Raw genomic sequence first — 1,034,149 nt, forward strand, 5'->3', positions numbered from 1 at the left:
TATTAACCTTACATTAAGTGTTTTCCACAATGTAAATATTGAAGCTATTTAAAAACAAATAGTCTATTAAAATTTACATGCTATATAAATTATTTTTGCACAGACAGTACAGTTTTTACCTCCATATCTGTTACTAAGATGATTCATTACTTCAAAACATGGCAGGCAAAATGGTTGGTAGTTTATACTTTGGGTGGATGTTAATTGTAATATTCTTAGGTTTAGCTCTCCTATCGAGGAAATTCAGAGAAGAATCAGCAACAACTGAAAATTTGATTGGCATTGTCTATAAATGGACTAAAGCTAGAATATATTGAGGTACATATTTGTCAAAAAAGAGAAGTCAGTGGTTATTACATGTGATAAGCATTTTGGCTATCATTTTATATAAGATTTTATAAGTTTTAGTGTTTTTTTAAATAAATTGTACTCAATTAAAACACAAAGGAAATGAGCAGTTTTCATTCCAGAAGACAGAAAGGAGGAATTGTTGATAGATTTATAGATCTAAACAATTTCATTTATTTTTATATGATTTATTTAAATTTTAACTAAAATTTATTTTCATAGTGCAGTTGTTATATATATCCATAATTTTAAAAATATTAAATATTTAAAAGAGTAAAAAGAGCCAAAAGGCATGAGAGAACTCAGATAAGCCCAATTAAATACTTCATATGCTTAGCACTAGACCCCTTTTGTATAGTTTGCTTAATTTAACACACTTATAGCATAAATATAATTCAGATTCCTGAATGTTTTACTTATTAGAGCAAAAGCATTCCTCATAACATAAGCTTAGAGAAAAAGATTATTTTGGCTGTATAAGTGCCCTAATCATTGCCTACTATTTACTGCATTGTTTTATGATCATTTAGTATACTTTACCTCATAACATAATTTTAACATCAGTTGCATAAACCTATTTCTTTTAATATGCTTCAGGTATTTTCCTTGAGACACCCCCTAGAAGTGGAATTACCTTTTCAATGAGTAGGACCAGTCCTTCCTGCCAGCAATTATTCTGAATTTGAAGTGTATTTATTTGCAATTAATATTTTAGAACATTCTATCACATTTATTTATCATCATAAGACACTTTATGTTAATGTTCCTTTAACAGTACACTATTTTGCATTATAAATTGGGTACGTCTTATACACACTCCTTGGTCTAAGAAATCCTTGAAAGTTGCAATTCAGAATACTAGAATCTTCCTAATAATCCAGTGTTCATGAGAAAAAGGAAATATAAGTTGATGTCCTTAGGAGAAAAATATACTTAAAGATCAAACACTTGGATATTTAACTTATTTCATATTATATTTTCATATCTTCTTTTCTTATGCCCCACACTGAATAAAAATGTAAAATTTCCTTAGTACAACATTCATGTCTTTTACCTTTGGTGTTTTATCTGATTCTCAACACATATATTCATGGTAAATATGAATTGAATTAAATTGAGTAAAAACAAAGTGATATCCATATACATACTTGGACATCAGTGCTTGTTTCTAGGGACTTAACATTGGATTTTTAAATGACCAAAATAATGTTAGTGAATTAATACAACATGCACATATGCACTTTGCTATTTCCACAGGGAGTTTGTAAAACACCAGTAATGATTGTAAATACACAATTATAATTGCTCCTTCCCAAAAAAGTAATATTAGATGGAATTATAGCTGTATTTATAAGCCGTAAAATGTGAGAGAGAAAAAATAAAGAAGATGCCCAGAGTATCTCTTAGAAAAGTGAGAACTGGCTGTTTATCTTTCTAATGATGCTCTATGCAGCTTATTTTTTTAACTCCTTGGTTGAAGAAGCAGGAAATATATTCTCTCCTAGAGAGTTTTATCCCTGTGTATGTTCATAACTGCATTCCCTTGAGAGCTAAGCACTATCTTGAGGTATTTGAATGAATGCCTTCTGACAACACATAACTCAGCACAGTTTTCCAAGAAATAATATCATTTTAAATATCTAGTTATTCAGAGAATCCACAAACTACCTATTTTTAAAGAATATTATTATTCCTATGAGAACTAGTTCTCATTTTTTTAGACCACTTGGAAATAGGCAATAACAGAAATGTGAAGGGGTAATAAAAGGTAATACCTTTTACAAGTAAAAGAAAATAGAAGTTGTTTCTCTATATTTTATTCAACTTATCTTTATTTAGCAAATACAGATTTACCACCCAATATTTACTGGACTGAATAATAATTGTAAAATTAAATCAATTTTAATTTGTTTAAAAATAATAGATTCTGAGTACTGTTGTGTAAGAATAGTATGCATGGAGCACCTGGGTGGCTCAGTAGGTTGAATGCTAGACTCTTGATTTTGGCTTAGGTCATGATCTCAGCATTGTGGGTTGGAGTTCGCAGTGGGGGCTCTGTGCAGAGTCTGCTTGTCCCTCTCCCACTGCTCCTCCCTCAGTTGGCATGTTCTCTCTCTCTCTCTCTCTCTCTCTCAAATAAATAAATAAAATCTTTAAAAAAATAATGTTACATGGATTGCACAGAGCAAGAGATAGTGACTCTTGACTGGACCTTAAGATTTTTGAAGGCTGTGTTCAGCTCAATTTTTCATAAAAGATGAAAGAAGAAAAAGACAAAGAAAAAAAAAAACACATTTCAGACAGAAGGAGAATCACTTGCATAGTTTACCAACATAAAACATGAGAAAGAAGTTGGAGTTGTGGGTAGGTCCAGACCTTGGAGGGACTTGTGTGGGAGGAAATCCTAAAGGTGTTTTGGGAAGCTTTGAATGAGAATGACAGGATCCAATACGCAGCAGTGTGGAGAATGGGCAATGTCTCTGCTTGTGGGTCAGGAGTGTGAGGATACAATTAGTACCAGGCAGCAGTACAGGAGGCTCTTTCCTTATGTCTATGTGAAATTCCCGGAGTCTGCACTGAGTGGCAGAGGAAATGTATAACACACAAAAGATTAAAGCGATGGAAGCTGATTATAGATTGTAGAATCAACAATATTTGATGGACTTAGCAGGGGGATAGTAGAGTACAGTGCTGTTAAGGAAACAAAGGCAAATTTGCCTTAGGTGACTACATTTAGTAAGGATTTCATTTAAAAAACTGAACATGAGGGCAGCCGTGGTGGCTCAGCAGTTTAGGGCCACTGGGCGTGATCCTGGAGACCTGGGATCGAATCCCACGTCGGGCTCCGTAAATGGAGCCTGTTTCTCCTTCTGCCTGTGTCTCGGCCTCTCTCTCTTTCTCTCTCTCTGTGTCTTTCATGAATAAATAAATAAAATCTTAAAAAAATAAAAATAAAAAAACTGAACGTGAAAAGGCTAGACTTGTTATTTTGTCTGTTTGATTTGTTTCCATTTTGAACATGAGACATGAAGGTGGACATATCTGGCAGGCTGCTACAATATAGATCTGGATGACAGAAAAGCTAGGTCTACTGTTGATTAACAAACATGTACTTGAAGTGAGAATAGGATTTTTAGGACGAATTGTGGATTCTGAAGAGGGGGAGAAAGGCAGAGACACAAGAATATCTAGAAAAAGATAAGAAAGAAAATAGAGTGTTGCCATAAACCCAGGGGAGGAAGAAATATAATGTCTGGTGAAAAGGAAGTGAATGGGTTAAAGATTGAGGTAACAGGACTTCCAAATTGTCAGATGTGTGATAATTTAACCTGTTTGAGGGAGTGGGCTTGGATTGGAGTCACTTAGAAGGGCCAGGTATTACATATACCTGGATAATGGTTTCAATCTTTATAGGTGGAAACCAGAACTGAATGTATTATATAACAGTGTTTTAGATATATATTCATTCAAGCCTATACATATATAGGCTAGCAGAAACTCCAGAATTTCTAGAGAAAGCTTATAGATATCATCCCATTCGAAACACAAGGAAAAAAAAAGAAACATTTCTTGAGGTTGTATTGCCACAACAATCGTTTTTTACTAGGAGATTATTTTTTTAGGGGTGACTGTGTGGAGGGTTGGCTGGTAGTGTTTGTGGTGGTAGGTTTATAGTACTTGATTGCTATGAACCACCTCTTGCTACCACATTAAATATGTAGACTCATATGTAGGTAACAGTTCAGGTTTTCTTTTGGTTAATCTGAAGTGGGTTTTAATGAGGATGGCAAGATTTTCCCTTCTAGGAATGTTTGTACATTCCAGGTATGATAACCCGTTTAGACGAAGTCCTGCCTAGAAAACAAATGGGAGATATGATACTCTTTTGAAATATTTTCCAATGCCATTAATCGGTAATTTCTATAATCAAAGTTCCGATGTAATTATGACTTTTTAAAAATGGAAAACAGTGGAGAAAGATGAAGAAATGAAAAAAAAAAGAAAAAAAAAAGAAAGATGAAGAAATGTGTTACAACGTTTTGAAATAATACATTTGGATCTCTGGAGATTTACAGCACCTTGCATCTGCCAACAGAAAAGTATTGCTCAAGCTTAAGAAGAAGTTAGAACTTAAGCCAAGCACATGCACTTAAAAAGTTTATTCTAGTCTTACTCCAGACTCTTTCAATAAAAGAATGTTATTTATTCTACTCCATTCTCATATCTTAACATAGTTGACAATGTTGAGGTATTTCAAAGTTGACATTACTGGTATAATTTCTGTGAAATTTTTTTAAAAGATTGTTTATTTATTTATTCAGAGAGAGAGAGAGAGAGAGAGAGAGAGGAGGCAGAAAGAGAGCAGGCTCCATGCAGGGAGCCTGACGTGGGACTTGATCCTGGTCTCCAGGATCACGCCCTGGGCTGCAGGCAGCGCTAAACTGCTGCACCACTGGCGCTGCCCAACTTCTGTGAAAGTTTCAATGTTTAATTGAAACATGAGGATCTTTAGAAACAGAAAAGCCATTCCTCCTTATCTTTAAAAAAAGTGTTTATATCTGCAAATGACCTCTCAAAGGAAGCCTTCTCAAATGTTATCTTTTTATGAGTAAAGAGAGTAAAATCACTTCATCCAAGTGTAAGTAATATGAATAAGAAAATTCTCATTATAAAAATTTGCTACAGCACTTTTATTTAGCTCAATAGCACTCAAATGGCTATAGTGATAAACTTCAAAGTTGGCTGTAGTGGAATATTCTTCCATTTAACATCAAGCCAATGCTAAAGAAAATTGCTGCCATATTTTCTAAGTTATTAACCTTTACAATGAGATATATTTCCTATGCATAGATAAAAATTTTCTCCTCTATGTTAATGTGAACTTAAGTTAGAGAGACTAATCAAATAAATAAATTGAAATTAAGCCATACAGTGCTGCTTTATGTTATCCTTTCTTACATTTGCCTCCAAGTTATTTATTGGAAAAATAATTGTAGAATATGCTTGAATCTTTTATTGATCACAAGAATGGCATTTTATTACATCAGTAAAAGTGAAGATGTGAGTAAGTATATGCCTTTTTCTTAAAAGTATGTTATAGGATCCCATTGTTTTTTAATACTCCTCAAAAATCTTCATCTATGCCTGAATTCCTTCATGCAAACTCCCTATTCCTTCACTGTAGTTCCAGCCAATTTCCTGACAAAAGTAATCAAAAACTGCTTTATCCATTTATTTCACTTCTGCCTTACAGCACTTGCCATAGTACTGCATGCTTAAATTGCCCAAATTCCCTCTTTTGATCTTCTCATGACTTAGTCTTCAATAAATGGTTCCATAATTTAACTTCCCCAAAAAGCATTTCTCAGTTATCAAGGTATGCTTGAGTACTTCTTACCCTCTCTAGATACAGCACTTTCTTTCAGCTACTCTCTGAGCTCACTCTGTATATATTCTTGTTCTGCCTAAAACCATTTGCAAATAATTTAGTTCAGACTTTATTTTGATAGTTCTTTATCCTGTTCACATTTACTGCAATAGTTGAACACATAAATTTAGAGTGAAACATCTAGGAAATAAAAGTTTTGTTACTAACTTTTCCTGAGCATATGACTTGTTTCTCTGCAGCTCAGTCTTTGCATCTGTATTATAGGAACAATAAATTATAAATTGTTGTAAATATTAAATTACCTAAATATAATATACTTAGCTAAATGCCTAAAACATTGAAAGAACTGAATATGTATTAACCATTATCATTCTATGTGCTTTTTAAATACATTTTTGGGTAATGTATAATAAAGTGAGACTCAATGAAATAAAATAGGATTTGAAATGAAACAGATCTATGTTAATAATGTCATTTACACCTTAGTAACTGTGTGTCTTTAAGTGTCTTCCCCTTCTTAAGTCTTATAGTGATTATTCAGCAACATCTGTATATCGCAGCAGACGTAAAATTTGTTCCATTAAACACCTGTTTAATAAGTAAATGAGATACATTTGTGTATGTATATTGCAGTGTTGGTGTTAATAGTTTTAAAAATACCTTCATTAAATCACTCAGCAGAAAGATTTATTTATCACATATAGAAAGTATACTGTGGTAGGCATTGGAAATAATTTTAAAAAGACCTGGTGTAAGGATCATTATTGATTTGTGTGGTACATAATATAATGCTGCTTAACATTAATCTGGTTAATAATTCTATCTCTGCTCAATCCTAAACTATAATTTATATACACCTGGTGTGTCTGGAAAGCTGATGAAGCAGGCCTTCCCAAATCAATTTCCATAGCTTTCTTTTCCCTCAAGATCCTAGCAAGTCACCTGAGACAATAATAGATATGGCCTTAAGAACAATATAGTCTAAACTATCAGGAGAAAGCATTCAGGGTCAGCAGTAAGAATGCATGCAAGCTGGACTTTGAAATAAGGCCCAAGGGAACAGTGGCTTTGGCAGTAAGTGGGTTGGCTGGAAAGTATCCATGGCTCCAGACTGAGCACTAGAGAACAGGCACTGGACAAAGCTGTTCAGCCTTAGCTGGGAAATAGCAAATCTGGATTACATAAGAAATGATGATTGAGAAAAACCCAGTCATATAATCTAGAAATTTTTCCTCCATGGTAAATGTTAGTAAAAAGAAATAATTATTTAGGGTTTATATATTAGTCACTCAACAACAATGAAAACAGTAATAGTTTATTTTTAATGTTTATCAAATCAAGTGTGCATTTCTAAAATCAAGTTCCCATTAATTATTGACTTCTCCAGAGATAGTATTTAAATGAATTCTGTAAAGTCAATAGAATATGTATTATAACCATATAAACACTAATGGCATTAATAAATTTGTGTGTGTCTTTAGATATATGAACCCTTCAATAGTTTTTACTGTTTTTACAAAACCATGTAGTGATAAAATGACCCATAAACAAAAAGTAAGGCGACACATTTGATTGTATAAGGTACTACCTTGAAACTGGCTTATAAAAGTTAATGGCCAATAAAACTTTTTTTCAGTTCATAAAATAGTGTTTATTTAACTTGCTTTTTGAAGTATCTGACAATTAGAAGCATGCTATTATTATATTGGAGTAAAACCCAATTAAATTACAAAGCCATCTCTTCATCCAGAAATCCTCAGAGAAACAAGAAACAGCTCTTGAATAGAGGTCATATCTAGATTTTAAAGAACATACTTGCAGTAGAATCATGGTGAGAATATAATAACGGGGAAGAATTAATTGGAAAAATAGTTGGAACACTGTAGTGTTATTTTCAAAAACAGATACGATGATTGACACGTGCCCATGAACTTTCTGAACTAAAGTAAATGGAAATCTCTTGCCATTTGACATTAAAATTCCAATAGCAAATGCTTCTGGCTGTATCCCAAGCTGAGTAATTATATTTGGTTCATAGCATAAGCATTTGATGATTTTATGCTTATCAGTCAGTATGTCTTGCTTTTACAATGTCACCAAGGATTGCATTTAAAAAAACCCACTAATATTAAATGGTAAAATCAGTGGAAGTCAGGGAAAAAAAGGCAACCAACTAAAAAAAGGAAACCAACTAGATTCAAGACTAGATTTAGCTAAGAAAGACAGAGAGGGAAACAGATATCATAATACATAAACACTTAGGCCTTGACCTTGAATGACCTTTGAATTCTATATAAAGGTCTATTCCTATTTGAGAGAGAAAAAAAATATTTGAGTGTGGGCTTTGAGTCAACAATTTCTATCCTTTGTATCCTCACATTAGTGAAAAGGAGAGGGGGAAAAATCTGCTGTAATGTTAAGTGATGAGTGGGCCAATGGCCAGTATTATCTTCTGCCTTTTCACAAAACCTTTGTCTAATTGATGGAACAACATATCTGGGTTTAGGTTTTCTTGGAATCTCTTTGGTTCCATAAGATTAATGGTGTCTGCTAGGGATGAAGCTTAATGATTCTTGAAGTCTATTTGATAACTTACTAATTCAGAATCAAAAAGAAAATATTGCCACATTGTTTTTACTCATTTAATCAAGTTTGGCATGCTAGTTTAATGTATGATGCTGAAAAATGGTGAGGAGACCTGGGGGCTGAGAGTAAGGAATGTGATTCAGAAAAATTAACCTCAAAATGAATATACCAGAAAAACTGAAAAAGTCATCCATGAGCTTCAGGCCTTGAACACATACTTAATTAAAAGGGAAATGGCCAGAAGATGCTATTTGGCATAAACTGCTACCAATTGTACAGCTTGCTCTAGGGAAACCAGTGCTGGGATCCCAGCTACATTTGGTTAGGTTGTAGGATGCATATAAACTGGAAGTCACAATCTGCAAGCTGGACACAGATTGCTACAAAGCACATTCTGCCTAATGGCTACACAGAGGGACTTCCCATCAATACTCTCTGTGGAATGCTCAGTGAGCAAGGAATGTAGGCCACTGAGTCTCATTGCATTATTCCTAGTGCATTACATGTTCTCGAATAACTGGGGGTGAAAGAATGATGTAATGTGTGATATAACTCCCCTTTGCCCTCATTCTTCTGAGTCCTTGAACTAAACCACTATTGGAGAAGATAATCTTTGTAACCCTAGAAACAGTAAAGCATTTGATCTCTTACAGGAGACTGGTATAGAAATGTAAGCCCCTAGATTCCAAAACTCTTGCACTCTGAAAGGCTATGGCATAAAAACGGTTAGTAGAATTTGGGGGTGAATTTAAAGCAGTTTTTAAATATAAAATTAAGTTTCTGTAACACTGTATTTTGGTTTTGAAAAGAAGTTTATTGTACTGAACACTGTACACAGATGTTACTTCATTTGATCCTCAAAATAGGCCCAGTGAAAGAATAGGTGTTTTGTTTCATTGGCAGTAAAGAATTTAACCACATAGAGATTAAAAGATTTTTTAAATATGCTTTACTAGAAGGTGATCAGCAGAGTTAGGACTGGCACACTGGCATTCTGAGTCTAATCCCAGTTATGTGTATGCATGTGTGCACACACATGGGCATACTATACACTCTGCTTTGAAATGGGTCTCCTCAAGTGATGCCATCTACTTCAATGTCTACTGTAAATGATTCACCATGACAATGGACATTACTACATAATTGATAGGAGATAGAAGTCTTGTTAAAGCCATGTACAGCATAAAGTGATTTTTCATTTTAATTTTTAAATCCAATCTTGCAAGGCTATTATGGGATGACTGAAATTCCATTTGACTTGTAGAGTTCAGGGATCCCTGGGTGGCGCAGTGGTTTGGCGCCTGCCTTTGGCCCAGGGCGCGATCCTGGAGACCCGGGATCGAATCCCACGTCGGGCTCCCGGTGCATGGAGCCTGCTTCTCCCTCTGCCTATGTCTCTGCCTCTCTCTCTCTCTCTGTGACTATCATAAAATAAATAAAAATTGAAAAAAAAAATTTGACTTGTAGAGTTCTGATTTAAAACAAGAACTAGACGATTTTGTCATGCAAAATGAGCTGATATATTTGATGCAATAGAACCACTCCCATACACTAATTGATTTTAATCCTCTGGCTCTTCTTTTGATATAAGAGCAAGGAAAAGAATAGAAGTGAGTAACGCCAAAGGAGTGCTAATGGTACCAGGCTTTGTCCTAAGTGCTCTGTGTACACGAACTTTAAATCCCATGTGAACCTGATCTAGAAGGAGCAATTATTATCCCCTTTCATAGATGATGAGACTAGACTGGAGTAGAATAATTTCTTAAAGGTTGTATAGTGGCTGAGCAACAGAACTCAGTTTAGCCTCTGCAGACTGACTCCAAAATGCATTCATTTATTTTTTAAAAAATATTTTATTTATTTATTCATGAGAGGGAGAGAGAGAGAGAGAGAGAGAGAGAGAGAGAGAGAGGCAGAGACACAGGCAGAGGGAGAAGCAGGCTCCATGCAGAGAGCCTGATGTGGGACTCAAACCCGGGACTGTAGGATCAGGCCTTGGGCTAAAGGTGGTGCTAAACCACTGAGCCCGCCAGGCTGCTCAAAATGCATTCATTTAAAGAAGAAAGTGGATTGCTTCTCATAAAAGTAGGATTACTTAATGGAGGGGAACCAACAATAGATTTTGGTTTCCCACAGAATGAGTTGGATTTGTGGCTCCACCATGGCCTAGCCACTTGTGTTTCTCTCAACAAGATGTTTCTTCATCTCTGCTACAATTTATTGATCTATAAAATGGAGATACCCACAACATCCTTTTCCTAAAACCATTAGGAGGTTCAAGCAAGATGGTAAAGTAAAGCCTACTTGCTTGCCTATTAGGTAGTGACTAAAGGGTAATTGTAAAAGACATGCAGAAATTAGACTTTTAAAATAACTTAAAGCCATTAAGTTTAACAAAAAAAAAAAAAAAAGGGAAAGGAAAAAAAAGAATCTGTGGGGGGCCTGGGTGGCTCAGTCATTTAAACATCTACCTTTGGCTTGGTCATGATCCCCCAGGTCCTGGGATTGAGCCCTATGTCAGGCTTCCTGCTCAGTGGGGAGTCTGCTTCTCCTTCTCTCTCTGTCCTCTCCATGCTCTCTCCCTGTCTCCTTTTCCCCTCTCACATATGTTAATAAAATCCTTAAAAGAAAAAAAAAAAAGAATCTAAAGCCCAAAAGAATGAGATGACTAGTTTTCTCTAATGCAAAATCAGGAATAGGAGCCAAGCCTCTCAACTCTGCTCAGAATTCTTTGAATCACAAAAGAGTAAATAAAGGACTTTACCTCATGTATAAGGTTTTTTTTTTTTTTTCTCAATTTAAGAACTTAACAATTCTAGTATCTTCAGTTCTTTCCATCTGTTTAAAGACATGTCTACTGAAAGTGGCTATTACCAGACTATCTTCTCAATCTTTGGTATATGTCACAATTATAAATACACATAACTATAAAAATGTTTTCTTTCTCTCAGATACTGACAATAAATGGATCATCTTGGACAAAGAAAAAAAAAAGTAGAAAGTAGTAGCAAGCATAGTCCTGTCTGTGCTCTCAAACCAATTGAATCAGAGGAATCATTTGTCTTGCTTCTTAGAGCTAGAATGTCTGCTTATTTATGTATTTGACAACAGCTGTAGATTAAAGTAAGAGGTCAGGGGAACCACAAAATATTATGAAAAATAAAATTAAACCAAAGCAAATGCAAAGCAAACTTTGAAAGCAAACGAACCTTCAACCTAGCTCAGTTGTCCATCAGCAGCATCCCTGAGCCAATCACTTACTTCATTTTATCAAGACAATGAGAACACAATCTGTCAAGCCAATCATGCTGATCTTAATTAAGGGTTTTCAAAGAAAGCAGCCCTTGGTACCTGGACTGGTCCTGGCAGAGCATGGACTGAAATGAGCCTTGTCACATTTTATTGTTTTTGTATAGCCAAGATGGGCACTCAATGAGAATGCAAGTTATTTAAAGGCAGAGGTCTTAAAAATCTTTTCAGAGTATCTAGCATATGACTGAACACAGAATTATAAAATGAGAAAAAGAAAAGACTCATAGCTGAATTGAACCGAAACATGGCTCCTAAGACTATTAACAACAAAAGTAAAGGGATTTTAAAATACTTTGTTATCATTATTTCATTTTTTATTTGAATAATAGATGTTACCTAAAAATAAGCCTTAACTATTTAATCTTTTTTCCTTATTAATAGAGTATATTTATTTGTTTTCCCTCTGTCATATCCTGAGCCAATCACTTTCCCCAGGCTGCCTGGGGAGGTAGAAGAAAAGGAACATAGAGGGCCATTGAGACACAGGACAAAGACCTATGGGAGGTAGAGACAGCTCCTTCACATGGCAAAGAGGATGAGAATCACCACCATCAGACAAAAGATCTCCATGGCCTCCAAGAAGGCAAATACCCAGAATGGTATAGGAGAAGAACCATTGCTTCAGAAAAGGGTTCCTGGCATAATCAATGATGAGGCTAGCAAACAATCGCAGTTCCAGCCCAAGAGCCAGCCACCCTTACCATGGCAACCCCAGCCACAATGAACTTGGATGCTATATCCCTTGAAATGGTGCTGGTTTGGAAGTGGCAGCTGGGAATACGTGAAGTCAGGGGATGTGGGGCTGCCAAGATGCTGAGGCCCTCATCTGTCAGTGTCTCCAGTGGTTTTAGCACCACTGCAGACAGTGTGCAGCTCAACAGTTGAGAGGTGCTCTTGACCAAGAAGTGGGTAGAGATGAATCTTGCACAGGCATACATTGTCAGGGGATGAGGGGCTCTTGCAGGAGACTTTCTCCCAGTTCAGAGAAGACAGAGCTATGCTTCATATTTTTCAAGCTGACTCAGCTCTGAAGTTATAACAGCAAAAACTCCGAACATTTTCCTGGAAAGAAAGGAAATAATATTTTGCAGTCTGAGATACCAACACTGTTTTGATGGAGTTTTCTTTAATAATGTAGTATATAAGATTCATGATAGTATAAACAAGTTGGCAAATGGCAGAAATCTAGACAAATTTTTTTAATGTAACAAGACTGTTTAATGAACACTAAAGGCAAAGGCTACAGGAGCTCAAAGGAAGGTGGCAGCAAGGGCTGCCCCAAAGCAGAGGAGGATAGCCCTTCTCAGAACTTCTTATCTTGCTAAGGACTCGCACTGTCCCACTGTACTCTTCAGAGCCTCTCAGAGGAGATTCTTTAGATTTTACTTGGATAAATATAAAATAGGTAAAATTCTAAGAATGGAATATGGATATTCCCTTTACTTTCCTTATTATCTAACTATACACCAAGCTGAATAAAAGACATAGTTAATAGTGACACAGGGAAGCTTGGTTCTTGTCTCATGGAGTCGAAGAATGAATCTTATGGACAACAGAGAGTGAGTTCTATTAGGTGGAGATACAGAGAAAGCTCTCAAAAGTGAGAGGGGTCCTGACAGGGTTGCCACTGAGGGCTTTCATGGTCTGTCTTTTATAGGAAACTGTCTAGGGAACTTGGTAAATTTCTTGTCAATATCAGGGTGGATATTTAGAACAAACATGGTGGACTTATAACTATCAGAATAACAAACAAGATGATTTTGTAAATATCATGAGCCCAAACAAGGTGTTCCCTTCTTTCTGGTTAATATATCCTCCCTATCATTTCTCTATAACTGGGATTTCTGTAAGCCTAGTCAGGTAGCCCATGGCCTTGAGAGTCTTGTGCTGTCTTAGTTTGAGCAGGGACTATTGACAACACTTTAATGACATATTTCTGTGATTACTTAGTAGCCATTAAAGGAGGATACTCCATAACATTTTGGAACTAGGGAGCCAGATTTATTTTTTTCTGTTTTTTCTGTCTTATCTCTGTTTTCTCTGGATGGGTAGGAGCCTGACTCTGGGGCCTTTCCCTTATCTTTCCCTGTCTATTCCCATCTGCCCCTAACTCATTCCTACATCAACGAGACCTGCAAAAGAAGACAAAGACTGATGAAAGAAGTGCAAATAACTTATAAATACACATAACTGGGATCATAGGCTTCTAATTTCTACCTCTACTTTTCTTCTCTTTTGCCTGTGTCTTGCTATATTTTCATTTATCTTCTTAGATCCAGCTTTAATACTTTCTAGAATGTGGCATAATATAAATTTAAAATAAGAAAATCACATATAATCAAAGACCACCCTATTGAAAAATATACTGTTATATGTGTTAGTGTTTCTCAAGCTTAATTTAACTCATAGAACTTCTTTAATGTACATTTGTAGTATCTTTATTGATATCCATTTGTAGAGCCTTTATTAATGAAAGTGCATAGGCAGATAAGTGCACCTATTATAAATGTACAGCTCAATGAATTTTTACAAAATAAACATTTCTGTAACAACACCAACATCGAGAAAAAAGAAATTTACTAATCTCTTTTACTAACAAATTACTAAGAAATTAGCACCCTAAGAAGTGCTCCTGTTCTGTCTTCCAGTTTCTGCCCCAACAAAGGTACCCACTGTCCTAACATTTATCACCATAGTACAAGATGGTCTTTTAAAATACATTATAAAAATGGAATCATATCATATTTTTCTGTGGCTTCTTTTGTCCAAAATTATGTTTATATAATTGTATTTACATTATTCATCATATAAACATAAAGTCACAAATTCTCTGAATAAATGATCATTCAGGTTATTTGCAATTTGTAATTGGGCTATTTGTCTTTTTTGTTGTTGAATTGTAAGAGTTCTTTATATATTCTAGATATAAGTTCTTTATCACCCAATCTTCAGTGTGTCTTTTAGCTTTAATTTTTTTTATTCCAATATGATTAACATTGAGCTTTATGTTAGTTTCAAGTGTACAATATAGTGATTCAAGAGTTCTATGCATTAGGTAGGGCTCATCACAATAAGTGTACTCTTAATTCTCTTCAGCTATTTCATCCATCCCCCTACCACCTCCCATGTGGTAACCACTGGTTTGTGTCTTTTAGCTTTCTTTTTTTTTTTAAGATTTATTTATTTATTCATGAGAGGTACACAGAGAGAGGCAGAGACACAGGCAAAGGGAGAAACAGGCTCCCCAGAGGGAGCCCCACATGGGACTCTATGCTGGATCCCAGGATCACACCCTGAGTTAAAGGCAGATGCTCAACCACTGAGCCACCCAGGTGTCCCTGTCTTTAACTTGCTTGATGATGTCCTTTGTAGTACAATTTATTTTTAATTTTGATGGTCAATTTATGTATTTTTAGGTTATTTTTTATTTTGTTATTTAAGCTTTAATACTATATCTAAGGACTCTTTGCTAAATCCAAGTTTATAAAGACTTATTCTTATGTTTTCTTCTAAGAGTTTTGTAGTTTTAGTTTTTACATTTAGGTCTTTTATCCATTTTGAGTTAATTTTTGCATATGGTGTGAGATAAATGTCCAATCATACCTTTACATGTGGCTATCTGGTTATCTCACTAGCATTTGTTGAAAAACACTATTCTTTGGGGCACCTGCGTGGCTCAGTTGTTAAGCATCTGACTCTTGATATCAGCTCAGATCATGATCTCAAGGTCCTGAGATTGAGCTTCACTTTCCACTCTGCATTCAGCAGAGTCTGCTTCTTTGTGTCTCTCTCTCCCTCTGCCCCTCCCTCCCTTTGTTGGTGCATGTTCTCTCTCTCTCTAAAATGAATAAATCTTTTTTCAAAAGAAAGAAAATACTATTCTCTTCCTATTAACGGTTTTGTCACTATTGTAAAAAATCAGTTGACCACAGATATGTGGATTTATATATGGACTCTCAATTTTATTCCATTGATTTATATGTCTTCCTGAGCAAGTACTGCAATGTCTTAATTACTGTTGCTGTAAAGTAAGTTTTGAAATCAGGTAGTTTGAGTCATCCTACTTTGTTCTTTTTTAGGATTGTTTTGGCTCTTCTGGGTCCCTTATAACCTATACAAATTTTAGAATCATCTATTAATTTATACAAAGAAGTGAGCTGAAATTCTGATAGAAATCTCAGTGAATCTGTAGATCAATTTTTAGTACAGTTTTACCATGTACAGTTTTAGTACAGTTTTACCATGTACAGTTTTACCATGTACAATGTTAAGCCTTTTAATCCATGAACATAGCATGTTTTTCCATTTATTTATATCTTTATAAATGTATTTAGCAATGTTTTGTAGTTTCCAGAGTGTAAGCTCTGCACTTTTTTTTGTGAAATTTATATATTTCTTTCCTTTTAATGCTATAAATGGTATTGTTTTCTAAATTCATTTTTTTATTTCAAGTATATAAAATACAACTGGTTTTTGTATAATAATCGTATATCCTGGACCTTTGCCATAATCATTATTAGTTTTAAGTTATTTATTGGATTACTTTCTATGTATAAAATCATGTCATCTGAGAATGGAGATTTCATTTTACACTTTTTTAAATTTAAATTCAATTTGCCAATGTATAGTATAACACCCAGTGCTCATCCCATCAAGTATTTTTTTCTTCCTCTCCATCTGGAGACCTTTTATTTCTTTTTCTTGCCTAGTTGCCCTAGCTAGAATCTCATATACAATTTGAATAGAAATAGCAAGAGTGCACACTCTTTGTCTTGTTCCTAATTTTAGTCTTTAATCATTAAGTATGATGTTAGCTGTGGAATTTTAGTAGGTACACTTTATAAGGTTGGGGAAGTACCCTGTATTATTATTTTTTCTTTTTTAGTGTGTTTTATCATGAGAGAATATTGGATGTTATCAAATGTTTCTTCTTTGTCTATTGAGATGATCACGTGAGGTTGTTTTTATTTTGTTTTATTTTGGTTTTTGTGTGTGTGGTTTTTTGTTTTTGTTTTTGTTTTTGTTTTTTTGCCTATATGTATTACGGCATAATACATGATGTATTACATCAATTGATTTTTTGGGGTGTTAAAATAATCTTGTTTTCCTGGGATATGTACCACTTGGTCATGGTATACAGTTATTTTTGTGTGTTTCTGGATTTGGTTTGCTAGTATTTTTTTGAGGATTTTTATATCTCTAAGATATAGTAGTACATAATTTTATCTTATGGTGTCCTTGTCTACTTTTGATACCAAGGTGGTACTAACACCATAAAAATAAATTGGGAAGTGTTCCTCCCCTTATCTGTTTTGGAAGAGTTTGTGAAGAACCAGTATTAAATGGTAATTAAGAGAGAATCATTTACAAGATAGAGGTTAGAAGTACTGTTTTTGATAAGCTAGTTTTTAGATAGGATAACATATCCACAATCTTCTTTTATTCTTGAGACTCCTTTTGATTTTTTAAAATAGTTTTAGAAAGGTGGTTTTGCAGATAGCAGAATTAATTTTTTGTTTTCAGTTGCAATTTCCTGATGCCTAGTGAGATGGAATGTTGAAGTATGCTAGAAACAATTTTCTCAACACTGACTGAGACTTAATATCCAGGTATTAGTTCTAAAGTTAATTACATACTTTGATAGGTTTTCATTGTTTCTGTTATGCTGTTGTTGTTTCTCTGTTTGGAGAGGGAGTTGTTTTGTTTTTCTTTTTTGTTTTTTAAGGATATAAGACAAGGTTACAGTATCCTCCAGAAAAAGATTTGCAGGAACACGGTTCTAAAACTATTTGGGTTTATTATGCAGTACAGGGATGGAGAGTGCACACAATGTGGAAACATGGAGCATCTCATTAAGAGGACATTAGAAAGAATTTATTACAAGATTTGGGCTGTGAGTAGGTGTTTTAGGAGAGGGTTCAAACAAGTGAGGCTTTGGTCTGAATTGGATGCTTTCAGGAACTGTGGCTAGTTCGATGATTGAGTAAAAATTCTTACTAAGAAAGAGAGAAAGGTGAAGAGTAAATCTAAAGCTGAGGTAGGTGGGTGTTTGATCTTTTAGGGTTTGCACAGTGATGTTGTTTTTCTTAGTCCACTTCATGAATTGTTCTTGTTTTTGTCTCACTTCATTATAGTCACAGAATAACCTTGTCTGGATTTGATACTATGTAACATCATTTATGTCCAGCAGGAGAACACAGTGGCCTAGCTGTAGGTCAGTTCAACTCCTAAAAGCATCAAGGCCTAGCTGTCTTAGTCAAGCAAGTCCTGAATTTTTAGGGGTTAATTTTCCTTTCCTCACAGATGAACTATATAATAAATGGCACATTTATTAAAAAGTCTTCTGGGTCATTAAAATAAAATCAAAGGACCATGGTGATATAATTAAATTTGCAACATTATATTTTATACATTAAAACAAAGTAACTACTCTATGCTACTCTTTCTTTTCCTCATTGTTGTGCTATTGTCCTCAATAAAAAAAATATGTAAAGCACTGCATGATCTAGCGCGGAAGGCTGAGGGAAAAAAATACTAAGATTGTGACTAGATTTCATGTTTGAACAATCAATATAATCCAAAATGTGGTCTAATGATTATAACCCCTCATGAAAAACAATTTGTCACTGAAAAGCAATAGCTTTCTAATAATGTGACAAATATTATTTCTAAACCTCAAAAGTCAGCAATAAAGTTTGAGATCCTCTATTTATATTCTAATCTTTCACTAGCTTCTACACTATCCATTTACTAAGTTTCATGTTAACCTTGGAGATTTAAAGGATACTCTTTGGAGTAAATCAGCTGTTTGTCCTTCAGAACAGTGAATTCCACTTAGATACAGACTCATGGGAAGATCTGCTTTTAAAGCACAGCCAGTGTATCATAATTTGCATATTCCTTTATTTCTTTTTTAAAGAAATGTGCTTATTTCTATTCATATTATATTATGAAAGTAACCTGGTATCAGCATTACTGATGAATTTTTATCACTGGTGAAAAAAATATATTTGCCGATGTAAGCTTAGAGTCTGGGTTCACTTCAAAAAAGGCATGCTACATGCAAGTTACAGATCAATGTGTGTAATGAAGCAACTCCATACATTTGAAATGATGTTAGATAGCCTGAGCATTTTTTTCCCCTGGTTAAAGTTGCATTAGATAGCATATTTTTTGCACACCAAATAATTCGTTTTTAAAATTAAATTTATTTATTTATTTATTCATGAAAGAAACAGAGAGAGAGAGAGAGAAAGAGGCACAGAGACATGGGCAGAGAGAGAAGCAGGCTTCATGCAGGGAGCCAGATGTGGGACTCCATCTCAGGTCACCAGGATCACGCCCCGGCCAAAGGTTGCGCTAAACCGCGGAGCGACCCGGGCTGTCCACACCAAATAATTCTAAAAGGCTACTTAATGGTACTGGTTTGCATTGTCAAAATAATTCTAAATAATACATAAAATTAATTTAAAAATCCACTGACATTTTTTAAAAGTATAAGTACATGCTCTTGAGCCAAAGTTATTGGGCCAATATCCCATCATATGTATAATTATGTTTTATAATATTAATTCTGTTTGGGCAAATGACTCTGCTTTACTCTTACTTATGCAAGATTGAATTAGCTATTCATAAATTACTCTTCTATATAAGTTGTAGATACTGAACCATCATTATATACATACTTGATCATGTAATTAAATAAAACTGTAGGATTCAATAAGCTTATGCATTTTTTTAAGATTTTATTTATTTATTCATGAGAGACACAGAGAGAGAGAGAGAGAGGCAGAGACATAGGCAGAGGGAGAAGCAGGCTCCATGCAGGGAGCCCAATGTGGGACTCAATCCTGGGTCTCCGGTTCACACCCTGGGCTGAAGGCAGCACTAAACTGCTGAGCCACCCAGGGATCCCTGAGCTTACGCATTATTTTGAAATATATATTCCCAAGTTAAAAGGATATGCACTTATTTTGTCATTACCTTTATGGTAATCAAGAGTACACTAGCTTCATAAAATGAACCTGGCATCTTTACCTCGTTTTCTATTTTGTGAAACAACTTGTATAACATAGGAGTTTAATATTACTTGAAAGTTTATATGAACTCACTTCAAAACCTTTTGGTCTTGGCTTTTGTCTTGTTTTGTTTATGGCTAAAGGGGAAACCTTGGCTACTATTTAATTTTGCTTAAAATTTATTGTTAAGTTTTGGAACAAGACATTTTGACACTATGTGTTTTTCCAGAATTGATATATCTTTTCTAAGTTTTAAAATTTGTTAGTATGTATGGGAGCTTACATATGACAATGAAAGTATTAAAAATAGTAGGAATAGGACAAATAATTTAGTAGGAGGGGTTAAATAAACTATTTCAAGGAGAAAAATAAAAATGGATGCCTACTTAACAGTACATCCAAAAGTGGCTAAATGGATTAATTATCTAAATGTGAAAGATAACTATCAGATAGTAGAAAAAACAAACTTGGAGATCTTTATGATCTATAGGCAGCAGAGTACTTTAAAAACAAAACTTCAAAGTCAGAAATCATAGGACAAAAAATTTATGATTGTCATTATATCAAATGTAAGGATAGTTCTTCAGTGCAGGACACAGTGGGGCTTCTCCCTGTGTAAGGTGTGTAAAGGAAATAGAGATTCAATATATTAAAAAATAAGACATGGAATCTTGTTATTTGCAATAATGTGGATGGAGCTAGAGTGTATTATGCTAGATGAAATAAGTCAGTCAGAGAAAGACAAATACCATATAATACCACTCATATGTGGAATTTAAGAAAGAAAACAGGTGAACGTGAGAAGTGGGGGTGAAAGGGAGGTGGGAAATAAACCATAAGGGACTCTTACAATAGACAACTGAGGGTTAATGGAGGGAGAAGTGTAGGGAATGGACTAGATAGCTGATGAGTATTAAAGAGGGCACTTGTAATGAGCACTGGGTGTTCTATGTTAAGTGATGAATCACTGAATTCTACTCCAAAAACCAATATTGCACTGTATATTAACTAACTAAAATTTATATTTAAAAAGATAAAGGATATCTATCTTTATATCTTTTTATTGATATTTATCTTTTTATTGATATTTATCAATAAAAAAACAGATAAATAAGAAGACATGTATGTTAACATAAAGAGAAGCCAAGAGACATTTTCCAAAACCCACAGTAAATATAATGTTTACTGGAAAATGTTAGAAGTATTCTTTTTAAAATGAGAGTTAAGCAATGATGCCCAGGAGTTTTATTTGGGATTACAGGCATACAACATTGAATACAACAAACTAAAATCCCAGTCCTCATGGGGCTTTTGACAGATTGGACCTTGTGTCTTGAACCTGTATCTAATGGGGAGATGTTAGTCAAAGGGTACATACTTTCAGTTATAAAATGATTAAGTTTTGGGGATCTAATGTACGGCATGGTGATTATAGATAACAATACTACTTTGTTTACTTGAAATTTGCTAAGAGAGTAGATCGTAAATGTTTTCACCACAGGAAAAAATGTAACTACAAAAGGTGATGAACTAATTAACTTGATTATGGCAAACATGACATAATGTATATGTATATTAAATCATAATATTGTATACTTTTAATAAACTATCACATTGTACAACCTAAATACATTTTTATTTGTTCATTATACCTCAATAAAGCTTAAGGGAAAAATGAAAAGTATATATATTTTTTAAATTTTGTTTAAATAGTACTAGAAAACCTGAATTTTATTGTTTATATCTAGCAAAATTTGCAGAGACTTTTTTCAAAAACTTACCATTATTTTGATAAACTGGTATACAAGGAAATGATTAAATAAGCACACATGATGGAACAATGGGTAAAGAATCCACCGACTAATTTAGACTGAGTATCGAGTACATGTTGACTTAAAGTAGTATTCTTTTACAGAATCTATTATAATTTAGGGTCTTTTTTTCCCCTTGAATGTTCATTCTACCTTTTCTGACTATAGCCTGATTAAGTCTTACCATATGATTCTAAGAAGCTGATTTTCAGAAAGGATATAAATCAAATAAACAATTTTTAAAATAAATTAGTTAATTTAAATTCCATAAGATTCAGTGAATCAGAAAATGTTAATGGATCTTTTTGTTAAAATACAGCTCGGCTATACATTGGGTCATCGAGTAATAAAACCTGTATTAAAGTAGTTCTATGAGTATTAAACATCCAGATTCTTCTGTCTGAGATTATATCATATCTAGAAAGAAGGGTAACACTTTGTTCTTTTATTTTTTATTTATTTATTTTTTTTTAATAGTTCACAGTATTTTTTTTTATTGGTGTTCAATTTACCAACATACAGAATAACCCCCAGTGCCCATCACCCAATTACTCCCACCCCCCGCCCTCCTCCCCTTCTACCACCCCTAGTTCGTTTCCCAGAGTTAGCAGTCTTTTTTTTTTTTGTTTTTTTTTTGTTTTTTTTTTTTATTGGTGTTCAATTTACTAACATACAGAATAACACCCAGTGTTCTTTTAAATAAGCTTAAATAATATTGCCTGATGAGTAATGAACAGAGGAGATACAGTAATTATAGTTTTTAATCTTTTTACCATTGAATTAAACTTATCTTGTTAATTTTGACCTTTAGGCATAACGTAGAAAATAAAGCTAATGTTTAAAAAAAACATAAGATAAATGAGGGATCCCTGGGTGGCGCAGCGGTTTGGCGCCTGCCTTTGGCCCAGGGCGCGATCCTGGAGACCTGGGATCGAATCCCACGTCGGGCTCCCGGTGCATGGAGCCTGCTTCTCCCTCTGCCTGTGTCTCTGCCTCTCTCTCTCTCTCTGTGACTATGACTATCATAAATAAATAAAAAAAATTAAAAAAAAAAAGATAAATGAGTCACCAAAAATTAGATTTCATTGACTAATGTGGTTTGTCACTGTTAGTATAACAAATTAAGGAAAAATTGTTCTACTATTAGGGAAACATTTTTGTTTGGGACATTGTTTCTACTTATTTTGAACATCAAAAAGTGACACTGACTGTTTGGCTGAATTAACTGAATAATTGCTATCAGATGATGTTCACGTTACCTACGATTGGGAAGAAAAGAATGTACTGATTTTTTTTAATCCAATAGATTTCTGTTTTAACTGCTCTGATGTTTTAGGAGAAGCCTATTGGAGATATTTAAAATCTATACTGAATTGTGAGACCTCAAGTCTAATTAGTGATAAATCTCAGTATCTTAAAATAAATGAACAGCTTTAATTCAGTGTTTCCAATGTACACGCTAGTTTTTTTGTTTGTTTTGTTTGTTTTTTTTTTTTTTTAACTTGATACAGAGCTCATTTGCCTATATTTTAGTGAAAGCTTTCTGGTACATTTTGTCTTTAACATTTCCCACATACGTATTTCTTTATAGTTCATTGGAATGGTTGACTATGATTTCTCCTATCATGGTTACAAAAGAATGGGAAAAATTAGATGCACAGAGATTATATGAAGACAAACAAAAAGCTACAATATATCACAGTGTCAGTTAAAAATCAATTGTAAAATGAGATCCAGAGAAACAGAGTGCATAGAATCAATACCAGAAAGCCATTATATCAGTAGTTAAGAACTAGTTTGGATGCCTTATAAGATCTGTAATTTAATATACAGCAGAGAAACTGTAATGATTAAGAATTCAGATACCATTTTCTTGACTCAACAAGGGACTTTAACAAAAAAGGTCAAGTTGAGGTGCCATAAAAATGTACTTTCCTGGTAGTCCAAAGTACATTAATTTACTGTTACATATGGATCTGGAAAATTCTAATTTGGAGGAGTGGGTATGAAAGTACGACAATATATGAGACATGACAAACTGCAAAAAGGCGATTTGCTCACCTCCTCCATTGTTCTAGCATCTTCTCCTTCCTCCCTTGCATCTATATTGTTCACATAAGAGGTGTCACATTTTTATGTAATCAAGTTACTTTAGCCACAATTAATGGACCCAATGAATGGCATCTGATGCAACCTTTATCTTAAAATAATAATTCTTTTCTCTAGGATTTGTGGACTTGGAATTTTAAAAGATTCAAAGCAATCTCTTAGGTAACGGAAGCTAGAAAGATATAAGATCTGTTAAGTGTAAAGTTCTTAGATTCCATGTGGAGAAAGTAGGTATGTGTTGACAGCAAAAGGAATAACGCCAACATGCTTAGTGGAAAAGACTTTACTCCCCAGGAGCAGTTCTCTTGGCCAAGGATGCTTATCTAAGCTTCTGCTTTCAGAGTATTGAAACCACATCATTCCTCTACTGGTATCCAAAATTATCAGTGAAAAGTTTTAATGATTGTATCCTTTTCCAGTAAACCAGCAGGGGTACATCTGAATGTGTTTCTAGTTTAATAAAAGTAAAAACTCTATCTCTTGGTTTCGCCTCCATCAAAGGCCTGTGAACCAAAGGATGATCTAATGTATAAGAATAAATGTAGAAGGTCTCAGGTGGTCCTTCTTGTTCTTTAAAGCCATATTGCTATCATTGAAATTAGAATCAGCAGGGAGCTAGTGCTGATATGGGGTTAAAAGCATCACCCCATACTGGGTAATCAATGGGTATTAGGTCAAGTTATGGTCTTGCAGTGTTTTGCTGGCTGAAAGTACTGTAGGTGAAAGAAACACAGGACAGCTTACTTACAAATTGCACTTTATATAATACATAGACAAAGAAAATCCTTACAAAGAGACTTTAGAGTTGCCTGGCTTTTCCTAATTTAGTACTTGAAGGCATTTAGAGGTCATATCGACCATTGAAAAGATGGACTAGGAAAGAATCTAATGCTTGATTGCAGTCTTATATTGAATTTTATTAAATCTAGAGAGTATTTCAGTTAAGTCAGTATGAAAATATAAAAAATAGTTCAGATGACTTTCTGTGAATGGAACTCTGGGGGAAAAAAAACCAAACAGTTTTCTGATAGGAAGAAAAACAACTTCTTTCCAGGCAATTTCACCACCATAAATGGAATTGCATTTAGCATTTCCTTTTTCAGATCCTATAGTCTTTGAGGAAGGAAATGTTTCCAGGAAATGAAACAAAGGTATTTCTTGGCATAAAATTTCTTTCTCTCTTTAATGTAGGTTTTCATAATTCATATAGATCATAACTGTTCCAAATCAATTTAACCTATAAAAATGTTCAACTAAAACTCTGTTATATAGTTATGAAAATATTTATTTCCATGGATATCAAAATAATAAAATCAAATTTGTATGTGAAGAAAATACTCAAAAGGTATGAATTCTTGGCAGACTAAATGTTTAAAGTAGTAATAGCTCTATGTACCAAAAAGAAAACCAAAATCTTGTTGTACGGTTGAATATTTTTAATACAAATAATCAGACCTGTGATTGATTGGGGAAAGTTGCCATGTGTCAGCTGCTTTGTCTAGTTCATTTCATGTACATTGTCTAATTTAATTCCCACAAGCTTAAAAAGTACCATTATTCCCACTTTATAGATTAGGAAAGAGAATGTGAAGTTAAAGAAATAACACTTGCTTTACAGCCCGCCTTTTCAATAAGCATTATTTGAGTACTTGTTCTATGTACACTATATGATGTGTGCAATGGAATAAATAATAGTCAATAACAGTCCTTTCCAGTAAAGAATATGTTCCAGAAGTTGCACAGCATCTATCACTGGCGAGAATTGAACCTGGTAGTATGGGACCCAACATCCTTGATCTTTGTGCAATGCTATACCATCTCCCTCCCACTTTCTCCCTGCCCCATCCACAAGAAAATTAAAACACAAAGTGTTAAATGAAATAATTGAAATCAGACCTAACTCTAAAGGAAATTTCCCCATATTGCTGCACCGGTATGTGGGATCTTTTGGTTTTAAGAGAATAAAAGGTCAGCACTAAGGCCAATGAATCAAAAATCTTCTGTCAGGTTAGACAAGCAGTGTGCAATGGGACCTCTGATAGATGGGAACAGAGAGAAGGCATTAGATCATTTGCAACCTGAGCAATTTCCAAAATATCCTTTTCCTAAGTTCTTAACCTGGTGTTTGCAATTCAAAAGGCATCATGATCTTGTAGACCTTTTCCAATTACAGATTTCATTTTTAGTCCCTGAATCATAAAAAAAAAAACCTCCCTTTTTATTTCCTGACCAATTCTCGTCCATATCTAAACTCTCTATAAGGTACCATGTTATCTAAAAGGTTATATTCTTTCTGAAGTAAATTTTCTTTGAGGTCTCTTGTTAATTTTCTTTCCTAGCCTAAATCCCATTTATTAAAAGTGTTCCAACAGTGGAATAGCTCTTCTAAAAGATCCTGAAGAGGATAATTTTCATATAGATAAAATGGCTAAAGGAAAGAAATATAGAACCCTAGTTCTGTTGCCTCTTCAATTAGATTGGCATGGTCTACTTAGTTGTAATCTATTTAACTGCTTGCAAAGCTGTTATAAACCCAAACACCACAAAATGAAAACTAAAATTTGCAGAATTTGTGACTTAAACTGTGCTCTGCATCTAAAATATCTTCAGTGTTTTATACCATAAGTGTCAAAGCAAAGGAATTTTTAAAAATGCGTTAGCTTTCATTTATTGGAAGTTTAGTATGTGTCTGGCAATGTTCTATTTTGTATATCAATTTAACCTTTGAAAATTCCTAGGAGATAGAGCTTATTATTCCTATTTTATTGTGTTTATTTTTTATTATCTCTATTTTAAAGTAAAGAAAATGAGGTGAAAGAGAAAGGGATAGCTTGCCAGATTCCCATAGTTAAAAAGTTATACAATTAATATTTAGTCTATAGACATATTCATCATGGGATGATAATGTTTCAACAAAAAAGATAATGTGGTAATTTCTGCGACCCTGCGTAAGACCATGAAAAACTAAAGTCTGTTGAGGCCATGTCTAGATGCCCATCTGCTTTCACTGTTTTGGCTGAAATAACTGCCAATCCCTAATATATTAGCACACCAAGCTATCTGGTTTGCCAGTTTAGAAAATGTACTAATTATAATTAACCTACTATTTCAGCCACTTATTTCTTATTTTATTCAGGCTATAAATATGATTTATTATACAATTTTAGTATTTAGAAAGCATTGCCTTGAATTATTAAATTAAATTTAATATTACTTAATCTGTCCCTTGCACTTTATGACTTTTAATTAATTGCCCATTATTTTTTAAAATTTTATTTCATCAAAAATAAAATCTTTCCTTCCAAACATATAAAAATCAGCCCAGTGCCTGTTACCTCTGCACACAAGTGCTTTTAATTTATAACCTTAGTAACCTAAAGTCCTGGATCTGGATCACTTAATAAATTCCATTTCTAAACTTAATCATGCTTTTAGTAATACTGTGACATATAGGAATTCCTAGCAAATTTTGTTCTTTAAATTTAGAAACTATTGTAGCAGCTGCATCACTTGCCATCAGGGAAATACAAATCACAACCACAATGAGATACCACCTCACACCAGTGAGAATGGGGAAAATTAACAAGGCAGGAAACCACAAATGTTGGAGAGGATGTGGAGAAACGGGAACCCTCTTGCACTGTTGGTGGAATGTGAACTGGTGCAGCCACTCTGGAAAACTGTGTGGAGGTTCCTCAAAGAGTTAAAAATAGACCTGCCCTACGACCCAGCAATTGCACTGCTGGGGATTTACCCCAAAGATACAGATGGAATGAAACGCCGGGACACCTGCACCCGGATGTTTCTAGCAGCAATGTCCACGATAGCCAAACTGTGGAAGGAGCCTCGGTGTCCATCGAAAGATGAATGGATAAAGAAGATGTGGTCTATGTATACAATGGAATATTCCTCAACCATTAGAAACGACAAATACCCACCATTTGCTTCGACGTGGATGGAACTGGAGGGTATTATGCTGAGTGAAGTAAGTCAATCGGAGCAGGACAAACATTATATGGTCTCATTCATTTGGGGAATATAAATAATAGTGAAAGGGAATGGGGGGAAGGGAGAAGAAATGTGTGGGAAATATCAGAAAGGGAGACAGAACTTGGAAGACTCCTAACTCTGGGAAACGAACTAGGGGTGGTCGAAGGAGAGGTGGGCGGGGGGTGGGGGTGATTGGGGTGGCGGGCACTGAAGGGGGCACTTGAGGGGATGAGCACTGGGTGTTGTTCTGTATGTTGGCAAATTGAACACCAATAAAAAATAAATTTATTATTTAAAAAAAAGAAACTATTGTAGCATCTCTCTTCAAAATGTTACCCTTATAAAGAGAGATAAGATTTTTATCCCTAGCTTTTCTCTTTCTACAGACTGTGGCTTTTAGAATAACATGCAAGTTTATACTTGTGATTGCCTTAGTCAAAAAGTACATTTTTGACACTGTATTTTTCAGGGGAGCCATTCGATTCATTTTTGGTTTAAAAAAATTAAAAGAAATCACTAATCACTATATCAATCCATTCTGTTTTTTAAATAGCTGCATTGTGATTTGGAACAGTTCTGTGTGACGATAATAAAAGTTCCCACCCCTTTCTATCCATACCCATATACCAACCCCCACACGCATACATACATAAACACAAATGTGTACAAACATGTACAAATGCAACTTTTATATTCAATGAGAGTTCATTCCCACTTTATTTATGTATGTGTGTACATATGTATATATGTAAACAAAACTAAATTATTTTATTATTTTTTAAATATTGATTTAGAATACAAGTAAGGAAAGAGGCAGAAGGAGAGGAAGAGAGAGAATCTCCAGATTCCCTGTAGAGCACAACATGGAGCTCAATCCCAGGACCCTGAGATCATGACCTGAGCTGAAATAAAAAGTCTGATGCTTAACCAGTTAAGTCACCCAGGCACCCCAGAAAACTAAATTTAATAGAGCCATAAATACACATGAAGTGGTATTCAATAGGTTAAAGAATGCTGCATATTAAATACTATAAACCACATCCAATCATATATTTAAAGGCAAATAATGTCCAATGGCCTCCCCCTTCCCTTTCTCCTGATCTACAGAGCCTTTGGTGCTAGTCTTACACTACCTCTGAAACCCTTGTTTGTAAAGCCACATTTCAACTCTGTAAGCACATGGAATGAGAGAAAAAGTAGAGCCTGCAAAACTGCAGTGATTATAATTTTATAATGTTGGCTTCCCTGAGCCTGTCTCCAAGAACCATAATTAATGCAATACATCCGTTAGCTTCTCTCAGGGGTAAAAAGAAGGATCTAATTGAAACCTTGTAAAGCAGCTTCACAAGTGAAATGGAAAGAATATTGGCATTTATCTTCCAGTCCCACCTTTCTGCAGTCACAGATTATTAATGCTTCAGAAAAATGTTGTAAACCTTCATGCTAATATCATTACAACTGATTAATTTAGGTCAATAATGACAATTGAATCTTTAATTGGTAATGTTTAATAGAATTTCTTTTCTGGAATGAGAAGCTATGGATTCTGAAAATGACTCTACAATTAGTAATAGTCATTTTATGATTCTGAAGAACTTCTAGACCAGCATATATAAACTTAAGACAGAAGGAATATTCCATATTCTAATGAGTAATAAGTTGATTTATATAAAGCTTAGATAAAATAAGCTAACTCATTCTTCCCCCAGACTTGGCTGTGTTTGGCATCACTCTGTGAACCCTGTAAGCAATGCAGGTGGGAGTCTTAGTTTTAATTATGAAAAATAGTACCTGTTTTTTCAACTGCCCTCCTCTAGTCTTTCTCTTCCTCCTCCTCCAATTCCTTTACCTCATACTGCAAAATAGGAAGCCTGTATTCTGAGCTCTACTTACAGTGGTTTTTTTTTTCCAGAATATTTAACTGTTATTGAGGGTTTTTTTGCACAGATTTAAATCTCTCATACCCAGTAGGTAGTATCATCAAAGGAGTTACATTCGGTTACTGTAGGAAGTATTTGCTGAACATCTACTATATGCTGAACTGTATATGCTTGACAATCAGGCTTCAGTGTATAGACAGACCTAAGCTTTCTCTTCATGAAGCTTATCTTCATAATCATTCAGTTTATTGTCTAATATCCAATGACTTCCTCATTGACCTATGGGTTGTTTTGGAGTGTATTTCCAAATACATGCGAATTTTCTAGCCATTTATTTTTTGTTATTGATTTCTAGGTTAATTTTATTGTGGTAAGAAGATCTGTCCGCTCTGATTTTAATGTTTTGAAGACTGATGAGATATACTCAAAATATGGTAAATTTTGTTAAATAATCCATGTGAACTTGAATGTTTATGTAATTGTATTGAGCAGTGTTTTATGTATTTCTATTAGGTCAAGTTTATGAACACTGTTTTCCAAGTTTTCTGTATTTTTTATTTTTGTATTTTTCTACTTGTTTGATCAGTTGCTGAGAGAGGCATATTAACTCTCCTACCCTAATTATTGTTTATTTCTTGTAATTTTTTCCCTTTATTTGAGACTCTATTATTAGGTATATACAAGTTTAGAATTTACCCTAAATTAAATTAAATTACCCTAGTGAATCCAATATTTTGTTATTATAAAACGTATCTCCTTATTAATATTAATTTCTTTGGAATAAAGTCTACTTTACTCGCTATAAATCTATTGATGGAGCTAAACCAGCTTTCTCTTGGTTAAAGGTACATATTAACGTTTTGTGTTAAATAACTTTTCTGTATCTTTCTATTTTAAGTATATCTCTTATATGCATAATATAGTTAATGTTTAAATTTAAATCCCTCTTTAATTGATTAGCTAATTTACATTTAGTGCAACTACCACTGTTTTGGGTTTAAGTCTACCATTTTATAATTTACTCTCTTATCTAAACTACATTGCTTTTTCTTTCTTTTCTTCTTTTATGTTGATTAAATTTCATTACCCCATTTTTCCTTTTTTTGCTTGATAGTTACTCATTCTCTTTATTGTTATTTTATGGTTATTCTAGATATTACATTATAAACTTTGACTTAGTGAGTTCCTATATAAATATATGCTTTAATTGGTGATTATGATGTAATTTTAAAAAGCATTTCACATCCTAATACAATAGTTTTTTACTTATATATATATGCATTTCAATGTTTTAGCTATATTTAGTGTAAAATTTTTGAGTGTTAGGAATAGATTATTTAAGCATAAAATATTTGTTTTTTTTTTAAACACTTTTATTTTTTTTAATTTTTTTTTGAACATTTTTATTTATTTATGACAGTCACACACAGAGAGAGAGGCAGGGACATAGGCAGAGGGAGAAGCAGGCTCCATGCACCGAGAGCCCGATGTGGGATTCGATCCCGGGTCTCCAGGATCGCGCCCTGGGCCAAAGGCAGGCGCCAAACCGCTGCGCCACCCAGGGATCCCTATTTGCATAAAATATTTGTATGTGAGAGTAAAACAACAGTACACAAATTGTTGTGAAAGGATTAGATCTAATTTTTTGTCACAGAGCAGGATACTGTAAGCCTTGTTTATTAGCTGTCAAAAATCCAAACTATGATCTTAATTTTCATTTTTATAGGAATATTCAGTATCCTGTCAACAGTTTCAAAGTAAATAAGACAATCCCAGGATATTTAAAATTAAATAATTACAACTTTAAAAATTATAATAATAAATATTTTTATATGGTAATAAAGAATAATTTTTAGAAAGTTTTTGATTAAAGAAAAAAAACCCTTTGGTATGAATTTGATTATTAACCTATAGCTTTCTATTAGGCTGATAATAGGAATCTCCCAGAAATATTACCATGTATTCTAGTGTACAGTTGAGGGTACAGTTTTTTAACTTTTCCCTAAAGGATTTTCTTAATATAATATTATTTTTGGAGAAAGGCAAAAGAATAGTATAGCAGATGCTCCTGTTGCTCAGTCTGTGTTCTCTCTACCTCATCATTTGGTGGATTACTGCATAGTAATAGTGCCTAGCATCTGAATCTCTTTGTCTCAAGATAAGTCTCTGTGGAAGTTTAAATAGCTGAACTATAGCCTTGTGGCTGAACTGTAGTCATAGTGAGGTAATGGCTCATAAAATAGCTCTCTACCAAAAATTGATCTGAGTTGGTATACAAATACCCCAACTACCTCATCCATTAGGGACAATAACTCTGAGATTTCCTCATGTAGTTTAAGTCCCAGTTGGCTATGATGATCATTTGTTTGGTAGTATATCTTTTATTCACTCATTCCCCTCCCTATCTCAATGTCTACTTTGTTATTTGTTTCCTGAAATATCTCACAAATAAGCTATGATACTCGCATCATCTAGGTATAAAATTCTGGAGGAACCCAAATTAAGACAATTGGTACTATAAGTGGCTTAAGATGCAGATCTTCAAGATAAAATTTTGAAATTGCATCACTCAGTGGGCAGATGCTTCTAAGATCCCATTGCTAGTAGTAAGTAGGGTAATGAAAACCCTAGAAATGTTGTAGCATTGTAATAACCAAGTAATGAATTATGATACAAATGAAATAAAATGCACTGGCTTATGTAGTATCTCTAGACATAGTGGACAATAATTATTATGGGAGTGGCAGAAATTTTCGGTCACTAAGTAATTAAAAAAAAAAACTGAAGGTCATGTCATCTGGTATGACAAGGCAGGCCACCATTAAAGAGAGTCTCCCATCCTGCAACTAGTATGCACACTGAACTGAAAATCAGGCCCCCAAATAAAGGTATAGAGAAAGCTAAATTCACATCCTGACAAGTCTTCTATACTCAAATCAGAGCTCTGGTAAGGAAAGAAAGGGACTTCAAGAACTTAGAATGATGTATCTACATAGAATGTTTGAGAACCTTGAACCCTGAGATTTCCTATAACTCCCTGAGCTGGCAGAAATGGAACATTCTTCTTGTCAGACAAGAACAGCATCCCTTCTTCTGGAGACGATGCAAAGACTTCACCTGAGGCAGATATCTTGTACAGACATTGTTTTTTTCTCTTCCAGAGCTGCTCCTAATTTCCCTCATTGCTTCTATAACAATAATCATGAGTAAGACTCAGCCTGGTCCAGCTGATAGTCCAACAGCCTTATCCCTGTCATATCAGTCAACTATTGCCACATAACAAATTACAAACTAGTGGCTTAAAATAACAGACATGCTACAGTTTCTATGAGTCATTCTAGATATAACTTAGCTGGATCATCTTTAGTTTCCCACATAGCTACTATCAAAGTGTCAGGCTTCAGTGTATAGACAGACCTAACATTTCTCTTCATGAGAGAAGAGACTCAACAGGAGACTAACTGGGGAAGCAAATTCTTCCAAGCTCATGTAGTTCTGGGCAGCACTCAGATCCTGTAGGCTGCTGGACTGTAATTTCGTAAGGATATTGCCTGTCTTGTACAATAAAAACAACAACACACATATGCAACACAGAAACCTTAAAAACATGTGATCAAAAGGCTGATGTCAGCTACCACAATGCAAAATCATATCCATGGATCAATTTCAAGAGAGTTTATTCCAGAAGAGGCTGCATCCTCTTGAGGAATACTCTATAAAACAAAACAACTATACATAATAGCAAATTTCATAATCTGCCCTCAGAGGATCCTAAAGAAGTATATCAGGACCCACTTTTATCATGTGAAGCCTGTTACAAAGTCTGGGCTAACAGTATATTGAACCCACAGTGTCATCATAGACCTCTAGGTAGGATGCATAATAGATGGAATACTGACCATTAGTCATCTTGTCGTGGATCTGGTGATTCCAAAGAGCCCTTACCTCTGACATTTCTCAGTCCATGAATGCATAATCAGGATGCATATATTGGTTGACAGGGCTCCAATAAGTGAAACCCAACCTGCATAAGACTGCAATAATGGTAGGAAAGTTCAAGTGGAAGCCTCTGAAACTGCTCGTTTCCAAGAAGGTTAGCAAATTAAAAGCAATGCTGTAGCCCAGGTAGGAGAGCAGAATGGCAATGGCAGAAGCCTGAAGGATATAATGCTGGTGGTTTTTATTTTCACCCTATATAATTGATGAGTTTACATAACTCCTTCCTTAAAAAAAATGGATCATGGCAAATTATAGCAAGTAGCATACACTTAACCAGGTGTTATTTCCAATTACAGCTGCTGTGCCAGATGTGTAACTTTACTAGAACAGATCGATACAGCCTTGAACATTTGATATACAGTTATTGATCTGGCAAACGTGCTTTTTACCTCCAATACTAATCAGGAAAGAGGATTAGAAGGAGTTTATATTTACCTGGAATAGATGGAACTATACATATTTAGTCTTGCCCCAAAACAGCATTAACTCTACTAATTTTAAACAAATATCATCAGAAGGAATTCAGATCACTTAACCACTATACACAATATATATAGCTGGCTCTCTATATTAATTTTATTTTATAGAATTTACAATGATGTTTTCTAAAGTAATTGAGAAAAGGGATGTCAGGGCCCATGGTCAAGAAGAATCCTGTCAAAAGTCTAGTCAGACTGAGGGGAATGTTAAACTTGTCATTGTCAGGGCTCACAGAGTGAGTGATCTATTGTCCATCCATCCCATATAATATAACCTAGGATCAAGGAACCCATTTTACAGCAAACGAAGTGAACAACGAACATAGGAGTATGCAGTTCTCTATTCCCAGACATACTTCATCATTTAGAGGCCGCTAGCCTAATCAAATGTTAGCATGGCCTCTTGAAATGCAGAACCGAGACACCAGATTGCGGATGGTGCCATTCAGAGTTGATTGCTACCCTCCAAGGTGTGGGATATAGTTGAACCAATGAATCATATGGTCTTATAACTCTTATAGAATGAATAAATCAAGAAACAGAAGATAGAAATAGTGGTTCTTTTCCCCATACTTCCAGGTACTCACATTAGGATTTGTGCTTCCTATGCTTATAACTTTAAGCTCTGCTGGACCAGAGTTTCTGGTTCTGGTTCCCAGGGAGGACTCTTATAATAGGTGAAATGGTAAAAGTTTCAGAAAACCTAAATGCAAAACTGCTACTTGATTGTTTTGGGTTTCTCCTGACTGACATGTCCAGAAAGCAAAACAAACAAAATGCTACTTTTCTAGCAGGAATAATAGAATAGATTATCATGAGGAGTTAGGACTGCTGCTACATAATGGAGGTAGGGAGAGTTATGACTAGAATTCAAGATATTCCCTGGGCAGTCATCATCTGGTGCTTCTATGATGAGTGATATTCATTAATGGGTAATTACAAGTATGACTTACAAGGGCTTATTATCCAGTGACACAGATCCCTAAAGGACCAAGGTGTATGTTGACTTATTGGGAAAGACCAGTGAAAAGGCTGCCTGAGAGTGAAGAGAATATAGAATCACAGTTTGGTGAGGGAGAGGAAATGTGTTAGTTTCTTTCCCTTCTCCATCCATTATATTTTTTCAATGAACCTGTGACTGGCCACCACATGAAAAATAGTGATGATTTTGAGTGACTTTAACATGGGATGTGGGAGGATATGTCCAAGGAAAGTAAATGTTGCAGAAGCTCTTGGTCTCCACCCATGTCCCTTTAAGGCCTTATTATTTAAGTACATACTAATTGATTCTCAATTGCAATCTTATCTCTTGGCCCAAAGGTTTTTTTTTATGATTTCATTTATTTATTCATTCATGAGAGACAGAGAGAGAGAGAGAGAGAGAGGCAGAGACACAGGCGGAAGGAGAAGCAGTCTCCATGCAGCAAGCCTGATGTGGGACTGGATCCCAGGACTCCAGGACCATGCCCTGAGCTAAAGGCAGACACTTTAACAGCTGAGCCACCCAGGGGTGCCAGCCCAAATGTTTATCTGGAACCTTTTCTGCCCTTGTCACAGCAGGCAGCATGTGACAGAAAAATAACACTTCTAGGATCAGTCTTGTACCGCCAACTCCAAGAGCTGATTTAAAAACACCCCAGCTCCCATGGTCCCAAAGGGAAACTTCACTGAGCCCTATAATCTGCAATGGTTCCCAGACTTCTAGTTGTCCACAGTGGCAACTTCCTTGATTGAATCTTTGTCTCAAGGTTTGCCCTTCAGAAAATTTAAATTAAAACAGACAGGCTTTGAGATCAAACTGACTGGGGTTCTAAACTTCATTTGGAGGGACGCCTGGGTGGCTAAGCAGTTGAGCGTCTATCTGCCTTTGGCTCAGGTCGTGATCCCAGGTCTGGTGATCCAGTACCGCATCAGGCTCCCTGTAGGGAGCCTGCTTCTCCTTTTGCCTGTGTCTCTGCCTCTCTGTCTCTGTCTCTCATGAATAAATCAATAAAATCTTTTTTAAAAAATGCATTTGGAAACAACTCTTTGCAATATATTTCCCTTCTTTTTTCTTCTTCCCATTTCTCCCTTCCTTCATTTTGCAAACAAAATTTATGTTAGAACATAATTCATTTTTGCAACTTAATATTGATAAATTCGTAATAACATTAGCTGGTAATTGTATAGCAATATTCACTTTAAAGAATATTTACCAAGTATAACTTGATAAGGTATCTATTTTTATATCCGGCATATACTAGACTCTCTTTAAAGAGTCTGCTTTTGGACAGCCCCAGTGGCTCAGTGGTTTAACGTCGCCTTCCGCCCAGGACATGATCCTGGAGACCGAGGATCGAGTCCCACATCCAGCTCCCTGCAAGGAGTCTGCTTCTCCCTCTGTCTCTCATAAATAAATAAAATATTTTTTAAAAAGAGTCTGCTTTTTTTTAATTTATTTATTTATGATAGTCACAGACAGAGAGAGGCAGAGACATAGGTAGAGGGAGAAGCAGGCTCCATGCACCGGGAGCCCGACGTGGGATTCGATCCCGGGTCTCCAGGATCGCGCCCTGGGCCAAAGGCAGGCGCCAAACTGCTGCGCCACCCAGGGATCCCCAAAGAGTCTGCTTTTATAAGTACCTTGCTTTAAAATAGAAGGTTAAAAAAAGTCATTTTGTATTTATACCTGAATAATAGATATAATTAACATTAATTGTGTAATTTTACATGATAATTTACATAGCACCTGCTGAGAGTAGTTGGTGTTAGAATATATTCACTAAAAGGCATGTATTTGAATGCTCACAGTGGTGTTACTTGTAATAGTACCAAACCGAAACTACCCAAATTGTCATTAAAACTAGAGTGGTTAAAAATTGTAGGATAATTATCTAATAGAATACTATGTGGCAATAAAATTAACAATATACAACTATTAGCAAAAAAAATTATTCTCACACACATAAGGTTGGAACCTCATATAAAATGTAGTCAAGAAGCTAGATGGAGGACTTCTCATGTCCTATTACTCATTGTTAGTTGCAGATCCGAACAGCAAAAGACATACTTTACATTCCCAATAACAGAAGCCTACTTTACTGCTCCAATAGGATGCAAGAAGAATTTCTCCTTGCCTAGCAACCAGCTCAGCCAATAACAAAAATACCACAACTCAGCCAATGAGAAACCATCACCATCCTGAACTCTCACTTTTCTCCAATGGATTTTCATTCAAAGCAGTCCCTCCCAACTTAATTTTTTTCTCTATAAAGTAACAGGCCTCTCCTGGATCTCCAGACCTGCCTATAGTTTGCCATAGCTTGCATGTTCCAAATTGCAATCATATTGCTATTTCTGAATAAATCCATTTTGCTGATAAAATAACTGGCCATTTTACTCTTCGAGGCAATCGTGTTGAGCAAAAGAAGCCTGTCACACACACAAAAAATACATATACCTTTTTTGTTCCAAATAATCTATTCTGTCAGCAGTCAAGGTATTAATTACTTTGGGAGGCAGGCAAAGATAGGAAGAGGGCATAATGAGGGCTTTTGTTGAGTTGACAATATTCTGTGTTTTTGATATGGTCATTGGTTTTACAGGGGTGTTGGGTTTGTGAAAATATAATGAACTTTATATTTATGTATTCGTGTGTGTGTGTGTGTGTGTGTGTATGTGTGCACATACTAGTAAGTTAAGAAAAAGTAGAGTTAAAATTAAAGATACTGTTCTAAAGGTTATCTGGCACAACTAGGTTTTACAAACAGTAGAGTTCATTATTTGAATACATCAAAATATTTCCTTTGACATTTATCATGATTTCAACTGAAGTACTTTATTACTGCCAGGTAATTGATTTCTATTGTATCACCATCTCTTGGGTAGATTTGTGGTATTTGAAACTCCAACATCCATACAATATGCATCAGAGTACTTTTTTTACTCAGTTAAAATTCATGGCAGGCTTGACAGATTCTGATTCAAAACATTAAATGTATCCTTCAAATTAATTTCTCTGATATTACTTTGAAATGCTTTAAAATTGGCTTTCAACTTTTTAATTTCATTACATAAATCATAACAGACAGACAATATTTCCTGGATACTTACAATCTCATTATATTCTCTTTCCCACCCTCTTTCTTCTTTTGACTTTTTTCTTATAGTTCAGGAAAAATTTTCTTATCATTATACCTTAACATCAGATATTAAACTTTACAATATTTAATATTCTGCCTTGATAGAGATTTGATGGTTGTAACAATGGGGAAAAGGTGACAGTAGTAGACAAGAAAAGATGACTTTCTCCACATTAATAATTAAAGTCATGTAAACTTGGTTTACCAAAGTGTATGTTTACCAAGAACATAAAATATATTTAATCAAAAGTCTATCTTAATCAATCTGCTCATTCAACATTTATAAAGAAACTATTACAACTGACTATTTTGATACTGCTCTGAAAAAGAGCTCATTGTCTAATGGTATATGTAGCAAAAATGTCTCAACCTTTCTACTAGAAGTGCTAACTAGAGTTTGAGGTTCTAGGCAAGTACTGTTAAGCCTTTCAAAGTTAGTAAGTGAGTTATCAGAATTTATTTAGATGGCCAAATTAGTGATTACAGTGATTTTCTACTGCCATTCATTCATTCATTCATTCACTTTTAGCTCCAGGTTTTCTTTTCCACCCCAAGTCAGCTCCTAAAGCATTTTGTTTCCATCTGCAAAAGGCCACAGGTGTTTTCTTCACCTGATAAAGCTGACAACACAAAATCCAAAATTTATTTTCTCTATTACTTCACCAAAAACTCGATGTCTGAAATTTTAAGTGACATGGTAGGCTCTGAACAAAGATCAAGGAGAAGCAAACAAGAAAACGCTTTCCAAACAAAATGATAGGAGTGAAAAGTGAGCTACATTCAGAAGCTCTTGAAGAGATGAATAGGTGCTGAATGGCAGAGTAGAGAGGAGGGTGGTGTTGGGAAAAGAGATCTGGGAAATTTTCATTGCAATGATAAATTCCTTGCAACCAGGCTTCCCTAAGTGATAATGATCTCTCTGAGAATAGTCAATGCAACACAGAGACGCATAAAGTGAGCTTTAGATGTCACTTGACCCTGTATGCCCAAAGGAATACACTTTGCTTTGCATCAGAGGCTGCTGATAATCCTTTATATCCCATTGCATCAATTTGTCACCCTCGGAACACAGTCATCGTGTTGTTAGGAAGCAGAGACCACATAGAGTCCAGTGATAGATATTCTGGTCAACAGTTTCAGCAAAGGGCTCACCTAACAGTTATTATCATCCATGAGATAAGTGGATGAGTAAGTCTTCAGAGGATTTCAGAGCCCAAATATCTAGCTGCTCTAGCTGATACCTAGTAGAACAAGAATGACCTATCCCTATTGCACCCTACTCAAACTACAGACCGGTAAGTATAATAAATCTTTTGGGTGATTTTTTTTTAAATCTGGCTATAGTAACTAGAATGATCACTATGGGAGACAAGATATCTAAAATGAAACTCTGAAATATCTCCTGATAGAGCTTGCAGATTAATAAAGCAATATAAGATAAGCACAAGCATTTCTATAGTATAAGACAATATTATTTTCAAAACATGTAACCGTAAAGACACAATGGTCATGATGGTTGTTATCCTGAGAGAGGAAATGTACAAATTTTGGAGTTGGGAAATACTTCATGGAAAAGGTGGCATTTGAGATGCGTTATGTAGTATTTATTTCCAGGAAAAATTTTTTCATTCATACACAAAATTTGTACTTTCTTGGTAATTTAATATTTTTGGCACCGTAGTGTAAGTCTGACAAATGTAGTTTAAAAATGTTTCCCCATTCTCCATACTCTGTTCACATATGCAGACTAAAAAGTGTGGCATGAGGGTGCCTCTATGTGGGTCCTGTGGTAAAATCTGTAGAGTATATGCAAAGAAATAAATAAGGTGCATTGCTTCACATATTTACTTAAGAGACATTTGGCCTTAGGAAACCTTTGGGGTACCTGAAAGTGCATATACAGTTGAACTGGAGTCATATTAGAACAACAAGCTGCCCAATTGTGTGCTTATTTCAAATACGAAGATTATTTGAATAGCACTACAAGTATAACTTGAGAATTTAACCCACATGTATGAAACATCCATGCTAGAGCATTAGTGAGCTAAGTAGTTAAGGAATGGTAGAACCAAAGTTGCTCACAATTAAAAATACAGATGTTACTCATCTCTTTTCAATCTTCCAGTTAAGTTTTTCTCAATTGCTGGTGAATGTTCCAATGTGAACACCTCTAGGAGAATCACCCTCTGCCCACCAAACCAGAGTCATTATTGAGAATAACCTCACATTGCTAAGATGTTTTACCTCACATACAGAATTTTCTATGTAGTGGAGTGGCCTCCAAGCTAGCTGGAACACAAACTGCAGGAGTTTCAGAATCTGGCTATTTCTCAAAAATATCACAATCCTAAATATGAGACTTATATAGACTGTGTAATGCTTTTTTATGCAAAATTTATCCTATAGAATTTTTTATGACTGAAATTCATCAGATAATTGTTCATTTTTCAATATTGAATAAAAACAAATTGAAATATCTAAAGAATAATCTTAAATACTCTAATATTCAGATATAACTATGGTATGTGACTCTTAAGTTTATTATTTAGCATGCTTGTCCCTCACCCACCCATTCTAATAGGAAAACACTAAGAAATCCACTGACCCAATTTGTACTATCATAATTTGACACTTCAGCACTTAAAAAGGCTAAGCCACAATAAAAACATATTAGTTTCTCCTTCATTATGAAAGTTAAAACCAACAAATTAGCCCACAAAGTCTCGTTCACTAGAGACTTGCCTCAAGTCCCATATCGATTAATAGCTGTATAAACATATAAACAATTCTGCCCTCTGGATGGTGAATTGCTGCAAAGAGGGATGTGATATTTCATCAAGAGTTTAGAGCATACATGTGAATATTTGCGATTAAAGTAAACTATAATGCCCAGCGGTTTTCAACTGAAGCAATTTGTCTTCCTCCAGGATTACATTTTGCAGTATGTAGACAATTGAGGTTGTCCCAGCTGGGTGGCATCTAGTAGATAGAGGCCAGGACTCCTGCTAAATATCCTACAATATAAGAACAGCCCCCACCACCACTATCCACCCCCCGCAACAAAGAATCATCTGTTCAAAATCTCAATGCCAAGGTTGAAAAACAGTTGCATAGCTCTTATTTAAAAAAAAAAAAAGTTTTAAATTTAGATTGTAAATGTTCAGATGATATATTTTCTCCTCAGACTTTCAATTTTTAGATGAAATTTTATTTTTATCTAAGAAAATCTAGAGTATTAATGAGTATGAATAATGTTTCTTAAAAACTACTGATTCACCTAAGTTCAAAAAGGCATTGAAAAAAGCAGGTGAATAGAGATGAGTGCTATCTAGGAAAGATGAATTTCTAGACATAAAACTAACTGGAGGGATATTGGAAAGATTAATCTGACATACTTGTAAAATGATACAAGCTTAACTCCTCTTGGGTGTATGGGGGAGTTCACCCCAAAAAATGAAGAATGAAGGTGATGGTTTTAGCAGCTTTTTTTAGGCATCACTAATACCTGGAGGCATAAATTCTTAACTTAGGTGAAAGCCTGTACTTGGCTTCCACTCCCATCATTTTAGCCGGTACATTAAGAATTCACTGGAAGAAACAATCTAGAGATGATAAAACTGGTAAAAAAAAAAAAAAAAAAAAAAGAAAGAAAAAGAAGAGTAAAAAAAAAGAATTTTATACATGCTAATATTTAAAATAGTCTCATCTGGAGATACACCTTTCTAAGTGGTGGTATCTAAGAAATCCACATTATGGCCATGATATTCTTTTGTATTCTGCTCTTGGTATTTCTCTCCTCTATGACTTAAATGAACTAACCTTGAAGACAGATGACCCTTGTATAAAAGACTGGAAACTGGATAGAAAGAGAAAGTTGTAAATAAATTCCTAATTTAAAAAAGACTGTTACCTTTCCATGATAATGCAAAATGGCTCTTTTTGACTTCTGAAGATTTGAGTTCTGAGAAAGCCCATTTTATAATTTAAAGTGTACAATATAGCTTTATATTTTAAATGTAATTTTAATAGAATTGATAAATCCTGCATAATTATTCCATTAACCTCTGTAAACATTCTCATTTTCTCCTGCAACTCAGTAGCTGAATGAAAACAGACCCCCAGGACCTCATTTACTTGTTATACCTGTCTCATTTACAAGCCAATTAATTTACATTTTCAGCATTTCAATTATACAGCTTTATTAATGCCCCAAATAATCTATGGTGAGTAGCTTTCTAAATTCAAACTATTCTGAAACTCTAAAATTCTAAGTTTTCTGTCATGTGATATAAGCCAAAAAGTACGTGTTAATAAGGTATATGACATAAGCCCAAATATGTACTATTACATATTTCATAATCCAAATGGAGCAGTTTATTATCCTTAAACGTCATACAGTTAATATTCTGTTCTCAAAAAACACAATATTCAAATATATATGTGTGTCAGCAACTAAAATAGTGCCTTGTGTATGTAGAAGTTCAACATGCATGTGCTATTATCATAGGGAAGACTGCAACCTGTTCTCAAAGCTATGTTCCTCTTCCTCCTGGGCACATAGCTGGACAGGTGAGTATAGCCACGTTGTGGAGATGTAGCTAATGGAACATGAGCAAAAGAGAACTGTGCATTTCCTGGCCTGGCCCATGAAAACCTGCCGGGCACAATCTTCCCTGTTTGTTTTCCTTACAGTAGCTTAGAGTGGAGATGATCCCAGGGTTACCTGGATCTTTACATTTCTGGCGGAAGGAGAAACGGCTGGCTAAGAGCACCTGCTTTGGTCTATTACATGAGTGAGAAATGAACTTGTAGAGTATAAGTCATGAATTGTGAGGGTTTATTTGCTTTTATCTGTGAGGAAAAAAACCTAAGTAAATTTTCTCTGACCTATGGAATCACAAAAATAAGCTGTTTGGGAAATGTATGTGTGTCCTCTTCATACACACACATACACACATCAGAACCTAAATATACATGTTTTGATAACTTTCAACAAACTTTCTTTTTATGGCATTTATTACTGTTCATGGTAAGAAGTTTAAAAATCTAGATTCAACAAGCTAAGGATTAAAAGCCTCTATCTATCATCTTGTTGCTCGCCTTTCCACCATGAATACTCAAATATCCTTATTCAAATAAATCTTGGACTACCATGGGTGGCAAAGCTTCCTGTTTTGTTTTTTCCTTCATTCCTAATGACTCAACTTCTCGCAACTCCACTTGGTTTCACTTTTTATTCCAAATTTATCTTTCCTGACCTTGACTTTTCCACCATTACTATTCAGATATCATAAAACTTTTACCTCAAAAGTACCAAGCATTTGACTTATTCTAAATATTATATAAACTTGGACTATATTCATTTTGAATGGTCTTTTTTGATTAGATCAATGGCAATATTTCAGAGATTTCTCACCTGATATTCACTTTTATAGAGAACCTTTTTTTTTTTTTCATTTTGAGCAGTTGAGCCGAACAAAATCATTGTGTCTTTCTTTTATTGTCTCAGAACTGTTAACCCAAGTAGCGTATATAAAAAATATAGGTAAGAATTTCAAAATTATATGCATCGGTGACATTTCTCTTCATGATGTGAACATTGCTGCATGTTCTTTTCCACTAGGATAGCTTTTACAAGGTACACCGTGTCATTGGCCTTTTATTTCACGAAGAGGCTTGCCATGTTCACAAAAGGCTGACAGCTCTACTCCAACTAGTGAGATTTTAGAGGAGATGGTGACAGTGTGGCTAAGCCAGGCTTCACAGTGGGTTGTCTTTGCAGTGTTAACATGAAAAGCTAGAGAGCAAAAGGAAGATTGAATAGAGCCCTAGATAAAAAGGAAATAAAGACCTAGGGACCTGTCACATAACACTTATTTTCCAGAGTAAAAGTAACTGAGATGGAATAAAGAACAATGACTTTGAAGTCAGGAAGACCTAGATTCACATATTTTAACCTCTCTTAGTTTCAATGTCTTTATCTTTTACAAAAGGAGACAAAAGAATCTACATATTAAGATTATTATGAAGATTAAGTGAAAATGTGTAAAACAAAAAGGCCAGCTCTGCATCTGCCACTCAGAAGTACTTTTAAAAATATATTTATTGAAGACTCTTAGGTGCCAAGCACTGTCCTAGGCGCATAGGCAAAAATCCTTGCCCCATGGGGCATACTTTGTGTGGGAGAAACTGAAAATTAAGAAGACAAATGAAGTGTGTATTACATTAAGTAGTGAGAAGGAAGGAGAAAAAAAATGTAAAGAAAAGGGATGGGAAGGGGTCCATATAGAATAATAAAATGACCTGATGAGAGGGGATAGTCTAACAAAAAGCAACACTGTAGTAAAGCAAGAGAGTGAGCCATGTGGATACTTGAAGACCATCAATTCCAAAACAATAAAGCAAAACAAAACTAAGGCAAAATCATGCCTGACCTCTTCCTAGAAATGCAAGGAAGTAGATGGAGCAAGGGTGGAAGTAGTGAGGAACAAAGGTCAGAAATACCATGTATGGCTTGTAGGTCTTTGTTAGGACTTTGGCTTTTACTCCAAAGGAGATGGCATGCCTGAAGCTTACTAAGCAGAGAATTGACATGATCTGACTACCTTTTAATAGGATCACTCTGGCTGCTCTTTTGAGAATAGAGAGAGAGGAGACAGGTAGAAAAGCAAGCAGACCAGTTTAAAAGCTTTTATTAATCCTGGTAAAAGATGAAGGTCGCTTAGTCTAGGGTGGCAGCAATAGAGATAATAAGAAGTAGTTAAACTTTGTATGTAATTTGAAGGCTGAATAGGCAGGACTGTGAGGGACTGGATATGGAATATGAGAGGCAGAAAGGGGTCAAGGATAACTCCAAGGTTTTTACATGACAACTAAAAGAATGTTTAATTCTTTTCTCTTTCCTTTTTTTCTTTTTGACTTTCTAATATTTGGGGGCTTGTCGGTCGACGATACTTAACTATATATCTTCTAAAAACTGGATTCCTAACAATTTTATGAATGAAGCCTGCTAATCAGTAACTGACATAATCAGGCCACATAAGACACTGTGGGAATTGGAGGGAAGATGACCTCAATTATGTTTCAAGAGCAATATTTAAGAAATATTCATAAATATATTGAGGTATTATAGAATTTGAATAAGACAGTGCTAACAAAAGGGATTCATCCTTGATCAGCTCAAAAATCCATTTTACAGTCCTCTGTACTGCGTAAGGTATTATTTTTTTTGTAGAATAGTGCCTTACTATGTATTTTATAAACTGTTACCTCATTTGTTGATGTATTTGTTCCCATATTGAGTTAAAATAGATCCTGGGAATAAATAATAAAACAGTTTTAGTGCAACAAGTTTATTTCTTGCTTATGAAAAGTCAAGTGGGGGTCAGGCCATTTCCTTACCAGGCAGTGGCTAAGAGTTTCAAGTTCCAAACATCTTAGAAATAACTTTCAAGGACACTAAGGAAGAAGAGAGAGATGCAAAGGGAGTTTATGCTCTCAAAAAGTATGGCCCTAGAAATAACATACTCACTTCCATTCACATTTCTTTGGCTGCAACAGTGAAATCAACTTACTATAAGGAATCTAAGAAGTAAAGGAAAATATATGGAGTGTTTGAAAAACACTGTTTTGCCTGCCACTGGTAACTTATCCAGAACTTTTATCTTCTCACCTTATGTATACAGCCTCTAGGTGGGTTATGCTTTTTTTCTGTTCTTCTAGTCTTTGTCTTTTGATTGTAGTGTTTAGTTCACTGACTTTATCCTTTCTAATAAGGGGTATTTATGTATCTCAAATTGATCTTTATATATTTTTGCCTTTATTTTAAATTTCCTTATTCCTCCATTATTACTTTCTTTTTAAGTAGTTATTTTTTAGTATACTATTGGTTGGCTTCTTTGTTATTTTCTTAACTTTCTATTTTTGGATTATTTCCTAGTGGTTACCCTATGAATTATATTTGCATCTTCAAACAAGCTTGTTCATATTAAAGCCAATTTAACTTCCATAGTAGACAAATTTTTTTTCTTACTAGTTCTCTACCATTCTTCCATTGTACTTAATGCAATACAAATTGCATATTTATACATTTTAAGCCCATCCCTAATTAAAACCTATGTAAGAAGTTATTTACAGTAAAGTGGATTTCAGGAAATATTTTGACCAGTAAGGCCATGAAGAATATGATGAAGTCTCAGATACTAATTTCATTTTGTTCTAATCTGTTTCAGAGAAGACAACAGATTTTAGTTTGATTTAATATACACTAAGAATTAACATTCAACCTAAAAGTAGAGTTTAATATCAAGCTCACATAAGTTATCATCAAAGGTCCAGAAAATTCCATGGAAGGTTAGGAGAAGGGAATATTAAACTGAAGCTGTGTACTACAGTTTACAAACCTTTTCTTCCACATGCAGAGGAAATAAGACACTTTGAGATAACCACGGATGGTCAGAAGTTTGTCTATACTGTTCCTTTGATGCTCAGATTCTGCATTTGAATGTTCAAAGACCTCACTCGGGTTCAGTGATTTGCTAGAAGGACTTACAGAGCTCCAGAAAGCTATTATCTCATAACTAAGGTTTATTACAGCAAAAGGGAAAAGGTTCATAGGGCAGGTTCCAGGAGACATCAGAAGTAAGCTTCCAATTTCTTTCTCATAGTGGAGTCACACGTATAACACCTCTTTCTCCCAGCAGCAATAGGTGCTGATACAGAGCGCGGCTAAACAGAAAAGTTTATCTGAGCCTTGGTGTCCAGCCTTGGTGTGGTCCATCATGTTGGCATGGCTGATCACCCATGTGGCTAACCTTGGCCTCCAGCCCCCGAGGGCCACAGCATAAACCACAATGTTAGCATAAACCAGTGTGGCCCAGGGCACACATTTCAAACATTCTTATCAGGAAGGGTATCTCAAAGGCTTAGACATTATTTCTGAGGAGCAGAGCAAAGGCTAAACCTTTCTGTGGAGTGCACAGAGTGTGGACAATCCAGCTGTGCTGAGTTAATCCTTTACTGCATAGGATCTCAGCTTGAGAAGTCATGGGACAGATCTGACCCTCATGTAAATGACCCACACTGTTGGCAGAGCCTGGTCTTGTACAGGCCCCCCAAAATATTCATCATCTCTCTAAAATAAAAATGTCCCACAAAGAAAAAAAATTCTTTCTCTGGGCAATTATCTCCCTGCAACTAAACAGCCCTGTGGTAAACTCCATAAGCCCTTTTATATAATACATGTTTACTATGTATCTTCTCAATATATACTTGGAAATAAAAATTAACATGGTATCCTTCGTCAAGAAGTCACAGCCAAGCATAGAGTAGTAAGGCAAGAAAAAGTGTTTAAATATGGTAAAGTAGGTGCTGTGGAAAGGATAAGTGTAGGACATAATGATGCACAATGATGGGGCCCCTAACTCAGCCACAGCAGGCAGGGATCACTGCTAATAGGAAGTGACCCTAAATCTGAGTTTTAGGAAAATACATGGAGAAGAAGCAGAAAAGCAAATTATTGCCCCAATTCAGCCCCTCCACATTCATGGAGTTATGAGGTAAAATGCAGTGTGTGGAGAAACTTTGAGAGGGTTAGTTTGGATGAGCAGGAGTGCTGAGGCCACATAAAGCATGATGGAAATGTGTAGAAGAGTCAGGACTACCCAATAATATTCAAGGCTGATCCACTCTCTGACATACTAATCTTTTTAGTGTTTTTTTCCCTCAACAGGAAGTGAGAATTTGAATAAATATCCATGCTGAAGTTTTAGCTGAATAATAATTGAATGTTTTAATGTTATTTAAACAGTCTTGTACCTTTCTCTTAATATAGTCCAGGATTTTTATTCTGGAGTAGCATTTTATGTTTGTATACATATAAATATAAGAAAGCCTCAGTAGGCATTAGTTGAATTTATTAAACTAGTGATACAATTACAAAGAAATACGGAAGTTAAAGCTCAGGGGAATAAAGCAACACTTAATAAAGCCATACCAAACTATTAGAGAGATCTGTGAAAAACAATGTCAGATGGAAAATCTCACTTCATAGCCCTTTCCTGGTATTATTACACCCTCATTATGAGTAAGATGAGTCTTTTTGTAGCACTTTGCAAACCCTGCATCCAATAGGAGCACAGAAATGTAGAAATAACTGAATTTCATTTGAATACCTATGAATGCATTTTCAGCTGTTTGCATCTTAGAAATGGCCAAATATGCCTCCTGGTGGCAAACTGCAGGTACATTTCAATTGGAGCTTCCACTTCGCAGATATCACAAGGGTGAAGTCAATTTCAAAATTGCCCCTGAGGTATCAACTCTTCAAAGATTTTCCCATAACACTGTGAGAGGAAGGTTAGAACTCAAGGAAGGTGCTAGGCTAGGCATGAGATAAATCACATGCCACTACCATGAGTGATGATCATTCTTGCAAATAAACCACAGACGCATTAAAAACCACCTACCAATAATATTTTTAAAATACTATAAAATTATGATGGGATTCTTAAAAGGGCTTTGTAGATACTCAGTAGTTACAAAATTTAAGATACCATGCCTTTGGTTTAATATTTTTTTTCTCTTTTAAGACACTCAAAAATTATGCTATAAAATAGATTCTTTTAAATTTGCACAATAATTGGAGAGATGCTGACAACATTGTTGTCATAATTAAAAGAGGACAGAGCAAGGGAAGCATTTTCCAGAAGCTAGTGCCCAGAAGCACTCCTCTCTCATGTTCTCAAGTTCTGCTTTTTGAAATCTGTTTCCCATTTCTGTCTTTACCGCATGTATTTGAGCCCATCACGGTCCAAATCCCAATTTAAACACAAAGTAGGTAAAGAGACATCTCCAAATCTGGTCCCAAAAAACACTGAAGGGTTTCAAATTTATTTCCTTAGCATAAAAGTTAAATAACATCTGTCACAAGATTATATGCTTCCCAAAATGAAGCTGAAATGATTTCCAAAATGTGTTTCAGAATTTTTCTCAATGCCTCAACTTTGGATAACAATTAGAACAAGTTAATTGGTCTTGAATACTCCAATCCAACTCCAGCAATAGTTCCAGAAAGATTTAAACATATGACGAATATGTTTTAACTAATATGGATAATTCTCCTTATTAGTCTTTAAATGAATATGTGCTGTCAGCTGGATTCAGTGGCTGTTTGCCATTTGTGAACACCAGAGATTAATAATAGCCTGCTTGAAAGAATAGATTTATTCTCTGGCCTTACTGGTGGAATAAAAAATGTTAAAGGCTGAATATTGAATTCATTGCTAACAATTAATTCTCCTGGATAATGCATGTGTTATGGGCATGTTGTGAGTGCAAGTGGTCAACATTCATATTAGTCTGAAATATCAGCCCCGTAAGTGATGTTAGAGCTTGACTCCAAACATCCACAATGTACACAGATGACTGAATAGGAGACAGAGCTGGTTAATGGAGATGGGAACAATTCTTTGAAAGTAGTCACCCAGCTGTAATTCACAGGGGAAGTGAATGGATCAAATGACTCTGATTACCTGTCAAAAATTATTTCCTATCAGTCCTGTAAAGTACCTAATCCTTATAATAATCAACAACAGATGATCTTTATAGGAAAGTAATGAATAGCACAAGATTTAATATGAAAAATAACATAAATCAAGCTTCAATGGAAACTTCTCAAGGCTGGTTTGCAGCAACATGTGCTAAGTTATTTTGGATTTATGTGACTCTAAAATAATAGTTATTGTGAATAAAGTTGATAGAAGGGTCATCACTGCATTCCTCCCACACAAACAAGTGTCCATATTCTTTTTTTTTTTTTTTTTTTTTTTTTAATTTTTATTTATTTATGATAGTCACACAGAGAGAGAGAGAGGCAGAGACACAGGCAGAGGGAGAAGCAGGCTCCATGCACCGGGAGCCCGATGTGGGATTCGATCCCGGGTCTCCAGGATCCCGCCCTGGGCCAAAGACAGGCGCTAAACCGCTGCGCCACCCAGGGATCCCAAGTGTCCATATTCTTTGTCAATAATATAGCTATGAGATGCTGTTACACCAGAGGACAGGAATAGGATGAAACAGGTATAACTGTCTGTAGTCTCTGTCAGATTTTAAATTTTTAAATGAAGAAATTACTGTCTAGAACAGGCTTTGGCAAACTGGGGCTCACTGATCAGATCTGTCCCAGTGTCTGCTTTTTAAATAGCTTCATTAGAACAAGCCACACTTGTTCATTTTGTGTTTTATCTATGGCAATTTTCATACTACAGAACAACAGAGACTGAAAGGTCCCCAAAACCTAAAATATTTGCTATTTGGCCCTTTTCAGAGGAACTCTGTTGGCCCTGGGCTAGAACTTCTAGATCGCATTGAAATGTACCCACACATTAACCCAGCACCCACTGACAGTTTCAGACCCAGTGACATTGAGGTCCTAAATTTTGGTGAAACCCTCTAGACTAGAGTTCTCCACGGGGGTCTCTAAGATGAGATCATGCCATCTCTGGCATTATTAATTGCCTAGTATGGTTCTGACATCAGACAGAGTACCTGAGCTAGAAGAGATCCACAGTCCTTCTGTCCTGGACTTACATGCTTGTGGGAAGACATATATTCCACACATGATTATGCAAATGATTGTTTACTCATTTTAAAAATGGCATTTTAAGGGGTGCCTGGGTGGCTCAGTGTCTTAAGCATCCAACTCTTGATTATGGCTCAGGTCATGATCTCAGGGTCATGAGATCAAGCTCAGTACCTGGCTCTGCACTGGGTGTGGAGCTTGCTTGAGATTCTCTCCCTCCCTCTCCTCACATCCCCCTACCTCTCCCCTGTTCATGAACATACTCTCTCTCTCAAAAAAAATTAAAGTAAATTAAAATAAAGTAAAATAAAAATGGCATTTTAAAATGGATCAATGCACAATAAGAGTTTAGCTTGTCTGAGTTGAGGACAGTGACGGGAATGAGGATGATGTCTGAAGGGTGAGGAGGAGGTCCAGTGAGCAGTGTGCTAGATGGAGGAGTTCCCTGTGAGAGACGGGGACTTGAGACAGGACTTTGATAACTTCAAAGAAGACAGGCCACATAAGAAAGGCCACAGTCAAAAAAAAAAAAAAAAAAAAAAAAAAGAGAGCTGTATTAGAAAGCATCGAGGTACATCTAAACAACTCTCTCTAAAAGTGTACCCATTTGGTGTGGGCTCCAGATTTTAGCCTCTAAGTCTTCACAGTAAAGCCTCACTATGCATTCGGGTTCAGACTAGGAGAGGGCTCAACAAACTGAAAAACTGTGTGCCAGGAAGGGGAGAAATCAAAAAGTGATGACTGCTTGCTTCTGAAGATGCACTTGCCAGCATCTTTAAGGGAATTTGTATGGAGGTGTTGAAACAAAGGAAATGAGCACTGAAGGACTGCTGTCCTTTCTCTGTGCTCTTGTTGGTAATTCCTAGCAGAGGTCTCTTTACTGATTTCATGTGAACAGAAGCCCTTTGGAGTCTTCACAGAAGAGAAGTGGGCTTAAAATTCCCTGTGGCCATCTCAGTAAACACTGGAGACTAACTGTACAGAGAGGAATTTTCCTGCTTTGTTCACTTTCTAACCTGTAAGGAATATTCAGAAACAAAATGGGTGGTACCTTGAATCAAGTGTCTTTTTAGCACCCCATGTTTCCTCCTTCTCTCCTCCACAGATTAGCTGCCAGGAATAGCTCCTTGCAACTGTTCAACAGGTGAGTTCCTAAATACACTCAGAGGGTCCTGTGAGGAACAGGGCAAAAACAACTAGAGTAAGTCATTCAAACAATCTGTCTTTAACTGGTCTTAACTTTCCTTTACCTGTAGGGGAAGCTTCCAAAAGGATTATTTGGGCAATGACTCCCCGGATCTAGTTAGAGAAATTATATTCTTTCATCATTCCCCTGGCACTAGAGCCCTCCATGCCTAGAATAAGGATTTGGCCCAGGTTGTCTCCTTCAGGTGGGCAGAGTAGGCCCGCAGAAGCTAAGGCTTGATGATAGGATGGTATCACTCTCCCTCACCTATGACTGGATGATCTAAAACGAGAGAGAATCAAGCAAAATGTACACAAATGAAATAGAAATCATCAATTCATTATGTTTGGCTGGATACAGAATCAGATCAGAGTCTATTTTTCCTGTGTTGAAATGTGTCTTCTTGTGGCACCTGGATCGCTCAGTCGGTTAAGCATTTGCCTTCGCCTCCGGTCATGATCCTAGAGTGCTGAGACTGAGCCTGGTGTCAGGATCCTTCCTTGGTGAGGAGCCTGCTTCTCTCTCTCCCTCTGCCTGCCACTCTGCTTATGTGTTCTCTCTCTCTCTCTCTCTCTGTCAAATAAATGAATACAAAAAAAAAAAAACACACAAATAAATGGATACAATCTTTAAAAAGAAAATAAAAGAAATGTGTCTTCTCCCTTGCTTTGGTACACATCAAACTGCCAGATGTTCTCAGCAAATTATCAGTCAACCTTACTACCAAATATCTGATTTCTCACATGCATCTCTTCCTTCCTCAAGCTCTGCATCTCTTTTGACCCTTCTTACTTCTCAACCCATCTCGTTCTTCTATTCTCTTTTAAAAATTATAGATTCTATTGCTTTTGTCCATTTATCCCATTTTTGGTGTATATTGAAATGCAAAAACAGTTAACAGTGGCTCACATATTTTTGATGACCTATCACATGGTCTTTGAAAAGGGCACCATGTTTTTTAGCTTAGAAATGTGTCATCTTTTTATCACCTCAATTTTGAGATTGCAGTTAGATCATTACCTAAATTTTCTGGTGGCAGAGTTCCATTCCATCTTCCTCTGATGTTGCTGCAGAATTGTCAAGCCAATCTTGATTTCCAGACTAGGCCAAGAAGTGGACTGGAGAAGTTGTTGGCATTATGTGATGTTGTTGTATGTGATATGCTATCTCTAAGCCACTGCTCCCATATTGTTTCTGTGTCTGGGGCACTTGTACAGTTTTTAGAGGCTGATATTCAAGATGTTCCTCAAGGCCGATTACTTATTGGTCCAAGTTCTAACCATAAAGAAGTAAAGCAAGCTATTGCTTGAGCTCTTAACAAAGAAAGTATGGGATTTTCAGCTACCATTTGTAAAATTGGCTGCCTTCACAAGTGGGCCTAAAGAGCAGAGGATTAAGAATAACAACTATATATTCTAGCACATGTAGAGACCAAAAATACTTGCTCTCTATATTTTTCTCTTATTATCAGGTAAGTTTATATTTATTTTATTTATTTGAGAGAGAGAAAGAAAGAAAGCAGGGGAGGGACAGAAGGAGAGGGAGAAGCAGACTCCCCACTGAGCAAGGAGTCTGGTATGGAGCTCCTTCCCAGGACCCTGGGATCATGACTCGAGTGGAAGGCACATGCTTAACCCACTGAACCACCCAGGTACTCCATAATACATTTATATTTAGACTAAAAACCAGAACTGGGCCCTTTTTTATATGCTGCTCCCTAGGATCAGAGCAGCAGATGTTAATAGTATATGTATGTATATATGGGGATCTCTATGTCAGTATGTATATACTTAAATGTGCTAAATGTAGCAGAGCTTACTGACTACTATCTTACCTTTCCTCTTTCACTCAAACAGGAAACCCAGTTTTAGAAGCTGTGAGTGGTTATCACTTCACACGGAAGCACAGACATAAAACATGCCCTTCAAGTCCCTTCCTATCTATAATTCTTGGCTCTTTCATGCCTTTAGAAATCATTTCATGGAAACCACCATATAATATCTTTTTTTAAAGCTACTGGTGACTCTCAAGAGTTCCTGGAATGCATGAATTTGAAATTTCCTGACACTACTTTTCATATACCTGGAATAGCATCCCAAGAATGAGTCTATTTCTGACCACGTTTTCTTACAACTTATAAGCAAAGAGAACCTAACAGAATTTAGCTGTCCCTTCTCAACTGCTTTATCCCATAGAACAAGCAAAAAGTAAAAAGATATTAAATATTTTCACACATTCCTATCCTCACTTCTGAATTACAGTGCTATTTAAGAAAGTGGGGGCAAAGTAGAAGGACAAGAAAAAGAGAACAAAGGAAGTAAAAACTGAAAGGGATCATGAAAAAATAGTCAAATAACATCAGATTGGAAGTAGGTTCAATAAGAAACCAAAACTTGAGAATTAGAAGGATAAAACTTGATTTTGAATATTTCTCTCTTTCAAATAAATATGAAGAGAGGATATGATCAAGATTTGATACATTTAAGAAAGTTGCAAAGAGAATACAGACTGACTTAGTCATTACATCCTAAGATATCACAAATGGGTATTAAGGCTTGAGTGTTCTAAGATGTGTAATTAGGGAAGATAAAAGTATGCCAGAACTGATCTACTTATATATTTTCTAAAGATTTTATTTATTTATTTATTTATTTTTAATTAATTTATTTATTTACTTATTCATTCATTCATTCATTCATTCATTCACAACACAGAGAGAGAGGCAGAGACATAGGCAGAAGGAGCCCGATGTGGGACTCAATCCCAGGACCCCAGGATCACAACCTGAGCCAAAGGCAGATGCTCAATCACTGAGCCATCCAGGTGCCCCTGATCTACTCATATTTAATAAATAGTGAGTGACAAAAAAACCCATAGATATTGTAACTACTTAGAAAATATAATAATCTATAGTGTCATGGTTTAGAAGGTATCCTCTACCACATGATGAATCATTTTTTTCTTTTCAGAATCATATCTTCTTGTTGAGATAAGTGAATTTAAGCATTTTAAGTATCTCCTTATTAAAATAACTGAAATTAGTCTTGTTACTTTAATTTCTGGCGAGCCCATAGAGAGAATTTGCAAATTCCCACAGTTGGAGCAAACGTCTAAAATGCAAGGCTTTTCCAATTGTACATCTTTTGTTAGTAGAATGAAAACTTATCAGAGGAGGAAAAAAAAGTGCTAATATGGTTAAAACAAATCAAAGTTATAGAAATCGTATAAGCAGGCGGACATGACTTAATGAGAAATGATGAATAAGAGACTTTAATTTGATAGATTCTAAAAGGCATAAGCCTCTTCCATGAGAAGATGAGCCTAAACAATGAACAATGAAGCCCTATTTCACGCTTCAGAGATTATAGGATGATCTGTGTATTCACAGGTAAAAGCAGGAATGCTGTCATGGCCACAGAAGAAAATTTATAATAATGTTTGAGGAATCTCTTGTAAACACTAGAAGTAGATATATGCAGGTGCAATATACCTGTTGAAATTCTTTCTAGAGAAAGATACTTTATAAATCAATAAATATCATATTGGTGAGTGTGCAATCTTCTTAGAAGAATAAGTCAAAATCTTCTTCAAATTCATCTTTTTCAGTGCCTACTCTGTATTAAACGCACTGAGGGAATTTGGAGGCCACAAATAAAAGTCACTGCATTTGCTCCCAAGAGCATTACACTGTACCAAGGGGACTTGACATTTAGATAAAGCAAGACCAGTAAACACATTACTTGTTGGAATGGAGTCAAGGACAGAAAGGAATGAGAGCATAGTCGATGGAGCTCCTAGATAGATCTGGTCAAGAGTTAGGGAGGGAATACTTCCCAAATGAGTGAAGTAAAACCACGGTGTGGGTGCTTTTGAGAAGAAACAAATAGAAATTCACAAGTGGTATTATTATACAAGTACATATCTAGCCACATAAGTAGAGGAAGGACATGGATGATGATTTTCTAGAACAAGTTGAAAATTGATTATGAGGTTTGACATCAAATTTTGTTTAAAAGTGCTATATTCCAAAAATGAATGAAATAGACAAAATTCAAGCAAAATTGCTCAAAGAAACTTATCTCCCTTTCCAAGATATATGCATGTATGTATTATATATGTAGTATGCCTATACACATATGTATTGCTATAGCATATATGTGTACTTGTATGTGAATATGTGTGTATATATTTTATGTATATAAGATACTATGATAGAGTAGTAGTTAATCTTGAAAATCATAAATCCAATAAATGATTTAATACCTATAAATTATAAAATGTGTATGTAGCAGAAATTGTGTGTGTGTGTGGTAGAAATTTTTAAAAAATAAATAAGCACATGACCAATTTATTTTAAGATTTTGGAAACCTGGGAAACCTATGTGTATCAGTGATTGAGCATTTGCCTTCAGCTCAAGGTGTGATCCCGTGGTCCTGGGATTGAATCCCACATCGGACTCCCCGCAGGGAGCCTGCTTCCTCTTCTGCCTATATCTCTGCTTCTCTCTTTGCTCTCATGAATAAATAAATAAAATATTTTTTAAAAAAGATTTTGGAAACCTGAAAGGATCAGTGGACATTAAATAAATGTGAGAAGTATTCAGAATCTCCCTCCTTTCTCCACTCTCCTATGATACCAAGTCTAGACACTGTTGCAGACAGGCTTAGGAAACCTTCCCAAATGGTTTATCTCTGACTTTCACAAACTTTCCCAGAGAATATAATAGAGTGGAAGTTATCCAATTCATTTTATGATATTTATATAACTAAAATTTCAAAACTAGACAAGGACAGGACACAAAAGAAATAAAAGTCAACCTCACAGAGTCAAAAGCTTAGAAACATTGAATTGAATTGGTAAATTAACTTCAATGATGTATAAAAATTTACATATCATGAATGCAAGGCAGAAAATTCTAAATATGCAATTAATGCTAGCAATTATAGAACTGTAGAAAGTGCCCACTACAATGGACAGAATCTCAGATTTTCAAAATCTTTGTAAGATGGAAAGAGAAACATAAAATCACAAATGAGTACTAAAATGTGGTGTGATTCAGAGGGAATTAGTTCAGGAAAAGTATGCCAGAATGAGCTGAAGTCTCAAGAAAAGTGTTAACAAATATATATGTTCCACGATGTGAAAGAGAAATAGAAAGTCATAATCCCAGTGCTTAAAGAAAATGATAAAATGCTAGCAGCTGAAGAAAGAAGGCACTCCTACTCAAATCCAATTTTAGTTCAGTCATCTAGAATCAAGAAAATAATGTTTATAATAGAAATGTATTGGAGATCCTAAATAAGTGATAAAATAATCTAAGATTTCTACTTAGCAAATGAAGAATTAGCACATAACTGGATACTAAAGAGACTACAAATGTGGTGTCATAGTCTGAACAACGATGAAAATGGGGGAGAGAGCACATTCAGAAAATGGAAGATTAAACAAATGTTCTAAGTCTTAAAAAGGAGAAAAAGATAAATTACTTGAGAAAATACAATAGGAGAGGTTAGAAACTAATCCAACGAAATTTTTAATCAGAGTCTGAATGGATTTTTTTTTTTTTGTTTAGTATATGATAATGCCTGTGATTCAGCTGGACTCCACAACAATACATAACAAGAGTGCCTTTTTTTTTCTTTAGAGATATATTTATTTATTGACAGAGAGAGAGTGTGTGTGCCTGCATGCAGGCAGGTAGGGGAAGAGAGAGAGAATCTCAGGCAGACTCCACACTGAGCACAGAGCCTGTCATGGGGCTTGATCCCACAGCCCCAAGATCATGGCCTGCATTGAAACCGAGAGTCAGATGCTTAACTGACCGTGCCACACAGGCACCCCAATAACAAGACTATCTTACTCACATTTTAGATGAAATTGATAGGAGGCTCTCAGCTAGTGGCAGATCCACTGTTAACCTCAAGATATACAGATATGATAGGTACTTTCTTGGTAAAAAACAAAATGGGTGATCTTAAGTTCATTTAATGGTGAGTAAGCTTTGTTGAAACCTGGGGAAGTTGCTGGTGGAATACCATGTGGGTCTATTTTAGGCTTTATAATGGTGTTTTGGGTTTTGTTTTGTTGCTTTGTAGACTTTTTCCAATTTAAAAATATTGAAGAGTTATTGAAGAGTTAAAATATTGAAGAGTCAATTTTCATAATTGAAGTATAGTTGACACACAATATAACATTAGTTTCAGTTGTACAACATAGTAATTTGGCAAGTCTATACATGGTTTTGTGCACACCACAAATGTGGCTCCCATCTGTCACCATAGAACGATATTACAGTTCCATCAACTATATTCCCTATGCCATATCTTTTAACCCCATAACTTATTCATTCGATAACTGGAAGCTTATATTTCCCACTCTCCTCCCATTTTACCCATTTTCTCATTTTCTTCACCTATGGCAACTATTAGTTTGTTCCTGTATTTATGGGTCTGTTTCTGCTTTTTGTTTGTTTTTTAGATTCCACATATCAGTGAAATCCTATGGCCTTTTTCTTTGCCTGAATTGTTTCATTTAGTATAACACAAATTATACTAAATATAATTTAGTATAATTACACCTCCATCCTGGAGGACCTAGTTTGTCACAAATGGCAAGATCTCGTTCTTTTGCTCAATACTAAAGAGAAAATTAGAAAAGATCAGGAAAGTCTTCTCTTAAATCTCCAAGCACATACTAGTGGAGGACACCTTGCCCTATGCCTCACTGATCAAAATACAGGTTCGGCACAAGCCAACAAAATAATGATGCTGCTGGCACTAACTCTGATGCAAGCATAATATGTGTGAAATGCCCTAATCACAAGGAACAAAGTCTTGCTGCAAAGGCAGAGCATATCTGATGGAACGGGTTTAAACATGGTGGTTCACACTAATAGGAACACTGAAGAGCTAGAGAAGTCATAGGGTAAAAAGGAGATATTGATATTTTTGATCATATATGGATGTCCTCACACATAATATTTAAGGCATTTGAGTTGGTTATGTAATCTAAAAAGGAGAAGGCCAAGAGAATTTTTAAACATTAAAAAATGTCATGTGAACTAGGGAAAATAAGTCATTAGGATTTGTAGAAAATGTCTGTGTTTTCCCTTTCATAATTTACCATTATTCACAGTCCTTTTCAAAGAGCTAGTCCTTTGAAATTTTATCCAACAGTTCCAGCAGGATACCTCTCTGAATAGGTTCTGTGGGTTTCTCCATTGTGTCTTGTTCACATGTATATTGGTTTTATGTATTTATGGCTGTATCCCTCTGCAGGGTGGAGAGCAGAGACTCTATTTTATTCAGATTTACAGTAAATCAAATTTCAGTTTAACTCAAGCCAGAACTTTGAAGCAATTACAGTTCTTCGATGGAATGGAATGTGGTATTTTAAAATGAAGTGCTCATTTGTAAATGTTTCTAAAGAGAAAATTCGTCTTTCCAGTAGCTCTTGAGAGGGCTTTCCATCAGATTGGACTCAGAGAAGGAGAGATTGACAAGTTTATCATAATGTTTCCTTTCAACACCAATATTCAATGGCTTCCTTTCCAGTCTTGCCCTTCTTTTCTGCAGTATTTGTGATATCCTGTTCCCTTCCCACCACCTAAACAATTGCTCTGAGCCTGGAAACAGCAGAGAAAAAGCCCTCACTGGTAGCCCAAAGATTACTCCATTTACTTCAATAAAACCCCCATTATGGGAGCAGAACTTCTAATTAGAGGCTCAATGATTTTTAACAAGTGGAGCAAACAGGTGAAAGTGGCACAGATTTACAAGACCTGTGTTTGATACTTACCTCAACTTGCTCTATGACCTTTGGTAACACGTATAGCTTCTATGAATCTGCTACTGAATTGTAGTAAACTTTGGTTAGGATCCTGATAGTGAGAGAATCTGTGTCATATAAGTAGCATTATTGGTATTATTTTCAGAATTACTCTACTTTCTTTGGCCTTAGTGTATGTGTACTGGGGCCTTTCTGTGTAGACAGGATGTGTTGAGGATATAATGGCTACATTTAATGCCAGCTTCTCCTTCTGCATCTAAGAAGTTATTTCCCTCTCCTAGTAGAACATAAGACAAAGTTTACATTATTTATTATGCAAAATCTAAAGGTCCACACTCTTTGTATCACAGACAACTGTACTCTTAAAGGTCACTCTCACCTCTGTACATTCAGCGAGAGGAATTGGTATCACATCACTCTGAAGAAGACTGGTTCTGTATATCATCTCTTGTCAAAATAGGTGAAGGTATCTGAGTGCTAGAGACCTTGTTGTCTTTGGAGATCATCCAGAACCTTTACAACTATGCTTTACTATACCTTTACTATGCTTCTTATCACGTGCCAGGACTAGCCACATCGTTTGTGGGACCCAGTGCAAAATGAAAACACAGGGTCCCATGTCCAACAATTACTAAGAATCTCCAAATGTTGGCAATAAAGAATTAAACCAAGCATACGACTTTTCTAAGTACAAGGCCTGTGCAACTGCTCAGGTCACACACCCATAACGCCATCCCTGCCATGTGTCAATGCAGTTATGAAGGTCAACTAGTTGCAAACCACCGTCGAAGGCAAGTGAGCATTTTTACTAATCATGTAAACATTTGAATTAATCAAATTAAACATTTGAATGCAAAGAGAAGTTTCTGAATAGTCTTTAAAGAACTTCACACACAAATCAAAATGTATTTAGAGTGAAGAGAAATTCTGCTTGCACTCTCATTTAAGGCAAAATTGAGCAGCTTCATTCTCCCGGTCAGTTGCAGATCCAAACACTAGAAAAGGTGTTACTGTGGTAAGAAGTTTTGATATGAATAGATTAAGTGGAAACTAAATTAGGCAAAGTAATAATAATAATAATAATAATAATAATAATATTAATAAGTCTTTCCCCCTTCATTTAGAGCAAATAAAATTTACTTTATCCTAATATCATAATCTCTGCCACATTCAAATGGGCTGAAAGTCTTAACAGAAATATTTTGAAACATCACAATTAGTTGAAGCCTGTCACCATATTAACTTGCATAAGAAATCTATCAGATGAATTTTAACCAGTTAAACAGAGCATCACGGTAATAATTCTTTAAATTTTAAGAAATCTGTTCATTCTCATCTAGTTGCAGTGCAGATTTACTTATTTGTCTGTTTATAGATCAATTCCCACCACCACCAAAACATTCAGCCAACTAGTGGATAAGTCATATCTCTTCAAATACTAGGAAATGATTAATGACATCCATTGTTGATAAGTGGAGACATCTGTGAACTTTAGATAAATTTCTATTTCCCTTCTAACACTTTATGTTCAAAAGTAACAGCTGTTGTCTCTGCAGCTTCTCACTTTCACTTCTGAAATAAAACATAAGACTTTTAAGCTAAAATAACTTCTGCTAACCAATTTCAAACTGTCTTTACAGACTGTGCTCTAAAATATTTTTGGAATTGGATTGTTTGTGTGTTCAGAAATTAATTAATGTAGCTAGCATTCAGTTTTTCATTCTGGGCTCTGTTTGTACCCAGCCCTTCAGACGTTTGAAAATGCAGGATATGACTTCACAGAAGTCTTCACAAGTCTGGCTTCATTATCTAGAACCAGAACACTTAGTATTTGTATATCCATGGCGATGGGACAAATGTCAAGATTCTAAATAATACCTCAGACAGCCCGGCTTCAAAGAAAGAAAAAGCTTTTGAAATATCTAAAATCAGTCTGTGATGGGGCTTTTCGCTCAGCAAAGCTAGTGAGTCAACAGAACGTTCTGTTATCAGTAAGCCCTCCCTTTCCCATTCATTTTTCCCTCTCTCCTGCATCAGACTTCAAAAATCTTGATATTCTAGTACCTTCCCAGCCCCCTTTATGGTTCCCTTAATGTAACGACCTGTTTTCTAGAGAGCTTCTCTCGTAGACTCCTGCACCCCCAACAGTGTCTGTGCAAACTCCCTTGCCTTAGAGCCCAGTTATTTACTTACACTAATAACCAGATGAATTATTTTAAGTCTAGAACTTAAGCCTTCTGCAAGTTTGTGTTCTGTTCCACGCAAGATTCATATGTTGAAGCCCTAATCCCCAAAACACTGGTATTTGGAGATGGGGATTTGGGGAGATAATTATTAAGGTTAGATAGATGAGGTCATGAAGGCAGCAGATTAGTGCACTTATAAAAAGAAGCTTCAATTATATAGTATCAACTATATTGTAAATGAAGCTTCTAAAAATGACATGGTATGGGACATCATGATAGGACATTAGGCAATGGAGGCATTAGGCAAAAGATGCTTTTGCAAACTACTTCAATTAAAGGCAGAGAACAGCAAAAGCTTATTTTCTTCTTGCTCTACATTTTTTTTTTAATTTTTTATTTATTTATTTATGATAGTCACAGAGAGAGAGAGAGAGGCAGAGACACAGGCAGAGGGAGAAGCAGGCTCCATGCACCGGGAGCCCGACGTGGGACTCGATCCCGGGTCTCCAGGATCGCGCCCTGGGCCAAAGGCAGGCGCCAAACCACTGCGCCACCCAGGGATCCCCATTGCTCTACATTTTTTTAAATGCTATTATTGCTTTTAAAAAAATCCTCAAAAATACTAAAAAGTTTTTTATATGTGCATATATATACATATATATAATACACACATACATGTATATATATGTATATATAAATATATAAGATATATGTTTTTAAAAACTATATATATTTTATATACTATGTATAGATAGTAGATACCTAGCTTTCTCAAACCATCTCATCAGTGTTTTTTCATTCAGTGTTTCAGTCTACCTAATACAGATTTTTGTTAGGAACTAATTTTTCTTCTCTTGAACTTTTCCTTAACTTGGAAACAAATTTTCTCTTTTTATGATATGATTTTTTTAAGTTTTCCTCATATTTCATTAAAATATGAAAAATCATATTCCCCATCTCCTTGATAAGAATGCATCTGGATTAAATTTTTATTATTATCTTTAAAAGGTGATTTTGTGTTTTCTGAAGCAGTAGACAGCTATAGCCATCAAGGTGAGTCATGTGCCAGCCTGAAGAGAAGGCACAGCTGCCTGGAAATGCCCCTGTAGCAAAGGAGGATAAACTGGGCATTTGATTTCACCTGTCTATCTTTTTTGGCAAATGTTAGGAAATACTGAATCATAATTTTTCTCATTTTATGTCTCATTCTGCTAATGACAGTTTCTTACCTGCAACACATCTTGCCATGGAGAGTTTAGATAAATTTCCTAAAATTTCCTGGCCACACAAATGAGACAGTCATACTATGGTAAGGCCATTGTTGCTGGGCTTCCTCCCTTCCTCCTCCCTTCCTTCTGTTCTGGGATTTCATAATGAGTGGAAAATCCATTCAGGCATGAGAGTCACTGCTACCTAGCCCAAAGCCATCTGAGCTATGGAGGGTCCAGTCTGCTCATACCCCATTAGAAAGGAATTTCTCATCTTGGCAGAGACTGGGATATAGTTTCTTGCCATGAAATACCACATTCTTTTGTTTTAAAAATTCATTGAGCAGCTACCACAGGGATATGATGAATACAAAGATTCAGATAATATATTATTTTTGCTTCAAAAAGCTCAGCATTTCATTTCTTGTGCACAGGTCTCTACTTGCCCACTCTTGAATATCAGTTTCATGGTAGATTGCAATGACAACTGATGTGTACTAAAGACTTTGCCAAACTTCATCTGTGTTTTCTCCCACCAAATCTACCAGTAAAGTTCCAAGGTTAGAGGTTGGCTCAGTTGGTAAAGCATGCAACTCTGGATCTTGGGGTCATGAGTTTGAACCCCACTTACAAAAAAAAAGTTCCAAGGTTAGAGTTTTGGAACCTTCACATGCTGCTTTTAAAAGAAAGGTCTAAATAATCTATAAACTTAGAAGTTGAGGTGAACATAATGGGAAAAAAAATAAACCGACTGCTGAACGATTGAGAAATAATTGTAGATCTTTTAAATATGTTTATAATGTTTGATTAGCAAAAATGTCCTGCTAAAGCACAAATCTGCAGGATCCCTTAACAATTCATTCACTGAGGAAGAAAAATAAGCAGATCAGCTTGTAACTCTGTAGTCAACTGAGACTAACTAGAAACACTGGTGTACTTTAAAACAGTGGTTGAGGGATCCCTGGGTGGCGCAGCGGTTTGGCGCCTGCCTTTGGCCCAGGGCGCGATCCTGGAGACCCGGGATCGAATCCCACGTCGGGCTCCCGGTGCATGGAGCCTGCTTCTCCCTCTGCCTGTGTCTCTGCCTCTCTCTCTCTCTGTGACTATCATGAATAAATAAAAATTAAAAAATAAATAAATAAAACAGTGGTTGATTCCCGAAAAACATTGCCGAGGATGGTAATGAAAATGGATCAGATTCTCCCAGTTTTCTTCTTCTTTCTACTGAGGTAGGAAAAAAATGAGATGATCACAAATTGTTGAGCTATTCCTAAAAGCTTCTCAATGTTATATGCCTAATGGTGGGAGCCTTTTGTTTTTGAATCAGTATTGCCTTGAAGTCACCTTGTATTTGCTATTCTCACATCACAGTGGGCCTAACAAGGAGGCCTAGCTGATGTATTTTATGATGGACCAAGAAAACTTCAGCCTGAAAATACTTCATTTTGCTAATGCTTCAAATTGTTCAGTTAGTAATTTCTTCACCTTGCTTTAGTTCATTGCTCTTTCTCAACTCATTTTCAGTGCAAAATCAAAGAGGATTTTCAAATGTCATCCAATTTTTATTTTTAAGATTTTATTTATTCATGAGAGACATAGAAAGACAGAGAGGCAGAGACAGGCAGAGGGAGAAGCAGGCTCCGGAGTCTCCAGGATCACACCCTGGGTGGAAGGCAGCTCTAAACCGCTGAGCCACCCAGGCTGCCCAAATGTCATCCAATTGAATAACAGTTTGAATGGAATCTACACAGGCTCCTGGTAACAGCACTTTAAGTTCTTTTTCATTATTCTTTTGAACTCACAGTAACACACCTGGGGAAACCAGAGCCCAAGAGGAAGATCTGACTTTCTCTGATTTTACTCAATTGCACATATAACTTTTTAGTGAAAGAGGGCCTTCTATGTCTTTAAAAGAAAGTTTTCTCAGAGTTGAAAAGATGGAATTATTTAATGAAAGTCTTTATCTATTTGGTACATGTTCATTTATCTTTGTGTATTTACCTTTTACTATCCTTGAGATGAATGAACTATACTCACTTTTCTTTTTCTATATCTCTTATTTTTTAGCATCCCCTTTTTTCTTTTGTGTTTTTACATGTCCTAGAGTAATAAAAAAAAGTATGTTTTATTTATTGAAGAGAATCTTATCTGTCTTTATTCTTATTGCAAACATCATATTTTGGATCATATATGCCTCTTAAACCTACATTGCTTTTTACTTACCATGCCCCTCATTTTTTTTGAGGTATTGTATAACTACTGATAAAGAATAGCCTTCCTTTCTAACTTCTTACCTACAAGCATTGTGTCAAGACTGCATCCACAGGAATCTTCTTATCTCTTCTACATTAAAAAGTTCAAAAACTATGCAATTTCCAAACAGACATTCTACTTCACCTGCCTTATTTAAGGACTTGACAATATTTCATAAATTATGTTTTTACAGACTTATTAAGATATGATTAACATACAATTAATGACTCAGTACATATTCAATGTATAATTTGATAAAGTTTAATCTCTCTATATATATTTGTGAAACCATCACTGCAGTCAACATACTTACTTGCCCATTACTGCCCAAATTTTGTTTGTGGCCCTTTTTAAACCTTTCTTTTTATCTACTCCATTCCCTGCTCCCAGTAGATCACTGATCAACTTTTTCTGTAGGTACATATTTGTCTTTTTCTAGAATGTTATCAAATAGAATCATGCAGTACATACTCTTCTTTGGTGATGACAAAGTCTGGCTTCTTTCTCTCAGAAAAATAATTGAGATTCATGCTTGTCAATTTTTTTCATTACTGAGAAATATTCCACTATATTAGAATACCACAATCTATGTATTCACTCATCTGTTGATGGAGATTTGGGTTTTTTCTCCATATCATTTTAAAATTAAGTACATATGCATTGATCTACCAAGTACAAGTCATTATTTCAGATGCATAAACTTCTTCAAATCATCTTGGTCAGGTAAAAGTTTCTCCTTTCCTTGTTGTCTAAATAAAAGCTTTACAAAAATTGTGTGGAGAAAAAAATAGATGTCCAGCACAATTTCATACTTCAAAATACGGAGGATATCTATAAATATGATTTCAAAACAAACCTATATGTTTTATGAAATTATCAAAGGAATAGTATAAGACTACTATCTATATCATTAGCTTCTTTAAAACATGAGTTGGAAAAAAAATAAAAAAATAAAAAAAAATAAAACATGAGTTGGGTGGGACTGAGTCAGGTGATGTTCTAGAGAAAGGAGGTGTATATAATCTAGCAAAACTGATAAACCACTATAGCTTCAACAGAGAGGATGCTCTCCCTTTTAAGTCCTATTAGGTATTATGATTCTAAAGACAATCACTGTAGGAATCCAACATTTATTTCAATAGTCTGATTTGTTTCATTTGGAGAGCCTTATTCTTAAGGGGATCAGCAGAGCAAAGCCCTGTGATGGTGGCTAGGCAGAGCATAAAAGATCCCATCTGACAATAGTCTGAATCTGATGCATCCTGCTTCTGCTTCATCTGTCCTCCCCGCTCCCCCTCCCTCCCCCCATCTTGATGTGCCAGGTCAAGCAAAGCACAGGTCAGGAGAAAGAATTAAGCAACAAAAATGGCAAATCTCTTGACTCTGAGTCTGAAGAAATTGCAGCAGATGTGCCTATTTATCAGAAGTGTAACCTGTCACCCACACTTTCCATGGAATCAAACAGCATTTGCTCTAAGGCAGCTATGTATGTGTTTTCTTTGTTTTTTTTTCTTTCTTTACAAGAATCACATAGAAGAAACCAACAACTGTCTGCCTGAAGAGCTGTAGGGTAACCTACAGGAGTTACATTCTAGTGAGATATAACACAGAGCCCTGCTCTTCTCTAAAATCTGGTCTGATAGCAAAAGAGAGTTATTCTTTTCAAAGCTAGAAGGGCTTTTGAAACATACTCTCCCTTACTTTTCTGTAACAACTTTCCTTTATGTAGTTGCAGAAATGGTGCTTTGGATAAACAATGAGTAATTATATTTTATCCCTTTTTATGCCTTTTTAACCAATATACTCTAATAAGTATGCATACTGATTTAATATGAGACAGTGTAACTTTTTTTGGTCCTCTTTAACTTCCAACCTTTACTCTGATCATGTACATTTAGTTTTATTTTCATAGTAACTTACATAGCATGGTTACCTGCTTACAACTTAAGAAAAAAAGTAAGAGAGTATTGACAGACATATAACAGAACACCCATACTACATTCCCCAAGAGATCAGCAGTTCAAATGGTAGTTTCTGACAAGCTTTTTGACTTAAAAAATAGACTATCTTTTCCGTTTCACTGAGGAAATACCTACGGTTTGCCCAACAATCCCTGTGTGCAGTGGATGCACACACCTAAGTAGTTAGGTATTAATTACTAAATCCCAGGTAATTGAACAGCACTGCCCTACCTGCCCTTGACTCCATCAGATGGCATCAGGAAGACCTTGTTACTTTTTAGTGAGACTTATTCTTTGTTTCTTTTCTTGCTCTGCATCTTGTCAAATTGAAGAAACACAGCGTTTCCTTGATTGGATCTGCACTGTGGGGATGCCCTGATCCGCAGTCAAGGGAATAGTTAAAGATACAAAGAAATCTAGACACAAAATACTGCTACTTTCACAGAAAATATCCTGCAGAGAAATGGCATTGATTATTCCTGGGGACATTTTAAGAAGGCTTAATTATGGGTTTTGGAACATCTTTCTTTTTCATTTTCTGTCGTACATGAATAGAAGTGAAAGATGCTTTCACACAGCAAACCCAATGTGAGAAACAGAAAGGACTGAATTGAATAAATCTGGTTCAGTTAAGATCGTTGATTATATTACTATATGGCAAAAGATACTTATTAATCACCTACTATGTGCAAAATCCTTAATAGAATATAACCACCATATGATTTATGATAACCTGAATTTTCAACTCAACTAGAGAGGCAGGCATATACTTATACAAGCATAATAAAGAGCAAACTTATGAAAGACACTATAATAGAATCAAAACCACCCTGGTTTTAAATGCTGGATGCACAAATACCTGCCAAAAGAGCATTCACCAAAACAATCTATTGATAAGACAAAGTTGAGTTGGCACAGGTGAGAGCAAATACTTTCTCCACAGAGCTTGGGTCCTCTCTAAGGGGAAGGTAAAATTGGAATTTTCTGAGAATTAAAAGTTTGGTTTAAAGGAAAACTTTCAATGGGAGTGAGAGAGGACAAGAGGGGATGGGAGCTTGATTAGGATTGGGTAAAGAAAAGCTGTGGTCATCAAGACAGTGTGGTACTGGCACAAAAACAGACACATAGATCAGTGGAACAGAATAGAGAATCCAGAAGTGGACCCTGAACTTTATGGGCAACTAATATTCGATAAAGGAGGAAAGACTATCCATTGGAAGAAAGACAGTCTCTTCAATAAATGGTGCTGGGAAAATTGGACATCCACATGCAGAAGAATGAAACTAGACCACTCTCTTTCACCATACACAAAGATAAACTCAAAATGGATGAAAGATCTAAATGTGAGACAAGATTCCATCAAAATCCTAGAGAAGAACACAGGCAACACCCTTTTTGAACTCGGCCATAGTAACTTCTTGCAAGATACATCCACGAAGGCAAAAGAAACAAAAGCAAAAATGAACTATTGGGACTTCATCAAGATAAGAAGCTTTTGCACAGCAAAGGATACAGTCAACAAAACTCAAAGACAACCTACAGAATGGGAGAAGATATTTGCAAATGACATACCAGATAAAGGGCTAGTTTCCAAGATCTATAAAGAACTTATTAAACTCAACACCAAAGAAACAAACAATCCAATCATGAAATGGGCAAAAGACATGAACAGAAATCTCACAGAGGAAGACATAGACATGGCCAACATGCATATGAGAAAATGTTCTGCATCACTTGCCATCAGGGAAATACAAATCAAAACTACAATGAGATACCACCTCACACCAGTGAGAATGGGGAAAATTAACAAGGCAGGAAACAACAAATGTTGGAGAGGATGCGGAGAAAAGGGAACCCTCTTACACTGTTGGTGGGAATGTGAACTGGTGCAGCCACTCTGGAAAACTGTGTGGAGGTTCCTCAAACAGTTAAAAATAGACCTGCCCTACGACCCAGCAATTGCACTATTGGGGATTTACCCCAAAGATACAAATGCAATGAAACGCCGGGATACCTGCACCCCGATGTTTATAGCAGCAATGTCCACGATAGCCAAACTGTGGAAGGAGCCTCGGTGTCCAACGAAAGATGAATGGATAAAGAAGATGTGGTTTATGTATACAATGGAATATTACTCAGCTATTAGAAATGACAAATACCCACCATTTGCTTCAACGTGGATGGAACTGGAGGGTATTATGCTGAGTGAAGTAAGTCAGTCGGAGAAGGACAAACATTATATGTTCTCATTCATTTGGGGAATATAAATAATAGTGAAAGGGAATATAAGGGAAGGGAGAAGAAATGTGTGGGAAATATCAGAAAGGGAGACAGAACGTAAAGACTGCTAACTCTGGGAAACGAACTAGGGGTGGTAGAAGGGGAGGAGGGTGGGGGGTGGGAGTGAATGGGTGACGGGCACTGGGTGTTATTCTGTATGTTAGTAAATTGAACACCAATAAAAAATAAATTAAAAAAAAATAAAAAAATAAAAGAAATAAATAAATCTTACAAAAAAAAAAAAAAAGGATTGGGTAAAGATCATAATATAACCATTTAGGACTAGTACAAAAAGCAAGGTTAGGAATTTTGAGACAATGGATTCGTAGAATCTGAGGGTAAACATTGTGGATTCCCACTGAAGAATTGTTGGTTCTTTTGGAAAGTCCTTTCCTGAAATAGTAAAGTCATACTAATGAAGACAATAGTATAGTCAAGTTCTGTTAATATAGACCAGAGATCTATGAACTACCTAGGTACAAGATTCACCCCTGTGAGCAAAGATGAGAACATGCTTTACATTTTTAAAAGGTTATAAGGAAAAAAGTGACAAGAATCTTTTATGCTGCCTGCAAATCCTATGATATATACCAACCGGCCCTTCCCAGAAAAATTTGCCAACACCTAATGCTGAGAGTCAGTTGGGTGGATGGGAAGGCAGTTTCAGTCTCTAAGCATTATATGGGGTAGGCAGTTTGGGTTCTTAATACTCAAGCCTACCATGGAGAAGAAGATCATTCCTACAGATTATGGATGGTGAGAGATTTGGGTACTTTGACATGGAAATTGGGAGATGAAGTAAGGAATTGTATATTTTAAAAAGCAAAGGGAACAACTTGTGAAAAGGCAAACATGGGGAATATGGCAATTTTTTTCTCTCTCTCTTTCTCTCTTTTCTTCCCATAATCACCACCTCAAGAAGCACTGATTCAGATCCTGATTTTTAACAAGTGGTATAATAAGCAAGCCAATCAGCTTCATCCTTGCTCTGTGTGAACCAGTCATGAAGGACAACAGAGTGACAAGAACTTAACTATTAAGGAAATAGATCCTCAGGGATACCAATTTATACATATGCCCCAGTTAGCAATGTCTATCTATCTTTTTTTTTTTTTTTTTTGTTTAAACACTGAATTCCAAAAAGTCTTTTCCTTTAGGAAATCTTTTTATTACATTTTCCTCTCATGAATAAGTATAAAACTAACTAGAATTGAATAACCTAATGGCCCATTTGGAATCTATTAGAAGAGTTAAGCCTACTTGATACACTGTAAATTGCTAATTAATGAAGTGATGCAAATAAATCCTTAGCAATATAAGTAACATTTATTTTTAGTTTGAGTAGTAGATAATACATGATTTTTTCATATGGTCCAGAAAAAAATATATATTATTTTATTCCACAATCTTCATCTACAGTTTATCTTCAACCTGTATTAATCTCACACTGACCCTAGGTCTTTCAATTAATCTGTTAGGAATATCGAATAGAAATATATGAACATTCTAAACAAGTAAAGCTAATATTCAGATAAATCTGGAAATCAGTGTTTAACAATCAATCATAAAATTAGTATCTCCAGATTCTTGAAGTAAAGTTAAAACAAAAGAAAGGTAGATTTTTCCAACAGTGTTAAAAAAATCAAAGTGAGGAAGAGGGAGAGAGAGAAAAGAGGGAGAGAGAAAGCCTTCAGTCATACAGAATGAAGAGATTTAACCAAAACCCTGGAACTAGAATATTCAGTATTTATCAAAATGAAAATTCAAAGCTCAAAATTTTCATTTAAATAATTCTCTTGAACCTTTAGGAAAATAGAAGGGGCATAGAGCACACCATCTCATTTGTTTCTATAAAAGACATGAGTACATTTTTTCAGGAAAATATTAGAAGAGAAACAGACATTTGCGTGATGACTAAGTCCATCTGTTATAAATCATTAAGAATTTGATCTGTTTTGTGTTATTTGAAATGTAGCACAGTACCAGAATTTTATTCCACTGATCAAATAAAGGGAAACTAACAAAATAAATGTCTTCATATGATTGAAGTCTATTGATTATAGACATCAGACAAACTAGGTCATTTGTAGATCACTTGCAAACTAAGCAAATTATGTCTTTGGGATTAATTCTCTGTCAGTGATAATTGCAAATAGGAGGGAAAAGAGGAGGGTAATAAAGGATAACCCTAATACATGTTAGGTAGTGCTTTATATTGACATGTGGAATGATCTGTTAAAAACTCATTTTTACACTCCCCCAAGTTTTGAATTATAACCTTTGTAAAATGGTTCAAGAAATAGATGATACTATAGATAGTTCATTTTTTTTAGAGAGAGATAAAAATGAGTCTCAGAAAGGTCAAGTATGTTTTTCAGATTTCCATACTAGTTCTCCTGGGCCCCCATTTCTCTGCTTTCTACCAAATCCTAGACATGGTAAATGGTATTCATCCTGCCATGTATTTCTATCACATCACATTACAGTAGTCTGTTCAATGATTTCAAGAGGAGATTTTGAACATCGGAGTGTTCACGTCAGCCAGGCATGGCTGGAAGGCACCTTATATGCAAATAGGAAAGGACATGGTTATTATTCTAAGGACCCTTCCCACTGTTAGCACTCTGCTGTATCCTGTTTACTGATCTTTCAATCCTTAAAGAAGCATACAGGACCTTAGTCCTTCTGTCTTCCTTAGTCTTGGTATCATACTTCACTATTGTCATTTATATGTTGATTCTGGATGCCATATTAATTACCTGATTTACGTCTTCATCAGTCCTTTGAATCCCAATCAATGCTCTGCATTTCTGTCAAATGATTTGGGTCGACTCTCAAATTAGTTTGATAATATGTTTTCAGCTGCTTCAAAATGGATGTTAAATGTCTCTGGAGAGAAGAGTATTATCTTCTGATTGGGTGACAGCTCAGTGCTAGAAAGGTCCTCAAGCTTCTAGACAATCACTTAATGTATCTTTGGTGAGTTTTCTCTTAGGGCCCTCAGTGACTGTCCAAATACTGACAGCTTGCCTCATGCTTTCACACAACCCACTTCCTACTATCCCATCTTCAATATCAAATCCCACCACCCAAAATATCAAATTGTGGCACTGTATTACAACTCAATCCTGCTGGTCTGTCTCCATCATTTCATTGTAAATTGTTTAGGAAGTGGCCATTTCTTAACTAACTTTTATCTCCAGTAGCAAGTACACGAACAATCTAGCCTAAGTAAATAGATGGATATTGATGCATTCCTCTGTTTTTTTGTTCATATTCTTCTTGTTGGAGTTTCTTCTACCTTTTCTCTCACTTGCTTCCTACCATCCTTCCAATTTGTTACTGAAATACTTCTAAACATATTTCATATTGTACTTCTTATGTATCTCCATTTAGAAGACTTAGTTGAATATTCCTAGTCCAGACTACCTACCCTGACTCTGTGCTCATAAGACACCAGTTCAAAACTCCATTATGGTTACTGTATTATCTCCACTAGTTAAATTATATACATGGTACAAAAAAATCAAATGGCACAGAAATACAGCAAATTAAAAAATACCCTCTCTCCACTTCCCTGAAGAACAATGTCAGAGCTAAATAACTAATCTTTTCTCAAACTACACCAATTACTTCAAATCATGAATCAGTTTAATTTGCTTTAAATTTCTATTGTGGTCCTTAAGAACTTTTTGTCTTCCTGGAGATTTCAATTAGCTTTCCTTTTGCTTATCCATAGAAGAAGCATATGCCTTAGCCTGATTCCAAGATCATAAGAGTTTTTCATCATAACATTTGTTACATTGAAGGCTCTCACTTCCTATTTCAATTAGAGTTAGTTACTCTCTATTTATACAGCATATCTCCCATCCTGGTATTTTGAATTATGTGCATTTAAATATCCTGTGCATTTTTCTTCCTTGGTCTTTATTTCATTTTTCTTCAGTTTACCTAATAAATCTGAAAAAAAAATAACCATTTTGTCCTCACACATTATGGATAGTTTGGCAAGAATGTACAATTTTCTCTTATAGCATTCATTTTTCTTTTTTTGATTTTATTTCTTATTGGTGTTCAATTTACCAACATATAGAATAACACCCGGTGCTCATCCCATCAGGTGCCTCCTCAGTGCCTGTCACCCAGTCACCCCCACCCCCACCCACCTCCCTTTCTACCACCCCTTGTTTGTATCCAGAGTTAAGAGTCTCCCATGTTCTGTCTCCCTTTCTGACATTTCCCACTCATTTTTTCTCCTTTCCCCTTTATTCCCTTTCACTATTTTTTATATTTCCCAAATGAATGAGACCATATAATGTTTGTCCTTCTCCAATTGACTTACTTACTCAGCATAATACCCTCCAGTTCCATCCACTTTGAAGAAAATGGTGGGTATTTGTCGTTTCTAATGGCTGAGTAATATTCCATTGTATACATAAACCACATCTTCTTTATCCATTCATCTTTTGAAGGACACTGAGGCTCCTTCCACAGTTTGGCTATTGTGGACATTGCTGCTATAAACATCAGAGTGCAGGTGTCCTGGTGTTTCACTGCATCTGGATCTTTGGGGTAAATCCCCAGCAGTGCAATGACTGGTTCATAGGGCAGATCTATTTTTAACTCTTTGAGGAACCTCCACACAGTTTTCCAGAGTGGCTGCACCAGTTCACATTCCACCAACAGTGCAAGAGGGTTCCCGTTTCTCCACATCCTCTCCAACATTTGTGGTTTCCTGCCTTGTTAATTTTCCCCATTCTCACTGGTGGGAGGTGGTATCTCATTGTGGTTGTGATTTGTATTTCCCTGATGGCCAATGATGTGGAGCATTTTCTCATGTGCTTGTTGGCCATGTCTATGTCTTCCTCTGTGAGATTTCTGTCCATGTCTATTGCCCATTTCATGACTGGATTGTTTGTTTATTTGCTGTTGAGTTTAATAAGTTCTTTATAAATCATGGATACTAGTCCTCTATCTGATACGTCATTTGCAAGTATCCTCTCCCATTCTGTAGGTTGTCCTTTAGTTTTGTTGACTGTATCCTTTGCTGTGCAAAAGCTTCTTATCTCGATGAAGTCCAAGTAGTTCATTTTTGCTTTTGTTTCTCTTGCCTTCATGGATGTATCTTGCAAGAAGTTACTGTGGCCAAGTTCAGAAAGGGTGTTGCCTGTGTTCTCTAGGATTTTGATGGAATCTTGTCTCACATTAAGATCTTTCATCCATTTTGAGTTTATCTTGGTGTATGGTGTAAGAGAATGGTCTAGTTTCATTCTTCTGCATGTGGATGTCCAATTTTCCCAGCACCATTTATTGAAGAGACTGTCTTTTTTCCAGTGGATAGTCTTTCCTCCTTTGTCGAATATTAGTTGACCATAAAGTTGAGGGTCCACTTCTGGATTCTCTATTCTGTTCCATTGATCTATGTGTCTGTTTTTGTGTCAGTACCACACTGTCTTGATGACCACAGCTTTGTAATACAACCTGAAATCTGGCATTGTGATGCCCCCAGATATGGTTTTCTTTTTTAAAAATCCCCTGGCTATTCAGGGTCTTTTCTGATTCCACACAAATCTTAAAATAATTTGTTCCAACTCTCTGAAGAAAGTCCATGGTATTTTGATAGGGATTGCATTAAATGTGTAAATTGCCCTGGGTAACACTGGCATTTTGACAATATTAATTCTTCCAATCCATGAGCATGGAATATTTTACCATCTCTTTGTGTCTTCCTCAATTTCTTTCAGAAGTGTTCTGTAGTCTTTTGGGTATAGATCCTTTACCTCTAAAAAAAAAAAATCCTTTACCTCTTTGGTTAGGTTTATTCCTAGGTATCTTATGCTTCTGGGTGCAATTGTAAATGGGATTGACTCCTTAATTTCTCTTTCTTCAGTCTCATTGTTAGTGTATAGAAATGCCACTGACTTCTGGGTATTGATTTTGTATCCTGCCATACTGCTGAATTGCTGTATGAGTTCTAGCAATCTTGGGGTGGAGTCTTTTGTGTTTTCCATGTAGAGTATCATGTCATCTGTGAAGAGGGAGAGTTTGACTTCTTCCTTGCCAATTTGAATGCCTTTTATTTCTTTTTGTTGTCTGAATGCTGAGGCTAGGACGTCTAGTACTATGTTGAATAGCAGTGGTGAGAGTGGACATCCCTGTCTTGTTCCTGATCTTAGGGGAAAGGCTCCCAGTGTTTCCCCATTGAGAATGATATTTGCTGTGGGATTTTCATAGATGGCTTTTAAGATGCTGAGGAATGATCCCTCTATCCCTACACTCTGAAGAGTTTTGATCAGGAATGGATGCTGTATTTCGTCAAATGCTTTCTCTGCGTCTATTGAAAGGATCATATGGTTCTTGTTTTTTCTCTTGCTGATATCATCAATTACATTGATTGTTTTATGAGTGTTGAACCAGCCTTGCATCCCGGGAATAAATCCCACTTGGTCATGGTGAATAATCTTCTTAATGTATTGTTGGATCCTATTGGCTAGTATCTTGTTGAGAATTTTTGCATCCAAGTTCATCAGGGATATTGGTCTATAATTCTCCTTTTTGGTGGGGTCTTTGTCTGGTTTTGGAATTAAGGTGATGCTGGCCTCATAGAACGAGTTTGGAAGTATCCATCTCTTTCTATCTTTCTGAACAGCTTTAGTAGAATAGGTATGGTTTCTTCTTTAAACGTTTGATAGAGTTCCCCAGGCAAGCCATCTGGCCCTGGACTTTTGTGTCTTGGGAGGCTTTTGATGACTGCTTTAATTTCCTCCCTAGTCATTGGCCTGTTCAGGTTTTCTATTTCTTCCTGTTCCAGTTGTGGTAGGTTGTGGTTTTCCAGAAATGCATCCATTTCTTCTAGACTGACTAATTTATTGGCATATAGCTTCTCATAATATGTTTTTTAAATCATTTTATTTCCTTGGTGTTGGTAATTCTTTCAAAGAACCAACTCCTGGTTTTGTTAATCTGTTCCACAGTTCTGGTCTCTATTTCATTGAGTTCTGCTTGGATCTTTATTAACTCTCTTCTTCTGCTGGGTGTAGGATCTATTTGTTGTTTTTTTCTCCAGCTCTTTTAGGTGTAAGGTTACCTTTCATATTAGAGTTCTTTCCAGTTTTGGATGGATGCTTGCATTGTGATGTATTTCCCCCTTAGGACTGCTTTTGCTGTATCCCAATGATTTTAAACGGTTGTATCTTCATTCTCATTAGTTTCCATGTATCTTTTTAATTCTTCTCTAATTTCCTGGTTGACCCTTTCATCTTTTAGCAGGATGGTCCTTAACCTCCACGTGTTTGAAATCCTTCCAAACTTCTTCTTGTGATTTAGTTCTAATTTCAAAGCATTATGGTCTGAAAATATGCAGGGGACAATCCCAATCTTTTGGTTTCGGTTAAGACCTGATTTGTGACACAGTATGTGGTCTATTCTGGAGAAAGTTCCATGTTCACTTGAGAAGAATGTGTATTCAGTTGCGTTTGGATGTAAAGTTCTGTAAATATCTGTGAAATCCATCTGGTCCAGTGTATCATTTAAAGCTCTTGTTTCTTTGGAGATGTTGTGCTTAGAAGACCTGTTGATTGTAGAAAGTGCCACATTCAAGTCACCAAGTATAAGTGTATTATTATCTAAGTATTTCTTCACTTTGGTTATTAATTGATTGATATACTTGGCAGCTCCCACATTCGGGGCATATATATTGATGATTGTTAGGTCCTCTTGTTGGATAGATCATTTAAGTATGATATAGTGTCCCTCTTCATCTCTCACTACAGTCTTTGGGATAAACTTTAGTTTATCTGATATAAGGATGGCTACCCCTGCTTTCTTTTGAGGACCATTTGAATGGTACCTGGTTCTCCAACTTTATTTTCAGGCTGTAGGTGTTCTTATGTCTAAAATGAGTCTCTTATAGACAGCAAATAGATGGGTCTTGCTTTTTTATCCAGTCTGAAACCCTGCGCCTTTTGATGGGGTCAGTAAGCCCATTCACGTTCAGAGTTACTATTGAAAGATATGAATTTAGTGTCATCATGATACCTATTCAGTCCCTGTTTTTGTGGATTGTTCCCTCGGACTTCCTCTTTCTTTTACAGAGTCCCCCTTAATATTTCTTGGAGAACTGGTTTGGTGGTCACATATTCTTTCAGTTTCTGCCTATCTTGGAAGTTCTTTATCTCTCTTTCTATTCTGAATGAGAGCCTTCTTGGATAAAGTATTCTTGGCTGCATGTTCTTCTCATTTAGAACCCTAGATATATCCTGCCAGCCCTTTCTGGCCTGCCAGGTCTCCTTGGAGAGGTCTGCTGTTAATCTAATATTTCTCCCCATAAAAGTTAGAGATTTCTTGTCTCTTGCTGCTTTAAGGATCTTCTCTTTATCTTTGGAATTTGCAAGCTTCACTATTAAATGCCGAGGTGTTGAGCGTTTTTTATTGATTTTAGGGGGCTATCTCTCTATTTCCTGGATTGGAATGCCTGTTTCCCTTCCCAGATTAGGAAAGTTTTAAGCTATGATTTGTTAAATACATATTCTGGACCTCTGTCCCTTTCAGCGCCCTCAGGAACCCCAATTAAACGTAGAAATTTCTTACTGCGGCCGTCATTTATTTCTCTTAATCTATCCTCATGATCTTTTCATTGTTTTTCTCTTTTTTCCTCAGTTTCCCTCTTTGCCATCACCTTGTCTTTTATGTCACTCACTTGTTCTTCTACCTCATTAACCCTTGTCGTTAAGACCTCTAGTTTGGTTTGCATCTCATTTAATTGATTTTTCATTTCTCCCTGATTAGATCTAAATTCTGCAGTCATGAAGTCCCTTGAGTCCTTATGCTTTTTTTCAGAGCCACCAGTAGCTTTATATTTGTGCTTCTGAATTGGCTTTGTGACATTGAATTGTAATCCAAATTTCATAACTCTGTGGGAGAGAGAACTGTTTCTGATTCTTTCTTTTGTGGTTAGTTTTTCCTTCTAGTCATTTTTCTCAGTGCAGAGTGGCCAAAAACAAGTTGCATTGGGAAAAGGAGAAAAAGAGAGAAGAAAAAGAAGAAAAGAAAGAAAAAAAGAAAAAAAAGAAAGAAAAAAGAAAAGAAAAGAAAAGAAAAGAAAAGAAAAAAAGAAAGAAAAGAAAAGGAAAAATAAAGAAAAGTAAAGAAAAGAAAAGAAAAAAGAAAAGAAAAAAAGGGGGGGGTAAGCAAACAGAAAACAAAAAACAAAGGGGAGCATCCTCTGATTCTATATACTGTAAATCCCTCCACTTCCCCTGGAACTTTCCAGTGCTGCTTGGTCAATAATTTGTTTTTCCCCTGTCCTTCCCGCTGGTCTTCTGGGGGAGGGGCCTGCTGTGCTGATTCTCAGGTGTGAGCACCTGGGGGAGCTGCTCAGCCCCGCGCCTTGTGCAGGGCTCAGTGAAAGTTGTTTAACCAGTTTATCCTGTGAGGCCACTGTGAGGCTCAGTGGGGGTTGTTTATCCTGTGAGGCCCCAGGAGGAACAACAAGAGTGGCGGCGGCCAGGTCTCCAGCCCTGGAGTCAGCTCCCGCAGTAACTACCGCAGCTCCCAGTCCGCAGGGGCCTGGATGCTCCGGGGGCGGGGGCGCTGATCTGCAAAGCTGGGGGCCGTCAGGAGGCAGGAGTGTCTTTGCTGCCCTGTGCCCTTCCAGCCTCTTCCTGCCCCGGGGGGAGCGCCCGATCTTGGGCTGTGTCCCCAGCGCCCTGGGCTCCGGGGCCTGCGCTGCTGGAATCGCGCTTCCGGGCCGCGCAGCCCCCTCTGTGCGGAGCCTCCCCCCGAGCCCCTCCGAGCTGCTCCGGGTCCAGCCAGGCGCGCGCTGCAGCCCTTTAGGGAGCTCGGCCTGGGGTGTGGCGCGCTCTCCCCCGAGCGCAGGTGTCTGTTAGTGCCCCTGGGAGCCTGAGGGCATCCCTGCCCTCCTGGCATCCTGCCCCAGCTTCGCCTTTCCGCCCAGGAAGATTGGTGCAGCTCCTGCTTCTCCAGGCGGGGCTCTCCTGTCCTGGGGACACTCGCCCCGCGGCCCTAGCCCGGCTCCTCCTGGGGGCCTCCCCGTTGGATGCCTTTTGTTTCTTTATTTCTCTCCCACCCCATCCCGTCTTCCTATCTTGATAGAAGCGGGAACTCTTCTCACTGTAGCATTCCAGCTGTTCTCTCTTTAAATCTCAAGCCGAATTCATAGGTTTTCAGGATGATTTGAAAGTTATCTAGGTAATTTCGTGGGGACAGGTGAGTTGGGGACCCTACTCTTCTGCCATCTTGCCCCGCCTCTCAGCATTCATTTTTCTAATGTAAATCTGATTTCTGTTCATTTGCCTATAAATGGCATGTTTCCACTATCACTTTCAAAACCATCTCATTATCTCCAGTATTCTGAAATTTCATGAAATGTATCTTAGTGGTAGGACTTTATCCATTTACCATCTCAGCCCATCCATGGGTCTTCTCTCTCTCTCTCTCTTTCTCTTTCTCCTCTCTCTCTCTCTCTTTTAAGATTTTATTTATTTATTCATGAGAGACACAAAGAGAGGCAGAAACATAGGCAGAAGGAGGAGCAGACTTCCAATGGGGAGCCTTATACGGTGCTCGATTCCAGGACTCTGGGATCATGACCTGAGCCAGAGGCAGACACTCAACCACTGAGCCACCCAGGTTCCCCCATGGGTCTTCTCAATCTGATATTTGGTTTTAAATACTGTGAAATAGTCAGTTAGTACTGTGACTAGTGTCTATCCTCCTTTTTGTGTGTGTGTTCTCTCTTTCTAAAATCTTTCCTACTTGGATGATGAAATTTGAGTCTCCACATCTCTGATGTTTTCCTCATAATTTCATCCTTCTTAAACTTTTCTGTCTTTTAGATTTGCAATTCAGTTTTATTTTTTAAGTTTTTAAATGATTTTCCTTTCCAGGACTACTTCCTTATTCTCTGATAAGTTGTTTTTTTTCCTCTGGTTTTTTGTTTGTTTTGTTTTTCTTTTTAGTAGAAGCTTGATCATATTTTATCGAATGTAGAATCTCCTGGAATTTCAGGATTTCACTATACATTTTAAAAGGCATTTTTCTGATGCTTGAATTGTTTTTCTTTTGGCATAATTTTTCCTATCTGTTCATCATGATACGTCTCTCATTTTGCTCTTGGCTCCCTGAAAATTTCTAGTCACATTTTGTTCTCAATTCATATCTATGAATTAAGGACTATGTGTTGATATTAGCTATTGACCCTAATTTCCTATGGCATTTTGTGGGTGTCTGTTCCCCTATGTAGAAGAAATGACTAGGAGTTCTATCTCATGGATGAAGACATGTCAACCGATGCACTTCAGTTTGCCCTGAATGAGCATGCAGGCATCCTATGACTATCAAACCACCTGTATTATGCCAAAATAACATGTTTACTTTAAGTTCTTGCCCCCTATAAATACATTTCTTAATTTCTTTAGAAAGCAGAACTTCAGTCGTATATCTTGAGGCTAATCTTTCCAAATATGCACTGTGGAAAGATGTGATCATTTGCCTTTGACATAAATGCCTAACTCTGGTCTATAGCCTACTCTTGTTCTATATGTTTGAAGGCTCCCTAAGGTTCTGCTGGAGAGTGTTTTCTCTTTCTGCCACAGTCTCCTCTTATTCATGTTTCTAGATTGTTACTAGATTTCTCCACTATTGTTTTTTTTTCTCCACTATTTGTTATAGTCCAAATTTCTATACATGTTTCAATCTCTAATTCAATGGTGAAACCCCTCTCACTATAAAAAGTTATGAATTTGTTTCCTGATATGCAACTTCACTGACTTTTCATAAAATTTGAGGTGAAAGTAGGATAAATGTATGCCCTTAGCCTTTTTCTGCTGTACACAACCAACACACTTCCTTAATAATATCCATTTCCAAGCGTGCAGTAAGAGTTAGCACTTCCATGATGCCTGGATAACAAACTTTCTAATTTCCTGCCTACAATCCACTCACCTTTTGTCAACAATAAATATAATCTGTGGCATTGGTAATATCTATCCATGCACATATTTTTGTATATATCTCACTGCACTCAAGATTTTAATTCAGAGACATATAGATTACATCTTCTTAGTCTTTAATTTGATAGCAGTTGTTTCTCAAATGTTCGATTCTGTAGCTAGTCAGTGTGCATACTTACCAGGCTGAAAAGCCATTTGGTAATCAAAACTATTCTCTGGTGTCGCAAAGAGATGAAACCCTTCCACAATGAACACATTCTGTAATGAACACAATAATATATGTTCACCAAAGTTTTGCTTGCTTTAAACATGGTTTCTTTTATTATTATTTTAATTTATTCAATGCTGGTTCTAATTTGCCTGGCCAGAGAGGATAAACTTAAAGTATAACAATTATGAGTAAAGCAATATTAATTATAAGCAAAAATGATTATAATTTCTTGTTCAACAGCATTTCTACTCTCATTACAAAGGAATTCAAAGCAGTTGAGAACCATTTTAAACTGCATGTCTGATCTTTGGTTTTATAGATCTCCTTATTCATTCTTCCATATTTATATTAGCTTTGTATAATAATGACACAAATTTCTAAGACTAAAATGCAGGGAACTGTCTGGCATTAATAAGAATAATACTAATGTTTGTACAATGTCTCTTCTGTAGTAGTGTTAGTGTGCATGAATTAATACCTACAGGGTGCTAGCAGAAAGAAAGAATAAATGTTTGGGATTGCTATTTAAAAATGAAATTTTAAAAAATATTTTATTCTCTCCTTAGTATTACTTTAAAGAAAACAAAAGTTTATGTTTGCTCATTCAACCTCAGTCGAAGTGGGGAGCAGTGGGTTGGGGTGAATCAGAGAGTTAAAGACTTGTGTGTGCTCTGTTTTAAAATTCATTGTGAAACACTACATATATACTAGAGGGAGTAAACAATACTAAAGTAAAAACTTATGTATCCAGCTTTGGTTTATTTACTTTTAAAACAAATACTTTATTTATTCATGAGACACACACACACACACAGAGAGAAGAGAGAGAGAGAGAGAGAGGCAGAGACACAGGCAGAGGGAGAAGCAGGCTCCATGCAGGGAGCCCGATGTGGGACTCGATCCTGGGACTCGATCCTGGAACTCAGGATCACGCCCTGGACCGAAAGCAGGCACTAAACCACTGAGCCACCCAGGGATGCCCCCAGCTTTGGTTTTAGAAGTAAAACATTACACATGCTTTTGGAGAATCCTGAGTATCCAACCTTCCCTTTAGTCCACATATTCCTCCTTACCCACTGACTCCCGGATACTTACTAATTTCTTGCATTACTGTATTTATTACATAATTATATATCTTTAATAATATATAGTTCATATTTTAAATTTATACACATGGGATCATATTGGATGTATCTTATTTTGCCAACTCTTTGGCAATTATTTAAAATTTTTGAGACTTCCTTTGTAGCCGAATATATAGTTAGTTTTCGCAAATGCTCCATGTATATATTTAAAGATTGTGTACCCTTCAACTACTAGATATAAGTTTTTTTCATTTGTTTTTATTGAAGTTCAATTTTCTGACATATGGTTTAACATCCACTGCTCATTCCATCAAGTGCCCTCCTCAGTGCCCATCACCTAGTTACCCCATCCCCCTACACACCTCCCCTCCCGCAACCCTTTGTTTGTTTCCTAGATTTGGGAGTCCCTCATGGTTTGTCCTTCTCTCTAATTTTTCCCACTCAGTTCCCCTCCTTTCCCTTATAATACCTTTCACTATTTCTTATATTCCACGTATGAGTGAAACCATATGATGATTGTTCTCCTCCAACTGACTTACTTCATTCAGCCTAATACCCTCCAGTTCCATCCACATCAAAGCAAATGGTGGGTATTCATCATTTCTAATGGCCGAGTATATATATATGTGAGATATATATATATATATATATATATATATATATATATACATATATACATATATCACATCTTCTTTATCCACTCATCTGTCGAAGGCCATCGTGGCTCCTTCCACAGTTTGGCTATTATAGACATTGCTGCTATGAACATTGGGGTGCAGGTGTCCCGGTGTTTCACTACATCTGTATCTTTGGGGTAAATACCCAGTAGTACAATTGCTGGGTCATAGGGCAGCTCTATTTTTAACTCTTTGTGGAACCTCCACACTGTTTTCTAAGTGGCTGTACCAGTTCACATTCTCACCAACAGTGCAAGAGGGTTCCCCCTTCTCCACATCCTCTCCAACATTTGTTGTTTCCTATCTTGTTAATTTTCCCCATTCTCACTGGTGTCAGGTGGTATCTCTTTGTGGTTTTGATTTGTATTTCCCTGATGACAAGTGATACGGAGCATTTTCTCATGTGCTTGTTGGCCATGTTTATGTCTTCTTTGGTGAAATTTCTGTTCATGTCTTCTACTCATTTCATGATTGGATTTTTTATGTTGAGTTTGATAAGTTCTTATAGATCTTGGATACAAGCCCTTTATCCATGTCATTTGCAAATATCTTCTCCCATTCTGTAAGTTGCCTTTTACTTTTGTTACTGTTTCTTTTGCTGTGCAGAAGCTTTTTATCCTGATTAAGTCCCAATAGTTCACTTTTGCTTTTGTTTCCTTTCCCTTCATAGATACAGGTTTTAAATGACTTTTTTTTTTTATTTAAAGATTTTTATTTATGAGAGACAGACAGAGAGAGAGAGAGAAAGAGAGAGAGAGGCAGACACACATAAAGAGGGAGAAGCAGACTCCATGCAGGGAGCCTGATGTGGGACTCGATCCCGGGACTCCAGGATCATGCCCTGAACTGAAGGCAGGTGCTTAACCACTGAGCTACTCAGGCATCCCTTAAATGACTTTCTAATCAGACTTATTAGTTAGGTTATTCAAATATTCTCTTTCCTCATTTTTATCTGCTTATTTACAAAAACAGGCATGCTAAAATCTCCTCCTCTGGCGGGGGATTTGTAAAAGTTTCTTGTTGGAGATTTTGATCAAATTCTCTTTAAGTATGTTAAATTTAGGAACATAAAATTAAAAATTTTAGCATAACATAGTATCTGGTGAACTATATTAATTTTTATGTGATTACTACAGAATTTATGTTAATATAGGTCCAGCAGCTTTCTTTTGGTTAATATCTGGAATAATTTTTGCGTCATTTAATTTTCAATATTTTAAGCTCTTACGTGTTAGATATGTATCTTATATAGCCTATGTCTACATTTTTATGACTATTCTAACATTGGCCATTAATCTCACATTTTTTAACCAATGTACATACAATTATTTTGATTTATGATATATTTTAACTTCAGATACTGTTCTTCCTTTTATTCATTGGTCAGTCTATTTTGCCCTTGTTTCCTGTCTTCTTTTGAAGTAGTTATTTTTCATACCATTTACATATATATTTTTTCTATGTCTGTAGAAATTCTGAATTGTCTTCCTCCTTCCCTTAGTTATGTCCTATCATATTTCTCTTTTTCCTTCCGTCTTCCCTTCTTCCCATTCCTTGAATAAAGGGGCACCTGTTGTAGTATTCCAAATTATTGCCATCTGGATATCTGTTGTTGTAGTCTCTTGCCTTGTTTATATTTTCTTAACTTTTAATTTAAAATCATTACAGAATAAAACAAAAAGTTGCAAAAACATACAAAAAGTTCCTATACCCCTTTTACCCAACCTCCCCCAATAGTAACCTCTTGCATTACTATCATACACCATCAAAACCAGGCAACCAACATTGGTATAATCCACAGAGCTTACTAAGATTTTACCAGTTTTATAAGCTCTTGAGTGTGGCTATAGTTTTATATAACTTTATCATATATGTAGCTTTGTGTAACCACCACCACATGCAAGATGAAGAAATGTTCCATTACCATGGGGCTCCCTTGAACTGTGCCTTTATTTTTCTTTATATATTTTAATAAGCCATTTATATATGTGACTGAATTTTATATAAAATATTCTATTTTTCCAATGTTCAAAAATAAGTCAAAATGTTTAGGCTACAATCTCATCCAACACTGTGCAGGCCTAGAAAAATATGTCTATTGCCTAAAATCAACCTAGAGCTGTCTGTTTGCCATCTGGTATACATTACAATTCAGCTAAATATAATTGTGTATCTGATGATATGATATATGTCTTCATCTAGTGTTTGGTATTTGTTTATCTGGTGATGTAGACATTTGCATTCTATACTCCTTATTATTTAGACATTTTGTAGAAAAGGTTGAGATTGTTTATTTCTAAGACTGTTGATCATTTACTATGTAGAATATTTAGAGTAAAACACAGTAAGTCAGAGGTCATTCTTTTCCTTCTAGCAATCAGAACATGCCATCCATAAATCTCTTCTCTTAGGCTCCTGACTCTTGTCAATGTGTCAATGTATATGAATTTCAACTGTGATTTCCCCACGAAGGATACTCAATATTTATCATTCCCACTATAGTCAGCACAACCTCAGGCCTAAACGTCTACCCTGAGTCTGTTGAGCAAGTTCAAAACCTGTGTGTGTTTATTAACTTATAATCCAATGTTAAATGTGTTTCCTGGGGAAACAATGCTGTGTTTACTTTCCTGATTCACAGTCTCTGAAGAATGACCATAACCCTTTGTGCAGGAATTTCACTTCATATTTCTAAGATAATAATAACAAAAATTATCTAAAATGTGTTCTGGGCCCTTCCCATATGTGTGGAACTCTGCAATGCACTTAACAGGTATTGCACATTCTAGCCTAACAGCAACCCTGTGGGATAGGTAATATTTTTTTTTATTGATATGAAAATTGAGGCTGTGGGAGATTAGTGTGCCTGGTAAAGGTCATGCAGAAGGAATAAGCTCAATTTTAAGTGAGATATGAATGTAAATAGTCTCGTACTTTGTTATGCTCTGGTGAACTAGTTTTTAGACCTTGTATGCTCAAAATGGGGAGAAAATGATAGAATATATGATAAAAGAGCAAGATTCAGGCCATATTGAGTCTGAGAGATGAGTACCACACATTCTTTCTGATCAAGTTCATATATAGTGTTTTTCAATTAAAAAACAATAAAAAGCCATAGGCCAAGTAGTCTTTGAAGTGTTACTGTTTAGAAAAATGAGACACATGCAAAATATGCCTCCTTTGTGAAATCTTAGTATAGATACTGGTCAGTGTATCCCATTGTTGTTAAACGCAGGGGCATAGGAAGGTTAGGATCACTACAACATCACATCACTAGACTGGACAAAAGTTGACAGAGATAAAGATCAGAGTCCTTTAAAAGAATAACTCAGAGCAATGTAGCTGATTTATTTTTATCAGTGATTAAAGAAAGCAAACTTCATATTATATCCAACAAAGGTGTGAAGAAGGAACAGTTAATGAACAACCTTATGGTTGGCTAATAGATTATTTCATGAGATCACAGATGAGGGCAGGCTCATTATGAGGTGTCTGTTTAGAGTCCACTTTTAAAGATATGGGAGTTGGCAGGCGGTTTTCTTGCTGGAAGCGTTCATTGCTATTCCTGGTCACGTAGGAAGAATGGAGTGTCTGACAATGATGGACCGTGCAGCAGCAGCCTTGCTGCTTGGAAATTAATTTGAAGTCCTCTTCTAAAGAACTGCTATCTTCTGTTACTACACAGAAACTTGATTGTAGTAATAATGTGTGCCCAACTCCATAAGAGGCATCGTGCAAGGCAGAAGCCTAGGATTTCCAAAGAAAAGCAAAAAACTGCAGAAAATAAAGAGGAATTTTTTAGGGAAATGTCTGAATTCTTATTATCAGGGTATTAAGTGTATACTCTGTGGTTGTACTTCAAATAGCCAGGTTTAAGCCACATACAATATGCAGTATAAGAACTTATATCAGAAAAAGGTCCATGTGTGCTTGATTTAATACTACAATTAAGACTAATACTAATACTAACAGGCCAAATATTTATTGATTTATTGGTCTAGTAATAACACATTAATAATGATAATGATAAAATAAATGTATAATTATGAATTCTTAGTATGTGCTAAGTATTATATCAGATAATTTATAGGTTTTGTATCACTTAATTTTTGTCATGACCTTAAAAATAGTATTATCTCGATTTTACAGGTGTGGTAGAAAAGTCTTAAAGGTTAAATAAATTGCCCAAGGCGATATTACTTCAGAGTCTATACATTCAGTCACTATGCAATATGTTCCCTATCTCTCCCATTTGTATCACAAGCTCATTGACAGTAAGGGATAGTGAACTAATAATACTAGCAGACATTTGGTACTCAACTGTCTATGTGCAAGGCATCCTTTAAAATATATATGTATCTTGAACATATATACTTACATATATATCTATATTACTATAATGAGTGTATATTATAAGTATATATTACATATAATAATATCATTTATATAAATATATATGTATGTATGTATTCATGTGATTTTTACAACCACCCTCTAAGGCAGGAATTTGATGATGATGATGATGATGATGATGATGATGTATTACATTTTGCAGGTGAGAGAACTAAAGCACTGAAAGATTGGATCACTTGGTCAACTTGGCCCAACGGCTTCTCCTGTACAGACCAGTTGGGTGCTATACTCCTACCCACAATGCTCTACTATCTATGCTAGTGATAAGAACATACAAACAGAAGGGAAAGGAGGGAAACTGAGTGGAGAAAAATTAGAGAGGAAGACAAACCATGAGAGACTCCTAACTCTAGGAAACAAAGGATTGCAGAAGGGGAGGTAGGTGGGGGTTAGGGTGATTGGGTGACAGGAACTAAGGAAGGGGATGGGATGACCATTGGTGTTATATGTTGGTAAATTGAATTTAAACAAACAAACAAACAAACAAAATGAGAATAAGTACAAGGCAGCAATGTTTTGTGAACATTTTTTTTTTAAACCAGGGCCATTTGCTGCCTCAGCCTTTGACAGTGAGAATGCTCCCTTCTCCACATTTTCATGAAGAAATCAGCTATCAAGTGCTATGTTCTGAATACCTTCATCCTTGCAAAGTTTATATGTTGGAACCCTAATGCCCAGTATTATGTTATTAGGAAGGTAAGGCCTTTGGGAGGTACTTAGGTCATGAGGGTGTCGCCCATATGAATGGAATTAGTACCTCTTTGAAACTGACCCAGAAAGCTCTCCTGTCCCTTTCTCTATGTGAGGATACAGCGAGAAGGCACATACTACAAATGGGAGAATAGATTCTCACCAGAACACAAAGATGGTACCTTAATCTTAGGCTTCCAGCCTCCAGAATTGTGAGAAATAAATTTCCATTGTTTATAAACCACCCAATCTGTTGTATTTTGTTATGAAAGCCAGAAAAGACTAAAAACTAGTGTTAACAACAACAACAACAATAACAACAACAACAACAAAAAAGCCCATGTGACTGACGTATAATTAAGGCTCATCCAAGATCAATGAAAGAAAGTAAGGCACATTTAGAGAGAAAGCAAGGAGGAGTGCCTTCTAAGTGAAGAGGACTGCCATCACAACCTTAGATCACTGACTTGATACTTTAGGCTACGTATGCTTTTTGAAGAGATAATACAAAATGATTTTGAGTATACATATATCTATAGAATGTATATGTTTTATACATATAGATGGAGTTTGTGTTGTTTGTTTTTTTTTGTATGTGTATATGTAGTACATCCACTCCTATCATAAAAATATTTAAATTTGGGGAGAAAAAAAAACACTCCAGGTTTTGTAGAAAAAGAAAAGGGTCTGGGATTCTTCTTTAAAAAAAAAAAATCACATTCCTTGGATTTTTGGCAATCAATTTTATCCCAATTTAATTTTGTTTTAGAAAAACTATGATAGATTCAGGAGCTTAGGAAATGTAACTGTTTGAGATATTCAGAAGATTATCAATTTAAAAATAATATCAATTCTGGAATAATATCAGTACTCAGCTTCTCCATGCTGTGCTAAGTTAGTGTAACCAAAGTAGTGCCGGGGATCAAAACAGAATACCTAATGAGAAAGTACTGTATTTTACTAACATCATGCTATGAACTTTGCTGGGATCCACATAGATTAAAAGAAAAAAAATTGGGGAGGGAGGCAGACTATTTTATTGTTGTATCTGGTAGTAGTTGCTGATAGAAGTTTAATGATTAAGATAATAATTAAGATAGCAAGCTTCCTTGCTATTCTGACTCCGCCATGTATCTGCTTTGTGAATTTATATATACTTATCTGTGACTCAGCTTATTTGTCTGAGAGATGGAAGTAATAGTTTCCACATCACAGAGTTGTCATAAGGATTAAATCAATTAACATCTGTGAAGTTCTCAAAATATCCATGACACATAATAGGTTAAATATATGCCCCCCCCCCACAGCCAAAACAAATTACTGGAAAACTCTAGCCCTTCATTGGCATTTAAAAACATAAAGAATATTAGCAACTTTTCTTAGCAGATTAAAGGCTTAATTAGGGATATTTCTCTTCTAGAACCGATGAGAGGTAATTCAGGAATCTATAGACCTCCATATGCAAAGTTATAGGGAATTTTAGTCTGGTTTTCCCAGGAATGATGAGAATTGGAACAGATGTGATATACTATATCACAAGCAGCCTGTTCTTACAAACTTTAATAAAATATACTGAAGCAAAGCTTCCATAGGAAAGTGACAAGCTAGGTACATTTTGTCTTCACAATGCATGAGCCACCAAAATCTGCATCCTCTCCTTTCTTGATTACCCCATCTTCCTGATGTTGACAGCTGCCCAGGGCTGCCCAACACTACACTCCAAACCCTTTCACCTGAATCTACTCTCCTGAATGCATGACAAATATATCTCTTCATCTTAAACTCCATCAAAGTATATTTTACCTTTGAGCCCTGTTTTAGCTGGCCAAGGAAAAACTTGATCTGTTTGTATGGTAAAGACTGCCAACAACTCAATATATACTAAGTATTTAAATTTTTCCAAAATATAATTTTTTCCCAAAGGCTAAGTGTTTAATGCTTATTCTAGGAGCAAGGGGATTAACTTCAATGCAGTATAGAAGTGGGAGGTGAGCAAGTGGTTTCCATTATATCATACCAGCTCCTTTGATTTGATGGCTGCTACAGTCTTGTTTTCTGATAAGTAGTAGAGCATAATAATTAAACAATGGTTACTATTGCTTATATTCCAGGCACCGTACTAAGTGCATACCTTTTTTGCATTCTCAGAACGTAGTCCACAAAGTAGAAGCAGGAGTAATTATTAAATTTATTGCTGAGGAAACTGTTTACAGAAACTAGGGATTTCATGAAAGGCAAATAGCTTATAAATTGAGGAGCCCAGACTCTAATCCAAACTATTTGATTCAAAAGCCCTTTGTATCAGAACAGCACTCGTTCTGTTACTTCCTTTTTGGGAACGTAAGTGCCTTCAAAAAACACCTAATTCTTTTTTTTTTATTTTATTTATTTATTCATGAGAGACATAGAGAAAGAGGTAGAGACATAGGCAGAGGAAGAAGCAGGCTCCCTGAGGGAAGCCCAATGTGACTCAATCCCAGGACTCCAGGATCATGACATGAGCAAAAGGTAGAGCCACCCAGAAACACCTAATTCTATTATTCAAAACATGTCCTTTACATACAGAAGACTAACATAGTGGATGGCACAGATCACTACCGTGGATCACAATAGCTTTAGACCTTTCTGGGAAAGAGGTGGTTTTTCTATCAAGCCAAATTATGATTATTTAAATGCCAAATATGATTATGATTATTTAAATGCCAAAAAAGTCATATTTATATATAGTCACATTTATTTTCTATATGTTTAAATTCCAAAGTGAAGAAATAGTATTGTGCCTGAGGGACTCACTGTCCCTGTGTTCTGCTCCTAGGTTTCCAATCTCTCCCAACTGCACTCGCAGACTCTCCCCTGTATTTGCATGTGTCCTCTGTCTCTTTTTGTTCAACACCTACCTGTTCTCCAAATGTTCTTCCACGTAGACTTTTCCGCTTCCTGCATTGAGAAACAAACAGAAATCTCTCTTTCCTCTCTGATCTCCAAAAGTCAGATAACTATTCTTCTTTGATATCAGGTATAGTAGTCAGCAAGGGCTGCCAAAACAAAATATCACAGACTGGGTGGCTCAAACAATTGAAATTTGTTTTCTCATAGTTCTGGGAGCTGGAAGTTCAAGATCAAGGAATTGGTGGGATTGGTTTCTTCTGAGGCCCTTCCCAGAAAGCTGTCTTCTCCCCATTTCCTGCCATGGCCTTTCCTGTGTGTGTATATGCTTATGGTGCCTCCTTTTCTTCTAAGAACACCAGTCCTATTAGATTAAGGTTCTGTCCTGATGATCTCATTTAACCTTAATTATCTTCTTAAAAGCCTCGTTTCCAAATACAGTTACATTGGAGGTTAGTCCTTCAAAATATGAATTTGGAGGACACACAATTCAGTGGATAGTTTTAGATTTAACTTGATGTAAAGAATCAGAGTTGTTGCAGCAAGAAGTTAACTCACTACTAGCCTGAGAGCATCTTAGAGAGAAAGTCAGTCTATCCAATTCATCTCTTTAATTCCTGCAATATTTGGTACAGTGCTCTACAACTAATCTTAGTAAGTTTCCCTCACTGAACATAGCGTATTTACACTCTTAGGCATTTCATATACATATCATTCAAGACCAGCAACAATATTTCACAGTAAATAATACTCTCTCCAAATTAGAGATGACAAAATTGAAATCTGTATATAGATCAGGCATCTTGGTAAAGTTCTCATGATTGGCAAAGGGCAGAACTAAAACATACCTAGATCTATTTTAGAACAAAGCTCAGGCTCCTTTTCTTTCAAATCTACTCTTGTGATATTTGTTGAAACAAATCAATGTAATTAAGGTAGGGCCACTAAATGGTGGTGCCATTTTCTTTTTCCCATTCCCTATGAGCAGGGGAATTGAAAAGACTTTTCTCTGATCACTTCTGTTTAGGCAGACAGAAGAAAGGATAAAAAGTTTGGAAATTTAAATATAGCAGAAACAAAAGGAACACATTCCTTTCCAGACTTTTACAGAAAGCAATATTGAAGTGATTAATAAAGGCAAAAGAGGTGAGAAAGGATAAAGAAGGTGCCTGACTTAATAATGACAGTATATTTCAACCCAGAGTAAAATAGGAAAACATAAAACATGGTTGGATTGAACAGGCATCCAGGTTTATGCATGGCATCACAGGGGGTGTGTTTTATAGGCAATAAGAGATCCACCTGCTCCACAATTGTCCCTCATTATCCATCCACAGTGCCGGAAATTACCATACTATTGTAACTCCAGTGGTTTAAGATTTTAGAAGATACCAGTCCCAGTTGCAGTGTAATCCCCATTAAAATGTGAAGATCAGTACTGTAGGAAAATGAGTTAACCCATTAATGTACTGACATCAACATTTAATGCAAGCTACAACGTAAACATCTGGGTTTTTTAAAACATGGCAATGAATTGTGTGTCATTACAAAGCAAGCATATATTGTAATTCTCAGACTTAGATGTCCAGGTAAAACAAGAAATCTTGAGAGGCTAGGGAAGGGCATATACCATGGGATGCTTGGAAATGGGTGGGGCAAGAGATGATGGGAGAGGAATCTTGAGGAATGACACAAAGGAAGGCAACTAAAGTGAGGTTGTGATGTTAATAAAAGCCACCTGTTGATTCCCTACAAGAATAGACTCCTAAAACACTGTGGTTGAGAGTTTCATGGATCTTGGCATTCTTAGAGGTAAAGCAGAGGGTGGGAGTTGACTGGGACAAAAAGTTTGAGTGGTAGACTTGAATCGAGCAGGATAAATGAGTGACATTTAGTTACTTTCTAGCTCTTTGCCATTTATACTCAGGGACATCATTTGTACAGCTTTCTGCAAAGCAGCAGCCAAACTGTGATGAGAATTGGTGCTTTCCATTTTTCATGCATTAATTTTCTATTTGGCTGATATGTCCAGAAAACCTTACCTGTCTTTCCCTAAATGGTCTGGATAATTGCTTCACTTCTTGGCTTTGCTTTGACTGTGAGAACCTAGCCCATTTAAGGCATTTTTCTTTCAACTCACACTCACAGGGCTTAAAAAGGTACTGCTAGTGGAGCAAGGAGGTCAAAATGGGCAGTTAGACCTGACAATTCACATTGCCCAAGCTCCTGACTCAGCTAGTTGAGGTTTGTAAGAGGGAGAGAAAAAAAATGGCTTCTAAGCCACTTTAAAGTGTAAATAATTAACTACATGTCAAAGTCAGCTACAACTGGCTCCCTCTTTCTGCCCACCCTTTCCTTTCCAATGAATTGTCTCCTGACAAATCTGTAGGTGGGAAGATGGTCTGTAGATGGCACATCTTCTAATACTGTCATGGCTAATCCTCTCCACAGTGGTGCAGTGGCTGAGTACAGATATCCTATTGTCTTTCCAAATTCAGGATGGTTATTTCAGAGAATGAATTAAGATTATACAGTAGATTAGAGGACCAGGATGGAGGCTTAAGGCAGAATCTGTACATGGGCACCTGCCATTGGCTTCAGACTTATTTGGAGTCTTTGCTCCTCACACCCAAGAAAGTCTTAGAAAGGATTGTGACTTGCAGGAAACAAATGGGGAAATTATAAAGCTTTGCCTCACCTGCTTTCTTCAACAATTGAAGAAAATCTTATTTTTATTGGTAAAGATACAATGATCAAACTTCAATATCTTTGCATATGAATTACACTTTTAAAGCTAGAAACTTTATCACACTACTAAGAATATAATGTTTAAAAAATAAGGCTTAAAGTATTAAAGTCTGCTTATTGCTAAGAAAATTTCTGGATTCAGAAATTTTAAATCAAAAAGTATTTTAAATCAAAAAGTGTAAGTATTCTCACATACAAATTTGTTATTGAGCTAGAAGATCTTTAGTAATATATTAATTGTGTAAAACTCATGAAAGATCCATAAAGAAATATAAAAATTATCTCAGAGAATTAGAGAAAAATTCTAATTAAAAAAAATTGGAGATTGAAGCATGGGAAGCATCTTAGCTTTTGAAGATGTTCAACAGAAACTTCAAGTCTGAGACCAACGAATGAGAAAAATGTCCAGATATAGAAAAAAATACAGCCACATCTGCCATTTTAGTTGCAGCATCTTGGAGTACCAATGGGTCTTGAGCTTATTAGTAAGGTGGATGACAGTCCAATCTTGATGGGCATCAGATGGCAAAGTATTTAGAGCTGTAGCTTCCTTCATCTCTGTTAAAATGCTATCACAATCCTTGATAGGTGTACTATCTTGTTATTGTTGTTTTTCTCTGGATTTAGAAAACTTCTAATACGGTACTATGGTCTAAATGTTTGTATACTCTCAAAATTGATGTTTAAATCCTAACCCTTATGGTAATGGTATTAGGAGGTGAGACCTTTGGAGATGGTTAGGTCATGAAGGCAGAGCCTTCATATATAGGATTAGTACAATTATAAAAGAAGCTTCAGAGAGCTCCTTTCTCTCTTCTACCATGTTAGGACACAGTGAAAAGACAGCTGTCTATGAATGAGGAAGTCCTCACCAAACATTGAATTTGCCAGTGCCTTGATCACAGACCTCCCACCTTCCTGAACTGTGAGAAACAAATGTTTGTTGTTTGTAAGCCACCCAGTCTATATATTTTGTAATAGCAGCCTGAACAAACTAAGTCACATGGGATCTAGAAGCGTTCTGTAATTTAGCAAAGGCTTTAATTGATAATCCAACCCGAGACTACACTTATTAGACCCCCAAAAATTAGCATTTCAAAATTTAGAGGAAAATTCATAGCAGTTTAAATAAATGAAAGTACGTCCATAAAATAAATAATCATCTATTTAAATAGAAGGAAACATTTAACATGAGTCAAAGACACTCATACATTTTTCATAAGTAAAATAGATGCATTAAAAATCAGATGGTGTAGTATAATTCCTTGGTTTAAAAAATATATGTATAACACAAACATGTAAAAGACTAAAAAAATATAAATAATGTAAACCAAAATGTTATCAATAATTTTCTAGACAGCCTACTGGATTTATTTTACTTTAAAAATATGCATTTAAACTTGTTTTACAGAAAATATTTTATAATAAATATGAACTTATTTTTAATAAAACATAATATAAAAATCTCAGACTGATTGCAGTGGTCATGTAGGTTAAGTCTGTGAACATATGTCACTCTTCACTCCAAGATTCATCATCAAAGTCCTTTATTATTATTATTTTTGAGTGTGTGAGTGGACTTGCTTGTCTGATTTTTTTTACATTTTTTAAAATTTAAATTCAATTTGCCAGCATATAGTATAACACCCAGTGCTCGTCCTATCAAGTGCCCTCCTCAGTGCCTGTCACCCAGTTACCGCATCCTCCCATCCACCTGCCCTTCTGCAACCCCTCGTTTGTTTCCCAGAGTTAGGAGTCTCTCATGTCTCTTAAAGTGAAAACAAAAAAACAAAACAAAAACAAAAAACAAACAAACAAACAAAAAACACTAGGCATTCAGAGATTTTTAGCAATTGGAAGCTATGTCTGTTTCCTCATCTCTGAAAAGAGGGACTAACAAAAAACTTTCCTTGTTTTCTGAAGGTTAAAGATGCCTTAACTTTATATTATCTACTATAATTAAATCATGTTAAAAATCTATTATTCATTCAAAATCATGCATTGGGCATCTGCTAGCAAACATTGTTAGATGAGAGTTTCACAGGTAAATGCCAAAATTAAACTATTCAATTTGTTTTTTTGAGAATAGTTTTTTGAATTTGAAAATGAGAACACATTATTTATATAGATACACCTCAATTTGTATATAAAATATCCTTGCCTAGAATGAAAAATAAGACTGCACCACAAATATAAGAAAAGAATAATTACTATCTATATACATATTTATAAATCTGAATATAATAATTACTAAGGTTTAGAAAAAGTATATTTGGAACCAATTTGGACTTTGATTTAAAAGGTTTATTTTTTATATCAATGTGGTTTTATTTTTTATGAAAATAATACATGTACATTATAATAAGTTCAAATTATAGTGAAAACTGAAAAAAAGCAGTTATAATCCTTTAACATAGACTCATGGAACACTTTTCCATACATTTATGTATGCATATATAATTACTTGTAATATGTATAAGTATGTAAAAAAGTATAATGGAGCTACACTAAACTCTTTTTTTAACTGCTTTTTAATACTGATAGATAATAAGCATCTTTTCATGTTCTTAAATACAAATTTATATAATAATTATAATGATTGCTAGTATTCAATTACATTATAAAAAATCATAAGGTGATAGGAAAATTGAAAAGTGAATAAAGGATACAATTTATATTCTCAATGTGGGGGTTCTTCTATTTGTCACTATATAAAGTTGGGGGATATAGTAATATGAGCTAAAACAAGAAATTTTTATTTCTATGTTTGTGTAAACTCTGCAGATAGCAATTCAAGTTCTTTGAGAGTATAGATTGCTCTTATACATATACATCATGGGAAGATACTTAAAATGTGTCTTAGTTTGCTAACCTACAAGATCTGGAGTGTTTTAGAAATAAGTTCAAAGGAAGTAGTAGTGCTAGGGTATGGGGATTGGGTGAGTCTTGAAGTTCTGAAAAAAAGGTGTTGTCTTATTCTGAGCCCTAAAATCAAGGACTATTAAATCAGAAGTCATCTTAGAAAACTGTGCATTCAACCCAATATTATGAGGCAGGAAATTGAGGGCCATGAAGGTTAGGTAGCTTGTTTATATTCATACAGACAAGAGGAGGAACATGGAGGATCACAAGCAGAATCTTCTGACTTGAAATACAAGAATCTTTTAAGTACACCACACCACATATTATCTTTAAGCTTCCTTTTTCCAATGCTCTTTATTTTGTCCTTGATACTTGTAACATAAATTAAAAATAAGATTATTAAAAGATGATGACTATTTGCCCTTGACCTGAGAATGTTTATTTGGACAAGGGTGTTTATAAGAAGTAACATATCAATCTCTGTGCAAGACATTTATGGACATTTTTAGCACATCTTTTTTTTTTTTTTTTTGTAATGCTCCTCTAACATCCCCAGCTCATCAGACTGAAAGCTTTCTTTCTATCAGGAGTCAGTGAATGCTGCTACCTGAATCTGTCTGCTTTGATTGAGGAAGTGATTTGTGTAACCATGGAGTAAGACACTGTGGTTTTCTGCAGCCTGCAATAAGCCTCATCAGAAAGCAAAATTGCCTGTGTTACTAGGACAGATCTGGGGGGAGGTAGAAATGGTTCTGTGGTACTTGGTGACAAGCTATGCTGGCACTAGTGATGTAAGATGTCACTTAAGGTAATGAAAACCTCTAGTACTAGCATGGTTAAAATGCTTGCCACTGCTTATAACAAGCATGCCAAGCTCCAAGAAAGCTTTTTATGATATTGTTCTTGTCACAGGGGAAATGAATCCATAGCTCACTACTGCCTTCCACAAGGATTGGCTGCTATGATTGCAAGAACTGAGAAAAGCCTTTAGTTGGCAGAGCAACTGGTCCTGCTTTTAGAGGAGATGCTGAACAGCATAGTGACAAGAAAGCCCTGATAGCTGCATGTGGCTTCTCTATGATGAAGCTCATATTTATTGGAACTTTGAGATCACCTAGTTATACCTCTCAAATCATCTAGTTGTATAGTCTCAGAGAGACTGAGAACCAGAGAATTAAAGAGTATTAAAGGACTAGTCCAGCCCTATACTTAAACCTAAAAACAATGTCTCCTCTCAAAACCAATATTCTCCTCACCATGCTCTGAGACCCTAAACTTAATCTGAAATAAGAAATTTCTACATATATGAAAATAACCATCACTTCATAAGTAGGAATTTGAAAGGCTGTTTCCTCCAAATCACTGGGCCTATAATTCGGAGAAATGGCTACTAGGTTTTAGCAGTGCCAGAGAAATAGTTTAAATAGCCTTGTTGTTTATTCACCTGTGATAATAGTTATCTGAACAGTGTACTTTTAGCATTATCTCTTTGTGAAATATAATGTTTAAAATATTTTAACCAAAAAAACATAAAATTTTCTAATCAATGTGTTTTGTTAAATGTAATAGACAATTTGGGAGAACTGGGAGACTCAGTCGGTTAAGCATCTGCTTTCGGCTCAGGTCATGATCTCAGGGTCCTGGGCTCGAGCCCCAAGTCGAGCTCCCTGCTCAGCTGCTTCTCTCTCTACCACTGCAGCATCCCCTGTTTGTGTGAGCTCTCTCTCTGTCAAATAAATACATTAAATCTGTAAAAAATATATATATGTATGTGTATATATACATGTATATATGATAGTTTGATAATCTAGAAAACCCAAGTGATTCCATGAAATTAGATAAATTAGTTTAATTGTTTATCTCAATATAACATTGATTTCCTCTGCACTCTTGGTTAGAAAATAGGATGATTTAGCCTGAGGCTGTCCAAGGTGCTGAAATTTCTTCTAGGGTGAGAATCATTACAGTATTACAGCAAAATCCTCTTCAAGTAATTTTTTCCAGGTTAATTGAGATATTATTGGCATCTTACATATGTAAATTTCAGATGTACAATGTGATGATTTGATACACGTTCATATTATAAAATATTACCACAAAAAGATTAATTAACGCTGTCCTCATATAATTACCTTTTGTGTGTGTGTGTGATGATAACATTTAAATTGACTCTTAATAAGTTTCAATTTGGGGATACCTGGGTAGCTCAGCTGTTGAGCATCTGCCTTTGGCTCAGGGTGTGATCCCAGAGTTACAGGACAGAGTCCCACATCAGGCTAGATTCTTTGGCCTTATTCATCTTATAACTGGAAGTGCCCTTTGATTAACATCTCCCTAATTTTCCTACCCTAGCCCCTGGCAACACTATTGCACTTTCTATTTCTATGAGTTAGGATTTTTTTTAGATTCCACAAATAGATGAGAATGTACATTGTCTGACTTATTTTACTTAGCATAATATCCTCAAGGTCCATCCATATTGTCACAAGTGGCAGAACTTCCTTCTTTCTCATGACTGAATAATATAAATGAAAGTGTTAGGACATTTATGTAAGATGACTCTATTTATCATCTAAACTGGCACAATTTTGTGAATAAACTGGAATGTTAAAAATTAAGCTTTGAGGGACTCCTGGGTGGCTCAGAGGTTTAGCCCCGCCTTCAGCCCAGGACATGATCCTGGAGACCCAGGATCGAGCCCCACATCAGGCTCCCTGAATGAAACCTGCTTCTCTCTCTGCCTGTGTCTCAGCTTCTCTCTCTCTCTCTCTCTCTGTGTCTCTCCTGAATAAATAATTTTTTTTAAATTAAGCTTTGACCATAGATGTAAACTGGGATTAGCCCAGGTAAGTGGGAATATAAGGTTACTTGCTGTTGTAAATAAAATATGTGTTGCCTGCAAAACTCATATATTGAAGCCCTAACTACACAATGTATCTCTGTATTTGAAGATAAGGCCAATGAGGAAGTGAAAGACTAAATGAGATCATAAGGGTAGGGCCCTAGTCTGATAGGGCTGGTACCTTTATAAGAAGAATAAAGCACAGAAGAATGTGCCCCTTGAGGAAAAGTTGACCTCAGCAGAAAGTATCTTGAAGTATCACTGGATGCAAAAAAAAAAAAAAAAAGGTGAAAAAATGGGAAAAAGTAGAGATTTGGGCCAGCCTAATAAGGATCCACTAATATAGGAAGTTATAGTTAAAGGATCCTAACAGAAGGATCTCTGAGGAACACATAAAGAATCTGCCATAATCCAAAGGTTCTATGTCTAGATTAAAATTTACCAGTGAAATATGACCTTTTCTACACTTTATCCCTCTAGTTATCTCCTTTTACTGAACCCCCCACTCTAGCAGCTCCCAAATTGCTGTTGCCTACTTGGGGAGCAAGGAAGAGAGAAGAAATCTATAATATCTCTATTGTTCTTTGTAGGCCTCTGAGGATAATAAGGCCTGAGATGGGGGAAGAATATTTAAATGGTATGATTTAAAAAAAAATTTTTGGCAGACAAGACTGGAGTTTTTATTACCTAACCAAAGGTTAAGTATTCATGTAGTATGACTAAAAATACTCTGAATCCTGCAAGAGTTTACAACCACCATTAGGGAAAAATATCAAGAGAGTGGTTTTGAAAGGAAATTTTGAAGAAAAAATTAATTTTAATGTTTGTACAATACAAATATCTGGCTTTTTACATATTTATAAATTGACTTTTTTGTCATTATTTGATTCTTTTTCTCTCTTCCTTGATTACAAAGTCTGAAAAGAGAAATATCTGATTTGCCTATAACACTGTCCCTGGAATGTAACAGGTATATACATAAATATTTTTAAATGATTGTATGAGAAGGCTCAAACTGTCCTTCCTTGTAACTCATTACTAAATTGCTTTTGGTGAACTAAGCATTATAGTCTTCCCATTGCCTGGGTTAAAATGAAATTATATGCCATTTAAAAAATTGTTTTTTTTTCCCACATAAATTTTTTTATTGTGGCAAAGTACACATAACATACATTTGGTGGTATTAAGTACATTTACAGTATATGCAATAATCAATTCATTCATCAATGCATACTTGGATTACCTCCACCTTTTGACTACTGCTAAGAACTTGGATGTACAAATGTCTGTCTGCGGTCCTGATTTCTTGTCTTTTGAGTAACACAAGTGGAATTGCTTGATCATGTGGTAATTCTGTGTCTACATTTTTGAGCAATTGTCATAGTATTTTCCATAGCAGCTTCACCATTTTATATTCCCATCAGCAATGCATAAATATTCCAATTTATCCACTTCCTCATCAATACTTGTTATTTTCTTTCTTTCTTTTTTTTTTCCTCCACTATGGCCATCCTAATGGGCATGAAGTAGTATCCCCTTGTGATTTCAATTTGCATTTCTACAATGATTAGTAATGTTGAACATCTTTTCATGTCCTTATTGGCATTTTGTATATCTTCTTTAGAAAAATGCCTATTCAAATCTTTTACTTATTTTTTTTAATTGGGCTATTTGCTTTTTGTCATTGAGTTGTACAAATTCTATTTTGGATACTAATCCTTTATCAGAATATAATCTGCAAATATTCTCTCCCATTTTGTGAGTTGACTTTTTACTTTCTAGAAAGTATCCTTTGGTGCAAAAACCTGTTTTTAACTTCGATGAAGTTCCAAGTTATCTATTTTTTCCTTTCCCTTTATTGCCTGTTTTTTTTTTTTTTCTGCCCTACCCGAAAGAGAAATCCTTGCCAAATCCGATATCATAAAGCTCTTCCCCTATGTTTTCTTCTATGGGTTTTAGTTCCAGCTCTTAAATATTGATCTTTGATCCATATTGAGGTAACTTTTATACATGGTGTAAAGTAAGTGACCAATTTCATTTGTTTGTATGTTGATATCCAGTTTTATCAATACCATTTTTTAAAAACACTCACTGATGATCTTAGCGTGTCATTTTACCATATATATGGGGGATTATTCCTGGGATCTCTATTTTATTTTACCAAAATTTGTATTTTTTTAAAGATTTGTTTATTTATTTATTCATGATAGACAGAGAGAGAGAAAGAGAGAGAGAGAGAGAGAGAATGAGGCGGAGACACAGGCAGAGGGAGAAGCAGGCTCCATGCCGGGATCCCGACGCGGCACTCGATCCCGGGACTCCAGGATCATGCTCCGGGCCAAAGGCAGGAGCCAAACCGCTGAGCCACCTAGGGATCCCCAAAAATTTGTATATTTTAAAGTTAGAGTATATCTTCCTTTAAGCAGAATAATTACCAAGACTAAAGTGAAGGTGTTTCTTTCCCTTTTCCCTGGAACAAGAGAGATGAGGAAGACACCAGTGAGATCCAGTTCCTGAGGAATGAGGGAGAAAAATTGTTGAAAATTTTAAAAAGACAGAGAAAGGAAGGGTAACTGCTGGGGTGGGCATCCCTCATCCACAACTTGACCTGAGAAAGCAAAATATCTTTACATTCCTGGGTTCTCTCTACTACAAATTCTTTTTCTTCTTTCTGCTTTATTATTGACGTGTCAGTGCTGAAGTTGGAACCAAGACATCTCCAAGCTTGTTAATAATGTGGATCAATTAGGTCTTTGTGCTTCCCCATTTCTCATTTTAGATGCAATCTCTCATTGTCTCCTTTCACTCAAACTCCTATACATACATTCATATGTGTGTAAACTAAAGAGCAAATAACCTGGGACCCATTCTTTGAAGGGAAAAGTAAAAGTTTGTAAGATGACATAATCAGCTTTGTAGGAGTCATTCAGTGATATTTGTGTTGTCTTACGTGAATATAAACTGCTGTGAAATCAGCTGAAAGCTAGGTAGCTGCAGTTTGTGTAGGACTATGCTTCCTCCTCGGTCTTCTTGTGCTACTCAAGGTGTCACTTATGCTCTTGGTCACAACAATGAGAGTTGGTAGAGAATAACAATACAAAAATAGTTGGCAGCTGAGCTGCCTGAGGTTGGAACATGTCCCACATGATGACAATGATAGAGTTCCAGCTGTCAGCAGGGTATCACCACCCCCAGCAAGGGTATAGAGGGAAGCATATGAGGCAGATGACTGAGGGAACAGCAGGGAAGTATCTTGGGAAAGATGAAAAACACAAGTTCAGAAAATAGAGCCTGAATAATTTCCATGAGTCCTTTTTCCTTTGGTGATGTGAATGACCATTAGAAGCTCTATAGCTTAGGTCAATTTTAAGGAATCAGAAATTAGAGATGAGTAGCTTTGAAAAAAAAAGGGGGGTCTAGCTGAGTCCTGATTAAGTATATAATGGTATGATTGAGAAAAACACAGGAACAATTAGAGCTCAAACAGTTGAAATTTTAAGATATTTTAATTAAATACATAAATAAATATCCTCTTTTATAATTTTTTCCCCGTAAGAACATAAGTAAACCCACTTGACCTTAAGAGGTAGTATAGTGACAGCTTTAAACAATATGTGGTAGATATTTTTTTCAGATAGTGGGTTACATGCATGCATTTGTCTGCCCCCTCTCTACAACATATACTACAATGATGCTAAAGGGATATAAATGTTGTAAATCCTTATTAAAAAGGAGTAAGACAGTTCATTCATATCTGCATATTGGGAATATAAAAAATAGTGAAAGGGATTATAGGGGAAAAGAGTAAATGAGTGGGAAAAATCAGAAAGGGTGACAAAACATGAGAGACTCCTAACTCTGGGAAATTAACAAGGGGTAGTGGAAGGGGAGGTGGGGGTGAGTGGGGTGACTGGGTGACGGGCACTGGGGGGGTACTTGATGGGATGAGCACTGGGTATTATATTGTATGTTGGCAAATCGAACTCCAATCTAAAAATATACAAAAAAAAAAAAAAAAGAAAAAAAAATAGTAGAACAGAGTAGACTACAGCCTAAAAGATGTGGAAAGCTGGCAGGAAATAAGCACAATGGAGCTCCTGAACTGTTTGAGCCCTGAGAGCATGCAGAGGACAGAGGACCAGGAGAGGGTCAAATGAGGCTGGCAGTAAACAATCCATCTAAGTCTGCTTTCCAGTCTCACTATGAGAAAGAAAGGAATACTGTCAACAGATCCAGAACAAACAAAACCTGTCAGAGAAATTGTGGTTTCAATATATTATATTAATTAAGACTTGATTTCAAGAAATTATTGGAGATAAGAGAGAACTGTAAACAGAGCTCCTTTCCTTTCATAACAAAAGATCACAAAAATAAGAATTCCAGAGATATTAAAGAATTAAAGCCATGAAGGTAATAGGAAAAAATACAAGCTTTGAGGCAAGAAAGGCAATTCCAAAAATGATACATAAAGCAAATGCCAGGAGCACATGGGTGACTCAGTTGATTAAGCGTCTGCCTCTTGGTTTTGGCTCAGGTCATGATCTCAGGGTCATGAGATCAAGCCCCATGATGCTTTGCATTGAGCACAGAGTCTCCTTGAGTATCCTGTCTCTCCCATTGCACTCTCCCTCCGTGTGTGTGTGTGTGTGTGTGTGTGTATACTCTTTCTCTCTTTAAAATAAATAAATCTTTAAAAAAAGCAAATGCCAAAATTTATCAAACTAGAATTGAGATAAGATTTTGAAAGGAGAAAGAATATAGAAAATTTAGACAGTAAGTGGGAACTTAGCTGAAAATATTTGCAACATTCATGACTCAAGGGGTTAATATCCAAAATATATTCAAGCTCCTAAAAATCAATAAAATAATGCAAATAGCCAAGTAAACTTAGAGAAAATGGTATAAACAGGCAACTTTTTATGGGTATTGAAGTTGTTTGCAATATTCCCTAATATAAGTAACACTGCAGTAGATAGCATTATACACTTCATTTTCACATGTGAAGGTGCTTGCAGGTAGTGGAAGGTTGGTAGCAAAGTGTTTAGAAGTTTTGTTTTAGTAGATTGTGCCAAATTGCCCTCCCAAGAGGCTGTGCTAATTTACACTTCTTCCAATACTGCATGTCTCCAGTTCCCTGCATCCTAATATTATTATAAGTTTTTCTTTTTACTAGCCTAATGGCTGAAAATGGGATATTACTAGTAGATTTTGTAGTTCTTGCATTACCAGTTATGAGTAGAATAGTTTCTGCATTCAGTGGACAACTCTATTTCCTCTTCTAAGAGTTATTTTTATTGGGTTATTTGCTACGTGGATTTATCTTATTCTTCTTTTACAATATTCTATAACTTAGTCTTCTAAAAAACTTCTTTGAGAAGGAATTGCTGTCTATTGCTTACAATCCATCAAGAGAGTGTAGCAGGGATCCCTGGGTCGCTCAGCGGTTTAGCACCTGCCTTTGGCCCAGGGCGGGATCCTGGAGTCCTGGGATCGAGTCCCGCCTCGGGCTCCCGGCATGGAGCCTGCTTCTCCCTCTGCCTGTGTCTCTGCCTCTCTCTCTCTCTCTCTCTCATAAATAAATAAATAAATAAATAAATAAATAAATAAATCTTTAAAAAAAAAAAGAGTGTGTGTAGCATATGCGTATTATATATAGAAGTGGGGTTAACCAGAATAAGGAAAAAGAAATGATTACAGGGAAGCCTGGGTGGTGCAGTCAGTTAAGTGACTGAATCTTGGTTTCAGCTCCAGTCGGGATCTAAGAGTTGTGAGCCTGAGCCTCATGTCAGGCTCTGTGCCCAGTGACCAGTCTGCTTAAGACTTTCTCTCCCTCTGCCCCCCCACCCCCACCTACTCACAGTCTCTCTCTCTCTCTCTCTCTCTCTCTCTCTGTCTCTCTCTGTCTCTCTCTCTCTCAAATCCTTAAAAAAATGATTACAGGTGGCTGCCCCTCTGGAATAATGTTTAGAGTAGAATACTTACCGCTCATTTTTATGATGAAGCCCATTGGATTATTTGATTTTTAAAAAATTTCATTTATTTATTCATGAGAGACACACACAGACACACACACACACAGAGAGAGAGAGACAGAGGAAGAAGCAGGCTCCATGCAGGGATCCTGATGTGGGACTCGATCCTAGGTCTCTAGGACCACGACCTGGGCCAAAGGCAGTGCTAAACCACTGAGCCACCCTGGCTTCCCAGATTATTTGATTTTTTAAAAACCATATATACTCATTACTAGATTTATTAAGTTGTCAATTAATAAAAAAAAAAAGCAGTCTTTAATATATAACATGTCCTGGATCTTTTCTTCCTTTAAGAAATTAACGCCATCTGAGCATCAATCTCTTCATGTGTAAAATAATGCCTATCTCATAGCTCTGTTCTGAGGATTAATATTTTATAAATGTCTAGTGATTCTTGGATGGTTTTTCTTCCCTCCTCTTGTTAGTAACTTTATCCTTTTTTTAATAGTCTGTTTGATTGCTATTAAACTTTATTAAATCAAAGTTGAATCAACACATTTATTACCTACTAGTTATAAGCTAGTAATTTTAAATGCTATGTGTAATTTCCTATCAAAGGATATTACAATGAGGTTGGAAATAAATGATATAATTGCATTAGAATAAATCCAGCACTTTGATCTGACAGTAAGAAAAATGGAATACGGAGGTGGGGCAAGACGAGGGAGGAGTGGGGTCCTCAACTCACCTGTCCCCACCAGCTCACCTAGATAACTTTCAAACCATCCGGAAACCTAGGAATTCGATCTGAGATTTAAAGAGAAAACAGCCAGAACGCTACAGAGAGAAGGGTTTTCACCTCTAACAAGGTAGGAAGGTGAAAACAAATAAAATAAAAATGAATCAAGTGGGAGAGGGGCCCCGTGAGGACCCGGGCTAAGGGGGGCTGTGAGCCTCCGAGGCAGGAGAGCCCTGCCCCGGAGAAGCAGGAACTTTATAAATCCGCACCGGATTCTTCCCGGATGGAAAGATGCTGGCAGGGAACTCGGGCAGGATCCCAGGAGGAGCAGTGGAGCCCCCAGGTGCCCGGGGTCACTAACTGAGGAAGAGCCGCCACACCCCGGGGGCTGAGATGGGGAAAGGGCTGGAGCGCCCTGCGGGGCCCCGGGAGCAGCCGGTGGGTCAGGCCGGGTCTCTGGGGAGGGGCTGAACCTGCTGCCTTTGGGAACCCACCCGGGAGCGCGATTCCAGCGGCGCAGGCCCCAGAGCCCAGGGCGCGGGGGGGCACAGCCCAGGATCCTGCGCTCCCCCCGGACAGGCAGAGGCGGGGAGGGCACAGGACAGCGAGGACGCTCCTGCTGCCGCAGCCCGAGCTGTGCAGATCAGCGCCCCCCCATCCCTGGAGCATCCAGGCCCCTGCGGACTGGGAGACAGCGGGTGGTTTCTGGGGGTGGTTACTGCGGGAGCTGACTCCAGAGCTGGAGACCTGGCCGCCGCCAGTGTGGTTGTTCCTCCTGGTGTCACCCTGTGCCTGGGAGGGGGGCCACCAGGGGACAGGGGCCTCACCGCGTAAACAGCTCCCACTGAGCCCGGCACCTGGCAGGAGGGCGGGGCAGCTCCCCAGGTGCACACACCTGAGAGTCAGCACAGCAGCCCCTCTCCCAGAACACCAGCTGGAAGGACAGGGGAAGAGCAAGTTCTTGACCAAGCAGCACTGGAAGGCTCCAGGGGAAGTCGAGGGATTTACAGTATATAGAACCAGACGGTACCTCTTAATTTTCTCCCTTTGTGCAATACAAATCATTTTTATAGCAGACTAAAACTTTCCAATATTTTTTCTTTTCCCACCTTAACTACATTTTATCAGCTCTTCATTTTTAAGTTTTTTTCCTTTTTGACTTTCATATTTCTACAATTACATGTCTTAGATATATTTTCCACTTCTAGATTCCCTTCAACATAATTTAATTTTGGGAGATATACGAGGTATGTGTTTTTGTTTTGTGTTTTCTGTTTTCTCTTGTTCTACAATGGTGGAAGTTAATACCTTCTAAAACATGTCTAGCATGCACTGAGAACCGAGTGGGATACCATGCTGGTTCATTCTGTGAGATTATATTCTCTCTTCATTCCCATTATACCCCTCACATTCTTGTTTATGTTTTGGTGGTCAATGTTGGAGCCCTCTACAAGTATTGCTGGTTTATATAAATTTGGAACTAAGCATCTTTTAAAATACAGAACTTAATAAACTCAGAAACAAGAGGATCACCCACTAGGACACCTCAGGTATACTACATTCTCACTCCACTACAACTTCACCACCATCATCTCCCAGTCCTCCCCTCTTTCTGTTTTGTTTTTTTTTTTTCTGTTTTCTTTTTTTCCTCTTTACTTTTCCTTTTATTCTTCTCTTTTTTTCTTTTTTCTTTCTTTTTTTCTTCTTGGAATTTTTGGCCTTTTATTTCTTACTACTTTGTTTTTAAATTTGCTTTTCACTTTAGTGGTCCTTTTATTTTGGTCAGATTGTTGTTTTCATTTTCTGGTCTCTGACCTCCTCAGAATCATCTAGGGTGAAATTTACTGAGACTGTGGTTGATTTCCTCGACTCAGCCCACTCATACAACCAGTCTGCACTAAGCAAAATGACTAGAAGGAAGAACTCACCACAAAAGAAAGAATCAGAAAAAGTTCTCTCTGACACAGAGTTACAGAATATGAATTACAATTTGATGTCAAAAGCCAATTCAGAAGCACAATTATAAAGCTACTGATAGTTCTGGAAAAAAGCATAAAGGATTCAAGAGACTTCATAACTGCATAATTTACATATAATCAGGCCAATATTAAAAATCAATTAAATGAGATGCAATCCAAATTTGATGTCCTAATGACAAGGGTTAATGAGGTGGAAGAAAGAGTGAGTGACATAGAAGAACAAGTTGACGGCAAGGAAGAAAACTGAGGAAAAAAAAGAAAAACAAAAGACCAAGAGGAAAGGTTAAGGGAAATAAATGATAGCCTCCAAAGGAAGAATCTACATATAATTGGGGTTCCAGAGAACGCTGAGAGGAACAGAGGGTGAGAAAGCATATTTGAACAAATCAAAGCTGAAAACTTCCCTAATTTGGGGAGGGAAACAGGCATTCGGATCTAGGAGATAGAGAGGTCCCCCCCTTAAAATCAATAAAAACCATTCAACATCCCAACATTTCACATCGAAATTTGCAAATTCCAAAGATAAGGAGAAAATCCTTAAAGCAGTGAGAGAAAAAGAGATTCTTAACTTATATGGGGAGAAATATTAGATTAACAGCAAACCTCTCCACAGAGACCTGGCAGGCCAGAAAGGGCTGGCAGGATATATTCAGGGTCCTAAATGAGAAGAACCAGCAGCCAAGAATACTTTATCCAGCAAGGCTCTCATTCAGAATAGAAGGAGAGATATAAAGCTTCCAAGATAGGCAGAAACTGAAAGAATATGTGACTACCAAACCAGCTCTACAAAAACTATTAAGGGGGACTCTGTAAAAGAAAGAGGAAGCCCAAAGAAATAAGCCACAAAAAACAGGGACTGAATAGGTATTATGATGACACTAAATTCATATCTTTCAATAGTAACTCTGAATGTGAGTGGGCTTAATGATCCCATCAAAATGCGCAGGGTTTGAGAATGGATAAAAAGCAAGACCCATCTATTTGCTGTCTACAAGAGACTCATTTTAGACCTAAGGACACCTACAGCCTGAACATGAAAGGTTGGAGAACCATTTAACATTCATATGGTCCTCAAGAGAAAGTTGGAGTAGCAATCCTTATATCAGATAAATTAAAGTTTATCCCAAATGAAGAAGGACACTATATCATATTTAAAGGGCCTATCCAACAAGAAGACCTAAGAATCATGAATATGTATGCCCTTAATGGGGGAGCTGCCAAGTATATCAGTCAATTAATAACCAAAGCAAAGACATATGTAGATAATAATACACTAATAGTAGGAGACTTCAACATGGCATTTTCTGCAAATGACAGATATTCTAAGCACAACATCAACAAAGAAACAAGGGCTTTAAATGATACACTGGACCAAATGGATTTCACAGATATATACAGAACTCTCCACCTGAACGCAACTGAATACACGTTCTTCTCAAGTGCACATGGAATTTTATCCACAATAGACCACATACTGGATCATAAATTAGGTCTCAACTGATACCAAAAGATTGGGATTGTCGTCTGTATATTTCCAGACTACAATGCTGTGAAACCAGAACTGAATAACAAGAAGAAATTGAAGGAAATTCAAACACGTGGAGGTTAAAGACCATCCTTCTAAAAGATGAAAGGGCTAACCAGTAAATTAGAGAATTAAAAACATTCATGGAAAAAAATAAAAATAAAAATAAAACATTCATGGAAATTAATGAGAATGAAGATACAACCGTTCAAAATCTTTGGGATACAGCTAAAGCAGTCCTAAGAAGGAAATACATCACAATACAAGCATCCATCAAAAAACTGGAAAAAACTCAGATACAAAAGCTAACCTTGTACCTAAAGGAACTGGAGAAAAAACAGCAAATAAAACCTACACCCAGCAGAAGAGAGTTAATAAAGATTCGAGCAGAACTCAATGAAATAGAGACGAGAAGAACTGTAGAACAGTCCAACAAAACCATGAATTGGTTAACTGAAAGAATTAATAAGATAGAAAAACCATTAGCCATCCTTATTAAAAAGAAAAAAGGACTAATATTAATAAAATCATGAATGAAAGAGGAGAGAAAACAACCAATACCAAGGAAATACAAACGATTTTAAAAACGTATTATGAGCAGCTATACGACAATAAATTAGGCAACTAGAAGAAATGGATGCATTTCTGGAAAAGCACAAATTACTAAAACTGGAACAGGAAGAAATAGAAAACCTGAACAGGACAATAACCAGGGAGGAAATTGAAGCAGTCATCAAAAACCTCCGAAGACACCAAAGTCCAGGACCAGATGGCTTCTCATGGGAATTCTATAAAATGTTTAAAGTAGAAATAAACCTACTCTACTAGGTTGTTCCGAAGGATAGAAAGGGACAGAATACTTCCAAACTCTTTTAATGAGGCCAGCATCACCTTAATTCCAAAACTAGACAAAGACCCCACCAAAGAGGAGAATTATAGACCAATATCCCTGATGAATACAGATGCAAAAATTCTCAACAAGATACTAGCCAATAGGATCCAACAGTACCATAAGAAGATTATTCATCATGACCAAGTGGGATTTATCTCCAGAATGCAAGGTTGGTTCAACACTCGTAAAACAATCAAAGTGATAGATGACATCACCAAGAGAAAAAAACATATGATCCTCTCAATAGATGCAGAGAAAGCATTTGAGAAAATACAGCATCCATTCCTGATCAAAACTCTTCAGAGTATAGCGATAGAGGGAACATTCCTCAATATCATAAAAGCCATCTATGAAAAGCCCACAGCAAATATCATTCTCAATGGGGAAACACTGAGAGTCTTTTCCCTAAGTTCAGGAACATGACACGGATGTCCACTTTCACCACTGCTATTCAACATAGTACAAGAAGTCATAGCCTCAGCAATCAGACAACAAAAAGAAATAAAATGCATTCAAACTGGCAAAGAAGAAGTCAAACTCCCCCTCTTCACAGATGCCAGGATATTGTACATCGAAAACCCAAAAGACTCCACCCCAAGATTGCTAGAACTCATACAGCAATTTGGCAGTGTGACAGGATACAAAATCAATGCCCAGAAATCAATGACATTTCTATACACTAACAATGAGACTGAAGAAAGAGAAATTAAGGAGTCAATCCCATTTACAATTGCACCCAAAAGCATAAGATACCTAGGAATAAACCTCACCAAAGAGGTAAAGTATGTATACCCAAAAGACTACAGAACACTTCTGAAAGAAATTGAGGAAGACAAAAAGAGATGGAAAAACATTCCATGCTCATGGATTGGAAGAATTAATATTGTGAAAATGTCTATGCTACCCAGGGCAATTTACACATTTAATGCAATCTCTATCAAAATACCATGGACTTTCTTCAGAGAGTTGGAACAAATAATCTTAAGATTTATGTGGAACCAGAAAAGACCTCAAATAGCCAGGGGAATATTGAAAAAAGAAAATCAGAGCTGGAGGCATCACAATGCCAGATTTCAAGTTGTACTGCAAATCTGTGATCATCAAGACAGTATGGTACTGGCACAAAAACAGACACATAGATCAATGGAACAGAATAGAGAATCCAGAAGTGGACCCTGAACTTTATGGTCAACTAATATTCGACAAAGGAGGAAAGACTATCCACTGGAAAAAAGACAGTCTCTTCAATAAATGGTGCTGGAAAAATTGGACATCCACATGCAGAAGAATGAAACTAGACCACTCTCTTTCACCATACACAAAGATAAACTCAAAATGGATGAAAGATCTAAATGTGAGAAGATTCCATCAAAATCCTAGAGGAGAACAGGTAACACTTTTTTTGAACTTGGCCACAGTAACTTCTTGCAAGATACATCCACGAAGGCAAAAGAAACAAAAGCAAAAATGAACTATTGGGACTTCATCAAGATAAAAACCTTCTTCACAGCAAAAGAAACAGTCAACAAAATTAAAGACAACCTATGGAATGGGAGAAGATATTTGCAAATGACATATCAGATAAAGGGCTAGTATCCAAGATCTATAAAGACCATTTTAACTCAACAGCAAAGAAACAAACAATCCAATCATGAAATGGGCAAAAGACATGAACAGAAATTTCACAGAGGAAGACATAGACAGAGCCAATAAGCACATGAGAAAATGCTCTACATCACTGGCCATCAAGGAAATACCAATCACAACCACAATGAGATACCACCTCACACCAATGAGAATGGGGAAAATTAACAAGACAGGAAACAACAAATGTTGGAGGGGATGTGGAGAAAGGGGAACCCTCTTGCACTGTTGGTGAGAATGTGAACTGGTACTGCACTATGGCAAACTGTGTGGAGGTTCCTCAAAGAGTTAAAAATACAACTGCCCTATGACCCAGCAATTGCACTACCGGGGATTTTCCCCAATGATATAGAAGTAGTGAAAGTCCTAGACGCCTGCATCCCAATGTTTATAGCAGCAATGTCCACAATCACCAAACTTTGGAAGAAGCTTCAGTGTCCATCAAAAGATGAATTGATAAAGAAGATGTAGTATATATATAAATATATAAAATATATATATATATACACACACAATGGAATATTACTCAGCCATTAGAAATAACTAATACCCACCATTTGCTTTGACATGGATGGAACTGGAAGGTATTATGCTGAGTGAAGTGAGTAAGTCAGAGAACAATCATTATATGGTTTCACTCATATGGGGAATATAAAAAATAGTAAAAAGAGATTATAGAGGAAAGGAGAGAAAATGAGTGGGAAAAATCAAAGAGGGTAACTAAACATGAGAGACTCCTAACTTCGGGAAATGAACAAAGGGTAGTGGAAGGGGAGGTGGGCAGGACAATGGGGTGACTGGGTGATGGGCACTGGGGCACTCGATGGGATGAGTACTGGGTGTTATATGTTGGCAAATTGAATTACAACAAAAATATGCATAATAAAAAAATAAAAAATCAATACAAAGAAATAATCATGCCTATATTTATTAATCAGTGCAATCTATAGGAACTCATATGAAACATTAGAGGGGATGCTGAGATGAATAAGACATGATGCATGCCATCTAAGCACTTATATTTCAGTTAAAAAAAGTACAAGGCAGACTTTGAATAATATTGTCGAAAATGAGCAAAAGGGGATGCTAAGGAAAAAGAAAAAGAAGAGAAAATTATTGGTTGTTTGAGATCTTGAAATGGTCATGACAAGGCATCATTTGATCAGGGCTCATAAGGATAGGAAGGCTTTTGTTAAAGACATGGGAGAAGCAAATATTCCAGAAAATAGAGGCCTGGAAAGCTAATAGCATGTATCAAGAATGGTGAGAATTTCAGGGTTGTGTGACTTGGCAGAGGCAGTTGGTAATGTTACTGAAAACAGCTTTGCTCAATTGGAGCTAATATATGCATATTATTAATATATGCATTAATATATGCCCTGCATATGGACATTTGTCTTTATACCTGTGGATGCCTATGCTCCCTTCCTTAGGCAATAACAAAGTACTTGGCTAAGTACTACCTTGTAGTCCAGTTAGGATTATCAGTATTATCAATATTACCTTTCATCCTCCCCCACCCCCCACCAAAAGTTAGACCTGTAACCCAATATAGGTCAATCCATCTTATCACTTGGGATTTTGAGTATTGATCAAGGAGGCATATGAAGATGAGTCAGTTGCTTAGAGCACTTTCACACAAAGATTCATGAGTCTCACCATTAATCCACCCACTCTATTATTCCCCCCAAGGTCCAGCTCTTCAGTATCCTGCTAATAAACTTCCTGTGTGTGTAGTGTTTACAAAGTTTTGTTTTCATTTTGTTTTGCCTAACAATCAGAAACAGTTTCTACTGAGTACAAGCAAAGAACTCTAATTGAATAACCTGTCAAAGTAGTCTGTACATAATTTGCAAACAATGGGGACATTTTATTGAAGATTCATATGATAAAGATGTCATTTAGGAAATTTGAAGCAACGAGAAAGTAAAGAATCAGAGTGCAAGCAAGAGGAAATGTCATGTTGTGTGGATTTAAGAGGATAGAGGAGAAAAGGGATGTGAGACATTATGGAAATAAAAGTGATATAGGTGGAATGAACACTAGACATTATTGATTTTACAATAAAAAAAAAACTGGGTTTGAACCCTAGGTCCTGCCCAGCCTCTGACTTATTTAGGTAGGTTACTTACACACACTGAACCCTTATTTCCAAATTTTTATAATGCAGACAATAATAACTCTTAACTGTCATGTTTTGAGGATTTAAGTCACAATATATGCAAAGTGCTCAAATTAATCTCTGTCATATAGTAGGTGCCAAATAAATGTTCTATATGACTATAATTTCAATAGAACTTGCAAGTTATTGAATCTGACACATAAGCTAAATGGCAAAGTCAACACTGACCTCAAGTTTTGACTTGGGGAGATGTAGTACATGATGGTAATGGGCAAGGAAATTTTTAGAAGTAGGTGGATGAGAAAACCACACAACATTCAAAAGAAATTTAATTTTTAGCATGTAGATTTTTGAGATAAAGAAGAAATAAATAATTTTCTCAAGATTTAAAAGAATACTGAAGCATGAAGAAAAAATTTTAGACTCATCCTCATAACTGTGGGAAATTGAAAGATGAAATATCCACGTGGACAACTACACAGGAAATATTGATGGTAAATTCTAGCATATGTTTCATAGAAAGGATGACTGAGTAAGGAGAGTCATGAAGTATATAGAAGGGAACATAACAGCATAGAAGCTAAAAGAAAAGACATCCAGACACAGGGTTTTCTTACTTCATTGCCTCAAATGTCTCATAGGCTGCAGAAAGGACACAAAAGATGGGGATTAAAAAGAATCGATTTAATTGTCTCATTAGTGAGACTTCTCAGATATTTGCTTCAGCAAAGTCATACAAGTGGAACTAGATGTAAGAGACTTTGAGAATAATGCCTCATTATGTTTAAGGATAGCTTTTATTTGTTTTAGAAGTTGTTTTGGGAGTGGCAGAGGGTATAATAAAAAAAGGAAAGCAAAGGAAAATTTTATACTAATAATTACTACTGGAATAATTAGAACTGATTTGAGAGTATAATAGCAATTATACAGTTTAATGTAGTCATCCAAATTAATGTGTGAACAAATCCTTTTACAAAAAGAAAGGGCATTTAGAAGCCACATACTCCAAGTGCCAACATGGTGATTCTATTATGTTTCTGCCAATTGTCACAATGTTGCAAATGTTTATAATATTTTTTATAATAAAAACATTTCATCTTAATAACAAATTCAAAATCAATCACAGAATCATAGTCTTTATTACTGGCATTTTCTGATTTTAATAAACACTGAAATTTAAAGATCTATTTTGACAGGGTTTTCAAGACAGTTAATTTATTTCTCATGCCAGCTTTCTCTAGAAATAAATTCCTTTCTCTTTCCAAAGAACCCATCAGTATTTTTTTTTCATCACGCTAGCTCACTTTTTCTGAATATGTACTTTTAGTTTTCTGCTTGCAGTCATGATATATTTAATAATGAGAGTCATTTCCTAAAACTCTTATTAGATAAGATAAGGGATGCCTGGGTGGCTCAGTGGTTAAGTATCCGCCTTTGGCTCAGGGTGTGGTCCTAGAGTCCCTGGATCAAGTCCCACATCAGGCTCCCTGCAAGGAGCCTGCTTCTTCCTCTGCCTATGTCTCTGCCTCTTTCTAGGTGTGTCTCTCATGAATGAATGAATGAATAAATAAATAAAGCACTTTATATTTAGATCATTATAAACTTTCAAATAAGCTGAAATGTAAAGGCAGACACATTAGCAATCATCTCTTTTTGAACCCTGGGCAAACTGTAGCCACAATAACTCTCAATAACTCAATGAATAAGAATTCATTGGCATTCTTGCTGGGAAAGCTTGAACCAAACCCTGGCACTAGAGAAGAAAGTCTTAGATTGACTTGTATGTCTCTCCATGGATAAGCATGGACTGAATCCACAATTTATATTATATTATCTATATATCATCATTTCCCCATAAATATTCAAAAAAGACAGACACAGAGAAAACTATCCAACCTTATTTATCATCGTACTCATATCTAGGTATTTGCATTAGCAGTTTAGTAATTTTTTTCTGAAACAAAAGATGTGTTGGATTTTTGGAGATGTTGCACAATTTCCTAGAGAAACGGATTATTTTAAATGAAGATCTAAATTAAAGATTTTCTATTTGTTTGCTTTCTTCCTTCACTTTCCTTCTTTCTTGTGGCTAAATCTCAAGACTCTTGGTGAGCCGAAATCTAAGGTATTGACAAGGAATGTGAAAGTTGACCTCTAAGGTCAAGTTTATACTAACAAAGCACATAATTATTAGCTCGTTCAAATATAAACAAAAGCTTCTGATTCTATCTCTGGGTATTTAGGGCTAGAATAAAATGTTTGTATTGGTGATAGTCAAGAAAATCAAATTAACAGGAAACCTACCTGATTGGATTAATTTTATTTTCTTGATGACATCTTTCCTCTTTCATTTATTTAACCTATTCACTGATGTAGCAAACACTTATTTTGCATTTAAGATATTCTAGGTAACTTGAAAGGTACAGGGAAACATGGCTCTATCCACAGGAGCATATTGTTAGGAATCATTTCACAGAGAAGGGCCTAGTGAAACTAGGTCTTTTTTTTTTTTTTTAAGATTTTATTTATTCATTCATGAGAGACACACAGAGAGAGAGAGAGAGGCAGAGACACAGGCAGAGGGAGAAGCAGGCTCTATGCAGGGAGCTTGACGTGGGACTTGATTCCGGGACCCAAGGATCACACCCTGGGCTGAAGGCGGTGCTAAGCAGCTGAGCCACCCGATTGCCTGAAACTTGGTCTTGAAGACATAAAATAATTGCAAATCCTCTTCCTAGCCAGTGAGGCTATCTCCTTAATTCTGATGGGAAAAAAAAAAAATGAACAAACAAAACAGTTAATTCTTCCTGAATACTTATAATACATGCCAACGTGTGGCTTGGTCTCTCTGGGATAAGACACTAATGTTTTGTGGTAAACATTTATAAGCAACATTTTGAACAAATAACTTTGGTGGAGAGTCTGTGCTTCTGCCAACTTGTGGTGACACCACACTTTTTGATTCATCAGGCATTTGGATTCCACAAAGAAACTATAATTATATGTGTGTTTAACCTCAGGCCCAGAAAATTGTCTTTTATCATTGAAAGGCTTTTAAAAGTTGAAATGTGAAATGAAGAGTTCCAGTTCTCCCAGGAGCTTCCTCTTGTCTGCTTACCTACCTCCCCATTTCTGCTTTACTTTTGGGACAATGGAAAAAAAAGAGTTTAAACCAGGTAAAAATAAAAAGAGATGAAAATGAAGGAGAAAGGGGGTTGGAGGGTACCGGTGTCCAACCCGAGGGCATGGTGTTGTGCAACCAAAGAAATGATTTTCAGAGGTACATGGCTCTCAGCTCTGTCAACGTCCTTCCCCAAGCAGCTTTGTCAAAGTGAGGTGCATGTAGGGACAGGCTCTCTGCACAACATCTGTGCTCTGTGAGTGGGCCCTGCTTACCACTTCCCATTATCTATGCAGTCTGAAGATGGTAGGCATTGACTCTAGATTTTCAGAATCAGAGTTCTGGGCTCCTCTGGCTTACCAATGTGTCCTCGTTGTTTCAGATTTTAGAAACACATTTGTATTCAGTTCTCCTTCAGGGAGAACAAAAGCTGTTGCTGGTGGAGATAAAGCATTGAAGAAGTTGTAGGTAAACTTTAGTCTTCCATCCTTCTGATATATCAGTGGAAATTCACAGTATGGACTTTTAATATAATCTTCTTTCTAAGCAACTGGGAATAGATGTACTTTTCATTTAATTCTTTAGTTTGCCTTAATTTTATATGGCTTTTGTTTCCTTAATCCAAGTATACATAAAAATGTATATTCTTAAAAAAAAAATGAGAAGAAGAAACAAAGTTCACTGATTGAAATGTTTTCAACTTTGGAAATTCCAGATGAGAAACATCTCCTTAGTATGAAGGCTCATGAGCTATTCAGCTGTTTAAGGAGTACAGGAATGAGTGGTATGTATGAAAGAGACAGTCCTTTCCTCTCCTTTTCCTGTGTGTTTCAGGATCCTTTCCTGACATGGAAGTAGATCAAAAAGTAGAAAAGGCATTAAAAATATATAACTCCATGAGATGGAATTACTTATTTCAAGCACATGAAGTACATTTTGAAAGCAAACCTCATTTCATCTCCAGGTGCATGCAAAGGATAAAGAAAAATATTTTCCATAGGATACTGGAGAAAATAAAATAACCTATAATATTACAGAAAATTGTATGTTTAGATATCTAGCCAATAACACCCAAGCTATGATTTTGCAAAATATAGAATAATGCTCATATCACTTGTGCTTTAAAAAAAATACTAATTCCTGGTAATCTGTTCAAATTCTCAGAAAAACAAGAATGGTGGCATGCTACTATTTAATCATCAAACAGTTACCATTAAGATCAAGGCAATAGGTAGGAAATTATCACTTCTCCTCTCTCATTTAATGTACTGAGTTCTTTAATAATTTCAAAAAAATGTGGATGTAATGAACGAGTAATTTCATTTGGATTGTAAGTGCAAGAGTGCTCTCATGTAAAAACATATCACAAGATCTTTTCTCCAAAACCCCCTACTTTACTGTTTTTCAAACTACAGTTTGCAACTCAGTAGTGGATTTAGATATAAATCTAGTGAGGTAGAACACGTTTTTCTTTTTATGAAATAGACAAATTAGAATAGAAAGTAGAAGGGTGCATTACATGTAGAAAGATAAGTTTCCAGGATCTTCTGTTCTGACATTATGTGCCTATGTGTGTGAATTGGACCTTAATGTAAAATACATGTCTCACTGTGAATCTCAAATTGCTTTGAAAGCTATTGCTTTCTACCACATATTAGCCCTTTAGGCAAGTAGCTAATTATGACTTTCATCTTAATATGAGGAAACTGAACCTCTTGAAGAAGAGGTGCATTGTTAAAGATCTTCCAGGCACATGGAAGAACAGAAATTCTGTTTTTATTGTTAAAATAAAGAATAATTGCTCTTTTTTCAACATAGACTTATCAGGTCCATCTCAGTTACACGAATCGAGGAATGTATTTGTGTATGTGTTTCTCTAACTAAAAAGAAACTCAGAATAAACCCTAAGCATTACTACCATAATTAGCTCCTAATTAATATTCTTATTCCTGATATTGATGTAAACCTACATGTCCATTGTTTTTCATTGATGTTATTTTACATTGCTGGCAGTCTAGTGACTCTTCAGAGAATCTCATCGATTATATTCACAAAGTTCTTAGTATCAATTGCTCTACAATTAAGAAACCCTGTGAAGATCATCAAGCCTCACTTTTGACAGTTCAGCTTTGGACCTTTTAGGAACTTAGCAAACCACTGTGATAAGTACGGCTCAAGTTGGTTATTCATATAAAACTCATGTTCCCATTTTGTTCTTGTTGAATGACTTAAACTGTTTTTGTATTCTTGCTTACCCATTCTAAGCTTCTCTTCTCTGAAGCCTTTTTTTCAATCACTTGAGTTTCCAAAAACTTCTAGTAAGCATTCCTTCCATAAAGGCATTGGGATCATCACTATACTGATACAAATAACTAAGACCTATTTTTGTAGAGCTCTTTGTCTAATGGTCAGAATATTCAGTTTCTGACAATGAAAACAAAGATCTGCAAATAAAAGTTCTGTGATCATTTTTTTTTCTATTTTAGAAAGGTCATTGATGACATGTATGCCTTGCAAGAATAGCCAGTATGTGCCCCATCATTCTTTTCTTCCTTTGAATGATAGGACAATCTCCAAAAAGTAGCAACAATTAAAATTGTTGAATCCTTATTAAGAATCTTCCAAACATAATAGAAAATATATTGCAAGAGTAAAATAATACAGAAGACATAACTAGAATAAAATCAAGGACACTTTTCTAGGAAACATATATATCATTATTAATTTGTAGGAACATTGTGCCTCCATGATAGATCCACAGTGGATGGATGACAAAAAGATTCATGTTATTTTATTATCACTTAATCTTTGGAAAACTGAAAGCCATTTATTTATTTAAGATCATCCCATGGCTTCATCCTCTCCTTCCACATGTGCAGTCTCCTAAAACCAAGAAAGAACTGAGCTGGTTGCTAAGTAACAACTAAGGTATTATGAATGGGTGCAGAGATGCAGCTCTTGAATCAAGTATTAATCAACAGGTTTTAAAAACAAAGAAGTATGATAGTAAAATCACCCATTAAGTCATATGTTTGAGGAAAGGGTCAAAGCTAAATTCTAGTTTAGATAGGGATGATTTTGTAGAAGAAGGATTTTTTTCCTTAAAATATTAGGTTTTTAAAAAAATAAATTCAACTTAATGAACCATTAGGGAAACACTAATGTTTTGTAAATGACTTGTAAACAGAAAGCATTTGAAGTAGATTTTTAATCCAGCCAAAAAGTCATAAGAAGAACAAAGAAAAAAATTCAATGAAGAATTAAATTGAAAATTGTGTGTGAAAGTTAAAGAAATTGGGAATGCATATTACAATTTTTTTGGTATCTCCAAGGGAGCATATTCTTGATTTTTGAGACTTGGAAGATTCCAGATAGCTTATCTGAATAAACTATAAACTTATCCATCAAACTCATATTCAAAATTATGGGCAGATTGGACCTACTTTCCCATTTTAACGCTTGCGCCTCATACATTCTAGGTTTATAGGATTAAAATTAAAAATGCCCCAAATGGAAACACATGATTTGGTTGCCATCTGATGTATCAGTGGCATCAGGATAGAGCAGGAAAAGACTGAGAAGTTGGTTGGAACCCTCAGTCGAGGGTGCCTATGACTGACTCCAGAGAAATTGCTATGGCGATAGGAAAAGGAAAGAATGGGGAGGCCTGGGTGGCTCAGTGACTGAGCTCCTGTCTTTGGCTCACCACACGATCCCAGGGTCCTAGGATCCAGTCCCACATCAGGCTCCGCACAGGGAGCTTGCTTTTCACTCTGCCTATGTCTCTGCCTCTCTCTCTGTGTCTCTTGTGAATAAATAAATAAAATCTTTTTTAAAAGGACAAAGGAGAGAATGGGTGAGATTATGAAGTTTCTCACACATTTTTGTGTAGGAGTGCCAGTCCATCAATGGAGATCACATACTGGCTAAGAGGTCACTGGGTTTGGGGATCAGAGAAATCTGGATTCAAACCCTGGCTCTTTACTCTCTAGTTTTGTACATTTGTGTATTAGTTAAGCTCTCCTTAAAATTTAGCCATGTTTGGTGTGTTTATTATTATTTTGCAATTTTTAAGCTTTTTTTAAATTGAAGTGTAGGTGACACACAATGTTACTTTAACTTTAGGTGTGCAACATAGTGATTGGACAACTCTACCTTATGCTATGCTTACCCTCAAATGTAGCTACCTTCTGGTACCATACAACACTACTAAAACACCATTGACTGTGCTCATTTCCTTTCATTTCCCTTGACTTACTCATTCCATAACTGAAAGCCTGTACCTTCCACTCCCCTCACCCATTCTGCCAATCTCCCTACCTCCATCCCCTCTGGCACCCACCAGTTTGTTTGCCACATTTATGGGCTTGTTTCTGCTTTGCTTATTCTTTTTTTTTTTTTTAATTCCACATATAAGTGAAATTGTATGGTATTTTCCTTTCTCTTTCTGAATTATTTCATTCAGCATAATACTTTCTAGGTCCATCCCTGTTGTCCCAAATCGTAAAATTTCATTTTTTTATGGCTTGTAACATCCATTGTGTATGCATGCCACAACTTCCTTATCCATTCATCAGTTGATGGACACTTGAATTGTTTCCATGTCTTAGCTATTGTAAATAATGCTGCAATAAACATAGGGGTACATGCACCTTTTCAAATGAGTGTTTTTATTTTTGTCAAGTAAGTACCTACAGTGGAATTACTGGCTCATACAGTAATTCTGTTTTTAATTTTTTGAGAAACCTTCATATTGTTTTCCATAGTGATCACACCAACTTATATTCCTACTAATAGTGTACAGGATTCCTTTTACTCCACATCCTTGTCAAAGCTTGGTATTTCTCGTTTTTTGGATTCTAGCCATTCTGATATCTCACTGCGGTTTTAATTTGCATTTCCCTGATGATTAGTAATGTTGACATCTTTTCATGTCTCTGTTGGCCATCTGTATTCTGTATGTCTTCTTTGAAAAATCTATTCAGGTCTTCTGCACATTTTTTCCTCAAGTTATTTTGGCTTTTGTGGTGTTGAGTTGTATAAGTTCTTTATGTATTTTGGATACTAACCTTTTATTGGATACATCTTTTACTAATATCTTCTCCCGTCCAGTAGTCACCTTTTTGTTTTGTTGATGGTTTTCTTTTTTTTTTTTTCATTTTTCTTTTGATATAGTCCCAAATATTTACTTTTGCTTTTGTTTTGCTTGCCTAAGGAGACATATCTAGAAAAAATGTTGCTAAAACCAATGTTTAAGAGATCACTATGTTTTCTTCTAGGATTTATATAGTTTAGATCTCACATTTAGGTCTTTAATTCATTTTGAGTTTTTTTTCTCTTTACTTTTTGCATATGGTGTACAAGAGTAGTACAGTTTCATTTTTTTTTGCATGTAATTGTCTGGTTTTCCCAGCACCATTTACAGAGGAGACTATTTTTCTCCTATTGTATATTCCTGCCTTCTTTACCATAGACTAATTGACCATATAAGTGTAGGTTTATTATGGAATTCTCTATTCTGTTCTATTGATTTATGTGTATATTTTTCTGCCAGCACCATACTATTTTGACAAAACTTTGTAGCTTATCTAGAAATCTTGGGTTGTGATACCTCCAGCTTTGTTTTTTATCAAGATTGCTTTGGCTATTTGGAGTTTTTGTGGTTTCATACCAATATTAACATTTGTTCTACCTCTGTGAGAAATTATCCATATATATATATCTTGGATATATCCATATATCCAAAATATCCATATTTTGATACAGATTGCATTGAATCTGTAGATTGTTTTAGGTAGTATGGAAATTTAACAATATTCTTCCAATTCATGAGCATGATAGGTCTCTCCATTTGTGGTATCATTTTTTTAAAGATTTTATTTATTTATTTATTTATTTATTTATTTATTTATTTATTTATTTATTTATGAGAGACAGAGACAGAGAGAGAGAGAGAGGCAGAGACACAGGCAGAGGGAGAAGCAGGCTCCATGCAGGGAGCCTGACATGTGACTCGATCCTGGGTCTCCAAGATCACACCCTGTGCTGAAGGTGGTGCTAAACCGCTGAGCCACCCGGGCTGCCCATTTGTGGCATCTTTAATTCCTTTAATCTTTAATTCCTTTAATCTTTAATTCACCTCATTAGTTAAGTTTATTTCTAAGTATTTTATTCGTTGTGGTAAAATTATAAATGAAATTGTTTTCTTAATTTTTCTTTATGTTCCTTCATTATTAGTGTATAGAAACCCAAGTGATTTCTGTATATTTTGCATCCTACAACTTTACTGAGCTTATTTATTTTAATAGATTTTTGGTGAAGTTTTAGTGTTTTCTACGTATAGTATCATGTCATCTGCAAATAGTGGTGTTTTTACTTTTTTTTTGACAATGTGGTTGCATTTTATTTCTTTTTCTTAGCTGATGCTAGTGAGAGTGGACACCCTTGCCCTTTTCTTATTCATAGAGGAAAAGCTCTCAGCTTTTCACCCATGTTAGCTGTGGGTTTTCATATATGGCCTTTATTATGTTGAGGTATGTTCCCACTAACGTCACTTTGTTGAGAGTTTTTATCATGAATGGATGTTAAATTCTGCCAAATAGTTTTTTTGCATCTTTTGAAATGATACAATTTTTACCCTCATTTTGCTAATGTGGTGTATCAGATCGACAATTTGTGAATATTAACCCATCATACATGTCCAGAATAAATCCTACTTGATCATGGTGAATGATCCTTTTAATGATTTTTGAAATGTGGTTTGCTAGTATTTTGTTGGTAAATTTTGCATCTATGTTCATCAAGGTTATTAACCTGTAGTTTTCTTTTGTAGTATCTTTATCTGGTTTGGGGATCAGGGTAGTGCTGGAATTGTTGGATTTGTAGAATGATCTTGGAAGTATTCCTTTTTTTTTTTAAATAATAAATTTATTTTTTATTCCTAACCTTTCTTTCTTTCTTTCTTTCTTTCTTTCTTTCTTTCTTTCTTTCTTTCTTTCTTTCTTTCTTTCTTCCTCCCTGCCTTCCTTCCTTCCTTCCTTCCTTCCTTCCTTCCTTCCTTTCTCTTTCTTTCTTTCTTTCTTTCTTTTCTTTTTTTTCTTTCTTTCTTTTCTTTTCTTTTTTTTCTTTTGAAAATTTTGAAGACAACAGGTATTTACTCTTCTTTAAATGTTTGATAGAATTCACCTGTGAAGCCATCTGGTCCTAAACTTTTTTGCGTGTGGAGTTTTTTGATTACTCTTTCAATTTCATTGCAGTAGTTGGTCTATTCAAATTTTCTATTTCTTTCCACTTCAGTTCTGGTAGGTTATTTGTTTCTGGAATTTATCCATTTCTTATAGATTGCCTATTTTGTTAACATATAACTTTTCATAATATTTTGTTCTAATCCTTTGTATTTCTGTTCTGTGAGTAGTTATTTCTCTTTCATTTCTGATTTTATTTGAGCCCACTTTTTTTTTTAATGAGTCTGGCTAAAGGTTTATCAATTTTTTCAAAGAATCAGCTCTTGGTTTTATTGATTTATTGATCTATTCTATTGTCTTTTTTTGTTTGTTTTAAGTTTCTATGTCATTTATTTCTCTCTAACCTTCGTTATTCCCTTATATTGGCTTTAAGCTTCATTTATTGCTCTTTTTCTAGAGTTAGGTATGTTAATTTGTTTGAGATTTTTTTTTTTTTTGCTTCTTGAGGTAGACCTATATTGCTATAAACTTCCCTCTTAGAACCATCTCAAAGATTTTGAACTGTTATGTTTTCATTTTCATTTCTAGCCATGTAATTTTTTAAAAAATATTTTATTTATTTGAGAAAGAGTACATAAGCGGGAGGAATAGCAGAGGGAAAGAGGCAAGCAGGCTCCTTGCTGAGCACAAAGCCCTACATGGGGCTCGATTTCACAACCCTGAGATCATGACCTGAGCAGGAATTAAGAGTCAGATGTTTAACTGCCTGAGCTACCCGAATGCCTCTCTCCATGTAATTTTTTTATTTCTTTGATATCTTGGCTGACCCATTCTTTTTTTTTTTTTTTTTCACTATCCTCCATGTATTTATGCTCTTTCAAGATTTTTTCTTGTGGTTGATTTCTAGTTTCATGATCAGAAAAAATCCATGCTATGACTTCAATCTTCTTAAATTTGTTGAGACTTATTTTGTGGCGTAAGATGTGATCTACTCTGGAGAATGTTCCATGTGCACTTGAAAAGAATGTGTATTCTACTATTTTAGGATGGAATGTTCTGAATATACTCGCTAAATCTGTCTAGTCCAGTGTGTCATTCAAAGTCACTATTTCCAGTTGATTTTCTGTTTGAATGATCTGTCCACTGATGGAAGTGGGTTGTTAAAGCTTCCTACTATTACTGCATTACTATCAATTAGTTCCTTTATGTTTGTTATTGTTTTATGCATTTGGGTGCTTTCATGTTGGGTGCATATTTACAATTGTTTTATCTTCTTGTTGGATTGTCATTTTTGTTATTATATATTGCCCTTCTTTGTCTCGTGTTACAGTCTTTTTTTTAAAGCCTACTTGTCTGATGTATAGGTATTGCTACCCAGCCTTTCTTTTCACATCCATTTGCATAATAAGTGTTTCTCCAACCCCTCACTTTCAATCTGCATGTGTCTTTGGGTCTCAAATGAGCCTCTTGTAAGCAGCGAACAAATAGGTCTTGTTTTTTAATCCACTCTGTCACTCTATGTGTCTTTTAATTGGAGCATTTACTCCATTTACTTCAAAGTGATTATTGATAGCTATGCATTTGCCATTTTTTAAAACTTGTTTTATAGTTGTATGTGTTGTTCTCCTCTCTTACCTTCTTCCCTTGCTCACTTCTCTCATGATAAGTTGGCTTTCTTTAGTGATATACTGGGATTCCTTTCTCTTCATTTTTGCGTATCTATTACTGATTTTTGATTTGTGATTACCACTAGGTTTGTACATAACATCTTGTGCTTTGTTAAAAGGATATTCCTCTGTCCTCATTTTGCTTGACTTTCTGTGTTTATTTCTATGAATTAGGCATAACAGCTGCTTCTAAACTTGAAGAAATATTTTGTTGACTGTTTCTTTTGCTATGCAGAAGTTTTTATCTTAATTAAGTCCCAATAGTTCATTTTTGCTTTTGTTTCCCTCGCCTTCATGGATGTATCTTGCAAGAAGTTGTTGTGGCCAAGTTCAAAAAGGGTGTTGCCTGTGTTCTCCTCGAGGATTTTGATGGATTCTTGTCTCATATTTAGATCTTTCATTCATTTTGAGTTTATCTTTGTGTATGGTGTAAGAGAATGGTCCAGTTTCATTCTTCTGCACGTGACTGTCCAATTTTCCCAGCACCATTTATTGAAGAGACTGTCCTTTTTCCAGTGGATAGTCTTTCCTGCTTTGTCAAATATTAGTTGACCATAGAGTTGAGGACCCATTTCTGGGTTCTCTATTCTGTTCCATTGATCTATGTGTCTGTTTTTGTGCCAGTACCACACTGTCTTGATGATCACAGTACAACCCGAAATCTGGCATTGTGATGCCCCCAGCTATGGTTTTCTTTTTTAATATCCCCCTGGCTGGCTATTCAGGATCTTCTCTGATTCCAAATAAATCTTAAGATGATTTGTTCCAACTCTCTGAAGAAAGCCCATGGTATTTTGATAGAGATTGCAATAAATGTGTAAATTGCCGTGGGTAGCATAGACATTTTCACAATATTAATTCTTCTAATCCATGAGCACAGAATGTTTTTCCATCTATTTTTGTCTTCCTCTATTTCTTTCAGAAGTGTTCTGTAGTCTTTTGGGTATAGATCCTTTACCTCTTTGGTTAAGTTTATTCCTAGGTATCTTATGCCTTTGGGTGCAATTGTAAATGGGATTGACTCCTTAATTTCTCTTCCTTCAGTCTCATTGTTAGTGTATAGAAATGCCACTGATTTCTGGGCATTGATTTTGCATCCTGTCACACTGCCAAATTGCTGTATGAGTTCTAGCAATCTTAGGGTGGAGTCCTTTGGGTTTTCTATGTACAGTATCCTGTCATCTGTGAAGAGGGCGAGTTTGACTTCTTCTTTGCCAATTTGAATGCCTTATTTCTTTTTGTTGTCTTATTGCTGAGGCTAGGACTTCTAGTGCTATGTTGAATAGCAGTGGTGAGACTGGACATCCGTGTTGTGTTCCTTCCTAATCTAGGGGAAAGGCTCTCACTGTTTCCCCATTGAGAATGATATTTGCTGTGGGCTTTTTATAGATGGCTTTTAAGATGCTGAGGAATGTTTCCTCTATCCCTACACTTTGAAGAGTTTTGATCAAGAATGGATGCTGTATTTTGTCAAATGCTTTCTCTGCATCTAATGAGAGGATCATAAGGCTCTTGTTTTTTTTCTATTGATATGATCTATCACATTGATTGCTTTATGAGTGTTGAACCAGCCTTGCATCTTGGGGAGAAATCTCACTTGGTCATGGTGAATAATCTTCTTAATATACTGTTGGATCCTATTGGCTAGTATCTTGTTGAGAATTTTTGCATCCATGTTCATCAGGGATATTGGTCTATAATTCTCTGTCTGGTTTTGGAATTAAGGTGATGCTGGCTTCATAGAACGAGTTTGGAAGTATTTTGTCCTTTTCTATCTTTTAGAACAGCTTTAGTAGAATAGGTATGGTTTCTTCTTTAAACGTTTGATAGAATTCCCCAGGGAAGCAATCTGGCCCTGGACTTTTGTGTCTTGGGAGGTTTTTGATGACTGCTACAATTTCCTCCCTGGTTATTGGCCTGTTCAGGTTTTCTATTTCTTCCTGTTCCAGTTTTGGTAGTTTGTGGTTTTCCAGAAATGCGTTTTTTTTTTCACACTCTTACGATTACTTTATTGAAATTTTATAAAAACTCAGCCAAGTAGAAGAAAAAGGTACAACCCAAGAGTACAGTTCTCTTTGGTGCTTTTATTCTCCTTGCCCCTGTGGCACTGATGTTGACAGCCCCTTGCTCTCCACTAACCAGGCAGCATGGAAATATTCTTAAAGTGAGTTCATATGGATTTCAAGCTGGGGCCAGATCTCGCATTTCCTGAGGCTTCTCAGGCAGGCAAGTTATTGACTATGGAATACCTCTCTGTCAGAGGTAAAAGCTCAGTTTATTCAATCTCTAGAAAAGTTGCAATCTTCCCCTGGTCGGACACATTTCTTCTAGATTGCCTAATTTATTGGCGTATAGCTGCTCATAATATTGTTTTAAAACCATTTGTATTTCCTTGGTATTGGTTGTAATCTCTCTTTTTCATTCGTGATTTACTGAAAGACAACCTACGGAATGGAAGAAGGTATTTGCAAATGACATATCAGATAAAGGGTTAGTTTCCAAGATCTATAAAGAACTTATTATAGTCATCAGCAAAGAAACAAACAATCCAATCATGAAACGGGCAAAAGCCATGAACAGAAATTTCACCAAAGATGACATACACATCGCCAACAAGCTCATGAGAAAATGTTTTGCATCACTTGCCATCAGGGAAATACAAATCAAAACCACAATGAGATACCACCTCACACCAGTGAGAATGGGAAAAATTAACAAGGCAGGAAAACACAAATATTGGAGAGGATGTGGAGAAAGGGGAACCCTCTTGCACTCTTGGTGGGAATGAGAACTGGTGCAGCCACCCTGGAAAATTATGTGGAGGTTCCTCAAAGAATTAAAAATAGAACTGCCCTACAGCCCAGCAATTGCACTGCTGGGGATTTACCCCAAAGATACAGACGCAGTGAAATGGCAGGACACCTGCACCCCAATGTTTATAGCAGCAATGTCCACAATAGCCAAAATGTGGAAGGAGCCTCAGTGTCCACTGAAAGATGAATGGATAAAGAAGCTGTGGTATATGCATATAATGGAATATTACTCAGCCATCAAAAGAGATGAATACCCACCATTTACTTCAACATGGATAGAACTGGATGGTATTATACTGAGTTAAGTAAGTCATTCGGAGAAAGACAAACATATGGTTTCATTCATTCAGGGAATATAAAAAATAGTGAAAGGGATTATAGGGGAAAGGAGAGAAAATGAGTGGGAAAAATCAGAGAGGGAGACAGAACATGAGAGTCTCCTAACTCTGAGAAATGAACAAGGGGTAGTGGAAGGGGAGGTGGGTGGGGGGTTGGGGTGACTGGGTGACGGGTACTGAGGGGGGCACTTGATGGGATGAGCACTGGGTGTTATGCTATGTTGGCAAATTGAACTCCAATAAAAAAATATACAAAAATAAATAAATAAATAAACTTGAAGAAATGTATTTGTCTATGGTCATTCCCTGTTAGATTGTGTGTACCTGGTGACTTTGGCTGGCTTGATCTGTGGCTGGAGTGGATTGAGGGTCCCAGGGCTCTCTGTGCAGATAGGACCCTGGTAGAGTAGCTGGAAATGAGGCTGATGTGCTCCAACTGGGGGGGAGGGGGTACTCTGACAGGGTTGCCAGAACCAAAACAGGAATGAGCCAGAAGGTCCCAGAGCAGTATGTGCTGGAATTGTCCTAACATGCCGTCTGGAGTCCAAGTGGCATGGGCCAGAGTGTTCTGGGTTGCTTTGTACCTATGTCACCTTGGCACAATGCCTGGAGTTCTGGTGAGCACTGACTGGGGGTGTACCAGTGTGCACTGCTCTAGGGATGTCTTAGTGGAAAGGCTTGGGCCGGTGTGAACTAAGGGCCTGGGATTCAGGTAAGTGGTAGGCCAGCTAGGATGCCTGGATCCTGCTCCCATTCATGCTATTAAGGTAAAGTAGAAACAAATTGTGGTATTCACCAGCTCCTCTGACCCAGAGAAAGTTACAACAGCTCCCTTAACATTTAGCAGGGTTCTAGGGCTGACTCCTTTATAGTCTAGTTGCTCTTATAAATTGGCTTTTTCTTCCTGTGCCCAGGGCATCCTAGGCTAGTGTGAGCTAGAGGCCCAGGACTCATGGAGGCAGCAGGCCAGCTATGGCATTCACACCTTGCTCCTGCCAGTTCTATCAAGGTGGAAGGAGGAAACTGTGGTATTTGCCAGCCAGCTCCTCTGATATGGAGAGAGTGCCAGCAACTCCTTTGCTGCTTGTCAGAGTTCTAGGCCTGGTTCCTATACATTCTAGTTACCCTTCTAAACAGTGGCTTTCTTTCTGTGCCTCAAAGCAGACAAATCTGCTCTCAACCTCTCAGTACTATTGTTTCCCTCTGTGATGTTGGATGTGGGGATTCCCCGAATTACTGTGTCTCTGTCTCTTTTGCTTTTCTCTATGTGGTCTCTTTATCATTTGTTGTGCACAAGCTAGTCAGTCTGTCACTGGTTCTTCTTCAGAAGGAATTGCTCTAAGAATAGGTATAGATTTGGTATATTCATGGAGGAGGGGAGTTCTTGGGCCAAAACTGGATCATGTCCTGTTTCTCCACTTCACATGGCTCTTGGGAAAGTCATCACACATACTGAGTTTCCTCATGTATAAAATATAGATAATGTTTCCCATTCTAATATATTTTGAGAAATTTTGTGGGTTTTTTTTAATTGTGTCTTACAGTTCAAGTTTGTAGATTTCAATAAGCAACAATTTTTAAAGATGTGGTAATGTTCCAGTTAATATTTATCTGTCTTTCATGGCCCCACACACTGCATCTGCATCTTTAAATCCATAAATAAGTTTCCTTAAGTATCATACTTTCCTGGTCTTTCAAGCTTAATGATAAGGGGGAAGCACAAGAAAAATTTCAGTAGAATACAGTTTTTATTTTGTAAACACTAATGTATTAAATTTGCTATACATTGAAGCCAATAATATATAGTATTATTTGAATTGTATATATGAATTGGATGTTATAACTAGTTGATTTTTTTTCATTGTGTTAGAGGTATTTTACTGAACAAGGCCAAATGGTTACCTCAGTATTACAGCCAATATAGTCCAAGGGACCATTTCTCCCCAAGTCTGTGTTGTACTTTATTATGTGAAGTCTGCGTTTCTGTGACTCTTAAATCTGTTGATGAGGTGGGACGAGTGCACTTGCTTTCTGTGGCAATAAAGATTTTCTGTGCCTCACAAAAAAAGAAAAAAAAAAAAGATAATGTTTCCCACTTCTTAGAGCTGTTGTGAGAAAATATATGTAAATCCCTTAATAAAATACCAACACATGGTAATTGCTCAATAAATGTTAAGGATTATTGCTTATTACTATTATTAGTAGTAGTAGTAGTAGTATTATGCCCTGAGAAACTTGGATTGTAACTCATAGAAGTGGGCGGGTTACTATTCATACTATTAATTAAATAAAATGTCATAATCCTGCCATAATTTCAATGTACAGGAAGCCTATTCAAGGAGAGGGGTTGATTGAGCCACTGAAGTAAAATTCCAACAGAATTTTACTTGTTTATAATGTAGTTTGAAAGAAATCTTGACTCAAATTCTGCAGTGCAGAGGGAGGATGACAAAGGATTATAAAGATGTCCTGATGGTGCTTATGAATTCTATACATTATCTACTTCTTACTTACCTCTCAAAAGCCTCTTTGCTAAAGATAAGTGTCATTATGTATGCAAATTAGAGAAACTGCCATGAAAAATAATTCTTATTCTGCTCATAGTCTTAAGTGCTTTTAATAAATGAATCATTTGAAGTATTCACAAAGGCCTACTTTAAAGAAAAAAAAACATATGAAAACAATATAAAGAGAAAAAGTTACATACCTAGTAATTAAAGTCTTACTTTCTTAATACTCCCTTTGACTGAAATCAAAGCATTACTCAAAATGATAAAGAGGTATTACTGTGAGCTAAATTTTTGAAATGTAAAACTGTATTTTCTGTTCATTTTTGTTTTGTGTAAAAGATAATACTACTGAATGAATGCATTGCTTGTGTCCAAATACACGTCTGAAACAAGGCCTTTTCTTGGTTTATGTCCCATTGAGAGAATTGCAGCCTCATTTTCTCTTTCACATTATTTAATATTTGGCTGCAGCCACTCTTTGGCAGTAGGTAGGGTATTTGATAATCCTTCTGTGTTGCATAAACATTTTTACTTCAAAGAGATTGCCTGTCCGTATCCCACTGGAATTATTTCAAGCCAGATGTCTAATTCTGTCCAACATCTTCAATGTTTTCAAAATCATCTTGGGTGTTGTTAATGGAGTATCATTAGGTACAATTTGAAACTTTTTAATGGGCGGTACATGCATTCAGACATTTGTGCAACATGTGCTCTTGCTTCTTAAATCTTTGGGGTATTTTCTTTTATATACCATTCTTCTAACATCTTATTTTCTCTGCCAGTTGACTTAATTATGTAGTCATGGTAAATATTATCTTTTAATTTGACAAATATTTATTAAAACTACAATAGGATCCAAATATTGTACAAATCACTGGGATGAGATGGGAAGCCTGCATCACAGAAGCTATGGTCCATTTAGGAGGGAAAGAGAAATAGAGAAATTTAGAAACAAATTTTAGTGTGCCATGAAAGCCCAGATCTGGGACCTCTTAATATTGTTTGATGAGAGAAGGAGCATTTTGATCAAGGCCTCAACTTCCCAGAAGCATGAGGAAAATAACCTCCCAAAAGAGGCATACTTAAGTAAAGATACATGTGGATATGGTTTGTTCCAAAAACAAAGTAATTCTACACTAACCAAAGGAAGTTTGGGAGAGAACAACGTGTACGATGATAATAGAGCTGGCTTTCTCCTACAAAACCAGGAAACTATTAAAATAGTAAAACTGGGTGGAGCATGGTCAGATTTATATTTGAGAAAAATCTGAAGATCATGTGTTGGACAGATTATATGGGAGATAAACTTAAGTAGCCATGGCATTTAGGAAGTACTTGAGTCACTACCCATGAAGGATTGAACTAATACTAGAAATGGAGACAAGAAAAATAATTCAAGCATGTAATAATCAGAAGCATTGCAGTTTGAAATCTAACACCTCAAAAGGGCTCAATGAATGCCTTTTAAATGAAAGAACAAAAAATTAATGCATTAAAATTGATTTCACATATAAAATTCAGAACACTGAAAATGATGGGATCATTTCACACTTGTATATATTATTTTTTTCACTTTTTTCTCTGTATTGAAAGCAGGGATATTTCAAACCACACACAAAGGATTCCTATTTGTATATTTGTGACGGATTGGTGCATTTTCTGTTTTAAATGTCCATATTTAAGGAAAGGTCTCTCCAGATACCTCAGGATCATGTTATTTGGCTGGATTAGTAGTGGGCACAGGGTTTAAGTCTTCCCTTTCACTGCTGACCCCAAATATTCCAATTCAGTGAAGTTCTGAGAACATGTTTATATTCCAGGTTCAGGTCATAATATATGAACAGCATTCCATAGATTCCTCATTACCAAATGAAAACATATCAAGAAACTGCATTAAACCAGAATCTCTAGCCATTTTTAGCATATGTCTTCAAGAATGAGGACTGCCTCACTCTACTACCAAATCACCTCAACACTGCTCTTCTTTTAGTTTTCTTCACAGCTCTTCTTACCTTCAGAGATAGAATATCACTTATTTTTCAATTTCAGGTAATTTAATTTCAATATAATACTTCTATCTAACCTACAGACCATTTCTTAGTTACCTCAATAATATCCTTTATAGTATTTGTTTTCCAGTTCAAGATAGATCCAGGAACTCATATTGCATTATATAATATATTTTAGTCTTCTTTAATCTGGAAATTATTCTTAGTCTTTATTTTTCATAACGTTGATATATTTCAAGAATAAGGGCAGTATTTTAGTGTGTCTCCCTCAATTAGAATTGGTCTTTAAGGTGTCACATTCCAAATACATGATATACATTGATACTTCATAAAGGGATTATCTAGTTTCTGCACAGTATAGTTTATATGCATTAATATAATTTAACTGTAGAAATTTTTATTAATTCTAAGACTGTTTCAATATCCTGCCCTCATCAAACCTGATCATCCTCCAGGATGCTAACTTTAATGAATAATTATTCCTGCATCAGTTTTTACTATGATAATTGTAAAACTGTAATTTTCTACATTATTTCTTTCTTATTAGTTGACATTTCATCATAAGAAAGCTTTCCCTCACCTCATCTGTCTGCCTGACTATCATTTATCATAATATCTATCAATCTGAATATCTCTCAGTGTGGATTCATGGATTCTTATTATGCCTTAATATGGATATTCAAATCTGTTAACTCTTCCTTGTAAATCACGACTTTAAGCAATAAAAAGCATTCTTTATCTCACTGAATGTTTTCATTTTTTTTTTTTCCTTTTTGGCTTACTTTTCCTTAGTCTATCTGGTTGCTTACTTTCAGTTTCCCAGCATACTTTTAACTATCTCTTAATTTTGTAGCCTTTTGACTCAATTGGCTTTAGACATGCCATATACATGGTTAGGTTTTTCTAACAGTTTAGAAATCCTTTTCTTTAGTCAGTTAAGCTCATTCATAATTACTGCTATGTCTGATATGCTTTGTCTCAAATCTATCGCTTTATATCATACTTACTCTGCATATTATATTTACTTTGTTTCTCCTCACTGTTATGTGTTTGCTTGGGTATTTAGGAAAGTTTGTACATTTTATTTAATTTTTTAAAGACTTATTTATTTTTTGGAGAGAGAGATGGGAGGGGGAGGGCAGAGGGAGTGATAAAGAGAATCTCCAGCAGAAATCCCTGCTGAGCCTGGAGCCAAAAACAGTGCTTGGCACATGACCCTGAAATCATGATTTGAGCCAAAATCAAGAGTCAGAAGATGGGGTGCCTGGGTGGCTGTCAGGTCAAGTTAAGGCACATGGCTCATGTGCCTTTGACCACAGTCAAAGGGTTCTGGGATCAAGCCTCACGTCAGGATCTCTGCTCAGTAGGGAGTTTGCTTCTCCCTCTACCTCTTCACCAACCTCCCACCCTTGTGCTCTCTGTCAGATAAGTAAGTGAATTCTTTTTTTTTTAAAGAGTCAGATGCTTAACTGACTAAGAAACTCAGGTGCCTCTGAAAATTTGTACATTTTAAAATAGCAATTACTTTTGGGCTTATTTAAAGATTTTATTTATTTATTTCACAGAGATGGAGCACAAGAAGGGGGAGTGACAGGCAGAGGGAGAGGGAGAAGCAAGCTCCACTGAGCAGGGAGCCAGACCCCAGGACCCTGAGATCATGAACTGAGCAGAAGAAGGCAGACACGTAACTGACTGAGCCACTCAGGGGCCTTAAAATAGGAAATATTTTTGTAGTCATACCTTTTATAGTGCCCTTAATACCCATTTTAAATGTGATCTTTTTTCTATATGCATTGCCAGTTTTAAATGGCATTATTTGGATCAAGCCCCGTTTCTGGCTTCGAACTCAGAGGAATCTGCTTGAGATTTTTTCTTCCTCTATCTCTCCCCCTCCCATCTTTCTCTTGCTCTCAAAATAAGTAAATAAATACATAAATAAATGGCATTCTTTAATATTCAACCCTTACATAAAAATTAATAAAAGTAGAAACAAACGTATTTCTACTTAACCCTTTTTCTCCTGCTTCTTAGTTGCATTCTTCCTACCTTTCAGAAATATATGTTTATATATTATTCATCCACCATGTCCTTGATCCTTTTTAAGTCTTACATCTAAAATTAAACATGTTACATACTTAACACTTGTTGAGTTTTCCAGGGTGGAGCTCATCCTTAAACAGACTTCTTCAGAAGATTTCATACTTTTGATACTTGAGGAACAGTATGGCTAGAGTAACATCATTGACTCACACTATATTTTCTTGAGTTTTTTGAAACTTTCTCTACCGTCAACCTTGCTAGAGTTGATGTGCCCTTGAAATTTTTGGTGTCCATCTTGCTTTCTTATTCCTACAAATAATTTACTCATTTTTCTGTTAGGCACAAAAAATATTTGTCTTTAAAGCCTGTAATTTTACCTTAGTATATCATGCAGTGCTTGCTCTGATCTAAGTTTTTCCAGGGGACACAGAGTCCTTTCAATATATTGATTTGGGCATTTGGCTTTTGTTTGAAAAATTTTAAACTATTGTTCTATTAGTTCCATTGTTTTTTTATTCTTCTTAATGGATTTCAGTTATATTTTCTTTGTATGCCTTCTATTTTAACCACATTTTTCCTAGCTTTTTTTTTGTCATGTTTATATTCCTTGTTATTTTCCTGCTTTCTTTTTAATGTCCCTCTTAGAGTTATCTTATTTCTAATACTTATTATTTTTTTCTTTAATTTCTTTCCTGAATTCTCTCAACTCTCATTGAACTTCACCTTGTTTGGTATTTGTATATTTTTATTCTTAATTATTGAATTCAGAGTCTATACTTTTTAAGGTACCTGATTGTGTAAGACTACTTAATTTATTTGAGACTGTTTTGTTCTCCTTTTGACCGGATACATAGGAAACTTTCTAACAGATGAACCATCTTCTGTTTTCTTTGTTGAGTGGTTTAATATGGAAGTGCTCTGATTTTGCTTTTGTATTTTGAGGCATTTGCGGACAGGGTATTTACAGTGTTCTCTTATGCCAGTATAGTGATGTGTAGTTTCACTACCGGTTGGTATTGATGATGCAGAAGGAGGGTAGACTGGCTTATTTCATGGCTCTATGATATTTTTGCAGGACTTATAGTTTCTTCTCTTACTTTTTTTTTTCATCCCCCATTACTACCAAGTAGAGACAGGTTACCCCTTCTTTCCCAATAGTAATGATCAGGCCAGTGTGAGGAACTATACAAGTCCCTAATTTGTGTTTAGTGTTTTGGCACCTAGTGTTGGATTTTCTCTTTCTGGGATTGATTTTTATTTTTTTCCTGAACTTTGCCTTCTTCTCTTCACTAGCTGTGCTCCATTCAGACTCTTCCCTCTTTGCATTAATCTCTGCATTTATAAACTTGCAGTCTTGAAGGGAGTTCCATCACTTACTGTTGGAATTTTGTGTTTATTTCCCTACTCACAAGTAACCTGAAATTCATAGCATTCTCCAACTCCTATTAATAGTGACGACATTATTATTTTAGTTGCGATTGTCTTCCCAGTCATATATTTACTTTTATTTTTAAATATTTGAAACAGTAATGCATATTGAACTTTTATCAATTATATCAATTATAAATATCAATTATATCAATTATCCCATGTTTTCTTAGGCTTTATATTGCCTTTTTAAGTTTTAAACTTTTTATGTAATTTTCTAATTATGTAGTTTTCTACTTATGTAATTTTCTATTTATGTAAGTAATGCTGATTTAGAAGTCTTAGAAAGTACAAAAAATAACAATGAAACAGGAAAAGTAATTCCATATCCCAGAGGCAAACGTGGATAATATTAAAATTTTTCCCTTCCAGGATGTTTTTCTACACCTATTGACAGAGATACTGTACCTATAATTTGGTATCCCGCTTTTTTTTTTACTTAACTGTGTTTCATAATCATTTTTCTATGTAATTTAAATTATTCATAAACATAATTTTCAATGTCTTCCTAGTGTTCCACCATATGGACATTCTCCTAACGTCGATTATAATGTTGATTATTAACAAAAATTCTAGGATGAACATTTTTGTGCATAAATTTGCATCCATATTTCAATTTATTTTCTTAGGATATATTTCTAGTAGGGGAGTCTAAAACTACAGCATCATCTTTACAGAATACTAAATTTTTATTCATTTTCAGCTACTTGGAAGCATGACTTCAAGTGTTCTCTTTTAAAGGTGGGGGTATAATACTTTTATCTTTTGTACATGTCTGGAATTGCTTATTCTTGCCTTCATATAGGATCATAATCTGGCATGTTATCAGTTATTGATCCTCAATGTATTTATTTCCATACTCTTACAGATACTGCTCTGTTAGATTCTGTTACTTAATAATGCAGATTCTTACAGTGTTTTACTCGATGGTAGATTGTGTATTTTTCCTGACTGAATTTTTATCTATTAAACTCACAAATCTATATTTCTGGTCTAGAGGGCTCCTTTAAACACTTAAGGCTTACATGCAATAGTTAATTGACTCTTTCTACTCTGATATCTCACAGGCATCTCAGTTTTAGCTTGGATCCCAAATGTAACCAGCCTCATAAACAGCACCCTTGGTCTCCATTCCCACTGGAAACAAACAAACAAACAAACAAACAAACAACAAAACAAAACAAAACAAAACAAAAAAAAAACACTCAAACCTACTAGACTCCAGCACTCATACTTGATCATCCATCTAGCAGCTTAGGACAAAAACATGGAACCTCAGTTTCTTATCTTTCCTTATATCCCACATCCAGTATATAAACATATGTTTGAATTGTCCCTTCAAAGCACAACCTAAATATGTTTACTTCTCTCTGTCTTCACTGCCAACACACTGGTATATTATATCTTACCTACAATGCTTCAGTAACTTCATTAAAAATCTCATAGGTATTCCCCCTATGTTCCGTTCTTCCACAGAAGCTTAACTGATTTTTTGCTAAAAATGTTTTCTTATTTTTGTCAATCCTGATATTTAAAAATCTTTCAGTAGTAATGACAAAAGTACTGGCAGTTAAATCCGAAGTCCTCATCCTGGCTAACAGAGTCCTAGATGATCTGCTTCTGCTTTCTCTTGCTTAGTGTAGTCAAAATATAGGGTCTTCTTTCAATTCCTAGAATATACCAGCTTTTCCAGTCTTAGTATCTTTTCAACAGCTATTGTTTCTTTCCAGAATGTTCCTCACTATTCCTGTCTCTGACCTTTTTTTGCTTATTGCTTTTGCCTTGGTTTAAAGGCTGTCTTCTCAGAGGGGCCTTCCCTGACCTCCCAACTTTAAGTGACATCTGGTCACTTTGTCCTGTATCACATCACTTGTATTGTCCTCATCATAGCACTTATTAATATTGATGATTTTCTTTTTTAAAAAATCTTTCATTTATTTTCTGTCCCTCTTATCATAAAAGAAAACATACCCATATTCTTTACCACTGTATCCCTGGAATCCAGAACACTACTCTATAAATAAATTTAAATACAGGAATGCATACTCTCTTTATATTGCAACGTTATTTATGTTGACAAAATTTATCTACATATATTCCCTGACTTCCATTTCTTAGCTGCTCCATCGATATTTCATCTCCTTGACTTTTTTGCCTTCCTTCTCAGGGACAGTTTTGTCTTCTGAAATGTCCCTGTCTGTAATGTCACTTTTAATCTTTCCTACTTCTTATACAGATAAGGATTTTACAATTCCATTTTCAGGCTCCCTTCATCCTAACACTTCCTGTTCTCATTCCTCTCCTTTTCCTCTTATTGAGTTTAATTTCAGCTTGTTCACTCAATATTTATTTCTATCCCTGTTTAATCCAAATTATTATATTTTTCATCTGACTACCAAAAGAACATTTTTTTAGTCTTTGGAATAAGCTTGTTTTACAATATTTTTATAAGTCCTCATGATGATTATGATTGTTTATTCATTCCGAAATTAGGGAGAGATTTAGTTAATTCTTTGCTATCTGTGAGTTTATTAGTTGACTAGCAGATTAGCATGTGAAACTCCTTGCCCAATTCTCACTCACAAGCTTCCTCTAGTATAGATGAACTGAAGTCTAAAATGATGAAGATGGAAATCTTAATTTTCCAGTATATACAGATTTGCTTCCATAGCTCTTTCTCTTTCCATTTTCATCTTCAATGCCTGATTGTGAAGATTACTCCTCCCAACATGCACAGTATCACTGACCCTAACCCCTTTCTCCACTATCTGCCCACTCATTAGTCTTCTATATATTAAAATGTAATTATACAAAGTTAGAAGCTTGTATTCTGGCTACCTCAAAGTGTAGCATATGCTACCAGTATGGTGGCTGGTCATATTTCTTGCATGTGAAGACATTTACTTATTCTAGGGAAAAAAAAACAAGATAGAGGATGAGGAATAATAAAAATTGTCCTTAATATTGTCACATGAGGCAATCAGATGTGGGCTACTGGTAATGCACTCCAGTCTGTTCTTCCCTCAGCCCTATAGTTAGGGAGAAATCCTTCCAATTTTAGAAATGGGTTGCCTCTTTGTCCTAATTTTCAGTCCTGTCAGTTTGAATATTTTGTTTGTTCTCACATGTATTTTTTTTTAATCTATCCTTCCTCCCTCCTCTCCTCTGGCAACCACCAGTTTGTTCTCTGTATTTAATAGTCTTGTTTTTGTATTTTTTCTTGGTCCATTTGTTTTGTTTCTTATATTCTACATATGAGTAAAATCATATGGTATTTGTCTTTCCCTGACTGACGTATTTCACTTAGCATTATACACTGTAGGCCTATGCATGTTGTTACAAATGGCAAGATCTTATTCCTTTTTTATGGCTGAGTAATATTCTATAGGATATATATATATATATATATATACCATATCCTCTTTATCCATTCATCCATCAATGGATTCTTGGGCTGCTTCCATATCTTGGCTATTGTAAATAATGTTGCAATAAACATAGGGGTACATATAGCTTTTCAAATTACTGTTTTCATTTTTTGGGGGTAAATATCTAATAGTGAATTACTGGATCATATGGTGTTTCTATTTTTAAATTTTTGAAAACCTCCATACCATTTTCCACAGTGGCTATACCAATTGATATTGCCACCAATAGTGCACTGAGAGTTCTTTTTTCACCACATCATCACCAACTCTTGTTATTTCTTGTGGTTTTTTATTTTAGCCATTCTGACAGGTGTTAAGTGATATCTCATTGTCATTTTGATTTGCATTTCCCTGATAGTGATGTTAAGCATATTTTCATGTGTCTGTTTGTCTTCTTTGGAAAAAATGTCTATTTAGGTCCTCTGCCCATTTTTTTTATTATTTTTTGGTGTTGAGTTGTATAAGTTCTTTATACATTTTAGATATTAACCCCTTATCAGATGTATCATTTGTGAATACCTTCTCCCATTCAATGGCCTGCCTTTCCATTATTTTGATGGTTTCCTTCACTGTGCAGAGTTTTTTTATTTTGGGGTAGTCCCAATAGTTTAATTTTGCCTTAATTTCCCTTGCCAATGGAGATATATCTAGGAAAATGTTTCTACGGCTGATGTCCTAGAAGGAAATATCGGTAGGAATCTCTTGGAGTTTAATGGTCTTAGATCTTATATTTAGGTCTTTAAACTGTCTTGAGATTATTTTTATGTATGGTTTAGGAAAGTGATCCAATTTTTCCAAAACCATTTATTGAAGATACTATTTTCCATTGTATATTCTTGCCTCCTCTGTGGATTAATTGAACATGGAAGTATGGGTTTATTTCTCAGCTCTTATTCTGTTGCATTGATCTATGAGTTTTTTTGCCAGTACCATATTGTTTGATGGCTGCAGCTTTGTAGTATATTATGAAATCTGGATTGTGATACCTCCAGCTTTGTCTTTCAAGATTGCTTTGGCTAATTCACAGTCTTCTATGGTTACATATAAATTTTAGGATTATTATAGTTCTGTGAAAAATGTTGGCATTAAATCTTTAGATTGTTCTGGATAGTAGGGATGTATTTTCACATGTATTTTAATAGAAAATTGAAAGAAGCTCCCATGGGGTCCGCCAGCCTGAGGAAATTTTAAAGATGAAGCCCTCTAGCTATTTCTTAGACAAAACAACATTGCTGTTGTTTGAATTCGGATAGTGCTTTACTATGATTTGGCTGTACGTTTTCATCAAGAAGAAAGATCTTCTTTAGGAAAGAAATGGGACAAAGAAAGGGAGTTGCAAATTGGCAAAACTAAAATAAATCCAGGGTAGCCAATAATAAATAATACCAATAACACCAATAACCAATTCATTTTGAATTTTTCAGTTTCCCAAAACATTTTAGAGATTTGCTTTTGAGTATCTTGTATTGCTCATATTTCAGACACAAGTAGTTCCTAGAAGAAAAAAATACATATTTGAGGAGTTTCACCCCAAGCACAAGTCATATATGTAATTTTTCACATCTGACCATAGGCAACTAATTACAAGGTTTTGCCTGGCAGGCATCATGGGGAAAAGTTGCCCTTCCCACATTAGACACATTGCATGGCTAAGGCATTACAGTTTTCTTGAGGAGTTGCAATGAAGGAGTCATGTTCTCTTTAGGCTAGCCTTGCTCATTCATATACCTGCATTCTTAACTCAGGCAGCTCCATTCAAAGGCTTCCTTACTGGGGCCTCAGTTGAAATACTTCCAATACCTCCACCAAGACCACTTTATTGGGGTGCCTTGGCTGTGGCACTTTCCCCCACTCTCAACTCATTACTGTTCCACTCCTAGCCCTTCCATCTCTCCCTCTCTCAGCACCCTGGCTCAATAAAAAGGTAGGTGCCTTTATTCAGAGCTCCTCTCCAATGAGATGATTCCCCAATCTATGGTGAATGTCATATGACCCCTTTCTTGTGCCATTCTTTGGGAAAATAAATGGAACACTAAGAACAATGCCTTTCTCTTTTGCCTTTTCGACATACTTACTACTGTGTAGTAAGTAAACAAAGACTTGACTGTTACATTTGCTTTACTTGTCGTTCTTAACCATCCCAACCCAGCAACTGACAGTTCAACAGTAATTAATGGTGATGCTTTTGTAAGAACATAAACACACAGCACAACTATTTGGTAACAGTTTTTGGAACTGGTCAGGTTGACTCACTTTTACGTCAAGTAATAAGCTGCACTACCCCATAGGTGACCACTAGCCACGTATGACTATATAAATTTAAATAATTAAAATTAAACAAAATTAAAAATTCAGTTCCTCAAATTAGCCATATTTCAAGTGCTTGCTTACTAACCAGAAGTAGTTAGTAACTACTATACAGGACAATGCAGTTATGGATCATTTCTATCATTACAGAAAGTGTTGTTAACTCTACTCCAGAATAAAAAATATATATATAGTTTCTAGGTTTCTGTGAAATGTAAAATCTGTAGGCCTTATCTAATTTTAATTTTTAAGCACACTTAATATGCCATTTCAATCAGAGGTTTGGAATTTCCTGGGATTATGTGTGGTAGATACCTTTGAAACAATTCTGTTTCTTGAAGAGATAAGAAAGGTGAATTTTTCTGTCTTATTTCTCCTGTGTGAACATCACCAGATTTTTCGATCATTCATGAAAATATTTGGTTTCTAAGTATAACCAAGTCATACTATGTTGAACACAAATCAGTACTCCAGAAATATGCTGTTTAGTGCAAAGTCATAGCTAACTCAATAAATCTCACACTAAGACAAAGATACTATAAACTTAGTAATGCAGCATCATATTAATTTAGCTGATTATAAGGGAAAAACTGAAATCTAGTACAAGTTTTATTGATTGCTGGATGTCCTGTGAAGGTGAATTTAAGAGTAGGCCTGAAAGTGACCTGAGCTATTTCAATGAAATATGAAATGTAGCTGCATAGCACTGACTCTTGATCAAGGCTTAAAACAGACTAATAGTGTTGTTTGGTAATCATGGATCCAAGAAGTTTCCAGAGGGGTTGTATCAGCTTGTCAGCATTGTTTTTGGTTATAGTGAGATTGATGTCTTACACCCCATCTCAGTGAGACCCCTGAAATGTTCTGCCCTTGGAACAAGTTCTATAGCAAGAAATTTACCCTGCTGTTCATGTAGGCCTAAGACACCACCACTGAAACTCTATATTTATCATCCTAGTTCTAAGGTATTCCTGTGCACACATTTCTGATCCAAATAAAAGATTCATTCCAGTAAAGTCTTTATAAGGAAGATAACTGAAGTCTGTCATTGCTTTCTCTAGACAGCCTGCTGGAGGCTGCCTTTGTCACATCCTTACCTTTTGATGTTGTTGGTGTTGTTGCTTATGGTTGTAGTTTATTCATTTTTGTTGCTAAATAATATTTCCTATTATAATCACACCACTGTTTATCCATTTCATAATTGAAGGATATTTGGGTTGTTTTTAGTTTTTAGCTATTGTGCATAATGTTGCTACAAACATTCTTTAACTTTTACTACACAGAAATACACATTTCTGTTGGGAATATACCCAGGAATGAAATGATGAATCTTAGCTTTAGGTTAGTACTGTCTAATAGAAATATAGTTAAGTAAAGTCACATAGGTAATTTAAAATTTTCTAGTAGCCACATTAAAAAAGTATTTAAAAAGGTGAAAATAATAATTGATCATGCATTTTACTAATCCAGTATATCCAAAATATTATCATTTCAGCATGTCATCAATAGGAAAATTATTGATAAGATATTTTACATTCTTGTTTACATATTAAGTCTTCAAAATTCAATGTGCATTTTATATTCACAGGAATTTGGACTAAGCATATTCCAAGTATTCAATAATCAAATATGATCACTAACTACTATTGGGCAGTGCAGCATTAAGGAATATTACCAGTTTTCCAAAGTAGCTATGCCAATTTACATTCCTGAGCATTACAGTTATTCCACATCTTCATCAAAATTGGATACATATCCTTACTTTAATGCTGTTGCTGTATTTATTGTATCTTTATCCTGCTATAAACCATAACTTCATAACCATTGTTACTTTAGATGCTATAAGTCTTCTTTAGCAATCAAGCCCTGTCTGTCACCATAATTACACTAGCTGTGTAACCTTGGCAAGTTATACAGTCCCTTCATGTATAAATGGCCATGATAACAATATTTATAAAGTTGCTGTGAAGAATATCAGTACCTGGAAAAATGAATTACTCAATAAACAAATACTTTTTTGTAGGGGTTCTGCTGACCATGATGCCCCTCAATTTTTAAAATCTAATTGATTATTACATTTTATCAGTCCAAACTTGTACATCTGATTTTTAAATTTTTAATTTCCTGTAGGTCTGGAAATCTATACTTTTTGAGAAGCTCAGGGATTTTTAACCACATTCACCATTTTTTCTTCTACACTTGGTAGTCAATCCCATTCCTGGAATTCTCAAAATCATATACAGTATAAGTATCATGCTTTCTTTCTTTCATTGGGATTAGAGACAGCCATTTTTTCACTGTCTATGATACTCTGAGATTCTAAAGAATCTCTACACACTACAGCACAATTGATACTCTGAAAATTAGGGTCATTCCTCAACTCAGAACCTCCTCAAATTTTCTACCTCCATTGATGCTATGTTTCTGTGCTTCTATGTGCTCTCATCCAAAGACTTTTTGTATGCCTGTGTCTGTTTTGAAAGCTGCTTGTAAGAGGACCACATTTGACATGCTGTCCTGCACCTCTCACATTCCAGCTCAGTTTGCTAAGATGCAGGTTGTAAACCCATTTGTGCATGTTGAAGCCCCCAGTGGTGTGTTTACACCACCATTTATGTTGTACAACAAAATACAATAGGATAGATTAAAATAGAAACTATCACAGCAGATCATAATTAGTAAATATTGTTTGGAGAATCATTTAGGCTATGCTGTTTATGTAAGTGCATACATGTGTGCCCACACAGGTATGTGTATGTGCCTTTATGTATGTATTCTTTTTAATGAAGTCAAATAACTTTTTTTTGTTTTGGATAATTTTCTTACTGTAGGTCATAGTTATCAAATTTGAAAATAGTGCTCTAGGGACCATGTATGCAAGGAGGTGAAGGAAGCATTAATCTAGGTGTCATTTGCCATTTTTATCCTACTTCATTCACCTCCTAAGCAAAATCCCTTCATTTGTTAAAACCCGTATGGTTTCCTACTGATGTACCAATACTTTACCCATATCCATGAGGGACATTAGTACTATCTCTGTCCATACTCCAACTCCAGCTCTCATTTTGGGGAACATCTAACAAATTTTTCCTTAGAATATTTAACTTACATGATTTTAGCCTCTAGTATTGCTTATCTGACCATTTCCAGGATCCTTCTTTTTGTCCATTCTTGAGTTCTTTAGCTCTGTTTCATTCTCTAACACAGTCTTTTATTTTTGAGTTCCTCACTCTCTTGTTCTCATTGAACGTACTCTATTCTCCAGTGCTTCAATTTCCTAAGTGTATAATTGTCCTCCAAACTTCTTGTCCTTATTTAGCCAGCCCAGACTCCACTATCATCACTTCCATTTATCACTTGTCAATATCATCAACATTCTCACCTCTCTGGCCATTTGCCTCATCTTTTTGCAAAACCTACACACTTTCCCATTCCCTTGTGCCCAAACTGGTGAGTGCTGCTAAAGCAAGTTAAAAACAACAACAACAAAAATAAAATAAAATAAAACTGTAACTGTACTAGCTGAAATCACTGAAGTTTAAGTGTATTCCATCTAAGCAGTGACCGCCAAATCAAATGCTATTCCTATAACCCATCAGTAGTCAGCTCCTTCACTTTTCCACAGGATAATATTGAGACCTCTATTCTTACCACAGTTCTGGCTCACTGGTGGTGGCCACCTGGATGGACTAAGGGTAGACAAAGACTTCAAAGATGAAGTTGAGCTCAGTTGAGAAAGTGCTGACTGAACAATGATGTCTATCATGTGGAAAGGGAGATAGTGATGGCCTTTTGTCAGATTTTTCCTTTTTATATTATATTAATGCTGATTCCAAAGTTGCATTTCAAGCCAATAATCCTACCCCTACAGTAATTCTCCTAAGGGAAAGCCTTTGGTTTCTATCAAAAAATGAACTTGAGTTCTGTCAATTTCCTACTTAGTGATGCAATGTGCTCAAAACCCAATGCATGTATTTCTTACTTGATGAGGCAAAAAGATACTTTGCCCCTCCCTAAAAATTTTATCTGCATCCCTACCCTCTGTTCCATCTCCTCTGCCTAAGAAAAATTTCCATTTGCAGTAACCCTTAGTTTACCGTATATGTCTTTCTGCATCATATAACTATGTTCAAGCTTACCACATCTTTAAAAATTAAAAAAAAAAAAAACCATAAGACATCTTTTCCTTTAAAGTCTAAGCTGGTTTCAACACTCAACTGATATATTCCTCATTTAGATCACTAAATAATTTCAAATTTGTCATGCCCAGGAAACTTTTCAGTTATCATCCTTGATGATAACAGCTCAGAAATCTGACAAAGGGAGCCGTACATCTTCTTGAGACTGGCTACTACCTCCCAGATTTCTCTAACTCCATGGTTTTCCATGTTTTCCTTCCATACCTATAGATACTCACTTTCAGTGTATTTTCAGGATTCCTTTTTATATATACCTAAGAATTGAAATAATTCAGTATTCCAATAGGTTTTATTTTCAGGCTTTATTTCTACATCAAAATGGTAACTATGGATTTTTTTCAATCATATTCCTGGAGTCCATAATTTATATTCCCAGCCCAGACATCTCTCCTGAGCTTCAGAATCATGAGTAGAGGAAATTAATTTGAATAATATGGAATTTCTGTTGATTCTTTTAAGTTAAACATGGCAATCTAACTTGGTTCTCTCCAAAACCTAGATGTTATATAGGTACCTCAATTTTAACAACTATAAAAAATATTTATAATCTTTCTTTCTTCAAATATCTGTCTTTATATCTTGGTGAACATATATTTATTTCCCAAGCCAAAACCCAATAATGTACTTTATTTTTTTAAGATTTATTTATTTATTCATGAGAGACAGAGAGAGAGAGAGAGGCAGAGACACAGGCAGAGGGAGAAGCAGTTCCTTGCAGGGAGCCTGATGTGGGACTCGAATTAGATCCCTGTATCACACCCTAAGCCAAAGGCAGATGCCCAACCACTGGCCACCCAGGCATCCCCCCAATAATGTACTTTAAAATACTTCCTCTACTGACAATACACAATTAATTACCAAATTCTGATTATTTTCCTCCTATAGGATTCTTATTTATATTCTCCCTTCTCCATTTCCAAGAAACTTTCTTAGTTCAGGCTCTCAGTATTTCAAGACAAAGGTCTCATTTCTCACCAAGATCTACTTTTGGTCATGTTCAGTGTTTACCACAAGTGTTTTGGTAATTTTTCTTGTATTATGCAAAAATTATCCAGAATTCTTCCTTTGTTTGGCATGTAATAATCTTCACATTTGATCCCTGCAAAGCCTCCAAACTTATTACTTCTCTTGATACAAAAAAAGAGAACTACTTTTTCTATTTCATATATACCATGCTCAGTAATGACATTATACCTTTATATATTCTGTTCCCTCTCCCTGGAATACATGCCTTAGATTGCAAAAGGATAACTCCTGCTTCAAGTATCTTCTTAAAGCCTACCTCTTTGAAAGTCATCTTTTTGACCTTTACCATCAGATTTGGGCTGCCTTTATTATATTCTCTTCTTGGAGTTTTTACATCACTCCACTGTAGCAATTTTATTGTAGTACCTGAAATCTCTCTTGGCATATAATGGATACTTAGTTGACTATAGGTTAAAAGAACAAATGAATGATTCTCAAGTATAACACAGATAGAAATCAACTGGGCTAGAGTAGTCTTTATTTTCTGTCATCTCTTACTATTATATTATGTGCCTAAGTTTTCTAAGTTCTAGCTGTGAATATATATTTTAAAGTATACTTATATTTGTAGTATTTTATAAAGGTTTATGTTTTTTTTAACTGGGAAAGGAGGAAGCACATTTACTGAGTTATTTAGTATCCAGTTTTGGCAGAGGAATGGACAAAAATATATAAGACAATACTTATGAGCACTTGGAAATGAACAAGAACAATTCTGTGAAATAACTTCTTAAGATAGTTAAAAGCATAAGGTAAAATAATCATTTAGTACATGTATACAAGTTATATAATGCATGTTAACAATGATAATCATTCATAAAAGTGGAAAGCTATTATAGCATGGAAAGATATTTGGGTAAGTGATTTTTTTAATAGACATTTTTCAAGCTAAATGTAGTCAGAAGAGCAAATCAATGATTAGTTCACTTGATTTAAAGGGCAGCTGTCTGGTTCAAGGGAGGATGGCCTCAGGACTCAGCTTTTCCTTAAAGAAGGCAGCCAGTTGGAAATGCCTGGATATTACAAAGTTTTGGCTGAAAGCAAAAATGACGGTTTCCAAATAATGTAGTTTGCTAGTATGTACCAGAGAAACATGATGTTATTACTTGTACTTCCACAGCAATTTGTTTCCCAGTGCAAGAGAGATCTCTTCCCTCATGCTTACCAAAAAAGAGATAAGAGAAATAAAGATGGCTTCTGCTTTCTACACAGAGTATTGATTGTAGAACAAACCAGTAAGGACGAGTAAGTACTAAATGGAAATCATAATAACACTATGATGATCTCTGTGGACAAAAATCAATAGAAAGGGAATGGTTTTATAAGAGATATACAATGTTATTATTTTAATATCTCAGGTCATAAAGCTGAGGCATTTGAGTATGACATGACATAATAGCTGAACTGACTGGGAAACTATAGTGACCAAAATAATCTCAGCCATCTCTGAGTTGTGCATATCTCATGCCTCCTCACCCACATACACACAGCAATGAGCTCTAGCTACACTTCCTTTCAATTCCTGAAATTCCTTTTTCCCTCAGGGCCTTTAACCTTGCTCTTTCTTCTGCCTGAAACATTCTTCAACCAGATCTATTGGTGACTGGTTCTTTCTCAACCTTCAGGTCTCTGTTCAAAAACACTGCCTATGAGAGGACTTGCCAAACCATCGTATCTAAAGAAACTTATGCTTTACCTCATGCCATTGTCAAGCCCATTACCTTCTTTGCATTTGCAACCTAACTCTACCCCTCTCTGCCATTGTTTCTGTCTTTATTTTTTGTCTTGTTCAGTATTGTCTTTCCCCAGATGCTAAACCATTATTTGGAATATAGTCGGTAAAAAATACATGTTAAATGAATAGATGAATATCTTCTAATAACTGATTTTTCTAGTGTGTATATCTTGTCACTTTTCACCATGAGATTGCTAATTACTTGATGGCAGAACTAGGATAATGTTTCCTTTTCTTGCCTATTCTTCCTACAGAAAGCTATACACAGTCTAGTTCATTCCTTTAGATCTTTTCCATTTTTGACTCCTTGAATAAATATTAACACTTTATAGAGGAAGAGCCTTGCTATTTAAAAGTGTTTATTGTTAACATTTTTGTTTGCTTAGCCCCTGGTTGGCCACATTTCTCTGTTGGTATAATAATACAGATGTAAGGCATTGTTAAACTATTTCTCTTTCCTATCTGCTGTTCTAGGAATAGTTACCGTGTGAAAGCTATCTGCCTCCCCTCTCCCTCCAACTCCACAGAAAACACTCTATTTTCTCTTCATCTGAACAGAGAAATCAGGAGAAGGGAGAAAAAGTAAGTCAGCCTTTTGAAGGTTTTTGAGATGCATGATATTCAATTGACTAACTGGTTCTTATACTTTAGTTACTGCCTCATTAGCTATAAAAGAGAAATTATCTTGCATTCAAAGAAAAAGATAAACCATAGCTTTTATCCCATAAGGGAAAATCTAATTATAGCTTAAAGAGTTTATGTGAGTAATATTGATATCAAGTGTAAAAGAGAACTATTAAATTGCTTCACTAAAGTATTAGTAATAGATTTCTTCTAGGTCAGTAAGACTTTGTCCATTTTTCTGGAGAATTAATTATTTATTCATTAGGTTCTATTGGCAACTATGAAATGATTCCCTATTAGCTCAATATGTATATTTTCTTTCTTTTTAAAAGATTTTTATTTATTTATTTGAGAGAGCATGAGCAAGGGCAGAGGAAGAGAGAGGGGAAGAACCACTGAGCAGCGAGCCTGACATGGGGCTCAATTCCAGGACCCTGGGATGATAACCTGAGCTCAAGGAGGATGCTTTACCAAATGAGCCACCCAGGTGCCCCAATCTGTACATTTTCTAAATTTTCTATTCCTATCTCATTTTAGAACATTTTTCTGAAAAAAAAAATTGCCATCTAGTACTTGAGTGTATTTGTGGGTTCAAGATTAAAATTTAGATGCTACATACATACACCTGAGAACCCAACATCTAAATTATGGCTTGCAAGAAAACTTATTAGCATTTTAAACAATTTTCCCAAGTGTAAATTCAGAGAAAAATCAATTTACTTTCTCTTTTTTTAATCTAAGGCTTAGGTTGTAATTTTGTAGTACCCAATATCTCTCTGAAGTGCAAGGTATATATTCTCCTTCTTTTCTAACTATGCATTTCATACCTATCCTTTCGAGTTGATCTTGAAAGAAAATTAATGGGCTTCTTATTCAGTATTGCAGTGTTTCAGGTAGCAAATGCATGACAGGTACTTAACCAATTCCTGAGTAGCCAACCAGTGAGTGTGGCATTAATGATTTTGGAGAAAGTTAACTAAGTACATCTATCACTTTGTCATGTGTGGTAAAAGACCGCATCAATCAGAGCATAAGAGGGAACTGTCTTTGCTTCTGTCTGTGGGTACTACTGAAATCTGCTACAGAAATCAATAGAATAGGTATGGTAAGCTGCATTTATGTTGATTAAATAAAACAAATGGAAAAATAGAAGTTAGGAGACTGGTAATATAGCTCCTGGAACAAAGCAGAGGTCAGTTTCCTGAGATAGGAATCATCTTTATGAATTTGACATTCCTGAGAAGATTTTTCCAACAACAGTGTCTTATAAACATGATCTAATTGATTGAACTATTAATTTTTTTCCAAAGTCTGATTTAACCTGATACATAGAAGAGACAAACTGTTAGTCCAGCCATGGGTGTTTTACTCCATCATATAATTCTAGTCTGTATAGAATTCATTTGGGAGATTCTCAGTGCACTTGCACCCTAACATTAAGCCTAATGGCTATCTTTACAGCAGGGTCCCTCTTACATCTTTTCACTATTGAACTTTCTCCATCTCAGTACATCATCCTGCCATCTGAAATTGTATTAGCAAAAGGAGATGAGGAGAAAAGGGCCTAATAAGTGAGGAAGAAAATAAGCATTTGCTGAATGAATAACATAAATAAAGGAATTGAGGTAGCAGATAAGAAGTCCAAGATGACAGTGTTTAAGGCACACATGGAAATTATATGAGCAAGGAAACAATATAATTTTGAAATAAAGCTGGGAGTTATTAAAATCTAATAATAAAGAAAGGAATAAGTTACCTTCTTCACAGAAAGATTAAAAATGAGTGAATTGGTTATGAGAATGAGAATTGAGAACTACCTTCAAATAATTTACACATATATACAAAATTTCCCCCCTAAAAAAATTATGACATACTTTCATGAATATCTAATAAAGTAAAAACTAACACAATATTCTTAGGAAAACAAATAGTAATATTTGCAAATAGCCTTAAAGTTGTTAATATCCTTGGACTCAGCAATTCCCATTCAACAACAATATCTGAAGTAAATATTCTGAAATTAAGGAACCATACATGAAACACAATAATGGTGTTATTTATAATAGTCAAAATATCAAGCCAACTCAAAATATTTCTCTATTGTTGAAATGTGACATAGTCATTCAAATATTTTTAAGAATAAGACCTAAAAGATGATTCATTATAAAATGTTAGGTTAATAAAACAAAAACTGCACATAATCCCCTATATATAATTACTACCATTTTTTATAAGTAAACATAAATATACATATACTTATTTTCATGAGATAGAAGTTTTTATTTCTATCTCACTTCTATCTCATTTCTGTTACAGAAATCCTAAAAATAACTGCATTAAGAAACCATAGTGTAAAAACAAAAAAAGAAACCATAGTATATTATGAAAAGAGCTTTGAAATTTTAATAACCTGAATTCAACTTATTCCATTGCATGGCAAAAACATTTAGTGCTTATTGAAGTTTCCATAGGTCCAACCTCCCTTTGGCCTAGTTTGGAGTTTAGAAGTAGTTCTAGCTGCCTGATCAAAGGCCTATGAAGTGCATTGCTTCCCCGTCAAGAAGTTAAGCACCTATGTACCTCTACCATCTTTCTCTTCCTTTGCCATGTTGTCCTTCCAGACTATATGGTCCAGATAGTAGATAGTGTAGCCATAAGATGGAGGAGGACAGTCCAAGTTGGAAAGAGTGAGAAATAGTTTTCCTGTTTTAAGCCAGTGAGATTTCAGGGTTCGTCTGTTCCTGCAACAGAACCTAACCTATCCCAACTAATGCATGTTACTTAATAGCTCGCATGAACTCAAGATATGGACTCAGAAGGATTTATTAACTATTTCCTCATTTGTAAATCTAGGATTAAGTATACTGAAACATATCTCATGGGGCTGCTTTAAGGATAAAAAATTTTACTCATGCAAGATGAGGAAGTTCTAGAGATCTACCATACAGTATGGTGTCTAGAGTTGATACTGTATTATATATGTAAAAAATTGAAGTTCAGGGAAGATGACAGAGTAGGAGGATCCTGAGTTCACCTCATCCCATGGAAATACTGAGATAGTAGCTATACATATGCAACTGATTCTGAAAACTACCTGAAGAGTGGCATAGCAGACTTTCAACAATTAATTGTAGACAGGAAGCTATACTGATAATGGTAAGATGGACAGTGATGTGGTTGGGAAACAACTCCTGGTAAGATTAACCACAAAAGGGAGGGACACCACAAGCAAGGAGTAGCAAAACCCCAGCACTGGGATCTGCACTGGGAAGACAAATTCCCATAACATCTGAACATAACATTTGAAAATCAGCGGGCCTTAACTCCAGCAGAGCCAGAATGTGATAGGAAACTGAGATCCTACCCTTAAAAAGTCATCATAATAATTAACTCAGCCTGAGAAACAGGAGAAAAGCAGCAGTTAAAAAATGCCTGGAGTAAACATGAAGATTTCTCCAAGAATAAAAGTACTGGCAGATATTCTTTCCTTCTCCAAGCCGATATAGCTGGATGCTTCTGGAAGCTAGTGCTAACACTCCAAGGCTCCCCTGCAGACCCACCTGCCTAACCAAGTACTTCTCCAAAGCAGCTCTGGCCCTGCCACATACCATAGGCAGCCTCAGAAGGGACAAGTACCATTACAGATTCTTGCCCCAGGGAAAGGGGAAGACAATACCACTCACCAGTATGTCCACAGTTTCAGCAACCCAGCCATTTAGCTGGCCAGACAGGGAGAAAGCTTTGCCATTTGGTGAGCCCACAACTATAGTGAAGAGACTAATTTCATACAACTAGCCTGACTGCAGGCCTTTAGCCCATACAGCTCCCCCCGCCCCCCTAAGGAGCCTCCAGTGGCCTCATACAGGCCTCTCAACAGCATAGGGAACAAACCCTGCCCAGCACACCCACAATAGGCAAAGCAAATCCCTGCAGCTGGCTGGGCTGAAGGTAAATAGAGCTCAGCCATAACAGTAGGGTACACTTGGCCCACAACAGATGTGCCCTTGGAGGACCTGGATCTCATCACCAGAGAGTATTGTCCTATAGGACACTACAGGACCTCTTCTACATAAGGCCTCTACTTTCAAGACCAGGAGATATTGCTGACCTCCTTAATACATGAAAACAAACATGGAGAGTTAGACAAAATGAGGAGACAAAGGAATATGTTCCAAATGAAAGAACAAGCCAAAATCACAGTAAAAAACCTAAATGAAATGGAGATAAATAATATGCCTGATAATTCAAAGTCATGGTCATAAATATAAAAACTTAGAAATGTAAAAAGAACCAGTCAGATGAAAAATTCAATAACTGAAATACAAAATACACCAGAGGGAATCAACAGCAGAGGGATGGATCAGGGATCTGGAAGACAGGGAAATGGAAAGCAACTAAGTTGCAAAGAAAAAAGAAAAAAGAGAAACATAAATGAGAATAGGCTAAGGGAACTTCGCAACATTATCTAGTGCAATACTTGAACTATAAAACAACCAAAAAGAAATGAATAAACTGGTGAAAAGAACATACCTATCAGTAATTACTTTATTTTTTTTTTAAGATTTTATTTTTATTTGTTCATGAGAAACACAGAGAGGAGAGAGAGAGAGGCAGAGACACAGGCAGAGGGAGAAGCAGGCTTCATGCAGGGAGCCAGACATGGGACTTGATCCCGGGTCCTCAGGATCACGCCCCAGGCAGAAGGCAGCACCAAACCGCTGAGCCACCCAGGCTGCCCTACTTTATTTCTTCAAGATTTTATTTATTTATTTATTCATGAAAAACTCCATCCCAGGACCACAAGGTCATGACCTGAGGCAAAAGCAGAAGCTCAACCACTAAGCCACCCAGGTGCCCCCAGTAATTACTTTAAATTGACTAAATGCTCCCATCAAAAGACATAGGTTGAGTGAATGGGTAAAGAAACAAGATCCATCTATATGCTGCCTGCAAGAGACTTACTTCAGCACCAAGACACATACAAAGTGAAATGTATGGCAAAATATACATCATGCAAATGGAAGAGAGAGAGACAAAAAAAGCCAGAGTAGCATATTTAAATAAAAAATTATAGTAGGAAACAAAGAGGGCACTACATAATGATTAAAGGAATCAGTCCAACAAGAGGATATAACAATTGTAAATATCTATGTTCTCAATATAGAAGCACCTCAAATACAGAAATCAAGTATTAACAGACATAAAAGGAGAAATTGACAGTAATACAATAATAGTATGGGACTTTTAACATTCCACTCAATCAATTGAAAGATCATCCAGACAGAAAATCAACGAAGAAATAGTAGCTTCCAACAACACATTACACCAGATTGACCTAATAGATATATACAAAACATTCCACCCACACACAACAGAATACACATTCTTTTCAAGTGCATTTGGAAGAATCTCTGGAATAGATCATGTTAGACTACAAGCAATTCTCAATAAATTTAAGAAGATTTGAAATTATATCAAGCATCTTTTCTCTCCACAAAAGTTTGAAACTAAAAATCAATTATAAGAAAACACTGGAAAAAACACAAATATATGGAGGCTAAATAGCATACTACTAAACAGTGAATGGGATAACCAAGAAATCAGAGGAAATTAAAAATATATGGAAAGAAATAAAAACACAATGGTCCAAAGTCTCAGAAACAGAGCACGAACAGTTCTAGGAGGGAATTTTATAGCTATACAGGCCTACCTCAAGAAACAAGAATAATCTCAAATAAACAACTTAACCTTATATCTAAAGGAGCTAGAAGAAGAATAAACAAAACCCAAAGCTAGTAGCTGGAAGAAAATAATAAAGCTACATGCAGGAGCTATATGCAAAAGAATGAAACTGGATTACTTTCTTACACCATGCACAAAAACAAACTCAAAATGGATGAAAGACCTAAATGTGTGACTTAAAGCCATAAACTTTCTAGAAGGAAACATATACAAAAATCTCTTGGACATTAGCTGTAGGAACATTTTTCTAGATATGCCTCCTCTGGCAAGGGAAACTAAAGGAAAATTAAACTATTGGGACTACAACAAAGGAAAAAGCTTTTGCACAGCAATGGAAACCATCAACAAAACAAAAGGACAATCTACTGAATGGGAGAAGATATGAATCACAAAGTGATCCATCTGATAAGGGGCTAATATCCAAAATATACATTGAATTTATATAACTCAATGTCAAAAGCAATCTGATTTTAAAATGGGCAGAGAACCTGAATAGACATTTTTCAAAGAATACATGCAAATGGACAACAGACATGTGAAAAGATGCTCAACAACACTAATCATCAGGGAAATGTAATTCAACACCACAATGAGATATCATCTAACACCTGTACTATTTTAGAATGGCTAAAATCAAAAGAACAAGAAAGAAGTGTTGGTGACCACGTGAAGAAAAAGAAACCCTCATGCACTGTTGGTGGGAATGTAAATAGGTGCAGTCACTATTGAAAACAGTTTAGAGATTCCTCAAAAAATTAAAAACAGAAATACCATATGATCCAGTAATTCCACTAATATGTATTTACCCAACAACAGGGAAAACACTAACTCAAAAAAGATATATGCATACTTATGTTTATTGCAGCATCATTTACAATATCTACAATATGAAAGCAACCCAGGTGTTCACTGACAGATGAGTAGATAAAGAAGATGTGGTATATATGCACAATGGATAACTCAGCCATATAAAAGAATGACCAAGGGGGATCCCCGGGTGGCGCAGCGGTTTAGCGCCTGCCTTTGGCCCAGGGTGCAATCCTGGATACCCAGGATCGAATCCCACGTCGGGTTCCCGGTGCACGGAGCCTGCTTCTCCCTCTGCCTATGTCTCTGCCTCTCTCTCTCTCTCTCTCTCTCTCTCTCTCTCTGTGACTATCATAAAAAAAAAAAAAAAAAAAAAAAAAAAAAAAGAATGACCAGGGATCCCTGGGTGGCGCAGCGGTTTGGCGCCCGCTTTTGGCCCAGGGCACGATCCTGGAGACCCGGAATCGAATCCCACGTCAGGCTCCCGGTGCATGGAGCCTGCTTTCCCTCTGCCTATGTCTCTGCCTCTCTCTCTCTCTCTCTCTCTCTCTCTCTCTGTGACGATCATAAATAAATAAAAATTTTAAAAAAATTAAAAAAAAAAAAAGAATGACCATACAATTTCACTTACATGTGGAATCTAAAAAAACAAAACAAAATCAGACTCTTAAATACAGAGAACAAATAGGTGTTTGCCACCAGGGAGGGGTGTGGTGGAGGAAAGGCAAAAAAAAAAAAAGGGAATTAAATGGTACAAACTTTCTGTGAAAAATAAGTCACAGAGATGAAAATAAGGTATAAGGAACATAGTCAAAATATTGTAATAACATTGTATGGTGACAGATGGTGACTTCACTTATTGTGGTAAGCGCTTAGTATAGAATTTTCAAGTCAATATTTTGCATACCTGAAACTAACATTGTATATTAATTATACCTCAAAAATTTGCTAAGAGGTTAAATCTTATGTAAAATATTCTTTCTCTCATATATACATACTCAATACTAAGCAGGGCAAGAGGCAACATTTATCACATAGATTGTGGTGATAGTTTCATGGATATATACTTATCTCCAGTTGCATATAACAAATATGGATAACTTTTTATATGTCAATCATACTTTGATAAAGTATTTTTTAATAAAAAGTTTAGTGAAAAATACATTAAAAATGATTATACAATAATTTTGTCTGTTTGAATTTCACTCAGGCAAAATTATTAAATCTCATATTTTAACTGTTTTTTTACTGTATTTTATTCCCCTATACACATGATCCTTTACAATAGATAGCAATCATTATATGTTCAAGGATTTGTTAAGGAATTCTTCAGAATATAGAAAAAGCATAGAATAAGGAATGTCTCAGACTCAGGAATAGACTAAGATGAGGAAAGGGGACAGAAAGAGATAAGGATAGAAGTAAAAGTTATGTGACCTCTGAAAGCAGAATTTATTTTCATATTAACATAAAAAATGAAATCTCACATTGTTTCAAAGTTCATCTAAAAATAATGATTGTATACTTTAAATGGAGCTAGAAACATGACTTCTTGTATGTCAAAGTTATTAAATGAATCAACTCACAAATTATACATTGAAAAAAACAATGCTTTTTGTTTTCTAAGAAAAAATTTTCTTGTGTGGTAGCAGTGTGAATTAGCAAACCTAACTTAAAGAAAGCAAGGAAAAGATAAAGAATTGTATGATTTAGAGAGAAGAAAAACAACCACCACCATAGCCACAGAACTCATTACAGCACTCATGAAAGCTTGCCCAAACTGTTTTAATAGTACGTTTTTCTCTAGGGTTATAAGCTCCATTAACAGAAACTATGATATAACTTTCAAACTATCTATTTTAGGTCCCCAAACTGCACTGCATAAAGCAACGAACCCCTGGGTGGTTAAGTAAGCACTAAAATTTTGGAAATGTAATAAATGCATCTGTAAGATTTCCAAGATTCCAACAATAATCCCAAAGGGAAAATATACTGATCCAATCACTTCGGTACTGCATCACAAGGCACTGAATAGAAAAGTCAATAAAAGCATCCGAGCACAGAGAGGCAAGCTGTAGTCAATATATGATTTTGAAGGGAACTGTCAGATAAAAAAATCGTTTAGATTTACCAAAATTTACTTCCGAGTATTTGGAGTTTGGGCTGCATGGAATTCAAAGCATACATCCCTTCTTATTTTAGTCCCTTTTCCTTTATCCTCTCCTCAAGCTCTTCCATTCACAATAAGCATGCATGTACTTGTGCTTCCCCTACCTTCCCCCTTCTCTCCTCTTCCAAGAAAAAGTTTGCCAGTCTTGAGTTTTCTCTGGCCACTTCATAACATATCAAAAATTTGTAGAAGAAAATTATCACCAAATCCATGTCAGGCTTAAACAAAAATATTTTATAGAAAAAAAGTAAGAGTAAGCAGAAATTATTTATTGTTTTTGCCATTAATTTTATATTCCTAACTATAATTCTTACCTGAAAAGTCTAATGCTTCCCAATATGTATCCAAAAAACTAGACTAATTAACCCCACCATGGATGTACAGCTGATCTTATCTAAACCAGAAACCCCAGCCCTTCAATCATGGTAAGATTGTGGTTGGCCATGGCCTTTGAATCAGGTGGAGCTTTAGACTGAGGCTTTACTGAGTTCCTGTAAGCAAGTCCCTTTACTACTATTCATGATACAGACATGATTGTTCTGAAACATGGCTCTTGAGACACAGTTAATACAAATAACTTAGAATAATTGTTATTATCAAAAAAATGTATAGTTCTTTCTCTCAATTATCTCCCTCTAGATATAGAATGCCACTTCTACAGAGGTTAGCTCAGATCTTCACTGTATGTCATAGGTCATTTAAGAAAAGACATGGATCTTTTTATTCCTTTAGATAGTCTTATATTTACTGGTCTTATATTTACTGAAAGATCGTTTTTTGAAAGCATAATATTGTGGATGTGTAAATATGCAAAAATATTTATAGTAACCCTTCCGCACAAATATATACACGGAGTATACATGAGATGACAAGCCAAAGACAAATTCCTGTGCCATATTATTTGAGCTAACCCTAAGCTTCTAATTGCTTCATACTAAACACTAAATATCAAAGCAGAAATTAAATGTGGATGCTAGAAAGCACACTTTTCTAAAATATAAGAACTATCAGAAATATTTAATGGGAATAATGAGAAAGAAAATGTTGACCATGGTGAGATGCTTAGAGGAAAAAAAAAAAGCTGAAAAGAAAAATAGGAAAGGAAAAATAACCAGAAAAATATGTTCACAAAAAAAAATGAGCCATAAATAGATGACATATAACAAAAGTCAAAGGAAAAAAATGCAAAAACAATAATAGCTTAAGAAGTAGTTTAACATTTTAATCCTTGAAGTGAAAAATAAACATATTCCTTAAAATTAGCATTTGTGAATCTACATCACTAAAACCTCTAAGTGCTCTATGGAAAAAAGTTACCATAGACTTACAGGTGCTTGCTTTCTTAACTGTAGCACTTCTCAGAACCCTTAGCTAATATCCACTTGTAAATATTTGAATATTGAGATAGTATAAAGAGTTTCCAGTGGTTATTTGGCCACAGAATTCTCTTCTACCCCAAAGAAAATATTTAGAAACATCTTGAGGAACAACAGTGTTCTTTGGAACATGTTTTAGGAAGTACACCACTTAACACATGAGCAGTCAAAGCCTATCAATAGAGCAAATTTATGCTGTTTAAAGTAGCAGAAAAGCGTTCTTCGTTTGCATATTGAAGATCACATAACTGAATTGTTATATATCCAGATAATTTTCTTTAAATGTGCTTTCCATGAAGAATACAATTAAACTTCTCCTAAACCCCTATCCACTTTTGCAGCTTCTGTGTAACATAGTGTATTCAGTAACACTGCAACAAGCACACTTTGCTGTTTTTTTTTTTTTTAAGATTTTATTTATATATTCATGAGAGACACAGAGCGCGGGCACGAGAGAGGCAGAGACATAGGCAGAGGGAGAAGTAGGCTCCATGCAGGGAGCACGATGTGGGACTTGATCCCGGGTCTCCAGGATCACAATCTGGACCGAAGGCAGTGCTAAACCGCTGAGCCACCCGGCTGCCCAACAAGCACACTTTGAATAAGTACTGACCAACCCCTGATGATGTGATTGCTCTCATAATAAAATTGATGTGTTTGTAGAAGGGATAAAAAGCACAGGTAGGGTTATAGAATTTGAGAGGCAACAATCACCTTAGTGATCATCTAGTCAAACTCTCATTTTACAAATGAATAAACTTAAGACAAGAGGTAAAATGACTTTTCCAGAGTCTGACAGTCAATTGGTGGAAAACTTTCCTTCATCCAGTCTAATCCATGCCTTGAGCAAGAGAAAATCAAAATGACTTTTTTTGAAGAAAAAAGAAGACAATACTGAATCTGTTTTGAATTTATTTTTAAACTGGTTTTTAATAAACCTAAAAAGGAAAAATGAATGCACTGAGTGTGATTAATTCCATTTTTCTCATCTCCTATCCCCAAACCATACCAACATCTAGCAAATTCCTATATGTCCAATAGCTTTCTCATGAAATGTCTCTTAATTAAATGGCTGTGAACATCTGAACTCAGAGACTACAAATGAATAAAGTAGTTCTTTATAAAATGATTCTACCCATAACCAGACTTGCACCCTGAATGTCTTATCTTCACCTTGCCTAATGCGCTGAAAGCTAATCACTGGGGCCACAGCTGGACCAGGGCAGCACTTCCCCTAACTACTGCATAAAAACCTCTAGGCAGGACTTAACTACAAACCCCCACCACTGGATGAGTAGAAGTAATTTGCACTTGAGCCTAAAAGAGAGAATGCAATTGATGAGAAACGTTTACTGCTGGTAAGCAATTTTTAGATTGCAGGAACTCTTAAAAAATAAGTTAGAAGAGGACTAGATTTTGAGCATATACAAAAAGGATATGAGCTTGACAGATAGGTTTTGTTTGGCTTGTTTTTTTATTTTTTTTTTAGCTGCTAAATTTAGTATTGTAAGACTGTCTTTAACGTTTGAAAGCTGAAGATTGAATATATGTCATGTGAACATTGTTCAACACTTACAACTTTTTGTGCTAAAACTGAAAATGCCTTTTTCCACTTGGGTACATTTTTCTAAATGGATTTTCTGTTCCAATGTTCTAGAAATATTCATCCACATATTGAAAGATCTGCCATAACTTTACATCAAGACAAAAAGCTCAAGTAAATGACAAGACAATGAAATGGAAATTGGCTTGTTAATTTGAATTTAGCATGTTTTGGGTATAATGTGATTAAATCAATTCTTTCAATGCCATAGTTATTAAAAGACTGGCCTCAACAAAATTGGAAACTCCTGGAAATTCAACAAATATTTATCAAACAACTTTTCTGCTATGTTCTGCATATACTATTTTGCTGGAACTATGGTGTAATACAAGTGTGGGATGTGTTTTCTGGCTCCAAAAACAATTATTTTCAGCACATACACATGTAAATTATGTAATATGAAATGATATAAAAGTGATACAAAAATGAATGAGATGAAATAGAAGTCATCAATCATATGAATAATACAAACTATTATGTGGTAGGGATTCTTGAAAGAGGGCAAATTAAAGATATGGCTGGAAAGGTGGATAAAATTTAATTTGGTGAAGTGAATGAAGTAGCAAGAACTAGAGTTAGGAACAGTCCAACAAGAAATTGAGAGCAATAAAAATTGTTTTTACATGCAAAAATCAACTCATATCATGCACTATTGTTAAAAGAACAAAAATCACATTATCATTTCAATGATGCAGAAAAAGTTTTTGAAAAAAATCTAAAAATATTTCATGCTAAAAATATTCACCAAAGAGGAGTAAAGAAAACCACCTCATTCGATAAAAGATCTGCTTCTGCCACTTCTATTCTATATTGTACTTGAGATTCTAGCCAGAGTGATTTGCAGAAAAAAACAAGAAAGAAAGAAACAAGAGGCATCTAGATTGGAAAGGAAGAAATCTATTTGCAAATAACACAATCTAGTATGTAAAAAATTCCAAAATATCTTCCAAAAAAATTAGAACTAATGGTTATTAGAATAAACAAGTTCAGTATGGTTGCAAGATACAAGATCAATATACAAAAATATATTTCTATACACTGCCAATGAAAAGAATTCTGTTTACAATGGCATCCAAAAAGGATACAATATACTTGGGAATAGATTTGTTTTTAAAAAGTGCAAAAGTTGTACATTGAAAAATTTAAAATATCATTGAAAGAAATTTAAAAAGATAGTTAACTTGTAAAAAAGAAAAGATCATTAACTTCTGATCACAGGTGTTGTAATAATGATATTAAATTGGCCTGTTAAGGTGTTAACATTCTGCATATTAAACACAATTCATATCACACACCAGCTGGCTTTTTTTTTTTTTCAGTTTTTGCAGATACTGACCAGCTAATCCTAAAATCTATAAGAAAATGCAAAGGATCCAGAATAGCAAAATAATATAGAGCAAATGCACTCACATTTACTGTTTTCAAAACCCACTACAAGGCACAGGAATCAACACAGTGTATTGCTGATGTAAGAAAAGACACAGACTCATGGAATAGAATTGAAAAGGAACAAAATAATTCAATGGGATAAAGAACAGTCTTTTCAACAAAGGGTACTGGGACAACTGGGTATTCACATGTAAAAAAATAAAATAAAATAAAAAATAAAATAAATTAAAATAAAAACAAAAAAGGAAGAAGAAGTTGGATCCCTTCCTTGACCCAGGCATAGAAATTAACTCAAAACATATCAGAGTTAAATGGAAGAGCTAAAACTAGAAAATCCTTATCAAAAAACCCATAGAAGTAAATCTTTGTAACCTTAGATTAGGTTAGGTAATGATATCTTAGCAGAAGTAATCAAGGAGAAGACTGATATGTTGTATTTCATCAAAATGAAAAACAATATGTATTTTAAAGGACACCATCAAGAAAGTAAAAAAACAACCCACAGACTGGGAGAAAATATATGCAGATCATATATCAGATAAGGAACTTGCATTGAGAATTTACAAAAACTCTTAAAACTCAACAGTAAAAGTATAAATAACACAATTTTAAAATGATGAAAGGATTTATATAGACATTTTCCAAAGATTATATATAAATGGTTAATAACTGCATTAAAATATGCTCGACATTATTATCTATTTGGGAAACATAATTGAAGACCACAAGTGAGACTACTTCACATTTGCAAAAATGTCTAAAATTAAAAATAAAAAGTGATAATAAGTGCCAGTAAACTTGTAATGAAATTGGAATCCTCATCTATTGCTGAAATTGGGATCCTCATCTATTGTAATGAAATTGGAATCCTTATCTATTGCTGATGTAAGATGGTATAGCCATTTTGGAAAAGTTTGTTCCTCAAAATGTTAAATATAGAATTACCATATTTGAGCAGTTCCACTCCTACTTAGCCAAGAGAAATGAAAATATATGTCCACAAAAAAATGCACACAAATGTTCATAGCAGTACTATTCATAATAGCTAAAAAGTGGAAATAATTACATTGCTGATCAACTGATAAATGGACAAACAGAATATAATACATCTATACAGTGGAATATAATTGAGCCATAAAAAAGAATCAAGTGCTGATATGTGGCACAACGTGGAAAAACCTAAAAACACTATGGTGGTAATCAAAGTAGTAAAAGAAACCAGTGTCAAAATCACATATTTTATGATATTGCCTATATAAAATGTCCAGAATAGACAAATTCATAGAGACAGAAACTGAATTAGTGTTGGTCTGTGACTGGGAATTAAGGGAACAGAGGAAGAGATAAAGAATAATTATTAAAAGGTACAAAGTTTAAGGGGGTTTTGCATTTGATAAAATGTTCTAAAATTAGAATATAATGATGGATGCACAGTTCTGTAAATACACTAAAAACTAATTATGCACTTTAAGTGGATGAGCTTTATAGTATGTAAATTACACTTTAGTAGAGGGTTAAAGAAAAGTAGAGGTTTAATTTAAATCTCACTTTCACCAGTTACTAGTATGTGACTGTAAGTCATATCCTCTCTGATCTACAATTTTCTTATGTGATAAATTGGGATAGAAATACCTATATTACAGATCTACTGAGAAGACTGAAATAAAAAGCATAAAATCTTTAAAAACTTTAAGAAATGTAAAGGTTGGAAAGTGGGGCAGTTTCCTCTGGGTAATCAATCCACTGTAGCTGGAATGTAGATGATTAAAGACACAATGACAAATTTGATTGATCCTGTATTATGTGCTAGGGCTCTGTTAATGCTGGGCAAAAGCTAATGGTCAGAAAAGAAGGTATAGTTGCTGTATTCTTACAGCTTATAATTTAGTAGAAGAAACAGACATTTTCCAAATAATGGTAAAAACAGAAAATTTCATATCAATGCTTCTGAATTAGGTCAGAAAAACTTTCCCCTAAATGTGTGACTTTGGCATGTGGACTATTCCTTTTTAAGGATTTATTTATTTTGAGAAAGAGAGAAATAGACCATGACAGCACAAGGGGGGGGGGGGGCAGAGAGAGAGAGAAACTCAAGCAGACTCTTGGCAGAGGACAGAGCCTGAAGCAGGGCTCATCACAGGGCTTGATGCCACAACCCATGAGATCATAACCTGAGCTGAAACCAAGACTCAGATGCTTACCCAACTGAGCCACCCAGGCATCCCCAGCATGTGGACTGTTTTGAGCTGAAGTCTGTCAAGACCCAGTAGATTCAAGAAAAACTTTGATCTACTCCCCCCTTAAATTATCTAAAAGAATTTAGATAGGAGGTCTGGCCCAGAAAGAGAGCTATTATGAGATAACTTAGAAAAAAAATCTGTATGACAGGACAAATATCTAATTACCAAACATTTGCTCTTCTTATCATCCTGTAAATCACCCATCTGACCTCTGAAGCCCCAGATCCCTATCCTGCCTCCTTATCTTAAAATGGCATATAAGCCTCAATTGCCCAACTTGTCTTTTGGTCTTTTTTAATGATAATTTGATTACTGGACCAGACAAAGAACCATGAGGTGTCTAAGAAAAGTTTTTTCCCCCCTCTCCACACTTCAGTTGAGATCTGAAGCATAAATAAAAGCTATCCAGGTAAAGGAAGAGGAGGCTTTTCCAGGAAGAACTGTTTATTCAAAGCCCTGAGATGGAAGAAAGCATGGAGCAGTCAAAGACCTGAATAAAATTAGGGTGGTGGGGATAGACACAATAAACTAGTAAAAAACAATGAAAAGGAATAGTTAGAGGAGAAACAAATAGCCAAGAGAATTTGATATCATGGAAATGAGAAATAGTGTTCAGTAATATGAATGGTTTCAATATTTATTTCTTTTAGGAGTTCTATTAGGTGGGAGCCTGAAAAAATACCCAGATTTAACAATATAGAAAACATACTTGATTCTAGCCATTTCTATTTCTATGAATTTTGTGGGTCAGAAATCAGAATGAATAGATTGAAGACATAAGAAATGAGCTTAGTTTATACAGTATTGATTACTCTGGTTGTGACAGAAGAGAGATAAAAAAGTTAGCTGAGGGAGCCCCGGTGGCCCACAGTTTAGCGCCGCCTTCGGCCCAGGGCCTGATCCTGGAGACCCAGAATCGAGTCCCACATCAGACTCCCTACATGGAGCCTGCTTCTTCCTCTGCCTGTGTCTCTGCCTGTGTCTTTGCCTCTCTCTGTCTCCATAAGTAAATTAAAAAAAAAAAAAAAAGTTAGCTCCAAGAAATTTTGTAATACTAAAGATAGAAGACCCATGAGCATATATAAATGATAATGGAAAAGATCCAATAGAGAGGTAGAGATTGAAGATACACAATAGTGTGGGTTCCTGAAATGTGGAGAAACAAGCAGGAGATAAGAGAATCAGAGCAGATGAAAACATGTATGTGGTTTGGCATCAGGAATTTTGGTAACTCCTTGTTTAAAGGCTTCTATTTAATTTGGTTCAAAAAGGGTAACATCCCATATCAAGAATGAGGTAGAAGTAATAGGTTAGAAATTTGAGAAGAATCAAATAGAATAAAAATAATCATTGTAGGAAAACATGGTAAGAATTCTGTGCAGGGGATCCCTGGGTGGCTCAGCGGTTTAGTGTCTGCCTTCTGCCCAGGGTGTGATCCTGGAGTTCCCGGATCAAGTCCCGCATCGGGCTCCCTGCATGGAGCCTGCTTCTCCCTCTGCCTGTGTCTCTGCCTCTCTCTCTCTCTCTGTCTCTCATGAACAAATAAATAAAATTAAAAAAAAAAAAAGAATTCTATGCAATGTTGAGTTCCCATTAGAGTGCAGTCATTCTAAATTCATAGTGCTGGCTTTCCTGATAGTTGTGAGAGAGGAAAAATTATTTGCCTTCTGACTTTCTAGATGCTTGGCTGAGACAACCCTGTAATAAGAGACAGATAAACAAAAGAAAAATATACGGAAGTTTAATAACAGGTATATCTCCTATACATATGGGAAGTATCCAGGAAAACTGAGCAATTCCTCAAAATGGCCCAAGCCACCACCTTAACCAACATCTTCAGCTAAAAACAAAAGATGTTTGGGGGCAATGGGAAGACCCTTATGGGATTTTACCAGGGAAGTACATAAACAAAGGCACTTTTGTTATGCAGATTTAAATTGCCACCTTCTCCACAGACAAAAGTTTCTAGAGATTTAGAATCACTCTTTTCTTCCTAGAACAAGAAAATGACATTCTAACAAATGGACATTTCCCTTCTAAATGTAAATTTTCTTAGAAAAGGGTAACTTATCCTCAGGTCTTCAGTTTTCCTAGGTCTGGTGTTTCTTAAAAATGCTCAGCTTAAAATCATCCTCATAGCAGAGACATATTTTGGCATAGTATATTCTGCTCCCCTTCATAGTACATTTCTTCAGCACTGCTCACCTGCTGCAGTGATGCAGGCAAAGTAAACTGATATACTTGGTATATTATAAGATGGAAGTGTTAAAAATATTGAGTAACAGGGGAATTTAGATTTCTAAGAGAGATATAAAAATGATGAGCCATAGATTCAAATCTGCAAGGTGAGCACAGTGGAGAGGGGAATATAGAGAAAGAAAGTAGATGGTCATGATGATGTAGAAGAGTTACCAGAGTAGGTAACCAGCACATTGTAGAAGTAGAAGATGGGATCACAGTATGAGACAACCAACCATAATCACAAAAAGAAAATTTAGAATTGCTTTACAATCATAAGATCCCTCCCCACCCCTACACATCCCATTTTTAACCATGTTTTTTTTTTTTTCCCCTCCTTATTCTCTTTATCCTTTCTTCTGGCTCTAAAGATTAGCTCTGTTACTCAGTTACTTCTGTTGCTAATTGAAATATCCAAAGATTGCTAAAGGGTAACATGGAAGGAGGAAATACAACTGCAACCAGAGACAGAAGCCTCATCTGGAGCAACCTGTAAGCAGATGGGCTGTAAGGCTTCATTTGTGCCTTTGTATTCCTTAGCTAGTAGTAGATACTGCAAATTAATTTAAAACTTAGCAGGCTGAGTCTTATAGGCTCAATGATAAAGAGAAAATCAAGTCACCATTCACTGAAGATTGCCAGTAATGTCAACAACAATAACAGTAGTGATGGCAGCTACCATTTATTGAGAGTCTTGCATCTAATCATTTTCACAATTTTATGTAATTCCTCTAGTTTATTACAATATTTCTAAAAGGCAGATGTTATTCATATCTTACACTAAGAAAGCCAAAGGCCAAAAAAGTTAAATTTGTCCAGGTTGCATAACTACTGACAAACTAGTTTTTAAACACAAGTCCATTAGAATCCAAAGCCTGTCTTCTTTATACTGTAAATTGTTAGTTTTCACATAGAAAATTGTAGAACTTAACATCTTTATACTTGTGAATATATGCTCATGTGAATCTTCCCCACACAATAAACATTACGGATAAGAAAACTACTAGTTATTCATTCTTCTGATATATGAAGAGACAAAGCCACAAAGATGTTGAAGCAATATTAATTGATATTTCATTATAACTCTCTCCAAACAAGAGAGTTGAATTAAAAATTTTTATTACATACAATGAATGACTTTATTCTAAAATTATATGACTAAAATCTCAGTATAGTAATCTACCATTACAGATGGAAAGAAGAGAAGTAAGCTGAATGCAAAGATTTGGCCAGAGATGTGCAGTCCTAGAATACAAAATATCACTGCAAAACCCACTGAATAAATTTCACACATAAGAAAATGAGTGTATGAATAGTCTTTGCTTTAGATTTGTAATTATGCCAAGCCATACGTTTTCTTAAACCCTCTTCAGATTTGTTTAATTTTTAAATGTGTTCTTCCAAGAATTGCTTCAGGGAGAAATAGCTAATAAAGGCATTAAAAAGAGATTCCTCATGACATTGCAATTTATATTGCATGTTTTACAAAGTCAGCTATAACATTTGAAGATGCCACCAGAAAACCTGAAAACTGTAGGCCTCACATTAGCTACTGGGAGATCAAGTATTGGTTTTCCAGACAGAGACAGATAAGATCTTCCTTATGTGAGGTCACAAAAATAAATGTCTATGCCCTGACTCCCCAAAGGTAGATTCCGGGCAATATCAGTATCGCTACCTTGACTAATCTCTGTTATTTTGAAATTCAATTGGGAGCAATAATTTCTAACATAGTGACAATTGCAAACACTTAGAGGTTTTATTTTTCTATTTTTTTCACTTACAGGTTTTAAAGCAATGTCAGTACTTTATATTCAAGAACAAGGTAATGGCCAATGAAATCTGGCTTGCTATGTATTATGGGATGCAATTATTCACGTAAATCTTTTATCAAACACTGAAGAACAGAAAATCAATGAATAATTCTTTCAAAGAAGTATAAGTGCAATGAGACAACTGAGGAATATCAGCTTTAAACACTTAGAGAACTATAATTTTTAAAAATTATTAGTCAATGAAGCATTAATTTAAAAATAGTGCAATTATTTAATTAATCAACATTTCAGGCTATAATATGTACACACATTCTCTAGCAAATTCAAGTGTTTTGGAAGAATGTAGGACATATATTATAAATCAATTAGTTTTAAAATGTTTCTGTATTCCATTTACCTTATTAACCAGTCCTCATATAAGAATAGAACCCTAACAAAGCAATTTTATGATATAGTCTTTATAGAGAATATTATGTCCAATGGCCATCCAATCTGCAGACATTATACAAACACATTTCATAGAGTAGTTGTGATATCTGGTCCCACTAGTTTTGAATAAAAACAATATCACTCAATATTGACACCTTAAAGACCATATTCTAATGTTCACTATACAATTTAACAATAAACTCAGCGACTTCCCTACACTCCCATTATGCCCTCCTTCCTGAGTATATAATCCTGGCTAAGATTATTCTTATCAGTGCAAGAGGAAGCCTAGAATGCCACTTAATGAAAGAAATTCTCAGGAAACTAGGATTAGAAGGGATATTACTTTATCTAAAAACCTGTTTCAAAATAAAATACACTTTTAGCCCACATACTTAATTGTGAAAGACTGGATATATTTCTTTTGAAGCTAAGAACAAAAGAAGGATATTCATTCTCAATGTATCAATTCAATATTGTGCTGGAATTACAAGCCAGTGTAATAAGGGAAGAAAAACAAAGGGAATACAGATTGGAAAGCATGAAATGGCACTGTTCATATCCATAGTCCTGACTGTCTCTGTAACAAATCCCAAGGAATCTTGAAAAATATGCTAGAATAAGTGAGTTGACCATGTTTGCAGGATATATCAGTATGTATTTGCACCAAAAATAAGGGAATACATGTGATTATAACAAAACATGCAACATCTATTTGCTAAAAATACTAATAAAAAAATGGGAACCTAAATAAAGGGAAAGATATACCATGTTCTCTGAATTGGAAGACACACATAGTTAACATGTTAATTCTGCCCAAATTGATCTATAGATTTATTTTTTTTTTAATTTTTTTTTTTATTTTTTTATTTTTTATTTATGATAGTTACAGAGAGACAGAGAGAGGCAGAGACACAGGCAGAGGGAGAAGCAGACTCCATGCACCGGGAGCCCGATGTGGGATTCGATCCCGGGTCTCCAGGATCGCGCCCTGGGCCAAAGGCGGGCGCCAAACCGCTGCGCCACCCAGGGATCCCGATCTATAGATTTAATATAATTCTAAACAAAATCCTTAGAGTGTTTTTTGTACATTTTTTCAATTTGATTCTGAGGTTTTTATGTAAAATCAATGAAAGTAAAATATTAAAATGATTTTGCAAACAATAAAATTGGAAGATTAATACCACCTGGTTTTATTATAAAGCTTTAATAGTCAACACAATGGCACTGGAGAAGAGAGGCCCATAAATCAATGGAACAGAATAAAGAGTCCAGACCCACACAAATATGATTGATTGCTCTTTGGCAAGATTCAAAGGTAATTCAATACAAGGAGGGTGTTGTTTTTTTCCCCTCCAACAAAGAATAATTGGTCATATATATGACAAATCAATCAACAATCAATCTCAACCCAAACTTCACATTTCAAAGAAAAATTAATTCAAAATAGATCTCAGGTAGATATATAAAGATAAAACTATAGAATGAAGTCATAGGATAAAATCTGTATGATCTAAACTTTGGTAAAAGCTCTTACATTTGACATAAAACAACATGTTCTATAAAGAAAAAGTTGATAAATTAGACTTCAAAATGAAAACAAACAAATGGGGCACCTGGCTGGCTCAGTTGGGAGAGTATGTAACTCTCAATCTCATGGTCAAAAGTTCAAGCCCCACATTGGGCATGGTACCTACTTAAATTAAAAAAAAAAAAAGTTTGCTATATGCAGTTTCATAGAGAATGAAAATGCAAGCTACAGAGGAGAGAAAAAGTTTGGGCAAGTCACATCATCACAAAAGGCTTCTATATAGTGTATATGAAAAATTCTCATAACTCAACAGTAAATAAGCAGCCCAATTAAAAATGAACAAAAAATTGAATTTACACACAATAAATGAACACATTAAAAGATGCTCAGCATCATCAGCCATTAGAAACATGCAAATTGGGGTGCCTGGGTGGCTCAGCGGTTGAGCAGTCTGCCTTCAGTTCAGGAAGTGATCCTGTAGTCCTGGGATCGAGTCCCATGTCAGGCTCCCTGCATGGAGCCTGCTTCTTCCTCTGTCTCTGTCTCTGCCTCTCTCTCTCTCTCTGTGTGTCTCTCATGAATGAATAAATAAAATCTTAAAAAAAAAAAAAGAAAAGAAACATGCAAATTAAAACTATAATAAGATTCTCCTATATACTTATTTAGAAAGGGACAGGAAGAAAAACAAAAATAAAACAACTGTTGACAGTTCCCAGGGCTGACACCAACACAGGACAACTGGAACACTCACATAAAAATGCAGACTGGTGCATTTCTTATAAAGATACATAGTTGATCGATCCTTGAACAACAGGAGTTTGAACTGTGTAGGTCCACTTATAATGTGGATTTTTTACAGTATAGTACTGTAAATGTATTTTCTATTCCCTATGGTTTTCTTAATAACATTTTCTCTAGCTTTATTGTAAGAATCTGGTATATAATACATATACAAAATATGTGCTAGTCAACTATGTTTTTGGTAGGCTTCAGGTCAACAAGGGACAAGTAGTAACTATGTTGTGGAGGAGTCAAAAGTTATATGCAGATTTCCCACTATGTGGAATGTGTCAGTGCTCCTAATTCTCATATTATTCAAGGGCCAACTGTATATCTTAACAGATAACTTTTATAATAAATGTGTACATTATATGTAATTTAAAGTCATATATATAAATTATATAATACATTATATGCTATTATATATTATATAATAATATATTTATAAATATGTAAAAATATATAATTATTTTAATTTATAAATACCTAAATTTTGTACAAAGTTAAAGACATGACATTGGGCGGCCTGGGTGGCTTAGCGGTTTAGCACCGCCTTCTGCCCAGGGCATGATCCTGGAGTCCCAGGATCGAGTCCCAGAATTGAGTCCCACATCAGGCTCCCTGCATGAAGCCTGCTTCTCCCTCTGCCTGTGTTTCTGCCCCCCCCCCTCTCTCTCTCTGTTTCTCATGAATGAATAAATAAAATCTTAAAAAAAAAGACATGACATGACCCAGCAATTTTACTGCTAAATATCTTCCCTAGAAAATGGAAACTTAAATTTACACAAACCCTCCCATACAAATGTTTACTATACCTACTCCCAGTAGTCCCAAATAAGATATAACACAAACGACATTTAATGGCTGAGTGAATAAACAAAATACACTATATTCATACAATGGAATAATGTCCAGCAATAAAAAGAAAGGAAATATGGACACACACAATAACATGGATACATCTCAAAAGCATTAAGCTGAATGAAAGAGGCCAGTCTCAAAAGATTATATATAGGGATCCCTGGGTGGCGCAGCAGTTTGGCGCCTGCCTTTGGCCCAGGGCGCGATCCTGGAGACCCGGGATCGAATCCCACATCAGGCTCCCGGTGCATGGAGCCTGCTTCTCCCTCTGCCTGTGTCTCTGCCTCTCTCTCTCTCTCTCTGTGACTATCATAAATAAATAAAAAAAAAATTTAAAAAAAAGATTATATATAAACTGGTTTCATTCATTCAACTTTCTGGAGAAACAAAACTATATGGATAGAAAACAGCATAGATTAAGAGTGGGGGAAGAATTTGACCACAAAGGGCAAATTGAAGGAGTTTTGGAGACCACAGAGCTGTTCAGCATCCTAATTGTGGTAACCAGTTAACAAAGTCTCTGTAGGTCTTAAACTCACAGTACTGTGTACTAATAAAAGTAATAAGAATATTAATGATAATAATAAACAACTTGTAAAAAAAGGAAAAGAAAAGAAATACTATAATACATGCTTGCTTCTTAAAGACACAAGAAATTATTTCTTTGTTTCAGTCTCTTAGGTTCACCAAATGGTTTTTAAGACCATTAGAAAAATAAGTTTTCAAGCTAAGAAAAGAAGAAAAATGCCCTTTAGGTGCTTCATGGCAGACGCCTAGCATTCTGGTGGCCCAGGAACAAAGAAGTTTTGGCCCAAAAGTAGTGTTGCCCTAGAGTGAAACAGCCTTTGCTCTGGCCATCATGCCTTAATGCCATCTAAGTTCTCTAAACACAACTTTGAGAATATTATCTTTACTGAATGCAGACCTGAGATTCAGTGCTGGAATCCTAGCATCCCAAGGTCCAGGTCATTGTCGGCATCCCCTAGTTGAGTCATCCCTGCAGCCATTAACACCCCTGACACTACTATATTATAGTTACTGTTCCCAACAAAGTGTTTCCCAGCATCTGAGTGACTCAGTTGGTTAAGCCTCTGCCTTTGGCTTGGGTCGTGCTCCCAGGAGTAGTGGGACCCAGTCCTGCCTTCAGGTCCCTGTTCCACAGGGAGTCTGCTTCTCCCTCTCCCTCTGCCCCTCCTCCCTGCTCCTGCTTTCACTCACTTACTCACTGTCTCTAAAATAAATTTTAAAGTCTTAAAAACAAAAAAAAAACAAAGTATTTCCTCGAAGTCAAATATAGAATCTCCCATCCTCAGAAAAAGTTTACTCAGGTAGGTACACATTAAATTAGCCATATTCTCAGTGTCTGAACTCCTGGTTTCAGTTAGACAAGACAATTCTACCATGAAGGCTAGGAGGGACAGAAACTAATCTTAAAGACATTTAAGAATTGAAACAAATGTTCCTTTCCTCTGCCAGTCTTGGTGCAGAGAACAAGCTCTATGATAAATTCTCTTTCAGGTTTCCCTTATCTCTTGGACACCTGGCCATGGCCAAAATTATATGTACGTGTGTAAACAGGGAAAAAGGCTTTGCCCAAACACTCCTGACAGTATCCAAAAATAATAGATATATCAATTGGGGAATGGCTACATACCATATGACTAAAACTCTGAATGCAAGTCTTGGATCTGTCAATCCACATTGTTACACCAGTAGCATGAATTTATTAGTTGGGAAGAACATTAGACATCATTTAACTATCAAACAGAATATTCCAGAAAGAGGATCATCTATGTTCTGTTTAAATACTTGTGTTCCTACATTACAAGGCTAATTCACTCCGAGTTAGCTTTGTTAGAAAGCATTCAACATGATTTGTTTTTCAGAATTAAACCCAGAGTTTTTATTTATCTGTGTAAATTACTGTTGGTTTTGCCACATTCTTCTGGCTTATTGACATTATATGGGACCTTAGTTCCATTATATATATTAGCCAATCATTCAAATTTGTCCCATATCATGAGAATAAGTCTTTTTATTCAATTCAGTTATAACAATTTTTGGGACAGCAGTCTAGCCTTGGATATTCTCTTTCCAAATGTATTTTCCCATTTCTTTCTTCCTATGATAAAGTTTCCATTGAAACTCACTTAGAGGATTCCTTTTTGTTTAATCATTATTTAGTTATCCACTGTCTTTTAACTCCAAAGAAATACTATTAGTAAATTAGTAGTAGATAATTTCCTTTCCCTAGAACAGTAGATGCAAGTTGAAATTTACATAGAAACATACTGTCCATTCAGGAGTGACAAATACAATGCTTATTTTTTCAAAGGCTAGAATATTTTCAGATGCTAAGACATTTTTCCTGCATCATGACCATTGAGAGTGTCAGAATGCATATCATTGCTCCTTTAAATGGAGAAAAACTATAGAGCCTATAGAGCATGTGATTAGAAGAATGATTAATTTAAGTAAATGATAGTGTTTAGAATATTGTATTACTAACCATGTCTTCTTTTTTTTTTTTTTTAATTTAAGGGCTTTCATTTATTCCCTTTGGAAATTTCTTTGAAATTTCTTCCAAATGAAGCCAATTAAAGTGGCTTTTAAATGACTCTCAGGAATACAGTGTAAATATACTGGCTGTAGGGTCAGAGAGTCTAGATTCAGGTCTTAATTCTACCATCTACCTGAGGTGTAAACTTGGGCTTAGTTTGTCCTCTGCAAAATGGGAATAACAATACACTAAACTTTACAAAGTTCCAGTGAAGATTACATTAGTTACATGTAATGTGCTTACTGAGAGCTCCCCAGAAGAGCAAAGCTGTTTATAAGCCAAAGCTGTTTATAAGGCAAAGCTGAGTTTATGGCTTAACTGGGAGAACAAACCCCTACACTGTCTGATTAACATGCTGGAGTTCAATTTATTGAAATTCTTGTCTATGTAAAGCAGGTTTTTCAATGCACATCTTAATGAGGATTAGGTAAAGACCCTGGTAATTTGGGATTGGTGGAAATAGCAAGGAGAGTATTTTGAGGTAAAAGAGTCAAGGAGTCTTAGGTAGTATACCACTGTTGCTTTCTACTGAGGAAGTAATGGGTCTTGGGAATTCCTGTAATGAGCAATGCAGTTATTTGCAAATTTTATCTTCCTGGGCAAGAGTGTTTTGTAATAGGAAAATTATGCTAATGAAGATTATGGAACAGTAAAATCATGCTAAGATTGTTACAGTTTTTAGTGTCCAAGTGATGTGGAGGTATCTTAAAAGAGTACCTGGTACATAATAAACACATTTGTTGTTTTTATGTTTGTTGATATCTACTAATATTAAAATAGATTGTCAAATTTTCTATAAGCCCTTTCAAACTACTAACATGGTACATACCCTCCCCCCCACTCTAGGTTCTGATAGGTATTTGTTTCTAGATAAGCTTCCATTCTTTTGTGTTCACTTGTTGTCCACAAGAATTTTCCCTCACCCAGTTTTACTTGTGGTAAACAACTGTCACTCTGTACCAAAGATGCCACAAAGTGATGAGATACACATTCTACTGAGGGAGAAAGACACACATAGCCATGAAAATTTATAATATAATAAATTAAGTGTCTTAAAAGAGGTATGATTAAAGGATATAAAAATCACAAAGGACAATGAGGCCTACTGTGCATGAGGGAGAGCACTTCACAAAATGAATAGCTACAAGAGGAGACCACGTCTTGAGTGAACTAAAAATTTATAGGTGACAGTTTCACTAAGTTTGGTTTCTCAGAGAGCACTCAAGGTATTCTTAGGAATTTTTGCACCAGCTCTATCTTGGAATACCTTGTACCCCAGCTTTTATTTTAACTGCTACAATGCACTTCTTAGAGAGATACCTTTTTCTTAAAACAGTTATACTACATACTGGCAAGAGCACTTTAGTTGTCGTGTTCAAAATCTAACTTAAAGACACGTGATGAGAATCTCCCAGACCTTTCTTATCTTGTCCTTTATGTCTTATTGGAGAGAATAGTCTTGGTTTATGCCTACAGTCCAGGGTATCTATGCATAGTGTCTCATTTCTCTCTTTAAATGATCCAGATTTATCAATTGATTATAAGCCACCCTATTTTGCTACTATTCCAGTGAAAAATGGACTGGGAACTAGAAAGCAAGTGCCACTTATCTTGGACACATGACATAATCTATCTGAAATCATAATGATAATTAAATATAAGAGAAGTGAAAATATTGAGTACATAAAATGATCGACAAATTTTTGGCTAATCTAATAATGTTATCTACCATTAACATCATAAGGTTTGGAGGTAGGAAATATTTTAAGATAAATGAAAATGTGCTTTCAGAAATGTTGTCTTCCTGATACAAATAGTTAACATTGATTGAGTTACCAATGCTTACGCTTGTGTGTCAGGATCCATTTGTCTTTCTATCCAATGGGAAATAAAGAACTTTAAGAACCAGAGCATCCTGGGATGCCTGGGTGGCTCAGCAGCGAAGGCTCTGCCTTCATCTCAGGGCGTGAACCCAGAGTCCCAGGACTGAGTCCCCCATCAGGCTCCTCACAGGGAGCCTGCATTTCCCTCTGCCTTTGTCTCTTCCTATCTCTGTGTCTCTCATGAATTAAAAATAATAATAATAATAAAGAAAGAAAGAAAGAACCAGACCATCCTGGTCCAGAATTAATTCACTGTGTAATTGGGGATAAATCTTAACTTAGAGGTACAATGTCCTTATCTCAAATAATATGAGCTAAGGGTTCTCCTCTGAGTGGTGGAACTCTTCTTCCTGAGTGAGAAGAGTGGGGTCACATATTTAGTTTTAATTATTGAGAAACAGAGCCAATCTCATTTATTTTTTTAAAATGTTTTATTTATTCATGATAGACATAGAGAGAGAGAGAGGCAGAGACACAGGCAGAGGGGGAGAAGCAGGCTCCATGCAGAGAGCCCGACGCAGGATTTGATCCCGGGACTCCAGGATCGTGCCTTGGGCCAAAGGCAGGCGCTAAACCTCTGAGCCACCCAGGGATCCCGCCAATCTCATTTAAAACTAACATCTGTATGTGCAGAATAATGTTATTACATCAAGGTGCTACATTTTTATATTGAATGTTTTGTGAGTTGTGTGGGGAGTTTTACACACAGCCAGAACACAGTTGTATCCATGTATTAGCCTGCTTTGACCTGTTCCAGTTCTTGGGAGCTAGAAGAAACACAACTTCATGCTGGCTCACTGAGATCTAACAACCCAACTTTTGTCAACACTGGGATGGTCTAGTTTCCAAGCTTTAAATACCTAAAATATAGATGGAGAGGTCATATAAATGAAAAATATATATATAATTCAACAGGTCATTAAAATCTGTAATCATTTCCTAGGACTTAAAGCAATAGAAATATATCCTCTCATTAGCTCTAAAGCTCAGAAATCTACAATCAAGTTGTTATGGTGTCATCAAAGCCAAATACTCCTGAAGTCTGTAGATAAGAATACTTCCCATTCTTTGCAGCTTCTGGTGGCCTCAGGTATCACCTGGTTTGTAAAATTATTTCTGAGCTTCAGGCTCAGAAATGGTAGCTCATAGTTATATCATCATTTTGCCTAAATTTGAGTAATTTATATAAAGAGTGGTGCCTATGAAAATTCAATGTGTTTTAATGATAAGTGAGAAAAAGTTTATTTTTCTATTATGCTCTTGGATTAAAAAAAAAACAAGTAATAATTAGTAATAAAACATCTAGAATCTAACAAGTTAAAGAGAAGCCAGGCAATGTGCAAGATGAAATTTTAATGTTGACATCAAATGACTCATGATGAATAGTATAAACAGTAAATGAGTAATTGCATGGTATACTAAATATATTGTTGTGAAACTCTATTACATTTTCTGAACAGTTTCATTTATAACAATGAACTTATTATATTTTATGATCTAATGATGAGAACTAAATGAACTATATTCTGCAGCTTTCTTGTTTCAATATATATCTTTGATCTTCCAATAATGTTTTCTTCTACAAGTAGGAAAGAATCTGAATATGTACTAGACTCTAACGGGATTAGTAAGCTTGTTCTTTTTGTAAATGAGCATTGGCAAGTTTTTTGGAAATAATTTTAATGTAATATTATTTTCCATTCATTTTCTCCAGACTTTTGTATGACAAGGTTTTTCTTTCTTAAAACTGTACAATGATATGCTACTGGTGTTATGAAAATTTTAAGTCCTTTATTAATGAGAAAAATAAATATTGCCTACTGAAAAATTTATTAGTTTTAATTATTGAGAAACAGAGCCAATCTCATTTAAAACTAAGATCTGAATATGCAGATCAATGCTATTACATTAAGGTAAGCTACATTTTTATATTCAATGAAGGAAAGGTTAATAGATTATACTTTTATTACACTGGGGTGCCTATCCCATCTTCCTCTAATCCATGAGCCTAACCCCCAGATGCATGGCCTTCAAAAATATTAGCCTGGTTCAGTGAGTAAAAGATGTAAACAAATAGTCACTGTGCAAAATGTTAAGTTCTATAGTTAAGGTCTGAGTAGAAGGCATGAATATCTGGCCCAGTGAATGCCATTGGGTCCTACATGCCTACCTCCCTCAACCCTTTCCATCAGCTGTTGAAGAATGAACTATACACAGCTCTCAGCAAAATCCCTCTCTAGGACTTTCCCAGGGTTTGCCTCATGTCATACCACTTCTGGGACAATCCACATACCGTGACATACTACCATTGAGGTATAAAGGTTCAGCCCCCTTGCCTTCATTCAGGACAACTCTGAAGAGTCATGCCAGCCTGGAATTCCCCATAACATTGCCAGAGGCCTTTGTTATGTCTGTAGTACAGTTCAGCTTCCCTTTCTGGACAATCCTGCTTCCTTCCCACCTTCCTACTCCCAAAGATAAATGCTTCTAAGAATAAACTCCCAACAAACTTCCTACATGCAAATCTCTTAGAGTCTGCTCTCTAGGGAAATGGATCTGATAATATTTAGTCCAGGCAGCTCAGAAAAAACCCATTAGATATAATTTGAGCATTATCCTTCAGTATCAATATGAATTTGTCTAATGGAGAAGATAAAAGTAGTACAGTCCCTGTAAAAGGAAAAAATGCAAGAAAAAATAGAGATATAAAAGAATATACCTTATTCAGATAAGTTGTGCTGTCTGAAGAAAATTAAAGAGGCAGTGTAGGGCATAGTAGAAGGAAGTAAGACTCAGACTCTAAAGAGTCTTGGTTGTCCCTCTGAGGAGTTTGTATTTTTCTCTGTAAGGAGTAGGAAATCATTTGTGAATTGTATATACAGGATTACATAATGAGACTTCTTTCCAAAAGAAAACCCAAAGTAGTATAGAAGGTAGATTAAAGGAGAATCAAAAGACAAAAGCAGTAGGGAAACAAAAAGGAAATTAGCCCTAATTTTAGAAGCAAAAGTTTTTGCAGGTTAAACTGAAGAGACAGGAAAGGGGAGGGGATATGGGCAATGCAGTGAATATAGAAACTACTTTATCAGGTGACAGGATGTCAGAAATAAAGATGAAGGAGGGATAGAGGTTTTTTCTTGGGTCCATGAAACTGGCTGTAGTTGTAAATGGTTGACAACACAATAGATGCAAAGGTCTCAACATGAGATTGTGGCATTAGGGGAGAAAGGAGACTAAGAAGAGCCCTTCTTTAGTGGTTGACACTCTGCGTTGTGCAAAAAGAAATGGTATTTCCCCCCAAACAGTAATTTAGAAGCTGTTAGCTTATCAAGGGTAGTATTAAGTTTTGTAACAAGGAGAAAAAGGCTTATTTCCCAACAAGAACTTCATGCAGGAATCAATGTGGCATGATCGAAGATGAGGTCAAAAGTCAGTTGGACCACATACCAGAGGGAAACAACATATAGCATCCAAGTGAAGCAGCAACAGACACCGTAGAAAATGCTTTCTAGCAGGACCATGGAGAAGTTATAACTTGCTTATTTTCTCTGACAGCAGGGATCCTAGAAGCAGTTATCTGCTACAATACTTTTCTTTTGTGGGACACTGAAGCAGACTGCATGCTGTAATTGTGTAGGCATATGCCTTGACAATGGAGCCAACAAGCCTGTCAGACTTGACTAGATGGTGAGGGTGTTAACCCTGGATTGCTTCCTGCCTATAATAATAAATGATGCTGGTGCTCCGTGAAGCTCAGTTTAACCATTTCATATCAACAAGAATCATACATATTCATGCAAAATACTGAACATTTTAATTAATTGTCCAAATGCACAATATTTTTTCATTCAATTGAATTGCACAGATATAATTACTTAAAGGATAAGTTTGCTTTTTTTGAGAGTCCATGATTCACCTCTATCAGATCATAGAGAGTACTTATTAAAAATGCAAAATCCAAGAGTTAAGATGGTGGGGGAGTAGGGAGACCCTAAGTTTGTCTCATCCCTCAAACACAACTAGATAGTTACCAAATCATTCTGAACACCTGAGAAATCAATCAAAGATCTGAGAAAACAAAGGTTGCAAGTCTACAAGTAGAAAAATAGCCATTGTTTGGAAGGTAGGCATTGTGAAAACTTGAATCTGGTGTGTTATAGCTGAGAATACAGTAGAGGGAAGGGAGACTTCTTAAGGAGGCTACTGCAAAGTATTTTAAGCAGTGGAGTGCAGAACTAGAACTTTTAGAAGTCTACTGCAGTGAGGGACGTGCCTGGCTTAAAGATGCTCAGATGGTGAAGCTCAGCAGAATCCTAGGTGTGACAGCATAGTCTGAGGATCCCTGGGGTTGTAAGGATAATGGGTGGAAACAGTGCAGCAGAGTGCCAAGCATAGGAGCAAGGAAGCTGGCTGAGAACAGTGAGTCAAGGTGCCTGCTCTCTGCTGCCATAAACTGTTAACTGTTAGACATCCATGTGACTGCTTTCCTGGGATGGGCCCAGAAAAGGGCAGAAGCATGGAAGAGCCTTCCCAGGAAGAACAGTATGGGTCTGCGCCCCTGGAGTCCCTAAAATTTGGAGTTTTGAAACTCAGTTGGGTACTGAGATAAAAACACAGAGTCATGGATGGGTGAACACAGAGTTCTAACAGAAACTAGGGAGACAAGAGTGATTGATTGATTGCTTTTCTATGGAGGCTCTTGGAAGAGCAGAAAACACAAATTTTCAACTCTGGAGCTAGAGAGCAGGGTGCAGCTCTATTCATCCTGCCAATCAGTGCTGAAAGCCTTCAGGAAACAAAACAACACCACCTGGAGGAATCCTGAGTGACTTACACTGAGACCTTCCTCCCTGTGCACTGGAAGTGCATTTCTACTGGGGCACGTTCACCTGAGAATCAGAGCAAAGGCCCCTCCCCAAGGAGACCAGGACAAACAACACACTTGTACCAAGTTTACCAACCCTATAAGGTTGCAAAGCTTCAGCTCTTAGGGAAAACTGTATATAGCAGTCTTTGTATTTTTATTCTTTACTCTTTTAGTATTATTTTTTTCAGTTATTTTCTCAATTCTTTTTTATTCTTAAAAAATATATATATATTCATATATATAATATATGCATATATTTTTCTTTCTTATTTTGGGATTTAGTTTCTTTTAACAAGCAGACCAAACACACCCAGGATCTAGGTTTTCATTGTTGTTGTTGCTGCTGTTTTTTTTTTTTTTTTTTTTTTTCTTTTCTGGACAAAATGATGAGACAGAGAAATTCCCCACAAAAGAAAGAACAGGAGGTAGTACTCACAGCCAGTGATATAATCAATATGGATATAAGTCAGATCTCTTATTAGAATTTAAAACAATGACTACAAAGATACTAGCTAGACTGTAAAAAAAAAACATAGAAGACACTAGAGAATTCCTTACTACAGAGATGAAAGAACTAAAATCTAGTCAGGCTAAAATTTAAAATGCTATTACCGTGATGTAGTCCCAAGTGGGGACCATGAAAACAAGGATGAATGAAGTAGAATGAATCAGTGATACAGAAGATAAAATTATGGAAAAAAAGGAAGATGAAAAGAAAGAGAAAGAAAACTATTAAATCATAAAGGTAGACCTAGGGAACTTAGCAATTCCATAAAGTGAAATAATACTGTATTTTAGGAGTCCCAGAAGTGGAAGAGGGAGAAAGGGGGAAGAAGGTCTATTTGAACAAATCATAGCTGAAAACTTCCCTAATTTGGGGAAGAAAACAGGCATTCAAGTCCAAACAGAGAATCCTCTCAATATCAACAAAAATAGGTCAACAACTCGATTTATTATAGTAAAACTTGTAAATTACAAAAATAAAGAGAAAATCGTGAAAGCAGCTTGGGACAAGAGGTTCTTAACCTATAAGGGTAGACACATAAGGCTGGCAACAGACCCGTCCACAGAGACCTGGCAGGCCAGAAAGGACTGGCATGATATTCAATGTGCTACATGAGAAAAATATGCAGCCAAGAATACTTTATCCAGCAAGGCTGTCATTCATAATCAAAGGAGAGATAAAGAGTTCCAAAATGAACAAATACTAAAGAAATTTATAGACACTAAGTGAGCCCTATAGGAAATATTAGAGGTGACCCTTTGAGCACAGATAGAGACCCAAAGTAACAAACACCAGAAAGGAACAGAGACAGTCTACAGGAACAATAACTTTTAGGTAATACAATGGCACTCAATTCATTTCTTTCAATAATTACTCAATTCATGGACTGAATACTCCAATCAAAAGACATAGGGTATCAGAATGGATAAAAAGATAAGACCCATAAGTATGCTGCTTACAAGAAACTCATTTTAGATCCAGACACCTCCAGATTGAAAGTGAGGAAGTGTAGAACCATTTATCATGCTAATGGACATCAAAAGAAAGCTAAAATAGCCATCCTTATATCAGAACAACTAGATTTAAAACCAAGGACTGTAATAAGAGATGAAGAAGGATACTATATCATAATAAAGGCATCTACCCAACAAGAAGATATATAACACGTGAAAATATTTATCTCCCTAACTTGGGAGCACCCAAATATAGTATAAATATAAACATAAATGTAAATCAATAACAAAATTAAAGAAACTAATTTGTAGTAATACAAAAATAGTAGAGGACTTTAACACCCCACTCACAGCAATGGACAGATTATCTAAGCAGAAGGTCAACAAGGAAACAATATACCTATTCTTTTGAAACTGTTCCAAGAAATAGAAATGGAAGGAAAACTTCCAAACTCATTTTATGAGGCCCACATTACCTTGATCCCAAAACCAGACAAAACCCAACTGAAAAGAATTACAGACCAAAATCCCTGGTGAAGATGGATGCCAAATTTCTCACCAAGATACTAGCTAATAGAATCCAATAGTACATTAAAAAGATTACTCACCACAACCAAGCAGGATTTATTCCTAGGATGTACGGGTGGTTCAGTATCTGCAAATCAATCAATGTGTTATACCACATTAATAAAAGAAAGGATAGGGATCCCTGGGTGGCGCATCAGTTTAGTGCCTGCCTTTGGCCCAGGGCGCGATCCTGGAGACCCGGGATCGAATCCCACGTCGGGCTTCCGGTGCATGGAGCCTGCTTCTCCCTCTGCCTTTGTTCTGCCTCTCTCTCTCTCTCTGTGTGTGACTATCATAAATAAAAAATAAAAATAAAAATAAATTTTTTAAATAAAAAAAATAAAAGAAAGGATAAGAACCATATGATCCTCTGAATAGTTGCAGAAAAAGCATGTGATAATGGGGATCCCTGGGTGGCGCAGCGGTTAAGCACCTGCCTTTGGCCCAGGGCGCGATCCTGGAGACCCGGGATCGAATCCCACGTCAGGCTTCCGGTGCATGGAGCCTGCTTCTCCCTCTGCCTATGTCTCTGCCTCTCTCTGTCTCTGTGTCTCTCATGAATAAATAAATAAAATTAAAAATAAATAAATAAAATAAAATGAAGAAGAATTTTAAAAAAAAAAAAGCATGTGACAAAATACAGCATCATTTCTGATAAAAACCCTCCAACATGTAGGGATGGAGGGAACATACCTTAAGAACATAAACATTATATATGAAAAACCCACAGTGAATATCATCCTTAATGGGGAAAAATTAAGAGCTTTCCGCCCCAAGGTCAGGAACACAACAGGGATGTCCACTCTCACCACTGTTGTTCAACATACTACTGAAAGTCCTAATCTCAGCAATCAGACAACAAAAATAAATAAAAGACATCCAAACTGGCAACAACAACAACAACAACAAAATCAAGCTTTCACTCTTCATGGATGACATGATATTCTATGTTGAAAACCCAAAAGATTCCACAAAAGAATTGCTAGAACTGATAAAGGGATTCAGCAAAGTCACAGGATACAAAATCAATGCACAGAAGTCTATTGCATTTCTATAGTTTCACAAAAAAGCAGCAGAAAGAGAAATCAAGGAATCAATCCCATTTAAAATTGCACCAAAACCCATAAAATACCAAGGAATAAACCTAACCCAGTAGGCAAAAGATCTGTACTCTGAAAACTATAGAACATTTATGAAAAAAATGGAAAAATCTTCCATTCTCATGGATTGAAAGAAAAAATACTGTTAAAATGTCTATACTAACTAAAGCAATCTACACATTTAATGAAATACCTATCAAAATACCATCAGAATATTTCACAGAGCTGGAACAAACAATCCTAAAATTTGTATAGAACCAGAAAAGACCCGAATAGCCAAAGGAATGTTGAAAAAGAAAAGCAAAGTTGGAGGAGACATTGCAATTCTAGACTTAAAGCTGCATTATAAAGCTGTGATCAGCAGGACAATATGGTAATGGCACAAAAACAGACACATAGATCAATGGAATGGAACAAAGAACCCAGAAATGGACCTTCATTCTATGTTCAACTAATCTTCAACAAAGCAGGAAAGAATATCTAATGGAAAAAAGACAGTCTTTTTAACATATGGTGTTGTGTGAATTGGACAGCCATATGCAGAAGAATGAAACTGGACTATTTTCTTAAACCATACACAAAAATAAACTCAAAATGGATGAAAAACCTACTCTGAACAAGAATCCATTAAAATCCTAGAGGAGAACACTGGTAGCAACCACTTCAACCTTGGCCACAGTAATTTCTTGCTAGATGCATCTCCAAAGGAAGGGAGTTGCTAGATGCATCTCCAAAGGAAAGGCAGGAATGAACTAATGGGGCTTCATCAGGATAAAAAGCTTTTGTACAGCAAATGAAACAATGAAAAAAACTAAACAGCAACCTATAGAATGGGAAAAAGTATTTGGAAATGACGTATCTATACTAAAGAGCTAGTATCCAAAATCTATAAAGAACTTATCAAATTAAACACCCCAAAAGACAAATACCCAGTCAAGAAATGGGCAGAGGAGAGGAAGGGCAAGATGGCGGAAGAGTAGGGTCCCCAAATCACCTGTCCCCACCAAATTACCTAGATAACCTTCAAATCATCCTGAAAATCTACGAATTTGGCCTGAGATTTAAATAGACAACAGCTGGAATGCTATAGTGAGAAGAGTTTGCGCTTCTATCAGGTAGGAAGACGGGGGAAAAAGAAATAAAGAAACAAAAGGCCTCCAAGGGGGAGGGGCCCCGCGAGGAGCCGGGCTGAGGCCGGGGCGAGTGTCCCCAGGACAGGAGAGCCCCGTCCCGGAGGAGCAGGAGCTGCACCGACCTCCCCGGGCAGAAAGGGGCTCGCAGGGAGGTGGAGCAGGACCCAGGAGGGCGGGGAGGCCATCGGGCTCCCTGGGACACTAACAGAGCCACTGCGCCCCAGGAGAGTGCACCAAACTCCCTAAAAGGCTGCAGTGTGCACGGCAGGACCCGGGAGCAGCTCGGAGGGGCTCGGGCGGCGGCTCCGCGGAGGGGGCTGCGGGGCAGGAGCGCGAATCCAACAGTGCAGGCCCCGGAGCACAGGGCGCCGAGACACAGCCCAGGATCCGGCCTCCCCCCGGGACAGGCAGAGGCCGGGAGGGCCCAGGACCCAGGACACCCCGAGCTGAGCAGATCAGCGTCCCGCCCTGGAGCCTCCAGGCCCTGCAGACAGAGAGCTCGGTAGTTACTGCGGGAGCTGACTCCAGGGCTCCAGAGCTGGCCGCTGCCACTGCGGTTGTTCCTCCAGGGGCCTCACGGGGTAAACACCCCCCACTGAGCCCTGCACCAGGCAGGGGGCAGAGCAGCTCCCCCAAGTGCTAACACCTGAAAATCAGCACAACGGGCCCCTCCCCCAGAAGACCAGCTAGAAGGACAAGTTCCAGGGGAAGTCAAGGGACTGAAAGTATACAGAAACAGAAGATACTCCACTGTGTTTTTTTTCCTTTGATTTTTGTTTGCTTCCCCCACACTTTTTTTCCTTTCTTTTTCTTTCTCTTTCTCTTTTTTCTTCTCTTTTCTCTTTTTTTCTTCCACTTTTCTTTTTTCTTTTTCTCTTTTCTTTCCTACTTTTTCTCTCCTTGTTCTCCTTTTCCCAATACAACTTGTTTTTGGCCACTCTGCACTGAGCAAAATGACTAGAAGGAAAACCTCACCTCAAAAGAAAGAATCAGAAACAGTCTTCTCTCCCACAGAGTTACAAAATCTGGATTACAATTCAATGTCAGAAAGCCAATTCAGAAGCACTATCATACAGCTACTGGTGGCCCTAGAAAAAAGCATAAAGGACTCAAGAGACTTCATGACTGCAGAATTTAGATCCAATCAGGCAGAAATTAAAAATCAATTGAATGAGATGCAATCCAAACTAGAAGTCCTAATGACAAGGGTTAATGAGGTGGAAGAACAAGTGAGTGACATAGAAGACAAGTTGATGGCAAAGAGGGAAACTAGAAAAAAAACAGACAATTAAAAGACCATGAAGATAGATTAAGGGAAATAAATGACAGCCTGAGGAAGAAAAACCTACATTTAATTGGGGTTCCCGAGGGCGCCGAAAGGGCCAGAGGGCCAGAATATGTATTTGAACAAATCATAGCTGAAAACTTTCCTAATCTGGGAAGGGAAACAGGCATTCAGATCCAGGATATAGAGAGATCCCCCCCCTAAAATCAATAAAAACCGTTCAACACCTCGACATTTAATAGTGAAGCTTGCAAATTCAAAAGATAAAGAGAAGATCCTTAAAGCAGCAAGAGACAAGAAATCCCTGACTTTTATGGGGAGGGGTGTTAGGGTAACAGCAGACCTCTCCACAGAGACCTGGCAGGCCAGAAAGGGCTGGCAGGATATATTCAGGGTCCTAAATGAGAAGAACATGCAACCAAGAATACTTTATCCAGCAAGGCTCTCATTCAAAATGGAAGGAGAGATAAAGAGCTTCCAAGACAGGCAGGAACTGAAAGAATATGTGACCTCCAAACCAGCTCTGCAAGAAATTTTAAGGGGGGCTCTTAAAATTCCCCTTTAAGAAGAAGTTCAGTGGAACAGTCCACAAAAACAAGGACTGAATAGATATCATGATGACACTAAACTCATATCTGTCAATAGTAACTCTGAAAGTGAACGGGCTTAATGACCCCATCAAAAGGCACAGGGTTTCAGACTGGATAAAAAAACAAGACCCATCTATTTGCTGTCTACAAGAGACTCATTTTAGACAGAAGGACACCTACAGCCTGAAAATAAAAGGTTGGAGAAACATTTACCATTCAAATGGTCCTCAAAAGAAAGCAGGGGTAGCCATCCTTATATCAGATAAACTAAAATTTACCCCGAAGACTGTAGTGAGAGATGAAGAGGGACACTATATCATACTCAAAGGATCTATCCAACAAGAGGACTTAACAATCCTCAATATATATGCCTCGAATGTGGGAGCTGCCAAATATTTAAATCAATTAATAACCAAAGTGAAGAAATACTTAGATAATAATACACTTATACTTGCTGACTTGAACGTGGCACTTTCTACAATCGACAGGTCTTCTAAGCACAACATCTCCAAAGAAACAAGAGCTTTAAATGATACACTGGACCAGATGGATTTCACAGATATTTACAGAACTTTACATCCAAATGCAACTGAATACACATTCTTCTCAAGTGCACATGGAACTTTCTCCAGAATAGACCACATACTGGGTCACAAATCGGGTCTGAACCGATACCAAAAGATTGGGATCGTCCCCTGCATATTCTCAGACCATAATGCCTTGAAATTAGAACTAAATCACAAGAAGAAGTTTGGAAGGACCTCAAACACGTGGAGGTTAAGGACCATCTTGCTAAAAGATGAAAGGGTCAACCAGGATATAAAGGAAGAATTAAAAAGATTCATGGAAACTAATGAGAATGAAGAAACAACCGTTCAAAATCTTTGGGATGCAGCAAAAGCAGTCCTAAGGCGGAAATACATCGCAATACAAGCATCCATTCAAAAACTGGAAAGAACTCAAATACAAAAGCTAACCTTACACATAAAGGAGCTAGAGAAAACACAGCAGATAAATCCTACACCCAGCAGAAGAAGAGAGTTAATTAAGATTCAAGCAGAACTCAACAAAATCGAGACCAGAAGAACTGTGGAACAGATCAACAAAACCAGGAGTTGGTTCTTTGAAAGAATTAATAAGATAGATAAACCATTAGCCAGCCTTATTAAAAAGAAGAGAGAGAAGACTCAAATTAATAAAATCATGAATGAGAATGGAGATATCACTACCAACAACAAGGAAATACAAACGATTTTAAAAACATATTATGAACAGCTATACGCCAATAAATTAGGCAATCTAGAAGAAATGGACACATTCCTAGAAAGCCACAAACTACCAAAACTGGAACAGGAAGAAATAGAAAACCTGAACAGGCCAATAACCAGGGAGGAAATTGAAGCAGTCATCAAAAACCTCCCAAGACACAAGAGTCCAGGGCCAGATGGCTTCCCAGGGGAATTCTATCAAACATTTAAAGAAGAAACCATACCTATTCTACTAAACCTGTTTGGAAAGATAGAAAGAGATGGAGTACTTCCAAATTCGTTCTATGAGGCCAGCATCACCTTAATTCCAAAACCAGACAAAGACCCCACCAAAAAGGAGAATTACAGACCAATATCCCTGATGAACATGGATGCAAAAATTCTCAACAAGATACTAGCCAATAGGTTCCAACAGCACATTAAGAAAATTATTCACCACGACCAAGTAGGATTTATCCCCGGGACACAAGGCTGGTTCAACACTCGTAAAATAATCAATGTGATTCATCATATCAGCAAGAGAAAAACCAAGAACCATATGATCCTCTCATTAGATGCAGAGAAAGTGTTTGACAAAATACAGCATCCATTCCTGATCAAAACTCTTCAGAGTGTAGGGATAGAGGGAACATTCCTCGACATCTTAAAATCCATCTACGAAAAGCCCACAGCAGATATCATTCTCAATGGGGAAGCACTGGGAGCCTTTCCCCTAAGATCAGGAACAAGACAGGGATGTCCACTCTCACCACTGCTATTCCACATAGTACTGGAAGTCCTAGCCTCAGCAATCAGACAACAAAAAGACATTAAAGGCATTCAAATTGGCAAAGAAGAAGTCAAACTCTACCTTTTTGCCGATGACATGATACTCTACATAGAAAACCCAAAAGCCTCCACCCCAAGATTGCTAGAACTCATACAGCAGTTTGGTAGCATGGCAGGATACAAAATCAATGCCCAGAAATCAATGGCATTTCTATACACTAACAATGAGACTGAAGAAAGAGAAATTAAGGAGTCAATCCCATTTACAATTGCACCCAAAAGCATAAGATACCTAGGAATAAACCTAACCGAAGAGGTAAAGGATCTATACCCTAAAAACTATAGAACACTTCTGAAAGAAATTGAGGAAGACACAAAGAGATGGAAAAATATTCCATGCTCATGGATTGGCAGAATTAATATTGTGAAAATGTCAATGTTACCCAGGGCAATTTACACGTTTAATGCAATCCCTATCAAAATACCATAGACTTTCTTCAGAGAGTTAGAACAAATTATTTTAAGATTTGTGTGGAATCAGAAAAGACCCCAAATAGCCAGGGGAATTTTAAAAAAGAAAACCATAGCTGGGGCATCACAATGCCAGATTTCAGGTTGTACTACAAAGCTGTGGTCATTAAGACAGTGTGGTGCTGGCACAAAAACAGACACATAGATCAATGGAACAGAATAGAGAACCCAGAAGTGGACCCTGAACTTTATGGTCAACTAATATTCGACAAAGGAGGAAAGACTATCCACTGGAAAAAAGACAGTCTCTTCAATAGATGGTGCTGGGAAAATTGGACATCCACATGCAGAAGAATGAAACTAGACCACTCTCTTTCACCAAGATTACACAAAGATAAACTCAAAAGGATGAAAGATCTAAATGTGAGACAAGAGTCCATCAAAATCCTAGAGGAGAACACAGGCAACACCCTTTTTGAACTCGGCCACAGTAACTTCTTGCAAGATACATCCACGAAGGCAAAAGAAACAAAAGCAAAAATGAACTATTGGGACTTCATCAAGATAAGAAGCTTTTGCACAGCAAAGGATACAGTCAACAAAACCAAAAAACAACCTACAGAATGGGAGAAGATATTTGCAAATGATGTATCAGATAAAGGGCTAGTTTCCAAGCTCTATAAAAAACTTATTAAACTCAACACCAAAGAAACAAACAATCCAATCATGAAATGGGCAAAAGACATGAAGAGAAATCTTACGGAGGAAGACATAGACATGGCCAAGATGCACATGAGAAAATGCTCTGCATCACTTGCCATCAGGGAAATACAAATCAAAACCACAATGAGGTACCACCTCACACCAGTGAGAATGGGGAAAATTAACAAAGCAGGAAACCACAAATGTTGGAGAGGATGCGGAGAAAAGGGAACCCTCTTGCACTTTTGGTGGGAATGTGAACTGGTGCAGCCACTCTGGAAAACTGTGTGGAGGTTCCTCAAAGAGTTAAAAATAGACCTGCTCTACGACCCAGCAATTGCACTATTGGGGATTTACCCCAAAGATTCAGATGTAATGAAACGCCGGGACACCTGCACCCCGAAGTTTCTAGCAGCAATGTCCACAATAGCCAAACTGTGGAAGGAGCCTCAGTGTCCATCAAAAGATGAATGGATAAAGACAATGTGGTCTATGTATACAATGGAATATTACTCAGCCATTAGAAACAGCAAATACCCACCATTTGCTTCAACGTGGATGGAACTGGAGGGTATTATGCTGAGTGAAGTAAGTCAATCGGAGAAGGACAAACAGTGTATGTTCTCATTCATTTGGGGAATATAAATAATAGTGAAAGGGAATATAAGGGAAGGGAGAAGAAATGTGTGGGAAATATCAGAAAGGGAGACAGAACATGAAGACTCCTAACTCTGGGAAACGAACTAGGGGTGATGGAAAGAGAGGAGGGCAGGGGGTGGGGGTGAATGGGTGACGGGCACTGAGGGGGGCACTTGATGGGATGAACACTGGGTGTTATTCTGTATGTTGGTAAATTGAACAACAATAAAAAATAAATTTATTAAAAAAAAAAAAGAAATGGGCAGAAGACATGAGCAGACATTTCTCCAAAGATATACAAATGGCAAAAAGGCACATGAAAAAATGATCCATATCACTTGGCATCAGGGAAATGCAAATCAAAACCACAATGAGATACCACCTCACACCAATCAGAATGGCTAAAAATAATAAGTAAGGAAACAATAAATGTTGATGTGGATGCAAAGAAATGGGAACCCTCATATACTATTGGTAGGAACACAAGCTGGCACAGCTACACTAGAAAACAGTATGGAGGTTCCTCAAAAAGTTAAAAATAGAACTACCCTACAACCCAGCAATTAGAGTACTAGGTTTTTATCTAAAAGGTACCCAGTGATTCAAATGGGGCACATGCAACCCTATATTTATAGCAGCAATGTCCATAATAGCCAAATTATGGAAAGGCCCCAGATGTCATTGATGGATGGATAAAGAAGATGTGGTGTGTATATCTATATCTGTATCTATATATCCATAGATATATATAATGAAATATTACTCAGCTATCAAAAAGAATTAAATCTTGCCATTTGTAATAACATGGATAGACCTAGGGGGTATTACACTAAGTAAAATAAGTCAGAGAAAGAAATATACCATATGATCTCACTCATATATGGAATTTAAGAAACAAAAGAGATAAACATATAGGAAAGGAAGGAAAAATAAAATAAGATAAAAACAGAGAGGGAGCCAAACCATAAGAGACCCTTAACAATAGAAAACAAACTATGGGTTGCTGGAGGGGAGATGGTAGGAGGATGAAGTAATTGTGTGATGGACATTAAGGAGGGTACATGATATAATGAGCACTGGGTGTTATATGTAACTGATAAATCACTAAATTCTACCCCCAAAACTAATAATATGCTATATGTTAGCTAAATTGAATTTAAATGAAAAATTAATTTTTTAATTAAAAAAAATAAAAGCAAAATCCAGGGTCCAAGTTCATCTACTGAATCCAAAGCAGGGTTTCTCAGTTTTGGCCCCATTTATATTTGGAGCTGGAGAACTCCTTGTGGGAGCTATCCTGCATTACAAGGGATATTTAGAAGCATCCTAGCCTCCACTCACTAGATGCCCCCCTACAACATACACATTGTTGTGACAACCAAAAACGTCCCTAGATATTGCCAAATGTTTCCTCTGAGGCAAAAATCACTCCTGGTTGAGAACTACCACTCTAGAGAGATGGGGCTGGGGGGTCTGCTTTTCTCCTTTATATTTGATGAAGTGTGGAAAAAGTGTAATCTAGGTCATTAGCAGAGACATAATTCTAGCACCCTGAAGAACTCCTTCTTCTGGTCTTTAGCTACTTTCTGTTTAATAAATGTGTGGGAAGAAGGGAAGAAAGTATGTGGGGCTATATAATATGTGTGGCTGTCTTGTCTATTTTTTATCAGCTTGTATAAGTCCTAAATGACAGCTGCATGACCTGGAATATAAACGATTGACTAAATATGTGGATAAGGAGAGAGCAAGGTACAATACTCTTCTGCACTGAGAAAAAGAATAAATAAATTAATATTGCACCCAAATTATATAAGAAAAGCTAATAAGCATTGGAGATTCAGAATTGAATGATACCTATCTCCTGGTCTCCACAGTTTACAGACAAATGGAGAAAGACAATCATTAACATACAGTGTAGAACCTTGCTTGTGACTATAAGAATCTGATTAAAAGATATTGGATACAGTATATACATAATGTAATGCCTGGCCCCTCACCCATAGGCCACTGCTGCTCAATTCTCACTTAAGGTGGGCTTCCTACTTTTGTCATTTTTTTTGTCCTTCAGTAAATTTACCTTATTTAGGCATAATCAGTTGGAAAAGCCTTAATAATTATCCCATTTATAAGAAAGAGAAGGAATGAATATAGCTTAGAGAAGGCTGTGCCTGGAATTAAAAGACCAGACACTGGAACAATGTTGTTTATGTTTGTCGGTCATCTGTTTTAGGCTTTGATCTACTGCCAAATTAACTGAACCTGATTAATGGATTTTTATTTGTTTTTAGTTTACTGAGTGCCTAAAATAGTTACAAACCATTGATGAAGAATTATTACCATGCATAATCTTGTTAATGATCTTTAAAAGCAAGTATATATAGCTTATCAATATGAATAATTTGCATTACGAATTTACTTTGTTTATATGCAACTAATCACTGTTTATTGAGTACCTAATATGGTCTGAATTAGTTATTGTGGCAGCTGCAAGAAGAGATAAGACATAATCCCTGATAATAAGCACTTTATAAATTAGTTGGGAAGATGGGAAATACATTGGCATGAATATAAAGGACAATAAAGGTTTTAAGGCATTACACGCAAAATGCTAAATGATATACTATAGAAAAACAGAGGAAGTTAGATTTTCATTCTGGATGGTCAGTGTTGACTTATACAAAATATAGGCAATATAATGAACTGAAGGATTCATGGAGTTCCTATTATATGGTAGGAAGGAGATGAGAACTCATGCATTGGGAAAACAGCATGGATAAAGCCATAAAATCAAGAGTGGGCAAAATGTCTAGCTAGGAGAAAATATAACACTTGAACTGGGATATAAGTTGAAGTGAGTAAGTGCCAGAAAGGGACATTGTTTGGCAAACTTGCCTGTCAGGCTTTTGACACCCTGGGAGATATTGACAGATTTTGATCATGGTTGCAATTGATAATAGCCAGGTTGTAGAAAGTAAATCTGACAGTAGTGAAAATAGAGTACCTGATGGTGGCATTGTAAATGAAAATGTGCAAATAAAAGTAAATGTGATTTAAAGATGAATTAGGCAGGTCTTAGAAGCTGATTAGATATATTTTCAAAAGGGAAGGGAGATTAATATATGTTGAAACTTGAGTTTTACAACTGATAGATCAAGCATGTTGCCAGCAGAAATGTAGGGAGACCATCCCACTGAGTGAAATAAATTTAAGAGTGAAATGAGATATTCAGTTTTTAAAAATACTAAAATATCAGTTATAGGATATAAGATAATTTTATCTAGCAGTTATTTTGGTAAATTGGGTTAAAGAAGAATTCAAAACTAAATGTGTAATTTGGTAAGTCACTCCTATTGGATGGCTGATAAAATCATGAAAATAGATATACTATCAGAAGATGAGATCTTTCAGAAAAGGCATAAGGATAGAACTTCAAGGTATTGCTGTATTTGAAAGCATGAAGAGAAAATAGAGAACCAGAGAGATTAAGATAATTAGACAATGCAGGGTTAAGAATTTGAGGCAAGAGAGAACTTCAAGAGACAGGAAGTGGTCAAGAGTGTCAAATGCTACACACAGGTTAAGAAAATATTATGGAAAGCTCTAGCCCCTTCTCCTCTAAACTACTGTGGAAATGCTTCATATGTTTACTAATCTCCTACAAGACCGAAAAGAAAGAAAAAAGAAAAAGGCTATGAATTACATGTGAATACATTTATTAGTTAAAATAATTAGGTATCAAGTTTTTAGATGGAAGAAACAAGTTGATACTAATGAGTAAGAGGTAATTCTGACTTCCCTCTGCCTTTGTACTAAGCATGAGAGACCAGACAAAATTGTAGCATGAACCAGAAGGAGCAAAAAGATTACTGTTTCTTTTATGAAATGGTTTTATTCTACTGGTGTCTCTTTAAAAATAAAAATCAACAAATAAATGTCCATTTAAATTGATCTCCTGTTGGAATATGCTATTGGTCTGACATATAAATTAGTGTTTCTTAGATTAAACTGTCCCTCTGGGATAAGACTGAGAAACAACAATAATATTTTATGGATAGTGTGACATAGCTTGCTTTTACAACAATTCTTTTCTCCATTATTTATTTATTTATATCTGTAAGATGGACAATGGAGAGGTCCATAATCAAAGATAGTGATACTAATTTTGAGCTCTGATAAAGTATATTAATGTCTTTAGTCACATGTTGTTATTGGAATTTAAAGACTACTATTTTTCTTTCATCGATCAATTTTAAATGAAAATTCCTCCTACTCATTGCCCTAAATCTGTCCCTTATTAGCTGTGGCCTTGTGAAACTCACTTAACCTCTTTAAGCCATTTTCCTTCTCTGTGAAATGGGAATGTTAATACTCGCCCTTGTTACTCCCAGAGTGCTAAGGGGATCAAATGAGATGATAAAAGTGAAAGTGTTTGGTTAACTATGAAATACCACAAATGTTATTATAAATTCTTTCTGGATGGTGTCACCATGTTGTTCCTATAGTGCCTGACATGAAGTAAAAAATCAATAAATAAGTTCCTGGGAAGTATAATAATGGAAATAGTTGTATATAAAAGTACCTATAAAACATATAACTGAACCACCAAACAGAAAATTGTCATGAAAACAAAGGTAGGCTTAGCAATCATAAGAATAATAATCTATTCCTCAAAACATGACATGGTGTGAACCAGCCTCCAACTGTCCTGTAACTGAAAGCTTTCTAGGGAAAGAGATGGCACACTTTTCAATGTGTTTTTTATTTCATGTCTAACAGCCTTCCTATCCATATCCCAAACTAGAAATTATTTATTAGTAAACCTGGAAAACACAGCTAAAGGAATAGATAACACCAATAGACAAGAGTTCATAAAAATTCAGCAACAGGCGGGGAATGAGGGACAGAAAACTGACCAAATATAAAAACAGGAAGACAATACCCAACCAATGTGGATGCAAAGAACTGTAAAATAAAACATTGCATAGAAATATCTATTTTCACTGAATATACCAGAAGTAAATGCCAATAGGTTTGACTTCATAATAACAAGGAATACTCTACAGTATTAATTATTTCGTTGAGGCTCTTAGCACAGTAATATTTACAAATGGGGGCAGGGAATGTAAATGACCAGGGGTGAAAGGGAGAAGAGAGCCTAGCTAGTCAAGGGAAAGTGTAAAACACAGCCACTTAATGAAGATCTGCTCCCTCCCCACCCCAAACTTCCTCAAACCTGTTAGCATGGCCATTTTCAGGGTATATATTTCAATATTGTTTTCAACTATCAAATAATGCCTTCTTTAACATTAATACTTTATTACTGATAATAGATTTTTATTTGACTCTCACTTCCACATTTCTAACAACAGAAATGGTGGCATGATAGATAGCTGAACTAATTGGGAAGAGGGTACAGCTCAAGAACTGGTAGGATGCCTCCTATCCAACATAATTCTTTGCTAGGCCTATTATCATCTCTCATATCAGCCAATGTTCTCTTAGAAAGACATCAAAGGATGCCTTATAGTATCATTCACACCATTCAAGTACAAGGGTCCAGTGGTATGTGGACCCAAACTGAATATGGGTCAATCCGAGTATGTCAGGTCACTAAAGCCAAGCCTAAAATAGGCTGAGATGGGCAACAAGTCAACAGAAGAGTTTTGATAGAAGTCATCAAGATATGGTCATTTCAGCATCCCTGCTGAAGACCAGAAAACCTTCCCCCAGCGCATCATTTCCTGTGCATGATGAGAGCCAATCACATTAACAGTTTGGCACTTTGTCTAAAACATCTTTATGGGAAGACTGCATTAGACACAAAAGACTTAGCTGTTCTCATGGTAAAACTCTGCCAACTCTGTGGACCAATGATAGTCAGATATTCCTACCTCTGCATGCAGCAACTCTCAGCTGAGTTGGACAGGAACAGCATGCCCGCAGGAAAACTAGCTCCATTTTAAGTCCAAAGAGAGTTGTTTATCTACTTCTCCCAGAGGGGTAGGGGGATTGAACTGAGAAGCTTCTGGGATCTTATCCATGCTGTTTTCCTTAGGCCAAGAAACTGATTGCTCTCAAAAAAAGGTAGACAAAATCAAAGGTAAATGACTGTCCACACAACTGTATTACATGCATCATCAGTTCCTTCCTCTTAGTCACACAAATGATAGACATGAAAGAGAAGAGATTATTTTTTGTTTCCCTAAAAGCACTTGGGATTATAAATAATATAATAAAAGATCATGTCTTATTGCTCCTCCAATTTCATGTGAGTTTGAAGCATATGGCTTTTATTTTTCTGGGAGTGAGGAAGACCAGAATAGTGAGTTGAAGTGATGATTCCTGGGAGCTATAAAATATTTTATTAAGTAAGAGTACAATGTTATTACATGCACCAGAGACCAGTGTAACATTAAACACAAGTTTTAAATGAGGGTTGGAGTGAGGTAGGGGAGGCATTGTTACACCTAAATAAATTCACAGGTTAGAGATCACAAAACATGGTGTAAAACGCTCTGTCACCTACAACCAGCATTAGCATTCAGTCCTGGAATGCAAGGGAAGATGTTTCTTGTAGTTTGTGTGAAATTCATTTTCTACTCTTGGTTTCACTACGAGCATTTTGGATAACAAAACTACATATATATAAAATACATATTCTTTCCAGCAGTTCTTTTTCTCACAGATATATCTCTGTTTTATTGATTTGTGGCATTTTAAATTATCTTTCAATCCCAGGAAAATTACTCACAAATTTTTTTTCTCACAAATTTCCCCTTTCCTCTCTCTTTGTTATTCATAAGCCTCCCCCTGCAACCTGCTTCAAGAAATTGAATTTATAATAAGAAGTGTTGCACGGCTGCCTTTCTTCTCATAATATGGAAGCACTGAGAAAAAACAGTATTTTTGTCCACTTCTGAAATTGGGCAGGAGGAGAGAAAAAGAGAAAAATAAAAGAGAACATTCTCAACAAATATTCCCACCCACTAACTATTGTCCTGTCATAAGATGCACATCAAACACAGCTAGACCACGATAGAAAAGCAACCTCAAGAAAGATATGAATTCTTCCGGAAATGCATACTAATGATTCACTGTCTGATACTTATGACTCTTCTCACAAAATTGGGCTTAAATCATTGACCTGGTATGGGGCTGTAGGGCAGAACCCTGTCTTTTAGAAAGACAATGCATTAATGATGTCAAATATGTTGCAGCTGAAGAAGTTTCAGAGGAAGGAAGGAAGGAAGGAAGGAAGGAAGGAAGGAAGGAAGGAAGGACGGAAGGAAGGAAGGATTTTAGTAAAAACTAAACAAATAAAGAAGTTTTAGTAATACGCTCAAAAGTCTAAAACTGCTGCCTTATCTGAATACTGTGCCAAGATGTGGGGAAAAAAAAGCCAATATGCTTCAAATTATCCAGGCAACATGCAAACACATATCCATTTACAAAACTCCTGGTCTTGTCCCACCATTAAAACATGGTAGGTTATTCTTGAATCAATTTTAAGAAACTATGGCAAATTTTCTACTTTTTGCACTAGATGTGGTTAAACCAAATATTAATGGAAATAAAGCACTAGACATGATTAAGTGGAATGACTGAGTGAGGAGTCACATGATGGTGGAAAAGAAGACAGAACAGAGTGAGAGGAAAAGTACTAACTGAACCAGGTGTCATTGATTTAATATTAATTTTTCTCACTAGTACTTTTAGACAATTGAACTAGCATGCCTTCAGAAGAATATCTAGGAAACTGCTTCTGAGTTTAGTAATTTAAAAATAATTAGAAATTTATGGCAGGGGGTGGGGGTGGGGGGCTATGCCAAAGACTAAGGAACAGAATTTAATTCTGAAGTTTAAAAAATGTTACAATCTATCTTCTGTAACACTGTTAATTGAATTCAAAGTGTACTTATTGATTTTGTTCATGTACTTGATATGATGAGTAGTACAAAGATGATTAAATCCGATTTCCTTCCCTGTGAAACTTGCCAACATGATATAATTCAAGTGATATCAAATAAATGTCTTAAGTGAAGTCCAATAAACTCTTAAGTAATTCCAAAGAATGAGACATTACATCAAATCAATATATCAAAAAAAGTTTTCCCAGGGAAAATAGTGATTGACATAAATTTTGTAAATGGATAAAATTTACTGACACTGAACTAGAAAACCCAAATAACCCATGCCAAAGAAATTAAAATTGTGATTAAAGGCCTTCCTACAAAGAAAATTTCAGTCCTGAAAAGGCTCACTGGTGAATTTAATTCAAAATTTAAGGAAATAATTAAAAGTAATCACATTGAAGCTCTTGCAGAAAGAGAGAATTGAGCAATGAGATCAGCTTTGGTGGTTGGTTGGAGTGATTAATGAGGCAACACAAGACTGAGGAAAATAAAGCACTAGAAATGGTTAAATTGAACAGTATTGATGGAAATATAGCACTAGAAATGCTTAAGTAGAGATAATTAAGTAGAATGGTTGGTTTTGAAGTTAGGGGAAAACAAATAGACTCAATATAATATGAGGGATAGAAGGTAGACAGGTCATGGTGAGGATAAAGGAAAATGATGGAGTATAAAGTGAAATCACGGTGATCAGAAAGAATGATCTCAAATTTTAAGCTCTTAAAACAATTCTCAATGATAATAGAGTCCACATCTTGGTTTCTTGTGATGCCTGTGAATGTCGGGGTAATTTTGAAGTTATCTAAAATAATGATGGATCAAAGAGAAAAGGAGAATTAGTGGGTTGGTGCCAAAGTTAGCATAGAAAAGGCTGTCCCCAGGTTTGTCCAAAGACAACAACAAAGATGGGAAGAGCATTGTTTCTAGGCCATGTCTATCATTTGCCAAGTAATTATTATATGTCAGCCATTGTTTTCATCACACATCTTCATTATGACATTTTATCCTCACTATGGAGTTAAGTAGGTAGTCATTACTTTATAGATGATCACACTGAGACACCAAGCTTAGTATAGTATCCAAGATCTTTCCTCTACACAGTGGTGGGGGCACAACATGAACATAGTTGTCTGGGACTTCAAAGCTCACATCATTTCTACAAAATTGTCAGTTCCAACACACACACACACACAATCCCAAACACAATAAGATGATGAGGGAAGTATGGTAACATTTATTGAGTTCTTACTATATGCCATAGGCAGTGCTAATGATTTTATGTATATCACTTAATATTGGCTCTTTTGGGTTTCTGTGAATGTTAAGTATTTCCATTTCAGGGGAGAAAGGAATTTATACTTAAAGAAGTTTTTCAGATTTTCAAGGTCACCAAGTTAGTGAGGTAAGATTTGTAATAAGGTTTGTCTAACTCCAAAGCTGATTTGCTTACGCTTCTTCTGGGTTCCTGAGTTTTAATAAACAATGTGTTATTGAGCCAGAGTGATAATCTACTCATTTGGAGATAGAAGTAGAAATTAAGAATAGTGTTTTTACCTTTTTAAAATGATATATAAAGAGATCCAGGTGTTAATTAAAGAGATAAAGGAAAAGGCAGGTGTAAGAAATAAGGAAACAAATGGAACACAGAAATATTGTGTTATTTGTAGAATGGATTGAGAAAAACAGCATTACAGGGTTGTTCAGAAAGCCTTATCAGGCAGTTGCATTTAGATAGAAGCTGAACACTTGCCTAAGAGTTGGATAAGACTTTAGGAAAAAGAATGTCCTACAAGATTGCCAGCTGCCCTGAATGCCTTGAGACAATTGAAAATATGTCACTATTCCTAGCATACAGCCTTTCTATTGAAAGTCAAGGAATATTCTGATATTAACCCAAGGCATTCTTGCCATTTTTTGTATCTATTGCAAGCAGCAGGGCATATATTAATGGAGGCTGTAGCAAAGTAATTTCAGAAGCAGTTGCTCCACTGACTACAGTGATGTGACTGAATGGAAATACTCTTAATGGAGAAGAAAGGAATAAAAGGTAAGAAAGGAGGGAGGAAGAGAGGGAGGGAGAGAAGGAAAAAGGAAAGAAGGGAGGGAGGGAGGAAGGAAGGGCAACCCACTAAAGCAATCATTTTGTTCCTGCAGACATGGGATGTGTCAAACTGAACTTCAATTTGTTACAGAAATAGATCTATTTGTTTCTATTCAAGAAGTTCATAAAATCAACTTTGAGATCCAACTGTAAAATTCTAGCATAAACATTTATTTCTACTGCTTTAGGTTAAGAGTAATTTTTTATCTATCAATCCATAAACCTAACATGTACAGCTCCATAGTCCATGCTGATTGTGGCTCCACTAAACCAATATTTTAGGCACTAGAGAAATCATTACCATTGCGCACTCATATTAAACTGATAAAATGACATGATGCATAAAAAATATTAAATTATCTGATTTAGCTAGAAAAGTTTATTTTATATAATTATTTTATAGTATTCAAACTATGTACAGATAAAGGATTCCTAAGATGATCAATAGCAATGGAACATATAATGTTGACAAACATGATAATAATATTAGTGAACATGAATCTTTATTTTCCACTGAATAGCCACCGATTTATTAGATTATTTTACTTTAGTCACTACAGAATGGTAGAAGGATATATATAAGCCAATTAATCACCCAAATAAGGTGAACTAGAATTTTGAGTAATTTCATTAAATGTATTTTAATAAACGCTATTTTATTTGGGCCAACGAAGACACATCTCCTTCAAGAAGAGCTATATCTTGGAGATAATGTTCCTTCAGTTTGCCATTCTAGCCACACAAGCAATTAACAGGACTAAGCTGAAAGATGTTTTCCCAGGCTTATGGGCTTAAGGCCTGCATGTAAAAGGCTCTGGATCTCACTACCCAGTATCACTTAGTTCAGGTTAGAAGTTACAGACTGGGGTCAGCAGACACCTGCATGCCCCTGTTCCCTGGACATGCTTTAAAGAGGCCTGCTGTAACCATAGCACACCTGGGTCTAAACTCCAGAAGGGACACTTAGCCCCTGCTAGTCTGCATTTTTATAGGTCAAAAGTGAGAACAGACTTTTAAGTGGAAGATAAACAATCTGAAATTCCCTTCCTAAAAGGTTCCTACTATTTAGGGAAATGCTGAAAATGCACTTTTTTTTTTCCTGCCCAGAGGCTGTAGGTAGCAAAGAAAAGGAAAGAGAAATTCAACCTAGCTTTTGAAGATCTCTCCCTAACTGACCTCCTCATAAGTTCATGCTTTTTTTTTTTTTTTTTTTTTCATTTTCCTTTCAGATGCCTTCAGGCCAACTCTCCTTGATCCCCACAGAGTTGCCTCAGCACACCTTTGCATACCGGCTACTGCTTCCTCACCATCTCTTCTGCAATATCCTTCAGACCTCCTCTGGAATGTCTTCACTTCCTCTTTCTTAATCCATGACCCTGCCCCTTCTTAAAACCCTTCCTTAAAACTTCAGATCAAATTAACACTTGTTCCTCTAACTTGTAAAGTGTGGACTTTGAAAGGGTCTTTGAAGTATAAATGTCATCTGGTTAGTCCTCATCCTGAAAGTGGCATTTTGTATGAATCTCCAGGGAAGGCAAGGACATTCCTTCTGGGTGATAGGAGAAGGAAACTGAAAGAGATTTTGAGTTGATAAATGGCTAAAAAGCACATCATTGTTATTCTTTGCAAAGTCTGCAGAACTCAGAGTTAAAAATTATTCATAGAGAAAAACAAATTGCAAATGTTTTATTTTCCAAGTATTACATCAAGTTAAAAATTATTGTGAGGAGTGAGGTCAACATATGATGCTGTCACTGCTACTATCTCTCAAAGATGGCAGCTCTATAACTCACTTTTGTATGAAGTGGATTAATTCATTTCTTGTGCATTCTGTGAGCATTCATTCTGTTCTCAGCCCAGGAAAATCCCAGAATGTGAGAAAGAGCTGGAAGGGACCTCAGGAATCATCTCACACCCCCCTGCTCCTATTACTCTCATGTAAAAATCAGACAAATCACTTGTGTCACAAGTAAAATAGTTGTGCACCTTCTCATTCACTGCCATGTAACAGGTGAAAAAATAAACATGTTGATACTTATATTGAGCCTACACCATAGCCCACAGGCATGTTAAAACTGTGGGAATCAATTGGAGTTGAGAATTTTTAAAAAGTCAATAAAAGATCCCAAACACATTCCTCTTCCTAACCCAGTTCATTATTCTCAGGAAAAATTGTAGCAGATTATGAGGCAGAAGGCCTGACCATACCTGGTCACACTTGGCTATGTGGGGGAACTTGGCAATTAATTACCTGTTACTGCGCTCTGGTTTTTCTAGCTGTCAATTAGAGAAAATGGTACTTGTCCCCATACAGCTAAGAGATCAAAAGGGATACACTTGTAAATTCCAACATGGTTTACAAACACAGTAACATTAGTTAACTGTGCTTGCTCTTTGGTGCAAGTAAAGATAAAGAGGTAAAGACAGTAATAACTGCATTTTTCCATGGATAAGTTGAACATTTTTCAATTCTACAAATAGCACATTTCAACAACGAGGATGAAAATGTTGGTTAATCTTTTCCACTGAGCTTGTATTAAACCCTTGCATACGAAGCTCTGCTACTACCCACTATCCATTCTTAAACATCTTTCTGCTTGATAGTAGAAGTCAAGGTTGTGATACAGAAAAAGAATATTTCCTAACAGAAACAAGATTAATGTGTTTTTATTAAACTGTTTACTAACAATGGTCATTGTTACCTATATATTATGATATATTTTAAAATTTTGAAAACATCTCTCCTGTTAAAAAAAATCTCAAGGAGGGTTTTAAAAAGGTCCATGATTATGACTAAGAGCTGCTGAATTGTGACAGTATTTAATCATTTCTTTCCCTTATTGTATCATTTATGCAGGTTATTTAAATCTTTTGGTAAAGTAAAAAAAAAGTTTTATATACACTAATATATAAAATGTAATGACTATAATATATAAATGTAAATTTTTTTAAACTCTAAAGGTTATCCAGAAACAAAATCTGGCACTAAAGCATTGCTAAACCATGTTTAAATGGTTCTGTGTACCTTAGGACAAATGAACACCATGAAATGATGACTGCATTATTAACATATAAGAATAGAGGTACACAGCTTGGACATTTCCCCCCATCCAACCCAACTGTAAATTATTTGCAAGTTTATCAATTTTTAAATACAAAATCCTGACTTTTTCTAAATAAATAATTTCTCTTTACTGAACAGATACCTTTATTGGCCCACCTTTACTTAATTATGGATTAATCATTATTTTATTTATATGATACAAATTTAACTTTGCCTTATTGTTTACAATGTCTAATTGCAAGAATGAACTGAAAAAATATGAGAATACATCCTAGCCCTTATAAATGCCAATCAGTTGTGATAGTGAAATTGGTGTCACTATTAATAAAGGATAATTTAAATTGCCTTCTGAGAAAATCCTTCTTATTCCCTTATAAAGTCTAGTTTGGTTTTGACAATAGATTGAGGAGACTTTAAGTATGTAGAAAGTAAGATTGAAAAAAAATTAATTTTAAACCATTATAATTTTACATTACTCTGTTTGGAAAATTAAATTTCTTTTATTCCTGGGAATGTAACTAATTGACCAGACAGATTAAAAAGACTATGCTGAAACTGATGGCCATGCCTTGAGAAAATTGAAAATGTCTAAGGCAAAAAGCATACAATTTGCTAAATTAGGGAATGAAAAAAGAAATGGTTAAGATGGGATTTTAAAGGAGAAAGCAATAAACAATCTTTTACAAGGGAAGAAACTGACCAAACAAGGGACTTCATTTTTTTAATTAATTAAGGAACGATAGCTTTTACTGTCTTTTACCTGAAGGATGCAGTGATTAGCTCTGATTTCTGAATCCACTGACCATAATTCGCTGATAACATTTTGAAAGAGCCAGCATGATCAATGGTTTCAGTCTTTACCTCCCTGACTACCATTTATAATGCTCAGAAATTAAGAAAAAAAAATCTATATCCCCAACTTTTGATCTGTACCTAATTATGTTATATCTCCTGATACAAGTTGGGCTTTGAGCACTATAACCTGATTCCAAAGTATCAGACCTACCTAGCTGCCAACAACACAGAGCCTGGACTGAAACAATGGAACTGGAGGCCTTCCCTGGGACTGTCCTATTCGAATACACTACTTAGAACTGCTGATTCCATTTAAAAATGTTTGGGAAATGCGATATTTTGTCAGAAAGTTAGGTTATATTCTAATACAGATGGGGAGGAATGGCTTGGCTTTGTACTAGTTGTTGATCGTAACGAAGATATTTTCCTTCTCTGGGTTTAGTTTCCTATTCTGTAAACCAGATATGGTGAAAATCATCCAATAGCTTACAAAAATGCCAAATAAAGGCAATGAAAAAAACTCCACAGTACAGCAGAGGAGTATTCAGGACACTGCTAGATTGTGTTTCCTACAAGGAGGAAACCTGATTTGTTTGTTTCGACACCTGATTCCACTGAAGTCTCAAATTCAGCTGTACTTATTGTATCTCAGATTCTGTGACAGAAAGTAAGTAACACACCTGATTCCTTCCAAAATGCAGGAAAAGTGAAAACTTGGAAATTCGTTGCACATCCTACCTCAGGCTATTCCTCAGATATAGAGATCAAGTTTTAAACCCAAAGTCTAAGTACTAACCTCATTTGATTCTTGGAGCCAATACAAAGTGGCAGAGAAATGTGAATGTTCTGCTGGTGTGTTTCTGTAGGAAACAAATTCCTGAGTCAGAGTTAAGGGCACTATCCTTTATCATAGCAGTAATCACACTAGAAATATTGTGATCCTCTCTTTATAGAGCTCCTATATCATGAGAGCCCCGAAAGTAGGATAATACTATTAAACAGAAATCTCAAATCTGTTGATGGCTACAGCCTGGTTCATGGCATTTCTAGTGAGGCAAAAGGTTTGACTAGTGGCCTTATGCTCTGTTTCTCCTGTCTCCCCATAAAAATCTCTATTCTCCCTATGTATTTCTCCATTTCTTTCCATATATCTCTCTATTTTTCCAAAGCCTCATAAGTATATAGGTAGTTCCCACCAATGTTCTTAGCTTTGAGGAAGGTGAGTGTCTCCTTATCTAGTACACCACAGTTTTCTAAAAGTATTTTTGCTGTTGAACATTCATTGAGCATTTAATTATTTAATTGAATTTCTACATAAGAATTTTATTGGGGGCTTCCGCAGTTTGACTAAATATATTCTGTAGAATAACGCAGCAACATGGAAAAAACAATTCCTATATTAAAAGTATATTTTGGCCTTTATTCTCAGTCCCTTTAAAACTTTTTAAAAAAGCATTTTTGCTTGAATGGCTCTTTTGTAATTGTCCATTACCTAAAGAGTCAAAAAAAGAAAGATTGCAGTCTTGGGAATATATAAAGAAGGAATTAAATTTGTATAATTAGAAAGCATATTGTAGCTTTCCCATCAGAATAGATCAAAACTCTCATTTTCCTGTCATTTTTGCCAAGCCAGCACACAGTTACTATGCCTACCTATTGTCACCAGACTAAAGCTTGTGCTATTATCTACATCATCAAGGAGAAGTCAAGTGCTGTTGTTGATGAAGCATGCCATTCCTCGCCCTTTTATGCTTTATGCTCACAGTGACATATTTAACTCAGATACCACAGGTATGTTTGCCAAGAAGCCCTCTAGCAACGATAATGTTAGGTTAAGGTAATTGAATAGAAAGACTAGGAGCAGTCAGTCATTTAGCAAACTCTTAGGTACATTTACCTAAAAGAATAGTCAATCCAAAAGGTAGATGCAACAAATATAGCACATTCACATATATGCTAGGACAAATAATAAATAGGAATGCTTGGTGACAACATATGGATCACTATTATGATACTTTAGAGTTCTATAAAAGTTGTTGGTATGTTACAGTTAAAGTCCACATTGCGCTATTTCTCCAGTGAAGAAATTATAAACGCCAGGTATGATAAAACACTGCATTAAGCAATAAAGGGCAGCTCAAAATGTTCAAACTTGAAAATAAACCCTGCAAAGAAAGGTGAGCTATCAAGTAGTCTTCATTTTCCTGAAGATTTTGTATAACACAAGTATTTCAAGAAAACCAACCCACGAAATAAGTAAAAACTCTACCAGTGGAAAACGAGAGGTAGAGAAGAGGCTTAGTTGAGAAAAGCAACTGAGATTGGTTGAAAAAGATATGACAGAGTAATAGAATGCATAAAGCCTCCTCATTTGCCTTGTGCCCCCATAAACATAGTCATTTCCAAAACACCTCGTCGGCATTCCATCCAACATTGACACCTCTGATCGACATGCCTTTCTGGTTTACGGATGCTTTGTTGTCTACTTTTTCTCCTTGAGATCCAACCTTGGAGTATCCAACCTTAAGAGCAGGTACTGAGCCTAATTTTCTTTCAGACAACAAAACCTGACTAAATTATTAAACTTTTCTGGGCCCACATCAAAATATCTCTGAGCTAGATGAGTCCCTCATCTCTATAGATTCTGATATGAATGCATGTTTGAGCTTTGGTCTAAACTGCTAATGAGAGGGAAAGCACTACTGAAAACAAGGCAATGCCTTTTAAAACCTTCTATTTCCTGTAGTTCAAGCCATATGTCCTTCCAATTAATGGACTTAAGAAAATAAATTCTTTCCCTTGATATCTAATTCACAGGAAAGCCACTTGAACCTCTATATGTATTGTGTACATGAGACGTTTTCTCTAGAATTTATCAGTGCAGAACCAGCTCGCTGTGACTAGCTCATTCTTCTCTCTATATATAAAGAAGTGTTCAGGAATAATAATAGGAATCATTACAGTTATGATGACCAAACACCTCCGTGTTCCAGGTATTGTACTCTGTAATCGTTTTTACCTCAATGGGATTTTCTTATTTTTTCTATGTAAGTCAGTTAGTGATTATACACAATTTCCACTAATCCATCCCTCACAGGTTTTGGCTTCTGATCCTCACACAATTGGATTTCTTTCTCTTCCTATGTATTATTATTCTCCCTTATGAATGAATGACAAAGGTAGTCTATTGCAGGGAAGATTTTGCTGATGCCTGGTGGTTCCTTTTTTCACTACATACTCTCACATCTCTTCTCTTTAATTTTCTAGTGAGTGTCTTCTGATTAAGTTATTGTTTGTAATGACTCAGCTAGTGCCACAGAGGTGGGCTTTCATCTTTATTTGGGAAGAAACAGGAGGGAGGCAATGTGTTTTGCTACATCAGTTTGTGGGGGGTACTGTGCTTTCAATTCCAGACAGAAAACCAACTGGCCTCAGAGGGTAAGCAGACCAATTCCTCTAAACTTCTTCTGGGAAAAAATAGAAAGTTTAGGAGTACGCACTGCCTTTTCTTGTTTCCTACATTTTTTCACTGCTCCCAGCTGTCCCTAGAAACATTTCTTGGGGTTTGTAAATTAGAAACTCATTTTTCCTTTCCTGTGTAGAGAAAAAAAAAAAGTTCTTCCCTACTATGTCTTTTTTTTTTCACCTGAGTGTCTCCTTTACTACTCACACAGGATACTTCATTTCTGATACTCTCTTTACCTAATGTGTGGAGGTTTTTCTCCACACCAAGTAATTCTCGGACACCTGTGAGGTGTCCAAAGACTCAACTCAGTTCTGACACTATCTACCTGGAGATAGCATCAGAACCTCCAGGTACAGGCTCAGTCCTCCACAAGACTGGACTCCTCACACACACAAATTTCAGAGGCCAGTCCCACACCCAGTTTATCACTTGTGCTTCTGACCAATCAGCTTAGATTGGAGGTTCCAATGACCCCTCCTGTGTTTGATTAATTTGTTAGAGCAGCTCACAAAACTCAGGGTAACAGTTATTTAAATTTACCAGCTTATTAAAGGATATAATAAAGCATGCAGATGAATAGTCAGACAAAGAGGTAACATAGAGCAAGGTTTGGGAGGGTCTGAAGGTCAGGAACTTCTGGCCCTGTGAAGTCGGGGTGCATTATCCTCTCGGTATGGATGTATTCAACCAACTTGGAAGCTCTGTGAACCCTGTATTATGGGGATATTATGGAAGCCTCCTTACATAAATGTGATCAATTATTAATTCCTTTCCAGCCTCTCTCCCCGCTCTGAAAGACAGGGAATGAAGATGAAAATTCCAAGCTTCTAATCATGGCTTATACTCTCTAGTGACCAGCACTCACCCAGGAGCCATTCAGGAGCCCACCTAGAGTCATCACATTAGATTAAAAGATATTCCTGGTTCTCTTATCACTTAGGAACTTACAAGGTTTATATGAGCTCTTCTCAGGGATAGAGTCAAAAACAAATAGAACAAGAGATGTTCCCTGTGTTTTTATCACTTAGGAAATTACAAGGATTTTATAGGAGCTCTGTGCCAGAAACTGAGGTCAGAGATCCATGGATATTTTTTATTATTTCACAGGGCTATGCAAATGATTTACTAATTTCAAGAGGCAACAGGCAGGCAGAAAAATAGGATTTATAGAACACAGACTTGGGCTTAATTCTTGGGTCAATCCCTACCAGTTTTGTGACATTGACAGTTTATTAACCTCTTTAAGCACTTGATCTCTCATCTATAAAATGGAGATTTTAATACATACTCTGCAAGGTATTTAAAAAATACAATGAAATGACCTAAGTACATAATACAATTCTTGGAACATAAAAGATTTTCAAAAATATGTTTAGTTCCCTATTCCCACTAATCATTTTATACATGATGCTTACAGTTTGTATGCTTCATCATCACGCAGTACAAGAATATCTCAGAATACCTTCAGTACTCTCACTGGGCTAAGTTAGATTATTTTGTTCATAATATGCCTGGAATTCTTTTCACATATGTAAAGATTTTAGAGTTGGCTGCTAACATGCTGTTAATGCTAGATCATAACTTTAAACTACTTAAAGAGAGAGTTTATGGACATGAAAGGAAAACTCATGGCAGGGCAATGGCAGAAGGTACCTGGAGGCTCAAAAACTCTGTGACAGCTTCCCCAACCCCCACCAAGCTGGGCAGCGAAGGCCTAATTCATCCATGCTTTGGGTCAGCTCTGGCACTAAGTATCCATGAAAAGGGACAGATACCAATGAGCAAAACTATCAATTGAATGTGAAGTCTCATGTTTCAGAACACAGACTGTTTTTAAGGCTTTGTTAGAAGGATGCTTCCTTAAATTTATGAAATGGCAAGAGAATTTGCTTCTTCTTAGCTTACTTAGTAAGAGTGTCCAAAATTTCTCTCCCTTAAACAACTATGAAGAATTTGTTGTTCTACTCTGTAGGTAAGAGAATTAGTAGCAAGCTGAGTGATTTAGATTCTAATGTAGAAAATTCAAGATTCAATTGTCAATCATAGTATTTGTTGAAACGCCAGCTGTTGCGAGATGGAAATGCTTAGTACTCTGTGACAGTGAATGCACTCCTAATATCACCAATGCTTTCTCTATCCTTCTCTTTCCTTCCCATCCTTCTGCTTTCCTTCTTTCCCTCAAACATGAGAGGAAACCATTGAGCAGATTCTGGAACACGGCAATAGTTCATGACCACCACTCCTCTCTTTCCACTTCAGCAGGATGGCTACACAGTCTTCATTCTCCCCACTTTCTTTTTTGTGCCTTCGTATTTTTTTCTGATACAGAAGGAACATAAATAAGAGTTTGCTTGACCCAGGAGAGAAATGCTCTGATTCCTACCATCCAGGGAGATTCCAAGAGATGTCCAGAAGAGAAGAGCTGCTTGATGCTACTAGATAGATGAGGCCATAGATAGCCTCAGAATTGCCAGAGTATAGTGAAGAGAACTTAGGGAGGTCCTGTGACCCCCATACATGCTATTTATGCCTTCTGACCCTCTTCCTTTGAGTGGGGCCAGGGAGTATGACTTGCTTCTGGCCATTGATACAGCAAAGGTGATGGAATGTCACTTTCATAATAACATAAGATTAAAACTAACATCTTGTTAAGAGACTCTTTGCCTTGCTGGCTGTGAAGAAGCAAGGGGCCATGTCTAAAGGCCTACTTTCAGTTGCTACAAGTAGCCTCCAAGATGACAGTCAGTAAAACTGTCCAACAGTCACAAGGACATGAATGCTATTAACAACCAAGTAAGCTTGGAAGTGGCTCCTTTTCTAGCTGAGCCTTGGCTTAGATTACAGCCCTGGCTGACAAATTGTGAGACTGGTAAACCCAAATAATGGGGCAAAACTCCTGATTTATGATGGAAAACTTGACATAATAAACATGTGTTGTTGTTTTAAGCCACAAATTTGTGGCTTAAACACTACAGCAATATAATATAGAGAACGCAAATAGGAGGAAGTACTAAGACAGGGAGAAGAGACAAAAACGTCAGCTACAACTGGCTACCGAGAAGTAAGTAGGACCGAAGATATTTTGCAGGCAGTGATCCCTTGCAAGGCTCTGAAATGGAGTTTAGTGTGCAGGAAGTTCATTAGGAAGCACCCTTGGGATCAACACCTGTAGAAGGGAGGCAGAAGAACCAGTTAGTACAGAGGGAGAGATGGATTTGGGACACGGGAATAATCAACCAACCTGAGACACACTGGAACTGGAAAGGCCTTTCAGAGTTACCATTCACTGGATGAGATGTCTGAGGCTTTATATCCCCACAGTGAACTGTCACTGAATATGTGTAGCCCTAGGAAGGTCATAACCTTGAGTAATGTGGTATCATGTGAAAGCTATCTTCTGTAATCTCAGCAAGTGAGGCTACATGCCCTTCATTAAAGAGAGATCTGGGGCTGGCATCACCATATCCATTACAGATGTGCAACTGGATAGACTAGACTGGTGACCAAAGCATAGGTTACTCTGTACCTTGCCAGAACCACAGAAGCTCCCTGTAAATCTGACACTGCTTTGAGAGTGGAGTGATCTCAAATTGATCGTTAACTGTCTGTCACCAAGTTAGAATACAAAAATCAAAATAAAAACCAAATTGAGTTATAGAAAAATTGTCATATTCTCTGTTGTAAGAGCTATTATAATTATACCAAGAGCATAAGAATAGAGGTATGTTTCAAGTAGAAAAACCAAGGAAGATTTCATATATGAGAAGAAACTGATGGTACTCTCAAAAAAAATAGAGATTGAAAAAAAAATCTAATGAACAGACTAGTGCAAATGTACAGGCAGGGTTAGAGGGATAAATAAGGGATGGTAAAGCATTCTGGGGCCAACAAGAGCATGATGTCCCTACCTTTCTTAGATTGTTAGGGTCAAGGTCAGAGAAACATAACTGTAACTCAAACAAAGGGTTATTACAGTAGGGAACTTGTGGTTTTAGAAAGAGGATCATAGACACTGCCAAAACAAAACTCTTTATCTTTCCCTCTGCAGTCTCAGATCTGCCAATACCTCCCACTGGCTAACCCCGTGGGAAGCCAGAGGGCGGGATCCCTGAGTGGCTCAGTGGTTTAGTGCCTGCCTTCAGCCCAGGGCATGATCCTGGAGACCCGCGATCGAGTCCCATGTCCGCTCCCTGCGTGGAGCCTGCTTCTCCCTCTTCCTGTGTCTCTACCTCTCTCTCTCTCTCTCTCTCTCTCTGTGTGTGTGTGTGTCTCATGAATAAATGAATAAAATCTTAAAAAAAAAAAAAGAAGAAGAAGAAGAAGCCAGAGGGCAAGGAGTCCAGGAGATGCAGCCCAAAGTAGTTAGCCACCCAGCTCATTGAGCAGAAGAAAAGGTAGGTCTGGGAGCGCTAGAAAATTCCATCATGGGTGGGAAGTGAAGGTGAAAACCTTAAACTAAGGAAATAGGATGAATAAGGGAGAGAAATAGAAAATTCCAAAACCTGTTTAAACAACACTCAGTAGTCCAATGTGTTCAGAGTATAAGCACCCTAAGGTGGTAGTTTGAGATGGAACAGACTTGGTTCAGAAAGGAAGAATGGGGAAGGGATTGAAAGTATTCTGTCCAGAGGTTCTCATCAGGAAATTCAGCAGATCCTGGTTTTCCAGTAGACCCTGGCAAAATAGGAGAGCATTGATTCTGTGTTATAATCCAACAGTTTTATCCCCTGTATTTACTTTAAGGAGTCAGACTGGAGAATGTGTTTATGGGCTGGTGGTTTTTCTGGCTATGTAATAGTGAGTCATGTTATAACAAGTTTGTATTTATTTTCATCTGGCTATACCCATCAAGGTCTAGTTACTCAGTTGCTTCATTTTTTTCATTAGAGAACAGCCTGCTAAGATCCTTAATCATTGTTCTTGATCACTCTGATTTTCCCTCAGTGTTGAGGGACTGAAGAAGCCCTGTTAAATGGAATATGCCAGGTGCATTCACATCACTGTCACGTGGGAAAAATCTCTTGTGTGGTGTAAAATCACACAGGCATGTGTTGCAGCTAATTAATTGGATGACAACCAATCTCTCAAGTCTTTTCCAACATTATTGCTTTCCCGGCTTTTCACACCCATCATGTCAACACATGTTTCCCCAGTCTGTTAGCTTATCCTTTTGCTAGCAATCTAACACTAATTTACCAACAGATTGTTTAACCTTTCTTCATTCTTTTTGGTTGTTTTGCCTTCTTCGATATTTGTAACATCTCTTGGGGAAATATCTCCTTGGAATTCTATTGACATATAACTTCCTCCATCATCTGGAAGAATTTACCATTGCACAGCAAGTTACATTTTAAAATGGTTATATTTTTCTCCAGAAACATGCCATTTCATTTTTTTTTATAGTTTCCTCTCTTCAAGTTGGGAAATTACCTATATTGAGCAATTATTTGGTGCCAAGTACTCTACCAAACATAATGCTATGTGATTTCATTTGTTAAATTGCTCCTCATGATGACAGCATCTTATCACTCCTTTTCATGCAACATATGGTTCAAAGTGATCACGTAATTTGTACATCACATAACCAAAATGTTTCAGAGCTAGGTTTAGAGACTCAAGTCTCCTTGACACCAGAAACTATAACCTTTCCCTGTGCTCAAAGTACAAAGCCCTCTACCATTCTCCTTTGTTCTCAACAGGTGGCCAATATGGTTATTCTTAGAAAAATATAAAATCATATGAGCCACTAACTTTTCAATGTGGCTAAATTAGTGTTAACTCTTCCAAAAGTATTTACATTTTATGAGAAGTATTACGAAGAGAATTCCAAGAAATGACTCTAAGAATGGTTTTCAGGATTGCAATTGGCTGTAGCGGTTACTTTTGGATAAAGAAGTCTTTGGCAGCATTCAAAATTTAGTAGGCAGCTCTCTCAATCTCCCCTATTAGGCTAATTTGTTTCATCAGTAAGAGTTGACAAAGACTGATCATTTTGTTTTACACAGCAAGGTAACATTTTTACCTTCCTGAACAGGATATCATTCAGCTCTCAATTTTTCACCATTGTATTGATTGAATGCTGAAATTCAGTGCCGTGACCTACCAGCAGCAGCAGCAGCAGCCACAGTCCCATCTCCTTATACACACAGCAACATTTAACTTGAGAGGTTCTATATTGTAAAAATGCTTGGTTGTCTTCATGGAACCTTCAGAGGCTCAAGATTAAGACTGTGATTCTTAGCATCTTTGGCCTGGAAGAAACTCCCATTTACTGTAGAGATTTCTTTTCATATACCTCTAGCCAGGAACATCTCTACACTGGATAATGGTGCCTCATTGACCCTTTAGGGTCATCTGAACATCTGAAGATGTCCTTGGAGGGGACATATTTATTGGGAATCCCTTAGAAATTTTTTTTCTTTTTCTTTTGAGCTTCAGAACTTAAGTGATCCACTATGAAAGGAAAAAAAAAAAAAAAAAAAGCCTCTCCATAGTGGATTCAAGGGAGAGTAGCTATCTATAATCAATCCATGAGACCAGCAGCCTATTCTATCCTGATCATTGGTTTCAACATCAACAATAGTAGAAAAGTGCTCAGTACATAGAAGGTGATGAAAATATATGAGCTAGATAAGCGAATTCTTAACATCTGTTGACTCTACTAGGATATATGAGATACTTTGCTAAAGGTTAAGGATGCGCATATCAAATAAGACAGCCTAACTGTTAAAACAGAGCTCATAGCTTAAAAGGGAAATACATAACTGAGTGAAGTACAAGGTTTATATCCATTAAGCATTCTAACAAACTTCATACTCTAAACACAATATGCATATTATAAAGCATATAAGGTCAGACTCTATCCATTAGTTGGCAACTGCTATGTGAAAGCATAGGCTTCATTTTCTATGAAAAAGAAATCAACAACAGAAGAGTGGAAAAAGATGAGGAAGAGAACTTTAGAAAGCACTGAGTAAGCTTATTATTAAAAAAAAAAAAAAAACAAACCTCTGCGTTCTGTTTGGTCTGCTATATTTAAAACAAATTTGTTTGGAGTGTAACACACACACACACACAAAACAGCAAGGGAAAATTACAATTGTACACTCTATGAATGATCGATCATAAAAAGAACAAAGCCAAGGACGCCTGGGTGGCTCAGGGGTTGAGCATCTGCCTTCCACTCAGGTTGTGATCCCAGAGTCCTGGGATCGAGTCCCACATCAGGCTCCCTGCATGGAGCCTGCTTCCCCCTCTGCCTGTGTCTCTGCCTCTCTCTCTCTGTGTCTCTCATGAATAAATAAATGAAGTCTTAAAAAAAAAATCAAAGAAGAAAGCCATGTAACCATCACCCAGGTTAAGAATTAGAATATGACAAGCCCTGCAGAAGCACCCACTAATTCCTCCATCAGTATACACTCACTCTTTCTCAAAGGTAACCATTACCCTCACTGTGAATTAATTGTACCTCTTTTTGATCTTTATAGAAAGGACTTATGATCATGTACCCCTTTTTACCTGGCTTATTTTTTCCAACATTTTTTTTTTGGTTTATGTTCATGTTGTTCATGTTGTTCATGTTGTTGCATTTATTGTTTTTGTTCCATACTATTCCAATGCATGAATATCCTATAATTTAGTTTTATTCTTCACTTGAAGAAGCATTTTTTTCCACTATTTTGGTTAATGCTATTATGAACATCCTCATATATGTCTTTTGGTGCATGAATGTGTGAAGTTTGTGTATACATGAGTGCATATATATAAAATATACTTAATAGTAAAAATGTTGGGTATTTAAATTTGTTTATCTACCTACTGATCTTTCCAAATTTAGTAGATAATAGCTAAGTTTTCCAAAATGTTTATAGCAACTGTCACTTTAAATAGCAATACTTAAAACTTTCTCATCATTTTTTCTATTGGGTAGAAATTCTCTTTAATATTACAGAATTATAAATAAAATATAAATTCCTTGTCAGTTATATGTGTAACAAATATATTCTCCATTTTGTGGTTTACATTTATATTATTTTAATGATGTTCTTTGATGAACAAAAGCTACTAATAGGAGTTATTTCAACTTATCTATCTTTTCTTCTATTATTAATGCCATATTGTTATTTATCACATCATTCTTATGTTTTTATGTTTAAGATGTGTTTTATATGAAGCACATTGGTATTTTTTCCACCAATATGCTTCATGATATTTCATAAGGATAAAATATAATCATTCTTATTATTATACTATTTAAATGGAGTTCCTAGCTCATTTATGTTAATGCAATTACCTATATAGATACATAGAACTTTCATGTTGTTTACTTCCTTTCTGTCTCATGTATTTTGTTTTTGTCTATTTTTGCCTCTTTGCTTTTTAAAGTAATTTTGTTGTTTTATTTTTTCCTTCCATTAACTCATTAGTTACACATTTCATTTAGTGTTTGCCCTAGAGATTACCACTAATATCTATGATTTATTAACCTCTAATGAAATATACTATTGACACTCTCTACATTATACAAGGAACTTTGACTCTATTAATTATCATCTTGATTCTATGTTCCTACTGTCAAGTAATTTGTCTTATTATAAGCCTTAAAGAGTTTATTACTACTTTATACAATCAATATTCTTTTATATACTTACCATTTCAATTGCTCTTCATTAACTCATAAATGTCTAAGCATTCTTCATCTAAGATTATGTTCATTCTATTTGAAAAACATCTTCTCTGTTCTTTAGTGCAGGCAGGACATTTAAAAAATCTTTTTTTTTTCTTTTGATCTAACAAATGTCTTTATCCTAACCTGCATTTTTGGAAGGATAATTTTTCTTGGCATAGAATTTTTTCTTCTGCAGTTATTATGTTGCCATCTTTTCAAAATATCATTAAAATATAATAATTGTTTTTCCTCTGATTGCCATTGTTTCTGCTGAAAAGTCATCTGTCAACCTTATTGTTGTTTCTTTGAAGAAAATGTGTTGTTTTTTTCCCCAACTGTTTTTGAAATTTTATTTTAGCAGTTTTACTGTAATTAAATTTAGGATTGTTGTTGCTGTTTTGCAATCTTTTTTTTTTTTTTAAGATTTTATTTATTTATTCAGGAGAGACACACCCACAGAGAGAGAGAGAGAGAGAGGGAGGGAGGGAGAAAGAGAGAGAGAGAGAGAGAGAGAGGCAGAGACACAGGCAGAGGGAGAAGCAGGCTCCATGCAGGGAGCCAGATGTGGGACTCGATCCTGAGTCTCCAGGATCAGGCCCTGGGCTGAAGGCTGCACTAAACCGCTGAGCCACCCGGGCTGCCTGTTGTTTCGCAATATTGCTGTTTTGAAATTTGTTGGTAACTATCTCGTCGCTTCAACTCTACTCTCTCTTACTTTTTCATCATATACAAGGTATTTTCACTATAGTCCAAATATTATTTTGGGGGGCAGCCCCGGTGGCACAGCGGTTTAGCTCCGCCTGCAGCCCAGGGCGTGATCCTGGAGACCCAGGATCGAGTCCCACGTCGGGCTCCGTGCATGGAGCCTGCTTCTCCCTCTGCCTGTGTCTCTGCCTCTCATTCTCTCTCTGTGTCTCTCTGAATAAATAAATAAAATCTTAAAAAAAAAACAAATATTATTTTGGTAACTGTTTACTCTTTTTTTTCTAATAATGTTTTTAGCATTTATATATCTACCCCGTCTTCTGACCAACTAATTATCACTTTAGAAGTATCTAATATGGTATCAATCCTATGCATTATTATTTGTTTCAGTTATTGTATTATTTAGTTCTTGATTGTTGATTTTACATTTTCCAGCTTTATTGACATAAAAAACATATTGTATAAGTTTAAGGAATAAATGTGATTATTTGACTTTTTAATAGTTTCCATTTAGGTGATAAAAATCTAATTCTCAATTTTATTTAATTACTCAAGTATATTAATCATATAAAATCTTAAAGATGCTATAAATACCTCTATTATCTGGCTTTCTAGGTGTCAGTTTCTATAGTCTTTTTAAAATTTCCAGTTTAGAACCAGGCTGGTGTTCAATTGTATGCTTGATTACTTCTGACTAAGTACTAACTAAGCATTATACATGAAATATTATAGAACTATGTTAAGGCTCTCTACGATATTATCTTCTAAGTGGAGAATTTCGTTTTCTCCATGATATACAACTAAGTTAGAGAAAACCATCTCAATACAGAGACTACTAAGATTCAAAGTTTAGTTTCATCCCATAAGTGAAATGAGGGTTACTACTCCTACTCTTCCTCAATAGGTCTTAAACCTCACTTTCTATTCTCCTAATCCTGTACATATATAGAAAGTTCTGGTCAGTTCTTCAGGTTCTTAACCATCTTCAGTCAGCTCAAGGAAAGGAGTGGTACACGCTCTTCTTTCCCAGATATCTTCCAAACATATTCTCATGATCTTAGTATCACTATAATTCCCTCCACAATTTATTTACACTCAATCCAGGTTTTCTAGTTGTTCTCAGTAGGGGATTTGGTCTAAAACCCTATATTCCACCACTGCCAGAAGTGGAGTTCCATTGCCTTTGTTTTAGATTAATGAGAGGTTTATATTTATTTATTTTTATTTTATTTTATTTTTTTGAGAGGTTTATATTTAAATCACCTTTTTTACTTGTATCATTGTGAATATGTAACTCACCTGTGGTATGGATGGCCTGGTCGAACCTGGGGTGGCTAAAATAGAAAATCTCAACTCTTAGTCACCAGAGCCCAGATTTATGAAGCACAACATGCAGCAAGTAACTACCATCAAAGAAGTTTCTCAGTAAGAGTATGCTATTATAAAATATCTGAATAGTACACAGCCCAAAAGTTATACTTCATTTGATCTATGCCAAAATAATTCATAAACTTATAAAGTTGCAAAAGTTTTCCTGGTCAATCTTAGGAATTTCTCAGTATCAGATTCTTTCTAGGTCTTTTCAGAGCATATAGGCACTGGAGAAAGCCATGCCTTCAGTATGCTTGTGTGTTTGTAAAACAGCAAAAGGAAACAAAAACAGACATAGCAGGAAGTTAAATGGATTAAACATTTGCCAACAGAACTCATCTTTGAACAGATAACAAAGAGAATGACACTTTCTATAAATAAATAATAGCAACAACAAATACTACAGTAATAACACACATTCATGGAGTGCTTCCTGTAAGCCGGAAACTTTAAGAACTTATGAATACCCCACATAATCTTCACAATGAGTTTATGAAAGAGCTGTTATTTATTTTACAAATAAAGGATGATGAAACCCAAATATTCCAAGTCCTTTGCCGAAAGTTCTACAGCTCATGAACTGCAGGCCCATGAGACCCTAGAGCTATGTTCCAAACTGCTATGCTCTAGAGTCTATTTTAATAAAGCAACAAGGCCACCAGAAGGTCATGTGGCAAATCATGAGACATTAGACAATGGAGACACAGAGCAGAAGAGTATTTGGATCAAATCCAGATTTTCACGGTCTTAGTGTCTCTTAATTAGAGCCAGACTTACCAGTAACTGCCTCTTACAGGCATATCACTTGTGTGTATGTGTTTGTGTGTATGTTTACCACTGATAAAGTGTTCATAGGCCATTTACTTATACAAATTCAGTTACTTTTCAGATAATACTTTTGTAGTTAAATATAGTGCTGTATGATGCAGACAATTTTTTCTGGTTCTACAGTTTATTAATAGGCAATCTCAGTTGAGTTATTTAACTTTTTCACTAAAAGTTAGTTTCCTCAGCTAAAACTATGAAGAGGATAATACTATTATTTCATGGATGTGATTATACTAAGATAAATCTTTCTATATCTGGCATATTGCAGGTACTCAATTAATATCCTGGGTATTGTTTTGCTTTTGAAACACATAGTTAAATTAATACCCCCATGTATAAATTAAGAAAGACATGGACTTTATGGACTCCACTTGTCTGTTTCCATTTCTTAGGTTCAAGACAAGTACCCAAGGCTGGGTACTTATGTAAATGATGGGGGGAGGTAGGACAGGCTGGTCGTTCAACTGAAAAAGCAGAGCCATGGGAGGAAGCACTTAAACAGTGTGGGAATCCAAAGTTTTAGCTAAGAAAATAATGTTAAGCACTTAGACCAAAGATCGCATACTGAATTTTGAAATGAGAAAAAAAAATTAGATCAGAAACTAAAGAACTGATATTAGAATGGGCTGTCAATCATGATAGCAATTGAAGCTGTTAAGAACTTGAAGTATGATCAAAAATATAATGTATATGTTTCTGTTTATTTGGCTCCAGGGAAATGAAATGAGGACAAGGCCTGGGAACTTCTACAGGCTTCTACAAGCAATTGTAAAGAACTTTATACCGAGACTGGGTAACCAGTGTTAAGCACTACCCCTTCCTGAGAGCTGTGAAATAGTGTCTATTTTTTTATTAATATACAGGTCATCAGCATTATTCTGTCTTTCCAAATTCCATGGTATTTTCCTTGTGAGATAACAACAATCTACACACTTTCCTGAATATTGGAAATCATCTAAATAGTTCTGTTTGACATAAGTAATCTGAATTTTAAATGTCTTATTTTTAAAATGAGTTAGGAATTTAATTAATATAATGTTCTACTTTAAAACACTCCTAGATATATGCTGAAATGTTTTGGAGATGTTCCCAATGACTTTCTCCCTGTAATACAGAACACACTAAACATCAGGATTCACGCCCTATAACTTCTACAACAGGATTTCAGCACCAGGGAGAGTTGTGTATTTCAGTAACTGTGTTCATGTTACTTTGGCATTTTGTTTTTTAGAAGCATGCTTTGGCCAGGAATGTAAACCCAACTGTTAATGTCTTAACCCAATTAGGTTTATTAATAAGGCATGTGACTTAATAACCAGCCATTAATAAAAGGAATCTAAAATAAGCAATATTTCCAATAAGAACAACAAAACTCTAGTGAACTGTCTAAACATTCTATGTGAGAGTATTTTTCACGGGATGGACCTTTTGGTTTGCCCCTATGTTTGGCATCTCTCCTTCTACTCACTAATGCTCTTATGTGCTCCACAGTTGTCTTTAGGAGCCTTAGCTAACATTTTATTTTTAGCTATTTTTTACACTGGATTGTTTTCAGTCAAGCTGGTTTGTTTTCAGTCAAACCAAGATATTCATGGTTTTCTGAAACCCTCTCAGTTCCTCTGCAGATACTTATTATCTATGTAAGCAACTGCTATGCTTCTTATTTGTCCATTTGACTTTTTGTTCCAATTAAGAGAATTTTGAAGTAGATCCGGCTATAGTTTTAACCCTAGTAAATATTCATGGTCTTGGCAAGATGTAGGCAATTTTTGGTATTCCATTCATAGTATAATGGGTCACTTCTTTGGATGCCTTAGCTTTTCTATAATCTGACAGGAAAAAATAATGGCTGTCAGGCAAGAATGATTTCTTATAACCAATACATATAATAAAAAGTGACATAAACTGATATAATGTAATCTATCTTGTATTTATTTTTTTTTCTCATTGCTGTAAAGCCTCTATAATGAATGCCTGAACATGTAATATGTGTAATTTCCATTATAATGTATTGGCACCATATTATAGGTGACATTTTTAAAAAATAGTTTCTCTGCTTTTAGTTTGTGTTCAGTTCAAATAGTAAAAAGTCATTCCTTGATGTTTACTGCCATAGAGAGTTAAAGCAAGCGAAACATGTCATAAAAGATGTATACAATGTAAGCCTAGCTGTATATCATCATTGTGTCATTTGGTTTTCATGTTTAAGCCATTTACATGGATTACCAGGAACACATTTTAAAATGATGAAAACACTTGGAATATGGTACATGATTCACAATACATCTTTTGTGACCTAAACAAAAATTTTCTAATAGAAAAAAAAAAGGTTGACTTACAATATTAAGAAATAGTGTATGCTTTTATTTCTAGAATAAACTATTTTGTACTTTAACATATATTGACTTACTATCATGTGAATGTCAAAGCTGGGGTTCTATTTTTAATTTGCCAGACTATAGGCTTACATTTTGAGATGTTATATGTATTTAATATATTTTAGCTCATGTACATTGCTCCTCTTATTAATAATATTGGAATAACCCCCAGGATGTGGTTTCTGTGAGATGATTGTGCAACACTGGATAACAAGTGTTAGATACGATGCTATTCATGAGTTCTCATCTAGTGTTTAGTCCTTTTCAATGCAAACCCAGCAGCCTTTAGCAAGATACATTTCTGGCAATTTCCCAGAAGATCTCTCCCTATACCTCTGACTTTCCATTATAGACTTGCTGCTCTGGGCTGTCTTCCTAATTCTTACTCTCTCTGGCTTCCAGTTATTCTATTAGGCACTTGATTTGGGATTTTATAACACTCCTTATCTTTGATACCATCATATTCTTGTATTTCTATATCCTCCCTAGGAAATATTTCCTAAATGTCTACCAAGACTTTTAATGTCAGTCATGTTCTTCCAGTGTCTTACCGCTTAGACTAACTGCTGGCTAGAAAAAATGACTTAGCTATTTGACACTTAGAGCCATGCTACACAAAATATATGATTTCATAAGCTACAATCACCTAGGTATCCTTGAACAATGTTTTCATAGTCATTATACAGTGTAGGCTGGCTGTCTATGCCTACCTGTAGGGTCAGAATGTACCCATATGGGTTGCCATGGAGTGGAGAAAGACAACCAGAACAAAGGATATGGTCATTACTAATAAATGAAGGGTCATTACTAATAAATTTATGCCCAGAATTAATGTTCCAGATGGAAAGACCTAAGATTTAGAAATAAGGATTGCTTAGCAGGACCTACTAAAATAGGCTTCAAACCTGGAGGCTTTGAAGCTTAGAATCAGGAACAGCAAGTGGATAAGTATGGCCAATGAGGGAGTGAATCAAGTGTGAAATGAATCATGGGGTGAAGAAAGCAGATTCAGCCACATGCCTACAAATGGGGTAGCCCCTTTTGGGAAATTTATTTATAAGGCTCTAAAGGGCATGGGTAAGCTGTGTTTCTATAGAAGCAAAGATAAATCAAACCTTTGTTAAGCCTTTTCACAAGCTATACATCAGAACAACTGGGTACATGTCTCCTATCAGCTCTTTATCAGTATGCACAGGCCAGTTACTTAACGTCTTTAAGTTTTTATTTCCTCCTGGGTAATTGGAAACAACAAAATTTTTCCTATGTTCCTTGCAGTACCATTGTGAGGATCAAATAAAACAACAGAAGTCTAGGGCTTTGGGAGGGATCAAGAGGTTTTGTAAATATAAGCCACTATCATTACTCAAGCAAGATTATGACATCAAGAATTCCTTTTTGAGTTTACCCACCTTTGGAAGATATTGAGAGGCTGATACATGACTCCGCAGAATACAGCAATAACTTCTGAGAAATGTAAAGACCAACCTCAGGAAACAAAATCATTACTGTTCATTTACCTTTGCCAGTGTGGACAGAAAATCAATAAAGCTATGCATATAAAAGCCAAGTTTCCTGCTAATACTCCCAAGCAATGAGGAAATTGGGTTGAACAAATGACTATGTATGTCTTTTTCTTGTTCACAGTCTAATAATTAAGTTTTACTTTGATATTATGCAATATAGGTATATATATTATGTAATATATATGTAATATAAGTATATATATTATATAATATAGGTATATATATAATCTATATACAAATTATGTTAAATGCATTTAAATTTCTTTTTTTAAATGATTTTATTTATTCATGAGAGACACAGAAGGGGAGAGAGAGAGAGAGAGAGGCAGAGACACAGGCAGAGGGAGAAGCAGGCTCTAGGCAGGAAGCCCAATGTGGGACTCGATCTTGGGACTCCAGGATCATGCCCTGGGACGAAGGCAGGCACTAAACCGCTGAGCCACCCAGGCGTCCCATAAATTTATCTTTCAAATATTATCTGTCATATTTATATACAAAGTTTGGGTGTTATTTCATAAAACATAGTATCTTTTAAAAATATTTTTACTAACATTTATATATATATCGATAGAGTTTGAAAAATTTTCAAACCCCTTGTTAATATTTTCAAGTGCATTTAAGATCCAAGTGTTGGGAATTCCCTGGGTGGCTCAGCGGTTTGGCATCTGCCTTTGGCCCAGGGCATGACCCTGGAGTCCCGGGATCAAGTCCCACATCAGGCTTCCTGCATGGAGCCTGCTTCTCCTCTCTCTGTCTCTGCCTCTCTCTCTCTGTGTCTCTCATGAATAAATAAATAAAATCTTAAAAAAAAATCCAAGTATTATTTTTGGTATAGATGTGCAATATATCTTCAGTTGATATCAGTGTGTGGAGATATGTGTATGTATTAAGAAGTTTTAATTCAAGAGTACTTCAGCGCTTCATCTCCAGAGAGAAACAACGTACTTCAGCCCTTTCTTAGTTTCTTAATATAAAAAACAGATATAATAATTGTTTACTTTTAAAGAATGAAAATCTCAGGTATGTTGTGGGTTAGAATAACTCATATCTTAGAAGACCTGAAACACCTGAGATCATGCCTAACTCTACCCCTGTTAAGGAACTTCCTGAAAGATAGAGCGGAGGTTTCATTTTTGTCTGTCCTAAGGTCTTGGTCTCAATGAGGAGGGATAAACAAGTTTGGGCCATATCTGAAATATACTTGGGGGAGCAGTGGGGCCCTGATGACAATCTAGGAGAATCAGTTTGGATAGCAGGTATGATTTGGAACCTTGTCTGAGCAGGGGAGCAGGTGAAGCCGATTGTGAGTCAACAGGCAGGGCCAAGCTGCAGACTTGGACAATATGATGTAAGAACTTTTTAGCTTTTCACTTGTGTCTCTCTATGTAGTCAATAGTATTAGTTCCTCTTTCTCACTTGCTAATTTTCCACTTATGTATTACCAAACCTTTGTCTTTAACTATGCATTGTTGAAAGATTACTCCTCTAGTAAGCTCTGCATTAGGAAACTACATTCCCTGTGTCCAGCTGTGTTTGTAAATACTGACTGGCAAGTGCCACTTGGAACTGATGAATACATTTACTGACTTTTCTTTAAACCACTGCTACTTTAACGGTATCTTTGAGGTTTTGCCAGAATGTCTCAAACCATGTGTCTACTTTTTGGACAATAGAAATCTATATGATATTACTTGTCTGACAGCTGATTCTTCATATACAAAACTGAAAATTGAGCCCTTTAAATATGCCACAAGATGCACTTCATTTATTTTATTCTATTGATTTTTAATCATTTTGTCTCTTTCATCTTTTTTGAAAATTTGGTTCCTCATAGCTAGCAGAGAAATAAAAGTAATAAGCATTCTTACTCACTAAAAACAAAATAATAGGCATTTTTTAAGCATTAAAACTTGAGACAGTGACAGAAGTAATGATTAAAGGGAGGTGTGTGTATGAGTGTGTGTGTATGTGTGTGTGATATTCCTAGAAATCTAGTTGGAGATTGTTAGAAGATTAGAAATTAAAGGAGGAATCGTTAGCATTATGTTTTGCTGCAAATAGCTCTTTTCCAATATAGGTTTTTTACCAGGCAATTTGGTTAGAGAGACTGTCCTATAGAGGTTAAATGCCCTTTTAAGTGAGAAAGAACTATCAGATAATCAAAATTAGTTGCTTCTCACTAAAATTACGTTGAAATTGTCATGGTTTTTGCCCAAATTGGTTCTTTTTTTCAAGCCCAAGATGTCTCATTTTAGGCATGTTATTTAGCCTCTCTGGGTTACATTGTCCTGAAAATAGGATATTAAGATTATCTAAGAGGACTAGATAATTTCTAATAACCTCTGTAGCTCTAAAATGTTACATTCTTTTACTGTTTATTAACCATTTTTTTACTGTGTTGTTAATGTGTGTAATAGATACTCACATGCACTCACACACACAGTGAGAAGGGATAGTGAGCTTGCAAGAATCAGTCCAATGAGGTAGGCATCAATGAGACTCACTTCCTGCTGAACTTCTATTAACTGCTTCTAATTATTTTACTTTTCTGTTAACTTGAACTTGTTTTTCCCTTTATTTATCTTTCTCTAGTGACTATATAAACTTGTATATAATTCTAAGATTTTCAGTTTGGTTATTCTTTATCTTTCATTAAAACAGTGAACATGAATAGTGTGAACTATAAACGACATTCACTTAGGTCAGTATCTTTTTCTCAAATATTTAGCATATAAAATAGTGATAGAGTTTATTTTTGTTCAAATTAATTTATTCTAAAATGACATTCCTATGATTTTGTTTGGCAGGATAAAACATTAATTATGATTTTGGACACTCTTACTTCAAATAGGATCTTGAGCCACAGTCTAGGTCAGAGGCAAAAAAAAAAAAAAAAAAACCCTAGAAAAAAGGAAAAAAAATTATAGCACCCTTGCTGTCAGCACTTGATTTTTAGAAACAGTGAGAAAACACAGAGCAGGGGGTAGTTGGGACTGGGAAGGCAATAATCTGTCACTTCCTAGCTGAAAGGTGACTCTTTTAATGATGTATTTGTTAACTTACGTGACAGAGGCCATGGAGCCAAATCTGGTTGTAATGACATATTAGGCAGACTAATGGTCCACCTGGCTCCTTGCCCCTTGCTCCTTTTAAACCTGGCAGATGTGACTACTAAACCACTCTTTATGCTCAACCTCTACCCCATACATTGAAAAAATCTACTTGGGAAGCAGAGAATATTAAAAGCTTTACTGAAGTATTTATCCAAATTAGTGTCAAGTCAAACTTACTGTATTCTTGGTCTTGTAGTTGTTAGGTTCCTACTTTCTTGCCTCAGCAGCCCATTCTTAGATCCTACCTCCATTTCTAAGATTTTGACATTATTAGTGAATTTCATTGATAAGACCTCCTGGTGCCCTTTTTTTTTTTTTTTCCTGTATGTGCCTCTTTCCTGTTTAGATATATGTGCACATACCTCCACTAATTCTTTCCCTTTTGTACACGTTAAGCCTGTCAACTCAGAATTTACTACATCCTCAGCCCATGCTCGGATTGACAAGCCTGCATTGACTTTAGCTTATGATACTTCATTCATCGGTGTTCCTCTCTAGTCTCTAAAGAACTTTGGCTGTATTTATATCCCCAGAGTTCCAATTGACCCAACATCTCTGACAGGTCCCTGATTGGCTGATTCTTTCAACACTAAAGGAAACTAGCTATGTTACCAAAAAGTTGGACACTTGCAAGATATTAAAAAGGGATGAATAAATAAATAAATAAATAAATAAATAAATAAATAAATAAATAAATAAATAAAATGGGTAAAGAAACAGTAATCTCTCTTGAACGCTGGAAGTTTCCAAGAGCTGATATTTTCAGGATCTCCCTTCTTTTCTCTGTTGTCCCTTTCCTCTTCCATGATCTTTATGAACAGTCATGTCCTGATTTTCTTTCCTGATTTCAATGACTCCAACTCTTCTACTTACTCACTATATGCTTAAGCATGTTTCTCAAGCTCTCTGTGCTTCATGAGCTATAAAATACAATAAAATTCATTTCTGCCTTGTAAGGTTTCTGTGAGAGTTCAATAAATGAATTCAGGTAAAGTGTTTAGAAAGGTGCCTGGAACACGGCAATGCCTGGTGAGTGTTCAGCTGTTAATATAGGAGGGAGGCACACTTGCTTTTGCCATAGTAAAATATTTGGGTTTCAAATTCATTGAAACTCTTGGACACATTGTCTCTAATCATTGTTTAAGACAAGTCCCTGATTTAAATCTATTGTAATGTGGAAGCTCATAAAGACTAGATTTACATAGTTCAGTTTCAGAGTGGTATCACAATTAAAGAAACAGAATGGCTTAACCTCCCAAAGAGGTGGACAAGCCAATAGAGAATACCTAAAACAATGTGTCAAATGCACATTTTAAAATATTTTATGCTAATGCCTAGGCTGGAAGAAAAACAAAAGAAAATCTTTGAACTCTAGAAATGACTAGAAAGTCTGAATTCATAGAGGTAAGTAGGCCTTGAGTGCCATATCTGTCCATTTGTACTTGCTGATCCCCAGTGTTTCAAAGTTTGGGTCTTGACAGGTGTCACAGGAGATAGGAATAAAGCCAGTGTCCTTGAAAGGGGGGAATCACAAAAAGGGATATAAATGTATAACTTATAAAAAAAAATTCCTCACTGGCAGTCTAACCCTGCTACTAATTTTCATGAAAAATGCAAAATACAAAAGAATACTAATTACTATAAAGCTATTTATTTAAAGTAACTAAGCTCAATTTTGTAGGGATACATAAATATGCAGTAAAACTGTAAAGTAAACAAGGAAAAGATTAATTATTCAGGATGGTGGTTTCCTGCAAAGTATATGTATGTGGAATGTGATACAGGCAGGGCATATACTGAGTCTCAGTAGAATAGATACATCAAATGTTCTAGTTCTTAAACTGAGTAATCACTACACAGGTATTTGTTTCAATATCAGTGTTAACAATTTTTATTTTCACATGTTATACTTGTTCTCTTTATAAAATGATAATAAAAGAGCAAAATAAAGACCTATGTCCTAAAAACATAAAAAAATGTCAATATTGCTCAAATCCTTTCAATGGTTTTCAAAATTCTTAAAAGTAATAGTCCACAGCAACATGAACCCCACCTGCATGCCTGCATGAAATCACATTAATAATGGACAAAAAGCGGAAGAGGGATCAAAGATGTAGGGAGTTCCATTGGAAGCTGACCCAAAACTCACATCTATATTGTACTGCTCACTCTCCCATCTCTGATACCTAGATTCTCCCTGAACACCTATTTTGAAGATTATTTAAACTGATTTCAGAAAAAAAAAAAAAAAAGAAGAACAATACTCTTGCTCTTTCCAAGGTGGAAGGTGGAGAGAGAATTGTCCTTGCAAATATAGGACTTATCATTTTAGCTTATGGGGGCTGTGATAAGACCATGAACATTCCCAGATAAATGACCATTTCATTCACCCAATATGGTCATTCATTCATGTATTTAATAAATGTTTACTAACCACCTGCCACATGTCAGATACTGTTATATATGCTAGAGATGAATTGGTAAACAAGACACAGTGCTGTCTATACATATTTTATAATCTAGTGGCTAAGATGGGCGAAAAGTAACAAGGGAAAACAAATCTATGAATACATATGTGTTTTTGGATGAAAAATAACCAGAGTAAGGGGATGCACACCACAGGGGAGAGCTATTGTAGATTTGCTGGCAAGGAAATTTTTTTTTTCCCTAAGGAAGAGATTTTTATACTGAAGCTTGAATTAAATGAGGGGACAATTTATATGTTCTAGACTGAATGAATACAAGTTATACATGCCCTAGGAGAGGAACTTGTTTAGCCTGTTCAAAAAGTAGTAAGAAAGCCAGTATTTCTGTAGGTGTATGGGCCAAGGGCAGAAAACCAGGCATAAGAAGTCATCATGGTCCTAGGGGCCAGATCCTGCAGGGCATTTTAGCATAAGGAAAGAACCCTAAAGTTTATTACATGTGTGATGAGAAGCCACTCAATAATTCTGAACAAGGAAGTTACAGATCATGTTCTCTATTTTGGAGGCTGATGTGTGGGGACTAACCTGAAGTTGTCTTGGTGAAGCAGCAGGGAGACTACTTTAGCAGCTACAGCAGAAGTCTAGGCAAGAAAGAACATACCTTGGGCAATGATGTAGCAATGGACTTGTCAGACTTATTCTGGTTTGGGATCTATTTTGCAGTTGGCACATATAAGATGTATTGCTATGGGATACAAGAAAAAGAGAGGAGGCAAGGACAATGGTGAGGTTCTGTCATGAGTATCAGGGTTAGTACTGGTGCAATTTGCTGAGAAAAGGAACATTCAAGGAGAAACAGGCTGAGCAGTAGGGGCGGGAGACCAGTTGTGACATGCAAATTCTGAGCTAGTGGAGCTATCACTACACAAGCCTGAAGTTCAGGGTAGAATCTGGGCTAGAGAGAGAATTGGGTGCATCCTGACAACTGAATTGTCCCACGAACCGGATCAGACCTGAGTGAGATCATCTAAAGAGGGAATATGAACACATAAGGGCACTGCTACATGCACAGGTCAGGAGAATGAGAGTGATACCACAGGAGAGACTAGAAATGAGTATATGTAGGTCAGACAAAAGCCAAGAGGGGGTAGGAGGCTGAAGCCAAGTGAAGAAGTCTCCAGATAATTCTATCATGTGAAAAACATCTTAACACTTAAGGGAGGTAAAGGCTGAGAATTGACCCCCAACTGTGACAAAGATAAAATCACTGGTGACCTGACAAATGGGTTTATGTTTCATACATGGACAAACACTTGAGTGGAACAAGATAGAGAAAAAGTGAGTTGGGAAAGTGAAGGCTGTGCTCTCTCAGTGAGCTCAGTGCAGCTGCTGCTGCTGCTGACCTGTGAGTGACTTGGGGCTAATGATGCATAGAAGGAAGAACTGCAGGAGCAACAGCTTGAATTAAGAAAAAGGGGCTGGGTACCAGGCACACGTGGAAGGGCTGGCCTTATACAGGAGTAGAAGTGTTCATCCACTGTGAAAGAAGGAATTTAGAGTCTTTGGGTACAGACATGGGCAGAGGTGTGATAGAGTGATGCAGAAATGTCTGATTGCTGCTATATTCTCAAATGAAAGAAAAATCACCTGGAAGAGAGACTAGATGAATAGGATGATGGGATTTGAAAGGAGAGGATAAGATATAAAATATATAGAGGGAGAAACACTAAATAGGGAAATACAGTACGATGGCTGGACTGTCTAAAAGTTCCACTTATGAATCATGGGCATACATTTAGAGTGAGATCAGTCAGCATGGCTCTGTGTTGTTCTTTTTGTCAGAGCTCTTAAGGGGCCAACTAAAGAGCTGAAACCGAATTTAACTAGAACCAGTATTTGCCAGGCAAGTGTGATGGAGAAAGAAAGGCAAGAGAGTTGAGTGACAACACAAAGAAAGGATTCCAGTGATGGAAAATGGGGCTTAATCTGGGAAAGGAAAGAAGTAAGGATGCTAAAGGAGCAGCAGATACTCAAAGGAAAGCCAAAAATCAGAGTGCCTTATTACTGCACTTACTGATAACTCACATTTGCAATTTTTATTTTGCACCTTTTGGAAATTTTTCACTCACGTAAGTGTCTTTTCTTCGAAAAAGAAAAAAAATGCCTTTAATTACTTCTCTTCATGTTTCCATATTCATTACATGTGTCTTCCCCCAAACTGGAAAGTAGCATAGTTTAAGCTTGTCAAGGAGTTTAGTGAAATCAGCCATGGCATTTGGGATAATATAAAGATTAAAATGGGATATTTGTATAGGGTACATGTGAAACTAAATGAGATTCTGACAATCCCAAATATGCATGAAAAATTGATGGTTAAGGTCATCCAAAAGGTAATTTTCATGAAGCTTTGAGGACCTGCTGGGAAATGATTTTTCTCAGGGAATAAGAAGCCAAGCAATGATAATTTGACTTACCTCCTGGAGTGCACAAAAAAATAAACTCTATGGCATGGCGTCTATATTTACTTATTTGGATTTGTCACTCAATTCATCCCTTTTGGACTGTTATCTGACAGTGAGGCATTGTAGACAAATATAATACCAAGAAATAAACAAAAGGGAAAATATCTGATAGAGCAGAACTACTTGTATATCACTGATACACTACCAACAGTGTATTACAACAGAGCCACAATGAACACCAGGGAATAAACAACACCTAGAAAGTGAGCACATACAAGATTTCCCTATAGGACTGCTAGAAATAATTGTTGGGTGTTGACTTTAAGGGAGCCTGAGGTAGGGGCATGAACTGGTACACCTGGGAAGAATTCAGATCTGCTGAAAAAAGCCTAATCAAGCTAGAGTGATGGTATGGGTGAAAGAGTGCTAGTTTACTTAAAAACAGGTATATCCATTCATTTGTATGTCATATGCTTTTTTGACCTGATAAAATGATTTACAAAGGAATAATCAGGGAAAGGAGGCCCTTAAGAGGTAGTAAGACACTGCTAATCTGTGAGATGGGCATCTATGCAAACATCCTCAGTAAGTGCCTCTGGTTTATAGATTCCATTCTAGAAAATGTCTGGTGAACTAAAAAGCCTTTAAAAAAAAGTCTGAAGTGAATTACAGAATTAGAATAAACTTCTAAGTGCACACTGTATCAATCTCATTTTTAAACAATTGTGGCTGATAAATATTCTTTTAATAATTTCTTTGGTGTGATTTCCTTTTTACAGGGCAGTCGGGTTATAGCAAAAGGAGACTTCTAAGGGAAGAAAGCACTGTTCTTTATGGTTTCCATGAACTATAAAGAGTTAATATAAGCAAAACGTGTTCTGGAGCTCACTTTTAGTACACGGACACATCACACATACACGCAAATGTATACATACTTCAAGCAAAACACATTGATTAAATAGGTGAACACAAATTTCATATTGCAATACCCAAAAATGACTCAGAAATAGTGTTCTTTACTATCATGTTCATGATGAGCATCTACAGGACCTCTCCCAACTCAGTAATTGCTCCAAACCATAGCTCCTTGAAGGCCAGTGAAACGACTCTCCATGTGTCAGCATACGATCCTTCCCAGGTTACATAAGATCCCGTAACAATGTATGGATGGCCTTTTTCAATATGATGGAATCAGGCAAAAGCTTCCAACCTGGCTGTGCTGAAGAGGAGGGTTGCCAGGCATATACAGAATGCCCAATTATATTCAAAGTTCACATAAATAATTTTTAGTACAAGTGTGTCCTGTACAATATTTGGGATATAATTATATTTTTAAAAATCTGATTCAAATGTAGCTGTGCAGACTGTATTTTTATTTGCTACATCTGTCAACTCTACCAAGAAGAGTTCGGGCAAATCCATACCTAAGAACCAACCAACCAAATGAGGGACATAAAGGAGGAAAACCCAAGACTTAGCCCACACTTAGGTCCATTCTCTACCAGCTACAAGTGGAAGTGGAACTTAAAGCTAAGCTTTTGCTAAGTACGTGTGGTTTGGTAGAACACCTTTCTCATGTGCATTTACTATTTTTTTGGCAAATTGGAGGGAGTAAAGAGTTGAACTGTCCACTGGAGTTTCATCTTTCCCAAGGCAGAAATCTTCAAAACAGATCAAGGATTGTCACCAATCAATATTGGTGAAAAATTTGGAGAGAGATTTGCAATACTGCTAAATATCTGATAATTTTATGATTAATAAAAAGGATAAAAAAATAAAAAAATAAAAAAATAAAAAGGATGATGGAGGTTTTATGGAATTTGTATTTGTGTCCTCAGAATTCAACCAAATTACTGGTAGGCACTAAGAAATACCTGAATAATATAGGCATATTAATATCAATATCTCTTTAAGTTTTTAAACATTTAAATTTGTGTTTTATTTTTAACATTTTGCTATGTCTTCTAGCATCATTTAGGAGGTGAAAAAATAGCAAGAAGAAAACAATTTTCCCCCTTAGGAGTTCTTGATTTTTATGATTTTTTTTTATTATGATAGGAACAGAAAGAAAAGAACATGATTTTAACAAGCCAACCCAGTAACATACAAATGAGTGTCATTTCCTTCAAATAAAGGAAAAATGTAATGCATTTTAATAATGTTCTCATTATTCAAAGCATTTTAGAACTCATGTAGAATCACCATAGGACCCCATCTGAAGTTCTTTTGATTAGTCTCAGCATTTTCTCCATTTAAGATTATAGTTCATTTAAGGAATGACTAGGTCATTTAGAATTATGTCTAGAAAATGGAGTGTTTAATCTAGCTTTGTTTGGTAAAAATAGTTTAAAAGAAATTATATTGACTAGGAATCTGACTTGAAGCAGCAATGTCAAGATACAGGTATATGATATCATTATTTTAAATGTGATACTAGTCAATGACCAACTTGAAGAAATGTGCATATATGATTTTCAAGGTGTTTCATACATAAATTAGTCTATAACTGTAAAAACAGATTTTGGCTGTCACTGAAGCAAGCACTTAAGTCAGAAATCACCTGGGAATCTTGAAAATCATCAGTGGAGGGCCACAGTGAGAGGGAGGCAATAAGATAGTTGACATGATACCTGTGTAGAAATAGCTCTTTATAAAAGAAATGTCACCTTCTCCCTGGCCTAGTGTCCCTGGTCTTTGGAGGTAAATGGTACTGGATGCCATGGTAACATCTAGAAGTGCCAACTGCTTATGATAGGCATAACAAATGTTTGCAATGTTTTCACAATAGAACTACAGGGTCTGAGGAGGAGAAACCTAACTACAGTTTTGCAAATCTAAAGAATTCATTAGTTGGGAGGAAAATCCCAAAGTGACAGATAGTGATTTATTAGCCAAACTCTGCAGAGTATTATTCTTAATCTGATGAGAAATATTGAACTAAACTATGAAGCTCAGTAGAGTTTCTGTTCTTGTTTAAAAAAAAAAAAGGAAAAGGAAAGTTAGGAGATCTGTTTAAGAACAGTTTATGTGTTGAGGAGCCTGTAACCAAAGACTTTCCAATTTGAATAAAAATATTTCTATGAACTACTATTATTCTGACCTGATTTATTCGGAGGAGAGAACTTTTTCCCTAATAGACTATATTTTAAAGCAGTTTTGGTTTGCAGAAAAATCGCACAGGGAAAACACATACAGTTTCTCCATCATTAACATCTTGCATTAGTATATTTGTTACAACTGATGAATCCATAGTGATACATTATTACTAACTAACGTCCATAGTTTGCTTTAAGGTTTACTTTCTGTGTTGTGTAATTCTATGGATTTTGACAAACTCATAATGCCATGTATCAATCATTACAGTATACAGAATAGTTTCACTGTCCCCAAAATATACTGTGCTCCCTCTGTTCTCTCTCCCTCTCCCTCTGAACCCCTGGAAACCAGTGATCTTTTTACTGTCTCCATCCTTTTACCTTTTGCAGAATGTCATGTAGTTGGAATCATATAGTCTATGGACTTCACAAACTGGCTTCTTTCACTTAGCAGTATGCATTTAAGTCTCCTTTGCATCTTTGCATAGGCTTCCAGTTCACTCTCTTTTATTGCTGAGTAATATGCCATTCTCTGGATGTACTACAGTTTATCAATTTACCTACTGAAGGACATCATGGTTGCTCAAGAGGATGAACTACAAAATAATAATGATCTCTTTAGAACCATCATCTCAATAAATTATCTCTTGTTCTCTAACTTTTAATGTATTTCTTTCCTTGGATATCATCTTTTTTGTTAAGATTTTCATTTATATTTATTCATGAAAGACAGAGAAAGAGAGGCAGAGACATAGGCAGAGGGAGAAGCAGGCTCCCTGTGGGGAGCCTGATGCGGAACTCGATCCCAGGACCCCAGGATCACAACCTGAGCCAAAGGCAGACCCTCAACCACTAAGCCATCCAGGCATCCCTCTTGGATATCATCTTCATCTGGCTATACTTTGTAAGGAACTTTAATGGTCCAGAATATAAGTCTGAAACTTATTATAGTGTTGAGAAATTTTATTACATTCAGTTTCTGCCACACTCCCAGCATCTACCAAACTCAAAAACATAGTCGGCAAAGAAATGTTTCCCTGTTTCCTTCTTTATTTCTTAAATCAGCCTGACTTCCTCATCCTTGCCATTTCTCAGTTGGACTATCACTGATGTATTCTAATTGGTATTCTCACTCTGGCTTTGCCTTCTCCAAGCTATTCACCACACCTCTACTAGGACCTACCGAACATGATAATTATGACACTTCCTGGTGTAAAATTCTACAGAGATTTCCACTGCTTTCAGGATAAAATCTCAAGTTATAAACACAACATCATAGTCCTTTCTGACAGGGCCAATGACTCTTCACCATCTTATTATCCTTTGCTTCTGTAATTCCAAACTATATTTGGTTCTTCAACTAAGCTTCTTGTTTCTTTCACTTACTACTTCTGTTCTCTGAATATTTTCCCTCTCCCTTATCTCTTTACTTTCCAGCACTTATTACAAACACATATGTCTCCTCCACGAAGCACTCCTTGAAGCTCTCAGTGTTTTACACTGTACTGTAAAATTGTCTTTAACTTAGCTGTCATAGATCTAATTCCTTGAGAGAAGAATCTGTAAAATGTTTATACTTCCAGTGCCTGTCTATAAATTTGATCCCCATGCACAATCTTTCAAATACAGTTTCATGCTCCTGAAATTCTGTGTGGGAGCACAAGAGTTCACCAAAGCAACAAAGACAATAATTAGATACCTAATCAATGCAAACTATTTTACAGTTACAATACATTATAACTCAATGGAATTTATCCCAGAAACATAAACAGTCATGCACAGTTCACATTTATTTTTTCATTCAACTCTCACAACACCACCAGTCAAGTATGCATTGGCTGCCTGCATCTTAAGTAAATTTTTACCTTTTGTCCCATAACAAGAAGCCCAAATGTCAGTTGTTTTACAATACCATAGTGACTTAAGCCATTAACAATACTATTGCTAAAATTTTTGGAACAGAAGAATTTACTCTACAGTCAATTCAGTATCCCCTTCCACTCAGAAAAATCTTTCTCAACTTGTTTTTCAACTTAATACACTGATCTCAGGATATATAATGAAAAGAGCTGAAATGCCTCAAAGTTAATGAAGAATACAGTAAGCATACTGCAGAATGAACATTTTTATGACTCATGCACAAAGCACTTGAGGCTAATTACTTTCAGACCAGCCAGTGAATGAAAAGTTGTCCTGAGAGAATACTTAGTTCTATGACCTATGGTGACCCCTCCTTATTCAGAATCTGTGGAGCTACCTCAGAGCTAGTTCTCTTAGGCTTTTCAACCATTGTGGCTCAGAGAGGAATCTAATGAATTAATTTTAAGTTTTCACTGAACCGTGTCCTTTCACTACCTGATCTTACAACATCCAAGGCCAGGACAGGGATGATATGAAAGTTAATTTTCTAGAACTGCCTGGTATGGTTTTTCACAGAGCTAAGGGCAGTCCCAGACCTGAACACTTTGGACCAATCAAAGAAAGCTAAGGGATTTCAAGTTCAGCTTCAGTCTAAAATCTCTGTTGTGGGGCCAACAGAAGACAAGAGAGTTAAGTGATTGACTTAATATCTTCTACAAGTGATGTTTGACTTCCCCTAACACACTCACATGCCTATATAAAGTTTTGTCTTTTTTTCTCCCTCAAAACTTGTTATGCACTGGCTGGCATTTTCTGTAAAGAGATAGCAAATTTGCAGGGCTAGCCTTTTCTTGACGTTTAATCACATTAATTTTCCAAGGAAAAAAATAAATGTGAGTTTGAGATTATAGCCTTATGTAATGATGGTACAAATTCATTTGTATCTTAATTTAATAGAGGTCATTAGTGTTAAAAACACCCATTTTTCCTTCTGTGTGGCAATTTTGTTGGTAAAAACTGCCTCAGATATTTTAAGTTTTGATTCTTGGTTTTAGAATACAGATAGGATCTGATGACAATGTTCATTAGCCATTACTGGGCAACTAATTTGTCTGATTACAATCCCTTCACCTCTATGAGCCCACTGAGGACATGTTTTGTTCTTTTTTCTGTCTACAGAAATCAATATGCTTGGCCTACAGTATGATAATAACATTAAATGTCATCAAAAAATGCCGCTAGAATTCAATTTCTGTGAAAGAGTATATATGAAAAGTGGAGAGTAGTGGCATCATAGTTAGACAAATGTTTGTTCTAACTCTTTGTGTGACTCAAACAGGAATTTAATCACTCTGAGCCTCAGATCCTTATCTGTGGAATGGGACTAATAATAGCTCACAGGGCTATTATGAATATTAAAGAACCTAATGTCCATACCCTCACCGCTCAGTAACTCACAGGAGTTTTATATGTAAAGTTTCATTATAATGTTTATTTTTATGTTTTATGATCATTATTTACTATTCAGTAAATCAAATTCTGTGTGCATGTGAAAATTTATTTAATGAAAGATTTTCCCTACAAAATACATAAATCAAAGTAAATAAATAAATAAATTTATTTATTTAGTGGTTTTCCTTACAAAATAAATAAATCAAAGTAAATAAATAAATACAGTATTTATTCAATGAAGGGTTTTCCCCACAATAAAACAAATCAAGTACAGTAATAATCTACATGTTGCAATAATCCAACTGGACATTTTATTGGACATTGATCAAATTACCCTCTTGAAAAAATTATCCTCTTTATATCTTAAAGGCTTACCTAGATCTTGTATGACTTTTTTGTCCCATGAGAAAAACTGAGTTTAATAAAAATAGTCCCAAATCTATATATACTTTTTGAAGAAATAAATGTCACATATTAGCACAAATAGAATTTAATGCTTACAGAACTTTGTCATGGTAACTCTGTAGTTGTGCCTCCTGGATATTAATACTGTTATTAAGAGTTTAAGAGGCATCTGATTATTAACCTTCTTCAAGTAAGGTTCTTCAATAAGAAACTTATCATTGTAGGTCAGCCCTACCCATCATTTCTACCACAAGAGATCATTAAAAAGACTGTAACATCTCCCTCTTTAAAGCTTATGCCAAATCATAGGTACAACACTTACTCTGTCCTAACTTCAATATGGTATCCACCCCAGCTCTTCTTAACCAATTGAATAAAAGAAAAACACAGACACACATAGACAAAGATACAGACACACAAACACAGTTATAAGAACAAAGTTGTAATACACAGGTTTGGTAATACTGCCTCGAGAAGGGGATAAAACAGCAATTAAAAAAATGCTTTTGAAACATGTCAAAATTTGTGTTGTCTTACTTGGAGAAGTAAACAGGAGGAAATTTAAGGTATCAAATGCTTATGTTAGAAAAAAAGGAAAGGTCTCAGTGACTTTAGTATCTAGTTAAGAAACTTGAGAGAAAGAGCTAATAAAATTCAAAGTGGAAGAAAGGAAATAATGCATAAAGAATATAAATTGATGAAAGAAAAAACTAGAAAATCCAAAAATATATAATATGAATAATACATTATAACTCAGTGGAATTTATCACAGAAACATAAATTTTTAGAAATCAATCATTGTCAGGGTCCCTGGGGTGGCACAGTCAGTTGAGTGGCTGACTCTTCAGCTCAGTTTGTGATCTTGGGGTCCTATAATCGAAGCCCGTGTCAGGCTCCACACTCATTGGAGAGTCTACTTGAGGATTTTTCTACCTCTCCCTCTGCCCCTCCCCACCCTCTCTCAAATAAATAAATCAATCTTTAAAAAAAATCAATCATTGTCATTTACCATATTAACAAATGAAAATTATAAAAACTATACAAACACCTCAATCAATGCATAAAAGGCATTTCAAAAAAGTCCAACATCTTTGTTTGAAAAAAAGTCTATCCATATTCTATCCTATCAAAAAAAAAAACCTATATTTATAGAATTTGGATAGACAAGGGAAAAATGCAGCAAAAGTGAGGGTGTTCTAAGGAAAGATATTCAAAGGAGCTAGGGAAGAGAATGTGCTAAGTAGAATATAGCTTATGTAGAAAAGAAAGATGTTTGGGTAAACTAACCCTGGAATGTGGCATGTCTAGCTACTTAACCAGAGGGCTTTCAATATAAGAGGCATCTCTTGGGGATCCCTGGGTGGCTCAGCGGTTTAGCACCTGCCTTTGGCCCAGGATGTGATCTTGGAGTCCCAGGATCGAGTCCCACATCAGGCTCCCTGCATAGAGCCTGCTTCTCCCTCGGCCTGTGTCTCTGCCTCTCTCTCTCTCTCTCTCTCTCTCTCTCTCTCTCTCTGTGTGTGTGTGTGTGTCTCATGAATAAATAAATAAAATCTTAAAAAAAAAAAAAAAGAGGCATCTCTTGATGTATCTAAGCTCTAGTTGAATGATGAAAATACTGGATCAAAAGGCCCAGCCAGGAAATTGCTATTACAATGCAGTCATGTGGAGATGAGGAGGCAGAGCCTTCAAACTCTTTTCTTTAGACCTAAGACTCACTCTTTTCTGGATTAGTTAATGCTTTTATAATGTTTCATATTATCTCTATCCCTCCCAGCCAGACACAACCTAAAAGAAACTGGCTTCCTATGGGAAGAAGCAGATTTTGCTCAACAGAATCTCTAAAGCCATCCAGCTCACCTTCTCACCTAACTTTCCCTCAGACTTTGGGTTTTAGGCAATCTTTCAGTGAGATGCAAGTCCACATCTCTCTTTCTTCTTTTTTGATAAACAGTCCTGGCTAATTCCAGTCATCTAGTGGTTACAATAATACAATGATAAAATAATAACAACCCAGTCGATCAGACACTCTAGTTTGCCCAGGGTAGTCCTACTTTATCCTTCCTGGTCTAGCATTTGGTGGAGTCAAGCTTTTGTCCTGGATTTTTGCATTGTTTAATTAAGTATTACTGTCAATGGCTTTAAAATAAGCCAGGACAGGTTCGGGGTGGTGTCAGCTAGAGGTGTTTGAGGTAGAATTTTTATTTTAATGTGGTTAAATTTGAAATACAAATAGCAATGATTTGTCACTTTCACTGATCCCTTCAGATGAAATGTAACTTAGACTCCTTTCAAATGGTGCATGCAGAGAAATGACTGATAAAACTGAGTGCCCTGGGACAGAAGAGCTGTGGACAGTTAGCTCCTTCAATCTCAATGGTGGTAGGAGAGGCATTCACCTCTGCTACATCTGCTAGCTCCTTGGTTCACTAGCTAGAGATGCCATGGGCCATGCTACAGCTTGTGAAGTGCACAAAGCTGATTGGCCACAGATAGGCAAGATCAGGAGGCAACATGGGAAACAGGAGGTTAGAAGTATGTAAAATATGTGTAGAAAGTAGAGGCAGAGCAGTTTCAATAGAGCTCAGACAATAGCCTAAATGTTCTTGTTACTATATGAGACTATGTTTCATAATCTACAACATTAATTTTATTGTTTTGGAGATGCTTTTTATTTTGCAACAAATCCTTTCAGCAACAAAAAATATATACTTAGTAAAAATTTAGGTACTGAATTCCCTTTCTGATGAAAACTGATCATCATGTAATATGCGCAAGGCGTTTCTAGACCTCTATGTTCAGTGGAACGTATAGATCTGTATAGGGATTGTAGCAATATTATCGGCCACGTAAAAACCAGAAAATATTAACCTGCTTCAGAGCCATCAGCACCTATTTCAAAAGTTAGTGGATAATTTTAGAGGACTATATCCAAAGTTGACTTCTAAACATATGTGGCTACAGAAAGTGTGTTTATATAAAAGTCTGTGAAGTATGAATATACCAAATAATTGCTCTTCCAAATTAATGTTGTTCTTCAAGTTATTCTGTGGACATGCAAAACGTAATAGTTTTCAATATGTTGATTCTATTAGCAAAAAACAATTTCACAGTTAAATTATGCCAGTTTTGTATCATTATCATCAGATACATGATAGAAAATTTATTAAAATATTTTATTCAATATATGAAATTAAAATTTTCTAAATTCATCCTCTTGAAGGTAAGACATCTGTAATTATGGTGGATGCTATAATTCAGTTTGAAAGCTCAACATTACAGATAAATCAATTTTCTTATAGTACCACATATAAATATTTTGGTGAATCAGAATATCATGGTGAAACAATGTTTTTACTATATTAAGAAATCCTTAACGCAGAAATTTATTTGGAACTTATTATGGTGCACACAATTATTATCATGTCCACACAATTTGTATTATTCTAATCAGTCAAGAAAGAATCTGAGGTTGTAAAGATATATATATCCTCTTTTAAAGTCATGGAACTGCAAGTTTTTTTGGACAAAGCAGATATTGAATAAGAAAATCTGCATCAGAGAATATGCACGTTGTCTCTTTGCTTCCTGTCATCCACAGAACTTTAGGATATGGGAAAAACTGAGTATTTGAAGAACTATTTTGCAAATTAACACAACTATCTTATACTATTATGGGATGTTTTCTGACAAGAGCGTTCTGTATTTTAACTGAAAGTTAATTTGAAATATTTAAATTTTTTTTTTATTTATTTATGATAGTCAGAGAGAGAGAGAGAGGCAGAGAGAGAAGCAGGCTCCATGCACCGGGAGCCCGACGTGGGATTCGATCCCGGGTCTCCAGGATCGTGCCCTGGGCCAAAGGCAGGCACCAAACCGCTGCGCCACCCAGGGATCCCCTAATTTGAAATATTTAATGAAAGTACTCATGACTAGAGTGCCAAAAATCTTCAGTGTTTTAGTTAATTGCAGTTATTGAATTTTAAAAAGCTTGTAAACAGGGCAACATTGATATCTTTTGTCATAATATCAGGGAGGAACTAGCTCAAATTGCATATAAGATATAATTTTGAAAGTCTATAGTTTTCCACTGTAATATTTTGACTTTTAGAGCATCTATTTTAAACTGAAAAAAACTTATATTCTGTGGTGAAAATGAATAAAATTAACTTGACCATGATTTAGGAACATTTAATTTTGACATTCAAAAGAATTATAAATACAGATAATTTATTCAACAAGTTTTGTTTTGTTGAAATATTACAAAAAAAGAATGAATAGAGGCAAAAGAGAGTAAACTATGAAAATAATTGAGCTGAAATACTTATACATTGCAATATAAAAATTAGAATTGAAACTATGTTCCACTTAGCAAACTTTGCTCTGCCCTTACTGGAATCCCAGTATCACTAATGAAATCATTCTCAAAAGTTATGGAATATCAAAGAAATTAATTAAAATTATAAACAATTTAAATGTATTAAACATAAAATGCAACTTTGAAAAAGACTTCAATTTTACAAAAAAATCATATTGCAAAAAATTTCCTTCAGAGAAATATAACATAGTATTAAAAATATATAAAGCTAAGGAACTAATTAAACGTATGACTATGAACCAAGAATAATATTTTATTTATATAAATTTTTTGAAATGTTGCTTTAATGTTCATGTCTTTGTGTGTGTGTGTGTGTGTATATATATATATATATATATATGCATACATATATGTATATATTCTGGAAGCAATTTTAATTTTGAAATCTGTTTTTGAATAGGTCCACTTAGATCTATGAATTAATTGTCCTATGAATTAATATTTCAAAACTTTTTTATTTTACATTATTTTAGTACTTCCTTTATTCTCAAAGATATCTCAATTTAGTTGATAGGATCACCTCATAATCACAGATAATATTAGCTGCTCTACACCTTTAACATACATCCCCATAATCATCAACTTGCTATCTCTGTGAGGAGCATATTATCTTTACTGTTTTATAATGAGTATCCTGGGGAGCAGGGAGGTTAGGACCTGAGATCACACATCTAGTTAGTGGTTCGGTCTATCTGATTTCAAAGCTTTGGCTTTTAGACATTTGTTAAGAATAGAATTCTCACCATCTTACTAAAAGATCATCTTTCAAAGACCCTTTGATATTGTAATAATGAATTGGTATTCAAAATTAAAATACTTCAGTAAACAATTTCAACTTAAATGTATTATGATCCATTAAAAATGTTTCTAAAGCTTCCATTAATCGACTTACAAAATAAGTCATTAATGATAATAATTACATTAAGAGATAAGATGATAAGCAACTGTTGACAGAATTAAAGTTAAAATATTGTAGTTGTACAGTTTTATTAAAGAACAAACCCCAGAATGTGTAAGATCTCCCAAAATGCTATTTTGCTGTATTCATTTCTAATCGATAGTTTTTGTTTAGCCATTGTGCTGTTCTAATTAGACATGTAAATACTATAGAAGAAATCTTCAACACTTGTCTGACCATATTCAAGTAAATATTTTAACACAGTTTGATATTTTCCCCTGAGAGAGTTAAAGCAATTTAAGAGTTTAATACTATCCATGAAGAAATATGTGTCTAACAAAAATGTCTGGATATTTATGAGTTTGGGTCTGAGATCAAAATAGAAAAATAAGGAGGTGCTTAGGTGGTTCAGTCGGTTAAACATCTGCCTTGGGCTCCCATCATTATGTCAGGGTCCTGGGACCCAACTCCACATTAGACTCTGTGTTCATTATGGAGTCTGCTTCTCCCTCTCCCTCTGTGATCTCTCACTCTCTCTCAAATAAATAAATAAAATCTTTTTTAAAAATGGTAAAATAAGAATGGTCCAGGAACTCACAATATTTTCCAATTCAAAGTATATAATATACTCCTAAAACTTCTTTAAAATGAGGATATTAAGGTTACTAAACCTATAAAATGTTGAACAGAGGATACAGTATTAATGTAAGAAACTGTGTTTTATGTTGTATGCTTTTCTAACTTTTTAAGTTATCCTCTTTTTTCTTTAAAGATATATAGAACTACACTCAAACCTCTGCTCCATCATTTGCTAGTTATATGCATAAGAATGTTTTACTCACCTTAGTATTCCAATGAATAGAATAATAATACCAACTCTACAAGGTTATTGTAAAGATTAATACTCAGCATTTGGCACTTGCACACCACTCACGAAAGAGCTGTTGTTACTCTCATAATTGTACCTGCAGGATTTTATAATGACACTTGCTTAATAGGACAGAATTGTAGAGGTCCCCCAGATCAATCTTTAGGCCAATGTAGAAATTTTTCCCACAGCATGCTTCTTTTTAAACATTTATTTTATTTTATTTATTTATTTATTTATTTATTTATTTTTATCCATGATAGACACGGAAGAGAGAGAGAGAGGCAGAGACACAGGCAGAGGGAGAAGCAGGCTCCATGCCGGGAGCCCGACGCGGGACTCGATCCCGAGACTCCAGGACCGCGCCGTGGGCCAAAGGCAGGCGCCAAACCGCTGAGCCACCCAGGGATCCCCTCCCACAGCATGCTTCTAAGCAAAAATATATATATATATATTAAGAGAAGTTGTCACATGGAAGGAGAAGGTTCTGTGTTGCTTGAGAGAGCAGAACTAGAAAGTTCTAGGAAAAGTTTCACCAAATATGATCCTATTTCAGCCAAATGAAGAATAATCTGACAACCAGAGCTGGCTAAAAGTGAATGGTGTTTTTTGGAAAATAGTGAGTTCCCTATCACAGCATGTATTCAAGTAGAAGCCATCTGGAATTTAGGGGAGGACTGTAAAGGGGATTTAAAGTTCTGTCATCAAAAGTGATACAACAAAGATGTTAGCGTATTTCATTTTGGTTTTCTTTTCCTTCCTGAAACACATGGGCAAACTCACTAAATTGAATCTCCTGATTTAATTTCTGATGCAATGAAGTTCAAAGAGCTTCATAAGATAATGTAGCCCTTGCTTCTCCTTCTCCACACTTCTATCCTTTGGGGTTTTTTGGGGGGGGAGGGGAGTGGGTTTTTTTTTTTTTCACTTTTATCCCTTGAATATCATTCCTTGAACATCCCACTCCTCTCATATGGAACTTTTAAAAATTCTCCAAGTAAATCAGACTTTTTGACACCTGTGTGTGTTTACTGGGGTTTCTCTACCTATATCCCCTTTTCCCTTCCTTTCCTGTTTACCCAGCAATATCCACTACTGCAACTCCACTGAAAGTTCAACTTAAATATGAAGACTTTCCTCACTCCTGACCAAAGAGAAATAAGTTTTGAGGAAAGGGACAGAAATTGAAGAAAACAAACAGTTCAGGAAAGGTAGTCAGAAGCACCATCTGGAGAAATAGCCCAAGTCAAACAATGCAGGAACAGTAACTTGTCCCATAGAGTCTAAGGGTTTGGGTGACCTATTTATTTAGTACCTGCAGTATCTAGCACAGTGCTTGACACATTAATTAAAAAGAAATCACTTTCAAGCTATCTCACCTTTAAAACAGGGGTGAGAAACTTCACAAGTTGTTTTTATTTTTATTATTTGTTTGTTGTGGAGATTAATTTTAATTAGTGTGAGTAAAGGAGAGACCTGAAGAAATGTAGTATTAGTGGTTGGGGTCCCTTTTGTCTCAGAAATAAATGTTTTGTTCTTGTAAACGTGAATTTGCCATTTAGTACAGGCATATTTCCTAAGAAATATTATTTTTTACTTTATCATATGTCTACCTGAATATATACACCAAGCTTTATCGAAGCAATTATTGGCCTGGACCAAAGGATCAGGCTTCCTTAAGTGTCCAAGCCCCTGTTTCAAGAACACTGTGACTGTCAAGTCCAGTGAGAAGAGGGCTCTTTTAAGAAGTCACTTAGGCACAGAATCCAGGCTCCTTTGACTTCAGTCAAGTGTGTTTTGTACCAGGCATGGGTGTGTGCTTATAGAGCCTACTGGAATGGGGGAGCTATCTCCGGGCAAAAGCCAATATTAGAGGGAAAAATAATTTTCCCTCTACACTTCTAGATTATTGGCTAAGACCTCCAGTAAGAGCAAACAAACAAAAACAAAACCATGAGATGAACAGAAGTTTAACAACATGTGTACTTCCTAGATTCATGAAAGATATCCAAAAAAAAAAAAAAAGTAACTTCAGAAATGGCCCAAGCTATCACCTTTAATACGTTCTCCAGCTAAAGGCAAAAAGAAGATGTTGGGCAAGAGGAAGTCAATAATGGAATGTTATAAAACAAAAACAAAAACAAAACAGTAAAAAAGGGATATGGTTGTTCAGATTTAAGTCTGTTGCCTTTTCCATTGATAAGTTTCTAGAAACTTATTCATCCTCCTCTTCCTTATTCATCTCCCTCTTCCAGCTATCGAGGATACACCCATAGCAAAGGATTTCTCCTTGTAAATGTAAATGTCATTTTCAAAAGGGTATTTTTATCTAGTTTATAGAGCTTTCCCTACATCTGCTCTTTCTTAAATAATCAGCGTGCAATAATCCTTCTGCCAAAGAGACATATTTTGGGAGAAAATCCTGTTCCCCTTCAGAATGCTTTACTCTATTTACAATTCCTGACTTGAGTTACACTGGCCATATGGGAGAATTATTTATTTTTTAAGTTAATATATAATTTTATTTTCTTTATAGATTAATTGATTTGCAAGGGGAAAAGAATTAAAACATTATTTTGAGGGAAGAGCAGAGTTATTAGTATTTTACTCACTTCCTCATTCATTCATATAAATACTGAATGCCTTCCATAGACCAGGCCCTGGGTGAGTCATTGGAAAAAAAAACAGTGGAGAAGAACACAGGACTCTTCCCTCCTGAGGTGCCCAACATAACAAGAGGGAGACATGTTCATCAACTTTGTTCACTTTATTCTTCTATTTATTAAAAAAAGAATTCACTGAGTGACTGCTAGTACTTTCTTTATACTAAACTCTATGGCCTACTCTTACTGTTCTTGGGTTATGCTAGTAGAGAACTGAGAGACGCTGTCTGCCTAAATGAGCAGAATGGTTTCCTCTCATTTATTTAATGTTCTGTCATTGACACATGTGTGTTGGTTTTGTTTTCTAGGATGCAAAGGGGAAGGAACAAAAGCAGAGAAAGATTATGTTTTTATTTTACAGAATCAGCAGTTCCAGTCATGGAAATGCCAGCTAGGTATTTCATGTGATAACCCCTTACATGAGCCAGTCTGAACCAGAATGGAGCTGACGACTTGCGCAGAAGCTCCCAAGGTATCCTAAGGTTGTCTTTAGCTCATTGTAATACTAAGATTTCCTTCTATCAGTGGAGTTTTCTGCCATTTTTTGAACATTCAGCATATGCACTAGCTCTTGACATGTTGGGCATGCACAGCTGAATCAAAATGCCTAAGTAATGGAATATGCATAGGTTCCTTAATATATATGCAAGTTCTCTGTCCCCTAATATCTAGAATAAAAGCTTTCCATATTAACCCCATGGGGAGACAATGCTTTAGGAGCTCTTTCTATCTCCTTGAAAGAGGATGTTAACTTTCTCTATTTTGACCTTACTCTGTACTTTTTAATTAAGATCTTTCCAGTTTATCTTTTAATTCAGGCAAAAGACCCTGTGGGCAAAGTATCCTATGATGGGAACCAAAACTACCCCCTCACAAAATAACAATTGTCCTGAGCCACCAAGACCCCACACAATTGATACCAGTGCAATGATCAACCTGACCTTTACTGCCCAGCTGCATGTACCTACCCACCTTTGTCCCACATTTTCCTTATATAAACCTAGAAGTATTTTCAGCACTTTGGAGATAGCCTTTGGGACACTAATCCACTGTCTTCCAGTGTTGGCTTCATTGAAAAGCAATTTCTTTCCTATTTCACCACCACTTGTCTCTCTGCCTTTGGATTTTGTCAACGGCAAGTGGCTTTACCTCATCTGTCTGGTACCCCAGGAGCCAGGTGTCCTTATACTCTTGGGCCCCAGTTATATTCTTACTTATCACAGGTAAAAAAAAGTTTTTTGTTTCCAACATTTCCTTGAACTATGTTCAATTTAATGCACCTGATGGAGGCTGGAAGATGGTGGAATAGGAAGACTCTAATAGAAGGATGCAATTAGGTAACATAACAAGGTATGTGATGCAGAAATGATTCTAAGACTGGAAGAACAAACTCCACAACTAAAGGTAGTGAAGAGACCACATCAAAGCAGGTAGGAAGGGTGAAGATATGGTTTAGAAGTGAAACAATTAATGGCCTTCCAGTTGGGGAGGGAGCCAGTGGTGCAGAGAAAGGCAAAAAATAGACCATCACACAGGGGAGTCCACACAAGGAAGATGAATCCACATATAACATTTGGCAAGAGGGACCAAATTTCCTAAGTGCTTAGAAACCTGCTGATTCGCAGGACTTAAAGCCTGAGATTTTAAAAATCAGTGGACTCAGCTCTGAGAGAGCTCAGAGTGTATTAGGAAGTGGAGTCCCTGCCCTTAAAGCTATAGCATGGCAAATAGCCTGTGGAGATACAGCACAGAAACAGTAGTTTGAAAGATGCCTGGGGCACAGAGGAGGGAAAATGATTTACTCATCACAGAGTGAAGAGGCAGGGATCACAGAAAGACCCCTCCAGAAACAAAGGATCTGGTAGATGCTATTTTCTTCTCCCACCCCTCAGCATTAACAAATAGGCCACTTGTGAACATTAGCACAGCACAGACACTGGCTACTTGACTTGTTCACACCAAGCTCTAGCCCACCTATCTGCAGATCCGCCCTTTCCAGTCATTCACACCTTAGTTCTGGTGCTGCAGTGCCCCTTCCCCAAAAGACAGTGCGAACCTCACTAACAGAGCATCTCCTCACCCTCACCCTTTTTTTGAGGCCTTTGTTCCCATGGTGGCTGAGGGTAGGCCACATTTCACAAGCAGACCAACACCACCTTGTTAAAATGCACTTCACTGGGCCAGGGACCACACCCTGTCCACAACAAGCATAGAGAGCTTCTATGGACAACTGAACTAAAGGAAAGAGAGGCCAATACTCAACAGCAGGGAACAGGGCATCACACATGGGAGACATTCCCTAAAGCACCAGGTCCTGGGGATCTGGGGACACTGCACTACAGGGTACTGCAGGACCTCTTCTTTGAAAGGCCATTATCTTCAAGAGTGAGAGACATGGCTGATTTTACTAACACACAGAAATAGACAGAGAGTCAGACAAAATGAGGAGACAGAGGAATATATCCGGCCAAAAATAACAGGTTGAAACCACAGCAAGAGACCTAAGTGAAACAGATATAAGAAATATGCCTTGATAGAGAATTTAAAGTAATGATAAATTTATTTAATTTAATGTACCTCAAGAAGTGATCCCTTGAATTCATAACAGTATTACACAAGCATGAATTTTAATTCTACTCATGCTGCTTTAGGTTTGCTCCTTACCCAAACCTTTATACTCCACCAAACTTCATTTAATACCGTTCTCCTCACAATACTTTTGTCACACAGCTAACCATGTTTCAGTTCCTGATGAAGTCTTCAACACTCAGGAGCCTTGGGATTCTTCCCCTGTATACTGTGCTGCTGAAATAAGCATCCTTCAACAAACAAAAATAATTTAAAAATAGCTTAAGAGTTTTTTCAATTGGGGTACCTGGGTGGCTCAGTGGATGAGCATCTGCCTTTGGCTTAGGTCATGATTGCAGAGTCCTGGGGTCAAGTCCTGCATCAGACTCCCTGCAGGGAGCCTGCTTCTCCCTCTGCCTATGTCTCTGCCTCTCTCTCTGTGTCTCTCATGAATAAATAAATAAAATCTTAAAGATAAAAGTTTATTGAATTTACAAGAACAGCAGAGGATTGATCCCTTGATAATTCATGGCAAAACTTAGAATCATTTTCTCCATCCCTTCATATACATATGAGCACTTGCACTCACAAACCCCAGGGATATTTGTCTGCAAATTTCTCTTTTCTGTCAACCACAACTTTGTTCCATGTCCTCCTTACCCAGCCTATTCATGATGTGTCCTTTTCCCACATACTGACAGATGAATTATTTTGCTCTTTGCTGATGACTTGGCTTTTACAATGAAAGATAAATCGGAAGACTCTGGACTTCATCCCTCATCCATTCACTGTTACTGCCTGATAGTAGCCATGAAACCCAGCTTGAACTGGTGGGGTGAGGTAGCTGAGTGGAAAAGTACTGGGAGTCATTAGCAGAGGTCGGAGTTTGGTGAAGGTCATTTGGCTTTCTGTTTGCTAATTGGCACCCATGGTAGTTAAGCTCCTTCCTTCTTCCTTGCCACAGAGACTGGGGAAAGAGGCTTTTTCTTTCTTTCTTTCTTTCTTTCTTTCTTTCTTTCTTTCTTTCTTTCTTTCTTTCTTTTTTCTTTTGAGGCTTTATCTTTCTTGATTAGATTTCAAAAGGATGGTTCACAGTGTCTGAACATAATAGTCAATAAATGTTGAATTCATCAGTGGGTCCATTTCATTAGGGATGGCAATAATACTACCACCTAATATTGCTGAGGTCTATTTGGGTATTGCATCTAAAGAAGTCAGCTTAAGGCCAGATAATTTTGGGACAGCTTCCCTACCACCCCACCAAATATGCCACTGTGGTATCTGGAATATTTTGAGCTGTAGATACTTGAGACCTTGAGGGCTTAAGAGAAGTTTTTGCCCCTCCTTTAACTACAAGCAAGAATCTAAACTGGGGGCCTTTCCCAGACTGCTTATTAGCAGAGATAAATTTTATCCGACTCACCCAACTGTATGATAGGGCAAATATCTAATTACAAAATATGCTCTTTTTATTGCCCTATGAAGTACATTCCATTCCTTTCCTCTAAAATCCAAGACTCTGCCCCTTCTTCTTAGTTCAGAATAGCCATATGTACTCCATTTTGCCTGTCTTTGGAATTTCCAACTATGTGGATTCCCCAGTATATAGGCTTATTAAACTTGATTTTCTACTGTTAAATCTCTCTCATGTCAATTTGATTCTTAGTCCAGCTAGAAGGACCTTTGAGAGGACAGGATTTCTTGCTCCTCAACAGGCTAAAATACAGAAAGCACTTAGTAAAAGTTACATATATTTTGGCAGCAAAACCATCTTAAAAGAACAGTCGAAAGACTCCACCCACTTTATAATCTGTTCCCTTTCAAACAAGGGATTTAATAAGGATCACATTTTAAATTATCTTGAAAAGATCATTCAATATATTTCATTCAGTGAAAGAAATCGAAAGCCAAAATGTGTTATTATAGCAAGTGTTTATTAAAGTGGGTGGTGGATGATGGAAATCTAGATATTTCCAGAGGAAAAACACAACTGTTTCTCAAGAAAAGGCCAAAGAGCTTATTTTTAATTGAATTATAGGATTTGTAGCTAAGATTGAGGGCTGAGCTACAGACATGATTTATCTTCCATTTAGCAAAATGCCTGATTCATTAGCTCATGAAATGTTAATTACTCATTTATTTTAAATTAGTTTAAATATGAGCTCCCCATGGGCTGACAGTTGTCTAAATTCTACAGCAAGTATTAAAATATGCCATGTATACCCTGCAACATTCCCACCACACTGCTTAGTGAAGGCATTTAAAGATTCCTTTTACTAATTACCATTGGTCCTAAAGGAATTCTCCTGATGCAGTAGGAAGTGGTTTGTATGGCTAGAACTTTACTTTTATAAATACAATTAAAGGCACGCTTTATATTGATGCTGCTTCCATATCTGGTCTAATTGTCTACCACTGCCTTGTAATGTGGTCAATGTTAAAGTGGCAGTCAGCATAGTGGTTCTGAGCCCAGGTTCTAATTCCAGTTCTACCCTTCATGAGCAATGGGACATGGAGCAAGTACTAGCCTACATGTGACTCAGTTTCCTTCACCCTAAATAACAGATAATAATAGCACCAACCTCACAGAAGTATTGGAAGGGTTAAAAAGATACCTACCATTGTGCCTAGAATATACTGATTTTCCATAAGGTGTTCATTATTTCCTGCTCAAGGAATTCTGGCATGGAGTAGACCTGTTCTCCCACCCTGGAGCACTAAGCAACTGGATATAGGTTTGTTGGTTTAGTAGAGTCTTCCTTTGGGGGGAAGGCAGCTCATTAAAATGTAATGCTCTGATTCTTCTATCAAATGATGGGCTGTTGTGTTTACTTTGTGGTGTTCCTTCATTCCTTCCTAGAAAGTGTTTGATTTCCTTTCCGGAAGACGTGCTTATTATGTAGAATGACTTCCATTCATCTACTGTCTAAGCATAGGTCTCAGGAGCCAAGTCTTTGTCCTAATAGCTTCACTGAATTCTCTCCTGATTAACCCATGGTAAATGCTCCCTCCTACAAACTCCGGTTGTGGCCCATTATTTAAAGTGCATGTGTTTCTTAACTATGTCTGGCTAATGCCAGGTTTGTGTTGGTTTATTCTAAAGCTCCAATATTTGAAGTGCACATGCCTTGTCTCTCCAGATGTACTGTGAGCTCCCTCAAAAATGGGACTGAGTAACACAGTTCTTACTTTATCAATTTACTTACACATAAGGCAATAAATAGTTTTACATAAATTCTCATGTGTGATCATGACATACATGTTTTTATTTGGGGATAGTATTTTTCTTTTTTCTCTTTTCTGTATGTCTTTCCCCTCTCATTTTCCTCTCTCCTTCACATGGATTATAGTAGGATACCTAGATACCTGTTCTTCATTTACAATTCAGTGTGAAATTCAGTGAAATCTTTGCATCAATGGACTCAATATTTCCTTCAATAGCCCCTCTCACAAATCAATGTAAAGTGAAACTGTTTATAGTTTTAACACGTTTCTTCATTTATTCATTCAACCCTCTATGAAAGTATACATCAAGTGATATATAATATAAATTAAAATGTCACATCATACATATTTTTCTGCATCTTGAATTTCTCTTAGCTGGTAACTCCTCTAACTTGTTCCATTTAATCTGATATATATTCCTTGGTGAGAGCAGAAGTCAGCCATTTTCCTGCTGAGAGGCATTCATTTGATTTCCATCTTTTTTGTCATGCCAACTATACACTGCGGTAAACATTCCTGTCCACCTGACCTCAAATACCAATGTTTTCCCTTTTATGGAAAAGATTTCCATGAATGAGCTTGATGTGTCAAAAGATTTTTGAAAATCAATTGTAATAGAGCCTGCCCAATTGTTTTTCCAAATTCTTATAATGCTTTATTTTCCATCAGTAACCTATGTGACATTCCTTACTCCATGGCCCCCTCATGAATAGATGTTACACTTTTTTTTTTTTAATCAATTTCCTCTTTCTACCATCCTTTGTTATTCTTATGGTCACTCAATTTGTCTAAATGTGAGGATAGGAAAATCTTCCATTGCAATTATATTTCTAGTCCATTTTTGCATTTCTTTGTAATCTTTTGTTATTATGTTTATGAACTGCATATTGATGGCTAACATATTTTCTTAATAAACTGCACTTTTATATTATATTTCATATTTGTTTATCCTGTTTAGTGACTTTAAAACTTAAATTCCTAATAATCTGATACTGATTTTTCACTTTCTTTACTTTTTCCTGTTTTTAATATTTTGTTTCTTTGTCTGGTATCCCTTCAATTGTGTTCTTTAATTATTCATTTTAAATGTGTTTCTTAAAAATAGCTGATAGCTATATTTTGCTTTGTAAATTCACAATATATAAATAAAATCACTGATGTGGGTAGGAAAACAAAATGTGTTTAAAATATTGGTACCCACAAGCACATGATTCTAAAGGAGAAAGGTTTTATTATAGTTGTTGTTACTTTCTGGGTCAGCTCAAAAAGTCTTGTTTATTTTGGAAAATATACGTTAATGGGCAAAATGAAAAGGAAAGTAGAAGACTGCAAAAAAGAAAGATTTGGTGATATCACAAAAACTGAACAGCTTTCCTCCAGCTCACAGACCAAACTATCAAATTCCTACATCAACTTTCTGTGTGACCCTACAGACCCTACATCTGTGTACAAGATGTCCTTGGACTCTATGGTAGAGTGGCCAGATCTAGCAAAGAGAAATATGTTAAATTTGAATTTCAGATAAATAATGAATATTATTTTCTTAAGATTTACTTATTTATTTGTGATAGAGAGACCACGTGCAGGGGTGGGAGGGGAGAGTTTCAAGTAGACTCTGTCCTGAGTGTAGAGCCTGCAGTGAAGCTCAATCTCATAACCCTGAGATCATGACATGAACCAAAATCAAGAGATGGATGCTCAACCAACTGTACCACCCAGGCACTCCAACAATGAATACCTTTTTTTTTTTTTTTTTTTTTTTTTTTTTACTGTGCGTTCCATGCAATACTTGGGACATATTTAAACTAAAATAAAGAAAAAATTATGTATATTGCTTATGTGAAATTGAGATTGAACTGGGTGTTCTGTATTTTTATCAAGCAACCCTATTCTAAGGGAATCTCATTACAGGGCTTTCTTTATGGCTTTATCTAGGAGCCTCCAGTGCACTAGACAGTGAGTAGCACATCCTGGGAAGACCCTGGCACTCAGAGACTTGTAGAGAGTACCTCTTAGAGTGGGAAAACAATACCCTTTGGCATTGACCCTGTGTACATTTGGTCCCTGAAGCCCCACATGCTGAGAGGAACTAGCAACTGGACCACATCTTCCATGACTCTGAAAGCTAGAGGAATCAGAACAGGTAGGCTTCCTCCAGGTATTGCAGCTGCAAACTGGCAATATGCCTGACTCCATATCTGAGGCCAGGCCTCAGGGGAGAAGAAGCCAGTTGGAATTCTACAACTGGCATACGGTAACCATACCCTCTGACTATTATGCTTGAACCCTAAAATGTTAAAAAAAAAATAGAGACCTAACCACCCTCTTGGCACCTGAGAATGTCAGAACACACAGAACACATGTAAGGAAAAGCTGAAAATCCACACTTAAAGTAATAATAATAGAACTTAAAAAAATTAAAGTTCAGCACACCAATCCAATTTAACATAACTGTTCATAGTTTAACAAGTCAGTGGATGAACTAAAATTGGAAAGGACAGTGTTGAAAGCTACGTTAATGGCCTAGAAGGTAAAATAGGAGAAAAATACCTCAGAGTGGAGGCAAAGAATAGAGAGAAAAGAATAAAGAGGAAAAAAGAATTTAACATTGAATCATGAGAGCTGCTCAAGGAAAAAAAAGATGGAGGAGAGGCATTAACTATATCATAAGAGACAACCATATCCCTAAATCGAAGAAAGTGCTAAGTTCATAGATGCAAAGATTTCACTGAATTGTAGAGGAAAGGTACTTATCTAGGTATAACACTATTACCCATGCAAAAGAGACAGGGGTAACAATGACATTGCATACTTCATTTGCAGCACTGGAGGCTAGAAATAGTGGACAGCATTATTATCTGTGGGCTGCTAGGAAAATCAGACTTGAGCTCTCAGGAGATTACATGAAGATTTCCAACTTATTTGGGTCTTTACCTTCATAAGTTTACAGGCCCAGACACCAGGACTTTGACTTGTGGGAGACCAGAATAAGTCACCCCAAAATACGCTTCTTTGGCATGAATATAATTTTGAGCTGATTATTTTGAAAAACAGCAGGCACAAGAGAAGCTCTGAAGATGAACTGAGTGTCCCTGTGTAAGGGAAATTTACATTTTGTAAAGGAAATATCCACTTGTAGGGGTGTTTCTCTCTCTGTACCAGGAAGAGAAGGATGACTCTCCATCACAGAAGATACCACTCAAATCTGCATAGCAACCTTTACTCTTGTTTGCTACACTTTTCTTGGTTTCCTTCTTACACCTTGCCTCCCTGTTCTTAGCTTAAGATATATGTGCCTAAGTTATAAACTTCCCTTTGAGCTACTCATGCCTGAATTACTCCCATGTATCTATGAGACATACATAGTAATACATTTCTGTTTATTTTACTCTTGTTAACCTGACTTTTGTTATAGAAACCCAGTAGAGAATCTAGAAGGGTCAAATCAAAAACGATTTTTTCTCCTCTACATATTCAACCAGGGACATCCACCTCTGTCTCCCTTAGTGCCTACAGATGAGACACCTGTTTCTCTTAGGGCCCTTTGTCTGGACCATTCTCTGGACTTCCAACTCAAACCAGAGATTTACTCTGTGCCTGCATGGAAGATACTTTATACATGACTTCTGTTTAAAATTTAGGAATGTCTCATCCTGTGATACCACCTATCCCAGCCAGCCTTAGTTATCCTCCATATCATCGCTGCATCCCAATGCTGCCCTATTCATTCTTTCCAATCTCTATGTGTTCCTATTCACCTATTTTCTATTTTCATGATTAACTATTCACAGAATATTCCCTCCCCCTAGCTTTTGTTTGAGGATACTATTTCCCCAGAAGCTCTATTATGCTAAATGCTGCTATTTTCCAAAAATCTCTGGTTTGGGAGAGGATCAAAAACCTTGCTCCTCAGTGCTTTTCCAGTTCATTACACTTCTGCTCTCCTGTATCCATCCCCACTCCTCTGCCCACAGCCATCTGGCTATACTACCCATTTCTCCCACCTGGTCCCTTTCACATGCTGACCTCCTGGTCATTTCTCCCAAATTAGCTGAAAGCATTAGCATCTAGCTCACATTCCCTTCTAATGACTAAATATTTAAACCTATATGGTCATTTCTGTGAAAATATTTTATTCAATGTTTGTAATTTCTTAAGGTTTTCCAAAAGACATAGAACTATTTTAATTGTTTAGTACTCCATAAACTCAACAGAGAGAGCAAAGAAACCACACAGAGCCAATGTTTTAAGCATTATTGGGAGACAAGGAAATGCAACTTTATAATTACCTGTAAGCAGAGAAAAAAAAAAAAACCCTAATGGCATGCTCACTACCAACTCTGTGCTGCAAATCTGTGGGTACAGAGAGCAGAAGAAGACCAGTAATTCTCCATGAGTAAGAATAGAAGAGAGTGAAAGACTGAGATTAAGCATAAGACAAAATCATTCAGAAAGAAAATGCTCAGCCATAAGTGATAACATATTGAACATATGTCAGAATGGTAGCTCACAGAACTGACTACAGGAAAGGAACTTGAAAGTGCATAGGACCAGGAGGGGCAGCCTCAAAGATGTCTTGCTTCTGAAACAGAATCAGACATATTAAGAAGGTGTAACCTTTAGAGACAAAACAGTAAGTACAAAAGAGTTTGGCAAAAATAAGGATCTTGCAGAAATGAAAGAGAAATATAATAGTCCACTCAAGGATGGGATTCATCCAACTAAAGATGAGATTCATCCAACTAAAGATGATTGAAAATGTTGACAAAGCAAGAAATGGTAACTTCCATGACTATTTCATACTTTCCTTCATGAGTATTTCATATAGTGTAGCAAAGGGTAAAGCCAGGATGAGGTTAGAGGCAGAATCAGAATGTGTGTATATATGTGTATGCACACATGTTGTGTGTACATGTTTATACACATCCATGTAGTTCCTAGTTCTGTCTGTCAAAAGATACATATATGGAGAAAGAAAGAACACATTATAAAGCAAATGGTAAAAATAGATAAATTTGGTTAAGAGATACATACATGTTTTCTTTGTGCTAGTCTTATTCATACAGGTCCAGTTTGAAATTATTTCCTAATAAAATTTCATACACATAAAAAGCAGTAAGTCTTTTAAGTTTACCAAAGACCTCAACTTCTAGAGGGAGAAGGAGTTAAAGTACATTTAAAAGCCTGATGGAGGGGAACCTGGGTGGATTAGTGGTTGGGCATCTGCCTTTGGCTCGGGTTGTAATCCTGGGGTCCTGGGTTTGAGTCCTGCATCAGGCTCCTCGCATGGAGCCTGCTTCTCCCTCTGCCTATGTTTCTGCCTCTCTCTGTGTGTCTCTCATGAATAAATAATTAAAATCTCTTTAAAAAATAGATATAAAAGCCTGACTGAGACACATGTGCTCCTATATGGCCTCTGATATTTGCACTGTAAAATGTTTGTAGGTCAACTTGAAGAAGATGATGGGAAATAACATCAGACATTATATGCTATTTGAGGACTTGGCTGATTGTAAGGTTTGTGTAAATGATTATAAGGAATGCTAAAAATTAAGGTTTTTGAAAACAGCTTCTTAATCAATATCTCTTTTGTCATCTATTTTGTTCAGTGTCAACAGTGACAACTCCAATTCTATGAAAAAGGTGACAGGGATGCAGAGCTAAAATTTCACTACTTTTCTGGCAGACATTAGAAGCTAGGTTTGAAAAAAAAAAAGTTTTCTTCAATATCTTACTCTGAGAGATGTATATGAAATGTCCTTGTGTCTGAAATCCTTTTTTAAAAAAAATCAGATAAATCAGAACTCGATTCGTTTATATGTTGACTGTTATTCTGTCAACTTTCCTTTTAATGATAAACAGTATTTTTTTTTTTTTTTTGCAAAATACTAAATCCTTCAAAGATTCTTGAGGAAATATTTTAAAACCACTCAGCATACTATGTAGTCTCAGGGTAGCTTTTTCAGAGTTTTATATATACAAAAAGTTGTTCATTCTCAGATCTCTATGCCAAAATGTTCCTTACTTCTCAGAGCTGCAAGTGTGCTCTGTCATGTTAAAATAACTGGAATCATGTAATGGCTGAATAAGAGTTTTCCTTTGACAGCAATTTTACTTTCTGATATTTTTTTACTTTTTTTTTTTTTTTTTTTTTACTTTCTGATTAATCAACTTTTTATACTGCAGTGATTATAATTAGAATGGCCAGGCACAGTGTCACATATACACATGGATCAAATATAAAGACTCCTTTTCTAATTCTCCCGAGTTGTTCTTTACAACTGCTTTGATGTCATTTAGTGGTTCCTCTTATCTGATGTGTTTGAACTTCAAGATAACATTGACTTACGTGGTTCAGTACATCTAGTAATAAATCACTTTGGAGACACCATAATTCTAAAGGATCTTGAAGCAATGAAAGATTTCTACAGGGTAAGAAATGCTTTTTCTTTCTATTAAAGTGATATCACATGACTAAGATGCGCTCACTGACTTTCAATAACAAAGTTTATTATTTAGACACACATTTTAAAAATACTTTAAAACCAGCTTGTATAATCAGAGAGAAGCATGGTACTGCTCACACTTTGTCCTTAGACACATGCATTTCTAAGCCACTTCAGGAAGATAGTCTCCTATCCTAAATATTTCTCAAACTAGGCTTGCTGAAGCATCTATTGTATCAAACAAAAAGTTCAGTATAAACTTCCACAACAAGTAACTATTGAGCATTGTAACACTGGTCAGTAACTGTACGTTTAATTGCCTTAAAGGAGAATCCCAATTTACCTAATATCCTTTTGATTACTGAAGACTCAGAGAATAACCTCTGAGGATAAAGAGAAACCTATTTAACTCTCCTGAAATGAGGACAAACTAATGTGCTTATGGAAAGGCATCTCTGATGCAAGTTCAATACCACATGACCCCCTGTACTCCTACTTAACACCATATTTGGTTAAATTAACATCTCTCCTACAATTAAATGCTTTTCTTTTATTATGCATGTTGATTTTCTCTAGTCCCTCTGCAAATTCTAACAAATCAGCTCAATTTCTCCAGGTTTGGTTACACTCTCTCCCAGCTTCCTGGGGGGAAAGAAACCCTCCAGTGACAAGTCTACACTGAAATAAGATGTTCAGCCTTAATGATCCCCAAGTCTTCAAAGAAAGTCTATTCTAATGTGGAATCACTGAGAATGAAACCATTCCTTACAGTGAATTCCCTCACAAAAAAAAAAAAAAAAAAAAAATCACCCCTTCTTGTTTTGACTTCCCTAAGGACAAATATCAGAACAGGGCCCAGACTACTGATACTTTACCTCTGCCTTTGTCAGTTCGGGTGACCATAAAAATGGTAGTCATAGACTTCAACAACAACGTGGACTAAAACTGATCAGCTTCTGTGATCTGAAATCCATTAATACATTTTTAGGACTAATGGACATAGATTACCTTGATCCCAGAGACTCAAAGCACCATTATTGCTCACTATAATAATTAGGGCTTAGGAAGACAGGTGGAGTGACTGCCAAACTCTAATTCTCTTCTATTTATGTTCAGAAACTGAGGAAATGACTATTGAGTGGGCCTGTGGAAAAACAAATGACCCAAGGTGGGAGGAAAAAGATTCCTGGGCAGTGGCCAAGGGCCTGACCATTTGGTTAGGTCATGAAAGGAAAAGAGGTGAAAGGTCAGAGACAAAGATGTCTGGGGTAGAGACATGTGAATTGGTATATGTGAATGAGCATCAAATGTCCAGATTTTTATAACACATATCAATCCATCAGAAAATATCCACTATGGAGACACCTGGGTGGCTCAATGGTTGAATAGGTCTGCCTTCAGCTCAGGACGTGATCCCAGAGTCCTGGGATCGAGTCCTGCATCGGGCTTCCCTCAGGGAGCCTGCTTCTCCCTCTGCCTATGTCTTTGCCTCTCATGAATAAATAAAGAAAAAAAATGTTTTTACTTTAATAAAGAAAATCTTAAAAAAAAAAAAAAAAGAAAAGAAAAAAAGAAAATATCCTCTACAGAGGAAGCACCAAACAATCAAATGACAGTGGCCGTGTATACTAAGGCAGCTTGGATGCTAGGACACCTAGGAGAGATGAGACCTCTGACATTGGACTATAGCTTGAGGACAACCTGACAACCTTGCCAAACATTCCTTAGACTGCTCAGCAGTCAACAATGCTCACAATCTTTCTTCCTCTCCTTCCCTCAAGGTCAGACTTGCAGTATGGTCTAAAAGTTCTTCCTACTTTCTCGGGCTACTGTCATGGTTTCTCAAGCAGCTGCTTCAGCTAATAAAATGTTTGCATATTTAATCCTATCTTGGCATCAGCTCTTAGAGGATCTATTTCATCACAGTTACCCTTTTCTTTTGTGCTTCTCATCTCAATTTAAAAAAAAAAAACACCTCTTTAATCTCTCCTACAATTAAATGCTTTTTTTTATTATGCATGTTGATTTTTTCTGGTCCCTTTGCAAATTCTAACAAATCAGCTCAATTTCTCCAGGTTTGGTTACACTCTCTCCCAGCTTCCTGGGGGGAAAGAAACCCTCCAGTGACAAGTCTACACCAGAGCTGGATATCATTTTCACCCCTTATTGAAAAAAATGGCATAAAACTTTAACAAGATTTCTACTACTGCATGAGATCTTCAAATGTTTGTTTTTACTTTTTCCTCTTCATCCTTTCCATCTCCTTCATATTTTTTAACTTGCAAATTCCTGCCTTCATCTTTAAGTGATACCTTCCCAGTGAAAACAGTTGTGTCAGAAACATGAAATCAGGATTTGTGAGCAGCATACTTCATCCTGCTAATTATGTAAAAAAAAAAAACCAGCAATGTGGCAAAAAGCAAGATAGGAAGAAAAAATTGTTTTTGTAGTCCTAGCTCCCCGCCCCATACCACCCTATTCCATTCCCTTCACTATCAATCCTTCTCATTGTTTTTTTTTTTTTTTTTGTAAACAATGTCACATTTGTTAATGTTAAAACAAAAAGATGCAGCTATGAGGTAGGCAAATTTTGAAAGAAAAGCTGAATTAAAGTTACTACATTTATTTCTGATATTTAAAGTATTTTGTTATCTCTGAACTTTCCAACGATCCTTAGTGGGGAAAGACAAACCCCAGATAAGCATACTTATTGGTGCAAAGAAAGCAATTCCAGTGAAGCTGATAAAAACCACTGTAGTCACCTGTTTTCTTCAAAGTTAGGTACTACAGGGTAGTGAGAGACCTATGGTGGTCTGCTAGAGCATGCACTTTGTTGAGAGGAATTTCAACAGTCAGAGAGTCCTTTGAAAAATCTTCTATTGAGAAAGATGGCAAACTGAAAGCTCCATTCGCTCAGCTTCTCTGTGAAATGTGCTGGACTGAGTTGCTTTCTGCTAATAGTGTGCTTGTTTTCACTAATGATGACAATTAATTATGGGTAACAGATGTTAACTATGAATCTGAAAGGCCATTCAGCATTTAATTTATTAAAAAGAAGCCATTTTCCTAAAAGCTAAATTCCCTACAATGTTCTGACTGTAAAAGAAAAAAGAGTTCAAGAGAACAAAAATGTAATAGAGAAGCAGGTGGAACACGACTATCTTGAAAATAGTAGTCTTATATAATTACATAAGTATACTGCTCGTAGTAGTCTTGTATTACTTTGAAATGATATTTTAGAGACATGTTTAATCTATGATCCAGCTAAGTTTACCTAACAATAAGTTGTATTAAGGTAAGCACCTATCACATTTTGTGTTTTTAGATTTTATTTATTTATTCATGAGGCACACAGAGACAGAGAGGGGCAGAAACACAAGCAGAGGGAGAAGCAGGCTCCATGCTGGAGCTGGATGTGGGACTCCATCCCAGGACTCCAGGATCACTTCCTGAGCTGAAGGCAGATGCTCAACCACTGAACCATCCAGACGTCCCTCCTACCACATTTTTAAAACAGCAAGTGATTTGTTTCTATTTGCTATTTTCTTAGAATGCTAAAACAATGTATTTTTTAAATTGGGATAAATTCTTTCAGTGCATCATTAGATACGGCAGGAGTGGCTCTGTTAGAGAAGACCGATATGAAGCTTCCCACTTCCCAAGGAAGCTTTCAGTTGAATGGTGGCTGTATTATATATCTCAGATCATAATAGACCACTATCGTGAGTCAACTATTTCAATAGATGAGGAGGATAAAAAAAATACATGTTTTGTTTAATCATATTATACATACTTAGTTTGTAAGTAAGATAGTAAGTTACAGAATAAGTAACAAACCTATGAAGAGGTTTCAAATGTAAGTTGGAGAAGGCAGGATCTATTTCTATTTATTTTATTCCCTTGAGTCCAAAATACTTTGTAAGGACTTTATAAATATTTTACATGGCCATCATGTCAAGTAATGAAAGAACTCAAGGTAGAGAATATGAAAATTCTCCTTTCAGTTTGTGAAGGAGTCTCAATTTTTCTGGTGTATTGTTAGTGTTTGGCAAGGGGTTTTTATTTTGTTGCTTTGTTTTTAATATTTGTTAATAATATTTATTTGTTAATAAAAATTACTTGGTATTCAGTTTGAGGAAAATCATAGAAATCCTGCCCAAAAGCTACCCTGACCAGCAGATTTTCCTCCAAATGTATCTTCTGGACTCAAGATGGATGTCATCTCATCCCTCTGTTCCAGGTTTGATAAAACTTTCCCTCAAGTATCAACCTTCCTTTCATCTGGGGAGTCATCCAGGTTGGTAGGCAACTACCACCAATGGTCCTCCTATCTCTCCACATTACCCTGTCCTCTGCACAAACTTTCACCAAAATTTCTTCAGATGACTATCATTCCTCTTTAATAACCAGGACAAAAAAAATAAATAAATAACCAGGACAGATTTAGTGACCTTTATTTATCCTTCCCAAGTCTGGAGTGACATGAATTGAATATGTCAGGCGTTAACCTGATATCTAAGGAGAAAGAGTATTTTAACATAAGTTTAAAATATATTTTGGCAACTGATATATATTTTTTAGGCTTTTTATAGCCAGCGAATAAGTCTGAATTGTTCCACTTTGTTTTTTCTACCTAAATTTGTTACTTTTAATTCCTCTCATTGGCTTTCACAGAATAAGGAACAACATTTACATCCTTGGGGAAAGAAAATGAGGTAACAGGTACATAGTTTCTGTGAAAGTAAGTGTCACAGGATTTTACAATTTTTTTAATTATGAAATAACCTGCTGAATCATTCCTGCCTTTTAAAAAGGAGGGAGAAAAAGCATCCTAAAAGGCCAAAATTCATGGCAACACTTTTAAGAGTTGAATTATATGTAGTGCTAGGGAATTTTTAAATGTAGTATATAACTGGTGCTGATGCTGGTAAAAAATATTATTTATTATAAGTAATTTAAGTCATAATGATGGATTCCTTCTGGTAGCAGGGAAGTTGTTCTATCAGTGTGCTCTTAGACTAATCCAAGCTACCTGCCAGTTTTATTCTGAGCCCAAATCCACCCTCATCCTTTCTCCCTGGACCTTCCCCATGCTTCTCTAATGATTCTGGAGTAAAAAAGGTTCTAATATGTTCCTTCACACATTTCCCCTAGAAGTATAGGGTTTTCTCTTCCTGTTTAATTATAATCCAACCACTATATTCACCTGGCCAACTCTCTCTTCCTCTATCCCCCCCTTTTTTTTTCTAGTCCAACTCAAACTTGAAGTCTTTCCCTAGCATTCCAGGTGGAACTACTCCTTCCTTCTATATTTTTCCATGGTTCTCTATTTTAACTTATGTAATATGCTTCAACAGGGTAGAGTAATTGTATATATGTCTTTTAAGGAAGAGCAAGCTTCTTGAGGCAAAACTATAGCCATTGCCTTTGCAAATGCCCTAAAGAGTAATATTTTCTTTTTGGAAGAGTTTTAGCCTATCAGAAATCTAGTTTAATCTGCCAGGAATACTCTAAAATGTTTCCCTGATAAATACTTTCCTTTTTTTTTTAATTGTATTTACTTATTTGAGAGCAAGAAAGCAGAGTGACGGTGTACACAAGGGCAGGGGAGGGGCACAGGAAGAGGGAGAAGCAGACTCCCTGCTGAGGGCTCCATCCCAAGACCCCCAGCCAAAGGCAGACACTTAATCAACTGAGCCACCTAGGCACCCTTGATAGATGCTTTACTCCTTGGCTTCCTACAGAGGATTCCTGTTAAGCAATTTCCTTAACATCTCTTTTACAGACACACATGCTATCCACAATTCAAAAGCCGCGTATGACTTTGTAATATTCATTCAGATTCATACATATGTCACTGAATGTTGAGTGACACTTTATAGGAATTGGCTGGTGAGATCCAAAGGCGGGAACAAAGAGGATCTAAGTATCTTCTATTCTAAAAGAAGCTGTAAACATCTTGGGCCAGACATCTCCTCTTGGATCTCCTGAATGTTAGCAGAACCTACTCTGCTAAACCTAGCCAACTCCACTGCACCTTTCTAGTCTCTATAAAGACAACTGGGAAGAGTAAGAGCAAGAATGACAACAATGGGGGATCCCTGGGTGGCTCAGCAGTTTAGCGCCTGCCTTTGGTCCAGGGCATGATCCTGGAGTCCCGGAATCAAGTCCCGCGTCGGGCTCCCTGCATGGAGCCTGCTTCTCCCTCTGCCTGTGTCTCTGCCTCTCTCTCTCTGTCTCTCATGAATAAATAAATAAAATCTTTAAAAAAAAATGACAACAATGCTACGTTTGAGGCTGAGAGGCTTTTGTTTTTCCCTCCCTTAGGAATAATATTTCTCTAAGTGAGAGGAGCTTCCAGAAGACCATCTGAGAGATTGAAACAGTGGCAGTAGGGAAAGACGAGAGAGCTTTGATATTCCTGGTTTGGGGGAGCAGGAAAGCTGTTTATACTTTACTCAACTGTCATAGTGTTATGGACTCAATGTTTATGTCCCTGACATATGTTGAAGACTGATGGAATTTGGAGGTGGGACCTTAGAGTGATAATTAGGTTTTGATGAGGTCATGGGGGGGGGAGGGGACACTCATGATGAGATTAGTGTCCTTATAAGAAGAAGAAAAGTCAGAGCTCTCTTCCTCTCTCTTTTCCCCCTTTACTCTCTCCCCTGCTTCACTCTCTGTCATTTCAAGATATAGCAAGAAAGTGGGTGTCTGCAAGCCATGAAGAGAATCCTCACTAGGGACTGAAGTAGCTAGCACCTTGATTTTGGAGTTCCCAGCCTCTCAAAATCTAAGAAATTTATATCCAGGGCCATGTGGATCTAAGGAACTTAGTTAGGTTTGATTCAACTAGCTATAAACTCTCCCAAGAGTCTTACCTGCCAGGCAAAGAGACCTCAAAAAATAAGATAGATAGATAGATAGATAGATAGATAGATAGATAGATAGATAGATGATAGATAGATAGATAGATAGATAGATAGATAGATGATAGATAGATAAAATAAAGACTGCATAGTATATAGTCATGAGTTGGAGTTGAAGTTAGGAATTGTGGTTGAAGAGACTGCATGCAAAAGGACAAAGCAGGGGTATCCATGTTTGGTCCAAAAATAGGTATCACAGATAAATAGACTGGAGAGACAATGTGGCCCCAGAAAAAGAGAAATGGAAAGAATAGTTACCTTGGTTCTTGACACTGTATTCCCCAGCATTCTTTGTACAAAATCAACTAGGTATCCAAAAGTGAATGAGCATTTAGATACCTATCATGTGGCTGTCAAAGAACTACCAGTGAAAGCCTGAGAAACAGAGAGAAACAACAAAAGAGGATTGAATCAGAGCAAGTTAAGTATGAAACAAAGCCCTTCCTCTATTCAGAAAGGAGCTAGTGACAGGGAAGGAGGAGAAGAAAGATTTTGTTACATCATACATTGGTCACTTGCTGAGTTGTGAAATTCTGACATTTTTCACTGTTATTGTGCTGGGGTTCCTAAAACCACCCTCAGGCTTAATTCATTAGGAAGAGTTACATAGGGATGTCTTTAATTTTATTAGTGACAACATGTATAAATTATTGCCAACCAGAGAAACTCACCTGAGCCTTGCGTCTGTCCAGTCATGGCTTTGGGGTCTGTCATGTGGACCTACCACTCTCATGACTGGCTTTAGCTACTCAACCTTCAGCTCCCCAGAGGTCAAACTATATTACAGCAAGGTCCAGGAACTCAGCATAGACAACATTCTTATCAGGCAAGATATTACAAGGCTCAGATGTTTTGTACCATGAATTAATCAAAAGCCAGTCTTTTCTTTGGAATATGCAGAATTTGAACAACGCAAGCCTGCTGAGATAATTCTTTACAGCACAATATAGCAAAATATCACATTTAACATCATCACCTATTGCATTATTAAAATTATTGACTATTAGGAATTTGTCAAGCTCTTACTGATATTTTAACCAGAATTTCAGTTTTTTCCCATGAAAGCTCAAATTTTATCATTACCAACTAATACTGTTCATTGTTTTCCTTGAAGTGATAGTTTCAATTTCTTCACTTTTTAAAGAGTATCTGTCAAATACCCAAGTCTAGATAATCAAAGTTTTTCTATTAGTTATTCTTCAAGGACAGAACATTGTATTCCGTGAAAAAAAAGTGTCTAATTTGCCTGCAAACCAAACAATTCCACAATTACTTTTTCTCTATAGAGCATCATACTTTGGTTTGAATTAGAAGTACTTTATGCATACTTCTCATTTTATCACATAAAATTTTAATAAGATACGTATCCTAGGGTTGAGCTTTAGTAAAATTAATTAGTTTCACTGCCTTATGTTCTTAAGTGAAATTGGCTTTTTTTTTTCCTGTAAGTTCACAGCAGTGAAGAACCCAGTAATTACCAGTATAGTTAGTGCCACTGCCTTTACTCATTCTAAGGCACCAGCAGTTTTATCCACCATTGATTTTGCATAATTAGTGCAATGTTAACACAGTAAAAAAGGGTAAAAATATAATATTATTATGAAAATGGTTTTGACCTCCTAGATCTTCTAAAATTATCTAGGGACTCCAGGATTCAATGGATCATATATTAAGAACTACTGTTTAAGACTTAAATAATAACTTATTTTTGTCCTCCCTGATAAATTATCTTACAGCCTTAATCAACTCCTACCTGAAGATATGCTTTCAGTAGAACTTTCTTTAAAGTCCATAGAAGAATGATGTTTACTTTTGATTGTACCAGAAGTTTACTATTTCAAAGCATTGAGCCAACTGGCATGGGAGATTTCTGAAAGTTAAAGCTATAGAATATAAAACAATGGGAAAAAAATCTCTTTTGGATCAAAATAATTTTTATGCACATATGGCACATGCGAGGATGTAAGAAGCTAAGGGAAAGTGTCAGCACTATAATAAATATGAAAAGAATGACTATTTCTAGCATTATCAAATGCTATATTTTCTGGAACTTATAAACTAGTGTATGCTGTTAAGTCGTATAGATGAGTTCCAAAACTATGATCTAGAGTCTGGATTTTCACTTCTCTTTTTTGATTCCTATTAAACTTTCATTTCTGATTTCTAAGAGTTAAAAATGTTTCTAATATTTTTTTTCTGTTTTTTCCTGCCTGCTTTTTTTTAATGAATCATATTTTGGACAGAAGCCATTTTCCTATTACACACAAATTCCCTTTTCCCAGCAAATGGGATTATATAAAGTTGATTGCATAATGCTGTTGTTTTCATGTGATGTAGAAAACATGACCAGTCTACTCCCATTGTGTTCATGTTGTCAGTTAATCCAAAGTAAATTATATAGGGCCACTAATCAAAAGCTAAGAAAAATATTTATCTCTTTGCAATTTCTTCCACTGTATATTTTTGGTTCTATAATTAAAATCTAGAACATTTTGCTCCAAAAATAGCATTTAGTAACATTATTTAAATTCCCATTTTAAAAATAGTCTGTATTTACAATGAGCATTTCTGATTATAAAAAATTAAAATATTTGTAGAGACTACTCTTTTATTTTAGCATGACCTTTATTAAATGGAAAGAAGCCTGACTATTTTCATTATCATCTCCTATAAATATTGTATCTCACAATAAATCCACTCTGTAAATGTTTAGTTACACATAAAAACTGTCTTATCTTTGTCTTCTTTGAAGACTGATATAAAATGACATGAAGATTCCCTTATTAGCAGAGACATGTTATATACTCAGTTTAAAATTTTAAAAGGAAACCTTAAATTCTCACCATTACAGGGTGTGGAAATGTAAGTGACTTTACTTGTTGGTATGTACTTCATTCCTAGAATAAGGACTTAGCCAAAAGAGGTTTCAAATTAGTAGAATAACAAGTGCATAAACAACTAGGGCAAAACATAACATCCAGAAAAAAGAGAGGACAAAAAAATTTATAGGTGATACGTTCAGATGTGGGTCATCAGGAATGATTCCTCAATGAAAGTAGCATTTGAGTTGGGCCTTAAAGAAGGGGGAAAAAAAAGCAAGTGGATGGATGCTTAAAAGTAAAGCAAATGAGAAGAATGACCTAACATTAAAAGTGGAAGCAGAAATGTAGTTTAAGAGAGGAATCAACAATAAAATTTGTATAAAGCATAGAATGAGCAAATGTGTAAGAGGATGAGAAAGAAAAAGGAAAAAGGGGATCCCAAGACAACTCTGATGCCGGATAATGAGGAAATATTAGTGTCTTTTACATCAAACAAAACAAACATAAAACTAACAAGAAACAAGCAAACAAACAAGCAGAACAAATTTTAGATTGAAAGTTGTCCTGGTCTGGAAGAAAATTACTTCAGATTTGGATATGTATTTTTACCAATACTTCTTTTTTAAGATTTTATTTATTTGAGAGACAGAGAGAGCACAAGCAGGGGGACGAACAGAGGGAGAGGGAGAAGCAGACTCTCTGCTGAGCAGGGAACCAAACATGGGACTCAATCCCAGGACCCTGAAATTACTACCTGAGCTGAAGGCAGATGCTTAACTGACTGAGCCACCTAGGCGCCCCCTATCTATGCTTCTTAACAGTTTGCCTATGCTCAATGGTCTTCAGAGTCTAATAATTGATTATATGAACTGAATATTAAAAGATAATATTATTCCTAACTAGATGAGCACAGGCTTTCAAATTAAAAACTGAGTCCCCAGTCTGCTTCTCTTTTCATTAAACACAACTCCTCCCCTTCCTCCCTACCTCTCTGTCTGGGATAGTTCATTGCTCATGATCTACAGACCTAATGTCTCCAGGGTGCCATCATTCTACAGCACCAGGGACTCTTAGGAGCCTTACGATGGGTTACCTCGGATGTAAATGCAGTATCTGAAATTCCATATTGCATTTTTTCGCTTGAGTTTGTACACCCGATTTGAGTTACTTGGGAGACAGCAAGCTGCATAAACCCATGACAAGTAACCCAGCAAAGACCCCTAGTTGGTTCCAAGACTGAATTCTAGCCACGCAGTCACATATGGAAAGAAGGAATGACAGCCAATGACAACACCACAAAATGTGCCTGTGAATCTTAGACAAATGGACCATGCAGTAAGCAAGCAATGGACTCACTTCAGGGGGTTTCTCAGCCTGAGGGAAGTAGAGTAAGTCCATCTCAAATAAACTGTTACTAAAAGAGGAGACAAGGTAAAAGGAAAGAAAATATCCTTTGTGACCTCTGGTGGGCTTTTATACAAAACCTAAATGTGAAGGGAAATGATTGAGTTCTGTGCAGGCTGCTTGCTCCAATTGTATGGCTGGTTGCTAATGTAATAAGTTTCCTGAGATATCAACATATTTGATAAAGGGGTTTTACATTTCTCTTTGTTAATATTCCTTGACTTTGTTCTGAACTGTTGTGTCACATTTATTGCAAATGGTTTCCACAATATTTTATTTCATTAAATCTTTAGGAAGTACTTTATTTACCCAGTGCTACCATTTCTTAGAGCTAAAAGCATTATCCTCAATAGTATTAGAACAGATTTTACCTTTGCTTTTAGAACTGAGTCCTAGAAAAGAAAATAAACCAATAGTTTAATTTTATATTTCATGACATTGATTTTTAGGTGGAACAAGTTTGCTTTATTTAAACAACTGATTTGCTGAAAACTAATTAACAAGAGTTTGAGAAATATATAGTATTGTGATATTTAAATAGCTTGGTTATAAAGTAATTTTTACAGAGTTGTATTTGAACAGGCAATATAGTACCAACAATTATCTGTAATTATGCAGGTCCAATTGCAGAATAAAAGTTTCAATGTCACTAAGCACAATAAGGATAATTACTCTTCCATTATTCTGATGGGCATGTAATTAGCAACTTAAAAAAAACTTTCACAGGGATGTAACGCCACAGTTTCTTTTTTTTTTTTTTTCCACAGTTTCAATAAAGACTTACAGTGTAAGCAGCTGGATTAATTGTATTGTATTTAAAACTGATCTTTTTCATTGTAGTTTTAAATCAAATACAAGCATTTTTTCAAACAAAGCCTGTTTTTCCTTTCTAAGCATTGGCAAAAGCTAGAGCATATACACTATGCCATTGGACCTAATGGTTTGCCTTAGAAATCCTATCTTTGATACACAGCATGACATCTACTTTCCTGCGATTAAAAACCTCATCTTTAATATGTTGAAAGATAAACTGGAAAAAAGAAAAAGAAACATACGCTTTAAAAATTTTAAGTGTATTTAAACAAACATCAGTTCCAATCAAGTCCACGGGTAGGAGCTGGGGGCAAGGTTTTTATAGAAAGGACCCAGAGGCAGAACAAGGAAAATATTTGATTGGCTACAGCTTAATCAGTTGCATTATTTAGGAAAGCCTAGTTGGCTATTTGTGATTGGTTGTTCTTCTTGTGGTATTTGCAGTAATTGACTCTGGTATAGATTTCCACTGGCTTTATATAGTCTACCACAGAATTAAAGACTCCTTGTTTGCTTACGTTAACTTTTTTACAAATACTAAATAATATGACAAGTTTGTGGAAAGCTTGATCTTAAAGAACAATGTCCTTAATCTTTGTACCTGAATATTATTAATTATTTTGTTTCCACCAAAGGCATATATTTGAAGATATTTATAAAAAACAGGTTTAGTGAGCTTCTTTCTCCCTTACTTTCTGAGGCTACTACACAGTCAGATGTGAGTAAAGTTGGCATACTTTCTCAAATAGAAATACTATAATTTATTTAACTATTCCTTAATTGTTTGGATTGTAGATTCTTCCTATTTATCCATTTCTATAAATAATTGTATTAAATTTTGGCTTCAAAAATGAACATGCAAAATAACATTAAAGTGTATAAATGAACATGTCACAAATGTGCCATCTTAATCACATGGTTATCAAGATAAAAATAAATAAATAACAGAGGTATAGAGATGCATTATAAACATTTTCTAACTAAAAAGGCAAAATTATCTATATATATAATTAAATTATGTTATTTCAATCATTGAGGCTCATTTTATCTAGTCTTCTTTCTGAGATATTTGGAACATTTTGAATATTGCATTTCTTTGTAATCTGAACATTTGAAATTTGAGGTTTCTCATTATTGTATAACATTTACTCAAAAAGTCACAAAGTAACTTTATCAAATTTCCTAAATATTCTCTAACAATTGGATATCAAGTTTTCTTCGATGTTTCATGATACAAATAATGTGTTAAGTATCTTTAAAACATATACAGATAAAACTACATATTGATATTAATATATAGATATTATATAGATGTTAATGCAGGCAAATAAAGTATATATCAGTATAATATAGACATTTACATAGACATTTATACTTAAAATATAAATATACATGAAATATAAACAAATATATTTGTATCCTTTGCCCCAGTAATTCTTTTCTGGGACTATATCTCAAGTGTGTGTGTATGTGTATGTTGTGTGTATATATTTATTTCCCTTTCCCTTTGGAAAATATCTCCAATTAGTTTTCTAAAGAGTTGTACTAGTTAGTGTTATCTGAAGAGTATGAAATTTCCACTTTTATCCTGTCTTAGGCAACAGTGAAAATTTAAAAATAAATTTCCAATTTAGTAGCAGAAAATGGTTCTTTTTTGTGTATTAATATTCACTTGATTCTTAATAGTTACAGACTGGATGTTTTCACATGAATAAGAATTATTTTGTTTAATCATCTTTGTAAGCTTGGGCCTTGTTCTATTTATTTGTGAATTTCTTAATATTCTTGTATAGATTTTCTGAGATATTTATATAAGAAAGACAGTAACACTGACATATAGTACACATAATCAATTGACTGCCTTCTAAATGATTTGTCTTTTATATGCCGAGTTCTTATATCATGCAGTCAAATCTATTAGTTTTAATTTTGAAAGTCTTTATTTTACTTCTAAACTTAGAAATTCATGCTGTCTCCAAAATTCTGCTAAAAATTTAACTGTTATCCTTTTGTATAATAGATCGAAGTATATGTATTTTTTGCTTATAGTCTCAGTTAAAAATCCAAATTTTTTCAAGTTGCTGACTTGTTTGTCCCAACACCACATGTCAAGGAAATGTAAATTTTAAATAAACACCAGTGCCTTGGTTGAATATTGCTTGTGTGCAAGTAACAAAAACATCTTAAACTTCATTAAGCAAATTCAGCCAACAGTAAATGGCTGAAAGTAGTGATTTAAGGGAAAGGATAAAGAGTAAAAGAGCATCTTTTGGAATTTAGGGTCAGTGAATGTAGTCAGATATCACAGTGATTGGAAAGAGAAATGAAAACACTGTCATGAACCAAAATAACTACCCTCTTCCACTTCTCTTTCTCTGTGGTTACATGTCTTCAACCTGTTCCTCAGAGCAGGTCGGCCTGATTCTTCTGCTCCATCTGTATTGTGCCCAAACCTGGCTACGCATGCCCCATGCTCAGGTTCAGTACCTGCGGTTAAATAACTCAACCTCTCTATTCCCTTGATTTCAGGCATGGTGGAACAACATCCTTTAAAAAGGCCCAAGTTGGGGCTCCTGGGTGGCTCAGTTGGTTGAGCATCTGCCTTCTGCTCAGGTCATGATGTGAGAATCCTGGGATCCAGCCCCATGTCAGGCTCTCTGCTCAGCTGGAAACCTGCTTCTTCCTCTGCCCCTCTCCCTGCTTGTGTTTGCTCTCTCTCTCTCTCTCGTTTTTCTTTTTTCAAATAAATAAATAAAATCTAAAAAAAAAAAAAAAGGCCCCAGTTAATCCATTTATTTACTTCTGGCCCAATCAAAAATGGTTGAGGCCAGAGCAGCACATGAGTGCAGCTCTTACGGTGGGAGAACCTGAACCTGTCAGAGCAGAATGTAGGAGCAAGGCAGGTACCACACAATTTATCTATTACAACCACTGAGAAGATGATTAAGCCATGGTTTATACTGTTTTTGGGACAGTAACTAACAAGTAATGTTTATTATATATTAGGTGAACAAATCTACCATATAAAGCATACATATTTGTGTTCATTATTATTATTTCTCAGTTTATTATACAGATGTGTTATTTTAACAGGAATGCTAACTTCTATCATCATTTATAATTTATCATATATTTAATTTTTATAAATTAAAGTCCATTTTAAATAAAACCACATGCATATTTAATAAGTGATCTCTAAGGTAATCTTTTGCTAAAATATTTTTTATTCTACATCTACACTTTGTCATCTTGCTACATGTTAAATTACTTTTTCTGAGGTAAGCAAACCAATACACTATATATTTTTTCTTTATTTTTATTATTATTTTTTAAATTTTATTTATTTATGATAGTCACAGAGAGAGAGAGAGAGAGGCAGAGACATAGGCAGAAGGAGAAGCAGGCTCCATGCAGGGAGCCTGATGTGGGATTCGATCCCAGGTCTCCAGGATCGCGCCCTGGGCCAAAGGCAGGTGCTAAACCGCTGTGCCACCCAGGGATCCCCCCATATTTTTTCTTTACTGCTGATTAGTCAAATATGTCCTATTAATTTTCATTAAAGTATCAAATTTAGTGTCTGTTATTTACATATTTTTCTTTCTTCTTTTTTGAATGATTTGGAGAAAGCTTTTCTATTTCTGCATGGAGAGACAGACCAAAAGTGAAATTTCCCAGTGGGTTTTTGAAAGTATGTATATTGTTCTGTCAATAAATATCAAAAGAACTGCCTGGGATTTATTCTAAGATGTGTAATATCAAACTTCCAAAGAATTCCATTAGAAAGATATAGAAAGACAATTAATTTGTTTTTATAGGATTGAAATATTTTAAGTAAAAAATATTTTAGTCTATAACCTCTTGATGTTTATTCCCTAGTTATTCTCTAATGTAATGTATAGGATTTAAAACTTTTTCTTTTGTCTTTAAAAGTTTTTGCTGTAAATTATTTCTCCCTTCAAACACGCAGCTTTCTCTTAGAATAGGTAGGCACATTTTATCATACTGTACTAAAAACAGATTTGAGAAATGTTATTTCTACAAAAAACAATATGTTAGTGACTATAAAAAGAAAATCCTTCAAAAATACAGGTCTGGCCCTTTTGTTTATTGGTAATTTGAATGTTCCAGAAACATATTTCCATAACACACCATCACTGCACATGGAAAGAAACATTAGTCACCAACATGAACCCTTTCTGAGGGGTATCAAGATGCATTAAAATCCTTACAAAATACAAGAACAGTGGGGGTGATGGCATTATAGATTTTTTTTCCCTAGGTTAATCTAATACTGTTAATACATTTATGTCAATATATTACTTCCAGCCCATAAGCAATAAAGTTTTGAATTATTTATTCTGTTTAAATTTTTAAAACCTTCAATATGTTCACATTTCCTTTTTCTTTTTTCTTTCTTTTTCTGGGACCTGTGCTGATACTAAATAGTTTATGAATTTAGGAAATTAGAACCAGTATCCTCAGCTTTGTTTTTATTGGGCCTATACAAAATGAGTTAACTTGGGGCACCTGGGTGGCACAGTCTGTTAAGCATCCAGCTCTTCTCAGGTTGTTATCTCAGTCAGGGTCATGAGATCAAGCCCTGCATCTGGCTCCTGGCTGAACATAGAGTCTGCTTAAGGCTCTCTCCCTCTGCCTCTGCCTCTGCCCTTCTCCCTCCCTCTCTCTAATAGATAAATCTGAAAATAAATAAATAAAAAGTTAAAAAAATAAAAAGCAAAATGAGTTAACCCATCCATATTGGTATTTGATAAAAGAGTATACAATAAAAAAAAAAAGAGTATACAATAATCCAGGAGCAAGAAACAGATTCTGGAGTGAAATAAAATTATTTGTTAATTGTAACAATGACAGCACCTACAATTGGCTGAGGGTAGTCCTTTAAGTCAGACTCTCTCAACAACATTAAGAACAGAATTTAAGAACTTAACTAATTAACTCTGTGTGAGCCAAAGATCTATACAAAGCTATTGGGAAACTCAAAGAGAATATGTGATCATCAGGAAATTCCAAACCACAAACTCCAGTGAGGGATGAACAGAAACAAGTGCATAAAACGAATGAGGCACCAAAGTCAGTATGTGCAAGTGGTCAGAAGTGCTGAAACCCTAGCTGTAAAGTAAATACAAACACACAGCCAAAGAATCTGTGGCAGAACTAATAAGGAGTCATTGAAAATTTGATAAACTCGACTACAGAAAGGCTGACTTTTGAAGTTAAAATTGCACAATAAACAAAATTGAGAACCAGAGACAAACCAAATAAATTACTTGCAACATATTTGTCAAAGTACCATTATTCTTAGTATACAATGTGCTGTTTAAATCAATAAGAAAAAGATGAACACCAAAGTAGTAAAATAGTCAAAGGCATAAAGAGAAAATTCATCCAAAAATGGGAAAAATAAATTTACATGGCAAATCAATACATGAAAACCTTCAATCTTAATACTCAAAGCAATACAGTTTATAAAACAATGAGTTTCAATGCTTTACTTCTCAAGTTTTAGAATGATTTAAAATATCTTAACATCCAATATTGATGGTCTTACAGGGAAACAGTTATATACTACTTTTAAGAGTGTTGATTTCTGAAAAGCTATTTGGTGATATATATCAAAATCCTCAGTGTAATTTACCATTTTTTTAAAGATTCCATTTATTTATTCATGAAAGACACAGAAAGAGAGGTAGAGACACAGGCAGAGGGAGAAGCAGGCTCCCTACTGGGATCCTGATGTGGGACTTGATCCTAGGATCCCAGGATCACAATCCTGAGCCAAAGGCAGACGTTCAACCACTGAGCTACCCAGGTGTCCCTGTAATTTACCATTTAAGTTCTAGGAATTTACTGGGAAAATTTCCACTGAAAAGTGCAAAGATTTACCTGTAAACTTGTTTGTTATTCTACCCATTCCTGATAATGGTAAAAAATTAGATCTATCCTAAATATTCAACATTAAATTATGACACATACATACAATGAAAAACAATATTAAAAATGATGCCCTAGATTAAGATGGAATGATGTTTCCATGGAATATATTATTGTGTTTATATCTGTGCCCAAAATTCCTTGTGCCTTTGAGCACAAAATTCTGGTAGAATCAGCACTTGTGAAAGTTTAGTGAGACTCAAAGCAAGTACAAGTACATATGTCTATGACTGAATAAAGAGGAGAACTAACTCTCAAAATGTCCATAATTTCCACTCAAACTAGAACACTCTTTAAACACAGAAAGAAGACAATGGTGTTTTAAGAAATACAAACAACCACACATCCCTCTCATATCCCTTCTTACTTATTTTACTCCTTGTATGAGCCAACTATTTATGCTAAAAATGATATGGAAGGAAAGGAAAAGATAGGGCAACTCATAATCCCTTTCCTTTCAGTTCTTCCTTAGATATTAGTAAGCCAAAGGTAGAAAGTGTTGTTGGAATGTATGCATACCAAGAAGCAAAATAGAAGCAATTGAGTTTGGTTTATGCAGAGTTTCTACTATCGTGCTAACAATGAAATACATATATATGTACTAACTACAAAATAGGAACTGTATAATTTCAATGACTAGGCATAAGAGTTAAATGCTATTATATTTCTTTTAAAACTAGTCTTGCACAATATAAAGATGAATGCTAAAATTCATGCTAATAATTAAAAATTTTAATTTTTCCTTACTCATAAAGGCATTAAATAGAAAGTAAAAACACAATGACAGATCTAAAGACCACTGAAAATAGGAAAATGTTTTATATTTTAATATTTTTAAAAGATTTCTATTTATTTATTCATGAGAGACAGAGAGAGGGAGAGAGAGAGAGAGGCAGAGACATAGGCAGAGGGAGAAGCAGCCTCCATACAGGGAGCCTGATGTGGGACTTGATCCCGGGACCGGGACTCCAGGATCACACCCTGAGCCAAAGGCAGATGCCCAACCACTGAGCCACCCAGGTGTCCCTATATTTTAATATTTTTGATGGCAATTTTATCTGTTTATTGGACAAAGGGTCCCACATTTTAAAATTTCATTTGGCTCAACAAATTATGTAGCATTCCTGACTGGAAGAAGCTTTTGTTTGTTTTTGTTTCTGTTTTTGTTTTTGTGTGTGTGTGTTTGTGTATCTATCTATCTATCTATCTATCTATCTATCTATCTAGATTTGTGTGTGTGTATGTGTGTGTGTGCGCTTTATAGTTTTTGCTCAGTTAGATTATGCTGCCAGGAAGTTTAAGACAGCCTATCAATGGCACTGGCTTCCTTTCGCTATAAGAAATTTAAAAAGGAGATCGTACACTAATACAGTTAAAGAACCACCTTTACCCATATAACCCCCCTTATTTTATAGGTAAAAAGCCTAGAGGAACTAAATGACTTCCAAATAGCAACCCAGTGCCTGAACAGAAATGAGTACATAGGAGGTAGAAGGATCCCAGCCCTTTGAAAATGTTTATATTTTGAAGTATTCATTTATAGCAGTAAATGTAGAAGTGAAACAGCTGAATCTTATCTCAACTTTAAGTTAAAACAAAAAAAGAGTTCAATTTTCACCTTTCTATCCGTTTTAACAATCTCTGTGCTAGTGAGAATTTATATTACTTTGTACAGCAGGATCAGCGATGCAACAAGGTAGTGGGGCTGGAAGTGGAGTGGAAGGGCTCAGGTCCACCCCAGGTTCATTCAGCTCTTGCCACTTCTGGTTCAAACTGTGTCACTCTCATCATGGTTTATCTGCCTCTGCTGTTCTGCAGCCTGCCTTCCACACCAAGCCACCTTTGTTCTTCTGCCAGAAATAACTTCTGTAAGCGCAGATCACTCTCCTCTGCTCCTTGCCACAGACTGAGCTAGCATGAGTGAGAATTTCCGGATTGGGACTAAACTGGGCAGCTGCCTGGGAGAGGCTAAGAATCTGTTCACAAACCCAGGATTTGGAAGGAATCTCTCATCTCAATTCAGGAGGGACTTCTGTCTCAGTGAGGTGTACAATCTACCTCAAAGGAGTCAACAATGAGGAACTTCACTCATTTACATTTATACTTATGGCACTAAAGCATTTTCATTCAGCATCATTTGCTCACAGGACAATTTGCAATTGCTTGCCTCCCAGTAGTTACAATTAGATGCTAATACACTGTGATAATGCTTTTCTTTGAGAGAGGTCACTTGTTGGCCCTCCTCCCATCTCTTTGCCTGTTTGTGACTTTCTGTTTATGCCTCAGGATTTAGTAACTCCAGTATCTTCAACTTCCTGCCTCTCTGCCAATCCACTAATTCATTTTACATATTTTTGCTATTTCTGCAGAGATAATATAAAATCCTAAGTTTACTTTTCTCCTTTTTCCTTTATCATTCCCATGGGCTTCACTGTAAAAAATCACTATCTTTCTGATTAGCCTCTCTATTCTATTCCCATCTCTCTTTTCCCTTCTTTTCGCCTTATTAATTTTTTAAAGTGATGAGGTTTTTTTTAGCACCAGATAGGAGCTTCTTATAGATGCTAAAAGAATATACCACTGTAAGTTCACAAATTCTTGACTCCCATGAGAAACTGTAGCCACAGAGGGATCACTGTGGTTTTAAGTTAGGTGTCATTTCTTTCAGACATAAAAGAACATCAAACGGAGGGAGAGAGAGGCAAGGCAGTAGAAGCAGAGAAACACCTGGAGCCAGTCTTGTTTGAGGAAAACAGAAATTCCAGAGGTGACATAGGAAGTATGAAATTACCTGGAAATCTTAGGCTCAGAATAGATACTGAGGCCTTTGCATGTGAAGCAAAAGATCTGGGGCTTATACTTTGGAGATGAGAAACCAGCAATGATTTGTAAGAATACAAATTGTTAAGAGTTTTGTTTGTTTGTTTTACAGTTTTGTTTATTTATTTATTTGAGAGAGAGAGAGACCAAGGAAGCACACAAGCAGGAGGGAGGGGTAGAGGGAGAGGGAGGAGCAGAGGGAGAGTGAGAAGCAGGCTCCCCACTGAGCAGGGAGCCCCACTACAATCTAGGACTCAATCCCAGGACCATGAGATCATGACCTGAGCCTAAGGCAGGTATTTAACAGACTGAGCCACCCAGGCACCCCTGTTAAGAGCTTTTGTTTCCTCCTGATCCAGGAATCTCAATCCTTATTTCTTACTAAAGATCTAGTTTCTCAATTATAAATTTTTGTATATGGGTGTTTTTAGTAACATTATCACCATGTTTAGGGAAGGAATTTGAAGGAAATATTTTGATCTATTCTCAACTTCTTGCTCTTTTAAGGGAAAAAATGCTCAATGAACAATTAGAGTTATATTAAAACCTTACTTGTATTCTGACTTGAATAAACCACTGTAAAAAGAATGAAGATGTATTTTCAAAGAAATCTGGGAAATGTGAATGTAGCCTGTACATGAGATGATACCGAGGAATTTTTATTGTTGTGATGTGTGATAATGGCAAAATTGTTATTTTTTAAAAAAAATCTCTATATCAGTTAGACATCATAATAAAGCTTTTAGATAAGAGGTAAGACACTTGATATCAAAGATATGCTTCAGGGCTCTGTAACTCCCTCCAAAGTTAAAACAGGAGAATCTATGAAGTTGAAAAAAATTAATTATAGATCATTTGTTAGTATGATTGGCAGGGGTGCCTATTTTCTACTTTTATATGTTACATAATTTCCAAATGTAAAGTGAAAAAAATAAAACCAAATTCATCTGAAGTAATCAAGGAACTAAATACACAACAAAAATAAATTTTGGCAGCCAGATGAACAAGAAAAACTAGAAATTAAACTTATTTTTAAATGCTTTCTAAAGAGTTAAATAGAGACAGAGTTAGAGACAGATGTTCCAAAATCATTTAAAATGAAGAAGAAGAAAGAAAGAAAGAAAGAAAGAAAGAAAGAAAGAAAGAAAGAAAGAAAGAAAGAAAGAAAGAAAGAAAAGACGATCTTTAAAGTCTCATAAAATTTATTCAGAATTAAGACCCTTGGCAAACATCAAAATAAGCATGATGTGTAGGAGATAATTAATTTCTAGAAGAATAGTCTTTGCTCTTCCCTCACACATTTTCCGAACCCAATCACATTTGATAAGAACCTTGTACTTATTTGCATAGAATCACTAAATGTTAGGCCAGGAGGGTGACTTAGAAATCACTCTTATCTCACCTGTGTTCTATGGGATATTATTTTGAGCTACCATTACAAATCGTCAAGCCCTCAAATTTCAAGGTGAGTAGTTTAACAATATACTCTAATTTCAAATTATGCAGGAGACTGATATTTGTTTTAGAAACCATGCCCTTCTCTGCAAAGCTAATAACCACTAATAATAACCAACAGTGTATACTTGAACACTTCCATCTAAGGAGCTGAAGTAATCACAAACTTCGTTTTGGCCTCAGACATTTCCAAATCATACAAATCTTAGAAATTGCATCACTACTCTACTACCAATCATTCCTATTATTCTACAAATTAATTATGAGTTTGCATATGCTACCTTAATACAAAATGCTTTTGACATATAATTTATTTCTTAGTAAAGGCCAACATCTATGCTGAATATATCTAGTGTCTAATGTGGAACTCTTAAGGAGCTGGCGAACTGCTGCCTTCTGGCCAAATCTGACCGACCATCTGTTTTTGTAGAGAAAGTTTTACTGGAACACAGCCACACATATTCACTTATCTGTTATCTCTGGCTGCTTTTACACTACAATGACAGAGTTGAGTAGTTAACAGAGATTGCAGGACCACAAGCCTAGTAGGTAGCATTCAACTTTCTCTAGGTAAAGTTTACTAAACCCTGGTTTGAAGCATGATTCTCAAAAGCCAATTAAGCCAATTTCACAATTTCACAGACAATTCCTTCCAAAACCACAATACAGAGATACAGATCAATCCTTGTTGAGCTGCATAGATGAGGATAATAATCATACTGATGTGCATTTAAAATGATGACTTTATTAATAAATTTTGCAGGTTTTTAGTTTTACTAAGTAAAATAGCGGCACCAACAAGTTAGCAAGTTAGCAACAATGATTATTTCTAGGAAAATATTTCTATTTGCCCATGATTTCCAGATTTCTACCACAACATTGGTGATAAGTCTAGAAAGACAAAAATAAGTGAGTTCCATAAATCCTTAAATTCTCAATCTGAAGCCTCCTCTATTGCCATAACTATTGTTTCTGAGTCCGAGAGAAAAAAGGAGAGAATAGGAATAGTTCTAAAGGGTATTGTTTATGTCTAGATGAGCAAAAGAACTTGATTTCTGAGATAAAAGCAGAAGAATCAATCTCTTTAACCCTTTTCTCCTGCCCTTATCACTCTTTATGAGCAGTCTTGAACATTATGCTTTGCTCACTGCAGTCCTCTTTAAAATCATATAGGGATACAAGAAAGTCTAAAAACAACTGAAGATATATTTGTCATGGATTTGTTTGCTCAAAGGAAATGGATAAAATCCAGTGATCACAAAATTTATGGTAGACAATTTTCAAATTTCAACCTTAAACTGCCTATGGGGTATGGGATTTCAATAGCATCATGGTGGTTATAAGAAACGTGACCAATGGAGATCCATGAAGGGTATGATTTAATTATAGTAAAGTTGAGTCTGTTTGGGTTTTGGTATTTTTTTTAGAAGACCTGTTATAAATATCTACTAAACTGGCTCTAAGTTACAAACCAAGATTTCCTCTAGAGATAAAGCATCAGTCAAATCTTGTGAAACAGAGTAAGATTCATGAAAGAAAGGTGTACAAATTCCTGATAAAAAGGTGTTTTGTTTTTTTTTAACTTTAAGGATGAGCCATGATGTCTTAAGCATGTCAACAGAACCTAATTCCAAATAGGACTTGTCTAATCAGTGAGTCAATTAATATTGAAGCCATAGTCAGTCATTAATGTTTCTGTAAATAAAAGAATCACAGAGTTCTGGTCATAGAAGTCTTTGGCGCTAACCAGGAAAAGAACCTATGCATTAATCTCATTCTAAATTTATATTTAGAGCCTAAGCACAACAATTATAATGATGGTATACCTCCTAAATCTTTTTTTGAAGAGATGTCTCAAAAACTATACATTATGTTTTCCTGTACTCGTGGCGATTTCCTTAACTAATACACTAAATATTCTTTTTACTACTGCAATGACTAGTTAAACTTTATGAAAAAATATACCCTGGATTTTGCCACTTCAATGCTTTTTACAAGGAAATATCAGTAGACAGTCAACATTTTTTTTTCCAGCAGAAGTAATGTGGATTTCCCAGATGTCCAGAAGTAATGTGGATTTCCCAGATGCCCAGAAACCTACTTTTATTTTGAAATGTGTTATAAAAATCAGGTTTTTTTTGCAAACAAGACATATTGATACATTTTTTAAAGTTTATCTATTGCCTAGTTTATATGGCAAATATATTCTAAATTTGCATAACATATCTAAACAGGGAACTGGTGACTATGGTACTAGCCAGAGGTATTTTATCTGTTTTGAAATAGAAAATTTTAATTTGGAGAAGTAATATTGAATTTTTATTAATTTTATTTTTTGAAAACATCTTTTGTTGGGAAAATATGTGTTTTTAATATACTGGAGATGTTGTGGCAATATATGCCTGCTGGATTTATTTCCTTTTAATCTGCATTTTACTACTAATAGTGATTGATGAAAGACTCTCTTAACAGGTGAAAGATGAGACAATAGTCAATAAAAGAGTTGGAGACAATAAAATCTGGAAACTTATCTTGTGCTCAACTAGCACAGTTTCAACAAGTGATATAAAGAGTGCTGGATATCTTTATGTATTTAAAAATTCAGTGGTGACAGTACTAATGGACTGTCAGCTAGCTGGAAATGTAGAGTCAAATCCTGGCAACAGGAATATGATAGAAGTGAGGGGCACAGAGTTAAGCCCATGGAGCCTATCTCATATGTCAGAGATAAGGTTTTATTTACTGTTGTACATTAAAAAAAAATGTTCAGAAACAACTTGGATTTGAGTTACAGATTGCTGAAGTCTACTTTTAAAAACAATTATCCTTGGAGCACCTGGGTGGCTCAGTCAGGCAGCCAATTCCTGATTTGGGCTCTGATCATTATCTCAGGGTTCTCAGATTGAGCCCTGAGTCAGGCTCTGTGCTCAGTGGGAATCTACTTCAGGATTTTCTCTCCTGTACCCTCCTCCTTGCTCACTCACACTCTCTTTCTAAAATAAATAAATAAACCTTAAAAAAACACACACACAATTATCATGATTAATAAAGCCTGCAGAAGTTTAGTGGGCAGGTAGACGTGTTAAAAGTATAAAGTTTATTTGTGTAATATTGTGAAATGAAAATATTTTTTCTCTTCCATTCTGTAGTTATGTTATATATGAATTATACAAAGACTTAGGCCAGTAATTCTTGAGAACTAACAAACTACAATTTGCTATACAATTAAAAACCATTATTTCAGAAATGAAGCAATCTAAAACTGGAGTGAATTTCATAAAGCCTTCTCTCATGGCAGAAGTATGATGTATATATTCTGCAAGGAGAAAGGAGAAATTTTATCTGAGGTTTGTAAGTGGCTATGGTTTTGCATGTGTTTAATTTTTGTGATTTTTGACCATTAGCATATCCCTATTTTGGCACTTATTACAATCAACAAAACAGTCAAATGACCACAACCTTCTAATAACTAATTGGATTGTTACAAATCATAGAAAGCATCAACTAATTTCACTATTAAGCAAAAGAGCAAATAGCAAAACTACCAGATTTTAAAAAATAAAAATATGCATATTTCATGATGGTAGCAGTATAAGATATTACTCAACTAATGCTAAGGTGTATCACATGAGTAAACATCAGTGATGCTGACAAGTTGTTATGCATCTACCTGCCAATCACCTGAGAATACTAGAGAAGAGAGTGCTGTAGGTAGACCTAACATTTGCCAATACCCTGAAATTTTCATTTTAACCACTTGTGTACAACTTTCCCTTTGCCAAAATATTCACCATCAATGCTAAGGAACTATGAAATTGATTGGATTAACACCTCCCTTTTCCTGCCTTTTTGGTGATAGTGTTAGTGGACTGTCAGCCGGCTGGAAATGAATAGTCAAATCCTGGCAGCAGAAATCTGAAGAAGAAGTGAGGAGCACAGAGTTAAGCCTATTAAGTTAGCTGTGTTTTTTTTGTTTTGTTTTGTTTTTGTTTTTGTTTTTTTTTAATTAATTGAGAAGTGAATGTAATGAGCTTTTGCTTAATTTGGGACATCCTCAATTTTTATCACCTGGATTGTATGTCTCATATTTGGTACACGCAAAAAATATCAGTGGAACAAAAGCAATTATGTTGGCACTTTAACTGTCTAAATATAACCCATTACTCTTACTATTTACCTGAAAAGGATGTGTTACAGGAAAAAGCCATTGATTAGCTCTAGAAATCTTCATTAAAGGAGTCAACACATTTTCAGTTCTTGTGTCAAAAGTAGAATTTCTTTAAGCTCTAACTACATTCTTTGGCAAAGCTTAGTAGGCAGATGCCAAGTCTACATCTGATTCCTATAACTGGAAAAAAAAAACATGGAAAAATACTGCTTTCATTTATCTTGATCAAATATTACTCGTTTTTTACAAAATAAAGTATAATCTCATGCAAAAGGAAAAGTAAAGGACATTGAGAGACTTGTTAGAAACTAGAATTTTAAATAAAAGTAGCTTTAACAACAGGGCACACTAATAAGGAGGATTTAGGACAAGACTCCAAATAACCATCACTGAAGATGTATGGAATGGATTTGATCACATCAAGTAAGTTCTGCTAGTGTAGGCTAATGAATTCACAGAGTATTGGATTTGGGATTGCTGAAAGCTAAGTGGCATAGGGGCTCCAAAGTGCAGGATATAGAAGAATTAAAGAATGTTTAGACTATAGAATTTAAGAATGGCATCAATTTAATAATAAGAATTCTGTCTGGGTGCAGGGTGACCATGTGATTATCAACCAAATAAAGTGAGTCAGTTTTTTCTGGGCAAAGTCTTACTCTCTCATTTCCAGAGATATATACATATTCATACATATATAATATGTAATATTATATACACATGAAAGATAAATTAATTGAGAAGTATATATACTTGAGATATATAAAGATAAAATTAATATATAAATATGTATATAAAAGATAAATTTCATTTGGGATTAGTCTGATATTTGGGGGCTTCACTGTCCCATGGGTATGCTGGGTCATAAATTATCTATACAATCCTGATAAAACACAAAAGTAGTCCTCAAATTATAAAGGACTCTACTCTCAGTGATCTAGTCAGGTTCCAAGCTGAGAGTGGAGGGCCATTTAGTGGTACTTTTCTAGAGTACTCAAATGAGCTTTTAATTATATCTTATTCTCACAAACATGACAACATCAGAAAAATGAGGCACAGCTTATTTAGTAATCTTGATTGGTTAAAGACATGGTAGTAGATGTTTTGCTACATTATTATTTTTTATATCTGGTACAACCACCTTTACAAGGAGAAGAAAATATGTTCTCCACCTGGGACTAATGCTAGAACCAAAAATTTACCGGGACTCAGACTTCAGCGTGAACTCAATTACAATTGTTCCCATATAGAACTATTCTCATCTTACCTACTTTTCTTTGTTTAGAGCAATTGGTTTTGAATTGGTTTTAAACTAATTATCTTTTAAAATATATTTCAATAATATAAAAGGGGTTCTGTCTGGCATTGAGATCCAGCAGTGTTATGGGCAGAATCATGGATTTATAACAGTATAGGCATTTGTTCCTACTCAGAGCCCTGCTTTGGAGATTCTTGAAAGTAGCAGTAACTTCAACATTATTGTCAAAAATATGTTCTCTAAGATCTCTCAAACAAAGAAGGATCAGAGTATTCTACATATCATGAGTAATTTGAAAACAGCAAGTTCAGGAATGGTAAATGTTAAGATCCATCATTAACTATTGTCTGGGGGTAGAGAGAGATTATCGATTAGACATGCCTACCCATTAACTTTCAACATTGTATTTCACGCATTTACTTCAACACTGTATTTTTTATTTACCAAACCTATTCCATAGTTAGAAGTGTTAATGTATTACGCCTCATTGAGTATAAAGAGCATCTACATGATATTTCAAAGTCTTTTTAAAAATTTACACTCTTGGGATCCCTGGGTGGCTCAGCGGTTTGGCACCTGCCTTTGGTGGAGGGTGCGATCCCGGGGTCCTGGGATCGAGTCCCACGTCAGGCTCCCTGCATGGAGACTGCTTCTCCCTCTGCCTGTGTCTCTGCCTCTCTCTCTCTCTTTCTCGCTCTCTCTCTTTCTGTGTCTCTCATGAATAAATAAATAAAACCTTAAAAATAAATTAAAATATACACCCTTACCTCTATCAAGCAATATTGTAGCCAAATACTAGGAGAGCAGCCTATGGATTGGACATTTTCCTTCTGTTCAGATTTACATTTTTAAAGATTAACAGCTTAGTTAAATTTATCATCCCAAGAAAGTCCTTACTAAGTATGAAGAATTGCTTAAAGCATAGAATGCTTAGTTATAAGAATAAAAATCTCTGTAGAACAGAAATTGAATGGAGAGGGTTTCTTTCCAATATCAGACTTCCAGAAAAACTTAATGATTGAAAATGGGGGATTTATATGGAAATCATTAGGATACTTTGAACTCAGGATTATGAAACTCCACAAATTTGTTCTTGTAAACTTCTAGCACAAGCCACTGTGATATATGATTTAAAGGTAAAAACTTTACTAATTTCTTAGACTTTTAAAGTTAGAAATTCACAATCATCAAACTGAATTTCTCTTGATTCAAAAATGCTTCCTGCCTATTTGAAAAAGAAGCATTTTTCCTCTTCTTGGCCACAGCTAACACTTTCTATTTTGGAGCATTCTAAGTAATTTAAAGTTGTTCCTCCTGTCGCTCCTAAACTCACCGTCTCTACTCTTGTCCACAGGAGTAATACAAAACTGGTGCTTTATCTCTTCCATATGACAATATAAATATTTAAGGCAATTCCCTCATTGTTTTCAATGTCATTTTGCATATCACATAAATTATAGAGACTTCCCCTTGTGATCACCATGTGAAGGCCACATACTAGTTGGTCAGTGTCCTTATTTACAAATTCTACATCATATTATTAGCCCAAAATAATCTTATGATTAACAAAACCACGATCAGTTTTTCATTTAAACTGTTACCATGGCAAGCCTTCGTTACTTTTCATTTGAGAAGCTATTTGAATGTGAACATTTGTATCTGTTACATTTAATTGTCATTACCTACCTTATCCACAGTCCCTGCTGAGCTGACTCTGGACCACGTGATTCCAATTCCTGACCACAATCAATTGCACCTACCCAAAAGCAGACTTCTTATTGAATATTCAAGGACAGGTCTCTGGTGACCTGTATTAAAAAGATGAAAAAAGCTGATTAGTCATTGCCAGAATTAAAACAGACAATATATCTCAGAGTATGATATGAATATCAATGGTACCATACAAAATTAGTTTAGGTGAGATATGTGTGTGTGTGTGTGTGTGTATGATTATATATGATTATATATATGATTATATATATGATTTAAACAAAGAATGTTAAACATGTTTGCTTATGTATGTATTAGTAAAAACAAGCACATCAAACCCATTATTTTATTCACAGTGATGGCTTGGACCAAGTTAAGAAAAAAAAAAAGGTATCAATTTAAAGTTGGCTTAAGGAAAAAAATACTAATAAAAGAGCCCTAATAAAAATAATGAATGGAACCTATTTTGAAGCCAATTCCTTTTGAGATCAGCTTTATTACAAAATACATCTAGCCACCCTTCCCAACAATATACACATTCAGATTTTATAATCATGTGTTCCATATCTTTGGGCAATGAGATTTATAGAAAAAAAAAGGAAACTAACAATTATTGGTGCATATTTTCTTTAGACAAAGTCCCACTCCTTACAGATTAGCTACAGCGAAGCCTCCCCAATCTACCATCTGTTAAACTTCCTAATTTGATGTCTGTGTTACCATGGCTGTTTCTTTTTAATTCCCCTTTTTGGAGATTTAGAATCATGTGTATTTTGTTGACTCTCCAGGAGTCTATGAATATATGTGCATAGTTTCTGCAGTAGAGTGCTATTATTTTTTAATCAAACAAAAGATTGTAGTTGAAATTCTGTTATCACTATACAATTGATTTCTTCATATAAAGGAGATAGGTAAAGGTGAAGATAGAGCAGGGACACCTAGGTGGCTCAGCGGTTGAGTGTCTCTTGCCTGCCTCTGTCTCTTGTGAATAAATAAATAAAAAGAAAAGAAATAGCAAAAGACCTAGGAAGAAGAATCCTTGGTGAATCATGGACATCACAAAAGACATTAAAAACTCAGTCATGGGGACGCCTGGGTGGCTCAGTGATTGAGCATCTGCCTTCAGCTTACGGCATGATCCTGGAGACCCGGAATCAAGTCCCACATCGGGGTCCCTGCAGGGAACCTGCTTCTCCCTCTGCCTATGTCTCTGCCCCTCTCTGTGTCCTCTCGTGAATAAATAAATAAAAATCTTAAACAAAAAAAAACCTCAGTCATGGCCTCTTTAAAAAATGAAACTCCATCACCTTTCTGTGATGAGGAAATGTGGAACAAAGTAAAGAAATAGGCTTAGGATAAGGCATATGTGAAATTCAAATACAGCTCCACCAGTTACTACCTAAATGAACTGAAGTGTATCATTTGCCATTCTTGTCAATGAAATGCAGACCTGCATGTCAAGTGCCACAGGCAAAGTAAATCCATCCAGTAACTACTATCAACAACACTGTATTATTTTCAATTCAGAAAAACATTGATGTCAGATTTTGAGAATAAATTTTCATGAGTCATAGAAAGCATTATTTTTTACTAGCATTCCTTCTTAATAATCAGAAAGACAAAAACACTATTTAGTGGAATTCACTTTATGATAAAGCTTATGGATGCTCCAAAAGTTAGAGAATTCTAGGATGTTCTATTCCATTGTTTCCATATATAAAACCTTATAATCTGTATTATTAGTTTAATACTGAAGTTATTATTTCCATCTGAAAAAATATTATTTTTTAATTGGAAAAAGACTACTATTTTAAAAAGTCGTTACCCTGGTAAAAAGTTACTTTGATTAAAATGAGATTAATTAAAACTGTCGTAATTCTAATTGATGGGAATTCATAGTTACAAAATTATAAGGTACGTATATCTAAGGTAATCTTTCTGAGTATAATATAAAATTGGACTAGTTTTATTTCTCTCCAATTAAATCCAAACCTCTTTAGGGCATTTAGTTTAAGATATCTGAATGACAGTTGTTAGCTTTTTATTTTAATAATTTTCGCCATTAGTCTCTACCTATTATGCAATTTCAGAGTTAATGTCAATGAAATAATTTATACTCAAATGCATTTAAGAAGGGAAAATAATGCAGCAATAAAATTTTAATTTGTGTTCCTTATAGGCTAATACACAAGGAAAATTTGATAAAGAGAATGACAAGGAGTAAAATATGATATTGTTTTAAATATAGGAAGAGAACTGGATTTTTTTTTTTAAGGTTTCCTTCTAATTAGATATTGTCACTATAGTAGACGAGTTAAGTTTAGAGTGTGTCCCTCTGCAGAGTAGGAGTGTGAAATGGAAGCGCAATTTCAAGGGAGTGCAATATAATTAGAAAATCCTTGGTGAATCGTTGACATCAGGAAAGACATTAAAAATCCAGTCATGGCCCTTTTAAAAAATCAAACTCCATTAAATGGAAACCCTGAGAAAAATCAGTGAACTCAGTCACACAGGTAAAATAAGGAGATTGAAGTGGTCAATACTTCAAAGCCCTATGTGCTCAGCTATCTATGATTTGTTTTAGGAACAGTGACCCTGCAGATTGAAAGCCGGATACTGCTGCGTATATAGCTCCTTACTGTGTGGTATTTAACAAGGAGCTGCACAACCAGAAGCCATGCTTGAAGATGGATTACTCCTCACACCATGCAGCTGGCTGACACTGCTCCTACAGAGTACATGCAGTATACATAGTACAGAGAATAGACTATCAACAGTATATAGAATCTAGTGCATAGAGTATCAGTAATTCAACCATGTGAAAACATAAACTGTTAAGTCATCTCAGATCATCCCACTTTTCTGTTTAAAATTCTTCGATGGTTTTGTTATCACTCAAAATAAAAGCCCAAGTTTTTCCAGTGATCTGCAATGCTACAATAGGTCCCTATCAGCTTCTCTGATCTCATCCCCTACCATTCTTCCCTTGATTGTTCTGTGTCAGCCACACTGGCATTATTCTGGAAACTCTAAAGAGGAGCTTGTGCCTTAGGACCTTTCCATGTGTTTTCCCTTTCACCTGGAATGTTCCTTTTCCCAAACAGCCATATGGCTTGCTCCCTTACCTCAGGCTCAAGTATAACCCAACCAGCTTGGCCACCTCACTAAAAATTAAGCAGCCCAATGGCCAGTTTCCTCCTTTCTTGCTTCACTTTTCTCCATGCCACTTCATGGCATTTATCACTTCTAACATACTGTATCTTTTACATATTTAATTTGGTCATTGAATGTCCTCCCCTCACCAGAATTAAAGCTCTATCATGGTCTAGATGCCTACAAGGGAAACTGGAATAAGGTAAGCCCTCAATAAATACTTGTCGAAAAGTAACTGAAGAATGAATGAATAAAAATATTCGTTTATCTTTTGGTCACATCTCTTGTTATAGGAAATGCAAAGAGTGCTTTTTTTTAATGTTCAGGATAACCAAGACATAGATTCTTTCTTCAAGATACTTGTGATCCAGTAGAAGAAACTAATTATCTTTATAAAAAACATTAATATAGAGAATGCTAAGTATTTGAAGGCTGATGAGGTCAACAAGACAGAAAAAAAACATTGTATCCAGCTAAACAAATCAGGCAAGCTTCATGGAAGAGATGACATTTGAAATGGTTTTTAAAAATAAAAAGAATTCAAGTATGCCCATATAAAAGGATGGAGAGAATAGAAGACTATAAACAAAGGTTCAAGTCTATGTGGTCACTGAGCACAAGTAACATTAAACTTTACTGTTTAGCTGCAATATTAGACATATAAAGACAAACACAAAAGAAGACAAAAGGTACAAACTGAACATTCCCATCAAAGATGCATCATTTAATAATATTTATTGCTACAAGCTGGTACAGCCCCTCTGGAAAACAGTGTAGAGGTTCTTCAAGAAGTTAAAAATAAAGCTATACTATGATGCAGCAATTGCTCTATTGGCTATTTAACTCAAAGATACAGATGTAGTGAAATGATGGGACACCTGGACCCCAATGTTTCTAGCAGCAATGTCCACAATAGCCAAACTGTGGAAGGAGCCATGATGTCCTTCAACAGATGAACAGATAAAGAAGATGTGGTATGCATACAATGGAATATTACTCAGCCATCAGAAAGGATGAATACCTACTGTTTGCTTTGGTGTGGATAAAACTGGAGGGTATTATGCTGAGTGAAATAAGTCAGAAGGACAATCATCATATGGTTTCATTCATATGTGGAATATAAATATAGTGAAAGGGACTCCTAACTCTGGGAAACAAAGGGTTGCAGAAGGGGAGGTGGGGGGGCGGGGGATGGGGTGACTGGGTGAATGGGCACTTGATGGGATGAGCACTGGGTGTTATACAATATATTGGCAAATTGAATTTAAATAAAATATTTTAAAAAATGAAAAAACATAATATTTATTGCTACTTAAATATAATTGCTTTGATCCTTGCTTGGACCTTGGACTTTATTTTTATGCTATGTCTTATTTTTGAAGTTTTTCTTCTGGGAAAGATTTTGGCCCACCATAAAAGTAGAAAGTTTTCTGGGGCAGCTAGGGATTCCCCTTCTAGCTCTTCTTCTTCTTTTTTTTTTTTAATGTTTTATTTATTTATTCATGAGAGACACACACAGAGAGAGAACGAGACAGTCAGAGACACAGGCAGAGGGAGAAGCAAGCTCCATGCAGGGAGCCGGATGCAGGACTCAGTCCCGGGGGCCAGGATCACGCCCTGGGCCAAAGGCAGGCACTAAACCGCTGAGCCCCCGGGGCTGCCCGTGCTTCTCTTTCTTAGATCCTCTTTCTGCCTGGTGGAATCAAGGTGCCTAGCTGTGCCCTTCACCCTTAGATGCTCAAAATCCTACCACTATCAGGGCAGTTTGAGACAGATAAAAGTAGCACCAGAGAGATAATTTTGTAGGGAGCTGGTAACCAGAAGAAATTAGATCCAAACTACAAAATTTATGACCAACTCTGTTTGGATCATGCTTTAGGTGGTTTTAATTTTTATTTATCTTTTTTTAGATCTCCTTTACTTTTCTCTAAAGGGTTAATTATGTATTAATATCAAATTATTAGTATTATTTATTATATCTTAACTAGTTATAAAAATGAATTATTTAAAGGACTTATCTTTAAAATATTTCTTTTTTAAAGATTTTATTTATTTATTCATGAGATACACAGAGAGAGAGGCAGAGACATAGGGAGAGAGAGAAGCAGGCTCCCTGTGGGGACCTGATGCGGAACTAGATCCCAGGACCCAGGGATCACGCCCCAAGCTGAGAGTAGATGCTCAACCACTGAGCCACCCACGTGCCCCAAAATATTTCTATTTTTGCCCCTTACCTTTATTCCATAATCAGAGCTAAATTGGAATTCAACTTTTAAATTTTTCACTCCCCTTCACTCCTCTTCATTTTTCTTTTTGCTGTATCTCATCTGATCTTTTTAAAATCTTGTCAGCCGCAGGCCTTTTCCCTTGCTTTGAATCCTTTCTTAAGCCCTTAATGCATTGAAATGTCTTACTAGGAAACTTTTCATTTTTCCCTCCCCCACCCACCTTTTTACATATGTAACTTTGACCCTGTACATTTTTTCATTTCAGTAGTAATCTTATTTTTGCTACTCTCTTTTCCTCCCTTTACCTTTTAAGGATCTCGTGAAAAAGATTTTTTAATACAGGTTAACAAGAAGTTCAAATGCAAAGATGGAAACATTAATAAAAATCAGAACTGTGCATATATGTGGTAAGAGTCTTTCTTAGGTTTCCCCACACCACATCCCTATCTCTGTCTCATACCTCTACCCATCCTATACAGCAAGGAAGGAGAGTGTCCCCAAACATTCCCCTGGAAAAAATCAGGGAACTCATGATTTAATTTTCACAAGTGTTATAAGCAACCTTCCCTCCCCACCACACACACACACACACCCTCACACACTCAATGGTTAGTTTTCTTGGGCTACATTGCATGCGCATACTGTCCCATCCTACCTTTGAATGAAGAAAATTTATCTTCTAGTCAATGGTCTCTGATACAGATAGCCACTGTGCATATCTAGCAAATCATGTCAACATTTTTAATGCCATATGTTAGGAGGGGAGATCACATGTAAGATCATATCAGAGAAAAGACCTTTAGGTGCCTTACTCAGATGATGGACCCACTGGTGTTACAACTCCTAATGGATATCCAGGGAAGGAGGAACAGGAGAGATTCCACATCCAGATATCTTACACTAATTTTTAACTAGACTGCCTTTAGTGTGTTCTTACCCTCCTTTTGTCCTCACAATGAGGTTTATGGAAAATCCTCTATAAATAGCAAAATAAACTGTGGTCAGATGTGTCCCTTTCTACGTGGTGTCTTTCCCTTCATAGGGGCTCCCGTACAGCTCAGACCAGTCCAGAGATTATAGGTGAGCAGAGCTGACCAACTCACTGAGACTCACAGGGCATAGTTCAGGCCTATCTTTTAAAGCCATGTTCCTGGGAAAATTCAGGAAATTATTCTGGGGAGACCTGATTTCTTAAAGGTGAGGTAATAAGAATTCAGATGGAAGTCATTTTGTCAATGTTTCTGATTTTATGCCATTTTGACCCAGTAGATCTCCTAGTAGTTCTCTTTTCCCTGGTTGAGAGGTGTTGGCGGCATTTTCCCCAGATATCTGCACTTTCTTCTCAATTTCAAGATGATCTATCTCCTGCTTCAGCTTTCTGGCTGAGAATCTGATCTTCTTGCTACTCTCACTCACTGTCCCATTCTTGGTCATCCTTAATTTTTTTTTAAATTTTCTTACTGATAAGTCTCACTCTCCACTGACAAATTGGCCTAGAAAGACTTCACATATATACCACACCTGAAGAAAACTGAGCTAATGGTTCAGAAATACCAGTGTGGGAACAAAACCTTCATGGCAGTTGAAAAGTCAAATAATAGGACCTAAATGGCAGCTCTAGACATCTGCTAAGACCTGAAAGTGTTTGACCCATAATGACAGAATGCATATTTAAAAGTAATGTTCCTTATATTTTGATACACCTGAGGGGACTTCTTTGTTCTTTTTAACCATAGGTCTCTAAGGAAACTCATTTTGAAAAATTTGAGGACAATTGAGAGGGATTTCACATAGTTCTCTCAGCCTCTAACTTTAAGATCAAATGATTGGAAGAAGTATCAAGGAATTTACATAGACCAGACTCTAAGATTCTAAAAGATAGAATAAAGCCTCTTTTCCTCAAAGTGTCTAAAATAAGAGATTTCACGGCTCATTTCAAAAGATAGCTCTGAAGAAAGAGAGGAAGGAAATGGAGGGAGGCAGGAAGGAAAACCTAAAAGTTCTCTGTATTTTATTATGGAAGATTTTTAAGTTCAGTCTTTTTTTCCTCACTTTAATTTCTCCATTATAGTTTCTAGAAGAAGCATATGAAATTATCAGGTACTAATATGGTACTAAAATGTATACTTCTTTGTTTTTATGTTAATTTTATATTTTATTCCCTCCCCCGTTATTAATCCACTTAATTTCTCCCTTCTCTGCCTTAATTTCCTTCCAAGCCCTATTCTACTATTTGAGAAAACCTGCATTTTTCATTCTTGCCTGTCAGAAGGATGAGCACCTCTCACCGTGCAATGTTGTTAAAAAATGATCTGTAACATCCCGTCCCCAGGATCACCTTTCAACATTCTCCCAGTACTTGGTGGTGGAGAAGCGGTTTGACCAGTGTCGCTGACAGACAGGTTATCAGTGTCAGGTTTCAGCAAGACTCCCCAGCCTCTGGCTTTGTCCTGCCCTGAGTGCTGCCCTGATTATTTCAGGCACTGCAGCCCTGCAGTGAAGCCCTACTCACCTCCAGGGTCCAAGTCTCTCTAAAGAGCTCTCTGAAGCCCAATATGGGCCTGTGCCAGGCAGGAGGTGATTTCATAGAAATCAGCCAAGATTTGTTTTGTTTCCTTTCATCACTTGACTTCTGGTTAAGCCTCTGGTGGGAAATTTTTGAGGTTGCCATCCGATATCCATAGCTCACGGAGGATAACCACACTTTGTAATTGGAAACTTCATCTCAGCTTTAGATTTAAAATTTAACACAAGAGAATGTCTCAAAGTCAGAAGCAAAAAAAAAAAAAAAAGAAAATGGGATATGGGGAATCTTTTGTCATTTACATATTCGCTCCCAACATATGGCAGTATCAGTAGATGCCAACTGCAGTCACTCTTAATTAAAAAATTAGATGGTAGATATACAGAAGTATGAAGGCTTTTCTCTAAGCTCTTTTACATTATTCAACTCTGTCCATATGTCCACCAAAGAAAAAAAATCACTTAAAAAAAAAAAAGGAAGAAGAATAAGAGAGGGACACAAAAAGCCCAAAGATTGGAAGATTTTGTTTTCTCTGACTTAATATTATATCAAAACTCTATACAGACAAATTTGTATAAAAGTTTGCAACCTGACAGGACAATGGTGATTTCAACTCACTGCATTAAAGTAAATATATGTAATTTCAAGACCTCTTCATTTTTAATCTGTGATAATTTGTGTATTGCTGGAATTATTTTCCTTTAATTGACTGTGGAAAAAAACTCCATTCACACACACAAAAATACATCATATTAAAAAGAATGTATAACCATTTTATAAAACAAACCACTTTCAATCATTTTTAGATGTATTTTTAAACAATTCATATGTTAATCTTAAGTCTGTTTAAATATATTGATTAAAACACAACCTCTAACCAGCAAGCATTTTCCCAGGATAGTTTAGATCAACTGTACTAGAAAATGAACACAGTATTTCAAATAAAACTCTACCAATTGAACAAAATTCTCAGTTCTCTGACTTATTCTATTCCTCTCTTGAATTAGAGTCTATGGGTACACTTGAAATTATTGGAGTTTTGTGATTCTGTTACCTGATGCCTTCCAAAAGTTCTGAGAAATTATTATCTTTGCAAATATTTCTTTTGCCTATGTTTCTTCCTTCTTTTCTAGGAATCCAAGTAAGTATATAATAAACTTTATTCCAGCCTGTGTCTCTCACACTTTATTTTGTGCTTCCTACATTTGCTTCTTTAGCTTCATACTGGATGGTTTCTTTTGACTTCTTTTCTTTTTCTTTTTTTTTTTTAAGATTTCATTTATTTATTCATGAGAGACAGAGAGAGAGAGGTGCAGAGACACAGGCAGAGGGAGAAGGAGGCTCCATGCAAGGAGCGTGACTCAGGACTCGATTCCGGGTCTCCAGGATCACACCCTGGGCTGCAGGCTGCACTAAACCACTGGGCCACCTGGGCTGCCCCTTATTTTCTGATTCCTGAATTCTCTCTTCCTCTGTGTCTTGCAGATCTTTAAACAAACTTCCTGAACTCTTAATGTTGGCTACTGACTCATCAGGTAAGTGGCCAACTCTTGATTTCTGCTCAGGTTGTGATTTCAAGGTCCTGGGATCTGGCCACATCACACTCTACACTCAGTGGGGAGTCAGCTTGGGGATTCTCTTTCCCTCTCCCTCTCTTCACCCCCCTTCCCCTGCATGTGCAGGCTCTCTAATAAGTACATTTAAAAAAAATAAAAATTGTTATGCTACATAGTTTCCAAATCCTTGATAACATGTTTAGATTCAGCCTCTATTTTCATGAGCACAGTAAACATATTTTTCCCCAATTTGACCATAGTATTTCCACTATGTGACACTTCTATGGTTCTTTGTCATCTGCCTTCTGTAGTGGTTTTCTTTTATGTTGTCTCTTCCCCATGTCCCTTATTATCTTTGTGTGTCAGGCATAGCATTTAAAAATTTGCTAGAAGTAATTTGAGGCTTAAATATTATCTTCCAGAGAGAATTTTCATTTGCTCTCACAGTTGCCTGGAAGCACTAGCTTTCCTGGATCACTTAAATCTAATTCTTTTGGGTCATCTACATGAGTTGACACGGGGCAGCAATCTGTTCCAAGGTGGACAGATTCTCTCTCAATCGGCCTCCCTGACTTGGTTCTCAAATTTAAGTCACAGACATTTATCTAGGGACCGCACTTTTAGGGTGCCCTGAACTCTAATTTTTGTCCCTGAAGTCCTGAAACTCTGTCAAAGACTGCTCAGTTCCTCCTCTGGATTAGCAAACGCTCCTGGGCCAAATCAATTCCAAATTCTGGGCCCATCTCTCTCAATTCCTTCTTCTCTTATGTTGGTTCTATTATTCCTATCTTGTTAACTCTTTGATGCCTATAAAGTTGTTTTAGTTCATCTATATTTTTGAATTATAATCAGGAAGAGAATTGGTATGCACATACAACCACATTATTACTTCCACTGGGAATGAAGACAAGGTAGATCCACCGGAAATTTTTCCATCAATCCCAAGTCTGTCCCATCTATCCTGACACATAAATGATCTAATAGCTCTGTGCAATGACTTCCCTATATTTCAAAAAGGATAGAATTTTTGTCTTCTTTAGGAGAGAGAATGAATAAAATTAACTAAAACTGCAAGGTTGTGTATTAGGAACAGAAGAGCACCACAGAGAGAAATGTGATTTTTTTCCAAGTGAGAGAAATATCTTATGTGAAATAAAAGTATAAAATATTTCTCATCTTTTTGGAGTGCAATTTTCTAGCATTCTCTCCTTTTCTCAAATTCAGGTGATGACCTTGTCTCACATCTTGTCAAGAACACAGATGAAATCAGATACGAAGGCTTCCATGTTTCCTCTGTCTTATCACCCACCCTCCTGTATCTGTACCCACACGTCCAACCTTGTCATCTGCTGTTAAGCTGGATGAAGTGTCTCTGGTCCTGTCAAAAATCAACACATCCATTTGTATACTATATTCCCACCTCTCTTCCCTAAGAAGGACTTTTCTCCTAGAATTACTGCTCTCCCTTAATCATTGGTTTCCTTCTCTCCACTAGATCATTTCCACCAAGGCATTAAAATGTGTAACAGGACTAATATGTTCAATATAATTCAGAACTTTTTACTTTCCCTTTTTTAGTCCATGACTTTCTTCCTATTTGATCTTAGGAATCCTTCAGCCTAGAGAATAAATGAAGAGCTGAATTTCTTTACCTCCCATTTTTGTATAGTCAGAGCATAGAGAATTAAAATTTAAATAAACACAAAGAGGAAAAGAGAGGGGATGGGTACTCAAGTTTGCCTCTTTTTGGCTCCAGAGAGAGGAAGGGTGCTACTTGTGAGTATATGAATAGTCCTCTCTCTGGCTTTGATGCAAAATAGAATGCATTTGACATTGAGCAAGTGAGGATACCACCTACAAACAGTGGGAGCTCTGTGTTTATAACTCAAGAAAGAGACTAATTCTCTGAGTGGCTCTCAGAACTCAACCAAGACCTAGTTTTACTAGTGAGGAGGGTGCAGTGTTGCCAGGGAAAAGGTGACCTCGATGTTTAAATACTCAAACGTACCCTCAAGTATGTGGGTGCATGGATGCTGTGTAGTTCCAAGGGGCCTGCTTTGTCCCATAAAATGTGTTTGTAGCACTGGTTGGTGTCCAGCACTGGACCCAAGGGCAGGATACAGAACATAAGGTTTCTGGAGGAGAGTAGAAACAGAGCCAGGGAGAATCCTTGGGCTTTGAGTAAGGCAGAGAACCCACAAGAGTGAGCAAGTCATGAGTTACAGCAGCTACAGACACTAGCATGAAATTCCTGAAATAAGACATCAATCAGGACAGAAGAGGGGAACTTCATAGGATCTGAGTCTTTCCCTTCAGCACAGGGATGAGAAAGCTATGCCCTTGTCCCACACCCAGGAGAGAGAAGCTGTATTAGAGAAAAGGTGTAGGAGGCAACTTGAAAACCTGAATAGGTTTTCCTTAGAAATCCTTTTTAGGATAATTTAAATAATGAGACTGGATTAAACTTTAACCTGAAAGAATATTTAACTCTCTTTCCCCTCTAGCCAGCAGATGGCGGCTAATGAGAAGGCAGAAGTAGCAACAGACAAAAATTCCTTATTTTCTACACATCAAATCAGTGAGTGACATTGTAAGATTCTCTTTGTTTACCTAGCTTTAAAAAAATGAATTCCCTTAGCTTAGAACTCCAATTACCTCGTCAGCTACAACCCCCATTCCTTTCATCTCCAAATTTGTTGAACTAATTTTCTTCCTGCTGACACTATTTTCTTCTCCCTCTACTCTCTCTTTACCTCCTCTCTGATTGCTCATCTCTCATCACATCCTGAAAATTCTTATCAACATCACCAACGAGCTGCAAGTTGCCAAACAAGACCGATGGGCATTCCTCCGCCCTCGCTTTACTGAACCTCTCAGTTCCCTTTGCCACAGGTGACCATTTCCACTGCAATTCTGGGATTCAGTATTCATTTATCTCTTCTACTCCCACTGGATGCCACTTTTCAATCCCTGTTGCTCAGTATTTAACCCAGTCATTTCACACCCTTCCTGTGTGACCCTCCCATCCCCCGCCTAGTAACTAAGTCCCTGGTATTTTACATATGATCTAGATGGTGCAATTTTCCATCTCACTAGATGGTGAGTTCCAGCACCACAGCCAACCTGACATCTTTGCCTCAACATTTATGAAGGATTCTGAAATCCTATTTTTTTTTTAGGATTTTATGTATTTATTCATGATAAAGAATAGAGAGAGGCAGAGACACAGGCAGAGGGGGAAGCATGCTCCCTGTGGGGAGTCTGATGCAGGACTCAATCCCAGGACCCCAGGATCACAACCTGAGCCAAAGGCAGATGCTCAACCACTGAGCCACCCAGGCATCCCAGATTCTGAAATTCTTGATACCTACTCCCCTAAATCCTTTCCCTCTGTCAGGATACAACACTGCAATTTAAACAAACGTGTTAGGAATCTATAATAGACATTATGTTTAACTGTGTTTTTCCCCTCACACCCTACATCCAACCCAACAGCAAATTCTATGGTTCTGCTTTTTCAAATCTGTACACTTACTACCATCTCCAAGACCACTTGTTCCCACCCAGACTGACCCATTAAGTACTGAACTGGTCTTTCTTCATATCCACTCTGTCCCATGTATAGGATAGCCACAGTAACTTGATGACATTTTCTTTTTCAAGTATTTATTTACAGGGAAGTAATAACAGCCATAGGAGCATTTGTTTGGTATTGAATAAATACAACATCTATTACAGAAGGCAGTTTGATTATCTTGGCCTCAGAGAGGAGGCCTCCTGTGCAGTAACCATAGGAAGTTTAACCTGTATGTGAGGATTGCATTTCCCCACAAGCAAATGCCTATGTAGAAAATCAGGCTCACATATGGATTATTTCTTAGAGGAAAGAAATTGAGAATAACTTTAAGCAATGGAATCCTCTGGAAATGGTATAGAGATTTAAAGGAGACACACAGCAGAAGGAGAAAAAAGAAAATGATAAAGTATATCATAAGCACCGTGAATGTTCAACAACTATGTACTGTTATTTATGATGAAAAGGCTTTCCAATGGGATCAATGCAATGCCTGCTACTGGCATTTTTCTCATTTTTCCAGAGTTGACAGAAATAAAGGAGACATTGAAAGAAAAGTTTGCATGGATTCTGTTGAGCTGAAGAGGGTAGATGGACATCTCTTTAGAAAAATGACAACAGCCTAGGTCATCCATCTCACAAATGTGTATCATTAATCCAACAGAGACAGTGAGAAAGAGCATGAATCAAACCAAATCTGAGGTAAAGTAGAAACAGTGCTGGGCTGGGAGTTACAGAATCTGAGTACTCAAGACAAATCTCTTATGAATAGCCAGTGTGACCTTGAGCAAGTCTTTGAGCCTCCAGTTGTTTATAAGGTAACTGTACTAGATCAACTTCAAGTTTCTTCTTGTTTGTATCTTCTAGAATTTATAAATCTAATCTCACTATTGGAAAACCAGTCTACCACTGACCATTGGTAGAATGGTCTTCACAAACAAATCAGGCACAGTGCCTTTAGACAGGTGGGGGAGCTAACCAGTGGAGTTGGTCCCTCAGGGAATATTCTGAATCACTTACTGACTGATTATATACCTTTAATATTCCCATTTAGGAGGCATCTGATCCAGGTCATCATAGGTTGAAGGATTGAGCCCTCACTTTGAGCTCCTATATTAGGGAGGAGGCCATGTGAAAGATACTTTCTCTTTGTCCCTTACCCAGTGATCACTCTCTCTGTCTCTCTCTTACAAAATAAATAAATAAAACCTTCAACAAAATTTCTATTTAGTTACATGATTGTATGTTTTGGAACTTATCAGTGGACTTTTGCTTTAGGACAATAACAGGTCAATTCTTCATTGTAGAACAGTCTGAAATAAGATGTTGAAAAAGGTATTATGAACTATAAAATGTCTTAGGTATGTATGTTAAATATTAAATCTCAGAGTATAGAAGTGTCAAATTCAATTTTTAAGTATATATCAAAATAAATAAAGATTGGCAATTTAAAAAGTATGTGAGGTTATGGGATAGACTTGCTGTGGTTTAAAATAGATTTTTAAAAATCTTCGAGAAATTCACTATATTTAAAAAAACAAACAACTTCAGCAATGTATTTTGATAACAGGTTAAACTGACACATATACCTCTGCTGGGTGATAGAGCTCCCTAAACAACTGAAATGTAGACCCTGGGAAAGTACATATTTCATGGAACACTTTGGAAGAAAGTAACTAAATAATTACCCCAGTTAGAGAAACATCACAGTGGCAGGTACATCATAACAAAAAAAAAAAAAAAATGGAGTTGTCTAGAAGAAGAAATTACCCTTTACCAAGGGAATCTCTTGAATGACAATATAAATACAAAAACTAAATTATTATTGACTTAGTACTTCCTACATTTCCCATTTCATCTTCACAGCAAATCTAGAAGTTATAAACATGACTCCCATTTTGCAGTTGAGAAACCTAAAGTTTAGAAAGATGGGATAATTTTCAATACTGACACAGGTGATAGGAAGCAGAACAAACAACACAACTCAGGTCCATCCAAATCCAAAGCTAATGTTGTTTCAGTCACTTTCAGCAATGTAAATGCCTGAAACATCATTATTCTTAGAAGAAAGTGTATAGGGAGAATCAAGTGAAGAATGGCTATGTCACAAAACACAAGTATTCATAAAGAAATACTTGAAGCAAAGTGATTTAGGATGACTTAAGAATGGAAACTCATTGCTTCTGTGGTATTGGAGTACCAGATTTCAACCTTTTTATCTGAATGAAAGAAGGCACTCATGTATAAACTTCAAATTACCAAGTAATCTAAGGAAATGGCTTGGGGTACATCTTGTATTTAATAAAAGCTTGGATGTATTTGATTTGAAATTTCAAACACTATCCACTTTATGAAAATACAGCTTCATACATTTCATAAAAATGCCAAGTACTACTTTAAACAGACTTTTTTTTTTTCTAAACCAGAAATTTGTTGAATTTATAATAATGTGTTTGGCTGGTGCACATACACGTTGTCAGTGGAAAAGAAAGACTTTAGGCACTTAATAAGAATTAATAAAATGTGACCAAAATTATCCATTGATAAGGGAAAATTGATTTATCACCATAAAGGAGATAGCTATCTTAACAGAATCTCAGTAGCAGTTTAGAATGGGGACAGAAAAATGGAGATATTTTTGAGGTTCAGAGGGGTTGGTTTAGGGCACGCTATTTAATTGTAATTGAGTAAGGTCCATGATCTAATAGTTTAGAATGGACAGACACAGCAAGTGAAGGTTTTAAGGAGAATATCAAAGAGAGCCTTCAGAAGCAGTCTTTCCATGCTAATTGAACACTCTAATGTTTATTTAAATGGGCTTCGAGGAGTTCCTAAAATGAATGATGTTTTTTGCTATGTTTATCTTCCCTAGCAAGATTTTACTGGAATAGTAACATCATATACTAATGTAAAAAGTTGTGTGGTTATAGATGGTTTCAGATCTAGAATCATGAAAATGGAAAACAATCTTTGTTGAGTATTTAATTTGGCCTAAGGAAGTGAATTCTGCATTATATTTGGTTTGTTATCAATCTCTGCATAGTTTTGGGAAAACTTTGCAAAGTATTTTTTCATGAAGTATAATTGAGAAATTCTCCTCACAGAGGTTCCCATTAAATTCTGTTCATTAATCTTAATGATTGCTGTTACTGACATTTTATGATATTTAAATACATAAGATTCTTTTGCTCTTCTCTTCTGAAAACATGGTCTCACAACACAGAAACAGGTCTTTCTATGCGCAAATACATAATTCATCTTTTTTTATTGTATCATTAAGACTAATAAAATTATTTCTTCTACTACTTAACTGGTAAAAAAAAATAAAAATAAAAAAGAAAGAAAGAAAAGGCCTAATTTAATAAATTATACCAGATGGACTAGATAGACTTGCCTTCAGTTAATTTCCAACCTCAACTGAAAAATTAGGTTAAAAAGTTAACATGGCAAGAACTATAAAAGACAGATATTCAAACACAACAGAGATAAAGAAAAATGAACTATTTGTTCTTACAACTGTTGGTTTGCAGTTTGGCCCCTTACACAGAAGGCAAGGGAATTTACATACCAGGGTTGGTGTGAGTGGCTGAAAGGTGAATAGATCTCCACACCCACCCACCAGAATCTTCAAAGTTTATATAGAGGCCTAGTAGGAGTTTAGTCACGTACACCATGGAAGCTTCTCAACAACATATTCCTCTTTTAGGGCTGTATCCTTGAAAATGGCTCTCACTGTGGAAACAGTGAGCACAACATACATTCCAAGGAGAGGTGAGGGGGTGAGGAGCCTGTAACTGCTTGGTTCCAGCTCAAGAGTCAACTTGAGGTTATGTCTTCTTGATGACCTTCTCCAACAATTAATGATTCCAGTTAAGTGTCAAAAAAAGAAGTAGTATTTGAGTTAATTTTGAAGGAGGTAAAGGCATTCCTAAATGGGAGAATATAAAGGCTAAGGGATATAGGCTAAATTGGGGGCACATGGAATAAAACAGTTGAATGGAATGGGAAGTTGAGACTGATTAGAAGTTGCTCTCACCTTTCTCTTTCCAAACTTAGTTCCTTTTCTTGGTTAGAACAAGAGAATTTTTAAAAGAGCAATTCAGGGATGCCTGGGTGGCTCTGTCAGTTAAGCATCTGCCTTCGACTCAGGAGTCCTGGGATTGAGTCCTACATCAAGCTCCCTGCTGAGCTTCTACCTCTCCCTGTGCCTACCCTCTTTCCCTCATGCTTTCCCTCTCTCTCTCAAAATAAATACTCTTTTAAAATTTTTGAAAAAAAATAAAAATAAATAAAAATAAAAATTTTGTTAAAAAGAGCTATGCATTCCATTCCCCTAAGTTGTTGTAATGGCAATGGAACCCAAGCAAAACCCTAAATGTCTTTTCCCAACAGCATTTAACACAATTATTATTAAATAATTACATGTGAGTGATGCCTGTCTTCTCAGATGTGGCTCACATCTCCAGGGCCTAGTACAGTGCTAGGCTCATGGTGTGAATAAAATATTAAGTGGCTACATGAAACATATTAATAGTTAGGTTTGGCCTGCAATGGAGGCTTACATACGTTCTAAGAAAAATACCACTTTGGAAGATGGCCATATATACATATATATATACACACATATACTTCAGGTATATGTATATACGTGTATCAAGTTTATATGTACACATATATACATATACCTGAAGTATATATATATATACACACACACACATATACACCTAAAGTTTATACACATATACACACATACAAACATGTGCATATGCAAACATGCACATATGTGCACGTAGACATGTACAAGTATGAATATACATGTGTGTGCATGTATATATCTATATCTGATTTGAAATCTCAGGTCACTTTTCCAAAGCTAAAAACCACTCCTGATTATACCAGGCAAAAAAGCCACCCTGAGCCTTGTGAAACAGTATTTTTTATATGTTTGTGTTAGCATAATATACACTTTGAGTTGCTTTTCTAATTTTACTTCCTAGCCCTTTACCTTTGTTGTTACTCTTATGAAATTTTTGTTTGTTTTATGTTTTGTTATTCTCTTTCCTCTGAGGCTAAGTGGCTCACATAAAGATGGAAACTGGCCTTTGCTTCAAAAGCCCAGCTCTCTACAAGAAATATGCTTATTCCACAAGGGACAAAGAAGTAATTAAGGAGAGAGAGAAGACTTTCATAGTAAATGCTAAGTGTCCACTCTTCTTTAATCTGGATGTCCTCTTATTGACCCTACTTGCCAATTATCCATCTGTGACCTTTCTATAGGTAAGAGGAGCTAACTAGAAATTTGACATATCTTCGAATCCTGTATCACTGGTAATCTTTGATTATGGTACTTCATTTCTCACTCATTAATCCGGTAGGAATCATTTCTATGATGCTAGACTGCTCCTTCCTTCCATACCCCTGGTAGCTCTCATCAATGTCTTCTGATGCTCTTCACCATTAGGTCAGGACAGAGGCATCCTCAGAAACTCCAACACAACACTGGCACTGGCTTTTAAAAAGAAATCTCTATGCCACTCTGATATTTTCCTTAGTGTTCTTGCCCTTTCTTGAGTAGAAAGGGTTTATAAGGACATCAACAAATGATAGGGATCTGATGGAATGAAGACCTCACCTCTGAGACCCATACGGGAAGCCACGGACCAGCAATGCTTACCTAACTAGCAGGGTTTGGTTAACAGGCTCCTTTATGACTTGTTCCAGGGCACTGGTCACCCCTCTCATTTACTTCTTTAAAGATAATAATAAACTGCAGTCTGGGTCCCATCTGTCAAGGAAAAAGCATGGCTGGATATAAAATAGGAAAAATTATAATAACCTAAGCAGATTCAAAATACACATAAAGCCATGTTGTCATACATTTGTTTAATCAGGAGAGTAACAAAAATGCTTTTGGAAGTCTGTAGTGTTCTGCGTTTTATAATAACATTACTGGAGAGTAGCATTTTTGCATTTGCGAAAATGTCTTGTCCTTCATTTTTATGTATCTCATTCATTAAAACTAAGGGTAAGTGTTATACAAATGCCCCATAAGTATGTCCATTGAATAATGTGTTTTTCTTTCACTCTAAGAAGAAGTACCAGCAATCTAGCCAGACAATTGGGCTAGCTGTGTCAGAATCACATGACCAGTCACAATCTAAAAATCAGTCAGATCCAACCATGTTGCTTCAGAAATAGCCTTTGTTTAGAGACAGAATATGGCAATTTGTTCCAGTCCAAAGTCAACTAAGAGAGACAATAAAAAGAACTCCTGCTGCTTTGGGAAAGTTATCTTTTTCAAGCGTTCTGCTGATGAATATGTATTTTTATACAGATTGCCCATGAACAGGGGGAATGGAGTAGACAGGTCAGCTCAGAGGGAGGGGCTTTCACTGTTTTATGTCAGTGAAGCACAGTGCAGGGCACAGTACAAGTTTATGTACCAAGGTCCCTGTCCTCCCTCAACAAGGGAGGCAGGCTTGAGCCCTTATATTCCTAATTGGGATATTTCTTGAATTCAATGGCATATATTTAGAAAAACATAAAAAAATAACTGGAAATGTATCAATGAAGTCTCTTACAAATGAGAAGTTTTTAAAAAGATTTATTTGAGAGAGAGAGAGTGCATGCATGAGCAGCAGGAGGAGCAGAAGGAGAGGGACAAGCAGATTCCATGCTGAGTTTGGAGCCTGAGGCCGGTCTCGAACTCAGGACCCTGAGATCAAGACCTGAGCCAAAATCAAGAGTCAAATGCTTAACAGACTGAGCCACCCAGGCATCTTACAATGAGAGTTTTAACATTTAAGGGAAAACAAAATCCAGAAAGTAACATCACTGAATACAACTTAATTGTACAGGCCATCAAAGGAAGATATGATTTCATTACAGATTGAATTCTTCAGTCAATTCCAACTGTGTTATTTACAGTCAGGCTTCATAAGATTAAATTGAGTTTTAGAGATCTTTATAAAGATAATATAGTCAAAGCTTGCTGACTTGAATGAAATTGTACTCATTTTTTTGACAGTGTAATTAATATAAAATTGAATTCTAATGATCTGTTAAAGCTATGGTTTCTTTTGACTTCCTAATTGTGATAGAATTATTTAGCAGAGCAAGACTACTGTCATCTTCTCTGTTATCTTTAAACAACAACAACAACAAAAGTATTCTTTCAATTTATTCATACCAGAGCTAGGCTAGAATACCAGCTAATTATTATTCACTCTATTGAAAAAAAAATCTTATTAGGTGGTTCACATGAAAGAAGAAAAAAAAAAACCTGCTAACCATTTATTTTCTAGAGGTTCATCCCTTGCTGATAACTGATCTTAACCAAAGGAATGCTTCTTTATAAAAGGGTCATAACTTGCCATATTATCTCCTTGACTGGCTTGCAGATGTCTCTTTCTGTTGTAGCAACTAAAATTCCTTCTGCTATGAGCCTTCTGATGCTGAATGGAAGCATTGTTTTCATATTGAATAAAATTCGGGCAGCCCCGATGGTCCAGCGGTTTGGCACCGCCTTTGGCCCAGGGTGTGATCCTGGAGACCTGGGATCGAGTCCCGCATCAGGCTCCCTGCATGAAGCCTGCTTCCCTCCGCCTGTGTCTCTGCCTCTCTCTGTGTCTGTCATAAATAAATATCTTTAAAAAAAAAAAAAGATGGAATAAAATTCTGGGTGGGATCTTAGAGCTTTTCCAAGGAGACTTAAGCTCTCCTGCCTCATAGAAGTTCAAAGCAAGTCTGATTTCCTGAGGTCAGTCCCACTTCTGAATACTCTGCCCCAACTACTTTGTTTTCAGACCTATTCTTATTGCTAGGGACTAGCCTTGCAAAAACGAGCTGCCTTTCAAAATTGGTGTGGGGATCATGAAGGATATACTCTTCATACTATCTTCATAGCTTTTCTGTAAATCTAAAATCATTCTAAAATAAAAAGATACTTTTTAAAAAGGCACTTTGATATCAACCAATGTATGGAAGTTATTTTGATCCCAGTACAAACAGACTATAAAATATAATAATTAATGGTAACTGGGGAAATATGAACATTGGCTAAATATTTGATTATATGAATTAACAATAACACTAATTATTAATAATTTAGGTGTCACAATTTTACCAAGGCTATGTTATTAAAGAATGTCTTTGACGTTTAGGATGCATATTGAAATAATTCAAGATACAATGATGTAATATAATATCTGGTAATTGCTTCAAGAAATCTGAGGATATGGAGAAGTAAGAAGAAAAAGATTGGCCATGTATTAATTCTTGTTGAAACAAGTGTTATATGCAGGTATTATTAGGAATTTTACACATATCTTGTTCAAGTTCCTAATTCTTCTAACATATAGACATACTAGAGCTGAAAAATCTAAGTGTCATAGTGATTATCTTTCTCTAAAACAAAACCACTTAGTAGTGGAACCAAGATTAGACTCCAGCTCTGTGGGTCTTTGAATACGGTGCTTCTTTCTTGAGAAAATAATTTGTAGGGAGAGTACTATATCAGAACCACAAGCTCCAGGCCATAGATGAGAGATACAAACCTTCCTGGATACTAAGAACTCACTCATAGGTAATACCTCTTTGCCACATCACACACTGCCTAAAACAAGGTGTGTCAGTTTGTGTTACCTCTCTGCAATAATGATGGCTTGCATGGCCCCAAACACATCAATTATATTATATTTAGTTCCTTTATTACCAAGTTGTTACCCTCAAAATGGTAAAGGACTGAAGACAGAGGTACATCATGAAGTCACTTGTTTTGCACATTCTCTGAAACCAATGTGTGATTAGAATAGGGAAGTAATAATGACAACAATGATGAGAGTAGCTACAGGACCATGTTCTACTGAGCTGACCACCCAGATGGAAGTACGGCAAGGGGCACACTCCCTGCATTGCATCCTCTAGGCAAAGCTAGAATTTATTGGAACTGGGGACAGATAAATCTCATAGTTTTAAGATAAAGCTTCAGAAAATTACCACATGGAAATATGTCAAGGGGGAAGTACTGACTGCATGGCACAAATCCTATGGTAAGTTTTGAAATGATCTTAAATTGATTCTTATGTTAATTATTATCTGGATGTACTTGTAGCTGGCACTGATTCAAGGATTCTACACAACTCACTCTATTTTGACATTAAATATCAATAGTGTTAGACATTAAATGTCAATAGTGTTAGAGATAATGAATGCCAAGGTACATATATCAAATAATTTTCATATTATTCTTTAATAATAATATTAAAAAGAATAGTCGAAAACCCTTATCTAATTCTTTTCCAGACACTGTGACTCAATGTGAGTGCCCTTAGTTTTACTATCACCCCTTAGAAACAAAATTATTGGCACCATTTTATAAACAAAGACAGTACACAGACGATAAAATTTTTTTGTGTAAGGTCAAGAAGGTATATCAGCCAAGATCATGACTTTTCCATGAGTTTTTTTTTTCTTTCCTGGTATTAAGGAACTGCTTCTACAGTTCCTGATATTGCTACTTTAAAAGATGACATTTACTTGGCAGAGATACCTCATCCTACTCTGCCATCTAAATGGCATAGAGGGCATCATCTAGCACAGCTGCACTCTCTGGGCAATGATGTGACAATCCCAGCACTGTACTATAGGTAGATGAGTGGCCCTTAAGAAAATTCACTTGGTCAAGTTTTACTGTCTCCGCTCTAGGATCAGAAGTCTTATCAGTTGTGGTTATAAGGAGAACTTTTGCCAAAAAGTTATCTATGGATGAGAGTAAGGAGAGCAGAGAGACAATCTGATATGCCCCTGAACAAGGCAAGTATTTCATCCATTTTTGTATAGGATTGGGCTAGGAATTATTTTAGCTTCTGAAACCAGTCGAGGCTTTTATAGGTGGCATACATATATATTTGTGTTCTGTGTGTGTAGGTGGGGAGATTAGCAGATTAGAGATGGCTGCCAATTCTCTGTCATTTCTCCCACCAAGAAATAGCCCCTATGTCACCTCCTCTTGATGAGTAGACTCTGTGACTGCTCTGATCAATGTAATACCCCACAAGTGATGCTCTCCTAGTTTCCAGGCTGAGGTCAGTTCTACTTCCTGTTTTCTGAAACAATTGCTCTGGGAGAAGCCCAACCACCATGTAAGAAGTCTAGAGACACATGAAGAGGCCTGAGAAGATGAGATGGGGAAAAAGACAGAGAAAGAGACCAAGGTGCCAGGCCTGTGAGTGATAAAGACCACTCAGCCAAGTTCTTCCAGAATTCCTAGACCCACAACATTGTGAGCAACATAAGATGATTGTTTTAGCAACTAGGTTTTGGGGTAATTTGCTTTGGAACAATAGAGGACTCAATATACTAAAAATCATCAGATCTGTTTCAAAAAGGTAGACTTTTCTATAATAATTATCAAACAAATCCAATCAAGGAAAAATAGGTTTAAAGGAAAGAGGTGAGCAACCTTTTTCAAAATGGAAACATCTCATTTGTTTTTATTCAGAAGACTAAAGAGTCTATGATGGGCATTTTTCAACATATTAGATTAGTAAAGTAAGGAATAAATCTCTCCTATAGGAAAAACAGATTATTTGCTTGAGAGACTTGGAAGAGAATTGGAACATAAGAGAAATTTCAGTTCTGGCAACAATTCAGATATACGAGTGAAAATAATAAATGTTTCAAAGATACAGAATATCTGTCCTCCAGGAGGCAAAAAAGAAAAAAAAAAGTAGGGCCCAGGGACACCTGGGTGGCTCAGTGGTTGAGTGTCTGCCTTTGGCTCAGGGCATGATCCCGGGGTGCCAGTATCAAATCCTGCATTGGACTCCCTGCATGAAGCCTGCTTCTCTTCTCCCTTTGCCTATGTCTCTGCCCCTCTGTGTGTGTGTGTCTCATGAATAAATAAATAAAATCTTTTTTAAAAAGTAGGACCCAAAAATGTACAGATTTTTTCCACATTCTTTGATATTTACCAAATGCCAATGTTAAGCTCACTTTGGCTAATGGCAGTGCACTGAACGCATGAATTTACTTTTGCTTCCTTTCGACAGCTCTATTAAAAAAAGAGTAAATTTTCCCAAATGTCATAATCCCACAATAAAAGGCAACAAAATAGGAAAGGAGACAAGACCAAAAAAAATTTGAAACCTGGAAAATAGAATCTGAAACAGATTTAGCAGACAGAAAGACAGACACATGCTCTACATTGGGGATTCCCCACAAAAAAAAATTGAAGGCACCAACTGTATTTGCAGCAGTGAATGAAGACAAGGCTGAAAACAGACTCTTCAAGATGTAGTTAGTCCTGTTCCTCTACATAATACCCTCTTTTCTACCATGTTATAAAACTACAAAGTTTATTCTTTACAGAAGTTACTATCTTAGGGCTGGGGGAGAGGTTGAAGGAGGGACACCATACTAACAACAGAGTGATAAGAGAACTTACACATACTTAGTCCTGAGACTCTGATCTAACTCCACTTCTTCACTCAGCTTTCAGATATGGCAGCTAGGTCTCTTCTCTCTAGACAAGAAACTGGAAGGTCCTTCTTCAGGGAATCTGACCAATTCCAGGAGAGTAACCTGAAGTTACTGACAGCAGAGACTCCTCAAAGAACAGCCCTTTCAAATCACACTAAAGCAAAGCTCAGAGTGGATACACACACAGATTTCCAATTATTTTCATGGTACCTACTCTTAATTCTGGGCAAACAAACCTAGGTTCCCCACGTTCAAACTACCTGAAAAAATTTCTAATATAAAAGGTAGAGAACAAATTAAACAAAATAAGCAACTTAAAAAAAAAAAAAAGAATATGCAGAGAAAACAGAAAAAGTTATACTGGTATCCTCAGAGAGATAAGAGAAGTAATTGCTTTCATGAATCAAGAACAGAAATTCTATTTTGAGAGAGAAATTAAGCAAAGGCATTCTCTTTAGATGAGATCAGGGAAGAAGAGTGGGGCAGAGAGAACCAGGGAGGCCTTGTTAAACTGGGTGATTAGGAATTCCAGAAACTGTAGATTAATGGCTGGGGGTAGCCAGATCCCATCCTCTACACCCTGCTACCCCACGGCAGGGCCAATGAAGGAACAATAGTTGTGTGCCAGGATAGGAAATGAAATGGAATCAAAGATGAAACCCAAAATAGGCAACATATTCCTACAAAGGGAGTAGATACTGCAGAACATGGAAACAATCTAAAAGGGAAGAGGACTCCACAGCCTCTGAGTGGGGGTGAGTGCAAAATAATACCTATTGAATCATTAAGAGATTAAAAGGGTTTTGTTATTATAAGTACTTGAGAATCTCAGAAATAACAGCAAATATCTTATAAAAACCCTTCTAGAAGGGAGAGAGCTGAGGGAGAAGTAAAACAGTAGCTAGGAAGGCAAACCAAATTGATGAGGGTGACGTAGAAGAGCCAGGATGTAAAGGTTTAGATTCTAGGAAGGATTCAAAGAGAGCAGATGGCAAAAACTGCTATAACAAGGTATCAGTACAACTTCTCAAGGTGAGCACATCATTTTTAAAAGCAAAGCCTGATGCACTCTGGGAAATCCCAAAGGACAGAAAACTGCAGAGCCAGAATTCTCTCTGATTCTGAAGTTCACAGAGGGCCATAACTTAACCATAGAGAAGGGAGCCCTGCAGCTTTCTCAGTAAGCACACGAAAGATTGCCTATTCACTCAAGATTGAATTAATCTCTTGACAGTTCAAAAGAAATAGTTCTCAAGAGATGGAAGTCCATTTGGGTAGGGACAATATTCGTGTGTGACACATTTACTAACAGATCCCTGACCGGTTGGATTATTAGAAGCTGTGCTGGCTTATATCAACATCACAAAGCATTCCTCACACCCATTTCACCATTACAAGTTATTCTGGTTTGATCTTGGGCCTTCTCTCAGTTTCCTCATCTGTAAGATGGGGACAATAGAACACTCATGGATATTCTGTGAAGATAAACATAAAACATTTAGAATAAGTCTGGCACATGGTAAGCATTCCATGTTTGCCCACATTGTCATGATCAATATTCTCCTATTACATAGTGATATAATCTACTTTGGGCCTTTGTCAACCTCAATGTGTAAAAAGATCAGAGTCATGTAATAAAGGAAAAGTATAAACCTGTAAACCCACGAGAAACCCAGGGGTAGGTTATGAACCTAAAAGAGACTGGGTTTTACCTCTGTTTCTCATTATCTGAAATAGCACCTGACACTCACACGAGAGTCAGTGAACCCATATTAAATGAGAAACTAAGAATTATCATTACTAGAGAAGCAATTCAAACCTCATGTCCGATAATTAATGTTCTAATACTGCCAGTTTCCTTATAATTATTACATACGGTAGGGAATAATTTTCGACATTACTTTTTTCTTTTCTGCACAAATAAGCTACAAACACATTTTCCTCATACAAAATTTAATGTGTTGTTTCAGAAAACTCTTAAATGTACATAATTACAATTTTAAAAATTAAAATTATGTTGTTCTTAATATTAGTATGCAAGATAGTACTTACTCTAAGGCTAAGGAAAATAATCATAGTTTAGGTAATTTAAAAAATGAAGCAATGAAAATTTTACAATTATATTCTCATTCAATACTATCTTTTTCTTTTGGGAGATAGAAAAATATGTATCTGCCAACAGCTCTCTTAAGTGAACAATATATGACATGAAAATAGAATGTGCTATTCTTCTGATTAGTGACCAAACATATTGCAATAGTTCATACTGTATCAAAGAAGATGTAAATCCACTAATGTCCATTCTCAGAGTAATATTATAAGTAACTGGTTCTGGCTGGATATTGACCAACAAGAAAGCACGTTAACTATCAAATATCTGACCCCCGTTTTTGTACAAATACATGTTTAATACCACCTTAAAGAAAAAGTGTATTTATATATTTTTTTAAAAGTGTATTTATAAAATGAGCAAGTATATTTGATGTTCTTTTCCTATAGCAAACAATAAATAAGTCTCCAAGCCTTTCAAAGTTTTGTGAAGAACTGCAAAATATTCAATTGTCCTTCTAGATCACCATCCCAAGGAAACTTAATGGGCTAGAGTGAGTCCTTAATCATTTGGAATAACAAAAAATACAGTGCTAGGATTAGAATGGCATAAAACATATGTTGTGTAGAAATGCAATATGTTCATTATTTCATTGATTTTATTTCCCTCATAGAAAAAATAAAACACTTTCCATAGGTCTCTGTCAGCTAGATTATTAATTTTTGTTTTAAATTCTGGGATAGTTTCCACTAGTCTTAAAAATGCTTGCCTTTGCCTCTGCATATTCCCTGGGAAGAGGGATAAGAATTTTTTTTTTCCTTATAGAACTTCCTTGACATTATACTTAGCAGAGGTGATTTTTCCTATCAAGTTCTTTGTTGTTCCTTCATCACATGCTTTCTTCAGATACTCTGTGTTTACATTTTTCCTTTTCAATTGTGTGGAGCCCAGTGGTATCACAGAGCTACAGGAAATCTTTCCATTGCTACCTCATTTTCAATTATTTTTATTTAATCTCAGAGTCAGAAAGTTTTCTCATTGAAAAACACTTCTCATTTTTAGTGGGAGCTGTTACAGACTGGTGAACACATTTAAATGTAGGTAATGCTGAGGAGGATTCCACTTCATTTTCTGTATTTCTTGCAGTAGTAATACATCTCAGGATTCCTTAGGTCTCCTCTGTTTATGATGTGATAGGAGAATACTTCAGGCTTTTTCTGCAGGATCCCCCCAACACCACCAATGGATTGGAGAAAAGAATTCAGCAGCAGGGGGCTCTACAGGCAAGGCCTCACATTATACAAGAGGGAACAGGAAATGCATACTGCATCCTATGAAATGCTGTCACCCACTTCCTCTGATTTCTGGTGTGAGAAATGCCAAAAGGTTTGACCTTGACTTTCTCCCACGATCTACATGGCAGAGTTAAGCATGGTTGGGCTGTCAGGGCACAAAGGTGGTAGAAAGATCAGCAGGAGGCTCCAAATGACTTCAAAGGGTCCTCAGTGCTAAAAGCGAGGCTAAGTCTGTTTCAAAATATAAGTCTAATTTGTAACCTCATTTAGATCTAGAAAGACCATTATCCATAAAGAGCAGTGCAACTTAAGAAATCAGGATTTTCTCTGTGCTGTTTTTCTGCTCTTTCAATGAAATGAAAGTATTCAATGAATAATTAACCTTGACTGGGCTTAAGCAAAAAGAAATAGGACATGCTGATGCTTCTGTTAACACCAGGTTCCCACTCCTCCTAACCAATAATCAGGGCTATTAACATTCTTTTGTGTGAAGGGTGGTGGTTTTACATTTATTGAGAAATATTAAAACTAGTAACTGAAAAATTAGGTGAAATTAGATGCCTAACCTAAGGACCATTCCAAGAATAGCTAACTGGAAAATAGGAACTACTCTAGATTAGAAAACAATAAAACTATAAGGAGAGAAATATTTTGAGTAAAGCTTGGAAAAGTATTTCAAGCTACAATTATCATAATGGACAGACACAAAGCAAGGGAAATAGATCAGATCCAGTCATCTTTCTAAAAGCCAAGATGGCTAATTTTTTTTAAGATTTATTTATTTATTTATTTATTTATTTATTTATTTATTTATTTATTTATTTTAGACAGAGAGAGAGAGAGAGAGAGAGAGAGAGAGGCAGAGACACAGGCAGAGGGAGAAGCAGGCTCCATGCCTGACGAGGGACTCGATTCCGGGACTCAAGCCAGGCGCCAAACCGCTGAGCCACCCAGGGATCCCCCAAGATGGCTAATTTAGTGCTGACATATGAGACACTTAGGAGGAATCAAGTTGCCATCAGATTTAGCTACAAAAACTGGGTTTGTTAGCTCTGCCATTTAGCACCTCTTGGGTTAATTTTTCTTTCCAATAAAGTGGAAATAATGGACATATCTTGCCAGAATTTTTGTGAAGATTTAAAAAATATTTTTAAAGCACCCTATGAATTGCACAAATATGCAGAGCCAGGAATACAGTGTTTACTGATAGGATAAATGACAAACACAAACCTTATATCTGTAGTTACTTGTAACCTGATGACAATCACAGGTAAAAGAGCATTAAATTATGTACTATTCATTATTACTTGTAGCCCAATGACAATCACAGGTAGAAAAACACTAAATTATGTACTACTCATATCTGTTTCTGGCTTAATTTCACATGTATAATGATTACCCTTTAGAAAAACCCAAGTTTTTAGATCATTCTTTCTGTTTTGTACTCTTTCCTGTACATACTACATCACATACCAAAGCAGAACAAGTGTGAATGCAAAACCAGTGTCTTGAAGTTCAACTCCAGATCTACCACCTTATATTTCTGTGATGTCAAGCCAAATAACTTCTTTGAAGTTGAAATTTTTCATCTGAGAAATATAACCATGTATACCTCACAAGGTTGTGAAGTTCTAACTTACGGCTTCTGTAAAGTACCCAGAAGAGTATTTGGCACAGCCATAGGTTCTTTAGTATCTATTTTTAAAATGATTTCCAGATCCCTTCACTGATCTTACACAGAATATTTCCAGGTATGAGTAGTTTGAGATAGAATGGATTTTTTTTTTTTTTTAGATTTTATTTATTTATTCTCTAGAAACACACAGAGAGAGAGATTGGCAGAGACACAGGTAGAGGGAAAAGCAGGCTCCATGCAGGGAGCCTGATATGGGACTGGATCCCAGGTCTCCAGGATCACACCCTGGGCTGAATTCAGGCTGCACTAAACCACTGAGCCACCCGGGCTGCTCTAAGATAGAGTGGATTCTAACCTCAAAGTATCCTCAGGCAAACTATCAGAGCCAACTCATTCCCTCCAAAATTGACTTTCAAGATCTTTCCTTCTTTAACAACTCTTCTGCTTACTTGTGATCAAAGAAATTATTACTCTGTCGCTCACAGTCCAGAGGAGCCAGAAAGAGAACTCCATTTAAAAGTCACATCTGAACCACTGTCCATTCCTCAACACATAGATTGCCTTTCTCAGCTGGATTCCATTCCATTCCTTCTATTAGCCATTGGTGACCATCCTATCACCCAGGAACACTCTCTTCATTATTGTCTCTTAGTTGCACTTTCAGTGCTCCCTTTCCCCTCTACACCTACAGAAAGCATATTGTTGAAGGTTAAAGTCAAGTTCTATCTGTTCCCATGAAGCCTTCTTGGTTACTTGGCCCCATGTTGACTCTTCTGACTCTGAATTCTTAACAGTGCTTATTTCCTGTACCAATAACTTTGTACTTCCCTCACATAATAATTTAACCATAATTATTCAGGGCAGAGTTGTAGATTTTATGCACTTTATCTTCTGAGATGGTCTAAAATTGTGCTGTGGATAGGATCCTCTATTTTCTGAGTCATATAAATGAATCAGACACAAAAACATATTTTATTGAAAACATCCCAAAGCACTGTAAGTTCAACAATGATAATTTTGTTCTCTGTGCCAATGCTCATATTTCATTATCCCAGGGAGACAAATTAATTACATTTCCTTTTTTTATTATGCATTTTTCCCCACTTAGCCACAAGGTGGTCTTTAGTTGCTTTGCTAGCCACTATGATGGTTATAAAAAACGTCAGCAAGTGCTGGCAGGAATCCACATGCTGAAGAGGCCAAAGGATCAGATATAGCTCCTTGCTGGCAATTGTACAAATACTCTTACCATCCACAATATTTATTCTGTTTTCTAAAACGAGATTTCTCTCATTCCCAAGACTGTAAATCTAACCATTATTTTCCCTAAAACAAAGTACCACTAAACAAGAAGGGAAAAAATGCAGTAATGAGAAGATGAAATGATAAGTGCATGAAATTTTCAGCATCATCTAGGTCAAGATACGGACAAATTCTAGAAGTGACAGAAGGCAGAGTCAGTATGTAATGGGTAAAAAAAATGTAGGCTTACACCTGACAATCACTGTCTTTTGGACAATTTTTGAAAATCATGGGCTCTTCCTAAATATATGAAACTATCATGAAGATGGTTTTGTCAAAATAGATTATTTCCCCCTCATAGGCAAAACCCTTTGTCACCATTGCACTGCCAGATTTCTTGGACTTCATTACCTGTCTATAAAAGGCAGAGCCATTACCTAGTTAGGGTAACGGGAACTACAAGAAGCCACACCAAGTTCTGTGTGTAGAAGTGGCTCTGTCTGTGAAGGTTCTCCCAAGTATCAGACATAGTAGTATCCAGATTATATTACACCAGCAGGGAAAAGAGTTTCTCTAACATAATCATTAAATATTTCTGATCTTTCCCACAACTTCTGCTCAGTCTCCAGTTACAAAAGGAATTACTCAGGCAAGTTTCATAAAAATGATATTGTTATTAAGAAAAGAGTTGAAGATTAAAGAAGTGTTAAATGGTAGAAAGATCCTAAGTCATTTCACCAGCATTTTTTGGCAAAGTGGGATGGATCATCCCTAAGAACTTCCTACATGATAGGACACAAAATTTAACAGCTCCATGTTTATATCCTGGAGTTGGGGGGAAGAGGGGAGTCCTTCTGACATTTGCTGAGTACCTGAAGAATTGTCACCCACTGCAATCTTCTAGATAAACATTCTAAAGAAAGAGCCTTCCCACAAAAAACAATTTCCTTAACCTCAAGCTACAGAGGAGTTTTACCTTTAGTTGCCTTATTTCAACTACAGAGAAAACTTGCAGTTTCTAGATTATTCCAGGGCTTCTGACTTGTCTGTCAATTCTCATAGCCAGTATTGCACTTCCACCTCCCACAGTCCAAATCAGGAGTGATAAGTTATTATGAAAGGCAACTTAGTGCTAGGGGGAGATGACAACCAGCTGTCCTCAATGCACAAACAACATGTAGTCCAAAGCCAAGCATTTGAAATTTTAAAATTACAAAATCTCTGGAATAAACAGTAAAGGAAGGCCTCAATTTATGTTCATAAGCTTCATTTCCAATAAGTTCAAAATTCTGAAAAGGTGAACAGATCTATAGAATGGACTTTTGTCATTTTGCTTAAGATACATGAAATATTTTAAATTATTGATTATAGGAACAAGAAGTTTCTTGATATATATCTCCCAAGTAAGCTTGTGAATAAGTGTTCTAAAAGCTATTTTTTTTTTCCCATGGGCAAAATTAGAGATGTCATTCAGCCAAAGATGTTAAGGGATTTGATGGTAATTCAGCCACAGAACTCCCTTTCACTGAACATATACTCTGAAACTGCATTTCTGAAAAGTGAGCCAGACAAGAAGATATTCATTCTCATCTGGGTATCTGTGATAATGATGACTATGCAGCAAAGAAAGTCTGGGAGATGCTTTGATGTCTGTGAGACAAGAAGAAGATTTGAAATAGATAAGAGGTAGGGGAAAAGCAGCTCAGTAATGATTTAAAATTAAGAGGAAACTGATGGTCATGTGGGAAGTTCTCAGCAGGGCCCAGGGAACAAGAATGTAAAAAATCTGCCCCTAAATCTGCTGCTTAAAACAGTTAATTTGTGGTTGTGATTACTATTAAATTATCATCATCCTGTTACCACTTTTATTATTTTTATTTATTTGAGAGAGAGAGAGAGCACAGAGGGAGAGTGAGAGAGACAAGCCAACTCCCCAATGAACAGAGAGCCAGATGTGGGACCCTATCCCAGGACCCTGAGATTAGGGCCAGAGCCACAGGCAGATGCTTAAGGGACTGAGTCATCCAAGTACCCCCATTACTACTACTTTTGAGGCAGGAATTTATGGTTTCTTTCTAGAAATAAGGTAGGAATTCTATCTGACATGTACCTCAGGTGATAACTTTGGCACCTGTATGTGTAGTTGGCTAGTCTGGGTGCACTATCTAAGTGCCACAGCAGTATACTAGGAAACACAGGTGTTCCCAGTCCTGATAGATTTCATATTAACTAGAGAAATAGAGCCCTTTCAGATTCTGGGTTTTTTGTTTGTTTTTTGTTTTTTACTTACATGGGAATTTTAACAAACAAGGAAGTAAATGTTAACAGAAGAAATGGTAGGGTAAAAAAATTCATCTGATAATGGGTCTATGAGCATTTCTAATTCCCTATTTGGGATATCAATTAGTCATGTTATTAAATGCCTATTTTTAGTGTGAATAGGTTTTTATACTCAAATATGTAAATTATATAGTCAAATACATAACAAACCTAGGCTAAACCTAGGGTTAAATTCAGCTCATCCTTTCTGGTCACTCTCACCAAAAGACACTCACTATGAGTTCCCTAGTTGGTGGGGCTTAGGAAGATTTTTAGAGATCTAAATAAGCATAGTGGAATTTTTCAATTTCACTTGCTCACAGCCAGATAGACACAATCATAAAATAATATGTAAGATACTAAATAGCACTGACAAAAATAGAAGGAAAAATATATACAGATGTTTACTTTAAGAAGTGAACAGTAAAAGAAATAATTCAGGTTTCCAACTAAGTAATCATCAAGAGAAAACTGCCATACCATTGAGATTTTACAAAGGACAACACAAAATGTGTTGAGAGATAATAATAGAAATTAAGCTATACGAAGCAAAGATATTCTTTAGAATGAAGGGAAAATAATGTGCTCCAATGGTCTTTAGGAACAATTCAAATAAAGCCCTGTGATTTGAGAAAAGAATAGAAAGAAAACAAGTAAAAGGCCTCAATTTTCTCCCAGTCCCTTTTTCCCATTTGGACAATATAGTTTGCATCATGGACCATCACAGTATCTATCCCTGTTTAAATAGGAGTGCTTGCAATAAAAAACAAAAACAAAAAAGGAGCATCCTAATCTCTTCATTTGCTAAATTATTTAAAATTATATCAGTTGATCAACTTTAATTTCACTTTCTCATTTTTTCAAGAATTTGATATCAAATATATTTGTATTTTAATGACAATCCCATTTGAAATATGCATAATTTAGCCAAGTAAAATTTTAAGTCCAGAATCAAATTTTATTTCTATAAAACAAGGGCCTTTATAGAGCTGTTGAAAGAGTCAGAGATAATATATGCTGCCAGACATGTTATACGTGTCTGATAATGGTTAGTTCCCACATATTACTCATGTGTGAACATTTTTTTATGAGAGTTCTAAACATATTGTCCTCAATATTCATCAGGTTCTTTTAAAGGTCTGAGGCAAAATAAAAATAGTTTTCAAAATGCTAAGTTACCTACCTTGCTATTCTAGGTCCTTAAAAATAGTTAATAGTTTGGTTTTGAGCACTATTATGTACAAATTTGTTTTAGGTCCTTAAAAATAGTTAATAGCTTGGTTTTGAGCACTATTATGTACAAATTTGTTTTAGGTCCTTAAAAATAGTTAATAGCTTGGTTTTGAGCACTATTATGTACAAATTTGTTTTGGGAAGCTCACAATATTTCTCACTCCAATCATATCATTTAAGACTAAAAGCATTGAAGATGAAAACAATATTTTTCAGGTAAATGTACAAGTTATAATCAATTTTTCAAGAAAAGGCAATGTTCATAGTAGGAGTAAGCACAAGTTAAAGTAATTTTGTAGAGCAAAAAAATAAAAAGAAAGTCAACTAATTTCAACAAATATTTACTAGGCAAAAAGGCAGCTAGAAGTTAGAAGTGTACATAAAGTGTTCTGCTATATATTTCAAGGAGGGACCCTTTCTTATCTGCCCTTGGGGCCAGTGCTAATCAACATTTGGTCAGCAGATAAGAAGCAGACATTATCATGTTTGTAGAGGTCACAAAACAAAAAACTCTTTGGAGAGTCTACAGAACTAAGAAGATCCAAGGTGAGAAGAAGTGTGTTATAAATTTCTGTGAATATGTGATTTCCTTCCCTGAACACCTGGTAAAATAGCATAGTCCACATACTTACATAGAAACAATCATGACGATTAAATGGAAGACTGAAAATACCAAGTGTTCTCTAAGACATAGAACAACTGGAAACCTCTTATATTGCTGGTAGGAACACAAATTAATAAAAACCATTGTGGAAAAAATGCTTTATAGTATATGTAAAACAACTCTAATCCTGCATATACATACCCAACAGAAATGAGTAGTTATAGCCACCAAAAGCATGTATAAGAACATTTATAGTAGCTTTATTTATAAGAGCACAAAATTGAAAGCAGCTCAAATGTTCATTAAAAGTCAGATGGACAAATAATGTGTATTTTTTTCATAGAATAGCATATTACACTGCAATGAAAAAGAACCAGTGATGGAAGTAGCATGGATATGGATATATCTAATAGACCAATGCAGTCAAAGAAGCCAAGTCTTAAAAAGTATATACCACATGATTCCATTTATATGGGAGTCAAAAACAAAGTGATCTATGGTAACAGAAGTCAAGACAGTATATCCTTAGAATACTCTTGGACAGAGGTTGACTGGGAAGGGGAATAAAGTATTTTTCTAGTGATAGAAATGCTATATATTGATCTGGGTGTTATTTGCAATAATATATGAATATGTTAAAAATATATACGAAAGCTTTGTGTATGTATGTATATGACTGTGGTAAAAAGGAATGGTAACTAGGAAAATTAGCTAATGAGTGATCAAATGTATATAAAAAAAATATCTAAATCCTATTGTGCCAATCAGCAATGACCAATATTTTAGTCCTTACATATTGTCTATTTGTGGTGTCCATTCCTCCCCAGATAGTCATCTTTTAAAGACATATGACTGAAATGTCATGCTATAACTGCGAGCCTAGCACAAAGCTGGACAGGCACACTTAGATGTTCAAATCATGTTCTTAATAATCACAACAATGCCCCCTGTCAATTACTATTCTATACCTAGCAAAATAATCAATCTTCCAAAACATCAACTCTATGAAGTATTGTTCTTTATTCCCAGTCTACATATGAGGAAACTGAGATTCAAAGATCTGTCCTGAATAGTAAGTGGAAGATCAGGAACTCAAATGCTGTATGCAAATCCCATGTCCTCTGCCACAGACACTTCATTGTCACAGTACATGGATAATAAAACATTTGCTTAAACTGCCCAGAAGGTCTAGAAAGCTGAGATTTTCATCATCATGGCTCTGTCCTGCATGATTCACTTTGGTGCTTCTGCCAAAATCAGAGGCCATCCATATCAAACAAAATGTCCACAGTTCTATAGGGAACATGTCTTGAGGCCTTACTAAGAGCCAGTGTCTATACTGTTTATAGAGTTGGTCCATAGTTCCACAACCTCCTAAGTGGTCTGCTATCACTTCCCAGGTTACCCTCATACTAAGTCAGTCAGCTGAATATGCTCAGGACTCTTCGTTATTCCCTTAGTGTCATATGTCATCTCCTTTCCAATTATTATTAAATTTATAACGCTAGGGATAGTTTTGACTTATCTAATGCCCCCTTATTCCAAACATTTCTTAATGACCTCTTGCTTTGAACATTTCTTAATCTACTCATAAAAATTCCAAATTTGATTTTTTTAATCACATATAGAAAGACAATTCAAGGTCTCTTAGATAGCCATTGACTATATTTGTACTATGACCCAAGTGTATTTGTGCTTTGATGACAGTGTGGTACCAATCCATGTCCAGAGAGAGAGAGAGAGAGAGAGAGAGCCTCTTTGGAAAAAATTCATGGTCTTATTTTACCAACTGTATTGCAGAACACTGTCAGCCTACAAGTTTTTGACAGTTCTGTATCCTTTTCTCACCTAATTCTACTTGACAGCCAAAAGTAGATGACATTTATAGAACATCAGCACATTTTTAGGTGGCATGGGCAGTTCTTTCCTATGATGATCTGTCAGATTTAATTCACAAATAGGTAGAATGCCCTTTAGTATTGGCAAATTCATATTCATCTTTCACTTTCCGAGGACAGTTTTAAAATGAGGTGTCTCATAGGAGCCTTTATATCCCATAAAGTGTCCTGGATTAAACCCTTCCTAGAAGGCTGAATCCAGTTGTGAGTGCCTTTAATTTGAGAAAAGAGAGATTAGCTCCCAATGGAGGTAAAATAAGGAAAGCCTTGAGTAATGCAATGAAAGCTTTTGGAGGAACATGGAAGTCACTACAGATCTACAAGAAACCTTTCTGGGTTTCAAATGGATTCCAAAATGTATTTTACCACCTTAAAACCATAGCTTCAGTTTGCTCATCTGCAAATGTATTCAACTGTGTGGCACAAAGACTGACAGTAATGCAAAATTAGATCTCTTTACCTGAGAGGAGTTTCCTCAACTTAGACCCAACATGTCTTCAATCCTTATGTTCCTGTGTTATTCTCTGCAGACAGAGAAGCCCAGGGGATAACTGATACAGCTTCTGATAGCAGCCATTTGTGAGCTGAACTATACAAACCATCTTATAAGAAGCTGTTCTGACTGAAATGCCATTTAGGGTCCTTGCTTTGTGTAGTTTATTTTTCTAACACTGGGACTAGACATGAACTACTCTATCACACAGAAAACCACATTTTTCTTTGAACTATGGAATTTAGGTGATTTTGTTTCTCAAAGAGATATTACAGAATCATTTTCCTCTGTAGATAATCTAAGTTCTCACTAAAATCTCAGAAGACTTTTTTCCCAGTCAGGAAACCTGATGGCAGTTCTAAATTCTCTGGTTTTACTGGTCTCAAATTCCCTAGAAGACGGTTTTCTTACTCTCTATGGTTACTGTCTGTGCCTTAATGAAAAAGGATGAAAGAGCTTACTGCAGATATTTATAAATATTCAAGTAGTAATTTGGGGGTTTGTTTTGTGACACTTTGTATCTAACTATGGAGTCCTAGCACTGCCACTTAGATGTATAACCTTAAAAAGATTAAGAGGCTCCCAATGCCCCATTTCTGTCTTTTGAGAAATGGACAAAACGTTAATAATAATAGTATCTATTTTATAGGATTGGATTATTAGATACTATTATTACTAACGTTTTGTCCATTTCTCAAAAGACAGAATGGCTGCCATTTAGCAAGCATTTAATAAATTCCAGCAACATATTTAACAAGAAATGCATTTAAAATACTTAGCAACTGGTTTTATTCATCTTAAGTGTTTAATATAGGGAATATCATGTAGTTTTGTTTTTCTTTACTTTGCTCCCAACACTAATAGACTCTTAACTTCAGAGGTATTGAAGATCTGACATACAGTAGACACCAAATAAGTTTTTAAGTTAATGATGTAAAAGAAGTGAAAGGACATTTTATTTCAGCTGTTCAAATGTAAAGGCTTTATGATGTCAATGGTTTAAAAAGACTTCTATACTTAATAGTAATGCACGCAATAGAAAATATCTGCCAGATAGCAAAAGGAACACTTCCCTCAGAAAGTGACAACTAAATAGAAAATTCATGGTTCTCAGCATTTTGTGAGATAGTGCTTAGAAAGTCTTCATTCCAGTAATTTCAGGACTACAAAACCTAGGTATTTTCAAACAAAATATGACAAAGCCTATGTATACTTTGTCAGTTCAAAGGTTAAGACAGCACAGCTGAATTAAAGAATGCACGTGAAGACATCCTATTCTGAAATACATTAACTCTATTGCCAACAAAGTGTTGTAGGTGAGCATTTTCATCAAGACTAACCAAAGGTATCATCATATGAAATTGTCTGATTTATATAAAATTGTTGATAATGATATATACCTATCATTTTCTTTTTAAATGACAGATGCTTGCAGTAAATCTCCTTAGAGTAGCAAACTTACTTTATTTTTTTCCACTGAACTTCAGATGAGACCTCAATTAATATTGTTTTATTCAATGGCCATTCTAACAACTAAAGTTGTGTTCAAAAGGTATACTCTGAAGGTCCTGTCCTCTCAATTCTAATTTTGAGTCTGTAGCTTTACTAGATATCAAGCTCTAGTAGTTTTATATAATTAAATCTATACTGATGAATAGAAAACCTAAAACAAAATGGTTTATAATGGGATATATATTTACCTGAATACTATATTACGTAAGAAAAAAGACAGTATTATCCTTCCTTAACTAATGCCTCCCACCATTATTCCCACTGGCATTCATTCCAGTCCAATATCCATTTTACGAGAGATTGATTTCAGTGGTATCATGATTTCAGTGGTATCATATATATTATCAATTGTTCTGACAACAGCTTTGTAATCCTATAGTCAACATTAGATCTCTTTCACATACTTACCAAATGCTTTCATGAGAATATTCACTATCTATAATGACAAAGCCTAAGTGATGATTTTGTCTTTGATCTCCTTTTATTGTATTTTTTCCCCTCTAAAGGGATTTGTGGAGCTTTTCTTCTCAAGATTTAATTAGTCCAGCTTTTCCTATTTGAGCTATCAGAATTTCTACTGGTAATAGTATTTCCTCCAAAAGATACAGGTCAGCCTCTTTTAGCATTATTCAGAGTGTACACATTTGTTTCAATTACATGTATGAGCTATGTATGTGACTTCACTGACATTTGGTCAGACAACGTGCACTACAGAAGCAAGACTTGCTGGTTGCCCTATGATCATATAATCTTTCATCTCCCTTACTACATGGCAAAAATAATTATCCATTTCTTAAAAGAACTTCTCTAATAGCAATTAATGGTATTTTCTGAGCATTTGCTAGTAGTGACTTTTTGTTAAACTAACTTGCTTTTATCTGCTTACCTTTCTTCCCACTGAATATAAACAAACCTCAAGGACAGTTACTGGCAGGCAAGTCTGTTTATCAGAAAAGGAAAGAAAAAATATTTTTAATCTTAATTCAATTCAATATGTATTTATTAGGCACCCATATCATGCCATGTGCTGAGCCAGGAATCAAGGAAAGAATTTGTTCCTTTCCTTAGGACATTTAGCAGGTGAGACTAGCATGTAAAAATGAAAACCCTGTAACATAATAAGTACTGAAATATAATCGTAAGAATCATTTTAGTATGAAAAACATGGGTTCTGAAAGGACTCACTCAGAACTCTATTGTCTGGGTTTGAATCCCAGCTCTAGTTCTTTTGACCTGTATGCCTTTGAGCAAGTAACTTAAACTCTTTGTGCCTCATATTTCTAACCTGTAAAATAAGGATAACACTGGTGTCTATCATGGTGTCATTATAAGTTAATAATTATACTAAATATAAATTGGTTAATATTTACAAGGTGCTTATTATAGTGTTTTGCACATACTGGAAGCTATCTAAATGCTTGCTGAACAAAATAATGGAGAGTTAACTGATGGTTGAGGGGCTGAGAGAAAAGCTGATCCTAGTAGGAGTTCAGGAAGAATACGTGAGAGACCTGGTATTATTTAATAGAGGTCTTTAAGGGCAGCCCCGGTGGCACAGCGGTTTAGCACCGCCTGCAGCCCAGGGCGTGATCTGGAGACCCTGGATCGAGTCCCATGTCAGGCTCTCTGCATGGAGCCTGCTTCTCCCTCTGCCTCTCTCTCTCTCTCTCTCCCTCTCTCTGCATCTCTATGAATAAATAAATAAAATCTTAAAAAAAAATAGAGGTCTTTAAGGATGAATCCAGTTTTCCAGAAGGAAAATAAGGAGAAAGCATAAATAATAACACATGGGTACGTCAAGTCCTTAGATTTAGTAAAGGGCTAGTATGATCCTACAAATGGAAGGTTTTTCTTCCATTAAAAAGAGTGACTATGGGGTGCCAGGGTGGCTCATTAGGTTAAGTGTCTGCCTTTAGCTCAGGTCATGATCCCAGGGTACTGGGATCCAGCCCCACATCCAGCTCCCTGCTCAGCAAGGAGTTTGCTTCTCCTTAATAGTGGTGGGAAAAGCAAACTCACCCTGCCTGCACTCACTTGCACTCTCTCTAATAAGTAAATAAAATCTAAAAAAAGAGAAAAAAAAGTGACTAGGAGGAATCTGGACAGGAGGCATGAAAACAAGTTATGAAGGAGCAAGTTATGCCTAGGCAATGGAGAGTTTCTAAACTTATGAGTCATATGATGAGAATGGCATTTTAGAAAAGTAATTTTGATTACAGAAATTGAATTGAAACAAGAGACTAAAAGTATGATCGTTAATTAAGAGACCACAGTCTGGGAGGGGATGGACCTCCTGTGCCAGAAAAACAAGACTTCTTTAATGGAGGAGGAGGAGCTAAACATGGCCCTCAACTCTTCGGAGACTGAGCCTTTCTTGTAATGAAATGTTCAATCTCCTCCTGGAGATAAATTAGCATACCCTATAAAATGCATAAGTAATTTTCTGTTAAATGCTAATAGTTTGGGATCCCTTCTGGAAAACTACTCATCTAGCTAATGGTCATTCAAGAATGATGACATTGAACCAAGTACTCTTTTTTTCTTGTATCTAGTCTAACTACCAATATCTGGTCATTCTTTTTTTCCTTTAGTTAAGATGTCCAAACTACGGGGATTCTGAACTAATCTTCTTAGGCTTCCTTCCATAGAGGAAGCTTGAAATAAAATTTGGCACATGCTGGTCATCTAATTAGCAGGAAAAAATTAAAGCACAAATTTGGAGTCAAACTATGCCATTGGTTGGGAAATTCTGAGCTGAAAGAACTTGTAGGATATCCAGGTAGAGGGTAGGAAAATTGGAGTGTACCCTATGTGGAAGACCTACCCCATGTATTTACTTATCTTCAATCTTAGCACAATCCTGCAATCAATATCATTCTCATTCTACAGATGTAAATACTGAAATACAGTTACAAAACTTGCCCAAAACTATTTTACTAGTAAGTTGCAGAGAGGATATTCAGATCCAGATCGTATTCCCCTTGATGTCAAGGTCTGTACAAACTCCACTCTGCCAAATTCACTCTGGTGTCCAGTGATTAGGAATCATTATATATTGTCTTAAATGTAGATGTCAACAATTTATGATGAAAATTATTCATGTCACTATTAAATATAATACTAAAAGATTTAGTCCATTCTCAAGTCAAATTTTAAAGTCTGAGCATATGGTGGGTATAGATCAAAATGATTAAGAACACAGCTTTAGCCTCAGGCAGACCCAGGCTTAAATCCTCGCCTTTAGAAAGCTTATTGGGCCTTAGTATCCTTATCTATAAAATGAAGAGTAATCTCTCCAAGTAGTAATCTGGAGTAATTTCACAAGAGTACTGTATTTAATCACAGGATATTTGCCAAAAATTTTTCACAGTATATGGCAAATAATAAATCAAGTAGCTCCTACCACTATTAAAATTACTTATAATGACTTGGCTCAGAAATATCTCTACAAGGACATATACACAGGATTACAGTGAAAATCAAAAGCAAATGACTTACAGCAAGTTAATTTAACTTCTGAACAGATGCCCAATAAATACCAGGTTAGTTTACATTTTCTCTCATTCCAACCCAAAATCTAGAGTTAGCCCATGAAACAATCAATTATGTTATACTGTGATGTTACTGAGGATCTACAGGTAAAAGATACACTCTGCCTTCAAGGTATTTATAGTCTAGTGGTACAGAGAACATAAATAAGGACTGTGGTAATGTGATGAGGCAGTTATTTGATTACTATCAGCTCACCTCTGCTGCAGAGTCATTCAGACTGGTCAGGTTAGTTATCAGTAGGTTGATGTAGAAATTCATTTTGAAGCAGGATTAACTTCTGAGTCTGAAACCCAGAATGAGATAGATATGAATCTCAGATTATCCTTCATGTTGACCCCAGGGTTAGGTCATTTTACTACAGATGTGGAGCATCTGCTCAGGACATGAATGTTAAGTTCAGTGGACTCTGGGTCAGGTCTAAGGAACAGAATTACCTGACACCAGCTAATTTGAATTGGGAGACCAAATATTGAAAGGCTAAGAGGATGTTTTGAGCCACATCAATAAACATCTATTGAGCATGTTCTTTTTTCAGCCCTGTGCTAGCAATAGGTTAGATCAAAAAGGAGAGCAGCCCCTCAATTCCTACCCTCAAATGATTTGTAATCCAGAAGAGAATATACATAAAAAGAAAATGAAGTCCCAATCACAATATATTCAGTATCTACCATGGCCTGGACATCTTATATTTGTTATCCCCTACAACCCTAATACAAATCATGTGAAGTAGATAGTACTAGTTCCATTTTACAGATGAGAAAAATGTGTAGAGAGATTAGGACTTGCGTTTTAGTTCATACCAGTAAGTTTATAAAAGGGGGGAGTAATTCCAGATCTGTTAACTCTTAATATTACACAAGCTGTCTGCTATCTTTTGCTTCTCTCTAGACATCTATGGAACTCAATTTCTTGTCATCAGAATACAGACGCTGAACTAGACTCAGTGGCTGAGATTTAGAATTACCTGAAGTTTTTATGAAGAAACAGATGCTGGGACCCTACCCTGGAGATTCTATTTCATCAGATGTAAATTAGTAAAATTCCCCAGAACTGGCATTTTACAAGTGGCTCCAGATGATGCCCACACAACTAGTCTAAACAATAAATACTTAGGAATCAGTGAAAAAGTACCACAAGCATCCTACAAAACTGTCCAGGGACCAGAAGCATCACCTTCACTTGGAAGTTGATCGGGAATGCAGAAATGCAGATGTACTAAGGCAGACTACCTATTTTAATGATGATTCTTTTACAGTTAAGTTGTATAGTCCTCACTCTAAAACCTATAGAGATCCTCAAAAGAAAAAAAAGTTAAAAGTGAACAAAAACCTCCTAATTGATAAAAAAACTAATGGAGAAAGCAGTACTAACGTTAGATAGGATTTGGATTAGCAGATGGGAAGGGGAAAAGCATGTGGAATTTAGGAGAATAGTAACACTAAAAACACAGAATGGACCTAAACTCAGAGATTCACAGGCGGGTAGATAAATTTGAAAGGAAATTTTTATATTCAACCTCTCCTGCAGAATCCAGCCTAAATGCCTTTGGCAAGTCTCCTGTTCTTCAGATCCTTATCTGTGGAATAAGAATATAAAATGAAATTCCTGATTCTGCTTCCAACACTGCAGGCATGGTTGGAGTCTCCCATTGGTGACCCATTTTCAAGGGAAAGTGGTTCTTTAGAGACCACTTCCTTGCCATGCCCAAGCAGTCTGATATGCTGTGGAATAGCAGAGATGGTTTCAGCAACACTAAATGAAAACCTAATTTCCCTTCTAATTTTGGCACAGAAAGAGCCTCTGCCAACATTGCTGACTGGCTACGAAATGATGGCTGGTGTCAGCTCAACTGATAGGGGCAGGAGGGCAACAGAACACACCATATGAGAAGGCACTAACCTCTGTTCCTTGGCCTGGATGCAGTAAAGCTAAGACAGGAATCAGCTGAAACACTCTCCTGGTGGGTGGAAGCACAGACGGCAACAAGCCAGCATCTTGGTAAAGAGCAGGAGCACCTGCACACAATGAAGTCCAGGTGCCACCCCCAGGAAAGGGGTAGCGGACTTGGAGTAATGATCCTAAGGCCAGAGGGCAGAGGTGCAAACAAAAGGCTACCCTCTGAAAGTTCAATAGGTTCACAAGGAGCCCCCCATCCAAACAGGATGCCCACAGGTGGGGGTGAGGGGTGGGACACATCTAGGCTCTACACTAGGAGGGACAGTAGCTTCCTCTCTGCAGTGGAATCCCGAAGGGTGCAGAGCGGCAGGTAGGGCTCAAGCACAGGTAGTGTGGGCTCGCTTCAGTGCCCTCTTCAGGAGGACCTGCAGCTGGAACTTCTCCCCACACACCCAAAACACTGACTGCCTTTTCACGTCGTTCAGTTACTTTTCCACATTCTTTTTGTATAACAAATAAATGGTTTTGTATGTTTTTTAAATCCTTGGGCATAAGTTGACTCATGTCAATTAATCAAATATCACCTGAATTTAATGTGAAAAGAATCCTGTTTGCCAATGGTTACAACTTGTGGGGTCTTTTATAAAGAGAGAGATGCTGAGGTTAAAATCTAGAAGCACCAATCCAATGCTCTTCTAGAGGTGGACACATAGATATTTTGAACACAGCGAAGTGTCATTAAGAAGTGTATTTTAACCACAGTGTACAGAAGCAGTAACGATTGAAGAGTTGTGATGTACAGAGAGACAAAAGGGGGACAACTGAGGTAGCTTCTATTTTGTCGGTAGCTGTGCACAAAATAATCAGCTCCCAGACTTATATAAATTAGTTCTGCTCTTCCCTTTCTAAACTCCCCAGAGTTGGTAGTATCCCATCGGCTCCTCGGTTTGCTCTTAAATTGTCACTAGAACTTTGGCTCAGAATTACAACCTAATTACAACATAGACATTTGGGGATACTTTTATGTTAAGAATTTGTGCAAATTTAACAAAGGGAAGCAGATGAATTGAAGCAAGGAAAACCACATGAGAAACATAATGTAGATTCAGAGATAAAAAACATTAGGCAATATTCCCGACTTTTTCTCCTTTAGCATGAAGTGTTTATCAAGGCTGCACACTGCAATAATGGTGACTAATGTTGCATGGTATAATGGGAAATGATTGAGTGATATATTAGAGCAGCAGCTACACATCTGAGTGTGTACTTAACAGCTTGGCGATTTTAATACATGCCATAATTACAGATACTAAGCTGGCAGGTTTAGCTAAAAATGGTTAAGAAAGTAATCACTGAAATAAAATGCAACATGGTTAAATCTTTTTAATCTCAATACTACATTCCCCTATTAACACCCAAAATGACTCTGCTGCTCTTCAGCAAAATTATTTCCATGCAGAATTTTACTTAGACCACATAACAATTCTATAGGCATTCTTTTCATTAAAGAACAAAACATTAAGTTCCTTTTACTGGTGGAGCAAACACAGCACTCACATTGGCTTTTTCCACTCGATGTCTTGGAGACTTGATATGACTGTCACCATAAACCCTAATCTGTGCAGCAATATAAATGAGGCTTCACATAGCTTTTATATCCCAGGTCCTATAAAGTAATTGTGTTCTTTTACTGTATAAGGTGAAAGAAAGCCTTTTTCTTCCTTGCAGGGCATCGCTGCACTCATTTTAAACCAATCCTCACTCCTCACTAATCTGTGACAAAGAGGCAGGCATTGGTTTCTTAATTTTAATACCCTGCAAACAATACAGTCTAGTGAAAACAAATTTATTCCAGAAAGTAGAACTTACAGTAAATATCTACTAAACTAATTACATTTACTCAACAATTTTCATTATAAAATTGACATGCAGTATTTGGCAAATATTTCAAACCTAAAAGTGGTTTTAAAATGTCTCAAAAAAAATAAATAAAATGTCTCAAAAAAAAGTCTCAAAAATACAATAATGCTTTAAGATAAATATATAAAATTTTCTGAAAATAGTTATTGATAAAAATACAGTGATAGTATTAAAATATTTAAAACAGTACTGTATTTCTCCAAAAGTTAAAAGTGTAAATATCAGATACACACATATAAAATAGCTCCAATCTGTGACTGTATACTCATCCTCCCTTCCCTAGCCATCATTTCTCCAGGATTGTAGCAATTGCCTAAAGCTTCAGTAATTTGCTATGATTTTTCACATACTTTGAAGCTGCTTCGATGGCACCAATTCTACTTTTAAGATATATTTTTCCTTTGGCACTCCCTTTTCATTGACCACATTTAAACTTTCCAGATAACTCTATCTGATAATAATAGTTGAAATTCATAATTTCCTAGTTGAAATAAATGACCAAGTCTATAACATAGTCCAGGAAAATATTTATATGATTAATTAATATGATGCAGACATTTTAATGAATAGACTTTAGTCTATCTCTTGACTACATTAAAATTACAACCATTCAAAATACACACTAGTTTTAATACACATTTTTGTTTTTAACATCTGAAAGATAGGTATGATTCTATATATCTAAAGGTCAACATATTCAATTCTCATTAAGAACCTATAAGGAACCTACATAAACATTTAATTGTCTACCACCTGGTTAATACCTTGAAAATATTAGTAGCAAAAATATGAGTAACCTAAATTCATAATAAAATTTTTAATCTATGTTTTGTTTATAAAGGGTTGGCAAATCAAAGAAATATGTAAATTGCAGAAAGTATTTTATCACTTTTGGACTTTGCTGATAATTATCTTCACTTACCTATGAAAAAAAAGAAAAGAAATGCATCCAGGACCGTAGCTAATAGCAGAAGCAGAAATAAGATCAAGATAGAGATAAAATACCTCTGAATTCTGGAAGGAGATGCTACTGCTCAGGGTTAAATAGGTAACAGTTGGCAAGTTACCTAAGCTTGGGACTCTTTTATTTATTAGACTGTAGGAAAAATATTATTCAATGTTAAAGAAGCTAAATAGTGATACCCTAGTATTTGAAACTGATCTCATTAGAAGGAAGAATTAGTCTCTTCAATTAAGCTAATCTAATCTTTTAAATTGATCAAAATGATTCCCAGCAGAGCACACGCTAAATGATTACTTGCTTATTGATAACAAGAACTGTAGCTAGAACCTTAGAGACTATCTTTTCACATTAGCTCCATTTAAGCTTTATTGAGTCCGTCGAAATGCTTGCACAAGATACAAAGGGAGAGAGGTAATTGAGATATTACATATTTTGTAGAAGCTATTTTTAGAACTGAGTCAGTTATAAGAAGTATTATATTACTTCATGAGCATTCGAGGAGAAGCTACTGGTTAGAGCAGTACAGTTTATTAAAATTTTTCCCAATAACATACCTTTAGCAGAAGAAAAAATAAATCTTTAATTCCAAGGGTGTTCAGTTGAAGTGTGAAACACCTAACCAAAAGTACAGACTGACTTTGAGTTTTGATGTTTGATCATAAAAACCCATTAGCATTCTATAATTCATCTTTGTATTTTAATATAAGTAGACATATTAGTCCAGGTCCTCTGAGAAGCATATGCCAAAACATGATTAAACATGCAAGAGATTTATTAGGAGAAATGCCTGGGAAGGGAAATGGGAAGGGACCTGAGGGAGGCCAGGAGAGCAGTCAGATCACGTGCTCCTCTTGCTCTTGTGAAGGAGAGAGGGAAGGGAGGGAGATTGAGTAAAAGTCTTAGAACAGTGCAGTTCATGAAAGCTAGTAGAAGTCCTTAATCCGAATCATCTTTCAGAAAAGTCTTCCACTTCCCAGGAAAGGGCCTGCTTTATCTCTGCCCTGCATAGTCATTGACTGGAAATAGTCCAAAGGAAATGTGAGATACAGGCTCACTGGAAGACTATGACCTAATCATAAGATTATAGAATGCATCCCCTCCCCCTGGACTTTACCAAGGCTTCTGTATAATAACAGAGGTTTCCATCTGACAGAAGCAGAAGGTATGGATTCTATTTAAAAAGAAATCTTCAGGGAAACCCAAAGACAACAAGGGAGAAAAAAGAGTGCTTGGGTGGCACAGTTGGTTAAGCATCTGACTCTTGGTTTCAGCTCAGGTCATGATCTCAGAGTTGTGAGATTAAGCCTCAACATCATGGCCCACACTTAGTCCAAGTCTGCTTGAAATTCTCTCTCCCTCTGTCCTTCTGTCTCATGCGTTCTCTCTCAAAAATAAATAAATCTTAAAAAAAAAAGAAAAAGAAATTGAAACCTTCTATATTTACATATTTAACAGACATTAAAGATAGCCAAATTCCTAGCCAGATTAACATAAACCCTCCCACAAAAGGCCTGTTTACCTCAGTTACTATTATTCAATATATCCTGCCTGGCTTTTAACAAAACAGTAGAAGCTATTCTAAAAATTAAAAAAAAAAAGGGATCCCTGGGTGGCGCAGCGGTTTAGCGCCTGCCTTTGGCCCAGGGCGCGATCCTGGAGACTCAGGATCGAATCCCACGTCGGGCTCCCAGTGCATGGAGCCTGCTTCTCCCTCTGCCTATGTCTCTGTCTCTCTCTCTCTGTCTCTCTTTCTGTCTCTCTATCATAAATAAATTTTAAAAAATTAAAAGTAAATAAATAAAAGTTAAAAAAAAAAAAAAAAAACTGTGCTTGGGACTCCTGGGTGGCTCTGCAGTTGAGCATCTGCCTTTGGCTCAGGTCATGATCTTGGAGTCCTGGGATAGAGTCCTACATTAGGCTCCCCTTGGCGAGCCTGCTTCTCCTTCTGCCTATATCTCTGCCTCTCTCTCTGTCTCTCATGAATAAGTACATAAAATCCTTAGAGGGAAAAAGAAGGAAGAGGAGGGGAGGGGAGGGGACGGGAAGGGAGGGGAGCGGAAGCGAAAGAAGAGAAGAGGAAAAGAACTATGTGAAGAGACAGAGAAGAAACAAAAAATTCAGATATGATAGAGGTTTTGAAATTTATTAGGCCACGTATTTAAAATAACCATGATTAATATGCAAGAGCTCTAACAGAAAGAGTGGAGATCACGCAAGAAAAGTTGGGTAATGTAAGCAGAGATTGAAACTCTGAATCAAAAGGAAATTAACAACATTGTAGTGAAATGAAAAATTATTGTGATGGGCTCACCAGTAGACTGGACATAGCCAAGGAAAGAAACAATGAGCTTGAATGTATGTCAACTGAAACTTCCCAAACTGGTTTTAATGCATATTTCCAAACTGTCCCCCAAAGTGGTTGTATCAATTCACATTTTTCATTAGCAGAATGTATATGTGCAATTCCTTATACTTTCACTCAAACTGGGTATCCATACTTAAAAAAAATAAATTATTGACTACCTAGGCATTCTGTTCCTGATGGCTTGGTGCCTAAAGTACATATGATAAAGGTTTGTCATTTTATCCAGATTGATGATAAATATTGAATAGGATTGGATTTATTATAGTACCCTAAAGCAGGATATTTCAAATTTTTTTCTGTTATTTAAAATAAGAAATAGGGGCGCCTGGGTGGCTCAGTGGTTTGGTACCTGCCTTCGGCCCAGTGCATGATCCTGAAGACCCAGTATCAAGTCCCGCGTCGGGCTCCCTGCATGGAGCCTACTTCTCCCTCTGCTTATGTCTCTGCCTCTCTCTGTGTCTCTCATGAATAAATAAATAAAATCTTTAAAAATAAATAAAATAAGAAATATATTTTACTATGTGATAGAGAAAGCATACACAGACACACACAAACCTTAAACAAGGGTTATATAAAATAGACTTACTATGTGTCTGACATTCTGGTGTTTTCTACTTTAATCTCATCTTCTCATCTAAGCTATTTAAAAAATTATTTTTGAGCCCACCTCAATTAATTATATCACATATTAATTGAGGAAAAATACAAGTGACTTCTCCCCAGTTTTAACTTTTCTGAGCTATCATGTGCACTCAATAAAATAGAATTTTAAGTGTACTGTTTAACAATTAAGTTTTGACAAATGTATGTGCTGAATAACCACCTCCCCAATCAAGATAGAGAACATCTGTCACCTCTTTGCAATCAATACGCAAACTCATCTCGGTACCAAGCAACCACTGATCTAATTCAATCACCATAAATTAGGTTTGACTGCTTTAGATCTTTGTACAATTGGAACCACAGAGTCTGAACAGTTTTGTATCTAACTTCTTTCACTCAACATGATATCTGTAAGATTTATCCATGAATATCGGCAGCCTATTCATTTTATTTGCTGAATATTATTTCAGTGTATGAAAACAGCACATCTTGCTTATCCATTCACCTGTTGAGACACATTCTCCCCTCCTCAGTCTTTGGTTATTATGAATAAAGGTGCTGTAAAAATTTATGTATCTTTTTGTGGGTGTATGTTTTAATTTATTTTGGATAATTACTTAGGAATGATACTGCTAGATTGTAGGGAAGTCTAATTTTTTTCATATTTGATGCCTTGGCATCTTTGCCCCAAATCAACTGACCATAGCATGTGGGTCTATTTCTATATCCTCTGTTCTATTCCCCTTATCTATTTAAAAAATATTTATTCCTATACCATATTTAAATACTGTAGCTTTTTAATAAGTGATCTCCAACACTGTTTTCCTTTTCCATAGCTGTTTGGCTATTCTAGGTTCTTTGTATTTCTATATAGGATGTAAAGTCAGCTTGTCAATTTCTACCAAAAAGTCTGCTGGGATTTTGAATGCAATTGCATTGAAATGTCAAAAGATGATGAGACTACACTCAATATCTGAAATAAAAAGACAATGATACATTTATTTTAAAAATTTAGAAAAACTATTTTTCTAATCTTCTCAAGTTTATCAAATATTAAACCCCAAGTGTATTAGTTACTAGGGCTGCTGAAAGAAAGAGAAAAGAAAGAAAAGAAAGAAAAGAAAGAAAGAAAGAAAGAAAGAAGAAAAAGGAAAAGAAAAGAAAAGAAAAAAGAAAAGAAAAGAAAAAAGAAAAAAAGAAAAGAAAAAATCACAACTATCTGGGATTGTTAAAAGCATAGGAATTTATTGTGTCACAGTTCTCAAAGCTAAAGTCTGAAATCAAGGGATCAGTAAATCCATGCTCCCTTTGCGATTTGCTAGAATCCTTTCTTGCCTCTTCCTAGTTTCTGGAGGCAGCCACCAGCAGTCCTGAGCATTCTCTGGCTTGTAGCTATGTACCTTCAATCTTTCTCCCTCATCACTTGGCATTCATTCCTGTGTGTCTATCTCCATGTCACTGATCCACTGAACTAGTGCAAACCAGTTCTGGTGGCCACTTGTTATCATGGCTGAGGAATAAAGTCTTTCTCTAACATTATAGAAACTTTTCTCAGAATTTATAAATTTGGAGAAAATAATTTTAATAATATTGAATATTTATCCAGGAATGTGGATATATAAAATTATTTAAGTGTTCTTTAATTTCTCTCAGTAATGTTTTACATACTCTCTGGATTTTATTCCAAGAAGTAATTCATCAAGGCCAATTTCTCCCCAATACCCCTTAAGTCATTTAACAAAATCCTAAATCCATTTACATGTGCATGTGTCATTCTATATATTTCTATTTTATCCAGAATAATGTCTTGAGAAACTACAAAAATAATTCGAGAAATCTCCTATGAAGTAGAAACTTCAGGGAGTCAAAGGACAGGTATCAGTTATATAGTAAATAGCCAACTATAGATGTTAATTGATGAAAGGGAAGGCAAGGACAGATATTTCAAATGTATCCCATACCTTCAAGCCTATTCCATATCTGTATTTTGTTACTTATTTAGATAATAGCAAAAAGTTTAAATCATTAAGTTGAAATTCATATATTTCTTCCCCAATCCTCATCTGGAAGTAATAATAAATAAAGTAATAAGTCATCTAACTGCAAGAAATAATAGAAGCCAAGTTTTGCATAACATTCCCAGAATAATGCAAATGATACTGAATGCTTCTTTCTCTTCAAAATGCCAATTCTGCTTTTATATTTAATTTGAAGCATTTTAATGCTAGAAAAGGGCATTTGGAATTTTCTACTCAAATATATCTTGTTGAATTTCTTTAGTTAATATAATTTAACAAAATACAGGTCATTCATTTCAGTTGAGGGGAAAGCCTAGGCAGTGATCATTACTCATTCCATACTTATATGATAAACTACTCAGTTCTAATTGTGGTAACAATTGACTATTTGCAATGTAAGAATACTTATAAGTGCAGGTAATACTGAATTTAACTGTAGCCAACAAATATGAGCTGAATAATTTTACTGTAATTTTGTTTCCTTTTTTCACTTTGATCACTGTGATGCTCAGAATATAACTCATAATTGCATACATCTTTCAGAACAATGGTATCCAAACTATTTAAACCCATACTTTGGTTTACAAAAAATACCAATCCTTTCATATAAAGCATAGTTAATTATTTAAGCATATATATGTATATATTTAATATATATTTATGTTTTTGTATTTTTGTATGTGCATATTTATACACATATGCACATAAATTTTGGACATTATAATACAGACACAAAAATAGAAAACTAGGACAGAATAAGTATGTAAATCACAACTTCAGTATTTTCTTCCCATACTCTAATGGATTGTCTTATATATATATCTCATTGTGGACATTATTGCTTGAGAGGATGATTGTTATTAGTGGATAAAAGTCAACACATAGTCAAGATGCTGGTTAACTAAGAAAATTTGGGCTAATGGTTTCAGCAGGCATCAGAATCACCCACAGAACTTGTCAAAACACAGATAGTTTAGCTCTATCCTCAGTACTTCTGATGCTATCATTATGAATTAAATATGTTGTACTAATTTCCTATGGTTGCTGAAACACAACAGCACAAATTAATTATCTAATACAGTGTAAAGAATGTATATCTTAAACAACATAGGTTTATTATCTCGCAGTTCTGTAACACTGGTTTCACTGATCTAAATAAAATCAGGGTGTCAGCAGGGTTACATTCTTTCTGGACACTCTAGGGAAGAATCCATTCTCTTGCCTTTTTCCAGCATCTAGAGGTTGCCTGCATTCCTTGTTTCATGACCACATTCCTCCATCTTCAAAGCTGGCAACATATGGCTGAATCATTTTTATGCATTCATTTCTCTGGTTGTTTCTCTTTGGCATTTCTTTTTCCATTTATACAGATCTTTGTGATTATATTGGGCCCACTTGGATGATCCAGGCTTATCTCTCCATCTCAAGGTCAGCTAGCTAGTAACCTAATTCTACCTGCAACCTTCAGATTATTTCTAAAAGCAGTTTTTCATATCCAATGTTTGGCATGCAATAAAAAATAATGAGATACCCAATGCTGTGGGACAACATGAATGAGAGTCAGGGAAACAACAGAAAATAGAAACAGACTTCTAGAGGATTGAGATATTGCAGTTATGAAAAAGATTTTAAAATAAATATACCTGGGGCAGCCCAGGTGGCTCAGCGGTTTAGTGCCACCTTCAGCCCAGGGCCTGATCTTGGAGACCAGGGATTGAGTCCCACATCAGGCTCCCTGAATGGAGCCTGCTTCTCCCTCTGCCTGTGTCTCTGCTTCTCTCTCTCTCTCTGTGTCTCATTAATAAATAAAATCTTTAAAAAAATAAAATAAATAAAATAAAATAGCTATACTTGTATATCCAAGGAGAGAAAGAACAAGATAGGAAATTTTAGTAGATCACTGGGAACTATTTTAAAAAGGAAGACAGCATAATTTAAAAAGAAAAAAAGGAAAAAAAAAGAAAAAAGGATATTTTGGAACTGAAAAATATATAAAAATTAAGAATTCAATAGATGTGATTAAAAGTAGGCTAACAACAACTGACGATATTATTAGTGAAATACTATATAGGAAAGAAAAAGACATCCAGAACGAAAAACAGAGACACAAATGAAAATTACAAAAGAAAAGATTGGAGACCAAAAGGATACAGTGACAAATCTTAATTTAGTGTAATTAAGTTTCTATAAGGAAAGAAATGAGAAAATGGAACAGAAGGGATATTTAAATGATAAATTATTTTTTTTCAATTATAAAATATATCAAGCTAGAGATTCAGGAAGACTTGTGAACCCAATCAAAACTAAAACAAATGTGTAATATACTATGAGATATGAGGTAAGAATGATAGTGAGTCTCAGAAAAGGTCTTTCAATTGAGGTAATACTGAAGCAGGGATCTAAATAAAGAACAGTGAAGCAGTAGATTAGTAGTTGGGCAGACCTTTCCACATAAGAAAGACTGTAAGAGTATATTTGAGGATCACAAGGCAGGGAAGTGTCTCCAAAACAGTGCAAGAGAAGTAGAAAACACTAGTCGGGCCAGAGATACAGGTTATCTCTGGTCTTTGGATTTATTTTGTTAGAATGGTGAGGAAGGAGAAGAGTTATTGGAAGATTTTGTGCAGGAGAGTGCCATGAAGCGATTTAAAATAATATTTTTGGCTGCTGTTGGAATGGACCATAGGAAATACTCAAAGGGGGAAGGAAGAGTTAAAGACTTGCAGGAGTCCTTGTGTGAGATGCTGGTGGTTTGCACTGGAGAACTATTGATGTGCATGGTGAGAGGATTGGGTATATACCTCAACTCTGCTAAGGGTTAATATATAGAATATTTTGATGAAATGTTTGTATCACTCCTAAAAGATACATTTAAAACATATAAATGGAATTAAAGTGAGAAAGCTTAGGGGCAACTTGAATAAAATCTTATTAAAGTGAACTGCAGGAGTTCTAAAAATGTTATTTTACTTGAGTGGCTTCAGATTATTCATTTTGTTTAGTAAAGAACAATAGATCACCTCTTCAGACATGAAACACCAATCTGTTTAATTTGAAATATACTTCAATGGTACATTTCCAATATAGCAGTTGCGTTGAATTATGATCTATTCTAAATTAGTCAATATGAGAAGTTTCACTGCATTACAAGATTTTTCTCAACAACAACAACATTAAAAAGGTGTTTTGAAGATACTGAGTTTCTCATTCTATGAACTCTAGAAATATTGGTCTAGCTCCAGAATGAATGTGTGTTATTGTTGGTGAACTCTCTTTTAAGCTAGAAAATGAGTCCTGGAAGATGTTTTCATAGAGCTACTCTTTTTAAAGTAATAAAATCACCAGGTGTCTGTCTTTGTGTGATATGACATTTTTTTCTCCAATCACATGATTACTCCAGATACTCTTGGAGTTACATTCCAGTTTAAAATGAACATTGGATGAGTCTACACTCATGTTCCAGGTCTGGCAGGAGAATCACCATCCAGGCTGTAATTAAATTTCAGTGAATTGCTGCAGTGAGAGATTATTGAAGCAAACAAGTGAACAGCAGTTAAGTAGTTTCCTTCAAATGATGAAATTACATACATAACTATTAAAGTACATAATCCTAGGATTAACCTCTAACTTTGAGATTCACTTACTCTTTGTCTCTCACCTCAGTGTCTTACTTCATTTTCAAATACAAGCATTTTTAAAAATGATTTTTAAATGGAACTTTTGAGTTCATTATTAAATCTAATTTTAATCCTGTAACAAGATTAATTAACTGATGGAGAATTCAGTTCTTAGGATTCAAAAATAAATTATTGGAAGTTGTTTTCAATAAGAAGGATTAAAAGGTGGGATCTATGAATCTACAGTATGCCTGAATGAGTACAGGAATGGGCTTTTTAAAAAATACGAAATGGAGAAAGCATTGTTAAATAATCATTCCATTGTGGGGAAAGCTTTACAGTTGTAAAGATACACCAAATAGGTTTGTTTGGCTTTGATATTTTTTGGAGGTATTTTTGTTGCCAATGCTGACTTATAAAAGTAATATCTGGAAATACCAGGTCCATTTCCTTGACCTATATCATCTCCTCACTCTCTGAGATAATCATTGCTAATAGTTTAATACACATTTTTTCACGGTATATATATATATATATATATATATATATATATATATATATATATATATAGTTGGGCATGTGATATAAATGTGTTCTTTTCTATCTATCTCAGAAAGGAGAATCAAAAACAGTTCTCATTTACATGGAATGGATAATAGTATACATTTACATTTCTGCTGTAGGGCTACGTTAATTCTCCCACCCTTAGTAATAACATAATTGTCAAGAACTGTGAAAAGTCTGAGATTTTACCCTATTTGCAATCTAACAAGTTAGTCTGCAACTTTTATGGATGCTGGCAGGGGACAGGAGACTCCTGATTCAAAGTCAGATGATTTTATTGCTCACAGCATAGTAAGCTGCACATGACTTGTGTTTGCATTGGTTTTCCTTGTTTTCCAAGTACCATGAGTAAGGTGTGGAATGGCCTAGATAGACCTATACATGCAGTGGGTTTATGTCATGGTGGAGGTACTCTGACCTTTTATCAAACAATGTTCCCAAATGTTTCCCCAGAGCAAGACATAATCTTTATTATACTGGAAAGTAAAAAAAAAGTTGTCTTTAGTTCTAAAGAGAGACACCATCTCTACCTCTATTTCTAAGGTTGTTCACTATACAAACATCCTTGAAAAGAGGACCAGGTTGTTTTTAACATGTATCATGAACATTTTTCATGTCAGGGCATGATTTATGCTATTTGTTTGAAGTGTATGTAATACTCCATTGAATCAGTATATTGGAGTGTATGTGGGGGTGTGTGCATGTGTGTTACAAGAAGTTAAGACATTGCCCAAGATCTCAGTATTCAGAATAACTGAGTCCTGATGCCAAAGCTCATATCTTTAAAATTATGCTACAAATCCTCCCACATTTCATTTGTTAGTTAATTTCTCAATTAAAAAGAAAACAAAGAAAAGCTCCATTGAAAATAGACATGTTGTTTTGCATATTTCTAATTCTTTCCTTTGGATAAATCTCTATAAGCAGAGTTGTCAAGGTAAAGGTTGTTTCAATTCCGATAGTTATTGGAAAAGAAAGACTCCTATCAATGTTATATTTGAGTTCCTATTTCTCTAAACTATGGCTGAGTCTCAGAATTACTGATCTTATTAATTTTGACAACTTGATAGATGCTTAATTAAAAGAATATAAGCTTCTTTTTAAAATTTTAATGCTTTATTTGTGTATCTTTCTTTTTTAAAGAAAGCTATGGATTTGAGAATGCTTGTCTTTATTCTTATTAAATTGTAAAAATCCTAAGGAAAAATCACAATACTTTGTCCCATAGATTGCAAATATATTTTAAAGATTATTGCTTCTCTTTAAAAATTTTGGTGACTTTTTTTACAGATAGTATTTAAGTAATAAGAGAGACATTTACCCGTGACTGTTTAAAAATTTGTCTTCTGACCATGGCATTCTACTTAGAAAGTCTGTAGTCCAGAATTGCTGAAATATTCTTCTCCTTATTCATCTTGTCATAATTTTATTTTTGATGTTAAATTTTAGCCCATAAACTATTTTAATGTGTATATAATAAGTACTCCCCCCACACCAAATGAAGAATTAATTGTCCCAAGATTTAATGAAGAATCTATAAGTGTAACTTTCATTAGTTTCTAATTCTCACCTATATGCTTTTTTTCCCTCTATGTATCATCAATTTTATTTTTGTATTACATATTTGATTTCAAAATTCTTTCTCCAACTGCACCGCACTTCAAATAATTAATCAGCAATTACATGGACTTAGCCCTAAGTGGATATAATTTCATTTCTAAGCCTTAAGTATAAATCCATAGTCCACATTGCTTCTATAAAATATTTCTCCTTCTTTCTTTGATTCATTATATGATTCACTTCTTATTTGGTTTGATTTAAATCTTAAGCATTTCTTTTCAAGATTCCTCTATTGGTATTATACCTTCTGAGTCCCTAAATGACTGATACAGTTTTTCTTTTCTCTCAAAATGAAGAATAGTTTAAATATGCCAAAATTCCTAAATTGTGCTTCTCTAAATACTACTGTTCAATGAGATATTAACATGTTTCAGAAGGGAGGGAGACATTATTGTCATATAAATTTGAGAAAAAGAGAGTTAAGAAATTAAAACTAGTTTGTTGATTTTTTTTAATTTGGTATTATTGCAGAATTTCTCAGAGCTCGTAGTAAATGTGCTGTCCACTTAATAGATATAATATATATTTCTAAAATGTAATCATTCACACATGCCCTTTAATAACAAATACATAACAAGATCTCATGAAAAATAATTGGAATAGTCTGGAAAATACCAGAGTATGGAATTCTAGATACTCTATTCATGAGTATCTAGAATCATAAATTCTTATGGAGAATTTCCTATCAAAATGTCAGGAAAATTAAAATTCTTTGGTTAATCCTACCAATCTGTTAATGAGTTGGGCTCCAATCTTTGTATTGGACCTATCCTTTTCTCTCTGTATCATACCCTTCCATTCATTCATTCATTCATTCGTTCACTTATTCATCCATATTTAATTAGTGCCCACTGTGTTTTAGGAACTCTTTTGGACTTTAGAATAAAGTAGTGAACAAATTAGAAAAAACATCTTGTGGAGGTTGGTGAGGGGCAGTGGGGAGACAGAAAATAAATTAATAAAATACAATTTATCATGAAGAAATAATGGCTATACTATAAAACAGAAAAGGGGCACAGGATGTGTGTGTGTGTGTGTGTGTGTGTGTGTGTGTGTATGGGGGTGAGTTTTCACAGGGTTCCATTTAAATTTTAAATTCGAAAATATTTTGCTGAGAATGTCATGTTTCATTCAAGGGTATAAATGAGCTGAGGGAGCAAGCCATCTAGTTATCTAGATGAACACTGGCATGAAGACCTTCAGGCAGAAAAAACACGGAATTATTTTTTATTCCTTTATGGGTTTGTAACAGCAAACTGGCAATTCAAGCAACACCTTTTTCAAGAAGATAAGTAATTCCTTTAATCAGAAGGACATTTGTCACAAAAAATATGTACATGTCAGCTATAGGAAGGTTTCAGCTACAGTAAGTGACTCTGCCCTCACTGAGAATTCCTTTTTCTATCAGAGTTGCAAATTTTTTTTTTTCCAGTTGCAGTGTCTGCCCTTTGAGAAGTATCCAGCAAACAATCTGAATCTGTCGTTGGAGCACTGCTGATCAAGTGACCCACATTCTTTTTCAGACAGGAACCTCTGATTTCTTCATGTGACACATTTTTGTATTTTCTAAGAAATAGAAGCTACTATTCAAAATGTTAACTTACCTGTACTACTGTAAATGGTTCGTAGGACAAATGCTACAATGATCTTTCAATCTCCAGCCAATGGAGAGAGGTGGCTACTGGCAAAACACCAGTCTGTTGGAAAAGTTAGGGTTATATACTCTCTCTGAAACGTGGTTAACATCAAAGTGAAATAAGTCAGTCAGAGAAAGACAAATATGATCTCACTCATATGTGAAGTTTAAGAAACAAAGTAGATGAACATAGGGGAAGGAAAGGAAAAATAAGATAAAAACAGAGAGGGAGGTAAACCATAAGAGACAACCGTAGAGAACAAACTGAGGGAGGTAGAGGTGAAGAATGAGATTAGTGGGTGATAGGCATTAAAGAGGGCACTCGTTGTGATGAACACTGGGTATTATATGTAAGTAATGAATCACTAAATCTACTCCTGAAACTAATACTGCACTATATGTTAACTAACTTGAATTTAAATAAAAAATATCATAAGCACCACAGAATCCAGAGATTGAGACTGCATGTTGTTATTCATGAATAGGAAATTCAGAGGAGCAAAAGTATGTATTCTTCATCATCTTCACATATTTTCATTTGGCTTATCACTTGGCTTATTTTTTTTTTAATTTTTTTTTATTTATTTTTATTTATTTATGAATAGTCACAGAGAGAGAGAGAGAGAGAGGCAGAGACACAGGCAGAGGGAGAAGCAGGCTCCATGCACCGGGAGCCCGACGTGGGATTCGATCCCGGGTCTCCAGGATCGCGCCCTGGGCCAAAGGCAGGCGCCAAACCGCTGCGCCACCCAGGGATCCCTCACTTGGCTTATTATTTTGGTTTTAGAACCTAAATTAGTACTGTAAAGGGGATAACAGAAGTGTCCTTTGTGTTTGAAATTTAAAATGCTGTTTGTATATGCGTAATGTCAAAGAGAGAGAAGCATTTGAATATGAATTCTAGAATAAAGAGCTAAGTTCTTCTTTTTTAAAAATTTTATTTATTTATTCATGAGACACAGAGAGAGAGACAAGGACATAGGTGAGGGAGAAGGAAGCTCCCTGCAGGAAGCCCGACGCAGAACTAGATTCCAGGACCCTGGGATCACGCCCTGAGCCAAAGGCATTGACACTCAACCACTGAGCCGCCCAGATACCCCTAAGTTCTTCTTTCATGATCATTTTGAAGAAGTACTAATAAATTTGATAATTTAGTATTGAAGATAATTCCAAAAGGAAACTAAATTATCTTAATGTGATTTTTCGTTCTCCCACTCAAGAAATTATTTTCCTTATCAGTTTTATTAAGGAGTAATATATGCAATAAATTTATTCATTTGGAGTGTATAATTTGGTAAGTCTTGTCAATTGTAGATACCAATGAAACCATCACCACGTGATGGAGCAGAATATCCCCAGTGCCCTCAGAAGATCCCTCATGTCCTTTTGCAGTTGCTTTCCTCCTTCCAGCCCTGACCTCAGGTAACCACTGATATGCTTTGTGTCAATTTTAGATTAATTTGAATCTTGTATACCTTTAATTACTGAATATTTACTCTGTTTTTCTTTTGTTCCTTTCACTCACCAGAATGTTTTTGCAAGTCATCCATGATATCAAGAGTTCATTACTTTTCACTGGCAAATAGTATTTTAATTCTCTGTGTATATAACATTCTGTTTATCTGCTGGTAAATGTTTGTATTATTTCTAGTTTTTGGCAATTTCAAATAATGCTGCCATGAACATTCATGAGTCATTTCTCCTGAGACCAGATCAATTTGATTCATTTATAGGATTTAAACTTCACAAATTGAACTACCTGCTTATGTTGCAGAGCTATTTCTGTTAACACTACAAGTTTAAAAATTTCTCAGCTCCATGTGACAGGAAAAACTTTGCATGTGAAGTTGATGATAAAACTTTGTAATGGAATTTCTTCACTGAGTGAAATTTGAAAATATCAAAGAAGAAAGTAGAACTTCAATGTTTTCACCACATTAATAGAAATAAATTATCTAAGAGACAGCAATGGGCAAAGAGGCTGAATTTCTATCCATCACAGAAAAGAAAAGAGGTATATAATATGCATGGCGCCTGTATTATACAAGTTGTATCAACCCTTCAGGGGAACACAGAGATGCAAACTCTGGAATAGCTAAATATCAGCCACATAGGTCATCTGCCATGCTGATAAGGATTATAACAACACCTTCTTTATCAATAAAATGAGATGAAGACTACAAGAAGTTTCCTTGTAGAGAGATGATAGGGAAAGGTGTTTTTAGGGAAATGTAGATGAGCAGCCAATGAGGATATTGTTTAATCTATATAAGCAGAAGAATTCAAGAATGAGTCAACAGTTGTACAAAATAGTAAGATCAGCCGTCCTAATGAAAAGTCACTAATCACAGTCAGTGCCTCTAGAAGAGGAAACAAATATCTCCCTTCTGTGAACTAGAAAATGCTGGTCTCTGTAGCAGTGAGTAGGAAAATGGGACAACCTTTGAGGACAAAGCAAAATGATGTTTAGTCTGGATACTCAAGGTAATTAGACACCAGACCCATGATTCCTAAGCAGTTAATGATGAAAGCATCAGCTAGGAGGAGATTTCTCAGCGGTGAATGACTCAAGACTTCCTTTTATAGAGCAGTGGGAATTCTCAAGCCATACTTCTATCTTGGTTTCTTCTACATTCCCTTTGAATTTTGAGAAATTAGGAATGAACATACGCACAAAGAACTTTCTGCTGAGAATGGAAATAGCAGAGATCGACAGTTGTCTCCTCACATCTCTTCTCCACTTCTTCCTCATAGAAATAGAATTATCTATTTTAGCTATGACATGGCCAACCAGAGCTAAATTCTGGGCAATAGGTTGTTAGCAGAAATGAACTGTGGAATTTCTAACTTATGTCCTAAAAGAAAGGGCATACCTTTTTCACACTCTGCTTCCATCCTGTTGCTTGGAACATGAACATGGTCACACTGCCTCCTGAACCATGGTATAAGACAGACATACAGGAAAGATAAAATAACAGAGCCCTTACATAACTACATGTAACATAGCCTTTATACCAATCTGTTACACGAGAGTATAAAATACTTCTGTTTAGCTTAAATCACTGTTTTAGGTTGTATTACATGCAGCTGAAATAACATCCTAAGTATAATAATACATAAACTTTTAAGTTTGGTACATTATCTGCAATTTCCTGTATTTTCTATAGTAATCAAATATCTGTCCCAAAGGTTCTTAAGTACAAAAATGAAAGCAAGGTAAGCAGGTAAGACCCTTTCCATATAAAAGATTTTTTCTGAGGAATACTGAAAGGAATGTATAACTATAAATTACTAATGGAAGACCTTGCTGGAAAGATAAAGCTGACAACAGTGGAAATATGGGAACTGTGGAACACAACCATGATTGCTTTGCTTTCTGATGTTTTACTCTATATTATAGGGTTTGGGTATATATAAGGCCCAGAAAAATGATAGTGGCATGTACCATCACTATGTTGATTAGCATTGAGTTGATCCTAGACAAATTAACAGCTGCAAATCTTTAAAGAGATCTCATTCAGGAGGTACCTCAGGGGGTTCAGTCAGTTAAGCATCTGACTCCTTATTTCAGCTCAGGTCATGATCCCAGGGTTGAGTTGGAGCCCTAAGTCAGGCTCCATGCCCAGTGGGAGTCTGCTGGAGGTTTTCTCTCGTCCTCTGCCCACCGCCCAACTCTCTCTCTCTCTCTCTTTCTCAAATAAATAAATTTGTCTCTGTCAAATAAATAAAAGGATCTCATTCAGGTTTATTTTTATGTACACCTTTTTTTGGCATACTCATTAAAGACATCTGAACAAAAATGGATACAAAACAATCGTTGTCTGTCTCTTGCAATTGCTGAGTTAGAGTCATGAGTTTTTGATACTGACTAGTACATTGTAGAGTCAGCTTCTCACAATAATGAACACTTGACATTAAATAGTGCTAAAAGCTGAGCAGGAAAGGGTTAGATACCGAGTTACAATTTAGAGTTTTCTTTCTAGAAGGTGTCTATATTTGAATGTCTGAGAAATTTTGATTAGAGTTTTCCCAAGTTGCATTTTGACACCAAGAAGGTGTTTATTAAACACCTGATCCCTGACCTGTTTTATTACTAGTACCATTGCTGTTACTTCTAGCACATAACCTGGGGGTTGACAGGTCAAGAGAGAAAAGGAAAAGGCAGAAGGAAGGAAAGAGGAGAAAATAGGATAATACATATTTTCCTTGATTTACGAAGAGGTTACATCTCATAAACCCATTGTAAATTGAAAATAGCTTTCTTTAAAAGATTTTATTTATTTATTCATAATAGACATAGAGAGAGAGAGAGAGAGAAAGCCAGAGACACAGGCAGAGGAAGAAGCAGGCTCCATGCCAGGAGCCCGACGTGGGACTCGATCCCGGGACTCCAGGATCACGCCCTGGGCCAAAGGCAGGCGCTGAACTGGTGAACCACCCAGGGATCCCCCATAAATTGAAAATATCTTAAGCCAAAATGCATTTAATACACGTAATGTACCAAGCATTATAGCTGAGCCTAGGCCACCTTAAATGTGCTCAGAACACTGAGCAACTGGCCTCAGTTGGGCAGAATCAACCAACACAAAGTCTATTTTGTAACAAAGCACTGAATAGCTCATGTAATTTATTGAATACTATACTGGAAGTGAAAAACAGAATAACTAAAAGAGGACAGAATGGTTGTAAGTATATAGGTTGTTGACCCTTGGGGTCATGTGGCTGACTGGTCAGCATCCCTCTGCCCCTGTACGGTTATGCATATCACTAGTCTGGGAAAGATCAAAATGCATTAGTCAAAGTATAGCTTTTACTGAATGTGTATCACTTTTGCACATCATAAAGTCAATAAAATATAAATTGGGGACTGTCTGTAGTAGAAGAGAATGAAGGGAGAATAAGTGAAAAAAGAGAGCATTTGGAGCCAAACTGTGAGAGGGAAAACATGAAGTTACAAGTTCAGCTTCAACAAAAATAGGTTCACTTACATAAAAACCTTTGCAGATACATGAACTGTACTGGGGCCAGCATTGTGTGCCTCATATCTCTCAGTGACTAAAAGGCTCACTGTGCTGTAAAAATACAAACTAATATCAACACAAGATGAGGTCTGAATCTCTGAGCTAAATACTTCTTTCTTTGGAGTATAACCTGTGCTAGAAATTTTGACAAATTTCCTTTGGCCATTTCTGGTATACTTTCCTAGATTTCCTTGATAAATATGATTAAGAGAAAAAAATAGATGGTATTCATAATGTTACTGAATCTAATGTTCATTTTTTTCATGATATAGGGTTGTCTTTGATAGATTTTACATGGAATTTATCCAGATAGCCTTGATCTCTTTAGTATAAAATGAAGGACCTTGATTCATTGAAGAAGAAAAGTACCTGGGAGTGTATTTAGAGATAATACTAACTGCATTTGGTTGTCATGGAAACTGAAATGTTAAAATGATGATGAAGTGATCGTCCAAAAAAAGAAAGCCACTTGCATGTGCTTGTGTGGTAACTACTCATTTTGACAAACATTTTTTCCTTCTTCTGTAGATTAGCAGCTTTACAAAATTGCTGCTGTGATACATTTTATATTAAGTGTATCTCATACATACTAAGGTTGAACACGTTAGTTTAGAAGTCTTACACTTAGATGAATTAACCCAACATATGTGTGTATGCATCCGTGTATCTGTGTGTTTGTGTTTAAGTGTTAGTTTGTGCACAAAGACATCCCTAGATTGTAAGTGAGTGTTCCAGGCCAGTGGTTTTGGAAGCATCCTCAGTTGGTAGACGACAGGCAGTGATTCAGGGAGGTGACTAGTAGGGAAGAAGGATTATTGTGCTAGCTGGTGATAAAGAGAAATGAATAGAATTAATATCAAGTATTTAAAGTGTTAAGAACTTGACTTTTATATTTGTTTTCTTATTTAGACCTAATAATAACCCTTTAACATTAATAGTGTTCTCATTTTACAAGTAAGGAAACTGAATGTCAGAGATGCTAAATAATTTCCCCAAGGTCATGCATGAATAAGTGTGGAGCCAGGATTTAAATCTATATGGGTCTGTCTTAAAACCCATTCTACTCCTTTGAAAAAATGGCTGACTCTAGCACTTCAGTGGGAAATATGCAAGATGAGCCTGTAGCATCTTGTAGGGCCAGAAAGTAAGAAGGTTTAAAAAAACTAATCATACACACGTACATTAATGAGGGTATGCCAAAAGGATAGAGAACACAGGAACCAACTGGAAGACCTCTCAAAGGCTAAAGCTGGAACAATTTGAGGAGCAAATCAAAGTACTATTGGATTGGGTTAGACTAGATATCTCAAAGCATAAAATAAAGGTCCTTTCACTATACTTTTATAAATGGTGGGATAAATTAATACATTTGAGAGAAGAAACAAACCTCCCATGAAAAATAATTTCAAATTAATTTATAAGTCCTTCATTTTATACTAAAGAGACTCCTATCTCAAAGAAACTCCCCACTCTTTAAGTCTGAGTTGTGCAAGTGACTCCCTTCCAAAGAATACAACATGGAATGGGAGTAAAGGATAGCTTCACAAGGGAGAAAACTGATTCACTGGTGCAACCAGGTAGACAAAGTTAACATCAATGATAAGTCATGTTGATAGTATGTATCCTTGATCAAATATGATTAGAATGATACTACTTTTATGGTCTTCCTCCTCAAAGCCCAAACACATGGTCTAATCATAAAAAAAGAAAAATCAAACAATTAACAATTAAGAGTCACTCTACACAATACTTGAGTGAAAAAAGACATTAGATAGAAGCTAAGGGAAGTTGAATAAAGTACGGATTTTAGTTAATAGTAATGTATTGGTAACAGGTTTCATTAATTGTGACAAATGTACCAACACCCCATGTAAGATGTTATTAATAGGGAAAAGTAGATAGGGGATGTGTTAAAATCTTTATACAATATTTGTAATTTATCTATAAACATAAAATTGTAAATATAAAACATTCTACATTCATTATACCACAACGTAGTCCCTCGTTTATAACTGCTTTTCCTCTTGACATTCATTTTATTAGAATATTACCTAGAAAATTATACAGTGAGGAATATGATTTATGATTGGTCTCTAACCAAACTCTGTATCTCCTAGGGATTTTTCTATATTCTGGGCTTAAAAGAAAAGTAGTAGAATGAGGAACAGTGCATAACAACAAAATGTTTCTTTTTTTTTCTTTTTTTTTTTTTCAAAATGCTTCTTATACTCATTTTCACTTTTGCAAATAGACTATCTTTTCTATCTGCTACTGTATGAATTTTCTTTACCTTGGTATTGATATATGTCAATGTTGCTATCTCTCATTAAAATTATTTGCTGGTAATAACTCCTTTAAAAAAAATCTAACTATGTATGCTCCAATCTGAAATGCACAACCTTTAACATTCCTATTTTAATCAAAAGAGTTGAACGTGAAATAATTCTTATAGGTACAATAGGGGGCTGCCAAGTTTTGGACAAATCTTGATGGTATCCGTCGTACTTTTATTTCTTGAAAACTAGTGTCATTACCAGTAATCCAGGGAACAACAATGAAAAATATTGTGAGACATGTAATCCACCGGTGGCTTCAAGAGGGTGCCAGGTGTCAAAGGGTCAAGTTTTATTAATGTTTGTTGTAGGATCCTCAGGCCGAAGGCTCATGGACTGTTCAGGATATAAGCCAAATTTTCACTTGTACTTATTTTATAAATTTTTAATATTTTATATGATTCAGAGCCTCTTAAGCATGCTTATGTTTTCTCCCAAATAGAATCTCCCTCGTAACACAACAGAATGAAGTTGTCGAGATATTAGATGTAAAGGGACACTGGATGTAGCTTTCAGACTTTTATCACTTAGTAATTAACTGGTTCTCAGTTTCCTTAACTAACAAATAACTTGCTCTGACTTTCAGTATGTTTTTTGGTAGATCAAGTGAAAATAAAACAAACAAAAAATGATGGGATAATTTGAGCAACATGAATGTATCTAGAGGGTATAATGCTAAGTGAAATATGTCAGACTAGGAAGACAAATACCATATGATTCCATTCATAAGTGAAATCTAAAAAAAACAAAAATAAAAACAAATGAATAAATAAAAAGCAGAATCATACTCATAAATAGGATAAATTGAAAGTTGCAAGAGGGGAGGGGGTAAGGAGTTGGGCAAATTGGATGAAGAAGAGAGAGAGATTAGAAGCTCCCAGTTGGAGTAGGTCATGGGAATAAGACACAGCATAATGGATGAAGTCAATGATATTGTAATAGTGATGTAACAGGACAGATGATAGCTACACTTTAGCATAATGCAAACTTGCCAAATCACTAGCATAATGTATAAACTTGTCAAATCACTAAGTTGTACACCTGAATTAATGTAACATTGTATGTCAACTATACCAAAAAAAAAAAAAAAAGACATCCAGACCAATTCAGAAGACTCAAAAAAAAGTCTGATTATTTATAAACCATATACATTAGAGAATTATTCCTTTTATGTTAATGAAAGAAAGTTATGCAGAAAGGAAGTTTGGATTATGGCATGCTTTGCAAAGAATGAATGCAAGCTATACATAAGGACCTGGAAGACCAGTTCTGTCACCTTCTACACATGGCACTGAGATAATCCTTTCTATGGTATATAGATGTATTTTCTATATAACATATTAGTGGATCATACTTGGCCTTGTCTACGTATGTTTGGTGCTATTCCAGCTGTGTGGAGTCTGGCTCCATGTGGAGGTCATGGACAGGCAAAGTCTCAGTTGTTTCCTATCATTTGGGGAGAATAACAAGGAACAGTCAAAGAACCATAGGGAACAGAACAATGTACACAGATAATTGTGTAATGCTGCGGGGTACTAGCATTTTATTTTATAGAGTTGGCCTCTTATAAATTCAACTCTTCCTTTGATCTTCTAGGAAATACTTGGTTTCTCGACACAAGTCCCAAATAAGTAATCAGCTGTTTCTGATTCTCCTTTAATTCAAATTCCACTCTGAGAAGCCCTCAGTCATGCTGTCTGAGGATGGAAGAATTAAAAACAGACACAATACAGTAGTGAAAAGGTTTCTAGACATCTCTGAGCTCCTGAGACTAGAGATTGTACCAGGGATTTAGGGGTGGATTAGAGTCCATTCTTTTGAGAAATTGAATTGAAAGAGAGAACAAAGGGAACAGGTCTACACCTGGGGAAATCTCTACCAATCAGAAGTAGGAAGAGGAGCTAGTGAGATAAATCATTGAGACAGGTCAGAGGGGTAGGATAAGATGGGAAATGGAGCAGTGATAGAGCCAGCTCATGGAGGATTGCACATCAGCTAGAACAGCTTTATTTTATTGGATTTCTTTTTAAAATTGCTTTTGAATAAAAGCTTTTACAGATTAAAAAATGCTTGAAAATCAATGGACTAGAAAACCTTCTACCTCTCAATTCTGATTCAAGCATAATTTCCTCTGAGAAATAAAAAACAAAAATAAAAATATGCATTGGCTATACCACTATATTGCAAAATCTAATTTAAATATCTCTTCTTTCCTTTGACTGAATCATACTGTCTGTTTATAGCCTTTATTGCAAAATACATTGTATTTGAAATTCCTCACTGATGAATTGGGAACTATAATTAAATGCATACTGGGAAAACATATTATTTGGAGAGTGGAAAAAATAATTCTCACTTAAATAATGTTGGAGCATAGAAGGTAATTTTATTGGCAACTACTCCCTCCACTCTCAACTACTCAGGAGCTTTGGTAGTTTTTACATCTCATTATATCACAAATATTAACAAGCATAACAACATAATGTATTGTGATATTGTTTTGTCTGGCTTTTGTTTTTGTGTTTTGTTTTCCACTTGATGGAATAGATCTTGGCTAGTAGAACACAGGTTAGTGTGTTGGCCCAGGATTATTTCTTAATTTAATATATCGTTAGCTTATCTCTTTAAACCTTGCACATTTTATCATAGATACCAGCATAAGTGAGGAGCTCTAATCCTTTTGACATTATCCACCTTCCGCTCTGGAAGCCCTGTAGAATTTCTATTTCTTTTCAGAACCAGTGAGGTGAATAGGAATAGGAAATCTTCCAATCTATGAACTGGCATGAGAAGGATAATAACTATTAGGATGCAAATATTTTTGGATTCATGGAGTTCTGTTTCTTCTTGAAATAAAAAATGGGAGCAATTATAATTGTTACGCTGAGTACTTTTCTTTATCTGAACACCTCTGCTTCAATTTCACTCATATTGTGTTTTCAAATTCAGGGCATACTTGGCATCGAGTAGGAAACCTTCAGAGAGTCTAACCTAAACACACCCCTAGAGTGTCCATGCTTGAAAGTGGTACTCTACTCCATCTTTGAAAAATTGATACAAGTAGATATTCTAGGATCTTAGTTGTCATACGTGCTGTATATGGTTCATGAACCCCTCTTTTCACACAAGTACAGATAGAAAAGCCAAAGTGGCTCTGGCCAAGTTCCAAGAACATTTCAGTGTTCTTCAAAGCCACTTGGAAATGGACTTCAGTAATGCAAATGTCAGATTATCTGTGACTAGAACTAAGCAAGATAAATACAGCCTTTACACAGCAACTAATCAAATTGGTTCCCTTTTTCTTTCTACTTCATGAAAGGCATATTCTTAAGGGCTGCTTAGCTCCCAGGCACCTTGGTTTTTGTTTTGTGGGCAATTCTCAATTCCTACATGTGCTTTGCAATGATATTAAATGGCTCTCTAAATTTTTGGTGTGCTCATCTAACCAATTTGTCTTTCTAAAATGGAAGCCCCTAAAAAGTAAGGACCGTGTATCATTACTATTGTTGTTTTGTATTTCCAGAACCTAGAACAGTGCCCCATATCAAAGTCTTGTTAAACAACTGAGTGGTGGTTTGATTGATAAGTGGGCCTTACTGTCCTGATCTATGGGTATATATTAGAGTCACTCTCACAGATGAATTATTCCCTCTCATGAAAATTCTTTTTCTAAAACCCATCTTTTTTTTTTTTTTCCTGTCTTGTTCTTCCACTGAGCCTTTCAGTCTGCCAAATCAGGAATCAAATGCCTAATGCTCTAAAGAAGGCTCCACGACCCTCTTGATCGTTCTACCCTATTCTTCTAGGCTTCCAGCTCTCACACAATACAGTACTAGCACAGACTGTTACATTACTTTTAAAACTAGTTGTCAATGTCTATCTTCCACAAGTAAACATATATTAAAGTTCATAGAGATCCACAGAGTTTCTGTTATCAGTATATGTACTCCTTTCTTTCTACTCCTCACTAATGCCACAGAAGTCAGAGACAACCTGCTTGCTTTATGACTGAAAGGGGATGTGAAATAGGAGCATTAACTTGCCTTTCTTACTAGTCTCTAGAACATGGAGACAGTAATTTACTGCTTGGAAAAAGGGTTATTTCTTGAGCTCTGTGTACCATGTGGATAGGAGGAGGGGAGAGTGATCTTGGCAGCTTGAGACACAACTAATTACAATGAGCAGAAAACCAAACAAATATACTTTCAGTATCTAAAAATCAATACTGGTACTGAAGTGCTTTGGACTTGGAAGGAACTTTGAAGACATGGAGAAATATGCACAATATAAGAGAGCTTGCCTGGTTCTTAGTTTTCTCTGCAAAAATGGAATGGCAAATATCCCAGAGTAATTATGGCAAGACAAAATCACAAGGGAGAACAGAAATAATTAGCAAAGGTTTTGTGATCTACTAATCTTAAATAACAAATAATGATTTCATTCCATTTTATACTAGGCCCCTTAATTCTTTCTAGTATTTATAGATTCACTTCCCTCTCAAATTCTCATATTTACTGCCATGATGATGAGCTAAGAAGAAAAGAGAGCTAACATGCCATACCTTTATAGTACACATGAGTAAGGCATAGTTCTAATCACCACTGAACACGTATAAAATAGCCACAGCCACCTCAGGAATGATTGAGAAAATAATAGATTTTATTTTACATAAAAAGTCACTTTAGTGAAAACTCTAACACCCAACTTCTTAATAAAATTAATAGTAAAATTAAGTTTATAGACCAGAAAGAGAGGCCAGGATCATATTCATATTGGATTGAATGAAACAAAAAGAGGTTACTTTTTGGAATTGCAAAATGAGTTTCTGAGTGAATGTTGAAGAGTTTGTTGAGGTATGGCAAAGAAGTCTAACTTCCCCTTTACTTATGTAAAACTGTGATGTCCCCTCCCTTAGAATATTTAAGGAATGCATCCAGATTTTGTCACCTCACTCTAGAATCAAAATAACTCAAGTGGGAGGTAGTCAAAGAATGTAAAACAAAATGAGTAAGAGGAGGTGAAGATTTATACAAAGTAGCTGCTATCAAAGGCAAGACTTAATGATTAGAACTTCCCACTTTAGAAAAAGGAAAGTTAAGATGGATTACATGAGGGATAAAGTGGCTTTTAAAATTGAGAGATATATATAGTAATCCAGTCTTTGATGATGATCTGATATTAAGTATCACTCTCTCAGGGTTCAAAACAAGTTCATTTATACACAACACTAACTAATTTATGTTCTGGGGCACCATGAATTTTAAAATAAATGTTTTCAATGGCCTTAGATACATTTTTAGAAAATGTAATACATAATGAAACTTGTTGAAATGTATGCTATTTGGGAAATAACCCTAAATTTGTCTACTAATTCAAGGAATATATTAGTCTCCTTTACACGTAGCACATATGTTGTTGCTTCTGTATTAGAAAAATCATGAACTTGATGGACCACGGATTTATCCTAGTGGGGTATTTATCTTTTTATTGGCATTTATAACTTAGAAAATGTCTGTAGTGGTGATGCTCAGTATGTTGAGATTTGGAAAATGGAAAGAGCCTTATGCTCTCTAGCTGTACAAGTGCTCATTCTTCTCCCTGTTCACAGCTGGCCCCAGGTTGACCATTAGATGGAAAAGGTTTAGGGATAAATACATGCGTGTTAAGTGTAGCTTTCTGGATTCATACCATAGTCACCTTCAGAGGAAAAAGGAAAGGTCTTCATTTCCTTTCTAAAAAGATGGTGACGTTAGCTGTGGTGAACACTGAGTAAAAATTATATACCTGAAACTGAAAATCATATGTTAATTATACTTCAATAAAAGAAAAAGAAAAAAGGAAGAATGAAAGAGAGAGGGAGATAAAGAAAGAATGAACGACCTGACACAATCCATTTCTGTGTAAGACCAAAGATTCTGGATGAAGAAAACACTTTTAAAGAGTCATTTACACATCAGATTTTGTTGTATAAACTAAACACAGATGTGAAAAGATCTTTTTGACATCACGTGTTCAAATTTTCTGGAAGATCTGATTTTTCGAAATACATGAAAATTAAAAAGTAATCTTCACATCTGTTTGTTTTGATCTTGTTTGCACATATCTGGTTTTTTAAATGCAGACAGTCATATTACAGTTTAATTCGTGTCTCATAGTGTTGAGTACCTTGTAATGGCAGGCAATGTTCTAAATCCTTTTTTGACATACTTGCCTTCTCTCCTGCCACTATTAGAGCCTACTGAGAGGGTGCCTGGGTGGCTCAGTCAGTTAAGCATCCAACTCTTGGTTTTGGTTCAGGTCATGATCTCAGGGAGGTAAGATTGAACCCCATGTCAGGCTTCAAGCTTGGCATGGAGTCTGCTTGGGATTCTTTCCCTCTCCTTCTCCTTCTCCCTCCCCCTCTGCCCCTCTCCTTGCTCAAGCTAACTCATGTACTCTCTCTCTCAAATAAAATAAATCTTTAAAAAACCTATTGAGAATTAGCTTAGGAATTTCAAGGGTGATGATCAAAACTTATCATCATGATCATCATCATCTCACTGAGATGATGAGTGAGACAAAAATGAGCTTTTCCCTGCTCACTGTACTACCCAAGGGTTAGCTAGGGCAGAGAGATCATCCACCACATTGTTGTGAAGGAAAGTAATAAGTACTTATCACATGTTCCTGATATCTAACATGTTAACTGGTTAATCTACAATAGCAGTTTCATGAAGTTTACAGTTTCTATACAAACATGAGGGATCAAATTAATGTGAATAATAGGCTCATTGTTAGAGAATTAAGTAGATAAGACTATGTATATATCATTCACATGCCACGCATTGACAAACTCAGGTTTTTAAGAATATGATTATGCCAACAATTGGTCCTCTTCCCTATTGCTTCTTTGTTTCATTATATGAATACCTGAATTCAAGAAAATATTTATGACCATTGTCTAAGATCTCCTTGACTTGAGCAGTGCCTTTTTTCAGTGAAAACCCAGCAGACCTATGAAACCCTGGCTTACTTGCACATACTGAAACTTTTACCTCTCAGGGCACAAGTAGAAAATAGGTTTGTATTAGGCAGTGTAAATGGAGGTTTCATTTTAACTCAGCATTCTTATTTGTTGCACTGGCTCATCATCAGCACTACCAAATGGTGGGACCTGGCAAATCTATGGAGAACTGATGGCCTGAAGAAATATTTCCTGTCTTACTGAGAACAGGTCAGTTTCCTGGTTGTTGAGGCTAAGCTCTGGTCAGATGTCCTTACCTCATACTCAGTACTACCCAGTTTATGCGCTGCTTCATGGCAGGGTGAATATTATATTTAATTCTTGATTCTACCATCCAGCACAGCTGGATTAAACTCTAAACTTTAATTTCAACTTGGGCAGGAAATGTGTAAGGAACAGTTACTTTTGTGTACTATCTATCCTGCATTGGGTTAGTCACATTGCTAAGCATCTTTAGTTACTGTTGCTTATTTTTGATCCATATCTCCCTGGACACTGACACCTGAGACTCAGTTATTCCTACATCTTTGGTGTCTGAATCATGCATCTGTTGATCCATTGCTATTCATCTGGGCTCCGAGTCTTTACCTCACTGACTGAATATTTGGATTCAAATCTCTGTCTTCATTCATTCTCCAAAGATATCTTTGACTTATGTAGTGCTATTAAAATCAAAATAGATGTATTAATTTGTTGCTAAAATGGCATTGTTCTTTTATTTACTTAGTAAGAGAATTCTTACTATTTGCTCCTACAGCATCCTAAGTCCACATTCATCAAAGAACTTGAAAGCAGAAAAGGCCTTAAAAATAACCCACCTCTGCAAGCACCTCTTTTTTTTTTAGACAAAGGTTTTGAGGACTAGAGAGTTTGCAATTTGTACAGTTTCACACAGTGAGTTAGAAGTATAGCTAAGGATCTTTTTCTCCACACATCATAGACTTCCTCTGTTCCTTCAGCATGGCCATCTGTGTCTCAGGCCTTGCTCCTGTTTCTATTTCTCAGATGTCAAAACTCACTTGATTGCCTCAACTAAGCTGGGACAACAGGCATAAATCAGCACAGTTCAGGCAAACCACAATGAATGATCATCCTATACAGATACCTCAAACTCAGCATGTAACATGGAAGTAATTTTGTTTCAAACCTAGTCTTCATCCTGTATTCTTTATATTATTTCTTAGTACCACCACCATTTAGTCATGTGAGTGAGAACCCTGACAGTAATCTCTGGCTCCTTTTCATCTTTTACCTCCTTATGTTCACCCGATTGCTCTGACTTCACCTTCTGAATATCACTTGAATGTATCTGTTTTTCTAGATATTTACAGTAGGCTAACCAATATGGCTTACAAAATATTGAAAAGTAGAAATTCATGTAAATGTAAGATGTTATTTTTTGTCAATTTAATTTTGTTTGAAATCTGTATTTTCAGATGCATTATATTAACTCATGGCCCTCTGAGGGGCATCAACCTGATTGGGGGAACTCTGGTCTCCTATTGGCCTGGTTCCATCAGCTTTTTAACCATCAGGTGATTGTATCAGCAAAACACTTTTTCCTCCCCTACTCCTAACACCATCTATATAGATAAAGATAATTTCAAACAGCTATCTTGATGCAGTTTTTTCCAATGGGCTTACTGATATTTTGTTTTTTCCTGCCTCTCTTGTCTTCCCTTTAAGGCCCTTGGGACTCATTACCTAGACTACTCTTTTCAGAATTTAGCTTTCATTATGCAACAGGAACATACTACAACTCCTATTTCCTCCCATATAAACTCTGTTTTCGTCTTCTCTCTGATGTTCAAGCCCCTCTGAGATTGGTTTCTCACATCCATGCAGTCATATGTTCCAGTATTTCTCAGCACAAAATTCGCTATAGGCGAGTAGCCCTATATGTTTTCCTGTGCCCATGAAATTCTTATTTCTTCCCTATCAGCTTTGCATGTGCAGCCCCCTGCTCCTGCATATCTAAATGATTTTCTCAACATTTAAAAAATCTCATTCCTTTCTCAAGAACCAATTCAAGTAACTCTGTCTTTAGAGAGAATGCTGGAAAAAAAAAAAAGAAAAGAAAAAGAGAAGAGAAGAGAAGAAGAGAAGAGAAGAGAAGAGAAGAGAAGAAGAGAAAGAAGAGAAGAGATAGAAAAGAAAGAAAAGAAAAAAGAAAAAAGAAAAGAAAGAAAAGAAAAGAAAAGAAAAGAAAAAAGAAAAGAAAAGAAAAGAAAAGAAAAGAAAAGAAAAAAAAAGAAAAGAAAAAAAAAGAAAAGAAAAGAAAAGAAAAGAAAGCATGCTGGAGAACCTGAGGTCAAATTAAGTCCTCCTCTCTCTGAACTCCCATAAATGTTTACTCAAGCAGTTTGTTGCAGATACAAAAAGCATAAGCCTTGTGTTAGAGATTCCTGGATTTGAATACTGTCTCTGACACTTAGTAGCTGTGGCAGATTATTCTGTACATCAAATCCCTCATGCACAGAATAATACGCAACTCTTGGTTCTAAAGTAAAATGTTTCTTTTTTAAATGAACTCTTTGAGTATAGGAAACTTATGAACTTATGAACTCTTTAAGTATAGGAGACATTTCTGATATTCTAATTCATTGGCCAGATTCAGTGAGTTCTCAGGTTGATTGATTTCCAACCAGATACCAAATCGATACATTCAAAACCTAACCCACGTAAAGTGTTTTAGTTGGAGTAATAGTATCTATGGCTAAATTTAATTTCTCTTTATAAATTCTGCTTGTAATTGCAATAATTATGTAATTCCCTATCTCCTATGTTATCCTTTCTCCTAGCTATATATATTCCTGTTACTGTTTTTAACTGTCACAATTGTTTTCTTACCTTAATTCCCTGAATATGGCAAATCTAAATGCAAAATATTTTTGATATTTGAATACAACCAATCATAGGATAGAAAGAGTAAGAGCCATGATTGGGCTGAAATCTTATCATAGCATTGCCATATGTAGCTTTTCCTATATCAAATCACATTTCACAATTTTTAGTTAAACTTCTGTTAGGGCAATCGCTATACAGGAAACAAATAACAATATTAGAAAGTGTACCTGATTTGAAGTTACCTTATTTTGGTAGTATTGGAAACTCTGGGCTTTCGGAGTCAGTATTTATGAAGATACTTTTATCCATCACTGTGACAATTCTACATAAAATGGGTGACTCTGGACTAGTGCTTATTGCTAGGAAGCTATGGTCAGGAAAGAGGATTGAGAGCTGCCTGCTGTTGGCATGAATGTGTGTGTATTTTCCGTGACATGAATCATTGTCTAGGAAATAAGAATCTGCTTCAGAAAAAAAAAAAAAAAAGAATCTGTTTCAGAAAACAATAAAATCTTGCATCAGTGAAAGAGAGGAAAAAAGCAACTAAAATTCTATGGTTACAAAAATAATAACAAAACAAACATTACTGACTCCCTGTTCTAGTTTCTGGGACTTCTCCCAGGAGAGGCAATTATTATTTGTATTGATTTTAGTTTGCAAGCTTGCTCTCTAATGTGCCAATGGATAGCCCCAAACTAGTAAATAATTACATATTATACAAAAATACTGTGTCTTTTTACTGTAAGCTTCACAGCCCCAGAGCAAATTAATCTTCTCACTGTATGCTCTGTTACCTACAGTAAATACATCACAAAATATAGCATAAAGGGAAAATAAAACCTTTCTGATCACCAGAGGAAAACTGTCAACAAACAAATCTGATTAGTTTTAAGTGTTGAGGCTTGACTATGCTCCCACATTTAGAAAACACTGTAGAAAGTAGGCTTAAGTTTGCTTTTATGTACATTTTTGTCCCATGAAGAACTTTATTAGCAAATGAAGTAATTTTAATAAAGTGACAAAAGTAACAAAGAAACTGCATTATTCCTTTTTTCATTTTTTATCAGCAATAATAATTGACCAAAATGGCTTCACTTTCTCAGTGCAAGCTCTCAAACCATGACTTCTATGTGTCCATTTTCTTTGTCTTTCCTTTGAGTATAAAACAAAATTTCTCCTTTTATCCAAGTCTCTCCCCAACCCAACCTTTCCTTTATTCTGTTCTCCACCCTCTCTCATGTCAAGTGTGTTTCCGTACTACACCCTCTCTTTGCATTGTTTGTCTCCTTATCCCCACCTACCTGAGTCTTCCTTAGTCTTCTACATCTTGACCAGTGGCACCAACAGCTACTTAACCATCCAGTCCCATACCCAGGAGTTACCCTTAACTCATCACTTTCCATGATCTCCCAGCACCCAAACTATGCTGAAAAACGAAACCATGTTCTTTGGAACATCACAAAACTGTCCAGTTCCACATCATTTCCCTATCATAACTCTAGACTAAGCGATCGATACCTTTCATCTGAGTTCTCGTTTCCCAAATAGTTAAGTTTTATACTACAGCCAGAGGAATGTTTTAAAAATACATATCTAATCATATTGCTTCCATAGTCCAAACTCTTATAAACCTTCTAAAAGGACCCACACTTGTTACCACAGCTCTACCAGAGCCTCTTGGTCCTGCATGGTCTGGCCCAGCCTCTGCTCATTCTCAGCTCACATCAGACCTTCCCATGTGATTTCTCCTTAGCCATGCTGGTCTTTTTCTTTCCCTGAAACCTGCTAGTAATGCTGCAGGGAACATGCTGTATATCTACTGCATTCAAAGATGTTCCCCAGCTTTTCATAGAGCCAATTTTTCTCATCCTCCAGCTCCATGTCATCTCCTTAGATATTACTGATTACCATTTTCAAAATTAATCCTTCCATAGCCATCCACTGTTACTATCAATTATGCCCCCCAACTTTGTTTCTATTATGACACTTATTAAAAATTACAGTGATCTGGTATTATTATTTGATTACTCATGTATTGGCTGTCTGCTCCCATTTGAATATAAGCCTCAGGAGAGAAAGGAACTTGTCTTTTTTGTTATTAGTTTGTCTTCAGGGTACAGAACAATACCTAGTATATTCAGAACTCCAAGTTCTAGTATGAATTGCACCCTCAAGAGCTTTTCAACGTGGCATGTCTGAGTATGTGTCTCTTTGGTTGATCTAGTATAATTTTTTGTATGTGCTTTGGGTTTGTACTGAAGCTGAACCTTTTCTTTCCTTTAGTTTTACCAGGGTAATGAGGTTGCCATTGTACAGACAAAGCCATGAAGGGTCTGTAGAATTCCCATGGATACCATTTAAAATCTGAAAAGTCTACGCCCTAAGAGAGAGAGTGGATTGGAAAAGAATGACTAATTCCTATGACATTATTAGATCTATACAGTTAGAACCAGAGAAACACAAAATTTGATTCAATAATGTAGCAGCCTAGGTAGAAGGTTGCAAAGTTATATAACAAAAATTGCAGAATAAAGTAAGGATGTGACTTCAGAATAGGAAAATGGGTTACATTACCACTCTTCTTTAATTTAAGGACTCTAAGATAAAGTGCCTAAAAGTGAAAGTCAGCCTGAAGTTGGGATTGTGAAAAAAATCATTCTAGATATTTTTAGCTCCAGACCTCATATTCCTGGCCTACATTACAGGTCCTTATATGACTCTAACTCTTGGAGGATATGCATAGGATAATGTAATCATTTCCTAACCCATAGGAAGATTCAGGATTAAACATACAAATTTTATAGAATCATAGTAATATTTTTTGTGCTAAGAAAGATTTTTGTCCAAATTTATTATTTCAGCTAGTTGTAATGTTAAAGAGAATTTGGCTTTTTAGAGTAAGAAATTAATCTTGTGATTCTAATTTAAAATATGTCATTGAATAAGTGCTTTAGACTTGTAATTTACTAAGATTATATATTGTATCAGAAAACAATAAGAATCACCATATTTATAGGTTTTTTTTAAAGGTTTTATTTATTCATGAGAGACACACAGAGAGAAAGGCAGACACACAGGCAGAGGGAGAAGCAGGCTTCATGCAGGGAGCCCAATGAAGGACTCGATCCCTGGACCCCGGGATCATGCCCTGGGCCGAAGGCAGATGGTCAACCATTGAGCCACCCAGGCATCCCTATATTTATAGTTTTAATTCTGCTGGTTTTATAGAAAGCATTAGGGGAAATTTTATTTTATAAGTTAGCCAAAGTACTTAAACAGGAAATGAAATATATTAAATTTATGAATGCAATTTAAAAATTGATGGTATAAAGTATGTGAGACCATTGTTAAAATTTGCTAGAAATATAAATAGAATAAAAATATTTGTATGTTGTATCTAAAGAATAAGGGGAAAATGAGGTTCTGACTATTGGAACAAACCACTAAATATTTTTGGACCTGAGAAATTACCCTTGAGACATCAAGTCTAGTGAAATGTATGGCAAAAAGACATTTGCACTGATCAGAGAGTTTCTTGAATTAGAAAGGCTAGCTAGAGCCAAAATAAGTCACATTGTTAGGTTGTGAGGTGTATCAGACAATGAGAAGTAGGTATAATCCTTCAAGGTTTGTTCACTACTGTAGTGTTGTCTCTCCTCAAGTAGACCATAGACAAGTAGAAAATTTCTAAGCTTATCTATAACATCTCTCACAAAAAAACTCATTGTCACAAGCATTCTGTCTCTCTTTCATCCTTCCAGAAAACTTACAAGATTAGTATCATTATTCCCATTTTTAAATAATTTGAATAATTAAATGGTTTATCTAGTTATTCAACTAGAAAGTGGCAAAATCAGGATTCAAACTCAAGACTTTATATCTCCAAAGCTCTTGCTTTTTTCACTTTGCCCAGTTTACTAATGAGTTAATGTGTTATTAGGCAGGGTCACTACAAATATGATCAGCCTTTATTGTACAAAAGTGCCTTGACCTTGTTGTGTCAACTATTAGATACTCAGGTAGGTAGATGGGTAAGCTTTTCTAGGGTGAAAGAATGAAAAATAGAAATGATTGTTATCTTCCCTCAAATTGTACCAGGTGGGCAGATGCTTAAGCAACTTATTTGCTGGGTTTGCACTGGTTTTTTTAAACTTTTTATAAACAAGGGATACAAAAACTATACTCTGACAATGACATGTAAAATTGTGATGGCAATTAATTTAGATGTTCAGAAACTTCTGTAAATCCTGTGATATTGTAGGAGAGAATTTTGGTAATTTTTACTATTTCACAGTAAGGTGTGTGTGTGTGTGTACATTTGTGTGTTTTCTAGTCTTCTGTGAAATCTGCATTAGCAAGAAAATGTGAAGTTGGAATTCTGCCCCTGTAGATTGGGATGCTGGGCTTTGTTTGGAACAGGGCAGAGTAATTGGCATTTCCAAGGTTTTACTGATGGGTCCTGACCTGTTGAAAAGAGTGAGCTGTATGCCTGATATTTTTCTGGAGATGCAAGAGGAGACTCATCAGATTCTCAGCCTTCCCTTATTCAATTTAAATCATGAATAATGAATAACAGGGTTTTTTGTTAATACAATGACAAACCTCAAAGCCCAGATCATTTATGTTAGACTTATTGTGGCCCTCAACCAGTACTAAATTGGGAGGACACTTATGTGGATCAGCTTGCCTGTTTTCTGGCCACAACACCTAAAGGGTAATGAAGCTAGCATTCAGATCAACATAAAGGATGGTCAAGTTGAGTAGTCAGACTGAGTCTGCCTGGTAATACTGGTACTAGCCTCTACATGTATTATTTATTCCTTTAGAAGAGCAAAGGAGTCATTTCTCATTTACTCTGGCTTCTGGTTGACATAATATGCAACTCTGGCCTATGTTAGTGACAACATCATATAAAGCTGGGAGACATGAAGAATGACGGAGGTGACAGAAACTTTAAGGAATGGGCTGGATGATACCCACCAATGTTCCAATAGGCCACACCTGGGAAATAGTATAGGGTGTAGAGCAGTGGATAAGTGCACAGATTCTATCACCACATTACTTAGATTCAAATCTTAGTCCAGGGCAGCCCCGGTGGCCCAAAGGTTTGGCGCCGCCTTCAGCCCAGGGTGTGATCCTGGAGACCTGGGATCAAGTCCCACGTCAGGCTCCCTGCATGGAGCCTGCTTTTCTCCCTCTCCCTCTGCCTGTGTCTCTTCCTCTCTCTCTGTCATGAATAAATAAATAAATAATCTTAAAAAAAAATCTTAGTCCAGCCACTTATTAGCTATGTGACCATATATATATATATATATAGAGAGAGAGAGAGAGAGAGAGAAAGAGAGAGAAAGAGAGAGAAAGTGGTTGTTTAGTATTTTCATACTTTAATATATAATTATATTTTTATATTAAATCATAAATTTTACATTAAATCATAGAGTAGTAAAGCATGCACTTTAGTCTCTGGGTTATTACTTAAACATATGTAGTATAAGCTTTATTCTTGGTCCAAATGAGTAATTATCTGAGCACCAACATCATCCTCACCTAGAAATTTATTAGAGATTCAAAATCTCAGGCCACACTCCAGAGCTGATCACAAAATCTTTGAAAGTCAGAAAAACAAAATAATTTGAGGCCTAGAATTATGGTGTATTTCTCCAAACAGAATTTCTATTTGCTTTTGCCAGATTCCTGGGAATACCTGCAGTCTGAGATAATTGTAATTTCCTTTGCAGTGTTAGGTAACTTGGTGTTAGGTTTCATTCCCCGTGAGGGCTATTCTATTTCTAATTCATCTTTATTCCTAGGAAGCAGAATTTCAGTGTCCCAAATGAAGTAGTAGAGAGTTTATCAGATCCTTTCCTACTTTTGAGAGACTTGAGACTTCCAACCCTTGTTCTCTGAGACACATAAGACTGTCACACATTGTGTAGCATCTTGATAACTTATTTTGGAATTGGAAAATGGCCCTAGGGGAAATACATTCATAGAGTCTAGTCTCATTGCCATTCGAGATTTGCTTATTCTCTCTGAATTTGGTGCAGGACTTCTTTACTATCGGCTTTTTAATCCTTCAAGCTAAAGGTTTATTTGTTAATATATTTGTTCAACTTACCTATTTGTGCTAGATATTCAAAATTATTCACAGCCACTGAAAATAAAAGGTGCTGTTTGTAAATGAGGAGGTTAATATAGAAGCCGATGCCAGAGTTCCAGAACAGTGGGGATGTGGTGAGACCAAGGATCCAAGGCAGTGAACATCTCAGTTGATACCAGTTTCATCTAATGATTAGTAAAGACCAGTCCCACAATATTTCCCAAAAATATGCCTTGATACCTGTAAATCCTCAAGAGAAAAGAAGTTAGGGAAGAATATCTTCATTATCTGAGAAAAGCCTCTATTGTCTAAGTTTACCTAAATTGATTGACATTATTAGGAAGGGACCACTATATTTAATAAATATATTAAATATATTTAAAGAGCAAATAAAGCCACCTAGGGCACTATGGGACATACCTAGGTCCTCATCTGTGCCTATTTAGATCAATAAATAACTAAATTCAGGTATGACCTCAGAATTAACCTATGGTGTTCAGAAAATATTTAATTCCTATCCGATCATTTTCTTTGGACTTAAGAGACTATAAAATTAGAAGTACATTTTACAAGTGCTAACTTTTTACCAATAATTATAAATCCTAGTTATTGAATCATCTGTTAGTCAAGAACTGTGCTAAGCTTTTTTTAGATATATTAGAAAGACAGTGTAAACTACCTGGCTGTTTTCAAATCCTGGGTCTGCCTATTACCAGCTATGTGATCTTCTGAACGTTATTAACATCTGGAAACCTCCATTTCCTTTCCTGTAAAATTGGGATAACTATAACCCCTATCTCAAAAGTTAACAACTAAATGAGTTCATTTATGTAAAGTTTTTTAAATGGAGCCTGGTAGGTAGAAAGTGATCAATAAATGTTAATCACTGTTATCCTAAATGTAAAATAACTCTGCAGGATTGGTGTTATTATTCCCTTTTACAAGAAAATGGATTCATTGATGGTGAGCAACTTTTTTCAAAAGTCGCAAAATAAGTGGCAAAGCCTACAAATGAACCTGTTTATCAGCGTCCAAAATTTGTAGTATATTCACTCCATGACAATAGCCCTGCTTAATCTCAGCATATGACTTCATTTACTATCTGATATGTTACCATAGAACATATTAACTCCCTTCCAACACCCAAGTCTCTCTATATAATTTTATTCCTTCCCCTTCTCTCTTTATTGCCTTGATAAAATTATATGCCTTATTTTTTCTACTTTTCTTCTCCATTGAATTCTATCCATAAATACACTTGTCTTCTCCATTCTAAAATAATTAAATAAATAAGCAATAAAACAAACATAAACTCTTTCACAGCTTCATGAAAATTTGTGTTCTTTTACATCCAGCCTTCCCAAAAACTCTTACTCATCACCCCATAGCATCCATCCACCAATAAACCTTTCTAATTTAGTTTTCATTCCTACCATTCAGTGAGAACTACTCTCTTAAGACTGCATTTCCAAATCAGCTGTTGCTCCATCATTTACCTTTGACCTTCCTGCAAACTTTGATGGTTCCCATTCCCCTCCTGACCATTCTATTGGTTTGGGGCTTCTGTACTATCTAGGATCCCTACCTATTTCAATTAGTATTTTTTTACTGCTTAACATTTCTGGAAAAAAAAATAAGTAGGCTCCATGTCCAGCGTGGAGCCCAATGCACGGCTCAAACTCACAACCCTGAGATCAAGACCTGCACTGAGATTGAGTTGGACACTCAACCAACTGAGCCACTAAGGCACCCCACTTTTTTGAAATTTTTTAAAATTCCTTCATCCTTTAAATGATGGAGTTTCTCCCAACTCTGAACTGAACATTCTTTTCTATGAATTTATTGTCATATCCACTTTTAAACATTGACTATAAATTATATAGATGTTTCTAAAAACCTTACTTTGAACATGTACTTCTACCCAAATCCAGGCACATTTTCAACTGCTTAGAGAATCCTTCAATTATGTGTTGCTCCAATCCTCAACCTCAACATAAATCTTTTAGTCTACAAAATTTCATTAATAGGTAGACTCTAATCTTTCTTTTTCCAAAAACATTCATTCTCATTTGTTCAAACTTCTCTTTTCACACTGTTACTCCACTGGAACTGAGATACATCCTGCCAGGACTGGTGATAATCCATGTGAGAATGTTTTAAAGACCATAAGGATATTTCATTGCTATTTATGTTTTTAAATTTAAGACATATTTTCTCTTCCTGTTCTGATATCAGCACAGAAGAAAAATAGTTGTTATATTATTCTATATTATGATTTTCCATGATTCACAGAAGAAAAATAGTTGTTATATTATTCTATATTATGATTTTTCATGATTCATCTGTATCATGTAAGCCTCTATTTTATTTTCTATTTCGACAAGTGGTGTACTGTCAAGTACTTAACAATAAGCTCTCCCAAGGTGGGAGATCTTATATTCACTATATGGAAGGTAAACTTAGAGTGCTGGGAATACCTGTGAAAAAGACAGACAACAGTTATTTTCTTGTTGGAGGAAGAGTTATATTCTTGTTGGGGGAGATAGACAATAATCAAACAACACAATAACAACAAAAACATTTTCTCATACTAAAATTGGCTGAGTGGTGAGTGAATGAAATTGTTGAATTAGAAAATAATAGTGGCTCATATCTAATAGAATGGCTCTTTTGTCTATTCTCTCAGTCCTAAAGGTCTTATTTAATAAAAACTCAATGCTGTAACTTACTTTGTACAGTTATGGACAACAGCTCATTTTCACTTGTGCTGTGAAGTTTGATGCCATTTTCAGAACTTTCAGCAACCAAATACAAAATGGTAGAATTTAGTGGCATACATAATAAACAGGTGTATTCTTCCTCCCTTCACCCCTTGTGCAGTGCCAAAGGGCAGGGGCATTGTCAGAGGCATATAATCATTGACCTTTAATATCAAAAGGAAATGAAAGATGGTCAGGTGGAGAGAAAGCAATTTATTTTATGGTATGAGGGTGACAGAGTTTTTTTTGTCTCTCTAAAAATTATTTGTAAAGATCTTTGCAAAAATATCTATTATGCCACTGAAAAACTTGAATTAATAATAGAACCATAATTTATTATTGAGCAACATTTAGCAATTACATTGAGACAGTTGCCAGTTAGCATCCACATACTATCACCCCAAAGAATTATGTCCTGTAGTTCTTGATCTAACAACTATATACAAATAGCAAAATAGTTACTTATTTAAACAATAAACATTCATAAATGTGTTGTAAATCACAATCATGCATTATGGTTGTATTCTGTATGCCACAGATATTTTCCATCATGACTTAAAGAGGGGTGTAAAAATATTTATTTCAATAGCTACATTTTATACAGCTTTCCTTAGACTTTAAGACCTAATTCAGGCAACTGGCTTGGGAATGTCAGTGCATGTATTATTATTTTCATCATCACATTATTCATTTATATAGCATCTCTCTTCCTCAAGGATCTCAAGGTTATTTACAAACATTAATTGCCAAATACCTGTAGTGTTCCTTTGAGATATATAAACCTGAAGTTGGACTAATTAAAAATTATAATCAAATCCCCCTCATACACACACACACACACACACATACACACACACAACTTTTTTACTTATTTACAAAATAATCTCTTCTAAGCTGTGGAAGTGTAATTGTTCAGGAGTGAGTGACAAGGAACAAGGACAGCAAGCTGATGAGACCAGCATAGCAGCAGGACACATGAGGCTCTGGCCCTTCTCTTTGAAGTGATTTGTCTATGTGGGAAACCAAAAATGAAAGGGTATGAAGATAAGTCCATGAAAATTTGATTTTTACCAAGATAAATTATGAGACAGAGAGAGAAAAAGAGAGAGAGAGATTGAGAATATAAAGCTAAATTAGTGAAAAGTTAGATTATACCAACAAAATTCTATCTCCAAGCTTGCACTTCTGGAAGGAAAATTCTATCTGAGTAATCAAGGAAATTCCTTCTCCATATAGCATTACATTAGAATCTCAATGACCCAAATGATATTCAAAAAAAGGATTTCTAACAGTCAACCTCTTTGAGTGACTCCTGACATCCTCACGGACGTTGGTTCCTTGCTGACTCTCTGCTTCAGTGCCACATGCCTAGCACAGTGCTTCCTTGATTGCACTATGAAGCCATCACGTCCAAGTTCTGGCCACCTTTCTGGGGTAAAGCCATAGACAATAGCCACAAAGCCAAAAATTGATTTTTCACAAAAATGATAAATTTGAAGAACTTCCAATGACATTTAGTGAAGATAAAAAAAAAAGAACAAACCAAATAACCAATATAAAACACAAAAAAGGAAATAACACCATAACTTAGACATTAAATGGTGTAATATAAACAAATCTGTTGATACACAAAATTTTAGATGAACTAAAACAACTCAATTGTTGAGCTGTGGGAAACAAAATTCATAAAGCTCAAAAAGAAAAATCGATATATTCCTTTAACTATTAAAGATAATCTCAATAATTTCAGGAACATAAAGTAAGTGAAGCACCTGGCGCTGTCACGTACTAAGTATGTCACTTTCCCCTGGCCTTATTTTTTCCCTTCTGTAAATAAGGAGGTTGGACTGTATTATCATTCCTTGAAGAAAACTTTAGACAAATAAGGTTTCACCAGCTAATTCTGCCAAATACATAAGAAATAAATAATAACAATATTATATATACTCTTCTAGAGACTAGAAACTGTGAGTCACTCTTCAACTCTTTGTGAGGCCATCATAACCTTGATATCAAACTACAAAAAGAACAGTACAAGAAAAGAGAAACTTAGGATGTCCAGGTGGCTCAGCAGTTTAGCGCCGCCTTCAGCCCAGGATGTGATCCTGGAGACCTGGGATCAAGTCCCCCTACCTGGACTCCCTGCATGGAGCCTGCTTCTCCCTCTGCCTGTGTCTCTGCCTCTTTCTGCGTCTCTCATGAATAAATAAAATCTTAAAAAAGAAAAGAAAAAACTTAAGCCAACCTCATTCATGAACACAGATGCAGAAAATTCTAAACAAAATATTAGCAAAACTATTTCAGTAATACATGCACTATATCATGGTGAATTAGCATTTACTTTAGAAATGCATGTTGATTTAACATTAGAAAAGCCTTGTACTATGCCCCTTGAAGACAGTAAAGAAGAAAAGTCATAAAATCACCCCCATAAATGTAGAAGAAAGTATAATGAAATGTAATACTGATCCACGATTAAAAAAAAAAATCAAATCTTAAAAAAAAATAAAATCCTGGCAAACTAGGAATGAATCAACTTCTATAGGATATTTACAAAAGACCTTCAGCAAAAAGCTTATTTACTGAATAGCCATAATTTCTCTTTTGTGATTCAGAATAAAATAAGGATGTCTACTGTTACCATTTGAATTCAATACTTTTAAAGATAGACACCAATCACACACACACACACCAAAAGTGAGAACAATAGTGGTCTTCAGGAAGATAGAAAGATATCAAATTAAAAAAAGATGTTTGGTCATGTTTATTCAAAATTATGTCTATATTAATGTACCAGCAGTAAGAATAGCTTGATATCAATTAACACATTATTATGGTTTTAGGGGGAAAAATGGGTTTAGAAGAAAACATCCCAGGAAACCTGAATTTCAGGCAAAAGGGATAGAGACAAGGAAAGGGTGCCACAAAAAATCTTACCTGACTGATAGAAGTCTATGTGATGTGTGTATGAGTGGCCCTTCCACCGATAGGCTGCTCTATGCCTGATGGGAAGCCCACGGTGAGAGAGGCCTTCTTAAGTGATGTCATAATTAATTATCTTCCCTGGTAACTCAAAAAAGACACAAACATGCAACCCAGCTTTATCAGCTCTGATGCGGCTCACTCCCAAATTCTAGCCTTCTCTTTCCAGACCCATGAGAAAGTTCTCTGTAAGCCTCAGTTTCCTTGTCTATAAAATGGAGATAAGTTGTTCCCAATGAGGACAGTTGTTATGAGGGCAACAGTTGACATATGTGAAGCATTTAGAACATTTCTTGGCATAAAGTAAGTGCTCAGTAGGTATTAGCTATTGTAATTTTGATCATTAACACCCACCATAAGGTGGACTTACACTTTGGCCCCGAAACAACAATTATAGTAGAATATAATCTTTATACTGAATTACTTGTTCTTGTGTAGCAGGATGAACACAATATCAGTTGGCCAATCCACATTTAGCTAAATCAAGCAGAGGCTGTCCTTTCTTGCCCACAGATGAACATCAAGGTTGAAAGCCCTTCTTGTTCATCTTCCATCTCATGCCCTCCTATTTCAAGTGAAAAGCTGTTCAAACAAAAGTTCCCCACCTGCCTCTGTTTCTCAATCACGTTCTCACTTGCACAGGCATATGCATCTACACAAGAATTGCAAGGCAAAATTTACAGACACAAGCTGTTTGTATCAAGAAAAAGAAATCTCCCCCACACACTCCAAAAAAAGACTTAGAGCCATAGCCTTCCATAAGATTTACTTTACCCGTTTTCATTCAGAATCTCAGGCTACAAAAGCCAATTAAAAAAAATAGTTTTTCTTAAGGAAAATTCAGAGGTACTTCTGCATTACAAAATGGTTTCTTAGAGAATACAGTCGTGTGGGGTTTTTTTTCCCCAAAACAAAGGGACAGCCTGCTCCAAGTGAATTCAAGTGTCAACTGCTTACAAAGCAGAAAATGCTTTCAGCAGAAAAGCTTTATGCTTTTTTAATTATAAAGGATTATTTTAAAAAAACATACATTAGCACTACGTTTTAGACAAGACCGTAAAATAAGAAAACTCAACAATATTCTTCAAAAGTTGTATGATTCCATGTTTCAAATATTTCCACCAAATATTAAAACTTGGAAAATAAACATTAGATTTTGGATGTTTGTTTTAATTTGAGCCTCTGTTCTTAAGATTCTTACTACTTGCAAATCTCTATGGATACAGACAGGAGTAGTTACCTCAAAGCCCAGTGTGACAGCCACTGGAAGCAGGATCTGGAAGCAAGTCACTTCTGCTGCACTGATGGCCATGGCACTGCTGGTGTTGGTGACATGAGGCATTGTCCGGAGGCTTTGGGAAAGAGAAACAGTTAAAGATGAATTGTTAGATGAAACCACCCCACACAGCAAATGCCCAGGTTGGGTGCAAATGAAGAAAAATGGTGGATTTACGGTAGTAGTTTTCTCCAGGTAAATTAAGTTATTCACTGAGTGTGCAGTTGTTACCTCTTGTTGCTCACTAACCACTTTAGTATATTCTAGAGAAATGGAGGCAGAATGGTCCTATGGGCTCCTTGGCCCTAACATACTTTGCAGAGAATATAATAAGTATAGTTAGAATATGATTACGTGGGTCCTCATGAGAATGCTGTGGTCACGTGCATATGCCTTTCTCATTGTTAGTCCCTACATTTTTTTAAAGGTGAATTTGTTAACCCCAGGAAAAACAAAATAAAGTTCATTCTCTCACAAATGGCAGAAAGGATTCTTTTTAACTTCTTTGCTTATACATTTTAGACAAATGGGGAAAAGGATTCTTTTTAACTTCCTTGCTTATACATTTTAGACAAATGGGGAAAAGGATTATTTTTAACTTCCTTGCTTACACATTTTAGACTGACTCTCAAGGTATATTTACTTCTAAACTGTGTTCTACACATACCCTCTCCCCATCTTTTTGTATCTTACTGTCACAGCATTCTGTATAGATAATTCATGAAACTATAAATACTTTTCCAGGTGCAAGAGTTTTAAAAATTAATTATTCTAATGCTTCAACTTCTATTGAAGTTTCATAATGAAATTGCTGATAAAAATACTCGTATGAATATATATTATATAAATGCTATAAAAACATAAAAGCATACCATATCTATATCTATATAATCTTGAAGGCTCTATTTGGTTCAGGTTGGAGACAGAATCAGATCAGGAGAAAAGTGTCCTGGTGGTACTGCCAAGCCTCATTTGGCAACAATAGCAATGTGTGACAGCATTTAATGAAATATCATATCTTTTCAATTAAAATTTTATATACTGGAGGTTTACTTAAATTACACCAAATAATTTTCAAATCTAGAGCTTAGTAAGGCAACAGAGAATGAACAGTATACTATTTTGGAGCATTCATGTGAACACTTCATCATTTCATTTCATCATTTAAAAAAATACTTTCCCCCAAAATAATAAATATTAAAAGAAATGAGCCTCCTATAATACAACATCTATTTTTATTTTAAATGATTTATCCATTTCTGAAGAGCCAAAAGAAAATTAAACTTCATCAAAAAGTCCTATTCAGGCTTTCTAAACCAGAATTAATAGCCTGTCATTTTACGTATGCAGTTCTTTCAATTCTGTGATTATGGAACAGTGGTTTTCTGATTTGTTTCTCCCAGTGTGGGCAGCTGATGGTACACTGTGCTCAGCTGATATCTGTCTGGAAGGAAAGTTATCACCAGGACATTGCAGGATGTTGTGGTCCAGAATCCTTGCCAGTTACGAAGTCTGAGATTCTGAAATGGAGCAAAATATATTCAACACCTCCTTTGTTTAGTCACAGTTATAAAAGCAGCACACATACATTTTATGAGAGATTGATTAAATGCTTCAAACAATCCCCTTAGATGGAACTGGTAGATGCCAGATTATCAATACGAAACTATCCAGAAAAGGGAAAGGCGGTTTCAGATGAAAGGAATGTGTTTTCATTTATTTTTATTATGTTTATGCCTTTGTATATAAGACAAGCTAATGGCCCTAGGAATTATCAAATTAGTGGATTTTGTGTCTGCTGATTTCGCCATTTCTCAATCTTATAGTTAATTTACTTAACTGCCTCCTCATTAGTAATTCTCAGCAAATAATATTACCATTTAATTGGGTAGGCTTTAAATGCTTTGCAAATCCCTCAACATCTATACTTTATTATTTGATATTCATAACACTTGGTTAAATTGGGCTGATATAACTTTACCCATTAAAAAATACCAGAGAAGGTATGTGACTTACCTCAAGTTCACACTGCTTTTTTTAAAAACTACAAGTACATAGAATATCCTCATTCATAGTAGAATGATCTTTCTCCTCTACCATATGGCCTATGATGATATTTTTTTATGCATTGTGCAATTGGTCCTGAAAACAAAAGTAATGATAAGAGCAATTATTCATTTTGCATCATTTGATATGGATTATTCTGTGGACCAACAGTTCCAAATAATAGAGTCACCATCAAATACATGGATTATTATAATTTTTGAAGCATTAAAAATAATTAGATGGTTATTGCTAGACATTGGCCAGCTAATGAGCTAGTTGAGATACATTCACAAACAGGATTTAAGGGAAGTCAAGGCTGAAATGCTACTGATGACCCTTCCCTTTGGCTAACATGTCATCCAAATCCTTATTCTTATCTGCCTGACATCCCAACACCCATAATTATTCCAAACATTGAAGAGGTACTTTCTTTCTTTATCACAGAATTTGCTTTGTCCCTACTAAGAAGTAACATGGATCTGTAACAACTTAAACCAGGACACCTTTACTCGTGTCAATGTATTGTGACATGTATTAACTCATTTGACTCTAACATCTTTGTGCAATAAACAAAGATTAAAAGCCACATTTGAGAGTGAGAGAGACCACTGGGACTCAGCAAAGTGAAGTGATATCCTTGGGGTCCCACAACTCATAAGAGGTAGGTCAGGAATAATAATTCATCTTTTGACTCCAAATTCAGCACTTTTGAACCACATCTGTGAGACCAGAGAATGTAGGACCTTACCCTGGAAATATTTTTTTGCTCCTTCTGCCCTCCCACTAGAGGTGATTAGGAGCTCATTGCCCCAGAGATTCTGCATAAAGGGCTTCTTCCCACTCTCAGGTAGGCATAAAGGGGACGCTGAGACCTCTCATCTACTTTCTTTTCCTGTGAACTAAAATGGTGATATGAAGACTAATTTTGTTGGGGAAATGCAAGCACAAAGCTAACTGGTGCAGGAAGCAAATTTTGTGCTGCCTGTAACTTATACAAGTTTGGTGGCCCCTTTTAAGAAAAATGATACACAGCTTTGTGTGGTGGCAGTATCATAGACAATGAGGTTTATCTAAAGCATGATTATTGCTAATTGAAAGGAAAAATAATACAAAATTAGAAACGAAAAATTAGGCATTAAAGCAAATGTTTACCTAGAATGAATAAAATCTCAAACCAATCACAAATTTCAAAAAACTGAAAAACTGCAATATGCAGAAAACTAATGCCATTATTTATTAACTAATACAGGTCTAAAATACTATTTTGGTAGATCTTAGATGATAATGATTTTGTCATATAACTTTCAATAAAAATTTAAAACAATGATTGTCATTCTTCTGGTATGTTTTTTTTTTTCTTTCCACTCACAAACTTGGGAGCCAAACCTCATAGGGCACATTCATATTGAAATATGATTCATCTTGGATGAGTAGGCACAATGTGTAGGGAAAGTATTATGGGAAGACATTTCTACCCCAGGAGGGTTTATATAAAGGCTAGTCAGTGTTCCATAGAGAAAGAGCTCAGCAACACCAGCTTAGGAACCCTTCCAGGTAACCATCTAACCTGAACTGTTAGTGCAGAAGATACACACAGACATGTTGGAAAATACCTGTACTATCAAATCATAAGAGAAGCACTATATTATATGGTTCCTGCCTAGCTTGAGAAAAATGTGGCAGAGAGAAGGTCTTTCCTATAGACACAGAGCAAAAAAAGTAGTCTGCTCTTAGGAGTGGTCTTAATAACACTGACTGATTCTCCTTTTTCATTCATTCATTCAACACACACACACACACACACACACACACACACACACTCTTTAATGTACCAGGTACTATATCAAGCACTGGATATGTGACAGCGAACAAAGAAGCATTCCATCTATGCTACCTGAGAGCTCACCTTCTCCTGCTGGGAAGATTGTCACAGGTAAGGAATTTCTGCTCTAAGGTGGATATAAGCTACTGGGATAGAAAAAGTGAGTTTCCTGGGAAATCCTGAAAAATTGTTCTCTCAGTAATTTTATGGAGTTCTTGACTTCCAACTGTATTTGAGGTAACTGGAACATTGCTTAGCTCTGGTCATTACAGGAATTAGTATCATGCAGGCACATTTCACTTGCTGACATTTGGCATCTCAGGTCTTTGTAATCCAAATGAAGTCTCTGTAGCAATAATGGTGATAGGCACATAAAATTACAGAGGCAGTTTAAGCCAGGACAGAAATATCTCCTCATGTGAACTCTCTATGACAGGACTAGGCTGAACTATCTTATTATTTCTAAATCCATACCACAGCACAAAAGTTTTAAAGATGCCAGAAAGACCCCCAGCAGAATTTAGATAATTACTCACATGACATGTCACGTTTTAGGGCACTTTTTCATCATTACTCATTGTGTTTGTCACAAATACTTGATATTATAAACAAGACCCTCATTTTAAGAACCTCATTTTCTAGCATCTAATTATCCTCCCCAAGTGATATTCCTTCGTGAAATCATAATTTATTCCTATAGAAATATGATTATGACTTCAGGTTAAAGAATAAACAGGAGAAACATGAAACTTTTAAAACTATATTCTTCGATCATGCAAACCTCTCTAGCAATAAAATGAGAATTAAGAAAATAGGAAATGCATGATGAGCTGGTAAGATTGTGGCTAAATATACTGTTTCTAAAATTTTCTCAGCACCAGGTGCTTGAAAGTACACAACTTATTTAGGATGACTGCAAGTGCTGTCTCTTTTTTCCACTTGATTTAAGGGTACTTTCAATATTTCACAAAATTTTTACTTTCCTTAATTCTTAAATTTCACTCTTCCTATAAATATTTTTAACTTTTCTAAAGTTTAATTTCATCCAAATGAGTAACATTTCTAAAGGTCATATTTATGTGGTAACTTTCAGTATGAATTCTATAAAGTGCTTTGTAGGTCACTGACTTTCTAACATAGTATATATCAAACAGCAAAACATGCTAATATGTTAAATGTTAAAATAAATCTTACATATAATACAATGTTAATATAAGTGTTATATATATTATAAATGTTAATTTTAAATGTTAAAATTAACCTTACATTTAATGACTTATTTACTGATATTGATAGATAAAGTGTGATTAACTTATTCAATCATTTCCCCTAAAATCCATTGGTGACATTATCATCATATGCAATCATGTATTTCTTTTAAATCCTTATTGTCGACTCTTTACACTATTGATCTACCCAACTTCTTGACTCTTCTCCTTCTCTAGGATCCCTGTCATGCCTCTTTTCTGGTTCTCCTTCTACCTCACCCCTTCTTGGTCTCTCTCCTATGCTTCCATGCATCCTTTAGTGCCTAAATCAGATAATTCTATAAGCTTCCAACACTGAACTTCCATATTTATTTTTCTCATTCATGCCCCTGTGTGTACTCCAAATCTGATGGCATGAAATTCTACTGCTTGTCTATGTCTCCCAGATCAAACTCCTCCTACCTCACTTTCCAATTGACCCATAAGATTTCTCCTCATAGATGTCCTCTCTATCATGTCACACTCAATGAGCTAAGGAAAACCTTTTTCTAAAATGTACTCCCCCCCTTTTTTTTTTCTTTTGGTGGTGTTGGTGGCTGTAACATTCTTTACCTCCGAGACTAGGAAACTTGAAGTCATTTTTAAATTTCCTCTTTGCCTCAACGCTCTGAATCCAGTCTATCACTATATCAATATACCTCTTTATTTAAAAGACTCCTTTTTCTCCATTCCTACACTCATCCCACAACTGGAGCCTTCATCACCATCAACTAAACACTTCCCAGCCTGATCTTCTTGCCCCACCATTACTCACCCTGACAATAAGAATGATCATCGCCAAACAGACCATTAAGCGTGCTAGTCTCCATTCCAAGAACATGATGTAGTTCCCTATTTTCCACCTCTTGCTTCCTGTTTCTCCCCACCTCCTTCTCCCAATCTAGACCTTCTCCATCTTATTTATCTAACCTGATTTGACTAATCCCCATCTTGTGGTTTGTAATACAGTAGTCTCCTCTTCCAAAATATTTTCCTATGATCTTTCTCTTACTATCTTTGTTTGTGCTGCCCCTCTATCCAGTAAAACACAATTCCTATCTCTACCTAGTCCAATTCTACTCCTCCTTCAAATGCCACCAAAATTCCCTGTCTCTGACTAAATCCATACACACTAATCTCTCCCATCTCAAATGTGCTACCCCACTGAAGTTCTAAGCCACTTGGCACAATTCTAATAAATGGCTGAGACTCCCCAGATGATGCTTTGGCCAGATCTCACAGGGCTGCTGCATCCTAGTTAATTCACCATCATTCCAGCTCTGATCGCTGACTTTACACTTTCAAGAATTCAGAATCTTCTGATCACTCAAATATCATCAGGCTCTAATGAGTGAAAGAGAAAGAGAGAGAAAGAGACAGACTGGATCACTCCTAAATCTAGCTCAATAATCTATAACCACATGAACTCAAGAAAATGACTCAAAGTTTCCTAAGTCTTTGATTCCTCATAGTGAAAATTGCAGTATTAATATCAACTTTTTCTAACTCACTACATTGCTATGAAAATTAAATAAGATAATTTATGTGGAAGAACATCATAAAGCATTATATAAATGTACAGAATTATAATTAATTCATGATAACAAGATTCATGAGGCACTTAGTTCTAAGCCATAAAGTTTATTTAATAATTTATAAAGAGGAATAAATATTTCTGCTGACTCTAAGATGTGTGTGCTCTTGAGGTAAACCCATATTTGGATTAAAGTATTGAAGGAACTGAGTAAATAATTATCAGATTTGGGGAAAATGAATCCTAAGTAACTTGAAAGATCTTGAGCTATAGTTTGCAGTAATTCTTGGTATTTTAGGGGATGGTAGATAAGTAGTGGAAATAAGAATCATGGACTCTTCTGCAGATATCCAGATCTACATTGGCATGGAAATTTGTGTTAGCTTTGAAATCAGAAGATGAGGACACCTGGGGGGCTCAGTGGTTGAGCATCTGCCTTCAGCTTGGGTCGTGGTCCTAGGGTCCTAGGATCGAGTCTTCCTCTGCCTGTGCCTCTGTATCTCTCTCTCTGTGTCTCTCATGAAAAAGTAAATAAAGTCTTTAAAACAAACAAAGAAACAAAAAAAAAAGAAATCAGAAGATGGTTATATTTTCTGAATTTATGAAAGCCTCATGCAATGGGAGACCAGTTTTCCCTAATCACTGATAATTAACCCCTCATGATAATATTATGGCTTATGTTTTCAAGTCCCTCAGCATCATATTATCTCTAAGATTAACTTTATTCCTCCTTTGCATTCCATTGTGGCTTTATTTGAAGAATAAGGGAGTCAGGCAGCCTAAGATTATGCCCTAGCTCTGTCACTCACTATGTTGACCAAGTGACTTCACATGACTCTATACCTCAGGTTTCCAAGGTTTCTAATCTGTAAAAGGGGGATAATAATATACTTACATCATAGGCTGTGTTGAGGATTGAATTAATCCATGGCATATAGTAAGAGCCCAATAAATTTTATAGTTGCTTTAATACCTATTTCATTCTGTTTGTATCATAATCATCTCTGCATATCTGTCTACTCTGCCAGACTGTGAGCATCTTCAGGAGCTGTCTGGTGTATTTCTCTTTGTTAGCTTCTCAGCAATTCCATAGTACTTTGCTCACCAAAACAGTGTTCAGTATATTCGGGGAATAAATTGAGGAGTTTCATATAGGTGTCTTGCCCTGCCAGCTAATATGCGATATCAGAAACTTTGTAAGTCCTCATGCAAGGCTAACATCATGTGTGGTACTCCTTTTATTTTCCCCCCAAACAATAGGCACTTAATAAATATTGATGATTGATTGATTTTATATGAAGTACATTCTAAGATCCTCCTGAAACCTGAGTAATGAAGCATGTTGTTCCAGGACTTTTATCCCATATTCTCCTTTATCTTCCCTTTTGCTGTATGTCCTCAGTTCCTATAGTGAGGAATCAATCACACGTAGCCATAACGACAACAGTGCCCAGTATGTGCAAAGCCAATTGTCAAGGACTCACCACTCTGATCACAGAAAAAAGCATTTAAGAGATAATAAAATATTAATTGGTACTTTACTAAGATCTGGAAGAAGCTGAGAAACATAGAGAAGAATTAATAACTAGCCAATGTTTTCAATATGACAGAAAACAAAGCCAAGAGAACAAAGCCCTTTAGGCATTGCACGCAGAGACTAAGAATTTGCAGGAATGGAATAAAAATAGGCAAAGAAACAGGAAAATGAGAACCATATTCATATGCAAAAGTAAACAAAAAACAACTGACCCAAGATAATCCAGATGTTGGGTTTAGCCGACACTATCTTCAAAATGTATATATATATGATATATTTACATATGTATCTCAATGCAGGCCAGGGGATAATAAGGTTATATCTTTATATATTTGAATAATAAACAAAGAAAAATATCAAGCAGAATTCTGTATTCAACCAAATATTTTTAAATAAATATGAAATAAAGACATTTTCAAATGAATAAAAAAATGGAAGAAATTTCAGTAAAAGAAACACTCTTGCCATGAGGGAAATACAAATCAAAACCACAATGAGATACCACCTCACACCAGTGAGAATGGGGAAAATTAACAAGGCAGGAAACCACAAATGTTGGAGAGGATGCGGAGAAAAGGGAACCCTCTTGCACTGTTGGTGGGAATGTGAACTGGTGCAGCCACTCTGGAAAACTGTGTGGAGGTTCCTCAAACAGTTAAAAATAGACCTGCCCTACGACCCAGCAATTGCACTGTTGGGGATTTACCCCAAAGATTCAGATGCAATGAAACGCAGGGACACCTGCACCCCGATGTTTCTAGCAGCAATGGTCACAGCAATGGCCAAACTGTGGAAGGAGCCTCGGTGTCCATAGAAAGATGAGTGGATAAAGAAGATGTGGTTTATGTATACAATGGAATATTACTCAGCTATTAGAAATGACAAATACCCACCATTTGCTTCAACGTGGATGGAACTGGAGGGTATTATGCTGAGTGAAGTAAGTCAGTCGGAGAAGGACAAACATTATATGTTCTCATTCATTTGGGGAATATAAATAATAGTGAAAGGGAATATAAGGGAAGGGAGAAGAAATGTGTGGGAAATATCAGAAAGGGAGACATAATGTAAAGACTGCTAACTCTGGGAAACGAATTAGGGGTGGTAGAAGGGGAGGAGGGTGGGGGGTGGGAGTGAATGGGTGATGGGCACTGGGTGTTATTCTGTATGTTGGTAAATTGAACACCAATAAAAAATGAATTAAAAAAAAAGAAAAAAGAAACACTAAAGGACATTTTTCTAGATGAAGGAAAATGATAATAAGTGGTAAATTAGATCTAGAGAAAGGAATTTAATTCCTAGGGCAAAACTTAAACATAAAACTTAAAACTTTGAAGTAATAATTGAAGAAAAAAAACCTAATATAGGACAGTATAAAAATTACCATATTCCCTCTACCCAAATCACACAGGCTCTCATATTATTAACATCTTGCACTAGTGTGATACATTTGTTATAATTAATGTTATTAATTTTGGACAATTCTCAGCCATTATTGCTTTAAATATTTCTTTTGCTCCTTTCTCTCTTTCTTCTCTTTCTGGGATTCCAATTACTAGTATGTTACATCTACTTTAATATCTGTTGTTTTAGATGTCTTATGGGGTGTTTTTGTTTTTCAGTCTTTTTCCTCTTTGCATTTCAATTTGATAGGTTTCTATTGACATATGTTCTTTCTCATTAATGCTTTCCTTGGTTGCATCCAATCTGCTAATAAACCTGTCAAAGGTACCCTTCCTTTACAGTGTTTTGATTTCTAGCATTTCCTTTGGAATTTTACTTGTTTTCCTATCTTTGTTTATATTATGTATCTGTTCTCGCACACCATCTATTGTTTCCATTACAGCTTTTAACATATTAATTATGGTTATTTTAAATTCTCTACTTGATAATTTTTGAGTGTGTCACATCCGAGTCTCATTTTGATGCTTGTTTTGTCTCTTCATATTGGATTTTTCTATCTTGTAAATTTTTTGTTGATAGATGCATTAATAGGAACTTAGGCTTTTAGCGTGAGGGTTTTATGTTAAACCTGGTTAGAAGCTGAGCTGTGCTTAATGTTTGCTTTTGGTATAGGTGTCAGAGGTCTCAGTTTCCTCTCATCTTCTTATTTGTTTGTTTGTTTTCCCTCTGTTGTTTTGGGGTTTCCCTAAGAACTCCTTTTTAAATAAAATCTGTGTCTTACAGCTCTCTTGGTTGAAATGCAATTTTATTATACTGGAGCCCTGTTGATATGATTTTAGTATTGTGGAAGGGAAGCAATTTGTAATCTTATGATTGAATCTCAGCTTTTTAGTGGGTTTGAGTCCCTGGACTGTGATCTTCAGAATTCATTAGCCTCTTTCCCCCTTTTCCTATCTGAGATAGGGAGGCTAGTGAAGGCCTTCCTCCATGTCAACTAAGAATCAGATGAAGTAATTTCCTTTGGAGAGGTATGGAGAACTCTCTGGGTATATTTAAAAAGAACATTTTGAGGATTTATTGACATATTCCTTAAGTGTAAGATACACAGTGTGATAATTTGATATACATATACACTGCAAAATAATTATCCAGGTGTATTTAAAATTGATTAATTTTCCTCTTTCCCTGCCTGAAACAGGAGGAAATTTTTCTCTGATCTTTGTTATGAGAACCTGGTGGGGTTATTGGATATAATATCCATGCATTGTGGGGACCTCCCCAAAACTGGGCCCCCACAAGTTTTAATTCTCAAGTTAGCCCATACTGAGACTCTAGAGATTCCCCCAAAGTTACCATGTAAGTGTTCCTACCTGTTTCTGGCTTTAGAGGTTCCTTCTTTAGTTTAGCTGATCTCAGCTGTAGCTCTATGTATTCAATTTACTGTCTCTCCAATTTTTGGAGTGGTGGTTTGCCCTGTAATCTCAATTCTTTGATAGAGCTAAGAAAACTCATTAATTTTATCTTTAGTTTTTTTTTTTTAATTGTATGGACAAGAGTGATCATTTTCAAGCTCTTTACATGTCAAAGCTTAAACCAGAGTCATTACTTTTTTCTATTCTCTTAGCATATTTCCAGCGTTCAATACAATATTCGTAAGTATGGTTATCATGCCTATACAGCAGGTCTCCAGACTTATTCACCCTATAAAACTGTAACTTTAAACCTTTTGATCAACATCTCCCCATTTCCCCCTACCTACCTATCCCCTGGTAATCACTACTCTACTTTCTCCTCCTATGAGTTCAGCTTTTTTTTTTTTTTTTTGAGATTCCATATTTTCATGAAATCGTATAGTATTTTGAAAAAAGTGCCAAGTAAATTCACTAGGTGTGCTTGTAATTTGGAGAAACAGCTAAATATCCACAGAAAGAAGAGTGAATGTCAAACAGGACATCCTAACATACAGAAAATTAAACTATTCAAATGGACCAGGACTAAAACAGAAAAGCTAAAATGTGAAAACATTTAGAAGAAATACAAAATAAAAACCTCACAATATGGAGTAGGCAATGATTTATTAGAAAGACACAAAAAGGGATGCCTGAGTGGAGCAGAGGTTGAGCATCTGCCTTCGGCTCAGGGCGTGATCCTGGAGTCCTGGGATTGAGTCCCACATTAGGCTCCCTGCATGGAGCCTGCTTCTCCCTCTGCCTGTGTCTCTGCCTCTCTCTGTGTGTCTCTCATGAATAAATAAATAGAAAGACACAAAAAGCTCAAACTGTAAAACATGTATTGAAAAACTGGACTTCCTTAAGTTAAAACTGTCTGCACTTCAGAAGATGCCAATTAATATTTTTTTAAACTGCCATTGACTATAAAATGTATACTTGTATATATGTTTGCTTATGGATGTACACACATACATAAAGAACTCCTGAGGCTTTTGAACAAGAAAATTCAACAAAAGTAAGTGAAGTGTGCAAAAGACTTGAACAAACACTCTTTTAAAGAAGATAAAGAAATGGACAATAAGCAAATGAAAAACATGCTCAATATTATTTTTTTTAATTTTATTTATTTATTCATCAGAGAGAGAGGCAGAGACACAGACAGAGGGAGAAGCAGGCTCCATGCAGGGAGCCTGATGCGGGACTTGATCTCAGGACCCCAGGATCACACCCTGGGCTGAAGGCGGTGCTAAACCGCTGTATGCTCAACATTATTCATCACCAAAGCAATGCCTATTAGAACTATAATGAAATGTAACTTCATGCGTGCTATAACAAAATTTTAAAACTAAAAAATATTGACAATACCAAGTATTCGTGAAGATTTTAAGCAACTGGAACTATCACATATTGCTGATGGGAGTGAAAAATATGCTATGATTGGTCAGGAAAATTTCTTACATATTCAAATATACACCTTTCCTGTGATTTGGTAATTCCATTCATTGTTTAATCAAGAGAAATGTAAACATCCTTCCAGAGAAATATTTGTACACAAATGTTTATAGCAGGCTTTATTCACAATAGCCAAAAACTAAACACAACCCAAACATCCATCAACAGGTGATTTTTTTAAACAGGTGATTTTTTAAAGATGTGTGGATATCCATGCAATGAAATACTACCTATCATTAAAAAATGTACAATACACTAAAAATGGAACACAGATTAATCTCACAGACATAATGATGAGCAAAGGAACCTAAATCAAAAGGATCATACGATATAACTTCATTTACTTGAAGTTGTAAAAGAGCATTTTAAACTATGGTGATGGAACAGGAGAGGTATTAGGTAGGGGGTAGACTCCTAAAATGAACAAAGAGACTTTGGTACTTTGGAGATGATGGAAATGTTTAATATATTGAGTATGGCACAGTTTACACATGTATAAACATTGAATCTCACTAAATTCTTCGCATAAAAGCTGTGTATTTTATTAAATGCAAATTAACTTCATTAAAATTGATTTAAAAATTTTCCACACTCTGCCCTGTGTCTAGAGGAATGCCTAAAACATAATAGGCTCTTGATAAACATGTGTTAAATAAACAAGTCAATTAATTAACTCAATTAACAAATGTACAAATGTATGAATAATTAAATAAATGAATATAAAACAATGTATAATTTAGGTCTGGGATGAACTGGGCAGACAGTAATTACTGTAGAAGGTCACAGAATAGAGAGCTTGGTGAGAGTTTGGCTAGGAAGAGAAGGTTATTTCAACTGGACCTGGAAAGATACATCAATCTTAAGTAAGAAATAGCTCTGTCTTTGAGAAAAGGAGACCAGTATTTTAGAAAAGGCACGAAGATTATATGTATTATATGATCATAAATAATTCTGAGAATAATGAAGAAAGGAATCTTCACCTGGAAACTCTTTAGAATGATAATAAATTAATTTTAATCAGTAAATAGCTATGTAATAAATAATTTGAACCAGGTATAGCAGATAGATTAAATTTATGAATGAAGAAAATCAGAAAAACCTTTTGTAAACATCCATGGCAATATAATAACAATTTGTGATATAATAATCTAAGAGCCAAGAGATGACAGCCTAGATTTATGATACTAACATGTGACATAGTAAGAAATATATAAATCTGTCCTCTGCCTCTGACTCCTGACACAGAGCTCCTAAAAACCCAGCAATTTCCGAAGAAAGAGCCTGCTCAAACCTTCCAGTGTCATCTCATCACTCTAATAAATTAAATACAAAATTTCTACTCTAGCAACAAGGCCCTTCACAATCTACCTAACTCTCTAGATTCATCTCCTAGTGCTCTGCCTGCACCCATACTGCTCAGGCCAGTCTCAGGGGACTATGCCACCACTTTCTACCCTAAGGATCTTTACCTAGAATACTTTTCCCTAAAACATTTATAAAGTTTGATTCATCACTCCAGCCAAAGTTCAGGTCAAATGTCATTGCCCTAGGGAAGACTTATTTTATCACTCTATCAAAAATAGGATCACAAAAATTATCCTTTCATTCTCTATCCCCTTACCCTATTGTATTTATCGGCATAGATTTCATATCACCTCAAAGGCATGTTGCTTAGTATTTATTTGCTAGCTGAACAACTGAATCTTTCTCTACCTCTAGAATACAAGCTCCATGAGGACAAGGCTCTTATTTATTAGTGATTCTCCTTTTTTAGTCCTTTCTGAATGAATGAATGAATGAATGAATGGATCAGGAAAGCCCAGCTCTAACACTTACTACCTATATAACCTCAGAGAAATTACTTAAATTTTCTAATTCAGAATCATCTTTCCTTCGATGGAGATAAAAATAAGACTACTGCTATTCAGGATTTTATGGGGATTAAATTGGAGAATAGATTTAAAGGACCCACTGTAATGCTAGCCCTGAGTAAGCAATAAATAAATGGCAGTCCCCACAAACTGGATGAAGCAAATGTATTATAGCATCTTAAAAACATGATAAATTATAAAGTTTTTCCATTTATAGTATGGGGTGGGGGATATTCCCCATAATGCTAAAAAGACTTTTCTTCTCAGAGTCTTCATTTGCAGAGCCTCTTAAAGCTCTGGGAAAGCCCACATTGAAAACCATTAGTAAAGTTCTAGGGCATAAAGTTCCATGCTCTGATTTGTTCAATTTTAAAAACAGACACAGTGCATATGCTCTATCTGTACAATAGCCATTTATAGAGTTCACTGATACTGTGATTCCTTGAGGCAAATGGACTATAAACTTGTTTAAGTGAAAAAAAAATCTCACCTTTCATTTCAGTTCAAGTTATTGGAGTTTTGATTCCAACATGATTCCAAGTATATAAAAATTCAATCTGGAGTAAAGACATTTACAACACGGTTGGTAGGGATGAAACATCACATGACCAGGTGCACAGTTACAACTTCACAGACTAGGTCATGCAAGGGAGTAAACATGTACCATACCCACTGCAAAAGAAATGTATGTTTCCAGAATCATATCACTAGACAGTGACATACAAAATCTTTGTTCACTCTGTATTGTAAAAACACCCTTAAGCTTCAGGAAACAGCTTAAAAGACTGAGGAGAAAACCCCATTCTCTTGAAACTTCATTATTTGAAAAAATTCTATATCAGGGCGCTTGGGTGGCTCAGTTGGTTAAACATCAGACTCTTGGTTTCAGTTCCTGTCACAATCTCAGGGTCCTGGAATCAAGCCCTGCATAAGGCTTTGTTCTCAGTCTGGAGTCTGCCTGAAGAATTCCCTCCCTTTCCTTTTGCCTCTCCCCCTACTCATGCTCTCTCTCTCTCTCTCTCTCTCTCTCTCTCAAATAAATAAAATCTTTGAAATTTTTATCTCAACACCATGGAAGTCATCTTTGGTCTCTGAAAATAGATTTTGTGTGGCCACAAATCCTTCAGAGGAATTTTATGCAGAAGTCCAGGTAGTTTCCCAGCTAGCTTCACCAGCTCTTTTCTGAATGCATCACATACATTGCTAGTAGATGAACATGCCGCAAATGCACTATTGCTCCTGACAGTCCTTTCCATATGCACTTATTGGATTCTCCATCATTTATGGTTTGAAGCTCAAATTCTTAAGGTTCAAAGTTCTAAACATTTGGCTCTTATCATCCCTAATCTTGTCTTCTACTACTCCTTTCAATATGCTCTTACTTCTTAATATAATTTTATAGTTGGTGCTTTTCTAATCTCGGTCCTTTTTTCACCTTTCCCTTTTAGATGAATCATTAGGCTACTCTCTTTTTGTCTAAAACCGTGTGATACTCTCATCTACCTGAAAAATCCTTTGGTTTTATTTTTGTTTTTTATGCCTAATCTTCGTAATACTTCATGTTGTAGGACTCTTTTTGTGCCTGTGGCATAAGTCCAGCTCATCTATTTTATTTATTCTATAGATTCCTATTAGGCTCCAGATACCTTGCTAGACACTGGAACTTTGTTGTTGAACAAAAAGAGACTTGATTCCTGATTTATGGCATTTTAGCTAGTGAGCCTTCAGAAACTAACTAAATAGTGACAGAAACAAATGCAGTATTACAATCATAATAATGAATAAAAAGTACAAATACTATGAGATCCTAAAATAGTGAATTTTTAAAATATTTATTTATTTATTTTATATATAGAGAGAGTACAAGTGGGAGTGGCAGAGGGACAAGGAGAGGGAATCACAAGCAGACTTCATACCGAGCATGGAGCCTGATACAGGGCTCAGTCTCACAACCTTGAGATCATAATCTGGGCTGAAATCAAGAGTTGGACATTTAACTGACTGTGTCACCCAGGGGCCTCTAAAACAGTAAATTTAACTCAGTCAGGAAGATTTAGAGAAGGCCTACCTACAGAAAGTACATTTTAGAGGATGAAATCTGAGGAATGTCTTAAAGTTTATTGGATAAAGAGGATGCGAAGAAGAGTTTCCAGCAAAGTGCCTGTATTGAAAGGGAAAGAGGCAAGAAATAGGAACTGGAAGGAGTTAAGGTTGATGGAGCAGAAAAAAGAGCAGTGTGGTGAGAAGAAAGATGGATTTGGAAAGTTAGAGAGTGGCCAGGCCAGGTCTTCTAGGACAGTGGTTCTCAAGTGGATCAGTCTCTAGAATCTTTTACACTTTTTTTTTTTTACATTTTTATTTAAATTCAATTAATTGATATATATGGTATTACTGATTTCAGAGGTAGAGGTCACTGATTCATCAGTCTTATATAATACCCAGTGCCCATTACATTACATGCCCTCCTTAATTACATCACCCAGTTACTCTCCCCCCCAAACCTCCTGCCCATCCAGAGATCAACCCTTTATACTCTTTAAAGTTACCCAGAACATCATAGAGCTTTTGCTTATTTGTGCATTATATCTATCAACAGCTACTATTCTATAAATTAAACCCGAGAAATTTTTAAAACCTTTATTAATTTCTTTAAAATAACAAAAACAGGGCACTGGGTGGCTCAGTCAGTTAAGTGTCTGCCTTTGGTTTAGGTCATGATCCCAGGATCCTGGATCAAGTCCCACATTGGGCTCCCTGTGCAGTGGGGAGTTTGTTTCTCCCTGTACCCTTCCCCTCTGCTCATGCTCTCTCTGTCTCACATCCATTCTCTCTCTCTCTCTCTTTCTCAAATATTTTTTTTAAATCTTAAAAATAACAAAAATAAATGTATTACACATTAACATGAATAACATGATTTTTATTTTAAAAAAACTATATATCTAAAAACAAAAATGAATTAGAGAGAGGGGAGTGATAGTTTTATGTTTTTCTAAGTCCCTCTAATATTTGCCCCAATAGAAGATCCAGATTCGGGCAGCCCAGGTGACTCAGTGGTTTAGCACCTGCCTTCAGCCCAGGGCCTGATCCTGGAGACCCAGGATCGAGTCCCACATCAGGTTCTCTGCGTGGAGCCTGCTTCTCCCTCTGCCTGTGTCTCTGCCTCTCTCTCTCTCTCTCTGTCTCTCATGAATAAATAAATAAAATCTTTTTTTTTAAAAAAAAAGAAGAAGATCTAGATTCTCACATTTGTTCTGTTACAATATCACAGGCTAGGTTGCCCTGGAAAACTCCAGTCCACTGAGAAAGAATGAGGGTGACAAACTGGATTACTATTAAGAAAATAATTTTGACCTTGTGGAACTCCTGAACACATCCCTAAATGACCCTGAGAATAGCTGTTCTACATCATGTTAGTAGATTTATGTCCTATGCCACATGGAGAAAGGCTTACAAGGAAGCAAGGAAAGAGGTAGGTGGGTAAATGCAGTAGCATTTTATATCATTTTAGTGAGGCCAGTAGCTTGGATTAGGTTGTTTCACACTTATAGAGAAAGTAAAAAATTCTAGTTAGGAGATTTAATGGACAAACCTTGGTGATAGATTTGAAAAGGTAAAAAGAAAGAAATAGTTGAAAAGGATAGTTCTAGTTTTCTGGTTTGTACTACTAAGTAGATAATTGAGCTCTTTACTGAAAGAGGAAACCGAGAAATAGGAACAGTCTTGGGCAGCACAATCACAAATTTAGTCTGGCCAAGTTGAATTTGAAGTGCTTTTAAGACAGCCCCTACACTCCCACAAATGGCAAGTAAGTAGTTGCCTATAAATGCCCAGAGCACTGAGTACAGGTCTTGCCTAAAGAAAGACATGTGAGAGCCCTGATTCTATGGTGGCTGGTACAGCTATTGGTGCATATAAGTTGGCTTAGGAGAAAATAAAGAGAAACTAGAGTGTAGAAGCAAGCATCAAGGAACTCCTAAATATAATGTTTGAGGTGAGGAAGCCATATTGGTAATGCAAAAAAGAGGTAGTGGCCATTGAGGTAGAAGGAAAACCAGGAGAATATTCTCTTAGGGAGTAACCATTGGTGTAAGATTCCAAGAGAAAGATAGGGTTAACATGTTGCTGTTTTACTCCACTATCACTCTGGAAGCAAAAGTACCATGGACCTAGAGATCCAACTATATGACAATGGAAATAAATTCAAATATAAATACCTGTGCAGAGGGCAGCCCAGGTGGCTCAGTGGTTTAGCATTGCCTTCGGCCCAGGGCATGATCCTGAAGACCCAGGATCGAGCCCCACATCGGGCTCCCTGCATGGAGCCTGCCTCTCCCTCTGCCTGTGTCTCTGCCTCTCTCTCTCTCTCTCTCTCTCTCTGTGTGTCTTTCAAGAATAAATAAATAAAAACTTTAAAATAAATAAATAAATAAATAAATAAATACATACATACATACATACATACATACATACATACATACCTGTGCAGAAACTGCCTGGTCAGAAGCTAGCAGTGGGATTTTGATTGGGAAGCAGTTTGCCTGGCCAACAGTACTTGTGTTAACAGCCACAGATAAAATGTCACCTAAGAGCTAGTCATTACTTCTGGTTAAATAATGCAGGTAAGAGATATTATGGATGCTATACTCATTTACTAAATCCTTCAAAATGCTTTAGAGAGAAAATCATATGAAGATGTTCTATCTTTGACTAAATATAGAAGATTTTTCAGGGCTTTATAGAATCTGAGTGCCTGACCACTGCATTATTATGAAATTGATATGTGCTAAGGTTTTCTTAATGCATTTAAGGAATGTTTCCATCCTGAAATTCTTTTAGTAAGCAAATTGTCTCAGAAAGCTAATGTATCTGAACCCAGGTAACATGCTTCCTAAGGGAATAAATGAATTTAATGTAAATTATAGTACACAATCCTGATAAGGAAGAATAGAAAGCAAGAGAAAGAAAAGTTGGGGAAGCAAATAGCTGAGAATTTCAGTTCTGTATCGCAAAGGAAAATCACAGGGTAATACACTAGCTGACTTAGAGTAGCAAATATTTTAGCACATCAGCTATGTGCCAAATAACATGACAGATACCTCAGATAAAAAGATGAAAAAGAAAACATTTATACTCTGGGGATAAGTGTGTAAAGGTATGATTCCAAAACAATGTGGCTAGTGCCATGTTTTTCTTAGTCTTTTTCCTTCTGTTGATGGAAGTAAAAGGTACAAGGATTTCAAACTCTCTGAGACATAATGAGGTATTAAAAAGGCAATGGATAAACTTCTCCTGGAATGAGAAGAAATTGAAAGGCCTAGCGCTCATACTAGATAAAGTTACAGTATGGGTTATTAAGGCCCACCAAAAATGACATCTAAGCTTTAGAGAAACCTAGGCATTTTGACAACAGATTAAGTCAGCAGAAATAGAAAAGCTGGAGGAAATGTTTACCATAGTTTTGATTTGGGTTAATTGACAACCAAACAAGCAAAACAGACCAAGCAGATTATTGGTGGTAGCTATGATAGAGAAATGAAGGCAGTTATTAAAAGAAACCAAAGGTCTGTGTCACCAACTTGCTTAGAAAGTCATTTCAGAGAGCTTCTTTGAATAATACGTGGGATAAGTCAGTGTTACTAAAGGAAAAAAAAAATACTTGAGATAAGTCAGCGTTACTGAAGGAAAAAACAAATAATACTTGGGATAAGTCAGTGTTACTAATCAGCTTGCATCAGATCCCATTTAAATGATGAGATAGAATCTGTACAAATGTATTATTTTAGTCCTAAGTCTTTTTATTTTCCTATTTTTGCCTTACATTACTTGGTTAAGCTCTTTTTAAAAAGGATTCCCTTTTGTTGAAAATATATTTTTGTGATGATTCATGCATTTAAAAAGTGTTGTTGAGTTTTTCTATGTGTGATACAATAAATGAGCTAATAATGATATGGAAAGCAACTTAAACGTGCTATAGATTCATTCACCATTTTGAGTTGCTTGTAAGGAATTAATGAAGTCAAACCTTTCTTAGGGCTGCAAAATGTCCTAACACTGATGTATCATCCAGGATATTGTTAATATGCTCAATATCAGAACTTAAGAAGAAATAAAATCAGAGCACATATCAGAGATAGGACTCTTATGCTTACCCTTGGACAACTTCCACAGATCAGGAACAAATGTAACTTTCACCAAGTCACCAGTCACACAGACTTACCCCACTCCTATGACATCCTAGCACAGCACATCTCATAGTGCCAGGAATATGGGAGGAGACTACAAATGTGCAGATTTGGTTGCTCAAAAAGAACAAGATTTGTGAATCTTAACACTTACCTGAGAATTTCAGTTCAAATGTGACTCATGACCTAGTCACAATAAAGTCCATCAAGGATTCAACCTGGTAGGCAACCAAAAATGGGAGAAGAGAAATGGAACAGTGGTGACATGTGCAAAGTGTTCCTGGGGCAAACGTAAGAGCTGCAAAGTGACCTAGAAAGAGGGCAATTCAAAAAGTAAATGCTTGAGCTATGTTTTAAACACTGAATAGACATTTGCCAAGAAAAGGAAAATGAACAAAGCACACTAGGTAGAAAGACAAAATAATCAAAGGCACAGTCAGATAGAAGAGAATGGGATATTTGTAATCAGACAATCATCTGACACCGATCCAATGAATGTTTGAAATGGCACTAGGAGAACATGAGCCTGACAAAGGCTGGGTGAAAAACACCCAGTGATGAAGGTCCTCAGATGTCACACAAAGGGGGTTTATCTTTATGCTCTCCACTTGCAAAGGAAAGATTTTAACACTGACCTGTATTTTTAAAATCAGCATCATTTATGAGAATTTAATATATAAAGATGAACACAAGTGAACAAAGAGTAAGGTTCAGAGACCACATTTAGTGCCTCCCCCCAGCCCCAGAGGGGAAAGATAGGAAAGGGAGGCTGGGAGTCAAGCAAAAATCACAATCTATGCAGCAAAATCACAACCACAAAACCTGCAACTGCCTTCCCATGGGAGGGGAGGCGAGGCTTCTATGACTCCCTGGTCTTTCCTTCCATTCACCAACATTACCTATCAGTAGTCACCACAAGTGTCTCTTCACCCATCTGTCCTTTACAAGTTGTTTGACAGGAGTCCCACCTTAAACCATAAAGTATGACTCTACATACTTCCTGCAAAATCTCATCCTCTCTTATGGTTTAACAAAGACCCACATGCTGAAGACTCCCCAAAACATATCTCTAATTGTGATATCTCATCTGAGATTCCAGTTGGGCTTTTCTGCTTGGCTGTTCTCATACATCTCCAACCCAGAATGCTAAAATTGTAGCCTTAGAAAGGATGTGCAAAAATCTGCCCTCTTGCATCCACATCTTACAGATGAGAAACAGAACCCAGGGATGTTTGCTGCTCTCCCAGGTTATCTTTCTCCTCAGTGTCTGAAACACTGAACCCAAATGCCCAGAATCATATTTTTTCTCTCCTCCATTATTTAATCTGGCATGCACTGACTCCAGTGATGGTCTGTGATATGGGCAAAGCACTGAGCTAGCACTTTAGGGAATATAACAATGAGTAAGACACTTCAAGCAGCTCATAATCAAGTTCAGGGAGTGAAAATGTACCATAACACAAGGCATACTATAAGCACTCCTTGAGAGCTATAAAGAAGAGCTACAGTGTTCAAACGAGGGCCAGTTTGTGTCCTTGTTTTGTTTGTATTTTTTAATATGTGATATATATTTGCATGCTTCTTACATGAATTTAGCTATATTCCTAACCATGTTTACGTATCAAATATACAGTTGGCATGCACATATTCCCTCTTCAAAGGAAAGCCACAAATTAACTCTGGGATCATAGCTGGAGCTTTGTGTATTTTCTCGCCCAAAACGAGCACAAAGTCATTACCTTCTCCGAGTCTGGGGAAATACTGGGGTGAAGACAGATACAGAGAGGCAGTAAAGCAATTTGAGCCCAAAGCGGTTGGTGTGTTGCAGCAACTGCACAGTGGATCATGAGACAAGCTGTCAGGGCTGCTTCCCACGCTGCGGCAACACCTCAACACAGCCTCAGATTCAGAAAACAACCTGCTTGTTTATTTCAACAGCAGTGGCCATGAGAGAGCTCGGTCTTGGAACTGCGGCATGCACAGCAGTTCTTTCTGTCTTCTCTTCGACTTCTCCAGGTTTGGAACTCATTAGGGAAGCAGAAGAAATGTAGAGCTTAGTAAAAGTGAAATGCATATCACTAGGAACCTTTTCAATTTAAGTATGTAGAGAGAATACCTATTAGGAAAGATGTTACCACATGAGATCCCTGAAGTCCTCTTATGGACTGTGAGCAATGATAATAAGGAACAAGAGTTCAGCATGATCCACTGAGAATCTAAATTTTAATAGGAGTCTGATTGGCATTTTCATAGGTTATACCCTCTGGCTCAGAAAAAGGAGGAAAATTATGACGGTGGAAATTCACCATCCACCCTCTCAGAGTCCTCCACAGCTCTTGTACCTGCAAAACTCAAAGCAGCAGAAAATGATCAGAGATTCATTTTCAGGGCAGTAGGAGAGCTACAGGGGAAAAAATGCCTCAAGTCACAACGAAAAGACTGGAAAATAAACCTCCAAAGGGAAACTATCAACAAGAACTCCGAAAAATTATCCCTCACAGCATCCATATGTGCAACATATTTATACTAAGACACCACAACACAAAGGACGAAGAATTCCAAGTGGGAGCATGGTGGAAAGCAGAGTTTCATACCTTAATGAGAATCTGAATCACCTGGAGACCTTGTTAAACTTCAGCCCTGATTCAGTGGATCTGGGTTAGGGCCTGGGATTCTGCATTTTTAACAAGCTTCCAGGTGATAATGCAGGGCCTGTGGACCAATGACCACACTGTGAACGCCAAGGGGAAGTTCATCACCTGAGAAAGACTGGATTGCCCTTTTCTTCCCTTTGTCCCAATTATATACATACAGCCACACTCAAACTTCTTCTCGAGCCAGAAACCTCACTTCCCCGGGCCTCCCATTCCTCTAAAATGGGATACCAATCATATGTCGAAAAGAGAATCTCACTGAGCAATAATGTATATGAAACTGTTTTAATTATAAAACAGTATATAAACAAAATGTATTGTTATTTGAGAAAATGGAAATATGAGATTTCTTACCTTAAAAGAAAAGCCACAGAAGATAATAAAGGTTAAGACACAAAGGTTTCATTTTTTAGAAAACTGAAAACAAATTGCTCTCCATCTCTGAAGTTGTAAGCATTGATAGTAGTGCTTCTCAAACCTTGATGCCTATTAAAATCATCCAAAAATAGGAAGGAAGGGCCCTGCTGTGATTCCGTCCTGCGCGGCTGTTCTGAGGAACAGTAGTCGTGTGTCTCCGTCCGCCTTCTCTCCCACCTAAGTGCGTGCCACCGCCCCATGGAAGATTCGATGGACATGGACATGAGCCCCCTGCGGCCCCAGAACTATCTTTTTGGTTGTGAACTAAAGGCTGACAAAGATTACCACTTTAAGGTGGATAATGATGAAAATGAGCACCAGTTATCTTTAAGAACGGTCAGTTTGGGAGCTGGTGCAAAGGATGAATTGCACATTGTTGAAGCAGAGGCAATGAATTATGAAGGCAGTCCAATTAAAGTCACTCTGGCAACTTTGAAAATGTCTGTACAGCCAATGGTGTCCCTTGGGGGCTTTGAAATAACACCACCTGTGGTCTTACGGTTGAAGTGTGGTTCCGGTCCTGTGCATATTAGTGGACAGCACTTAGTAGCTGTAGAGGAAGATGCAGAGTCAGAAGATGAAGAAGAGGAGGATGTGAAACTTCTTAGTATATCTGGAAAGCGTTCTGCCCCTGGAAGTGGTAGCAAGGTTCCACAGAAAAAAGTAAAACTTGCTGCTGATGAAGATGATGACGACGACGACGATGACGACAACGATGATGAAGATGATGATGATGATGATTTTGATGATGAGGAAGCTGAAGAAAAGGCTCCAGTAAAGAAATCTATACGAGATACTCCAGCCAAAAATGCACAAAAATCAAACCAGAATGGAAAAGACTCAAAACCATCAACACCAAGAACAAAAGGTCAAGAATCTTTCAAAAAACAGGAAAAGACTCCCAAAACACCGAAAGGACCTAGTTCTGTAGAAGACATTAAAGCAAAAATGCAAGCAAGTATAGAAAAAGGTGGTTCTCTTCCCAAAGTGGAAGCCAAGTTCATCAATTATGTGAAGAATTGCTTCCGGATGACTGACCAAGAGGCTATTCAAGATCTCTGGCAGTGGAGGAAGTCTCTTTAAGAAAATAGTTTAAACAGTTTGTTAAAATTTTCCGTCTTCTTTCATTTCTGTAACAGTTGATATCTGGCTGTCCTTTTTATAATGCAGAGTGAGAACTTTCCCTACCGTGTCTGATAAATGTTGTCCAGGTTCCATTGCCAAGAATGTGTTGTCCAAAATGCCTGTTTAGTTTTTAAAGATGGAACTCCACCCTTTGCTTGGTTTTAAGTATGTATGGAATGTTATGATAGGACATAGTAGTAGTGGTGGTCAGACAAATGGAAATGGTGGGGAGACAAAAATATACATGTGAAATAAACTCAGTATTTTAATAAAGTAAAAAAAAAATAGGAAGGAAGGGAGGGAGGGAGGGAGGGAGGGAGGAAGGAAGGAAGGAAGGAAGGAAGGAAGGAAACTGGCAAGCTGGCCAGCCACTGCCAAATCTTGCCCTACAATTCTGATGCGACTGGTCTAATGGGGGACCCAAACACAAAGTGATTTTTTAAGAACTTTGAATAATTTTAATATGTAGTCAGTGTTAAGAACCACCCTGGAGAGGAATGCTCACTGAGCAGAGTCAGCTGATAAAGTCAGGGTATGTTGACTGGGTGACAGTAAAAAAGAAAAAAATGAATAAAAAGGTCTGGCCAGGCATCTCTGACAGTGTATACTTGCTCATTGAAGGCAAACTGGTTTCTCCACTGAAAAGATATTCACAGAAAATGGGAGAGTGGTGATGGTGATAATAAGGCTTATCTCACTGCTGGTTGTGAGGCTCGAATGAGATAATGTCTGTGAAGGCCCTTGAATGCCTGTTAAGTACCACAAAAATATGTAGCGTGGTTATTACCAGATTCATCAAACAACTCATACCTGGAAGAGAGTGAGATGTAACCATTAAAAAGGGCTCCTTTAAAGGAGTCTCTTTCAGGATTCACTTTCTAACATAATGTGTTGCAACATGATAAAAATTATGGAGGAATTTGTGTGGTATGAGCTAAATAAAATCTCTGATTATTACCTGCATTTTTGTTATTGCTCTTGACCTTAAAGATGACTCAGTTCTTTGCTGATGAAGTATTCTTGAAATTTCAGTTTTGAAACAAAAACAAGTGTCTCTAAGCCTCTTTAAAAAAAAAAGAAAAGAAAAAAAAAGAAAAGAAAAGAAAGAAACCTTTAAGTAGCTTGCAAACAAAAATGAAGACAAAAGAGACAGGCAGGTGTATCACATGGACAAATTTACATAACAAGTAGGTATTAAAAATAAAACAAATAGGAGAGAAAATACCTACCCAAAGGCAGGGTATAAGAAGGAAGTAAGGCACCATTTCCTGGTTTCCACCATGGCACAGTAATATCATAGCCCTTTGGGCATGGCTATCTAGGAAAACATGGTAGGTCCTTATCCATGAAATGATCTTAGATGGAAAGTCTCTCAAGGGTGTCAGAGACTCTGAAACATGAAAAATGTAATAGTGTTGGGAAACAAACCAGCTAGGAGAGTAAGTCTCAGTGGGGAAAAGGCAAAAATTCAAAAAATAGGGATGCCTGGTGGCTCAGTGGTTGAGCATCTGCCTTCGGCTCAGGGCATGATGCCAGGGTCCTGAGACTTAGTCCTGAATCAGTCTCTCCACCCAGGGAGCCTGCTTTTCCCTCTGCCTATGTCTCTGTCTCTATCTGTGAGTGTCTCATTAATAAATAAGTAAAATCTTTTTTAAAAACCTCAAAAAATATAAAAATATGGCAATTTTATAAAACTCCACTGTGATTGCTTTTTTCTTTGTGGAATTCAAGGATGTATTTTTGGTAGTACAGAATAAACTGTGAACAGCTAATAGTTTTTAAAACTTTGTAAGATAAATGGAAAATCCACAGCCAGCTGGGATAAAGGGCTATGGCTGAGACATATAATACACAGCCTAAACCCTGGGAGGAAAACCTGAGGACAATTCCTTGAGGAATTGGCCCTTTCAAAACCATCCACATATATTCAGCAATTTAGGAAGCCAGGCTCATGCTTGGGGCCAAATACAGGCTCATATAATATCTGCAGAGATCCTAAGCAGTTCTTCAGGTTCAGGGCAAACAAGAAGTGAAGGCTATGACAAAGTTGTAAATGGCCTAGCTAAGTGTTAAAGAAGTGCCACAGTGCAGAGCCGATCTGCAAAGACTGAGATAGGTGTTTGAGCTCTTGGATTTCAAGAAAATCTCTGTCACAATACTAGCTAAATAGAGCTTTTAAAGGAACAGAGATCTCAGTGAGCATGCACAGCAAGGATAGAGTTTTTGCAAAAGTAGTTTGGAAAAGTAAACAGGTGATCACAACCTTTAACAATCAAGGAATAGGAAGTAAGGAAGAAGAAAAATCTTATGTCTAAAGCTATCATATCATAATATTTAATTGTCTAGTTTTCCACCAAGAAAAGTCACAAGGCATATAAAGAAACAGAAAAGTATGGCCCATTCAAAGGATGGATGGATGGATGGATGGATGGATGGATGGATGAATGGATGGATGGATGGATACGTACGTACATACATACATACATACATACATACATAGAAACACTCTCTGAGGAAGCCCAGACATTGAATATACTAGACAAAGACTTTAACTGTCAAAGAAGAACAATGCTTGCACCTATAAAAATAAGTCAATATTTCAGCATTATTTCCAGAAAAGAGCTCCAAATTGTTTGAGCCAGGGACTGAGGTTCTCAAGTTCTGGCATATTCATGTGTAAGTGTTAACCAAGTCCTTAAAAAAAAGTACTTGGGATGATGTTACTAGATGAATTAGCCATATTTAAAGACTGGCTTACTATATAACTTTTGATAAGCAGAAACTGCCCTGAGTGTCTGCCTTAATAAGTGATGACTGGCTGATGAAATGTTTGCCTATAGCCCTGAATTAATTCAATTGTGAAAGTTGTGCTAAGAAATAATTCTGATTCTTCCTACAAGGATAAATAACTGTATTTTTCGGTACTAGTACGTTCTCAGCAATGTATTAAATACTCTACATGGATATTTTCATAAGAACTCTCTGAAATAAATATAACTATCATCCTCATTTTACCGACGAGAGAAACCAGTCATAAAGAAGTTGAACAATTAACCAAAAAGCTCAGAGATGGCTAGTGAAAGACTAGAGATTTGAATATCTGTCACCTTCCTATAGAGCTTGTCCACATTTATCCACCTGTGGTATCTCCCCGATGCTGTTGACTGGAGCCACCCAGTCAATTTGGAATATTTCTAAAAATTTTATCTATGCTTGTTAAATAGGTGAAACTCAGCTTTCTTATATTTGATCATCCAGTAAAAATATATCAAATCCATAATTTAGAGCAGTCCTCTGGATTTACCATCTGACATTTAACATAATTAACATCAGACACATTCAGTAATAAAGACTATAAATAGCACCTTGGTCTGGCAACTTAACTATTTTTACCTTATAAATGTGTGATTCTCTTACTACTCAAAGTTTACCATGTACATATGTTCTCCACTTCTAGAATTAAAGAAAACCCCAACTGACTACTACAGTTAATCCTTTGCCTTCCATTTAAAAAGGAAAAGAACAAACCTTTCAATTTGAAACAAACTTCTAATACTACATGCCTTTCAGATAGGTTGGTTCAGCTGAAAATTTGAATGACCTTTCAGTAATTGACATAATAAAAGTAAAGTAAAAGATATAAAAATATATGGCACATGTATATACCTGATGCAAAGTTATTGCAAAAGTAGAATAGCACAACTAAGTAATAAAAATGAGCAATTGTTACACCTAAGTGGTTTGGAAAATCTTTGGCAAGGAATTTAGTGGTAATAGACCTATGGTTTTCATTCTGAAATTCATTATTCTTGCTTTTCACCTCAATGATTTCAAAGTCCTAAATGAGAGATTGGATAAGGATGGTTGTGGGAAGAACAAGAGAAAGAAGTGGGTACAAAGAGAGAAAGACCTAGAAACTGCTGAGATGAACCTTTACTTTTCAAGTGGAAAGCAAGCCCAACACTGAATGAGGGAAACCCCACTGGAGAGAGCAGCAGTGAAGAACAGAGGTAGTTAATGGATGGAATGACTCACCTGATGTTGGATTTTTCCAGCAAACAGCATTGCTAAATCAGGCAGCTTTTGTTAGATGAGTGTCAAGAGAATACAAAGACAGTCTGAAGCCAACAAAGGAAATCATTGATTCAAAAAGAACAGATGAAAACCCATTGATAATGAGCTCCAGAACAATTTAACCTCAAAAATATTTAGCAGTATACACTGAATGTGGCTCAGCTCCTTAGGGAATATGATGCCCAAAGATTCATCTCAGGATTTTATTATCAGTAGAAGTTCTCTTTGATTAGGATTAATTTTATTTAATACTGAGGTCACATTTATAAAACTTTAGCCTAGGGATCCCTGGGTGGCGCAGCGGTTTGGCGCCTGCCTTTGGCCCAGGGCGTGATCCTGGAGACCCGGGATCGAATCCCACGTCGGGCTCCCGGTGCATGGAGCCTGCTTCTCCCTCTGCCTGTGTCTCTGCCTCTCTCTCTGTGTGTGACTATCATGAATAAATAAATAAAATCTTTAAAAAAAAATAAAAAATAAAAAAATAAAACTTTAGCCTGGCTGGGAAAAAAAAAAAAAAAGCCAACATACTGAGGGACTAATCCTAGTATTCAATCACAGCTTTGGAAGGTTTTGCTTACATCTAATAGTCAACTCAGCTACATTCAAACATGTCACACTGCTTTGGTTTTACCTATCCTTGTTACCCAGGGACATCTGAGCAAGTTATGAATAATCACCTAGTCTCAATCCGCTGTGCTATAGGGAAACTATAGGGAAGGTTTTTATTGTACTGATAAGTTTTCAAGCTAATTTAGGAGGGTTAACAATTTTGATAGTTTCAGCTGAACATTACCTCATATTTTCATCTTCTAGACCTTTAGAATACAATGAAGGTTTTCTCAATTCAGCTGCTCCATGTGCAGTGCAGCTGGCTTTCCTGACAACTCTAAACAGTTGACATTTAACTCAAACTAACCAGTGACCAATAATCTAATCATCTTCTCACTGACAAAATTGTTCTTGTGCCCTATAAGAAGACATAATGAGTAAGGTCCATTCCCCGGAATGCTGACTGAAATAAAAAGATGACTTAGTAGTTCTTGGGTATTCAAACCATGCACATTCCAAAGGAAAGTCTGGCCTCTGACTAACTTCCTAAGCCCTTAGAATATCCTGCCTGATAAGAGTACCTTTGTTCACCTAGGGCCTTGGGTCAGGCCAGATAGTCTATGCTAACAAGGTGGTTTATGACTGGGACCTTGGGTCATATAGTATCATTTCGATGGAACCTAGAAACTAAGTAACTAATTTTAGCCACACGAATGTCCCATGCCTACATGATCAACCCTCAATAAAACTCTGGAGACCAAGGATGAAGTGAGCTTCTCCAGCTGACGGTACTCCATACACATTGCTGAAAGAATTAAACAGTGTCTCTACAACTCCCTACAAAAAGATGGCTGGGAGCCCATGCTGAATATGTAAGTAAATTCTGTGTCTTCAATAATGATCCAATCTTTTTGTATCATATATATCAAATAGCCTAATCACATAATTTTTAAGACAAAAATTTTAAAGAAAGGACTCCACTTTTGTCAATTTGGAATGGGACATTTATTTAGTGAACATAAGTATAATAGACAGCAAATCTGCACCTAACAGAATAGAATCTATTTATCTTCTATTGCAAGAATTTTTGATGTTTTAAATAAATCCTCCAGAGAAAGTAGGTTTTATTCTGCTAGCTGCAAATAGAACAGTACTTGAAAGATGGTACTCAATAAATATTGCTTAGACACACAAGTAAATTATTGCTTCCTAATGGAAACTTGCCCTCCTGGTTTTGCTGTATGTGTGTGTGTGTGTGTGTGTGTGTGCATGTACATGAATGTGCATTTTCTTTCTTTCCTGTATGAAAGCTCAGGTTGAGTATAACTGAGAATCAAAGCTGAGCTGTGGGAAACGAGTAAGTTCTACCTTATGATTCTTTGTGGATAAAGCAAACTGTTATCTCAACTACTCACTACACCAAATAAGCAGTTCCCACTGGCAGGTACAACCAAAGATAGCCTTTTATGCACTGGTTACCATCTCCCTCTTCACCACCTTGCAGTCACCTTGCATTCTAGACCGATGCCCAAACTTCTGGATCATGGCCCACCATCTGGACTTCTGTCCTCCTCCAAGGGCATTGTTTGCACTGGGCCACTGATCAGTTGTTAATTCATTACACTGACTAGAGCAAAATGTCCTACTCATGATCACTCAAATGTTTTTCCAACAGCAAGAACTGCCAAACATCCTTCATCACAAACACCATCCTGATAATTCAGTTTAACAATATGTTGTTATTTGTGCACTAAGAAGAGATTTTGTTAGAGATCTGCCCAGAGAAGTATTCCTTCTGCACATTTTTAGGGATTATAGTTTTTAAAAAGGAGATGTTGAAAGAGCAAACAAAATCACTGAATGGTAAAGGTCTGGACTGGAATGTTCCAGACTTGTCGGCCAGGACCAGCCAGCTGCCTGTGACTTTCCACACATCAGCAAGTTCCTCTCATAAAAGGTTTACAGCTCAAGCCAGGCTGGCTGCAGACAGAGTTAAACCAACACAGTACAAAAAAGTGAGGGGAAAACAGTGTGAGACCAATTAAAACAAATTGGTAATGAAAGCAACAGCTGGATGTCAACATGTTCTGCTCTGTTAATGGCATGTCAACAGGGTGATTTTTAAAGAAACTGGTGCCGTCTGAAGGAAAGGAGAGACCAGCTCCCTAATGGGACAGAACAGGCCTGTACCTCACCAGAGGCATTCCTGCCCACTCACTTGGGAGGCCACCTGTGCAGATGAAAACCTTGCAAGAAAACTTTTCTCTTTTCTAAGGCCTCCCACCAAACTGCCACCACAGGGAATAACATCTGTGCCACCTACTGCAGGGCCCATTTGACAAACAATGTTAGGACAGAAAAGGAGAGTCAGCGCAGCCTGAAGAACATTGGGAAGTCCAAGGACCTAGGTTCTGAGTCCAGCGCTGTCATCTATGATCTCTGTCCCTGCTACAACCCCAAATGCCTCATCTGCAAAGAAAGGAAAATAAGATCTTTATTTTTTTGGCCTGCTTACAGGAGTATCTTGAAGATGACATGAAAAATTATATATAAAGACAGTTTAGATACTGCAAACATTGCCCTCATATGAGGAGCTCTTCTTAAATAACTAGCTGGCATGTTCTTAAAAACTAGTTTCATAACTGTTCCAGAGTATGTAAAGGTAAGTCTGGTATTGAACCACCTGCTTCTTCTCATAGCACAAGGCAAATCCAAGACATCATCCCTGAGAAATCATAGGTGAGATGTAAAATCACATGTTGGCCGAGTGTAGATGTGCTAGATCTTTTAATTATCCCATCTTCATAATAAACCTCTAAATTAGGTATTATCACTCCACTTTACAGACAAAGACACTGAGGCTCCAAGAGGTTAAGTCAGTAGCTCACATAGCTATTTAATTAAAGAACCAGGACTTGAATCACAAAGCCTTTACTTTTAACCTGTGTGCTATATTCCTGCCCTCATTTTCCCCATTCTAATGCAACAGGGTACTGATATGGGAGGAAGCCCCAAAGGCCAACAGCAAAACGACATATGCCAAGATCCTAAATATGAACCATTTAGCAAGGTCTATCCTGGGGTAATTTGAGTTTCTGCCCAAAATGACAGCTTTAGCATAAGTGGCCAATCCAAAGAGATACCTTATCTTCTCCTAAGAAGTGGCACTTTGGGGGGCAGTGGTGTTTTCTATAAACATCTGAAAGCAGCCCATGAGAGGGCATCAGCTGTGAACAACTATCAAGCCCAGAAAGGGCACCATGCCAGTTCAAAAATATATCAGCCAACAGAAATATTTTCTACCACCTACCATGCCTCCATGCCCTCCTTCTGACCTTGCTGGAGCCAAGGGCTGCCAAGTGAGAAGGAACAGATGAGGAGAAAGACAACACATGTGGGTGAGAGAAAAAGAATAAACATCCCATCTCCCACCACCGCTGGTCCCCACTTGAAGGAAGGGAGATGTGTGGATTCAGAATTAAATAAGGAATTTTTATTATCCCTGGAGTTCACATTTTAATTACTGTTCTTGGGACTGCCTGTGCCCTGAGCATTTTTTTTTAATCTACTATATGGGGAAACTAGAAAAACTATGGAAACTTCCCACATTTTCATTCAACGTTAGGAAAGAACGAGGCCCCTGAGGGAGTTTGGAGTTAAAAAGAAGAAAAACATTAAGTTGCTTTATGAATTACTCTGCTCTTTAAAAATACTTATTTATACTTTCCTGGTCCTAGGAGTGAAAAATCACTAAGGTTTAAGGAATACTATAGCCCATGCTGACACAGAAGTCTAGTTCAAAACCTAGGTGCTTTAGAAGGAGAATACTTGAGGGAGGAAAAGAATCAGGAAAATCTTCTAGCATATTAACATATCCCCAGGCCAGGCCAAGTCCTTTGACGTGTGTGGAATGCATTTATTGCTCTCAGCCCCCAGCCTGAGGCTCTGATAAAGCAGCCAGCCTGGTGAGCGCTCCCTAAAAGCCCAGTGCCCTTCAGATCTCTCTCGGATTCATTCCACTTTCCCCTTCTTCTTCCTGTCCTTTGGAGAAGGGTACTTCCTTCTGGGAGATGTCAAGTGTCAAATGGGCCACGCAATCACTTTCCCAGTCAAGAATATGCTCTTACAGATCCATATAGTCATGCATCAAGGACTATCACAACTGCAGAAGACAGAATAAAATGATAACTAAGCACAAATAAACATTGTACCAGTTTAGTGGAGGACGATAGGGTATCTAAGTAGGAGACAGGCCATTTACCAATTCCCTGAATCTTCTGAGAAATGAGAAGAGAAGGCAAAGAAAATTAAAAAAAGGAGAAAAAAAAGGAGAAAATTGAATAAAATTCCATTGCAGAAAGTAAAACAATAGGTGTATGTGTATACACATACCGGAGGTGACTTTAGCCATAAATTATAACAAAAGTCCAAATGTATAATTTATGCACACTATTATTATCTCCCAAATAGACAATTCCTAAAAAATTGGTTTTTACCAAAAATACAATTTTGATAATTTAATAAATCATGAAGATTACAAAACCTAATGAATATCAAGAAACATAATCTTCCTGAACAGTCAACCTGCTTACTATCCTTGGAAACAAGGCTCTGGAGTCAAGCGGCAGAAGCCTTCAACTCTCCTTCAAATTTTCTTCAGAACAGGGCTTTCTATTGATTTAGTGTTCTTGTAGCACAGAACCAACAAACCTCTCAGGTGAAAATAAAAACTACATTTATTACCATCTGTTATGTACATATATCACCCATTACTTACTTCTCACAGCATCTCTCTGAGATAGTCAATATTATCTCCACCTTGAGGTAAAGGCTTCCAGTTATGGAATGAGTAAGTCACTAGAATAAAAGGAGCAGCACAGGGAATATAGTCAATGGTACTCTACTAGGGCTATCTGGTGACATATGGCAGCTGCACTTCTGGTGAGCACAGTGTAACATACCCACTTGTCAAATCAACTAATGCAACATTGTGTGTCAATAAAAAATATAGTTGATTCAATTAACTTTAATCAATCAATTTTTTAAAATTAAAAAATATATATATCCTCATTTTACAGATGAGAATATTGGCACTCAGGTTGTGTCATGCTCAGTGATATCAAAGCTGAAACCAGAGCCCAAGGCTCCTGAATACCACTGTAGAACAATTGCCAGCACCTTACAATGCCTCCCTTCTTAACACAATTAAAATGTCAGAGCCTGCAGGATTCACCTCAGTGAAAGTTCTTTATTGGTATTGTCGGACTATCTATTTCTTCTTAATTTAGGGATAGTAGGTTGTATATCTCCAGGAATACATCTATTTTCTAGTTTATTTACTGGTGTATAACTGTTCAAATTAGTCTCTTATGATCCTCTGTATTTCTGTGTTATCAGTTGTAATGTCTCTTCTTGCTTCTATAATTTTTTTTTATGTAAGTCTTCTCTCTTTTTGTCTTTAATCTAGCTAGAGGCTTCTCAAGTTTATTTATCTTTTCAAAAACACCAGCTCTTAGCTTCATTATCTTTCCTACTATTTTTCTAACCTCTAATGTATTCCTGCTCTAATCTTTATTATTCCCTTCCTCCTGCTTAATATGGGCTTAGTTTGTTTTTCTTTCTCTAGCTCCTTGAGTTGAAAAGTTACTTACTTGAAACCTTTCTTTCTTTTAGAGTGGGAGGGAGGGGGGCAGGTAGGGGCAGAGGAGAAAAAGAGAATATTAAGCAGGCTACATGCCCAACATGGAGCCCCATGTGGAATTCCATCTCACAATTCTGAGATCATGACCTGAGCCCAAATCAAGAGTTGGATGCTTAACCAACTGAGCCACCCAGGTGCCCCATGATCTTTCTTTTTTCTTAATGTAGGTATTTATCAATATAAATCTCCCTTTTAAGAACTGGCTTTCCAAGCTGAGTTGTTTTGGGTTTTTTTGTTTTTGTTTTTGCCTTTGTTTTTTTACTTATTTGAAGAGGCAGGTTAATAGGAGGTCCTCTCCTGAGTAACCCTATTTCTAGTTACTCTCCCTACCTCCTTCCCCCCCTTTGGTAACCCCATTCACACCTGCCTCTTCTCCAGGGAGTTCCTGCCCAAGTTTCCAGCTGGTTCTCCCAGTTGCCATCTGATGCCAAGAGGAGATGAGTTTATCTCTGCTGGGAGGTAAATTTTAGGATTGCATGCTTTCTCTCAATCCCAAAAAGCCAGGCCAGGTGCTGAGGGCCTCTTGGTTTTGTTTGTTTTGTTTGTTTGTTTTTCCCTAAGGCAATGCCTGAAGTATTAAAAGGCAAACCCCTTCCCCCAAAACAGCAGAGTTGAGCTGACTGCCAGTGTGAGCTCACACATAATCTGCAAAGGCTCCCAAGAGCCCTCAGTGAGGTACACACAGAGCTCTGGTTACCGGGAGGGAGGAACATACAGAAGGCTAGGAGTGCACATGGGTTAGCTGGTAAGAGGGTGGGACGGTCAACAGGTGATGCATCCTGGCAGGTTTGTGAGCAGGCTTCTGGGTGGAGTTTGCCAGATAATTAGTGGAAAACATAGCCTTTGTTGACGTCTGTGCCTTGGTTGGTGTGAGCTCCCACCCCTTTTCCCTGCTGCTAGCAGTCTAGACTTTTCAGCCATTCCCATTCCCTCAGTGTTCTGGGTGGGGTAGGAAGGAAGTAGTGAGCCTCTCAGGCAATTCCCTGCATGTCTGGGAAAGCCAGGCACTCACTACACTCTCATTTTTTCCTATGGGAGAAACTATGTGCCAAAGGGGTCTCTCCTGGCACTGTGCTCTACCTCCTTAGAGGAAGAGGTGATGCAGATAAAGTAAAACTGTTCTTCTTACTCACTCCAATGTATTTATTCTTAGAATTTTTGCTCTAAGGGTGCGCTAGACCTCTCTGTTGGACTCCTAGGCTCCCACAAAGATATTCTTCTCTACGTGTGGTTGTCAAAATCAGTTTCTGGAGGAAGTGAGGGGAGGGAATGAGAACTGCAAACCACTATCCTGCCTTCTTACTGAAGTTGCATTCCTCAACATCCATTTTTAATTTTTAAAAACCCCTTGGGATCCCTGGGTGGCGCAGCAGTTTGGCGCCTGCCTTTGGCCCAGGGCGTGATCCTGGAGACCCGGGATCGAATCCCACGTCGGGCTCCCGGTGCATGGAGCCTGCTTCTCCCTCTGCCTGTGTCTCTGCCTTTCTCTCTCTCTCTCTCTCTCTCTCTATGACTATAATAAATAAATAAAAAATAAATAAAAATAAATAAATAAAAATAAAAATAAAAATAAAAATAAAAACTCCTTAAACAGTATTTAATGTATAGTAATTAGTAGTATTCAATGGATATTTTATAATTATATAAATATATAAAACTGATTTACTTATTTGTAGAGTACTGTAAATCTAGTATATATATATAAATGACATGTTTATATATAATCTGATATATTATTTCCATTTATTTATGAAATATAATGATGGAGAATTTCTATATTATTAATATTTATATATAAAACTGTTAGATATATTTATATGTATATAATATATAAAACATATATATAATTAAATATACTGATGGAGAAATATTTGATTACACTGGGGAGAAAAGGTACATTTTAATTAAGACTCAAAATCCAGAAGCCACGTAAGAAAAGGTTGATAATTTTACATAAAAATGCAAATCTTCAAAATCACACAAAATACTGTAGGGAAAGTCAAAAAATGACAAATAAGAAAAATATCTATAAATCATTTTGTAGGTATAGGACTATATATAAGCACCTAGAAATTGAAATAAAGTCTAAAGAGGTAGTTTACATGAGAGGAAAAATTTGCTCAAATTTATATGATAAAAGAAAAGCAAATTATAATTATGAGACACCATTATTTACTTATTAGAATAGCAGGAAAACAGTTTTAGCAATAGCAAGACTATACTGAGACAAACCCTTTTAGACACTATAGGTATGAGTATAAATTCATAAAGCCCCTATAAAAGTCAATTCAAAAATGTCAGTCAAACTTACACATTCATTTACCTTTACCCCAGATATCCCACTACAAGAAAATTATTCATAAATATGCTTGTATCTGTTTGAGGGGATCCCTGGGTGGCTCAGTGGTTAAGCGCCTGCCTTCAGCCCAGGGCGTGATCCTGGAGACCCGGGATCGAGTCCCACATCAGGCTCCCCGCATGGAGCCTGCTTCTCCCTCTGCCTATGTCTCTGCCTCTCTCTCTGTGTGTCTCTCATGAATAAATTAATAAAATCTTTTTTAAAAAAAGAGAGAGAGATTAGTGGTTTTTTTTCCCCAAAAGCCAAGAATTGTATTCACTCAAGTCATTAGATACTGGGAAATATAGTAGAACTCTATAATAGAATACTATAAAGCTGAAAAAAATGCAGAAACTCTCTGTTGCAGTTACTACTTCCACATAACAAACTATTCCAAATTTCTTGATGTAAAACAACAACCATTTTATTATGCTCATGGATTATCTGGGTCAATAATTCAGAAAGGGCCCATTAGGGACAATTTATCTCTTTTCCACCAGGTGTGGGGACCTCAACTGGGAAGGCTTAAGGACTAGGAGCTGACTCCACTGCTGGAGGCCGAAGTACTGGGAAGATCTGCTTAGTATAACAATGTTGCTGCCTGCCAGTTTTGGAATCTCAGCTGTAGCTGAAGCTACAATACCTACCCATGGCCTCTCCATGTGATTTCTTAAGCTCCCTACAGCAAGGTTCCAAGAGGAGCCTTCTAAACAGAAAGCCAGAAGGAAGCTGTATTACTTTCTTTGTCCTAGCTTTGTCACACAGTATAATTTCCTTCATGGTCACAAGCCCATTTAGATTCAGCTCATGTCTTGACGGGAGGAGTGTCAAAGTCATATTGGAAAAAGAACAGGTGGGATGGGAAGCTATTGCTGCTGCCATTTTTGGAAAATACAATCTGCTCCACTATTTTGGAAAGATAAGATATGGAATTAAGTCAAAAAGCAAGGTAATGAAAGGCATGGGATATGCTACCTTTTATGAAAAAAAAGGGAAGCACTACGTATGGATAAATAATATGAAAAAATACACAAGAAACTAATAAAAATAGCTAAATGTAAAAGTAGTTTAAGGAGATTGTAAAACAAAAAACAAAACAAAACAAAAAAAGATAAATGAGGCCAGAGAGAAAACTATTTCTCTTTTCTTGTTTTTTCAAACTTGAGAATGTGCTTCCTTTGAAAAAAATATTAAAAACAGTAACAGATAAACATACAGACACACACATAGTTACACACACATGCAGATAATTCTCCCTCTAAAATAATTATGTAGGTTTATGATCTTTTTAAGTTTAAAGAAGTATTTACGAATGTAAGCCTGTCCTGGCACCCTTAAGCAAAGAGCATCTTTCCTGATTAAAAAAAAACAAAATCACCTTAGAATATTCTGTATGCTTAGAAATAGGAAAACTGACTTTTCTGCATTCATATTTTGTATGGAAGTCAGTGATGCAATATAAGGCTCGGACTCAATTCTTTTTCACCACCTTTCACGTCTCAATGAAGGTTAAAAATGTCAGTTGATTTTGAATGTTTGATAATAATTTCTTTCTTCTCTCTTTATCTCCCTCTCTCCTAATAAGCAATATTAATTTAGTGTTACCCTGAACCTGGTTATAGCAAATAGTTACATTTCAAATGTAACATATAATTCAATCTTCACAAAAATGTTGTGAGCACGGAATTTTTACTTGCCAATTTTACAGATGAGTTTGCAAAATACCAAAATATTCACATTGTAGGTAGTGGAGACAGTGCCTGTAAAGGTTTGTTCAGCTCCAAAATTTAAATCTCTAAACTCAATTTCAAGACCTCAGATTCTAAGACCTGGAGTTAAGACTCATCTAGAAAAACCTTTAACAAACCAAGGGTCATTTAGTTGGAGGTAACTCTGAAGAGTACTTAAACCAACCTCTTCAATTACAGAAAAGGAAATCAAGGTTGGAGAGACAAGTCATCCTGCAAACCCCATGCAGCTTTGTGGAGTAGAATCTAGGTCTTCTGACTCCTAACACAATGTGCTTCTCACTACAGCAAATGTCCTCCTTTAGACAGGATTTCACTTGTCACCTAATAACCCTGCCACAACTGCCTGTGACAGGTTGTGTTCAAATCTAATCCATTTTGAGGTGCACCCACAATAGAGCTGCAATAGCTGAGTGGGAGGCTGATCAGCATCACAAAGGGAGAGAGAAAGTGGCCCACTTTCCCTTGGCCAGAAAAAGAGTTCTAATTATGCTAATGCATTGAGAAAATATTATTTATGGATATAGGAGGCTGCTAACAAACAATCATGGGATTTGAATGGTTCCCAAACCCAAGAATTCCTGTCAATTTTGTAGATGAAGGACACTCACAGAGGAAGATATTTTAAGTACAGCCATTGTTCCTGGACTTCAAGCAGAACATCACCAGGACCATTTTGACTTCCTAGCTAACTTTCAATGTCCCTACTGCCCAGTTCATCCTGTCTGTGGAATGAAGAGTATGCACCAGAAGAAGCACAGACATAAAGTATCCATATACTGAGCATCCTCTCTGAACCCAGCATCCTCTCCTGGCCAGGATGTGGTGAGGCAAAGATGATCTGCTCCAGTCATTGACAGCTGCTAACCACCAGCACAGTATGGATCAACTCACTTTTCTATACGAAATGTTAGCTACTTTATAATCCCTCAATTCTTTAATTAAAATAATAGTTGGATATTTTTTCAGTTTTACTGAGACATAATGACAATGATTTTTTTTAACCTCCAGTTGTAAGCCTAATAGTTCACACACATATATTTTTTTCAGGCACTAATCAATGCTGTTAGTGAACAGCAGACTTTGAAAAGCCAGCTGCACATTAAATCCTTAGTATTCCACCTACAATCAAAGTCATGTTTAGGGTTGTAGTGGAAGGCATTTTTTAAAAGCACCACAAGAGAAGTCAATAGGAACTTGAAGCTACTTTAGTGGAAATTAACTTCTGACAAGACAATCTAGTGGTTAAAATTATTTATGTCTTTCTTATTTTATTGTCTCATGTCAGATTTTCACCAGGCCAATGTAAGTCTATGACTTTTCAAAGATAGTTGCCTTAAAAGAAATGTACCCAAAATGCTACTATCTGCTGTTAAAAGATCAACACCTGCCTGAGCTGTGTGGAGAATGAAAGAGCCTGGTATTCTAAATATATCTAAAAAGTATTGTTTATCATTCCTGATTTCCAAGACTTTAAAATATTACTATGTTTGACTCTCTGTTTCCAACAGACAACATAAAGCTCAAGCACAAGGGAAAAAAAAAAAAAAATGGAACCTGCCCTCCCGCTTAAACCAATACAAGAAAGTATCCAGGGCTGTCCTACTGCAGTGTTAGAAATAGACCTTTCTCTGAGCTTGAACTGTTCCTGTATATAACTTGTAGATTTTCTTTTTAATGTTTTTTTTTCTTTTAATGTCTGCAGAATTTTTTTAGTATGCATTATTCTGATATAACACTTCTTAATATATACATTGCTTCTGCCATGATTTAACATTCTCATATCCTAAAGACGCAGTAACATGTCATGCAAAGATTACTAGAGTATGAGAAAGGAAATGTGAGTACTAAAGCAAGTACTATCACTTCATAGGAATTGAATAATTAATAAACTCTCTGGACAATACTTTCCAAATCTATAAAATGGGATTAATTGTACTCTGTCCTAATTTTCTAGCCAAAGTTTTATAAACCACAATTGGAGGACACCTGGGTGGCTTAGTTGTTTAGGCATCTGCCTTCAGCTCAGGTCATGATCCCAGGGTCCTGTGATTGAGTCCCGTGTAAGGTTCCCTGCCCAGAAGGGATCCTGTTTCTCCTTCTCCTCCTGCCTGCCACTCCCCTTGCTTGTTCTCACGCTCTCTCTCTCTCTCTCTGTCAAATAAATAAATAAATAAAATCTTTAAAAGAAAAAAAACCACAAATGGAAAAATTCATGTTAAAGTCCTTTGAAAATCATAAATCATAATAAATTTGGAAAGCATTCAAGATTAAAGTTGTCTAAAAGAGATCACTTAAAACAAGCTACCACTTCATTAATATTTCCTACCCGCCCCATAGACAGTATATTGGGGCTCTCCAAAGAAACAGACCAACAGGATGTATATATGTATGCTCATATACTTAAATATGTACATTTATATATGCATACATTTCTATGTGTGTATATATGTGTATACCCACATACACATGCACATACAGAGAGCAATTTCTTTTAAGGAAATGGCTCACGTGATTGTGAAGCCTGGCAAGTCCAAATCTGAAGAATAAACCAGCAAGCTGGAGACCCAATAAAGAGTTGCAGTTCAAGTTCAAAGGCAGCTTGCTAACAGAATTCCTTCTTCTTCAGGAAGGTCAACTGTTTCCTAGTAAGGTCTTCAAATGACTGGATGAGGCCAACCCACATTATGGGAAGGAAACTGCTTTACTCAAAGCCTGCTAACTTAGATGTCAATCTTTGAAAATAACCTTCACAGGAACATTTGGACCAGTGTTTGGACATATATCTAGGTATTGTGTCCTAGCGAGGCTAACCCAGAAAAAATTACACCACACAGAGTTACCTTTCAGGATTATTTTAGAGAAAGTTCATTGAAAAATAATGACTTTTCCAACTCCCCCAACCCACATCTGTAGCGCCTTATCTGAATAAATGCATAAAAAATGTTTGTTGAATAAGTACATGAAAACTAGAATAAGTGCAGGGTAATATGGTTTCATGATATCTTTTCATCTTATTAAGTTAATCTGTAAATAACAAAACTAGGAGGAAAACACCCAAAGGGCAAAAATATGGATATTCAAGGGGTTGCCATAAAAACTAGTCAGGATATGCCATGGAGAACACCTGACTTTCTCTATCTTTGCCTATTTCTCAGGCTCTGAAGTTATCATCTAATCCAGTACTGGCCTTCTTTTGTGCCCCCCTTTCACTGATTTTTAAAGTTCAAACAAAATTTCTGTGATTAGGGGAATCCCTTGGTGGCTCAGCAGTATAGCGCCTGCCTTCAGCCCAGGGCGTGATCCTGGAGTCCCGGGATGGAGTCCCACATCAGGCTCCCTGCATGGAGCCTGCTTCTCCCTCTGCCTGTGTCTCTGCCTCTCTCTCTCTCTCTCTCTGTGTGTGTGTGTGTGTGTGTGTGTCATGAATAAATAAAATCTTTTTTTAAAAAAAGAATTTTTCTAATTTGTTGGCCACTCCTTGTTTTCAGCACCATATCCATAACTCAAATCAACTACACTTATTATTATTCTGCAAAAGATAACCTACCTCAGGTTGGAACTTCAAGAAATTACAATCTTTAAAAAGCCTAGCAAATTTTGTTATTTTATAATATTTTTATATGTACCATTGACTTAGAAAGAAAGAAAATAGAATGTTGTGATATCCAATTCCTCTTTTGCTACATTTTTCTATTTAAAACAACAGCATTGGCTGAGTTGTGCAAATAATTAACCATATCATGTTTTCTAACCCAGCTAGCTTTGGAAAATTGTAATTTAGTAGGCACAATTAATAAACATTTCATGCTAGTTGTAACATGGTTGTAAAACCAAGTATTGCCATATGTTGTTTAGAAAGTACAGAATCTAAAAGGGAATTATTACCTGAAAAATAGTCAGGCATCTATTGCACTTCATGCTCTGCCAGGTAAATTGATAAAGAAGTACTTAGAATTAGCAAGTCTCTCCTTGCAGCTGTGCTGAAATGGCCATCAGAGTTGGTCATCCCCAAGGCAGAGATGTAAATTTGCCCTTTGATAACTTCATGCCCAGGTAGGGAGGAAACAATATCTCCCAAGGAAAAACTAGACTCTTCTTTCCTCACTATGGTTGCTGTGCTGAGGTGAAATAAGAATCACATTTAGACTCATAAAATCTGACTATAAGTTCCTCTTCAGCCACATAGTAGTTGAGTGACTTGGCCATTACATAAATAAATACTTAAACACTGTTTTGTACCTATGACTAATGGAGATATAAGAAACATCAGTACCTATATTGTTTAGGAACATCGTATATTAGATGTTCCCAAGAGAGAATTTCCTATCATAAAGATATATGATTATTAATTATCCTCAGGTACTACAATGGTTCAGAGCTTAACCATTAAAGACCTCACAAGACAAATAAGGTCTCATCATTAAGGAAACTATTTAAACTTTATGAGCCTTTTGACCACTGAAATTTTTTTTGAAACTCTAATTTAAAAAAAGTAATTATGAAATAAGTGTACTACTATCAACATTCCATAATAAAACGTTATAGTAACTTGAAATTCATTCTAAACTGTATACATATTATCACTCCAACTTCCCCAGAGAAAAATGAACTTCTAAATTGACAAAGATATATTTTTTTTAAGATTTTATTTATTTATTCATGAGAGACACAGAGGGAGAGGCAGAGACATAGGCAGAGGGAGGAGCAGGCTCCATGCTGGGAGCCCCATGCAGGACTCGATCCAGGAACTGAACTCTGGGATCACGCCCTGAGCAGAAGGCAGATGCTCAACTGCTGAGCCACCCAGGCATCCCTTGACAAAGATATTTGAATCTCACTGACAACCCAAAGCGCTTAGGTATAATCACAAAACAAGCCTAATTTCTACCTTACTTAGGTACCTTACTTTACCTCACTTAGAGTCTTCAGTGTTATATCTATCAATACCACAGCTTTGTAAATTGTGTAATACTTTGTGTTTGTATCTGTTCTTTATACATAAGGCATATATATAAAGATATACTAGATATATCAGTATAAACTAGACAGAAACAGACTCTTTCATGAAGCTTACTTTCTAGGATGTTAAAAATGCAGAGTACTTTAGAACACATGGTAAAGGTGTATTGAGTGCCTTTTATCTCCATGCCCACAGAAATAAATCAAATTCATCCTTCAAGACCTGGTTTAAATGCTACCTTCTCTATGAATCCTCTCTTGATACTGGCCTGATTAGAAGTGACTTTTTCCTCCTTTCAAAACCCAGAGCACTTCATTACTCATTTATCCATCTCCTCACTCAACATATATTTGATGAATGTTTACTCTGTGCACATAGTAACGACTCAAAAGATGCTCAGTGAATGAACCAACGAGCACATGGATGTGAGGCAACACAGTAATATTTATTACACACTCGGTAAAGACCAGGATTAATGCTAAGTGCCCTACATGCACTTTTTTATTCCACAGTATTTCAAAGTGGTACGGATTATTCAAAAGTCTGGGTACAGCAGTGAATAAAACAAAGAAAGCTCCTTTGAACCTTACTCCAATAAGGAAGTCAGACAAGTTAAATAAAAAATAGATGCATAAAAGTGAAGTGTGCTATCATAACTTAGTGTTTAGTGTCATGAGAAGGAGTAAAGTATGAAACTAGGATAGACAGGGATGGGATGTAATTTTAGACAGAGGATTGAAGTTGAGTGGAAATATAAATGAAGTGAAGGAGAGGAACAAAAGGCATAACTGAAGGAAGAGCATTCCAGGCAGAGGGGAAAGTACATGAAAAATCCCTGGGGCAAGAACACGTGAATGTAGCGGAGGAGGAGTGAGTGGAAGAAAAAGAGAAAACAAAGTCAGAGAGCAAGCTAAGAAGAAAAGTTGTAGTATTTGGTAGGTCACATGCAGGAGTTTGGCAGGTAATCAATATGATGTTGTCTGGAAATTAAAAATGTGTTGAAATTTCAAGAAGGCAGATGTAGCATAGCATAATACAGCAGGAAGGACAGTATGCTTGCATCCAAACAAACCCCGAAGAGAAGTAAACACGTGGATTCCTTCGCCAGACGGGGTTATTAAAATTCCCTGAGACTGTTTTCTGTTTTGGAAAATGAAGAGAGTATATTGCCTGAAGGCAGGGTTGAGAACAATACAGTCCTAAAATCTAAGAGTTAAACCTTAAAACTGGCACAAGTTATATGCAATTCCCTTTATATGAAAAACGCCTTAAGGAAGAAAAAGTATTCCCTATGCTGGAAGCAGAAAGGAGAAGAATCTGGCTGTTATTATATTGTTAAAAAATCACATATCTCAAGAAAGAATAAGTCCATCAGAAAATGAATCAGTCACCAAGGAGCATGATAGAAAGGAAGGCATGAATTATCAGTATGCCTCCAGCACCGACCGAAGAACAAAGTGTCCTAGGAAGATACAATGATGCAAACGTGCCCAATTCTCCTTATTGTCAAGACAGATCTATCAGACCATCAGTCTGATACCATTAAACATATGAGTTATGCTGTCAACTCTCCTTGTTCTGATTCCATGCTCACAAGCTACCTTCTGATAATCAGGCTTCCCAGGATGATTTTCTACAGGGAGAGAATGTTGTGGTGTGCTGGAAAGTTACATTTCTCTCTACAAATCACAGCATTGGCATTCTGAATTCTATCCTTTATTCTCCTGTGGATTTAGTTGATGTGAATCAGCATGCCCAAGTCCAATAAAGCTCTGAGAAATGGACACTGTTTTCTGGATCTGTAGGACTGAGGGGTCAGACTCAGGGTTGTGATGAGCTCAGCAGGTGATGCCCCTCCAGGGGCTGTTGGTAAGTAGCCAGCCACACACATTATTTTTTAAGTTTTCCACTGCCTAATTCAAAAAGGTTGTGGGGTAGAGGTGAAATACTGTATTTGAAAGGGTTTAGAAAGAGGTAAAGTTCTTTTGAGGAACACTGAAAAATGCCTAAGAGATGGTGAAAGAAACAAACTGTGTCCTATGGACCTTGCCCATTTGGCTACTTGGGAACCATCTGCAGAATAGAAAAACTCCCAAGCTAGGAGTAATGGATCTATCTACCCGATGAAGAATATAAAACTCATGGAAACAGGTTCAGATCCTGATGATATACTCAATATCACCATCTTTCCCTCTTTGAGTCATTTTCTTCAGGGATTAAAATCCTGGAATTTCCTTTTAGGAATACAGCTTTCCAATAAAAAAAATCTAAAATTACTACTAACTCTTTTGTGATATATATAGAGATAGATACATAGATAATAGATACAAACATACATATAAATATATATTGCTTATGATATACCAGGCAATAGCCCCAGCTACATAATTTGTAAAAACCCATGCAGAATTAAAATGCAAAGACCTCTGTTTAAAAACATCAAGATTAAAATGTGCTGTAAAAGTTATTAAAATATAAAGACCATTTGCAGTTATTAAAATATAAAGACCATTTTTTTTCATGGTCTCTCTCCTCACTTGTCATGGTATCTTTCCTTTGTTAATGCCAAATTCTTAAAAACTTAGCTTGAATTTTATTTTCCATCTTTATATCATGCAATTCCAGCTTTAAATGAAAACATACGAGCACTCATCGTGCTCTTGGCTGGGCTCCCTGCTCAACAGGGAGTCTGCTTCTCCCTCTCCCTCAGCTCCTCCCCTAACTCATGCACCTGCCTTCTCTCTCTCTCTCCCTCTCTTCCTCCCTTAAATAAATAAAGTCTTAAAAAGAAAAAAAGAGCAGTCATTTTGTAGATACAATAACCAAAGTTACACAGCCTGTATTTCTTAGTTTACTGTACATATGTATTTCCTTCTTGCTGGGACACAGGAAACACTGCAAGAAAAATAATTCAGCTATTTTTATATCACATCTTGATACATGCACATTCTGTCAACACTCTATACCCTCAGCTTACTAATGAATAAGGACAGACTGACAGGAGAAAGAAGTGCGAGTTACTTCCATTTCCTTCTATGTCATTTTTAGCATAAGTGGTTGGCTAATACAAGGAAGTAACATGAGTAGGAAAGAATATAATAGGATTTTGGGTCATTGTGTTTCTTTGAATGTCATTGCCTTCTTTCTGCCTTTGAGAAAAGTTTCGATTTAAGTAGAATTTGTGGTCTCTTGGAGCTGTTAGCACTCTTACTTCTCCAGTCATACATGTAAGACATTACCTGGTACTTGCTTTGAGCCTCGCTGAACCCTCCCCCACCACACACACACTTTTGGGTCCACTAGCATTCTATGCTCACAGGCATTGCAAATGTTATGCCACAGTCATGCATATTATGCATATCTCATCTATTCAGATGCATGCTTAAAATTATTAGGAATAATAAGAAATTAAGAATTTTAAGACAGCAAAAGCAGAACACGAAACCAAGCATGGGATTGCTCTGAGCATGGCAGCTTATGCATCTGTACAGGTCTACAACCATGAAGCCAGCCCTGCCACACATTACTTTAAGAACAGATGATTAACTTTCATAACAACTATGAGGTTGATACTATAATTATCTTTCATTTCAGAATGAGGAAATAGGCACAGAGAAGTTAAGTAGCTCATTCAAGTGCTAATAAGAACTATTAAATGACCAGTTGGGATTTGAACCCAGGCTTTTTAGCTCACCAACACACAGTGTTTCTTCTCCTAAAGGCATTGGTTTCAAATTCAACCCCAAGGTTCTTTGGTTCTTCCTTGCTTTCTTACCTTCTAAAAATCTAAAAGAAAATTCATATTACCATAAAGAAACCCACAGATATTGTAGACATTTAATGTAATTGACTACACTTGACATTAGCAGGTATAATGAATAATAGTAGTTATCAGTGAGTGCTTCCTATGGGCCTAGCAATTTGATGAGATAGTTGCAGTTATTACCTGTGCTTACAGATGTGGACATAGAAGTTTAGAGAAATTATGTAACCTTTGTCAGACTAATTAGGTAATAAGTGGAAGAGTCAGGATTTAGCCTCAGACAATTTGACATTAACATGCATGGACTTAAAGACTTTGTCATGGTGCTAATAGTTTTCCCAATGCCCATTTTAATGGTGCCAAGAGTGAATGACTGAGACCAGATTTATATAGATAGAGTTTATGTCTGCCAGATTTCTTTTCAATCTCACAGGCTCAAAATGAGAGGTATAATTCAATTGCAAGAATAAAGTGTTTGACATTCAAATGTGTACTGCAGTGCAAATTTGCTAAACAGTTTCTTCCTCTAAAGAAAGTTCAAATAGATGGAGCCTAGAATGAAATGCCAGAAATACAAAGAAGCCTCAAAAGTTTAGGATGCTGTCCTTGGAGAAACTGTTATCCCTAGCAGATAACCTTTGAGCAAATATAGATAGTAATTGGATAGTTCTAATTGAATTCAATAGAGAGAGGAAGCTCAACTCCTGGTCTTGCCTCTGATGTCGATTAATGCTATATAATTCTTTGAACAACCTTGACATCAAAAGAAATGGGCATAAAACTGGAAATCTCCCAGATCAGTCTCAAAAAGAGTTTTCTATTCAGAAGCTGCTTTCAGAATAGCATAATTGTTACAGTAGATCACATAATTAAATAACAAAAGCATAATCAGAATAGCCATCTCCAAAAATCTTACTAAATTGGGTGACATAAGAAAGAAAAGAAAGCCTAAAGAAGTAATTTTGGCTTAGGACATAAAATTAACTGGGTAGCTAAGGGACTGTTAAAGTCCAGAGCCATGTGTAATGATGGAAGACTTTTAAATTCCTGGCAAATTTTCAAGGCACATAAAGGAAAATTAGGACTGTTCTTCCTAACAGATTTTTAATTATAAGAGCATTTTATTCAAAGTAGCTGAATTTTTTTACCCTCCATTGTATATTCTGCAATTAATTGAAGATCCATCACAAAACACTTGGTTCTTCTACTGCTGTTCACCTAAGGAAATCAACATATTAGAGGCATTTTGAAAATAACTGGAGATACAAACCCATTTTAAAAAGAAATAAAGAGACAGACTCACACTTTCTAGTGAAAAAAAAAAAGTGTTCACTCCATTCTCTATTCCTTTACTGGACCATACAGCTCCAGTTTTCTGTTTTTAAACAGAAGCTATCTTGAGTTCCTTCAGATAACAGAGTCAGAGACAAAGGATTACATGTAATAATTTAGTGGGAGGTGTCAGGAATGAGGGATAGGGCAACTGAAACAGGAATAAGGGAGAGGAATATGAGAAAGCATGATGGAGTTGGCCACTGCTGCTATGGGGGGAATAAATAGTGTTCTAATTGAAAGGATCAAACGAGAAGTCATATGATATACATCTTTGCTCATGTGTCTGAGCCTAAGACAAAGAAAAGGAGGCATTTATCCTTTGGTCCTTATTCATTGGTCAAAGGATCTCCTTTCAACACCACACACACACACACACACACACACACACACCAGTATTCCACATAGTGAGCACTAAGTGGGTTCCTGTAAATATCACACATTCTTGTGAAACAGAAGCTGTAGGTGGGGCAGCCAAAGGCATGCACTGGCAAACCTGAGACTGGTGCTGTCAGGGGCTCCTGCACGCAGCTGGGAAGCCAACATGGAACATCTCACTGTGGCTATGGCTGGAACTAAGGGGTACAGTGGAGGGGGGGTGGCTGCTAAGAGAATACTGATAGAGTCACCATGTTCACCTTGAACCAATTTCCACCCTTGAGCTCTGAGCAGCTGTTTTACATTTTGGTGGCACAGATAAATTTTACTATTAAAGTAGTAATAATAATGTTTCAAAGGATTCCCAAACATATCTTGAAGTGGATTTAAACTGTCTCCATTCCTGCATCCCACATCATCTTAACTCTTCTCTGCTTCTAATGTAGAGAGAACCCCCATAAGTGTCTACAATAGCTCTCAATGTTTGCTGCCCTAGGTTAGGGTTATCTCCCCGAGTTGACAAATCTAGTGGTCTGCTCTCTGCCTGGACATTCTGTCCATTCCATCTCACTGGCATGGTTAGGAAGCCTCTCTATGCAGAGGAATATTCTCTGCTTCTGCAGGCATTTTTCTTCAGCTTATTCTATTTCTTTGCATTGACCTTCAACATTCTCACTAGTCTCACTTAATCTTCCTTCTCTCTAAAAGTGTGATTGCCCCAAGACTCTGATTTTCTTCTGCAAAATTTGCTCAGTGATTTTGTGAATGTCTGTCTCCCAACCACAGAGGGTCCTTTTCCCCACTCCCTACCTTTTAACCACTCCTTCTGCCATTTCCTCTAAAGCCCCATCATGAAGCGTGGAGAGCAGCATCTCAAATGCAATCTCTTCTAATGAAATTTGTGACCTTCTCTCTGAAGCTCTGTCTCCTTTTGTGTTTCCTATTTCATATTCATTCTTGCACCCTCCTGGGTCCTAGGCCTTGTTTATCAGTGCCCTGCAAACACTGATCCTACACATTTCCCAAGAAGAAATAGGATACAATTCACCTTCTTTTAAATGATTCAATGGAAAATGCACACAAACTATAAATATCCTGGAGTTCATTTTCCTCTTCATTTTAAGAGTCCCCAACATGGTTGAACTCTTGGTATTAGAAAAGTTTGAAAGGAAAAAAAGCTAATGCCTGAAAGAAATCTATCCTCTTAGGACCAGCCAAGCATTTGGCTCAAACTCTGTTTAAAACTTTTTTATATACATAGTCATATAATCCTGACTTTACATACATGAATAAATATGATCATATGCATTCCTTTTAATTAATTCATTTTTAATTTATAATTTACTTTTTCGCTTCATTCTCCACCCCACTCACAGAACTTCTCTTCTGCCTCCTCCCCACTAGACAACCCAAATCAATAAGTAAAATGTATCCTTTCATATTTTTCTCCATGCTCCTATAGTCACCTATAGGTAATATATCCATGTACAAATAAATATACACAAGTATCCACACATAGGCTTTAGCAGTATATTACAAAAATGAAATGATGCATAATACTTTAGCTGTTGCTTTTTCCAGGCAATTTCACAAAAATCTTTCACAGTCCCTGGTATATATAGTTCTCATTCAAGGTTTTAGTGGTTTGAAAGCACAAAAACTTATTTATGGATTTTTCTCCTACTCTGAATAATGATATAAACAATTTTGTAGCTAATCCTTATGGAACTAAAGTTTTCTTTATATAGAATAGATTATCAGGAAAGAGATTACCGGGTATACATGGTTATATACTTTTTTTATAGATGTTGGGGGATTGTTTTCATATTTCTTTTAGCATTTTTTAGCATGCCACATTTCCCACCTCGCTGTGGCAGCAGATTTTGTTCATTTTAATACTTGCCAATCTAAAGAGTAAGAAGTGAAATCTATTACTTATCTTTTCCTGACTACTAATATATTTATGTGTTTTTTCATTTATCATCGATCATCTAGATTTTCATTGCCAAAAATATTTTCTTCATATTGACTTCTGTTTTTCTATCATTTATATCCTTATCAATTTTTGAGTCTTGTCTATAGTCTTGTCTACAGATATTAGCTTTTTCTTCCATTTTACAAGTTGTTCTTTTTTCCAAATTTATTGTTGTTTTTTTTTCATTTATGGTATCCTTGTCATCATAAAAAATTTTTTAATTATATATACTCAATTGGTTTTTACTTTTCTTTTATAGGTTCCAAGCATTAGAATTAGAACCCTTTGTTCGCCTCTAAAGTATTCATACTCTAAACTTTTCTTACAAGATCCTTTTTCTATTTTTCACATTTAAATATCTAAATGGAGATTCTTTTCATACAAAGTCAGAAAGAAACCCATTTTTTCATTTTTCTTGGTGGACAGCTAGCTGTGCCCTATTAAATCATACATTACTTTTATTTACTAAATAATGCAGGTATTAGATAATACATTATTTTCTTCTACATTGAAATATTGCCATTATCATATATTAAATGTTCATATATATCAGGATCTACTTTTGGATCCTCTCAACCTTCCCTGTTTTCCACTTTATCAATTCTTGAAGTTACACCATAATGATTTATGAGCAGAAGCTTTCTGTTTAGTAATACATTCTGAATCTCTAAGGCAAGTCACTTCTCACTATCCGTCCCTTGGGAATTCTTAAAGATTTACTCTCATATATAAACTTGAAAATCATTTTATTAAACAAAAAAACTCTTGAGATGCCAAGTGTATATATATTGAATATATACTAAGTTTGGGAGAATTCATATTTTTATACTATTAAATTATAAGGCAAAACCAAATCTTGTTTAATATCCTTAGATTTTAAAATGTCCTTCATTCAGGTCTTATGCCATTTTTATTAAATTTATTACTAAATGGTGTGTTGATATTTTGCTATTGAGAGTAGACAACTACAAATAAATAAATAAAAATAAATAAATAAATAAATAAATAAATAAATAATTTTTTAAAAAAAGAAAGAAAGTAGACAACTTACCCCATCTCCTTTTTTGACATACAAAGCTCAATTGCTCTATTTTAGACCTGGCTTTCAGGGCACCATGACTCCCAAAACCAAGCTTCTTGTATAGTTACAGGTTGGAATTGGCCACAAGTGATGTTGCATGAAAATTTGGAGGCAATGAAGCCGCAGTCATTAGGCTATACATATGCAGTTTCCAGTTTGCATTTGCTTTTCCCAGCTCTCTGTCCTGGTCACTGGTCCTACTGACAGACAGTGACCTGCTACCAGCACTCTACTGTGAACTTACAGAGGCAGTGGCCATGTAAAGCCAGCAATCATCCACTGGCATCTTCCCACATGGAATTAATATTTAGTTCCTATAATAAATTTCCCCTCCTGTAATACTCTTAGTAGTTCTATTTCCCTGAATGAATCATAACTAACACTACAAGGAAAGTATTCTTTTGTATGTTTATATTATACCCAACAACTTTACCAAACTATCTTATCACAATTATTTTAGATTTTGGAAAAATATCCTCTGTCTTCTAGTATACAATATTATTATCAAGAAAAAGAGATAGTTTTATTTTTTCAATGTTTATACCAGTCTTTTCTTCCTTTATTTTCTCTTTTTCTTCTCTTTGTTAGAACCTCTAAGTCAATGTCAAATAAGATGAGGAAACCAAAACCTATGGGCTGATGGTACCAGTAGCATGCAGGCTGCCAGTCCTCTGATACCATCTTAGGAGGAAGTGTCTCTGCTCTTCAATCTCCCCATACTTCCTACACTTCAAGGATGGGAGGCTTCATCTCTTTGATTTCTTGGGCTACATAGTCTGACACAATCACAAGGCTGATGCTTACACCCTCCTTTCCTTAAAACCTACCCCCTACCAGGACCAGGTTCATGGGTGTGTGATCTGTGTAGTTACATAGAGCCCTAAACTTAGAAAATCCTCACAAAAAAAATTAAATAAAATAAAAATAAAAAACCTCCTGCTTGGTTTACCATTCTGCTAAAATTCTTAACAATTGTTGAACAAGAGTTCCTGCACTTCCGTTTTACACTGAATCCCCATATTATGTAGCTGTTCTGGCACCCACATATCATTCAGCTGAGTTCTCACAGGGGCCTCTGAGTTCTAATCATTGTCCCTGAGTTATTAGATATTAGTATTTAGTCTCTGTCTCAATCCCCACCAGCTCTCACTAGCTAGATTCCTACAGCACCCAATGTGTCATATATACCCAAGAGTGTATTGCCCCAGCAGCCATGTGACCCATAAGAGATATATATCATGTATTGGAAGGGGAAGGGTAAAATAAACATGGACAGGATGCCATTTTCCTAGAATTACTTGCTTAATTTTTAATATGTTGACCTTAGGGTTCAAAATGAGCGTAGTTGTATGTTTGTATCCAAAAGAAGAAATAAATGATTCTAATAAAAGTGAGGGTAAAATCCATTGACATGATGAAGGAATAAAGTATGTTCAGTGGAAGTGAATGAGCAGAAAAAAATGTCAGGACAGATCAAAGAATGAAATGGTTAACAGTAGATAAGATTGAGAAAATTGGTATTTTTCCTGGTAGTACAGTCTACTGGAAAGAACTAAAGGGTAATAGAAAAGTTTAATAGTAAGACTCCACAGTTAAACAAATTTGTTACCTACCTGTCCTTAGTCAAACAAGTATGCTTAATAAATTTTAAACATTCTTTAAAAATTAAGTATTTTCAGGTTTCTTTCTTTTTTTTTTTTTTAGCTCCTCATTCTGAAACTTCAAGGAAGTTCTCTACAGAGAACTTCAATCTCTGTAGAATAGTATAGATGTAGAAGATATACAATGTTGAATTTAGTGTTATAGAACAACAGGACATATCTTGGGAATTGTTATATATATAATATAGAAACTACAACATCCACAAATATTTTGAGGGTTTACAACTTGCCAAGCAATGTGTGCTTTTTAACTCTCAAAATAATTCTATAAGTTGAGTACTGTTGTTCTTTTTACAAAAATAAGGAAAGCAAACCTCAAAGAAATTGAATGATTAGTGTAAGGTCACATAGGAACTAAAATCCAAATCCAAAAAATGCCTAATAATAGTTTACTTTTTAAAGATGTACTACTTACACAAAGCCCCTTTGGTCTATCCAGTAGCAATCTAGTTCTTTCCACATTTACTCAATAACTCAGATTATCAAGAAAACTTAGAAATCCAGATGTAGAGACCCTATTGATCCCTGATCTGGAGAAATGTACCATTTTCCTAACTATATTGATGAGGACAATTTACTAGTGTCTGTTTTCCCATGAGGGTATGAGTGTTTGTAGGTTAGTGTGTGTGTATATAAGGGTACTGGTGGGGTCTGGTGGGGAGGGGTGGACAGTGGGGTCTGGTGGGGTCTGGTGGGGAGGGGTGGACAGTTTTTTAAGAGTTAAGGACCAGGGAGGCACCTGGGTAGCTCAGTGGTTGAGCATCTGCCTTCAGCCAGGTCATGGTCCTGGGGTCCTAGGATCAAGTCCTGCATTGTACTCCCCCACAGGGAGCCTGCTTCTCCCTCTGCCTATGTCTGTGCCTCTCTCTGTGTGTCTCTCATAAATGAATGGTTAAAATCTTTTTAAAAGAAAAAAAGAGTTAAGGACCAGGGCATATGATCCTTAAGTATCTTGTGCTGCTACCAAAATAAATATATTTCTGTTAATGGGTAAAGACTGTGGTTTACTAAGAAGCCCTATCTACCAGTCAGCACAGTTGATATATCTGGGATAAATCATAGCCTGTAAATTAGTAGTCTTCATTACAGAACACCCACAATCCTTTGAGAATCCCTCTAGGAAGGCCTGTTCTCAGAAAAAGTGCATGATTTTCTCTAGACAAAGGAATTCTTATTTCCTTGGAAACCATATCTCTGGTCTCTAGTCTCACCAACTCTTATCACTTTATGCTTCACAGTATGTTGCCTTCTGCTCCTAAATGACACAAGATTCTCATGAATAAAGTAGCATATGGGCTTCCCATCTTTCTTATTCTATCTACATAATCATCATATGATTCCGATTCAATACTTAGTAATCAGTCTTTTGCATCTTATTTTTAAGTGGTCACAGATCATAATTATAACCATTAAAAAAATTCTTTCAGTTAATTAACAATTTCCTCTGACAGGGAAACTTAATCCCAAGAGTGAGATAGGATAGGAGGAGGTTTCACATTTGGGTGCACTAGAAAATCTGAAATAGACTTGGAGTTTTGTTTGTTAAGCTCTTTAGCTGCAAAAGTGAGGAGGAGAAGCTAGAAAAAAAGGAGAAAGAAGAGGAGGAGGAGATGGAGGGGGAAGAGGAAAAGGAAAGGAAATAAGAGTAGTGAGGTTTTAATCAGAAAAACAGAAACCATTTCAAGTATTTATATCAGAGGGGATTTAATTCAGGGAATTGGTTACACAGGTGATGGAAAAACTGAGAAGTTAAGGTAATCCTCATAATAGCAACAACAAAAAGCCACTTTACCACAGAGCTGGTGAGATAAAAGGAAAGAGTGATTCAGTGTTACTGAACCCCAAGGCCAGGGACATCTGACAGAAACTAGAATATCAGGAGGGAGCTGGAGTCATGCAGGGTCCCATGACTTTCTAGTCAGAGATGCCCTTAGACGCAGAATGGGAAGAGAGGTTCTTTCTTCCAGATACTAAAATTTGCTACCAAAACTTATTTGGAGTGAAGAGAGTTGGAAGGCTGTTAACCTGGAGCCTGGAATATGTAGCCTATAGGTGTCAGCTTCCCTGTGATACAAAGAAGTGTATGAGGAGAGCAAAAAATTGCATCTGAGGAATATATCTGACTGGCTCAGTCACAGTAGGTAAATCAGAATTCCTATCAGATTTGAGCCAACCACATTATCCTTATGGTTGAGGTGCATGATTGACAGCAATGGTCCATTCAGGAAGCTAGAAGGTGGCAAAGGAGCAAATGAGGAGAAAATTCTACTTGTAAATGTACATGCACAAAATAAAGAAGGGAAAAGATTTGGTAGTACCCACTGAGGGGGAGTTATTACAGCAAGAATGAAATGCCAATAAATAATTGAACACAAGTACCCAGGAAACTGTTAGCACAGGTGGATAATGAAAAGGTTAGTGTTCAAGAGCTAAACTGGTAATGACCCCCGGGAAGTAAAGGGGATAAGGTAAAAACTCATCATTTGGGAAGAATTAGCTGCCTTTTGAGTTGTCTGAATTGTCCTGGGGACAAGAAAAGGCTAAGTTCCCCCAAAGAAGATGAGAAATAAAGGTGTTTTCTGTTTTGTTTTGTTTAGTCTTAAATTCTCAGTGGGCTCTATGATCATGAATATGCCCCATGAGTCTAGTCTGAAAGAGCAATGAGTAAAAGGATCTAACCAGTCATGACCCCTAATGACACCACTAAAGCCTCCCTCCATATTAACCTATAATTGGTTTATACTTAAAGCCAGGTTCTTAAGCTTTCTGTCAGGCTGCAAACACAAAAGGCAATTTATCTTCATACTACTGGTTTCAAACTGTGTGGAACCTTGACAGTATTTAAATCAGCATCATCTACGATACCTGTGTTCTTTTTTGGTTTGTTTGTAATGAGAATCTCTGATGGTGAGACATAAGATTCTTCATTTTTAACACCTCAACTGATATCAATTTATACTTCAATTTCAGAATGACTATATTTTGGGCTCTCTAGAAGTCCCTTTTGAGCCACCAGAGAAGGAAGAAGCAAGAAATAGGACAATAATAATATAATGCTCTAAATATCTATCCTTCTATTATAACAGTTTACATGTTGGTCTTACCACTAAAAGTTCACTTGAAGAATTTATTGTATGATAAAGAAAAGAAAGAAAAGAAAAGAAAAGAAAAGAAAAGAAAAGAAAAGAAAAGAAAAGAAAAGAAAAGAAAAAAAGAAAAGAAAAGAAAAGAAAGAAAAGGAAAAGGAAGAAAAAAGAAAAGTATATATGAAAGGATATGAAAAATCATGGCTCCATAGAAAAATTATCCTTCAATATGGGCTCATTTCAATGACTCTGCACTTATCTTGTTACTTTCCTAAGGTCCCCTTCTAGGTCAGACTCAATGGTTCATTCCCTGAAGACTCCCAATCCATCCTAACAAGTTGCGAGGGATCTTAAGTAAACTCATTATTTTGTAGTTTTCAGAAGACAAGTTTTCCTGCTTCCGTGTTCTGGCACTTTCCAGGATTCCTCAGACTGATGACAGTGACTACATTGTTCACTCTATTCACATCAGCGAGCCCCTGCATTGGGCCAGGCGGTAGGCCGGGCACTTTCTAGGCACTAGAGACTCGAAAGTAAACTGGTCAGGAATGTGACATTTTGGTTAATACCTGTGATAACCTGTGCAAACTTGTAAAGTTGAGCACTTTTCTTCCTTTGTCTTTGGCTTACATTTCCTCAAAGCTATTATGCCAAGTATCTCTGGGGAAGAAATCAAAGAATAGAAATTGAAACCAAATAACTGATCTGTCTCATAGTTATTTGTAACATTATATCACTTCTCTATACAGTAGGTCTAGACTGTTCTCATTAATCTTTATATCACAAAAATGCCTTTAAAATTTTATACTGCTTTTGATATTATTTTGTATTTTAAACTTTTGAAAACAGTTCTTATGTTCTTTGGTCCTAGCTTTGTTATATGTTACTTATTCTAACTTCTGTGCATGCCCTGTGAATAAATGTATGCATTTGTGTATTAATAAATGATTATTTGTGCCAAATTTGTGCCAGTATGCTACTACTGGCAATTCCATAATAAAAAGATAGCAACATTCCCCAACTTTCTATAATAAATATAAAATAATGTTATCAAATATATGTAACTTTTATATATGTTAAGCTAAAAAAGACATCAGAAAATAGGAAGATATTTTTAAAAGATTTTCTCCTCCTTCAAGGAGAGAGAAAAGTCTTGGGCTTTAAAAAACAAAAACAAAATAGAGGCTTCCATTTGCAGAAGTGATCCATGTGAGAACATAAATGGAAGAAAAAAACAAAGGATACTGGAACAAAATTAAAGGAAAGCAAAAAACAAAGGAAGGAATCTATATAGATTGTTTTGTAGATAAGGAAAAAAAGAGGAGATAAGTGTGCATTTAGGAGGAAAATATTAGAGAATATACTATCTCCTAATTAAAAAGAAAGAATTAAATAATATACATATTTTTAGACCTATCCTTTTTCTAAAGGATAAGGATGTGAGCTAATGCCAAAATGCCAATCTAAGAATAAAGAGAATTGTGGTGTGGAGTCAGAGGGCCTGGGTTTGATTCAAACTTCACCACTTAGCTATATGGCATTGGGCCAGTTTTTTAACCTTTCCCAAATTAAAAAAATCTCATCTTCTACATTTCTAAAGTGGAAATTATACCTGCCTTATGGTTTGTGGTGAGGATTAAGTAAGGGTAATACACATAAGCTGCTTTGTAAACTTTAAAGACTTTTCCCAATATGCAGATCCACAACTCATAAAAATATTTTAAAATCAGAACTTGTAGCACCAAAAGTTAGCATATTGTTCGTGAAGTGTAATTCATGAAGCATGATTCAGCCAACATTAATTAAGCACATACTATATATCTGTGAATGTGCTAAGAGCTGGGTGTATGAAGATGAGCCATATGTAGCTATACATTCTGATAAATAAAAAATTTGAGAAAAGAACAAAGAAGCACAAAGTAGGAATAGGCTAGTTTAGGGGGAGAATGGTGCTTAAAACTGTGTTGTTGAAGCCCTCTAAATGGATTTTTATTACTGTTATCAATGGATTTTATAAAAAGCTATTTTTAAAATAACTCAGGTAGAACTAAAGAAGTGCTAACAGTGGTAAAGATTGCTAAAAGTGTAAATAATAATATTTTTAAGTTTAGATATGGAATTTAAACCACTGACATTTCCAAACATGAATTAGTTTTGTTTGTTTGTTTGTTTGTTTTAATGATGCCTCAAAGCTTGTCCAGAATTACATAAACATATGCATATAGAAAAATGGCTGGTCATATAACTGACCAACCTAATGAACTTAATAGAAACCATACATTGACTGAGGGAAAGTAGGTATATATTATTCTTTTTTTTTTTTTTAATTTTTTTTTTATTTATTTATGATAGTCACAGAGAGAGAAAGAGAGAGAGGCAGAGACACAGGCAGAGGGAGAAGCAGGCTCCATGCACCGGGAGCCCGACGTGGGATTCGATCCCGGGTCTCCAGGATCGCGCCCTGGGCCAAAGGCAGGCGCCAAACCGCTGCGCCACCCAGGGATCCCGGTATATATTATTCTTAAAGCACATTTTTATAAAGCAAACCATGGTATTTTCTTTAAAGTTGGATAATATTGAAAGAAAGACAAACATTAAACATGAGAAATGTAAGATCCCATCATGTCAATAATGAAAAGGTTGGGAGTGAAGTTAAGTTGACAAAGGGAATGAATCAAAATTGTTCATTTATCCCTTAAGGCATATAATCTATAGAAAATACATAAATGCAGGAGATGCCTCAAGTTAAGATGGAAAAAGATTAGGGATGGGCAAGACAAGCTCAGACATAGTTTACACAATCTATATCACACAGATCTCAATAGAAGAGACCCTAAATACCTCAAGAGCACCTTCAAATAAGCTGAAATCTGAAGTAACCAACCAGAGTCCAAACATCAAAACAAATAGGAAGGACAGAATTGTATATACAATATTAAGATAGAAAGTGAACAAGTGAGAATTGTTACTATACACCTCATAGAGGAAATAGTTGCTCCTGAAAAAAAAGAAATAATAAAAGAAGTAAACTCGTAGGATGCCTGGGTGGCTCAGTTGGTTAAGCATCTGCCTTTGGCTCAAGTCATGATTTCAGGGTCCTAGGATCAGCCCTGAATTGGGCTTCCTTCTCAGTGGGGAGTCTGTTTCTCCCTTTCCCTCTGCTTCTATCCTCTGCTCATGCTATATCTTTCTCTCTCAAATAAATAAATAAAGTCTTAAAAAAGAAGTAAACTTGCATTCATTTTGAAGTTACCCTTCCTAGAATCCTAGTGTTTTGATCCACCAGTGTCAATATCCCATCCAGTAATAGCATGTTGATTTTCCTCAGGTACTCTTCTTTTCCAACTCTGATCCCATAATTGTTTGTACTCCTGCATTCAAGGATATTTTCTTACAGATGTTCCTTCAGAAGCCCAACCTGAGCCATGGATTTGAATGCAAATGATTTATTAAGGAAGTGCCTCTCAGATAAATCAGAAGAAAGTGAAAGAAGCAATAGCAAAGAGAGTAAGTCAGACAAGCATATGCTTTCGGGTAGAGTTCCAGCATCAATCTGATGCCAAAGAGTGATCTGGAGCACAAGTTGTAAATTACAGTTTGTATTGCCTTACTTGGCAAAGTTGCTGAGCTTTGAAATACCATACCAATCTAATCAATGGCTATGGGCTATTTTGAAACTGATATGGACTCCCCCACATCTGGCTTCCCCATGACATGTTTCTCTCCATGCCCAGGGTACCCCAGGGAAATCCTCTAAAGATTGCAGCTTTAAGGTAATAGCAGCAAAGACACAGAGATGAAGGTTGAGCTCAAAGGACCTGTAAAGTAAATCTGAAATCTTTTCAGAGCACTAGAAGTCTCCACTATAGGTGGACATATGAAATAAGTCTAGCCAATAGCATATTCCTTGCCCCTAGATATAATGTATCCTTTTATAATAGAATATGGCCAAAAGCTCTCTAATCAGACCATTGAGAAGCATCTAAAAAATATAGAGGGGTTAAATATAAGTCTGGAGCTTCTGGCTGTCATCTTTTCAACCATAAAGAGAAGATCTGTCTGGAACAGAATAAATTGAGAGAGAATCAGAATAAAGATATGGTGAGTGCAAGACTGTGTATGCTGACATTATTTGACCACTTTTTCACCTGGATTGACAAACTAAACTGGAGTTTTTAGAACACTGTTAATAAATTATTTTTTTACACTTGAGCTGGTTTGAGTTAGGTTACTCTTATCTGCTCATAGTTTATCAATTATTAACAAGGTAAAACTATTAGATCATTTTCTGAAGCCTAAATCTACATATATTTACTCTATGAAATCTATTAGCCTGACATAAAACATCTACATGTATATCTCTATTGAAAGAAGCTATTATCATAGCCTGGTGAAAAAAAAAAAAAAAAGGAGAAATTTAGAAGGTCGATCATGCATCTTTCACAGGTAGGATGACTAGCTATGATCAATACAGAACTGTCTTACAATTTAATACTTTTGTTCTACTCTAAGGAGGCTGAAGGAGAAAAATTAATGATGGCCAATCTTTCAATTCTACCTCTCCATACTGAAAAACAGATGGTCAGGAAAAGCTTCATAAAAAACAGAATGAAATTCACACTATGAAGAGAAAGTGCTGAACACCCAAAAGAACAAAGGAAAAAGAATGAAAAGAGAAAAAGGCAAGATAGTTGATATATTTGGAAGGGTCAATCTAGTAGGAGATTTGGCAGTCATACAAGAAGTAAAAGTCCCAAATATATTTTTAAAGTTTTTATTTACTGGTAAAAGCAAATGTAAGCATTTAAAATGTGACTATTTTAGCTACTGTTTGTCATTACCCGGGTGGTTTAAATGAGTTTCAATATTAAAGTATAAATTTGAAAAATAAGAAATTCCTGAAAAAGGAAAATATGTCTATTTGTTGTATAGTGAGCCCAACTGTGAATTCAAGCATGCCTTTGGTAATTGTACTTTTATTTTGTAATTGGCTTATTATTTTCACATAACCACATTTCGGAGACAAAAAAACAAAAATTTTAAGTACCTAGAGGAATCAGTATTAGGATCCACTGACTTGTCCTGAAAGCATTTGTTTAAGTTTGCCAGTTTTCTGACAAACTTGAAGGAGAAAGAAAATCAAGTGTTTCCTCAAAATCATTCTTCAATTGCTTCATAAAAACAAATCTACAGCTTCCTTACCATAAAGCACCACTACAAACTATACATCTTCTGGGTGATAAATAAATCTACATAACTATATGAATCATTGCAAGAATGGAGAATATGGCTGGACACTGTGTAATTATAATATTATCAGAAAAACTTGATTTTAGCCCCAATTAGGGCATCTTCTTATACAAGACCAGTGAGGTCTAGATCTTATAACACAAAAATGTCTACTACTTCTCTAATCCACAGGTATACCTCAAGGATTACTCCAATACAGCATTTCTCCAAACACTAGAAGTTGAGTCTCTCTATATTTGACCTTCATATCTCCAGGATATTTTACTCTTATAACCTTTCCCTTTGGGGCTTTTCTCTTATAGGTTACTTTTCCCTTTGAGCCTACTTAAATCACTACACAAAAATTTCCAGCTTAATTTTCTTCATGGCATCCAGCCCAGAGTGCACTGGTGTTTTGTGTATCATACTAATATACCAGTGTTCTAATATGAGAGGTCAGTATTAAGTTAGTATCTTGGGTATGGGGTATCTTTCTAGCTCCATGAAAATATAAACCTATGGAATCAGAGACATTGCCTATTTTGTATACTACTATCACTTCAGCACTTAGATTAATGCCTGACAAAGAATAGATGCTTTTATATATTTGATAAAGTAATAACAATAAATAAGTGAAATCACTCAACATCCCCTAGAGATCTTCATTCACAAAAGCAGTATGATTATTCTTGTTGTTCTTCTCTTTAAAAAAAAAAAAAAATTCACTCCTAAAGCCATTAGATGGGGCAGGGCAAGGTAGCTGTTAGGGGCTGGGGTGGGGAAGCTATGGTGGTACAAATGATGTCAGAAATTCTGAGCAGAAAAGAAGGTGGCTATACCTGGGTAGTGGATTGTTGTTAGATGTAAGGTGTCAGGACTCAAGCAAGGTGAGGCTAGTGCCCGTGCAGGGGGTGAGCCCACAAAGTGATGAGAGTAGCAGCAGATAGAGACACTCCAGAGAAGTAAAAATAACATTCCACTACAGAGGTGATACAGCATGTGGTATTAGAACTCAACCAGGATGAGAAAGGCAGTCTCCAGAAGTGAGGGAAGCCCAGTATGGGGAGCCAGATTCAGAGTAGGTGAGCTGAGTATTTGTGAGGTGGTGGAGCCAGTCTGGTGCAGGCTGTTAGAATGCAAGCAGGAAGAGGAACAGCATAATTGAGGAATCAGAATCCATGTAAAAAGGGAATCCATGCTTGGAGGGTGGCCTGGTACAAGGTATTAGAGAACAAGAAGAGTTAGGAGTAATCCATATGAGGGTGCATCGTGGAATGGAAAATCAAAGCCCAAGAAAAATGAGGAGGATGTCTGTAGGAGAAAGTAATATGACTGAGGTGGTGGACTACTGTGCCCAAGGAGAATGGGGAGGGCAACACATGAGGAGGAAAGTCGGCAGAGACAGTAGATTGGTTAGCATGCAGGTGAATAAATAAAACAGGTAAATATATTATAGGTAATGGATCTAGCTTTCTCACTATCAGAAAAGGAAGTTAGAAGTGCGGAAAGGGGAGAATAAAATAAACCATGTGCTGTTGAATTGGAATCAGAAGTATCCATATAAACTCATGGGTTTTAATATAGACAGAAAAAGAAGTGTTGGTGTCAATGTGTCACATATTCCTCAGTCATGTCCATGGCAAGGGCTTGGGAGCATTGGTTCCCCAATAATAGTGAGTATATTTAGCACCCAAAACGTGGCTTCTAAATACCACTGTCCACTCAAAAGGAACTAAGGCTCCTTGAAGAAAGAACTGATTTCAGGTTTATAGCAGGGTACATATATGCCTAGAACGTGTTGTTGTGCAAGGAAGAAAGAAAGTGCTTAAAGAAGCTAGGGACATGTCAAAAAGAAATCAGACCAAAGGGGCTCTGTTTAATCAAATTAGGGATAAACAGGCATCAAAATAATGACAATAATAGGTAATAATTCATTGAATAAAATAAATGTATTTTAAAATGTATCCACACAGATAAAAACAAATAATAAATGATTAGGTTGAAAGTTTAATGAGGAACTGGATATTTATAGAGGTTTAAAGTACCTTCCCACAATATACATATTATCTACTGAGGGGACAGGGAATATGGAAAAGCCTGACAGATGCCTCCAGAAAGTGATCAAAGTTAACACTACACAGTTACGGCAACATTTTTAAAGACATGTTTCCTCAGACAAGGGATACAAAAAGAAAAATAAATTATTGGGACTATACCAAAATAAAAAGCTCTTATACAACAAAGGAAATCATCAACAAAACAAAAAGATAATCTACTGAATGGGAGAAGATATTCACAAATGATATATTCAATAAAGGGTTTATATTAATATATGTGTGTGTGTGTGTGTGTGTGTGTGTATAAAGAACTTATGCAACTCAAGACCAAAAAAAAAAAAAAAAAAAACCTGATTAAAATGTAGGCAGAAGATCTGAATAGACATTTTTCCAAAAAAGACATAGAAATGGCCAACAGACATATGGAAAGATGCTTAGCACCACTTATTATCAGGGCAATGCAAATCAAAACCACAATGAGATTATCACCTAACACCTGTCAAAACAATTAGAATCAAAAAAGATAAGAAATAACAAGTATTGGGATCCCTGGGTGGCGCAGCGGTTTAGCGCCTGCCTTTGGCCCAGGGCGCGATCCTGGAGACCCGGGATCGAATCCCATATCGGGCTCCCGGTGCATGGAGCCTGCTTCTCCCTCGGCCTGTGTCTCTGCCTCTCTCTCTCTCTCTCTCTCTCTCTCTGTGACTATCATAAATAAATACATAAAAAATTAAAAAAAAAAAAGAAATAACAAGTATTGACAAAAATATAGAGAAAAAGAAACCCTTGTGCGCTGCTGGTAGGAATGTAAATTGGTGCAGGCATTGTGGAAAACAGTACAGAGGTTCCTCAAAAAAATTAAAAATAGAAATACTGTATCATCCAGTAATTTCATACTGGGTATTTACCCAAAAAAACAAAACCACTACTTCAAAATGATATATGCACCCCTATGTTCATTGCAGCATTATTTACAGCCAAATTGTGGAAGCAACTCAAATGTCTATCCATAGATGAAAAGATAAAGAAAATGTGGTATATATGTATAATGGAATATTATTCAGCCATAAAAAGTGAGATCTTGCCATTTGTGACAATATGAATTGACCTAGAGGGTATTATGCTAAGTTGGGCAGAGGAAAACAAATACCCTATGATTTCACTTACATGTGGAATCTAAAAACCAAAATAAAAAACAGAAACAGATCCATAAATACATAGAACAAAATGATAGTTGTCAGAGTGAGGGGGTTGGGGAACGGCAAAATGGATGAAGGGGGGTGGGAGGGACAGGCTTCAAGTTACAGAATGAATAAGTCACAGGAATAAAATGTACAGCATAGGAAATACAGTCAATGGTATTGTAATAGCATTGTACGGTGACCGATGGTAGCTACACTTGTGGTATACATAGCATAATGTATAGATTTGTTGATTCAGTATCTTGTACTCCTAAAACTAATGTAACATTGTGTATCAACTACACTTCAATAAAAATAAATAAAGTTTAAAAGTTAAAAAAAAAAAGTTTAAAAGTTAACATTAGTAATTTTGAGCAAACCAAATTATATACCATTTAATGGGATGCTACAAGAAAAAGATACATTTCCAGGGTATTCTTGCCAAAGATATATATCTTGAATCTAGTCCTAATGAAAAACTTAAACCCGAAAGCATTCTACTAAAAATAAAACAAAACAAAACAAAACAAAAAAACCACTTATCTTCAAAAGTATCAAGGTCATTAAAGTCAAAGAAACACTGTTTTAGTGGTCAGGAGACTAAAAATACATGGCAATCACATGTAATACAGGATCCTGATCTGGCTCATTACACTCTAAAGGACATTATGGGAACAACGGATGAAATTTGAATGAAGTCTAAGGTTTAGATAATGTTGCAGTCATAATGACTATATAACAAAATCATCCACTAAATACATCATACACTAAATGCACACTAAAATACTCAGAAGTGATTTGAGAGTCATCAGCTCATTCTTGATTGGTTCAGGAAAAAAAAAAGATACTTATACTGTCTGCAAATCTCTGTAAATTTTTGATTGTTTCAAAATAAAAAATATATATTTTTAGAAAAGCAATGCAACTTTCTTTAAAACTTTTATGAAGGACAATGAAGATATACAAACTCAATCCATCCTGTTCCTTTCCTCTGTCCTCTGCAGTTCATCAGGCTGATGAACTTCTAATAAAATGCAATTATGAGTTATTCAGAAATTCTTTTTCTGCCCTTCCACAGAACTAGTTTTCTGCAGCAAACATCTTTATCTTATACCCACTAGTGTTTATAAACAATATAAGCAATATGTATGTTTTCATTAAATAGCTAATTAATTAACCACTAGCATCAATATATGCATTGGAAAATTGAGTTCCTGAATTTGCAGCTATATGAATGCAAAACATAATCCACCAGGACAAAGTTATTTTAAGAAAATAAAAGCCAAATTGTGGAGTAAAGTCTTCAGAGAACCACAAAAAATTGCATTAGACACTTGAGTGCCTTTCTATTTAGGTAAATGTGGCAAAGCAAGTTTGCTGTTCACCAGCCCTTTGCCCTTTTCTCCTGGTCTCATGGGCAGACTTCATTTTCCAGAGCACTTGCCAGCCTAGATTTCTCAATGACCACATAGAGCAGAGCCCTCGCCTCCTATCACTACTGCATCTTTAAATGAGAAAAAATAAGTTTCTAGTTTTTAAGCCACTAAGATTTTTTCCTCCTGCCATAGTAACTGCTTCTATTATCCAAACCAGTGCAATTTACTTACTCTCAGATCTGGTGTGGAGACTACAGCTGATTAAGTCCCTGGCTTCCTTTAGAGTGAAACATTTACAAACCATCCTCTTGCTAATATTAGCTGCCTCTTAACAGTATGAAACTTATCTTCATTGTGCTAATGAAATCATGAAATCATTCATTTTTCTCCATCAAAGGGAAGGAAGGAAGGAAGAGGAAAAAAGAACAACCTACTACAGTTTTGTCTCTATCTATCCATCTTTTAATATCTATGTACAAAGTTCCTTATACTACATGCAAAAGGTAGAATCTAGTGCACAAAAAAATTATACACCAAGAATGATTTTATCATTCCAAATATTTCTAGTAACAGGTTGTGACTGTAAAAGCAGAGGACCTAGAATGTTGTGGCAGCAAACTGTAGAAGCCTTAATCTAGTCTAGGAACAAGGAAAAGCTTCTCAGAGAATACGTCAGCACTGATCCCTCAATACCACTGCACAGGTCGATTCCTTGGATTCAGGCTCTTACAGATTAAACTTCTACCCTGTGTGGGATTCTCCCTACAACCTAACAACAAGCCATTTTGTCCCTACTTTCTATTGTTTTCCTTGGTTCAAACAACCTTCAGTTTTCCCATCTGTAAAATGGCAATAGAAATATCTATTCCACAGGTTAAAGATATAGATGTATGAGGAAGAGCATAGCAGAGCAACTGGCCCATTCTATGCAAAAAATAAACTATAATTTTATATCTCTAGGCCAGATGTCTTCATTGTGATGCTCTAATCTAGCTATCAGACATATGTGTATTTTATTCCTTATCCACTTTGGGAGTTTATGTTGATCCTTTGTCATAAACCTAAAGAAAAATAAACTTTTGAGTATTAAATTTGTGGTTTCTCTGAATCTTACCCTTCTGGTTTCAGGTGTTTTTAGTTAAACTTGACTATATTTTGGTTTCCCATGTTAGTGACAAATACAGATATCTTGGCTCAGATTAAACTCTTGCCAACCTCGCTCTATACTAAGTCATGACATCATCAACTCAGAAAGCCACAGTGAAATCACCATCATAATCCTCATCATATATTAATATTAGAGCTATCTTTTATTAAATTTTTACTATGTATCAGGCATGTTCTAGGTACATAATGTTATTTTCTATCCTCAGAAAACCCTAAAATATTTGCAATATTTACACATTAAAGATGAGTATATTAAAGCTTATAGTAGTTGAGTAATTTGCCCAGGATCACATGACTAGGTGGTATCAGAACTGGAATTCAACTTGAGATCCATTTATCCTGAAAATCTATATTTTCCATTATTTATAAAATACCTTTCTGTATGAACTTTCAAATGTTCTCTCATAACTTTCCTCATTCTTACATTTTTTGAGCCATAGTCATGGTGGCATTTAATATACTCATTAAGAATATCAATGGATCATCAAATATATCTGTACATCAAAATGCCATGTACCAGAAACCTGAACTAGAGCCTGGAAAACACTAACATAAAAGTCTAAAATATAGGAGCACCCAGGTGGCTCAGTGGTTGAGCATCTGCTATTGGCTCAGGATGTGATCCCAGAGTCCTGGGATCAAATACCACATCAGGCTTTCCACAGGGATACTGCTTTTCCTTTTGCCTATATCTATGCCTCTTGTGTGTGTGTGTGTGTTTCTCATAAATAAATAAATGAACAAATAAATAAATAAATAAATTTTTAGAAGTTTAAAATACAGAGATTAAATGGAAGTATACCATTTTGGAAATTGTAATATGATATCATATAACGAAAAAGACTTGTATCTTTGGAAAACAAGCAATGTAGTAAAAATGTTTTTCCTGTGTTACTCCAGCACTAACGAAGGTAAGGCATATTTGACTATATCTATTTTCTGATTTGTTTACCAGGTTATAGATCTAAAAAAAAAAAAAAAAAAAGAGTGCATTGTGCTATCATAATTGATCATACTATCCTTTAAAATTAGTTTGTTTCTCATTGCTTTTCTCCTTAGTCTTAACTTCTTGGCAGCTGGATTCTCCTACTGGAAGAGAGCATGTTGGTCAGTTGAATGAGACATCTCAGTCTGCTTAACAGAGACCAGATCTTCTGATGTGTTTGAGTGGGTCCTTTACGGAAGGCACTCTAGAGAGCATTCTATATATGGCAAAAACAATTGACCTTCTTGTTGAAAAACTAGTCTTCTACATTCAGGTTGGTGTTCCCCCATAAACTGCAACCCTAAGGAATAGGTAAGATGTATTTCTAAAGCTGCAAAGCTGAGGACCAGACCATATGTGAAGAAAACTCCATCTGCAAACCATAGCCAGCATCAAGCCAGTCACTATTGCTCTTCTAGAAGAATGCTGAATTAGATGCCCAACTATATTTCACTCAAGGAGAGAGGTTACAAATTTGCTGGGTGACAGGATGTTCCCTAAAGTCTCAATGTCTCTCATAATTGCTTTCTTAATTAATTCTATTATCCAAGAACTTTCCCCCAAAACCTTAGGGTTAACTGTGTATTGGAAAATATTTTTTTTATTAGTCCTTAAACTATTTCCTTCTAGCCTTATCCCTTGGTTTATTTGGAAGGGAAAGTTCACTTCTTTGTTTTGATTTTGGTAGTAGTCTCTACAAACCTTCTAGAACTCTTCATGGTCCTCTTGAGGAAATATTGTGTAACTCTCTTCACAAACTGACTTTATTATTTTGGCCTCTGATAAAATACTTGAGCACACACTACCCTAACTCACCTAACCCTGGGGAATGGAGTAATTGTATGAAATTACTACTCTCTGGTTCATTCATGTGGCCAAATTTGCTGTAACCCAGACTCTAGGGGGCCAAGTCTTTTAAAAAATAACTAAAGATAATAATCAGAGTAAAGTAGCAAGTAGGCACAAGGAAATTCATAAAATACTGCTGCATTTCAAAAAAAAAAAAATCCATTAAGACAGATTATCTAAGAGATTACCCTCAGGCAAAAATACCGAAATTACATGATAAATCTAGTTCTCTGACATTCAAAGAAATAATTACTAGAAATAGAAAAATTCTCTTTTGTTTGTCTTTATCTTTCCCCATCATCAAACAAGCATATTTCTTTAAATAGTGGACTCAAATTTATTCCTCCTTAAATGATACTTTAAATAAAATATCCATGTATATTTGAAAAGAGACTATCATTGATTCTTATGTCCACTGCTTATACTATTTCCTTATATTATCGGCCCATCTGTTATTAATATATTATCCTAACATTACATAATAATGATGAGGCAAGCACAACTAATAAGATGATCACCACTCTAAAGATATTTAATATTTATATTCTCTCTCTTGAAAATGATAAAATCTGGTAGAATCAGAATTTCTATAATCCAAAATATCTAATATTAATGTTGAAAATATTATTAAATATATAGTTTGCAAGGGTTTCTATTTTTCAAAAAATCAAATTCCCTCCCCACAATAAGTATTTGTCATTAAAATATTATCATTATAATTTGTTCTTTGATGATGCAGAATGTATTCAACAAATATGTATTGAACCTTAACTACATAGAAGACTCAGCAATCGGTGCTAGAAAGCCTACAAAAGTGAATACGTTGTTGCCCTTAAGGGCCTCTTATTTGTTTTAAACATTAGTTTTAACTACATGTACGTATGAGGAATTTCATGGTGTTAGAGATTTCCAACTGACTGAATAACAGATGGCTGGATGTTTATCCTGCTGGCAAAGGTAAAGATCTTATGGGAAATAAAAAATCAGAATATTCTGGATTCTTCCTGAATATATTTTGCCCTCATGACAGACAATTATCTGAAAACATTGTAGGCACTTTTATCGCATCTGCAAATATCTATAGTATGAAGTTCAGGTCTTACTACAGCATACAAAGCCCTCATGATCTGGACATCCCTACATTTGGACTCTTTATATCAATGCAATGGTGATATTAAAAACCAGCAAGGCCTAGGCACCAACCAACCAGAAACAAGCAGCAGTGGCCCTGAAGGTCTTCTGCAGTGTGGGATCAATTACCCTGTGAGTTATTAGAGTTGGGAAAGTTTTAGGAAAAAGAGGTAGACTGAGCCAGTCTGTCAGCCAGAGGACCACACGTGGGATTTAAAGCAATGGCAATTTGCTAGTCAGATGGAAGTATTTCAACATCTTAGCCAACAGTAAAACACATGCCAATAGCCAATTAGCTCTGTTCCAGGTTAGTGAGTACCCTTTACTCTTGTCAACCAGACTAGTTAGTATTCCTGAAATGTTTCATAGCAAACTAGTTCACATCCTCTAAATGCTTCATACCCAAGTAGTTAACATTCCTTAAATGTTTCACACTAATAGTTTACATTCCAGAGATGTTTCATTGCAATGTAGTTCCTTCTGCCTGAAATGTCCTTCCTTCTCACCTTTTACCACCTGTATAAATAAGTTTCAAGACCTTGCTCAGGCTTCAGAGAGGAGGTAATGCTTAAACACTGTGCCTAAAGGCTCCTTTCTGAACCTTTCAGGTTCCCCTCCCTTCCCTCAAACCACAACATTAAAGATGTCCTCTGTATTTCAACCCTAGATTATGTGATGGCATCTTGGCATTTATTTGCTTACGTGTCTTTCTCCACTAATAGACTGTTGTTAGTTCCTGGAGTAAAAGATGGTGTCCTATTAAACTTTGTATCCTTGGGGTGCCTGGGTGGCTCAGTCCGTTAAGCATCTAACTCTTGATTTTGGCTCAGGTCATGATTTCAGGGTCCTGGGATTGAGCCCTGCATTGGGTTCCATTCTCAGCAGGGAGTCTGCTTGAGGATTCTTTCTCCCTCTCTCTCCCTCTGTCCCACCCCTGCCCTCTCTCTTTCTCTAAAGTAAATAAATAAATCTTTAAACAAACAAACTTTGTATCCTTGGCTCCTATAAAACCTGCCTAGTAAATGGCAGATCAATAAAATTGGAACTATCTTCTTTAAAATTTTGACCATTTGTTGAATAAAGGTAAATTAGTCTAGATGCAGTTTGTTCAATGTTACTAAATCAGTGATTCTCAAACCTTATATGCATTGGTAACCTGAACACAGGTTTAGTTTAGTTTAACAAAACATGGATTATGGCTGCTACCCCCAGAGTTTGTCATTCAGTTTGTCTCAAAACAACAGTGATTCTCAAACTGTGGTTCCCAGACCAAGAGCATTGTCATTATCAGGAACTTCTCAGAAATGAAAATTCTTAGACTCCACCCAAGAGGAATAGTTTCTACAGATTCTTACCCAACCTTGTCAGTGTAGTTCTTGTCCCTGGCTACTACTACTTTTTACACATGAGACCTTCCTTATCATTATTGTAGATTAAGTAGATTCAACCAATAGGGCCATTTTACATGTGGTACAATTAATATTAATCTGATAAGATTGTCTGTTGTTCTGAGATAGACTGATTCAGTTAATAAGCTGAAGGACTTGAATGATAAAATAGTGACAGGCTCTCAATGAACAACAATGATAATGACCTTAATATCAATAATAGAGCCTTATATACCCACTCATCCCTGAATAAAAATATTGATTATTTCATTCCTATCAAATATAAGCAATAAAAATTTGGGGAAGATAGATAAAATAATACCTGTTGGCATCTTGCCAGAGCATTGATTAAAACACAGATTTCCCCTGAAGTTCAGCAACAATGCTTCTCATATTAGCTGATAGGACACAGTGATCCTAGATGGCATGTGCCAGGACCAGGAATTCATCTGAAACCTGCCTGTCCACAATCTTTGGTCTCCTTTCTATGTGTATAATATTCCATCAGGAGACTTCAAAAAGGCCACCAGAAAAGGACCTTTGACTTGAGAATGGGACCATTTACTTTACAACCTAGGATACAGGTAACAAAAGCACCATACCTTATGTAATCAAGATATGGTTTGGTTGATCTTTAAGCCTAAACATACTAGATAAATTTATATTTAAACGTCTTCTATTCAGTTAAATAATTTATTGATGACCATTTTATAACTGTTCAGTCCAAATTGCTAACTCAGTTGTGATATAAGTAAAGAAAAGAGTGTATTACAATGATTAAGAGCAGACTTGGTTTCAGACTAGGCCCCAGTTCAAATCCAAAATATCTTTGCTACAGCTGCGCAGAATCAGCCACTTCAATACTTTTAAAACCACTGCTCCTAAATGCTAACTTCTCTAAGACAGTAACACTAATATCCATAACAATGACAATAAGATGCTTATTCTCAGCCCTACATTGAACTTCAATCCTATATCACCAACTGTATTGTGAATATTTTCACTCTCAGTATTCTATTGTTGACTTTTTGGTTGATTAGGTACCATTATCTAGTTGTTTCTTTGTTTTCTGGATCTATCAGTCTCTACTTGTCAAGCCCCTTGTAGTTATTACGGGAAATACGATGGTTCTGGCTAATGGATACATGAGCAAAAATGCATCATTCTGTACTGAGTTGGTGGGGAAAAAAAAAAAAAAAACCGGTACCATTTTCCAATCTCTCTGTCTGCTTCTATGATCCAGAGGCAACCTCGCCTTACGAACACAGAACCACCAGATCAAAGCAGCCTGGATCACTGAATCACCACATGGAGGGCAGCTGCTGCAGAGAGGCAGTGAGAACAGAGCTGAACAATTTGGACAGAGTACGTTTTTCTCAGCACAAAAACACGGAGATCTGGGGATCATTTATTATGTAGTATAAGCTTAACCTATCTTGATAAATATGGTGTCCCAAAACAAATGTATCTTTTCAACCTTAAATACATGACATTTTTTAACATCATACTATCTTTCAATCATACTAAAAGGTGAGTTTTTAGTTACTTTTTGTCCCTTCTTCTCTTTTAGTACCATCCCCTCCATGTTTTGCTGTATCCTATCATTTGTATCTTAGAAATATTTCTCAGTTTTCATCAATCTGGGAAAGAAAAAAAAAAAAAAACGGAGTCATATCTTCTGCCTCTGAATGAGAGACACTTTAATCAATTCAAAAAATTAGGAAACTTAAGTCGCTAGGGTTTGTTATTTGGCAGCTCATTTTCGACCACAAGAATCACCTTGCCTGACTTTCAAGACACTCAACTTCATCTGTCACTAGGACCCTATAATACTTCCCAGCACCTACACTTATCTTCACCCAGTTTCCTCCTAAACAGCACTCCAGTTATGCCTCAGCACCTTTGTACTCTGTCTTCTTACCTACACAGCTTTCAAACTGAAATCCAAACTCATTCTTCTCATGAAGCCTCTCCTCATTTTTCCAACCTCACCAATGTCCCCTTACTCAGAACTCTCTCTGTGAAGAAACAGTTCCTAATAGTTTAGTGTGTAATACTTCTTTAATTATTACTACTGGCTTCCAAAAGGTTCTAGCCATGCTTTTTACTGCTTCTGAATCTGTGACAATATTTAGCCTAATACAAAAACACAAAATAAAGTACAAAAAAATAAGTACTAAATATTTTTTACCTGCTTAAACTCATCAGTAGACTTTCATATGACGATCAGCTTCTTCCAGGGAAATGTGGTAGTTTGTAACACACATCCTTCCTTTTCAGCACAACATCTCAGACTCCAGAGATTCTACCTAAATGAGAAACCACTGACTTGTTCATGAAAAAAAGGAATTGGCCTTCAATGGTATTTTTTCAAAACCTCACATTCTTAGCAGATGATTAGTGACCTATAGAATTTCTTAGTATTTGCTCTCATAAGTGAATTTGATTCTTTAATAATTATATATTGCCAGACAAACTTTAAAAGTATCGACAGATTAGTACCATAAATTAAACTTGCTTGTTCATTTATAGTTCAGATGTGTTATGATGACAATATAGAACAATATGGGTGGTTTTACTTGCAGTATTTTACTTTTTCCTAAAGTTATGTGGAATATAACTAGTATTGTTTCGTCCTCAAAAAGGATTATCTTCTGAATCGTATCTTCCAATGATGCTTAGTAATTATTATACCTTAGTTTATTTGCATTAAACACTTTCCAATAAAAGTTTCTCAGTAATTAAATTCTACTGACCTAGTTTTCACTTTCCTGGTTTGTAATCCATTTCATCTCCTAGGTTCATAATAAGTAATTACACAGATTAATGATAAAATAGCAAAAGAAGAGAGTAGAAAAATCAAAGGGCTCCAATAAATCACATACAGGATCATCAGTCACAGAATATCTAAGGAATAGTTGTAATTCGATCATGAGGGACATGTTTTAAATGCAATTACAACACTACCACAGACCGCCATTTTCTTCTCATTAGTGCACACCAGTCCTTTGTAGAGACGTGCTGTAGTACTTCATACTCAAGGCTTCCCTTTTAAATCTATTCACTAATGAGATTCAGTGGTTGTTGCATTTTTCTAAAATACTTTTCAAAACTTAGCTGTGCTGCTAATGAAGAGTGCTGCTTCAACTTAAGAAAAATAGGCCTGAATCCACTGCTTAAAGCAATCATTCTTGAACACACCCAACTCTCTCTTATTTGTCAAGGGCCTTTACAAAAAATTATTTATTCATCAAATATTTACTGAACCCCAAATACTGTGCTAACCAATTAGGATGAAGCAGTAAACAAGACACATCTAATCTTTCTCTGTCTACATGGAGTTCTTGTAAAGCTTTGCATTCCAACATGGTAGCTACTAGCCACATGGGACTGCTGGGTATGAAATGTGACTTGTCCAAATACAGATGTGCTATAACTACATTGTGAAGTCTTCCCCAAAATATAAACATAAAGTATATCATCTAAAAATTATATTAAATATTAAAAATATTTTAAACTTGTAAATTACCCTGGGTAACATTGACATTTTCACAATATTAATTCTGCCAATCCATGAGCATGGAATATTTTTCCATCTCTTTGTGTCTTCCCCAATTTCTTTCAGAAGTGTTCTATAGTTTTTAGGGTATAGATCCTTTACATATTTGGTTAGGTTTATTCCTAGGTATCTTATGCTTTTGGGTGCAATTGTAAATGGGATTGACTCCTTAATTTCCCTTTCTTCGGTCTCATTTTTAGTGTATAGAAATGCCATTGATTTCTGGGCATTGATTTTGTATCCTGCCATGCTACCAAATTGCTGTATGAGTTCTAGCAATCTTGGGGTGGAGGCTTTTGGGTTTTCTAGGTAGAGTATCATGTCATCGGCAAAAAGGTAGAATTTGACTTCTTCTTTGCCAATTTGAATGCCTTTAATGTCTTTTTGTTGTCTGATTGCTGAGACTAGGACTTCCAGTACTATGTTGAATAGCAATGGTGAGAGTGGACATCCCTGTCTTGTTCCTGATCTTAGGGAAAAGGCTCCCAGTGCTTCCCCATTGAGAATGAGATTTGCTGTGGGCTTTTCGTAGATGGCTTTTAAGATGTTGAGGAATGTTCCCTCTTTCCCTACACTCTGAAGAGTTTTGATCAGGAATGGATGCTGTATTTTGTCAAATGCTTTCTCTGCATCTAATGAGAGGATCATATGGTTCTTGGTTTTTCTCTTGCTGATATGATGAATCACATTGATTGTTTTATGAGTGTTGAACCAGTCTTGTGTCCCGGGGAAAAATCCTACTTGGTCATGGTGAATAATTTTCTTAATGTATTGTTGGATCCAATTGGCTAGTATCTTGTTGAGAATTTTTGCATCCATGTCCATCAGGGATATTGGTCTGTAATTCTCCTTTTTGGTGGGGTCTTTGTCTGGTTTTGGAATTAAGGTGATGCTGGCCTCATAGAACGAATTTGGAAGTACTCCATCTCTTTCTATCTTTCCAAACAGCTTTAGGAGAATAGGTATGGTTTCTTCTTTAAATGTTTGATAGAATTCCCCTGGGAAGCCATCTGGCCCTGGACTTTTGTGTCTTGGGAGGTTTTTGATGACTGCCTCAATTTCCTCCCTGGTTATTGGCCTGTTCAGGTTTTCTATTTCTTCCTGTTCCAGTTTTGGTAGTTTGTGGCTTTCCAGGAATGCGTCCAATTCTTCTAGATTGCCTAATTTATTGGTGTATAGCTGTTCATAATATGTTTTCAAAATCGTTTGTATTTACTTGGTGTTGGTAGTGATCTCTCCTTTCTCATTCATGATTTTATTAATTTGAGTCTTCTCTCTCTTCTTTTTAATAAGGCTGGCTAATGGTTTATCTATCTTATTAATTCTTTCAAAGAACCAACTCCTGGTTCTGTTGATCTGTTCCACAGTTCTTCTGGTCTCGATTTCGTTGAGTTCTGCTCGAATCTTAATTAACTCTCTTCTTCTGCTGGGTGTCGGGTCTATCTGCTCTTTTTTTCTCTAGCTCCTTTAGGTGTAAGGTTAGCTTTTGTATTTAAGTTCTTTCCAGTTTTTGAATGGATGCTTGTATTGCGATGTATTTCCCCCTTAGGACTGCTTTTGCTGCATCCCAAAGATTTTGAACGGTTGTATCTTCATTCTCATTAGTTTCCATGAATCTTTTTAATTCTTCCTTAATTTCCTGGTTGACCCTTTCATCTTTTAGCAGGATGGTCCTTAACCTCCACGTGTCAATGTTACCCAAGGCAATTTACACGTTTAATGCAATCCCTATCAAAATACCATGGACTTTCTTCAGAGAGTTAGAACAAATTATTTTAAGATTTGTGTGGAATCAGAAAAGACCCCAAATAGCCAGGGGAATTTTAAAAAAGAAAACGATATCTGGGGGCATCACAATGCCAGATTTCAGTTGTACTACAAAGCTGTGGTCATCAAGACAGTGTGGTACCGGCAGAAAAACAGACATAGATCAATGGAACAGAACAGAGAACCCAGAAGTGGACCCTGAACTTTATGGTCAACTAATATTCGATAAAGGAGGAAAGACTATCCACTGGAAGAAAGACAGTCTCTTCAATAGATGGTGCTGGGAAAATTGGACATCCACATGCCGAAGAATGAAACTAGACCACTGTCTTTCACCATACACAAAGATAAACTCAAAATGGATGAAAGATCTAAATGTGAGACAAGATTCCATCAAAATCCTAGAGGAGAACACAGGCAACACCCTTTTTGAACTCGGCCATAGTAACTTCTTGCAAGATACATCCACGAAGGGTATCCCTGGGTGGCTCAGCGGTTTGGCACCTGCCTTCGGCCCAGGGCGCGATCCTGGAGTCCCAGGATCGAGTCCCACGTCGGGCTCCCAGCATGGAGCCTGATTCTCCCTCTGCCTGTGTCTCTACCTCTCTCTCTCTATGTCTATAATAAATAAATGAATAAATCTTAAAAAAAAAAAAAAGATACATCCACGAAGGCAAAAGAAACAAAAGCAAAAATGAACTATTGGGACCTCATCAAGATAAGAAGCTTTTGCACAGCAAAGGATACAGTCAACAAAACTAAAAGACAACTACAGAATGGGAGAAGATATTTGCAAATGACGTATCAGATAAAGGGCTAGTTTCCAAGATCTATAAAGAACTTATTAAACTCAACACCAAAGACACAAACAATCCAATCACGAAATGGGCAAAAGACATGAACAGAAATCTCACAGAGGAAGACACAGACATGGCCAACACACACATGAGAAAATGCTCTACATCACTTGCCATTAGGGAAATACAAATCAAAACCACAATGAGATACCATCTCACACCAGTGAGAATGGGGAAAATTAACAAGGCAGGAAACCACAAATGTTGGAGAGGATGCGGAGAAAAGGGAACCCTCTTACACTGTTGGTGGGAATGTGAACTGGTGCAGCCACTCTGGAAAACTGTGGAGGTTCCTCAAAGAGTTAAAAATAGACCTGCCCTACGACCCAGCAATTGCACTGTTGGGGATTTACCCCAAAGATACAGATGCAATGAAACGCTGGGACACCTGCACCCCAATGTTTCTAGCAGCAATGTCCACAATAGCCAAACTGTGGAAGGAGCCTCGGTGTCCATCGAAAGATGAATGGATAAAGAAGATGTGGTTTGTGTATACAATGGAATAATACTCAGTCATTGGAAATGATAAATACCCACCATTTGCTTCAACGTGGATGGAGCTGGAAGGTATTATGCTGAGTGAAGTAAGTCAATCGGAGAAGGACAAACATTATATGTTCTCATTCATTTGGGGAATATAAATAATAGTGAAAGGGAATATAAGGGAAGGGAGAAGAAATGTGTGGGAAATATCAGAAAGGGAGACAGAACATAAAGACTCCTAACTCTGGGAAACGAACTAGGGGTGGTGGAAGGGGAGGAGGGTGGGGGTGGGGGTGAATGGGTGACGGGCACTGAGGGGGGCACTTGACGGGATGAGCACTGGGTGTTATTCTGTATGTTGGCACTGAACACCAATAAAAAATAAATATATTATAAAAATAAAAAAAATTAAAAAAACCAATAAAACAAAAAAAATATTTTAAATATGTTTGGTTAAATAAATACAGTACTAAAATTAAATTCATCTGTTATTTTTGCTTTTGTTAACATTGCTATTAGAAAATATAAAATTATGTAAGTGGCTTGCAATTGGGTTTTGCACTGGATTTCTATTGGATGGTTCCTCTCTAAAATCTCTAGGGAGACAGGCCATTAAATAAGTATTTACAACAAAAGGTAATGACAAATTGGATAAGAAAAATATTAAAATGTACACACAGCAGGAGCCTTCAGTTGAGTCAGATATTAGATTCTTCTAGTGACCAAATTCACATCTATGGAGTTCCAGAATTGAATAGCTACCTTGGCTAATTTAATAGATTCTTCTTTGCTATCCCCTGGTACATTGTACATACTATTTTAGCACTCATTATGTTTTAAGTATTTTAATTCAGTAACAAATACTTACTCAACTAAACACTCTCTTACTTATTATTGCATGTCAACATATATTGTGGGTACAAATTAAGAAATGAAAAATGCCATCTGGAGAACTATGAACCAAAGTTAACCTGGGATGTCTTTGCACAAAGTAGTACCACTATTAGTCACTATGGTATGCTGCCCTCCCTGCCCAGGAACTGAGATATTTTGTTATTCACTACCTGCAGATGTCCAGCCTGGTGGAACTGATTTTTAATGATCCTACCATAACACCTGGTAATCAACTACTTTCTGAATCCTTGCACTTGAAAATGGTTATGCATCTGAAGTGAAACATGGCAGGACAGTTGCCTTGTTGCTGGAAGTTAGGCACTAGTAACAGATCCAATCTCACATCCATAAAGAAAATTGGACAGTACTCCTGCATGACAGACTTTCATCTCAGTCTAAGATTGATGTATTTTGACTGACAGAGTACCAGAGGATGTGCTGGCTTCCTGAATATGGTTTATGTCCTTGCCCAATATTGTATCACCTTGTATGCTGCTGAGGTGGAAAAAATATATATCAATCACTGCAGTTAGTGTATTTCTGTATTTCAGAAACTCCAAGTTTATCTGGCAAAAGTGTGCATAAGGTGTCTTTCTTCCCCAGGCATTTACACTGACAGCATTATAAAAGGGAACACAGACCTCTTCAAATGCTCCTGGGCAGTTCCCTAAAAAGCAATGATCAGTGAAAACAGCTTCAGTGTGATGATTTCAGAGTGTGATGAAGTCTTTCGGGTTATGTCTGTACAGGCCTGAGGAGTTCATGTACTTTTTTTTTTTTTCAATTAACTAATGAGGAAAGCTGGCCCCTGAAAAAAATTGAGCTAAATGAATAAACAGTGCTTTAATCAACAATAAAACTAATCAATTAACATTTAATTTTTGAGCCTTCATGTTGACCCAGCACCTTATAAAAGCTAACGTCCATATAAACTACTTAAAATATGGGGCTTTTGGGAAAAAAAATGGGGCTTTTGTCTTTATGGGAACTAAAAGATAAGATAAACCAAATGGAGTACCAAGAGTTATGAAATAAAGTAACAATTTCTATTATATTATATGTTGTCAGAGATCAGAGAAGAGAGTAACAAGTGGGAAATATCAAGAATGAAGTCCCTGACAGTTACATGCAAAAGAATGAAACTGGACCACTTTCTTACACCATATATAAAAATAAACTCAAAATGAATTAAAGACCTAAATATGAGATGTGAAACCATAAATTCCTAAAAGGAAACAGAGATAGTAATTTCTTTGACATTGGCCTTAGCAACATTTGTCTAGATACTTCTCCTGAGGCAATAGAAACAAAAGCATAAATAAACTCTTGAGATTACACCAAAATAAAAGGGAAGGCATCAACAAAACAGAAAGGCAACCTAATGAATAGAAGAGATTTGTAATGACATAACCAATAAGGAGTTAACACACAGAATATAAAGAACTTACACGAATTACCACCAAAAAGAAAGTAATGATAATAATAATAATCCAATTTAAAATTGGCAGAGGATCTGAATAGATATTTCTCCAAAAAAGACTTTCAGATGGCCAACAGATACATGGGAAGATGTTCAATATCACTTGTAGGGAAATCACAATGAGATATCACTTTAAACCTATTAGAATGGCTAGTATCAGAAAGACAATAAATAAAAAGGTTTGGCACGGATGTGGAGAAAAAGGAACCATGCATTGTTGCTGAGAATGTAAATAGGTGCAGCCACTGTAGAAAAAATGTATGAAGAGTCCTCGAAAAATTAAAAATAAAAATGTCAAATGATCTGGGCATCTACCTCAAGAAAATGAAAACATGACTTTGAAAAGACATATGCACCCCTGTGTTTATCGCAGCACTAATCACAAGAGCCAAAATACGGCAGCAACCTATGGCATCCACCGATAAATGAATGGATAAAGAAGACCTGGTATCTATACACAATGGAATGTTAGCTAAAAGGAAGAATGAGTTCTGCTTATTTGTGACAGCATGAATGGAACTAGGGGGTATTATACTAAGTGAAATAAATCAGTTAGAAAGAGACAAATACAATATTATCTCATGTAGATGTGGAACCTAAAAACAAAACAAAAAAGCAGAAACAGATCCATAAATACAGACAACAAATTCATTGTTGCCAGAGGGGAAGAGTAGGAGGTCTGGGAAAAATGGGTGAAGGGAATGGGAGGTATAGTATTCCACTTATGGAATGAAAAAGTTATGAGGATGAAAGGTACAACATAAAGAATATAGCGTACGGTATTGTAATAGCACTGTATGGTGACAGATGGGAGCCACACTTGTGGTAAGCACAACATAACGCATAGAGTTGTTGAATCACTGTGTTGTACACCTGAAATTAATGTAATACTATGTGTCAACTAGTCAACTATACTTCACTTTTAAAACATGCAGTCCCTGAAGACTTCATTTTGCTTCGGGGGTACCTCTATGGAGTTTCAACACTTCAGTCTCCAAAATGATTAATGATTTTCATATTCAGAATTTGTTACGAAGAAGCACGTTTGTTTGTTATACATCAGACAGGTTATTCTGAATGGCCTTTGATTAGATATCTAGGTGTTAAAGGAACTGCAATGAATAATAAATCTAAATTATTGCTGAGCTCAAAATGAACCAACAAAAACTCTAAGAGGCAGGAGTGGGGAAAACTATTTTGGAAAATCTCTAAGCCACAGGATACAGGATATCTGTAAATAAACCATAAAGAGGTGTACTCAAAACCTGGATACAAGGAGCAAGCCATGGGAATTAAAACACAGAGTTATATTTGTGTGATACTGTGATGAAGGTTAAGGAGGAGATGAAGTGGCTCCTTGGGTTAGAATAACACAAAAGGCCAGACACCCAGAAGTTCTGAGCTCTTGATCACCAGAAATGTGCTTTTCCAGGATCTGAGTACTTCACTGGGAGAAACAGATGTCAAATTATGAAAGTAAAGCCGTCCAGTTCCAGGTACACTTATGTAATTTCTTCTGTTTTATTAGTGGTGTGGTGGTCCAAGGTCCTCATTTTTCACCAAAGTGAAATCATTAACCAATCTTCAGACAGGATTACAATTTGGCCTATAATACCTCTATTCTCTAAGTGAGTTTATATAATAATAGGATTATCTATTCCTTTAAAAATTGGGAGAACTTTCCTGTAAATATATATATCCATTCAGAATAACCTGTCTGATGTATAACAAACAAACGTGCTTCTTCGTAACAAATTCTGAATATGAAAATCATTAATCATTTTGGAGACTGAAGTGTTGAAACTCCATAGAGGTACCCCCGAAGCAAAATGAAGTCTTCAGGGACTGCATGTTTTAAAAGTGAAGTATAGTATAGAATATATATATATATATATATATATATATATATATATATATGAAGGTTTGAAGTTTTCTTTTTAAGTACATTTTAAACTAATGTTTAATATTTTTTTTTATTTTTCTTTTGAATTTTAAGTAGGCTTCACACCCAATGTGGGGCTTTAACTCACAACCCTGAGATTAAGAGTGGTATGCTCTACTGAATGAGCCAGCCAGGCATCCCTAATCTCTTATTATAGAACTATCCATGTATTTTGTTTCTTTTTGAGCCAGTTTTCCTCATTTAATTTCTTCCTAAGAATTTTCCAATTTCTAACTTTGTTAGTGTAGTTATTCATGGCATTTCATATTATCTTTTAAATTTCTACTTGCTCTGTACCAATGACACCAATTTATTAGTGCCATTTATTTGTGCTCTCTTTTTTCTTAATTGTCCTTACCAGAGATTTGTTCACTCCATTAGCCTTTTCTAAGGACTAACATTTGATATTTTTATCCTTCCAATGTTTATTTTTTCCATTTTATTCAATTTCACTTTTCTTTTTTAAGAAAAATGTCTTCCTTATTTTCTTTGGACTTATGCTATATTCAATCATAAAAATAATTTTGAACAAATGAGAAAAAATTCTATCATACAAATTACCTTCTTTCATCATAATCCAATAAATTTAAAAATCAATATCAAAAAGATAACTTAAAGAAACATATACTTCAAAATGTAAGTTACATTTACAAAAGCCTCATGGTTGAAGTAGTAATATTAGATATTTTAATACTCTCAGAACTGAAAAAAACAATGACAATACCTCATTCATAAATAATTAGATGGTCCTAAAGGCATATTTATAAAGTTTTATTTCTATATTAGAAAATAAGAAAGACTGGGATGCCTGGGTGGCTCAATGGTTGAGTGTCTGCCTTTAGTTCAGAGCGTGACCCCAAGGTCCCAGAATTGAGTGCTGCATTGGGATCCCTGCATGAAGCCTGCTTCTCCCTCTACCTATGTCTCTGCCTCTCTCTCTCCGTGTCTCTCATGAACAAATAAATATTTTTTTTAATTTTTCTCAATTTTTGCTTAAATTCAATTTTCCAGCATATAGTACAATACCTAATGCTCATCCCATCAAGTGCCCTCCTTATTGCCCATCACCCAGTCATCCTATTCCCCGGTCCTCCTCCCCTTCCACAACCCTTATGATTGTCCTTCTCCGATTGACTTCTTATAATATGCCGAGTGAAATAAATAAAATCTAAAAAAAAAAACCAACTTGAATTTCTATGTCTAAGAAAAATTCTTTACCCATGAAAATGCCATTTCTACATCTGTGTCAGTTTGCAGAGATGTTAAAATTGAGGGGGGGACTAAAATTTTGTTTGCTGTAATTGGTAAAGAGAAAAGGCATGTCCATATACCTTGAGATGAAAAAAAACTGTCCTTAGATATTTATAATACATTTAACCATTATCAATATTTTATAACTTGTTTTATCATCTCTCCAAATTTATTTTCTTGTACAATGACTCTAAAAGGTAATTCCATAAAATAAGTTTCTATAGAGTAATAAGTTTGAAGAATACTGAACATTTGATGCATTGCTTGGAGATTCATTGCTTACTAAAGTCTCTTAGAAGTGCTTCACCAGGGACAGCCCTCATGGCTCAGCGGTTTAGCGCTGCCTTCAGCACAGGGTGTGATCCTGGAGACCGGGGTATGTGTTCCACGTCAGGCTCCCTGCATGAAGCCTGCTTCTCCCTCTGCCTGTGTCTCTGCCTCTCTCTCTCTCTCTCTCTCTCTCTCTCGGTGTGCCTCTCATGAATAAACAAATAAAATCTTAAGAAAAAAAGCACTTCACTATAGAAATAAATTTTGTTTAATCAAATAGTTCCCAAAAGTGTTTGGTTATGGCCTCAATTTACCACATAATATTTAATAGTATCCCAAGGAACACTTTGGAGTCACTTTTAGAGACTCTAGTTTTCTTAGCTCATTAAACTAGCAAACACATAGTTAGACTAACAAAGGACAGAAAATAATAGGAGTGGGTCAGTTTTTTTCTGGACAGATCAGAATCCAATCATCTACCCCAGATGGTCCCACATGCCTGTGGCACCAATCTCAGGCGGGTCTGAAAGAAGGGAAATGACCTTAAAATAGTAGTGCAAAGGAATTAAGGGGTCCTGAAATAGAAATAGAGTTCACAAACACAGATGTTATCTCTCTTATAACTCCTTTAAAGTAAATTTCTTTCTTTTGCACTCTCCTGATTCCAAGGCTCTCATCTCTTGTCTCAGAAGAGAGACCACTGATATCCCGGGATAGAAGCCCATATATGCCATATGAAATATTAAAAACTGGGTAACTGTGTAAGGTAGGTAAAAAATGTGACAAAATGTCCATACACATTGATTAAAATTATTAAATCAAATGAATTATAAGTCCATGCTTTCTGTGTAATAAACTTAAATTTTAAAAATGCATCTGAAAATCTAACAGAATCATATTTTCCCATTGCTGGAAAATGCTAGTCAAACATATAGTCTTAAAGGGTGGAAAAGGCCTGCATGATGAACAATTATAGCACTTTAAACCAGAAAAGTCAATGTATCAAGAAATACAGAGCAAGAAAATAGATAATGTAGAAATCCTGAAGTCTAGGTTTTCCTGTCCTTCAATTCCTCCAAAAACCATTAAAGACATCATACTATGATTTCTCCAAATTTACTGACATACTTTATTGCATTAGAGTAGGATAATATGCCTTCTTATTCTAGATTATTTATGGTGAATTCCAATGTTTTGCTTACTAGAGCATAAATGAAATGTGCTACTCAATTATTTGGTGATCCTTGGTGATAAATCTAGAAGCAAGTCCTGTGAGCACAGAGGGCAAAGATGAAAGAACCTAAAATTCATAGCCTTTAAAGTATGAAATATGACACCTGCTCAAATGATTAAAGAAGTTGAAAAGTGAGGAGAAAACACAAATATAAATATTTCTTACATTATTTGAGAACTTACATGCAATTTATTAAATGCACAAGTCACAAAAGCAGTTAGAAAAAATACTGAAACCTCTGGAGAAGTCTAGAAAACTAGTGCCTTGTCAGTACAGAAGTGTCTGATGGCCAGGGAAGAATTTGGGGACCCAAAAGAGAAGCTCCTTTTACATGCAAGAAAGAATGTAAGAGTTCCCACAGAGTGGAGGAAGGGCAGTGATGATGGCCACCATGATGGCCCATGCAGTGTAACCAAGCTCAGAACAGGAAGCAATTCTTGGAAGCCTGAAGATTATACATTTGTGAAAGAGTTTCACTTGGAATTTCAATACAACTCTCAAGACTGTCTATGATGTGACGGGGTTCAAATCATCTGTGGATCTAGGAGAAGTGGCACATACAAAGCAGACAAAGGAAGCAAAGGCTTAGGGAAACTTCTTGAGCCTCTATTTATGGCTCTGAACTTGGCATGGACACACACATAATAAGTATTGTATTCAAACTCCAATGCTCTAATTCTCTTTCAAAAATTGAAAAATCTGAAACTATTTACACATGTGATTCCAGGGCTGGCTCCTGTGCTGTGCAGTATGCAAGATTCCAACTTCTGGTTGGATTCTCCATGGACTTTGACATCATTAGGTTAATATTAGAGTTTAATGTTGCAAATTCTACTAACTCCATAGTTTCATTATTGTAGTGCTCTTCATATGTTGAAATCTTTGATACCTTCTTTTTTTGTTGTTCTTTTGCATTAGAATTTGCCTTTATGTGCCCTGATGCTATGTCTAAGTTTCCATAAACTGTTTCGTTGTGTAAGCTATGTTACCATTTTATTTTAAGCCAAGTTCTGATTATTTTCTAGTATATTGTGATACCTATTTTAACAATTCAGCTTTTAAGGTATTACTTTATAATATAAATATATTACTATAATAAAATATATTCTGGAAACTTCATGGTTGCTACTCTGACAACTCTGTAAACACATGCATACACACACATGTAAACACATCTATAACCTTTACCAAATAATTGGATTTAATGATTCTTAAGAACAGATAATATAGTATTATATTTTTGGAGCACCTCATGTAAGTGGATTGGTCATTCAAAATATTATTTATTTTTACTCTAAGTAGGTAGATACAAAGAAAACAGAAGTCAAAAGAGAAAACAACATATTTTTATACAAACAAGAAAAACGTTGAGATCAGACACAGTCTTTATGTAAGCTTGGCAGTTTTAGCTTTGCTAAATATAATACATGAAAGTCATATTTCTGTTTGAGAAAAAATATGCATAGACAGTGAGCAAAAACCTTAAGAAGCAGAGTTTTGGAGCCAGACAACACAAAGCCAGATTCCAATTCAGGACTTATCACATATGGACCTAGTGACTTCATGGTCATATCTATAAATTTGGGACCATAAAACCTAACCAGAAGGTTACTGAAAAGGATGAGATAGAGATGTTTCTGATATAGCTGATCTCAAACACTGACCAGTATTCCCCTCAAGCTACACTCTACTCATTCACACATATACACATACTATAGTTGTTTCACGTTAGATTCATACTAGATGATTCATATTCAATCACAATTGACTCGCTTTGAAAAGTCAGGAAGTCCAAAATAAGAAAAAAATTTAAATTATAGACTACCAAGATGGTAATTATTTGACACTACACGAGATATAAACATGCTACAGCCTTTAATATATAGCCCTTAATATTTTTAGGCAAATACATAGCCTTTCATTTACTACACTAGTAACTCTCAGAAAACAGCTGAGAAGACAATAGTAAATTTTTGTTGGTGTTTTTAAGACCAACTACTATTTGCAATCTAGCTTCAATACTGGTGGTAATGTCTCAGTTCTTTCCAAGCTGGAACACAACAAACAAGGAACCAAGAGTTGCTTGTTAGTCACATTCCAAATTTCAGAATTCGTGAATAAGAGAGTTAGAAAAAACACAGCATTCAACTTCTTCATAGTAGATGAGTCCAGATTTTGGAGAAATCTATGGAAATAAAGCTTAATCAGCCTTTTTCCATATTGTTCATTTAGATGTTCCCATGAGTGGAGATACTAGAATTTCAGGGGTTCATCTTGAAAACCCACACAGTGAATTGAAATAATAACCTCTTCCTGTTACCCCAGATAAAAGTGGTTATCCCTACAAGAATATGTAGTCTTTTATTCAGCTATGTCATTAAATATTAATTATTGTCCTTATTACTTCAGATCAACTTAACATTCTTTTAATTAAAGGTTAACCTTTTAATGTTTAATTTTCATATTTTAATGGAAGAGTTGGGATAGTATCATAATGCCTTTGACTTGCACATTACTCGTTTGCTTTATAATTTCGAGGAACAGACAACTTAGAAAAAATAATCCTCAATTGTTAGTATATACACCAAAAAGGTTGTCTAAACTCTTCTCATTTCTCTGTGGCCAATTTTTAAACAAATTTTAACTTTTTTTTTTTTAAAGCACTTATTGAACAATGATGGCTAGACCCCACTCACTGACAGGGGCACAGCACGCATAAAGGGATTCTCAGTCTTCTCTCTTCTCTCAGTGAATGACATCTGTAGATGAACCATTGTCACAGACCTCCCTTCTTCCCAGGTACTAAATTACTTCTTTTACTGGAAGATAGATATCTGGGGAGAAATGTTAGAACTTTAATAGGTATTGTTGAGGGTTCAATGAGTCTAATTAGCTTAGTCAACTAATTAAAGGAATACATAAGACCAAGATGGCATAGCTCATGTAAGTGTGTTAGCTTGGCTATAAATTAGCTATCCCATTGATGCAGGCAACCAGTCTTGAGTTGTATAAAAGAGGGGGTATGGATGGTACAAAACTGTATGCAGCCCACAGCTATTTTTAGGAAAACAAGTCAATTTCTCTAGTAATGATTTTATCATAGATACAGTCTGAGAGTCTTTCTGTCAGAGACTATCAGAGCAGAAGTTGCTGTAGAACTCGTCCCTTCATTAGATGAGCACTTAAGGCCCAGAGAGGTGATATAGTTCATCCAGCTCTGAAAGCATATATGTATGAAAGTTGTATGTAAAACAAAGATCAAAAAGATTTTTAAAATAGGGCAAAAGTGGATCTGACGACTTAAATACAAACAAAAGACCTCAAATAGATGCTCATACTAAAATGGTTAAGTTTTACTCCACCTAAATAGAAATATGTACCGTGGGAAAAATACCGATTTCAGTATCACAAGGACTTAACTTCTTGTGGCTTAAAATACCTCCTGTCAGCAACCCTTTGTTAAATTGAAAATGTGGTTTGATATTGATGGGTAGGGAGATTCAAAGACCAGAAGAATGGACTTCCAAGGACCATGACATATATTCAAAACAATGTTGACCCTTCCAAATTCTCTAGGCATTATATAGTCAATATCCTCATATAAAATAACTTCTCTGTCCTTCACATGTAAGAAGGTTGGCATCTGTAACACCATTATTGCCACAGAACTGCGCTCTCCTTTCTACATATAACAATCTGTTCCACTCCCTTGCTCTGCCCAGGTACAGAAGAGAACATATGGGTTTTATGATTGATACAATGAAATTTACTAAATCTAAGGAGAATTCACATGTTTCTTGCTATAGTCTACTTGATAAATGTCATTAGAAACTCAATTTTAAAACTCATAATAAGCCTTTATAGAAGATTAATGTCTTATGAAACACAATCCTGTGGTAAGGATATGCCTGTCCTTAAAAAGAAAAGGATCATAAGAAAGGAATTATAAATTAAAAGAAAATAAGAGATTCAGTCAAAATCTCAATGGCTGTGAAGTGGTGCATTAACTACAATTTAGCAAGGGAAGGAAAAAAACCACAACTATTGAGCTTTTTCCACACAGAAACCATTTTATAAAACATTAAATTCCATTTCCTTTAGAAAATACTTCTTTAAAAAAAAAAGATTTTATTTATTTACTCATGAGAAACAGAGAGACAGAGAGGCAGAGACACAGGCGGAGGGAGAAGCAGGCTCCATGCAGGGAGCCCAACATGGGACTCGATCCTAGGTCTCCAGGATCAGGCCCTGGGCTGAAGGCAGCACTAAACCTCCGAGCCACCCAGCCTGCCCTAGAAAATACTTCTTTATATAAATGACTAAAAACCAATCCCTGCACTTCTCATAACTGTACAACAAAAAGCAGACCTGGATGAGCCCTTTACAGTTTTTACCCAAAGACTCAACAACTAAGGCACAATTTTGATAGTAGTGATGGGTGACAAATTGACCTTGCTGCCCAAAGCCCAGTATTCCTAATGTTTCTGAAGTGAGTCTTCAGATACCCAAGCTACAGTCACCAGTTACCAGCTCACATTCACCAGTCACCAAGCCATAGTTAACAGTTCACAGTCACCTATAACCAAGCCACAGTTAACAGTCACCAGTTGATATTCACTAGTCACCAACCCATAGTCATCAGTTCATAGTCCCCTAAAACCAGGCCAAACCATAGTCACCAGTAACTATGTCACAATCACCAGCCACTAAGACATAGACACCAGTTCACAGTCACCAATCACCAAAATATGTTGATTATAACCAAACCACAGTCACCAGTTATCTCATCATGATCACCAGTCACCAAGTCTCAGTCCCCTATAGTGAAACTACAGTCACCAATCACCAAGTCATTCTAAACTAAGGCCATAGTCATCAGTTACCAGATCAGCCATCTGTCATCAATTCATAGTCACCACTCACCAGGTCATATCCACCAGTAACCAAGCCATACCTACTTGTTTCCAAGCCAGTCACTAGTCACCAAGTCAGCTACCAATCTAAGTTTTCTCAGTTTGATTGACTTGACAAGACACTGGCAAACTTTTTCATAAAGAGCTAGACAATAAAAATTTTAGTTTCCTAACATCCACAGCCTCCTTGCTAGACCACACTACTAAGGTCCCAACATGATTCACAAATAATTCCCTTAATATCAAAGCAATAACTTACATACTATGAGAGGAATCTACCATTCTAATTAACTTCAGTGTTCTTGTCATTAAGATACCAGGTTACAAGGGTCATGATCCTTGCAAAGGGCATAACAAGTTCCCTGAGGCAAAAATAGTATCCTAGTTTTGGAGTCCACAGGACCAAAACTGAGATGTTCAATGTATGGAAAGCAGTATCATCTTCAAACCTAAAGATCATTCAGCTCCACATCCTTCCGGTCCCCCCTGAGTATGCATGGTAACCTGATAAGCAGATTTGTCCTTCTAGCAAGCCTTATTTGACCTCACAAAATATTGTTTAAAATTTTTGAAAAAAATTTTGAGTATACTTGACATGCAATGCTACATTAGTTTCAGGTGCATAACATAGTGACTCACATCATAGTGTAGCTACCTTCTGTCACCATACAACACTATTACAGTATCATGGACTATATTCCCTAGGCTGTACCTTTATTCCTATGATTTATTCATTCCATAATTGGAAGCCTTTACCTCCTACTCCCCTTCATTCATTTTGCCCATCCCCTACCATGCTGCCCTCTCAACCATCAGTTTGTTCTCTGTATTTATCAGACTGATTCCACTTTTGTTTATTCCTTTGCTTTGTTTTTTTAGATTCCACACATGAGTGAAATCAGATGTCTTTCTCAGTATGACTTATTTCATTTAGTATAATACCTTCTAGGTCCATCCATGTTGTTGCAAATGGCAAGATTTTATCCTTTTTTATTACTGCATAATATCCAGTGTGTGCATATGGGTGTGTACTACATCTTCTTTATCCATTCATCTATTGATGAACTCTTAAGTTCCTTCCATATCTTGGCTATTGTAAATAATGATGCAATAAACATAGGGGTGCACATATCCCTTCAAATTAGAGGTTTCATCCTCTTTTCCCCCTTTTTTAGAGAGTGGGGGGCAGCAGGAGAAGGAGAGAGAATCTTAAGCAGATTCCATGAAGGATCTCAGAATCCTCAGATCATGACCTGAGCCAAATCAAGAGTCCAACATTTAACCAATTGAACCATCCAGACAGCCCCGTGTTTTCATATTCTTTGGGTAAACATCCAGAGGTGCAATTACTCGATCATAGGGTAGTTCTATTTTTAATTTTTTTGAGGACTATTTTCTACAGTAACTGCACTTATTTATATTCCATCAAGAGTGCACAAGAGTTCGTTTTCTCCACATCCCTGCTAACATTTGCTATTTCTTGTCTTTTTATTTTATTTTATTTATTTATTTATTTATTTATTTATTTATTTATTTATTTATTTGATTCTAGCTATTCTGACAGGTATAAGGTGCTATCTCATTGTGGTTTTGACATGCATTTCCCTGATGATTAGTGACGCTGAGCATCTTTCCATGTGTCTGTTGGCCACTGTATGTCTTCTTTGGAAAAATGTCTATTCAGGTCTCTGGCTATTTCTTTCTTTAAAAAAAAAAAAGGATTTTATTTATTTATTTATGAGAGACACACAGAAAGAGTCAGAGACATAGGCAGAGGGAGAAACAGAGGGAGAGCAGGCTCCCCGGGGGAAGCTCAGTACAGGACTTGATCTTCAGTCTGAGCTGAAGGCTGATGCTCAACCACTGAACCAACCAGACATCCCCCTCTGGCCATTTCTAAATTGGATTATTTAGGGGATTTGGGGTGGGGGGTTGTGGGCTTTTCTGGGTGTTGAGTTGTATAAGTTCTTTATTTATTCTGGATATTAACCCCTTATCAAATATATCACTTGCAAATATCTTCTCCCATTAAGTAGGTTATCTTTTTCTTTTGTTGATGGTTTCCTTCACTGTACAAAGGCTTTTTGTTTTTGTGTAACCTTAATACTTTATTTTTGCTTTTGTTGTCCTTGCCTGAGAAGGCATATCTGGAAAAATGTTGCTAAGGGCTATATCAAAGAAATTACTGCTTGTGTTCTTCTTCTAGGATTTTTATGATTTCAGGTCTCACATTTAGGTCTGTAACTCATTTTGAGTTTACTTTTGTGTATGGTGTAAGAAAGTGGTCCAGTTTCATTCTTTTCCATGTAGCTGTCCAGTTTTCCCAGTTTTTCTGTTGGAAAGACTGTCCTTCCTCTGAAACAGACTACTTGACCATATAGACATGGATTTATTTCTGCACTCTCTATTTTGTTCTTTTGATCTATGTGTCTGTTTTAGGCCAGTGCCATACTGTTTTGATTACTATATCTTTGTAGTATGTCTTAAAATGTAGAATTGTGATACTTGAAGGTTTGTTCTTTCTCAAGATTGCTTCAGCCTTTTGTGGCTTTACAATTTTAGTATTATCTATTCTAGATTTAGAAAAATGCTGCCAATATTTTGATAGGGATTGCTTTGAAGTTATAGATTGCTTTGGGTAGTATATACACTTTAACAATATTGATCCTTCTAATCCGTGAGCGTGGAATATTTTTCCATTTGTTTGTTTGGTCTTCAATTTCTTTCATTAATGTTTCATAGTTTTCAAAGCACAGATATTTCACCTCCCTGGTTAAGTTTATTCCTAGGTATTTTATTCTTTTTGGTGCAATAGTAAATGGAGGGTTTTTTCTTAGTTTCTCTCTTTCCTACTTCTTTATAAGTGTATAGAAATGCTTCTGATTTATGGGTATTAATTTTTATCCTGCAACTTTACTGAATTCACTTATCAGTTCTAACAGCTTTTGAGAGGAATCTTTAGAGTTTTCTATATACAGAATTACATCATCTGCAAATACTAACAGTTTAACTTCTTCCTTACCAATATGGATGCCTTTTATTTCTTATCTTTTTTTTTTTTTTTTTTTTTTTCTTCTGTCTGTTGTGGCTAGGACTTCCAGTTCTATGTTAAATAAAGATGGTAAGAGCAGATATCCTTATCTTGTTCCTGATCTTAAAGGAAAAGCTCTCAGTTTTTCACCATTGAGGATGCTGTTAATTGGGTCATATACATCCTTTATTATGCTGTGGTATGTTCCCTCTAAACCCACTTTGTTGAGTGTTTTTATCATGAGTGGATATTGAATTTTGTCAAATGCTTTTTCCACATCTATTGAGTTGATCATATGATTTTTATCCTTTGTTCTGTTGAATTGGTGTATCATGTATATTGATTGGTGAATATTGAACCATTCTTGTATCCCCAGAATAAATCTCACTTGATTGTGGTGAATGATCCTTTAAATATACTGAATGTGATTTGCTAATTTTTTTTTTGAGGAACTGTGCATGTGTGTGTGTGTGTGTGTGTGTGTGTGTGTGGTTTGTGGTGTCTTTTTCTGGTTTTGGTATAATAGTAATGCTGGCCTCATAGAATGTATTGGGAAGCTTTCTTTCTTCTTCTGTATTTGAATAGTTTGAGGAGAATAGGTATTAACTGTTCTTTAAATGTTTGGTAGAATTCATTTGTGAAGGCATCTGGTCTTGGACTTTTTTTTTTTTTTGGTAGTGTTTTGATCCCCAATTCAATTTTGTTACTAGTTATTGGTCTGTTTAGATTCTCTATATCTTCTTGATTCACTTTTAGAAGATTGTACATTTCTAGGAATTTATCCGTTTCTTCTAAGTTGTCCAATTTGTTGGCATACAATTTCATAGTATTCTTGTATAATCCTTTGTACTATCAGTTGTTACCTCTCCTTTCATTTCTGATTTTATTTCTTTTTTCTTGATGAGTCTGGCTAAGGGTCTATCAGTTTTGTTTATCTTTCCAAAGAACTGCTCTTGGTTTCACTGATCTTTTTTTTTTTTTAGTCTCTTTGTATTATTTCTGCTCTATCTTTAATATTTTCTTCCTTCTACTTACCCTGTCTTTGTTATTTTTCTAGTTCCTGTAAGTATAAGGTTAGATTTTTTTATTTGAGCTTTTTCTTGTTTCTTGAAGTAGGTCTCTACTACCATATATTTCCCTCTTAGAACTGTTTTCTCACTGCTTTCCAGAACTTTTGGACTATTGTGTTTTCATTTTCATTTGTCTCTACGTGTTTTTTAATTCTTCTCTGATTTCTTCACTGACCCATTAGTTGTTTAGCAGCATGTTGTCTAGCCTCCACATGTTTGTATCTTTTCCAGTTTTTTTCTTGTGATTTATTTCTTGTTTCATACCATTGTAGTCAGGAAAAAATGCAGAATATGATTTTAATCTCCTTAAACTTATTGCGACTTGTTTGATGGCCTAACGTGATCAATTCAGGAGACTCTTTCATGTGCACTTGAAAAGAATGTATATTCTGTTATTTGCAGATGGAATGTTCTGTATTTATCAGTTCTGCCCATTTGGTCTAATGTGTCATTCAAAGACACTATTTCTTTAATGTTATTCTGCCTGAATAATCTACCCATTGATTTAAGAAGGCTGTTAAAGTTCCCTATTATTATTGTATTACCACCAATTTCTTCCTATCAATATCTGCCTCATGTATTTAGGTGCTCCAATGTTGGGTGCATGGATATTTACAATTATTTTATCTTCTTGTTGGATTGATCCCTGACACCACAATTTTTTTAACATGATGTAGTTTAGAACATTTAAATTTGGATAATTTCTCATAAAGGTTCAGATGCATAGCTTTTCTCAAAACATAAGCCTAAATAGCAAGGGAAAAAAGGAATAACAAAGCATACAAAAAAATGGCAGTGGCTAAGCCATGGGCATCAATTTCAATGGCACATGTCCTATCATATTTATGGATTTCCACTCTGGACCTCTCTGCCTTACTTACTACATTGCTTTCCTACCCTTGGAAAGCATTTTACCTATAGACTCAACCAAAGAGAACATAAACCCCAGGAAAAGAGTGAAATTGGGCTTAGAACATGTCCCTTTCCCCTGGTATAAAGGTAGATCACTGATTTAAAAATGCCCCTTCCCCATCAGGAGACACGGATCTACTTTTGCCAATTCTGACTCTTAAGATCATCATATACTGGGAAGTTCTGAACTACTAAGAAACAAAGCTTTAGTCTTCAAAGTTTCTTGCTGACTCTCAAAGTTTCTTGTTGCTCTCTACAGAAGTTCTCCTGACCTGCCTGCCTATTATACCTTTAATATGAAGCTCATAGCTAACTCCATAGATAAGGCAACTTTGTCAGGCTTGTCTTCATGCTTGGGATGATCTCAACCTGCATCACAAGAAGACAAACCAAGATGCCTCACTGCCCCAGTGCCCTTACATCAAAGGTGTGAAGAATTAGGTGCTTATAAAATTGAACTGTGAAGCAGAGAGAAAACCCAAATCCCTTAAGACTGACAACATGTAAAAACATATAGAGAGAATTCAGTGTAAAATTCAGAATAGAAGAGACAGCAATGGAGAACTGGGTGTCTTAGTCATCAGTTTGGACTGCTATAATAACAAATTAGTACAGACTGAGTGGCTTAAATATTCACTTCTCACAGTTCTGGAGAGTGGGAAGGCCAAGAGCAAGATGCAGCAGACCTAGTGTCTGATGAGAGCCTGCTTCTTGGTATGTAGATAGCTGTCTTCTGGTTCTATTTTCACATGGCAGAGGGCAGTGAGAGAACAAGAAAGCTCTCTTATAAGGTCATTAGTCCCATTCATGAGGGCTCTACCATCATTACCTAAATATCTCCCAAAGACCTCACTACTTAATATCATCACATCAGGGATTAGGATTTCAACATATGAATGGGGGAAAGGGGAAAACACAAATATTCAGCCCATAGCAATGAGTGATGGATCTGGTCATTGTATCTGGTAATGACAAATGCCCTGATCACAGACTTTAAGGACAGAGGTTACAGTAAATAAGATAATTATCTCCAACTGACCCATAATAGAGATATTGTTGTCCCAGGACAGGGCCTAAGCACTGAGGAATCACACGGATAACATCTAAGGTGATGCCAAGTCAGGCTTCATGGACACCATGTTCTTCTGAGCCATAGGGCTAAACATTTAAACCTGGCTCCCTATAAAAGTCTTAAGATTCATAGAAATAGGAGAAAATGATATTTTGATTGATTTTAATTCATCCATGGTATGGAGATATAAAACATTGTTTAAGGCAATGGAGAAAAAGAATTCTCTGCTTTTGAATAATCCAATTCTACTTTTATACTCTTTTGTTAACTGATAACATGATTTCTGATTTTAAATTTGCTATTCCATAAGTAAATTTTATTGGATTGTGTGATGGTTTTAATATATTTTAATAATTTTTTAAAGGCTAATCTATGAAAGAAAAGTCATGAGGCTCATTTGGTCACATTCCCAGGAATGAAACAGTCTTATCAAATAGAACTTAAGTATACCACCACCACTGCACCATCCCCAGCTTTTCCCAACTCACAAGTTACATTTCTACCTATATTTGTTAATTGTAGATATAGGTATACACTGCCATGTAATTTTGAGTATAATTAATTCTACCTTTTTATGAGTGAAATGTGTAAAACATTTTATGTTAAAACAGAGATTTTCCATACTTGTAGGATGAGTAAAATGTTAGTTGACATTAATCACTATGCCTGAATCCCTATTCCTCTTTCTCATCTTAGAAATAAAGATAATATAAAACTACTTGTAAGTAGTTGTAGATTCTTTGCTTAATCTTCTCTACCAGAAGAGAAGTAATTTGGGAAGTAATCTACTTCCCAAATTACTCTTTCCTTCCCTCTTCACACACAAACTTTTATCTCATAATTTTAAATTTATTTAGCAATAAGTTTAGTACATGCTAGGCATCAGCATGTACTAAAATAAAAAATAAAAACTAGGTATATAGGGCACCTGGGTGGCCCAGTGGTTGAGCATCTGCCTTTGGCTAAGGTCATGATCCCAGGGTCCTGGGATCAAGTCCTGCACTGGGCTCCCCACAGGGAGCCTGATTCTCCATCTGTCTATGTCTCTGACTCTCTCTGAATATGTCATGAATAAATAAATAAAATCTTTAAAAAAAAACAACCTAGGTATGTAAAGGTATGTAAAGAAAATAAAAACACCATATATTCCTCAAGAAATTCATAATCCAGTAAAAGAGATAGTTAAAATATCTTATGCAAGGATTTATTTATTTTTTCAATAATTAGTAACTGAATACCTTAAATATACCTCTCGTTGTGCTAAAGATGGGGTAAAAACACCATGGGGTAACACCAGGGTACTTATAATCTAGTTGGAGTGGGGGTTGATAGACAACAAATATATAGAAATAATGTATAATTAAAATTGAGTCAAGTTTTTTTAAATTAAATAGGATGCTCTAAAGACAATATAGTGAAAGACTTACTCAAAGATGGACATCAAAATATTTGAAGAAGGGACAGAAAAAAATCAAAAGAACATCAGGAGAGCCGAGGGGAAAGGGACTTTCAATGAAGAGAAGTCAATTCTGGCAAACAGCATTTTGTACAACTAGAGTCTTTTTTCACTTGTCTCTCTGGACTGGAGGTTGGGGAACGTCATGGAAGATTTCTCAGAGGAGGTTATTTTTTAGTGGAATTTTAATGCATGTAGGAGTCTTGCCAAGGTGCAAAGAGAAGATACATAAAAGCATGGAAATATGCACCATATGTAAGTAATGAAAGTCCTTTCCATTGAACTGAGGCATATGTTCTGTAGTGAAGAGAGGCAATATTTGAAATAATGAATAAGAGGCCTTGAATGCCATGGAGAGGAATTTTAACTTTATCTGGTAGACAATCAAGTAATTTCATTTTACATGGAAAAATATGTAACCAGATTTGTATTTTTAAAAGGTTACTCTGATTATGAAGGAGTAACAAAAGCGTGAGAATTTGGGCAGAAGAAAATAGGAGGACATTGTAACCATAACTTTGCAACAATGTGTAGAATGCCAAAAGTCGAAGTATCTGATCCACTAGAGTAATTCATATATAAATTTATGAAGTTCAAAATTGTAGTTGTGGCAGTTAAACCAGAAGGAAACAAAAACACAGTAGACTCAAAAATGGAATATGTCCAAGGACTTGATGGTAGATAATTCAGAAAGAGTTTTAAAAGAGTTAGAACAAAGATGGTTATAGGATTTATGATAGGACTCCATTTATCAGGGCCAGAAACCCGTTTTATTTAAGATGAATAAATTGAATGGCAATATCAAAGAAATATTTACATATTCAAAAATGAAGCTCAAGAAAGAAAATAAGTTTAGAGATTCCTATTTTTAGAACCACCCATTTAGCAAATTCAGTTGGAATCCTCAAAGTGCATGAAAGAAAGCAATATACAAGCCCTCCTAAGTAATAACTAAAGAGTCAGAAATACAAAAAATTAAATACCAGTTTATGGCTACAGCCTACATTTGAAGGCAAGAAAGACAAGACTACTGAGAAATTTACTGATACAACATACAAGGAAGAAGTAGTGTTCTACTAATGTGCCATGAAAAACATCTGGGTCATTTCAGAGTTGGTCAGTTGATTTCAGGATTTTAGAAAACTCCAGAGTCTATTATATTCCCCTGGAGAGTGTTGTTTTTTTGGGTTGCTTTTGTAGGTAGTCTACTTGGCTAAACTCAAACTGCAAACTCTGTCTCTTGATTAGCATCTCTAATCTTAGTTCAAATCTTTTGTCCTTAGCTAACATATTTGGAATATGCTCATTGCATGAATATTTCAGATGTCATCCAGAGATATGAACAGAGTTCACACACAGAACATGAAAATCCTCCTTTCTGGCTCTCCACTTTCTAGGATTCCTTTGTCATTTTTCAGCAGCAGTGACTTCCTTGTATTCTGTCTTCTAATTCTTCAGTTCAATCCCCTCAAATATCTCCAAAATTAGATGATTTCTAGGTTCCTCCTCACTTTTACAGTAACATGCTGAACACAGGTTAGTAAAAATGGCCTAATTTAAACACCATTCTTAGAATTTCTGATTAATACGAAACATAATGGGGCTATTACCTCCCTTAGCCATGACAGACTATTTTAATTCATGCTACTCAAGATTGTATTCACATTTAAGTACCCATTGGTTCCTTTTAAACTTCAGATCAGTTAAAATCATACTTTTCTTTGGATTTTTTTCTTCATAAAGCAGTTCCTAAATTAAGACTTGTCAGTTGAAAGAACATCAATGTAGACTTCCCCTACATTGTATAAATGCAATTCACTTAGGACATGACCTAAAACAATCTTCACATAATTTCAATGTTTTTGTCATAGATTTATTTACTCATTCATATGTATTCTTTCAGCAAATATTTATTTAAATCCTCTCTGGCACTTGAGAACCAGAGGTGAACATCAAGGAAAAAATTACTCTTCTTATGGAAGTTATATCTGGATTTGGGGTGCTAAATTATACATAGGTAAACAAGTGATAACATGAGATATGCATCTACAAAAAATACTAATTCAGAGGGATAAATATACCCTGATATGTGGCATTATCTACAATAGACAAATTATGGAAACAACTCAAGTGTCCATTGACTGAAGAATGGATAAAGATGTGGTATGCATATACAATGGAATATTAATCAACCATAAAAAAGAACAAGATCTTGCCATTTGCAACAAAATGGATGGAGCTAGAGAGTACTCTGCTAAGTGAAATAAGTCAGTCAGAGAAAGATAAATACCATATGATTTCACTTGTATGTGGAATTTAAGAAACAAAATAAATGAGCAAAGGGAACAATGAGAGGCAAAGCAAGGAACAGACTCTTAACTATAGAGAACACACTGATGGTTACCAGAGGGGAGGAGGTTGGAGGATAGATTAAATAGGTGATGAGGATTAAGAAGTACACTTGTTGTAATGAGCACTGGCTAATGTATGGAAGTGTTGAACCACTATATTGTACACCTAAAACTAATATTACACTGTATGTTAACTAATGAAGTTAAATAAAAATTTCAAAAAAATTATAACCATGTAAGGGGATAGATGTTAATTAAATTTACTGTGGTTATAATTTTGCTACAATTAGGTGTTGCACATCTAAAAAATAAATAAATTAGTTATATTTAAATTTAAAAAACAAACAGGATTATATGGTAATATAATAGTGATCAAGGATGTATCATTTGTATTGGGAGTCTGAAATGTTTTATTAACAAGGATCCTACTAAACCAATTGAAATCTAAGTGTTGTGTGTATCATCATTTTTTTCTTTCTCTCAACCATCTGCAAATAACTCTTAATCTTTTTCTAATTATTTCTTAGAAATGTTGAAAAGTTCAAGAGTAGAAAAAAGCCATGTCAATTTGGTAAATTCCTTCCCTCTGCCAGAATGTCCTATGAACCCCACTCTTTGGGTATTTTAAATCATGAAGGAATCAACCCACTTAATTTTTGTGTAATGGACAATGTTTCCTCATCTGGCCAGAATTATAACATCAGAGAATTTATTCAATAATATTGTCCACTTGTTGGAATATTTTCTCCATTTTTTAACCAAAGAAATTTCCAGTGGTTTGAATTGCATCTCATTTAATTTCCCTTATTTATTTTTTCTGTCTCCTCTTAATCCAAGTAACAACACACACACATATATATAAATAAATATATATATTATATATAAATATATATATAAATATATATTCTATATATATATAAATAAAAGTAGATAAAAAAAATTTCTAGGACTGGAGGCATGGCAAGTATTCACCCTCTTTTCATCCTCTAAGCTACCAAGTGTTAAAAATATCTCACACATAATAGGTAGGAAATAAATGTGAGTTAAATTATAAAATAAAATGATTAAATACGAAACAAGTGCCAAAATCAAATGGCCAGAGAAAAAGTAATTAATTTTTACAAATCAGGGAAATAAAATGATTTTAGCAAACTGTTACATCCTGTACAGTTGGAGTATTTTTCCATATAAGTAATGGACACAAGATTATCAATCCTTATAAATACAAGGTATAACATCAAATTCTTGGCGGTGAGACATCCATTATAAATCTCAATGATACAATTTATCTCATGATGCATATCATAGTTCTTTGGATAGTATCTAATAAGTATATATCTTTAAATACTTGCCTACTAAATGTTACCTATGAGAATGGAAATGATTCTCTATAGACCAGAACGATCCTCTCTCTAAATCCTTATTCACTCATTCCCAGAGATAGAAGAAGTCAAGTTAAAGAACAGAGCTTCCTAAGATGTTTCTTGATGTCATACATTTTACCAGTTTTATCACATCTTCACAATAAATAATATGCTATCTTACATCATCTTATCATTGGTTGTAGATATATACTAGTTGAGAAAAAAAACCTTTCCATTCTGATTTGAATTCATCTCTTTCCATTAAATGTTATTTGCCAATACAAGTGTAACATGCACACAGTTCACCCTAAAATAAAACAATATTCAGTAAGCATAATGAACAAAATTTATAATTACTTACCTCATTTCCAAGAAATGCACCATAGGTCTGGTTTTGATCCGATCAACAGCATATAAGAAAACCATTCCCCAGAGAGAACATGGCACACCAAAAGTAAGAATGTTTGGATTTACACGTTAGGTTAGTTATCTTTTTACGTCTTCTCTATGTCAAACTAAATAATCTCTATTCTTATGTCTTTTACTACCATAATATTTTAATCTTCTTAGTATGCCTCATGTCTAAATTTCTTAAATCTTTAGAATTATGGTGTCAAACTGGGCACAGAGCTTCAGTAACAGGTGTTTGCTAAGTGCTGGCTTTCCTTAGAGGATCATCATACTGTGCTTACATGCTGTTCTCAAGTCCACGAATCCCAAGTTTATATTCACTCATAAATGAAAGTAATGCAAGAATTTCTACTTCTTCTAGTAGGAATGAAAATATTTCACAATTTCTTTGCTTCCCTAACAGACTGAAATAAAATGTTTGCCTCAACAATATTCATAAGAAGCACTGTCATTTTAGAAAATGCCTATGCAAACATAAGCACTCCTAGGCCAAGCCCATATGCCTACAGCTTTGGACACTTTCACATTAATTCTAGGGTACTGTATTAAGACTAATCTTATATATTAATCATTTTGGCTCAGTCTTCACAATGGCTATAGGAGAAGAAGAAAACAACCCCCAATGAATCATTCAAATATATTCTGAGAAGCATATGCTTTACTCACTAAAATAAAAATATTATTTTGGTATATATAAAATACTTGGGGGAAGCACTGAGAACAAAATCAGTCATGTCTTAGCTAAAAAATAAAGTTTGTGGAGGATAAGAATATAAAGATAATATTAAATAAAATATATCTATTTGCCTATTATCTCTAAGCTGAGTCTAACAAAAAGGCAATGATCCAATTGAGAAAATAAACCTTTGTTTTAACAAGGCATGGCCATTGACTTATGAGTCATTAAATTTGACCCTCCATAATGCAGTGTAGGCAATCATTTAACAAAACCCCTTCCCCTTCTTCATAAGAATTTGACCTTTGGTTAGCTCTCTATTTTTGTTTCTCCAGGGACCAAATAAATATCACCTCTGTTACCAGCCAATATTGATTAGAGCAGAAATGATCTATGATTGGTAGACTTCATCTGGACTGGAAGGAACTACAAAGAAATTATCATTCCTGAGGGGGACAACCCATGAAGACACATGATATGGGCTACCCTGAGTATTGTGACTCTTATGTCCATACACAGCTCTCTAACTGCCATTGGGAGAGAATGTCTATAGAAATAATACAAGATATTTTGTTTTGTGTGGAATACAAAACTTCTAAGTAAGGAAGGCTCTGGAACCTAGCCAATGTGAATCTCATCTCCTTGTATGTGAGCTATCACCTGGGAGAAAATAACTACTGGTTGGTTCCATGAATACTTCCTTTAGAAAAGAAATATGTAACTCTGCTCTGTTAGCAAGATATGATTCTTTTCCTACATCATTTTTATTAGATTGGTGCCAAATATTGCCCACAAACACAAACTGCTCCCACTTCAATACCTTTGGTACATGCCATGAAAGTGGCATTCAACTTTCAAGGGGATTTATGTAAATCTAATGGGAGTCAGAATCCAAGATTATAGGAAGCCTTATGAATTGCCAAGTGATTAGCAACCAAAAGGATAATCACTAGAAGAGTCATTTCCTTCTTATAGTTGCACCCTATTCTCCATCTATCCCTTTGCATGAAGCAGTTTCCAAGGGGTCTAAAAAAATACCATAGTGCAGTGACTTGCCCCACCACCATCACTACCAACACCAATACTTTATAGATGAGGTGAGCCAGAGAAGAGACTAGCCAGTGTGGTTTGGGCCATGAAACAGTTTAGGAAAAAAGGAGATGAAACTACTCTGCATCTTCAATAAATGTTGGCCTATACTTAGCATTTAACAACAACAACAACAAAAAAAAAAAATCACAAGAAAATTGTACAAATGCTAAGTAATCCAAATATTACCTTAAGTATTCATGGATAGCCAAGGTATAAAGTTAAAGTTCTGAGAACTTAAATAGAGACCTATGTGTTTCTGCCATTAATGCCTAATCCATGAATTCCCTTCTAATATAAACATAACAGGGAAATCAAAACTATATATATACATATATATATATATACAGAAATGGGGTCCTTTCAAAAACTCTCTAAAGAGGAAGGAAAATATAGAGCTTACAATTTAAAACAAATCCTCTTTATGTTTACCCAGATCAGTTTGTTCCCGGAAGGTATGGATCCCACTTCCACTACATTTAAGTCTGGGCTGATATCTATGAAATTCAGTGGGTTTTGGTCTAAATGGTCTTAGGATCCCTCCCAGTATCTCAAAGTCCATGGTGTTTTAACTCATTTGAATTGTTGCCCACAAATAGAACCTTGAAAAATAAAGAACCCCTTAGTAAATTCATCCTCCTCCTTAGAAAAACAAATCAGAGATCATGTCATAGTTTAGTCATTGTTTTTCTTTTTATCTTTAAAATGCCTTTTGTATTGTAGCTGTGTCTTCTCCAAGCTCATTTTTCCTGATCATTGATTTTTTTTAAAGAAGTTGCTGAAATCTCTTATCCCACAACTTAATTATGCTTCTGTAAGCAATATAAGTAGGTTAGAAATTCCCTTTCCCTCCATTTAACTTAATCAAAAGTTACTTCTTCAATAAAGATCCCCAGTGCTATGGCGAGCAGCTTTATGAATCAGAGAAGAGTTGAGAAGAATCCAAGCACTTCTTGGATACAATCAGCAAGGGGCATTATCAATAAGTGTCAGGCTAATAGAATTGCTTTAAATCTTGGATAAATTAAGGTAAAGCCACATAATTTCAGTTACTACAAATGATTCCCTACTGGGATGAAATTTTTGTAGACAAGATCCGAGATCAATGACAACCAGCTACTTTAAATACAATTGCATTCCTTTCTCCTTTCTCATTAACTGTTCCTATAAATGCCTTCTCAGCAGTGAGATAAATTAGTTTCTACGAGACACTAATTCCACATGGAAGTGTTTATTTAAAATATAATTCCTTTTATTTATAATTTTTTAAACCCAGAAGAATGTTATATTCCTGAAAGGAACTATTACTTAATCTACTATGCTTAGAAGCAACTAACCAGCCTAATCAGGAAAAAAAATAACCCCAAAATTTTTGGATTAAGATTACGTATTAGCATACAGCCACCAAGAAGAAAATGTCATTTTAACATTCAAGATAATATATAATTATCACACATTAGCATAAGGACTAAATTGTATATTGCAGTTATCTGCATATGATAGGATATTTGTATCAATGCGAGTTTGATGAGAAGGGGAAAGAAGAATGGGAATTTTGCCTGAAAAATATTAACAATGATGAAAATATAATTTGTATTTTAAAAAAAAGAAACTTCAAAGTGAAACTGAATATGTTAAATAGAGAAACATAGCTCAAGGAATGAATTTGAATTACCTTTACATGAATGTTTGGTATCTAGCATATTCTAATAGGCTCCATAATTGGGATTGATGAAGAATGCTTTGCCTTATGAACAAGGTAGTTCGTTTGAGTTTATTATTCATTCTTGCTGCCCTAATATGAATTATCAAGTATAGTAGAAAGAGTATAGGCTTTGGGGCCAGATAAAAATTAGTTTAAGTCAAGTCATCAGCATTTGCTATGCATCAGAACATGAGCAATTCCTTAATTTCTCTGAGCTTTTGTCTTCTTTTAAATTTAAGACTAAATCTCACCCAAAAAGTGTCAAGGCAGGATTAAATGTGATAGTATATTCGAATATCTATGAAGGGGCCAGTGTTAAATGCAAGGATAGCCACAACTGGATAGAAATCAACTAGAATAGAAATCAAATGTCTCACAGTTCTGGAGGCCAAAAGTCCAAAATTAAGGTATCCGCAGGGCTGCATCTGTCATCTCTGCTCCCATTAGAGGCTCTTGGCCTTCCAACTTCTTTCTGGTGGCTTTAGGTATTCCTTGGCTTGTGGTTGCAACACTTTAATTTTCTGCCTTCTTGAAAACATGACCTTATACTCTATATCTTCTCTTCTTGTCTCTTCTGAGGACATTTGTGAATGGATTTAGGGCCCACCTGAATAATCCAGGATGATCTCATCTCAATATCTATAATTTTATTTTATCTACTGCAGCCTTGGTTCAAACTAAAGTCACATTCACAAGTCCTGGAACATGGACATATCCTTTAGTGGGCTACCCTTTAACCCACTATGAGACCTAAACGTAAAAATGCTCAATAGACGTCAGATTTTTCTAAAAATATATATAATGCATAGATTTACAGAACATTTGAGCAAGAAAGGAAAGGGTGAGCAAGACACTGATATTAAAATTAGTCCTCAGGTGATGAAAATCACCATTTTTCTAAGATTAAAATATTTACATAATTTGTAAATTTTTCTTATATCCACCCATCCAAGCTCACTATTTTCCAGAATAGTCCTAGAGAGGAGCCATGCCCTCCCATTTACTATTACATCTCAAAGCACTAGCCCAATGCCTGGCAGTTAGTGGTAGCTCAATAAATATTAATTAAATACATAAATAAATGAAAAGAAATAAATGCCTCTCAACTAGCTGGGGTAGATCCAGACTTATAAACTAGTTATTCTGATCGCTGTTACTATCATCACTATCATCGAGAGACTGTTTTGTTGGTGCTACATTGTTTTTATTACAAACAAATTGAACTACACATTAGCACTGTAAGGAAGTACCCAGAGGGATTCATTCTGTGATTTTACTTAGAATTAGTATGTGGCTAATCAGTGATTCAGGAAGCCTGATCACTGACAAAGCCTTATGGTTTTGATTAGTTAAATAATAAATCAAAAGAATTCTTGCAAGATAATAGTAGGGTTCAAAATACACCATGAGCCATTAGAGGCAGGATTATTGCAGAAAGAAGACTACATGGTAGGATTTGAAAAGTATCCTACCAAAATGTATTATCTGCCTTCCAGAAGTCTCATTGGAACTTAGTTCTTTAGATTAAGAAGACATTGCATCTTTTAAAAAATTTCTGTTAAAGTGCAAAGACTCCTTGGGAGTATTTTAAGTTATTTATTAGGGTATACAAATATATGAACACATACTATGTGTGGCATTGGACAAGATATTGTGAACTCTATGGTGATAAACAGGACATGGACTTGTACTCAGGAAGTCTGTGGCCCAGTGGAAGAGACAAGATCTATACAACTAAATCTAATTCAAGGCATAAAGCATTATAATTTCAACTAAAATATCTACTATTAGAGGAACATGGGATAGGAAGCTATTAATTCTGATTGAAAAAAAATGTGGTAGAATTTGAACTGAATTTCAAAAAATAGGTTGGGTATTGATAAGGAAAAATGGAGGAAAGGCCGTTAAGGCTGAGTAAAGTAGGAGGAAGAGAATGTTACAACTCCTGAGCAAAAAGGGGACAGGGAAAAGTTGAACAGAGGAACAGGAAGGAAAGCGCCCACAGTTTTCTAGGCATCCTTCTCTCAAGGATTTACCCTACTTTCAGCAATGCCTAGAACTTCAGAGAAGTTCCAGAGGGTTCAGTGAGCATCACAATGCTGGATTGGAGAGTGGAGGTCTCTGCAGGATAATCAGAGCTAGAATGTGTCGAAGACAGTGCTTGGGGAAGATTAAGTCAAAGCTGAATATTGTGATTGGGAAGGCAATCCTCTAAACTCATTTCCATTGCTTCCTAGATTTATAAATTGATCTTAGAAGCCACCCACAATATAGGGCCTGGCAGATACACTCTCTACTGAGTGGCTTCTCCTTGGCCAGACAGCTCAAAACCCCACCCGGCCTTTTCTTTCTGTTCTCATGACTGCCTCATCTCTTGAAAGATGCTCCTCCAAGCCATTCTCCAGATCCAGCAATGTCCCCCTGCCTACCCCACCATTTTTTCTTTCTCATTTCTTGCTCCTCTTCATGCCAGCCTCAATACATTTCTTCCTTATTTTCCTTAATACTCTTGGGCTGAGTTGATTTATCTGCAGCTGGTTCTAGAGGTAGGAAGACAGTGCTATTAAAAGTCTTTAAAAAAAGACCAAGTTAGTCCTCCCAAATATTTACATAGGAAAAACGGTGTATTTAACGGACTTGGTGAGGAAAAAACTTATGTTTGCTTAACTGAGGAAATTGCTTCTTCAGTGCAATTCATTTCCATGGCCTAATAAAGGATTAACAGCACACCTACTGTGGAAGTATCTTTTAAAAGCTCCAACCTATGCCTGTAAACTCTAAATTGCTGTTTTCAAGAGTCTACTTCCTGCTGAGCTACTTTTGTTCTTTTCATGAAGCTTCCCTGATCTATTATGAATGCTGCATTCTTCCAATTTTCCTGTGCATACAGTCATTTCCAAGGATGACTTCATACATTTTATACAGAGCTTTTAAAACCATTTGTGAAGGAAAAGTGAATGTTTAACAGTAAAATGCATTTCTGAAGGTCTCTGATAATGGGAATGATCTCTTGATTAGACATTTCCTTTCTATTAGGGATATTTTTTTTAAGCCTATCTTTTCCCATTGTTGCTGTTCAAGTTCAAAGATGGAAATTAGTGATTTCCTGAAGATTCATGTTAATTTAGATAATTTAGAGCTAGACACATTTTGGGTCATGGTCATTTGGGACATTTTTTGAGCAATGTAGGACATTGGTGTAACAATGAGTTTATTTTTTCCAGTTCATAAAAACTTGAAAGTTATGTATGAAAGAATGCCATTTTCCTACCCTATTGAAACCTTATGTTTTCTTTTACTTTGGAAGAGTTTTAGGGAATCAAAAAAGCTCCTTCATCTTCACTTTTAGAGTCTCTTCTCCCTAACAATTTTCTTTCATTAATAACATTAGAATAATCTTTACTCCAGGGCACCTGGGTGGTTCAGTCCATTAAGTGTTTGCCGTCAGCTCAGGTCATGATGCCAGAGTCCTGGAATTGAGCCCTGTGTTGGGCTCCCTGCTCAATGAGGAGCCTGTTTTCCCTCTCCCTCTGCCTCTGCCTCTCCCTCTGCTTGTGCTCTCTCTCTCTCTATGTCAAATAAATAAAATCTTTCTAAAAAAATGATTTTTACTATTTTTGTTCAAAAATATAGAATAGCTTTTTTTTAAGATTTTATTTATTTGCTCATGAGAGACACACAGAGAGAGATAGAGAGAAGCAGAGACACAGGCAGAGGGAGAAGCAGGCTCCATGCAAGGAGCCCAACATGGGACTTGACCCTGGGATTTCAGAATCACGCCCTGGGCCGAAGGTAGGCACTAAACCGCTGGGCCACCCAGGCATCCCATTTTTTTTCTTTTAGTATAGTTGACACATGTTACATTAGTCTCAGGTGGACAACTGAGTGATTAAACTCTGCATGTTATGCTATCCTTACCACAAGGGTAGCTACAATACCATTGACTATATCCCTATGCTACGCCTTTTATCTCTGTGACTTATTCATTCCATAACTAAAAACTTGGACCTCCCACTCCCCTTCACCCATTTTGTCCATCTCCTGCCCCCTCCTCTCCAGCAACCATTACTTTATTCTCTGTATTTATGGAGGAATAGCTTTTTATTTTATTTTGTTTTGTTTCAAAGGTAGTAGCTAGTAGCTACTAGAACTGCCCCTGCCATTATAGTTTATATTACAATTTATTGTAATGTTCTTTGTTAAAGGGGGAAGGAAAAGTTAAGCTTTTCCTGGAAAGGAGAATTGAAACAACAATGCCTGCTTACATGAAGTTTGTAAAAGATGATATAGAAAAGATCATTTTTCTTTTCTTTATATCTCAATCTGAATTTCATTCTTAAAAATAAAATCCCCAAATGATTAGCAAATGGAAACTTTCTTTCCAGCTATAAGACTTGAGCTAAGCTTATCCAAATTAATGCCCTTCTAAGGTAATTTTAAAAGTAGTAGCCACCTCACTGATCTTTTGTGATCTGTATCACTTCACAAATCCAGTCACCTGCTCCAATGATGAATCTATAATCCTGGCTAGAATCAGCCAAAGGTAATTCAGAAATCTATATGGAATAGCCATTTTTGCCTCTGTGTGAGATAACAATTGAGGCCTCTGAATTTTTATTTCTCCTAAATTAAAAAAGTAAAGATGAAAGCACTACAAGATAATAACAAAGGCAATGAAGCAGTCAGGTAATGGCCCGGGCCAAATTTAGGGTAAACATTTATTCATTGCTACTCCCACAGAAAATGTGCCTGGTGCCTGAACTCCCTGAGCCATGTGGGTCTGGCCATCTGAACAAACCTCTTCAGTCATAAGGTCAGTACTTAACCTGATTACACCTTTAGGTTAATTTCTTTTTAATATGGTTATAGGACAGGCTTTTGGAAAAATAAGGCCATTTGTTGGCCACTGAGTACAGAAGATGTGCATTGGCACAGTTAGGAGACAACACACGGGTGTTCTGAGACTGGTTTTGCCACATATTAAGTCTGTGACCTTGGGAAAGACAATTTAAAAAGTCACATGCTAGAGTTAATTTGTGCCATTCTATGCATTGCTAAAGATCCCAACTACTGAATGCATGTAAGTTATGTAACTATTCAGTATACCCAAAATAATAATGTTCATAGTCATTGTCAGCATTAAACAGAGAAGAATAGATGAAAAGATGATTGGTAAAATACTCAGGAGCATATATGATTTGGTATGGTCCTCATTTTGACCATTAACAATAAGCATTTTACATGAAAATCCATTTTTATCCACCTCAGTAATGTAAATAGTATGGTCCTAAAAAGTAAAATACACATTTTAGGACCATACCATTAGGAATTTCTGAAAGAAAATCATTCTCTACCACATCACAAATGCCTTCCTACTACTCAAGCTATTATATTAAAATGAACATGTGTGGAATAGACGTACATGTGCCAGGCCCTGAGTAGAGTAGAAAGAATATATTTCCGACACTTATGACTTTGAGCTTGGCCATGTTTTCTGCTTTGGAAATAACATGCTATACCACTTAATAGTCCCTCCACCTGTACATGAGATTACTTGTTCCTCCATGCCTTACCAACTTGACTTAACATATTCATTAATTTTAACAAATCTGGTAAACAGAAAATCATGTTACTTTAACTTGCTTTGATTTTCATATACATATTGAACATTTGTATTTATGCTTTGATAAATACCTTTTTCATATCATCTCCCCTACATTTTATCAGATGCAACCTTTTTGTTTCTGTCTACAGTACATTTCAAAATTAAATTTTAAGTACTCTTTACAACAACTCAACTGTTGTTCAATTTATCCCACTAAAAAACTATATTCTCAAGAATATAAAGATACACGCACATATTGCTCAAAATAGTATGATTTAAAATAACTCAAAAGGTCTTTGGGGGAGGTGTAAGGAGAGGAAGTCCTAAGTTTTCTTGTTTTTTCTTATTACAATGATAAGTGATATTCTTTCACAAGTTTTTAAACTTCAAAATTTAGACTATTAAAAGAAGAAAACTAAAACAACACAACGGGAAAAAAAACACTACTAGCAATTCCACTGTTGAACAGCCATTCTATTATACCCATATGAATATCAGTATATATTTTTATACTGTATCATTTTGCAACCTACACATTTCATTTAATAATATATGATGATAATTTTTCTGACGTTAAATACTCTTCTACAACATCATTTTTATTTTTCTTTTAGTTTTTATGTATTTATTCATGAGAGACACAGAGAGAGGCAGAGACATAGGCAGAGGGAGAAGGAGGCTCTTTGCAGGAGCCGGATGCAGGGCTCCATCCTTGATTGTAGGATCACGACCTGAGCCGAAGGCAGCCACCCAACCACTGAGCCACTCACTTGTCCCAACAGGGTGATTTTGGAAGTTTTATTTACTACAGGAAAAAAATTTAAGGGCAAAAAACAAAATTAATACAAACTTACTAGGACTGCCATTCAAATTATCCTAAAAAAAAAAAAAGAGCCTTCCCAAATCGGGGAGACAATGTTATTAATAAATAAATTTTAAAAACATGTTTGAATTAATATACTGGTTGTGGCCAAATTTATAACCTACTAAAATTCTGCTTTTATGACTTCACTTATATTTATATATTATATTTATATAATAGGTTAAACCAAAGGAAATTGTCATTATTTGACATGAAATTAAAATATATTGCTGGCTCTTATATGTAATATAATAATCTATTTCTTTTTCTGAGAATAAAAGTCAATTGTTAAATATGTATAGGTGATGGCTAGTTATTCCTGCTTTTATGATATGTTTTGGGTATGATTTATAGGTTTATATGTTACTAAAACCTGGATAAAAAATATTATTTCAAACTCTAATATTGTTTATGAGAAAATATGTTCCACAGCATTATTGATTTCTTGGAACACATACCAACAAAATGGTCATTTCTAGAAGTTAAAGAAAAGGAAATGATCAAAACTGAGCCATTTTTCTCATTTGGTAAAAGTATATAAAATTTAAGAATTATAGGACAAAGAAAGGATATTGAGAATCCTTTGTCTAATGTAGCTGAGTAGAAACTTTATATTTACTGATATGACTACTATATTTCATCTAGGAGCTTTCCTCATTGTATAGGAAAAACTAATTAACAGAACTAAAATATTTACCTTAACTGAGTATTCTGTGCTCCTTTCACCAGAATTCTGAAAAAGGCAAACAAGCTTTCCCTTTTGGCCTCCTATTGATAGAAAGGCATATTTAACTGCTGTCTTCAGAACATTCTTTTATAAATATGAATGATTTAAATATATATATTCTTTATTTGAACACTACATTTATAAAAATAGAGACAGCTCCTTGAGTTTTAATTAAAAGAGATGGATGCTGAAAAGAGAATCACAAGTAATAACCCTTGGATTCTCAAAGCAGCACCATCCTAGAGTGGTAGGAGTTCTTGATTTCACCACCAGAGCTCATTGGGGCAAAAATGACCAATTTTCTATAGAGATGGAGCAGAAACACAGCTGCTATGTCCATGCTATTCCTGAGACCAAAGCCTCAGTATCACTTCTTGCTGAAATCAGAGTATACCACACTTAACAGAGTGACCAACTCATTTGATCCAGGTTTCTTCTGTATACTTCTTGGTGGTTAGTCTTCCATTACAAGGTCCGTCTCAATTTTCCCAGGCCAAAGTAGATCCTCAAGTTGGCAGAGATGTCACATCTTGTCAGTGTTCTGTTTAGTCAAACTTAGTGTGGGCTCCAGTTGTTATACCACGATTCCATAATACATGGGATTTAAAACTTAATATCAGAGGACTAACTGAAAATCTCATATCATCAATGTATCAGTTTTCTCTTCACGTGGAGAGGTGCTCACACTGTAGGAGGCATATGTGAGCCAAATCCAAAAGGGAAAACAAAGATAAAGTCTTCCATCTCACATTGGGGTACACACTCTTTGAAATTTAGTGATAGTAAATCTAGAAAGGTCCATAAAAATTAAATTATAATTTTGACTTTCTAGTTTCTGCCACTAAATGTACTTGAATTTGAGAGTTAAATTTCTATATTAAGCAAACCCTATATCCTAATGCAGATGCATCCCTGGGTCACAATTTAGCTGCCAGATTTGCAAGGTTGGATTGAGTTCCAATGTATGCTGCTTCACAGAATATGAGTCATATAGTGTTTTTAGCCTCTAGTCCTCCATGCAAGACTCAACTCTGACTGAGAATCCTGCTCCTCTTATAATAGATTCTTCTCAGGAGGATTTTTCTCTAAGATGGACTGGTAAAAGCTACTTCAGTCCCCAAGACTAGTTTTAACAAATTTGAATTTCAAAGGAAACACCCCAGACTCTCTCTTCATTTAAATTTGTGGGTAGAAATAAAAGTGTTACAATTCCTTTACTTAAAACCACATAGGATTACCCAAGCTCCACATGGAGAAGAATATGACTCCACCTAGATCTGGAATCTTCATTTGGACCATTTTACTCCCTGTGTATAGAGCACCTGCTACATATAAATGTCATGCCATTCATTTTCTTCCTCATGGTGCTGTTGTGAAAAGGTGTGAAGACAGGAGGAGTATGTCTGACTTCTAAAGGAGGAGACTGTACTAGCATTAATCTCCATTATTTCTTCTAATACAAATCTGTGTACAAAATTATTAAAATCACTCCTAAACATCCTCTTGCCCCACCCTATACCCAAAAGCCAAAAAAAGCCAACAAAATTTCCCCAAAATTATTCTATTTAATTTTAAAATAACCTATGTTAAACTGTTTTCACTACTTTGGGGGCTCATCTTAAGTGGCAATAACTCAAGCTAATGTTAGAGAAATGAGGAAATAAAGTTAGTAGAAGCATTTACAGTGTCTTCTAACAATGGACATGGTTTTGTTCTTTGTTTTAGTAATTGAGACTTAATAATTTAACCATCATTGGATTGTCCATGATAATGACAATCTGAAAACCAATTCCCACATGTATTATATCACTTTCCCAGCCTTACGGAATTCTTTAAAGAAAATAAAAAAGATACATGGAACTTTGTGCTACAATTATATATTCAGCTATTTAGGATTTTGGTTGTTAAAAGGTATCAGAAATAGAAACTTTTTCTGAAATGTATTTTTTACACTATTTTACTCATCAGTAATAATAACGATTCCTTAACACAGCCCATGGTCATAACCCAAATAACCTCCAGAAAAGCAAAGGGTTGGAAGGTCATATTGCTGCTAAACTAAAACTGTTCAACGTATCAGTTTCCTATTTAAAAATCTCAAAGAATCTTGAAAAGAATTAATAAAACATAAAGCATAGAATTTTGAAGCTATAAAGAGTCTTACATTTTTCTCTTATGAGAAAAATGTAAAAGCACTTAGTAAACTGTAAAGTACCATACAAATCTATAAAATGTGTATTGCCCTCATCTGTGTAAAGCCTCTCATTTTACAAGTAACAGAATAGAGAGATTGAGAGATATAAAAGATTCTTCAAAAGCCTTTGCAGTGCTTTTCAAAAATCATTAGAACTATCAACACCCACCCCCAGGCAAATTCCCATTAAATTTAATCCACAATTACTGGTCTAGTATCAGCAGTTTTTCTAGCCATTCTCTTTTAACTCAACAGCTGCATATGTCACTAAACTAACCCAGAGAATATAAGACTGTGTATGTAATAGGCATTTTCCAAATTCCCCACAACTGCATATTTTCTCAAAAAGGAAATGAAAGACAATACTTACCTCATACTCTATTTTTCTTAATCTGGCTCACCAAACTCTTCTAGGGCCTATTATTTTTTTTGTAACTGATAGCATTTAATGTTGGATAGATCCAACATTAACCTCTCACCCTGCAAGCTATTAAGAAAAGCTGGTTAGAGACAAAAAAGATGCAGCAAATTGTACCTTTAGAGCTAAACAAAAGATGAATTTAAGTAGTAAATGAAATTGTTGCCCTACTCCCTAGAGCAATAGCTTTCAAATGAATTTTATTCATACATTTCTTTCTTTAAAAGAAGTCTTTCCATAAAGCTACGGAACATGAACACGCAAGGAGCTTCTCTGAAATATGAGTGGGAAGTCCAGATAAGCCCTTACCAGTTAGGGACCCTGAATACAGTGGAGCCCTAGAGGTTAAAACCCAAACTCTCTAAACTAGCATTTTTGATCCAGTCTAATCTAACTTCAACCCTGAGATTTAATAAACAAAAAGTGCTCTATGATTAGGATATGACAGCAAGATATTTCAGTCTCTCTGCAAGCAAATTAGCATATTAGAAATGTACGAATGCAACTAGGTGGTAACACAGAGTGGTAGAAAGGAAATAATATTAGGGACAGAAGACTTTGTTTCTAGTTTATTCTACCTAACTTAGAGTGAGTCTCTAAATTTCTGGACTTCAGTGATTCATCTGTCAAACTTAAGAATAGTATCATACTTTTATCAGGATGCTGGACCAAATCATTTCTTAGTGTTTCTTCATACGTAAGACACATGATTCCATTCAATAAATATGTTTTCAATGATTGTTTCATGCTAAGGCACATGAGATATAATGATAAGCAAGACAGGTAAAATCCTTACATTCAAGGAGAACAAAGTCTTATGAAAAAGACATAATAACAATTAATACTTGGGGATTCGTTTGGGTTAGGATTACACATGCTAGTAACAATCTGAAGTCAGACTGCTACATGGACTAGGCCATTTTTTATATATATATATATATATATATATATATATATATATATTTTGGACTTACTTGGGAGAACTTCAATTTCCATATAGAATATTGGTCTTGGTGCTATTTTGGTCTTTGGCCCAGAGAACAACGTCTGACTCAGAAGAACCAAGATCTATGGTCTTAGATATTTAAGTGTCACAAAGCCATCCTCACTGTGGGAATGGATCGATTTAGGTAACTGGAGTTGATTGTCCTATGAGGGAATAAGGATGCTAAGCAGTCAAAGCAATATATAATTCATAGGCAGCTAATAAAGAAAACCTGTCTGGAAGAAGTGATATCTAAACTGAAAACTAAAATATGAGAAGGAAGTAGCCAAAGTAGGGTGGGGAGAAGGTGCAGTTGGGCAAGGATAAGAGCTCTCAGACCAGGCATGAGAGTAGTTTCAGCAAAACCCCGAAGTGAGAAAAGAGGGAGCATTTGGTAGGGGATGAGGTTACAGAAGAAAGCAAAGACCAGATTATTCAGATCTCTGTGTACCTTGTTAAAGACATTAAAGATATAATGCTAGGCATGGAAATATTTTAAGCAGGGACAATATTCAATTTAATTTGTATTTTTAAAATATAATGCTGCATTTAGTATAGAGAGTAGGAGTTAATAAACTTAAAAAAAAACTAACGATATATAGTTATATAGACCTTACTATGTAAAGTCACACATATTAACTCATTCATTCTCATCAACGCTATGAGATAGTTCCTATTTTTATACATTTTTATAGATGAGCATACTGAGTAACCTGCCCAAGCCCCATACCAGTGAGTGGCCATATCTGAATTTGAACAATTTGGGAGTGAGGGAGTAGAAAAGTAGAAAATAATCAGTTTTAGTCATGCTGAGTTTAAGTGATTTATGGGACATTCCAGAAAGCATTTGAATATGTTGGTTTGAAGCTCTAGAAGGAGAATTACAATATTTGAAAGTAATTAAAATCATGGTAATGGACAATACAGTACCAGGAAAAAGAATCAAGAACACCCCATTTTAGTTAAATAAAAAATTAACATAAGTATTTTGTAGAGGTTAATGAAAATAATATAGTAACAACGTTAAGCAAATAAACCTTGAGCCCATGCATAAACAGAAAATAAAAGCAAAGACTTTGAAATAAGAGTTCAACCCAGAATGGCTTGAGCATAAGACCTTAGGCAGTATGCCCATATGTCCATGGAATCAGATCTAATGTCCATCCTCTATGCAATAATTGGAGAGGACACAGAGAACTAAAAGTCATCACCAAGCTAATAAGAGAAATTGCAAGTTTATATCAAGTCCCAATACATCAGCACTACTGCACATAAATGATAGCTTAAGTTCATAATGTACGATTTTAACTTACAACTAATGCATTTGGTCATTCCCAACTAATTGTGTTTCCACCTCCCTGAAGTTCTAATTAAAGAAATTCTGGTATTTTGATAGGGAGACCATAGCAGACAAGATTTTCGTCCCCAGAGGGAAGAAATACAAATTAGCAGCACCCTTTACTGAATATTATTTATTGCTTCTATAATGTCCATTTTTACTTGTGTATTCTATACACTAGTTAGCACCATCCTGTGAACCGAATAAGTTTTCAATAATTGCTTAGTTACAGCAGAAGAACAGCTAGTAAGTGCTGCTGTGGATTTAGCCATTCAGAATGCTAAGCATTTACAGTCTCAATTTGCAAATACTGAACACTGTCAGCACAAAATGATAAAAAGGTGGTAAGCAAAAAGAGTCAAACTAATCAGCATATATCTGCCTTCCTTTTTTCATATTTTTTGTACCTGTAAAGTTGACCAGAGTTCTCTCTCCCCTCCCCAGAAAATGTCATTGTAAACCAAGGTTAAATAAGGAATTGAAAAAGTATTGTATGAAGAGAACATAAAAGGAAAGGAAACCTGGCTTTCCTATCTTTTCCACAACTCCTGCTGCACTTTGTCTCCTTGGGGCCCCAGCTATCAAATGAATTGATCCCTGACATTTTTGAACACAGGCGCTGCATGTCTGACACATGTATATAGAAGATGGTAGCTTCTACTGCCCACATATCAGCAGAGCAGAGGAAGGCAAATAGCATTCATTGGGTTCATCCTCTGTGTCCTTTCACTTATAGTATCTCAGGTGACCTTCCAATTAGTCCATTAATCAACACATCTTTGCAGAGAGTCATATGGCAGACACTCTGTACTAGGGATGCTGTGGTGAATAAGAATACATGCTCCTTTTGATAATGATCTGAGTTTTTCCTAGCTTGTAGGTGTGAGATTGAGAATTAGCCAAATGTTTGGCTCTTAAACCTCTCACTTTTTAGGATAATCACCTTTCCTCCTAGGCATTTTTACTCACTCTGGGTTACACAGCCACAAAATGTCTATGTCCCTAAATAGGGGTTAAGAATTAAAGACAGAAATAGTAATAATAGCATAGTTCTTGTTTATGCTTTAAGAATCTTGTCACAAGAAAGTAGAATAATTAAAACGAGCCCTTTGTTGGTTGCCATGGTGCAAAGAGCAACAAATGGGCAAGGAGTTTTCCAAGATATCTGTAGTAGAGAAACTAGGAGTTAAAACAGAAGGCATGCCTCCTCTAAGCTCAGTAGTGGACCTGGTGATACCAAAGCATGAATAGAGATCCATGACTTATTTCTCTAAGTCTGCTGCACACTCCATAAGCCCAAAAAAGTATCTAATGTTAATTTAGGAATATGACAAAATTCTCCTTCCATTCGTCTATTTTTCTTTTGTTCACAAAGGAGTAAGTCAGCAAGGAGTTGCCACAAAGTGCTGTGCCAGGTCAGTTCACCCCTTGATAAAAATTAATATGATACAATCACAGCCCAGGTGACTAAAACTAGAGGATTGCCAAGTATAATTTGCTGAGTCACTGCTTTAGAAAATCAATGTACTTCTTTGAGAACAAATCTCTAGTGATCTTTGAATTTGAGTAAAAAGTATGGGAGGCTTTGGTGAAGCATTGTGGAACTCCATAATAGACAGGCCTCCATCCCTGGTTGTTAAGTCAGGATCCTCATCCTGATGGCTCTTCCTTCCATCAACTCATTTCAGCCTTCTAACCAGGCTTATGTGAGAATTCCTTTTTGTGCTGAATATTAACACAATCAACTTAAGGGAGCAGATGAGAACCTGCTCCCTCGTTACTTGCACATCCTTTCATTTATTACATAACATTAAAATCATGCAAAATATTTACTAATTTGCCAACCACAATTTTTATCATCACTATAAAGTCCTTAAAGTAAAGCACTACCTGCTAACAAAGATAATCCTTATTTCAAAGATATGTATTCCCTGAGTTGCAAGATGGCACAATGGGAATTATTCTATCACTTATCAGATTAGGGCTTCTCCTTTGGTGAAGACCAACCACCAAGAGTATTACACTCTAACACTGCTCAACTTAAATAAAGTCCTCTCAACCATGAGCTTTGGAGAGAAAAAGTGATAGGGCAGAAAAGAGTAGTCTAGGAATGGCTTCCTCGGCCCCAAAATGCTCCATCATGAAAAGCAGCAATTTCACTTAAGCATTGTCCCATTTCAAAATGCAGATCAGATTAATGGCTTGGGCTACACGGAACCAGGGACAAGGCTGTACCCACAGAAAGGAGATGAGCCTTCTCCAAGGTGCTGAATTCAAGCAGTGGAAGAAAAACCTTGCCCCTGGGATACTATATTCTTATGTTGATGGACATGCCAGAAGGAAGGTTTTCAGCTTCTGGATTGGTGTCTGAACACAAAGCAAGCTAGAAAAATTCCTAAAGAGCTGTGCCACCGGAAGAACCTCCTCAAGGAACTGGCCCCTGCATCCTTTATCTCTTCTTGGATTCAGGAAAATTAACAAGTGACAATCCAGCCACAAACCACCAAGGCAAAAGTTTGATTATTCTGAGTTGGTTCAAATTCCACCTACAAAGAATCTATTGTCCTATTAAGGACATTCTGAACTAGGGCTATAACTTACAGCCCCTTTCAGTTATCAACTAAAATTCCTTCAGTAAACTGTCTACCCCACAGATAACTGAGTTAAAAATTGCATCAGAATGTCTTGAAAGTTACTTTAATACAAGACCCATTAAATGGAATAAAGATTCACGCCTGGATTGTCCTTTAATAAAGTTTCATTATTTCTTCATATTTATGGGGACCACGGTTACAGAGAGGGCTGACAGCTCTGGAGTTTTAACAAACTACTGCTCAATTCCTGAGGAAAATGAGGACCTCAGAGTCCTTTCTTCAGTCTCAGAGTGAATTATGAATTGGCTGACCTACACTAGTACAGCCTTCAACCAAAAAAAAAAAAAAAATTAAAAAGGTAGGAGAACTCGGGAATAAATCAGCTGTCCCCTGAGGACACAAGACAGAGATGAAAACTCGCTGACTTCTTTGAGTTCTCCCAGAGTGACAACTAGGACAAGGAAGCTAAAAAGAACAAAGACTGTATGAGGTAATAAAAATGTCTGCTCTGAATTTTAGGCTGTCACCCCACAAAGCAAATCTGAGATTTGAGAATAATCTGGTTTGATTTTTGTTATCTCAAAGGTTCTAAATTGCCAGGCAAGCCCTATAGAGCAATTGTTTTCAACCAGTGGTGTGAAGCAGAGTCACCTTTAGATCTTTTTTTTTTAATCTATTTTCTGCCCTTGTATTGCTGAGAGATAAGTGGGTTTAAAGTGGAACCAGGGTAATTTTTCAGAGCCCCTTAAAAGATTTGGAGGCACTCCATTGATTAAGAACCATTGTTAAGGAGACTAATCAATTTCCAGGAGGATAGTGTTTCTCAAACTTTAATGTGCCTGTGAATCATCCCGTTATCACCTTCCAATCCCAGGATCATATTAAAATGCAGATTCTGACTCAGTAGGTCTGAGATGGGACTGAATTTCTACATTTCTAGCAAGCTCCCTAATTATGTCCATGCTGCCAGTAAGGGAATGCCACTCTGAGGCAAATCGGTAAGCTTTATACATCAGCTTACTTCAGAAGGCTGCCCTCAGGTATATAGGCATGGGGTAGAGGCTAGGAGCCTGGTGCTGATTCATGTGTGGTTTGTGGATCAGCCACCAGAAAATCACTTGAGGTACTTATTAAAATTAGGATTCTAGGGCCTCACCCCAAGATCCCCAGTCAGAGCAAATCAAACAAACTTCCTGAGTAATGCTTTTGTATACACTAAAATTTAAGAACCATTAAAAGTCAGAGATTATCAACAATGGATAATTAAAAGAATTATGAGTCCTAGAATCATTCAATGATGAATTATATATTTAAACTCATTATTAATTTAACACATTTCAGCCTTTTCTAGTTATAACTGTGAGACTGAAAACAATACATACAGCCATCTTGATACTTAACTTTTATATATATATATATATATACAAAGAATGAACAAAAATTCAAATATCATTAAGATCGCTTATCTCTACATTGACTATTCTCTCAGCCAGGAGACTATCTCCACAGCTGTTAGGCTTTAGGATCACTTACCAGCTACCCTAGTCTATCTATTTTTCCAACTGTTTTTCCTTTACCATCACCTGCTCACATTCACCTTCTTTCTCTCACCTGCCTACTCCATATATTCTCTATCTCTGCCAGAGAAAAATCGCTTTTAATTTTACCCAGCAAATATTGCTCTATGGCTCATACTCTGAACTCCAAATCCCTAAATGTCATTTTTGACAGTGGAATTTGAATTCAAAAAATGTAACAACCAAAATGCTTTTCTTCTCCAAAGTACTGATCAGAAGTAAATGCCATTCTCTTGCATATGAGAAAAATAGAAAAAAAAAATCTACATCTACAAGAAGTTGAGTAGATACCAAATTTTAAATTAAGGCTGTACATGGAAGCTACACTTATAGTGAACATGGCATAATGTATAAGCTTGTTGAATCACTCTGTTGTATACCTGAAATCAATGTTACATTGTGTGTCAACTATATTCAAATAAAAACAATTAAAACTGTACCTAGGCATTACAAAATGGGGACCTGGAAATTACATATTTAATCCAATATTCAGGCCTTAAAATATTTTCTTCCCCCATACACAAGCTGGAATTTTTAGAGTCAAATTTACATGAAATGTCATTCTTTTAAATGTATTAAATTAAATATATAACTGCATATAATACATTATGCAAAATGTTCTGTACATCTTTAGAGTACTTTTCATGTAACTAACTATTCCAGATTTGACAAATATCTCCTAACAGATGATTTCTCACAATTTAATTTGGAAAATGCTTGATGGAACTATACCATCCTCACCCATTTGTTCTTCCCTTTCACAGCCATACTTCCTGTGTTTATATCTTTTGTTGATAACAACATCAGAGACTGCTATGACAAATGAGCAAGGGTCAGAAAGGAATGGACCCATAATACCAGAAAAAGTGGCATGATTACTATTTGAGGTTCCCAAGATTGCTAAAACAAATTACCATAACCTTGGTAGCTTAAAACAACATATTTATTGTCTTACATTTCTTGGGGTGAGGAGTCCAAGATGTGTCTTACAAACTAAAATCAAAGAGTTGGCAGAGCTATGTTTCTTCTGGAATAAATTAAATTAAAATAGAAAGTAAATAATAAAACACACTTTGCATATCTTAGTCTTTAAAAAGGAAGCCTCTAGATGCAAAAGAAGGTTTGGAAGATGTAGTCCCAACTCAAGCATTCATGGTTTCATTGGGAAATATTTCATGGGGATTGATACCAATACAACATAATTCTTAGAAAGTGCCGCTCATCCTTTAATATTTTGACATGAGCACAGAAATCTTCCCCCTTAATGTCCCTTAGCACAGCTAGGTCAAACTTGGAACATTAAAGTTGATTTTACTAAATATTTAAGGGTTTAAAATATATTAAAAATATATAGCATCTAAATGTCTATATAATCTGGTTTTGATAATCTGATTTGATCTCTAAAGTTTATATCACAGGTCTGATTTTTCCCCCTCCTAGATCCTGGTGAATATGCAGTAGCCAGAATCATCATGGCAGCCATCACTCAAGGGCTCACACTGGGACATTAACTTTTCTTAAAGTATGGACCCCACACAATGGGGTCACTGTTGCCAAACTCCTTATCAAAGATCCTCTTTCCTCTTTTCCTTTTTAAGTTCCCTGCTTAAAGCTATGCCTTCACAAAAGACAGACACCTGGAACTATCATTCTCAGCTTTCCTACCTTCTAGCTCCATGGCTTCTTCATCAATACCATGTACACACTCATACATGAGCTTCCCACCTCCATCAATGTGTTAGTCTTACAAACTGACATCAAGGTCAAGGGCTTAGTCTTGGAGAGGTTTGGCTAGGAGACAATAATCAAGATTTCAATACAAAATAAATGATAAGTGTTTAGAGCAGCATCTATAGAGAATGAGCACATATTCAATATTTTTTCTCCAGAGTCCTTCTTCCCTTTCCTCATGTTTCCTTAGAGAAGGTACAAATGTTTCTAAATAACTAAAATGCTATATGTAATAAAATTTCTCTCCCTCTCTCTCTTTCTCTCTCTCATTCTCTCTCTCTCTCTCACCACTTTTATAATCAGTGGAGATGGATTGGACCTGGGGCAACATATCTCTACCTTGGCTGTATATTGGAATCACATAGAGAGCTTAAAACAATATCCTACTCTCCAAGGTTCTGATATAATTGGTCAGGTTGCTTCCCAAATCACTCTAATCTTCAGCCAAGGCTGAAAAGAGCTACTAACCTAGAACAGGATTCCTCTAACTTTACATATCACTATTTGGACTGGATAATAATTTGTTGTGAAGGCTTATTTGTATGCATTGTAGGATGTTTAGCAGCAGCCCTTACCTCTGCTCAATAGATGCCAGTAGCATCTCTCTACTCCAAGCTTTGACCATCAAAAATGTCTCCAAATATTGCCAAATGTCCCCTGGGAGGCAAAATTTCCTCCAGCTGAGAACCACTATACTAGAATACAGAAAACTGCTGCTCAGTATGATTCAAACTCTTCAGTCTTGATTTGTAAGTTGCTAGCAGTAAGCATCTGGTAGGGAGTAAGAGTGCTGCCTAAATTTGAATCCGTTCTACAACCTATCAGTTGTGTGACCTGAGGCAAGTTGCTTAACATCTCCATGCCAGTTGTGAAATCAAGCTAGCAAATACACATATCTTGAATGTTACTGTGGGATGAGCTAATACCAGTAATGCTCTTAAAGAATATCTATCATGTAGTAAGTGCTCAACGAATGTTAGCTTCTACTGTTGCTGTTAATTATTGCTTGCAACATTCTAAATCCATGAAGAAAATGAATAATGTGAGATTCTCACTCTAGTTTCTGTCAGTGACTTGGGTAGTGCAAGGCAAGTCAGAGTTCAGGAAGGTAACCTAATATCAAGTTTGCTTTGTCTGATAGCCCAGATAATGGCAGTTTTTGACCGAGTACATGGCTGATCAATAAAATATATCAGTCCCTATTTGGCTATCAGCTCCTCAAATCCAGAGGAAAGGCAATGATTCTCCTAACCCCATTTACTACATATATGTACATATACACATATATATATATACACAAAGTCTCCAACATATATTCCTTTCTTTGACTTATTAACATCGTCAATTCATTCATCCACTCAACCAACATTTATTGACTACCCATTAACTGTTATGAATATGGTACATATGCAGCTCCAATACAATCTAATCTCATGCCCTTTCTGTCCATGGAAATTGGAATATAGGATTTAATTTTAAAAAAAAAAACTAAGAGTCACCTAGGCACAGTAGTTAAATTTCCATTGCCTCACACACAATAATGACTATTATTGATCATATGCATATAAACCTCCATTTTCCCAGACTTCTGAGTTTTAAAATCTAAAATATACTTATGCTCACATTCTAAAAGAATAACTTTAATACACAGTTATTTGACTACAAAAAATCTTATCCTTTATAATAGCAATCCTGATTGAGATTTAAATTAAAGATTATAAAGGAAAACTCCTCCTGGGTTTTTTCTTAATTAAAAACACACTTCACTTCTGGTCATCAAATGTATGTGGAGTTTTCCCACACCAAGCAATTCTGATTCTCCAGATATAAGCTGAGTTTCACAATTTAACTCGACTCTGACACTAACTACTTAAAGATAATGTCAGATCCCACAGGTTAAGAGTTCAATCCCACAAGACTGCTCCCTCAACTCCAGACACCAATCACAACTCCAGACTATCACCTGTGCTTCTTGCTGACAGGCTATAAATGAGGATTCCTATCAGGCCATCCTGGATTTGATCATTTGCTAAGATGGCTCACAGAATGGAGCTCCATTCTCTTTCAGGGTGCGTGACCCTCATTTCCAACATGTGTTTACCAACCAACCCAGAAGCTATTCAAATCCCATCCTCTTGGATTACTATGGAAGCATCATTACATAGGCATGATTGACTAAATCAGTGGCAATTGATTCAACCTCAACAACCATAACAATAAATATCCATGGGAAATAATAATCAATGGAAAAATAAAACACTTAAACAACTGCATATAAGTAGTGAAGATAAATAACATGGTTCTAAAAATCAAATATCCTTGTATTATTCTGGAAGAAAGTAAAAATATTGGTTTACTTTAGACTTTTATAAATATGCACAGGAGCACCTGGGTGGCTTAGTAAGGTAAGCATCTTACTCTTGATTTTGGCTCATGTCATGATCTCAGGGTCCTAGGATTGAGCCATGGGTTGGGCTCTACACTCAGTGGGGAGTCTGTTTCTCCCTCTGCTCTTCCCCCTGCTTCTGTGCTCACTTGCTCGCTCTCTGTCTCTCTCTCTCATATAAAGAAATAAAATCTTTATAAAAAATCCATACTAAGGAGCACCTGGGTGGCTCAGGCAGTTAAGCATCTGCCTTCTGCTCAGGTCATGATCCCAGGGTCCTGGGTCCTGTGGGGCTCCCTGCTCAGTTGGAAGTCTGCTTCTCCCCCTCCCTCTGACCCCTCTCCCCTGCTTGTGCATGATCTCGCTCTTTCTGTCTCAAAAATAAATAAAATATTTAAACTAGATAGATAAACTACACGTGCTAAAACAGCAAGGGTAATCATTTAATGAATGATATGGAGCATATACTTCCAAACAAATAGAGGGAAGAAACTAGTGGGAAACAATATAAGAAGCCCCAATCAATGAAGTAATGATGAGAAAGGAAAGGTGAAAAAAGAACTAGAATGTATCATATGTAAGGAAGAGTTTGATTTAAATCAAAGGGAACTTGTGATCAAAAATCTATCTTTAAACTAAAATCAAAGATTTTTAGAAAATTTTAGATTTTTTTTCAAGGAAATTATAAAAAGAAAAAAATTATACAGAAAACATTACTTACGATGAACAGCTTTTTGATCCCCACCTCCAGAATCTCTGAAGAGCGGAAAGTGGGCAGAGAAAGAGGGAGAGGAAGCCATGAAGCTGCACATTTAAAGACACCCTAGGTGATTTGAGGCTGATGATCTAAAGTGCTGATTAGTAGCATAAGCATCACTTGGAGCTTGTTAAAAATGCAGGCTCTCAGGATCCATCTCAGACCTTCGGAGTCTGAATCTACACTTTATCAAGATTCTCAGATGATTCATACCCATACTGAAGGTTGAGAAACACTGCGTTAAGCACCTCTCAGGGAGTTCCTGCTGTAATTTAGATATGAACTAGAAAGAGTTTTTAAGGTATGAGGACTTTTAAAAGTTAATTTCTTTGTAGAATAAATATTCTTAAGCAGACATTTTTATACATTTTAAAACAGAATTTAAATCATTTTGTTTAACTATAAATGACATGGAGTCAGTGCTCTGATTATTATTAGATTGTGACTTAGGAGCTTATAACAGTTACAGGCTTGGCTGTAAGTAATGGAGACTTGGAAAATATAAGATTAAACAAGGCAGAAGTTTATTTCTTTCTCAAGTAAAAGCTGTCCACAGATGGGCAGAACAGTGTTGGGAATGTGGCTTCACACTGCCATCGAGGACCCTGGCTCTTATCTTTCTGCCTCAACTGGATGATACCTGTATCTCCAGGGATCAGCTCTCAATCCCAGCCAGTAGCTAGAAGAAAAGGACAAAGGGACATCTCCTCTCTTTTGAAGTGTATTTCTGGAAAATTCGTACAATACTTTTGCTTACATCTTGGCAGCCAGATCTTAGGCATATGCCTGTAATCTATTAACAAGGAATGATGGAAAATGTACACTTCTAGCTAGACATACTGCCAGTCCCAACATACCTGAGTTTTGTTAATAAGGGAATAAGGAGAGAATGGATGTTGGGGTGGGGAGCTCGCAGTCTCTGCTACAGACCTGCTGAGGAGTCCAAGCATGGCTAGAGGCAGCCCTCAATTTAAAATGCCTGACTTGGGATCCCTGGGTGGTGCAGCGCTTTAGCGCCTGCCTTTGGCCCATGGCACGATCCTGGAGACCCAGGATCGAATCCCACGTCGGGCTTCCGGTGCATGGAGCCTGCTTCCCCCTCTGCCTCTCTCTCTCTCTGTGCTATCATAAAAAAAATAAACATTTAAAATGCCTGACTTATAAAACAACATGTATATTTACAAGGGACCTGCTCTATTCTTTGAGAATACATTGTGTAATTTAATGCTTTGAAGAAATCTGTGAAGTGCAACATGAAAAAAATGAGAAAATGTGTAATGGCTTTACCCTAGTGAAGGCCACTGAGTGACTCAGCTTCAGGGGTTTCTTCCACCTAGTATCACTTTCCGAAAATACAAAGAACACCACTGGCGTGCTTTGCAGTGGTCCTAACCCAGGGACCCACTGCTTACCTCCTCTGTGCAAAATCCTTCCCTGGTACGGCCTGATGTTTTGCTTTGCCCTACCATCTTTTTTTTTAGCAACAGTATTTAAAACTCCCCAATTACCGATTCAAGCATCCTCTTTTAAAATATTAATAGCCATGGAATGGTTATGGGTCATCAGTCATTCGCTAGTGTGAATTGGTTTAATTATATTAATTTTCTAATGGCTGACAAAGATCAGCTGCTTCGTGGAAAGGAGACTATAGTTTGTGGCCCAGGGTGGTCATCAAATCACTTTAGAGGACCAAACTTTTGTTCTGCCCCTCAGCTGAAACGGTACAAAGGTTTAGCCTAAACACTAGAGACCAAAAGGAAAGGGGCATGAGGGTAATGTAGTGGCAGGCAAAAAGACCGATGGAAAATTTAAACTTAACTATTTCCAAAATTTGCCTAGGATTATCAAAGTACCAGGAATTGGTAAGACAGAAAAATTCCCTTCTCTCTGTAGCACCAGGGCAGACAACATAATGTGCTCAGGTTAGTATTATAAATACATCATGTAGGTCCATGGTGGATTCAGTATATTTTAAAGGATAGCTTAGAGATGAGCTAGCATGTATTATGTTCAATAGAAAATGCATAGAGCTCCAAACAACTGATGAGGAAATATAATTTTGCTTCCTGTTGTGTCCTTAACTTAGGGATTGCCAAATCTAGGCCACTTCTAACCAATATATCATTGTTGTTGAGGAACTCTTTTATATACACAATAATATGTAGGAGAACAAATATAAAACAGAAGTAGAGGAAAACAGTGCTGGTTAAATCCAAACTCAGCAAACTTGACCTCCAGCTCTCTCTCCCAGCTCCCAAAGATGGAGCCGACCTTCAGAACCAGCATTTTAAACCAAGATGGAACAGTGTCTCAAATAATGCAAGAGGTTAGATTTCCTTAGCAGGAAATATAAGGACTGCCTTCTCTGCAATGTCTGTATAGCATGTTGTATGTAAATCAGAGGCATGGTTACTGGGTGATAGGTGTTCATTTAAGAATAAAACACGGAGAGACCCACATGGGTGGCTCAGTTGGTTAAATAGCAGAATCTTGATTTTGGCTCAGGTCATGATCTTGGGGTCCTGGAACAGAGGAGCTCTTCCTCGGGCTCCCTGCTCAGTAGGGAGTCTGCAGGGAGCCTGCTTGTCTCCCTCTCTCTTTGCCCCTCCCCCTACTCATGCACACTCTCCAAATTGAAAAAAAAAAAATCTTAAAAAAGAAAAGAATAAACTACTGAGATATGGATTGTACTGAATTTCACATTTTCAAAGAATTTTCATATACATGGCACCTGAGTGGCTCAGTCAGTTAAGTGTCTGCCTTCAGCTCAGGTCATGGTCTCAGGATCCTGGGATCGAGCCCCACATTGTCCTCCCTGCTCAGAGAGGAATCTGCTTCTCCCTCTCTCTCTGCTTTTCTTCCCGCTTGTTTCCCTCCCTCTCAAATAAATAAATAAAATATTTTTAAAAATTTTCATGGGCATCTGGGTGGCTCCATCAGTTAGGCATCTGCTTTTGGCTCAGGTCATGGTCCCAGGGTCCTTGGATCAAGCCCTGGATCAGGCTCCATGCTCAGCAGGGAGGTTGCTTCTCCCTTTTCTACCCACTCATGTTCTCTGTCCCTATCTCTGTCTCTCTCAAATAAAGTCTTTAAAAAAATAAAACAATAATAAAAAAACAAATTCAAAAAACTTTTCATATACATGCATCTTGTATAATGTGTCAACTCTATGAGGAAGGTAGTACAGGTACAGGTACTATTGTGATCATTTTATTGATAAGAAAATTGAGGTTCAAATAATTTAAGTGACTTTAATGAGTGACATTGCCTGAAAGTAATGAAGATAGAGTAATAAGGATTCAAAGCTCCTGATTTCTCAACCTGGGCTGCTCTGTACAATCACCAGGGAGACTTGGAAAAAAATAAAGTATAAGAATTTGGGGACAATGGAACTTGATTTTTAAACATTTCAGAACCCTTTCCCCCTCTAACCAAATCTGACAGAACAAATTTAAACACCCATACCCACAACAAAACTAGGAGTGTACATGAACCCAAAAATATGAGCAAGAAAGTAGGGAAAAACCAGCAGCAGCAAACACACATTATCCACATCTGCCTGGAGGAAGACCAAGAAGGCAAAGCAGCTTCTAATGGCTCTGAGAACCAGAGAGCCCCAAAGTGTAAAAACACTCACTGAAAAGTGTAATGTCAGTGTGAGAACACCTGCAGAAACCACGAGGGCTTTTACCAGCAACATAGTAATGTTGGGGGTGGGGGGACCATTTTAAGGAGATGTGGCATGAGCAGTAAAGGCCTTTTGAATTTTCCAAATGAAGAAAGGGAAGCTCCCATGCAACATAAAACCACACCCAGAGGGAAATACCAGTTGAGCAGCACAGGTAGGACAGACCAAAGGAGAAAGAAAACCCAGATGAAAGGAGAAGGATACAGAGGAGGCAGATTTCAGAAACCACTATACTTTTTAAAAATCATTTCATGAAAATAACAAAAAAGGTAGTTCTAAAGCCCTGAATCTAGAAAAGCCATCCTGGATCACCCTTCCTTCTAAAATCTGGGGAAACTTACTTCTCTTTAATATGAGCAAAAGAGAAGGCATTTGGTTAAATTCCATACAAAGTTATTATAAAATATATATAGCAGAATACAATAAAGGCTTTTCAGAAATATATGTTCACAAAAGTCTATCCTTATATTTCAGAAAAAGAAAAATGAAAATATTTACAAGAAATGATAGAAGCCAGGACACCTGGATGGCTCAGTTGGTTGAGCAACCAACTCTTGAGTGCAGCTCAGGTCGTGATCTCAGGGTCATGGGATCGAGCCTCACATAGGCTCCACACTCAGCCCGGAGTCTGTTTGGGATTCTCTCTCCCTGTCCTTCTGCCCCTTACCCCCACTCGCTAGTGTGTGCTCTCTCTGAAATAAATAAACAAATCTTTTCTAAAAATGACAGAAGTTATGAAATCACAGCAGAAAACAGAATTAGAAACACACAGAAATGAGGTGATTGGAAAAACAAGTTTCTATGAAGAGATAGGGGATAAAACTCAGGAAAGAACATCAATAGAAGAAAAAGTAGATTTAGAAAAGAAGACTCAACCTGAAATCACTCAAAAAGCAAATAGACATAATGGATAATGCCTTAAGAGAAACAGAAAGTGGAAAAGAGGAAGGTTTTAAAATAAAAAAATACAAATATTTAATATATTTTTACAAAGATTTTATTTATTTATGAGAGATACAGAGAGGCAGAGACATAGGCAGAGGGAGAAGCAGACTCACTATGGGGAGCCTGATGCAAGATTCGATCCCAGGACTCTGGGACCACACCCTGAGCTAAAGGCAGATGCTCAACCACTGAGCCACCCAGGCATCCCATATTTAACATTATTTTTAAGAGAGAACATAGTCATGACATATTCTAGTAAAAGAACTGGATTTCAGGGGAAGAGAGAGAGAGAATCTTGATGGCATCAAGCATGTCTCCTGCCTTCCCCGAAGCCACTTGTTAAGAAAAAAAGTAAATCAGGTTATCATCAGACATTTTGATTTTATGTCATAAGAAAATGAAGCAACATGTGAGGAATACTTACAGAAAAGAAAATGTGAACCATGCTGTATTATCCAGCGACCTAGAACTTCAGATAAAAAAGGCACAACTGTTATTAACCTGCCAAAGCAAACAAGCAAACGACTACAACCCTCAAGAAAATAGAATACTCAAGAATACTGTTTTTCTACTAAAGAAAGCTCAGGTAACCAGAATGACCAGAGAAACACTGATGTAAGATATGGTGGTAAATACTACACAATTCATTTGTAGAACTAAGAAATGATGATGATCATGGTGGGAAAAGTATAATGTGTGATGGTTATGATGAAGGATAGTTGGAAGGCAGGCAGGGACAAGGGGCTCCCCTAAGAGGAAACCACCCTCAAAAGGACTACACCACCCTGGAGGGAGCCCTCCACCCTTTCCCAAGTGATAGATAGGTGACAAAAAGCTGAGTGGATGACAGGCACATGGAAGGTTAATCCGATTAAAATAGCCCACCAACAAGCCTATAAAAACCCCTAGACTTGGAAACTTCTGTGACAACCCGCTCGGGTTCCCTCCTTCTTTGGAAGCTTTGTACTATTACTCAGAAAGCTTTGCTTCACTAGCACTCAGTAAGTCTTGCTTTGCTGCTCACCACTCTGCCTTGAACCTCTTCATTCTTTGAAGCGGCCTGACCAATAATCACAAGCACCAACGTAGGAAAAGAAATCCCAAAACAGTTACAGTCTCTGATTATAATAAAATGAGGGGACCAGAACAGGGACATATACAAAAAGGAGACTGAGTTCACTGATTGCCTTGGGTACAACCTAGGACTAAAAAAAAATTTCAAATACATACGGGAGGGACGCCTGGGTGGCTCAGTAGTTGAGTATCTGCCTTCGGCTCAGGGTGTGATTCTGAGGTCCCTGGATTGAGTCCCACATTGGGCTCCCAGCATGGAGCCTGCTTCTCCCTCTGCTTATGTCTCTGCCTCTCTCTCTCTCATGAATAAATAAATAAAATCTTTAAAAAACAAACAAAAAACCAAATAGATACCAGAGGAGAGGGAAGAAATTACTAGTAAATTTAAGATTTCTGATAGTCAGGAACAAATAAAGAGTAACCAGAGAGAGAAATGAGAAGGAATGAACTATTGGTAGAACTACAATATGGAGGAATCTTAAAAATACTGAGGAAAAGAAGAAAAAAAAAAGAGTAGAGAATGTATGACTCAGTATACAATTTTCGAAAATTCTGCTAATGTATAACAGGAAACCAATCAGCGGTTGCCTGGAGACAGGGAGGGGTTAGGGGCAGGAGGGTTAGCAGGTAGGGATTACAGAGATCACAAAGAAGCCACAGGAAAATCTTAGGTTGACAGGTTTATTCTCTTGATTGTGCCAATGGGTTCATGTGTATGCATATGTCAAAACTTCCTGAATTGTATGTTTTAAATTGTTTTTTATATGTCAATTATATTTCAATAAAACTATTAAATTAAAAAGATAAAAGGCCTATACTTAAAAGCAAAAGGAATAAATAACTTAATACCAACAAAGTGACATTTATATTGCTTCTGACTTGAGTATTTGGGTAGCTTTTGATGGAAACGATTTTTCTCTGCTCCAATCTTTGTCACCTGGGGAAATGGAATCATCTAAAGGCTCCCTCACTGACAGGTCTGGTGGTTAACGCTGTCTGCTGAGACCAGACCTGGGGCTGTTAGCCAAAACACATAGGAGTGAGCTCTCTCTGGAACCTTACCAAAGTGGCTGGTTCCAAAGGTGAGCATCCTGAGAGAAAGCCCAGCAGAAGCTACATCACCTTTTATGATCTACCTACCAGAAGTCATGCAGGGTCATTTCTGTCTCATTCTGTTCATCGAAGTGTACTGTTTCAATGGGGGGGGAAAAAAAGATTCCTTTTGATGAGAAGTGGAAACACATGTGGGAATGGAAATATTTTTGTGACCATTTGCATTTGGAAAAATGCAATGTGCCATATGAGATATTAAATGAGCTCTGATGTTAATGAGGAACTGAGATTTTTGGCATGGAAGAAAGGAGATTCAGATGTAAAAGTGAAGAAATTAAAGAAAAACACTGCATTCCTGAATTTAAAAATATATACACATTTCTCGGCTCTATCTACTGGAAAGGCCTAGAAAATGAGCAATGCAGTAACAATGAACATGCCTAGCAATCAGATTTGCATCTCTAAATAGATTTCTCCATAAAAACCTAGGACTCCTTGGAGAAATGGCTGTTTCCAGGAATGTTTAAGATGAGCTTTCAAACCAGAAAGCGAGAATGCTATCAGAGGCTGCTGGGACTATGTCAGGGGGGCGGCGGGGGAAGTGGTCTCAGAATCCAAAATTTATGAGAGGCTTCTCTGGTCATAGTAGAGGCAATTTAAGCATAAATAAGGAAAATGATTGTAAAACATTAAAACATCAAATATTTCTTAATTCATGCTTTCATAATAATACTATTTTAAAAACACTTCATTAGAACAAACCAGGGAAGTACCTCGGTATCTGAAATCTGATAAATGAAGGGAAAAAAATCAAGCTTTTTTTTCTTTGCTGTGTAAACTATATCTCAGAGTAATCAAAGAGTTAATAAGAGAAAGCTGCTCCCTTTAGAAGTACTCCAGCTAGTAAGTAAAGAATCATTGAACTCAAATATCACCATTTTGTAAATCTTAATAAAAAAAATGAGTCTATCAGAAATGTTTTGCCTAATGATGGATGTTCCCAAAACATTGATGGAATAGCCTTTCCAAAGTAATCCCATCTAAATTCTATCAAGCTCATAGCTCTAACTACCAATTTATAGGAGATTACAGGGAACGTGTTTAATGATGGCCCAGAAATGACCCAGTCCCTTTTTTAAATTGCAAGAAAGAAGAGATGGAGGTAATCTATACATTAAAAGAGACGTTAAAAGACACAATAACAAATCCATGAATTCTCCTTGTTTGAATCCTGATTTGAGCCATCAAACTATAAAAAATAGGAGACAGCTGAGGACATGCAAACACTGGCAAGATATTTGATTATATAAAGGGATTAATTAAGCTATTAAGCTTCTAGTGGTCTGATGGTGTTGATTCTTTTAATGAGTTATCTTTTAGCCCCACATACATACATATAAAAACATGTACAAATGAAATTATATGATATCTAGGACTCACATCCAAAAACTCCAAGAGAAGGAGGCAGTGAAAGAGGGAATGACTGGGGGTATAGATGAACAAGTCGAACAATTAGTTGGGAGAAGCTGGGTGGTCGCTACACTGTCCTGTGGGTTCGTTCAATTATTTTCCCATTTTGTATATATGTGAAGGATGTTCTATAACAAAGTTTAAAAATAAAGAGTAGATAACTAGATCCTCACCTCACTTTCAGACATTCTGATTTAACTTTCTATTACTATCCCAGGTTGCTGGGTTTTTAAAAAATTCCTAGGGAATCTTAATGAGCAGCCATGAATGAGAACCACCTCACTGAGTCACATACCAGATATACTCAGACCTCCTAACATGAGAGAAAACCACACAGCCTGTCACCTAGGTGACTGATTTATCTCAGAAGCCACAAAACTAGCAGAGCCTTCATGTATAGAAGTACAGTGTATACACAAATATAAATATGCTAAAATAGTATACATTTCTGCTTGATAGGAAGAATAGCCAAAATTCAGTGAAGTGTTTTCTGTGGGATTTTCCTTCTGCACTGGGCTGTTTTACAGAGCTAGCTGGAGCAGGGTGGATTAGTGCAGAGCTAAACTGCAAAAAAGCCATTCAGTGACAGGGTGGCTGAGGCATTTGCCTGAACCAAGAATGCAACAAGCTTTTATCTGAGCATTTTTGGTTACAAATAACTCGGCTAAAGTACTCTTTATCACTTTCCATGGTAAGTGCATTTGGTTAATGCCACAGTGTGCTATTATAAAGTCCATCTTGATTAAATGCTTGGCATAATGGTTGAAATCGAGCAACACTTGAGATGTGTAAAGGCTCAATATATCACACTCATGGAAAACATAAACACACCCTGTTTTTCTTATTGTGAAATTTTAAGACATATTAATATTGCTCTCTCTACTAACTGAAATGGAAAAAAAAATCCTGAATCTCAACAAACCACTGTTTATTAACACTATCATTCAAAATTGCTAGAGCAGGTTATAGCACAAGAGCAATTTTTCCAAAAAGGGCTTAAAATATAGCACTGAGAAGACAGTCCTCAAAACACAGAATATCATTATACACTGGAGTCCTCAGTAAGCTAGCTGGAAGGTTTCTTTGCTCCTTAGAAACGTATTCTTGTAAATTGTTCTACTTAGAGGACATTTCAGGAAAATAAAATCTCTAAAGAATTTATCAACTGTTGCCAGTGCATGTGGTAAAGACTGGTTAAGTATTTACTTTTTCTTTTAAAAGAAAATTCAAGGTGGTACAATTCTGATCAAAATCTCACAAGAGGCACATATTCAGCCAGAACCTAAGTGATGTAGTGAAAGCAATGTCAAAACCGGGGGCCCCTTTCTTTTCGGGAACTGAGGGTGGTCATCTTATCCCAGAAGGTTGAAGGTACTTGGGTCTGACATCTGGTTCAACTCTCACTTTTCATTGCCAGCTTCCGCGTCCCTGACTATATAAAAATATTGATACATCTTTGCCCAACATACGATATCCAAAGCTTTGCTTGGAAACATGAATACTTAATTTTCTTCCAAGGACCTCTCCAGGACACTTTCATGAAAGTTGTACTTTTCATTGTTGTGGGTTTTTTTTAATTTATTGATTTATGTGGGTACGGGAAGGGCAGAGGGAGAGGGAGAGCTCAAGCAAACTCCATGCTGAGGGCAGAGCCTGACGTTGGGCTCCATCCCACCACCCTGAGATCACAACCTCAGCTGAAATCAAGAATCAGAAGCTTAACTGACTGTGCCACCCAGTGGGCTTCGGGCTTCCATACAAGAGAGTGCAAAGGGACTAGGCCTTGGGTTTGACAGGTTAGTTGGGTCCCTGTGAACATTATTTTACTTCTTTGAACTCCAGTATCTGCATCTGTAACACAGGAGTCAGATTACCTGCTTTTATAGGGTAATTAAAGGTTGAAAACAGTAACTGTGCAATGTCTTACCCATAATATGAGCTCAGTCAACATTTATCCCCCTACTTACCTACCCCAATTAGAAGAACTGCCTAAAGGAAATGAATACAACAACACTTATTACCAAACATTTTTCTAATCTAGATAGTATCCCACTGAGCATATTCCAGGAAGATTATTTTCTTGGGATGCTATTAGGTGATCTACCCAGTCCTGCCAGGGAAAAGGTAGTGTCTGTGGTCAAATAAGTTCGGGAAATTCTGTCTTCAAGACTGCTTTAAGACTTTTTCAGTCGCTAATGGAAACTATGACTCTGAAGGGATGACGGAGTATGCTACATTTTCCAGCATTCTGGGCAGTAGAAACCTTTTTGTCAGGAGCGCTTATTAACACCCGAAGGAACTAATATTCTGTGGAACACAGTGTGGCAAATACGGGTCCTGGGAAATGAACTGACAGGAGCAGTGGGCAGTATTTTGTTACCTCAAAAGATAACAATACTTTTCCTGTATCTTTTCTGTGCCTGGGGTTACTTATCTGTACCACAGGGATGAAATACCTTCAGCCAGTGGGTGATTTTTTTTTTTTTTTTTTTTGCATGTGGATGACTAAAAGTTGTTCATTCTTGTGAACAATTCAGTGAATAATTATAGTACCTGCTCCTTGGCAAATGAGCATGATTTCTAAAGGCACAGAGGTCACTTCATTCAGAAATATAATTAGTTGGACAAAAATGAATTGGACATTTTTATAATTTTAATAGACTGTTTTAAAGTAGGTTTGAGGGAACTCAGGGTCATGGAAATTTAAATTTTGTATGCACCAGTCAGATACATAATAAATAGCCATTTTGAAAAGGAAACTTTGATTTTGTTTAATGAATATCTGCCAATATCTGCATACCTATTATATGTAGAATGCAACATACTGGCTAACAGTGTTAGAAGGCGTGCATCCTTTGGAATAACAAATTGTAGTGAGTCTAAATTGTGAACTTACGGTACAGCAAAGGCTCATGCTGGCTCTTCAGGTAATCATTGGCTTTGAACCTCTGCCACATCTGGGCTTTTAGCATGCTGCAATATTTTAGTTTCAACTCTGCTTAGCAATGCCATTGCAGAAACCATTTTAACTAGTGCTCAAATGGGACGGAATATGTGTTGGTTGCCAAAGCAACTGCACAGTATGTGGTCTTACAGATCCGTTCCAGAGCAGCTGTGGTCTACTTTGGGGGAAGGTGAAAAGGAGGTCACTTGGATAGCAGTGGCTTCCAATCTACATATTCAAATGAGAGACATTCAAATTAACTATCCACAGATGATCCCAAGTACACCAGGAGGCTAAAGCCGTCCCAGCTGGGTAAGTCACTGGTCTCTGTGGGAAACAGAATTCTAAGTTGGTCTCCAAGATCCTCACCCCTTGTTCACACCCTACATACTCTGCTCCCCTTGAATATGAGTTAGTCTATGAATAGGGCCAATTTCATGCTTACAATCAGGTTACCTTACATGACAAAGGTGAAGGGATTCTGCAGATGTAATATAGATCCTAAATAAGTCGACATGGAGTTAATCAAAAGAGGTTATCCTGGGTAGGGCTGACCCAACCAGGTGAGCCCATAAAACAGACTGGATCCTCCCTATAGGATGAGATTAGAAGTGAGACACATTCTCCTTCTGGTCCTAGAGTAGTGAACTACCATGTTGTAGAGAGCCAAGTGGCAGGGATTGGTGGGTGACCTCAAGGATCTGAGAATGACCCCTCAGTGACAGCTGGCACGAAAGAGGGGATCTCAGCCCTAGAACTACAAGGAATTCTCTGCCACAATCATTAGCTTGGAAAAGGACTCTCGGTGTCAGAAGAGACATCTAGATGGCAGCCTGGTGAGACCCTGACCTAACAAGGGGTACAGCTAATCATGCCTGGACTCTTGATCCACAGAAACTATGAAATCATATATGGATAGTGTTTTATATGATATGTTACACAGAAATAGAAAACTCATACAATCTCATCAACAACTGTCTCCTCAAACACATTTCTTAAATATTTTCAGCAAGAAATAAGAAATCATACAATGTTAGACCTATTAGGATACCATCAAAGTTTTCTCCTCAAACCTTTCACATCAGATATAAAATGATGATATAACCTGTTAAGAGTTGCATGTCAAGCTAAAAGAACCAAGACTGGAACAGAGGTTACCTGGCTGTCAGTCCATTGTTCTGTAAGCAAATCTTACCTGTCACCTAAGAAATACAATGCAGCACACAGAGAATTCCATGTGTACCTAACTCTCCCTATTAAGTAGGTTTAATTGTCCTTATTTATAGGCAGAAAATTCCTCCAATGGGTTTGCTCAGAACATGGAGCTTGATTCCATGAGGGCACAAATCAATACAGGTGTGCCAGCCATATCAAACCCGAAGTCAAATCTAGGATTATAATGACAGTATTCCTGACACTCCATACATAAACATTTTTGTGAGTGTCCTCCTTGCCCAGGGGTTTATAAATACACATGATGTATCTATCAGAGTGCAGGCAAGAGACAGAAACCATGTGAGTTATTTGAATGGGAGAATTTAATATAAAGATGTAATAACTTGATAAATAGCTATTAACTAGGTAACTGAAAGGATAAGAAGAGATTTCTCTAATATAATAGGGAAGTATCTGCAAGAGACAGCTGTCATCCCAACAACCAGGGAACAAATGGAAGAGACTAGAAGCATTAAAACTTACAAGGAATCCTGTGAAGTTGAACATCAGACACCTGAGGAAAGAATGCCCGTTGCTGGGTGTATCTGGCTTGGAAGAGGGCCCCATGAAACTGGTACCCAGATCTCGAGAAAGGGAGCTCAGTGGGGCAAAGAAGCCTATTCTTCAAAGGCTGGGGAATTTTGAACTGGATTCAGCTGCTGTTGTAGGAAGGTGCTGCTATTGCCAGGGTGAAAGGTGAGGCAAGCCTCCTACCCTGCACCAGTCACTATGCCTGAGCCCTCCAGAAAGGGAAACCACAGCCAGTGGAAGTGAAGAGATGCTCTTCTCCATGTAAAACTGCTTGTGCAGATTCTCACAGCTACGCTACCTTGTACCCTTGTATCTCAGAGAGAGCATGGAGAAGCTGGCCTCTCGCTCTGTATCACTAGAACTGAAATTCAGGGGACTGGTCAGAAAATTATCAAATGAACAGACACTGCTGGGAGACCCCTCTTTGATCAGACTTGTGCATTCTGGCTCTCTTTCCTCATATGGTGAATCCTATCTCGTTCTTTAACGCAAAAAGCTCCGAGATAGATTGATAAGTAAGTCATCAGCACCCTTGAATTTACCCTGAATCCACAACTTTACCACACTATCCTATATGCAAAGAGCATTTTAAGGAACAAAATAGCATCACAGTTTTGTATAGGATCTATAGCCTGATTGCATGAGATTGAATCATGTCTCCATGTGTGATCCTGGGCAAGTTAGTTGTGGACCTTGGGCTCCTCAACTATAAAATGGGGTGATGATAGTAGTGCCTGCCACATAAGATTGTTGTGAGAATTATATATGCTATTATAGGCAGAATGCTTGGAAGAGTGGCTGCCATAGCAATTGTTTTATAAATGGGAAATGTTCTTATAATTTATTCCTAAGTGTCATTGTGAAAATGTAACCAGATATTATGTCATCATACCAGGGGAATTCTGACTTCAGCACCAAGATATTTTATCATCCACCTGAAATCTAAATTTTGTAGTTCCTCAGGTTTGTTTTTCTTTTCTCTGATTATTTTCTTCACAAAATGACTTCATCCTTTACTAGGACTATATATCATTTATATGTCATCAACTCCAAAATTTACTTCTCAAACACAGAACACTGCTCTCATCTTTAAACATACACATATCCCATTACCTACCTGAAATAGCCACTTCAACTGTAGATATCTTGAACATAGCATGCCCACAACTGAATCCTTAGCAACCCCACCCTCTTCCAATTTCTTTTTTCTGAGCCTTTTTTTTTTCTTGGTAAATGTACCAGAGCCCATCCAGATGCTCAACACAGAAATCTGGAAGTCTTCCAGGATTTATTTATCTCCATAACATCTCAGATTCAATTTATTAATATTTTAATCATTTTTCTCAAAAAATATAACTTAGTTCATGAATTTATCTTCCCCCATACCATTATTATTTTTTGTATAAATTACTGTTTCTACTCTTTGCCTCACCAAAATTCATCCCTATAAATCAGCCAGAAGATAATTTTAAAGCATGGATCAGGACATGAGGCTCTTTTATTTTTTTAAGTTTTATTTATTTATTCATGAGAGACACAGAGAGAGAGGCAGAGATGATATAGGCAGAGGGAGAAGCAGGCTCTCTGTGGGGAGCCTGATGTGGGACTCAATCCCAGGACCCTGGGATCATGACCTGAGCCAAAGGCAGATGCTCAATCACTGAGCCACTCAGCTGCCCCCATGACATCTTCTTAAATTCCCTGATGGCTTCTCAGTACACTGAAAATAAAACTCATGTTTTTATCATGTGGCTGCCAGTGAATTCTGATGACATGCGTCCTTTCCTCTGCAACTTTCCCAGTCTTCCTGGACACCTTTCAGGTCTTCACACCCACCAAGCCCTGTCCTGCCTTAGAATCTCCATGCATGTGCTGCCCTCTTTGCTTGGAAAGTTCTTTCTTCTTTCATCTAGGTACTCACCCATATCCTGAGATCTTAACAAAAGTGTCAACTCCTTGGAAAGATCTTTTCTGATCACTCTGTCTAAAGTGGGTTCCCTCACCTATCATCTCACTCTTGTTCCATGATCCTCCACCTCCACCTCCTCCTCTTCATTCCCTTTAAAGCATTTATAATAATATGCAACCATTTAGATATTACTTTTATGTTCATTGTCTGTCTTCCTCTGCAAGATTGCTCTGAATCCTCTTTTCCTACCACTTTGTACTCTGCTACTAGCACAGTGCCAATCCCACAATAGATACTGAAAACCACTGTTGAATGAATGCATAAGGATATCATGGATCTTCCCCATAAATGTGTTTTTGTGAGGACAATAGAATTAAACACCCAGACTGAAATGAAAATTGCAAAATTCCTTGTGATGAAATGGTACAGCAACATATTTAGAATATCAGCACCACAAAAATTTTAAAATTCATATTTCCCCACCTTTCAATTCCAGATATAAGCAGATAATTGATGAGCTAAACCACAGAACTTCACATCTGATGTGGTTACCTATTGCTATTACCAATAGCTACCATGTCTTGAATCCTTTCTTCCCAAGAAAAGCCATACCTACTAGTTCTAATTTTACCATGTAAATTGCCAATACTTAGACCAACGGCACAAATTCTAGTTCTTAATTAATCAATAGTCATGTCCTTTGGTGTTATTGTGAGAAATCATTATAGATCCTAAAATAAACGTTCCAATATCCTGTGCCAGACTCATTCCCCCCCTCCCCGCCCTTTATGTCATGCCTGGCATATGACCCCAGGCTTCTACGTTTGACCCTCATCATTCCACTTGCTGAGGTAGGCCTCCTAGCAAATATCTTGAAAAATATCTTTACATAAAGAGTTTAAAGTGTTATGTCTATGTGTACCATACTTATTTATACCCAAACCAAAGAACAAGACAGGGCTCACACATAGATTATTTTTGTGAAGAGACATCTGTGCCTCTGGCAAAACCTCCTCCCCAGAAGCACTCCTCCCCCCAGCCTCTCCTTCTCACCAGGACCATGTCTGAGCTTCTTCTACTGAAAACAGAATGCTCACTCCAGCCCTCATTCCCTCCAAGCTACCACTCTATCTCCCTCTTTTCCATCCAACCCAAATTTTAAGGAAAAAGTTGTATCCATTTTCACACATTTTACTCTGTCCTCAAAACACCTCTCTTCCAAAGCAACACAAATCCAGTGACTGACTGTGATGAACTATAAAGACCTAGCCCCTCATCCCAACATTAGGCAACTCTGAAGGGTCATCCTATGTTCAAAGTTCTCAGGATGTCAGTTGAAGCCTTCAATGAGCCAGCATCACAATCTAACACCTCCCTCTGATCTATCCTGTTATCTTCCATTCTCTTCCTCAGGTGTTGCCCTCAAGAATACTCTTTAATAAATGTCCTATACTCTGTGAACCTAACCTGTGACCAGGCTTCCATATTATCGGTATCCTTTAATTCTTTTTCAGACCATTCTTAACAACTGTGTTTTTACATGTAATTGTGTGATTATTTGTTTAATCCTGTCTCCCCCATCAAGTTCTATGCTCCATGAAAACAAGAGCCATTTCATTTTTTGCTCAGTATTGTTTCTCCAGTATCTAGCACAATGTATGTATTTGGCACATAGTATATGCTTGGTGAATAGTTAGTTCTTGCATTAATATGTAAAATAATTCACCACTCAGAATTCATTTCTTTGCATTAAGTTACCATTTCCCAATTAAAATGCAATTGGCCCTTATATTTAGTTAGCACGACCTAGGCCAAGCGCATAGTTTCCTGGGGAGAAAAGGCTTGAAGAATGGCCTCAGGAAGGATGCTAAGTTGAAGAAAAAGAAAACAGCTAAATGCTAATGGAAGACCAACCATCAACATAACATAGCAGAAAGTCTGAAAAAGCATGGCTTTTAGATTCAGTCAAACATGGATTTGAAGTCAGACTGTCACTTACCATCTCTGTGATCTGTCATAAAAACTAAAAGAATTCCAGTTGGAAAACATCACACATAAGGTAAACTCAGGAAAAATATTGGTGTCTTCACCATATACTTCTCTATCCTCCTCCATCTACTTTGCAGCTTTTTCTCAGGAGAGTACTGTTGCTAAAATTGCTTTATCTGTATATCCACAGAGGAAGAAAGCCAGCCTGGACATAGTTTGGCCCCTTCAAATCTTTTGTTCTTTTTTTTTTTTTTTAATCTTTCCAGTTTCAAGTTTACTTCAGTGAGCCAGTCATCACAGAATCCTTGAGAGGACTTCTATTGGATCTGGTTAAAAGTAATGAACTGAAACAAAGTATCATGGCAAAACTATGCAAATTGACCTAAACCTAAATCAAACTAATAGGCAGACTTCTTACCCACTGCCAGCTAATTTACTTCATGCTACTGGATATTGATTCTACTTGGAGTGGTGGAAAATCTTTCATGCTTAAGATGCCATCTGCTCCAACTGCCAATGGAAGTCACTTCTCCCTTCCAAGGTCTGTTGGCCAAGAACTCACCCCTTATTTCCCGCAAGCTTTTGAAAGCTTCATTAGGTTTCTAGTCAAAGTTGGACCAGGAATCCAATCTATTTATTTTCATTACTTCTAACAATTGACTAATTTTATACTTTTAGTGAGGAGCTTCCCCTCAACAACAGACACAAAATCAATGGAGGAAGGAAGACTTGTGGAAAAAGGATATGGGTGTTTTGTGGGAAAGTTGTCAGAACTGTAAACAGCTGAATAAGAGGAAGTGTGTCAGATTCCATAAAGCTACATAATAAGGATTATACAAAAATAATTAATTTAAAAAATAAGGATTATACAGCAGATATCAGTCAGAGGAAATGCACAGTAAACTTTCAAAGAAAAGTATATGTCTGGAAAAATTCGAGCAAGAAAATGTCTTCCCCTAAAATTATGGAAATTCTACTTCCTAGAACATAAGAGACATCTCAAATACTGTGGCTGGATCTGTAGTAAGTAAACAGCCATTTGTATTGATCCAACCATGAGTAGATGATGCACTTCTCTTTTTTTTTTTTTTTAAAGATTTATTTAATTAATTTATTTATTTATGATAGTCACACAGAGAGAGAGAGAGAGAGAGAGGCAGAGACATATGCAGAGGGAGAAGCAGGCCCCATGCACCAGGAGCCCGACGTGGGATTCGATCCTGGGTCTCCAGGATCGCGCCCTGGGCCAAAGGCAGGCGCCAAACCGCTGCGCCACCCAGGGATCCCTGATGCACTTTTCATACTAGATTTTATGGAACCAAGTAAAGGGGTCTAACTACATGAGCTAAGAATGAAACAAGTCTAACTCTGAACAGTGAAATCTAATGAACATTATAGTGCTTAGGGAGGTTTAAAATTATGTCAATCCATTTATTTCTTCTCAAAGTTATATTTCTTTGAAGTAAACTTGCTTGGTTTAAAAATTGTCACTCTATTCAGAACTTACATGATGTTCTGGTTCTGAACATTCCTAAATACAATGTTCACTGATTTTTCAGAAGACAAAAAAAAATAAAACAAGTTTCTGATCCAGAGGTTGATACAATATCCCACTTTTTCACAGTATCTGTCAACCCAAAGTTGACAGTATAATTAGATAATAATACCTAGTTTAACTGTGGTTGGTGAATTTTTTACATAGATATATTTAGAAGTGAAAACAATTTACCTGGTGCTAACAATTTGGGGGGGGGGTTATTTGTTTATTTCTTTTGTTTTTGTTTTGGGCTTGTTTTTTTGTTTGGGGAGTATTGTTGTTGTTGTTGTTGTTTAGCCCTGGTGAAAACAGGAAGAGGCAGGTTTAAGGCATGAATAATATATCTGAAGTTTAGATATACAAATAGCCTACCCATTTATTTAAACAGTTAAGTTTGTAATCTTGTCAAAAGGCAAGTTAATGTGGAGTCAATTGCTAGACTTAAAAAGCCTTAAATTATTAAAATTCCATCTTTTTAAGAGGTTTGAATTATTAGAGATCTAGTGATATGCTAAAGAATAGGAGACAATAGTACATAATATGGCACCTCAGCCCACATTGTAGTCCCTTGGAATAAATGCATGCTCAGCAGGAGATATTCTAGAATGGCTTCTCTGGACATATGCCTGCTATTTCAAGTCCTTCAACTTTGGGTACTGTAATGTCCCTGTATTACAAATTTATCAGAGAGGGACTAAGATGAAGATTCCTGTCAATTACATCCCTTTATCAGAGAATTTTATTTGTATTGTAATATATTTTTGTCTATTTATAATACACATTAACTGTAGAGAACTAAAGACAATTAAAACCCATCACATTTTTCCTCACAGAAATAAGATCTTGGTGAATACATATAAATCCTTTTCTGTACATGAAGACATATATGCATAATATTTATTTACAAAATTGAGACTATATAAGGGAAATGTATTATAATATGCATTTTTAATTGATACATCTTGAATTTTTCTGACATTGAATATTTTTCTTAAGATTTCGTATATTTTCACAAACCCATCAATAAATATTTATCATCAGGTGGTGAAAAGTACTAAAAAGAATATATACCAAAGTTGTAAGGAGGATAGGAAGAGAGCAGGATTTGGGGGGATGACACTATGTTATTTAGGGATCTCGAGGAGGACATCGCTGTTCACGTGACATTTGAACAGAAATGGGAAGCACAGAGCTGCGGCTCTGAGCAGGAGAGTGTCTAGCATATTCAAGGAACTGCTGGGAGGTTAACAGGGCATTGAAGAGAAGTGAGCCAGGGAAAGCATAAGAAAATAAGTGGGAATAGGAAATGAAAGATGTCAGATGTTGGAGATAGAGATGCTAAGTAGGTAGGCAGACAGTGTCAGATCTTTTGGTCTTTGGAAGGACTTTAGCTTTTACTCTGAGCAAAACAGGAAGACACAGAAAGCTTTCAAGCAGAAGAGAATATGGGCAGATTTCTATCTTAAACAAATCAGCTTTTCTTCTCTACATTTAGTAAAGTGTAGAGCAGCAGTAGAGAGAACCAGCAAACATAAAATGTAGAGTAATCTATAGCAATAATCCAGGTGAGAGCAAATGGTGGCTTCTCCCTGGAGGATAGCTAGGGGGAGAATGGGAAATAATCGGGCTCTGGATATATTTTGAAGGTGGAGCCAATACACTTGCCAATAGATTGGATACAGAGCATGAGAAAGAGAGAGAGGAGTCAAGGACAGTTCCAAAAAATTTTATCTGAAAACTGACCCAGAAACAAAGTCAAGGGTAAACTAACATTTCCTCTAAAGGGCCATATGGTAGGTATTTTAAGCCGGCAGGCATACAGATTGTCACAACTACTCAACTTTGATGTTACTGCATGAAAATTGCCAGACAATAAATTAACCAACAAAGATGCCTGTTTTCCAACAAAACTTTATTTACAAAACAAACTGATTGAACTGAGCCATAGGCCACAGTTTGCTGACCCTTTAAGTTGTCAATTTTATGGATACGGAGTTATTTATAGTATTTCCTTATTGTTGGAAAACCACTTGGAGTTTTAGCCACCTGCACTATCATGCACTTCAGCCCTACTTCTTTGATGGTCATTAATTTTGCTTCCTTCCCAGTCAGCCTGCTACTGTCTACCCATCAGTCTTCATATAGGGGTGTGTGTATGTGTGTGTCCCCTCCAGAGCTTTCAAACTGTCAGTAGGAGAAATAGACAATAATCAGCTTCTTCAATCTTGGCTGAGACTGAAATCTCGATTGATTTTTGAATATTCTGACCTTGCATTCCTTGGGTAAATCCTACTTGGCTATGGTATATTATCCTTTCTTTTCTTTTCTTTTCTTTTCTTTTCTTTTCTTTTCTTTTTTTACATATTGTTGGATTTATTGTTAATATTTTATTAAAGACTATTACATTAATGTCCATGAAGGATATGGCTATGCAGTTTTCTTTTTCTGGAATGTCTTTATATTTTCTGGTTTTGTATTAAAGTAATATTGGTCTCATAAGATGAGTTAGGAAGCTTGCTTTCCTCATTAATTTTCTAAAAGAATTTCTACAGAATAAATATAATTTCTGCCTTAAGTGTTTGATAACAATTACCTGTGAAGCCATTTGGCCTTTGAGGTGTTTTCTAAAGTACATAGTCATTCAATTTATTCTCGAATCAATTTGTTAACCTGTTATTTTGAAAGTATTTGCCTATTTTTATCTAAGTTTTGTAATATACTGCATAAAATGTTTAATAATATTTTTAATGTGCATAAGCTCAATAGCTGTGTTTTTTATTTCTGACGTTGTGTTATACATTTTTTTTCTTGCTCAATCTATCTAGATATTTATCAATTTTAATGATATTTTCAGGGAACTAGGTATAGGTTTCACTGATTTATCTCATCACTTTTGATTGATTTTCATACATATCTTCATTATTTCCTTTCTTTTACTTATTTTGAATCTAACTTGTCCTTTTTTCTAGCCTCTTAAGTTGGAAACTTAGATAATTGATTTTGGACCTTTCTTATTTTTTAATATAAGCATTTGAAACTAAAGATTTCCATCCTAGCACTGCTTTCAGGGCACTCCAAAAACTTTCATATGTTGTGTTTTCTTTGTCATTACTTCAAAGATTCCAATTTCAATTCTTTGGCACGCTGGCTATTTAAAACTGTGTGATGTAATTTTTAAATATTTTTGTATTTTCCAGATATTCTTTTGCAAATGATATTTATTTTAATTTTACTATGGCAAGAGAATATGCTCTGTACTGTTTTAGTACTTTTAAGTTTATTGAGACTTGTTTTATGGCCAGAAAAATATTTTATCTTAATGAATATTCCATGCTTTTTTACAAACTAGAAAAAAAATGGTATTCTGTATATTGGAGTAGAGTTGGGTTTTTTTGTTTGTTTTGTTTTGTTTTGTTTTTTGGAGTGGAGTCTTTAATAAATGCCAATTAGTCCAAGCCAATGGGTAGTGTTGTGCAAGTCTGTTATATCTTTATTTTATGTTTGCTTACGATATTCATTATGAGAAAAAAGTTTTGAAATCTTCAACTGGAATTCTGAAATTGCCTGATTCTCCTTTCAATTCTATCAGTTTTTCCTTCACAGACTTTTATGTTCAGTTATTGAGTACAAAACATCTGGTTGTTATGTATTATTAACTAATTGAACTTTCGTTATTATGCAATACCTCCCTTTATTCTTGATAAAATTATTCATACTTTTTTGATAGTAATATAGCCACTCCAACTTTATTACAATTAGTGTTTGTCTGGATTTTTTTTTCCCTAACATTTTTCTTGTAACCTATGTTTTTATATTGAAAGTGCCTATCATGGCAGACAGAATGTAATTAAGTCTTGACTTTTTTCATCTAATCTGATTACCTTTGCCTTTGAAATATTTAGTCCATATTCATTTAACATATAACTATTGAATATAAAGTGAGACCAGTCAGTATTTGCTTTCTTTCTTTTTAAACTATATTCAATTGGGAAATGCTGGCCCAGTATACTTAGAAATATGATTTCTATCTATAGCTTCAAAGCTGAAGCTTTTTCAAGAAGTGTGATGTAATGAAAATAGGGCAAAATACTAAGGGCATATACAAGAAATATATAAGGAAGGAAGGAAAGTACAAGCAGGCCTAATGATAATGAGAGAGTTATACAACCAATGGATTATGGGACCTGATGCTGTGAAAATAGTGTTGAAGTCTGACCCCTTGAGGCAATAAACTTCAAAGTTAAAAGTAATTGTACAGGGTTTTAGAAAAAGTATGAAGGTAATGAGGTTTCCTCATTGGAAGTTCAAGTAGCAAAGAATGTAATTTTCAGCTTGTTGTAATATTAAGATTTAAAAAAACTGTTATTTCACTTTAATAATGTAATATATGAAGTATTCTTACTATGGCAACTTTATATGTACCATTGTGCATGTTTAAAATATGTAAATAAGTTCCTCTTTAACAGGTAGATACTTTACATCATTCTTTTTCATCTTGAATTTGTATTTCCATTCAATTTCTCCCACAAAATTTTATCAGTTACATGTTTTTATTTTTAAAGTCTTTTATTTATTATCTTATTTCTATTTCTGCAATAAAAATATATCTAAATTAATTTTTATAAGTTAAAATTTGTTCTGGATTTAGTTATTATGCAATTGTTGGTAGTAACTAATTGATCAAAACATTGTAAATATGCTACTGATTTTGACTAGGATTAAACATCAAATGCAAAATTTAATTAAAAACACATTTCTTAATAAGATGGATAAGGCCTTTTTTTTAAAGTATTTTTTTCCATGAGCTAGCATTGCTTATTACTAAGGTGGGAGAAGGTTTACACCAAATGTATTCCTTCATTTTTATTTATTTATTTATTTTTTATAGTTTAAGCACTGAGAAAATTCATTTATATAAGTAAGTAGAAAGTAATAGAAGGGGGATGGTCATATTAATTTTGCTCAATTATCTGAACTTCTCCAGAATTAGATATCTAAAATCACACAGAAATCTGTAATTTAAAAGAAATTACTTTAAATTATTTCTTAGTCTTTTTATGAAGTCAGAGAACTGGTAAAAAAGAGCCAAAGTGTGGTTACCTGGTTGGTCAGCAGAGTCAATCATCAATATTTAGAATACTCTGCTTGGCATTCTGGGAAGTTTTATATACCCAAGAGCAATACAACCAAAATAAGACCTTGGTTGGATAATTAATAGGCAATATAATGGCCATATAAACTGTCCATAGTCCTAATCTCTGGAAACTGTGAAACTGTTACTTTAGATGGCAGAAAAGGCTCTGCAGGTGAGATTAAATTAAGATTGTTGAGATAATCCTGAATTATCTGATGCGATTGATGTAATGACAGGTGTCCTTTTAAGAGGGAGGCAAGAGTTTCAGATCAAAGGAACCAATAGCAGTCGTTATGCTATCATCCCTGAAGCTGGGGGAAGGAGCCATGAACCAAGGAAAAGGCAAGGAAACAGACTCTTGCAGAGCACCTCCACAAGGAATGCAGCTCCTTCAATACCTTCATTTTAGCTTCATAAGGCCCATTTCAGAATTCTGACATCCAGAACTATAAGAAGATAAATGCTTGGTGCTTTAATCCTCTACATTTGTGGTGATTTGTTTCCAGCAGCAATAAGAAATTAACACAGGCGGTAAAACAGGAGAAAGGCAATTGTGGAAGTGGAGACAGAAAAGGATAACTGACATGATGCTCACTACAAGCTCATTCTCAAGCTAATCTATTTTAGGAAAATACAAACGCTGGGGATTTGGGAAGTGGTTTCCTAAAATTACCCAAGAATTCCTTGGGAATGTCTTTTGTGTTCCAAAGTACAGGCAACTCTAATTTGAAACCCACAGTTGGTAGGAGTTAACTGTAATAGGGTGCTGCCAGACTACTGGGGCAAGAAAGATCACTAGAAAAGTCAAGGAGTCAAAAAGTGAAGGTTAGAATGATCATCCACATAGATAATGAGTTAAAAAGAAATATAAAGGAAATATATTCAGGAGAGTAATTGAGAGTCAGGAATTAAGACCACAAGGAATGGGAAGTGGTGACAAGTGAGCTTATCAATGACTACAAGGATGAAAGTAGGTGATATCCACTGAATACATGTTGTCTTTTAATTTATTATTGATCATATAAATTGTCTCTGATTCTTTTGCAATTACTTCTAATATTAAAGTTCGTATACTCACACATTCATCTTGCATGTTTCTGATTTCCTCATATCCCAGGAATTGAATTGCTCTGTCAAAATGTCTACACATTTTTAAGTTTTATTACTTAACAAACTGCCCTTCAGAAATATTTATAAATTTGCACTCCTACCAGCATTGTGTAAGGGTCTGAGATTTCCTGACACTCTAGAAATAATAATTTTTAGAATATTTGCTAATTTTTTGACAAAACTTCTCTTCCTACTGATTTGATTTGCATTTTTATTACTAATGATATTGAGTATCTGTATATATACTTACTGGCTATTTGAGTCTATTTTGTAAACTGTGTCACTGTCACTTATACTTTAATTAGCACTATGAATGCATTATCTTGGCATTGCTCTTTTTTTATTTTTAATTGAGTGATAAAAACTCACAATCTATTATATTTAGTTTTCAAGGTGTTTGAATCTTACAACCATCAGTTAGCATTAGAAAAAAATAGTAGTTATCCTGTTACAGATGAACAACCTATGCCTTAGCAAAGAGTTTTTTTCAAGCCCACACCACTCATAAATGAAGACCTAAGACTAGATTCTAGATGCTCTGAATCCCAGTCCAATGTTTATTTTAAATTCCATATCCTACCTAATACATTACAAATGCAAGACATGGAACAAATATTTAATCTGTAATTCTTGGTTTTCCAGGTCCAGCTCCTTATAAAAATATGTTACTTAAGACAAAATTATAACACATGTAAATATGTTCTACTCTATAGTTCTCTTCTCAGTCTCAAAGGAAGGGAAATAATGGAAAAATATAAAAGGAATAATGAAAAAGGAAAAGACATTTTGCTCTCAGTCTAGCAAACTTCACAAATTGAGCAAAATGCTTTTCTCCGTCAGGAAAAGATTTACATTTCTAAAATAACAAAAGGATTACTTTTCAAGAAAAGCAGAAAGTTCTAGGTACTAACCATGAGTTACAAAGGAATCCATAAACAGAAACTATGGAAGGAAGAAATCTCCCTCAAAATATTGTTGCCTGAGAAAACAAGGAAGATTATGGTATTTGATGGTGAAGATAGGAACTCATGGTTTCTATCAAAATTGTCCCAAGTTATCCAATCAGAATTGGGACTCCTATGTAGTACAGGTAGCCCTGAATACTGTTTATTCTATGTCATGGGCCCCTTTTTAAAGTTTAGATCACTTGCATACAAATAAAAATCCTCTCCCCCACCTAAACACTTCTCTAAAATATTTTAACAGTTTTTTAGAAGTCCTCTTCAAACCTAAGCCACTAGAGCTGACTAGCCTCTATCCCAGAAAAGTGACAGCCATCACTTAGGCATAAGCTGCTCTCCTTGCCTCCATGGGTGAGTCTTGTCTTACTGCTAGAGAACTTCTGCATTCCTGACTATATGACTAGATTTTTTCTAATTCATGGCTTTCTGATGTTCCAGATTATTTTACTTCTTGGTTATATGCTCTCTCCACTGGAAGCAAGTGTTGAAAGATGGTACCTATCTTTGTTCTGGTTATATGTCTGAATTATATGTCAGGAATCCTGGAAACCTAATTCAGGCTTCTTAACAACCAGGTTGCAGAGGCTACAGTCTTAACTATATTGTTGAGAAAGCTGTCCTATGTCCTATGTTATACCACTGATCTTATGCTTTGGCTGATCAAAAAATCTCCAAATTAACTTGTGTTGATTCTATCTTTCTGTTTGTAGAAGTAATTAATTATAAGATGTCCCCCCCCCCCATCTTATCTTAACACCTCTACTTAAATAAGAGAAAGACAAAATCTTCTTCTTCTACCCATTTAAGTTCTCAACTGGGACACCTATAATAAAAGATTAATAAGAGAAAAGCATACCAACTCATTTAATGTAAGTTTTATGTGACACAGGAGCCTTCATAAGGAAATAAAAACCAGAAGAAACAGTTAAACATGAATTTTTTTAAATTATTGATTGATTGATTGATTGATTCATGAGAGACACACAGAGAGAGATGCAGAGACACAGGCAGAGGGAGAAGCAGGCTCCATGCAGGGAGCCCGACGTGGGACTCGATTCCGGGTCTCCAGGATCACACCCTGGGCTGCAGGCGGCGCTAAACTGCTGAGCCACCGGGGCCACCCTATTCTCTATTATTTTATCTGTGATAGGCCCAGTTAGGCTATGCACGTATCGTATCTTCCTTTTCCTTTGTTCTTCTTGGTAGTGTCACACCAGCAGGAATGTTAGGACAAACATTTCTCTCCATGTACAGCATATATCTCTAGAATTGTTTGTATATAGGCTGGAGGGAACTTGTCTATTTCTGGGTTGTTAGGGGGAAAGGAATGTAAAGATACAGAAATTACAGCCTAGTTTTATAGTGCAATTATAGCTTTATCTAATTCATTACACTATTTAAATTCCTTCTGAATTGAACTGAATTTTGCAATTCCATATTCAAAATTAAAAAAAAATATATCTACCCAATTATTTAACCGGAATAGAGTTGGGTAGAAGAAAATCATGTTTTTAATTTTTTGGTTGAGAGTCTAATGGAGATAATGGTTCAAAGAGAGAATCAGGCAAATTCAGAGGGGTGGTAGACAATCCCTATGACAATTAAGCTCTAATTTACTTTGGGGAACTGATTTAGGTAAGTGGAGGAGTTTTATATGAGAAGAATGGAACTGGCACTCAATAGAGGTGTCAAGGTTTACCTTAACCTTTATGCTAAACTCATTTTGGGTAGCTAAAATAATCACTGAATTAAGCTATTTAAGAATGCATACCCTGGAGGAACCTATTCTCTGGTCCCAAGTGGAGCATGTGATTAGCCTTTTTAATCTTTTTTAAGCTATTGTAGGGCTTTCTCTTTTCTCATGCCCAATTTATGCCTGAGTTCTTTCATAAGTTTCTTGTTAATTCTTAAAATTTATAGAGCAAGAAGGACCCATTTTTGAAAGGACATTTGTTGTTTTCAATGATCTTGGTCATCTTCCTTTAATTGTTGAATTTGTATTCCTGTAATTTCTGTATCTTTACATTCCTTTCCCCCTAACAACCCAGAAATAGACAAGTTCCCTCCAGCTTATAAACAAACAATTCTAGAGATACATGCTATATATTCTAAACAAAGACAGTATTATGGTCTCTCAGGGAGGAACCCATGATGTACATGGAGAGAAATGTTTGTCCTAACATCCCTGCTGGTGTGACCACTGTCCTTACAAAAGTGAACAAATCACAGGACAGACAATCCCTCCCCTTGGTTTACAAGTTAGTTTGCTGAGTGAAAAGTTGGACTAGTTAGAGAATAATGAAGCTAAATGCAAATTTTTGCATGTGTCCAATATCCATGCTTGTGCGCTAGAGCTACTAGTGGGAAAAATCACATGCCTCATACCCATTATGAAGTCAAATTAATAATACTAAATGGGAAAATCACAATGCAAACTTATTTAGTCAGATCCGCACCTCAAAGGGATGATTGGCCAAAAGAAGAAAGAAAAACAAAAATCAAATTTTGACTTGTATTTCCTTAGCCTGCTTGGAAAAGCTTTGCAATTCTCAATTAAAGAGACTGTTTTCCAAGATGGGCCATGAGTAAAAGGACCTTCCTAATATCAGCTATGAATAATAAAATTATATATATATATATATATATATATATACATATATCTCCAAAAAAAAAACAGAGGCCTTTGTAATTAGATGAAAAGGGAATCTTAAAAATGATGAAATTATTTGCTATTATTTTATCTGTGATAGGCCCAGTTAGGCTGTGCACATATCAAGTATTTATTAATTAGTATTTAATAATTGAGTATTTGCTGAACTGGAAAGGAAAGAGCTTCTGAAATCACTTAAACATAAGGAGATATATAATTTTTTTTGTTTACCAAAACCTATTAGTTTCTATCAAACCTGAACAAAACACTATATAATTGGAATTGGTACTGCCATGTAATAACCTGAACTCTAAATATCATCTATTGTCTCTTTACATGGGCCCCTTCCATTTAAAAGCCTGGCCCCTTGCTTGTAAGTTTTACTTTTTCCCAAAGTGTACTTTTTCCCAAAACTTGTGTATGAGTTTGTAAGTAAAGGCAAAATATCTACTCATCAATTGCATTTTAAAATACAATAAGTATATGCCTCCTAACTCAATAGTAATTATGTCGGTTCTGAACATTTTTCTCCTACATGGTAAGACTGATGTGAAAATAACTAGGAAGAATTAGAACAGGAGAAGAGAAAACTGGAAAGAGAAGAGGATTACAGAGGATAAAATCCATTTTAAATTTTATTTTTTAAAGAGCCTTTAAAATTGAGAACGTTGGGGCACCTGGGTGGCTCAGTGGTTTAGCACCCACCTTCAGCCCAGGGCGTGATCCTGGAGTCTCTGGATCGAGTCCCACATCAAGCTCCACACAGGGAGCTTCTCCCTTAGCCTGTGTCTCTGCCTCTCTCTCTCTTTCTCTCTCTGTGTGTGTATCTCTCATGAATAAATAAAAAAGTCTTTAAAGAAAAATAAATAAATAAATAAATTAAGAACTCCAAAGGAAATACAACTTTGAATTTAGTGAATAATTGCTTGCCCAAATTTTTTTCTTTATATTGCTGATGTTTCATTCTTTGCCTTCTCTTTATTTCTTTTCAGATTGTCTTTTACGTGTTCATACAATACAGCTGTCTCGACAACCACATTTAGTTAGTAACCAATTCCTAACAATGTGCCTCACCCTGGCCATCCTGGTTCAGGCTCTCAGCACCAGCTTTCATCATCCTGCACATATATGTGGGTTTCATTTCCCCCAACTACTTGCATAAACCCAGGAACTTTGCTATTATTTTATCAACTGTAAGTCCAATTAGGGTATGCACATAATAAGTGTTTAATAAGTATTTTTTGAACTGGAGGTGGAAGAGACTGTGAAATCAATTAAACTAAATTTGAAGATGGAAAATACTAAAAATATAGAAAATCCACCATATGGCCAGTCACCAAGAAGAATGCCCAGGTCCACATATTCTAGTTACATGGTTCCATTACTTAATGTCTGAATACACTCTGATTTAGATATGATACATTAAATTACTGGGTATATCAGAAGCTTAGTTAATTAAAGAAGACTCAGAAATGTTTGTAGTAGGCCAAGTTGTTATTTTTGTCAGGCAATTAAAAATGTCATCTGGAAAACAAATGCAGTAGTTCCCTTCTATCCATGGGGGATGCATTCTAAAACCTCTAGTGGATGCCTAAAATCACAAATAGTACCAAATTCTATCTACTATGTTTTTTTTCCAATAATTACCATGATAGGTTAATTTATCAGTTAGATACAATAAGAATTTAAGAACAATAACTAATAGTAAAACAGAACAATGATAACAATACATTCTAATAAAAGTTATGTGAACGTTGTCTCTCTCCCTACCTCAGAATATCTTACTGGACTATATCACCCTTCTTGCGATGTTGTGAGATGAATGACAAAATGTCTACATGATGAGATGAAGTGAGGTGGATGACAGGCACTGTGACAGTGTAGGTTACTGTAAACTTTCTAACAACGTGTCAGAAGGAACATCTGTTTCCCAGCCATAGTTAACCATGGGTAACTGAAACTGTGGAAAGCAAAGTGCAAATAAGAGAGAATTCCTGTAACATGGAAATTGTAGTCTTCATTGATCTAAACTGCTTTCCGTAAGCAATCATGTCATTAAAAAATTAAGCACTTATGTTTCACTCAATTAATAACCAGAACAAACAGTAATCACACTAATGACAGAACATACAGTTCAAGAACTAACTGAAACTGGCATAAGCAAATGGGTAGGCATTTTGTTTAATTTGCTTACATTATGGTTACTCATGGTTGCATCCCATGGACTTCAGAATCAAAATTCTTACACTCATATACCTGCTCCACCACTTAGTCTCTGGGCAATCTTGAGCAGGATAAGATTATATATAGTTGTTGTGAGAATTAAATGAGCTATAAATATAAATTACTCAATAGTACCTGGGCCAAAGAAGATTTCAGTAAATGGTAACAATTTTTATTAAAACGTATTTTTATTTCTTTCAGTGTTTGTTTTTGCTTCTCAACTTCTCTCCTTCCTTGACTGTCATTTGGCCTCTCCTCAAACTACATCTTAAAAAATAAATGCCTAGATAATACACTGGCCTCTGTAGACAACCCTTTTTCCACAGTTGGGATTATTACTACTTGGAGAATCAGATACATTAATACAAAATTGTAATACCAAACATGATACTGCAAAGAAAGAAAATCAGTAGATATGGATCATTCTTCTGAGCAGCTTAGCAATTAAGGGAAAATTGTGTTAAGATAGAGATATATTATTCAAAGAGGGAAAGGAACAAATGGAGAGGGTGGGAGGGAGGAAAGGGGAGGTCGTAAGAGAGGAGAAAGAAATTAGAGTGAAAAATAAAAGAAATACTGATAGAGGAAGCTTCTAGAAAAAATAGAAGTGATTGGAATCAAGAGTGTGGATGAATGGTTCAGTCCTAGAAAGAAAGTATAACATATTTTGAGAAATGAGAAAAAAAGGAGCTAATGAATGAAGATGTGGAAAAGTATTAGTTGATAAAGAAGTTGAATAAGTATGTTGTCGGATAAAATATTGGACACCTAGTTAAATTTAAATATCAGATTAAAAATGCAGACATTTTTAGTATTAGTATCTTCCTAATGTTGCCTGGGAAGTATCTATACTTAAAAATAGTTTATCTCTAATTCAAATTTAACTGGGTTCTTATACTTTTCCATGACCTGGCAACTCTAAGAGGAAGTTCAGTTTTTATGATCCTTTTATATACAGTGAAGCCAGCTATATGAAAATCGATTTGGAGAAAGTATAGAGACATGAGAGTGGAAAGGAGTATGAACAGCCATGGTGAGGCTATGCATAGTGATCTACTTATACAGCACAGAATTTTCAAACAATTTAGTGAGAGATACTTTATTTCTAGGCCAAATATTCTCTGGTTATTAGGGAATTAATTCAAATCTTGAGGGTTCTTTGTGCATTATCCTCCAATGGGTCAACACTAGCACTACTCTTCACTCTTATTTTCCACATTTAATTCCCTTCAGTGTTGAGAATAGAATTCTTTTCCTCAGTGCCCTTCATGCCTAAAAAAATCAAATTTTGATCTCAACTCAGGTCTAAGAACTTCTATTTAACTACCCTCAAGCCCTGAATTAAAGGCTTCCCAGAGGATACCTAGGTGGCTCACTCAGTTAAGCATGTGACTTTTCATTTCAGCTCAGATCATGACTTCAGGACCTCATGAGATCAAGCTCCACATTAAGCCCAATGTTGAGCTCTGTACTCAGCAGGGAGTCTGCTTGAGATTCTCTCTCCCTTTCCTTTCTCCCAACTGTGCTCTTTCTCTCTAAAAAAAATTAAATGAATAGATCCTTTTAAAAATTAAATTTAAAAAATGAAAAGCTTCCCAGGATTCTTCTAAGAACTACTTTTCACAATGTCTCTTAATGCACTGTTTTCTTCCTGGAAAAGTTCCTTTCGTAATGGCTGGCCAGTTTGAAATCTTCCTTTACCAACTATTTGATTCTGGTCAGTTAATAACTCCTAGTCCTGCTACTCCTAGGCAATGCTATAACTAGAGTATTCTCTCCTATATCGCCATCCTTTGCATCACACATGAAAGCCCCCAGGTTTCTAAAATCATACTCCTTCATATCTCCACCCCTAGGGTCAGCACCTGCATGCCTGGCACACAAAACAGATTCTTCAGTATTTGCTGGCTAACCTACCCAGTCACCATACCCCATGAAGTCAAACCACCATTCAGTAGCAGCTTTGTCATATGTTAAAGTTTCATTTAATTTCAAAGGGAAAATATTTAATAAATAACTTTCAGAAAATATACATGAAGAATGAGGAAATACACTGAAACTCTGAAATCACATGGTAGGTTATCTCTGTCCCGGGATGGCTTGTCATGAAACACTCTAAGTGTAATAGCTGGAAAAGTCACCCTTACGATATTAAATTCTAAGGAGACTTTTTGAGTTTAACTTGTTCTAAGAGTACCTGATGCAACCTACCAAGGGTTCATTTTTATCTTGATGCCTCCTAGTTGCTTTCTATTAATGTTTATGACACTCAACCACATAACATATAATTGAACTATTCATGATGCATTAATCTTTTTAGATTAGTAGAAAGTGCTGATTCATCAGAAAGACAAATCAGACTTGTATTAGAGCAGGCTTTTAAAAAAAAAAAATCATTATTTTTCCAGTCACTTGAATATACTGCCTCCGAAAATTTACACTTTTTTTTTCTAAAATTGTATTTATTTATTCATGGGAGACACACAGAGAGAGACAGAGACAGAGACAGAGGCAGAGGGAGAAGGGGGCTCCTTGTCAGGAGCCCAGTACAGGCAGGACTTGATCCCAGGACCCCAGGACCACACACTAAGCCAAAGGCAGATGCTCAACCATTGAGCCACCCAGGTGTCCTTGAATATTTACACTTTTTGACTGAAGGGCAAACTCAGAGATACGCTCTGAAAGAAGGTATTTTTAGAATATACTTTAAATCTCTTACCAGATGTCAAAATTTCACCTTTGAAGTTTCCTGAGAGGAAATAAAATAATTATTTTTGGTTGTATAAAACACATGTCAATTTTAAATATATAAAACTTTAACTATAACTCTTTATAGCAGAGCCTTAGAAAATATGGGTGGAAGGTAGCAGGAAGCGGCACCAGGTTCTGAAATTCTTTACCTGCATCTACGAGCAGTGGTATTTCTCCAGTTACACTTAGGTATCTGGCACTAAAATGGTATTTTTCCAACTTAAGGGAAGCAGTCATATGTAAAAAATAAAATTTTTTTAATTTTAAGTTATTTTTGCTCATGTATGTGCCTGTGAGGGAGAGAGACAAAAACAGAGACAGAGAATGAGATAGTATGTATCTAGTATCAGCTTCTATTCATATATGCTAGAATGTAATATAGGTTATTTGATTAACCCAAAATTCTATTTGATTTTAAGTAAACCAAGGCATCATAGCCTTTTCTGTTTCTCTGCAAAGAACTTCAAAGGACCAATGATCTCTGCTATCCGCTTATAAAAAGACTAGAACATAGTCAGGGACTAGGGACCTAGGTTTTACTCCCAGGTTTGACACTATTTCACTACATGGCCTTAAGCTAGCTCACATATATCTATAGACCCCAATTTCCCCAAATATACAATAAGGATTTGGGTTAGGTCAGTGGATCTTAAACATTTTTTTAAATTAAGAAAGTTCTTTTAAAACAAAAATCTTACCAAGAAATACAATAAGATAAAAGCAAAATGTCTTTGATTGAATAGTAGGAGTGAAAGTAAGAGCCTCAAATCACCCCTAAACTTTGTCTTAATAATGCTCAACTCTCACTCCTCAAAAACCCCACATAACCATTATTATTACACATTATTTATTCCTATTTTAATCATAGGGCTAAATAAACTCTAAAATCTCCAGTTTTACCAAGAAACTATTTTATTAAATGCAAATATACTACGATAAAGATACTAGATGGTGGTCTATTGAGTTCATACAATTAGATAAGTCTGTAAATGAAAACCCACATCACATGCCTGAATATTTAAGGCTTGGAAATCAACACTTTAAGTCAAAATTATACAAAGAGCTGTTTTTTCCTGTAGGTGGGAATTTTCTCAACAAATGCTAAAAATGACAGTAATTTTTAATAACACCCACATAACTGTGACCTTCTGGCTACAGCCTCCCCAGCTATCATTCCCATAGGTCTATCTACATTTATGATGCCCTAGCTCTTATATTAAACTCCTTCATTCCCATCCTAATTGAATCAAGATTGGGTTGATGTTGGTATAGGAAAATGAAAAATATGCTAGGATTAAAAAAAATCTTAAGAATAAGAATCTGACTCAGTTCTCTCATTCTATGGAAAAACAGAAATGATGCTACAAAGATTACATAAGTTTGGAGAAATGAAAGGACTCATAAGAGTACCCTCATCTAGAGTATATTTAAGGCAAAGCATATGGTAGAGAAAAAAAGAAGCAAACATAGGAAGCATCAGGGGCCAATAGACTTGCAGGTTCAGCTCCTCAGGTTCCTTTATCAACCACCCAGGATGAGCCTCATTTCTAGACTATGAGCCACCATAACAGTCTGGATATGCATGAGAATTCTTAGTTCAGGAGAGCTCAAGCAAAAGTTTCCAGAGAGGTTTTCTATGCCCTATTTATCCTAGAGCCAAACCCAGGCTATGTAACTGGTTAAACCAGGTATAATTCATCTAATCTGCATATCCCTAAAAAATGTTAAAAATTTTGCCCTGGCCTCCACCAAGGGAATTTTGCACTTTTAAGGGCACATCATTACCTAGACTAGCTCATCCTTATCTCACCTAAGTGTCAAAATCAGACTTCCAGACTTCCCAGAGATAAGTAGAGATCTGTTCCAGTCCAAAAGTAAGATAATTCCCTTATAAAAACCCCACTGACACTGAAAAATAAGACATGAGTAGTCCATGACATGGATTAGTAAAACAAAATATCGCATTCCTGGAGAAACACAGAGAAAATGCCACAATCAAGGACTTGAAAGATGGTGGGAAGGTTATTCCTATCAAACACCAAATCAACTCACTTATCTGGATTATGCAGAAGCCAGATGAATTTTAGGGAATTACAGTGGATTATCATAAATTAATCAAATGGTGACTCCAATAGCAGCTGCTGTTCCAACAAATCAGCACAACCCCTAATACCTGATGTGCAGCCTCTGATCTGGTAAATTCTCTTTTCTCTCTCTATTCCTTTCACAAATGAAGGGGTAGCAATAAACTTCCTCTGCCTTCTTTCAGGAATACATTAACTATCCAACCTACAGTTTCCATCTAGGCTGTATGGAATGTGATATCTGGCCATTTCACAGATCATGACATCAGTTCACTACATTGAATGCAGACTGACCTAGTGAGCAGGAAATAATGAATACCTTAGACCAGTATTACTTAAAGGGTAGTTTGCATACCAAGAAATATATAAATACTATTTGTTGTTAACATGTGATTAGTTAAGTACAGAAATTTAGACTAAGTATTTAGAAATTATATAGTAATTTGATAGCATAATTTGTTGAATCTAATATTAAAAAATTTAAATCTGTATTTTCTGTGTGTTTATAATTTTTTTTAGTTATTCATTTTTGCTGTATTTTACAAAAGTGGTCTGAAATCAAGTGGAGATTTTAAAAGAAAAAAACAGATAGTTTGAGAAATATTGCCTAAAGCAGGGATCAACAAACTACCAGGAACCTATCTTTGCATGGTCCATGAGCCAAGGATGATAGTTTACATTTTTAAAGAATTATTAGAAGTGAAAGAAGAATAAGGAGGAGGAGGAGGAAGAAGAAGAAGAGGAGAAGGAGGAGGAGAAGAAGAAGGAGAAAAAGAGGAAGTGGAAGATGACAAAGAAGGAGGAGGAGAAAAAAGAGAAAGAAGAAAAAGAGGAAGAAGAGGAAGAAGAAGGAAGAAGAGAAGGAGAAGCAGCAGCAGTAGTAGTAGTGACAGTGTTTCATATGATGTGTTAAGCCTAAAAATATTTAGTATCTGGCCCTTCACAGAAAAAATGTCTGTAATCCCTACCCTACATATCTTGGTAAGACGCATATGTCACAAAGCATAAGAAACAAGCTCCTCAATAATTCAGGGGTTGTATAACTTCAGTAAGGTTTCTAGAGTTCCAGTGCATGTCAATTTATCAGCTCTGGGGTGAGGGACAAGCCAGTACATTTGGCACCTACTACCCCTAAGAAAGAAACATGATGCCTATTAGACCTTTCTGGGTTTTGAAGGAAACGTATGCCTGATTATGGCATGAAGGTTGCTTGGACATATTTACCAAGTAACTTGTAAGATATCTACTTTTTAGTGGAGTCCAGAGAGCAGGCTCTACCATGAGTCCACACTACCATGCAAGCCTCTCTGCCACTTGTGCCTTATAATACAGCTGCTCCCATGGTACATGAGGTATCTGTGATAGGGATGGTGCATGGAGTCTTTGGCAGGGCCCTCTTGATGAATCATCATGTAGACCCTTGGGATTCTAGAGCAAATCATGCCCTCTTCTGCAGAAAAATCATTCTCCTTTGAAATACAGCTTCTTTAAACTGGGCCTAGAATAACTGACATGAGCCACAAACTTATTATGCAACCTCAGTGTTCATCACATGCTGAGTGCTACCTGAATCACTAAGCCATAAACTCTGAGAGTGGCAGCAGTCCATCTTCAAGTGGAAGTGGTATATGAGAAACTGGGCTCCAGAAGGTCATGAAGGTGCACATAAGCTTCATGAACAAGACTCTCATGGTGCCTACTTCTGTTTCGTTGCCTCTTCTCCCTTACCGCACATATGGCCTCAGGGAGACTCCTCTATGACTAGTTCACTGAGAAGGGAAGACAGTTGGGCACGGCTCATAAATGGTCCTAGAAGATAATCTAAAACCACCCCAAAATGGATGGCAGTAGTGGCCCTGGAAGGGGAGTTGTTTAAGGGATATCCTCCCTGCAGATAGAATTTTGAGAAGTTATTTGGTTTGCCTAAAAGATGAGATTGCCTGGGAAATGAAAGTGTAAACCCATGCTTTTATGTGTGCAGTCACTAACAATTGAGTGAGTGGATTTGAAAGAGCCAGATTCAGAAATTGAAAATCTGCTTAGGAGAAGAGGTCTGTGGATAGATCTTTCAGAATGGGCACAAAGTGGGGGGATATTTATGTCTCATGTAACTGTAGCAGGACAAACATAGCAGAGGTTGCTTCAACAATTAGAGGGACAAAGTGTTCCATTCTGTCCAAAACTAAAATAGCAGAAGTTGTGGACATTTTGGAGAATCTCAAAAATAACAATTTTCATTCACCATGGCTCATGTGGCTATATCCACTATTAAGTGAACAATTTATCAGCAGCATAGATACTAATTGAGTCCTCAATAGGCAGAAAACTATGATAAACTTGCCTGGGGCAAATGGACTATTGGTAGTAGACATGGATGTTATAATTATCAAGTATGGCCATGTGACAGGTTGAAAAAAAAAGGGACAGTAACTGTCCATGTTTTCTTTATTCTTTATACATCTATATTTGCATAAATTAATCTTCTTCTCTAGTCCGCCACTATAAAATATGAAATATGCTCATATGGGTTGAATCTATATTTTAATATTCAATCATGGAATATCAGAACTGGATAAAGGGCCTTCCTTTTTTGGGAAAACAAATGTGTCTTCACTTGAACCGATGTTTGTTGCATCATGTTAGTTAGAAATAAGATGCTAGAAAAATGAAACTAGACCATTCTCTTACACCATACATCAAAATGGATGAAAGATCTAAATGTGAGACAAGATTCCATCAAAATCCTAGAGGAGAACACAGGCAAACCCTTTTTGAACTTGGCCACAGCAACTTCTTGCAAGATACATCCATGAAGGCAAGGGAAACAAAAGCAAAAATGAATTATTGGAATTTCATTAAGATAGAAAGCTTCTGCACAGCAAAAGAAACCATCAACAAAACTAAAAGACAACCTACAGAATGGGAGAAGATATTTGCAAATGACGTATCAGATAAAGGGCTAATATCCAAGACCTATAAAGAACTTCTTAAACTCAACACCAAAGACACAAACAATCCAATCATGAAATGGGCAAAAGACATGAACAGAAATCTCACAGAGGAAGACACAGACATGGCCAACACGCACATAAGAAAATGCTCCGCATCACTTGCCATCAGGGAAATACAAATCAAACCACAATGAGATACCACCTCACACCAGTGAGAATGGTGAAAATTAACAAGACAGGAAACAACAAATGTTGGAGAGGATGTGGAGAAAAGGGAACCCTCTTACATACACTATTGGTGGGAATGTGAACTCTGGAAAACAGTGTGGAGGTTCCTCAAAGAGTTAAAAATAGAGCTACCCTATGACCCAGCAACTGCACTGCTGGGGATTTACACCAAAGATACAGATTCAGTGAAACACCAAGACAACTGCACCCCAATGTTTCTAGCAGCAATGTCCACAATAGCCAAACTGTGGAAGGAGCCTCGGTGTCCATCAAAAGATGAATGGATAAAGAAGATGTGGTCTATGTATACAATGGAATATTACTCCGCCATTAGAAATGACAAATACCCAGGATTTGCTTCAACGTGGATGGAACTGTAGGGTATTATGCTGAGTGAAGTAAGTCAATCGGAGAAGGACAAACATTATATGGTCCCACTTATTTGGGAATATAAAAAATAGTGAAAGGGAATAAAGGGGAAAGGAGAGAAAATGAGTAGGAAATATCAGTGAGGGAGACAGAACATGAGAGGCACCTAACTCTGGGAAACAAACTAGGGGTAGTGGAAAGGGAGGTGGATGGGGGTTGGGGTGACTGGGAGATGGGCACTGAGGGGGGCACTTGACAGGATGAGCACTGAGTGTTATGCTATATGTTGGCAAATTGAACTCCAATAAAAACATTTTTTAAAAAAGAGAGAAGACACTATATTTCTCTTTATTCAGAAATGAAATATAGGGAGAAGTGTAGTACATGGATGCTGAATTGATAAAGAGGTGAATTTTGTTGGATTGTCCTTTTTTAACACAGCACTGCCTCAAGAACACAGAGGAGTAGCCAGGAACTACATATTTCAGGATCCCCTACTTTGTATGGCTTTGTGTTAGAGCTTACCAATGAGAGAAACTTGTGATATTTTGCAGACAGACTAGAGAAGAGATTCTTCGGATCTATTGGGAGTTCACAGAATCTTAATTCATGGTATTTTGGGGAGTCCATGGTAACCAGATGGATGGGTAGATGGGATATTCAGTGACCTCCCAAGCATTCCAAATGCACCCACATTTTTGTGATAGTCTGACAGTTGGTAGGAATTTTCCCAAAGATACTGAGATTGCAGCAATTTCCTGGCAAACTTTTTATGAATCACACATTTTAGTGCTTCAGCCTAAGGTGAAGTGACTATCTCTCTGACCTACCAGCTATAGACTTCCCAGCATTCACTCTCTCCACTCTTTCCACAATCATGTAAACTTTAATTCCTTTGATTGAAATTTTCTTCCCCATAATACCTAAAGTGTCTCTGTTTTCCTGACTAACCCAGATTGATACACATTGTTTGCCTTTACTTTTATCTGTGTGCTTCTGCCACTTAAATTCTGATTTCCAAAAGCACAGTACATCTGTGATGACACTGGCAGCAGCATGACTCACAAACTTTTATGGCATTTGGATATAGCTACCTTTTGTTTTGAAAATATAGGGCAAGATGTGGGGAAGTACTTCTCCAAGACCTAAGCCAGGAGAATAGATGTTTCTTTATGGTTTCAGACTGCACCGTGCCAGTGCTAAGTCTTGAATCCCAAGCAACAGAAATAATCATGTATTCTTAAATAAATATATTCTCTGTGTGTTTGAGACACAGGGACTTTTATTTTTTATTTTTTTAAAGATTTATTTATTTATGATAGACATAGGGAGAGGGGCGGGGGGCAGAGACACAGGCAGAGGGAGAAGCAGGCTCCATGCCGGGAGCCCCACGCAGGACCGATCCTGGGACTCCAGGATCACCCCTGGGCCAAAGGCAGGCGCCAAACTGCTGAGCCACCCAGGGATCCCCGACACAGGGACTTTTAAAGTTTAGGGCCTAGAACAGGGGTCTGTCTTGTCCCAAGCTAAAGGCAATTTTAAGAACAAGGGTCACATGTCCAGAAAGACTACAAAGGAATTTACATAGATGCTACATCTTCTGGTCTATCTGTTGCCATCATTTTAGAAGCTGTCACAGTCAGAAACTGGAAAATATTGTTTACATATTTATGTAAACCACTGAAATACATGGAGTGATTTATTCATGTTGTTCCATAAATAAAAGCAACTGACATTAAATTAGTCACAAGAGCACTAAGTCGCATTTCCCTTTATTACTTATATCAGAGGCCCAAAGGAACATGCTATATGCCCTCAGAGTGATTCACTGGAGCTAAAAAAGCCCACCAAATGTCTTAGGCCTTTTAGAATTACACATCAGAAATGTTTATAATCAATATGCTCAAAGTAGCCAATGGAGAAACCAACCAAGCTACACAAATGCTGCAGTGCATCTGTGGGACCTTTCCTACTGAATCAGTGTTATCTAAACCCATACAGAAGACATCAATTGCTGTCCCAGCAGTAAAGAAGATTTCAGGTTCATTTTAATCCTAAGATTAAAGGGATAGAAAAGATGCTGAGAGATCTTCAAGTTCATCAAGATTAGACTTAAATTGCTCCAAGGAGAACAGAATCCAATCTCTTTAGACTCTCTAGGGAAGAGATTCAACTTTCTCTGCTACTATTCTCTGTTGGATACCATTTGAATGCTTAGTTGTGACTCTAACCTAAATCAATTCTGTGGCTACTTCTTGTCCTTTGTTCCACTGCAGATAAGGACAGTTTGCATCCTCTTTGTCAATGAATGCTTTGAGATTAATTAATATATGTGTATAAAATACATATGTGACCTTGAAACCAAGATTCATTTCTTCAACAACCAATTTATGAGCATCTCCTATGTTATTGTTGCTGTGCTAGGCATTGAGAAAGAAACAAAAGAAGTTTACAATCTAAAACGTAAGCCTAAACACCACATTCAATCTTTGTAGCTCTTCCTGGTTTATAAACTGCTTTCATTCTCTTGATAATATTTGAACTTTGTAAAAGTCTTCTAACATTTTTTCCAGAATTACTCTATCAGTAATATGACCTGCGACATGACAAAGAGGTGAGGGATCTTGGATGTTATCCCAGACCTTACAATTCCTTGTCCAAGGCTCTTTCTATTATGCTTATTTTATGAAAATGTTTATCAGTGAAATGAAAACTGAAACAATCACCCAGAATATTTGAAATACAAGTCTAGACCCAATTGCTACATTTAGTCACAGCAGGTATCAATCATGCCATCAAACTTATTTGTCCTGCATCTTCATTATAAGAAGACATACATGTATCCAAAGTTTAGTGAATATGATGTTTTCTGAACATTTCATGGGAAATGAAGGAGAGGGTACAGATCACCTACTAGAACTTAGTGGAAATTGCAGGAAACAATTTTCCAAGTTTGGGGGGGGCCACTTAACCAATCAGAGATATATTCTCTCACCTGTCTATGGTTTCCTTCTTTCCATCAGTTTCCTCTACTTTGTTGGAGCAATATATACACAGTCAACTCTAAAATCCACACTGCCTAAGGGCACCTGGGTGGCTCAGTTGGTTGAGCATCCACCTCTTGGTTTTGGCTCAGGACATGATCTCAGGGTCATGGAATCAATCCTCAGTTTGCTTTCCACACTCAGTGCAGTCTGCTTCAGATACTCTCTCCCTCTCCCTCTGCTTACACATGTGCTCTCTCTCAAATAAATAAATAAAATCTTCTTTAAAAATCAAATCAAATTGACATTGCCCACAAGTGATCCTCACTACTCCATGCAACAACCCTGGTAGGTATACTCAAGTGTCCATTTTGACCCAGGTGCTTTAATTAGAGATTATTTTATTGCAAGTAACAAAAAGTAGTCTTAAATTTCCCTGAACAAAATTCACAGTTATAACCACTTCATTCCCACAACAGACCAAATCATGAAGTGGAAAAGCAGGTCACAAGGTTGGTTGGCAATTTCTCTAAGCCCTGACTCAGTGGCTGCCCCATTATTATCACTCTTTGCAAAAAAGTTTTCTCTCCTTTTCCGAACAGAATTAAGATGCCTTATGAAAGCCAGACAGCAACTTCAATTTTAAGCACCCATCAGTGACTGTCAACAATCCTCACATCCTGTGAGAAAAAAAATCTGGTTGACCAGCATCTAGGTCAGATGTCCAATTAACTATCACCCAAATTATGTAACCCATTCCCTACCTGGCAGAGGCAGTGCAATTGTATCAAGATATACTTGTATCAAGAAGGGGCTGTGGATGCAACTGATAAATTGACAAAACATTTGCCCAGTCAATCAGTTAGCTCTTTGGTTAACAAACATAAGTTTCTGCTGTACAGAAGCCTCCATGAAGAAGAAACAAAGACTCAAACGTGTACTCTGCCCAAAGACAATCTGTCTAATAGAGAGTAAAGCATACAGATAAGATAGAATGCAATGTTTCTCTAAAGAGAACATTTCTGTTGGTCTTCCAGTGACTCCATAAAAGTTCTTTATGACAGTTTTAAAATACTGCCTTTGTATTTTGTTGAGTCTAAAAATATAATCCTATTCTGGATTATCTAGGTAAGTATCTAGTACAGCATATTTTGCCACAGACTTTCATTGCTTAAGTCTGATGAGTGTTTATTTATGAGATATAAAATGACCATCTTAAGTACTTTTACTTTGTGAACTCTTTAATGAAATGTTTCTTACATTGGGATCCAGATATATTTGGGGGCTTTGATGTTCCTCAAGTTTAAGAAGAGCTGATATAAAGAGTTAATAAAATATTAACATGTATTAAATCCCTCCCATGAATTATATGTTTTTATATATAATTTTGTGTTTTATATAGCTTTTATAAAATTCCATGCCTAACTTTAAAATAATCACTTGAAGTTGGTATTATTATCCTCATTGTGTAGGAAAGGAAACTAAAGTCTATAAAACCTAAGCAGTTTGTCCAAAGATCACAGAGATGGCCAATTAGGAACTATAATGATAATTCAAGTATGTAGCAGCCTATCTCCTCTATATCCTTTCTTTTACATCATGTTGGCTAAGGGCAGGGGACATTTATATGCTATACTCTTTTATGTATATCTAGGTACGAAGGAGATAATTCTGGCAAAATCAGAAAAGCTGAAAATTATGAGGAGCATAAAGAGAACAAAGATTATTTAAATCTGGTAAATGTAGTGACGTGAAAGTAGGTTGCCAGATTTAGCAAATAAAAATATAGGATACTCAGCTAAATTTAAATTTCAGATAAACAATGAGTCATTTTTATAGTATGAGTGCTTGCCATGCAGTACTAAGGATATATTCAAATCAAAAAATGACTCATTGTTTATCTGAAATTCAAATTAACTGGGTATCCTGTATACTATCTGGCAACCCTCCATGAAAAAGGTAGGTGGGTATAAATGGGAATGGTGGAGACAAATGGATCTAAATACTGTCAACTGACTAAGATTAGACTTTATTCTCCAAGCAGAGGGGAATCAATTGGAATTTCTGAGGGAAATAGCAACATGATCAGATGTGTGTTTCAGGAAGATTAATCTGTCTGGGAAAGATAAAACAAATTAGAGACATGAAGTATTGGATGTAGCAATTCAGAGGACATGTATGAGAGCCTGAATTATGTAAGTGGCAGTAGTACAGAAGTGGAAAGGTAGATCTGAGTGACATAAAAGGGGTAGCATCATCAAATTAGGTAATCCCAAACTGGCTAGTGAAACATGCCTATCTGGATTTGTAGAACTAACAAGCACCTTTGAAAAAAAATAGGTACATTGTCAGTATTTCTGTTTTAAAACACATACTTGAAATCCCTCTTGGATTGTTTCCCCCACATTGGGTGTCATTTTCCCCAGAAGCTATGTAAACATCTCACACTCAATCCTGAGTTCCTACACTAAAATCATGAAGTAGTTTTTCATCATGACAGTGAACCCAGAGCACACACTCAAGAGGCATATGATGGATTAAGGACAGCTTTGAGCTGCCAGTGGGAATGAAAAACAGAAGACTGAACATTGCAGCACATCAGAGAGAAATCTTACCTTCTCGTTTTTATCAGGCATGAAGTTTATCTTTTGCCCCAGGATTGCAATGTTTTCCATATGGGCATGGTGGTTTATGGTCACAATGTGGGTACCCTCCAGAGGTTACCTAAGTCATCCATCAGAGCCAGCCTTCAGTTGTCACATGGGCATCATCTAGACACTACACATTCTGAAAAAGGACAGAATGTGCAGACAGTTTCAGAATTCTTTAAAATTCCTTTTTTTTTTTCATTTATTTAGATAATATTTATCACATACCTACCACGTTCTAGAGCAGGGGTCATCAAACTAAAGCCCATAGGCCTAATGTGACCTACAGTCTGTTTTTATAAATAAAGTTTTATTGAAACACAGCCACAGCCATTTGTTGAGCTGCTTTCAAGCCCAGTGGCAGAGATCCCATGTCTTTCAGAGTCAGGAAACTTTCCTAAATAGACAATAAATATTTGAGGCTTTCTGGGGCCATTCAGTCGGTGTTACAACTACTCCTATTCCACATTACAGAGCAAAAGCACCCATAGACAATGTATAAATAAATGGCCATGGCTGTATTCCAATATAATTTTATTTACAAAAGCAGGAGGTCAACCTGCAGCCATAATTTGTTACTCCCTAGTCTAAACCATAGAATGTCTCTGGTTTATGTCTCTAGAAAAATGCAGTGATAATTTTCCACATGAACTAACCAACACTGGCTCAGTATTTTATTTCTCTCCACTAGTATAGATACAGAGGTTTGACAAAACATATTCTATTTGTTTTAGTTTCCACTTGATGACTTATCCATTTTGGAAATACAATTTCAACAGATTACAATTAAATGTCAATTTCATTTTATTCTCTTTTGTTCTCAAATATTTGCTTTATTAATGTGTGTTGCAAAGAAAAGAAAACATCATTCTCACACACTTCTCAAATTCATTTGACTGGAGACATTTTATGGTGTTTTGCTTTATTTCAACTATATACTTGGGTAAATTGAGTTCTCTGACTAAGTTTAGATGTAGAGTCTACCACCTGATGACCTACTGCTGGTAGTTGGAAAGGGAAATATATGATGATTTAGTAGGCACACTCTGAATTTACCCATTGCTACATCTTGGGTAATATCCATTATAAATGGAATAATAACTTATTAGTAATAATCCAATCAGATACAGAAATCACACTGGTAATTTAATCAGGGAAATTTTACTATCAGGAATTATTAACTAGTACAGAGAGAATGAGCATTTTACTACTAAAAGGTAAAAGAACACTAAAGAATACAGTTAAAGTACACATGAGAGTAGCCACTACCAATAAGGCTGAAGGACAGTACCCAAGGAAGAAACCAACTCAAAAGGTGGTTCCACCAGGGCTGAGATTCGGACTTTCTTAGCGGGTATGGCTCTGACTCACTGGATGACTAGTTTGTTGAGTGTCTGCAGGCAGAGTCTGCCAAGCAAAAAACAAATCACTGACTGAGGTGTCAAGATTTTCATGGAAGACAACCACCGGGGTACCCACAGGACTTACTAGGAAGCTGCCCACTGAGATGCTTGTGGATTCGCTCAACAACCACCTACTATGATCCTGAAGAAACTATCTAGAAAGCCACTGGTTGACCACTATGCCCTAGGAGCAAGAGAAAAGGCAAGGCACCAAAACTGGAAGAGATGTGTGATAAATGTTTATAGAGTTCAGTTGAAGTTTACAAAGCAAAGAGCAAGAAGGGTGGATTCAAAGTTAAAAGTCAATAATTGATGATTGGCATGAAAAACAACTGCATTTCGCATATATGGCCTGCAAAAACATTATTTAATCAATATATTGTATTCTAGTAAGACTCCATCTATGTATTTTAATATGCCCTAAATGCCAGGAACTATACCTGAGCTCTGAATATACACTCTCCCCTGGATTTAGTGTAGATGTCTGTTGTCAATTCAGTGTTTATAAGACCCCAAAATTCATATGTTGAAACCCCAGCCTCCATGCTGTAGTATGATTGGAAACCATGTCATTATTTCCAGAGTTTATCCTATGATTTCTAAATTTGCATCTTTGCTAATGCTCTTTTCTCAGACTTTAAACTTCCAACCCTTCAAAATAAAATATTTGGTGAAATCCTACCCATTATTTAAGGTCTGGTTCAAAGGCACTATCTTCTTGTCTTCCCTAAATTTTCTATATGAAATTGTTCTATTTTGAGACCCACAGTATCATGTGCCAGGTTCTGTTATGGGTGTTGGATATACAGGTGATTAAAACGAAACCCTCCATATAGGGATTCATTAGAAGTGGATGAAACAGATAATGGTAAAAGAGACAGGAGAAAAACTAGGAGAGTAGGATTACAGAAGCTGGTAAGGAGGTGTTTCTGTATAGAAGGAATGATCATCAATGCCAAATGCTACTGAGAAATACAATAATATAAAAACTGAAAAAAGACCACTGAGCTTTGGCAAAATGGAAGTATCCTTTATAAGAGTTATTTTGGTAGAATGGTGAAAACAAAAGCCTAACTGGAGTGAATTGATGAGATAATGACAGACGAGGAAGAGACAGAAAGCGAGTAGAGACAAGTTTTTGTTTTGCTGTAAATAGGAGCAGACAAATGGGATGATTGCTTGATCAAAGGTGGGTGCTTTCCTATATTTTCAGGTGAAAGACTTTATAGCATGATTTTATATTCATGGAAGAGATCAACAAGAGAAAGAAAATTGTAAGATGTAAAAAGAAGCCCTTGCAAAAGCAAGAGAGGTTGTTATCTAATAGACAACTGCAGAAACTACAGATTAGAATGGGGCTAGTTCACTCATGAAACAAGAAGAAAAAGAGAGAACAGAAATATGAGTGCAGGTAGAGTAAGAGATTTGGAGAAGGAAAAGAAGTTTATTCTAATGTATTCTTTTTTTTTTTTTTTCAGGGAAGTACAGAATAAAGCTTTGGGGAGGGGTGTTAGAGTTTGGAAGACAAGGAGCTGTGAATGAGTCATCTCAAAAGATGAGGTGAATTTGCTACACTAGCCATGAGACCTTGATGATGTAGTTGAGAATTCAACATTGACTAGGCAGCATGATTGTGTTTTTCTCCAATCACACTTATACACTCCGCAATCCTTTTTTTAAAGATTTTATTTATTTATTTATGAGAGACACCACAGAGAAAGAGAGAGAGAGAGAGAGAGGCAGAGACACAGACAGAGGGATAAGCAGGCTCCATGCAGGGAGCTCGATGTGGGACTCGATCCCGGGTCTCCAGGATCACGTCCTGGGATGAAGGTGGTGCTAAACCGCTGACACTCTGCAATCCTATAGAGAGAGTTGCACAAGTATATTTTCCAAAATTTAAGTTTACAGCACCCTTAATGTCTCAGTAATTTCACTCAAATCACTCACAGGCCAAAAAAAAGAAAAATGAAAAATTACCTAATGGTTCTGTTTATTAAGTAGTTAGATCCAAATAACTTAATACGCATTTAAGTCTTAACAACTTAGTATTGTTTGAAAAATACAAATAAATTAAAAGAAAAAATAACATTGGGGCTAATTGAATAGATGCATAAATGGCCACTGTGAAGAGAGAATAGTCCTTTTAGGAAAAATTGATCTCCTTACTATCTTGGAGATGGGATAATGTGCTGCTGGCATCCTCTCTCCCCTAACACTCTGGCCACAGCCTAGAAACCCCAGTTTCAGGCCAAGCATGACCCCCATTTGGTGTGTCCACACATGGCATGGAGAGCTGGTGGTTGCTACATTTGTTAATTTTCTGCTTAGAAATTAAGAATAGGGTTCAAGAAGAAAAGCAATGTGGGCAGCCCGGGTGGCTCAGCGGTTTAGCACCGCCTTCAGTCCAGGGCCTGATCCTAGAGACATGGGATCAAGTCCCACATCAGCCTGCTTCTCCCTTGGCCTGTGTTTCTGCCTCTCTCTCTCTCTCTCTCTCTCTCCCTCATGAATAAATAAAATAAAATCTTAAAAAAAAAAAAAAGAAGAAAAGCAATGTAAATAGGTTCATACAGGAAGACTGGAAAATATTTACTCTTCCTAGTTTCTTTACCTATTGATAATAATCACAACTATAAGAGCTTTGACTCTTTCCTAATCTCTGACTCCTTCCTAACCCTCTCAAACAACGCCTCACCCAGTTAATTGACAAGACCCACAGTGACTTGGTCTATTATCATTGCCTCCTAATTGAGCTCCGCATTTGCAGTCTTATTTGACATTTAACAACTCCTTGGCTTTTTATTTAAAGATCTTCATAAGACTGTCTTATTTCCTTTTCCAGGACTGCCTCCATCCTTTTTGCCTAGGTGATTCTGTCTAAGTTCTTCCTTTCTTCTGGAATGTTCTCACCCACATACCCACCTGTCAAAATTCTCTCATTTCTTAGGAACCAATCTCAAATACTGTTTTTTGCATAAAGATTTTCCTCTTGATACTTTAAATAAAAATACTCAATCCCTACTCTAATCTCCTCCAACATTTCATACTTCCCTAATATCAATGACCATGCCCCACAGTATTATATTCCTTTGTCTACTATCTTGAGAAAACCACCAGCTGATAAGCAACTTATAGACAGCAACTATATTTTAGGGAATCAGTCTAGAGCAGGAGATAATATATTAAGTCTGATGGTGGGGGATGAAGCCCACTTGCTGTCCTTACTAAAGGTTCTCTCCAGGCCTTAATTTCTGATTCAGTGAAATGCAGATAATATTAACAGCCACTCACACAGATTGGCTAACACCGTGTTTAGCTCATAGTAGGTGCCAAATAAATATCAGTTATTTTTCATTTTTTACATCTTTAGAGCCTTCCTGGCCCCTCACATGGAGAATGTGCAACATTTTTCATTTATTTGCATGGAAATGTAGGCCATTATAAAGGTTGTCATACTAAGAACTCAATATCATCAACTAAACAATCCTATTTGAATCTCTAGTTTGGCAAAATCTTTAAAGAATTAAATTTCCAAATCTCAGTGCCTCCCATATGAGAAATAAAACATAAATGAACCTAGTGTGCTCCCAACTAGGGAGGGGACAGTGAGAGAGACAAAGTATGTGGAAATGAGAGAGGGATCACTTTTTTAATCCTTAAAATCTCATACCAGACCACTATTTTGAGTTTGTATTTATGTTTCTTTGTTCAGTATTTTTTCTTAATCTGTTCTATTCAGGTTTTAGGTGGAAACATATTAGTTCATTTTTTTTTTTGTTTATTGGGTTTTTTTTTTTTTTGCTTTATACTAACCTTTCTTAGTTTCTCTTTAGTTTTATTTGTCTTCTCATCTTGCATTATCTCCAAATCCAATGTAATTACTAGTGTCAAATGAAAATTCTACTTGTGCTTTCATTTAAAAAATCTTAAGCTGCTTAAACCTCAGAAACTGACCTAACTAAACAGGAAATGAAATTCTAAAAATTATATATAAATTGAATTTTTTGTAGTTAAATGAATGAATAAATATTGGGTTAAGTATTCTCTAATATATCCTTGAGGAATAAATATATTTATAAGTAATTATTTGGGCAAAGTGAATAATTTTACATTGATGAATCTTTTTTCTAACACAGGTTTTCACATATCATATTTGTTTTATACAATAAAAATCTGTTATCTCATTCCTGCCTACCTGAAATTCATTTCAATGACAAAACATATACATATTTACATTGGCTTCTGACAAAATAAAAACCGTGTTTAATGAAACAAATTAAGGGGTAAGTCATGAGCTGCATTAATAAATTTAGTCCACGGTTTAGAAAGGACAACCAAATCAAGTGCCCCATCTCATATTCATTTGGAAAAGCCTTCTCTGAACACAGAAAAGAAATATAACTCTATTAAAACCTCAAGCACAGGCTGCTAACCAGTTGAATATAATTTTATAGATTTTTTTATGCTTGAATATGGAGAGGCTTTTGACTGTCATTTCTTCAACAAGATTTGTATAAATGAGGGATGACCAGTTGTATTGTGATATACAAATGTATTTGTTCAATCTACTACTTTAACAGTTTTGCTATGGTGATGAAAAACTTACAACAGCATTTCCTTTGACATAAATGCAGATCTATAAAACAGAGATTACATCTTCAGGATCACAGAGGGTTTGAGCTAACAGGATCAGAAAGATGGCTTAGTGTAATCTTTCTTTTTATATTTCAGGATGTCAAGACCCAGAGAGATAATGACACATCCAAGATCATCCAAGGTTGTTGATGTCTACACCACAGTAACTTTAGAACCCTGTCTCTTCTTCTGTCCCACAACTTAATAGAGAAAAGGAAAATTCTAGTGCTTTCAAAATCCAAACTTTAAGCTATCTTTTCTATATTGCTTAGCTGTGCTACTTCAGGGTAGTTTTGTTTGTTTGTTGTTACATAAATCATCTGATTCTCTCAAAAAAAAAAAAAAAGCTAAGGTGTTGTCTCTGGGAATGTTTTCAAAAATAAGTGGGAGAATACGTACTGAGCATTAATATATACTGAACAAAGTACAAAGACACTGAGGAAAATTTAAAAAGAAATCATAATTTTTTTTTAATTTTTATTCATGATAGACACAGAGACACAGAGAGAGAGAGAGAGAGAGAGGAAGAGACACAGGCAGAGGGAGAAGCAGGCTCCATGCAGGAAGCCCAACTCCAGACTTGATCCCAGGACTCCAGGATCACATCCTGGGCCGAAGGCAGGTGCTTAACTGCTGAGCCACCCAGGGATTCCCAAGAAATCATAATTGTAATGACTCTTTTTATAAGGCTTAAAATTAAAAGAAACAACTAAAACTATCATCATCTTGTAGGTGGAATAACCATTTTGGCACCCTGCAGCCACTGGGTCCATGCATCCTCCTGACTTACCCTCCTAAAGGAATAGAGACCAATGTGTCCCACTATTCAGCAACTCACACTTTGTTCTCCAGTGAAGTAAGAAACAGGAGCTTTGTCACTGAGATTTGCAGCAAAATATGTGCTCAAGATGAGTATAGATACTTAGGTCAAGAATTTAATACTACAGATTCTTTCCCTCACCAGATCCATTCAGATTAGAAGGAATGAGGGCCTTATGTCAAGCCTTTGTTTCCTTGATAACTGGTAGGTGCCACTTGCTTCTCTGGCTGCCATGGTACTCACCTGTTTGTTCTACTCTGCACTTGTCAGCCACACTCTGACAGGTATACAGGAGCAAGCAAAACCCAGGGATGACTCTCCCTGGAGTTAGTGACTCTTAGCTCATTGTTGGCTCTGCTCAACGGCCTGTTATTTCCCTTCTATTCAGCTTGCTAGCCCCTATTACTTTGCCTCACCTGCTCTAAATTTTTAGTTTTGATTCTCATTCTTTCTAGCATAAGTATTTATGCCTCTAGAATTTTATCAAAGCTGTTACCCTCTATTAAGAGAACTCATTTAGGTCTTTCTCCTTCATATAAATTTAGCGTTTTTCCCCAGTCCAGTTAGATGGTCCAATCTCTTCAAGAAGAATCCTCTCCTGATTTCTTATACATAGAAAAAAGACATTGTTATTTGGGTCTAGCAGATATTCCATTACATTAATTCCTCTTGAAGGCAAAGGCTCTCCCTCATATCTATGTTTTTAGAACATTTATAATAAGTGTTGAGTGGTAATGATGTTCTTCCTCATTTCCTTTGTCCCTTTTGTCAATTCCCTATAAGAGTTTCACTACTGTCCTCCAAATGTAGAGCCAACCTCTTCCCTCAGAATAGGCCCTGAGCTATTCTAAAAAGTCCAGTGCTCATTCTTCTGGTGAATGGTGTAACTTCACAAGATGACCCTTCTGGTGGAGACTTGAGAGTCACTGACTCTTCTGTCAGCTGACTACTGGCTCTTCCCACTGTTTCCTTGACCTGGCTCTCTATGGTTTATTAGTACAATTACCACTTGCCTATCTGCTTTCCTGTATTCCCAAGGCTTACTGCTTTCTTTGTTACTCTGGATTTAAGAAAGACTTAAAAGGGTTTCGATCTGCTAGTTTACTCATCCTTTGGGATACTGTTTGACAACAAAACCTTGGCAGGTCAGCATACTCTGAGGGACATCAGCACTGAGAGGCAGTAGGGTCAGGCAGAAGCATGAATGGGGTCAGAGAAACCAGGTTTCAATCTTAGCTTTGCCATTACTAGCTGATTTGAGCTAAGTTAAAATATTCAAGCTTCAGTTTTCTCATATGTAAAATGGACATTCTATGCATTTTTCAAATACCTTAGAAAATTAGGTGAAACAATATCTATAAATTGCCTGGAGCTCTTTGACTTGAGTTATAACTCATAAATGCTAATTTCGTTTTATTTCCTTGAAAGCAAATCTGAAGCTATGCTACTCAAATGTTGGACCAGTAGCATCTGTATCACCCACAATCTTTTTCAAAATATAAAACTCCAGGCTCCACCTTAGACCTGTTGAATCAGAAGCTACGTTTTATCAAGATCCCCAGGACATTTGTTTACATAATTTTATGCATATTAGAGTCTGAGAAGCTCTGCTCTGGAGGCCCATTTTAATTAACTGACAGCTGTTGGGATGAGATAGAATTGGAGGCAATAGGGAGGTATATTAATACAGCTCCAGAACATTCTGGGAAAATTTCAAAAGTTCTGGTAACAAAACTATGGATAGTGTCTTTATCATTTAAAAGTATAACCTCCTTCCAGGTTTTAGTCTTTCCCATCAATAAATTCAATTACATATGATAGAGCTGCTAAGTCTTGTGACAGACATATTGAATAGACACAGTTTCAGGACTCCATCACCATGCAGTTCATAGAGATGACTCTATGCCAGGTGAGTAAATCCACTCAGCCAGTACTGTATCTCAAGAAAGCCTTTCCTGTGGCACCTGCAAAATGAATTATTAGATCTACAAGCAGACCACAAGTATAACTCTTCGTGCCTGAACCCAACATACATATAGGCACAGATTTCCTAGGTCTACTGACCCTGTTCAGAAGATGCTTCAGCCTTTGTGCTACTGCCAGGATTTATCCTAAAACTTGTACTTTCAATTTCTGGGTTCTTGCAATGATGCGCTCTCACAGGTTCAAGCATTTTGAGGACTGTTAGAAATATCAAATGTGGATCGGTCAAGAAAGAGTGTTGGAGGAAACAGCTACATGCTGTACATAAAAGATGATCTACAACTCACCTTCTAGGAAATCCCTGAAATTTTTGTGCTCAAGGCTGCAGATTCCATTTAGGAAACTAAACAAAACAGTGATTGATAGATAAGTTAAAGTACATTTAATTTGCACCAACTGGTTGTTAGATCACATAGGGATGACAAGAGTATTTTATGGCTAATATTGGAGCCTGGCTAAATGTAATGAGTGTTTCATACTTCTATTTAAGGCCCTATATTTTATTTGTTTATGAGCATTTAAAAACAAATGACTATGTCCTCTTGACATAGGAATATCTCAAAGCAAAGAAACTGCCAAAATTCTCATCAAGATACTTGAAGCACTCATTTAAAGTTTGGAGTCTATCACAGAGAAATAGAGAGATATTCCATGCTGACGGATTAGAAGAACAAATGTTGTTAAATATCTATACTACCCAAAGCAATATGCACATTTAATGCAATCCCTATCAAAATACCAACAGCATTTTTCACAGAGCAAGAATAAGCAATCCTGTATCTTGTATGGAACCACAAAAGACCCCGAATAGCCAAAGCAACCTTGAAAAAGAAAAGCAAAGCTCGAGTCATCACAATTAGAGAATTCAAGTTGCATTACAAAGCTGTAGTAATCAAAATAGTATAGTATTGCTGCAAAAATAGACACAGATCAACAGAACAAAACAGAAAATCCAGAAATGAACTCACACCATATGGTCAATTAATCTTCAACAAAGCAGGAAAGAATATCCAATGGGAAAAAGACAATCTCTTCAACAAATGGTGCTGGGAAAACTGGATAGCAACATGCAAAAGAAACTGGACCACTTTCTTACACCAAACACAAAAATAAATTCAAAATGGATTCAATACCTAAATGTGAGGTCTGAAACCATAAAAATCCTAAAGGAGAAATCAGGCAGTAATCTCTTCAACATCAGTCATGTCAAATTCATTCTAGATATGTGTCCCAAGGCAAGGGAAACAAAAGCAAAACTAAACTATTAGGACTTCACCAAAATAAAAATATTCTGCATAGTGAGGAAAACAATCAACAAAATTAGAAGATAATCTATGGAATGGGAGAAGATATTTGCAAATGACACATCTAATAAAGGGTTAGTATCCAAAATATAAAAAGAACTGATCAAACTCAACACCCCAAAAATGAATAATCCAATAAAAATGGTCAGAAGAGGGCAGCCCGGGTGGCTCAGTGGTTTAATGCCTCCTTCCACCCAGGGCATGATCCTGGAGACCCAGAATTGAGTCCCATGTCGGGCTCCCTGCATGGGGCCTGCTTCTCCCTCTGCCTATGTCTCTGCCTCTCTCTCTCTCTCTCTCTCTCTCTCTCTCATAAATAAATAAATAAATAAATCTTTAAAAAAAATGGGCAGAAGACATGAATAGACATCTTTCCAAAGAAAACAAACAGATGGCTAATATGTTCAATGTCACTCATGATCAGGGAAATACAAATCAAAACTACAATGAGTTACTACTTCACACCTGTCAGAATGGCTAAAATAAAAAAACACAAGAAACAACAGGTATTGGCAAGAAATGCCAATATGCAGAGAAATGGGAACCCTCTTGCCCTGGCCATGGGAATGCAAACTGCTTTAGCCACTCTAGAACACAGTATGGAGATTGCACATAAAGTTAAAAATATAACTACCCTACAGTGCACTGCAGTTGCACTACTAAGCATTTAGCCAAAGGATACAAAAAATGCTGATTCGAAGGGGCATGTGCACCCCAATATTTATAGCAGCATTATCAGCAATAGCCAAATCATGGAAAGAGTCCAAATGTTCATAGACTGATGAATGGATAAAGAAGAGGTGATACACACATACACACACACAAGCACACATATACACACACACAATGGAATATTACTCAGCCATAGAAAAGAATGAAATCTTGCCATTTGCAATGATATGGATAGAGTCAGAGAGTATTATGCTAAGCGAAATAAGTCAGAGAAAGACAAATACTAAGTGATTTCTCTCATATGTGGAATTTAAGAAACAAACAAATTAGGAAAAAACAAAAAAAAGAGGGTTATGATTATCATATTATTGACTATATTCCCCATGCTGTACTTTTCATCCCCATGTCTTATTTATTTTATAACTGGAAGTTTGCACCTTCTAATCTCTTTTACCTATTTGTTGCATACTTCCAACCTCCTCCTCTCTGCCAACCACCACAGTTCTCTGTAATTATGATTTTATTTCTGTTTTTTGTTCATTTTTTTAGATTTCACATATAAGTGAAACCATATGGTATTTATTTTTCTGTGTCTTACTTATCTTTTTTTTTAAGATTAATTTTTTTAATTTTTATTTATGTATGATAGTCACAGAGAGAGAGAGAGAGGCAGAGACACAGGCAGAGGGAGAAGCAGGCTCCATGCACCGGGAGCCCGACGTGGGATTCAATCCTGGGTCTCCAGGATCATGCCCTGGGCCAAAGGCAGGCGCCAAACCGCTGCGCCACCCAGGGATCCCCTGTGTCTTACTTATCTCACTTAGCATAACATCCTATAGATCCATCCATGTTGTCCCACATGGCAAGATCTCATGCTTTCTATGACTGAGTAATGTTCCATTGTGTATATATACCACCTTTTCATTATTCATCTATTGGTGGAAACTTGTGTTGCTTCCATATCTTGGCTGTTGTAAATAATGCTGCAATAAACATAGGGGTGTATATATCTTTTCCAAGTAATGTTTTCATTTTCTTTGGGTAAACACCCAGCAAGGGAATTACTGGACCATAACGTAACCCTATTCTTAATTTTTTTAGTAACTTCCATACTGTTTTCCATAGTGGCTGTACAAAGTTACATTCTCAACAGCACACGAGGGCTCCATTTTCTCCACATTCTTACCTATACTTGTATTTTTTTTTGTCTTTTTATATTAGTATTCTGACAGGAATAAAGTGATAATCTCACTGTGGTTTTGATTTGCATTTCCCTGATGATTAGTGATGCTGAGCATCCTTCCACATGTCTGTTAGCCAGCTGTATGTCTTTGGAAAAATCCCTGAAGACTCCACCAAAAAGCTATTAGAACAAATAAATGAATTCAGTCAAATTGCAAAATACTAAATTAATATACAGAAATATGTTTTGCTTCTATACATTAATAATGTAGAATAAAGAAAAATTAAGAAAAGAATTCCATTTACAACTGCACCAAAAGTAATAAAATACCTAATAATAAATTTAACCAAGGAGGTGAAAGACCTGTACTCTGAAAACTATAAGACACTGATAAAAGAAATTGAAGATAACACAAACAAATGAAAAGACATACCATGCTCATGAACTGGAAGAATTAATACTGTCAAAATCTCCATCTTACCCAAAGCAATCTACAGATTCAAATAATCCCTATCAAAATACCAATAGTATTTTTCACAGAGCTAAAACAAATTATCCTAAAATTTGAATGGAACCATAAAAGACTCTCAGTAACCAAAGCAATCTTGAGAAATAACAAAGCTGGAGGTATTACAATCCCATATTAGAAGATATCCTCAAAAGTTATAGTAATCAAAACAGTATGTAACTAGCAGAAAAACAGACACATAGATTGATGGAACATGATAGAAACCCCAGAAATAAACCCACACTTATAGGGCAATTAATCTATGACAAAGGAAGCAAAAACATACAATAGAAAAATGACAGTCTCTTCAATAAATAGCTTTGAGAAAAAAAAATGAAACTGGACTACTTTCCTATACCAAAAATAAACTTGAAATGGATTAAAGGCCTAAATGTGAGACAGGAAATCATCAAATAGAGAATACAGGCAGTAATCTCTTGGACATTAGCCTTAGCTACATTTTTCTAGATATGTCTCCTCATGCAAGGGGGATAAAAGTAAAAATAAACTATTTAAACTACACCAAAATAAAAGGCTTTTGCACAGCAAAGGAAACAATCAACAAAACAAAAAGGCAGCCTAGCCTATGAAATCGAAGAAGATATTTGCAAATGACATAATAAAAGGCTAGTATTCAAAATCTATGAAGAAGTTATCAAATTCAACACCCCAAAAAAAACAAACTATCCAGTTAAGAAATGGGCAGAAGACATGAGAGACATTTTCCAAAGACATACAGATGGCCAGCAGACACATGAAAAGATGTTCAACAACAGTCATCATCAGGGAAATACAAATTAAAACTACAATGAGATACCACCTCACACCTGTTGGAATGGCTAAAACGGGAAAAACACAAGAAACAATAGGTGTTGGCAAGGATGTAGAGAAAGGGGAACCTTCTTGCACTGGTGGTTACAATGCAAACTGCTTCAGTCACTCTAGAAAACAATATGATGATTCCTCATACAGTTAAAAATGGAACTACCCTATGACCCAGCAATTGCACTAGGTATTTACCCAAAGAATACAAAAATACTGATTTAAAGGGGCACATAAGCCCAGATATTTATAGCAGCATTATCAACAATAGCCAAATCATGGAAAAAGCCCAAATATATATATATATATATATATATATACACACACACACACACACACACACACACACACAATGGAATAGTACTCAGCCATAAAAAAGAATGAAATCTTGCAATTAAAAAAAATCTTGCCATTTGTAATGACATGGATGGAGCTAGAGTGTGTTATACTAAGAAAATAAGTCAGAGAAAGAAAAATACTATATGATTTCTCTCATATGTGGAATTTAAGAAACAAAACAGATGAACATAAGGGAAAGAAAAAAAGGAGAGAGAGGGAAGCAAACCATAAGAGAGACTCTTCACTACAGAAAACAAACTGAGGGTGGCTGGAGGGCAGGTGGATGTGCTAAATGGGAGATGGTATTAAGGAGGGCACTTGTGATGAACCCTGGGTATTATATGTAAGTGATGAATCACTAAATTCTACTCCTGAAACTAATAACTAATATTACACTACATGTTAACCAAGTAGAATTTAAATAAAAACTTGAAACACTAAAAAAAAAGAAAAGAAAGAAACTAAAACACATACACACACACAAATGGGAAGAAAAAAATCAGGAAAGTAATTATCAACTCCTCAAACAAATAGAGCTTAATATTACAAAAGTACTTTCGATTAATGCCCACCTTTAAATCACTGCAGCCAGAAACTCAAATGTTAATTGGAGGACTGAAGAAACCAACGTTGGTGAAACTCTCCACTAATACATCTAGAAAAGCCTTTACCCTTAAGATCTTATTTGGCTAACTACTCATCTAATAGATCCTTCTAGATCTCATCAGTTATTGCCAATGTTACCTCTTTCATGGAAGAAATATTCCGCCAGTCGTTAAAGTGACAAATCTACCCATGGAGATATTTCATTCCCAAGAGAAGAGGCTGGATGTGATAAAATTTCATTATACACACATTTTCATTAAAAAAAATTTACATGATCAGAACCATCTCTCCTAAATACAGTCCTTACCACCAACCTGGAATGGACTGTTGTTATTGTATCATTTTAATGGAATTCCTTTTTTTTTTCCTCAATAAAACTTCAGCGAAATTTGTTAGCAGAAGTTTTAGTTAATGGCATTTGGCCAAAGTATTTGTCAACCAGATTTCATTTCTTAGATGTGTTGAAAGCTTTGAAAAAGTTTTTATTTCTTTTGTTTGTTTGTTTCCAACTTGGAAATCTCCAGAGAATGTCTGGAGGCATAAGTATTAAATAGTCCCTATTCTAAAATTCATTGTATATTAAATTTGAAATTCGTAGGACTCCTTTGGGTACTAGCATATGCAAATGAATGACACCACGTGAATACATGGCTGAAGATCTCATGATTCCAAGAGAATACCAGTTTAAATTAAATGGAATATATTCCTTTTCTAAGAAATATATAAAGAAGACCAGAATGTGGAAGTTTATTGAGTTTGATGATAATAATATAATTTACAGATTAAAATTCCAATCTTGATCTGTCTCTTCATGCCATACCATGCTTCATTAACTGATTATCTCAGTTTCAGCAGTGTAGACTATCTAGTTCTTTTTAGTGAGAGAACAAATATATTTGCCTGGATTCAGAAATTGAATTTTATTAAAGAAAGAAGAGAATGGTTCACTATAATACATTCACCTGAATATGCTACTTTCTAGCTGCATGATCTTGACTCTCAGAACCTCATATCTCTGAATGCAAAATGCAGAAAATACCTTACTCCCTCACAAGATTGCCACGCTCACAAGGAAAGCACTGCACAGCATTTATAACTATAGACATTCAGTAAATGTTCATTGCCTTCCCTTGCCTTCCTTCCACAACCTCAAGCCATGAATAGAAAATGTGTACATGGCTTAGAGACTTCCCCGCTTCACTCAATCATTTACCTAATCAATGGCAATCATTATCAGCTGTACTGTCAGAAAGTCACATACAACATGTGGCATGTATCATATATTGGCATGGCTCACAGCTCAGGATTCTGGGGCTGCTTACGTGGTAACAAACTTTAAATCTGCAGATAAGAAAATATGGAGACCTGGGATGCTTCAGGAAAACGTTCTATACCAAAAATTAGATCTGTGCCCCAGTCTTCTTTACATCTCCAGTGACTTGGTGACTTTTGGTATCACTTTATCTTTTGATACTCAATTCCCTCACCTGAAATGCATGATTTTAAAATGCCTCCATGAATCTATCATTTTATAAGGATCCAATGAAGTATGTAAAGCTAGGAAGCTATATAAGGCAGTAGTCATAGGAGAACCACAGAAATCTTGCTCCTCTGAGCAATTCTGTTTTTAATCACCCAACACATAAAGAAAAAGAGAAGATTTTCTAGGTGGTGCACTGGTAACCCTCACGTTTTCCTCATGCTGAGAATCAAGATACCCAAAGGAGTAGGTGGGGAAGAAGGTACCTAACTTCTCTCTGGATGAGATCAAAGGGGTAAAGAGTAAGAGTTAGCCCTCTGTACAACAGGTACAAGGAGTTTTAAGAAAAAGGTGGTCAGTACATGAGTACACATACTATGAAATAGCTGGTCATGACACAAAACTATATAAAATTTTAGCATGCTCATGAATTTGTAAAAGCAGTGCAAAAAGTTTTTTAATTTCATTAGATTGAACTTCTTTTCTCCGATGGGAGCAGAGATTTGTTACTTCATGTAGACCAATGAGCATGCAGCTTTTTTTCTGAGAGGTTGTATGTAGGCTTATCCATGATGAGGACATGGCCCATTTGGGCCTGAGAAGGAACGGGATGAAAGCAGCTAAACAAGGGTATGGATGCCACATTCTATTGTGGCTCTCTCCTACATACCAGCAGCGATCTATCTATGAACTCCCATCAAGTATAGAAGGAGCTCCAAAAGTCCAGGGCATCTGCATGGCTCAGTCAATTAAGTGGCTGACTCTGGATTTCAGCTCAGGTAATAATATCAAACTCATGGGATTGAACCCCTTGCCAAGTCTCATCAAGCCCCACATCAAGCCTGGTGTAGAGTCCCTGCCAGGCTTTGCATTCAGTGGAGAGTCTGCCTGAGGTTTCTCTCTCGGCCTCTGCCCCACCTCTCACAATGCTATTTTTCTCAAATAAATAAGACTCTTTTTTTTTTTTTTTTTAAGGAAGAGCTTCACAAAGACCTTCCTTCTACCTGTAATAAACTTTTGAATGAACCTTTGAAGTCCTCTGAATGATCACAAGCAGTCCTGTACTTGCTGCCAATATTGCATCAACCTCAGGCCCAAGATTCCTAATGAACATACTCTGTAGACAGTGAAAGCCATAGCCATTACCCAGCTACGGTTTACTTTTTAAGGGGTAATTATTTGAGGAGTTTGTAATCAAGAGAAAAATATCATGCTTCTTCTGTTTAAACGGCTGCATAACTTCAGATATGTATGCATACATCCCTTATATCATTCAAAATTAAGATGCCTAGAAGAATAAATCAAATCTACAAAGAAAAGCAACTGATAGCAGCAGAATAGGAACTTCTCTTAATATAGCTTCCTCTCCTGGTACAGAAAATTCTCATCCCCCACTGCAATTGTCACCTCTCTTAGGACTTAAACGAATGAGCCCAAGGCCTATCCAGAACAAGCTTTATTGAAATTTGGTCACTCTCTGAAATAATAAATGATTATGCTTTAGCATGCTGTAAGAAAAGATCCCAGAAATCTAAAAGGGGATACAAAAGAATTAAACTATCACTTATGAAACAAGGCTCTGATATTCTACCAAACTGTTGTCAGAACATGGGATAGGGAAGTAGAAAGAAAGAATTCAGAATCAAGATGCCTTGTGTTGCTACCAGCTATCTGTGCATCATTGGACAAGTCATTTTCTTTATTTATAGTCTAGTATCCTAATTGTAAAATGAAAAGGTTACATTGTGGTCCCTGATGTTCCATCCAGCTCTAGGTGTCTACAATGTTAACGGCACCTCTGTTGAGTGTGATAAGAGCACCCTTAGAGCCACACGAGGAGTTCAGCTTCAGCTTAGATGGGACAATCCTCCAAAAATGCCACCTCCTCCTTTCTTTTCCATATAAAAAAAAAAATTATTTATCTATTTGGTTATATTTAACAAGTTAATCAGTACCAATGACTCTACTAACCAAACTGAAAGCTTGAACCCTGACATCAACATGTAATTTGTTTTCCTCTTCTATCAAGGCAGGATTCAGTCATTAATGACTTCACAAAGCCTAAGGGCTTTCTTTGATCTTGCTAAAATACATGGACCATTCCTAACAATCTCTGGGAACAATATCAACCTAACACTTAGAAATCTTGGTTGGGCCTAGCTGCCAATAATTTGCTTTGTGATCCTGAGCTACTCTATAATGGAAGGGATTAGAATAGGTTCTATGTAGCCCAAACATTCTGTTTCATTTAAAACAATCAATGGATCCAAAGTGATTTAACCCATTCCTGTTCTTAGTCATCAAGTGCAGAATAGTGCCAATTAAATTTTCTCCTCTATACCTATCTCATAGATATTAATGGGTACCATTGTTTTTAACATGGAAAAATATTAAACAGTATGCCTAGGCCAGAAATAGGAAAATGAGGTATAAGAACAAAAGCAAAACAGCAGAAAAGAAAAGCTGGTCCTTTAGGCATGTATTAGATGTTCTATTTGCCTCATTTTTGCTTCTTCTAAGAGATTCCAGAAGCTAAAACAGTGGACATCAAAAAAAGGGGGAAAGGGTGAGACTGAAGAACCAGGGAGGGGTCGCTTGACAAAGGGAAAAGAGAATTGAAATACCATCTCTGGAATCCCCAATTATCAGCACTGTTGGTGACAAGATTAATCTATTGACCATTGCACACACTTAGCTCTATTTATAAGCTTTAATAGCTAATTCACTCAGAAAACACCTAGGGATACATTTACTATGATTGAAACATCATTCCTGAAAGAATTATACATATCTTTAAGAAATGAACAATGTATTTCTAGAAAAAGTAGATGGAAAAGAAGATAAGTTGTTGAAAAGGATTTATAGCAAATGGTCAGCCTTTAAGTCAGACTCAAAGTGTGCTGGGAGACTGGGAGAAGGAAAAAGAGGAGGGAAGTTGTATTAGAAAACAAATGAATGGGGACCATGAGGGCATTGCAGAATTCCATCTTGGCTAGAGACAGCAGTTATATATGCACAAAAGTTAGTCCTCTCCTAACAAGGGCTAGCAAGAGGCATACGTTGTTGAGCTTACTGGACTGAAGGGATGTGGCAAAACATTCCACTTGCAAATATGCACTGAAGGGAAAGAAGTAAGGTTTCTAATTACCGAGGAATAGTAAAATAGGAGGAATAAAGGAACCAGGCTACATTTAATTTCTACCTTAAATAAGAAAAATTATGAATTTTACTCAATTGATTGGCTACAGAAAAAATTATTTAATGTATAGATAAATGTTTGGTACGCATAGATTTTAATATGAATATTATGGAACCATTGGAGATAAAAATATTAAAGAGAAAAAAAAAATATTAAAGAGATATCTTAGAGTAAACCCACAGCCCTAGAACTCACCCCCTTTTTCCTTGAAGAACAAAATTTTAGAAATTTGAGAAGTACAATGAGAATCAATCAACACTTCTCTGCAATAAGTACAAAAACCTCAAGCCATTTGTCGTTGGAAATTTTTTCTATCCCAGGACGTCCATAAGGAGGACGTCCCTCATTCCCTCATGATAACTTCTTCATGCAGAATGAAAACTTGCCACCAAGAGCAGGGGATCCACACACCCCCACTCCCCCGGGAGAATCCAAATGATGGGAGATTGATAAAAGATGTTTGCAAAAGTTAAAGTGAACACCCTTCTAGCTATTTTTTCCCCTACTAAATTTAATACAGGGCAGCCCCGGTGGCTTAGTGGTTTAGCGCTGCGTTCAGCCCAGGATGTGACCCTAGAGACCTGGGATCCAGTCCCACATTGGACTCCCTGCATGGAGCCTGCTTCTCCCTCTGCCTGTGTCTCTGCCTCTCTCTACCTCTACCTCTCTCTCTCTCTCTCTCTCTGCCTCTCATGAATACATAAATAAAATTTAAAAATAAATAAATAAATAAATAAATTTAATACAACTCTCAATTGCAATTGCCAAGGAATCTCCATTTAGAAATCACATCTTGGCAGGAGGAGGGGCGAGATGGCGGAAGAGTAGGGTCCCCAAATCACCTGTCCCCACCAAATTACCTAGATAACCTTCAAATCACCCTGAAAATCTACAAATTCGGCCTGAGATTTAAAGGGAGAAGAGCTGGAATGCTACAGTGAGAAGAGTTCGTGCTTCTATCAAGGTAGGAAGACAGGGAAAAAGAAATAAAGAAACAAAAGGCCTCCAAGGGGGAGGGGCCCCGCGAGGAGCCAGGCTGAGGACAGGGCGAGTGTCCCCAGGACAGGAGAGCCCCGTCCCGGAGGAGCAGGAGCTGCACGAACCTTCCCGGGCGGAAAGGGGCCCGCAGGGAGTTGGAGCAGGACCCAGGAGGGCTGTGAGGCCCTCGGGCTCCCAGGGACACTAACAGACACCTGCGCCCCGGGAGAGTGTGCCGAGCTCCCTAAGGGCACAGGGAGCCGGGACACAGCCCAGGATCCGGCCTCCCCCCGGGACAGGCAGAGGCCGGGAGGGCCCAGGACAGCGAGGACGCTCCTGCCCTGAGCTGAGCAGAGCAGCGGCCCTGCCCCGGAGCCTCCAGGCCCTGCAGACGGAGAGCTCTGGAGCTACTGCAGGGGCTGACTCCAGGGCTCCAGAGCTGGCCGCTGCCACTGCGGTTGTTCCTCCAGGGGCCTCACGGGGTAAACAACCCCCACTGAGCCCTGCACCAGGCAGGGGGCAGAGCAGCTCCCCAAGTGCTAACACCTGAAAATCAGCACAACAGGCCCCTCCCCCAGAAGACCAGCTAGACTGACAAGATCCAGGGGAAGTCAAGGGACTTAAAGTATACAGAATCAGAAGATACTCCCCCAGTTTTTTTTTTTTTTTTGATTACTGTTTGCTTCCTCCACCCTTTTTTTCCCTTTCTTTCTTTTTCTTTCTCTTTTTCTTCTCTTTCCCTTTTTTTCTTTTTTCTTTTTCTCTTTTCTTTCCTTCTTTCTCTCCTCTCTTTTTCTCTTTTTCCCAATACAACTTGTTTTTGGCCACTCTGCACTGAGCAAAATGACTAGAAGGAAAACTTCACCTCAAAAGAAAGAATCAGAAACAGTCCTCTCTCCCATTGAGTTACAAAATCTGGATTACAATTCAATGTCAGAAAGCCAATTCAGAAGCACTATTATACAGCTACTGGTGGCTCTAGAAAAAAGCATAAAGAACTCAAGAGACTTCATGACTGCAGAATTTAGATCCAATCAGGCAGAATTTAAAAATCAATTGAATGAGATGCAATCCAAACTAGAAGTCCTAACAACCAGGGTTAACGAGGTGGAAGAACAAGTGAGTGACATAGAAGACAAGTTGATGGCAAAGAGGGAAACTGAGGAAAAAAGAGACACACAATTAAAAGACCATGAAGACAGATTAAGGGAAAGAAACGACAGCCTGAGGAAGAAAAACCTATGTTTAATTGGGGTTCCCGAGGGCACCGAAAGGGACAAATTTTTGTATTTGAACAAATCCTAGCTGAAAACTCTCCTAATCTGGGAAGGGAAACAGGCATTCAGATCCAGGAAATAGAGATATCCCCCCCCCCCAAAATCAATAAAAACTGTTCAACACCTCGACATTTAATAGTTAAGCTTGCAAATTCCAAAGATAAAGAGAAGATCCTTAAAGCAGTAAGAGACAAGAAATCCCTGACTTTTATGGGGAGGAGTATTAGGGTAACAGCAGACCTCTCCACAGAGACCTGGCAGGCCAGAAAGGGCTGGCAGGATGTATTCAGGGTCCTAAATGAGAAGAACATGCAACCAAGAATACTTTATCCAGCAAGGCTCTCATTCAGAATGGAAGGAGAGATAAAGAGCTTCCAAGACAGGCAGCAACTGAAAGAATATGTGACCTCCAAACCAGCTCTGCAAGAAATTTTAAGGGGGACTCTTAAAATTCCCCTTTAAGAAGAAGTTCAGTGGAACAATCCACAAAAACAAGGACTGAATAGATATCATGATGACACTAAACTCATATCTCTCAATAGTAACTCTGAACGTGAACGGGCTTAATGACCCCATCAAAAGGCGCAGGGTTTCAGACTGGATAAAAAAGCAGGACCCATCTATTTGCTGTCTACAGAGACTCATTTTAGACAGAAGGACACCTACAGCCTGAAAATAAAAGGTTGGAGAACCATTTACCATTCAAATGGTCCTCAAAAGAAAGCAGGGGTAGCCATCCTTATATCAGATAAACTAAAATTTACCCTGAACACTGTAGTGAGAGATGAAGAGGGACACTATATCATACTTAAAGGACCTATCCAACAAGATGACTTAACAATCCTCAATATATATGCCCCGAATGTGGGAGCTGCCAAATATTTAAATCAATTAATAACCAAAGTGAAGAAATACTTATATAATAATACACTTGGTGACTTCAATCTAGCTCTTTCTATACTTGATAGGTCTTCTAAGCACAACATCTCCAAAGAAACGAGAGCTTTAAATGATACACTGGACCAGATGGATTTCACAGATATCTACAGAACTTTACATCCAAACTCAACTGAATACACATTCTTCTCAAGTGCACATGGAACTTTCTCCAGAATAGACCACATACTGGGTCACAAATCGGGTCTGAACCGATACCAAAAGATTGGGATCGTCCCCTGCATCCTCAGACCCTAATGCCTTGAAATTAGAACTAAATCACAACAATAAGTTTGGAAGGACCTCAAACACGTGGAGGTTAAGGACCATCCTGCTAAAAGATGAAAGGGTCAACCAGGAAATTAAGGAAGAATTAAAAAGATTCATGGAAACTAATGAGAATGAAGAAACAACCGTTCAAAATCTTTGGGATGCAGCAAAAGCAGTCCTAAGGGGGAAATACATCACAATACAAGTATCCATTCAAAAACTGGAAAGAACTCAAATACAAAAGCTAACCTTACACATAAAGGAGCTAGAGAAAAAACAGCAAATAGATCCTACACCCAGCAGAAGAAGAGAGTTAATTAAGATTCGAGCAGAACTCAATTAAATCGAGACCAGAAGAACTGTGGAACAGATCAACAGAACCAGGAGTTGGTTCTTTGAAAGAATTAATAAGATAGATAAACCATTAGCCAACCTTATTAAAAAGAGAGAGAGAAGACTCAAATTAATAAAATCATGAATGAGAAAGGAGAGATCACTACCAACACCAAGTAAATACAAACGATTTTAAAAACATATTATGAACAGCTATACGCCAATAAATTAGGCAATCTAGAAGAAATGGACGCATTCCTGGAAAGCCACAAACTACCAAAACTGGAACAGGAAGAAATAGAAAACCTGAACAGGCCAATAACCAGGGAGGAAATTGAAGCAGTCATCAAAAACCTCCCAAGACACAAGAGTCCAGGGCCAGATGGCTTCCCAGGGGAATTCTATCAAACGGATTCTATCAAACGTTTAAAGAAGAAACCATACCTATTCTACTAAAGCTGTTTGGAAAGATAGAAAGAGATGGAATACTTCCAAATTCGTTCTATGAGGCCAGTATCACCTTAATTCCAAAACCAGACAAAGACCCCACCAAAAAGGAGAATTACAGACCAATATCCCTGATGGACATGGATGCAAAAATTCTCAACAAGATACTAGCCAATAGGATCCAACAGTACATTAAGAAAATTATTCACCATGACCAAGTAGGATTTATCCCCGGGACACAAGGCTGGTTCAACACTCGTAAAACAATCAATGTGATTCATCATATCAGCAAGAGAAAAACCAAGAACCATATGATCCTCTCATTAGATACAGAGAAAGCATTTGACAAGATACAGCATCCATTCCTGATCAAAACTCTTCAGAGTGTAGGGAAAGAGGGAACATTCCTCAACATCGTAAAAGCCATCTACGAAAAGCCCACAGAAATATCATCTCAATGGGGAAGCACTGGGAGCCTTTCCCCTAAGATCAGGAACAAGACAGGGGTGTCCACTCTCACCACTGTTATTCAACATAGTACTAGAAGGTACTAGAAGTCCTAGCCTCAGCAATCAGACAACAAAAAGACATTAAAGGCATTCAAATTGGCAAAGAAGAAGTCAAACTCTCCCTCTTCGCCGATGACATGATACTCTACATAGAAAACCCAAAAGCCTCTACCCCAAGATTGCTAGAACTCATACAGCAATTTGGCAGTGTGGCAGGATACAAAATCAATGCCCAGAAATCAATGGCATTTCCATACACTAACAATGAGACTGAAGAAAGAGAAATTAAGGAGTCAATCCCATTTACTATTGCACCCAAAAGCATAAGATACCTAGGAATAAACCTAACCAAAGAGGTAAAGGATCTATACCCTAAAAACTATAGAACACTTCTGAAAGAAATTGAGAAAGACACAAAGAGATGGAAAAATATTCCATGCTCATGGATTGGCAGAATTAATATTGTGAAAATGTCAATGTTACCCAGGGCAATATACACGTTTAGTGCAATCCCTATCAAAATACCATGGACTTTCCTCAGAGAGTTAGAACAAATTATTTTAAGATTTGTGTGGAATCAGAAAAGACCCCGAATGGCCAGGGAAATATTGAAAAAGAAAACCAGAGCCGGGGGCATCACAATGCCAGATTTCAGGTTGTACTACAAAGCTGTGGTCATCAAGACAGTGTGGTACTGGCACAAAAACAGACACATAGATCAATGGAACAGAATAGAGAACCCAGAAGTGGACCCTCAACTTTATGGTCAACTAATATTCGATAAAGGAGGAAAGACTATCCATTGGAAGAAAGACAGTCTCTTCAATAAATGGTGCTGGGAAAATTGGACATCCACATGCAGAAGAATGAAACTAGACCACTCTCTTGCACCATACACAAAGATAAACTCAAAATGGATGAAAGATCTAAATGTGAGACAAGATTCCATCAAAATCCTAGAGGAGAACACAGGCAACACCCTTTTTGAACTCGGCCACAGTAACTTCTTGCAAGATACATCCACGAAGGCAAAAGAAACAAAAGCAATAATGAACTATTGGGACTTCATCAAGATAAGAAGCTTTTGCACAGCAAAGGATACAGTCAACAAAACTAAAAGACAACCTACAGAATGGGAGAAGATATTTGCAAATGACGTATCAGATAAAGGGCTAGTTTCCAAGATCTATAAAGAACTTATTAAACTCAACACCAAAGACACAAACAATCCAATCATGAAATGGGCAAAAGACATGAAGAGAAATCTTACAGAGGAAGACATAGACATGGCCAACATGCACATGAGAAAATGCTCTGCATCACTTGCCATCAGGGAAATACAAATCAAAACCACAATGAGATACCACCTCACACCAGTGAGAATGGGGAAAATTAACAAGGCAAGAAACCACAAATGTTGGAGAGGATGCGGAGAAAAGGGAACCCTCTTACTTACACTGTTGGTGGGAATGTGAACTGGTGCAGCCACTCTGGAAAACTGTGTGGAGGTTCCTCAAAGAGTTTAAAATAGACCTGCCCTACGACCCAGCAATTGAACTGCTGGGGATTTACCCCAAAGATTCAGATGCAATGAAACGCCGGGACACCTGCATCCCAATGTTTCTAGCAGCCATGTCCACAATAGCCAAACTGTGGAAGGAGCCTTGGTGTCCATCGAAAGATGAATGGATAAAGACGATGTGGTTTATATATACAATGGAATATTACTCAGCCATTAGAAACAACAAATACCATTTGCTTCGACGTGGATGGAACTGGAGGGTATTATGCTGAGTGAAGTAAGTCAATCGGAGAAGGACAAACATTGTATGTTCTCATTCTTTTGGGGAATATAAATAATAGTGAAGGGGAATATAGGGGAAGGGAGAAGAAATGTGTGGGAAATATCAGAAAGGGAGACAGAACATGAAAGACTCCTAACTCTGGGAAACGAACTGGGGGTGGTGGAAGGGGAGGAGGGCGGGGGTGGGGGTGAATGGGTGACGGGCACTGAGGGAGGCACTTGACGGGATGAGCACTGGGTGTTATTCTGTATGTTGGTAAATTGAACACCAATAAAAAATAAATTTATTATTAAAAAAAAAAGAAAGAAATCACATCTTGTCTCTACCCTGCTGCTTATATAGAACAAACTCTAGAACCTCATAGTGAGTTCTCCAATCTGCTGGTGATTCACTAAACATTAAAAACAATAATAATAAAAATAAATAAATAAACAAATAAAACTCTCACTCGCTTGTGTCAGGAAGAGCTAAGTTCTCCAGGGAAATGCAGAGAGCACTCAATTTAATAAACTGCAGAAAATTTTCAGATAAATGATCACAACTAGAGCAAAAATGAAGATGAATCTATAACTTCTTAAGAATCCAAAGAACTCATTTCCTTTCTAAAAGAATTAAGTATGCCCAGCAGTGCCTCCGGTACAGTAAGGATGTATAAAAAGATTTAATTATATTTAGCAATTTGGGAAGGTTAAAACTAAACCTTTGTTCTGACTCACATCTGTATAGTAAGTGCCTAGCAGAACAACAAACAAGAAGTTTACCAGACTAAAGCTGCAGGGCACATGGCAACACAGCAGGCCCAAGCTAAAAGCAGATTTCCAAAGGACAGCCCCATAATGGAATTCCTAGTGGGACGATCAAAGAGGTGGAACCATCAGCCAAGCATGACTGCACATAACAAATCCATCAAGACCTATGATATCCTTGGCAAGACAAATAGCAAGAAGCACAGAGACTTAAATGGTATTTGAGAAAATTTACTATCCCCCAGCCTCCAGCAGGGGTGAGAAACAATGCCATTCAAATCCCCATCTATTCCAACAATACAATCAAAATACTCTTTTCCCTTAGCCAGTTGAATTTACTGCCTAATATTTATTTATTTTTAACTGCATCTATATTAGCTATATAAATAAAAATATGTTTGTATAGGTTTTTACATATCTCTGTTAGCACATACGCAGAATAGACTTGACAAATTTTTATGAAATTTGAAGAATATGTTTTGAGCAACATGATTTTAAATATAGGCTATGTGGCATTCCTGAAATTTGCTTTGGGGGTCCTCCAGGCAGGGGGTGGGGGGTGGGGGTGCAGGTAGGCAGTCATTTACCAGAACAGCTGAAACTGAAGTGAAATAAGAGGCCCATAAGACTGCCAGAGGGAGTAATGAGCCATAAGTATGAAGACGCATTAATATGCCAAGGACAGAGAAAACAATCAGTAGTTTTAAATATGAGTCCCAAATCGATCGTCATGAAGGCAGGTGTGGTCAGCAATCTAGCCACTTCTCACCTGGGTAACTCCAAGTAGAACAATTCAGGTTAAATAGCATCAATGACTTAGTTAATTGTGATTAGCACATTTTTCTCCAGCAGCTCTGGGGAGGCATTTTTGGAGAGACTCATTAAAATGGGGTGAATCCTGCCCCAACCCTGAGTCAGAGTAAGGAAATGCCAGCCTCACCTCACACTGGTGAGAGGGGATTCCATAGACCACTCAGAACATGCACCCCACAGTTACAAAGCCTCGGGGCCTGGTGTCCGACTTTCTCCTACAAATGTAATGGTCCACAGGCAAGCTGACTAACCACTAAGGACAACTCAAAGGAATGGCGCCTGAGTTCGATTCAGCCTAAACTCCTAGAGTTTGTTGGCACAAAAGATATGTAAATGTTTCCCATGGACCAGATGTATGCCAGGCAGGAGACAGTGAGCCTGAATGTTGTTAAGTCCTGTCCAAGTGGAAAACAGACTTGAACAGAGAAACTATATGCAGTACTTGGTTTCTATTGGCTGTGGAAGTTAACAACCAGAAAAAAACATATTTTCTATACCAAGGGGTCTACAGGTAGAGATCCCCAGTAATTTGGGAGAAGAAGGGGAGGCTTTCCTCCAAAGAATATTTGGGCATCCAATGAGAGGACAAATCAATTTTAAACACCTCCAGGTCCAAAGGACAAAGCTGGCTTTTGATAGTGCCGATTATGTAGAACTTAGTGGAGTAGTCATGGCCACTTAGATTCTCATCCAGAGGTGAGGAAAGAGCTAACTTCAACAAATATTTTTAAAGCAACAGGTGCTTAATGATTATACCCTAGGAAGCATATTTGCTCAGTATACCAGATACACTAGACACACATAGGCAACAATGGAATGGTACGGTCACAAAGACACACTAAGTATGAATAAATAAGGTGATTTCAAAGAAGAAAATAAGAAGCACATGGTATCTAAGAGCTGTACTGCTCAGGGACTTTGCAGAGTTCCCAAATGTCTAGTAAACTATGCTTCCAGCCCTTGGCCTTATATTTGAGACTCTATGACCTGAGGCTTTGTGTCTACTTCTCTTGCTCACAGATCTTATTTTCCATCACTCCCATATACACATCCTCTGGCACAGCCATACTCTTCATTATCACTCTCATTACCTGTGCCCAATTTCCTATGCCAACATACAAAGAAATACCTCTTATTAATCAAAGAAGCCTCAGCATCAGGAAAGAAAAACATACTCATCTTTTGTGCCTGGGGGTTCTATGCTTACATGGCTGCTCATATGCTTGCCCTATCAAGGTTCTATGATTCTCAAAACTGGCTACATATGAAAATTACCTGAGCCTTTTGAGAATAGTATCACTGGCTGGAGTAACAGTTGAGCCAGGATCTCTAGGGATTGGTACTAGGTAGAGATGTTCTGTTTTTGGGGTTTGGAGGGTTTTTTGTTTTTTTGGTTTTTTTTTTTTTTTTTTTTTTTTTTTTAGTTTCCAAAGTAATTCTAACGTGCAGCCCAAATTGAGTCTATACGGACTGAGGTACAACATGGCTAATCAATTTCTTATTGTGAAAGAATTTATAGGTTTTCTAAGCAAGCCCCCCGCCACCCCGGAGAAATTTTGATAAAATATCAGCTGGTTGTATAGGTTTCAGTATTCCATGACAGGTGAGACTGGAGTAAGACATGGCTGTGAATAAAATGCTGGCACTGGGAAAACAGAAAATAGATTGAAAGAGAGGAAAATGTTTGTACCAGAGCAGTGGTTCTCAACACTGAATACACGTGCTTTTTCCGGGTGCCTAAAACATATCTATGCTGGGGCCTCAGCCCCACAGATTATGAGTTCATTGGTTTGGTGAGCTCAGGCACTTTGTGGTTTTTAAATGCTCCCTAACAGCCTCTGATGTATAGCCAGGATTGAGCAGCGTTGCCCTAAAGGGCAAATAAGGTTAGTGTTGCCTGACACAGGGTCATCAACTGAAGCAGATTCTTCTATGAAGGGTGGTTCCTTAAAGACTAGAGCACAGACAATGTGCCGATGATAATGTTGTTAGGGCACTTCATATTCAAGTCTGAGCCCCAAATCTCCATCGTTTGTTCACAGGATGTCTAGGCTGTCCCCGGGAGCATCCTGATCATAGTTAGGTAAATGTATGGAAGATAAAGAAACAAGGAGATTTCAAGAGGTCCTCATTGTCTTTCTAGCAGACAGGAGTTCCTTGATAAAAGATAGGGCATTATAAGACTCTCCCCTTGCTGAGGTAGTGTAGATTCTTGTTCAGAGGTGTTCACTCCTCTCTAATACCTCCATGGCCAGAAAGCATTTTTCTTCCTCTTGCTTCAGCATAAGCATGTGACTTACTTTGGCCACTGTAATGTTGGCAAGCAAGATACAGTAAGGTTCTGAGAAGTGTTTGAGAAATGAGGCTTGCTCTGCCAAAGACTTGAGAAGATTACATGCTCATTTTCTTGCTGGTGCCAGGAGGGTAAGCAACACCTTGACTAAAGCTGCCTCAGCTTACCCACAGACCTGCATAAGATACTCTCAACTCCTGGGATCTAAAGCAACAAATAAAGACTTGCCTAGATCAGATGATCCTGGCCAATCTGCAAGTGGACGAGCTAAATAAATGCTGACTTTGCATGTGGCTCTAACTTTTCAGTTGTTTGCTATGTAGCCCTATTGTGGCCAAAGCAAATGGATATACTTGCTTTTCCAATCTTTCTTAACCTGGAAGGTGCTTCTGTCCTTAACATGATTTTCCAAATTAGCTCAAAATCTACTCCTTTAAGCAACTTTGTGATATGTGAGAGGTTATTTGATTATCATATCATCACCTTTCCTCACTGTCCCTTCATACAAATGTGGTATTAGGTCTTATCTTTTGGAGGACACTCCGTGAAACACTTCCATCAACAAAAAGGATTATAAATCTCATCCAGGACTGTAGGGTCAAGGCCATACCTACTATTTGCTGCCATTCATCAGAGGGCTATTTATAATAGTTTAAATTTAGAAGCAATCTATGCGACTAATATTAGCAGAATAGTTTATAATTTTCATAAACTATTCTCACAATTTTAAATATGCTTATGAAATTTAAATAGGAAGTAGTGTATTAACAAAGCAAGACCTAAAGTTGCCTAAAAGGTATGATTTCAACAATATAAAAAATATACCAAAGGTCTAAAATGAAATATACCAAAATCTTAACGGACATTGTCCCTGAACAAGACGATAACAATGATTATTCCTTCCCCCACTCTTTTTTTTTCTTTTCTTTTTTTTTTTTTTTAGCAAGAGAGAGAGAATCCTAAGTAGAGTCCACACTCATCAACATAGAGCCCAATGTGGGGCTTGATCTCACAACCCTGAGATCATGACCTGAGCTGAAATCAAGAGTCAGATGCTTAACTGACGGAGCCACCCAGATGCCCTGATTATTTCCATTTTTTAAAACTTCACTATACTTTCCAAATTTTCTTCAATGAGTAAATTTACTCATATATTCTAGAAAAAAATCACTCAAAGAGGGGTAAGAAGGGAAACACTTGAGGGACTTGGAATTCTGGAGGACACATAATCCACAGGGGGAACAAAGCCGGCAAAGGTCCTTCTTTTTTAAAAGTTATTCAACTGGCAAAATGAAATGAGACTGGCCTCTCCTCATTGGTAAAAATTCTCTAATTCTAGAGAAAACTCATTTCTTCTTGGGGCTCCCTATCTGCCTAGCCTCCACCCCAAGATATTTCCATTTTACTCTCTAAAATCCTATAATTTCTTCTGTATATTGAGTTGCTCCCTCCTTAGAATCAGCTAGTCCAATATTAACAAATAAGGTTTTCTGTTTATTTTGGTTTGGTTTTATTTCATTTTACAATCCCACTAAGCTGCATGAAACCAAAATTTTATAGATAGCCAATATATAATGAAGTTAAAGTCTCAATAAATGACTAATTTTACATTAAGCTTTGGATTTCAAAAGCCACTATTTCTTTATACTGTGATATTCACGTTTTTGGGTGACTGATGCCAATTATATTTTTATATGACTGAAACCATTCCATATACTCAATTTTATGACTTGCTTTGTTTATATGGATACTGTACTTTATTTAAACTTCATACACATATTATTAAATGCAGAAACATCTATTACATTTATCTTTGTTATCCTCACCACATAGCAAGGTGGGCGGCACATCGTAGGTGGGGTTGACATTAACAGCATTCATTAACTCTAGTTTTGCTCTATATCTAAGACCTAAAACAGATCTTGTTCACAGAGACCTTGAAGTCAGGTGCAGCCAAGTGACTAGTTCTGACCAAGAAACTATGCTGGGACATGACACTTGTCATTTCAGAGCTGTAGCAGTGAAAAGTCCATGAACTACCCTCTAAATCCTCCTCCCTGGTTGCAGCAACCAGGGAGCCCACAAGATGGAAGTGATCAGGAGCCCTGAGTCATACCCTGAATGAGGGTATTGGGGAAGACTGCTGAGCCTATAGCAGATTGTGCTTGTGTGTGGACTAAATGTGTACATAATCACTAAGATGTCAGGATCTGTCTTTTCCTACAGCGCAGTCTAGCTTAGCCTAATACTGTAGGCATTCTTTAAAGTTGATCCAAAAAATAAAATTAAAAAAACAAAAAAAAAAAGTTGATTCAAATAAGTTAGAAGCTTTTAATATTCCTGCTGTCAAAATATGTTTGCTGCTATAACCAAAAGCACCCATGCTTTTGTTTTTCTATGAAATGTTTTGGCATCTACTAAGTTTAACAAGGGGAGAAGGTAGCCTCTTCTGTGTGGCCACTCATAACCATATCTTAGAGGTTGCAGAAAGGACATGTAAGCCGCTAAGCCCATGTTCTAGGCCTCACATCTCATTTTCAAGGTGCACCAGGAATCTTCCAATCAAATTTCCAACCCCTATTTAACGTCGCTGGTAGTGGTCCCCAGGCAGTTTGTGGCACCACGTTAGGTAAAAGACACATGATACTAGATGGACCATTTTTCAAATGTACAGAAGTAAAGAATGGGATGTGGTATATTGTTTTTTGAAAGAAAAGAGTGAGAACTTTAAATCTGCTTACAACATTGCAAGCTCAAGAACTGTAGGAACATGGCATTTCCTTATAGCTAGACATCTGTAACTCTCTTTGTAGAAGTAGTCCCTTCAGGACACCTGGGTGGCTCAGCGGTTGGGCGTCTGCCTTTGGCCTGGGGCATGATCCTGGGGACCTGGGATCCAGTCCTGCGTCGGGCTCCTGCGTGGAGCCTACTTCTCTCTCTGCCTCTCCTCTCTGCCTCTGTCTATGTCTCTGTCTCTCTGTGTCTCTCATTAATAAATAAATTCTTTAAAAAAAAAAAAAAGTAGTCCTTTCTACAAAAACTACCCTTAGTTATTCAATCAATTTTTCCAATAGTGAACACATATAATAGGTCCCAGACATCTGGGGACATAAGCATATGCAGATATAAGACAAATATGTAATTGAAAACCCCCTTTCTCTGTGCTGTTGAGTTCCAAAGGTCCTGTGCAGACATGACTCCTTTTACTGGAATAGTGAATTTATAAACCAGTTAGTAACTAGGAGATTGGCTGAATTTAGTGCTTGCTAATTGATTCATTTTCAATTAATCTAGACAAAATGATCAAATTGCTTGTTTATTTCAGGCTTCATAGCAATAAAAAGTCTATTACTTCTTTAAAAAAACATAGTAAATATAAGCACCCCCACATTCAGTAACTAAATTGGGTGCAATTATGTATTTCAGGGTCTGTCTCCAGCTGCCTTGGCATCTGTTCCAACTCCTTGCCTTTCCCTTCCCCTCAAATCTTTGAGTTCTTTGAGTAGAGGTAAGTCTCAGCAATGCCATATCCTGCACTCACTTTTAGAAACTGTAACAGCAGGAGCTTGCTGGATTTCACCTTTGGGGGTGTCAGAGACAGCAGCTTCTCAGGTCTGCTCATCACCTCTTTTGTGGGGCCCTCCCTTAGATTGCCTGCTCAGGCTGGAAAAAGAAGTACAACCAGAGTAATAAAAGCTACTTTTTTATTGTTTAAATATCTCAGTGATTCACATTAAAATCACAGAAGGTCCAGCTGTATTAACAGGTATTTGAAGTATATTAATTTTAAATAGGACAATGAAAAGTTTAAAGAAAACCTCCAACCAATCAAAGTCTAAAATAGGGCACAATTCGGAACAGCCTAGTACAGTGGTTCTCAAGGGTACAAAAGGACTAGATTAGTCTTCCTGGATGCTAACCATTTTAATAAAAGGGAACCTATCTCTTATATGATAATGAATTCTGTGTATATGTGCTTGTGTGTATATGTATGTTTGTGTGTTTAAGGATTAGAATACTTTTTATCATCTTTTTTTTTTTAACAGTGAGTGGGCTACACAGCATCAGATACATTCATTTAATGTATCTCTCCAAAATGAGAAGTGCACATCCAATCATTGTGTCTTTTCCTATAAAGGAGGGTGATAAGAATTTGATATATGTATTTATTGGTTTAGAAAGCTCATCCTCAGGCAACCCCAGTGGCACAGCGGTTTAGAGCTGCCTGCAGCCCGGGGCATGATCCTGGAGACCCTAGATCGAGTCCCACTCAGGCTCCCTGCATGGTGCCTGCTTCTCCCTCTGCCTGTGTCTCTGCCTCTCTCTCTCTCTCTCTCTCTTTCTCTGTGTGTGTGTGTCTATGAATAAATAAACAGTCTTTAAAAAAAAAAATAGAAAGCTCAGCCTTTTATTTGTCTTATTCAAGAACAAAAAGAACTTTACAACTAAATTTTCCTATGTGCCTGCAAGTTAAATTACAGAAAAATGTGTATCTTATTAGCCACTGTTCCTCTTCTCTTTCCCCACCTTTTCCTCTTGGAAAATTTATCTCTGCCCCCATTAGTGATTCTCCCTCTTTTCTCAGGTGGTTTTCTCAAGTTGCCAGCAGACAAAGAACAGCATTTAAAGAGTCAATTAGAGAATTAAGGGCAGAAATATCCCCGTTGTTAAAGACTGGAGATGCATGGGGCCTCCTGGGTAGCTCAGAGGTTGAGTCAGCTCAGGTCATGATCCTGGGGTCCTGGGATCGAGTCCCACATTGGGATTCCCCACAAGGAGCCTGCTTCTCCCTCTGCCTGTATCTGTGCCTCTCTCTCTCTCTCCCTGTGTGTGTGTGTGTGTGTGTGTGTGTGTCGTGAATAAATAAATGAAATCTTTAAAAAAAAAAAAAAAAAAAAAAGGCTGGGGATGCACAGACTCAGAAGGAAACAACCAGGCCCTCTGTGACTTCTCAGAAAAGGCCAGCCTTTGGAACTCAGACCCTCACCTTGCCACTCTGTCACAGGCACACAGAGCTTTTGATTCAGGTCAGCAAACCTATATCAAGTGCCTACTATGTACACTTACACAATTCCTCTCACTCTTCCTTCTCAGTATACCAGCAAAAATTTACTCCAAATAATACATGGAGAAGTAAGTTTCAATATATTATGTACGGACACGTATACCCCAAAATAGTGCATGCTAGAAGATTTCACACCCCACTATTAAAAATGCCATATATTGTATTTTTGTGTGTGCCAGTCCGTTTAGCAGCAAATGAAGGGTCGATGCAGAAAAGAATTACACTGGATTTCATAGGGATCTTTTTTAATCGAGTAGAAAGGTACATTGTTGCTGGATGCTCCTTTGATTTCAGATTTCTGTGTACTGTAGTTGGCTAAGATTTTAAATCAACAATGGTAACTACAAGGAACCCCTGATAATAATGGCAGCATACGTCACAGGTCATCTCATTCTGCGTGCAAAAGCAATCTTACAGGAGACATAACACAATATTGTAATTAGAATTAGATGGATTCAATAAATATTAAGCAGTAAAAAATATTCGTCATTTAGCCATTTCCTTCTCAGCAGAACCTGCAATTCAGGCTCATCCTAATATCTGACCCATGAAATTAAGATGATAAGGAGGTACTGAGAGAGAAGATGGAGGGGATTTAACAGTCATGGCTTTTTGAAATTCAGGCATGCTTTTTGCAATTGCAAGTTGATACTCTCCGCCCCCTCCCCACCTCCAGGGTAAACAAGAAATGGTAATGGGCAGAGGGAGGAACACATGCATTTCAATGAGTCCTGTTTATAATTCTATGAGTTACATGTTGTTATTTTGGCAGAATCAGGCTTTGAGATCTTGTGTTTCAGATAATAACAACAAACACAAATTTTAAACTATTTTGCCTATCTTTCCTGGTGATTTGCAACCTGCTTCACCAATTTGAGCATTTCTTTGAATTGACCAAACTGGTCACATCAGTGCAGGCCCCACCCCAGGCCACTCCCTGCTCTTTTCTTTTACAGATTTCCTGCCTTGCATCCCAAGCAAAGCAACTTCAATAAACTCTACCTCTGATCAAGCCCATCTAGTCTTCTACCAGTCTCAGTTTTGCCTCCAGGCAGCCTGGAGCAGCAGGAAGTGGGCCAAACTAGCTCTCTGCTGGCTAATCTGATAAACTAATCTGACAGAGATGAATGCGTTTTAGGGAGGTTGCCGTTTTGCCTTTTGGAAATGGGATGCTAAAGGCAGCCCAGGCATCAGAGTAAGATCTGGTTTGGATACTCAAATTACTTGGGTCCCTTCTCATTGAAAAGTTGGCCTTAAATGACTCTCTTGGTAAATAGCTATTGTCTAGATACTTTCCAATAAATAATATTGACAAAAACAATAGTAATGATGATACATAGCTCCATTTTTTTTTTATTTCACCAAAACTAGGCATTGTGCATATTCCCTAAATTGGTAGTCAAAATCTCATACAGCTTTCTAGAATTTGGCTGATAGAAAGGAGCTGTTATTAAGCTGATAAATCACCACAATTTTTTCCCAAAGTTTGGTTTAGGGAATTGCTTCCATCTGTGAGTGGCAAACTTATTCCCTCCTAGAAAATTCTCCCGTCTTCTAAAATACTAAAAGCATCCCTGGAGTACTTTAAGGACAGCTGGCCTCAGGGTTTCTAATGGTTTTCCGTTTAAACTATAACTCTCCTCAGGAGGCCCTAGGGCCTGGTGCACTCTGGTGACTTGCAGCCTCGCTGGTCACCATTTCACCTCCTCAAATCCAGACAGGTGCAGGACACTTCTCACCTTGCTCAGCAGCCCTCCTGGTCCTCTTTGTTTTAAGGCCTTGGGGGATGTGTTCAGAAGATAACAATTTATGGATATATCCAGGTCCCCAGCATCAGACTAGGCATCACACAGGACCAAAATAGCTACAAAATCTGGAGCAGGTGAACAAAGGTAAAGTCCAGGTTTAACGGAAAAGAGTTAAATCAAGGGAAAGACAGGGATTCCAGCTTGGGTCAAGACTGAATCACAAATCAAAGCTCAACAGGTAGCAAGGGATCATAAAGAAATGAAGTGTAAATGAGGCAATGGGCTCAAGGACATGAAGAAAGACAGACATGAGGGTATGAACAGTGAGGTTTTCATTTCTCTCCACTCTGAATATCAAGTTCCTTTCTGTAAAGTGAGGTTTTGAAGTGAAATTACCTCAATAATTTAGATATTATGAGCCTATGCAGGCCACACAAATAGTCAAAAGTCATAAACTTTGCATTACTGAGGGAGGAGAACAGGACAATAAATTGGAGCTAATTAAGTAGTCAGATCGAATATTTATGAAAACATTTTGAAACCAAGTGAAAGTCTGCTTCATAGAGAAAATTTCTCAAATGTATCCTGTATTCTGAATCCTTCCAAACCCTCTACTAGGCATTGTAGAAAATCCTGGAAATAAAAATCATGCTCCTTTCCATCTAGGAGGTTTTATCTGATGGAAAGAGAAGGTTCACTTGTATACAATTAGATAACAAGATCATACATATTATAGCTCAGAAAAGCAATAACTGAAATGGCAAAAGCCAGGCAGTGCTATTCATGGGAGAGAGCCCAGGACTTCTCTGAATATGGCAGCTCAGGCCCACATGACCTATCTGCTCTAGATGGCTTGCTTTCCAAGAATGCTAACTCCCAATCTTAAATAGGAACTTGGGTTTATCTTGTATTTTCTATTGCCAGAGGCTTAAGATCCTTTTATCATCCTTTGTAGCCCCTGCTAGTCTCCAAATACACTGCATTGATTGGATCTTATGAAAAATCTAAACCAGAGGCACATGGGTGGCTGCCTTCAGCTTGGGTCATGATCCTGGGGTCCAGGGATGGGGTCCCAAGTCAGAATCCCTGCTCAGCAGGGAGTCTGTGTTTCCCTCTCCAGCTCTGCTGCTCCCTCTGCTTGTGTTCTTTCTCTCTCTCTCTTTCTCTCAAATAAATAAATAAATAAAATCTTAAAAAAAAAAAAAAAAAAATCTAAACCAGCCTGTAGTCTCAGGTATTATGCCTGGATAACATCAAGATAAAATTGGGGAAACACCCTAGGCCTAGGTCAGGAGTGGGTCCTGTCCCCTAGAAGACAATCATTACTACAGACTTAGAAAGACATTTATCGGGGATCCCTGGGTGGCGCAGCGATTTAGCGCCTGCCTTTGGCCCAGGGCGCGATCCTGGAGACCCGGGATCGAATCCCACATCGGGCTCCCGGTGCATGGAGCCTGCTTCTCCCTCTGCCTGTGTCTCTGCCTCTCTCTCTCTCTCTCTCTGTATGACTATCATAAATAAATAAAAATTAAAAAAAAAAAAGAAAGACATTTATCCTCCACTACAATTAATCAACAAACTATTGAGGGCATACTCTTCTAAGAGTGGGAACAAGCAGAAGCCATAAGTTCACATGTCAGGCAGGATTGAAAGCTAAGAGGCTAGAGAGAATTTGGGTCTCATACTGGGCAGATGGAGCTCTGAGGAGGGATACTGTCTACTGCCCACTTGGCTTTGATCCTAGGCCTGCAGTGCTGATTATAACTACAAGACTGTCAGAGGCCTGCAAATTAATTCTGCTCCTGACTGGCTTGGAAAAAACCTCAGATTTCATGACATCAGCTCACTGGTGAGAATTTCACTTTTCTTCCCCTTCATGGCATCCACTTCTTAAGGCAAATAAGAAGTTGTTCTGTTGTGCAAATGGCAACAAACCCTAGTGTCAGAAATACTTAGAGAACTAAGCATTCCAGTTACTTTTCAAGTTCATTATGTTTCTGTCGGTCCAAGATCCCATTTGGAATCCCAGAACATATCTCCACCGGAAACCAAATCAGCTTTCACAAACTGCCTACTCGCAAGCTTGTCAGCCACAACATACCAAAAGGATGTTTTTTGAAAGGATTTCTTTCACTTAGCTTTTTAACCAAGCAAGAAATTTGATATCATGAAACCAAAAAATCATATTGCTTTAAAGTTAAAAGTGCTTTACAATAAGCAACCCCTAGCATCATTCAGAGCTGTCTGGGTAAAGACCTTTCCATTTTGGGGTCTGCCATCTACTGAACACCTCTTTTCCAATACGTCCATAATACGGCATGCAAAAGAGGATGATAATCTCATATATTATGCTTCCTCTTACCTGCAAGTGTGGACATTGTCAGCCATCTGTTTTCTGCTGGTCTGGAGCTTTCTACAAATAAGTTGCACTTTTTGTTTCTTGTTGGCTTCCTTCCTCTGGTCTGGTAGGTTTTCATATCATAGAGAAGGGTTTACAGTTCTCTCTCATTCCCCCTCTCACCCCACCCAAAATCCTGGGCAAAGAAAATGGATATTGAAATTCTGGGGACTTTCTGTCTGGCCCTTAGTTAGGCAATACTATAGACTGCATCTCCCCTATTTGAAGTCAGCCAGTGTCTTTAATTCTACACAAAATATAGTCCCTGAAGTCTCACAACTGCACTAGACATGTCACAGGTGCCATCTATTCCATTAATACCTCTTCTTGGAGAACTTGCTCACCTCACAACTTAAGTATCATGGCATATCTCTTTCCCTTCCATGTTATAGTAAAACCGAGTAGCACCAGAAGTGATCACCTGATGCAAGGTTGGCCAATCAAATTCATTCTTGTGGGAACTTGGAACTAGGACTCAGTGCCTCTAGCCCATCTATTCTGGGTGCTTGAATGTGATGGTCATGTGGATCACTTTCTATATTCTAAGTCTAAATAACTCTGACGAGAAAGAAGGAAATCGGTGTACACAGAGCTGAGATGCAATGCAAATGCAAGAGACCGAGAAATAAACACTAAGTTTCTGACCTTTGGTTCTTGTTACATACTCAATGTGGATCCCCTGAAGGGATTCATTGTATTCACTGCAGTCTTTCAAGCTACAGGCTAACGGAAAATTTATCTTGACATAAGCTTTCCAGATCACTGAGACAGGAAAAGGAAAGGTAGAAAATTGCACACCAGTTCTAGTTTCCAACCCAAAGTGACAATGTCACATCTGCTTACATTTCATTAGCAATACCAAGTCACATAGCTCTAAATTCAAAGACTGTGAGAAAGTGAAATCCTATCATGTGCCCAAAGAAAGGAAAAATTAAATATGACTTCCATGACATCCTCCAGCCAGTTTCCTTCCAAATATAAATATATAACCATCTTTTCTTGGCTCCCAGCTCTTCTCTGAAACTGTTTTTACCATGGTTACTAGTGACTTATGTATTATTAAATTCAATTAACACTTTTCAGTACTTACTTTACTCCCTCTCTCTCTCTCTCTCTCTCATTTGTTGCTGTACATTATTCCCTAACCTCATCATTTTCTCCAACTTTGGCTTTAATGACACCACTGCTTTCTTCCTTATCCTCTGAATTACCTGTACTTCCCAAAATGGCCCCTAATGATTCAAATCTCCATGCCTTGAGCATGTGATACTTAATAGACATCTTTGCTTCTTATTCTTTGACTAGTTAACTCCTTTGAGACTTAGATCACTTATCATTTCTTCAGGAAGTCTTCCTTGATCCTCCCAGTCTTGATCAGGTCTCCCTGCTACTTGTTTTAAGAACTTGATCTTACCTCAATCTCAATAGTCAGTTATTGCAATTATGTTTTTCTATTCAACATTTCGTCTTTCTTCCCTACTATAAGTTCCATAAAGAAAGACTTGGTTTTATTGATTTTTGCATAGAGTTTAAACAGTACCTGACACATATTAGGAGCCAAATAAACACTCATTAAATGAATGAATTAACCAATGAAGCTTCATATTCTTATGACCATCAAATCCCAGAACTGTGGTCAGGAAGGCAAAGCAAGGAAGAAAAATATGACACATATATTTTTTATCATCTTAGGCTAATATAGGTATAGTTGGTTTATATAATATACATCCACAAGGTAATTACCCAGCAATGATGCCCTTTCCTGGATCTCTGGATGGTTGATGCTGCACTTTGCCCCTCTGTGATCCCTCTCTTTCTTTTACCTTTGAGATTTAGTTGGAGGAACAAGTGACTTAACTTGTACTAAGGGTTCATATTCCCTAGAATTATGTGTTCACTTGTTCTTATAAACTAAACATGTATCTATTGAAGGCCTACTGTGTTGTTCTAATGATACAAGATTCTTGTCCTCAAGGAGTTATAGCCTAAGCAGGAACCTAAGTTCCTCAGCTGAATGAAAGGAGCAGTTGATATAAAGAAACAGCACTACAGAATAGGAAAGAGCTTGACACCCAGAGTCTGTATACCTTAATCTGAGTCTCGGCTCTTAACTAATGTTAGAGAACAAGTGACCAGCATTTACCTTTTTATCTGTGACTTCCTCACTTGCAAAATGTGAATAATAATATAATATTGAAAGACAAAATTTAGGTTATAATAATAATAATTCTGACATAAATTTAATTGATATAAAAATACTATACAATAATATGCTATCATTTACTGCACACATATGTGCAAGATAGTATAAATTTTATATTCTTGATTTTCCTTCTTACAACAGTCCACTGTAGCATTATAATCTCTGTGGTACAGATGAAGGAATAATGGTTCAGAACGGTTAAGCAATTTACCCAATACCATACAGCTGGTAAATAGAAGAATCAGGATTTAAAGCCAGATTTGTATCACCCAAAGGCCAGGGCTTCTAGCCACTAGACTACATTTGCCTACTTTTAAACTCATTGAAATGCAATTTATGTACTCAATTATTCCTGTTGAAGTACTATGATGAAGTAGAGCCCATATTATCAGGAAAAGCTAACATTTTGAAAGTTAACAATTAACCAAATTTTCCCATCTGTAAAACGAATGAGTTTGATCACATGAAACAAGACATTGAATATTAAAAAAAAATACATTGCATATCAAGCACTCTGTACAGTCCATAATACAGAGTAAGTATTCAGAAATGCTAGCTAACATGACTATTAGACCCTTACTAAGTTCCTTTAGCCATCAACTTTCTATAATTCTGAGACATTTCTTTCATTTTGTCAAAGGGCTATGGATTTATGTCAGCGTGAGATTTAGGTCATAAGAAACAAACCTAGAAGCAGGGGACTTATCTATGCAGACAGTGTAGACAGAGGCAGCATTTTGGGACTCTAAGGAACTGGTGTTCAGATAAGCAACTACAAGTATCCAGGAAACTGTTATTATTTTGTAGGTGCTAAGGATCTGTTCCCAACTCTTTTAAGTATCCCAGGCTCACAATTCATTCTATAACTATTTAAGAGCACAAATATGCTCATGCTTTTCGCCATGGACTCAATACTACAGGAAGGGTAATTCCACATTCTATTTATCTCTTGGAGAGAGGCCTATGTCTTGGTGAGACTACCCTATTCCAAGAGCACCAAAGTACTTTTAAAAATATCAGCTTCAAATGTGGTTTATGTATACAATGGAATATTACTCAGCCATTAGAAACGACAAATACCCACCATTTGCTTCGACATGGATGGAACTGGAGGGTATTATGCTGAGTGAAATAAGCCAATCGAAGAAGGACAAACATTATATGGTCTCATTCATTTGGGGAATATAAAAAATAGTGAAAGGGAATAAAGGGGAAAGGAGAAAAAATGAGTGGGAAATATCAGAGAGGGAAACAGAACATGAGAGACTCCTAAAACTGGGAAATGAACAAGGGGTGGTGGAAAGGGAGGTGGGCGGGGGGTGGGGTGACTGGGTGATGGGCACTGAGGGGGGCACTTGATGGGATGAGCACTGGGTGTTATGCTATATGTTGGCAAATTGAACTCCAATAAAAAAAAAGATCAAGTAAAAAATAGATAAATAAAAATTAAAATATCAGCTTTAAAATTCTCCTTCACTGAAAGCTGGTGGCCACCATTATCCTTCTTCTTTAATGAGCACAGCGCTTGGGCTACAATAAATCTATCAGAGGTAAATAAGCACTGTTGTCTACTTGGAAAGCCAGGTGGACAAGAAGTTAAATATCCAGAGAGTAAGGCAAGACTTCATGGCCTGATATGCACCAAAACCTAGGGCATACAGGATAAAGCATGATAAAAGTTAAATCTATGCAGGAAGAGACAGGAAAGACTAGAGTTAAAACATCACTGATGGCTTTTTTTCAAATGCAAGCCTAGTTAAGCCTCACAACACTGGGGGCACAGGTATGATTAACCCTAATTTATAGAAGATGAAACAGCTTCAGAGAATTCAAGTGACTTGTCAGAGGTTACAAAATTAGTAAGAGAATCAAGTGAAGAGAGATAGATAATTAAACGTAGACAACTAGTTAGGTTTTAAGAAAGATTTAAAGAAAGTGATATAGGATAGTGATCAGGGGAGAAGTTCGGGTAACATTAGCTAGATGGAGTATCTATTAGTTATATATTGCTGCACAACAAAATTATTACAAATTTAGCAGCCTAAAACAACAGTTATTATCTTAGTTTCTGTGGGCTAGCTACCTGGGTACAGCTTAGCTGGGTCCTCTTAGGTTCTTCTGAGCAGCAATCAAGCTGTCAGCTGGACTATATTCTCATCTAAATTTGACTAAGGGATAATCAACTTCCAAACTCACTCAGGTTATTGGCAGGATTAACTTTCTTGCAACTGTTGATCTGATGCTCAGTCTTCCTATTGGCCATTGGAAGGAGGCTGCCCTAAGTTCCTTGCCACATGGACTTTCTCAACATAGTTGCTTGTTTCATTAAGTCAATAATGAAATTCTCAAGCAAGTCAGATTTTAATATAATGTTACATAATCATGTGAGTCATATTTTATTACCTTCACCATATTCAATCGGTTAGAAATAAGGGAATATAAGGGAAGGGAGAAGAAATGTGTGGGAAATATCAGAAAGGGAGACAGAACATAAAGACTCCTAACTCTGGGAAACGAACTAGGGGTGGTGGAAAGGAGGTGGGTGGGGGTAGGAGTGAATGGGTGACGGGCACTGAGGGGGGCACTTGACCGGATGAGCACTGGGTGTTATCTGTATGTTGGCAAATTGAACACCAATAAAAAATAAATTTATTATTAAAAAAAAAAAAAGAAGGGAATTAAACAAAGGTCTGTGAACATCAATAGGCAGGAATCATGGAGGCATCTTAGCCTTAAAGATTCTAACCAGTAATTTTACATACCCTTAATCTAAGCAAAATGTACTAGTCTAAGCAAAGTTCTACAATGCATGCATAAAATTGACACATCTGAGAAAATAGAATTCTATTATTTGTAGCCCCCTACACAACCAAACCGTTAAAGACAGTTCCTTGACACATTCATTTTATTCACGCGTTTTTCATTTTCTTTCAGGCTATGCTGAAATTAGGTTGAGCATCCTGAAGGATGTTCTGTGGTTATACCAACACTATGATCATCTTTTACTTTTGCTTTTGTATAAAGTTGCTGATTTCACCATTTCAATCAAACTTAGAGAAAATACCAGTTCCACAAGCTAGCTCTCCTCTAGAATTATGCTACAAAATGAACTTCTAAATTTTAATTTCTAAACCATCTTAGAATTTTTAGATACCAACCAAAGTATTTAGATTATTGTACCCTCATGACAATCTGAGCATATAATGGCTGTTTCCTTTTTTAATCTCAGCAGAAATCAGGTTTATGTGGTAACATACCAGCTACTGAGATGAGATGACAACTCTGAGTAACTGAAGCTCACAAGGGCATGTAGACCTTTGTAATTGAGGGACTCCCTGGTCTAATATCTACACTCTGTTATCATCCTCAGATAATTTGGTAATTAAATTATTAGAATGGTATACCAAAGAATCTTGAGTCTCTAAGGAAAGATTTTATTCTAACAAATGCATTCTAAAGAATATTTCTTAGACAAAAATAGATTTTAAAAGGGAATTTAGGCTTTTAAAAATATCACTGCATTGACTTTTTTCAAATTTCCTACGTACAGAAATAATCTTTTACTAGAAGAAAATGGTCAAAGTGTTGAGAACTTAAGGGAGAGAGCTCAAGATTTGAGATAAGATCTGCACTGAAATCTACCCCCAAATTTTCTGAACTTGCTATTTCTTTTCTTAGTGTTTTTGGATAATACCCTCCATAGGATTTTTTTGAGGATTTAATTACAAATATAAATATAACCAACATAATAACAAATAAACACAATAAAATAACAATAACAAATATAAAGTATGTGAAATTTTGACTGGTACCATCTAAAAATTTTTTAAAACATAATTATAGCTCTTTATAGCTTGAAGCTGAATAGGAAGACCTACATCTACACATGGATTTTTTTTTTCCTATTCAATTGTTTGTTATTCTCACCTCCAACTGTCAATTTCTCTGACTCTCTCATACCTGGCCTAAGTTCATATATGGCTTGATTCCTCTTTCTCCTGCCTCTCATGATTGCTGATAAGCCTTCACACTCACCCTTCCCTTTACCTCACACTGCAAATACACCCAAGGAATGTTTAACTCACCTGGCCTGGCCTGTTCACTTGGAAAGCCCTCTGCTGCCCCCACCAGTCACTGTGAGACAATGCACACAATGTCCAGAGGAAGTTCACTCCCTCCTGATAAAACATGAAAGGTTGGTTTGCGTAGCGTTCCAGCAGAAGGAAAATTAATCTGAACCTCACAGTAGCAAAAATAAAGAAAATATATTATGTTTTATAAATTTTATGGATCAACTTGCCATATCATCCTAAAGCATGTTTTTAAGGTGGTAGCAGGGAGTGCCAGAACGACTCCTAATTCAAGCAAGCCTTCTAAAACCTAGCAGAGCCTATTGATGAATTCCAAGAACATATTCTGGAATGGCCTTGTATCTTAGGCCTGACAGGCTGCTGTAACAAAATACCATACACTGGGTGGCTTAAACAACAAACATTTCTTTCTCATTGCTCTGGGGGCTGGAAAGTCCAAGATCAAAGTACCCTCAGATTTGACATCGAGAATAAAGCTTGCTTCCTAGTTCACAGATAGTCATCTTCCTGCTGTGTCTTCATGTAGTGGAAGAGACAAGGGAACCTCCTGGGGTCTCTCTCATAAGTCCATTAGCTCCATTTATGAGGGCTCCATCCTCATGACCTAATCACCTCCCACAGCCCCCACCTCCAAATACCATCACATTGGGGATTAAGCTCCAATATATGAATTTGTGGGGAATACAAACATTCACTCTATAGCACCTTTTCACTAAGTGAGATAATGGTAAATCAAGGTAACATGAAGCCTGTTGAATTTGTAGCTCAGTCCTCTATAAACAAAAAAGACAAAAAGAGACAAGAGAGAAACATGTAGAACAGTAATGAAGAACTCTGAAGTCAGAGACCTTTCATCTTCTTGACAGTAGCAATTTTGGACAACACACTTAAATTCTACAAACTGGAGTTTCCTCTAGAAAAGTGATAAAGAAGAATAGGATTTGCTTAATTTCAAATATTAAATGTGATAATATATTGCATGGCCTTCATCATAGTGCCAGGGACATAGTTCACCTATTATCTTAAATGATCTTCAGGAATTCTTATCTGGCTGTTATGTTGATGAGCAAGTAGAGACCACAGAAATTTATGGTTATATTGACTAATGCCTATCAGACACTGCTATATCTAGAAGGCATAGTATCTGAATAAAAAGCAAATAAATACGAAATGTTCTAAGATATTACCTTACAATATTCTACTTGAATTTTAAACTTATTATTCATTTAAAACCTTGCTAAGGTAATGAAAAGCCCTTAACATTACAAACAGCATGATCTTTTTATTGTGATAATATCAGAATTTCTGGGTTCTTTATGAAGAAACTAAACCAATTTTGAGACAGATGTTTTGTGTGAGTGTTTATTATGTTTACATATATCCTAGTTATAAAGCAACAAAGCCAGGAAACCACTGTGAATAAACAGGATAGCAGGGTTTATACAGCTAATGCAGTGATTAGAGCCACACTAACAGAATTGCAGAAGGAATTGGCTGCAGTTAATGTGCTTTAAATCTTTTCCATCACACTTCCATCTCTTTATGCCAGATTCACTCACTTTTTCACCACATCCATACTAGATTATCTTTAACACATTCAAATGGAGGGGCCACCTACACCCAGTACATATGTAGGATATTTGCAGGACTGTTTTTCTCCCCTTTATCCTGGTCCCAGCTTCCATTTTCTTGGCTCCTCACTGGAATCCCATTCATTACACTCTTCTATATTTCCTTCTTACGGTTTTCCTCCCAATATTTGGGCTTTAACTTTTTTTTTAAGGTACCATATATTTTTTTATTTACATTTTTAAAGTAATCTCTGCACAATGTGAGGCTCGAACTCACGATCCCAAGATCAAGAGGCAAATGGTCCACTGACTGAGCCAGCCAGGTACTCCTGGGCTTCAACTTTTCTACCTGGTTATTGATTTAATTAAACTCTAGGGTTCCAGGCCCTAGAATGCCTACTTTCACTCAAAGCCAGATTCATCCAGCCCTCCTCTTCCTTCAGAGGAACACAGATAACAACAGGGTAAACTCAAGATGGTATTACTAAATATCACATAAAACATGTGGAAAAAGAACATTGCAAGTAATCCCTGTGCTGTCATTATCCCTGGTACCAGGAACTTTCTAAGTTTACAGCAAAGTACACAGTGCTACAGGAAATATATACAAGTTAAAGATGAATCCCCTAACCTAGAGGAGTTTATTGCTTGTTGGAGAAATGAGATATAAGCATGGAGAAGTTTTTTAAAAATGTATACAAAATTTAGATAAGATTTCAAGACAAATAAAATTTTCTGCTTTTGGCCAGATGTATGCTCCTGACTAAAACAAAAAATAATAATAGCCAATTTTTTTAAATTGTTTTCATGACATTGCACAGTAGATGAAAGACACTGGTCACTGAAAGACAGGTGATCTCTGTAGTTGCTCCAGTTTATTTCCTTAAGAAAGTTTCAAATCATGGTGCAGGCAGGGGGAATCCAAGTATAGTATAGTGGACACTCTAACGTGAGGAGAGAGATGTAAAAGTCTGTGAAGAATGTTACTACCAGTTCTTAAGACAGTACATCAGAGAGAAGAAAGTTGCACAGAGAAAGAATTTCTAACATTTGTACAGAAGTTCTTCAATGTTCAGCTGAGTAATAATGAGAAAATATATGTGAGGAAACTATTTGAACCTGAGGAAAATCTCCCAAAAGGAGTAAACATGACCAGTGCCCAACACTCACAGAAGGCCAGGAAGAGTGCCTGTTTCCATCAGTCAGAATGGAAACCCTCATAATACAGTGAGCTTCAAGTAGACTATACAGAAGGGTCTTCCCTCAATAGTGGGATGTAATTCTCTTCAGACTGAGCAGAGCTACAGTTCTATCTAACAAATCTTAAATGCAAATTTTTCTAAATGACTTAAATATATTCCAGAACAAAGAACAAAAAATATTTATAAAATAAGAAAGCATACAACACCATAAACAAGGTAAAATTTGTAACATACAAATTCTAATAACAAGTTGCCAGATCTTAAAAAGAAAGAGAAGAAAATATAACCTACAATAAAGAAAAAAACTTATTCAAACAAAAATTCCACAATTGATGTTGGAATTAGAAGAAATGGACATTAAAATAGTTATTACAGCTGGTATGCCTGGGTGGCTCTGTGGTTGAGCATCTGCCTTTGGCTCAGGGTGTGATCCCAGACTCTGGGAATCGAGTCTCACTACGGGGTCCACATGGGGAGTCTGCTTCTCCCTCTGCCTGTGTATCTCATGAATAAATAAAATCTTTAAAAATAAATAAATTAAATAAAATAGTTATTATAGCTATATATATAATAGATTCAGAAATTCAAGTACAGAGGAGAAAAAGATAGGTAGACCAATAGATAGCTATAGATAGGACCATATCAAACCTTTAGAGATAAAAATATAATTTGGGAGTTGAAAATAGACTTGAAATTAAGAACTAAGAACAGATTAGATACTGCAGAAAAAAAGTTTAGTGATCCTGAATACATAGCAATAGAATTACCCAAAATGAAACAAAGAGCTTTTAAATGAACACTGCATGAAACATAAGATAATATCAAGCAGCCTAATATATGTATAACTGGAGTCCTCAGGTTTTGAGGGTGATGGAGGTAGCAGAAAAAAATGAAGAAATAATGGCTATAATTTTTAAAAACTTGATGAAAACTATAAATGCATAGATACAAGAAGCTAAGAAATCTTAAGCACCAGGGTATCTGGCTGGCTCAGTTGGTAGAGCCTGTGACTCTTGACCTCAGGGTCATGATTTTGAGCCCCACATTGGACATGGAGCACACTAAAACAAACAAACAAACAAAAAACAACAACAAAAAAAAGAAAACAAAATAAACCTCAAGCACAATAAATCAAAGAAAATATGCCAAGGTGCATCATATTCAAAGTGCTCAAAATCAGTGATAAAGAAAAATATATTGAAAGTAGCCAGGCAGGGGATGGGGGAAAGGTCTTATTACATATAAAGAAACAATAATCAAGACACCAATTTCTTGGCTGGAGACAATGCAAGCAAAAATACAGATGAAATATCTGTCAATATAGAATTCTACACCTAGTGAAAATACTTTTCAAAATAAAAATGTAATAAAAACTTAGGCAGATATATATAAAACTAAAGTGCATCACCAGCAGAGCATTGCTACAATAAATGTTGAAGGAAATCCTCAGGTAGAAAAAGAAATTATATCAAATGAAAATAAAAATCTACACAAAAGAATAAAGAACATCAAAAATGATAACAAAATGGGAGAATATATTGTTATTATTTAAAATATCTTTTAAAAAATAATTAAATGTTTAAACAAAAGTAATATTAAGATAGTGCATTGTTTAAACATTTATAAAAGTAAAATTCATGACACTAATATCACAAAAGTTGGGAGAGAAGAAAAAGGTGTATACTGTTGAAAAGTTCATATAACCATGATAAAGTGGTATAATTTTACCTGAAGATAAAACTTGATAGGTTAAAAATGTATAATATAAAATGTAAAGCACCTACTATAATAAAGAGTTACTAGTACCAACAACATAGATAAATTAGAATCATTAAAAAAAAGTCTAAAAGAAAGATGGAGGGGAAAAAATGGAACAAAAGACAGATGAGACAAATAGAAAGCAAATAGCAAGATGATCAATTTAAGCAAAATCATATCAATACTTACATTAAATTTAAATTATCTAAATACTTGAAAAGGTAGAGATTGCCATATAGATATTTTTAAATTAATACCTATATATACACTATGCGTTAAAGATGAAGAAATAAGTACATTAAAAGTGAAAATATGAATATATATATATATATATGCCATATTAACATTAATCAAGAGAGCTGGAGGTTGGCATTAATTTTAGACAAAGTACATTTCAAAGCAAAGATTATTTGGAGAATATAGAAAATCATTTCATAATCATATTAATCAACAAGTATAACATTCCTAACATTTATGTAACTAATAATAGAGCTTCAAAATATATGAAGCAAAAACTGATAGGACTTCTAGAAGAAATGTACTAATCCATAATTATAATTGGCAATTTCAACACTCCTCTTCCAATAATTTATAGAATAGACACAAATAAGTTAAAATTTAGATTTGAATAACACTATCAGCCTACTTGATCTAACTAATTAATATTCACAGAACATACCACCAAACAACAGCAGAATACATATGCAAGTGCACACTGAACATTCACCTATACAGACCATATTATAGGCCACAAAATAAGTTTCAATAAATGTAACAGGATTTGAACCATACAAGTACGTGCCTTAATCACAATGTAACTAATTTAGAAACTAATAACAGATAAATAAAGATGAATAAAGAGCTCTACTAAATCTCCAAGTATCTGGAAACTAAAAAACACATTTCTAAATATCCTATGGATCAAAAAAGGAAAAAAGAAATCAAAGAGGATATTAGAAAAGACTACACACTGGATGAAAAGAAAACACAACAAATCAACATCTCAAAATTTGTGGTACAGTAATGAGTGAGAAACTTATGGCACAAATCCCTATGTTAGAAAAGAAGAATCGATTCAAATCAATAACATCAGTTCCAACTGAAGCATCTAGAAAAATGAGAAGTACTTAAACTCAAAATAAGTAAAAAGAAAGCAATCATAAATATAAGTATAAAAGTGAATGAAACAAAAAAATAGGAAAATGAAACAGAACCAAAAGCTGGTTCTTTGAGAAAATCATTAAATAGGTAAACCTCTCTAGTCAAGTATATCAGGGAAAAAAGGCGGGGGGGCGGGGAGGAGGGGGACAAATTAGCAATAGCTGGAATGAAAGATGTAACAACACTATAGATTCTACAAATAGTAGAAGGTAATAAGGAAATATGAAAAATTTTATGCCAATAAATTAGACTACTCCTTCAAACACACAAAATACTAAATCTCACACAAGAAGACACCAATAAGCCAACTAGCTCTACATCTATCACAAAAATGAATTTATACTTAAAAGCTATTCCACAAAGTAAATTCAAAGCCCAAATGACTTCACTGGTTATTTCTGCCGAACACTTAAGGGAGAAATATCAATTTTATAAACACCCTTCCATAAAATTGAAGAAGGAATACATTCCAATTCATTCTATGAGATCAGCTAGTCTGATAACAAAACAAAGTCAAGGTATGCTTAGGTGGCTTAGTTGGTTAAGCATTCAACTTTTTATCTCAGTTCAGGTTTTGATCTCAGGATCATGAGTTCAAGCCTCACATTAGGCTCCATGGAGCCTACTTAAAAAAATAATAATAAAAATCAAATTGAATAAAAACATAATGATGTCATTACAAGAAAAGAAAACCGACGACCAATATCCTTCATGAATATTGGCATAAATACTGTAAGCAAAAATTTAACCAATGGAATACAATAATATTCTAGGATGCTATATCATGACCAAATAGGGTTTATCCCAGGAATGAAAAATTAGTTTGACATCCAAAAATGAATCAATATCATTCATCATTTTAACAAACAAAAAAAAATGGAAAAATAAATAGTTATCTCAATAGACATAGAAAAAGCATTTGCTAAAATCCAAAACCCATTCCTGATTTAAAAAACAAAACAAAACAAAAAAACCTTTCAGTCAACTTGCAATAGAAGTAGACTTCCTCAATTCCAATAAAAGGCATCTATCAAAAACTTATAGCTAATATACTTAATGGTGATAGACTCTTTCCATAACATCAGGAAAAAATACAAGGATGACCACTCTCAGCACTTCTACTATACATTGTACTGAAGATTCTATTTACCATCATAAAGCAAGAAAAAAATGCAAACTGGGAAGGAAGAAGTAAAACTCCTTATTCGTAATTGATATAATGCTATATAGAAAATCCCAAAACCCGGGATCCCTGGGTGGCGCAGCGGTTTGGTGCCTGCCTTTGGCCCAGGGCGCGATCCTGGAGACCCGGGATCGAATCCCACGTTGGGCTCCCGGTGCATGGAGCCTGCTTCTCTCTCTGTCTCTCTCTCTCTCTCTATCATAAAAAAAAAAAAGAAAGAAAATCCCAAAACCCAAACAAAAAAGCTAACAGAACTAATAAGTGAATTCAGTGCTATTTCAAGAAACAAGATTAACATAAAAATCAGTTTTATTTGTATATAATAGCAAAAAATTAGAAATTAGTTTTTAAATATCATTTCTAGAACCAAGAAAAATATCTGCACTATGTGGAATGAATATGGATAAAGACGCATAAGTCATGTACATGAAAAACTATAAAACATTTCTGAGAGAAATTAAAGAAAATAAAAATAAATGGAAAACTATGTGTTCATGGGTTAATTAAATTTGTTAAAATGCTGTGCTAAATTGAAAACTGTCCCTACAAGATCCATATCTACCTAGAACCAGTAGATGTGACCATATTTAGAAATAGGGACTTTACATATGTAATCAGGTAAAAATGAGCTATGATGGAGTAGATGGGCCCTCATTCAATGAATGTCCCTTATAAAAAAGAGGCAAATGAGGACACAGACACACAGGTGAGAAAGTCATGTGAAGACCGGAGCAGAGATCACCATGGTGCATCTATAAGCCAAGAAACACCAAGGATGGCTGGCAACTGTTTATGGCATGATCTCTGTAGATATTCAAGAACAAATCCAAAATACAATAAGCAGCAACTTGGGATGCCTGGGTGGCTCAGTGGTTAAGCATCTGCCTTCAGCTCAGGGCATGATCCTGGAGTTCCGGGATTGAGTCCCACATCAAGCTGACTCTATGGAGCCTGCTTCTCTGTCTGCCTATGTCTCTGCCTCTCTCTCTGTGTGTCTCTTATGAATAAATAAATAAAATCTTTAAAAAAACACACACAGTAAGCAGCAACTCAATCGAGATTTTATAATACTATATGCCAGGCACTTTACACACTACATTATTTAATTTTCTTAACAATCCAATGAAGTGACATAATCAACTCCATTTTACAGGTGAAGAAACTAAACTTCAAAGGAATGAAGTAATTTAGAAGAATTATGCAGCAAATGAGGAGAATATGATTTCAAACCCAGGTCTGTCTGAACAGGTCATTTTGTTCTTAATTAATAACACACTATATTGGATTAACCTGATTTCTGTATACCCATTTAAATATACCTGTCAACTATGAAAGTGTGGGAGATATGGTAGAGAATAAGCCAGTCATTCAATAAATAAATACCTATAGACTCATCATTCATTTATAACAGAATTTTTATCAGACAACTATTTATAAAGACCCAACAAGGTGCCCTGTACTAAACCCTCAATGGCAATAGATATTTATTTTAAAGTCAAAGACACAGGGTTTCTGAGTTGTAAGAAACTACATACATTGTTAGCATGATGTCTTATTTTATACTTACGAGGTATAACTCCCCAAAACTCAACAGAGATTAACAACTCAAGCCTCTTGCATTCTATACTGAATTCATTAATGGACGTTGTGCAAAACTCTGGGAGGAAATGTAAGATTCCAAAGGTGTGTGAAACATTATCATCTCTCTATAAACCCCACGTACATGAAATGAAATAAACAAGAAATGTTTTAAAGATTTTTATTTATTCATGAGAGTCACAGATTGAGAGGCAGAGACATAGAGAGAGAGAGAGAGAGAGAGAGAGAGAGAGAAGCAGGCTCTTCACAGTGAGCCTGACGCAGGACTCGATCTCAGGACCCAGAGATCATGACCTGAGCCGAAAGCAGACGCTCAACCACTGAGCCACCAGGCATCCCTAAATAATTTTTTTTAAGTATTACATAATAGATAGAAAGTCAAGAGTAGAAACCCTCTAAGAAAAAGTTAGAATTTACTAGTTTTGGGGAAGATGCATCAAGTTCTTCATAGTTCTGCTTAGTATTCATCTTTGCATTCAGCAAGACAAGTAGACAATGTGATATATGCAAAGCAGAGGCTTCTTAATACGTCCATTCAATATAGACAGTTATCATGTTATCTGATATCTCTATTAAAAATCACCCCAAAATAGATTAAAGATTTAAATGTAAGACTCAAAACCATAAAACTACTACTATGAGAAAACAAAGGGACAAATACTCCTTGGCATTGACTTTGGCAATGAATTCTTAGAGATGACTTCAAAAGCATGGGTAACAAAAGCAAAAATAGGCAAGTGGAATTACATCAAATGAAAAACCTGCACAGCAAAAGAAACAATAAACAAAGTGAATAGGCCACCTATGGAATAGGATCCTGAAAATATCTGCAAGCCAAATTTCTAATCAAGGGTTACTCCCCAAAATAATGAGGAATTCCTGGGACACCTGGGTGGCTCAGTGGTTGAGCATCTGCCTTTGGCTCAAGTTGTGATCCCAGAGTCCTGGAAGCAAGTCCTGCATCAGGCTCTCCGAAGGGAGCCTGCTTCTTCCTCTGCCTATGTGTCTACTTCTCTCTGTGTCTCTCATGAATAAATAAATAGAATCTTTAAAAATAATAATAATAAGGAACTTCTACAACACAATAGCAAAAAAGCAAATAAACCAATTTTTTAAAGTGCAAAGGACCTGAATAGATGTTTGTCTAATGAAGACTTAGAGATGGTTAAGAGGTATATTGAAAGGTGGGGATCCCTGGGTGGCGCAGCGGTTTGGCGCCTGCCTTTGGCCCAGGGCACGATCCTGGAGACCCGGGATCGAATCCCACGTCGGGCTCCCAGTGCATGGAGCCTGCTTCTCCCTCTGCCTGTGTCTCTGCCTCTCTCTCTTTCTCTCTCTCTCTGACTATCATAAATAAATAAAAATTTTAAAAAAAGAGGTATATCGAAAGGTGCTTGATATCACTAGGCATCAGGAAAATGCAAATCAAAACCATAATGAGATATCACCTCATAATTGTTAGGATGCCTGTGATGATAAAAATAAATCCAAAGAAGTGTTGGTAAGGATGTGGAGAAAACAGAACACTCATACACCATTGGTAAGAATGTACGTTGGTACATTTATCACAGAAAGCAGTATGGAAGTTCTTCAAAAGAGCACAAAAGAGAACTACCATATGATCCAGCATCACATTTCTGGAAATATATCCAAAGGAACTGAAATCAGGACCTCAGAGATACTGCATTCCCACATTCACTACAGCATTATTCATGATAGTTAAGGCATGAAAACAGTCTGAATGTCCACTGATAGATGAATGGATTTTTAAAATGTGCTACACTTACAACAGAATATTAGCCTTAAATAAGAAAATCCTACTATTTGTAATAACATGGATGAACCTGAAGTTCATTGTGCTAAGTGAAATAAGCCAGACACCAAAGAACAAAAAACGGTTAGGGGAGGGGGTGAGCCAGGTGGCATCGGTCAAAAAGTATAAAGTTTCATTTATGCAAGATGAATAACTCTTGGAGATCTACTATAGAGCATAGAGCCTATAGTTAACAATACCTCATTCTATACTTAAAAATTTCCCAAGATGGTAGATCTTATGTTAAATATTATTAGAAGGAAGGAAGGACGGAAGGAAGGAAAGAAAGAGAGAAACAAACAAAGAACAAAGACAGTGAAAGGAGACTTTGGGAGGTGATGGATGTATTTATGGCACAGGTTGTGCTGATGGTTTCAGGGTTAATTTTTATCTCCAAATTCATTATATAAAGCTTTGTGAATGCTAGCCATACCTCAAAAAAGTATTTTTTTAAATATGCAAAAAGTAGTATGCTAAACAATAACAGTAATAATAATGATGAATACTTTGGTGTTACTCTTTCACCAACACTTTGCTTCAGCAAAGTATTTTTGTTCTAAAAAAAAAGTTCACAAGTAATTTTTCTTTTGCTTCTTAACAACAAGAACTGTATAATGAAAAGACCATTTGGCTGGTGTCAGAACATCTAGGTTATAAACCTCAACCACACCTTTATTACTTTGGGAAACTCTCTAAAACTACTATGCATGTCTCTCTTGATCTATACATTATTGTGGTTAAAGGACCTCAATAGTGTCTTCTGATTCCAAAATTCCAAAAATATTAGAAATTTAGAAATAATTTAGAAATGCTATAATCTCCCTTCTTATGAAAGGAAGTTAACATTACTGATCACCAATATGCTGCAACTGCTCGTTTATTACACACATACACACCATGGGAACATATTGGCATTTCCCTTCTGAGCATCAGCAGAGAAAAATTCTTGTAACCCAGACACAGGGATAGATGTAGAAGTGTTGTCTGAGATGAAAACAATTGCTTCTTCCATGGATTTTCAGCTCCCACATACCATCTGAGCACCTGAGTATGATGTCCAACCCCCTGATCACAATAACCAGAGGGTGCAAAGCAGTTAACCCCTATCCAGGCCCCAGTAATTCCTCTTCAATTGCTAATACTGTAAATGTTCAGACTGCTTACAGAGGAGGTCAATCCCCCAGTTCTGTACAAAAGAATTAAGCAGAGCCACACAAAGTCATCTAAAGCAAGGACTAGACTCATGAGGTCATCTCAAGAAGCCTTTTGAGTCTTCTTTCTGGTTTGATGTCACTTGCTGACCTCACTAAGACTGTGTGGCCATGAAGGAATGTGAGTTCCAGTGTAGTTGCACACAGGCAGTCTAGCAGCCAAGCCCTTACCTATAGCTGACACTCACAGCCCCAACCACCATCACAAGTGTCTCCTGGTTACAATGAACAAAACTTCTTTTATCTAAAGGAGAGGTAGTTGGGCTGCTACTTTTGTTTTTATCAAACCCATAGAAGAAAGCAAATGCCTAAAATGCCTAACTGGTGAAATGAGGACAAATCCTGTCTTAGAAGCATAGCAGTCGGAGAGACAGAAAAACCCAGTTCTGAATAGAGACCCCTCTGCAGACCCTGAGTGAGCACACTCGTGTCTGGCACTTTCTGTACTGGAGATTCATTGCAATACTGACCATGGGGACTGAGCTGCCCAGTAATCAGAGAAGGAAGGTTATAGTAAAGTATATATTTTAATAACTAAAGACAATGGACCGGGGTCAGACCAACTCCACCTTGTGGTAAATTCTGTTTTATTGCTATGACTCACTGTGCTTCCAGTATGGATGGATATGATGTCACCCCTAGGAAAGAAAAAAGAGAACTTCAAGGAGCAAATGGTTTTTCCTATATACTCCATGTGATTACTAGAGTCCTCTCTAGGAGACATTTCATGCGTAAAGACACGAAGGCGTTAAACAGTCCACAGATGATCTCTTCAGGCATATAGCTACTTATGAATTTAGGATGAGGGACCCAAAATCCTGCTGTCGTGCCTCATTACAGAAAGCCAAAGTGATATGCACATAGAGTCTCCTCCCAAATCTATGTGGACAGGGGCTGCCAGGATGCATACAAAGAAAACCACTGTGCCATCTCTAATTGGCACAACACAAAAATGAATGTGGATAAAAGCTCTCTGGAAAAGGGCAGGATTCTAATAATCTCCCATTATTCGGGGATGCCTTGCCAGCTGGCAGAGCCAAATCCGGGCACATTCTCAGCCAGTTCTCATCTTTGGGATGCAGTGAGGTGAAAACAAAGTGATCAACCTGGATTTCTGATTTATTCGAATTTGCAGTTCACGTTCAGTATTCCCAGACCTGCCATGGGCCCCCATCACTTCACAGACCTGTAACTAGTGAAGCTGGGCCAAGGTGGTAGACTCACTTTGCTGCCAGAATGGAAATATTCCAAATCAGAGCAGAAATGTCTGAGGATCTAGCCTACAAAAATATTCTATACATTCAAAAAGTTTTATGTAAAAGATATTTATTGCAACACTAAAATTTCCAAAAATAAGAAACATTAATGTCCTCAAATCATGGTTAATGAACTGTGCAATATCCATCTCATAGAATATTATGAGGCCTTTGAAAACATTTCCATCGAATTTATAATAATATAGAAAATCTACAGATAAAATAGAGATATGGAGTCATAAATATACATCATTATGCCAAGTAAATGAAAGAACGTATATATTGAGAAGTTAAAAACAAAGTTTAAAAAGAAAAAAATCACCAAAATTCTAGAGTTAGCAGTATTTTCCTTTGAGTGGTAAGACTCTAAGTGACTTTAATTTTTCATTACATTTTCCTCTATATTCTAAGTGTTTATCATATAATACCTGTTATTTTTATAATGGACCTGTTGTTTTTATAAAGAGACTTTTAATGAAGCTTTCAACAAAGTTCTAAGCTAAAGACTAATTAAACTTTATATTTTTGTATGTATTTTGAGCTGGCCTACAAATTCTCAAGGTGCCTGATACCAGGGTGATTTGGGGGGCTATAGCTCCTTCCTCCCTGCAACAGTTGGGACAAGTTTAAGAAGTTCAGGTTGCTTTTCAAGGTACTAACAGAATATTCCATTGGCTGGGGATACTTTGACCCTGTTGGTAAGCCTTGGATTTTAGCCTGTGAGTGCTTCTGAAATAGCCCTATTTGGTGAAGTGTGCTTTTTGATCCGCTTTTAAGAAGACCAGCCAATGGCTACATTGCAAGCTTAAATAACAACAAAATTTGAGGGAAAGATTAGCAAGCTGTGGGAATCCAAATGTACCTGCCTACAACTCATGGGGCTGACTTAATGAGCCACAGGAAATTCAAATGACTGAATCTTTCAGTTTCTTTTAATTTTTGTACTATTATAATGACCAGCCAGTAAGTGCCTGGTACTTAAACCAGATCTAATGTGGTAACTGAGCTTGGTAATAAAGAGTCTGTGTTTCAATTCACATGGTAACCCTACAGTTGACAAAATTCTGAGGGACAAGAAAGAATAATCTAATCTAATTTTTCTCATTCTTTCTTTAGCTGGGTAGATTTGTGATCTATGATAGCATACAAGGTCTGAGTTAGTTTATTTATTATAGTTGCAAATAACTGAAACCTATTTAAGTAAAATAGGTGAATATGTTATAAAGTCATAAAGATGTCTCATAGGAAGGAGCAGCCAGGCCTGAGGAATAAACTGGAAGGATAAACCAGAATCTGTAAAGAAGGTCTTCCTCCTCATTTAGTTCTATATCTTTCTGTATTTTCCCCCATTTGTTTATTTCTCTCTGTTTTCTCCATGTATTGGCTATAAAACTGACTATCAACAGCTTTATTGAGGGGTCCAGCCACCCAGGGAAAGATGACTTTGGCTCAATCTCTCTTATCTCCATCTCCAGCCCCCCCAACCCCCAAGTCTCTATATCTAGGACTCTGACTGGCTGAATTTAGGTGTAGTGTTGACTCTGAACCACTCAGCTATAGCCAAAGGATGTACAATCACTTTGTAAAAACAAGGCTTCTGAGAGCCTTGCACCTATAACCAGACAGATAACAAGAGGCACGGAGGGCCAGGAACAAAAGAAGAAAAAATGTCCGCTAAATGCATCATTCATGTTTCCTCATTGGTAGTTCAACACAAGACTATGTTCAAAAAATAAGAATAAAGTTTGGCAATATATTAAGGACAGCAAGAACATGAAGAATATCATTTCCTTATGGATGAACCTCCTAGAAGCTCCCAAAGGATGACTAGAGAACAAGTGACAGAAGAAATATCTGCAAGCACTACGTGAAAGCAATAGAAGTACTGAGAGAAACAATGTAGGGGTGCTGTTGACAGAAGAGAATGACGCAACTCTTAATAGCAAATAAGTAAAATGTTAGGAGGAAATGTGAAATAAGGATGGCAGGTAATGTGAAGATATGGACTGACTTGCTATTAACAGTTGGAGGTTAAAAATAGTGACATCTGGATAAACCAACAATAGAAGAAGAAGCTTATTTGATGTAGCAAAGGAAAATATTAGGAAATATCACATAGTTAACTAAAATTAGGATGTAGAGAAAAGGCAAGAAAGGAAAGAAAAAATCATACCGATTTCATCATTAATCCTAGAAAATTAATAAATATTGCCCAAAGAAAGAATTAAGGCTATTGCATACAATTATAGTTGTATAGGAAAGAACCATAACAAAAATATAAACTTTTTTAATTACCAGAAGGATCAAAACATAGAGCATATAAAGCAGAGTAAGCCATGAAATATAACAGTGTAAAAAATAAAGCATAAAATAAAATAAAACCTAGACCAAACATTTTTATTTCAGCAAGAATAAAGGAACTGTATTTATCTATTAAAAGGAAAAGTCTTATGGATTTGATCACAAAGCTAAACCAAATAAATACTATAAATGTAAGTCAAACATAAAACATCAATTTAGAAAATTTGAAAATCAATTGACAAATTAAATTACTATCTTACTACAAAGAAAAGTCCAAAAATCATGAGATGAATGAATGAAAGGCAAAAAAACATAAGATGAAAAAAGAAAAAAGCTTTAAAATTATAAAGAATATAGTTCTCAATGAAACTATAACAGTAGAACTATCTATATGTTATAAAAGATATTAACAATATTAATAATAAAAACTAGCAAATACTGAAAGAAATAGAAGCAGTAAGAAGTAGAAAATACAGACAAATAATATAAGTAATAAAATACATCTAGATGACATACTTTAAAAACCCTATTATGGAAACAGAGACTATTATTTCTTCCAATTATCCAAGAAAAATCCACAAAACTCATTAGGCCACAAAAAAAAAAAAAAAAATTCAGTGAATTCTAGAAAGCAGAAATAATCCAGACAAATTCACTGGTCATAATACAATAAAACTAGGAATAAAAATTAAAAGCTCAATATAATCTGAAAATGAAAAAAAGAATCCTCTCTTTAACTTGTGTCAAACAGAAAATGAAAATTGAAATTGCAGAATATCTTTATAGGTTATGATAAAAATATGCCATCCCATCTATACCCATTTAGATTTTGTGAGTATGATGTGCTCGCTCAGGAAGCATACCTCCCTTCCTGCCTGGCAGCAAAGGGAAGCTCCAGCCAGTTCCTGACTTCAGATATCTTCAGGCCTGATGCCAGCACCAGCTGCTCTCCCCACAAAAGAAAGGAGACAACATCAGGTTTTCCCAGGAAATGCTTCATGTTCCCTTCTCCCACAATAGCATAGTTTCATGGCCTTTTCCATCTGTTATTTCTCCCTTATTTGTCCCTGCCTAAACTGTCCAGTTTAGTAGGGTATAAATCCAGCCAGTTCCAGTGAATAAAATATTTTTACTACAGTTCAGTAAACATCTGGGAACTTTTGTACACCACACTGCACTTCTGGAAAACATACCCTAATCTCTCAGAGGGGTTCTCTTGCTTCACACTGACATTTATTGGTGGTTGTCTCCTCCAGTTTGATTCTGTCCCCTAGGTGAGAGGATCACAAACCTCTCCAATCTTGTGAAATTTCAGCAGAGTCTCCTGTCAGGGTAATGTCTAGACTTCTTGTATAGCTCCAAGTGAAATATGGGAAGAAAAAGTTGATTGTCCAGTTTGGCTGCATCTTTTGAAATTTTATGAAAACTTACCTAGCACCTCCTTAAGAAATGGGCGTAGTCAGGGGCACCTGGGTGGCTCGGTTGGTTAAGCATCCAACTCTTGAATTCTGCTTGGGTTATGATCTCAGGGTCATGGTACTGAGCCTTGCATTTGGCTCTGTGTTCAGCAGAGAGTCTGCCTGAGATTCTCTCTCTCTCTCTGTCTCTCTCTTACTCTGCCCCCTTACCCACTCTCACCCTCTCTCTAAAATAAATAAATCTTTTTGAAAAGAAGAAATAAGTATAGTTATCACCTGATATCCTCAGCTCTGAGTACTAATTCCCAACAAAAGCATCCATCCTGTTCCTTTTCCTGTTATACTGGCTCATGTTGTCCCCTGTTGTTCCATGGACATCAGTTTTGGCCTGTCCCTCACTGAACATAAGCCATTACATACCAGAGAACAGACCCAATCATTCTTCTGCATCCCTAATCCACTCAGAGCAACTACCACAGATGAGTGGAAATTAATAGATTAATGAATATGTAATTAATTGTTGCATTACAGATTCATAGCTTGCAAGGCTTACAGATTACATGATTAATAAATTACCTGATTAATAAATTACTTGAGTGATAAACATGTAATTACTTGTCATATTATAGATTCATAACTTGAAGCTTGATGATAGCTGACTGAATTCATCCCCAAGGTACCCCACAAGTTACTCCTAGACACCAATCCATTCCCTATATAGTTTTAGAGAAGGACCAGATATGTTCTTGCATAACTTTAAACTCTTTTACCATCTGAGGTCCTGTTTTTGCTTCTGTAAGACTTATTGGATACTTCTGTGAGACAATCTGTTAATGAGTGGTTCTTTTGATACCTCCAGAAGGCCTCCGCAGACATCTGCTATACTCTCAATTCCACCTGCTACTAGTGGCTAGCAACTCTTCCTTAAGTCAACTTTAATTAAGAGATAAGTAATGAGGAATTCCTATATGCCTGTCCCTGAGTCCAGGAAATCTGTGAAATGAAGAAGACTAGAATCTGAATAAAGGAGTTCAAGTCATCGGAAACACAGATGTGTAAGGAAATCACTACTCCAGATTTTAGTGAATGCAGAATGTTGCATAGATGAAGATATAATTAATTCTGGTGGTTGGATGGTCTAGAGGTTTCACGGGGGAAGCAATATCCAAAGTGGGCTTTGAATTAGCCCAAAAGATAAAGAAAAGGATTCTCCCAAACAAGAGTAAGGAATGTACAAAACTTCAGAGACAAAAATCACATCTACTCCAACTTATAGTCCTCTGTCTCCTGTCAAAAGAATAAGAGAGTTAAACCTGAAGTTCTGTGTACAGAAATTATATGTGAAAAGATGACATAAAATCCATTCTGTATTTGTATGTATCTACCTTGTCTTTCTGCCTAGGTTTTAATTAAATCCAGTTTCTCTTTTAAAATAACACTCAAATGTTAATATGGAACCACATATCTAGGTTTTGGCAAATCTATAAAATTGGGAGAAAACATACAGTATATTCTCTAAGACTTATGTATCTTAGAATTGAGGATTTGTCATTCTTTAATTCACAGTAAATAAGGAAATCGAGATGTTTACCAAAAGAAATGCAAGACATATTATATTTTAGTGTCTCTAAAAACATCTTAGTTTGCCACATTCAGAAGCAATCTGAGTTGACAGTGTTTTCGATTACTTAAAACAGCGAGATGCTGGGAACATTTCTCAGTTGAAATGCTAAGTTAAAACATGTCAAGGTTCTTCCCAAATCCAGAAAATCATTTTAGGATTTGCACAGGCAAATCCATGTAATCCTCTTGATTTTTAATCTACTAAAATCGGTGGCTGAACAAGAAGCGTCTTTGCTTCTGCATCTTCCAACTGCAGTTATGGCTTTTGCCACTGAGGAACCACAGGCCACAGAAATGAATGGATGCACATTCCTTGGCTCTAGAGCTATAGTCTGAGCCCTCACCCCACCTGCCAAGGACAGTATCTTTCTCTTTCTCTTAATTCTTCTCTTTATCTAAAAAAAATTTCACATAAAACTCCACATAAAAATATAAAAATGTAGTAAATACCAGGGTGCCTATGTGGCCCTGTCAGTTAAGCATCTGACTCTTGATTTCAGCTCCGGTCATGATCTCAGGATCTTGAGATCAAGCCCCACATTGGACTCCATGCTCAGCACAGAGTCTGCTTAAGATTCTCTCTCCCATCTCCCTCTCCCTCTGCTCCTCCCCCCGTTTATACACATTTGCTCGCTCTCTCTCTCCAAAAAAAAAAAAAAAAAAAAAAAAGGTAGTAATATCAAAAAGCACACTTCAGTAAGGTACTCTAGATTTCTCTTGTGGCTTCTAGTACACTCTGGCACACTGTCACCTACCCCAGTTTTATCAGTTTGAGAAGCTAAATTTTAGATTGTAAACAGGCTTAAAAAATACTCATAGTAATGGCTAATATGAATCAGCACTTCCTGCTTCAAAAGCATAACCTCTGGGCATCCCTGGTGACTTAACAGTTTAGTGCCACCTTCAGCCCGGGGTGTGTTCCTAGAGTCCTGGGATTGAGTCCCACGTCAGGCTCCCTGCATGGAGCCTGCTTCTCTCTCTGCCTGTGTCTCTGACTCTCTCTCTCTCTCTGTGTGTCTCTCATGAATAAATAAATAAAAATATTTTTTTAAAAAAGTGTAACCTCATTTAATTCTCACAACTACTCTACGAGGAAGGCACTACTGTTTACTATCATTAACATCCCCCTATGACAGATAAGGAAACTGAGACTCAAAAATATAAAACACTGGCCCAAGTTAAACCCTAATGGTAAACTCAAGAAGTCTATGGTCTTTACCATGTTTTCATGTCTCACTGCCTTCCCTATGCATGATTTATATATTTAAATTTATACATATTTAAAGTGTAAATTTTAATTTGGATGCTACCAGTAATGTGTACATAATACTTTTGAGTAAACATCAGTCATGAGTTGAACACTCTGAACCTCCCTCAATAAATACCATATTTTTTTAAATACATGATATTGGCCATCACGACAAATAAAACGTGTATGGTATTTCATAGCTCAAAACTACAAGAGTACGTAGGCATTGCCAGAGCAGTCTCCAAATAAGATTCTTCTTACCTCTATTGCCATATCTTCACTACCATCTCACAGTATAAAAGAGCATTCTTCTCCAGACACCTCCCTTGCATTTTATGATCTTTTGCATTTATTTCTCTGTCCATTTCAGTGCTGTATAGATCCAGTGAATCCCAGTGCACAAAATGTTCTTATTGTAATGTAAAGCAACATGAAAGAATAGGTAGCCCTGGCTGTTCAATGCCCTCTGTGTACTTGAAATGGTTGCATAAACCAATGGCCTCACTGTTAAGTAGACTGTATATTCTCATGGTAAAAGAATTTCCTAATGGAAAGTCAGTGACATAAACAAATAATAGCTATTACCAGCAATATATCATAGAGCAAATTACACTTTAACTATAAATTTCATTATTTAAATACCAAAATTATTCTTCAAGTCCCACCTAAAAAGCATAAATTTATAAACCATTAATTATACAGGAGGTTCCAGTAGACATTTACACACAAAAGTTCCACTGCATTGGGATACCTTGGTGGCTCAGCAGTTGAGTGTCTGCCTTCAGTTCAGGGCATGGTCCTGGTGTCCTGGGATCGAGTCCCGCATCGGGCTCCTGCATGGAGCCTGCTTCTCCCTCTGCTTATGTCTCTGCCTCTCTCTGTGTCTCTCATGAATAAATAAAATCTTTAAAAAAAAAAAAGTTCCACTGCATCTATCATATCTATCTGCTGCCCTAGTTCCCCTCATCTCTTTCTACATAGCCAATTCTCTTCTCAGACATGATTCTACTTTCCTTTTTTTAACTTCCACTCACTTCCCTGTTCAATCCTTTCTAAATAGCCACTTAACTAAAACAACTTTCTCTTGAGTTACCAGTGAGTTCTGCATTACTAAAATCAATTAATGTTTTTATCCCTCATAGTACCAGACCTCTTAGCAGCATTTGACAATGTTAGCTATTACCTCATTCTAGAAACTCTGCCTCTTCTTTGGTTCCAAGGAAAACATTCATCATGTATTTTCCCCCAACATCTCACATTCAGATTCATCCTTTTCTAATCATCATTAAAGTTTACAGTTCTTAAGGTTTGATCCTATATGTTCTCATATTTTTGTAAGGGAATATCATTCACAACTAATTATCCTGAGAAAAATTCCTATCTCTAGGATCAGCCTAGACTCCAGACTCACATATTCCACTGCCTACATGATATATTAAGTCAGAGGCACCTCCATTTCCAACACACCCATGATTATATTTGTGATCTTCCCCACCAAACCCAGTCTTTTACCAGTGGTTCCAACTTCATTAAACATTTTCGTCATCCAGCCTTTTGTACAGACTATAATCCTAGATGTCAACTTGACACCACCTTCTCTTTCAGCCTACTTATATGTAATCCATTACAAAATAATATCTGTTTTACCTCTAAGTACCCTAAATTTGCCCACTTCTTTGTGTCTCCACAGACACCACCATATGCAAGCTGCCATCTCTTCCACTAGAACCACTGCCATAGTTTCCCACTGTTCTTCCTCCATACACTCTAGCTCCTCTGATCCTTTCCATACAAGAGAGCCAGAATTAATTTTTGCAAAAACCCATATCTGATTATATTATATCCTATATTAAATATTTTTCATGGTTTTTCATTGTTTTAAGAAAAAGCCAAAATTCCTATCATGATTTATAATGTCCTATATGGTCTGGCCCCTTCCTCCATCTCCATCTTCACCATGCATCAATCTTTCCTTTGTTTTTGCTTCAGTCACCCCAATTTTCTACCAACTTTTTCTATTTTGCAATAGGCTTTTTGACAATTGTGTTTTCTTCATGGAACATTTCTTTTACCAGTTCCTTCATCTCCATACATACTACCTTACCACCAGGATCTCTTAGCCATCCTCATCCTCAGTTCTGGAATCACTTCCTCTGAGAAGCCTTCCCTGAATATCCTCTCCTCCCCCTCAATACACATAGATCTATATCAGTTTCCCATTGTTATAGCGTGCTTAGGAACATTCATTTACATCTTATATATCATTTCAAACAGCATGAGCATCATGATTAACCCACATTTGCCTGAAGCAATAAAGCACAGATCATGTCCTTGTTTATCAATGTAACCTTAAACCTTGATACATAACTGAACACATATTCAATTATTAAAAGTATCTGTTGGATGAATGAATGAATTAAACCTAAAGCAACATATTAAAATCAAATAAACATCCTCAAACAATTTTTCCACATCCTGGGAATTTAAGAAGATGGATTTGGATCCATCTGAGAAGATGGATTTGGATGATGCTTCCCTCCAACCTTGACAATTTCCGCTATAAAAATAGGATATATTCAAAGTTATTTCAATGAGCTTAGAACTAAGTTTAAAATATAAAAGTTCTGTGGGGTAAGGATATACAGAGATTTTAACAAATTTGTTCAGATTATTTCAAATTTCACATTTCTTCATGCCTGTGCCTCAGCTCCTCAGGGAAATCTGTCACTGCCTATCCCCATTCCCAATTCAGTGGAGAACTATGAGAAGGCCTAGCAATTTCATTTATTGTGCACTGGCTCTCTTCAGTGTAACTACACTCTGAATAAGAAATAACCCTGCCCCCTCAAAGACCTCCTAGTCTAGGAGGGAAGGTATAATTCTGAGTTCATATCCCTAGTACCAAATAGTTCATAAAAATACATATATTTAAAAAGAAAAAGAGAAACAACTCAATAGAAAAAAGAGCAGAAAATATCAACAGGTAATTTCAAGAAAACCAAATCCCAAACACCAAATAATCTGCACAACACACACACATACACACACACACACACACACCAGTTTGAAGATGGCCTTGACTTGATCTCTTCCTACCACATAATTTTATCTATGCTTCTGGAAAATGACTTACTTAGCTATCCCTTTTCCTGGCCACTTTCACTTTTCTGGCTAAATTTGCTCTCTAATAGCTGCCAACAAAGGAAATACAAAAGCCCCTAATCTGAGGCTAAGGGACAATTCTTTTTATTGATATTTTTGCCTTAAACCCAATGCCAAGATAGATAAAGTGAGGCTCAACACACATAATTTGAGAAGGGATGGTCTTTTTAACAACAACAGCAACAGTAAATCCCAAAATAATCTTGCTTTTGCAAACTTTATAAGAATATACAATCACTGGAACACATGCTAGGGTCCTTCCAGAGGTTGAGAAGATACATCACTCATCTCTAAGTCACTCCTCCTCTAGCCTGCATATCTTCATCCTTGGTGGTTCGGTGTCTGATCCAGCCTCTTGACTTTTGTGTACCCACCTTCTTCTGTAAAATGGAGCCCCCATATCTCTGACCTCTGAATATGCTATTCTTCTAAACCTAGAATACATGCCTAGCTCTTGCCCATGCCTTATCCCCTCTGACTCCTCAGGACAACTCAGCCTGCTACTCACATTTTGACATGCATGTACCTGCCCCCACCCCCAGTTTCAAGATGGTTTTCATGGTGGTGCATCCATGTCAGCCCCATCCATGTCAGCCCCAGACTCCATGTTACTGCATTGGCCCCTCTAATACATTTGCCTTGCATCCTATCCTATCCTCAACATAATGCTTTTTTGGAACAGGTTTCTCTCTCTCTCTCTTTTTTTTTTTCACTACTGCATTTAATTTAATTGTGGAATTTTATCTAAATGTTGAAGTCACTCCTCAGAGCTCTTTTTTTAATGTTAAATATATCCATTCTCTTTCAATATTCCATATATGAACAATTCCCCCTGGCCTATAATTAATTCCTTGTGGGACTCTTCAGCTTCTCTGCAGTACTTTCAATTTGTGGGTCTCAATATGAATACAGTATTCCTGCCTGAGAAGAATTAAATACAAAAAGGAATATGGATTTCCCTCCCTGCTCATTAAATATGAATTGTATTTGTATGATATCATTACTATGTTAGTAACTTATCATCATGTTTGATCCATCTCCAAGTTCATTTCTTTCCTGTTCTGGAACATATTTTGTTCCCCATTTTCCAATAGCATGATGCTCTCCATATTGTTTTTTAAGTCCTAAATATGATTCCTAGGGTGTCGCTTTGCTTTAGTCAACCTTTCTAATTTTACAAAATAACACTAAATCATCACCCAGTTTTCAAAGTGCTAATTTTCACAAACAAAGTCTCATTTCCATTTAATATTTACTTGTAAGTATTATTGAGGTAAATAATAATGGTGATTCATTTACTTTCCTTTAGAGTAGAAATTTCTCATGGGAAAGGAACTGGTCTTACACATTCCCTGCTGTCCCAAATCTCACTTTTTCCAGTGTTCTGCTGATCCAAGGATCAAAATGCTTATTCTATACAGTATCTTTTTTCCATATTGCTGAATATCTTGAAAAGGTAATGTGCATGTACTGCCCACAAGTTTTCACTTATCAGTCACATGTCAAACCTTTTCAATCTGACTTCCAATCATGCCAACCTCCTGAGAGGGCTTTCTTTAAGGTCAGTATTCACCACCTAATTGGATAAGTGGCCTTTTCTTTGGTTTTTAGCTCACTGAACTCTGTATCTTTTGTCACTACTGATAAGTCTTCCATTTTAAATATATCTCTTCTCTTGATTTTCTTGACAATACTCATTCCATTTTTTCTAACCTCTCTGACTTTTTTTCTTAGTCTCCCACACTAGATTCTCTTCTTAAGTATTGTTAGTACTGAAACTCTATCATTAGTCTACTTCCTTTATTCTCTGCTTTGTCTCCTCAAGGGATCAATACCATGACTTCAACAATCACCTGTATGCTGATGATTCTCAAATGTATTAGGTCACACAATTCTATCTTATAATTATCTCTTAAGTTTAAATCCTCTCCATTTCAATTGCTTTAGCTCTATATTTCTGAACACTGACACTGGCTTGAAAACAGCATTACCTAGGGGTAATTGTTTTAGAAAACAATTCTGATGCCCAGACCCCAATCCAGATCAATTAAGTTAAATATCTGAGCTATCAAAACTGTATTAAAGCTATCAATATATTCCTAATGGTCAACTAAGGCTGAAAGCTGCTGCTCTAATCCAACCTCCTCTTTGCCACACCCAGAATGACCTCATTGAAATCATGGCATTTCCTTTTCTTAAAAATTGTTTTTGAAGTTCCATTTTGTAAAGCAAAATGTGCACATCTAAATGGTCTTTGATGATGAGCCACTGGGGATATAAGATGCTTACCTGTGTGGTTTACTTCATGCCATTTAATTGTATAGCTCTGAAAGATTTATATTATAATTTATTTAGACAAGTAGAATCAAGAGATTTACTTATTTAAAATTTGTTACTGACTCTGAATTCTCTGATGTAATGGTTTCCTATGTAGAATATAAGCACCTGAAGGGATGGACATACTGATTCACTGGGGTCTAATACTTAGATCTTATTGTCAAACCCCACTAGAACTTTTGGACAATAGAAAACAGGTAGAGCCTAGCCAAGATTGGAAATCTAACAGGATATCACACAAATACACACAGAATAGTAGGGAAATAGTTATAAAAATTAGGAACAGGCTAAGCTAGGAATAAACCCATCTCCACAAAAGGATAGGATACAAGCATGGAGCCAAGAGGAGGTAAAGGATATTTTGCCCTAAAATTTTGTAACCACAAGTCCACTCTTTTCTAGTGGTGTTTTACAACTTGCGTTATTTAAAAAGCCTTGAACTTTGGCCCACTTAGGCCAAACAAAGTCTGCCAAAACACTGAACAAAACTAGCAAAAATAATTTTAAAAGTTATGAATCAAAGCATTAAGGAAGGAACTGTTTGGTGAAAACGGTAAAATTTAAAATTCATGAGGTCAATAATTTTTTTTTTGCCTATTTTCTTCTCTGTTGTATATTCAGCATCTAAAGAAATGCCTTAAACAGAGAAGACACTCAGAAAAACTCCACTGAATTAATACAAATTTTGTTGAACAATTGTATAAGTCAGAGTTCTACATAAAATATCACTTTTCTTCCTTAGAGGATGCTATGGAACCAATTTGTTATTTGGAAAACTGGTAACTAGAGAGATGAAGTCAAGCAATTTTTCTTCCTTGACTTAATGAACTATATTTCAGGGTAGACAAATATTTGATGATAAAAAGGAATGAAAACACTAGAAATTTAGGTAAAGGCCTTCAGTGACTGTTATATGGCACATACAAACAAGAAACAAGTAGACACATTTTGTAATTCTTAGGAAAGTAGACAACATCTATGAAGTCTTACTAAAAATATCAAACTTAACCAACAATTTACAGAAGATAAAGGGATCACAGCAACATGTAAACAACACCTCAATGATGTAATCAACAAGATCTACCCTATATACAAACAGCTCAGTTGCTAAAACCACCACCAAAAAAGAAAAAAGAGACAAGAAAAAAATTAATTAGAAAAAGGAATCCTATAGATTGAGACCAGAGAGACACATTAACCAATTACAGTGTATGGATGTTTTGGAGAGTCCATTATTTCAATCATACAAATCATTTTTTAAAAATTAGATAACTATTAAACAGTTACTGGATATGTTATTAAACAGTTACTGGATATGTTATTATATTAAGAAATTATTTATTTATGATATGACATAGCACTTTTTTGTATGTCAATGGGGTTGTAGATATATTTCAAAAGAGTATTATCTCAAAATGTATATTGAAATATTAACAACCAACATGATATAATGTCTGAGATTTGCTGCAAATGATCTGGGGGTGGAGAAGAGGAGCCAAAAAGTTGGGGGAGATGATAATTTTTGAAGCTGGATAAATAGGAGTTCATTATTATAGTAGTCTCTGTACTATTATATATGCATATGTTATAAATGTTCTAATATATGAAGTTTAAAAAGCAGACATAGAAAACCTAGAGAAATAACTCATTTTACCTGCCAAATTTGTGAAAATGAATATAAGGAAGGTGTTGCTTCCTATGTGTGATTAAATAACCCTTTTTCTGAAATTTCCACTCTAACTGCCCTGTCCTTACAAGAAGGTAATTGAGCTTGTACAAAAGTTAGTGAAACAGCATTCTAAAGCAAGAAAAGCCAAAATAATTTTAGGCATTAAAGCTTCACATTGTCACAGACCTGTGTTTTACACTAACACTTCAACACTTTCTGTCTCTCATTCATTTTCCTACTTACCTGCCCTTGGTGTTCCATCAACACCCCATTAAAGCAAACACCTGCAGTGGCATTTTCTCTGCTTGTTTCAGGGTGCCCATTAACCCTCCCTATCCCAGACCTCTCTCTGAATATAATTAATATAAAAACCTTAAACCATAATCATATAATCATATTGTCAATAATTTAAACTTCTGTGGCATCAAAATGTTTTACTTATGCATTTTATAATACAGAACTGTCAATGCATCTCTTTTCTTTTGCTGATATATTGGCAGAGTTTCAAGAAATAAGAGAAGCAAAATCAAGATAACTAGCTTCACTTTGTTTCAAAGTGCAAAGAAATAAAGTTTATATTTCAAATGACAATATTATTCATGTAAAAGCATCACACATTTTGGCGATTCAGACCCCAAAGAGGGTTATTCGCCTCTTTAAAGTGCTTCTGCAGCTTAAATTTGTAAGGACAGTACCAGCTGTAGTCACTTGATTGCAGCAATGGGGATGTGCTGTCTCTGAAGTTTAATGGGGCAGCTGTTCAGAAGGTCAATCCAAGTTAACCACTTATTCTGGTCCTCCTATCTGTCGCTTAAAAGACAAGTGTTTAAGAACAAAGAAAGAGAGGGTTTTTAAAAATAATTTGTTTAATGTGATCTAATACATTCAAAACAAGATTTTAAATTTCCCTTACTTTGCTTAATGTTTAAAGTCTTTTCAGATATTGTCCTCATCCTTTTGCTTTAAAGCTTGTGGTTTGTCAAAGCTGCATTTTGGTTTTTTTAGTCACTATTTTGTTTTTCCTAGTTTCATAGATCCTATTCCCCTTACTTGAAGGAAGAATTTTGAGAAGAAAGAGAAAAGAGATGCAAGGGATACATCTCTCTCTCCATCTCTCCTGCAAAGCTTCTAAGATCTATCCACTCTTTCTCATCCTGTAACTATTGATGCCTAGGAAGCATAAAGCACTGTGTTTCTAATTATGGAGATTTTTATATTGCACTCTCTATGAAGGAAGAAAAACAACTCTATCCTTACATTTATCAAACTAGGAGTTGCCAGATTGTCTCAAACACAGTTTTTAAGGGATTCCATGGCTTTTTTGTTTTTCTTAAAGGAATCAGATAGAAATACTCCTCTTATACCAATCGTTCGTAGGCATTTGGATTTTACCATGGGTTCTGCTTAAATATTTAACAACTGGTAAATTATGAACAAATAGTATACTGATGACCCCAACTGTGACAGGCATTAACCTTTAGATAATTACTTGTGAGAAAGTCTGGGGTCCCAAGAAAGGAGATTGAATGGCCAAAGTGGGTAGAAGGGAGCATATAGAGCAACAGTTATTTAATAATAATTGTAAATTTATTTCAAAAGTTTCACAGGCACCACAGCTGTTTAAAAGCTGTGGTGGATATGTGTATATATATATATATATATATATATATATATATATATATATATATACCAGTGGATTTTGTTTTTTTCTTAAAGATGACCAACATATGGTAACAACTCTTCTTTTGCCAAATAAGTATATTTTAAAAACAAAAACCTAACTACGTCCTATTATCACCATCATCTAATAGTAGGGAAATTTAAAACCACATAACTAAATAGGACATAATCTTAGAATAAAAAAGGCAAGTTCTTTAATAGAATGAGTTTACCTTTATGAAAAACTCACAACATTGATTTTATTTTTTATAATTTCTCTACTGATTCAAGAAAATTTAATTACCGACTTACCCCAGTCCACAGAGAAACCTTCACCTGCTACTTTTGTAAGTGGTCGGTTTAAAGTGAAGAAGTGCTTCCTCTAGAGGACAATAAATGAACAGAAAATTTGAACAGGTCAATAACCAGAAGACAAATGTGTTTCATCACACAGATATTAACAAACATTTAGCATTGTTTGTCGAAGAAATACCCAACTTCTGTTTACTCTGTGCTCATAAGTCTAGTGTTAAATTAAGGATTTACATTCTCTTTCATCTCAACCAAAACATGTTTAACCATTTGTTTTTACTTTTGATTTTCAGTAATGCATAATCAATGTTCTCCATGGTACAACCTACAAAACTACTAGCTCTTACAGAAATGCCACTTCAGCACACATGTGCATTCATGGTAGCACAAGATTAATAGTTTTACTCTGGAAAGTATACACAGTATAAACCAATGCTCTTTGAAATAGAATTTAGTGAAGGATGGGAGTATGCTTTCTGTCTAGCTAGATGAATTACTTCATTCCACAGTATAAGCATCTCCAAAAACAAAAAAATCTAAAAGTTTTTACATGTTTAATTTAAAAGCAATTTCTTGACATTCATTCAAACCCACAGTTAAGATTTTCTCAATATTTTTGAAACCCAACTGGAGGGCCATTTTTACATTAATTGATTTGAAAGCATAAATACATTTGTATGGGGAAGCTTAGCATTCTCATTTTAAAAAAAAAGTGAATACACATAATTAAATAAAGTGAATTTCATGTGACACCCACAATTATACGCATGATAGCTAATCTCATATTACATTATTAGAATGCACATGCCATTACTTTTTATTGAATTAACAAGACTCAGAGACTTTTCCCTTTTTTTAACTGAATCTGTTCTCAACTAGGAAAATCTTACCAATATCCCTCAGGTGTGCAAGTTGGTATTCTAATGTATGGTATCTAAAACATACTTTGGTGCCTCCTGTATCTTAATTTGGAAATCGTTTGTACTAAACCATCACTCATTACAATTCCTCTAACTCTTGGCTTGGCTTTCTAAATTGTTGATCTTTTTCTTCCTTCTTAAAGTTAACTTTGGACAGAAGTGTTCCAAAGGGAACTACAGTAATTCGCTTAATGCTTAGTGCAATTAGCAAAGATTCAAGAAAACATCTCCCGGTAGAATGACTGCATTATGCAAGAGTGCAATTACTGGCTAGCTTAGTTATCCTACAACTATTTCCAAAACTTTGGTATTTAATCCACATTAATGTCCAGAGACTGCCTCTTTGCCATTCTCCTTCATTTATAAGAACTTAATCACAGTTCTTTTGGATTGGATATATTACCAATTCCTAAAATTTGCCATATGCCCTGTCTAAAATTTCCTAACAACCACAGAGTGAATGACTATTGTTATGGCACCCATGAACTAAATGAAAGGAGAGGGGCAGAGATTTGATCATGATCTCTTTCTCCAATCTCTGTCATGAATAATATCTTCTTGTGGGATTTTCCAGAACTATTCCTTCCCTACAGAGCCATTTGTTTCACTTGGAGAGGAGGGTGATAGAGTATTAACATCTTTTCCTATTAACTGTGTCCAGAATCCAATTCACTAATATTTTGCTCTACCTCCATAGCTAATCTGTCCCCAGAAGTGAATGTTTCTAATAAACTTTTTTTCTGCTCTAGTCATAATTTCATGGCTTCTTGCATTGGGCTTCTGAGTTTTAGAACTGTCATTCCCATTATCCTTTTCAACAATCACTCTGTAAATGAGCAAGCTTGACTCTTTTGCTGATTTCTTTGGCAATATTTTTAGTACCTTTTTCTTCCAACTGATTTAAACAAAGAAATGTTCTATTGTTTGGAACCACTAAATTGAGTTAAGCCTCCATTAATAGTGTTATTTTATAACTAATAGCATGCCCAGACATAAATAGGCCTGGCTGAGATAGTGTTCTATATGAGTTGCTGGTTACCTGCAGTACTGGTTCCAGACTCTAGGATATTGACCACAATGATCTGGTAAGGTCCTCACAGCCGAATATCTAACCAACATGGTATTTTAAAAGCTTTGGACTAGACATTCTATAAAAGCATTAAAATCTCTAACGTTGTTTTGGAAATGACTGAATCCACATAAGGAGTAAGAAGTTTGTAAGGGAGGTACCTGGGTGGCTCAGTGGTTGAGCATCTGCCTTTGGCTCAGGTTGTGATCCTGGGGTCCTGAGATTGAGTCCCACATCAGGCTCCCTGCAGGGAGCCTGCTTCTTCCTCTGCCTATGTCTCTTTGTCTATCTGTGTCTTTCATGAATAAATAAATTAAACCTTTTAAAAAAGAGAGAGAGAGAGCTTTGTAAGATTTACTCTGAAGTTAATTTGAAAATGAGGTGTATATTGCAAATTATAAACTGTATTCAGTGGGATTCTGTTCTAGAGGAAAAGCCTTCTCTGTGATAGGTATTATGTGAAATACTGGGAATTCAATAGTTAACAGACAGTTATAATTGTCCAGTTTCTCCTGATTTTAATCTCCTGCCTTCCTTTAATTAACAACTAAAAGAAATCTGTAGTTGAATGGTTCTTTTTTATCTTTCTCCTCATCTAGACTGTTTTTGCATCTTATAACCCTCACCCTAGTCTGCCCTGAGAGTTCCCTTCTTTGTATTTAAGAATCTTATTTATCTTTTAATAACATGTTACTGCCTCAGCTATAATGCATATGGGTTTAATTTGGAGAATGAACATCTTACTGAGACAATTGTCTTACATTCACAATTTTTTAATCATCTCAGTGACCCTACAAGATAGGTATGTTTCCTACTTTAGAGATTAAAAAAATAATAAGGTTTTCAGACATGCTGCATTATATATATCTAATGAGTGGTACTGAGATCCACTGGACTCCAAAGACTTGACTTTGCTTTAGTATCCCCACCAGGGGCATCAAGTCTTTATTGACAGTATAGAAGTTTGCTTCCTCCAATAAGAACTTATTAAGTACTCTAAGACTGGGATAGTTATGTGGTTCTACTCTGAATATCTCTATGCTTTAATTAATTTAAATAATTAATACGCTTTTTTATTTCTACAGTCAGCATTCCAACATTGTATGTGGGTGTGTGGGGGTGCATTTGTAAAAATTCAAACTCAGTAAGTGGTATCTTGGATTAGGTTTATTAGAAGCAAATATTAAGAGAAGAATTAATATGTCACATAATTTATTAAGGAAATGTTCCCAAGAGTAACCAGCAAGGGAATGCAGAAAGCAGGACAAAGAAGGCGAAGAAGCCATGCAAAGGTGTGATTTTATGTGAAGTGTACAGCTGCATTTTCACCATCAGCCTTAATCTCAGCCTGATGTTGCCGAAAGCCCTACAGTATAAATTACACATCATGGTTTGTCCTAACTGGAGGCAAAGGAGCTCAGTTTTCATCAGTCATTGGCTAAGGGCCACTCTGGAGAGATGTTAACTCCAGCTGTGTGTGAACTGTCAGTGCAGCTCCATAGCTACAAAGCAATTCTCCAAAAGAATATCTGACAAAAACTGTTAGATGAAAAAGCCCACACAACCTGGGATGGGAAGTAGAAGGATTTGAGGCAATCTGGGCAGAGCACAAATAATTGGTGAAAATATAACGGGAGTTACAGTTATAAAGCTAAAACCCCATATGAGTGACATCATATGGTATTTTTCTCCAACTGACTTATTTCACTTAGCGTTATACCTTCTTGGTCTAGCCACATCACCTGTGTAATTTAAGACACAGAACAAATAAAGAAAGAAAGAGAGACAAACAAATAACAACAACAACAAAAAAAATCAGACCCTTAAATATAGAAACAGGTGGTGGCCAGAGAGTAGGGGAGGGGAGGATGAGTGAACTAGATGAAGGGAATTAAGAGTACACTTATCTTGATGAACATAGAAATGTACAGAATCATTGAATCATTATATTGTACAACTAAAACTAATATAGCATTGTATAATAATTATATCTGAATAATAAGTATTTTTAAAAAGAATAAAATAAAGCTAAAAATCTCAAAAAATGAAACAAAGTCTGACTACAGGAAGAAGAAAATGTTAATTACTCTTGCAGATGGCTTGTTTACTAAGCATATGTTAGTTTACAAATGATACTCTTCCTGTTTAAAAAGGATTAGAGAGTGCTACAATTAAAGATGCATATAAAGTCTGAGTATTAAAATAGAAATAGAAAATTTTAAACCTATATCTATTGGGAAATACAAATTTAGTATATACCTAGGCTTCTGTAGATACTGCATTTTTTTAAAGATTTTTTTTTAGTTGAGAGAAAGAGAAAAACCATAAGTGGAGGAGAAGGGGCAGATGAAGGGTGGGGGGGAAAAGTGGCCTCCCCGCTGATGAGGGAGCCCAATGTGGGGCTCCATCTCAGGAGCCCAAGATCATGACCTGAACTGAAGGCAGACGCTTAACTGACTGAGCCACCCAGGCATCCCACTGCATTTTTTATGATTAAATTTATATTTGAATTTCCTGATAATCATGGCAAGAATAGTAAAAGAAGGAAAAAGTAGAGTAGGGGAAGAGAGGAATCAGAAGCCACTGCCAAGTTTTTAAGAAAGATAAATTCTGATAAATCAAACTTTTAAAATGCCAATTTGTACACAGATACAGGTTAACAATTAAAGAGTAAGTTCAATAGTCACTTTTCGTAAGAAATAAAAGTGCTCATCACATGACCAGTCTTCCTATGGATCCTCTACATCACTAAAAGGTAATCCACAAATAGGTATTCATTGGTAAAATGCTAAAATGCATTTTAGAAATATAGCTTTCTATTATCAGCATTAATAAGGACAAACGCACTAAGTCTCATCCCATCTTATGAGACAGTTTTTTGTTTTGTTTTGCTGACATGCAAAATCTGTACACAAATAGTATATACAACTTGATGAGTTTGGAAATAAGTATACACCCCGTGAAACCATCACCACAATCCATGCCATAAACTTATCCACCACTTAGCAAAGTTTTAAGTATACAATACAGTATTGTTAACTATATACACTATGTCATATAGATCCTCAGGACTTAGTCATCTTGTTTAATTAAATGCTGTGCCTTTTAACTAATACCTCCCATTTCCCCTTCTCCCCAGCATCTAGAGACAACTATTCTACTCCCTGATTCTATGAGTTTAACTTTTAGATTCCTCACATAAATGGCATCATATATAATTTGTCCTTCTGTGTTTGGCTTATTTCACTTAATATAATGTCCTCTGGGTTCATCCATCTTGTTGCAAATGGCAAGATATCCATCCTTTTAAGGCTCAATAATATTGTATGCATACTACATTTTCTTTATCCATTGATGGACATTTAGGTTGCTTCTATGTCTTGGCATTTGTAAATAATGCTGCAATGAACATGGGGGTACAAATATTTCTTAGAGATTCTGATTTCAATTCCCTTGACTATATACTCTGATTGATGAATCATATGGGTTTTTTTTTTTTTTAGGAAACTCCATAACATTTGCCATAGTGACTTCAATAATTCACATCCCCACTAACAATGTTTGAGGGTTCCAATGTCTCCACATCCTCCTCAAAATTTGTTATCTTTTATATATATATATAAACCATCATAACATGTGTGAGGAAATACCTCATTGTGGTTTTGATTTGCATTTTCCCGGTTATTACTGATGCTGAGCATCTTTTTATATATCAGCTGGCCATTTGTATGTATTCTGTAGAAAAATGTCTATTCAACTTCTTTGTCCATTTTTTAATTGAGTTAAAATTTTGTTTCTGTTTTGCTTTTTTTCTTGTTTTATTTTGTTCTGTTGCTATTGAGTTGTAAAAGTTTGGAAATTAATCCTTTCTCAGATATACGGTTTGCAAATTTTTTCTCTGTAGTTTCCACTTCATAGATTGCCTTTTCATTTTATTTGCTTCCTTTGTTATGCAGAAACTTTATAGTTTAATGTAGTCCACCTGTTCATTTTTGCTTTTGTTGCCTGTATTATTGGTTACATATCCAAGAAATCACTGCTAAGACCAATACCAAGAAGTTTTCCCCAATGTTTCTTTCTAGTTTTAGTTTCAGGTCTTATGTTCAAGTTTTCAATCCATCTTAAATTGATTTTTGCCTATGATGTAAGATAAAGGTCCCATTTCATTCTTATACAAATAAATATTGAGTTTTTCCAGTGCTGAAAACAGACTATCCTTTTGTTGAAGAGATTGTCCTTTCCCCATGTGTAATCTTGGCACCCTTGTTAAATTTATATGTGACAGTTTGCTTTTGGACTCTCTCTTCTGTTTTATTGGTTTATATGTCTAATTTCATGCCAGTGCCAAGCTATTTTAATTACTGTAGCTTTGTAATATATTTTGAAATCAAGAAGCATGGTGCCTCTAGCTTCATTCTTTCTTAAGGTTTTAGCTATTCAGGGTCCTTTGAGGTTCCATATGAAGTTAAAGATTTTTCTTTCAATTTCTGTAAAAAATGCCATTGGGATTTTTGATAGGGATTGCACTGAATCTATAGATCACTTTGGGTAATATGGATATTTTAACAATACTAATTCTGGTAGTCCATGAACACAAGATATATTTTCATTTTTTGTGCCTACTCTCATTTCTTTCATCAGTGTTTTATGCTTCTCAGTGTCAAAGTCTTCCTAAGTATTTTATTCTTTTTGATGCCATTGTAAAGGGGATTGCTCTAATTTCTCACTCTGACAGTTTGTTGTTAGCATATCAAAATGCAACTATTTTTTTGCATTTTGATTTGTATCCTACAACTTTGCTGAATTTATTTAATAGTTCCAGTAGGGGGTGTGTGTCTGTGTGTGTGTGTATGTGTGTGTGTGTAGTCTTTAGAGTTTTCTACATATAAGACTACATCGTCTGCAAACAGATAATTTTACTTCTTTTCAAATGTGGATGCCTTTTATTTCTTTTTTCTTGCCTAATTGCTCTGTCCAGGACTTCCAGTACTACACAGGATAGAAATAGTGAGAGTATGCATTATTATCTTGTTCCATATTTTAGAGGGAAAGACAAAGAGTTGGAATTTAAATCAAAGTTGTGATTTTGCCATGAGAGACCATATAGGTAAGGTAAAGCATTCAGCAAAAATAAACTAGTGTCAACATGACCGCATGGTCATGGTCCTAAGTGATGTGACTCTTCTAGCCTCTCAGATCTCACCTGGCTCTACTCTCCTAAAAGATCCTTTACTTCAGCCACCCTTGACTGATCTTCTTTCTGTCCTCGAAAGCTAAAGCTTTCCACTCTAAGGTCTTCCACTTGTTATTTCTCTTCCTTCAATCTGCCCTTTTGTGATTATCTCTTTCTTCATGCTGAGTTTCAGTTCAAGTTCCATTCTCAGAAAGGCTTTCCTGAACCACTCTAATTCCTTATCACATTACCTTCTTCATTTTCCTTTCAGCACTTGTCAGTATCTGAAATACATTCAGCCCTTTATGTGCTTACTGTCTCCCCCAACACAAGAATATAAGCTCCTTAAAAGCAAAGCCCATGACTATAATATTCATTGTGGATCCAATACCTAGAGCAATTGATGGGGGAACAGGGGACTAGCTGAGGACAAAGCACATTGATAAGTCCTTGAAACAGGGAGAGTGACATTCCTCTACAGACTCAATTGTCTCGATGTTCATACTTTGCTAAGGGCAAAAGGCAATCTTAGCCCGACCCCTAGGATCCAGTAAGTCTACTTTAACATATAAAAATTCCATTAGAAATTTCCCTTTATCTCTAAACCCCCAAGATATGTGTTGGCAATCATCCTCCAAGCACACGGCCCACTGATATACATCTGAAGTGTCTCATGACTAAGGTTTTATTAGACGGTAATAAGTGACCTTTTCCCAACAATATCTAGCCCCCTCAAGAATCTGGAAACCTTGCCTCCAAAATTCCTTAGAGACTACACTACCCTTAAACCCTTCCCAACTCCCAGGTATATAATCAGCCACCCCTCACAGGCCGGGGCAGCAGCTCTTCCTGCCCATGGGTCCTGTCCTCATACTTTAATAAAACCACCATTTTCCACCAAAGATGTCTCAAGAATTCTTTCTTGGTCATCGGCTCCAGACCTCACCTATATTGCAAAACTTCATCACAATGACTACAATCTATTAAGCCTGGGATAAATGTTTATTAAATCAATACATTCATTATTATTGTCTCTATTCGGGGAGAACAGAGATATACAAAACCAAAATAACAATTCTCGAGTTTCACAGCTCATCAGGAAATGCTTACATGATTCTGAAAAGCACAGCTTGATTGAGAAGAAATGCATTTTTATTCCCACCAATCCTTGGGATCCAACAATGTGCCCCAAACTCGTTTTATGCAACTTTCAACAAGAGAATTCTAAATAACATCTAACATCTACTACTCACCTACTATCATCTATATATATACACACACATATATATGTATAAATACATATGTATATACTAACTTCTGCTGTTACATGGAGCCCCCTGTCCATGTAGATAAAAACTAAATAAATATTAGAGCATCGGTATTCAGTATGCTAAATTCAGATTCTTCCTGCTCCAAAGCAATACAATATTTTCAATTTAAAAAAATCTATTTCAGGGCAGCCCCGGTGGCTCAGCGCTTTAGCGCCGCCTGCAGCCCAGGGCATGATTCTGGAGACTTGGGATCAAGTCCTGCACGGGGCTCCCCGTATGGAGCCTGCTTCTCTTTCTGCCTGTGTCTCTGCCTCTCTCTCTCTCTTTCCCTCAAATAAATAAATAAATAAATAAATAAATAAATAAATAAATAAATTCTTTAAAAAATAAAAAATCTATTTCATTTCACAACATTGTTCCCACAGCTTTGTTTTTTTTAATGCCTTTATTTAGCCATTTTCCTGTCCTCAACTTCCGCTCACATCCTGGCATTTCCCTGATGTGTTAATTTTAACTGCAAACATCTAATCAGAATTTTAAGAATAATCATCAGTAGGTTGGCTAACTTTCAGGAAGAAATACTAGCGATGTTTTCCACCGGGCAGCAGGATGTCTCCAATTATAAAGATGGAGGAAATAAAAACAACAGGATGGTAAAATCCATTGAGAGACAGATTGCATTTTATAGGAAAAGATGTAACTTCATTTAGCTTTGGTCTTTATGTCTTGCAAATGTGCTTAGCAGTCCTGCATCCCATGGGTCTCAGCATCAATATTTATGTGCTGGAATATTTCATTGCCTCATAAACCAAGAGGTAACTGAGTATTTTTTACTCTCTGGGAAAAAAATGTTATAGCAGGTAATAGTTTCAGCCAGCTCCCCTTCTCACTCACACTTTTATGGATCAACTCTCAGGAAGATAGAAAGCTAGATAAACAAGAAGCCTCAATTTTTTTCCTCTTGCTCTATATATTAGATATTAACCGTATCTAATTTTTAGTTAAATATGATTCAACTCCAATCAAAATTTCAACTACAGAAATCCAAGGATAATAATTTGACTTCTTATTTTGTTTTAATATAAATTTCAAAAATCTTTGTAGGGGAAAATTCTAATACTTTAAGTACCAAATTCAAGTTTAAAGTTGACATCTTTCAAAAAGAAATAGGAAAGACTTCTAAATGATCCCTAAGATTTAAAAAAAATTATAAACAAACATTACTTTCAATATTCAAGAACAGTGAGTATTTCCCAAAGGAGAAGATACTCACCTCATAAAGACCAGTCCCATGTGGAGTTGTAATTTTTGGCCTCCTTTCTCAACTCTGAGGGTTCTAAGTCCTCGAATATTTTTTATCCTAGTTTTCTGGATGCTTATCCTCTGGTTTCTACTCCAAAACTCTTCACTCGATCAATATCATCCATCTGTATATATGAAGAGTAGAATCCAGGCATCTAACTGGAGTGAGCTCATCCATGTCTCTCTCTCTCTCTCTCTCTCTCTCTCTCTCCCAGTCTCTTTCTCTTTCTCTCTCTCTCCCCTCCCTCCTGCCTTTTCTCAGTCTCTCTCTTATACACACATATACATAAAAAGAGTCTGTACATAAAAGGAGTCTGTAGTGAAATAAGTTTGAGAGATGAATTTAAAACAAAATAAATCTATGTATTAGAAAAATTCCAAAGCATATAATATATTAATATATGTTATGAACCTCCAAAAAAGCGATGGGAGATGTAGTCTTTTCCAAATACCCTTGCCCATTTATTTTCAAAAACATCTTTATTGCCACAATTGTCTATTGATCTCCTACTATGCCTTGTGTTAGTTTTAATGAATGCACAATAAGATGAATAATTAGATTTACCTTCCCTCGGCAGCCTGGGTGGCTCAGCAGTTTAGCGCCACCTTCAGCCCAGGTCGTGATTCTGGAGACCCAGAATCGAGTCCCACGTCGGGCTCCCTGCATGGAGCCTGCTTCTCCCTCTGCCTGTGTCTCTGCCTCTCTCTCTGTGTCTCTCATGAATGAATAAATAAAATCTTAAAAAAAAAAAAAGATTTACTTCCCCAAAGAAGCTTATATTCAGGAAACAGATCACATTCTCTATAACTGTGCTTCAGTTATGTAGCCACTAGCCACATGTGGCTACTTTAAGTTTGATTAAATAAATGTAAATAGCATTAAAAAGTCTTGGTTCTCTAGTTTCACTAGTCATTTCAACTTCTCAGTAGAAAAATGGTGGCTAGTCACTGCCATAATGATGGTGCAGATATAGAACATTTCCATTCTTGAAGAATATTGTATTGGCCAGAGCTGCTCTGGAACTTTATATTATTTTTATTAATTATACACATTAATTATAATGCTTATAATTTTATTAATTATAAGCATTGTCATTCATTTTTTAGATAAGTTCTTTTTCAAAGACTACAAACTTTATCAGGTCTTATCCAATCACAAGTCATTCTCTTATTACAGTTAAGAAATTTCACTCATGATTGATATAAATTACTCCTACTTTTTAAAAAGATTTTATTTATTTATTCATGAGAGACACAGAGAGAGAGGAAGAGACATAAGCAGAGGGAAAAGCAGATTCCCGGTAGAGAGTCCAATGCAAGACTTGATCCCAGGGCTTCAGGATCATGCCCTGAGCTGATTTCAGACACTCAACCACTGAGCCACCCAGGTGCCCCAAATTACTCCTACTTCTATTACTACTTTGCTCTCTCAATGAATTGCTTCCAGATCTATGCTACCTGAACTCAAGAACATTGGTAGTTGTTAACAACCAGGTTATATTAGACCAACCATACAGTGACTTTACAGCCAGAGTTTTCAGAGTCTAGAAAAGCCATGAAACATGATTTATTCTAATCTCTCAGTTTTAAAACTTAGAAATTAAAGCTCAGAGACATAGGAACTTGTCCAAGGTCACATGGATGTTAAATAGCAAAGACTCTGTAGCCCACCTAAGTCAATCATAAACTGCACACAACTCCCTGGGTCTTAAATACTGTCCTTCTGAAGGAATAAGTCATGGTAGAGCACACTGCTGGTTAACAAGTGCAACTATACACAGCAGGAATTTTCCTATTGATATTTTTATCCTAATGGTATAAAATGGAGCTCTTCTCCATGAGATTATTATCATTGTTGTTAAATTTAACTTTTATTGAAATTCAATAGGTTTTATGAATACCTATTCACAATGTGTGTGTGTGTATTTAATACCATTAATACCACAAACTTCTATCTGCAATTAATTTTCTCTTGAACAGGCTCAGATGTCACTATTTAATATTAAAATACACACTTAAAATGTGTATAAAATACACACTTAAAATGGTTAAGATGGTAAATTTTATGTTATGTTATTTTACTACAATAAAAAAAGGCAAAATCATTCCCTTGAGCATATCATTTATACTTCTTCCAAACTATTTTTGCAATAAAATAAAGCATGTAAAATAACAAGGTACTTAATCTATATTCAGTATATCATTGGCATATTGGTAACTCTGGCAGCATCTCATAGTGGTCAGATCTTATCATCAAGTATAGGTCATATCTTGTTCCATGTGAACCCATAAACTTCCTATCTACAATTAATTTTCTCTTGAACAGGCTCAAATGTCATAGAACAATCCTGTCTTCCGTTAAAGGGTAAGCCCACCAGAGTTCCTATCATTATGTCTTAGGAAAACTCTGGATTAAAGGCTTGAGTGAAAGTTTTTTTTCTACCTATAAAACTCATGGAAATTGCAGGTCTTCTGGATGGAAATGTTTTTAAAAGAAGCAAAACATTTGGCATATTTGCCTTAAATTTTTGGCAGAAAGTGTCTTTGGACACTCTTTGAATGGAAAGTGTCTTTCATCTTAGCTAATATTATTAAATATAGTTTATTCTCTGGCTAGCTGAAGTCATATGTGCTGTTTACCAGGATTAAGAAATAGCTATCCAGAAAAATAGCCAAAGTCAGAAAAGTCTCAAGGTACAACTGAAAACTGAGTTGAACACATTGAAAAAGAAATACCTCTGGGAACTTGAAAATAGAACATTAACAATTACTAAGAATGCACTTTTTTACCCCAAAGGAGATTCATATTCATGGGTAAGCTTTTGTATGAAACTTGAGGTTACTAGCTAGAAAATATGATGATAAATAAAAAAACCTTTCAGCCTTTTTGATCCAGAAGAAGGGAAATGAGAGGCCTTCCATTTAACAGGTGTACAGATTATAGTTTTAAAAAAACCACATTCCAAAAATAAAAAAATATATAAAAATTAAAAAGCCACATTCCTCCATCAAAAGAAAAAAAGGAAAGAAAAAGAAATCTTGCCATTTGCAATGACATGGATAGAACTAGAGGGTATTATGCTAAGAGAAATAAGTCAATCGGAGAAATACAATTATATGATTTCACTTATGTGGAATTTAAGAAACAAAACAGAGGAGCATAGGGGAAGGGAGGGAAAAATGAAACAAGAAGAAATCAGAGAAGGAGACAAACCCTAAGACACTCTTAAACATAGGAAACAAACTGAAGGTTGCTGGAGGGGAGGTAGGTGGAAGGATAGGGTAACTGGGTAACATTAAGGAGGGCATGTGATGTAATGAGCATTGGGTTATATAAGACTGGTGAATCACTGAACTCTACCTCTGAAATGAATACTATACTATATGTTAATTAACTGAATTTAAATTCAAAAAATAGTAAAACAAAACAAAACAAAAGCTTAAAAGATACGAACCTTGCAGCCCCCAAGACAGAAAGAGCTGCTGATTTTGGATTGTGTGCCCATCTACATTCCCCTCATTTCCTAGGGCAAATACAGATCTCCAAGTCATTAAAAGGAGGAAGTTCTGCTCTCACATCCAGATTAGAGCTGGATTTTAAAAAGAGAGAATAAAGGTCCTTTGGGGAAAAATCTGGGAAATCATAGGAAACATTCATATAAAAATTTCATTTTTCTCTATTAGCATAGGTTCATAGAGGATTGCATTCCAATAACAGTTCATTTGGTAGAATTCCAGAATTAGACAATGCTATAGACTGAATGTCTGTCCCCCACAACCAAAATTCATATGCTGAAACCTAATCCCCAGTATGATGGTATTTGGAGGTGGGACCTTTGGAAAGTGATTGAGTCATGACAGCAGGACCTTAGTGAATAGTAGTGCCCTTATAAAAGAGACTCCAGAAAGTTCCATGTGAGCACACAGCAAAAAGAAGGCTGTCTATGAATCAGTTAGCAGGCTCTCACCAGACACTGAATCCACTGACACCTTGATTCTACACTCCTAGCCTCCAGAACCATGAGAAACTAATTTCTGTTGCATATAAACCACCCAGTCTATGATATTCTGTTATAGCAGTCTGAATGGACTAAGACAAGTAACTTCAAGATCAGAAAAGATAATATGGGCTCAGGGCAGCCCTAGTGGCTCAGCGATTTAGCACCACCTTCAGCTCAGGGCATGTTCCTGGAGCCTTGGGACCAAGTCCCACATCGGGCTCCATGCATGGAGCCTGGTTCTCCCTCTGCCTGCGTCTCTGCCTCTCTCTCTCTGTGTCTCTCATGAATAAATAAAAATCTTAAAAAAAAAAAAAAGGCATGGGTCAGAAATCAGATAATCAGACAGTCAGGGCCTTATATTCCGATTCTGAGATTTCTCCATGTCTCTTCCAAATTGATGAAGCCAATAGAATTGAAGAAGACTGGCCTTTAGAAACCTCTCTTGAACTTCTCCATGCTCTTTCTCCCTTTCCAACTGACTGGACTGAATATAAATTCAGCAGTCATCTCATGGTATATGGTGTTGGCAGAGTCCCCAAACGATGGCACAGCCTCCATCAATATGGGTTCCCGAATGACAATATGGGTTTCCGAATGACCACGAGACAGAGACTACACTGCTCACATATTTACCTGGCAGAGACTGCTGCATGTGGGAGAGGCAAGGTCCTATTATTCCAACAGATTTTATAGGTGGGTCTCTTTATTATAGCTGTCAGCAATACCCTACAAATACACCCACCTATAGGTGTCACTACATCAGGGAGGATGCCTTCCAAGCTCTCTACTACTTACATATGACCCTTCAGGTATTTTCTAATTCTTCATTTAAGTTCTGCAATGTCTGAAAAAGTAAAGTTTTCTTTTACCTGCAATGTATCATGGGGAACAATAAAGAGTGTAAGATTAGAGCATGACTAGAATTTTATTGATGACCCAAGGCAAAATAAAATCCAGCCTGCTCTTTTGCAGCAATATTAGATCCGCTGCTCTTTCAGCAGTAAAATCCTGTTTTGTCAGCAGCTACTGAGAGCAGATATGACTCAGAGGACACATAAAAGCATACATGTGAGGTAACTACCTATTATGTTTAGAAAGCCATTTTGCACAACTTGAGTGCACTCTAACATTTCATATTTTAAATAATCAAAATCACATTCAGAATGCAGAATCTCACAAACATTATGCTCTTCTATTTATGTCCTAATTGCATGAGACAGATGAAAGGTACAAAAAGTACACAAAGACATGCAGAGAATCACAAATTTTCGATATCAAAGGGAACTTAAAGATTATAGAACACAATAGTTTTATTCCACAGGAAGGAAAGACATTCCTAGAAGGACTGTTAACTGAACAATATAATTTCAACAGACTTAGGGCTAAAATGTAGTTCTCAGTGTTTTGTTTTGCTTTTCAAAGAACATTCATTTTCCAGGTAGATCAACTCCCAGTGCTTTAGAATTGTGGAATCTTGTTTGTTTTGTGGCATTATTCCTCAACCTCTCCTTAAAAGTAATATTTGAATTTGCAAGAGTAACAGTTCTGAGACCTACCAGCATCTGGTACACAGATGGTATTCAATAAATACTGATTGGTTGAGGTTATATCCATCAAGGCTCATGGCCTAAGTTAAGGCTTTTGCTATGGTTTCATAACTCAACTAGCTAGAATTCTTGTTTGGAAAAAAAAAAGGTTTAAAAAAGACAGAATGAAAGAGACTAATTTACAAAGCATGATGCTTAAGGGATCCCTGGGTGGCTCAGCGGTTTAAGGCCTGCCTTTGGCCCAGGGTGTGATCTTGGAGTCCCGAGATTGAGTCCCACGTCGGGCTCCCTGCATGGGGAGCTTTTCCCTCTGCCTGTGTCTCTGCCTCTCTCTCTCTCTGTATTTTTCATAAATAAATAAATAAATAAAATCTTTAAAAAAAAAAAAAAAGCATGATATTTACTACCAAATACAAATACAAAATACAAATATTTACTACCAAATACTTCCCAGGACTCAAACATGAGTTTTTAGAAATATAACATAAACCAATCTCTATGTATGTGTTGAACAAATACAAGAGCCTTTTGGATCAGCCATGACAGAAGAGCAGGTGTAAGACTTATTCTCAGTGTAAAAAGAAATACACAACTGAACAAAATATATAAAGCAACTATCTTGAGGCACTGGACAAGAGACAATGTAGGCTGCGTTCCTCAAAAGAAAAGAAACATGTGAGGTGAGATTTGCAATTGCTTGAGGAATCTACCTTTCCAAGCTGCAGCTAAAGAGACCAAAGACTCTGCTGTTGGTCAGAGGAAACAGGTTAGAAATGCAATTAGCCAGAAAACAATGTAATAACATCTTTAAGGTATTATAAAACAATAATAGTCCACTTAGGATTCTATTTCCCATGAAAATGTTGTTCAAAAATGAGGGGGCAATAAGTAGATTTTCAGATGAACAAAAACAAGATTTATCATTAATAGACTTGCAGTACAAGAAATGCTACGGGATGGCCGTCAGGCTGAGGTATAATATCAGATGTCAACATGGACCTATAGCAGGGCTTGGCAAATTACAGACAAGCCAAATCAAGCCAGCTACCTGTTTCTAAATAGTCTGTGAACTAAGATGATTTTGCATATTTAAATGGTGAGAAAAAAATTCAAAGAACAATATTTTGAAAATTCTTCAATATTTAGTATTTATAAATAAAGTTTATTTAAACAGCCATAATCATTAATTTACAAAATTATCAATGGTTGCTTTCACTCTATGATAGCAGATTTGAATAACTGTGACAGAGACTATATTGTCCTTAAATATTTACTCTCTGACCCTTTACAGAAAAAGTGTGCAGACTCCTAATGTATCAGAAGGAATGAAGAACTGAAAATTGTAAATACGTGGTCAAATACAAAAAAAAAAAAAAAAAAAATCCTTATTTTTTAATTTGTTTAAAAGACTAAGGTAAAAATAATAGAAATTGATTGTGAGACTTAAACATGTGTAGAAGTAAACAATAGGAGAAATAATAGGAGAGGAGTGAATGGAAACATAGCAGTTCTTATATTATCATGAAGGTGTATGTCTTAGTTGGTTCAGGCTGCTATAATAAATACCATACACCAGGTGGCTTAAACATTTACTTCTCCCAGCTCTGGAGACTGCAAAGTACAAGATCGAGAAGCTGGTCAATTCAATTCCAGGTTAGAGTCCATTTCCTGGTTTGCAGATGACAACTTCTTGCTGTATCCCCATACGTGAAGAGAGATCATCTTTCTCATGTCTCTTATTGTAAGGACACTAATCTGATCTGAGGACTCCATCTATTTTTGAGAGAAAATGACCTAATTGCTTCTCAAAAGCTTCATCTTTAACTACCATTACTTGGGATAGGCCTTTAACCCATGAATTTTGGGAAGACATAAATATTCAGTCCATAACACAGTATAATATTATTTTAAGCTATATTGTGATGAATTAAAGATGCATATCTTAATCTGTAGAACAAATCTAAACTAACAACATAAGGAGGTATAAAGATAAAATCGAATACTAAAAAAAGTTCAATTACTCAAGAAGAAGAAAGAGAAGGAGGGAAAAACAAAGAATAAGGGGAAGGAATAGAAAAACAAAAGTAAGATGGTAGTCTTAAACCTAACCATAATGATAATAACATTATATGTAAATGGACTATTCTAATTAAGAGGCTAAGACTGTCAGACTAGAAAAAAAATTGAAACCAAATATATGCTCTCTCTACAAGAGATGTATTTAAATATAAATACACATAAAGGTTGGAAATAAAATGATAGTAAAATAAATGTCATACAAACAATACACATAAGAAAGCTGGACTAATTATATTTAAAATCAGACATAAAAATGCTTCAAGAAAAGGAATATTAATGAAGATGAGGAGAGACATGCCATAACGACAAAAGATTCAAATAATTAAAGATTTGAAACACACTAGCAAACAATTTAAGAACTTTAATTGAAATCAATTAATTGAGACTTACAGAACACTACAAAAAACAATTGCAGAATTTACATTATTTTGAAGAACACATGGCACATTCACAAGATAGTTCATGTGTTGGGCCAAAAAACAAGCCTTAATTTTGAAGGATTAAAAACATACCGAATACATTTTCTAACTAAAATAGAATCATATCACTGGATGTTATGCTAAATGTTGGCAAATTGAACTCCAATTAAAAAGAATTTTTTAATAAAAATAAAAAAATAAAATCATATTAAAAATTAATAACAAAAAGATACCTGTAATATTCCCAAATATTTGAAAAATAAGAAATATAATTCTGTATTTAAGAATCTAGTTTTTGTCTCTTTTTTCTTTGTTCATTTGTTTTGGTTTTTATTTTTATTTTATTTTTTTAAAGATTTTAGTTATTCATTCATGAGAGACACACAGAGAGAGAGAGGCAGAGACATAGGCAGAGGGAGAAGCAGGCGCCACGCAGGAGCCCGACATGGGACTCTATCCCAGGTCTCCAGGATCACGTCCTGGGCGGAAGGCGGTGCTAAATAGCTGAGCCACCCAGGCTGCCCATGTTTTGTTTTTTTAATTTCACGAGTAAAATCAACTCTATATCATACACCTGAAACCAATATAACACTATGTTAATTATACTAGAATTTTAAAAAATAATATTTTTAAATATATAATTCTAAATAAAATATGAGTCAAAGAAAAAAACACAAAAGAAAACAAACTATTTTGACTTGAATGGTAAAGGAAACACAACATTTTAAATTTTGTGTGTTGCAATTAAGACAGTGTATAAAGAAAAATTTCTATCATTAGATGTTTGTATTAGAGAAGAAATACTTAAAATCAATGAGCTAAGATTCGCTATAAGAACTAGAAAAATAAGATTAAATTAAATGCAAAGTAAGTAGAAGGGAGAAAAAAAATAAAATAAATGTGGAAACCAATCATATATAAAGAGGACAAATAATAGAGAAAATCAACAAAACTAAAACTCACTGGTAAATACCATCAAACATTTGAGAAACAAACAACTACAATTCTCTAATTTTAAATCAATGTTTTCCTAAATATAAATAATCTAAACATCCCAATTAAAATACAGACATTGTTAGAGTATGTGGAAATGTAAGACCTAACTATATACTATCTACAAAAAAACCTTCATATATAAATATATTGGTTGATAGGTTTAAAGGAAATTCATGGAAAAACAGACTATGCAAATATTAATCATAAAGCTGAAGTCTTACTCTGTTCAAGCTGCTATAACAGAAACCATAGACTGGGTGACTTATAAACAACATAAATTTATCTCACAATTCTGGAGACTGTGAAGCCCAAGATCAAGGTACCAACAGTTTGCATACCTGGTAAGGGCCTTCTTCCTGGTTTATAGAAGACTGTTTTCTCATTGTATCCTCAAACAGCAGAGGAGCAAGGAAGCTCTCTGGGGTCTCTTTTACAAAGATACTAATCTTATAATTGTTTATAAGGGTGGAGCCATCATCATCTAATCACCTCCTAAAGGTTCTTGCTCCAAATACCATCACTCTGGACATTATGTTTCAACATGAATTTTAGAGATACATATATACAGTCTATCATCTGGAATGGTTGTATTAATATTAGATAAAGTAAAATTTAAGAGTAAGATAAAAAGTCATAATGGGGGATCCCTGGGTGGCGCAGCGGTTTGGCGCCTGCCTTTGGCCCAGGGCGCGATCCTGGAGACCCGGGATCGAATCCCACGTCGGGCTCCTGGTGCATGGAGCCTGCTTCTCCCTCTGCCTGTATCTCTGCCTCTCTCTCTCTCTCTCTGTGTGTGACTATCATAAATAAATAAAAATTTTAAAAAAAAGTCATAATGGTAAAAATATTAATTCTTCAAGGAGTCATAACAACTCTAAATGAGTATGCACCTAAATATAGAATTTAAATGAAGCAAAACCTGACAATTTAAAGAGAAATAAATCCACAATGTAGTTGAATATTTCAAAACTTTTTTCTCAGTAATTGATAGAACAAATAGACAGAAAATCAGTAAGGATGTACAAAGATTGAATAACTATAAAATTGACCTTCACAGAATATTCCAACAACAGAAGAATCTGCATTCTTTTTAAGTACACAGGATATATTCATCAAGATAGACTATATTTTGATTCATAAATCATGTTGTACTAATTTTAAAGAGTTTGATAAATAAAGCTCATGTTGATTTTCTCACTTTTTAAAGAAAATATTTTTGAAAGAAGTCTCTTTTAGTAGGCTTAAGGAAGCCTACCTCATACCACTTGATGACAAAATATAACTTAAAAATGAAGTTATACATTGGACTTTAAGAATTAGTATCCTATTTTCTCTTCTAGGTTATTTTACAAAATCAAGTGATAACCCACAATGTACAAAAGAAAACCTCTCAGTGAGGAAAACATTTTTAATCAATAAATCAAAAGATAAATGCTCAAAACTCTATGCTCTGAAAACCAGTTGAACACATTGTGTTCATGTTACACCAAAAGCAATAAGTAATAGAAACCTTAGAATATTCTTTCAAATAATTGAAATATTTTAAGGAAATTGTATCAGCCATCTCAAAGAAGAGAAGGCTCCTGGTGAGCCAAATTCCTTTCTAATTCAAATAGGATTTATGACTATAACTCAGGGTTGTTTTTCATGTTGTACATAGAGCTCTACAGAAAGTATTTCTGTTTAAGGTAGATAATCTATCAAAATAAACCTGGTCAGGCTAGGATACAAATATCTAATAAGGCTCTGTAAGTATACAGCCTCATTTTTTTCATCAATCCGGAGATGAAATGGTGTTATTTATGTTTTCTTTAAGTATATATGACTTGGTGTGGCTTGGTTTGGTTTGGCTTAGCTTGGCTTGGCTTAGTTTGGTTTAGCTTGGCTTGGCTTGGTTTTGTTTGGTTTGGTTTGGTTTGGTTTGGTTTGGCTTGGTTTGGCTTTGCTTTGGTTTGGCTTGGCTTGGCTTGGCTTGGTTTGGTTTGGTTTCGTGTGGTTTGGTTAGTTTGGTTTGGCTTGGCTTCATTTGCTTTGCTTTGCTTTGCTTTGCTTTGCTTTGCTTTGCTTTGCTTTGCTTTGGCTTGGTTTGCTTTGGCTTGCTTTGGTTTGGTTTTGGTTTTAATCTAATGTTGACATCTATCTAGTGAGTTTGAGTTAGGAATGAATGAGGAGAATCTTAGATATCAAGGACCGAAGTCAGAAGTATTGATGATCAAAGTACTGATATGTGGTTAAGGAATCCAGGGAACCAGAAAAAAGCTAAAGGGGTAAACCAATCATGACAGTGGTACAGAAAGACTGGGGAAGAATTTGGAAGCAGTGATTAATGAAAAGGCTGAATTAGAACCCAGAGGGCCTACCAGAACCAGAGAAGGTTTGGCAGTCACTAAAGAATGCAAAAAAAGTAAAAAGCAGGTCAAGAAAATAAATTGCCCAGATCAAGCTCCATGCCCATATTGTGCATGGAACTAGAGGTTAAAAATGCAAAGTAGGGCCTAGATATTCAGGAAAGGAGCCCAGGATGACAGATGGGAAACTAGACCCAGAAGTAGGAGTTACACAAGAGTGGGAGTCAAAAGCCCACTCAAAGCAACTATATTTTGGCAAGCAAAACCCAAATAAAACAGATTAATGAGGACTCTAAAGAATGGAATTACTGAGTTCCAACCCAGGAAAACAAATATAATTATTAAGCTGATAAGTATATGCTTGTAGTTATATATGTGAAGCTTTACCTAGATCCAAATATGGGCAGCCTGGTTAACAGAGGAAAGAGCAGCAAGTTAGGCTTTAAACTGACCCATGGGATCCCTGGGTGGCGCAGCGGTTTAGCACCTGCCTTTGGCCCAGGGCGCGATCCTGGAGACCCGGGATCGAATCCCACGTCAGGCTCCCAGTGCATGGAGCCTGCTTCTCCCTCTGCCTATGTCTCTGCCTCTCTCTCTCTCTCTCTCTCTCTCTCTGTGTGACTATCATAAATAAATAAAAAATTAAAAAAAAAAAACTGACCCATGATCCTCTAAAAAATACAATGTGCCCAGAAGCAGAACTCAGGCCAGGTAAAACATAGCAATCAAGTAGAGAGGCTCACCTACTAGGAGCAAAGGTGGGTCAAGAAAGCGCCAGACATTTCTACCACAGAGACTGGGTTCTTCAACAAGATTTTAAAGGTCATTAAATTTTATGCATCTTTTTTATGATTTAATTATTTACAAATATCAATAGTCCTAAAGATCAGATGTCATGAAATCCAGAAACAAGAACTACACTAAAGGTAAAAATCACTGGCTGACAGTCTGATAACCCTACGTATGACCTTAAATACATAAAAGTCCATATCCGTTACTATAGCTCTGCCATATAAGTAGTAAGTATGTATGAAATGGAATGATATTGTCTACGTTGCTCTGCAACAAGAGCCATTAAAAGAACAGTATTGTCTCCAGATTTCATGAGGAATTTGTTTTCCCAGAAGTATTAAAATTGAAAATCTGTGGAGAGCAAGTGAGCTCCTTGTCAGGCCCAGCAGAACAGATGAAGGGAGACAGGGATCAAACACAACCGTTGAATATGGTCTACACTGGAGTAACAGAGGAGGACTGGGTCATTGCCCTCAACCCTATCTTTGTTATCTCTACTTCTCTGGAAGGCTGACTTCACTCATGACTCACACTCCTCGAACCCAAATTGACAGGGGGAATATGTGCTTAAATTGTCTAACTGCTTTCCCTCTCCTTTCTCTCTGGGCTTCGGTAACTCTTCTCTAGTTCTAGAAAACTCTCATTACTACTACTCTTCTAGACCCTCTGCCCCCAACTGAGGACATAGACATCTCTTGCAACAGCTTCTCCTGAGTCGAATCCTGCCCCCAAATCCAGGGTAATAATTCTGCAGTGGTATACATCTCCATTTGCTGCCTGCTGAAGAGACAGTACTGACCACTATACTATCTGGAGTGTTTCAATTGTCCCTCACTGACCAGAGGCCTGGGTACTGACTACTGCTTCCTGTACCTGTGTACCTCAACCCCATCACTAGTCTTAACCACCTGATCAGCCACTCGCTCATCTACTTGAACATCCAGAGAGCACTCATGCTACCTCTTTTACAGAACAGGTCCCTCTAGAATAATTTTGCTTCCAATCTCTGAGGTGAGTCTGCACACCTTAACTTATAGTCTTAATAAAGGTAACAATATTACACAGAGTGATTCCTAGGGTCAAGGTCCAAAGCCATAACTATGCTAAGACAACTCACTTGTGATTTCCTGATCTCTCCAGATCTATTTATTAGGAATACAGAGATGATATAAGGGAGGCTGGGAATGATTTTGTCCCCTCAACAAACCATTGAGCAAGCCTTTCTGAGTGTACAGAGGACAGCGAAGCTTATTATAGAGTGAAATAGAAACCAACTATACTTAATGATAAAGGTAATGAAGTCACTTCCCCATCATTTTCTTTGGGTGTAAAATGAAGAAGTTGGATTAGGTGATCTCTGAGGCCTCCTTAAACTCTAAAAAAAATCTATGATCTGTAGACAATGGCTCGATTTAAATTGGCATTTTATATTAATGTACGAAAACTTATTGATAATAGGATGTACTTTTTGTAGGTACTACATAGAATCAGCATGGCTAAAACATGACATTTCCAAGGAAGGCAGAGATAATTAAAAATTGAAAAGCCAAAACTTAGACTTAATTTGTGGAGTACCCACAAGGTCTGAATAGTAAGATACCTGAATCCACAAAACATTTGACAAATTCAAATTCAAATTCATAACCCCTTGTTTATCAGCCTATTTCCAGAGCCCAAAGTAAATATAGTACTATATAGAAACATGCTATCATTTAGGAAATGATGCCATAGATTAAATTTTTTCAAATGTCTTTTATCATTTTGAAATCTATGGCCATAAAGGCAATTGGGTAATGCCAGCAAGATGGCAAGAATACTGTGTTCCATCTCCCTGGTCATAACTGAATGGCTTCATTTCCAGTCATTCACATTTTCAGGAACCTAGTTTTCCTTTTCAAAATGTCTTAATAGCTATGAATGGCTTGTTTTCAATATAAATACCTAATGTGTTTTTCTATCAGATTAGTTCATTATGGAATAGTGTACATCAATTTCATGCATAATTTGCACTTTCATAGCTGAAACATCAAGAAGAAATATTATCATTAAATGTTGATTCATGAGGAAAAAAATCATTTTTAATTCAAGTTCAGGCCCATGTTTATTAAGTCAACAAGAATGGAGAATTCTCCACAGATAGCACATTGCTTCCCCAAGGGGTCTTCTCTTCCCCACAAGTCTCCATGCCTGACTGCTGGCTGTTACTTACTGCAGGATCACTAGGCATAGGAACATTGCTCCTTTGCTTGTAAGAACAGAAGCTGTGCTCTAACATAGGGGTCGGTACATGATGACCTACAGGCCATGTGCAACCCACTGTTTGTTCTGATATGGCGCTTGAGCCAAGAAGGGTTATCACATTTTTAAGTGGTTGACAGAAAGAAAAAAAAAAAGGAAAAATATTTTAAGACATGTGAAAATTATGTGACATTCAAGTTCCAGTGTCCAGTAAATGAAGTGTGGGACATAGCCTGACTCACTTATCCACACATTGTGGTCTGGTCCATTAGAGAAAAAGTTTGCCAACCTCTGCCCTAAAACATCTAGGAAATTGCCTTGTTGCCCCATAGACAGCAACAGCATTCCACTCGACAAATGCAAATGTCTCCTGCTCCTTGTGCCTAATGCAAAGTCGAATCTCAAAGTCAATGCTCCGCTTTAACACAAAAGATCTCTCCAAAAATACCTTTTTCTTTCTAAAACTTCTGCCACTGTTTTTCAGCCTCAGTCACTTGCTTGAAACCAGTATGTCTGCTTTTCTCCCTGTTTTTCCCTGTATCCCTTCCTTGCAAGGAGCCCATCACCCTGATCACCCTACTTAATCCTCTCTGTACTTTTCTGTACCCAAACTCAACCAGATTTCTTCACAGTGCCTACTGTGGTGATGATTTCTTTTCCATTTGTCTATCTCTCCCACTAGAGAGCAAACTCAGTGAGGCCGGAGTCTTAATGTATTCTGTTCACCATCGTGTAGTGTTCTTTTAAAAATACCTAGTTCACTTAGCACTGCTAAGTAGTTAACAAATGGAAACTGCTTAACTAATACTAAACAGGGAATGCTTGGGGGGTTCAGTGGCTGAGACTCTGCCTTTGGCTTAGGTTGTGATCCTGGGGGCCTGGGATGGAGTCCCACATCAGGCTCCCCACAGGGAACCTGCTTCTCCTCTGCCTATGTCTTCTACCTTTCTCTCCGTGTGTCTCTCATGAATAAATAAATAAAATCCTTTTTAAAAAACAGAACCAGGGATGCCTGGGTGGCTCAGCCATTGAGCGTCAGCCTTCAGCTCAGGCGTGATCCCAGGATCCAGGATTGAGTCCCACATCGGGCTCCTTACAGAGAGCCTGCTTCTCCCTCTGCCTATGTCTCGGCCTCTCTCCCCGTCTCTCATAAATAAATAAATAAAATCTTCTTTATTTTTATTTTTATTTTTTTATAAATTTATTTTTTATTGGTGTTCAATTTGCCAACATATAGAATAACACCCAGTGTTCATCCCGTCAAGTGCCCACCTCAGTGCCCGTCACCCAGTCACCCCCACCCCCCGCCCACCTCCCCTTCCACCACCCCTAGTTCGTTTCCCAGAGTTAGGAGTCTTTCATGTTCTGTCTCCCTTTCTGATATTTCCCACTCATTTTTTCTCCTTTCTCCTTTATTCCCTTTCACTATTTTTTATATTCCCCAAATGAATGAGACCATGTTTGTCCTTCTCCGATTGACTTATTTCACTCAGCATAAAAAATCTTTTTTAAAAAACTAAAAATAAACAGAACCCAAAACAAAACAAATACTGAACTGACTGAATAAGCAAATAAGTTAAGGCTAACAGAACGAGGGAGGAAAAGGTTTAAAATGGATTTTTTTAAAAGCACACTCCATCCATCCCTAGTCACCCCAAAAAGATCTACTTTATCTGAAAACTAAGGCTGCAACTCATGAAACACTTACCATGGATCAGTTACTATGCTCAGGCCCTCACCTCCTGGGGCTGCTGTAACAAATCACCATAAAATGAGTGGCTAGAAACAACAGAAATGTATCCTCCCCCAGTTCTGGAGGCCACAAGTCTGAATCAAGACATCAATAGGGCCCCAATCCTTCTAGAATCTCTAGGGGAGATTTCATTGCTTCTCTCTTCCAGCTTCTGGGAGCTATTGGCATTCCCTGACTCATGGTTATATCACTTTAACCTCTGTTTCTGTCTTCTGTCTTTAACTTCTGTGTTTTCCTTTTCTACGGACACTTGCCATTGGATTCAGAACATATCAGGTTAACCTAAGATGATCTCATCTCATGATCCTTAATTATATCTACAAAAACCCTTTCTGCAAATGAGGTCACAGTTACAGGTTCAGAGATTAGGATATTGACATATCTTTTGGAGGCTACTATTCAATTCATGATACTTATCAGGATATCAGTACATTTATGATTTCATTTAAGTTCTCCAAGAGTGTTGACAGTTACTGCCATTTCTCTTTAAAAAAAAAAAAAAAAGATTTTATTTATTCATTCATGAGAGACAGAGAGAGAGAGAAGCAGAGACACAGGCAGAGGGAGAAGCAGGCTCCACGCAGGGAGCCCGATGTGGGACTCGATCCCGGGACTCCAGGATCACACCCTGCGCAGAAGGCAGGCGCTAAACCTCTGAGTCACCCAGGGATCCCCCATTTCTCAGATAAGAAAACTCTAATAATAAGGTGAAAAGGCAAAAATAATTAATTAATTAAAGTGAAAAGGCTAGCATTTGAAACTAAATCTGTCAGGATTTAAGACTATGCCCTTAACCATTATGGAATTTTACTGTCTACACAGCCAACAAGGCCACATTCTGAGCTGCCCATCTTGTAGGTAGAATATACCAGAGTCCCAAGCCACCACAAAATCCCTTCATTTCCCTTCACCTACTTATATATCCAAACGATCTACCTGGAGTGCAAAAAAAAAAGAGGCTATTTCACAGGTCACTAGGAAACTCCCAGTTGTCCTCAGGGCTAATCTGACACTGTTAGCCACCTTCTCTAAAATTCAGTTCCTGTTTCTCTTAGTACATTTTGCTGAATTCTTAATGATGTTCATAGTAAACTAAATCCACTATGTGTCCACCATGGGTGAGCAGTGTGTATAAGAAATTCTAAAGAGAATATTTTCTTTATCTTACTCCAGCAATCTTATAAAAGTAGGAATTCCTTTTCTTTTTTTTAATTAGGATGCAAATGACAGTGAGGCATCTCACATGGTGACAAGGAAGTAAGACATAAGGAAGGAATTCTTCTCTGGTCACTTTGAATTAGAACATGCCCATGACCCTCTAGGGACTATAAACTGTGGGCATTTCTCCAAACTCTTTCAAATGGCTTGGCTCAAAACTCACATAAAGTTAGTTCCTTGTGAAAATCCCCCTCCTAGTGGCATGAGAGAATTAATGTACTTCCAAAAGTAAACAAGTTGCTCCTTTTGCAGCTGAATCAGAACTGTTACATATCATGCCAACTCAGAGTGAAAATACAGTCAAGGAAATGGAAGGGTCAAAAGCCAACCACCTGGAAATTTATGTCAGTTTTTAATGATTAGGCTCCTTCACTCCAAACAAATGTCACACTTTAATACTACTGCACAATAAAGGAAAACCTTTGACTTGCAGGCTTGTGGAAAAAGCAGCATTCACGTGAGAGTCAAAACCTATCCTGCATTTTGGTGAAGAATAAAAAGGCTTTTATGCTGTCTTTTACCTCCGCTGGAGCTGGGGCTCAGTCTGATTCTGTGGACAGGAAGCTGACAATAATTAAGCAACTTCTCCTTCCCTGATTGTTCCATAGTTTTTATATCATTAAATCTTCACAACCACCCTTAAATATAGGCAAAAGCCCTCATTTTAGAGTTGAGGACATTGAGGCTCAGAAAGCCCAATGACTTACCAAAGATCAAATAGTTAATTAGCAGCCATGTAGAGTAAACCAAAGAAATTCCCAAACATCAAGCTTACCTAAATCAACTTTTTTTTTTCCTGCTCCTGCCAGTATATTCTAAACATATGCTTTTAAAATAATGACACCTTAAATCTCGCAATCAAGTTATTATAGCATTCTGGTTAAGTCTGCAAGTGTCATGCTGTTTTCACTAAAGATGATCAGGATATGACATTGTCTCCTCCTGTTACGCCCAGCCAACAGACTGACTGTCAAATGCCCACTGCTGTGATCTGTTTAGCAAGGTCAGCTGCTTGATTGCTATGAATAATTGGATGCCATTAATAATGGTCAGCTTCAGGATACAGGAAAGTGGCCAAGCGTGATAATTGTATTTTGAATTCCAGCAGATTATTTCCTGGGGAGCAGGAAGACAACTACTGTATGGAACAGAGTTTTCCTATGGACAGTAACAGCTTCCCTAGAGGTGAAGGGGTCAAGCCAAAGGCTCTCTTAACATGTGTAACAACCTCTGGAAAGAACATGGAAGTCAACATTTTGATATATGTGGCTAATCTTGGGAGGCCTGACAATACTAATTGTCCTTAACACTTAACTTTCTTATTCCTTCATTTAGATTATCACTAGAGCTTTACATAATCTGTGTGTGTGTGTGTGTGTGTGTGGAGGGGGGTCAGTGTCTAAATTTGGAAGCACCAGTGAGGTCAGATCAATGGCTAATTAGGAAATCTAATCCAGTTGATAGTCATCTGAAAGGTCAAGCATAAATCTTTTGCTGTTTAATGTGTATTAAATGTCCATAATATATTAAAGGCTGTGAACACTGCAGAATAATGATATGGGACAACATTATCTTTTTTAAAAAAGCTGGTCAGAGAATGATGGCAAAAAAAAAAAAAAAAAAAAAAAACCTTCCAGGATACAATAATAAAAATGAAAAACTAAAGAGATTGGAAAAAAGTCACATTTTGATAATCATGTGAAAATGAGAAGCTGAAAACAATTTTAGAGAAAGATAATACACTAGGGTTTTGTTGGTAAATAAATAGCAAAAAAATCATAGAAAAATATAATAATGGTAATAAAGCATGCTTTATTTCAACACTCATCAACTATCCTTTTGAAACTTTCTTAAACTGGCTTATGTGAGTGAATAAAATTAAAACTTATTATAGCAGAAGGATAAATAAAGGAAACAAAATGGGAATATGGAGTCATAATACAACTGCTTAAATAAGTATTCAATATGTATTTCAATTCTTGTCAGCTTTTCCACTATCTGGAACTACTATGAGATGGACCATTTGACCATTTTGATCAAGGATATTCAGTGTTTTGATCAATGCTAAAATGAAAAGACAAGCAAATGGATCATAGACAAAATATAAAAAGCAAAACTATAAAACTCCCATAAAAAAAAAATAGAGTAACTCCTCATGGCCTTGGGGGTTAGGTAATGGTTTCTTAGATATGATACCAAAAGACAGGTAACAAAAGAAAAAGTGTATAAACTGGCTACCTCAAAATTAAAAACTTTCAAGCTACAAATGATACCATCAAGAAAGTGAAAAGCTATCCCACAGAGAGAAAATATTTGCAAGTCATACATGTGATAAAGGATTTGTATCTCAATACAAATAGCCAAAAAGCAGGAACAACCCAAATGTCCATTAACTGATGAATGGGTAAGTAATGTGGAGTACATCCATATAAAGGAATACTATTCAGCCATAAAAAGAAATGAAGTACTGACATATGGTACAACATGTTTGACCCTTCAAAACTATACTAAGTGAAAGAAGCCAGCCAAAAAGGCCACATATTGTATTAAATCCTTATATCAGAAATGTCCAGAATAAGAAAACTTATAGAGACAGACAATAAATTAGGGATTGTTTAGGGCTAGGGGAAAGAAGACAGGAGGGAAAGGGGGATTTAATACTAATGAGTATAAGGTTTCTTTTGGGGAGATGAAAATGTTCTAAAATTAGTTCATGTTGATGGTTGCATAACCTTATGAACAAACATACTAAAATGATATACACTTTAAGTGAATCTGACTTTTAGGCATGTGAATTATATCTCAGTGAATTCAAAGCTGTTTTAAAAAACAATCAAAACAAAGAAAAATACCAATAGGTATAGGCTGCTCTTCTAGTGACAAAATTGTTTTGTTTTTAGACTGGAGATCCAGAAAGGGAAAAGAAACTTGCCCAAGCCCCACAGTGAGCCAGGAAACAAGCAGGATCCCTAAGATTTCTGCCTCAGAAGATTGTCTAGTACTCAGTAAGAAAATTTCTTATCCTGTGTGGTCTGTCTTTTAGGGGAGAAGAAGAAGGGATCTTTTCCCCTCAGTGTCAGTAGCCTTACTGACTGATGTGTTAATCCAGAACTTCTATCAGCAAATGTAACCTGAGGATGCCATAACCTATAGGAAGTAGGCAATATCAATGTAGCAGGAGTCTATGTTCTTAGATAATAGTAAAGAATTTCTAAGGGGTCCCCAAACCTAGGCAAGGTCTAAATAGTTCCCTGAAAGGAACATCAGATGGAAGCATGCAAGATTTTTAGGCATGAGAAAATTATATGAACAGGCTATGGTCAGATTATAGAAATAAGGATGCAGAACGCAGTTCTCCCTTCAGTATGTATTAATTATGCCTCCCAGGCAAAGCAGGAGACTGAAACCAGACTATTGAGGGTCAACTCTTTGACTTTTGCCTTTGTATTAGTGCCTTCCTCCCCCAAGGGAACATCCATTTCCTTCCAAAAACTCTAAGCCCACATGAGCTAGGGCAGCAAAAAAGGAATGAAAGATCCTCATCTCAGCTGCAATATTTTCAGAACCTTCAAGCATATTATTTTAAAATCAGAAGACACAAAAATGCCTTAGATGCCAATGGTTTCCTCATGTGCACAATGAAGAAAGGGAATACCACTTAGAGAAGTCAGTGGAAATGTACTACATGCCCAAGTAAGAAAGTGTATCAGAAATGTGTGTGTGTGTGTGTGTGTGTGTGAGAGAGAGAGAGAGAGAGAGAGAGAGAGAAAGAAAGAAAGAAAGAAAGAAAGAAAGAAAGAAAGAAGAAAGAAAGAAAGAAAGAAAGAAAGAAAGAAAGAAAGAAAGAAAGAAAGAAAGAAAGAAAGAAGAAAGAAAGAAAGAAGAAAAAGAAAGAAAGAAAGAAGAAAAGAAAGAAGAAAGAAAGAAAGAAAAAGAAAGAAAGAAAGAAGAAAGAAAAAGAGAGATGGTGAAGGGGTTCAGGGAGAGCTAAGACTGAACATCAGAGGGAACATTTTAAAGGGTTTCTAGAACAGATCAGAAATGATAGAGAAGTTCCTTATGCTTGAAGACAAAGCATACAAGAGACAGAAGAATGGGAGCGCCTGGTGGCTCAGTCAGTTAAGCATCTGCCTTTGGATCCCAGGATCAAGCCTCCTCAGGGAGCCTGCTTCTTCCTCTGCTCCTCCCACCAGCTCATGTTCTCTCTCTCTCTCTCTCTGTCTCTCTCTCAAATAAATAAAAGAAAAATTTTAAAAAAGAGATAGAAGAATGGAAAGTTTATGTTTATACTATTCTTAAAAGAAACTTAATAATTACAGAATTCATTATTTTTTGTTCTTATGCAAGTTACTTTATTTGTAATAAATTTTGCAATTCTCAAGTTCCTATTGCCCCTGTTTTCTTTTACTTCTACTTTAATTATTTTTATTTCTTTTCATAAAATAAAAACATATCTTGAAGAGAACACTGACAGGCCTTGAAATAGAGTCTATTACCAGTAACATATCCCTGCCAATCTTCCAACCACTACAAATTCCCCTGCACATGAGGAGAAAAGGTGAGAACAGAGGTCGACAGCATATACGCTCCATGTTTTATTCATCTTTCCAGAATGGTGGGGACATTAATTACCCTACACTTTGCCTCTGTAGGATATAGAAGAGTAATCCAGCTGTGCCCTACTTTAAGAAAAACTAAAAATGACTTAAAAAAAATCAAAATTTATTGAATGTATAAATAATGAAACAGAAAACATATTCATAGAAGGATTTGAGATAAGGTAACATTTTTAAAAGAATGCTTAGTACATTTATGATACAACTTCATTTCTCAAACTTGAATTGCTTCTTTACCAAAATCCATTATTAAAAAATCCAAATTTATACAGGCAGATACATTAGGGGGTTAGTTGTTAAGTTCATAAAAAGATTTCTTTAAATAGCATGCCACCTCCACCTCCCACCTCCATGTACTAAAAATATGATTTGATTTGCCAGCAATTGATCAAATGCAAATTCAGGGAAACACAGAGATTGTTAGGGCTAAATATGCCTATATTTATCTTGTTGCTTCTGTGGGTAGATAGGAAAATTAAAGATCTGAGTAATTAAGTAGTCATTCTGAGATTAAAGTTTATAATTAGGTTCTCTTCATTCCTTATCTATAAAATATCTATCTGTACATAATACTAATACACAAATAGACACAAGTTGTGCATGCTAATGGAAGAAGCAGAGAAACATGACACTAAAGAGTGGAGAATTCCAAAATTATTTCATCTTAGCTTTTGGCTGTATTTTATTTGCTTTAACCATATAAAGATAGGCATTTGAAATCTAATTTCTCATGCACATAAATTGGCGTTCAGTAACATTAAGCAGAGTGACTATGAGAAGTAGATCCAGGAATAGAACCCCAACATATGCTATAATCTGAGGGGAATTCTTGAGAAAATATCACAAGGGGTGACAAAAGGCAATTATCAGATTTTAAGTGATCAAAGCAAAATTAAATATAAGATTTTAAGGGCAGGGCACTATAAACTAATACTTTTCAACAAACAACTTTCATTCTAAAATGGAAACTTAAAAAGTATTTGTACCTCCAACATTCCTCTGATCAGCCTGAGACTAATTTTTTATAAGAACTAAAGAATTTATTGGCCAGCTTGCATTTTTTCCTGCTTTTGAAGGCAAAACATATGACAATAGACTTGCTCTATCTAGTCTACAAGGACTCAGCTACTGCATAGCCCCACAGGAGGTCATGGTCAGGGTATTTAGAAACTTAGGCAAGCATTGTCAGTGTCCAAAACAAACTTTAAAATACCACTCAAGGAGAGCAATGCATAATATCAACTCCATTAAGATAGATCATCAAAAGTCCAGAGAACTTGAATCATGTAGCAATAGAGCTGTATGCCTAGCTAACAAGAAAGCAATGTAACCACTTTAAAATTGAATATATGCCCATATTCCAGAGAATTCCATGGCAAACACTGGGTTTCATATAAGATTCTAATCTTGACCAAGAACTTTATCTTATTAAAACACTCTTTGTCTAGTAATCAAGTCTGACAAGGTCAGGTAAAAGGAAATATATTTTTTGATGAAAGAGGAGCATGGGACTAAATAACACAAGTGGAAAAAATTGCTTCTAACAATTGATTTAAAGATTCCATTTTGTAATGTTGGTTAGTTTTGATTCTTGAGAATGAAGTTACATAGGAGTTCCACATGAATATGGAATGATTAAAAACAATGCTCTCAGACAATGAGTATTAACACTGGTTATACTAGTGGAAAAGAGAAAAGGGACCTTTGGAGGAACCAAAACACTGAGACTGAATATATATATGGGATATTCTATGAGAAGGAAGCTATGGTTGAATGGATATTTTAAAAACAAAATAGTGCTGTGAATAGGGACAGCCATCCATGTAATTTTTGTCAAGAACAAATGGGCTGATTAAAGCTGTTAGATATTGTGATAATACAAAAGGGGAACTGGTGAGAAGATTCACTAGGCTCAGATGAATAATAAAACTGAAAATGAACAAAGATTATAACATCACTTCAACAAATGGAGCTAATAATAATGCTCTTTGTGTCCATAGCACCTTTTATCTTAACAGTTCAGAGCATTTCACAGAACCACTGAATCATGACTTTTACAGTTGAAAGTGACCAAAAAGATAATCTAGTCCAAATACATATCCCAGTTTCTGTGTGTTCTACAACATCTCTCACACACAATCACACAACCTATTTGATCCCTTCAGTAATTTCATTTCCTCCTGAGTACACCATTTCAGATCCATATTAACAAAAATCCAGAATATTTGTATTTGTCATTTTCTTTGCATGGAAGCCTACAACAAAGTTTCTCACAATGCAGGGCTATGAAGTTGTAGGTAGGTCAAGAGAAGAGGAAAGTAAGAGAAGTCGGCCAAATGTTGTAAGGCAGAAAACAGGAAAGTGGTAACTGATTGTGAATTTTAGAAAGTTTGGAACCTAAGTGTCTCAGATGTTAGAGGACTGGGAGCCAAAAGAAAGACCATTCTCACCTCAGGATTCTGGAACGGCTCAGGAATTGTGATAGCTCTGAAAATGGGTACAGATGGTGGTTATCGACCCTAGGGGTAGGGAGTATGGGACGCTAGAACTCTATACAAGAAGATCTTGCCAGATCTCTGGAACCCTTCCTCCATCTCGTATAGCTAAACAACTGCCCCACATGGCAGAAAATGCATGCATTCAAAGTGCAGAGTGCCTACTACATACCAGGCATTGTTCTGGGAACTGTGGCTACAGAAGTGAACAAAACACAAAATCCTCAGCCTTCAGAGAGCTTATATACTGGAGAAAGGCAGCATGCATGCATAAATAAAGAGTAATAAAGCAAAAAAAGTAATAAAGCAATATTAGATGGAGATAAATGACGGGAAAAAAAATTAAGCATGGATAGTGGACAAGAAGGCAATGGGGAAGGAGATAATTTAAATAGGGTGGTCAGAAAAGGCTTTCCTGGGGTGACAGTGGAACAATCTGAGGAAGCTGAGATGAGTATCTGGGGAAACTTTCAGACAGTGGGAAGAGTAAATGCAAAGGCCTAAGGAAGGTGTGAGTAGCCTCACTCAGTGGAGTATTCCTCTCCATGAGGAAACCAAATTGGCTCAGGTAGGATGAGAAGGGTGAGGAATGACAGGACACAGGGTCTAGAGGTAATAAAGGGGCCCTGTAAGTTATTTTTAGGTTTGGACCTTTGCTCTAAGATAGATGGGTTGCCACTGGAAAGTTTTGACAGAGGAATGGAATATACCCTGACTTACAAGGGTTAGGGAATCCGCATTCAAAAAATTTTAATGCCATATAAACACATCAGTGAAAAAGCACCATCCCAATTATGACACACAGAGCTTTGGCCTTTGTCAGTCTGGGCTGCTATACCACAGACAGGGTGGTTTAAAAAACAGAAATTTGTTTCTCATGGTTCTAAAGGCTGATAGCCCATGATCAAGGTATTGGCTGATTCAGTTGCTGGTGAGAACACACCTCCTGGTTTGCATATGGACATCTTCTTCCTACCTTCTCAAATAGCAGAGGCAGAAAAAAAGAGAAGAAAGCTCTCTGGTATCTCTTCTTATAAGGGTACTAATCTCATCATGAGGGCTCCACTCTCATCACCTAATTACCTCCCAAAGGCCCCATCTCTAAATAACATCACATTTAGGATTATAAGGCTTCAACATATGAATTTGAGGTGCAGACAGGAGGACACAAACATGTACTCCGTAGCAACTTCCAATTGGCCTTTTAACCCCTCCCTCTAAAGTATGGGCACCCAAAGATCATCAAATATTTTATAAAGCCTTTTAGATGAAAAAGATAAGCTAAAATAAATAAACTGGGAAAAAATAATCTCAGAAGCAACTGGAATAACTAATGAGCAAAAACAAATTTTTAAAAATTCAAAATGAATTTCATCAAAGAATCAAGCTATAACATATCTGAAAGAATAGGATGCTCCAACAAAGGAACAAAGTGTGTCCTGGAAATTAAAAATGAGAAGTAAAAGTTATAATTCAGTGAAGTGGTAGGCAAACAGTTGAATAAACTTCCCAGCAAGTTTGAAAAAAGGAATGGAAAATGACAGAGGAGCAATACAACAAGAAAAAATTAGTCATTCAGTACAGAAGATCTAGCACTTAATTAAAAGCAAGGAAGACGGAGGAGAAAAAGTTATCAAACAAAGAATAGAAGTTACAGCTTCTATTGAGTGTGAAGGACGAAGTTTCCATATTGAAAAGATTCTTGACTACCAGTGAACTGAATGGAAAAGGAGGTATAGGGCAAAAAGAGCCACCAGCTCTTCTTTCACAGGAGGAAGTCAACAAACAGTTAAAGTTAAATATTGAGAAGTCAAGAAATAGCAGTAGGGAAGGTGTGTTATTTGGAAATCACAGGGTAAATGCCAAGAGAAACAGTAAGCAGGAAGCAGATCACCCATTTTGGCAGTCCTCTGCACTTACTCCATTTCCTCAGGGATATTTTAAACTTTATAGGAAGAACCCAGAACCAAAGTGCACCTACCAGTTTGGGGGTGGGTAGGCTAGCCACCTAATCTCTACCTCAGGGGCCCCAGAGGCAAGAAACTCTTAATGCTAAACATGAGGTCAGTGAATAGAATACAAGGCATCTGTGACTTTGAATCTTTAAAAATATACATATATTTATTTTTACTAACATCTGACTGAAATTTCACATGCTATTTAATTATGAATAAGCAGAAAACCACAGTGAAATCAACAGTACCTGTTACTCTGTCACCAGTAGAAATCATAAATATTTTCATCTCACATTACAATTGGCCCTGGTATCTCGAAGTATGTTCATTCTACTTTAATATAACGAAGTTATCAGACCCATGAGATCTTATCTATTTAACATGTTACTATGTTAATTAAAAAGCACATATATTACCATATCACGTTTGTTTTTTAATGTGTAAATAGCCTATTTCAATATAATTGGGTTTCTTTGTAGTTTCACATATTTCCATGTATATGTCACTTGTCCTCCAAAATGAACATGGTACCCAGGGACACATGGTGCCAAAAGAAGAGGGAGAAGGAGAAAGAGATTAGGAGGCTAGAAGCTGATGTATTTGGGGAGCTTATTGCACAGGATCATTCTATATAAGGCCTGCAAAAGAAAGAAGGATATTCAGATATTTACAATGATGATCCTCATAAAATAGCCCTCGATTAATTCTGTGTTGCAACCAGGAACCAGAGAGTCCCTACAAGACGGCTGTGCCACCCTATGCAGCCAACTTCCAGAGAAAGCAGAAGCCAAGACTTGGGCTCTCAGCATCATGGATACATGACTGAACAGGCACAAGTGAACATATCTTCCCATTCTCCCCAACCCCTGCTCTCATATGCTCCATTGTTTATTTGCAATTTCTTCACATTAAGTTAGAATTATCTCCTCTGTGTCCCCAAACCTGCTACCATCTACAGCACTCTCTCATTTTCTTTTTTTTTTTTTTTTTCATTCTGTCCCCATTACTCCTTTGATCTCCCAGGTTTTCTGCCTTATACTTCTGGTTTCTTATTCTCCCGGCTTCACCCATGAGTGATGCTTACAGCCATCAGTTGCTCTGTGGGAGCATGATATAGTAACAGCTACAGATGTCCCCAAACCACACCAGCTGTCCCGCAACAGGTGTCACCAGAGTACAGAGATGAGGTGAAGCAGGTGGAGGTGGCATAGCCCCTTCTGGAATTGTCTAGTGGGTGAGTCTGGCTCATGGCAACTATCCCACCAAGCAGTGAATATCTGCCAGCCTCCCATTCCTATGCCTGCTTCAGGTCTCCCTCCCATCAATGCTTTTGAATTCTCATAACTGGAGGAGTTTATAAGCAGACAATGAAATCAGTGCCCAGAAAATATAACTGGAACAGGCTGAATTTGCATGGAGAAAAGAGCACCTATTGATGGAAAATATAAACTGCCTCCCTCATTAGAAGGGAGGAAGGGCAGACAGAGGAAGGATGGAAGGGGGTAAGTAAGAAAGGAAGCTGCAAATCACTTCTCATCTGGATGAACATCATCCAGATTATCTGAACAATGGAAAAACAAGATAGGCAATGACAGACAAGTGGCTCAAGCTTCTTGACACACTAGACATGAGTCAGCTATAAGCAAAGCCTAAGTAGGTCTGTATTTCTACAAATATTCTAATTTTCTGGTACAGCAGTTCTTCAAAAACCACTTTTAAATTGACCATTCCACGGAATATCTTGCCCCCTTCTGTCTCATAAGAAGAAATTCGTGGTGAAGAGAGACACAAAATTACAACTATTAAAAGTGTTATGTGTACCCTGCGAAATGATTACATACAAATGCCAATCAGACTTTGTTTTTCTCCGGCATAACACCTTCCAAGAAAGTCACATTGTACTTAAAATAAATGTCAATGTTCTTTCCCCACTGTATCAGACCTTCTGTGATCTGGCCCCTCTTAACTTCTCTCATCTTATCTTGGCCACTCCCTACTCTTGCTCATGGCATCTAACCATACTAGCCTTTCTGTTCCTCAACCAAATTACACTTACCCACCCAGAGCCTCTGCTTGGACCATCTAATTCCCAAAATCTCCCATCATTAACCCTGTCTGTAATGGTTCATTTTATGTGTCAGCTTGACTGGGATAAGGGATGTTCAGATAGCTGGTAGACCATTATTTCTGTGATTGTGAGGATGTTTTAGGAAAAGGTTAGCATTTGAATCAGTAGGCTAAGTAAAGATCCTCTTTAATCCATTGAGGGCCTGACTAGAACAAAAAGGGAGAGGAATGGTAAATTTGCTCTCTTGTTTGAACCAGGATATCCATCTTTTCTTGCCTTTTTGACATCAGTGCTCCTGGTTCTCAGGCCTTCAGACTTGGACTGGAACTTACACCATTGGCTCCCCCCTGGTTGTCAAGCCTTTGGGTTTGTACTGGAATTACACCACCATTTTACTTTCTTGGGCCTCTAGCTTTCAGATGGCCAACTATAGGACTTTACAGCCTCCATAATCATGTGAGCCAGTCCTTCATAATATCTTTCTTTCTTCCTTTCTTTCTTCCTTTCTTCCTTTCTTCCTTTCTTTTCTTCCTTCCTTCCTTTCTTCCTTTTCTTTCCTTTTCTTTCCTTTCTTCTTTCTTTCTTTCTTTCTTTCTTTCTTTCTTTCTTTCTTTCTTTCTTTCTTCTTTCTTTCTTTCTTTTCTTCCTTCCTTTCTACCTATTCATCTATCCATCCATCCATCCATCCGATTAGCTCTATTCTCTGGCGAACCCTAACTAATACACCTTCTCATCATTCAAGTTTTAGCTTATATGTTACAACAGTAAAGAGACTTTCCCTGGGGTACCAAATTAATGCTAACCCCACTCTCAAGCCCCCTTTATCCTATTACCTTACTTTATTTTATACAGAGCACCAATCTTGCATGAATTTTATTTTATTTATTTATTTATTTTTTGCTTACCTTCCTCTGTCTTCTCCATATTAAGCAAGGGCCTTATCAGTCTTTCCTAGTGCCATTAGAAGAGCACTCAGCAAATAATAAGCACAAAATACATAATTGTGTGGATTGAGTTAATGTCAAATGACACTACTTGCTTAGAATGAGTCAATAGTATAACCCATTTGCCAAGTTCTGATAGTTGGAGCTTAAACCTGATGTCACAGGTAAGCACACAAGCACTCAAAGCCCCAGAAGGAATCTCCTTTCTAGAACCACAGTATACCAGTAACAAAGTATTTTATTTTGTAGCATTTAGTTAGGGTCATCAGCCAAACCCACCCACCATGGGAAAATGGGTGGTACTAAACACAATAGAGTTAAATCGTGAACTATGGTACAAATACATTAATTTGATAGGGAAAAATATTACTATTGCCATTTTATACACTAATTTCATGCACTAGGAATCAGCAGGTATCATAGAGCAAATGTGACTTTAAAAGTTGTGCAGACTCAGGTTCACACTCCAACTCCTCTATCTCTGCTATAAACTGAATTGTGTCCCCTTAAAATTCATATGTTAAGTCCATCCCCAATGTATCTATATTTGGAGATAGAACCTTTAAGGAGGTAATAAAGGTTATACATGGAAATAAGAGTAAGGTCAGAATTCAACAGCACTGGTGTCCTTATTAAAAAAAAAAAAAAAAAGACACCAGAGCTCTCTCCCCCAACCCCATGCATACACAGAGAAAAGGTCATATGAGGGCACAGTGAAAAGTCAGCTGTCTTCCAGCAAAGAAAATAAAAGATGTCTCACCAGAAACCGACACTGCTGTCACCTTGATCTCAGTCTTCTATCCTCCAAAACTGTAAGAAAACAAATTTCTGTTGTTTAAGACACCCAGTCTGTGCTATTTTGCTATGGTAGTCTGAACAGACTAATACAACCTATATGCAGTGGGATCTTGCATCACTTATTAAACTTTCTATGCTCAAAAGTCTATAAAACCAGGACAAGAAATCTCAGTTTGCAGGATTATTGTGAGGCCTAGGTTGGTTTTACAGAGAGTTTAAAAATCAGTATTCAACATTGTGGAACCCACTGTGATCCACCAGCATGTCAATCATCTGTTAGCATTCCACTAATCACTGAAGATAGTTGTCTACTAAGCCAAGTGAGCAACCAGTTAAGAAACTAGAATGGGGGAGGAGGGGCAAGACGGTGGAAGAGTAGGGTCCTCAAATCACCTGTCCCCACCAAATTACCTAGGTAACCTTCAAATCATCCTGAAAATCTATGAATTCGGCCTGAGATTTAAAGAGAGAACAACTGGAACGCTACAGTGAGAAGAGTTCGCGCTTCTATCAAGGTAGGAAGACGGGAAAAAAGAAATAAAGAAAACAAAAGGCCTCCAAGGGGGAGGGGCACCGCGAGGAGCCGGGCTGAGGTCGGGGCGAGTGTCCCCAGGACAGGAGAGCCCCGTCCCGGAGACGCAGGAGCTGCACCAACCTTCCCGGGCGGAAAGGGGCTCGCAGGGAGTTGGAGCAGGACCCAGGAGGGCGGGGGTGCCCTCGGGCTCCCTAGAACACTAACAGACACCTGCGCCCCGGGAGAGTGCGCCGAGCTCCCTAAGGGCTGCAGCGCGCAGGGCGGGTCCGGAGCAGCTCGGAGGGGCTCAAGCTGCGGCTCCGCGGAGGGGGCTGCGGGGCGGGAGCGTAAATCCAACAGCGCAGGCCCGAGCACAGGGCGCAGGGACACAGCCCAGGATCCGGCCTCCCCCCCGGGACAGGCAGAGGCCGGGAGGGCCCAGAACAGCAAGGATGCTCCTGCCCCAGCTGAGCGGATCAGCGGCCCCGCCCCGGAGCCTCCAGGCGCTGCAGACGGAGAGCTCCGGAGTTACTGCAGCAGCTGACTCAAGGGCTCCACAGCTGGCCGCTGCTGCGGAGGTTGTTCCTCCTGGGGCCTCACGGGGTAAAAAACCCCCACAGAGCCCTGCACCAGGCAGGGGGCAGAGAAGCTCCCCCAAATGCTCACACCTGAAAATCAGCACAACAGGCCCCTCCCCCAGAAGACCAGCTAGACGGACAGGTTCCAGGGGAAGTCAAGGGAATGAAAGTACACAGAATCAGAAGATACTCCCCCGTGTTTTTTTGTTTTGTTTTGTTTTTTGTTTTTGTTTTGTTTTGTTTTGTTTTTGCTTTTTGATTTGTTTCCTTCCCCCACCCTTTTTTTTCCTTTCTTTCTTTTTCTTTCTCTTTTTCTTCTTTTTTTTCCTTTTTTCTTTTTTCTTTTTCTCTTTTCGTTCCTTCTTTCTCTCCTCTCTTTTTCTCCTTTTCCCAATACAACTTGCTTTTGGCCACTCTGCACTGAGCAAAATGACTAGAAGGAAAACCTCACCTCAAAAGAAAGAATCAGAAACAGTCCTCTCTCCCACAGAGTTACAAAATCTGGATTACAATTCAATGTCAGAAAGCCAATTCAGAAGCACTATTATACAGCTACTGGTGGCTCTAGAAAAAAGCATAAAGGACTCAAGAGACTTCATGACTGCAGAATTTAGAGCTAATCAGGAAGAAATTAAAAATTAATTGAAAGAGATGCAATCCAAACTAGAAGTCCTAACGACGAGGGTTAACAAGGTGGAGGAATGAGTGAGTGACATAGAAGACAAGTTGATGGCAAAGAGGGAAACTGAGGAAAAAAGAGACAAACAATTAAAAGACCATGAAGATAGATTAAGGGAAATAAACGACAGCCTGAGGAAGAAAAACCTACATTTAATTGGGGATCCCGAGGGCGCCGAAGGGACAGAGGGCCAGAATATGTACTTGAACAAATCATAGCTGAAAACTTTCCTAATCTGGGAAGGGAAACAGGCATTCAGATCCAGGAAATAGAGAGATCCCACACCCACCCCCAAAATCAATAAAAACCGTTCAACACCTCGACATTTAATAGTGAAGCTTGCAAATTCAAAAGATAAAGAGAAGATCCTTAAAGCAGTAAGAGACAAGAAATCCCTGACTTTAATGGGAAGGAGTATTAGGGTAACAGCAGACCTCTCCACAGAGACCTGGCAGGCCAGAAAGGGCTGGCAGGATGTATTCAGGGTCCTAAATGAGAAGAACATGCAACCAAGAATACTTTATCCAGCAAGGCTCTCATTCAAAATGGAAGGAGAGATAAAGAGCTTCCAAGACAGGCAGCAACTGAAAGAATATGTGACCTCCAAACCAGCTCTGCAAGAAATTTTGAGGGGGACTCTTAAAATTCCCCTTTAAGAAGAAGTTCAGTGGAACAATCCACAAAAGAAGGACTGAATAGATATCACGGTGACACTAAACTCATATCTCTCAATAGTAACTCTGAACGTGAACGGGCTTAATGACCCCATCAAAAGGCGCAGAGTTTCAGATTGGATAAAAAAGCAGGACCCATCTATTTGCTGTCTACAAGAGACTCATTTTAGACAGAAGGACACCTACAGCCTGAAAATAAAAGGTTGGAGAACCATTTACCATTCAAAAGGTCCTCAAAAGAAAGCAGGGGTAGCCATCCTTATATCAGATAAACTAAAATTTACCCCGAAGACTGTATTGAGAGATGAAGAAGGACACTATATCATACTCAAAGGATCTATCCAACAAGAGGACTTAACAATCCTCAATATATATGCCCCGAATGTGGGAGCTGCCAAATATTTAAATCAATTAATAACCAAAGTGAAGAAATAGTTAGATAATAATACACTTATACTTGGTGACTTCAATCTAGCTTTTTCTACCCTCGATAGGTCTTCTAAGCACAACATCTCCAAAGAAATGAGAGCTTTAAATGATACACTGGACCAGATGGATTTCACATATATCTACAGAACTTTACATCCAAACTCAACAGAATACACATTCTTCTCAAGTGCACATGGAACTTTCTCCAGAATAGACCACATACTGGGTCACAAATCGGGTCTGAACCGATACCAAAAGATTGGGATCGTCCCCTGCATATTCTCAGACCATAATGCCTTGAAATTAGAACTAAATCACAACAAGAAGTTTGGAAGGACCTCAAACACGTGGAGGTTAAGGACCATCCTGCTAAAAGATGAAAGGGTCAACCAGGAAATTAAGGAAGAATTAAAAAGATTCATGGAAACTAATGAGAATGAAGAAACAACCGTTCAAAATCTTTGGGATGCAGCAAAAGCAGTCCTAAGGGGGAAATACATCACAATACAAGCATCCATTCAAAAACTGGAAAGAACTCAAATACAAAAGCTAACCTTGCACATAAAGGAGCTAGAGAAAAAACAGCAAATAGATCCTACACCCAGCAGAAGAAGAGAGTTAATTAAGATTCGAGCAGAACTCAACGAAATCGAGACCAGAAGAACTGTGGAACAGATCAACAGAACCAGGAGTTGGTTCTTTGAAAGAATTAATAAGATAGATAAACCATTAGCCAGCCTTATTAAAGAGAAGAGAGAGAAGACTCAATTTAATAAAATCATGAATGAGAAAGGAGAGATCACTACCAACACCAAGGAAATACAAACGATTTTAAAAACATATTATGAACAGCTATACGCCAACAAATTAGGCAATCTAGAAGAAATGGACGCATTCCTGGAAAGCCACAAACTACCAAAACTGGAACAGGAAGAAATAGAAAACCTGAACAGGCCAATAACCAGGGAGGAAATTGAGGCAGTCATCAAAAACCTCCCAAGACACAAAAGTCCAGGGCCAGATGGCTTCCCAGGGGAATTCTATCAAACGTTTAAAGAAGAAACCATACCTATTCTACTAAAGCTGTTTGGAAAGATAGAAAGAGATAGAGTACCTCCAAATTCGTTCTATGAGGCCAGCATCACCTTAATTCCAAAACCAGACAAAGACCCCACCAAAAAGGAGAATTACAGACCAATATCCCTGATGGACATGGATGCAAAAATTCTCAACAAGATACTGGCCAATAGGATCCAACAGTACATTAAGAAAATTATTCACCATAACCAAGTAGGATTTATCCCCGGGACAAAGGCTGGTTCAACACTCATAAAACAATCAATGTGATTCATCATATCAGCAAGAGAAAAACCAAGAACCATATGATCCTCTCATTAGATGCAGAGAAAGTGTTTGACAAAATACAGCATCCATTCCCGATCAAAACTCTTCAGAGTGTAGGGAAAGGGGGAACATTCCTCAACATCTTAAAAGCCATCTACAAAAGCCCACAGCAAATATCATTCTCAATGAGGAAGCACTGGGAGCCTTTCCCCTAAAATCAGGAACAAGACAGGGATGTCCACTCTCACCACTGCTATTCAACATAGTACTGGAAGTCCTAGCCTCAGCAATCAGACAACAAAAAGACATGAAAGGCATTCAAATTGGCAAAGAAGAAGTCAAACTCTCCCTCTTCGCTAATGACATGATACTCTACATAGAAAACCCAAAAGCCTCCACCCCAAGATTGCTAGAACTCATACAGCAATTTGGTAGTGTGGCAGGATACAAAATCAATGCCCAGAAATCAGTGGCATTTCTATACACTAACAATAGACTGAAGAAAGAGAAATTAAGGAGTCAATCCCATTTACAATTGCACCCAAAAGCATAAGATACCTAGGAATAAACCTAACCAAAGATGTAAAGGATCTATACCCTCAAAACTATAGAACACTTCTGAAAGAAATTGAGGAAGACACAAAGAGATGGAAAAATATTCCATGCTCATGGATTGGCAGAATTAATATTGTGAAAATGTCAATGTTACCCAGGGCAATATACACGTTTAGTGCAATCCCTATCAAAATACCATGGACTTTCCTCAGAGAGTTAGAACAAATTATTTTAAGATTTGTGTGGAATCAGAAAAGACCCCGAATGGCCAGGGAAATATTGAAAAAGAAAACCAGAGCCGGGGGCATCACAATGCCAGATTTCAGGTTGTACTACAAAGCTGTGGTCATCAAGACAGTGTGGTACTGGCACAAAAACAGACACATAGATCAATGGAACAGAATAGAGAACCCAGAAGTGGACCCTCAACTTTATGGTCAACTAATATTCGATAAAGGAGGAAAGACTATCCATTGGAAGAAAGACAGTCTCTTCAATAAATGGTGCTGGGAAAATTGGACATCCACATGCAGAAGAATGAAACTAGACCACTCTCTTGCACCATACACAAAGATAAACTCAAAATGGATGAAAGATCTAAATGTGAGACAAGATTCCATCAAAATCCTAGAGGAGAACACAGGCAACACCCTTTTTGAACTCGGCCACAGTAACTTCTTGCAAGATACATCCACGAAGGCAAAAGAAACAAAAGCAATAATGAACTATTGGGACTTCATCAAGATAAGAAGCTTTTGCACAGCAAAGGATACAGTCAACAAAACTAAAAGACAACCTACAGAATGGGAGAAGATATTTGCAAATGACGTATCAGATAAAGGGCTAGTTTCCAAGATCTATAAAGAACTTATTAAACTCAACACCAAAGAAACAAACAATCCAATCATGAAATGGGCAAAAGACATGAAGAGAAATCTCACAGAGGAAGACATAGACATGGCCAACATGCACATGAGAAAATGCTCCGCATCACTTGCCATCAGGGAAATACAAATCAAAACCACAATGAGATACCACCTCACACCATGAGAATGGGGAAAATTAACAAGGCAGGAAACCACAAATGTTGGAGAAGATGCGGAGAAAAGGGAACCCTCTTACTTACACTGTTGGTGGGAATGTGAACTGGTGCAGCCACTCCGGAAAACTGTGTGGAGGTTCCTCAAACAGTTAAAAATATACCTGCCCTACGACCCAGCAATTGCACTGTTAGGGATTTACCCCAAACATACAGATGCAATGAAACACCAGGACACCTGCACCGCAATGTTTATAGCAGCAATGGCCACAATAGCCAAACTGTGGAGGAGCCTCGGTGTCCATCGAAAGATGAATGGATAAAGAAGATGTGGTTTATGTATACAATGGAATATTACTCAGCTATTAGAAATGACAAACACCCACCATTTGCTTCGACGTGGATGGAACTGGAGGGTATTATGCTGAGTGAAGTAAGTCAATCGGAGAAGGACAAACATTATATGCTCTCGTTCATTTGGGGAATATAAATAATAATGAAAAGGAATATAAGGGAAGGGAGAAGAAATGTGTGGGAAATATCAGAAAGGGAGACAGAACATGAAAGACTCCTAACTCTGGGAAACGATCTAGGGGTGGTGGAAGGGGAGGAGGGCGGGGGGTGGGGGTGAATGGGTGACGGGCACTGGAGGGGGGCACTTGACGGGATGAGCACTGGGTGTTATTCTGTATGTTGGTAAATTGAACACCAATAAAAAATAAATTTATAAAAAAAAAAGAAACTAGAATGGTTCAGCAATACTATAAATGACATACAATTTAGCAGTAAAAGCAAATTCACTACAAAATAAATAATAGGAAGGAGGCTTTTAAATTCTGACCCATTGATTTGCCTCTATAGGTATATCATGTATGAATTTGGAATACTCAAGAAATAAAATAAATAATCTTACAATAAATACCCAGTGATTATCTGAATACCAGGGTCACTTTTTTGTAATAAGTGTTATTCCCCTAGGTAACCCAGTTACCTCTCTGGGCTTCAGTGTTCTCATATGTAGGGGGAAAAAAAAAGGAGAAATTGGCCTACATTATTTTATAGGCCCTTCTAGCTCTGAGTCCAGGGTTCTATGGGTTGCCATTCTTTGAAAGATAAGGCAACAGACATACTGTCTGCAGTTATCTGCTTTAGGGATATTTCCAGAAAAAGACATAGATCTGTAAAGATTCATCCATCCCCTCTCTTAACCAACCTCCACAAATCCCACCTTCTGATCTGTCACACACATTTGCAGGTTAACCATCCAGAGTCAGCAGTATAGTATGGAGTAATAAAATCAGACAATGTCTTTAAACATCCCCAGTACTTTTGTCCCTGAGTAATACCATTTGTTCTAAAACTATGACTTGGAAGGTGATGTTAAACTCTTGGGCTGGTGTTTATTCTCTGGTGGGAAATCTAAACTGTCAGTGCTGATAACAATCTTTCATGGCTCAGATCATCATCATTCCACCAGAAAACCTGTTTTGATATAATTTAGCCCACCCCTAAACACCTAGCACAATTCAAGATTTGTATTGTGTTGGGGCTCAGTGATGCATGCAAAGAGCCTCAGTGCCTGGGAAAGGCTTAGAGGGCTTACGGGTGCTTACATCTGGATTCTGAGAGCAGGACAAAAGAGAGGGGCTAGATTTGCTGTGTGTGTTCACTACAATACCCCAAAGGATGTGTTTTTCTCTTTTTAAAAGAAGAGGGTGTTAACTGGGTATTTCACTTTTTCCTGAAAGGTTTGAACTTGCATATGAAGCATTCGGTCAGACAACCAAAGGATTTGTGTCCCTTCTGATAAAACACAGAATTGCGTTCTATGCCCTGTGGAGCTCTCCACAGTCTTCTCTTGATGTGATCTCAAGTCAAGAGTATGACAACAACATGAGAAAGCATATTTGGTCCCTAACATTTTCCCATTGTTGAAGCTTTTAATACTGTGTCCAAAATAGCTGTTTATATTTATTCTGTGCATTTTTCTTAAATCATTTCAATATTGTCCCTTTCACTTCACCACAAATAAAACCTATTTTATATCACAATTATTGAAACATTTAAATTGAATACTATAATCCTTGTCATGTGTCTGTATAGTTCAAAGGTTGTTCACTGAGAACATGCAAGTTCTATCTCCTCTTTTACAAAATGATACCATTCACTAGACACTTTCTCTTGAATAACTCGAAAGCAAGGGAAAGAATTAATTGGCATAAAAATCTAACTACAGATACATACAAACACATATATGTATACAAATATATACAAATACACATACATATATAAAAGATATCAAAGTGAGTTATATCATTGAAAGCAATACTATTCACTGTTCAAAATTTTAAACAGAAAAGTATAAAATAAAAAGTAAAACCTTATTCTCCTCCCCATTTTCTATCTCAACTCTCTAGTAATAACTAGTATAAATAACTTTTTATGTATCCTTCCAGAATTTTTTTCTAAGCAAATACCAGTGTGTGTATGTATATGCATATATATACAAATATATATGTATAAACATACCTATATACATATGCAAGTATGTATGTGCACACATCCTATACATATCTTTCTTTATTAAGTAGTGTTGATAACTATGCTAGAAATCAATCATATAAAAAAAAAAAAAAAAAAGAAATCAATCATATAAACTGATTTTTTGGGAATCCAGAAAAAAGGCCCCACCATTTTTAGATCATGGCTGAATATTCTCACAGGAAAAAAAAATCATATATAATAACAGAATATATAGTAACAACAATAATAAAAACAATAATAAGAGCAGATACTCATTATTTAGTATTTACTCTTTACCAATTCAATGCCTAGCATTAACCATACTTACTACATACATCATCTCATTGAAACCTTATAATAACTCTATGAGATATGTATTCTCCAGGTGTTTAAGATAAAAAAAACTGAAGCTTAATGAGTTAAATAACTTATCCAAGATCAAAGAGTTAGTTAGTGATCAAAGCAGGATTGCAGAAACAACAATCTTAATTATTATATGCCTTTTTTGTTAGATTTGTGACCTTGAAAACAAATTATAAATAAAATCTACATTCTTTGGGAAGATATGAGAAGAACAGAAAATAAAGTATTTGCTAGTATAAAGGCAGAGGGAAAACAATTTTTTGCCCAGATAGACATTTATTAAGTAGATTCAAAAAATGAGTTATTTTGTTACACCATGTAAGTCCCAAGCATTTTACCCAGGGGGCAGCAGCATGTCAAATTTTGAAGCTTTAAAGACTAAGCAATGTTAGTAAACTTTGGTGACTCCCCCTTTGTAACTGTCCCTTTTACCTGAACTCACATTTCCCTTTCCTCCTGCCTTACCATATTTCCTCATTCCTTGAGTTGAGAAAAGCTAGCAATCCTTGCTGACTTTCTCTCCCCATGCTACCATCTTGTCCAGCTCTCCTCTATAGGCAATCAAGTTAGGGATCCTTCTCTCTCTCCATCCAACCCCCAGGCTCCCTTCTCAGCAATCCCCCAACCTCCAATCCTCACCAGTTCATTAAATGTACTTGTACATAGCTCTATCTCAATGGTTGGATAATATGTGTAGAAATTTAGGCCTACTAAGGCGTGATTCATTCCTGAAGGAGGAGGCATTCATATCCTTTACATTTTTAAGTAGGCTCCTGTTATACGTTTAGTTTAGCTCCAAAGGTAAATAACTTAGAAGTCATCACTCTAATCCTTCAACAATAAAAAGTGAACAAATGTCTCATCATAAAAAAGAAATGGTAATTATGTGAGGAGAGGGAGGTGTTAGCTAATGCTATGATGATAATCATTTTATAATGTGTAAGTATATCAAGTCAACACATTGTACCTTAAACTTACACAATATTATATATCAATTATACCTCAATAAAACTGCAAGTCTTCTTTGCCCTTTAGAGAACCAATATCATAGGGTAAACTGCCACCCCCAAATCTGGAGAAACAGACACATCCAGAGACATGTAGCATCTGACATTTGCTTACCTTCAGCAGAAGCTTCTGGATGCCTCAAGTGATAGGGCCATTTACTTCACTAGTAATTTTGACAAACTGCTGGAGGCTCAGTAGGGGCTAGCATGACAGTGGATAGTTCCTGAGGGACACAAAAATAAGGGACATCCAACCCCACACCCTCACTTTCAAGGCCTTTCCTTTCAAGAACCCCCACCCAGTTCTCATGATAAAGATCCAAGAAAGGTCCCCTTATGGCCCAGGCAGGGGGAAGGGAAAAATACACATTGAGAAACCATTCCAAATTCTTCTCCATAACAAAAGCGTATTCTATAGGGGGAAAGACTTGGTTGGCAGGGGGAAGATACTGAAACCTACTCCCTTCTGTCAGAAGGAAATCCCTCCCTATTCCAGTGTTTCTGTCTCAGTCTTACCTAAGAAGGGGGGGGGAAATCCATAGTCAACTGGAGACAGGGTTTGAAATGTTGGAAACAAGAAAAGGAGTAGTGGGCAGGAAGGATGAGAGGAAGTGCTATAACCATGAGGAGGAACACAGATACTTGTGAAAGCCACACCTTTAAGGCACAGGCCCACTGAAAGACTGAGACTTTATCAGAAGTTTAGAAAATGATCCCTCTCGCCCACATAGCTACCACCACACCAATAACCCTCTAGTATAATAACAGTGAAAGAGAGCTGAAAGAGCTGGAATACAGTCTCTTTCTCAAAAGCAATACAGACAGAAGGTCCAAAGCCAACAGAGGAGATAAAATCAGGGCACCAGATGAATTGGAAGCCTCTGTTACCTATAATTACAACAAATATTAAAAATGGCTCAACTCATAACCAGACTGACACAAACCCTCACACTAAAGACCTATTTACCTCAAAACTATTACCCATATAACAAACCCAGCTTTTGTTGAAAGGTGACAATGACAAAAGGTGAGAAAAGAAACCCTCAGAAGAGACAAAGCAACAAAGCATCACAACCAGGCTCAAATATGATACAGGTGTCAGTATTATCAAACAAGAACTTCAAAATAACTACAATTAATATGTTAGAAGGCCTAGGGGCAGCCTGGGTGACTCAGTCAGGTAAGCATCTGTCTTCTGCTCAGATGGGATCCTGGAATCAAGCCCCATGTCAGCCTCCTTGCTCAGCAGGGAGTCTGCTTTTCCTTCCCTCTCTGCCCCTGCCCCCACTCGTGCGCATGCTGTCTCTCTCTCACTCTATCTCAAATAAATAAATAAATAAAATCTTTTAAAAATATATATATGTTAAAAGATCTAATAGAAAAGGTAGACAATAGACCAGATTGGTAATGTCAGCAGACATGGGCACTCTAAGAATGAACCAAAGGGAAATGCGAGAAATCAGAAACATAGTAAGACAAATGAACTATGTCATTCATGAGCTCATCACAAGATACAATACAGATAAGGAAAAAAGCAGTGAACTTGGGGACACCTGGCTGGATCAGTCAGTAGAGCATGTGACTCTTGATCTCCAGGTCATGAGTTCAAGCCCCATATTGGGCATGGAGCCTATTTTTCAAAAAAGAAAGAAGAAGAAGGAGGAGAAGGAGAAGGAGAAGAAGAAGAAAGAAGAAGAAGAACAACAACAACAACAACTTGAAGATAGGTCAAAGGAAATTTCCCAAACAAAAATACAAAAAGAAAAGGGAATCAAGAAAAAATAAAAACAAAACTTTCAGGAACTGTGGTACAAAATCAAAACAAATAAGACATATGATTAGAATATCAGACAGAGAACAGCAAATACAGCCGAAGAAATATTTGAAATAACAATGACCAAGACCTTTCCAAAATTAATGATAAATACCAAAGCTCTCCCTAGGGAAGCTCCATGCTGCAGGGAGATGGCCTACTTGTGTATCCTTAACTCCCCACACAAATCTTTTAGTCCCTGGTATTGAAACTGGTTTTAAGGGAGGGGAAAAGGTGGCTGTATTGGCTTCTCATGCTGCTATCACAAATTACCACAAACGCAGGGGCATAAAATAACAGAAATGTATCACGGTCCCAGAAGTCAGAAGTCTAAAGTCAGGCAGGACTGGTTCCTTCTATAGACTGTTGGGGAAAGTCTGTTGTCACGCCTTTCCTAGCTTCTAAGAGGCCTCCTGCATTCCCTCTGGAACCACTCGAGCCTCTAGTTTCCACTCCCACATCTCCTTTTCCTCTTCTGTAGTCAAATATCCTTCTCTCTTTTTCTCTTTGTTCTAAGGACAAGTGAGATTACATTATCCTCTGAATAATCCAGGATAATTTCCCCATCTCAAGATTCTTAACTCAATCATAGCTGCAAAGTTCCTTTTTCCATATAAGGAAACATTCATGGATTCCAGGAGTGCCTGGGTGGCTCAGTGAGTTAAGTGTCCGACTATTGATTTCAGCTCATGATCTCAGTGTTGTGAGATAGAGCCCCGTGTCAGGCTCCTCACTGCCAAGCATGGAGCCTACTTAAGATTCTCTCTCTCCCTCTGCCCCTCAGAAATTAGTACCTGGATATCTTTAGAGGCTATTATTCACCTTACCTAGGTACCCTGTTGAGGTTTGAACAAAGCAAGGAAAACAAAATGACCACAATATACTTCCATGGATCTAGAATTCAAACATAGGACTGAAGATAATTATGAAGTTTGATACTGAACTTCACACTAGCTAAGGATACCAAAGAGCTCGAAGAAAAAATCTACTCAGTCTTCCAGTTAGACAAGATGCATGCATAAAAAATGTTGGTAAATGCTTGCCTCCTTTGTTTTACAAAATAAAAGTCAGCTGTCATAGCCCTCTGTAATTCTGACAAGTTCTACAGACAATAATTGCAAAACATACGTTGTCTTACAAATTTCCAACACTAATTCATAGGCAATGCTTTGATTATCTTCCAACTTGAAGGTTTATGTTTTTCTAAACATAAAAAACAGCTTCTTTTGCCATGGAGGTTGGCATGACTTGCATTCATTCAATCAAACAATGAAATTCATGAACTTTTAAGAATTTATTTTAAAGCATGAAGATGTCTTTGACATACCTTCTTGTCACCCTAGGTGATAGGCCCTGGTATTATCAGAAAGAGACATGAGAAAAACCAAGAGAAGGTGGTTTGTTTGTACTGGGGATAGGAGCAGAGGAATGAGACGTGGTTGGGCTATATATAGATGGAAATGACATTTGTAACATTTTTAGCAATCAGTACCTTTGGCACCAGACAATAAGAATAAATGCCAACTGAAAACAAGCCTTCTGCCCTTACCATACATATCTCTTGCTATCAGCTCTGAACATGCAGCAAAATTATCATAAGAAAATAAACAAGTTAGTACTTAGGTTCAGTATTCTTGCATTTCAGGACTTCCTTTGGGTACTGCAGTTTATATAATTACTCTACAATTTTTTTTTTAATCACATTCATGGGGTGGGGAATAAGAAAGCTCCCAAAATAGCAATGGCAGAGAGACAAAGCTTCCCTTTGGAGAGAGGGACAGACATAATGGTGAGAATTAAGATTCTGAGCATCAAGGTAGCCAGCAGCTGGGTCCTGACTCATGCAAATAAAGGGTTTTCTCATCCACCTTTTCTAAAATATAGATCTCTGTCTCTCATTTGACCACATCTTCCCTTCACTCTTTCCTTCCCCCTCTTTCCTTTCCCCTCTCTTCCTTCTTCTCCTTTTCCTTCTTCTCTCTCTCTCTCTCTCTCTCACACACACACAAACACACACACACACACACACACACACACACACAAACACCTCTCTTTTTCCAGGGTCTTGTTCACTCTCCACAGCTTCAACTCTATTTCCTGGATGGATGATTCCAAATTCGTAATCCCAGTGGAACTCTTCTCTCCAATATGAGTCCCATTTTGGAAATGTCCTGACTTTGCACGAAGGCACTTTCACATATTTCCTCAAATAGACCCTTAAAAAGTTATCTCTTAAAACTTTTGAAGTTGACATTAAAAACTATGTTTCCCATTATGAAAACATGAGGCTAGGACTCTCTGCTCTTTTCTTTTTTCAGTTTGACTGCCGTAAGCAACTGCCATTGTGCTGTTTTTTGCAATAATGCTTCAAATGATTTGGCCAATACAGAGAACCAAAAAATAAATAAATAAATAAATAAATGGAAAAATTATTAGCAACTGATTTTCTGAATGATTTAGCAAGTCAGTTTAGTTAAAATTACTAATTCAGAATCTGCATGTGGACAAATTAAAATGTTATAGAGCTTGTGATGGGAAACTAATGTTTCAACATATACCATCTTACCAGCTGCCCACCTCATTACACTGGCCCAGGCTAGAGCTCCTCTCCTGTGAGCACTCATAGCTAATGACACTGTCACTATGTGCCCTGGTAAAACAGGACAGTGGCACTGCTAATAATAAATGCATCAGACATTAGCTAATCGACAGGTGAAAGATGAATTGGAAGTTTTAGGGCATTCTGAAAACTTGGCCAGACTGATTTGAAGTATCAACAAACTTTTCAGAGATCAATATTTTTCACCCTTTACTTTTCAGACTTCTAGTTGTTTGTTTCTAAAAGTGTCGCTTCTAGAAGCTTCTCTTTTAGAATGATAACTCACATATGAAGAACGAGACTAGCCAGGTCTTTCTGCCCTGATCAACACCTCCAACCACCTGGGAAAGCTGACAGGTATGGCATGGACTTCCAGTTCAGGTCCCAAACATCAAGCCTGCATACCATGACCCAACATGCTGCCACTAAAACCTGGCACAAAAAGAGAAATTTCTTTCTGTGCAGATGCCAGGTCGAGCTTCATATTGGCAGGCAGCATGTGTTTCTGTTGGCTTGGTCTCCTTTGAGGCAGATTGTTCAAGTCACAGAGGGAGTGTTGATTTTATGACAGACCCAAACGAGTTACAGGGCCTACCCACCTAGCGCATTTAAAGCAGGTGGAATGCCAGGTGAGAGACTTCTGTGGCACAAGTAATCGGAAAAACCATGCCCCCCTCCAAGTCTTGGAACAAACTCAGCCATAAAACAAAGAGCTTCTTAAACTAAAGTGTTTTACAAAAACATTATCATAGTTTATTCCTTTTTCTCAAAAGGACTGAAAAGTGAAACAGAATATTATCACAAGAAGTTAATGTTTGCATATGTAGGTGCTCCACTGTATAGTTGTGAGTTACTAAATAATTATAGAGGTACATGATCATATGGCAATTGATAAAATTTACTTAGTGCCAATAACTGTATCAGGAGCTTTTTTTTTTCCAATTTAATCCTCACAAAGCCTGGTGACTTAACTGGTTTTGCACTCATTTTAGAGATGAAGAAGCTGATGTTTGAAGGTCACATAGCTAATGATAGACTTTGCCTGGGTTTTTAACCTCTACACAATGCTGCCTCTTAACCATGTTAGACTTTTAGAAAAATAGAATATTAAATGTCATAAAAATACGCTAAGCCTGCAGCTGTTTTTGTTCATTTTTAGGCAGCTTAATGTTCTCAATACTTTTCAAAGATGGTAACTGCTTACATCTACCAAGTGCATTGCTACCCCAAGTTGTTTATCCCTAGAATAATACATTAATTTACATGTTGCATTTAGAAATTATATTAAATATCTCTCCAAAATATTCCTGTTAAGTACTGTTTACCTCTGTTATTCTAAACCCACTTGTTGCCTTCCAATTCAAGAATAGCAGACATGCTGGGAACAATATTTGTCCCATGCTTTCTATTTATGGGCTGGAAAACCCAATCCCATCCCCACTGACTGATCTTATTAATCTCAGGTACAACAGAAGGGAAACATCTTCATTCTCTGGCCACTTTCCTATGTGATTTCCAATTTCTGTGGATAGGAAAAGATGTGTGCAGAATTGCAACAGTCTCATTTCCATTTGCCTTTATTTTCCCAGTTCCATTTCTCACCCCATCTCTGCTTTAGATCTTTTGTTTTAATTTAGCCAAGTTGATAGACAAGTATACTGGAGTGGAAGAAGAATAAAAAAAGATAAGGAAGCCTCCCTCTTTTTTAAAGGAGATGGTAAAGAAAAAGAAAGTAGACATCAGTTCAACATTCTGGGAGTATTAGGATAGTTTTAACTAAAATTTCTCTAATCTAAGAGTAATAAGAAACAAAGTGAATTTATTATCATCATAATAACTAACAGGAATAAAGGATTACCATATGCTGAGTGGTCTAGATAGAATATCTCACTAAATGCCCCAAACCTGTAAATTAGATAAGATTATTTTGTTCAGGTTGTGAGACTCCTTTATAAGCTTTCTGACTCTGTAGCATATAGCTTACCCTTTGAAGGGCTTTAGGCAGGCCTCTAGTCCTGTATTTATCACAGCATGGTATGATTCATTATTTGTTTAACATTTATAGTCTAAATACTCTGTGTGCTCCATTAAAGCAGAAACTGGACTTTCTTTATCTCCTTCACCCCAGACCTTTTCAGAATTCCAGGGCATGGCAAATGCCCAGTTAATGCCTCTCAAGTGTATATATTAAAGGGAGAGGAAGGGAAATATAGGAAACACAGAATTGCATTTGTGGAGCCTTAGAATTAGAAACATGGTCTGTTCTGTGGTAATGAGAGAATTATGGCCCTAAAACACTTCCTGTTCCTAAATAAGCTTGGAGTCTTAAAATACTTGCATTATTAAAAATTGTGCTTGAATATAATTAACTTTTGGCTCACCAGTATGTACCTGGAGCTGAGCACACAGTAGGGACTTAATGCACTATTTTAAATGAACGTCAGAAAGAAATTAAGAAAGACTGTGATATAAGCACAAGTGTTTTTTCATAGTTACAGAATCAAAACACTTCTGAGTGAATGCCTTTGCCTCTGCTACATCTAGCAGTAGTTCACATTGGAGTTCCTCCTTCAAGCCACCCATCAGGACAAGCCTTTTCCACTTTCTTATCACTCAGTGTTGTGAAAAGCAAAGTACAGACCCATTCAAAGGGAGCACTCAACAGCTCCACCAGACCTCTTCCCAGAGGAACAATATTAATATCCAAGGTTCAAGTTACAATATACGCTGGTCCTCAGAATGCAAATTATTTTCCTTGACTACTCAATCTTCGTGTAGCCAGTTTTCATTGTGAGAACTGGACCTACAAGATTAATGCTTGTATGCAGGTTTCAGATAATCTACCATTCCACACAGTAATGAACTACAGATTTTGTCCTTCGACCTGATACCACATTAGGTCATTTGCACTGATGCTATATCCCTGTAGGGTAGAAGGAAAGAAAAATTTCCTCCCTCTCTTAGGAGGTGAGTGAGCCTGGGTAGAATCTAAGTTCCAGGCATACAGTAGCTAAAGGTAAGACCCTGAGACTCTTCACAGGGCTCCATCTCACAGCCCTGAGGACCAATACCTGAACCAAAATCAAGAGTCTAAAGCTTAATGAACTGAGGCACCCAGGGGCCCCAAACCCTGAGACTCTTCTTTGTGGAAGCTGAGATATCCCAGTCCCTAAACAGTAGGGAGAACAAAGCTCCAATTACTAGCAATGACTAGACCACATAAACATGGGAGGTGGGAGAAATCTTCCCAAAGGCTAGACACAAAAAATAAGGGTAAGGGGGTAGCAATTGTGCTTCTTGCTCAATTTGCACAGCCATGGGAATCTTGACTTTCTTAAATTAAATAAAATGACTTTTCAGGTTTTATCCAGGGTGGTGATGTTGCCTGCATCATCCACATCCTTTTTCATCTGGGCTAGATAAGCTGAATCGATGACATTTGCGAAAACTTTTGGAATTCATCAAACTCCCTGGATTGAAAGTCAAAATAAACCTTTTTAGGTAATAATTTTTCTGGATCTGGAGTCCGAGACAGCTCTCTTTCTGAATTAGAATAGTAAGGAGTCAATGGACAATAAGTCTATGATGTGTAAGCTTAACCAAGTTGTGTGGAGCTGAGCTAATGAACAGGTCTCCTCATAAGAAAAATACCAGGCAGGCTTAATTTGTTCAGATACAGCCAACAAGCACTGATGTAGAGTTCTTTTTAATATAGCATATAAGTCACAATCTAATTTTGTGGTATATACAAATATTTGTACACCATTCTTATCTGAGTAACAATATAAAGTATATGAAATACAATCAGCATAGGAGGATCTGATTCAGTTAAAAATCATTCTTGTCACTTAATTTTATAGTTTAATAATGTCCTCATTAACAAATGCTGATAAATGAGGAAAAATATCTGAACTTAGTAAAATCTCTGAGATTTAAAGTATAGTTAAAAAATCATTACAAAAATAGGTGCTTGCCAAGAAGAGAGAAAGTATTAACAGGGTCTAAGTTGTAGATTACCTTCTATTTAAATAAATAGGTAAGAAAAGCATATAAGCAACTCTATAGGGCTCAGCAGTTTAGCACCTGCCTTCAACCTCGGGTGTGATCCTGGAGTCCCGGGTTCGAATCCTACATTGGGCTCCCTGCATGGAGCCTGCTTCTCCCTCTGCCTGTGTCTCTGCTTCTCTCTCTCTCTCCCTCTCTCTCTGTCTCTCTCTCTCATAAAAAATAAAATCTTAAAAAAAAAAAAAGCAACTCTATAATATTTGAATTTAAATGCTGCTCAAGTAGCACTTCCAAAGAGATCCATGACAATCTCACAAGGAAGGCTGGAGAGAGGTGGGGCAATTGGAGATTTTGTATTATGTACCAGGTATTGCCATGTACTTATCATCTAAAGTAAACCTCACATGCAGAATCATTTCATTATTCAACTATATTGCCCAGATATTTGGGTACTTACATGTGCTGGACTATATTTTAAACACTGAAAATTTGATAGTGAATATAACAGACAAGATCCCAGCTATCATAGAACAACAATAAACCAGTCAGCAAATAAGTAATTATGAATTTTCTCTAGCAATAAGTGCTACAAAAATAACAAAAGAGTAAAAGAGAATAGAAAATGACCAGTTTTTATCCAGAGCAGTGTTAGATTGCCTATATCATCCCTCCTCTTTTCTATGCTGGTCATAAGATGAGTTGATGACACTGGCAAAATCCTTTAGAATTCACTGAGCTTCCTGGATTGAAAGTCAAAATCGGTCTCTTTATAATGATTTCTAGACCTGGGAGTCAGAGGCAGCTCCCTTTCTGAATTAAAACAGGATAGATTTGGAACAGGTAGAGAATGGGTAGAGATGGGGAGTGCTACTTTATTAGGAATTCCAAAAAAAAAAAAAAAGGAATTCCAAAAAAAAAAAAAAATGCCTCTGAAAAAGTCACACTTGAGTTGAGGCAAGGAGGATAATAAGGGTCTAACCAATGCAAAAATTTAGGGAAACAGCATTTGAGGCAGAAGACACAGTAGCAGACTGATTGAAGGGAAGGAAAGCAAGGGATGAGACCGGCGAGCTATGCAGAAGTTGATAACTGGGATCTCTGGGGACACACAGAAAAGCATTTGGATTTTTTCCAAGTGCAATGGCAGTATATTGAATAGTATTAAGCAGGTTAGTAATAATACATCATCCATCAGCAGAAGCACCTTAGGACAAGGGAAGAAATGTTTTCAAATACTCATAACACTAAGAAGTCACAAAGTATATAGGAAACTCTTGCTCTCCGGGTAAGAGTGGATTTGGTTTTAATGCCATTTCTTCACAGACACACACACATACTCATTCACACACGGATATGGCCTCCTCAAGCCTGATCTTTTACCTCATGATATCCTTTGCAGGGAGGAAATACCTGGCTTCTAAGACAAACACACAATCCAACAAAAGTATTTTGAATAATCCCTAAAACCACAGTGGATTCCATAAGAACAACAGAGTTAAATGTGACGTGATCCCTGGGCTCTAGAGTTATGGAATATAATTATTACTACTTGGTACTAATCAGTTGGTCATAGGGTTCTTTGGCACTTGCTAGAAAACATTTTTCAGGGATCCCTGGGTGGCTCAGCAGTTTAGCAACTGCCTTTGGCTCAGGGCGTGATCCTGGAGTCCCAAGATTGAGTCCCACATTGGGCTCCCTGCATGGAGCCTGCTTCTCTCTCTGCCTATGTCTCTGCCTCTCTTTCTGTGTGTCTCTCATGAATAAGTGAATAAAACCTTAAAAAAAAAAAAGAGAGAGAACATTTTTCAGGTCATCCTTCTCTACTGTATCTGAAAATTATACTGTTGTTCTGATATACACTATACAAGAGTCACATTTTATTTCATACAAACTTTAGCAAAATATCACTACATAATAGTCATAATAAGTGATACTTCAGAATCACATTATTTCCTGTCATTTTTCACTTGATTTTTTTATTCAACTTAAAATTCATTAATGACAATTAAAGCTTAAGTACTCAGCAACTCTGAAAACATCTGCAAAATAAAATGGTGCATTTGTATTTTTAGAGCAGTTTTCTCTGAATTTCAGACTGAGTGTGGATTTCAGATGTGACAGTAGCTAACAAAATATTCATTTTTCACAGATAAATAAAATGAGTTTGTATCAAGATAGGGCTCATATTATACATGAGTGATATAAAGAGAGAGAATGAATGCAGAATTATAGAACTGGGCATTTAAAATTAAACCCATCAGATAATGTATAGATTATGCAATTCTTGAAACCATAACACACGTTTTGGAAAATGAGATTAAACGGTGCCCATTGAGAGATGGAGTCCAACAAGCTTAATAGGCTGAAGATAAAAGGGAAGAGGTCAGCATCCCAAAGAAGATCTTCCTTGATTAGGTCCTATGGGAAGGAGCAGAGATCTGTGGCTTGGAAGAGCTACTGTCTTTAGATGGACAGGCACTTCAGTTTTGTGATGAAACAAAACATGCTTTCTCCAAAGATGGGCCCCTAGAACCCTTCCTCTTAGTGTACATATGCTCAATAAGGAAATTTTTTGTTGTAAGAATAAGCTTCTTAAGTCACAAATGAAGATTTAATAGAACAACAAATTATCTAAACTGAAATTGTGAGCTTCCTCCCTCAAGAAACATCTGACCAACCAGATGCTTCAAATGGAGTCCTACATGAATGACAGATGACTGGCCTAGATTTTAAAGGCTTCTTCCCAATCAGCCATTCTAAAAACATGGATGAACAACTACACTCTTTGTGAAGTGAAAGAAGTCGCACTACCATTTTTTTTTAGAGATTTATTTATTTATTCATGAGAGACATGGAGAGAGAGAGAGAGAGAGAGAGAAAGAGGCATACACATAGGCAGAGGCAGGGGCAGAGGGAGACACAGGCTCCTCGCAGGAGCCCAATGAGGGACTCAATCCCAGATTCCGGGATCACAACCTGAGCCAAAGGCAGATGCCCAACCACTGAACCACCCAGGCGTCCCAGTCACACTACTATTTAAAACCCAGCTGAAATTGCTTTAGAATCTTTATCATTAACAACAAGAACAGTGTCATTTATATATGCTGAGTTGTTTCCAAACTCCAAAGAAATCATTTGCTTTTACTGTCCTCTATATAATGCTTGTTTCTTTTCTACTCTATATTTTCCAGTCCTGCTTCTCAAACAGATATGCTCTGTCCTTTACACTACCTTTGAGATGTGTCTTATATGCTCCTGACCATGTCATTGAGAATACCATGGTCCATGACCTACGTCTCTTCTCCACTATCATCTTTCTATCACATTTGATACCAGGGACTCCTCAACCACCCTCTCTTTACTTACAACACTCTAAGTTCATGAAGAGGGTGTTTCTGGATGAGTTTAATATTTGAATGGGTTGACAGAATAAAGCAAATTGCTGTCCTTAACCAGGTAGCTCTCATGCAATCAACTGAAGGCCTGAATGGACCAAAAAGGCTGAGTAAGAGGGAACATAGCTGGCCTGTTTGAGCTGGAACATCAATCTTCTCCCACCCATGAAGTGACTTACATGACTGGTTCTCCTGTGTCTCCAGCTTGGGACTTCTCAGCCTCCACAACTGTGTGAGCCAACTTCTTGTAGGGATCCCTGGGTGGCGCAGAGGTTTAGCGCCTGCCTTTGGCCCAGGGCGCAATCCTGGAGACCCGGGATCGAATCCCACGTCGGGCTCCCGGTGCATGGAGCCTGCTTCTCCCTCTGCCTGTCTCTTCCTCTCTCTCTCTCTCTCTGTGACTATAATAAATAAATAAAAATTAAAAAAAAAAAAAAAAAGAAGCTCCTAAAGAGCAGCAACCCTACCTTGTGATTCCCTGCCATCTTTTCCCATGTTTAGTGTCATACTTTGCATGCTGTGGTTATTGTAGAAAAATTGTTAACTGAAACCCTAGAGGAAAAAAAAATCTGTTGAAATCCTTTACTAAGGGTGTGACATATTGGTAGAAGCAATATTGCTTGTCATGCCCATTAGAACTCCCAGCAAACCAGGGCATTTCCTATGGACAAATAATTTGAGTGGCCCTGGTCACAATGAAGAAGAGGAAGAGGACAGTCTTTTCTCTCAGCAGAGGGCTGTTGAGTCAGTTGCCCAAAGGAGGCTTCCCCTGTGTTTGCAATCACTTTGGTATTTCTAAAATGGCCAGGAAAGATGCAAAGGAATAAAAACCAAATTGCCACTCATCAAATCAGAATCAGAGAGAAAATTAAAGAGCTGGAGTTCCTAAGATTTTGTAGATTATTTCATTTGAAGGATAAAAATTTCATTCTTCTTTAAAGTACAAGAATGATAAAGGAAGGAGGAAACAAAGAATAGCTAGTAGAGCCTGGGCAAAGACTCACTCCAGAAACTACTTAAAAATCTCAAGGGCTTGGGGCACCTGGGTGGCTCAGTCAGTTGAGCATCTGACTCTTGATTTTGGCTCAGGTCATGATTTCGATTGAGCCCCGCAATGGGCTTTAAACTCAATACTGAGTCTGCTTGGGATTTTCTCTCTCCCTTCCTGTCTGCCCCTCTCCCTGCTTATGCACATTTGTGCTCACTCGCTCACTTGCTCTCTCTCTCAGATAAAAAAATAATTTTTTTAAAAAAATTGTTTTTACAAAGCTACAGACCTTGATCAAAAGGACTAAAAAAGAACCAGGCATGATAATCTCTGAAGACACCCTTGCTACAGCATGTAACACTTCCCTCTCCATAAATACTGGGAACAGGGTTACTCAACCACAGCCTAGACCATTTTTCAGCCCAGTCTTTAGAATTCAAGGACAAGTAGGTACCAGTAGACAAGCAGGTGCCCAGTGCCTGACCCTGGCACAATCAAAATTGTATTCATGTGATTGATTCAAAACCCAGGCTCTCAACCTTCAGGGAAAGCCTGACCTGACCTCACTGAGACTCTGGAGAATTTTCCATTCCCATTTCCAAAACAATGCCATTGACCTCTATAAACAATAAGCAACTGGGATTCCAGGTTTAAAAAGAAACATCGAAACATCCTGGTACAAGTGTTGAACCTCTTGCTTCTTGGGAAATCAAGTTAAAACTTAAATATAACCTGAAATTGGCACAGAGTATGTTTACAGTTTGAACGTCGATTAAATCTCTCCAAGTCCCACAGGTTCTTATCTACAATGCAGTAAGCTCCAGTTTCTGTAACTCTATAAACATATGCATTCTCTCAATGGTTAGATTGTCTCCTGTGAATATGTTACATTAGTAAGTGAGACCAATTGCTTATTTGTTTTCAGATTATAGAGCCATCATGTAGCCTGAATGTACACACACACTTCCAAGTAAATTGGCATGCCTGTTTTCCATCATTCTTACCATTTCATTGAAAATGGATTAAAACCTGATTGAGTATTTCAAAAATCAAAGTCAAAATAAAGACCCAGAGAATTGAAAAGGTTGTTAACTGCTTCATGGAAAAGGCTTAACTATTTAGTATAAACCTGTCTATCACCTTAAATTAACATCTCCATTTAATTCTAAAAGAAACATTAGAAATAGTATCTTTGCATAGACACATACAGGATTGTACTGCCTCAACACCAAAGATGTTCCTTCTTGGTTATAAAGATTTAAACATCCAATTAGTGGGGTGCCTTGGTATCTCAGTTAGTTAAGCGTCCAACTTCTAATCTTGGCTCAGGTCATGATCTCAGGGTCATGAGATGGAGCCCCACATCAGGCTCCATAGAGCCCGTTTAAGATTCTCTCTCTCTCTCTTTCTGCCCTACCCCTCCTCTCTTACATGTGTAAGCACACATGCTCTCTATCTAAAAAAAAAAAAAAAATACAATAAGTAAATAAACACCCAATTAGTACTAGGAATGGATTGAGCACCAAGCCACAAGAAAGAATACCAATATGTACCTTAGAAATTTTTCCAGAAGGTCCAGAATACCAATATGTACCTTAGAAGTCTGTCCAGAGTATGGTCCTAAGGTGGGACATGATCCTATTCCAGTTGGAGTGTACATAGAACACAAAAACTGACAGTGTCCAATTGTTAACAAACTCAATTTGAAAATATGTACTCAGAAAACCAAATCTAAAGGCCAAACATTAATCTGAGGCAGACCAGTATAAGAGATAAATCCAAAAGTAGAGTGTCTGGCAGATTCAAGAATGAACATTAGCAGCTAAGAGTAAAATATGTGCTCCAAACTGCTATGGCACGTGGGACTGGCAAGGCACATTTTTAACTATATGAATAACACTTGGATATATTTGTTTGGTTTGAAAGCACAGGATTTAAAAAAAAAAAAGTATAACCTGGTTATGAACCAGAATAACTAACTCTGCCATTTCTTTGATCTTCAAGTCTTAAGTACATATTATCCTAGGGTGAAAACACACTCCTCCCAAAACAGTTTTGAAAAAGAGAACAAAGTTGAAGGACTCACATTTCTCAATTTCTTACTACAATGCTACAGTATTCAAGACAATGCTAATACTACACTAGCATAATAGACATGTAGATCAACGGAATTCAACTGAGAGCCCCAAAATAAACTTTCACAATTATGGTCAATTGATTTTTTTTACCAAGATGCCAAAACAATTCAATAGCAGAAGGAATAGTCTTTTCAACAAATGATCCAAGAACAATTGAATGTTAACATGCAGAAAAATGAGGTTGGATGCTTACCTCACACCATACACAAAACTAACTCAAAATGGATCTTCAACTAAAATATAAGACCTAAAATTACAAATCTTTATGACCTTGGACTAGGCAATGGTTTCTTAGATATGAAATCAAAAGCCCAAGCAACAAAAAAGAAAAAATTACATAATTGGACTTCATCAAAATAAAAAAAGTTTTGTGATTCAAAAAACTGTATCATCAAGAAAGTGAAGAAAACAACCCGCAAAATGGAAGACTACATTTACAAATCAAGTATCTATAAGGGACTTGTATACAGAATACATAAAGGAACCCATACAACTCAATAACAAAATGACAATCTAATTTTTAAAAAAGAGGAAAGGATTTACATCAAGATTTCTCAAAAAAAGATATACAAATAGCCAGTGAACACATAAAAAGATGCTCAACACCGTTAGTCATTGGGCAAATGCAAATCAAAACCACATGAAAGAGAACCGTGGTAATGGATCACAGCCTAGCCGCACTTACTTGTGTATACCTCACACCTCTGCCCCACATATTGTAACAACAGCAGGAAGCACATGTCACTCACCAGCATACTGATGCATACACTGATCCTATGTGGGTCCTGGTTCTGCTCCACATGCCCTGAGGCAATCCCATCATAGCCCCGGTCAAGGCTAGGAGTTCACAAGCATTTAAATCGCTGTGAGAGAGGAATCTTCTTCTCCAATTGGAGAAGATATAGTCCCAAAATGATGGGACCCTCTTGCTTAGGGGTGAGTGTGAGAAGTCAGACTCTGCTGTCTCTGTCCTCCTCCTGCTTAACCTAAGATGCAGCTGCAGTCCCAGGAAATATGCAGAAGAGCAGGGTAACTAATGTTCCAGATGACTGGCCAAAAGATTGAAAAAAAAGAAGCCCCAGGAAGCCAGTAAGTACCAGAGAGATCATAGAGAGGTAGGAGCTCCAGAAAGCAACCCATAAAATTCTCCATGAATTCTAGACTCAATCCCAAATTGTGCATGCAGGAGTCTGACCCTAATTAGCATATCGAAGACTAAGAATTGAACTACAGGACAGACCCATTGCCCAAATTCCACACTGGCTTCTCAGTAGGTAGTGCACACACAGAATAGATAAAAAAAAAAAAAAACAAAACACTAAAGAGCTTTGAAAATAGAACTGATATCGAAATCACAACCCACTGAAACTTCTTCTATTTGGAACTTGCATCTTGAACTGAACTGGATTCATCACCTGCTAAAACAAAAACTGCTACATTTTCAGTGGGATTTAAGCAAGATCAGAGTCTCATAACATAATACTTTAATGTTCAGGACACAATCCAAAATTACTCTGCATATCAAAAACCAGGAAAATCCAACAAGCAAGAGAAAAAAATCAATAGCCACCAATGACAAGATGACACAAAAGTCCTCAACAAATATGAGCAAATAGAACCAAGCAACATAAAAAAGCAAACAAGTACTCCAACCAAATAGAGGATATCTCAGGCATGCAGGGCTAAGTCTAAAATGTGAAAAATAAAACAGCATGATCCACAACATAAACAATCTAAAGAAGAAAATTATGATCGTTGAAACAGAAAGCATTTTGAAAGAATTCAATATCCATCCATGAGAAATACTCTCCACAACTCAGAAATAGAAGAGAATTTACTCAATCTAATAAGACAGCATCTATAAATACCAACAGTAAAAACAAACAAAATACCTATAGACAACATACTTAATAATGAAGGACTGAATTCTTTACCCTAAGATCAAGTATATCAGGTACAAGGCAAAAATGATCACTCTATTCACTCCTACTCAATATCATACCGGAATTCTTATCCAATATAATAAAACAGAAAAATAAATAAAAGACATACGGAATTACAAAGGAAGAAATAAAATTGTTCTTATTCAGGGATGACATGAAAGTCTACATAGAAAATGCCAATTGTACAAAAAAAAAAAAAAAAAAAAGAATCCAAGTACCAATGAGTTTAGCAAGGTTGTAGGATAACAAGGTCAGAACACAACACTTAATCCTGTTTCTATGCTAGCAATGAACAATTGAAAACCTACAATTTAAAAGTAATACCATTTACAACAGCTCCCCTAAAAAATGTAATATTTAGGCACATATCTAAAAGGGATATATTGAATCCATATGCTTAAGACTATAAAACGATGAAAAAATCAAAGGCCTAAATAAGTGAAGAAACATACTTGTTCATGAGTTGGAAGATTTGACATCACTAAAGTGTCAATTCTCACCAAAATGGCCTGTGGATTCATTTATTGCTATTCCAATCAAAATCCACGCAGAAGATTTTGCAGATTCAGACAAGCTAATTCTAAAATTTACATAGAAATGTAAATATATTGTAATAGTTAACTGTTAGGGGGAATGTAAGATGATACACCCATTCTGAAAAGAGTTTGGCAGTTACTTAAAAGTTGATTATTAACTTACTTTGCAATATAACTGTTCCATGCCTTTTGGTACATATAGAAAGAAATAACATGTTCATGCAAAGACTTGTACGCAGATGTTCATAGCTGCATTATACATTTCAGCCAAAAATTTAAAACAGTCCCAGCGTTCAAGTGCTGAATTGAGAGACAAAAAGAGGTATACCTACATAATGCAATGTTATTCAAAAATAAAAATGAACCAACTACTGATACATATTAAAATATGAATGAACTTTAATAGCTAAGTGATAAAACTCAGATGTACAAGAACAAATACTATATGATTCTATTTATACTAAATATCCAGAAAAGTCAAATACACAGATATAGAAAACACATAAGTGGTTTCTCATGTCTGTTGTAGGAAGGAGATTATGACAAATGAATAGAAGCTGATTTTGGGGGGCAACAGAAATCTTCTAAAACAAGATTGTGGTGATGCTGGCACAACTACAAATTTATTGATGATGACTGAACCATATACTTACCATGAATTATTTATAGAATATAAATTATGCTTCAATAAAGCTGTAGGGGAAAAAACACTAAAGAGTAAGCTACAGAGAGTTATAGATATACCAAAATTGGCAATATATTGATAACTGTTGAAACCAGGTATATTGGGTAATGAAGATCATTATACTATCCTTTCTTCTTTTGTTTATGTTTGAAATCAGAAAGCTGATATACATAAATATCAAGATACTTCATGCTCATAAGTAGTCCTTTAGATAATTAAAGTTGTTATGTTGATTTCCAATAAGGCTCACACTGGGTCTGTTTTCTTAAACATTTTTCTGTCTATAAGATAATTTATGTAATAAGATATTAATGACAGCAGAACTTCCTGAGGAAATCTTAGATTCTACTAATGGATGAATGTTGGCAGGTTCTCATCTACAAAAATCTTGCCAAACAGGGACATTAAGTTATTTGAGATTCTCTCACCAGGCTGAAGTTATGGCAAACAACTTCAGCATTTTAACACCTTCTTCTGCTAACTAGACTCAACACTTCCAAAAATGTCCTGTTTTTTTTTTCTGAGAGTTGACATTTTTTGGAGTTTTTGCATTTAAGGTTATCCCTCCTTTACTGGAGAAAAACTAAAATGGTAAAGTCGATGGAATTTGGGTTAGATCTAGTTCCAAAACCTACCAGCTGTTTGACCTTCAGCAAATTAACTTGCCTCTTCATTTATAGTACACATAAAAAATCTGACCCTGTTACTAAAGCACATAAGCTCTATAAAGCATTTAATATCCTGGCACATAGTAGCTACTGAATAAATGATAGCTATATGTATTTATAGTCCAAGTCATTTTTGAAATAAGAAGTATAGGGGATCCCTGGGTGGCGCAGCGGTTTGGCGCCTGCCTTTGGCCCAGGGCGCGATCCTGGAGACCCGGGATCGAATCCCACGTCGGGCTCCCGGTGCATGGAGCCTGCTTCTCCCTCTGCCTGTGTCTCTGCCTCTCTCCCTCTCTCTTGGTGACTATCATAAATAAATAAAAATTAAAAAAATTAAAAAAAAAAATGAAATAAGAAGTATATCTCATGATAAAATATAATAACTATTGTTACAATCTTAGTAGAGAATATGAGATGTCCAGAGATTTTCAAATTCAACTTTACTGATGAGGATGCTAAGGTCCAAGGACAAGTGTCTTAAAATTTAGAAACCAAATCTGAACTAGAGTCTGAGTCTCTTGACTCTTAAAGTCAGTTTAGCAAAATGACTAAATGCCCCCTTTTAGTCAGATACCTCAAGTTTGGTTTCTAGCTTTGCAACTTACAGCTAACCTCTTTATGCCTAGTTTCCTCATCTATAAAATGAGAATAATAATACTAGCTATCTCAAAGGTTTATTATGATGATTAAATAAAATAAAGCATATCAAGGGTTTAGAATATAAGGGCCCAATAAGTGTTAACCATGTACTATATTTTCCGAACTCTAAGATTTATTTTTATATGTTCTACCTAAAGTCAGTAACATTTGTTAATTTTAGTGTTTCCTTCTTCCCAAAAAAGTTATTAGGAATTCTACTTTTTATAACTCATGGTTACTTAGACTCAAAAAAATATCAGGATATCTGTGAGCTCTGTTTGGTACACACTTTAATATATTCAAGAAGTTATTAAATTCATAAGGCAAGTTGAAGGCTGGGAAATATCTTGCTTGTATTTGTAATCCATAATACTAGCACTAAAGGGCTGTTCCATAAGTATAAAATTTATGAAATAAAAAAGAAAGGAAGGAAGGATGGAAGGAAGGGAGGGAGGGAGGCAGAGAGACAGGGGGGGAAGAAGGAAAAACAGGAGAATTAAATGGTGAAGAAAGATAATACAATGGGAAGAATAAGAGATCAGATATTAAGAAGATCTGAATTCAAATCTTAGAATTGCCATGTATTGTTAGATAATATCGGATAACATCTAAGCCATTTTTTTTTTTTTTTTTAGCTTTTAGACAGGAATAATGATAGTACATAGCAGGGGTGAGCTGAGAATTAAATGACATGATAATTGTGACAGACTCATATACTCAACTGTCTACTTACCACCTCCACTTGGATGTCTATCTTGTACTTAGTATCTCCAAAGCTGAACTCTGATTCAAATCCCCACCTTTGTGAACAGCACCTCCATCCATTCATTATTCAAATCAAAAACCTTGTCATGTTCCTTGACCCCTCTTTTTTCCTTATTAACTATATCCAATTCATTGCAAATATTCTCAGCTCTGCTTTAAAAATATATCCCATATGCTAGAGTGTTTCACCACCTCTACTTCTACCCACATAGCCCCAACCACTGCCACCAGGTGTCCCTCTAACATATCTCCCTGCTTCTACTTTTACCTCTTTTCACTTGAACTCACAGAGGAGTAGAAATAATTCTTTTAAAAGGATCTGATTAAAATGTAAATCAGATCCAGTAATTTCTCTGATCTAAATTTTCATTGGCTTCACAGCCTAGTAAGAACAAAACCCAAAGTGGGTTTGAGCATCTGCCTTGGCTCAGGTCATGATCCAGGGTCCTGGGATCAAGTCCCACATCAGGCTCCCCACAGGGAGCCTGCTACTCCCTCTGCCTATCTCTGCCTCTCTCTCTCTCTCTCTCTCTCTCTCTCTCTCTCTGTGTCTCTCATGAATAATAAATAAAATATTTAAAAAAGAAAAAAAAAGTTCTTAAAGTTTTGTTGTCCATTCCCACAACTTTTGCAAGACCTCATGCCTATCACCCTCTTGTGAGCTCCAGGCACTGGCCTCCTTGTTGTCCCTCTGTCTGCCACTTGCCCTGAGATTCCCAGGGCCAGAGTAGATAAAGGTTGGTCGGGACCTGAAACTAATATAATTAGGACAGGAACTGTTCTTTTTTCTTTCTTCCTTTCTTTCTTTCTTTCTTTCTTTCTTTCTTTCTTTCTTTCTTTCTTTCTTTTTTAAAGATGCACGCTTGTGCTTGAACACATGAGCAAGGAGTGGAGCAGTGGGAGAGGGAGGGGAAAGAATCTCAAACAGACTCCATGCTGAGTGCAGAGCCCACCATGGGGCTCAATCCCATGACCCTGAAATCATGACCTGAGCCAAAACCAGGAGTTGGATGCTCAACTTACTGAGCCACCCAGGCGCCCGGACAGGGGATGTTCTTTTAGAAAAAGAAAGAAAACCTCACATACAAAGCTAGGTTACATATCTTTTAGAATGAGAAAAGAAATTATAGCAAATTATTGGAGCTCTGGAGATTACTTCGGAGTTAATTGCCCACTTTCTATGGGGATATCTTCAGTATTTTAACAGAAATGCTTACATAGAAATGCTTCCAGATGGCAACCTGGCTTCCCCTCCCCATAATTACACTCTACATGCCCAGCAGCTCCCATCACTCACAGAGACCTATACAAGTGAAAGTCCCTAAAGCTTAAGCTTCACTGCTTCAGAAGAAATCCAGCTCTGCCTATGGCTCCCTAAGTCTTTGCAGAAAAGCCACCATTACATTTCACTCACTATTCTTCTATCTGCTTCCCATTTTTCATGGCACTTACACATTTTGACAGCACCTGAGATGTTAGGTATTTGTTATTGTTTTTTATTGTCTATCTCTCCAACTATACCATACTGGAATGTGAACTCTATTAGGGTAGGGCTTGTTTTGGCTTCTGTGTCATTGGTGTCTAGGACAGTCAGTGACATACAGTAGGTTCTCACAAAAATAACCATTGATTGAGTAAATGAATGAATAAATGAAAATTAGATTGAAATATTCTATTACAGCTTGAATTATTTTTTTGCCTGAAGTATTTTTGCTTTTGTGCAATGGGTATCTGTCATAAATGTCTGGAAATAAAAATGATATCTTTACAAATATGTCTATTTCTGAGATTTTGAAATAGATTAATTTAACATTGGTGTTGTAAGCAAAATAATTGCAAATTTAATGAATCTCTTCAAAGTGGATAATCTTAGCAGTCATCTGATATCTTTTCACACAGTACAAATATTATGATGGTTGAAACTGCAGACATTATGATGATTGAAAATACACTGATTAACTTATGTTTCAGTTTCTTAGCTAATCTATGAAATTTACTGTATTGGGTAATGTAGTTATAGAATTACTAATAAATACAATTCAGAAACCATGGTAAACTTCAAAGTGATCGATGTGGGAGGAAAAATAAAAATGCTATTTATTTTAAAATCTATATCCTATCAACTCTCAGAAAAAAGAATTTTTAATTCATTTAAAACCCTAGAATAATCAAAATCCACTTGAGCAATTGATAATCCAGGAATCAAGTTCTTATTAATGATGCCTCCTTGTTATAATAAAGCAAATTGCTGTTATAATTATTTATCTTTATTGTTTATCCCGCTTCTCTGTGCATGACCCACGGATAGCTGCATAGATTTAGCAGATGTGGAGAAGTAGTGGTTATTAAGGCAGACTGCAGATTGAACGATCAACAAATGCCTTCAAAATATGGATTAACTATAATTACCTCCGTATGTCTGTTTTGGGATTCATCAGGTTCTGTGCTTCAAGCTTCTTGGTGTCCACTGTGCCTAGATCCATTTGCTATTTTCTGGGGAGGTACTTCTCTGACTCCTACACTTTCTTACCAAGGATGATCCTCCAGATTCCCTGATTCTGAACTTTTCCCCACCCATACACCTAGCAACACCTTCAGGAATTTTGTTCCTCTTATAACCTCTCCTTATTACTATCAGCTTATACTATTAACCAGATGTCTGGATATTTGGAAGGCTGGGTGAGAGACTAATTAAATACCGGAAATTAAGTTGAGAAATCTGGAAATAAAGTAGCTCAGTGATTTATGTTCATTCTTTGTTCTTTTCTCCTTCTTTCCCAGAATATATTGGTTGTTGCTGAGCCAGATCAAATTCAAAGGACTAGGCATTAGCACTAACAGGTCACTTAAGGTTGGGATTTTTAAATTAGCGTATTTCGGTATTAGCATATCACTAAAATATTTCAGTAGCACCCAGACAGGCCTACTTGCCTGATGACAAGAAATTATTATCCCACTTCAATTAGATAGGCTTTTCCAATGGATCTTGAAAGTGTAAGTCTGGGACGCCTGTGTGGCTCAGTGGTTGAGCATCTGCTTTGGCTCAGAGAGTGATCCTGGAGTCCTGGGACTGAGTCCTGCATAGGGCTCCCCTCAGGGAGCCTGCTTCTCCCTCTGCCTATGTCTCTGCCTCTCTTTGTGTGTCTCTCATGAATAAATTAAATTGTTAAAAAAAAAAAAGAAAGAAAATGTAAGTCATATGCTAAATGTCAATTCTAAAAACTCAATTATAAGCCAAAGCTTAGTAAACAAGATTTTTAGAAAATAATGATATAGGTCTTAGCCTGAACCCCCTCTGGGACTTTGTGGGGTGAATCTTTGTGCTGTCCTTAGCAGAGATGCTTCAAAATGATTCACCTGCATTTGGATTTAGTTCCTTCTGACCTGATTGCTCCAATATCTTATCTGTTTGTTCTGGATACATGGAAAAGACTGTCCACATATAAATAAAAAGAAGTTCTGGATTCTATCTATTAAACCTTGATGGTATCCTCCCCTCTAAAAAATAGAGGTCTCCATAGTCAAAATATCAAAATTAGATGACTGAATAAACAAAACTTCCAGACATGTGATTGGAATTCTCACATTTGGCATCATTTATAGTTAGTTTAAATCAGTGAACAGCAAGTGCTATGGGTTTAATTGTGTGCCCTCAAAATTCACATCCACCTAGAACCCCAGAATGTGACCTTCTTTGGAAACAGGGTCTTTACAGATGTAATTGGTTAAGATGAGAGGACACTGGATTTGAGTGGATTCTAAATCTAATGACTAGTGTCTGTGAAAGAATAGAAAACACACAAAGAGACTCAGAGGAAAATGCCATGTGAAAACAGAGGCAGAGGTTGGAGTGATGTGTCACAAATCAATGAAGGCCAAAGATTGCCAGTAACCACCAAAAGCTAGGAAAGAAGCAAAATATCCTCACCTAGAGCCTTTGGAGGGAGCATGGTCCTGCCAACACCTTAATTTCAGACTTCTAGCCTCCGGAACTATGAGAGGACAAATTTCTGTTCAGTTAAGTCATCTAGTTTGTGGCAATTTGTTATGGCAACCCTAGGAAACTAATACAGCAACCAACATAGAAGATTCCAGGGAAGTTCCCAGGCTGATTTGGGGTGGATTTTTCCTTGAGAACAGAGTTTGTAAAACAAATATAAATTATGGGATAAATCCACATCAATTGGAAATAGTTGTCTTCTCCTTGGGGTGGGAAAAATGTAAAGACTGACTCTATTCAGAGAACTTTCTAGATACCACTTGCATTCACAGACATACTTGCCTTCACTTAATTCTCCCACTTCTCTCTTTTGATTTTACTTAGAGAAAATAAGGTTGCACTACTAATTATTATTTTTTCAAATGGAGACATTTTTGTTTGGAGATGTTCAAGGTTTTGTTTTTAGCTTCAGGCAACAGTCTGTGATTGTGAGGCTATAATGTGGTGCTCAAATCAATTAGACTGAGTGGTTGTTACAGGTTAGAATTTCCTGGGTAATGCTGCAGAATGTTCCAGGAAGTCAAGAGTTAACCAGCATAAAATAAATCATAAAACAATCACCCCAAAAAATAGGGTAGAAAAACTTGAGGGAACATAATTAAGTCAAATTTGCAATTTTGTTTACATACAAATTAGAAGGCGTGAAATTGAGTGCTGCTGGCCAAAGGTTAAAGAATTTGTATCCAATTTGTAACTTGCAGTTGGCAGCAAACAGGAAAAAAACAGACAAAAATTCAGCCTTCAAAGTCCTCCCTGCTATCTGCCCAGGGAAGTTTGTTCACTGACTAATGGCCCTCTTCCAGTGTTCTGCACATCCTGCTCCACAACCCAAAGCACAACCACAAGTGTTAAGTCACTTTAGCTACAGAAAATGGACGCAACTTGTTCTGAGATTGGCTTCTCACAGAGGCAGAAAGGGGGAGAATTATGTTGTTTTTATTCATGCCAAGCTTTTTTAATGCCAGAGTACTGAATGAAGCTTTCAAAGGGAAAAAAAAAAATAACAAAAAAAAGAATCAATAGTAAAAGCCAGCTAATGGCTAACAACTGTAAGTGTGTGATATACACAATACACATCTGCAGGAGGGGGAAAGGAAGGAGGTTGAAATGCAGAGCGAAAGAGCTCTCCTCCGTTAAAGAATGGGAAGGCAGGCTTTAAAAGGAGATGGCCAAGAGAGTGCCTGTTCAAGCTACTCTTGGCCCTGACCTCTCACATTCTCTTCTTCTGGGTCCTTCCTGAAAGATGGAGCTGTGGATTCTGAGCTTCTGTTGGAGGAGGGAAAACATGGCTTGCTTTTAGCACATTTACCCGTAATGCAAGAACGGTGGGGAAATGTGTTTTCCTGCTGCACAGGGACAGCAACTCGGGTTTTGACAACCTTTGTCTCTTCACGTCTGCATCTCCAGGTCTAGGGTCTAAGTCATCTGCAGCTCAGTGAGCAAAGCTGGGAGGTCACCCTGCAAGTGCACGTCTGGTTTGTGAGAAAAGCAGAGTCAATGAGAGAGCAGCTTCTGCAGGACCTACATGAAAAGCCCTGAGAGATGCTAACTGGCCTTGTGTATGTTGAGGCTGTTAAAAGATGAACTGAGACATAGTAAACATCTTAAGAATTTACTGAGGCACCACCCATTGAAACCAGGCAGCGCCAAACCAGAAGCAGCGGGTCCACTCCACCAACAGGAGTCCTAGGACACACTTGCAGAGGAAAAAGCCAGAGCAAAGCAAGCAGATTACTGATTGGTTGTAGCTTACAGTTTATTTGTGATTGGTTGTCTTCATAACTTGACATAAACAGGCATTCGCAAGCTGAGATTTTGGTTTGCTTGAGGCATTGACAAGATTAGATTTTGGTTTGCTTAGCAGACTGCCTCAGCACTAGTGGCACTTCAGGCTAATGGCCTCCTTCCTTAATGAATTTAGCAAGACTTAGTTATAGATAAAGGAGAGTGAAAAAAATTAAGTGAAAAAAGGATGGAATTTGGAAAGGAAAAGACAGGCATTCACATCCTGGCTCTGCCTCTCTTCCCTCCATCCTTGGACTCACCCTTCACTTTCTGAATTCCTCAGACTCTTCCCTTGAAGATGAGGACAATGCAACCAATCTCACATAGCAACCGTAAGGATTAAATGCAGGAGCATCTTCTAAATTACATTTTCATTATTATATTGTATTGTTTTTCTCACAGGGGAAAAAAGCCCTAGCCTAGAGTGGGAGAACAAGTGCTTTGTCCAAACAATTTCATTATGATTGCGAAAGTGTGAACAGCAGAGAAGACAGGATTTGTTTTTGCTTCATGTGACCTCTGCAGTGTATTTTTAAGCTTTAAAATGAATAACTCATCAACATTTTAACTTTAAGCTATTTTATACACACACTGGAGTTCCTGTCTTCTCCCATAGCTAAGGGCCAACCCTCCCACACAGCCATAACCACCAGAACTGAGCAGCAACTGCCCCCTTTTTGAAAGGACATGTGCTCTCCCCCAAAGTCCTGTTACCTCAAGAGACACATGGAGGGTTGGGTAACTTTCATTTTTTTCAGAAGACTTGCTTGGTAGTTTTATACCTGCCTATTTTGTTCCATTTGGTAGACTGAATAATGGCTCCCCCAAGATGTCACTGTCTTTAATTCCAAAATCTGTGAATGTATTTCCTTTTGTGGCAACCACAGCTTTGCAGTTGTGATGAAGTTAAGATTCTTAGAACAGAGATTATTCGGAGTTATTCCGAGTGGGCTCAATGTAATTGCAAGAGTCCTTGTAAGAGGGAGGCACTTAACTATCTGTCAAGACCCAAACCCCTGGGTTTACAAAAACACTCTTATCAGAAAGGATATCCTAGGGCTTAGAGGTTATCTTACAGAAGCTGGTCAACAGCCAGTCCCTTCTTTTGGAATGTGTAGCCCCTTTACAGAACAGATCACCACCCTTGTCCTAGGCCTAGGCTCTCTCTTACAGCAAAATGCTCCTGCTTGAACAACTACATTTAGTTTAGCATTTATTGATTTATACAGCAATGGTGTCAACATGAATATGTCTAACACTTGAGGCAGCCAATGTGCATTAGGGATAGATGTAAAGAAACAACTCATCCAGGCTATTAAGCTATTACATACATTTTTATATTTTTGTGCTAATTTGATTATTAGACACCCCCTGTTTGATGTACCAATGTTTATACCAAACTTGTACTAAATTATTTAGTATAGAGATTAGCTGATGGTTAGATAAATCCAGTTCTTCTCCAGGCCAGTTGTTTTCCATTGGTATTATATCCTGATAAGGCTTTAATTTAACCTAATACCTTTGATCATCAATATCAGTATTATCATACAACCGATTTATTTACATAAGGTCACTGAATTTCACCAACCATCCCAGTGTAACACCTTATCACAGTATGGTCACGGTACAATACTATTTCATTACGGAACAAATTAGGAAGAATTACAGAAGTTATCACCATGACATATCAGAACTGGCCCTTGCCCAAAAACCAGATACTGTTATAGACAGGAATTGTTAGAGTTAGCCACAGCTGGATTATTTCTGGGCTCTAAATCCACTGGAAACAAAGCTAGTCACCCTATTTCAGTTTGCACTTACAGTGAGACTGGCTTATGTTCTGTGCTATTATATAGCACAACTGACATCCCTCTGAAGATGTGGATGATATTCAGAATAGTTCCAACACTACCCTTCTAATTGTACTAGGGGATATGTTTTATTCTGATGTATTCTTGGGGCCAAGGCAGTCATAATGCATCAAAAGAATCACAAATGCCCTAGGAGAACTTCCAGAGATTTGAAGGTCCTTAAGATCCCCCCAACTGTGCTCCTTGAACCTCAACAGTTTAGGATGAGGGCTACTGCCCATGGGTACTTTGTCCTCTATCTACATTAAAACAGTCAAGAGGCCCTGCCGGGTCAAAGCGCAAGCCCTTTCCCAACACAGTGGAAATTATCCAGCATTATTTTTGAGTCTGCTTATCCTACTTTATTAAACTTCATCATATTGTCCAAGCTGACCCCCATCCTTTGCTTTTCTACTGGAATAGAATTTCCTCAAATCTGTTTATTCTAATTATCAATTTTTTTCCTCTGAATGATTCTCCTTGTTGAAGGTAAATATTGCTTGTTTCGTGATACCCACACAAGTATCTGTCTCCCCTAAAGCCCTTTTCTGTCTGTGGACCAGTGCTAAATCTACCCAACATGTTGTTACCCTTCCATATGAATGGCCTGAGTGCAATCAGGATACAGGTTGTATACCCAAAAATAGTGGGCCACCCATACTAGGGTTAGATGAGTAGTAGTCACACCTAGATTTAGTTTACTTTACTTTGACTCATCCATAAAGCCTTCTTCATCTGAGGCTGGGACTGCTCCCCAGGGAAATGTGGACCTCCATGTAATGCCTGTTTCTATAATCCCATCAGAAATCCATGATCTCTTTCTATTCTGTTTAATAGCTTTCCATCCACAAAAACACGGACAGCATGTATTTGTGGATAGCACACTGTGGCAGGTCAGGCATACCACTGCTGTATCTTTTTCCATCATAACCAGCGAACTTTCTAAGCACTTTATCATCAAGGTTCATAGTTACATGGTAATCAGTCTGCCAAGAGTTGTATACCACAGGGTTTAATGGCATGGTAGGGAGCAGTTCCTAGAAATTCTATCCCAATGTTATCCTTTGTAGTAGTTGTAACCTGAAATGACAGTCAATGGACACTAGCATATTACTAGAGTTCTACTGAGTAACAGTGGATCCAGTTCATCATCACATTGCATGACCAAAATAACTCCCAGAGCAATACCACTCAGGGTTTCAGTCTTCCATTTGGCCTTGTCAAAAAGTAGTTTCAAAAAGCAAGAGTTGTCTCAGCAAATACATGATTCCATCCTTTCGGGTACCTGGTATAACTGTGCAGAGAGAAAGTATTGTTCTCTTGCTCCAAGCCTCTCTCAAAGGACCAATGTTATACTGGATTCCCCTTGTTTCATAACGTGTGTATTCTTTCCTTTACTTTCAGCTACTATTTCTCTTTCTCTCCATTTGTCATTAATTTGTACTGAAACTTTTCCACCTTTGGAATGGATGTTAGGATCGGCACTGTGCTGGTCCATATTACCAGCAGCAATCCCCAACTTATCAAGTGTCTTCCCTTCAATTCATTCCCACCCATATAGAAATAGAGAGGAATACAGAAGTACAGAACTACCTCATAGTACGTAGGTACAGGGTTATCTCAACCACTGAGCAATCTAGCTGCACTTACACTCAACCTTGATTTTGCCAGACGGAATATAGGCACAATCTATCCCATCAGGCCTCTGGGGATTTGAGCACACAGGTTTATAGGTACCATTAGAGTTTCTTGCATAGGAATCATCTCTGCTTCTGGCATGTGTACTTTCAACCCTGATCTGAGAATCATTGCATTAAGTAGGGGGGACAAAAAAGCTGAGGTGATATGAGGAAGAACTATATGGGGCAGCCCAGGTGGCTCAGCGGTTTAGCGCCACCTTCAGCCTGAGGCGTGATCCTGGAGACCCAGGATCCAGTCCCATGTCAGGCTCCCTGCATGGAGCCTGCTTCTCCCTCTGCCTTTGTCTCTGCCCCCCTCTCTCTTTCTGTGTGTGTGTGTGTGTGTGTGTGTCTGTCATGAATAAATAAATAATTTTTTTTTTTAAAGGAAGAACTATATAGTTGTAGCAGGGTATTTCCCACCCACTTCCACAAGAAAATGGAGGAATCTAACTAGCCAAACTTATACGCCTTTTGCTTTATAATACAAAATAGGGAAGTGTTCCACAATCATACATAATATCCAACTAATAATGCACTCAGGTGAAAGAGATATAATCACTTCACATAAAACCCATTCAAACATTCCAATTTTCATCCAAAATTTTACCTACATCCCATCAATCGTGTGTCCCCATATCTTCCCAGTCTAACTGTAGGGTTTCACCAACAGGTTTTAGAATCATAGTGCATTCGACTCCCAGATGAAGGAGTCCTAGAAAAGTTTCTTCTCCAGTCCCTGGCCATTTTCCCCCCATATTGTGCAAATGGCCTTCAGTCCCTTCCCAGGGGATGAACTAGAAGATCCTCACTCTTTCATCAGTCCTGATCCTGATTAAGTTGCCAGACCATCACCCTCAGCAATTAGAACTCAGTTTTCTCATTGTCAGAAGAGAAGGCAAAGATGCCTTCTAACATTTTAAATTCTTCCAAACTAGAGTAATACTGCATATTTGTTCAAGGCCCTTCAATGCTGAGGAACAGCAAAGGTTCCCAACAGTCCATCCAACCTCCCATGGTGCTGCATTGAGACTTGTTTCAACCTCATCAATGTCTACTTTACTCATCCTATTTATTTATAACCTTCTAATAATTTTTACCCTGCTGAGGTGAGTCCCTTGAACCTCATGTTTGTCTCTCCCCCATTCTTTTGTGAATCATTCTTATTTTCTCAGCATTTGTAAGACCCATAGGGGGCAGTTGAGACAAATATGAAAAGGCCTCCCAAACCACTGCTTGATTTTATGGCAGTAAGTATACATGGGGTGCCCATGAAAAGGAGCTCCTTCAATCACAGCATTTACCATAACCTGGTTAAAAGCCACATTAAGTGGATGAACATCTTAATGATTGTAGTGTCAGTCCAGCATGGCTTGTCTACAAAGCATATCAGACATTTCATCTGGGAGTTCATTTAGCATTTAAAAGAAGAGAAAGATAATCCTCCTTCTCAGAGTAAATAAACATTACATTTTCCAGTCCTCCAGGCTAGCTATCCTCTCTGAAATAACCTTCTATGTGTCTGGATTGCATACAGCCATCGTAACTGTTCACGAGTGAGCTGTACATCCTCTATCGACCAAGACATACTCTCCTACTCTGCATTTTAAACCAAGGATATTGCCCCTAAATTGGCCACTCTCACATTCATTTTAGTAAAGGTTCTTTAGGAAGCTGATGATATCAATCCAGAAGATAAAACAACTCCTCACATCAAAACTCCTGCTCTTAGTAGTTTCTTGGTTTTGTCTTCCCACTACCTGGATTATCTTCTTGGTGAAGAGAGGTCATAAAGTTTCTAACTATTGTCTCAACATAATGCATCTCTTTGGTGGTGGACATGAGGCTAGAGCTATACCTTGAACTGGCTAAAATCCAAACTTGATCCAGCATCAGGATCTATTCTAACATTCTCCTTTACTTTCATTTTAGCTATTACAAATAAGGATAACCAGAAATTGTATATTTAACTTGTTTCTTATTATTTTGCATTTCCTTAGGTATACAGTGAACTACCTCATCAGGAACTGGATTTATTATTTCTAAATTTGACTGGTAAATTTTATATACAGTAACTGATCACAGCACAGTTGCTGTCTCATACCATGGGTGACCAGGCAGCCATATAGGAATCAAAAGGTTGTCAACCCCTACCCTCTTACTCTTCTTTTTCCTAAACTAGGTTTTTATCATGTTTCAGTGAGTCAAGGTCAGTCAAGCCAATCCCAGTTTGGACACAAAACTCTACAGGGATTCCTCAAGAACACCTTTAGGTTCACTGATTCACTAGAACAAGTCATGGAACTCAAAGGAGCTCTTATGATTATGTCTTGTTTTGGTACAAGAATACCAATTAAAATCAGCAAAAACAAAGACATCAGGAAATACCAGGTGTGAGCATCCAGATAACCTCTCCCAGTAAAGCCAAATGGATAGTGCTTAGTTCTTCCAGCAATGATGTGTCACAACATGTGCAAAGTATTACCAACCAAGAAGTTCACCTGATCCTTGATGTCCAGAGTTTTTATCAGGGGTTGGTCAGTAGGCATAGAATGTCTGTGTGGCTGAGCACCTTACCTACTCAATCTCCATCCTCCCTGAAGGTCAAATTGATACAGCATGGGCCAGGGTTCCAGGTGAACAAAAACAGGCATTCACCATAAATCACATTCTTAGCATAAACTACCTGGTGTAGCCAAAAGCCTCGGGTATATAAAGACACTCTTATCAAGCAGACTATTACAAGGGCCTAGAGATTTTCTCCCAGGAAAGGATTAAAGGCCAGTAGGTTCTTTGGAATGTGCAAGGTTTGAGCAAACCAAACCTGCTGAGCGAACACTTTATCACACATCTTTTTTGAACTTCTAGTCAAGCTTTTCTTGAAATAAAACATATATTTCCCAAATATCCAATAATCAAACACACGCACACACACAAATGAGAGTGTGATTTCTATTTCCTCACAGATATCATACTGTATATGAAAAAGTTATCCATGACACCTGAAGGAAGAGAGAAGCTTATGTGTGACCTACCTAAGAATCCATGCTGAAATTGAAACTTTTCATAATAAAAATCAATAACAATAATTTGAAACATTTTCTATATTTGAATCAATATAGAGATTTAAACTTATTGACAATATTACGTAAATCAAAGAAGACTGTTGCTATTGATAAATTCATGATTACTTGTCAGCTCATACAGTACTTGTTCTTTTTTTTGTACTTGTTCAATTAAATGTTAATAATAACTGAGTTGATAAAATAGTGAAGCTATTTAACTTTGATATATAGTTTTGAAATTGATGTGCCTTTGCTTCAAAACCAAATCGATTCTTCTAAAAGAGATGAACTTTGTTAACATATGCATGAATACCGAAAGAAAATAATTTTTGATACTCAATTATTGGAAAACTTTTAAGTAAGTTGGAACAACTCAGTATGTGATTCTACTTTTTCAAATGTATCCCAGGATGGAATAGGAGGGGAATTCAAATTACCAGTAGCTTTTTATATCTTAAACCATGTGGCAGATACTGGAGTATTCACTTTATAATTCTTTATAGTTTCTGAATTTCTGAAATAAGTATTAATTATAAAAAGCAAAAAAAGTGTATAATATATTTTAGTGTCCATGTAAATTATTTCATTTGATATGTAAGACGAAACCTATGAGACAGTGAAAGTAATTGTCATTAACATTTTCTATAAATGAAGAATTCGAGGCTCAATAAATATGCCACAAGGAAATAGAGAGACAGAGCCAAAACTAGCTGTTTGGAGCCCAAGTCACCACACTTTCTTCAATATGGTTATATGTGGTCAGTGAGAATGTAAGCAGTTTAGAGTCAAAGCTAAAAGTATCCCCAGTTTATCCTCTTCTTGTTGTGTTAAATATAACTGTGTTAAATAAAATTGAAACCAAAAAGTACTTATTGAGTTGCTGCTAGGTCCAAGGTTATGAAAGGTCTTTCTTTGTAGTTTTCTGAAACTTTATATATTACCAATTCCTCTCCAGCATCATAAAATCAATGTAGAAGGTATCAGTTATTATTCAGAACCACAGAATCAATTTTTTTTCTAGAAATAAAGACTCTACAGCTAGCTAGTCAACTGAAAATCAGTAAGGACATCAGAAAATCTGGGCAATCAGAAACTGAAATTGTAGTCTTCACTTTGGTATTGGGCTTATGTTAGACTTTATTATTAGGTCACAGTGTGTAACTGTGAACTATTTATCCAGTTTGGATAAAAATAGACAATCGACAATTTGAAAATACTCAAAAGACATTGCATGATAATGAAGCACTATTAATATATCTTGCATAACTTGTTGCATTGTTCCTTTCTTAAATTAGCGCCTATTTGTTTTGCTGATCCCAAAAATGGATTACAAAGAGTTAATTTGCACTATCATTTAATAATCCTTATCAAATTCCTCAAGTTATACTTGTACAATGATTGCCAATCATAAGATCAGACAATATACTATGATAGTTAATAGTGTGGACTATACTGAATTGATTCCAGATCTATATAATGAGAGTAATACTACTTCTCTTTAAAAAAAAAGAGATTTTACTTATTTATTTGAGACAAAGAACACCATTGGGGGATGGACAGAAGGAGAGGGAGAAACAGACTTCCTCCTGAGCTCAGAGCCTGAGGCAGGGCTCAATCCAGGACCCTGAGATCATGACCTGAGCTGAAGGCAGACGTTTATTTAACCCACTGAGCTACCTAGGTGCCCCACTAATTACTTCTTAAAATCATAATGATTGAATGAGATTTTATCTCTCTCACACACACACACACACACACACACACACACACACTTAGCATAGTATTAATTGGGCCCAATAAAAGTTGGCTGTTTTCATTATTATACATAATCACTATATTAATTGATACTCTTATTGGACCAATTCCTGTCAGATTCTGGATTTTGAGGGTAGTGATCATAAATGATCATCCCGGTACCACTTTTCTAGAAAATTTGCAACTCCCCAACCCATCCACATGACAGCAACAAAATCTGTCATATTTCTATAATGTCTGTGCCATTTGTCACAGTTAATTGATCCAGGGTTTAAACACTTGACCCAATTTTTTTTTTTTTTTTTTTTTTTTTTTTTTTTACTCCTGAAAATTTTGGAACTTGAAAGGAGAGAAAGAGGAAAGAAAGTGAGAAAAGAGAGGAAAAATGCAAAAGTAAACAAAAACGGTAGTTTCTCAGTCATTGTACCTATAACATACAAGACTAAGATCATTGTGGTGTCCATGCTCTCTGTACCAGATGCTGGAGAGGGAGAAAAATAAGGCAGAGAGGTAGAAAGAAACACAGAAGAGAGATGTGGAACAAGGCAGTAGCATTCAGGTCTCTAGTTCAGAGGGCAGTTTCATTCATCTTTAGATATTGTGAGACATCCAAGCATTATCCTCTTTTACTTAGCTAAAGTTTGTCTATGTAACCAACAAAAGTCCTCATACCCACTTTCATCCTGTTCCTTGGCCTTTACTGGGAATATAGTCTGTTCCCTAAGCCAACTCCCACATATCCTCTTGAAGTCTCCTGTCACATCCTATCAATCCCTGGCCTCCTACCACCAAGGACGGATTCCTGCCCTCTTACTCCTATTCCTGTAGCAAAGGGGAAAAGTAAAGGATAAAGTCTGAGTAGGTAAACATCACAAGAGGTAAACAAAGAGATAGAGTGACACAGAAAAGCTTTCCAGGCCAAGTCAGAGATCACACTGATGGCCGCTCGACTCTGTCTCAATCAGAGAAAAGATTCCCCCTTGAGTTTCAGACTTCTAGCTGGGATGGAAATCTATGGGCCTCTCTTTGTCTTGAGACTGTGTTGTCTCAAGTAAAATAAATACAGGCCAGAAAGCAAGCAGCTTCCTGTTTAAGGCTAAACATACTGCAATCTTGGACTATTCCTTAGCTGACTTTTTTGGACATATGAACTTTTTAAACATGAAAGTCCTCAACTGATTAACTAGAGCCAATCCAAAAAACTGACAGTATACTTTCTAAACCAAGGACTGGGTAGGAGGTGAGGCTATAAACAAATCAGACAATCACTGGAATGGAATAAAAGGCATACAGTCACTCCAGCCTCATTTGATTAGCCCAACCTACCTTCTAACGGCTGACTTGCAGCAAGGTGCTTAACCTCTCTGAGGTTTAGTGTTTTCTCCTATAAAATGAAGATAATACTGTTGACTTTCAGGGTTACTATAAAGATTGGAATAATGTACATAAAATGTCTAGAATGTAGCAGGTGCCAAATTAATGGTGCTTATTAGCATGTCTATTGGTAAGCCATATAAATGCTCTGGAGTAACTGAAAACTTACAGGTTATATTTATCAAAATCATCCACCATCCTCTCTGTCCAGTTGAAAAGTAGAAGGTACTTATATATTTTTAGAAACAAATGCTTCTTCATTTTACCCGTTAGCATTGTAGACCTAGGTCTTCCGAGAGTAATCGGTATTCAGTGGTTATAATGCTAGAAACTTGCTACAGATGTTCCTTGTGTTCATCAGTGCAAGCTGCCTGAAATTTGAGTTTTAATGCCTAATAGAATTTAGCCTCAGGGAATCAGAAATTGGCTGGACCTGATTCCTTAAAAAGCACTATTGCATTTAAATAGACTCACTGCTCTGCATTGCCTTAGCTTCCAATAAAATGAATCTTTTCAAAAACTCATTGTACACAGGAGATTAACCACACTCGGAAGTCACCTTCGAGTTAGGCACATACCTTTACTTCCTGATATCAATTCATAACAAAGAACCCAGAAGATGTGGGAAAATCACAGAAACTATAGTAATCAGGTATAAAGTATCCAGAATATGCAGTGAATAACATAGTGTTATTTTCTTGCTAAAAGTTAAATTGAAGCAGTTTGTGTGGCATTGCAGAGAGGACTTCAGATTAAGAGTTAGGGTACAAAGGATCTGGTCCAGGCTGAACTATGAATTCATGATGAGTCAGTAGACGTGCCTTTTTATGATCCCCAAGTCCTTACCCAGTTTCTAATCCTATCAAATGAAGAGGTCAGACTACCAGAGAGGACAAACGAGTCCCTCACAAACTCTACCCAATTGCTGTGATAGGTGCAGTAACTGTGTTTAGAGGACAGCATGGACTTCCAAAGTTGGAGAATCATGCTTTCATTCAGTCTTTTATATATATATATATATATATTTCCACATTTCCCTCATTAGATATTATTTTTGTAATCACATATATACACCAAAAACACACAGAGACACTGCAAATTTAGTTGACTAACTATAGTTCATCCACCAACATTAACTACTTCCTCCCTCAAAGAGTCTTTTTGCCTCATTGCCTCCCACCTTCTCCCCTCACATATTCCTAATTCTTTCTTATCTCTCAGAGAAAGTTCTCTTCAGGCTCTCTCCAAGCATGAGCTCTGTCATTGATGACAGAACTAGGTCTGTGTCATAATAATCTTGAGACAGTGAGTGGGAATGAGGATTAAGACAAGGAATGAATGGGTATGTGTATCAATGAAGAGAAGAGTGAACATCTTCAGGACTCTCGTGGGTAGGAGATTCAATCATCAGTCATCTTGATCCATTGTATTAAACAAAAGGCTCTTCTCTGTTTCCTAAAGTTGTAGTTGTACATTTAGGTAACATTCAGAAAAACTAAGTACACAAATCTCTCTTTAACACATACAGAGCCCAGTTTCTTCACTTCTCCAAGTTACCAAAGGATATGTATACCCTTTATCTCTGATATCTAGACCATACAAGTTGAATTTTTCAATGGTAGAGGGTTGGATGGCAGTGATGAATGACAAGCCATATGATAATAAGGCATTTTCCATCTAAACACCAAGTCTCATGTAATTAAAATTTCTTTCCAATATCCTTTCTTTTCTTCTTCCTAATGTTCACCAATTTCAATTTTCCCAAGCATTACTACTTTTCCCAGCATACAATAGGTACCATTCATCAAAGATGACACATTCACTTAAATGGTTTAAAGGGGTTTAAACACCCTCCAGGTGGCGCTCGCCCTAATGTGAGAAATAGTCCTGTGGTAGATTATTCTGTGTGTACTGCTTCTGTGTACTTGTTGGTTTTTAAACCGTCCCAATTTCTGCTTTCTTCTCCCTTGTCAAAAATGCATCCAAGAAAAAGCAATCGGGGGCAAAGAAAAGGCCAAGTTTCTTCCACATTTTCCTCAGGCAAGATTTTTTTAATATTTCGTTTGCTGAAATGTGGCTTCACTGTTGGCCTTTGTTGGAATTTGTTTGATTGATTTCTGTAGCTTTCAGTACAGCTAAAAGGTCATAAATGTGTATGTAAAAGACCCCAAAGAAATTTCCATTGAGGCCTACCAGAGCAAGATTAAGGGGCAGGCCAGTCAGGCAGCTGACCAGGGCACTGATCAATAAGAGGATTAAAACATCACTGGAAATGTAATTAAATGGAGAAGTTGCATTTATCAGAAGTCTTCTCAGGAAGACTATAAGTTGTTGGAAAGAATTTCTGATAAGCCACTTCGGATGGGACTTGAGACCTCCAGAAACCTGCAAATTCTGTATTACCACTGAATTCTGATGTATCCAGTCAGGGGCATGATAGTGCTTTACTGAGCATCATATGAATGTTTGGGGCTAGAGCTGACCACAAAGGAGAGGTTGAGGGCCACCACCAATCTCCTTCTCTGGCTTCTTTATATATTCTGTGCCTTCCCTCTAAATAAATAATGAATGACTCCTTGAAGAACATTATTTCCAAGGGACATCAAATTATTGACTCATTTGTGGTAGTCACACATCCTGCTCAAGGGAATATCCATGGGCAGATGACTCTAAACCCCAAAACATTAGCTCTTTGTCAAAAGGTGGGCCAGGGAACAGTATTCTTCAGAGTCTCAAAAAGTATTAAGAATGCTTCAAGCAGCAAGTATAGACTCCCAGGAATGAGGCCATCTGAGGGACCAGAAGCAACACAGCAGTGGTTTCCAGACAGGTAAACGGTGGCAACCTGAGAACCCTTTGTTTCTAAATTGCTTTCTTGGCATAATCTTGGATGTAGCACACCCAGAGATGCCCCAAGTGGGGCTGCCATCTGACCCATGCATCTGGAAAGGCTGAAGGTATCCTTCCAACAGTGGAACAGAGGTTAAGTGACTTGCACCCAATCCAATCCATGCTATTTCCTGACTGGTCCACAGTTTCAGTAAGGTTGCTTATGGTCAAGAGATTAAGCAATCCAACAGGATACTTTTTTTAAGAAGCACCTTTGACTAGGTGTTTTTTTCTGCCCAGTGAAAATTATCAAAGCCCAAGGGAAACAGGAGCCTTTAATCCACAAGGCCACAATGCATTCTGATCTCATTAGCTAAGCCCTCAAAGAAATAATTTTGCTGCTCAAAGCTTTAGTGTTATAACCTCATGATGCCTTCTGTCCCCCACCCTACCACCTTTCTTCCCTTGGCTGCCAGGAAGTCTAACCCAAATTTAATTTTCAAACTGCTTTGACAATAATAACCTACATTTTGGCACATATATTTCTCCCCACTTGTATAATTTATTATTGTTGTTGTTAAATGTCTTCTTTCTGCTTAAAAGTGGTAATGTAAAAGTGCCTTTTAGTTGTAAACTTCTCAAATACTTTATGGAAGAAAATAAGGAATATATCATAAGTTATTAATAGAAAAAGACCTTATTTTATCATTCATCATTGATAATTAATGTATACTTTCTTCTGAATTTCTCATTAGGAAATAAATTTTGCTATTATTGATATGCCAAATCAGAGAAATTTAGAATGTCCACATTTAAAAAAAAAATTCCTCAATTTATTGATATAATGAGGGATCTCTGATACTCTCCAATAGTGGGGAGTCCTAGAATGCTTAACTGAAGTACAACTGAAGTCTGAGACAGGAAACTTGAGGACAAATAAGGAGTATTCTAGGAGGCAGGGAAGATGGTGTAGTAAGAGGACCCCAGGTTCACCTGGTCCCATGGATACAACTAGATAACACTCACACAAGCATAAATAATCCAGAAAATGACCCAAAGATTGGCAGAACAAACTCCACAACTAAGTGTAGAGAAGAGACCACATCGAAGAAGATAGGAAGAGCTGAAATGCAGTGGGGAGCAAAATGGACTTTGGGTATCTCCAGGGTAGGATGGAACAGGAGGCACAGATAATAGGGAGAAATGGACTATCACACCAGGGAGCCTGCATAGGGTAAGACAAGTCCCCATATCATTTGGCTTTAAAAGCAAGAGGGCCTAAATTTCATGAGTTCTCACAATGAGTTGTACTTAAAATCTGTTATGTCATCAAAATAAAAAGCTTCTGCACAGCAAAGAAAACCATCCACAAAAGAGAAAGACAACCTACTGAATAGGAGAAGATACATGCAAATGATATAACTAATAAGGGGATAGTATCAAAAATATATAAAGGACTTAATTCAACATACACACACAAAAAAGTCCAATCAAACGATGAGCAGAAGACTTAAACAGGCATTTTTTCCAGACATACAGATGTTCAACAAATACATAAAAAGATGCTCAGTATCACTCATTATCAGGGAAATGCAAATCAAAACCACAATGAGATATCACATTACACCTGTTAGAATGGCTAAAATAAAAACACAAGAAATAACAAGTGTTGATGAGAATGTGGGAAAAAAGGAACTCTCATTCATTGTTAATATAGGAATATAAATTCCTACAGCCACTGTTAAAAAACAATGTGAATGTCCCTCAAAAAGCTAAAAAATAGAAATACCATATGATCCAAGTATTTACCCAAAGAAAATGAAAACACTAATTTGAAAAGATACATATGCACTCCTATGATTAGTCCAGTATTATCTACAATAGCTAAGTATGAAAGCAATCTAAGTGTCTATTAATAGACAAATGGATAAGGAAGACATGGTATATACATTCACACATACACATATGTATACAGTGTATACAACACATAATGGAATATTATGCAGCTAAAAGAAAGGATAAGATTATGCTATTTGAAACAAACATGGATGGGCCTAGAGATTATTATGCTAAGTGAAATAAGCCTGACTGAGAAAGACAAATACCATATGATTTCACTCATAAGTGGAATCTAAAAAAAAAAAAATTTTAAGAACCCAAATGACTAAACAAACAAAAAGCAGAATTGGACCTGTAAATACAGAGAGCAAACTGATGGTTGCCAGAGAAGAGGATCAGGATTAAATAAAATGGGTGAAGAGGAATGGAAAATACAGGCTTCCAGTTACAGAATGAATAATTCACAGGATTAAAAGGCAAAATATAAAGAATACAGTCAATGATACTGTAATGTATTGGGACAGATGGCAGCTACACTTGTGATGAACATGGCATTATGTATAAACTTGTCAAATCACTATGTTGTACACCTCAACCTAATGTGACATTGTGTGTAAACTATACTCAAAAGAAAAAAAAAAGATTTGACTCATAATAACAAATCCAATAGATTCAAGAAACATTTAAAGAAATTTCAGGATGGGATAATAGAGTCCTAATAGACTAATAAGGAAGACCAGGGATATTTTTCTGAGGTATCACAAGCACTTAGAATTTAACATCTCACTGGATAAACATTATTTCTATAATGCATTCTCTCTGTATCACTTCCAGATGAAAAATATTGAACCATAAGATCCAAGGATGAAACTGAGAATCTGTTTCATATCCTGACACTGAATAAGGTCTTGCCTACGTGCTATGTCAACTCCCAAGCTTTGTTCTGTGAAGCACTACGAGAAGATTGTAATAGAGGTACCCTGAAAGGGGATTCCCTTGTCAGGTAAATTTGGAAACTGCACTATACCATGAACTCATTCTTTGAGATTACTCATTAATTTATGAAAGTCTTTAGGAAATCCTGCGGTCAAGAATGTTGTTTCACTGCTTAATCTAGTTTTTCAAAAGCCTTTTTTGAGCAAGAAAGTCTACTTCCATGGAATCCCTATAAATATTCCACACTCAAATTTATGAAACTACTGTAATTAAGGTAGCCCACCCTGCTCCCTGATTGAATTGAAGAATGCCAGAGATTCTGCAGTTTTGCCAACCTTGTCTCCAGAACATTACAGAGAGCATGAGTCCTGCCAGCCAAGAAGGAAAAAAATGCTCCCCTCCCTCGCTCATGTTCTCTCTCTCTCTCTCTCAAGTAAATAAATAAATTCTTTAAAAAGTGAAAAAATAAACAAATGCAGGTCTGTTGGACCACAAAGACCATGCTTTTAATCCCTGAAGAAAGGAACACTGGAGAGTTTTAGAAATCCATCTAAATGAGTGGGGTGTACACATACACCCATACTCACCCATACTTCTCGGTGGTTATAAAAAGGTGCTTCAAGTGCTATAATTGGGGGGCACTATTTACCCATTTAATTCTGAGGGAAGGGAAATTGTAATAGCCAGGGAAACCCCCATTCCCCACCCACTACAGTTATTCTGCTGACTAATCTACTTGCAATTTACTGATCTAAGGATTCCCTTTCAAAATCTCCCTGTCTTTCTTTACGAGTGCTAATCCCTTTAAAAGGGTAATCCTTTCCCCACTTAGTTCCCAGGAAATCCATTCTTTCAAAAACAGCTCAAAAGTTACTTCCCCTGTGAAGGCTTCCCTAAGGGCTCCCCGCCAACACACACCTATCCCCATCCCTACCTCCCCACTCCTCCACCGCACTCTGACATTCACCCATAACTGTGGAGGCCGAGAAAATTAAGGCCATTACACTTTAAGTTCAGCGTTAGCACAGGTACAGCCATCCCAGGCCCCTGTGAATAAGAGCTGAAATTTACATTCCTTCAGTTACAGGGAGAAAACAGTTCACAGCTTAACTTCCTAGAAAGCCACATATTAAAATAAAAACAGAGCCCAAGCCAGTGGCAGGAAGCCCCACATTAGAATAAGAACAGAGCTCAATGCCCTTGAAGGCCCCATATCAGAATGTAAACAGAACTTGAGAAATTCCTCCACCCCTTCTGGAGGTCCCCTAGACCAGCCCATAAAACTAAGCTGAAACCCACCTCGGGGGCCCAAGTCCCTGCTCCGCTGTGTCGGGTACACTTGGACGCAAGCTCGAGCTTGTAAATAAACCCTCGTGAGCTTGCATCGGTGTTGGCTCCTTGGTGGTTTCTCAGATTCGCAATCTTGGGCACAACAATAACCTCTACTCCCAGAGCACCCTGTATGTACCCAAACACCACAGGGCTCTGGCTGCAGAACCAGAGCTCTGGCTGCTTATTTATATATCTGCTTTCCACTTGATGCCACAGTCCTGTTATGTCTATTTCTGTGTCTCAACGTGGGGCCTGACAAGCTGGAAGGCACTACAAGGATATTCCTTGAATAAATTCGTTCATATATGTGTCAATAGATAGTTTCTATGGTTATGCAAAGTAACCTGCGAGCATTATAGGGTTAAAAAATATATAAAACAGAAGGGAAAATTGATCCTCCTTTGAATAAATATTACAGCCATTCTAATGATTCATATAATGGGATACTATATAACAGCAGTTAAAAGTTAAGAACAAGACCTACAAGTACTGAACGGGTAAATCTCAATGCTGAACTAGAAATGTACCATGTAAAATGATATATGTGATGATAGCATTTGTATGAATTTTGAAACATGACAGTGTTCTGTATAATTTTATGTATAGTAATGATGACTGGTTAACAGCATGCATGGAAATGCTAATCATCAATTCGAAGTTTTGGTTACCTCTGGAACAGAAAGGAGAATAGACTCAGTGAGGGACTCTCCTGGCACTTTATCTGTATGCCTTAATTCGGGGTGGGGGAGAGGGAGTGGAATCTAAAGGAAATATGGCAAAATAAATAAATAGACCTGATTTGATGGAAAGATGGGATCTGGTAATGTGCTTCCCTATAATATACTGAATGTTAGAAATATTTTTTAATAAAATATTCATATATCATTACCACTGCCAGCTTGTGCAAGAGCTTGACCCCAGGCATACAGAACTGAAAGTCACAGGTGCTTCAAGGGGGATGACTGAGGTTGGAAGTGTAATGGGTTTCCTGGGGGGAGGGGAAGTGACTAACTGAGGGCACCTATTATACAGTGAGCTTGTGGTCACCTTAATGAAAATGTCCCAGTCCTGGGACCTCCTCGGCATCTGACAGATATGCCCCCACAGGGCCCTGTGTACAATACCTTCTCTCCACAGTGTCCTGTGCAGCAGGAAAAAGGCTTCTTCTATGGGCAGAAGCAGTCCAGATGAACCAGGATTAGGCAAGCAAATAGCATCTTTGCCCAAAGAAATCAGCTCACTCTCTCCAGCTGAGAGGCAAGCAGGACACCTGGCTTAGAAGCAAGACTCACTTCATAGGGGTCTCAGCTCTTCCAGATTCATCTGCACAGTGACTGAACCACACTGAGCAGTGAGACCTAGTGCTTCTCCTAGCTCTGGAACCACACTGACTCTAGGCCTCTCTCCCACATTTTCTCCTCCAAATCAAATGGGGGGAGGGATGTCCAAACTCACCTGAGATTTACTTCTCTCTAGGTGTGAGGTGTCTGTTTTTATGGGGGTAGAGTCCCCATATACAAACACAAAAAGAGAGACAGAGAACGAGGAAGGAGAGAGAAGGGAGGGAGGGAGGGAAGAAAGGAAAGCAGGAGGGAGAGAATGAGGGAGTAGAGGAGGATAACAGGATACACTCATTTCTTCCTGGCACCCTGCTTCTCCTCTTGATCCCTAACCTTTACCCTGCCCCTTCTTCCTAACCTCTCACTAGGAAGCCCCCAAGATGCCACTACAAACATCTACAACCTCCAGCCAAATCCACCTCATGGCCCCCGCCCCAGAAAACCGGGACAATCTTCAGACCTTTCAACTTCTTTCAGGCTTAAAAGCCTGAAAGCCTGTTTTACTTTCAAAAACTGGTTTTTTTAAACATCTTATGATGTTTTCACATAATTTGGTAATAGTACCAAAACAAAAATTTACTATCTCCACTAAAATAGAAAATTGATACCTATTTAACCAAACCTCCCTAAAAATCAATACTTAAACATATGACTAAATTAAATCCAATGGAAAAATCTTTGGTTCACTTTATATCACAAATCAAAATACAATTTTTGATAGTCACAGGTGACATTAATTACTCTAAATCACAACTATCTGATCTGTCGTGTTTACTGAGCACTTATTTCATGCCAGCATTTGTGCGAATTGCCACAGTCTATGCCCTCAAGAATTTGTTGTCCATACATTATGAATGACTCATCTTGTACAGTTTACGGCTTTTAAATGCATTTGACAGACCGCATAGATAGTATCATTTGAACTTACAAATGGAAATTAGCTATTTGCTTTGATTGCATTGGATTGTATGGTACCATAATTGCATCCTTCACATTTTTGTTATGATTACTTTCCTGACCTGTACTGAACAGAGCCCATAGTCAGGAGATTAGCAGTGAATCCAGAATGTGCTTCAAATTGATTAAAGAAATATAATTGCCACTTACAAGAAGGCAGAGGTCTTTGCAGCTACAAATATCAGTAAGTGTGTGGCCATCATTCACTTACCATTACGGAAATTATGAAGGTCATGGATAGGGAAATATGCAAGAATGGCAGAAATACTTAATCTGCTGCAGATATAGTAAAACAGACGTCAAATTAAAAATAAACATATCCGGGAATATATGCATGAAACGCTTTCTCCTGCTCAGAATTTTGTAGCTCTGGAGTCAACAGCATATTATTGTCAAACACTGTCCAATAACCAGTAACTGAATATTAAGGACTAGTACCTCTTACTTGGAAATCCATGTGTAGATATAATTTATATAAAAATACAAAATTCTTCCAGATACAATGACCAGAGTCATGCATTATATCATTTAAAATAATATGAGATGCCTGAAATGACAACACATTACCTTCTTATAACAGGAATGTTCACTTCTTTTTTGGGAAGACCACCAAACCCAACAGTTACAATTTTTCAGGAGAACCTTATATGTTCTTTCTCACTAGATTGAAGAAAACCTTCTACAACATCCTGATAGATGGTTGTCTGATGTCTGCTTACATAAATCGTAGCACAGAGCACAGCATTTCAAAGTAACCTCATTGCTCTTCTTCATATTGCAGTAAATTATTATGGTGAAAATTTGAAATTTAGAGCCAGAAAAACCTAGATATGAATCTCACACTAGTGGTGTGACCTTAGACACAATTTTTAACCTCTATAAGTCTCTGTTTCCCAATGTGTAAATGAGGATAATAACACCATTTCAAAAATTGCTATTAGGATTAAGTGGAGAAAGTATACAAAGCATTAAACAATGAATGAAATAAGTGTATAGCTGATACTGTTACTAATAATCCTAGTACATATTTGGTCATGTTCTTACTTTATGTGACTCTCTGGGGCATTATCTCTGTTGACCATAGCTCCTTCTTGAAACTGTCTCTTGCTTTGTTTTCCACTATGTTGTTGAGGAGGAAAAAATTTTCCTCTACCCACCTCAGAGTCTCAGCTAGAACTCTGTGGCAAAAGATTAATAAGAGAAAAGCACACAAATTTATTTAAGTTTACATGATATGGGGGCCCTTATAAGGAAATAGAGACCCCCAAAAAATGCCAAACCTAAGTGCTTTATATATGAGGTTAAACAAAGAGGGAACTGTGGGAAAGTAACCACACTATATGGACAGACTAAAGGAAGAGTTATTTTGACAAGGTCTATTTGTATGAAATTCTCTTGCCCTTGACTACTATCTCTGATAATAAGAATGTCTCTTTCCTCCTGGTATAGGGAGAGCATCCTTCACATAGCAGTTATACCTCCTGCTTTCTGGAATAAAAGGAGAGGTTAGAGTGGCCATCCTGCACCTGTTTTTCAAGGGCCTTTAGCTCAAAAATAATTCTTATGCTAAAACAGCATATTTTGGGGTGGCCTTTTCTGCTATCCTCATTGCTCTCTGCTGGCTCCCCACCTATACTCTTCAGTCCTCTATCTCCCTTGTTAGTTTCTCTTTCTCCACTTCCACACAAATGTCGGAAAAACTGACCATGATAAAAAGAAAAGATTTATAATAGCCACCACTCCATCCCTGCTCCTGTAAGGAGTAAGGATTCTTACTTGATAGGTCATCTCCTGTTTCTTCCTATTATATGCAGGGGCAAAGTAAGGGGTGAAAAATAAATTTAAAAATTCATATAGAATGCTACTGATTTATAAGAAAAATAGAAAAAAATGTGTGAAAGCCTTAAAGAGACAACTTATTAACTGACACATGTACTGAGGTCTCTGTAATCATTAATTTCTTCAGTAATCAAAGAAACTCTTTGGTAATCAAGAAAATGCAAATCAAGATATATATATTGTGTATCTATTTTACATAATGTATGTGTATACATACATATGTGGCAAGTATATGTATTTTAATATAAGCCAAGGTAAAGTGAAAATATCACTTCCATACTCCACTAGTGATAGTATAATTCTGAAAGGGAACTGTAGTGAATGTATGAAATATCTTAATATTAAGTCTTACTTTACCTATAATTTCATTCCTAGAACTCCATCCAGAAAATGTACACATAACAATACAAATTAAGTCTTGCATGAATATATGCCTTGTGGCATTACTTATTACTGCAAAACCTGAAAATAACGTAAGCATCCAACAATAAGTGATTCAGTATTCCTGACATGATATATCCATTGATAATCATTTATCTAATTAAGTATTATTGTAAAGGAATCTTAAATAATAAAGGTTATTCTCAAAATAGCATTAATTTTTTAAAATGTTACCAAACCGTATGTGCATATATCATATGTAAATTCCTATTTTTAAAGACCTAAACACCACAAATGTTAGCAGTAATGAGGGCCAAATGAAACTTAGGGTTATTTCTCTTTTCTCCCTTTCTACATTTCTTTACATTTCAGTTTTATAAATGTGTGTATAATTTTAGTGGTCAGAAAAATAAATGTGCTCTTCATGTGTGAAGAGAGCCAAGTGTCCTTTCCCAGAGCTCCTCTGTCCTCCACACCATGCCTGTTCGCACTGCATAGACACTAGGTCCTGAACAGCCTTCCCCATATTATTCCCTCTGCTTTGTGAGAGCTAAAGTGTTAAAATATTAATCAGGTGTTTTGCTTTGTGCACAGTAAATTTTGGAGCAGCTCTCCAAAGACTTGAATTGTGTTATCACTGGTACATGTTGCTGTTTGGCCTGTTTTATAATCTGAGCAATGTATGTACAGGCTGTGCTGCCTGCCAACTCTTCCCACAAGGACATCCTCTGCTTCTCTCCCCTTTCAGCTTCATCCCCTGTCTCTACTGAGCTCCACTCCTAGATACTGAATAGACACCTGAATACCTTCTTCACTCACTTCCTTACTGTGCCACTTTACTGTTCTCTTGCCAACTATTATCGATTCATTCACTTATTCAGTTATTGAGCTTTAATACATTTTTTATTAGGGGATATCATGTGCAAGACACAAAGATACAAAAAAAAAATTAAAACCCACACTTCTTGCCTTAGAGTATACAGATGGTGAAAAGACAAACAAACAAACAATCATAATATTCTTGTATGATTGCTTTAATGGAGGGCTTTGGGAACTTCAGATTGAACACAGAAGGCTTCCCTTAATGCAGAGTCAGGAAAAGCTTTGTAATTGAAGTCACATTTCAACTGACTTTAAAGAAAGGAGGAGTGTGAAAGGGAGATGATCTGTCTCCAAACAAAAGAAACAGCAAGTCTGAAAGCAAGTTGGTGGAAACTGAATGAAAAGTATAATTATTTTCCAGGCTCCTCTTTATCCATCTCAATGTGCCATCTAAGCAAATGACCATTTCCCCTGGTTTTATTCTGCTCTAGTCCTGGAATATGCTTCTCTAAGCCTATGGATCCATAATTTTTAAATCCTAGCTCCTTATCCCCAGCTGCAAAAGTTACATGTTGTCTCTAAATTTTGATTTCTTTCCATGAAAAATAGAGATGATAATATTACCTACATTGGGGAGTTACTGCAAGACATTTAAAAAAAAATAGTAGCAATGCGTAGAACTTAATAAGTTCTGAATAAAATCTAGGTATAAATGTTAATATTATAGTTATTATTATCACTACTCCACACTTTCTTCAGAAATACTAACCCTCTCAAACTATAACATTGGAAATACTAGAAAATAATTCTCACTTGTTTTTGTTGTTAAAATTTTCATTCAGTTAGCTTCCCACCCACAACCCACCTAAACCCAGTATCTAAGTTTGCTCCATACACCTGAGAATTACTGAGTTAATCCTTGATTCTGCTGCCTTCCTCACACTGAATATCCTATTCTCCACATGTATGATCTCATTATAAGATTTCTCCTCTATCTCAAGATTTATTCTAAAATTTTCTAGATTAGCATTTCTGCCAAATATATGTATCACCTATTTTCAAAATTTTGGAGTTACACCTGTATCTTCCCAGAGAATACAAAATCTGGGGTTACAAATCATAGTTGAGCAATCAAACCAAATTAAAGTAGGCACTGTAAGTACTGGGGATGGTCTTGCCCTATGTCAACTATCTATTCATAACAGGGAACTAAAAGGGAACAAGTGAAATGGATGTAATATGACCACTTGAATACAGATGCTATATCTTTTTAAATCAACAGTGAGAACAATTTGACCTCTTATGAAATGCAAAATAATTTTAAATTTCTCCCGAATTTAAATTGTGCCAAGACTTTAAGAGTGCTTTTCTTTTTTTAAGTGAAACTTTGTTTGTTTGTTCGTTTGTTTATTTATGAGAGAAAGACCACATGTGCATGCCCACACAAGCAGGGTAGGTAAAAGAGAGAAGGAGAGAAAGAATCTTAAGCAGACTCAATGCCCAGCATGGAGCCTGGCTTGGGGCTCAGTCTCAGGACCTTGAGATCATGACCTGAACCAAAATCAAGTCAGAAACTTAATCAAATGAGCTACCCCAGCACCCATAGGGATGCTTTTTTAAGTGATCTAAATATTCTCATAGTTAGAACTCTTCTCTAAATTTGATAAGTCACCTACAACTGCTTATTTGCCAGATTAGTAGATAGTGATGGAGACCCAGACTGTGACAAAATTTGAAGCTCTTTACACACTATGTCTATTGCACCTGTCAGACCATACCACCACCACCGTGTTCAGCAGCCAGATATCAAAAAGCTACATCCAGTAGTTTTCTGTACTTAACAGATTACAGACTTGGTTATGAACCAAAAATATTTAAACATAAGTAGGTATTTTAAATGTACACTTTTATTCCTCCAATGTTCGGTCACTGGCAAAAATAAAAAATAAATTAAATAGCTTTGGAATAATATAGTCTTCATCAATTATGTAACCAAACTCAGTATGAGCTGTCTAGCTGAATGACTTACTTAGAGGTGATATAAATTAAGCAAGCTACAAATAGATCCCTTTCCACTTAGCCACTGGCTCTATCTAATGTAGGGAAGGAAGGTAGTAATAATATTTTCATTTATAATGAAAATGAAGGAATGAATATTTAGCAGTCAAGATTTTCATAACCTTTAAAACTTGGTTTCTAGAGTATAGGACCCTGGTCTTATGGGACTTGGGTACCTCTCTAACATATCACATGAGAAGATTACTTAGGAAAGACCACTGTGTGAATACATTTAAATAAATACATTAGTAAGGCTTTTATTACCATTAAAAATGCACAAAGACTCTGAACTTAAAGAACTGAATTATTCTATCCTGTTCAAAAAGGAGTGGGAGATGGGGTAGAAGGAATAACCCTTTTAGGAAGCAGCTTAGACGAAGCTGATCTACAGCCTAATGTGTCTCTCAATTAATATTCAGATATTACATCCAGCCATGCTTAACCCTTGCCTGTATGCCAGAGACCCAGTGTTGCTCTGCTTCTATGATTATACCTAACCAATGGCTAGTGACTGAAATGAATCTTTTCTGACTATGGACACTGACATTCTCTATCCTGCTCAGGAAACTTTCTGTTTTGCTTTGGCTATTCTCAAGGCAGGGCGAGGCTCCTTTCTGAGATTTTAAGGTCTTTATAATTCTGGTATAGTTCTGAGTACTCTCACAGTCCACCTTGTTCGGAGCAACAGCAGCCAGAATTTCAGGCAAAAATATTTCCAAATAAAATACCCAGACTTAAAGAAGCAGTCCTTGAAAATTCAGTGTATTTCAATGACAGCAAATGCTACAATCTATTTAGCTCTTGGTGGAAAAAGAAAGGTATGGCTTGATAAACAGCCAGCACTTATATTTACATCAATTGTACCTTTTCAAATAATACTGCAGTGTTGATGCCTAGGATAGGATTTATGCTAGAAATTCAATTTAGTGGCTGAAGTGAGACAAGTATTTACAGTGTCTCACTGAAAGCCTCTTTCTCCAACCCTCCCCTGTTGTCAGGTTTGTAGAAGGTACTAAAAAGGGATGAGGCCAGGTATAAACCTGACTTGTTCATTGATGGCCAATTGAAGGCTATGCTGCGTATACTTAGCTGGGATTGAACTATTGAATAACATTTATTTGCTCATTCACTCATTGCTTGCCTACCTAATTAATATTTACTAAATGCCTGTTTGTTATATGAGTCATTTCAAACAAATATTTAGAAGAAAAAGTTAAAAAAAAAAAAATCCTGAATTTTGTTTTAGACCATGAGACCTAATTTAATTTTCTGCAAAACATTTTATTTACTGTTTCATCAACACAGCCAAAAAGTTGAAACATCTGTGATCAAATAAATCACCTATGAAACTGGATTTTAGACTACACTTGCATGAAATAACCTCATTAAGCCTCAAATGGATTTTTATGCATTATTCTAAGAGAAGAACAAACAGGCACATTGAAATCTACCCCACTAACATATTTGAATATGTTCATGTTTGTATGACTTTGTAAAAGCAAAATGGGTCTCAGTATGAAGATAAAGAGAGCGTGGAGGACTCCATTTCCAGTAATATGGTAGTTAATGACTCTGTCTCCAAAAACAACTAAAAAGACAGGATAAATTATTAAAGGTTCTTTTAAGATGTTTGAAATGGATAACAGAAATGATAAGAAATATACAGAAACCAAAAAATAAGTGGAAAGAAGAATTCAAAGAGAAAAGCAAATTGCTAAAGCAAGATTTTGCCTGATGCAGGTCAAAACTGTGAATTTGAGCTTCATTTGCATGACTTCAGGGGCACCAGGGACAAAAGGGCCTTCCCAACTCAGGGAATCTCATAGAAGTCTCTATCCATGAAGCTGGCTGTCCAAAGGCTACGTTCTCATAGAAAGGATAAACTTGGCATAGATTCACGTTGTCCTCATCCCAAAGAAAGCAAGAAAGCATTGCCTATTGTATTTCAGTGCTGAGTGACAGGAGAAAATTTTTTCTCTAAAATTTCTTAACTATAAGTCAGCCTTCATGAGTTCTACAGCCCAAATTCACATTACCCGAATGGTATGAAAAACTTCACCAGAGAATTTAATGTAAACTGCCTGGAAGTTGGCAGTTGGAAGTTAGCCTGGCTGTTCCCAAAGGTGCCTGGAAAAATGCAAAGAAGTGGCTCAGATAAAGTACCAAGAAAATTGAGTTCATAGTCAAAAAATACAAAACATACAAAGAAACAGCAAATAGAAAAATCAGACCCAAACAGATCAGATGTTGGAATTATCAAACACATAAAAAGCACAGCCAAATTAATCATAAGTATCAGAAGTAAAAGAGATAAAAACATAAGAAAAAAAATATTTTTAAATGGCCAAGAAGATTTGAAAAAGAACAAAATAGAATTTGTTTCTCTTTTTAAAATGTTAATGATAAATAAATGTAGGAGGAATGATACAACTAAAACATAATTGAATAGAAACCATAGTAAAAATAATTGATTCAGGCAGGAATCACCAACAAATGCTAGAACTGTTGGATAAAAGTTTGATAAAACACAGAATATTTACATAATTTAAAAGCTTCTCTCCACTGATTGCTTATTAATTGCAAAGGGAAAAATGAAAATTTTACAGTGGAGAAAGCTGGCTTACCCCCCAGGTGACCAAAATTAATAGTCTCAATAATTAGAAAAATTGACATTCTGATATCAGGGTCTGTAAAGGGAACAGTGTAACTTATACAGCATTCCTTTTTTTATTATTATTGGAGTTCAATTTGCCAACATATAGCCTAACACCCAGGGCTCATCCCACCAAGTGCCTCCCTCAGTGCCCATCATCCAGTCACCCCAACCCCCGGCCCACCTCCCTTTCCACTATCCCTTGTTTGTTTCCCAGAGTTAGGTGTTTCTCATGTTTTGTCACCCTCACTGATATTTTCACTCATTTCCTCTCCTTTCCCTTTATTCCCTTTCATTAATTTTTATATTCCCCAAATAAATGAGACCATATAATGTTTGTCCTTTTCCAATTGACTTATTTCACTCAGCATAATACCCTCCAGTTCCATCCATGTCAAAGCAAATGGTGGGTATTTGTCATTTCTAATGGCTGAGTAATACTCCATTGTATACATAGACCACATCTTCTTTATCCATTCATCTTTCGATGGACACCGAGGCTCCTTCCACAGTTTGGCTATTGTGGACATTGCTGCTAGAAACATCGGGGTGCAGGTGTCCTGGCATTTCACTGCATCTGTATCTTTGGGGTAAATCCCCAGCAGTGCAATCGCTGGGTCGTAGGGCAGATCTACTTTTAACTCTTTGAGGAACCTCCACACAGTTTTCCAGAGTGGCTGCACCAGTTCACATTCCCACCAACAGTGCAAGAGGGTTCCCTTTTCTCCACATCCTCTTCAACATTTGTCGTTTCCTGTCTTATTAATTTTCCCCATTCTCACTGGTGTGAGGTGGTATCTCATTGTGGTTTTGATTTGTATTTCCCTGATGACAAGTGATGCAGAGCATTTTCTCATGTGCTCAGTGGCCATGTCTATGTCTTCCTCCTGAAATTTCTGTTCATGTCTTTTGCCCATTTCATGATTGGATTGTTCGTTTCTTTGCTGTTGAGTTTAATAAGTTTTTTATAGATCTTAGATACTAGCCCTTTATCTGATAGGTCTTTTGCAAATATCTTCTCCCATTCTGTAGGTTGTCTTTTAGTTTTGTTGATGGTTTCTTTTGCTGTGCAGAAGCTTTCTATCTTGATGAAGTCCCCATAATTCATTTTTGCTTTTGTTTCTCTTGCCTTCGTGGATGGATCTTGCAAGAAGTTGCTGTGGCCAAGTTCAAAAAGGGTGTTGCCTGTGTTCTCCTCTAGGATTTTGATGGAATCTTGTCTCACATTTAGATCTTTCATCCATTTTGCATTTAACTTTGTGCTTATACAGCATTCCTATTAAAAATGTGACTGGGCCCAAATTGAGGGACATTCCACAAAACAACTGGCCTGTGTACTCTTCAAAAATGTTACTATCATTAAAGACAAAGGAGAACTGAGGAAATGCCCCAGATTAAAGGAAACTAAAGGGATATAACAAATAACAGTTATATGTGACTCAAATTGGACCTGGAATCAAGGAAAGGGTGTTGCTATAAAAGGCATTATTGTGATAATTGTTAAAATCTGAATATACCTGTATAGTAAATAATAGTAGGTCAATATAAAATTTCAAGACTGTGATAATTATAGGCACTTAAATATCTAGGGATAAAAGATCATAACATCTGTAACTCTCAAATGATCCAAAATAGATACATTTTGAAGAAGAAAATACAATGAGGAATGACACAAAAGCTAATAATTGCTCTGAATCTATAGCAGTTAATGCACTATGCTAGAGAAGTAAAACAAAGGTACAGCAAAAATAGACCCTCAAAAAGACCCTCAAATATATGTAATATAGAGGTATGACAAAGATGACATTATCAGGAAGTGTAGAAAGGATGCTTTTTTCTTAACTGGCTCTGAAATCACTGATATCCATGTGAGGGAAGGGGAAGTGGACTCTTACATTATGAACAGTCAATTCCAGGGGATTAAATACTTATGCATGGGAGGGAAAGCAAAACTATAAGTTTTGATTAAAAAGAACAGAAGAATTCCTGTTTGACCACTGGAATAGCGAAAAATTTCTTACACATGGCAAAAAGTTCACTATAAAGGAAAAGATGAACACATTTAAGTATATTACGGTTATGATCTGTTCTTCAACAGATTCTGACAGAAGAATGTGAACAGGCAAGTCATGAAATAGTGAACATTAAGTCAATATATACAATAATACTTGTGATGCCTCCGTTGGTTAGACATCTGACAATTGATTTTTATTTTATTTTATTTATTTCTTTATTCATGAGAGACAGAGGAGAGAGGGAGGCAGGGATACAGGCAGAGGGAGAAGCAGGCTCCACTCAGGGAGCCCGATGTGGGACTCAATCCCAGAACCCCAGGATCATGCCCTGAGCTGAAGGCAGATGCTTAACCACTGAGCCACCCAGGCATCCCCTGACACTTGATTTCTTTCTTTCTTTCTTTCTTTCTTTCTTTCTTTCTTTCTTTCTTTCTTTCTTTCTTTCTTTCTTTCTTTCTTTCTTTCTTCTTTCTTTTTTAAGATTTTATTTATTTCTTCATGACAGACACAGAAAGAGAGAGGCAGAGACACAGGCAAAGGGAGAAGCAGACTCCACGCAGGGAGCCTGACGAGGGATTCAATCCCAGGTCTCCAGGATCAGGCCCTGGGCTGAAGGCAGTGCTAAACCGCTGAGCCATCCAGGCTGCCCTGACACTTGATTTCAACTCAGGTCGTGATCTCAGAGTTGTGAAATCAAGCCCAGGCTCTGCACTGGGCATGAAGCCTACTTAAGATTCTTCCTCTCCCTCTGTCACTCCCTCTGATTCCTCTCGAAAGAAAGAAAGAAAGAAAGAAAGAAAGAAAGAAAGAAAGAAAGAAAGAAAGAAAGAAAGAGAAATACTAAAGGTCAATGAGAACAATACAAAATTTCAGTAGAAGACAGTTCAAAACCTTGAATAGGCAATTCTCCAAAGCAGCTAGTAAGTTACAAAGATACTTAACTTGATTAGTGACCAAAGAAAACAAAATAAAACAATAAAATACCATTCCAAACTTAAAAGCTGACAAAAATTTATGCCTGTATATCAATAGTTGCAAGGATCTGGAACAACTGGAACTCTAATAGACTGCTATTGGCTGTTAACGTCATTTCAGAAAATAATTTGGCATTTATCTTACCAGATAAATGTATCTGGTGATCCTCCAATTCCACTCACTCTAAAAAAACATGGACAATAATAGTCCTACCAGTGTTTAAAACAACAGAAATTCGAAACATAAATACTCATCAACAGTAGAAGGGATAAATAAATTTACACTCAGTAAATTTTGTAGAATGAAAAAAAGAATGTTCAATTGTAAAATCTTTATTTTAGGTAATTCTGTTTTTGCTGCCAAGCACCTATTTCTCCTTCTGGTAATGGCATTCTAATCGGCATAGGAAACCACCCCTTACGTACTTCTGTGCATGTGGTGTGAGCCATCTAAAAGCCTCTAGCTCCCAGTTCAGGCATATGAAGTGATCTTGTCACTTAGCCATGTTTCATCCCTCTGGCCATAGTAACTTCTTTAAAAATGGGCACAAGACACAGTCCCGTCCAATGAAGCTCAAATACAGGATGGATGGAACTGTTGGGAAACAGAAGCACTCTTTACACTGAGAATGCTGTATATTTAACTTAGATTGATTTACATAATTCCTAAGAGTTCCATAAACCTCCTGGCAATTGGCAGTATAGTCAAATAGCCCGGATTCACTGAACTATAACAAAGACTAAACTGAAGGCCTAGAGTTAGGGGAGGAAGACAAGGATGAGGCCTATGGGCAGAAGAGCTTAGAAGTAGTGCCTATAGGGGTACCTGGGTGGCTCAATCAGTTAAGTGTCTGACTCTTGACTTCAGCTCAAGTCATGATCTCAGGGTTGTGAGATCAAGCCCACATCTGGCTCTGTGCTGAGTGTGGAGCCTGCTTAGGATTCTGTCTCTCCCTCTCCTCTCTCTCCTTTGAAGAAGAGGAAGAGAAAGAAGAAGAAGAAGAGAAGAAGGAGGAGGAGGAGGAGGAGGGTGACGAGGATGAGGAGGATGAGGAGGACAAAGAGGAGGAGGAGAAAAAGAAAACAAAAAGTAGTGCCTGCAGGAAAACAAAGGAGAAGTGTCTATGGAACAAGTCTTTTGAGAATATATGAAAACATTAGTCTAAGCCAGAAACAACTGGAAGCAAGAAGAGTACATAATACAATTCTTTTTAAAGAAGTACTTCACGGGTGGCTAGTGTTATATGGCTCTCGGCTCCTTCTCCAGATTCATCTTCCACCACTCCTCCTCTCTAGCTCCCTAATTCAAACCATTTTCAACAACTAGCAATTGCCTAAACAGGCTATGTGGATTCCTTCCTCAGGGCTTTTGCATATACCCATCTCTGTACCAGGATGGCCTTCACTGTCTTCACTCACTTTTCACGACTCAGCCTCAGTCTCTCTGAGAAGCCTTAAGAGCCCCCTCTGTGACTTGTGATCCACCTCCCTGGGACAGCCTGGACCTATTGATGGCACTCCCTTGTCTTCCTATTCATCACTTGCTATAATAAAGGCTGCCTCAATAAAGGGACCTTACCTAATTAATTTTAATATCTCCAGTGCCCAGCATGATATCTGTCCATAATACATACTTCTAAAACATGAATTGACAAAATTAATTGAATTGAATGAAGAAAGATTAAAGATGACCAGTAATGAAATAGTCCTATAGATTCTGTACTTTCATCAACCCCAGCTAAAGACAAAAACAAAAAATCATCACACTAAAAGATCCAAAGAATATACTGAGCATTTACTATGGCCATGGGACTAGAAAAGAAATTTCTCTACCTTCTAATCCAGTGCACTACCCATCCCCAAATATAAAGCAGATCCTCCTCCAATTCCCCCATTATAGTCCACTCTACAAAGAGTCTTCTCTCTGCCAGTACAAGGTATTTTCTGAGACCCAAATTCATCTTACAAATGTAGCATGCGCTCGGCTGTCAAAATGCATTTGCTTTCTAATGGCCCCATTAGTTGTCTCCTCTACGTTATAAGCAACCATAAAATAATGACCAAATAAATCTGTGTGTATATAGCACTTAGCACTTAGCACTGCATTTAGCTAAGTTTTTATTGGTAGTTTTAGTTAATATGACTTGCATAAGAAATGACAGTTTCTTCAGGTTCTTTACATTTTTCCTAAATAAAAAAGCAAATTTTATTTTAGACTGGATAGTGCTTAGTGTGGATTTTTTAAAATCTTAGCGAGGAACCAAGGGGCTTATTTCAAATATTTAAAGTGCTAACATGTAGTAGAGGAATTAAAAATAGCATGGTTTCAGAGGATAAAACTGCAGTTAATGGGTAGAAATCAGCAGAAGACAGATTTTAGCTTAAAATAAGGAAGAACTGTCTGTCCTGCTATTAAAGCTGTTCAACAACTGAGGGGGCTGACTTACAAAACAGAGAATTTGGGATATCTGGGTGGCTCCGTGGTTGAGCATCTGCCTTCAGCTCAGGTCATAATCCCAGAGCCTGGGATTGAGTCCCACATTGGGTTCCCTGCAGGAAGCCTGATTCTCTCTCTGCCTATGTTCTGCCTCTCTCTCTGTGTGTCCCTCGTGAATAAACAAGTAAAATCTTAAAAACAACAACAACAACAACAACAACAAAAAAACCAGATAATTTAGTAAGAGTCATAAAAAGAAATACTCCCATTAATTTTATGTCTAAAGTATATTTCTTCATTAATGTTTGTGGCATTTTGAAATATGTGATGAAGCCATAGGTCTCTCTTTAGTAGATAAAGAAATCAATAGGCTTAAATGTTTTGCTCAAGGTCACACATATTGACTAAATTTGATGTTCTTTTTATTATATAACATTTATTTATCTTCAGAAATAATAAGCTTCCTACAATTGCAGGTGATGTTACTTATTGCTATTTAATTCTTGATTATCTAAGCAAAACCTGGATTTTTCTATCTGAAAGTTCACCCAGGGCACCTGAGTGGCCCAGTTGGTTAAGCACCTGACTTCGGCTCAGGTCATGATCTCAAAGTCCTGAGATCAAGTCCCACATTGGGCTCTGAGCTCAGTGGGGGAGTCTGCTTCTCCCTCTCCCTCTGCCCTTCCTCCTTGTGCTCTTTCTCTCTTTCTCATATACATAAATAAAATCTTAGAAAAATAAATATAAAAAATAAAAGTTCATCTACTTGGAACATTTTAGTACATGAAGGTTTTATAGTTCTGCAAATTCTTAGGCATGGCACTTTAATTAGTTTTAACCAATTTTGAATCAAACAAGCTTGATACTAGTGATTAGCCTACAAATTGCTAGATCTTCTGTAACAAATGTTAAAACCATTAAATGTCAACATGTCATTACAAATCCAGTGGCAGTTGGGGAAATGTCAAATTTTTCATTATTTTTCTTCAGTTTCAACAGTAACTACCAGTAGTAGCCACAGTTAATAGTCCAATCCTTTTCTTAAGAAACAAGTGCTTGCATTGAACCATAAAGCAAAACAAGATATAAATTTCTCTCAATTCTCTAAAGTTTACAGGAAACTCTTTCTTCCATAGATAGGTCACAATTTCAAAATAAATTAACATTACAAAACTATGGTGATAGGAGGGGAAGGGACTAAGATCCAAAAGGGAAAAAATGGGGGAAAATAAATAGACAATCTAAAGAATAAAATTAGAGGCGCACCTAGGTGGCTCAGTCAGTTAAGCCTCGACTCTTGATTTCTGCTCAGGTCATGATCTCACGGTCATGAGATTGAGCCTGGCCTCAGACTCCCTGCAGAGCATTGGAGCGTGCCTGCCTTTGGCCCAGGGCGCAATCCTGGAGACCCGGGATCGAATCCCACATCGGGCTCCCGGTGCATGGAGCCTGCTTCTCCCTCTGCCTGTGTCTCTGCCTCTCTCTCTCTCTGTGTGACTATCATAAATAAATAAAAAATTTAAAAATATATATATATATCTCCCCCTCTACCTCCTCCCCTCATGCACACAGTGTGTGCTCTCTCTCTAAAAAAAAGAATAAAATTAGAAATAACCAATAAATAAAACTTTTTATTCATTAATAACAAAAGAAATTAAAAATGAAATTATAGTGAAATATGATAGTTTTATTTATCAAACTGAAATTTTTTTTAAATATAAAAGCATTCAGGGCTGGTAATGAAGCAATAACAGAAGTGCTCTGTGATAGGCAGCCTCGAAGATAGCTGCCATGATTCCCATCTCCTTGTACTCTTACCTTGTGTCATCCCCATCCTCAAGTGTGGGCTTGATTTGATAACTTGCTTCCTACAAATAGAGTACAGAAAAAGTGTGTCATTTCCAAGGTTAACTTACAGGAAAACTGTACTTTCCATCCATTCTGCTCTCATTCTGTCCCCTGTGCACTCTGAGAGACGTCAGCTGCCATGTTGTGAGCTGCCCCTAAAGAGAGGCCAATGTGGGAAGAGCCAGCAAAAACCTGAGTGAACTTGAAAGCAAACACTCCTTCCTTTGAGCCTTGAATAAAAGCAGCACTGATCAATACCTTGATTGCAGCCAGTAAAAGCATGATAAGCCATGCTGGAATATCAGACCCTCAGAAACTGGGAAATAATAGATACTTGTTGTTTTCAGTAGCTAAATTGCAAGGTAATATTTTATACAACAATGGGTAACCAATGCATCCTCTCATATACTTTAAGATTCTGGAAAGTTAATATGACAATATGCATCAAGAGCCTTGTAGGAATTTTATCTGTTTTTAACCAATAATTCCATATCTAGTATCTTTATAAATAAATTAATTGCAATCTGGTAAAAGATTATTTACAAGAAAATCTAAGCATTATTTTTGAGAGTAATCTTAAAACTATTACTTATAATAATTAAAATTTGAAAATAAGCTAAATGCCCCCAAAATACTGGAAATACATAAAAATACTAATAAGACTTTTTTAAAGGAGACAGGGCAAAAAGAAACTAACAATACAGCATTAGTCCTATCCTAATATTAAAATATATTTTAAAGTTATAATAACTAAAACAGCTATATATTTGCACATAAATAGATGGATAAGTGGATCAGAATGGACACAAATAGGTATATAAATTTAATATGTGTTAAAAACATGCAAAACAAAGAAGAGAAGATAGATAATTTAGTATTTAGTCAAAAAGGTAGTCACCTGCAGGGAAAAGCACTGTAATCAATGCCCCCAATCTTAACTAAAGTTCAAATCAAACAAAACGTGAAGCATAAAAACAAATAATGGTTTTTACATAATCCTAAAGGGAAGAAATTATTCCTACAGAAAATACAAAATCTAAAAAACACACACAAGGGGATCCCTGGGTGGTTCAGTGGGTTAGCGCCGCCTTCAGAGTCCGGGGATCGAGTCCCACGTTGGGCTCCCTGCATGGAGCCTGCTTCTCCCTCTGCCTGTGTCTCTGCCTCTCTCTCTCTCTCTCTCTCTCTCTCTCTCTGTGTGTGTCTCTTTTTAAAAAAATAAAATAAAAAAACATACACAAGAAAATACTGATGGGGTACCTGAATGGCACAGTATGTTGGACATCTGACTCTTGGTTTCAGCTCAGTTGGTGATCTCTGGGTGGTGGGATCGAGTCCCATCACTGGCTCCATGCTCAGCAAGGAGTCTGCTTGGATTCCCTCTCCTGTCCCTCTGCTCTTCCACCCTTCCCCTGCCTCTAAAAATGAATAAATAAATCTGAAAAGAAGAAAAAAGAAAGAAAAGAAAAGAAAGAAAAGAAAAGAAAGAAAAGAAAAGAAAAGAAAAGAAAAGAAAAGAAAAGAAAAGAAAAGAAAATACTGATAAATTTGATAACATAAAACTAAAAATATCTGCATGGGATCTTGGGACAGTCTGAAATAAACCCAACTATTTTTTTTTTTTTTTTTTTTTTTTTAAACCCAACTATTAATGAAAAAAAAAACTGCATGGGAGAAAAAAGGTCACAAGCAAGTACTTTTTCTTTTTTTAAAAGATTTTATTTATTTATTCATGAGAGATGCAGAGACAGAGAGATAGAGACATAGGCAGAGAGAGAAGTAGGCTTCATGCAGGGAGCCCTATGTGGGACTCAATCCTGGGACTCCAGGATCACGCCCTGAACCAAGGGCAGATGCTCAACCGCTGAGCCACCCAGGCATCCCACAGCAAGTACTTTAAGTCAAAGAGCCCTTAAAACTAAATTTTAAGAAGACAATATAGGAAGTAGTAAATACAGGAAAATAACTAAGTGATATGTAGAGTGAATATAGAGAAAAGGAAATTAAAATGACTCTTAAACAAAGGAAAATGTGCTCAAACTCTTTCATAATGAGAAATGCAAATTAAATAACAAGTATCATCCATCAGAATGACAAGGTCCAAAGTGCTGAACAGTATGCATGTGTGGGACAGCGGGCACTGTCAAACATGGTGATGGAAGCACTCATTGCAACAACCTCTCTGGAGAGCAATTTGCTCTGTGCATCAAACTTCTCAGACTGCTAGACCTCTATCCTAGACTCACATTTGGATAAAATTATACAGATTCAGGGATGTTCACTGCCACATTTTTGATAACTAAACACATGAGACAACTCAAATAGGCATCAAGAGTTAAATAAATTCAGGGACTTCACTACAATGGAATAATGTCTAGCCTCTGAAAAGAATGAAGTAGCCCAATATGACTGCAAGATGTACTGGTAAACTGAAATCAATTTAAATATATGTAGATTGTGTGACTATGTTCTATGTTAAGAGAGACAGAATATATTCTATGCACATTACAGCATAGAATTTATCAGTGATTGCAAATATATATGTATATGTATACATATATACACATGCACACATATATAGTGATTTTTCTCTGGATGGTAAGATTGCAAATGGTTTCGCCTTTTAAAATTATTTTCTTAATTAACATTTTTTCTACATTCTCTAAAATAACCACACGTAATATCAAAGTAAAAGAAGACTCAAAACATTCATGTACATATTAAAAACTATAAATGGTAAACATTATGTTCAATAGTGATTGAAGGGGTTAGGGAGGAAGTCTGATTTTTTTTAAAGGTTTTCAGAGCTGAGCATTTTCTTCATGTAGTCATGAAAAATGAACATTATATTGACTTTCACATATGTCACATAAAATTGATAAGGACAGAGTAATGGAAGAAAAGGTATAATCAATCTTTAGGTGCAACAGTTTGCTTTTCTGTTAAGTGTCTTTTCCAAAAGCAATTACTAAGGAAGAAGTGAAACCTGAACCAAAAGGAAGACAAACAAGTCAACATACGCTTTCAAACACTTTTGTGAGTTAAAGTTAGACCGGGCCAGTAATTGTCCCTAACTTGGAAAACAGAATGCATTGTGGGAGCAATGTATTTTGTAGTTTGGGGAAGATCCACACTAAAAGCAAAAACATCCTTACTTACTAGTTTCAAGCTGCCAGTAATGTGAAGAACCAATTGACCAAACTATAAAATGAAAAGACAGACTAGCCTGCAGATTTATAAAGCTATGAAAATACATACAGAATTACAGAAACATCTCCCAATTTGGCATCATCCATTGGTAAGTACTATGGTCTGATAATCTGTATTCTCCCAAAATTCATATGTAGAAATTCTAACCTCCAAAGGTGATATCATTAGGAGGTGGAGGCTTTTGGGGCATGATTAGAACACAAGGGTGGAGCCCTCCTGGATGGGATTAGTATTTATTAAAAAAAACAAAAAAACAAAAAACAAAACAATACTCACAGAACTCCCTTGACCCTTTCACTATATAAGGACAGATGTTTGTAGAGATGGAAAAGAGCCCACACATAATAATGCTAGCACCCTGGTCCTGAAATTCCAGCCTACAAAACTCTGAGCAATATATTTCCACTATTTTATAAGCCACCCAGTTTGTAGTATTTTGTTATGGCAGCCCAAACAGACTAAAACAGTAAGTTAGTCTTTCTCTTCAGGATCCCATCTGCCATTTTAAGGTTTACTTATCAGGGTGGGTTCAAGAAGGAAGGTGTGGCACAGAGGAAATTTTTTTTCTCTTAAATAGCTGGATTTCTTGATTTTACTAATGCATGAGGAGAAGGGAGAGAGCATCAGGAGAAACAGGGTATGAGAGGCATGAGGTCTGGCACAGTGAGGGTGGGGTGCTAGAAAAAACGAAGGAAATCATAGGGCATTGGGGAGAGGGGTTGCCCCAAATCAGGTCTGGGACTCAGAAATGATTGCTTCCCAGGATCACCCCAGCTCATATGCACACTCCCAGATACTGGCATGTGTGGGGAATGTTCAGTTTTTGTTAGACAGGTAGAAGGCCAGAGCCCAGCTTTCTCTAGGGAAAAGAGGTTTCTAATGTCATATTCCGGATCTACTGAATCAAAATTTCCAAGGTGAGGTCTAGCAACCTGTTTATTTGTTGTTGTTGTTGTTGTTGTTGTTGTTGTTGTTTTAAACTCCCTAGCTGATTCTGAATTATCAAGACCATTGCCCACTCTTTAAAGATGACTTTAGCATCATATCTTACTCTGGATGACACCTATTACACATATCTTTCTTTTCTGATCCCAACACTGTAATCTTTCAGACAGCCCCAAGCATAGAGAATCATCTGAAATCTTCACCAGCCAACATTATATAAACAGTTGCTAAGCAATTAAATCATTATTACTGGAATATAAATTTCAGTAATATATCACTTGATTAAGCCTACAAAAGACAGAATGTGTGATAAATCAATATTTGTAAGCCCTCTTTCTGTCAACTACAATTTTTGAGCTCTATGGGAAAATCAGTATGTAATTTGATTTTGAGTCACCAAGGAAAAAGAATAACAGAATCTCATAAATGGAAAGGACCTTAAAAGTCATTCAGTCCAACATCTCCTCTAATGCCTGAATCCCTACTAAAGCACCTCTGACAGGTGATTTTTACAGCCTGGCAGATCCTGAAAACAAGAATTTATTAGTTAATGCAGAAAGAACAAAATATAAACCTGTGAATGAAAAGTAAAATTATAAACACTTAGGTGAAAGCAATCTTGGCCTCCCAGGAAATTACAAGGATGGATATTTGGTCATGTTTTCTTGATGTTAATTTGACACAGAAATTTGAGCTTGGCCTAAACAAAAGAACTGCATCAAAACACTAAGCTATCCAAACAGGATGGTGCTTTCGTGAAAATACTGCCCTTGTTCTGAGGCAGAAATAGCATAATCACTACAAAACTCACAGACTGCAAATAGTCCTAAAGTTCACAGCACTGAGCTAACAGGCCACATTCTTATTTCACTACACATCCCTCAGAAAAAAAGAGAGAAAGAGATGAGCCGGAGGAGGGTCTACACTGGCCATGACAATAATTCTGTGGATTAAATTAAGCCCAACTCTTTTGCAGCAGGAAAAATGGTCATGGCCCTCCTGGATAACCCCACAGGCTGGGCCAGCATGAAGCAGGTGAGTATGTACTTCCTCACTGTCATCCAGGCACATGAGGAGAAATATTCTCAGGAGCTACTAATTTTATTTTTTCCTAAATTTCAAATACTGAAAGAGGCCGAGAAGAAAGCCAAGTTCATCCAGGGTAGAGGCTATCAGCTTACAACTCCACCACTTACGTAGTATCTACGCAATGTAGCAAAAGAGCACAAAGAAAAAAATATTAGCCTAAGGCCGGGTTTTCATATATAATTTTAGGTGCTTAAAGTTGACTATATCCACATGGCCTTTCCCCTTTCCTTACTACGAGGCTGGCAAATTACTCAACTTCTCTCTGCCTTGGGTTCCTCCTATAGGAAACCATGGTCTTCTAACACATGACTCACTATTTCTTCCTCAAGGTTAAAACGTTGAAAGGCTCCACACGAACAACAACAGAGCTCAAAATTGGTTTCCCCTTCAAGCCTGCCCCAGTTTATTCTCCCACAGCCCTACTCATCATCCTTTGACAGGATCTTGAGCTTTCACACTTCCGTACCTTTGCTTAGGTCTCTTTGCCCACCTGAAAGCCACTCCCCTCTCCCAGCACACCTTATATCTGTCTACTGAAATCTTGTGGATTCTTTGAATCTAATGGAAGTCTAATGTTTCTGAGCTTTTTGTTGGCACTCTCCTGGCCCTTATTACAAAAGGCCTGGTGCTGTTGCAGGTCTTCCCACAGGAGCTGGTCTTCCCAATGAAGTGTTTACTATTTGAGTTAAGGCATCTGCCTTTGGAACAAGAGTTGCCAAATAAAATATAGGATGCCTCGCTAAATTTGAATTTCAGATAACAACAAATAACTTATTTAGTAGAAATATGTCCCATGCAATATTTCAAGCTCATCAGGCTGGAGGATGTCAGCTGCAGCTGTGCTACTTAACACCCACATAGTCTCCATGCAGTCGAGAAAAAGTTTCCATGCAGTATTTGGAACATACACTAAAAAAATACTGTTTATTAGAAATTCAAATTAACTAGGTATCCTGTATTGTTATTTACTAAATCTGGCAACCTTAATATGGGACACTTATATCACTTCCCATGCCCAGCACAATACTCTAGGAGAGTTTAACAGCATATGCTAATTGGTTGAGCTGCACTAATCTAAACAAACCTAATGATGGCTATTATAGAAAACACCTCCAGCATGTGGCCCTCGGTTCCTCCTGTTCCAAAGGACCAAACCTTGATTCACCTGACCTCTATCCTGGGTTAGCAGAGTAACCAGGAACCTGCCCCCACTGGTTTAGTTCCAAACAGTTGCTTTGGGAGCATGGAAGGTGGAGGACTAGTCCGACCCTGAAACCAGGGAAATGAGTTCCAGGCTCCAGGCAAGCAGTTTCCACAAACGGCCCCCTGAGGGTCAGATGTAGATCAGAAGAGAAAAGTCTGTTGCAGGAGGGTATGTGTGACTGAGAGAATCTCACAGAGCAACTACAGCCAAATTAATAACAGGGAGATAGTGTCCAAGACACTGAGTCCATTTGAACAAAATTCCTCCCTTGAGTTCACTAAAGTCAATCTTTTATATACTTACCATGACTTTTCTCTGTGCCTTTCATCTAACTGCTGTATGCTAGCTTTCTCCTGAGAAAGTGAAAAAGCTGTGTCTTTCCAAATTCATGCCCCACCAGAGACAAGGTAGGAAAAGAGAGCCATGATCTTTAAAGAATAATCCCATATCCCAGGGTGGTACTCTGCTAAACAAGCCAAGAGTTTCCTGCAGCACACACAGGGAGCCAAGTGTAATCAGAAGGTCTGTGTTGTGTGAACCAAGTGTAGTCAGAAGGTCTGTGTTAAGTCGTGGGGGGTGCTAAGAGGTCATGAAAGGAGGTCACAAAAAGAGGAGGCAGCCACACCAGTGCTTTTTAGGGCTGCCTTTTTGGCATTACCTTTCCCCTGAGATTCCTGAAATCCTTCCAGAGCATATCGTGGTTGCTTCATCCTCAGTGGTACCCTGACTACCTTCGTCACTGGCTCCTTGCTCTCAGCTTTCACCATGTACACCAAAACCCTTGGCAAAGAGCCAAAAGGCCACAGAGCAATGCAGCTGCCTGACTGACTGGCCCTCTACATTTGGTTGGTGCACTGTGTTCAAATTCCAGCTCAGCCACTTCTTTAGCACCTGCCAGTAATAAGGTTACTAACTCTCTCTGCACCTCAGCTTCAAAACATACAAAAAAGAGGTTATAAAATCTCCCTACATGGGAATGCGGCCCATTAAGTAACATTAACATGATTAAAACATAATAATAAGAACTCAATACACATTGGTATTCCCCCACCTTCTACAAGAATTTGCAGAGATAGGGGGAATCCATCTTTAACTTTGAAAAACTCTAAATATGGGCAATTAATAAATGATGATAGTCTTAACGGAGTTCCTTACAGAAAAGTAGAAGTGAAGGAAGAGTTAGAAAATCTAATGAGCATGTATAAATTAGTAGACTCAGATGACATGCAAGGTAGAGTATTAATAGAACTGACAGACGCACCTCCAGGGTCCTTTCTCATTTTGACTAGAACGCTTGTGTGAAAGCTAAATGACTAGTAGGGTGCTAAGGAAGTGGTGTTAAATCTTTATATCTTAATAAAGACTGGGAGAAAGAGTGATCAGCAAGTTAATGAGATTTTCCTGATATTACTAATCTGAGGGATGCTACAAAGGTAAAATAATACAAAAACAGAAAATAAGCTTGGAAACACAGGCAAGATGTAGTTGAATAAAACTCAAACATGAAAGATGCTAATTCATTCAACTGAGAAGCTTGCTATGCCCAAGGGAATGGAAGAAATAGGGAACTAATATTGAAAAAAGACACCAAGGAGTAAACAAGAATAGCAAATTAGAAAGAAGTTTATATTATGAGCTTGGCCAGAGAGAAGAATAAACACCACTGTTTGAGTACATGTACAAAATTCTATTATTCCAATGAGGGAAAAAAAATGATGGCATGAATCTACTGAGATTGCTGTGAGGATGACACACCAAGTGTGGAGATTTGGAAGGTCGCAGAATTATGTCTAAAGTGAGGGAAATGAGTGACAAGGAATAAAAATGCTATAATAAAGGAAATGATAGTTCCCAGATAAACAAGGGCAGCTGAGTGGTTCATAAAAAATTAGAAGAACATGAAATTAGTCCATAAATATGTGAGAATGATGTGTAATGGGGGATGGCATTTTGTCTGAAGAGAAATTTAAAAAGAAGAGGAATTTTCAAAAGAAAAATGAAGTGTAATAACCTGGCAAACTCATGAAGAGTGAAGCCATGAATCTAATGCTGCCCAGGAAACAAGGGCAAGGCCATGTCTCCAGGCTTTTAAACCAGCTGGGTTCAGAGCTAGAGAGTGTCCTTCCTCCTGAGATATGGTCTTGCTAGTGCAATGGACCAAACGACCTATCAGGCCCTTCCCGAGAAAAGGTTTATGATAGGAAGAAACATATGTCCTGCTCTCAGAGGGAACATTTCTCAAATAAAAATAAAGTAGAAATCCCGGCTCCCTACAGTTATTATGTATCCCAAGACCTGGTTTCAGCAGTGACCCAAATCCCAAGGCAAATTCAACTTAATTTGTGACACTTCCATTAGCAAAGAAGACATGTGGCTTCATCACACTTTTTCCACTTAGAAAGTTTCTTACAAAGGTCAAACGATGTAGCAGAGTCAATGATGTGTTCCAGGACTCCAGAATAAGGAAGAGTTACAATACTAAAAAAATGAATTAAGTGCTAACTATTGTAATGTCAAAAGTGACAGAAATTTAAAAGTTATATCTGGGAGTCTTGGGGTATAAGGAGAAAAGGGCAAGGACTGCATTAAGTTTGAGAAGGAAGAAGGAGACAGGTTCTTCCCTGGTTAGGCAGAGCTGACTGCAGTAGAGAAAGCTCAATAAGTATGTGAGAGAAAGTAGAAAGGCCAAAGGGGAGGAAGAAAGGAAGCAGGGATGGGAAGAGAAAAGAAAAAAGACCTAAACCAGGATTCACTCTATGCCACTAACTTGGAGCTCCGAAAGTGAGTGCAGTGAGTGGGATCCAGGGGCCCCCCAGAGTTATAACCCAGAAGATCCAAAGATGCTTAAATTATCTACAGCAGAATAGCATATTGTAAGGAGCCTAGAGCTATCTCCACTGGGGGAAATGGCCTCAAGGATTTTAGAGTAAAATCATGAACTCTGTAAAATAACTATTCACATTTTGAGAAATCACTCTTGGCTTGCTCCTGAGACTGAATGTTTTATAATGAAAAACCAGGAGACATGCAAACTGGTAGAGACTAAATGTCTTATAATGGAAAATCAGGAGACATTCAAACTAGGTGTTCTTTGATTTTAATAACCCACAAATATAAGTATGTCCAGCAGCACCCTACTATCAAGTAGACATGGTATTGATGAGATAAGGCTGGAGCACATCTTGAAGGCATAAGCAGGTGGCTCACCCTGCTGCTACAGCTGCTCCTAAAGTCTCATTCCTAAAGCTGTGTAACCACCTTTTTGTCAACTTACTTTTAAAGTTCAGAAAGACATTCTCTATGACCACTTGACCAAGAGGACATTTTAAGCCTGACTTACAGATACTTCTATCCAAACTGCTGGCACCAGAAGTGTACTACTGCACTGAGTAGGTCTTTGAGCAGTTTTTCCTGTGGGTTTCTTTGCCTAGAAGCAGATAAGACCTAAGGTCAGAATTTATATCAAGTCATGGACAATGTTCAGTGGTTCATCCAGACTCTCAGGAACTTGGAAGGATGAAATTCCTCGGGAAATTCAGGAAAGAGCTATCTACATATACAGACCTATCAGAATGGACCCAGAGTGCCTATGGGATATTTTTGTCCCATATGAAAAATGACCAAACAACTTCCACTGGAAAGGATGTTTTCTATAAACAGTTATGTGTTAGCCTCCTCCTTCCACCAACCCATGCTTACTCACTGAGTTCATGAACAAGGTGGCCATGGAGCCAGGAATGAAAGTTACACATGAGTTCAACCAGATAGACTCCCTGTGTCCTCCAGGATAGGGAGAGGAGAGCCAGAGGGAAATGAGGTGTGAGATAAGTTTAGGGAGTTAGAAATCAGATGATAGCAGGCCTTGCTGCACATATTAAGGATATTGATCTTCATCTAAGGGAAGTGGAAGGTCATTTAAAGTGGATAGTACTTAAAGTGATGGGAGAGAAGAGGATACAAAACATGCTTGTGAAACAAAAAATGTTTTGGAGTAAAGCTAAAGTAAATACATAGAGGACAGGAGCCTAGACAAGAGCTGATGAAGGCTGGACTCCAATGCTGCATTAAACAGATGAATAAAAGGATGGACTGGAGCAGTATTGGTAAGCTAACATCATCAGAGTGATCAGGTATAGAAACTGAAGAAGACAGATGCAGGAGCTCCTCACCAAGACAGGAAAACACTGGAAAGTTCTCAAAAGGAAGAAAACGGTCTTTTGAATAGAAACCATAGCTATTTCTTCTAATATACTTCCCCTCCCCTCCACCAGTCAACCAACTCAAAAGATTTTGATCAGTGATCAAAACACAGAGTCTGTCTCTGTCTTCAAAAATATCTGTCCATTGCTCACTGATGCCTCATCTTTTTTTTCTTTTTTTAAAGATTTATTTATTTATTTATTTATTTATTTATTTATTTATTTATTTATGGTAGACATAGAGAGAGAGAGAGAGGCAGAGACACAGGAGGAGGGAGAAGCAGGCTCCATGCCGGGAGCCCAACGCAGGACTCGATCCCAGGACTCCAGGATCGCACCCTGGGCCAAAGGCAGGTGCTAAACCGCTGAGCCACCCAGGGATCCCCTGCTTCATCTTTTTAAAAAATAAAAATAAAAAGTAAGCCTCAGTCACCACACTCCACAATTAGAAGTAAATGGCATTATACTACTTTCCTGGGGCTGCCACAATAAATTACCAAAGAAATGTATTCTCTCTCAGTTCTGAAGGCTAGAAGTCCAAAATCAGTATCATTAGGACCATGCCCCTCAGAAGTCTCTTGGGAAGAATCCCTCCTAGGGTCTTCCAAGTTCTATTGGTTCTTGGCATGTCTCGGCTATGGTACCATAACTCTAATCTCTGCTTCCTTCTTCACACAGCCTCCTTCTCTCTGTGTATCTCTGTGTCGTTTCCTTTTATACTTCTTACAAGGACACTGTTGTTAGGTTTAAGCCCATCCTAAAACCAGGATGATCTCATTTTGAGATTCTTAATTACATCTGTAAAGACCTTATTTCCAAATAATATTCGCAAGTACCAGGGGTTAAGAATTATACACATCTTTTGGGGGCCACTAGTCAACCTACTATAAGTGTGAAATGTAAACAGATTGTTTAGATCCACTCTGCTTAGGCAAGCTTCAATGAGTTTCAGCTAAAATGGCATTCTCCGGAGCATGTCAGACAAATGTAAGCTTCTAGACATGCTCAAAATAAATTTCTACCACGGTCAAGTACGTTTGGGAAATACTGGATGCTATATACCCTTCTTATGATTTACAAATTTATATATACCTATTAAATTTTCTGAGAAGTCCATTGAAGTTGTTCGATCCCACATTTTCCAAATTAATTTGACCTGCAACATCTTCCTTTTGGTTATACAGCACCCACTGACATCTGAAAAACTGTGGTCCACGGGGAAGACTCACAGATAAGTTGAGTTAAAATACAATCAATCAATAATCAGTGAGGATAAATGGTTTGGATTTCAGAATTCTCTCAATTTTGATGAGGGAGAGGAAGAAAGGAAGGGTCCTGTACACTGGGGGACAAAGAAGGAGTAGTCTGTGAGTTCAGGCAGGGAGGTATGCTGGAGCCAGTGGGCCATATGCTGGGGCAGGGGCAGAAACATGAGACTGGATACTCAAAGGAATTTTTGCTCAAAGAATTCTTTCTTCCCTTTAAACTGTGAGGAGACAGCGCAAGCTGTGAAAGAGAGGGTTTTGGTTGATTGTCTGGCTTTTTATTTGTGGGTGTGTTAAGGTTGGTTTTCTTCAGTCAAGTAAAAGCATGTAGAGCAACTTTGTGATTTATAGTGGGTTTTGTTTTGTATTTTCTCAAACATGATGATTTCCTCCTAAAAGGGCATGTTTCCTGTGGGTTTTATTAATTGAAGTGCCGCTGTAACTACACTTCTGCCATTCTGAATTCTTCCTGTACTTGCAGCTAAAAGTTGTAGTCTTCCTCCATTTGGCTCCTCAGTTATCAAACATATCTAACAGACTGATGGCTTGGTCAATGAGAATCCTGGATCTTCACTGGAACAGGAGCTATAAAAGCTGTCTGTGCTAGACTTTGGCCAACGTGAGTGGGTAAGCCCCAGTTACCCGGAGATCTGGTAATTCCCAGTAGCCAAGAGCAAACAGAGGCCCAGGGTTCCAGAGAAAGCACAGGCCTCTCATACATCATGAGCTACTCCCAGATTCCTATGCCACCTGCAGTGTTGGACACCCCCTCCTCCTGGGGCATTCTTTGTGGTTGATCTCTCAGCCTCTAGTACACACCAGAACTGTGGCATACCTTCCTCTTTCTGGAAGATAAATGTGTACTCTTGGATCCTCATTCACAGGGATCCTACTACTTTCCTTCAAATAGATCGGCAGACTGAGACAGTTGTTGGGGGGCAGAGGCACTGGGCCCCTCCATTACTCTTCACTCATCTTCAGATTTTAACTGGATATGAAGCTCACAAAAGTTTGTGGCATAGCAAGCCAAACTCTATGCCAGAGTTTCCTGATATGGAAATCCTGTACCATTAGGGGAACACAAGATCATTTTATCTGATATAAGAACAAATATATTTTATGGGTTATGAATTTCAGCTAATGTGCATTAGGAGGAAAATGCAGCAGCACACAAAATCTGTGATTCCATGACTGTGCTTGCTTAGAATCAGTCCAATTTTTTAATACACTTTGCTGAATTTAAAGTTTAATTTTAAAACAATCAATAATCATACAGACCTTTCATATATGCGAGAGGTTTAACCTGACTGAGCTTCAGGAAGCTCCACTCCATCATATACAGACACCACCACAGAGTCTTAGACAGAGAGGGACTTCAGCGGCAGCCTGAAGAGCAAGAGTCTTTTCACCAAACTTGCCCTGATAAATGGATTCTGCGCCGAGTTCAGTCTCCGTCAATGTGAGAAAAATTCTAGGAGAGACAATTTACCATCACAGACAAGTTCGTACTGAAGGAGGATAGCAATGCTTTTCTTTCTTAGGGAAAAAAAATTAAGAAGCCAGACTGCCCTGGAGCAAGAGCTAACAGACAAGTATCAGGGCTTAGAGGGGAAAAGCAAAAGATTTCATTTCGGAAGTTGTAACTTAAGAGAGTAAAAATAACAATCCAATGATTCTGATGCAAAGGACATTTGCTTCTGAACACTTCTGAGTAACTTAGATTATTTGCAATTGGTTCTTGAACAAAATAGTGCTTGGCTCTTCCTCTAAACTCTACATTTTTTTCTTGAATCCAGCACCACACCTCCCCCCATCCTCACCCCCCAGCTTTATAGATCTGCTATGAATGCTCCTGCTCAGATTCTCCAAGGAAAGCCAGAGAGTCATTGATTCCCTGGATTAGCCAGCAAGTCCCTCAGGTACCAGACTCTTGACAATTTTAGGTCTTTCCACCCTGATGCCAAGGTGAGCATTTAAAAAAAAAAAAAAAACATTACTCAGGGGCTCCTTGGTGGCTCAGTCGGTTAAGCCTCTGCTTTCTGCTCAGGTCATGATCCCAGGGTCCTGGGATGGGGCCCCACCTCACACTCCCTGCTCAATGGGGAGCCTGCTTCTCCCTCTCCCTCTGCCTACCACTCCACCTGCTTTTGCTCTTTCTTTCTTTCAAATGAACAAATAAAATCTTTAATAAAAAAAAAAAAAACTATTACTCATGTATACCCCACTAGGAAACTCTTGATGGATCTTGATCATCCAAAGAACAAAGTTATTGTTTACTCACTAAATATTTTTTGACTATGTACCATATGCCAGACACTGCTAAGTAGCATCCCCCTTGCTTAGAAGTACTGGCACAGGGTAGGCATTTGTTGGAAAATGACTTGGAAGTATTCAGAATCTGGTGCCTCAGAGACCCATGGGCACATGCTAAAGAATGTTCTCTCATCCTTACCTTCTTGGTGAACTCCTACGCAATTTTCAGGTAATAGTGTACATGTCCTATGATACCTTTTTGAATTCATCAAATCATGTGTTTAAAAGTTTATCTTTCACAGCAGTATGTGAGCTTCTGGAAGGTAAGAACTTGGCATTTCTCATCTTTTTATCTCCAGTGCCCCACCACATAGTAAGCGTGAATTTATCACCTGAATATGTGAATTGCTAAAATATAATGCAGTCCAAAACTCAAAAACAATTCATTAATTAATCACTGTTTTGAGTTATATCTTGTTATATGAGAAGAATCACCGTCATTTTTTTGCTTTTATTTTTTCCTTTATAGCCATCTTTTTTAATGAGTATATTTTAGATGTGCCCAGTTAAAATAAGAAAAAGGACACCAGGGATTGGGCTGAGGATAAACTCAAACAAAAGGAGCCCCTAGGTGGCTTAGTCGGTTAAGCCTCTGCCTTCAGCTCAGGTCCTGATCTTGGGGTCCTGAATCTCAGAGTCCTGGGATCTAGCCCCACATCATTGGGCTCCTGGCTTAGTGAGGAGTCTGCTTTTCCCTCTCCCTCTGCTGCTCCCCCTGCTCGTGTTCTCTCTCTCTCTCTCTCTCTCAAATAAATAAATAAAAATAAAATCTTTAAGAATGGGATCAAGAGGAAGTCCATGAGTTTGGGAAAAACCAAACTGTTTCAATGAAAAGGAATTATTAAACATCTTCCCTAAGGATGTAGAAGTTCACTCATTCAGACACTCATTCAAATGTTAAATGATGCTTTATAGAATGTTCACTAATTATAATTCCTTCAATATTGTGTTCACTGGAATATTAGGGAACTTCTAATTCATTCCCTCATTAACTCATTTAATGTCTCACAATGACCTAATCTGGGTCCTGCTCTAAACATTGGAAATAGAGGTGACTCTCACAGACAGGGTTCCTATTCCTTGGCGTTTACACCATCTTGTGAGCAGTTGGGTGACAAACATCTAAACTAGGACAGACATCTAACACTAGAGAGAAAGAGGGAAGGAAGGAAGGAAGACAGGAAAGGAAAATACACCGTGACCATAGTGCTACATAGAGATTTAAAATAGAAATAGGGAAAAGGAGACATCAGTAACTATTTTAGACAGATCATGAAGGAAGGTCTCTCTAAGGTCTAACTAACAATAGGGAGCCAGCCAGCTATGATCATGGGATGAAAGCACTCCAGGCAGACAGAATATCTAGTACAGGATTGTAATTCCTAAAATGAAAATTAAAAACATAATTTAACAACAAAACATACCCACAGAGAAACCATTAAAGTTGCTTGAACTTCTGATTAGTATGAATTCAGACTAGTTTGAAGACCAGAACAAAACTGTCATCACTAAGTGACATGAAAATTTAAACTGAAAAAAATTTTAAAATAGGAGTTTTATTTATTTTTTAAAAGATTTTATTTATTTATTCATGAGAGACAGAAAGAGGCAGAGACATAAGCAGACAGAGAAGCAGGCTCAATGCAAGGAGCCCGATGTGGTACTTGATCCTGGAACTTCAGGATCATGCCCTGAGCCAAAGGCAAACATTCCACCACTGAGCCACTCAGGAGTCCCAAAAATAGGAGTTTTAAAACAAAAAAGAATCTTCTGGCTTTTTTTTTTTTTTAGTTAAAGTAATCTAGTTTAGCCAAAATATGTTATCTTAGAAAGGAAATCATACCTTAAACTTTTAACTCTTCATTTTCCTACCATTTTGTCAATCTTCAATTTTTTTTGAAAAAAAAAAAAAGTTATAACTTCCTTTTGGACTGACTACCAGCAGGATACAGAAATCCCAGTTCTGAAATGAAAACAATTAGAAATTTTAACCAAGTATGCAGAGTGCTAGGCTTTCTTTATGGATGAGGACATCTGGTGAACTTACAGTATCTCATCAATCATCACGACCTCTACTGGATTACAAAAATGATGATATTTAAAGTTTCCAATTCCATAAACAGACAATTAGAGAGGCTGAGTAGCCAAATAAAATGGTTAACTTACAATCACTGATTAAGGCACTGGCAATACTTACCAAAACCTAAGGGAAACTAATACTGCACCACACGGAAAATCTATGACCTCAAATCATGTTACCAACAAAAACAAACAAAACCTAACCACAACACTGGAATTGGAAAATAACAAAACATATATAAAGCATAAAAATATATTTTAAATAAATATACTCAACATGAATAAATTTTGAAAACATTATATTGACCAGAAGAGGCCAGAACCCCATTATAATACTGATTTATCAAAAATTCAATAATAATCCATCCTAATTTATGGCAATAGAAATGAGCAGAATAATTACCTCTTGCAGAGTGATAAGGGTAATGTTCATAAGAAAAAGTCATAAGAAACTTTCTGGAGTGATGAAAAGTTCTACAAATTGGTCTGTGGGGTGGTTATATGGCTGTATACAAAGGTAAAATTTCATTAGATTCAAGATGTGTGTATGTTGCATTGATAAATAATACTATAAACTTAAGAAAAAATAAATTAAATACAAGTAATTAATAAATTAGAAAACAAAAAAGTAGAATTAATTAATAAATATAAAAGCTAGCCTCTTAGGAGGGTGGGTAAATAAATAAACTAGGTAAAACCACTACACTACCAAAGATTTCAAAAATGAAGAAAACACAAAAACAGAAATTTAAGAATATGAAAGGGGAAATATAATAAATATAAGCTCAAATAATTTTAAAAGAATTTTTAATTTATTTAAATTCTAATTCTAAAAATGTTGAAACCCTTTAAAAAGAGAACACTTAAACAAAACCAAAATATGGAAAAAATTCCAAAGTTTTCAAAGAGCTAATTCTCACAAAAACATTGAATTCAGGCAAGTTTGAATGAAATATATGGGATAATTATTGTGTTATTTACACCAGTTTTGAGTAAAAATGGTAGATTTACACTGGTTTTGAGCAAAAATGGTAGATCACAGATACTCCATCTTCCCCCAAAATGAAGAAAAAAAGTAATAAACATGCACACACAAATACACACAAACAAGACAATAGAGTTTAAATCTCTGCCATAAATGTCTAGAAGAAAAAAGGTAAAGATTCTAGTATGATGTAACATGTCATAGTGTGGCTTTGACCCATATCTCAACAAGAGAAAGATAAGTTAAAATATATTGAGAATTCTCACTAATAGCCCCAATTCACAGAGAAGCAAACTGAGTGACAATGATGTTCCCTGGAAAGACATGGACAAACCAATTCTGAAGGAGGCAGAAGTTCTTGTCACCTTTCTACAAGTTTCCAATGATATGGGAAGAATGGCCACTACTATCTCTATAGAACAGGAGGCTATCAGCATTATTCAGATCTAACTATCCCCAAAGGATCATGGAGGATTGAAAACAAATGAGAATATTAATGACATAGGATCTTCTGAGAAAACAGTATGTCAGGGGACAGAAGAAACACTGAAATGCCCCAGTCAGGCTCTCATCATCCACTCACACCCCAACAAAGGTGAGAAAACCAACCTATTACTAGATTGAAAGATTTAACAAATAAAATTACAGGACACCCAGTTTCACCTGGATACACTTATACTAAAAAAATGTTCATTGTTTATCTGAAATTCAAATCTGAGAGTTACAGATCATGTCCATCTACTCTAATAGAACCAGAATCAGAGAGATGCCCTATTGTTTCCTTTTTGTCACACGATAGAATGGAAACAGCACTGAGGGAAAGATGGGTAAGTGAAGATGAAGTGAATCTAGGAGTTCTTCCTCTCCAACAGAAATTCCATGATATAATTAAAAAATAATAAAATAAAATAAAAAAGAGGCCCATCTTAGGCATTTCCATAGAAGCATACACTACCAGAAAATTATATTAACAATATATGCCAAGTCTGAGGAAATGTGAAATATCAAGAACCTAGCCAACCAAGAGGTTGATTAATTATAATGAAGTGTAGCACTCACAAGACTGTCTTGCAAATCCCACTGAAAAATGGAAACAAGGCAACTGAGATGAATAAAGAAGGCTTGCTAAAAGGATCAGTGGTGAATACTGAAAATATTAAATTATGGTAATAAGGCTAAGACAAACTAGAAATTATGAGTAAAGAATAGAAAGTAAGCAAAATAAATATGAGGACTTAAAATAACACAATATTAATAAAAACTGTTGAGGTGAAGATAGGAATTGTTAAATCACTATCAATCAATATTACCTGAAAGTTAAGTAAAAGTAATAAAAATTAAAAATAAATATAATAAATCAAATCTTCCTTTTTTATTTTATTTTTCTGAAACCAAGAGGCATCTTTTAAAATTAATATTTTGTGATAAAATGTTTATCTAAATTTCTGAACTGTCTCCAGTTTCAGTTATTTCAGCTATTTGTTTTCTGTTAATAATATCAAATAAAATTAATTTTGGTAATTTTTATTTAAAATAAATACTAATAAAATTTAATTTAAAAATATAATTTAGTATGATCTCATGTTTGCAAAATTAATTACATGTAACCTTCCATTTATTCAATAAACAGACATCATTAATTGAGCACCTACCAAGTTCCAGCCACACTGTTCTTTGTATACACACACATAATATATATACGTATCAAGAGATATCTGGTATCATGTATTAATCAATATTAATATTAATGATAGTTATTTTCAAATGATAGAATTTGGAGTCTCCATTTTGTTCTATTTTTCCTTTCAAATTTGAATTATTTGTAAGGAATGGAAACCATTTTTGTAAAAACAACCAATTATCATAAAACATGGAGAAAGGAGGAAATAACATTTAATTTTTTTAACATTTAATTTTTTAAAACCAGCATAACACGTATCAAAACTTGAGCAAAAAATGCATCAAAATGTCATACATGCAAATTTCATTAATGAATATTTAAACAAAAACCTCAATTAAAATATAAGAAAAGGGAGTACAACAAAAGAGTAATATGCCACAAATACTTTATTCCCAGATGACAATCAATACTTACTCATCGGGATCCCTGGGTGGCGCAGCGGTTTGGCGCCTGCCTTTGGCCCAGGGCGCGATCCTGGAGACCCGGGATCGAATCCCACGTCAGGCTCCCGGTGCATGGAGCCTGCTTCTCCCTCTGCCTGTGTCTCTGCCTCTCCTTCTGCCTGTGTCTCTGCCTCTCTCTCTCTCTGTGTGACTATCATAAATAAATAAAAGTTAAAAAAAAAAAAAACTTACTCATCAAAGTTAAATTTAAAGATTTTAAATCATAAAATTTTCTTTTTTTTTTTTTAATTTTTATTTATTTATGATAGTCACAGAGAGAGAGAGAGGCGCAGAGACAGGCAGAGGGAGAAGCAGGCTCCATGCACCGGGAGCCCGACGTGGGATTCGATTCCGAGTCTCCAGGATTGCGCCCTGGGCCAAAGGCAGGCGCCAAACCGCTGCGCCACCCAGGGATCCCTCATAAAATTTTCTTGTTAGAAACTAAGACATTTTATAAAATGCATAACTGATTCCAAATATTAATGAATAATAACCTAGTAAGAGATAATATAATTTTTCAATCTAATAAAGCTAGAGGGAAATCAGGAAAGTAAGGTGTTCCAGAATCCAGGTGAAGAAACTGTTTCAGGAAGGGAGTGATCCACTGTTGAACATTGCCGAGATTCACATAAAACAAAAAAGGAAAAAGAATCACTGATGACACTCTGGTAAAAGCTCTTTTCTTGTCATGGTGAGGATAAAATTTTTATTGAAGTGTTCAAGCAAGAGAAAAGTGTCATCAGCAAGTATGGACAATCTTTGAAGAGTTTTACTATAAAAAGGAAGAGGAAAAAAGATGGTGTGAGGTCAAGGAAGGGATTGCTTGCTTGCCTGCTTGCTTGCTTGCTTGCTTGCTTGAAGATGGGATATATTCTAACATGCAAGGTGACTCCATAGAAAGGAGGAAAAAACTTGTATTTCCAGAGAGAGAGGGAACAGTTCCAAGAGCAGTATCAGAGAAGCAAGAGGCAGCTGGCCTTAGAAAAGAGCAAGGACAGTTCCTCCATAAAAAGTAAAGCAAAGGCAGAGCATAAAGTACAGATGCAGATAGGTCTGAAGATTTGATGCTGCAAAGGAAAGGGAGTTCTATGTTCATTGTTTTCTATGAAGTAAGAATCAGAATCATCAGTGAGAGTGAAAAATGGTGAGGGATGTTGAGGGGAGTAGGTAGGATGAAAGTAGACTTCTGAGATCATGGAAACATGATAGAGGAAGAAGAAAATAATTAAGATTGCTGGGCTGTGTTCAGGACCCACTTGGGATTCAAGATCATACATTCTAAGTTTAGGGCCAGTCACCATGGGTGAGTGCTCTGTCTCAGGCGTATCCAGCCCAGGGGCAGATGCAGAATGGGTAGATTACATTAAAGCAGGATTGGGCCTCTTCTGGGTGAGTACAGTAGTGAAGAAAGAGGCCTAGGAGTCAAGGGTTACACACCAAGAGTGACTGCAGTGACACATATGGGAGCTAGGTTGGATAAGAGAAGAGAGGACATTCTGGTGAGCACAGTATAACATATAGAGTTGCTGACCCACTGTGTTATATACCTTAAACTAATCTAACATTGTGTATAAGCTATACTCAAAAAACAATGAAATAAAATAAAATGTGCTTGAAATCTTACCTATAAGAGAAAAAGAGAGAGAAAAGAGGACAAGTTGAGGCAACAAATCATGAAAAATTCTGCAGTCGATGGATAAAAGGTCCTAATGTGGTCACAAATGGTTGTATTTGAGATTTTAGAATAAAATAGGACAAACAGGAGCCAGATGGTCAGAGAGTCGGATACTGAAAGCAGAGATTTTGAAGATAACAGTAAAGGAGTGGAGAAAAAGAACATTACAAGTGAGGAAGATAAGGTACTCAGAGGCCAGGATGATGGCTTTCCATCTCACTCAGTGCAAAATGCAAAGCCCGTTTGGTGATCTGCAAGACCTTAAATGTTCTGTACACATCCCCCTTGAATACCCTGACTTTGTCTTCCACTATATTTCTTCTCATCACTCTATGAAACCATACTCACCTCCTTACTCTTCCTTAACCTTGCTAAGAATGTTCACATTTCATGTTCCTTTGCATTTGCTGCCTCTGCCCAGAATATTCTTCCCATGTTACCACCTCATCTAAAAAACTGCCCCACCACAACTCAACAGTTCCTATCCCCCTTCCCTGTTTTATTTTATTCCACTGCACTTAATCACATACCAACATATATATCTCTTACTTAGTTTTCTTGCTTACTCTCTCTATACCTGGAACCCCAAAGCTCCACGAGGGCAATGATCTGTGTCTTTTTGGTTGACTGCTACATCCCCAGCAACTAGAAGAATGCTCACAACATAGTATGCAATCAACAAATATGTATTGAGTGATTGAGAGAGAGAAAGAGATGAGTAAGGGAAAGAGTGAATGAAGAAATACATGGAGCTCTAAAAGCTTTGCTGAAATGGAGAAAGATATTATTATAGATATTATTCCAGAATAATATGATATACTTTATATAAAACATTACTAATCATCAGGGAAATGCAAATCAAAACCATAATGAGATATCACCTCACACCTGTCAGAATGGCTAAAATCAAAAACACAAAAACAACAGGTGTTGGCTAGGATGTAGAGAAGAAGGAACCCTTTTACACAGTTGGTGAGAACACAAACTCGTGCAGCCACTATGGAAGACAGTATGGAGGTTCCCCCCAAAATTAAAAATACAATTATCATATGATTCCACAACTAGGTATCTACCAAAAGAAAAAAAAAGAAAGAAAGAATTCAAAAACACATATGCACCCTTATGTTTATAGTACCATTGTTTACAATAGCCAAATTATGGAAGTAACCCAAGTATCCATTGATAGATGAATAAAGAAGATATATATATATATATATATATATATATGTATATGCAATGGAGTATTACTCAGCTATAAAGAAGAATAAAATCTTGCCATTTGTGACAATATGAATGGATCTAGAGAGTATAATGCTAAATGAAGTAAGTCCGTCAGCGAAAGACAAATACCATATGATTTTGCTCATACATGGAATTTAAGAAACAAAATAAATGAACAAATTGAAAAAGAAATAAACAAGAATCAGACTCTTAACTATCAGAAAACAAACTGATGGTTACCAGAGAGGAAGTGCATGGGCGATGGGTAAAATAAGTAAAAGAGATTAAGAGGATACTTATCATGATGAGCACTGAGTAATGTATATAATTATTGAATCATTATATTGTACACCTGAAACTAACATAAAACTATATGTTAGTTACATTGGAATTTAAAAAATAAATACGATTTTTAAAAGTTTAACATCTATCAAAATATCCTTGGAAAAAAGTGTTCAAAAGTGAGGAAACTTCTAGATGACATACAAAGCAAAAACATACTAAGAATATTTAATTTTAGCTACTTCTCTCTCAGTCTTCATCCAACCCTCTGAGCCATTCCTTAAAAATAGTTCTCCCAAGAGTCTTGTGTAGTTTTAATAAAGCACACAAGTTCCACTGAGAATTAGAGCTACAAGCAAAATCCAAACTTAGAAGTTTTTTAATTTACTTCTTAAAGTATACATCCAAATAAATTTTAAAACTTCAACATTTATCTAAGTCATCCAGTTTAATATGGGGAGATAGCCCAGGAATATTCAAATACAGATTTATAAGCTTAAATCAATTCATGAATTTGTCCTAAAACTCAAGGCTGTTCCCAAGGAAGACAAAAACGGGGTAGGGCAGATTCCCAAATGGAAGATATGCAAGAGAGACCACAGGTTCCAAAATGAGGACTAATATCACTTATTTTCTGGCATTCTCAGAATTGCATGTATATTAAAGATTTAACCCAGATATTAAGAACAAAACGTAAAAACAACCTAAATCCTTCTCAGTAGACGAATGAACTGTGGATTTTTCATGCAGTGGAATGGGATACACTAGCTGAAAATGAAAGAATGAAAACAGCTCAAACAGAATTTTCCTCCTCTCATTCTGTTCTTCTTTCCTTCTCTTGCCTTCCTAGCCCTTTCTCTTCATCCTTCATCCCTTACCCTTCTCTTATTTTTCTGTCCTCACTCCTCCCTTCCCTTGCCTCTTTATGGTTCACTTCTCTTACACTCCTTTTTTGGAAAATTCAGGTTAAAAGTCATGAGTGACACCAAGCACACTTCCTGCCAGTGATAGGAATCCCATGGTTGCCTGGCATAGATCTAATGTCAGAGCCTGAGTAGGGTGAGGAGACCCAGTAGGTTTCTATTAATCTTCAAATTCCATTCCAGAAGTCACTTCCTCCAGCAGGCCTTCCTCCATGACCCAAACCCAGGTGGAATTAATTTTTCCTCTTCTAAGCTCCCAAGATATTTGCGCATGCTTCTAATAATCAAATCTTATTATAACTGGTATTTAAACTGGTTCTTTCTTCTGCTAAAGGTGGATTATAACAATCACCATACCTAATACATTACATTTTCTGATCCTATGATAACCTGAATTTGTAGAATGAAGTTGAATGAGAGCAGTGGCAGAGGAAGTATGGGTTCTGAATCTGGAACTGGAGAAATGGAACTCAAATGCAGGTAACATCTGGGATCATACTCCACAACACAGAACCTCAATTTTCTAATCTATAAAACATGAAAATACTGGAGCAGGAAGGCAATATTAGCTGCTTCCAGGTTGTTGAGAGGATGAAATAAAATAACTATAGGTGTAGTTAGCACAACATCGGCTTGGTAATCATTCAATAAACACACTGTAACGGTGTCTTTGCTGGGTACAGGCTGTGATTTTGGAATCATTCAGTTGTGTGGAGCTAGGTAATACCTTCCTCTTCCCACCTCTGTTTTATTTACATCCATTAGGTTCACACAGGATGAGGCTCCTTCTAGGGAAAGAACTCCTGTGGTACCTACAACAATTTAACTGGAAAAAATTGATGAAAGGAAGAGGAGAAGTGGCAGAAACCAAACTGTGAGAAGAGGAACCATTAAGACTGGAAAGACAGAGTCCTCCATGGGGTGGAATGTGTCAAATTGTCCAAATTGTCACTCACATAATTACATAGAATTCAATATACATTCTCAAGTTACTGATATTTCCAGGCAAATATTTGCCCACCAGACCCTGTGCCCTCAGTGGAGATTCACTGTACCAGACAGCCTCAGTGGTAGAGCCTAGGTTCAGGAGGAAGCTGTGACCTGATTATAGGACATGACTAGCACCTGAGCTTTCCATCCCACGCACCCAGAACATTAGCAGATCCTCTGGAAAGACTGAAATTGTAACTATACCCAAAATAGGCACCCCATCAAGCTTTCTAACTCCTTAAAGCTAAGTAACCTGCTGTAACTAACCCTAAGTGACCAGAAAGAGGTGTCTGTTCCCCTATAGTGTCAGGAACAGTCCATCGGTTCTAATCAACCAAACTGACTCTGGCTGTCTTAGCCATAGAAGGAAAGCTGATGCACTTAAATCCAGGAAGGACGAAAAGCAGAATAGCCCCCAGGACCACTGTCAAAATCTCATAGTCTCCCTGAGGCAATACTGTTGGAATAACAATTTGCTTCCAAAGATGTGTCCCTTTAATCACAGTGCAAATATCCTGGAGACTGAGTCATCTCATCCTAGCTTGGGTTAAGAAGACACCTGTGGGCCATGTGTGCACAAGGCACTGTGATTAAGAACCCCACTGGAACACACAGAAGAGGGAGGGTAGGCTCCCAAGGGGAAGGTGAGATGAAGAGAATGAGAAGCTGAATAAGCATGAATAACAGCCTACTACAAGCTTGCTGTTCTCAGCCAGAGTACTGCAGCAGTATTAGGGCCAAGGCAGCGTGTGGCTGGGCCCCTGGGGGGGCATCCACTCCAGGAGAAGGGATCATCAAGCAGCATGGTGGCTGCAGGGGAACACCAATCTAGCTAGGGCAGAGCAACAACATCTCCTCACACTGCAGGCGTCTTGGCAGCAACAGCAGTCTAGTAGCAGAAGGGAGCAAAAAGGCTGGTTTGTGAGAACACAGAAGACCCCATCTGAGAACTTCCAAGAAGTACATAAAAAATGGAAAGAATTAAAAGTAGGCTGAATGAATTTTACCCATCAGGGGAGAGCAAATGAAATGTAGAAACTACTGTTGATCTTTGATTAGGAAAACTTCAAGTGACCCTTAGTTATTTTCTGTTCTTCAAGAACAGATAGAAAAAGGAACTAGATTCCAATGTCATGCTTACATGTAAGTCTCTTAAAATAGGGCACTGCTGCTAATAACAAGTAGATGGCAGTTCTCCCTCCCCAACAGACGCAGTCACAGAAGAATGACTAACTCCATGAACAGAACTGCCACACACAGTCTCCCTACTAACTGAAAAATCAGGTAATTTTCAAATTCAAAATCCTTCCTCACCCATATTTTATATGGATATGATTTTTCAAAGACATACCATGCCCGTAAGTCAACCAAAAGGATAAAAGGGGTGGATCCTGCCATGAATCACAGAGTGATGTCACATCCTTGTTTCTCTCCAGCCATGTCCCTATACATGCACAACAAACACTCTGTGCCTGTCAGATCTAGTCAAAATGAACAACAGCTAGAGAATGACTAAGGGGAAAAAAAAAACACTTAAAAATTGCAAAACCTACAAATAGGGAATGAATGAAAAGTTGTCACACATGCTCATGTACATAACAACATACATGCACTCAGTTTGTCTAAGTCATGGGTATATTTTTCACCAGGTTAGGAGATGATGAAATAAACATCAACTTCAGATCTTTTTTAAAATTTGGTTAACTTAACTTTCCCCATCTGGCTACCCGGAACCCTCTTGATGACTCAAGGTCTGTGGCTGACCCCTAAAACAGCCCTCAAAGGGCAAGCCCCAATTCACTGCAAACTCTAAGGAAGCCCTACAGGAAGAAGGCTTCCCTCCACATTTTATTCAAGTCCTGACTTCTTTATACAAAGTATAATAAATAAAATTCTCATATTGCAGATGAGAGATGGCTCCAAAAGAGCCACTGGCAAATGAATGATCCATTGCTTCTTACATCTGGGTAAACCATTTAGAGAACCTGCTAAAATTATTCATGAAACCAGTCTTTTTTTTTTTTTTTTTTTTTTTAATGATAGTCACAGAGAGAGAAAGAGAGAGAGGCAGAGACACAGGCAGAGGGAGAAGCAGGCTCCATGCACCGGGAGCCCGACATGGGATTCGATCCCGGGTCTCCAGGATCGCGCCCTGGGTCGAAGGCAGGCGCCAAACCGCTGCGCCACCCAGGGATCCCCATGAAACCAGTCTTATACCAAAGTCTTATCAAATGTAAGAGCATTTAAAAACTTGTGAGTCCTGTTCAATATTAGTTCCATGTTACTAAAAGGAGCACATTAATTTCTAAGAATATTCTTCCATTTGATCCTGACATTACTTAATTAGGAATCTTTTGCATAGATGAAGGCCTTATATTCTACTTCACCTCCATATTTGGGTTTCACTGTACACAAACTTAGCTTCTATGTTTAGGGCAGCTAAATATTCGCCATAAGATTATCTCTGTCGATCAGAATTTAATTTCTCCAGACATTAAGAAAATCATGGCTTTCACCATGAATACTTATGAAGGTTCTGTTCTCAGGCCTTCTGGGTATCACCCTCCAAAACCCTTGAGAGATCAAGGAAAGGTGAGCTCAAAGAGGAAAATTAGAATGTAAATCACACAAAAGCCTAAGGGGTCCTTCACTGAGAGGAAAAAAAAAATGACTAACAAATTATCATGTCCATAAGTTCTGAAAAATTAAAAAGTTAACAAATAATGAAAATATTGTACATATGTTTTATATTGTGTTGCATCTTATTTCTATGGCTCTGAGTGTGAAGCAACTTTAGGATACTATCTTCAATAAAAGTACATTTTGCCGATGAAAGCACTAATAACATATGTATTTAAAAAGCAACATTTCATAAGAAACATGTGGTTCCATTAGGAGTAGCACATTCTTTGAGTCCTTTATGTTTTACAGCAGGATTCTGAAATGCCTTTATGATTGTGGGGCTGTTTCCTTTCCTGCTTGTAGTTTCACCAAATAAGGCTTCACTGTCTCATAATTATTACTCAGAGGTCTGATGGACTCACATGGACTTTGTTGGATTCTAACACACAAATAAGAATCTCATTTTAAAGTCGTCAATAAATCCAAATACAAAATTTTGCATTGTACACTAGAAAAATACCTTTTTACAAAAGAATACAAAAGAGACAAAGGTTGCTAGGCAACCACCAGGCACAAGCTTTAGCTTTCAAGGTAACAAAGAGACTACTGTACTTCCACCACCTGAAGGTCCTTGCTCAAAGCAACAAAAGAAAACTGACAGTAAGGAGTTGGAACATAACCCAGAACCACCGCCATTCTCCAAAATCATATTGGAACATGTTTTATTGATTTTAATATGTTGACTTAACAACATAAGTAAAAGAAACATTATTTGGATTGTATCCAACTTTAAAAATTCAACTGGCATCTGCTGCATGACTCTGGCCCTTATCTTCTGTGCACTCTAAAAGGTATCCTACACACAAGCTTGTCTTTAAACGAGGTCAAGAGTAGGGAAAAACACCTCTGAAGGAACTCTGCCATTGGTGGCTTCAACCTGGTCTTTTCTCTTCAGTGTACTCCAGACTCCCAAACGTCTAATATCTGAGGTTGGTTTTATAAGTTTAAACTGCTTCAATAATCTAGTAATATCTTGGTGAGAATGAATCCAAGTACTAGGTGTCCTATAATGTTTGTGCCACTTGAAAGAGCCTAAAGAGGAACTCTCAAAGGGTTGAATTTCAGACAGAGCAGCTCCTGAGTGAGAACAGCTCACCAGACCACCACCCATTACTCTGTGACAAGCCTAGTGCTGAAGGCTAAAGGATTGCAATCCTTTTGACCTATGGTGCAGAAGAGTACATAGTATGGAGGCAAGCTGCCGGCCTTCAGTCCTGGCTCTACACTTACAAGCCTTATGGCCTTAGACAAGATGCTTATTCCCTCATTTGCAAAAAGGTGAGAAAGACATTACCTATCATCCAGCAGTCAAGTATTAACTGAAATAACATATGCAAAACCTTTACGTAGTTGCTGATATGTGATATGTGCACAAGAGTTTATATTTTTGTTTATATGTTTAATATTTTATTTAAATTCAATTTGTCAAAATATAGTATAACACCCAGTGCTCATCCCACCAAGTGCCCTCCTTGGTGCCCTCACTCAGTCACCCCATCCTCCCACCCTCCTCCCCTTCTGCAACCCTTTGTTTCCCGTAGTTAGGAGTAACATGGTTTGTCTTCCTCTCTAATTTTTCCACACCCAGTTTCCCTCCTTTCTCTCATAGTTCCTTTCACTATTTCTTATATTCCACATATGAATGAAACCATAGGATAACTGTCTTTCTCAGACTGACTTATTTCATTCAGCATAGTACCCTCCAGTTCCAACCACGTCAAAGAAAATAGAATTTATATTATTGATATTACTTAATGTCAATGCCTTCAATATTATGAAGGTCAATAGTAAATGCTGCTCCATCTCACTGATTTAACAAAATACTCTCTGGGTACTTTAACTAAATATCCACTGTCAGAATATTTTGTTCCATCATATAGCATAATATCGGAATGAATGATGTGGGGCAAGAACACAGAAGTGGCACTAGATGGATGTGATTAAAGAACATTAAACATACACCTGTCCCTTTCATCATCCTGCATCATCTGGGGCCATGATATTATGGCAGTGGTGATACAGATAAATGGTCCCCAAAAGAGGATGGGGACCTCTATATAGATCTTAGTCTTGAGTTCCTTGCATTTATATGAATCAGGCTACATGGAATTCTGTACACTTAGGTCACCATAGAATTTCAGATCTTTGGGCTACTATCTAAAGGAAGAATACCCGTAAAACCATAAGGAAATTTCCATTTACAGAAAATCAAGAACTACACTGGAGCTGGCTCGGCCACTTATACGTCATTAAGTCCACCTAGTGCTGCCTTCTGTGCCCTCTGGCCTAATTCAAGCTGCTTTCTTGTGTACTGACAGCTTCTGTTTCCTGACGTTAGCTTCCATATGCTTCACGATGGCCTCACTGGTCCCTCCTTCACAATGACTTTCACTCTCATCCATAGATAAGGACGATGCACGTTGTGTTACTTACTCAAAATCCCAAAACAGAGATTCTAGCTGATAGCAAAAAGGTGAAAAGGGCTGTAACAGACAAATACTGCAATATGCTCCCCCAGAGCCTCTTTGGAAATACAGGGATTTCTCCCCTAGCCACTGGGAGTGCTGCTGCCAGACAGTCCCCAACTGTCAGCCCTCACAGGAACTGCCTCAGCTGCCCCACCCAGGGCAGTGTCCCCTTCCTGGGCAGCTGGGACTTATGAATAGAGAGGATAGTGGCTTAGTCCTCTTGTCCCAACTTCGAACATTTCTGAAGATTCATTCTAGCTTCAAAACTTTCTACAGGAGCACCTGGGTGGCCTCAGTGGTTGAGTATCTGCCTTTGGCTCAGGTCATGATCCCAGGGTCCTGGGATCAAGTGTCACATCAGGCTTCTTACAGGGAACCTGCTTCTTCCTCTGCCTGTGTCTCTGCCTCTAATTGTCTCTCGTGAATAAATAAATAAAATCTTCAAAAACAAAAAAACCCCTTTACGGTATCTGCTAAGCCCTGCACTGAGACTGTAGCACCATTCAACTGCTCCCTCTGCCCACTCTTGCTTGCTTCCTTCCCCTGTCCTCCTCCCCTGCCCCTTGTTGATCTTGAGAGCTCTCTTGGAGAACATTCTTACCCACTGATCTCCACCTCAGAGTGCTTTGTGGGAAACCAGGCAGTGACAGGAGCATACTCAGACTTTGCACACACCATATCTTCAAGCCAAGCCATATAGGTTGTCACAAGCCAGCCAAAATACTGTTTGCCCTAGATTAAGCACTCATTCCTGATCCAGTAAGCTGTGACCCAAAGGCCAGGAAGATAAGGTTGTGTGGTAGAAAACACCACTTTCAGAGCAGCAGAAACTCTGGGCTAAGTGGAAGGTTTGACAGCTCTTACATTCTCTTATCAATCCCAGGCTGGATGCATAGGTTTGTCCTGTTCTTCCCAAAATCCACAGAATTCAGTCTGATTTCTTTTTTCTTTATAGTTATCACTGCTTCCTCTGCCTCCTGGAGATCCCTGCCTACGCAAGAATGTCTGGAATGAAAACATCTCCACTTTACTGCTATCTAAAAACATTCCCCTTTGAGTTGGAGGGGTTTCCTGCAAATCCTGACAGGAAAACAGAAAGGAGATATGTGAAACAGCAAACATAATTAATACATTAAGAAGAGTTGTTAAAGAGATTTTTAGAAATTCAAGCTTGTGTTATTGCACTAATTAAGGACACTCCGTGATACTTCTTATAAAATTTTAAAAATCCCTTCCTCCTCACATTAGTAATGACTATATCTTTGTTAAGAAAAAAGACTTATTCATTTTGTTTAAAATTATGTGTGCTCGTTATAAAAATTAAAGTAACACGACAAAGAAAAAAATTGTCCAAAGTCCTACTGCCCATAAATAACCATAATTAACATTATGTGAGAATATTATTCTAGTTGTCTATCTATTCATATATCCAGAAAAAATAGATTAACTTTCATTAAAATGGAATTACAATATGCATGCTATTTCAAACTTAAAGTTTCATTTTTAATTTTATCTAACCAAAAAAAATGAAAATGAGGTAAAACTGAAATAATCCTTGAGTATGAAATGCTTCATACTTTTTGGGAATAAGAAGTATTCCCAAAAAGATCACTCTTAGGCCAAAAGATTATGAGGGGTACCTGGGTGGTTCAGCCAGTTAAGTATCTGTCTTTGGCTCAGGTCATGATCCCAGGGTCTTAGGATTGAGCCCCGCATCACTGGGTTCCCGGCTCTAGGGAAATTTAGCTTCTCCCTCTCCCTCTGCCTGCCACTCCCCCTGCTTGTGTTCTGGTGTAGTCAAATAAATAAATAAATAAAATCTTTTTTTAAAAAGTGATTATGAAAGCTTTAAGCTGAAATAATTTCAACTACATATTTCAACTTTAGATGCTTCCAATGGAACCATGTCCTGCCATAAAAAGAGGAGGGCTGAAGCAGACCACATTACCTTCTCTCTCCCTCCTCATTTCCTGATTCAGATTATATCACCATATTATCACGTGTGGCAAAAACTGCTGCTTCTTCCCCAATCTCTATTTCTCCCTCTTTTCAATTATAAGTTTGAGTTGAGCACAAGACATCCCTGCTAAAGACAACATTTCTCTTCCTCCTTTACAGGCAGTTGTGACCATCTGACAAAATTCTGGGCAAGAAAATACTGGAGAAGTAATGTATGCAACTTCTACGCCATGCCTTTGACGGAGAAGGAGCAGGCCCTTGCCTAGATCCCTTTCCCATCTCTCCACAGGCTAGAATACAGACATGACGCTGATGGCTGGAACTTTTATGTGAGAATATGAAATGAAAGCCACATGCTGATGACGGGCAGAACAATAAAGCAGTAGAAGCCTGGGTCCCAATACCCTCAGCCTCCAAACCAGCCCCAGACTATCTACCCAGGCTTTTACTTGAGGATGAAATACATTTCTACTTCATTAAAGCCAATTCGTTTTTTAGGTTTCTTTTTATAGCATCCTAACTGCATTCTAGCTAATATCTCAACTAATCCATCAATAGACTATACATTTATTGTCTACTCTAAAACCATAATTCCCAGAGTTAGTTTTTCTGAGTTCCATATTCAAAGCCATTCAAAGTTCACAGCAAGTCCCTTTTACCAGGATATCTCCATTCCTGAATCCTGGGACCTCTCTTTCTCTCTTTGTTTTTATTTGGTTTGTCAGTAGTACATTAGTTTCCTATTGCTACTATAACAAATTACCATACATGAAAACAAACACGAAATCCCAACACGAACTTATCTTGCAGTCCTCTATGTCATAAGTGCAAAATAGATCTCACTGGGCTAAAGTCAAGGTGTTGGCAGGGCTATGTTCCCTTTGAAGGCTCCAGGAGAGAATCTGTCTCGTTGCCTTTTCCAGCCTCTAAAGACTGTTTGCATTCCTTAGTTCATGGCCCCTCTTCCATCCTCAAAGCCTACAATATAGTTCTTCAAATATCTCTCTGATCCTGACCTTCTTGCTTCCCTCTCTTCCTTATAAGAAAAGTTGTGCTCACATTGGGACCATTAGTAATCCAAAAAGGTTCCTCCTCTCAAGATCCCTAACTTAACTGCATCTACAAAATCCCTTTTGGGGACTTTGAGGATTAGGACATGGACATCTGGGGAGAAGGTACATCATTTTGCCTTCCACATATGGTTTTGTTTTATACTCTTTCTTTTATCTGACCAAGTGGTTTTTATCTAGAAAGGGTTCATGAGTGCTTCATTGCCTAAAGTATATGCTACATTATTGAGAATGTATCTTTCCTTTCTACTTGAAAAATTTTGTTTGAAAGTTTTATTAGATCACCACTTTTTCCAACATGGTATTTATTTCTATAGTAAAAACTTGAAGGCAGCATGTCATTTTTCTCTTTGTATGTGATATTCTTTTTCTGACTCAATGCCTTAAGAATTCTCTCTTCATCCATGAAGTTCAACCTAATCAGGCTATGACTAGATGTTGATTGCTTTTTATTATTTTTGCTAGGATACAATAACCTTGTCCAATTTACTCCTTCAGTTCTTTATTTCACAGAAATTTTCTTTTCTTATATCAATTTCTGAATACATTTTTAGTTCCATTTGTGAAATTATATACCAGGGTCATCAGCAATCTTTGCATTGGATTGATTGCCTTTGTCTCTCTTTCACATCTATTACTTTATATTTAATTACTTAAACATCTTATTCTTTTTTATCTGCATTCATTATGGCTATGTCAAGCCTTTTGTCTACATCAGTATTTTCATTTTCACCTATGCTAGTCTGTTCCCTGATACTTTATTATTTCTGTGATGTCTTACAGATGTCTTAGTTTGGTCCTCAATCTGTTTTATTTGCTCTAGAGCCACCTCGCTATATTATCTATTATCTCTTCCCTGAGATGTCACATGTCTGTCATTTTTGCTACATTGCAAGTAACAGAGAGAATTTGTGGGAATTTCTTTTGTTCTGGGTCATTTCCCAGACTGGAATCATAGTTTCTTTTCTGTTTTTGTTCATGTCTGCTTTTATTGTTGCCAAAGTATGGAAGTATGTCTTCACAATTGCACTGTCATTTCTTCTCATGCTTTTCATACTTGATCTGAGCTGCTTTATCCCAATACTTTTTCTGAGATGTAATGTGGATGATTGTTTGCTTTCTCCTCTCAGCTACAATTTGAAGGCTGAATATCTCATATTCAATCATAGACTGAGTCACAGCAGGTGGGGATGAGTTAAAAAGATGGCAAATACCACAAAATCATGGAATAAAGAATTTTAGTTAATAATTATCTACACACTTCTATAATGCTTTTTTCCTTACATTTTGGCCAAAATTTTTCATTTACCCCTTAATATGACCACAATTTTGTAAAAATCACTTTTTTTGGAGAGGCTAGAAAGATAATCTAGTCTCTGCTAACATATTCATCAAAATTTGCATCTATTATGGATAGTTTTATTATGGAGAATTTCTTTTATCTTCACAACTCATACTTCATAATATATAAATTTGGGGAAATATTATCAAATTGGAGATTCTCTATCAAAGAGAAAAATTTTTTCCAACTTCTGGCTTCAGTTCCAAATTTTTCATACCTTGTTTCTCCAGTAGCACTCACATATTTCCAGTGAGTGCCAGATGCCAGGGATACTTTCATATCATTACTCAGTCTCTGGCTTTGCAGTTGCTTGCTTAAAGTGACTCCAGTTGGACTTGCAAAGCACAAGGTAGAAGTATTTCTGGAGGCAATTTATATGCTGGTCCAGCTAACAATAACTTAATATTCATGAATAGAATTGCAAATCTCTTAAATATATCTCACTAATTTAATATAGCTATATCCCCAGCTCAACTTACCCTTAGTTAATTCACAAAAAATACCACTGGCCACTCTATTGTCACCCAACACAAGGAGAAGTCATAATAGAAAAAAAAATAGCTCTTAACTGACTACAGTCAAAATAATTTTCTTTTGCAAATTTTACAAAAACACAAGATAATGTGAGAATAGTATGCTAGAGCCCTCCTGTATCATTTCAAAGAATTTATACAGATGAGAGACTCTGAATCTTAAGCTTTATTATATTCAATGTATATGTATCTTTAAATGAATGGATATCTTCAGGTTTTAGACAGTCTCTTCAATTCATGTGAAAACCTGGATCCTTCCCTTCTTCGTGTTTCTTCCACTTACTCTTCTCTCCTCATTCCAATACTTCCCATCAGACAAAGGAAAAGATAAATCCACTCAGTTGTCTTCTTTCATATTTAAAGGTAATAGACATCGCTGCTGTAATGTGATTATATGTTCCTGATAAACTTTATTTTCTGTAAAATTATGCACTAAAAATTGGAGAGTTTATGGGGAAAAATACATTTGGAACACTTCACTCAAAACCTGTGCAACTTTGTTAACACAAAAATACTAGCCACAGTTAAATATCCTACTGGCATTTGTTAAGTGACAATTCTTCTTGGATCCTTTACTTTTTTTACACAGCCTATGCTTCCTAAGCAAAGATCAGGGATAAACTTTTGTTTAGGGATGATTGCATAGCAAATCTAAAAGAGAGAACATCTCCTTCCCCAAAGATATTCCACAGTAGTAAAGTCTCTTTCTCTTCCCTAAGGACACATGCTTGTGTTACAAGGATAAGAGTAATAGCTTTCCAGAAAAGAGGACAGGCAGGTCATTAGCAACCCTGATAAAAGCTCAAAGTCTCCTAAATTTGGGATTTGTTTCCTGTGATGAAAACCCACTATATGTATAGGCAGTATCCAGCCTTCATTTGCATCTCCCTATGGGAAATGGGGTTGGGAAATTAATGCAAGATGGTACTCCAACTATTTTCACTGAGTAATAAACCATCTGTGTCTCTGACCTAAGGGTTTAATGTTCTTCTGTATATGTGTATGTGTCTTATGTATACATAAGACACACACACACATACATACATGCATCCTGTGGCAAGCTAACTTGCTAGCCTCCAAGTAGGATAAAACCTTAGATCCTTCACAGTTTTTGGTTTAAAAGCATTTGCATCCAACATCATAATTGTTCCTTAAATCTTGGGAATTTCTCTTAGCCTTTAAGATCTGAGTCCTTAAGATACCAATTTCATCAAAATTTAAAATTTAATCCAGGTTATAGCCTTTTGCAATAATCCATTTTAACACAGAAAATAACATCCTTATAGCTTCTTCTTCATCTGAAGAATCTACTACAGATTTAACAAAGGCCTTCATGTTTAGGAAATGCAATTCTTGAAGCCACTAACCTCACTACTATTTGTACTCAAAGAAGACACATTTGTAAGATATGAAACTTTTTTATAGGGTTTTTATGTATCACCTAGGTTTCCTCTTTAAATGTGAAAAAGTCTGCCCCTGATCATTTCAAACAATTAATAGGATGGGGGAGGGAACCCAAAACTTTTTTCATCATTCTATGCTAACAAATTCACATTGAAAAAAACATGTCTTATAAAAGAGAACACACATTAGGAAAAATTCTCAGGGTCTACTTTTGTTTTGTTGTTTTGTTTTAACCTACTGGTTTAACCTAAGGGGCATCAGGTCTAGTTTATGAGCTACACCCTACTGCTTCCGAGCATTCTTCCATCTTTTTTAGCCACCACTTCTCATATTATTACTTTGCTCTCCTTTCCTTGTTTGGTTCCTACTTGGTTTGGGGTGGGGGGGGACTGGTGGAGGAGGAGGTGATAGTATTTGTTTGATGTAATTCGCTGATGCTTCAAAAATAAGTTTTGGGGATGCCTGGGTGGCTCAGCGGTTAAGTGTCTGCCTTCGGCCCAAGGCGTGATACTGAAGTCCCGGGATCGGGTCCCACATGGGGCTCCCTGCGTGAAATTCGCTGATGCTTCAAAAATAAGTTTTGGGGATGCCTGGGTGGCTCAGCAGTTAAGCGTCTGCCTTCGGCCCAAGGCGTGATACTGAAGTCCCGGGATCGGGTCCCACATGGGGCTCCCTGCGTGGAGCCTGCTTCTTTCTCTGCCGTCTCTGCCTCTCTTTCTGTATGTCTCTCATGAATAAATAAATTAAATTTTTTAAAAAGACAAAATTTTTTGTACTAGGCATGACACAGCATAGTGCAACATGAATAACAAGCTAACAAGTAAGACACCTCCCTTGTAGTCTAGTTTTCTGCCAAGAAATAACTAGATAGTCTTAAGAACACTATGTTCAGAAGTCCATCTGGAGTATAAGGGAATGGATTTAAAAATCTTTTTGTGTGTGTGGTAAGAACACTTAACATGAGATCTACCCCCCTAGGCCATTTTTAAGTGTACAACACAGTATTGTGGACTACAGGTACAATGTTAAATATCTCCTAAGTTTCTTACAGTTTACAAAGTCTGTAATTCACAGAAAAATGATGTGTATATATATATTTCCTGTTCCTCCCAATAAGAACCAAGAAAAACCCTGGACATTATAAAACAAATATAAGAAGGCTCTGAAAGGTGAAAAGAAGTAGGCAAATCTCATGATCTGAGGAACAATTTGGTAGTGAGCATCTTGAGTTTTCTCCTTTTAGCCACACAGACTGGGTACTGAGAAGCCAGCAACTCAGAAATGCCAAAGGGAACAAACAAAAAATAGCCCCAAAAGATCAGAAGAGAAGCAGTCTACCAAACATAACTTTTAGACAATAACTATTCTACAGTAACCACACACACACACACACACACACACACACACACACACATGACCTGTGGCCCCACCCCCATCATGCCAGCAAAGTCTGAGTGGCAGTCTAGACTTCTGCCCTCAAAAGGATGGAACAAAGCCAATACTCAATATTCTTCCAGGGTGGTATCAAAAAAAGGCACAGTAGGAAAGTGAGGCTTTCATCCTTACCAGGTGTAATGAGAACCTCTCCCATGGTGTCAGGGAAGCCTAGACTTTCATCACCACTTGGAAATAATAAAGTATCCCTCTCCTTCCCCAGTGAGGTAGTGTCAGACTGGGCCTAGTGGGGGGTCAAGAGTTTCTTCACTGCACAATGGTAAGGAAACCATATCCCCAAAGTCCCATTGTGTCAGTGGGAAGCAGTAGTAAGGCAACCCTCCTCCTCCCAGCCAGGGAGATAAAAGTAGAGACCTATTAAGGAGCTGGAACTCCTATCCCACCCAGCAGTGATGAAGAGTCCCCCATCTCAGGTGTCAACAGAGGTTAAGTGAGGAAGCTAGACTTCTACTCTTTCCTGGCAGTAATGAGATGGTGTCCTCTACCCCCTTCCCTACCAGAGCAATATCAGAGAAGTCAGCTAAAATAGAAAGTTTAAATAATTTCCAGAGTCTTACATGATATAACCCAAAATATCTAGGTTACAATAAAAAATCATACATCATAACAAGAACCAGCAAGATGTCAAACTTAATTTAAAAACACAACCAACAAATGCCAACCCCAAGATGACAGGAGTGTTAAAATTATCTGACAAAGATTTTAGAGCAGCTTTCTTAAAAATACCTCAACAAGCAATTATAAGAAATTACTCGAAAAAATATTTCAAATATAAAGTCTCGCAAAGGATTGGGAGATATACAAAAGAAATGATTGGAAATTTTAAAACTGAAAAATTCAATAACCAAAAGAAAAAAATCAATGAGTTGGACTCAACAGCAGGAGGACAGAGGAAAGAATCAGTGAGCTTAAAGTCAAACAATAGAAATTACCCAATCTAAACAAAAGAGAAAATATAGACTAAACCAAAATAAATAAACAGAGCATAGGGACCCTTGGGACTTTAAAAAAATCTAATATTCTAATATTCGTGTCATCAGAGTAGAAGGAAAGGAGAAAGAGGATGGAACTGAAAAGTATTTACAGAAATAATGAATAAAAACTCCCCAAACGATAGAAACCTACATATTCAAGAAGAGCTGAGTGACCCACAAACAGAATATATGAAAAGAAATCCACACAAAGACACATCATAGTCAAACTTCTGAAAATTAAAATAAGTTTTGAAAACAATGAGAGAAGAGTAACACTGTATCTATGAAGGAAAAACCATTCAAATTACAGCAAATATCTCACCAGGGAAAGAAAGACACATTTTTCAAGAGCTAAAAGAAAAGAATCTTACAGAATTACCCAGAATCTTACATCAAACAAAAATATCCCTCAGGTATGTTGGAGAAATCAAGGCATTCTCAGATGAAAAAAAGCTAAGAGGATCTGTTGGAAGCAGGTTTACCATAAAAGAATGATTAAAAATCTCTAAACAGAAAGGAAACAATTGAAGAAGAAACCTGAAACATCAGGAAAAAAGAAAAGGATATGGTAAGCAAAAACATGGATTAAAACAACAGAATTCCTTACCCCTCTTGACTTTTCTAAGTTATGTTAGATGAATGAAGCAAAAATTACAATACTGATGTGGTTCTAAATGTATGCAGCAGAAATATTTTAGACAATTATATCATAAATGGGAAGAGTGTAGGGACATAAAAAGGATTAAGGTGTTTATGTTTTACTCAAGCCAACAAAATGCTGACACGAGTAATCTGTGATAAATGTTTTATATATATATATATATGTATATATATGTATATATAGTCTAGTCTATACATATATATATAGTAATCCCTATAGCAATTACTAAAAAAGCTACGCAAGGTGATTACACTCAAAAAACTATAGAGAAATCAAGTGTTAATTCTTTTTTTTTTTTTTTTCAAGTGGTAATTCTAAAAATACATCCAAGTAACCCACAGGAATTCAGGAAAAAGAAAATAGAGAAACAAAAAACAGAAAAAGCAAACAAAATAAAAAACAAAATAACAGACTTAAGCCCTAACATATGAATAATTAGATTTAATTTCTCTAAATACAGCAAGTAAAAGAGATGGGCAAATTGCATTAAAAAAAACATGACTCAGAGGCACCTGGGTGACTCAGTCGGTTAAGCATCTGCCTTCAGCTCAGGTCATGATCTCAGGGTCCTGGGATCAGGCCCCACGTTGAGCTCCCTGCTGAGCAGGGGAGCCTCGCTTCTCCCTCTCCCTTTGCCCCTCTCTCCAACTCATGTTCTCTCTAGCTCTCTCTGCTTTCTCAATAAATAAATAAAAAATATTTTTAAAAAAATCACAACCCAACTATATGCTATTTATAAGAAATGTGCATCAAATATAATGACCTGGGCAAGCTGAAAATTGAAAGTATGGAAAAAGATATATTATGCAAACATTAATCAAAAGAAAGCAGAATGACTATATTAATATCAAATAACAGGGACACCTGGGTGGCTCAGCAGTTGAGCATCTATCTACCTTTGGCTCAGGGCATGATCCTGGAGTCCCAGGATTGAGTTCCAGATCAGGTTCCCTGCATGGAGCCTGCTTCCCCCTCTGACTATATCTCTGCCTCTCTCTTTCTGTGTCTCTTATGAATAAATAAAATATTTTAAAAATATATCATATAACATAGACTTCAGAACAAAGAAAATTACCAGAGACAGAGAGGGATATCCTTATGATGATAAATGGGTCAATGCTGCAAGAGAACATAGCAATTCTAAATATGTATGAATATGTATGTGCCAAACCACAGAACTGCAAAATATTTGTAGCAAAACCGATAAAGTGAAAGGAAGAACAGACAATTCTACATTTCTAGTTAGAGACTCCAACACCCATCTCTCAAAAATCAATAGAACAACTATCTAGAAATTTAGCAAGGATACAGAAGTCAAACACAACATCAGCCAACAGGATCTAATCAACATTGATAGAATACTCTACCTAACAACAGAATACACATTCTTTTCAAGGACCCACAGAACATATAACAAGATACACCATATTATGGTATTCTGAGCCACCTCTTCCTTGTGTCAACATTCCCCCTCAACTCACAGAAAAGCCACCTACCATCAACCAATCTCTCTTCATTCCAATTTGGTGATGTACAATATATTATAGCTCTAGGACATTCTAGTCACCAGATCCCATCAGAGTAGGGAAGAAGAAAAGGTAAAGGGGATTCAAATATCCCCCAGAGATACAAGCACATTCACTCCAGAACTCCATAGCTTGTTCAGGAAATAAGTAAGGTAAAATGGAATTTGGAATCCAAACCTTGTAAATGGCACAGACCACAGTCATTGGAATTGTACAGCCCTAGCAGAGGAGGGCTTACTCAGGATACTTTCCAAGACTGGGAAAGATTAAGCATAAAAAAAAAAAATCACATGACTGGTGTTTTAATTAGATTTAGCCATTGAATTCTACTATAATGCCTGCACCTACCTCCAAAAAAAAGGGTAAATGACTCTTTCAAATGTGCATTAATTCTAGGATACCATTTAGAAAATTACCTCATGCAGTGTACTAAGTGGCACCCAAATTGCCCAGAAGAGTTATTGTATCTCCCCAAAGTGAGCAATTGACTCTTTTCTAACCAGTTGTATCAAGTCCAATTAGAAGCAGAATATAACTTCCTAGATATTTAAAATGGAATAGGCCAGTATTACAAAAGCCAACTGAGTAATTTATAGGAATTTTTTAATATACAGTTAATATTCCATTAAGATAAGTTAAACTGCCATTTGGAGAATAATTTTCTTTATATATAAAGATAGAACCCACACTTTGTCACTCCCATAAGGCCGTGTGTGTGTGTGTGTGTGTGTGTGTGTGTGTTGGTATCTGACTTAGACAGAAATGTATCATTTTCACATTGTTGTGCTGAATTATTCTTTTTTCTTATTTTTTCTTGAAAGGTTTTTGTTTTCTCCATATCACCTATATACTATGACATCATGGAGCAAGTACATCAGCACATTCTTTTCTTGTTATATAAATTACTGGACAGGAAAAATATTCATAGAGCTCTCTTGGGAGACAAATGTGAATCATAAAATCAAGTTTTCTCCATGAGTCTACCTAACGCACAATATGAATTTGTGAAAAATGCATCCCACTGGGAGTTAGGTAACAAAAATGTGGGCACTCAGTTTAACCTCTGAAGTCCTCAGTTTCTCCTTACAGAATGTGAGTGTTGAGATCTGTCTTCTGCCTCTTGAGGAAGCTGCAAAGTTCAAATTGGTTCATATGCATGAAAGTCTGTTGGCTCCCTTAGGACAGGAAGAAAACAATGAGAATTTGTAGTCGTATTCTTTAAGGTAAATCAAAGAAAGTCTTTTAAATTTTAATTAGTTTCCTTAAACCCCTGTGGATAAGTCTCTTTTGCCCATTTCACAAGTTAGAATTCAGGCACTGGGAAGTTAAATGGTTTGCCCCAATCATATAACCCCCTGGAATTAGAGCAAAGAATTCCTTGCATCTACTGATGTGAGAAAGCAACACAGAAGCATCCATGGGCCTTGTGCGCCGAATCATGGTACAGGAGCTTTAATGTGTGGTTGAGCTCTGTGGCTCTGCTGCAGGGTACCAGAAAGATTCTTTTTAATTTTTATTTTTGACAGACTGGGGATTTTTCATTTGGGAAAAAAGGGGGAGAGAGAAACTGAACAGCAGGATCAAAATCATAATCCCTGTTTTTAATGGAAATGTGAACTCAAGATTTTACCTTTGCTGGCCCCAGCTTGAAATCATGCCCCTGAGGGAAGTCTGCCTTCCTTACAACCAGCTGGCACAGTGTGCTTTGTTTTAAGCAGCTCAACTCAAATATGTTTCCCTTTTTATGCTCTCCCTAATAAAGCATTGTACAAAAGATACTGATACTGGAATGAAGTGTGCCTACTTCCTAGTTGAATGATTAAATACTGGCTAACTGGAACTGTAAGAAGGAAAAGAAATGCAGGTCTCCCTTCTGCATTTTCGGATTCTTGTTTACAGTGGGCATAACTCCAGTAAAGTCACTACTAAGGAGTGAAATTGGGTGCATTCTTTGGCTTCTTTGCTGTTCTCTATGCTGCCTCTAGTTTGTAGGAGCTACTGGCCTTTGCACAGTTAGATGGTATAAAAAGAGAGAAATTGACACAAGCAATAAAACAACAGTGGCCCTCAAACCATTTCTCTCTTGCTTTATGGGAGTTGTTTGTTTGTTTGTTTGTTTGTTTGAGGGTTTTTTTTTTTTGGTAGGTTGCTTTTTTTTCTGATGTTTATTCTCTTGTTTTTATTTTCTGCTCCTCAGCAAAGCAAGGGAGGAAAACTGATAAAAGGACTAACTTCGAGAAGCTTCAGAAAAGGCCACAAAATATTCTTTTATATAACTTGCTACTTTTTAAACCTGAGCACTGAGAAGTAGAGGATTAGGAATTGAGACAGAGAAAGGGGAAAACTAGAAGGATCTCTCCTCAACTTCCTTCTTTGCACTACAATATGGAAATATGTAACAAGTTGCAATTCCAGCCAGTAATACATGTTGTTAGGGCCTTAATTTTGAAAGAAGAAGGCCACTTATCTGGTTATAACCACTCTGGATCTCATCACTAAGAACTCAACAAATTAATCTGGACCCGAGGAGTTGCATAAAGATGTGAGACTTTATGAAGGCAGGACTTTTGAGACTGCCAAGATGTAATGTGAAATAGTTATTGCAAGGTCAGGCTCTGTATCATCTCAGATCTTTATCGTCAAATCTTTACATCTTAGATCTTTCCTCTACAAATTGCACATTGAGCAAATTCCCTACCCTATCAAACCTTTGTCTTCATAGCAACATTCTTTCTAACAACTCAAATGTGGAAACAATCCAAAAGTTCATCAGTTAATGAATGGATAAGCAGAATACACTGCATCCCTACAGTGGAATGCTATTCAGCCACAAAAAGGAAAAAAGAGCATTGATACTTGCTACAGAGTGGATGAACCTTAAAAACATCATGTTAAGTGAAAGAAGCAGTCAAAAAAGGCTACATATGATATGATTCCATTTATATGAAATGTCCACAATGGGTAAATTCATAGAGACAGCAGATTAGTGGTTTCAGGGGTCTAATGAGAGTGAAGAACAAAGAGTGACTGCTAATGTGTACTGGGTTTCTTTTATGGGTAATGAAAACATCCTGAAATATGATTGTGGTGATGATTGTATAGCCTGGAGAACATACCAAAAGTTATAGAATCACATACCTTAAAAAGGTGAATTTTATGGTATGTGAATTATATTGCAGTTGTTGGGGGGGGGACAGATTAATAATAGTTTCTTTCTCATCAGATTGTTAACAATTAAATAATGCAAGTAATGCACATTAACACAGTGACTAGCACATAGTAAGTGCTAAATTAATGTTAATTTTTTTTAATGTTAATTATTGACAAGAACTTGATTCAACTCACCACTCATAGTTAACATACAATGAACTATAAGAAGCATGCAATGGGTTCTCATCTGACCTCTAGGGTTTCCCCCATGTGATGGAGTGATTGACCCTAAGCAGTGTAGCTAAAGGAATAGCTCTGATCCAGTCTGCATTCTCTTCTGAGAATCCCGTGCTTATGTTGCCCTAAAGTAGGATGACCAGATTTAGCAGCTAAAAATACAGGAAACCCAGTTAAAGCTGAATTTCAGACAAACTAGACATTTTTTCCTATTATAATTATGTTCCAAATGTTTCATAGGACATACTATTACTTAAAAATTATGCAACATTTAAGATATATACTTCTACTAAAAAAAATTTTGTTGCTTACCTAAAATTCAAATTTAGCTGGGCATCTGGAAATCCTACTACCCATGAGGTCTACACTAGGTTGGAAGGCTTCATCTGACATTACAGACCTTATTATGAAGTCTTACCAAGCTCAAAGACCATCCACAGGGTACTGCACATTTATTTATAGATTTCTACCATGACACCACTACCATATACCTTACAAAATCATGGCCTCACTCTGGAAGTCTAATAGCTCTCCCACCTCTAGGTTGTCTACACCAGAGTTTTTGCTCTCAATACAAACATTGTTCCCCAAGAAATCAGCATTTGTCCACACCATGGCAATAAATGAGGCAAATTAAACTCTTCTAGTTGGAAATGTTATTCCTGATAGGAATGGAACAGTTGCATTTGCACAGATCTTTTCTGGGTAATAACCATCTCCCTTCTCCAGCAATAACTGAGGCCAGAACTTAATATCCAATATCTGTGGTTTACACAAAAAAACACAAATACACACAAAAAATAAGGTGTGAGTGCAAAAACATATGTGGTCATTGTCAAGTATAACTTCAATCATTAGGTATGGTTAAAATGTCAGTTGCCAAAACCAAATCTGTAGGTCTTTAAGAATATGATGAATGTTACACATGCAATCATATAAATATAATGACTCTATCTGGAATTTAACTTTTAAAAGCAGTTCATTACTATTCAATTCGGAATTTTCTTATTCTTTTAGAAATTTTATTCTACCTGGAGGTTTCTCACACTTTCAGCAAATGTTTCAACATGGTGTACCTCGGAGACTGGTGAGAATGTGAATTTTATTTATACTAGGTGACCATCCCAGTCAATCATGGATTACTTGTCATAAGTTATACTAGTTTTTTTTTAACCTAGAAAGTATTGCCAACAGGACTGGCTACCAAAATGAAAACGCACTTTCATTGTGTTCAAAAGTCATGAAGAATAGTGAGAGCAGACCATTAAAGCAAATACAGGTGGCCTTGTACAACCTTACAAGTTGTGTGCCCATGAAGCTGGCCCTGATGACAGGTATCACAATGGCTAAACTGAGTCAACATTTTGAGGGCAAAGTTATGTGTATGTCTCTTCCTCCAAACCAAGGATTGAAATCATCTGATAAATTGTTTCTTTCTTGATCTCATTTGACAGTTTTATCAAATCCAGAGGACCCTAAAAAAAAAAAAAAAAAAAAGATTGGGACAGGAAATGGGTTACCCCCTAGAGTAAGGAGCAGAGTGGGTGCAGGACAGGAGTAAGAGGAAGACTTTTGTTGTGTGTACTTTGGTATCTTATATATTTTGAATGGTGTGATGTAAATGTCTTACCCAGCCAAAAATGAGTAAATAAATTTTAAAGAGAGCTTTGGAGTCTCAGATCAAACCCAGCTGAATAAGCCACATGTATTTTGAATATATACAGGCACCATCATTTGGGTGTTTTTATAATTTTCTATTTTTTTATCTTTTATGCATCAAAGGAAAGATATTTCTTAAGGCAATTATGAAATATTCTAGGATGCCTTTAATAGAATTGATTGAATAAGGTAAAATAAGGTAGACTGAATAAGGTAAAATTGTTTCTGCACACCACAAAGTGCTTCACTTTCTAATGCACTGTATATTTTCAGTTTGAGATCATTGTGAATTATGTGACAGGATATGGTTCTCGCTTTGTTTTGGCAGTTCAGGGTCCAATTCAAGCTCAAAGCTAGTAACTGGGGGACCTTTGGGCCACATTTCTGTGTTCTAAAGCTTTCCCTTAGATTTCAACTCTTATCTTACTCAGTTAGGACTTATTTTTCATGATTCCATTTTCATATATCTTTATATTTTCTTCTTTTACTCCATGATTCTTTTAAACCACAAGAAATACTTTATGGAATGAAGTAAATAATTCTCAGCATTTATCCCACAAAGCAATGATGAATGTAGAAGAATTGAATCAAAAGGTTTTGCACTATTTTTTATAGTATCATCTGTCCCTGCTTGTGTGTTAAAGAATAGCTCACTAGACAGAGAGGCAGAATAGTGAGTTAAGAATAAAACCATGTATTTATCGGAAAACAAACTGTTGTGTAAACTTAGAAACAAAATCCAAACCAAGCTATGTGTTAACAATCAGATAAAAGTTAATAGTGAGGCATAAACTTCCAACCTTCTAATAGCACAACTATCAGATTTGGCCCTGATTTAGATTAGAGCTAACAACTGACAATATTATCAGTATCACCTATAAATCATACCTGCACTACGTATTGTCTACTCATACCACTATTGGTAATTGTAAAAAAATCAGGAACAACCTAAATAATGAAGCATGAGGAAACAGATAAGTTATCTATCTAAAACACAGAATATTATATAGCCACCAAAAAAGAATGCTTTGAAAAAGCCTAATGGCATGATAACTACAGTTAACACTGCTATTTGACATATTTGAAAGTTGCAGAGAGTAAAGCCAGAAGTTCTCATCACAATGAAAAAAAAAAACATTTTTTTTTTTGTTTTTTTTGTTTTTGTATCTATATGATGTGATACATATTAACCTGTTCTGGTAATCATTTTACAATATATGTAAATCAAATCATTATGCCATACACCTTAAACTTTTAAAACATTTTTAAATTAAATTCAATTTAATTAGCATATAATGTATTATTAATTTCAAAGGTAGAATTTAGTGATTCATCCTTTCATATGTAAACCCAGGCCTCATTACATCAAGTGCCCTCCTTAATGTCCATTACTCAATTATCCCTTGGCACCACCCTTCTCCCCTCCAGCAAATCTCAGTTTGTTTCTTAGAGTTAAGAGTCTCCTATGGTTGTCTCTCTCTCTGTTTTTTTATCTTATTTTATTTTCCATTCCCTTCCCCTATGACCCTCTGTCTTGTTTTTTTTTTTCACTGTCTTGTTTCCTAAAGTCCACATGAGTGAAATCATATGGTATTTGTCTTTCTTTGATTCACTTATTTTGCTTAACATAATACCCTCTAGTTCCATCTATGTCATTGCAAATGGCAACATTTCACTCTTTTTGATGGCTATATATATATATATATATATATATATGCCACACCTTTATCTCTTTGTCTTTTGATGGGCATTTGTGTTCTTTCCATAGTTTGGCTACTGTATCTTTGGATCCAGGAGTGCAATTGCGGGTTGTAGGGTAGCTCTATTTTCAACTTCTTGAGGAATCTCCATACTGTTTTTCAGAGTGGCTGCATCAGTTTGCATTCTCACCAACAGTGGAAGAGGATTCCCCTTCCTCTGCATCCTTGCCAACATCTGTCATTTCCTGAATTGCTCATTTTAGCCATTCTGACCAGTGTGAGGTGGAATCTCATTGTGGTCTTGATTTGTATTTCTCTGATGCCGAGTGATGTTGAGCATCTTTTCATGTGTCTGTTGGCCATTTTTATGTCTTCTTTGGAGAAATATCTATTCATATCTTCTGTCCATTTCTTTTTTTTTTTAGATTTTATTTATTTATTCACAATAGACATAGAGAGAGAGAGGCAGAGACACAAGCAGAGGGAGAAGCAGGCTCCATGCAGGGAGCCCCCCGCGGGACTCGATGCCGGGACTTCAGGATCACGCCCTGGGCCAAAGGCAGGTGCTAAACTGCTGAGCCACCCAGGGATCCCCCCTTCTGTCCATTTCTTGACTGGAATTTGGGCTTGGGGTATTGAGTTTGATGAGTTCTTTAAAGATTTAGGATACTAGCCCTTTATCGGATAAGGCATTTGCAAATATCTTCTCCCCTTCTGTAAGTTGCTTTTTGGTTTTTTGGTTTTGTTGACTGTTTCCTTTGCTTTACAAAAGCTTTTTATCTTGATTACGTCCCATGCATTCATTTTTGCTTTTGTTGCCCTGTCCTTTGAAGATGTGTCTACCAAGAAGCTGCTGTGGCTGAAGTCAGAGATGTTGCTGCCTTTTTTTTCCTCTGGGATTTTGATGGATTCCTGTCTCACATTTAGGCCTTTCATCCATTTTTAGTTTACTTTTGTGTATGGTGTAAGAAAGTGGTCCAGTTTCATTCTTCCGCATGTGGCTATACAATTTCCCCAATACCATTTGTCAAAGAGACTGTCTTCTTTCCACTTGATATTCTTTCCTGCTTTGCTGAAGATTAGCTGACCACAGAGTTGAAGGTCCACTTCTGGGTTCTCTGTTCTGTTCCATTGATCTAAGTGTCTGTTTTTGTGCCAGTATCATAATGCTTTGACTATTACAGCTTTGTAATATAAAATACTTGGCTTGAAATCCAAAGTTGTGATGCCTCCAGCTTTGGTTTTCTTTTTCAACTTTCCTTTGGGTATTCGGGGTCTTCTCTGGTTTCATACAAATTTTAGGATTGTTTGTTTCAGCTCTGCTAAAAAATGCTGATGTTATTTTGATAGGGATTGCATTGAAAGTGTAGATTGCTTTGGGTAATACAGACATCTTAACAATATTTGTTCTTCAATCTATGGGCATGGAATGTTTTTCCTTTTCTTTGTGTCTTCCTCAATTTCTTTCATAAGTGTTCTTCAGTTTTCTGAGTACAGATTCTTCACCTTTGGTTAGGTTTATTACTAATTCATTCTGTAAGGCCTTCATTGCCTTCATCCCCAAAAGCAAAGACCTCATCAAAAAGGAAGATTACAGACCAATATCCCTGATGAACATGGATGCAAAAATTTTCAGAAGATACTACCTAATAGGATCCAACGGTACATTACAAACATTATTCACTACAACCAAGTGGAATTTTTTCCTAAATTGCAAGGGTGGTTCAACAACTGCAAATCAATCAATGTGATATACTACATTAATAAAAGTAAAGACAAGAACCATATGATCCTCTCTATAGATGCAGGAAAAGAATTTGACAAAATACACATTCTTTCTTGACCAAAACTCTGCAGTGTAAGGGATAGAGGGAACATACTTCAATACCGTAAAAGCCATATGCAAAAAACCCATAGGGAATATCATTCTCAATGGGGAAAAACTGAAACTTTTTCCAAAAGGTCAAGAACATGACAGGGATGTACACCTTCACCACTGTTGCACAACATAGAACTAGAAGTCCTTGCCTTAGCAATCAGACAACAAAAAGAAATAAAAGGCATCTAAATTGGCAAAAAAAAATAAGTCAAACTTTCAGTCTTCACAGATGACATGATAATATATGTAGAAAATCCAAAAGACTCCACCCAAAAATTGCTAGAACTGATACAAGAATTCAGCAAAGTCACAGGATATTAAGTCAATGCACAGAAGTCAGTTGCATTTCTATACACGAACAATAAGGCAGAAGAAAGAGAAATCAGGGAATTGATCCTATTATAATTGTACCCAAAACCATTAGATACATACACTTTAAACTTATACAGTGCTGTAAGTCGATTATATCTCAATAAAGCCAAAAAATACAAAAAAAAAAAATACAACATGATAAAAATTTCTGATACAATATTGAGTAAGCAGACTATAATTTTGTTAAATTTATCCAAGAAGAGGGGTTAGGGAGGAAAATAGGTACGTGTGTTTACACACATGGTCAGAATGAAAGTAAGAATATTTTCCTTATAATAATTTCTTATAGTTTCAAATGCTTTTGCAATAAATATATATTGTTTTATTTTTTTAAAAAAGCATAGTTATTTTTAAAGGCAAATCAAGATTTTCCACAACCAAATGCAAGCTGGTACAGCCACTGTGGAATAGAGTATGAGAGTTCCTCATAAATTTAAAAATAGAACTGCTCTATGATCCAGTAATCACACTACTGGGTATTCATACAAAAAAATTCAAAAACACTAAATGAAAGGGATACACACACCCCTATGTTCATTGCAGCATTATTTACAGTAGCCAAATTACAGAAGCAACCCAAGTACCCATAAACAGATGCATGGGTCATTATATGTATACATACATATAATGGAATGCTATTCAGCCATAAAAAAGAATGAATTCTTGCCATTTGCAACAGTATGGATGGAGGTAGGGAGTATAATGCTAAGTGATATAAGTCAGTCAGAGAAAGACAAATACCATATGATCTCACTCATATGTGGAATTTAAGAAACAAAACAAATGAGCAAAGACAAAAGAGAGAGAGAGAGAAAAAAAAAGAAAGAAACCAAGAAACAGACTCTTAACTATCAAGAACAAACTAATGGTTACCAGAAGGGAGGTGGATGGGGGGGGATGATGAAACAAGTAATGAAAATTAAGAGTATATTAATCTTGATGAGCACTCAGTAATATATACAACTATTGAATGACTATATTGTACATCTAAAATTAATACAACACTGTAGGTTAACTATACTGGAATTAAAATTAAAAACTTAATTTAAAAAAAAAGTTTGTGAAAAAAAAAAATAAAAAAAATAAAAAAATAAAAAAATAAAAAAAAAGTTTGTGTACAACCAAACTCTTGAATTTAGCAAGTACGCCAATATGTAGGCATCCTTCCTGAATTACGGCTCCATTCAGGTCCCCCAAGGGAGAAATGGTAACTAAACTCCTAGTTCTCAATAACGAAATTCATAAACAGAAGATATGCCTCAGAAATCTATAGAAATACAACATCCAAATTAATTAAGGCAACATATATGGAATCAGTTCTTAAAATCAGCAATGTAGGAGAATAGCAGGCACATTTAAAAATGAGAAAATAAACCAAATTGAGCATGTAATTATTGTCAGTTATGTAAGCCCATAGATAGGCCTTTAGAAGAAAAGAGAAATAGTGAATAAGGACATATTTTACAAACCAAGGCCCTTGATAGTCTTTTTTGTCCCAAGATTCCATGTGGAAAAAAGATAAAGATTTGTTTCCACATCTTGCATTACACAGGTAACACTACCAGCAACTTGTCACTTCCATGAACAAACATATTGAAAGTTTGACCTGGATTCCCAGACACTAATGAACAAGAGCCTCAATGATACAAAGGCAACAAACACGAGTTTACAGACTTTTTTTCATCCCTTCACTTCTGTGGAAATAACATTTTTTTTTTTTTTTGCTCAGAATTTCAAACCCCTGGTCACACCTCCAAAACAAATAAGTCAGTAATATTGCATACATGCTATCTGCCCAACAATGTGATGGATACAGCTGGTAGTTTAATGCAAATATAAGGTGGGGAGAAGTATCATTACCAAGTGTCTGCCATGTGCTAGACAGAAGGTTGGGGTCTGGAATCTAAGCTCTGATAGCCTCTTCTAGCACTTTAGGAAATAAAATTCTCCTAGAAATGTGGTTTGGGGTGTGAAAGAGTAGCTTTCAGGGCCTTGGAGGCAACATGCAGTTTTCTCTGAGGTCTTTTCCTACTTCTTTTAAAAACAAGCTCTCACTCTAAAAACAAGAGAAAATGAAGCTGCTGTGATTGTAGGCTTGAATATAAATGATTTCTGCCTCAGGAAAAAAAAATAAAAACTTTCCAGAATATTTAGTTCCTAAGTATTACTTTGAATGAGGGAATAAATAAATGAATTTATGAACAAATGAATGAATGAACAAACACATGAAGAATTTTGAGAATGTGTTCTCCGGGAGGGTTAGGACACTTGTAATTCATTCAAGGGGCAGATAGCATGGGAGAAAGTAAAATATGCAAAGTACAGGTGCAAAGAAAGGCTGAAGGTTAGTACATGGCTATGCTTCTCATCCCCCAATGCCCCACAACCTATGACCTCCAGGCTGGCAAGTTCAAGACTCAAGAAATGATAGGCAAGAGGATATGTTTAAAACTGGGAATTTGCCTGGAGCCATCTTTGACCAGAGATCAATAATAAGAACATCAACCACCACCACCACCACAATAATAATAACAGCAGGAATAGTAGTACAAATAGTAACAATAGGTAACTTTTTAAACTTATTGCCATGTGCCAAGTACTGAGCTAAGCTCTTTGCATAAAATATCTCAAGCAAGTGTCACCATAATCCAATTAAAAGGTAGTATTAGGGCAGCCCAGGTGGCTCAGCAGTTTAGCACCACCTTTAGCCCAGGGCCTGATCCTGGAGACCTGGGATAGAGCCCCACATCGGGGTCCCTGCATGGAGCCTGTTTCTCCCTCTGCCTGTGTCTCTGCCTCTCTCTCTCTCTCCCTCTCTCTCTCTCTTTCTCTCATAAATAAAATCTTTAAAAAAAAAAAAAAAGAATGTTTAAAAAAATAAAAGGTAGTATTATTAGCTCCATGTTACAGATTAGAACTCTGGCTTAGAGAAGGTAAGTGAATTTGTCCAAAGCCACACAGCTAGTCCTATGCTACACATATGGTAATTAATTATAGGGTATCTAAACTGTATTTGACACTTTATAAGGAGTTGAATTAGATCAATGTTTCCCAGCCCAGCTGAACATTAGCACCAACCTAACAGCCTCCACATTTGGATGTCTACTCGTTGATTTCCTCCATGTCAAGTTAAATTATTTCAGATGACTCTGGGTCCTGATCTGGATGCTGAGGCAGGAATACTCCTTGAGGAGTCAGCTTGGTCCTTGGATACACAAACACACTGCTTAAGTAACAGACCAGTATGCAAGACTTCCTCTCATTTGAATATTAACTGGCAGCCCAGTTAATACCCAAACTGCCCATTTCTCTGTTTAGAGATCTCAGAAATGTAAAATTATAATGTTTACTTCTTAAAATTACCTAATACTTAAATTGAAAAATGGACAAGGGAAATGCCACCAGCAATTTGAATAAAAAGACTGCAGCGTAATAGAAAGTTTCTTCTAAGAAAAACAAACTAATTCATAGACTGTGAAAGTTAAATCATCTGGCACAATGGTTCTCAATGCTGGATGCACAGTAAAATCACGTGGAGAAGTTATTAAATAATGTTAATAATAATGCCAGATCCATCCCGCAGTGTCTGATTTAACTGATCTAGGGTAGCTCCTGGGAATTGGTGTTTTTAAAAGCTTCAGTCATGGTGAAGAAGCACTGATTCAACCCAGCCCCTCATTACCTATAAAATGATTTGCCATTTAGCAGGCCATGACCACAAAACATCTCTCTAGTATCCTTGGAATCTAATTGAACCAGGACTATAGCTTCTTTTCAAAATTACCCAAAAAAAGTCTTAGAAAAAAATGCTAGCCATAAGACTTGAAGAAAATCAAAATCAAACATAATTATAAATATACTCACTAATAGTTAACACACTGCATCACAATAGTTCTCTTTCAAACATACTCCTAAGTCGGTGAATTACTTGTAATTGCTCATTAAAGGTGTTCTATTTTCTTTGCTTCCATTATAGAGAGTGTGAAATTTTTCAGAGAAACCAAATGGAAAGGTGATTGTCCAGATGTAGGCTAACAGAAGTTTCCACAAACACATGTGGAATAATATCTGGAAGTGGTTCAGCAGACATTGCATGGAGTGGTGTGTATAGCAAAAACTAATCCATCTCATTATGTTTGGCACTGATTCGATCCTTAGCTAAAATGCCTTACCTAGTTCTTTTTACAGTTAAAAGAAATGTTTGGAACTTAACATGAGGGCCAAAGAAAGCATAAACATAATAATGATGATGAAATAAATTCCTTATGAGAGTCCTCTTTTCTCTCTCAAATATTTTTACATTTGCTATTTCATTCTTCATACAACCTGAAAAAATATATATTAGAAGTAAAGATGGAGATAAACATCTTTCCTAAACTGCCTTGAAAAAAAAGTCCAACTCTCAGTAACTCCTCAGCTCCCCAAATCAGGGTCAAGTATTATTTCTGTCTTCCACCAGTATGAACACTGGGCAGGATACTTCAGAGTAGGGGGAAGAAATACAGATATGACTAAGGCAAACTCTCTTACTCATTATGCTCCTATTTTAGTGGAAAGAGTCAGATAAAAAATATGCAAAATAAACTCTGTCTTGTGTTATTCTTAACCATCCTAAATAAGGGAATAAAACTGTTCCCTATCTCAATGAATAGCACCAAGATCCCTTGCCAGTTGAGTAAGCCAGAAATTGAAAAATCTTCCCTCATTCTTACTTCTCTCTTACTAGCCACATCTGGTCCCTTAGCAAGTCCTGCAATTTTGCCTCCTAAGTTATGTCTTGAACATTCTTTCCATCACCACTGTCATCACCAGAGTTCAAGTCACCATCACTTCCCATATGTCTGAATTGCAACTACCTCCTCTATAGTCTCTCTGTTTCCATTCTGGATCCACCCAATGTATGCTACCTGTTGCAATAGGAGTGACCTTATAAAAAAACAAATCTAATCATAAGTTCTCCCACTGAAACCATTCCAGAAACTTTTTATTAGCTATATCGTAAAGCCCAAAGTTCCCTAAGCTGAACTAAAAGGGCTTGCTAGATATAGCCCCTGCCTATCTCTCCAGCCTCATGAACTACCACTGTCCCACTGTTTCCCTCTGCTCTCGCTACTATGGCCTTCCTTCAGATCTTTGACTATTACGTAGTCTTCATATCTCCTGGCATTTTCACTTGTTCTTGTGGGGCAAGAATACTATGCCCCAACTTCATCCTTTAATCACAGCTGAAATATCACTTAGACATGGAAACCTTCATCAACTTCCCAAACATAATTAGATCCTCTCACAGGACTTCACAAGCATCCTTTGTAATACCCCTCACAACTTATAACTGTATATTTATTGTGTGATTATTTAATATCTATCTCCTCCCACCCTGTTCCTATGGCACTGTAAGATCTATGAAAGTAAAGACAATGCCTTATTTGCTTTCCCAGTATATTTTCTGGCACATTGTAGGAGCTCAATACATATACTGATTGAACAGAAGGATGAATAAATGAATGAATGAACGAATGAATGAACACTAAAGACTGAATGAAAAAAGTTAACACTGTAAATAAGTAGTGAGGAAAAAGTAAGATTGTGATCATCAGAAAAAGGTAGGGATAGACTTCCAGCCTCCAAGAACAGCAAACACAAAGATAGTCATAAAGCAGGAATGGAAACATGAAGAATCCAGACTTACTGGGCTGAGGATAACGTGTAATGGAATATTTACCCAGAAAGACGTGATTCTGTCATGAAAAGTCTAGAATGCAAGATAAAAATGGCACTTAATTACAAAGTGAGCCACTGCCATCTTAAGAGCAGGAAGTGACATGTAGAAAGTGAAACTTGGGTAATATTCCGTGCTCACTGATGAAGAGGGTAAGACAATTTCAAAGCCTATGCTAATATCACCACAGAGAACAAAGTTATTTTTAAGTCATATTGCTATCATGTACTTAAAACTCATGGGGGTGCCTGGGTGGCTCAGTCAGGTGAGTGTCTGGCTCTTGATTTCTGCTCATGTTGTGATCTTGGGATCATGGGATAGAGCCTTATTTCAGGCTCTGTGCTCAACAAGAAGTCTGCTTGAGATTCTTTACTTCTTCCTCTGGCCCTCTTCCCCTCACTCTAAAATAAATAAATAAATATTTTTTAAAAATCATGAAGATACCGTGACCTTGAAGGAGAGTATAGATAAAAGATTTCTGTGAGTAGTAATATAACAGGAATGAGATTTCTCAATAAGATGGTGAACTAAAGCAACCTGATTTATAACAGAGTCCCCCAAAGGCTCAGGAACCATCAGCACCAAGTACTTCTAGAAATGGGGTTGAAAGTGAAGAAGACTAGCTAGAAGTCTATTTGAGAAATAGATCACCAAAACCCCTCCTTCCCTCCAAATGAGCATGTTTATTGTTTCAAAGAGGTGAAACAGAGGTGCCTGGGTGGCTCAGTCAGTTAAACATCTGCATTCAGTTTAGGTCATGATCCCAGGGCTCTTGGGATTGAGCCTCATATTAGGCTCCACACTCAACGAGGAGACTGCTCCTCCCTCTCTCTCTTCCCTTTTCCCCTACTCGTGTTTTCTCTCACTTGCTCTGCTTTTTCTCTCTCTCTCAAATAAATAAATCTTTTTTTTTTCCTTTTTAACGAAAGAGGTAAAATAGATCTTCACACAGACTTCTGGTACAGATTAGCATAGGAGTATGACACCAAAAATGAGGGTATGAAGCTAATGTTTACATATCCACTGCGGAGATTTTAAGCTCTCTTTCCTGATTCAACTCTCAGAAACAAACATATATCCCCCAGACAGGAAGTAGAAAGATTCTTTTCTGGTGCATTGAGCAGCCTAAATTGAAAGACCTAAAGATGCTGATATAAGAAGTACTTCCATTAAAGGGCCCAGCCAGGTCAGCCTATGGAGCATCTCATAGATAAGAATCACCAACTATCCACTGAGATTTTCTAATCAGATCTAACATACACTCTTCTATGAGAATCATTAGACACATGAATCTATCTATCATGAATGATAGAACCACAAGTTAATTAGTTAAATAGCTAAGTAATTAAGAAAAGCGACTTGGAGAAAAGAATTCTTTGAGGAAAAAGGAACAAGGCAAAGAAAAATAATGTTAATAAAGTTAGGGAGATAAAAGATATTACATGTATGAACCAAAAACAGAATCTTATTAAAGAGACAAGAGAGTCAAAGTAAATCTCATTAAAAATCCAACAGTAGATATAAAATCTTGGTAGACAGTTTGGAAAATAAATATAGGGGATCTCCCAGAGAGGAGAGCTGAAAGATTAATAAATGGAAAACACAAATGGAAAGACAGGAACATAAGAGATCCAGCTAAGGGGATCCACCAACCAAATGGCAGTTTCCAGCAAGAGAAAGAGAGAAAGTGAAGGGGAAGAAATTATTAAAGAAATAATTCAAGAAAATAGCCCAGGGGTAAAGAACATAATTTTCTAGATTTTAAAGGCCCAATCCAAAGCAGCCAACACAACAGATAAAAAAAAAGACACCCCTGGGAAATTTCAGAACACTGAGAGAAAAAAGAAAGTCTTACAAGGAGCACAGGTGAGAAAAACACAGTTCACAACACAAAGTTTAGGAATCTGAATAGCTTTTAATTTCTTAACATTAACCTTGGAAACCAGAAAATAATGCTAGATTTTCTAGATTTCTACTACCAGACATAAGTTATCAATCAAGTGTAAGGGTAAATAAAAATATCTTCTCAAAATCTAAAATTAAGTCTCAAAAAAAATTACCTCTAGGCACTCTCTTTCTGTAAAATATTGACTCTACCAAAACAACAAGGAGGAAGACAGAAGATTCAGGTAAAAGGGGGCCCTCCCCAGGAGGAAAAAGGATCACTAGAGAAAGGGAAATCTCAGGATTTCAGCTATGTACCAGCTATACAGGTAACCAGTCCAGACTACTACAAGCAGGTCATATTGAGACAAGAGTCCAGGAGAGCATCTCAAGAAGATGAAATTAATAAATTACTGATGCATCTAAATAAAGAATTGAGAAGAGACTTGGAAAATTGTAGAAGAGTTTTGGGTTGAATTAATAATGAGTATGTACATAAAAAACATACACACAAACAAACTAAAAACATAACTATTAACTCCAGAAAACAAAATGTTGGCAAGGAATGTGCTTCTTCTAAGCCTTAATATGCACAGTCATAACATTAAATAAGGCTTTAATCTAAGTTATGATATCACAGGGGAGGGGATGGATAGGGGATGAGGAAAGAGGTGAAAGAGAACTTAATTCTCCTCTTTCTAGTGGGAAGTCAATAAATCATTCCTAAATCTGAAAAATTAAGAATCAGAAATACAAACTTGCTTTTTAGAAATATAGTGATACACATCCAAACAGCAAAAAAGCTTAAAGTGATTGCCCATAAATAAGACGAAGTGAAGCATAGAAAAAACTTCTGTTTTCACAAGTCTTATGAAATCACCTGACTCAAACTATGTGTATTTATAGCTTTAATACAAATAAATATTGAATAAACAAACTATTTAAATTTTAAAAACTAGCAGGCCAACAATGAAGAAGGGATGCATAAAGAAAGAGAGAATGACATATAAATGACTCTGATTTTCAAATTTAAGTAACTAGGAGGACAGGGAAGTCCAAAGAAAGGGTAGGATTTAAAGAGAATAAGAATTATAACTCAAAAATACAGTGTTTATGACAACAAATAACTACTTAGTGACACAAAATGATGGAGAGCCACTCTCTTTAGAACTTAAGAGAATTTTAAAGCTGCAAGGACCTTTAAATATTATCTTGGTTCTGTTTCTTAAATCCTTTCTTGAATCTCCTTTGCAAGGGCTATCCATGGATGCTTTGTGTGAACATCTAGCTGACTGACCATTCACCATATCTTCAGGCACTCCGTTCCTACCTCAGGCTCCTCTTCCTTCAGTGAAGACATATCTGCATCAGTCTCAGTTCAACCTGGGTTCTTTACTCTGTGTTGCTGCTTGAACATACTGCGACCCTGCCCTAAGTATCCTCAGTACTTCCAGTAACTACTCAAATGCTTTTCTGTTTGTTCTCTGGACTCTTAATGAACCAGAGGACCCAACATTCTAGTAAAAGTATCTAAATGCTTAAATATAACTAAAAGTGAATTTTTTTTTTAAAGATTTTATTTACTTATTCATGAGAGACACAGAGAGAGAGAGAGAGGCAGAGACATAGGCAGAGAGAGAAGCAGGCTCCATGCAGGGAGCCTGATGTGGGACTCGATCCCAGGTCTCCAGGATCACACCCTGAGCTCAAGGCAGGCACTAAACCATTGAGCCACCCAGGGATCCCCGAAAAGTGAATTTATATAGAATGATGTCCATTTATTCTTGGCTAGCGACAAGGAGTTGAATAAATGACTTCCAGATATCCCTTCCGTTCCTCCAGAGACGAACCTGGTGAGTGCTTCCAGGACAGGGCTGCCATTTGAGTGATGGGTTGAAGCAGGCAGAGGAAGACAAAGGAAGAGACAAGCAGGGCTCTGCCTCCTACGCCTTGCCATCCACAGGCCCTTTTAAAGGCAGCAGTTGTCATGAGGCTAGACTCTAAATCCGTTTCTAAGAGCCGAAGTTCAAATTAAAGCCAAGTACTGCAGCGTTGTTTCCAGAATAATTTGAATCTTCAAGCTGTGCTAAGTGCCTTTTTGCTTCTACACTTGAAAATTACTACATTTTTCAGTTTGTTTCTATTTGAAAGAAAATGGTTTAGGTGATTATAGAGGAGTAGCTTGTCGATTCTGCACAAATTCCACTCGTGATTTTTATGCTAAAATTCCAAAAGTCTCTTTAATAGATAATTTATGTTCCTCTAAGATAGTTTTATTTTAGAATAATAAAAGCCCTCAAACTTCCCAGAGGCAAAGAAAGAAAAAAAAAAAAAAAGATACTCAACGTGAGATCTAAGAGCTAAGCTCTTCCCAGAGGCCTATCCATCTTACGTGATCAAGAGATATTTTCCAGTAGTTCTCTGGGGCAACTGGAAAGTGCAGCAAAGTGATGAGACACAAACCCTCTTCCTGGACTTGAGCTACACTGTTGTCAAAAGCAAAAAACAAGAATTCCTTGGGATCCCTCATTTGAAAAATTCTAACTCTCCAGATATCCATTCTCTTGAACTTAATTTTCATGTGTTCATTTGGCAAGTATTGATGGAGCATCTACTATGTGGCCATCACTGCGCTGGGTGCAAGGGATGTAACAGTGAACAAGATAGAAAAGATCCCTAGAGTCCACATTTTGGCAAGGGAAGACAGATAACAAGATTTGTATTCATTTTGTTGGGCTATAAAGAAAATAAAACAGGTTGATGCTCTAGACCGTGACTATTCCATCTTGGGGCTGATAAGAAAAGCCTTTCCAGGGGAGATAGTTGTAGTAGAAACCAAGTAACAAGAAAAAGCTGGGGAAAGAACAGTCCAAGCAGAGGTTAAGAGTCAGAGCAAAGGCCTAAGAGAGCTTTCCCTGAGCATTATTGTTCCACAGGAATGTTCTCTGGAGAATTATAACATCTTTAGTGATAGTGAATGCCTTGCTCCATCTGAGCACTCAATTCAAGTGCTCAGAGACAGAGGCACCTGTTCCCCAGCTCCTGCACTGTTACAGCTGATGACTCCTAGCTGAGTCCTCTCTAGGAATTGCCTACAGCCCAAGAGTCTCTCATCGCCCTGGAGACAGTCTGTATCCAATGACTGGCCACAGAGGTATAGAGATCTAGCCCTTTGCTTCTGAGCCCCTTCTTCCAGCTCCTGAAAGCCTCATGGGCAGTCTCTGTGTGACTGTATCACAGCTCAGCTTCCCCTCTGCCCAGTCCTGCTTCCTTCACTCCCCACAGGCATTGAGGCTGAGGGCATGGCCCAACATACCTTCAGTATACACATCATCTCAGCCGCTCTTTCCCTGGGGATTCCAGCTGGAGATCTAAGTGGATCGTTTTGGACACATATAAATATTAAAATATAACAGCAGCACCACCATCAAATTTAGGAATCATAAGAGTGCCAGTGCTTGTTTCATTTCTGTCTAGGCTTAAAGATAACATGATAAGAAGTCCTAACTGGTTTCCATGACACACTGAGGTCTGTCCCCACACTGCTGACTGATGTTTCCCACCCACAAATCTGATCACGGTGATCCCTTGCCGAAGCCCTTCAGTGACTCTCAGTGGCCTTCAAGACAACATCTTGGTCCACAAGTCTCTTCATGACCTGCCTTCCCATATAGCCTTTCTACCCACCTTCTCCCACACTACACCCATGGTATTTTGACTATGCTGTTTCACACCCTCTTGCCTGTCTTTGAACCTGCAATTTCCTTCACTTAGCAAATCATTTTTTTTTATTCTTTAAAGCTACTTTCTTTGAAAGCCTTCCTCAGCCCCCATATTCAGAGTTTCTGATACCCTCCTTGTAACTGTGTTGTACATTGTGTAGTTTTGTACTGTTGTACCCACCACTGTAAGCATCTGCCCATTTCTGCTGCTCAACTGCATGCCACCACTTCCAACAGAAATATATTTATAGACTTTCCTCTATTCAGTAGTGACCCCTCCCCTGGCATCTAGCAGTAGCAATCACTTTGCAGACACTTGAGAAGGCTATCTCATTCTGACTTATGCTTGGAAAATAGGCATAGTCACAAAATATATAAATAGATCCCTTGTTAGCATCCATTTTGCAATTATAGAACCTATCTTTAGGGGGCAGGAATAAAGAGCTGGAGAAACTTCTGTATGATGCTGTTTATGTTACAAATGTCACTGCCATATCCCATCCCTACAATTCTCAGGCAGCTAACATCTTAAAGACCCCTACAGACCACTATATTTCCATATTCATCCACGTCAATTACACTCTCTAACTTAGCAATTCCCAGTCTGTGAAAGCTTTATCATGAATATTTATTCATTCTTCCAGTCTACAGAGAAAAGAGAGTGGGCATACCAGAACAATAGTCTGAATGCTTCTTTGTTTGTTTTGTATGTTCACAAATGTAAACACTGCCAAAACACACATAAATTGGAAAAAAATCTAGAATTTTCTTGGTTTGGTAATTTTTTTTTTAAGATTTTATTTATTTATTCAAGAGAGACACAGGCAGGGGGAGAAGCAGGCTCCATGCAGGACCCTAACGCAGGACTCGATCCCGGGTCTCCAGGATCAGGCCCTGGGCTGAGGGTGGCGCTAAACCGCTGAGCCACCCGGGCTGCCCTGGTTTGGTAATTAATAAAGAGCAAGCTCTCCTTTCAGAAACTTTGCTGTGGGGCACTGCATTTAAATATTGACATACACATACACACACACGGACACAATATGTATACATACTTTATATATATATATATATATATATATATATATATATATATAGACCATTGGCAATGGTAATAATGAGCTCACAGAAATATGATCTTCCCCTAGTGACAATTTCAGCATGCAGAAGAGGCAGTGGGGTGACAGAAATCAGTGGCCTTCAGAATAGAACACCTGTGCTTCTCTAGTCCTAGCTATGCCCTTTGGCAGCTTGGGATCTTGAACAAGACATTTCATTTCTCCTGGCTTGACTTCTTATCTGTAAAATGGAGATTATTCCTAATTCATTCTATCCTTGTGAGAATTGAATAAATAGGTCACATGTAAGAAAGTGCCTAGGGGCTGGGCCAGTGGGTGGAGCATGCGATTCTTGATCTTGGGGTTGTGAGTTTGAGACCCACGCTGGGTTGAGAGATTACTTAAAATCTTTAAAAAGGGAGAGAGAGAAAGAAAGTACATAGTCCAGGCTTTAACATCATTTAAGCCACAAGAACTATCCATTCAAAGCACAACAAATGTTTTTACTGAAAGTATCTCCCTTATTTCCCAAAACTGAAGCTTAGCAAAAGTAACGATTCTTACTGATGAATATCATCACTCTACCCTATGTGAGTTTAAAATATGCTGATTTTGAATTTTTCATTTCAATCTTATTTCTACATGCTCAGAAAATCTGTTTATTTAAGAAACTACATCAAACTGTCAACCATATATACTAGGCTTTAACACATCTGATTTCTCTTTCCTAAATAAGCAGTTTGAAGAATGACAGTTAGATAGTAAAAAAGGAAATCAAACCCATGGGATGGTTAGTACCTTTATATACTTTTATATCCCAGAAAACACCTATGCAGATTAAAACCTTTCTACATTTCTTTAAAAACACATTTCAATCTGACCACCTGCATGTTGAATTGTACAAAAACGGAATTTAAAAGAGTTAGGGTAGTAAATCTCTCCAATCAACATATTACAGAAACCAATATCACCAAAAAATTTTGCCTCTCCAGCAGAGTATTAAAATCACTCAGATCTGATGAGTGTAAAATGTTGAGCTTATCTTTTTAAAAGTCATGTTACTAGGCTATAAGGTTGATAATACTAAAAAATACAATGCTTGAACAGGGAAGAAAACAATCTACCACCATTCATGTCTTTTGATATGCAAAATGATAAATCTTGTCACATGGACTAGAGGCTAGAGCAAATTTTTATTTAAAAAAAAAAAAAAATTGGAGCACCTGGCTGGCTCGGTCAGTTCAGCATCTGCCTTCAGCTCAGGTCAATCCCAGAGTTCTGGGATCGAACCCCACATTGTGTTCCTTGCTCAGCGGACAGCCTGCTTCTCCCAATCTCTCTACCACTCTCCCTGCTTGTGAGTTCTATCAAATAAAATCTTTAAAAAAATTTTTTTAATTAAAAAAAATAAACTATTAATTGGCCTTTGCTGTAGCCCTGTTTGATGCAAATTATACTACTTGTCAAGACTTTTGTTTAGTCACAAATAAAAGGCTTAGTGGATAAAGGTTTGGCCTTTTGCTACAGGTTTTCTGCCAAACTGTGACCTGAAATGAATGAATTGGTATTGAGTGGGGCCTCCTGACTCTGTAATTTAATGCTGACAGTAATTAGCTAAGAAGGAGGTGTTATAATGAAAGCCCAGGGCATGGTGTTTATGTGATTTTACACAGCTGCAATAGATGGCACCTCCTTTTTCAGTCTTTTTCATTTACTACATCTGAAAAGGGAGAAGGTGTGAGTCGTAAAAGATACTGGCTGCTTGACTTTCTGATAAATCTCTGGACAGTGAAGACCTTGGGTTTAAATTAGCTGTCAAGGGTTCAGCCATCTCACTCACTGGCTCACTATGGAGTTAGTAACATTGCAAAGACATTATAAATGGATTCATACATCTTGATTAATGCCTTCCTTTGTAAACAGACTTTCAGCATGGAGCGGTGCCATAGCAGACGCCCTATTCTAAAGGTTAATCTTTACATCAATGGCATATTCAAGACATCCTGCATTTTCAGTTCTTCTCTTTTCTTTTTGAATTTCAAATTCTCTTGGAATAAATGAGAACGAAGAGTCCTAATAGCAGAATCAGAATCTATTGTTAGAAATGTCCTGTGTAAATAAAGGATCATTTTTGCACATCTGACTATTTCATAGAACAAAGGAAATCCTCTGTATAATTCTACGTCGAAGTCTTTCCTTCTTGGCCCTTAAAAAATTGCTTTAACAGGAAAGGTCCACACCTAAGTGACCCCTCTGTGGCTCTAGCTTGGGATGATTTCCCTGACAGAATGGTGCTCCTGTATAAAGTAGTTTGTGGGATCCCTGGGTGGCTCAGCGGTTAGCACCTGCCTTCAGCCCAGGGCGTGATCCTGGAGACCCGGGTTTGAGTCCCACATCAGGCTCCCTGCATGGAGCCTGCTTCTCTCTCTCTCTCTCTCTCTCTCTCTCTGTATCTCTCATGAATAAATAAATAATAAAAATCTTTAAAAAAATAAATAAAAATAAAGTAGTTTGTTAGATGCTCACAAGTATCCGACTGTATAACCAAACACTGAGGGCCTATCCTTTTCCAAATGCTGCTAATCTTGGTATGTCTGAATGTTACTTTGCTACTACAGGGAAAAAACGGGGGACCATAAGAATACAAGAAAATAGAGGCCAAAAGAGTGTGCTAATACATTTTTACTTCAGCCAAGCTTTAGTTCAGAAGGAACTGTTGATATGAGATTTTTGTCACCTCAATTATTCACGATGAATTGGAAGGAAATCTTCCTTCCAAGTGTTTATTGACATTGTCATTTACTCAGCTTCCTAAAGTGTTTTGTTGACATAAATTAGATCTTTGTTTACTCTGTTCCAGATAGAAGCAAAAATAAAACGCTTTGATAAAAACAACTATTTAATTACTGCACCATCCTAGAAAATCAGCAATTCTATGTCAGATTAATAGGTTACATTTATCTACTTCCCTTGGTAAAATAGCAAGAAAACAGGATTATATGCAGAAAGTTGGTTGTGAATTCTAGTTAGTTTTCAGGGTCTTTTTTAGTCTACATACAGACTGTATACAATTTAATTTTGACTTGCATAGCATCTATTTTTTCCAAGTTCAAATGAAATAAACAGTACACTTCTCCAAAGCTGAGGGATTATCTGGCCATCTGCCACTATTGACCTCCAATTATTGTATATTCTTACCATCTTTCTTCTTTTGAAGTAAAGACCTGCTGAAGATTTTAATAAAGAAAAGTCTAATGTAATCTGAGTGGAAACAATGGTCAGTTGACAGTTTCAAAGAAATCCATCTACTCTCTCATCTTTATGACTAAGGACCCAAAAAGGAGCCCTCATTTTCAACAGAAGAACGGTAAGAATTAGACACTGGCAGGAGAGAAATGCAATGGGAATCTTTCTTCCTTAGGAAAATGGAGGCCAATGAGGTTATTAAGCAAGATCCAAGAACATGGAGCAAAGGAAAAATATTTTCAGGCCCTAGGAACAAAAGGCCCAGTATTGGTTCCAGTTCTCTTATCAGGCTCCCATTAGAGCACAGCTTTAGACCATGCTTGAGCAAACAAAAAGAAAGGTATGACACCACCTAAATGGGATTTGTGAGCCAAGAGTCAATAACCAGAGTAAGCAAAGTGTCTAGGAAAAAAGAGATACTTTTTGGGGGGATAAATTAGGATATGACATTGAAAAACTAAGAATTCCTCATAAATATATCCACAGCCCCAGAGCTCTTGGTTCCTGGAAAGCTAAAGCTCTTAGCACCATGTTAAGCAAGGATCATTCCAGAAAAGGCAAGAGATGCCAGATTGCTCTATCTGCAAAATTTCAGATCCAAACGCATAGTGATGAGATAAGCCTGGTGGCTTACATTGTGGAAACTCAGGCACAAAATAGGAATGAAGGTGGATGTCTCTGAAAAGAAAAGCTCATATGCTTGTTAAATATTGAGGTAGACTGAATAACAGTCCCCAAAGATATCCAGGTCACAGTCCTTGAAGCCTGTGAATGCTTCCTTACATGGCAGAAGGAACTTTACCAATGTGATTAAGACTCTTATGATGGAGACTAGCCTGGATTTTCCAGGTGGGGCCTAGATGTAATCACAATACCCTTACATGAAGGAGTCACAGAGAGATGTGATGGGGGAAGAGGAGAAAGGGTCAAGTGAAAGAATGCAGGCAGCCTCCAGAAGCTAGACAGGCAAGGAAACATAGCCTCCATAGCCTTCCCGAAGAAATCAGCCCTGTTGACATTGGACTTTCAATTGATTTCAAACTTTTGGCTTCCAGAATGGCAAGAGAATACACCTTAATTATTTTAAGCCACTAAATTTGCAGCAATTTGTTACAACAGAAATGTGACACCAATACAAATGTGTTCTGGGTTTAAGCTAAGATTTGGCAGCCAGAGACGTAAGAAGGGTAAAATATAAAAAATAAGCTAAAGCATAGTAGTAAATTTTCTAGTATTTTAAAGAATAAAACTTAATTTCTAAACCTAAATGTTATTCACCCAAAGCTAAATTTACCAGAAGTAAATGGCTTGATGTAAAAGAATAGCACAGCATTCCTAATGTTATTTTATTTCATTTGTACTTGGGTAAAGATCATAAAATTCCTTTTGACCAGTGCTTTAATTTCTGAAGGCATGTTATACTGTCTATTGCTTAGTCATACTCAAGTACTCTTCTATATTCTCCTCCAACTGTAGGGACTAGAAGTTTGGAAACAACACCTCCCAGAATCTCTGGCCAATAGAATGCCAATTTAGATTCCATCAAAAAGAAACATTTGCATGAGCAGGAAAGAGGGGCATCTGCTCTCACCCATGCTGCAGTGCAGCTTCCTTCCTGGGTTTCATAGTATATTTGTCAGGCTTTAGCTGGAATGTAGGCAGCAACTGCCTATAATTTCCTGATTTCTGCAAAGACCCCCACCTCCTCCTTTCTCTTTTTCTGGCCTTTCCTACAATATTATAAGCTCCTAATTCCTTGGGGGGGGGGGGGGGGAATTTTCTCCTTGAAAATCCTAGAGATATCAGGCTAATTTCTATTTTTCTCATTGAACATAGACTGACATGAATGAGAAGTTAGAAAAGGAAATTGCCCTATTTTATAAATAACTAGTTATGATTCTCAGTTAAAATAACTAAGATGTGTTGATACATTGTTTAAACTCGCAAAATATTTGCTAATATATAATAATTTGGAATAAAAGAAAGTTTTCTTACATGAGTCTTGAAATTATATGTCTATAAAGAAGAATTAAAAAAAAGAAGAAGAAAATAATGAGAGTATAGGGTTAAGAGTGTGTAAGTGGCAATAGACTGATGATTCACCTTATAAATATTGTATTACACAGACTGATTTGCACAGGTGTGTGCTACTGGACAGAAGTAGTGAAAACTCAGTCCTGACAATAGGTAAGGAAACAAGAGACACTGGAATAGCACCTTGCTTTTTTTCTCCTCTTTTCAGTATTCTTGGACCACCACTGAATAAACGGAATTTTTGTTTGTTTCTGAGGTATCTAATATAATAAGAATTAATCTCTTTCCCATATCCCCCCTTTTGGTCTATATCCAAGTTAGTATAAACTTCCCAGTATAACATTTAGATCATAATATATATATATACATATATATATATTAAATAGGTTTATTGAGGCATAAGTCATATATAAAACTCATCCTCTTAAAGTACATAAGAGCTGATAATATATTCACAGAATATATTGATAATGTAAGAGTTGACTATATTGATAATATAAGAGTTGATTGATAATATAAGTTGATCAAAATAAGAGTTGATAATATATTCACAAGTTGCAATTATCACCACTATCTAATTTCAAAACATTGTCATTACCATAAAGAGAAACTCTGTGGCTGAAGCTCTTTCTGCCCACAGGTCCTGTCCTATACTTTAATAAAACCACCTTCTGCACCAAAGACATCTCAAGAGTGGTTCAGTAGATTAAGTGTCCACTTGAAGATTCTCTGTCTCCCTTGACCTCCCCGCCACTATGATTCACTTGCTTGGTCTCTCTCTCTCTCTCTCTCTCAAATGAATAAATAAATCTTTAAAAAGAAACTTAGCAGTCTCTCCCCATTCCACTCTGTCTCCAGCCCCTGGCAACCACTACCTACTTTTGGTCTCAATGGATTTGCCTATTGTGGACATTTCATATAAATGGAATCATACAGTATGTACCCTTGTGTGATTGGCTTCTTTCATTTGGCATGTTCAAGGTTCATACGTGATGAAGCATGTATCAGTGCTTCATTTCTTATTATCACTAAGGAATATTCCATTGTATAGATATACCACATTTCATTTATCCATTCATCAATCTGTGGACATGTGAATTGTTTCCACTGTTTAGCTACTATGAATAATGCTGTTAAGAACAGGTTTTTGTATTTTTTTTTAATTTTTTTTAATTTTTATTTATTTCTGATAGTCACAGAGAGAGAGAGAGAGAGGCAGAGACACAGGCAGAGGGAGAAGCAGGCTCCATGCACCGGGAGCCCGACGTGGGATTCGATCCCGGGTCTCCAGGATCACGCCCTGGGCCAAAGGCAGGCGCTAAACCGCTGCACCACCCAGGGATCCCCAGGTTTTTGTATTAACATGTTTTCAATTCTCTTAGGAATATCCCTGGTGTAGTTTGCTGGATCATATGTTAACTCTAAATCTAACATGTTGAGGAACTGCCAAACTATTTTCCAAAAATTGCATTATTTACAATCTCTCTAGGAATGTATTACAGTTGTAATTTCTCCACATCATTGCCAACACTTATTAGTTTCCCTTTTTTGATTATTATTATAGACATCTTATAGATGAGAAGTGGTGTCTCAATGTGGTTTTGATTTGCATTACCCCAATGACTAATAATGTTGGGCATCTTCTTATGTTCTTATTCAACCATTGCATATATTCTTTAGAGAAATATCTATTCAAATTCTTTACTCATTTTTATTGAGTTATTTGTCATTTATTTTGAGTTGTAGGAAATAATTCTATACTCTTTATAAAAGTCCTTGTATCAAATATATGATTTGCAAATATTTTCCCTCATTCTGTGGGTTGTCTTTTTAATTTATGATGGTGTCTTTTGTAGCATAAAGTTTTTAATGTCGATGAAGTTTGATTTCTTTTTCATTTTTGTCACTTATGCTTTGGGTCATATGTAGGAAACCATTAATTATCCAAAGACAAAAAGATTTACACCTATGATAACAACTAAGAAAGTTATACTTTTGGCTGTTATGGTTAGGCCTTTGATTCATTTTGGGTTAAATTTTAAGTGTAGTGTAGGAGTCCAACTTCATTCTTTTGCAATTGTATAACCCAAAAACACCTACGAAAGACCATTCCTTCTACCAGTGAGTTGTACTGGTGCTCTTGCCAAAAATGAATTGACCGTAGGGGTGCTAACTGACTGGGTGGCTCAGTCAGTTAAATGTCTGACTTTGTCTCAGGTCATGATCTTGGGGTCCTGGGATGGAGCCCCATGTTGTGCTCTGTACTCAGTGGGGAGTCTGTCCCTCTTTCTCTCTCCCTCCCCCTACTCGTGCTCTCTCTGTCTCTCTCAAATAAGCAAATACAATCTTAAAAAAAATGAATTGACCATAAAAGTAGGAGTTTATTTCTGGACTCTCAAATCTATTTCATTGATCCATATGTCTATCCTTATGCCGGTGCCATACTGTCATGATTACTGTAGCTTTGTAGTAAGTTATGAAATCAAGAAGTGTTAGTCCTCCAAATGTGATTCTTTTGCTTTGGTTATTCTAGGTCCCTTACATCTCCATATGAATTTTAGAATTAGCTTGTCAATGTCTGCAAAAAAGCCAACTGGCATTTTGTTAGTGACTGCACTGAGTCTATAGATCAGTTTAGGGATTACTGCCATCTTAACAATATTAGATCTTCCAATCTGTGCATATGGGATATCTTTACAATATTTAAGTCTTCAATTTTTTCAATAATATTTTTATATTTTTAAGTGTACAAGTCTTGCACTTCTTTTGTTAAATCTGTTCCTGTATTATGCTTTCTGATGCTATTATATATAAAATTGCTTTCTTGGGATGCCTAGGTGGCTCAGCAGTTGAGCATCGGCCTTCAGCTCAGGGAATGATCCCCAGAGTGGGATCAAATCCCGCATCAGGATTCCTGCAGGGAACCTGCTTCTCCCTCTGCCTATGTCTCTGCCTTTCTCTCTGTGTCTTTCATGAATAAATAAAATAAAATCTTTTAAAAAATTTTTAAAATTACTTTCGCAATTTCATTTTTTTCTTAATTTCATTTTGATATTTTTCATTGCTAATATATAGAAATACGATTGGTTTCTTTATACTGACGTGACATCTTGCAACCTTGCTAAATTTATTGACTCTAACAGATTTTTAGCAGAATCCTTAGAATTTTCTATACAAAACACATAACCTGCAAATAGAGATAGTTTTACTTCTTCCTTCCCAATCTGATGTTTTACTTCTTCTTATTATTTAGTTACACATCTAGAACCTCCAGTCCAATGTTGAATTGAAAGGGCAAGAACAGACAGTTTTATTTTGTTTATGATCCTAAGGGAAAAACATTACACATTTTGACATGAATATATTAGCTGTGAGTTCTTGATATTTGCTCTCTATCAGGTTGAGTAAATTCCCCTCTAATCCAAATTATCTGAGTGATTTTCATCATTAAAGGGTACTAGATCATGTCAAATTATTTTTCTCCATCCATGAAAATGATTATGTGAGTTTGTCCTTTATCCTATTAATACAATGTAATTCATTGATTATCAGATGTTAAACAAACCTTGTATTCCTGTATTAAACCCTCTTGGTCATGTTGTATAATTGTTTGTTTGTTTGTTTTATATTGCTGGATTCAGTTTGCTAGTATTTTCTTAAGGATTCTTGCATCTATATTCATATGGGATCAGTATGTCATTTTTTCTTCTCTTTGGTTTTGGCATTATGATAATATAAGCCCCATAGAATAAGTTGAGAAGTGTACTAGTTTCCTATGGCTTCTATAAAAAATTACCATGACACAGATGAATTAAAAACAACAAAACTTTATCCTCCAACACCTCTAAAAGCCAGAAGTCCAAAATCAATTTTACTGGGCTAAAATGAAGGTGTTGGCAAGGCCATTCTCACTCTGGAGACTCTGGAGAGGGATCTATTCCTGCTTCTTCCACCCTTTAGTGGCTGCCAGCATTCTTTTCCTTTCTTATCTCCTTCTAGGACTTCCATTATGCATTTGTTGACATACTTCAGGTTTTCCCATATATCTCTGAGACTCTGTTCATTCTTCCTTTTTTTTTTTCCTTTCTGTTTGTCAGACTAGAAAATCTCAATTAAACTATCTTCAAATTCTCTCATTCTTTCTTCTGCCACTCCAAATCTACTGAGCTACCCGAGTGAATTTTTTTCATTTCAGTTGTAACTTTTCAACTCCAGATATTCTATTTGATTATTTTTTATAACTTCTATCTCTTCATAGATATTCTCTATTTGATTAAACATTGCTCCCATACTCTCCTTTAGTGCTTTAAACAGTTTCTTTATCACTCTGAACATATTTATAACTGCTGATTTAAAGTCTGCTTAGTAACTTATGGTGTTTTAGTAAAATGTGGGTTTCCTGAGACTGTGTTTTTCTTGACTTTCTTTTTTTCCTGTGTATGGGTCATACTTTCCTTTTTTTAAGTGCCTTGAACATTTAGTCAAAAACTAAATACTTTAAATAATAATAATACGGCAACTCTGAAAATGATATCTTCCCCCCAAGGTTTATTGTTGTTTTTTGTTTGTGTAATGGGTTTTCTGAACTCATTCTATAAAATCTGTGGTCTTTGTCATGTATGGCCACTGATGTCTCTGCCCAATTAGCTTCAGATCAGCTAATAATTGGATACAGATACTTCTTAAATGTCTAGAACAGTAAGTCTCCCAGTATTTGCTAAGAGAGTTTGCATGGGTTTCAATCTCTGGCAGAGAATTCATTACACTGCCTTAGCCTTGACTTCCTGCTTGAGAAGAACCTGAGATCAGTGAGAAGTGAGAGATAAGAGCCTTCTCAGGTTAGTCCTAGATACACACACAGGTTTGCACATGTTATGACCTTCTAGATTCCTAAAAATATGTCAGAGCCCTCTATGAAATTTCATTATCCAGCCTTTCCTCTTAAGTTTCTGGCCAGCTTTTTATGTGGTCCAGATATCATCACCACCTGGGACTGATTATTCTTGACAAATGCCTCAGGGAAAAGACTATTAGAACTGAGCCAAAAAATCAAATGAAGACAAGCCCTGTGAGTTGGGTTTTCAGAGAACTGACAGATAAGTTAAATAATAACAATTATCTGGGAACGGGGCTTTTTATGGATCTCCAAACCCATTCTACCCATTCTAGTGGCTACTAGGTTGCTGGTTTTCTGAAATCATGATGGCTACCATGATTTAAAGGTTGATGAGAAGGGCATTGGATAGAGCTGATTAAGACACTGCAAAACCCAGGGCACCTGGGTGGCTCAGTCAGTTGAGCATCTGACTCTTGATTTTCGGCTCAGGTCGTGATCTCAGGGTTGTGAGACGGTGCCCTGCATTGGGCTCTGCACTTAGTGCAGAGTCTACTTGGAATTCTGTCTCTCCCTCTCCCTCTCCCTCTCCTCTTACCCTCTCCAATATGCTCTAAATAAATAAATAAAATCTGTAAAAATTTTTAAAAACACTACAAAACTCACTGTTCCTACAAAGACTTAAACATTTTTCTTTTTTTTTAATTTTTATTTATTTATGATAGTCACAGAGAGAGAGAGAGAGAGGCGCAGAGACATAGGCAGAGGGAGAAGCAGGCTCCATGCACCAGGAGCCCGATATGGGATTCGATCCTGGGTCTCCAGGATCGCGCCCTGGGCCAAAGGCAGGCGCTAAACCTCTCCCAAACATTTTTCTTAAATAAATGGTCCCCAAATTACTGCAAACATTCATAATAATTCCAGAGTTTTTGAAATGTTGCTCTTGATAATTTTTTTCAATTTTCTCATCGCTTTTACAGAGGAGTAGATTTTCCATAGTTCTTATTTCACTGATCTGGAAGTGCTCTCCTAGATTATATTATATTAAAAGAGCATCTCTCTTTTTCCTGACCTTATATTACATCACCAGGCCCTCTCCTATTCCATTTGGCTTAGAGGGGAACAAGCTCTGTCACCTTTTTGTGAACTCTGATATTTTGCCTTTTAATTTTACTATAACAGCTGGGAGGGGAAGCAATTCAAATACATTTATTTTTTTCTTTCTTATTTCTCAGCAGTGAAAAAGTAAATACAGAGAGGAAAGCTAAATTCAAATAGCCTTTCCTCTGTTATAGCTTTGAGACTTGCTTTTTATGAAAATATGCCCAAAAGACAGCTTAATTTACATCACCAATTTTCTCTCATCAGCCCAAAAGTGTAATTGGATCAAACTTTACCCCTATAATTATACATAATATACATAACATAAATAGTAAGCACATGTAGGGTTAAATTGGAACATGCCTAAGAACCTGATGAAATTGAGCAGAGAAAATTATAGAAGGATAGAATCCAATGACATGAAAATTAGGTATTTTACATTTTGCATCAGTTAAAAAGTAAACTACAGCAGTAAGCAAACAGTTTGCTATTGCCTATCTATACCTTATCACATCCATGTCAGCATTGTTTAATTTATAGCATACTTGTATAAGCTTATTTTTGTGAGGCTGTATTCTACACAGTATCCACCTAAACTGGTAAAATGTAAAATATTGTGTTTCTGTGTGTGTCAGCACCACCAAGAGCTAAAAAAGAGAGCCTGTCCTGAGTTTAGATTATTCACTAAGACTAAGATGGCATAGGATATAGACAAACAAAGGCAGGCTGAGTTCATTCTATATCACCTTCAAGGCAGAACAAAGAAACTGGTTTTTGTTATTCAACAGAGGAAACATGGTATGATCTTCACCGGGGAATATGAATGAAGCAAAATGATGCTATCTTGGCATTATGAATTTTTACCTAGATGAATACATGAATATAGCTTCCAAGAAGAAACAGACACGAGTCCTATCATTAAGCCTAACCACATATTAAAAATAAGAATATTTTAGGGGGCACCTGGGCAGCACAGTGGTTGAGTAGACCTTTTTGGCTCAGGTTGTGGTCCCACGCTCCTGGGATCAAGTTCCACATAGGGCTCCCTGCAGGGAACCTGTTCTCCCTCTGCCTGTGTCTCTGCCTGTCTTTGTGTCTCTCGTGAATAAATAAATAAAATCTTAAAAAAAAAAAAAAAGAGGGATCCCTGGGTGGCGCAGCGGTTTGGCGCCTGCCTTTGGCCCATGGCGCGATCCTGGAGACCTGGGATCGAATCCCGCGTCGGGCTCCCGGTGCATGGAGCCTGCTTCTCCCTCTGCCTGTGTCTCTGCCTCTCTCTCTATCTCTGTGTGACTATCATAAATAAATAAAAATTAAAAAAATAAAAAAATAAAAAAAAAAGAAAGAAAGAATCTAAAATTTCACTGTGGAGAAAAGATAATGGCAGTGAGGGAAGGAACAGTATGTATGTATTAACATGTCACACACAAAATCTCAGGATGTTAATCCAGGGCATTTGTAGAAAAAAAAAAAAAGTTGGCATTTTCCTCTGACCAATCTGTAAGAGTGACTTCTGTCTGACTCTCAACGATATTCAATAGAAGTTATCTATTCCCGAGATTATAGTTCAGGTAATGTTTATTAAGACACACAGCATCTACTTTCTGAGAATGACACTCCCTCAAGAACTCTCAGTAAATGGAAGAGCCACCAAAAGAGAAGAGACCCCCAGGCCCAAGGAGGTCATTGCTGTCTGCAGTGGTCCAAAGATGAAAGAGAATCCTTTGGAAGATGCTGCTTGGAAAAATGGAATCTCACTTATATATGGATTTTTCCCTAACATTTAAGAAAGCTGAGGAAGAAAAGATTTAAACATAGAAAGGTAAAATCTTTAGGGCAAGCCATTATTTATTTATTTATTTATTTATTTTATTTTATTTTTTTATTTTTTTATTTTTGCAAGCCATTATTTAAATAAAGTGTATTCCCATGTAAAATACGAGCATTCCATTGGCTTCCTGACATTGTAAAGAAAGAAAACCTTTCCTTTTTTCCCTTCTAGGTTCTTTGGCTAGTCTAACAATTGACATAAGATAGATTAACAGAAAAACAAATTTAACTTCATATGCACAGTAGTCCCAAAGATATGAGATGAGGTTCAAAGAAGTGACCAAAACAGGAACCTTTTATATAAAGCTTTTAGACAAAGAAATACTTATTTGTGAAGATGTGACAAAACAAAACGTTTGGGTTTGGGGTAGCAAATTAGTGAATTAACAAAGTTTATACAGCCTTCTCAGGCTTGAATTCCTTGTCTCTAGCAAAAAGGAAGTCTTCTACCCTCCAGGGGCAGGGAAGGTCCTTTTCACATGGGAGTTTTATTTCCTGTTTGCGGGGGTGAAGGGGGGGTTGTAGACAAAGGAGAGCCAGAGTGTCTCTCTTGTACCTATTTCTTAAGTAACTTTAATTCAATGTAATCAATATGCCAAAGTGGCACACTTTGCTCTCCTTCAACACACTAGATGAAACTACAACAATGTAAGAGAGCTGGAAAAATATTAACTTGGGAAAGAAATGAAAAGTGCCAAGCAGAAAGATTCCAGTTGAGAGGAGTTTGTGAAGAGATATTTAGGAAGATATAAGGGCAGAAAGAGTAAAGGGTACTGCAAAACACTTTGTTTCATTCCATTTGCTGCCTTTCTTTCTTCTTTTGCTTTGTTCACAAGAAAGAGAGGAAATCCAGGCTTTCTCATCTAATTCTATGTCTCGTTTAAATTCCCAACTATTTGGAGTTACCCATCCAAATTTTAATATACATAGGAATTACCTGGGCATCTTATGAAAATGCAAATTCTGATTCAATAGCCCTGTGTTGGGCCCCTCCTACCTAGAGGCTGATCTGCTAATCTGCAGACCCACACTTCAAATAAGGAAGTATTGGAGACTCCATTAATGGGGGAAACCTTCATTATCAGCCTACTTAACGCTAAGAATTTCCCTGTTTCCCAATATTAAGTACAAATAGCATTACACTACAACATCATGAGTTTGATCTCAAATACAAAAAAAAAAAAAATATAATTCATGTGATCCAACACATTCACTGATTTATTCATTTCACAAATAATTACAGAACACCTGCTCTGTACCACACATAGTTCTACACTCTGAAGACAGACTCTAAAATAATGCAAAGTCCCTGTCCTCAAGATGATGCTTATATTTTAGTAGGGTAACAGATTAAAAGCAAATAAATATGCACCATAAGGCCAGATGGTGAAATATATAAGACAAAGGAAAGTAATAGAAGAGTGGGTGGTGCTATTTTGCCAGGAAAGGCCTCGGGTTTTTTACCCTCTGAATCTAACCCAGCCCTTTTTTGGAAAGTATCAAGGTCATTTAATACAATTCCCTCCCAATTCTCTTCCATTAACCTTACTCCAGGGTAAAGTCTCCCAAACTCTCCAGCTGTATAGAACCAGCCACATCTTCTGGATTTAGCCATGCCAAGTAGAGCTTGCCAACTTTTATGAACATATATAGTCCTTATCCCAAAGCCAAGCTGGAAAACGAAGAAAAAAGATCAAAAGAATGAGTATATCCTTCAAGTTTCACCAGCCATTGCCCCAGCATACTCCTGACTTGGTAAGACACTCATTTTTAATTTCTTCATTTGGCTCAAAAGACTAAGTGGCTTTACATAGATTAAAAATAGAGGAAGAAAAACAAAGTCTACAATTCAATATACCTTATAAGCCTTCACTTCTTTTTTAAAATATATTTTATTTATTTATTTGAGAGAGAGCATAAGCAGGGGGAGCAGCAGGCAGAGGGAGAGGGAGAGAGAGAAGCAGACTCTTGGTGAGCAGGGAGCCTGCAGCAAGACTTGATCCCAGGACCCTGAGATCATGACCTGAGCCAAAGGCAGACACTTAACCGACTGAGCCACAGGCACCCCATATGCCTTCATTTCTATTGCTTTGTCTTATCTGTTTATAAAATACTGTTTATTTCTCAATTTACTTATATTTGCATGAATATGCTTTAATCCATGCTTTCCTGATTTGAGAACTTAATATATGGAAACATAACCCAATAGCTTTTTTCCCCCCTCAAAGATGCCCTGGGAAAAATACTAGATTCTGGAACTACACTGTTTATATCTCTATTTGTCAGAACTATTTGAAAGCTGCAAAAACGTCCTTACTCTTTCTGTGCTATCTCTTAACATGGATGAAAATGTACCATGTGACATATATCTTCAATCAGGGAACAAATCATCTGAGGGCAGAAAGCCTTTGGTTTTATTTGCATGTCTGGTTTGACTCACACAGAATCATACCCCCTCCCACCACAACATTTTAATAAGTGTTTACATGTTACCACTCCCAAAAGACTCAATTGATAAAATTCTGCCTTGGAACTAATTATACTTCAAGACAATCCTACTCTCCATGGATACATTTTTGAGATAGAAACCCCTAATCCTGATGTTTAAATGAGTTCAGAGCTCCTCCTTGTGGATTCTATCTGAATGCTGCTTCCTAAACACCAATTAATTTAGTAGAGAAAAAATAATTAAGTACCTATGTAAAGACATCCTCAGATTTCAGAAACATATGTGTAGAAGATGAAATTTCTATTTTGTGTATAAACTATACCAGCTAGATGAATACTCACTGATGCAGTATTTAATTTGGAATTAGATCCTATTGTTGGTTCACTGTCTTAAAGTATCAATGTTCAATGAATAGTCTTTTGACATATGCTACCATAGCAGATACTGTGGGTTTCACAGAAAATGACTATGCAACATAGCCATTTATGAGTAGTAACATAATATGTTATGCTACCATTCCTATTCTTTGAGGATTCACTAGCTTGATGTGAAATGCTATACTACATGATAGTCTTGAGGATTGCAGGCACTGCTAGCTCCATAGACACATGACAAGCACAGCTACACAGGGACTCATACTCAGAAAAGTCCCATGCTCAAGAGTTCAAGGGGCTGCAGTTTCTGTTTTAAAATTCTTAATCATTTTATCTTGGAATTTGTAGCTTGTAAGTGAAGTCTGATGGGACAATGGAGTATGTGCCAGGGGTTAGAGCCTTGGCTCAGGTACAGTCTTGCTTCCTGCTGCCACCCTGGGATAGGTTACCAGCTGCTGGGACCTGACCCTCTGGTGGGCTAGGCCCTACTCAACCTCCCATCCTCACCTCAACCAACTAATGCTGCCCCCCTCCACTTTCTGGGTGTGGTATGTGTAAGAGCACACAGGCAGCAGTCTCACCAAGAGGCATGGTGGTGGCCTGTTCTAGGCTGGCAGTGCCACAGCTCAGTTAGGAGGAGACCTGGCAAGGGCAAGCCTCTTACTCACCCCTGATCCAGGTATTAGATGCCAGTATGGTGGCCTCAATTCCTTGGGGATCACCTGTTCTCAGTTGGTTAATGCAGCAGTTTCCTGGGAAAGGCAGATGGATTTGTCACAAAGGTCTGATGCTGGCAGGACGGGAAGCCTGGCAGCCAGTGGGCCAAAGCACAAAGCACAGGGCAGGGACCTCGGTACGTGTAAGGATCTACATTCACCCAACAAGAATCCCCATGCCCAAAGGAATGTGACATTAAGCAGCAAGAAAAAGATACTATGACAGATCAAGGGAGACTGCAAAATAAAGTTTTATATCTTAGTATTTTCAATGGCACTTGTGTCTTGCTTTTAATCAAGGGCTCCATGTTTTCATCTTGCACTGGGTCCTGCAAATTATGTAACCATAATGAATGCTTATGTCTCCCCAAAATTTCTATGTTGAAGCTCTAACCCCCAATGTGATTGTATTTGGAGACAGGGAAAGTAAATAGGCTTTGAAGTAATTCCAGATGGGATCAGTACCCTTATAAGAAGAGGGAGTTCACATGAGCATACAGTGAGAAGGCATCTGTCTATAAATCAGGAAGTAGGTTCTCACCAGGAATTAAATCTACTAAGCACCTTGATCTTGGACATTTCAGCCACCAGGACTATGAGGAATAAATGCTTGTTGCTTAAGCTACCTCATCCATGATATTTTGTTAGAGCAGTCTGAGCTAAGACACCAGCCTTGAATATATGCTGTGACCAAAATGTTTTTAGAATTTTTCCAAAATTCCATATATTTTTCTTGTTGAATTATTTTTTCCAGGTACATCTACAGAAGCTGGTAAAGATCTAGAGTATATGAAACATACGATCCATTATTGGCAACCTAATGGATATGGTCTGTAACTCTACTCTCCAAAATATAACCCTAGCTTCAGAAACTACAAAAGCCATTTGTAGTATATTTCATGGGGTAGAACCAGTTGCTCATAAGGAAGCCACCACTCAAACACATATAGGAGGCTTAATGGTTCTTGAAATGTCTGCAATGATAAATCCTCATTTGTATGTAACAGAGGTGTTAGTACTGAAGGGAGATTCACTAACTGGTGAGGCTTATTAGCCTACATTTTCTTCTAAATAACTGAGAGACATTTTATAGAAAGTATGGATGGAAGTCTAGAATATGATATCATATTTGTGGAGTATTATGAAAGGGAGATAATAGAGAAAGTCTGAACAATAGCTTACGGATGAAAGACTTCTGGGAGATACAGAAAGAACATGAAAGTGTGTCTCAGGATATGAAGAAATTAATATTGACAAAATGCTGACTGCAACAAAAGCATTGATAATGAAGAGGAAAAGAGGTAGCCACTGAAGGATTTAAGGGATCACAATGACATAATCTCAGTGACAATCAAGATGGCTAGCATTGCGTTTAGTACTGAGTGAAGGGAAAAGAAATTAATGAAATGAAAAGGTTTCATGGAATGACTCTAAACTAATGTGACAAGACTGAATTCTAGAAGGTACAAAGGAAAATCACTCTCATTGGTCTACAGCCACATTATACATATCATGTGAGGCCAGAAATGACAAGGTCCTGAAGAACTAACATGGCAGTACAGACTAAGAGGTGGGTAAACCCTATCTAATCAAGATCTAAGGACTCAGTGGACAGAGTGACATAAATATAACACTAACTCTGAGGTGTGCTGTTGGAAGAACAGTGGTGTGGCTGAGACACTAAGACAGGCTTCTAAGAGAAATGAAGGAAAAATTTGAGGGAGCAGAAATCATTCCACTCAGCTCATGAACAAGAGGAGAGAGTTCAGAACCCAAGCAGCAGACCTGGTGATTTTCCACATGCAGATGAACCATAGTTCACAGGAAGCCCTGACATTAAAACAGCAAGCTTGAGTTTGCCCTAATGTATTCATGCCTGGATTCCTCCAGCAACAAATCTTCCTAGATGAAGGGCATCACCTTTGACCCAGACTCTAACTTTTCCACTGGTAAAATGTGCAGAATGAGGAATACTTAGCACCTTCAGTCTTTCTTTAAACACAGAGATGATCCCTCATACTTCACAAAGAGAATTTAAGAGGCTTTGTGAGATCACAAGAAAGTACTGTAGTGATTTGTCAAACAGACAAATCATAAATCTCCCTTCTTCCCTTCCGAAATTCCCCGGGTTCCTAAAGTTCCTTTAAATACATTGTTTAATCAAAAGTGGCATTTTCAGCAAGACATAGGGAAAACCAGGAGGACACATTAGACATACCATTCACATAAACCTTGGCTAAGATTCATAGTTAAATGGGAATGAGATGTTGTCAATGTTTGATTAAACACACATTTAAGGTATTTGGTACAGCTAATAGTTAGGAGTGTGCTGCAGACGTGATATATGTTGATGAGACTACCAAATTCAAGTAATTTGATTATAATTTGGTTTTGTTCTCAGTTTCCTCTTATATCTTTAAGACAGTGCAGTATACTTTACCACCTCAACTTGTTATTCTATTCCTGGTAAAAATTTTCTTGATATTTCTTAATTTCCTGAAGTTCTCTGGACCTGTGAGTTAATTGAGAAGTTAATATCAGCTTTTAAATTGCTTTAGGGGAAAAAAAAATGAATTGCTTTAGGGGAGGTGAATACTAAGAAACAAGGTTCCCACCTATTTAGTTCAATTCTCAATCCCATCTGCTATAGAAAGTTGAGTCTACTGCTCTGTATTCTAAAACCTTTATTTTCTGATAAATTTGGAAATCCTGAATATTCTCTTACTTGAAATTGTCAACTTCTAAATTCCTATAGCTGAATGGAAGGGGGTAATCATAAATTCTATTCGAGGTCATCCCACCTTCTAGGTCATTCAATGCCCTTAAATGGTATAGTCCAAGGGATGCTACATCTTTTTTTTAAGGCAGAGAAGTAATGTTCAGTTTTATCAGAATGTCCTTTCTTAAATTAAAGGGCTTCTAAACACTTTTATGTTACAGACCCCTCTGGTGATCTGATATAAAACTTATGAGGCTGTATCAGAAGAATGCATAATGAAATGCATAATGAAAAATGTATAGTATTGTAAAAGAAACTACTTATACTGAAATATGATAAAATATTTCTAAACTATTATAGAATAGCACATTTCTTTATTAACATCTTGAAAAGAAGATCCAGCAAAGCATCCTATAACCACCATAACTTTATTTTTTTTTAAGATTTTATTTATTTATTCATGAGAGACATAGATAGAGAGGCAGAGACACAGGCAGAGGGAGAAGTAGGCTCCGCAGGGAGCCGGACGCAGGACTCGATCCCGGGACTCCAGGACCACGCCCTGGACCAAAGGCAGGTGCCAAACCGCTGAGCCACCCAGGGATCCCCATCCACCATAACTTTAAAGTAGTGATGAATAAGAAAGATATTTTAAGAAACTAAAACAATTATGATATAATGGGAAAATATCTGTATTTTCAGATGATGTCAAAAGCACAAGTATTGATCATATTTCTGTGGTTTATCTACATTTGTAATTAAAGAAAATGCTGAATTTCAATTAGATATAATTTTTCTACTGAAATTGCCTGGACCCCTATTTTCTATTTATGAACACCTAAGGGGCCCATGGATCAGGTTAAGAATCCCTTAGAGAGATTTAAGAGCCTGAAGAAAAAAATGCAATATTAGCTTACTTACTCTATTATATGTCACTTATAGTACATTTCCCAGTATTTAAATAACTGTAGTAACTTTAGTGCTGATACATGTAACTGCCACTTTTAATACAAATATAGAATTTTCCTTTACATTCAAGCCTTTGAATTCTCCACATGTAATTCATTACATTGGTGATTTAGAGATTCTGTTATAATGACACTATAAAGTGAATTCTATATAAAGCAGATTCATTTTGGATTACTTTCAAAGATATTTCCGCGTCAAAATGGCTTGTTTTCAAATAGCCCCAACTCCAAGGTAGGTCCACAGTGTGAGCTCCATGGAAAATATTACAAAAAGGCTTCCATGTAGCTGCTCCACTAAATCAAATCTGCTTCTAATTAATTGCATAGTGTGTAATGTTTAAACTTTCCCAGATTAGTGGTTGATTTCCTGGCAAAACTCTGTAAACACCAAATAGTCAATAAATTGCCATCTACAAAGCAGGACATTTTAAATGCATACCAAATGCAATTCCCATCTCAAATGCACCAAAACGTTTTTCTGAAAGGAGCTCAGTTTTCAAATATAGCATGTTGTGGTTCACAATTTTCCATGCATACAAACTACTACAAGACTGCTAATTGATTACCTTACTCATTTATTTTGCAAGAAGCTTATCATAAATCTTAATAGTGACAATTTACTTCCTCACTCAAGACTAAGTCACATTATTAATCAAACTGGCATAGTTTGAGTTGAAAACAAAATATTTCAGTGAGCAGTTGTTTAATGGAGAAGAAAATGTCAGTATTGTTCCCAGGCTGATCACTTATGTAATAGTACCATCTAGTGGATTCTTGTCTATAACACAGGAAACAAATTCTATACTCGGATTCAGGAAAAGTATGTTTCTTCTAAAAAAATGTTTTGTTGTATGTATATTTAGTAGACTTCTTACATCCTCAACTAAAAGCATCTGAGCAGGCATCTCCCAAAACTAGAACTGCAGAGTGCCTTGTTCACCATTCCAAGAAGTTCTAATTTATAAGAACTGGGTAGATTGTCTGAGGGATGTTAAAAAAAAAAAAAAAAAAAAGCCTTAAATTTCTGTTAGCCAAACTACAGCATAGGGTATTCTGAAAGAGTACTATTCTAATAGTCACAATTTGGGGACATTAGAATAATTGATCACATAAGGCTATGGACATATTCATAGAATAATCAGTTATTTACTACCAGTGTGGCATTGTCCTAAGCAAACAAATATGAATAAGATGAATCTCTTGATGTCAAGAAGTACAAAGTATCATTGAGAAGCCAAATAAACAGTAGAAATAAGAGTGACCAAAGAGGTATATAAAAAAGATATAGTGACAGTAGAAGATGAAAGCAGAGATTAGCTTTCCAGTAGAAGATTTATTAAGGCTTCATGAAGGAGGAACAAAAACTTTGTTCAAAATGGCGTTAACAATAATCCTTTACATAGCAAAAGTTCCAAGGCACTGTGGCTCTGTATAGATTAATTCAGTGACTCAATGATGTCAACCAAAGTGAAACCTGCAGGAGGATGCCAGCGGAAGCTGTCCACTCTGGTAGAGATGGGTATTTTTATCATTAACATTGTTCAGAATGACTAGCACATGGTGATAATGAAAAGCAGACTGATTTTTAGCCAGTTTAATATTGTTTTCAAATTCTCTACAGACAATGCAGTCCCTTATTGCTTTTTTTTTGCCCAATATCTGAAAATGAAGGGGAAAAAATGTAATTTACTGTTAATTCAAGGAAGGGGAAGAATGGGAACAAAAAATAATCATCACAAAGCATGTATTTTACTATCCTAAGGAAAAGAAATACAGAAATCCTTTCCATAGCAACAGGGAGACCTTTGGAGGCCAACTGTCACCCTTGGGTCAGCTCCCTGAGAGAATCTCTCCAATTCTTTGTCCTCCAGGGCCTCTGGCTTTACACTTTGAGATTACAATCCTTGTCCACTGTCTTTGCACTGCAGAAGAATGTCTTCTTGGGCACTGCACATGTTTAGCAGCCTAATGTGTTATGCATCCATTCCTAATCCAATCACTGGTCAGGAAACAGGATTCATGATTGATTTAATGAAATGAATGGCTGTGTAAAGCAGTGTGTATTACACTTATGATTTAATAAAAGGAGGAGAGGGAATGAGGAATGAGTGATAGGCTGAAAGAGAAAGGAAGTGGTGGGGGGGATCGTTGGTACAATATTCTGTAGAGAATATTTTAAGGGTAAGCTTATATATCTTTACAAGTAGATGTATGAAAACCAAGTGGGGTTTATTCCAGACATACAGTGTGTTGCAAAAGGACATATTAAAATATCTAATTAGGAAAGTTATAATAACCATTTACATATTGAAATAAAGATAGATGGATATTATATATTTAAGTAACAATAAATATTACATATGTAGATACATTTTATGTTATATATACATATAAATATATAAAGCAAACACACTTACATACATATAGTTCCATTTCAATCTCGAAGCCAACGTAACAGGACTAAAGGAGATCCTATTAAAGTCAAGAATAAGTCAAGGATTTCTACTATGACCATTAGTTTTTAACATTGTTCTAGTAGGTACAAGCCAATTCAAGTAGACAAGAGAGAAAAATAAAGGATATGAAAATTAGAAAGGAAGGGACGCCTGGGTGGCTCAGTGGTTGAGTGCCTGCCTGCCTTTGGCCCCGGGCGTGATTCTGGAGTTCCGGGATGGAGTCTACTGTATAGTTATCAATAGCCATCACTTGCCAACAACCAACTGGTAGTGATAATGGAAAGAAAGACTTCACTTAAAATAATAACAGAAGACATTATAAATGTAGGAACAAATGTAAGAAATGTATAAATCTACAGAGAAAACTCTGAAATTCTCATCGAGGTTAAAAAGAGTTGAATAAGTGGAAAGATACATAATGCACTTGGCTAGAAAGACACAGTATCACAAAGACATCAATTCTTTATAGCTCAATCAGAATTTAACATATTCCCAATTTTAAATACATTGAAAAGTGAATGATATGAAGAAGAGTGAAAGAGTAAACTTGCCCTGCCAAGCTGACTCTATGCAGCCATAAAAAGGATGCAAAAGTACTCGAATGGAATCCTCTTCTAAGATGTGTTGTTAAGGAGGAAAAAAGCAAGGGTCAAAGTGGTGTCATAGTGTGCTCCCAAGAGAATATCTATCAACCATCCTTTTAAAAGATTTAAAAAAAAAAAGCAGCTTTTAGGAGGGAAACTGGGTATCCAGGAAACAAAATAAGTACGACTCTCAATAATGAGAGTATCTTCTTCCTTTTGTGGAGCATTATCTGTCTTCAGGCAAAGGGTAGCCCAACACTGAGTAAAGCAAAGTAACTTTTTCTCACCTCTTTTTTTTTTTTTTTTAAGATCGTATTACTTGATTTTATTTTACACTAGGTGGCAGGCACAAAGCAATCCTCCTTAATCAAGTTGACAATTAGCTTCACTCAGAACACTTGTAATAATGCACATTAAAAAAACGCATTCATCTTACAAGTTGTTCTGTAATCCAAATATACAATAGCTTAGAAAACAACGTTTAGAAAACAAAAGCCAATGTAAAAAGACAGATTAAAACAACTAGAACAGTACAGGTTTTATATGGCTCTAATTTTACAGTTTTCTTACGGCATCATCAATGTCAGAAATCTGTTCCTTCAGCTGGCTCCATTGTTCAGGATTTAAAGAAATATCCTTTCTCACTTCTTTTTTTTTTTTTTTTGAGAATTCTTTTGTTTTTTTTCTCAATTAAAGAGAAAAACAATAGTTAAAAGTTACAGCTTTCAAGTAACTCATCGATGTTATATCAAAAATCTATGCTCTATCCCTAAACAACAAATCTCTTATGGCCTAAGGCATGCAGATACATACTTGTGGCAATGTGTGTTTTGAATTTTTACATACAGACATATATCACTTTTCTCAGAAATGCTTATTTTTTTTTCTAATTCACATTTTTATTTATTTATTTATTTATTTATTTATTTATTTATTTATTTATTTATTTATGATAGTCACAGAGAGAGAGAGAGAGGCAGAGACACAGGCAGAGGGAGAAGCAGACTCCATGCACCGGGAGCCCGATGTGGGATTCAATCCTGGGTCTCCAGGATCGCGCCCTGGGCCAAAGGCAGGTGCCAAACGGCTGTGCCACCCAGGGATCCCTCTAATTCACATTTGTATAGATTATGTAAAATTCCCATAAGATCCCTAGATTATAACTCCCATTTGAGGGAAAGACTGAATTTTTTTTTTGTATATATTTTTTATTGGAGTTCAATTTGCCAACATATAGCATAACACCCAGTGCTCATCCCATCAAGTGCCCTCACCTCTTTTTTAACAATGAATTCTGAATCGTTAAGACAGATCACCCATTTTATTTAAGTCTCAAATCAAAGCATATATGGCTCCTTCCAAAAGTCAAGTCATCCCTTTGAAGATAGTCATTTGGCACTCCTGCTGATGTATTTTCAAATGGAATAGGAAACAGGAAGCAAAAGATTAGCATTTGTGAAATGAATCAAGTCCTAAACTATTTCAGGCAATACATTTTTACTTTCTCTTTATTAATATATTATCCTACTTTCCACAAGTTACAACTGCTTGAATATTTAATTTATTCATTTTAATTTTCCCACACAATTGATACTATGAATTTTCTTCTATGTACAGCTTTTGACATACTGCCTATCTTCTGGTGTCAGTTTCTTTATAAGTTTTTCTAAGTAGACTATAATAGCACTTCGAATCTCATTTTGACCTAAGTTCAGAGGCTTACTGTATGACATAATATAGGTATAATTTCATCTTTCCTTTGAAGTAAAGTGCTACATTTGTACCTGTAGATGTAGGTCTAAGGAAGACAGACGCATATGAGTCCCAATTGCTGAACCTCACTTTATTAAAAATTTCTGATCACTACTGATTTTTCATCATCTACAACTGTCCTGTAAAATCAGTTGTGATATATCCAAGGCACAATCTCTAGGGTAGTATAACATGGCTGATTTTCTGCAAAATGAATTATTAAATCAAAGAATAAAGCAATCATATCCTGAGTAATGACCATGTCCCCCAGGCAATCTTCTTCACTACTGTGGTTACCAGTGTCTTTGACCTGACAGCAGCATTATAAACATCATCTATTATTTATAAATCATTCACACAATAGACCATAGACAGTTCTTTGTCACAGGCCCTCATTTTTTTTTATGACCACCACTTCAGCTTACTGATGGGGTGCAAAGAAGGATCCCTAACCACTCCATGTAGGATGTTCTGTGTGAACACTTACTCCAAAAGCTTTTTATTCAATCACCAGAGGACGGCCTTTCACAGAAATGACACTTCAACAGAATAACTTCCAAATTCCCCTTAATGAATAATAAATTTTAATATGATTCCATAGGCAATAAAAAGATTTAGATTTTATCTCTAACATTACATTGGTAGGATGGCCAGTTTTCTGAATAAATCTCTTTTTAAACAGCACAGCTGAGGCCAGATAATGCCCTGACATATAGGTTGAATTAATGAGGTAACACTGACAGGCAAGGAGATGATGGATAAATAATAATAATGATGATGATGACAATAGACAGAGAATTACCAGATGCCACTTGGACCTCCTCTAAATGGGCTCTGAAAATATTTAGCAATTGAAAAGCTTTGTGATCCTCAGATCAGCCTGTGGCTCTCGAATAATTCTCCGCAGAGTTCCAAAAACACTTCTTGCTCTATTAATACATCAACTTATTCTCTGTGTCAGCTATATGGTCCTAATTTCTAACTACTGAAATCTTTGATTTGTAAAAGGGCATTCTTGCCTCACCCTCATCTGGCCCTGTTGCTAGGTAGAAGGGGGTTGGATATAGTTCAGAGCTGTGGTCAAGTGAATATTAACATATCTCCCACCTTGTAATCACAGTCTAGTGAGGTCTGCTCATGTCAGTTACATTTAACAGAAATACATAAATTTAGCCCATGTAAGAATAGTCACATCTTTACAAAGCCCTTTAATTATTTACAAGTCTCACCAACAAGACCTAAACACAGCCAGCCACTGCTCCGCATATAACTGAGGATAAAAATGATGTCTAAGAAAAAAAAAATCAAAAGAATGTTTTCTGCAGCTCTATGTCTTACTGATAATTTCTTGACAGTTACAGCAATATAGTCAGTATTCAAATGCAGGTTTTGTTTTGAAATAGTAAAGCCTCACAAAAAAATAAACAAATGACCAAACAAAACAAAAACCTATTCAGTTTTTCATGAAATAGCTCAAAAAATAAGCATTTCCTATGTAATTACTTTTTCCAAAGAACCAAGAATACACTCTAATCTTCCTAGAGGAAATCTTAATGCAGTTGAAAAGGATGTTATCTCCAGTTCTATTCAGATGCTGTCAATAATAACAACAGCTATCATTTGCTCAGAATCTATTCTTTTAAAAAAAAAAAAAAACTTAATATGTACATTCCTTATCTCTCAACCTCCAGGTAACCCTGTAAGGAAGTTAATCCCTATTTTTTATGGGTAAGGAAGCCGATGCTCAGGGAGGTTAAGTGGCCTGTCCAAGGTGGCAGAGTTAGAAATGGCACTGCTGGCATCACATGGAGGCATGTCCAATTCCAAAGCTCTGTCAATTTAGCTACTCTTTCCACTGTGGCAGATGTAGGGGCCCTATAGATTTCATCTAACATGAATACTAAAACAAATGACATTCACATGAGGACACATCTCCATGGGGCTTTCTTTTTCTTTTTTTTTTTTTTAAGCTTTTATTTATTTATTCATGAGAAAGACAGAGACACAGGCAGAGGAAGAGGCAGGCACCCTGCAGGGAGCCCGATGAGGGACTCGATCCCAGGATCCTGGGATCATGCCCCAAGCCAAAGGCAAGATGCTCAACCACTGAGCCACCCAGGTGCCCCCTCGCCATGGGGCTCTTAACACAAAACTATTTCCAGGAAAGTAAAACAAATGGTGTCAGAGGCAACACACAAGAATACAATAATTCTTATTGCACCACACTTTTTCATGGTAGATCAGTATTGATGACTTAACTCTAGATTGTAACTTAAATTTGGTATGACATACATTATAATTAACTTTAGACACTTTAGCTAATAACCCACAACTCTTAACTCAAATATGCATTACCAGAATATAGAAGAATGGAGGTGACCAGGAGGTCCATACAACATTGAATCTATTCTAATTTGTCATTCATTTTAAAGCAAATCATTTGCAAGCTTCAGTAATTTGTTGATTTGTTAATAGAAATTAATTCTTATGACACATTTCATAGCTAATTGTGATACATCTTACTGTCAACACTGCAGTTAGGAATCACTCATGTAGAATCAATCACTCATGTAGCATATAGTAGGTACTCAAATTTTAATTTTATATGATAAAAACTATAGTTTTACTTAAATTAATGTGAGTCTTCAAATCTGGTATGTGAGAAAGGGAGAAAAGGATGGAGTAAATAAGTGACTTTGTCATCTAGTCAATGGCTCAATATCTCTAGAGATTAGGAACTTGGTCATTCCTGAGGTGACTCATTATAATATTAAAAACTAACTTCTTAAATTGAACCAAAAGCTTTTTCTGGAAGCTTCCTCCCACCCAATGGTGCATGTTCTACTTTCTGCAGCCACACAGAACTGCTTCATACCTACTGGCATGTGACAGTCCTAAAAATATTGGAAGAGTAATCACATTTTTTTTCTAGCCAGGCCTAACACTGCCTGTTCTTTCAACAATTTCTCCCATGATGTGATTTTTTAATCTTCCCACTATTCTGGTTACTTTCCTATGTTTTTCTTGCGCTGAATTCTTTTCTTGGATGCTTCTTCTACACTTAGCATTCTCACTAAGCATGTTGGCATCCCCAGCCTCGACTATCAATGAGAGTGATTTGTCATTCTATTGGGCAAACACTCTGTCTAATGTTGTCTTTGGCTCTTTACTGATATTGCTGCTATCACCCTATAGTGGTAATTTCCAATCTGAGCTCCTAGAAACCCTAAGGTTAGCAGAAGTGCCTCAGAGCAACTCAGGAGGAAGTAACAGCCAGGATGGGAAACTATACTTAACTAGAGAAACTATACTTTTATCCATTTTTATATTCAGTTTCTGCATGGAAATTCATCTGGAAATATTGTTCTAAAAAAAAAAATGTTTCAAGCTTGAATAGCATCACCCTAGAACACTGCTGTGCAGTGTAAGAATTGTCCAGAAGGCAGAAGAAATCCAATAGAGTCAAAGGTCTATTCAGGCAAGAACACCTTGTCCCAGGAGCTCAGCTTATTCTAAGCAGTCTATCAACTTGAGATCAATATAACAATTGCATCTGAGAGTGTTGCCTCTGCTCTTAATAAAAAAAGGCAAGCTCATCCTCCCTACTAAGGGGTGCTCCTGCCTGACAATTGGACATAGCCAGCTCAATCCATTTGCCTAGCTCTGGGACCCCCACGAGGGTTTTGAAAATTGGTTCTCAATCTTAACTACACATCAGAATCTCTGAGGGAGCTTTAAGTAATACCAGTACCAAGGCATTACACTGAGAGATTCTGGATTTAATTAGTTTTAGATATAACCTGGGCATCCATATTTTTTAAAATCTCTCCGTGTGACTTTAATGTGCAGTCAGAGTTGAGAACCTCCGATTTAAGACCAACCAAATGTAATTTAAATAGGAAACAATTTGGTTAAATGTGGAGAGCCAGTGGAACTGATGGTTGAAGTGACTGAGGAATTCAGTGGAGCTGATTATTTTATGGTGAGGGTCAGATAAGGCAGGGGGAGGTTCTAGGAAGTAATCCTTTCATTGAGAATTTCTCTTAGACTTCCAAGTGATCAAAATGCATACATATTGAAAGGGTAAATCACGGTACTCTCAACATGTACCGTGAATGATTTTTAAACCATCAGTAATGGGTACAAACAACAGTCTGGCCAAAACCAATGGCCTGATAACCTATAGGTGTCTGTTAAGCATAGTAGAACCAAGCAAGGGTTTGAATCTGGAGAAATGAGAAAAGAAGGAGCAGGTCAGACTAAATCATTTAAACTGCTCTCCTGCCTATACCCTCAATGCCCTAATCCCTCAGCTTTCCTTTTCTCTAACAGATTTATTCAGTCCTTATTTACTAGGTCAAAATATACTGAGTGTGGGGAACTCACTTTTCACTAAAAAATGAAAAGACGTTAACCCTTTCCCTTAGAGCTCAAATTCCAGTAGATGAGCTGATGGTCTAGCTTTCCCTTCCTTTTCCTTCAAGTTTTAAAGGAGTAGGTTACATTCCATCTGTCAGGTTCCTTGCCTCCAATTCATACCTCACCCTATAGCAAGCTACCACCCCCTCCACTGCCCACAAACATGACCAATAACCTCTTGGCCACCAAATCCATTCACTCAACACTCAATCAAGGTTTGAATGGCCACAGTACTTTTCAGTTTCAGTGTTGTTTTATTAACCATGCCTCAGAATTGTGGAGGCCGAGAAAAATTAAGGTCATCCCACCTAAAGTTTAGCATTAGCACAAGTACAGCCATCTTAGGCCCCTGTGAATAAGAGCTGAACTTCACAGGGAAAAACTGCAGAATGTCCTCAATGTCCTCGGCAGGGAATCCCATATCAGAAAGACAACAGAGCTCAGAATTGCCCTCAGCAGAGAATCCCATATCAGAAAAACAACAGAGCCCACTTCCGTGGTAGAAAGTCCCATATTAGAATGAGAACAGAAAAAAAAAGAAGAATGAGAACAGAGTTCAATGCCCTTGAAAGCCCCATATCAGAATGTAAACAGAACTTGAGAAATTCCTCCACCCCTTCTGAAAATCCCCTAGACCAGCCTATAAAAAACCCAGCTGTAACCCACTTCAGGGTCCAAGTCCCTGCTCTGCTGTGTCAGGTATACTTGGACCCAAGCTCGAGCTTGCTAATAAACCCTCGTGCGCTTGCATTGGTGTCAGCTCCTTGGTGGTTTCTCGGATTTGCAATTTTGGGCACAACAAGAATTAGATACTATTGCCCATTTTCTCTCCCTAGAACTTCTTCCCTCCCAGAGTTCCTGAAAGAGTTCCTGTTCCTTTCTCCATATTCCACACTTCTTGTGTCTCCTGCCCAGTGTACTCCTCTACCATAGGTTCACTTTCTCCTTTGATCATCATATTTCTTTCCCTGTATATGATCTCTATCATTACATTACTGACTTGAAAGTCAATATCATCCACTCAACATTCCCAAGGCCTCAATCTATGTATTTACCTGCCCATCAAACATCCACCTAGGTGTCCCACAGGCATTTCCCTCACTGTTCTCCCACACTCCTACTTCTTTAAAACAACATCATCTTCAGTTATGTAAGTAATAAAGTAGGAAGAGTTTTTCATAGCAGTTACCCTTTCCCCACCAACCTCCTCACCAGCCAGTGACATAATATAGGAAAAACCTCGATGATTTATTTACTCCTTAGATGACATCTATTCTTTTGAGGAAGATGGGTATTATGACATTTCATACCCTTTTGATTAGAATTCTATTAGCTGGAATGGTATTTCAGAACCTTGGGTTTTAACAGCTGTTAATGAAAAGAAAACACTATATAACTACGAAAATGAATTTGTAAATCAAATGGAAATACTTAGGTTTTCTATCTTTTTAATGAGAAAAAGAATCAAAGGTAAATCGGATGCTTTTCAGAGAGTTTGATTCTTTCCCATTCGTCCTGAGTCTAATATAAAGATCAGCATCCTTCATAGTAAATGCTCCTAGAAGAAATCTAATAAACCAAGGAGAGAGGTATATTTAATATTTGTTTGTTAAAATATAATAAAAATAAGGGCTCTTCATGGATCAATCTTTGCATAGATTAGCATATAGAGGACTATGGCCCATCAGCGAAAGGGAATTAAAACAGTAATACAAACTCTTCTTGTACGTCTTAGGGAACATAATAGAAAATTCATCCATAACTTTAGATCAAAACTTCTTAAATCTCATTTCCCCTCCTCCCTAAATCTTTCATGCCCCATTCCCCTCTCTTCTCCACTCCTACTACCTAGGTGTGTCCTACCCCATACCTTCATTCTTCTGCTCCCACCCAGATCTTAGTGTCTCCACTTAAGTCTTTTCTCATCTTGCATTTCTCATCAGTCTTCCCAATCCTAGGTAATTTTAAAAGCCTGGAATTGGGCTGACAAAGACAGAACTCTCCTTAGAGACTGTTAGAAAACAAAATTCAACTGAGTAAATTTAAAGACTTAATTAGCTTTATTCAACAATTCATGAATCAGGAAGCATCCCACCTAGCAAGTAAAAAGAAGTTCCCAGAAGTTGTCCAAAATGGAAGGATTTTATAGGTAGAAACAGGCAGGACAAGAAGGTAATTAACAAAAGAAAATAAAAGATTATTTCCGGCAAAGTTACCTTCCAGCAGGGGGTCTTATCAAGTGCAGACCAGGAAATTCCAGACAGATTGGTTTAAAATTCCACTCTCGGAGGGTTTGAAACTGCAATTAAGTCTTGGTTTGCTGTCCTGGGAGCAAATGACTCCACTTTTGGCCTGTTTAGTTTTGTGAATAGAGGGGACTACGTAAGCAAAGACAAAGTTATTGTTAGCTAGTAAAAGAGTGAGAGAAGAAATAGAAATATATACATATAAGAAATATATATTTGGTCTTCATCCCTATTTCTGGTACCAAGCTCCTTCAAATCCTTGGAATTCCCTGTGTGATGAGAAGAGTACAGGTGTCTTTTATGTTAATGAGGTGACTTGGAAAGCCCCAAAGTCTGGTTACTGCACTCCTGGCAAGGGGAGCTAATCCTGTGATTACAGAATTGGAATTTTTCAGTCCCACCCACCACCTACCTCCAGGCAGGGGAAAAGGGCAGATGTTAAACCAATCACCATGGCCAATGATTTAATCAATCATGAATATGTAATGAAGCCTCCGTAAAAACTCAAAAGAAATAACTTCAGAGAGCTTCCAGATTGGTGAATATTGGCAATTTGGGGAGAGTAATGCGCCTGGAGAGGGCATGGAAGGTCCTTGCCCTTCTCCGTACCTTGCCCTATGCATCTTTTCTACCTAACTGTTCCTATATATCCTTCTATACAATGAATGGGTGATATAGTTAGTGAAATATTTGAGTTCTGTGAGCCATTCTAACAAATGAATCCAACCCAAGGAAAAGGGTCAGGGGAACCTCTGATGGCAGCCAGTAAGAAGCACAGGTAATCCCCTAGGCTTAGGATTTGGCCTGTGAAGTGGAGGGCAATCTTGTGGGCCTGAATCAAATACCACTTCCCGGTAGATAGTGTTGAAGTGAGGGAGTGGAAGGGACTCCATTTTAGAAAGGTTCCGTCTCTGGTGTTTTTGCTGTTAGGCCTCATTTACTCGTGTTCTTTCTTTTGCCTCTGAATAAACCAGAGAAGCTATGTTCCCACTTCAAGAGGGAAGCAAGAAGATTTTAAAAAGGGGGGGGGGGGATGGGGGCAAGAAAAGTATTCATTCTTTGAGTTTGGTCCTAAGCCCCAAACACCTAATAACATCCAAGAAGAGCCAGATTCTGAACATGAGCTTCAAACCAAATGGGGCTAGGCAAGGAAAGGTAAGGGAAAAGCCCAGAGTCAGGCTCCCACAAATCTCTGGACTCCCATAAATCCCAAGGACACCAAGAGGTCCCAAGGTCAGGCTCCCAGAAATTCCAAGGACACTGAGATGCAACAAGATAAGGCAATAAAAACATAGATAAGGAAATAAGTCTGCCCCTCTGGTTCCAAAGTACTAGGGAATATCTTCTTTTGACGGCTATCAAGTAATCACTGAGACTCAAAACAGTCATATGTCATTCAGTCAAGATGGCACAAATAATCTCAAGTCCATCAACTCTCTAGTCAGGTTTTCCACAAAAGGCCAGTCAAGAAAGCCCTCAATGGCATCCCTGTCAGGACCCCTCTCACTCCTGAGAGCTTTCTCTGTATCCTCACTTAATAAACTTCTTTCACTTTACTCACTCTCCTTTGTCTGCAAGATTCATTCTTCAACTCCATGAGACAAGAACCTAGCTCTCCTGCTTCACTGGCATCAATACCCCAACTTTCAGCAATCTATGGTTTACCACCTTTTGTTCACCTGACACTCACCTTTGATTAGACCCTATTCTGGATTCCTAGGAACATGTACCCTAGACCCTTCTGCAATATAAACCCCTGGACTCCTAGGAACTTTACCCTAGACCTTTCTACACTATAAACCCCTAACTCCAAGCAATGACAAGACTCATTCTCCTTTCCCAAGTCTCCCAGATACTCTATTCTCTACTTGTCATTTATGCTATTTGGAAAACTCTGTTTTTACTTTCTCTGGCTCATGTTTGATTTCTAACCTGCATGAAGCCAAGGACCCTCTTGGCTGGTCCTGTGAGATGCTCCCCTGGGCTCTGGTGATGAAGGAGCAGAAGGCAAGCTGAGGACAAAGCACAAGCTAACACCCCACAAACCACTCTCCCACCCCTGGTGAAATATGTGTAACATTCCTCAGGTACTCCTGGCTACTCTAAAGCTAAGGAAAAGGAAAAACAAATAGTTAACTTACAGAGATTATAGTCCTGTAGACATGAGTCTCCCTCAGTTTACAAAATGTCTTAGTGATTTACAAGAAAAAAGCATTCTTATCAATAACCTAACCTCCAGAAGGAAACTCCCAACCATCTTAATGTTAATGCTTTATTAGAGGGAAAAACAACCGTGACAATGGCAAGACTTCCAATATCCAATATGTCCTCTTTAGCATAAAAAAATTCTTTTGAAAATCTCCCTTTTTCCTTATCCCCAACTCCAAAATATAATCAGTCACCTCTCACAACCATTGTGCAGCAGCTCTTTCTGCCCACAGGTCCTGTCCCCATGCTTTAATAAAACAACCATTTTACAACAAAAATGTCTCAAGAATTCTTTCTTGGCTATCAGCTCCAGACCACACCCCATCAAACCTCGCCTATATTCCAAAACTGTATCACTGGAGCTCAGCCTGCCTTGTATCAGTGTCACAATTAAGTTGAATTGTAGGACACCCAGTTGGTATCCAGAGCATTGCTTGGTGGTGTAAAGGGAAAATCTCCCTCCAAACACTGGAATTGGATCCATTAAGTAAGTAGCTGAACTCTGACTCATCTATACCAGTTGCCCAATGACTTCCAAGACTGGAGGGAGGCAGAGGACCGCAGGTTCAGAGTTCTATGTCTCCTACATAAAAATAAACTGCCTCTATTCCACTTCTACATAACTTATGAAAATTACAAAAATATAGCTATTTAAAGTCTCTTAAAATTGCCCAAAGGGCATACAGCAAATTAAGAAAGATTTATTCAAAAATCAACTAAATCCTCATAAGAACAGTAAGCATCTATGACACTTAAACCCTGACTTGCTCCTAAAAGAGGACCCAGTTGTCACCTTAACCTCCATTTTGACCTCAGACTTCGTTCTTCTTTCCAGCATATGTCTTAACTCAGGTAAAAGACCTAGAGGATTGGAAACTACTCCCTCAAGCAGTAACAACTGCCCCAATACCAGCAAGACCTCGCATGATTGACCCCAAGACCATGACAGACCTGACCTTTACTTTTACTGCCCAACACATGTACCCATCAACCTTTGTCCCACACTGTCCTTGTAGAAACCTAGAAGTATTTTTAGTACTTCTGAGACAGCTTTTGAGACACTAGTCCATGGCCTTCCCCGTGTTGGCCTCACTGAAACAAATTCCTTTCCTGACTCACCACCACTCATCTCTCAGTCTTCAGATTTTGTCTGTGGTGAGTGGCTGAACCTGGTTTGTTTGAGAGTACTGGAGCCAGGTGCTCTTAGACTCTTTTTTTTTTTTTTTAAGATTTTATTTATTCATGAGAGACAGAAAGAGAGGCAGAGACACAGGCAGAGGGAGAAGCAGGCTCCTTGCAGGGAGCCCAACTCGGGACTCAACCTAGGGACCCTAGGATCATGCCCTGAGCCAAAGGCAGCTTCCCAGCCACTGAGCCACCCAGGCATCCCATGCTCTTGTATTCTTGCTGCCTGGTCACACTCCCTCCTTGATTCCCCAATTCAGGATGAGGAAAAGTTCCCCTTTGGGTGAATATGGCCAAAAATATAGGGCTCTCTGTCTCCCCAGTTCCCAGTCAAGGTAGAGTATCTGTGCAGGAAGGCCATGCTGCCAGCATTGCCTGCTCCCCAACCCCCAGCCCCCAGCTCCCTGTGACAGAGGCTTAATTTTAGGTAAGTACAGCTAAGGGGTTGAGGGCTACCTTCCTCCACCTAGCCCACACCCACATGGTAAAGGCTCTACCCAAACACAGCAGGCCAGGAATACTGGGTCCCCATTGCCCTCCCCCACTCAAAGAGCTGTAGTTCCATGTCAGAAAAGGCAAACCCAAGCAGACCAGGCTACTGCCCCACCCAGTATTCAACACATAAAGCAGAGACATCACTGTAAGAGAAGGCAACTATCCTTACTCCCAGGTTTGGAGCAGTGATTTTTTTGCCCAGAGGTAGAGGATTTTTGCCCAGAGGTAGATTTTTGTCCAGTGGTAGAAGCAATGGAGAGATTAAAATCCAAATGTCAGTGTCTATAATCTTTCCTCAAGGACTCTTAATTTCCCCAAGGAAGAATCCTTCATGTCCTTTCCAGGATACATCCACCCAGTTCCAGGGTAAGAAGAAGGGAATGAGTGTGCCACAAATCAGAATGCAGGCCTCACGTGGTCTTCACACTGTTCCATACAAGGTCTCCAGAGACTAAACTACCTTGTGGAGGTGGTGGTGGGAGCCTTGGCACTTTGAGTGCTCACTATATGCATTTCCAACAATGCCCCCTCTTCAGCTTTTTCCCACACCCCTCTCCTTTATGTCTGGTTTCTCTAAATTCTGAGGCTTCAAACTTCTGTGTTGAACTTTCCTAATTTTAGACAGTGAATCCTTACTCTCCTGTATCCTCTGTTGCCAAAGAGGCTGGACAGCTAAAATGCATACTTTCTCATACCCCCTGAAGCCAGGGCTCGGTGAGGCACCCAGTTCTCAACCATAAAATGGAAGCCACTGATACTAAATGGGGCTGCAGGAGAGCTACCTAAGAGATGCAGAACTGGTCTTCATGCTGCTGTCTTCCTTTCTTGATGGAGCTGCAGGGCTCATCCAGGGGCTATGGGGCAGACACCTGTTGCTGAAGTACAGGTTAAGTATGTATGTATGTATGCATATATTAAGTTTTTTTTTAAAGTAATCTCCACATCCAACATGGGGTCAAACTCATAACACCAAGATCAAGAGTCTCATGCTCTATCAATCAAGCCAGCCAGGAGCCCCTACAATAGGTCCTTAGAAATCATGGTGAAAACAAAAAACTGAAAATGAGAAGCCAATGAAATCACTAAAGATCCCAGAAATAGATGTAGGTCTTGGAACAACACCAGAAACTTCCTTCACAGTAAATTCTCAGGTTTCCTAGAGCAGCTCAATGAAATATGAAATGATTTGCTCTGGGAATTTCTCCTGTATTGCTCCTTGACACTTTGTCTTCACCTTCCTCTCTCCTTGGCTCTACTATAGTGAATAATTTCCGTTTAAAATACATACACACACACACACACACACACACACACACACACATATGCACAACTCTCAGTTTGTCTTTCCTTTTCCTCAGTTTCCCTTTAGAAGCAGGAAAGGTATACCACTAAGGCCCCAGAAGACTGCCTGCCTGGAAGCAGTCCCTCTTCTCAGGCACACCTGGGCTTCTGAATCAGGACTCACTGTTCCCAAAAGAGATCAACCCCTTCCCCACAACCAGGGTGATGAAAAATACTTAATGATTTCTTGGAAAAGGCTATAAGGTGGCTTTACATCATATGGTAAAACATTTCACTGTCTTTCACTACAAAACTGCCTTAAATATCTGTGTTAGTCCCACCAGTCACCAACTACATCTTTGTTCTCTTCCTTCTCCTCTACCCTTCAACCTCCTCACAACCCCTGCCTTTCTATTTTATGCAGAGTAATTTATTATCTGCTTCTCATCTTTACATGCATCAGCTAACCTCTTAAAACAAGACCCATCTGTAGGATACATCCTTCTTAAAAGTGAGATACGCTTTCCTTTTTAAAAGTGAAATATACTTTCCCAGAAGCTACAATCAGACTTTCTTTCCTATGTTGGTAATCAGAATTGCATTACTTATTTCTAAAACAGTCACTGGTAAGAGGAATAAAATTATTATTACACTGGCTTAAATCAATAAAGATTCAACCCCTGGGTCCAGGAAGAAACTCAACCAACCCTGATGCTAAAAGTAACCAGCATGTTGATCAATGGAAAGAAGGGAGGTTATGTGGAAGCAACTAACATGTGCCACAGTGTGAACAAAGGAAGACATCTTGGATAAGGCAATGTCTGAGCTAAGGTTTCACATGCTAACAGAGGTGTAACAGACTGTGAAGACTCAGAAGGAATGGCTTGAAGAACAGACAGAGGAAAGAGGGCATTCTAAGGAAAGGAATCAAAATGAGCATAAAGACCAGGAAGATAATGGAAAACCACAAGCTATTCACTGAAATATAAAATGATGAAAGGTAGGATCATGAACCAGCACATAAACTAAATTGTCTGCCTATGAGCAAATGTTTATGAAACTAGAAAAGACAGGTCAAATCTGTATTGGATTTCTCCATCAGACAGATACCCAATAAATGACCCATGCTTCCCTAAAACATCAAAATGAAAACTACTGAAACAAAGAAAAAACTCACAAGTGAGATTGTAACTTTAATCCTCCTGCTTTTGCAAAGCATCCCTGCCTCTCTGTCTCTTTCTCCCTTCCTTCCCTCCTTCTCTCTTTCAGGCACAAAAACCTGAAAGCCAGGGCCAGACCTTTTGGTAGCCTGTGTCCACTGGACTGCCCAGTGGTCTGGAATGGAGTAGAGGCTCTTGCCATAAGAGATCCATTGAATGTAAACCTCTTCTTCTCTTGAGCATTTTTGACATAAGGTGTTCCTGCATGGTTGTATGTTTATTCACTCTGAGTGAGTGCTTTGACTGGGAAAGTAGCTTAGAGAAGTTCACAAGGGAGAGAGGAGACTACATGCCTAATGGGTATTGTTTGGATTCACAGTGCTCCTGTGAAACGTCATCTGTCCTACAATTCATGAATTTGGGGGTGGTCTCCAACTTCTCTCCCCCAACATTTATGCAATTTAATAACATAAGCTATAACCAGGATCCCACAACCGAACCTGGGGAGGCATCTCTATCCAAGTGTAGCACTGCTTCATATTGAGTTTGGATGTGGCCTCATCACTTTTTAAGCTTAATGCTCCACAAAATCAAAAATAACCTGTTAGACTTAGTATGAAAAATAAAACCAATTTTCTTCCCCATAGTAGTGAAGATTAAGCATTGCTACCTTCAGGAATAGAAAAGATAAAGAGGGTGAGAGTCAGCCATGTCATTATACAGGCCTTACAGGTAAAAGGAATTTTATTTACTAAGCACAGACAAAGAGTAACAGATTAGTACCAATGTGGAAGAGCACTTTTCTGGTTGGGGTGATCAGGAATCACTGCTTTCACAATGATGAATATGGCTAATCTTTGGATTCTAAGCCAAAAACACCATCTATACCAATGGCAGTAATATGCTGAAACTAATTAATATTATATCCTAGGTCACTCTGGGACATCACCATTACACCTGAAAAATAGATACAAAAAATGACTTCCAAGTTCCCCACAAGAGAAGTAAAAACCTATAATCACTGAAAATTTCTAATTTAATAAGGAGAGAAAGCAGATGAAAACATGTTTACAGCTCATATCTGCCAAACAGAATTAACTACTATGCACTTTAAAACTCTTCTTCCAGTGGGGGATTAGGTGCAATAAAGCCCAGCACATTTTGTCTCAACCATGAAATAAAATGATCATCTGCTTATCTGTCATTTATTTCACACAGAGGGCTCACACCAATAAAACTCTGATTTTATAGAGCTAGGAAGGAAGATAAAACCCATAAAACATACTGTACACTTTTATAGCTTAAAGATATGTCTCTCAGAAAGGTGAACCAAATATTTACAAACAAGCCTATCTCATTATCTTTTTTTTTCAGACTGATTTTTTTCACGATATGGTGATTCCCTGGGTATCTGGAGGTCAGGTTCCACCAATCCTTTAGGTATCTGAGCATGATCATTATAACCAGAATTTCCTTATTAGGAGGAAAATGTTCTTGGCACTGTTGTCTAACACCTGCTGCGTGGCTGTGGTCCTGAGCTAACAAGAGAAAAAAATGTTAGCCCCCTCTTATACTCACTGAAGCAGGAGAAAGGAGAGGACCAAAGGTCATAATCAGGGATGGGAGATGCCAAATAAACAAATAGCCTCTCTTCTGGCATCACCCTTCATTTAGGGGGATTCTTGCTGAATCTTTGTTATTTTACCATTTAAAATCTGTCTGTTCAATTTGATAGAAATATATTGAATAACACCATGATCTGGGCACTGGAGAAATAATGAGGCCCCTCAAGGGGCTTATTGTTTGAGATGGAAACAGACAAGCAAACAGATGATGCTAATATAGCCTGGGTATGGGATGAGGATGAAGTCACCCTGTTGGAGACAAGTAGGATATTATGGAAGGGCTCTCAGAAGATGCTTCAACATAACTGAAATGATGTATTATGACTGCATTAAATACTACCATTTTATTTCTGTTAATGAGGTTGTAAAATGTATTAACTAGTTTAGAGAATAATGACTAATATAAGAAACCACACATCTTGGCTCTGTAGTCCTTATAGACAGATTTCTGATTCCATTTCTTTCTAATTGCAGGATTCCTACCCTGGAGGGGACAGAGATGAGTAACTGTGATTAGAATGAGGGGATAGAATGAGGGGACAGAAGGAGTAAAAGTGTCATGTATAAAGAGAAAAGAAGCAGGCTTTTTCTGATTCATACTTCCTATCCCTAGCAGCCTAAACTGAAGAAAATAAGATTTAATTTTAAGTCAAGATTAAGTATTTAACTATGACACACAACTGGAAGGCACCTTTGGCTATCTGAAAATATGAGAAAAATTATGGCATTAAATTTCATTCAGGGGCAAAGAAAGAAAATAAGACAAAAATAAACTGCTCCAGAATTTAACTCCAAAGCAAAGCTTGTTCAACATAAGAGATATAGTTGAAGTCCAAGAAGTAAAGAGAGGGAGGATTGGAAGGGAAAGAGGGAGGGAGGGAGAGAGGCAAGGAAGGAAGGGAGGAAGGAAGGGAGGAAGAGAAGAAAATTGGAAAGGGAAATGAGTTGAAAACCATACAAAGGAAAACTTCCAAAAAGTAGAATAAAAAGGAAAGTCATGTAGGAGAAGAAAAACAATTAAGAAAACTAGAGAATCAATCTAAGAACTTTAAGATCAACTAATAGGATTTCAAAATGAAAAACAAGTGAGAGTCATGTGATTCAGAAATACCACTTCTGGGTATATACATCCAAAGCACTGAAAGCACTTGGAGAGATATTTGTACATCCAGGTTCATGGTAGCATTATTTTCAATAGCTAACAGGTGGAAGCAAACCAAATGTCCATAGAGAGATGGAAGATAAACAAGAAGTGGTATTTACATACCATGGAATATTACTGAGCCTTAAAAAGGAAGGAAATTCTTCCATGTCCCAACATGGAAGAACCTTGATAACATTAGGCTAAGTAAAATAGGCAAGTCACAAAAGGACAAATGCTGTATCATTCTATTTATATGGCAGTAATGATTAATTTTATATGTCCACTTAACTAGGCATGGTGCCCAGATATTTGATCAAACATCAGTTTCTATGTTGTTGTGAGGGTATTTTTTAGATAAGATTAACAATTAAATCAGTAGACTTTGAATAAAGCAGATTACCCTCCAAAGTGTGAGTGGGCCTCATCCAATCAGTTGATGGCCTGAACAATACACTTTAAAAATGGTTAAGATGGTAATTTTTATGTTATCCTTCTTTCACCACTATTAAACAAATACACACACACACACAAAATGAGAGAATATTGTCACTCATAAAGAATATAAATCCAGAGATTGGAAAAGGCTACCAAGAACCAGATAAGAAAATGAGAAGAGACCCACAATCAAGGCACACTATTGTGAAATTCCAGAACACTGAGGTTAAAGAGAAGATTATAAAAGTTTTCAGAAAGAACAAAACATATTAAGGGTCATTCATAAAAAGAAACTAGAATGACTCTATTGACTTCTCAAAAACCACAATGGAATCTGGAAGCAATGTTTTTAAAATTCTGAGGGAAAATTGCCTTCTACCTAGATGTCTATACTTAGCCTAAGTATTAATCAAATACAAGAGTATAAATTTAAGATATTAGACATGTTGAAAATGTTCATCAAAATAATAAATAAACCAAGAAACAAGGTATCCATAAAATGAATCTAAAAGGGTGACAAAGAATATTCCCAGAAGATGTGCAACAGGCTGAGAGACAGAGACTAGAAATTTGTAGGCTCAAGGAAAGTCACCAAAGAAAAAGAGGTCCTGATAAAATATCTGATAAGTTTGTCTGTGTGTAAAATTATATTGAGACGTTCTCACTCTTTCTCTCTCCTTCCTTCCCTTCTCTATCTCTCCTTTTCTCTCTCTGCTTATTCACGTGTATATTTGTGTTTATATCTTATTCATATCTATATAAATCTATTTATATAAATATTTTTATATACTTAATGTACATATAAAAGCAAATGAAAAAAGTTATGCAATTATTAATTTCAGGATAAACAAAAAACAGTGTACAAAAAATAAACACAAGTAGAGAAAGTGAGCAATGAAATTAGGCTGAGGAAAAGTTTCGTATTAAAGTGCTAAATCTTCATCCCTCATAATAGGAAATGAACAAATAATGTATAGAATTAATAAATTAAGACCGTACAGTGTTACTTTAAAATATGGAGGCAAAAAGAAAAGAAAAAGGTGAGAGTTAAGTACTTGCCTCTGGCTAACAAGACTGGGGATTAGGAAGAAGTGAATACAATAGGTTGATTTTTTTTCCTTAAAGTCTTCTAATTTATTTAAATATTAAAACCATATTAGGAAAAAAGGCAACCTTGAAAATTATAAGGAACTATACAACTATTAGATAAATCCATCTATTAAACACCGCCAAATGCTAATGAGGATGTGGAACAAGAACTCTCATTCTTTACTGGTGGAAATACAAAGTGGCATTGCCACTTTGGAAGACAGTTTGGCAGTTTCTCACAAAACTAAACATACTCTTCCCATACAATCCAGCAATTATACTCTTTGGCATTTACTCAGATGAGTTGAAAACTTACCTCTACTCAAAAATCTGCACGCAAATGTTTGTAGCAACTTTATTCATAAATGCTATCTATTGAAAGCGACCAACATGTCCCTCGGCAGGTTGAATAGATTTTAAAAATTGTGGTATATTCAGATAATGTAATATTATTCAGAGCTAAAAAGAGATGAGCTATCAAGCCATGAAAAGACACGAAAGAATTTTAAGTGCATAGTCCTAAGCAAAAGAAGTCAGTCTGAAAAAATTGTGAAGGGTAGCAGAATATGCCATCCAAAATATGCCACTTTGGCCTAAGGATTATTTTGAGCTAAAAACAATTAAGTAGAAGTAGATTCATAAAAGCTCTCTGCCCTTTTCTTATGTGATTAAAAACAGGACATCAATTTACAAAGACATCCCTACCTCTTCCCTACCAGAAAAGACAGAAGGTAACCATCGGAGACAACTACAGATGGCACCAAAGGAATCCACATAATAAACCTTGCTAAAACTAGCCTTTATCTTCCATTTATTTCCCTATACATTTGCCTGCCTACAATTTGCTACCCTAGAAACTCAGTCTTATTCCTTTGTCTAGTCATTTCTCTAAAAACGTATTTTTAAGATGCTGTATAAGCCCAAGTTCTAACCATCCTTTTGAATTACTCACCTCTGAGTATTCCCATCTTAATGCACAATATATGTATTAATAAAATTCTTCCTGTTTTTTTCTTGCTAATTTGTCTTCTGTCAGTCTAATTTATAGGTCCCAGCTAGAAAACCTAGAAGGGCAGAAGGGAAAAAATTAAGTTTTTCCTCCCCTACAATTACATACCACAGAATTCCAACTATGTGACAATCTTGGAAAAGACAGAACTATGAAAACTATAAAGAACCAGTGGCTGTCAGGATTAGGGGAAAGGAAGGATGAATGAGAAAAGCACAGGGGATTATTAGGGCAGGGAAACAATACTGTATAATACTAAATGGATACATGTCCTTATACATTTATCAAAACACATAGAATGTACAACACCAAAAGTAAATCCCAATGTAAACAATACTTTGAGTGATAATGATGTGTTTAACATAGGTTCATCCATTTTAACAAATGTATGACTCTGGTGGGGAAAGGTGACAACAGGGTAGGCTATGCATGTGTAGGGGAAGGGGGAATATGGGATAGCAGTGTACCATCTGCTCAATTTTGCTATAAACCTAAAACTACTCTAAAAAATAGAATTTATTTTTTAAATGTATATTGCAAAAAAAGCATGTCATGAAAAAAAAAATACTTAGGACTTACTCTAATAGTGGTCTTCACATAGGAAAGCATAACCAGGTGGAGCCATATGGAATCATGGAAAGAACAAAGACATGGAGAACTTGATTCCAGCTTTGAGACAGCTTTTCACCATCTGGGTAACCTTAGGAATGTCAATTCTCTCTTCTGGATCCTACTTCCTTCTACTAAAGAAATAAGGAGCCACTTATTTACCAGCACTTTCCCATATGTGTTTGACTAAACAAGAGCCCCACAAAATGATATGTTGGGAAAAAATAAAATTTGTGGTCAAGTAACCTCAAGAAGCACAGTATAACATAATTGTCCCTTGGAGACTCTATCCCACATTAACATTTTAAAGGAGATATTAAATCTTATAATAAACTTTGCATTTTTTTAACCTCCTTCATAAATCTCTTAGACCCTGTTTTCTCCTCACTGTGTTTTTTCTTTGAACCTACTGACAGTTCTCTAAACTACTCTTCTGTTAAAAATACAGGGATACACCACTTGTCCTAGTCAATTCAGGCTGCTTAACAAAGAACCATAGACTGGATATCTTATAGACAATAGACAATAGAAACTTATTTTTCATAGTTCTGGAGACCAGAAGTTTGAGATCAAGGTGCCAGCATGGTCAGAGAAAGGCCTCTTCTGGGTTGACTCCTGTCTTCTGATAGCCTCACACAGCAGATAGAGTGCAAAAGAGGACACTCTGTGATCCCCTTTTCTGAGGACACTAACACCTTTCATTAGGGCTCTATCCTTGTGACCTAATTACCTCCCAAAGGCCCTACCTTCTCATACCATCACACTGGAGGTCAGGGTTTCAACATATGAATAAGAATAAGGGGTGGAGAGGAGACACAAATATTCAGTCTACAACACTACCCCAAGATAATTTCTAAGTTGAATATTTTAAGATTCCTTCATTATGTATAAGACTCCATAGCTATGCCTATACCATGGCCCTTGGATGAATGATAGATTTGGGTAAATGCATATATTTAAATCATTTCATTCTCTGATTTCTTTCCTCAGTGCTATGAAATAACTTCATGAGAAGTCATTTAATATGAGGTTATGAATGTCACTTCAGAAATAAAATGCCTATAAAATGCATGGTCATTTCAAAGTACAGCTTGGATCTACAGAATTGTTTTATCTAAAACTTTTTTATGTGGCATAAGCTACATAACATATAAATGTCCTCTTATCTGAAATTGAATAAACACACATGGAGGCACCATCAAAGTCTTATTCAGTGTTCTAAAAGAACAGAACCAATTCAGCCTTTCGCAGGCAAATAGCAAATCTTCCTCTTTGATAGAAATAAATCTGAATAATGAAAATGCAGTGTATTATTTCATGACTGTAAACTAATTTTCTTATGAACTTATGAACAAAGCTGATGAGGGCATCTATCTGTCAATGCAGAAAACACCTCTACTTAGAGGCAGGGAAGAGGGAACTGAATTAAAATGCAGTCAATAAGAAGTGTCCGTCATAGATCATAGAGTACCAAGAGGACTCTTGCTTTAATGCCCTGCAAACTGTGGGAGCAGATGCTGTTATTGGCTCAGGAGACTCATCAAGGAAACATAAATATAAAATAGCAGCTATGCAAGAATGTTTAGGGGCTTTGTGGTAGCACAGGGAGAAAGGTCTTCAAAGCGTATATACCAGGATAGGGCACAAGAGAGAAGTCTGAATTTATAACAGTCATCAGCTACAGAAGAGGCTTGACATCATTAGCAACAATTCCAAGTAGATCTTTCCCCTATGGGAAGTATTATTGGACAATTTACAGTCATTTTTCCTGATTCTTCCAATTAGGATTACATGAAAAATCTAACCTGCCAGAATTAACATTCTGCGGAGGCGTATCTTCCCAAAATCATCACCATAGCCAAGAAAAAAAGTATTCTTGTCCAGGCCAATTCAAAAATAAATTGCCATCTGCCATCAGTAGGAAACCTTCATTGGCCACAGAACAAAGAGACTATTCCAAAGCCATTGTTGAGTACCTGTTGTAGCAAAGAATAAAAACCAAGGGTTCTCACAGGCTCTAGGGCTCACAGTTACTGAAACAAAATACAAATATATTTCCCACTTCATTAGGGTCTAGTCAACTTATCTTTAGTCTTTTTCAGGTCCACAGGCATACAATTAACTTGAAACTACTTCCTCTATATTATCTTTCAGGTAAAAAGATATATATTGTACATCCAGCCTCGGTAGAGACTAAATCAATCTGGTAAGCCATTAAGTAGATAAAAAGTTGTCAAGCAGGAAAGAATGTTGGTAGATGTTAGTGACTACCCACTAAACATCAAAAAGTAAAAAGAAATAAAAGAAAGCAAGATTTTATTGTGCATATTGATTGCACTCTCATTCCCTATACCAATGTGCCATGTGAGCCACCAGCACCCTCTCCTTTCCTATGCCATGAGGCAGCATGGAATTGACCAATAGAGACACCAGTCAAGGTCCACTAACAAGAATTTATTCCTGTGACAAGCTGAGGTTTCACAGTAAAGGGAATTCCAAGATCACAAATCTCCTTTTGTGGAGGCCGAGAAAAATTAAGGCCATTCCACCTCAAGTTTAGCTTTAGCACAAGTACAGCCATCTTAGGCCCCTGTGAATCAGAGCTGAACTTTACAGGAAAAACTGCAGAATGTCCTCGGCAGGGAATCCCATATCAGAAAGACAACAGAGCCCAAGCCAGTGGCAGAAAGTCCCATATTAGAATGAGAGCAGAGCTCAATGCTCTTGAAAGCCCCATACCAGAATGTAAACAGAACTTGAGAAATTCCTCCACCCCTTCTGGAGGTCCCCTAGACCAGCCCATAAAACTAAGTTGAAATCCATCTCGGGGCCCAAGTCCCTGCTCCACTGTGTCGGGTATACCTGGACCCAAGCTCAAGCTTGTAAATAAACCCTCGTGCGCTTGCATAGGTGTTGGCTCCTTGGTGGTTTCTCAGACACGTAATCTTGGGCACAACACTTTGTCCAAAAATCCATTAGAATGAACATATATTTGATGTTAAAATTAATTATGGTTGGCTTTCTGGGGAGATTAGAGGATATTTTGGTTCTTTTTTAAATTAAACTTTCTTAAAGTGAATTATAATTTTCTTTAAAAGGAACAGGAAACTATTCTGTTTATTTTTAAAGTTTGTTATTCCTTTTTTTTTTTAAAAGACTTTATTTATTTATTCGTGAGAGACACAGAGAGAGAGAGAGAGAGAGAGAGAGGCAGAGACACAGGCAGAGAGAGAAGCAGGCTCCATGCAGGGAGCCCGTTGTAGGACTCGATCCCCCGTCCCCAGGATCACACCCTGCAGGCGGCGCTAAACTGCTGCGCCACCGGAGCTGCCCAAAAGTTTGTTCTTCTTTATAATGCTCAAATGATTTAATTCTTTTGGAAGATCAGGACATGCCATCCCAAAATATGCCACTGTAGCATAAAAATTATTTTGATCTGAAGGCATTTGAGTTCCTGAAATCCCTCATCTTCCTGAAAGCAGAGTCTCTCAAAAGACTTTAACTGTCAATAATAAATCCCTTCCATGAGGACAACTCTAATCTTGGAGACTAGAACTCAAGAAGTAGGCACGACTTTCCAACAGTCAAGACTCAAGGCTACCCTACCTCCCATCTATTCTCCTAGGAGCCCACTGATCTTTCTAAAAAACCATTTACCTTCCATAGGTGCCCTTTCTCCCACTCCTCCCCCTTCTAAGAAGTCATTTGTTTTCCCCTGCCTTTTTCTCCTCTCCTTCAGCATTTAAGATGGTATATAAGCTCCAAAGTCTAACCACACCCTTTGAGTTACTCCTCTCTGGCACCCTCCTTCTGCACTCATGAATAAACTCTGCATTTTTCTCCTGCTAATCTGTCTTTTGTCAGTTTAATCTGTAGTCTACCAGACACTAAACATGAGAGGGTACAGAAAAAGTCTTTTCCTCCCCTCCATTTTTCAGACAGAGGTCCAGTTTGTTTTGGAATCCACATGGATTTTTTTTTTTTTTTATGATAGTCATAGAGAGAGAGAGAGAGAGAGGCAGAGACAGAGGCAGAGGGAGAAGCAGGCTCCATGCACTGGGAGCCCGACATGGGATTCGATCCTGGGTATCCAGGATCGCGCCCTGGGCCAAAGGCAGGCGCTAAACCGCTGCGCCATCCAGGGATCCCCACATGGATTTTACCTCAACATGAATTCAAAAACTCATATCTCCTTTGGCACACTCTCAAATCCATCCTTTGTTGTTCTATTATTGGCAGCAGTGGGCCTTATATAGGTGTTTGAAGCCTCAGATGAGAAAAAAATTTAAATTATGGAGATGCTTCTGAGTCCAAAATTGAGGCACAATTTATCTAGAGGCAGACTGTCTTGTTAAATGAGCTATCACTAGAATGGTAACTGTTCTAGTGATGCAAATAAAGGAAGGCTTGGAGCCATGTCCTGGGGCAAAATGTAACAGAATCCTGGGAGTATAGTTCCCCTACCTAAGCTCCTTTGTATGCAGCACTCAGGAAGAGTGGATGACTACTTTGCTAAGGATCCCAAGAACCCTGGGAGAGAAGATACTTGAAGCCCCACAGGACCTGGCTAGATCACGATATCTAAGACAATAGTCCACTGGCAGGAAAATTTTTCAGAAATCCCATAGTGGAATCATGGGGGAATGGGGTTCTAGGCAACTAGTCCAGGCTCCTCCAAAAGGTAAAATATGGGAACTGACCTGGTATAGACTGGGCTTGAGTGTGGATCCACTATGACAGTGTCAGAAAAAAACGGCTGTGGCTCAACATGTCAATATAACCTCGAAGTGGGACATCAGCCTTTGCAAGAATGCCAAGAAGGGCATCACTAAAGAAATGGACATGAGGCCATCAGGCGTGCATTGAAGCCAGCAGCAGAACTCTGCAGTACTATCTGAAGCCACAGACAACTAATAGGCTGATTGGATGCCCCACCTCATTCTCTGCCTGGTGTGTGGAAGGAAGATTTGGTCCACTGAAGCTTTGGTTCAAATGTTCTTGCACAGTTGGAAGGGCAGAAAAAATCACAGTGGGATTATATTTGACTTCTTTTCAAACAAAGCATGTGAGAACAAAGAGTATGAATTGATGTTTTTCCTCAAACTAATGAAACAAGTCACATCAATTGCAGAAAGGTCATTTGAGTTATTTTAGTTAATAAGCATATATCTAACAACTGCTGATTTAAATAAAAGTATTAATCATTTTTAAGTGATGGAAACTAGCAGTCATTCATACTCCCCGATCCACAGAGGAAGAAAGAGCCACTCATTTGAGAAAAGCATCTTACAAATATTTTTTTCTTTTTAGGACTATAGAGATACCAATTTCAACATTATTAGCAGGGCAAATAAATAACAAGTAATAAATACAACCTGAATTACATGTTTCTTTTTGAAGGTTCAAGACATGCACTATTTATAAAGACCTTGGAATCTTACAAGTCCCTTTGTTTCAATTTTGCTTCCAAGGGCAGATTTATATTAGGAGGAAACAAGTTAGCAACTACTACGAATATTCACAGAAATCTCTTTACTGCACAGAAAGGCAAGATTCAGAGTCTCATGAATGTTTCCAATGCTTTATCAAATGAGATTATTTGCTTTCTATGGCACAGAGAGCTTCTCTCCCCCAGAAGCTGCAGGGGAAAGACGACCTCTTTCTGTGCTTTCTTCATTAAACAGAAAGATTTGCACTCACTAGAGAATTATAAGCAAACAGTAGCCTATAGAGATCAATTTTACTGGTAAAAATGGGGTGAGATGGGGTTCCTGGGTAGCTCAGTCGGCTAAGCTTCTGCCTTCAGCTCAGGAAATTACCCCAGGGTTCTGGGATCGGGACCCACATCAGGCTCCTTACTCAGCAGGAACTCTGCTTCTCCCTCTGTCTCTCCCTGTGTGTGTGTGTGTGTGTGTGTGTGTGTGTGTGTGTGTGTGTATGGTGCACACATGCTCACATACACGTGCATGCACTCTCCTTCTCAAATAAATAAATAAAATCTTTTAAAAAATGGGGTGAGAAACGGATGGAGTCTCACTAATAGTGAAATTAAGAAAACATAGCATTAATCTTTCATTTTACTAAGCTGGTATTTTAAAATTACTATTTGTAAAAACCACAAATCAGATAATCCATAAGAATATGTGTATATGGCCTCTAAGTATTTTGAGAGAAAGAGAAATCATAGGTCATGAGAAATGGAAACTGTTAAGAATTTTTTTCCTTTTTTCCTTTTTTATTTTTATTTTTTTTTTTGAGGTGAAAGTATAGTTTATTGAAGATACAGAGACAGGAGATACAGATGAAATGTCTGGGAAACTCAGTAAGGAAAAAAGGAGCATTAGTCTCTTCTAGAATTTTATTTCATTGGTGCTGCCCAAGCTGGTTTTCTGGGGTATGTTTGTTTTAATTTTGTGTGTGTGTGTGTGTGTGTGTGTGTGTGTATGTTTTAACTTTTATATGGAGAGAAAGAGTATGAGAAAGCTGTGAGTACAGTATACCTTTATTAGCTCTTCATGTTTGGTAACTTCACTCAAGCTTTCTGAGCTACAATGTTATCTATAAAGGTGAGAAAACACCTCCAAGTCCTCTGGATTGTTGCCTTGTCTGTCCCTCCTAACTTCAGGCCCCTGGCCATGCTATATCCCAGCAGCCCCTCCCCCACGGCCTGTTCACTGCTACCCCTATGGTCACATGGCTCAGTCTCAGTAGCCCAGTTCTCCAATTCCAGACTCACCACAGAGAAAAATATTTGGGCAAGCTCATCTTTTCACGTGAAGCTATAGAGCTCAGGGAACAGTATTCTTGGGTCACATCTTCTCCTCTCACAAAGCCAACAACTGAGGTGTGAGGACGCAAGGTCATTCTGTTGTTGGTTTAGCAATAGCAGAGAAAATTTCAGTAGAAGAGAAGCCAGGCAATGATCCACAGCTCTGGGATAACAATAAAATATTTTAAAACTTCTATTAAAATATCTCTCCACAATGCATTTAGAATAAACATTTCTAAGGGTTCTTTATCAGTTTTTGACACTCAAAAATTTGTAAGGTGGGGCACCTGGGTGGCACAGTCAGTTGAGTGGTTGAGTGTCTGACTCCTGCTTTCAGTTCAGGCCATAAATCCCAGGGTCATGGGATAGAGCCCCGTGTTGCTTGCACTCAACATGAAGTCTGCTTAAGTCTCTCCTTCTCCTTCTGTTTCTCCCGATTGCAGGCACATGCTTGTGCTCTCTCTCTCTCTCTCTCTAACAAATAAATAAACAATTTTTTGAAAATCTGTAAGTTATCTTTTTTTGTAAGTGACAAAAAAAATGAAGTTTTGTAAAACTGAAACAGAAGTAAACTCAAGGCAACTCTAAATTTGAGAATTTTAGTCACTTCAGAATACTATAGTTTGAGATCAAATAGATATGATCATGGGATAAATAAATCACCAAGATATTTATTGGGATATATTTTTTTTTTCATTCTCAACCACCAAGTGATACCCAGCAGTTCTGTAAATAATATTTGGTCTCCTCTAGTAGACAGCTAGGGAGGGGAGCATGAGAGTAGCTCAGGCTCTGGATTAAAAATGATACCACATAGTGGTACTCGGTAAATGTAAATGCACTAATGAATCAATGCTTTGGTTCTCTATTGCTTTGGCAAAGTGAAGCAATTAGGTATTTTCAACTAAGATGGACTCTAACACAAAGTATTTTTTAAAGATAGGTTATAATGCAAACCACAGAAGAGGTGACGTTAACCAGGCAAATTCTGGCCAAGGTGAGGAGAGGCATATGGCAAGCAAAGATGGGGGTGTGTGGTCTTGCTTGTTTTTTTTTTTTTTTTTAACATTTTTATTTATTTATGACAGTCACAGAGAGAGAGAGAAGCAGGGACATAGGCAGAGGGAGAAGCAGGCTCCATGCACCGAGAGCCCGACATGGGATTCGATCCCGGGTCTCCAGGATCGCGCCCTGGGCCAAAGGCAGGCGCCAAACCGCTGCGCCACCCAGGGATCACTTGGGGTTTTTTTAGTGTGAATGAATTTACCAAGGAATGATATTTCAAGGAGAAAGCATATGCCTCAGTTGCTTAGTAATGTGGTTTCTAGGAACCTGGAGCCCAGTCTCAGGGCACCTCTGCATAGCCAGCAGAGACAACTAGGTCTTCCAGGGAACTGTCTGCTCTCAATAACAGGAGCTGGGGGGGGTCTAAGCAGATGCTGCATCTTAACACTCCCATATTTTTCTGTTCCTTTCACAATTACCCACTCCTCCCTTCCTCTTTCTCCAAGCTTTCTTCCCTAGGACCATTCTGCCAATGGAAAGCAAGGCAGTGGTGTGCTTCTGGAGTCATTTGGCCATGGTTCTTACCATTGCACTCTCATTTACTAGTTCAGTGAGAAGTTACTCCCCTATGTCTTCAATGTTCCTATGTCTCAATATTCTCATTAGTAAAATGTGATTATAATTGTATCAATCTCTTATAGTTGTTGCAGGCATGAATGAGATAATATTTGTGAAGCTCTAAGAATAGTATCTGGAACACTAAGTGTTCAATATGTTAGTTATTTGTATTCTGACATTTGGAACACAGGCTAGCATTGGTTGCAGAGAATGGAAAAGGTATTTGAGCACTAAGTGTACATCTTTCTCTTGGCCTTTCAAATAAGGAGCCTCATAGCTCAAAAGTCCAAATTTAATGTATCAGCAGTTTTACCATCTCAGACAGTTCACTCTGTGGATACTGAAAGACTGAAAGGCAAGTTTGAACTTAATGCCTGTAAGAATAGAAGGCTGCACTTCCATCCATAAAATAAGATGCCATCTTGAAAGCCAAACATGAATAGTCAACCCCCTTCCTCTTTACTGCTATGATTTTTTTTTCTGGCTTCTCTTCCTATAGCATTTGTACAGATAAAATGTAATCCAATGAGATACCCTGTCAACAAACTCTTTTATTGGCAAATTTCTGTAACAAGAAAGTTGGCCAGATGAATTCTCCATGCTATTTAAGAGAAATAACCCTTACTATAAATTTCTATTTTAGGAAGGCTTACTGATACACACTGTTTAAATTTAAAGCCATATCTCTTTGAGTTTCAGTTTCTTATCTGTGAAAACAAATATGGCTTTTTCCCCCTTATTCAAATACACTGTTCCACAGCTTATTGAAAAGAGCTTCAAGCTTTGTTTTGCATTTCTGCAAAATAACAATAAAAACGTTTTCTGATAGCTTTTGTATGCCAGACACTGTTCTAAACACACTGCACAGATTATGTCATTAAGCCTCAAAACAGCACCCAGAGGTAGTTTCTAACACCTATTATACAGAATGAGGAGGCTGAGGCTTTATGGTTTCCTAAAATCATACAAGTAATAAGTGATAGAGTCAGGGAGTCTGTTACTAGAACCTAGTATACCCTATCATATACAGAAAGAGGACAGTTAAGACTGCTTTTAGGAACTTTACATAAGAAACAAGAAAAGCCGAGGTGCCTGGGGAGGCTCAGTCAGTTAAGAGTACTCTTTCTCGGGGCAGCCCAGGTGGCTCAGCAGTTTAGTGCCGCCTTCAGACCAGGGCCTGATCCTGGAGACCCGGGATTGAGTCTCACCTTGGGCTCCCTGCATGGAGCCTGCTTCTCCCTCTGCCTATGTCTCTGCCTCTGTGTGTGTGTGTGTGTGTCTCATGAATAAATAAATAAAAATCTTTTAAAAAAGAATGAAGAAAAGCCATATGTTGCATAGTGCCTCAAGAGAGAAATATATTTAATAAAAGATATAATGTTGAACCTTCTGATATCTAATTCCTTCATTTTTTTAAAGATTTTAAAGATACAAAGATAAGAAACAGACATCTTGCTTTTGTTATTCAATTTTGTTGACTCACTGATACAGTTTTGTGTAATTATGGTTTGTATAACATCATTTCTGTATAGTATTCCAGTGTATAGGTACACATTTGGCCATTTTCCAGAGTAACTATACATAGAATAAACCCAGATCTGCTAGATACAAAGTCTGAGCTGGCACCATATGAAGGGAACAGAACTGCTCTCATGCTCACTGCCCTTCAGAATGAGAGCAATAGAGTCATAGTTCAAATCCATTCCCCAGGTAGTCAAACAGGTCCACCTTCCAGTCATTTCCCAGCTTATTATAGACAATACACTCAGCAGCTGAAAGAATCCTCACACCAGCTGCCTGAACTGTGGATTAAGAACCACGTCGTGGGCAAGGTCCAGAAGAAGCCTCTGAAACTACCTCTGTGACCCCTGGTTTCACCCTCTGGAAGGTTCTTCCTATTCATCATCCTCCTTAGCCACACCTAAAGTAAGATGGGTAAAAGCTGCCGCCTTCATTCTGAGCAGCTTTTTCAGGCTACTTCCTGCCCACAGAAAATTCAGGACCCAAGATTGTTAAGTATGAGTCAGTCACGGCCTTCTTTAAGCAGACTCTTTTGTCAGATTAACTTTCCTACACAAATCTTTCACATTCTGATTCTTCTAAAGTCTATGTCCCTAATTTTATTTTTCATTCTTTTTTTTTTTTTTTTTTTTTGGCAGAGTTCTCAGAATCACTACATTCCTTTGCTTTTTTGACCTCAAGACTCTCTCACATAAATTAATTGTATGTACCTTGCTTATAAGGTTTCTGTGGGAGTGCCTCACAATTAATCTCTTTTCCTTGAGGTGCCGAAGGGATGTACTGGGTAAAACACATTTAGGTGGATACTAAATACACCTACTTTGAAACTTCTTACCTCCTTCCATTGTTTTAACATCTGAAGAGTTCAACCCTTGACACAAAATTGATTTTTAATTGACTTTTATTCCCCAGACAGCCTTCTTAGTATTGGCTTTTTCTAGATGAAGTTGAAAGCAATGGTATCTTCCAAGAGTAAATCCCTGAATTTGAAGACTTTCTCTACCCTTTTTTATTTATTTATTTATTTTTTTTATTTTATTTTTTTTAAATTTATTTATGATAGTCACAGAGAGAGAGAGAGGCGCAGAGACACAGGCAGAGGGAGAAGCAGGCTCCATGCACCGGGAGCCCGATGTGGGATTCGATCCCGGGTCTCCAGGATCGCGCCCTGGGCCAAAGGCAGGCGCCAAACCGCTGCGCCACCCAGGGATCCCTCTACCCTTTTTTATTCCTGACAGCAAACATAGCAATTCTTTTCTGAATTCATCTCTTCTGAATAATATCTTGCAAATTCAGCCATTAGAAATCCACATAAGCTTCTAATATTGTTTTCCCGTGTCATTCTCTAGAGCTTAGCCTTATTAGCTATGTGCCTCCCAAGTTATTGTGAGGAATAGTTTAATCAACTCTGTCACCATTGCATAATGTGGATTACCAGTTCTTCCAGCTCCAGGCATTTTCATACCCTAGTAATGCTAAAGAAAAAATTATTCATGATACTTTAGACTTTATTCAAGGGAACTGCTACAATGGGGTCTTTGCAAGAAGGGAGAAAGATTGAGCTTAACTCCAAGTACATTAAGGACAGGTGGAGGTATGTAGTCTAGGAGCAGGATGGAGGTCAGTATATGGAAAATTACTAAGAGGGAACATCAGGGTGGGGGATACTGGGTAAACTGAAAGGATGTCTGCTGAAGGTAGGCCAGGGTGATAAGACATCAAGGGTGGGAAAGAGTTGAACAGATATAAAGGGTAGGGGATATGTGCTAAACTGACTCAGCAAGATTCTTGATAAAATTGGACTAAATGGGTAGGGCCTCTAGACATGGATGGAGTCCAAGGTCAGGGCCTAGTCAGAAAGAGGATTCAGAGGAGGCTGACTCAAGTTTGGTCAAAGGAAAGAGTCTTTGTCAATATTTTGGATCCTCTCCCTTCTCAAACTTTGAAAAATATTACCAATTTGGTCTTCTTTTGCTTGTATAAAATCGCTCACTTTCTGTTAGATCCTTTTCATTAGCTTTCAAACGTGCTCAGTGTAGGGTTGCCTTGGTGACTCAGTTAAGCATCTGCTTCTGCTCAGGTCATGATCCCAGGGTCCTGGGATGGAGCCCAGGAGCTAAGGCATCTGTCTCTCTGCTGACTGCTTTTCCCTCTGTTCTTCCCCACCCGCCCTGCTCCGCCCCTGCTACTGCTCACCTGCCCTCCCTCAGGCTCTCAAATAAATAAAATCTTAAAAAAAAAAAAAAAAGTTCCCAATGTAAATGTAAACAACAACAACAAAACTTTCTTGAGTCTGCATATCTTTCTAGTAACATCTCTGCTGCTCTCAGCTTTACATCTTCAAAATCAAACTTCTCAAAGTTTTTTCTCCATGCTCACCATCCTTACTTCTTCAGCTCTCATTCACTCCATAACATATTTCAATTTACTTTAGCCTCCATTATTACACTGCAACAGCTCTTCCTCCATCATTGACTCTATGTAACTAAATTCATTGGACATTTTCTGATCTTCATCCTATTAGGTCTGTCTGCAACATTTAACACAGCTGTCCCCACCCCCTATCCTGAATCTATTCCTAACATCCATTTTACAACACTCCTCTGATTTTTGTCCTTTCTGCCCTTCTCATTTGTAGCTTCATCTCTTTTTCTCTGCCATGAAATACTAGCATTTCTCTAGGTCTCCCTTTCCTCTCCCACTCTACTCCCTTTAGGTAATTAATTGCATGCACACTTTACCTTCGAGTCCCATTCTTTTCAGAAGTAACTCACAGATCTAAATCTCCAGCCCAGACTCTCCATTTAACTCCAGACTCTTATCCAATTGCTTATGCAACAGCTCCAATTGAAAAATCTCAAAGGAATGTGTCAAAATGTCTCCACATGTCCAAAATTCATCTCATGTTCTTGTTCCACAAATCTGGTCTTTTTTTCACGGGTCCCTGTAGCAGGTGAAGGCATCCCGCTCCATTCAGTCACACAACAGTCATCTGAGGGGGTCATTCTTCATCCCTCAATATTGCTCAAACATCCTATCCAATTGGTCTCAATATATCATATCACGATGCTGTGCAAGTTTGTCAATGGCAAAAAAGTAACCCAGAAAAATCTTTAGATTGTCAATATATAAAAGGATTAAACTCAAACTTTGACTGTGATCCTATAGTTTTTTTAAAGTGAAGAAATGTCATGTGTTTTGCTTTGCCAAAAATCTATTTTTTTAATCAAAGATTTTTATTTTTAAGTAATCTCTACATCTAACATGGGCTTGAACTCACAACTCTAATAATGAAGGATAATTGGAAGAAAGGTAGGCAGGGAAAGGGGCCCCCACCTGAAAAGGAAACCACCCTTGAAAGGATTTTATACCACCCTGGAGGGAGCACTCCACCCTTTTCTACACGAACAGCTCCCTGATAAGTAGATGAGCCCGTGGACAAAATCCTGACTGGGTGACAGGCACCTGGAGATTAATCAGATTAAAACAGCCTGCCAACAGCCATAAATACCCCTAGATTTAATGCCAAACTGGCAACCCTCTCAGGTCCCTTCCCTTTTTAGGAGCTTTTTCTTATCGCTCGATAAACTCTGCTTTCCTGCCTGCCACTCTCCCTCTGGTCCACCTCTTCATTCTTTCAAGCTGCCTGACCAAGAACCACAGGCACTAACTAAAGGAAAAGAAATCCTGAAACACTCTGGTCAGGAGTTGCATGCTCTACATCTTGAGCCAGCGAGGAGCCCCCCAAAAATCTATCATATTGATAAACTATCTGACAATAAATTGTACTTCTCAAAGAAGTATTTTTACACAAGGAAAATATCCTGGATTAAAAACAAGGGTTGCTAGACAGGCCCCTATGCCATTAGAACAGCAAGGTCATATGGGGCCTGATGGTGACCATGATTCAAACCTTCTCATCCAAGGTGTAGTGAGGGGCACCATAGCCCTAGGAGGATGCCCTGGAGGGACAGGACAGACCCTGTTCAGTAGGCCTGGAAGGCCTGGTGCCTGAGGGCAAGTATGTGGAGCAAACTGCATTTTGCAGGCCAACATGAGCACCCAGGTAACCCTGGCATCATCTGGTATCTGGGACACATAGGGATAGATCAGGTGACCAGCGAAAACGTCTGGAGGACACACCTCCACACCAAGGTCCACCTCCCTCTTTTGCCAAAGAGGGATCCCACCAGAACTTGGGCTGGCCATCTACGTGAAGTCTGCTGAAGGGAGACACCTGGGACCTGACGTCCACTGTATCTTCCTTGCCTGTGGCCAGGCTCCTGACACAAACCATCTTCCCCACTTCAGCTCCACATGCGGAGTGCAGCTCTGAGAACCCGTAGCTCCAAGAAGTTGGGCTGCAGTGCTGGGATGCCCACACTCACACAAGCCTAGGAGCTGTGGGGCAGGTGCGTGCACAGTGAACTGCCGAGTTGGCGCCCATGCTCCCAACAATCTGTCTGCTCCTGGCAGTGGTGGAGGGAAAGTCACAGTCACAGGCATGGGGGACACACTGGGCTGCCAGAGTCCGTATGCACAAAGTTGAGAATCAGAGAATATGAGTTAAGGTGTCAGTTCGTTACACATGGCCTGGGACTGGTCAGTTCACACAAACTGGGAACTCTCTTTCCTAGGTAAATATATTGCACTGGATACATCGGCCTGGTGAGCAATCATAGATTGTGAATCACCCTAAAAAATCCTCAGTCTTCAGACACTCCTCAGTAAAATCCAGGTAGCAATCCATTCCGATTTCTTAGCATAGTTCTAGTTCCTGACATCACTTCTGGTATAGATGATGTTCCCATACTACTAACATTGTCACCCATAGTTTTCCCATTTCCAAGGTCACAATAATAAAATGGGCAATGAACACTTTTCTTCTCTCCTGCCCCTCCTCTTGTCTTTAAGCCATTCAACAAGGCTTCCTTATAATCTAAATGTCTGTGATACTCCTATAATGTTTTGTTGTTTTTTAAAGATTACTTATAGTTCTTCTGTATCTCTCTTTTCCTACATTTGGAATTAGACATGATTTTCCTTTGAGCCAAGTCAGAAGTCTATTTAAGTGTCATTGCCCTATAATGTGCTCAGAACCATTTCTCCTGGACAAGCTCTAGTCTGTCTCTGATTAAGTTTGTACGGTCATGCTCTCTATTAGTGTAAGTTCTTTACCTAATCTAATTGAGCACCTGAATGTTGATTTTTCACTGCTAAGGATGCTGAAGGCAAGCTTTCTGTCTCAGGTGTTTGTTCATTGGGTCCCCAATATGTTCCCGTTGGCCTCCTCGAATGTGTCTGAATCCTTAGTTGATGGCTATCTTCTAGGCTCCTGTACTTGGAGCCTCTTGTACTTATCTGTAAAATGAGGGCAGTTAAGCCAATGAGTGAAAATTACTTAAGCTAAAAGAAACTGAGACATCCTCATCTACTGTTTTTTAGACTGCTGTTCACAACTTGTTAGTGAGCTGGAAGATCTATTTAGTGGCTTCCAATCAGCATTTTTAAAAAAATAAATAGAATAGTTTTAAAAACAAACAAACCAGGGCAGCCCAGGTGGCTCAGCAGTTTAGTGCTGCCTTCAGCCCAGGGCATGATCCTGGAGACACAGGATCGGGCTCCCTGCATGGAGCCTGCTTCTCCCTCTGCCTGTGTCTCTGCCTCTCTCTGTGTGTCTCTCATGAATAAATAAATAAAAATAAAATAAAAAATAAAAATAAAAACAAACGAGTGTACAGCACCTAGCAAGGAATGTGTCTTTATCACAAAACTGTTTCAGCTGTGTGTGTGTGTGTGTGTGTGTGTGCGCGCGCGCACACCTGTGTGTACTGGGTCATGATATACATTTATTTTCTTACTGATTGACATGAGTCTTTTTAAATAAGGTAAGAGTTGGTCTAGATCAGTGGTTCTCAAGTTATGGTCTCTACACCGGCAATGTCAGCTATTAACCAGGAACTCATTAGAAATATAAATTTTGGAGGATGCCTGGGTGGCTCAGTGGTTGAGCACCTGCTGGAGTGTGATCCTGGGGTCCCAGGATCGAGTCCCACATTGGGCTCCCTGCATGGAGCCTACTTCTCTCTCTGCCTTTGTCTCTGTCTCTCTCTCTGTGTATCTCATGAATAAATAAATAAAATCTTTAAAAAAAATTAAATATAAATTTTGGGGCCTCATCCCAGACCCACTGAGTGAGAACCTCTAGGAATGTGGACTGGCAATTTATGTTTTAAAAATCTTCCAGGTAACTCTCATATACACAAAAGTTTGAAAACCGCTGGGCTCTAGATAATTTAGCCTTTCTCAATCACAGAAGCGATTTGAGCCCTAGAGAAAATTATGTCAGTGACTCTTTTCTCATTTCTCCCAAGTATTACATAGACAGAAGGTATTCTTGATGTAAAGGAGAAAAGCTAATTATTACATATGTTGGATACCTTAGAGTATTAGGGCTTAATTCTCTCTTGGAAATGGTTGAAAAGGACTGGTCTAGAATGATGCCCCAAGATTTCCTACAGTGTCAAATTTATGTGACTTTACCCAAATTTTCCAAAACAAAGAAATCCAACACAAAAATTTAAATACAATTATTTCTGCTTAAAATATATTTCATTCTTATCTTTATGCTGTTGTAAACAATGATCCCATTCTGATAATAAAGAAATTAACTCTTGGGATGCCTGGGTGGTTCAGCAGTTGAGTGTCTGCCTTTGGCTCAGGGCATGATCAGGCTCCTTGCAGGGAGCCTGCTTCTCCCACTGCCTGTGTCTCTGCCTCTCTCTCTTATAAATCTTCATTTATAAAAAAGAAATTAATTCTTAACTATAGAGAACAAACTGATGGCTACCTAAGAGGAGGTTGATGGGGGATTGAGTAAAATGGGTGACAGGGATTAAGGAGTGCACTTGCTGTGATGAGCACAAGGTGATGTTTAGAAGTGTGGAATCAATAAATTGTACACCTGAAACTAATATTACACAATAGATTAACTAACTGGAATTTAAATAAAAACTTTAAAAAAGAAATTAAGTGAATATTACTAAGAATTGGAAACTAAGATTGCTGAGGATATTCAAAATTAGCCTCATGTTCATTTATCTAATCATAATGGTTGTATTGATAAACTCTCCTTAGGACAGTGATTTACAGCATTTAATCAGCTTTAGCCCTGTTCCTTCACAACACACTCCCAATCAGCATCTCTTATCACAATGCTGTGATTCTCCTGAGGACTGGGGGGTGGGGGGTGGGGGGTGGGGGGTAGGAGGAGGCTTGAAAAATCTCTTTAAAGACTCTAATGCCACACACCATAAAGAATCACTACACTAGGATAAGAGACAAAGTTGCTAATAACAATCTAAGTCAGCAGAGAACATATCATCCTACCAGAATAGCCTAGTTTTAAATAGGCATTGACTGAGTTCCAGGATGATACCAGAGCTCAGAGCATAATTTATCGTTGTATACTTATTTATTCCCTGCAAAGAATCATTTTATTCTTTCAGAAGAAGCAAAATCTTGTCAGGAGAAAGGAAAAATTGTCTTGTCAATCAACTAATCAACATTTTTTATGCTTATTTTGTATGCATCAATGTACCAAACGATATGTAGGACATGCATGGTTTTATAGCAACTGGATAGAAAAGATCAGAACATATTAAATAAACAACATAAAAATATAACATTAATATATGTTAAATTATGAAGGACTAATTATGAAACCATTTGAGGGGGTTTTAAGAAAAATAGATTTCTAAATTAATCCCAGAAATGATGGCATAAGACACATCAGAGGCAAGGCCCAGAACTCAACATTGAAGTACTCCAGATAGTTATGATAGTCAATCAAGTTAGGCACCACCATCTTAGAAATCCAAAGAGGAAAATCAACTTTTAATTGGTGCAGTGAGTGAACACAGTCTTTGTGGGGCAGCGAAGCTGAACTAAACCTTGAGGATCTGGTAGGATGTGAGCAAAGTAGCAGACAGAGAAGAGGGGATCTATGTGCCCCCACCTGGAACAGGAATATTACCTGGGACAAAACACTAGGAATCTTTGATTGGTAGAGAACGAGTGCCTAAGCAGTCAGAGAAGACTTCCCCAAAACTGAGTCTGGAAGACTCAGCTGCCAGTCAGAGAATGAGGGAAAGGAGACTCCAGGTAGAAGAAACAACTTGTACAAAGTACAGAGGAATGGAAGGGCAAGGCGAGGTGTGTTAAGTGAATAGAAGTTCCATATGACTAGCAAAAAGAATCAAAATATGCCACTTTGGCATTTGGATTATTTTGACCTGAAGGCAACTGAGATTCAGTTATATGCTGAGATTCAGCAGATGCAGAAAGAAGTCTTCTCAGACCTTCCATTAACTCACTACAAACAGAAACTTCTGAGAAACTAGGCCTTCCATAAATCCCACCCCAGAAGAGTTTTATGGCCATGAAAAAAGTTGACCCCAAGATGAGTCTACACAAACAGACCTTTCTAAAATATCCCTATCTTCCATCAGTTTCTCCTATATACTTACCTTCCCACAATTTACCACCCCAGAAGCTCAAATCCCTTCTCTTTGTAGTCACTTCTCCACAATTTATCATTCATTGTTAAAATGATATCTAAACTCTCAAGTATAACTATCTTTTAGAGATTTTTGCTTCTTTCCCGTGAAGCACCATTAATAAAAATGTGTATGTCTTTTCTCCTGTTAATCTCTTTGTCAGTTTAATTTACAGGCCCCATTCATTAACTGAGAGGGTAGAGGAAAAATTTTCTTTCCTAGAATAGGCAGAGGAAAAAGGAGAGGAGTCCTATGAGAGACAGGGTAGGAGAAGTGATCAACAAAATTAAGAAGTAAAGGAATAAAAAGAATTGGAAATCCCAAACTCACATGAAGGCAAGTAAATTGCTGGGTGTACATGTATATTATACATTGTGTTAGTGATAGGATACAAAAACCATAGAGAACTGGTAGATTCACACCAAATCTATAAGGGGCAGCCTTCTCGATACAAGCCAATCATTGTCTCAATGGGCAATGGGAGCCCAGTGCTGCCAAGTTATCTGATTTATGTTTTCAAGAAAACACAGCAATCTGGATTTTTAGATATTATCTTCAAACTTCTAAATGACTCAAAATTCTTTAAAATATTAGAACAAACAAAAAGTGACTCTTGGGCTGATTTGGATACTAGCTCATCACCTCTGAGCTAAAGTCTAAAAAACTCTTTACTACATTCAAATTAGACCAGTGTCTGTCTATTCCTGAATATGTCTGCTTAACAGGTTGGCAGGAAATGGCAACTAGGCTGAAGCATCATTGGATAGACAACAGAAATCAGGTTTGGAGCTTTTATTCAGAAAGACCCAGAATAAATAAATAAGTGCCTAGGTGGCTCAATCAATTAAGCATCTGACTCTTGATTTCAGTTCAGGTCCTGATCTTGGGGTTGTGAGATAGAGCCCTGCACCAGGCTCCATGCTGAGTGTGGAGCCTGCTTAACGTTCTCACTCTCTCTCTGGGTGCCCCTGTGTCTCAATCCATTGGGCACCTGACTTTGGCTCAGTTCGTGATCCAAGAGTCATCTTACCAAGCCCTGTGTCTGGCTCCCTGCTCAGCAGGGAATCTGCTTGTCCCTATCTCTCTATCCACTGCCCCCCAACCCCCAGCTCATACTCTCTCTCTCAAATAAATAAAATCTTTTTAAAAAAGAGAAGAAGAAGATTCTCTCTCTCTCAGGGCACCTGAGTCAGTTAAGTATCTAACTTTGGCTCAGATCATGATCTCAGGGTCCTGGGATGGAAACCAGCATCCGGCTCCATGCTCAACAGGGAGTCTGCTTCTCCCTTTTTTTCTGCCTTTCCCTCCACTCATACTCTGTCTCTCAAATAAATTAAAAAAAAAAATCTATTAAAAAAATTCTCTCTCTCCTTCTCCCTCTGCCCCTCCCACCTGCACTTTCTTTCTCAATAAATAAATAAATAAATAAACAATTATACCAGGAAAGACCTGGTTATATCTCTATCATCAGTATCTATACTTTTTCCTCAATTTAAATACAGACAACATATTGTTCTCAAAGTTTGTAACATTCTCTTAAAATTGCCCAACTATATACTAACATGGTCAGAAATATATACTAACATGTACTATATACTAACTGAAAATATACTAACATAGCCAGAGGCATGATTTGAAAACAGGCATTCTTTATTAAAGTAAAAGTGTTTGAGAGGCACTCAGCTGGCTCAGTTAGTGGAGCATATAACTCTTGGTCTTGGGGTCATTGAATTTGACCCACACATTGGGTGTGGTGCCTACTTAAAAAAAATAAAATATTTAAAAAATAATAAAGTGAGTACTTGAGACGCTACAAGATTAATTCTAAATGCTAATATTTAGAGGAGAAAAGTACTGTTAATGTGCAAGCTGAAAAGGACTTTATTTAGTGCACATACAAACTCTCATTTCATGAGCAACACAAATAAATCTATGGTCTTTCTTATTTTCTTTATTTCCTCCTTGTTGGAAGGTTATTCTAAAGCAGTTTTATTAAAACTGGAAAATGCTACTATTTTTCAAACTCTCTGAGAAAGAAAAATCATTTAGTTTAGATGCCTGTTTATTTGACTCCTAGAAGACCATTCTTCGACAAATGACAAATCTTATGTTCAAGTTTGTACATACTGCTGTTGCCATTATAAAATTTATCCTTTTAATAGATTTTAGAAATAACTTTAAGAATCTTAGCTGCAGGGGATCCCTGGGTGGCTCAGCAGTTTGGCGCCTGCCTTTGGCCCAGGGTGTGATCCTGGAGTCCCGGGATCAAGTTCTGAGTTGGGCTCCTGGCATGGAGCCTGCTTCTCCCTCCTCCTGTGTCTCTGCCTCTCTCTCTCTCTATGTCTATCATGAATAAATAAATATAAAAAATTTAAAAATCAAAAAAATTTTTAAAAAATTAAAAAAGAATCTTAGCTGCAAAATTCAAAACTTATAAAACTTATAAACTTATAAAAAAAAACCTCCTTTATAATAATCTTTAAGATTATGACATGAAAAGATGTTCCGCTGAAAACTAAAATAAGTTTTCATTTCATTTTTCCTCTCTGTATTTTTTTTCACAAGTATGAAATATGATGTTTCTTTACTCTTTTCAAGAAGCTCTGAAAAGGCTGGTCTTTTAGATCATTAAGATTTCTGCTTTCCAGGAAGGGCAGTGTGGTAGGCAGAATAATGGAGCACTACCCCTCTCCCCCAACACACACACACATACACAAAGTTATCTGTGTCCTAATCCTCAGAAATGTTAGTTTACATGGAAAAAGGGACTCTGCAGGTGTGGTTAAGTTATGTATCTTGGGGGGAACCCTGGGTGGCTCAGTGGTTTAGCGCCTGCCTTTGGCCCAAGGCATAATCCTGGAGTCCCGGAATGGAGTCATGGGATTGAGTCCTGGGATCGAGTCCCACATCAGGCTTCCTGCATGGAGCCTGCTTCTCCCTCTGCCTGTGTCTCTGCCTCTCTCTCTCTCTCTGTGTCCCTCATGAACAAATAAATAAAATCTTTTTAAACATTATGTATCTTGAAATGGGGAGATGATTCTGGATTATCTGGATTGGCCCAATGTAACCACAAGGGTGCTTATAAATTATAAAGAAGGGAAGAAACTGATGTGACATCAAGGAAGCTAAGATTAGAGTGATGTGATTATTGAAGAAGGAGAGGGAGGGTAAGAAGCCAAGGTATGAGGACAGTTTCTAGGAGTGAGAAAAGAGAAGAAAATAGATTTTTCCCCTAGAGACTCCAGAAGGAAGGCAGCCTTGCTGATTTTAGGCCTATGAGATCCCTGACATCTGACTTTCAGAACAGAGAGGTAATCAATTTGTCTTGTAAGTCCCTAGATTTGTTGTCACCTGTTACAGCAGCCACAATAAACTAAAATAGACAGTAACCCCAGGGATAGATACTGGGAGGGATTTTAATTGGTATTTTACATTCTTTTTGGGTAAGAGTTTAATCAAAGGTTACCAGGATTAGTAAATAGCCCCATGCCTCCTCACAAGAGCACTCTCAACAAGTCATCATCCAGCCTCTACCTGAACACCTTCTACACAGAAAATTCATCATCTTTCATAGATACCTGATGGACTTCAGATACTTTTAAGTATTAGAAAATTCATCCTTGTACTTTTCTGAGGCCAAAAGCAGGGTTGCTTAACTCTTAGATCAGTGTTCTTTTCATTCTATCAAATTCAGCTTGAATGAGGTCTCTCTCTCTCTCTATATATATATATATACACGTATATATATACATATGTATGTATATATACGTATATGTATGTATATATACATATATACATATATATACACATATGTGTATATATGTATGTATATATACACATATATATGTGTATATATGTATATATGTATATATATACATATATATATATCCAGTTTACAATATAAGCAATTTCAAAATAAAATCTACAAGAATCCTAGGTGATCCTATAGAAAAGATAATATTTACTTTTTAAAGCATTGTTTTTACTGCAGCAAAATTCATTATAAAATTATTTTTAAAAACTATGTTGGCTAACCTCCATTTAAATTGATGATTTGGGGATCCCTGGGTGGCACAGCGGTTTGGCGCCTGCCTTTGGCCCAGGGCGCGATCCTGGAGACCCGGGATCGAGTCCCACATCGGGCTCCCGGTGCATGGAGCCTGCTTCTCCCTCTGCCTGTGTCTCTGCCTCTCTCTCTCTCTCTCTGTGACTATCATAAATAAAAAAATTAAAAAAAATAAATTGATGATTTGTATGAGAGAAGAAATTTAGAGCAATATGGCTTGTTCATTCACATTATGTGTTACAACTTACATCAAGAAGTGAGTCAAATATGAAAGCCTTCATTCTCCTCAATTGATTTTGCATTAAGGATTACTTTCTGTTAGCATCTTCAACAACCCTAGGGGAACAAATAATTATTCCATTTTCATTATAATTAGGTAATTATGTATAATACATATAGGCTTAAATTCCACTAGCTACATATTCCTATTTTTTCATATCCTACATATAAACCCTTATTTAACTAGTCAAATTAGAAAGAATATGGATTCAGATATGACTCAGTCTCAAAATCCAGTTCCTTTTTGGCCTTCTGATTTTTGACAGATCGGTAAGCTACTGAACCTTAGCGTCATTGTCTGTAAAATGGGAGTTATACTTACAGAGGCTTATGATTGCATAAAATAATATGGATCAAAGGAGTCGAACCCAACACAAGTACATACATAAATATTAATTTCTTTCCCCAGTCCAAATAATGCAAACTAAGAAACTAAAAGAGGATTAACGTTAAGGATAGGTGCATTTAGCCATTAGACACAAAAACGTTTGAGATAATATTCTTTTCCCCACTGCAAATAATGCAAAATAAAGAACTCAAAAAGGATTAATATTAAGGATAGGCGCATTTAGCCATTAGACAATGGCTAAATGCACCTATCTAAATGTCTAATGGCTCTCAAAAATGTTTCAGAACTACAAAATTAAATTTACTGGCTGAGTGTGAAAATTCTTTGAATGCCTACACAATTCAACATTATGCCAGCTCGTGGTGAAATATAATTTCCTAAATGTGCCATCACTCTGAAACAATTTCCCTCCTTTATCAATAATTTCTAAGGACGTACCCAGCCAATCACTGACAAGGAATCCCAAGCCATCATGCATCGAATGTCACAGGGAGCCAAGTGTCACAGACAATAACATCACAACAGCAAACTTTACTCCCTGTTTAAATTGTGTGGGATTTAAAATATACGCTGTTCAATAAATAAATAAATAAATAAATAAATAAATAAATAAAATAAAAATAAAATACAATAAAAAATAAAATAAAATAAAAAAATAAAATAAAAACAAAAATAAAAAAATAAAATAAAATAAAAATAAAATAATAAAGTAAAATAATAAAATAAAATAAAATGAATAAAATAAAATAAAATAAAATAAAATAAAATAAATAAAATAAAATAAAATAAAATAAAATAAAATAAACGCTGTTCTATCTGATATAGAATAAACCCCACCCGCCTCTTTAAAATAGGACGCCTGGGAATACAATGCCCGGAGAGGGCTTAAGGAATCGGGGAGAGAAAGCAACAGGGGGAAGGAAGCAACTCTCTGGACACACCTGTGTCAAGGGAAAGTTGCCGCCTCTCTCTAAGCCTGAAATAAAGCTACTGCAGCCACAAGGAAATCACAAGGCATGTTATCTGCCGCTCTCGGCGCTGGTCCGTCTACGCCTGTCCTAAGGCATTACGAGTTTTCCCTTCCTGCACGACCCCACAGTTCAGGTGAGGCCGCGCCAGCACGGGGCCGGACATCCACTCGGGTGACTCTGCGGGATCCAGAGACCCCGCTTCCCAGCCAACACCCACGGAGCGTCGAGACAACCCCCTCCACCCGCCCCAAGCTCCTCCCGCGCCCGCCCCGCCCCGCCCCGCCCCGCCCCGCGACTCGCACATGCGTACACCCAATTAAGAGAGGTTAGGGTCCCCACGCCCAGCTGCCACGCAGCCGGTCCTCCTGCCCTTCTTCGGGCGGCCGGCTTCACTAGTCACTAGTACGCATGTGTGAGGCCGCGCCGCCCCGCAGCCCTCTAGCCGGCCGGGGCGGGGCGGCAGGCGGGACCGAGGTCCCTGCGCACGCTCGGGACATGCGCAGTGCGGCGGCTGAGGCGCCAGCTGTCGATTTGGAAGTTCCGGGGAGGCGGCGCATGCGCGAGTGTACGCGTTGCCGGCGAAGAGGGGAGCCTGACGACTCGGAAATTTGAATACCACAGTAGCATGGAGTGTGACCTCATGGAGACTGACATCTTGGAGTCGTTGGAAGATCTAGGGTAAGACTGCCAGGGTGCGGGTCCCCTGAGCCGCACACCGCCGGCCCCCCGGGAACACCTCCTCCGCCCCGGTCGGGGACACCTGCCTCTGCACGCCGCGCCCGGTGGCTCGGGGACCCCAGTGCCACGTCCACTGTCAGCCCGGTCGGGTCGGGGCCCTCCTAGCGCGACGACCCGAGGCCTGCCCTCTGCTCCCTGCAGCCCGGTTACCCGCAGCGTTTGTCAGTCATGCGTGTCATTGTCTGGGCTCTGGGTTCTCGCCACCCCCCCCCCCAGCTTGTCTTCTTGCTCCCCATCCACTTGCCCTACCCCCCGCACTCTAGAGGTTGCCAAGAGTGGACTCTCTCTCTCTCTCTCTCTTTTTTTTTTTTTTCTACTTGTCCTCCAAACTTCCTGCTCCTCTCTTGAGCCCCTATTTCTACCCCACCCCATTTCTCTGGAAAAACAAACCAACCAACCAACCAGCCTCTCCTTTGCCCAGTCATGTCTGCATGCACTCCCGCTTCCCCAAGCCACATGCCTGCATCCCTACCGCTAGCCAAGCTCGCTTGTGCACCTAACCTGTCACTACTTCGTGGGAACCACTCCCTGGCTGTTGCCCCCGACAGTGACACGCTCCTCCTTGAGCCACCATCAGTCATCTTCAACCACCAAGTGCTTGTATGTGTGCCGTGCATTTCGTCTCTTTTGACAATTACCCAACCGTGATTTAGTACCCAGAAGCTGGGAATGGGGCTTCTGACCTCACTGGGCCACTGAGGTTAGTGGACTCTATTAAAACTTGAGAATTTAGAACCTGTTGGGCCAAGTGCGGTTCCAGAAACAAATTGTGGGATTAAATATTTTGTCTACAGGTGGATGGTGTCCAAAAAAAAACCACCTAGATTCAGCTAGCTGTATTTATAAAGTAACAGGTCCTTTATCAAAACCTTTCCCGAAGGTTTTTCCGTGACATGGAAACCTTTGGGCAGCTTTTCTTCAGGAAGGGACACCGTGAGGTTCTCAGAGTCTGTCCATTTAAGTAACTTGGCTGCCCTGACGATGGGACTTTTGGGGAAAAGAAGTGGTGGTGGTGATCCTCTCTTTTGTCAAATTGAACGACCCTTGTTCTTGTCATTGGAACTTGCTTTGGATTTTCATGAATATTCCAGACTTTAGGGGACTCGCTTCTTCGATAAGGAGATAGGTGAAAGGTCACATTCAGTAAAATGGTCTCTTTGGTGGACATCTCGGACTAAATTGCTCGCTCACATATAAATCCATTTTTCAGTCAGTTTTTTTTTTTTTTTTTTTCTTTTTGAGGAACACTTGAGCTATGGCAGTGTTAGGCTGATTATTTATGGGCGCAAAGTGAGGTGGAAGAGAAGTTCACACTGTGAGAATATGCTGTGAGGAGAACTAAGTAAGGCCCCCTTGGTTGGAAAGGACATCAAGTCCTAAAAGCTTCCTAAAAGAAATGACACGTAGGGTTAGCATGGAAGGAGTAAGTAGAATGAGAGGAGGGGGCCTTACTTACATGTGGTCACTCTGGTTGGGTAGACTTGCCTAACAACTCGTGATGGATGCTGTTTCTTCCCATTATTGTTCTTCTACCCTTTTAACTATATTTTTCTGGAGTACTAAAAAGTAATTGTTGCTATAATAATGGTTAATCAAGTAAATATTGGGGATGGATTGTAACGTAAACTATCAGATTTTCTGAAAACTTTGCTATACATTTTAAGCATAACTACTTAGTTTGGTGGCATTCAGTCATTAAAATTCAAGCTTAATTAATTGACATGTACTTTTAAAGGATTCACTGAGAAATACGAGAATTTAAATGATTTATCTTTTATCTTCAGTGTCGCAGACAGTAGGAATTCAATAACCACTTGTAGAATAAACTAACAAATTCTAAATGTGTAACACAAGGAGAGATTTCTAGGCATCGTCTCTTGATTGCAGTGTCTAAAAACATGTGCTTTTGAAACTAGGTGCCAGACTATATATAATCTGACTTTTTGTATAAGACTTTTTTACATTCCATTCAGTGTATAAACATAGGTGCATTTTGAGAGAATTAAATGTCATTTCTTTTACATCTCTATACTTCCAAACATCAAATTATCTTAAGTTTATTTAATGTTTCATCTTTAATAACTTCCTATGAATATCTCACTCAAAAGATAAAATAATCTTCTGGAGAATATGTATTTTAATATTACCTTGAAAATGACAGAATCTTTAGTTCTAGCTAAATTCTAGGTTGGGGCTCAGTATTAATATTGTCTTTTATGAATGTTTGAACATTTAATAATATTTTAAAATTATGCTTCAATCACTTTCAAAGGATTAGGATTCGGATGCAACAGTTCACCGAGACATCAACTTGCCAGCAATTATTAATCATTTAAATTATTCCAGACATTTCTCTGGGACTAGTATGTCTTAATAGTCTTAACTGTCATTAAATATAGAAAAAGGAAATAAATGATTAATAGGAGGGTTTTTGCTTTTAAAGTAAGTCATTAAAAAAACTAACCTAATTTATTTCTGGAAAAATTTCTGGAAAAGGTAACTTAACTTTTATGTCTGAAATCGTAAACTATAGTATAATCAACTATCATTTGTCAATGTGGTTTTAATATTCATTTCACTTAAAGTAAGAAAATCTACAGTAAGAGCTCTCAACAAATGTATAGGAGTTGACATAATTTAGTAGTATATATGATTTTCTTAAATATTTATATATATTCTGAAGGGTTGAAATGCAGTTACATTGTAGCTTATTTTTCTAATAGATTTTATTAGATTAAATTTAAAATTTAGATTTAATTTTCTATAAATTTTATTTACATTTGCAAGTTTGCAAATTGGTCATCATAACTTATGAAATTGTTTCATCATAGAAATAATACATAGATATAGTGTTTATATAAAACATTAGGTGTGATTTTATATTCTTCTGAAGTATAATTTTTTACTTACCAGTTACAAGGGTCCATTGTTGGAAGATGGTGCTCTGTCTCAGGCAGTCTCTGCTGGAGCCAGTTCCCCCGAGTTTACCAAACTCTGTGCTTGGCTGGTGTCTGAATTAAGAGTGTTCTGTAAACTAGAGGAAAATGTGCAAGCAACTAACAGTAAGTAAACATTCAGTTTTAGGTGCAAAATATAAAAATAAAATTGGGGTATTGTCAGTTTAACATTATCAGTACTGAACTTGAAGTTTTAAGTTCTTTGTAAATGTAAAAAAAAGTTTATAAAGAAACCCAAATACTCACAGGATATAGTTGTGCAACTACTAAAACACTGTGGATGTTGAAAAGATCTTAATATTAAGATTCAGAAATGGGAGACAAGTATAGCATATGTGAACTTTCCAGTCTTTGTGAAACATGACTTGAGTTTTTAAATCAGTGGCTAGAACTGGCAACTAGGATATTCTTAGATTTCAGAAGTACATATAGTATATACATGCATTATAGTTTTGTTATACATGGGGAGAAAGAGAACACTCTTAAGAAGTTAGGAATGTTATCAGTACATCCATCACAACCAGATTTATGGTGTTGAGATCGGTTTTATATTTGCCAATTTTGTTATTGTATAAGCACTAGTTTGTTGACTCTGCAAAAGAGACAAAAGCTTGGAACCCAACACTCCACCATCTGGTTCCCTCCTACCATAGGTAAAACCTACAATAGGAGACAAAGAAAAATGCTCTCTTATTAACTTTCCCTCATGGAGAACTAAACACATAATCCCGTTTTTCTCCCTCCACACAGAATCCTGTTTTAAAGAACTCACTTTCTTGCGTGTTCAGTATATATAATGTACACATTAGTTGCAACCAGTTCCAATTACTAAGGACACTGTAGTGTAACAGTAAGGGTAGCAGCAGCTTACATTAATTGAATGATAAAAGTACTTTCCATGTGTTAACTCACTTAAAACTTGAGGCAGGGAAGCACAGCTAGGTTAAATGTGTGAGTTGAGGTCACACAACCAGTACCTGATATACAGCCAGAATTCAATCCCAAGCAGTCAGGTTTGGGACCCAGTGCTCTAAATGCTGCCTCTTGACCTAACATTTCAGAGATTGTAGGAACTTGTGAAAACACCTGTAGTAAATGAAATCCTGGAACGCCTTTGTTCACATGAAAACATAGGAGCCAACATACAAAACAAATAGCAGTGTACCTGTTTAGTTGACGTTAAGAAAGATTACTTTTTGCACAACTCTTTCTTCCTCTTCCCCAGCTGTTTCTAAATTTCTGTGGAATTTGAGTTCACAAAACAGTTTACAAAACATTGATAATACAGCCTTCCCATTTTACAGTTGAGAAGATGGACCCAGGTCAAATGACTCTTTCAGAGTTTGTTAATTTTTGCCTGTATGTGATAGACAAACATCAGAATAGTAAGGAAGAAATAGCATTATTTCTCCTTGGTTCACCTGATGAACTCTGTATTTAACATATTTGGGAATACAGAACTGTAAGTCATGTTTGCTAACTTAAATTTAACCTCACTGGGAATATTAGGCACAAATGAAACAAGTGGAGATTAGTACAGTCATTAAATACTTGGCTTTGTGGTTCACAGGGGGAGAAAGTCAGGGAGTGCATCAGTACTTGGGGAAGGTTTTATCAAGGAGCAAGACCACTGGGCTTTGGAGACGTGGGATTTGATAGATGAAGGGAAAGTATAGAGTATATCAATCACGGGGGATAACTTAAATGAAGGCACAGAAGTAGAAATAACACTGTTCTTGGGACAAGGAAGAGATTGGCCTAGTACAAATAAAATATCTGTGGAGGTAAAATTTAACTACCACATACATGTCATAGGTACTACTGCATAGCAATATGTAGGGAAGGCGAAGCAGAGGGGCTATAAAGAAATCTTTCAAGGCAGATGATTAAATTAGATGGAGTAGAAATTAGGAGACCATTAAAGATTCTCAAATAAGGGAATAATGTAATGAAAACTTCTTAAAATTGACAGTGGTATGAGAAAGGGTGAATTAGAAGTCAAAGTAACTTGTACTAGGAAGATCCTATTAAAACTTTCAATTTATATATAACTTTTATGCTAATAGGAAAAATAATCATTTTTATTCAATAAGGTTATTTTAATTCTTAAAAGGCCCGAGTGAAGCCGAAGAATTCCAGCTTGAGGTGAGTGGGCTACTAGGGGAGATGAACTGTCCATATCTGTCACTGACATCTGGGGATGTGACCAAGCGCCTTCTCGTTCAGAAGAACTGCCTCCTTTTGCTCAGTAAGTTCATGGCTACTAGAATGTAGCTATTATTTTTTATTCATATTTTTATTTATATTTGACTAATAAACTGGCTGCTATAGTACTGTGTCATTACCGATTTAATTCAGAATGCTACTTAAAGGAAACTATTACATTTCCAACTTAGAGCTAATGGTAGGCCTATGCACTGGTAACAGCGTTGTTTTATAATTACTACTCTTTTATCATTTAACTTTGCTGGTATTATTGTGCTTCACCTAATATGACCAAAGGTAATGCTGAATGTTCAAGTGTGTGATCATTAAACCTTAGTGTTCTACACTGGAAGCACATTTTAAAATAGACTAGGAAGATAGTGTGGGAATAATGATGTTTTTTTAAAAATTAAGATGTTTTATAATGTGGATTTTTTTTGTAGTTGGGTAATTGTTCAGGGGTTTTGGTTTGTAAATATATCAAATTACAGTGTAAAATGTTCAAAATAGTATTTGAATTGTTCCTGTGCTTACTAATCATTCTGGGAAATAGATTGTTACCAAAACCCTTTCCTTCCATGTTTTTTGTATACTAACTACTATTTCTTTCTTCACCCTGAAAAACAGTAAGTAGACTCACAAATTTTATTGCCTTAAATGAACTCTCCAGTAAATAACAGGCAGTAGTCTTAACTCACAATTTTTGTAGCAGTCTGAGAAACACATTTAGATTAAGCTTTGGTTAACTGAATATTACAGTTCTTACTAGGACAAACACAGTTCGGAGGGTTTTTAAAATACTGTCTTTACAACTATACTGGTTTCTGAAAAATGAGACAGCTCCAATTTTGAAGGTTCAGTATTTAAAGAATGTATTCATTGCCATTATACCCAAGCACTGAGGTATTCCAGGATCACTTACATAATTTCCCCTTTGTTGAATGATTATGGGAAGGGAAGGTAGGCACATAAGGTCAGATACTGCTTTAAATAGTGATTTATTGCTGCATGTTGTTCTTATGCATGCATTTAGTATCCCTCAAATTGTGTGAATTTCATACACTCTTCATTCCTCTTTATCTTTGCTTCTGCTGTTTCCCCTTTAAAATATTCCCCTCAGGATCGCTGGGTGGCTCAGCGGTTTAGCACCTGCCTTTGGCCCAGGGCACGATCCTGGAGTCCCGGGATCGAGTCTCACGTCAGGCTCCCAGCATGGAGTCTGCTGCTCCCTCCTCCTGTGTCTCTGCCTCTCTCTCTATGTCTAAAATAGATAGATAGATAGATAGATAGATAGATAGATAGATAGATAGATATAGTCACATAAAATATTCCCCTCAGTTTATATTTTCTGTCATGCTACTATTTATGTGCTCATTCTCTATTCGCTCTGTATAAATATTTCTCATGTTTCCAAGTATCAGTTGTCGTCTCTTGATGCTATAATTTTACTTCTTTCTCCAGCGCCTTTTACCTTATTGATTTGAATCTTCTAATATGTTGTATTCTGAGGGGGAAAATAATCAATCTCATTAGAATTGTTAGTAAAATAGAGTAGTCTTTGAATGAGTGGCTAAAAAACTCTCCTGTGTCCGGTTAAGAAGTTTTGCCTGTCTGGTTGTCAGATTATTTCCCTTAAGTAAGAAAAAAAGTCGGATATCGGAGTTCCTAATAGATGAAGAATTATTCATCTTTAATGCATATATTCCTTATTCCTAACTAGATTGTCAGTAGAGATCATTTGTTTTGTTTGTTTTATATGATATCTCCAGTGCCCTTCTTAGTACTTTGAACACATCAGTAACAGATAATGTGTTTTAATGGTAATTATATTGGTAAACTAATTTTGTGGGTGCCTGAGATTATGATGTTCCAAATTTAGAGAACCAATTTATAAAATCATGAGTTTCTAGAACAGGGGTTGGCAAACCTTCTCTTTAAAGGGTAAAACTATAAATATTTTCAGCTTCGCAAGGTGTAATATCCTTGTCACAACTGTTTAACCTCTGTTGTGGTAGCATGTACCAGCCATAGAGATTCTGTAAATGAGCATGGGAGTGTTCCAGCAAAACCTTGTTTAGAAAAACAGTGGTGATTTTCATGACAGTGGAACTTTACTTTTTTGATCTTTTAACTCCTACGGTTTGTAGTATAGAACACATTAAGATGTTATCAAAGTCCTGTAGAATGACCTTTCCAGAAACTTAACTGTATTTATTGTTCCAGCATTACACCTTGGGGGTAGGAAATGAGATATTCAAGCTGGTCATTCTTTCGAACTTTTAATAGGACTTAGGGGCCCAGAAAATTTTTTTTTTCCAAAACTATCTTTCTAATGTTGTCAGAAGGCATTTGACTGTCATATAACCTGAAATCCTGAGGTCCCAATGGTTATTAATCATCTTTCCTAAAACTTTAAATGTCCTTGGGAAAGTTAAAGGAATAAGATTGAATATTTATACCTTCATTACAGCCCTCATTATACCTGGCTGAAATCAACACAGGAGGGGATAATATTGATACAAAAGAACTCTGCCAAGAAAAGATTAGAAAGTTTTGTTGATGTAGTTTTTCAAGGGAGTTGGGGAGTGGTGAGAGAAAAAGAAAGGTAGGGGGAAGGGAATACTGAGAAGAACATAGATGGAAGAGGGTTTTCTCTAAACAGCCAGAGAGGGTGGTATTAGGCTACTGGAAGCCAAGAGAGGAGCTTTGGGGAGTTTTGTGTCTTCCCCCTTTTGTAAGTTAAGTTTTGACCACTTGAAAATGTTTCCTGCCAGTTCTGAACAACTACCTAAGTATTGGAAGGTAGGAGAGCAAGAGAGTTATATCACTGGTGCACGTCAGTGGTGAGAAGTAAAAAAATAATAACAACCAGTTCCAGTTGTTGCTGAAGATTGGCCACTTGCTACCTTTTGTAAATTTGTTAACAGATGCCAACCCCTGTTCTAGAGTTCCTGAATAGTGGGATATTCGAAACCATATTTTTAGATGTGATCTACCTTGATACTTTGGTTTCAAAGAAGAATCACTTTTATTTTTAAATTGCCCTTTAAACATACACTGATTAAATAACCTGAATTACAGAACCAGTTTATATGTTATGTCATTTGCAGGTAAAAATGGTTTTCTTTTCTTGTTTTTATCCATTCTTGCAGCTTTAAAAGTTACATATTCATTAGGTCTATAGAGTTGTGACTCCAGACTTATGACTATTAACTGTAGCTGTATCTCATTTTGAAATCTTATTTTGTTTACTTCAGCATACCTCATCTCAGAACTAGAAGCTGCCAGAATGCTCTGTGTGAATGCTCCTCCAAAAAAAGCTCAAGAAGGAGGCGGTAGTGAGGTCTTTCAAGAGTTGAAAGGCATATGTATTGCTCTAGGAATGTCCAAACCTCCAGCCAATATAACTATGTTCCAATTCTTCAGCGGGATTGAAAAAAAAGTAAGACCTTTAGTACCAGATTGTAGTGTATTAAAGGCATAGTTCTACATTTGTTTGAAATGAATCAAGTTAATTTCTCTTAATGGGAACCTAATGTGCATATTATTAATTGTTACTAAATGAGTTTTGGGTTTGAATCCTATCTGCCTTAAAGAGAAATTAGTATTTTACTTTTTTTTTTTTTAACTTGTTAGCATGTTTCTTTTTCAAAAAGGAAACTTTACACTTTGATTTATAAGCTGAAATAAGCTAGGTATAATGTAAAAAGAATGTAGACTTAAGTCCTTTTTAAAATTTTATCCTTGAACTTTTAGGCAATTAAATTTTAAGGTCTTTAATCATTAAATGTTGCCACCCTCCTTTCCACTGACTGGACAAAAAAGGTTGTAAACGTTTTTGGTTTTTAATCCAGTCACTATGAATCTTACATGTTTCAATTGGCAAACTAGTTTTGTTGACTGCTAACATACTCTAGTATGTGAAAATAATTCAGAATTATTTTTATGCCACGTGTGGCAAACTAGGTTTGTTGACTGCTAACATAATCTGGTATGTGAAAATAATTCAGAATTATTTTTATGCCACACATTAGCTGTTAAGAGGTTTTTAAAATATAATTGACTAGGAATAAGCAATTTTAATAAATTAATGAATATAAGAGAATGTTGTTTGTTGTAGCAGCGTTATTCTCTATATGCATATCTGCTGGACTCTTAAGAATTGGTACATTTGCATTGTGGGGTAGGTGGATGCCACGATGCACAATTTTGGCTGAACTCTACAGGGGAGCAGCACTGTATCCATAGTCCATATTTTTCTGTTCATTCATCCATTCAGCAAATACACATTGAGTGCCTGCTGTTACCAGGCACTGTTCTAGGTACAGTGAAGGAATCATGCTTCCATAGGCACGTGAGGAGTGGGACAAGTGAATGTCTATATCGTGTGGGTCCTGTACATTTTCAAACATCCTCCACCTTTGCCTCTGTCAGGAATCTTCTTTTGATGGCAAGATATGATGGGAATTGGGAAGATGAGGATATGTTGTACTTTTAGATTTGTTGTTCATTCATTTATGTGTTTGTGTCAGTTAAAGGAGACATTAGCAAAAGTTCCACCTAACCATGTGGGAAAGCCGTTATTGAAGAAGCCAATGGGACCAGCTCACTGGGTGAGTAGCAGTCGTCTTAGGTAATCTTAGTAAAGAACCATCTCCCTATCTAGTGATAGTGATACTTAGAGCTTGTCCTTTTTAAGTTACATTTTCCAATAGGTAGTTTCCTAGGTGGACATTGTTAGAGTCATTTTTTTGAATCTGAAGATTTAGTCAGAATAATTGTATTTGTCTAAGATTAGAAATACTTATCTCATAATTTATAAATATATCACATAGCTGGTAAAAAGAAATTGAAGTTCAGTATGTTTCTAATTGCCAAATGGGTTGCCTTCAAGCCAAAAAAGTCATTGGACTAAACTTTACACAGAGAATTAATAGGAAGGCCAAGTGAGAATTCTCTACTTAATCTTTATTATGTTTTGAGACGTTATTTAGCCTATCATTTCATCAACTTAAAAAGTTATTATGACTTTTTATATTATATTAAGTAATTTGGTACTAAGTGTTGAGGAATTAGTTACAAATGAAACAGACACAGCCTCTGCCCTTCTGGAACAGGGGGGTGGTCAAGCACATTTAAATTCTAACTGATCTTTTAAATTTCCTTTTTAGGAAAAAATAGAAGCAATTAACCAAGCCATAGCCAATGAATATGAAGTTCGGAGAAAGCTGCTAATAAAACGTTTGGATGTCACTGTCCAGTCTTTTGGCTGGTCTGACAGAGCTAAGGTACATATTAAATATTTTAAAAGAGCAGAATATTTATAGTCATGATCCTTAAACATTCCTAGCACAGTTTAGATACAGTGGAAACTACAAGAGAAATGCCTAGGAGACACACATCAGAATTTTTCTTTAGTGAGTTGCTAAGTACCAGTTTTTTTCTTTCAGCAATAATGAAAACACTTTCTTTTCAGCTTTTTAATATCTTTTAACAAAACCATGTTTTAGGGCAACCCCGGGTGGTTCAGTGGTTTAGCACCTGCCTTCAGCCCAGGGCCTGATCCTGGAGACCCGGGAGCAAGTCCCACGTTGAGCTCCCTGTGTGGAGCCTGCTTCTCCCTCTGCTTGTGTCTCTGCTTCTCTCTTTCTCTCTCTCTGTGCCTCTCATGAATAAATAAATAAAATCTTAAATAAACAAACAAACAAACAAACAAACATGTTTAGACCTTACTGGCAGTACTCGTTTGTAAGAGAAACAGAGAAAGTATTTGAAAATCACTAAAATACTAAATATCACTAAAATAATACATTTTAAAATTACTCACTGTACTTTAAGCTAACAATTTTATTTGCTACTTAAAATGAAAAATACTGGAGTTAGCAAGACCAAATATTACTAAGTATTTATAGAGAATCGGAAAACCTGGTAGGACTTCAGTTTTATTCAGATTAAATAAGATAATTCAAGTAAAGATCTTGGTCATTAAACAGATGTTTATTAAATATCTACTGTATGATTGGTGATGGGGAAGTAATTGGCACACATGACTAATTTGACCTCCTCAGGACCCTAAAATGGAATTCATCCTTGAACTATGGAGAGCATGGTCCAGATGTGTATTACATGTTCCCTTAATTTTAGTTAATTGACTCCAAAAAGTTTTTTTTGTAGTTCTCCAGTTATCTTGCTAATAATGTTATTTTCACCTAAACTCTTTAAACTTTAGCACAGCCCTGTTTGGCTGCTAAATTGTTGGGGAAGGTATTTATTGAATTACACTATTTCAGCATTGGAAAGGGATGTTAGATACCAGTTTTTTGTTTTTTAAGATTTTATTTATTTGAGAGAGAGTGAGCAGGAGTGGCAGGGAGAGGGAGAAGCAGATTCCTTGCTGAGCAGGGAGCCCAACATGGGGCTCTGATCCCATGACGTGAGCCAAAGGCAGACACTTAACCGACTTAGCCAGTTGTCCCTAGAGATCAGTCTTAACTCCCCTCATTTTGCAACTGGAAAAAAAAAAAACCAACCCAGAGACCCTGTAAGTGGGAGGCTTTGTCTGGGATCTCACAGCTAATCAGGAGCAACACAGGGAGCAAATCACTCTCTCCTCTGGCTATCCTGTAGGAAATGCCAGTCCTTCTTTAAGTTAATCTCTGATAGAAACAACCATTATCTTTTTTTTTTTTTTTTTTTAAGACTTATTTATTCATGAGAGACACTGAGAGAGAGAAGCAGAGACACAAACAGAGGGAGAAGCAGGCTCCATGCTGGGAGCCTGATGCAGGACTCCATCCGGGACTCCAGGATCATGCCCTGGGCAGAAAGCAGGTGCTAAACCACTGAGCCACCCAGGGATCCCCTCAAAAAACATTATCTTTGATAGAAATAGTCATTTCACTCTCAGCATGGTTGATATACTTCAACAGGAACCTGCACCTCTTAGCTAGAAAACTACTGACCTACTGACGGTGTCCCGCACCGACTGAGGCATTAACACACAGTGGTTCTGGTTTTGGCCCTGCCTTTACTGGATTGTATCGCTGGCCTCCTGACCCACTATGTGTGAACTTCCATTTCTCTCCCCATTTCTGACATCTTTAAAATGCTGTGTTTAATCGAGGTGATATTTAAGATCCTTTTGAACGTAATATACAATGATTTTATGAACTATATAAATATATTAGAGAAGATAAGAACTATACAAATTATACAAATTATTTGTTTCATCTAGTGGAATTTATATATTGATAATCTCATTTTGAAACTTGGTTTTAAATCACTTTCTAGAAATACCTTTGTATGCACAAAATGAACTTGTTTCATATAATGAAATTTATATACTTACATCAGTTTGAAATTGCATTTTAAATCAGTTTCATTTAAAACACTAAGCTCTCTTCTCAAAGGTGTTTGTTTCCATTCAACAAACATTGAGCACTTACTGTGGGTACAATGAGTAACTATGAGAAAGAAATACATGACGTGTTCAGGAAACTTTCCTCCAGACACTGTGAAATAACAATCTCTTTATCCTTTTAATTATTAAAATTTTTCCAAATAAGTTATGGATCGTCGCATTGTCTTAAACACAATAGCTATTTTCATTTTTAGTATTATGTTCCTTTGTCTGTTTGTACAACCATAATAAGCATACCTTTTTACATCCTTTTTTACATAATTTAATCAATATTTTTGAGTACCTGCATATAACTGACAGACTTACCAAATATTTTTTGTCTTTGTGCTTATTTTACTGTGTATTGTAGCTGTTGTTTCCAAGATTTGATAGGAGATTATTATTTCTCATAGTTCAGGTTAATTTACATTTATTGATTCCTATCTGGAAAACATTTCTTAAATTTGTTCAAACTTTATTTTCTCATGTGTGAAATTTCTTTGTTCTTTGCTCATTTATCTTTAATGGTCTTGTGTTTCGCACACATTTAAGTGGCGTGCCCAGGTGTCCCAGATTCCCATTGGTTTGTCTCTCGGGAGCTTGACAGTCTTAATCATTAACTCTTACTAAATGGTTAAAGTAGACCTTTTTTTCTTATTACTTACAATAGAGGAAAGTATTACATGGGAGGGACCACTTTGGAATATATGTACCCTGTTAACCTAATTAGTACAAATTAACCATAGCTAACACTTTTTATCTCACTGTAAGCAAAGATGGGAAAATTCAAAGGCAAAATTATTGAAATAGGTTTACATCCTTATATTTAAATTGATAAAATGAGTATGTTTGATCTGAGACCGATGGCAGGGGGAACATTTTTTACCTTTTGGCCCCACAGTCCTAAAGGGAAGCCCCTCTACCCTGTGTGTCCCCCTCCTACCCATCTCCCAGCATCATTCCTTGCTGTATCAGCAAGCCTGACAACTCTGTCTTAAGGTGGAACCAGGTAGAAGCAATGGTGAGTATAACCTTTTTTCTTCCTGTCTTAAGCCTAGTAACTATTATCAGCAGTCTTTAACTTACTTAATATCAGTGTTTCTATGTCGTTTTGAAAACTGACTTTTGTCTCTGGACACTTTGTTTCAACAGAGTCAGACAGAAAAATTAGCAAAGGTTTACCAGCCAAAACGCTCAGTCTTATCTCCTAAAAGTACTATTTCTGTTGCCCACCTTTTGGCTGCCAGACAAGACTTGTCGAAGATTTTAAGGACAAGCAGTGGCTCTATAAGAGAAAAGACTGCCTGTGCCATCAATAAGGTGATTAAAATATCTTTAATTTTCTTTCACATACACTTATTTCTATTTATAAAATACAGTAGTTTAAAATATCTTTCTTATCCCACAGGTGTTGATGGGCAGGGTGCCTGACAGAGGAGGTAGACCCAATGAAATTGAACCTCCACCTCCAGAGATGCCACCGTGGCAGAAAAGGCAGGATGGCCCCCAGCAGCAAGCAGGAGGCCGAGGAGGAGGGAGAGGTGGTTATGAACATTCCTCATACGGAGGACGAGGAGGTCATGAACAAGGAGGAGGGAGAGGTGGACGTGGTGGCTACGACCATGGTAGCCGAGGGGGAGGAAGAGGAAATAAACATCAAGGAGGCTGGACGGATGGAGGGAGTGGAGGAGGAGGTGGCTACCAAGATGGTGGTTATCGAGATTCGGGTTTCCAGCCAGGTGGCTATCATGGTGGTGGCCACAGCGGTAGCTATCAAGGTGGTGGTTATGGTGGTTTCCAAACATCTACTTATACAGGAAGTGGATACCAGGGTGGTGGATACCAGCAGGACAATAGATACCAAGATGGTGGGCACCATAATGATCGAGGCGGTGGTCGTGGAGGGAGAGGTGGTCGAGGAGGCCGAGGTGGACGTGGAGGCCAGGGAGGAGGTTGGGGAGGAAGGGGGAGCCAGAATTATCACCAAGGGGGACAATTTGAACAGCACTTCCAGCATGGAGGTTATCAGTATAATCATTCTGGATTTGGACAGGGAAGACATTATACTAGTTGAGGCTACAGAACCTTACATTTTGCTAGAGCTCAAGTAATAGAAACTTAGTTTCAGAATCCTGAGTCCAGCATCAGTTTTGAATTAATGTGAGACCACAGGTGGCAGGCAGATTCCTGCTTGGCATAAGTATTCCTAGGTCTTCATTCAATTCTGTTGGGGTTGTTGTTGTTTTCTTTTTTTTTTTTTAAAGGACTTACATAACTCAGTTTGTTTGAGAAACATCTCTCCTTTATATGAAGAATTTTCTAAAAGGTAATTAAAATTGCCTTTAATTGACCAGTAGACTAATTCCACAGTCAGAACATGCATACTTTTTGGGGAAGAAATTACTTGAATAAGTAGTTTTCAATAAGCAGTTTTGAAAATGAGGATTCTCCTAGATTTTTTTAGATTTACAACTAGGAAACTTTCCTCATATTAACAATCCATTTATATGTGTTTTCCTTAAAAGTATTCTAATGCCTATTTTCCAAGCACAGTTCTGCCCTGATTGGCTTTTTATTCAGAGAGATTATGCCACATTTGCTTCATTATAGAACTTTTAGGTCTGTTCCTATTAAATGAGCTCTTCTGCAGATAGCACATTCAGTAGCCTTATCCTTTCGGTGGAATACTGTACCATATGCTCAACTCTGAAAACCTTGAACACGGCCAAAATCCGTAAAGATTATAAAAGCAAACTAAGTTCTGAACCTATAGTACATGTAGGCATTTATATAGTATAGCAATTCAAACTGACCTGCATCCATTCAAAACAAGTTCCTCCTTAAACCTTATTTTTACTTGAAATCTGTTAGAAGAAACAGCAAACTGAAATTTGTTTTATGCACGAGTTAATACCACTGGCTCAGCAAATACAAGTTAGTTTGCTTTGGGCAGGAGACTTTTTTTGTAATGGAAGAAATGCACTACCAAGTAAGAGGACAGATTTTTGCTTAGTGCAGGAGGCCCTTTATTATTGCTGCAGAAAACAAAAGCCTGGCAGAGTTGATGTTTGACATTCTCCTTGACTGAAATCTACATGAAGCTTCTTGCTGGGTTTTTGTATAAGTAAACATTGTCAAGCTGTGAAAGAAAATGGCTGGAGGTGTGCTTTGTGTGAAAGGTGAGCAATAAAGTATCTGTATGTTCTCTCTCTGGTTTGAGTTTTATTTTAGCTACTTACAAAAACTGAATTAATGTGGATACTCATTTCAAGCTTATGAGCTAAGGCGTTTTGTTCCCCCCCAAAATTCTTGAGTGTTCCCTTAAAACGTAATTTGTAATGAAAGCTAACCCTTACCCTAAAACCTTAAGTAAATTGAAAAATACTTATTTTCAAATTTACCTTTTACTCTATCATTATAGCTACAAAACCTCACTACTCTTGTCTGGCCACAGGGTGTAGCTGTTGTTACACAATGTATTAGGCAAAGATAAATCAATGGCCCTAATCTTTCAGGTTTTTTTTTGGTTTTACTTTGTTTCTCCATTCTTCCTAAGAATGAGGGACATTTTTCTTAAAAGGAAGTAAAATGAACATATATGTTCATAGAAACAGATTTAGGATTTCCTTTTACTACTAATTTGGGCTTTATAAAGAATCAACTCATGTCTTAACATAGGATGGCAATATTCTATTTGCTATTGAGATAAGCGCGTTGTTTTGGTACTTAAAAACCATTTTGAAAGCCTACCTTAAAAAAAAAAAAAGAAAGAAAGAAAGCCTACCTTATCATTTTGTTAATTTTACCTGTTTAATAGATTTTTTTTTTTTAGCTAGCCTTTACCATTCTAAAATGTTTGAACTTGAAGACAATTTAAAATACTTTGATTTATCATTAAAGATTTTAAGGTCTTGAAAGTTGTAAGTATTAGTCTCTTTATGCTGTTAAATATGTCTAGTATGTATAGGAGTTTCCTGTTAGAGATAAAATTGTCAAGGTTTCGTATCTTAGAATGTATTCACATTTACCTTAGCATTTGCTTTAATCTGTTTTGTAACCAAAGAATCCACGATATATCATGAATATGTTTAATTCTCTTGACAAATATAATTGATTTATTTTTATGGTTAATAGATTGCTTTTCAAATTTGAGCATATAAGTGAGCAAATTATACATTTCTCCATGATGGCTCTAAAATTTGCATCTTCATTTTCTGCTTCAAACTAGAATTTTTCCCCCATTACAAACCCGTAAAAGAATTGTCTTTTAAAAGTTTCTCTTTTGACATAAATTAAGTTCTCGGAATAGGATATTTCAACCCACCAGTGAATAAAGTTCTTAGATTTTGTGTAGAGTGTGTCTGTTGATTTTACATCCATTCGTAACCTTAACTTCTAGTAAATAATAACTTACTGGAGTAGGGAATGTGGGGATTTCTTGGAGAAACAGGAGAATAAAATTCTTACGGAATTTTTGATACATGAAATTTTAAAATGCCATTACTTAAACAGATTGAGAAAGTTTCCTCTCTAAACCAGGATCTAAAACAATGTCAACATTCTCTGTGAAAATTATCAGAGATATGCCATTATCATTTTCATTTCTTGCTCTCAATCCAAACTGAGCTAGTGTCCAACTATGCTGGGCATAGAAAAGTTAAATTCTTGCTAAGGGAAAGCATTTTAAATAATTTCTGTATACACTTACCTATTTTCCCACTGCCCAAATCACTTATATTCTTACACTTAGATTTTTTTAGGTTGTGCCCATTCTACCTTTCTGGTAGGTAAAATATTAAAGTATATTTACCTGTATTATATACTTTTGAAAATAGGTTTTAAATGCATGAATATCATTTGACTATCTTTTAAGTATTTTGAATGGTATTTGATTTTTTTTTTTAATTTTTTGATAGGGCCATTGGGTTTACTTAAAAAATACATCACAGGGTTATCAAATGTTATATATAAGAAGACTTTTTTTCCCCTGCTAGTCTTGTTTCTCTCATTCCTCACTAACAATTATAATATTAGAAGTGCTCTTTCTGTTCAGTGTTCCATTTCCACATTTGGCTATGTTAATGTTTCCCCACAGTTCAAACCACTGATAGAAACAAGTATGCATGTCAGTGTTTGAACTGACTTTTTTACCTTGGGTACTTCTACTCACCCGTGGAAGTGTGTTGGTAAAGATGTTGCATAAACAGAACCATTGGCATGAGAACCTCCCCAATATATCATTTACTTCCCACTAAATGTAAATGAAGCTTGGGGTGGAACTAAAAACATTTTTTTAACATGTTCCCTGGGGATTTCAGGGAAAACCTTGAAAAAAATACAAAGGTCAATTAGAAAGTCCTGCCTTAGAAAATGTCCAGGGGAGACCCTGAAACATAATTAGAGCATAAAATAGTAAAAAATGAAAATTATGCCAGCGACCTAGGATAGCAGATTTAGTATTGCTCATATGAGATGGAAATTGACAGAAGTTGGAAAGGTGAGTAGAGGCCAATTAATAGAGGCTCTGTATATCTTCTTAACCTGGATCCTGTTTATGTCCCTTAGTATACTAGAGCAGGCAACATGGTCAGATTTGGATTCTATATAAATCACTGGCTAGAGTAGAGAATAGATTTAAGGAGGGGCAAGTAAGAATCAGAAGCATAGAGCTTACACTAGTGTATATAATAATAGGGATGGGCGGATTATTTCAATCTGAAACTTCGGAAAATGTCTGGAGGCAGATCAGCATCCAGTGATTTTGCATTGGCATAGAATATTGATACTATATTAAGTCAGCCAAGAAAGCATTAGACCAAGGATAGAATCTTGGGGAATCACTTAAGGCTGATGCAGCATGGTCACAGAAGCAAGAGGAAAATGAGCAGTGTGGGAATCTAGGTTTAGTAGTAAGGGCATTAGTCTATTTCTCTTTATCAAGAGCATTGTGTTAACCCAGTTTCACATATAGAATGAAGCCCAGGATGGTTGAGTAGACTGTCCATATCCATGTAGCTAGTAAGTAGGGAGCTGAAATCAAACCTAGGTCATCTGGCTCCAGAGCTCAGTAACCAACAGTTCCAATTCCAGATGCTACAGAGATTCAGAGAACCAGAGCTTAAAATATCCATTACATGTTATGACCTTTACAGTAGAACTTTCAGAGTAAATAACTGAAGCCAGCTTACTGCAGTTTAAGAAAGACATGAAAGCAAGTTTAGACTTTCTAGAAGCTTCACAGAAGAGAAGGACAGAGTAAAATAATAATGTAAAACTTAATGGGGTGAAGTGTTATACTCAGAGGTTATAAAAAGTCAAGGAAATTTTCAACAATATATAAATGAATACAAGAAATCAAGAGGGCCAACTGCAGAATTCTCTAGGAATTCAAAGCAAACTGACTGTATCTTAATGCCATCTTTTTTGAATGAGGCATTTACAAGATGGCTGAGATAAATCAGGTTTTCTTGGGGAAAGGTGTGAAAAGTACAATTTCTTAGAACAGAGAGGCTTACTCCCAGTTACACATGGATTTCAGCACTTAACCACAGCCTCAGCCAGCACTGGAATCCTTTCTCTCTCAATGGAGACCAGTTGTGGGATATAGAAGACCAATCAGAAGTCAACCACATTCAGTGAAACTATAGAAATTTGTTCATTCTAACTATAATCTTCAATTACCAGAAATCAGTGAAAAATATTCTCATGAAACAAGTGGTAAGTAAATCCCAACCTAAAGGGATGAGGGAGGACTATTTGGTAATCTTACAATGATGATGAAATACAATAGTTTTAAATCTTGTAGTGCTGCTCACTACCTTCTTAGCCCTGCTATGTAAGTGCTTACCATGGAAAAACAAAAGTAATAGAAAGCATGTATCCCCTAAAGTCACTTATCTGTAACAAACTAGGACAATGAAATGTGTACCCGTATTAAATTAAAAAGCAATGTATAGATACAACAAATAACTTGCCTAACAATCCATTTAGAGCACCAAGAGACAGGTGATCTGGATCCAGATCAGAACTCTAGCACACGAGCCATTATCTCCCAATCTGTAAAATGAGGACAGTAATTCCCACCGTCTTAGAATAGCTGTGCAGATTGATCATCTGTATAAAATGCCCTCCGTGGTGTATGGTACATAATATGCACTCAGTGTTTTGTTACTATCAAAACTATCATAATTACTATGCAGGAACACCTGAAACAGAAACTTAGGGAGAATCTCTTCCCTTCCTGCTTCAAGTTTGTAATAAATGTTGCAAAGCAGTTCACAGCATTCAGTTCTCCTTATTATAACTTCAAAACAGCCTAAAATATCTTGATATCCCACATACAGAACCTATGATGGACAATCTTCAATGCATCCTTCTTGATTCTAGTTTTTGTCTAATAGAACTTTTCCAGTGCATTTGGGTGTGTGTGTGTGTGTGTGTGTGTGTGTAACAGCAGCTTTGCAACAGCATCATTAAAGACAACAAAGGAAAGATGTGAAGATTAGGAGATTTGTTTCTTTTAGATCACTGTCAAATAGTCCCTCTGGTTGGGCTCTTTTTTAAAAACAAAAGCAAGTAAAATAAGAATGTAGGATGATGCTTCCAATATAGCATAGAGTTTTCCAAAATTGAATTATCAAAAATATGCAGTCATTGCAAGGGGGTATGCTGCTTGAATGGATTGCTCTAAGCAAGGCAATAAATTCCCAATCCTTGTCTTCCAAAAATACTCTTTTCCAAAACTAGCTGAGAAAATCACTTTTCCCACTTTGCCAAAAAACAGACAAGCAAACACAAAACGTCCACAATACATCTCTGACATCTTCCTCTTGTGAATTATGCCAGGTGTAAAACCCTCTGGATACCAAACAGAGAGACCGTAAAAAAATACTGGTTGAAGGAAGCCTCCTTTAATATCTATACAAAGCATTCTAGCCCTTTAAATCTTTTACATTTATTTCCCTTAAGGATCAAATTGGCCTGTCTAGGGATATTCTGAATTCAGGGCAACCAAAACAGTATTGGTTAATTATATGGATTTTTAAAAATATAACCGGACCATTTTATAAAAACCAAATCTATTAAGATACATTGGATAAAACTTAAAGAAAAAAATGTTAAATGATTTCTTTCAGACTGAAAGATAAGATAGAACCTATTTTCTCAAATCATGTCATGAGCTCTTTATTCCCATCACAGTCAATGCTAATTTCATTTTACAGCAAACAGTAGACATTTATGATAAAACATTTTGAATATAAACTTAAAAATGTGCAGGTGAGCAGAAAGGCTTAAGGACCACTAACAGATAAATGTCTTCATATATGTATGAGGACTACTTCATTAATAATTCATTTTCCTAGACCAGGAATAGATGTCTGTATATTGTAACATTAGTCAAGCCTCTTCTTGAGAATATAATCTCTACTATCATTTCATTCCAATCTTCTGAGGTTGTCTTAGCTATAGAAACAGTAAGAGTGATGGCATGTGGTACTGGAAAGAATGCTAAATTTGGGATTTTTCAAAAATGGTTTCTATTTTTTGAATAGCTGACACATGGCTCAATCAAAATGTAGAAAGAAGTTAATCAGTGAAGGCTCTTCAGTTTTGTCCCTGTGCCACACAGTCCTCCCCACCCCAAAACCTTAACAGACATCTCATTTGTTAGGAGTGTGTACGTATGTGTTCCTCTTTCAGACATTTTTTAAACATATAAAGAGAATAAATATATTCATTTTTGCCTTCCACTTGTACACAAATGATGGTATGCATTACATCCATACATAGTGTTTTTCACCTTGATTTTTACTTACAATTCATTTTGGAGAACTTTCCGTATCAGTTCATGAAGAGTGTTTGTTTTTTTTAATATCCAAAAGGTATTACATTGTATGGTTGTAACCATTTATTTATTTAACCAGGGCTTTATTAACGGATACTGGATTATTTCCAGTTGTTTCCTATCCTGAACGATAATACTGTTGTGAAAAACCAAGTTCACTTTTTACTTCTCTTGTGTCCAAATATATCTTGAGAGGCCACAAGCAACAGCCTGGATTCTAGACACATATGGCTGGGGTTTGAACCCTCCCTTCACCATTTACTGTGTCCTTGGGCCTGTTAAGTTCTCTGTACAAGTTTCTCATTGGTAAGAACTCAGGTTACTGCAGAGATTAGTGAATGGCTCTATATGGAAAGTTCGTAGAAGGATGCCTGGCATACAGTAAATGCTGGATTAGCTGTAGCTATGACTGCTACTGTTACTATCATCATCGTCTTTAGGACACATTCCCAGACACAGAATTACTAGGTCAAAAAGGAAATACACGTCAGATTTTGACAGATGTTACCAAAGTGATTTTTTTTTTACCAAAGTGATCTTCATTAAGGTTCTACAAATTTACATTCCCAACAGTGATGTGTGAATTGAATGTCTACTTCCTCACATGCATGCCAAGAAAGTATTTAAACTTTTTGAGTCTGATGAATGAACTGTTACTACGGTGTAGTTTTAAGTTATATTTCTTTTTAGTGAGGAAGGTATTCTGTTCTCTGGATTTCTTTTGGTGTAAATTATCTGTTCAATTCCTTTGTCCATTTTATTTGAAACCTGGAACTTGAATTCGTCTGAATGAATTTGTAGCTCTGTGTACTGTGTCATACTTAGGCTTTCCCTATATAAGAGTTCAAAATATTTTATCTCATAGCTTATAATATGGTTTGATTTTTTTGTCCATTTAAATCATTCATTTGGAAATTATCATGGTGTAAGTTTTGAGCTATAAATCAATGGCTGCTACCCAGTTGTCTCAAATTATTTTACTGAATAATATCTATTTTCTGAAGTGATATGAGATGCCCAGTTCATCATATACTTAATTACCATATTGCCTCTTCTATTTCTGGAGTTGCTATTCTACATCTCTCAATTCGTACCCTTGTAATATTGTTTTACTTTATATTTCAGTATCTGATGGAGCTAATTTGTACTTACTCATTAGTCTTTTTCAGATATTGCCTAGTTGTTCATGTTTGGTTTAAAATGAACTTTAAAATTGATTTGATAATGTAAAAAAATGTTTTCCTCTTAGCATTTTTTTATGGATTGCAATAAGAAATTCAAAGGCTCACTGGAAGACCACTGAAATCTTCATGATGTTTTCTTCTTATCCAAAAATTTAGTGTCTTCTCATTCATTTCAATCTTATTTTGTGTCTCTCAGGAGCATTTTAAAGTTGAATTCTCTTGTTCCCTTTTTTTTATTATTAAAGATTTTATTTAGAGATGGGGTGAGTACACAGGGGAAGGGAGGGGCAGAGAGAGAGAGGAAAAGAGAGAATCTCAAGAAGATCCCAAATAGACTCTACACTGAGTGAGAGCCTGACTTGAGGCTCAGTCCCAGGACTCTGAGATCATGACCTGAGCCAAAATCAACAGTCAGATGCTTAACCAAGTGAGCCACCCAAGCACCCCTGCTTGTCTCTTATTCAGTTTATTCCTTGAAATCTTAACTTCTTTCTGTCACTCTTAGATGAGGTCTTTTCTTTTGTCTTTATATTGCAGTATTTATGAAAACTATTTGTCTTTAATAACCAACTACCTTATTGACTTTTCTATTTGTAATAAGTTTTCAGTTGATTCTCTTGGGATTCCAAAAATAGAGTCATATCATAGTAATTATTTTACCTACTTTTAAATATTGATACCCTTGCAGTGGCTGGGTGGCTCAGTGGGTTAAGCATCTACTTTCGGCTCAAGTCTTGATCCCAGCCACTTGTCAGGCTCCCTGCTCAGTAGGGAGCCTGCTTCTCCCTCTCCCTCTGCCTTTCCACCTGCTTGTACTCTCTCACTCTCTCTCTGTCAACTAAATAAATAAAATCTTTTTTAAAAAAGGCAAGTTTATTAAAAAGTAATAATAAAAAAAATATTGATACTCCTATCTTCTTTTATCTATTTGTTTTACATAATACTTCTCAAGGCAATGTTAGATAATAGTGAGGATAGGCCTTCTTCTTATCTTAGATAAGATTTTAGCATAAATGCTTGCAGTGTTTCCTCATTAGGAATCATGCTGGTTTGGGGGTTGAGACAGATGAATTTTAATCACATTCAGAAATTTGCATCTATTTTTATCTTTAATACTATTTGCATCAAAATGTGTGTTGAATTTTGTCAAATGTTTATTTAGCATGTATTAAGATGATCATATATTTTCATTCTTTAGATTTATTAACAGAATCACATATTCATAAATAAATGAATATGAGCCTTCTTTAAAACTCTAATATGAACCTTCATATGAAATTATTTTAGTTTTCTTATTTGGGGCAATTCTTACTGAGTTTGGTACTAGTACTATATTTCCTTTATTTAAAGGAGTTTAGAAATTTTTTTCTTCTGTTCTAGAACAATGTAAGTTATACTGAAACTGTCTATACTTTAAAAGTCTGATAAAATTTTCTAGTAGAACCATCTGATAACTTTGAACAGTAACTTCAACAATGCCGCTTTCTCATTGTCAGTTTTTGCAGATTATATTTTCCTAGAAAATTATCCATTTTAACTAGGTTTTTTCTTCTTTTTTTAGTCTAGATTTGCAAAGTAGCCATTTACTTTACACCTTTTTTTGTCTATTCATGCATTTAAGACTTTAACTTTCCCTCTGAATACTGCCTATGCTGAATCAAATAGGTAGTATGTACAATGTTTTTGTGATGTGTTATACATTCAACATGTTCAATTTCCTCTCTGAGTCAAGAATTGTTGGAATGATTTAAAGAGGTGGGCTTTGTTTACTTCTGTTTTGATTTTTGGATTTTAGAGACTCAATATTTTTGGTTTTGCCATTAAGTTCAAATTTTATAGTATTATGATACAGTTTTATCTGTATTTCCAAATTTTTGAAATTTACTGATATTTTTTTCCTTGTGACCTAACATATGGTCAATTTTTGTGAATGTTTCTGAAGAAGAAAGAGCAGGAAATAGATCTGTGTTTTCCAACTACAACCTTAGTATGTTAATGTATCAATTTTCAACATCATGACTTAAAGTACAGACTCTGAAGTCAGACTGTTAGGATCCAAGTCCCAGATTCACTATTGGGATCTTATGCAAATTACTTAATTTCTATGTTTCTTAATTTTCTCATCTGTAAAATGGCTGTAATGGGAACATCTACCTCTTGGGATAGCTGTTAGGCTAATATGTGCAAAGCATTTATTTCATTGTCTGGAATGAAATCACTATAAGTGTATTAGCTGTTACAATTATTTAGATTTACCTTGTTAATTATCTAGTTCATCTAGAGCATCACTGTCCAAATGAAATCTAACACAAATCATGTATGCTATTTATTTTTAAGATTTTAAGTTATCTCTACACCCAATGTGGAGCTCAAACGTACAACCCTGAGACCAAGAATCAAATGTTCTGCTGACTGAGCCAGCCAGGTGCCCTCATGTATGCACTTTTAAATCTTATGGTAGCCATGGTAAGAAAGTGGAAAAGGTAAAATTATTTTTAATGGTATATTTTATTCAACTCATTATATCAAAAATCTTATCACTGCAGCATGTAATCAATATTCAAAATTTCTTAAGTAACTTATTTTACCTTCTTTTTTGTGTACTGTCTTTGAAGTCTGGCATGTTTTATACCTATACCACATTTTAATTTAGACTAGCTACATTTCAAGTGCTTGACAGCCACACTGGGTAGTGCTTGGTGTTTTGGATACATAGGTCTAGAATTTATTTTTTGTGTACTCGGTACTTAGTATATCATAAGCTGAGAACATGAAAATAAATGTCATATATTATTAATATATTTCTGTGTTTTTCTTGCTGAATCTCCTATGCCTTTTGTTCTATAAATGTTTATGTTCTGTAATTTGATGAAAAAACAGTGGTAATTATTATATTTTCATTTTGAGCTTTTTTTTTTTTTTAGCATTAAAATGGGCCTATCTCTCTTTGTGCCTTTTGCCTTGAATTTAATTTTGTGCAATACTATATTTATGAGTAATGTTATCTTTGTTTTCATTTACCTGCAATATCTTTGCCTGCTTTTTTAACTTCTCAAGCATCTGACTCACTTATGACAATCTCTCATACACAGCCTATAACTGGATTTTTCTTTACTAGTCTGTAGTTCAGTTTAGCCCATTTACACAAATATGACAGGTATATTTGAACTCAGTTCTGATTATTTTAGGATTTATTTTCCATTTTTATGACTTTTATGTATTTATTTTTAAGTATTTTATTTATTTATTCATGAGAGACACACAGAGAGAGGCAGAGACAGAAGCAGGTTCCTTGAGGGAAACCTGATGCAGGACTTGATCCCAGGACCCCGGGTTCAACTCTGAACCAAAGGCAGAGGCTCAACCGCTGAGCCACCCAGGCATCCCCATTTTTATGACTTTTAAATGTTATAAACTCTCTTTGCTTTGGTTTTTGAATTCTGGTATTTAGAAAGATTTAGAGTTTTATTCCAATGTTTACCTTTATAACTATGTGAAGTTGCCTTCACCATATGTTTCTCCAGAATTACTAAGAAAAGTCATTGGAAACCTGGAAATAAGGCCAAAGATGGCTTCACAGCCTTTGGGTCTCATTCTAAAGTACTAACAGTGTAACTAAGAGCCATCTGACTTTCTAGAGCAGTGATTTTCAAATGCAGTATCCAACTAGTAGCATCAGCACCAACATTATCTAAGCACTTGTTAGAAATGCAAGTTCTCAGGCCCTACTCCAGACCAGTAAAATCAAACTGTGGATAGAGCCCAGCTATGTGTTTGAGCAAGACCTGCAGAAAATTCTGATACATGAGTAGTGTTTCTCAAACAAGAGCAATTTTGCCCCATAGGGAACACTTTTGACTGTCAGAATTTAAGGGAGAAGAGAATGTGCTACTGGCATCTAGTGGCATACTCTGCAATGTACAGGAGAGCCCTCACCTCTTCCCAGCAAAAAATTATCTGGAAACAAATGTCAGTCAAGCAGAGTTTGAGAAACTCTCTTCTAGGGGAATATAACTTTATTTGCTACACTACTTATTATGGATTAGGATCCAGACGTTAACTTATAGAAAACTTCAAAAGATGCAAATGATTTTTGTCTGGTAGAGATTCAACTTATTTCTGTGCAGTAGAGAAGATCATCTAAATCTTAGGGTTGAATTGCCCTGCAGGATATTGTGTTAGCTCTCTATTATTATGTGACAAAATGCAGTAAAACTTAGTAGCTTAAAACAACACTAAGCATTTATTGTTATGGTTTCTGTGGATTGGGAATTTACTAAGTGGCTTTGATATGCAGAGAAACAATTTTCAGATGCTCTGTAACACTGTGGCTTGTTTTCATGTGAGAGGTCTTCTGACATCTGTTTATCCTTTTTTTCCCCTCTACTATGCGCCTGGGTTTTTGTTTTGTCTTAATTGTTTTTAATTTTGAGGTTTTATCCAAAATTTGTGGGAAGTTAATTTAGGGAAGGAACCAGAATAATGTTCAGGCCAGGTGAAATTTGTCATGATCCTGGGTTTTGCATGTAAGTTCAATTAGCAAAAGCTAATTGGCAGAGATTGGCAACTGTGGGGTTTTTTTGTTGTTTGTTTTGTTTTGGTTTTTTTGTTTTTTTTTTAACCCCAAGACTGAAGCACTCTGCTATGGTAAAGACAGATGGTTTTCTTGCAAATATTCCCTGTGTGCTCTGCTTCTTCGGCTTCTCAGAACCAAACCAGGTCCAGGAAGCTCCTGCCACTGGCTGGTACATGCATTCCTTTTGTTGTGAACAAAGGATTGAGGATACACACTTCAGAATGTACCTGTGTGTTGAGAGGGATACTTATATGGCCTGATGTTTGTTTATAATCTCTTTACTACAGCAACCTCTCCCCAGGTCCTCCTGCAACCTCTGATCAATCCCTCTGTTGCTTTGGGCATCTTTCCTGTTGGCCTAGGATTTCAGATCTCTCCTGGTTGCTCTGCATATGGAACTTGTTTCTTGTTTTTATTCTGGTTGTTGTTTTTTAGTGATTTTCAGTAAGATTAGATAATTTCTTTTTCCCAACTTTTTAAACTACAAAACTTCAGAAAAGCATAAGAAATAGCACCATGAGGGGATCCCTGGGTGGCTCAGCAGTTTGGCGCCTGCCTTCAGCCCAGGGCGTGATCCTGGAACCTGCTTGGAGCCTGCTTCTCCCTCTGCCTGTGTCTCTGCCTCTCTCTCAGTCTGTGTCTCTCATGAATAAATAAAAACTTAAAAAAAAAAGAAAAGAAATAGCACCATGAATATCTATAGACCCTTTAATAAGTTAACATATACAGTATTCCCTATCAGCGGGGAACGTGTTCCAAAACCCCCAGTGGATGCCTGAAACCGCAGATAGTACTGAACATGTGTTTTCTCTTCTCCAAATGTACCTCTGATAAATTTTAATTTATAAATTAGGCACAGTAAGACATTAACAACAAATAATAAGAGAACATAAAATACTATAATGAAAGTTATATAAAAGTGGTCTCTCTTCTCTCAAAATATCTTATTGTGCTGTACTCACCCTTAGTCATCTTGTGAGGATGTGATGATAAACTGCCTGCGTGTTGAGACAAAATGAGGTGAGTGAAGCCCACAATACTGAATCTTGTGGCGTCTGACATACCATTAGGCTACTACTGATCTTTGACCTTCTGACAATGGGTCAGAAGAAGCGCCTGCTTCCAATGGCTTTGACTCCAGGTAACTGGAACTGTGGAAATCTGAACTACAGAGAAGGGGACTGCTATCCATATTTAAATTTCCCTAATTGCTGCCTCCAAAGTGTCTGCTTTATTTGTTGATCCAGAATCCCATCAAGGTATACAATATTGTATGTGGCTGTTGTGTTTCATTTGGTTAATGCATTTCATTTGATCCAGAACTACTCAGTCTCTTATTTATTTACTTACTTACTTACTTACTTACTTATTTATGAGAGTGAGCACAAGCAGGGGGAGCAGCAAATGGAGAGGGAGAAGCAGACTCCCCGCTGAGCATGGAGCCTGACGTGGGGCTCAATCCCAGGACCCTGAGATCATGACCTGAGCTAAAGACAGACGCTTAACCAGCTGAGCCACCCAGGTGCCCCAGCCCTTCTATTTTTTTTAATGACGTTTTATTTTTGAAGTGTTCAGGCCACCTGCCTTAGAGAATGTCCCCAAGCAATGTTTTCCTTATGCTGTTTTGCATAAACCACAAGTCACTTAGTTTCTGAATAGATATGAATTCCAAGTGCTTGTTTTTAACATTTTAAAAAGAAAATAAAGTAGATACTTTTGTTTGAGGTCTGAGTACACTCTAGACTTCAGCAAGTTTTGGATGCAACTTGGAGGAAATGATTTCCTGATGAGCCTTAAATCCCAAGTAGTTTCCTATCATTACCACCTTCGCTAGATGTAAAATATATTCTGGTTATCAAATGAATGGTGTACTTTTTATTTTAAAAATAATTGTTTTCCTCTTGTATGTCTCTATTAAACTAAATTCCTTCAAGAGTCAACCTCTTAAACCTAAGCTAGATGTTGACCTATATTTCTCTTAACTCATTTGCATTTTACCCATTTGGTTTCTTAGTCTTGCCTACCTCTATTCAAACAGAGAGAGAATAGCCAATGTTAGGAAACTGACCAGAATTAACCCTACACACACATAATGCCAGAAATAAGAAAAACCCCTTAAATATTTTTCATTTATATTTCTCATTTAAATAATTGTTTTTGATACAGAAGTTAGTTAAATGTTGGATATAGAGCTTCCAAAGTACACAGCCGTGTAGACATAGAGTCTGGGATCCTGTAGACAATTTTAGAAAAGAACCCTGCTTAACTGCAAAGTATTATTGACTGACTTACTATGTCTTTCCAAAGTACTTTTACATATATGATTCGACTTGATCCTTACAAGAGCTCTGTGAGGTAGTTGAGGAAGGGGTGAAATCTCTCGTTTTGAAATGAGGAAACTGAGGTTCAAACAGAGTACATGACTTGCCCAGGGTCTCATAACTACAACTGGCAGAGATGGGATTTAAATCTGATTGCGGATTACATGCCAGAGCCATATGGCCATATGTTCTTTGAATTTATGTCCTCAAAAATCAATATGTTTATTTTAGGTATGCTAAGGTTTCTATCATCAAGAACAGTTTGGTGCTCCCTTCTGTAGGAGTCCTGCCTTCGTTGTGAAACAGCAAGCCCTTTGGACCTTTGGAGGGACTCTGTTACCATGGATATTTGGGAACGTTATTGCTTCAGGAGGCTGCCACTAATACCAATTAGGGCCACCCTCTAGCTAGGCAAATATAAAGATCAATCCAATCAGTACATCCTTCAAGGAAGACTCAGTTGCAGCGCCTAAACTATTCTCTCCTGGGACTTGATAATAGTCACTGTTAAGAGTCTGATTTTGCTTTTGCCTTTCACCAAAAAGGTGGTGGTGACCATTAAACCTACAAAAGGGAGGCCTGGAGGGACCAAACATAACAGTTCTTTTTGCTTCACCATGGGTTTGCCTAATTTACTTATCTTACTGATAATGGGAAACTGACAGATTAGAACCATCAGAGTTACCACTTGTTGTGAGTAAATAATATAATCAAAATTATAAAGCAGCTTCATTATGGACACAGAGTCCTCTTCAAGAAAATTGTAATACTAGTGTGTGTGTGCATGTGTGTGTATGTATACCCATATACACACATATACATGTTTTGTTTTCTTTGTTTGTATTTATTTGTTTTTTATTTGAGGTACATTTCTTATCTTCATCATAGGAAGGCTGACAATATAAAATTCTTAGATATGAAAACTCAAAAATAACCCAAACTAAGTGATGAGTGAAATAATTGCTTTGAGAGGAAAAAGAACAATCCAAATTTTCTTCTTGAATTTTCTTAAAATTAAAAAAACACACATGTTTAAGGTACTTAAAAGGTCATTTTCTATTTTTAATTTTGTTAACACATATTTCATTGCATTTGGGAAGAGGAATAGATACTATATATACATAAAGCCAACACTTGGGGATGGCTGCTTGCTTTCTGAGGTTCTTTGCAAATGGTGAGCAAGTTCTCTTATTACATAGCTTGTTCAAAGCACCCTCAACTAATAACTTCATTTAATTCGCAATATTTCTGCAAATCAATTTCTCAATCTGTTTGGCACAATGAAGTCTGTCCTAGCAAATCTGGAATTGTACTTTAAGGAACCATCTCTCCTTAAAGGGTAGAGATTAAATATTGCTTGTCTTTGTGCATTTTAGCACAGGACCTGCCTAAAGCAGGTGGTCAAGTGTTTGCTGAGTAGAACTGTCCTTAATTTTATCTAATGGAAAAAGAGAAGAAAGGCATTTATTTACTGAAGTGACTGCCCCAAATATAAATAAATTCAATCTTGTATGGTTTATACATTTAAACTTCCAATGAAGACCAGTGCACTTCTGTGGGGCCATAATTTCACACTGGCCACATGGCAGCAGGTCACTCCCCTCGTCCACTGGCTCAATTCAATCTCTATTTGAACACCTTGAACTAAGTTCTCTCTCCTCTAATCATGTAAAAAACAGACCTACCTGTAGCTCTGTAGGTCAAAGGGAGACATTGAAAAATACTGATACCTTAAAAGCTAAATAAAATATTAATCAAAGGTTTCTGAGGATTTGATTTCTATGACTACTCTTTAATTATGGATGGCAATATCTTCGGAAGAGGACAAAAGTTCTCTTTTATAATCAAAACTTTTCTTTTTTTAACAAACAAAGTTCTTAAAACTGTTTTGAATTTTTAAAGATTGCTGGTTGTTTTTCATTTCACTAAGTGGTTTGCTTGTTGGTTTGCTTCTCTCCTAAATTTTATCCGCCCAAACTTTAATTGATTTTGTAATCACTATCCACATTTCTTACTGGCAGTCTTAACAGGAGTCTTAAGAAAAATGGCTAAACATAGTCAGCTGAGACAAGTATACTTAATTTTCCCCCACAGCAATTATAAATATCAGGAGATTTTCATGGCTGTGTCATAGCTTCCTTAGGATGCAGAATTGGTAAGACTTATATGAACATAAATGTATGACCTGTTACACATTGTGACAGCGACTGTAGGGTAAGAACAATGTAAACATCTCTTTACGTTAGAAGAACCACCTCATTCCAGGATCTGAAGAGCTTTCTTTGTCCCCTCAAGAAAATAAGTCCTGGTCCCATCCAAAAAGCACACAAAAAAAGACCTCTAAATTGACTCCTCCCCCACCAAAAGTTTATAAAAATACTGAAATAATATTCTCACAAAAAAGTAGAGTTCAGAGAATGAGTATCAAGTACATGCAGAAAAGCTTTCACTTCACTCATATATAAATGGCTCTAGAGAAAGATACAGGAGAAATCTACTAGCTACATCACCCAGTCTTGGTAGCACCTGACTAGGGCCTGGGAAGGAGGAAATAAATAGTTCATAGGGTAAATCCTCTGTCCCATAGTCCAATCAGGGAGACCCCATGGTGTCACCAAGCAGTAAAAGTCCCAGATATCTTTTCAGATAACTTCCTGAGTTGGAGTGTTCTTCAGAGTTTCTCATCTTGCTCCTTCCAAATGCTGACATCATTGCCTCCAGTGTCCTCAGCCTGAAGTCAGCCATCCTGCAACATGAATCAGAACCTGTTGTATGGCTGGGTCACACTTAATAAAACAAGAATATTCTTAGAAAGCAGTTTATCAGTTACATTTGAGGGAACATCTGAAATGATCACTTTGATCAAATGATCAAGCACTTTGTACTCTTAAGATTTAGAGGGAATTAAAAGATCATGTATTCTACACAGCACATGAAATCTTAAATCTTATTCAACAAGTTTGCTTACATTAATGTTTCCTAAGAGGGGCTCCACAAAACACTGGTCTATGAAATATTTCTTGTTGAGGTTTCTCTCTTAGAAAAACACAATGTAAACTTGGGTAAGAGCACTGAGAAAATTTGTATGAGAGAAAAGATACATATCTATATAGGTATATGTAGAGATATGCAGAGAGAGCTATACATAAACATATCAAAACTTACAATAAACTGCATAAGACTTAAGATAATTTCTGGCCTCCTTATTAATTGTCTTCAATGAGGAAAAAACTAGAGGAATTTGGGTTAAAGGTCACTGGAGTTTTTCTCATCACAGGAAACCAAGGGGACTGTGTATTTAGGTCTCCCTAAAGAACGGAATGTGAAGGACTACCCATAAGAATAAAGAACACTGGCTTGATTCAATAGGTTCTCTGCCTAACCCAATAATTCTGTTTATGAGAACGACTCCATAGGGAGGCTATGGCTGCCCTCCATGGCATGGCTTGAAAGGTTAGGAATATGACACTGATTTCCCCAAATCTTTTTTCTTAATACACTACGGACTGTTGACTAATAAATTTATCTAAGTCTAACTTGAATCAATTTATATTTTCAGCTTATTCTAACAAATTCCACATGCTTCCAATCTGCTTTGGATGATGTGAATGTCATTTTTATGTGGAGCCAGGGCCTGGCTTATAGAACCTTCAGGCTCCTATGTCTCTGATTCTCACCACCCCTGCTTCTCCATGATGCTGTCAAAAGACTTTTTTTTGCAGGTGTTGGGGGTGGTAAGGGCAAAAGTTTCCAACTCTTCTTCTCTATCTGCAAGTCTTTTGCTTCCACTGCCCATCACCCTCCCTCCCCTACCCTGATTCTAGCTTGGAAAACTAAACTGATACAGGTACTGGCCTATTGGATACACACAGTGAGTCATGGATCCCTGGGACATCATATCAGTCCACAGAAATGACAGCCTCACTAAGCTTTGGAATCCATCTGGTTCAATTTTATATATTAGGGAATTGAGGTGCAAAGAGAAGAAATCATTTGCCTGGGATCATATAACAAGCCAAGAGTAAGATGAAAAGTGGTATGTGTTAATGTGCAACCACTCAGCTCTCAAAACTAGTAGGCTAGGGGTACCTGGGTGGCTCAGTGGATTGGGCGTCTACTTTCAGTTTAGGTCATGATCGCAAGGTCTGGGGATCAAGCCGCATGTTGGACTCCCTGTTCAGTGAGAAGCCTGCTTCTCCCTCTCTCTCTCTTTCATTCTCTCTCAAATAAATAAATAAAATCTTAAAAAAAAAAAAAAAAGAAACCTACTAGGCTGTCTCCTGGACTCACTATAATGGTTGTCTCAGCCCCTTTTAGCCTCCTTCTTGTGATTTTACTTGTGCTTTGACCCAGAACTGACCTCACCATCCTGTCTGGTCTCACCCACGTCTGCTTCATCCTGGTCAGGCTCAAACTCGGTACCCCGGTCCACAACATCCACACCAGCCTGCACCCTGGGCTTCTCATTTTCCCACTTGGCAAAACCTTTGTCCTTTGCTGCTTTGTCATGGAACTTGGATTTCATTTTGGGGAAGGTATGCGACCCTGAGTCCCCCCAGCCAGCCTCTGACCATACAGGCTCGGTCTGAGTGGCCTGGCTGGTGGTAGCCCTCTGCAGCCTCACAGAGATCTTGCGAGAAGAGCCTGTAACCAGTGTGATGGCTCTGCTGTCCAGGTCTCGGTGTCCTGCAGCCACGCCTGGGAACTCGAACACCTCATCCTGCACTGGAAGAGGAGAGACTGTTGTGATTATTTGACATCTGATTGCTTTAGAGCAAACTGTCAAAGCTGGTGCAAATCACAGGAGTCTGATGAGCAAGGCCCTAGAAGGACAGACCAGAGGTGGACCCAAACTGCCTGCAGGTGAAATGCATAGATGTGAGACCTGAGAGCAGAGAGAAGCAGGTGGGAGTCAAGGGTATAGCCATAGCTACTCACCCTGAAGTAGGGTGTTTATAATGACTCTGACCAGGTTCAGATCCAGAACCCAATGAAAGGCCAATATGGAAAGATGAGCAGAAGGAAATTGAGGTAGAAAAGAAAGCAGAGGATCTTACCTGGGGGCAATGAGGGGCTTCCAGGCAGTGACCCATGACTACTGCCCAAGGAGGGAGCACGAGCAAATCTCCTACAGGCCAGAACCAGGAGGTCTTTGCACTGTTTGTGACAATTGGCTCCACAGTCTGAAAAATCACCAAGTATCACAAACGATTAGTGGCAACCATGTGCACCTGGTGCTGACTGGGCTGCCAGGGTGCCCCTGAGCTGTTGGCTGTGCCCTCCCCCTCCTCTGCTCCATGTTGACTCAGAGTCCAACTCAGGCCTGCAGAGTGTGTCTAGGGACCAGAGAAAGGCCAGTGGGACTTACTTGCCTCCCCGGGGTTCCTCTCACACTTGCTTAACTTCTTCCTCTACACAATTCATTGAGGCGCTGGGGAGCAAACCAGCAGGGCATAGACCTAGCAGGGAGTTGCCTTTGCCCCAAACTAAATGCCAATTCCATGGGACTGGGGTTGCCTCCCAGGCTCCACCAAGAGGCTCCTTGAGCCAGAATGAGGGAAAGAAACCCCAACTTCTAGTGTCTTCTAGGCCCAACAGCTGCCTCCGCTCATTTACAGTCAGGTATCCCTTTATTCAGTATCTGCCTGCATTTTATTATTCTTCTTCATTCCTCCAATTTTTTAAAAATATTTTTTTATTTATTCACGAGAGACACGGAGAGAGGCAGAGACAAAGGCAGAGGGAGAAGCAGGTTCCCTGCAGGGAGCCTGATGCAGGACTGGATCCCAGGACTCCAGGATCACGACCTGAGCCGAAGGCAGATGCTCAACCACCGAGCCACCAGGCATCCCCCTCTAAATCTTTTCTAGAACAAGGGATCTTATCTCCTGCTTCCTGTCTTTGCATAGAAACAGAAAACAAGATGGGCTTATGCCCAATAACATATTCTAGATTTGATTATGGCTTTGAAATGGCAGCAGACTCTGTAAAACTCCCATTAGAATGCTTTAGTTAAGAAAGTAGACTATAAATTGCTACTTAGAGTAGAAAACTTGGGCTGCTTTGCAAAAGAGAAACACAGTTATTTCCCATAGAGGGTTCTACATTTCTCTTAGAAATGAACAGATAGGATCATTTTAAAGAGCGTATTTCTCCCTATCAAAGAGGATCTTTCTAATTCTTTCCAATACTCGCTTTCCCCTCAAATGATCTTATTTCAAATACTCTTGTAATGACAGCATGGAAAGACTAAATTATAATGAAATGTTGTCTATTTTAATTAATTTTAACATTCTTTTGCCTTTAAGAGAAAATACTGTATATACACAGATGATCCAAGGGTTTAATTGATTTTCATCTTCATAAAAGTGTGTTTATATGTGTGTGTGTGTCTGTCTTTAGAGGATAAGGGTCAGAAACCAGAATAAACTATAGCTAGGCGGTAAGATATCTTTGCTGTATCTTTGCTGCTTGAAAGTACAAATCCAAGTTACACTCAGACAACTAATACCAAGAACTAAAGGGAAGGTTTTTGAGATGAAAAGGTGGCTCCTATTGAGCTTCAGGAAACTCTGTTCATACAACATGAGGACCAAATCCTAAAAGATAGCTAGGGAAAAAAGGCACCAAAAGGCAATAGTATTAATCTGAAAGCATTCTGTAATGAAAATGTTTTCTTTTGTAGTGATATCTTTCAAGAGCATTGTCAGATTCTTAAAACCATCAGTAAACTATCCAGTAATTTCTTTATTTAAACACCAATAATATATGGCGGGTGGGGAGATGGGGTCACTGGGTGATAGGCATTAAGGAGGGCACATGATGTAATGAGCACTGGTGTTATATGCAACTGATGAATCACTAAACTCTATCCCTGAAACTAATAAAAGAGTATATGCTAATTAATTGACTTTAAATAAAATTTAAAAATAAACATCAATAATATATAATGATCATATAGGCACTAGTGTCAAGAGTCCTAAGTGCCTATTAATATGCATGTATATTGCATTTATCAAGTTATATTTCTTTATTTGTTAATAAACTTCAATTAATTGGGGAACCATATGAACAAATTCATTGAAAGGGACAAAAATAAGTTTTAAGGAGAAACTTTAAATCTGTTTTTCATCCATCATCTGTGATTTAGTGGCAAAAGGAATAGCTAGCTGTATGTGAGAGCAGAAAGAAAGGCATATGTATTACAGGAATGAGTATGTGCTTATTCCCATGAAGGACAAAGTTCTTTTATATGGTATTTTAGTTAGGCCTTTTCCACTCCAAAATTCTCACCCTAACTGTGTGATGTTTCACAAGACATCCTAGTGAAGAGGCCACATGTCTGTGGGTTGATAAGGGTGGTTTGCTTGCTCTTGCAAGCAAGAATTGTGAAATTCTGATTGAGGCTATCCAGAACTGCAGGGATTTTTTTCCCTAGACACATTACCTTCTTCAGTTGCCAGTGGCCCAAAGACCTGAGTTCTCCAAGATGCCAAGAGTTTCTGTAGTTTTGTCAGACACACGGACATTTTAACATTTTACAACATAACATTTATTTACCTTTGCATTTGTATCCTTGCTTGATTATGCCCCAGAGCTGTAACAAAAGACAAAAGAATGTCAGAGAATCTGAATTAAAATCTGGAAAAAACAAAACAAGGCCAGAGAGAAGGAAGTCCTGGGAAGCATGATGGCTGGTAGAGCACAAACAGGATGTAACTGATCCTGACACCCTTCCTGTCAGATAGAAGAATGGTCTCCTAGCTCACTCCAGCTGGGGTGATAACAGTTGTGCTTCCCTTTTCTATCTGAAAGCCAAATGGGAGCCGGGATGGGAGACTGATATTGGTACATTTATTGGACCTTGGTATAATGCGTTCTCAGCAAAATTTACTGGGGAGACTGTCACTGTTCTTGGAAGCCCCCAGCTCCCTCTGCCTTCTTTTTAATCACTCCAGCTGCTCTTGGCGCCCCCTAACGAAATAAAGCAAACATGGTGCATATCCCACTAACGCGCTCGCGTGGTACTAGGCTCTTTTCTGAGTAGCATTTGTACCCTGAAAGAATACAGAGAAGGAAAAGATCTATTTGTTCACGTAGTCATTCTCTGATTGCTCAGTGTTTGGCCTGTGCCAGGGCTCAGGGAGATGCAGAAAGCTTTCAGATTGTGCCAACCCCAGAGGAAGTAGGATGTAGGAAGTGACAAGTGCCTCTGGAGAGATGTGAGGGCCTACAGTTTAAGGAGGGGTGTTTCCTTAGGGGGTTCAGGGGATCATCCTGGTGGTGGTGTGTTCTTCCCCATGCCTCCCACAGCATTGCTCATGGATCCCAGGGAAACAGAAACATAAATATTAATGAATTCAGTGGGCTTAGCTTTAAGCTGGAAAAACTCCATTTGTAACCTTTTAGTGGTTATGTTAGGTGACTGATACCTGGTTAATACAATGATTCTAAAAGAAACAGGACCGGTGGTATATGGGGGCTGATGGGAGTGTCATTTACCTCTATGATAGGGGAACAATGCCCTGAGAGTGGTCATTATGACCCTCTCTATAAGAAGAATAAATAAATAAATAAATGCCAGTAAATAAAATAAATGTCAATGTCAAGTGATTCGAGAGTGTCAGGAAGACCGATCCTTACCCTCTTTCTGACAAGGAAATTCCACCAGTGGTAAGTGATTCTTTTGAGTCTTAAAAGTTATCATGTCCTCCCAAGTACATTATTAAGTTGCAAATGTATGCTGGGAAGGTAGGATTATTAAGACAACTGATTGGAAGCAAGGCCTCAGTTACCTTGGATGACTGGAAGAGGATAAGGAACAGTCTATCCAGAAAGGGGAAGGGGCATCAGGGTAATCACATCATGCCAGAGCTACAGGGATCTTCAAGATAATCTAGTTTTCTTCTCTCCTATAACAAGTGAGTGGGATGACCCAGAAAATTAAATAATCTGCAAGGTCGCACATCTGGGAAACTTTGCAATGGTAAGAAATCCTTTGCTCACAGAGCCCTTGGTGACAGCAATAACAATAATAATGACAGCTAACATTTATTGAACTTTTGTTGTGTGAGAGGCACTGTTTTAAGCTTTTCTAGTTAATGTATGTTAACTCATTGCATGCTATGTATATTTAGACTGAACTATAAACAGGTGATGTCACTTGGCAAGGTCTGTCTCATTGCTAGTGAGTAAGAAAAGAAGAATGTGTCACAGGAGGGAAAGACAGGAAGCCACTGCTCCTGGGTGTTTTGTGTGTGACCAAAAGCAACTGATCTAGGACAAGAGAAGTTAAGATTTGAGAAGAAGCATTCTAATATCCAGATATGGCACATTATCAGCATAGCTGCAGGAACTGCTAGAAAAGATAGAGTGAAGCCTGAGTCCTATCAGGAGGGAAACTCAGGGCATTGCTTGTTAACGTTCCTTAATAATGAAGAGACAACACAAGACAGGAAGAGGCTCTGGGTCACTGTCACTGCCAGCCAAGGACAGGAGATAGTGACCTCATGTGGATGGGTGCATAAGACTTATTTCCCCAGGCTTTGATGTGAGACTTCAGGTTGCTTTAAGATTTGAAGGGACTACAATGTAAGGAGCACTGGGAGTGCATATGAGTCATGGGCCTGCTGCTAATGCTCCCTGTGATCTTACAGAAATCACTAATCTTCTCCAGACCTCAAAACAAGGGAATTAGCAAAATTCTTTCAGTTCGGGAATTCTGAGATAAATGGATTTCAAATACTGTTTGTTTTGCTTACCCCTAAAATGGAATTTATTTCAAAGGCAGGTGGTCCAGGCACCAAAAAATAGTTCCTTGCTTTCCCCTACAATTCCTTTCAATGACACATCTAAACTTATAAATCCCTCTGAAAACCAATGGACTTTAAAAAAAAAAAATGTGTGTGAATAAAGATCAAATCAAATCTCATCCATTGAAATTAAATATATTTTGAAGAATAAAAAGGGCTATTAAAACATTAAATGACTTAATTTCAATTAACCTCAAAAATATTAAGGAGCACTTAAGAGGAGAAGTATTTATTCTGAGCTACATGACGTGCAACACGTCTGATGTCATTTAAGTATCGCAACAACATGGCAGGATGTGTGCTTGAACACAAACTCCTGTCCTTGGGGCCCCCTAAAGCCAGTGCTTCAAGCTTGGGATGAGAAAAGTGTAATTTTTGCAGCAGTACATAATATCAGCTGTGAATTCAAAGGAGTCACCAGTGGACACAATGGCTGAATAAAGCTAACATAACTGAGCTCTGGCATTTGGACAAAGGAGCAGTAGCCATGCTGGCTGCTGGGCCATCCTCACCTACAGGATCACATTTTCATCTTCTACAATTTGGGTAACAACTAGAGTTTCAGGGCCCATGAGTCTTTGTTCAATATCAGGGCCAAAGCTGCTCTTAGTTGCAAAGAATTATCAAATGTGGGGAAACAAAGTGTAGGTAGCTGTGTAGGTAGAGCGCAGGATTTAGAGTCAGAACACCTGTGTTTGAGTCCCGGCTCTGGTGATTACTGACTGTATGATCCTGGAAACCTGACTTATCCTCTCTGGACCTCGCTGTCTTACTAGGCAGATGGGGAGAATAAAATGTCCACTTCATGAGTGAGTGATGAGGATTAATTACACTAACGTCTATGGAAGCACTTCATTACTGTCAAGTGCCAAGTAAATGTTATTTATTATTATAACCATCTTCCCTCCAAAAAGATTTTTTCCTTTTTGGGTTATGAATTATTGAGCCATGCCATGATGGATTTCTAGTGACTGACATCACATGAAACAAGAACTGGGAAGAACTGGCTAAGATAAATACTCCCCTTAATTGCACCTGCTATGAGTATTAGCACTGAATGCCAAGGCTCATTGGGCAGAAACTTGCCTTGGCAGGGATTAACAGACAAACTGCTCTCTTGAATTAACAAGCCTCACCCTCCTTCTCTGTCATCAGCCCTGCATTCCTAGAAAGAACATAGTGAAACCTGCAGATCTTGCTTTTGTTTTTAACTTAATTTTTAATTTCAGGGAGCCATCATATTTTACTTCTGATCTAAAGCAGACAATACCCTGTTGGTGTATCATTTTCCTACCTTCTCAGAATGAGGCACAGATAACTACCCACAAGAGAAAACAATAGAAAACAGACTTACAAATCCTGCACAGTGTTCACAGAAGGTTGGCTTGAGATAGGTCATCTCCTGAAAATTATGGACAAATCCTGGTCCCATCTTACAGTGTAATTGGGATTTAGCTCGTAGGAAGTAAGCCATCATTTCGTCTTTACTAATTAGGCCATCCCTGTGAAGAGAATCAGAAAAAGGAGGGGTCTTTGAAGATCATGTTGCTAAGTGGCTGACACACTTTAATCACCCAATGCTCCAAACCTTTGTGGCCAAAAGTGGGCGGGGAGTGATGTTCTTTCTGAAAGGAGAGAACCTCAAAGACAGCATTTAGTGTCAAAGGCTTTCTTAGTAAGGAGGAGATATGTACGTGTATCCTAGGCACTGTACTAAGGAAAGTCTCCTTCATTTCCAAATGGTAGTTTCCAGAAGGAAAACTCCTTTCTAGCCCGTACCTAGCAATAGGGTGTGTAAGAATCGGGTTGCTGGAGAAAGGCAGCAAACTGTAATAACTGGGTCACCATGCTCAAGTTCATTCAGCCTGATGTCATCCAGGCCACTATTATTAGTAATCTCTCATTCATATGTTACTGGCTTATAGACCATTTGCCAGCACAATTCCCCCAGATCTTTTTCACAAAGAACCCTCCAGACTTCTAGTTTACCAAGAGATCAAATCCACCTGAAGTAGGTGATCTTCACACGGCTTCTCTCCACATCAGAATGTACTGGAGGCCACACCCTTCTGTGCCAATTCAGAATCCCTTTTTATCTTCTTGGGTCCTCCCATCTCTGAGGAAATCAGGCTCCCATCTCATACCCTGCAGCCTCCCAGGATGCGGCTCCTTCCAGGTTCTGCTCAGTTTCTTCACCCACTCCTTCCTCTGTATACAAATATGCTCACAACTCCCTTGCCTGGAAAATGTCTTTCCTCAGCCTTGCTTCCATCCCATGTACCTGTTTTTTCCCTTTCCCTTTTCTTACTCCCAAAGTATTAAAAAAGAATATTCATTAGAGATTATTCCCCCCTTCGTTTACTTTTCACTCCAAATAACCAGGCTTCTAGCCCTACGATTCTATTGAAACTGTCACAATGACATCCTCAGTGGCCTTCTCACCCCTTGAAGTTGTTGGCCTCCTGGGCTGCATGTGGCATGCGGACAAGCTTCTTCTTTGGTGATCCTCTCCTCCATGTAACCCTGTGATTCCACACAGCCCAGTTTCTCTCCTGCCTCCCATGCTCCTCTTTCTCTGGCTCTCTTATAGGATCAACTTATTCCTTTTAGCTTCATGGTATGGGGTAGAGGGTAAGAGTCCCCAAAGCTGCCCTCCTCAGGCCCCAAGCTCATGTTCTTCTCAACTTTCCCATCAGAATTTGCTCACATGCCTGGGACTCCAGCTTGCCTGGCTGGGCTGAAGACCCAGCAATGTATACCTCTGCAACTGTTCTGCTGAACCTTGGTATCATATCTACACCTTACTAGAATCTCCTGGATGTTCTACTTGCCTCTCAAAATTGACATATCTCAGCTTGTCTGACAAAAATCATGTAAGCTATGAATATTTCAAACCTTCATTTTTAGAAAAAAAAAACATTTTTATATATCTTTGCTGGGACAGTGTTTGGTCCATCTAAAGAACTGGCAGAAAAAAAAGAGATGAAGAGTAGGAAGTGATTTTAAGTTCATGTCCTACCTACATGTTCCTGACAGAAACAAACTAAGGGAAGTAGATAGTAAGCAGGTAACTTAAATTTTACTTTGTAAAAGAAGTTTATATTTCTAACAATTTATTTCAAATTATTCTTTGTTCTAGATATGCAATGAAGATGAATTAAGGTTTTAAGGTGTTTGTGATAAAATACCAAGGCTTTCCTTGGTGTATTGAATTACTTACAGATTTAGTTTTTAAAAAATTCTCACACCAACAAAAATATTACAGGATGTTAAAGTGATATAATTTGGACATTTCACCAATATAAAATCTAGCATCTCATTACAGATGCTTTTGAAACAAGGAACTAATCTCACACAATTAAAAATTAAGCAATCAAATTACTAATGCCAGTGTTTCTCTGCAATATATATTTTTTATCATTATTTTCTAATGAGCTGGCTTTTAGCCTCTAAAGTCATCTAATTTTCCAGGAATCATTTGAAGCTAAAGAGAAATATATTTTTACTTCATTTATCAGAACAACCTTTGTGCTAGCAAAGAGAAAAAGCAAGGACACTTCCTGGCTACCTATAGATATCATCTGCTCTTCTGCATACTATAAGTAATTTAAAATAATTTTACCTATTTGTGTGTTTTAGGATTGCCCTCAAGTCCTTTGATGCTGAGGACTTGACGAGCCTAGGTGTAACTATATTTCTCATCTACTCTTGTTCGATGGAGGTTTTGGGGTTGATGAAATAGCTAAGCAGAAGTAATGTGGAGAAAGGAAATTTGGGCTCATTTGCAAATGGGCACTCAGATTTAACACGGATGGTGTAGTCTGACCTGTGACTTTATCCAGTCATGTTTGTGGACACCAAGAAAAAAATCAGTGAAACATTGGACTTCTCTCATCAATGTGCTAGGATTAAAGCTGTCAGGATGTAAATTAAAGATATCCCTGTTCTCCTCTGACACTAATTTTCTACTTCAGTATAGTTGCATTACAATATAACAAAATTAAAACTTACTGATCTTTGTCCAGCACACAGAAGGAATCCAAAAAGGGAAAATTGGCAGCTATACTTTCAAAGTCCTCTTGGGAGATGTACCCATCATGGTCATGGTCATAGTTTCTAAACACAGACTGAAAAGGAAAGACAAATATTTATTGAATAGCTATATGAGTCAGGCTCTGAACTGATTATTGGGAAAGCAGTGATAATCAGAATATTGTTCTATCAAGGATCTTGGAACCCAGTGGGAGATAATGAAATCCAGAAGTCTTTATGGTATAACAAGATAAGTGTAATGCTGAGGATAAAAATAGTCTGTTAAGTGGGGAGAGTGGAACAGAAAATGAAGCTTTAAAATGTTAAATTATCTAAAAAATTCAAGTATGCTCTAAATGCAATTTCAATCAGAATTCCAGTGGGAATTTGTTTGAAATGAACACATTGATTCTAAAGTTCAAATAGAAGTGAACATGTTGAGAATAGCCTAAAATTGTTTAAGATGAAAAATAATGAGGGAGAATGTGTCCTATCAGAAATCAAATAATCTACAAAGTTATGTGAATCAAACAACATGGTACTGTAACTTACTACAGGGAGCAGAGTCTGGAAATAGACCTATGTATATACAGGAAATTAGAATATCAAAAACTATCTTTTCAAATCCACAGGGAAATTAAAGATCATCCAATGACTGCTTTGAGTTAAAATGCTAATACTCTTACAAAATCAATTGCCCCAAACTAAATTCTAGATGCATTAAATATTCTAATGTAAAAACTAAAGCTATAAAAATATGAAAGGTAAGTAGATAAAAATATTTTTTTGTTTTGTGTTGAGTGGGAAAGGCCTTTCTTACCATGACAGTGAAGTCAACAGCTATAAACGAAAACATTTTATTACATAAAATGCAAAATATCTGAATCAAAAAAGCTCAGCTGATAAATTTAAAGATAACTGACAGAGAAGTTTATTTGCAAATATACATGAGAGCAAAGACACAAAAGGAAAATGGGAAATCACCAAAGTAAAAATACAAATGGCCAATACATTCATGGAAAATGATCGATTCTGCTAATAATTACAGAAACAGAGAGAAAAAAAAATTTTTAACCTCTCAGATTGGAAAACATTAAGATAATTGGCAATTTCCTAGGGTGTGAGAAAATAGGCACTCTCCTATTAGTTGATAAAGTAAATAGCTACAATTTTTCTGGAGGATAGTCAGTGCTTACTCTCTGACCCAGCAGTTCCACTTAGGGGAATCTGTTCCAGGAAAACAGTTGAACAGTGTTACTTAGGGGCATACATGGGTGTATGTGTTTATGGGGAGCATAAAGTCATACAAGATAATTTACAAATTATCAGTGTTTATCCCTAGAGAGCAGAATCCCCAAGGCATAAAAGTAAGGCTTGTATTCTCTATATTTTATGACAAATTGCATATTTACAATGATTCTGACTTTCTTTATAACCAGAGAAAAATAAAAGTTTTCCATTGCCCTCTGCTAAATTGAATTTTCAAAAAGGTTTGTTAAGTTCTCCTCAAAAACACAATGTGATCTGATATATGCAAACAGATCATAATGAGTCTTTCTCCCTTTTCCCCATGGTTTCTGTTTATTCTCTTTTATCCATATTGCCCTATGTTGTAAGCTGCTTCAGGAGTATTTTGGAAGATGACAAAGGCATAAATGAACAAATTACTTAATTAAAAATTGACTGTTTAGCACCCATTGTAAGTTTATTTTTAGATAGCTGAATTGTGCAAAATCATAAAGCATTACATTTTTTGCAAGTCTCAATATCAATATTTATCTACAAAGTTGCTTGAAATGAACTATTCTACAGTACCTACTATTTATAGTCTAATATCCATATTCATGTCAAAAATACAATCTTTTTTGTAGAATAAAATTTAGTAGAAAAATTCATAATAAAGCCCAGTCTTTCCTTTGATTGAACCAAAAGTAGGCAACATATTCAAACTGAGCCACCCTTCCCCCATGAAATCGGAGAGAAAATAAGAGAGATGTCATAAGGGAAGAGAAAGACTCCCCATGTGGAGCAAAGAAAGTCCGTTTGCAGATAATGGAATGAGCACACAGTGAAAAGCAGAGAAGAGAGTAGGAGAATCATTCTGTCTTTTATTTCCTGGTTACAGACCTTCCTGAGCTGTAACTCCATCCTGCTTGGATCCCTTACCCCCCCTTCCTTGGCTCCAAGTTGGATCTGCTACCACAGCACCAACACATGGGTTCCACTGGGGCTTATGCTTCTCAGTGCCTTCCCTCATCCTTTCTGACCTTTCCTTGCTGCCTCATAGGCTCCACAGAACTTTCCTTTCAATGCATCACAGTTCCCTGAACGATCCAAGATGTAGAATGTTCTTTTTCTTTAAACATCCAACCTCAGCAAAAAGTTCATTTTATCCCAAAGATAAAAGATATGATCCTATTGCATCATATCCAGCCATGAAAGCAGATGTTTAATCAGGAATCACAGTTTTGTTTTGTTCTAAGATTTTATTTATTTATTCATGAGAGACACACATACACAGAAGGAGAGGGAGAGAGAGAGAGAGAGAGAGGCAGAGACACAGGTAGAGGGAGAAGCAGGCTCGACATGGGACTGACGCGGGACTCGATCCCGGGTCTCCAGGATCAGGCCCTGGGCCGAAGGTGGTGCTAAACTGCTGAGCCACCTGGGCTGCACAGGATCACAGTTTTTAGGGCCAGGTATGTTTCCATTTGCTCCACATTGGCACTTCTACTCTTCTTTCTCCATGGAAAACTCTGATAGAGATCTGTCCATCATTTAGTGATGTTTCAGACCTAAATGGCATTGTGCTGCTGTGTCACAGACTCCCAGTACATACAGCAAGAGAAACTATGCAACATACAGGATTTTTTCCTACCCTCAGGTTATTAATTTATTGGGCGTTTTATTGTGATCCACATAGGTTTTCTAATGAGTAGATTCTAATTCCCAAAGAGTCCCTCAAGTTGCAAGGGCAACAGTGGCATCAAATGCTACAGAAAGAGAGTTGGAAGTAGCTGAGGGTATTTGGGCAAATGAGAACAGAAGGCCAGAAGGGGGAGGGGTCCTTTCTGGGAGTCTCCCCCAGAGGCCAATGCCAGTAGACCTAAGTATCTGCTAAATTGTTCCTACCTGCCAGAGGGCTGTTTCATTGACTTCAGCTGACTCTTGGGCAACTATAGAATATTCTGGAAAGAGAAAGGGGCCTTCTACTCTCTCCCTCAATCACTCACCTCAACTAATTTCCTTATGTGCTTGTTGATGACTGTGGGGTCTGGCTTTGGCATCACTCCTGATGCCCACTCCAGGGGCACCACAGGCTTGGTGGGCGTCGTAGGGGAGGTAGGCTGTGACAGAAAAAAACACATTTTTCAACTTTATCTGAGACCTTGAGCAATTAGGGGACACAGAGAAAGACATATACATTTTATATATTAATAATACCAGGAAAAACTTATATATTAGCTCTTAAATGTTGTAAAAAACGAGCATCTTTTGTCAATGGGATCTACTCTGTGGCTAAATACACATTTGGATAGTGCATTTTCTGTAGCAGTAGCCTGGATTCCATTATTTTAAGTGGAAAAAGAGGTATTGCTCTTCCAACCCACCAAAAAATCCTATCTTGTCTCCCCAAACATTACTAAAACATCCTCAAAACCTATATAATACTCCATACAGATTTTTGTATAATGTAAAATATACAAAACACCAGTTGTCTAATTCTTTAATATTTGGTGTTGGGGATAAATTAGTAGATGTGGGCAGTAAGTGAGCCCATGAGAATGGTCAAGTTTATGTCCTCAAACCAGTTTCCCTCTCAGTATGCTTAGTCACTTCTCACTGGCTCACTGGGTCTCCCTAGCCTCTTTGGTGAATTTACTTTATACGTTTTTCCACATTCTTGCAAGACATTTTCACTAAATGATGTGGAGAAGACGGTGGTGGTAACACATAACATGTTCACACAACACAAGGGAAAACACAATCCTGCCAGGAGACCAGCCAAGAGTGGTGTGTGCTTTATTCTTCTCCTTTGGACCCATATAATGTAAATATTTTTGCTAGTGCATGCATGCAAACCTGTACTGGCAGGTTTTTAGTTGATACTGAATTGGGAATAAACATGTTTGCAAGAGGAATCGAGAAGTAACTGTGCTAAATTTAAGCCTCTGGCAATGTTATGAGGTGGGTGTTGCTGATACCCTGCAGGCTACCAACTGAACCAAAAATTATCTGCTATCTGAATAGGATCATCGAGACATAGACTCACTCATACACACATCATATATATCACGGATCTTTTTTCCCTTTATTTAAATTCAATTTGCCAACATATAGTATAACACCCAGTGTTCATCCCATCATGTGCCCTCCTTAATGCCCATCACCCAGTTACCCCATCCTCCCACCCACCTCCCCTTCCTCAACCCTCAGTTTGTTTCCTAGAGTTGAGTCTCTCATGATTTGTCTTCCTCTCTATTTTTTTCCCCATTCAGTTTTCCCTCCTTCCCTTATGGTATCTTGCACTATTTCTTACATTCCACATATGAGTGAAACCATATCATGACTCTTTCTATCAAGCTTTTCATTTTGTTCATCTGATGAAGGATAAACCCATGGTTCCCAAACTGTATAACAAGGTACCCCATCCAGAACACTGCAGTGGACTTCAAAGGTTTACTCAAAGATATTTCAAACTTCCAAGGGAAATACAGCAGTATTTGTCAGACATCATGTGAACTACCAGCTTGAAGTAGTTCACAGTTCACCCATTAGATAGATCATGCTACATTTTTTCAATGATATCATATCTTTCCAAAGCAAAAAAAAAAATCAATGTGGGACAAGAAAAAAGGTAGCAGTATTCACTCTGATTCCAAGATTTAAGAAATTGTTCCATGCCCAACAGGCACACACATCCATTAGTAAGGAATTTTGGTTAGGAATGAAATTACAATATTATTTTTATTTCAACATGTATTATTTTCTCAAGTGGGTTCTAAGTCATTAGAACATTGATATATATTAAGTTGTTTGGACCTAACTATTTTATACATGGAATTGAACGGTATTTCTTTTGACCTAGAGGTGGTATGAAAAAAACAAGATGCAAAGTAAGACACAAACTGGCAAGACACGAAGGGTGCACTGTGAGGAGCAAAGGTTCGCAGTGGGACTACGGTGAGGCCCACCAGCACCAACCATCAGCACACTGAGTGTCCTGACAGGAGCTTGTTCTCCAGTGTTAGCATATGTCACACCTAAGCACAAAACAGGATGATATTCCACTTAGACAAGAGACAGAAAGGGAATGGAGAAATGCATTTTCATAGATTCATAGGATTTTAGCCCTTGGAAGGAGCCTTGAAAGCTTCTGCTTTTACAAAAGATAAAAAGACTTTTCTACATTGTTGGAAATGTCTTCTAAAATTGGCAAAATGTACCCTGAAAAGAAACTAAAACAAATCTAAAGAGTGCAAATCAGTCAAGTGTGCTAACACGGTCATTCCTAGCCTGTTCCTGATACAAGGGCAGGAAAAAGATGAGCAGCATCACGTGGTAGAAAAAGCACAGGCATTAAAGACAGGCCTGATGCATCCCATTTCTCCACCATACTGGCTATGTGCTCCGTGTGAGACATCTGTCCTCACCAGACTCCATTTCCTTAAAAGTTCATGAGATACTGTTGCCCCACCAGGTACCTAACAACCAACTGGTAACAATTCAGGTACCTAGTCACAGGTAAATAAGGTGTGGGGAGGTGGAAATGCATATATACAGCTTGCCACTCCACAATCAACTTCTTCACACCAAAACTAAGGAATGAGAGAAGAGTTCATAAATTCTTTTTTCTAATAACTTTACTGTTCTCTCCAGCTGTTTGTCATGCTAACTTTGCAGAATCTAACCCTCACTCATTCCTTTGACCTTCCCATGTGGGTCTGTTCTTCAGTGTCTCCAGGAGATGGTCCTCTGAGGGCTGGTGGTGAGGTGAACATAGTGATGGAACCACCACACTCACCATTCTGAGAACAGGTGCTTCTACTCAACTGACTCAGACTCAAATGCATGACCTCCGAGCACCAGAGAATGACCTTACTGTCATTCTGCCTCTTTGGGGCTGATGCTTCAGAAACAGAATAGATGGTCAGACCTAGGGTCCATGTCTCTGACAATATGCCACTGAATTCAACTGGTAAGGAGGTAGGGCATGAGGCCTTTATCATAAACCTGATCTCATCTAAGAAGCAAACATAGACAGTTTTTCCTTCAACATGCAAACCTCATCCTCACTGTAAATTTCAAATTCACTGAGGTATTTTTTATTAGCATAAAACATATCTAAGATACAATCTACTCACTAAAACTAATGACCAGTGTACATTCAGTAATGCAATTTGCTCAATTGCAGCAGATAATGTTTCTTTACTAAGAGTCAGCTGTTAATTGAGACATGATCCAATGTGATACTGAAACTCTGAGCTGAGTTATTAGCAGAGAAATTTGTGCATTATGATTAGGGCATTCAAAATTTATTAAACCAAATTTTATGCTGAATGGGATTTTATATTGAAGAGTCTAGATGCTCTGTAACATTGAGTTCTTCTTTTGTTGGGAAGAGGGCCTATATGTATAACAAATTCTCACAGGACACAACACATAGAAGATAAACAATAAAACAGTAATTAGGAATATGTTCTTCTTTATTAGACTCTGCTGTGAAGAAATAATCCTCAAACTGTCAGGGCTCAGCTGTTCCATTGGCAAAATGGAAGATTTTTTAAATTCTTCAATCTTCAGATCACAAAGCATCACTGTAACAGGCACTTACTATAAATGACAAACAACAGTATTTGGCACTGATCCTTAGAGAGAAAACACCACCTACCGATTTAGAATTTCTAGGCTCTAGCACCAGTGACAGTTTATAGATATCATCTTCTGTGTGATATAGGTCCAGAGAAAGCTGCAAGAAATTAGAAGAGATAAATGATGATGTTGGCTCACATTTACTTATTTACACTGCTGAAATATTTTCCAAATTCAATGCTTAATGTCTAATAATTTGAGAGAATGCAGAACATTAATAAGATAGCATGTAGAGGTACAACATGAACTTTTAAAGAAACAGTTAAACCTAGTATGGTCATCATTATCCTATGATGTGTTTACAGCAGCAAAAGGCAACACTCTCAATGCTATAGGGATTGTTCAGGGAGATGGTTGTCTAGAGTCTGGTAGGCCTGAGTTCAAGTGCTGAATCTACCACTGGTTAGTCCTGTCACCCTGGGCCAGTTATATTAGAGAAGTCTGATACTCAGTTTCCACATCTGTAAAATGGAAATTACCATAAAAGTCCCTAATGAATTGCATTTTGATCAGGATCAAATGGAATACTTCATGTGAAATACTACCCGTGAGCCCTGGTACACAGTAGAATGTCAAGAAAGGTTATTTGGTGTTGCTACTGTTACTATTGGTATTTCGTGTGGATGTCACCAAAGACAGAAATGATCAGGATGGAGTCACAGAAGAACTTGTGAAGTAGGACTTACCTGGGAGGTCTTGGGGAAAGAAAGAGGGAAAGATCAGGGCAGGCAAGGACAACAACTTGGATAAAAGATTGGAGAGGATGGATAAAATCAGTAAAACTTAAAATGCACAGTCTCATTCACCTAAAATAGAAGTCATGAGACTTCAAATAAGCCTGGATGAGTCCCACCCACACCCTTCAATGCTAAGCTACCTGATGAACCACATCATGTCATCAGTAGTGACTGTAATCAGGTGCCCTGTCCTTTCTTTGGCCATTTAGACATGAAAAGTTTCTTTTAACACATTTGAGTCTAAAGACTTGGTGTGTGTTGATATGGAATGAGGGAAAAGAGCAAGAAGGAGGAAGTGGGAGAAAACTCAGGCAAAGGATGTCTTTCAAGGATTTATCTTTTTGTTCTCATTTTTTTTAAAAAAGTTGACATTATACAATGTCATTTTTTAATTAATCCTTCATTCATTCAACAAATATTTATTGATCATCTAATATGAGCCCAGGACCATTTTAGTCACTACTCTAGCTCCTAAATTCAACATTTAAATTAAGGATTTTATATATCAGGTCATACGTGGCTTTGCCTAGATTTTGTCACCTAGAGACTTTTCTAAACATAATAAAATCGACTTTATTATAAAGTGGCTCCAGCATCACTTCAGATCTTGAAAATCTTGCTCACAAAGAATGTATCTACCTTTCCCTCAACAGCAGGCACTCCTGCCTCCAGGGGCTCTGCCTTTTTGTTGGCGTCCATCATGTATCACAAATGAATGCCTTTAAGGCCAGTCCATTATACAAAAGAATGAAGTGGGATGCAGGAAAGAGATCTTTTGATAGGAACATTGGTATAACAGTGTTTTATTTAGGAAAAAAAAATCTTTAGAAATGTAATTACCCTGGGGACCTTTCCTCTCAGCTGAATAATAAAAACTTGTGATAAGTGGAATCTGACACTGGATCTCCAGGTTAGGGAAGCAACAGGGAGAGCAGTGGTCCCTGACGAATGAGAGACAACCACTGCTCAGCTAAGGCAAATTGTTGTGAGCCTGACAAGTGCCATATCTTTTCATTTGTCAAAAGAAGCCAGAAATCTGGATATTTTATTAAATATCTCACTTTTTTTTTACTATATGTGCTGCCAAAGTAACCACTCTCAATTTTTTTTTAAGATTTTATTTATTTATTCATGAGAGACACACAGAGAGAGGCAGAGACATAGGCAGAGGGAGAAGCAGACTCTCTGCTGGGAGCATGATGTGGGACTCGATCCTAGGACCCTGGGATCTTGCCCTGAGCCAAAGGCAGACGTTCAGCCATTGAGCCACCCAGGTGTCTCAAAATATCTCAATTTTTAAATACTGGCAACTAATAAAATCTTTATGATTCCATGTGGGCCAAAAAAAAAACCTATCTGCCATGGGGAGTTGCCTGCCATTTTGTAAATTCCACAATGGAAAACTCTACTGGCTTCTAAGCTTCAAGAAAGCAGGCAGTGCATCCATCTTTTCTACCTCTATAATCCCAGCCACAGCTTGCAGCCTTACATTGTGAATACTACACAAATAGAAAATCAAATGACTTCTTCTAAATTCCTTGTTATAGGAGTTAATCTGGACTTTGACGAGTCTGTTCCTGTCCTCCTGATTAGGCCTCTAATGACTGGCATTGGCATCTGTTGGAGAAGGGATGACAACAGTGGTAGAACATCTCACCAGAAATCCAAGTAATCACACACTAAGTAGGGGAGATGTTCTTTTAAAAGACACAGAATATCTTTGGCTATTTTCATACATCACATGGACAAATACCAGATCCTTTGATGGAAATATCTTCTCCAAATGTTTGCTATCTATTAGCGGTGGTGTGAACTTAGGCAAGTCATTAACCTTGGGTCTGAGTCTGCTGGTCTATAAAATGGGAGGCATAAATAATAGCTCCCTCCCAGGACTGCTGTGAAGACTAGATGAACTGATGTGTATCCAGCAGGGGTTTGTTTACTGGACCACAGAGATGGGCGCTGTAGAGTATGGCTTCCAGTCAAATGCCACCATGTTCATTAGTGAATGTAAAGCTGCCCCTGTGTTACTCTTGCCATTGCTCTACTTTCCCAGCCATGACCTACCTACAAGCATTCTCTCATACCCTCTAGGTTTTATAGCCCTGTGTGGAGTAACCTGTTTTACTTCCTATATACCTATATTTTATAATTATAGGCAGTTTGTCAGTGGAATTTCAGGAATGTTTGCTTGTGTCTAACATATTTTGAGTTTGATTGTTTTTGAAAAAATATTCTTAGTCACTGTCTCAGGTTGCTGCATTTACATCCAAGCCTATCAGCAAAGATGGTTGTTTTGATTTACTCTGTACATTAAGACCACACTGCCATGACTGGAAAATTATAAAATAAAACACACTTGGTCATCAAACTATCTCCATTCACCATTTTTGCAATTCTTCTTCTTCTTCTTTTTTTTTTTTTGAAACTGTAAAAATACAGGGGGCTTTCCAGTTATTTGCATATACTCAGAATGGTAAAAGTAACTGATAGATCTAAAAATACTATGAAAAGAATCAGACAATTTCGTACACCATGAAGCAAGAAGCATCAGCTTTCAAAGCTTCTGGTTCCAGGATTGGGATCACAATGGAAAATGCCTTCTCTAGATCTTCCCCGAAAAGGGGAACAACCCAAATCCCAACAGTTTAGTGCTGGGGTCCTCCTTCCTTTACAGCCCAGTGCTGTTCAGGGGGTAAGTTTACAATGATAAAAATGGCACAGAGTCCCTGATTCACAGATTTTGTTCTGTAATTAACTCCTTCTTTAGACATCCATGAAGAAAGAGAGATTTAGTTTTTACAGATGCAAAATAAAATAAATGTCAGCAATGTTCCCACATTACAGAGTAAATGTCCATCATTGAGAGAGAGAGGGAGGAAAATCTGAATCCCTCATCCCTCCAAACTGGGATTTAGATTTTTCGCCATTTGCAAGCCTGTTGTCCTATAGAAATTTGTTTCTTCCTTTGTAAAATACAGAGGAGCAGTGGTGATGTTACATGCTCTGCCCTGTCCAGGCTACCTCCTAGGGTGTCTGTGAGGATCTATCAAGAAAATACATGTGAAAGTTCTGTGAAAATGCAATCAATTATTACAGAAAGTTCAAACATTGCTATGCAGCTCACTGCATGGAGCAGACACTCAGTAGTTGTGGATTCATTTAAGAGTTCTTATTTTTACCTTCCAGGGCTCTCTATTGTGAATTGGCTGCCTTACCTGAGGCCATGTTTAGAAGCGAAAAATCACTTTGGGCAAAAACTTGACCTAGAGTCTTGGGGCAAAAGAATGGCCCCTTCAAATACTGCACTTATGGATGCCTTCACATACATTTGGGCAGCTTCTGTCAATCAAATGGTTCTAATCCCAATCCATATGTGCTCTGTGAAATGCCCATTGGGCTCTGGTGAACACCTGATGGGAGTCACCTCTACCTGCATTGAAGAGATGAATCCACCTGTGACCAGGAAGAATGAATGTATATTCCTGTGCACTGAACCTCTTCCTTGGTTGTGGGGAGGAAGGAGGGATGTTGTCTTTAAATAGAAACTGGCTTGATGATAGATGCTCATACGTGGGGCTATGCTATCCTGAGGAGCCACTGGGCTGGAACCACAGAATCAGACTGACACCAGGTTCCTCATTCTCAAGGCTCCACCAATCTTTCTATTTAGAATCATAGAAGTTTAGAGCTGGAAGAGATCTCACAAATGAGCACAAAACCCTTCATAAAAAGTCCAAAGTCCAAGCCCAGTTAGCAAGGAGACAAAACTAAGTAACTGCACACATAGGTAAAGGCTAGATCTCCCACCTAGGATTTCTGCTACTGCACTACACTAGATAACACTGCTGTTCCTAAATATGGTATTTGGTGGCTTCTATATTCTCCTTTATTACCAAAAGGAGGAGGAGGAGGAGGAGGAGGAGGGAGAGAGAGAGAGAGAGAGAGAGAGAGAGAGAGAGACTGAGTGGGTATCCTCTTTTTTTTTCCCCAGAGCGAGAGATTGAGTTGATATCATCTTTTTTCTTTCCAGCAAAAAAAAAAAAATTTTTTTTCTTAGTCCTTATTTCTAGAGTTTAGAACTTCCATTTGCACCCAAAAAAATTTCCTTCAAAATCCTTTGATACTTCTCTAAATATCTGTCATTCTGTTGCTTGCTGCATTCACAACTCAAAATTAATTCCCCTACTCCACCATTATCTTTTGTCTGGATGAGAAAATGCCCGAGTACGGTGACCTGCTCTGTGATGTTCTCCCCCACATGGTGAAGCTGGCCTGGATGCAGGCTGTCTTAGGCTGGTCTGCAGACATCACCTGTGCCTGTGGCTTTGCAGTCTCATCAGGGCTGCAACTCTGGTCACTTATTCATGGAAACAGATTTACATGGCAAATGATCAATAAATGCAGGTGCCTAGATTGTTGTGAGGTTTTTTTCCCCCCCCCAATAGAGAATGTCTGTGTGTTTACTGTTGTCAGACAAACTCAACCCCAAGAGATTCATGTTTCTGTGTTTTGGCCACTTCTGCTTTATACTAAGGTACAGCTAGCATTATTGCATGCACTTTAGGGGTTCTGTTCTTTCGTAAACAATTATGTGCTCTAGGAACAGTTTGTGAAAAAGTCTAGGAACCAACACTCTTATTCCAGTGTAGAGTCTTAGGGGGATTTAGGCTCTCAGAGCTTCAGAATGGTTATTCTTTTCATTTTCTATGGCCATTAAAGGAAAATAGTCAATTCAGTATTGCAGCCAAGTGTCAGATGCTTCAGTGTTATAAACCCAAACAGGGAAGTTGCTTCTCCATTTGTTAAACAAGGGTTAGAGAATTTGGTTATGCCTCTTCCTCCTGACAAAGCAGCCGCCAATGGGGAAGGTTCTCTTCTTACACCTGTGGAGTCTAAAAGCACTAGAGCAGCCTAAAAGCACTGGAGACCAGCCACAAATGACAAAAAAAAAAAAATACATGAATGTTAAGTAGATGTCTTCTGTCCAACCCATTTCATTCCTAAATACAGCATTCAAGTCATCTGTTGAGCTCTAAACATGCCAGGTACCATGCTGGGGATATGGAATGTGTAAAGCAGGTAAACAGAAAAAAAAATTGAATACAAATGATGCCTCCTATGGTTATAAAAGAACAAAGGGCAAGAGCCACACATGTGACATATGTATTACTGCTCTGGAGAGGAACAGAGAATGATCCAGAAAGACAGAGGCTTTTGAATTGAGCTAGTCACAGGGGTGGGTAGGGAAGGGATTTTCCAAGAAAGTGCAAAGGTCAGGAAGCAGAAGGCAACTATTCATGGTGGAAAGTCCAATGTTTCTCAGAGGCAAGTGTGATGTGGGATCAGGTGATAACAAAACAGTTTGGATAGACAATGAGTCTGGAAGGGCCTCGAATGCCAGGTGGGTTTGCAGAGGTTGGTGGGGGGTGGGGCAGGGAGATTACAGAAGAGGTCTGGACATTACCCCAAGCTTCAGCTATAACTGCACAGGGAGGGCAAAGGGAAGGGGATGAGGTGAGGCCATGTAGAAAGAGGTGTGATGAAAGAGAGTGAGAAGGGCTGAGTGCAGGAGGGCCTAAGAGCTCTGGATGCAGGCAGAACTATAGGGGTGGTGACTAGGCTTCCCCAGACAACAGGAAATTTCTTTGCCCCAAGATTATAGTCTCAATTCATGCTGCTTATGGGAGTGGGTTCCCCTGCCCTCACCCACCCTTTCCGATTTCTTCCCACCTACCAGCCCTGCATGCAACCTGGTGAATGACTGGCCCAGATCATCCTGCACCCTCCTCCTGTCATGCAGTGAAGCCCAGAGGGAAGAGCCTTAGTGCAAACTCCTGTCCCTTGAACTCACTGTTAGCAGGTTGATCAGATCCATGTTGGGTTCTAAGTGGTGGGAGGCGTTCTGGAGGGACACCAGTTCACTCAGGGTCACGGAGAGCTGGTGCATTTTTACAATGTTCACTTTGTTGTCCTCTGTCCAGTCTGGGAAAATAACATGGACTGCTATCAAGTCCTTCAAGTGCACGCCAAGGATGGGGATCTTGAAGCCCTCACAGTCGGCGAAGGCTCTGCGGTAGCTGCAGTAATTGCCATTGGAGGAGACCAGCTCTGTCATTTCATGCCAGTTCTGGGAATGGATGGAAAAGGAGAAGTTTCAATCTTCCTTTCTGCCCACCCCCAGGCCCTGCTGCATGTGGCTAGGACATTCCTTGGCAGCTGAGAGAAGTATCAATTGCACCTACCCTGATGTAGGGGAAGTATTCACCTGGAAAAGGAAAATTAGAAAAGGTACTGGTTCTGGCTGTGAGTGGGAAAGACTGTCCTATTTGACTACAGAACAGAAATTGCCCTCACCTCTGCCTGCCTGCTAGGGATGTTGGCATGTTAAACAGCATCAAACACCTGCAAGAATGTCACACTTCATGGAGATATTATGATCCACAAATATAAGCATTATCATATTAAAATATATAGTATATGACAGTGTCCTCATTGTTCTAAGAAAGTTGTAGTCATGAGATTACTTGAAGGTTAATCTGGGACAGAATAGGGTAGGAAAAGCCACACTGGGGTGTGAGATAGCTACGGTTTGGGACTCTGTCATTAACTAGAAGGGTGACCTTGAAAAATTAACTTCAGGTCAAGAGGGCCTCAGTTTCCTTTTCTGTAAGAAAAAGGAGTTCAGATAATTTTCAAACAGACACTAGTGATTCCAAGCCTGTAAGAGCCTCTACTGAATACTTACTCTTCACAACATGTAAAAGAGGTTTTGCTCTTTACTTGAAATTCAGTACAAAGCTAAAGGAAAATAAGACACTTGTATAGCAACCCCCCTTATACATAGAATGTGTGCCATGTTTTAGGTCAGACAGCAGCATATCTTGGCTTACATCCTGCTGTTTATTGTTAGTTGCCCAACAGCAACTAGATCTTCCAAATAGACCTCATTTTCTATCAGTCTGCACTTTCTCCAAGCAGCCCATGTGACTCAGATGGAGCTGCATCCATTCCCAGGTCCAAAGATGGGTTCTGATTTACCATCATCCTAATTCCATCACTCTGGTTTGTGATTAATTCAGGAACACAGAGGTAAGCCAATCAGCACATTATATTCCTATAGCAACTGTTATGGTCCAGGAGTGAGCATATGACTTGAGGTAGTTCAATCTGCCTAAAAAGAAGGTTTTTCATTCCAAGGGGGCAGAGCTGAAGAGAGTTTTCCCTATCTCCAACTTTCATGAGCAAGAAAGTATCATTTTCTTGCTGCTGCAGACAGTCCAACCAGGAGGGAAACCAGTCTAATGAAACAAACAAAAACCTAATCCTCCAAAAAAGAGAGAGCTACTGAGCCAGAGTTCTGATCAGACCACGCTTGGAGCTGGCCCTGTCTCTGGACTTCCAGGTATAGGAGATGGCTCATTCCCTTACTGTTTCAGCAATTTCAAGATTTTTAAAAAACTTATAGCTGAAAGTTTCCTTACTGATTACAGCATACTACATGGTTACAAGGAAATCTTTTCATAAGGATGAAATGTTCCTTTTTACTCAATAAGGGAAAATATTATTATTGTGATCTGGAAATAAATATGACAGAAAAAACTGGGTTTAGGACAGGATTATTATTATTATTTTTTTGATTATTATTTTTTAAAAAATATATTTTTGTTCCTGAAAACTCAGCTATAAGTCTGCAGGATTTCTAGATAATGTCGGCATCTCCCTTCACCTTTGTATTGTTCACTGCCCTGAACACAGTACTATGTGTTCAGTGACTTCATTTGAGGAGGGTAGGGTAGGAATGATTGGTCTTATTCTCCTTGTACCCCTGTGTGTGTCACAGTGCCTATCACATAGTAAGCACCAAACACATATTTGGGGAGTACTCACAACTGCAATATGTTAATGGTTTTCAAGGCCTTCTTACTGGGACACTTGATACCACTTCCAACCTATTTTTCTAGGCAGTGTGGTTACTCTCTTCCTATTTAATTCCCCAAGTGTAACCAATCATTGCCTAAAAGGAAAACTTTCCCCCTGAGTGACATTTATTGGGAGCATCCTAGCTCTCTTTTTTTTCCCCCCAAAGATTTTATTTATTTATTCATGAGAGACATAGAGAGAGGCAGAGACATAAGCAAAGGGAGGAGAAGCATGCTCCATGCAGGAGCCCAATGCGGGACTCGATCCTAGAACTCCAGGATCACGTTCTGAGCCAAAGGACAGATGCTCAGCCATTAAGCCACCCAGGTGTCCCTAGGAGTATTCTATCCCTAAACAATTTATAAATGACTTTTTTTCCTTGGGATTAGGATCTAATCCACTGTACCTTTGTAACTTCTGAAGAAAGATGAGAATGAGTCTCCTTGAGGCGTGAAATGGAACTATGGCTAAGGCCTCCCACCACTGCCATCAGGGTGTTAAAATTTTTGAGCTGAAGGAGCTTCTGCAATGAAAAATGTTAACATCAATACTTTGTAACAATTTTAAAATTATTCTGGCCTTTCTGAATTACAGGTGAATGCATGCACAATTTCAACAAGGATCTAGGAAAAATATTATCAATTTAAAATGAAGTACAAATGCAATCAACCAGAGAAACATTATTTTATAGAAAAAATAGTTGTAATACATGCTTCTAAGTATTGCCGATTAAAAGCAATCTCCTTTCATGACAGCATTATGAGTTGTTCAGTAGATATGAATACTTTTACTGTCCTTTATATTGTGAACCCCAAATTTCTTCAACTTTTCTCTAGAGTGAGTGAACATCTAGATTCGTTTAAGAATCCCATCTAATTCCCAGACATACCATACCTTGGCAACATTGATAAACTTTGTAATGACTTCTGCCCTTTGCTGGGGGGTTGGTTTGCTAAGGACCATCAACTGGACCCACTTAGAGATTCCATTAAATAAAGCAATAGATCTCTCCAAGGTTGGATTATTCTCCAGGCATCCATGGATGACATAGCTTTGGTAATCAGTGAACTAGTAAAGGAAGATCAGAGACTCTGAATTATAATGGAGTATTTGCAAAACCAAAAATTAGAATGCTGTATGGAAGATGTGAGCTACTATTTCATAACAACATGATTTATTTAACATTCATAATGGCATCTTACACATTTGAATATACATGTACCCTTAACATTATTTTGCTGTGTTTCACTTCCCCCATACACAGACACATACTTCCACATCACAGTGTTGGGGGTGTGGGTGGGAGTGGGGAAGGACAAGATTTGAAGTCACATTCCAATGAGTCCTAAATTTGCTGGTTCATAAGATCCACCTGGGGCATTTGTGTTATATGTAATGGTTTCTGGGAATACCCCAGACCGAAAGGATCAGTACCTCCAGAGGAAGAACCTAAGAATCTCCATTTTTCAGTCACTACTGATGATTCCAATGGTCAGGCAAGTTTGAAATATAGTGGCATACATTAAAGAAAAGGAAATGAATATAAATATAATGATTTCAAGTCAGGATAATTTTGTAACTTTTTTTTTTCAAGAAAAAATAGAAAAAAAACACTAGTTGAAGTAAGGTAGCTCCTAAGCAAAAAGAGACACCATTTCAGGAAGTCAGGATGGATGTCTTCAGATACATATGAGCCTTCCATCATATAAAGAGTGCAGGGGGTTCCCTCTCATGGCCTGCTGATGGAGAACCATTAAGGTCCTCTCCAGGTAGGATTATTTATTGAAAAGAATCAGCCTTTCAGAAATCCATACTTTCAACTTCATGTTCTTCTTTGCAAGTAATAATGTAATTAACTCACTGGCATCTTAGAAAAGAAGGAGGAAGAATAACTACCCCAGAGTTTGCTAAGACAAAGGCTGATTGTGAGCCATTGTAAAAATATTATCCTAACAAGTGGATAGTGAGTAGGTGGCTAGGAAGAAACCGTAGCAGGAGGAAGAGAAAAGAGGTAGAGAAGGAATGCTATCAAGACAGAGTAGGAAAGAAAAGTATAATTCAGGATCTCCATTCCTGGGAAAGAAACAACCTGATAGGAGATTTTCATCAAAGCCTACAAGTCTTATTTTCAACCTACACCCATAATTAGGCATTTATACAAATCCTTACCTAAATAAAGATTTCTTCCCTCAAATGAAGGGGCTTGCAAAACATGTTCACTTGGGAGAAGTCAGTGGAGCTACATAAACCTTGAATGGTTAAATCTCCACTGAGTATTTAGAAAATCATGCTTTAATCCTATGAAAGGAGACATTGAAAATAGCGACAGATATATAGCTCCTAAGCCATAAAATAAAGACAGGATAATATTTATCTTTGGTTAAAAGGGATTGTTCCTGTGAATTAAGGGCACTTTTCCAGTGGAGCACAATGACAGAGCTGCCAATACTTCAGAGTATGAAAATGCAGCTCTTGGGAAAGTTGGCATGGGGGTTGTTATCCTTGGAAGAATAAATGTCAGTTTCTTACTGAGATCCTTCTAAAAGATTTATGCTCCAGAAAAGTGAGGTGCTCAGCCAATTCAATGGGCTCCAGATGGTCAAACAGCAGACAGGCTTTTCCCTTCTTGGATACTTTTTTCCTCTGTGTGACTCTTCTCATCCAGTCATAGGAAGGACTATAAAAGAAACAGTGAGTCTGGTCAATGTGCTGAAAGGCCATTTCACTCAATGGAAGTTATTAACCTACTGACTCTGTAACTCTTGGCCTGCTTCCAGGAGCTTGTGCAAAATACACGCCCTGTCCTTCATATTTGAAGAGAAAGCCACTGACCCATTGCCAATAGAACATAAACTTTGAGCTGTTTTTCCAGACAGGGTGGGTTTGCACTGATCTATCCAGAATCTCTTGGCCGCTCTTTCTTGTGACCAGTTAGGTTGGGATCATAGGAGAGAGGTCAGGGTTAGGTATATAAATTTGGCAGATTATCAGTATATAGGATGGTGATTTAAGACACCTGAAAACCACCAAAAGGTGGTTCTCACACTCCAGCAACATATGCATTATCTGAAAAGCTCGTTATAAAGACAGAAGTCAAAAAAAAAAAAAAAAAGTAAAAAAAAAAGTCAAAAAATAAAGACAGAAGTCTGACCTCACTGCCAAAGATTCTGATTTGCTAGGAATGAACTGAATAATCTATTAACAACATCCCTAATGATTCCTAGATCACACACTGTTGATCAGGACTCTTGAAGAAGTATTCTAGGAAAATGGACTAGAATATGAATGCCGAGGACACAAAGGCATATCTTTGCAAGATGCATTAACCATATGTAAGGTCATTAAATAGTTTTCTAAGGTAACTAACGAAGCTAACTAGTAGATATAAAATGCTGGTCTAAGAAGTACTGAGTTCCTAATAACTGAGCTAACCAGTTCATGGCAAAATTATAGTCAATATTTGTACAGCCTCAGACTAACCTCAGAAGCACATGGTACAGGGCTTCTCAAACTTGAATGAGCATATGAATCACCTAGGGCTTTTACTAAAATGCACTTTCCAATTCAGCAGGTTTAGGGTGAGGCCTAAGAGTCTGCATTTCTATTGAGCTCCCAGGTGATGCCAATGTTACTCATCTACAGACCACACTGTGAGTGGCCAGGACATAGGAGACAGGAACTAGATTTAGTAACTAAATATTGAGCATTTATTATGTGCCAAATGCTATGTTACTATGTATTTGTTGGATGCTCATAATAGCTCCATGAGAAAGGTACTATCACCATTTTACAAACAAAGAAACTGAAGGTTGGAAAGAAGCATATCCAGTGGGGCTGTGCTTATTGCAGCAAGGTTTTCCTCAAAGCAGTACACCTTGATTCCGAAACAGTATGTACTGAGCTTAAGTGGAGTCATCACCACTCCCTCCCCCAAACAGTGGACTCATCATGTTTGAAAGAAGCTTGTGCCACTCTTACATGCTGGATATGTCGATGAGGCTGATGTGCTTTTCATACCCTAGTTGACTAGCTACTTCCCGGAACTCTTCGGTCATACGGATCAAACCAAGATCCAAATTAAACTCTGCAGGAAATTTGAGAATCCAGTACCTGAAAGGCATCAAGTATTTTTGACGATGAGATTTCAAGCTAGACCTTTATGGAAACTATTGTATCCTTTTACAGATTATATTTAACAATGAACCCAAAACCATATCCCAAATTAGCAATCTCCTATTCCCCACCCGTGACACGGGGTCTCACTCTTCCCTCCTTCGATCAAGGACTCTAGTCTATCACATCCACTCTGAGTCTCTCTCTCTGACCCTAAGTTCTGAGCAACTGCGCTCACATCTAAGTGTTGAACCACAGCTGAGAGGAAACACTTCTCCCGACTCATGACAAACTAGATAGGAAAGCATGTGTGTGGTGGGGGGATAGAGAAAAAATGAATTTAGTCTTTCCAAGAGCTAGTTTCATTCCCTAACCACATCTGCTACTGCTTGATCTCTAAGAGAAAGATAAATTCTACTCCCAGGAACAGAGAAAGGCCAACTTAAACAAAATGAGTATAAGGAGGAATCTGAGTCAATTCTATTGCCAAACCAGGTCTGCTGCCTGGGGCAAAAGAAATTGTCAACCATTCCAGAACCATATATTACAAGACAATTACATGTATATTTACCTCATGAAGTAGCAGATCTTTAACCGAACTTCATCACAGCTTTCTCCACTGGCATCTCGATACGTATACTAGTTAAAGAAAAAAAACCTCTGCACGCTGTTTCCTTTGCCCACACCTTCAGCTGTTTGACCAGTTTAGATGAATTCCTAATAAGAAGGCCATACTGGGGACATGTGGGTTATGTGGATGTTCAGATAGGGGAGAGAATGGGCTCTGACGATGTCAGCACTGAATAGTTATAACCTACACACTACTCCTTAATATTGAGACCTGGGGACCCTCAGACCACTGGGGACTAGGATCTTGCTCCCTTTTAGGGACCTCTGCTCAGGGTGAATGTCCTCTTACCCCCTGACATCCCCTTCTACCCTGTGGCTGTGGGAAGGATGGAAAGAAGAAGTAGGAAGTGGAGGAAGCTTGCAATGAGCAGATGGATGCCCATGTGGCCCTAATAAATACTTGACAGACCTTTGGCCTTTCAGACTCCTCCTACCCTGTGAGGATTCCCAGTCATCTGCAAGCTGGGCTTGAAGCAGTGGGAGACTGTAGGAACCAACATTAGTGATGACATAATAAATATTAGATCTCCGGGAATAAAACCTCCCTGTAAATGTGAGACTGTTTTGTCATTTTGGGTCATTTGGCTTTCATCCACCTTTCAGGACTGTGTACAAAAGTGGTAGACTGCTAAAAGCCCTTATTATAGAATGAGGTTTCTGTATTTTGTTCTGTTTTTACTTTTATCCCCAGAAGGAAATCTGAAATTAAGGTCAGCCAACAAATTGCAATAAACTTGCTAGAATGTTCTTTGTGTCTTGTCAGCAAGGGAAGATGTGAAAACTCAGGTGGTGTTTATGCCTGAGCCAGATCCCATTATTTTGGCTGGCATTTCCATATGTCTAAACTGTATCCTCCAAAATGTCCATCATTTTGCCATCCTAAAAAGAATAAATTAGTTCTGGGATCAGTGTTGGCTATTCTTTCATTGTACTGACAGCAGAAATGTTTAAGTCAAGTTAAAAGCATTCAGCCTACAGCTTCTGTTTCATTTTATATCTAGTAATTATTTTCAAGTAGAGCCAAAACATCCAGATGGATAGTCAACCGTTTGGTCCATCATCCAGATGTCTTGTCTAGACATCTATATATATCCACAAAACAGCTGGATAACTGACTAAAGACTGTTTATTCATCTTAATTTACCGGCTTTTGTTAGATGCTCTATCTAAATACAGAACTTGATTTATGATGGTAAAAATTACACAGTAGTTGAAAAGATATATGCAGAGAAGTTTTTCTGCCAATTCAGTGGAAGATAAATACCATCGGTGCATCAGTAGAACTATTCTTGGCAAATAACTGTTATTCAGCTCTCCATTGTCATCTGTTAAAAAATAAAATAAAATGAGTGAGAAGACAACAGTACTACTCTTCTCTTTTTCTAATAACAGTAGAGAAACATTAGTGTCAAAAATTTTCTCATAGGCCCAATTATTGTTTTCCTCCTCCTTCCATTGGTACTTCCTTGCAAGTGGATAGGAAGGTTTCACCCTCCCTCTGGTGTTGGATAGCCAGATTTAGCAATTAGCACTATAAGACACTTAATAATCTGAATTAAGGTAAACCACAAATAATTTTTAGTATATGTATATCCTATGCATTACTTAGGACATGCTTACATGAAAAATATACTTTATCTGAAATTTAAATTTAACTGATCCTCCTGTATTTTACGTCTGCCTGTCGTCTGTCTGCCTGTCGCCGAAACACAACGTGTCAGCTCCTCCTGTATTTTATCTGGCCACCCTACTCTGGTCTAACTCTTCCTATAAAAATCAATTTTAAAAAATTAAAAAAAAAACCCACATGACTTTGTTTGTGCAAAGAATAATCTGAAACACTGAAGTAGATATGTAAACAACGTTAAAAAAGCGTATGGCTGGGCAGCCCCGGTGGCTCAGTGGTTTAGTGCCGCCTTTGGCCCGGGGTATGATCCTAGAGACCCAGGATTGAGTTCCATGTCAGGCTCCCTGCATGGAGCCTGCTTCTCCTTCTGCCTGTGTCCCTGCCTCTCTCTCTCTCTGTGTCTGTCATAAATAAATAAAATATTAAAAAAAAAAAGCATATGGCTGTAAAGTCTGTAACCTAGTAGGAGATCTAAGACATATATGCAAATGTAGAATGGAGCAGATTGTGCTACTCACACTTGTCTGAGCCAAAAGATGGAGAGAGGATCACAGCACCCTAAGAAAGTCACAAAGGGCTGTGGAAGGAAGCAGTTAGCATTCCTGACAGGGGATTAGGAATGGTATTGTCAACATCTGAGACAGTATCTGAGATGAGCCCTGAAGCAGAATTTCAGTGAAGGCACAGAGGTAGAAAGATGCAGGGAATGTTCCAGAAACATTAAGTAGACAGAGTGGCTGGCATTTTAGCTATGGGCAGTAGAGGGAAGAAGGAAATGCAGAGGGCAGTGTTATTAGGGAGATAGATTGAGGTAAATGAAAAAGGACTGAAATACCAAAGATGGAGACTGAATTCTGTTCCACAGCAACACTTGCATCTGAAAAAAGGGGAAGTGAGAGTATCAAGGTATATCAAAGGGAGAAAAGGCTCATACCAAACATCTCAATGCAAGTGCTCAGCAGTTCATCTAACGTTGCTGCTTTTCCAAGTCCACTTGACCCCATGGTTATTTAGCCGTTGTCAAAAAACTAGACACATTTTCAACATCAGATAGACCATCTCCATAATCCTGTAACTTGGTAATGTTTGTGTTGGTACCAGTGTCTATTCTTAGTTATACTTCAAGATTCTAAAGAAACAAGAAAAGAAAGTTATCAGACCAGAGTGCAGACCACATTAGAGTATTACTTCCCTACCTAAAAAGATAAGGACTTCCAATGACTGTATCCTTTTACAAGGATCAGAGTGACAGAGATTATGTCAACCACGAGGGTGGCAAAATGCCTACAAAACTGTTCCTTGGTATGCAGGGTGCTCCAGGACCACAGAAATGTTCTGTTAGATACCATTCCATTTTGTAGCTGACATTTTTTTGATACAAGATCTTACACTTTCTTCATATTCTTAAGTGATAAGAGATACTTAAGAATATTACAAATGTTACATGGTTTAATATTATTACAAGTATATAGAAGGAGATAAATTTTAAAGTTCAAATATACTGATGAGCATCATCCACAATGATCATATATACATTCAACAATTGATTTAAAAAATCTTACTTGCCTATTTTTAATAGTAATAGTAACATTAGTAGAGTAGTAGTGGTAGTAGTAATAGTGAAAGTATTAACGATAAGCTATTGAACACTCACATTATATACCAGGTACCATACCAAATGCTTTATATATATTATCCAACTTGACCTTCATAATAATACCATTATGACCCACACAGTGATGCTTCATAGCAATGCTTCCTAACAATAGTAATTATTATTCCCAGTTTACAGATGAGATCATGAGATTTGCAGAGATTCTGCAACTGGTCTCAAACCAGACAATTTATTTAATAAGGCCTAGAATCAGGACTCTGTTGTAAAATAAAACTTTTAGTTTCCTGTTCCATCTTTCATTGCTCTCTCAAGTATGGATATCATAAACTGTTACAATTTGACCCCGTAATCTAGTAAAGAATATCACTCCTCCATACCGTATCAGAAGCTGGTCATAGCCAAATGATCTGTTGCATAGGTAGAAGAAAAATATGGATATAACAGAGGTCCCATTTTACAGCATCGTCATGGGAAGCATGGGATTAGAAATAACCTGTTAGAGTTCCTTACACTGGAAGTACTGCTGTTGGAAACACCATCATTTTATTTTACAGAATCCTTATGACAGCTTCCCTCTTAGAGAAGGTCAGAGATCATGATGTAAGACAGTTATCCACTTTGGTCAGTTTAATAGGCAAATGTGGCCACTGGGCATTAATCTCTTAAACTGTTTGAAGTCAGTGTCTATTTTACTTTCAAAGTATATTTATTCAACTAGTAATCATTGACTACCCAACAAATGCCAGGCACTGAGCTAAGTACTGAGGCTGCCAAGATGAACAAATCATTGTCCCATCCTTGCCTTCAGTAGGCTCAAAGTCAACTTCAGAAGACAAACACATGAATGAATAGAAAAAGAAGCTAATGTGTTTGGTTGTGTTAGTTCAATCAGACCACCAAAGAGTGACATTTGAGTGGGTCTGTGCACTAGGCACATAAATCCAAAGAGAATTTTTTACCATGTATTATTTCTGTGTGAAAACCATATTCTTATACTGGAGGTGCCATGCTCAAAGAATAAAAAATAGAATTATTTCCCATGTGCTGTAAAAATAACAGAAACACTGGATCAGTGCTCTCCCACTTCTGCTGCTCAAATGATTTGTCAAAGGGAAATATTAAAGATGTCTGGAACCAACTCTTTTTATATCTCTTGACCAAGTTACCTTATCGGTGAGACCTTTCCTGACCACCCTATGTAGAACAACAAGACCTTTCTCCCCAAACTCACCTCCTATTTGGCATGTCTTTCCTCACCTCCTGAATTCTTTTTCTTCCTAACGATTAACCCCACATGACATATTATATATTTTACCTGTTTATTTGTTTTGAAATCTCTCTAGCACTATAAGCATAAGCTCTATGAATAAAGGGATTTTTGTGTTTTGCTCTCTTTTGGTGTGCTCAACTCCAAAAATTTTTGTCCCTCACAGAGAAGATAACAAGAAAAGCATTTGATGAATTAATGAATAAGTGGATGGATGAATAAACGAATAAAATAAAAAACTTGTTAAAGCCTTGTCTTTGAATATGTATATATTTGTATGAATGTGTACTACACCTTTGTTAGTTTTAGTAATTTAAATCAGCTTTTAGTAAACATCCTGGGACAGAAGTTCCTGCCAGCTTTCTAGACTTAATAGTATCTGTCTGTATTCATAACAAGAACTTTTTATCTCTTCCAGAACATTCTGGGGGCAACCCTTTTCTTATTTCCCTAATGTAAATTCTGTCAATCCCATTAAAGTCAAGATTGGACAAGTGACAAGTTTGATTACCCCTCTCATATATGTAGACATTTTTTATCTTGTTAACTTTTACTGAATAATAAAAATAAATTTAGATCCAAACAGCCTAGATTAACTAATAATCTAGTTAACTAGATTAACTAAATAATAAATAATAAATTTAGATCCAAACAGCCTAGATTAACTAAACTAGATTCTCAGATCAAAAGAAAAATTATTCAGTGGATCTACTTGAGGAATCCGGGGTTTCCCGATTCCTCTCTATAAGGAATACCTTATGGAGGGGTTTCCTGATACCTTTCCCTAAGGGGTTAGAAATAACCTTGTACCAAAGACCTGTCACCATGTTTGGAGTTATATTTATGATCTGCAATGAAGCCAGCACCTGAGAGCCAGGGGGGCTGGACTATCCAGTTACAATCTCTTTCTGAAATCAATAGTTATATCTATGTCCCTGCTTAGCATTCTGTCACCTGAATGTGTACCTGAGATTTCATTTTTATATGTGTGGATATTACTATGTCTACAACTGCTTCTCCAAAAGTAAAGCTTTTCTATTATAGAAGCAATATAGGGGCAGCCTGGGTGGCTCAGCGGTTTAGCGCCACCTTCGGCCCAGGGTATGATCTTGGGGACCCGGGATTGAGTCCCACATCGGGCTCCCTGCATGGAGCCTGCTTCTCCCTCTGTCTCTGCCTCTCTCTCTCTCTCCCTCTCTCTGTGTCTCAAATAAATAAATAAATGAATGAATAAATAAATAAATAAATAAATAAATAAATAAATAAATATTTTTTAAAAAGCAGCAATATATATTCATCCTTCAATATAGGACAGTAAGGAAAAGGGAAGGAAAAATGTTATCCATAATCTCATCATCCAAAGATAACACTCATTAGTATCATAGCAATTTTCTTTTGTTTTTTTCTAGGCATATTTGTCTTGTCAAGTTTCTTACATAATCTACAGTAGTTTAAAGAAATACTTACTCACTGGTTTCATACTGAAAGATATCCAGGTCTGAACGAATTTTAAGGGCAGTTATCATCATTGGAAAATGCACTGGGGATGCAGTCTGCAGGACCAGCTTATCCACCTTGAATAATAAGTACTTTGGAGAACCTGATAGCAGAACATAAAGAAATCCCCAGGCAGAGTTAATTAATAAAAGCCCAAAAGAATCTGCATTGTTATAGTATTCCCAAAACCCTATAGGTAGTTTTGAAATTTTGTCTAAATTTCATCTACAAAGTCAATTAAAAAAAAAAAAAGAAAATTATTCAAAATAGTTATTTGATGACTTTTTAAAAAATAAAGTAATTTAAAAAATCAGCCTATAAAAGCCCTGCAAATGTGGCAAAATCAAATTTATATCCATTGTGTAAACTACTATTTTGATCCAAATATACTTCTATCATTGGAGTACTCCTTAAGAATTTCCAAACACTGACTTTGGAATGTTAGTAAATCTCTAAAACAGTTTGTTGTGGTGATCATCAAACTAACTCTAAATCACTCCTGACTGTCACAACCTGAATGTCAATGTTATTTTAGTCCAGGTTGTTTAGTCTCCAAATGATTTGAGACTTGCTTTATAGTGTTGATAGGTACTCTTTGGCTGCAATGCAAATTACTGCTCTCCAGCATCCACATTTTCTCACAAGTTTGAAAAGGACATAATAAGCCAAAAATTTCCCCAGGGTTTGAATTACTTCTAAGAGAGAAGTTCTCACTTCAAAAGGGCAATAGAGTTCTGTTGGGTGTGATTTCCAAAGGCCATGATGTATTCATGCAGCAAAAAGGCTTTCATTAACATGAAAGCCTCTATCTTCAAAAAATCCTCATGAAATTTCCTAGGACAATAAGAACTATGCTCCCAATTTTAGAAATAGTAAAAAGGAGCCAATTCTACACAGCTGTCCATTAACAGACATAAATTAGCACCCAAGCCTCTTGACTCATAATCTTGGACTGGATTTCAACATTAGATAAGCAAATGGGGAAAGTTTTACTTACCTCTGAGTAAAATGCCATTAATGCTGCTTACTTTACTAAACTGTTGAAGGAGTTACAGAGGTAAAATCTACCCACTGCAGGTCCCATAGAACACTGGTTGCCCACACTACCTCTTCCCTTCCAATATATTTTTAAAGATTTTATTTATTTATTCATGAAAGACAGAGGTAGGAGAGGCAGTTTCCCTGTGGAGCAGGAGCCCAAAGCATGACTCGATCCCAGGACCCTGGGATCATGACCTGAGCTGAAGGCAGACACTTAGCCACCCAGGCGCCCAATCCTTCCAAAATGTAAGGGTTTCTAAAATGAGGCCTTAGGTGAAATAAAGGACCAATATGATTGAAGTGACAGGAAGAGAGGTGTTACATTAGAGAAGGAAAAAGGAAATCAGAGAAAAAATATTGTGACACTAGAGCTGCCAGGGGTAGGGCAGGTGGCCTCATCAGCAATGGAATTCCATTCCCAAAAGTTCTCCAGCCAAAGTAAAGTAATGACTGTCAGAGATGTTGTAGGCTTAATTCCCAGATGGTGTCTAGGAAGCATGCCAGAATGACAGCAAAGTTTGCTCCTGGTTCCAGGATTGTAGGATTTATAAGGTGAAATATTATATCTAGTAAGTATTCAACAAATAGTTTTGAAATGATGTTGGCCATATTAGAACTTCCAAAGATAGTCTCGTCTATAGCATTATCTCCATTGCAATAAAAAAAAAAAAAATAACAAAAGCCTTTAAAGACTCTTCCCTCCCGATGGCAGATATTGTCTTTATTTATAAATGACCATAAATATGTCTTTGCTTTTATATGACCTTTGTATGGAGGTAAGGGGATTTCTCTAAATGCCTAAATCCTTAGTGAGAATGAATGCTAATTATTACAAACCTTTAAGCCTTAAGGATTAACAACTAATGTGTCATAGCATTTGTTGTTCTGGCCACATTCAAGCTTAATCTACTTTTCTCACCACAGACATAAGATTTGAAAGATGCTGTGATTATATTCTCTGAGACTCCATTGGAAAAATCAAGGCTATTAAGCTCAGTAAGAGAAATGATAACAAAACCCTAAAAACTAATGAATTTATTTGACAGATACTGAGGATCTGTTAGACACCAGATACTAAACAAGATACTAGAGTGGCTGGTAGAAGAGATTGGGTACAAACAGAGAAAAGGATAAATTGGTGAGCAAGAAAGACATAATTCTTATACTCTAGTAAAGAATTAAACAAGTAATTACAATAAAGAATCCCAGGAAGGGGAGGAACTCTAATTTTATTCCAGGAGCCAAAGGAGTTTTAGCTAGGCAAAGAGTGGATGGGAAGATGGCAATTATGAAAAGCTGAAAGACATTTAGAATGACTCAAGTATTGAGTGTGGCAAGACATGAGACTAAAAAAATCCATAGGCGTAGCTCATGATCAGTATTGTAAGCTATATGAAGGAGTGTGGGCTTTATCTGAAAGGCAGTGGGAAACCATTGTTTTAAAGGGGAGTAAGAATGTGGCATGATCCTATGTAGGTTTTTTTAAAGATCCCTTCAGCTGCAGTATGGAAAAGAGATGTACCCTGATGCAGAAACCAGTTAGTAGTCGATTATAACAATCTAGGCAAGAGACAGATTGTTATCTAAACCAGCGTGTGGCAGTAGAGATGATAAGGAAGGCTGGCTACAGAATATAATTTGAAAATAGATGCAACAAGATTTGCTGATCCTATGGCTTTGGAGAATGAACAGAAAGGTTTCTGCTAATAACTTCCAAGTTTCTAGCTAGACATTTGGTTGGGTTATAGAGCCAATCCCTTGAGATTGAGAAACTGAGGGGAAGAGGAAGGAGAAGGAAGTTCATGGTAGACAATGATGAGTCCAGTTTTAGATGGGTTAAGTTAGAGATGTCTGAGACATCCAAAGGGAAATGTTGACTTAGCTTCTGGATACCTATTAAATTTCTGAATTGACCCTTGAGCATATTTAAGTGCTAAGAATCAGTGGAAAGGAAAATTTAAGGAACAGGACAAAAAGAATTTAATCTATATAACAAAGTCCCTGAGAGGATAGAAGTGATGGCCCCATGCCTAGGTGGAGGGATTTACCTTGGATATGGTAACAGGTCACCTTTTTCAATTCAACAGCAGGAAAAAGGGGGAAAATGAGTAGAGGTATAGATAGATTTGTCCTTTTGATAGCAGGAAGTCAAGGAAGTTTCTAATGATTCATTAACTCTAAAAAGGAGATAAGGTCATCTGCTGGAAGATCCAAGGTTTATCAAGAGGAAAAAATATGCAACAGATGTAAAGCACAGAAGAAAGAAACCAGAATTACTGGGCTATTTTCCATTATTTCCATTGCAAGGGCTGATGTTTCTCTTTTGGAGTTTGTTTTGAGAGAAGTTTAGTGTTCCCTGTTCCCTGGGTGACATCACTCACTTGTGCCACGTTTCTGAAATTATTGAACTTTTCTGGAACAACTTATATGGCAAGTTTCTTCTTTATGGAACAGGCAATTCTGAGTTAATGCTATTATATAGTCCAGTCACATGTGGTTTCCATAATTCAGAGCTAAAGCATGGCTGCCATTTGCTAGGCAGTTCCCTCACAAGAGCATGCATCCCTCCCATTTCACCTAGCTTTGCTTCAAATGGTGCAGAAGACAGACCCTACTGGAAGTGAAATAATAAAGAAATCATTTGTCTCATTTGTCTTGATCCAGGATATTGCATTCAGGTATCTACAGCCTCAGCCACCATTGCCATGTCCTCTACAATCCCTGCTGGGATTCCTGTATCTCTGCTCCCTCACATACATTTATGAATAATGGAGCAATATCCCCAAATTGTTATTTAACAATGACATATGGAGTAGCTGCAGAAAATACTTTCTCAACTCTGAAAGTAATTTTTTTCATTCTTGTCTTGGATGGATTTATTTAACGTGATAATGAAGTTTTCCTGGGTTTTAAACTTTTGTTGTTGTTTGTTTTTCTCCTACAATGAGCTTTTCCTAAATCAATAGGGCATTAGTAATCAACATTGTTGTGGATTTAAGAAAACAAAGTAATATTAGCTCTCTCAAATACTACTTGCTGGTGGCATGTAATGTGATACACATAATGTTGGGAATATTATATTTAAATCTTGTAATATCCTGAGATCGAAATATTATTCTATTTCATAGATGATGAAATTGAGGCATATGGAGATTAAGTTATTTGTCCATATTATGTTACTAGTTTAGTGGCAAAGCCAGGTCTGTCTAAACCTGAAAATTTATATTTTATTTATATTTTTTCTACTACCCACACAAGTGTTAACTGTTCTTAAGACTTGCCTATTAGATCAATTTCTGGGCATTGTCTAGAACAAATGTGGACTATGCCCTCTGCTTAGATTCTAAGTATTCTATCACTGGCCCTATTGTCTGAAGATGAATAACCATCATTATTACAGCAAGCGTGGCATTTCAGGGACTCACTGGTACCAAATACTGAATGGAAGTCAAATAAGCAGCTCAAAGCTCATTCCAAAGGCCCCCTTGTTGTTTGGGTTAACAATTAAGTAACAAGGTTAAGCTGCATTATATTTATTTTCTTGGTTACTGATATTTATTATCGGCAACCAAGCAAACATATTTATAGCTATCTGACATGAGTTGAATGAGAAATGAGAATCTTAAAGAAACTATAGTAATAAATATGAAATTCCAAAGTCCAACCAAAGAGATATTTTCCTAGCATTTGGCTGAAGCCAAACACAGAAGAGAACCAATATATGCACATATTGGACATTTGCAATCAGATGGTTTCCAGATGGACACATTCAACTCCATGGAAAGGTTATGACCTCCTATGGCAACTCTAGTGTTCCGATTGTAAATAATATCCCAAAATAAGATTCAGAACTAGAAAACATTTAGCTTAGAAGTTACCATTTTAAGCTTTGGGAAAACAGTTTTTATGAAGATCGGATGTTTTCTTCAGCATTATATTTCTAAAAATTTTGTCTGTGGCACTAATGCTGGAGAAGGACCTGGTTCCAAATCCCCTGAAATGAAGTCACGTCCCCTTACCCTTTGATTGTTCATTTACTCAAGAGTGAACTAGATGATGATGATGCTGGTGGAGGAGAAGGAGGAAGAAGTCATCATTTTGAATGCTGTCAGTACCAACATGGTGCTGGAGTGCTTTACCCATTGCACTCTGGGAGGCCAGTATTCTCCCCAGAAATCTAGCAATAAATAAAACTCAGTTAAACCTTGTTAATTAATCCTTACAAAAAATTCAAGGAGACCATGTGGGATGAGCTCTGAGCTCAGCTTATTGACTTCTGTTCAGTACTCGGTACCAGCACTAACATGGTGATGCCTATGTGCCCACCAGGAGCAAGAAGACATTTTCAGCAACTGGCATGAGTGAATAAAACTCTTAGAGATCCACCCACTGGAGCCAAAGGACAATCTTAGGGGTTAGAATCTACATAAAGGGGATCTAAGAGAATGAAGATAAACAAAAGAATGTGAACAGAAAGCACAGCCTGCAGTATCATCTCTCTCTCTAACCTACCATCATTCTGTGCTGGGGTGGAAGCTGCCCATCTCTGAAAATCTTGGAAAGCATTTTAAAACCTGAGTTCTAAGTTCTTTCATAGGAATACAGCAAGAAGCACCAGACTTCAAAAGTATCACCATGCTCACAGAAAGACATTTGTTTGGTTGAACCAAAAAAAAGGGCCAATGATTATTAAATGTCTTTTAAACACTAGGTGCTATCATATGGCCTGGAGATGTAAAGAACCACTTAAAGGGCCTATATCCCCTTGTAGGATACAGATTATAAACCAATAATTATAAAACAATGAGTCTAGTAAGTCCAGTGTCACTGAAACATGCTCTGAGTGTTTATGAGAGCACAAAAGTGGGATCAAATTTAACCAAAAAGATATGGAAAGGCTTCCTGAAAGAGGAGACATCTGAGAATATTTATGGGTCACAGAACTAGAATAGGAAATACCAAACTCAGTGGTATCAGACAGCAAAACAGCCAGAAATATCTGAGCTTGATTCTGGAATTGGGCAGATTGATATCATCAATTTGTTATCAAGAAACTTTTACCCTCACAGAAAAAAAAGAACACATATGAGACAATACTTAGAATAAGAGCTGATGACAATAAAATGATTGGGATGCACTGAGTTCTGAACTGACATTGGATTTTTAAAAAAGCATAAGTAAATGGATGCACTGTGAAAAGCACTGGGATTATATAATGCTGCTTTATTAGTAGTATTAAATTTATTATCCAATTTTACTATTAACGGTGATGACTTTTTTTTTAAGATTTTACTTATTTATTCATGATAGACATAGAGAGAGAGAGAGAGGCAGAGACACAGGCAGAGGGAGAAGCAGGCTCCATGCAGGGAGCCTGACACGGGACTTGATTCCGGGACTCTAGGATCGCGCCCTGGACCAAAGGCAGGTGCCAAACCGCTGAGCCACCCAGGGATCCCCAACAGTGATGACCTTTAAAAGTTAAATTTCTTGCACTATTCTAATGCTACCTTTGGATACATATACAGACCCATTCAAGGATGTAATATTAATTTCTCCTTTTTAAGTAAAGCTGTGCTATCATCCAAATGAAAACTTTTGCTCCTATTTAGAAACCAGTATGTTCAGAGTATTCTTTGGTGGGATGGTAAAGTCTCAGTTTGCAAATACTTCTGAATCGAGGATTTGGGGCTAGACCTTTATTTTTTAAAAAGATTTTATTAATTTATTTGAGAGAGCGAGAGAGAGAGAGAGAGAACCATAAGCAGTGGGGAGAGGGAAAAGAAGGCTCCCTGCTGAGCTGGAAGCCTGATGTGGGAGCTCAATGTGGGACTCAATCCCAGGACCCCAGGATCATGACCTGAGCCAAAGGCAGACATCAAAGGCTTATTCAACTAAGCCACTCAGGCGCCCCCGGAGCTAGATCTTTTACTGAAACCAATTAAAAATAAAATATAGGAACCAAAAAAAGTGTTTTTAAAATTATTTCTGTATTCTCAATTAAATGTATACAGCCCAAAGGCCATAATTAGAAGACTCCAGTTAATGACTTTGTCATCTTTTCTGATTTCAGGTGTTTTTCCTACAGCAAATGTTTTTTCCTTTCTCTAAAAGGAAAACACATCTCAAGAGGTAGTGGTATCTTTTTTCTTCTCATTTACAGCATTAACTAATTTCACCTTATTCCTGAAAAGAAATCCCTGTACATACCAACATGAGAGAAAATATTAGTGACTAATATATGTCAGCAAAAGAGAAAATATTAGTGACTAATATATAAGTTAAGTGTCTTAGGTCCCACCTAACTTCTCTAATGCTTGCTTTCATCATCCCTAACACAGAGAAACAATATTACTCTGTCTTCCTCATTAGAGCAAAAAAAGTCCACTTAAAAAAGGTTTTAAGAGCCTAAAACACAATGAAAAAAAAGGAAGTCCTAAAATTATGAAATGTTCCCAACTATATTTGTAAAGTGGTTATTTAGAATTTAGAAGATATTTCCCCGCTAGAACAATATTATAAATGGGTTAATAGCATATTACAGACAGAGGATGAGGAAGTCAGTGGGCATCCATCACAATGCTGAAAAGAACTTTGGAATTCTCACAGAATTTAGAGGTTGACAGTACTAGTTTGTTAATATGCCAAATTACCCTTTGGAGATTGTGTAACAGCTAGAAACATGAATCAGATGGATATTTTTTTTCTCATTAGAGGATCTAGAGAGACACAGGAAGAAGAAAAACAGAGGGAGAGGAAGATTCCTTCTAAAAAGTAACTATTAAAGAGTTGGAGGAGACAAAGGACTGGAAATATGGCTTTGTTGATACAATTATAAAAAGGGAGAATGATTGGAGTGAAATTGTTAGCAGTTCAAGTAACCATGAGGTGTCTTTTCTGGCCAAACCTAGAAACAAACAAAAGACACCAGCTCCCTACTGGCCACCTTCCCTATCTCTCTCATCCTTTTACAACCATGTAGAATTTGCCGGATTGGTTGCATCTTCTCTTTAGTCCACCCAAATCAAACTCTGTCCAGTCCTCCCCTTTCTTCCCACCCCCACACTTCACTGAAACTACTCTGGTGAAGACACCACGTATATGCTAAGGCTCAGCAGCCTTGTGTTACCTCTTGACCACCCTCCCCCTGAAATTCTTCCCTCGGATGGTTTTCCTCCTGTGCCCTGGTCACACCTCCATCACACACAGACTTCTCCTATGGCTGGGGGTCTAAAGGTATTCGTGCCTGGACTTTTCTTGTCACCTCAGACTCTCCGTGATAAACTCATCCACAGCCACAGCTTCCACTACCACCTCCATGTCAGTGACTCCAAATCAAACTGAGGCCAGCTACATGCTGTACTCTATTGGAGCAGGAGTGGGGGCTGCAGACAGGCAGACCTGGGGTAGTGTCTCAGCTCTGTCACTTAATAGTGGGTACCTTTGAGAAAGTTTCACTTGTAGGTAGGCTTTCATGCCTTACCATCATACATTGCTACTAGAGATATGAAATGGTGCAGCCACTTGGGAAAACAATTTGGAAGTTTTTCAAAAACTTAAACGTAGAGTTACCATAACACTTCAGCAAATTCACTCCTAGGTAGATAGATACCTAAAAAAATTGAAAACTTACGTCCACATAAGTTCAGTAGTACTATTCATACAGCCCCAAAGTTGAAACAACCCAAATGTCCATGAACTGATAAGCAGATGGACAAAATGGTATATGTGTATAATGGAATTTGATTCAGCCATAAAAAAGAATATAGTACTGGTACATGCTGCAGGATGGGTACACCTTGAAAACATAATGCTAAGTTAAAAAGGCCAGACCAAAAAAAAAAAAAAGGCCACATATTGTATAATTCCATTTAAATGAAATGCTCAGAATAGCCAAAGACTCTACTCATGACTCTATACTCATAGAGACAGAAAGTAAATTAGTGGCTTCTAGGGGCTGAGGGAAGGGAGGCATAAGGAGTGACTACGAGTTCAGGGTTTCTTTTGGGAGTGATGAAAATGTTCTGAAGATTGATAGTGGCAGCTGGTGAACAACCGAGTGAAACGACTAAAATATCGCAAAGCTGTACACTCGAAAAGGACAGATTTTAATAGCATACAAATTATATTTCCACTACAATTGTTTATTTAAAAAATGTCCCCTTCACCCTCCTAAACTGCTGTACCTATATAGCCTTCCTTGATGCATGGTTCAGTCTGCCTCCCAGTATTCCATGCCAGAAATTTGGGACTCATCCTAGACCTCCCAGCATTTTCTTTAACCATCCTTCTATGCCCAAGTCTGAGCATCTACCTTCCAAATACTTCTCCCATGTGTCCACCCCTCTTTCTCTCCACTGCCACTCCTAAGTATTATGAGATGGAGCCTTTGGGAGATAATGAGGTTATGAAGTGGTTTGTTGCTTAAGTCACCCAGTCTATGGTATTTTTGTTGCAGCAGCCCCTAATGACCAGGACATCATGCTTTGTGCATACTGTTTCTTTTTTAGAATGTTTCCTTTCCCCTCAATATGTCTGTTTGGCAATCACATGCTTACTTCTTAAATGCTTACTTGAATTCTTTTCCCCCCTCCCAGCTCCTCCAGGCAGACTTGGCACTCAATGTCCTGACTTGTGTTAGGCTTTGTATGATTTATGTTGCCAATGGCTCTGTCTCCCCAGCAGTTTCTTAAGAATCAGACTGTGGGGCAGCCCGGGTGGCTCAGTGGCTTAGCGCTGCCTTCAGCCCAGGATGTGATCCTGGAGACCCGGGATCAAGTCCCATGTCGGGCTCCCTGTGTGGAGCCTGCTTCTCCCTCTGCCTGTATCTCTGCCTGTATCTCTCTCTCTCTCTGTCTCTCATGCATAAATAAATAAAATCTTAAAAAAAAAAAAGAATCAGACTGTGTCTTTTGTCTTTCAAGCTCTCAACCCAGAAGTGTGTCTGATATCTGTATATGGCTATCTTGCTCTGCCATCTTATTCTTCCAACATCATCTGCAGACTTCAAAATTGTTTCTTTTCTACTTTTTTCCTCTCATCTTATTTTTGTCTTGAATATTTTCCTTTTATTGAATGAATTTACTCATCTTATATTAACATGCCCCTGATGGAATTTCAAGACATGCTTCCAGATTTTTATTACAGATTTATGTTACAGAGAATAAAATTACACTGAATATTTCTTCCAGTCATTTTATCATTTATTTAATAAACACTTATTTCTGTGCCAGGCGCTGTGATTAACACCATGGCAGAGGTACAAGATTATATCAGCCACAGATTGTGATCTCAGAGGCCTTAGAATCTAAAGAGAGGGGCACAAAATAAACAGAAATGATGATACAAGGCATTAGGAAAGAGTCACGAGAGAAGTAAAAATTTCTGACTAATAGAGTTGAGCTGGGCTTTAAAGCATGAGTGGGGTTGCTCTGAGTGGAGAAAAGAAGAAACCACATGCAAAGAAAATGACACTGAAAAAGGCAGAGAACTATGGAGAAGCAGGAATGCTAACAGAGTGGGGAGCTCTTACAACTGCAATTAAAGTATCTATGTGTTCATTCTTTCAGTCAACAAACATCAAGTGGGAGGAAAGGAACTACCACTCTATGCATTGGAACCAAAAGCCACTGTGAAGGCCCAGGCAATATAATCCAAATGCAGCAGCCCTTTCCTATGGGTTTGGGCAGGCTTCACACATTTAGTCATGTCATGAGTTCTGGGTACAGCTTAACTGATGGATAAGAGTCTGGACTCTAGAGCCAGACCAAATTTGACTCTTGTGCTTTCCAGTATGTGGTCTTGGGCAAGTTATGTAATCTTCCTATGTCTCTGTACCTTTACCTATATAGTTGGATAGTAAAAGGATCTATGTTGTAGGGTTGTTATGAGAATTAAATGAGTTAATATAAGCTAAGTGCTTATTAACTGGAACATAGTATATTCTTAGTAAGTGTTAGCTACTATTCTTTTCTTCCTAATAAATGAGTAAAAAGTACCCTCTACCTTTTGGAATAAAATGATTCCTATTTATAACATTTCTCTCAAAGTTATAAGCCCCATATATTTTATCTACATATACTCATTTTGTAAAAGAAAGAAGAGACAGAAACAAAGAAACCAGGGGGAAAGGCAGCATAGGCCAGAAATTTGAGTTATGAAGGGAGAACTAGTTTAAATCCCATTTTTTTAGTATTATTTATTTATTTATTCACGAGGGACAAGGGGGGAGAGAGAGAGAGAGAGAGAGAGGCAGAGACATAGGCAGAGGGAGAAGCAGGCTCCCTCTGGGGAGCCCGATGTGAGACTTGATCCCAAGACCGTGGGATCACAACCTGAACCAAAGGCAAACACGCAGCCAATGAGCTACCCAGGTGCCTCTTAATCCCATTTCTACTAACTGTGCCTCATGCCTATATTTCCCTAAATAAAGATGCCATGATCAGCTTCTTACTATGTAGTATTCACTATTTTGGGAGGACAAAGTAACTGCCTTTAGACATACAGCCCAACCTATTCATATTCACTTATTTATACTTAGGTTAATATTTGTAAATATTAACTTATTTTTAAAGAAATGTCTATCAAACATATAAATACTTAAGGGGATACAAAGACACATACATGGCCCCAAAGAAGTTAAAGAGCAGGAGATTTTAGTAGATTCATATAGAAATCCCAGTAATATTTCAGGTGTATCAAAGAGTCTTGAATAGGATTCAAGTCTTGACATTCCAATCATTGTCTCCAGCATGGGAATAAATGCGTATCAGATTATTAATATCCATTAAAAGCAATTCTTTAAAGTAGAAATCACACAAAAACATTTCCACCTAAAGTTCTGCTGATGGATCCACTAGTCACAATAAGGATGTTGAAGAATTGAAATAGTAAGCGAAACCGAGCTGGGCACTAAAATTAGAATGAGAACCTCATCAGCTTCTGTGGTAATTTGTGGGGATTTCACAAGTTCCCATGTTCACACAGTTTTAAACCCTCACCAATCTTTATCTCACCACAATATCTCATTTTTAGTGACTTTTTTCAATACCTCTAATTTCTAGTCCAGGAGCCAGGGCATGTATTTATTTATTTAGCTATATTAGCACTAAAGGATTTACCAAGCATTGAGGTAAAAAGATACTTCCTCACTACTAAAAACAATGCCAATTATTTGTTGCATTCTTTAAAAAAAAAAAAAAAGATTTATTCATGGGAAACAGAGAGAGAGAGAGGCAGAGACATAAGCAGAGGGAGAGGCAGGTTGCATGCAGGGAGCCTGGTGAGAGACTCAATCCTGGGACTCCAGGATCACACCCTGAGCCGAAGGCAAACGCTCAACTGCTGAGTCACCCAGGTGTCCCTATTCATTGCATTCTTAAAACAGAAAAATACAAATGAAAATGTTTAAACCTCTCATTAATTTATTACTATGCAGTAATACTTGGTTTGAGAGATAAAGGGGGAAAAAGCTATCATAAAACCATCAATGACTGCAGGGAAAAATACTGGACTATCTCAATAGGTGTTTATAATGAAAATGAAGGAAAACTCAAGACCCAAAATGTGTTTCCTTCAGGTATCTAAAGCAATGTGAATAGAGCCCAAGTTTTATAAAAGTGTTTTTGGTTCTTAGGCATACTAGTTTTTTTCCCCCCAAAAAATTTAATTTTGTTTTTTTGTTTGTTTTTGTTTTGTTTTGTTTTTGTTTTTTTGTTTTTTTAGTTTTGTTTTGGATAAGGGAGTCTTGACTTCAATAATGCACTGTCTACAAGGTGCCAAAACTATTTTCTTAAAACTAAAAAATTGTTCATGTCATTTAGATATCTCCAAATCTCCACATTTTTGTTGTAAAATGGAGCGATCTGAATCATCCCAGTGAGTTTTTTATTGAGAACTGTGTTAACAGCAAGATGACTGAATAGATGTCATATGCTTGACATCAGCAACATCTTGCATAGGTATTCTTGTGGGTCTTAATACAAAATTCATACTTTCATACATATTTTTTGTTATTGTTGTTGTTGTTGTTGTTAGGCTCACACGGGATTGGCTCTCACAAAGTTTCAAAAATTCTGCCTCATTTGCAACATGTACAAATCCAGACTTTCACTTTTTCACAAATCCAGTTTTCCAGATTCTTATGGTAAAATCAGATCTGCCTCATGAAGCAACATCCAGCTGAAGCTGAGTTGCAACTGCCTTCTAGTTCCTCAAAGTTCCCGCTGCTCTCTATTGTTTCTCCAGCTGAGGTCAAGGGTCATTGCCATTTATCATCCTACTATATGCCTTTTCTTTTTAGTAGATTTAGAAGGACAGTGAAATATCACTTGTCCCAAAAAGAGAATTTTTCTTACCCCGAATCTACCTCACTCATTATATTCCTCGTCCTGGAGACATTTGCATTTGTGAGCCCCTACCCCAGACACATCACACTGTCTATTGACATCACAGATGCTAAGTGAAAGCTAAAGAGGACTCTTCACCGGGCAGATCTTCAAATGTTACTATTTGTGGATTAAGCAAAGAAGAATCACAGCTACTATGCCTTCTGGCATATTTTCATTCACAAAGTAGGTTCAAATTGCAAGACAAACTATACCTCATGCCCAAGAAAGAATGAGGATTTCTATAGCATTTGTCAAGCTTGCTTTGGATAATAAATTATTATTTATTTCCATTTATAACATGTTTAAAATGTCTACATTATCTCCAAGTTTTGCAATTCCCTCAGATTTCTGTGCTTTCCTTTTGCAGAAAAGTTCTCATAACAAAATAGATGTCCACTAATGGTTCCCAAGGAGCATGTGACTTGGTACGAACTCCCTCTCAACACTTTACTTTGTAGATTCTGGAAATATTAAGGGAATATAGAATGTATACTGGGAAATTTATATAAAAAACATGTACCATTCCTGCTTAGAGGCAAATACATCTTTAGATTCCTCACATTATAGTGAGTATCTAGTTTCATTCTCTTCCACTTCCTCTCTACATTACTTTGGATCTGTTTACTACAGCTAGTAACAGCTGATCCTCCAGGTCAGATTTGAGTAACACACAGGTACTCATCACTGTGAGCTTTTCAGGCTAGCTTCCTGTGGATAATTCCCAGCACTTAGATCATGAGTCACTCAGGTAACTAGTGACTATACAAGTTGAGCTGGTATTCTTCCTTTGTTGTTGTTTATTGCTCTAAAAGGAGAAACCAGAAACCAGAGAAGGGTTATTTACTGGACAGTGCAGCTGCAAGGACTGGTCTCCAAACACCTGATTTCATCAGCTTGCTCATTCAAGTCTTCTGACAATACTTTGTTTTGTCTACTCAGAGAAACTCTGTAGTTCAATAGAGAAAGAGATTGTGGTACAGGAGGCACAGAGAACATTTGTACTTTTCAAGGGGACCCTTTTTTGGCCAGGTAAACTACCTCACTTTATAAAGGATGAGCCCCAGAACCAAAAGGATAACAATTCGTCCAAGTTTAAACAGTGAATTTAGGCAAGAAAGGGAAATACACCATCACAGTGAGTGTCCAGAGAATCCAGCCTCACAGTGAGGTCTCTGGACATAAAAAGTGCATGTATCAGAAAGCTGATTTTGAACTTAGACTTGGAGAAATAGAGCTGCTATATGCTATCTGTCACAGAATTTCTGCTCATCAGTCTAATTTTAAGGAAGTTTGGCTCTTTGACTTTGCAAATATGATTCCTATCCTATCATCTCCCTTTGTCAAAATATTTTTTGTATTCAGGGGTCTAAAATGGTAATGGAGGTTTGAGTAAGAGGGTTAAATCCCTGGTTGGTGGGTACTGAGCATCTGAAGCAGTTCTGGGTAATTTTGAGCTGGGCAAGGATGTGTTTGTTGGGAACAGTGAGCTTGAGAAGGTAGAACCTTGGAACTTAAAATGGTCCTGGCACCAATGACTGGTCTCTGGCTCTGACGCTTCCACACTAAACCCTGTCTTGTCATTTACTTCTGTCACATGAACCCCACATATTTTGTTGGTTAACTTTGGCCACTCAAACTTTGGCTTCTCATTTTAAGTCTTCCAGAAAAGACTTGCACATGCTCCCTTCCCCCAGTGTAAACTCACTCCTATGGCATCACTAGGCTTTGAGAATCTGCCTTTGCTCTCCCAGGTGTGAGACCAAAATGGTCTATAAATTACAGTTCCTATTGTCCTCACCTTCAACTTCTACCCACGCCAGTAGTGACAGCCTTTTCAAGAGGGATAAAGCTATATTTTTAAGGAGCAAAACACTTCCCACGTTCTCAGCTATTTGTCTCTCGAGTAGGTAGCTCTAATCTTAGTTGGAGAGAGACCTCTCTACTTTGCAAAGTGAGATTATTGTGTTCTGGAAGATACCTGCCTCTTACTAAATTCTTGGAAGAAATTCAAGGAGGCCCTGGGTTTAGAGGGACAACCTTGCCAGTGAAATGAAGGGGGTCTACAAAAGAGGTCCACATCCAGCTTGAGAACACATCATCCTACTGCATGACCTTCATACTTTGATCTGTCAGTGTAGACTCATGAAGCCTGGGGCAGAAAGAGAGAGCCAGGCATGGTGTTGCCAGCTGGGCCTGTCCCTGTTCTCCCAGGCTTCCATATACTCTCTCCCCCAAGGTGGTTCTTCCACATGTAGGAAAGTTGTTCAGTTGGGAGTGCCCCTTTCCCATACCCACGACTTCAAAGCACAACTACTTTAGGGGGCACAGCAGTTTCTAGTCTGCTCTGGCTGCTATAATAAGATATCACTGACTGGGTAGCATAAACAACAGAAATTTTTTAGAGTTGTAGAAGCTAGGAAGCTCAAGATCAAGGTGCTGGCCAATTTTGTTCCTGGTGAGACTCTTCCTGACTTGCACTCTTCTTGCTGTGTCCTCACATGGTGGAGAGATAAAGAGTGAACAAGTACTCTTTTGTCTTTTCCTCTTCTTTTTTTTTATGATAGTCATACAGAGAGAGAGAGAGAGGCAGAGACACAGGCAGAGACACAGGCAGAGGGAGAAGCAGGCTCCATGCATCGGGAGCCCGACGTGGGATTTGATCCCGGGTCTCCAGGATCGCGCCCTGGGCCAAAGGCAGGCGCCAAATCGCTGCGCCACCCAGGGATCCCTGTCTTTTCCTCTTCTTAAATGGTTCCCAGCCCTATTGGATTAGAGTCTTACCTTTATGACCTCATATAACCTTAATTACTTCTGTATAGACCCTACTTCTAAATTCAGTTACATCGAGAGTTAGAGCTATGACTTATGAATTTGAGGAGGGACACAATTTAGCCCCACAGCATGACTCTTAACCAAGAATCAGATTTGTAAGATCCCCAGCCCCCAATACCATATGTGGAATTGTGTTTGTGCCCACAATCTTCTTTCTGGGGGGAGGGCCCATAGCCTTCCTCATGGTCTCAAAGGGGTCTGTGATCAATAAAAGTTTAGAAACCACTATTTAAACCCACAAAGACTTATTGCCTCAGAGGATTTCAGAAGAAGACAAAAGAAAGTCAATATTCCTTGAGGTTCTACCATCTGATGTCATTTTTTAATGTCTTAGAATAGATGGACTTGCCCAATGCAAAGGACAGAAAAAACACATCATTCCCTGATTCCTACCAACAGCTGTTTAGAGTTACAAAAATCTGAGATACTGAAATGTTTACCCCCTCAAGAGTCCATGTACAACCTTAGATTGAATATCCCATTTAAGAACAACTTAAGTACAATGTAAGATTTCTCTCTCTCTCTCTCTCTCTCTCTTCAGAGATATCTATGATGCTGTCAAGGTCTAGAGAGACTACCCTCCTCCTCCTAGGAAAGTTGCTTTCTTCACCACTTCGTTCAGCACCTTGGCCAGACACCCTCAGGTGAGGCAGGGTGGACACTGTGTTGTGTGGTACACCGGCTTCTATGTCAGTTCCCACAGGGCAGAACAGCCAAGAGGAGGGCTCTAAGGGCACATAGACAATGATAGAAGTCCAGCCACTTCATAAAAAACACTGTCAAATGGTGTCCTTTCAAATAGGGCTTATAACAAGCCCAATGACATTTTGTTGACCCATAAACCACAAGAGTTCAGACATTAGTGCAGTGCAGTTCTCAGACTAAGGAAATTGATAATACATGTAATCTCTGCATGATCTCAAATGGAGCTTTGTGCCTCTCTAATGTCTTTCTTCAAAAGACATTATAGGGCCATGATCTAACTTCACTCTACAAAACAATTCTGAAAAAGAGAGTTAATAGTATTATTTTTATGCTATAAATAAACAGGAATATAAAAAAATTAAGAGAATTTTCATTTAGCTACTCAACCAATTCATCAACCAACAAGCATTTATCAAAGATTAACTTTTTTCTTTTTTTTGGGGGGGGGGAAGAAGAGCAGAGAGAGAGGAAGAAAAAGGATCTTAAGCAGACTCTACACCTACCATAGAGCCCAATGTGGGGCTCAGTCTCACAATTCTGAGATCATGACCTGAGCTGAAATCAAGAGTCAGATGCTTAACCAAAAAAGCCACCCAGGCACCCCTTTTCTCTTTTCTGAATGATGTTTAACTACTATCTTTTAATCTACTTAAGAGTATGATTCAAATAGCAAAATGATCTGATTCTTATCTCATCAGGAGAAAAAAAAAACTATCTCTTTAAGGCTTACAATCCAAATAGTCCTTTATTGGCTAAACAACTACTGACTGAACACAATACCTCTACCTTCCAGACAGTATGCCAAGGCCTGGGTACCCAGCAGTGAACAAAAAAGGCCAGAACCCTGCCTTGGACTGTACAATTAGGAAAACCAACATCAGACAAGTAGACAAGCTAATATACAATTACAAGTTGTTATAAGAGCAATGAATGAAAACCTTCACAGGATGTTAAGATAGAGAATGACAAGAGAGATTATTTTAGGTGAGTAGCAAGGAAAGAACTCTTTGAAGTGTTAAAATTTGGAGATTAATTTAGTGAAAGATGTGAGAGAATGAAAGGTCTGAAAAACTGTCGGGAATACAATTCTATTTACTAAGTTGGAGAAGGCTGACAGGACAGAAGGAGAGGTACAATGGAAGAAATCTAGAGCTGTACTTAAGATGTGCTAAGTTTGAGTTGCCTGCAAATTTCCGGTACAGGTCTCAAGAGGCAGTTATTTATCCAAACGTGGAAATATCTGAGATAGAATTTAATAGCAGCTAAAGCTACAAAAATGATACAGATCGCTTGGAAAGAAAGCCTAAAGAGAAAGGACAAGAGAGCCCACTCTTATGCCTTGGGCATTCCAACATCTAGAGGGCAGAGAAAGGAGGCAAAGCAGCAGAGTATTGTGAGGAGTTGTCAGAGAGGCAGAAGAAAAATGTCAAGCATAAGGCCAAGACAAGAACATGCTCATGGAAGCTGAAACTGTGTGTTGAATGCTACTGAGAGGTCAAACAAGAGAAGGATGGGAAGCTATCTGCTTTTTAAATTTTTTCTACAAGGAGGTCAATGGCAACCTTATAAGAGCAGCTTTAGTGGAGCTGTGGACTGAAGCCAAGTTGGTGTGAACTAAAGAATAAATGGGAGATAAAGAAACAGAGACAGCAAGTTTAATGACTTTGTCTAGAACTGAAGAGAAATTGGCAGAGGATGTGGGGATCAGGGGATATTTTTATAAGATGAGAGATACTGAAACATCCCTTTATTCTGATGGGGATGATCTTGTAGGGAGGAAGAAGTTAAAGAAGGAGCAGGAAGGGGTAATAGAGGGGATGAGCACCTCTTGTAGCATGAATGAAGAAAGGAGAACATGGTTGCAAACACAGAGCATGTATAATTAGCAAGGGGAAGATTAAGGAGAACAGAAGTCAGAGATATAATCATCAGGTTGGCAGCAGGAGTTTATCTAATCCACCTGCTTCCGATACTCTCAGTTCTTCTTCCTGAGATTTTGAAGAGGAAAGAAGCAAGCAAATTAATGAGCTTCCCACGTCCTAAAGGAAGAAGTTCTAGAATGAACTGTCCTAGGACTTAGGATCTAATGATCCCTTCCCTTGCTCGGTATGGCGCGAATTCCCTTAAATATGTTCAAAGTAATTAAATATCTGTATTCTTGCCTCTGCCAACATTTGGTGCTCTCAGATACCAAATAATGCGGTCAACTTGTGCTGTAAAACACTCAGCTCTGCTTTCTGTGGACTTTATTCTGAAAGACTTGTCACTTTACATCTCGTTTTGGCCTGATGCCCATACAGTAGTGTTTCAGTAAGGGTATTGGCTCTTCAGTAGCAGCCATGAGGCGAAATGCACATGTAAATCAGCTAGTGTTTCTAAGGCACACTAGTGTAAGATTTGTGACTGACACATATTGATCAGGATTTCTCAACCTCAGTAGTGTAGATACTTGAGCTGGATAATTTTTCCTTGTGGGGGCCCATCCCATGTACTGCAGGATGTTTAGCAGCATCCTTGGCCACTATCCACTAGGTGCTGGTAGTTCGCCATCTCCAACCCCAGAAGGAACAGCCAAAACTGTCACCAGACATTGCCAAATGTCCCCAGAGGGTAAAATTGCCCCTGGGTGAAAACCATTGAAATAGACTGATGTCCTAACATCAAAATGGAAACTGAAAAAGTCCATCAAACACCTAAATTTCTTTCTAGTATTAGAATGTCTGCTTTTTCATGTAAGCAAATGCCTGGCTATCTGACTGAATTTTTCAAATGAATCCTAGATATCTTCATCAGCAATAAGCATTTGAACAAATGCATCATCTAGACATCCTCTCAACTTGATTTTTTAATTCTTGAGCCAGTTTGTGGGTTTTAACATGGCAGAATTTTATTTCACTTACAACACTTCAAAGCTTTCTAAGTCTAAGCTTGTTCATCACTCCCCTAACTGACATACTTTGGCCTTTGTTTTATTCCTGTGCTAATCATTTTCTGTTTTAGTTTATTTTTTCTGTTTATCACAACCTGCATTTATTTATTATTTTTAAAATATTTTTATTAAGACTTATTTTATTTTAAAGACTTTATTTATTCATGCGAGACACACACACACACAGAGAGAGAGAGAGAGAGAGAGAGAGAGAGCGCAAGCAGAAGCAGGCTCCATGCAGGGAGCCCGATGTGGGACTCAATCCTGGGACTCCAGGATCACGCCCTGGGCCAAAGGCAGGCTCTAACCCGCTGAGCCATCCAGGGATCCCTCACAAGCTGCATTTAATCTTTCTGGAGAATGTCAGAGGATGTATGAACACAGGCATTTTTTTTCTTCATTTGTGGATAAAAAGTTCTCTTTTGTGAAAATAGTTTACCTTCTTTCCTCTTGCCCACATACTGGCTCCTCTTGACTAACCTCAGGATGACTTTGTATGGAATACATTGCCTGTACTACAGTTTTTACTTATAAACCATCCACTCTGTCACACTATTCTACAGAGTAGTTACAGGAGGGGACTGAAGCTCAGTGTGAAACTACTGGAGGAGATCTGTTCTCATACCTGCTCAATCACTTACTGGCAGAGAGCTTATGCTTTCTGGGTGCCAGTTTCTTCACATTCAAATTCAATTAACATTTACTAAGAAGCATTAGTTTTGCCAAGTCAATACTTGACATTGCCTCAGAGGCTGTTTTGCAGTAAGGTTATGGTTGCTCCATATGATAACTTTTGAGGATCAGGAAGTTCTCAAACGCTTCTCATTTTCATAAATAACCTAGCAGGAATCAGCCATGAATTGTGTTAATCCTTCTTGAATCACAGCCTTTCCTTATGGCAAAATAAATGTGTAAGTTTAATCTCTCTCTTGTAAAATACAAATTTTGCATAAACAAATATTGAACCCCCCAGTTACTAATATGTATGATGAAGTCTTTATAAATGAAGTGTAATGCTGTCTGCAACTTATTTTGGGAAAAAAAAATGGATGAACCAGTGGATGGATAGAAGAATGGATAAGCAAATAGGTGTGAAAATGCAAACATGGTAAACTGTTAATGATAAAACTGAATTGGTGGTATATGGATATTCAATATACAAGTTTTTTTGTTTGAACATTTTCATCATAAAGTATGAAAAATTCCATTCCTTATTTTAAATTTACATCATTCAAACCTTTAGTGTTTTGCGGCCTTTGATGAATAAGTCATGTTCATTAGCCTTTATGATTTTATAGCTATTATCAGATGTAAACTAAAGAAGTCTCAGTCATCAGTCTGTCCAAGTGGCTCCTCTAACCCCTTGAAAATTTTAGATGTTACTTTGGATGTTTTCTAATTTTTGTTAATGACACTCTTAAGATGGAACAATCAAAATTACTTCAAATGTTCCAAGTCTGAAAGCTTTGAGGGTAATAGGAAGATATATTTTGGATTTGTTTCCAAATGCCTCTCATGTTAAAAACCTCTAAATTTTCCTTAACTCCCTTATCTCCTTTACCCCCATATCTAATTGCTCTCAAGAATTACCAATTTACTTTTTAAGTATTCTAAAAATTCTTCCATTTTCTCCATCACTACTGGCTTGATTCAAACCCACCTCTGGAGTCTTCTATCAGTTTGGTGTTGTTATATTCCCATCGTTGCCTCCAGAGTTTTCTTTCCAGATTACAAATATATTCATATCACTTATTTGAAAAGCTATAACAATAGTTATGAATTATTAATTATTTTAGATATGTTAATGATATTATAGATTTTTCAAAAGAGAGTACATCTTTTAGAAATACATACCAAAATATTTACAGGTGGAATGATTAAATGCCTGACATTTGTGTCAAAACTAATATTGGGGCAAGAGAACATTTGTGGGGATAGAAAGGAAACACAAGATTGGCCACTGAAAATTGTTAAAGTCAGGTAATGAATACATAGGGGCTCACTATATTATTCTGTCTACTTTTGTATATGTTGGAAATTTTCTAAAATAAAAAGACTTTCTAAACACTTTAAATGGTCCTCAAAAATATCTAAATGCTTCAGAAGGGCAAACACTACCCTTAGCCATCAGAACAAGTAATCTTTAGCCTTTTATACAATTCTTCCTCTAATGCATACTCTCTGATTCATCTCTACCAGATTACATGCTCCTCATGGAAAGAAGACCTTCAAAATATAGTTTTTTCTTCTTAAACAAGGACTAGTTCCTTGTCACCTTTTATACCTAGTTCAAGTGTCACCAACTCTAAGGAACCTTCCTTGACTCACTCAGATAGTTATCTCCTTTTTCCCAACTACCATAAAACTCCATACAAACCTCTTTTATAGGCAAAATATTGTATGTCGTGATTATAATAATTTTTAAAAATATTGATATGCTTAAATAAGTGGTAATATCCTATAGGTTAAAGTCTGTGCCATGATTCATGTTAGTGTAATATGCAACACAAAGCATGTTTAAAAATACTTGCAAAATGAATTGTATGAAAATATATTTTGGGCTTTTTCCTTTTTTTTTTAAGATTTTATTTATTTATTCATGAGAGACAGAGAGAGAGGCAGAGACACAGGCAGAGGGAGAAGCAGGCTCCATGCAGGGAGCCTGATGTGGGACTCGATCCTGGGTCTCCAGGATCATGGCCTGAGCTAAAGGCAGATGCTCAACCACTGAGTCATTCAGGTGTCCCAGACTTTTTTTCCTTTTACTTTTATTATCTAAACATAAATTCTGGCTTCCACATAAGAAGTCCCATAAGCTAGACTGTACTTATTGAAGTTGATAACTTTGGTTGAATAAAATTTCCATATCTGAAGATTAAAACTCAAAATAATTTTTCAAGCATATTAGCCTCTCTTCCACAAGCTTGATATGAGAGAATATTCCAAATAGTTACAGAGTTTTATGTATACACATTTCTCAGTCATCCTTATAGCTAAAAAGATAAATCCTCAATTCTTACCCAATAAAACTACCATCGCTGGCTTAAGTCAACCAAAGCTCCTGCAGCTTCCAAGAGATGGTAAAGAAGGTATTCTAAAACAGAATTAAAATAGCATGAGATATGTTCCACTGGTCCTGCTTCAAGGTCTGCTTCACCCTTTTATCTATTTGTAATCACGGCCCCAAGGAAAAAATGTATTAAGTGAGTACAATTGCCTCTTTCAATGCCAATATTATGTCACTTCTTATAAAAAACAAATATAATTTAAAGTAAACTGTCACTGCTGGTCAATCAGCCAGGTCCTCCAGTCATGATCTTTTTTATACCTGTCATCATCTGAGATAGTGTAATGATTTTTGAGTGTAGCCAGAGGCTTGCCTCTGCAAGACAACCCTGCCCAAAGTGCAGAGCACTACGGTTGAGAGAACACCTCAACGATAGGAACAGGATGAGTGCATTATGGGTAGAGGCTAAGAGGAGACTGCAGGATGCACTCATGCATCCACAGAGTCCTAGGAAGTTTTGTCCTATAGCGTCCCTCTAATGGAAATGGCTATGATGTAATGTTGGTTGCATGGCAAAGCAGGCAGATTCCAGACTCCACAGAATGGCTGCTTTTTCCACAGTGAGCAGTTTTTAGCATGAACACAGTGAGAGACAAGTGAAGTTCAACACAAAAGGCACACACTTTGTTTTCCTGACAGACTAGAACCAGAACCCTGGATTCATTACTTGCTGGCTTGTGACCTTACAGAGGATACTCAGCCTCTCTGAAACTTAGTTTTCTCTTCTGTAAGAGTGTCAGTGATAATATCTACATCTGGGAGTTGTGAAAATAAAGTCTCTTTTCTCTCCTAGTAGCAAATTATGTTTAAATGCCAACTACAGAAGGAAAAGAGACAGACTCATCTTAGAATTGAATGAGTGGGGAAAGAGACAACAGAGAAGTCCACAGCACTGCCATTCAGATGGAGCACTGTCCTTGCCATAAACAAACAATAATCTGCAAAACATCCTGTCAACTCATATGATTTTGAATGGCAGGCATTCCATGCATACATGAAATACTTTCTACTTTTAAAAAGCAGAACTGAAAGTAAAGCAGAATCTGAAGTTCAGTCAAATTGAAGCCAAGGTAGGATTTTTCCAGAGCCAAGTATGGAAATTATACTCAGCTCTTCTATTTTAAAATGGTTTTAAATTCTTGAGTAGTTTTTGAGCTTCAGAATTCTATGTTGAGAACATTCCTCCTTGATAGTCATAGGCAGGTTGATAGAGTATGGCTGAAGAAGGCATTTGTCCTTCCTAGCTCCTTGATTCTAGATCCAGAGAGTTTGGTCAAAACAGTGTGTGTCAATTCCTAAAAAGGAACCCCTTAGTGGTATCTTCCTAGAGTGAACGTAGGTAAATGTCTCTAAGGAAAACTGGTCAGCTCATTTTAAATTGTTAGATGAAAATAAAAATATTACTTTCTCAAAACAGGCAAGTGACTAAACAGCTTTTTTTTCATTTTTCTCTTTCTTTCTCTCCTTTTAAAAAAAAAATTGATTCCATGGCAGATTGATGGCCCCTGCCTGAATTCCTCTTCAGCCCCTTGACTTCCTTTTGGCCAATTCATCAATTGCTAAGATCTCAACCACACTACAAAGACCTCAGAGGGGAAAAAGAGAAGCAATTAAAATCACACACATTCAAATGTAGTTAGTTGTCTGTGATTTTTGAAACAATGAAGCAGTGGCAAAGTAGTGACTAAAATGAAATTCTGGAATTAATGACGAAGTTTTTTCCATGTTACTTTCCCCATCACAAGTTCTCTGTCAAAGACTGTACCCCAGACACATTCATTTCTAACATTTACAATACAAAAGCAAATTAATGACAATGATCTAGGCAAGGGTCTTCGAATATTTTGTGGGCTATGCACAGGTTCTCCTAAAGCAGCACTAAGTTAAGCATAAAGATAGTGTAAAGGGCAGCAGTTGGAATACATGAGCCTTCAAAAACCAAAATGACTGATTTGATCACAGGGAAACTGATCAGATGTTGGGAAATCTGCAGCCATATAAATTATTCATATATTGAGTTGAATTCTCCACTTACAATAGCGGCATTCGAGTTTATATTACTTTCTATTCTACAGACTGGAATCCAAGGCACTAAGCTTTTATATATATATATAATAGAGAAGGAGAGGGGGAGGGGGGAGAGGGAGAAACTCGAGCTAACTCTGCACTGAGCATAGGCGCCACTTCGGGCTCAATCCCATGACCCTGAGATCATGACCTGAGCTGAAACCAAGAGTTGGATGCTTAACCAACAGAGCCACCCAAGCATCCACAGAACACTAAGCCTTTAACCTATTTCATTTTCTTTCTTCTTTTTAAAAAATTTTCTATCCACTTTTATCCTCTTGAGAGGTACAAAATGTTCTGATTATTACAGTAGTTACTAAGAAAAACACTCTGAGTCAATTCATGAATCAAATGTTTTTCAGAATTTTTTAAATTCGAAAAGGCTACCTTTAACATACATACTAAAAAAAAAGTGACTTTAGAAAGAAACACTGTCATAGCTATTATTGTCAAAGAGCTGTTCCCTTGCTTCCCCCAACTCCACCTCTAAGTCATAGCCATTAAAATGTGCAGCTGCACTGTAAAATCATCAGGCATCGGGCACTGTCATTTTTATGACATCGCCAACACAAAGATAACTCTGTTATACAATGAATCGGGTGACCATAACAGAAAACTGACTAGTAGTGAAGATTCTCAACTATTCTAGTGAGCTAGGACTCTTGTAGATAACTTTGCAAAGGGAAATGGTCACAGTGGACTCTGTTCCTAGTAGTCAGAATAAACTATTTCCCATGAGAATAAGGGTATTGTAACCAGGCGGAGCTTCCAAGAATGCTGATGGTTTTGTGGGATAATGGAAGCGCATGCTGAACAACAGGCTACATTTTTTTCTAATACCTAAAACAAACAAACGAATGACCCAGATGCCTTATAAAAGTTGAACATTACATCATGCCACAGTTAGTAGGATGGCAGGGGAAGAAAAAGACCACTAAGTTCGTTTAGAAATACTACACAAATACTCTTGTGTCTGTCACTAAGGCTGATCCTGTTTCTAAAGACAAATATCCACAGGTTGTGGAAATAGCCTCACGGACAGGCACGAGATGGTACATCCTGAATCAGTCTCCCATTTACCTTTTGTTCATCAGAAGATAATGCAAATGACAGCACTTTTGATCACAGAGGACAATTCTCCAGGTATTCAGAATCAGAAGATGGAGGATTTAGCTGAGCTCTGCCAGTTACTGGTTCCATGACTCACTTTCCCTCATTCTCAGTTTCCTCACTAAACAGCAGTGATGATGTTCTCCTTTCACAGGATTGTGGCAAAGTGCAAGAAAGTACCTTACACCAGAAAATACCAGTATAAATGCAGGACTTTATACTACAAATGGGCTCAAGATCAAACACTGTGAACCTATAGACTCCAGAGATGCCTCTGTGATCATTTGCAACTACAAAAACAACCCACCTGCTCCCCCCAACCCCTCAACTTTCAAATCCATAAAACAAAGGAAATGTGATTTGCAAGTAGCAGAACAACTCTAGGGATTGTAAATGAGCCATCAATACAAAGGGAAAGTGGGACCCAAGGGAGTTAACTCTTTGGGAATAGGTTCTTTGGAACACACAAGATAGAAAAAACAAAGGAACAAAGCCAGCCAACATGGGCATCACAAATTTTGTTTCCTCATCCTAAAAGGTCCCAAGAAGATAATCAAACACTTTATTTTGCTTTAAACCACCTCTGGAGGGGCACCTGGGTGGTTCAGTGATTGAGTGTCTGCCTTTGGCTCAGGATGTGATCCCAGGATTCTGGGATCGAGCCCGAATCGGGCTTCCCACAGGGAAAGCCTGCTTCTCCCTCGGTCTAGGTCTCTGCCTCAGTCTCTCTGTGTCTCTCATGAATAAATAAATAAACAAACAAATTACCCAACCAACCAGCTCTGGAGTATAACTTACGGACTCTGGTGATTTTGAATCTGTCTCATGTGTTTCTGCATAACCCACTGGACTGCACTGACTGCCATGGAAGGAAGCCATTTCCAGCAAGAACTGAAGGTCATTTCCAGTGGTTCTGGTTTAGCAAGACTGTCTTGCTGACTTCCCTGGAGTTGGACTTAGTTTTAGAAGCATCAGTAGGTGATGGGGAGATTAAAAATTCCTCTTTCTTCCCATAAATAGCTTGATCTTCAGAATAGTATAATCTTGCTATATAACAGCCTCGGAAAAACATTAATAACTTCCTCAAAGATATCCATGACTGGTCTCCATACTTAATTGTTCTCCTGATTAAGCAAAAGACCCCTCTGCTGTGTATCATGTATTAGACCCTATGTATTACTCAGTGTTCCTTCTCATCACCCACCTTAATTTTGACATTTAACTACATGGAAGAACCAAATGAAATTTTTAGAAGGTTCAAGAATGAAGTTTCTTTAAGGGCCTAGTCTCTGGCTGACAACCCAGAGAAGCTTAAGGTTCATGGCTCACAAGGAAGACAGCCAGTCTTTAGGTATGCGGCAGGTGCAGGAAGAAGTATGTACCTGGGCAAAGGCTGGACCAGGCAGCAACCCAGTCAGCAGAGAAAAGCTCTCCTCTCTCACCTCAGTCTCCTGGCCTATAACCTCCCCCTCACAGCTCAGAACAAAGGACTGCATTGTTTCTCTTCGTGAAGAGCCACCACCTACTTGGACAACCAGCCTTCCAGGTTGAACAACAGTGAACAGGTCTGGTAATAGTTTTATCACCACCAAGTGAGCTCTTTGGGGTGGGGCAGGGGTGGAGTGGCTGTCCTCCAAAGGAAAGGAGGGACAGGAAAAGCTGAGGAAAGGGCCAAAAAGGGCAGTGACAGTGGTGTGCTCCACGGTAACGATAAAACTCAAACTTGCTGTTCTTACCAATGTGAGAGCCATCACTGAACCACTCTCAATGAGAAAAACATGCTGCAGGTCAGTGATCCTGTGCAACTTGGGCTTGGACTGTCACCAGGGGAAACCTCACCCTTCCTGCTGGGGAGCGTGCTAAAGAGCCCGAACACACATTGTGTATCTGTGTTGCACACAAAATATGCTCATTTGCATTCCATTGAGCATTCCATTAAGCACTCAGCTTTTAAGTTTAAATGTGTGGGATTAGCATAGGTGTTCCACGTTTATTATTTAACGTGTGCAGGTTCTGGAATCAGATCCAGGAGCCACTTCTGTGTGTGCCATATATTGCTCAGCAGATAAAGGGGTTTCTGAGCTTCAGTTTCTCCACCTATCAAATTGGTATAATGATATGTAGTACATAGACATATTGTGAAGATTATGTGAAAATAAATACACTTGCTTAGCACATCAATTGGCAGAGTAAGTGCACAATAAATTTAAGTTATAATTAGTAGTGCTAATGTTGTAACAATAACATAATAATAGTAGCAGAAGCCCAGGGCCCTCTCTTGTGGATCTGCAACTAACTAGCACTTTGACCTGAAAAAAGAGGTCACAATTTTCTCAACTTTGAAATGAATGCACTAAATTGCACATTCTAGACTTCTTATCGAGACATGAAAGTCTGACTCTGTGAGTGTACTATCTGCATGTAAAATAACTATTTATTATTCTGTTGATATTTTGAAAGTCAAGCTATCATTGGGTTTTTCAAAATCATCTGTGGGCCTCAAACATTCAGCACTTGAGTAATTCAAGAATACTACTACCGATGAGATTACCCCCCCCCCCCATTTTATTGTGGTTGTCTCTATTCTTTTGGAGACATAATGGCACCTCATAGTCCTTTTCCACTATGCCTGCAGTAAAAGTGAAACTATACCGTAAGCAAACTCCCTTAAAAAGTGGCCCCGTGGGCAGCTGGTGCCCTGTAGTCAAACAGGGAAGTCACTGAGCCATGTGGCCCTGGGCTATATCAAGGACTTCACACAAATGGTATAAAAACGAATGCAGGAATTAGAAATATTTTTTTTCCTCATTGAATATTCCAGGTCTTGTAGATTCTTCTATGTTTTAAGGAAAAGAAGGGGAGAAATTTCTCAGTGCCAGACTAGCCACTTTTTCAGATAGGCATCAGAGAGTGCTTCCAGCCCCGATCTTTGACTAGTGTGGTCCTCAGGACCAACCACTGAGGGGAGCTGCAGCAGGACCAGCGTGCTCTGGGTCATTTTCAGACCATCCTCTACATTCAAGGGGGGGGTGTGGTGTGGGGAGAGCAGAGCTCCCTCCAGGCAGGGGGCAGAAATTGCAAGGCAAACCCAGCAACCTGAGCATATCTGACAATCCCCTGGTCACCCCGGGGAAACACACTTCAGAATGCCCTGTGCTTGTCTCAAGCCAAATAACTGTTCGTTAAGAATTCAAGTCAAAACAACCTGTGCCTCCACCCCCGCTTCCTAATGTCCAGGCAATCCAGAAAAAGGAACTTGTTTGGTTATCTCCCCCAGGCTCTGATTCAGAGGCCTGTCACTTGCAGAGGGTTACCTCATCAATTCCGGTTCTGTCCTCTCCCTATCCCCTTTTCCTTTCTTAAACATTCTGGCTGGTGGCCTCTACAGGACAGATGTCCCTGACCAACAGCCCCATTCCAGCAGGGTGCCTGCACTGTTGCTCTCCTGAGAGCAAGCTCCAGGATGGCCGAGTGAGCCTGAGAAAGAACAGGTCTGTTCCTTGGAAGCCAGTTGTCAAGCCCCCAGAGTGGATAACCAGCTGCAGGCAACCCTTTTATATATAATTCAGGTCATCGACAAGGAAGGAGGACACCCAGCATCATCCAAACGCTAACTTCCTCTTATCTAAAGTAAGAAAGACCAAAGGCGACTAAAAACTTTAGCTTTAAAGTAATGAAGCTGAATTAGCTTGTTAAAGAAAAGAGCTACCAAATATATCTTCAAGGAGTTAGAAAGCTGACCCAAAATCTAGAAACACTTTCTCATCTAAACCTCAATATGACTTTGTTCGTTGTCTATATTGCAGGTTGTCACACACAGAAGGGATCGTTTCCAGAACTGGTCAAATCAGACATGCACGTTTCTCAAAACACTATTTTTCAAATTTCAATGGTAAAAATCGATTAAAAATCACATCTAGTCCATCAGTTCACGTTCACCGGCTCTTTACTTCGTAACCCGAATCTTGCCTTTAAGCCTCAACACCACAGATCATAGAAACCCCAGACACCAGGGAATCAACTTGCTGCTTCCTAGGTCGGAATGGAAAAATATGCCTCATTCACCCTTAAAGTTAGGACGTTGCTGCAAATGACAGAGTCCAAAAAAAATAAACAAATAAATAGGCAGGTTCAGTAAAAATACAAAAGGCTCTTAACAGATAACACAAATAAAATACCTCCTTGAGTGCCGTTGGAAACCAAAATCAAAGTTAAAAGTTGTCAGTGCCTTGCACACACACACACACACACACACACACACACACACACACGCACACTCTGTCTCCCCCTCTCTCCAAAGCTCTGCAGTTGCTTACCGGGCGCTTCTGAGGCCGACCCCACATCAGCACCCTGCCTGTCCAGCTGCCAAGTGCCGGAGCACGCCGCGAGCAGCTGTTTCCTTCAAACCAGGGCGCTGTGTCTTAAGCAGTCACATGCGCCTCCTGATAAATACTGCTGCCGTGCCAGGAGGTCAGCACTGAAGATCATTATTCTCCTAATTCGCAAACCTCATAACCCCTGAGCTGGCTCAGCCGTTTCACTAGCACGCAGAGCAGTACCTTCCACAATTTGTTTTCTTTCAGCGGCAAACCCCAAACAGCTGATAAGTCACCCTGAAGGGCAGGTCACTGCAAGTGGAAAGTTGACGTGTGGTGGGGGTGGAGGGGAAAGGGGCTGGCAGGCCCTGTGCTCTCTCATCTCCCTCAGGTTTTCACTGGGGCTCTTGAACAGAGAGAAGAAGGAACCACAGGTCAGCGGCAGGTGGAAGCTGCTCTGCGTCCCAGGTGTGCAATCCACCCCCCCCCCCCCCAGTACATCAAAGTGCCGCCCCATCTCGGTTTCGTTTTCTCAGCATCCCAGGCTCCCATTTGTTGGAAGGGCCGTAAGATGGGGCAGCCTGTTCTGGGGAAGGTGGACTAGCAGTCTAAGGTTTAGGTTTAATTTCAAAGGCCGGGGCTGCTGTGCCAGGCAATGCTGAGGGGCAAATGTGTGAAGGGTTAATGAAGACCAAAACCCCTCAGATGCAACTTCGCCTAGAGAGCTCATGGAAATGACTCTCAGGTAGCTTAAGACCAAATTTAGGCAAACTGTAGTTATCTGTTGGATTGTATCAACATTTGGGGTGGGGAGGTGGGCACAGCAGAGCCATTGGGACTATCAGCTAGGGAATCAGAGTGGAAACAGAAATTATCACAAGATTTACAAGCCACTTTACAGATGTGCTGCTGCCTGCTTTGCTGCTAGGAAGTTGAACGAACCTGCTGTTTCCTGTGCTGCTCACAAAGGTGGCGGACCATCTGGGTGCATTGTTGGATTCAAACTTCTCACCTTAGCTGATTTTCTCACCCCATCCTCTTCATTCCCCTCTCCAAGGAGAGCCTGTGGATGCTCTGACTTTGGATAGCACCTGACTTCTTGGTATAGTAAGAGTGACACTTTCTAAAAGCAGAGCCCAAGCAGGGTAGAATGGAGATATGAGAGGCAGTCAGCTCATTTGGCAAACTGAACATCCAAAAAAGATTTTAAGAGGTTAAAATGCCCCAGGGGATTTCTGCACCAGCATGAGCCTGTTAAACTGTCAACCTTGATTTTTAATAAGTGAGATCTTACTCAACAGAGGAGCTTGTGTGGGCAATCTTTCATATCTGCGTTTTTGCCTCATAATTATTTACAGAATTAATCAAACCAGAAGTTTCCCTCCATACAGAGGAGAGAGTATTTTTCCAGAATAACAAAAAAAGAAAGAAAGAAAGAAAGAAAGAAAGAAAGAAAGAAAGAAAGAAAGAAAGAAAATTAAAAAAAACAAAACCCCTTGGCCTTGCCATTCTTTCAAGGCACTAAATTTGTTACCAACATGTAAGTGCCCAAAACATAAATAGAAAATTGTTTTGCAAGCTTCAAAACATATCCCTTTTTAAGAGGTCAAAGTTAGTAATAGAAACTACAGATATCAAAATACAATGTGCTAAGATATGTCACCTTCATAAACCTTTTTTGTCGTGTGACAATCATTAATCAGAAACAGAAAAGGAGGTCCACTAAAGATCTGAAAAGTTATTTTGATTTATTTATACTTTACACTTACAGTAATGGAAACTTTTGTGATCTTATGGCATCCATTAATCACTTTATTTGTAACTGGTGGTGTTAATTATTCTGATGATTCCATTGCATGCCACATAGTTAGTGAGGCAGAGACTCCCAGAAACCCTTCACGACCAATTAAAAAAGCAGCCTCAGGAAAGACAAGCATAGAAATTCTTTGATTCTGTTGGGAGAGAGGAATCATACATCCCAAATCATACATATGGAGTGAACTGTCAACCCAGACCAAGACCCTGGACCCTTCTGACAGTGTCCAGGAGTGTCACTGAGGTTCCACAGAGACACTTTTCTAGCCTTGCAAGTAAATGGGGAGATCCCCCCTCTCTGGCCCAAACACCTATAGTTTCCAATCTCCTCCTTCAACTCAAAAAGAAGTGGCCTCCTCCTCCCGAAGGCCATTGACTCCCCCCGCCCCCCGGGGTTCTGTCTCACCCTGGGACCCCTACCTGTTCAGGACTCTTTGCCAACAATCATGCCTTCTCTCCCTGTCCACTCACCCTCCTCTTCATCTAAGTATGCTCACATTATTTTTACATCTTACAATCATTTTTTATCCTTTGCTCCTTTAATTCCTGTCCTAACAGGTCACAGGTCAGTTTAGGTCAGCTTCTAGAGATATAGCTCATTCCCTTCACAGGTCAGCTTCTAGAGATATAGCTCCTGTGTCCATCATCTTCACATCCTATTTAAGCTGAGGCCTGCTTCCAGTTTGGCTCTTCCCCTACTTCACTGAAACTGCTTTCCCCAAGTCACCAAAGACCAACGCTATTGGACATGTTTTTGCTTTTATCCTACTTAACCTCTTGGCTGCACTTGACCTAACTGACCAAGCATTAATGTGTTCTATTTTGGCTTCCGTGAAATTCAATTCCTACCTCATTCAGCCTCCTATGTGGACTTTTCTAATACCTGCTGCTCTCACACGTGAAAATCCCCTCTGTTCTTCCTGTTTTCTAACAGCTCTCCTATGTCTTCTTTTATTACTGAATGACTACAGTGGTTTCCTCATTAGTCGTCCTGCCTCCAAAAGTCTGTCTCTGATCTCAATTTCTTTTATTTTATTCTTACACTTATGTACTGAAAGCCTCTCAAAAACTGTGATAGAATCTTAGCATTTTTGTATTCCCAGAACCTAGGACAAGGCTTAAATCCCTTTTTTGTACATTCTGTTACTGTTTCATTTCTTACTCTGTGTTCTAATTAGGTCTTAATGTGTCTATGTCCCATCCAAACTTTGACAACCTTAAAGAAATCCTGTGACTTATTCATTTTATATCCTGAAATGCCTAATACGATGCCTGAAGTGTAAGAGACCTACAGCTGAAACAATGCTGAATGACTAAATGAATGATTAAAGAGAAAGATCTTCTGCTTATTCCTCCCAGAAAAGATATAATAAAGCTTTACAAAAACTGATTTTATATTAGGCCACCAAAAAGTCTTATGTCCCCCTCCCCCAAAGAAATTATTTTCAGCATATTCTACAACCACATTGTAATACAACTATAAAATAATTGCAAAAGTGTTAAGTCAAAAGAGAACTCTTTTTTGAGCTCTTGGAAAATTATTAGGACTCTTCTTTAAGAAAATCATTGATTGGAAAGAAATCAAGAAGGCAATTGCAGAATGCTTAGAAAGTCTTAGTAATGAGAATACCACATATCAAATACTGTAGGTAGAGCCAAAAGAGTTAATTAGAAGCAAACTGACCCAAGATGTTGAAAAATAACAGATCAATAATCATGGAAAAATGTAAAAGTTATTGAGAAATTGTTTCCAAGAAAGGTTTCTAGTCCAAATTACTTACACAATCAAGTTCTCCCTGAGTTTCAAACCACAGATAATTCCCAGGCTGTATAAAATGTTCAAATGGACAGAAGTAACAGAAAACTAGCATAATAGTCCTGACATAAAAACAAACAAAAGCAGAATAATGGAAACCACAGACTAATCTCACATATAGTTTACCCGAGAAATGTAAAAAAAAAAAAAAAATTCCCAATATTAAGGAATACATTTGCATGATGATATGATGGGAAAAAAACCTTTGAATTAGCACAATAGGTACCCTTGAAAGTCTTTTGATAAAATTCAGTATCAATTTTTTTAAATTAATAAAATGGAGCTAAAGAATTTTTATTGGAATGATAAAGATTATCCTCAAACACAAGCATCATACCTAATGGTGTAGTAGTAGAGGTATTAACATTAAAATCAGAAACAGGGAAAGGGTGCTCATTGTCATTGCCATCACATAGCACCGTTCTGGACATTTGAGCCCTTGCAACCAGACAAGAGAAAAAGAAAAAGAAAAAACAACTGAAGAATGATTAGAAAGCAAGAGACAAAATTATCCAACTTGCCTATGTTATAATCATTTACTCAGTAGAATCAACTTTCAAAAATATTTTAATAAGAGATGTCAGTAAACAGCCACAAAATAAAATTAATTGGGTTTCCCACATCACAGCTTAAAACTGTTTAGAAAAATATAATGGAAAAATAAATCTCATTCAGAATGGCAACAGTAATAAAATTTCTGGGAAAAACAAGTAAAGTGAAGAAAATATAAAGAAATTTATAAAACTTGACTGAGAAAATAGGAAATATTTCAATAAATGGAATATTCTATGATTTTCCAGGACCAAAAGATTCAACATTGTCACGATGTTGACTCTCCTCTATTTAATTTTTAAATATAATTAAATTTTGATTAAAATGCTGGAGATTTAAAAAAATAGGTCAGAAAAGAAAACCTGAAGCTTATGTGAAAGAACAAAAAACTGAGAATGGTAAAGAAAATTTTAGAAAACAACAAGGTGGGTGGGGAGTACTAGGTGTTAAGTAGGCTGCAAACATCAAGAATTAAAAGTTTGAATCTGGTACCAAAAGAGGCAGAGCAATGGAGGAGAACAGAAAGCCAGAAATATAAATACAAGTACTATATTAAAATGTTTATTTGTTAAATATGATATTTAAACCTAATGGGAAAAGAATGGATTATTTAATAATTGGTTTAATAGTTAAGTATTAGGAAAAATTAAATAAATTATTACCAATTATTAAAATAAAATAAAAGTCAATTATTACCTCACAAAAATAAATTATCTCACACCATACACAAAATAAATGCCTGTGGACAAAAGAGCTAAGTGTGAAAATAAGACAACACATGAACTTGAAGACAATAATGTGATTATTTTCATAAACTTAAAATTATTTTAATTTTAATTATTTTAATCATGATTAAATACTTTATCATAGAAATTACTTTGATTATGATCACAAAAGCAGAAATCATTTAAGAATGTCTTAAATATTTAAATAAATAAAATGTAGAATTTATGTATGTCTAAAATAACCCCACCATAAACAAAATTAAATCACAAATGACAGAATGAGATAAAAAAATGAAATCTATAAGATAAAGGGTTAACGGCCTTAATATATAGTCTCTATCATTAACAACTAGGCAAAGAATATATAAAGACTTTACAGAGAAAGAAATAGAAGTGACCCGAATACATACACATGAAAAAAAAAATCCAGCTTCTTAAAAAGGGAGTACAAATTAAATAATGATAAGATACCATTTATTATTTCTAAACTTGACAAAGATTAAAAAGTTGATAATCCCCAATGTTGATAGGAGGTTTCAGAAAATGGCACCTTTATATCTTGCTGGCAAGAATCTAGATTGGTACCACATGTAAGAAAGATAATTTTGTGATACATAGCAAAACCTTTTTAAAATATGTATACCCTTTAATTCATCAGATCCTGTCTTAGAAATGTATCCCAAGGAAATAATGTGGATTTTCATACGTGCAGGACTGTTTCTCACAGCACTGTTTATACTAGTGAAAAATTAAAAACAGTCTACGTACCAAAAGTTGAATAAATTATTATATATTCATAAGATTTAGCACTACACAATCATTATAATGTTGAAGTATATTAACATGGAAAAATATTCAGCATAGATTAAGTGGATAACTCAAGTTATAAAAGTTTATTCAGTATGATCTCATTTTTCTAAAAAGACGTGAACATGTGAAAAAGACAGAAACATGATGTAGTTGACACTTGAACCACACCAGGGTTAGGGGCTCTGACCTTCCACATATTGAAAATCCTCGTATAACTTTTGACTCCCCAAAACCTTAACTACTAATAGCCTACTCTTGGTCAGAATCCTTCCCAGTAACATAAACAGCTGGTTAACTCATATTTGTATGTTATATGTATTATATACTGTATTCTTAAAGTAAGCTACAGAAAAGAAAATGTTAAGAAAATAATAAAGGAAGTACATTTACAGTGCTGTATTTATTTAAAAAAAAATCCACATGTGAGTGGCCCTGTGCAGTTGAAACCCATGTTGATCAAGAGTCAACTGTGTATCAAATTTTTAATAGCAGTTATCTTTAGGAGTTGGGGTCAGTGTTCTACCCCCCTTTATGCTTATTGCTTTTTTCCTACTGTTTTTATTACAAATATGTATCAGTTGTTCATTTGTAAATGAGATCTTTCTTATAATAAAGAGACATACCAGCATACTAGAGTGGTTTCATCATCTACACAAAGAGGAGAAAGCCATTGACAAGAAATGTGTTCAAGAAAAAGGACCCAAAGCAGCAAACCTCCCCGTCCATTAATAAGACCTGACACTTCTTCCCGAGTAAGTCTCGATTCTCTATCCTTCTGTATCCTTCTGTTCCTGGACCCCATACTGGATAGCAAGTCCCTGGAAGTATTGGAACGACCATGTTCAAAGGATGCAGGAAGAGGAGAGAAGTATGGTCTTGCTTGAGCACCTTGGATTCAGTTTCCCAGAGATGCCCTGATAGGCCTTTATGACTATCTGAAGTATTCCCTTAAAGTGGAAATTCCCAAATGGTTTCCATCCTGTGCACACTTGGTCAGAGAGCAGGAACCTCCTCTGCCAACTGCCCCCCCCACCTCCCCGTGAAGCCACCCATCTCTCATTCCACCTTGTGCCAAATTCCTGCTCCAAATTGGTGGTACACCATCTGCTGGTCAATTTGAGGTACTAACGCCATACCGCACCCCGACCCCCACCTCCCTTTCCTTTCAGAGGACCTTTTACACATTACTATATTTCTACCAGGTCATCTCTTCCTCAGATACATATACTTTTTAGATTCCTTGTCTCCTCTTTTTCCTCCCAACATTTGTCTAAGTATTATGGAGAATTTTCTCTCTCACTCTTGTTCTTCCCCTTGAACCAAAATAAACACCTAGAAAATCAGTGATCATAAGAGTTGTGCTAGCTACATGCCTTAAACCAACAGAAAAAAATTGTGAAAAAAATCAGAGAGTGGAGTTTTTAATCTCTAAAGCCCTTGAACAGAGCAAACCATTGTCGACTAATGAAAAAATACACTGTCTGTGTTCAAAGTGCATTGCATTTGAGGATTCACCAAAGCGTGTGACATAAATCTTTGTTCTCAAAGCTTACAATCTCTCTTGGAGAAAATGGAACATGCAGAAAGCCATACAAAAGGAATTATAATTATCATATATCATAAAAATTAGTGTCTATTAATATTATAACATATTATACTAATACAGTATTAATAATATATAACAAGCTAACATCTGGGCAAAATACTCATTTAATTCTCACAACAATGCTCTAAGGAGATACTATTATTACTCTGATGATGACCCTTAATGAGATTAACTAGTCTGCCCATAGCTAGTAAGCAGCAGAGAAAGAAAGAGAGAAATATGGATTCAAACAAACCCAGGTCTCTCTGACTCTAAACCTTCCACATTTACAGTCCCCACCCAACCAAATGATTTAGTATCCATAAAAGTTTTCATAGACTTTCTCGTCCATTTTTAATTAAACCTGCTCACTCTCATGCACAACCAAGACAATTGCATTGCGCTTTGGGATCTAATAATTGGAGATGAGCTGTACAAAAACAAAAGGGGGACTGAATCAGGAGGATGGCCTTTATAAGAGGAAGCCTCTGCAGAAGTTGCTCCCACACCCTGTCTGGGTGCCCTGCCTCCTTTCAGCAGTATCTCTGGAGAAATCCTCAAATTGCTTGACAAATTGGTCCTGTTTAAAAATGGATTTCCTCTTTCGTTCTCTTTCTTTTTCCTATATTTTATTTTTTCTTTCTTCCTTTTTGTAAAATTTCATTTTTTAAAAAACCACGTTACATATTAGTATAGCTGCATTTACTTAATCTAATTCATTGAAATTTACCTTTATGGCAGATTTTTTTCCCTCCATCTAATCAGCTTCTTAGACTAGGCTGGCTTTCTAGCTGAAGCTGGGATCAGTAAACATGAGAAGGAGAAGTTAGCATCCACGACACAAATTACCTCACTTAGCATAACTACTTACATAATAAAATTTCCAGTAGTTTTACTACTAAACCCTGATTTGACAGCAATTTGCATTAATCTTTGAAGATCTTAACCCTATAAATCACCTTTTTAATCAACTAGTAGTCAATTTAATCTGAATCTAAATCTTCTAACATACCATTGTTCCTTCCAGAATTTAGTTCTTTTTTTATTTATTCATTTGAGAGAGACAGAGAGAGCACGTTAGGGGAGAGGCAAAGGGAGAGGGAGAGGGAGAATCTTAAGCAGACTCCCCCACTGAGCAGAGAGCCTGATGGTCTTGAGATCCCAAGATCCTGAGATCATGACCTGAGTTGAAATCAAGAGTTGGCTGCTCAACCCACTGAGCTACTCAGGCACGTGCCCACAAACACAGAATGATTTTAGTTCTTGAAGAAGTTGCTTAGAGGAAAAAAAATTTCCTAAGGCTGCCTCTGTGCATTTTTCTGAGAAATCATTTAGTGTGCAGAATATTAATAGAAGGGCAATTTCAGATTTATAATTTCCTTTCTAGTCAAGTTTCCGCATCATTGCTATTTCAAAGGAGAAAATACAAAGCTGATTCACAGCAAATAAAGCAAAGAAATATATTTTAAAATTTTGTTTTAAAATGTGTAATAGCTAAATACATGAAATGGGCATAGTTTGATCTTTGTAAGAATCATAGGCAAAGCACCGTTAGAAGCTGCAAGTCTTATTTTTCTCTTATGAGAACTCAAGGGCCCCCCTCCTCCTGCCTTCCTCTCTCACCTTCCCACTAGGGCTGCACTCACTGAGTCTGCTAAACTATACTATATGGTTCATATTATAGCCCACTAGGCTGAAGATGATGCTCAGTGTACACCTTCCGAAGGAAGGAAGGAATTTTTATACCATGGTTGTAATCATAAAATAGCCATATTATTTTGATACTAAATCCATCTGCTAAAACTGTGTCAAAAAGGTATGCCCCCACTTTTTGAAAGTTCAAGTTATGCTACTTCAAGTTATGCTAACCTGTTTATGCTACTTCACTTTTACAGTAAAAGAGCTACATTAGCACCTGTTTTTGCTAATAGAAATTTTAAAAAGGTGAAAAGCAAAAACAGTGTTCAGCATTTGGCCTTACAGAGACAGGGCACACCCCGGAGCCATGAGTGTGGCACCCCCGGGGCCAAGAGTATGGCTCCACCAAGCTCCTCCCCAGGAATTACACTCACCATCCATGTCTGTGAGCATCTGTGCTTTTTGTCGATTTATTTTGCGCTTCCATTAATAAGATGTGATATCAGAAAAGCCTAAGAGAGGTTATTTTTGGAGTGTGGGCACACTCAAAAACTTTTCCATATAAATTAGTGGCAATTGCTTCATTGCTTTACACAATTTTGGCTTACAAAAGCTATCACAGAAATGCTCTTTTTTTTAAGATTTAAAATTTTTTTTTATTTATTTGACAGAGAGAACATGCACACCCAAGGAGAGGGAGGGGCAGAGGGAGAAGGAGGGGCAGACTCCCCGCTGAGCAGGGAGCCATCACAGGGCTCTATCCCAGGACTCCCGGGACCATCACCTGACCCCAAAGCAGCCGCTTAACTCACTGAGGCTCACCCAGGAACCCAGGAATGCTCTACTTTTGAATAGCTGGGGGAAATGTGTCATTCTGAACAATGTCCATTAATTCTACATAATCACTTCCCCCCTTCACTCTATCACATTATCCAAAACCAGCTAGCTGCCTGCAAGTCCTGCTTTCCAGTCCTTTGTGCCAAACTACTTGCTCATGTTTTAATCCAACCATCACCACCTCTAGGTTATAAATCTGTGAGGATTGAGCTTCTAACTTTATTTCCATATCCTTAAAGTATCATTAACTTTATCACACACTTCAGTAAACATTGCCGTGATTTACCTTCACTGTTTGCTCAAACTTTTGGCTGCAATTTTGGGATTACTTACAGCCTTTGTGTACAGAAAGCCTTTGGATAAGATATTCTTCACCACGACTGGCAGGGAGAACACAAAGGCAACCACAGACAGAGCAGGAGCCCACTGAGTACTAAGGACCTAGTATTACTGCAACCGGATTTTCTGATTTGTAGGTCAGAGGGGGGTCAACTAAGAAAGCACTTATAAAAGCACATTAAAAAAAAGTGGTAGAAAATTTTCCAGTTTTCCTTCACGTTTTAATTAAACAGGAAGTTTTTGTTCTCAGGGCTCATCTTTGTGATTGCCATTCTTATTAGTGAAAAGCGGTGGAGTTTAATGTATGCTGTGCTCAAATTCTCAAATTGAGGGGCAAGTGGAGGGGAAGAGTCAGAACTGAGAGGTGGGTGTTGTTTCTTTAATATAACCATAGGAAGTAAGAACTCTGCAAAGCTTCTTGCTGCTGGAGATAAACACATAGAAGCGAGAAATCACTGCAGGGGAGCACAGGCTAAAACATCTGCAAAATACCAGCCTCCATGGTGAGGCTTTGATAGGGATTTTAATGCCTATAAATTCTTTTAAAATTTATATTCTAGTGGTCAGAATAACTACATTTTCACATGAAAGAATAGTCTTGTCTCCTTTTGCAAAATAGGAAAAGCAGGACTCCTATGTTTTTTACTTTATAAAATATTTAAGTTTAAAAAGCAATAATGTTCTGTAGCTAATCAAATGACACAGAGATACACACAAAGAAAAATGTAGTAACCTCTCTGTCCTATCCATTCGCATCTTGCCAAGACAATATACACCTGTGAAAAATGTACGGGGTTCTATTTTTTCATTAAAAAAATCTGTATTTGATTTTTCCCCTTGATGTATCATGGTCATGTATATTGGCTCCAAGGTCAATAATAGAGATTTAACTTCTACTTTTTAATAGCTGCATACTTCTCCTCAGTGTAGTTATAGCATACTTAATTCACCCTATTAATGAATATTCAAGATGCTCCCAGTTTTGTGCTTGTGTAAACAGTGTTGCACTAAACATACTTGTACATGTATCTCTAGCTTCCAGTGCTTTTAATTCCATAGTATAGATATCCAAAACTGGGATTATTGGGTCTGCAAAATTATTCATGTTACTATACATGCCCAGTTACTTCCCCAAAACTAGCTTAAAATCAATGCAAATGTCCATGGCCTTAAAAAGATTGATAAATATCAACGTAGAGGATCAAGAGTTTAATATGAGAAGCACTAAAAATTCCTTCTAGAATTCTGTACCATCAGGTATATTAACTAAACCATTTATATTGAAGATATTTGCTTGCTTTTCGCAAATAATAATGGTTTTTAAAACCAAAATGTTTTAATCCAATCAACTAAAATGTGTCAAAGTTAAAAGCTGGAGCCTATTTCCCTCCGGCTAGTCCTTGTGATCTTCCCACACCAAGAATTCCATAAACTCTAAAGGCCATTCCAGTTGTAGAATCAATTGCTGATTAATTTTTTTAAATTATGAGTGGATGTGAACTGATACATTATGAAGAACTAAAATGTTAATGTTGGACAAAAAATGTTTCACTGTATTTTCACAGAACTCAAAGAATGCAGTGGTGCTTGTAGGAAAAAGGGTCAGTCAAAAATTCACTTGTTTTGGTTTTATTCTCTGGACTGTGGCCTTAGTACCTGAAGAGCCAGCTCTTGCCCATGCCATCTCCGTGAGACAGGAATGGGGCTCACAATCCAAACACAAGGATAGGAATACCCAAGGTCGATAGCTCAACCAGGTTGCTGCCTGGTAAGGGTTGGTTTTCTAAAATCACCTCTTCAAAACTATATGGTTTTGCCATGTCATCTCATTTGGGACTTTGGAGTGAGAAGTTGGACTACATTTTTCTATACTTTTAACAATATATATATATTCCACATTATCATTAACTGACATGGCTATACCAGGCAACGCACTCTACGACACAAGCCACCATGCATAGGGTTCCCTGCCTTAAGAAATGTTAGATTCAACATAAATTTAGGAAATTTGTTCACATTACCAAAGCATTCTTTGTTTTAGAAAGCCAGTCATCAAAGGATTACAAGAAATGTGTGCACCCCTGGTGCATTAAAAATGGCATTCAACCACCCACCCAAAATTCAATTCATATTATTCAAGAACACATTTATTAAGTAACATAAACATGAGCCCGATTTTAGATCCAACTTACTGGCCCAGCTGGTCTGTGTCCTTTCCTTCGGCACAAAAAAGTGGGCAAGCAGTTCTTCACTGCCTGTGATGGACAGGCTATTTCACAACTACCCCGCCCCCCACCCCAACTCTGGGCTTAAAGTAACCTGCTAAAAATAGCCCCTCAGCACTCACATTAGCGTCCTTAGCTGCAGGGCCAGGTGAAAACATAAACTGCTTGAAATATGTCCTGCATTCTAATTCCACAGGACTACCATTAGCTGATGGTAATCCCCGCTAATCCTCCTGACAATTCCAACATTAATAAGCATTTTTCTTTTTTAACTGTTTTTCCAAACTAGTAGGAGAGGCAGTGTGTTGAGCATTGAGGATGTTGACACATTGGAACATTGGGAAGTTAGGATTCTCATTCCCTCATCAGCCACTCAGAAGCTGAGTAAGCCTAACCCTTTACATATAAAATTCCTCAATTGTAAACAAGAAATAATAATACCCAACTCAAAAGGTGGCTATATGGGCTGAGAATAATATGCTGTATTTCAGGATTTTATCCTATAAAAATATTCAATGAGTGCACAAAGATAAATGTTAAGACAAACTCAGTGAGACACATACATGTAATCACAACAAAAAAGGGAAAATAACCTAAAAAGAAAGGGAGGTTGATCAAAATAATCACAGTGCATTAATTCAGTGCTATATATGTCATGCAGCCAGGAAAAGGATGAAATGGGAAGATGGCTTTGTTGTAAGAAGTGAAAAAAGCAAATTGCAAAAATCACTGTATATAAATGATTATTGGAGAAAAAATGAGTGGGAAATATCAGAAAGGGAGACAGAACATGAGAGACTCCTAACTCTGGGAAACGAACAAGGGGTGGTAGAAAGGGAGGTGGGTGGGGGGTGGGGGTGACTGGGTGACAGGCACTGAGGGGGGGCACTTGATGGGATGAGCACTGGGTGTTATTCTATATGTTGGCAAATTGAACACCAATAAAGTTTTCCTTATTGAAAAAAAATAAATGATTATTGTTTTAAGCCCAAAAAACCCCTCCCTTATATATTAAGGTCCATTTCTATCACAATCATGTATGCTTTCAAATGCATAGAAAATATCAATGATATTTTCAATGATAATGGGCAATAGACATATATCCACTCTGAAGAAAATAAGACTTGCAAGTGTTGCAAGTCTTTCTTTTTTCACACTATTAATTTTTTATATTGAATACATTTATTTATAATAAACCTCTGCTGTTTTTATAATTAAAAATTAAAGAGAATAAAGACTGCAACGAGAACTAATTTACTATAAAGCAGTTGGCACATGGCTAGTGGGCTTTGATGAATGATTATTATAGTTAATTCTGTCCAGAAACCACAGAACTTCTTAAGTAAAAAGGGGTAACAGAAAGCAGGCCTTGGTCACATGTTACCAGTTACGCTTGAGTGTGAACCTGATCCGTTTTATTTTTTAAGTGACCGTTTATGATCTTGATTGTGGTGATGGATTCCTGGGTGTCTACATATATCAAGACATCAAACTATATACTTACAATATGCACCTTTTATTATATGTCAATTATACCTCAACAAAATTGTTTACAAGAGAAAAAAAGTAGAGCTAAAACTTTCAGCAGTGATAAGATGACAGATGGGAGAATGAGATTAGAATGAAAGGTTTCTAGGGCCTTTGTGTTATTCAGAAAAAGATGTCAAGATGAAGACATTAGCATTAGACTTTAGTTTTCTGTTTGTTTTTTTAGCATTAGACTTTGTTACATCAAAAAATGTCTTTTATGTGCAACCACTTACAAGAAAAGAAATAGAAGACGTAACTTCCAAAACACTAGAGGGGAGAAACTAGAATAAGGAAAACTTGAAAAGTCCAAAAGAATGAGGAGAAGAAAGGAAAAGAATATTAAATAGAAAATAATGCTATTAACTATTCATAGCATTATGGACTGCCTGAACTCACCAACAAAATGCAAAGACTATTATTAAATAACAAGCAAAAGGATGAATCCATTTTTAATCAGTTCAGCTCCACAGGTGTAGGGTGTGTGTGTGTGTGTGTGTGTGTGGGTACACAGAAAAGAGGATCAGGTGTCTTTCCTCAACTCAACCTTCTTTAACTGCTTTTCTGAAGCCTTGAAATTAATGGAAGGAAAGTTCTTTATACCAAAAATAACAAAGGGAACTGACTTGGTTGGGAGGGCTGAGGGTGGGGAAATGTAAGGGAGGCAAGGACAACTGGCAAATAGAAAGCATGTTTAGCTGCCAGAACCTTAGCAAAAGGTGAATGAAAAGTCCAGGGAGTTGTCTAGTGGATACCAAATGAGGCCACCCTTCCTACCTGTAGTGAGGCCCTCTGGCCAGCCTGGGGCTCACATCTGGGACCTCTAGCTCCTCTTCTCAGAAGGAGGTCTGAAGGTAAAGAGGCTTCCGCTGTCTGGCGGAGCCAGCACTCTTCTGAGAAATGTGAACTAAACATAGCCATGCCAGACGGGACAATTCATCCATTCTTTCATGGAATCTGCAAAACTGGGTAGATGGTTCTAATCAATCTTATCTGGAAAACAGATGAGAAATTCTTCCCAGAAGTTAATTCTTTAGTACTATTCCAAAAAGAGGCCACGTGGCTCCTCTGGCTGTGTGTGCTTGGCAGCGCTCTCCCAGCCTCTACTGATCTGACACATGTTGGGGCTGCTGCGTGGGCAGTGGTGGAGGAGACCCTAGGTGACTGGGAATGGTCAGTCCTACAGTCCACTGCCCATGAAAGGCACCTCTACATGCCCTTCCCTGCCCAGTTATCTAGGAATCTGATCACTGGGGTGCTAACATGGAAACTGAACCAGACTAGGAATCAAAAGACAGAAAAACCGTAAAAGACTATGACAGAGGGACGCCTGGGTGGCTCAGCAGTTGAGCGTCTGCCTTTGACTCAGGGCATGATCCTGGGGTGCTGGAATCAAGTTCCACGTCGCACTCCCTGCGAGAAGCCCGCTTCTCCTTCTGCCTTGGTCTCTGCCTCTGTGTGTGTTTGTGTGTGTGTGTGTGTGTCTTGTGAATAAATAAATAAAATCCTTAAAAAGGAAAAAAAAAGACGATGACAGGGAACAAACAGGGTTGCATTTCTTACATTAGTAAAGCAGCTTTAAGCCTTCATAGTACCTCTGCCTACATAACACCATTGCCTACAGAGGAGGTTAAGGAGTTTCAGCTGACATCTCTGACACCACCTAACATGCCCACTCTTAGTGACAACCTCATCTGTCCCTCCTACCTTTGGAACTTCTTTGGTATTTTGGGCAAAGTTCATTGGTCCAGCGATGGGCACGGGCATGTGACCCAAAGTGGAGTAGTCCTAGTTCTTGTCTTACTTTGGCCACATTTGAGTGTTTCAGGGATGAACAACTGATTTGATTCAGGCAGATGATTCTCTACCCTATGAGTCACTGCCCCATGCTTTTCAGACACGGAGCCAGAACATTCTTCTTCTGTGGTCAAGGCTTAAGATACAAAACCTAGAACCTATTAGCAGTTACATTTTCTGCTTTGCCTACACCATTCTAGGAGGTGAGTGGGAGTAGAGGGGTGGTGTTCACTTTCAATTAAATCTCTAGTTTTAAGTATATAATGCCTGCCTTAGCTGGGTTCCATCCAAGGATCAGAGTCTCCAGTCTACACACCCCATGTTTTAACTTCTTGAGAGAATAAACCACCAGAATCCAGCAAAACAGTGAGAGAGGGGCAGTATCCCAACTGTGTGAAGTAGGGCAGGGATCTGGAAAGCTAACTGCTTTTTAAGATTTTGAACCACTCCTCCTCGTATTGGCCTCATCTTCACCTGCAGTTTCAGGGTGTCTGGGCTACTAATTCCTGGGTCTTTGAAGGGTTTGTCAGTGTAAATCGGATTCATTTTCTGATTTCTATTGTTGAATTAGTAGCCAAATGTCTGTTTTCCAGCTCTCAAAATATTGTCACTGTGTATTTGTGACTTTAAAAAAACACAGCAGGGTGCCTGAGTGGCTCAGTCCATTAAATGTCTGCCTTTGGCTCAGGTCATGATCCCAGAGTCCTGGGATAGAGTTCCACATCGGACTCCCTGCTTAGCAAGGAGCCTGCTTCTCCCTCTGCCCTTTCCACCTGCTTATGATTGCTCTCTCTCTCTCTCTCTCTCTCATTCTCTCTCTCAAATAAATAAAATAAAACCTTCAAAACAAAAACCAAACCCGAAATCTTTGACCTCATTTGAATGGGATCTCAGAAGGAAGAAGAGGAATTAAAGGTTTGTGTTACACCCTTCTTTAGCTGAACACTCAAGGTCTGTACAATATACTCATCACTCTTTATAATACTCAATCCTCTTTGGCAGTCCCTGTGGGCCAGGCCTATCCCAAGGCTCTCTACTTTGGCCACCCTTCCCAGTCTTGTGCTCCAGATTTCAAAACTATCTCTCTTCCCATATCACCATCCTAAGTCACAAGATTATTTAGAAAAGCTCAGCTAACCAAACTTTATGTCAAGGTATCAGGGATCCACTCGTTCCTATTTGGAATGGTTATGGTTTCTGAAAAGTGAGTTGTGTTTCTTTGTATGCGTGTGATTTCAAAATTCATGTATGTTCACCACAAATGATCTGAAAAGTACAGAAAAGCACAAAGAAAAAAAATCAACTCTAATCACGCCATTCTTAAAATTTTATTATCTTATGAATGTATGTGTGATAACCTGCAGATAGATGGTCCCAGTGATCCTCATATGGCTTATATCTCAGGGAATTTATAGCTAAGTTGATGAGAAACGAAAGTCCTGGAAAATGAACCATGCAGGCATCTAATGACTTGATAAGTGAAAGTAGTATCACCAAACATAATGTGATTAAATGTATTAGATAGATGGCGTGTTATAGTGTGTCTGAAGCGGGCAATGTCCTTGAAGACTGATGGTGTCTTCATCAAACAGGGCAGATATGTACAGGGTCTAGAAGCCTATAGGATTTAGACTGAGAGAAAGAAAGGGGAGTGGCGGAACCCCAGTCACCTAGATCAGCACAGGGAAATCCACATAGAGAGTGACATTTCAGGCAAAGTTAGGAGACCTGTTGGCTAGGGTCTGGTAGAGAGAAGTAAAAAAATAAAATAAAATGCTCTATTACACTGACGGCCAGGTGTGTAAGACATAGCTTTTATACAAGCACAAGGTTCTTTTCTAAAAACTGCCACCATCCTCAGGATGAGCACTGTGACTCTTCTGCCAAGCTCATAAATGACTAGGCAGGAAATTGACACCTGAGGCAAGTTTAAGCTGTTCTGATAGTGAGATTCTTTCTCGAGACTTTGGAATTGAAAGCAAGACATTTATCCATTTCTACCAGTACTTGAAAAAAATAAGACCATACTGAGGAGCTGATGGACATCCTCTGTCCTGCACTTGGTGAGGTAGAGGTAGGAAAGGCAACAGGGAAAGCAGGGGAGGTGAGCAGAGCCTCTGAAGAATGGAGGTAGAAACCATCATGGTCCAGCATTGATGGCTTCAGGCTCTGATCACCTAGATTCTGGACGGAGGCCCTTGCAGTTCTCAGCTTTACTTCTTGTGCTTTCATGACAAACACTTTTTCTTATAACCGATATAACTACTTTGAATATATTTCCATTCACTGAAACTTGGCTAAGATCCCAGGTAGTGTGCAGCCTTGCATCATGGTGTTGCTGCCTCAGCATCCATTAGCCACTAGCCCCACTAGCCTCACACAAGGGCTTGCCTTAGATAACACCACAGCGTGACAGGTTAACGTGAGTTCCTTACAGGACTTCCCTAAAGCCTCCCCAGCCTCCCAGGGCCTTTCCTTATGCTACCCTTAGGTAAGACCCAGTGGAGCTTACCAAAAGCCATACTTTGTGGTTTGAATCAACTAATCTGGCCTGAGCCCAGGAACCCCAAAGCATTCCACCCACAGCCTCTAATAAAGGCATGTATCCGGGTCCATGCCTGTACCCCGTCTTGACCTCCCTGTGTAGCCCCTAAGGTGTGCAGTGAGCTTCATCCGGGACCTGTGAGTAGTAAATCTCTCTATTGTAGTGTCTGTTGTGGTCTTTTGTTTCGCTCGCCATCCAGCAACCCAGGGCTCTACTTAACAAATGTTAACAAAGTCATAACACCCTCCAAGACCGGATTATTCTCTCAAGAGGGTGGGGAGTGTGAAGGGAGCAGAGAGCCTGCGCGAGAGCCAGCCATCAGCTGGATGGCTTCTGACAGAGTCCTGGATTTAGGTAAAAATTTAGGATTAGGACTGAGAATGGAAATACTAGTGACAGGAAGGGAGGAATGGAATGTGAGACACATTTAACAAGAAGGATGATCTACTGGGTTACCAGGAGGTGAAGAACAAGATGGAGGAAAGATGGCTCCAACCCAGATGGGATGATGTCATCATAAAAGGAAAGAACACAGGGAGGCTGAGTAGATAAGGGAAGAAGGGTAGGATTTTTATTTTGGACGGGCTAAGTTTGAAGTGATGATGGAACATCGAGTAGAAACATACGGACAGATGCTTGGTCCTAGAATGCAGGCTACAATTCCCTCAGCGCTAGATAAGCAAGCACAGGGTTCTTTACATATGGAAGCCATGAACAGACTCTCTGAGGGAGAAAGGATTTTTTTTTAAGATTTTATTTATTTATTCATGAAAGACACAGAGAGAGAGGCAGAGACACAGGCAGACGAGAAGCAGGCTCCTCACAGGGAGCCCGACATGGGACTCGATCCCGGGACTCCCTGAGGATCACGCCCTGAGACAAAGGCAGATGCTCAACCGCTGGGCCACCCAGGCATCCTGGGAAAAAGGATTTAGAGAGAAATGGAAGACAAGGATGTCTGGTAAATGGCTGCAACTGAGGACAGAGGAAAAAAAAAAAAAAAACCACTTATCAAGACTGAAAGAAAACAGGAACAATGTGACACCTCAGATTTCAATAGAGGATGATTTTAGTTTATTAAGTGGTGCAGGGATCAAGAGGAATAAAAGTGGAAAGAGGTTATTTCCCGCATCATTTAGAAAGTTTCTGACATTGTATTTTCAGTGGGGTTGAGGACAGAGCAGCTGATTTCATGTGTTTAGAATCTTGAAAGAGAAATGAGAAAACAAATGTGTGAGGTTTCCAGAAGACACACTGAGAATTTCAGCAGTGGAATTAGAGAATTCAAATGCCCACTAGTATGGGCAGCAGATTTTTTAGGCAGTCTGGGTTGTAGTTCCCACGGTGAAGGTTTTAAAGAAAATGTCCTAGAAGTAAAAGAAATTGAGAGAGAGGACCCTGAAGAAGGATGGGTTCATCGTGGGGGTGGGGGGGTAGAGGTTGTTTCAGATGCAGGAAACACAGATGTGCATGCTCCAGGTGCGGCACACCTCTTGGAGCAGCATGCGGCACCGCCGCCACCCTTGGCCTTGGTTGGTGGACCTCCATAACCAGAGAGACAGCCTCCCCGTTCCCAGCCAGAAGGAATTACAGGAAGGGCTTCCAGAAGAGGGAAGTCACGGGAACACATTATTCTCCCGGTCTAGACTCTTGTCCTTGAGCCACACACATAATTTCCACTCACCTAAATGTCCTTCAGTTCTCTTGCTGACGTGTGGAACCACCCAGTGCTCCTCGTGCCTGAAGGCTAGCCAGTGCCTAACTTGGCCACCTGCTCTTCATTTACTAGTGGTTACAAAAAGCCGTGGTCATACCTGCAAGATCCAAGAGCTCACAGCTCACAAAGATACAAAAAACTGAGTCAGAAAGTACCCTCTACATGCAGAGACCAGCTGCGCATGCCTGCCTCCTCGCCTTCCACCCCCCACTCCCATCCCCCCCTCCACCCCCCTGCCCCTGGAGGCTGCAGGGAATAACACAGACCTATAGCCAAGTCCCCGCCACTCTGCTTTTCTTCCCCCACTGGAGACCTGAGCAATTGTGCACAAACCTCTGCCTCATGTACTCACATATACTCCACCGCAACCTTTCTCTCCACCTTCCTCTCTGCCTACTGTTACTTAGGAAACACTCACCCTATTTGGGACAAAAAAAGATCCTAATTATGGTTACACAGTAAGAGCAGTGTCAGATGTACTTCATCCTTAAGGAAAAGGCAAATCCAAAGTTCAGACATACAGATGCAAAGGTCTTCTCCACTGACCAGTCATGTAGGCAAGGGAGCCTCCTTAGAAAAGAATTCCATCTGTTTCCTCACTCTTTGGTGAATTTGCTTTCTTACCAATATTCAGGGACAAACTAGTATCTTTTATACTAGTTCCCATGCATGCCCGGTGCAACATCTGATGCTCGCTTAGCTCCTCTATCAGTGCTTGTTGCTTTGGACATAAGGTGATTTGTGCGTTGTGCATGTTCTTTTTTGTTTTAATTATTCATATATAATCAATGTGATTATTAACATATTATTAACGTAGGATATAATATGCTAATGGAGAAGTGATACATTAATAATTATACTTCATGATGACTGCATTGCAATAATGTAATCCATGTTCATGGATTAATAATTTAATCCATGTTCATAAAAAATAATCCTGATTTTTATATAAAGAATAACAATTTAATGTAATATACTGTGAATATAAATATATTGTAATAATTTCACTGGAAGTACACGGCACTTTAGGTGTGCATATCCAGTCACTTTGTGATTTTGTTTCTATGGGAGAAATGGAAAGTGAATTCAGAGGGCTGAGAAAATTCTTACAAGCAAGCTTTTGGTGCACTACCAATTTGCCACTCATGTGATGGGTGGTCATTACTTACATTGTGAATGTCTTTAACTTTTATTTTGATTTTAGAGTTTTCTGACTGCTTTAAATCTAGCTCTCATAAACAAACCCTTATGGAATAAGAAATGAACCCAAACTATGATCAGTCCAGGGGGCTGGGACTTATTGCCAGGACTTCGGGGCCCTTGTCTCCAGGACTCTGCCATTGGCGGAGCCACAAGAACCTACAGAGTCTTTTAGTTTTATCCACTTCCACCAGTTCTATTTTTGTATCCCCATATTTAGCACACAGAGCTATCTTTATCGCTCCAGCTGACTGGCATGAGAGTCCCCAGGGCATAGTAGTTATACAGGATTATTGAAGCATACTTCCTATTCTTCAAATAAGACAATGCAGAATGCAGAAAAGACATCAGCAAGGGATCACAATGTTAGAAAGTGTGTGTGTGTGTGTGTGTGTGTGTGTGTGTGTGTGTATGAATTACTAAAGATTTCTTTCTTTGTACTAAGTTTTATGCATTATTAGAAACAACGTTCATAATGCTTTCTGGAAGTTCGTTTTAGGCTATGTAATGAAATCCACTCTTATGCCTAAGTTCATGTGAAAACATCATTATGAAATAAAGTTTCTTACAACCCAGATTTCAAAAATTGGGAGTTTTTAAAAACTTCTATTACCCTATTCTCAAGTGAGGCATCCATTAGTTACACAGTCTAAATGAACAGTTGAACTGTTCTCATAGGCCAACACGGCCAATCTTTTGCTTGCTTTTCAGTTATTCAGTTTTCGTCGATACTTATAAGAGTGGCCGGCTGAATATATCACAGAGGAGAGGATTGAGTCCTGAATAGGTAGTAGGATCTCACAGCCCAAACTTCAGATGCTATTTATGTAACGATAGCTCTTCTGGTTTAGATTTGTCTAGTACAGGAGCCACCAGGCACCTGAATCCATTCAGCACATAAAATGAACCTTGTCAGAACTGAGATGTGTGCTAAGAGTAAAATACACACTGGATGTCAAAGACCTCTCCTTCCTCCAAAAGAAACGTAGACTATCTCACTAACACTCTTTTATATTGATTACATGTCAAAATGATAATGCTTTTATATACTGAGTTAAATAATTATACTTTAAAGACTAATTCTATGGGGGTGCTTGGGTGGCCCAGTCAACTAAGTGGCTTTCTTTTTATTTATTTCTTAATGTGGCAACTAGAAAATATAAAATGCCATTTGTGGCTCACATTTTGTTTCTCTTGGACAGCATTGGTCTAGAGGACTCCACAAAAATAGCATGACCTGTAAGAGTTCTTTAAGATTGGAAGCAAGAGCTGCTGCAGAATTTTACTCCAAATCAGGCTAATCAGAGGAGAATATGACTTGCAGTAAAGGTTAAAGCATGCCCTGCATGTTTAGTTCCCCCACCCAAAGAATTTTAATGGTACCCAACCTGACAATGGAGTGATGCTTATGAACACAAGCCACTAAGGGAAGAGAAATCCTAGTATGGTGTATTTACTACCTGCCTCACCTAGCTCTTTCCTAATTGATAACACAGCCTACATTTCAGCTCAGTGGTTGCTAATTGTGCTCATTCCACTGGAGAATGAACCATGAGTTTGAGTTTTTGTTGTTTGTCCCCCCAACCACATGCTGCTAAAATGAAGACCAAGGATCATTTCATGGAAAATAGAAATATGAATTTGATATTTTTACCTCAAATAGAAAATAAAACTACTAGGATTTTATGTATGGGCAGCCAATGGCTAGTTCATTATTCAAGGAGCATTAGTAGTGGACACACATGCACAAGGAGAAGTTCACACTGACCCTGAGTATTAATATACATAAAAAATTGAGCACCAAATCCTTGAATGTGCGATTACCAGATAACCGAACCAAAAACATATTGGGGAATCACTGCTGCCAGCAAAGAATTGTGTAACTGCTGGTAAAAACAACAGCAATTTCAGGAGTGGATTGAAAACAAAACAATACTATCTTTGTAATGTTCTGAAATCGTTGCATGAATAAAACTGAGACTGGCTCCTTTGCATTTCCCAGTCTGATCTGCTGACCATCTTGTCTGCCCATAATTGTTTTCTGCCATTCATTTCCTCCAATTGTCAATTATTACTAAAACAATTATGAAAAAAAATGTGTGTGTCTTTGTTTCCTGTTGCTGATGAATATAGTGAAGTCACAGACCAGGCTAGTGCATCATAATCTTTTCCATTACAATGAATTATGCTGTCATAAACAGGATACAGCTCTTTACTGGGCAAAGAGGCCGTAAATGGGGCTGAATTAGCACAGACATTATTGTCAGCCGTGACAGCCATGACAGCAAGAAATTAGAACACTGGGACTTAGCTCTCTGCTTCTTAAAGACATGCTGTTTTTGGCTCCCGACTATAAGGGTGGTACATGCTTGTCTTGGGGAACATGTTTATCCCAGAGACAAAGCAGAAAATAAAAATCCTTATTATCCCCCTAACTAAAGACTCCTATTGTTAATATATTTTTTAGGATTTTATGTATTTATTCATGAGAGACACAGAGACAGAGGCAGAGACACAGGCAGAAGGAGAAGCAGGCTCCCTGTGGGCAGCCTAATGCAGGACTTGATCCCAGAACCACAGGATCAAGACCTGAACTATTCAACTACTGAGCCACCCAGGTGCTCCCTATTGTTAATATTTTGATATGTAAATTTTAGTTAACTATTTTTCATTAAACATATATAATTTTTAAGAAAAGAAGATCACACCCTATATATAATTTTTTTTGCCTTCTCTTTTTCATTTAACATTCACTATAAACATTAAATATTTTAATGCAGTTTAATAGCTATATAAAATTCCACATTGTGGAACACTATTTGACAATTTCCTAATTCTGTATATTTGTGCAAAGTTTATCCGTTACAAATAGATAAACATTCTTTTACATACGTGTTGGTCTCAATCTATGAATATTTCCTCAGGATATATTCCTGAAAGTTAGATTATTTAACTTTTGACTAAAAACTATACTGTGTATCTTGCAGTAAATATTTAGAAGAAAAGGCCTAGGAAACATTCTTAACAATAAAAGCCCATATGCTCATTAAAAGCTTAATAAGCAAACTTGGTAATATGTGCCCCCTAACAAAATAAAGAAGGGCCATAGAACGCCTGGGTGGCTCAGTGGTTGATCGTCTGCTTTCGGCCCAGGGCGTAATCCTGGAGACCCGGGATCAAGTCCCACATTGGGCTTCCTGCATGGACCCTGCTTCTCTCTCTGCCTGTGTCTCTGCCTCTCTCTCTCTCTCTCTTTCATGAATAAATAAATAAATCTTTAAAAAAAAGGGGGGGGGGACATATTTTTCATGGTTACAAAGTTTAAGAGAAATCTGAAACTGGCCTACTCAAACTGCCCTTCAGACCAACCAACCGTAAGGGGAGGGGTATGTAATTCCATGAAGTCATTTTCCAGAATCTCCTAGCACAGCAGCCCACACATGGTTCTGCAGTGGTTCTGTGAACTGGTTTCCTAAAGAGCTTGCTTCTAGCTGCTCCTGTACGGTCCCTGCCTGGCCGGGGCATCGTTACCTGGCACGGCCACGAGAGGGCAGCCAGGGACAAAGAAAGGGGTTTAACCTTCTAGACCCTGCTTTCAGCATACCCTTGAATTCACCAGATAAGCAAGGAAAAGTAACAAATGAGGCATTGAAGGGAGAACCAATTTCGGAAATAAATAAGCACGCAAATACATAAATGCAAGTACAAACTCGTCCCTTTGCCTCGGGGAGATGCACCAAAAGCTGCAGAATTCTGAGAGCTACCAGTTAGAAAAAATTAAAGACCAGGAATCCAGGTAAAAATCGGGTGACAGCTTGAAAGACTGGTGCCTTTTGACTTTTGCAGATGCAGAAAGGAAATTCAGAGCAGGTCCCTGACCTTCTCTCGGGGAATTAGCAGGGAACAGGGGGCCTGTCCCCCTCCCTACACACCTGCATTCCAATCTCTGCCCCCCTAGCTAGGGAGTCCTGGACAGATTGCTTAACCTCTCCTCTGTTTTCCCTTTTTTATAAAATGTGGCTAGCCATGCAGCCTGCCCACGGGCGGTTGTGAGCATGAAACAGGAGACTGGACATAGAAGGCTTGGCATGTAGGAAATGCCCCATCTGTGCTGGCTTCTGCAATCTCTTTTGCTTCTCATCTCCCTCCTAAGCTGTTCCCATTTCCAGCTGTTTGCTTGGGATTTCTACCTGACTGTCCCATCAGGGTATCAAAGTTAAAATGTCTAAAACCAAAATCCTCATCTCCCTAACTCCCTGACTGCTGCTACCTCTCGGATTGGCTATTCCTTAGAATAGACTATAAAACATAACATCCTCTCTAAGGCTTCCTCTCCTGCTGTAACCCTAGCCAATTAGTTTACAAAGCGTGTCGGTTTTTTCTCTCATGTGTCTCCATCTAGTTTCCTTCTTTCTCTTGTCACCAGAACCCAGGCCTTGGCAACCTGTTCTCTTTGCCCCACCAGGTCCTGCCTTGAATGGGCAAATTTTATTGATGTCATTTCCCTTTTCAAAGCCCCTCAGTGGCTTCCCAGTGGCTTTAAATTAGATTCTAGACTCCTCTGTCTGGCATTAAAGTCCCACCACACTCTGACCCCAACCCCCTCCAGACGCTTCTCTTGTCCCATGTGCTCACGGCCTCTGCCCCTGTCAAGCTGCTGACGCACAGCTCCGTGCTATGGTGGCCAGATTTAGGAAATTAAAACACAGGACATTCGGTTACATGTGAATTTCAGGCAAATAACAAATAATATTTTTGAATCGAATGTGTCCCGTGCAGTTGGCTTCATATACACCTGTGCAATAGGACATAGTTACATGAGAAAAAGTTCATTGTTTATCTGAAATCCACCTTTCACTGGGAATCCTGGTTTTCATCTGACATCCCTAATCCTAAGCACACCAAGAATATTCCTATCTCACAGGAATGTGCAGAGGCCCACATATACAGCTCCAGTCTTGTTTTGGATACCCTTATCTCCTGCTATCCCCATCAGATTTCTGCCCTGCAAAGTCAGCTCACCTTCATAACTCCATGGAGCCTGCCTGAATCAGGACTTCCTTATCTGGTACCCACTATCTACATCATTCATTTGGTTAATATTAATAATTAATTTCCTGTGGGATGCTTTGTGTCTTACAGAATTCCCTTTCTCTGAGTAAATGCTGAGTTATCAAAGGTAAAGACTGCGGGAAAACTTAATAAATATGCTTTGGTGGTGGGGTGCCTCTGTTAACCGGTTATATAGGGTGTAAGGGGATCAGGGCATTGGAGAAAGAAAACCTTCAGATGCCACTTATGTGGATTTAAGGTGCTCATAGAGACACTAAAACCAATATGCAATGCCTCCTGCCCCCATGATACCAGGCCAGGTGGGCACAGCTGCCTGACCTTGGCATGCTTCTCTCCACACTCCACTTCAACACATCCTACAGGTTGTGGTGACATTTCAATTTCTCACCACTTCATACCATCTCTTCAGTAATTTGATCTCACTGATATTTAAATGTGAGGGACAGAGGTGGGTCTATAATGTAACCTCTAAATACACAGCAATTACAAGAGTCATGCTGGAAACCCAGCAATAAATTTCTATTTAATTAATAGAAAAGTTTTAAAAATGACAATTTCTTTCCCTCATAATTAGCTAACTCTAACATAAAATGCTCTCAGGAGCTTAAAAGTACATCAAGAAACTTGCAAAGCTATTCAACAAACCCCCCAAAATCTATTTTAAATAACTGGTGTTTCATGAATACATTTATAAGCATCTGTGGGGCATCCAGAAAGCAGTGTCCAACCATAAGACTTCTAAAAGTGAAAAACAATACATTCTTAGAATAAAATGCCTAACTCCTAATTCTTTCTATTATTTAAACATTCAGTAGTATTTAAAACATTTTTATTCTCATAATGTAAATACACAAATGTGTCAAATGAGAAAGTTGTGTTGAAATCAGGATCACTGTCAACACCAAACCCACGTAGGGTGGGCAATTAATTAGGTTACCTTGGATTTCACTTTGTGTTAATAATAAGGCAGACTCAGAATTGACTTTGTAGCACTGGAATGTCTTGGAAATAAGTGGGAAGAGTTTATCTGTTTCTTCAGATCCATCATATTTATCCAACATAATTTTCTTTCCTTCTTCATGTGGATGGTTTAAGTTCAACTAAGAAACGTATTTTCTCTCTTCAAGCAATACTACATTTTACTACGGTTTCCAAGGAATGAATTATAATTTTTTAATCAGAAAAAATAACCCTTAAATCCTCCTAGGAAAGACAATGGCCAATGAACTCCACATGAAGACAAAACCAAGGCTTGGCCTCCTTGCACCAGCTGCAATCTGGCTGGCTCAGCTTTTCTGGCTTCCAGCTTTGCTATCTCCTTGCAACAGATTCTAAACATACCAATCTCAAACTGGGATAAGCCAAAATAACAACAACACGTTTCCTTCTGCTCTTTCTTTTCAGTAGACCACTAGAAACTTACTCCTTTGTTGTCATTGTGACATCAATTGAGTGACTCCAGGATACAAATGTAGGTATTTTCAGGGGTGGATGCAAATATGGTGCATCATTTAAACAAACCTTGTTGTTTGATGGCAAGGAATGTTAAAAGAATTTGGAATGTCCCTAGAAGCTTTCCAAGTTTTTGTGGGCAGCATCAACTGTTCTTGGATTTAACCCATTCTATTTAGACCTTTCCACTTCCAAAGCCAGGGGCAATTTTCAGGTCACTCAGAAAACGTATACTACACGAATGTTTTGAAATCATAATTTAAATGTAAATAACTATTGTGAACAGTTTCTATCACTGGAGCTGTTCAAGGCTGTTTTGGGTGCTTCTGGAAGGTTCTCCTTTGTCTGAAAATGAATGTCCAGGAAAAGAAGCTTTGTATCAACAACAACTTTATCTTCACTTACTTTTCTACAAAATACTAACTTTTAGCTAAACAACAACTTTATCTTCACTTACTTTTCTACAAAATACTAACTTTTAGCTAAAGTAACTTTTCCAAAGTTGATGTTTTTTGCTTGAGAGCTGATTTCAATGGACTCTAAACCAGAAGTGACAAAAAAAAAATCAAAACAAAAATATAAATAAATAAGCCAGAAGTGATCAAAGAAACGGTACATGGATTATTTATCAGCAATTCGAGAGGATTGGACAGAAAAACTCAAATTATTTTCAAAAATGATCTTCAGTAAAGTTATTGATACTACTTAATCCCTTGGTGATGACAAAACAGAAGAAAACCTACTGGGTAAAAAGCTATCTTAAGGAAACAATTACTATTTCCAAAAAAAAAAAATTATCATTGTTAAAAACTGAAGAAGTCAATGGCCAAGACTGACTTCTACATTTCTTCAGAAATAGAAACGAGCCTACGAGCTTTTCCTGAGGACCTGCCCTCACAGCACACACGCGTCCCTGGCGAACGCCCATTGCTCGCCATGTGCGTGTAGACACAACAATGGACAGTCTTAAAAATGACACTTACCTTAAGTCGCAGACGTGCAATCATTTCCAGCTCATCCCTCTGTTCAAATGTCTCTTTCTGCTTCGTCAACCCCTCACAAGTTTCTCCTCCACGTGTGCAACTACCTAGAGATTCCTGTCCTGTCTCCTAAAATGCTGCCATCACCTCCACTGCCCTGATGCCGGCCAAAGGGGGAAAGCATGAAAAAAATGTCAAATTTGCAAGCTGTTTACGCCTAAGGACGACAGTGAAGCTGCTAAGCTTTGAGCTCAATGAATTAAAGGTTGTTTGGCTAAATGGCAGGCACACTTCCTCCTATTCTTTCTGAACTTAGTTTTCCTGCCTCCAGTGGAGCTTTTTCCTTTCCCGGGCTATAAATAGGCTGGTCGTAAGAGCACTGAGGAAAGAAGAAGGCAGGAAATGTATTTGATTTCAAAAAGCAGTCAGAGGTGTGTGTGTGTGTGTGTTTGTGTGTGTGTGTGTGTGTGTGTTTCTTTCAAGTGAACACCGATAAACAAGCTAAGGGAAATTCAGCTTTGGTAATGGTACCAGAGTCAAAGTTTAATTTCCTATTATCTTGGTTTCACTAAAGTGACATTTCCCACAAGCAAAGCTTGGGCTTGGCGATGTACCATCTTCTGTATAAAATACCGTCAACAAACCTACATCATCTCCTTCATTTCCCACAGGAATGAGCCAGAAGGAGAATTTCCTGGGGGAAGTGAGGGAAGGGGGCAGGCCACGGGGGTCAGTCACTACTCTGATTTCTTTTCATTCAAAAGAAGCTGAAGTACTTTTGAGGCAAGGTTCAACAACAGGAAGATATTAACAGGTGAACGAGAAAAGCAGATACTTTGGCTTAAAAGAAATTACGAAGCTAAGTTTATAAACTGGTCGTCCATCTGCATTAAACTAAAGATTGTCCACAGTTTTGCTACTCAAAGATATTTAACTTCTCTCATAATTACAACAACAGAAAATAAAAATTAGACCTCATTTTTCACATATCAGATGGACAGATCCAAATGTTGACGTTGTCAGATATCATTCAAGTGTGGAGGAGTAAGAATTCTCAAAACAGTCCATGGGAGTACAAATTGGCATCAACTATGTTGAGAGTGATTCTCAATTTCTTGCAAAATATGAAGTTTACATACTCTAACAAAACACTTAAACATGGTTGATTTGGCAAAATGGGAGTACAGATCTTGAATGTGGGGACAGTCTGGTTTGTGATATACACATTTAGTGCTCTTCTATTTTTTTATACTGTGCATCCCATGCTTTAAAACTTACTAATTTGGGGGACGCCTGGGTGACTCAGCGGTTGAGCGTCTGCCTTTAACTCAGGGCATGATCCTGGTCCCAGGATCGAGTCCCACCTTGGGCTCCCTGCAAGGAGCCTGCTTCTCTCTGCCTGTGTCTTTGCCTCTCTCTCTGTAACTCTCATGAATAAATAAATAAAATCTTTATAAAAAAAAGAAACCTTACTAATTTTGAAGACACATTTTAGAAACTGTTATTACTTAAGGTCCTTCTTACGATTCTATTAGTTATCTATTGATTATCTATCATTTTCTGTTGGTCATTTGACACCTACCTCTGTCAACAGGCTGCTCTTTATATTGGGGGAACACTTTGAGAAGCAACACAGGGGAAGTCAGAGAATTCCCTTGATGGAGGGGCTGCTTGGTATGCTGTCTGCTGTCCTGGACCAGTAGCCTCAGTACCTCTTGGATCAGAATCTCAGAGTGGGGGAGGGGAGGAGCAATCTGTGTGATCTCCAGGTGACGCTGATGCTCCTTACAGTATGAAAAACAGTGGTCTACAAAATTATTTTGTTTATTAATATCCCACTTTAGAAAAAAGATTTGGGGACTATCATAAATAACACTGTAATGTGGGGCAGCCCCGGTGGCCCAGCGGTTTAGCGCTGCCTTCAGCCCGGTGTGACCCTGGAGACCCACGATCGAGTCCCACGTGAGGCTCCCTGCATGGAGCCTGCTTCTCCCTCTGCCTGTCTCTCTCTCTGTCTCTCTCTGTCTCTCTGTCTCTCTCATGAATAAATAAATAAAATCTTTAAAAAAATAACACTGTAATGTATATTTGAAAGTTGTTAAAGGAGTGGAACTTAGAAGTCCTTATCACAAGAAAAAAATGCTTGGTGGCAGATGTTGACTTACTGTGGTGATCATTTCATAATATATAGAAATATCAAATGATGATGTTGTATACCTGAAAGTTTACAATATTATATGTCCATTATACCTCAATTTAAAAAAATAAAATTGAACAAGATTTAAGGCAGTTGATTTTGTTTTATAGAAGAATAATGAAAATTTCTAAATGCTTTTTATGCTGGTGACTCCTATTTAGAAGACTAGAAGAGTCTATATATATATATATATAATATTAGGAAGACACACTAATCTCCCTGTTACTGTGAAGAAGTCACCTGGAGCAAAGCAATAGCAGCAGAAAGAACAAGCTGATGGTCTATAAGGGAGAGACAAAAGTTCTCTCTCATTTGGGGTAGTCATGATAAAAAGGGATAAAGTCAAAGCCAACTTTACTTATATGTATATCTGAAAATTATACATTGCCTAAAATTAGATGAAACCAAAGAAAACAAGAAGAAATTAAGTCTCTAGTTGGAAACAAAATGTCCTATTTCCCTACTTTTGTTTAGTGATTTGATTATTGTTTTCAGATCCAGCCATTTCTCATCATCCATTTGTAGCCTTCATGTAAAGACCTGATAATAGATAGAATAGGTCAAACAATGAGCTCAGCCAGAGCTGGTGAGGGAAAAGCAAGAGTATGTACATTCCCAGGCACAGATGGGGAGGAAAAGATTTCTTTAAAAGAGAGAGAGGGAGAGAAAGGAATGAATGACACTGTTGTAATAGCAGAAAGGAAAAAGGAAATCCATGGTGGTCAGGATATAACAGCTGCAGTGTACTGAAGTGGCTAAAAGGGACACGAGTTGACATTGGCAAGAAAATGGCCAGCCACAGGGTAGTATGTTTCTGGGGGCAAACCATGCTCCCATGTGTGAAGCATGAACTCTCCAAAGAAACTCCAAGTACATTAACCAGGCTTTCATTGTTCATTGGAAACGTTCCTTCTCCTTTCTTGAGGAAGTATTTTACTTCTCACAAAGAACAGTTTCACAGAGCTCCCCATATAGCCCATCTCTAGAAATGAAGCATTAAAACATTTATGGGAACAGAAAGGCTCTGTGCTCTTAATCTAAAATTAATGATAGACTCTCTCAAAAGGCATTAGGGGAAAAAGTCGAAAGGCCTCGTGGGGAAAGGTAATGTGCAACTTTCTTCCACTATTTTGGTTTTGCTAGTGGAGGAAAATACCTTTTTTTTATTGTAGTCACCTACAGTGAATTTCAATGTATACAATAGAAAGGAAATCCAAGCAAAAGTTGTTAGGGAAAACTACAAAAATAAAATTTGCATATTTTTGCTCAAGCTGAATGCACTGTACCTGAATGTCTTATAGATGCTTTTAATAAAATTCAATCTTTGTTCACAACATGCAGAAGTGCTAGGTGATTACACGTTGTAGGGAACTGTGTTCTTTTTCTTGAATTATATCATACTAATGAAAAGAAATCAGAACTCCTGAAAATTGAAACCATGCAGGCAGGTAAAGAATGGACCTCTAAATTGCAGTAGGAACGCTGAAAAGATAGTTGAATGTTAGGAAGGAGTTCTACCTTATAAAAATAAAATATAAATATGAAAAAATAAAATATGAAAGCTGACTCTTTGAAGGAATGAGAATACTTATTAGGGTAGTAATAAAACTTCTCCATTAATTTTATTAAAATTCAATTGTGTTCATCAGTAGTTTAGTTTTACTTAGTCTAATTGTCAGTAAACAACAATGTTAAAGTTACCTTGCAAAATTGCAATAATCCTGGCACATATGAAATAGATCAGAATATCTCACAGGGGAAGCCCAGCCTTGGTAAAGTTCAGTGGGAAAATCTAAACCAGACTGCCGGCCTTCACTGGATTTGGCTTTGGCCTCTATTGGTATTCCCCCACTGCCAAGCATCTAAAATAAAACAGCGCTAGTTTCCATGTAATGAAGAAGAAAAAAAAAGGATTCTGAGACTCTCCAATAATAGATGCCTAGAGCATTATCAATTTTGTCAAGACTAAAATCTGATGTCATAATAACTAAAGAGATTATAATTGGTGTGATGGTAAAAGTTTTTCAGGGACTTTCTTTTTGCTGTTTCTGCCAGTTGTGTGTCTCTTTGGGAAAAGCCTTTGGACTCTACCGTAAGGTAGTTTGTGAACTAATCACTGTTGGAAGCAGGGAGAAGCAAAGCTATCACTGGGAAGAAATATGCAGAAAAGAAAGCAGATCATTATAGGGACAGGGCATAACACATTTCTGAAGGCAGAGGGAGATTACCATCGGCTCCAAGAGCATTGGTGCCCAAATATTACCTTATCTTTGTTCAACATTTGGAAGGAAGACAGGAAGGAAGGAGGGGAAAGAACATGGCAGTGAAATTGATTTGCCGAGCAAAAATTAAAATTTATTGCTCTGAAAGTCACTCTGGTCTAGTAAAGGCCAAGTGGTAGGTTGGTTGCTAATTTAATAGTGTGTACAGTTTCCTTGCTTAAAAAATAGTACATTTGTTTGAATTCATAATAGAGTCAATATGCCCCATAATCCCCTGAACCATATAATTATAAACTAATGAAAAAAGTTCAAAATGGATTTAAGTTGATATTGTCAAGGTGAACATAATCACAAATTTTAGAACCTACATAACTTATGGGGTACAGGATCACCCCAAATAGATGCAGCAAGTTAAAATAAATGAGTCTTCTGATCATATCTCATATGACCAAGAGATAGATTCTCTCTTCCTTGTCGGCTTTGAAGGAGCAAGCTGCCATGTTGTGAACTGCCTCTGGAGACCACTACATGGCAAGGACCTGGGGGTAGCCTCCTTCCAACAGCCAGCAAGTAACTGAAGCCCTCAATCCAAAAGCATGCAAGGAACAGATGCTGCCAACAATCACATGAGCTTGGAAGCAGCTCCTTCCTCAGTTGAGCTTCGGATAAAAGCAAAGCTCTAACCAATGCCTTGATTGAAGTTTTATAAGACTCTTAAGAAGTGGACCCAGATAAGCCATCTGGCGAGGCAGGCTATAGAAGAGTCTCCCATCAAGATGGTTTACAGTCTTATACAAGGTAGTCACACACATATAACCATGTATTTCCCATCACCTTTGTGGCATTTTATTGGTTAAAAGCAAGTTACAGGTCCTGCCCATGCTGTGGGGAAGGAATCAAAGGGCACTGACTACCAAGAGGCAGGGGTCATGGTAGCTGCCCTAGAGTCTATCTGCCTCTATGGTAAAAGACTCAGAAAGGAGCAGCCCCGGTGGTGCAGTGGTTTGGTGCCGCCTGCAGCCTGGGGTGTGATCCTGGAGACCCGGGATCGAGTCCCACATCGGGCTCCCTGCGTGGAGCCTGCTTCTCCCTCTGCCTCTCTCTCTCTGTGTGTCTCTCATGAATAAATAAATAAAATCTTTAAAAAATAAATAAATAAATAAATAAATAAATAAATAAATAAATAAATAAAATCTTAAAAAAAAAAAAAGACTCAGAAAGAAGCAATGAATACATGTAACACCTAGTGGATGACTGAAGACTATTTAGGATGATGTTACCCAAAGACAGAATAGACAAACATTTCTTAATTGTTCCTCCTTCAAAGCAGAGGAAAATCCACTGCCTTGAGACAGAAATAGGACATCTCTTTACCACCATGCACTTTTAAGTAACTCTGTGACCTGAATGTCCTCAGGCTCCATTTCTGAGGTCCTTTCAGTTCTAAGCTTCTGTGACTTTGGACCTGACCTTCCAAGCCTCCGAAGATGTTTCAGAATGCCACAAATCCTGATTGTATTCATACCAAGCATTTGGTGACCTCTGGGTTACTGTCGATATCTTAATAAAACAATACTGGGGAGAAAAGAATATATAACACATTAGTCCCTTAGAAAAGTTAAGCCAAATCGACTGGCGTGTTACTATCTGATCCAACTTTTGATTTTCCATTTGAATGTTTATATTTCTACAGTATGATGTCATCTAAAAATACACGGAGATAAAACTATTATGAAATTCACTTTGCATAGGCAAATTTTGAGCTAAAAATTTTTGTTCTCTGGAGGGAACAAATTGCATTTCAAATTACATCCAAGTAATATTGAGTGCACCAAGAAATTATTCTGGCAGTGTAAATTTACAGACTCAGGGTTAGAAAGCCTTCACAGACCACCGCCCATCTGATGGGCAAAATTCCTCCAGAGCATGAAGAACAAATTATCTTATTAATTTCTAAGTAAAAAGCTGCCATTGTACATTTTTGTGATATCATAAATGCAAGTGATTCTAATAGAAACTAAATTATGAATAATCTAAATAAGGCAACTCCAAATTGCTTTGTTCACTAGATAAATGAACTTTTCTTTTTCTTCATGCAAAAAAATAAATTCTAAAGTACGTGGAACTTTAAACATATATTCACAGCTATTCTTGTGTGGACAGACTACACAATGAAATACGTCATAATACTGTCTAATATTTCATTAAGAACACAGGTTAAAAGTTATAAGATTGAAACTAGGAATGCTTCATTTCCATTTAAAGGTTGAAAAGGGATAAAAAGTTCAAGAAGGAAATGACTTTTTAGAGTTGTATGAGATCAGAGGATCTGAGAGCCTGGATTTCAAAACACTAAACACTAAAGCCACATATTTGGAGCTTGCATCACATTATAGCTCCTTATTATAGGGCTTGCTCAAATACCAAGTATTAATGCACAATTAATTCTGAAAGAAACCACATGCTACAGATTATATTTTATTTGGACAAGTCTAGCAAAATACTTTTTATACTGTATTCTTTTCAACCACATGTAAGTCCCTACTAAGGACAAAGCTCTGTGCTTGAGCCATGGAAGAAAAAATAAAATTAAACATTTGGCCTTTGCCCTAAAAGCAGTACACCTTCTAAAGCAGAATGTCTCAAATCATGGTTTAAAGACAGCCTTTATCAGTATAACATAGAGTTTACTGAACATGCAGATTGCTGGTCCTCAGCCTCAGATAACTTCTTTTTCAGTTAAGTCCAGGGTAAGCCTTGGAATATGCATTTATAAAAAAAAATAATAAAAATAAATTAAAAAAATTTAAAAAAGGAATATGCATTTATAGTAAGCCTGTGATTGTTATTATGCACTGAAGTTTGAGAACCAGTGATCCAGGGGTCAAATACATATTTTTTAAAAAAGATTTTATTTATTTATTTGAGAGAGAGAGTGAGAGAGAGAGCACAAGTGATGGGAGAGAAGGGACAGAAGGAATGGGAGAAGCAGATTCCCTGCTGAGCAGGGAGTCCAACGCAGGAACCCTGAGGAGGGGCTCTATCCCAGGACCCTGGGATCATGACCTGAGCCAAAAGCAAACTCTCCACTGACTGAGCCACCCAGGTGCCCTCTCAAAACATACATTTTTAATTAGTACAAGAGAGTGACCTAAGGGGAATAGGTTTTGCAAGTACTGAGTGAATTCTGATTGTAGCTATAGCCAACTGTTGGAACACATGTTAACATGTAAACTTCCTTTAAAGTCAGTTCTAATTTTGCGTAATGGTAGCATTACAGCATCAGTTTGTGGATCTTAGGAAAGATCTGGAGGGAGGGAACATTTTCCCCTGCGTACTAAAAAAATTTTTTGGTATTTTTTTTATTATGGTAAAAATACCTAACATAAAATTTATTATCTTCACAATTTTTAAGTGTACAGTGCAGTAATGTTAACTATATTCACATTGTTGTGAATCAGATCTTCAGAACTTTTTCTTACAAAACTGAAACTCTATACCCCTAAAACAGCAACTCTCCCTGTTCACCCTCCCCCAAACCCTTGGTAACCACCATTCTGCTTTCTGTTTCTATGCTAGGAAGACCATCTTAAAAACCTAATCCAAAAACAAAGTACCAGATCTGAATAAGGAGAATTGAGTCTAAGCATAAAATTCAAGGATTAGATTTAAGAAATGAGATCATAAAGCAGAAGGAAGGAGCAAAGCAAAGACAGTTTGACGTGGAAGCAGAGGCATTATCCAGAACTCAGTTGATCCAGTTTGGCCATCTGGCTATGGGTGTTGGGTGCCATGGAGACATGCTCTTTGAAGCCAGAATGTGAACTCTAAGTCACTGTCAGCTCTCAGATAACTCCCCATACATTTGGTGAATAAATGCCTATGACTAACGTAGATGGGAGGGAGGTCAGGGGATGAATTTTGGCGATTATAAGGAATATTTTCCACTCTCAAAATTTGCTGCAGACTTGGGAGATGAGTAGGTCTATGATAAAATCCATTGTAATGGTTTGCTAGGATTGGAGTGGTTGAGGTACTCCTTGGAGCATGTGTGTCTCTCTGATCCAGCACAGTTGTCATAAATATTATGTGTCAAAAGGCACCATTCCAAATGTAGAGCCACCAGAAGTTCTGGAGGGTTAATGCTTTGAATAGGCCATGAAGATCTAACACAGATGGAGAGATGGCCTGAGAGAAGTTAAGGATGGATTTATTTATTTATTTATTTATTTATTTATTTATTTATGATTTTATTTATTTGAGAGAGAGAGATAGCAAGAGAGAGCATGAGCAGTGAGGAGGAGCAGAGGCAGAGGGAGAAGCAGGCTCCCCACTGAGCAGAGAGCCCAATGCAGGGCTTTGGGCAGCTTGATCCCAGGACCCTGGAATTATGATCTGAGCCAAAGGCAGATGTTTAATCAGCCACCCAGGGACTCTGAGTCCAAGGATTTAGATGAAGGTGTCCCCCAAGGCATTAATCTGGGTGAATAGATTCACCAGATGGGTGCTGGGTGGTTCTAAATCTCATCCAAGTCCTACTATAGGAAAGGAAGCGTGGAAAAAGTAGAGAGAACCTATTCTTTAGAGTCAGATACACCTGGTTTTGAATTTGACTGCTTCTTCATATATGGATGACCTTTAAACTGTGTAATTATCAATTTCCTCACCTATACCTCAAATTGGAACAATACCTTTTAGGATTAAGGGTAATTATGCAACATATAGCAGAATACCTGGCCCAAGAGCAGACAATAAATGGTTGTAATGGTTATTGCTACTTAAAATAGTGACAAGTGGTGTCCTTGCTTTTGTTATCAGAAGAGCCTGCAACATGGTCCCTGCCACACCTTGTTATTCAAATGCGCAGGACAGGAGATTTTTCTTACCTCTTTTGGCTGTCTGGCCCATAATGTATATGGATTCAAATAAGAAAGAAAGGTGCAGCAGGCGTGCATTCAGGTGGTTCAGTCCATGAAGTATCTGCCTTCAGCTTGGGTCAAGATCCCAGGGTCTTGGGATCAAATGCCCTGCTCAGCAGGGAGCCTGTTTCTCCCTCTCTCTCTGCTGCTCTTTCTGCTTGTGCTCTCTCGCTCTGTCAAATAAATAAATAAATAAAATCTTAAAAAAAAAAAGAATGAATGAAAAGGAAGAAAGAGGGGGTAGAGTTAAGGAGGGAGAGGAAGAGGGAGAGATAGAAGGAAGGGAGGCAGGCTCATTTTTGCTTTGTCTTGAATGATGCAGACGCCAATGATCAGATTTATCATCACAGGGAGTATGGTCCTTTATGGTGACATATTCATACCTTAAACATAGTTTTTAAAGTATTAGAATATTGTATTAAACCTATTTTGTTATCTTTTGTGCCCTTGCAAAAGGGAAAAACAATCCAGGTGTGGCTTGGTATAGTGAGTCCAGTGATGAAATGCCTGGGGCCACCATCTGTGCCGAGGCGAGCCCTCACAGACATTTCCCATTTTGCAGCCAGTTTTGTACCCAGACTGGCCCATGTAGTTCTTATTATGATTACAAGGTACACCTTAGCAACGACCATTAGAGAACTCTGAAAAAGCAACGATGAGGTTTATTACCCACAAGTTCTGGAGGGTGAATGTCATACTTTGGGCCACAGAGAAAGGTTGTGGATAGAGAGCACACAAAGACCTGGGGTTCTGCTTTTTTGAGGATGAAGGCTCTAAAAAAAAGAAAACTTCACGGAGCGGGGTGGCCTGTCTCTTTATCCAGTTGCGTTGCTGGCAGTGTTTACTAGAGATGGCTCTTTGAAGTAGGTGCTTCTGCAATGAAAAGCCTAATAATGTCAGGCATGTATATTACATCAAAATTGTCAGACATCTACAATTCAAAGGGCCTTAGGATGCCTGGAAACCAACACTGGAATATCATCATGGCTTTTTCTCTGGCTAAAATCTACTTCAAACTCTCAGACTAGATTCTCCTTGAGACTAGAAATGTAGGACTCTGACACTCCAGGCTTGTATCTCCACAGTGACTAGAGAGCAAAGGGACTCCCTTCTCCCTCCTCCGTAAGAAAACTCCTGTGGCTGGACTCTGATCGGCTTGGGCAACATGTCCACTTCTTGTAAAAATCACTGTAGCCACAGATGAGGTCTGTGGACTGGCCCAGGCTGAGTCTCATGCCCAGGCTCAGAGTCAGAGAGGCTGACTGCTGGAGAGGAGGGTAGAACAATGGGGATCTAGAGCATGCCTCCCATTCCCACTCAGTACCAAGGGCACTGGCCCCAAGAATTAAGAAAATTCTAGATCAAGATAAGCCAAAATAAAGATGAAGAATTTGCAGTTCTCAGAATTCAGGCCTAGTGGCTGATATCTAAGCAAAGATAACTCTTCTTCTTGTGTTGGTTAACAGGACATGAAGAGTGGGAAAACTTAGGAATGAAGTTCTGGGCCTCAAAAAATCTCTGGGAATTAGCTGATGGTATGAACAGGGAGCTTCCACCAAGGCTAGAATCATAAACTGCATTAGCTGCCCAGAAATTAACTCAGGAATCCCATTTCTGATCTACTGAAATTCTAAGTCTTAGAATTAATTCTAAGTCTAGAGACTACTGCAGACTGGCTAGAGGGCACCAATACCCAGAGTTTGTATAATTCAGGATCAAACATTAGTATTTTCAAAAATGGAGTCTATGTGTAGATATCTACATTCTCTATAAAAATTATTTGATTTTTTTAAATTTTTTTATTTATTTATGATAGTCACACAGAGAGAGAGGGAGAGGCAGAGACACAGGCAGAGGGAGAAGCAGGCTCCAGGCACCGGGAGCCCGACATGGGATTCGATCCTGGGTCTCCAGGATCACGCCCTGGGCCAAAGGCAGGCGCCAAACCGCTGTGCCACCCAGGGATCCCAAATTATTTGATTTTAGAGTTAAATGATGCTAATCTTTAAAGAATATACAAATATTTTAAATCAACTGACACCACCTTTTATCTAAGTATTGCAGGGTGATATCAAAGAATTTACATAAATAAACAAGTAAAGGATACATTTGTACATAGAGAATAAATCAGAGGAGAGCTGTATGAACCAAAATTCATGATTGTTAGAAGAGAGAAAGGTGATGAAAGAAATAACTGGTAATACTGCCCAGACTTCGAAGCCAGACTTCAAAGAATGTACACCACAGCAGACAGTATAACTCCTATGAGTGAAAGACAATTTAATCTTAGAAAATGTCATTTGTCATATTAAATCAATACTATTAATTTTAAATATATTCATTTTACTGTTTTGTTGGCTTATAATTGGAAAATTTGTTTTGACTTTGTACTTGCAAAGGAGCTATAAGCACAGGGCGTCTATGTATTATATTTGAATATGTAAATAACATGATAAAAAGGAATTATTCAACATTGGGAAAGCTGTACATTCCATGAAGGAATTTGTAGGCTGTACATTTGAATTGAATCCATGTTCACCCAGAACTTCAGAATGAAAACTTATTTAGAAATAGGATCTTTGCAGATGTGCTTTTTGGTGATTTCAAGACAAAATCATCCTGGATTTAAGAATGGACCTAAATCCAATGATTTAGTGGTGTTCTTATATGAAGAGGAGAGGACGCATGAGACAAAGTCCCTATGAACACAAAGGGAGAGATTGGTGTGATGTGGCAACAAGTCAATGAACACCGAGGAAAGTCTGGAGAAGGTAGGAAGAGATAAAGGATTCTCCCATAGAAACTTCAGAGGGAGCATGCCCTCCTGGCACCTTGATTTCAGACATCTAGCCTCCAGAACTGAGAGAAGAAGCTTCTGTTGCATTCAGGTACCTCGGGTTTGTATGAGTTTGTTACCACTGGCCCAGCCCTTTGCCAGTTCCTACCAAGGGCACCAAGGACATCTTGTAGGCTATGAAGCAAGAGATGCCCTAGGCCCTCTGGACATCAGGACTGGGTGTGGTGCTGTTCATGCTAGGCCTCTTACACAATGTGATGTGCCCCAGCATGCATATCTGTGTGCCTACCTGGAGGTGCCAGCAGAGAATGCTGGCCATAACCAGCTGCCCCAGCTTGTACTCAGCCCCTGGAGCTATATGAGCTCCACAAGGAAATGGACTCTGCAGGCAGCCATTTTCAAAGCCCTTCCTGGGACCAGGCAGGAAGCACCGAGGATTCCACATCTGGTCCTAGGAGACTCTCCAGTGTCCAGACTGAATGCCTGTCCCTTCAATCCTTGCTTTATTCCGGTACAGGCAATGAAACACAGTATGGCCCACACAGTATGGTCAGAAATCTTACAGTTCACAAGATCTATTTCTAGATATGAGAAAAATAACTGTTTAACATTTCCCCTAAATCCCAAGATGGAAGTGCCTATTGAGGTTTTAGAAATAGTTGCAAATTCTTTGACATTCCTTCCACCAAATGGTAGAGTTTATGTTCCCTTCCCTTGAACCTGTGTGGGCTTTTAGGATTGCCTTTAGGAAACAAAACATGGCAGAAATGATAACGCATGACTTCCAAGGTGAAATTAGAAAAAGAAGACTTTCTGCTGGCTTCTTTTGGGGACATTTGCTCTGGGAACCATGAGCTACTACATAACAAATCTAGACATCCTGAGATCATCATGTGGAAGAAACCATGGAAACAGAGAGAAGGAGAGACAAAGAGACCTAAACAGCTCCAGGTGTTCCTGTCCCCAACTATTTGAATCTCTCCAGACCAGGTGCCAGAACCTTTCAAGATAATACCGGCCTCAGCCACCACCTGATGACAGTGTCATAAGAGATCTCAATCCAGAATGTTCAGCCAAGCTGCTTCCTATTTCCTAACCTACTAAAACCATAAAGGGCAATAAGTCCTTGTTATTTTTTCTTTTTTTCCTTTTTTTAAGAGACACAGGGGAAGAGAGAGACAAGGAGAGAAAGAGAGAGAGTGTGTGTGCACGTGAGGCGGTGGAGGGCGAGAGGAAGAGAGAGAATCCCAAGCAGACCCCATGCTTAGCACAGAGCTGGACACAAGGCTCCATCCTACAACCTGCTCAATTAATTGAGCCACCCAGGCTCCCCACAAGTGCTTGTGATTTTAAGCCTCTAAGTTTTGAGGTCATTTATTATACAGCATTTAATAACCAGACTAGAGCCTGAGAATAACAAACTGCTTTAAAAAACCCGAGTCTCCCTCTGCCTATGTCTCTGCCTCTGTGTGTGTGTGTATCTCTCATGAAAAGATAAATAAAATCTTAAAAAAAAAAAAAAGTCGAAGGAACTATATTGGGATCCCTGGTGGCTCAGTGCTTTAGCACCTGCCTTCGACCCAGGGCATGATCCTGGAGTCCCAGAATCGAGTCCCACATCGGGCTCCCTGCTTTGAGCCTGCTTCTCCCTCTGCCTGTGTCTCTGCCTCTCTCTCTCTCTCTCTCTCTGTCTCTCATGAATAAATAAATAAAATCTTAAAAAAAAAAAAGAAACAGAGATCCCTGGAATAACCAAATTTCTCCAAAGAAAGGAGTGGAGGTGGGTAAAGGATCCAATAGCAGCCTGAGCCAGTGTCATCTGCGCTCGTAAAGCAGCTGGTCTGCCCCCATCATGCTGAAATGAGCAAGCCTGCTCCTACCTGGAGCCCGGAGCTACTCATGCAGCATCATGGAACCAGAGATGGGGGTGATGATGACAACTTGCTCATGACTGCCAGAGCAAGGGCAAGTGTCTCTGAGAACTGAGGCGGAAAATGTTCAAAAGGTCATTGTCACTGATGGGAGTGGTGGGGAGCGGTTAGTGGAGGAGGACCTGGCCAAGGGATCAGGGTCAGGATTAGGGCTGCAGTAAGAGTGAGACGGTGCCATTTGAAATTATTATCTTCCTATACCCTGCTTCGGGCTGCTGGTACCGAAACTGCACGAGGCATGGTCTTTCCAGCTGGATCTCTTTGAGGGTCTGTAGGGGGCGCTAAAGGGAGCCTGCAAACCTAGAAGTGATGACTTGCTTCTTCCTGCCCCTAGTCCTGTGATGTCACCTCAGCAAAGCTTCTCACCTCACCAGAGGTACCACCTTCCACAGCACTGAATCCACTTTTCAATTATGTGCCACTTACCTAACCAGTTCCTCGTACCCCTTCAGAGACACCAGCCAGCCAGTACCACCTCCTGAGACTATTACCGCTCTATAGGCTATTCTTTTTCTATTTTCTATTTTGAGTTTTTATTTTAATTTCAGTTACTTAACATAGTGTAATATTAGTAAGGTGTGCAGTATAGTGACTGACTACTTCCATACATCACCAGGTGCTGCTCACAACAAGTGCCTTCCTTAAACCCCATCACCTATGTCACCCATACCGCCTCCCCCAACAACCTCCCCTCTGGTGACCATCAGTTTGTTCTCCATAGTTAAGAATCTGTTTCTTAATTTCTCTCTCTCAATTTTTTCTTCTTTCCTCGTTTGTTTTCTTAAATTCCACATGAGTGAAATCATATGGTATTTGTCTTCCTCTGACTTATTTTTAAGTTACATTACAAAGCTGTAGTAATCAAAATAGCATGGTACAGGCTCAAAAACAGACAAATAGGGATTCCTGGGTAACTCAGTGGTTGAGCGTCTGCCTTTGGATCCGGGTGCGATCCCAGAATCCTGGGACAGAGTCCGGTATTGGGTTCCTAGGAGGAAGCCTGTTTCTCTCTCTGCCTGTCTCTGCTCCTCTCTGTGTGTCTTTCATAAATAAACTTAAAAATATTAAAAAAAAAAACAAATAAATCAACAGAACCGAATAGAAAGCCCAGAAATAAACCCACAACTATATGGTCAATTAATCTTCGATAAAGCAGGAGAGAATATCCAATGGGAAAAGACAGTCTCTTCAACAAATGGTGTTGGGAAAACTGGACAGCCACGTGCAGAAGAATGAAACTGGACCATTTTCTTACGCCATATACAAAAATAAATTCAAAGTGAATTAAAGACCTAAATGTGAGACTTGAAACCATAAATATCCTAGAAGAAAACACAGGCAGTAACATCTTTGACATCAGCCGCAGCAGCTTTATTCTAGATATGTTTCCTGAGGCAAGGGACACAAAAGCAAAAATAAACTTGGGACTACATCAAAATTAAAAACTTCAGCAAAGGAAATAAACAAAAATAAAAGGCAGCCTACAGAATAGGAGATGTTTGTAAATGTCATATCTGATAAAAGGCTAGCAACCAAAATATATAAAGAATTTATAAAACTCAACACCCAAAAAACAAATAATCCAATTAAAAATGGGCAGAAGACACGAACAGACATTTCTCCAAAGAAGGCATACAGATGGCTAACAGACACATGAAAAGATGTTCATCATCACTCATCATCAGGGAAATGAAAATCAAAGCCACAATGAGATATCACTTCACACCTGTCAGAATGCCTAAAATCAAAAACACAATAAACAACAGATGTTGGTAAGAATGTGGGGGAAAAAAAGAAACCTGTGCAATGTTGGTGGTACTACAAACTGGTATAGCCATTGTGGGAAACAGTATGGAGGCTTTTCAAGAAGTTAAAAATAGAACTATCCTACAATCCAGCAATTGCACTACTGGGTATTTGCCCACAGAATCTGAAAACACTAATTCAAAGGGATACATACACCTATATGGTTTTAGCAGGATCCTTCCCAATAGCCAAAGTATGGAAGCAGACAATTCTTTATATTAAAATTCCCTTTTTCATGTATCTGGTGTGGTTCCTCAATGGATCCTGATTGATACAAAACTGTTTCTTTCAAAAATAATCTGTAGTAGTACTATAACCGAGGTTTAAATACCAGGGAGACCAAGATCAAATACCAAATACCAGAGACAGGATTTGAAGGAGCAATCACAAAAATCAGAAGGTTGAAGCTGGGCAGAGACAAAATAAAAATAACAGTAGGGCAGGAACAAGGTAGAAGGTTTAGGGCAACTGCTATGAAGATGATTCATTACCAACTCACTCCACCCCCAAAGGGCAGGTGGAGTGGGTTGATAATGAACCCCTGCCCCTGCGTGATTCAGCACCCTGGGCTGGCTTAAAAATCCCAAGCAAAGTGGACATAAATTGTATAGATTTGGGATTGGTGACTTCCAAGGCAGCTTGCCAAATGGTTCTTATTGCGCAGCTGTCTATGGTCATAGCATCAGACAGAAATGGAAAATAGGCCTTTTTGCCTTACGGCTTTTCTGGTCCGTCATTTCTACTCCAAGGACCAAAACTGCCTTGAGACCAAAGTTGTGAGAGCACTTGCTCAATGTGTACTCAAAATTACTATCTGAACATTGTTGGCAATGTTCTTGTGATTCCCAGAGGCTTATAATTAGTTCTTATAATCCCAGAGGCTTCTCAGCTCCAGACTGGTCCAGACTATGGACATTCAGCATCTCCATGTGAACATCTCCAAGGCTTCTTAAACTTACCATGTTCAAGATCAGATTCAATATCTTTTTCATTCAATCTTCCCCATGGTAAGTAGGTATGAAGCAGTAGCTTCCCTCAATGTAGCCACCAAAACCAGAAATCCAGCATCCTCCTAGAACTTTCCTTCTTCCTTTTCTTTTACTGATTTCAGATCATTTGCCTACTTTGTTTGGCATTATCAGTGAAAAAGATGAAGTCTTTTTGCCTAGTTGGGGAAACAAAGAAAATCAGTAAAGGGTAAATGTGAGCAAGACCTTTTATTCAAATGTCTCTTATAAAAGGGAATCATGAGAAATTGACAAAATGGGGGCAGTGCTGGTGAGAAGGAACATGGGGAGGGAATTCTGAAGATCTGTAGCCCTGATCTGCAGGAGATATATGAGAACAAAGTGCTCTATGAGCTTTGACTCTAGCCTGATTTCTGAAATGCAGAAGTCCCCTGGCAGGAAAAACTGTGGAGACTACAGACTAACCCATCCTGCCATTGTCAGCCCCACTGGAGGGGCTGAGCAACTGGAGCAAAAGGAAGTTGTTTTATTGTTTTGTTTTGTTTTGTTTTTGTCTTAAAGAGATATCCTTCTTAAAATTTGTGTTAATGTCTTGAGTAAAGATGTAGGGGGTATGCAAACTTGAAAGAGACAGCAACCATATTGGATGACTGAATCAGAATCTCAAAAGATCCTGACAGGCTAAAGTAAAGGGACAAATGACAGTGGTGAAATTAATTAGAGCAAATGTAAAATTCTGCATCAGTTTCCAAAATAACCACTTGCACAAGTTCAGAATGGAACTTAACAGGAACTCATACTCTGGGGCACCTGGGTGGCCAGTGGTTGAGTGTCTGCCTTTGGTGCAGGTCGTGATCCTGGGACCCTGGGATCGAGTCCCACATCAGGCTCCCCACAAGGAGCATGCTTTTCCCTCTGCCTATGTCTCTGCCTCTCTCTGTGTGTCTCTCATGAATAAATAATAAAATCTTAAAAAAAAAAAAAAAGGAACTCCTACCCATCAAACTTGTTATTGATGTATGTCAGTCTGGATAAGCTAATTGCTATCATTACAATTCCTAACCCTCAGTGTTCTTAAAATATTCTATAGGGAAAAATTGCCAAAGGGATGTCCATGCTGGCTCAGCCGATTGATTACTTCTAGCACATCTTCAGACATTTCCATTAATGTATGCCCAGTAAGGGGATTTTAGATATTATCTCATTTTACCTAAGTTAAATTCAGATTAGGAAAAATGGTTTAAAAAGATTTCTGAAAAAAAAAAAAAAGAAGCATGTGAAAGAAAGATAACAGCAAAATAAATGAAAAGAAAATGGCACAGCAAACCTTATTTGGAGTACAAACTCTTCATCAGCTGCATTATGGTTAACTAACTCCTCCAAATCTAAAATTATCAAGAAGACAATTTGAAATGTGGATCTACATCCACTGTCATTAATGGTAAAACTCTCCATTAACTGACTAGCATATTATGTCTTTAGATATTGAATAATAGTACAAAGTTCAGTAATTAGCAAGACATTTAAAAATGAAGCATCCAGAACAGGAAGATGAACTAATTTTTCAGAGATATTGAAAGTAATGCAGAATTCCAATTTATACAAATTTGTATATGTAGGCAGAGAAATCACTAAAGCATTTCACAGAATTGCAAAAGTAAAAAAGTGAAAAATAAATAGTGGAGCAAACTCAGGTCTTGACAAAGCTTAGGACACTTACAGATAATTGGTTAGAAGCATCTTTTGAGATTTTTCACTTTATAATGAAGGAACAAAAGCCACAAACCCTCAGGGGCTCTGGTTTATCACACCATTAGAAAAAAAGTGGGGGTGAACCAGCCTTGCATCCAGGGGATAAATCCCACTTGGTCGTGGTGAATAATCCTCTTAATGTACTCTTGGATCCTATTGGCTAGTATCTTGGTGAGAATTTTTGCATCCATATTCATCAGGGATATTGGACTATAATTCTTCTTTTTGGTGGGGTCTTTGGTTTGGGAATCAAGGCAATACTGGCATTGTAAAACAAGTTTGGAAGTATTCCCTCCCTTTCTATCTTTTGAAATAGCTTTAGTAGAATAGATATTATTTCTTCTTTAAACGTTTGATAATTCCCCTGGGAAGCCGTCCGGCCCTGGACTTTTGTGTCTTGGGAAGTTTAAGACACCTAGGAATAAACCTAACCAAAGAAGTAAAGGATCTATACCCAAAAAACTACAGAACTTTTCTGAAAGAAACTGAGGAAGACACAAAGAAATGGAAAAACATTCCATGCTCATGGATTAGAAGGGTAAATATTGTGAAAATGTCTATGCTACCCAGGGCAATTTACATGTTCAATGCAATCCCTATCAAAATACCAAGACTTTCTTCACAGAGTTGGAACAAATAATCTTAATATTTGTATGGAATCAGAAAAGATCCCGAAGAGCCAGAGGAATATTGAAAAAGAAAACCGATGCCAGGGACATCACAATGCCGGATTTTAAGCTGTACTACAAAGCTGTGATCATCAACACCGTATGGTACTGGCACAAAAACAGACACATAGATCAATGGAACAGAATAGAGAACCCAGAAATGGGCCCTCAATTCTATGGTCAACTAATATTCGACAAAGCAGGAAAGACTATCCTTTGGACAAAGGACAGTCTATTCATTAAGTGGTGCTGGGACAATTGGACAGCCACGTGCAGAAGAATGAAACTGGACCATTCTGTTACACCATTCACAAAGGTTAACTCAAAATGGATGAAAGATCTAAATGTGAGACAAGAATCCATCAAAATACTAAAGGAGAACACAGGCAACGACCTTTTTGAACTTGGCCACAGTAATTTCTTGCAAGATACATCTATGAAGGCAAAGGAAACAAAATCAAAAATGAATTATTGGGACTTAATCAGGATAAAAAGCTTCTACACAGCAAAAGAAACAGTCAACAAAACTAAAAGACAACCCACAGAATGGGAGAAGATATTTGCAAATGATCTATCAGATAAAGGGCTAGTATCCAAGATCTATAAGGAACTTATTAAGCTCAACACCCAAAAAAACAAACACTCCAATCATGAAATGGGCAAAAGACATGAACAGAAATCTCACAGAGGAAGACATAGACATGGCCAACAAGCACATGAGAAAATGTTCCGCATCACTTGCTATCAGGGAAATACAAATCACAACCATAATAAGATACCACCTCACACCAGTGAGAATGGTGAAAATTAACAAGACAGGAAACAAATGTTGGAGAGGATGCGGAGAAGGGGAACCCTCTTGCACTGTTGGTGGGAACTGGTGCAGCCACTCAGAAAACAGTGTGGAGGTTCCTCAAAGAGTTAAAAATAGAGCTATCCTACGACCCAGCAATTGCACTACATTTACCCCAAAGATACTGAAGTAGTGAAACCCCGGGACACCTGCACCCCAATATTCATAGCAGCAATATCCACAATAACCAAACTGTGGAAGGAGCCACAATGTCCTTTGACAGATGAATGGATAAAGAAGATGTGGTATATATATAAACAATGGAATATTACTCAGCCATCAGAAAGGACAAATACCCACCATTTGCTTTGATGTGGATGGAACTGGAGCATAATTCTGAGTGAAATAATCAGAGAAGGACAGTCATCATATGGTTTCACTCATATAGGGAATATAAGAAATAATAAAAGGGATTTTAAGGGAAAAGAGGGGAACCAAGTAGGGAAAATTAGAGAGGGAGACAAACCATGAGATATTCTTAACTCTGAGAAACAAAGGGTTACGGAAGGGGAGGTGGGCGGAAGGTTGGGGTAGCTGAGTGACAGGCACTGAGGAAGGCACTTGATGGGATGAGCACTGGGTGTTATATGTTGGCAAATCGAACTTAAATAAAAACAAATTAAAAAAAGAAAAAAAGGTGGAATAATTGTAAAACAAAAGACCAACAAACTAAAAGGCATTCCTTTGTCAGCAAAATTTTTGGAAAGTCGCATAGGAAACATTGCTGAAGATATGAAGAAACATATTAGAACAGATTACTCAGTATTGGCCACACATTTGGGTGAAAGTACAAATGTCTGTAACATGTCTCAGCTTATGGTATTTGTTAGCTTCTATTTCGATTGTTACATTCCTGAAGAACTGCTTTTTCCTGAGGCATTTTAAAGAAAAATCCTACTGAAGACTATCCCAATGATAAATGATCTCATAAATAAAAACAATATTTTCTGGGAAAACTGTTGAAGTGTAACCACTGAATTCAGAGGAATGAAAGGTATTCCTGGAGAGGAAATAAAGGAAGATTTCGGGAAACCTTGACAGGGATTCTTGTCTTCGTGGTGTTCATCAGATGCTTTCTTCTCCAGGAAGGCAGGGCAGCAAAGAAACCCATGTGGCAAGTATACATGAGGCCACCTGATGTCACTGATGTTAGCTTTAATGAAAACCTTTAAAAGCAGAACTTGACAAGATCATAATGACATAGTGAGTCTGTTGAAATTGCATCATGACTCTCTTCTTCGGCCCAGTACTGCTTCCTTCTCTTCCCTTCTACAGGCACTTTTCCTAAAAGCACTCCCCGATACAGTTTCTGTCTGCTGATCTCCATCTTGGAGTTGGCTTCCTGGGAAATTCAACTTGCAACATTGGCAGGTCCGAGAAGAGAGACACTCACACGTGATTCTGAATCCATCATCCATAGGCCAGCTCTCAGTAAGGATTCTGATCATCAGAAGGATGAGGGCTGTTGCTACGTGATGGGACAGAAAAGAATGTGATGTCATCCTGGTTTTCCACTGGGTTACCTATTGATATTTCCTTGCTCATCTTGATGATAAATGGACAACACAGCAGTCGTGCCTAAGAAGGGCACAGAGATCAGGAGCTCAGAGGCCTTAGCAACGAGGATCTGAATTAAGTCAACAGGTAAGCAAGCCATCTACTCAGCAAATATGGTGGCTGAGAATGAAGCGATCTACAATGGGTGGTAAATGATGAATATCAATTGTGGCCCCCAACAGCTTGGGTTCCCAACACTTGTATCTGGGGCTGCAATTTTCCCTGCTAACCTTATCTGTTTCTTTTAGGAAAAGACGCCCAACAGGATCCTGGAGGAAGTCTTTCCAGAATTGAAAGGGAGAGCTGGATCAGGGTAGCACAAACGGAAGATCACAGCAAAAGCTGTGATGTGCCACTCTGACTCCTTTATGACTGAAATACAGGGCTTATTTTTTTACATACTGAGGGTGTTATTGGCTGATGGTCCTCAGAAATTACCCTAGGTTGGAGAGCTCTGCCTTGAACAAAGACTTGCCTCCTTCCCTAGAGCAGCCTGGCTCCAGTAACAGGTCAATGTATGATATAAAGGGTCCCACCCCTCATCTTATCTCAGGACAACATTGAAAGCTCATCACAGCTTCAGGGTTCCACAAGAGTTGGCCTAGTCTTTTTTGAGAGTGCATCAATTTCTTCTTCTGTCCAATACTGACCGCCAGTCTCGATCATCAGAGCACAACTTGTAAAATTCCTGCACACTAATCTCCATCGCAGAGTCTGCTTCCTAGGCGTCCCATCATCCTTCAACAAGAATATTATTGGGGCATCTGATGAAATCTGAATATGAACTCTTGGTTAGGTTATAGGATTGTATCAAAGTTATATTTCCTGATCTTGGATTACATTATGTGTTTATATAAAATAATGTCCTTGCTGTTTGGAAACACGCTGAAGTAAGTAGGGGGTGAAGGCACAAGATGTCTGCAACTTAATTTGAAACTATCTAGAAAAAAGTGTACATGAAGAGGTGGAAGGTCAGAGAGAGAAAGATAACAGAAAATAGGGTAAAATGCAAACATTGGTAAATCTGGGTAGAAAAACAGGTTATGGGAAAGTCCCAAAGGAAGAAAGAGGGAGTTACCATCATGGAGTTAAAAGATGTTAAGGAGGGGTAACTGCCACCTGGAGATGGCATGAGATGAGCCTGAGGAGGTCAGCAGAGGACACATAGAAATTTAGCAGCAAGACCACAAGACCATGCCAGTCCACTGAATGGTTTTAGCAAGGGACTGACTTGATCAGGTTTATATATGTGATGCCTCTCTCTGGTGACTAGGTGAAGAATGATTGCAGAGTGGCAAGAGTAGTAGGCAGACCAGTTAGGATGGACTCTAGCAACAGGAAGATGGCTTAGGCCATCTTAAGACCAAGTTGGTCTTAGGCCGACTCCAAGATGGAATACAGCATATGAGAAAGATGCGATGTGGATGGAATCCAGACAGATGTAGGATGTAGAATCAATAATAATGGCTAATGGTTGGCTGTGGAAGATGGGGTGCGGGGAGGGAAGGGTGACTTTCAGATTATGGGTTGGGCAGCTGGATAAGGCAGTGAACATCTAAGCTCTGTGGGAGCAGGGGCCTTGTCTATATTGGGTACTGTTACATTTCCAACACAGCCCTACTCTGAAGGTATTTAATAAATATTTGTTGAATAAATAAATAATTTTGAAAGTGAAGATAATGAGTTCACTTTTGAAAACAGAATTTTGATACCTCTTTTGAGTAGTGAGTCCTCTTTTGATAGTAGACTTTGGGGACTATAAAACCTTTCATCTAATTCTGGAGGTAACCAGTGGAAAGATAATTCCTGTGTCCTTACGTTGAGACCAACATTCTCCCTGGTTTTAGAAGTCAGAAGTTCCCATGAGACTTTGTATAATCAATATCTCATCACTTTGGACCTAATTTGATTTTAAAATGACAGTTAACTAAATATTGACCTTAACTAATAGGGGAAATTGCCTGACTTTGTGGTCATTCAAATTTCTTTATCCTGTTTTGACCACAATACACACAATTGTTTTTCCCTTTTTTTTTTCTTCACTTTTGGAACATGAGCACAACATGTCATAGGCATTTCACATTAAGGTGTTCTTATAAAAATTAACTCTAAAAGCATGGCATTTTTAAATGGAAAAGCAGGACTAGGTAAATGACTGAAAGAAAAAAAAGGAAGAAAGAAAGAGAAGAAAGAAGAGAGAAAGAAAGAAAGAAAGAAAGAAAGAAAGAAAGAAAGAAAGAAAGAAAAAGAAAGAGAGAAAGAAAGAAAGAAAGAAAGAAAGAAAGAAAGAAAGAAAGAAAGAAAGAAAGAAAGAAAGAAGAAAGAAAGGGGGGCAATCCAAGGATTTTTACTGCCATCCAGTGGTGGTACTTTCAGACAAATATGGTACTAAACCCATGGTTAATCTCTTTTCCACAGTAAAATCCCAAATGCCATTCATTCAAGCATAGGGATTAACCTGTAGTGCTAACTTGCTATGAGAATTGTATTATGTTTTCCTGATTTTAAAGCATTAACTTCAGTTGGTCCTTTTGTAGTAACAACCTGTTTATTTTGAGAATACACTCAATGGGGGAGAATCCGGCTCATTAAAGTCCTTGTCTTGATGATACACCAAACCCCGGCTCTGTTCTCCCTAACCCACCCATATGCAGACCCTTAGGGAGAGTGATCATCACTGATTCACCTTTTAGTCCCTCCTGGATATGTCCAAGTCATTTTTAATCCTATGCTCTTGTAACTGTGATTGACTGAGTATTTAGAGCCCATGGAAACAAAAGAAGGTATTGGCCAAACTCCAACTCATTGATTTTAACTAAGCAAAAGCTTTTGCCAACCCACTGAGGAAAAAAAAGAATACTGTTATCATAAGATTTAGAATAGAAGAAAAAATTGGCTCTAACACATCATGTAAATTTTATATGAAACACACTTTTTGGCCTTGATACACACTACCCAGTTTACATGAAGCTCATAAAAGTGTTAATATTTCCTACTTTTATAACGTACATATAGTGTTCTCTGTGTGCTAATGATGTGGCCTGTTAACCAGAGTTTGACCTTTCTCTGCTGTAAATCCAAGCCCACCCACCAGCTTGTCCAATAATCTTGTCATAATCTCTGGCAGTGATGTCATTCCCTGACACTGAAAACAAACACTACCCAGATTTCTGTTTCCTTGCCTCTGCAGGTTTATTGTCCATTGTGGAGGTGCTGAGAGACCACAGGGTTTGGTTGTGCCCACTGGCTTGAGCAACTGGTTTCCAAGGACTGGCCGAGACTTAAAAAAAAAAAAAAAAAAAAAAAAAAAAAAAAAAAAAACTTCCAGAGAATGCTGTACAAGCTCTACTTATATAATTCATAAGGGTGTGAAGACCAAAGCACACAGTTGGTCTCCAATGAACTAAATCTCAATATATATGTTGTATTCATTCACTGGTAAATAGGATGCCAGTTTTACAAGGAAATTTGGGGGGCAGGATATGGAGGGAAAGAGAGAGGCAGAGACACAGGCAGAGGGAGAAGCAGGCTCCACGCAGGAGCCTGATGTGGGACTCGATCCCAGGACTCCAGGATCACGCTGTGGGCCGAAGGCAGGCACTAAACCACTGAGTCACCCAGGGATCCCCTCATCTCACTTGTTTTAAAGATATTTTTAAGTAGTTCTGTAAATAAAATATACTATATATAGCAGTCCAGGTGAATATCATTGGTTATGGTTATATAATAATATTCAACTACCTCTGAAAAAAAACCAAAGTCATATTGTTAGAAAGATATATATTGATGACTTTTGGTACCGAAAAGGCTATAAAATAAAATAAATTTACTGGTAAATAAAATCCCACACCCCACATGGAATACTATATAAATAAGTATCAATACAATCTTCCAATGAATACTGGAAGCCAAAAGTAAAACACAATATGATATCATGCTGAAAAAGTTTCACAAAAATTAATGCAAGTCAACCAGCAAAACAAAATATGTAAGAACAATTTCCTATAGAGTAGCCAAAGGAGTCAGTAAAAACATGGTACAGAACACAGCAAGAAAATAAATGTGAAAGAGTATGTACTTTACAGTCATACATACAGTAAAGTAACTATTTCACTGAATTTAGCATGCAGTAAACAACAGAAAGAAAATGCATGGATTCTTTTTTAAAAGTTTTATTTAAATTCAGTTAATTAAAATGTAATATATTATTGGTTTCAGAGGTAGGGATCAGTGATTCATTGGTCTTATACAATATCCAGTGTTCATTCCATCACGTGCCCTCCTTAATGCCCATCACCCAGTTACCCTGTCCTCCACATCATTGCAGATGGCAAGATTTCATTTTAAGTGCATGGATTCCAACATAAACAAGATGACTTTAGGATTATAGCGATGTCTCCACTGGCTCACAAATAGATAACATTCACTTTGCTCTGGTGTTTGGGGACACTATGCTCTGCCACTAGGGGATCTCATTAATGCTACTGTCTTCCTGTATTCTATTCCTTCCTCACTCTCCACATTGTTGGTCCCTGTGTCTAATATGGGTATCCTAGTGGGTAGGAAAGGAGGGATAAATGCTACCAGAGCAGACAAAATAACTGTGCTTCCTAGATTTGAGGGCACTGCATTTGGCTGTTCTATGCCTTTGAATTGAATATTTCCTAGACAAACCCCCTGCAAATACAATATACCTATGGTTTTAATTTTGTACCATGGTATGCACTTGATGTTGTATACTGTTAAGAGAAGTCAAGTTATGATTTCTAGGAATTGGCTAACATAATTGCCTTAATGCCTAAAGGGTGAAAAATAAAAGATTTTATCTCAATCAGTGAACTTTTATTTATTTACATATATAAAACCCAGGATTATATTATATAATATATTACATAATTAATATAATCATATTAAAATTATATTAAAATTATATTATATTATATTATATTATATTATATTATATATTATACAATCCTAAGTGACTTGGGTTTCTTGGGTGATGCACTGAATATTCCTCCCCACCAGAGGCCAGTTCAGGCATGTTTCAGCTTAGAGGTTATTCTTGAGTTGCATAAGGTTTCTATAAGCAACAAAACTAAGAGGAAACTTCTCTTTAGCTACAAATAATTCAATAACATGCAATATTTATTTTCATATTAAGTCAACTTGCAAATTAGGAATAGGAAGGAATATTCTTCACCAGAAAACAGCATACATAAAAACACTTAAGCATCATAAGTGTCATATTTAATAGGGCAATAAAAGTGAAGAGATTTTCCTTAAAATCAGGACAGCTGTTATCACTATTCAACAATTTGATACTTTTCTGGAAGTCTTCACTAGATCAGAAGACAAGAAAATTAAAAATATAAGGACTGGAAAGGCAGAAACAAAATTGTTGTTATTCATATAAGATTCAATAAAATCCCCAGATTATGTAAGTACCAATTATTTGAATTAAAAGACAGTTTAGCAAGCTTATGCTCAATATATAAAAGTCAATTGTATTTCTAGATATCAGAAACAATTTTATTTCTAGATATCAGAAACTTGATCTATGACAGAGCTGTCCCTGTAGATCAGTAGGGGAAAGGATGACTATCAAATAAAATAACCAGTTCCACCCAGAAGGATATACCCTGAAATAATACTTCCCAGTATTTTTTCAAATGATGGCAAAAAGCCAGTTTCACAGGATATTCATTTGGCATACTGGAGTAAAAGGGAGGGGATTTGAAACTTCTAGGTAGAGCTTGATGGAAAAAAATTGACCAAAATTTTTTCACATTATATAATCATAAGAAAAAGAAAATATGGGGACATCTGAGTGACTCAGTTGGTTAAGCAACTGACTCTGGATTTTTGGCTTGGGTCATGATGTCAGGGACCAAACCCCATGTCAGCTCCACACTCAGCTTGAGTCGGCTTGAAGATTTTCTCCTTCTGCCCCTCCCCCTACTCACACATATGCATGCTCTCCCTCTCAAATAAGTAAATCTTTAAAAGGAAAAGAAAATATGAAGTAGCAGGAATATATTAAATATTGAAGAATTTTCCCAACACTTCCTAATAAAATATTTTTTAAAGTTTTACTAAGAAACCTGAGCTTGTAGCTGCAAACATTTTTATGTTGTAAGTGACCACTTGCAGTTCCTGATCAAGACTTTTAATTGGGGGGCACCCGGGTGGCCCAGTGGTTGAGCATCTGCCTTTGGCTTAGGTCATGATCCTATGGTCCTGGGATGGAGTCTCGCATCAGGCTTCCTGCAGGAAGCCTGCTTCTCCCTCTGCCTATGTCTCTGCCTCTCTCTGTAACTCATGAATAAATAAAATATTTTTTTTAAAAAAGACTTTTAATTGGACCTCTCAGATTCTTACGTTACCATATGTGAAAAATTTGCACAAAAGATGTTAAAACTTTAAATCTTCTAAAAATCATTCAGAAATTTAGACATTTAAAAATTACATTACAAGCAGCTCTTCCTTCTTCACACTGGCAAATGTAATTGGAAATGTCTTGTCATAAACACCAATGTATTTAGGAACGCGTGGGTGGCTCAGCAGTTGACCCTCTGCCTTTGGTTCAGAGTGTGATCCTGGAGTCCCAGGATCGAGTCCCACACTGGGCTCCCTGCATGGAGCCTGCTTCTCCCTCTGCCTGTGTCTCTGCCCCTCTCTCTCTGTGTGTCTCACATGAATAAATAAAATATTTTTTAAAAATAAAAGATTTGTTTATTTTAGAGTGAGAGTGTGCATGAATGAGCAGGGGGAGGGACAGAGGGAGAAGGAAAGAATCCTCAGACTCCCTGCTAAGTGCAGAGCCTTGCTGGGCTCTGATCCCAGAACCCTGAGATCATGACCTGAGCCAAAATCAAGAGTTGGATGCCTTATGGACTAAGCCACCCAGGTATCCTGAAAAATTAGACAATTTTGAGATAGTAGGGACCTCAGAGTTCACTTTACTGATGACAAAACAAAGTTACAAGAGAAAAAGATTGGCCATGGAAAAGCCAGGAATTAGGACCCAGGTAGGTGTTCTAAGACGCCAAGTCTAGGGCTCTTTCTGTAAGATCAGATGCAGGTTTTGTGACAAACAGGAGGGGCAAGTGAAGTGGTTGAGTTGTGGCTTTCTTTTCTGTTTCCTAGTAAAATATAAGACCCATAAAATTCTGTTTATCCCATCTTCTCTGGAAGGTTTCTATCTTAGCTTTTCTTCCACCTGCCACACACTCCAGCCAGGCAGAGTTAACTGGTTCCTCCTTGTTCCCATCACGCTGAGTCCTAGCTTCCTCTGCACTACTTACCTGATTGGAATTGGGTTGAGTGGGCTCATACCCATCTTCTGAGCTTGCTGTGACATCAAACACTGCCAGTGATTCTTCATATTCCCAGAGTCAAGAACAAGGCCTGGTACAGAATCAGCATTTAGCATTTAGCAAATAATCACTGAATAAACAAAATAACTCCCTTTGGCCATTAAAACCTTAGTGCAGGCTAATTAGTACCTATCCAGTTTTCTGAGGTGGGAAAGTGCTGAACAAACCATTTCCCCTTTCCAACAACTTTCCCTCTGCTCTCTGCCTACCCTTGGGAGCAGGTGCACTCTGATGAGGACACGGTGCCTCCAGGATTCCACCTACTAGAAACTTCTCCGTTTTCTAGAAAAGGAGCCAGAATGGCATTTCTCAATGCCTGCCTCCACACTGTTTCTGTAGTAGGGTCTCATTATTCTTCTTGCTCTGGCTCTTTGGGCTTCCAAGTGGTGAGAGGAGAGAAGTGTTTCTCTTCCAGGAGCAGGACATTCCACCTGGGGCTGCAGAGCAACATACATCCTGTTTTGTCTGTGTCCAGGAGGCTCTGGGATTGTCAGAGTTCTGAATAACCGAGAGGGAACGATCAAAGCTGCCAGAGAAGGAAGCAGGGAGGATAATCCCTATGGAGAGGAAGAGAGAAGTTTGCTTACACACAGATTACTCGTCATTCAAGGACATTTGAGTCTGGGAATGGACTGAAAAGTTGAGATGCTTATGGGTTCAAAGAGAATTTTTCAACAATCTCAGGAGGTAGAAAAACTTTCTTACTCTGGCCAATAATCCTCACAGGATAGGGCTTCCCTTTGACTCTCTGAAGGCATCACGTATTCTCTCCCAGGTGTTGCATTCACTGCAGCCACACTGGTCTTCCTGGTCCTAAAAGTCAGATGCTCCCACCTCAGGGTCTTGGTACTTCCTCTACAACAGAGGAGCCCCTTCCCCAGATATCTGCAGGTCTTTCATACCCTCACTTTGCTTAGGCCTTTGCTCAAATACAATCCCCAAAGACGCCTTCCCTATGTCACATATGATAGCCTCCTTCCATCACCCTCCATCTATCTAAGGGTTTTATTAAAGTAACACTAGAGTTGCTATTATTGTCTCCTTCATTAGAATGGAAGGTCCATGAGGACAGGAAAGTTTATTTTATTTTATTTATTTTATTTTATTTTATTTTAATATTTTATTTATTTATTAGAGACACAGAGAGAGAGAGAGAGAGAGAGAGGCAGAGACAGAGGCAGAGGGAGAAGCAGGCTCCATGCAGGGGAGCCCGACGTGGGACTCAATCCTGGGTCTCCAGAATCACGTCCTGGGCCGAAGGCAGTGCTAAACCGCTGGGCCACCAGGGCTGCCCAGGAATGTTGTTTATAGATCACTGCTGGGTCCTAGCATGGAGTGTGCTGCCCAGCACACAGCAGTAATCATCTTCATTGAGTGAGCTGGGGAATGAAAGGGATAGGGTTCAGCACCTGAGCCTGACATTCTGCTCCAGCCTCTGTGACCTGGGACTCACTAACACTAACCAGGAGCCTGATAAAGCTTTTGCCCTAAGAGACTCTGCAGGAGAATCTCCTCTATACTCATTTTTATTTTCTTTTGTAAACGGAGAAGTGTGTGTGTTTTCTTCCTGAGAAATGGGAAATTCGGGCATAGTGGGTAGAAGTATGGGCTGGGAAATCAGTTGAAGCTCTGGGTACTACTTCTTGCAGAACCAAGAACAAGGTCCTTAACCTCCCAACCTCTGTAACACAAAGTGCAGTTCTTATGAGCTTGCCGCAGAAGTCCTCAATGAGTAGCAGCTTTAATGTTTGGAAAAGAAGACCAGAAAGAGATGGCACAGAAAGGAGTGGTTAATGCGGATGTGGTTGAAAGTACCCGGCTGGAGGCAGGGCCATGCAAATCCTAGTCCCAATACTGTGGGGCTCTGGCTAGTGTAGGTGATCAGCATTTTGTGGGAAAAGTTCTCACCTGTAAAATGAGGCCAGATCTCCAGGGCCTCTTACAAACACGTACATGCACCTAGCATTTCCCATAAACATGCCAGGAGAGCAAGGGGATGAAAGCTAAAGGGAAAGCTTACAATGGAGGAGGTGAATCAGCTTTCAGAATGGACAATGAGAGTGGGGAAAACAAGACAGTCTTCCAAGAGAATGCAGTGCTGTGTAGGTTGGCCTGGAGAAAACCATCTGGTATTGTTGAGTGGACAAAGTCCAAGAGGACAATGCAGGCCAGGTAATTAGGGTGATTCCAATGGGATTCCCAGGGGGAGACAGACAAGAGGAGAACTGAGGTGAGGCTGCATCTCTGGGTGCCCATCAGGGAAGAACTGAAGGGCAAAAAGCTCCAGAACCAAGTCACCTTGTGTAAGTGCCCAAAGGAAGTCCGGTCCACTGTCAGTTATAGTTGAGAGTGGGGGACTAAGAGACCTAGCAGGTGCCTTTGAGGCCTTGCCTGGTCCTTCCCAGGTCTCAGCTCTTGCCCTGGCTCCTGAGGACACTAGTGATGAGTGAGATTTGGCTGTTGGGATTGTACATCTAAGGTGAGTACATACCAACAAGAGAAAAGGTCTTAAAAAAAAATAAAAAAAATAAAAAGCTGGATGGACCTATAACACGTAAAGAGACTGAATTAATTATTAAAAGCTTTTCCTCAGAGAAAAGCCCATGACCAATTTCATGAATTCTGTCAAACATTTAAGGAAGAATTAAAAAACAATTCTTCACAAACTCTTAAAAATAAAAAAGGAAATACTTCCCAACTTATTCTGAAGTCCTGAAGCCAGGCCTCCTCTAATACCCAGAGCAGAGAAAGACATCAAAAGAAAACCACAGATCAGTATTTCTCATGAACACAGACACAAAAATCCTCAACAAAATACTAGCAAATTGTATCCAGCAAGATATAAAACAGGATTATATACTGTGATCAAGAGGAATTTATCTTAGGAATACAAGATTGGTTTAACATCTGAGAATCAATTAATGTAATAGTCCACATTAATGAAGACAAAAATCACACGATCATCTCAATAGATACAAAAGAAGCATTTCACAAAATTCAACAGGCCTTTATAATAAAAACCTTAACAAACTAGGAATAGAAGAGAACTTCTGCAACCTGATAAAAGACATCTATGAAAACCTTCCATTAAATCAGACTTAATGTTAAAAGACTGAATCCTTTTCCCCTGAGAATAAGGGATAGCACAAAGATGTCTGCTCTTAGCACTTCTACTTAACATTATAAAGGAGGTCCTAACCAGGGCAATCAAGGAAGAAAATGAAACACAAAATATTCAGATTGGAAAGGAAGAAGTAAAACTATTTTTGTAGATGGCATAATCTTGCATATACAAAATCCTGGGGTACCTGGCTGGCTTTGTTGATTGGGCAGCCAGTCTTGATTTCGGCTCAGGTCATGATTTCAGGGTCCTGGAATTGAGCCTCACACTGGGCTCAGTGCTCATCGGGAAGTCTGTTTGAGAATCCCTTCTCTCCTTCTCCCCTCACCCACTAAAATAAATAAATAAAATAAATCTTAAAAAAAAATTAAAAATGAAAAGAAATGCAGTTACATTGTTTTAAAAGAAAATTGTAAGGAATTGACTAAAAATTATTAGAACTTCTGAATTCAGCTAGATTGCACAAGATCAACATACAAAACACAATTGTATTTTTATACCCTAGCAACGAGTAAAGTGAAATTGAAATTAAGAAAACACTTCCATTTATAGTAGCATCAAAAAGAAGAAAATACTGATGAATAGTCATATCAAAGTAATGTAACATTTATAGTCTGAAAACTATACTACATTGTTGAAAGAAATTGAAGGCCTAAAAAAAGGTAAAGACATCTCACATTCATGGGGTTAGTATTGTTAAAATGACATTGTTCTCTAAATTGATCTACATGTTCAACGCAATTCCTAAAAAAATCTCTGTCTGCACCTCAAGATCCTGGTCAGGGTGGGAGAGTAAATCCCCAGTTCAATTTGAGATATAAACTTGTGGGCCAGTGTGGCCAATTTTTCCAAGAAAGGAGCCAAGAGAACCTTAAACATGAAAGACTTTCTTAAAGAGGAATGATGTGAGAAATTGTTGAGCCTGTCCTGGAAGGTGTGGTTTTGTTATGAGAGATTAATACATCTCTCCTCATAGGGATTCCACCTAATCCTACCTGTTTGAGACTATAAAGTCTTCTCTGTTCTTTGAAGCCTGATGCCTTCTAGGCATGGCCTTTGTTTCTCCTGTTTAGATTCTGGATGCCTTCAGTTAACTCAAGGATTTCCAGGAGAGCCCTGTAACAAAAGCAGGCTGGAATTTACACGATCTGGGTCAAAATTCATACATATGCAATCTTGGCTAACTCAGCTTTCATTGATCCTGTTTCCTTCCCTTTATAAGAAAGGATGATTCAGTGGTACACTGGTAAATGTTTAATCATCACCCGTTTGCCAATTTCTGTGGTATAAATACTCTTACCATGGCAAATTTCCAGCCACCAAAGTGGCTGGGAGTAGATATGTACAGTTAGCTCTCGTGAGCTGGTAACAGCCAGCTCCAGCAATACTTCTCAATACTTAGGTTAAAGGTTGTTGGTTAAATGTGTGATGTACAAAAAATAATTAGTGTTGTGCTTTAGTAGACCTTCAGTTAATAGAAACACCTATTGGATAAGATGCTCAAGAAGTCAGTATTTATTTGGGGCCTACTAGAGGCATGAAACCTGGGTGGGCTAACTGAGGCTGGAGTAACAGGGGAAGGAATTAGAAAAAAGAGAATTAAACTGAGATCTTACATAAATACCTCTGTCTAGGAGGGCTCTGCGGAGATTGGGCATCCCTCAAAAAAGTATCATGATTCCTGGAGCCCAGTGAGCACCTGTTGCCTAATGAATAGATGGTTATCTAGGGCAGCAAGCTCCAACTTTCTCATGTTAACAGGATCTTCTGGGGGGCTTACTAAACACAGATTGCTGTATGGCACCCACAGAGTTTCTGACCTAGTGGGTCTGGGGTAGAAGTGAGAATCTGTATTGCTAACAAGTTTCCAGGAGATGATGTTCCTGGTTGGTGACTGCACTTGGAGAAAACTGGAGTTACAGTAAAGAAGGCCAGAGGTGCCAAAGAGTTCTGTCTTGGTATCCATCTCTGGCCCTTTCTCAGAGTTCAGAGCTCCACGATCTTCCTCATGCCATTCTCTGCTACTGTGGCAAAACTCATATTTTGCAAAAAATCAAGTGTGTGGGCTATCTCTGAAGATGACACAAGATGAGTCATGTGATTTCATTTCTTGCTTTCCTTAAACACCGAGTGTGCATTTGCTTTGGAGGGCACTTGCAGCAATAAAGACATTGTTTTCTCTGCCACAAACAGCTTTCTGCCTAGTAATGTACTAGGGACCATAGGTTGGGAGAAGGGATTGGGAGAGAATGGGTCCTGGTAAAGGGCCAGTAAGAGGTCAAATCCCCAGGCTGTGCTGACCAATATGGTAGTCACCGGCCATACATGGCTATTTAAAGAAAAGTGAAATTAAAAACTCAGGTTCTTAGTTACATTAGCTACATTTCAAGTGCTCAGTATCTGCATGTGGCTACTGGCTATCACATTGGACAGTTCAGATACGGAACCTTTCCATCACCACGGAAAGTTGTATTGGACAGTGCTGATCCAGAATGCTAATGGAGAGAAGGCAGAGAAGGCTTTGATGTTAAGGGAAGCAGTGATATCCTGCAGGAAGTGAGTTTCAGCCCCATCCATATGAGGCTGGGGAGACTTTGGAGAATATTTAATTATTCTCCAATTTGTCGAAACCATAACATTTTTGACTCAATGTCCATAGATGCAAAGAGTCTGCAAGTTCCTATCACAGTCCCCAGCCCTTGCTTCCAGCCAAGTCATTTTGAAACTAGACACTGAAAATCATAAAGAGCGGTTGGACAGAAGGATTTGGCTGCTTTTATGGTCAATTCCTTACTTACCCTACAGTTAATTCATCTTCAAGTTAAATGTCATGGACTTTGCTAGGAAAAGCAGGTTGGGTGCTCCCAGACTGAGGCTACCACTCTGTCTAGGAACAGCCTGCCCGCCAGCTGATGGCCAGAGGGTGGTGGACAGGGTTCTGGCCTCTTCCCATTGAGTCATCAAGGTCAAACTACCCTGATGTCAGGGCCTCCTTTCTAGGTCTATCTGTGCCTCAGGATCCTGTTCGAGGTTGGAGAATAAAATCTCAGGTACATTCCAGATTATGTGGGTCAGTGTGGCCATTTTTTTCTCCACAAATGAAAGGATCCAAGAAAACCTGGAGCATTGAAGGCTTAAACCGTGAATCTTGAGTGACACTACCTGGTGTAGGTGAGATCATTTTGTTCTCAGACCAATCTTCTCTCCCACCTACCTTCTATCGCATCTTACTCTGATTTTGTCTCCAAAATCCCCTGCCTTATTTTTCCCCACAAGGTTTAGATGACTCCTGAATTTACATACATATTTCCTAGACTGTCCCTCCAAAATCTTTTGTTTCTGATGCTCCATTGCAGCAACTTCCTCCAGAAAATTATTTCCACACACGGGCAAGAGTTGAGTCTCCAGATTGTGGGGATATAAAGAGTTTAAATCAAAGTGTATCCAAGGAAGCCTCAGGTTTGGAGGAAAGCAGCTGGGAAGGGAATCAAAAAGGAGTCCAGACTAATTCTTCATCGTGGCCAAAGGAGTATGTACAGGAGTCAAGGTTTTAAAGTGTGGTTAGTGGCACAGAGCAGTGAATAATCATTCCTCCTGTGTACACAATGAATCCTGGCTTTTAAATATGATCTTATTTTGATCCCTTCTACATTCCTCTGAGGTAGTAGGGGCAGGTGTCACTGTCCTATCTTAGGATAGATAAGGAACATTGCACAGAATGTAACAATTCACTAAGAATTTCTCTGCACCCTGAAAATTAAATCAGAATTTCTGGGGATAGGGTCATCAGTTTTTCAAGCTCCTCAAATAATATGCAGCCATATGAACCAATCTGCTTGTTTAGAAAAGTGTGTCTGGAAATTTAATAGGCACAGAAACCATCTGGAAAGTCTTGGTATGCTGGCCTGAGATTCTGCATTTTTTAATCTCTCTCAGGAAACATAACTGGTCTAAGGACCACACTCTGAGTGTGTCTGATTCCAGATTTTCTCCAGAAAAATCCAGATACTCAGGCTTCAGTGAATTCTTATGTATGTGTATGTGTTGAGGGTGGAGCACATCAAGATTGATTATCAGTGTGCTATTAAATATTCTGTGTCTGGTCACAATATAGCAAAGCCTGCTCTAGTTATACTCAGAGTCATGATAAAAAGAAAAATCCTCTTCATAAATGACTTGGAAGAGAACTTCTTCCTCCAGTGATGGCCATCCTGCACTCTCAAAGAGAAGGGAAGGTTGGTTAGAAGAATCTCATATTCCTGTGATGATTATGAACGTTTTATCCAAAATCAAGGAACTCTTTTTCCTGAGAGGGCTTTTGTCTTATCAGACTGTGGTTTATTCCTGCACTTCGCAGATGATACCGCTCTTTATAGTCCTTAGTTTTGGGTCCCCATCACTGTGACACTGATCAATGCTGCCATTGTTCTCTTCCTCTTACCAAAGATTTGAGCAGTACATCACAGATGCACAAATACGTCACCTTCTTAAGTCATTCCTTTGAAAATGTGAAGAGAACGTTAGAATCAGTTATTTTAATGCTGATATTAGAACAATTGCTAAATCCATTGCTATGGTTTGTCTCCGCAAGGAGGGACATGGAACCCTGACATGCATGTTGTTTCCTCGCATAGTTGACTCAGATGAAATGTTCATGAAGCTCATTTTTAAGCATAATCAGATTTGTCATTTCTGCCAATACAAAGATGTTTAGATCTCCCAGGAAAATTCAAGTACATTTTAGAGTACTTTAGAAAGTCGTTCATGTGTGAAAATACTAAAGCTAAATTATGGTATTCTTTCAAATGTATAAGCATTTTTTAAAGAGGAAGGTGGATGAAAGTGTATAAAACACCTTTGATATGTTTAAAGGTTTGGTTTGCTAGGTTTGTATTTAGTGCTTATTGTGACTAACGTGGCAGATTTCAAGACTATAACTTTACATTACATAAGTTTAAATCAGATAGCCAGGTCTACTTTTCCTGGAGGAGAGTTTGATTTTTATGACAACAGAAGAGAATGTTTTTGTTGGTATTTTAAGGTATGCAGACTCATTTTGTGGATGGACTTCTGCTCAGGCAGCTGGAAAATACATGTATTAGCATAACAGATTATATAACCGATTTAATGATCAGAATGCACTGCACTACATGTCTGTCTCTTTATGGCCAACGAATTAGAACTATTGCCACAGAATCCCAAACCTGTGGTTTAGAGGACAATAGGCATTGAAAGTAAAATTGCAGTAACTACTGAAAGGAGCTAAAAGAATTTTTACATTATTACAAAAAAATGAAATGTTTCTTGGAGGATGTGTGCAAAACTAGGTAAAAATAAAGGGTAAACAGACATGGAAAGCTTTGTGGAAATGCATTCAAAACGAGCATGCCAGCTGGCTAGCAACATCCCAGCACACATCCACTTCGTTGATAGTCTGTGTGATTTTCAAACACCTGTGATGATTCCAACTATGCTAATATTTGAAATATAATTCAAGACTTGTGCCAGCAAGTCATTTTATTTATAATGCTTCTGCTGAGTTTGGGGGATATAAATTAAGTTTCTCCTATCTGGAAAAATTAGTTGAAAATGTTGAGGCGTCCTTTTTATGATGCTTGGGTGTTGTTTTAGATTTCTGTCACTGCTGCAACAAATTATCGCAAGTTTAATTGCAGCAACACATATTTGTTATCTTACAGTTCCACAGGTTAGAAGTGGATCTGTGTTACTGGCTTGCAGTCGACTCAAGAGAGTTGCGCTTTCTGGAGGCTCTAGGGAAGAATGGCACCTTCCCTTTTCCAGCTACTAGAAGCTAGCCTTGGCTCATGCTTCCTCCCTGCCTCTTCTTCTGCCTTTAAAGCTGGCATGGCAGGGGAGTCTTTCTCACCTGCATCTCACATCGCCCCCAGACTCCCCTTTTCTATCTGCTTCCCCGCCCACCTCCTCCCCTCCACTCTCCAGTTCCTGTGATGACACTGGGCCTACTGGATCACCCTATTGAGGCTGATTAGCAACTGTAATTCCATCTGTAATCTTGA

At 37.1% G+C, this 1,034,149-nt stretch overlaps 2 protein-coding genes, 10 long non-coding RNA genes and 2 pseudogenes across 16 annotated transcripts; 8 read left to right on the forward strand and 6 right to left on the reverse strand.

Annotated features, from left to right (window-relative positions):
- Nucleotides 1-12,154: 12,154 nt before the first annotated feature.
- LOC140600709 (ATP synthase F(0) complex subunit C2, mitochondrial pseudogene) lies at nucleotides 12,155-12,624 on the reverse strand (annotated as a pseudogene).
- Nucleotides 12,625-61,443: 48,819 nt separating this feature from the next.
- On the forward strand, nucleotides 61,444-67,838 carry LOC140601524 (uncharacterized). Its single transcript, XR_012004539.1, has 2 exons — nucleotides 61,444-61,561; nucleotides 67,538-67,838. It is a non-coding gene; the product is annotated as an uncharacterized lncRNA (long non-coding RNA).
- A 48,477-nt stretch (nucleotides 67,839-116,315) lies between these two features.
- On the reverse strand, nucleotides 116,316-719,282 carry LOC140601523 (uncharacterized). The gene is made up of 21 exons (XR_012004538.1): nucleotides 719,089-719,282; nucleotides 636,503-636,656; nucleotides 631,439-631,533; nucleotides 628,947-629,104; nucleotides 626,797-626,866; nucleotides 625,521-625,635; nucleotides 553,411-553,582; nucleotides 456,224-456,341; nucleotides 383,295-383,420; nucleotides 382,621-382,798; nucleotides 379,958-381,354; nucleotides 376,991-377,184; nucleotides 374,280-374,510; nucleotides 341,253-341,382; nucleotides 333,950-334,037; nucleotides 331,089-331,142; nucleotides 310,114-310,224; nucleotides 291,381-291,502; nucleotides 288,449-288,619; nucleotides 131,770-131,923; nucleotides 116,316-117,505 (listed from the first exon to the last, which is right to left on the reverse strand). It is a non-coding gene; the product is annotated as an uncharacterized lncRNA (long non-coding RNA).
- LOC140601526 (uncharacterized) lies at nucleotides 134,257-171,580 on the forward strand. Its single transcript, XR_012004541.1, has 5 exons — nucleotides 134,257-134,426; nucleotides 149,935-150,059; nucleotides 151,024-151,131; nucleotides 169,110-169,230; nucleotides 170,525-171,580. It is a non-coding gene; the product is annotated as an uncharacterized lncRNA (long non-coding RNA).
- Nucleotides 202,374-206,020, forward strand: LOC140600710 (uncharacterized). The gene is made up of 3 exons (XR_012003872.1): nucleotides 202,374-202,720; nucleotides 203,252-203,365; nucleotides 204,649-206,020. It is a non-coding gene; the product is annotated as an uncharacterized lncRNA (long non-coding RNA).
- On the forward strand, nucleotides 404,981-406,305 carry LOC140601522 (nucleophosmin pseudogene; annotated as a pseudogene).
- On the forward strand, nucleotides 450,746-475,322 carry LOC140601527 (uncharacterized). Its single transcript, XR_012004542.1, has 2 exons — nucleotides 450,746-450,938; nucleotides 455,276-475,322. It is a non-coding gene; the product is annotated as an uncharacterized lncRNA (long non-coding RNA).
- Nucleotides 494,021-499,011, reverse strand: LOC140601525 (uncharacterized). The gene is made up of 4 exons (XR_012004540.1): nucleotides 498,600-499,011; nucleotides 497,578-497,694; nucleotides 494,984-495,054; nucleotides 494,021-494,229 (listed from the first exon to the last, which is right to left on the reverse strand). It is a non-coding gene; the product is annotated as an uncharacterized lncRNA (long non-coding RNA).
- A 44,664-nt stretch (nucleotides 719,283-763,946) lies between the features above and the next one.
- LOC140601528 (uncharacterized) lies at nucleotides 763,947-768,539 on the forward strand. The gene is made up of 2 exons (XR_012004543.1): nucleotides 763,947-764,560; nucleotides 768,218-768,539. It is a non-coding gene; the product is annotated as an uncharacterized lncRNA (long non-coding RNA).
- Nucleotides 768,540-780,397: 11,858 nt separating this feature from the next.
- On the reverse strand, nucleotides 780,398-849,607 carry LOC140601529 (uncharacterized). Of its 3 annotated transcripts, XR_012004546.1 has the most exons (6): nucleotides 849,425-849,607; nucleotides 849,105-849,300; nucleotides 844,174-844,344; nucleotides 842,339-842,502; nucleotides 841,703-841,814; nucleotides 780,398-781,885 (listed from the first exon to the last, which is right to left on the reverse strand). It is a non-coding gene; the product is annotated as an uncharacterized lncRNA (long non-coding RNA). The 3 variants fall into 3 exon arrangements; XR_012004544.1 differs by having other exon boundaries at nucleotides 849,105-849,607; XR_012004545.1 differs by lacking the exon at nucleotides 844,174-844,344 and having other exon boundaries at nucleotides 849,105-849,607.
- Nucleotides 849,608-867,006: 17,399 nt separating this feature from the next.
- Nucleotides 867,007-883,012, forward strand: FAM98A (family with sequence similarity 98 member A). The gene is made up of 8 exons (XM_072770554.1): nucleotides 867,007-867,182; nucleotides 870,156-870,304; nucleotides 872,313-872,447; nucleotides 875,662-875,846; nucleotides 876,937-877,017; nucleotides 877,576-877,692; nucleotides 880,956-881,123; nucleotides 881,212-883,012. The coding sequence occupies exons 1-8, from the start codon at nucleotides 867,130-867,132 to the stop codon at nucleotides 881,875-881,877; spliced, it is 1,554 nt and encodes a 517-aa protein (XP_072626655.1). The 5' UTR covers nucleotides 867,007-867,129; the 3' UTR covers nucleotides 881,878-883,012.
- Nucleotides 883,013-885,552: 2,540 nt separating this feature from the next.
- Nucleotides 885,553-898,691, forward strand: LOC140601532 (uncharacterized). Its single transcript, XR_012004547.1, has 2 exons — nucleotides 885,553-895,930; nucleotides 896,961-898,691. It is a non-coding gene; the product is annotated as an uncharacterized lncRNA (long non-coding RNA).
- RASGRP3 (RAS guanyl releasing protein 3) lies at nucleotides 897,553-996,282 on the reverse strand. 3 transcript variants are annotated; one of them, XM_072770557.1, is made up of 20 exons: nucleotides 995,948-996,282; nucleotides 987,592-987,658; nucleotides 987,207-987,336; nucleotides 936,826-936,958; nucleotides 933,411-933,605; nucleotides 932,072-932,174; nucleotides 930,791-930,853; nucleotides 930,085-930,216; nucleotides 928,636-928,783; nucleotides 927,001-927,174; nucleotides 926,513-926,629; nucleotides 924,038-924,313; nucleotides 917,466-917,543; nucleotides 913,807-913,920; nucleotides 910,553-910,668; nucleotides 907,896-908,043; nucleotides 904,290-904,326; nucleotides 901,787-901,912; nucleotides 901,090-901,454; nucleotides 897,553-899,475 (listed from the first exon to the last, which is right to left on the reverse strand). In XM_072770557.1, the coding sequence occupies exons 5-20, from the start codon at nucleotides 933,478-933,480 to the stop codon at nucleotides 899,467-899,469; spliced, it is 2,076 nt and encodes a 691-aa protein (XP_072626658.1). In that variant the 5' UTR covers nucleotides 933,481-933,605; nucleotides 936,826-936,958; nucleotides 987,207-987,336; nucleotides 987,592-987,658; nucleotides 995,948-996,282; the 3' UTR covers nucleotides 897,553-899,466. The 3 variants fall into 3 exon arrangements, with proteins under 3 accessions (XP_072626658.1, XP_072626657.1, XP_072626656.1); XM_072770556.1 differs by lacking the exons at nucleotides 987,207-987,336; nucleotides 987,592-987,658; XM_072770555.1 differs by lacking the exons at nucleotides 987,207-987,336; nucleotides 987,592-987,658; nucleotides 995,948-996,282 and adding an exon at nucleotides 967,312-967,588.
- An 8,973-nt stretch (nucleotides 996,283-1,005,255) lies between these two features.
- On the reverse strand, nucleotides 1,005,256-1,015,515 carry LOC140600711 (uncharacterized). Its single transcript, XR_012003873.1, has 3 exons — nucleotides 1,014,505-1,015,515; nucleotides 1,012,776-1,012,981; nucleotides 1,005,256-1,005,455 (listed from the first exon to the last, which is right to left on the reverse strand). It is a non-coding gene; the product is annotated as an uncharacterized lncRNA (long non-coding RNA).
- Nucleotides 1,015,516-1,034,149: the final 18,634 nt, after the last annotated feature.

Source organism: Canis lupus, chromosome 12 (genome assembly GCF_048164855.1).
Source record: "Canis lupus baileyi chromosome 12, mCanLup2.hap1, whole genome shotgun sequence".
NCBI classification, from domain to species: Eukaryota; Metazoa; Chordata; class Mammalia; order Carnivora; family Canidae; genus Canis; species Canis lupus.

Coding starts and splice junctions, on each gene's coding strand:
- RASGRP3 (XM_072770556.1), bottom strand. CDS start 933,480: ATGGGGTCAAGTGGACTTGGAAAAGCAGCAACGTTAGATGAACTGCTG. Junction 904,327..907,895: donor GTGAACACTGTGCAGGATTT/GTAAGTCTGTTT, acceptor CTTTTGTTACAG/CTCTGGGGCATAATCAAGCA. Junction 901,455..901,786: donor AAGCCCCTCATTGCCCCCAG/GTAAGATCCTCT, acceptor CTCCTCTTCCAG/TGCAGGATGAGGTGTTCGAG.
- FAM98A (XM_072770554.1), top strand. CDS start 867,130: ATGGAGTGTGACCTCATGGAGACTGACATCTTGGAGTCGTTGGAAGAT. Junction 867,183..870,155: donor GAGTCGTTGGAAGATCTAGG/GTAAGACTGCCA, acceptor TTTACTTACCAG/TTACAAGGGTCCATTGTTGG. Junction 870,305..872,312: donor AAATGTGCAAGCAACTAACA/GTAAGTAAACAT, acceptor AATTCTTAAAAG/GCCCGAGTGAAGCCGAAGAA.